At 44.5% G+C, this 1,153,433-nt stretch overlaps 23 protein-coding genes across 53 annotated transcripts; 11 read left to right on the top strand and 12 right to left on the bottom strand.

Annotated features, from left to right (window-relative positions):
* Nucleotides 1-476: 476 nt before the first annotated feature.
* Nucleotides 477-4,131, bottom strand: CYP17A1 (cytochrome P450 family 17 subfamily A member 1). Its single transcript, XM_075155474.1, has 8 exons — nt 3,787-4,131; nt 3,128-3,266; nt 2,353-2,582; nt 2,039-2,125; nt 1,721-1,930; nt 1,288-1,457; nt 1,102-1,205; nt 477-857 (listed from the first exon to the last, which is right to left on the bottom strand). Exons 1-8 carry the CDS (start codon nt 4,120-4,122, stop codon nt 589-591), a joined length of 1,545 nt encoding a protein of 514 aa, XP_075011575.1. The 5' UTR covers nt 4,123-4,131; the 3' UTR covers nt 477-588.
* Nucleotides 4,132-4,992: 861 nt separating this feature from the next.
* On the top strand, nt 4,993-8,799 carry BORCS7 (BLOC-1 related complex subunit 7). Of its 3 annotated transcripts, XM_075154958.1 has the most exons (5): nt 4,993-5,156; nt 5,891-5,953; nt 6,362-6,405; nt 6,807-6,827; nt 7,297-8,796. In XM_075154958.1, the coding sequence occupies exons 1-5, from the start codon at nt 5,016-5,018 to the stop codon at nt 7,346-7,348; spliced, it is 321 nt and encodes a 106-aa protein (XP_075011059.1). In that variant the 5' UTR covers nt 4,993-5,015; the 3' UTR covers nt 7,349-8,796. The 3 variants fall into 3 exon arrangements, with proteins under 3 accessions (XP_075011059.1, XP_075011058.1, XP_075011061.1); XM_075154957.1 differs by lacking the exon at nt 6,362-6,405 and having other exon boundaries at nt 5,010-5,156; nt 7,297-8,799; XM_075154960.1 differs by lacking the exons at nt 6,362-6,405; nt 7,297-8,796 and having other exon boundaries at nt 5,010-5,156; nt 6,807-7,289.
* Nucleotides 8,800-9,155: 356 nt separating this feature from the next.
* On the top strand, nt 9,156-14,584 carry AS3MT (arsenite methyltransferase). Its single transcript, XM_075154956.1, has 11 exons — nt 9,156-9,178; nt 9,534-9,574; nt 10,061-10,188; nt 10,297-10,447; nt 10,520-10,656; nt 10,953-11,022; nt 11,262-11,343; nt 11,430-11,561; nt 11,684-11,826; nt 12,243-12,377; nt 13,272-14,584. Coding segments are annotated over exons 1-11 (1,119 nt in total). The 5' UTR covers nt 9,156-9,177; the 3' UTR covers nt 13,371-14,584.
* Nucleotides 14,585-18,777: 4,193 nt separating this feature from the next.
* Nucleotides 18,778-145,720, top strand: CNNM2 (cyclin and CBS domain divalent metal cation transport mediator 2). Its single transcript, XM_075154942.1, has 8 exons — nt 18,778-20,359; nt 113,970-114,113; nt 121,476-121,613; nt 123,723-123,892; nt 128,554-128,647; nt 131,155-131,220; nt 135,001-135,185; nt 137,390-145,720. Exons 1-8 carry the CDS (start codon nt 18,778-18,780, stop codon nt 137,597-137,599), a joined length of 2,589 nt encoding a protein of 862 aa, XP_075011043.1. The 3' UTR covers nt 137,600-145,720.
* Nucleotides 145,721-149,010: 3,290 nt separating this feature from the next.
* On the bottom strand, nt 149,011-212,215 carry NT5C2 (5'-nucleotidase, cytosolic II). Of its 8 annotated transcripts, XM_075154949.1 has the most exons (19): nt 212,177-212,215; nt 190,347-190,467; nt 179,148-179,221; nt 166,506-166,565; nt 162,462-162,579; nt 161,643-161,738; nt 160,231-160,322; nt 159,982-160,039; nt 158,577-158,670; nt 157,521-157,574; nt 156,254-156,337; nt 155,477-155,518; nt 154,222-154,329; nt 153,807-153,873; nt 152,967-153,137; nt 152,050-152,101; nt 151,741-151,801; nt 151,010-151,186; nt 149,011-150,791 (listed from the first exon to the last, which is right to left on the bottom strand). In XM_075154949.1, exons 9-19 carry the CDS (start codon nt 158,634-158,636, stop codon nt 150,534-150,536), a joined length of 1,134 nt encoding a protein of 377 aa, XP_075011050.1. In that variant the 5' UTR covers nt 158,637-158,670; nt 159,982-160,039; nt 160,231-160,322; nt 161,643-161,738; nt 162,462-162,579; nt 166,506-166,565; nt 179,148-179,221; nt 190,347-190,467; nt 212,177-212,215; the 3' UTR covers nt 149,011-150,533. The 8 variants fall into 8 exon arrangements, with proteins under 8 accessions (XP_075011050.1, XP_075011044.1, XP_075011046.1 ...); XM_075154943.1 differs by lacking the exon at nt 166,506-166,565 and having other exon boundaries at nt 212,177-212,211; XM_075154945.1 differs by lacking the exons at nt 166,506-166,565; nt 190,347-190,467; nt 212,177-212,215 and adding an exon at nt 180,647-180,732.
* Nucleotides 212,216-218,134: 5,919 nt separating this feature from the next.
* Nucleotides 218,135-225,427, top strand: INA (internexin neuronal intermediate filament protein alpha). The gene is made up of 3 exons (XM_075155389.1): nt 218,135-219,076; nt 222,483-222,607; nt 223,187-225,427. Exons 1-3 carry the CDS (start codon nt 218,135-218,137, stop codon nt 223,458-223,460), a joined length of 1,341 nt encoding a protein of 446 aa, XP_075011490.1. The 3' UTR covers nt 223,461-225,427.
* A 7,390-nt stretch (nt 225,428-232,817) lies between these two features.
* Nucleotides 232,818-261,320, bottom strand: PCGF6 (polycomb group ring finger 6). Of its 3 annotated transcripts, none has more exons than XM_075154967.1 (10): nt 260,841-261,225; nt 259,448-259,547; nt 257,900-257,996; nt 257,259-257,314; nt 256,374-256,433; nt 255,645-255,753; nt 251,676-251,703; nt 248,367-248,465; nt 242,044-242,130; nt 232,818-235,002 (listed from the first exon to the last, which is right to left on the bottom strand). In XM_075154967.1, the coding sequence occupies exons 1-10, from the start codon at nt 261,126-261,128 to the stop codon at nt 234,946-234,948; spliced, it is 981 nt and encodes a 326-aa protein (XP_075011068.1). In that variant the 5' UTR covers nt 261,129-261,225; the 3' UTR covers nt 232,818-234,945. The 3 variants fall into 3 exon arrangements, 2 of the variants coding, with proteins under 2 accessions (XP_075011068.1, XP_075011067.1); XM_075154966.1 differs by lacking the exon at nt 232,818-235,002 and adding an exon at nt 239,952-240,107 and having other exon boundaries at nt 260,841-261,231; XR_012674339.1 differs by lacking the exon at nt 251,676-251,703 and having other exon boundaries at nt 260,841-261,320.
* A 503-nt stretch (nt 261,321-261,823) lies between these two features.
* TAF5 (TATA-box binding protein associated factor 5) lies at nt 261,824-273,208 on the top strand. The gene is made up of 11 exons (XM_075154965.1): nt 261,824-262,519; nt 264,077-264,317; nt 265,486-265,801; nt 266,486-266,649; nt 267,113-267,248; nt 267,761-267,881; nt 268,900-269,029; nt 270,114-270,278; nt 270,719-270,896; nt 271,051-271,228; nt 272,557-273,208. Exons 1-11 carry the CDS (start codon nt 262,000-262,002, stop codon nt 272,772-272,774), a joined length of 2,367 nt encoding a protein of 788 aa, XP_075011066.1. The 5' UTR covers nt 261,824-261,999; the 3' UTR covers nt 272,775-273,208.
* Nucleotides 273,209-274,705: 1,497 nt separating this feature from the next.
* Nucleotides 274,706-278,738, bottom strand: ATP5MK (ATP synthase membrane subunit k). 8 transcript variants are annotated; one of them, XM_075154971.1, is made up of 5 exons: nt 278,631-278,715; nt 277,627-277,784; nt 276,663-276,760; nt 276,475-276,570; nt 274,706-275,594 (listed from the first exon to the last, which is right to left on the bottom strand). In XM_075154971.1, the coding sequence occupies exons 3-4, from the start codon at nt 276,747-276,749 to the stop codon at nt 276,478-276,480; spliced, it is 180 nt and encodes a 59-aa protein (XP_075011072.1). In that variant the 5' UTR covers nt 276,750-276,760; nt 277,627-277,784; nt 278,631-278,715; the 3' UTR covers nt 274,706-275,594; nt 276,475-276,477. The 8 variants fall into 8 exon arrangements, with proteins under 8 accessions (XP_075011072.1, XP_075011070.1, XP_075011073.1 ...); XM_075154969.1 differs by lacking the exon at nt 278,631-278,715 and adding an exon at nt 277,909-278,606; XM_075154972.1 differs by lacking the exon at nt 277,627-277,784 and having other exon boundaries at nt 278,631-278,738.
* A 99-nt stretch (nt 278,739-278,837) lies between these two features.
* Nucleotides 278,838-306,582, top strand: PDCD11 (programmed cell death 11). 4 transcript variants are annotated; one of them, XM_075154961.1, is made up of 36 exons: nt 278,839-278,982; nt 280,150-280,261; nt 280,836-280,967; nt 281,147-281,314; nt 282,210-282,371; nt 282,998-283,121; nt 283,490-283,671; nt 284,201-284,308; nt 284,842-285,048; nt 285,362-285,486; nt 286,106-286,166; nt 286,862-287,008; nt 287,119-287,370; nt 288,241-288,384; nt 289,085-289,285; nt 289,848-290,018; nt 290,421-290,640; nt 292,964-293,116; nt 294,175-294,290; nt 294,455-294,975; nt 295,454-295,516; nt 295,992-296,100; nt 296,603-296,692; nt 297,027-297,129; nt 297,661-297,838; nt 298,512-298,568; nt 299,371-299,493; nt 299,780-299,902; nt 300,076-300,271; nt 300,684-300,803; nt 301,136-301,279; nt 302,357-302,607; nt 303,262-303,430; nt 303,703-303,856; nt 304,413-304,578; nt 305,279-306,582. In XM_075154961.1, the coding sequence occupies exons 2-36, from the start codon at nt 280,160-280,162 to the stop codon at nt 305,448-305,450; spliced, it is 5,514 nt and encodes a 1,837-aa protein (XP_075011062.1). In that variant the 5' UTR covers nt 278,839-278,982; nt 280,150-280,159; the 3' UTR covers nt 305,451-306,582. The 4 variants fall into 4 exon arrangements, with proteins under 4 accessions (XP_075011065.1, XP_075011062.1, XP_075011063.1 ...); XM_075154962.1 differs by having other exon boundaries at nt 294,458-294,975; XM_075154964.1 differs by lacking the exon at nt 305,279-306,582 and having other exon boundaries at nt 278,838-278,982; nt 304,367-304,456.
* Nucleotides 306,583-308,759: 2,177 nt separating this feature from the next.
* On the bottom strand, nt 308,760-313,715 carry CALHM2 (calcium homeostasis modulator family member 2). The gene is made up of 3 exons (XM_075154968.1): nt 313,662-313,715; nt 310,809-311,795; nt 308,760-310,725 (listed from the first exon to the last, which is right to left on the bottom strand). Exons 2-3 carry the CDS (start codon nt 311,349-311,351, stop codon nt 310,309-310,311), a joined length of 960 nt encoding a protein of 319 aa, XP_075011069.1. The 5' UTR covers nt 311,352-311,795; nt 313,662-313,715; the 3' UTR covers nt 308,760-310,308.
* A 3,249-nt stretch (nt 313,716-316,964) lies between these two features.
* CALHM1 (calcium homeostasis modulator 1) lies at nt 316,965-319,393 on the bottom strand. The gene is made up of 2 exons (XM_075155475.1): nt 318,845-319,393; nt 316,965-317,432 (listed from the first exon to the last, which is right to left on the bottom strand). Exons 1-2 carry the CDS (start codon nt 319,391-319,393, stop codon nt 316,965-316,967), a joined length of 1,017 nt encoding a protein of 338 aa, XP_075011576.1.
* Nucleotides 319,394-325,187: 5,794 nt separating this feature from the next.
* Nucleotides 325,188-328,067, bottom strand: CALHM3 (calcium homeostasis modulator 3). The gene is made up of 3 exons (XM_075155390.1): nt 327,778-328,067; nt 326,614-326,869; nt 325,188-325,649 (listed from the first exon to the last, which is right to left on the bottom strand). Exons 1-3 carry the CDS (start codon nt 328,065-328,067, stop codon nt 325,188-325,190), a joined length of 1,008 nt encoding a protein of 335 aa, XP_075011491.1.
* Nucleotides 328,068-346,776: 18,709 nt separating this feature from the next.
* NEURL1 (neuralized E3 ubiquitin protein ligase 1) lies at nt 346,777-511,973 on the top strand. Of its 2 annotated transcripts, none has more exons than XM_075154977.1 (6): nt 346,777-347,040; nt 446,487-446,728; nt 451,357-451,678; nt 493,098-493,778; nt 509,143-509,289; nt 510,618-511,973. In XM_075154977.1, exons 1-6 carry the CDS (start codon nt 346,956-346,958, stop codon nt 510,857-510,859), a joined length of 1,719 nt encoding a protein of 572 aa, XP_075011078.1. In that variant the 5' UTR covers nt 346,777-346,955; the 3' UTR covers nt 510,860-511,973. The 2 variants fall into 2 exon arrangements, with proteins under 2 accessions (XP_075011078.1, XP_075011079.1); XM_075154978.1 differs by lacking the exon at nt 346,777-347,040 and adding an exon at nt 420,340-420,421.
* Nucleotides 511,974-526,982: 15,009 nt separating this feature from the next.
* Nucleotides 526,983-794,669, bottom strand: SH3PXD2A (SH3 and PX domains 2A). 2 transcript variants are annotated; one of them, XM_075154979.1, is made up of 14 exons: nt 794,524-794,669; nt 748,902-748,982; nt 713,457-713,532; nt 681,237-681,313; nt 671,589-671,680; nt 619,464-619,492; nt 602,386-602,433; nt 593,043-593,174; nt 557,589-557,702; nt 539,896-540,013; nt 534,033-534,367; nt 533,115-533,164; nt 530,827-530,946; nt 526,983-530,696 (listed from the first exon to the last, which is right to left on the bottom strand). In XM_075154979.1, exons 1-14 carry the CDS (start codon nt 794,593-794,595, stop codon nt 528,801-528,803), a joined length of 3,240 nt encoding a protein of 1,079 aa, XP_075011080.1. In that variant the 5' UTR covers nt 794,596-794,669; the 3' UTR covers nt 526,983-528,800. The 2 variants fall into 2 exon arrangements, with proteins under 2 accessions (XP_075011080.1, XP_075011081.1); XM_075154980.1 differs by lacking the exons at nt 602,386-602,433; nt 619,464-619,492; nt 671,589-671,680; ... (2 more) ...; nt 748,902-748,982; nt 794,524-794,669 and adding an exon at nt 552,913-552,996 and having other exon boundaries at nt 593,043-593,166.
* Nucleotides 794,670-796,390: 1,721 nt separating this feature from the next.
* On the bottom strand, nt 796,391-851,150 carry STN1 (STN1 subunit of CST complex). Of its 2 annotated transcripts, XM_075154986.1 has the most exons (15): nt 850,983-851,058; nt 845,358-845,422; nt 833,950-834,089; nt 829,185-829,280; nt 824,682-824,753; nt 822,718-822,879; nt 821,342-821,453; nt 819,853-820,015; nt 812,777-812,899; nt 812,105-812,177; nt 804,285-807,964; nt 801,458-801,537; nt 799,040-799,177; nt 798,466-798,590; nt 796,391-797,059 (listed from the first exon to the last, which is right to left on the bottom strand). In XM_075154986.1, exons 3-11 carry the CDS (start codon nt 834,080-834,082, stop codon nt 807,807-807,809), a joined length of 1,092 nt encoding a protein of 363 aa, XP_075011087.1. In that variant the 5' UTR covers nt 834,083-834,089; nt 845,358-845,422; nt 850,983-851,058; the 3' UTR covers nt 796,391-797,059; nt 798,466-798,590; nt 799,040-799,177; nt 801,458-801,537; nt 804,285-807,806. The 2 variants fall into 2 exon arrangements, with proteins under 2 accessions (XP_075011087.1, XP_075011088.1); XM_075154987.1 differs by lacking the exons at nt 845,358-845,422; nt 850,983-851,058 and adding an exon at nt 851,072-851,150 and having other exon boundaries at nt 799,040-807,964.
* A 70-nt stretch (nt 851,151-851,220) lies between these two features.
* Nucleotides 851,221-901,478, top strand: SLK (STE20 like kinase). 4 transcript variants are annotated; one of them, XM_075154982.1, is made up of 19 exons: nt 851,221-852,216; nt 871,836-872,000; nt 874,382-874,430; nt 875,188-875,337; nt 877,935-878,007; nt 878,226-878,420; nt 879,107-879,188; nt 880,185-880,313; nt 881,978-883,399; nt 884,774-884,904; nt 885,191-885,314; nt 885,589-885,768; nt 887,524-887,616; nt 890,862-890,991; nt 891,237-891,361; nt 892,349-892,537; nt 893,715-893,840; nt 895,437-895,550; nt 896,160-901,478. In XM_075154982.1, exons 1-19 carry the CDS (start codon nt 852,067-852,069, stop codon nt 896,304-896,306), a joined length of 3,774 nt encoding a protein of 1,257 aa, XP_075011083.1. In that variant the 5' UTR covers nt 851,221-852,066; the 3' UTR covers nt 896,307-901,478. The 4 variants fall into 4 exon arrangements, with proteins under 4 accessions (XP_075011083.1, XP_075011085.1, XP_075011084.1 ...); XM_075154983.1 differs by having other exon boundaries at nt 851,254-852,216; nt 881,981-883,399; XM_075154984.1 differs by lacking the exon at nt 887,524-887,616.
* Nucleotides 901,479-902,814: 1,336 nt separating this feature from the next.
* COL17A1 (collagen type XVII alpha 1 chain) lies at nt 902,815-961,773 on the bottom strand. The gene is made up of 57 exons (XM_075154988.1): nt 961,675-961,773; nt 940,613-940,678; nt 939,833-939,877; nt 938,936-939,034; nt 936,831-936,968; nt 936,450-936,497; nt 935,488-935,523; nt 933,834-933,881; nt 933,306-933,449; nt 932,177-932,320; nt 931,367-931,438; nt 930,277-930,348; nt 929,868-929,933; nt 928,403-928,567; nt 927,416-927,505; nt 927,232-927,276; nt 926,495-926,644; nt 925,825-926,040; nt 925,208-925,246; nt 924,766-924,792; nt 924,287-924,313; nt 923,751-923,813; nt 923,472-923,576; nt 922,927-922,989; nt 922,231-922,266; nt 922,036-922,089; nt 921,612-921,647; nt 921,383-921,418; nt 920,904-920,966; nt 920,515-920,550; nt 920,067-920,138; nt 919,678-919,704; nt 918,940-918,975; nt 918,324-918,359; nt 918,011-918,091; nt 916,975-917,010; nt 916,204-916,284; nt 914,936-914,989; nt 914,773-914,814; nt 913,899-913,961; nt 913,680-913,739; nt 913,125-913,151; nt 912,996-913,037; nt 912,768-912,833; nt 912,351-912,398; nt 911,207-911,320; nt 910,797-910,934; nt 910,130-910,213; nt 908,997-909,125; nt 907,778-907,867; nt 907,106-907,219; nt 906,701-906,853; nt 905,505-905,924; nt 905,172-905,312; nt 904,500-904,562; nt 904,222-904,293; nt 902,815-904,027 (listed from the first exon to the last, which is right to left on the bottom strand). Exons 1-57 carry the CDS (start codon nt 961,679-961,681, stop codon nt 903,978-903,980), a joined length of 4,575 nt encoding a protein of 1,524 aa, XP_075011089.1. The 5' UTR covers nt 961,682-961,773; the 3' UTR covers nt 902,815-903,977.
* An 8,608-nt stretch (nt 961,774-970,381) lies between these two features.
* Nucleotides 970,382-975,770, top strand: SFR1 (SWI5 dependent homologous recombination repair protein 1). Of its 3 annotated transcripts, XM_075154992.1 has the most exons (5): nt 970,382-970,872; nt 972,686-972,803; nt 974,007-974,393; nt 974,619-974,720; nt 975,352-975,770. In XM_075154992.1, the coding sequence occupies exons 2-5, from the start codon at nt 972,708-972,710 to the stop codon at nt 975,391-975,393; spliced, it is 627 nt and encodes a 208-aa protein (XP_075011093.1). In that variant the 5' UTR covers nt 970,382-970,872; nt 972,686-972,707; the 3' UTR covers nt 975,394-975,770. The 3 variants fall into 3 exon arrangements, with proteins under 3 accessions (XP_075011093.1, XP_075011092.1, XP_075011090.1); XM_075154991.1 differs by having other exon boundaries at nt 974,619-975,770; XM_075154989.1 differs by lacking the exon at nt 970,382-970,872 and having other exon boundaries at nt 972,672-972,803; nt 974,619-975,770.
* Nucleotides 975,771-977,046: 1,276 nt separating this feature from the next.
* Nucleotides 977,047-1,027,409, bottom strand: CFAP43 (cilia and flagella associated protein 43). The gene is made up of 39 exons (XM_075155000.1): nt 1,027,250-1,027,409; nt 1,023,861-1,024,114; nt 1,022,961-1,023,057; nt 1,019,977-1,020,144; nt 1,018,415-1,018,565; nt 1,013,528-1,013,678; nt 1,011,447-1,011,509; nt 1,010,088-1,010,167; nt 1,009,222-1,009,353; nt 1,007,979-1,008,095; nt 1,006,777-1,006,857; nt 1,005,808-1,005,956; nt 1,004,684-1,004,787; nt 1,003,486-1,003,626; nt 1,001,210-1,001,379; nt 1,000,287-1,000,439; nt 999,714-999,844; nt 998,843-999,008; nt 998,145-998,258; nt 996,413-996,490; nt 994,923-995,048; nt 994,368-994,472; nt 993,546-993,662; nt 992,528-992,731; nt 990,658-990,864; nt 989,777-989,866; nt 988,966-989,043; nt 988,023-988,148; nt 987,373-987,492; nt 987,184-987,291; nt 985,544-985,630; nt 985,154-985,242; nt 984,549-984,756; nt 983,652-983,764; nt 982,218-982,374; nt 981,203-981,367; nt 979,197-979,277; nt 977,968-978,131; nt 977,047-977,328 (listed from the first exon to the last, which is right to left on the bottom strand). The coding sequence occupies exons 1-39, from the start codon at nt 1,027,360-1,027,362 to the stop codon at nt 977,181-977,183; spliced, it is 5,106 nt and encodes a 1,701-aa protein (XP_075011101.1). The 5' UTR covers nt 1,027,363-1,027,409; the 3' UTR covers nt 977,047-977,180.
* Nucleotides 1,027,410-1,029,743: 2,334 nt separating this feature from the next.
* LOC142084378 (glutathione S-transferase omega-1-like) lies at nt 1,029,744-1,038,185 on the top strand. The gene is made up of 6 exons (XM_075154998.1): nt 1,029,744-1,030,164; nt 1,030,326-1,030,434; nt 1,032,185-1,032,407; nt 1,033,697-1,033,798; nt 1,035,912-1,036,018; nt 1,037,636-1,038,185. The coding sequence occupies exons 1-6, from the start codon at nt 1,030,131-1,030,133 to the stop codon at nt 1,037,787-1,037,789; spliced, it is 729 nt and encodes a 242-aa protein (XP_075011099.1). The 5' UTR covers nt 1,029,744-1,030,130; the 3' UTR covers nt 1,037,790-1,038,185.
* An 8,601-nt stretch (nt 1,038,186-1,046,786) lies between these two features.
* On the bottom strand, nt 1,046,787-1,073,147 carry ITPRIP (inositol 1,4,5-trisphosphate receptor interacting protein). Of its 2 annotated transcripts, none has more exons than XM_075154997.1 (3): nt 1,072,759-1,073,147; nt 1,067,960-1,068,066; nt 1,046,787-1,053,776 (listed from the first exon to the last, which is right to left on the bottom strand). In XM_075154997.1, exon 3 carries the CDS (start codon nt 1,053,761-1,053,763, stop codon nt 1,052,114-1,052,116), a length of 1,650 nt encoding a protein of 549 aa, XP_075011098.1. In that variant the 5' UTR covers nt 1,053,764-1,053,776; nt 1,067,960-1,068,066; nt 1,072,759-1,073,147; the 3' UTR covers nt 1,046,787-1,052,113. The 2 variants fall into 2 exon arrangements, with proteins under 2 accessions (XP_075011098.1, XP_075011097.1); XM_075154996.1 differs by lacking the exon at nt 1,072,759-1,073,147 and adding an exon at nt 1,068,177-1,068,549.
* A 6,869-nt stretch (nt 1,073,148-1,080,016) lies between these two features.
* CFAP58 (cilia and flagella associated protein 58) lies at nt 1,080,017-1,140,003 on the top strand. Its single transcript, XM_075154995.1, has 18 exons — nt 1,080,017-1,080,149; nt 1,081,937-1,082,218; nt 1,087,280-1,087,428; nt 1,089,221-1,089,377; nt 1,091,431-1,091,625; nt 1,093,850-1,093,987; nt 1,096,185-1,096,344; nt 1,098,088-1,098,170; nt 1,099,323-1,099,514; nt 1,103,896-1,104,057; nt 1,106,978-1,107,124; nt 1,110,607-1,110,747; nt 1,111,096-1,111,319; nt 1,113,771-1,113,882; nt 1,116,096-1,116,200; nt 1,133,544-1,133,663; nt 1,135,210-1,135,343; nt 1,139,597-1,140,003. The coding sequence occupies exons 1-18, from the start codon at nt 1,080,141-1,080,143 to the stop codon at nt 1,139,715-1,139,717; spliced, it is 2,631 nt and encodes an 876-aa protein (XP_075011096.1). The 5' UTR covers nt 1,080,017-1,080,140; the 3' UTR covers nt 1,139,718-1,140,003.
* The last annotated feature ends 13,430 nt before the right edge of the window (nt 1,140,004-1,153,433 follow it).

Genomic DNA, 1,153,433 nt, shown 5'->3' on the forward strand with positions numbered 1-1,153,433 from the left:
CTGGGGTGGGGCAGGGGAAGGAAGGGCTGGGGGAGCTCTCCCTGCCCCATGGCGGGCTCAGCTCCCAGCCCATGTTGTGTTCGTTCTCCCTGCTCCCAGCGGGGAAAATAAGGCAGGAGCCAGCCAGGGTCACCCACCCGGGGTCACAGCCGCTGGGCACAGCCTGGGCATCCCTAACCCCCAAGCTGCCCACTGGTCTCTTTTCCCCCCTTACTTGGCTGGGGTGGGCCCTTCGCCCTCCGCCAGCTATGCGGGTGGCTGGTCTCCGTGGCTCATGGCTGTCTCTGGACGGGCCCCCCACCCCCCATCCCTGGGGGAGCGAAGGGGCTGTTTGTGTTAGCAGCCCCGCGGAGGGGCCATGGCCTCCCAGCTCAGCCCAGTGCTCACACAAAGTTGTGGGGCCACCATACATCTCAGGCACACTCCCACCTCCCCCTGCCCTCCATCGCCTGTCCAAAAAATAGCCAGAGCCATGCTGCGTTGGGAACAGCTTTATCCGGACAACCCCGTATCCATGGGGTAGGCACGGCATGGCCTCTGTGGTCCCATCCCACCCCACCACTGCCCAGGGTCCAGGGCTCGTCCCCATCACGAGGTCACTCGCCAGGCGTCCCGCAGCCTGGCCTTCACCTGAAACTTCTGCACCTGCAGCACGACGCCAAACTTGCCCTCCAGCGAGGGCAGGGGCTGGTCCTGGGGGCACTCGAGCGTGAATCTCTGCAGCATCCAGGCCAGGAAGAGGAAGAGCTCCATCTTGGCCAGGACTTCACCCAGGCAGACGCGGATCCCGGCCCCGAAGGGCAGGTAGCTGGGTGAGGGCGAGTGGATGTGCTGGCCCTGCTCATCCAGGAAGCGGCCTGCAGGGGGAAGGGGCACCATTGGTGTCGGCAGGGATTGTCCCTTCTGCCTGAGACCTGCCCAAGTTCGTGACATGTGTGTCCCTCCCGTGAGCCGCAAGAGCAGAGACTGTGTGAATGCCCCAGCCGGGGGGGAGCAGGAGCCGACCTCCCACCACCAAGCCTCCCCCAGGTTCAGCCTCTCCTGCTGCGCCCACCCCACCGTCCCCTGCCCCCCGGGGAGGACAGGGAGCACCCAACCCACCGGGGTTGAACTCCTCGGGCTTGTCCCACTCCTTCTCATCATGGTGCACGGACCAGAGGTTGATGACGACCCTGGCGCCCTTGGGGATGGAGTATTCCCCGATGCTGCAAGGCGAACGCAGAGTGAGACGGTCGCTCCCTCCCACGGTCTCTGCCCACGTCCCGGCTGCGCCCCGGGGGGTCTCACCTGGTGTCGGCCAGGGACACGTGCGGGATGAGCAGGGGGGACACGGGCCGGATGCGCAGCACTTCGCTGATGGTGGCCTCCAGGTAGGGCAGCAGTGGGCGGTCGCTGAGGTGGGGGTGACGCGCCAGGCCGATTTTCTGGTCCATCTCCTCCTGGATCTTCCTTTGGACCTGGGAGGGGAGCAAGGGCTGGGGTGGGAGCGCGGGGAGGGGGGTGCCCTGTGCGCGGGGGGTCCCCGTGGCAGTGGGGTACGCCCAGCATCACCAGCATTTCCTGGCAGGTTGTGCAGGGCAGAAGTAAAATGCCCAGAGCCTGACCCTGCTTATTCGCAAAGCCTGACATCTTTCTTGGCACCTGCCTTCCTCAAAGCCCCCTATGATGTCCCTGGTGCTGGAGGGAGCCCCGCCCCGCCCCCACGGGGCGCAGACCCTACCTCGGGGTAGTGGAGCAGGTAGAGCACAGCCCATTTGAGCACAGTCGTGGTGGTCTCCACACCGGCCCCGAAGATGTCCCCCACCGTCATGAGGAGGTGGTCGTCAGTCAGCTCCAGCCCTGGTGCCGGGGGGCTGCTGTTCTCGGCACTGAGCCTCACTTGCAGAAGGGCGTCCATGAGGTCCCTCACGGCATCCCCGCAGAAGGCTTCCTGCCAGGGGACACGTGTGAGCCGGGCTGTCCTGGGCACAGTCCCCTCCACCCCAGCTCCAGCACTCTGCAGCTCCCGAGCATCTCCCTGTCCTGGCCCTGTTGGCACCTTGTGTTCGGTGAACTTCTGCTGGAGCAGCTGGTCCCGGACCTTGAGGCATCTCTTCAGCAGGGCCAGGTCTTTGTTGGGGAAGATCTGGGGGAGAAAAGCCCCATTACAACAAGGGGCTCCAGCTCAACCGAGCCTCTGCAGGCTGCCAGGCAGACACTCCATGCCCGCCAGGGTACTGGCTCTTGTGGGACACCGGGGCAGGGACCCTCCTAACGCCAGGGGCTCAGGTAGCCCTCTTCTGCAGGACACATCCCAGCTCCTTCCTCTCACCCGAGGTGAGAGGAACAGGCAGTCCCCACGTCCCTGCTCACCTGGAGCCAGGGGAAGATGTCCACCAAGCTCTCCTTGGCCACAGTGTCCACAATACCCTGGCTGTACTCCAGCATGGCCTCGAACTCGGGGTCTCCGCGCCGGTACGAGGAGTTGAAGCAGAGGGAGCAGACCACATTGGTGACGGCCCGTGTGAGCTCGGGGGCCATGTCCAGGGCTGTATCCTGCGCAGTGCTGAGTATCTCACACAGGGACGCAGCCTCCCGGCAGACTGGGGTGGAGGGGAAAGGCAGGTGAGGGGGTGATGGTGAAGCTGAGGGGGTGGAGGGGGCAGCTGGGGGCTGGAAGGAGGGGTCCCCCACTCATTCACGGTGCGCAGCCTGCAGAGAGCACCCCCCAGCCAGGGCTGAGCCCCGAGGGGCTAGGATGGGCAGAAGGGACGATGCTGGGTGCTGGGGAGGAGCAGGAGGATGGAGACGCACAGGGAAGTCTCCGTGCGCAGCCTGATGCTCCTCCCGGTTGGAGCGGGGAGCCCGGGAGGCCAGGAACTGGCTCCATGCCTCAGTTTCCCCAGCTGTGAGTGAGGGAAGCCTCAGGGCAGAAAACGCATGGGGAGAGGTGTCGGTGAAGTGCTGGTGATGGAAGGAGGGGGACCGAGCCCCTGCTAGGACGCCGGGGGGTTTGGGCTGAGCCAATGAGTCTCCCCTTGGTTCCCAGGGGATCAGGGGCACAGAGAAAAGAAAAGTCCAGCCTGGATCAAGCGCGGGAGGGAGACAGAGCTGGGAGGGAGCCTGGGGGCTGGTGGGGGGCACTTACTGATCCTCTCGAGGGCGAGCGAGCCCTCCCCGAACATGGAGAGGGCGGCATGCACCAGCTTGCGCTGGAACTTCCAGAGGGGCCCGTAGCTGGCAAAGGCGATGTCCTTGCCCCCCCGGGACAGCAGGTCCGTGGTCACCTGTGGGACAGGCAGCCCTGGGGTCACCCCGCTGCAGGGCAGCCCCACGGGGGCCGAGTGTCGGAGAGGGGTGATGCTGGGAGGGGTGGATGATCATCTCATCTCATCTCATCCCAGGGATGGTCCAGGGGCTGGTGGTTAGCGCTGGCAGGCAAATCCCACGCCATGAGCTTTGCTTTCCCCTGCTGAGGACTGATGGAGAGGTTTGGGGACAGATGCCCGGGTTAGGACCCAGGAAACTTAAGGGGTGCAGGGAGCCTGGTGGTATCTGAACCCACATCCCAATGCCCCGAGATGCAGCCAGTCCCGAGGAAGATCGGGCACCCTCGGGATGGAGGATGCACAGGATTTGCCCTGGGGAACAGGGCAGAGAGGGGCTGCCCCTCCCATTGCCTTGTTGCAGGCGGGATGGGGAGAGGAGATGGATGCTGCCGGGCACCGGCGCCTTTCTTGGGAGCATCCCCCACCTCACCCCACGCCGCAGTGGGAGGGGGTTCCCCGAAACCTGCTGTCGACTCACAGTGCGGGGCCGTCCGGCGAAGGCTTTCCCCTTCTTCAGCAGCACCTCCCTGGCGTGCCGGTAGCTGTTCACCACCACCACGTAGTGGGAGCCCATCCAGAGGGCGTAGAGGCTGCCATAGCGGCCCTGCAGGCGCCAGAGCCGCAGGTGGAGCTGGGGGTGCCCGGCCAGCTGCAGCAGGCTCCCCACCAGCGGCAGGGCCGGCAGGCTCCGCGGGCGCCCCAGACCCGTCCCTGTCCCCATTCCCGTCCCCGTCCCCGAGGTGGCTCGCCGGCACACCAGCCCCCAGGCGCAGAGCAGGGCCAGGGCCAGCAGCAGGGCGCCCAGCAGCGGCATGGCGGGGCCGGCTGCGGGGCTGCAGCAGTGCAGGGCGCCTTTATACCGGCTGCGGGGTCGTCACCTTGACCCTGAGGCGGGCTCGCCTCCTTATCGGGGAGACGGGAGGGGGGGAACCAGGCGCTGGGCTCGTGGCCAGCTCTGCAGCTGGGCACCCGGTGGGGGGCGAGGGCAGTGGGGCCATGGCCGCACCGGGTGGCCGTGGGGGAGCCATGTCCAGCGGGCTGCGGGCCAGGGGACGCCCAGGGCCAGATCCGCAGCAGCTGAGTCCTCAGCGGCAGCTGAGTCCTCAGAATCTCCCCTGGGTGCCAGAGTCCTCAGAATCTCCCCTGGGTGCCATGAGCGCAGCTGGGGACTGGTGGGGCATTGGGGTCCGTCCCCAGCCTGGGAGTCCCTCGACCGGGAGGGGATGGGCAACACAGGGCTGGGGGCACTGGTCAGCACTGGTCAGCGCTGGGAATGCTGAGAAGCCCTGGTCAGCCCTGATAGTCAGCCCTGGTCAGTGCCGGGCAGCGATGGGCAGCACTCGGCAGTGCCGGGCAGCCCTGATCCGTGCTGGTGAGCACTGGGCAGCCGCGGGCAGTACGGGGCAAGCACTGGTCAGCCCTGATCAGCCCTGCTCAGCACTGGCTAGTGCTGGTCAGCACTGGGCAGCCCCGGGCAGCACTGGTCAGTGCTGGGCAGCCTCGGGGTGTCCGTGCCCAGGGTGATGTCCGAGTCTGAGGTGTCCATGGGGGGACAAGAGCCTCGAGGGGGTCGGCCCCGGGCAGAGGCGGCCCCTCCGCAGCGGTGCCCCCGCCCGCCGCGGGCCCTGCGCCTTCCCGACTCTTTTGGCCCCCGGCGCTCGCCGTAGCAGCGCCCGGCGGGGCGAGGCGGGGTACGGGCAGTGTAAGATGGCGGCGGGGGGCGCGGCGGACGCCCAGGCGCGCTTCGGCCACTCGGTGAAGGGGCTCCTGACCGAGAAGGTGACGAGCTGCGGCACCGACGTGATCGCCCTCACCAAGCAGGTGCTGAAGGGCTCCCGCAGCGCCGAGGTGAGCGGCGGGCGCCGCCGGACGGCCGACTACAGGGCCCGGCATGCAGCGCGGCCGCGAGGCCTGCGAGGAGGAGCCGGGGACGGCGGGCGATCTGGCCCGGCCCCGCCCGGCCGCCCGCCGGGGCAGTGCTTGTCGGGGGCGTCGTCCGGGCGGGGCGGCGTGGCCGGGGAGCTGCCGAGCCCCGCCGGCTGCTGAGCGGGGGCGCGGGGAGCGGCCGGCCGGCGCGGGGCATGCTGGGAGCTGTAGTCGGTGGCGGGCGCGGGGCATGCTGGGAGCTGTAGTCGGTGGCGGGCGCGGGGCATGCTGGGAGCTGTAGTCCGGGGGAAGGGCATCCCTGGGGCTGGGCAGGGGACGGGGACAGCGGGGCCCGGGCTGCAGGTATGGCTGGGCCGGCGGGGCACCGCCGTAGGGCTCTTGGGCCGCGGATGCCAGCACCCCCGGGCTCCGGGTGCCTCTGTCAGCGCTGGGGAGGTGGTGGGAGGCGGAAGGGTGCCTTTACTTCATGACATCTCTCCAGAGTGACAGACTGGAGCGATGCCTCAGGCTCTCCCTCAGCCTGCGTGCTCTGAGGGGTGGGCACGGCACGCGATGCTCCCCACAAGCCTTGCACCGTGTCGCCCGGGGCCCCGAGACTGTCAGCCTTCATGCAGGTCTGCTGAGCAGCCATCACAAGTGTCTCGGGAAACGCAGAGCTGCTGCCTCTCAGTCTGGTCTGTGAATTTGTCTTTTAGCTCCTGGGTCAAGCTGCTAGAAACATGGTGATGCAAGAAGATGCCATCCTGCACTCGGAAGATGTAAGCTGTGTTTATCTGCTAGAGCAAGAGTGTTTCTAGTGGACGGGGGGAGAGGAGGTTATAAGAACAGATATGCAGACATGTTACTGGAGCTGTGAAATGAAATACATGAGTTCAGGCAGCAGGGCTGGTGGCCAGTGCCTCTTCAAACCCACCGTCCTGCAGCCCAAGCCAGCCCTTAAGCTGTGTCATCTCTGCCGGAAAGCTCAAGGGACTGTAAGTTGAAATAAAGCACTTAGTGTCTGTGCCTGTCGTTGGGAAAGAAGAGGGGAGCGTGCCACTGCTGACAGTGCAGTGGTACAGTGATGGCCATGCTATAGGAACTCCCAGGGGCATTGGGACAGCTTGCCCTGTGATTCTGCTGAACTGCTCCCATCAGACATTCATTCTTTGTCTTGTTCTCCACAGAGTTTAAGGAAAATGGCCATAATAACCACTCATCTACAGTACCAGTAAGTAGGGGACACCACGTTCTCTCTGGGCAGCTGAGTGGATCCCTTGATCCCTTTCTGTTCTACTTAAAGACTTTGCATGAAGCCCACTCAGACCGATCCCTCTTGCCTGGCTCCTCAAAGCTGAGCAGACCCTGGAGCTGGGATCTTCCACTGATACAGCTCAGGCTGTTTTGGGGTGGGAGCTGAGATTTTTGCCTCCTGTTTGCCATGCACTGTGTCTCCTGTGAGAGCGTGTGACAGAAGCCAGTGCTGCTGCTGTCTCAGGACTTAATCCAGAAACACAACGGGGTTTTGGCCTCTTGAGCCCTTGATCAAGTCCCTTTTCTTCAACATAACATGAACCCTGTTGCTGAGATTTTGTTTTTCTAATGCTCTTTTTGTCTCCTTTTCTCATCTAGGCAAGAAGCAATTCAGAAGAAGTGAGTACTCAGCTGAAGGAATGCCAGGAGGACTTGGGGGACACATGTGGAGGTTGATGGAAAAGGAAAAGTGATGGAGTATGGTGGGGGAAAACAGAGTGAAAAGCTTTTTGCAGCTGCCTTTGAAGCAGATGCTGGCCCAGCGGGATAGTGTTTCAGTATTGTGAAGAGATGGGACTTTGAGTGAAGGGATGATTTATACCAAAATTTCCATTTGTTTCATGAACGTGATAGAGCCTGTGAGGTTGGTTGTGACAGGAGATGAGGGTGGTGTAGAGCAGCGCTCTTTGCTTACGGGTGCACAAAATGAGGTTTGGCTTGTGGGGACACGGAGGTGGGTTGGGGAACCCCAGGGTTTCTCTTTGCTGTAGTGTCAGTGCTAGAGCTGTTCTGGTCCCTTGGGCGCAGGCAGCCCAGCGCAGTCTGGGGAGCAGATCTCACTGTGAACCTCTTCTTGCTTGGTCCGCAGCGTCGAGCAGTCGTCAAACCTACAGGATCAGCTGAGTCACTTGCTGAAATGAAGCGTAGCCAAAGGCTGGCACCGAGGGCAGCGAAGTGTCCTTTCCCCTCCAGACCCCGGGGTTCAGACCTGTGGCTGGATGGTGCTGGGTGCCTGCTGGGATACGTGCAGAGTCTGTGTTTCTGGGCACGTGGGGCCCTCTCACCTGCCTCCATCCACGTCTGTGCTCCAGAACGCTCGCCTGCTCGCCAGCGCCTAACTGAAACAAACTTACCTGAAACTTTACTCCCCCCAACAATTCCCGTGTCCGCTTACTTCCCGTGTAGTGTGAGGTGCTCAGCCCACACCAGCACCCCTGGCAAGAAATGCGTAAAATCGAGCTGTGGGTTTTAAATACAGGTGCCCGCAGTTTGACACTGCTCTGTATTTAGAGACAGAGATGGCACAGAATGCGATTTATTTAGGGCATGTTAATCAGTGGGAGCTGTAAGTGCCTGGGTGGGTGAGAGAGGTGCTTCAGTGTAGACTGAGGTGCCAGTCCCAGGCCAGAATTTCTGAAAGCGGGAATCTGGGCACACACCTCTGTCACTGGTCCAGCTGGACATGGTTTGGCCAGCGTCCCGCTCAGAGGTTATCTTATTTTCCACTCTGCCAGAGTTTGGAACGTCATCCCCTTGCTAACCCATTTGCACTGCTTTCGGCCTTCGTCTGCATTCCTCTTCCTGGGCTGCTGCTCCAGCTCTTGGTGAAGCAGCCTTGGCTGTGGTGTGTGTTTGTATCTGGTTGGGAAGGTATCCAAAGGCCCGGCCAGGAAGCAGGCAGGAGAGCATCACGAGGCGGTGTGCTCAGTTCTGCGCTGCTCTGTGTTGGAGGACTAGCGACCGGGCTCCTGTTCACATCCCGGGGAGCGACATCAGGCCCAGGCTATAAATACTGTGTCTTGTTTTTGGTAAGTCACTTATCTGGAGCACTTGGAGCGCACGGGAAGCACTTGTTTGCCTGAGTGTGCTTTTCATCAGCTGATACGAGAAGGCAGGCTGAGAGCGGGCATCGGCCTGCCATGTTCCTGTTGGAGCGCCGCTGGGATTTGGCTCCTGTGCTGCAGAGCCTTCTCCTGGGCTGGATTTCACCATCCCCTCCACCGCCACTGCCTGTTTGGGCTTTACCTGGTGGCACCGCAGCTCCTGCATCCCCATGTAGGTGCCACTGTTAGCCCAGGGGCCATGGCAGGTATTTTTCCCTTGGGAGGGGTCCTGATCCTTTGCAGATGCACTTTGGGAATGCGGGTTTTCCCTGAGCTGCTGGAGAAGCTACGACTCACTTACTGGGAATAAAAGCTGCCCTGAACACCACCAAACCGCAGCAGAGTCTGTGCTGGATGCCATCGCTGGTGGTCCCTGTGCAGGGGGAGACTGGGACGGTGGGTCTCTGCCCCCAGTGTCCCCCATCGTGCTTCAGCTCCGGGGGCTTTGCAGATGCAGTGTGTCCTTGCTGCAGGTGGCCTGTCCCCTCCAAGGTCCCGTCCTCTGCAGGGGCCGGAGCAGCCCTGCGGCATTAAACGCAGGTCTCCCTGCATTTGGCTGAGCAGGGACAGAGCTGTGCCGTGGGGCTGCAGAGCTGTTGGGGTGGGAGGCAGCAGGGTGGGTTTTTGGGGGTGTGGGTGCGGGCAGAGGCCATGGGTGCAGGCATGGACCATGGGTGATGGCAGTGTGACCCCCATGGGAGCGGGGCCAGCTCCCCCCGCCGTGCCTGGGGCCCTGTGGGGAGGCTGCGGGGCCGTGTGCCCGGGGTCTGGGCCAGGCGGGAGCCGGTGCCGGGGCGGCGCAGGGTGCCGGGGCGGAGCGTGGCCCAGGCCGGGCAGAGTCCGGCCGAGGCGGTGCAGCTGGCGGCAGTAAGGCAGCCCGGGGCCTCTGCTGCGGGGTGCTGGGGCCTCCCTGGGGGCACCCCTGGGGCCGAGGGCTCTCTGCAAAATGTGGGGGGGATTTGCGCTATGGGGAAGTTTTTGGGGGCTCATCTCTCCAGGGCAGCTGGGACTGGGGGTTTTGGGGAGGGGGGGGGTGTTGTCAGGCGCCCCCAGGAGCATCCCACTAGGCTGCAAGTTTGGGGGGTCTCCCTGGGCACTGCCGGGGGGGGGGGGGGGAGGAAGTATTTGGGGGAAGAGGGGGGGGCTTCAGGGCCTTTCGGGAGGGCCTGGCGCGGTGCCCATCGCTGTGGCGTCAGGCACCAGCCCCACGTTCCCGTTGCAGTGGCAACCCCCTGCGGAGGGCAGATCCACCGGGAGGTGCAGGTGAGCGGCGCGGGCGGGAGCTGGCGGGGGGGCGGGGGGCGCCGAGGCCAGGCCGTGCCGCGGTGCCTGCTGCGGTCAGAAGCTCGTTTCGGGGCCCAGATAAAAACGTTAGGTGCGGCCGGCTGCTTTGCTCCCGTTCCCCGCAGGGAGCTGAGCAACCCGGCGTGTCCCTGCCCTCGTTCCCCGCGCCCCTCTCGGCTGGGAAATGGTGGCTGCAGCCTGCAAAGTGGCTGCAAATGGGAATTAAATCCCCTACTGCACACACACGCCTGTGCATGCAAGCAAGGGGAGCTGGGGAGGGTAGGGGCAAAGGGATGCTTGATGTTAGCCTAATTTTTAGCTGGGTGCAAACAAGAGCGCCAGTGCCAGCGGACACTGGGGGTGCATACAAGCCGAGCGCAGGCATGGCCCCCACGTTTTGGTGCATGGGGAGTTCCCGGGGCACAGCTTGCCATAGTTTGGTGGACTCTGTCCTTCCCATCTCAGGATTACTATGGCAAAGTGCTGCAGAAGTCGGAGGACCTGAAAACCAATGCGTGCATCACCTCGGCCAGGCCCCTTCCCAAGGTGGTGAGAGATGCTTTGGAGCGTGTCCATGAGGAGGTGGTGACCAGGTAAACCCCAGGGTCTCGCCTCCGCTGCTGCCTCCCCGTGGGCTGCAGCCCCCCAGACTGCCACGCCACGGGGGCACCTCCGCCTGGCTCAGCTCAGCATCCCCCCAGGTACTACGGCTGCGGTCTGGTGATCCCCGAGTGCCTGGCGTCGTGCCGGATCCTGGACCTGGGCAGTGGCAGCGGCAGGGACTGCTACCTGCTGAGCCAGCTGGTTGGGGAGCGGGGCCATGTCACCGGGATAGACATGACCGAGGGCCAGGTACGACGCGGAGCCGGGGCTTCCCCTCATCCCCCCAGTATCTCCCCACCTTCGTTCCCTTCCTCCTCCCAGGTTGAGGTGGCGAAGAAGCACATTGCCTACCACATGGACAAGTTTGGCTACCGAAAGCCGAACGTGGAGTTCCTCCAGGGCTACATGGAGAAGCTGGGTGACGCTGTGCTGGCCGACGAGAGCTACGATATTGTCATGTAGGTACCGCGCAGAGCACTGCCACCCCCGGTCCTGCTGCTGCCCGGGACCGTGGGCTGGGGTCCGGGCCCACATCCCACTGGGTCGCCCACTTCAGGAGCACATGTTAGGAAAGGGAAAATCGCAAGGCAGAGTCTGGGCTAGATCCTGGGAATATACAAACTGTCCTTTTCATGGTCAAATCGACATCTCCAAATCCTGCATGAAGCGATGGGACATGCAGCAGCCGGTGGATGTGCAGCAGCCGGTGGTGCCGTGCACATGAGAGGGTGCAAATGAGTCTCTTCCTCCCCAGCTCCAACTGCGTGATCAACCTCGTCCCCGACAAGAGGGCCGTGCTGCGGGAGGCCTACCGTGTGCTGAAGGTAATGCTGGGGCCGGCGCCCACGGCGGGAGCGGAGCGGGGTTGGGGTGGCCCTGCTGTTGGGGTGCCGCTGGGATGCAGCAAATGGGATCCAGCAAGGCAGGGATGTGGGATGGAGCCAGGGGAGGGCACCTCTGCAGAGGGTGCCCAGCCGGGTAGCATTGGGGGGTGCCCATTTCTCTCTGCCCCTTTTGTCCTGTTGCTTCTCGGGGTCTCCCTTCACTCCTCGCTGCCTTCCAGCCTGGGGGAGAGATGTACTTCAGTGATGTCTACGCCAGCCAGCACCTGAGCGAGACCGTCCGGAAGCACAGCGTGCTGTGGGGTGCGTAGGGCTCTGGGACGGGGGTGGCATGGGATGGGGGGAACAGGCCTTTGCCTCCATCACCCATGCCTGTGGTCTCGTGCCAGGGGAGTGCCTGGCGGGAGCCCTGTACTGGAGAGACCTGTACAGCATCGCCGAGGAGGTGGGGTTCAGCCCCCCTTGCCTGGTCACCGCCAGCCCCATCACCATTGGCGACAAGGAGCTGGAGGGCATCATCGGTGAGGGTCCAGCCAGGGAGCGTTGGCTCCGGGCAGCTGTGGGGAGCTGTGCTGGGATCCCGGGCTCTGCTGGTTCCCAGCCCGGGTGCTCGGTGCCCAACCCACCAACCTCTCCCTTGCAGGCGACTGCCGCTTCGTCTCTGCGACTTTCCGCCTGTTCAAGGTGCCAGGTAGCAGCCGGACTGGGCCAGGACAGGTCATCTACAACGGTGGGATCGTGGGGCACGAGCGAGAGCTGGTGTTTGACGCCAACTTCACCTTCAAGGTGCGGGATGGGGCTCCCCAGGATGCCAAGCAGTCCTGCTCTGTAGGGCTGGGAATGGGGCAGAGCTGATGAAGACGCTGCTCAGCAGCGTCTTCTGTGATTTTGGGGGTAAGCTTTGGTAGAGGGGGTGGTGGGTGGGAGCAGAGGGGCTGTATAAACCAGGGGAGCTGCAAACAGGGACGGGAAAGGGAGCCAGACCCATGCATTGCATTGGGGTGGAAGTGCGAGCCCGACATCTGTGGGGGCTTCACAAGGGCGTTTGGAGCCAGCTGCTTGGTCGTTGTGGGTCTTTCTCAAGGTTTTGTGTCAGGCTGTGCCCCTGCTTTTGCCCCCCACCCATCATCTGACTGGGTGGCTGGGGTCCCCTGGGCCATGTACTCCGGACCCCAGCCCTGTGACCGTCCCTCTGTCCCCAGGAAGGAGAGGTGGTGGATGTGGATGCCGAGATGGCCGCGATCTTGCGGAGCTCTAGGTTTGCAGAGGAGTTCCTGATCCGAGGCAGCAGGGCCAACGCTGCCGCATCGCAGAGCTGCTGTCGCAAGGAGATGAAGGCTGGTAGCAGGCAGCTCCACAGCTGGGTTCGGGGATGGGACATGGGTGTCCCATGCCATCAGGGTTGCCCTGGGGTATCAGAGGGGCTATGGCATGACACCAAGAGACCTGAGTCCTTCTGGGCCAGGCAGGAGCCCGTGGGGCACCAAGGGTAGTGCCTGGTGCCTGAGTTTGGGCAACTGCACCCCAGCACAGGTTGGAGCCCTCCAAAGGGGGGGTCTGCTCTAACCACCAGGCGCGAGAGCCTGTTGCCTGCCCCAACATGTCCATGGGGGCTGCCAAGGCTGATGGCTGGATCTGCTTGATGTCTCCCAAGGGGACACATCCTTCCTCCAGGAGACGGCTGGGAAGACTCTGCCCCAGGGAGATGATGACCCATCCCCATGGCTCCTTCCTCCCCCATCGCTCTCCCAGCACGTCCCAGCTGCTGATGTGAGCTTGGCCCTGGCTGCCAGCCCTGACCCCGCAGTACAAAGCACCTCTATCTGCTGGCAGCCTCTCTCCTCCTCCCCTTGGTGGTCCTTCCAGCCTGCAGATGGGCCAGGAGAGGCTGGGAAGTGGGGATCATTGGTACATGAGGGAGATAACGCCCTGCAGCTGTGTGTCCCTGAAACACGACCTTGTACTTGGGGAGGGGGAGATGTTCTTGGGTCCCTGTCCAAGCAGAAGGCATTTCTCAGATAAAAGCAGAGCCAATGTCCCAGAGAAGCTCTTGGCATCCTCCTTGTGGCAGGGAAAAGCAGCTGGAGTGACCTGGGGGCTACCCCCACGTTAGCTATGGGGGGGTCTGCTTGGGCCGCCCCACTAGCAGGGAGCGAGTGGTGGGGAGATGCTGCTTTTCCCTCTTGCTTCCCTCTGGTCTGATCCTGCCCCGGTTGTTCTCTGCCCTGCAGGAGAAGATCTGCGATCCCTTCCAGCTGCTGGAGCGGCTGGCGGCCCCAGTTCCTGCCTGCCATCCCGGTGGCACCTGTGGTCCCCTGGGGTGCTGCTGAGCGTCGGGTGATGCCCCTGCACCGGTGGATGCCAGTGGGGCAGGATGCGGCCCCAGCAGCGTGCGGCTTCCACCGGAGAGCAAGTAAATGGCTGAGCTCAAAGGCTGGAGCCCGTGGGGTGCCGTGCTTCCCTGTCAGGGCTGGTGGGGCAGGTTGTGCCTGGTTGCGGTGAGGATGGGCAGCCATCCTGTGGGTCCCCTCGCTATGGGGCTGGCAGCAGCCACATGGCTTGGACACGCAGGCAGGGACGGTCTCTGCAGGGGTCGTGGGTCCCCGTGTGTGGGACGGCAGGTCTGGCGTGGGTTTGGCAGCAGCTGTGTGCTGGTGTTGAGCCCACGGAGCAGACGGTGACGTTTGCAGAAGGCAGCTTGGCAGAGCAGGGTGTGAAAGGAGGCCCCGGCACCGCGCAGGGCCTGACCCTGCGACATGCTGCCCAGAGGAAAAGGACCTGGGGGTGCTGGTCGACAGCCGGCTGAACGTGAGCCGGCAGTGTGCTCAGGTGGCCAAGAAGGCCAGCGGCATCCTGGCCTGTATCAGAAACAGTGTGGCCAGCAGGAGCAGGGAGGTGATCGTGCCCCTGTACTCGGCACTGGTGAGGCCGCACCTCGAATACTGTGTTCAGTTTTGGGCCCCTCACTACAAGAAGGACATGGAGGTGCTGGAGCGCGTCCAGAGGAGGGCAACGAAGCTGGTGAAGGGCCTGGAGCACAAGTCTTATGAGGAGCGGCTGAGGGAACTGGGGTTGTTTAGCCTGGAGAAGAGGAGGCTGAGGGGAGACCTCATCGCGCTCTACAACTACCTGAAAGGAGGTTGTAGCGAGGTGGGTGTTGGTCTCTTCTGCCAAGTAACAAGCGATAGGACGAGAGGAAATGGCCTCAAGTTGCACCAAGGGAGGTTTAGACTGGACATTAGGAGAAATTTCTTTAATGAAAGAGTGGTGAGGCCTTGGAACAGGCTGCCCAGGGAAGTGGTGGAGTCACCATCCCTGGAGGTATTTAAAAGACGTGTAGATGAGGCCCTTAGGGACATGGTGTAGAGGACATGGTGTGCTGGGTTGACGGTTGGACACGATGATCTTAGAGGTCTTTTCCAACCTGTATGATTCTATGATTCTATGCACCCCTGTGTTTGAGCCCGGCTCCAATTTCAGGTCTTTGGGAGCTCGCAGCCCAGATGCAAATACCTCTGAGAAGCAAAAGACACAGCAATAAGCAGCCCAGTTGCTTTTTTCCTTCTTTTGATCTCCCCATGCTAACCCTCCACATGCAGGGAACCACGAGCATCCAACAGGCAAATTCCGTGCAAGCTCCCAGCGGTGGCTGAGCAGCTCGATAAGGCGGCTGCAAACGAGCATCTCCCCGGGGCGGTGGGCAAGAAGGACCGGGGCTCAGCCAAGCCTGCTTTTCCCTGAAGAACTCAATGTGGCACATGGGGTGCAGAGGGATGTCCCCGTTATTTCAGGACAGGGGATGCCCCAAGCGCAGCTTCCCTGTCTCGCTTGCAGCCCTGTTCCAGGAGATGGGGATTTCTCTCCCTTCGCTTGTGCATCGCTGCCGAGGTTTATATTTTCCCCCGGACTCCATCTAGCGGGAGAGCCCCGACTCCCCTGCAAGCATCGCACCTGCAGAGTTTTGCAGGGAAATGCAGCGATTCTGGAAAGCCAGAAACCTGGCCGGCTGCGTCCCGCAGAGGGTGAGGAGCGAGGAGTGAGGGCTTCGAGGCTGCGGTGGGAGGCGATGGGCTGCGCTCCTGCCGCCCTGGGTGAATCCCGTGTGCCCCGGCCCGCAGAAGCTGTTTAGGAAAGGCTGGGGGCTACTGAACAGCAGCGGCCCTGAGCCCTTGGGTAAGCAGCTGAGCTTAGAAATGAGGGACTGTTTCCACCCCTCCTCACACACTGATTTTCCAGGAGGGACCAAATTTTCCCTCTCTGCCATTTAAACAGCAGCATCTTGTGGCATGGGGGAAGATAAAGAGCAAAAAATAAAATATTTGGGTTCAAAAAAAACCATGGGCAAGTGCCAAGGATGCTCCGGAGCAGCAGTAGCAGTGGCTGAGGAGGGTCCAGGTAAGGAGGCATTTCCAGAACAACTGGAATGAAAAGCGTGAGCAGTCAGGTAACGCCCGACTGACACAGAGACGGGGAATCCAGAAACAGGCGTGAAAGGCTGAGACGTTCAATAGCTCTTCTTGTTCTCTGTTGGAAACGAAGCTGCAGAGTACCCCATCTGGGGTGACATGGCTAGAAAAGGCAGTTTACCATCTGTTTTGAGGGAAATACGAGATGGATGCTACTCAGAGATGAAGCTTTCAAATCCCTGGTAAATGTGGCTCCCAGCAAGAGCTGTACCAGGGCAAGGAGCGCTCATTGGGCCTCTGGTGTTAACTCCTGACAAAATTTGGACCATTACAAAAAAATGGGGATTGTAAAAATAATTCCAAGATTTTGAAGGATTTCCTAAGTGCCCTGGACTGCTTAACCTGCCCTCTGCAATCAGCAAAATAGGGGAGCGATTAATTCACAATTTAGAGATTAAGCATATAGATAATGCCCATAAATATGGTTTCCTGGAAAGTTGTCTTGCCAGCCTGTCCTTTTGGCTTTGGACGAGACTATAAGTCTGACCTATTTGGTGTACAAAAATTTGTAAGTTGTGGGGTTTAGAGCTATACCATGATTCAAAAAAAAATCCTTGGTGTTATCGGAAGTCAACAGGGCATGTACTAGCTGGCTTCAGGTGGGGCTCCCTGGCGAACCAGCCTCGGGGGCGGCTGTGACCTGGTAGGCAAGAGGAGCTCTGAAATTCTGTGGAAGGACCTCACTGATGGGACCTCGGGAAGGACCTGCCGAAAACACAACCAAGATGCTGTTTAATCCCCCCCTGCATAGCTCTCTTCTGCTATTACTTACAAAGACTTCCTCAAAGTCCCCAAAGAGCCCATCCCAGGAGGTTTGCGGCAATTAGCTCCTGCTATCAAAGAGAGCCTTCCCAGGGTGAACGGAAGAGCAGATGGGGCGGGGGGGTCCTACCTGCAAACCCCTTCATTAAAAAGGCATGAGTCCCTGCCGTGGCCTTTCAGCTTGCCTGGGGGGGGAGGCACCCACAGCGAGGTCCCCCCTTTCGCATGCATACAGGAAAAGGCCACAGCTAAATGCCACTGCATTTGCATAGCGCTATTTTTTTCCAAATTCTCAGTGTTTTGGGGAGGAAGCAGCTGAGGGGACTTTTCCTCGCTCTTGACTTTGATTTTGAGCATTAGAGTAGGGGTCCTCACCGGGATATGGGGGTGTCTGGTCTGCCTGGCATTGCTTGTGCATGCACAGTCTTGGGGTTTTTGGCCCCCAAGCCATGCGAAGAGGAGGTCCTGCAGCCCCATCCTGCGTGAGGAACCCCAAAACAATCTGCCCAACACCCCGGTCTGGGTGTTTTGGCAATTGTAGAGATGGCCAAATCCCCTTCTCCCAGCGTGAAGCTCTGCAGCATCGGTGTGTCCCCTCTGCAGGCAGGGAGGATGCTGTGAGGGCAGGACGATCCGTAAGTTGTGGTGCTCTGATTCGCCCCGAGGTGAAAGGGGAGCGATTCCTGAGTCCCCGGTCGCTGTGGTTAGCAGGGAGTCGCTGTGGCTCAGGGGCATCTGTCCCCTTCCTGGAGGAGCACACCTGCAGAACTGCTCCAGGGTGAGCTGAATGAGGCTTGGGACCAGGAAAAATTTGTGGCTGTGGCCCCAGAGCACCGTGCTCTGCTCCCTCACCTATTGGATTATCCTGCGCCATCCTCTACTCTTCCATTTTCCACTTAAATGGAGGGGAGGCTCTTTTACCTCCTCTAAAGGGTCACCCTGAACCCAAAATGCGGTCTCAGCCACCACGAGCCGTACCGGATGCTCCCACGGCTGTTCGTCTCCGGCTGGCTGGGATGCTGAACTGCGTCCTGCGCTGTGTTTTGCTCATCGCTGATGGAAAGTGGAGTGATGATGGCTGGGCCGTGGGGCGTTTATTGCCCCAGCTGGGATTGCGGCACAGCAGCTGAGGCCTCGGAAACTGCCCGGCTCTCGGGACGGTGGGACATAAGCACACACTTAAATTACAGGTCTTGTGCCGAATCGGGGCCCGTCAGCCCTTCGTGCGTCCAGGCAGTAAGGACCAGCTGAGCGGAGCGAAGCGCCTGAGGAGGCTTTGAACGTCCCCGGCGGGAGTTCCAAAGCCCCGGCCCCACTCATGCCAAGTCTCGGCGTGGGGTTTGTCTAATTTGACAAGGCTGGAAGTGCCCCGGGTGGCTGAGCAAAAGGCGGAGATGAGAGAGAGGAGTGCGGCTCGTCCGTATTTAATATTTAATTTTTGATATTTAATGTTTAATTTCGCTCGCAGGAACGACAAAGCCAAGGAAATGCTGCGGCGCGGGGCGGGGTGCCCGGCGGGGTGGAGGGTGCCCGGGGGCCAGAGCGCGGCGGGTGAATCTGTAATCGTTGCACTGTACCGCACCGATGGCGGCTCGGGCAGAACGGGGAGCGGCCACGGCTGGACGGTGCCGGGAGAGCCGCCGCCCTCGGCCGCCAGTAGCCCCGGTGCCGAGGACGCGGCCCCGAGCGCGGCGCAGCCCCGAGGAGCCCTCCGGCCCGCTGCCGGCGGAAGGGCGCAGGCGGGAGGGCAAGGGGATGCTCCCCGCCGGGCCGGGCCCGGCCGGGCCGGGCTGCGCCGCGCGGGGCCGCCAGAGGGCGCTGCGCGACAGCCAACCGGTGCGGCGGGGGGACGCGGGGCGGCGCACCGGGGCCGCTGTGGGGGGCGAGCCGCGCGGCCCGGCGGGTGCGTGGGCAGCAGCTGCAGCGGGCCGGGCAGGGGCGGTGGAGCGAGCGGTCGCGTCCGTTCCATCCCGTCCCGACCGCCCCGTCCCCTGGCACGGGGGCTCGCGCGCCGCCCCGCTGAGCGCCGCACGCGCCGTCCCCGGCCCGCCGGCCGCACCGCGCCCCCATTGGTCGCGCCCCTCCGAGGCTCCGCCCCACCGGCCCGGAGCCCCGCCGCCATTGGCCGTGGCCGCGCGGGCGGCCCCGCCCCCGCCCGCCTGGCGTACACACCGGAGTCACGCGCCCCCCGGGCTGGGGAGGCGGTGGCGAGCGGCGGGGCGGGGCCGGGCCGCCATTGGCGGGAGGGCGGGCGCTGATTGGCGGCGCGCGGCGCCGGGCCCGCCCCCGCGAGGCGGGCGGGGAGGGTCGGGGAGGGCAGCGGCTTGAGGCGGCGCTCGGCTTGGCCCGGCCCGGCAGTCGCCGCCTGTCGGGTCCCGCGGGCAGCCGTGCCCGCCGCCTCGCCCGCCGCCGCGCCGCGCCCGCTGCCACCGCCGCCGGGGGAGCCGGGGCACGCCGCAGGCGCCGCGCGGCGATGCGGGGCCGCGGCGGCGCCGAGCCCTGACTAAAGATGGCCGCGCTGCCCGGTGGGAACATGGCGGGGGGCGGCCGGGGGGCGCGGGTGCTGCTGCTGCTGCTGCTGCTCGGCGGCTGCCTGGGCCGGCGGCCCCCGGCCGCTGCTGCCGCCGCGCCGCCCGCCGCCGCCGTCGTCCCGCCCTCGGCGGCGGCGGAGGAGACGGTGATCATCGGCCTGCGGCTGGAGGACACGGACGACGTCTCCTTCATGGAGGGGGGCGCGCTGCGGGTGAGCGAGCGGACGCGGGTGAAGCTGCGGGTCTACGGGCAGAACATCAACAACGAGACCTGGTCGCGCATCGCCTTCACGGAGCACGAGCGGCGGCGGGGCGGGCGGGCGGCGGCGGGGGTGGCGGGGCGCGGCGGCGGGGGCGGCGGCGGCGGGGCGGCGGGCGGTGGCGGCGGCGCCCCGCAGCGCTGCGGCATCCGCACCTCGGACATCATCATCCTGCCGCACATCGTGCTCAACCGCCGCACCTCGGGCATCATCGAGATCGAGATCAAGCCCCTGCGCAAGACGGAGAAGAGCAAGTCCTACTACCTGTGCACCTCCGTCTCGGCCCCCGCCGCCGCCGCCCTGGGGCCCGGGGCTGCCGGAGGGCTGGCGGGTGCCGAGGGGCCGGCCGGGCCCCCGCCCTGGGGTGAGACCACCTGGATCTACCACGACGGCGAGGACACAAAGATGATCGTGGGTGAGGAGAAGAAGTTCCTGCTGCCCTTTTGGCTGCAAGTCATCTTCATCTCACTCCTTCTCTGCCTCTCGGGCATGTTCAGCGGCCTCAACCTGGGCCTCATGGCCCTGGACCCCATGGAGCTGCGCATTGTGCAGAACTGTGGCACGGACAAAGAGAAGAACTACGCCAAGCGCATCGAGCCCGTGCGGCGCCAGGGCAACTACCTGCTTTGCTCCCTCCTGCTGGGCAATGTCCTGGTCAACACCACGCTTACCATCCTGCTGGATGACATCGCTGGCTCTGGGCTGGTGGCTGTGGTGGTCTCCACCATCGGTATCGTCATCTTCGGCGAGATCGTGCCGCAGGCCATTTGCTCTCGGCACGGCCTGGCCGTGGGCGCCAACACCATCTTCCTCACCAAGTTTTTCATGATGATGACCTTCCCGGCCTCCTACCCCGTCAGCAAGTTGCTGGACTGTGTCCTGGGCCAGGAGATCGGCACGGTCTATAACCGTGAGAAGTTGTTGGAGATGCTGCGGGTCACCGACCCTTATAACGATCTAGTCAAGGAGGAGCTCAACATTATCCAAGGAGCCCTGGAGCTGCGCACCAAGACGGTGGAGGACGTGATGACTCCTCTCCGAGACTGCTTCATGATTGCTGCTGAGGCTGTGCTCGACTTCAACACTATGTCCGAGATCATGGAGAGCGGTTATACCCGCATCCCCGTTTTCGAGGGTGATCGCTCCAACATCGTGGACCTGCTCTTCGTTAAGGACCTGGCTTTTGTGGACCCCGATGACTGCACTCCACTCAAGACCATCACCCGCTTCTACAACCATCCGCTGCACTTTGTCTTCAACGACACCAAGCTCGATGCCATGCTGGAGGAGTTCAAGAAAGGTGGGCTCGGGCATGTGGCGGGGGCGCGGGGGTGCTGCTCAGTGGCAGTGAGCATCTGCCTTCCTATGGCGAGCTGGCTGGGAAGGCGAGGGAGCTGTGCAGAGAGGTCCTCTCGGGTTCCTGCTTGCGGAGGGGTTTGGGAAGGTGCATTCGGGACAGAAAGTGGCTGTGTTTAAGCATCTGCCGCATCTGCCCATTCCCTGGGCCAGAAAGCTGGTATGCGGCTGGTATGTGCCCCCGGCCTCTTTTCCCCACTGCACTGGGATGTGTGTGTGGGCACGGTGCCAAGCAAGGTTGTTTTCTTTCTTGCTTTTTCCACTCATCTGTCCATTATAGTGAGAACCGCTGACGGGAATCCGCACCCGTTACTTGGCTGTGTCTTCTCCGTGCTTTTTCAGCTGGCCTGACAGTGAGGAGCGGGTGGGCTGCTCGGGTAGGTCACCCATATCTTTCAGGCTTAGTGCGCGCACACGTGCTGAGATAAACAAGGCATTTTAGCTCCATTCATAGGCTCAGCCGGCTGACCTCAGCTCCGTGCTCATGTTCCAGTTATTTTGACTTATGCTTTGATTTTGTAACTCATAAATAGTTTCAGGGTCTTAAAATATATTCGAAAGCACCTGTTGGTGCTGCACTTCAGAGTTACATGACTTTTTCCCTAGGCTTCCCTCTGCCCCCAGGACCACAGGCTCAGCAAAGATGTGACCCTTTGTACCTCTCCGGTGTAGCGCATGTATTAGTTGCATCGGAATGGGACTGAGGCTTTCTGGCCCCGTCTTAATTGTAGGAGGTGTTGACCTGACAAATGCATCTTAATTCCTGTTAGAAGGTTTTGCTTATGAAAAAGGAAAAAAATTTTTTTTTGTTTTCCTCTTTAAATCTGTTCCTCTCTGCAAGCCAAGTAATAATGCTGTATGGCCTGTGCAGGAAAGTGCTTTCAAAGAAATAGTTAAGTGAAATTTCAAACAGTTTGGATGTGCAGACTCCAGTGCTGGAAAACTGAAGGCCATTGGAGTGCCACGGAGCTGTTTGTACCCGGGGAGATCTGATCAAAGTACCACCGAGCAGCTCAGTCCCTGGGAGATGATCTGGCTGAGAGGAGATCTTCACAGCTGCGCTGACCCCACAGTTAGGCTAACGGGGAATATTTGAGTTCATCTTTTATCAACTGCAAAATTTACCTTGCAAAGAACTTTGTAAATTGGTGAATGGTCTTTCTAGGTAATAGATTTGAATTAACACTTAAATTTCAGGTGCTGTTTTGTCCACATGCTAAGCTTTGACAGCATAGCATTTGATCTCTTTCTTCCTGCTTAACTCAATTTTGGGGATTTGGAGGGTTTCCCCATTGGTTTCCTCATCTTTGTTTCATCTTCACAGATAGAAGGTGAACATACTCCTGCTTTTTACTGACCAGTGCAGCAGTGGTTTTCTTTCTCTCTTTCTGCCTCCCTGTAGTGATGGGGGAAATCTTACTTGGGTTCGGAGCTGTTGAAGGAAAGATGAGGGAGAGCCTCCCTCGGCTGTGGTTTCTGCGCTGCGGGATCTGCAGCTTGGATCTGGGAAACTCAATTATGTCACTTAACTGCTGGCTGCTTAAGATGGATTTCACTGCATGTGCGGGCGTAAGGTTCTTCTCTCCTCCCCCTCTGTTATTCGGACTCCAGATAGCATGATGGGGTTCTCAACCTGTAGCAAGACCTGTGTTTTTTCTAGTTTGTTTCTGTGTTTGTAGCAATGTGTCTGAAGAAATGAATATTATGTTGGTTGCTTTATTTCCCCTGCCTGAGAGAGATGAAATGCACTCCTGTGTGTTAACATAGGAGTCCTTTTATTTAATACGTGAGAGAATTAGGTGTGCATTTTAATCCTACAAGTGTGGCTGAGCCAAATATGCCTCCTTACAGTTCCTGAAACTTGTGCTTAAAATAGGCTTCTTAAAAGTTCTCCTGGGTAGCTTGGAAGGTGCAGACCAGAGATCACTTTCCCTGGTAGCCAGAGGACTTCCCTCGTCTGCACTAGGAAGTGTCCCAGTAGCACAAGTTTCAGATGACTTCCTAACGTGTGTTCCCTGCTGAGATCGCTGTGTCCTGGAATAGTCTCTGTAGCTGTGAATTAATTCAGGGTAGTTTGATCATACTTAAATGTTTACTCCGGAATAGCTATGCTGGTTGGTCTGTATCGACGAGCCCTGGTGTTAGAACCAGCTCTGTCCTAACTGGTTTCTCTTTAAAAGTGCAGATATGGTGGAAATAAATGGCTTCCTTTGTGTCCTTTGAAATGAATGTAAATAACTGATAGCTTGCTTGATCTGGCATAGCGCGGTGTCTTTTGCAAGAGTTCTTCAAACTTTCTTCTTCAGAGCAACCTTGCCAAATTCCCGTGAGAATGTACAAATTAAGGGTGAGAATCAAATTGCATGTTGCTCTCCGGTAGAGTGTTGAAAATAAATAAGCTTACAGTTTTTAATCATTCCCCTCCCACCACCTTGACCTTCTGCCGCAGTAAGCTTGCTTCAAAACTCCTGTGTATGTCTTTTTTTCCACCCGGGTCCCTGCTACCACCGTTCGGTGCAATGGGCAGCCCTTGTGATAGTGCTGTCAGTTGAATATTTTAATTAGTTTAAGGAGAGAGGCTTGGTTTTTTTAAGTTTGGTAATTAGTTGGGTAGGTGGGGTTTTGAAGCTCACTTTTTGGGCAGGAGCAAAACATACTTAACCTAAACAGAGAATGAAGGCTTAGGAGGAGGAGATTAAAAGCCAAGCACGGCAGGATGTATGTCCTTATGCTGTTCCAGAAGACGAAATGGGTAGTTCTGCACTGCTTAGGCTGAACAGCTGGAGGATTTGGTGATGGGCCTATTATTAATGTTCTTTGCCCATAATTGCAAAATAAGTATCTGTTTCACTTCTATGCTGCCAGGCAAGAAACTTAGAGAGAGCTGCAGCATATTCCCACTCCCTTGTTGCTCTAATGTCTTAAAGTGTGAATAAACGTGATTTCTGAAGCAGTCTGCAAAAAAGCTTCTCCTCTAAAAAGCATTGTTTACTTACAAGTAAATAAATAGCTTTTGAAAGAGGGGCAATTTTCTATTCCCTCTACCAGCACTGTCAAATCCATTTGCCTACAAGTTGAACAGGCTGAGTGTTTAACTTACTTGAATTCAATCATTCAAATTTAATGCAAGAAAGTATAAGGTACCCTTTATACTGGCCTAGGAAATGACCTGCTCAGCGCAAAGAGATACCTCCTTTGAAGTAAGTCCACTCCCAGCTAATCTGACGTTGGCCATTGCTGTAAAGGGGAGCAAGGCGTTACCTGTTCCAGGATTGATTCATGTCCTGGCTTCTAAGCTGCAGCAGGGAGTGAATGAGTGACAACGTCATTTTTGGGAAGAAGCTAGTGAACTGTCTCCACTGGTCTCCTTTTTCTTGTTGACAAGTGCGTGGGCTTGCTTTCCCCCCCCGCCTTTTTGACAGTTTTCCTGGGTCTCTGTTCAAATGCTCTCTGGCACTTGCTCTTGGTGTTTTTCACAGGCAGATCTCTGCATGTGTGATCCTAAATCCAAAGCGTTCTATTTCTAGCTCCCTGCCTGCCAGAGCTACAAGAATTCAGCTTGAAAAGCCTCATGTTGTAATACTAATATTTTAAGATTGGCCCAGTTTCTACGAGCCATTGTACGGCTGCTTTCCTGGTGGCCTGGATGGCTTCGGAGGGCAGCAGTTTCTCAATCGGTGTCCTCCTTATCTGGGGACTTTGAGTCATAGGTTTTGATCTTATTTATATCTGTCTCCAATATTATGTTATACTAAAGATCAGAGTTAATAACCTGTTACAAAGAAGTCACAGTAACTGTGTGCAGCAGTTCTGAACTCTTGTTTTCTGAATCACGTGGCAGCCTTGAGAAAATTCCTAGATTCCTTATTAAAATCATTCCCAACTGGACCTTAAAAGATTCTTCTTTCCTAAAAACCTTGACAGATTTAACTTGATGATCTTCTCTTCATGCTCTGTTGGTCTTGTATTGTCTGGTTTTAATAGTGTGTATGTTTGATGGCCATATTTAGTGTGGACACAGGACCTGGAGAAAAACTTTGTCCATTTCTTTTCTAGTTCCTCTTCTCCCTCCAAAGAAAACCAAGCCTAGCAACCTGAAACCTAAACCCCTTACTTTTGAGGGAGCAGAGAAGAATACCTAGACCTACTTACTCCTCTTTTGAGGAAGCAGGTAGGACAGCAAGTGATTTTTCTATTATTAGGTCACTTACCTTTCTGGTACAGCTCTAACCCAGGCTTATAGGTGGCATCTTTCCTGTTCCCTTTCAGGTTTTATGGGTTTCCGTCCTGCTGAATCTGAGTCTAGACTTCCCATGAACAACCTTTATTTAATGGCCCTGAATGCTCACTATCTAGTTTATCTAACAGGTGGTCTGTCTCCTGAGCCATTTTTCTGTGTAAGCCTGTGACTGCAGCATTACAAGAAACTGGAAGAAACTACATAAATCCCTTCTGGGATTATCAAAGGCATGTAAAACTCCTTCTTGGAAAACAATATCGTTTTCAAGGCTGCTTGGCTAACAAAAGGCACATCCTCTGATCCTTTTGGGGAAATTCATATAAAGGGAAAGGTGGTGAGGAGGTCCAGCGTGGAGACTTTTTTGTGTGAAGAGGTAGGGGAGTGGTAGGTGGGAGGGAATTTGCCACCAAGATACAGAAGGCTTAACATGGTATGCCTGCAGATTTGTTCCCTGAAGAAAAATTGCATGTGGGGGTGGGGGTTGCGTGACAAACTGTTTCTTGGCTGTCTGACAGCGTAGCACCCGCAGGTACTGCGCTGCCAAGAGCTTTGCTGGCCTTGCAGAGCTCCTGGGGGATGCGTGCTCGTTCCACTGGAGAGGAGCGGATGTGGGTTACTGCAGGCAGCCCTCCTGCTGGTATGCTGAGGGGGAGGCGTCAAGGGGAATGCATTGGAGAACAGCTCCAGTTCTTCCTGGGCTCCCTACTGTAAAGCTTTTTTAGGGACCAGGAGAAGAAGAGATGCTGCTGGAGAGCAGCAGTGCTTCTTCACCCTGGCCTTGGTGAGGAGCCCAGCTGGAGGCTCTGTTCTGCTCCTGAGAGTAGAAAGAAATGTGGTTCAGGTGGCCGGCAGGGAGAGGAATAAGTGAATTAAATGGCTTGAGCAGTAGAGGTTTAAATCTGATGCTCATGTTGGGTATGATTCTTGGATTGCTTTTTAACCGATTGCTAGCAACTTTTGTCATTCAATGAAGACAAGAAGTTGCCTTTTCCTCCCCTCAACTGTTTGCTAAGTTAGCAAACGCTTTCCTCCACTGAAGCTGATGGGAGTGAATTCCACAAGTGAACCATGTTCCTATCTGCTTTCTCTGTGTCTGTAAAGGTTATCTGTAATAGGCACAGATGTAAACTTCAGGTCAGTCTGTGCAGCCAGCAGCATTTCACAGCCTATTTTGGAGTAGAATAGAGAGAAGAGGCAGAATGTCAACTTCTGAGCAAATTCAGTAGTGCAGGAAAATGATCAGGTAGTTTAACCATTGCAGTATTCTTCCAGGGCTGAGATTTTTTTGAGTTTCAGTATTTCTCTGCCAACAGCAAGTTCTGAAGAGCAGAACACTTTCTCTGTGAACTTCAGTTGACTCTAAGGGTGTAAGAACAATGACAGCGAATCCTCTGAAGTAGTGCGTGTCTGACAATGGCTATGGCTGCATAGAGAAAGTGTTAGAAAAGAGCAAATTCATTTTGTTCCCCACAGAAGCTTACTGATCTCATCAGGCTGCAATTCAAGAAGTTCTGGAACTAGAGATACTGTCTTTATTAAATAGCCCTAGATTCTTTCTGAGAGTGTGTCTAATCAACACTGAACTTTTGTCAGTTCTTGCACATAGACAAACAGCTATAGTGGGGTATCTCCTGTCAGTAGCTTTGTAGTGCTAGTGGCAGAAAGAGGTAGATCTAAAGGTTGCATTTCTGATCGTGACTTCTGTATGAAGCCATCCAAAGGTAGCTTTTGTTTTGGCAGGCTGTGATATCACTGTAGCTGGAAATTGAGGAGATGAGGGACTTAGCCACCCCACACTTCATACATGTTATAAGCCCCAGTCCTCTTCCTTCTTTATTGAAGGAATCATTATAGTGAGTGGGAGTATTGGGGTGGTTACTAGGTCACTTAGCTTGAAGCATCAATGCTATTAAACCGTAGACAAGATCTACACATCTTCCTGGTGTTGACTAGTGTCAAATTTTGTCTTGCTCGCTTGGAGGGCAGACATTCTAGTGCACAGGAATTAAGACCTGGAGAACTTAAAGTCTCCATACCTCACCTCTCTGAACACTTTGCAATGTATGCTTAATATTCAGAGTCATAAGTCAGTTTTACAGCTGCTTAGGCACCATCAAGTAGGCCTAGAATGAAAGGAGTGGCCGAGCAGTGTGTTGAATGAGTCTGTATCTCACACTGCCATGCTTTTTCCATTAATACTTAACAAGAACTCACTTTTTCATTAGCTTATGTGCCTCTACAGAGTTGTGGTGCAATTGCCAGTCTAGGTAGACCAATTGCACTTCTAGTATTGAGCCCTTCCCAATTTCACTTAATGGAGCTTGTAAAACTAGCCCTCAACACAGAGTACTCCAGTACTCTGAACCATACCCTGGTGAGCATGACCTGTCACTCCTGTTAATTTGACAAGGTCCTGAAATACAGCCTACCAGCTATAAGTAGTGTAAATACTTGGTGCTAGTAAGCTATAGCCAACAGCACATGGCTAACAGTCGCAGATCAGATGCTTGATCCAGCCTGGTTCCTGCCAAGGTCACTGAGTCATTTCAGGACTATCTAGTGATTTTTGTTTCATTTTTCAACAGTATATAATCATAGAGAAAGAGATGCATAAATCTGTCATTAACCTTCTTCTGGTGAAATCCACCTTTTCCCTTGGCCTAGAAATCAGCATGGCCCAATAGTTGCTGGCAGAAGAAGCTATGCTGGGAATAAACTAGGACTAAGTGTGATGGTATACAAAGCATCTGTGAGAAGGGCATGAAAAGTAAAGCTGGTTAAGGAACTAAAAGGGGAAGAGATAACTTAGTTACCTTAGTGTAGGTCTTCTTACAGAGGGGTAGGTGTAGGGAAGAGAAAGGGATGGCCTGGAACCGGTAAGTTGAGAAGCCCCTTGGTGTTCTAAATGGCTTTTTGTACAACATGGAGTAATGAAGTTCTGATTCTTCAAAACATCGTTATGAGGTGAGGCAGAAAAACTAAAGTCTACTAAAAGATTTCCCATAGCTTCTTCAAAAAAAAACCCAAAACAACCAACCACAAAACAAAACAAAAACTCCACTAATGTAATGACTCCAGGACATGCAACCATACTGTCCCTTTCACAAAGTGGACTTGGAGGAACCAGGTCCCTGTTTGACATTGCAACTTGAAACACGAAGTTGCAATATCAGAGGGACAGATGGCAGAGAGATCCATCATGCTTGGAGAGAAACTGGGTGTTCTTTTGACTTGCCACGGGAGTTGCATGTACCGGATGTGCTTAACGCAGTGGCCAGCTCAGCTTATCTTTCCATTCCTCATCCCCAAAACCAACGAGGCTTTGATTCTTTCCAAACTTGTCTCCACTGACTCTTTCCTTTTTTGTCCTCCTTTACTCAAAAGTGCTGTCTTCCCTGTTTATGGCTCTGTCTGTAGTAGCTTTCCACTCTGGAGAGTCATGAGTAGCGGCCCTTGGAGACCTTTGAGCCATTGTTCTCCTGTTTTGTGTTAAAATTGCCTGGGAGCCTTCCAGAATTTTGGTCGGCAGCCAGTTTTCACTGAAGAGAAGAATGACTTTCAGGATTTGCCACACTTCTGTGTTGTCTATGGGACATCATATGGGCTGTCTGTTTTTGACGACTGTGTTGTTTTAGTACACAAGCTGTAAATGCAAGAGATGTTTCTTTGGGTTGGCTGGCATGTTGGAAATCAGGATTCTTACATGGGTGTTTGTGATTATTTTTGTGATTTAAAGACATGAGTAGTCTTGCTCTTTACCTACTGGTGATGATATCTGCTTGAGAGGAAAGAGAAAAAATAATAGGAAAACAACTTGTATTGTAATCAACTAGCCTTAAAATACCCAAGCCCCTAGATTGAACAGAAACCTCGAAGCTAAGAAAGCTTTTGTGAATGGGACTTACTTGTTTCTTTGTATTGAAGCATTTTGCTTGGGTACAATAATTTCAATGCTTAAATATGAAGCAACAGCCCTTCTCATCAAGGAATTGTACTTTGAAGGGCAGAGTAAATGTGATGCCTGTCAATCTGGGAGCTGAAACCTGATGATTATTGAGGCCTCAAGAGTTACAAGTTAACGTGATTCTGCTGCAGTTACTAATTAACCAAGCAAGAGCTTTGCTCCAGCCAAAGGAGCTGAGGCCAGAAGATGAGCACATACATTTAGTACAAAAGATCTGTATAGTTTTGTTTTCTGTAATGCTTTCCGTTGGGATTGCACCATTCTTTTGCTGGCAGTCCTCAAAGGATCTGCTCTTCAAATGGGAGCGGTGCTGTAACATTGCTCTCTGCAGCGTGAACCATGCCATCAAGACCGGGCTCCTGCTTGCTTGAGGTTCTCTCCCGCAGCAAGCATGAATGAATTTTTTTTATAGTGAGTTTTTTATGGCGGTATAATCTCTTACAGTGATATGATGGAGCCATCCGTGACTATTGATCTTTGTGGAGGTGAACAAGGCTTTATTTTCCCCACTTGTCCATCGGTAATGAGGGCAACAAAATGCTGGCTCTGCCTTAGTTGGATGCTCTGCTGCCAGCAAACAATTTTAAGAAGGATCTTGCCATTTCTGGTTTCCTTCCAGTACTCCACCTCCTGCTTTCAGAAGATTGTCCTGACTGCTCTTTGCACTGCGGGGTTCAAAGTGCAGCCCTTGGCCGAAAGTGAGCCTGCAGGACCCCTCTCCACGCAACAGTTAATGTGAGGACAAGGATGATCAGTTGCCCACTTTTATTGCTTGTGAATTGCTTGTCAGCAATTTCTAGACTCTACAAAAAGGAAGAAAATCTGCTGGTGTGAACTTGTTCTTGATAAAAATTTACAATCTGGCATCGAAAGTAGGTGTGGCTGTGGGTTTTAGGCAAGCTGCAGGCTTAGTTCTTCCTATCTAGCCTGGGACATCTTTCCATTGGAAGCAAGTACAGCTCTTGCAGTTACAATTCCCGTACACAGCAAGTGCAGACAGGGGCCTTCAGTTGATGTTACAGGGCATCTAGTAAGAGGCTTCAGTTAAATTTTGTACGAGTTAAGGTAGGCCTAAATTGTGAATTAGAGTTATTCAGTAGCTCTAACTTGATCTCCAAGGGACATCACTAAGTTTTTGCTTCAAGGTGGATAAATTAGTGTGATGTGTTTTGCTATGTGAATTTGTGTGGGTTTTTTCCCCTGCTGTGTAACTGAGGTATGTGTACAGGTAAAGCTTTTTGACTTTCAGCTTTTATTTTAGTGTTTTGATATAGTATGTGGGAAGCGGGGGAGGAAGCATCTCTCAAGGTACCAGTTATGTGAAGACTCGCTGCCTAGGTCTTGCTTTTCCTCCAGCAGAGGAGAAGAGTAAGGGATACCTCACCGGAGGCTGGGGCAGTGGTCCTGTGAGTAGCTCACTATATGGACTACATGGTTGTAGCGGTATGGGATTTATGCTGCTCTTCAGATGTGATCTGGTCTTTGTTGCATGCTGATTCCCTGCCCTCATGGGGAATAACTTTTATCTTCTTGTTGATACTCTAGTTTGCCTGAAGCCTTTTGGAGTGGTTAGACTTGAAAACACTGATAACTCCACAGCTAAATTCAAGAACTTCACACTGCTCAGTGGGAGTATTTTTTTTTTTTCTGCGCTTAGTGTTGAAGAATTGCGTGCGCTATGTGAATGGGATTTCTCCCAGAGAAATCAAAATCCCTACCAAAATCATTGTCTATTTCTCTCTTAATGAAAATCCTGTACAGTATACTTTAAACTCAACATCAGCAACTAAAAGTTTGAGTGCTCACTTGCAAGAGAAATGAGATTTTCTTGTATCACATGTAGAGGAAAGCCTGCTTCTGTTCCTTCTGTCCTAGCATAGCTGTGTTTTTCTGTGACCCTTACAGAGATCACAACACACTTAAAGCTTTATTCCATTTCCATATGATGGAGCCTGCCTCTCTATCATAATCAGGACTGACAGTTTTGTAGGTCTTTCTGTTTGGTTGACAAAGGCCTGGGGGGGATTACGATCACTAATGTGGAATTGCTTTGCCAGTAGCTTACTGGTTTAATCCAGCTTGTGTTGTATTGTCTGAAGGCTCCCAAGGAGAACCTGGAAACGGAGAAGTTGCACAGTTCACCCTGTAGGCAGTCTCGGTGGGGGGTGAAGCTTCCCAACGTGGGAATCCCCTGAGGTTAGAGCTCGAGGAAGGCAGCTGGGGCAGTGAAAAAACTTAATTACCTACATAATGGATGCAGTCTCCAAGAACTACAGCAATCTGTTGCTTGATGCCAATCATAGGGTTGAACCTGTGAGTGGAGTTGTAGTGTGTGCAGCCAATGTGCAAGCAAATACAGTAGCTTTCTTTTTTCCTGCTTTCTCCAATGCCCCTGGGGTTAAGGGTGGGGATGAAGGTTTCCCTATACCATGTGATGTACCACAGACGGGAATCCCAATCTCTCCTCCTCCTCCTCTCTGCAGGGGCACACCTGCTGTGCATAGGATGAGAGGTCTACCAGGAGAGCTCTGATGTCAATGGCTCTATTCTGTTAATGGTTTTTTTTTTGCTTTCCAGAACAGCTGTTTTGAATTTTCCAGTTTTTGCTGTAATCTTTGAACAAGCTTTCTTTTTTTTATGGGAGAGAGACTAGGGGAGGGCGTGGGGTGGAGGGAAGACACACATACATTTGAGTGTGGAGGGCATTTTCATTTCTGATGCCTGGCCTGAAAACTGGGTTTAAACTTGTTGCTTGCCTGCTGTTTGAACATGGTCCAGTGGTAAGAGGCTTTAATACATTTCTTATTTGCAAATCATCAACCTCACATCTTCCAGTAAAGGAAAGAATTTGGGAGTATAGCTTCCAAGAGTAATAGCCCTGTCAGCCCCATGCAATGCACAAGCTCCAACCAAAAAATTCCAAGGAAAATATTCAGAAAGGGGGAAGTTGTCTAGCTGTATCCCTGACCGTTTTGCATTTAAACTATTGGGCTTTGCAGAGAGGTCAGTATGCTCTTTTTCAGATAGACATGCAGCCATCCTGGAACTAACAACTATGCTGGAGTATCTTAATCTAAGCACAGAGTAGAGAAACTAGCAAAATGTCTGTTATTTCCCAAGTTTATATTGATGATGCTCTGTAGTTTGCCATTTTTCCCGCTCTCCAATTAATCTCTAGCTGAAAACACACTTCGAAGTATTGGAGGCTGCATCCAGGTACCCTGCTTTGTACTTGCATCTGTCTCCTGATCAGTAGAAAGAGCTGAGTGCCTTGAGAAGTGCTTGAAAGGCTTAAAGGAGGATGCTGAGCGAAGAGCCACCACGAGGAAGCTTGGGGACTTGGGTGGCATTTACGCTGAGTCTGCGTCTACACCTATTTCCTCTGAAAAGCACTAAAACGGCAGTGCCCTGGCAGTTTTTAGAGGAAGCTTCAAGTGAACATTCTTTCAGGAGGGAATGAGCTTTAAGCTCAAGAGATTCTTTTAACAGATGAGGTTATCTTTAACCATCCTCTCCAGCGCTGCAGTTAGTAGTTGTGACAAGGAATGAGTGTGTACTGTGATTAAACGTGTACTCCCACAGCTAGAGGCAGCATGCAGTTTCTGGGAGCAAGAACTCTTGCTCTGGTAAAGCTCGTGAACAATTCTCCTAAAAAAAGGAATTCTCATTTCTCAGTGTTTTCTGTGGCTTTAAGGATGATTGGGACATAAAAAACCTGAAGGTATGACTGGATGCAAAAGTTCTTGCAGTTAGGAACAGATTATTTTTTTAACCTCATAAAACTGAGTTTAAAGCATACAGGAGATTAATTTTCCTATTCCTGTTTGTTTGTTTCCTCCAAAATGGAAAAATGACCCAAGGAAATCAAGGGCATAACTGCTTCAAGTGAGTTGAGAGTTGGGCATGGATAAAGTGGAGGGTTTGATCTTTTGGATTTCCTAGTGCTGTCCAAAGTTGCATACAGACTGCGATGCCTTCTCTTTGTGCTTCAGTTACTTTGCTCTAGAATGAGGACTAATTTTTGTCCCCTTCCCTTGTATCAGCTGAATGGTTTTGTGGGAGCCAGTGTGTTTCAGCTTTTCTCCCGTAATTTAAGGTATATTATAGGAATTTGGTTTAATCTTCATGTAATAGCTTCCTTGCATGAGGATTGCAACTTTCTTTAGACTGACAGTCCCTCCAATGACTCAGATCTTGTTTCTCTTGCTCTTGGCTGTCAATGTCTTTATTTAGAGTTTTCACTCTCCTTTCTGCAGACCAACGTGTAGTTCTCCTGGCACTGTTTGTTGGCAGAAAGTGAGAAAAATCAGAGAGGCTAGAAGACAGTAGCAACAGATGATATGAGGCCATCCACTAGACAAGTGTGTGGAGACACAGTTAAGGTGAATGCCCCAATGGTTAATGCTTTGTTCTGTGTAGCTTTATGGGTACTAAAATTGCTGTTTGTTGTTTTTTCCTTACTGTGTCAGAGGTGCCATTTATCCTTTTATCCTATGTTGCTTGGCTTTTGTTTTCAGACAGTTTTAAAGTAATGTCCAGTTTGGGATTGATTATGAACTAAATACTTTTCTGTTTTGCTGGGCTGAAAACCTAGTAGGCAAGTCTTTAAGTGGCATGCCTGTTATTGCTTAAATTCCCAGTCTTGAGGGATATGCAAGTAGCTCTCCTTTTGTTTCTTGTCGGTGACAAGGTGGTAACCAAAGTATGATCAAACACCTTGGCTCCCTCATGAGCCAAGAAGTCTCGAGCTCTATTCCTGGTGCAGCTGGAAAGTTGTTCTTGCACCATGGACAGGTTGGTTACACCAGAGGCAAACACAACAGTGTTCCTCATTGCCATCCGTTCCAATGAGTCTTGAGCAAGCTGGGTAAGAGGGATGCAGTGACATAGATCCAAGTCTGTTCTCACTGCTTGTGAAATTTGGGATGAAAAGGATGGCTTAGTTGGGCTTTTCCCTTTATTCCATGTGCGATGATGTGATATGGTGAAATAGCAGCCCACCAACCTGCTATTTGTCAACAGTTAAGGGGGTGTGCAAGGTCTGTCCTTTTGATAGTCCATCCCTGCTCTAGGGTGGTACAGGCTACCTCCTCGGTGTGCCACTCACTCTGTCCTGCTTTTTCTGAGTGTATTGGCAGAGACTGGATTCTGCCGCTGCTCTGATGGTTGTATTGGGCCCATGTGCACATCAGGGTCTAGGCTGGACTCGCCTCCATGACACAGAATTGAAAGAACCTGTGTCCTGTTGATACCATTATCACTGTGTCTCTACATGCTTCCGTTAATGACTGATGTCTGATTAAAGTGTCTGTTACTGCAGAAGCTCAGTGTTGGATTTGTAATCAAGGGCACCATTGTGTTGTGCTAGCATGAAGAGTTTTGCTGTGGTTGTGGTCATATTGATCTGTCTAGCTGCATCCTCGTTCTTAATTGTTTTCTTTGACATAGGAGGTAGGAACAGGATGGAGGAACTGAGAATTTTGCTGCTTGTCCCATTTAGAAAATGGATGTGACTGGAATAGTGAAGACATGATCCATTTTCTCATCCCTCTCCCGGGGGTTAGGCTTGTGCAGGGAAGGGGTGGACAGGAACTAGTTCATCCTTCTTCCCTTGACTGATGAAAAGAAGAGGTGAGTGAATGGTGTCCTCCAGTAAAGTGTGAATTCAGAAATATCATTCGAAAAGTTGCTACCAGAAGTGAATCTAGAAATAGATTTCTAGTTTCAGAGAAAATTACTTCTCCTTAATTTTTAATCCCGTTGTGGTGGAACAGGGAGATGAAGGGAGTGATGGTAGGACTAGGTAGGGCAGCCTTTGAAGGCTGCATAAGGAAGAGACGGGAGTGTCGCAACCTTTGAGTTGTTAACCTTTTGAAGTCGCATGGGGTAGATGTCTCATTACCCTTGCCCCAACGCATGCACATTTTTACCTGTGACATACCAAGCAAATTGCCTTCTGCCTCAGAGATGGTGAAGGGTTGTTAAACCTGTTTGGCTTCGAGGCAGTCATTCTGGGGATTCTCTTTATCTGCACGCGTGAGGGTCAGGAGGCCTCCAGAAGCCACCCTCCTCTTCCCATGTCTGATGTCCGCTCTGCAGGACCAGCGCTTAAGGCAAAAGCTCCTGTGCTGGGCGAGGGGTTTTAATAAGTGCTTACGAAAATAGTGGTGGATCGTCCCTCCAGGGTCAGGTAAGGGAGCTGCAAAGCTTGTGGGGAAATCTGCAGCCACAATTGAACAAGCCAGTGACTTCTCACAGTAGGGAGGGTGCTTGAGTACAATGTTTGAAGATCTTATTAGAGAAATTGAACATTAAACTAGGTTTGCCATTTGATTTAAAATTTGATACTAAATTCTTGAAGCTAATTGTCATGTATTTCATATTTTCCCTGTCAGAATAAGCTGTTTTTAACATAAGTGACTGACTGCATTAGTGTCCATCGAAGTGCTGACTTCAGCATGAAGAAGCAGCGTATCTGCATCATGTACACATAGATGCATCTTGGCAGTGATGTTTCTTGGTATATAGCACGCCTGTAGCAGGTGACAATAATACTGAACACAGCTATAAGCATTTCTGTTTGCTTGTATTTTTTTTTCTTTTTTCTTTTCTTCCAGCTATTTGCAAACTCCTATGAGATTGCTGAGACAAGTCCAGGTATGGGGTGATGAAGGAGAATCCAGAAGGTCTGGAAAGAGCGGGGAAGTGAGAGAACTGCAGTTGTTCAGTGCATGGGAGAAGGTTAAAGCATAAAATACAGAAAATGAAAACTATCATAGAAAAATAGGAGGGAAAAAAGTAGAAGGAGTAAAACCTATTGATGAGAATAATCACTGAAGTGTCTGACCTCCCTCTGCTGCTCTTGTCACAGCTAACACGCTCCTGACTTGCTGTTTGTGCTCGCCTGTGTTTTTGGCGTGTCTCGGTGATCCATTTAATGTTACTAAAACAGGTGCCACATAGTCACAGGCAAATGAGCTTTCTTCTTACTGTTCCACGAAAGGATATGACTCATTGCTGAAGTGATGGTTCATTTAGCGGAGCAGTTAAACTAAAAGTATGGAAATTGTCAGGGTTTCCAGTGATAACTATTTCCTTTGGATATTTTTTGTGTTATGGACACAGCAAGGAAACTTTTGACTGAGGATGTTGGTCTATTAGGAATTGACTTGTAGTCATAAGTTTAATTTATGTGAGCCTCATAACGCAGGTAACTGCCTGGTAGTGGAAGTTGAGCTAGATTTGAACCTATAGAAGATTATTGACTTGATCTTTTAATCCGTTTCTTCACTCCTGTTTTCTGTTTGGATGTTGTAGTTTTGAGATATTTTTGGAAAGGGTACTGGGAAAACTTGCAAACATTTTTCAAACAAAAGATGGTTTGTCTTCATGGTTGGGAGGGTTCATTTGGACACTTGCTCTGAATTTTTTTTTTGTTTGGAAAACTGAAGTTCTTAGAAGTTAGATGGCCTTGGCTTTCTTTGTTCTTTCTTCTGTCTCAGACATCTGTATCAGCTCTCTCACCGAGCTCTTTATCTTACTTGGCTTTTCTGTGGATGCCTGGAGGCCTTGGCTCACATTCTCAAGAGTGTCCACTGGTTCAAGAAGCCATCGCTGCTATCAAATTACCTTGACAGCTGTTGTCCCATTTCATATTTGCCATCCCCTCCCCCTGGCTCCCTTGTGATTTTTGGCAGAAGCTGTGGCTATTGAGCAATAAAACTTGGATCTGAGAATCCTGTTGCTGGTGGGAAAATGAGATGAGAGCATACTAGTTAATGCCTTGCAACTTGACTTCTTCCTGATGTATAATCAGTAGCATCTTTATTTAAAAACAAAACCTACCACTAGCTACTCTGTTTGAGGATTGAGCGGATGGTTCATTTACTGTTCATCTGGAGTTGTGCGATAGGTGCTGGTCTCTTAAAATAGCACACTCTATACCAAGCTGTCTATGACCAGCTGAGCTCTTGATCTGTAGTCCTTGACAATGCCTATGCATAAGGACTGCAAAACAGCTAGGATGCTCGTGTTGATGAAAGTAATCCATAAGGGCACGATTGACACTATCTTCATGTTAGTTTTATTGATGATCCTGCCCCTGCATAACCTGGAATAGAGCTCCTGTAGTACTATTCAGTAGACATTAAAGATGACCCTATAAGAAGCAATTGGTCTTGCTTGGATTTGAATTAACAAAATGTAGAGATAGCATTTGGGGGCTCTTCTTTCGTGTGTGTTTGGGGATTGCATTGCCATTCTTCTAAATGCAATCATAACACACTTCTGACAACTGACAGAAATGGTGATGATCTTGGGACCAGCCATCATAAGAGAGCTGCCATCTCTGTAAACCTTTCCTTTTAAGATGTTTTGTCAGTTGTTTGAGAAGTTGGCTGATGCTTTAATCTCTACTGATCATTCCTCTTGTCCGTGTTGGAACATGTCAGCAACTAAATTTTGTGTAACATACTGGAAAGATTAGGAAGGAAGGAGCAGATCTTAATTGGAAAGACGACTGACAGAAAACAATTAATGTATCCAGAACACTCGGATCTGAGGAACACATATAGGAAAAACGTATAAAAAAAATTATTTTGCTTGCAATGTGTATGATTTATTAGCCGATAACATCAGTGTGAAATGTAAAGCTTGTAAAAGTCTGGATCAGACCAGCCTTAATGCATGTCTTACAGCTCCTAAATTACTGTGCCAAAGGGGGAAGACTAGACTCCTACTGAAACACGTGCTGCGACTGTTTTTTACGTGTCTGCGGAGAAGGGTATTTTAAGCAGTTGGTGACTAGTTCTGATGTGTGTGGAGTGGAATCATTACTTCAGTCAGTGGCTGTAAATTTGAGGGCTGGCGCCTTGGGGCTCCATCCTGGTAGGAGCCCGTGGACTGTGGCACATTATGTGGCCTCGGGTGCTGTGGGGTCTTTCCAGGCTGTGCTGAAGGAGAGCCGGGGATGTCGTGCGACCAGCTGTGAAGTCAAGGGGGGAAAACTCAGAAAGCATAGGGTCAAAGAAGATGTCCTCTGACTTTGGAAAATCACTATTACATCAACATTACCCCCTGGAAAAGAAATAGAAGTAAAATAGAGAATGGATTACATCTAGGTGAAAAATGCATGAAGCGTCCCTCCCCTAGCTGTAATGATGGGTGGGATGCACGGGTTTTCTGTTGACATGTGGGGAAATAACTTTTTACTGACTTTTCTTTCCCCCTGAAGGAAAACAAAAAAAACGCTCATAAGGTCTCAATTTGGTGTACAACTTGATTAAAGCGTGGTGGTTTTTTGTTGTGTTTTTTTTTTAAAAAAAAAAAAAAGAAAAAAAAGTGCAATTTATCCTCCCTGCCCCGCATCCCTTGCTATCCTGGCATTCAACATGGGTTTAAACAAGGTGGTCCTTGGTCCGGTCTCTCCATGGAGATCGCAGAAAGCGCTGGAAGGCTTGAGCTTCCTGCGATCCCTGGCACGTCTTCCGTTACGCAGCTATGGTTATTGTAGCAGTAGGGGGCTTGTTAGTTTTCCAACTGCAGTTCCCAGCGAACGTGTCTGCTCTGCGGTGTAGACTCCTGCACGTTCGGTGTTAAAATAGTTCTATAGCTTTCAGGCATCTTGCATTTCAAATATGGGTGGAGAAACAAGTGTTGGCCTTTAAGGCAGGGGTTTCAAAGCTTTTTGATATCAAAGGCCATGTTGACAACTTGGCAAGGACTTGTGGGCCCAAGTGCGTTAGATCTTTAGGATAGGAGCTGACTTGCTGCAGGCGTTGGAAAGGATGTTTTGCATTGTTTAAATGTATTGTCAGGTGTGTTATGCCCTTTCTTTGCAATGTGATTGCTGAAATGTCTCCTCCTCTCGTGCTAGCCTTGGCTCGCTTTCCCGTCAGCCAGAGAAGGGGTTAACTTGATGTTACAGTCTGCTCCAGCTTGTGTCTTGCTGTCCAGTCTCTTCCGCTTAAACCCGCTCTCGTGGGGAATCCCAGCTCCTGACCCCTCTGCCGCAGTGGCTCGCGCTGTGGCTGCAGAGGGTGGAAGGGAGCTTTGGGGAACGTGTTAAGCTTGGCTGGCAGGTTGCAGGGTGGGAGGAAGCATCTCAGCTGTGAGTCCTTCGTAGTGTGGGAAGAGGGTAGGGTTCTGCAAGGCCAGGAAAGCAGCCAGTTCTGGCAGGGCAGAGCTTGTCTATCCTGGTCAAGGTCTCAGAGGTCTTACCAGGTTACTTGCTTGTTGACTGTTTGAAATACCAGCATGTGTCGCTTCCGCTCTGCTCTTGCACTTTCCAGCCTTGCTGAACTGCCGCTCTGCTTTCTCGCGTTGGGTGCATTAACTTCTTTGGTTTGCTGCGGTATTTGAGCATCTTTGCATGATAGACTAACATCTTACCAGTACTTAATGAACTATGCTGCACATCTATAAGGAGGTTTATTTTCATTTCCTATATGAGGCAAGTGAAGTACAGAGGTCAGTGCTACAACACAGTGCAGAAGGACAAATGCAACGCATATAGATGTACAAAAGCTTTTCTTAGCATCAGCTCTTCTGCAACCAGCGTAGCTATGACAGTGTGGAGTGCACCCAGGCTAATAGTTTGGGTCTTTGTCTGGCTCATAGACAGAGCTTGCAGCTCGCATTAGGCTCTGGCTGCACTGCTGGCTTGCTTGCTGGAGGGAGCAACGCTGACATGGATGTTTCAGCTTTTAAATGCAGTCACAGGTTTTGGTCTAAGGTGGAAGCGTACTTTAAGAGCTGCATTGTTTTGCATGAAAGACTAAACAACAAATCTGTAGCAGTGTGGAGGAGAGGCCAGTTCTCCTAACTCCTGGTCATGTGTTTTCACCACAAAGACCCTGTTTCTTCTTTTACTTAACTGAAGAATTCCATTAGATCAAAAGCTAGTTAAGGAAAATAGAGCCCCATGTGGTCCTGTGTGGTTACTTAGGCAAGTGCTATTTTTAGGAATCCCAATTGAGTAAGCCCTGGCTCTCGCTGCTGTTAAAATCCATGGAAGCAAAATTAAAACTTTTACCTTCATCTCATCCGCATGTAGGCCACTTGGCTCTAGCCATCTGGTTTTTTTTCTCACTTGCGCCTCCCCCAGCTCATTCCCTGCCTTGCGGGGATTTTTGCCTTTCCAAGTGAGAGTTAATCAGTTCCTTGGGCGTGAGAGATTTGGAATAAGGCAGGTAGGAAGTAATGAGTTGTTCCCATTCTGCATCTCTGAGGATCGTTATCAGAGTTGTTAATGAGCTCTTGCCCTCCAGTCCTAAGGGTTCTGCCTAACTCTGCTCAACTGCTTCTCCTCACTTTAGCTTCTGTGGCCCAGTTTCATTGATCTGTAGAAGATGCTCCTTGCCTGCTTCTCCCCCTACCAAGAGCAGGGAGCCCAGGTTTGCAAAATGTGACTTGTTTGCAGCTCTTTCTCCTTTGTGCTGCTGAAGAAAACTTCTTGCTCACAAAGGTTTGTATACAGACCTGCTTGACCAGCCTTGTAGGGGCATTTGGGGGGGGCAATGATATAAGTAAGACAGTTTGGTCTTGAATTAAAATACAAGAATCCAGTTCCTTTTCTGGAAACAGTTGCCTGACGGTGACCAGATTCCTCTCCACAACTTCATACCCTGGTTTGCAACATGTAGAGATTTCGTTGGTTATTTTTGTGAGTATTTTTTTCTAAATCTGAGCAGAAAAGCAGCGGAGGGGTAAGGTGGAGGGCATGGCAGGAAAAGAGACTAAAGCCTGAGAAAACTTTGGGAGTGTGGCTCCAGGGAAAGCCTGCTGAACCTTTTTGAGCTGGTTGAAAAGGGTGAGAACTGCAAGCGGTACTTTGATTCATACTGTTTGTACAAATTTCCTTTCCATAATTTTTTATTTAAAAAAAAATATTGTGAGGAAATCACACTGTCACAATTCTAAGTAGAAGAATAAATTTGTAAAGGCCTGGAGATTTAGCTGAAGGACTTGGTTCAGTAGTCAGGGTGAACAGTGTTTTAAGTCTGAAGACCCTCTGTTGGCTCATAATTTTCTTCAGGTTGCATGATCTCTGCTTGAAGAACCCTTTGTCTAAAAACCACAGCAGCAACAAAAAAACCCGCTTCTGAAGTCTTGTGTCAGGGCTGAAATTTGCTGAGTTACTGGGCTGTGTGGAGAAGACATAGCAATATTCTGTGAAATATTTGAGGTCCTTTTAAATGCAGAGCAAGTAACTGGTGACCTTTTAAGCTTGGTTGACATTAGCCACTTGCTAATGTTTCATGTCAGGCTGAGGTGATGGGAAATTGGTCAGGATGATATTTGTCTGTCCTGGTGTAAATGCAGTTAGATGGGCAAAGTTTCATAATGTTTCAGTTTTCTCCATTTAGAGATCTGGCTTGAGCTTGGCCAGCAAGAGTGGTCTTACTGACACGAATTGCACGTCCCCTCGGTCTTTGCGAGCCCTAGCAGGAGTCATGTGTAGAGAAGCCAAAGGTGAATTGAACCGAAGCAGTGCCCTAAAACAAGATTAGGAAAGCATTAGTCTCGGGACAGAGTGAAACATCCTTGGACTATGCTTAAAATATGGCACGCACAATGTTGCACTGCTGCATCCTTGGTAGTATGGACGTGATTGTGTCAATGGACAAGGCTCAGGGATATTTAACAGATCCATAACGCTCTATTGGCTAAATGATTCCTCTTCCATATATGCGTGTAGTCAGCTCTTCTCCTCTCTTTTCTTCTCTTTCTTGGGAGTAGCTGTTCACAGACCCCAAAAAAGATGTGGTTTATTGCTCCTCAGGGCTAGAATAATTTTCTCTCTGGAAAATTTGGAGGCTTTATGGCTTCCCATCACAGAATGGAAGTCCAAGTAAATAATCCTAAATTCTTTGAAAAATGTGGAATAGATAACACTTCATTGCCCTTCACAGGGACTGGGGATCAGAAACAGCATCAGTATGTGAACTGCTGCGAAGATCAACTGTACAAAGCTATAGTACTGGGAGCAGGAATTTTCATCATAAAATATTGATTGTTTTCCTTGCGGAAAAGCAAATTGCGGTAATGTCTTGTTACTGCAGAGTCTCCTTGCTGCAGCTTAACAGAAGAACAGGCCACTGTCAAGCCACAGACTGGAATTAGAGGGATGTAATGTCCGCGTTGACAACCACTGAACTGACTGGCGGGATGTGACAATGAATAAACTGAACAAGCATAACATTTCTTGGATGTGTCCTTGTAACTGGACAAGAAAACGTGCGTTGTGATGCTTTCAGTCTGTCAGACATGTTGTGATGCTTTCAGTCAGTCAAACAAACCAGTTCTGTAAGTGTGCAGCTCCCCTCCCCGCAAACCTCACGCTTTCAGGGTGGCACTGCAGTGAGTGACCCTGCTAGCTAGCCTGCAAGTCAGCTTTTTCTGTTGGTTCCCTCCCATGTGCTCCCCCGCCCAAAAAAAAAAAAAAAAAAAAGTTGGTTCCCTGATGATATTTTCCAGTGATTTTTTCATTATTATTATTTTTGATATCACAAAACTATATGTTGTGTGTTAGCCTTCGGTGTGGTTTTCACCTTAAAGTCCTATTGGGATATAGGATGGTCTAGGCATCACCTGTAGGGTGTCTTTACTTTTAAGAAAGATACAATTTTTAAGGTAGATGTTTTGCAAGAGACAAGTGAGAACTGCGTTTTAAGAGCAGTTAAATCGCAATGGTGTTTTTAATTGTTTTCTTCTGGCAGAAGGGTTTTTTGAAGAAATAGCTGTGGAGCATTGCCACGTTGTGTTTCGGAGCATTCAAAGCAGAATGCAAAAGGTGACTCCATACAAATGCCCAAGAGCAGTGGTGTTCATTCAGCATCATATCTGACTTCAGCCAAAGCGAGTGGGGAGTGTTAGGTCCCAAAGTGTTGCCTTTAAATGGCTAATAGCATGGCTATTCATACTTCGTTGTGGTCCCACGCTTCCCCTCTAAGGGAAGGGAGAGACCGTGATGCTTTTGAGCGTTGCAGGGGGTGTGAGAAGGTGTGCAGAAGAAGGGCACTGTAAGAAGCTGGCAAAGAGCAGCTCAGCAGCAGGATTTTAGCTCTTGCATAGCCACCTATTGGGTAAAGCACCTGCAGCTCTTATTCCCCAATAGAGGAAATAGTGAATATTAAGCAGAGAAGACTGTGTTGAGAATCACAGCATTAAAAAAAGATTGCCCTGCTTTGCTTCCTCTATTAGCCAAGCTGTGCAGAGGGAGAAGCTGACTCACGCTAACCCGTGCTACAGGCTGCTTTGGGTAGAGCAGTCGGAAAACTGTGTCACTTCAGCCCCAGAGAGCTGTAGGAACAGAAGTGTGGTAATATATTAAAATTATATCAAAGGCTCTGGGAGATTTTAATGAGATCAGCCCCATATTTATTTTCATGATTAAGAGCAGAAATAACGGAATAATGTCATGGAAATATTCTGGAATGAGGAGGTGTAACAGCCAAGACTGCCTCTAAGCTGGTCAAAGGCTTTGCTAACTCCAGACGGGCCACTTCAGTTTAAGATATTGAGAGGTTGCGGAGAGAGGGTTTAGGCAGAGCAGAGACCTGCTGAAGGCCCCAGAAATGTGAAAATCGGGTGAGCACGGCAGAGTGCTCCTTGCCCTAGCTTTCCTCTTTGCATCATCAGCAGGGCCGAGACAGCATCGTTCCGAGCTGTACCCTCTCTCTACCCTTATGACTCCCTATGAGTCTGGACATTCAATTAAAATGGGCTGGAGCTGCTTCTGAGGGTGGTTGGCCCCCAGCTCCCTCTGCCAGGCTGCTGCGGCGGAGGCTCGCCCCGGCTCACCTCAGCAGGACCCCACGGCTCTCGGCTCAGGTTTTTCTTCGCAGGTAGCCAGGTACTGCAGCAGGGTGGGACTGCCAGTCATTTCAAGGCCTAAAATCTTTAAGTGTGCCCCATAATGTAGGGGAATTGGTGCTTACTTTGCAATCCCCAGCACCAGCTCACCGTCCTCTCCTGTCTTCCTTCCTCCCCCTGAGCTCTCTGCAGAGCCCTGGGCCCCTTCACGCACACGTGCCTGTGGCGTGTTCAGGGTGCTGCAGGAGGCCTGACGCTGAGCTGGGGTTGTGCGGAGTCGTACGTGCCGGTGCCGGCAAGCCATTCCGGACAGTTGGGCTTGAGAAGGTTTCTGCATATTCCCTTGCATTCCTGTGCTCTCCTGGTGCCCCGTATGCCATTGCTAGTGCTGCACACGCTGTGTATTTGTGCAAGCAGGAGCCTAAATTTTTTTCCCAGGCTTTCCTGAAGGAAAGAGATATTTTAAAAAATGGCGTGCAGTTGTCTTACTCGCTTTGCCTAAAATAAAGACGAATGTTACTCTGCTGGTCAGAGGTTTGTTGGAAGCAGGGCTGCTGCGTGTGTGTGGCCGTGATAGAGATGAATGTATCTGATCTGGCAATCGGGCTGCTGCAAATGTTAGGTTACTTTGCAGCTTGTGGGGATTATCTTTGTACGACATTTCAGCGGCAGCAAAGGCTTTAGGCACTGGAAATTGGGCTCTGCGGTTTTGGGGAAATGCATCAGCTCCTGTTGGAATGGGTGGTGGATATGTCCCAAAAAGAGCAGGGAAGCCACAGACTGAATCAGCAATAAATGCATTCGGCAATATGCTTGCGCTTCCCAAATTAGTATTGAGACAGTGGTGGGTTGCAAAGTTGTGGATGTTAGGCTGGAGCAGTGTAGTCTGTTCCTATTTGGAAGCAAGATGAGGGATATGAGAAATAGAGACCTTTCAAAATGGGAACCAGTTCTCTTTTCCAGGTGACTAAGCCAGGAAGCCTTCAGTAAGGTTATTTCTTAAGAAGAATTTTTAAGATCCTATTTGGAGAAAAAAAATGTTTAGTACTTTTTCTAGCATCACATGATTGCCATTCTACTGATTTTTAGACTTGAACCTCCACAGCACTTGAAAAACTAAATCTCTTTTCATGTACTTGTCAGTAGCTAACAACATTCTCAGAAAACGTACTTGGTTTTCCTGCCTCAATCTCAAATGCTTTCCCTCTTGCCTTCAGCCACATGGCATCTGCCATACTAACATTGTTTGTGTTTTCTTCAGAGCGAATTATATTTGGAAACTCAGGAGAGGCACAGGAAAGTTGTGTATAGTGAAAAGTCCTTTTATAAATGAATAGAGAAGTTGCACTTAAACAGTCCTTAAGAACTTCGTTAGAAGCCAAGAAGATGCATATATTTTAAATGTAGGAGGACAGAGGTCAGCACAGCCTTTCAACAAATTAAACAGCCAAAGATAATGCAAAAACTTGTCTTTAGCCTTGCTTAAGTTGAAGGAGAAAGTCTAAATCTTTTTTCTTTTTTTTTTTCCTCCTCCCTCCCTTTTGGACAAACGTCACCTTGAATAGGTGAATTCTAAAAGCTATGCAGAGAAATCCTGTCTCTCATAAACTAGCTGTTCATGGCAGAATGCTATTCTTCTTTCAACAGGCAAATAGCTTGGAAAATTAAGTTATTAAACAGATATTAAACATGAGTATTATTCCACGATTGAAATCGGCAAACAGTCAGGAATCCTTTAGGCTCATGAAGGTGGCATCTATAAAAGTCTTCACTTTAAGAAGAATTATTTCTCCCTCAATTGATTAACTTCTGGTAATATTACCTAGACTCACATAAAACCTGGGATCATTGCAAAAGCTTTTTGACTTGTGAACACCTTGCAGTGTAGGCTCAGTCTTTGTGGGGACAAGACCACTCAGTGCCTCTAGAGTCTGCATTTCAGTTCTGCGTCTCTAAACTGCTCTGTGGTCCTGGGCTCCCAGTCATCCTGCCACCAAATTTTATTGCAGGGTTTGACTTCCCTAGGAGGAATCCTGGGTGTGTGAAAGATGAGGGCACAGCCCAGGCTCTTCTCAGCATGGCCAGCGTGTCCTGAGAGTCAGACCCTAGGAGGGGTGGGATGGGGATGTCCTTGCCTTGCCGTGTAACCTTGATTGTCTGCATCTTCCATAAGCTTATGAGAGAAAACTTGTAACTTAAGTTTCGGTCACCTTTAAGGTCTCAGTGGACTTAATCTTGTGTGTCTGATACTGGTACTTTCCTTTGTGCATGTTGCATGTTAGGAAGGCATGAGACAATTCCCTGATCCTCGTGCAAGAAGTTATTCCTGATGTTAGCCCTGCTGTGCTTTACAATGGCTAACATTATACTCTGAATTATACCCTGCTGGGTATTACTGAGCTGCATCTCTGTATTGCCTAGTGGAGGGCCCGTGATACCTGTCTGCTGCCTATGGTAAAGCACTTAACGTTGGCATAAAAAGAATAAACAACAGACACTCTGCCAGAGAATGAGTAAAGATGGGGAGGGAGGAAACTCTCTGAAATCTTGGCTCCAAATACGCAGAATCTTTAGGTACCTGATTCCCATGGACTTCGAAGCGAGCAGTGCATCCTAAAGTGGGTTTGCTACTAATATGTTTTTGTGGAGTGGTGTTAGCCCAGGTCCTGGTCTTGTACATAGCTACAGAAGAGAGCTCCCTCTGAGGACTGGATTGTCCTTACTTTGTCCTCTTCAAATGCAAACACTGTTAGACATCATAGTCTGACCCTGAAAAAATACTTTAATCTGCCTTACATCAGAGAGGAGATGCTTTTCGATTTCCAAAATGCTTTAATTGCCTTCTATATTGTCCTTTTGTGGCTTAAATTGAACACTTAAACATATGACTACCAAAGGCTGAGTCTCCGGGCTCTTTAAAGTAGAGCATGAAGGTTTTCTTCATGCTGAAAATGCAGCGTTACACTTTGATAGAGGATAATAAAATGTGACTGCCCAAGATGAGCAGTTGCTTCATCGTGCATGACAGAGCAAATCAGTTTTTCCTCCCATTGCTTTTCCTCTTGGGAGATAACATGCCAAAATAGACAGTACCCTGTTCTATCAAGGTTCAGGGTTAGATAAATTGTGCACTGAGGTTAGTGGGTTTTTTTCTTTATTTTTTTTTTTTTCCCCCTCTACTAATGGCTTAAATAGTTTTGCCTTTGGAATTCCTAGCATAGGATTTCAGATGTCCTAAAAATATGTTGTGAGTTTACTGCTTCACTAAAAGATTTCTAGTGTTGTTGGTTTTGTCCTGTCATCCCGGACACTTTTTTGAATTTGGCAAGCAAATAAGAAATGTGGCTGTCTTAAAAGGTTTAAGGTGCTTGTGGAGAAAGTTTGGCTCAGCTATGTATGTTCTGTTCATGGAGAATCTCTTCTGGAAAACACAAGTCTTTCTCTTGTCTCTAACACTAACAGTACAGCATTATAATTTAGATGAATTATTAAAACTGTTATGGTGAACTGGCAAACATTCCATCCCTCAAGGAGGGGGAAATGAGATACAAATCATTTTAATCTGTCAGATTTTGTGTTTTAGAAAGAGTAATGCAATCTAACAAGAGTCACTGTGAATTGTAAAGAGAGGTAGTACCAGTATGGAAGCAATCAGTGCATGTTTAAGAAACCAGGAAATGTACGGAGCATTGTGAATGTGTAGGACTACGGAGACCAGGATTTTGACAAGTGGTGCTTTTTGGTTGTCTCTTGTAGTCCAACATACCAGTAAAGGTAGCAGGTTTTCAGGAAGTGCTTAGTACTTGGAAGACTGGCTCTCTGTGAGGGGTCGGTTTGAACAACCAGGATAGCATCTGAAAAATACGAGCCACAGTACAAGAAGGGACTTTCTTGAAATCTGAGAAACTAACTTGGCCAGTGGTACAGCTACCTGCCTCTGTAACTCTGGTTGTTTGGTTTTTTGGGTGGGGTTTTTTTTTCCCTTTTTCCTTCCCAAAATAGCTCTGCTACCACTGTTTAAAAAGGATAAAATAAGAAATTTTCCTCACAAGCAACTTTTTGCTTTGCCTGTGGTGGACCACAGTTTGACTACAGCACGAAGTTACAGAAATGTCTTGAAGCTCTCAGAAAAAAGCACCATCAAGAATATTGTTGCATAAAACTTTGGGTTATGAGAAGGTAGGAGCTAAAAGCAGGTAGTTTGAGTAACTGTCACATAGCTACTTATAAAAGCTTCTAATTAGCAGTTACTTCTATAGATGGCCAGTATGCCACTGTTTATGCCTGCAGGTGTCTGATTTGTTATACCGAAATTGCAACGAAGTGTGTCACAGATGTTGGTACCTTAAAGTAACACATTTAAGGCATTGTCTTGTATTCCTCTAGATGTTTTGCACAACACAGAGGATGATTTATGAAACTGAAAATGGTGTATAGGAAATGATGGGAAAAGGCTTCTTTTTTGATAGTCAAACAATCACTCTTGGCTTTGTTGTATGTTTGTAACCAGGTCTCCAGCTGAAGGCAGGACCCACTAGTGAGCTGCAAGCACAAAATAGACTTGTGATTAAGCTAGATTTAACCTGTGCTGGCTCTCTGGCTCTGGGTAGGCTGCAGGATGCTGCTAATTCTCAGATGAAGCTCAATTTCAGAGAAGGCTGGGAGGTTCTGTGAAGGCTTCAGCCTGAACAATGCATGCTTCATAAAGAAGCTAAAACCAACTGGACTTTAGGACTAGAATCTGATGTGTTACAATGATGCTGTATATTGTGATATAATCAGACCTATTGGAAAGGTGCAAAGTGAATCATGCAGGAGTCAGAATTTGAATTGTTGTAGAAAGAATCCATCTCTTGAAGATTACCTTGTTAGTCTTTAGATGGTAGACTTGCTAAATGTGTTAAGTGACAGCATTTCAGGCGACAGTCACACAAGTTTCTTTCTAGACAGAGGGAGGGGGATAGGGATCACCTGGTTTTCTTGGTGCATCAGGTTTCATATAGACTCTTTTTCAGGTGAAAATGAAAACATGCCTAAACATGAGATGGAAAGATGTTAAAGAATGTGACATCTATTTAGTGATCCTTTTGTGGTCAAAAGAGCAACAGCCAGCGGTGCAGCAAAGGACAAGCTCTGCTACCTCTGCTAAATTGAAAACTTGAGACTTCAGTCAAGTGACTTGGCTCAACATAAAGCCTATTTAAAAGAGCTTCCACTTTCCCAGGTTATTGCAAATGTCTGTTTTGAGACATCTGAAGCCAGCATAACAGCTGAAATGGGCTGTGGACTCCTTAGTCCATGAGCAGAAGACAATGCGTGCGTGTCTGTATTGTCTATGTTAGGCTGATGGAGTTCCGGCCTGCTTCGGTGGTGCTTGGTCCTTCTAATCCAGTTGGAAGACCCCTGGTGGAAAGAGACCCTAGTGTACCCTGTCTGTTCAGTTAACTTATCAAAGTAATTTTTTTATGTTGCCTTCACCAGAGGGGGACCAACACAGCTTGAAGATAAAAGCTACTCTCCATCTGTTTTATCTGTAGTCATTAATTAGAAACTGATGAAAGAAACAGACTGCGGTTCAAGGCTGATTGATTCTTCTTCATAATTCAGGCATCCTGAATATAGAAACACTGCTGTTGTATAGCCAAGTAGAGCACACAGCTGAAACTAAGATAGCTGGGTTTGTTCACACAGTGATGGAGGATTTATATAAATTATTTAGATGCTGTGCTTCTGGTTGCTTGCAAACAGAGGCTCTTGCAGGGATTTTGAGAGTTCGTACTTTATGTATTTGCATGCCTTAATCCTCCAAATGGCTGGTGTTTTAACTATGTGCTTAGAGCTTTGAGGTTTCTAAGTGACTTCCACAATTTGTTACAAATGACATTTCCTAAATCAAAATAATTTTGAATCCTGAAAGTGGGGGAGGAGATTAATACATTAGTACAGTTGGTTTGGTTTGTGACTTATTGAGGTTTGTTGGTAAGACTTCTACTGAGCCTTTCTGGAGCCTAAGGAAGGAATTGAGTACGTGTCTTTCTCTACTGGTATGCCTTTTCTAAGTATAGTAGCCAGTCTTTGTGTTGAAGGTCTACCTTGTGTGTCCCCACAGACCAGTCATGGTGGAGGTAACTCCATCATGTGCTCTTTAATTACAGCGATGCATTCAATATTTTCCATCCCTTCATAGCCACATAGGAGGGGAAGGTAGACAGTCTGTCTGGAGGATAAAGGAAACTCAGGCTTGGTAGTTCGACATAGCATGATGTTCCTCTGCGGTGCACCTCCTTTCAGCCCTGACTTCTGTCTCACCATCTGTCTTCTATCCTTGCACTCTGGATTTAGTTGATGAAAAGAATTTGCAGTGGGATGAAGCAGAAGCATGGAATTACCTTCTGCATCCCGATTGATGCCACTGAATTTGTGAGCTGTATTGCCTTCTTGCAGTCTCTCTGGTCTGCAGAGGCATTTTTCTCTTTCTTCCGGCACTTACCAGAGTGGGGCCTCTGGACTCCTGAGTTCATCCAGTCAGGCCGTATGCTTTTTACTATTGGGTGTCAGAATTCTTCTGGAGAAGGTAAACTGGGAGAGATTAGGGGATATCATATGAGGATGCAGACACCATCTAGTTTGATAAACCATTATCTAAAATAGACAGAACCTGTTATCCTGGGGAACCTGTCTGCTTTTACAGGCTAGAGAATGGGTGCAGCTACTGAAAATGTGGGTTTTAAAGATAAATAACTAGACTTGATACTTGCGTGGGTTATGTATTGGTTTTATTTCAGTTCCTTCACAGAGATACTGTCAACCTAGTGCTTCCTCCAGTTCTGTTACCTAAGGCACTTCATAGCAATTTCTGACTTTAAATTCTTTATGTCTGTGAAAAATGTAAAAGCAAAGCCAGGAATTATCTGGTTTCTTTAAACTGAGGGTAGTCCCCCAACAACAAAACCATTACTCTGAGCAATCGTGATTGTGCTGCTGCTTCTTGACCCGACTAGAAGCAAATACTCGTCTGTGTTGCTGTAGCATGCCACCTGCACAACGCTAGCAGCTCTCAATACACCCTTGCACAATGCCTGCTTCAGCAGGACTGTGTGACCTCCACCTGCCAAGTGATGCATGGGTTGTCAAATGGGAAAAGTGTTTTAATGTGTTCAGATCTCTTTTGAGAGATCTGGATGTCCAGTTGTGCAAAGCTGCATGCAGCTGCCTAGGATTGCCAAAGGAGCATTTATGTTTGTGGCTTGCTGTGACTTATCAGGCCACAAATGTCACAGTTTTGAGAAGGTCAATGAAAATACATAAGGAAGGCTTATGCATGCTGGGCTGTTCTTTTTTTTTTAAGTAGTTTAAATATCTGGAAATGCTGTTGTGGATTGTAATGCCGAATTGAACCCAGCATTTAACCTAGGAGATCTAATCCACTGTCTCTCACAATTCTGCCAAACCCCATCAAAAGTTGAGTGTAATCAGTCCAGTTAAGTAATTCATACTAGAAGTGTTTGAGTTAGATGGGGATTCCTCAGGATGTCTGAAGTGTCTCTGCTTATGTTTCCTCTAATTTTTTTAAGCAGCATTAAGAGACTCTTGGAATAAGATTCTCATCTAATTCACTTCCCCGCCTCTTTCTAACACTAGATAAGAAGGGAGCACAGAAACAGGCTTAATATCTCCACCTTTGTTATTTAGCTGTGCTGATACTTTTGAAAGCAGGCATTGTTTACTTTTCATGGCCATTCAAGCTGTCCTTTCTAAGGGCTGCCGGTGTCCAGTGTGGTACCTGGTGCTCACAGACATCCAAGTCTGCTCTCTGCTGCTCCACTTAGTGCGGAGACATAGTCTGCGGGTACCACAGCCTGCAGAAGCACTTGCTGGTTCAGGCAGGAATCCAACTCATTTGTTGTCCTTCAAGATACTTTCATAAAGGTGCTTTGCTGGGTAAGCAAAACATTTTTCTGAACAAGCACATATCCAGTAAGCACCCAAAGCCACAATGCAAAGGATACTGTGCTGTGGCAAACAGTCCTGGAGGTCAAGGATGTCCTTCACGTGGACACGTTCACGGCTCTGAGCCTAAAGATTCAGCAACTGCAGTGAGTTCAGGTGGTTACCATAATGAAAAAGGAAAATTAAGCACAAAACCCAAAGAAAACTTTCCTTGGGCTAGTATAGAAAAACAATATGATTTAAGGTGAAACAAGAAAAGCTGTCTTTTCCTCTCCTTTATTTTAGCCTGTGCTGTTATTTTATCTGTGCGGTCTCAGTAGTGCAGAGGACTATCCAGGATTAGAGAAACTGTACACCAGTGGTTCCTTCTTTTGTTGCTGAGAAGGAATTAAATCTTTCTAGGGCTGCTGGGCCAAGTAGCAACACTGTGAGGAGAGTGTCCTCTTCTTATTTCTTGTTGGTGGCTAGCATAAGTTTAGCTGACCTTCCAGGGTGGATGGGAGATGTCATCTTGTGTATCATTTTGCGTCTTTGAGTTGAGAACCCCGTGGGAACTGGGGCTTGTTACAGCGGAGGAAGACTAGTGGGAAGCTTCATTTGATGCTGTTGATGTCACTTAGAGGGCAGGGTCCGTGGCTTGGCAGGAAGCATGTGTTTGACCTTTCACAAAGCTATGGTCTTCATGCTGGTGGTCATTAATTCCATTCCTTTTAAGGCAGTAGTGAGATTATCTTGATGTCTGAACCTTCCTTGGCTCCTGCCGGATAGCACTGACCTGGGTGTAGTCTGGAGCCTGTTCGTCTAAATGTAACTATCTTCTCCTGGCAGTTATGGAGATCCGGTGTCCCTTCTTGTATTGTTTGGTCTTGTCAGCTGTCTCTGTAGTTGTCAGGTTGTGTTGACACACCTTTCCTCTTCGCTATGGAGAGATCTAAGCAGCTCTGGCCTTGCGTGGCTTCATTATTCTTTGGTGATCCCCACAGGCTAGTGTTGAGTAACTCTTCTGCCCTGAGACTGCCCGACGCCTTTGCCATGGCACCATGTTGTACCTGATATTGAAAGATGTGCATAAACTAGACGTCTCATTGAACTGCTCCCTCTCCTCTATTTTGAGCAGATGTGCTCTAAAATTCATTCTATGTAAGTTCTGTTGAAAGCTTCTTCTGTGTTAGATGTATTGTATTCCTTGGTTTACTTGGTTAGCTGGCTATCCAGGGATGCTTAGCTCAAATTACCCCATGAAGTGGGCTTCTCCTGTCCTGTATTGGAATGAGTCTTATTTGGAAACAGATCAAGCAAGTTGTGCATGCAGAGAAGATGGAAGTTGGTTTAAAGCCTGTTGTCAGGGATAACCATTTTATCTTTTCCTCCGAGCTATCGGTATTCAACTGTTCCTTTCCCAGCAGCTGTCCCTGCACAGCTCTGACATGGTCCCTTGTCCCCCCAGCCTGTGGATCTGGTCAAAATGGTAGGAGGTCAAGCCTCAGGGTTTTGGTTGGCAGAGGTGACAAAAACTGGCACCAAGACAAGCCTGTTTTGTTTAAACTACATGCAGCAGTCCATTGAAATGGCTGGGGTACTGCAGCATCTGTTGCTGTGAGGGGGATCTCTTTTTGTTTTTTTCCTATTTGCAAGATTATCTCTTGCTATTTTGAATCTTTCCAGAGCTTCAGGTTATTGTGTTCTGTGTATAATTATGTGATAATGATACCAGTTAACACTGCTTCCTTAGAAGCTGACCTCTGCAGGGTCTAAGTGAGGGTGAAAATGCATTTTGCATGTTTGCATCCTGTACAGTGCAAGTAGTTTCTGGTATGACTTAAACAACTGAGTGGCAAAGTGAAGGCTTAGAATACAGCTTGTCTCTTTCACAGCAATTGATGCATGTGAGAAGTGTTTAGAAATTACTTTGAACTTGAGTGAAAAGCTGCTGATGTGGAGAAAGGCGCTTGCCCCACTGTAATGGCCAATACTTGGAGCCCTGTTCCTTTGGGGCAACCATTCTCTGACTGGGCACTGCTAGAAATTCTTTGGTGGCTATAAAATGGTGTAACATTGTAGGTGCCTTGGCTAAAGTCAGGAAGAAGCACACCTGTTAAATTGTTATGGTGCTAGAAAGCAAGAATCTTGGCCATCTGCTTTGCAAGTACTGACCCTACTGACTCAACTGTCCTTATTTTGCAAGTTCAAAGCTAATAACATAGATGCTGACTGAGTTCCACAGAGATGAGTCAGACATGATTTCTATAAATCATCAGATAACATTGATATAGAGGCTATAAATAAACACGAATATATTCCACTTAAAACAGAGGAATTCAGAGTTTGAATCCAATTGCTTATCTTGGAGCTTTGCCAATGTCCTAGGTAAGCCTAATTAGAAATGTTAATAAATATTGCAGGTTTAAATTCACCTTTAATCCTGGGTACAGGAGGGACTATTGAGGGGGGAAAAAAAAAAAGCAAGGAAGTTGCAGGAGCTTGGGGATTACAATTGCAATGTCACCAATTTGTCAGACTATTGATCATCTATTCCACGTGATTTCCTGCAAGCAGAGCAAGAAGTGACTGCAAGGTCCCTCAGCAAGCAAAGCAGTCTTAATTTAAGTGACGACTCCTGTGTAGTATCTATGATGTTAAGGAATGACTTCATGTAGTAATTACACTAGAGTTCAGAATGGAAAAGGTCTGGCAGTCAACTCTGCAGGTTAAGGATGCATCTCCTTAACTTACAGCTTGACTATTGATAAGGGATAAGCAGGGAAAACTGACTCTCTTTAATTATTTATTCCTTCTCTTTTATCCTATAAGATTTCTTTGTGCCTTCACTCTGGCCTTGTTGCACAGTGAAGCACTGGCTGCAAACTTGTATTAGTAGGAAGGTGGGGGAGGGTGAAACCTTGTGTACTTCACTCGTGAGGATGTTCTCCAAATGATTTAACAGCTTGTCTCCAGCAGCTTTTCCAAATTGCTCCGAGGCTTCAATGGGAAGGTCAGTACCGAGGAGGGGAAAAATGCTGAAGAACATATTAAGACCTGCATTTATTTGCAGCGCTTTGGAATAAGGGAAGTTTCTCTCTGCTTCCAGTTTTCTGCTCCACTTGGAGGGAGTTATGTCAGTCATGCACATGTGCTCGTGTTTAGGACTGGGCTGGGGTCATGATCATGGTCATATTCTGTTGGGGCAACTTGCAAATTAACCCTGCTTTGATATCCCACATCAAATAAGAAGGCATATTTCATGCCTTTCTGGACACAAGTACAGCAAATCTCCTCACCTCCTTTTCCAACAGGGCTGAAAATTTGCTGTGACAGAAGCCTGTCCCATAGCTGTATTTCTAGCAGCTAGGAGACTGGCTCTTTTGGCCTCTCTTGCTTAGGAGCCTGGAGATGGTCTGAATTTTTGTCTGACTTGAAGGCAAAATCAATACTGGTCTTACTTTAAGATTGTGCACAAGAGCAAGGTGGTGATGAATCTCCACTCTGATGCTTCTGGAATGATTTCGCTTCTGGCACGTGGGTTCTAAATGCAATTGGTGTGGGAGCGGTGTCAAAATGCTCTGTTGCCTTCTGCTGTGGACATCCTCGTTTGCTGAAAAGGGGTTGTTAATTTTACACTTGTGAAATTCTTGTGCTCCTGAGAAATAAAAACAACACTTCTTTTTTCATTGGAAAATGAACAACAGGCTTGTGTGGATACTTAAATGTTAAGCCTCACTCGGAAGGGAATGTAGCAATGCCATGTCTTAGGAAAGAGGCTCCACCTGCTCTTTTCCCTCCCTTCCCACAAATTCCTTCTCTGGTAAAGGATTAGATCTGGTCACAGTTGTAGCCTGTTGTGCTAGGAGGCCTTTTAGTCATAACTGACATTGCTGTGGTGACGGTTTGTCGTGATTGTCCAAGCTTATGCCATTTTAACAACCCAACTCACAAAACACACTTATATGTGCATGTTCTGAAACACTTGACGCAGCTCATCTTCATGAAGCAATGGTTATTGATTAAAAGAAAACACAAAGAAAAGAAGTCCTAATGTTTCAGTGGACAAGATTAACTTCTTAAATGTCAGAAATGGTTATTCTTCCAAAAGGGGGGGATTTATCAAAGTCACTCAAGCTACGTTGTGCTTAAGGACCTGTTTCTAAACAGAAATAGCTCCATGAATATTCACTACGCACATCTGGTCTGTTGTCCCTGTTGTATGTCAAAACACAGCAGCTTGTTCTTGTGAATTGTCTCAATTTTGCGAAGAGTTATGGTTGATGTTGTTTCCTGACTCCTTTTCTTCACCCCCCAAACACTCAGCAGCAGCACTGAAGTACAAATCTGACCCCTCAGGAGCACTGTTGCTTTCCAGCTTGGCAATGGTCGTACACAAGCACGAGGGAAATAAAGATGACCTCTGAGATTTGATGCTAATAGAGCATTGTCCTGACCTTGTAATTCCAAATTTCAGAACAAATACCTCTAGTCAGCCGCATCGTTAATTGACACAATTGCTGTTGGTATGATCTAGCAGTAATAATCATCTCATGATGGGTTGGAAGAGCTCTGCTAGCGTAACTGCTAATTGGTAACTCGGTTAAGCAGAGTGCTACCGCGGGGATGCGTGCTCAGTGAAGCGTGTCCTGACACTGACAGCCGTTCATGGTTGATAAGAATACTTTGCTATCCTGTACATAAGTGCGTACTCCCATTCCTTTTCTTGGTGCCAAAATTACTTAAAAGGGGAGTGGGAGATGATCCTGACGCTGTTGTATTTTCTCTTTATAGATTGACTATATTGCCCAGTAACATAAAGACAGCAGGTATTAATCTCTGCAAACATTGCCTTGAAACTCTTATCCGTACTGATCTTTATAAACCAAATTATTTTCCCGTTATGCGTGCTGAGCTTCCAACAAGGCAAGCCACAGAGCTGGTTGGCTTATTAGTCCCAATCACAGCCTGAGAGGAGTAGACTTCCCTACTGTACAGGCAGCAGCTAAACTTGCGCCACGTACCTGGGAAACGCAGTTTCTAACTTTGTCAGATCCCTTAAGGAGAAATCTCAAGTAATTAAACAAAGTTCTAGCTGGTTACTGATTTAAGAGCCATGTTGGTACTTTTTTTTAAACCTAAAAGGCCATTTGAGCAAGGTTTTATTGCAGGAAACTTACTGTACTATCTGCGTGTGCTGTGAGAAACTTGAGGTGAGAAACATGAAGGAAACTGAGGAAAAATATGTCTGGAGGTCTTTGTCACACTTCTGGTGCTACCAGGAAGGCCTTTCTGCCACTGGAAAATGGACTTTAACAGTCCTTTAAAAAAAAACCGAACCAACCTGTAGCTCTCAAACCAGCTTGTCAGTTCTTCCTGGAAAAAGCAACATTTAGATCAAGTATATATTCTGCACGGCACATCTTGATGTGTCCTGCCTGATGCATCGTGGAGAGAGAAGCACGTCCGACGTGCCTTCCGCGTAGTGGCAGCGCTTGCTCAGCTCGCTGCTGCTGCGAGCCTGACTACAGGTGGTGGCTGCACTGAAGCTCCCCAATGTCCCAGTGAGAAACCTGGGTGGGGGGGTTTTGGTGTTTTGTTTTGGTTTTCCTGCTTGGGCTGTCTCTTCGTCTTCTTTCTCATGTGTTGTGTTGGGGAGCAAGGTGTTTATTTTTGTGGGGAAAGGAAAGGGGAAGAGGCAGAACTGTAGCTGGTTTATCAAAAAGTACTCGGAGTGTTTAAGCTTTGCTCACCATTGCACTATTTGCTGTGCCTGGTTACATTCCCACAGCTTAACTGAGACTGTAGAGCTTTTATTAGTAATTAGCTCGTTGTGGCTTTAGGGCTTTCAGACACGAGTAGTTGTTTTCATTGGGGGTATTAATTATGAATCACAAACCTGTAAACAGCTATAGCCAAGAATGTGCACGTTTGCAGATATGACTGTTTTGCTGTTCAGCCCTGGGTTAGCTCTGCACTGCCCTCATTGTTGTTGCAGAGAAGTGTATGGAAAACATGTTTTTAACCTCCTAGATGCTATTGAGTTCCTGCATAGCAGCCTGTAAAACTGTGGGAAAAATGGACCGCTCATTTGCTTTCTGAGCAATCTGGTTTAAATATGATAGTTTGAACGGGTTGAAGCAAGGACTTTGAAAGCCCGCTTTTCAAAAGGCCCTGCTTTTAAGATCTTCTTATAAATACACTTAAAAATTATTTGACTTGAATCTTTGGGGGGCGGGGTAGAGAGTGTTTACACAGGACAGTCTTACCAGCTCAGCGTCACTGGTGTTGGCTTTATTTCCAGTGTTGTTTTCCTGATTTTCTGCAAGCAGCAGTTCCTAAGAAATCAAATTAAATTCTCTTCCTATCAAAGTTGATAGCAAATCTTCCTTTTCATTCAGTGGAGCTTAGTTTTTCCTCTTTAATGTGGGATGAGCTTGCTCACTGCTCAAAGAAATAGGATCCTTATATACCAGGGGTCTTGGAAGGCTCCCAACAGCCTCTTGTGGCTGTTGAGATTGAGCAAGGTGGAGTGGATAGCAGGGACTCAGGTTAGAGAGCTAGTAGAGATGATGGGATACCTGCATTTCTGCTGTGGAAATGATCTCTGACCATGTGGGATGAATAGCTCTTGACTACTGGATTCATCAACAAAATGGAGAGACGGAAAAAACCCCGAACAACTCAAACCAGGATAACTGCTTTTTATAATTCTCTGGTCATGAATTGTGAGAAAGCAAGAGCTATTTTAATGTATGTGTTGAGTTGTTGATGTCTGATGAAAAGAGGTGCTGTTTGGGGAAGAATAGTACTGCCCTTTGCTAGCTGTCCCTTTGTCATGAGAAAAGCTGTATCTTCCTCTCTTAGACCCTGCTTCATGTGCAGTCCATGAGAAACTCTGTTTGTGCTAGACTTAGGTTTTGAAGGACACAAAAAGACTAATCGGTGGTGCTAGGCTTACTTTTTTTCCCAACAGGTTCCCTCCTCCCCTTCACTTGTTCTTCTTTTGATTTTTACTAAGAACTAAGAGTACAGTGCCCCTGTACTCGGCACTGGTGAGGCCGCACCTCGAATCCTGTGTTCAGTTCTGGGCCCCTCACTACAAGAAGGACATTGAGGTGCTGGAGCGTGTCCAGAGGAGGGCAACGAAGCTGGTGAAGGGCCTGGAGCACAAGTCTTATGAGGAGCGGCTGAGGGAACTGGGGTTGTTTAGTCTGGAGAAGAGGAGGCTGAGGGGAGACCTCATCACACTCTACAACTACCTGAAAGGAGGTTGTAGCGAGGTGGGTGTTGGTCTCTTCTCCCAAGTAACAAGCGATAGGACGAGAGGAAATGGCCTCAAGTTGCGCCAGGGGAGGTTTAGACTGGACATTAGGAGAAATTTCTTTACTGAAAGAGTGATCAGGCCTTGGAACAGGCTGCCCAGGGAAGTGGTGGAGTCACCATCCCTGGAAGTATTTAAAAGACGTGTAGATGAGGCCCTTAGGGACATGGTTTAGTGGACATGGTGTGTTGGGTTGACGTTTGGACACGATGATCTTAGAGGTCTTTTCCAACCTGTATGATTCTATGATTCTATGAACTCTCCCAGTACCTGTCTAACCACGAAAAAAGAAACCAACCTTGACAAACTAATTTTGTAGAGGTAATAAAAACTGAATCATAAGTTGGCTTTTGAGAAGTAATTTTCTTGGGCAAATTCTTGAGGCACTTTCATTATTGCTAATTTCCTTTCTTGAAATGTGTTTTGCAGTGGGATATAGGAGGAAACACAGAAGATGTACTTTAGATTATTTGGTTTTTATTGCAAGGGCTTTGTCTGCTTTAGATTTATGTAAAAGCATAGGGAAAGGTGTTTTTATCCAGTCCTCTCTTCTCCCTTTCCAAGTTAAGAAACAGATGGTCTGACCTGTGTAAGGCTTTAAGTGTTGGAATTGGCATCAGTGTCTTCTTAAGGATTATTTTTAAAAAAACAAAACCCAGGAAGCATAGTATCTTTGCTCAGTGTGAAAGCTGGTCTGTACAAAAATAGCAGGCTCACAATATGTGACTGAGATGATTCCCCTGACCTAAATAAGGAAAGCGATTACCTGATCTTTGGAACATGGCTTTGCTTCTAGCGTTTCCTCCTGCCATTAGCGTTTCCTACTGCCATTAGGCAGTACTCGTACCTACCTTACCCCTGCCCATCAGCACACACTTCTCAGCAGTCTTGCAGCTTCAAATATCCATAATCCGAGCACATCTAAGTCCTGACTATTACTTGAATGGCAGCTTGCAAGGTGGTTGTTTGAAATGGGGCTGGTTTGATAGTTACGCGTGCACCAGGAAGGGAACTGATGGAGAGTTGTTGATGGTGGAAGGTATCTGTCACATCTAATCTAGGTATAGACGGCCAACTGTGATTTTAAATTAAGTCTAGATTTGTTTCCTTTTTAAGTTAATGTTTCCTGAAAATAAAGATAAGCTTTTGCTATTCTTGATCACAGGCAGATAGATTAATAGTTCTTCACAATGTGGTGGAGCTCAAGCCCAGCAGAGAATAGATTTTTATTGTTTTCTGTAATGAGTGTATTGATTTTGGAGAGTAATATTGTTGATGAGGAAGAAATGATAAAAACTGAAATCTGTTTAACACTAGTTCGGTTTTACTGGTGTTGTCCTTTCAATTAATGAGATTCTGGTTTGGATCTCAGAATCAAATCAAGCCTTCTCAGTACAGTGTAGCTAAGGAGTATTTCTGTTGTAAAACTTGTACATAACTACTGTGGTTAAGACAAAGGAGTCCCATGAAAATAGATCATAAAACTGTACTTTAATAAAAAATGAAGATGTCAGCCCTGCTGAGCAAATCCTGGTGGAGTATCTTTGGAGTGGTCCTTGTTTGCATTTGTCGTTATGCTTCTTGGTAGTCTTTATGGATGTGGTCATTGCTTTTACTGAATGAAATTGCTGTAAGTCATGCTTCTAATTTTTGCTAGACTTTTTACATCTTGTTTAACCATTGCTGTCTGCATGGAGATGTTTGACATGTGTTGGCCAGTGGCTAGCTATAACATATATTTTGAACTTGCATTTGCCCTTACCACTTGCAGTACACTACATAAAAGAAACAGGAGAAATTTTGTGGGCTAAGTTATTCTATTAATAGCCAGACATCACCTTGGCCTATGAACCGAGCTGCTGGGGGCTGGAGGAGCATCCTTGGGAAGGCTGCCGAGTGCTTGCTGTGTGCTCTTGTTCCCTGTGCATCTGCCGTTGGCCCTGGGGGGAGAAGAGTTTCTGGGTTGGGGGATCATTGATCTCACTTCTTACAGCTATTTCTACAGAGAAACCACTCCAGCTCTGCTTAAGCTGAAGCTGTAGGCATAACTCTGCTCTGTTACTGTGGTTTAAAAGTGATGTTATGTGCTTGTTAAATAAGGCTGTGATGGCAGTGCAGCTGGAGAAGAGGGGTGGTTTGCTTATTATTGCTGCCTTTCTAGAGGAGAACGCGGGAATTAAATAAGAATCCACAATTGGACCAGTAATAGCTGCTTCCTGTCCTTTCTGGTGCATCTATAACCTCCTGTAATCACCATGCTCCGTTCTGACTAAAGTCTGTCACGTCGCTTCTCATGTCCTTCTCTGTGCGTGCCATCTGTGGACAATTACCTTGCCTGCAACTGCTTCATCTGTTGGCATTTCCTTAAACAAGAACGTCTGTGGAAAAGTGTTCATTTTGTTGCTGCCTCCTTTAAAAAAGGAGTATCTAGCACATCTCTGACTGAAGCCAAACAGTTGTTGAACAGGATGAAAATTGTTTGATCTTGCTTATGTTACAACATTCGCTACCCTGAGCTGTTACGCTAAGAGCAACATTGGCTTTTGTTTCTACATGGCAGGCCTACACAGGCAGTTAGCGTAGCGGGTAAATAACATGCTAATTGCAACAGAGCTTGACCCTTCAGCAGAAGTGGAGCTGGCTGCCTTGTGTGTACTGCGAGGTAAGAGTTTCCATATAGGCAGTTACCGCAGAGGAGTTAATGAGCTGTGAATGCGCACCTACCTTGCTTGTGTCACCACAACTCTGTCGGTGTAGCATGCATCATAACTTTCTCAGCTCTCTGATCTTTGGGTCACATCTGCGCCAGTATTCCACTTACATGACTATGATCATACTTGTTTGCAAGAAACAGATGTTTGGTGTAACTTAAAGCCAGTCTTAATAGTTTTTGGTTTATATATGAGAGGTCCCTCTTAGCCCCTCTTTGTCAAATAACGAAACCCTTTTACCTGAACTTCATGTTGTAGGTTTAATTTTGTTTTGTTCACCTTCACCTTAGGATAATAAGTCTTACTGAAACCGAAAATAACTTTCCTAAAGACATTTAATGCAGATGTTTATCTTCTACTCCAGTTCAGACCTGGTGGCGAAAAGCGAAATTCTTGCTCCTACCAGTTCATATGATTCTGGTTCCTAGCTGTAAAGAGACATACACAACCATAATATATTAACTTTGAAAGGAGAAGAGGAGTACAATTTAATGCAATGTGTTTTCGTCTAGAAACATCTAGGACTGTTGGGGTGTATGCGGTGTTCATCCACAATGATGTCTGATTGCATCTGCGGAGGCTTTCAAATTGTCAGACCTATCTGGTATTTTGAAAGCCTACTTGTCCAGCTTTATAGACTGTGTTCCTGTGTGTTGTTTTGCTGGGGTTTTGTATCTTTGAGGGCGTGGGGCTTTTGCATAGATTTTTGGGTTTTTTGCAAGCAGGTTAGTAACGAGAAGATGCTTATGGGGCTAGGGAATAGCTTTCCCAGTGGAGCTAGTATGTTCTAATGAATCTTGTTCATGGGGGTGTTCTTTAATCTCATCAGGCATACCTAGCAGGTTTGGCTTAGCAAAATTAACTATTCCGCCAAGGTTCTGAAGTCACTGATGTTTTTTCCCTCTCTTAACTAACCCCATTACACTTTCTGTAGTCTGATTGTGCACTTGGCCTGGCAGCAGTAGAAATCTGAACAGGCAAGTAGTTCAGCCATTGAAGAAGAGCAGGACCCAGAGTCATCTAGGATCAGGAAAGGCACAGAGTGTTGAAACCAAGAATGCTTAGGAAAACTTGAAGGGTTTAGAAGCAGGTCCTCTATGAAAGGTTTGCAAGGAGATAGAGCTTTTTATGTCTGTGTCTTGAATTAAGCATATGACATTAACTTTCAAGGGGCGATGAAAATGAGATGAAATCGAGAGGTCTTTCATTTTACAGCTGATGGGAGCTTTTTATTGAGTCTCTTGGAGGTGGGCCAAGGACGAACCATGAAATTCTTCAGCAGGGCAGGCTCAGCTATTTCTTCTGTTTTGACGGAGAAATGGTTCTCGTATGCAAGGCATCTGCTGCGGAAATACACAAAGCTTCCCTGTTGGAAAAGAGCTAAGAGCGTCACTCTCTAATTAGCCAAAACACTTTAATCCTCCTGCTAGACTACCTGCAGATATGTCTTCAAGCAAGGTACGTGTTGAACTTCAGCTAGGAGTAGGTGTTTGGGAAAATTAAGAAGATAAAGCAAGTATGATAGATTGTCCTAATCTACAGAAACTGAGTCCCTTTCTGCCCTTCACCTCCAGACGTCCAGTTTGACTCTCACTTACTGTTTATAGTACAGTGTTCTTACAGAATTCCTAATTAATTTCTCCTGCTGAATTTACACCACTGTGACTGTAAGTACTTTAATGGAAGTACTGCTGACTCACCTCTGCAACAGAGGAAAGATTCCCCCCCTCCAAGTATTCGCTTTCTTTTTGGAGGGCATCACAACAACTGTTCAAATGTCAGTGGGAAGCTACAGTGCTACATAGCTTCTACTTAATTTCCATAGGAGCTACTTTCTAATGCTAATTTCACGCTTGATAAATACAGTCCCTTGTTGCCTAGGCAACAAGTTACGGCACAAATGTTCATTACTGCACTACTGGTTAATGAGTCTCTAGTGTTCCGAAAAAATTACAGCCAGAATTAAGTGGGTTTATTCACGTTAATTTTAAGTCACCCCCAACCTAAGAGACCAAACTGCAAAATGTTTCCAGTTAGAAGTGGTACCTGAGTGCAATAGTGACAGAGTAACCAGAAGAACTTGCAGAAGCGTTTGGTACAGCACTGCCACGGTAAATGCACGCATCCGTCTTGATTGTTCTTTTAAAGGTCTGCTGTTTTATGAGAATGACTTTGTTATGAACAGCAAAATATTTGAAAGTTTACAATTGAGATATCTAGAAATACACTTCTTGTCAACATTCATAATCTTTCTTAGTGTTGTCTAGCTTGGCCAAGTGAGCCTGACAGTCTCTAAGCAATTTCAGCATCAAATTTTTGTATGCTGACAGAGCTTTGCATCCTGTCGTTCCCAAATTTATTGTAAAACAAATGAGGGCATATTTGATTTGATGTCTTGAGGCAACAGTAATATTTTCCAATATGAACGTATCAAGGGACCTCTTGCCAGCGGCTGGTTTTGCACCAAGTTCTCAGTTTCCTTTTTTTGTAGAAGGTCTCATTTGTAAAGATTTGTTCAACTTGATTCAGTTCACATGTAATTAAGGCAAGAATTCCTTGGTGCTCAGTTGGTTGAGAGGGGGCTCTGCTTGTTGACCTTTTCTTTGGTGACTCAGCGTGGAGAACTCAACACTTCCCTGCCGGGCAGAGACCATTGTTAACTTCTATTCCATTATTATTTTTCATTTAAAAGCTAATTTACTCTTTTGCCTTCAATCCTTGTCATACGCATTATTCCAGCTGTTAAGTAATATGAAAGTTTGTCTTTGGCAGGCTGCACATGTCATCTTGCCTTGGGAAATCAAAAGGGAAGATTACATAACAGCTGACAGTAAATTTGGCTCCAGAATGCCATTAAACTAATGAACGTTGAGTTTTCTTTCCCAGTCACAATATTCTTGAGTTCAAAACTAAAAACTCTTTTTATGTGAAACCTAGAGTGCACGTAGGTGAATTGCAGAACTTCAGGAGCTTTCTGATCCTACACCATTAAACAGAACATACTCCTTGGTTTAAAAATTGGAAATGCAATCAGACATATGGAAGTCAGTTGTCCCTAAGTGAATTTAGAAGAATTTAATTTTTTAGTTTTGTCTGTCTCTACAGTTACTATTACAGTTCCCTAAATTTGATGCGGGTTAGTATTCGCCCTCTGAAGGAATCCCAGACTGCCTATTTGAACGCAGAAAACATTGTCTGTCTTGATTTGTAAAAGCTTTAAAAAAAAAAAAAAAAAAAGAGCCTTTTTTGGATTTGATATTTTAAAAATGAATTCTATTTTGTTATTGTTGAAGACTAAAGAATTCTAGAACATAAAATACCTAAGAAGAAGAAAGGCCAAATGCCTAGTACAACCGCTTATTTATTACATGCTTTTAAAAACTCAAAAAGGCCTTAGAATGAAATTCAGTTGCTGGTGTATGTGTTTTAACTGAAACACAAAGCTTTGGCCTAGAATTGCCAAATTCACCTTTTTATCATTGCAGCTCCTTAAGGGCTTCTGTAAGATGAGAGAAAGGAAAATGATCACTTCCATTTAGTTTAAAAGCATAGTTTCGTGTGAAGAAGCAGCTTACCACATCTCGGAACTCCCTCTTCCTTTGATATTTATTGTAAGAATATATTTGATTGCACAGGGTGCTGGATTTGTGCTGTGGCTACAATAGCGTAGCAGTGTTAAGTGTTTGCTGTGTTAGAGGCTATGTTGTAACTGCTGTAATATCAATACAAGTCAGAATACATGTTTGTACAAAAAAAAATTCTCACAGTACTATATTGACTCTTCACATGTTTGAAAATCTGCAGTCGGCAGGGGTTTGGGCTTTTGTTGTGTGGGGTTTTTTAATTTTGTTGTGTTGTGTTTTTTAAAAAATCTCTTCTTTAGAGAGGCCTTTATTGGGCTAATGAGAAAACAGGTTTCCAAATCAGAGGAGGATATAGTAGGATGCATGGGTGTTTACTATATGGATGCTGTTTACTATAACGCACTTGATTACTCCTTCTTAAAAGAAGAAACTTGTTCAGCTCATAAGTCATGTTGTAATTTTTGTTGCTGTCTGTTTTGAGAAACAGAATACTAAATGCATTTAGGGACATTTTCCCTTTTTGAATATATTGGATCAAAATTGTGATTCTGGTGCTTAAAATGAGCCTGTTCTGAAGCAAGCCGCATGCATGATGTGAATAACGATGATGCCATGCAAGTAGTCCATTAAACTACCAGTTTGAGTGGTCTCTCGTGTAGGTGATTTGGATCTTCATGCCTGTGCATTTTAACAACCCTCATATAAACGGAGTAACTTTGTTTGAAGTGGGGCCCTTGTTACTTAGCTCAGACTTTAGACTTTCTTGCACAGCAGGGAAGCAAAACTAATCAGGAATCCCAGGGCAGGTGAGATAGATGCTTAAAACTCTGTTACATACTTATGCGTGTACTGGCTAATGTAGCCCAGATATCAAGGGCAGATGATGGAAAGCACTAAATAAAAAAAGTGACATCAAGGATAGCCAGATTTTTTAAAAATAAGTGGACATTTTAATGGATTGGTTAGCGTAATAAGCCTGATGCAAAAGTGGAGCCTATATATGAGTCACAACCATTCTAAGAAGCAGTGTATTCCTTTTTCAATTATAGGGTAATTTTCTTAAGAGCATGCGATTTTTTTCTCTGAAAGCTTTGGCAAACTCGTCAGGGTTCCCGTGGCTGTACCTGCTTGTTGATCTAATGGTACCTTCAAATTTGAATTGAGTCTCTTTCAGCAGAACTTGTCCCCCCTCCTCTTTCTCCATCAAGAAACTGTTGTTCTGTGCAGGATCAAGACAAGTGACTAATGTTCTCTCAAAATCTATTCAGAATCTGCTTAAAATTAAGAGCAAAATAAGCAGCACATGCTCCTTTTGGATAACTTGGTGCTTGCAATCTTGTGCTAGTGCTCGAAGTAGTACAGGCAGAGTGGGTCAACCTGGGAACTGGAATTATGAGTGAAAAATATACGGTTCTATTTAGTCAATATTTAAACCTGTAGGCAGATTTGATTTACTAGTTCTGCTTGCTTTGTACGCATAGCCTACCCTGCTCAGTACTTAGAGGCAAAAAGTGTGTTTACATTCATATAAAATACTTCAATCTGGACATAGTGTTCAAGGTGCTGACAAAGTGTACAAAATGTTTTGTTAAATGTTCAGGCCCACTGCCTCAGGGGAAACTATTCCAAGGGTACTAAAGCAAGATGGTGAGCTGTGATGAGGGAGGGGTGAAGAGTCAGCTGGCTAAGTGCTGCACAAAGAAGGCTGGGGCATGATCTTCAGTTGCAGAGCCTTCTGAAGGAGCAGAATTCCTCCATGGTACCCACTTCACAAGGATACCACCTTTTCTTAGGGAAGTCCCTAAATTGCAGATGTGTTCTGAGGAATATCGGTAAGAGGTAAGACATACCAATCCCTCGGTGTTACCTCTTGACCATTGCTGTGAAGAGTGTGCTGGGCTAGGTGGACCTCTTTTGATTTGACCTTGTGTGGCTGTTCTGTTGGGGAGCTCCTGGTGGAGTGTTGGGACTCAGGCCACGGTTCCCCAAATGATCAAAATTGTAAGGCAAGGTGAGATGCCCCTGCCAGAGCCCCACCTTGACCCTGCAGGATCCCACTTTGTCCGTTCTCACCCTCCACAAGTAAGTTCAAGATACTAAACCCAGAGTAAACTATTCACTTATTTCTGAGTTAGCTTTCTGCAAATCAGGTCTCCTGAGCCAGGAGAGGGGCTAGAAAATAACCAGAAGGGGCAGCTTAAGGACAGAGATGTCAGTGACTTAGTGTCAACAGTGTCTGATAAGCATGGGAAAGGCCAACGCTGTGCTGCTGCTTTGTGCAATAGCCCCCAGCCCTTCTGTCAATGTGTATATTAGCCTTTTTGGTAGAGTTACTGGAATGATGTTCTAAGTAGCTAAGTATCAAGTCTGAACCACTATCAGTCTCCCTGCAAGTTCCCAGCACGCTGTTATGTTAGCCTTTTTTTTTTTTTTCAAAAACTCTGCTCCAGCCAGATGTCTTGCACATCTGCTGCTGCCTATACACTTCTTGGTGTGCCTTACTGGTGGGGGTTTCAAGACGCTGAGTTAGCATGTGTGCTGTCACACCTGCTTCACAAGAGGAGGCTGCCACAACTTCTAACCCTGAAGTTGAGCTGCATATTGTCTCTCAGGAACCTGTTATTACTCTTTACACCGTGTTTTGGATGACGTGGGAGCACCCCGACATGACATGTCTCGTGCTGGGTATAATTATTGATGCCAGTTTCCCAACTGTATTCTTTGATCATTGATATCTCCTCCTCCTCTCTCCTTCCTTTACCTACTGTCAAAAATAAAAACTGCCTTCAGCCATTTTCAACTTGTTAATTAAGTGCAGCTGGCAGAAAACCTGGTGGTTTGGGCAGGGGTAGCTTTGCCGTTGTTGCTGCAATCTGAATGGCCATACCCTGCATCAGGAGCTCTTGGTTTGCAGCTCGGAGCACAAAGAGTTCAATCTCGCTGATGAGTGAGATAAAACCCTCTGCTGGTGTTAAACTGTTCCTGTGCTTGTTCATCGTGAACTTCCGATGGCTCTAATTGTGTAACCTCTCTAGGAGAGCCCTGTTCTGTTGCAATCGGGACAGTTTTTCTTAAAAACAGTTTTTTTTTAAGATGGAAGTCTACATTTGTCTTCTGTCAGCCAGCAAGATTATATTATATCCTGTTCCTATTTAAAAAGCAGTGAATCCTCAACTGATTCAAAGGGTTTTTCCCCTTTTAAGTAGCACTGTTCTGTCTCCAGAGCTTTACATGCCTGTTTCTAGGAAGGATGCCTGTTGCAACACATATTTCTAATACCTGCCTGATTTAAGAACATGTGCTCATCATTTTCATGTGGGGACACAGACTGTTTCTTAAGCCTGGTTGGGTATGACTGTAATTAACTCTGCATTGAGCTTGGGGTAACTGTCTGGGTTTTTTTTTCATGAGAATAGGCTGAAAGCACATTTCCCAGCCTTATTGGAAAGGATTTTCAAAACCAGGATGAAGGGTCTGGCGGTAATGAGGGAGGGGAGCGTAGCAGTAGCCTGGGGATTGCAGTGATTTATTTGGATCTGGTTGAATAGCCGAGTGTGAACTTGCAGTTCCCACCTGCTCTGGAGCTGACCCACTCCTGAAGCACGAGCGCTCTTCTGTACCTCTGGGACCAGCTCCTCTGCCACCTTTGGCACCAGCACTGCTAGCACCAGGTTAATAAATCTGGGTGGCTGGATGAAGCTGGATCCAGTCAAAGACGCATCTTATGGTTTGCCCTGCTGCAATGTTCCCAGGTCCTGGCATGTGGGACAGCCATGCTGAGTCAAACCAGGAGCCCAGCTCAGGTCCTGCTTCTAGTACCGGCAGAGAACAGAAGTCTTGAGAATAAAAGAGCAGGATGTGTGTATGGTAGTACATCCCCACTACACCTCTACCTCCAGGCACCTGTGGCTGCAGACTTTCCTGAAGCAGAAGCAGCATCCTTGTATTTAGCAGCCTTCAGTTGACTTCTTTTCCTTGAATCCATCCAGTTTATTCTTTTAACTCATTTATTGTTATCACCCACAGTATCCTGTGCCATTCTCATCCACAGCTTCGGTGCACATGACTATTTAACTCCTTGATTGTTTTGACCTTGCTATCAGTTCATATTCCTTATCATTTCTGCTGGAAACGAGCACGAGCAATGCTTTCTTTGCTACTTTTTCCATGTCGCTGGCTTTTATAGACCTGCAGAAGCCAGCACAAATCTGGAAGTGCTTATTCATTCAAACTGCTTATCCTGATACGGTGCGAGCATATGATCAATGAGAAACTGAAAGAGAAAATCCGTGACTCACCAGCTGACCGCAGGAGTTGGCTGCTTCTGTCAGGTTCTTGTTCCCTGTTCTTACCTGGTTGTTTGAATCTTTTTTTTTTCCTTTTGTTCTCGCTGTATTAGGCTGTACTGTGAAGCTTGTTTGACAGTGCAGAACAACATTGCGTCCAGGACAGAATAAGGACCAGAGTATAATGGAGGCCTGAAGCTTCAGATGAAGTTTTAAATGGCAGACTGCACCCTGAAATAACCGTGCCAGAGGAATGGGGTGTCAATATATTTCTCTTCCTAAGGCAGGCAGTAAAAGGTTTAAATGTCATCCATGAAGATTCAGGCTACGTATTAGGAAAAAGTAATGACAGAGCAATGGAATAGGTTAATTAGCAGAGTTTAGGACAGCACTGGTAGGTGAGGACACTCAAACGATGAGATCGGTAGGAAGATGGAAATGGTATCATGTTTGCTTGATTAGATCATTTCCCTCTGCCATTGTAGACCTCAGGTAGAGGCAGATATTGAAGGAGTGGGTTTTCTTCAGAATAAGCTGGTCCCTTCTATTTGTCAGTGAGGGGTATTTTCCCCTTGTGAGGAATCTCCCCTGAAAACTGTCTCTCTCTATTCTCGGAGATACAATAAACAAGGTATGTTAATACCTCGGAAGATGGGAAGGCTGTTACATAGTTCAGAGAGTGAGAGCACAGTTTACCTGATGATGCTCTGGTTAGATCGGCTTAATGCTTTGCATCACAGATGTTGTTTCTGTAACCATAATTACAACATGCTTTATTTTAAAAACACCAGAGAAATAGGACTACTTTTAGAAGGCAGGATTTGGAGGTAATCTAAAGTGACAGAGCTATCTTGACTCAAGATAGGTTCAGCCTGCAGCTTGTATAATGCCTGCTTCTTTACTCTTCCGTACTGGATAGCTAGGTTCCCTTGTTAATCTGTGCTGTTACCACTGCATGTGGGGAAAAAATGTTATTTTAGAAATAATTCTAAGCTGTGCTTTAAACAAATATCCAAATGTGAGTAGTTTCAGTATCTGAGGTAAACAGTACCCATTGTTGTACTGATTCAGTCCACCTGTAGTTACACAACCACCCTGGCTTGTTTGGCTGAACTCCTCCTCTTACTAAATTAACATTTATTTTCCAGAAAGAAGATAAGTACTATCTCCCTTTTTACTCATTTCCTTTCCCCTCCTTTTTTCTTGCTTTTTAATATTAGTGTTAGTTAATGGTGTGCATTAATTTAAAAATTCTTCTCCCTGCTTAGACATGATTTCTTTTCATTGTCTTCCTGGAGGACTTGTCTTAAAACATGTAGACCATGGACATAAGACTATAGTTGAAGGGAGTATGACACAACCTATAACAAGGTTTAGCTATGTATTGTTTGACAGAAGATGGGATATTTTTATACCAGCAGTTACAGAGAGAGCGGAGTTGACTTTCCTTGGGCTAATCTTAAAAACCCAAAATACAGGAGAGCACAGTGCAGAGATTTTCGTGACTGCCTTGGGCCTGAAGCTAGCACATCCAATCCACTTGTGTTAATCTGCTGCTGTACTTAGGCTAATAAGCTGCAGGGTCTTGCAGATCTTGGGTCTGTTGTCTTGGGTTGAGTTGTCTCTGCGCTGTAGCCTGGTTTCTGCTTTAGACGTGCTCTTTGCACGTGCCTGATGGATGCTTCCAGTCTGCATATAGGATCTGCGACTGGGAGTACGGTGTTGTAGGGCTTGTCTCTTGGCTGGAGGCAGGTGGTGATGATGATTTCCCTTCATCTCTTTCCTCCAAGACTTTGTGTCTCCATGTGGTTTTTTGATGAACTTCAAAGTTAGGGTTAAGTTCTGACAAGTTTAATAATTTATGGTTGTTTTCAGTCTCCAAAGGACCCTTACTTCCCATCTTGAAGAGCTGGAAATAAACTTTCTGTGGGTGTTATCAGGTGTATTTGTCTCTTGCTTTGCCTGGCACCATCCTACATTTTTCAGGGTGATGGTTGGTAGCTTTGAAACTGCTCTCGCTGACCATTTCTGCTGTGTATTTTTACCCAGGTACATTATAGTCAGGGCAACCCAAATGATGTCTCCTCTTTCTATCTGGAAATATCGTTCTGGTGAAAGTTGACACTGACTGTTTTATCTAGGTTTTCTGAAGGTACAGTAGCCCATTCCTGTGCATTTGGATGTCTGCATATATTTTTAAATTTTTAAATTTTTTAAAAAATTATACTATGCTCTTTGTGCTTTTATTGCTCACCTTCTAGCGTTGTCCCTGAATGATATGGGCAATCCCAGGGTACTTTGACCTCTGTTGAGCAACCTTTGCCTTCTCTGTGGATATTGAATGTGTTCTTTGTAGTAATTCCGCTGTCAGGATGTTATTTCATCCTCTGGCAGCTACTGCAACATTTAGTATGTAAAATTCTTCTAGTGTTAGAGGAACATGGGTACTGGAAGCAGAACGGAGAGGTCTCAGATGCGTGTAAGGGAAAGATGGTGCCTGGCCTCTGCACAAGATAGGTTATGTTTCAGTGGGAAAACTTGCCTTGAACCAGATAAATTCTATTATCTCTTGAGCTATTCCTGAGGCAGCATCAGACCACAGTACCTTTCCAGGTGCACGTTGTTGTTTTCGGGCAATTGAGAGCTCCCCTGATTTAACATGTGTACTTGTTCTGCTGTCGTGTATATAGTACCAAACTACCCTCTGAATCTGAGGTGGCATCTAGCCTGGCCTCACTGTGCCTCAAGTCTTGCATGCATGATGTTTTGGTGAGAATACCAGGCTTGAAAGATGTCCAGAGCAGACTGGCTTTAGTGACTAACTTTGCAAAAAAATATAGATTGGACTATGACCAAACTCCTCATTCTGGTCATTCCATTTCCGAGAGAAGTAGGTTAGAAGTAGGCTGGGATGAATGTGTGCCTTGTCCGGTTCCTCCCGTCCTCTGCAGCGGGGAACTCTGTTTGAGGGGGAGGACATGGGATTGCTGGAGCTTGTTAACTTTATGGGGGCAGGATCTGACCTCAGTGCTAGCTCATCTTGGGTGGAAAAAAAAAAATCTCTTTAGCAAATTTGGATTTGCTTTGCTGTCTAGGACTATGCTGGGGTCGTGGCTCTGCCTTCTGCCAAATAAGCTCAGGATAAGTAATGAACTTTTGAGCAGAAACCTGCCTGCAAGAGCTGCAGCAGCCCTTCTTGAGTTCTGCTGTTAATATCAGATTGTTTTTTGCAGCCTTTCGCTTCTGGGAGTCTTGTTCCCATCTCTTCCCTGCCTAACTCCTCCTACACCTTCCATGTTTCCTTACATTTTCTGTTCTCTAACCTTTTCCTTTAATATACTCCTGTTTGGTGTTTTCCAGTTGGCCGTTGCCTCGCTTCTGTCTTGTTAACTGGTCCCTTTCTACATCTTGCCTGTCTCCCTGCGCCCTTGTGCTGTGCAGTACCGGTAACACTGTGACAGGCAGAAAAACACGTGCTCTGAAGACGTAACTGTGGTGATTAAAAAGCTGAAACCTCATATACTTTTGTTTAGTTATCAAGGAATTTGAAGTGTCCACAACTGATACTGTCTGCAAGTTTGTTGCCTGTTGTGTTTCTCCTAATACTTTTGCTGTTTCTTCCTCCTCCCACCACCTTTTCTTTCCCCTTATTATATAGAAATTGGAAAGTTTTGGGGATGAGGACTTTATCTTCTCTGTTCTGGCCAGCAATTAGTGTGATGGGCAGGACTGGCAAGTCTCTTGAGTCGAGCACAGTGCTCTAATTTGCTCTACCTCATGTTCTCCTAATGTAACAGCTGGGTGGGTATCCCCCCACGTTCCTGATCTGTGACGCCCCCTCCCTCCCCTCCCTGCCCAATGCAGCTGTGATCCAGCAGGTGAGCAAGGCTGTGTGATGCTGCAGGGGAGAATCCTGCGGCATCTGTCACGTGGCCAACTGCATAGAAACCTACCTCAGTGGAGGAGGAAAAAGCTGGAAATAAATAAATTAATAAAAATCCTACTCACCGTTGACTTAGTGCGTCTGACCAAACACTGCTGATCAGAGAGTGAAAATGCTGGGGATCTGAAGGACCTACTGAAGTCATGAGATCCAGGCTGGCTGCTCTGTGATCCTCTTGTGCTGAGGCATGTTGGGTGCCAAATCTGGACCCCTTGTCCTGTAGGGGAGACGTTGCACTCTCTCAAATGACAAATTCCTGGTGCTGAGATTTTGCATGCAGTGAAAGATGGGCTGGAAGGGTAGGCCAGGGCTTGTGTGTTTTACTGACATTTTACCTTTACAATATGCATTTGTATGAGATTTTAGAAGTGTCTTGAAAAGGCATGGAGGGCCGTCAATGGCAACTGTGTGGGATGTGAAGTGGAGAGCATTGTGCTCAGGGCTTGATATGGTGAATATCAGAATGAAACTGCCATCGTCACCCTCTCTGGAACAAATAATTGATATGAACAGCACCTTATACTTTAAGGTTAGCAGTTTCCTTTTCTCTGTGGTGTTGAGTAGCTGTCCTGTGACAGTCTCTGTAACCATACAGTGTGATAATGTGTCATATTTTGAATTTCTCTCTCATTAGGCTTGCTGTGTGCAAGAATGTGTGTTTGAGTGGTCTGTGCCCTTTTCTGGATGCGGTGGGCTCTGTGGTGTGCCCAGGGCTGGATTTGGCTGGCCTCTGGAGGAAAGCACAAGCATGTGCTTGCTCCCCTGTTAAGGGAATAGGAGAGTGTGCTGCAGGAGGAGGTGCTGATTCAGAGACTTGAACTTCAGTCCTGCAGTCCTCATGCTCCGTGAACCTCATCCCTAATTATACCCTGAAAACCATAATATGAAAAGGCTGTGTAATCCAGCCATTTTGATCTGGTCTGTGCCTTATAGACTGAAGTTAAGGCTCTGGTACACGGGAAACGTCCAGAAAACGGGAGGCAATCTCTGTAGCTGGGTTCTGACCATGGCTGTCGGGAAGATGCTTATACTCAATGTCTCTGGTTCTTTCTTTGAGCTTTCAGAAAGTGCAATATTGGAGGCACCTTTAACACTTCAGATAAACCCTTGTCTTACGGGAAAAAGCCTGCACGCTAATTGCATTTTCTGATATGTCTCGGCAATAACTATGTTAGAGGCCCTGCTTTCCCAGTCTTCAGAGCACAAAATGGCCCCAAACTGCCTCCTTCAGCCTCAGTGACTCACGCAGAGGCAAGAGCTCTGATAGTTCCTGAAATTTCAAACTCTGTTGATGTCCTTAGACAGGCCATTAGGTCTGTGGTCATCCGCTCAATCCACCAGCCAAATGGAAGTTGATTGCATTAAGAAAAGATTTTGTTGTTGAAAGGTCAACAGCAGACCGAGTGGGTTTCTTGGAAATGTGTTTCATACCTGTTCTGTTAGTAGCCTGCCGCCTTAGCCTCCTCAGGACTCTGCAGTTCAGGCCAAAAAAGGAGCACAGTGTTCCAAGAAAACTAAGGAAGTTGGACAATGCAGAATGCTGGTATATGCAACTGTCCCTCTGGAGATCTTTTTGATCATGTTAGAGAGGTAGGGGTTTTTTTAATCAGCTTTATTTCTCTGTAAATCTTCAGACTTTTTTTTTTTCTGCCAGTCTGGTTGCAAAAATAAGAACAGCTATTTTGAGGGATCCTGCATGATTCTTCTGCTCCAGGTAGTCTGAGGCTCTCTGATATTTTGAAAATACAGTGAATATTTATAATTGGAGAATTGTAGAAAATTCAGTACATGAAATGACCATGGAAATGAGTCCATAGTCTGATAACTAGTGGCTCATTAGAGAGGGAACAGAGAGCAGGCGATTGCCTACAGGAAATATGTGCTTGGATGGCATCCCAAAAAGATGCTAAACCTTTCCTGTTCAGGAAAGGGGTGGGTGAAGGGGGGTGGTATATGTTGGCGTAAATAGTTTAGTGAAGTAACTGGAAGGGATTCTGATAAGGGCTAGAGGAACAGTCTGAAGGTGTTCTTGGTAGCTATTTTGGCTCATCACTTTTTGCTGGTTCACTGATCGTGTAGCCATTCACTCTTCTTCCCTATCTCACAAACAAGTTCTTACGTTTGTAAAATATTTCTACATCCCTACATAGATGCCTTCCTACTGGTTCTTCTCGTTTTGGAATACAGAATTATTTTGGATTGCTTGCTACTGTAGATGGTACCTTGTCACCTCTTTCTTCAGCGACTGCAGCAAATTTTCCTGAATGCTCCCGTTTTTCTCTTTTTACCCTCATCCTTCAAGGAATCTTTAAACGTTTGGGCCGAAAAAATTGCACAAGAACAAGCATCCATGAGCTGTTCCTGACAGCTTTTGTAATTTTCTTATATGAACAGCTTTCCCTCTCAATAACAGCCTGTTCTGGTTAGTTTTGACAGGTCGAAGGCAAAAGCTCACTGTTGTTCTGGGCGGTCTCCTGGTAGGATGGGGCTGTTTGCTAGTGAACAGCCCAGCTGGGCCACCGAGCTGTGACATGCTCTGCAGGCAGGAATCAATGGTGTTCATTTAATGGTGTTAAAGATCACTTTCCTTTACCAAATATCTCATACCGCTTCTGGCTGTTGCATCTTTCAGGAGGAGGATGAAGCCCATTCTGCTCTGAAGGGCTAATGCATTTGAGCTGTGAATAGTAAATTCTAGGGATTAGTGGATGGGTTTAATCCCACTACTCAACCCAATCACCTCTAATCTTATTACAGTGCTCAGCTGATTAAAATGAATGGTGATTCCGGTGGGGATACAGCTTTCCGTAACCCATTTGCAGGTCTTCGTGGCCACAATTTTGTAAGCTGCCCTATGTTCCTGTGAGGTGCTGAGCGATTCACCCCTTTGCTCCGTACCTTACGCAGTTGAGCCTTTCAAGAACTTAGTGTGTTGTGAGCATCGCTAATAATAGTATTTAATTGACTGGAACAGTGCTTGGGTTTAACCTTCGTGCTTTCCTATAATAAAATCCTTGTTAATCGGAGTATGTTCCCGTGGTCTGTCTTGTATGTTTAAAATCCTTAAAAAGGGAAAGAGGAAGTGAGTGTATTTGTCATGAGGGAGAAGCTCACTGGCCTGCCTGAAATCAATACATCTAGAAGATTGATATATTTAAATAGCAAAAGAAACACTGCCTGTGCTTACTCTCCTCTTCTATTACTCATGACCCTGAGGTATAACTGATCCGATTGGTGCCACGTCCATCAGGAGAGAGTCCCAGTGCTAAATATTGCAGTGGAGGTGACAACTTGTTAGTGCCAGGTGTGACAACGTACATTCATTAGCCAAGTACAAATATCCCTTGGATAGGCTATAAGCTTGCAAGCACCTGTGTAAACTTGAGGCTTTTCTATTTTCTGGTACTTCTCCCACAAGCTTGCAAATGCTGTTCAGTGAAGTTCTGTACTAAGATAAGTTGGTATTGGTGCATTGAATAGACAGAAAAACATGGGTCTGGAGAAGAGGGGACTTGCCCAGGATGATGGTGAATCAGCTGTAAAGTGGGAACAGAACTCTTGCCCTTTGTTCTAATTGCTGGACCATCCCCTCTTCATTTTTTATAACGATTGCACGTATGAAACCCAGCTTTGGGTCACTTTAATCCTGTAGAGCTCATCTGTTTGGGAATTTTAACTATGACTGATATCCACCCCCCACTTCATTTCCAAAAAAGCTCATGGAATTACACATTCCAGTCTTTGTAGCCAGAGCTGTGCTTCCTGCAAGCTGCCTGGCTGCTGGGAACACGGCTCTGTGTGCTGCCCAGCCCTCCAGGAGAGAGGAAGGGCTCTTCCCTGAGTCAGAGCTTCTCTGGAGTTGTGGAAAAGCTCAAATCTCTGATTTGTAGTGACCATCCTTCCTGATGCAGGAAAAAAATTATATTTTTCAACAAAAAGACCCTGAAAATCTCCCAAAGGTCAGTACCGTATCTCAGTATTGGATATTGCCCTATTGCCATCATATTCATGGAATGCTCTGCCACCTTTTGGCCCCACCAAGACTCTTCATTTCGGTCTTAAAAGTAGAGGCTAACAGAACAGGTATTAAAACACACTTTCAAGATGGGCAAGGCTAAAATTGACCCTTTTCTGTCCTTCCTTTTCACACAGAGGAACCCAGCCTTCTCTGAGCGGTCAGACAAGTAAATGTCTGCCCCGTTTCCTGAAAGCTCTGCTAAAGAGAGACCCAGGGTGTTGAATGCGATCTTCTCATCTCTTACTCAAAGTCAAATGTTTTCAGAGTGTTGTAAACCACTACCACCTTCTCCACATCACCTTTGCCCATTACCTCTCTTCTCTTTTGGAGGTGGGCTGCGGATGTCTGTATGTCAGTCTGCGGGTAGCCATGCCTAATATCCCCCCTGCAGCAAAAATGAATGAGGCGTGTTTGGGGTTTTTGGTTTTGTTTTTTTTTTAAGCCTTTAACTTGTCTCAATCCAGATGGATGCTGAATCATATCAGTCACTGTGTGTGCCCAGCAGCTGTATCCACTGTGTGTGAGTAGGCACACATGCGATACATGATCTTGCATGTACAGTAAATATGTTTACATGAAGGGTTAAGGTTTCTTTAGTAAGTTAAAAATTAATTCAGTGCAAGAGTTATTGCTGTCTTCCACCTTTCATAGCCTAAACCACCCAGGCCTTGAGGAGCAAGTAGTTTTCTTCTGGCTGATTAAGAAGAATCAGTCTTCCAGTGAGATAACTAACTCGTGCCTTGCTCTGTGCGGTGATAGCGTTATGGAGAAGCTTCTGGTGAAGTGTGCTTTAGGGCACTGCGATCAAAATTATGATAGGCAGGTGACCCCTCCCATACAACTGAGATGATGTGTTTCAACTTGGATTTCTTAATTCCAAGGAGATACCTGTTGCAAGCCTTAAAGGAGCATCCTGGACAACTTTACTGTTTCCCTTGTACCTTAGAAGATAATGTTAATCAAAGGATTTGGTGCCAGAACTGAACTTTTTGTCAACTGCTAATTGCTGGGCACTTTGGAGCAGTGATCGCAGTGAGCTGCGGCCCACTGGTGTTTCACCATTGTTTCTCCTGGAGGCTGACGTAAAATTAAGCAAGAGAGTGAGAATGAGGGCAGCATACTTGGGAGAGAACGGGGAATTATGCAAAAACCTGGCAGATTTTCTAGAGTAGAGGGATCAAACTAAGGAGCTTTACCAACATGCAGCAGCATCAGGGTTGCTGACCTCTGCCAAGATATATGCCAAGTCTGTGGCTGGCTGCCTGCCTGTGGTATTGTTGTGATGGATTTTTCTATATAAAGCACTTTTTCATTAAATAATGTTTGTATTGTGTTCAGAGCAGGCTGCATAAATATCTATTATTAAAAAAAAAATTGAAACTCGAATCTTTCATGTTGTACTTAAGGAGGATTTTTCGTTGTGGTCCAGCATATTCAAATAATGGTAGCTGTCTTGATGAGACTTACACTTATTAAATAGTCCACATATCCTGCTGAAGTTTTAAAGTCATCCACTGAATTTGTAGAGGTCACTGGCTGAGTGCTCGGAAACAGAATTTGTTTGAAGTGGTAAAGCAACTTTTGATGATCATAACATCGTAGGTGGGTGCATAAAGGAATACAGAAAGGCTATTGCAATTTCTGAATTTTAACGACCAAATGAAATCAAGCTGGGAATTGAACAGGCAGGCTAAAAAAAAGTAAAATAAACCCATCCATGAATAAAAGAGCAGGAGTGAGATGATGGCATCTGCTAGTTCCAAGAGCTGATTATCATATACTTCAGACAAGTTCACTTCCTTCCCTGCAGACAAAACCTCCTCTTTGATAGAACAGTTTTAAAATGCAAATCATGTCCAGGTGAACTTAAACATTTAAAAAATACTTACCTGATATAGTTAAAACATGAGTTATTAAAATAACCTTAAATGCTGTCATCTTTTGCATGTAAATTTAAGTCTACTTTCTCTCTAGTTTGATACAAATTGTATGGATGTTTAAAAAAACCAAACACCTAACACCATTTCATAACACAAGGAGAAATCAGGAGGAGTAAAATGTGGTTATCTTGTTCCTTAAACAGATGTGGTTTGTGTTATCGCTGAACCGGCATGCTCAAACGGCAGTGTCGGGGCAGGAACCGGCCCAGGAGGCAGGCTGCTTAGCCTGGCTGTCCCTGCTGCTCAATGTGAAACCACAGCCAGAGGGTTTGCCAGTAGTTTTAAAGATCAAGGAGGTTTTTTATGCCACCCAGGCTGGAAGCAAATACTATGCATCTATGACAGAGAACCTAGTTTTCTATTGGAAAAGTTGTATCTGTGTTTCTTTAGCTCGAGGAAGATGAAGTTTCAATTCCTGGGGTACTTAATAGGAATTTTAATTCTAAGTTACATACCTTTATTTCCCTTCTGAAGTCCAACCTGATTATAGTGGCTGATGCCTTGTGAACTGCTGAAGCCAGAAACCCCTGCTTTATAGTCTCTGAAAGCAGCTTTGAAATCCCAGCTTTCAAATAGTATGAAGCATTAATCTCAAATTGCAACAATTCACAAGGTGTCTGCTAAAATCCTGATCTGCTTGAATGGTGGAGCAGAAAGGGAACAAGGTGCTTTGTAACGTGTCCTTATTTTAAGGTCTGATGTTTTTTTGTCATGACCTGAAGCACTTTAAATGATCCTGAAGACACTGCTACTTTTCTAAGTGTTTGTCCCCCGACATCTGTGGGGAGACCTCTCTACACAACCTCTTCTGTTAACTTGTTCCTCTTTGCTGTTGGAAGAGCTCCTGTGGGAGGGTACGCATGGAAACCGCGGTTTCAGACTGTTGTGCCTGCTTGCTGTGTGTTTTGGTTTTCGGCGAACTAGAGGAATGTAGGATAGTGATTGTAGAGCACGCGATTATTACAAGTGGGACTTGGAGGAATATTTTTGCTCTGTTAATACACACTTACATCTTGCAGAGAGAGCTTCTAGCTTTCCTGGTTGTAAACATCCATGTTTGACACTGAGGATACGATACCTAGAAGACCCCAACCCAAAAAGCCATGCTAATACTCTCAGGGATCCCTTCCATCTGTTTCATCTCCTTCGGGGTATTGGCTTGCAAATTTGGGGTGTTTGGGCTTAGAATAATAGTGTAGTAACTGAAGCCCATAGTATTGTGGTTATTCCACAGAAATCGATGTATAAGTAGAACCCTCTTCTCCTCACTAGGCATTAAATAAATGATGCTGCTCGGCAGGAGGCCCGTAAGGGCTGCAGCTTTGCTCTCATATGTGGTGTTCCTGACTTGCCTGTAAGAAACCTGTAAGCTCTTTTCTTTGCTCTTTATCTGCTGCCTCTCCATTCAAAACTGTTTTGTCCACAAAAAGAAATTAATTGCCCAGAGGCAAAAGCAGAAGTGCTCTTATATTCTTTTCTTTCCCGGTGAGACCCAAAGCAGCATGTCTGCGGGCTCAAGTCCTTTTCCTGTTCCTTTTTCTGCGTGCTGTCAGACCCATACTGCTCTGCTTTGTAACGGAGTAGGAATGTGTAGGGGTCAGTCACTGCGTCCCAGCTGAGGAGCAGGGGACTTCCAGTTCTGGGAACGTAGCTCCCTTAGCCGCTGTAGCACAGTCCTTTGTAATCATCTCGTTAAACTCAGTGAGAGCAAGTACATGGTGGGATTTTGACACGTAAGACTAATGTAACAAAATGACAAATAAGTACCCATTCCTGTGGCCAGTCATGTATATTTAACTAGGCAAAGAATATTCTGTTAGCAGCAAAAAATTGGGGTTTGGAATTGTAATGTTGCAAAAGAGCTTTGAAACAATGTCAGGACTTCCTCCCCATTCTGGCTTAGATGAAATTGTTTTACTGATCCCACGCTGAAATTTTTTTTACTGAAATGGCTACATCAAAACCACTGTCTGGGTTTGGGAGGAGTGCTTATGTTGCTTCAAACGTATACATGTACAGTGAGTCAGTACAACTTTTGTGCAAAAATGGTCCCATGTTTATATCTTATTTTTAGTGAAACAAAGGCTGGTAAATGAAAGACTTGGGAACACCTTCCGTGATTGAAGATGCACAGAAAACCATGCTGATAAGACTGCTTACTGCTGAAAGCCTGCCTTGTAGCACTGGATTAATTTCTTGCTGATATGCCTGTTTAAGTGTTTTGAAAATGCTGCAGAACTAATAACTCTGCTGTAATTCAGTGATGAAAACCCCTTTTTCAGTTTCACAGAAAAATCTGCATCTCCAAACCCCAGCCATTCTGTTTAAATCATGTATTTGTCTGGAATAAGTTGGGAGGGAAGTGGAAGGCAACTGCTTGCATAGGTTCACAAAAAAATCTTTAATATTCCCTAGATGTATGAAAATGACAGATCCCATTAATGGAATGAAAACATTAGCCAATAAAATTGGATTAAAGTTAATTTAAAACAGGATCCTGCAATTAGGAAATTCCTGCAAAGTTGCGTGAACTTGTCATCGTAACATCTTCAGACTACCAGCATGGTTTGACAGCCCTGCTGGGACAGAATTTGAAGTTGTTAAGCTTCACTAAAACACTTGTTTTTCTGACAGCTCAACAAATTACACCTATAAAAGGCAGCGTGTAAAGATAAATGTTCTGGACCATCCGTGCCTGTTCTTGTTCTGCTTGGCACCATTTTGTTTACCACCTGTTATATGAGCCCTCTTTGAAACTCCTTCCCCTCTAGGGATGGAAGGAGATGGAGGGCAGTGCTTTTGTATTTCAAAGTGCCCTTCTGGATCCAAGGAGACAAACTGTTCAGTGAACAAAGCCGCCTGTCAGTTGGGAAGGACTGTTAGACTATTGTCCAGTTTCTTTCTCTAGATGGAGTTGAAAGGATATCAAAGGGAAAGAGAAAATTCAGGAGACCCAAACATCCTTCAACAAATCTATTTTCATAAACCTACTGCAGCTGGAATTAGAATGTAATCACCCGTAAATCATTTTAGCAGACATGGTGCCATTAATTTATTCCTTCTCTCAATATTATTAAAAGAGTTATTACAAAGAAATAAGAAGTCCAAGGTTAGTAATGATAAATTCTTCATTTAAAAAAAGAAAAGAAAAGAAACCTCAGTGATGTAAAATTATCTTTTAGAGCTGCATTAGAACCCCCACTGTTAAAATTAAGGTCTTAATGCAGCTTTAGCAGAGCAGAAAGCATTCTATAAAAGTGCTTTTGAGTAGGAAGATCAATGCCATATGCATTATTGGACTTTACGAGCTGCTTGAATCTTTAAGGCATTCTGGAAGGGAAAAGCATAATGCAAGGTTAGTTAAAATTATTTCGGAAAGTGCTGCCTTGCTGAAATGTGTTCATTATGTTCCTCAGTGTCCCTTTAAAACACTTGGTGCTTTACATTCTAAGGTATGCAATGGCTTGCATGGGTTTCTTTTTATGGGGTGCAGGGAAGGTGTGCTGAAAGTTACAGCACGATTTATAACAGGTTCAAGCAAGTGTATTTTGAATGTCCATACAAGGATATATGGTGCCGTCAGCTTTTGGCACAGGAGGTCAGGGCTGGAGGCTGATGTGTGTAGTCAACATGCAAATAACGGCAGTGAGAATGGACTGGAGAGAAAGCAATTATAACCCCACCGAGCTCCCTCTGTCTAGACTCTTTTGGGAAATAAAGTTGCTGTTTTCAGTCTACTTCACCTACTGTTGGGGTAATTGATCATGACCCAAGTCTCATGCTTGGACTCTAGAGATCCTACCATCTGTTGTCGAGACACCTCTCTCGATGGCAAGAGTGACACAAGAAGCCTGCCCCAGTAGCCTGTATTTCTGTCGGGTCGGTTGTGCCACTATCACTGTCTGTAGAGCTGTACTGCGAACTGAGTCAGGGAACGGAATTGAATGAAAAAAATCTCCCTCTCTAATGGTTATTTTTAAGTGCAATCAGTTCCCCGTGTCACCCTCTCTACCGGTACAGTGGTGGGGCCATGCAAAGGCAGGAGCCTGTGGCAAGGGACTGGGATCTCAGCCTCTTGCCAGGAAAGCTAATGTGCAGGGCACTTGTGTCTCATTAAATGACATAGCCTCTGTTGACACCTGTCACTGCATGGTCCTTCAGTTTGGGATTTTAAAGAGTAAATCCTTGCCATCAGAGCTAAAGGATGAGGGCTGTTGGGTCAAAGATGGGAGCAAACCCTTACAGCTTCAGAAATGAAGCAGCCCTGTTGGGAACAACGAAGCTGTCAGTGTGTGTCACACTGGATCTTCAGTGCTGGGCCATGTCGCTCTTGGACATCTTGGAAGAGCTGGCTTGGTGCATCAGGTAGTGGTGGTTCATGCATATGTGCTGTTCAGTGGTCCAGGCTCCTGGAAGTGGTGATATCTTCCCCATATAGATCCTTTTCCTTAGATAACTTTCTCAAGGGGGAACCTGTAGTGTAAGAGTTACCCCAGAGGCGGTTGTGAGAGCGGCTGCGACGTGCTGAGGAAGGTGGAAGAGGCAGCAAGGACAGGGCACGCAGGAGTAACAGCAGAGTTGTTACCCAGTGATAACTAAATGGGGTGGGGAAGATGCTATACTGGGGCATGATTCTGAAAACTGCAAACCCCGCTGCAAAACTAAGGATTGCACTAGCACAGAGCCATTGATGGATGGTGTGTGTTAGGGAGGCTTCACAGAGCTTTTGTGAAGGGAAGTCGTGTCTTAGGAACAACAAATTATTAGTATTAAGTGGCAGTGGGATAAAAGGGATTCCTTATGTGGCTATGTAACTAGTTAAAGAATCAGAGGTAAAGACAAAATGATCCATTTTCTCAATGAAGAGGAGTTATTAGTGAAGCTTCCTGTTTGCCCGAGCTGAGGATATTCCTCTAATCAAGGACAGTAAAAACCAGCATCTGACAGAGGTGCAGAGGGACTTTGTGATAGTGAATGATAAACTGTCAGGTTAAATTCTTTGAGGAAAGATCTAGAGTAACCTGGTGATGGGCTCTGAGCTAGCTGTCACCATGCAGGAATGTGATATGGGGATAATAGTACACTCCAGTGTGTGCCATTCCCGTTTCACCCGTCCACAGTAGAGCAGTCAGAAACCAAACGAATGTGGGACCTAAGTGCAGTGATGTATCGGAGCTGAGAGAGTTGAACTCTGAAGTTACTACAAAGGTAGGAACGGGCTGTGGTGAGAGGGAATTAGGATTGCAACACAGTACGTACTTAGAGAAATCTTGGAAGCAGCCCAGTTTCCGAGGAGGGTTTAGGCTTAAACCTGGGGCGGTGCTGCTGTTCAGCAAATCCCAATGCCAGCTGCAGCTGGATGTAGGGGGGCACATACTTAGGCTGTGGTCGGTGTACAGACACTGACAAGCACATAGGGAAAGCGTACCCTTCCTATTGAATAAGCTGGTCTGCAGGTTTGGTATCTTCCCAAGAGTTTATTCAAGAAACAAGCTTTCTCCAGTTCTGCACTCAGTTGTTAATTGCATGGAGGTCATCTCAGTGCCAAGAGAACGTGCTTTCCATTAAAAAGCCACATTTTTTTTGGCATAAACAGAAATAACTTAGATTTAGGTTTTGACAGTTCTTGAGAAGCAACTTTCAGGATCTGGTGGGGGAATCTAGAGTGCTGCCCAGCTCCATCACTCCAGGGATCTATTATTCATCTGCGACTCTCAGACAGCTGTAGCTGGTGATCCTGCCTGCCTCCGTTGGATTTCCAGGGGGAAATGGGGAGATGATCTCATCTGAAGGAACTTAAAAGCTTGCCGTGTTTAGTCTAGCCTAACAAAGGGTGAGAGTCAATATATTTGTTCTCGTAATGAATAAGAAGGTTAAACCTCAGAAAAGAGAAGAGCCACATAAGGTAAAGGACAATACTAGAGCAAGAACGAGCTGGTATAAAGTGCCTATGGACGTATTTCTACTGGAAGTGGGGTGAAAGTTCCTTCACAGCAGTCAGGTCTGGAATGATGTGCCAGTCAGTCACGGGAAGCAGAACACAGCAAGATGATACTTGATGGGGCTGATAAAAGGGATTATAAAACAATTCGTCTGCAGCAAATGCCACACAATAGCCTCTCCAGTCCCACTACTATGTGAGAAGGCAAGATACAAGTTGTAAATAAATCAGTCTTCAGAGCAATGTTATCACCTTAGAAAATGGGCAGTAGGAAACGAATTCTTTTTACTTAAGGGGTGAGCTGCATACCCAGTTAAACCTCCCAGACAAACACAACCTCATTAGAGCTATGCTTGGCTGCTTATTCATTTATGACATTTGTGATTAAACGCTCAGGAAGACAAGGCTCATTTAGTATTCCCTGGTGGGCATTTGGTTCAGGCATTACAATTTTGATTGAAAAGAAGCTGTTGACCAACATTGAATTTAGCTATATTGGAAAAGGAAGAGCTGATCACAAGCAGTGGGTAACAGTAGACTGAAGGAAGACCAAGGAGGAGCTGGGAAATACTCTCACTTACCCCTCCTTTATTAACTGCTCCTAAGTTCCTAGGTAGGAGCGAGCTTACATTTTCAGCTGAGGCTCAGGGTCCTGCCTGGGTAAATAGCCTGTCATCTGTAATTACCACTTAAAACCCTTCCAAGATGGATGCAAGAGCCTAGTAAAAGGTACAATTACCTGCCCCTTCCGCTATGCTGATCACAATAATAGGTGATAAATACAACTCTGAAGTGTTGGGTGCTTGAATTATTGTTTGCATTACCCCTGTCTAACATTATTGGATATTCTGCTTGGGCAGATGAGCATCCATCCTGTATTTTGACTCTTGATAAAGCTTTGTTCTTAGAGAGCCATGTGGCAGTGGGTTTCACGATATAATTGTTCATTGTCTGAAAAAATGTTGCTTTTTTGTTTTCATAGGCTTTGAATTTACCTGATTTCTTTCTTTATCAGAGCATTTAGTCTGACTTCCTGGAGAAAGGCACTCTGCTGTTCTCATCCCCTTCTCCCTCATCCTTTATCACCTTCTGTCCAATAACTTTTCAAACTCTTTGTTTTATCAAATTTGGTAGATGAAAAAAGGTCTCCAAAACATAAAATTCCTACAAGTTCTGGGAAGCTTGAGGTGAGGAAGGCGGGGGGGGGGGAAGCCCAAACCTCATGTTCGCCTGGAGTGAAGGTGGCACCATCAACTTTATCATACATCTGTTCATTTTGTTATGCTCATCTTACTGGCTGTCAGATCAGTGCCCACATTTCTGAGCCAGCCATGGCACGTGCTGTTCCTTGCCCAACTTTGGAGGATTTATGAAGAACCTGAAGATATTGGTTGGGAATATAGATCGGAAAGTACTTGGAGAGTGTGAAATAGAAAATACCAGAGGCAAGCAGTGAGGGAAGGGAGTGTATGGAAGCATGCCTGGTTTTCCATAGAGCCGTGTTTCATTAGGTCTAGTAACTCTGGAACGGCTCGTATTATGAGAGGGAAGTAGTAGTATCTATGTAGTGCTCTGAAAAAGGGCTAGGGAATTTAGTCTTTTGGCTAGTAAGGTATATTCCTTTATATGAAAAGGATATATAATTAAGATCAATACAATGCTTTGGGGGTTTGTTTTGTGTTTGTTGATTTTTTGCGGGTTTCTTTTGCGTTCTTTTGATTATTTTTTTCCATAGAATCGTAGAATAGTTTGGATTGGAAGGGACCTCCAAAGATCATTTAGTCCAACCCCCCTGCAATGAGCAGGGACATCTTCAACTAGATCAGGTTGCTCAGAGCCCCGTCCAACCTGACCTTGAATGTTTCCAGGGATGGGGCATCTACCACCTCTCCGGGAACCTGTTCCTGTGTTTCACCACTCTCATGGTAAAAAATGTCTTCCTTATATCTAGTCTGAATCTACCCTCTTTAGTTTAAGACCATTGCCCCTTTTTGTTTGGTTGGGTTGGTTTGTTTGTTTTTTTGTTTTTACAATGGGGTGAATTAGATTACTGTATAGGCATAAAACCACATCACATCCCAGTTCTGTTGTTCTATAAGAACTGCGATGAAATTTAGGCAAACTGAAGATGATGAGGCAGAACCAGGCGGGGTAGCCAGGTGCTACAAAATGTTCTATTACAACCCTTTGGGGAATTTAATTTGAATGGATTTTTGTATTTCATAATGTAAGTGCAGTATTGCTTAATTAAGTGCAGTGGCTATATGGCCACTGACCTGTGTTGCTAAAGCCTCTTGAAAGCAGTGCTAGGCTGTGATGTTACTACCAGGATACCTGTGGATGTAAATAAGTATAAAGTTTTATACCACACTAGGTCGTGATGTCTTTAGATTTTTAAAACTGAGCAGGGTTATTTCTGATCAAGAGTAATCTCAGAGGTGTGGAGGTGGCATTTCCCCCCTCGTTTTACTGCGAGTACAGGATCAGAAGTTTAGCCAGTGCTGATGTTGCAGACACAATGCTAATAGAGGTCTTCTTTCCTGGTGATGAAACTGAAGTCCTGATTGTTATTTTTAGGCTTTTCTGTTAATCCTAACCACATAGTAATCTCATTTTTATCCTAATTTTCTTCTGTAGTTTCAGTAGATAACATTCTTATTTCCACTTCATAATAACCTAGTGCACTGCCTAGATGGGCACTGTTCAGGAAACTGCTGCTTTTTATGCAGATACTGAGAGCAATACTAACAACAGGAGTGTTTCAGTGCCTGTGATGCTCTGATATTCAACTAGGTAGAGATATCCCTAAGGGTCCCTCTAGTACTTTCTGAAATTCATTTTCCTTTAAAAGTCTTGAGGTCTACACCTAAAAGCCTTGGCCATAATTATTCTGTTTGGAAAGTTGCAGAAATTCTGTATGTGCATCTAAGGACAGAGTTTCACCCTTCACTAACGAGAATAGTGAATCAAAAGTAAAAAGATTTCAGTATTTATGGATGCTATGAGGAAATGCTCATCACATAAATCTGTGCAGCTGAGAGGCAATGAAATTAAGAAGCAGCTGGTGAAACGCGCCATAGATTGAATTTGCTGCTAATAATTATGAGCTTGTTTGAGCCAAGCGCTTTTCGCCTTCACGCATGCTTTGGGAAGTGCCAAACCAATGAATTATTCTTCTTACCAAGAGCAAAGGGTAACTTCTACTACTGTATTTTCTATTCAGTGTGTTTTTATTGGATGTAAAACAGTCACAGAGAAAGTAATAGAAATACCACACATGACTGAGGAAAAAGAATTTGCAGATTTTATTGCATTCATCCAATTACTGACATCACAGCTCTGATTATAAATCATTGGACACACACTGGCTTCTTGTGAGATTTCTCAGTTGCCTCCCATAGGAATTGCCAGACAAGGTCATACCCGAGGTCTGTCCAACACAGCGTCCCATCTTCAGCAGTGGTAGGGACCAAATGCTTCAGGGAAACACGGAGCAAGGATTTGTATGTATTAGGACCCATCTTCCCACTCGATCCCATCCTGGTCTACAGTAGAGAGGGTTGGATGTACAAAGCCATGTGCTTTCTTACTCTTTGATGCTGCTGTCCTTACTCAGAAAGCCTCCTGGATGAGAAAGCAGGAACCTTGCTGGTCACTTAGCTCCTCTTTGGTGGCTCAGCATGAATCTAAGTTGGTTTAAGCTTGTTTTTTCCAGAAAGGGTATTTTGGATAGTGGTACAGTGCCATCTGTAGGGAAGTAGTTAAAGAAGCACAGAAAGGCATAAACTGGAGTGACTGTGTAGGTATACGGATGGTAAAGGGTATGTCGTCCTGCTTCCCACTCAGCCATTGGATTACATCCACACTTGGATTTTAGTGGGAATAAACCATACTCGTATCCTCAAGCTGCGCTCATTAGGCTCAGTGCTGCTCGTTGGCCCCAGGATACCCGGTACGTGAAAGTCCAACAGCCAACCTGAACTAAAACAAAAAGTGGTCAGGAGCTGAAGACTTGATAAATGAGGCTTGATAAATGAAACTAAGTACTTATAGTTTCACTAACAAATTATTTGTGTAGATGATTTAAGTGAAATGCTGGTGTGGCAAAGATTTAACTTCTCTGCCTGGGTGCTGGTGTGACCTTAGCAAAAGCACGTAAGTCCTCTGGGAAACCCCAGATGTGGTAGGCACAGACTGGCAGACAGGGTTACGTACTTAATGTCCCCCACACGGCCATGCAGTGCTGGTGGTACTGACTGCGGCATCGTTCCTACAGCCACGCGTTTCTTTGATTCACCTTGCAGGTCCATGCTGAGTGGGCATCTGAGGGCTGTTTATAAGTGTTTGAGAGGTATAATAACCCAGGGAGGAAAGTTTCCACCTGGTGCTGCTGGGACAAATGTAGAAGATGCTAAATAAAGAGGAATGTAAGCCAAGATTGTCTGCAACACAGGAAATAAAAATTGCTTCACAACCACAGGTGACATACGGAGTTTCTCTTTTGAGAATATCAACCATCTAAAGAACTTCTCTTCCCCTTTCCCCTCAAATATATATATAGGTATAAGTAGGAAGGTTAAGACAGTACTTCCCAGACAGCATGCCCAATTTTTTTCATTTGCCCGGGTGCCAGCTTTCTGTCTTTTCCAGTTTATTATCTTTGCATATGAGGTTCTGAAAACATATGTCAAATATTACCTGTATCTCACAGATTTGCTGCTAGCAAGAAGTGTACAGCTTTTCAGACAAGCCCTCCAAACCCCTGATGGCGGCATGTGAAGCGTTGATAGAGACACACTAGCTTTAAGTCTAATGCCATTTAAAGAGTTCTCTTGGTGCCAATGTGCTAAGCAGTGCATTAAATGCCCTCGCCACTTTGAGAGGTAGGACTCTTAACAAGGCCTGGGAAATTACTGTTTTGTTTGTAGTTTTTGTCTTACAGGGGATTTGTCATCTTAATTTGTGTACAGTGCGTAACGGTAAGAAGGCTGCAGAGTAGCCTCTCTGGTCTACAGTTAGAACCAAGGCATTTCAGGTTGTGTGGCTGCTGATTAAATGCAATTGCTCTGAGTAGTGAAATAGCCTTTCTCATGCTGAGGATGGAGTTAAGTACTTGGACAGGTGCTGTCTGGACCCCAGGTTTCCTGGCTTTCTAATGTTTGATGTGTTGAAGAACGTAATCCTTCCCCCTTGCTTGACTCCTGCCCTCTGTCCCCCAGACCTGCACTGAGCTGGCACATTTTGTCTTCATTAAATAAGATGTTCTTGTGCCTGACGTTCCTGGAGAATTGGAGGTGGCTTCAGACAAGTTCCTTTCAGAGCTCCTAAGGACTTTCCCCTGGACCCTGTGAGGTAATTGAGCAGTCGGTGGTAGGCAAGCCTTGCCATGGTGTTTTGTTTTCCATGTTAGTTAAAAAAGGGCTTAGAAATACTAGTTTAAAACATCAGTGATTCTATGTTTTAATGACATATCTCACAAAGTTGGGTCCAAATCCACAATTAGATACTTGAGCATACAAACTGTTTTTTTGAAAGCCAGCTTTCAAAGTTAACTTGGGATCTGCATGGGAAAGGGCTATTTCTTCTCCTTTACCAAGCCAGACCTACCAATTTCCCTGTCGATGGGACGTTTTATAAATTAGTGCTTTTTGGAAGACAGGGTCAGGAAAGGGTCAGCTTAGGTTTATGATGGAAACTCAGTGACATCTTAGCTCTGGGGGGACTGCTGTTCCTCCATAGTGAGATTCAAGGAGTATAGATTCCCCGGTGGGTCAGGGAGTGTGGTCTCCTGTGCCTCACCTGAGTATTGGCACAGGGCAGGCTGCAAAGGGAAGGTGCACATGCGGACGTCGTGCGCGGGGTGGAGTCCTCTGGCTGGAAGGTCACTGACTACTTCTTGGAGCCTGCGTGACTGCTGGGAGCAGAACGGCCCCGAGGTCTGAAGGCTCACCACCTAAGGAGATGGGGAAAACAGGTAGCACACCTTGACGCAAGCGGTGCAAGACTAAATGGCTGTGAATGGAACAACTTACCGGCAACATTTTCCATTTGCGGCTCCATGTTGAGGTAATTAGCCCAAATGAGCTCAAACTGCTGGAAAACTGCAAGAGCAATGGAAAATGAAAAGGTCACTGTGCATTGCAGGGGTTAAACAGCTGGACTTAAAAACCTGCAGCTCTCTCTGAATTAAAGGGAAAACTGCAGTCATTCCATAGGTCTAATACCTCTCAAAAGGACTTCCAAGATGCTTAAACTTTTGCTTGTCTCTCTGTTTCATTGCTTGAATCAGAATTGTTTGTACTTCTTTTTAAGTTTGCCTTTAGCTTCATGGTTGACGAAATCTCATCAGGGAAGAGTTCAGTCTACCCCATAATTATGCATGTTAGGGCCTGGTTTCAACATCCATGCCAAAAATAACAAACAGCACAGTGCCCCCTCTTCAGCACCCCCTTCCCAGCAGCCTCATGGCAAATAACTTCATTTTTAAAACAGTTTAAAATATTAAAAAAAAAAAAGACAAAGCAGTATGTGTCCTCATGACAAGTTGAGATTTTCCATCTGTTTTCTGCTTGGAGCTTGCTTCTTTAAAATATCAAAATTATGAGGTTTGGCCTTGAAAAATTGGTTTGGCTCAGGTAGAAGATCTGGTGTTTAGCAGTAGTAAGGTGCACAGGGGAGCTGGTGTAGATGGGTATGTCCTGAGGGTGTTTTTCTCTGCCGTGAACTCTAGAGTATTTCCCATGGAGGAGGCTAAGCTCACAGGTATCAGTTGATGCTGTTACTTTCTGAGGCTAAGAAGAGGATTAGAGTAAAGAGGCTTTCAGTAACTGAGCATAATTGCAGTAGAGCCCTTCATAGTAGAAACAGAAAACTGCTGATGAGAAGCTATGAGGGGATCGGAAGGGAAATTGGATTTGGAAAGCAACTTACACGCACACATACTCTTGCTTAAAATCTCTGTTACTCTCTAATTCTCCTAAAGGGAATGTGTGAGCATTTGTGTTGGTTGATCTACTGTGCTGTCACTCTCATGCAGACTAGAGGCATTCTTTTGCTATCTCAACTTACCTGGGGGATGCATTATTTTTGGAGAAGAAGAGCTAGCTGAAGGAGCTCCTGGTTTTGTTCATTTGATCCTTCTCTCCTTTGTTTAATTTCTGTCTCTTCTCCTTTCCCCTTAATCCAATGTGACTGTTTTTATCTCTTTAGATGTGTTCTTTCCCATGAGCAGCTCTACAATTTTTAGCCTGGCTATTGCCAACAGTAAAAGTGAAGAAGTGACCTGCAAGCCCTCAAGTAGAGCCCCCTTTTCCTTTGTCTCCTCTCACCCCTTTTCAGTGAGTACTGTTGTTGCTGAGAGGTGGAATTTGCACCTCTTCTGTGCCTTGGTTTTTTCCCATGTGAAGGGCTGTTGGCAAGCAGTACTGATCATTTCCAATGAGGGATTATAAGGAGAGGAAATTCATGTGCAGCTCAAATTCCCCAAAACAGGGAGGAAAAAATCAGAAGCTGTATGTACAATCCTGTTAGAGACAAGTGAGCCACGCTAGATTTCTCATCAGCTCTTGAATGTTCTTAGGGCCCCAAATGGAGATTGCTTCTCCCTGAAAATTTAGCAGAAAAACCAAGCCAAAACCAATGATAGTGGATTGAATTGGATTTCCAAGGGGTTCTGTCTCAATAGCTTGGGTTTTCCCTTCGAATGTCTTTCTCTAAATCACTGGTTCTGGCAGCTGCAGATACCCATAAGCTAGGGAGTCCTACACGTGCCCTAGTTGTTCCTTCAGCTTGTTAGGGAACAAGGGCTTGCGACTTACTTATGCAACAGAGCAAATAGTAACACCTGTGGTACATGTCTGGTGCTCTCAGATACTAAAATAATACAGGAAATTATTGCTAATGGTTAACTGCAAGCTTACCATATGTCCTTCTAATACAAAAGTACAAAAATAGCATCTAATTCTGATATGTGTAAAGCAAAGTAATCGATTTGAAATATGGCTGGTTGTAAGTATTTGTATGTCTACTTCTACCCTTGGGTCCTCCTCATATTTTTATGATTTAACTATCAAATTCCTTTTTTGTTCCGCCCCACCCTGTAGTTTTCCATACTGTTTTAGTGGTGGGTCAAAACAGTGATTTTTCTTCCCAGATGATGCAGAATGTAAAACTTCTTTTGTTTTGATTTTTCAACACTTGAGAAATGTCATTTGTTGGGGTGGGGAAAAAACGTGTTGGCATCTAATAACAAATGAGATGTGAAATTGAGTGAGTGAAGATTCTTTTAGGGAAACAGTTGAATCTTATACTGACTTAGGTCTGATAACAAAGCTTATCTCTGTACACTTGAGAAGCCACAGCAGGTCCAGCGACTACTCTTACCACACATTTGCATTGGTAAGGGGCTGTTCCATCACTCCATGTAAACAAAACCACCATGACTGACCAACGCATCTTGTGAGATGGATCTATGTGCTCCTGTCTTTGAGTTGATGCCCATGCTGGTACCAGTTGGGATGATGAGTGAATGGTCATGCAGGGCACATGGCACACCAGACTGCAGTCTCTTCACTGCTGTGAATCTGTATCTGGGCAGGGAGTAAGATGTCTCCATTCAAGGACAGCAGCGTGGCTACAGTGCAGTGTATCGTATCCCTGCAGTCAAAACCTTCTCTGGTCAGAAAGCTGCGAGGAGAAATGCTGGAAAACTTAAAAAACAAAAGGCATCTTTCTGCATCATTTGAGGTAAACTGTCTGATAAAAATGACTTGCCGAGGAGGGATTTTCTGTTTTGCCTGGTTTTAGTATATGTGCCAAAGTTTGGCTACTCTAATGTGGATAAGAGAGAGGATCTGTTCCTTTTCCTCAGTAATCTCAGTTAGTGAAATTTGAGTTGTTTGGTTTGCTAACCTAGCGATGTTAGACAGGACTTGCATTTCATGTAGCAAAAGGGATTGATAAGCTAGGAGGATCCCAGGGCTGGCCAGCTCGCAATAACACAGTTGTAATGCCCTCTCTCTCTTTGCCTGAAGACCTAGCATGGGCTTTCGCTCCATGTATGAGCAATGTCTAGGAGCGTGTTGAAGCAAGGTCCGAAGCAGAAGTCTCTCACTTGCCTTTCATTTTAGGCCATTGAGTTCCCTTCTGCGTTGTCCTCATCAGAGTTAGCAGGCCAAACCCTTATGCTTGGGATGATGTTTGCCAAAACCACCAAGCAGAATTCTTCCTTCCTGCAGATCCAGCTGTCTGGAGAGATAGTCCCTTGTCATAGAATCATAGAATAGTTTCGGTTGGAAGGGACCTTTAAAGGTCATCTGGTCCATGTATCTAAAGAGCGCAGCGAGCACCAAATCTCAGTGCCTGGTGTCCCACCTGCCCAGCAATGATCTCCTTCGTGGAGTCAGGACAGTTCACTGGAGAGCCCCACGTGCTGAGGCTTGGGCAGCTTTCAGCCTGGCACTCCATGTGCTGGGGCCTTCTCCCATCAGGAGCCACAGGTCACATTCCTCCCCAGCTCTTACTCTAAAGCAGGGGCCTTTGGTTGCCAAATAAGTCTTTTCAGGCAGGAAGGAATGTTTTGTAGAGGGGATTTACCTGTTAGTGGATTAGTCTATCCCAGAGTCAGCGGCCCTGCCAGCTCCACAAGAACCTGCCCACTGCTGCCTACTTTGAAAGCTGTTACCTTCTGCAGCTCTTGCGACCAGGCTCTGCCTGACCCTGCTGCTAGTTGGCAACTTGCTCGTTTCCCCCAAGTGTTGAGCAGGTGGGCCTAGGAAGGATGCTGGTCAGGGCCACTGTTTTCAGGGGTATCGTTACGTCTTTTGGATGGGAGATAGGAGCCTAACTTCAACAAGACTTTACAGCATGTTGTTGATTCTTAAGTTGTCCCAGGACCTCTGAATGACCAACCGTCAATTAACTCTGACCTCTTGTGGTTTCAAAATCTGGATCGAAATGCTGAGGTTTGACTCTCTCTGTCTCAAACCCCTGACCGCAGTTCCTATTTTTAAGCAGGGATGGAAGACTCTGATCTTCTGGAATTCATTAGCTCCCCCCTGCCGCCCTCCCCAGCTCCCTCCCCATCTATCAGAGACATTGCTGTCTTAGTGCGGCTGGCTCGTCGTGTTCATCGCTGCAGTGGTACATCAGGGCCGCAGCTTGAGACACCTACGCCGCCTCCATGTTGTGCTGAAGCATCTCAGTACAGAAGTGGGCTTCGTTGACTTATGAAACAACTTCCAAGCCCAAACTGCCTGGTCTTGGCATTTTCTCCCGGCACCATGGCTCACCCTTCCTCTTCTGTTCAAGTTTTTGTTTTTCTTGGGAACATCCAGTGGTGCGGCTGACCTCCTATGGGTCAGGGTAGAGCTACAGGCGTTCCTGCAGCTCCGCGCTCAGCTGTCCGGCTGCCCACACCACGCTTGTTTTCCCGTGGCAGCCGGACCGCCTGCTGATGTCCAGCTCAGCCTCTCCACCGGCCGGCCGCTCAGCAGAAACCCCGGGAGCTTTAGCTCTCCTCGCAAAGCGCTAACTCGATTATTGGAGTTTGGATTAAAGTAGAGGCTCTGGGAGCAGAGCGCAGATCACAGCATTAGTCCACTGAGACGTGTGCTTAGCAGCAGGGGTGTGTTTCCTTTGGGTTTCATATTTAGGTTAGAAATGCTTTCTTTTGGGGGCCAAATTGTCATTCTCAGACACTGTAGTCAGTCTTGCTATCAGCCCCACGAAGACTACATGTCTAAAGGAAGTGACAGAAATAGATACGTTTGTTTCCAAAACAAAACCCTTTGGACCAGAGAAAAGATACCTGCCTCTTGGGAAAGAGGAGAAGGCTCCCATCTCTCCTATTTGTCTTAGCTCAAGGTCTCTTGTCCTTTGTCTTTGACTTGTTTCCCATCGCTTATCGTTTACTAGAAAAACATTCCAGCATGTGTGCAATGCTAGACCACCAAAAAAGATGAAGAAGAGATGGATGCACTGCTGCTTCTCTATTTATAGGAAGAGAGACGAACCAAAAATGATATGGGAAAATTCAAATCTTTAAATACTCTGGGAGAGATGGATGGAAAAAGGGCTGCTTTCATTGTTCATAGGGTTCGGGAGACTTTCTCACGAACAGCTTGGCATAACCCCCTGGGCAATTCGCTTGTACGACCGGGGGGATTTCTGTGCACAAACACCCCTCTTGTTTCTTGCTTCAGCAAATAACTGCTACAGCAGTTGTACCTTCTTGTCTTAGCGTGCTCTTGCCTTCCTTCCTAGTACTTTCTATGCTCATCCTCTGGTGTAACTCGCACACCAATATTAGCATTTCTGATCATTTCACTTGTATTCCTGCTATTCTTTCTACCTTAGGTTTGCACATTTTCATTCCAGTCACCATTTCCTAATCCCTTAAACATTTGAAGATATTCCCTATCTCCTTTGAGAACAGTAGGCTGCTCTAAGATGTCTTTTCCTCCTCCTGTCAGATCCGTGAAATGTCTTTCTCAAGCTACTTTCTTGCTGTCTGTGTTTTCCCATGCCATTTTTTAACCTATTTCCAGAAGCACCACCATCTTCTCTCAGACCTCCTCCACTGATCAAGTTTCACTAGCCCTGGTGTTTGCAAAACGCACCTTCCCCCATCTTTGATGAAGAAATTGCTATAATACTTGCAGATCAATGGTTGTTCTTGATTAAAGATTTGGACTTTGTGCTCAATGCTCTTACCTTGGAGGTTGGCTCAGACCCATCACAAGGGGAGAAGGACCTGTTTCCAGTTCTGATTTTCAAAAGGGTGTTTCAAAGCAAGGCGCTAAAGCGGGAAGTGTGAGGGTAGTGTGACGCTGCCTCGAATGCAGTGAGGAATTTAAGGCATGCGACGGAGGGTGGGAACTGAGGTCTCGCCATCGCAGGTGAGATGCAGAGTGGGCAAGAGCTTCCTATTTGTTCTTGTATCCTTTTAAATGTCTCACCCCTGCACATCTAGAGCAGTGTCCTCTCCTTTTGCCCATAAAACGTTTCCTAGCATTATCTGCAAAGCGTTCCCCTCAGATCACCTCTGTTGTGACACCTGCAGCAAACGGCCATTTCGCAACGGCCAGACCACCGGGCCAACTTGCCGATATTTATATGTACTGAAATGGTACATCTGATGAAACACGTCAGTGCTTGAGACAGTCATACTGTCCCTGCCATCATCTCCCCAGTGCTTCCACCTCCTCCTCCCTTGCCCCCAGTGAGGCTGGGGTACGCTGGCCTCTCTCATCCCCGCATTCCCATGGCTCCCACTGTGGATTACCGTGCAGGAGCACGCAAATTACTAGGTAGTCTAATGAGCTGGGGCAGAGATGGTGGTTTGAGCACTGATTCAAGTCCGACCACAGTGGAAATAACATGAATCTCACTTGCAATTCCCAGAGTTCCTCCCTTTCCTTCTCTTCCCTCTTCCCTATATTTTGTGTCTGTTGATAAGTCTCTAAATGCTGCCTTTAAAAAAACCACTGTCGCCAACCACTAATTTCAGTTTCAGCTTTCCTTAGAAATGCGCCCGTGTGGGATCCAGCGCTCAGGGTCCCTCCCAGGGTTGCTCTCGCGTTCTGCCCGAGGAGCCCAGGGCGCGCTGTCGGTGACACACCGCTCCGTGCGCTCCCTGGCCTGGGGGCTCCTCTGCTTTTGAGTTCTGTCATTTGACCACTTTACGTGGTGGTTGGTCCCCATATTTGTCATGTAAGCTCTTGCTAATGTCACTAGGAAGAATATCTTTATTTTGCAGGGACCTGTAACAATTTGATTCCAGGCTTTTAAGTCTTGGTTATTGCATACGGTAAGGAAGATTGCTTAATATTTGGATGAAAAACTTCCAGAAAATAATGTGGTCTGGTGATTTTTTTTAGCTTGCGTCCAAGGACTATTTCTGACGTCTCAAAAAGAGGTATCTTAAAAACAATAAGCCTCTTGTCAGTAGATAGCTCAGCTCTACAGAGTTCTGCACTCCCACTGAGCGTTTTTAGCAGTCCACAAATTGAAAAAGGTTGAAAGCTATTGTTGCAGTCAATTTGGCAAATCATTTCCTTTGACTTGTTACACTGTATAAATATTTTGCTGTCCTGCCAAAAGCTGTTGTTCTGCCAGACATGTCATCATCTCAATGAATAATAGATCTGAGCTCCTGATCACTTGTGGTCATGAAAGAACTTGGTGTTCCTGGGAAGCCGGGTAAATTTGGAGTTCTTGGTCCCAGGATCTAGAACTAGTCTTGTTCTGTGGTCACACTGTGGTCATTACGCTGTGATCTAGTCTTGTTCTAGACCAGAGAGCGGTACCCTTCCCTTGTACCATGCGGCTGAACGTATTACATAGTTGCTAATATTCAGCCAGCAAGAAGGTGATGATGTTGTGAAGTGGGACAGAGATCTGTCAAGTTTTTGTAAGAAAACTTTGAAATTTTACTGCTTCAGTTGCGCAACTGAATTTATTCATCCTCGGTCCCATTTGCTTTTCTGGGTATGTGATGCAACAGGAGTCACAGGGCAGGAGAGAAGACAGAGCTTAGCATCAACAGCTTATTGATAAGAAGGGAATCCAGTTGCCATGGAAGTAGGCAGGTGAGATGCCACTAGCCTTTAAAGACTGAGAGGAGGCAAATTCTGTTCCTGAGAGTAATTTATCTTCATTTCTGGAAAGCCATCTGCCACTCCTGCTATACACAGCTATCACGTGAGGCTCTCCCCTGAGCTCTATGGACAGTGCCTACGCCAACCTTTCCCCATTCAGACCCCTCTCTTGGTTGCTTGGTCTGGTTGACTCCAGCACGTTACGCAAAATTGTAACCCTGAGATGCAGGGCTGGGTATGCCGTTACTTCAGTATTTTTAGAAAAAACATTTATTGTCCAGAAAAAAGCTATTTATTATCCAGGTCATCCCAGGGTTCTTTTTATTGATGGTAGTTGTTGTGAAACTGCTACAAAAGTACCCGACCTTTATTGCTGAAAACTCTCCTTTACATAAAAAACAGGATTCTGCACTCATCAAGGAAGGCATTCAAGCAGGGGTGTTTGGCTGGATGTTAAAACAGGCTCCTGTGACAGTTTGAAGTACCACAGTATAAGTGCTATGAATGGAGACTCGTGGTTTAGAACAGTGCTTGAACACATGTGATGAGATGGGATTGAGAGTTGTTTGCTTAAAAAAAAAAGGGGGGGGCGGTGTTCTTCATCCATTTTACTAATTCCGCTGGGGGCATGGAAAAAGTATTTAAATTTAATCCGTTAAAAAAAAAGTCTCTCATATTTTCTGCTTGTTTTGTTTTCCTCAGCTTAAACACTGAAACAGATTAGTCAATTTTACATTTATCTTTTGGTTAAATGCAAGAAATGTCGTGTTTGGGACACCAAACCATGGAGGAGTAATTAAAGAGTAAAATTAAAACCCCTCAGACTTGTGCGAATAAGTCTTATGAAGAACTTTTATCACCTTCATGTAACTGTCAAGTTATATTCCTTTAATATAGAAGGGGCATTATAGTGTGGAGCACTCTCACAAGGGCAGCAGTTGTGGTAGTCTTTTGAAATGTTTCCTCTAAAAAAGCTTTAAATGCCCAGGACCTTAGTGAACCTGATGGTCTTTTGTTCTCCAGGAGATGGGCTTTAGGCCCCAAGACGACCTCTTTGTGCCTCTCTTGTGGTTCATGACAGAGATTTTGCTGGAGTGGAGGAGAAAAAAAAAAGATGTGGATTAGATGTCTCTTCACTCGTCTCCTAGTTTGTTTATTTTGTTGTGTATTTCTTGTGTGGGAGAAGTTCTCAAGGGAATTTACCATTCAGCATTTCATACAGAGATTATCATAAATCCAAGAGGTTTTTTTCTGCCTTGTCTACTTTATGGCAACACTCACTGGAACTTTAATTCATTTTTTTTGTCGTGTGTGACTTCAGTTCCATGAACTAATATTAGTTATACAGTGAGGAGACATCTATATATAAACACAGAGTTTTGTATGTTTCCATATATACTCATGTTTCTATATATAAGCAAAATGCTTTCATAGGAATATTTAAAAATATTTGTCACATTTTGTCGTGTATTTTATGGTGGGAAAGTGTAATCGGAAAAAATGCATTTAGATCTTGTGGGACAGTAAGGTAAAATAGCTACTTGTGTGAACTGGATCTTTTTTTAGATGCAGGCGCTACAGAAATAGCCAAGTGATAGCCCCACTGTGAACTCGAAATGCATTTCCTTTTCGCCAGGGTTTGCTGGTCTGTTTGTCTAACCCTTGTAAGGACAGCGATGCAGTGTGCGTAGCCGGGCTGCCAGCTTCTGGAAGGACGGGGACCTTCGCATGTATTAACCTGGTGTGCGTAAAGATGCAGAGCAGTAGGTCATACGTAGTCCATCTTATTTAGACTAAGTGTGTATTTGAGCTCTACTTGGAAATATACGGTGTTTCAAGTAAATAAATTGTGCCTAGTATAAACTAGGGTTTTATATAATCACTTTTATTCATGGCTTTCTAGCAAATTTGGGTTTTTTTTCTTTACTTTGTTGTGAAGAAGTGACAATCTCTTTCCTGCAAGTGGAAATTACAGCAATATTTTGAAGTTTGTTGTCTCCTGTCATTTGGGGGGCTGGCATAGGGTCTGCGCTGTTACTGCTGTGGGGGAGGTTGCTTGGGGGGGATTTGGGATTTTTTTGTCTGGTTGGTTTTTTTGTTTGGATGTGTTTCTTGTTGTTTTGGGGTTTGTCAGGTTTTTGTTTATTTTTTTCCTTACCTGTCCTAGTCCTCCATAGCTTTGAAAGTCATTGGGTTAGAAGAGTCAGAAATAGCTTGTTTCTGTAATTTTCATGAAAACGTGGTGTGTGGGTAAGAGAGGAAATTTTTCCTATTCCTCCCTCTGAGATAGAGATGAGAGCTCAGCCCTGACCTGTTCTGTGAAGGCAGCACCACCTGGCCGGTAGCTGCGTTTGTGGAGGGACCTTTCCTGAACAGGCAGAAGATGCGGGAAGAAGCCCAAGAGCATTGCGGGCCCCAAGAAAGGGTCTGGGGGGAAAGGTGCGGATGTGTTGCTATTGCAGTAGGAGATCAACAGGGGAAAGTAAGGGTATTGCAGTGGGGGAAGATACGAAATGTTAGACCCATCTGTTTAAAAAAAAAACAAAAACCAAAAACCAACAATCCCCCCCATATATAAATATATATATATATGGCTGTGAATCTTTAGCTTTTCCAAACTCTCTCATGCCCCAGTCCTTGGATATTCTCCTGTGAACCACATACAGCAACACACATCTGTTCTGCTATTGTTAATATGTTAGATAAATACTGTTGTTTATACTGTAGATTTAAGGGCAAGTCTTCAGAGCCTAGTAGACTGGTTTTCTGGTTGAGGTTTGTGTTGATGTTTTTGTATGGGCATACCCAGAATGTTTGGATTTACAAGCTGTCACGGAAAATAAGAGTGAAGTGTGCGTATGTAATGTTGCGTGACCTAGTTGCCCATGTCTTTTCTAGCAGAAGTTAGGGCTGGTTTACTTTAGTGTTTATTGGGGGGATGTAGAAGAATTCAGCCTAATCCTAGCTAAAAATAAACAAATGCAAGGCAGAAGTCACGACAATAGGACACCATTGCTCTGAGGCCATTTCCATGGTCAGAGAGTTTTAGGGATGCAGGGATGCTGGTATTGTGCTCTGTATGAGCGCTCTTAGTGTGGGCACGGATTTGTGGGAAAAGCTGTATGGGTTGCTTGAGTTTTAATTCACCTTCTGCCATCACAAGGGAAGCTAATTTGACCTGTGCCAGTGGTTTCAACCATGGTAGTTGAGGCTGTTTCCCTAGCTAGTGGAGTTGTGCTTTACTGTAACTCTCATCATAGTGTTGCAGAAGGAGTTGGGTACATCAGGTCAGAGGATCGTAGCCGTACGTAGCAGATTATTCAAATAGACCCTTGTGAGCTCTTGCTGTCCTGAGATACCTTGATGCAATGCTATTACATGGTGTTAGTAGAAAAGTATGGGAGCCTAGGCTTGGATAAAATCATAGAGATGCTCTGACACACACATTTACAAAGAAGGTGAACAGTCTGAAAAAGACGATAGAGATCTGTCCCTTGCTGGAGGAGATTGAATGAAAAAGTGTTCTGCTTAGATCAAAAGCAGATGGTGTTCCTTATGAGATCAAAAGCATGTGGCGTTCCTTGTAAGATGCTAGGCCACAAAGCTTGTTCTGGAGTAAAATTGTCAGAATAAACGAAGTCCCAGAAGTCAGTGATATTAAAGCTAAGTTCTTAGGCCATTTGGGAGCAAATATGTTCAGATTCATTTTGGATGGGGCTAAAATAATGATAGAGACTTCTGCAGAATACCAAAGAAAACAGGGTTGGCTCCACTACACCTTCCCTGAGCTAAACAGGCAGATCGTAAAAGAAATATCCTGGCAGAATTCCTGTTACGTCACTAAAATGACACATCTCTTCACTTTATGGTAAATATTTGACAAGAAGAATTTGAGTAATATTGTAAATGTAGGTGTGAGTCACATGTCATCCCCTGTCATCCACACCCAGCAGTTGGAAAGCTGTTGAGCTACCCTGATTTATGTGCTGTCTTTGAAATAGTTTTGGCCTGAATTTTAATATAAAACAATGAGCAGCCATTCCACTAATTCTTTTTATTGTCGTCTTGCTTCCTCAAAGGCCATGCTTAATGTCTCTGTCATTGGGTTAGGAAAACTGTGATAAATACTGTGGCAAAATATTTTAGTAAAATTTGGGGACAGGTTCATGTGGAATAAATCAAGGAGTTGCTTAAAAGAATAGTAAAGTAGAACTATGAAAGGCAGCTGCTGTTGGATACTCATTATGGACTGTGATCTCAGTTCCAAACTGATTTTCTTCACGATCTGGGTAGATCCTGTTGAACCTTAGTCTTCTGGAGTAAAGGAGCTCTTCATCACAGCAAAACCAGTGGTGGCAAGTTCACAAATTCAGAGTCTCCTGCTTTAGACTCCTTTTCTCCTCTTCATTTTATCTCCAGTGTCTTGTTGCTCAAGGGGCAAGGCTACCTCTTCACCTTATCTCCAGTTCTCTCCAGTGGCTGTTGCTGAAGGAGCAACGTCTTATCTGAGAGGTTTCCTTCCTCCTTCAAGAGCTCTGGGCAAACTCAGCCTACCAGAGGGCTGTGGAGGGTGGCCCAAAGAAACACTAATTAGAGAGTTGTTCACAAATGGAAACTTTAAAAAGTTGCTTTATAAAGTCAGTAATTAAAAATATTCATAGTGTAATTGCCACAGAGATTGATCTTTGAAGTCTCTAAAATCTGACCCTTGTGTGGATGGAAAAATGTTGTTGTATTACTAGGTCACTTGAAAATCTTACATATATGAGTAATTGAAAACTCCTAGGAACAAAGCCAGTCATTCTACATTTGTTCTTCAATAATATTAAGAATGCATTCAAATATACCGTCAGTATTGTCACTCTTTCAAACAAGGCAGTTTACTGTAATCTTTCCTTTTCCTGGAGGTGCCGAGTCAGCATTTAAACTAGTTCTTTTGGTGCATGATAGGCTTTTAAAGTAACATGTCATCAGGATAAAAATCTACTTAAATCCTTAGCAAAATGCAAAATCATGGGGTTTTTCCCTCTATATATTATTGTATTAATATTTTGCAAAAAACCTGCAGTTTGCAGGCAGTTAGGTATCAGCAGTGCCCAGTTCTGAAATCACAGGTGCTCTTCTGTTTGTTTGCTGTTGCGTCAGACAGTTTCAGCACCTCTTTTGGGTGGTTTAAATGATTTCCCCCCCCCGCCCCTCACATCCATAACTGTTGTTATGGATAACATAACTGTTATGTGTTCTTGATGAAGAGGCATTGGTCCAGGATTCAGCTCTGCTCTGTGCCGTTAGCTAAAATTGCACCAAAGCAAAGTGAAGATACTGCTGGCGGCTTCAGAAGGGTGAAAATGGTTGCTCCAGCTGAGGTTCTCTGATCCATGGCTTTGGGTCCGTCTTGATGCTTTGCTACATTTAGATGTGCCATATCTTTTGTCTTTAAAAGAGTCACTTTCCAGCCAGAGGATATTCCTCCCTCCCCATTGAATTTGCTGACAGTGTGAAACATAGTTTTGCGGCAGCCTTCTTGCATCGCTACACCTCCTGGGACCTGACCCAAACAAAAAGCCAGTGGGAGAAGGAGGTTGTGTTTCTTGTGCCTTCAAATTGCTGCGGTATCCTTCGTTTTCTGCTGAAGCGATTGGAAGTTGGTCTGTAATGGCGGCTGCCCCAGCGCGGTGCGCCCCGTGTTACGTTTCGGAGAAACAAATACGCAGCGTCAGAGCGCGAGTGCTCACGTGGCCCCAATCCTGCGCTCGTGTGAAGTCAAGGTCAGTGGCGCTGGTTGTGTTCACAGGCGTGTTAATCCCGCGGCTTCGCACGCTGTGAAAGCGCACGCACGTAAGTGGTTCTGGGGTTGTGTAAATCCCGCTGGGCGAAGGATGTTGTCACCAATTTAAAAAGTTAACAGGGCAGCTTTTCGTTAAGTGTCCTCTGGCTCCTGCCGCAATATAAATTAGAAAGCCTTGCGCTGAGCTTGAAAAAACTGACGGTGCCATCAACCAGCCCGGGTTTTGAGCTGCTGGAATTGCAAACTGCATGTGATATAAATGGCCTGAAGTAAAACAGGTCATTAAAATAGAATATTAATGATGTAAGATGTTGGTAACCCAAGAACCCGTTTAAATTTATGTCCTAAATAGTGAGCTAAAAGTAAACTACAGGAGCTGATGATGGTAATAAAAAAAAAGAGAATACATCCAGCCCCCAGCTCCTTTCACAAACCAAGGTGCTGCTCTTCCTCTTCAGCGCAGCTCAGGTCCTTACGTAAGCACGCTGGCCTCAGCTAACCCCCTCCTAATGTCCAAACGTGTTCTGTTGTGCCTTCTAGTACTTTACCTTTGTCGGATTTAAAATCTCATGGTGTAGATGCCAAAATCTAGAAGCTCCCCGAATTAAGCTCAGTTTGTTCTAGGAATTGAGGGAGGCAGGATTAGAAGGAGGATTAGATGAGTAGGATTTTTGGCTGCGATGGTACAGAACAAGGCTGTTGTTTCTGTTGGTGTTGTGTTTTGGTTACCTGAACATCAAAGTAATTCCAGTTCATTGTTGTTTTGGGTCGACTTCTATTTTTGTTGCTCATAAACATCTCTTGATGTTCTTGGTTTTATTTAGTGGATTAACTGTTGGTTAGCAGAAGCAGCCTGTTGGACAGGAGGAGTGATGGAGGAGACTAACGAGGCAATAGTTTCCCTCCTGCACCCTTACGAAGGGCTCAAGAAATTGTCCCCCCTAGGGTAGGGGAGAGGGGGGAAGGTGGGGTGGGCGCAAGTCATAGCAGCAATGCAAAGCTACAGGAGACACTGAACAGGCCATGGCAGATGTTGATCGTTGCTGTGGAGTCCCAGGCTGAAGTATACATCTCTCAAAGGAGATCTGCCCAGATTCAGCAGCAGGCCAGCACCCAGACCCCACCGATGCCAGAATCTAGGACCTCTCCTCTCCATCTGCTCGCTACTGGACTGAGGTCTGGGGAGGACCTGGAGCTCTGAGCGTAGCAAACCCAAGGTTTTGCACTCCCTCTGCTGGCTGCATTTTTGCTGGCTGGTGCCCGCTCTTCATCCCTGAAGGAATGCTGAAATCAGTGGGGACAATCTTGAACAAACAGGGAAGTAATAAAATTAGCATGGCTCCTTTTTAGGGTCCTTGAACACTAAGAAGAAAATCCTTGTTGACCATGCTGTGGAGGTGCAAGTCAGTAAGGAGATGCATTTCTTACACTTCTTTCCAAAAGGTCATTACTTGCCTTGGGAAGTGGAGGCACAAGGGGAAATCGCGGCATAAGTCACACTTCAGTATCTTTTGAATCTAGTGTGGAAGACACGAACCATGACCAAGAATTACTTCAGTATTCTGTTCGCTTGCCTTAAATTTTATCTGAATTTTTTGTTCTGCGTTAGCCCAAATAGTGATAGGTCTCTCTCCAGACTCAATATTTTCTCTTCTCATTGTTGCCATCTCTTCTCTCAACTTTAGTTTGCTGCACTCCCTGAAGTGCTTCCTTGATTTGTTTTTTAAACTTCCAGTCTGTATCTCATGTCAAGCCACATTGTCCTGATATCACAACCTTGTACTCAGGTTGGAGCCTCAGAGGGGTGTCAGAAAACACTTTGCTTTCAGGAGAGTTTTCTCTCTCAAGCGTTACGTTTTCCATCTCATCCTCTCCTACTTCTGATCCAGCGGATACTTCTCTAGGGCATTTGCTTCCAGTTTTGGGAAGCAGCTTGTGTTTGTCCATTTACCAGGCTGAAACCAGATGTTCTGGCCAACACTGAGAGCAGCCCAGCTAATGGTGTGCATTTTACACCTCCATGGACCCTGGTTATTGTCAGTCCCAGCCATATCCAGCCCAAATTCCATACTGGATAAGGACTGCATGACTGGGAAGCATTGGCACATTGTCTATGGCAAGGGAATCCTTACTAATGTTCAAGGAGTTTCTGAAACTTTTCCTCTCCACTCTTTAGTTTCACTCTTGCTGCCTGCCTACACCTGGTGATAGTTTTCCCTAAATGTTCTCACTTCTGATTCTTCCCTGAGATTTCCACTCTGGTAGCAGAGCTCTGAGTTGAAATGACCTTTTTCCTTACTCTCAAGTTATTTCTGGTTCCCAGCTCATTTCTTTTACTCATGGACCTACGGTGACTTCTCAGCTTCTGATCCGAGTTTGTGGCCAGGTTCAGTTCAGTTGCGTGTGAAGCTGCAGCAGGTAGCAGCTTTCTAGAGCTACGCTCTCACTCTTAGAAGCAGCAGCAAAGTAAATTAAGTTTGACAGTGTGCTTCTCACCAAGGGCTGACCAGAACGGATTGAAGAGTAGGCAGCGCAGTTGAGTTGGAGTGCCTACACCAAGTGATAGGCTGCTGGAGATGGAAAATGTTAGCTCATCGTTTCTCTTCCATCTGCCACGGGGCAGCGGAGGATTATTGAATCCTTTCTAGGAGCTTCGACCAGTCGAGTTTTCAAAGTTGCAAGTAACTGAGCTTCTGCCATTTCCCTTGGGAAAGTATTCCTTACAAATACAATTCACTGTCAGGAAGTCATTCTGAAACTCTCCCTAATTTTTCCTTTTTTTGGTGTCCTCCCACTGAAATGGGCTTTAACACAAAGAATCTATTTAAAGCGCTACTTTTCTATTTTCCTGTGAAGGCTGATGTGGTTTCTAGTTAATGTTTGTATGAGACTGTAAGCTCTCCGGTTTAAAGGCGAAGAATCACCGTATCCCCTGTGGTTGCACTGATACTTTCACTCGTTTCCTTGAGGGTCTGGATGAGTTTCATGTGGCTGTACTAAATGAATGTTAGTTATTGGGTTCCCTTCCCAAATATATATTAAAAAATTGTGTGTTTTGCTGCTGAAAAGAGCAGGATCTAAAAAGCCTAGGCTAGATCTAGATTATGTTTGTGCAGAAGTTTTGGGTTTCTCTTGATTCTGTGAACAGTGTTGTGTTGTGAACCCAAAGGCAGCGTACACCAGTTAGCGGTGGGAGGGGAGAAAGTAGCAGTCTGATTTCCCCATTGAAAATAATCAAAGTGCAAAAGCAAACAGTATGAATGCAAATTTCTGCTAATAGAAGAGAGATGTAATGTCCTTGAACTTGCTGCAGAAAATAAATTTAGGAAAACACTTGTTACTTAGGTATAATTGCTTGCAAGCCAGTGCTATTCTAGAGGGAGTTGGTTTTAATGGTTAAATTATACAACACATTTTAAAATTGATTGTTTTGCATAACGTATTGTTGAACCTGTGAATCTCACTGACAGACCAAATTGTTTACCTTTGTAGAAATCAGTCAAAACCAAAACAGTTGCATAAGAATAAACCAGGAGATTTTTCAGAAGCACAGATCATTCGTTAGCAAATTCAAGGGCAGCTAAACACCTCCTGGGATTTTTCTCCATGTCATTGTACGCATATTAAACAGGTTATAGCTTAATGTTTCAGGGCACTCACCAACAGCAAGTGGACTCAGATTACTGGTTTTAACAAAAACAGACTAGCCTGATTCTAGTTTTACCACAAAATGACTTAACAGGAATCTTCTGTTTTATAAATGTCTACCATAGCTTTGATTTAGCACTGATTTTTTTGCTAATAAAAGGAAACTGAGGGCCTTTAGTGAGATGTGCTTCTTGCGTGGGGGAAATAACACATACAAATCTTCCCGTTATTGAGTTCATAAACCTCCTACTGCAGAAATAGAGACATCTCTAGTTGCTTACTCATGATACAAGCTTATACACATCATGTGTAGGTTGTTGCTCACTGCTCAGAGCCCCTGAGTTACACCTCTGTTGTTGGACCACTTGCTTCCTGAGATCCCTCTTTTGCTTTAAAGCTATGCCAGCAGTATTGTAATTTTCTGCAGCATAGTCTGGCTAGTAGTGTCGTTTTGCTGTTACTTTTGGTCACATACAAGGCCATATTGTGGCATTCCAGATCAGTAAAAATTACTTGCTGTCTTTACATATCATCCTTATGTACTGAAAATTTTGCAATTTTTTTAGGTTCCTAAGCAGAAATTCAGGAATGAAAAGTCAGAAATGAAGTTTGGGCTGGGATTTCAGTCAGACCTCCCTTCAAAGTCTCTTAGAATCACAGAATAATTTAGGGACTTCTGGAGGTCACCGGGTCCAACCCCCTCTTCGGAGCAGGCTACCTTTGAAATTGGCTCAGGTCACTGAGTTTTGAATACCTCCAAAGATGGAGATTTCACAGCCCCTCTGGGCCCCTGTTACAGTGTTTGACCACCCTCATGAGGAACAAGTTTTCCTTATTTAAGGAGAGTTGCCGTTTTTGAAACTTGTGTTCATTGCCTCTTGTCCCATCAGTATCTAGCTTCAAGAAGAGTCTAGGTTTGTCTTCTCTGTAGCCTACTATGAGGTACATAAGGACCTTTAAGACCCCTCTTTTAGCCTTTTCTTTGCAAGACTGAACCAATGCAGCTCCCTCTGCTTTTCCTTGTGCATTGTGGGCTTCAGCCCCAGACCATCTTAGCATCCATCTACTGGAATTGCTTCAGTTTATCAATGTCTTTCTGGTACTGGTACTGGAGAACCCCAAACTGGACACCAGTACTCCAGGTACGGTCTCACAAGTGCCAAATAGAGGGGAACAATCCCTTCCCTTGACCTGCACATGTACTAGCGCAGTCAGTATGCAGTTAGCTTTCATTGCTGCAAGGACACACTGCTGACTCGTGTAGCTTGTCCACCAGGACCGCGGAGTCCTTTTCTGCAGACCCAGCCGGTCAGTCCCCAGTACCAATGCATGGGGGTTATTTTGTACCAGGTTCATGACTTTGCATTTGCACTTACTGAACTTCATAATGTTCCCGTCAGCCCATTTCTTCCGCCTGTGCGTCTGTGGGGAAGTGGCATGTGAGTGTGGTGGGCACAGCTCTATTCATATTGCAAAACTCTTCATGTAGACAAGACCCTCTGTATTGACCAGAGCAGATGTTGAACTTGGTCAGATGTTTTCATCTCTAGGTTGAACTGCGTGGCAATATTCTTGAGGTCCTTGCTCTGACCGTATAAATGCCTCAGTTAGGATCAAAGGGTGAAATTTTTTGCCATATCTTTTTCAAGGAATGGTCAAGGTACTGTAAGAGAATCAGTATTTCAAGCATTTCTTCCAGTGCTGTTCTGTGTGGTCGGTCAATCACATGGACTCCCAGGAGCTCATTCTACGTTCACTGACTCATGCGGATTTCACTAAGCATCTTCATGTTTCTTAATTAGCTTAATAAATTAATCAGAAGTTGCGTACAGAGCAAAATCCAAGCTGAGTGGCAAGATTTTGAGCAATGGGATGAGACTGGATTTGGATTTAACAAAACTCCTTGGTCCTTTAGTTGCCTGTGAATGTAACTGAGAGGTTAGCATTTGTCACAACTTGTGTCTCAAGCCGTGTACACGTATAAGCTCCGTAGGCTCTTGCTGATGTTACTGACCGTCGCTGTAGATGGGGGAAGCTGAGGCAGAAAGCAAACACTGCCTGCCTGTGGCCACAGAGGAGTTGTGGGTCAGAGCACTGCCCACAGTTCTCTCCTGGTGCTGCTTATTAAACATCACTGAGGTAATTTCTGCCTTTATCATCAGATCTGGCAGTGCTGCAGAGCTGCCTGCTTGCTAAATCTCATTGTATCAACACTTAAAACAAGTGATTAAAGAAAGATTAATGCCAAAGATTTAGTGTGGTTAGAGACCGTGGCCAGAAAATCAGTGAAGTATAGAAATTATTTATATAATTTCCATGCACACTTGCTCTCTCTGTTTAATTTGTGTTCTGCTCTCAAAGCCCTAGGAATACTATAGACAGTCCAGGTTTCCTTACCTGGATGTTTACTTTATTTAGCTCCTTGTTGGATATGTATTGTATGTCCTTAGCAGTGGAAAATACAGTTGAAACCTCTCTTTCTCAGTTGAATAAAACAGTAAAACAAATACCAGTGGCCTGATAAAGTCTTTGAATAAAGCTGTAGCCAATTTCTATTTAAAACACTCGGAGGGGTTATTATTTTACAGGCCACTTTTAAAGTTGGGCACATGCTGTGTTGTGCTCTTTTACGATGTATAAAGAAGTCTTTGCGAGTGCAAACACTCTGGCTTTTCCTTTAGCCTTTTCTGCCTTGATTACTTCCATACGTGGAGGGTATTTTGCAGTCATCTATGCAGCAGTCTGAGAGGGCAGCCAGTCCAGGAATGCATCTTCGTGACATCTCCGTCACCGGCGCCGATGCTTGTTCCACTCTCTGATGATTTCTGGCTTATTGGGTCTGGATCAAAATTAACTTGCAAAGACCCAAGAAATGTAATTTTCGGATCTGGTCTGTCTCATCAAGTGACTGCATGAGCATTGGAGCCAAGGCAAAGGAAGGAGAAGACTTTGAGAGCGAAAGGCAGCCTTTTAGAGGCAGCCCAATTAGATTGGCTTAAATTCATCTGACCCCAGCAAAGTGATGGGTTCATGAAAGTCAGGAACAGGAAAACTTGACAGTCAAGAGGGAAAAAAGATTAATGTCAGCCTGCATTTGGATAATTTATCTATTTTCAACAGATAAACTCTCTGCAACATCTAGTTTTAATAATGAAGGTGGAGCTGAACGTCGATGCTACCCACCAAAAATTCCAATGACATTTGAAACTATGACAAGTTTCAATGGTCTTGATACTTCAGGTGATAAATAAAAAAACTAAAAATCAGAGATTATGGCAGAGCCAGAAAAAATGTTTCTAGCCTTCTTTTTCATTGTAGAAAGTGCACAATGTCTGATACCCATCCATAACTAATTCCTTATCAGCTCACTTTGCCTAAGAGAGCAGTAGCTGGTACAGATTTTGGTCACTTGTCTCACATTAAGTACAGATAGTTAGTCAGATCAGAATGCAGCGGCTGCTAAAATGGGGAAAGCGTAACATATTTTAGTGATGCTAAATGCTTGGTGGGGACTACCCTGATGGAAAGGGCACGTAACTGGTTTTGTGGCTGAAAGTCCTGCACAACTTCCCATGGTATTACAGCCCCTCAGGTCCTTCCCCAGTCCCATTTCCATAAATCTCTCCCATTGCTTGTAGATGTGTTCAGGACTCCACTGTTAGAAAGACTGTCCTTTTCAAAATGTAAAATTTTATCACCTAGTTCAGCTTTATCATAGGCAGTACAGAAGTGGAGGAGAGGGCTGTAATTTGGTGATTCTGATCAAAGCTGAAACACCGAGCTGATAGCATTGTTTGTTGGTTTTTTAATTTTACCCACTTTGTACAGATCTGAGCACTCTTACCGCTTACTAATGTGTGAGAACGGTCATCCTCCGGAATTAGCATCTGAATGAGCATGTGCAAATGAGCTGCTCTGGTCTGTGATAGAAATGGTTCTTGAAGGAGTTACGCCTTTTGACTTGAAAGCAAATATACTAATACCTGAGCAGGCGCTGAGAAATAAATTACAGTATTTGGTTTGTCCATGTGACCTTTTTTTGTGTCACGGTTCTTCTCGAACATCGTTCTATTGAAAGGATATAATTGGAGTAATATATTACAGGGGAACAGCAATGATAATAGTACTTAAATCTTTCATGTTTTTATGAAGTCACCTTTTTTTTTTAAAAAAAATGCTGTTCATTGAGTGGTAAAAAGAGCTGGAAGTCTTGCGAGAAATGCAAAGAAATAAAACCTGGCACAGTGAAAGACTTTCAGTACAATGTGAATGTTGATCCTTTAAAATCACAAATCATCTTTCTATTAATTCACTGTAGAATAAGGTCTCCTCAAGATAAGACTCAGCAGTGCTGTGGAGCTGGTATTTAAAGTATGTCCATCTGCATCTAAACGAGTAGCTCCAAGACAATCAGATTATGCAGTAGTTACTTTGGTGAGAATATCGCCTAAGTGGAATGGAAACTTCATTTTGAGTCTAATATTAGACCCTGCTTTGGAAAATTCCTTTTAAATGATCACAAGCTGGGAATAGCAAAAGAATTTAACTTTCGACAGACAGCATTCACCAAGAATTTGTTTTTAACTGCTTATGTTGGGTCCCTGGGAAAGCAGATGTGAAAAACTTACCAAAGTGAATTGACTTGACCTGATGCAATGTTTATATCAGTAGTTGATAAGTTTTCCTCCCTCGTCTAATTTGTTCGGGATATTTTCATTCTTTAAGCATGAGTAAGTCTGGGTTGGAATAGTTTGAATGCTTGTTAGTCTAATAATCTGAATCTTAAAACATGCAGACATTATTGCCTATAAAGGGGTCTAAGCAAAGTTGAACTATTTTGGTTATCTTCCACGGATGGGGATAAGTCCTGTTTTTGAGACTAGCAAAGAAGAATGTGAGACAATGTTGCTTATCTCCTGATAGTTCAGAAAGCATATTGATGTCTGCTGTATTTATGCTTCAAAATGCCGCTTGTATTTGGTGAACCCTTTGAATGCATGTTACTTTTTATCCAGCTTTACAAAGGACCGCCTTCCGATGGCAGCTGGGGAAACGGACAACCAAGGATATCAAAGCGGATTCGAAGGGTCATGATATTACTGTTATTCCTGTGGCAGAAAGGACTTTAGGAATTAGAGAGTATACGGTGAAAGATGCACAGCTCAGGGATCTTTAGAGCCACTACTACATCTCATCTTAGTTTTTCTCTTTGTTGATCAGACACTGTTACTTTGAGTATTTTAGTTAATTAATTCCTAAAGAAACCCCCTCCCCTGCCTATGGAGCATGTCTAAATAAATTATTTTTGAGGGAGGGAGGAGAAAAAGAGAAACTCGTGGATTGGGCTGACCTCTTCTCCCCGGCGCTACCCTCTCCACGTGCTTCTGTGGCTTGGCCATTGTTGTTGTTGTTTCCAGGCTTGAGGAGCGCACCCACGGGAGCTTGCTGCAAAGGAGGGCTCCAGCCTGGCCTTCCTCTGCCAGTGCATGAGACAAGAAGTGGAACAACCGTCAACAAGACAATATAATGAATTCAATGCCAGGATGACAGTTTCACTGGGAAAGACATTAGAAAGAGGACACTGATCTCTTTAGCTGTTCTCCTTTAGTGCATTAGGTGGATTTATGTGACCCAGGAATGCATTTCTCAGACAGAAATCAGATTATGATTTTAAGCATCTGTTAAACTTTGCCTCTTTTTTCAAGAAGCCTGACACCAACTTTTCTGTTTTTTTTATTTGTACCTGTGTGTCGATAATTCTGCTATTAATTTCCGATCTTTCAGGAATTTCTAAAATGTCTAAATTGCTGATCTGTCTCCTTGCAGGCAAGTCTCACCTGGCTATAGTACAAAGAGTAAACAATGAAGGAGAAGGGGATCCTTTTTATGAAGTCCTGGGAATTGTCACTTTAGAAGATGTGATTGAAGAGATCATCAAGTCTGAAATTCTGGATGAAACAGATCTATACAGTGAGTAGAAATATTTGCACTTTGTTTGTAGATGAGAGGGAGGACTCCATTCAGCAGCAGTTGTATTTAATAGCTGTGTTTTGAGAGATGTTAAGTTACTGATTTAAAATCTCAGTGGTCAAATGATTTCCAGATCCCTCAGATGGTCTAAGTAATTTTTGTTTTCGCAGCATGGGCACCTCACCCTTTTATGCTGTATTAATTCAGAAACAGGACAGGTTTCTTTGTTTGACCCTTCCATCAAGAAGGTTTACATCTGCAACAATCTGGTCTCTCCTGCTAGCTGTTCTCCACCACAGTGACCTTGTTAAACCTTTTTGTTACAGTGCTCACAACCTCCCACATTTCCCCCTAACCTCTCTCCGCCTCAAGGGCCTGTAGTCCATGTACTACCGTACTTCAGCAAGAAGGCAGGCAAATACCATGCCTCAAGGAAGGGGAGTGGAGTCTGTTTAGAGTCTCTCTCTGTCACTCATTCGGAAAACCTGAGAATGGAAGGTCTTTTTCAGGGCTGAAAACCAGCATGTCCTAAATGACTTCTCTTTTTATCACTCAGTATAGCTCCTTCCTTCCTTTGTGTTAACATATGTTGAGGGAGATGATGATGCAGGTCAACCATTACCCGGCACTTGAGAGATCTGGACTCTTTTCTTTCCCAGTGTAGAGTTTGTCTGGTCTTCGGCCAGCTACCTAAAGTGTCTTTGCTCCTCTTCCCATCTGCACAATGTGCGTACTGTGCGTACGGGACTTCCTTTCTGTCATTCTTCATCTGTCTTATCTGTGCTTTGATCACTTGCTGGCAGATGCTATTTTTTACTATGTGTTCGCATGTAGCACAAGGATGTCTGTAGGATCTATTGTAATAGAAATAATAGAAATAATAATTTAAAATATCTTTAACACTGTTCAGCTGTCCTTTGCTTTCTTTTTCTTTCTTCATGAAAGGGATCTGAATGTTCTTACAGCATCTTTTTCAGGCCAATGCAAGCATCTTCTGTCCTCCCTCCAAGCCAAATGCCAAATGAGCACTTTACACTGTGGGACAGACATACTTCTACTTTTCCTAATAGATTGTTATTGCTTGAACTACTTTCTGTAGCTGGTCAGTATTTTACCAGTATTTATGTGCCCAAAGGTTCATGTAAATCACCGTTGTGTTTTACGATATGCTAAACAGTCTAATTACCATGCAAATCACAGAAGTCTAGTTAGTATCGATTTCTTTTCATACCTTCACAAATGAATTGTTGGGCTAATCAGTTACAACATAATGCTTTTACATGGTGAATTCAGACTTTCTTTTATACTCCAAAAAGATCCTATCTTTGTCTCATCACCTTTGAGATATTTCCATGTTTCTATGAGTGAAAAGACATTACATATGGTTTTCAATGGTTTTTTTTTTCCCTTGTTTGTTAGGAGAGACCACATAGATCATGCTGTGTTGTTCTTCAGGACAAAAAAAGCTTTGACCATTAATAACATGTTAGAGGGCAAGGAAATGAGAATTTAATTTTAAGACTTCCTAGATTAACAAAATAGAGCTGGTGAACATGAGTTCATTTGAAACTCTCCTTCCTGGGAAGGTTTTACTATTGAAAATTCCTGGTTCAGAACAGGAGGGAAACTTCACTTCCTAGGCTTCCTGGAGGATGCAGGAAATTTTGGGGGGCGACTCCTGCTACGTACCCTGAAGATGAACTTCTAGTTTCTTTATGAAGCACTGGAGTTCATTCCATTGTTTAGATTGAAGGAAACTGTAGCAGTAAGTGAAAGACCAGAAATCCAGAGAAGCTGCGAGGATCGCAGAAGACGTGATAGGTTTTGGATTTGGGCAGATTAATGTGCTGTAACTACTTCCAGTTGGTGTCGTGATGGGAACATGCTTTGGGTTTACTGAAGGTACCTTATTGTCCACGATGTTGTTAAGGCAGCTCGTTTTTGATGTTGATATCAGTGTGTCAGTACTAGTAACCCCATCTAGTACTAGAGTTCTCCGATGCTCTTTGTTATAAGACCAAGCTGGCTTGCTCAGTTCAGACCAAGCCAACTTGAAACCTTTCGACTGATTTGCTCTGTGCTAGGTGTTTACTTAAAAGTAGACCTTATGAAAAATTCTGGCAGCGTTGTTACGCCTTTGTCCTGAAGTTTTAAAAATGTTTTGTTTTGCTTTGATGGAAACTTGAAATTTGATGAAAAGGCTGATCTTGGTGTTGGAGCTGTGCCTTTCTGCTGTTTCCATGAAAATCCATTTGAACTGTTTAGGGTAGAAACAATTGTATATTTACAGTTTTTGCTGAAAGCTGCTCTCACTGCTGAAGCTCTTCAGCTGAATTTCTCAAGGGTTGCGTGCCCAATAAATGTGTGATATTTCTTCATATTGCTCTAGTCTGCTATGTCTTATGGCTTGCAGAGATGTTGGGAGGAAGGAGAAGAAAATGGGAGCAAGAAAAATTGTTAAATATGTCTGACCTATCAACATCTGGATAGACTGAGTACTTCTGAGCATGAGACTTTGTATTGAGGATGCTGATGGGGTGGAAAGAAGATATTTCTATCATGACACAGGTAGGCTCTGACTACGCCTCAGCCATTGTCATGATGAAAAGCTGTCAGTGTGTTTGGCTCTTAGTATTGGAAAGTTGGAGCATTTTTTTATGATTGACGCACTACAGGAATCTGTCCTGCACTCCCATGGCCCTAGCCACGGTGGGAGAGCATTTCTCAACCTTCTCAGAGGCCCAGGAGAGAAAGCTGTATGTTCTGCTTTGGCCTCAGACCACGGAGTCCACTTGAGGAACATGGAGTTCACTGTTCTGACCCGGATTTGACTGGTGGCCTGTCTTACTTAGCTCTTTCTAATTGAAGACGAGTTTAATCATCCCCTTAGTGCAACTGGAATGCTGCTGTTTTTCACGCATGCAGATTCAGAGAGGGTTTGCCTGACGTAAAATCTGGGAATTTTCTACAAATGAAATACCTTAACACACTCTTGTGCACACATTCTGTACGTTGAGGATAAATAGTCTGGTTGTAAGCATCAGCTTACATTGCATTTTTACGTCCTCATCCGTGAGCTGTTCACCAGTCTGTCTCAGCGAATACGACCCCTGGCAAGCCCGTGCTGCAGGGGTGTTCAGTGCCAGACCGTGGGGCACGTTTGTTGCAGAGCTGCACTGCTGCGGCTGCAATAGCTTTCACCTAATGATTTTTTTTTAGCCTTGGCAAGTCACTTCCCTGAGGGGAAGACCACATCTTACCCGAACATTCCTATTTCCAAACAGCTGTCAAAACAGGTATGTTAAATATATGTGCTAGGAAACTCTGTATCACTTCTCCCATTTAAACCACGGAGCTATGTGAATAAAAATTGTTTGCCCTAATAAGTATTTCCACTGTCATCCAGTGAAAGCGTAGCAACATAGAAAAGGTTGTGCAACGCCGATTTGTCTGGCAAGACCTACAGATATTGGCGTGGTGCACATCAGTATCCTATGCCAGGAGAGCAGAGCTTTGTGTAGCTGGAATCTAATCTTTAGATGTATCAAGGTGGTTGCCACCCATTAGAAAATGTTGCTTTTACCTTTTTGGCCATTAGGACTGTGGACTTGCTAACTTGCTGCTGTGTAGGACCGGTAGGCTGCAGGAGCTGCATCCTTGCGGGAAGCTACTTGAGGCTGTTTAAGAGCTTCAGGTTTAGTCCCACTGACTTTCTGTCAGTTGCCAAACCACGTGTGATACACAGGACAACCTGGTTTTCCCAACTAGGGACAAAAAGAACTGGCAAAACTAACTTACTTAGTTCCTAAACCTTTCTTTTAAAATGAAAGAAACTCACAGGCTTAGAAAGACCTGTGCAGTGTGTGGGGCATAGGCTGTCAGCCTGGGTGTGTGCATCACTGGGGGCATGAGGGAGAGGGGGACATGGGGTGTGCGCTGAGTGAGACTCTGGATCCACCTCTGACTGCCTTGGGCTGGGCATCCTGGTACTGAGTATGGGCACAGGGTCAGTGAGTCTAGTCCTCTGGGAATTGTAGTTTCTTTTCCTGGAGTATCTGACAGATGCACATTTAAACAGTTGCTTGTCTCTGTCCTTGTACAGTTCTTGTGTGCCAGACAGAACCACACATCCATTTGATAAAATATTTTTGTCCTCATTCCCTTCTCTGGAGCTCATTGCAGATGTCTACTCTGTCCTAAAGACAAAAGGACAAAAAGGAGCACAGGAAGAGAACAAGAACCTTCCCAGAACATCGGGTGCATTTGCAGCACCCGTCAGCCTGCTGTCTACCTGCCTGCCCAACTGAATGGGTGATCTGAGGTTTGAACTCCCTGTTCTGTAGCTGTCTCCAGTCCAAGCTGGTTCCTTCAAGGAAATTCATGCAATCATTTGTGGTATTCTACATCAGGCCTGGAAGTTCAGGAATATTACAAGAGAGATCACAACCTTACTTGTATTTGGACCCCTCCTCTTCTTGAATTCTCTCCCTCAGCCCAGGAGCTCACGGTCAGCCTTGCTGCCTTTGATTTGAAGGAAAAGTCTAAATATTGCCAAAACCTGCTGAAGATAGTTGCAATATTTGTTGATATCTCACCAAAAGTTATACTGAGGATATCCCTCATGCATCACATTGTTCATGTTGCAGAATCAAACAGCATCACAGTACTCTGTAAGCAGAGATCACTTCAGCATCCCAAGATAACTTCAGTGCCCAGGTCTCCATCTCACTTACTGTAGAAAGGACAGACAGGAAATACCTGGTCCAGATTCAATTACTTCTGTCACCATCCAATCCTTGGTTCCTATGTCTTACAAGAAGCTCAGAAGTTGTTTGGATAGTGGAGAACAATTAAGACCATCCCTTACAAAAATAAGTCAAGATAATGGCTTTAAGCCATATGGCTCTGCTCTCACTGTGCAACATTTTTCATAGGGGGAGGTTTCTGGACGAGCTGCCAAGGAAACAGTCATGAAATCACCTATCATTTGATTAAGAGCCTGGGTCTCTTACCTTGATGACTGATGCAGACAGAAAGATTTAAGGCATCCTCCCATGGTGTGATGCTGGCCCTGTTTTCAGGTACCAGAAGTGCAGTGTGAAGCCTGCGGTGGTACAGCTCATTCACAGGAGAAATACAGAGGTGCTTTACTGCCCCACTGAAGAGATGTTTCCCTGTCCCAGGGCCAAAACTTGTACTTGTGGTGATTTTTGCCTCCCTGAAGAAAGCAATGATGGAGCTTCTTGTGAGAAAGCATCTCAACCACAGCATTGTAAAAAATAGTATTCTTTGAGCTTTTCAGAAAAAGCACAGTTTCTATTCTTCTTACCTCTTACAAGAGGTAAGATTTAGTGAGAGCTTCTGGGGGATTTTTCTCCTATTCACTTTCTGTTGCTTTGGTATCCATCTTTCCTTTAACTGCAAGTACAGATAAGGTTTGTCTTCAGACTATATTCCTAAGGCAGGGATTGTTTTTAGTCTGTAACCACTCCCTTGGGTGGTTTCTATTCCTGCTTTTGGAAGAGAAACTGCAGTTCCTGATGTAGTCCAGGTCCTGGGTAAAGTACTACTAGGGTAAGAGGCTTCTGGTTTCAAAGAAGAAAAAGGGCATGGGCCGTCATCGTTCTTCTCCATGTGCTTGAGAACAAGTATCTCAAATTTTCTAATTTGCACTGCTCACAGAATGAGCTTTAGATATCTAGAGTAGATACGTTACTATCAGTACAGTATTGCTGTTGAGTCTGTGATAGTCCTATAGTGGAGGCTTGTCCATGGGAAGTTGAGGATCTAACTGTGTTCGTATCTAAAAGGCTAGACTTGGGAAAATCTTTTTAGAAATTAGTTTATTACCAGTATCGTGCATTTCCAAGCCCCAAACTCAACCGGTCTGAGTAACGTATGTAGTCTGTAGCGTATATTTGGACACCTACAGGACTCCAGATCTCAGTGGCTTCCTTGCTATGGTACATCACTTTAATCATCTTCACATGCATAATCCAAAATCTGGCCACAGCTACCTAGAAGTATGCGTGAGGTTTCACCATGTTAGCTTCACCTACACCTCTTCGTGTGCTTGTCCAAATTCTCTGCAGTAAATCAATGTGCCAGAACTGCCTGTGGTCCCTCAAAAGTCCGGTCATTTTAAACCAATGACTAGGGGGCTGATAGAAAAGTAGCTATAGTGTTTTCAGCATCTTTCCCCACTAAGGCCCTAGAACCTGAGCCGAGCCTCAGCTCTGAGGGGCTCACAATAATTGCCTCAAGACTTGCGTTTCCTGCAATATACAGTGGAGCTCAGAATGTCTGACAGCGTTCTGTTGCTTATAGCCAATGCCACCTTACGCACTGTGTCAGCAGAGAAGAGCAAGACCCTGCCATCTGAGCAGAGACCACTTCTCCCTGGATTTGATGTATATTGTACCCCAACATGCCTATAGCTCTCTGCTTACCTGGTTTCCTACACATTTTGGCAGATTAGCTCAGTGGGTGGATGATAATAGTTGGGGTTGTTTGTGCCTCTGCAACTCCATCTTTCATGTTTTCTTTCACAAATGGGGATTGCCCACCACAAAGCCTGTTTTAAGACACAGACGAACCAAGTGGCAAGTATTTAGCTGAATAAAGGACAGGACTCCAGGATCACTAGCAGGTGAACTCCCGTATCTGAACTCCTGAAGCTACTCTGTACTTCATTCTGGCTTCAGTGCTTGTAGAGCGGCCAGAGATTCCCACCTCTAGGCTGTACACCTTGCCAGCCTTTGTGGAAGTTTGGACAGGACAAAAGAAACTGCATACGCTAGACATTGGGAGTTACTTGGACCAAAAGCATGCAGATTTTGCCAAAGCTGTGAAGAGTCAGCTGTGGTACAGTGTAAGAAATAAGTCATTGTATATTTAGTCTATGTACTTGCTGGGAATTTTCTGAGGAACGTATATGAAAAAAGTAGCTATCACAGATAGTCTTGTAGAACAACACCTTTTGATCATGAGTGACGCTGAGCAGGACTCCTCCTCCCCACCTAGAAATGTGCACGTGTAACATGCAGAGCTGCTCTGCAATTAGATGTTTGCAGGCAGAGACTTTCCACCCACTGAAGTGACAGAGAAGTGACAGAGACCGCGGGTACCTGGCTCTGCAGGACAGGGGCTCGCGGCCGGATGAGCCCGCAGCACAGCTCGCTGGTTGTTCTGGTTTGTGCTGCGTGCCGATGAGCAGGGCTTTGCATGTACTGCGGAGGGGTTTGTCTGCACCCTGGGCTCGGGATGGCCATCCTGGCTGACTCCATCCAGCGCGGTTCGTGTTGGACCCCGTTCTAACAGAAATCGCTTCCTTCCTTTCTTTTCCCACCCTCCCTTCCCCAGCTGATAACAAGACGAAAAAGAAAGTAGCTCATCGGGACAGGAAGCAGGACTTCTCTGCCTTCAAGCAGACAGACAGCGAGATGAAGGTTAAAATATCACCGCAGCTCCTCCTGGCAATGCACCGGTTCCTGGCAACAGGCAAGTGCGGGTTATCTTTTTTTGCAATCGTGCCAGAGCCTCGGAGGCAGTTTGTCAGCAAAGGCCGGTGAGGTGGGTGGGACAGTGCAGGCGGGAAGGGAGGCTGGATTGTGGGGTGACAAATAATGCCACTGTTGTGTTTTTCTTTTTAAATTCTTTCCTCTCCTGTGTTCAGTGTCGGCATGAACCCTCTGAGACATTTACCAGGGGTGGACCAGTAACTTTAAATTGGTCTGAAAGGTAAGGATGAATGCCAAGTGCCGCACTGCATGTCTAGAGTCCGTCAGATTAACGACTAGCAAGTACACCCCATTAGGAAGAGCTCAGGGAACAAACCAAAGAGGACTCGATACCACTGGCCAGCTGGCTGTAATTGCACTCTGGCGCCTTCTTCAGAAAGAGATGCTGGACTTTTTGCAGGAAGGTCTAAACCTGTTCCATGAGACTTTTTGACTCCAAGTGAAAAACTCTCCCGACACATTTAATGCAGACTGCGCAGGCAGTTGAACTATACTTTTTAAAATGGATTTCTGGCTGGCTTGTGTGACCTCCGTTGATGACTTCAGGTTTCAGAGGACAGTTGTCTCCATCCCAGAACGCCTTGATGTTTTAGCCTTTGGGTGGACAGTCTGGCAGAGAGGCCAGGGCCTTGAATGGTTTCTTGCAGCTGATATTGCCTTTCGTCGTGAAGTTGGTCCCTTCACCTCAGAGATGAGACCTGTTAACAGGAGAGCTTGTGGAAAACATGCCTTCCTATTGCTCGTGCTGTCTCTCTTTGACATATAAAGACTTCTCACATGCAGGCCTTTCAGACGGGCGTCTTTCACTGCTATGTTCAACATATATTCATGGGTTGAAAATGATAAAGTTGTTTTGTCTCAAGTTTGCCAGCTCCAGTTGGAAATTAGTACTTCCCCTCCTCTAAGATGCAGTAACTGCCTGCCTAGATGCTTGCAGTCCGCCTTCATGCTTTGTTTTGCCTCTGTGACTTGAAGGAAACATGTACGTGATCGGTTATCACATCTCAGCTGAGGGGCAGTAATTCCTTAAAAGGCTTGGACTCCTACGGCTCATGTGCACGTGAGCATGTCCTTGGTGAAAGGAAGCAGTTCAACAGGAAGATGCGGATTTAACAGCAAGCAAGGCGTTGCTCATGTAGTGGTACAAGACTTGATGGAGTTCCCTAAACACCTGCTCGACAGACATAGTCTTACAGTGCTGCTTCTCTACTTGTTTTGTGGATGAAAGGATGGTGTAGCTTAAATCCAGGTCTGTCTGTGAAGCCACTACTAAATAAGATGAAAGCTACGGTTTTGGTTTCTCTGTTCTAAATTGAGAATAGTATCTTTTGCAGATGAAAGATACTGGGTCAGTAATGGTCCTGTTCTGAAATGAGGTGTTAGGAAAGCTTACAAATTTGCATGTGTAAATCTCGACATCCCTGGCTTAACTCTCCCACGCAAGGATGAGCTTTTCCGCTTCAAACAGCTACTGTTGGGAACACTGAAGAGCAAGTGGATAGGGGATGAGTTCTGTGTGTCAGGCATTAATCCCACATGGTTTGAACTGACCTGCACTGTCTCTCACCTTGAGTAACTCTTCCCATATGAACTGTGGCAGCCTCAATTGTGTCTTTGATTTATGTAGAGCATCTATCTAGAGCAACTTTCTAGGCCCCAAACAGTGATTTTTTTTTCTTAAAATGCAATAAATGCAGTAACTTTAATACCTTTTGAGGAAGGAAAAAACAAATTCAAAGGTTCTCTGTGCCCCAATTGTAAAGCTCTTCCATTTATACAACTCTCTAATGAGCCTATACAACTGTGACTCTGAACTCTCAGGAGGGCAAGACTGCCTTTTTCTTCTCCCTTTCAAATGAAGACATGGTTTTTGGTTGTTTTGAAAAATATTTCAGTAACGAAAGTTGGGGTGTGCTGGGTTTTTTCCCCCCTTACAAATCTAACAGTCTCAAAAGACAGGAAGCCTGCAATTCCATAATGGATCTCGCTGCATTTGTGTGTCTTTTATAGGCAAATGCTTATTAACGAGTATTGCTAACTTCTTGCCAAGCATATGAAGTGTAATGCCAAGTTGTATCTTGTGTTATAGAAGTAGAAGCATTTGGTCCATCCCAGATGTCAGAGAAGATCCTTCTCAGGCTGCTAAAACATCCCAACGTCATCCAGGAGCTGAAATACGACGAGAAGAACAAGAAAGCCCCAGAACACTACCTCTACCAGCGAAACAAGCCCGTCGACTACTTTGTTCTCATTTTACAGGTCAGACATGTGACTATGTAGATATGTGCAAAATCCTTTATCTCCAGACATATCCCTCTCTATACCTCTTCCAGTTGTTGAAGTTTGTCTACTTTCAAACATGGGAATGGAACTATGGCTCCTGGGAACTGCTCCTGCCGCCTGTATGACCTTGCCAACCTTGAAGAGCTCACTCAGCTGCTTTCAGCCTTAGTTAAACCAGTTGTGAAGGGTAGACAGCACTTCCCACTTCCAGTTATATGTTGAAATTTACTTATGCTTTAGGTATCACTAAGATCGGCAGTGCAAAGGAATCCCTGCATACAGCTGGCATTGCTTGGAAAATAGGAGTGCAAAAAATGGCATGTCATAGGAGTTTGGCCAGGATGCTTTCTCTAATGCATTTTTTCCTTTTGCAAAAGGAGGCATAGGGAGTTTGACAGTTCAGAGAAATGACATTTTTCTGTGCAATTTTGAACCTCTGTTGTGAGAAGCGCAGGTTTCAGTGGGGGCATTGCGCCATCTACTGAACTGATGCCACCTCCTGCCCTAGCCCCTGCCGTTCCTGGGCACCCTGCCATCCAAGCACTCGCCCTACCCCGAGATCGCTGCATTTGGGTGGTTTTAGGTTGGAGCCCTAGGTGGTGTGGAAGGACTGTTTTCTGCTTGTTCTGTACAGGATTGCTTCCAGTGCTGATACCTCCCAGGTTTTGTTACTTGACAGGAACTCTTGAATGGCTAGGTAAAGCTTTACACAGAAACTTAGCTTCCATCTAGCACTGTTTGAGCAGGAACAGTCCTTCAAGAGAGATTTTGCTGGAAAGATGCTTATGTTTCTATCCTGCATAACTGAAACCAGTTTTGGTTATAAAAACATAAGCATCTAGCTAAAGTTGTAACACAGGGCTTGAAATCTTCCTTAACATAGCCTTAAAAAAAAGGGGGGGGAGGTTTTTTTCAAGGGTTTGAGGAACCACTGGTAGCTCTTTAACTGCTCTTTCTTATGTGCTGAATTGTTGCAATCTGAAATATTCCAGAGGCAAGTTAATGCTCCTGAATGAGGTAATGCTGCAAAGATGTAAATGGAGGACATGGGCAATACAAAAGAACAATCAGTTCTTTCTGAGCTATTCTTCAATCAATAAGTATTTAGCAAACACAACATGCTAGCTCTATAATGCATTTGGAAAAGTGAGTCTTGCGATAGGTACATACTATAAAAATGGTAACAAGATTGGTTCTGCAAGGATCCAGAGGGGATAAATACTCTTGCTTTTGTTACTTAAATAGACTTGGATTTACTCTCTCATGTCGAGAGACCAAGAATACCTTCACAGTAAACACATGCCAGAACACAATTAAATGTATATTCTGTGCATTAAATCTACAAGAAGGGCCGGAAGGAGGATCCGGGGAACTACAGGCCGGTCAGCCTGACCTCGGTGCCGGGGAAGATCATGGAGCGGTTGGTTTTGAGGGCGCTCACGAGCCATGTCCGGGACAACCAGGGGATCAGGCCCAGCCAGCACGGGTTCATGGAAGGCAGGTCCTGCTTGACCAACCTGATCTCCTTCTATGACCAGGTGACCCGCCTAGCGGATGAGGGAAAGGCAGTGGATGTGGTCTACTTGGACTTCAGTAAGGCCTTTGACACTGTCTCCCACAGCATTCTCCTAGAGAAGCTGGCGGCTCACGGCCTAGACAGGTACACTCTTCGCTGGGTAAAAAACTGGCTGGACGGCCGAGCCCAGAGAGTTGTGGTGAACGGAGTTAAATCCAGTTGGCGGCCGGTCACGAGCGGTGTTCCCCAGGGCTCAGTACTGGGGCCGGTCCTGTTCAATATCTTCATCAATGATCTGGACGAGGGGATCGAGTGCTCCCTCAGTAAGTTTGCAGACGACACCAAGCTGGGCGGGAGTGTTGATCTGCTGGAGGGTAGGAAGGCTCTGCAGAGGGACCTGGACAGGCTGGATCGATGGGCCGAGGCCAACTGTATGAGGTTCAACAAGGCCAAGTGCCGGGTCCTGCACTTCGGCCACAACAACCCCAGGCAACGCTACAGGCTTGGGGAAGAGTGGCTGGAAAGCTGCCCAGAGGAAAAGGACCTGGGGGTACTGGTTGACAGCCGGCTGAACATGAGCCGGCAGTGTGCCCAGGTGGCCAAGAAGGCCAACGGCATCCTGGCCTGTATCAGAAATAGTGTGGCCAGCAGGAATAGGGAGGTGATCGTGCCCCTGTACTCGGCACTGGTGAGGCCGCACCTCGAATCCTGTGTTCAATTTTGGGCCCCTCACTACAAGAAGGACATGGAGGTGCTGGAGCGCGTCCAGAGGAGGGCAACGAAGCTGGTGAAGGGCCTGGAGCACAAGTCTTATGAGGAGCGGCTGAGGGAACTGGGGTTGTTTAGCCTGGAGAAGAGGAGGCTGAGGGGAGACCTCATCGCGCTCTACAACTACCTGAAAGGAGGTTGTAGCGTGGTGGGTGTTGGTCTCTTCTGCCAAGTAACTAGCAGTAGGACGAGAGGAAATGGCCTCAAGTTGCGCCAAGGGAGGTTTAGATTGAACATTAGGAAAAATTTCTTTACTGAAAGAGTGGTCAGGCCTTGGAACAGGCTGCCCAGGGAAGTGGTGGAGTCACCATCCCTGGAGGTATTTAAAAGACGTGTAGATGAGGCCCTTAGGGACATGGTGTAGTGGGCATGGTGGTGTTGGGTTGACGGTTGGACACGATGATCTTAGAGGTCTTTTCCAACCTGTATGATTCTATGATTCTAATTTAATCTCTGTAGAATTACTGTTTTAGCTCGAATGTCACCTGTTTACAACAGCTTTTCTCTTAGCTAATGGGAAGTTGTACTGTGGCAGTTTGAGATTTGTTTTTGTCATTGTGTTTTTTCAAAAGGCATGTTAAAACATTAAACAGTGGAAAACCAGAAACCACATGTGCATGCATTTAAAAAGGGTAGAACACATCTAATAGCATGCATGGGGAATTAACGGCTTTTCAGCCACTGTGACTATGCCAAGCATGCCTGGTCTTCATATGGCCACCACTGGGAAGCTTGGAGGTGCTGGGTGTGCTGATGGAGCAATGGTCTTGGAACTGAAACTCAACTCCTACTACTAATTACTAGTTTGTATTTAGCTACTAACTCCAGACTGACTGTATGTGAAGATCAAAGCCTGGTTGTGTATGTATTTCGGAGACCTGGTCTTGGCTGGTGAATAACTACTAGCAGTAAGTAGGTTGAGAGCTCTGTTTATAACCAGTCTTTGCCTGGGTGACGAAATTGTACCTTTTGAAAGGCTTATAATGAACAAATAAGCTACTTACTTGTGTTGTGGAGTGAAATTGGTTTTAAAAGGGATTATGTGAAGTTGTTGCTTGTGATAGCAGGAAAGTGGATTTGTGAGCTAGGACTCTCTTCCTGCCAGGTAGATTTTGTGGTTTTTCTCATCTGGGACAGTTAGACAAACAGACTTGGTATCGGGGCTCATGCAAGATGAGTTCATTTTCACGTTTTTATGCTCCAGTACAATACTGTAAAGTTAAAGGTATGATTATTTATTTTAAATGGTGCTTAATGAAATAAACACATAGAAATAAAATCTACTTTTTGGACTCGTTTTAACCCGATTGTGTCCAGTTGATGTTCAGTCAACTTAGTACACATGGGACAGGCAGTCTGTCTGCCCTTTCCAGCCTAGCCAGAGGGAAAGCATTGCAGGTCATTACATTGTTTGCCTGAAATCCCAACCTTTGTGTAGTTCAGCCAGAAAGCTGCATGACATTTCTCCTGTCTGCAGTGGTGTGCTGTAATTCTCAATGCAGTACCACTGAGGATGGATGGACGTGAAAACCACTAAGCAGACAATTCTTTTTGGCTACTTGTATACCAAAGTAACTGGGATGTTTACAGCTATGTTTGGTAGGGTGGGTTCTGTTCTAGAGTCCTTTGTAGAATGTGATGTTAAACATTGGTTCAGCCCACATCAGAAATGGGTGCACTTGCATGGTAGTATGGTTTTGTACAGCTTGGGAAGCACTGAGGGTCCTTCTAGGCAAGACCCTGTGAAAGAGCAGGATCTTAAGTTAAGGGTGCTGGAATATGTAAAACTGCTAGAAACCAAGAAAACCAAAGTAGCCCCAAGACTGCTCCTTTAGGAATAAGGGCTTTGTTTCTGTGGGAAGCTCATCGGTGAAGGCAGACAGCCTCCTCGCTGTTGTCTCCCATCTCCCTTTCCTATGTTTGTGTTAGAGGGGACTCTGTGTGAATGTGAGCTGTGGCGCAGAATGTCTAGGTGTCTCAAGACCCCAGATGACTGTGCTACATATAAGCTTGTTGTGATACTGAGGGAGTATTTTCTCACTCTGCATTGAGGGAAAGCAGCCTGGCAGCACTTGGAGCAGGGCAATAGTACCACCCCGAATCGCTGTGGTGATCCCGCTCATCTGCAGGGGCTTACGCTGGCCACAGGGCACCAAAGACCAGGATAGCTCAGGGCACAAGAGCGCGTTGCCCTCCAGGGTCTGCCCCTGTTCAGGCACTGTTACAAACTGCAGGGACCATGACACTGCTTAGGAACGTCAGGCAAAACTAGCTTTCAGGGCTCAAGTCTGGTCTTGTGCCTCGAGACCTACGGTCCCTTTTAATTGCAGCTCTCTCTCCTTTTCCTTAACAGGGGAAAGTGGAAGTGGAGGCTGGGAAAGAGGGGATGAAGTTTGAAGCTGGTGCTTTTTCCTACTATGGGGTGATGGCCCTCACAGCATCGCCAGGTATGTCCTCTTACCTTCTGCTTCTGGAATGCGCTCCTGCACAAGCCTGCCCGTCCTCTGAGTGCGGCGGGAGGAGGCTGCGCAGGGCATCCCCCCGCCGTGTCCGTGGGGCTGATGTAAACGATACCTCCCTGCCAGCGAAACTGCCTGCCTGGCACAGCGTCCCTGGGGGGGGCCGGGCCGGTGGCGGCGCTGACTCCGAAACACAGCGGCTGGCAGCGGTTTGCCAGCTCCCGGAGGATGCGAGTGTTGGCCTTAGCGAGTGATGTGTTTGGTACCGGAGGACAGCTTTGTGGTTTTGCTCACGGTAGGGTAACGGATTGAATTAACGGGAGTAAATAATTAGTGGCAGAGGGACATCTAGTGGTGCAAAGTACAAACGCCTGGTTAGTTTGGGGATGGTTCGCTTTACCAGTCTTGTTTCTAAAGTCGTCTTGAGGAAAGGGAGGGCAGCGGTGCAAGAAAAGCGATTGCCCCTGTTAGCTTGTATGGAAATGGAACCACGAAATCGGCAAGGGGGAGAGCGGGTGTCTGAGGGCGAGGTGTGAGCCAGCTCCCACTGAGGGGTGAGCCAATTCCCAGCACACAAGCGGTAGCCGCACAAGCCACCGCCTCACAGGCGCAGGTTGGGGGATTGTCTTACAGTCCACCAAGAGTAGGCTCCAGTGCTGTATTTCAGCATTTGGTAATGTATTTTGGTGCCAGCAGTGTCACCACTAAGATCTCAACCTCAGCTGGGAATCCACAGCTCCGTTGGGGAGAGCCAGGGCGCTGGTGCTGGCGTTGGCTGCCTGCTGACCAAAACCACTCGCTCAGCTTCGGGGAGAGACGTTTCTCACGCTGAAATCGCGTCCTCCCGTAACAGCAGGGTTTATGTTCCACTTGAGAGGCAGCTTGTTTTAATTGTACACTCACGAGCACTCCCTTTACGTATGTGTACCTACATGTACGTACGTTCGCGAATGGTGTTGGAATGAAAATAATTTTGTAAGTTATGAGTATAGTCTTATTAAACTCTACAGACAACAGCTGTTCTCTTGGACGTGTGAGCTCACTTCCACCGGCAAGACTAATTCTTCCTTAATTCTGTGCATTTTATTTTGATCAGTCTAGCTTCTACCTTTTGAGGCTTGACAGATTTGAAACTGTGCAGAGCGCTGGGTGGATTTTTTCTGAGTGGTAGCAGCAGTGTTCACGAGGAATCATGACACACGTGTGTACAACTGCATCATACCCTCGGCTTCGCAGCTCGGCTTTTGCAATATGGACCGGGCACAGAGCTGAGTTAGGCATGGTCCCTTCTCCTACCAGACCCACGCTGGGAAATCATTTGTGGCATCTCTGTTTTGCCAGCATTGTTCAGTTTGAATGTTTTCATACGGTTTTGGGTTGGTTTTTTTTGTGTTGCTAACCCTCCACACAACCATGCCAGTTGCCCCAAGTCCTGTGAGGTCAAATGATCTCCTCCATCTTGGATTTTGTCATGTCAAACTTCAGGATATGCACTATTTTAAATTAATCTCGGCCAACCTTGGATTTGTTTACTTTTGACTGGTTGGCTTTTACCAGTAGCAAACCCCTCATTTTGCTGTCTTTCCCTACAGGTTTTAGAGAATTTGTTTTATGTTTTACAGGTTTTAGAGAATTTGTTTTATGTTGCAGCATCCTGAGATTTCTGTTAGGAAGAGCTTGTAAAAATAAATTCCTGTTGCTCAGTGGAAAGTATAAGCTCAGTGACAGTATAAGTCATTGCAGAACAAGAGAAAACTCCTGCTGTTCTGTGTGTCCTAATTAGACTTCATGTGCCTGCTCTCCCCACCTGGAATGTGAAGTCAGTAACAGGAGAGTAAAGCATTAAAAAAAAAAAAAAAAAACAAAACAAAAAAAACAACAAAACCCAAACAACCCCCCTCCCCAAAAACCAAAACACCAAAAAACCCCAACAAAAGAGTGAAGCTTTTTTCTTTAACTACAGCTGGGGGGGATTTGCAGTAACAATGAGCAGTATGGTACCCATCCTGGCAGGGATGAGCTTGGAGAATCACAACCTCACTTGACATTTTACTGAAAACTTGAAGAACTATGAAGTATCCTTTGGTTTTATTTCTATTTTTGTCTGACTCCCATAAGGAACAGCACCTGTGAAAGCTTTCTGGCTCGTTTCAGCTCTTTGCCTTCCAGGCTGGAGTGGGCACCACTGCTCCTTTTGAACTATTTTTAAATGGTGTGTACCTCGATGGACTGCTCTGTGCTGGATAACCATTCAAATTAGCAAGTGAAAATTGTTCACTTCACTGTAATTCCTTAGGCTTGTTTTTTGGTTTATTCCTAAAATTGTTTAATTGTCTTTTTTGGTTTTACTTTTGTTTTAACCCTTTACTTTTTCACAGTTGATTTCACTTTTGGTTTTAGTTCTTCAGTGTGTGAACTGGCTCCTTCCCCTGTCGAGTGTGGATAGCTGCCGTCTTTCTGGTCATGATCTCATCCTTTTTCTCTCCCTCTTCTAGTTCCCTTGTCCCTGTCTCGTACCTTTGTTGTCAGCAGAACAGAGTTGTTAGCAGCAGGTTCTCCAGGTAAATCCGCATGCTTCTATTTTCACCATTCTTGTGACTGCCCTGATGCCATAAAAAGTCAGCTGCAGTCTGTATTTATCTGACCCCTTTGCTCGTTAGGGAGAAGTCCAGCACAGAGTTATGCCTCGCAGGTAGGTATTCTAAACTTTTGTTTATCGTAACTGGTAGCAACATGACAGAGTCAGCAAAATGGGAAGAACTAAAAACACGTTGAAGAAGATGTATTTGGTAATGCGTGCTTGTTCCTGTTTCTCATACGTACGCTGGTGGAAAATTAGGAGGGGAGATTTTTTAAAAGAGGGTATTCTCCCCCAAGCTGAGGCTTAAAAATTTCTGAAGAAAATGCATTTGGCAGAGGAGGATGTCTGCTGCTAAACTGCTATAAAAGGAAAACTTTTTTAATGAAAGAATTCTTATGTTCTCATACGGGTAAATTCTATGGTTTGTATACAGTCTGGCCATTTCAATTCCTCAACAGCTTTGAGCTTTCTCTCCGTGAGGTTAATGCCGTGGACCGGCACACTGGTTTACTGAGTGGACCGATTTGCAATGGAATGTGCAAGAAGGTTGCGGGACCTCCTGTGGGGTTTTCTGCTTCCCATTTTGCTTAAGACCTTTCCTTGCTGAATAACCAAGTTGAATGACGCAGAAATCCCTTTGGAGAGCAGAGACCAAGGAGGGAACAAATTGGGCCAAAAAGAGCTCTGAGATGTGGTTGAGCGGTTGGAAATAGGGAAGGGTCAAGAACTGAGCTTTGCAGACACTACATGCACAGAGTAGTTGTGAAGAATGGAAGCCCATCAAGAAAGTCTGTAGGAAGAGCATAATCCTAAAATAGTTTGGGCCACAGTGAACATATTTCTTCCTTTTGAAGTTTTCTTTTTCAGATGAAATGTCTTTCTCTAGACCTAAAAGCAAACAAGATAATGATATGCATATTTAAGTGAAATATCTCCTAAACATTAATACATATCATGTGTTTCATAAACTTTCACCATCTGCTTCCTGTATTTTCCCCCCTTTTCTTTTTTCACTTTTGAAAATGTATTTCACCATCAGTCCTTAAATTAGTCTCGTGCACATTCCAAACAAACTACAGGTTGTTGCCCTGCAGGGGATTTTTTTCCTGCCCTGTTAAAGTTTCCTGCTGCTAAACCTAAAAGAAGGGGGAGAAATTTAATCTTTCTTTAATTAAAGTACCTGATGGCTTTCTTTGAAGCTCAGTGGCTTTGATTATCTTTTTTAGCTTGGTTCTTTTGTTTTGCCAGGTCTTCTTTTTTTTTTTCCTTTTCCTTGCTACAATTAAGTGTATACTTTGCATATGCAAGTTGTTTCCAATATAAATGCCAAGCATATTTTCCTAGCTTTTTCCCCAACTAAAAAAAAAAATTAAAAAAATCAATAATGTAAAATAATAATGGGAAGAATCTCCTTTGAAAGGAACTGATATGGTAAGCCTGACAATGTGGTACCAGTTTTGATGAAACTTGGACGTTCTGCTGAGTCCTTCTAAAAAGGATCCTGTTGTTCCACCCCAAATTCATAACACAGTTGTATTGATGTTTGTCTTGTGGTTTGTGCTCTTTATCCCCTGTATAGGAAGGTGAGGAGTATGGGAAAACCTGGCTAGAAAAGATCTGTCCAGATCTGGGCTGGCCTGCTAGGGGGCTGGCAGGGCGCTGTTCTGCAAACACGGACCTGCCTGGTATTCTTCTGTCGTCTGCCCTTTCTGTATCCTTCCTTCTTCATTAACTTCTCTTCTCCCCCTCTGACTCCTACGTGGTCCAGAAGTGACGTCCTTTCCCTCAGATTTTTAGTAATCATACTTTTTTGTTCTGTCCTTTTGTTTCACCTGTCCCTTTTTTTTTGTTTTGTTTGATTTTAATATATGCTTTGTCGTGTTGCTCTCTGTCCTTCTTTGTTTCTTATTAGTAATGTACTGTAAGACTCCTGGTGAAAAGAAAGGGCAGATACAAGTCACACTAGTGTAAAGCTGTTCCAGATGGAAACCTTTATCCCGAGCAGCAGTGATGCTGTTCTTGTCGCACACAGCCATATTTTGTATATGCAGGTGGGAAAGACAGGACAAATTCACTCAGCCTTCACAGTTCCTTGTTCTCCAGTGGGAATTACAGCATCAAGCCCTGAATGCAGATAGAGGTTTGGCTGCTGGCAGCAGTTATTGCAGCCTGCTGTGGCTTTCAAGATGGCAAGTTGGTATGGAGGAAAACCTTGCAGGGCTCCAAGTGCTTCCCCCTAAGCCTGTACTTGGTGTTGCCATAGGGACCTGCGCTAATTCCATAGTGCAGAAATGGCAGAAAAATTGCCAGATTGTCAGAACCTGTGTTTTTCTGTTCCCTTTTCTAAAATTGAAGGAAAGACAACATCAGAGGGATTTTCAGTGGGAAGTAAAATACAGGGCAATTCTGCCATGCATCTAGAAGCATCTAAAGTGTTAGGTTTAGGAAAGGCTGGATGCAGAGATGTAGAACAGGCTGTGTCATTTGGGCGAGGAGACATTATATTTATAGTGATTAAGCAGCAGAGGTAGGGTTGAATTTTAGGGAGCTTTTCTTTTTTTTAGAAATAAGTTTATATATAGAAAAGTCTTCAAAAAAGAATTTGAAAAGCTTGCAAGGATACTCTTGCTGATTTGCTCCAAGAGGCTTTGTATCTTAAGATTATATGAAAATGGTCTTTCAGCTGAGAACGTGGTAAGTAGCATAGTTTACATCAAGTTTTAATTTGGGCTGGCTGAATGAAATTTAACTGCACTAAGATCCAAAAATTTACCAGTCCCAAAGACAGTTCTTTGATCACTATGTGCTGTGTGTGCACCCAGGGAGAAGCACGTCTGCAGGAGGGCTTGGGATCTCTCTTAGGATGCATTTCTGCCCTCCTGTCTTCTGGGTCACTGTGTGGGGATGCAAAATGTCTGTGGCTTCCTGAAAGCAAGTTTACTTGAGATAAACTATGGCCAGTCACACTTGCAGGGGGCAGCTGCGAGGTTTTCAGGTGAAACCCTGCAGTGCTTAAAGGCGGGTGATGGAAAATGATGTCGCTAGTTTACTCCTTTCCTGGACACAGATTTTTCTCTGTAGCATGGACCGTTTTCCCTGTTTTGCTGGCTGGCATGTACCACATGGAGCTTGCTCTCCTTCATTGAGTTCTTGCCCCTTCAGGCACTGGGAGGTACTAGAGGAAATGTTGAAGTAATCATCACGTGGACTGCACTCTGGTCCACTGAGGACTCTGTCACTCTTATGGTTTTGAAGGTGTCTGCTCTAACTCAGGGAACAAGGCATATGTAGGTACCAGGTGGAATAAAAGGGGGTAAGGGGTAGCTGGGACTGACTGTGAATGAAAGGTCTGGTACGGAGTGACGATTATAAATCATTAAGGGAAAAAAAAAATCTATTAAGCATGGTCTGACTATCAAGAGCTCCTGTAAGGGAGCCTTGGGAAGTTACCTTTCTGTGGTGGTTACCACTCATCAGCTGAAGCACTGTGACCAACTGTGCACACGGCATGTCTGTTGCAGCTTAAACAAAACCAGGTTTGTTTAAGGCATACTCAGTGATGTCAGCTACCAGCTCTGGAGTCAAAATGTACTCTTTTTCAGGGTAATTTGGTTGTTTAGCTGCATGTTTAGTTATGAGTGGATTAAGTATTTGCAGTTCTTTTGTGCTACATCGCGATTTATTATGTCCCTTTGAAACTGGTGACTTTAAATGTTTTCTACTTGATTTAAGAAATCTCTCGCTCTTGCCCATTTCTCAGCCGAAAACAAGTCTCCACCTCGGCCCTGCGGCTTGAATCACTCAGACTCTTTAAACCGAAGTGATCGCATCGATGCAGTGACACCAACGTTAGGGAGCAGCAACAACCAGCTGAACGCATCTTTCCTCCAAGTGTATGTTCCGGACTACTCAGTGAAAGCACTCACAGACATTCAGTTTGTCAAGGTAGGAAAAAAGCTGGAAAGGCCCCGCTGGAAAGCTGGGCTTGGCTGGTAGGATGGAGAGCCTGGGGAAGGGAGGTCCCTCTAGATTGCTCTGTGAGTAAATAAGATTATGAAAGCAGCCATTTAAAAATCACTTTAAATTACTTTTTCCCTATATCTGCTGTCCATTGATTTGTCTTCACTGTTCCTCTCATTTAGGCTTGTAAGTAGATTGGTCACATAAGTTTCTGGATTTCAGGTCCCTCGAGGAAAGATTGTAGGAAATAACCTCTCTCTGCTTTTAGTCATGAAAGACATATCCTTGTGAAGCCTTTGGAGCCATCTGAAATGGAGACCCTTCATTATCAGACAGTGCCCTTTTCTAAAGGATGATACATTTTCTGTTGGTTGCAGTTTTTATTCACTTCTGATTTTGGTTTCAGTTTGGGGTTCTTGATCTTACTTTCCGACTTGTCATCCTTCTTCTGCTTGGAGAAGTCTTGGACATTTCTCTTTATCTTAACTTCACATGTTAGGCTCATGTCTCATACTACCAGTGAGTTGCTGCATGAATACAGCTCTGTCCCCCAGCATGGTGCATCCCACGCTGAAATGTGTGCGAGTCCTGTGGGATAGGAAATCTAGCTGAGCTGAGGAACAGCTAATGCTGGCAGTAATTCCAGCCCAGCTGGGAGTCCAGGGAAGCTGACGTCCCATGGCCAGAAGTTGACCTTGATGCTTTTCTTAAGTTAAGTGCACGTTCACAGTTTCTCCGTATGCAACTCAAATGATTTGTGAACTCAACTTCTGTCAAAATTAATTCAATATTAAGAATGTGGAATAGAGTAGAAATACTGGAATGCTAAATCGATTATTCTGTAGCCAAATTTTAAAAGGAGAGTACAGTCTTGCATTCAAAACTTGACAGATGCAAGTGTACTAGTCAATGGTTCAAGCCTTCAGGGTTTAGATCAGTAAATATTTATCACTGGGCAAGTGATTCTCACTACAAATTTCAATGGCTAATCTGCTGTACAGAGCAACTGCTCATCTTATGCTGGTTTATGTGGAGTCCTTCCAACTCTCGCTGTGTTCATACTAAGGTTGAGGCTAATGAATGCTAAACGGTCTGGTGCCTATGCAATCAGACTTGCACACCTCTTTTTGCATCACTCCGCTTTACACACAGAACAGAGACTCAACATTAGTGTTTTCACTGTGCCACGTGGGCATTTATTCAATTAATACCTTGTAAACCAGGGTTGTGAGTTGCTCGTGCATGTTTGGATTTTGCTTTTGGAGTTGTGACCTGGTCCATCTGACTCTCTCCATTTCCAGTCCCTCTCTTGCGTTGCTACTGAAACTTAAGGTTTTCTAAAAGTCATTTCACCTCTTCCACCTTCCTGCCTGCTGAGATAACCCACTGCCCTTGTAGCACGCGGGGCTGCCAGTGCACGTGCATCCTGCTGCCTGTCCTGGCTGAGAAGGCTGACCCGGAGGAGTTTACGGGGCTGGTTGCTTGTGGCTCCAGAATTAATTCTTCCCTCTACCACCATATGCAAATATATGGGGCTATAGGCTTCCATGCCTTTGGGGCTTCGTGGGCAGTAACACTCCATGCTCTAGGCCAGCTCCTGCCATGACTGTTCTGCTGCGTGCAGCCAGCTCTTGCAGAGACCAGTGGAAGACTTAATGGGTTGCTAAATTGGACTCATCTCTATGGGGATCCCAGTCTTTTCTAGAATCAAATGTCCTTATGTACCAGAATAAGGCTGTAGCTCCTGCTGCATTTGCTGGCCTAGACAAGAGCAGTAAGGCTTGTGCCCTCTGGCTCTATAGGGACTCTTAGGGCCTCACCAGGAGCTCGCTGAAGTTGGGAGAAAGACTTCACTGAACTCTGGTTCTCGCCCTAAAAATGTGCATGGTTAGAAGCCAATGGAGATCTGATTTTAAAATCTCTGCATAGGAATAAATCCCTGCCTTTGAACAGCATGATAATTGCACAGCTCTGTGCTTCCACCCTGTCTGGAAATGTCACCATGCTGTGGTGTTGAGTTGGGATGCTGTAGGCTTGCAAAGTGCAGGGATGTTTTATAGAAACAGGTAAACAGGGGTTGAAGTGTGATCATCTGGAAAGGGAGGGCACTTTATTTTATCCGTGTGTCCCACGGGAGACACAAAAGTGTGACTGGCTATTTTCGTTCCTTCCTTCTGTTCTTGGAGCAGATCTCAAGACAGCAGTACCAAAATGCCCTGATGGCATCCCGGATGGACAAAACACCTCAGTCCTCGGACAGTGAAAACACTAAAATCGAACTGACTCTTACGGAGCTGCATGACGGTTTGCCGGACGAGACAGCAAACCTGCTGAATGAACAGAACTGTGTGACTCACAACAAGCCCAACCACAGTATGCACAGTGAAGGAGCGATCTAGGAGCTGACTCCCCACAACCCACCCATCCCATCTCCTCAGCAGGACCAGCCCTCGCTCCTTCCTGCCTCCTCCCCGAGTGTGAACACCGTTAGTATGTGCTTGCAACACTGTGCTGCATCCAGTGTTCTGAGACCAAAGACTTTTGCGTCCGTTCTGGGAGCAGAAGAGGAAGAAACAGGAAGAAAGGAGCAAAGAGCAAGAGAGACTAAAGCCCCAAGCGTACTTTGGGAATGGTGAGCCACCCTTGAGAACGATGAAAATACTTCTTGCAAAGTAGAATCATGTTTATTTTTTATCTGTATTTTTGATCCTTGTTGGGTTTTTCCTCCTCAAACACATATGGAGAAGTTTAAAAACTCCTCCAGTTATTTTTTCAAGAGAGATCATGTTTTTAAAAAGTATTTTGCAGAGTTTTAAATTGTTTCTGTCCCTCCCGAACCTCAAATGGGCTCTGTCGTGGTTTTGTGAATTGGTTCCAATGTCCTTAGGCCTCTTTTCACCCCTCTCTGGTCCTTTTTGTTGCCCTGTTGAAGAAGTTAGTAACTGGTACTTGTATGTTATTTTGTGTCCTAAGAATGAGCAAGCTTCAAGGAACCTCTGGTTTCAGCCACCTGGAGGGCCAAGGGATGAGTATTATTACATTCTTCCAGTTAAGTTTCAGGGAAGGAGTGATTACTTTGGTATTTAATGATCTCTCAAATTTCAGAAGGTTTCTTTGTAAAACAGGCAAAAGCCTTGTTACACTTACAGTTTTGTAACCTCCAAAAACTTTGTGTATGTTGAAGATGATACTGGGGGGGAAGGAGTTAATTAGCAAAACTGCAGTTTCATGGAATGAAAGCCAGGTGTAATTTTCCATAGTGAAGTAACTGGGTGATTTTTCATTGATGTTCCTGACAATTGCATGGTGAGGTAACGTGCACACCCCAAAATAACAAGCTTTTAAGCACTCACGTGCTGTAGTGGTCTGCGCACCATTGCCTTGGCCAGAGCAGATGTGCAGTCTTCGCTAAATAACGGAGAACATCAGTTCCCGTCCCCCCTTCAATCTCTAGTATTAACACAAAAGATGCTGCTACACTTACGCCCAAAGTACATCCTCCAGGTGACAGTAAACCTCTGCCAGTGCAAGGATGGGCTCTGCTGAGGAGTCGGGACCATCCTCTCCTCTCCAAGAACTGACAAAACTTTCCAGACGCGAGTGTATTGCACTTCAGGGATTCGGAGAGGTTCGTTTCCAGGCTGTTCCCAGCCACATTCCTTCCTTTGAGTGGATTTAGTGCATTTCCTTCTCTCTTGCCCCTTTTAACAGCCATTTTAGGGATTACCATGGTAGCAGAGCAGAGAGCTTCCCACCCAGCTGCCGCTAGCGCAGAGCACCCTGCGCTGGGCAGCAGAAACCAATTCCTCCACCCCGAAAACCTGAATTGCAGACTGGGTGCAAGCAAGAGGCGTCCTGTGGCAGTTGTGCATCACACATTCCCCACTCCCATAGATGGAGTCTAGGTCCTCAAATGAAAAAAAAGTGTGTCCCCCCAATCCTCTCCCCTTCCAGTGCTGTCTCAAACAAAATGTGAACGTTGCCCTCGGTATCTGGAGTGATTAATAAATCAGGCATTGCGGTTTCTCTATTTCGAGACCATTCTGTGGCCCCTGGCTATGTAGCATTTCCCTTCCTTTCTTTGAAACCCAGATAATCTTATCTGACCCTCAAAGAAGCCCCCAGCCCCAAAGGCAACTGCCAGGGCTCTCTGTGCCTGCACGCCTGCCCCGTCTCTCCTGCTCGCAGGCTGGGGAAGGCACTTGCCGCAAGTTCCCGCGGTCCGTCTTTGCGAGTGGTGGCTGGAAAGGTGCAATATTTTGCTGCAGGATCTCCCCGCAGGAAATTGGAGTGCGTGGTGTCAGAGCCGATTGGGTCTGCGTGTGTGTCTCCTCCTCTCTCTTTCGGCTTCAGAAAGCAGCCCTAATTTTTGCTGTCCTCCCCGATGGGAACGGTGCACTTCTTCCTTGGGGCCACCCATGAGGATGAAGTCCCCACAAGGGGGCATAGAAATTGCACAGTATCTAACTTGTGCACCCAGTGAGGAGGAAACAGGGCCCCCAAAACCTTACTCTCACATTTAGCTTTTTATTAACTTTTTTTGAGTTCCATCTAAAAGCGTTTCCTTAGTCTCCATCCTCTGATGTGCACCAGCCTGCCACCGCTGAGAGCACACGGCTCAGCGTCGGCACAGGCTGACCTAAGCCCCGCTTGTTCCCGGAGAGCTGCCAATATTGCACCTTTCTCGCAAAGCAAAATGTTGAGATGTTACAGCGTTTGTCCTCGGCGAGGAACTTGCCTCGCCAGTTTTTAACTAGCGTTGCTGAATGTAAAAGTTTGTCGGAAGTGTTTGACATGGTGGTGAACTTGAGATGCAGTATCCGTTTTGTCAAACCTGCCGAAGGACAGAAGGCTCAAGTCAAGGCAGCTCTCTCTCTGGGACGAGGTTGCTCGCTGGATCTGACTTCTGCTTCTTATGGCAGGTTATGGATTTGTTTCAGTGTCTGTTTCCCTTTAAAAAAAAAAAAAAAAAGGCAAAAAAAAAAAGCCAATTTTTCCAACCAAAGCCATGTGATCCCAAAGCAAATACCTCCTGCTTCTGCCCATGCTGCACTGTTCCAAAATTTGCAGGCGATTTTTTGCATGACTGTTTTTCATCATTTGTACAGATCCAATAATGGAAAGTGAAATAATTTCCATAAAAATAGTTGATTATAGATGTGTTTCATATGGAAAATATGTACCTGACCCAGAGGGGTTAGGAGCTGCTACTACTAATTAGCTTGAAGAGCAAAGCATGGTCCTCTCCCCGGAGGGGAAAAAATCCAGTCTCCCTGTTCTCAGGGTATTTACAGTTTTACTGTTTAACAAATGCAAGGGGTTCCCAGCCCTCTTGGTGGGAACCATGACAAGCAGAGGAGCCCAGCACCCAGCTCAGGATCACTTCTGAGCCTCCGGACGGCGTTTACCGGCACCGGGGCTTGGCTTTCCCGACTGCAATGGAGATGCTACGGCGTCTGAGTCTGCGCCCTTGCAGCGGGTGTCCTGCCAGAGCAGGTCTGCTTTCTCTGCCTCGCTGGCTGCCCGCCTGCATTCAGGTGGGCTCAGATGCCAGATGCTGTGCCGCAGTGCCATAGGGACGCTTGGCAGGGCTGCCGGTCGTCGCTGCGGCGCAGGGCACCAGCTGGTGGCTTTGGGAATTGTTGGACTTGACCTCAGACCTCGGCAAGGCTTTGACTCATAGAAAGGATACTGCATCTTCCTATGTCAGCTCCTACTGCCGCCTTTGTTCTCCTCGTCCGTCTGCCTCCGGGTGCAGGCAGAGGGGTGGACGATGGCCTGTTGGCCGGGGGAGGCTGGGAGGGCATCTAGCCATGGTTTCTACTGTCAATACAATTTTGCACAAGAGTTCTTTGAAGTGAGGTTTTCAACACTAATATCTTAAATGCACAACTGTGAATTATAACTTTTACACTCCTGTTGGTTGAATTTCCTTTAAATGAAATGAACCTGAATCTGTTGTAACTATGATTTATTTTTTTTTAATTCTCTGTATTGCCAAATCTTTGTAAAGAGTGAAGGAATGTTCTTGCTTTCCAATGAGAATCTTTCTCCAAACAAGACTGACTCTGGTGACGTGGAGATCATACGAAGCACGCCAGTTCTGAGTGGAGAGGGGCTCAGGGTGGACTTAGCAAACCAGCCTCGGCCTCTCTGTAGACCCCAAGCTCAGACCCTCCAGAGTTTACAAAGCGCTTGTTGTTTTATTCCCAGCTTGTCCGCTCCCTGAAATCCCTGTGCAGCCGACGGCCGCAGAGGAGCTCAGGCCGGGGTGTCCCACAGAGGGACGAGGGATGCTGGCAGGGTGTCCGGGCTGGCCGGGGAGCAGGGGCCCCGAGGCTGGCGTGCAGGACGAGGTGCTTCCCCCATCCAGTTGCACCAGCAGAGCGAGCTCCACGGGGCAGGGCCTTCCACCGCTCTCCACTTCTGCTCCAAACCTGTAGTCGTGTGTAGTTCCCTCTCACGCTCTTTTTGCCCCCACGCACACTCCTGCTCCGGACTGAGCAGGGGTGGGATGATGCCAAGACCTGTGCGGGGCAGCTGGAGCTGGAGCTGGCTGCTCAAGGCTTGCAGTTCTTGGGCCCCGTTGGAAGAGGGGTCAGCCACTCATTCACATTGTGCTCGCTGTTCTGTTCCTCCTCTCTTCTCCTGGGCTTACTCCCCTTTTCCTCACCGCAGGTTTTTTTGTTGTTGTTGTTTTTTTCTTCTTTTCTTTAAGTGCCTTTTTGTGCGGGTGGAGCTGGCAAGAGTAGGAGTCTCAGGATATGGCCCTTTGCACTCACCTCAGACCTGGAGAAAGCTCAGGGGGAGCAGGGCGAGTTGCCCATGATGGCCCATGGACATCACCCCTTGCTGCTTCTCAGCCTTCAGGGCCCAGCTCAGATGAGGATGAGATTTTGGCACTGGTGGTGTCAGGCTCTGGCTCAAATCAGCTCAAAGAAAACCAAAGAGGTAGCTTCGTGCGAGGGGCTGCTTGGGCAGCGGTGGTGCTTCCTGTGATCTCTGCAGAGCTCAGCCGAGGGGCCTGGGGGTGGGGATGGCAAAGAGCAGCGCTGTCTCCTCACGAGCACCCTGTGTAAGTATCCTACGTGATGGAGAACACAGCCGCGTTCTCCAGGACCCCTTGGAACATGCATCTTCCTTGTGCTGAAATACACTATCTATAGAAATCCTTCCCACATGAAAGATGTACCATATTTTATATGATACCTAATACACACGTCTGTGGTTTTAAAACTAGTACCTGTGTACCAGTTGTCAAGTTATCCAGTGTCTGGATTACCAGTAGAGAACGGGGGCTGGGAGGCGGGGAAGGATGCTGCAGAGAGTACCTCTTCTTGTCATGCTAACTTGAGGCTTCATCCCAAAGGTGTCCGACCAGCGTGGAGGGGTTCCTGCGTTCGTACTGTGCGCTGCCGTGTGCGAAGCTGGCACAAAGCAGAAAACCAGCACGTGCTGAAAGGCTCGCTGTGATACGGGCCCGGGCTTGCTGCCTGCCCCGCTGCCTGGCTCTACGCTGGGGGTCTAAATAGACCCAAAAAAGTACCTGGTCCTTGGATACTGAGCGTTGGTTTGGCCCAACAGTGAAACGATGAGCTTAACTAACATGATCGAAAGCCGGGCATCTCTTCATGGCACGGAGGACAGAGCAGCCTTCATCCTGACTTGATCAGCAGAGAGGACAAGCTCTACACTACAAGCTGGGCTGGGAAGCTGCCCTCATCCCTGCTCTGTTGTTATACTTGCTCCATCGGTTGCAGGTCTCTTGTTGGTGTGATCTCTGTGGTGATACTGGCCTCACACCCATGTGTTGGCAGCACAGGGGACTTGGAGACATCCACAGCTTCCCGCAGAGCCCCACGGACAATCCCACCCTTGTGCTGGAGCCTGGCTTCACGCTGGGTTGCGTTCCTCCGTGGTTAGTTTTACGGCCGCGTCCTTGAGGCCGTGTCGAGGCGAGGGGGTGCTGTTGCTGCGGGTCCGAGGCGGTACGGTTGAGCTTTTCGGTCTGGTTGTGCATATTTGCTGTTCCGTTAGAAGCTGGATGCTGAAGGTGGTGGAGGTCAGAGCATTCCCTAGGAGAAAGCCTGGGATGCCAGGTTATCCCAGCGCCCTTCCTGAGCTGCAGGGATGGGAAGGGGGTGCCGGAAAGCTGCCTCCAGCCCGTGGCATGGTACGGGTGGCGGAGGGAGGTGTTTCACAGGTCGGTAGTGCTGAACTCCGTCAAAGCGACATCTTGTTGTTCTCGTTATCCTGAGGTCAGGCTCTATAGCAGTTCTGCACCTTGGAAATACGGTACTCAAAGCTGCTGGTCTTCTGTCTCCAGCTGAAAAACATCTTTGTTCTCTCTCCTGAGGTTTCTCCTTCGGGTCCTGTTTTCCTCTGAGCAGGGCTGAGCACTGGGATCCTGCAGAGGACGGTGCCCTGGCTGCTCTCTCCCCTCCAGCGCAGATTTCTGGCTAACGAAGTGCTTGATGTTTAATCCTCCCCCCAGCAGGAGAGGTTTGGCCGTTCTTGACAGGAGCTGCCTGTCAACCGGGCTTGAGGTTTGTCAGCTGTCGTGAGCCAAACAAGCGCCTGAAACATGCAAAGGCTGCGGGCGGCTCCGATGCTCCAGAGGTGGGTTTGATGTCTCTGTGGTCTTCTGGAAGCAGTGCGGCAGGCGGTTGGTAGCAGGGTTTGTTGGGGAGGAAGGGCTTATCCCAGCATTTAGTGCTTGGTGGAGCGGTCTAGCATCCCATTTCAGCTGTTTGGAGACCACAGAGCTTTATAAAAGGAGGCGGGGTTTTTTTATCCTCTGGGCATTGCTGTTGTACCAAATCCTTCCAAATTCAAGTGAGAAACTTGCAGGTGTCAGATGAGTAGCCTGGATCATAGGCCTTTAGTGGGAAGTGCCAATATTGAATGGACGCCTTCTGGATTCGCCCAAAGATCAATGTGGGAGGGTGGAGGGGGCTCCCGGTGAGCTCCTCTGTCACAGAAGTGACAGACTGGCCGGGCCAGGATCAGCTCGAGCATCATCCCTGCTTTAAAGTCTTAGGTCCCAGCAGGCTGGGCTGGGCTGGTTTGGCTGGCGGGTTTTTACCCAGGGTACGTGCTCTGGCCTTCTGCATCGTGCTGGCTTGGGTTCAGCAATGTGGCTTTCTGCGGCTGCTGCTCTTGCATCGGCCGTGGCCGTTCCTTGGCTCTTCTCACTGTGTTTGGTTGAGTGTCCAGGAAGGCGAGAGAAGGAGGTGCAGCAGGCAGGAACGGGCGGTGCTGCGGCCGTCCTGCTTCATTCCTCGCGCTAAGGGTAGGAGATGCTGCTCAAGGGACTCTGCCTTCCTCGCAGACCATGTGAAATTTGGAGAGTAGAAACCCACCAGGACCCCAGCACCCGTGCTCCGGTCCCATTTGATCCGTGTTCTCCCAAGCACAAGGGTGGCTTACGAACGGTTCAGGGCCGGGCCCTGCTGAGGGACCTCGGAGCTCTTGGCGCGTGCTTTCTCCAGCACGCGCGGCTGCAGAGCCAGCCTCAGTACCGGAATCGCGGGGCAGGTGCCCGGGTGCCAAACACATTGAATCTGAAAACCCAAATACTTGAGAAGCGTTCTGGAAGCCACGAGCGGCTGGTGCTCGGCAGCCGGAGGTCTCACACCAAACCTTTCTCCTGCCGTCGGGTCCTTCCCGGCTGCCCCGAGCCTCCTCCCGGCCGCTGCTGGCTCGGCCTCGGTCCCCCCTGCGCGGAGGCATGGCGGCTCTCCCTCCGCAGTGCGTTTTCGTGGCTATATCTGAACCCGCTCAGCCACTCCAGCCGGCTCTTCCCTGTCTCTCATTTGCCATCGTACACGGTCTTTGCGAATTGTATCATATTGTACATGACTTCAGGTTTCCAGAGTTGTAGTATTCTGACTACAGTATTTCCATGTGTGTACATAAACCTGAATAAGCACAACTGAAATCCTGAATGAAGTGTATACGTTTCATATACTGATTGTCATACGAATGGATTTTATAATTATTCCAATTTTGTTGTAGATTTCCAGTCTTTCCTATTTATTTTGTACCAGATTTATTTGTATATTTTGTGATTTTGTTTAAAAGCATTTTGTTTATTTCTATTCTTTTTAGATAAATGATGATTTTTTTTCTGTTGAACATTCCAGTTTATGCATTTTTCCCTCCTCCATGCTCCCCCCTCATTTCCAAGGGACGGATTTTGGCATGCGGGTGGTGGGGCTGATGTCGGTGATCCCGGACCCAGATCTCTGCTATTGGCACATCAGCGGTCTTTAACCTCCACGTCAGCTGTCAAGAGCCACGGAGAGGCCGGATCCTGTTCCCCTTAGAGCCAGGTCTTGGTCTTCGCTTTGGTGGGTCTGGGCCCGTAAGTCCTCGAGCTGGGGAGGGCTGTGCCGGTGGTTTTGCTGACCGGGAGCTGGGAAGCTGGTGGCAACGGCAAGCAGCTGACATTCTCTTTCTGAAGCTCCCTCAAGGGTGAGGGCCTTTTTCTTCCACTAATAAAACCCCCTTATTTACAACCTGCTCTCCATAGATCATGTTTGTTTGTCCGGGAGCGTAGACGCCGTCCGTCTGTCTGTCCGTAGCGCATGTTCCTGCCAGGCGGTGCGTGACTGGGGTTGCCAGCGAGGGCCGTGGCGGGTGGTGACGGCGGCTCCGTTGGAGGGGAGTCGCTGGTGGAGCGAGCCCGTCCGTCCCCCCGCCTTAGGCGCCACTGCCTGCTCCCCCGGCGCTGGGACTTCGGCAGCAGAGTTGTGCGGAGCCTGCAGTGACTAAGCTGTGCTTAGTCCCCTGCCCAGCATCGCTTCCAGCTCCACGCCGGCGGAGTAACGGCCGACCTTTTTGCTGCGTGCCAGATACAGCCCTGCCGTGCGCCCATTTTGTGTTTCTGCCATCCCTTAACCCCTGTCCTCCTCGCAGCCGCTCTCCCTGCCCTGGGCTTGCTTCCTTGCTCAGCTCTTGAGCTGCTAAACCCTGGGTCAGCGAGTTGGGCAGCGTCTGCTCAAGACTTGTGGGGGGTTTTGCGGCACCCAGTGCAGCCTGTCCCTGTTCCTGCGCTGCAGGGTGGCCCCATCCCCCTGGACCTCGCTCCCCAATGTCGTATCAGCAGGACGGGGAGAGTGGCAGGTCCTGTGAGGACTTCTGCTCCCCTGCGTGTGCCTGTCCCTGGCAGCGGGTGGAGGATGGTGGGATGCTGCAAGCAGGATGTAAGTAAAATCAGTGCTAAGGCAGACTTGGGGGCTGGCTCTGACGGTGAAGAGCAGCGGGAAGGAGGAGCAGGGCAGGAGAGCCCGGGGCCCCTGGAAGGGAGGGTGCGAGAGGCTGGGTCCCTGCAGGGAGGCGGGATGGGTGTCGGCTGCCCAGGGCAGCGGGGCGGGAGCAGCGCCCAAAGCGAAGGCACCTGCACCTGGGGCTCTGCCTCCTCGAGGCTCCAGCAGCAGCCGGGCTGCCTCCGCCCTCCCTGCGTGGCTGGGCCCCGCGCTGCTGCAGCAGCAGGATGGGACCCCCCGCACTGACGGCCGGTTCTCACATACCGTGTGAGTGATGCTCAAGGTCACCTCTTGTACCTACAGGTTGTTAAGGCCTGGCAGACCATTCGCCGCCATCGCTGCCACCGCCTCGCTCCGAGTGCCTGGCCAGCCCTGCGCTCCTGCCGCACGCTCTGCAGCCCAGCGGGCCCCAGGGCCGTTCTGCTGGAGGTGAGCACCCTCGTGCAGGGCCAGGGTGGGCTGGTGGCTCTGCACCTACAAACTTGCCTTGTCAATGTACGCCACAGGTGGCCGGGGCTTCAGGCGCCAAGGCTGCAATAGCTGCTGCTCAGGGACTGGCAACAGGGCTTTGCACCTCCATCATGGTTAGGCGTACCCGATACTGGGTTTGTGCTTCAGCTGCAGTGGGCCCTCTCTGCGCTGAGAGAGGAGATGGTGTAGAGGAAGAGGAGCTGGGAGCACCTCTAGTCACTTTGACCTATTCAGAAGTACTTGCTGGCAGCGCCCGACACAAAATGTCTGCAGGGCTGTGGCTAAGGGCAGTAAGCCTCGGGCTCCTGTCCCTGGTGGAGTTTGCTCGGTGCAGCCGCTGTGAGCCCCTCCGTCTCTGCGGAGCCGTGAGGGTGGGCGTGTGGTGTTGGAGAATGTGGGAGAAATCAGGTCAATGAGAGCCCAGGGCGGGGGGTGAGGCCCGTCCCCGGTGCTCGCCTTGCTCCCACGGGGCTTTTGCCGCAGGAGACCCCGCCGCCGGTGGGCCACAGCGTGCCCGTCCCTTGGGCAGGGAATGGGCTGCAGGCAGAGCGGCGGGAGCCTCGCAGCAGCGGCGGCTCACACTGGCTTTTCCTGGGGGCTCCGCAGAGCCGGTGGGAGACTCAGGTACTGCCGGGGCACCGGCTTCCTGGGAGCAGCAGCAGTGCAGGCCAGGGGTGCCGGCAGCTGCCTGCCAGAGGTGTGGGCGAGAAAACTGGGCTGTGGCCATGCCACCTCTGCCAGCCGGGGCACAAGGCTTCACCCTGGCCCTTGCCCGGTGGTTTCTTACTGCAACACCACCGCGGAGCCAGCAGAGGATGGGCAGCGAGCAGTGCCTGCGTGTCCGTCAGGCTCTGCCCGCTGCTTTCCCACCATCAAGTGAGGGTCAAATACTTTCCATTGCTCCAGTGTTGAAGAGTCTTCTCCCCATCGCAGTCAGAAATAGCCCTGGGCTGGGAGTGAGCTATTTGTGGCGACCGGTTAGGAAGGAGGAATGCACGGAGCTCCCCAGACCTCCCTTCCCGCAGCCGCATGCCCTCCCCAGCTGCTGAGCTAAAGCCTAAAAAATTCAAGTGGCTATACTTGGAGAAATGATGTTTAAACATAGCAAAGCCCAGCATGGCCTTTAGTGAAAGGGCTCGGGAACAGCTCCCTCAAACCCTTCCTGCAGCCAGCCTTGCTGCGGGTACGCATTAGCTGCTCTCCAGACCCCAAAATCAAGGGGCCAGGGACCCAGTGCTGGGTTTGGGGCTTTTAGCAATTCCTGAAGTGTCGGCTGTTGATTCTTGGCCACCACCTGCAGCCATTGATGTTGCTTTTCTGTTTGGCACTTTGGGCCCCGGGTGTTGAATATCCTCTTGTGGTAGCTCTGATGGCGGGGCTTCATCTGGCCTGGTCTGGTTAGTACGAGGGGTTTGTTTATAGGCGAGGGCTGAGCGCAGCAGTGTGCTGTCCCCAGGGCTGTCCCCAGGGCTGTCCCCAGGGCTGTCCCCAGGGCTGTGCCCGGCTCAGCCGGCCTCTGGCTAGGCCAGCCGGTGCCGTCGCTGTGGCGGCACTGGCCTTCCCCGGGTATTTTTCTGTTTAACCAGGTTTGCAGCTCCTGGTGAGCGTGGGCCGTGCTGTGCCGCCAGTGCCACCCCGGGCAGGGGTCATGCGTGGTGGGGAGCGGCCCTTGGTAATGCCTGTAAGCCCTGGTAAGGTGCAACGTTGGAGGTAGTGGCTGGGTGGGGGTGTTGCCCTTCCCACCATGGAAAAGCCCCTCCTTGCCCTCTGAGTTCAGGCCAAAAAGTTCCTCGTCTCCCTGTGCCTCCCAGCTGAAGCCGATGGGGATAACAAAAGCCTCGTGCCCCCCGTCGCTTCCTGCCCACCTGCTCCCCGGGGACCAGACAAGCCCTTAAAGCCAGATGCACAGCCACTGCTCGGCAATGCTTCACACAACCAATTCCCGGAGATGCTGTCCCTCTTCCTCAGTCACCCATCCCGCTGGGACGCCCACAGACCAGTCCCGGCTCTCCCTGCCACCTCCAGCACAGCCCTCAGCATCTCAGCGATGCGCCACAAAGTGCCAGGCATTTCTTAGAAACATCATCGTTTATTGGCTTGAACAACTGCCACTGCAGCAGCAGTGTTTCCTGCTCAGATGTTGGTGGTGTGGTTTTTCTTCTTTTATTTTCTCCTAAGATACTTTAAAATGAAAAAAAAAAAGATTAAATGAGTTTATGGTACTGAAACAACAGTCGAATTCGTTACAAGAGGGCCCTCGTTGTAATCCCTTCACAGCGAACGGCACAGGCTGGAGTAAGGGAGGCTGCACCCATGGCACGGAGGAAAACCGCAGGGCACTGCTGCCCAGCTGCGCGCCGGCCCCGCGCCTTCCCCAGGCTGGCTTCAGGCACAAGGACCGCTTGCCCATCCCTGTGGGGCAGCCCTGGTCCCCGCACAGCAGCCTGCAGCCGTCGCCCTCCTTGGCCGGGGACGCAGCCTTGCCCACCGCAACCTGTGATGAGGCTCCGCTTGCTCCGCGCCAGGCCAAAGACAGGGGCAGCTGCCAGCCGGACTGGAGTTTCCCGGCTCCCACCGCGGGGCTGGCCCTGTGGTATGTGCTGTTTCCTAGCTTAGGGCAGACACGCGTGGCCCGCAGCACCCTGGAGTAACAGGCCCTTTCACTCCCGGTGGTGGCTGGGTTTGTCTTTGGGATGCTTCACTTTCTTAAAGCTGAGGGGACAGGAAGGTCAGTAATAGGCAGTAGGAAAACAAACGGACTAACGTAATGCTAAAGCAGTAGCTTCAAGCTCCTGGGTTAATATTTACTGCTGAAACGACAGGGGTTGAGAACACAGTGTGCGGCTCAGCTGTTTGAGAAATGCGTTGGAAATCATGCATCACATGCCGATGATGAAAGAGAGCTTTGAAACACTGGGGGAGTTTCAAACAACAAGCGTCTACAAGCCGAAACGCGTACAGCTGCAGATATGCAAGAGCTGGAATCCCACCGCCATCCGTGACGGCCGGAGGAACGGAACCACTTACACAGAGAAACTCACGCCAAGCAGAGGGTAAACTGAGTGCTGGAAGCCACAGCAACACCCTGGCTAACAGGGGGAGGGGGGAGTTTGTAACCCAGAAGCAGAGGGTTAAGGGCAGCAACCCAACGGGCACGAGGATTTGGATCATTTTGTCTCCTGCAGGGCCCAGCACATCCCTTCCTTCTCCACAGAAAAGGTAACAAATGGCAAAAACCGTTCACAGGACACCATTCAAATGAAAATCAAATGAAACACATCACGGGAAAGGGAGAAACATGCAGCATCCCTAAATGTAATGGGAGCAGCACGACAACGCAGGCGGGCAGTGCAATCTGAATGCACCACCCAGGCAGAATCCATCAGCTTTGTGAACCGTCTGCAAAACTGAAAACAAGGGTCTTCTCCTAATTAGTGTTAATTTGTTAAAAGTTTCCGGACACTTTCAAAATGTGCCTTTGCAAGAATCACACCCCCCCAACCCATCACCCCACGGGCCCCCACAAAGGAATCCTCTCCTGATCACTGCTAGAGTCATGGTTTGTCTTCAGAGATGCTTTGCTTTTTCCTTCTTATTCCTCTTCCTCTTCCTCCTCTTCTTCCTCCTCTTCCTCTTCCTCGTCGTCATCTTCATCATGGCAATGTGTGATTTCCTGAGGTGCCTGGGGGAAGAGGTTGGGCGGTTTGATCTCACTGATGGAGCGGGTCAGTTGATGCCGCTTGTAGTCAGAATCTTTAAAATCCACTGAGGTGCGATTACGCGTGGCCATCGGCGACTCCTTCTCATTGATGTCGACGTGCGTGTGCTCTACCGTGGACTCGTGTGGCATCTACACAGGTAAGAGAGAGGAGATGGCAAGGGGTGTCCCAGGTATCTCCCTGAGACAGATAGAGAGCAAACCCCAGAACGTGACCCGCTTTGGCCCACGGTGCATCAAATGCCACCCAACCCTCCAAGGTGCCATTCCTGGTGCTTGCGGCTTGTGGAAGTGTTAACAAGCGCAGACACCTTTGGGACCCACCTCCCCGGCCGGAGTCTGCAACTCACCAGGACGTGGGCGGCTCTGAAGAGGTAGCTGAAGGGGTAGTAGAGGAGGTTGATGAAGGAGGCTGCATAGAGATCAGCGTAGCGCATCACCTGGCTGGCAAACAGGGTCTGCCGAGAGCCGCTGCGGAAGAGGCTCCCCATCATCCCGTAGCACATGTCCATGTCGTGGGTCACTTTCTACAAGGAAAGGGCAGGTTAGATCCTGGGCCGGGCAGGCAGCAGCGCAGAGCCACAACAACACTGAGCTGGAGCGCACTGAGGGCTGGGGGTACACGAGATCTGCAAGGATCTCCAGCAAGGCTTTCTGTGCTCATATTCCGCGGCATCAGAGCAGAGCCGAGTCCCAGCTAACAGAGGGGAAGGCAGCGGCGAGCTCAGGGCCAGCACCTGCCCCAGGCTGGCACCCCTGGGCTGGCTGAACCAGAGGCTACGGCCCCTCCAAGCTTGTGTGCGCCAGCACCCCGTTCTGCAGCAGTGAGCACCGTCAGTCAGTGCTGCTGCGTGCATGAGGAAGGAGACCCTATTCCAGACCAGGCTGCCTTTCAGGAGTGCCGGTGACACCAGTGAGCTTAGAAGCTCCTTTGTTTGCACCCACAAAGACACAACAGCTTTGCCAAGCCTGCCGAGCCCACCCAAAGGCAGAGCAAAGCATTTCAGGGCTGAGCAGTGGGATTGGGTTGTCAAGCCCTTTGGGATCCAAAAGGATGAAAAGGGATTTTTATGGTTGGTACCTTAATGCGTCTCTGGATGGAGCTGATGTCAGGGCGTTCATTGCTGCTACTGTCCAGGTGCCTAGTTACAGGTGAGAAGGTAAACACATGGTGTGAAAAGCCTTTCAGAACCAGATGCTGTGGGATGGGGGCTCGGGGCGGGAGGCTGGTCTGGAGGGGAAGGGTGGTCTCGTGGGCAGAGCGCAGGCCCGAGTCAAAGCTCCGGCAGCAGTGCTGCTAACCCAACCCCAAGGTTTCGTCAGAGCCGCTCGTTAGCTGTCGCTAGGCTGGGAGAGGCAGCAGGAAAGTTGTCACTGTTTGAACACTCACTTGTATAGCTCGGCCAAGAAAATGTCCAGGCTCTGCAGCTCTTCAAAAAGGGCTGGAAAATCCAGAAAAGAAAGAGGAAAAACGTAAGTTTAAACTGTTGAAATGAAAAGGGCTGAAAGCAAACCCACCATCCCGCCTGTCCCCCTTGCGTGGCCGTTGGAGGGGCACTGCATCAAGGAGTGTGGCATCTCACGGCCACTGCGCAGATGGGGTTCAATTGTGCTCTGTGCCACTGGCAGAGCCTTGGGCTTGGCTTCTGGTTGCCCCTTTTGTTTTTGAGGCTGAACCCTCATAGCCCTCACCAAAACCTTCCAACCAGCCATGGGGCAATTTGCATAACCCCCAGACCTATTTACACACCAAAGGGCAAACCTGGGAGAAAAGCAGTAGCGCTGGAGGATGGGAAACACACAGCACTTTGGCAGCAGAGCAGCAGAGGGAGCGGGAGGAAGGAGGAGGAAGCGGCTGGTGAGCAGGGACTCCCTGCAGATGGGAGAGCAGTCATGGCTCAGGCATTACAGGGAGAATAAACCAGGTGTCTTGTCAGACACTTTTTACCAGAGAAGCCTCGGCTCTGTATGGGCAGAGGGAGAGGAGGTTTTGGGGCAGGATTATGGATGAGGAACAGCTCAACCCCACCCAGCCGCAGCTTCTCCCCCGGCCAAGTCAGCGCTGGGCTGATCAAGTGCAAGTGGCCTGGGAAAGAGCGCACGAAAGTCCTGGGACCCCAAGGCCAGCCCATGGAGAGCTGCCCCAGCTCCCGCCACCAACACCCAGACCGAGGGAAAAAGGGCCAAAAGGAGAAGTGACAAGCCAAGGGGATCTCCCCCCTGCACCCCTATGCCCTGGCGATCTCAGGGCTGCAGCACCAGGCAAGCAAGAGCAAAGCCTGGCCTGGGGGTTGCCCAGCTGCTGACCGCTTTTGTCTGTCCAGACATGCAGCTCCTGCGCCAGCTCGGGGATCACCAGGAAGGTCCTCCAGCCCTGGCGCTTCTTGGATTTGAGGATGTCTCCAAAGATATGGTCTCCGATGTACAAGATATCCTTCCCTTTGGCCCCCAGCAGGTCACAGACTGTGTCCGAAGAGCCTGAGAGAAGAATGGCATGGCTTAGAATGGGGAGCCAAAAGGAAACGTGGCTCATTTCAGAGGGCCAGGGTTAGGGACAGAGCAGGTGGCATTTTCCTCCCAGAAACCTCCACTGCTAAACGTAGCACCCCTGCTTGGCCATGGCAGCACGGGGCACAGCCCACACACCTGGGAGTTCACCCAGGGCCAGCTTTGCCAACACACCCCCCCAAAAAATGGCAGCAGCAGAGGGACCGTGCTGCCTCTCACCCCATGTGGGAGCAATGGAGCCCTGGGTATCACAGGCAGCCCTGTGTATCCACCTGCTGCCCTTCCCTGGCTCAGGGGACCCTTCAAGCGTGGTCACACTGGTGGCAGCACTGGTGGGAACATTGCATTGGGCCAGCTGCAGCTCCCCCTCCACCACAAGCCCTGCAGTGGCATTTCCCAGCCCCTCCCTGGCAAGGAAGAAAAGGGCGTTTGAGGCGGAACAGGTCCATTTCTTCCCTGCATTGGGCAGCAATGATGATGGAGAGCTTCTGGTGCAGCGTGCAGAGGGCACAGTACAATGTGTTTTGAGAAACACAACCTTGCCTAGCGCTGACACAAGTCCTCTCGCAGCCGGAGTGGCTGAAGGCCACGGGGGCACGTCAGAGCCACTCCACAGGACAAGAAGGCTTCTTGCCTCACCTCCTGAGTACACGATGCCATGCTGCAGCGGGCCAGTGTAGGTACCAATCTTCAGCTTCCCGGTCACCTGAGGAAGGAGACATTGCGTTAGTACAGAACAGCTGATGGTCTGGATCTTTTCTGTCCTATTGATACTTTACTCTTTGTCTCTCTCGCACTCCCGGGCAGCCTAGAGGTGGCTTTCCACATTCTTTTCCTATTGGCACTTGTGGTACGTTAGGGAAGCCAGCAAGGCCTCGAGCTCTGCTGTGCCCCAGGTGATGGGGTTGCTCAGGAATCACTAAGAGGAGGAGCCAGCCAACCATCTCTAGGGCAGCTCCTGTCTAAACAGCGTTGCCTGTTGCCACTAAGAGACGCCGCACAGGAGGTGCACGAGCCCTTCCAGCCGTAGAGGTTCTCTCCATGTGCCACTCACCGTGTCCACCTGCCGCAACACGGTGCCTTCCCCAAAGAAGAGGGGTTTTCGTGCATCCACCAGGATCAGGTCAAAGTAGGACTGCCACGGCCGATGGGCACTCCCAGGCTGCAAAGGCAAAAACAAACCCCAGAATCAGGTACGACACAATCAACCACAGGGAGTTTAATCGGAGTGTCATTGTCCATAGCCATAACCTTGTGACATTGCTGGTCCACCAAAATCCCCTAGCTCGTGCCTCTTGTGGTGTGGTGCTGGGTTGTCAGCATCACCTCCCAAAGCACTGCCCTTTTGCGGCAAGCCCAGCCAGGACCGAGGATGTGGTGTGAGAGAGGAGAACTGCACTGAACATCCATGTCACAGCACAGCTGTCGTGTAAAAAGATGCTGTAAGTGACACCGCTGCCGCTGTTTCTGAAGGTGACACCCTGCGTAGATGCAGACACATGTGACTTCACGCCTTCAGCCTTACAAAGCCATGCTGGTACATTTGCCAAGAGTAGGAAAATGCTGGACTCTATTCCACAGAGCACGGCTTTGAATCACAGCTCTGCCCGAAGGACACCGGGCGTTCATGAGCCCTTTCTGCTCCACTCTTCCGCTCTTTCTGAGATCAAGACCACAGCAAGGAGTTTTTTGAGCTATCAGTTGTGGTGATTTTCCATGTTCTGAAAACTTCTCCCTTGGCTGCCTTCTACCTTTAGAGCACAGTGTGAAAACACATCTTTTGAGCGTGAGATAGCCTCCCACTGGGAGATTGAGAAAGCAGTTAAATTCAGCTCATAAGCCTCTTTCCAAAAGTTGCAGGGCTGAGTTTTGACCTCAGAAAACGAGAAAAAGCATGACTAAAACTTTTGGAGTTACCATAGTCAAGGCACAATCAGCCATAAACGTTTCTGCTGGTTTATAAAATTCTTTCCTTTCCATCAAGGCTTTTTTTAACATCATCTAAAACATTGTGCAAGATTTCTAAGAAACCTGGCTGCAAAATGCCACAGTTAAAATGTGTTATCACTAAAATAATGTTATCATTAACACAGATTATTGTTTGAGACCAGATGATGCCTCTTTTCTCTTTGTTATATTGCATTTACTTTGATCCCATTCAAATAGGACACAAACCAGCAAGTGTATTTTAACCAGATTAAAGCAACTAATCCCATGCAGCCGATGAAACAGGATTAAAATGCTTTCCAGCTACACAGATAATTAGGCACATCAGTTTCTATTGGAACTGCAGTCTAGAAATCACATACCTTTGGTCCATGTGGAAAGTCAAACAAGTAAGTCATAATTTTCTGAAAGACAGAAAGTATTCAAAAATGCGTTTTTAAACATACATTTGTGTAGTTCATAAAAGCATACTTTTTTGCTTTTATCTTTTCAGGTTACAGAACTTTATTTTCAGGATTTACACGAAAGTCAGCATAAGACTTGGAGACAAAATGAATGGATGGAATTTAAAGTGACAGGAATTAAATCAGTAATTTTTATAATCAAAGAACACATTTGCCTCAGAAATCTGCACACTTCAGGTATATCTTGCAATGCTTTAAAATGGCATATAAATCTTTGCATTAGCAGTGTTGCAACATCCTGACATTTACCTGAAGTTACTGTGTTTGTTCCTACAGCACAGCAGACAGCCCTTTCTGGCTCTTAGACCTCTCCAGGACGATGGCTTTGGTGACCTGTCTGTACTCAGACTATCTCACTTGAAAGGGAAGTTCTGCATTTTAAAGGATACTGAAATCTAAAATGAGTATTACTTTCTCTTTCAGCCTCTTAATTGCTGAGGAACTGAGTGAGGCACAGAGGGACTTAAGCCAGGCCCATACTAGGTCAGTAGCAGAACCAGGACTACAAAAGATAACTCAAGACCTAATCTGCATTCACCACTAAACCATCCTACACCTAGCTTAGAAAACACCCAATCCTCCACCAGAAGATGTCCTACCAAAACTCATACAAATGAATGGGTGGCTCTTGCTTATTCCATTATATACCAACACAACAATTCAAGCAGCACTTACATCTGTGTATTTATAGTCGCTGTTTGTGACGAGAAACACTTTCCCAACTTCATTCATGCGGCTGAGCAGCAGTGGCAACTTCCCCTGAAAGCCAAGGGACATACAAGTCACATACAGAAGTTACAGAGATTCATCATGGGCAAAACACTCTCACCTTTGATCCCACCAGGCAAAACAAAGCAAATCAAACCATCAAACAAGCAAACTCACGTGTTTTGCACTGGCCAGAGCCAGGAAAGCTGCTGGTCCGTCCAAGTAACACCCCTCCAGAGCACAGCCCAGGGGAGGAAGGCGAGAGGGAAGGGCTCAGCAGGGCTGTGCTGCCTTTGCCAACCACAGTGCCAGGCACCCTGTGCTGCTCCCACCGATCTGCTCCGTGCCAGGCATGCTGGAGCAGCTCCTCCAGCTCCAAGTCCGTTCCCGAAATGGGCCCAGAGGCAGGTGAAATCTGAGCTCACACGAGCCACAAGTTGGAGCGCATTACAATTCCAACCTCAAATTAGGGAGAATTTATTCCTGGGGCTATTTTTATTGAATCATAAATCTCAGTCGATTGCCAGAGTAGCTGATTACCTCACAGAACGGTTTCCTAAGAATTTTGCAGGCATGTAACTAGAAACAAGGTTAACTGCTTTAAAGTGATACTCTACCACAGAGCTCATCTAAACTAAAGAATAATTATACTGTAGGTGGTCCAGAGGGGCCTTCCACACTGCAGAGAGGGCAAAAGTAAGGGAACCACTGGAGCTTGCTCAATTAGATGTGCTGAACACACATTTTGGGGCTATCAAGAGACTGGACATTGGTGAATCTTTCAGGATTTTTCCCGCAGTCCCTCATGGTTAAATGCGGCTAACATGTTTGTTGAATGGCTAAGGAATACTTCTGTCTAAAAAGATGCTCAGCTGCTGCTTTTTAAAAAGAGGTCTGCTTGGGCAGAGAAAACGTGGGCAGGGAACACAGTTGCTTTCACCACCAAAAGAAACAACATGGGCCTTGCCAGCGTATTCACCTGTGTCCCATGATAACACTTCCTCTGGCTTTTATATTTTACGTAAAAAATGTGCACGTGAATACAAAATCATGTGGATCACTGGCTCAGAATAAAGGCTGCGTCCGAACTTTCCACTTTGTCTTTGGTTATTACAATAGAAATCACAGCGTTATCTGTTTTGTGATTTAGTAAAGCAAATCAGCATGTTTATTTCTTGCCTGCTTACTCAGTACAGAATGTCACGTAGCCCAAGTAAAGTAACTTCACACTTACATCTTTCACCACATACTTTTCCAGATTCTCAAGGGTCTTTTCCTTGAGCGATCCCTGAAATAGAAACAACAGAACCCAGTGAGGTAATGGAAACTTATGATGTAAGAGACATCAAAGTAATGCCAACTTTCACACTTTAAAATGCTGTGAAAGTACAAACCAGGGCGAATCTGAACCAGTGACTCTAGAGATGAGAGGCTTTGAGTAGCAGGGACCATCACAAACTCTGTGATCCATCGATTCCCTCACCATGGTAAATAATCCACTTCAACAGCATTTTAACCCTTTCAGAAGGGAATACAATAGAAACAAACAAAAAATAGATTTGCCATACCAAACAAGACAGTCAATGACCTGTCTCCAACACTGACCATAATGCTTTACTCAAAGGCCAACTCCAACACGTATCACACAACACTGCATAAGGAAAGAAAAATAGATTCCTGACTTCTGCATGGCTAAAAGGACCACCACAAGTACAACTGTGAGCAGAGTTCTCCTGTGATGGTTCTCCACCCCACCCCAACAGACCTCTTGAATGAGGAAGAACAAGAAAATCAGGTCTTTAACCAGATGTTAATGCTCACAAAATTATATTCGAAATTTGTGCACAAGTGTGTGAAAAAGGTGAACTGCCTTTCCTCTCTAAATAGAAAAGAGTTGTTGTATTTCTCTGTTTAATGCAGGTACTTTTCAGACAACATAAGATAGTACCACTGCAAATCATTTACAGTAAAATGCTGTTTTAATAATTAGGACAATGTACAAGTTGTGGACTTTAAGTGCAAATACCCTCATAGCATCACATTCTAAAACCCGTGAATTACAGTCCAGAAATGGAATCTGGGCACAATAAAAAGGAATAGGAAGCCAATACAGATATGTTCCAGTACTAGGAGGGCAGTCTATATCTTGACTTACGTACAACTGCAATTTATTATTTGCTCACTAGGCGGCAAAGCAGGGCTCTTGCCCAAACACATCCTAACTCATGAGTTACAAACCAGTCCCTCTAACTCAGTTGGAGTGGGACTCCTCTGGAGTTCTTGCAATCACCTTGTAATGAACCCAGTCAACAGCATCTCTGACGTCCTGGAACATACTCCTGAAGGACATGAAGAGGTCTCCATCTTTAAACCCCGTTTCACAGCTGTGAGGAGAAAGAAGAGAGATTGTAGCCGCCAATCGCAGCAGGTAAGAAACACATCAAGGAGAGAGACAGTTCAAAATGTTGTTTGGAGCTTGTGTTTTCATCTTACCATAATGGTTTCTTATTTACTACTTTACCATGGCTCAGACTTGAAAGAAGGCTGCAACCAGAGTTTAATAGGATCTGCATGTTACCCAAGAACATTTGTTTAAAATTTTAGGATGCGAGTTCCTAACTACGGGCCTGTGCCTCCATAGCAGTACTACAGCTTTCTGTGACTGCAACTCCTATTTCTCCCCCACAGTATTACAAGAAGGAAAAAAGACTGGGACGGTGCAGTTTGCAGCATTTTACAAAAGATGAATGGTACTGAGAATGTAAGCAGAGTGCTGCTCTTTCTCCCTCTTTCCACCATTAAAGAAGGGGGTGCCGTGGAAATCAACTAAATGTACTACTTGCTGCTGAGAGGAGGAACTACTTCAGTGTGGAACAGTTAGAGTTAACATGAGAAACTTCCTCTACAAGATACTGTGAAGGTGTCTTTGAGACACCCATGAGAGTATGCCTCAGAAGAAATCGAGGAGGATTAAACAGAGCTGTATTTATTATGACAGAAATCATCACACCTGTCCTGAGAAAGGATACTTCACCTGATGGATTGTCAGCATAAACAGTTCCTCTGCTCCCAGGTAAAGTCCCATCAAACCTTTGCCTTCCACTCACATAATATGCAAAGATGACCCATCACATGAGTCAGCAGCACAGCAGCATTCACATTTACCAGTTCAAACCGCAGCTTGTTTTTATGCTTATACCTATTTGAAAGCTAGGTAAATACTCATGCTACACAAACAGCCTTTTACACCACACTGTGCCCGAGCACTTCACCTTTAAGTGAACAAAGTCCTCAATTATGACATGAGGGACCTGTAGTAACTGCCTGAGGAAATTTAGCCTTTCAGTTACCAGTTCAAACATGGCTCCAAAGGACACGGGTTCCAAACGAGCTGTCTGGTGCCCGTAATCACCCTGTAATAAGTGTGTGGTCTTAGAAGCTGGCCCAAATACCAGCGTCAGTCAGTATGGTGACTACCCTGTGAAGGAAACCCTCATAACCAGTCTCTGCTGTACACACAGATCATCTCGTCACCACTAAACTCTCTTAACATCAAAAGAATAAGAGGCCTGAACTTTTCCCCACTGAAACCATCTTAACTGATGTTAAGAACAGCTCCATCTGTGCTGCATTGCTCTTCATAGTAACAATCTTACTGTACCATCAGCACCTCGAACCGGAGGGAATATACTTACCTAGTGTACCGGTCACAGTTAGTAAAGAAATCCACTAGGCAAGCCAATAGGTAGGTCTCTGCAAAAAACAAAGCAAGCTTTTAAAACAAGGATAACGTCATACGGCCAGCTAACTTTAGGCCCAGGGCCCAAAAGAAGAAAGTTCATGTAAAAAAAAAAATAAGCAGATAAGTAGAGTACGACATTAGCAAAGCTTTACTGGCTTCAAAGGCACAGAAACAGGCCTGTGTTGGCTCACATTAGACTCACCTGGTAGATTGAATAATGTGTTCAGAATGTAAAACCTATCTGTGTCATCCCTCTGGATAAATTTATTTGGATATTGATCCCGTGTTTCAGGCCTGAGAATAGATAAGGTGGAGAAGAATGAAACCACAAAAAATAATGAGGATAAAAATGTGCTGACCTGCAAAATATAGTTGTAGCGGGGTCCATTAACTAGACTCTGTTGTGCTTTAATCAATATCCAGCTTTCCCACGTGCACTAGCAGCGCAAGAGCAAAACTGCATCCATCGGCGTTCCCTTCACTGCGCTGGCTCCGGCAGAGCTGGGCACAAAGCCCTCATCGCTGAGTCAGCGAACTGAGCAGAGCCCACACAGGGAAACAGAGCGGTCGAGAGTCCACAACTTGACCTTAAGCCCCATGCTGCTGGCTATAAGGATGCCTTAAATCATCTGCACTTTCATTGTTTGCTTATCTTAAACTTTCCCCCACTTTCCATGTGTTGCTTTACACTCCCCCGAGCAGCTTGCAGCAGGGGAGTGCATGGCTGTGCTGCGGGAGGCTTGCCTGGGGCCCTCTGCAATTAATCAGCAGAGTGGTGATGACTAAAGTCATTTAATTATTCTGGTTTCCTTCATTTCTGGAGCTTCTGAAGACCACCTCTAACTCAAAGAGGAACTTGAGTGCATATATAAGGGCCTCTTCTAGATTTTGGCTTCCTGATGCAACGACTTGGAAGCCTGCAATGGCAAGGCTTGTCACCTTGGGGGCCCTGAGTTGGCCTGCGCTTGCCTTCCAACCATCCGTGCTTGCAGCAGGGATAGGAGGGGATTTGCTGGGACACATCAGGCACATAGCACTGCTATCCCCTCTGCTTCCTAAAGCACCTTCTCTGGGGCAAGAGAAACACAAGCAGACAGGGAAGGCTGCAGGAAATGGCACACAATGCCTCGCTTCTAACACCTTCAAATGTCAGAAACACAAAGGGGTAGAGCAAGCTTGTTCCTTCCCCAGGCCAGCTCAGGCCCTTGAACTTTCTTAGCAATGGCTGTGGAGTTAAGTCTCACAGGGCACAGGTCCTCTCTGCTCCCAGCAGCCCTCACACAACGGCTTTGTCTTAGCTGACAAGCTGCTGATGTTAAACTGTGCCAGGACAGGTGAACAGCCCCTGGATTATCCCATCAACCCCTTCCCACAGCACACTTTCTTCTACTCCCAGCACACTACAGATACGCCTGTGCCAGCACGGACCTTTCCTCTATAAACACCCTGGGCTGTCGCTGTGTCTGGGACCCTCAATGCATCCCCAGTCAATCCTGGAGCTGCAGAAACACCAATACAGCACCTCCCCGCGACTCCTTATACAATGGGTGCCCTGAGGATCCGTGACAAAAGAGCATATTAAGTCAAAAAGAACAGCCAAGAGTCCGCACTCACCCTCTGAGGAAATTAAAGCCATGTGCACACACTAGGAGGTTCCCATAGGCATCAACTTTCAACAGGTTTCCATAGTGGGTATCAAACACCAGGCCTCTGTTAAGAAAGTGATTTAAGATATGAAGAAGCGAGCGTATTAAGCGGTGACCATTTTAATAGCAGTTCTTTCCAAATCAGCTCTAGAACAGCTTGCTCACTTGGCGTGGGGCATCAGAACAGAGTTGCTGTTATTATGCAGATGGGGTCCCTACCGTCCCTTTTACCTGGCTGCAGGTGAGCAACAAGAGCCCTGCATTGCCAGGTGAAAGGTACAGCTGATCTGCTCTCCACAGACTTGAAAACGGAATTGTTTAACCCGGCAGAGGCTTAGCTATGTACGTACCAGGCTTCTTGTTTACTGTCAGCTTAATTTTCAGGATGTCTTATGCACCAGGACACCATTAATTAAAATCATTAAAGAAAAATATTCTGAGACATTCTAGCAGCCTCATGGACAGTAACGGCTCCTTCTCCCCTTGATTTTGATTTAACTCCCAATCTAATTGTGCCTCTGCTGCCTTTGCTTTGAAAGGTTATTTTTGGACCCTGTTTTCAGCAGGCCTCTTTTCTTGCACACTCCCTCTTTGCTGGCATGGATTATGTGTGCAAAGGCCCTCCACGTACTGGAGGAGTCTGCTCCCTTCCCCATGATCTGTGGTCAACCACAGGCTTCACAGGCACAACTCTGAAAACCTGGCCTCACGTGTTGCCTATGAACTTTACAGAACAAATATATTCAAGGCCTCGAGCAGGCTGGGTCGGTATCTGTTAGTCATTTACCTGGTAGGGAATGCAGGATCATACACAAAATTGAGCAGCTCATGAGGGTATCCAATGGAAACTAATCTTTCTACGGTCAGGTCAAATCCAAGAGATTCGTATTCAGGGGATTTATACACTGTACCAAGATGAGATTTCAGTTAGAAAATTTGAAAACAGCTAGGGGGTTAAACAAGAAGGCAGTTAAAAGTAATGTACCCGTTCGCCCTCCTCCCTCCTCCACATCACACATTCCCTTCTTCGCTCCTGCCCTGCCCTGCCTCGGGTGCCCCAGCCCAGAGCCACGGTGCAATTAGCTCATGCTCCAGGACTGCAGCCGAGCGGAGCCGCAGTTCAGGTTTCAGCAGCAGAGTGCACCAGATGAAATATCAATCAGTCTATCGCAGCTCTCTGCACCAGGAAAGATGTATTTCAAACTGCAGCTCCTCTCCCTGCACTCCCGTTAGGCAGATGCGTGAACGCTCCCTGTTCCACCTGCTCGGATCGGGTTTTGGTTTGCTGTGTTTTCGCAAAGCTGATGAAGAAACCAATAAATTTTGGGAACACATGTATTCGTGGTTAGAAAGCCTGAAATCCATCGCTGCTGTGCTACTGTTACTGCTCTGGATACAATCCCAAAGTTCAGTATTGTCTCCAGATTTCACCTCAGGGGAATTTATGTTTGCTGCAGACTAAGTTAGCTCGAAGGTAGAGCTGTCAAGCTAACATACGATTTGTTTGTTAATAATACCATATGGTACTGTAAAAATCTGTTAGTTATTACCCTTGTGCATCAAAATGCTACTCTTTTAAGCAAGCTTACTGCTCTCACATTTCAGAGGAGCTGCTCGTCTGTGACACACACCTTAGCTCAATGCAAAAGAAATGGACTTGTTCAACCAAATCATTCCTACCATCAGGCCTGTCTTCTTCCTCCAAATGTCCAGTCCATGTACTGGAAATGTTACTGCTTGATCAGGTCATTAAATTAACATTTAAAAGGAAATCACTGTGTTTCTATGACAGATGGAAATCACTGTGTTTCTCTGATGGTGTGTTTACATTTGCTGCATGTCGCTGTCTTAAATTGGTGCTAAGATGTAACAAGGTCAAATACAACTCTTGACTGCAATGAGGGCTACCATGGGTTCAATGGGCCCAACTGTCTCAAACACTTGAATATTTCAAATTCATCTGAGTAAAATACAAAAATGTGCAAGTGACACAGTAAGCTCGTTAGAAGACAGACTGCTTTTCCTGAGAGAGATCTAGCACATCTGTGGACCTCACAATATATATTAATACACATTGTCTATACTGCCCAGGTAATCATCACCATATATGTATTGTGGAATACAGAAGCTCAATCTGAGAGGAGAAAACAAATATATAACAACACTAGAAAAATACTACAAAGGCAAGGACTATAGAAGAAATGAGACTGTCAAAAGACTCAGATCATAGTGACCATGACAGAGGGCACCCGTATCTCTTAATAATCTAAAAAGCACCAGAATCCTAAGGGTTAATTTTGCCCATTAAACTAACACCATTAAAAACGTAATAAGCAAACCTCTAATGTTCTTAAACAGATAACTAAAATCAACAAAACAGTTATAAAAATCTTCAAGCATTATTACACTGATGGCAAACATCAACAACATTCAATGCACGTAGTCTTTTCTGTCCTTTAGGAAAGGAAGGGTTGATTAAGCTATGGATAGCAATAAGCAATCAAAAACTACAGCTAATGAAGAAAGCAGTGATTGACAAGGCAATTCTGGGGAGTGAGCTAGAGTTGGAGGGAGCAAAAGGCAGTTAGGTGATGAACAACATTGTGAGAGCGACACCACAGCATCATCTGGAAAAAGGAATTCCTCTGATGCAGGACAGTAAAGGCACTTCCCAGGGAAAACGGTAATAAATACAGCTGCACGTACTCTCAGAAGGTGAAAGCGCTGCAAAGCTCCCCGTTATGTAAAGCAGCCTCCAGTCCCCTGCTCTGTCCATGAAGCTGCTGCACTCCTCCTCATTAAATTCCTGGGAATATGACCATGTTACCAACTTATCCATAGAACATCACTCCCAAACAAAACATTTCTCCAAGGAAATCCTTCTCTTTCTGAACTCACGAACCATGGTGATGCTCCCCAGACACAAAGAATCTCAAGGAGCACGTTGGCACCTCCTCTGGACAAGCAGAAGAGGTTCATAAACAGCTCCAGCAGAACCTTTCCAGGGAAGCTGTAGGGCTTTCTGCTAAACAACCTGTGCATCTTGTTAACACTCCAGCAGAGAATGGCTGTGGTGGGACATATGGCCAGCTGCTCACAAAATGCCCTCACTCAATTTCTTCCTTCCTGTCTTTGTCTCTCTGTCTGAGATTTATCACTACAGATCTCCTTTTAACTCTCTGAGTCTGAGGAAACAAGCTGAAGCACCAGTAGGAAAAAGGCTGAAGAACAGGTATCAATCTGAGCCTTCATCATCCCAAGTCTCTGTTGAGGCAGTACTGCAACAGGATTAATCTGAATGTTTCTTTTGGGGGGGCAGTTATTCCCCTTATCTCTCAAGCTCTAGATTTTGCTTTCTTGACGTCTCTTTGAATAAAACTAAACTACTAGCTCATTCATGCCTCAGGTCCCTTCCCTATTTTTCTACCACTCCACAATATCTGGAAAATGAGAGCCGCCTCCTTGATACACAAACTAACGAGAGACACGGGAAACTGGACTGCTGGAAATGGGAAAGGGACAATAAGCTTTCTCCAGTTACCATCATACTTGCTGTTCAAGATAAACTTTCCTCTAATTAGACACAGCTGGGAACAGACTGAGAGCTCACCCAGCCCACCTTGACAGCACCCTACACCACAGCACATGCTGCATCAATCGGTACGAGCCACAACCCACTGACATTTCTCATAAGCTGTGCGAACGCCTGTTTCAGTAACATGAGCTTCCAGGCAAACAAACGATCCACCTCCTTCAGATCAAGTATGAACAGGCTAACACTGCTGCAACTACGGCAGCACATTCGGGGAAGATGCCCCAGTTATATGCATTACTAGATGAAAAAATGTATTTCAATATTGTACTCAGGGCTGGTCACTCTCTCTCATATCTTTTTTACTTCAGGCATCCATGGGGAAAAAGAGTAGAGAGGACAGATCAATATTTTTTTCTGCAGTTGCATGATGAAAAAATAGTTTTAAACTTTCCTGCAACATCCCCCTCCCTCAGACCTGGTTGCCGAGACCACAACTGGAGATAATTTGTGTGCCATGGCGACGCCATGAATTCAGCTATTTGCCATGCAATGTCTCCCGTGCTCAGCTCTTTCACCCAGCTGAGAAGGGCCCCGTCTTCAAGCACCCCCAACTCTGTGACAGGTGAAGAGGCAGAGCCACGAACCCATTTTCAGAGAGCGTCCTTGCCCAACGCACGCAGGACGACAGTAAAACCAAAGCACATGCTACAACTTATTCTGATTTCTTTCTCTGTTTCTTGCTACTTGATGGCCATGTCTCTGCCGCCATGCCAAGTCCCCGGCTCCTGAGGACCACATTATTTTAATAGTCCGTGTTCCAACACAGGCAAATGCTTCAGTGGCGCAGGGCAATTGGCACCCAGCGCTAGTGGATTGTGCAACCGGGGTGGAAAGAAAACAACCAAAAGTTTAAAAAAAACAGAAGCCAGTTGACAGCATTTCAGCCTCCCCTTAATACCATCACTTGGCTTAACATTATACTATTGAAAGGTAAAAAGCAGTACTCCGGGAGTGAATGTTGCAAGCCTTCAGGTCTGTGATGAGTGCGGGCATCCCTTACACAGTACGTGCTAGGAGGGAAGCCGATCTGGAACGAGCAGGGGTTGTGCAGTAAGGTATGCAATTCTCATGCATTTGTGTGGTTGTTTTTACCTTTGCTGCCAAGACACATACAGTAACAATTTTATAGCCTTCCTGAAAAGGAAAAAAAAAAAAAAAGAAAAAAAAAAAGAAAAAAAAAGATCTCTACAGAGGCTCCAGCTTATGCAAAATGCTGCTGCCAGGATTTTAACTCACATGAGGCAGATGCAGATTCAGAGTGTCACTCCAGTCTTGACGGAGTTACACTGGGCTCCCCTGTTAAAGAAAAAAATCAGACTGATTTTAAAACTGCAACAGCTCTGTGCCATGTGGGACTGTATCTGCTGGAGCCCTGTCCTCTGGTAAGCTCAGAAGCCGGCCTGGCAGCTATTCCAAATACACTTACAACTGATTTATAGAGGAGGCACAGTTGGTAATCGTGCAATCTGCAGGCAAAATTCTGTCCTCATATCCACAAAGTAGTCTTAGATCACCAGCTCAGTGATAATTAGGAGGAAGAGGCCACAAGCACATTGCCCAAGCGACACAAACCCTTCGAGTTTCTCTCAGACGCAGAGCAATTGGTTCAAGAAAGGGTCTTGTGCTCTTTTTGGGGCTTTGCCATTATTGTCCATTCCTCGGTCGGTGACAGATTACTCCTTTCAGGGCACTCACTTTCTTTCACACCCCAAAAAGCCTGCACGTGTCAGCACAGGAGACTCGGGAGACTGAGTCAGGAGCTACTTCGGGAATCTGAGAAGAGAATTTTGCCCTACATCTGAAGGCGCTCCCAGCAAGAGCCTCGCACACCAGGTCAGTCTGACGTAGCACGTCTAAGTTCAATTGTGTACTTTAACATGCTTACGCTTGGGCTTTTATGTGCAAAGCATTGCAGGACAAACCAGTACCAAACCTGCACATAGTGCTGCACCGTACTGCAGTGCGCTGGTTTGCAAGCACACACAGTAAGAAGACCAGACCTATTCTGCAACTTACAGGTATGCACAGAGTAATCAGGAATGACTTTGAGATCCAATTTGCACTAAATACAAAGCTGAATGAGTTGGAATGATATTGCAAAAAAGCACCCAGAAGTATGCAGACCTCCTGGAAGGCTTCTCTGAAAATAAGTGTTTAAAGCCTGTTTTGTTTCAAAATAAATAGCTGGGGAAAGCTGTAGTGCATGTGATGGCTCTGTTTAAGCTGTGGGGAGGAGAAAGCCCTCCAAGGGCTGCCCATTTCTTTCCTTGTTTCTCCTCCACACACACAAAGATTTCAAATTCAGGCAGGGCAGCTTCTCACTGAAGATGTAACACGGTTTCTTCCAGGGCTTGTCAACTCTTCTTGCAAGCTAGTCATGGATCACAGGAGAGAAGCAGGAGCTAAAGTTACAATAGCCCCTGCTTTTTGTGCTGCTTCAGCCACGTCACTTTTGTGAGATGTATTTGCTGTCTCAAACTGCACACCTCCAAGCCAGTCCTGCCTAGCCATTTTATTTCCGACCACTACAGATTTGGTGCTGGTGAAAGCCCTGAATTGCGAACAGTGAGAACACGCTGATTTCCCACACCACTGAGGCAGCTTTGAGGAAGCAGCTCCTCATCGCCAGCACCCCGGTTTAGGAAGGGAAAGATGAGCTCGGGAGGTTGCTGCAATAACAACAGAAGCCCGCAGAGTGAGCAGCTCCTCTGGGGAGAGAGGCAGGACGAGGACTACTAAACAATGACCTGAAGTCTCATTCATCCCTGCCTTCGTTTTTTCCTCGTCTGTCACTCTCTTTTGCCAGCGTGCTCTCCTATGACATCCTAGCGTCTCCTGAAGGAGTTTCATCCCTTCCATCAGTCAACTCCTCGCCTGCCTTCCCTCCCAGCTGGAAGCCGAGAGCAGCCCAGGGAAAGGTGCTCGCAGTGCCCCCAGAAGCACCCCCGCATTGGCAGGGGACTTCATCGGAGCAGCTGCCTTCTGCAGCTGCTGCATCGCCTGCTCTGATCCTTTGGGCACATACCGGCTCGGCTCCTTCCCCACGCAGGTGCTGAGAGCACTGTCTGCGCTGTGGGCTTCCCCGTCCTTGGCCCTGGCCACTGAGAGTCTCTTGGCAATTGAAACACCTTAGTCCACCCACACTGTCTTGGTTGGCAGACGAAACTAATTGGCTTTTGACTTTCAGGTGTTCAGATAAGATCAGTATTTCTCAAACTAGAGGTGATGACCTCCTCCAAACGATTGCAAAAAGCTTTAACAAACACTCAATCTTCAGAAATTTTACCCGCTATCTGGGTTCTCCAGAGGTCACACAAAGACAGATAAGCCAAAAGGTGGACAGATAATACAAGGGGTTTAGCCTTTTCTCTGAAGCACAGGAAATGCAGCCCAATTACTTTGTGTTAAGTCTTGAAGAAATGAAAGTAAAATAACTAGAAACGGGTTATTTCAGTTGTTGCTTATTCCCCAGTGAGTAGGGCATGCAAATCAGGCAGTTAGGGACATATATGGACAGGTGTGTAGCTAGTATCCAGATTTATATACGTCTCAGGCACAACATGCATAATTAAGCTTGTGCAAATACATTTCTGAAATTACACAAACATGACTTAAAGAGCAGGATCAAAGTGCTGCTCATTTTAAATGTTGATCCATATTCTGAATTGCACCACAAATAAATAATGCAAGTCTGTATTAGAAACACATTTAGATCAATGTTGTGCTGACGAAAAGTGCTTAGTTAAAGTCTTGAGGACCAAGATCGCCTTTTACAACGCCATCCCCTATTACAGTACAAGTATCTATGTATCCTGCCTCAACAATGTCTATCAAATGAGATCCTAGATTAGTGTCCCAAAATAGGACAGATCTATCCCCAGAGCTCTCCGTTCTGTCAACATCTCCTCTGCACGTAGCCCCAAAGCTGGGCATTTAGTGGCAGCTACCGCCAGGATGTCTGTGACAGTCACCCCTCCACGACCAACCAGACCGCTGACTATTTCATGCAAGCACCAAATACTCATTCCCTGGCACTTCTGATCACCCGCCCTGCAACTCCAGCTGAGAATCCAGAGGGAAACAGTGAGTGACCAGTCCTGGAGGTGTTTGGGACACTGGATTTAATTAAAAAATAAACCCCTCTGAAGCAACAATGCCAATTAAACACACCAGTAAGTGTTGGGCAGGCATTTCCCATACTGCCATAGTTTGAGGAAAGTTTGTCGCGGCTGTAGGGCCAGAGGTCTGAAGATCCCCAGAAGTAACCAGGTAGTGAAGAATGCTATCTGACCTCTATATACTGACCCTCCTTTCAGGGTATCTACTAGTGTCATAATTACAAAGCAATGCCAGTTTTCATATATAATTAGAAAAGAAAAGGATTTATGCTCTAGAATACTAATGACATCAGCTTCTGTGTTACAGGGTCTCTTCTAACCAGGGGAGGTGTTGTCAGGCACTGTCATTGAAACATAACAAACGGGCAAACGGTAACGTTTGAAGCTACACTGCTCTTTATGTTAAAATAATTCATCACTTACACAGGAAGGAATATGAAATGCCATGTTTAAGTTTCACACCTGGGTGTCAGCTTCCCTTCAGTTTTGACAACGGAGTCAGACTGCTCAGCTCTGACGGGAGCCCAGACTCATGCCTGGCTTGCACAGCCTGGCAGGGTGCTGCCACTTTGCACTGGAAACACGGCAGAGGATTTTCTTCTCCATGAGAACTGGAAACCCTGCAGAGCTACCGGTACTGTGGCAGCCTCCGAACAAACACCTCAGCTGGCTTGGCAATCCAGGAGCAGGGGTAAGCACAAACCTCCAGCTCCCCTTGCCTTGCCTTTCTCTTTACAAAGACCCATCAAGTGTTACCTCAACTTCTGCCACAGCCACTGCAGACGTTTCACTTCACAGCATCCTCGCGAGACACGAAGGGAAAAACGGACACTCCTGTTTAAAGCCCTGGCTGCGGACAGCGCTGGTTTCAGTTCACCTCTGCCCACGTAAACACTCGCCTGCTATGTGCCTCCCCGCGTGCAGGGCAAGGGGGTCCTGCACGTTTGTGCTGTGCCGACCCGGGAGCTCAGTGCCTGTAAACAAACTGACGAAGTGGTAAACGTGCCTAATTGTAACTGCAAAAAAACCCAAATGAAACCCATGGGACAACTCATATGTTTTCAACTAGGAACATGGTGAATCACTGACTTGCCATTTGTTTATGGACTCAGTTGAACTGTGACCATAAAGTGTTTGTCTACGGTCAAAACAAGTTGAAAAACAGCCAGGAACAGACCCCAATCCTCTTGACTCCTGGGTTTTGATTTTAACCACTAGACCATAAATAAAAATGCACTGTATTATGCAAAGCAGAATTGTAGTATTTCAGCCTAAATTTAAATTGAGTTTTCATAGTACCAAACAAATAAAATCGGTAGCAACAGTATGTTTTGTTTCTTTGAATTCACTCAGTTTTTCAATCTGAAATGAGAAGAAACTGCTGCCATGTTGATCATAGTTTTCATTTACCCAAAGAAATCTTTTCAAACACAGAAGTGTTCTGTGCAGTAAGACAAAGCTGAGCTTTAAACACACTTCAATATTTAATGTACCTTTTCTATTTCACTAGAAATTATGTATTTGTAGGGATCAGCAAACAAGACCTTGACAAAACCTCCAGGTGTGTCGCTGGATATTTTCGTATGCTTAACACACAAGCTCTGCCGTGCATGAACAGCCAGATCTTGCACTAAGCCTCTTGTGGCCACAGATGTTTTTGACAGTAAATCTGGTAACAGGAAGCAAGGCAAGTGTCACTAATCATCAGAGGGTTGAATCTTTTGGATCTGAACTTCAGTGGCTCCCCAGGACCCTTTTCTGACCATGCCAAATACAGGGTTCTGGATGGAAACCAGCACACACCTATGGAGAAGCACAAAGGCTCTGCAGTCCCCAACCGCAGCAGTGCCCATAAAGCAGCTATGCACCCACTCTGCAGCCTAAGAGCGATGGAAAATTCCTTACCTCTAATGCTCCTGCAAACATCCTCAAGTGCACAGCACAGCTTTCAGCTCTAAAACCTCTAACCTGGAACCGTATCAGCTCCTATTCTCCCACTCTGCATGCTAAAAGGATCCATAAAGACAGGATTTGTTGTTGCTTCAAGGACTGACACAGCATTGTATGTTCAGCTTGGCTCTGAATTGCTGGGTCTACCCTTCAGGTTGTTTTTAGTGCTGCGTTTCTACTTGTTTTAAACACAAAAGTGTTGTCACGTATCATCAGCTTTAACTCTTCCCAAAGCAGGCTTATTAGCGCTCTCATTGGTAAATTCCAGATATTTTTAGCTTTCTGCTGCTGCACTTTGTTTGCCTTCAATGTAACAAAGATTTGGGCTGTTTGGATATGCCTCAGAGGCTGGCAAAACAGAGCTTAGTGTTGGAAAGATTTCTTCTGCTGAATAAAAATGCATGGCTTGAGGTAACAACAACAGCACTGAGGTCACATTTTGCATGTTGAGAGAAGCAATTCAGACGGACTCTGCATTTCAAGGAAACTTCAGTTTGTCTATTTTAATAAATGGCATAACATTCCTTTGCACTGGAATAATATTTTAAAGATGACTGCACAGTCACCTGTTCTTTTATGGGAATTTTTTATGGTTTCCCTAACACAAGAGAATCTTTTTTTGTGCTTAACAAGTGGCCTTCACAATTTACCTCTCTCAGATACAGCCCACTGGGAGTCATAATCCCATACTGGAAATATCCCTGCATTTCCATGGAAACAAAATACTGTGCCAAAATACGGGCTTAGTTCTTCAATGAAGACTTCTGAACAGGGAAGAAATAGTTGCATGGGCTTCGTGTTCAAACATAATTTGCTAGCGTCTAGAAATAAAAAGAAAATGACTTAAAGGCATAGTAGCCATTTATACACTATATTTAAGCCATTATTCAGGTGTATCAGTGTCCAAACAGATCCAGCTTCTTATTTCCCTCCATATTCACTTAAGAGAGTGAGCCTCAAAAGCTATACATTTGTTAACAGTGTGCACTTGGGCTTGTATCAGCACAAGTGCCCATGCTGACAATAAGCCACATACCTAAGTTTTTCTGCAGCGTGCTAAAATAAGGCATTCACAAAGCAATAGCCACACATGTGATCTCAGAGTTAAAGCCTTCTGTACTCTCAGCTTTGGTTCCTCCTACAGAGTAAGCTGTTCATGTCATCACAAGGGTATTTGCAACTTAATAGCACTTCTGTTGTGGTATTAAGATTACTAGATAAGGGGGTCTATTAGAGTGAAACATATCTCCGTATTTCCATCTGTCTGGCAAAGACAAGAACTGGCCGTTGCTATACTGACAGCCTGCTGACCCAGCTTGGTGTTTTTCTCATGTTTTTAAGAGCAAGAAAACAGAATACAGCAGCTTCTGAAACTCTCCTTACACTGTGAAGACTTGTTCTTTCAGCAGCTTCTGTCTAACACTGATTCTTCAAGAATCCACAGACAGCAGATTAGCAGTTTGTCAGTCGGTGATTCATTGGGATGGAGCGAGCAACACATGCTTTCTCCCTCCTCACCCCCAATGCCAGCATGTGAGATCCCACAGCTCCGGACCTCGGTTTGCTCATTACACAGCTTTAAACGGTCAAACTCCGAAGAGCAGCAACACAAAGAGAGCAGGGACAATAGCCACTCCAGCACTGCACGGGTATTTGAAAAAACATCCAGCTCAAAGCATACTAGGAACAATTTAGCTTCTCCATCTGCCTTTAGCTTTAAAACACTAATGGCTAAACCAGCCTCTGAAATCCGCAAAATCTGCACCTGTTAAACTGGAAACGTGCAAATGTGAAAACGCAGACAGCAGATGTGCAATAGTCAAGGCATCTCTCATTTTTTGCTAGGACAGTTTGAAGGCTACTGTTGTCACATCTACCAATTCCTTTCTCTAGCCACCATACTATTTCTGTATGACACAAAGAATTGTAGTATCCAGAGAACCAGGAAAGAAGCAAAACTGCTTAGTATCTCCCCAAAAAAGCCTGTAGTCCTTACATCCTGATGAAACTAAAGACAAACCTTTAACCTAAGCAGGAGAGCCTTGTTAGAACATTTGTATTGGAGTTCAGTACCAATAGACAGACAATAACAGTATCTGAACAGCAAAACAAACATTTCTTTGTAGTTGCTTACATTACAAACTCAGCAGCTTTTTTAAGTATTCAGTTCAATCTTTCATGTATAAAACTCCCACGTTTATACTTCATTTTTCATCTGTGCAATCCAGAAATTTTTTAAACAAGGTACAAATTCATTAGTCCCATTTCTCAGTTGTGGAAACTGATACAACACAGCCACAGTATAAACACTAGATCGATTGAAGAACCAGTTCTCAATTCGGCTGCCACCTTTTCTCCTAGATCACGCGCAGCAAGAAGCCAATCCTACCTTCTGGTTGAGTGTATCTTTTCCAGAGTCAACAGGTAAAGAAAAACATTTCAAAAATAAGATGTGGGTGTGAAAAATTTCCCTCTCCTCCAAAGTGTAAGGATGACCTAGACAAAAACGCCTACTTCAGGAAGGGGCAAAACCTGTTTATGCACGTTGCACTTTGGAGTAAGTTGGGAAAGATTAGAGCTGTCTTTCCCATGTCTTTTCCCATGTGATGAGAAGGGAAATGCTACAGCTGAAAACACAAGCAATTTTGCAATAAAATCTTTGCAGTGCACCAAATCTTGGCATTAAGTTGGCAACAGTTCCAGGACACAAGCTATATTCCAGTCAGATTATGTTATATTAATCATATTTGCACACAATAAAACCAGTTTTTTGCAAGCCTCATTTCCCTTTCTTTTTTATTGAAACAGTTTTCAGCAGCCAATGATAATTTTATTATTGATTTCTGGAGAACGTGGAAGCAGCAGTGATGTAAGTACAGGAAAAGCATTCCAAATGAAAGCATCTTGCCTACATCTTATCTACCTCAGAGGCAGAAGATAAAACTTTCAACAAGGCCGTAACTTTTGGAGAAGGAGGGTTGTCACAGAGGAATCTTTTCAAGCACAATTGAGTCTGTAATTCTTACTAATTCCCTCTCCATCTGCCAATGGTGCGGTGTGAAATTACAGCCAGTTTGAGAACCCCACTGCTTTAGCCCTGCTCCTGTCAAAGGACATTGATCCATCACCTCATTGTGCAACCTGTCCCATTTAAGATCTAGTAATGCCAAGGCCTCCTGCATTACTTGGATCCAGACCTACTAATTACACGTGTAGCTCACACTGAGAAGGAAGCAGCCAAATAAAATGCTGCGTGAAACCAATCTCTCTCTGCTGCATTTCCAACGGGCCTCACCAACTCCCAGGCTCAGGTGAGTGCTGCAGTGAAGACTCTCTACTGACGTACCTTTATCTTTCTTCCTGCAGTTTGCAGTAAACGCAAAAAAGAGAAGGCTGTGAATCTTTTGGATTACATGCAACAATTTCCCTTACCAAAGCACGGGCAGTTTTGACAGTACTAGTAAAACAGGAAGGCAGACCAGAATCGTTACTGGCCTTCTAGCCAGTCAGGATGAATAAGCAGAGATGAATCATTCAGATAACAAAAAATCCTACTATTTAGCACACAAAAATGCACTACAAAAGGACCCTCAAACCTCTCTAACTTACGGATTTAAACAGGAATTTTTCAAAAATTCTCCGTTCTGCCCTGAGAGCAAACGCAGCCCTTCACGGGTATTTGCAGATCCTGGAGCAAGGGAACCCCGGGGAGTTGGCACGGGCCTCGCTCCCTGGTGGCAGGCAGCAAAGGCAGCGGCAGGGAACGAAGGGCTGCTGGGGTGACGGCTGCGTAACATCACAGAAACTTGTCTTAACCTCCGCTAACAGCAAGGGCTGAAATAGCTAATGACTCTTGCTTGCATCAAGCCCTCCAAGATTTTAAGCAGCAACTATTTAACTATGCACACAAACCACGGTCAAACCCGGCTGTTCTTCGTGCTCCTTCGACTTTCCTCCCAATAACACCTAGCTTAAAAGAAACGTTCTTTTATGTACTAAATGTGATTCACTAACACAAGCAAACCAAACAGATTGAACAGGAAGGGGACAGTCAGCTTCACATACAACACAGATTTCTGAGCCTCTAGTATTAGTGTATCCAGCACATAAACCTAGGGAGACTTGGGAGTTTCCATACATGTAGGAGATCTTACTCACCCCATGAGGATGCAACAGCAATCCTTGATGGGAAAACAAGGAATCTAAAACCTACTTCAATTTGCTTTCATTTTATTTTGAGCTCCCAGCAGTCAGATTAATTCTAGCTGTTATCACAGTGGATACAAATTCAGCAATTTAATGCCCATAACTTCTCAGAAGAGAAGGCTAAAACCTTCAGGCCCTTTTCTTCAAGAAAAAAAGACTTTGTTTGCCCAACCCACCCATTAATAGTATTACTAAACCCTATGCAAGGAAAGAGACAAACACAATGAGAGAACATAGAAGTTATTAACAAGAATTCAAAGTTTAACCTAATTTTGACTTGAAAGCAAACCAAATCACTGTGGCAATACTCTATCAGACAGCCTTGAATTTTTTCAATTCTGAGTTAAGTGGTCCTTTAATTTAATAAGGCTAAGAAATACTATCCTATAAAACAATGCATGAAATTGTATTTTATGTGCAATGTAACATGATGATACTAAAACTGCTGTCAGTTGGCAAGCTGACATTCTCAGTCATGCTAGTAGTAGAACACATGATCACCACAGCATGCGTGTAGTAGCTGTTACAATATACTTCAAAATGAAAATGCCACGTCCCTGCAAAAATTAGATTCCTCTAGATAGAAAACAGTGTTATTTTAAGTAGGTTTGTGTCCTTAAACTCATAAAATACAAGAACAAAACTGTTTCAAGCTTCTGAAGTTCAAAATAAGTCAAGTGATTCTGACTTCTCTGGTACTGAACCACCTCCTAAGCAAGACACTTGGTGTTACCAGTGGCCACTGCTTTGGGAAGAAGAAAGAGAGAAGAGTGACAACATGTTTTATTTTACTGACACCACACCCTCCTCTTCACAAGATAGGTAATTCAAGGTGTTCCAAAAGAATCATTGTTCTTTTGAGATGTCAAAGTGTATGGGATGAATGTCATCAGTTTATTTCTGATGTGAAAGTTCACGACAGAGAGTGGGGAAAGGACGAGGCATGTAGTTTTTGGCAGGGTCAATGACTTTGACTGCCTTCAATCATTGAATGTAAAGGTTGTGCTTGGGATATTTTTAAACAACTTTACAGAGAAGTGGCTTAGCAATAGCTGAAAGTACAAATGCAGAAAACTAGATGAGGAGCTGATGACACTGGAGATGCTTCCGTTCTTCTTCCTTGGTCTATTTACATGTCTTGAATGGTCTCCAAAAGGCTTCTGCTCAGCATGCACCATCTGGTACGCAGATACCATTTCCAGATGTTAAATTACAGATAAACTAGCTTTTTACATTGTTTTTTCTTTTTTAATCTAGACAGCAGCATGTTCATGTGAAAGAGTGTGTAAGGGATAATGTGCCCAGACAGAAAACACGACAGGATCTAATGAATGCACCACAACATATTAATGTAATACTTCACTTGCCCCACTTCTTCATTATCATTTCCAATTAATTAATTATAATCATATTCTAACACTACACTCTTTAAAGCCCCTGCAATGAATAAGTAATTTTTCTTGTGTGCAACAGTTATATATAGCAAATAATGGTCAGATAACAAAAGCCCACATGGAGAAGAAAGGATGACTCTGAGACATAAGAAGACAAACAGATAATTTTATATGTTAATTTCCCAGTCGAGTGAAAAAAAGGGAAATAGTACTTACCAGGCATAATGCTTTTCATCTGCAAAAGGCTTTCTAACCTAATTACATTCTCACAACTCCTTGTAAAATGATCTGCAACTATTATCTCTGTTGTACCACAGAAGAAGTCATAGGACAGCAGCTTACCCCAGAGCGGTCCAGATTTCCCGTTTTCTGATTGGACCATATCCCATTTCTTTTTTTGCACCATATCTTGTCACTCAACTTCCCTGAATGCACCAACTTTGCCTGCTTAACTGTAGCACTGTGATCTTCCAGCCTTGGAAGCCCCAGGTTTCCATGTCCCTGGGTACTGTTTTAGGATGCTTGAAGCATTCACATTTTTTCCTCTCATCAAACCAAGCATCATTTTGTGGATAACAACACATTTGCTCTATGTTTACAGGAACAAGCAACACTTGAGTAAAATGAACAGTTGGAGAAGTGAGGATAGTGCTGAAGCTCGCCTTCTGTCAGATTGAAAGTTAGCAACACGCTTCACGCTCCATGCCAGCCCCACTGGGATCACCTGAGTCCTTGGGAAATGCCGCCAGTATGCGAAAGGCACAGAAGTTGTTTTTCTGTTACGGAAATGAAACCCACAACTTTTTTTTTTTTTTAAGCATTTGTTCTTGAACAACTGTTTTGCGCTCCTTAAAGGCACTGCCACAAGGCTGTCACAGCTGGGAAACACAAACACCGAAAGCACGCGCCTGCAGTCAGATCCAGCACAGATTAGCAATACACTTCATGACTTTAAAAGTGGCAGGAACTTTAAACAGATGTATAAATAAGGTCTTGAACAACCAAACCTTTTATATATAACTACTGCCCCATGGATAACTGCTTAAAAGAACAAAAGCAAGTGATCTAAATATAGACTGCAATTACCTGCCACAGCCTCCAAAACTGCTCCTTGCAGCATTGTGTTGAACCATGAGCACATGGAAACCCTCCTGCCCTTTGCTTAGCCACTGACCCCGGCTCCTGTGACCCTCACACTGTCCCTAGCCACATTCCTCATCTCTCATTCCTTCTCAGTAGACACAGTAACTAGATGACCATAGTTGACATACTGCATTAACCTATTATTAGGTGACCCTGACACTCTACCTCACATTTTCCCAGTTTATATTCACAACAATTCTAAATTGAAATATCAAGGGTGATAGGAACTTTTCATCTACAACCTTCGAAGTGGTAATGAGAAAGGAGGCAGGATTGTACGTGACATCCTCAGTCACTGCCTGTGTGATACTATAACCTAGGAAAGTGGATGTGGGCTTTTCATCTCCTCCTTCCTTAAAATATGTAACATCATGCAAGTCTGATTATGCAGAAAAAGGTAACTTTACCCCCCTTCATCAAAAGTCTCAGAGAACTTGCCTGTCGAGTATTTGAAAGATGGAGAAGTCATGCAAAAAATTTTGTGAAACTAAAAGGTCTTATGCAACCTCTCAAAGCCTATCTGCCATAAAGAATGGGCAAAGCTTTCTAAATTAACTTGCTCAGCTGCCACAAGACACTCCCACTGCCTTGCTTCTTCTCAAAATGAGTCACTGAAGTGGCCAACCGAGGAGTGGGAAAGAGGAAAACCTATTCAAAAATGACCCATCCAGGACACAGGAGAATCTGCTGGCTAAAGGTGTGGCCCGCCGTATGCACCAAGGATAAAAGAAATCACCTTGTTATTCAAAGCCAAGCTTGCACCAGGGGCAAGATCAAAATATAGTGGAATCTAAGGAAGCAATTAGACTTATTAAGCTTTGGTTTCCTTGACACCCGTAATCACTTGAAACTGTACTACAGCAACATGGCTTATGACCAAATACAGCTTGCAGACAACAAATTTAAGGGAAACACCTAAAATGAAAGTGCAATGAATAGTGAACGATATATTTGCTAATAAAAGAAGCATCTGCTAACCAGAGTAGCCCAACCAGTAACTGGTTTTTGTTCAACAAGAGGCAGTATTCCAAACGAAGTCAACGACAAAAAAAAATTAAGATACTCACCAGCAAGCGTATAATCCATATCAAAACCAAAGCACTTTATCTTTTCCATGGCTAAACTTCTGTTTACAAAGACCCTGTAAAGAGAGAAGAAATCAAGCCATAGGTATGAGCATTTTCAAAATTATCACGTTTTAGAACAAACACATTCTGCCAGCTGTCAGGATGTCCGGCTCTCTTAGGTCAAAATCAGAATATATACCTGAAAATGGATGCATGTTTCATTTTTTGCCATGAGTTCTCCTGAAGCAAAGCCATGACTTTGCAGGGTTTTTCTAATTATTGGTATGCTGTCTAAAGACATACACGCATGCATGCACACACACACACGGCTTTGCATGTGACCTGCAAAAATTCCTAAGAATAGAAGTGCAAAATCTCTTGAAGCAGAATTCAGAGCTGAAGTAAGAGGAAACTGAAAGCAGAGGATGGGAAGCAATACAATTTGCTTGATTAAAACAAATTATTACAAAGAGGTAACAAGGAAAGGAAAAGAAAGTAACATTTCTGTGAATAAACTCACAGCATTTGAGCCCTCTTTGGAACTGTATCTGGAAATTCAAAGCAAACCTAAACAGATCCGTTTCCACATTTACACCAATAGCATTAAAAACATTTAATAAAGCTCTGAAAAACAGTGACTGAGATAAATTTTCATCCACAAGAATATGCTATTTCTGTCATGAAAATTTTTGTTTATAACTCCCCTGCAACTCCTCGACAAAACTGCTATTTTTTAAATTCCACTTTTACCATTAATGCTTATTGCAGTAAGAATCTAAGCTGAATACTTCCAGGCCCTTTTTGATTACAACATTTTAATACACCATATTCAATTTAGTTCAAGTAAATAACACGGTAAAGAAATAGGTCAGAGAATACACCAAAAGCTTTTCTTGCTTCCTGTTCCAACTACTACAGTAACTAAGCTGCTTATGTTTCCCCAGAACTTTAAACTATATAGCAGATCTGTAATTCAACAGGACTTCTCTCCACTGTCTGTCTTATCTGAACTTTAAGAACGAGAGTCAGAACTCAGCTGCGGGATGGAAGCTGAGCTTCTCAACACCGCTCTCAGGCAGAAATCCCCCGTACTGCTCGAGCTGTGATGCCGAGACAAAATTCTCCTGTATGAGAGAAGTCCCAGAGCCTTCACCTGTACTCTGATTTCAGTATGTGAAAATTCTCCAAATATTTAATAAGTGCATTGCCCTCAGCAGAGTAATTATCCTCTTAAAAACTGAAATCGGCAGCACTGCCGTGCAGGAGGAGTGGCGCAGGGACAGCGATACAGCAATGGAGACGGCAAGTGCAAAACCAAGCACTCGTACATTCTGAAAAGCTGAAAGAAACCACTGGGAGATTCTCCTCCGCACGCACGTTCTGGGCAGGTGGCCGGCATAACGTGCCCGTTTAACTGCCCGTGTCAATCCGCTGCAGCTCGGATTTTTACAGCAAACTGCTAACATCAAACTGTCACACTTCTATGCAAGACGTCTTACCTCATCTCTCACCGATGTGCTCCTTGTTTAGTTCGCAGCAGTCTGATTCATCGACTTGTCTGAATCATATTACACAATTCCTTTAAAACTTCCCTAGTACCGATGCAATTTTGCTTGGATCTGATTTGACTTCAGAAGATCATTATGTCTGAACCAAGCCTTAAAGTACTGTATATCTTCTTGGACAGTGTTCTAGAAAACACATCTGTGGCTAATTTAACCAGTCACTGGATATCGTTGTTGTTCCACACAAATCCACTTGGAATACAGTTTCTCTGGCAATAGTATACTTTCCCCCTAACCTTGCACACTCTCTCTGGGAGTCACAGTTTCCTGGCAAAGTGCCTGCCTTTGACAATGGGGCTTGTCACTAAGGGGCCTCAGAGGTTATAGATGACGCTCTTTTCTGATAGATTTATGTCTTACCTAAACAAGACAAAGTGATGGGAAAAAAACTGGAAACTGGTAAAGAAATGCCTTTTGGAAATAGGAGATGGGATCGTAAATCACTAAAATTCACTCCTGAAATAGCTGGCTTTTGAGTAGGCGGAGCGAATTATCCGAATCTGCAGTCTGAATCCATGTTTGTCTTTTAGACAAATCGAGATAGCTCTGACTTACAAGAGGCCAACGCAAAATGCTATTTGGTACTAAACACAGTCTCACACTTTGTATAATGAAGATGATTATGTACTGTTGCTGCTGATGCCAGGAAGCATTATTTATCAGCTAATTCAAGCACACGATTTCTGATTTCATGTTTGTGCAGTTTGTTTCTGAAAGCTTTAAGAAGGAATAACACACCTCCGGGGGACACTAGCAACATTTTTTGTCCAACCTGCGGAGTCCAATTTTGTTCTTGCCTTTAGGCTTAGCCCCTGGAGCATAGTTTTCATCCTTCTGAACAGGACAGGAATAGGAAGGGAAATTTAAAGAAGCTCAGAAGAGCGTTTCAGAATTGCAACATTTGGGAACAGTTTCCCAAATGAGGACAAAAAACAAGCACTAAGATGGAGCTGAATGCGCTTATAAAAAGGGTAATACGACAGTGCCTGTGGAAGGCGAAAACAAGGGAGCTGTGACCCAAGAGATCTCTTCCAGTCCAGCCTGCCTATCTTTAGATGATGATGACACAAACTGACCAAAAACTGTGGAAAGATCTCTAAGCCTCTGACATTTTTTCATTGCTTGCTTTCGGAGTATTTAGAAACTGAACCCCGGGACAAAAAAAAAAAAGAGCACATGTTGATACTGAAGATCTGGAAAAGTTTACCAAAGGCAATGAAACGAACAACATCTATTAGCATACTTTTGTTCCAAAATAAGTCTTATGGCTAAAACATGACAATTACTATACCAGCCCCCTCTTGGTAACAGCTGGTGAAGATCTCTCTTTCTCCATCAACTCGTAAATACTGCCTATGACCTAGAAACCCTACGTGGCAGGGTCTAATCATGCCCCAACAGTGCACAGGGCCTGGCAGATTTCAAGGCATCCTACCGACTGATTTGACATGGTAATTACTTCACCCACCAGCGCTGAAGTGAAATAGAGCAAATATTTTAAAAAAGCTAAAGAAGGCTATTACACAACACGTTCAGGACAGGAAATGAGAACACTTTAATCAATTTAAACTTGGATATGCCTTGGCAAATTAAATGGCAGACTAAACAGTGGCAAAAAAACCCTGAACCAATTTCACTTCTCTTGTGAAGGCCCAGCCAGATACTGGGTTATTTTGTAGGCACTCAGGACCTCCACTTTAAATCCTGATAAAGACAGACGTCTCTAATGCACGGTGTCCCCCTGGACACAAGGGGCTAAGTAGATACTTACAAATATTTACTCCCAGAAGCTGACCAGCTTAATTCGGGGGGTTTACTCAAAGTAGTAAATATCTGCAGTATCCTAGAAACTAAAGATAAAAGTTGAGATTAAATCACCACGACAGTTTCTGGGAAGAGCCAGGTGCTTCTCAGAAGCTGCAGACTTAACCCGTTTCAAAGCTGTGCTTAGATCCTAATCGATGGTACGCTCAGCCTGATTTCAAGAATACCGGTCAAATGTGTCTGTTGGCTACAAAAATGTAACGTCTCCACAGAAGCCATGATATAGAGAAATGACAAGAGTTGTTTTTAATGACTATAAAGCAAAACCAACTCTAAGACCCTAAGAACCCTAACCACCTGAGAGAAAATAGCCTCTGGTCTCTAAAGCAAAGGATGAGATGACAAGTTTTTTACAGCTCATCTAGATAAACAAAAATCAAAGCAGCTTCCAGATTACAAACAGTCGAGATAAAGTCAGAATAAGAGAAAAACTAAAATCACCCAACATTTTTAGGCAAGGAAGTTTTAATCTAGAATAATTTTTCCACTTGCCAGAACCAGAAGAAATCACACTTTCCCTTCCCCTGATTTTGTTCTTTTTTCCACTCAGAAAATAATCATTTTAACTAGGACCACTGGAATTAAAAATTAAGCTGATCTAAAAATTTAACAGCACTGGGCAGTAAGACAAATCAAACTGCAGGCACAGCATGAGAACACCCTCTCCATTCCTTGTGCTGAGAGGCAGAGGTGGGTATTGCCTAAACCCAACTCCCCAGCTCCACGCCCGCCTGCAACCAGAGCATCTCCTTAAACAGGACGTTGCCTTTCTCTTGCCTTCACCTTTCCTTCCCCATGAAAAACCAAGCTTTATATTTCTGCTTTGAGGAATACCCCTGTGAATCTCCCACAGTTTTGCACTCCCTGTGCAGCGTGGCTGGAGCGGCCCAAGGTGTCGGTGCTTGTGGGGAAGCCAGCTGAGGGACCGTACCCAGCCCCACCGGCCCCCAGAGCCAGCACACGGCACAGCTGGGAGTGGGGAGGCAGCAGCCTGGAACTGGGGTGGCTTAGCCTGGAACTGGGGTGGCTTAGCCTGGAACTGGGGTGGCTTAGCCTGGCACAGATCCACACCTTTAGAAAAATGAACTTGAGGAGCTGTTTAAGGGAAACCATGAAGCACATTTCCTCCCTAATGAGTTCTTCCTCAAAGATTAAACCCTGCATCTTGACCACAGCAGAAGGCTCTCAATGATGACAGTATTTATTTTCTTTTTGAGCTCTACGAATTGTGCTGGATAAGAGAAAAATGTGTTGTATCGCAAAGAAGAAGAAACTGCTGAACATGCATAAAGGGAGTCACAGAGCCCTGATATCCTCAACACTGCAATTCACAGTCCTTTATATTTTCACAAGAGAACTAACCTCAGTTTTGTTACTGTTCTTGTCAATCAATTCCGAGGCAGGAACCTAAATCCCAACTCTTCTCGAGTAACACAGGAGAGGAGTGAATGCAGAGAGAGAAAAATGTTTTTATTTGTGCAACATCTCAAAAGCATTGTGTGCCCTGAATGAAATCTGCATGTATAATATTCTTGTAATATGACTGACAAAATAAACAAAATGCACAGAATTATACAACTAAGGAGGAAGTTGGCACATGGCTCAAAACTCCTCATAGGGAGAAAATGAAAATGAACAATGTGAGGCGAGGTTTCTGGAACAGAGCACTTTTATAATGATTTTCCAAATGTGTCTAGAAATACCTCGCAGCAAGAAGCATTCTTTGTCAGGAGAGTACGTTTCACTGGAAATACAAAAAAACTTGCAACAGTGCTGAGTGGAACAGCAAATACAGTGGGAGCTGGCTAAGCGTGACCTACATGTGTGTTTAAAAAAGACTGTGGTGGACAGTTGGGCTCGAGCCAGCCACGAAAGAGGGACTAGCTAGCCAGAAGGCTCAGATTCCTGCTTCCTGAAAGTTTAGGCACTTTGGTTAATCTTCACTTTATGGACAACTTCCGTGTTTTAATATGCTAGAAGAGTTAAAAAGAAATAAGAGGGAACTAAATGGATTAGCTTTTAATAGCCTCCCATGTCCAAGTTCCCCACGGCCTCTTTAAAAAGGCTAATAATAAAAAAAAATCCCACAACTCCATCCAGACAACTGGATGTTCTCAGTATTACTAGCTAGTCCCCAGATGTTGTCTGGCTGGGGGAGATGTCTCGCTACACGACATTATAGTTCTGGTTACAGGTGACTTCTACCAACAGCAGTGAACTCAGATGAATCCCTCACCGACCTTACTTATCTGGCACAAATCATGTGAGCAACCTTAAGAAGATACTAACATATTCCAAAATGTCTTGTCTTTGGGTGCTGGATGCTTTGCTAATAGGGGATAATAAATAGACTTCTTTAAACTACTAAAACCAATGTAATCATTCTTTTGCCGAGTCTTGTCTCTTTAGGCAGGTAATGACCATTCCATATATTATTATTTATCATACCATTTTGGTCTTTTTTTTAGTGTTAGATTTTCAGACTTCCGTTTTATTCCTTCTTCAACTGAAAAGGAATATTCTGCCAGGTCAGTATGTTTGTAATTGTATTTGGAGACAGTGTTTGGGCTCGAGATGACTTTAGGCCGATGAAATGGTATCATATAGGGAAGACAGAAGAAGGGCAACAAAATTTCCTAGCCGCTTCTGGTAACATTTCCAACATAGCGCCCTGCAATTTCACAAGACTAACTGTCCTTGCACAATTACAGTGACATAAAACTGGAAAATCAGGTTACGACTGGAGCTTAAAAGTCTGATGAGGCTGTATCCAGAAAGACGACTATGAGCACTTCCCTCTGAAATTCAGCAGGAATCAGATGGAAGGAGATAGCCTTGGCCATTTTTGTTTCCATTGTTTGGGTTTTCTTCCCAGGCAACAGCAAAGTGCCAAGAAGCTCACACATGGATTCCATCCCAAAATAACACCCGTCTGCTCGGTGAAACTATTAAAGCTGGGGATCATGGGACATTTTCAATGTAGTTTCTTTATTATTAATTTGGCAAGTGTTCTGCTTTCTCATAAGCTCGCCCATTCTGCCGCCTTAACACTCCCTCTCCCACCTCTCTCCAATGTCCGAAGCACTAAAGCAAAATAACGAGAGAGCCACATGCTGCTCTCCGCGACACACATGCCACCGCACGAGTCCAAGGAGGCTGCCCAAAGACATATGAGGACAGACCACGGCCAGCAGTGCCTACAGAGCCACCTCACTTACAGTTACATGAAAATACCACACATCGCCTATCCGAACGTCTCTGATGAAAAGAGCATTTTCAGACTGGTAAAGATTTTTTTCTCATTTGCCACCTCAATGAACTGATCATTTTAAAGAGACTTTATATATAGCTACCCAAATAGATAAACAGTTTCAAGCCTCATAGCCTAGTTTATATAACATTTCCACCTATTTGCAATCACTGATGATGCAGTATCAATAAAGCAAAGAAACAAAATTAGCAGTGAATAGCCCAGAATTTACGAATTCGAACAAACTAAAATACATCTTTAACCCTAGAAACCAAAACAACCAATTGGTAATCCTTTTGCTTTGTCATTATTAAAGTATATACCATTTTTTTTACCCAGGATCTCACTGTATATTAACAGCTTATTAACTCATATTACCACCATAAGATGCTTTGAAAGCAAACTGAATTACAAAACTATGAAGCAACTTATTCAATACTCTATGACCGGTCAGCAGGAGAATTAGGATTAGGAATCATGATGCCACATCCCCCATGCTAGCCAGTAAACAACAGAGCAAGAAAACAAAACTAAAACAACAACAGAAACCCCATGTTCAGGATGAGAAGTCTCAAATTACTCTGATGCAAAATGGTAAAAGCATCCCGAAGTCCGTATGTTTACCAAAAAGGCCATCTCAGCCTTACTGCCCTGTTAAGACAAAACCACAGAATAAAAGTAAATGCAAATACCTGTTTCCTGGATCTTGGTAACTGTCAGTAACAAGAGTGGATGGAACACCAACTTTTTCCATTATTTGCTTTAGCTAGATGTGGTTGCTATTTAAACCCTAAAGAGCTATGTGAGATAATCCAGAGGGTGCCTAGAAGTGCTCACTCCAAGTTAAAAAATAGACACTAGGGCAATTTGGTGGCTCAGAGTCAACCTAGTTCTTGCCTAATTACAATCACGTTAAATGACAGTACTCCTCCAGAACAAATGACCTAGTGATTATCCTCTACCCGGAAAAGTCAACAAGCAGTGCATGAGGGAGGCGGCCTCACAACCACACACACTAAGGAAAAGCCACCTAACAGCTACACATCCATCTTATTTCCGAATTAAAATGTATGTTGCCAATAGCACAGTAATGCCGTATCCTCTTACCAGTGACCTCTGCTAGAGAATGAATAACATCTAGCTTGTATATTAATTCATCTTTAGACCTCACCTCCAACAGGCGCCAACAATGTTGTATAACAAGGTTTGTGGCTGATAGTAACACTAGCTAACCAAAAGTCTTCGTTAAAGTCATCAGAAATACCCTGAAGATAAAACCCCACCACTTCTCCTCCCCTACAGATTTTTCTGATTCTTGATGTTGCTTTTATGGCCCTTGAACTCTACAGCATAGCATACACGTTCATATTCGCAAGCTTTGCTTAGTTCATCAGTAACCTCAATACTCTAATTTCTTAAGCAGCTATACAAACTGATCCAAACAGCAAGCAAAACTTTTGGGAGGAAAACAGCTATGAGAGGAAAACAGCTATAAATATTTGATTTTGAGCATTCTTGCCTGTGGCGTTCAGACATCATTATGATATAGTCATCATACTCTGAGTCAGTATGCATTACACCAGTTAAACCAGTCTCAACTGGGATTTCTGCCAAAAATATTATATGTTGAACATCCATCCATCAAGTATGATACAATAAGAAGTGCAACACCTGAAAAAACACATGAATGACCACAGTAAAATACGATTATTAGAGTGGCATCTTCAGAGCTAATTTTTTTGTATTTTTTTAAAAGTTTCATGCCCACGAGACCATTATTTTTATTTTTTAAGGTAAATTGTTTTGCTTGGATTGGAAACTTTTCCCCTTATTTTATGCTGCTTCAACATTTACAATTCAAGCATATAAAATCTGGCGCGGTTCATGAGAACCAGGAAGGTAAATCAATTGGTCTAGGTATCTCCACTGATATTTAAGTAAACAGAAGTAAACAAAGAGTGAAACAAGTTTTTAAAACTTCATACTTCAGAAAACCAAGCATTACTAGCAGCAGTTAGAAAATCCCAATGAATGACTTTGAGCCCAACCGGGCTTCCGACACTGGTATCAAAAGCTAGCCCCAGTTAGGCTCATCTGTAAACGTGGCCCAGCTGCCAAGCTCCTCCAGCCTTCCAGATTGGGCCCATAAAATCACTGGGACCAGCTTTAAGGTAAAAAAAATTAATAGTTTTAAATTCAATGTTCTTTTTTATTGTTTTTGTTTCGAAGTCACTTTAGATTCATGTTTTCAAGAACAAAAAGAATCTTGATAATGAATGCCTTGTCTTTTACATCTCTCTCTCATAAAATTGACAGTGCTTCAGCAATATCCAAGAGTCAGAGCATACTTGGACTTCACTGAAACAAATTTACATCCTAGAAGTGATGGCTGTGACCAGCACACATATTTTACATCTGAACAATTATTAAAATACTAAAAAATATAATATAAAACAACAAGGGGAAATAACTTCAGTCCTACTCTATCATGTTAAGTCTGCACTTATCTTTTAAGTAACATCACATCTGTTAAGACTAAGATAACAAAAAATACCACAAATAGAAATCTGACAACACTGCCTCTGGAATGAGGTTGTTTCAGATTCTTACAATACTGGATTATCAAAATAACTCCCATGAAACTGGTACACCAAAGCCATTAATAGCACAGATATATACTACAGTCTTGGCATCAGGTTCTCTCATTCTCTCCCGTTCCCTCCCCCTCTCTCTCTCTTTAAAAGAGGATAGTAATTTCAAAACAAAAATGTGCCTCCCCTTAATGTATTTCCAATGTTGTGCTTTCCATGAAAATCTGAAGTGCTAGCAACATTTCTGCCCAGTATCTTTTGAATAAGACATTTCTAGATTCTAAAAAGGGGTACTTAAACTGTACCACAGGCTAATTTTGGACTACCAGATCCCAGCTCCTAGTGGGAAAACCCTCCTTTATATGAGTGCACTCTCATCTTCCATAAGGAAATTCTTTCTGAAAGTAAAGATTTCTTACATGAGTAAGGGTAAACATGATGAGGACTTGAATGTGTGAGCTCTTAAGGACAAGTACTGCTTCCTTTGGATCTTGTACACCACTTAGCAGACTGTCAGCACCTAACCATAACAAATGTTGAGGAAGTATTTAGAAAAAAAAAATAGGCCTTACTCTGACTTCATTTCCATCAGTCTAAATCAGGAGTAACACAACTAAAGTCACAGGTAAAATTATGACACAAAGGTAAACGTGTCAATGACTTCAACAAAGTGAAGATTTTTTGCCAGGGAATGATATAAAATCCCTGTCTTTTTACGTGCTATATATAGTTACGTTCATTAGATGTTTCCATATCTGACAAACCAGCTGACACAGAGAGACTCAAATAATGCCACCACTTAAGACATGTTCCCAAACATATTCACTGGAAATTAGAAAGCTTCAGAAATGCATCACTGGATCCATCACTTAGCCTTAGACATTGCAACTTGCACAACCTGGCCTATCATATGATGCTAAGGTGTTTTTCTCTAATTAGATTCCATGTGGAGACTCAAAAGATATCACTTCCAAAACACTTCCTCAGAAATACCACCGTATATGAATCACAAATGCAATGTGGCATTTAAGCAAGAGGTTGGGAAACTTGACTTCTTTTTCTGTTTCTGTATCAGACATACGTCTCCCCAACTCCTGCTGAATATACACTGATCATCATACTGCATGACTTCTCAAATTAAACAAGCTAAACTTTGAAGATACACCTCCCACAAACACAATACTGATAATTACTTGATGCTGTTGTTTTTAACTGTGTAACGGTCCAGACATCTGATAAAGATACAGACTACATCCATCTTTTATGCTCTATGCCTGGAACCTTGAGAGCTGTGGGCTAAATTCTAGGCTCAACCAAACCTCCAATGTCATCTTGTGAAAACAATCTAGTGTCTGTACTTTGATTCCCAAACTATAAAATGAGAGTGATAACTTTTCTTTTATTCCATACTCTATCTTGTTTATTTAGACTGTAACTGTTTTACAGCAAAGATGGTTTTAGGCACACCTACCACAGAAAAGGAGGCTGAGATCTTGCCTAGCGCTTCTTCATGCTCCTGTGGTGCATGTAGAATCATACTAGATATAATGCTCAAACACTTAATTTCTGATCCCATTTGATTTCCTCCTTATTCGTATTTGTGCATTCCAGTGTCTAAGGCTATGCTCTCCCAGTGTGCACTGCAATAATTACTATAACACTTCTGCCACCTAGTATTTCTTGACTTGAAAGCTTCTATCCCAAAATCTAACTTTGATTAATCTTTCGACTGCATTAAGAAAGCATACCCTCGCTCGCTCTAGTACAAACAGTACTCTGCTGTTTGTAAATTCCTGCAGGCCAATACTGTGCTACCTTCCGAGTTCTCTTCTACTAACACTTCTGCAAGGAAGGTGAGAACGACTTTTCTGTTTTACCAACAAGCAAAAACGAAGAAATGTGGGGTTTATGCTTAGTTTATTTCCCTCTGACTCAGCATTTTAGTTTTGGGGTTACATGAAGGACTTACCGGTGATAGGCTTCCCGGCGGTACTTTTTCAGAGCATGGCCATCCATGTTTGCAGGGAGATCTGCTGCATTCTGGAGTCGGTCGCTCCATGAGGTTGTCATCTTCAAATGCTTATTTATTTCTGAAAGAGGCAGAAGAGAAAAGCTTGCTTAAGTTCAAGGTTTGTTTCACCAGAACGTTGTCTGCTTCCTGGTACGAAGAGATGCAATGCCACTCAGGAAGTCTTACAAAGCACCGGTGGAATGATCTGAGTTTGCAGGTCAAGTAAGATGCTTTCCTCTGAGATGTTTGATGAGATAGGGTGTTAAAAGAGAGAGCTGGGAAGGCTTTTCCACGTGGCTGGAACTGCAAAGACAATCCTATCCGTTGTGGTGAAAATGCATTTAGAAACAGAGACCTTGTTTTCATTGCTGAAAAGGGGTATTTTTTGACCCTAGAGTTACTAATATGCATTAGCTACAGGTGATGGAAAACCTACCCTTTATACACGAGATAAGTTAGGCAGGGCAAACCCTACAAACCCCAGTGGGACTGACCTTGCCACTTTTACCACACAGTAAAAATAAAGAGCCTTGTCCCTGGCCATTTGATCTCTAAGCAAAGACGAAGCTTCAAACTGATGCTAAATTAGCAGAAACAATTGGAAGGAAAGTAGAAGGATGATCTTTTGTTCTCTGCAGGTCAGCCGCATCCAGAGAGAGCAAGAACACACTGCAAACCTGTAACACCAGCAATGCAAATATTCCCCAACAGATCTTCACAAACATCTGCACCCCTTCACAAGTACTGGTTGTCAAAACCAAACCACCGGACAGTCCTTCTCATCAGGAAGGCCCTGCAGCGAGGAAACACTTTTCCCAATTGTGTTATCAGCACACTGGGGCGATCCTGCTCACCCCCTCCTCCAGCCAGACGCATGTCCGGCTGTGTCCCTGGCACCAGGTGGGGTGATGAAGCAGCCCCACGGTGAGTCAGTTCAGCTCAGCAGTCCAAGTCCTCACCCATCAAAACTAACCGACCAAAAGCGAACAAAAGCTGGGTAGTTTGCCACTGGTCAGCAGGCTGAACCCAGCTCAACCTGCCACACCACTACCATCAGAGCCGGTGCGAAGAATGGGGTGGGAGACGCATCCCACAGTTACACCAAATTAGGTATAACATGAAACCACATTCTTGTGTAACCCACACAACTGCTGGACCGCAGGGCTTGGCTTGTTTGCTCTTCCTTAAAAGAAACAAAACCACCCACAAGCTACACGGGTAATGATACAGCAGCCATTTCTAGACACCTTTAAAATATGACTGCCCTCATTTTACAGAAGGGAAACTAGATGATTTCAGCAAAGTAGAGAGTAGAGTAAGTGTCCAAGCCGGTGTTAGAAGTCACGGTGCTTTCGGCAGTCACGAGGAGACCTGGTCCTAGAGGAGATCTGTATAATTTTTTAGTTTTAAATTTGATTAAAGAGCAACAGTTGCAATTGTCACAGCATTTGTTAGTTGTTGGTCATAAAATCATTTATGACCAGCAACCTACTAGCTGCTGCTCATAAAAATCAAACAGACGGCAAACAGCTTGTCTCTAAAAAATATGTTCCTCCCTCCCCCAGCATTCTCTGCTTGTCTCCCGGTTACTATAACCAAGGTTTACAAATGCATCTTCTGCCACATCCTAAAGGTCACCAAATTTAGGCCCTGGCAGGCAGCCCAAGGGACCGCATGCCAGAGCTGAGAGCTCTCCCCCCCGAATTCCCTGCAACACACCCAGGAGAGGAGGTCACCGCAGCGAGAGGGCGACGGGCCATTCCAGCCAGCCGCAACTTCCACAACAGGGCATGCAGGGAGAAGCCGCTTCTAAAATAGCCCAGGCCCCAGCCACCAAGGGCTTTTAAGTAATTACCAGCTATTTAAGCCGTGCCCAAAGGCAGATGGAAGGCAGCACAGGGCACAGAACTAAACAGCCCGCAAGCATCAACCCGTTCCACTTCAAAGGCAGGGCACTGCCTGCAGCAACGCTCCTTACGGGCAGCAAGGGCTGCAGCAGTCCTGGAGGAGGAGAGGGGCCTCGGGAGAGCAGCAGTGCCCATGCAAGAGTGACAGACTCCAGGTCAACAGCCGAGAGACGTGTGGCACAGTGAGGGATCTGGTATGACCCCAAGACTGCAAACTACAGAAAGGGCTTGTGTCCTCAGAGGGTGGAAAATCATCTACCCCATGGACGTTTCAAGATGGTCCAGAACATCACCACCTTGGTCTTACCTGGAGATATTTTAAAGCTACTAACCTAGAGCTACAGATTCAGATCCAAAAGACATATACATTCAAGATCTCTAAAAGGCAAGTTAAATAGCTCTGAAAAAACTGTTGCATGGCTGGCCTTATGACTCTTAGACAGGTCCGGGTCTAGGTCTTCCAGCTGAAACAAGTCCAAATCCAAGCTTCCTGCCATTTAGAAGGGCTACACTATTCTGCTTACCCAGCCAGACACATAGCAAGATTCGAAGATCTACACCCACAGCCAAAGCCAGAGACTTTCCATTCTGCCAGCCTCTTCTTCCCACTTCATCTGCTTCCCATCACCATCATACCACACCAGCGATGCTGACACAGGTACTAGGATAGGACTGCTCCCAACGGCCATCCACGCCAGACACCTGATAGTTTGCCAATAGTATCCTACAAGATATCCTAAAATCCAGATGGCAGAAGAACTTTAGCAGGTTACCTTTAATAAGGTAATCCTTTCTAAAATGAGGAATCAGTGAAGCAGTTTGAGCTCCTCTACAGTAGGAGAAACCAGACTCCATCAGACACGCACTGTGTGCGCTGGGATTCAAAAAGCTGAGACCTGAGGAAACCACAAAAATCTGAGCTTCCATAATTAAGCAAGAAAGGCCTGAATTATTTTAATGTTCCAGCAGTATTTTGCTGTAGCTGTGATGAACAGAGTTCGTAGGCAGCACAAGGTTTGTAGACAACGGCAATATCTTTTATTAGACCAACTGGTATGGCTGGAAAAAATACAAGCTTGGGCATACAGGCTTGTCTAAGTTTTCAAACTCTATCAGTTGCTCTAATAAAAGATATTACCTCTATCTTCAGGCTTTGCCCTGATTTATTTATTAAAATCTTTCTTTTAATGTTCACACAGCATAAAACAAAAAAATCTTATGCTGAAGTTTTGTATTACATGAACTCAAAGGCACTCGTACAGCTTAGCAGGCCCCGCTGGCAGTGTGACAACAGGTTACTGCTCTGAAAGAAAACAGTAACAACTGACAAAAGAGATTGTGATGGATGTTCCCCACCCGAAAGTCTTACTCACACAAAAAGTCTCATGGACTTCAATGAAATTGTTCTGATGCTTCAAAGGTGTAAAAATCAGCCTACCTGCGTGGGTAAGAGATATGGGACCTGATCCCTGAATACAAATTCCTTCTTCCAAATAGAGAGAGAAAAATAAGAAGGGCTGAATCACTCCATACACTTGTAAGCCACTGGAATAAACATCTAAGAGAGCGGGCAGCCAGCCAGGCAAGATTCTCAACTCCGAGCAACTGAAATACGATGCATCTTTCTTTAGTTACAAATCTATTTTTGAAATCAATAACCTGTAAATAGCTTCACATAAAAATAGAAATCTTTACATAGATAAAGCATGTCAGAACACCTCCCCGTAATTTATTGCAAACATGCTCCTTGCTAGGGCAGTCTTAATTAAGCATCCGATAGCATTTATGGTACAGGGTTAATTTTGAAAAAGTATTTAAAATCTCAGCTTCAAAGCTTTGATACAGAGCTACTATCCAGCACATACGCTTTGGTCCAAAAGAACATGAGATTTTTAGCACATATTTTGAAGTAAGTCTATTTGCTTCTTTTGTCAGGTTTTGGCTGATTTCAAGTATTATCCATAGTGTATTTTTTTCAAGTACTTATACATATAAAATAACATGTCCAGAAGCATTCCCCTTCAAGTTTTACTATTATTTTTCTTATCTTTTTGGCCAACAAACAGTTAGAAATTTCTGCACCTGATAATACTTGATGTGTTCAGGTTAAATGCACTGCCTGTATTTTTTTCTGAGTTTTAACACTTTGATGATGCAATGGCAAATCAGAGGCACACGCACTAAAATGTAGACATGAACAAAAAAAGCAGTGACAATCCCACTTTGTCCAGGATATTCTCCAAGAGCTTATATAGTAGAAAACAAAAGCATCGCTAACCAATCCCAAGGTTGTAGCGTACTCACACTGATTTGCCATACACTGTATCTGCCTCTTCTCACACATTCTGCTTTAAGAATCCTTAATAACTTGCAAGTACGACCCACACATGTGTGTGCACAGTGGAAAGCGAACAGAAAGAAAAATCATCACACTTAACATTAGCTACTTAAAAGCTTTGTTTCTAGTTGGAGGCTGTGGGTGTACAGACAAGTCTCGTGGTACCCTTGCCAAGCCTAGAGCAGTTCCTGGCTCCCCACTGCAACGCTGCTCCATCTCAGGTGGCTTTGGGGGGTCTCAGCAAGGGAGTAATGAACCATGTTAAAATCCCGAGAAAGGGAAAAAGCAAAGTGAGCAGGATTGAGGTTGGCTTGTTCAAGACTCAGATCAAATTCCTGGTCCAGGTCATGGCATGGCCTCACAAACAGGGAGGGGAAAAGCAGTTTTTTTCTGCAGCTGAGAGGACTGTCCATGTAAGGGTGGTTAAGAAAAGTGAGTGACTCACTTTCCAGGAGCATCCCTCTCCCTCCACCAAGGGCAGAAGTAGCTTGCATCGAGGTTAGGCTAGACACTTGAGACAGCTAGCATCAGAGGAGGTGAAACCCGCTCAAGTTAGCATCATATCCTCTGATCCTCTGACAACCTGGGATGGACTGCAGAAAGCGGCCAGGACTGTGCCATCCGCCCCAACAGCATCTCCTACTGCCATGTGCGATCAGGGGCTGGGCAGGCTTCTGGCCTCACCCAGCACGGCAGCTCCTACGCCTGCGATCCCAAAGCACTTCACAAACTCTCGTTCACATAATACATTTAGGGGCAGCAAAAGGTGCTGTCCCCATTTTGTCAGCTAAGGATAGCAGGGCACAGAGAGGGTAATAACACAGGGCAAGTGGGAACCAAATGCAGAAGTCCCAATTCCTCAGTCTCTGTGCTAATAACCAGCCTGAGCTCCTACCGCTGTCAGGATGAATCACAGAGATACACTGCATCTTCCTTGCACAGTATACTTTAACATAAATTCAAATTTCAATATTTAGCACCAACTGGCAGACACTGAGAGGTCAGCTAAAAAGTATATTAAATATAATTTCATGCTTAACATTGCCAGCTTCATAAATACAAACATGCCTTGATACATGTGCCCTGCTTGAAACCGCACAGTAGGAATAATACCTAAACTGATACACCCTTAGCAAGCTCAAATCTCTACACATTCCTAAACACGCTTGACTTCTGCTCCCTATTCAAACCCTGCATTGACCCCTGGCTCTCCCATGTTGCACCCACACTCCCAAACTATTTACTCGTTTGCTGCGCAACCATTTCAGTCCCCTCTTCAACAGGACCATTTCGCTCTCCCCTCCAGCTCAGGCACTGCGCTTGATCCCACCCGCCACGCCCACGCTGAAGCTCTCTGCAAAGGCAATGAATCAGTTCCCGTATAAATACCAACAGTTACTCCTCCGCCCCTAACGTGCTGGCCCTTCGATGGCTACCTCCCTGGAACTGCCCCTTCTGCGCAGGCTCCCCTCTCAGCCAGCAGTGACTCAACTCCGCTACTGTCGGGAGGGAAGAGCCCTAAAACACCGCATGAACCCCAACTTTGTGTGTCACAAACTCACTGAAGGGATGTGGCAGACAAGAGACAAAGATGAGACATCTTAGGGCTGCTAGAAGGCAAGGTGACATAGACTTTCTAGAACTAAAAATGCCAACTAATGAGAAAAAAAGTGTCTGTTAAGTATTATTTCTGAAACCCAGGAGAACTATTCACGTGAGCTAAATACCGAAATCTCTGCTTACGCTCTGCTTGGGAAGAACAATGCAGAGAGAATGGGTGGGGGACTCCCCAGTCCACATTTTAATGCTCCTGGTAACTCAGAACTACAGGTCCCAGACGTACAGAAGTCAGTATGATCACAGAATCTAGGAGTACCATCAAAACACACTGGAAAACAGGACAAACTACTCCTTCAGCTCCTACCAGTGCAATGTAAAAAGAAAAAAGTCTTATGATAAACCAACTTGCAAAATTTGGTGGAGCTCCCACTTTTGCAGAGCTAAGGACAATAAAAAGGAGATTTTTAAAGCATGGTAGGAACAAGAGAAATCCTAGTAAGGGAGCAGAGGCATTATTGAACAGAGATGAGGAATAATGCAGAAGGCATAGAATTCTTCAAGAAATATTTCTAGTTTGCATTGAAAAAAAAGGATGATAGCGTGTTAATCCCTCGATGATAATGAAGTATGTCCCATTCAATTTGCAACCAAAGAGAATGTTACAGCATACACATCAGAGATGAACATGTTTAACCAGCCAGTTTGATAAAGTCTCCCCCGGCATCCTAAAATAATTAGCTGAATATATTTTAGGCTACGTCAGCTTTACCTGATGGCAAACCTAGGAAATGTACTGAAAATGACAACACTGGATTCAATTAATGAAGAATTAGAAAACAAAAATATAATCGGTCTTGGTCAAGGTATCAGTTACATTAGGTATCTAGAGCACGTCTACAAATTCTTGAAGACTGAGAACTATCTGTACATACGCATGACACAAACCCCAAAGCAGCAGGCTTCTGACTCGCTCCGAGCTGCAGGGATTGCACGGATGCCGAACGACGCTCCGATCTTATTCTGAATTGCAGCCGAATGCACCAGCTCCAACTGTGCGCACAGTTCCTCTCCTTTCCCCCGCAGCTCTGGGATGACAATTCAAACCACTCTGTTTTTTACTGCCAATGCTTCTGCTTAATAGCCAATAGCAAATTGTTTCCAAAAGGTGTTTTCAATTAGTGATGCTTTTGGAAAATTAGTATGTCCATGACTTGAGATCTCTGGCAACACTGGAAAGCCCACAGTTTCCAAATATAAGCAGTGAAGCTTGTAAATGACCTAAACCAGAAAACTGACTTTTTTTTTTCCTCCTTGTGCCTAAAGTTAAGTTCTTCACTTGAAGAACAACTACTTCTGGGTGGCTGCCTCTCTGACAGCAAGGCTTCAGATTCAGGACAAAATACGCTCTTCCTATCCATTCCCCTGGACGAGGGGATCGAGTGCTCCCTCAGTAAGTTTGCAGATGACACCAAGTTGGGCGGGAGTGTTGATCTGCTGGAGGGTAGGAAGGCTCTGCAGAGGGACCTGGACAGGCTGGATCGATGGGCCGAGGCCAACTGTATGAGGTTCAACAAGGCCAAGTGCCGGGTCCTGCACTTCGGCCACAACAACCCCAGGCAACGCTACAGGCTTGGGGAAGAGTGGCTGGAAAGCTGCCCGGAGGAAAAGGACCTGGGGGTGCTGGTTGACAGATGGCTGAACATGAGCCGGCAGTGTGCCCAGGTGGCCAAGAAGGCCAACGGCATCCTGGCCTGTATCAGAACTAGTGTGGCCAGCAGGAGCAGGGAGGTGACCGTGCCCCTGTACTCGGCACTTGGTGAGGCCGCACCTCGAATCCTGTGTTCAGTTTTGGGCCCCTCACTACAAGAAGGACATGGAGGTGCTGGAGCGTGTCCAGAGAAGGCAACGAAGCTGGTGAAGGGCCTGGAGCACAAGTCTTATGAGGAGCCGCTGAGGGAACTGGGACTGTTTAGCCTGGAGAAGAGGAGGCTGAGGGGAGACCTCATCGCGCTCTACAACTACCTGAAAGGAGGTTGTAGCGAGGTGGGTGTTGGTGTCTTCTGCCAAGTAACAAGCGATAGGACGAGAGGAAATGGCCTCAAGTTGCGCCAAGGGAGGTTTAGACTGGACATTAGGAAAAATTTCTTTAATGAAAGAGTGGTGAGGCCTTGGAACAGGCTGTCCAGGGAAGTGGTTGAGTCACCGTCCCTGGAAGTATTTAAAAGACGTGTAGATGAGGCGCTTAGGGACATGGTGTAGAGGGCATGGTGTGTTGGGTTGACAGTTGGACTCAATGATCTTAGCAGTCTTCTCCAACCTTAATGATTCTGTGATTCTATTAGAATATTAAATTACTTCCAAGAGACACTTCAAAGCGCGCTCTCAGCTCATGATAATACTTGAGGTTGGCTTTAAGCAGGATAATTCTGTATGCCCATTACAGAGTATTAAAGAGGTAGAGATCTGCTGTTAAGAACCTGTTAGGGTTAACCATAGACACATGTATTGAGCTCACAGTAGATCCCACTTGCTGTATACAAAGACCCACTGGATTACGTTAGATTGATAACACTCTCCTTGCTCCATAGATTGTACTAACCCTCCCAGCTCCAAGCTTGCAATCTCCGACGCTGGCTTTGAGTCCTCCTGTAGGAAGGGGGTAGCTGTTTCTCTTGGGCACCACCGCAGTGCTGACATCAATAAAGCTGCTTTTTCCAAGAGCGTGCTTTTAGTGAAATTGGTAAAGCATTCCCAGTCATACACTTATTTGAGTATGGTCGACTGATAGATGATGGTAACTCATGGGTTATTTCTGGGTGGGTTAGGTGTAAGAAGGGAGAATGCTACTCATGTGGTTTATTATAGGATTTGATTTAATTTCAGGCTGAATTTTATCTCTGTCATAAAGCCAGATGCTAAAGCAATGGCTATATATCAAATATGTTGTAAAACATATTTAACAAAACCCTGCTTATTTCACATGGATTTTTTTATCAGACTATTTCTACTGACAACCATATCCACAGAGTGGCTGCACAGTGTCTAGAGCTTCAGTAATAATCCAGGACCCAAATGCATTAGACGCACTAAAAAACACAGACAGATACATTTGGAGTTTCTTCGGGTGACCATCCATTTCTATCCAAGGAGTTCTGTTCATTCAGGAACTCCAAGGAGCACTAGTTATTTAAAATATTTTAAGCATTATTTAATTATCATCAATTTTATGGATGGCTAGAAAGTAATTTGGAAAACTATGAAATCCACAGTGCAACTTTGTGAGGAGCAAACCTCAAATCTGGCCCGCTCTGAGTACCATGAGACCATCCATTCTCCTCATTTATCTGTAACTGAGTTTACTGCCTTGAAACGGGAACCACAAACTCTCCAGTGAGCTAATTAGCATACTTTCTAGCTTCCATATAGCTCGTGCTTCTCAGTATTTCCTGCAGAATTACCATTTTAGTTAAGTCATTTCCAACAACACGAAGAGTTTGTTAGAGGTAATGCTAGTTCTCCACTTCTCTAAGTCCAGTGTGCCTCGTATCGTCCCACCGCTAGAAAAAAAGGAGGACCACACTTAAGGAATGTGAGACTTGATCGAGAAGAGCAAGAGCTATGCCACAGAGAAGAATCAGCGAACATGAGCTCTCAAAGAAATGCTGCGACTGCAGGTCAAATACGATCCTTGGATGTACAAGGCTACCAAGCAGGACTCCATGTGCCTATCCGTCACTGCTACAAACGCTGCTGGAAAGCTGTCTTCAGCCAGCTGTCCCCATTCAAGAACGCTACTGATTATATTGAGGAAGGAATAAAGCTGTGAAAGAGAGTAAGGCTGGAGTGGAAGATTGCCAATTTACAGAGAGCGGATCTGCAGGTGATTTGAAAATAGTCTAGAAGCATTTACGTACAGGAAAGCAGCGTGACTGTGGAGGGCTCTCAGTCTAGCAATGACAGAACAAGAGCCCATGACTGGAAATTAAATAAATCCACACAAAAAATATTAACAGAGAGGACACTTAATTATGAAACAACTTAACAATTTCTGAAGTAGTTTTTCCATCACCAGTCGGCTCTGGGAGGGGGTGATGTTTAAATCCTTTTTTTTACAGAGTCAAGAATTAATGCAGAAAAGTCAAACAGCCTGAGCTACCCAGCAGGTCAGTCAAACTGAGTATCATGCCTCAGGTGACTCTCCCTCACCTTATAAATCAATGTATCAGTGAATAAGAGGCTGAGGCACAAGCAATATTGGGAAGAACCCTCCAGAGAGAGGTTTAACCTGGAGAGAGGTGAATGGACAAACAAAGGCTCTTCTGAGCCAACACGAAAGTAAACCACGCACCCTAATGGCCCTGGGAAACTCGCTTCCTTGGGAAAAAGTCTTCAGCAGCCTGCAGCAACCTCTGCTGCGGAGGTTCCCAAACTGCGGTCCAACTGAGTGCCTGCCAATAGCAAGCATGGACCTGGCTAAGAAGATGTTGTTCTCACTGCTTTTTGTTTCCAGCTGTTAAATTCCAGTAAGAAACCCGTAAGATAATTCAAATATTTTACTCACGCTGTTTACCCGTAAGCAATTGCTCTGGTTGCACAGGGTCTTGAAAGATTAAAAACTAGAGATGAATTTGATCCCTCTGCTGTAATACAGTCTACCCTAAAGAAAATATTTAAGAGTTCCTATGTATTTGCTTTAGCTGAAAACTGGGAGGTAATCTTTGATGCAAATGCCCACCAAAACAGGAATTCAATGTTTGACTGATATCTGCAAATACTGCAAATATACATTGCTAAAAAGATGAAGCATGACGGCGTGCTAGCTGAGCTGCAGGTTAACATACACAGCCCAAAAGGGAGAAATGTCAGCATGGAAGTGAACACACTGAATTCTGCAAACCAGAAAGGAAAGTCACTTTTCAATTCCAACTCTGTTCTTTTACATCAGCACAAGCTGAAGCACCTTTAGCAACAAATAAACTTGCTGGCAAGAATTGACAAATATAACCCCTGGCTACTCAGCAGCCAGAACACGGCTCCCCCTTCTCAAAGGAGCCTGCCGGTTTCTTCTGTCCCCTTCAGATTGTTGCCTCTAAGTAACACTCTCTGTGTTCAAACCTGTGCGAGGATCTATTACCAACTCGGGATAGCTGAACACCTCTGTGTGAGTTCGTTCCCAAAGAGAGAGAACAAGATGAGACGTGCCATGCCCAGAGAGAGAACTGGAAAGCCATCCATCCACATACCGATTTCAATCCAAGGAACAACTGCCACTCTAATCTGCTATTAAGGATTATACAACAGTAGCTCTTTTGGCAGCAGATCACGGTGTTTCAAAACAATGACGCTTTTCATTAGATTCCACTGTGTTTCAGGAAGCAAAAACAGACTTAACGGGCCTTTCCAGAAGTGCAGTAGCAACCGACAAAGTATTTGAGGTGCACAACTCCGATCAGTAGCACAGTCATTCTGAAAGCATGCAACTGGGTCAGCTTGGATGACGTCAACAGCCAAAAGTCCTCTTTATCTTCTCAACACTGAAGGTGAGGAGGACATTTTTATTGGCTTTCCTTACTGACTGTGCTTACTGGTAAAAAACCCTCTTGTCTCTGAAGATCACGGTCCCTGCTTCATTAATATTTTATAGAAAAAGCAAAGATACTGAAAGCTTATTCTGGCTTTTTTCTAATCTTTGAAAGTAAAAGGAAGAATAAGGATGATTTTTTAAAGACACTTGAACCCGCTTCCATGCTGGATGGGCCCTCTCTACATGTTTATGGGCTACATAAACAGATGTGACAGCAGAATCAGCATCAGAACCATCTCCGCAGGCTGGAAACATGACTTCCCATCTCCAGCCTTGGCTGAAGGCGGTCCCTGCTCAGCGCAGGTGTGGATAGCCAGCTGGCTAGTCAGCGCGAGTCGCAGGGCTCTGGACACAATGCTCGTCAAGGGACGTGCTGCTGAGTAAAGAAGCTGGCATACTGGAACTGGGGAACACTGGCTCCTCCTTCATAAAAAACGTTACTGAAAATAAACACTGAGACCAACAGCTGAAGATGATCCGGTAGTTCTGAGAGGTGCTCTGTCAAAACCAATGAGAACTCTTTTTTTCCTGCTAAGAGTTTTCTTTCTCAGCGCCATTGCCTTCTCCTCCCACCTTCTTTAAGGAAAAAGCTTACCAAATGGTCATATACTAACTTGGTCTCTCTTCCTTTTGAGATCTTACCCACCAATAACAGGCAGATCATTGACAAAAAACCCCATCTTTCCAAAAGAAGGAGGATGAGCTGAGCACTATGGAACTAAGCCAGACACAGGAGAGAAAGCCTTAATACCCAACAAGGCCACAGACTTCATGTGCAAAACTCGGCCGGTTTTCAACTGGCCATTTGTCCACAAAACACAAACAAGATAAAATAATGATACTGCTCAGTTATAAAGGCCACTGTGAAGATGAATACAGAAATCATGTAGTAAATAGGTTCTTGATTCTCAGTTATCCTAACATATAGGGCTTTAGACGCATACTAGCCTACTACACATTTCATGGGCTTCCTACTTTTGTCCTTAAGAATGGTTACCCATCTCTCTTCCAAGAAGCTTTCCCTGGGGCTGATCTAGCCTTTCAGGTGAGAACGGCAAGAGTCTTTGCATCCAGGCTCAGCTCATCAAATTCACTCCTGGGCTGGCTCTAACTCTCTCCTGAAATGCTGACAAAGGCCAGAAGTACAACTCCCTCCTTCTCTATGTTCCTCCTAGTTCAGTAACCACAGGTAGCCCTCACCTGAGCCACACAAAATCCTCTTTCTCCCCAAACCAGAGGTTGGACATGTACTTATCACTCATCACGGAGATCAGAAAGGTGTGTACTCAAAACCTTTCCTGCACTCTGTTCTTATCAAGCAGTCCCACACAGCAGCTCCTGGCCGATGAGAAGCAAGCTACACAGACCTACCAACTGAGCGAGCACAAAGATGAAAAAACAGGGAATGTGAAGTCTGTAGGTGTTTGGAAGTGTTCTTAAGGTGTGAAGTTCCCCTCTGCTTACAGAGCACAATTAATTTCTTTTCTGACCTGTTTTTTTAATCAGAAGCAAACATAGCAATTATAGTCTGCCTGATTACAAATGAAATTACAAGTCTGCCCTTAGGGCACAATAGTGTCCCTACCTAGGTGTTATCAGCCCCCAAATCTCATTTAATCTTGACAGATGTATAGTACTGAGGCACCACTGCAGGAAACTCTATAAGTAAATTAATTTTACAAATACTTTCTCTGCAGTATTCCCATGCTTTTCTGAAAGACTGCTAATTCACACAGCATTTCTTAGGCAACCTATGTAACTTAATTCAGCAGTAAAATAACTGAACATCTATGATGACTTTAAGCTTCTGCTAAGTCTCTGGCTTCTCTTTGATAACCTAACTGTCACAGCTTTATCAAGTGATACCAAAGGCCTACATTATACTGTTTTCCAACTGTATCAACTTTTTTTCTTCGGAAACTTTTTACTACCCCGTCCAAGCAAAACACAAACCACCAAGTTCATTTGAGGAAAACAAAGTCATCTTTCCATAGTCCCTTCAGCCCACTGTTTTTTAATAGGTTAAATCAATCCTTCTGACATAGGAGACTGTTCCCTGGCAGGAGCTGAGGAGGACACACATAGTGCTCTCTCTGTACTTGTCTCAGCATAGACAGTGCTCAGACGGAACACGGATGAAGTGACAAACCTAGTCCATCAGCTGTGACCTGGAAGAAACGGGTGAGAAAACATTAACAAACAACTAAGAAGACATCGTCACCAGAGCCGAGAGTCCTGACGCTGAACTGGGCGCTGAACTCTGGCCAGGACTTCTCTCTTCAGGGAACCTCAAGCATCTTCTTAGTGTAGACCCGAAGACTCATTCAACAGTGCAGTCTTGTGCTCCTGCTGCGGATGAGCGAACAGCTTGAATCCCCAGGGTTCTGAGATGCCTTTAAAAAATGTTTGTCCCAAGCAGAGTAGTACGACAGCTCTGATTCACCGAGAAGGACTTCTTTTTCAGCATGTTACCTGATCTACTGTAGCCGCTAAGAAAAAGCTGACTATGCGCCCAGCCAGCACAAAGCTTCTTGTGCAGCCACAGAAATGCCTCCTTCTAATTGCTTTCAAAACAGCAATTGAAAAAAATCCCAGCCTGGCTCTGAGCGTCACAACACAGGAAGATAGTTCTCTACATGTCCTACCTTTCCAGTATTTGTTCTTGACTCCACCAGCACACATCGATTTATGAGGACTGAAAGTGCTTTTTGTTACTATCTTTGTTAATATCTACTCACTAGATATTCTGTGAAGAAATCTGAGCGAAGAAAAATGAGTGGTAGATGAGTAAAACATTGTTAGTTTTTCATCATCCATTCCCTCCTGATTGCTCAAGTTTAGCACGCAGTTTTTTGGCCTTGGTTCATAAAATTGCCAGTGCAATATTGCAAGAGAAGTTACGATACATGTAAAACAAGAGGTTAAGAACCTACCTGATCTATTATCACGTGAAAAAAAAATGGGAAAGGTTAGATTATAAATGTGTTTTTAACAAACTCTTAGAAAGGCCACAGTGTTATTTCCCTGGATCAGAAGTGACAAAGTCCCCAAATTACTGAAGGCTACAGATGGATATTTTGTCTCAGATCACAGCAAGTAAAGCTCTTTCCAATTTGTATAAAATTCGCTCATAAAATATGACACACATCTTATGATGATTCCAGCACTGCTCACTCTCTATGAAATCATCCCTTTTGAACACCACTGTAAGGAGGATACTAATAAATGCCAGAACACGTGTGAGACACGTTCTGCTCAGGATGTCTGCAGTCACCAAGTGGTTAATGGTACAGGCAGGCTAATGCCTTCTAGAGGCTAAATTCATATCATTAACTAAAAAGGACTTAGCAGAAGAACGTCTGGTATGCTAGTCACTGCTTAGTAGCGACACTTTCGGGTAGAGCAAGCATTCTGAAGAACAGAGAAGAGGGGCTTTGTGTCTACTTACTTGAACCACTTACAGCTTTAGGTAGCAAATGCTCATTTTTATCATTTTTCCCTAGCAGAGCTCTATTCAGCCCTGTCAGCTGCAGTCTTGCTTTTGATTACAGGTGGAAAACGTCTGCTGACCACTTCTCCCTTCAGAGAGACCCTGTTCATGTGTTTGTACTTCCCTTTAGGCAATGTTTTTTTGTTCCTTCTTTTAACAAAGGAAAGCGATGTGGAAATGCAGCATACCAAAACACCGAAAGACTCAAAACAGGCACTGCCTTGCTGACCTGCCCTTAAACATCACTGGTGCACGACTGATGCTTGCGACATGAAGCGGAAAATGAAATCTGACTCCTGCCTCAGTTTCCAGACAGCAGAACTAACAGATGATTTACCAGTCTGGCTTGCTTCTATGTTAAATTCCTCTTTCCAGCTTCACTCAGCCACTTGTATTCAATGATGGGAAAGCTACAGGAACTGAACTGGGAGAGCAGTTTCCAGGGTCAGCCTCAAGCTAACTGGTGCTCAGAGCACCTGCAATTTATGTTCAACTGATCAGTTTTTCTTCAGGGAATGAACTCATCCCGACCTAAAACCGCACACAGAGAATAATATTATAAAAGTGGAACTGAACAAGCAACGAAAAAGAAACAACTATGCAGCTATTATGGGTATCTGTTCTTAAAAGGTCTCAGTGAATACTGCATAGGATGTCAGAAAGGATGTGACTGAACCAGGACACTCAGGACCAAATCTTGCAGCCCTTTCCTGTGACTTCAAAGGCCACATATGTCTTTGAATACTCTTGAAATGGAATTGCTTTGTAATATCCAAAAAGGTGACTTGAAAAGATCAGAAACATTTGAAATACCTTTGCCAACATGTTCAGCTCTTCCTTTGGGGGATAAAAAAAAGGTATCTCAGATGGAGATGGAGAAAGCAAAGGAAATCAATATCTAAAAAGATGATTTATTTTTAATTGCAATGGGTTCTATTTATTGACTTCCAAAATTACCCAAGCAGCCTACTTTTTACTAGCACTTACTCTTAGATGTTATTATTGGTAATTGCCGTGTTATGATTACAAAGCACTGGCATAAATCTCACTCAGCACCTCTTTGGGTTTCTGAGGGCAGAACATTCACATGCTCCTCTCTGACCCCATGTTCCTAATTATTCGCCGTGCATGCCTACGTGCAACTCATCACCAATTGAATCAACCCAAACAGCTGAATTCAGCTGGTCTAGAGATTTTGGTATGCTTTATGCTAAACCATCCGTCTTCAATCTTACGAATTTCCCTTCCTTTCTAGATTACTTTAGAAGCCAGCTAGAAGGTTTCTCTTGTTATATGCCATGGCCAGATGCACTACATTTGATGCAAATCCCAAGAGGAGCACGGTCCAAGTAGTAAAGTATGAGCTGATTCCCACCGACGGCTACCGTTCTCCAAAGGAGATAAGGAATACTGATTTCAGCAGCAAACACTGCCCGAACAGCTAAACGCTTCCTCCTGAGCCCAGCACACACAGCTGGGATGCAGCTGTTGCTACCGCAGCAGTGCAGGCAGCAGCTGCTGCCAGGGAAAGGCAGCAGCTCACACAAGAAAGGGGCAACCCACCCAGAAGGTCCCACAATCCGGATCTGGCCACCACAAGTGCCAAAGCTGGACCACCCCAGTTGGAAAGTATTTTGGGGAAGTGTACCTTCCTGGGGGGTTCAGTGAGAATTTGCTTCCTGAAAATCTAGCAAGAACATATCTTAAGTGTTTTATGTATTATGCCAATGTTAACAGGGAGAACTACAAGGCCTGGGTCAAAGCCAGCTAATCCAAAGGCCTGTTCTTAAGTAAACAGTGGAAAACCACTCTACTTCAGAGCCTCCTGCAGAAACCCGTACAGGAAATCTCTGTTTTACCTCTTCCTCTGAACCAATTGTGCCAAACAAGGTTAAACGATAATCTTGTAGTAAGCATATATGCAAAATAGTAAGTCTTTGTTTGAGAATATCTGGAAGGCAGCTGGGAGCTGTGAATACTCTATCACTAAATTAAGCTAAGTTTGGGCCGCATAATGGCTTCAAGGAACCTTTGTTTTTTAAATAAATCACTTGTGGCGAAAAGAGCCAGAATGGTAGTTTTGGAGACCGAAACTCTTTTTATTTACAGGATGGGTACAACACAAGCAGTACTAGAGTACGGTGTTCCCACACATCTGTTTCTACTAACTTACTTCACTTTGGAGCCACCTTCAAATTTCAAAAGAATCACACCTTCTTGGGCCTCCCTTTCTTCTTCCACCACCTACAGAAGCTGTGCCCACACATCCTTTAATTTCAAAAGAGAAACTAACAGGTTGCTCGTGTCCCAGCATCACTTCTATAGGTATCTCATGACTGTGACTCCTGCTCTCCACATTTAATGGGCTCACACTGTTGCAGAATTTAAAGCAGTTTTAGCTGGTATGATGCACAGGATAAGAATCCACTGGTTTTCTTGGTTACGTGTTAAGAGAAGGTAGCATGCAGATAATCACAGTGGGGTTTCCAACCTCCCCGGTTTAGTCAGAACTTTATCTCTAATGAAACTACCAAAAAAGGGCTGGCTATGCTGGTAAATCCCGCAGCAGGTATCCATGTCCAGAGATGATAAGGTAAGGTCACCAGCAAGCAACAAGTTTAGCCTCTACCATCCTGTACCAGACTTGAAAGAGCGATAGGGCTGAGAGGGCTGGCACACAGCCATTCACTTATCCCACGACTGGGGACCCAACTGACCGGGCAGTAAGAGCAAAGCTGCTTTTGACCTTATAGTAAGGTGCACACACTGTTACACATTCAGGTAGTGGTAAGATTTGACACAGACTGCTGTGGGTTTTTTTAGGCTGAATTACTCAGGCTCCCTTCTTGATCTCATGCTGTCATATAAAAAATTTATTTCTCCTAATATGGCTTCATACAGGCAGGTCTCTCAAGCACCTTTTTAGTCCTGCAAACAGATGCATGAGACTTAATGACTACCCTTATGTAGGTGGGTGTAGATGATCAGTTGCTTACAGTGGCTACCTTAAATACCTATGCAATTTTTTCCAGATGTTGCTTAAGGCCTATTTACTGTACCTTAAGTTCTATTTATTGTACATGCTGGATTCTCTCTTTGGTTGTGTTAAGAAAGCAGGCTCATGTTATACATGCTCTCTATGTAGAGTCCACAGACCAAGGTTTTAGGAACCACTCCAGTTAAGGAGTCATAATGATTAAAAAGCAAAATACAGCTCATTGCTACGAGCATCATAACCATGACACATAATAATAATTTCTTCAGTAGCACAAAACAGACGTTTTACAATAGGAAATATTTGTATGAATGTGCACTTTGGAGATGCTCAAAGAATAAGATATGCTTCAGCACAGAATAGCCAGCTTTTGAAGACTCAGATCGTGGCCATTTCAAATATTATTTCAAATGGTGTTTGTGCTGCTGACACTATAAATAAAACGTAAAAAGTAGATGCAGTACAGACAATAAGTGAAGAATTCCCATGTGCTGACTTGGTAACATATCTCATCCCAAACACATCCCAAAGAGCGAGACAAGGCTTCCACTCCCGGGCACATTCTGTTCAGTTTTCTGTCCTATTATTCTCACTGCTAAAAAAGCCACAGCTGTTTTATATCAGGACACCCAGCATTCGTGAGCCACCCCGAGGCAAGGACATGGCGTAGAGCAGGCACTGCGAACTCATCCCAAGGTACATCACTCAGGCTGTCCTCTGCTGACGTATAGCGCTGTCCTCAGTTTCCCTTGGGGTAGAGCTGAAGTGCCCTGCTCTCTTCATGGGTTTATGCTGGATGGCATAAATACGAGTATTTCTTATCCTGAGGCGATTAGTTACTGAGGTGTTCTTTTAAAGGAGTGAAGACAAGGCACAGCCCTGCCAAACAGCAAGCCAGTTCCTATGACAACTTTCCACTGCAGCCTGGCTGGAGACCATTAACCCACCTTCCCCAGGCCAAGCAGCTTCTACGTGGTAATGTCACTTTGGGTCATTACGGACCTCTGTAGGATTTTCACCAGTGGTCAAGCAACGGCAGGTTGCACGCTGCTGAGCCACCCAGATCCCACAGCACTCCCTGACTTCAAATTCCTACAAAAGAATGGGTTCGCTGAGTGCGACTGCGTGACCCCGCTTTTGTCTCCTGCCCAAGATTTTCAGGGCAGAGCTGCAGGCAGCCCTTCTTCCTGCACCTCCTTGCAAGTCGGTAGCTACAGTTTCTGTGGGATTCAAAGGTTGCAGATCATCTCGGTTTGTCCCGGAGCACCACAAACCTACCCTGCAGCCGGCCCGGGGCCACCCCCAGATAACAGCTCACGCTGCAAGCTAACCACCCATCTATCAGTTTTTAACTGAAGCATTATTGTATTAAGCTGAACTGCAAATAACAGGTATGATATGAGCAAACAAACCTATCTGCTTTTTCAATAAGCATCAGTTAAATATCGTATTTTAATAGCTTGCTTCCCTTTTACTTTAGATGCAAAAATAATATACTTGTATATTTTCAAAGGAAATAAAGCACTCCTTTCAATGTTTCCCCAAAGAGTACAATACTGCAGTGTCTACCAGTAAACACCACACTAAGGTTTCTGTTTTTTCAAAAACAAACATTCCCCTGGAAGTTAAAAAAAAGTCTAGGATAAATATTTCTAGTCATTTTAGGAAGGGTCTATTAACTTTCAATACAAGCTATATTAGGAATCAAACATGACAAGGAGTAACAATTCAAGGGGGATTTATTATTATTATTATTATTATTATTATTATTATTATTATTATTATTATTAAAATTTGCCTACAAACTGGAAATTTGCCTGGGAAAATTTCAGCTTGCATCTGATTTTTGCTACCATATATCCTAGAAACAGCGTATAACACTAATGCTACCAATGCAAATACACTAACAGGCTGTTAATTTCAAACCTCAGCTGAAAACATTTCTCCCATTCTTACAATTTTTCTCCCCATTTATCTCTGCAATTGTACTTAATTCAATGGAGCATTTTAAATGTAATTCGGTGGTGCATTTTGCCATACAATTTGTTTGAATGACACTATACAGAGTGAAGGTTGTATTGTACTATATAATGAAACCATGTCTATGCTTGAACAAACTCCAACTGCTGTTAATCAAACCAGCAAGTTCCTGAATGATCTTTTGGACTCCAGACTAATGGCAATAGATTATTTTAAATAGCAGTTCTACTCTAAAATATGTTTAGGTTGACATGGGCTGACAAGGACTGTGACAGACTTCCAGAGCTAAGCTGATCGGTTTGCAAGTAAAAAACTGGGGTTTTTCCTCACTGCCAAAACTACAAATTCAGCATGTGAACCGAAGATCAAAATGTAGTTTTGAGTTTTGTTTCTGGTTTTCAATAAAAGCACGTAGCACCTGAAAGGACCTGAAAATCTTCGTATTTTCAATTTATTCTCTAGTGACAAACAGGTATTTGGATCAATGCAATACATTTCAGTCAGTGACAAGATGTTACTCTAAACTGACACAGGGAACCATTTGGATGGGTAAGAGGGGGACGCTTCTAAGTGACTATTTAGAAAGCATTTTGCAATCTTTGAGGTTCAAATGGTAAATCTTCCAGAGCTAAAAAGAAATCTTTTAAAACATAAGTGATTATGCCTTGGGAGGAATGTGCTCAAGACCACGTCAGAGAGGATCCTTAGTATCCAGCTTGGCAGCTTTTATAAACACTAGTAAGGGAATAAACTTGAGGGTTTCATAACCTCTGTGGTTCCAGGAATTTTTAAAACTGCCTGTTCTACAAGAAACAGTACTGCCCTATTAAGTCATCCAGTCTATCAGAAACCAATAAAAGTTTGTTTCTGCCGAACATTTTGCAACATTATTTTTGGCTCAAAAGGAGGGATTAAAAAAAAAGCATAAGCAAAATGTGAGCAAAGCAGTTTTGCGTTGGTTTTTTTTTTATTATTTATTTGGTGCCTCGCTCCTGTCTTTAGGTTATCAGCTCAAGCCTGACACAGCGGGATTGCCAAGAGCAACTCAAACGAAACAGAGCACTGACAATGAACCCTCGCCCTGATGCAAGGCTGTCCGGGAAGTGTTCTGCCCAGCGCCGGTGTCAGGCTTTCCTCAGCGAAGAGGATCGCCTCTAGCCACCTCCCCAGCCGGGGCGGCGGCTACCCCGGGGGGAGCTGCCAGCTGGAAGGTGCCGCCGGGACCCCACCGGTCCACGTGGGACGGAAGGCGGAAACGAACACGCCGGGTGCTGGCCCCAAACCTCAGAAACACCTTCCCGAGGGCTCCTTCTCCTCACGCTGCACCTCGGACGGCAGAGAGGGAAGAGCGCTCCCCGCGCCGGGGCGGCAGGCAAACAGCCACCCTGCCCCGGGGAGGGGGGCAGCTCCGGGGCGCGCCCCGCCGGCCTCAGGACGGGGGCAGCCTACGGCTGGGAGGGGGCAGCTCGGGGCCCTGCCTGGGGGTGCGGTGGGGAGGGGAAGGACTCGGGGCTTCATCCCGCCGGGGGGACGGGCGAGGGGGCCCGTACGGGATGGGCTGAGGTAACCTGGGGGCCGCCCTGCTTGGGACGGGATGGGAAGGCAACAGCGGCAGGGCAGGGGAGGGGCCCAGCCGGGCTCCCCGGGGAAGCGGCGGAGCCGGCGGGCGCTGCCTCCGAGGGGATCCCCTCGCCAGCAGAAGGGGAAGTGCCGCCGGCGGGCACCCGGGCTCTGCTCACTGCCCCTCCCCTCCTCAGCCCCGGCCGCGACGGCGGACAGACCCCCCCCCTCTTCCCGGAGTGCGCGCCTGAGGCGAGCGGGGAGGGGGCGCTCCCCCCCTCACTCCCCAACGGTCCCCGCCACGCGCCCGGCGCGCGCACGCGCACCCGCACCCGCACGCGCGCACTGCCCCCGCGCGCCCGGGCCGCTCTCACCTCCTGCCGCGCTCGGAAGAACTACCCCGCACAACTGCCGCAGCGCCGAGGCGGCTGCATTGCGCAGGCGCGGCCCGCGCCCCGCCCCTCCCGGCGGCAGGGACCGGGGAGAGTGTGCGAGCCCGGCGCTGAGCCGCAGAGCAGCGGCGGCAGGGAGCGGCGGCAACGTGCCAACCCGCGGAATAGCCGCACACACCCCCCAGCAGCACGCCCGGGGCCTGGCATCGCTCCGGCCAAAATCTCTGGGGCTGCACCTCCGGCCCTGCACCCCCCCCGGCCCTGCACTCCCGGCCTGCCTGAGCCCCCACAGTTCTGTCAGCTGGCCTCAGTGCCGCTGCACGCCACGCTGGCTGAAGGAGCCAGAGCGTTGGTTAAAATAACGCAATTAATTATTGATTTTTTGAGGAGTGCGTTTGCAGCGCGGGATGGGGCGAGGGGGGCCGGGCTGCGCCCCATCCGCCGTGGGAAGGCTGGTAAGGAGGTCCCGGGGAGCAGCTGCGGATGGCACGGAGGGTGATGGCCAGGGGCTTGGGGGACGCTGGCCACGGCGGCCAGAGGAGGGGTGTCCTGCCTGCCCGTCCCGAGCAAAGGTCCGCTGCTACCACCGAGCACGGGCCTGTGCCCGTCACACCTGTGGCTCGGGATGGTTGTGCAGAGCAAAAAGTCTCCATTGGTCCATTCCCAGTTGTACCACACTGGGCCAGCAATGCCCCAAAAGTGCCAGGCAAGAAAACCTCCCCAGCAAAACGAGCCTCCCTCTTTCTGCCTGTTTTTCCTGACCCCAGAGGCCTGGAAAAGGCCGCAGCCCCGGCGGGGTCCTGGCCACCGCGGGGTGGTCCCCGCCAGCGACAAGGGTGACGGCAGCCGTCCGCTTGCCCCAGCTCACCCCAGGCCCACGCGGCTCTGCCAAACCGCTGGCACCCGGGTCTGGTCTCCCTTCCCACACCTCGGGTGGAGGCTGGGAATGCCTCCCCTCCTCCAGCAGCGGCTTTTCCAGCCCCGCCGCCGCGATGCTTCCTTTATCTTCCCAAGGACGCTTCCCTCGGCTTTCCCTATCGCCCTCTGCTCTGCTCCAGGCGATAAGGCACTGCCACCACCCTCCGTGGCACGGGGACACGCCGCCGGGCAGGGTTTTGCTGACTCGGGCACACTCGGCCCATCGTGGCTCTCTGGGCGCTGCGAGCCTTGCTCCATCACCTCGCCAAGGGGAAGCACCCAATGGCACCAGTCTTTAACACATGCCATTAGTTCTGGCTAAAGCAAAGCCCATTTTCGGTGCCAAGTCCACGGCGGGACGGCATTACCTGCCTGGGGAGCTCAGCCCGCACCTCCCAATGCCCTGGGACATCTCATGGCACCTGCGCCGGGCACCCAAGCGAGGGGTTTCACTTGGAGATGCGTCCACAGGTATTCAGGAGCTCATTTCCATGCATCCTCGTGGTGGGGCCCATCCTGGAGTGTGTGTCTGCCTGTCTGTCTGTCTGTCTTCCAACACATAACCCCAGAAGATGCACTGAAGCCAACAAGGATGACTAAAAGTGAGAAACAGCTTTTCTATGAAGGAAAATTAAATAGACAAAAATCCTTCAGCCTAGGGAAGAGACTGAGGGGGGTAAGGCAGAGGTCTGCAAAATCCTGCACGGGCAGGGAAGGAACCGTGCCCTAGCTCTTCCACTGTGTCCCACAAGCCAGGAGCATGGAATGAAATTAGCTGGCAGCGACTCTGAAGTGCAAACAAAGATGATGTTTTTTCATATGGTGCATTATCAGACTGTGGATTACAGAGCACAGTGGCATCCAGGACGTGAACTTGCACTGATTAGATAAGGGCCAGCAAACACAGGGATGTGACTGCTGCCCGGGGAGCCCCAGAGCCGCAGACAGCCAGAACCAGAGAAGTTATACCAGGGAAGCATAAATCTGCCACTGTCAGAAACAAACTCCTGAGTTAGAGGGACCCACTACAGCCATTTTCCTATTTTTAGTAGTGTTTTTGTGTGCGTGCAATTCAGCGAATACGTTCTTCTTTCCTATATATGTGTTTGTCACTTATCTATGTTTTCTCCCTTACCCCCAGAGTTCTCCCTCCCGCAGGGGATCAGCCCGCCTGTGCCGCGGGAGATCTGGCAGCAGCCTCACAGGAGACGCTTGGATCTGCCTTTTTCCCACCACCAGGAAGCATTTCCCTCTCACGCGACCGCCGTGGTGAAGCCGGGTGGCGAAACACCTACCCAGAGCATTGGTTTAATGGACTGTGCTGGAAACGGGCCGGAAGGTGTGTGTCCCATTGCTGTGTGTGCACAGCTCAGAGGATGGCTTTTTCCTCTGAATGACAAGCCCAGGCAGATTGCAGCTCGGGAGATTAATTGTTTAACGAGCCCCATCAGCAGGCGGCTGCTGTGTGGAGAGGATCACGGAGTTTTAAGGACTCCTCCTGCTGTCTCACAGGCATTGATTTTTGAAGCAGCTGGGGGGTATGGAAAGGTCCTGGACAACCCCCTGTGTTTCAGTAGTACAATTCTTAGCTATGGGACTGTTTTTCTTTGTTTTTCTGCCTGTTTTCTGGCCTGTTAAAGATCCCCCTGTGACCACGTGTGTGTCGCAACAGAGATCCATGTGTTACTCAGGCATCAAGGTTTCCTGAGGCTGAACGCAGCCCAGGCACTGCCCTGGTTTCAGTTTGTGCCCACTTCCAGCTTGCTGTCTCATTTCAGGTCTGACACGCTGGTGTTCAGCTTGTCTCTAGCCTCCGACCTTAGAATGGGGTAGGATAGGATAGGGTAGGATAGGACAGAATAGAGTAGAGTAGAGTAGAGTAGAGTAGAGTAGAGTAGAGTAGAGTAGAGTAGAGTAGAATAGAATAGCACAGAATAGCACAGAATAGAATAGAATAGAATAGAATAGAATAGAATAGAATAGAATAGAATAGAATAGAATAGAATAGAATAGAATTGAATTGAATTTGGGGATTTGGGTCTGGGTCTTTCAAGGACTTCCTTCCAGTCTGCTGGGACATGGCTCCTCCAGGACATGGCCACGCTGCAGCTCTCCCTCTCACCGGGAGGGCTGTACGGGTTTGTTGGCCAAGTCAGCCCCTGAGAGCTGGGCCAGGGGCTCAAGGGGCTCACAAGGGAATTGCATTTGTGTGCCAACCACCTGGGATGGGAGTCCTGCTGTAGCTGCTTGGAACACGGGAGCACCCCCAGAACTGGCAGCTCATGCTGAGCTGGATCCCAAGGTCTTGGCCACCCTTTGCTCCTCTGAAAAAAGCAGCCCTCCAGTGGGCTGGAGCCACATCCTTGTTCTGCAGGACAGCAGTGCTTACTATCATTTATTGACTCCAACTCCTTGTGCTCATTCAGCTACAAGGTCCCAGCAGTCACACCAGCAACTGGCTCAGGTCCCACCTGTTTCATGCAGTCTCCTTCCCTCTGTGTAGAAAGACTCCAGAACACCTCAACCCATTGGGAGGCAAAGGGATTTGATCCCAGGGTCATTACCCTTGGATGTCAGCAGTCTCTGCAGAGACCCTTGCATTCTTCTGCTGGAGGTGACTGTGACACTCCTACCTCCGCTGTTGGACTGCACTTGTATGGCAGTGCTAAAACAGCACAAGTGGGGAGGCCAGGATAGGCTGCACTCCATTTTTCCAAGACAAAAGAGATCCACAACAGCCTTCACCATCAATAATAAGCATCAGAGCAAAGTCATCAAAATGATGCCACACACATAACTAAGCAGAGCTGGTAACTTCTTGGTTATTTGATCAGTTATTGCCGGTAGCAGAAACCTGACTTAGGATATTGTAATGCAAAGCAATGCGTGTCAAGGAAGTAGTAAAACGCACTTGTGTGTGAGGAGTATGTGAAAGACCTGAAAAAAACCCAGATCAAGGGGAGGATTTCTGCATCGGCAGTGTGAGCCAGGCAGCCTGGGCCAGGCGTCGCGCTCCAGGGCCAGGAGGGCTGGCAGACGCCAGCGTGGGCTGAGGCTGTCTGCCTGGCCTGCTCTGCCACCAAAACATAAGCTACTCAGACGATCCAAGTGTTGTAGCCTCGCAGTCACTGACCTAAAATGGGCTTCCTGAGTCCTTCCAGGAAAACTACCCGTGACCAGATCTGATTCCTGGAAAAACAAGGCACAAGCCAGGTCTCTTGCCCAAGTGTGTGCATAGCTCCTGTCTCTTTTCTTTGTCTCCACTGACCGACACTCCTCGTTCCTCCTATGCCCTATGGGACAGATGGACAGGACTAAGGTGGGGTAGATACGTGTGTGTTGATGCTATCGCCAATCCCTGACTGCAGCCCTAGGACCAGCCTGCTCTCACAGTGGGGCCGTGCTCCACCTTGGGCTGGGCTCACCTCACTCCCAAGTGAAAGGGATGTTTTCCCCATGGGGTTTCTGCCCCAGGCAGTGCCCTTCTAAGCCTGGCTGCAGGGATGTGCGCTCCTGTGAACTCCAGCCAGCATTGCTGCCGTGCTTGTGCGTCCTCCTCCGGCACCACTGTTATGATTATCTTCTGATCCCAAGGAGATGTGAATCCCAGCACCATCTCTCCCCATTTGGCTGGTCCCTTTGAAACAGCGACAGTTCTTTTGGAAGTCACGGCTCTCTCCAGTGCCAGCCCTGGCTTGCTAATCCTCCCTGCTCATCTGTTGGACCTCCCTCATGATGTCCCCTGGTCACCTGTGAGGAGAAATGGGGACAAGTGGAGTAAAGGAACTGGGCATCAGTGCAGAGCTCAGTGGCACAGAGATGTACGGCAGGAGGCAGGATCTGGTTGCACATTTCACCACGTTTCTCACACCTGGATCGCAGTTATTTTAAGCTATTTTTCCGTCTCACAGCCACATTTTGTGCTGCTGTTCCCAGCGACCAGTCACTTCCCGCTCGCCTCTTGGCAGGTGCTGTCATGGGATGCCGTGTTCCTGGGCAGGGTGCTTGGCCTGGAGGTGGGATGTGTGTGTCCCCTCCCCACCAGCTCTGCAGCCCTGGGTACTCCCAGCAAACCCCCACCAGTGGGAAGGCCCAGCCCGCTTGCGTGGACAGGAGAGAAACTGAAGTGGCTTTTCCAGTTCCCGGCAAACAACCTGGAGGTAAAATCCTCCCCCGTGTGTCCCCTGCGGCACGGCTGGACCAACGATGAGTCTCTGTCCTGGGCACCCCCTCCTCCAGGCATGTCCCCACCTCTGCATCCCCCCTGCACGCCAACCGCCCACTGCCCCATCCTGTGGAGACCCCATGCTGCTGTAGGCACCCAGGTCCCCACCGGAGGAGAGGGGCTGGGACCAACTCCGTGGGACACCTTCGCTGCACAGGCGTACAGCGCGGGTTCCCTCGAGCATCGGCAGGGACAGCTGGAGATACCCCAGCAGAGTGAGAGGTGTGTGTGTCTGTGTCTGCCTGCCTCTGCCTCTCCACCTGCCCATTTCTGCCTGCTTCCTTCTGTTTCTGCCTTTCCTTGCCTGTGCATCTGCGTGTGCATCTGTGTGTGTCTCTCTGCACGTCTGCTTGTCCCTTTGTCTGTCTGGCTCTGAGCACGTGTATGCGTGCCTCTTACTGGGAATGCGCCTGTCCCTTCTCGCGTGCCTGTGCGTCCATCTGTCTCTTTGTGTGTGTGCGTGACCTTGTCCGTCTGCCTGTGTATGTTGGTGTGCTCTTTGTGTGTCCGTGTGTCCGTCCATTCCTACACACATACATCCATCTGTCCCGCCCCGTGCCCCGCCCGCCGCCACAGCCCTTCAGCACCGCGGCGGACGGACAGCTCCCGCCGCCTCCTACCGCGGCGGCCCCAGGGACGCTCCGCGCACCGCACCGCGCTCCGCACCGCACCGCGCTCCGCACCGCGCCCCCTCCCCGCCGGAGCGCCCCGCCCCGCGCCCCGCTCCGCACCGCGCCGCGCCCCGCCCCGCCGTACATAAGCGCCGCCGCCGCCGCCGCCGGTCCTGCTCCGCCGCCATGAGCTACAGCGCGGAGCCGGCGGCGCTGGCTGCCTCCCACCGCCGCCTCTTCGCGGAGGCCCCGCGGCGCCCCGAGGGGGCGGCGGGCCGGCGGGCGCGCCCGGGCGCGGAGCCGGGGCCGGGGCGGGAGCGCGGCGGCGAGCCGCGGCGGGCGCGGGCCAGCGAGAAGGAGCAGCTGCACGGCCTCAACGAGCGCTTCGCCGGCTACATCGAGCGGGTGCGGGCGCTGGAGGAGCGGAACCGGGCGCTGGCGGCCGAGCTGGCGGCGCTGCGGCAGCGGTCGGCCGAGCCGCGCCGGCTGGGCCAGCTGCTGGGCGGGGAGCTGCGCGCCCTGCGCGCCCGGCTGGAGGAGGCGCACGGGGAGCGGGCGCAGGCGGCGCTGGAGCGGGCGCGCCTGGCCGAGGAGACGCAGCGGCTGCGGGCGCGCTGCGAGGAGGAGGCGCGGGGCCGCGCCGAGGCGGAGCAGGCGCTGCGCTCCCGGCAGCAGGCGGCCGAGGGGGCCGCCCGCGCCCGCGCCGACCTGGAGCGGCGGGCGGCGGCGCTGCGGGAGGAGCTGGCGGCGCTGCGCAGCGCCCACGCCGAGCAGCTGGCCCAGCTGGGCGCCGCGCTCCGCGCCACCGCGCCCCCGGCCCCGGCCCCGGCGGGGCGGCCCGACCTGGCGGCAGCGCTGCGGGAGCTGCGCGCCCAGTACGAGGCGCTGGCGGCCCGCAACCTGCAGGCGGCCGAGGACTGGTACCGCGCCCGCTGTGCCCGCCTCCACGAGCGGGCGGCCCGCAGCCAGGAGGCCGTCCGCGCCAGCCGCCGGGAGGCCGGCGAGTGCCGGCGGCAGCTCCAGGCCCGCCTGGCGGAGATGGAGAGCCTGCGCGGCGCCCACCAGTCCCTGGAGAGGCAGCTGCAGGAGCTGGAGGAGCGGCACAGCGCCGAGGCCGCCGGCCTGCAGGTGAGCCGGGCGGCGCCGGGAACCGTCACCGACCCCTCCCCGCGCAGGGTCCCTGGCACCGGGCAGCGGCGGACGGCTCCGCCCCGGCGCTCGGTAACTGTGCGGCACCGAGCATCCTCCTCCCGTGCAACCTGCCCCAGCGCTCGGCACCTCCGTCCCAGCAGACTCCCCCAGTACTGTGTAGCACCGGGCATCTTCATCCCACGCAACCTCCCCGGCGCTCTGCAGCACCGAGCACCTCCCCGCCATGCAGCACCGGCACCTCCGACCTAGCACTCCCCCTCCCCTGGTCCTGTGCAGCGCTGAGCATCTCCACTGCATGCAAAATCCTGCAGCGCAGCTCCATCCTCTGCAGCAGCCCCTCCCGCAGTGTCGTGCAGCGCTGGACACCCCGGCCCAATGCGGTGCCCCCCCACACCGTGCAGCACTCAGCGCCCCCGCTACCCCGTGCTGTGCTGCACTGCATGCAACACCCCCGCTCCAGCCACCAGCACTGTGCAGCATCAACCCCCTCTGCCTTGTGCAGTGCCCACCCATGCAGGGGCAGTGCCCCCGCAGCGCTGCGCAGTGCCAGGCATCCCTGCAGCCTTCCTCCCCGCTGGCATAGGGCCTCTCTGCCTTGCACAGCAGGTCCTGCCTCACCGGGGCACTGCCTGCTGCTTTCACCCTTTATCCATAGGCAGAACCCCAGAGGGCAGGTTTTGGGGAGACAGGCAGGGCCAGGACACTCCCTCCAACACCCCCTGCCAGTGGGGGAAAAAGGGCTCCCTGCACAAGGCAGCACTGTTTGGGACATCGCCCCATCCTCGCCCTGTCCCTTAAGGGTCAGCTCCAGAATTGCCCAGATGTTCCCCATCATTGTGGGTAATTCCTCGAAGCTCTCTGCCCAGGCTTGGCCCCTCGCCCTGTGGCCTGGCTCTTGGCACCTGCACTGCAGAAATCGGAGCTCTGCAACCATTACGGCTGGATTTGCAGCCAGATCCCAGCATCTCTTATGTCCACAGGAAGACTCACGTGGGGCGGACACTAAGCACTCTATATCTCTCATTCCATTACCGCAGTATTACCACATTTTCTTGCTACAGGGAAACGTTCATGATTTATAATAAAATGAGATTGTTCTATTACATGGATATTAAATGATCTGTGGTTTCTAAATCAAGCCATTTCCCTCTAAATACTGAAACAACTGCCTTACGTCATACCTGAAGGACGTTGTTATTTCACACTCAAGTAAAGCCTTGTCATTTTCAAGGCCAAATTTTTCCAGGCTCTCTAGAATCCGTGACTGTAGCTCCAAGCTGCTTGCAGTCTTCCTGAATGGTTGAGGTTTTCTTCAACAAATATTGTGGAAATAGGCAATATACAATATTTCCTCTAGTGGGTGAAAGGATTACACACAGTAATCTTCTTAAATAGTCTTGATGCCATGTGAAAAGAGGGATTTCAGGAACAACCTATCAATTAAGAAAAAGAAAAATAATGCAACTGTATTAAACTGCACCATAACTGAAATTGCTTTAGTAACAGCACAGCAGCTTTTTCCTACATGATGCTCAGGGTCTGCTTTAAGTCTGATAATACTTAGGAGTCTTTTGGACAATGTACACATGTAGCAGCTAAATAATATCCCTGGCTGCAACCAGTGGAAAAGGATGGAAGTCTGTCTTAAAAGAAAATATTCCTATTGTTTGAGCTTTTAAAATGTTCCTATAGACTGCTAAAGCAGGGACATATATTTATATTTGTAGGCTATCCAGTCATATCTGAACCAATATGTGAGAGCTTTCCATTAGGGGAAAGGTTTGCAATGGTGTGGGGAGGGCGTTTTATTCAACCAGCTGGCAGAGCTGGGATGTGGAAGAGAGATACAGACAGGCTAACGTGGCATCCATGCACGTCATGGAGCTTTTTAGTTCATGTCCCAATGGTCTCCTTGAACCCCTTCCCATTGCCCAGTCCCACCTCAGAGGCACAGCTCTATGCAGCTCTTTTGCTGCGGGAGGTGGTCAGGGCAGCACAGGTCAAGGCAGAGACCCCAAGGATGGCCCGTAAATGTCCCGCAAGGCAGGATATGTCCGGCTAACTTGTCTGTGAGATGCCCCATGCCACATTCAGCATGGGCGGGCACTGCTTCTCTGAGGGTCTTGGCTCAGACTGGGCTCATTGTGTCAGGCTCACCACAGCTCCCTGCTCCTTGGGCAGCTCCACGTCTCGTGCCTGTCTCTGCATTGTGCACAAGGAAGGTTATGCAGGGCATGAAGGAGGGGACAGGATGGGAATGAGGACAGGGACAAGATGGGGATGAGAACAGGGAGAGGGTGGGGATGATGTGGCAGGACAAACCTCGTTCGCTGGAACAGGAGGAGCTGAAGCAATCGCAAAGGCCCGGCTGTGGGAGGGGGTGCAGGAGAGCAGACATTGGCAGTGGCCATTGCAGGGCTGAACCGTCACTTAAATGCAAACTGCTTACTCATTCCTGCTCCAAATCACGCTCCTCTGGTGGCACAGCAGGGCGTCCGGCAGCGGGAAACCATCTGATTGGGAAGATCCCTATAGGAGCGGGTTTCACTGCTTTCAGGCTGCTACTTAGATACCTGGATCCGTGTTTTTCTGACAAAAAAAAAAGAAAAAAAGATTCATCCCCTCTGTTAGCAGGAGATCTGGCCTCGGACTCTTCCACATTGCAGGTAGAACTGGATGTAGCAGCCATGGCAGGGCAAAGCTGATGGGAAGGATGCTAGAAGGACGTTGTCGTCCAGCTGAGCACCCTGGCTCTCACAGGGCAGGGCCCTGACTCTGTAACCCCCCCAAATCCCTGCGTTCAGAGCCCCCCAGCCTGGGGGTCCAAGGCATTTTCTGGGGAAGGTGTCAGCCTTCCCCTCCAGGAGCCAACTCTTGCCTCCTGTTGCAGCAGCACCAACTCTCCTTCCATCACCCCGCACGCATGTCCCAACCCTTCCTAAGCCTCCCAGGTGCAGACTGCAGCCCTTCTCCCGGCAGCCACTCCAGCCATGGGCTGCTGCAGTGCTGGGTGCTCTTGCTTGTCCCACTGAGCCACTTGTCCCTTCCCTTCCCTCCGCAGCAGCCTGCCTTGTCCCCCACAGGACTGGGGGCTCCACCACCATGTGCTATGTGCTCCCCCCTGCAACCCTGCTGCAGATGGGAAACTATATAAATCCATCAATGTTTAAAGCCTCCCCCCACCGCACACACTCGCAATCCATGCCCAGTGCTCTGCCAGCTTCTCCATCTCTGTTAGCATGAGATTTCATGATTCCAAGTTCCTGGTGGGATGTGCCATTGTGGACTAACTGCCCGTCGCAGCTCTGCAATGGCAGAGCAGAAAACCCACAGGAGAGGTCCCTGCTCCAAAACACAGCCCTGAGCACCCTTGCCTTTGCAGGACACCATCGGGCAGCTGGAGGACGACCTGCGAAACACAAAGAACGAGATGGCTCGGCACTTGAGGGAGTACCAAGACCTGCTTAATGTCAAGATGGCACTTGATATCGAGATAGCTGCCTACAGGTAAGGCTGCTCTGACCCTGCTCCACTCAGCTGCCTCCCAACCCGAACCCCCAGCCCCGCCAGACTGCGGTAATTTCAAGGGCCCAGAAAATATCTGGGTACGCACTCAAGGAGCAACACCATCACGTTGCTCATCTCCCCTGTGTGGACCTGCGGTGCTCCTGCCCAGAGAGGAACCATGGCTCCACGTCATGCCTCAAACTAGCAGCCGTGAGCCACGTCCCCCAGCTGTCCCAGAAGCAGTGGTTCTTAGTGGGGACAGTTGCAAATCAAAGTAGAAGCAAAAGGCAGAGTCCCTCTGGTTCGGGGTTTTATTTTCCTGGCATTTCTGGAGGGAGAGAGGAGGAAACTGGTCTCATGTACCCCATATTGCAAGTGCTCCAAAAACAATTGATCAAAGCATGTGATTTTGAACCAATTTCATGGTGCGGTGTGACCTGAGCCCATGTCCACTGTAGGCTGCAGTGATGGCCTGGAGCGCTCGGACTTGCTCGCAGGTCACAGCACACCCTCAGGCTTTGCAGATGTTTCGCGTGAGATGTCCCCAGACTAACCTCTTCCCTTGTGATGTGCTTGCAGGAAGCTGCTGGAGGGAGAGGAGACCCTCTTCAGCACGGGAAGCGTCGGCCTTTCAGCACTCAATCCCCTCCCCAACCCCACTTACTCCTTCCAGTCAAGAGGCTTCAGTTCCTCTACTCTGTCCTTCAAGGAGGAGGAGCAAGGAGAGGTTATTAAAGTGACCTCTAAAATATCACCCAGCCAGGCTGAGATGATTGAGGGGACCATAACCTCTGCCAAGAAAAGAGGGAGATTAAACCTGCATGAAGGAATCATTGCGAATGCAAAAATGTAACTGTCAGGACCCCGTCCGTTTTGCATTTGAGGGGGAACAGTCTCCACTTGGCCTTTAAATTGCCCCTCCGGGCACGAAGCCATGCTGGGCTCGTGGGAAGCCCGCCTTAGAAACACATAACCCCCCGGGGACACTGACCGGGGCTGGCTTCCTCACGGGTCCCGCCATGCAGAGGCCGAGCTTGGCATATTGCTCCCTTTTAAATGGGGCGGAGGCGCAGACGGGTAGCTAGATGCATGTTGGTCGTTGTTGTGGTGGCACAGTGGACTCGTAGCACCCACCATCCCTCCCTCCCTCCTCCTGCGGCGGGCGAGGGGGAGCGGGTTGGGACCGCTGCTCAACCAGCTCTCTGGGGAGGGAGGATGAGGGAATCAACTCAGTACGTTTGCTACAACTAGTTCAAGGCTACAGACCTTCAACTACTATCCAAATCCACATATAGCTAAACTCTTCCCCACTCCTCAAGCCGTAGCCGTCCATTTTTAATCCCAGAAGCACAGAAATAGCCATACCGGACTGTAACCACACCTGACGTCTGGTCTATGAGCCACTTACGTTTTAAATTATAAGGAATGTTCTTTTTTTTATTTTTTGTCCTGACAACTCTGGTTTTCAGCAGCATCAGTCCAGGCAGGCACGCGGGGTTTGCTAGCAGCAGGCATAGGGCAGGGAACTGGTGCTTCGGAGGTGAAGGCACCGCCACGCCGCAGGGCACAGCACCTTGTCTGGTGTCGCTGGCTCCGAAATGTCAGGGTCTGCAGGGCCCCTCATTCGGCTGCACAGTCTTCACATGAAAACCCCGCACTCACATTAGCATCGTGCCCCAGCTGGTGCTGGGAAGCTGCAGGACTCCCGAACACCAGCTCGCAAAGCATCCTCATCTCTGTTCTAACTGTTCCAGCGTGTGCCAAATTTGATATAGGATTTACAACCCTAGGTTTCCTTCAATGCCTTAAAATTGCCAGCGATCGCTTTTGCAATAGCGGGAGACTCCGCGTGTGCGTGTGTTGCGTGTCAGTGCCCTGGCAAGGTTATCATCACAAGACCTTACTGCCCTCGCGGTGGTGCCAGAGTAGTTCCTGGAACCAGCAAATCGTTTGCTCGCACTCTTTCCTCTTCTATTGTAAGGCACAAGTTAATAATTAAAAAGAAAGAAAGAGTTATGTGTATCAAACCGAGCTGTTTTGTCTTCTTTGCTGCTGCTTCGCCTTGGGAACACACCTCGGTGTCCGGCCCACAGCCGGTTCGGTCCCCAGCAATCCCTCCGGTCCCCTGCAAAGAGCTTGGTGTTGGGGTGCGGCTGCCAAACTCTGCTGCTGGGGCTGCAAGGCAAGGCTGCTCCCACCGATGGCCGAGGGGCATGCCTGGGTCTCGCCCCCAGGTGCCTGTCACAGTGGCCCTGCTTTGTAGAAGACTTCATGGCCGGCTGGCTGAGGGAACAAGGTCTCCCATGGCTGAGCGCACCCTAATTTGCCCGGAAAGCGGACTCTGAAGCTTTGATTTGCCTCACACCCCTGACAGTTCGGTCCCAAGATACCTGCCCTTTCTCCTCCACCCTGCCTGCGTGCTCAGGGGTTAAAAATAGCCTCTTTGTTTGCCTTCACAAGTGAAGATAAGCGATTTACACAATAGCAGATGGAAGAAATGCGGGTGCACCCACCTCCCAAGTAAACCCAGAGGTCAAAGATGCCCACAGAGCTGGCGTGACCAGCACTGGCTTATATTCAGAAGATGCCCATGCTCTGCCTGAATGTGCCTGTAGAGGGGCACACGGGAGGGCAGTGGGGCATGGAAAGAGCATGGGCAGGCTTCCCGCTGGGTGGCCCTGCCTGCAGCACGCTGTCCTGTTGCCTTCCCACTCCTGCCTTGTCACGCCACGTCATGGCAATCTGCCCTAGAGCCCCCGGGTCACGGTGTGACAGTCACAGGCTCCTCTGCTAGCGCTGCAGGCCAGGAGCAGCGCGGCCGCTTCCCTTGACCCCGCCACACCGATCACCTCGGGGATGATGCCCTGGCAAGGCTGCTCACCATGGGGTGATGGAGTCCCGGGGAGGGCAGCCCTGTGGGTGAGTGAAGCAAGGGGCACCTTTCAGAGGCAGGGCAGGGGGCTCAGGGCATGCCTGGGGCAGCACATCCCACCGGCACCAGCAGCGCCCAGCAAAACAGTGTGGAGAACTTGGGGTGCCCAGGCAGAGCTGGGGGAGGGGCAGGCAGCACCTGCAGAGTTAAGTCCAGAGCACTGGCACGTAAAGCAAGGACCGACCTCCAAACATCTCCCGGCTCAGCTGTCGGTTAGGAAATGCATTTCTCCCAAGCCACAGGGGGAATAAAAGGCAGATGTGACTGTGCGGCTAACGTAATATATTCTGAACCTCAAATACCCTCCAGCGCTGCTTTCTTTCTGTCCCTTGAGTATAAGCAGCCTGACCTGTCCTTTATTCCTGGCACATGCCTCCGTTGGGATTCCTGCTTGCTCAGCTGGCTGGATGCTAGCAACGAAGCTGGGAATTTTAATTTGGCGATACCGACGCGGAGGGGCTGCAGTCGTGGAGGAGGACAAAGGAGTCAGGGGAAGGATGAGGTGCTGTTTTGGAAACTGGCTTCTGACCAGAATTAGCTCTTTGCAAGAGCTGGCTCCAGAGATTTCCTGCATTTCTGGAGCTCTGCAGCATTTTGGTGCTGTCTCACTGTGTTAAGCTCCAGAAGTGGGAGGGGGGCAGCAGGCGAGGAAAGGACCTGGGCATTTAGGATACACCAGAAAGGACCAGGCTTGAGTTTAGATTACATTGTGGTTTTGACAGCCCCTCTGCTGGGCTCTGTCCCTGTGATCTTACAGGGTCTGAGCTGCCAAGCTTTAATTGCTCTGAGAGCAGCAAGTGACCAACCCCACAAACGCTCTCCCGGGACTGAGGGTGAGCGAGAGCCCTTGCAGGAGGGGGACATGCTGCTTTCCTGAAGGACAGAGCCCGACTGGGCAACAAGGGCTGCCCACAGCTCTGCAGCAGGCTCCCAGCTACTCATGTCTAGCCTCTGGCTGCAACGCCTGTGCAGGGACCGTGGAGGAGAGCTGGTCCTCCCGTGACCAAGAAGAGAACCAGGGGGAGCAGGGAGAGCTGCTGACTATGAAACCCAGAAAACCCAACCCTTTCAAACCCCATCCTGCAAGCCTCCATTGGCCCTTTGGTTAAGTCCCATCTCAGGAAGTCTAGTCCCAGGAGGGAGCCTTTGCAGGAGATTCATCCCCCGTCCCAGTCTCTGCCAGCAGTACTTGCCCAAACACACCTGGGAGCAGGAGAGCGGTGACCCTGCAGGCACACATGGAGAAGGCAACACGGTGTCCCAGTGTAGACAGCCATTGGGGACAGCTTGCTCTGGCCATTTCCAGGTGCTCACATTTCAGCTGCAGGATCAGAGAAGGGACCGCCTTACACCCAAGTGAGGTGTGCTGAGCCCCATCTGCTCAACTCCTGCAGGCCCCCCATGTGGCTGCCGCTGTTGGGCAAGAGGGCTGAGCTCCCGACTGAATGCGTGGTGACGTGTGGCCAGGAGGGCTTGTGCCCTCACTTCCTACCCTAAGGGAGACCCATGCCCTCACTCTCCTCATCTTCAGGAGGAGAGTGAAGACAGCAGAGAGGGATGAGGCCGGCTCAGCACGTTACCAACACTGACCTCCAGCTATCTCCATCCCGGCCTCCTTTTCTACTGCTATCTTTTCTTCAGGGTGACTCCTTTCACGTGCTAGCTTATATGCACCAGAAGGCTTCTCCAGCGAAGCACTAACCTGGAACAAGGGAATAAATCCTCCTTTGTGGTCCCATCTTTCTTACTGGGTTAAACACCAAGGCTGCCAGAGGAAAGGAGTGAGTCACACTGCAGATGCTTAAAGATTTATACCTCTGCAAAACCTCAACCTCTCAGATAAAAGGCAGCTGCGGACACCGCCTGCACCATCAGCTCGGGAAGAAGCAGAGAGCGGCCATTTCTCCACAATGCTGCGTGCCTTCATCTTTACGCTGGGGAGAACTCCAGCCTCCACGCAGGGGTGCAAGCGCCCACCACAGGCCTGGCCAGTTGTTTTTTTTTCCTGGGTGGAGATGCTGGCCAGTGCACCGTGCAGCTGTGCTTTGGGGCTGCCAGCTCTGCCCGTTTCATTGCCGCGTAGGTGAGATGGGACAGTCTATGCAGCCTGGGATGTTGGCTGGGGCGGGCCTGGGTCATGCTCCTGCTGCTCCAGTGATCAAAGAGCTTTGTTCCCATCATGATCATGGAACCAAGGGTCCTCCAGCTCCACCAGAGGTTCCTGCAATAATGGTCTGTGCTGAGACGTACAGCTCCTTAAAAACAGAGAGTGTCGCTGCACACAGAGAAGTTTTGCTAATGATGCTTGTCCAGATGCTGGAATTCCTTAAATAGTAAGCCAAAGAAAAAACAGCCAAAGAAAAAACCCCAAACATTTTCCTCTGGCAGGAATGCAGACATTTCCTTTTCCAGGCTGGGGAAGAACCCTGTCATTCAGCAAGAAGGAATCAATGAGCAATTCAGAGCAAAGTCTCTCCCAGCACCTTTGGCTGGATCTGTCCAGCTCTCTTCTTGCCAGCTCTTAGCTGGCAAGAGACCTCCTCAAGGAGAAGACCTTCTTCCCTGAGTGAGTGACCCACGTAGAGCCCCAACGCCAGCAGCTGAACAGATGCATCTGAATGATTACACGTCCACATCAGTGGGGCCCGACACTTTAAAGCAAAGTTTATACCAAAATAGCACGAGCAATGTAAGCTCATTCATGCAAGTCTTCGCAGCCGTACGGGAATAAGGATCACTTGACAAATGCAGCGTAACATGCACACAGGGCGCTGCATGGGGTGGGGTGAGAGAATGCTCATCGACCCTGTCCTGTCCAGCTGAGCCAGAAGGGCTGCAGAGCTGGGGTCTGCAATTATGGGGACAGGGGGATGCACTCCTACAGCGGGGCAGTAGAGCCTGTGCAGGGGTATTCATCCAAGACCCCACAATTCACCCAGCTACAACTGAGAGGAACCTGCAACTCTGTGATAAATGATTATACCCTTGTTAAAGCAGAATGTACCGCCAAGGACACTGCTGCACGGAACCGACCGCCCTGCTGGAGCTCGGCTGTGTCCACTGTAACACAAAGAAGGAGCAATGCTCATGCTAAACACAGACATACCTGCTTAGATGGAAGGGAAACAGCCAGAAAATTTCAGAGTGCAATTCCAGAGCTCCAGGCACACATCCACTTGCTGCTCGTAGATAGGAGCAAAGCTCTTGGGGTGCTATAAGCATCAGCTCTGAAACAACAGAGGCACCAGAGCCTGTTCCTATCGCAGCAGGGCCAGCTCAGCTGCTTTGCCTTTGGGTAGAGAGGCAGCTGCTGGCTGTCTGCATCCCAGAGAGCACCAGAGACACAGGCTCCTGGCTTCCCTAAACCCGGGGCAGCCTCGCGAACACACTGACACACACGTGGTCATTCTCTGGGGTGGCGTACATGCCCAGACCTGAGTGTGGTCTGTAAGAACGAGCTCTTTGGAGATGTCATTGCGAAAAGCCGAGGTCAGACTGAAAAACGCAGTTTGCACTGAGGCTTAGAACATCATTAAGTTTAAGCAAATTTTCAATGGAAATGCAAAAAACCCCCAAACCTCAGACACAAGGCACCTCATTAGCAAATTCCTAGTCTAGCAAAGAGGCCCGAGAGCTGTATGAATAAGAATGGATGGCAATGCTTGAAGCAGGCCAAAACGTTTCAGCAAGCCAGGCTAGATTCTGAAGGAAGCAAGGATTATGGGATCATACTGGCACTGAATGTCCTTTACCCTCCAGAGCCTTCCCGGTCTCTTTTTTTTTTTTTTTTTTAATACTCATCAGCTTAACTTCAGCCACATTTGAGAGAGCTGAAGGTCTCAAAGATTATCAGATGCCTCCAAGTTTCATGCAAGCAGGTATAGGTGAAATACATTAATTGATCCAGAAGTTGAGCTTTGCTTACTAGATACCAGAAAACCCATTCAGAGGGCAAAAGTTAAGAATGCCTTAACACAGAGGCAAGCTTCATTGTGGGCTCATTTGCAACCAAAAGACAAAGTTGTAAAAGCAAAAAAGAAACCCACCCCAGAATGACACAAGCATCACTTTTTTTTTTTTTAAACTGTTCACCAATTACTTGTTTCTTAAAACCAAGTTTTTTCTGCTCCTTTTGGTTGAACTTCTCCACAGATAACTAAATCAATCCACTTACAGCTGGAATAACCTGCAACACAACAAATTCAGGCCAGATGTTTATCATTTGGCAAAATTTTAAACAAGTAAAAGTAAAGTCTTCAAAAGAAACACACTTGGTTGCTTTAGTAACAGGTACTGTTACCAGTCCTGTTATACCTGCATTCATGAAGGGGATCTCAGTAGTAGTCTGTTAATTGCCTAAAACCCAGCAGTAGCGTGGGGTTTTCCATTCACAGCACTTTACAGAAGTTACTGCACTAGATGGACAGAGCTGAGAAGTGAAGAAATCTGTTCAAGGTCATACAGCGAGTCAACGACAGAGCTGAAAAGAGAATGCGGGTGCCCCTGCGTTCAGCTTACCCACTTACCACACAAGACCACCACCATTCCTGTTCTGTATGTTGTGGCACATAAGATAATCTGCTATTTTATTGCCACCAAGAGGTGAAATATTTTCCCACGACCCACGAGGAAGAAAAAGGAGATCGCGGGTTCTTGTGAAGGGTGTTGGGCTTCTCAACCGGGGAGTTCTTACCTTTCAGTCCCGGGTATATGCAAGAAAGGATACAACGGTTCATCATTTAATAACTGCTCCTGTCACCACAAGCTACAGAAAAGCATGCTGCAAGCAGCGTGCTCTGAACGCACGGTCGTATCTTGGAACGACTGGCTGCCCCCCGGCACCACATGAAGAGGCCTCCAAAGCAGCTCTCCCAGGAACACACTTTTTTTCTCTCAATCTTTGCCAAGTCCCCACCACCCACTTTTCTACTGTGAATGTTTCCCTTGAAAGAAAACAAGGCATTTTAAGATTTCATTTCCAAACAGATTTCATTTACCAAACTATTTTACCAAGCAATTAGAAAATATAAGCTCTGTTTTCCACTTCAGGAAATATTTATACTAAATCAAAACCCAATAAAGATGGTGATACAGCTCCAGCAAGAATTTTGCAGCTGCAGGGCAGCCAATCAATACTGCATTTCACCTCAGATAGGATTACCATTTATCTCTCAAAAACAATAAAATCTGACCTGTTCAGTGACTAAACCTGTACCTATGGCAACTTTCTGAAACCTCAGCAAATGTAAATATCCATTAGGTCATTCAGCAAGGGTGTCTTAAAGATGACATGGATAAAATTCAACATATGATCACCTTGCTGCTTCTCTTTGTGCTGAACTAGTTAGGGTTACAGAAAAAAAAGGAGGTAGAAAAAACAAATAAAAAGCAAAAGTGATGAGAAAGCGCCATTTGCAACATTCTCTCCATCTCTCAGCAAGTATCTATCACAGCAGAACAAGTATACTTTAAAGTACCTAAACATTCAGGCTGGCACCTGGTGCACTCTATTGAGCATGCAGCATATTAGAAGATTCAGGTGGACAACTTGACCATTTCCCTTTAAAAGAAAGAGATGTAATACATAAAAACTTGTGCGCCTCTGTTAATAGGCGCTCTCTCAACTGCTGGAGTGAATCCTCCCCCACCCCCATTTGTATGGAGCACAAATTTCATAATAATGATACTCCACACTGAAGGAAAATGAAAACAGAAATGCCAAGGATGTAATTTTAATTTGTTAGTGACTGTTAACATGCATTAACATAAATCATTGCACATAAATGCCTGATGATTCCCTGAAAAGAAATTCAACACAGACTAACATTAGACAAGCTTGAATGATTTTTCAGTAAAACTCATTGGTTGTTTCACATCTATGGAAATAAGTGTTAAGGGTTCTCCGGGCTCACGTGTGCCACAGTTTGATGGCAATGCAGATCAGGGCTCGGTGCAGTAGCGGTGTTTAGAACATAAACGATAGTTATACATTGCCATCGCAGTGCCCCTCCATTTAAAGGGAGCTCAGCTGCGCATTTCAGTAGTCTCTTGAACCCTATCTTCTTATTACACTAAATCTGTATTAAACACGAATAAAACAGGCAGAATGTAACCAACATGACTCAATGCTCATGACTGGATTGTAGCGTGATTCTGCATTTATAAGAACTCCTGACACTAGGCCTCACCATCTCCTCTTGCTGGGAATTAGCAGATCTGTAAAGCAACTCAGAATTATGCTGCAATACAAGTAGTATTTAATTAGGATCTGTGTTAGCCATGACATTGCTAAGTATGTAACCAGAAAATAAAACCAGAATTATTTCATCAAGTGAGGAAACAATAATAGTGTCTGTAAAATAATGAATGAGTCCAAGCACACCTTCCCTCACTTCCAGAGCATGCAAGCTGGCTCATCTCCCATGCGGGCAGAGATGCCATCCCATAGACTCTGTTGATACAGAAGCTCTTCTATCATCAGGACCAAAAGTGACTGGAGGAAAGCCAAGGTTAAAAGGGGACCAACAGAAATAAAACAGCAGCAGGAGAGTTGAAAGAAGATTGGCACATTTTAAAGCAAGCAGACTGATTATCTTTACGCAGGAAACTGCACAGCCCGCAGATCAGCCTTGGCAGTAGCCAGAGGTCACCCCCGCTGCACACTGATGTGCCAAGCGGAGCCCCAGGGAGTACTGCAGGAGCTGGAGAGCGGATGAAGCATCAGTGCCTTCAGGGTGTGCTTTAAGGTGAAAGAAAGCAGGATGTTCAGCCAGGAAAAATAAGCTAAGAATACGCTATCTGAAGGCAGGTGAGGAAGAAATAGAGCAGCGGACAAACGGGAAGTAAGAGGTCTCTAAGCATTCATACCAAAATATCGCAAGCAACAGACCTTCAATCCTCCTCATTAAGCCACTGAAAGAATGAAGTTGGAAGTCTTGGCCTTTTGTATTTTAGCTGGCATGTGATTTACCCTACCCTACCCTCTCTAAAGATATTGCGGAAGCCCTTTTTTAAAAAAAAAAAACAAAACAAACCACCAAGCAAAAAACAAAACAAAACAAAACAAACCCCCAGAAACTGACACTGACATCAGAGCCAGTGGCAGCATAGTCATCTTGCGGCTATGCAAGTCAGCAGTATCCTAGAATGACATTAATTTGAATTAACTACCAGCTTCTATACTGCTGTTAAACGTTGCAAATAAGCCCTTCTGTAGACATGAAGTTCAGGCCTGGATTAGGGGAGAATTTGCAATGTAAAATGTAACTATATTGCTAAAAGCGTAGAGCTATACATAGAAAACAAACCCATGAGAGATAACGGAACAGGAAGCGGCAATACGAAGCATACGAGCCAGATGCCTTGTGCAAAGCCAGGACGATCAAAGCAGCAGAGAAAGATCCGGTTCACAGGGGACTTGATAATAACAGCCATAAACATGAATGAAAATAATCTAGAGGTAGCTTTGACAAAAAGATGCTTGTATTGAGGAAAAAAGGAGTTCTGTAAGTACATAGGATTATTTCTCCTGTATCTGTGTTGAAAAATCATCTTCACATCTTTACTGAGCTATTTCTCCCTGAAATGCTCATTAAAATGAGAGTCCCAGAAACTCCATGTTACTCCAGCTAATGCTACCGCAGTTAGCTCCAGTGGAGATTCTCGTATTAAACTACCCTTCACCATTCAACCTCCTAACTGAAATTTGTGATTCTAATAACCCCAGAGCACATCCAGCAGTTTCAATATCAGCTGCTACAATTTTGAGGCTGACATAGGGAGTATGGCATGGAAATATGAAAGCTCAATTTTAAATTGGCTAAAATAAAGTTTATTTTACTGTTACAATATATAATCTCTTATCAACACAACTCACAAAGTGTTTACAAAATAATCTCATTTTCTGCTGCATTTTAAACACTACTTTTATACAAACTTTAAAGGTAAAATAGGAATTTGTAGCTAGAAATGTTTTTGTTACATTTTTTAGAAGCATCACAAGAATCACTTCAAACAAGACTTTTTTTTCTTATGGTGTCATCTTCACAGACAAAACTGAACGTTTATTGTAAAGACCTGAGGAAGGATTCATGAAAGCTTTCTTTAGACAAAGGATGCCAGTCCTCTTAGGTTGACAGCAAACAAGTGCATTTGAGCTCGCTTAGGTGCTCTGAAACGCCTTACAAAGGAATCTCCTCCCTTTCTCCACACTGACTATAGGGAAGGGAGAGAGCCTGGTGCATAACGGTAGCTTTCATGAATCCCCACATTGATGACCTAGCATGCAGCAAGGCCATAACACACAAAGCTCTGGTCCTTAATGCTGCGCAAGAAACCATGGAAATCTAAAACCGAACAGAATTTGAAGTATTACAGTTGTCACAAAACCTAGTATTTTAATATGTTAAAATTAAAGTTACCTAATGTCCTCTGTGAATCTGGTAGTAACAGGCAAGTATTACACTACTCAACCCTGGTCTCCACTACAACGCACTAACACACATTAGAAAGAGTGGAAAAAGCTACCATTTTCACTGCTGCTAGAAAGATACGTGCTAAAGTGAAAGGATTTATGCTTCTGCCAGTCAAGTTAGTTGACAGATTTTACATGACCGCAGAATCAGGCTGACAGTGATTATTTAACATACAGCAAGCAGGTAGAAAGAGGTGCTACTTTTTTTTTCCATGCATAGTTTAACCAGCTTACAGCCAGCTCATCTCCATTAAGACTAGAGATGCATGATCCACCATTTGGTATAAGCCAAACTACCAGCAAATATATTTCCAGTGCAAACAAAATTGTCTTTCTTCAAGAAAAACAACTAAATTTAATGCTACTTCTCAAAAAACAATGCTTATGATGCGTCATTTTCCACCCATTTTGGTCTGCATTTCTAAAGTTCCCTTCCCCTCCCCAAATCACATCCGAAGACAGATGATCACAGCCCACTTTTTTTTTTTAGGCAAATGACTATTTCCTCCCCAGAATAAATTATACTGCCCACTGAAGATCATCCCTGAGAGCACTGTTGCAGCTAGACACTTAGAAAGTAAGCAATATCTCATAGCTTAGAGGAAAAAAAGGCTGTTCACCCCGTGAGATCTTGTGGTTTTAGAAAGTAAAAAAATGCAGCTACTCTGAGCATTTAAATTCCCTGAGCTGAGTGAAATTTGAAGACAGTAATTTGTAACACAAAGCATAGCAACATCTATAGCTGTACCTACAGAAGCTGTAATTTTTTACAGTGGTAAAGTCAGATGTTAAATTACAAGCATACAGCAGTTAGTGGTGGTTCTTTTTACTTGCTTCCTGTCACAGGAAATACGATGGCCTTCTTTGGTGAAAAATAGCAGTGAAGAAGCTTGATGACTCTGATTCTTTCGCCTTCTGATATTCCAGCAATCTTTAAGTTACAGTTAGCGGAGATACTACCAGGCCGTAGTGCAGTACAAGTAAACCATCCTAGAGAGAAGAGAAAGAAACTGCATCATCATAACACTTCACCTTCTCTGTGAGGCATTTCCGTCACCGCCTGGTATGACAGTCACTGCGTGGCAGAAGCTCAGCTTCAATCTCACCAACCATTTTATACCATGTCCCTTCCATATGGAGAATACAAGTTTTGAAATATCAAGGCAAATAATTATATTCCCCTCTCCTCTCTGAGGTGGAGAAGGGTATTAAAAAAAAAAAAAGGTAAAATCCAGTACTTTGCTTTTATTTTAAAGTTATAATGGAATTATCTCATCTTCATACAATAGGCTCTCGTTTACAACTCATGCTGCTTTCCACATGATACTGTGGGGCAGGAAAAAAAAAGTAATCAATTAAGTAGTTCTAGGAGGTGCTGCCAAAAGCTGTACTGGAAGAACCCAGACTACTACTACACATTTATTAAATAATGAATACAAGGGATATTTAAAAAACCAACCAAACAAAAAGCCAAAACCACTATTAGCTTACTAAGTCATGTTTCTCCTCTTCTGAGACTGCTCCACATAATAAAAAAACCTTTCACCTGTGAAACAGGATACTTCCTGACTCAGTCTTACTTATGTACTTAATTCACAAACAGATGGTGAAATATCTAGCACTTAGTCTGCTTCCACCATTGATCCACTGGGAATCTGACTTGTTGCATTAGACCTATTTATACGGACAGGCTTTAATAAACGAAACTGCATTAATCACAACTAACATGTTAGAACTTCTACTGTATATTGTTTCTGATGTTTTTGTCTATTAACACACAGGACCTAAGATAACGTATGTTCCAGAGAAGTTACACAGTTCTGTGTGAGGGGGTATACCAGTACATTAAAAAAGAAATCTTAAATTAAAAAGGTAATTACAAAAAGAAAAATAGTGACAAGACTGTCGCCACTTTACAGGTTCTGTATTATAATACAGTAATGGTAGAAAGTACTATATTAGTCTAAACACAGTGTTTTGGAAGAATTTTTTTTTAAACAATGATTTGTTATCTATGTAAAAATGTTTTTGACTGGTTGGTGTAGCCTCAACTACTCACAAAAATCTGAGCCATTTTGCATTGGAGGAAATTTAAGATTAAGAAATTGATCTCAAAAAGACTCAAGAGGACAGAATGTGCTTTTCCACGCCTCCTACAGCTCTTTTTCTTCCCTTGAGATTTCTTTTCAGACAGTGCCTACCAACACCTCTACGTTCCGTCTGGGAGAGGACCTATTATTAGAAAAATAGCCTTGTTTTGCCTCTAGTGCCACAAAGCTCTTTCAGCAGAAAGCCACCCTAATTGTTGCTATGTATAATTATTTTACTCTCTCTTCTACCATTAGTTTCTTTAACTTTGTCTGGTAGCTAAATGGTGCCACTGGAAACAAAGCTACTGTTCTGGAAAAAAAAAAGTGCAGTATGTTATTTTCAAGGGAAAAAGAAAGTGGAAGAGCTGTTGGTGTTTTCAAATGTGACGGTGAAAGAAAACAGATTCATAATGAAGGAGAACAGATCTGCAATAGCAGAACTTTGATCAATTTAGCCAACATGCTCATTTAGTAAGACCTGAAACTCTGCTTCTGGCTACAGATTTTGTCATTTACTTACAGAGGAGATTAATATTCTAAGTCAGGAAAAAAGGGCACAAAACAAGGAGCCAATTAAAAAAAACAAAACGCAAAAAAACCCAAAACTTAAAAATGTAAGGTCCTAAGAATGGCCATACCAGGGCAGACCAAAGGGCTATCTAGCCTCATGGTGAAAGCCTAGATAAAAATATATGAAAAGGGCAAGTATGCTACCTCCCTATATAATTTTCCAATTTCAAAAGCTTTTCTCAGGAACTTCCTGAGCCCTAAGTCCAGGTAGCTTTGTATCAAGTGTCTTCTGATGACTTTTCTTCTATGAACTTGGTCTGTCGCTTTTGAATCTACAAACTTCTGGCATCCACAAGTCAAATCTAAGGAAATCAAATCCAAATGCTTTGCATCACTGGACATGGTGATGTCAGTCATAAGATCAAGACTGAAGATACGAAAAAAGGGATTAAAATGCAGGCACTGAGAAAAGCGGATCAAAGTATTCTTTTATAAGAACTGTCAAAACCAACCAGAAGGCTCACGTTGGAAAGAAAAGGACAGGACATTAAAACATCTATGTTCAGGCTACAGCAAATATACACATTCCCTAACTCTACAGCTACAGGTGATACAAACAGCTTCAGAACAACAGCAAATGCGCTCTGTGAGTCTCATGCAATTTCACTTTCGTTTAAAGGATGCTTACAATGACAAATGAGGGCCTAGTGCAGGGTAGATGCCAATCAAATTTAACTTCAATGGACAGGAATGAAAAAACCTGGTTTATTCCTGTGTTATTAGTGCCAGCTCACTAACTTTCCTGCTCTTCTCATCCTGTTAATAACCAGAAGTCCACTGCTAACTACTAGAAGGATACAGGAGCTTTAACTCACTTACTCAGTGCCTAGCATAAAGTGGGATGACTGCGTCGCAGTATGAAGATAGGATCCTGAGTGTCCTCACTTCTTGTTAGGTAGAACAGGTACTATGAAGTTACTTATGAACCTCTTAGCACATAGTATGTTGTTATACCTTCTCAAAGGTATACTTACTCCTCATGTCTGTTAGCTACTTCAATAGAGAAAATAAGACACATTGAAGCTCCCTTTTTTGGAGAACTGTGGTCAAATCCAGTTTTTCTTCTACAGCAGTTTCTTAAAGAAAAGGAATATTTATACAAGATGACAATGCTACAATGTATTCTTTGATGAATGAATTTTCAAATGGTTCATTTGGCAGTAGGACATTTACAGAAATTCATCCTAACTCCTAATTAATCTACACAGGAAATATCCCTGTTAAACCAAAGGCCAAACCCACTGCAATTCCTTCTGTACAAAAAAAAGCTGAGTTGCTTACTCTGTAATTATTCATTTTCTAAGCATTTTATATTTCTATATATTTTTAGTTGCTTTCTCTAGATACTGTTCTTAAAAGGAAAACCAAGCAGAGAATGAGCTCTCACTGCTTATTACAAATCTCAAATCAGGCTAACTCAGACATGCCCAAAAGAAAAGCAGAATGAAATATGATGCCTTCTTACAGCAAAACTCTCCAGTGTTCTTTGCCACACATTTGTGAACCTGACCTAAAAAAATGGAAAGGATCCCACCTGTTACACCCAACTATAAACTTGAGAGTGGAACTGACAGACAGAAACACCATAGTGTATACACCTTTTGATGTTGTAAGAACAGCAGAAACAGAAAGTGCCCCACTTTCCAAATTCAATATCCCCACAGCAAAGAGTAAAACACTTCCATAGCAGATGTGTGCTAGAGGGTCACAGTAATTAAATTAGATCACAGCTCTTACTGCCTAGCTCAGGAGAGACCAAACAAATGAACGCTGGCATTGGGTTACAAAAAGGTGAGAGTTACAAAGACAGCATTATAATCTACAAGAGCTCTGTGCCAAGGGCCAGGGACATAAAGGAAGCTACTCTTTTTAGCTTTTCCCATGTGTGAGCTCATTATATCCATCAGTGATGCAGAGCTCTGAGGCGGCCAGTTTCAGACAAGTGAAAATAACTAGCAGCTTTGGATCATGTTGCATTTGTGCAGCAGAGGAGAGGAAGGTAATACAGGGAAGAAATTATATTCCCATATAGTTAATAACAAGCTTCCTTCCTCAGCTAGTTGATCAAACTCTAATATTACAGGCAGATCTCAATGCTTGGTAACAAAATTGAGCCTTTTAAAAATTTCTATCAGTGTCTTTGATCTCTCCTTGCAGTAAATTCCACAAGTTGTACACTTTTAAAAATTAAGCAAAGTTGCTTCTTTTTATATAAATTCTGTGCAGCAAATTTTTTATGTTTTCGCCCTAAACAGAGTTAGAAATCCTATTTCCAAATAATTAGAAAGTTTCAACCAACCACCCAATTTTAAAAATGTTAAAATACCTTGAGATCTACAAGATTAAACAAGATTTATTCCTGATTTTTTTTTAGCCTTCTATCAACCACTCAGAAACTAACATGTTAATTGTTTACATTCAACCACTAAAATTAGTTGCCTATTTACTCCAATTAAAACAACCCAAACAGGTTACTATGGGGCCAGTATCACGAATATTTATTTTACCATCAGATCACACTTGATCTTCCCACACTTGTTGGAAAGGCACATAGTTATTCAGAACAGCTAAAACCCTGGTAGCTTGCACCTACAGGAGACACTAATTTACTGCGGCTCTAAGGCATCACTACACATTCTTACTCAGTAGGAAAAAAACCCACAACACCCAAAATCTTCACAAAACAATCTTGAGCATTTAAGAACCATTCAGGAGGAGTAAAAGCCCCTAAACAATTACAGTGATTATGGTCCAGAAAAATAAATCACACACAACATATGTTATGCTGCATTGCATTGGAAGAAACTTCCAATGTAAATGCTGCCAAAGAATGCATGTTAAAATTAATGCCTTTGGCAAAGAGAAAATTATCTGCATTTTTTAAATCACTTTTCTCAGAAAAAAGAATAACTGCTGACATGAATGAACTTGCAAGTGAAAAATGCGATTCAGAAGAGCAGTTATTTTTCTCCTCTAACAGTGACTGTACTCATCTAAATAAAAAAACCCAATCTTTATTCCTTTAAATGACATTGTATTGCATGAATAGCTACTGAAGCAATTTTCTTGGCATGAAGCATCTACAATGAACCTCAGAAACTGGTAAATGACAATGCCAGTTTTGAAGAGTGTTTCAGCATCCTAGTGAGAGCTGTTAGGGGCATTCCAAGCTCCAACACTGGTTTGGAAAGGCTGGAAGTTATGATGGCATAAGATGCCCTTGGAGGTTAATATAAAATCCATCAAATGTTCCTCTGTAGTTGTAGTCTCACTGGAACAGGACAATTATGCCCCTCAATGAATTTCAGGTCTTGGTGAAAAAGAAACAACCCTTACCATTTTTAGACTTGACCTATTCATCTTTTTTTTTTCTGAATAATTATCTAAAAACATTTGCCAAGGTTTTTTAATCCTAGAAATGCATGCTCTTGATTTCTGGAAAATAATATAATGTGAGACTATAAAACATGAAAATGTTACAATTATTTCAATATCAAAAAAGAAGTAACTGTGGTTTATTTGCAACATTCCTACCACAACTATTTGGCATCCTAAGCGGTTTTGTAACAAAATGAAGAAAAATTAAGGATGAACCTGATCTTTCAAATTGCCTGGCAAAACTGACTATGAAAGCACAAGACTTCACAAAAAGCAAAGATTTTTTTCTGTCTGTTTGCCCAAGAGTGCAGGCTTGTGAGAATTCATCACTAGCATACTGATTTTGTAATAATGAGACTTGAAACATCACTGGAGATTGTATCCCGAGACAACTCTTTTCTTTGTGGAGCTGCTGACTGGTACTTAGCCACTAAACATCAATCAGGCAGACCCAATTCTGACAAGAAATGAAACACACTAAACTTCAACTAGGCAGATCCATTTCTGACAGGAAATGAAACCAATGCAGTTTTCTTTAAAGTGCTTCCCCAAAAGCATTTTTCATACATGAAAAGCTTTTGTGCTAAGATGAAGTCTAAAAGCATGTACGTTTGACTATACCCCTGGACTGAGAAATAAATCATCCCCCTGCTATTTATTGAAGCTTTTAGTACAGGGCTCTTCCAACACTATGTGTTGATTGCTGCATTTACTTACAATGAACTCATTACATTAGAAGCAAGTTTGTTACCGGTGCTGCTTCCTCCTCATTTCTATCCCCTGCTCCCCAAAGTGGGTTAGGTTACATTTTCATTTTTTCTTCATATTATTATATAAACAGCTAAGACATCAAGTATGGTATTTATTCCCTCTGACTGCAGAAACTGAGGTACACACCACAAGCCTCAAAGATTTTTAATGTCTGCCAACACTAGCATGAGCCACATACATCTGCCCTGACTGTGGGATCTCTCCTAGTTACTCAAATCAGGTACAGGTGATGCAATGTCCAAGATACCTTGAAATCAGCTTTCCACTTCTTGCCCCTGAAACAAAGCCCTCTTGTAGCATCAAAGGGCTCAGCAGGAAATTTAAATGTAAAAGATTGTGCATGTGTATGCACAACCAAGTCAAGAGAACTGAATTTGCTACTATTTTAGCCTTTGGGCCATCTACTTAGATTGCTTTCCAAATAAAATATCAATTTAAATGGTATTTCTTCCCACTGTATTAGATTAAACATTAACTTTTCAGACTTCCAAGTTTAGATTCATATACAGTTTGCCATACATCATGATTTTACATCTAGATCTTAGTAGGCACAGGGCAGACTACTTCATTGTTTTTGCTGCACTTCTAAAATGGCGTGACCCTTCCCATTATAAAGACGCTTGAAAAGATTCCCAAGGAAATTAAAAAATGTTTTCCTATTTGCAGAGCCAGCAGCACTTAAGACAGTAAGTTATCAACACGAAATAGTTGGCTATACACTCATGCTGTGACCACGACCGCTACAATACGCATCAAGCATATTAATCGCATTCATTACTCTGTATCTTTGGTTTGTGCTTTTATAAGCAAGTTTATTCCCCTAATTCAGTCACAAGGCTAGCCTTATTTGGGATGCTTCAGTCCTTTGTTTTCTTCCAGAGATGCAGTTGCCAGGGAGGAAAACAAGGAATGTTAATTGAAAGAAAGACTGGTATAATTTATCACTGATAAGATAGCAACTTGTTTCAGAATAGAAAAAAACAATAACAAAAACAAAACCACAAAACCACTCATATCCAGAACACCATCAAACCATCAAGAACACTCTTAGCACATGGTATACCTCTCAACTCTATTTACAATACAAAAAACATTTTGCATAAGCTGGTGAGATTTTCTAAGCGACTTCTTCAGATAAGTTGGTGCTACCTGATAGCTTAAGAAAGAAGACTTCTCTTTTAAAATAGAAAACCTGGAACAAAGCCCCAGCTGCCACACGTACCTGTACTGCGCTCTCTCCTATGGCTTGACGAATTTCCCTCAGTGTCTGGTAGTGTTCTAGCAGGTGATCACCACATATTATGTCTACCTGTGAAAGAACATAAACATGGTCAAGTTCAACCTACCTTTGGATTAGGAAAACAGTATCTAAGCCCTTTAAATTTCCTTAGAAGAGTTCAATTCTAGCATGTTAGACACTAAAGCCACCTTTACGTTTGTTGTCCAAATGTATTTAGCATGCATAGCACTACTACACTGCCCTAATGCCTCCCACCCCACGCCCCTGACATGGGGCTCACTTCTGGAAAAGAGAGGACAGTTTATTGTTTCACTCCCATTTTGGTGCATCCGCTGAAAAAAACTGTTTAGTAATAACTGTGATGAATTGAATGGGAATTTAGATCATGTATTAAACAATCCCACAAACATCCAGAGTCATTTATCAGTTGCAAAAGAGGGCAAGTTGTTTGCGCCACTGATAGAAAATGAGCCATTGCTAGCCTCATTCCTATCTTGAAGTGAGAAAACACGTGAATAGGTCTGCTTAATATGACTGTTCGGAAGAAGTGTTTTAATAGAAAAGAACAGCTCACTGTATGCCACTGTCAGCGATTACTTCACACAGTCCTCCTTCAAAATGCAATCAATACTTCTGTGATGCAAGTGAAGGGCATACTCAGCAATTCTAAGCAATGTCCTCTACTGCAGCTAAACTATGTCAATGACATCTGCAATTCCGGAGGAGGCACTTTTGTTAAGTAACTGCCCACAAAACCAGTAATTTTGGGAAAAAAAAAAAAAAAGAAATCATAGTGAGGTACTCTAAATTCCTTGCCTTGACAACTATGAAAAATAAGCTTCTTTATAAAGTTACTATGAATTTACTGTGCATAATGTAAATCCAGTCTCTAACATTCCAAATTAGAGCAGCTAACAGCACTGTGTCTCTCTCAACTGCAGCTTGGTTACAGTTTCCTTATGAGTAATTTCTAGACATGGAAATGAGAGGGCTCTCATGTGTGAATTACAATGACGAAACCTCAAAATTAAAGTTAAGAGCATCGACAATGAGCTGTCCCACAGCTTTCTGCAAGGAAAACGTCTAAGCTCTGCCACTGCAGTAGTTGGGGAGCATACTGCAATATCATTACGTATTCTCTTATACAGTCACTTTCCACTACAGGATGCACTCTGTGCTGCAGCTATTCAATTCCCCTGGATCTATGCTCTTCTGCATGCTGACCCAATATCCCTCTCTTGTTCCTCATGAAAAGATTTAGGAAGATTTATGCCTCATGCTGGCAGACCACGTTGTTCTGAGAATCAGGAACACAGGAATTCTACTCCTTAGAGGCTCAAAAAGGGCTAATTTACTTCACCATCTGTATAGTATAAGAACAATATAGAATACTCTGTTCATGTTAAGTTGAATCTTAATGTGAGAAGATGTAAACAGAAGGAAGCCAGCAAGTAAAAACTAATCTGGACATAACATTAAATATTGATTAGATATTGATCCATATACACACACATATACATTTAACATCAACATTTGATGTATTTAACACAGAACCTGAAAGAAATATGTTTCTTTTTCTTTTTGAAAGCCGGTTACAGTTATTTCTGCCGTTTCCCATGCATTCTCGCCTCTACAGTTATTACTGCAGGAAGACAGACATTTCTGCTGTGCTTTCCAGTGACATACGAGTTTAATTACTTTTGCTTCATAAGCCTACTTTTCTGATTTTTATACCATAAGGCACTGAAAACTCAATCCTGCTCTCACTGAAACACACATTTTACATATTCTATAGAAATAGAAGATCTAACCTATTTGCCCAATATAGGATGCAAACAGAGGTAGTGACAACTGCTGACAATCTTTCAAAACAGAATCAGAATGCTTGTTTGAAAATATCCCACTGTTGATCCTGCTGCTCCAGTTTCAAATGGCAGTCATTAAAGATCCATGCCTTCTAATAAATTGAGAAGAGTTTTTCACATTTATCATGTTGAAGTGCTCTGAATACCAAATGCCTAATCTCATTCCAGCACCAAAGCCTGAATTTCTGCCTGCAAATTGTTATGCTAGGATTTGTTCTATAAAGACAAAAGAATAAAACATACAGTGAAAAAAATCCCAGTTTAGTGCAAAAATGAGTTGTGAAATGTGTCTCAGAGGAATCCTTGTGCCATACAGGAATTAATATAAAAGAGGTACCACCGACACAAGTGCTATAAATTTACTACAATTTTAACTGACTGGTAAAATTGAAGCCAGCTAGTACCGATAGCTAGTGATACAGTAGTACATACAGTTTGACCTTTTGCTGAAAGAAAACATGAAGGTGTAGCTGCTGAATACTCAGTCACTTCTGTTAAAATTCTTATTAAAATAATTAACCCATTTATTTTCTTCAGGTGGCATGTTTGCTATTAGAGCTATTTGTCTAAAAGCCACGATAACAGACAATTATAAATTAATACTCACTAAGTAAGACAGAGATAAAAATGGAAAACTTTCAAGTAAGGGACATCCCACGTAAGATTCATCCCAAGGGGGAATTTGGCCCAGAAAGCAGTAGACGGCAATCAACAGTTTTTAAGCCAACCCATACTATCCAGGGAAGGACAAGGAAAACACAAAGTTTTAGAGATTGATATGAGTATTAGGGCTAGTTATTAAAAGCTGGCAAAGCTTTTCATTTCCTCTAGCTGCTATTTACTTTTCAGAAGTACCAGATACTTCTATGCCAGGGTCTACGACGGGCATCTAAGAATCCGCATCAACAACTACACTGTATGAGCACAGACTTTCTTCCAATCTTTCCCCAGGCTGCAGTTTACTCACACTTTCAGGAACGCACATCTGATTATGGAACATTTCTATTCCATAAGCTACATTAACTCATTCAGACCAGCCAAGCCACAAGTCTTTCAGCAGTCTCTCTCATCCTTACAGAATGAATGGCAAGAAGAGATAATGCTGCTGCAGGATGACCTCAAAGGAAATAACACTTTAAAGAAAACTTCTCATTTTCTCCCCGCTTTTCAGCGGAACACAAACTATACAGACGTGCAACAGATGTCAAAGCCAAGTACCTAATGGATTCCAAACACCATAATCTGTATTTAGTTCAAATTAAATGATACCTACTTAGCTATTAGTAGCAATTCCAGTTGCTCAAAAATTATTTTCGCAATCTCCCCCAAGAAATTCCAGCAAGAATATTCACAAGAGACCTTGTAATTAGAAATATATATAAACACATACAGAAAATTAATCGTTGCCCAAAGCATAGAGATCAAAACAAAGCACCAGACAAACTACAGTCTGTCAGCTCAAGTGGTAGATAAAATAAATGAAGCCTTAACCTTTCAGATAAACTAGGAAATTTTAATCATAATCCATTTGCAAACTCAAATACTCAAATGTCTGAAAACAATTTGAGGCCTCAGACTAGGAAAAAAGAACAAAGGCTGTGGCTTCAAAACTGCTTTTTAGACTTTTATATAGACTGTCACACATGAATCAGATGGCTTATTTCACATTTTCATTAACCTCAATCCAACCCACTTGTGCAGGCCAACGAAGAAGGGCAAATATTAGCTAATATTCCACATGAACAAATTAAGTCAAAAAGGTCCAAGTACAGTCAGTAGTTGAGGAGAATGGGTAACATACTTTCTATCACTTGGTCATTGAATCAGCTCTAACAGGGAACAAGTAAAACATTCTCAAATAATACTTTTGTAGACTGTCAAACTAAGCTGATATTCAGTAGGAACTGATTGCATTCACAAAATAAGCACACCTAACGTTCTTACTGGAAATTTCAACATGAAACCAAGGATGCAATTCTTATACCGAGGAGAGAAAGGAGGAAAGACACTGTTCCCTCCTTACAGTCAAATCTTTTCCAAGTCCCAGGTAAGGCACAATTAAACACTGTGGCAGTAAGTCTGTAGATAAATGTGGGAAAAAATACTGTGAATGCAGTGCATTTTAGCTCAATAGTGCCTGAAACGTGTATTTCAGAAATAAATTTCCTACCTTCCCAGGGGAATCTCGTTCTTAGACTCTAGTGCCAAGTTAAGCGCACCAAACTCATGACACTTTATATAAAAATTAATTATTTTAGGTAACAAAGAACTGGAAAGAGTTAGAAGTCAAGACTAAAGAAGTAATATTAAAAAGAAAAGCTTGTTTTCCTAAGTTAGTACCTATTTCTTCTTTAACATACTTTGGGGAAGCCTACAGGAAATGAACCACTGCAGTCCTCAACTCTCTTCCAAATTTCTACAGCAAACTAAAAAAGCAGCCAAGCACCCTCTACATTTATATTCTTTGCATGTATGGTTTACAACCTATTTCCCCAAATTCTTCTGCCTGTGCTAATTTATATTCAGGTTCTCCCTAATTTTGTTTTACAGTTTCTGTTTTATTAGCCATCCTTGGAAGTTGGAGTAAGACATGATTCATTAGGCTTATTAATCTTCCAATGACGTATCTGATACCTCTTTCACTTTCTGCATGTTTACCAACAAACAATCAGCTTTAGTTCTGCATACTACAATGAGAAGGTGACAGCTCAGTACATATACTCATTTAATCTTAAGCCCCCATATGACAAAGAAATGACCAATCAGGATAGGAAAAATACTTCCTGCTTCATTTCCATAATTCCCTAATCTTTTAAAAATAAGCCTGAATATCTTCAAGAAATCAGTCATGATTCGTCACATGAAAATCGACTACAGGTTTCCAATGACCAAAAAAACATACCCGCTGAAAAAAAAAATGGGATCAGATCAGTTAAGAGGGGAAAAAAAAGCAGCCAAAAGATCTGACCATAGAAGAAAGAAGATTTAACATTTCCTCCAGACAGGCAGGGCTTGCACAGAAGAGACCAAGAGATTAGAACTAGCCAATGACTGTGCCTTACTTCAGAATGGCAAACTGGATACTAGCAGAGGTAAAGTGACTGGGTCAGCATCAGGCAACATCTTGAGAAAGGAAGTCTATGAAATCATCAGCTTTTGAGACACAGTAACATTTACCCAGCAACAGTGGATCATAACCTGTCTGGTGAAGTCCAAGCAGAGAGTAACTAATGCGGGAAAAATTCTCAAGTTATCTCTATTAGATGATCTCAAGATTGCAAAATCTGAAAGACATCTAACACACAGGCCTAGCCTGATTTTGAAAGATGGGTAACTGCAGTTTCCATTACAGATGCTCAGTGTTCCTGAAAATTGGGATTCTGATGTACTACTTAAGAAAACCCAAACAAACAAAACAATTCCTTCCCCTCAAATAAACAACAACTCAATTAACTAAAGAAGTTTCTCTAGCCTCATTTTGAGGATACTTTTATTTGTTCAAAATACCAAGTCACCACCACCTGAAAGCTACAGAGACTCTCACTGAGAGGAAACCAGCAAATGAGAATACATTACTTCCTTAGAATGATGAATAATTTATATCTGATTTGCTTTGTCACCACTGAAACAGTAAGCGGCATGAATAAATACTCATTACTGAGGCACACAGTCATGCTGTATTGTCTCAGACAGTTACTGCTGTATGAAAACACAGCCTTAACTCCAAAGCCAGCACTCAACTTCCACCATTTGCCTATTCACATCAGTATCAGCTTGATTTACCACTAATTGACAGCTTTAAGAATCATTGCACTTTCTCAACTGAATGGTTCCTGACATATATTGAAGAATTGAAAACTGATTTTGACATGCAATTCCTATCAAAATGATTTTTGAGAAATATGAAGTTGAATTCTTTTGTACCATATTCTGCTCTTTGAATTCTTATTTGGAGGCACGTGCCTACATTTGCATTTATACCTTTCATTTCAATACATCCATCCACAGTATCATTCTTTCTTAGCTGTTGTTTGCTTCTTCAATATTCAGTTAAATTTTACTGTTATTCAGCTCCTACCTATCTCTTCCTTCATATCCTCCCACACTGACACACTTTCCTGTCTATATACACAGTTTTATCTTTGAAACAGCAGTATCTTTTGGTTTTGAATTTCATCTGGTGAAATCTGACATGGCACTTCAGAAACTCTATACAAATAATAAAGTATTACAATGAAAATTTATACATGTTGCAAATGAGTTGGGAGAGTTGTTCCTTGCGGATCACAACATTTTAAGCATTTCATTTCTTAAACCTTACTGCATTAAAAAAACCTAACACAACTTCTAGACTCTAATGAGCAATGGAAATGTTCTGTATGAAGCGCAGGCATTACATTGATCACAGTGAACTTGTAAGCGCCACTACAAGTGGCATACCTGACAAGTAGGGTCCAGATCCATTTTTCTTCTGAGGAATTTCTCCACATGTCCAATTGTTGCCTCCCCTGAAACACGCACAAACTTCTTTTCCAAAGGCTGCAAAGAATAAGTATAAGATTTTAAGACAATGTACATTTTCAGCCATTATCCCTCATAAACCCCAAACCCAAGTGAAAGCCCAATAACAGAGGGAGACAGCTTAAATTTCTCTGATCTACTTCCAGATTACCTTATAGGGAAAGGACTAAATATATATTAAGGACTCCAGCTTCAAACTTCCTGCTGTTTAAAACAACATTTAAAAATAACCAACTACCGACTTCAGTCCTATTTCACTATTAAGTTCTGGAGAATGATACTTGCTATTAATTCTGCATAGAAATTAGTATTACACAGCATTTTAAGAACTCCTCCCCCCACAACCATTTACTCATCAGAAACACATGAACTATTTCCTAAAGTTTCCTTATTTTCCCCAAATCAGGCTTGTGTACCAAATATGATTCAGATAATTAAACCATGTCATTTTATAATGCAAGGAGCTTAAGTCCTTTAGCATTCTAGAAGTATTATGGCTTGGGCTGGAATCAGCTTAATAGTCCATGAAATTCCAGAATCAATTAAAATATACTACTATGCTGAACACAAGGGCAAGACTGGTCTGAAATCTTTTTGTATCATTTCTAAATACTTCCACAGCAAGGACTGCAACGACAAGACATTTGTTACGCCAGCCTCAAAAATTTTAATGTGTTTCTCTTCTACAGATATAATTTTAAACAGCTGACTGGTGATATGGGCAGCTAAGTGAAGAGGCACAAAGGCAGAGCAGATGACTGCATTCAGTGTGATAAATGGATTACCTTTTGTGTCAATTAATTGGATTTTTATGTGGACTTCTGAACAGCTGTGATTTACCCTCCAGGTTAATCATATTCTTTCAATTTGAAAGAAGGGTCAGAGGGTCATGGACTACCCTTGAATTCAATCACGAATTTAAATATGTATCCATGATAACTGTGGTTTTGGAACACCAGTTTGATTTATTCATGTACAAGAGCTAGAAATGACAGTCGGACCTGATCTAGGGAACCATGCTGCTGCAAGCTTGATGATGCTGAATTTATGCCTGCTGCATGTATAAATCACAGTTTATGGCTACGGACCTTGTAACATGTTCTGTCCCTCCCATTCCCACTTAAAAAAAAAAAGGTTGAAACTTCATAAATGAAGTTCAACATCTAGTTTAGAAAAATAAGACAGAAACAATTGAGGACAAAGCAATACTAAAAATGGATCAGGGTATGTTTTGTGAGAAATGGCTACGAAAGAGGATTTTGAATGTTGATGAGTAAACCTCTTCGTCATGAAGTGGAATAAAAAAGCATGAAGATATGAAGTGTAATGAAGAAAACAAGGATAGAAAGGAAGAAGAGATAGAGTGAAGCAGGGGGTTAACATACAGCAAGGAATTTGAATAATGATGGGCAGCCTTTCATCTTCAACACCTTCAGAACTCTAGAGTTAAAGTGAGCAGGAATATTTATGGCTTAAAAGGGGAAAAAAACCCAAAAAAACCCCACTTACACAAACAAACAAAAAAATCCCTTTCTTGAATCACAAACACTCCTTAATGATGTTTGAGCCAACTATCTTTTTTAAAAGGCAAAACTACTTGTATTGGAATGGCATGTTTCAGAGGAAATAAGTGTCTGACACAAATTTTAATATTACAACACGTAAGTTAATAAAATGGTTGAACTGCCCTACAGTCATTCTTGTGTGGCCCAAAATGAATGGGATAAAAAACAAAGCAGAAAGAAGGGCAAATATGAGACAGGAAAGATGGGAGGTCATACAAGGGCAAGAAGATAAAAAAAAACAGTGTGAACTGTAAGGGTAAAAAGAAGAAAAAAATGCTGGGTAGGTGTGGTGGTGTAACAGATGAAGAAAATTGACTGCAGATATTTTCAGGAACATTCACCCCCTTCTACAAATTAATTTTGTTTTACAAAACTATACTCACATTTCAATTCTTTGTGAAAATTCTTATTTCTGTATTTGAAAGTTTGAAATTGCCTCCTAAGCTCTGCCATACAAATATAATTACTATTAAAAATAGTATGAATAACTGCAATCAAATCTAACAGTTCAGATTTGTGCCTGAAAATATATTGATTAGAAATCAACTCTGCTGGAAAGGAAATTAGTAAAATGGTACAATCAGGAAAATTAATATTTTAAATATTAATATAAAAAGCGTTACTAACACGCTTTTTTCTCAGATTCTTCAACAGTAAAATTTTCCTGCTAACTATACCAGTTAGGTGTCTCTCATATTCTATTATTCTGTGCCATTCCATCTTTTGAGTCCTACGATTCCAATACAATGAAAGATTAAATGCAACATATACTGAGTAATTTTAAATTACAGCTCCTTCTTACCCTTGAATAGAGTCTTGTTTTCTAAATGTTTAGCCAAAATAGTGCAATGACACACCCTGAGCATCTCTAACTACAGTATATGAAATCATGAAGGCAGCACACAATGTGCAGTTCCTCTATGAATTTTTACCAAAGCAGCTCAGTAAGAAGATCTGTATTGGAAGAAGAGCCATATTCTTTAGCAAGAATCGGGAACGCTATTTTTTATTTAGCAGAACAGCCACCCTTCAGACAATAAATGTTATTAGTGAAGGGATGGAGAAAAGAATAAGCTTTCTGCTGGCTAAGGAAGTGTATTGTGCTGTCTAGATAATTTGCATAATTTTTTTTGTTATATGTTTAAGCACATAGCAATTTATTATACTTATATTTTTATATCTGAGGCTACGCTTCCTCTGAATAACCTATGCAAGCTTTCTGCAATGCTTACTGCATGGGGGTTGGACTAGATGACCTTTAAAGGTCCCTTCCAACCCAAACTATTCTATGATTCTAAAATCCAGTATTTTAGACAATGTCTACACTTTTGTTTAGGATTCAAATAAAAGCCATAGTAGTGCACCTTATAGAGAGAGATGCAAGAATAACAAGCTAGAATCACCTATCTGAAATTTCATGAGTATCATTTCCATTCTCCCACCAAAACTTTAATTACATAGCCTCAGAAGCATTCTTTTCCTATTCTGTGATGCCATACAATAACACATTTGAAAGTACTCTGTAATCCAAAGTTGGTTATTACTATGCTGATGAAAGTTGAGGCTGCACTCAGTGTAAGAAAAACAAACTACATTAAATACGTTTGGGTTACACATATTTCTGAAGTAAATCGTAAGAGAAAAATTGAAATCACATCTGCACCTTAAAATTCCCTGTGCCTTCGTTAGCTCTGAAAAACAAGAGAAGAGTAAACACAATCAATATTGCTAAGGTTAACAGTTATTAACAGCCTCAAGCTGTTTATTATAATAGTGACTTACTGATTTAGTAGCCTGGCATATCAAGCTTAATTTCCGAATCATGCTTTTCCTTTCATTAAACTCCAATACATGAAATAATATTAGACTAAATATATGTATCTTCTTCTCCTACCCTTTATTTGGTATACTTCATTTTTCTTGTGAATTCAGCTATTTATGACTTTAAGGTTTGTCTGCATGAAATGGAAAACAACCAACACAGCCTAAAGCTATTTTTAAACCAACATAACATCCATTTTCACAGGAATAGGTTGTAATATTAATGCTGCTTAAACATCCATACTTCTTCATCCTTGGTATTTGGAACTTTAACAGACAGTACCTAAGAAGTTGCTGACAGAACATGCCCAACCACCAAAGAGGCTTTATGGGCCAGTTTTTGGCCTTCCAGGCTGTTTATATCACAGGATTAATGCTAAGGCTATCTAGGAACTCAGGAAAGCAGCAGGTGTTTCTCTGGAAGGTGAAATACACACAAAGGAGGCAAATGACCAAATTCCCAGCTGGCTTCAACAGAGGTTCATTGATTTGCACAGTCTGAGCATGTGATCTACTACTGATCATCTATACTCCACACCTCCATCTTGTAGTGCAATGTATAAACTTCTCAATTAATTAAGCCCAATTAATGACATTTCACTATTCTTGCATTGCATTAGCAAGTATGTACATATGAGAGGAAAAAATGCAGTATTTCATTGCACTGGAGAGGGCAAAAATCAAACATCACTATAAATCCACTATACTTCTACTGACCATTTGATATAGCAAACAAATGTATTTGTAATGCTTGTGCAGACCACACATTAGTGTGGCACTTCGAATTACTGTAATTGCGTATCTCCACCTCTAAACATATACTAGCTATCAGACAGAATTAAGTAAAACTATGATCAAATTCTGCCACTGAAATGAAATTTAAAGTTACTAAGAAACAAACATAGAAAAGCTTTTCCACTACAGCTGTCATTTTCTTTGATACAGTTCCACAGCCACAGGAGACTAGGTAATATACTCTAAAGACACAATATAGACACTCAGACTTTCAAAGTAACAGTTTCTGCTGGCTGGTCCAATCTACTCCACGTTTTCTTAATCCAAAGAGCTTTCTTAATCTCTCATCACCAAGGAAAGCTCTTTGATTTTGACCTTTGAAAGGGAAAACATATTAACCCTAAAACATCTAAAGTATAAAAGAAGATCAAAGGTTAAAAAAGTCACTACAAGAAATTGCAAAGTAGATGCTGTTAAGCCATCATCCTTTTTTTGTTAGAAACATTCTGTGCTTCCCTCCATATAAGTAACATAAACACAGCAGACAGTTTCACATAGCATAGATGGTATTTGCACAGTATTACCTGCTTTGCTGCCAACACTGGAATGGAAGCTTGAAATAAAACTACCAGAAAAACAAATACAACAACATAGATTCAAAAGTCATTTTGTTTCACAGACAGGCAGATACATGTTTACTAGTTTTGAGGTTTGAGTTGCCTGATATCTTCCTCTTGCTCTGAAAAAAGAAAAACGTACCTGCTGAGAATCACGGGGGCAGGGGGAGGAGGGGGGCTAGTAACCAGGAGACTTTCACAGTGGAGATCTAAACCAAAGTACTTTCACTACAATGAGTTCAAACTGTACCTAATCCTGCAGTCAAGACAATCTAAGGAAGCCTTCCTACAGAGTCACCAAGAGTTCCAACCTGAAAGGGACATCCTTGGAACTAAAATCTAATTCCCGTTTTTGAAGTCATTTTACACTAATAATTGAAAAAGATGTGGGGCTGTTGGTATAAAAGCATGCTCCTATGCCCCTTCGCTCCACACGCTCCCTCTGCCACCTGCCGGGCCAGCACAGCAGTGGCCGGTACCCATCACGGGTCCCAGAATGAGCATCCTTCAAACCCCTATCTAGATCCTAACTTAATGCGATACAGTCACAGCCAAGGCATAAAATAACTGCATATTTTCTTAACATTCCTAACCCAACATAAATGTAGGGTAAATAGCATTATATTTTTTCTTTTCTACTGAGATTTTAGTCAAAGAATTTTACCTTATGTCTGTATTTAACCATTTAATCACATTTTACCCAATGGGGTAAAAAGCATGCCTGACCACCAGGTCACTGGGACCCTGTAATAATTAAATCATGTGTATTATACTGCATTAAAGGGAAAAAAGCCTTTACAAGTACAATTAAAAATTATATTTAAATTAAGTTTTGAGTGTACAATACACAATGGTCACAGGATGAACAGCTATATAACATCTTTGCTTTCCTCTCCTGTTTGATACACGGCTCTTGGCTTTACTTATGACAAACCTGCTCTTAATGCAAAAGCATTAATTTCCTCAGTCGCATTTCTTCAACACATGAATGTATTTCCATACCATCCTGCTCAGGAGAATGGCAGTATAATACCTTGTTTAAAAAGAGGAACCTGGAGACAGACTGTGTTGAAAGGTAACCAAGAACTGCAAGTGCCCGATTTGGGACAGCAAAGATTGGATTTGCCTGCAGAACACTCGACACTACAGTTTTAGTCATGACTCCCACTGCTTTCAGCTGTGCTTGTGAGCATTCAGCACTTCTGCAAGTCAGGCACAAAAAAAATGAACACTGAAATTGTCAGGTATGTGGATTCACAAGGACATTCTATAGCACAGTCAGGCATCGTTCCCTAGAGGTTTAGCTCTAAGACATTCTCTTTTCTTCCTGCAGTCCCACTCCTCATCCATTTAAAGAAATAAAGGAGCCATGCGATGGGCAACACAAAAATAAAGCCAACAAAATAAAACCCCACAAACCACCACCTACCTGGCCAAAATTACCCATGGAAGAAATTTGATCTGTACTCTGAATAAAGTGAGACACAGTGGAGACACTGGGCACAACATATAAAAAGAGTAGGACATGACGTCTACGAAGAGTGAGGTTGAATCAAGATGGCATGCTTTGCTGCTAGAATTTCCCAATTTCTGAGGGCTTGATTTTACATTATTTGTGTAATAGTTTGCTATGATTACGTATTGGGAGTTCTCTGAACATATTCAGACAGTGTCAGGCCAAAAGCAGGCACAATCTGGGTAGAGGGGTAAGAGTTGCACGAGAGCCAAGCCGCTCACCCCCACAATTAAGGTTCTGCACTGTGTGGTGCTAGCAGAGGAGTTACAGCTTTCAATCCTTTCTCAGTTACCCTCTCTTAATCACTAACATATAAATCTGCATATGGCCAAAGCAATACAATTTTTGCTTCTTGTGTTCCTGAATACAACTCAAGTGTTTCGGCTAAATTTCCCCCGACAATCCATGGCTAAAGGTGAAGCCTGATCCAAAAGCTACAGCATAATTCATTAAAGTCTGGGAAACTGTCAGGCAAACTTAATAGTAGACTACATTATTACCCCCACCTATAACATTTAGAGGAACACTACTCTTGCTGCCCAGGTTGTTGTTGCAGTCCCCGAGTTACATGAGCAAGTCCTGGCACAGTCGGCATTAATGGTGCTGCCACCTACAGGGATTAAGGAAGTGTAAGAGACAGGTATTTCATCATTCAGTTTACTGAGACTACACTACTTTATTAAAAATAAAATAAACACATATAAGTTTCAAAACTACACTTTTTAGGAAGTTATTTGCAGAGGAAGACACCCTACACATTTAATTATCTGCATCATCTAGCTATGCACAGTTGGCTGTCACTATTGCACTGTAAGTTAAAACCATTGCTATTCAGGATGGAGGAAATGCACATTCAATGAAAACTAAGAGCCAGTAACGGTCCAACACACATAAGCAGCACCCTCACGTCAGCCACGTGCTGTTACATTCGCCCACAACTCACCCAATGAACTCCAGAAGTATGGAGATGTCAAGTTCTGGTGGGATCCGGAACACGGAGCCCAGAACTTTTCGAGGTCTTCCTCTGCTCACTGGAACTGGCTGTGGGACAGCTAAAATATTCAAATAGCCAAAATGCAAACACAACTTGAAATAAAAGCAGCATAAGACACTAACATGCGCCAAGCAAAACAGATGAGCTCATAGGGAAAAAGAGCCCATGCAATTCATCCTATTTTTTTTTATGACTAAATCAGCTCTTTATATATTTCATGCTGTGTATCTGAACCAGCATTTCATTAGCTTTCAGCGTGGCACGTCTCCAAAGAGCTGTTTATTTGATAGTACGACAAAAAAATAATTAGAATAATCCCTCATCTGTGAACAGACTTTGAAGTTCTTATTTTTACTCCTTTGTAACATCTATTATTTATTAAGGGCCAGAAAATAGAACTAATGCACATTTTATATATATTTCCTGGTTGTAGGCAAAATATAATCTGTTTAAAAAAAATCCAACCATGATCTGGGTTTAAGTGCTGCCAGATCCATCTTCTATTTTTGTAGTTTGAGAACTGTGACAAGTCACAGTTACCAGACAACCAAGAATCCCGTATTTCCAATACTACATATCTTCTTCAGTTGTGAGCTAATATTTCAAGGAAAGCCCTTAAGAATAAATGGTATAGTAAATATTTCCTTAACAGTGTCCTCTAAAGTGATTACAGCTTACCTGGTTTGGGCACTTCTAATCCTCTTTCTTTATAGAAGTCATGCATTTGTTTTTTCTCTCCTGAAAAAAACGCACAATACAGAACAGATTGGAATGTTATTTCAGATGCTGAGAATATCCATATAGTTTCCAATGGTCAGAACAGCAGAAACTTTCCAAGTTCCTACAGACCTTCACCATCACTAGCATTCCATACAAGGCTGGGACACTTAAGATACCAGGACTAAGAGTTTGTTAGTAAAAACTGGGAAGAAATCAGAGAAACTGGCCATAAATCATACCGAAATAGCTGCAAAAACTAGTATTCTTCTGGCTGTCGTGACTCTGTTTTTGTACTATAGGCTGTCATGACTCTATTTTTATACCATCTATAGTCCATATATATCCACCAGATGTGTATATTTCACCCAGTCCACCCAGGTGGACTGTGCAGATTCACTGGCTCCCCAAGTTCAAGGTAAATGACACGTGACAGTGAACACACCTAAGGTCAGAAAAAATATATGTGGCAGTGAGGAAAAAATAAAAGCATTTGAGAGAATCAGTCTTAGCAACTTTTTTTCAACTGAGGCAAGTGAACTTATTAGATGGAATGATGTTTTCTGTACTTACACAAAAATATGAGGCATGACTACAAAATATTATCTGTTATGTTTATCTGAATACAGTGACACCTGCGTTTCATGAGATAGGGTACATACCGCTACCAATAACAGCATTTAGCAGCCAGAAAGATGCCAGCTGGCACAGCTAATTCATTAAGATTAATAACCAAACATTACAAAACTATCTTAAAAAGTCCAGAGTAGAAGCGGGGCTTTGAATTACTCTGTTTTCTGTTCAGTTTTTCCAATCTCTAGATGGTAATAAAATAAAGGGACTTACTTTCCTCCAAATTGACAACTAATTTATAGACTATGTCTTGCAGTTGCCGGTCCAGTCTATCAAAGAGAAAAAAAATGAAAGCGTCTTTGGTGCAGTACAGAATAGTTTTCATTAAATTGTAACAGAGATGCCAAATACACCGTTGAAATACGACTATACATAGAGTGACAGAGCAGCAACGCCATATCTGCCTAAATTTGTGTCCTGACAGCAGAGCTGCAACAGAAGAAGCCATGTAAAGTTAAAAGCACCACCCCTCAAGAATTCCTGAACAGTTCGAGAAACTAAAACTCAATTTTCAGAGTTAATAAGTATACCATGCCAACAAAGCTTTGTCTAAAAGGAAATCAAAGGAAATAGTTAAGATCTCATATCACCTGTAACACTGAGCAAATGCATAAAAATACCCAGGGTGGGGGGTAAGAAACCCTAGAAAGGGATCAAACTAGATAAAATAAGAAATTGAGTATTTTTATCTTCACTATTGAGATGAAGCGTATATAAACAAAGAACACAACGCGTTTCTTGTAAATGTTCCTTCATTTGAAATAGGAAAGCACTACAAGTCTGCAAAACATTTAAAAGCAAGCAGCAAAACCTGAAAAAAAATTATACCTATAAAAATGACATGAACTTATTACCTGATATTATAAAGGGGCTGTGTCTGATGTACAACGATATTGCACTTTGGACATCTGTTGCTATAGTAGAAGTGTCTCACTATGCAGCTTTTACAAACTGTAAAGAAAAGAAACCCCATAAAAGTCACATGTCCATTATACAATACCATCTGTTTAAGCAAGAGGAGCAATTACACCCAGACTTCTCAAATAAAATTTGTCAGAGACAAAATGAAGCAAGTTTTGCAACTTTAAAACTCAAGTAAACAGCAGCTCTCTGCCTGTACAAGATACAACACTCTTGAATATTCAATTAAGATTATTTCTATGAACAATCCTAATCCAACTGATGCAACAGTAGGTGTTCAATGTCAAAACTGTCTTACCCGAAATAAGAGTAGAGCTAAGACAACAGAATACTGACTGCTGCACACAAAAGGTTTGCTGAAAAGCACCTTACAAGCAGTTTCCATAGAAAAACCAAGGTAAGAAATTATAATTCTGCCATTTTCATTGTATTTTACATGTACTTCAAAAATTTGGAAGGAAAGCTAATGAGTGGAAATATCTAGAATAGCTAACTTACTATCAAATCAGCTCCATATCAGCCTAAACACATCAAACTTTTCTACAACATTTACCAGGAAACTTCTAAGAGATCACCACAGTTGCACTTCCAACATTATGCTGTCCTTACTAACAGCTGTGCATTTTCCTAAATTACAGACTGCACTGAATATTACATATATCAAACTAGTAAACAGTGCCCCGTTAAAAAAAAAAACAAACAGAAAAAAAAAGAGAGAGAGAGAGAAAAAAAAAAAACAGAAGAGATTTCCCTCTACGTAGCGTTAGCGGCTGGAAGGACTAGGAAGTTGAGATTCTTGGATTCAGGCAGGAGCATGGGTGTGGCTGAAAGAGCCACCTTCACAGAAAGGGTTTTATTCGCTTTGAGAGAAAATAGTTCTGTTAGCAATGGAAAAACTGTTAACACAACACAAGGATTGAGGGGAAAAATAACAAGACAAGAACATTGAAATCAGTTTTTTATTATCCATCTATTTCTATTCATCAGGCTATAGCCTAATTATTCCATGGGTGCATATAACCATTTCTCTATCTGAACTGGTATTTCCACACAGCCGCTTATCGAGTTTTGTGAACCTACAAGCTCATATCAGCAACAGTTTAGGAAACTCTCTAGTCCATTATGAGCAGGGCCACTCACATTTCTTTTCAGAGTTACATACTCAAATTCCTAGAGGCTACTTAAAAAAGAAAAAAAAGTATGTAGTAGTAGCAGCTCTGTTTTTTTTTACTTGGGCTTTATCATTCCCTACATCACCTTCTCTCTTAAACTGGGAAACCTGGGACTTCAAGATTGATTGATTGATTTAATGATTTTCTGATGCTTAAAATATCCACAAATGTATTTTCCTTAAGGAACAGAATAAACACAACACACATTCACATCAAACAGAATTATCTTTGTGAAGCCAGAACATATCAACAGCTAATTTTTGTTTGAATTTGCAACTAAACTCTTAGAATGACAATACTGATACTTACAGGTATGCAGACATTCTGTAATAGTTGTAGCATCAATAAAGTAACCTTTGCAGATGGAACACAGGATGTAAGGGGTCAGCTCTGCGAGGTTTATCATACGCTACAAACAAGGACAGTTTGTAAGATTTGAGGACACAGGCTAAGCCATGAAATTTCCTGACTGCAGCAAAATATCACAGCCTTAAACCATGAAAAATATCTGGAGCAACATGCTACAGAAATGGGTTTTCCTAAGAGGTCAATCATTCTTCATATACAGCTTTTTTCTAAAGACTTTCATCTAGTCTTCTGAATTAACCTTTTTGTGAATAGCAATCCAATTTGTTTAATGAATCATGTCTGAAAAGCAAACTATAAACAACTCTTTTGGGAAAAGTTCTTTTGGATAAAGTCTTTAACAGAGTATCACATAATCAGCAAGCCTGAAGTAGATACTGGTAGCAAATAATATCATTATTTGAAAATGCTCAGCAAGCGTTTTGGAGCCCCCAATCAAGATATATAACTGGTGCCGTCTCTTGTTTCTACACAGTTAGGGATTATACAAATACATATTGAAGCAGAGACTGAAGTTTCACTGCTCTGAATTCTGGTTATGAAGTACATTTATCAGGAACGCATAGATGTAGTTTCACAACAATTTTCCTGTCAGAAGTCTACTATTTCAAAAAGAACAAATTTATTCTATAGCAACGATCCGAGATCTGTCTGAGAAAGGTAACATATTAAATTTTTACGTTCCGTTTCTTCTGGTCTCAAAGCCAGGCTAAGGGTCTGTCTTTCCCTTGACGACACGATTCATTTTGCCCACGCGCCACCGTTTACCACCCTCTCAGCTATGCCAAGAGTTTGTAAAGGCTTCATTTAAATGAGACAGATAAAATGAACTTGGGTAATAATAAAAAGCCTATTACCATACGGCTTACGTTGCCTAAGCAGGGGTCCAGATTCGCATCTGGAAGTTTTCAGAAGTCCCCAAAAGCACGTAAGTTGAAGTCCATGGCTTACAGGACCTGCCTGAAAACCGGACTTCTGCAGACGCCAGGCCTCACCTGGAGACGTTGCGTTTCACACCCAGCAGCCTCCCCGCGCCCTCCTCACGCTCACACCCCCGCCCTCGTCTCACAGCTGTCCCCGCAGTGCCCTGCTCCGCGCTGGAGCCCGCGGGCCGCTCCGGTCCGGGCCGACCCCGCCATCCCGGCCCCGCTTCAGGCCCCGGCCGCCCCGCCATTGCGGCGGCAGGGTGCGCGCGCCCCCTCCTCGAGCCGCACGCGCCCCCCGGCGGCGCGGGGCACGCCGGGAGCGGGGCCTGGCGCGCGACGGAGCCGTTGCGCCGGCGGCGGCCGGTGCGTGCCCTCGCCTCAGAGGACGCTCCCCGCCCCTCCGCCCTCACCTCCCGGTCGTCGTCCGAGTCGAGCTCCCCGTCGTCCGTCCCGAACCGAGCCCCGGGGTCCCCCTCGAGCTCTTCTTCCTCCATCTCCTCTTCCTCGTCGTCTTCGTCGTCGTCCTCATCGCCGCTGGACTCCGAGCGGCTCCGCTCGAACTCGAAGGGGAGGGAGCGCGACCCCGAACAGCTGGGAGCCCCCTCCATCTCCTGGTCCTCATCGGCCGGGCCCGCGGCTGCTCCATCCCCGCCCGACAGCCCCGAGACCACAGAGCCAACGTCCACCTCCATGTCCATGGCTCGGGGTGGGGGGCGGGGACCGGGGCAAACGCGGGACCGTCCGCTGGCCGCCCGCGGGGGGCGGCGGGAGCGGTAGTCCGCCAGGGCAGCCCTCCTAGGGCGCGTGCGCGGTAACGGCGCGGGGCACCCTGGGAATTGTGGTTTTGGCGGACGCTGGGCGGGGCTACTGCGCATGCGCTGAGCTCAACCGGCGAGTAATTTTTACAGCCTGCAGCTTTCTTTTCTCATGGTTTTTTTACACTCGTCGCTCAGCCAGCTAAGAATTAAGCGACTCCCTAATGAAGCACAGGCAAACATTTAATTTATCACGAAAGCGTGTCAATCACAAGATACCTGTTTCATTCAAAATAAGGTTTTAATTTTGTAGTATCAACGAATCTGTATTTACCAAACACGAGTAAAAGAAGCAATATTAGAAATACCTGGAAAACCAGGTGACCCAGCCGTAATTAATTTAATTCGGAGCAAGGCCCGTAAGGGCGCACAGTCCCAAGGCCATCCTTGGTCTACTCCAAGGAGGGCACCGGTCGTAGCTTATTAACACCAAAGCAATCCATTTCTGGACGAGGTTTCTCGCACACCGCAAGCACTGCTGAGCTCCATGATTTGTATCCGCACAGTCACTCCCCAAAATTACACTTATTTAATGCCAGGACGCCCACGCCGCCGCAGCCGCCCCACCCACAACCGCTCCTCCAGACTCGTGCCACCCCCGCTGCCATAAAGCGCTCCTGGCAGCGTCGCAAAATGAAGCCGCGAGTGCCTAGGTAGGCAGCGGCAGTAGTACCCGTCCTTTGCCCTGACTGTCGGAAGAGCGCCCGCGCCTGGCGGCAGCCGCCCGCTACCGGCGAATGGGGGGCGATGCAAGATGGCGGCACTACCTGAGGAGCCGGCGGAGGTGGTGACGGTAAAGCCGGACCCTGAGGCGGGGACGCCGCCACAGCCCCCTGCTGCTGCTCCTCCAGCCGCCGCCGCCGCTCCCGCCGCTCCCCCAGTCGCGGCGGCGGAGGGGGAGGCGGCGGGAAGCGGTGGGGATGCGGCGCCCGCTAAACCTGCGGCACCGGGCCCGGCCGCCTCCCCGGCGGCGCTGGACCGGCAGACTCTCGTGGCCGTGCTGCAGTTCCTGCGGCGCAGCAACCTCCGCGAGTCCGAGGAGATTCTGCGCCGCGAAGCCCGCCTGCTCGGCGACGACCTCGGCGCTGCTGCCCTCAGCCCCGCCGGCGCCGGGCTTCTGGGAGTCCCGGGCGGCGATGGGGACTCCGCCGGCGGCGAGGCGCTGCTCAGCCGGGTCACTGCCGCTACCGCCATCGCGATAGGAGGCAGCGCCGCCACTGTCGCATCTTCCAGCCCCGGCGTAGCGGCGGTCGCCGCCGTGCCGCCGGGGAAAGGTGGGGCCCGCGCGGGGGCTGCGGGGTCGTTGCCCGGGGCGGGAGGCCGCCCCCTCCCGGCGGGACCCCTGAGGCCTGGGGGGGGCCCTGTGCCTCCCGCAGCCTCGGGGGCTCTCTGTGATGCTGGGGCACAAGGGTCAGTGTCAGGTCGTGCCTCCCTTGGGGTGGCCCTCCCTGGGGGGCGAGGCAAGAGTCGACCCCGGCCTTCTGAGGGAGGTCCTCTGAGTGTGTCATTCCCCCATACAGCTCGGGAAGAGATCGAGATCTCCTGGGGGTCCCCTCCCTGGAGCAAGGGACCAAGGATAGGGTATCCGTTGTGTTTGCAGGGAGCACTGTCAAAGTGAGAGGTGCTTCCCCTTGTCTTTGTGCACCATTTCGACTAACAGCTTAGCAGGAGGCTGAAGGTTTCCTTTGTAGTTAGAGGTGATGGTCCAAGATGTGGCCGCAGGGATGAGAATGGAGGCCTGATGTACAGACTGCATTTTGAAGAAAGAGCCATAGGATACTTGTAGAGGAGGCTTTATACATTTCTGGATCAAGTTGCTGGGTACTTGAGATGTCCTTTGGATAACTGGAGTCTAAGTATTTTTAATCAAGGTGTTCTGTGGGGCAGCTTTACAGAACAGTATAATGAAATTTCAGGAACTGATATGTCTGAGTTCCAGTAAATGTATAGTATAAAGTCAGCTTGTTCCTGGTATCACCTGATACGATTGTTTTTACATAGAAGACAAAACAATGAAAATGTTTAATGACTGCTATGGAGAACAGAGCTCTCAGTGTTAGCAAGTGACAAAAAGTCACTGCCCTGTAATGGTTGTGTAGTGGTCTTGGTGAATTGTTCACTTGATGAACTTAATTTGCTTGTTTACTGGAAGCAAAATAATTATAGTGGGTATATATATTTAGGACGAGAGGAAATGGCCTCAAGTTGCGCCAGGGGAGGTTTAGATTGGATATTAGGAAAAATTTCTTTACTGAAAGAGTGGTTAAGCATTGGAACAGGCTGCCCAGGGAAGTGGTTGAGTCACCATCCCTGGAAGTATTTAAAAGACATGTAGATGTGGTGCTTAGGGACATGGTTTAGTGGGCATGGTGGTGTTGGGTTGACGGTTGGACTCGATGATCTTAGAGGTCTTTTCCAACCTTAATGATTCTATGATTCTATATCTTAAGACTTTGAAAGATTCCACTCCTCATTTGACAGTTTCTAGCCTTAACAGTAAAGATAACTTATTTTGGTGATGTTAGTGGCTTCTTCCTTTACACTTATAATCCTAGCTGAATTAGGCACTATGTTAAATACCTTATAGGCAACTGTTGGCAGGGAAAACGCAAAAAATGGCTGAAGGTGCTAGGAGAATTGGCTGGTACACTATAATGTGCTACCATCCTCTCACTTGTATCATTTAAACTTAGTGCTGAACAAGCACAAGACTCAGTGTCATGTTTTGCTCAGAGTGCCTCACCTTACCCGTAGAGTTGTTAGCCACTGTATATTTGCTAGCTCTTTCAGGCTGTCTTACAAGCTCTTGTTATATGCTAATGCTTTTGCAGTTGGAGGAGGCATTGTTGTGGAAGATCAGCCAGATGTGAGTGCAGTATTATCTGCCTACAATCAACAGGGGGACCCAACGCTGTATGAGGAATACTACAGTGGATTAAAACACTTCATTGAGTGTTCTCTGGACTGTCATCGAGCAGAATTGTCTCAGCTGTTTTATCCTCTTTTTGTGCACATGTACTTGGAATTGGTCTACAATCAACATGAGAGTGAAGCAAAGTCTTTTTTTGAAAGGTAATTTATTTTCATTTGTGCATTTGCATTATTTTGTGTTTGCTACTTTGATTAAACCTGTAAGCTATAGTAGCATAGGTTTTTATATATATATATGTACGTATTATTTTTCTTCTTTAATGTTGAAGAGATTTGGAATCTGAAGCAATGGTGCCATGGATTAAGTAACTGTTCTTAAATCCTTTTCCAATCTCCTATGTTAGAAAGATGTGCAAACTACATGCTTTTGAACTGTCCATGGGCAGATTTTGAACCATCTTTATGGTGAGCTGATGGGCTCCTTGCTGCAAAAGTATCAATGAAGAGATGCTGCTTCTTTAGGGAAAGATTGTGGGGTCATTTTTTAGCACTGGAAAATTGCACTGAGATGCCAAAGTAATGTACACTGTAAGTATTTGCTAATGTCATAGCATGTATATTGAAATTCTTCAAATGAGATTAAAGGAATTAATTTATGGCTAATCTATAATTTTCTGTGCTCTTACTATGTTTCACTTCTTTATCACTTGAGAGGAAAATTAATTTTAATTTGTTTTCTGGATTCAGACCAATTATGAAATATTTCAATTCAAAAGTATAACTTTGTCTCCCTCCAACATGGTCAGCAAAAATGGTTCTGTAAATAGTTAAAATGTTCCCTGCCACAACTCTTTTATAACATGGTTTGAGTAAAAATGCAAAACTCTAGGCATATGTTAGCTATTAGATAATGCAAGTGGAGAATGAGAAACACATACACTGTGAAACGTGCATATTCATATAATGAATCAGATATAAATACATCCAAGTAGTCTTGTGTAATAAAAAAGGCCCTGTACTTTATGATACCACAAATTAAGGTTTCATTTCTGTAAATAAACATGTTAGTGTAACTGTTTACTTCAGGCGAGAACCCATTGGGTGTATGAAATTCTGTGAGGTTCCATTTGTGCGTTCTCTTCATTTTGTTTTTTAACTGTTTAATGCTCTCACTGTATACAGTAAGTTACTGGCGTATCTTCCCCAGGATGAAATTTATTTCAGCAGAAAAATAATCCCATATGTAGTCAGTAGCTTCCAAAAGGTCCTTACCTATATGTTTCACGTTAAAGTAACGTAAATAAGTGTGCACTTAGGAGATAATGTTTTTGTAATAAATCTTTTATCATATCTTAAATTGTTTCAATAGATTTCATGGGGATCAGGAGTGCTATTACCAGGATGACCTGCGTGTATTATCTAGTTTAACCAAAAAAGAACATATGAAAGGTAATGAGACCATGCTGGATTTCAGAACAAGCAAGTTTGTGCTGCGTATTTCCCGTGACTCTTACCAACTCTTGAAGAGGCATCTTCAGGAGAAGCAGAACAATCAGATCTGGAACATTGTTCAGGAACATCTTTACATTGATATCTTTGATGGAATGCCTCGCAGTAAACAACAGATAGATGCTATGGTTGGAAGCTTGGCTGGGGAAGCAAAACGAGAGGCTAATAAAGCAAAGGTAGGAGGCAAAGATTGTTGCACTTTTATAATTGAACAAGTCTCCCTAGTTTTTCAGGGCAATATCTTAATATAGACTGACAATTGTCACTTGAGATCTTAAAAGACAGCATGAACAGAACAAAGAAAGAGAACTGTACAAATAGTTGTTGGCAGGAGTAGAGAGATCAAGATGTGTCACTATCTGGTAGAAGAAACTATTGAACCCCTTTGAGAGACAACCTTGTATTCAACCCACTGAACTAAACTTAAACTAACTCATTAATTACTCTGTGGTTTTAAAATCGACACCTGACTATTTGGCTTCCTCTTTTGTGCAACAGATGTAATTCTTTCTTACTGACAGTTGTTACTGCAAGGGCTGTTTGTGTAGATCTTGACAGTGTAGTACCGTAGTACTACACAGATAAATTATGTAAGCTGTAGGGATTCTGCTTTAAGGAAGTGCTGAGAGATGATGGGAGAACTTACTGTTGTCCAGAGCAGTTGCTGGGTAAAACAGCAGAACATGTACTACGTTTGTTATGGGCTAACCAGTAATGTATGCAGTAATATTAAACATAGCAGTTTTAAAGGGGCAGCTCTATTGTTTGGACTATTACATTGAAAAGTGTCCATTAAAAAAATCAGTTTTCCCTAAGAACATCAATTACTATTGTCTCATGTGTGTTTTATCGGCTTGCAGGTTTTCTTTGGCTTATTGAAAGAACCAGAGTTTGATGTGCCTTTGGATGATGAAGATGAAGAAGGAGAAAATGAGGAAGGAAAGCCAAAGAAGAAAAAACCTAAAAAAGATAGTGTAGGGTCAAAAAGTAAAAAACAAGACCCTAATGCTCCTCCCCAAAACAGGTACCAAGGGAACAATGTGTAGAGAAGTCTTGTTAAATCCAGTCTTGTCATGCCAAATTTGCATCGCTGTTAACATGACATTTTTAGCATTTTGGCCATTTCAGCTGTACACAGCCTTAGCCGTAAGACTTCTAAGGGAGTGCTGGAAAACTTAACATATAACCCCCTGTCTTTGCCCTTCAAGTCAATCTAGATTTCCCTTGATAAAATTTTACTCAGTTACCCACTATTCTTTTCAGGTCATACTCAATTATTTATCTCGTTCCACTGCCTGTCCACTGTGAAATTCTTAAAGCTACTGGCTCTTTTCCTCATCAGTTAATCTTTTTCTGTCATTTTTTCTAATTCTTGTTTCGTATTTGAATATTGAGGTATAGGTTTGCATGCAAAGGTTTTGCTTTCTTTGTTTAGATTAAGAATATGGAAGGTGCTTTTAAGTCGTAAAAATGTGTGCTTCTTGTAGAATTCCTCTGCCTGAACTGAAAGACTCTGACAAGCTGGATAAAGTAATGAATATGAAGGAAGCTGCAAGGCGTGTGCGTCTTGGCCCAGAGTGCCTGCCTTCCATCTGTTTCTACACGTTCCTTAATGCTTACCAGGTTGGTAAAAGAAGAGTTTGGGTAATATGGTTAAGGGAATCAAAATTATAAACATCACTCTTAATAAAGAAAGAAGACTTAACAGTGTTGGCAAGGGTTATTGGAGTATTTGGAATAAGCGTTGCAAAGCTTATGTTCCAAAATGTTCAAAATTCTCTTTAAAGACTCCTTAAACTATGTAATTTCCATGTTCCTTGCTTTAGCTCTGATTTTGCCATAATGCCTTCTTCCACTTTTCCTGTGGGGCCCTAAGTGTATTCTACAGAATGCAGTAGATGTTTTGCTCCAAAATACTGGAAAACAGTACTGTTTTGTCACTATTGACTGTGCTTGATTCGTATAGCTTTATTTTTAACGGTGCAAGAATTTGTGTGTTTATGTCTATGCTAGAATAATTCTCTCTTATTTTTGTAAATAAGTCGAATTAATTTTCTTATTAGTACTAGGATTTTGTAATATTTGAAATGCATCATGAAAGATACAAACAATATAAATGGATATTTTGTGTATAGGGTCTGACTGCAGTGGATATTACAGATGACTCTAGCATGATTGTAGGAGGGTTTGCTGACTCTACTGTCAGAGTGTGGTCTGTGACTCCAAAAAAACTACGTAGTGTGAAAACAGCAGCAGGTAATTAAGACAATAACACTTTATACGAGCATGCGTTACTTATAATAGCTATGTTTTGCGTGAACAGAGAAAGATGTCTGTGGCAGGAGAGGTGTCTTCAGCAGTTAGATGCTTTCACTTTGAAGAAACAATATGTGCACATATGTATGATTACATCTTATATACTACCGTTAGAAACATTTTTAAAGGAATGAGAAATCTGGTTGTGTACACCTGCTGTGAGGTGGTCAGTGCACGGAGCTTGGAACTAGCCATAACTAGCATGGAACTAGCCATCTTGCTTCTTAAGTGGATGGTAACTACAGGGTGTAGTAGACAGTTGGGTTTAAGTGATTTAAGGGAGAGATTAGAGGTACCCTGAGGGAAATTGTAGGAGGGAACTCTGAGAAGGATGGAGGAGGATGTCCTGTAGCTCAACACCTATGCAAATTCATGGAAACTAGGCTTCTTTAATTCTGTTTATGTAACAATGTGCGGTTAAAGCTAGGTACCACGCGAATGTTTATTAATCTTGATATTTAACTGAGATGTGGTCATGATGTTCAGCAAACAGTAACCTACAGACTAAAAGTTATTTTAAGTTGTGTGTATTGTGCAGCTGTAAAAATATGTCTGTAAAGCGTGTTTGTGGCATATTCCTGGGAAAAGGCGTGAAAATTTGGCATCTCTATCAAGAAGATGTTACTGTGTTTGGAGGCTGAACAGTAATATATGGAAAAATAACATAATAATAATAAATTAATCAGGATTAATTTATTTTAACTCAGTGAAGACTTAAGAAAGAGTGATTATTTATGTAAAGCATTATTTTCACCTTTTACAATGGTAAAAAATATTTTAAATGCCATTGTATATTTAAATGCCATTGTATATTTCAACTTACCAACTCCCAGGTACTTTGTCATGTTCACATCATACTTGCCTCTTTTAGAGAGAATATTATTTGTTTTCCTGTTCATGGTATTTATCTTTGAACTTCTGATAGTTATTATGATACATGAACTTTGAAATATTGCAGACCTCAGTCTCATTGACAAAGAATCAGATGATGTCTTGGAGAGAATCATGGATGAGAAAACAGCAAGTGAGTTGAAGATTTTATATGGTCACAGTGGACCTGTCTATGGCACCAGCTTCAGTCCTGATAGGTAAAATAAATTTACAAGCTAACTAGTTTGCTTGTCTTGAGTTTTAATTGTATGTTACTGAATGCAAACATGTTCTTAATGCAGCTTTTTCCAGAAGGTTAAAGCAATTTTTGTTTATGCAGCTTTTAAGAAACTGATAGCAAGCCTAAGTGCTCATTATGCTCAGGGTGTTGGGCACTGTCAGCCATTACTGAAATCAACTGGAGCTGAGGATGCCAGCACCTTTTTTTGAGGTTCAGGACTTAGATGGCAAAATAGATCATCTTTTTTGCCATCTGTAGTTTAAGCTGGGTTAACTAACTGAATTGTAGAGAGGAAAAATACTGCAGCATTGATTTCACTTATGGTATTGCAAAACATAAAACCAGACTGAGTAGCATATCGTTGCACTTCAAGTTTCTCATATTCTGTTGAGACTTTATTGTCAAAATGTAGGGAATAGTATCTTTAAAATAAGAGATTTAAAACCATTATGTAATTATGAGAGTCTGGACAGTAGAAAGGAGGTTTAAATGTCTAAAGTTTTGTTTTTGCATGTGTCTGGTCAGGAAACAACTGTCACAGAAACACAGCTGAGAAGCAAACTTTGTGTGGAACATGAATATAGAGTCTATAATTATGAATTGAGAATGTGAACATGATATGAATTCTCTTTCAGGGAATCCTGAAATTTTGTTTAGAGTTATATTAAAAGATTTTTTTTTTTTTGAAAGCAATATAGCATAGCAGTTTACTAGTCATTTTTCCATATAACTGGAATTCCTGAGTAAAGACCAGCTCTGTGGTTGGTTTGTTTGTTTGTTTGTTTTTTCCCCTCCCCTCAGTATCGCTGTAAGTGTCACCAGAATTAGTCATCACCATCCAGTCGTCTCTCTTTTTTGCATAAGGGCCTAGGACTGGATTCTGCTTGTATTGGTTATTGTTGCTTACCCCACCAAAATGCTGATTTATATGTGATGTGCTAAACAGATGTTGTTCAGTGGACAGTTTTTCTTATCATAGACATGTCACAGTGTTTATGCAATGGTTATACGGTCCTTGTGTAAGTTTGATATGTTATATGCTGTACTTTCTCCTGTGACAGGAACTATCTGTTGTCCTGTTCTGAGGATGGCACTGTCAGATTGTGGAGTCTCCAAACATTCACGTGTTTGGTGGGATATAAAGGACACAACTATCCAGTATGGGATACACAATTCTCTCCTTATGGTTATTACTTTGTGTCAGGGGGACATGACAGAGTGGCTCGGTAAGAGACTGGATGGGTTTTTTACTTGTCTGGGTCAGTTTGTGGTGGATTAATCCTGAAAGTGATTAGCTGATATACTCTAGCCTACCCTATCACTGGAAATAAATGTTATTTAATCTAATTAAAATACTGAACAAATGTTTTAATGTAGTGGGTCTTTTTAGTTTTCAACACACGTCAGATTATCTGACGACTGAAGAGATGGTGTCGTCTTATGTGACCATCTAATTAGAAGTATTCTTTTCCAGTTGTTTAACAACTTGACAGAATATTCTTTATTTCTCCCTTCTGAAAAATATACTTTTCCAAAACAGATCCTGCTAATTCAATAAACTGACCACTAAGAAACCACTGCATAATTACTTCCTTTTATTCCTTCTTGTGCAACAGATACTGAACTTCATTAAGGTTTTTTTTCCTAATAAAATTGTTCTTTTCAGTTTGTGGGCAACAGATCACTACCAGCCTTTACGGATATTTGCTGGCCATCTTGCTGATGTGACGTGTACCCGATTTCATCCAAACTCCAACTATATTGCCACGGGCTCAGCAGACAGGACTATACGGCTCTGGGATGTTTTGAATGGGAATTGTGTAAGAATATTTACTGGACATAAGGTAAAGGCATATCACTCACAGTGTGAAAGTGATTTTATTTCTGTGATGAGATTCTGAAGACCATGTTCAGAACAAATGTGGCTTGACTGACTGAATGTGAGTAGACTTAATTAACTTCTTTGGTGTCCGCCCCCCCGCCAAATGTCTGTTTTAGGGACCAATTTATTCATTGGCATTTTCTCCCAATGGACGATTCCTGGCTACTGGAGCAACAGATGGAAGAGTTCTGCTGTGGGATATTGGACATGGCTTGATGGTTGGAGAATTGAAAGGGCACACTGACACGATCTATGCGCTCAGATTCAGCAGAGATGGGGAGATTTTAGCATCAGGTAAAATTCACTGGGAACAGTGAAGTTTCTGTTGTGTTCCATAAGTCTGAAGAGGAATGATATAATTGGTTCCTTAAATTGAGGAAGACAAAGTAGAATCGCTTGCTTAGCAAAAGCAGCAACTTACAGCTGCTGGTACAAGGCGAGTACTTCACTGGACTGTGAAGTATGACCCCTCGCTCTTCCAAGAACTGCAGGAAAGGTGTTACGCAGTTAGACAGTAGTGAAGGCTGGGGGCAGTCTAGGGGAGGAATCGGAAGTTAGAAATAACAGAAGACAAGAAGTGGCTGGACTAGAGAGGTGCAGGATACTGGAACGGGAGTGGGACATGCAGCAGGACTAAAAAGAAGAGAGAGGAAGGGATAGAAAGGAAGATGAGTTATCCACACCCTTACTATTTCTTCATGGTAAATTTTTGATACAGAAATGTGTGTGTAGTATTAACAGTCAGGTCTATGAGCAGCAGAACTTGTGAAGCCTGCTTATTTTTGCTGCCTATCCACATGGATTCTCTGGTGTCTAATGTAGCAGAGCTCCTTTGCCAGTTTTCCCTTCATGGAGGCACAAAGCTTTGTCTCTCCATGTTTAGTGAACTGTTTTCTTAAAATGTATAGGAATTTAATGAATTTGAAACTTGTTCTGTTCTGTCAACTGGTTGAAATTAGCCAGCAAGTTCAAGTTACTGACAGAAGAAACGATGGACAGACACTGTAATTACTTCAGGGTAATTTCCTCTTACACAGAAATATTCTGGATTTATTTAGTAGTATGTTCCTAAATGCAGTGCAGTGAGAATTCTCGGTGAGCCACTACTGCAGGAGTGAAAGCTAACAGACAGGGTACAGGTTTGATACAGCCTGCAGGGTGGTTACTTCAATTTATCTACCAACCCTCCAGTGAAAGCACAGGCCACTGGGCCTGCAAAATTCTGCTGTCTTCCCTGTACCAAACAAAGAAACTGTTATTATGTGACGTAGTCATAAACATTTCCTGAAATTGCCATCTAGCCCACAGGATGGTCCTGCTTTTTCAGTGCTAGGTGATATAATCCAAACACAAGTATTTTGAGAGAGTAGTTCTTCGTGCTTTATCCACAGGGCATTCAGGTTAGATTACAGGAAAGCTGAAATAGTGGTAATTTTTATGTGTGCATTTAGTATGTTAGAGGCTTGTTAAAGTCTGTTTCCTTGCAGGATGAGGGCATAAGTCTACAGTTACGAGGAAACCTGCTTTTTGAGCTTTAATTTCTGTTAACTTGCTCCCCAGTATTTTTTTTATACCTTTTTTATAATAAAAGACTTCAAACTGTTTTACTTCTTTCTTTTTAGGTTCAATGGATAACACAGTTCGTCTGTGGGATGCTGTGAAGGCATTTGAAGATTTAGAAACTGATGACTTTACTACAGCCACTGGACATATAAACTTGCCTGAAAACTCACAGGACTTGTTACTAGGTACATACATGACCAAGTCAACCCCGGTTGTACACCTCCATTTTACACGCAGAAACTTGCTGCTGGCTGCGGGAGCCTACAGTTCACAGTAAATTGGGAAGCTGTAAGACTGACTGTGCCAAGTCATTGCAGTAGTGACCTCAGGATGTGAGACGAGGAGCAGTGTCCTGCACAGGTGGATCCCACTAGTCTGTTGCAGGAAAAATGAAACTATGTAAACTAACGCAAGCAGTGTTTCTCAGTTCTGCTATTTCATATTTATCCACAGTTTGAAAATGCTGGAGATTGACAAGACATCGTGGTTTTAAAAGAAGGAATTGTTCATGGTGCTTTTGATAAATATATATTATATGTATATGAAAATGGCAGTCTCATCTCAGAGATGGTATTGAGCTCTGCTGAAACTTGTGGAAAGTTAACAGCCTTGGTATGTGTTCTCAAATGATTTTTTTAAAGCACTTAATTTATGGTTAGCAAATGTTTAATCAATCTCAAACACAAGCAAAAACTCTTCAGTTTCAGAAAAGAAGAATGTAGTTTAATTCACTATAGCCTGGGCTGGGCAACAGGTATGGTGAGAGTATCACAGCAACAAACCGGGCATTGAAAGAGTAGGTCCTACAGGCAGAGGCTTGTGGGGAACTGCTGCGAAGTTGCATCTGTGGGTTTTATGCATCCAGGTACCAAGTGCTGAAAAGATTTCAAACTCCTGTGCTCCTTTGAGGTATTGGAAACGCAGATCTTGTTATTCTTTTCACAGGTAGCCAATGCTGTAAGTGTGATAAGCAACTAGAAGTGCAATGTGAACCTTATTTACTTTCACACTTTATTGTATGAAAAAAAAAAGGGGGGGGATGAGGCACAACTGAAATACCCATTATTAAAAAAGTGGACTTAAACCCTTTTACATTGTGTTAGATGTAAAAGAACTTTAAAAACCTGTGTCCTTTCTGCATAAAGGTTAATATATCAAAATTGCAACATTATTGCAGAGTAAAAGGATTCATCAGTCCTAAGTGTATTATCAGCTTGCTTTTGAAAGGCCAGCTTATCTACTGAAGGGACAATTTCCACCCACAAAAACATTGTACCCCAATAAGTCCTCCTGGACAGGCAATAAAGCTCAGTGCTTTATTTCTAAGGAAGAGTAAAACATGCAAAACACTGGGAAGTATAACTTCTTTCTGGGTCTTTGAACAGAAGATACCACCGCCAAAGGACAGGCCCAGTTTGGTGTGGTTTTTTTGGTCGTGGTTTTTTTTTTTTTTAAATCTCGTACAAGCTGTATACAGGGAAATCTGTTTTGTGTTCCATATTACTTCCAGTAAGGGCTTGGACACTTGAACAATCTGCTGGCTCTCTAGTGAAAATAAAAACAAGACTTTACATTTCTAAGGTAAAGTAATTGGAGAGCTACCCCCCCCCCCATCCCTTCTCTGACTCTAACTCTTGGACTAAAGGTATATTACAGGTATTATACGTCAAAATAAAGGGTGGAAAAAAAATTCATTAGGAAGCTCACCTGGAAATTTTCTTTAAGGAAAGAAAGGTTAAAACTAAATCATTATGGGGTGTTTTTTTTGTGTAATGGTACCTCAACAAAATTTTCTAGCTCTCAATATGACCAGTTGGATTTAAGTATAATTATGGTGAATCAAACAAGCATGTACAGTTTTGACAGCTTAAAGAAAACACTGCCACATTCTGCCTTTGTATTTTGTACAGTTTTATACTTTTGATATTATAATAAATACTAAAACCACATAGTTTGTGTTTGTATGTTACAAGAAGGTATTTTCTTCCCTTGGTGGCCGCAATGGAAGCAAAAGCAGTGCTTGTAACAGCACTCTCCTAAGAGAAACAAAGTAATTCAGAAACGGTAAGTTGACAACTAACCATCTGATGTAAATCTGGTGCTAAGGGTAGGTGATGGGTTCTAGCTAATTAGATCTATTACACTGTTACAACCATTATTCATCTGGAAAGTTGTATACAGCAGAGGCCATTTATGCAAACAAACTCATAGGAGAGGAAAACGACTAGATTTATTCAGAAGGCCCAGCATGTACAAATGGCTTTAAGATGTATGAACTAGGGTACGAGAGCACAAAGACCCTGTCATCCCTGTCATTTATCCCTCCTTTTTTTCTAGCAACCACAGCTACCTCCTGCTGCCCTCAGTTTGGGAAGTGTATTTGCATGTTTTGGCATCAGAAGTCCCAGGTTAAGTTCAAGAAGTCGTCCCCTACTTCAGTCACTGTTTATGAACATGCAGAGTTATAAGAGCTTAACATCAGCAAAGTAAACTGTTTTCTTTCTGGCAGTTACGTCTGTAGGAGAGGCCAGTAACAGAAAAAGCTCAAATATCATAATTTCATCAGTCTACTCTGGGAGGCTTTCCATCCAAACCAAACAGGTTCTATGCAAAATACAGACAACTGAGGCAGAAGTTGTAATCTGTATTGTATTAATAATAGTGAAGAAGTCACTGTTTCCATGTAAGCTACGAGCTTGGAATGCAAAAATGGGAGCAACCAGGTAACTGCAAACCACATAAGTTTACTGTTACCCACTGTAGAGATGCTTCGATCAGCTGTAAGCTCTGTGCCGCTATTATGGTCATGCTGCTGAGGTCTTTTCTAGCTTACTACCAGGTGCTCAGAACACTTTAGGGCGTGTTGTAACAGCAGAAGAGTTTAGTTAAGATAGTAATGACAGGAATCAGCTACTCCACCTCCGCTACAAATAACTATTTTTGACAGAGAAAAAGGGAGCAAATTGCCACATTTATGCTTTTTTGCACCATTTTGTATTTCCAACAAAACAAGTAATTATTTATATTTTATTAGCCACAACAGGTCATCATCTTCCATTACACTGACACAGATTGGAGGTTTAGACATGCCAGCAACCTGCCAAGAAAAGAGAGATCAAACATAGCAAGTCTTGCACAGTAGTGCTAGTAACTGAGCATCCCCCTTCCTCAAGCCCAAACAATTTCAATTATTAGCAGGCACATTTCAGCATGCCCAGGAAGAAATGACTGATGTCCCTTTAACATACCACAAAGATGCTCAAGCTTATTGTTTTCTACCCCTTTTTGCAGACTATGAAGACGGCCCATAGGTTTTTTCAAAATGCCATTTCAGTGGAAATTTTGTATTTGAAAATGACTCTAGAATGTTGTAACACTTGGTTGTTGCTATACAAGAAGTCCAATCATTTCTATATGGGCCTTGCATAATCAGGTGTGCAAGATATATAGTTCCATTGTATGGAGCTCTTTTTCTCTGTTCAAGGGGGGGTTTTAACAGACTGCATTAATCTCTGCTTGGAATTCTCTAATACAACTAAGTCCTCAAGTACTACTTCATTATTTCAATAACCTACAAAGCAAGTTATCCCTATTTTACAGCAAAAGGGCAGACCAGAGGCACCTAATAGTTGTAGGCAAAGCCTGATATACCTAGCTGCAACATCCTTCCATTCCTCCTTCCTTTCTTACTCTTCCTCCCCACGTGATGTCCCTAATCCCATTTACCATGTCAGAAGAACAAAAAGAATACTGGTATCCCATAGTTTCTGCATCCCCCTTTAACAACCCACTTCATTCAGAATGCCCCCAAATAAGCTGATGCTATCGTTTAGTTGAGGTTTAAAATGATAAATACAAAGTTCACATGCCTGTGTTCTCTCTCTCTCTAATTATATTGTATTATTAGCAACTTGTCACTCTTTCCTCCTGGGCTGGCGCTGAATTATTTTGATCCTGGAAGAATACCAGCCACTTACCATTTACTTATCTGCCACAGCAGGAGTTTTCTTTTTAGGTCTAAGCTTGAAATACAAGATGAGCATTGCAACGCCTGTGTATGTTGCTATTACATACTGGAAAACATAAAAGTTAAGTTTAGTTTCACTCTAAAACCCAGAAAACACCATTATACCAGACTACAAAAGTTAATGTACGTAATACATACATTCCTTCTGCCTGTGATGGTATAGGAATTGAAGTACTTCTGAAATCCAGTGAACTGGTGTTGAGATCCCGAGTCATGGCCAGCCATGGTTGCTTGTCCTAACAAGCAATACAAGACAGTTAACAAGTTCTACAATCAGTTGGACAGGATCAATAGAAAAATCAAACTAATCTCTACACTGAACTTAATACTTCCATTGTCAGCTATTAAATCTACTTTCAGGACATTCAACAGACAATGGATATACATAAGGAGCAGGCACATTCAGGGCACTGTATTTTAAGGTACAAAACAGGTGACACAAGAGCAGACAAGGAAATGAAGTGTTCTGAAGGGAAGAACATTTATGATTTTCAGCGTTCATTCAACCGAATTTAAACATAGGAAAAAAAAAGTCAATTTGATGATGATGACAAAAGGGAAAATTCCTGAAAGCACTTATAAAGAAGAGACCTACCAGTCCTACATAACCATTCAACACAGGCAAATTTCTACCAATTGTTCAGGAATCTGTAATAACTAATTAAGATAAATCTTCACTAGTTCAGCTAAGAGCGAGCTTCAATTACATACCCAAAAACTTGGTGACAAGATTCAGACTAGACCACTATTCTGTTTTGTGATTCAAAACGCCGCTTTACAACTTTTACGCCATATTAGAGTGCAAGTGTTGTTAATAAGAACTGCCCTGCTCTCAGTTGCACATTTCTATTGCATCTTACTTGCCCACCCTAGTGTTCACAGATCTAGATAAAAATATACTTTTTTTCCCAGTTAGTTTTCAGCTAGATCAGCAAGTTACTTGAGCCAGCTGCAAAGCCTCAGAAGCGCTTTGACATGAACAACAAAAAGACTAAGTACATGAGGGCACACTTTTGTATTTTGTCTGTGTCTGGACCAAAGTTTCAGGTCTACTGCAAGAAGTTCATTAACACAAAAGCCTGGCATGGCTACAGTAGCATACTTGCAGATTCACTGAATGGTTCAGGCTGGCACCTCTGGAGATCACACAGTCCAACCCCAACCTGCTCAAACCAGGGGCAGCTACAGCAGGTCACTCAGGAACATGCCCAGTCAGGTTTTTAGTATCTTCAGAGATGGAGAGTCCACAATCTGGGGAACCTGTTCCAGTGTTTGATCACCCTTATAATAAAAGGGATTTTCTTTTTAATGTTTAGAGATATATTTTTCTAATGTTTAAGGGGATTTTATGTTTAGGACAAACATTTGTTATCTTGTAACTCACCTCAAAAAAAGCACACATACCAAACCAGGCAGATGCTGTAGCCAGCAGTAGCCCAGAAAAGGGATACAAGAAACTGCTATAGCAGGTGCTATGTTCATTAACACAGCTCTTATGCCAACCCAATCCAGTAATGTATCTCTGGTGTATAATCAGGTAAGCATGCCTGTAACTGGATTGACTATATAATAGCTAAAAATATTAACAAAATAACCCCCCTAAATATCTGCCGTACATGACTTGGAAAGCCCAGGTCATCTTTTCTTATGCCTGACCGATGCAAAATCCTGGAGAAAAATCACTGCGTCCTTCCGATGACGGCTCAGAGCCCAGACATCACAGCACAAGTTTTATTTTTCGGAAGAGTCTGGTGCCCTTGCTAGGCGCGGCCTGCCCCGCCGGCTGTCCTGACACCCGGTGCCACCGGCTGCCACGCTCGCACCAGCCCCGCACAGAAGCCAGGCCCATCTCGCTGGCGCAGACAGCCGCGACCCCGGCACTCCCTCGCGTCAGCTCGTGTCGGGCCGGGGGAAGGGACGCGGCGGTGCCTGGTACTTGGAGGGGAGCGACGCCGCGGTTGAAGGTCGCGGGCGTCCAGAGGACAGCTGCGGCTCGGCGCCGCAGAGAGCCGCTCTCCCGCCCGGAGGCCCAGCCCTACAGGAGGTGAGGCAGGCAAGAGTCTGCGGCCGGGGCAGGCACCCTCCCCCGCGGGCGCCCGGGGGTACCTCAGCAGCCGCCGCCGTCCCGCCGCCGCGCTCTGCCCTTCGCCAGCGCCCTCCCACAAAATGGCGGCCGCCGAGCGCCGCGCGCAGCCAGCGCGGGCCGTGCGGATTGGCTGTACCGTCCAGCGAGCGGGTTCTCTCCGCCCCCTTCCTTCTGGTTGGCTGAGAAGCAGGCCCGCTGCTTCCGCTTGCCCTTTCCCCCTTGCCCCGAGTACTGCTTCCGGTTGACTCGCGGTGCTGCCCGCGTGCGGCTGCTGGGCCCGCTCCTCCTTCCCGGGCTCCCCCTGGCAGCGGCCCAGGGCCCGGCGGCGGCGAGTGAGGGGCTGCGGGGGCAGCGTGGCAGCGGCTGGGGGAGGTAAGGCCCCTGCGGGCAGAGCTCCAGCTGCGTGGCGTGGCCGGTGCAGCCGGCTCAGTTACCGGCCGTGGAAGGTGTCTGTGTTGCTTAGCGAGCCCTGTGATGAAGCGTGCCGTGATGAGCTTTAATTTTATTGTGTGCTTTCATGTTTAAAATAGTTTTATATGTCTAACAGACTACTTTATATTTGTCAAAGTATCGTTTCAGTGCTAATTTCTGTAGAAGTTCTGTTGGGCAAAGTAATAAATAGGATGTGAATCATAACCTAATAAATAAGGTGTTGTTTACTGATTGAAACGTAGTAAGGTTAAACATATTAGACCTTATTGCAGCCTTTCAGTATTTAAAGGGGGTTTATAAGAAAGATGGGGACAAAATTTTAGCAGGGCCTGTTGCGACAGAACAAGGGGGAATTGTTTTAAACCAAAAGAGGGTAGATTCAGACTAGATATAATGAAAAAATTTTTTACGATGAGGGTGGAACACTGGAACAGGTTGCCCAGAGGTCGTAGATGCCCCATCCCTGGAAACATTCAAGGTCAGGTTGGACAGAGCTCTGGACAACCTGATCTAGTTGAAGATGTCCCTGCCCATGGCAGGGGGATTAGACTAGATGACCTTTAAAGGTTCCTTCTAATCCAAACTATTCTATGATTCTATGATATCTATCAAATACACATATAGATATACTTACAGTTTACACGAAGATGTATCAAATTATATTGGCATTTAAGGGTGGTATCCAAAAAGTAAAAATGCAGACCAAGCTTACTTAGCGTTTCAGTCACAACCTTCTACTTGATGTCTGAAGCTGGTAATTTCAGTTTGCCCACTGAATGTAATAAAGATCTGTTCAGGAAACTTACGGCTAAAGCAGTTTTATGAATATCTATGTGGTGCATCTATCTGCCTTAAAAAATTAATACTTTAGCACAATTGGCAATAGTAAAAAGTGTTAGGGATGCATGTATTTAGATGGACCATTGCAACACTTCAGCGTAGTCAAACAGAAACATGAGTTTCGAATTTGTCACTGACTAACTGTAAAGCAGCCACCTGAATTCTTTCTTAGTCTGGGGGTAATTGACTCTCATGTCTCTTCAGTGTTTGTGAGGAACAAGCGTAACAACTGCAAGTTTAACCTCTGTTTTGTTGTTTGTCCTATAGAAGCGCAAGCATGGCATCCATGGAAGAAAACTTTCCTCGAGGGGGCATCCAGAAAAAACCCACAGAGGGAAAAACCCCCAACTCAAAATTAGAGCGGGACAATTTGTTTGATGTATGTTGTTTGCATTGTTCTCGATTAACTCTTCTCAGAGCTCTTCCATTGTCAGAATATGACCCGCAATCCTTCCCATCCTTTACTTCTATAGTAAACTATAGAAGGGACTTCTAGAAAGAGATAACTGCTGACATGCACCTTTCTGCTGATCTATTAAAGATCCGTGATGTCTGATGCATGTTGAATGTGATGACAGAAACAGTTCAATCAAAATTATCGGCCAGGGTTTAGCTTTTAAACTTTCCAGAAGCATCTTGTCCCGATGTTAATGGATACAGGCTAAGTTTGGTCTTTCTTTTTCTGTTTAGTGGAGTGTGGTGCAGATCACTCGCGCCGCTCTTTTCCATTCCCAAGATTCACAGTTTTATAAATGATCAGCCTCAGCCCAAAAGGAGATATTTTGGAAGACTTGCATGTAGACATATAGCAGTTAGCAAGGCCATTCTCTTTTTTTCTCCAAACCTAGTATTTTCTTCTAATTTTATTCCTGGCAGCGGAGTTCTGCCTTAGTGCAAAGTTTGTCTGTTTATCCACTTTTTTTTTTCCCCTCTATGCTTATAATCCGCTTTAGATTCACCATGAAGAACAATCTCAGAAAAGAAAAAGGAGCCAAAGGGATCAAGGAAAGCAGAAAAAGTTCAAGGCAGACAAAACAGCTGCTGCTAAAGACAATGTAGTGAATATTGAACCACTCACAATTGAGGTTTGTGGATAAATGTTTGATTTTGTGTTCGTCTGTCTTCTGGGCTGCGTAAAAATGGCATTTCTTCCTCACTAAACCTGTAAAATACATCAGTGATTCGGGACACAATTGTGTTTACCACCCTGTTATCACTGACTTGCCGAGATATCCACTGTATGCTATTCTTCCTGCTTTCCCAGGCACTCTGTGAGGGGATGCTGCTCCTTGGTTGTATAAAAGAGGTCAGTGACTACGAGCTAGTCATCAGCTTGCCCAATGGACTTTCAGGATTTGTGCCAGTCACGCAGATCAGCGATGCCTACAGCAAAATGCTGAGCAAGCAGGTGGCCCAAGGAGAACTGCTGGAGGTGAGACCTTGGATCGGGGCTGTGATTTGTGCTGGGAGCTAGGGATTGTTAATAATACCTCAGAACCAACCCTGAGGCCTTGCTTAGGAGCTTGGTTTCTGGTGTCTTGCAGCTGACTTGAATTTGATTGCTTGCAGTGCCTTAGCCTTGGCTGAACAGTCCTTGAACTTCATAGACAGCCTGTTGAACATGAAGAGACCTGTGCTGCCTATCTGCTGCTGAAGCTAAATACTGATCCCTGGCTGTAGGCAATGGTGGGAAGAAGTTAGGGAAGTGGTTGGAAGATGATGTGAGGGCGTGGGGCTTAGCACGGTCCTTGCAATTTCATTGTGTGTTGCTGCATGCAACATGCTGCTGCGCAGTGCTAATGGAGACTGACCTTGGTTTGGAACCGGCTTTTCCAAGCAAACTTTGCGATTTCCTGATAATGATGATTGCTAGAAAGAACGAGGATGGAGTAATCTGTTATCCTGTCTCTCTGGTGTCAGCGCTCTGTAAGTTTTTCCAAGGTGGTGTGGAATGTGGTATCTGCCAGTTGTGTAGCCTTTTGGTGGCAGTGGTTTTCCCTGCTAAAGACTGAGGTGAGGTTAGGGTCACTGTTGGCTCTGTAGATGTATTTTCTCAGCTTCAACCTCCTGACTCTGGCCCACACAGTATTCCTTTTTAAGCAAAGCCTACTAGACTTGCCAACATCATGTAATGTCATCCGTGCCTCTATATTGAGATCCTGGTGTTTGTGGCATTTCCTATCTTTTATTGTAGTGTTGACAGAGAAACAGGACTTTCCTATGGGATTTTGATTTCAAAAGCTACTTCAGTAACAAATTCTGGCCTTCTTATATTACTTAAAATTGTAAAATTTGTATGTTTCTCTCTTGATAATCTTGCTGGGCAGGACTTGAATACGCTCTCGGACATGTATTCTCCAGGGACACTGGTCAGGTGCATCGTAACCAGTGTTGAGAAAAGTGCTGACGGACGTCGGAGTATCAAATTATCGATCAACCCCAAGAAGGTCAATAAGGGTCTGAACGCTTCAGCACTAACATCGGGCATGGTATGTGTTCTGGGTCTGTCACAGCCTCTTTAGGCTTTGGAAGTGCTTCTTGCACAGTGCGTGGGGGAACATTTCAGTTTGTCCTTGCATGGGATCAGAGCAGAACGTGGAGCTGCTCCCACCATGGAAGAGACCTGAGAGGAGAGGGCAGTATTGGGTCTTGGTTCCAAGTTGTCACTCATGAAATCCATTCACCAGATTCTGTTTCAACGTGGGCAAGTTATTTAATGACTTATTTCTGAGTTGTTGTTTATGCAGAGAATAATATTTAACCTGCTTTGCAGAAGTGCTTAGCTGTTTAGGTTTTGTGTTTCCAGCTGTATGGTTGCAGGCATGTGCCTGCAATTAGAGCACCTGCTATTTTTGAGCATCCCAATTTTTTTCCCTACTGATTTGTGAACTCCATACGTGCATAGTTGGATAAGCGTAGAGTTGAGACCTCACTGCCAGATGAGCTCTGTGATAAGAAAGAATGTAGTATTCTTTCTGCTACTCTAGAAACCTCAGCTCTCTGTCCTCATGAAACAATTGAGTATTTGGGTGGGGAATCTCTTACCAGATGTGCATTCTTTGAAGACACAGCTGTTTCACCATGTTACTGAATTGCAGTGCTTCCCTCCCAACAGCTGCTGTCTGGCTTTGTGTCTAGTGTGGAAGACCATGGCTACCTCATTGATATTGGAGTCAGTGGGACTCATGCTTTCCTGCCTCATCAGAAAGCCCAAAATTACATCAAAGCAGTCAAGAGAGGTAAGAAATAGTGCAGGAGGAGCTGCTGGGGTTAAAATGGAGGTGGAGAATGACAGGGATTAAAGCTTGTTATATCTGTGGTGTTAGTGAACCTCAATGAGATTGGGTCAAGTTGGAGTCTTTGTGAGTTGCTGAAAACAGCAGTTTTGTGGCTAGTCTGTAACAAGCTTTTGGGTTTCAGCCTGTTTTTTGACAGGCTGTGCTACTGTTCCAAGCCCATCCATCCCTTCTGGCAGTAGACTTCACTTAGATTGAGAGGAGTTCTAACTTCTTAAAGTAGAGGGAACTCTGAAAAAGCTTTGGAAAGAACGGAAGGGAATCCCTGAGTGTTCGTGGTGGAGGTTTTATGCTGTGACTTGTCTTTGTAGGACCTGACTTGAAAATAGGCCAGAACCTGAACTGTGTCATTGTGGAAGTAAAGAACGAGGGAAGAGTGGTCCGTTTGTCCGTTGATCGATCAGAGGTTGCTGCATCCCTTGCAACAGAGCGACAGAACTGGACCCTCTCTAATTTATTACCAGGGCTGGTGGTGAAAGCTCAAGTGCAGAAGGTAAGCTCTGGTTGGGGGTTTTTGGGGGGGGAGGGCGGGGTTGAGCCTTGCTGAAGGTAGGGAGGCAGATGAAGTAGAGATGGAAGTTTATGCCCTGTGCTCGGGCTCAATTACTTTACAATAGCAAACACTACTATCTGCTAGACACTTCCTCCACTTCATTCACCTAAGGTCTGATCTCTGTCCTGGTTGTGATGCCATGAGTATAAAGACTTCAGCCTGGAGTTGGTGATGAAGCTTGAAGCAGAACAGGATCCATTTTGTACTTCTCTGGCCTTTGCCTAGGAAAAGTATTCCACAAGTTAGCAGTAGTCTTCAGAGTAAACACAGCATTATTGAAAAACTAAAGGATTGATTTTGCAAAACAATGTAGAAAGCAGAATTGTTAGTGGTTTTCCTGTCTCTTGTGATGCGTTTGTTGATTAGCACTGACAGTGCCTTTTTGTGAAATGTGTCAGTTGCTCTCTTTCTGAGCTGCATGAAAACTGCCTGCAAATTTTTTTTGGCATCTTTTCATTCCGCCTTCTAGGTGGCCCCACTCGGGATCAAAGTGAGCTTTCTGTCTTCCTTCACTGGCATTGTGGATTTCATGCACATGGACCCAGAGAAATCCATGAACTATTCTCCAGATCAAGTGGTAAGGAGGGTGAAGGATGGCTGGACTTGGTATGTTGCTTGCAACATCTCTTATCTTCTCCAACATTTCAGTGGAATAATCTGTGAAATCTTACTGATGATAGCTGTCTCTCATCTTTTATTTGAATTACTATCATGGCTGCTTTAGAGCTGTAAAGAGCAAAGCCATACCTGGGGCTACCTGATTGATATTGGAGTCAGTGGGACTTATGCTTTCCTGCCTCGTCAGAAAGCCCAAAATTACATCAAAGCAGTCTAACGGAAGACTTATTTGGGAAACACAAGAGACATGCACAAGAAAATTTCTTGTGCGGTCATGTACCAGACTAGCCCATAAACAACAGACAAAAGCAAAAATCCCTCATCAGTGAAGCTGTTAGAGCTGAAGTGATACCTTAGTAACGATATTGGGAAGTGCTTGTACATGGACAAAGAGTTCAGGTACCAAGCATAATGTCTAAAAACATGAGCAAAGTGCTTTTCACCTTTTTCATTTACTAGCTTGTGTTTAACGAACATATTATCTTCTCCCAGATGAAAGCTTGCATCCTCTCTATCCACCCCACCTCCAAGGTGGTGCGGCTTACTCTACGGCAGTCCTTCCTCCACCCTGGGGGATCCCCAAACCAGCTCTCCAATGATCGCATGGGGGCAGTGGTGGAAGATTCGACAGTGAAAGCTTTCTACAAGCAGTTTGGTGCCGTCTTTGAGCTTGATGATGGTACTCTTGCATTTGCACGGGTAGGTACCAGGACAGTGAGAGAAGTCCTCCATAGCTATCTTTGCTCCCTGGGGAAGGAGGCTAGGAGGAGGTTTTATGTTCTTTGTGAGACAAATACAACAAAATTAGGACAACGTGGAAGGTGTTTGCCAGATCATACCTCCCCTTGTTCAGGTTGGAATGTAGGAGGGTTGTTGAGGAAGAACTGGTGAAACCTGCTGCGTAGAGCAAGTATGTTAGAGGAACGATTTGGTCAGATGTTACCACTTCAACCTAAGGTCTGTATCAGTGCTTCCATTTTCCAAACACTAAATTGTAATTTGTTTTTTCTAGTTGAAACATCTTTCAAAAACCAGAAAATCCTTTAAACCTGGAGCATTTAAGACAGGATGCAAACATAAATGTCGGATCATTGACTACAGCCTGATGGATGAGATGTGTATTGTATCTCTGAAGTAGTAAGTTTCATAGACTCTTCCAGAAAATTGGTTGAAGGATTAGAAGGGTTTGGTTGAGAGTGGAAAATACCAAATTGGTTTGCTGGACTGGAACTTGCCATTTGGGATTTTTGGCTTATATCTCTGTTGTCTTACTTCAGCTTGTCTGGGTATCTCGCATATCCTCCCCATACTATAGGGAGTTGGGACACCATCAATATAGTTGGTGGGCTGAGGCACAGGGAGGCTAAATTAATTCTGCAGAGATCATGTCAGAAGACTGTGGCTGAAGAGAAAATTGAACCTTGATCTTCCAAGTCCCAGCCCATTTTCCTTCTCCCTCTTAGTATTTCCATCTATGTGGCTTTAAGCAATGCAGATGATGGGTACTCCTTTCATGGAGCCATGGCTGGTGGCCGTAACTGTGTGGCTGTCACCTGGAGTGGAGTCTGGTGAACCTCCCTGAGCTTTATATCCAGAGAGCTGTTTTGGGAGGTGGGTCAGTTGGAGTAAAACACAGAACTCTGGAGTTGTAGAGCACTGGGAGTGTGTGGGATAATGGATATTTGGGACAGGGCAAAGATCCTGGATTTCCTTCAAGTTGACTGATTAGTCATTTCTTGCTGTGTCTCTTTCTTAGTCAGATTATTGAAGCGCGGTTTCTGCAATACCAAGATATCCACACAGGGGATGTGGTGCAGGTGAGCTTCTGAAGGACTGACAGTACTGTGCGGCCGTTACGCTTAGAATGATGATCTAGCTAATGTGCCTTTCCTCTGCCTAATGTGCATAGTCAACTTCTGATCCAGACTACTGAGATGAAAGTGAGGAGAAAAACCTCTCCTTGCAGGGCTCAATTAATGGAGTGCGATACTTTTCTTTCCCCATTTTGTTCAGGTTTTCATTTCATGATGCTGCCGAGGCAATAAAATTTTAGCCACAATCAGTCATTTATTTAGGGCCATGAATACATTTTTAGAAAGACTTGAGTGAAAGAAACTAAAACTTGCCTTGCACTCAAAGTAGAAGTTCATGTGTGGACCATCACAATCAGCTGATAGACAGAAAGTTACTCAGTTATGATCATTCTTATGTCAGAATCATGACTGTATTGGATATGTCTCTGGAAACAATTTTAGTTTGCAAAGTCAATCGGGATTTTGCAGAAGTAGCCTATGCTTAAGGAAAAGAGGCTGTAAAACAGCCTTATGTAATGTGTAAAAGCTAGTGGGTCAGATTGGTTGGGTGGCATGTGGGTTGGACTAAGATTTTATTTTTTGGAGGGTGATTAGATTTGGTGATAACAGCGGGTGCAGCGTCTTGGCTGTTTCCTACCTGTGCATGGTCTGCTTTTCATGCTGAATTTACTGATCCTTTTCCCTATTTTGGGTTCTAGGGCAAAGTGTTTGCATTGAAACCCATTGGGATGCAGGTGAAAGTGACTGATGGGATTAAAGGGCTCGTGCCATCCATGCATCTCGCTGATGTGATCCTGAAGCAACCTGAGAAGAAGTACAACATAGGAGATGAAGTCAGGTGTCGGGTGAGAGCTGCCAGGCAGGGTCGTCAGCTGCTTTGCACTCTTTTGTTCTGAGTATTTAGCAACTGGATTGATCAGACAATGGCAGACATGCTTTTTGAACCTTCTTGTAGGTGCTAGAGTGCAATCCTGCAGGAAAGAAGCTGATTCTTACTCTAAAGAAAAGTCTTGTCCAATCAAAGCTTCCAGTCCTCTTCAATTATGAAGATGCAAAACCAGGTCTGATCACACATGGCTTTGTGGTGTGTGCGAGGGAGTTTGGCTGCATTGTGAAGTTCTACAATGATGTCAAAGGTCTGGTACCCAAGAATGAGCTGAGCTCAGAACCCATATCTTGTCCAGATAAAGTCTTCCATGAAGGCCAGGTAATTAATGTACCTATGTCGTGCATTGTGTTTGAATGCAAAAGAGAAATCTGCAGTTGAGTTGGCTTCAACATGGGTTTTCCCCTGGAAGAACCAGCTGCACCAAGAGATTACTTTCACTTTAAGTAACAGTCGTGCTCCATTTAAGCAGATTAGGCTGTGAAAGGAGCAGCTCTTTTTTGAGTATTTCACAGAACTGTCTTTGTTTCTAGTCTCTCTCTGTTGTGGTGTGCAGGAGACACCATGGTATGTCATATAGGGACTACACTTGGTTGAGTTACCGAGATCTTAGTAGAAGTTTGGGGTTCTAGGCTGCAGTTTCTTCTGAGGAAGTTAAAACTCTTACCTACAGAATCAGAAGGATGAGATTTTCTGCCTCTGCATTATTCTGATTTTCCTGTTTGTTTCAAATCCTGCACATATTAAACCAGGCACTCTGGGAACCATGCTGTTCACCAAGTCCTGGTCTTTGTTGTGGGTAAGCTTATACAGATACCAGCCCTCTTCGGTATTTTTTCTGGTGCTTTTGTTTGTCTTTAATCCTGCTGTTTGTTGGCTGGCTAAGGAGAAGGGTAATTTTCTAGTCAAGATTTCTGACTGCAAATCTGGAGATCTGAATTTTATTCTCAACTCTGCTACAGACTTGCCACATACAGGTCATTTAACGATTATGTACTTCCATTTTCCATATGTGTCATCAGACGCACATTTCTCTCTGTTTGAATCTGCTACGTTACAGTCACTGGCCTGCTGTCCTAGGTGTGAGAGTGTACTGTGTGTGTGCATTTCCCTGTCTCATTTTGTAGGTATTAGAACACTGAGGAGGAGGGTCAACTGAATTAAACTTTCGTTTTATCTTTTTTGCTGCAGGTTGTTAAAGTAATGGTCTTAAAATGTGAGCCTCATCAGGAAAGACTCTTGTTGTCCTTCAGGTTATCAAGCAAGCCTGCCCCCGAGGACAAAAAGGAATGTACTCCAAAGAAGAAACAGGAAGTGAAATACCAAATAGGAGAGGTATTGAATTCAATGACTGCTGCCTTTTTTGCCTTTTCCTACTTGTTTTCCAAACAATTTGGGATCACTTTGAACAATTTTGCTTCAAGAAAAGCTGTTGGTGGTCAGGAACTAGAATTAAATGTGCATTTCTTATTGTGTGGTTGGCCTCCTGGATCAAAAACAGGATCTCTGTTGTCAGAAGTCAGAATAAAGGAGTCCCAGGACAGTCCTTCTGGAGGTACCAATTAGTGCTCCTACTCCTAGGTGGAGTCCTCTTTCTTCTGGATGCTGCTGATGTTCTTACTCCAAAAGCAGCTGCTTTTGCTCCCTGGAAAAAGTCAACTTGAGAAATGTTTTGAAATGCTTCCCTTTTGTCTCTGGAATGAACATAGTTTCCAACACCCTGCAGATATTGCTAATGCAGGAACAGGACAGTTCTAATCTTGTTTAAATTATTCTCTTCGCCCTTCAAATAGGAAGTCACAACCAAGAGAATGTTTCTAGCTCTTGATTTCTCTGGGAGCTGAGAATTACTTTTATTTTACTATCAATGTTGGCATGCTTTTTAGGCTCAGCCCTGTTGATGTGAGATTTTCTCATATATAGCTGGGAGGCCATGTCAGAGCCCCTGCAGCACAGCATTTGGTACCCTGTGCCTCAAAAGAGATGACTTCAAAGACACTTGGAATTTTATATCACTGTATTTGTTCTCTTTTAGGTGGTTGATGTGAAAGTCTTGAAGAAGAAAGATAATGGGCTAGAGGTTTCTGTCTTAGAAGATGAAGGCAATGTGATAGCCTCAATTCCCACAGTGCACCTCTCTGACTTTGTTGCTAACTGCAAGCTCCTGTGGCATTGTCTTCAAGAGGGAGATGTCCTGCCCAGAGTTATGTGTCTAAGTGACAAGGGAGAGCATATCGTATCCTTTGCCACCTCAACCAGTCAAACAAAGCAGGGGGAAGGAGATATCTGTCAGGAATCCAGAGTATCTGCAACAAAAAGAAGATACAGTAGTTAGCGTGTTGAAGTGGAAGTGCCTGTCAAGCTAGTGATGCTTCAAAGAGTCATTATAACTTGCTTGTTTTAAAAGTGAGATTCAGCTGCTGCTAGAATTCTCAGAACCAGGACTTGGTTGTGGATTGACTGATCTTCCCAACCAACTTCTGGGCTGTTAATCATATCACAACCTTAGTAAAAATTTTGCTGTTTTTATACCAAAAATCAGAACTGAAATATTAGGAAGCTGACATTTCTGCTAGTGTGAAGCATACATCTTTAATGCTGACAGCTTAAGAGACATCAGTTGCTAAATTTTAGTGTAGAGAGATCAAGACAGAAATTGGAATTGCAGGATTTTGAGCTCCTGTACTGTCTAATCTGCAAAAAGTGCTCTAGCCCAATGGTTAGCAGCATCAAGAGATTTGCTTGGCATCAGGCTCCTTTCATTCACCTTTTCCCATTTTTCCTAACTGGTTGTTCAGATCTTGAGCAGAAAGTCTGCAGTGATTTCTGCTGTACAGGAGGAGCAAGTTGTGAGAAATTTCTCTGAAATCCAGCCTGGGATGCTGTTGACTGGTTATGTGAGGAATGTGATGCCCTTTGGAGTGTTTGTGGAGTTCCCTTTTGGTGTGACAGGACTGGCGCCCAAAGTGGTAAGCAATGCATTCACTTCAGTAAACAGCATGTGAGTAATCGGGCATGCTTGAAACATGGCTTTTAGCAGAGGAACAGTAACAAGGAGGGAGCAGGAGGGCTGTGGATCCTGTATTTGCACAGCTTCCTGCAGTAGGGTAGAAGCTGCTTTTAGGTTTGTGTTTTAATTCACTTCCAAAATGAAACAAAGGACTTTATTGAAATGAGCTTAAGCTTCTACAAGGATTTCATGTGATGTCAGTAATTCATTTTAATTGATGGCTTTTCGTTAGTCTTTGTTAATTTCTCTTACGCATTTTCATGAAGTCTTAACTCAAACTCTTCTCCCGAACAGCGCTGCAGGTGGTTGATAGTTAGCAGCTGTGCTCAGTAACCCTCACCCCTTTGTTTCCTTTGGACAGAGCATGAGTGACAAGTTTGTGACGGACACCAAAGACCACTTTGTGGTGGGACAGACTGTGATTGCAAAGGTGATGAGCATTGATGAGGAGAAGCAGCGTGTGCTCCTCAATCTGAAGGTGTCGGAGTGCAGCTCAGGCGATTCTGCTGCAGAGAGCTTTGCCCTGCTGAACCAATATTTCAAGGAAGTGAAAGAAATCAGGAACTTGTTGAGAAGAACAGGTAAAAGATTGTACATGTTCTGCTAAAGGGGATCATACCACAAAAAAGGGGCTCGAGAGGAACAAAAAGGGAAAACCGTTTTCTTTTAAGCAAGAGAAAGGTCAGTTCAAGCAAAGACTTGGCTTCCAAGAGATGCTTATTAGAAGAAGGATGTGTGTGCAGTGTCTGCCACTGACAAGAAGGCTTTTTGGAACTACAGCTGGAACAAGGCAAAGAAGCTGCTCTTTTCATTGAAGTCTGCTAGGCCTTTTACATTAATTTTGGGTTGAAGCTTAGAGAATTAAAAATAAAGGTATAAATAGACAAAATGTGAGGTCCATGTACCAAAAGAGGAAGGGAGATACAAGGGTACAAAAGGATGGGTTCCTTGAAGGGCCTGGGAAGGTGAAAATAAGAAAGGCCAGGGTGAGATCGGATGTGCTGTGGACAAAAGCCTTTCTCCAGCCTTGCAGACACTTTTTTGGTGTGAATATTTGTAATTGCTTTATGAACCAATCTAAAACTTAATCGACTGAGACATGTGGCAGTAGTTTCACCATTTAATTACATGTCACACGAAGCATTGTCTCTATCTGTTTATTTTGAATCTGGCAATGGTTAATTTTTAGTACTCTATGCTCTTGTATTTTAAGAGCCTTAGTCTGCAGACTTGATTTCTCTGGTCAGTAAACGGATGTTAAACTCCAAAGAGCTTATAGATATAAGGGTTATTGGGCCAAACTGTGAAACCTATCTAATGTGCTGACAGAGGTGTAGGCATATGGTTTTCCTATTGTGTTTTTTTGTTTAAGTGGAAGAATGACTCATGAAAGTCCAGAAGGAGTTTATTTCTGTGTGCCTGAGCGATTTGCCACAAAGCACCAGTGAAGCAAAACAGACTGCCCAATGCCCAAACCTGAATTTCCCCAAACGCCTGAAAAGAGAATAGTGATAAGCAATATGAGTGGCTCTTGCTGGGTGCAAACTCATGTGTTAGAAACAGGCACTTAAGACCTGCCCCTGCTATTTACTTAGTTTAGGAAAAACAGCACTGGTGCCCGGATACTAGGGTGATAGGGACATAAGAATCAGAATGCACATCATGTCAATTTTCTGTACTCAAAAGTGATGGAAGGACAGAAGACAACTGGAAGTGGCCTGAGTCAGTGCATCAATGTCACTTGCTGTGACATTAGAAAGGCTGGACAAGTTAGTTGTCTGATGGTAAAGCCATGATCTTTTTTCCACTGGTGTTTTGTAAAGAATAGTACATCTGTTTAAAGTGAGTGATGCTTTTGGAGGGTTAAAATAATAAAGAAGGCTTTGATTGAACAAGAATTTCCTTACTCGCGTATTATACACTGCAGGCAGCGGGTGCTCTTACTGTGTTTAAGCAAATAGGACTAGCTTTGTTCATCAAAATAAGAGGAATCATTGACAAGAGTAATGATGTATTATTTATATGCATACTGTATTTACTGGTAACTCATAACTGATGAGAAATTACCATTTTTACCTTCATCTAACAGTGCTTTTTTAACCATGACTGTGAAGGACACTAGCGTTGTTTTTTACTGGCAGTCAAGAACTGCGCCTAATATTCTTATGTTACAGAAATCTGCATTTGTGCATGCTGTGATCATCAAGTTGTGTTTTATTGTTGATATTTGTGTATGGGATGCCTGATTATCACAGAGGGATTTTTTCAATTGCCCTGAGCCTTAGCCAGGATCTGCTTAACTAGAACGTACAAGGATAATTAGGCTGGCACTCAAGTGCTTGTGATAACCCTAGTACTCACAGGAGGATGAGTTTGTACGAGTAGATTTGCCTACTTGTGTTACAGGTTTGCTGAACGAGTCCTGCAGCAAAGGTTTTCTCACATGCTGTTTTTCTAGTGTTAGGAATAATGGATATATTGCAGTTTATTTTTATCAAATTCTAACTTTGCCTTTTTAGGTTTTTTATATATCCAGTAGTGTTTAATGTTTTGTTTCCTACAGTTGTGAAGTGACAGGTCTGTTTTGTGTTTTTAGTATTGATCTATTTTGCTTTCACCTTTTTCTATATGCAATGCTGTGTGCCAGTGTTTCTATAACAATTGGAAAATGTTCTCTCCAAAGTTATCAGATCCTTAATGTCACAAAAGTGTTTCTACTTTGATTAAATCTTAGAATTTACTTTGTATTTCTACAGATTCAGGACCCTAAACTTTGTTTTCCATTATGGAGGTGGATATAAATGCTTGTTCGTGCACTCTTGAGCAAATGTGAAAGCTGTCGTCGTTTTGCAAAGAAACAACATAGGTAAAACTGACTTCCCACTTTTTCTTCCCTTTATTTAGGGGAGCCCAGCAGGGCCCAAGGCCTTTGTGAGTTGGTGCCTGGGAAGGAGCTGCAGCTGGTCGTGCAGGATGTGAAGGAGGATGGCTCAGCACTGTTCAGTGGCAGCTGTGTCACAGGCTTGACTGTTACAGCCACTCGCTACCATTTGGGAGGTGAGGGTCTTGTCTTTGCTTGCTTTGGTTTTCCCTCTTGTACTTTGAAACCTCTGTCCTGAAATGAATTCTGCTGATGAGGAACTAACATAGGAGGAGTCTGATCAGAGTAAGGAGGGTAGTTTAGTTTCCTAATGTGTTGTTGTCCCATTTGCATGATTCGGAACATATCGCTTAAACCTACCTGTGCCTCTGTTACCCCATCTGTAAACCAGACCTAATCCTGCCTCATATCTATGGCATCTTGTAAGGTCTAGTTTGTGCTCTGAGATCCTTAGTTGAAGCATACTCTATATAGACAAAATATTAATGCAAGCTCCAGCTTTCTCAGTTTTTTTTCTTCTTACTTTAGAAATATGTTCCTTGGAGTATCTGAGTATCCTGGAGCTCTATCTGAAATTGCTGTTAATTTTTCTTTTAAATCAGTGTGACTTTAAAAGAGGACTGCAATTTCAGTACTTTGCAATTCAAAAATTAAAGCAGAAAAGTGCGGTATTATGCAGAACCAAATAAGTACATTCAGAGATAACGAATAAACCAATGAAGCCAATATAAGCTGCTAACTTCAGCCACAATAATATCCCAGCACTTCTGTGTTCAGAAGAGGTTCTTTATTTCCTCAGCAACAGATAGAATGATGATGGTTTTGGGCAACTGTTAGCTTACTTTTTTCAAAACCTATATTACCTTGAATTTGTGTTTAGTCAGCCTTGTCTGCATTATTTAAGAGTTGCATCTTCATAAAATGAATTTAGTTCTTCCATGAAAGCATCAGACTCTATCCAAATAAAAAAGCCTGCTTTTTTTTTTCCTCCTTGCCATTAATGTTGCAGGAATCTGTTCTTTTCTTGAAGAGCCTTATTATACGTTTGGTACTAAGTTGACTTTGTTACAGTAACTTAGTTACAATTAGTAATTAAGCAGTCTTTTTATTACTATGATCTTCAGAAATTAAACTGAACCACAGGCAACCCTTCTTATCTGTCATGTGCTACTAGCTCAGTTGCTGAAAATTCTTCACTGTCATCAGGAGATAATGTCCTTATTCTCATTTGTAGACAAAAATATTGTTCCTGGTGATAAAACCAAGGCATTGGTTCTTCATGTGGATGCCCTCACATCCAAGGTGTATGTTTCTCTTCGGGAAGAACTGTTAAAACGAAGAGCCAAGCAAGTATGTGTTCAATTTTTGGATTTGTGTGTTTCTGTTCATCTAGCAAACTCTAGGCAATTAATGAGTTTGGGGGGGGGCTGTTTCCTCCTTTAGAACTGAGGGAGGTAGAGTGGGAGGGAATCAAAATCTCAGCAGGAGAAGTCACTATCTCCATTTCTGTCTAGCAGCTCACAGAGAACTCCCAGCACCCTGCCATCGTGCAGCACATAGCAGAAGAGTTTGCCATCGTGTCTTTCTTGGAAACAGGCCAGCTGGCAGCTATCCCCATAGCCTCTCACTTCAATGACACCTTCCGCTTTGACTCAGAAAAACTGAAGGTGGGACAAACAATCTCTGCAACCTTAAAATTAGTGAAGGTGAATGACCATGGAGTCTTGTTAGCAGTACAAGGACCAGCAAAGAAGAATGTTTTTATAAGGGTCCGGAACGAATCTGAGACAGCATTAGAAGAGATGCTTGCTGCTGTGAAACACTCACTTTCCCTGGGGGATGTTGTTACTGGTACTGTGAAATCCGTCAAACCAACCCATGTCACAGTTGCTATTGATGACAAGCTGACAGGTTCAATCCATGCATCCCGGATTCTGGATGAAGTGCCCATAGGCTCTTTTCCAACGTATACTCTGAAAGCTGGACAGAAGGTGACTGCCCGAGTCATTGGAGGCAGAGATGTGAATACTCACAGGTGGGAAAACATGCTCATAACTGGGAGAATGCAAGGGGTGAAACAGTTACTATATGGATGATCTAGGATGCTCCCTCTCACCAGATACTGTTACAGCTATACTTGCTGGAGTAGCTGAGGCCTGAGGAAATCTGCTATTATATGCTATCCAAGATCTAGGTTTCAGTGAATGAGCTCTTTACCTGTGTCACTGTATTTATCTTGTGTATAGATTGCAAGAAAAAAAGATGTCTAAACTCTTAAGGTCCAGTGGAAGTCTTAAATGCAAGCAGGATTTGGCCCCAGGGACTAAATTTGCCAGAGTATTTTGCGTACCTAAATTGCCACTGAAATAGTACTAAGAAGAACTGGAACTGGAAGGCTTTGGTAGTTTCAGAGGGCTTACACCTATTTTTTTTGCCAATGCAGGGGGATTACAGGTGGGTGACCGGGGCCTGGGCAGATCATGAGAAACTTTGATCCTTTTCCTGTTCTTTAGGTACCTGCCCATCACCCATCCGCACTTCACACGGTCCATTCCAGAGCTCAGCATTCGACCAAGGTAAGTGTTGGCCTCTGTGCTGTCTGCAGATGCTTCACAGACCTTGTATCCTTGTAGGTTCCCTCTCTTGTTCCTCCCATTTGTGAAGGAGCTGGCCATGAGCAAGGACCTCCACATGTATGCAGTGTGGCAAGGCCTGTTACTCTCTCTCTCACGCTAACATGGGTCTGGGAGCTGTGTTAAACCTCACAGTGCTCTCCTACCGCATGATTTCCTTTGAATGTCCTTTTGGCTTCAGGTTCTGCCAGTCTGGATTCTGGCATGTCCGTTCATGTCAGAAGGATTCCCTCTTAAGCCCAGGGAAGAATTAATTCCCTGCAGAAGGATGCAGCTGGGGAGGGGATGGGGATGAATGTCACAAAGGCATTGTCACAGTAGTACTGGTTTTCCATAATCTCCTGGGTTTCTAACTCCTGTCTTCGTCATTAGGACCAAAACTGTCTTACTGATGTCCTCTTTCTTTGTTTGCAAACAGCGAAATAGAAGGGAAAGTCACAGCAATGCTGAACCTTAAAGAAGACAGCACCCTCAAGACACTTGGACTCTACAGTGTTGGACAGACAGTCACCTGTTTTGTGAAGAAGGTGAGGTCAGAGTCTTCCTAAGAAGTGTGCTGTGGAAGGCAGCAAGTGGGGATGACCTCAGGGGCCTTAGTTCAGACCTTCAGACTGACACTACTATGGTCCTCATTAACTGTGAGAGCGGCCCACGCAAAGTGCAGTGTCTTATGGGGAGAGTAGGAGAAGGAAGTCACATTTTCTCTACTTGATGGAGTTGAGCTGGCTCATCCTCTTTGACATGCCTGTTTGTTGCCAGTAGATGCTTCCCACCCTGCACTCTAGCAAAATGGCCTTTGAGAAATTGCGTATGCCACCAGCACAAAGTACGCTCACTGCTGATCCCCTGTGTGCACTTGCCTGTGAACCACAGCAGCGTTATGCTTGTAAGAGTAGAAGCCAAATCACCATTTTTTGCTTGGTGCAAGAGCCAAGGCTTTCTAGTCTTAAAAATCAGCGAATCCACCAGGGAAGGGTTTTTTCTGCAAGGTCTCATGCTGTCTTTGCTGGTTATTTGGTGTCTTCTCAGTATAACATCCTCAAAAATTGGCTGGAGGTAGAAGTCACCCCTGACATTCGAGGAAGAGTTCCTCATCTGCTGCTGTCTCTGAACACCAAGGTAAGAGGCCATTACAGATAAGCTACACAAAATTTTTTTCCATGCACATGGCTGCAAGTAATGACTGCAGACGCTTCTGACATCAATGTGAACTCGTAACCCAGTGCTCTGCCCTTTAGGCATCACTGCCCCTGACATCACTGACAAGCAAGTACTATGCCTGTAGCTAGTTTGGCTCAGGATAGCAGAGCCATTGAAGCAATGCTGAGCTATCAGTCAAGTGTACACATCAAAGACGTGTATAGAAAGTGTAAAGCTTCATAGAAGAAACACTGGTCAGAGTTGCGCAAAGCTCCTTTTCTGGTAATAAGTGGAAATTTGTCTTTTCTTTCAGGTCTTAAAACATCCAGAAAAGAGCTTCAAAAATGGCCAGGCAATATCAGCTACAGTGACTGGAACAGATGTCACTGAAACAAACCTCTGCTTGTCCCTCACAGGTATAGTGGAGCCTTAACAAGGACCCCACCGCATATGATGCTTTACTCAGAGGTGGGCCTGCACTGACCCCTCAGGTGAAGACGTTACACTCCAGAGCCAAGCTGTACCTCCCTGTAGGACAGAACTAACCCCCGGGGCCCTGACCCAGATGTAGCAGCATGCAAGGCAAGAGAGGTCACGCCTTTAGACTGAAGAATCACTTTCCTACTGTCTCAGACTGAAGCCCTTCTCTGAGCCCTTATGAATGTATTCCCTTCTGATCTCAGACATGAGATGGTACATTTGTCAACATTTGTCAGTTATTCTGGATCCTGGATCCTGGAACTGTGCAACTAGGGCACCTTGTCTAGGCTACCAAGGCAAACGTTGCTGTGAACTGAGAAAGTGCATAGACTGCACTTTACCAAAGATTGGTGGGTTTGATATGTGACTAGGCAACCAAAATCAGCTTCACTGACTCATTACACCTGTTGCTTTGTTGCATACTTTTGGACTATTATGAAGCCTTCTCCCTCCTTCACTTTTTCCAGGAATTCAGTCACTGGAGCAGGACACCATCACTGTAGGCATGGTAACAAAGGTGACTCCACACATTGGTTTGACTGTTGCGCTGCCAGGTGGGAAGACTGGCAAAGTCAGCATCTTTCACCTGAATGATACTTACACGGAGAATCCTCTGGGTGACTTCAAAGTTGGCAAGATTGTCAGGTCAGTGATTCTCTTTCTTGTTCCCTCAAGCTGCAAGGCTTAGAAATATCCCCCTTTGGTGACAGGCTTTTTGCTGCCATAAAGTGATGCCTGACCTGTAAGGTTCAGTCTGTAGCTAAGAAGTAATGCTGACTTATGACCTTGTATGCGTTTGGGTGAAAGTCTTGCGTTTTCCATGTAGGAAGAAGCCCCTTTTCAGCTGCCACCTTGGACTGTGTTTTGAGAGTCTACCCTTTTAGCTAAGGTGCTGATGGGACTGACGGAAGCCAGTTATCCCAGCTCTGCTGTGGTTCTGTGGGCTGTTTGGCAAGTCAGTTGTCTTTACATTTGTAATGCACGAGTAATTGCATTTCCCTACTTCACAGACTTGTTGGGAATGCTGGAGAGTGCAACAGGCCAAGTGATTCAGCTGTAACAATCTTTAAGTCTTTTGTACTGGCAATAGAGACTGGATAAAGCAAGTAGATATGTTTCAAAAAGCCCTTTAGCTGGTTTCATGAACTGGTATGTCGTGCTGGTTTGTGTGCACTTGCTGGAGCAAGTGCTCCAAGGGACAGAGTGGTTTGTTTCTTCTAGAGCTTCATTCTGCTAGTGAAAATATCTATTTTCTACCTGTGGCTTTTTTTAATAGGTAAAAAAGCTGTCTGTTTTCTCCCCTTCCTCTGCCATGCAGGTGTTACATCCTTTCCAATGAGAATGGCAAAATCCAGTTATCTCTCCGGCAATCCCGGTATGTGTCGTCCCTCCAGTCTGTTGATCTCCTACTAGTGAAGAAAAGGATAGAGAAATACAATAACTGTTGGTTTGGGTGGATCAGTGTGAAGTGTTAAGAGGACAAGGACTACATATTTTTAAAGGGATGAGACTTGTTCCTACTTCAGAAAGATTTTCCTGTGTATTGGCAAATGTGGAGGTGTCTGACACTTAATGTAGAGCTGATCAAGTGGGTTCAGATTTAATTTCTGTTAATCATAGTTTCTAGACCTGACAACTTTTTTCTTTGTTTATTTGGGAAGAAAGGGAAAGTTCCACCACTGAATTTGCAATACAAACACGTGACTTTTCAGTGTTCAGCTGCATTTTAACCATTTTGATTAAATAGCAGACTTAGTCCTAAATGTCTGTTAAAACTGAGCCTCTTGCTTTGTCTTCTCTGTGGAACAAAAATGCATAAACCATGTGGAATGAAGTATCTTAGAAATAAGTGGGGAAAAAATCCCAAGCCAATGCTGTGCAGAATTTCAGACAGCATTTTACTCTCCTCATTTTCTTAGTGTCAGAGGAAACCAGGCTGCTTTGCTTTCTTTGGCTTTGTTTACAGCAGCATGTCCATTCCCTAATGCTATGTATAGCTTGGCAGAGATGCAGATAGTCCATTAGTACATTTGAATAAACTGAAGGGTGTCTCCGATCCGGTACGTTTTCCAGAAAGTACTAGCTGTTGTTAATACTGATTTCTTTTTTTGATATCCAGAGCAGAATTTGGATTATTCAGGCGAGTGCTTTAACTTCTAACCTCTCTTTTCTTTTAGGCTAAACCCAAAGAGCAACAGCAAAGTGGGGGACATTGAAATAACATGTATTAAAGATGTTAAAAAAGGCCAGCTAGTGAGAGGCTATGTCAAATCAATCACTCCATCAGGTGTATTCTTTGGGTGAGTAGCATAAGAAAACTATTCTGGGAAATGAGGGGTCTTGGAGAACTTATTTTGAATATACTGTTTGGGGGCAGCCTCTAGTGTAACGTGATGTCGCAAAATGAATCTCCTCCTGGGAATCAAGAGGTCATTGCTGCTTTCTTGAGCCTATGAAATTAAAGCAGGGAAAGTTCATTTGATGCTACGTAGAACTGGTGGTGCCACAGATATAGTCACTGCACCATTTTTTTTTTCTTTTCCTCCACTATGGAATACTTATTTTTTGTTTTCCTCCTCTTCTCAGCTTGTCCACTTCTCTTCTGGGCCGAATCTTGTTCCAGAATGTTTCCCCTTACTTTGTACAGAAACAGTCCTTATATGAAAAGCACCTGCCTGAAGGAAAGCTGCTCACTGCCAAGGTGCTTGGGTAGGTCCAACGTTCTTTAAAAGGGTCCATGAATTAGTAGAAAGGAGAGGATGGAAAGAGGGAGGATAAAAGCCAGGAAGATTTGGAAGAAGTTCATATCCTTGCAGTCATTGTAAATGCTCTGTTATTTTTTTTTCCTCTTCTCTCCTGCTACTTCTGGCAATGCACCACAGTGTAAATGGAAAAGAAAAACATATTGAGCTCTCTCTCCTGCCCGAGGACACCGGGATGCCAAGCGTCTTGCCTGAATCCCTAGGCCTACCACGATATGATGCAGAGGAAGAGAAAAGAGAGGCAGATGATAGGAAAAAGAGAGAAGAGCTTAAGCTGAAGACAAAACGGAGAAGGGGAAACTCTGAAAGCGAGCAGGTATGGATATAATTGCGCAGGACATGCTAAAGGACTTAGTTGGCCCAAATATTGAAGGGACTAGGAAGATCCACTGGGATCAGGCTAAGGAATTATACAGAGTAGGAAAAAAAGCTTAAATTGCATTGGAGATTAGCAAAGATCAGAAACTATTCTATTTGGGTAAGAGTTAACTGAATTGGCAGCCCAGTTATGTTGCCTGTGTGGCCCGTTCTGTTCGTCTTGGCACCATATGTAAGTGAGCGTGGGTTTATTCTCTGTTGTCTCTGTGATGTGAGAGGATAGTGGGGGATGCTGCGCCAGGGCACCACCCTCTCTCTGATGTCAAGCTCTTTACTTTGTAATCAGAATTGCCTTTAAGATTCATCCCAGTTGTTGCCCTCCACCATCCACTCATTTCTCCTTGTTGCAGGAGGTGAAGCCAAAAAAAAAGATCTGCCCAGCAGATGAAAATGACAGTGGAATTGAGGTATATTACAGGGAGGAAGAGGATGATGACCAGCAGGAAGAGGCAGCTAAAAAGAAATCTAAGGTGAGAAGTTTGGAGGAGAACCTGAGCCTGAAATGACTTTCCAGCCCTATTGAGATGTCATCCAAGTCAAAACTGACCCAATAAGTATCACTGTTGCCGGTAGGAGTGACACAGACTGGTGTTTGTGTCATCTGAAAATGGGTTGAGATGGATCGAGTTTAAATTGCAGCAAAGGGGACCAGAGTTTAATGTTTTTGCTGGTGGGCTGTTTGCAAGTGTGAGAAGTCAATAGTACTGGCCAGAGGGAAGCCACAAGCAAACAGCTGTTGTCTGATCTCAGTGTAAAAACTTCAAATTAAAACCCAGGGCATTCCCTGTCTTCCTCCAAACAGATAAGGAAACCTGGTGAAGCTCCCAGGCTGCAGGTTTCCGTGGGCTTCACCTGGGATGAGGACATGAATGCAATGGATATACCTGTGCTGAATCAGAAGGAAGAGAGCTCAGAGAGCGAGGAGGAGGAGGATCCACAGTCGAAGGTACTGTGTACTAGTGTTGCCTGCACAGGAGACACCACATGGTGGCTGTAATGTGATGTCTCGGTATTTGCATGTCTGTCTGCTCCATAGCAAAGCCTTTTAACCCAAGGGAACATCTGTGACAGCTAATAGAGAACTTCCTTAACTACTCCGAGCACTGGACTTAGCAGCAGATATCTCTGAAGCAGAGGAGAAAAGGCCCTATTTTAGCATGGATGCATGAAAATGGGGCTTCTCATGTTGGCATGCTAAAAGAATAATTAGGGTCAAACAAACATTTTCATGAAAGTAAAGTTTTTGTATTTGATGTCAGCTCTGTTTTTTGCTTTTCTGAGTGTTGTAAATTTACAGGAAAAGCTGGAGATTAAAAACCTTTTCAAATTATAGTCCTCTTATTTAGAAAAACACCAAAAAATTTTTCTTTTATGCTGTAATTTTTAGAAGAGTTTTTCAGTGTGAGCAATTCAGCAAAATCGGAAACAAGCTCATGAATTGCTTTCATGTTTGCTCTTCAGGATTTCCCCTGTCCCTCAAAATTCACCTCTGTAAAGGCCGTGCATGGCCTATGCTTTGTTGCCCAATGTATAGCTGCCTTGTGCAGAGAACTATGGCACTGTCACTTCCCAATTGAGACCTGAGTCACCCTAGTGATCCAGCAACATATCCCAGTCTTGCACAATTTCTCCCCATGTACCCTGGATTTTTACAGAGTGCAGGGTGGTGGTGAGCACTGGCCTAGAGGGTAAAGATGGAAGAATGAGAGGGAGGGGTGCAGTGTCAATCCTGCAGTTGGGATGCAAGGCTAGCAAAGTATTCAGTCCCTCAATGCGTTTCGTTAAAAGAAATGAGATTTCATGTACTGCTGCTCTTCTTGGAGGTGTGAACTGTGTGTGTCTGTGTGTGAAGGGGTGGAGTGTGTGTACCATTTTCCTCCTCTCTTAAACAATTGGCCCCACCTGTTCCTGTGAAAACTGCCTAGCCTTGGGCATACTGGGGCCTGTCTGTGCTTTAGCTGAGCCTGCCTATTCCCACATGAAGTACCTGCTATTCCCCAGTTTCCTCTTTTTTCTCTTTCAGCTGAAGAAACAAACAAAGAAGGAGAAGGAATTAGAGAAGCAGAAGAAGGAGAAGGAGCTCTGCAAATTAGAGGCAGCCCTGATGGACCCCAGTCGACAGCCCCAGTCAGCAGATGACTTTGACCGCCTGGTGCTGAGCAGTCCCAACAGCTCCATCCTCTGGCTACAGTACATGGCTTTCCACCTCCAGGCTACTGAGATTGAGAAGGCTAGAGCTGTGGCAGAGAGAGCGCTTAAAACAATCTGCTTCAGGTAATAATGGGGCTCTGCCTTTCTTTGCCGTAAAGAATAAATCATGGTGCGACAGTGGTGATGGGAGAAGAGCATTGGTTGCGTCATCACTGTGTGTGCATGTGTGTGTGGAGTGGCAGGGTCTGTTTGTGAGGTCAAAAGGATTAAATGGTGCAATTGTCAGCTGGCCCTTTGAAGGTCTGGCCTGAGTCACCACACTTGGCCTGTAGCTAACTGCTGCAGCTCCTGAGCACAGTAACTCCTCAAGGTATCACTGAGCACACAGACATACCTCTGAGCAGTCAGAAGGGTTTGGAAGAGCATAACCTGTCAGTGATGTTGTCCTTAAATCAAAACATGAAACAAACTGTGAAACTTGTCGCTCTTTCATAGGGCTGCACCCTTGTGTATTAAATCATCTCTACGGCATTATTAAGTATATTTTGCTTTCTTGAATCATCCTTGTGGTTTTTAATTACAAAGAACAGTGACCAAAAGTTGTAGTGTGAAACAACTGCTATGCTCTATTCCAGAAGTGGTGTTTTAGTGAGCAGTATGCCACCTTCCTTTGTCCTGGAGACAGGCTACAAGCCAGTGAGTCTTTGTAGGGTGGTTTGCAAAAAGCTGATGAAGGCTGGTAAAAGGCTAAGTATTCTTGTTCACATCCACTTTAAGGGAAGAACAGGAGAAGCTGAATGTCTGGGTAGCTCTGCTGAACTTGGAGAACATGTATGGTACTGAGGAGACACTGATGAAGGTCTTTGAGAGAGCTGTTCAATACAATGAACCTTTGAAAGTCTTCCAGCATCTGTGTGACATCTATGCCAATTCTGAGAAGTACAAGGTAAGATAGTGCAAGCAGGTCCCAGGCACGTATTCCGTTCAGTCATGCCAGTAAATTACCAATGCTGGCTGTGTAATCTTCCAGCTGTCAGACATTAGGCCTATCTTGTTCCTAACTGGGATTGATAGTTATGATTGACAGTGGACAAGGAACTATTGATATTTGCTTCTCTCTCATACATGTTTGGAGATACCTGGGCCAAGAGTAAGAGTTTTAAAGCTACAAGGCTTTATTATGAATCTGTGTCATCTAACCCAACTCTGCCCTTCTAGCAAGCAGAAGAATTGTACCACACAATGCTGAAGCGTTTCCGTCAGGAGAAATCTGTGTGGTTGAAATACGCCTCTTTCCTCCTGAAGCAAGGCCAGACTGAGGCTACACACAGGCTTTTGGAGCGTGCTCTCAAGGCTTTGCCCACCAAAGAACGTAAGCACTCTCCTCCCTATTCATAATGTGGACCATGTGTTGACAGGTCTCCAGTAGATGAGCTGCTCTCTGATAGCTCTGCCTGTGACAATGTTTGAAGTAAGTGAAAAGTGCAAACATCGGTGCTAAACATGCTGCCCTTGACTGTAAGGGGAGGGGAGATTTCGCCTGGTTATCAATGCTAAACCCTCCTGTAATAAAACTTGCTGTGATGGGCAAAAGCAAAGCATCCAAAACAAAGAAGACTTTGAGTCTTACAGCCCTCTAGAAAAGTTCAGTGGGTCTAGTCCCAGATTTGTGGGGCTGCCCATGGATGCTGCAAGATGCATTTTGAATGTAAGAATAAATGTCTGTCTCCTGCAGAGAGCTGGAATGGGAAGTGAACTGTGACCCTTCTGTCTCCCACTCTGATCCCACCTTGGTGCAGAGTCTTTTGTCTCTGGGTAGAGATGGTGCTTCTCTGTGCCTGCCTCTGTTCTGTGTAATTATCACTTGTGTGTTTTTTCATAGGGAAGAGGGCTGCTGTGATACCCTAACATTTCTTTACTTGTTCCAGATGTGGATGTAATTTCAAGGTTTGCACAGCTGGAGTTCCGTTTTGGGGACCCAGAACATGCCAAGGCCCTCTTTGAGAGCACCCTCAACAGCTATCCCAAGAGGACAGACATCTGGTCCATCTACATGGACATCATGATCAAATATGGCAGCCAGAAGGAAGTACGGTGAGTTGTGCTACAGCAGGCTGGGAAGGGGCAGAGTATAGTGCTTGGAGCAACACCTGAAAAGAGCAGAGGTACCCTGCAGCATGAGGTTGTATAGGGCCTCCCAGAGCAGAGCAAAAGAGAATTTTTATCACTTAGAGAAAGAAAACTGGGGTGTGTGGAAGGGCTTATCCTTGCCAGGACTGGGGAGACTCCAAGGAGATCCATAGGGCAGAGAGGGACTGATTTGTAAGTAGTAACCTGCGTGACAGAAACCAGAGGACTTGCACTGAGGTTCATCTGTCCCTCTGGAGGGATTGCCTGGTTGTATCTGAAGGGCGAGATCAAGCCCTTGTGTATCTTGTAACATAAAAATGGAGAAACTTTTTTTTTCCCTTTTCTTTTCTGAGAGTTGACAAAAGGAAGTCCAGCTTCCCACACTACGGATCCAGCCACATCCACTTAATGAATGCAGGGTCAAATACAGTGGCTGGATCTTAGCTTAAGTTGACCAGCAGCCTTAAAGTTCTGCAAGCAAATAGAAGGCTTCTACTTCAAAGTTTTGGTCAGTTGTCAGGAATCTCTTTCTTCAAGCACCAGCACTTCGCAGCAGGTTGAATGGCTCCCCTGACTTTCTACTCGTTGTTCAAAGGCAGGATACAGGGCTTGTGTTGAGTGCTATCACCAACACAATGATCTGAATCACTTTGGTTTCTTGCAGGGACATCTTTGAGAGGGTCATACACCTGAGCTTGGCACCAAAGAAGATGAAATTCTTCTTTAAACGCTACCTGGATTATGAGAAGAAATTTGGTACAACAGAAAGTGTCCTGTCTGTTAAAAGAGCAGCACTTGAGTATGTGGAGACCAAGAGTTCCCTTGCTGACACCTAAGTATGGCGCAAGTAAAAGCAGAGAGACTCCGTCTCCATGCAGTGTGGGAACTGAGAAGTGTGGAGTTCCACTGAGAGTGTCCATGGACAGTCAGTTTCTGGAGAGTATTGGTCTATGACCAAACCAAACTGGAAAGAACAATCAATCTAAGGAAAAAAATTGATAAATGTTTGCAGCTTTGTCCAGATGTTACAAATAATCCTAGTCTGTTGATGACTTTGAAGACACGTTTTTAAATGTAGACTGTTTTACAACCAATACAAATATCAGCCATACGTGTTCTACTTTTCTGGGGAAATGGTGCAGTTATGATCCACTGTTTTTAAGTACAGTGATGTCTTATAAATTGATTTCTCTCTTTGTCAAGATGTCAGAGAAGATTCTTGCATTTCGGCTGAATTAACACCTTGAAAGATTTATCTCAAATGTCTTTGTACTCCTCGCAATTGGCAGAGCAATGCAGAATTGTTGGCATAGTTGAGGTTGGAAGGGACCTCTGGAGATCATCTGGTTCAAACCCCTGCACAAAGCAGGGGTCAGCTAGACTAGGTTGCTCAGGACCATGTCCAGTTTGGTTTTGATTTCTCCAAGGATGGAGACTCTACAGCCTCTCTGGGCAACCTGTTCCAGTGTTTGACTAAGTTTACAGTAAAAAAGTGTTTTCTTATCTTTAAATGGAATTTCTCGTATTTCAGTTTGTGCCCATTTCCTCTTGTCCTGTCACTGAGCACCACTATGAACAGTCTGGTTCTACCATTTTTACACCCTTGTGTCAGGTATTTATACACGTAGATAAGATCCTTGAGCCTTCTCTTTAGGCTGAGCAGCCCCAGATCTGTCAGCCTCTCCTTGTATGATTGATGCTCCAATCCCATAGTCATTTTCCTGTCCCTCTGCTGGACTCGCGCCAGTAAGCCTGTATCTCTCCCTGTACTGGGGAACCCAGTACCGGATACATCACCCCAGATGTCTCACCACTGCAGAGTAGAGGGCAAGGATGACCTCCCTCGACCTGCTGGTAATGCTCTTCCTAAGGCAGCCCAGGATGCTCTTGGCCTCCTCAGCTGAAAGGGCGCATTCCTGTAAAGCCCACAGCGTCCAGTTATGATGGATCCCATGATCACAGCCATCTCTCGTAACAATTGCCAGTGATTGATGACAGAAAGAATTAGTGATTTTCAGTAGTGGTTGTCCCTTAAAAGAAATCAATGAAGTCAAAGAAAAAAAGTGTTTTTCTGTGCTGAAAAAAAAGTCATCCCAATCTAACCTTCTGCTTAAAAAAAGCCAAGTATCTAGGATACTTAAGTGGGCTCTATCACTGGTGTTGGTGCCTTACGATCTGTATTCTTGTAACTCTCCAGATGCAATCATCCACATGTTTTACAGATGAAGAACTGAAGGCAAGGGGAAAAGCAGGGTATGCAAACAGGTGTGATTATCCAATGTAGACACTAGTGGGCGGGTGCCCAGCTTTGAAATATCAAACTTGAAGAGTCTTACTCATTGTAGGTGCTCTGAACTCAAAACCAGAGCTCTGCAGGACCCAGCTCTTCTGCCACTGAATGCCCAGTGTTGGCAAGGCTGAATGATTCAGCATTTAATTCATTCCCAAGTCTGTTGGGATCCAGAAACAAGTCATTTCACTTCTTGCCCCCAGGGAGAGCAGGATGCCGTACTCAGATTTTGCTTAATGGTCTAGAGGAGGAGGCTGTTTGCAACATCCAGTAGCAGCTGCTGCTTTTTTTAAGAACACAGCTGCAACATTGGTGGCTTTTTTTGGGATTAATTAGTTACATAATAGAATACGTAAATAAGCGTTGCAATAGAAACCAAGATCCCTTTGAGGTATTGTTTCTTCTTGACTATTAGGGCTATTATAGCCTCTACAGTAGTCAGCGGGGAAAATGAAAGACCTGTGTGTAATTCTCCATACTGGAGAAGCCTGGTTTGAACCCATCTTGCTGCTGGGAAGTGTGCCCTAACAGGCAACCCATAGGCTGCTCTGTGATGGGATTGTTTTCGGACTCTGTAGCAAAAGCGGAGAGCATATGAGCTCGCAGCCTGTGTGATCCAGCACGCCAGGAAGACAGGCAGCTCAACTTCCCTCTTGGCGTTTCGGTGAGAAGCCTGGCCTGCTTGTTTGCGCTGATGTAAGAAGCCACGTGGGTTAACGTCCCTCACCTCAGCATTGTCACTGGGAAAGGATGAGTGATGGGGTCAGCAGGGATGTTCGTGAGGGTGCTGATGGGCTACAAGGGCCAGAAGCCCAGGGCTGTCTCAGCTGGGGCCACGCTCAGGGTTGCAGAGGAGGGGAGGAAAAAAATCCCTACAATAGCAAACAAGTATTTCTGAGTGCGGTGGCTTGCTCCACTCAAACATGCCTCTCCAACAAGAGGGAGGGAAAATGGACAAGCTGGACAAGTCCCTAGCCCATCCCAGCACACGGAAAGTGGCTCAGGTTAATGGAGAAGAGAAGGGAGTTAAACAGAGCAAAAGCTGGTTTGTGCCCATGGTTTATTCTTAGGATAAACAAATCCATTTCCAAGCATTACGTGTCTTGCCCCTTTCCTTCAAAGGAGGGAAGGAGAGGAGAAGGAACTGGAGTGGAGGTGGTTCAAAGGAACAACTAGGACTATCAAGGAGGGAGGCAAGGAAGGTAAAGGAAGTAAGAGGAACAAGCATATGCTCATGCTGCTTTGTTTCAGCAAGTTACCTTGCATCTGCTGACCTGCGTGCGGGGGTGGCATGCGTGTCTGCATGTTCACACCCGAGGGCCAAGGAGAAGAAATGCAAATGAACTCTCTTTCATCTGAAGTTAATGCAATTTCATTTAATTTGCATCTGATCGTTCCTGCAGATTAGTTGATGGTGAGGCTGGGAGCCAAGCCTTCCCACAAATGCAAGGCAAATCTGTAGAGAAGCTGAACAGGGATCCTGGGATGCCTCGCCCATTAAGCGATGTTCCTGCTTCTTTATGCGAGGGAATACCCTCCAGCTCTTTCTCGCAAGGGGATATATTTGTAAAAAGGTTTCTAAATACGTTTTCTTTCCTTTGCTGCAATTGTGTATCCTGATGTACAAGATCTGTGCTACTCATTGGAAGAATAACTAAAAATCAGTGTTGCTATCTTGTAATATGTGGTAATACTTTAAAACTTTGCGTCCTGGGGTCGCCTGGACAGGAGAGGATCTGAAAGTTTAATAGAAAGAAAAGTTAAGTTTCCAGTCATTGGGCTCAAAGAGAATGTTAAAATATGCCTTTTGTGCCCCCCTGAAAAAAACTCAGAAGGCAAGGAAAAATAACTCTCATTTAATAATTTATTTCAAATCTCCTTGTGTGTAAGCCCCTTTGAGTTCTGTGGGTTTGAGTCATTTTTTGAACAATTTAAGGCTTTTCAGTAAACGGCACAGCGTAAAAGGAAGTTGTACCTATAAAGAAACAGTACAAGTAGGAAAAACAAACTCCATTGTCCTGCCAACTCTTGAAACAGTGTTGGGTACGTAGGGCTGACCCTCAGGAGAAAAGGGACTGTGCAGTGCCAGAAGAGCAGCCCTGAAGCCATAGTCAGCACAGTGTCATGGTGAGGGCAGTAATTTTACACCTCTCTGGCTTTGCTTTCTCAGAGTACAGTTCAGTCTGTAAAGAGACCATCTGCTGCAGGGCCATTTAAGGCAGTGGAAAGGGTTTAAGTAAGCTCAGTGGTAGAAGGGTAGGGAGAGGGCTGCCCTCCCCATCCAGTCCTACTGTCCCTTGTCACTGCAGGGCTGCAGTCCCAGTGCAGCAGATGGGTGCATGTAATGTGGTCTTTTGGCTGGCAAGTTTCTCGTCCCCTTTCCCTAGAAGAAAGATGCTCCATTAATACAGATAACTAACTGTAATTGTATAGTATATACACTATATATATGTGTGTCTATATACATATATGTAAAACTAATTTTGGTCAAGGTCTTGCTGCAACTCGCAATCCAAACAAGCGGGGCTCTCATCCAATGGTTGGATGAGAAATGCAATGAGCTGCAGACAGTGGTATGGCTTACTGTAGGAACTGCTTTCTCTGAGCCTCCACCTCGCCACCTCGCCCGAAAGCTATTCTGCTGATGGTGCCATCTTCCAGGTTTATAAACTCACGGTTGCAACCGTTTGGGCTCATTAGAGATTGCCAGGCACTTCACTAAGAACAAAGGGAGTTGGGTGTCCTACCCAAATTCCAACTTGGTAATTACAGAGTGTCTTTCTGAATACCGGGAATATTGGTGATTCTTCCTGCCTTAGTCTCTCAGTTATTCAGTGTGCTGCTGTATTACTGACCCATTCCTTCCCAGGTGCCATTGCATCCCCCTTGCCACAGGAATTTACCTACTGCTTCCCTCTTTTTCCCTGCGCTCTGAAGCCCGTAAAGTGCTCCAGGACCTGCCTGCATAACAGGCACTGCACAACTGCAGAAGAAGATACTCATGTCGATAAAACAAGTAGGTGTGTGGGATGGCTGGGGCTAACCCTGCCATGGGGGAGACGGGTGGGACTGCAGGAGTCATGGATAGAAATGTCGTGCCCACCTCTCGCTCCCTGAGGTTTCTGCTGGTGCTGCATTAGACAGCAAGGGTGCACTGGCAGCCTGGAGGTAAGGTGTGTGTCTGCTGTTTGCTGCCCTTGTCTCTCCGGGAGCAGCAACGAGACGGTTGTTTCTGAGGGAGGAGTTCCCCAGCTCAGTGTGTTGCTTATCAGCCTCTACCCTATTTACCCGCTGAGAGAAGTAATCCTGCTGGGAGGAATATTGCCAGTGAATCCCTCAGCTGCGCACTGATACTGATAGGTCTGCCAGGCGGTCTGGGGAACCGCTCCCAGCGCCCATCTGTCTTAGGAAGCCAAAAAGAGCATTTCGTGGCCTTCTGGGCTTGGCCCGTTCCCTTCCACCCCTTTGGCCCATTTGTGGAGCCGGCTGTAGAGGGGGAAGCCCTTGTTCTCTCGGTAGATGTAGACGCCCGTGATGGCATTCCACTGGGGGCTCGGCTGGACGCCCTCCACCGGGAACTCCTGCACCAGCTCCTTCTCCTCCTTGTCCAGCGCCACAAAGCCAAAGAAGTGCTTCACGTTCTTGGCCGCCAGGATTCTGGAGTGGACCTCGGCTGTGCGGCGGAAGAGCTTGTCCTCATTGGAGCGGTACTGGGCCCAGTAAGCCTCCTGCCGGTAGCTCAGCGGCGAGCAGCAGTGCTTCAGACACTTCGTGAGGAAAACCAGGACCGCGACGATGCCGATGAGCAGCCAGCCAAAGAGCTGAGAGAGAAGAGAGAGGCTGCATTAGGACAGGGCAAGGTGGTCTTACCCACTCCGTGTGGCTTTCTCCCCAGCGTGCCTACCTGGGACTCATACCTCAGCCTCCGTGTCACCTCGTCCCTGAACTTGGTGAGGTTCGCTGGCACGTCTTTACAGGGGAACCTGGCCAGCACCTCAGCCCCATACTCGGCCGGGAACTTGTCCAGGGAGGACGGCCTGACAAACTCGCTGAGGGCACAAATGTAAGCCTCCCCACGCAGCAGCGAGATGACCGACCAGGTGACGGGCGCCACGGCCGCCCGGCCCATGATGGAACCGAAGAGGAGGAAGGTGGCAGCAGTAGAGAAGTTCTTGGTGCCGCGCTTGTGGCACTCGGCCACCAGGTTCCAGGTGTGGTTGTTCCAGATGACGCCAATGAGGAAGAGAGCCAGGGCTGGGACACCGATGGCAGCCAGTCCATAGATGTAGTTGCGGGCAGGGGAGCAGGGGCAGTTGAAGGCAACGACCGAGAAGAGCTCCTCGCTGCCCACCGTGCCCAGGGCTACCAAACCGTTGAAGATCATCACATCTTTGCTCTTGAAGAACAAGGAGAGGAAGCGAAAGTTCTCGGCGATGAGGGCGGCCATCTCGTCCCAGGGACGAGAGAAGATGTATACTGCAGCAGAGGACCGTGTTGACCCACCTCCCAGCACTGAGGGACACGCCGATGCGGGGTGAAATTGCCTTGGGCCGGCTGGAGTGCAAGGGACTGCTCCAGGAGCACACCACCTTCACTGCTGTTCCTTCCTCCTGCTTGGCATGCCAGCCTCTGGAGCTGGTTGCTGATACCAGGGATACTTCAAAAGGAGCCGAAGAGGGATTCGGCCTAAGCAATGTGTGAAACCTCAGTCATTTCAGTGTCCCACTAAGCTCTCCAAAAGCGTCTCTGTAGCAAAGATTACCAATGGGACAGCTGTTTCTGCCCCTGTCATTGGCACGTTCGTTGTCTTTCCTTCTCTTCGGCTTTAGTCACCTCCCGCAGAGGCGATTACTGTCAGCGTCGCTGCCGGACACTCAATGATCTCCCAAGCCTGCAACGAAGGTGGATGCTGGGTTATTGGGGAAACTGGCCCGGAGCACTGGTGTTGGGATGCGTCCCCAGCCCTGCCACTGACTCACGCTAGCCCAGGCACACGTGGCACGTGCATACTGGTGCCGCGCTGCCTTGAAGGTGCTGTGTGTGGCTTTTACCTCCCTCTTTAGACCTGATGAGTTAATATTTAGTAATAGGCAAAGGTACGTCAGGTTTTGGGGGCAGAGATGCTGTTTGGGAGGACCAGGCAGGAGTGGCCTCTGCAGACGGGAGCGAGGGGATGCTCGGGGCCTGTTGCTACCAGCAAGAGAAGTTACTTTCTGGGAAAGCAGAGCTTATCTTGATGACCCAGGATACAAACACCAAATGCCGATAGAGCTGGGTCAGTAATTACGTAGGAGTTTTTGCTAGGATTAGGTGTGGCAGGATGATCTCCTCTCCCACAGTTGGTTGACGTAACCATACTCCCTGTCCTGGCCTGCAGACCTGGCTCAGCCTCTAGCTGCTGGCCTGAAATCGAGCCCCTCGACCCGCACACCTCGGTGCCAGGGACGCACTTCACTGCCCTTCGCCTGTGCGGCTTCCCCCAGCCCCTTCTCCCAGTACAATACTGGTTATACTGGGATGCCCACCCTACCGACAGGGCTGGGCTGTGTGGACTGCAGGCACTCAGGACCAAACAGGAAAGCACGTGCCCTGATTTTTTTGAAGGACAGGGAAGTAATTGAGGAGTGTGTCCATGCCCTCTGCAGTGATGCCTGTTCCCCCATGCCACTTGCAAGCTGCATTTAATTAATTTCTTTGTTGACTTCCCATCTGTGCTGCGTCCCCACAGGTTTTCGTCTCAGGAAGCCCCAAGCACCTTGCTAGCTCTGGGAGCCCTCACCCGTGTGACGAAACCCGCTGGCCTCAGGGGAACTGCTGTCACCGGGGTTTGCTGGAGACAGGAAACCGAACTAGCCGTCCCCGGCAGCTTGCGCGGTGCTGGCAGCATCGGCGCACATCTGGGGCTCCCGGGGAGCCCTGACCCACAGCAGGGCTGCCCCAAAATCTGCCCCAATGCCGACATCTCCCACCTGGCGTGCACGGAGCGAGGCTTCCCCAGGCCAGCCCCACCTGCGGGGAAAAGGCTACGGGGGACATTCGTGCAGAGGAGACAAAGGCACCTTAATCCTTATGGTCTCTTGTCCAAGGCTTTAAATCACTCCTGTAATTCGGTTCATCTCCTGCCCCACCAATTCCTGTTTTAACCCCTTCCTCCGTGAGGCAGCGGAGGGGAAAGGGGGCAGAAATTTGGCCTCAGTTCCCTGCTGTGTCTAACCCCTGGCAATCCCTTTAAAGTCACGCTGTGGTATCGCTGAGTTCAAACACAAGCAGCCCTTAATGTCTTCCTGTATCTTCCCAGTTTTCCATATGCAAAACTCCCTCAGCAAAGGAGACAGACCAGCCAAAACCTGCAGCCACCTGACGGGGACCCAGGCCCCCAGCTCCGGCGGCCGCCCTTTGTGGTACACCACGTTTGCAGCCAGATGCTCAACCTGCAAACTTGTTCTAGTGCGTGGGGTTCAAAACCCTGTTATTAGAGTTACCAGCAAATAGCCCTGATAAACAAGGCCCTGCGACCTTCCTGACAGGGCCTGGCAACCCGCAAAGCAAAAATAAGAGGAGCCGGCACGAGGGAGTATGCCATTTTGAGGGGGGGTTACCCTTCCTCTGCTTGGGGGTTACGGTGCCTGTCTGGGAGTGAGAGGGGTGGGTAGAAGGGGAGGGGAAAAGTTTTTTGCAGCAGAGCATTTTTTAGCAGCCTCTGTTAAAGTCGTTCTCCAAAACATGCATGAAAGCAAGAAAAAATGAAGTCACTTACTTGAGAAGTTGTTGAAACCAGTTCTGGAGCCTTCTCAGCTCCTCGTGTGGTTTTGCTGGAACCCCCAGCAGCGCGCGGAGCTGTGCAGAAGTGGGGATGTGGCTGAGGCCGGGCTGATGGATGAAGCGAAAGCTGATGAAAACAGCGCTAAGAGTTTGGCAGCTTCCTTTTTCAGTCTGCAACGTGCTCTCGGCTGTCGACTTTTGGGAGGAGGGAGGAGGTTGTTCTCAGGCCCTGTGCTTGGGTGGGGCGACGAGCAGGCGCTTGGCTTCTGCTGGGTGCAAGGCTGAGGTTGTGCCTTTAAAAAAAAAAAAAAAAAAAAAGAAAGGAAAGGCTGAGGATGAGTCACTGGAAAAAGCACATCGTCCTTTTTCAGACCCGCGATGCAGCTGTGCAAAGGCTGGCTGGGTGGGCCTGGGGTTTGCCTGGAGGACAGGAGCGATGGGGTGCTGGGGGTGCACAGGGGAAATGCCGGAGCGCCCCAGCCTGGGGGTTGGGTGCAGTCCCCAGGGGATGCAGTCGTGCATGGGAGAAGCCCTTGGTCGCACGTGAAGGGGCAGGAACTGCTGCTTTTGTGCATGGGAGCTGGCTGAGCCAGCAGGGAAGACGCCAGCCTGGCTGGGTTTTCGGGAGAAGCAGGAACGCGCCATCACGAGCTCTGTGGGGTGGCCACGTTTTGCTTCCCACTGGCCGGGACGGAGCAGAGGGGCTGCTGCGGGGGGCGATGGGGGCTGAGCGAGGCCAGGGAGCCATGCGTGCGGGAGCCATGTCTGCGGGACTGGGCGCAGCCTGCGATTTGGCGAGCGCGGTGCATTCCTGCCCGGCTCGGCTCTTCCGCTCGCTGCTTCCTCTGCGGAGCTATGCCTGCGAGGCAGCCGAGCACGCCTCACTTTCTCTTTGCGTCGCTCCCTCCCCTCCGATGTCTGTCCCTTGGCTCCAGCTCCCGCCCAGCCTGTTGCAGAGGCCGGAAGCCCCCGTCCTCCCTCCCCAGCCTCCTCGTCGCCGTGTCCCCGGGGTTAAACTCAGCCCTCCCCAGAAGATGTCTTCAGCACAGGCAAATCTTCAGCAACACCCACCTTCCCGGGATTTTTTGGACCGAGTCCTTCTTCTTACCCCCAGATCTGGGTCCCCGGGCGGGTTTTTGCAGCTCCCAGGTGTTTGGGTGCGGTGCACCCCTTGGCACTCCCACACCTCCGTGCCTGTCCGGGGCTGGCTCCCCTCCTGCCTGGAGCCTGCCGGCTCGGCTGGGAGCCCCGGGTCTCGCTCCGTGCTGGGGTGCTGCCACTAACCGGGCTCAGCGCTGGGACCGCAGCCTGGCCAAAATCCCAGAGGCGATGTCGGGTTCCCTAAAGAGGGGTCTTCTCCCGAAGGCGATGAAAGATCTCCCCAAAATCCAGGAGAGGACACCCTGCCTGCTCTGCAGGGACTCTCTGCGACTGCTGAAATTGCTGCATGGGGGTAGAGCTCTGATCCTAAAAATCTAAATTAAAAGTGCAAAAGCTTCTCTTTGCAAATGCACACTGGTTTTTCGGTATCTTAACGGCTCTGCCATGGAGCCCACCAGCCCTGCGTGCTGCTCACTGCTGTGGGGACTCTAAGCGCACCTTTCTCGGTGAGCCATTAACATTGCTGAACTGCAAATAATAGGAGTGGAAACCGCCTTTATCTTTAATCTCTCTTGCTTTGTAAATCAGGTTTTGTGCCTATTAATTTCTGGGCAGGTGCCTTAATTAAAATTTGGGGTGTGAAGATTAATGATAAATCTGTGTCACGCTCCTTTCTCCTGGGAGTCAGCCAGTTTCAGCCTGCCCTTGACTACGCGCTTGCTAAGGCGCTCTCACAGCAGCTCAGAGAATTTCCTCGTCATCTTGGTCCTTTGTTCTCCTCTCCCCACAGCTGCTGTGGAGCTACACACCGATAATTAAGGTTTATGCAAACGACAGTCACCTCAGTTACCAGCAAGCCGTAATAAATTGGTTTGAACAAGAACGCGGCAGCAGGAATTTCAAGGGGATGAGCATTTTGAAAGGGACGTGGCAAGGGTAAAACTCATCTTTCAAAAGGGGTTTTCCTTCTGCATATTGGTAATAAAATCAGGGCCGCCGGGGAACGCTCTTCCGGGCTGCGATTTCCATAGTCGCCTCGAGGGCCTGCATCCTGTCGTCCTCAGTTTCTATGGAAATGGGCAGCCACCTGGTATTGCGTAGGTCGGCAGTGCCTCCCCGGCTTCTCCTCCGAGGGCCGGGGCTGGCTCGCCGCTGGCTGCCGCGCACCGGCAAAACGCCCCGACTCGCGCGGCCTCAGCACCCTGGGCTTGGCCCGGGGGCCCTCCCAGTCTTTTTCATTGCATTCAAATAAAGAAACGCCAACAGCTTTTGTAAATGGCTTTTATAAATCCTTGTGCCTAAGTGCGGAGCTTGAACAGTAAGCCTGAATTATTTACTTGGCTCCTTAAACAAACACCCAGGCGGGTTTTAACATCAGTCTTTGTGTCAGGGAGGAATCCAGGTAAAACTGCAAGAACAAACTGTCCTGCAGCAAATTTATGGCAGAGGGTTGGCCTGGCCCCCACCCTCCATGCTGCTGAGTAATAGCTGCTCTCCTTGTCTGGACACCCCCTTCAAGGAGCACCTCTGTGGGCTCCTCGTTGAATAGCACCTGTGACACCAACCACACCGTTCCTGTCACGTGTAATGCAATATGGGATGGCCCTTCACTAGCTCATTGCTTGGGTCAAATTTATTTTAAAGCTTTTCTTGGTCTGGAAGCTGTGTATGTCTGTGGGGATGCAGCGTGTGGAGGGGTAACAGGGAGACTTTTGGGGTTTCACAGCTCAGCGTGAGAGAGGGGCACCCCAGCTTCTTTCCCCACCAGGGGATTTTTAATACTGCCTAAACCCGCACGCGCTGCCCAGTGCTGAGGACGTGGTAAAAGAAAGGAAGTTTTGCACATCTCGTAGTGTCTGCCTTGGCAACCGCCACAACACAAACTGGTCTTGGTGGCCAGCATGTCCGTCTGACTGACGCATCGTGCCCTTCAGCATCCCTGGGGCTTGTCCATCATGGTCTCGGATAGCTGCCCTGCTCAGCACAAAAATCCTTGCCTGAATTACCAATGGTGTAGGATTGGATGTGGGAGCAGATGGGATCGCACCAGCACCGCTGAGCCCTTTGGGTGCCCGTGCCCTGCAGCCCCTGTGGCGCTGGCCCTCGCCCCTGCCCAGCCCGGATGCCCGCCTGTCTGCCCTCTCCGCAGCCCCTCTCCCAAAAGCGCGACTCTGCCTCTGCAAAGCCCTGCGCCCCCTCACACCCGGCTGTAGTAGGCAGCTGTCTCCCGTCGGGGCACAGGGGGGTGCGCGGGGGGCTGCCCTTCCCCTGCCCAGCCGTTGCCACTGGGGAGGGTGGGCGGGTGGAGGTGGAGCGGGGGCTTGCATCTGTGCCAGCTCTTCAGGGCCATGTTCATGGTGCCCTGGTCAGTGATGCCCAAGAGCTTCTCAGCGGCTTCCCCCGCATCAGCAGGGGCTTTCCTGGGGGGGTGGCAGCGAGTGGCTGCCAGGTCCGTGCTCATGCCCTCAAAGAATTGCTGGATGCAGACCTTGGCAAAGCTCCTGGCGTGCTCCGCACACGTCTCGTCGAACAGCTTGCGCTCGATGTCGATGTAGTGGGACCAGTACCTGCTCTTCAGGAAGGCGGCTTGGGTGAAGCAGGGCCGGAGGGATCTGACCAAGAAAGCCAGCGTGGTCATCAGCAGCACAAAGCACCAGCCCAGAGCCTGTAGGGATGAGGGGGGAACCAGACCCGTCACAGGCAGGCAGAGCAGGCGCCCAGCACATCCCACCAGCCAGCAGGAACCCCCTGGGCTTCGGACGAGCCTGGCTCCACTTTGGGCTGTTTGACATTTGGCTGCATTTACATTGCAAATGCCAGACAAGGAGACCCTACGTACCGTGTCAGTGCATCTGCGCTGAAATTTTGTTCGACGCACTCCTGTAGGCAGCACCTCTCTGCTTCTCGCCGAGTATGGCATCAGCAGGCAGCGACCATAAATAACATCAGACCGAATCCTGCACCCAGCCCTCGGTCCTGCCTGTGATACGGCTGTGCCTCACCTGTGTCTGGGATAGTCTGGGTCCTCTGACTTGCAGCTAACGTCGTTCCAGATACTCCCTGGGTTTATGCAGCTGTCTAAGCCTTTTCCCGAGCTGTTGGGCTTAGTAACATCTATTGTGGGTGAGCAGCGGCGACAGGCTCCCCTTTAATGGGGTCTGCCAGGAAGGCTGAGATGGGGGCAGAGCCCGGACCAGTCTGTCTTGTTCCCCATCGGTCTCAGCTCAGGCTGTGCAGGCAGAGCTCACGAGGGTGAACCCCGCTCTAAATGCAGCCCCCTAAAAGTGCACCTGGGAGGGGGGGTATCTGGATGGCACCTTTTGTTTTGCAGCTCCCAGTGCTTCTCGGCAGCTGGGAATTGGGGTCTACCCAGGACAATCTGCTTTGTGTCTTTGGAAAAGTCTCTGTGCCTCCATTCCTCTTCTTAAACTGGGGATAATTCCTGTCTGCTCTGAGGAGGTCAGGGAGAGGAGCTGCTTTTGAACGGGGGTAGACGAGTGACCAGAGTGGGTCAGACCATCCTGTCTCCAAGGTGGCCAGAAGCGGAGGGCTTGAGAGGAATTAAGCACAGGACAAGTGGTTAGTGGCACTTTTTCATTTGTGGTTCCCTGGGATGGTTAATAAACACATACTGGCTGTTTCCATGCAAGCAGCAGAGGCAAGTGGCATGGATGGTTATCAGCCCATCGCTTGCACTCGTTATAATAAGCAGCAAGAGCAACCACAGGCAACTGGTGGGTTATGGGAGGGGGTGACAGCCCACCAGCCGGCAGCAACATCCACGTCAGCCCCTTCTGAACTTGCTCTAAATGAATCCCTGCATACAGCTTGGCCAAGTATGGCTGCCCAGGCAAGAGGGAGAACCAAATTGCGAGGACGACCTACGGCTTCAATCTCTGCACCATGCTGGAGGCATAACTCTCTGGAGCTGAGTCTGAACACCTTGCACCCCTGCAAAATCACCAGTCTCTTCTTCTGCAGCTTGATTTCAACAAGGAGATTCCCTCGAGGGAAGAGCTAAGGCTGGCAGTGCCTACCCTAACCCACCCGTGAAGGCAAAGCTATGATGCCTCTCACCTGCGAGATGCAGCGCAGGTACCTGACGGCCACTTCGTTGGCGATGAGCTCCTGTCCATCGTAGATCTCCTTGCAGGGGATGCGGGCGAGGACCCGCTTCATCTCCCCTTGGGAGAGGCTGGGGTGGCTGGCGTTGCCCAGGGTCTCTACGGGCACCGAGGTGCAGAAGGCGCAGGTGATGCACTTGCCATCCAGCAGCGTCACCGAGACCCAGACCGCCGGGGCGATCATGGCCCGCTGCGCCATGGAGCAGAACATGTAGCGCAGGACGGCCTGGTCCTTCCCTCGCTGGCCCTGGGGTCGCCTCCACTCCTCCGCCAGCATGGAGATGTTGTTGTTCAGCACGAAGCCCAGCAGGAACAAGATGAAGGGGGGCACCAGGAGGATGCCCAGCCCGTAGGCCAGGTTGTAGCGTGGCAGGCAGGGGCAGTTGAAATCAAAGGCTGAGTACATCTGGGCGCTGGCGAGGGCCATGATCCCGCAGATGCCATTCATGAAGGACTCCTGGTTGGACTGGAGGAACTGGAAGATCATCCGAAACTTGTCCATCTTCCCTTGATGTGATTCCTCCCCCCACCAGGGTCCAAGCTGTGGCCTCGGGTTACTTCATTCTTTCAGCCCCCCTCTTCAAAGATGGGCATCAACAAGACTCTGTGCAGTTCACTGATTCATTCATGCACTCTTACAGCCCCAATATTTAAAGCAGAAAATTAAAACATTTTTTTTCTGCTGATTTTGCTGCTTGCAAAAATTCAGAGTTTGCTTCCTCCTGCTCTTCTTTGGGTCTGTGGGACCTGGGTTGTTTCTGGTTTGCTAAACCTGGCTTCATTCTTCTGCACGTCCCCATTTCTGCGGTCTCCCGGTCACTGGCCCCCTTGGCTGGAGGGTGCAGGTGTTACCATGGCTGTGCCCTCCCCAGAGCAATCTGTGCCCTGGGCAGAAAGCGGAGTTGGCTGGTCGGCCCCTGTGAACCTGTTTGCAAATGCAGGAGGTGGGTGCTCAGGACGCCCCACCTGCGCGGTGCCGGCCCACAAGGAAAAGCAGGGCAGCACCTTCCCCCCTCCCTCCATGTCCGCATTGCCCCAGCAGCATCTAATGCAAGTGCCTCACAGGTCTGCGCTGGTCTGCACCTGCTTCTGCTTCACTGGGAAATGCCTTTTCTCTGTTTTATTCTGCAGAGGGAAGGGAAGAGAAAAGGAAAGGCAGAGGAAGGAAGGATAAAACTCTCGGTGCTCTGGGATGTTGTATCTGTGCAGACTCTGTGCTGCTGGAGTCTGTTATTCGCTCCCCTCCATCATACAAATGTCCATGTTTCAGCCAGACTTACAAGATGACACTTGTAGCTTCTTGGTTTTCACAGCCCTGTGCCCTCGGGGCTTGCTAAAATATCCTTCAAACCCTGGCTCGCATAGTCTGGTGACATCCAGAGGCACACAGAGCTTTTCCTGGCTTTAGGGCGGAGAAAAAAAGGCAGAGAAAGGAGAGAGGGCTGCAGGGACAGGGGTGCAGAGGACGCACCTGGTTCCGCAGGTGGGTTCTGCTGAAAGCATCTGAGCCCTGCATGCCTCTGCTTTCTCAGGACATGCCCCCTGCCCAGCAGACCTCTGAGATTCAGGTTTTCCCCTGAGATTTCTTCTTTTCACCCACTTTCAGTGAGCATTTCTGAAGGGCTTGAGTGCACTTTGCTCTGAATGGCAGCGATGGAGGCTGAACGATTTTCTTGCAGCCGCCTCTCGTAGGTATAATCCCAGCCCCTTGATAAATTTGAGATGTGCAGGAACTGGGAATGCAAGAAGGGTGTGTAAAACCTGCCAGTGACCTCCCTGGCCCAAGAGCAGCCACTGTCCCCCAAGGGACCGTGTTTCCCAGCAGTACCAGGCCACCTGCAGGCACAGACTGTGCAGAACCCTTCCTGCCCATCAGGCCAGCAGCCCCGGGGGCTGAGGGTGCAGTGGAGCTGCTCCTCTGAAGATCACTCAAATCCTGCTGGGAAGGGCAGAGCAAGGACTACCTGAGCCAGCAACGTGCATCCGTTTAGCAGGAGGGGCTGGGGCTGGGATTTGGCCATATGCCTTGACCGGAGGCTAAGGTGTCTAAGGGCACGTTTCCCATGCAACCAGTGCGTGGTGCAGGGAGGACTGAGCTAGCGGGGTGCTGGGCTGGTCTGTACAGCACAGGATTGCTGACAGTTTAGCCATGCCACTTTGCCTGGGCTTATTAATTCAGTAGCAACATCAGCTGATCTGGACCCAAGCGAACCTGAATACCTGCCTTGCCCTCCCTGCTCTTTGCGCACCAGGAGCAGCCCGGGCAGAGCCAGCTCAGGTCTGTGGTGGACGTGTCCCACGTTTGATACTGGGGTAAAAAGCTTCTCCATCACTTCCATCCCTCTCCCCTGTCACAAGGGCACGGCTCAGTTCAGCTCATTGCTGTCAGCTCTGCAGACCCGGGGGCTTTCTGCTGCAGAGATCCTGTGCACATTTGCCAGCACAGAGCCAACCAGACAGACTCCTCCCCAGCTTGCCAGAACTGAGACAAACACTAATGAGATGTGATAGCTACGGTTGGGCCAGGCTTAGCTCCTACAGCACAAACCTAAAAGAAGTGGATTGTATTGTTGGTGCTTTCCTGCATCTCTATTCCCAGCTCACAAAGCAGCTTTGACACTCCAGGTTGCTCCCTCAAGCTGGCCAAAAGGTGGGGGAATATTGGGACTACAAGTGGCCGTAAAACAGATGGTTGCAGTATTGACTACCTGCAAGGCGTTCAGTCCCTCCAGTCCAGGCACCACCTGTGCTGTTGACATGAGTATCACGATGCATCTGACTGGGCACCAGCGTGGCTGCGTTGGTGGCTGTGAGACATGTCACCAAGGCAAGCTGTACATAGGTGGGTGGCATGCGGGAAACACTTTTCCCCAAGGCTTTGCAGTGCTTCAGTACAGAGGTAGGAAGCCAAACCAGGTGTTTTGACCATTAGTCAGTGCTGCAGTTTCTGACGTCTCCCCCCACACCAGCCCTTGGGCTCAGTTGATAATGCCAAGTTCACCCTGAGATGCCACCACAGAGCTGAGCACAAAGCACGTGGGTAGTACCTGGGCAGCCTTAGCTCTGCTTGCTGTGGAGAGGTTAATTGCATGATCTCATCAAATGGGAAGAGATTTGGCTGCATGAATGCAGATGAGGCTTATTGTATTGCTAGCTAAGAACTCAGGCTGGCGTCCTTGTTCACCTGGCAAGTGGCTTTTTGAAGGGCAGTTCACATCAAAGCTTGCATGAATCAACCTCGTAAAAAGCAGAGAGCTTTTTGATCTCCAGGAAAACTCTGCCTTTCATTAAGCATGAATGAGGGGTCTGAGCCTGCTTGGTGTACAGCACTGGCAGTTCTCACTGAAGCCAACAATAAGTCAGTGGGATTCAAAACAGAGCCCATAGAAGCCAATGCCTGGGTCTTTCTTTCCGTGTTGCCTTGTTAGGGAGGACCTCGTTTTCATGAGCTTGCCAACAGGAAGTTCACTCCAACCGATTTGCAAGAGAAGGCAGAGCTGGTGCTTCCTCCAACGATCCCAACCTGCTCGTGCTTTGGAAACCAGGTCCTGGGAGATGGTACATGCTGTCCCTCCCAGCATGGGGTCCTGCACCTGGACGCCAAGACAGACACCAAGCCAGGGACTTGGGGAGGGCTTTGCGTGTCCCAGTCAACATAGGATGTAGAGAGGAGGGACATGAAAACAGTCACAATTCCCATCAGGAGAGTTTGGGAAGAGATTGGGGAAGCTGCCTGTGCAGTCAGCCCTGCTGTTTCACGGGCTTTTGGCAGGTGAGGATCCCTGAGCACGTCAGACATGTCTGTAGGTCAGGCATCAGACCAGCCCTGAGAGACAGAGAGCTGCTAAAGTTTGTGAACAACCCTCTCTGCTCCCACTTCCACAGGAGGGTACACAGTCCTAGCAGAGCTGGTGGGAAAGGACCTCTGGAGATTGTCTGGTGCACCCCCCCTGCTCAAAGCGTGCTCAGGGACACATCTAATAGGGTTGTGAATATCTCCATGGATGGAGGTGCCATAATCTCTCTGGGCAGCCTGTTCCATCACCCTCAAAGCAAGTAAGTGTTTTCTTCTGTTTAAATGGAATTTCCTGCTTTTGGGGTTTGTGCCTGTTGCCTCTTGGCCTGTCATGGGGTGCCAGATACCATTTTCCACAATGGAGAAGAGTTCTCTGGCTTCGAAGGGGAACACAGCGTGGGACTCGGGGAGGGCTGGGAGGGATGAACACCCACGGCCCCACAGTCCAGCTGGAGCTACCCCATGACCAGACTGACCCTCCCAGCAGTGTGTGAGCCTTTGTAGACCTACAAAAATCTATGGCAGTGCCCTTAAACCCTCAGTTTTCTCCCTCCCGATATAGACAACAAAGCTCTTCCTCTTCCCCTTTTTTGCATTTCGTATTTTGTGGCCACTCTGGGATGACTTAAAACCTGAGAACATGGAAAGCAGCATGCAAAGGGGAGCTGTGGACCTCTGCTCTGAGCAGGTTAGGAAAATAGCCGATTTGACTAGCGTGGGGTGGTGAGTCCGAACGGAGTCTCAGCCTGAGATTTGTGATGCCATGTCTGATAAAAGTAAACCAGAGACGAAATTCAAAGTGCAATGCTGATTTCAAAAGAGAGCTCAGAAGCTCCCTGGACCTAAAGAGCTCTTGGTGGGAAGACCGCATGGTCCCAACCAGCACGGGCCACAGCTGGCTTTGTGCCCTCTCTGAGCACGTCCAGGGGAGCTCAGGGATTCAGCCAGAGCTGATTTTGCTATGCAAATAAGAAAAGCTCTGCAGCTCATCCCTCTGCACCCCGCAGCTGGGCCTCAGCTGGCAGAGGGGTGCAGCTGGCCACGGGCTGCGCTATGGAGTTATTTGGCCTCCCTGTGTTTTGCCAAGCATCTCCTCCCTCCCTGATCCCGTGCACACAAACGTCCTGGGGAGGAGGTGACCCACCTCCCAGCAGCTCGACAAGTTAATTTGGGGGATTAATATGTGTTTTCAATTCGACCCCTTGTTTTGGATTTAGTCACAAGGTGGTGGCAGGTTTCTTTGCCCCTTTCCCACCCTCTTCTTTCCTGCTTGCCCCGTCTATCCATGCTCGGCCAAGGAGATGTTTCTTCTTCATCCCCGCCTCCTCTCAGCCCCTCCACTTTGCACCCCTCATTCCCAGGGACAAAGTCGGCATCGGTGTGAGCCTCAGCCTGGAGGAATATATATGTCTGTATTGGGTTAGTTTGCAGTAAAGAGTTTAATGCATCCAAGCAGCAATGCTGGACAGAAATATCAGTCAAACTGGCACCATGGTTGGCACCATCTACAACAGGGGCTGGAAAAAGGCAGGTAAGAAAGTAATTAGCATTAGGGGCTCAGAGATAAGGTTACATTCAAACAGTTTTGAAACTAAGGATGGAAATGCCCAACTAGGTGGTGCAAGGATGATCCTCTGGATAGATCAGTTTGTACTAAAATCTAGCAGGGGAGTGTTTAAAATCTGTGTTCAGATTTCTCAGGCAGGGTCAGAGTGTCCTTTCCATGGCCCAATGCCAGCGCTTAGAGCAGCCACCTGAACCCAAGCACAGTCCTGTGGTTCTGGATATGTTAAGCAAAGCCTCCATCTCCTTTTCCTTTTGCAAATCCAACTCAATCCAGGGACACTTATCCAGTGGTATCTTCATTTAAATTTGTGCTGCTCCATGAATTTCAGTGTGTTGCCATATTTTGTTTTGAAAATGCATGGAAGTATTGACTGGTTGTTAGAGGGAGGGTGAACAGTTTGGCAGCTGGGCTGGGGGCAGCCAGAGCTCTCAGCAGATGGGAAGAGGTAGGAGGTGGTTTTGCCTTTTTGAGTAAACATGTTGGTGTGGTACTAAAAGAGTTGCCAATTAAATCATTTCAGTGTCAGCACTGCTAAGTCTCTGAACCAGGTTTCACTGAAACGGGCAGGAGCTCCTCACACCTCTGTGAAGCTGCTGCTCCAGTGGGTTTGCATGCGCAGCCAGATGTTGCTGCCTTGGTTAAATCCTTCCTCAAGCCAAAAGGCTTTTATCACAGCTGTAAGGAACTGCAAACTCTTTAATATGACGAAAGTGCTACGCAGAGCCCTTGGTTGAGCAATGTCATTAACAGTGACTGAGTAGGGAACCTTTGGATGTTCAGAGCTAGTTTATTTTGGAGGTTTTGTTAGGCATGCCCTGGAGCGGAGCCTTTGGGGTTGGGGTTTTGGAGGAAGATGTGAGCACCACTGTCACCCACGCACTTTGTGCAGAGGTATGGCAGTGCCCCTTCAGTGTCTGCAGGTCAAAACCCCCTCTACACATCAGTGTGCCGGGGGAATTTGGACCTGGTACCGGGGATGTCTTCCCAGGGCAGAAGGGCTCTCTTTCGCCCCAGGGGATGCCTCTGGGTTGCCTGGCTGACATCCAGGGGAGGTTTCTCATAGTACCACATTTTCAGAAGTTTATTCACCTGATCCTGATCTGTGATGCCCTGGAGAAGATTGTCCTCTCCTTCAGCCCCCTCTCCCTCCCTAGGCAAGCTGAAGCTGTGCAGTTTGATCTCTTGCCGCATGCTTTCGAAGAAGTGGAGGATGCATTTGTGAGCAAAGAGCCGGCTGTGCTCACAGCAGGTTTCCTCAAAAATCTTTTGCTCGATGTCAATGTAGTTGCTCCAGTGACGTGCCTGCAGGAGGGTGGCCTGGTTGAAGCAAGGTCTGAGCCAGCGGGTGAGGAAAGCTGCTACGATAAGGATCAACAAAATGCTCCAGCCGAGTGCCTGGGTGATAAGAAATAAGCAGTGGAACAGGAGCAAGACAGGCACAAGGACAGGTGTGAGCTGTTTGCCTGTATCACCGGGAATTTGTGTGGCTGGAGAGGAGATGTGGCATATCTGGACACCTGTCCTTGATCTGTCCCTGAAGTCCAGCACCCCCAAACTGCACTCAGAGGGTTGGTGTAAGCTCCTCCCAGTGAATACAGGACATTTACCTGTGCATCAGTAGTTCAGTAGGATAACTGCAAAGTTAGCCTGGAGCAGCCAGGCGTTTGCTTTGAGCACGGGAGCACCCCAGGTGAAGGGGACTTTAGTGCTCTCCTTTGGTGCTCCCTTATCTCCAGTGAGACCTTCACCTGCCACCTACACTGGCTCCAGAGCCCAGGAGTCCCGGCAGCAGGGTGAAGACAGCCCAGACTACATGCAGCTCCTTTTGCTAAGAAGGAAGGGCTTGTTTTCAATGCCCTCCTACGGGTCCTCATCCCTGATCCGGCACTCCTGTACCAAGAGCAGGGGCTGGCCAGGGCTCCACTCCCCATCGTGTCCTGTTCTCCTGTTGTTCCTGAGCAAGCTGCTTTGGTCTGTCTCAGCTTGCACTGTCCTTAAAACAGCAGGTCCTATCTGTGAGGTTAGCAGTTAGAAAGGTCTTCTGACACTGGACAGGGCCTTAGGAGGCACCTGTATTCCCTGCAACCTGCTTTTTATTATCTGGGTTTTGAAGTTGCTGGTTCTTCTAGAAGCAAAGTTCTGTTAATTAAACCATCCTTTATTTCCTTCCTTTTCCCTACCTGAGTGACTCTGGAGATTATCACTGAAGGTGGCAACATTTGGGGGTATAAAGAAGCAAAGAGCAGTCTTGTTCCCAGCCTGACCGTGGTGACTATGACAAATCAAGGAAGAGCAGGAGCAGATGACGCCTGCCCCAGGCACCTCACCGACACGGGGGGCTCTGCCAGCAGTGACCTACCTGGGACCAGCAGCGCAGGTACCTGGACACTGCCTTGCGAGACGTGTTGTTCCTCATGAGCTCATCGTCCTTGCAGGGCACCTTGGCCAGCAGCTGCTGCACCTGTACCGGGCTGGCGTTGGCAAAGCCCACAAACTTCTCGGGATCCACGGAGCTGCTGAAAGCGCAGATCAGGCATTTGCCATCCAGGAGGCTGACTATGATCCAGACGAGAGGGGCAACCATGGCTCGCTGCATGATGGAGGAACACAGGTACCTGGGGCAGGAGAGAGAGAAGTGAGTGCGTAAATGCTGGGAGCTTTCTCCTCATCCAGAGCCTTGATGGATGCAGGCTGCCCTATGCCAGGCAGCCCTCCCGGAGCCAGGGAGGGAGCTGACTCTCAGGACTGTCCCCAGCATTGCTCCAGCTAATGCCTCTTCTGCTCTGGGATCTCTTTGTTGGTGCTGCCTCCCAATGAAATCTGTGCCAGTGCACGGCAGCTCTGCGTGCTGCCTGCATTCAATGCAGTGCACGGTCCTCTTATTACGTGCTTGCCGCGACTGTATACTTATGTCTCCCTGACAAATCCTTGTCAGCTCTTTCTTGTCTTCTTCATTCACTCTTTCTTTTCTCATCAGCTCAGTTTCTACCTGGAAAATCACTTTTCTCTGCAGCCTTTCTTGCCCCACTCTGTGCCAACCTGTGCACTGGGTAAAACTTTATATGTAGCAGATTGAATGCGATTCTCCTCTCCCTTCCACCAGTGTAAGTCAGTAAAAACTCAGCTGAAGCGAGGAAAACCACAAGGCTATCGATAAAGAATGACCGTGATGGAAATGCCACCCTTTCTGCACGTTTAAGTGGAAATGCCTCATCTTTTTGCACGTGTAAGCCCCAGGAGAAACCCTGCGTGTGCACGATGCAGTGTCCCAGGGTGGCAGCACAAACCCAGCCGTTGGTGTCGGGGCGCTCCTGCCCTCCTTTGCTGGGATGGGATGAGGCTCTGCCTTCGTTTCTGCTACTGTAAATGCATTTACCATGCCCCTGCCCCTCCACGCTCATGGGGAAAGGTCTCGGGAGCTCAGCTTAGGAGAAAATTAATTACCAGGAGGATCAAAGCCATGGAGGCGAGACAGCTAAGAGGGAGGTGAAAGAAGGGACGTCACTCCCGGTGCAAACCCCACCTGATGACAGCTAGGTCCTTCTTTCTGCACCCCTGTGGTCGCCTCCACTCCTCCAGCATCACCAGGGACTGTCTGTTGAGGATGAGGCTGCAGAGGAAGAGGGCAATGGGGGGTACAAACATGATCCCCAAGCCATATGCCATGTTGTACCGGGGCAGACAAGGGCAGCTGAAGTCAAAGCAGGTATACATCTTTACGCTAGCCAGGGCTAACAGCCCACAGATCCCATTCATTACAGACTCCGAGTTGGACTGGAAGTACTGGAAGATCATCCGGAAACGGTCCATCATGTTCTTTTGGCCAGGGATGCTCCTCCTGGGAAATCCCTGGGCTGCCCGGCACAGCCCGTCTCCCTTCACCCCTGCTTCTGCTGCCGCGGGGCCGGGGAGGCAGCTCAGCCTGCAGTTGGTCAGGGCAGGAGGATGAGGATGGAAGAGAGCTGCTGTGGCAGGGGGAAAACCCTGTGCTGGGGATTCCCCACTGGCACACGGCTTTCACAGGTCTGTCTCTCACCCTTTGCTTATCTTCCAGGGCAGTTGGTAACTTTTCTAGGTGAGCAGATGAATACAGCCTCCAGCAGATGTTTTTTCCACCCCGTTTTTAATTTTCAGAGCTGTCCCACGTGCCAACCAGCGACAGCCTCCGGTAGTGCTGGGTCCCTCCCTCCTGGAGATGCTAATGCTCAATGGAGAGCCGTCGGTGGATCTCTGTGAGCTGCCCTCTCTGCTGATTGAGGGCTGTTGAGCGATTCATCGGCCGGGAGAAATCAGGTGAGTCAAATGAGCTCATCTGTGTTACTGCTGCCGCCCCGTTTCTTTTTGGTGAAGCAGGTCCCCAGCCCTGAGCGGGGCAGGGGGGAGGCAGGGAGCACACGCCTGGCTCCGAGCACGCCACATCACCGCGAGCTCAGGTTTCCCTATGAAAATGGGCTGAAAGGACCAGCCCTTCAGTCAGGAGGCTGTGACAATCGATAGCTTTCAAAGCCTGGAATGGCACTTTGGGGCAAAGGCTGCTCTCGGCTACACATCATACACGTACTGTGACATTTGTACCATACTACATCCATGACCAAGGCCCTTGCACTGGGGCTCCTTCTTGCTTCCCATCAGAGGGCATGGTGCAATCAGAGGAGCTCATTTGTCCCATGGGACAGGATTATCATCTTCTGTCCATTTTAAACATCCCAAAAGCAATTCCTCTTTTCCTCTCAAAAGTTTATTTTACAGATAAATACAGCTCATTGCCACACATGGAAGCTCAGGGTTTTTCTAACATATTCAACATCATTGTCCTCTCCCCAGCTTTCATCTGAAAACAGGTTTCTTCTCAGTTCAGGTTTCCACACACGTTCAGGAAAGGGGAAAAAAAAAGGGTGTTCCATTTACCTATTTTTTTAAAAAAGAGAGGAACCATCTCCACGGAAGTACAGTTGCTGCCCGCACTGAGGTTTCTGCCCACGCCAGCTCCCATTGCAGGGCTGGTTGCCTTGATGGGATGGTGCCAAAAGGGAACAGCGGGGAGGGGTACCTATAGTTGGTCACAGGCACATACGGCGGGTGTGCGACACACACTGACTCACAGGGCCACAATGTCAGCTCCTCTGATCTAAACAGCAACTCGCACAATTACCTAAATGAAATACAACTGCACCAACCATAATATTTGTGTTCTCCTTTACCTGTGACTGGAAATGACTGTTAGTGTTCATCCATCAGCAATAAAAACCCACTGCTAATCAGCTGATGTTTCCATTTTGCCATTGTAGGACATCAGGACCCCTCCATTTTGCTGTTATAGGACATCAGGACCCCTGGCTGAACTCCGCAGGTGATTTTTAGCCAGGATCCAGCATGTCTCAGTTCCCAACTGCTTTAATGCTCGTTAGGTTTCTCATTTAACGGTTTGCATTTATGTGCTGACTTGGGTTCAGAAAGTGTTGTGCACTCTCTGTAGACCAATTTCTTTAGAGAAATCATTTTGCCTTTCCAGCTCTCCTGGGCAAAAACATAGTAAAGGCTAAACAGTTCCTCACAGCTCAAGAAAATAAGATGTAAAAAGAGCAGGAAGCATCCTCTGGACAGCAGAAGCTACAAGGGAATTTTACTTCTCCCAAATGTAATCGCCTGGCCTGGATGTTCGAGGTCTGTAAAGGATGCCTCGGGGTAATTACTGTGCTCTGTTGTGATCTGGGATCTCACCAGTAACTCAGAGCTGAGACACGGAGTTGTTGAATCATAGAAGAAAGGGAATATTCCTTAACTTGCAGCAAAAGACCGGCAGCTTCCAGGGGAGAGAGAGAGAAAGGACTCTTGAGGTAAGTAAATTGCTAGACATGGACAAATCTTCAAAATGATTCTCAAAACTAAGCACATTGATTACTCAGTTCTTAAGGTGAAACAAAGAGGAAACAAGGACTAAAATAATCTCTCTCCTCTCCTCCAGGAATGGGACCTGCCCCATGTCCCCAGCGGTGTGGTCACCTTTCTGAGCCTGCTGCGAGGCTGCCTGCGGCTCTCCGGGCTGTTGGACAGGGGCACCGTCCTCAGAGGAAGGCAGCTGCTCCTTGGCAGCAAACCTCCAAAACCGTGCTGGAAGCTGTTGTTCCTCAGTGCATCTTTTGGACGTCCACGTTGGACAACCCTTTGCTTTTCCCTCAGCACTGCAGAACATGGGGAGAGGGAGGCGGACGCCGTAAGGTTTTTGCCTCAGGTGATGGAGAAGGTGGTGGGTACAGGTGTGGGAAACCCTCACCCTATAGGTGAGAGCCCTTTTGGTGCAGCACAGCCATCAGTCCCTCTTGCTTTGGGGAGAAGGATGATTTCGTCACCAAAATTTGAGTTGGTAATTTAAAATAGGACAAATTCAGCAGAACAGTAAGGTCAGTTTTGTGCATGAGCCTGCGATGCTGGAGCAGCACCGATGCTGTGCACACAGCATGCATGCCTTCAGGTGTGTGCATATCCAGAGCAAGCCCTTATACATATATTTAGGTGGGGAGCAGAGAGCCAGCAGCGCAGGTCCAGTGTGTCTGGGGCTGCGCCCTCGGTCTGTGCCACCAGCTCCACGCTCACCGTTGGGTCGGTCCCCAAAGGACAGAGGCAGTGGCTGTGCCAGTAACCCTGCTTGCTCCCTGGCCCCCCCCAAACCCCAGCAATGAGTGAACTGCTGGGGATATGAGTTGCTTTCTCACACTTTGGTTTCCCTTTTCTGTGCTGGGACTGGACCCTCTTTCCCCCAGGAAAGCCGGAGTCCAGGAGCAGACGTTTCACCCGTCCTGAAGCTTGCTCTGCTGGAAACGGGCCATTCCAGGAGCACTTGTCCTGGCAGCGGGGAAGGGCCCCCAGGGCTCCGGTGGGAGCACTCCTGGCCTGTGGTGTGGGAGATGATGGGTTACCTCATTAGGAGCCGTTTACAGTTGTTTATAACTTTGACAAATTATTTAATTATCTGGACTGAATTTTTTTCTGTCCTGAACGTCTGCCCCAGGCAAAATATTTTCAGAAAACTGTTACATGGGTTGGTCAGTTGCTCCTGAGATGATGTAAGGGCACACAAAAAAGAACTTCTTTTCCCCTGTTAAAAACGGGGGGTTGTGCAATTGATCTGCAAAGGCACAGCAACTCTGACACCCGCCTGGAGGGACAGAGGTGACCGTCCTGCTCCGGGTGGGGGCTGCAGTCGGGGTCCCCCCACCAGCACCGCAGGGGGCTGAGTTATCGCCTTGCTCCTTTTTGTGCCTCTGTTGCCGGCCATGGAGTTACCCAGGGACACACCGGGATGCAGAACTGGCCCAGCGCATTCCCAGACTGCAGGAGACGGCTATGAAATTAATTTAGCTCTGAATGCCTCTTCCTTCCTAATTTCTTGTCTCATTAATTGCCACACAGGTGCCACCTCCACACGGTGTTTACTTAAAATGAGCACTGTATGGCCACAAGGAGCAGGTACCGAGCAACGTGTGCTCCTCGCCTCAGTTTCCCTTTATGGGGTTAAGCATGGATCCCCATGCACCCCCACACCGGGTGCTGGGAGGACGAGTAAGTCACTGGTGAAACGCTGCGTCTCTGTGGTGTGAGAGCAGCTATGTTCTCCCAGGAGACCACGGGAGGACTGTGGTCCGATCTCTGTTTTTGGCACCTCTCAGCTGGTGCATTGGAAAACCTGGCCGTGTTTATTCAGAGGACAAGGGTTAATGCTTTTTCAAGACTTAGGGGAAATATGTCATCTTGTGTTTAAGTGAAGGCCATTAACACCTTTACCAGCAACAGTGCCTGCAGACCAATATCTTGTTCCTCTGTGGTTCAGGCGGGCCCAGGGCTAACCCTTGGGCACACAGGTAGACACCCCTGAGAGCCTGTCTATACTTGACCAGCAGGGTTGCAACTGAGCTTTATTTTCTATTACCTTTTTCAGGCAGTTTGGGGACCAGTCTCCCACTGGTATCTGAGGACAGCAGAGCAGCAGCATTGCCGCCTTTCTCTGCAAAGCTGGCGGAGGATTTTACCCCTCACTGCCTGGAAATCTTTCAGCATCTTCAATTTATCACAGCAGAACTCACCTTCCATTTCAACTGCCTGTGAAGAAGGACATAGGCAGTATTTTCTCCCTCCAAACACTAGGCACCGATGGATACTGGCAGCAGAGACAAATTAAAGCACTGTTGGCTCCGTGGGGCAGGGACCACCTGAATTTGAGTATTTTTGCAGAGCTGAGTACTCCGCCCAGGCTAAGCAAATAATGCGTAATGATCATTAAATGATTAATGAGATGCTAGCAAAAATAATGGCAGCATTGTGAAATGTAGTTCGTCTTCACTAATAATGTTCTCTGGAGATTAGATACTCCTGTGTTCTGCCTTGTAACTTCATTAAAGCACCAACATGCAGCTGACTGCCAGTGAGGAAATATATGGGTTAGTTATGTGTTGTTCTTCTTAAGAGCTCATTATACATTGCTCTCCTGGCTATTAGCACTTAGCTTTTTGGCTTACGTGGAAGCCCTGTTTCCTGATCTCTGCATTATCCCAACCTTGACCTAATTCACACCATTTCTGACTGAGAGAGCTTTTTGCAAGGCCATTTATCTGCTTGGCTTGGAGCTGGTGCTGCAGCGAGATCATTTGAGATGGAGTCTTTTCTCATCTTGAGAGTGAATTAGGGAATAAGGTGGAGAATTAGGGAATCAGGCTGATCTCTTAATATCCTGGCTCAGTGATTTTCAGACTTTTTCTGACTTGCTAACACTCGCATATCTTCCAACAGAGGTGCAGGTCCCAGATAGCAGGTTTAAGGCTGCTGACATTTAACTAGCTTTTCTTGTTATTTTTTTCAGACCTTTAAAATTAAGCTCCAGCCCTGGGGAATCCACAGTTTACAGGCTGAAAACTACTGATAAACTTTTCTTGAGAGATCAGTTTGTCTTCAGTTTGCAGACATGTCGTAGAAACTATTTAGGTGTTTAAAAGGAAACGGAGGTTGGGTGATGAAACATCTCAGTGCCGTGACCCTGCGCCTTGCAGTCATTGGGGTTCGGGGTCTGACACAGTCCTCGTGCAGTGTGACTACTCCAGGAAGCAGACCAAGTCCTTTGATAGCTGGATTCATGGCTTTTAAGCCAAAATTTCTGTCTGTACTGTGTTGTTAATTCACCAAAGACCCTCAGGTAAGTCACAATGAAAAGCTGATTCTGCCACCTATTTTTGCCACTGTCCAGGGATGCTCTTGGTTAGCAGGTGCCCGAGCACTTGACTTGCAGACGTTGGCTGCCAGTGCTCAAATCCCATGCACAGTTTGGTTTGCTGTCACTCTTCTCCTGGCTGTTATGTTGAAACAACTGTAAGATAATAAAATCTTGTTTGATATAACTGTAGGAAATATGGCTTTATAAAATAACCTCCTGATTATGTTTCTATATCTCATTACAAGTTGTTCCATGTTGACAGTCAAGGACACATGTCATATACGAATTCAACTTTCTGTTGACTCTTACGGGCGATTCAGGCAGTAACCATTTGGGGTACCAGATAAGGACTCCTGAATTTTCAAGATGTAATCCATAGCACAGATTTCTTAAAACACTCCTGTGGCTACAGCTATGTTGTTATAACATCAATCTACCTGCACTGACTGTGATTGTGGTTGAATTTAGTACTTTTGGGATGCACAAACAATGATGCATGAGTTCCCTAGCGACCAACTGATTAATGTCACAGATCTTTTGTAAGGAGTGATCCTATATTTCTCTAATTTACATGTCAGGAATGGAAGAAGTTTGTAAAGATCGAAAGAGAAATTTATTAGGAAATTTCACAATTTTTTCCCCTAAGAAATTTTTTTTTTACTCGAGGCCTTAAGCAAAACTGACTGTGTTTTCAAGTCAGGCATAGAGTTATGAAGAAGCATCCCAGTGTCACTGCTGTGCACTTTGGTGCGGTAGAGCAGGGCCTTTAAAAATGGGGAGCTAGGGCTGTTTGCACCCAGAGGAAGTAGAGCTGGGGGGGAGGGAAGGGAGCAGAGAAAAGCCTCTAAATGGTGTGGAAACATCTTTCCTTGGTGCAACACAAAGTGATGCACCGGTCCTAAATAGTGCATTTAAAAAGAGCAAGCTTGCGTCCTTGTGCTTAACTTGCAGAGGGACCCGTCACCACGCAGCGGTGCTGCGGCTCCTGCGGTCCTGCCTGCTCCCTGCCGCTTCTCCCCGCACTGCCGCACGCTGGAAGGGCTGTCCGTCTGTCGGGCTGTCCGTCCGTCGGGCTGTCCGATCGTACTCGGAGGCAAGAGGGAGATTTTTCAGGAGTGCTGAGCATCCCTGGAAGTGGTGCCGGGCAGATCAGCGCTGCCAGCCCTGCTGTGGTGCTGCTCAGTGATACAGTTGTCAGAACTTCTGCAGCATCGATGTAATGCTGGAGGTTGAAGCACAAGCGTGGTTGTTGTTCAGGACGCTTGGGCTCATCTCATGTATGTATCTCAACTACAAATCTTTATTAAGTTTTAAGAGATATCAGGCATTTTCTGAGCTAAAAGTGTGGTAGTGCAATGTTAACTCTTTCTTACGCACTGCAAATAAACTGCAGCGGTTGGACTGGTAACTGAGTGAAGCAATCCCACTGGCAGGGCTGGGTGGGGATAAGGGTTGTGATCTCCGCTCCTCTGTGCTGTAAACCGTGAATCAGGAAGAGGAGTTTCCCAAGAAAAGAGAGGTATGCATCAAGACATCATAACCAAAACACTACAGACGTTTTCTTGTTACAAGAAACCCCAATCTCTCTCCACAGGGGTTAAAATTCATTTTGTCTCCACATTCCTTGGTGCTGTGAGGTAGGAGATTTACTCTTCCAGTGCCTTGTGGAGTTATTTACTCTCATATACAGTGATGGTTAAAAACCCCTGCCTCAGAGAGGATGTGCATGCAGCACCTCATGCTGTCTGCTTTGCAAAGATGTAAACCATCACATACAGCAGTATTTAATTCAGTCGGGGTTTGGGTTTGGGTTTGTCTCAGGTTTCCTTCAGGCACCAGTGCTGACTCCAAACTTGCCTCAGAGTGAGTCACAGACAGAAAACTCAGCTTCCTGTGGCATTTCTCTGCAGAGAAAAAAAAAAAACAAAACAGTGGCTCTCTCTCATCAGAAGCCTTTAGTCACATCCTTTGACAGCCCCCTTTGCCAACCACCCTGGCCCCCGGCAGCGCAGTCACAGGGATGAAGCCCCAGCTGCTCCTCATCCGAGCAGACACGGCCCCGCACGGGCGGCAGCTGCAGCCGCCACGGCCGCTGTCACCGGGATGGAGCCCGCAACGGAAGGGCTGAGCGGCTCTGACATCTCTCTACCCCTAGCTGCTGCTGCTTTTCTAAAAGCCTTTTCTTCCAGATAAAAATCTATCTTGTCTTATGGACTCCTCTGGTTCAGAGTAGCTCAGCTGGAGAACAGCTATCTTTTTATGCGGTTCGTTCGAGAGTAGCGATGACAGGATTGTTTAAAAACTGTGAAGAAGACAGCTTAATCATTCACGCAAATATAAAAATTTTCTCTCCTAGGTCTTCTCCTTGTCTGCTGCAAAGAAGGAGTATCTGGGGATCAGGTAACAGCTTAAATACTATGAAAGTTGTGAGAACTTGTTACCCAGCGTATGTGTATACACACACACTGCTGTCTGGTCATCAGCTCCTCTGCAGAGTAATAAGTCATTTCTGATCCTAAGTAAAATCTATGATGTTCTGGTATAAAAATACCGTTTCATTCACCTATTGATGCTAGGGCCACTTGAGCTAAAATACACATTCCTGAAGCATTTACAGCTCGTGCTTCACGGTAGCTGCAATGCATCTTCCAGCAAAATTAGAGTCCTGTTTCACAAGGTTGTCTTGTCATCTAGCTCTTGACTTTGTCTGTGTCTATAACCCACCTTCTCACATCATTAATCTTCTTCTCTGTGTATATTTATGATATTTGTATAATGCTGGGTGTCTCCAGAATGCTGTGAACACAAATGTGATTAACTGACTGTAGCAATTCTGTCTTTCTCCCAGGAAAATACCAGCCTGCCTTAAACTTCTCAGGGGGGGTCTTCTTCCTTTCAGCAGCAGCAGATACTCTCTGTGATGACAAGTGACTCGTGAATGATCCCTGTGGCAGATTTCGTTTATGCTTGGCCATGATAAATGGGAAACCAACAAATCCTAGGAATCTCAAGATGCTCAGACTCAAAGGTACAGTTTTCCTTTCCCTGCCCAACTCTTATTTCTTCTCTCTCCCACATTCTGACTTTGGAGCTTGTCTCTGAGCTTAAAGGCTTCAGAGCTTGAGCTCTAACACCTTATCAGAGGGAAGATGGGAGGAAGAGGTGGCTGCAGGTTGCTGTGGGTTTACTGCTGCATTGCTGGTCTCTGGCATGTTCCTGCTCACTGTCCCCAGGTACACAATCACGAGGAGTAATTCATGCATGTTTTTAGAAGAGGCAATCCCAAGAAAGCAATGAACTTCATTCAAAGCAGCAGGTAATGTTACAGAAACTGTATGGTAAAACCAACCAACCATCCCAGCCTTCCAACAAGCTCTTGTAGACTGTTAAGGACAAAAACGCCATCATCGGAGACAGATGGTTCTTCACAAAACAGACTCTGCCCTCTCCGTCCTGGTCCTCAATGCAGAGCACAGAATACCTTTGGAAGGCAAGATTATGGACTGCAATTTATAACTTTACTGAATACTAACAATCATGGACTCAACAGAAACGGTCTTTTAAGGCACATTGCTATTTTCCATGTTCTCTGTCCCAAGCTAAATCCTTGTGGTCCCACAGGCAGTAATTACGTGCTGTGCCTTGTGTCCTGCAGAGGATAATCACCTTCTCACTCTGCCTTTGGTAACATCCCATCTCTGTCTAACCACTCCTGCCTTTCCAAAGCAAATAGCTAGAATCACATCGTGTGGATCGATAGGATCCTGTGGCGTAGTAATAGCCACCCCTCTGCTCCTTCAGATTTTATCTGCAGTAACAGTGCTTTGGGTATGGGCCTTTTCCGAGAGCTCTGAATGCCCCTGAACTGTTCTGTGTTAAACCTCCTGGGCATCTTAGTGTCTCGACTTTGGTACCACATGCAGCATTAAATGTGCAGTTGTAAATTAATCCCTGTCCCTTCATCAAGACCCTTCATAGACAGACCCCCTTGTCGTCCCCCCCGTCTCTTCCCCTCCCTTCTCTATAATGGGAACATGTCCCCTTGAGCCATTTCTTGTCTTTAAACCTCATTACATGTTCCCTTTTCTTTGCTGATGGCAGTCCATCTCTGCAAAATACCCTGCTGTAGTGACTCTGAGGGGCACTACAGAAAATATTTGAGGTCCATGTCAGAAACAACGATGGAGTGACAGCATAGGTGAGTGAGGAGGATCAGGAGAACCGATCCCCCCCCTGCTCGGTCGCAGCCCGGGTCCCTCAGCAGTTAATGGCTGAGCAGGTTTCTTGCAGCTAATTTCCCAGCCATGAAGCAGCACCTTCAGCTCAGCCTGCTCAGTGCCTCTGCACCTTTTCTGGTATTCACATCCACTTTCCCAGCCCTCTTCTTTTCGTCTGCCAAGAACCACCCTTGCTCGTTAGGAATAAATAATCTCTGTGAGATTGAAACTGATTTTGGGGGGAACTAAGCCAGCGAACAGTGGCCACAAAACAACCACAAACCAGCTTCGCTGCTGCTGGTTACAAGCAGCGCCTGGAGCTGACTTCGCTCAGATGTTTGCTGGCTTCCAGCCGCGGCTTGCCGACCTGAGCAGCGGAGCAGAACGATTAAGCCATATAAGTGCAAGGCAGGGATTGTATTTTGGGTTATTTCAGATTATCAAATTCTCAATCTCTGCATCTGGCACAATCATTGTTTTATTGCCTGTGTCCTCTTCCAGCTAGAAGCGCGCTCTGGAAGCGGACAGAAGCATTGCAAACCCAGCTCTTGCTATTGAATTCCTGCCCAAAATGGGGCTAGATTCCACCCTAAAGGGTTTTGACTACCACAAAGATGGAGAGGGTGAAAATAAGAACTGTAAGAATTATATGAAGCAAAAACCCTGCCTTGGCAATTGGCCTTAAATACTAGTAAGGCTGTAACTGGGGCCTTGACCTGTTCAATTTGTGAAAAAGAAGGTTGAATGCTGGAACCACAATTCATAAGTATCTACTTTGCCTGCTGGATCAAACAGAAAAACATCTAACGAGCTCCACTGACATGGAACTTGCAACTCAGCAAATTCAGACTGGAAAGGAGTTGCAAGTTTTTAACAGGCAGTCATTTAAACATTGCAAAAATTAACCTAATAGTGTAGTAGCTTCTCCTTTACTTGCAATTTTAAAATTACAGGGGAATTTATTTTCTAAATGTCTTGGAGACACTGAAAATCTCGTCATTAATTCATAGGCAGAGAAGCAAAATTTCCTTTTGAATCCAGCAGGCATAACTCATGCAGAGGCTTTTAGAAGAGATAATAATGTCAGAAATATGTTCGTCAGTAAATGAGAGCTGAAAATCTATATCTGTTCGTGAAGTGAGTAACGATGGGTGATGCTCAGTTACTAGGCTCTAATGCCGCCTGCAGGATTTTAGTGACAGCATGAACAATACGAGTGGTGCAGTTCGAATTGGAGTATTTATTCAGATGGGAAGGGAGTGTTTAGTCCTTATGTTCACATTTATCAGAACCCAGTGACAGTATCTGATTTCATATTGCGATCTGTTGTGCTGGCTGGAAATTTTGAGAAAAGAACAGATCTGTCAGCAAGATTATTCAAATAAGCCCTGCGGGGACTTGTGCTCTCCTCTCTTCCTCCCTGCTTTAGTTGTGCATTTCAAGATTACAGTTTTGAAGTGCATGCTAGCTGTTCCTGACTGTCAAGCCAAAATTAAGGCTGATATTTGCCTGTGGGGTTAGTCCTCACTGCTGGGACAGGACTATACCCTTGGAAAAAGGAAACAGTTGCACCCGTTTTGTTGAATTCAGCAGTCTCTGATATTCTCCTGGTGAGAAATGCGTCCCATCGTGAATGCACTACAAATTGTCTTTGAGAATCAGTGGGGCTTTATGATACTAAACTTGACATTTCTGAGTTTCTGGCTGGCTCCCACCCTTTGAGTCACAGAGCAAAGGAGAGAAATGGTGACTTCAGATGCTACCAGCAGCTGCACATCCAGTGCCACCAGCAGGGCTCTGTAGACTGGGAAGAGAGGGTTACTGCTGATGTTTCCAGGTCATCTTTTTGAGATTCAGCCAACTTCAGTGCAATCTGCTTGGGACTCCTCGTGGGGGCCAGGAGGGAATTAATGAGCAGCCTGGTGAGCCTGTCTGGGGATCTCTGAAGGAAGTGTTCAGCTTCAGGAACTATCCCAGCTGAAATCAGGACAGCCAACTTGGATGGGAGCTTGTCAGGAGGACAAGTACTGGATGTGTCCTGTTTCTACAACCAGCCTAACGTTGAGTCTGATGTGGGAGGACCGTCTTGGTTGGCTGGCTGTTTGGTACTGCTTTTGTCATTCTGCATGGTGGTGTTGGGGGGCTGTTGGCTGTCTGGGGACTCTGCAGACTGTGGAAGACTGGGAAATCAAAACCCAGACTTTTCTTATTGCTTTAAGTTTATTTGGAGTTTGTAAACCTTGGAGGCTGTGAAGCTGTATTGCTGTCCTGGAACCAGATGGGGAAATGTTGAGGGGTCTGGATAGGAATAGGATTAGGTCGGTCCATCACCGTGCTAGCAGTGGGTCCAGGGGCTGTCAGCAGCCCTTCCAGTGAGGAATGTGTTGAGGGGGAAAAGGAATTGGACCAAAAAGGTGTTAAAACATCACCAGTCCTCATGTGCAATATGGCTGGGAAACACTACCATAAAATAACTCCACCTGTAGGTAAAACAACATGTAGGTTCAAGACATGCTTAATACCTTGACAGTTGACTACTGACTATTATACCAAAGCTGTTGGGTGCCTTGCCTTTGATAATCTAAACCACCATTTTAGGTATTGAGGCTGTCAAACACATTTAGAGGTACAGACTAACAGCCCTTAACACATTTCCCCTTTCTGCAACCGATCACATTTAGTAAAAGTTTGGTTTTTTCCCAATATTCCTTGAGGATGCTGACTTCTCAGCATGATGTAAAGTTGGCTTGCGATGATCCAGTTAGAAATCTGGGCACCACCACTGATAATTTGGGCAGTAAATTTAATTAAAAGCAAATATTTAGATGCAGAAATAGGATATGAGGTTGGCACTGGTATCTGTCATCAAAGTCTTCATTTGTCCCTGCTTTAACAGAAGTCCACTTAGATCTGCAAAGAACGTAGGATCTTCTTGAGGAGGCAAATATCCCTCAGACTCTATGTTCTGCCATAATGGTCTGCCTGCCACCTGAGTAGAAATATCCACCACCTTAACAGAGATGTGGAAGTGAGACTGAAGGGAAGGTCCATTGTCCAAGAAAATGTTTCAAGGGAGAAATTACCCAAAAGTAAAGTGAATGGGAGAAAAAAACCCTGCAACACTGGTCAATCTATGGAGCTGGTAAATTCACTGTAATCTGCTAGGGAGGAATCTCTGGCTCGTATTGCTGGAAGTAGGGTACGTGAGCATGGGCTAATTTCTATGGAAAAGGAGAAGGGGGCACAATGACAGGCTGATGGATGCTGGCAGTCAGGGTTAACTAAAGGCAGGAGTCAACGCTGTTGTCCTGCAGGATGGAGCTGGGGCTCTGAAAAGCTTAGAAAAGCAAGTCTAGTAGCTTGATGCCATCAGGAAGAGGAACCTGCTGGCTGCACAAGCAGCAATCCAGGAGAACAATTTTTCCAGCAGCCTCCAGGATGGATGTCTGTGTGTATATGAGGCACCAAAGTGTCACATAAGTGCTACTGTGGTTCTGCCTTGAAGGTCAGGCAGCAGCTTCTGCTCTTGTGCAGATCCTGTACTGATGAATGGGAGAACTGCTAATATAAAGGTCAGAAAATAAACAGAATTAATCTGAAGCATCAAGCTGGCTGTACAAAACATGTTTTCCCAGTCTGCATATTGCAGAGCCAGTGTGCGATGAAAAATGGACACTTCTCTCCTATCCACTTGTAGAAAACAAGTATCTACATTTCTTACAAAAGAGGTCACCTAGGATTTAGTTTTCTCAGGGAAGGAATGCCAAATTGGATGATCACCTGTCATGATGACTTTCTGTTGGCTGCTGTCTGAGACTAAGCATTTTATAAATGCTGATGAAGCTTTACATCTACAGACCTGTTCCCCCTCTTCACTTTAAGCTAATATTTCTAGAAGTATCTTTGCAGACTGTGCTGGCTGCTGCTGTGAAATCTCTTGTCCTGTTAGACACAGAAACCCACAGGCAAGAAGTTGTTCACCTATGACTGAGAGCAGACTCTTGTCATCCTGTCCTATTTTAATTCATAATGCTGAATTTGCTTCTGTCCCATCTGAGTCTTACATCCAGCTCTGCATCGGTTTCAGAGGTGACAGCAATGGGGGCAAACCTTCCTGATGTAGTGGCTGCAGGGCATTTCGTTTTGGGGTGATGCACGCCACATCAAGAATGGCATTGGCTAACTGTCATTCAGGCAATTAAAAATACATAAATTGGAAGATTAGCCCAACAATTAGGTGCAGTGAATATCTCCCAAATGATCTTTTCTCCCTGCAGCATGCAGGCCTGTACATTTCACGGATAGGCATGGCTTTTTCTTCCACATCTGTTGAAGTTCTGATGCCAGGCATTTAATTACAGCAAATCAAGCAAGAGCTGATTTCTTTTGCGGATCCTTCTTCAGTATATAAGGCAAGGAATTAGATTAGGGTGTGTGAAACCAGCAGGGCCCAGTGGATCAAACCTTGCTCTGGAAGGGACGTTTGGCATATCCCCATCCTCAGCCCCTTTGTTGCTTTAAGTGCCACATACGCCAAATCAGCTTGTTGCCTCAGTTTCTCCATCTGGAGATGGAGGAGAACAGGAAGAATGAGGAAAGCATTCACTCCTTTGGATTATTGTTGAGATTAATGTTTCCAATGTGTGTAAAAGGTGGTCAAGCCATCATATGTCCAATTTCTTAGCACCCCCACTGACACGCGTGCCAGTGAGTGGTCCAGGCTGCTGGACCCCATGAATTTTAAAGCCAAAAGGACCTGGGCAGCGTCCACTCACTGCTCTGGTTTTTATTCTGTGACACTCATTCCCTGAGTCACACCTCCTCCTCTGAGCATCCTCTCAGGGTGTAAATTCTGACATGTGTTTGCCCAAGTCTCTGGCAACGGTGGCTCAGGCTTCGTGTGTACTCCTGTTCTTGTGCTTGTTCATAATTATACCTTGTTTGTGGTTGCCTGGTTTCTTGCATAGCCCCTTGAGGGATGGTGTGCCTAGCAGGCACAAACGCAGGCTTTGCAAAGAGACTTTTTAACTACATTTGCTTCATTGCTGCATAGCGCTTCAGAGTTAGAGATCTTTGCAAAATACCCAGAGCCCTTAAATGCAAATGCGCTCATCTGATCTTGCCCCCTTCACAGTCTGAAAGCACCCCTGTGTACCAAATCTAGCAGTCTGCCCGGCCACCCTTCTCCAGCAAGCCCTTTTTGCGTGTAAATGCTACCCCCCAGCCGTCTCACAAATCCTCCTCCACATCCCGTCTCCCTCCTCTTTCACATACGCTTGAGCTGAACAGCTGGATCTCATCCTTGCACCCGGCTTTCGGGTAGAGAATTGATGGGTGGTGTCGTGACTTAAGGCAGTAGGTGTCGTTCCATGTGCAGATGTGACTGTGCAGTGCCTTTCTCTTATGTTTGTTCATAATGACAATCGTGATGTTAGCACCTTTCCTGGAGCTGATGCTCATTTCAGATGAAGTTCTTGGACTGACTGCATTGTCTCCATCGACTTCTAAGCACAAATTACAAATTGGTGGTCAGCTGCCCACGCGCAAATACAGAAGGTGGACAGGAATTACAATTCAGTGCAAACTCATCCCACTCTACCACACAGCATGCTCTCTCCACCAGATCCCCACTACCTGACAGGATTGATACCAAGGAATTGCGTGTCCCTAATTAGCCAATTCAATTGATATCACTAACACTAAGAAACAAGGAGTGTCCTGACTTACTGGCATGAAAGCCCTGCAGTTTTGGCAAGCTGTTTCAATGCTCCCTGTTGCTACAGCACAGGAAAAAGGCAAAAACCCAGAATCAGTGTGATCCTGTTTTGTCTATCAAGGGCCCCTGTGATCACAGAGCATATTTCTCACCCTGCTCAACATTTTCTGCGGGAAGAGCTGACATAAGTTGGCAAGGACAGCAAGCAGCCCCTCCTTCTCACTCCTTCTCCAACCAGTGTCAGAAGCAAATTCAAAGACTCTCTGATAAAGTGAACCAAGACACGATCACAGCAAAACCCTGGTGCTGTTTTGCATTCCTCCCCACGGTGTTAACTGCAGGCTGCGGTGTCAGGCAAAGCAAAGCCCATCCCTCACAGAAGCTGAACATGTTGCTAAGGCAGATCTATATGGCTTCCTCCTTTCACTGATGTAACTATACTTTACCTCGGTTCTCCAAGGTGAAAAGGGAGCTGGTTGAGCACACAATCTCTCAGCCATGTGGGGTATAGTTTAATATTCACACTACGGTACCAAGATTAAATTGGTGTCTGGTGTATAAAACTCAGAGTGGATTTAGTGGAAGCAGAAAGCACTTGGCCCTTCTGGGAGCAGGTCTACCACACGGTGAGCTATCACACAAGGCATAGTTAGCAGCATGCATGATGCACACGTGAGTACCTGTAATTTAATGGATGACTGCACAGAAATGTTCCCTGTGCTATTATATGGATGTCCCCTATGCCTCCAGCCCAAAACTCTGGTACCTTTCCTTTTTCAAGATCTTTTTTATACAATGGAAATATGCCTCTCTCCATTATAATTGCCTTATGCTGACACCTCTTTCTGCCACATAAAACATGAAGCTTCCCAGAAAAGTGACAGTCTTTACTCAAGACCTCTTACAATTCAAGGACAGGCACAGAGAGAGATTAGAGAAAAGGAATTGAGAAAGAACAGGGATTTTTTTTATTGGTTGCAGACAATTAGGTTCAGCAGGATGGAAGGTATTGTACAATGAGGAGCTGGAGTTGCCTGTCTAAGGGCTATTCCAGTCCCATGTTTCTTTGTGGGCTCACTGCAATGAGCTGGCTGGAAATACAACATTCACAAAGGATATAAATAAAGATGTGACGCAATCTCAATCTCTGTCCCACCTCTGCTCACAAGCTTCCTGCCTGTGGAGGCATCTGGTGGACTTATCATGGGGCCAGAGCAGAACCCGATATACTGGCAGCACGGAACATTGAGAGGCTTACATTTGAGCAGGAGTTCAAGCCCCGCACTACCATGGCAGCACTCTGACTCGCATGGTCGTCCCTTTCTGCTTCTGAGAGAATGAGAAAGGATGCAAACACATGGTGCACATCTCACCCATACTGCAATCTAAGGCTGGGCAGGATGGTAATGATTCCTCAGCCTGGCCTCCTGCATCACACGCACCACAAGAAATCCTCATCCTGATTTCAGTATCAGATTTTGGTCGAGATTTTCGATGTTTCTTATCAAGTCTTATTACTTAACCTCAAAAGGCTTCCCCTTCTCCTCTGGAAGTTATGTACTCGAGTGGTTTCAGAGAACAGTGGGTCTTTTGGCTCTCTGCGTGGGGAAATCATGGCAGTAACTGTTTTCAAGGTGAAAATATTAATGTGCGGCCAGGAAGGGCTTTTCTTACATTTACTAGGAGGAGGGAGAGGGGAGGGTGGAGGTGGCTGGATCGATGGACAAAATCACCTGTTGGAAGGAAGCTGAACATGAAATTTTTGCTCACCAGAAGGAAGGAAAAAGACATTTTACAGCCCTGACATAGCTGAACTGAAGCTGCCCTCAGTCTTCAACATTCACTGAAACTCCAGATGAAGCTTGCAAACGTGTGTGTCTCCAGAACCTGCAGTCCTCTTTAAAGAAAAAGGTAATGTAAATATGCAATAGACCAGCATCAGCTGTGGATTTATTTTAATGTGGTACCAACTGGACTCCTTCAGGTCGTGGCTTGTGCTCACCACAGCAGAAATCCCTGTATGGCCGAGGTGCTGCTGGGGTGAGGACAAGGGGAACCTCACCACCCTGTATGGTCCTGGCTGCTTTCTTGGAGCAACTCACTGGCCTGGGTGGCTCCAGAGTGGGCAAGGCAGAGAGGAGCCCTACGTCTGGTGGTGGACAGGCAAGGTATTAACACAGGACCTTCTCTCTCACGGCAAGGGAGAGAGCTGTGTGGGCGTAGCTTGTGCAGGTATGAGTTTGTGTCTGCAGCATGGGTGCTCATGAATATGCAGCTGTGCAGAGGCTCATCTCTGCACTGAGGGCTCCAACCACGCAGGGCAGTCCCAGTTCACGTTGGATGTGCTTATATTGCAGCAGCTTTCAGAAGCCACACGTGTGGGCAGTGCCCCATGCTAGCACTTCAGTACAAGCCCCTGACCCTTCAAAGGAGACCTGCTAGTGAAGTGTTTCCCTTCACCCCATTTCTACCCTACCCCACTTCCCTGCGCTTTGCTGGAGCTCCTCAGTGCTTTGAGCCACTGGGGCGAGTAAAGTGGTGGGCGCAGGCACCCACCTACCTTGCTGGGTAGGTTGGGGCCGGTAAGGGACCTACTCGTCCCTCTGACGATCTGCCTTCTTGTCCACCCGCCCCAGGGCTGGAGAAGGAGCTGCTTGCCCATCTGCTTTGCCTTCCCCTGAGTGCTGCTCTGACATATGCATCCGTGAGAATCCTAATTGCTTTAGGACAGTTGCATCCCAGCACAGCACGTCTGCTTGGGTGGATGTTCATGCATGACGCAGCTTCTTTGAGGGGCCTGGATTCTGGGGTCAGCCGCAAATTTCCTCGCTGGGAGGGCGCCGGGCTGGCCCTGGAGAAGCGGGTTTAGGGCCAGCAGGTGTGAGGGAGGTCCAGCCTCGCATCGTCCCGGGGCGGTGGAGGTGCGGCGCTCCACGAGGTGCTTTCCTCGTGAGCTGGGAAGGGGAATAATGTCCCTGACCCTGCGGCTGCCCCTCGGGGTGCGTCGTCCCGGCCGTCCTTCTGATTTAAGGGGAAGCCTGAGCTGCACGGTGCTCTGGGGGGAAGGCTGGCCGTGTTTGCTGCCGAGACCCCGGGGAGCCCGGTCGGGGCGGTGCCGCCGCCCTCCCCGCGGGGCCCTGGTGCGTGTGCCCGGGACCGAGCTGGGGGGGGTCGGGAGAGGGTCCCGCGTGCCCCCACCTGTCGCGCCAGCGGTGGCACATCTGGGCGGCGCGCGGCGGCCGCCCCCCCCCCCGGGGCGGAACAACTGTCTCCATGGCGACGGGGCGCGGCGGGGGGGCCGCGGTGCCGCCGCCCCGCCCCGCCGTACCGAGCCGCGGCGGAGCCGAGCGGAGCCGGCGCGGCCCCGCGGAGGGCGGCGGCACCGCGGGGCATGGGGCCCGGCGGGCGGCGGGCAGGAGCGGGGCTCTCGGCGTCGGAGTGAGCGCGGGAGACGCCGGCGGAGCGCTGCCCGCCGCTGCCGCCGCCACCGCCACAGCCCCCGGGGAGAAGAGACCTTGCGCGGTGCCGCCCGGCCCGGCCCGGCTCGGCCCGGCTCGGATGCCGCCATGGGGAGCCGCTTCTCCAGCATCCCCGCGCTGCCCCGCGGCGGCCAGGGCCGCCTGCACCGCGCCCGCCACCACCACCTCAAAGGTACGGCTCGGCCGGCACCCCCATCAGGACGGGCACCCCCGGCAGGACGAGCGCCCGCGGTACCCTGGGACACCCGAAGCACCCATGCAGCCCGGAGTTGGATGGGTGCTCTGGGCACCCCGAGGTGGGATGGGCACCCAGGCAGGACACAAACCCTGGGCGCCCCAGGGACCCCAAATTGGGATGAGATCCCTAGGCACTCATAGCACCCTGAGCACCCCAAGCACCCCATGCCAGACAGGCATCCCGGGCACCTTGGGACAGGCTGGGGTCCCTTGGCACTCCGGGGTGGGATGGCTCCATGCCTGGCACCCCATGCCCTCTGGCGGTGTGGGCCCCCCTGCCCTGCTCGCAGCCTTGCCGCTGCTTCCCCAGCAGTGCCCCACGGGTGGCTGATCGGTGCACAGGTCTCCCCAGGCAGTGGCACCCCAGGAAAGCAAGGGACAACATGTCGGAGGAGTTGGACCATCAAAGAGTCCCCAAGTGTTTTTTGGTGAATGAAAGCTTTGCTTTGGCGTCTTTTCTGGGTGCTCCAGGAATGTGTCTGTGTGCGTGGGACTGTCAGTCCTGTTTGGAGGAGGGCAGGGGGTATTTTGAGCTCCTTGTCCGGCTTACGTAGTTATTCTGTTCCTCATAAGGACGAAATCCCTTTTCTGAAATCCTGGGGTACTGTTGGGACCAAATTGGATGGAGATGACTTCTATAAGGCGAGCAGGAGCGACTGCCCAAGGTCTCCTCTATCTCTGCCCTTTTTTGCCCCCTTTTGCTGTAAGCTGGGAGGGTGGTAGCAGAAAATAACCCATCATTCTTGAAAAGGATTTCCTTGGGCAGCAGTACACACCGTATGTGTTCAATGCTACCTGGGTACCTCTTCACTCAGCACATTTTCACAGCCAAAGGCACTGAATGATGCGTGTAGAGGATGTCAGACATCTCTCTGTAAGCAGGGAATGGGGGAAGGTGCTGCTCCCACAGCCATTTCAGTGATCAAAACTTGTTGCAGCTTCCCCAGTGTGTTGCAGAATTTGCAGCCACCAGCGTGAAGAATAGGGATGTTGCTGTTCATCCTCATTTTTACTGAGCTTTCGGATACTTCTTTGGCATGGTCTAGGGGAGTGGAAATGGTTAATGATGAGCTGGGCAACTGGTTGTTATACTGAAGGATTTTCTGATACTTGCATTATTCTTCTGTTACACCTCTCTGGTCCCTTCCTCTGTACCTGGATGATTCGGAACAGTTGCGTGAACTGAGGGTGATTATATCATGGCTTTTTTAATGGCCATGCAAGAAGACGTTACGAATGCTTACTACTCTGGCATGGACAAAGTCAGTTGGAAACTCAGCCCAGACAATGGCTGTGCTTAAAATTAGACTTGCAAGGAGGGGGATGTTGAACCCTAAATGGTGAACCTTCATCCTCTATCAATGCAAACGTGAAGGCACACGCGATGCTGTAGTAGTTGGTATGCAATTGTAAACTGCCAGAGAGGATTTGTCTGTTAAGAATCATGCTGTCAGCTGGAAATCTTTCTGGAGCAACCTTAAGCAGATAAGAATTTATAAACTGGACCCAGAAGGGACACTGCCACTTAATCCATTATCAGTGGCTTATGTGAGATTTTGAAGATGCTCTGTATGAATAACCTGATTTTGGGGTGGGGTGTGCGTTAATGGCACTTTGTTTCTTTCTTTCTTCCTTTAATTTCAGTTGTAATTAAATTTCTACCTGTGCTGAGGCAGCAAGCAGAAATGTTCTCAAGACTGTAATGTAGCAGAGCACTGAAATAATTTTGATTTGGAGTAAAGAGTTAACAAGGCATTGCCTTTGTTGTAAAAACCAAGCAACTGCCAGGGACAATATGTGCCTTTTCTGTCTTTTTTGAAACCGGACTGCCTCAGGTCCTACATTTACATGTAGAATGAACAAGTCTTAGATTGCATCTGACAGGTTCCTGTAAAATGGTCTGGAGGCATAGCAGTGAAAGTATGAATGTCACACAGTTTTGTTACATATCTGCCGTTTAACATTTTGTAATGTGAATTTTAATTGGAGGTCCCCAGTTGTTCTTCCCTCAGTGTCTGGCTCAGTGTTAGGGATACGGAACTTTGATAATTTGGCCACCATCTAGTACTTCCCTTCTGCGACTACCTCTTCCTAACCTGGTGCCAGGGGCGATTTAGGCTCATTCTTGCTAAAGAAGCAGCTATGATTGCATTAAGTTTCCCAAGGTGGTCTGGGGACTCTGAAGTCAGTCCCTGAACCTTACAAGTTCATCTCTGCTATATATAAGAAATAAGATCTCCATACGTAGTAGAGCTGTACCCACAGATACTGAAAATTTTTATACCTTTCTGTTAGTCCTGCTAAAAATGGTCACCTTTAGTTAAGTAAATCTTCGAAGACCATGTGATACTTTTGGTGGTATTGAAGGCGTAACACAGAAATATCATTGAAGACTGGCATGGCTGGCAGAATACTTGCTTTGCTTTTGATGGTTGTGCATAAGAAGGAAAGCACCCAACTTGATTCTCAGACTTCAGCTGAAGTTTAAAAACCAGGTAGCTGAAATCAGCAGGTCTTTACTGAAAGTGCCTGCAACAGTAAACCTGGAACCCCAGGCTGATGATTTTAGAGTTGCTTTCAGAGTAGGACAGTACTTTAAAATCTGATATGTCCAGCCCTTTATAAAAGGACTTCACATTGCTGTTCACTAGAAACCACTAGATGTAAGCACTTTGGAATTACCTATTCCAAAGCAGTAAGTCATGCCTGGATTGTTAATCCAGATTTTGGTGTCACAGTTGTGAAGGCACACATGATGCAGACTTTGGCTGGTTTGGAGACAGTGAAAACTAAAGTCAGTGGAAACAGAAGTTCTCCAGGACTGCAGCTGATCAGACGCCATAGTCCTGATGTGTTTGCTAATCTTAAAGTCATGGCCAGTGGTTGGAAGGAGGTTGTCACTTGGTGATATCATGATGGGGAGGTTGAGGTGAGATTATTTTCAGCGTTCCTGTGAGTATTTCCCTTCCCGTAACCCAGACGTGGCTGTTTCTCTGGGGTGACGGAAGGTGATCCATTGTGTACTTTCCTAATGCTGAGCAAAAGATTATGGTTATCTGGTAACAATCTCCTTAATGATGCAGCCAGATAAACTCCAGGAAATTTTTACTGTCCACCCTCTCTGAAATATGGTTTGCGATAACTATCAAACAAGGTGTGTATGGCTGCTTGGAGTGGAACCGAGTGGGAAAACTCCAGCTGTATCTAATCTCCTGGATTCTGAGATGAAAAAGATCAACCTTTGCATCAGTGGCTCTGTGTACTGTTTATTTACTAGTGCCAGGGCAGTCTGGCTTGAACTGTTCCAAGCAAGGAGGCTTCTATTATTTCTCAAGACATACATCCCCAGTTCAACCCATCTCCCTGCCCTCGGGTTCTTCCAAGATAGTCTATTCAATCGCCTCTCTTAATTCTCCTTTTTAATCCTGGTGTAGCTTGGCAAGTTATCCTCCTTGCCTAGAGTTACATCTTCCAAATCTCTGTGGCTCTTGCATTCCTTCCTTAGCTACTGCTCAGCCTTGCTGGATGCGTTTAACTCTTCCTACTGTGATGTGTGGGCTGTGTACCCTGTTAGGGCTGTTGTGTAGTTCCCAGATTTGCTGCTTCAGGATGCTAGAAATGCAGTTTTTCTAGCCCTTGGGCCAGAGGTGAGGCACGGCCATTTCCCGTGCTCCGTGGGCAAGCGGCTCTTTATCCTCACTTGTCTCCATGTCCTCAGCTTCAAGAAGGCTTAGCCGTTTCTGTGGACAGCAGATCAATATTACATCGTAAAAGCTAAGAATTGTTACTGTCTCCTCTCTTAAATCCTTTCCTCCAGCCTCCTAGTCAGGTTTGTGGCTCTTTCCTGAGCCTCTCTTGCCTTGGAAGGTAGATTTCCACGGTGAGTGACAGTGAGCAAGATTTCTTCCTGTCGGTTTTCTCACGGGTTAATGCGCCTATGATATTTATGCAAAAGAATGCATGCGCTATATTACAGAGACAGCCCGAGCTAGTCAGAGATCCTCTTTTCAGCAGTGGCTGATTACTCATGGGTTATTCTTTATTATTTGTATTACAGTGGCATCTGGAGGCTCCCGTCGACATCTGAGTCATGTTGTGATGGGTGCTTCCATGGTCCCCTGTACTTATAGCTCATTCATATAGATAGCTCTTGCTCACATGTCTGGGTGATCTCTGTGGGATGATTTGAGGTTTATATCTCCAGAGTATCACATGAAGCAGGCTGGTACCTTTGCAGGACATTTCTTCTTAGTCCCTTTGTTGGCTAGGAAACCTGAAGTCAGTCAGCAGTGGTTTGCTGAAGGGTGTGACTCTGCCTTGCTGGCTGCAAGCCCCAGAAACACAGCCTGTTGTGCAGCTCTTTTCCAAGGAGGCAGGGGCTTCGCTGCTTTTCCTGGCCCACGGGGGATACCAGTCATGATTATACAATCTTTGCCTGCATTTTTGCAGTTGCTGTTCCAAACTTTATATCCACTGACACATAAATATGTCGGACTTTTTTCTCCTTTCACTGGTATTTTATGAGCTGCTGAAATACATGTAGAAGATAGTAATCTGGCTGGTGTAAGCATTTCAATAATTGTATGTTGTTGATGGGAAAGACTATCCTGCTGCCAGCTCCATTTTGTGCACTCACTAGATAAAACTAAGTGGGGAGTAAAAGAACATCGGCAGCTGAAGATCGTGGGGATTAGAAGTTGGGGTGCAAGCAGTGTGCCGGGGGGATGCCGATAGTGATGGTGTGAGATAACCTCAGCTCCCATTGCTGTCGTAATTGGTTCTTCTTTGAAGTACTATTTCATTTTCTTCCAGCCTTAAAGAGTCAGAAGTTTCATCATTCAAGGCTTTGAAGGATGCCTCCTGCTTCCTGCCCTTCTGCTTTAATCCTGTCCTGGGTCGTGCTTGTTTCCCTCTGACCTGTCAGTGTGTCTGGGTTGTAGGTATAAAGTTTTTTTTCCTGCCTGAGGTTCTCAGGTTTCTATGACCTTCTCCCAAGCGCTAGATTTTTTCCCGAGCTACTGAACTTTGATTTATTGCATTTAAACTGCCTAAAATTGCTCAGTTCTCCAAACACGGCAATTTATCGATCTTACTTTTCCTTTCCCATCGTCCTTTTCATAAGGTGCTGAAGCCTGTTGGTGGAGCAGGTAGTGCTGCAGCTTGTCAGAAATTTCCCAGGAAATCATGTGGTGCTTTGCCCACAGGTGATGTTCCGTATTTCTCAAGGGCAAAAAAGGCTACTTTTGAAAACCAGTAGGAATCAAAACATCAGTGGGGTGATTGAGCTGAAAATGTTAGTGCAAGGCTCAGTAGCAGTTAAAAAAGCAAATGAAATACTAGAAATTATAAGGGAAGCCCAACAGAAGAAAATTCAGATTTATACAACCATCTAGTGGTTGTATAAATCTGAATATGGTGTCGTACTGGTTCTTCCCCTTCCACCATCTTAAAAAAGATACAGGAGAACTGGACAAGGTTCAGAGGAGGGCAATAGGGACAGTCAAAAGTCTGGATTAATTTTATATAAGGAATGATTGAATAAACTAGGACTCTTACCTCTGGAAAAAGGGACAACTAGGGTGGGAAATGACTGGCATATAGAGAAGGGGCAGACCTCCACTCTTCACTGTCTCTTCCAGTACAAGAATTAGCAGGACATCAAATGAAATTGGTAAATTCCAGCTCCTTTTGAACAAAAGGAGGCTGTAGCCATCTGCAGTGGCTAGTAGCTCTGTAGAGCTCATTAATAGTGGATGTTATGGATGCTAAAATGGGTCCAATTTTATGGGAGATTGGAGGTGGTCATGAAAGAGGAATCCTTTGAAGTTTGCTACGTACAAAGACCACACACTTGCCCTGCTCATATGGACTTCCCAAGGGCATCTTCCTAAGGCTACCTGTGTTTAGCTGATAAAGATAATGCTGAAATGAGAACTTAAAACTTCTCCACACCAGTGAAAGCTGGAGCTGGGTTGTTCAGACATTGCAGTGGTAGATGGAGGGATAGAGCCTGCTCTGGTGTGGGCTGGTCTCTAGCTGGATCCATCCTCTTTTTCATGAACGTCCCTGCCCGGGTGTTTACAGAGTGGTTCATTGCCATGGCAGCCTCGAAGTCACGCACAAAACGTCCAGGCTTTATTTGGGAGACAGTAGAGGTTGTGACGGGGTCCCTGTGCAAGCTTTCTTGGACGAGGCTGTGTCTCCTGCATTCTGTGATTTTGACAAGTAAAGGTGCTTTTGCATTTGTGGGCTCTTTTGGAGTAAGAGAAAGCAGGTTCTTTTTGCTTACATTGACAGAGGCCTAAGTAGCCCCCACTTCATTTTGTTTCCTAGACAGTTGAAATAGCAGCTTTTGTGGATATCCCCATATCTGGGAAGATTTCTAATACAGAGGCTTGGAAGATTTCAGATTTGGCAGCTGTTCTTACCTACTGCTGCTAGGATAATTGCAGGAACCAGCTACTTCTGCATTGCTGAAATTGTTGCCCGTGGCAAGTACATAAGTACATGTTGTTTTACTTACGGTTCATACCTTCATGGTGGCTGCTTATTTCGAGCTGGGCATCCACACATGCTCTGAGTTGGTCTGCACGGGAATTTTAGGACATCTGAGTAATCCAATTCTGAACTGTCCCGAGGAGTGGGGTCTGCAATGCCTGTGTTTTGGGATTGTCTCCATCCAGAAATGGTTGATCTAAGATTAACCTTAATCACAGCACTGTGCAGGTGCTCAGCGCTGTGCTGCGAACTGCCAAATCCCAAAGTAGTTTCTTACTTTAATTGCAGCACTGTGCAGGTGCTCAGTTCTGTGCCACAAACTGACAAATCCCAAAGTAGTTTTGGGGACAAGAGCTGAATTTTAACTGAAATTTAGGGTCTGGCAACGGTTAAAGTTTCTGCTGTGACTGCGACACGTATACCTGAACCTGAGCTACCTCCTTACCTAGCTGACTAGGGTATTGCTAGCTGTGTAGCTGGGGAGGAGGGCAGGCGCTTGGATACTTACCCATAGTAAGGTCTGGGTTGATGCAACTATGTCGTTAAAACAGAGGTGGGGCAGGTTTTCATCTTCATTCATTCTTGGGGATCTCTAGCTGATAAAAGCATGTTGTATATAAGATTCTAGTTCATGTTGACACTACTGGTTATTTGGCCTTCAGTTACAGGATTAAAATAGGATTGTGTTTTAAAATTATAGGGTGGAGGATGCCATGGTGGTATTATGTTTATACAATTCTCCATTAGTCCACCTCAGTTCAACTCTTTGCTGAAGCATAGGGGAGGATTCTCAGCTCTCAGAATACTGTCAGGTTAAACCTTAGGGCTATTTTATGTAAAACTCCGAAAAGTAAATGTTAATAGTTCTCAGCCAGCCTCAGAGATAAAATACCATGCAGGTTTTTTAGTTTAAAAAACCCCACTTTAATGTAAACATTTTTTTTTGAAAAAACAGTAATAAAATTTTAGACAAAATAAATTCTAAAGTACTGGCATTGCTTGCAGAGTCTCCTTCCTCTCTTTGTTCCTTTGTATTCAGTATTTGGGTTTCACACTGGTAACACTGACACTTCCAGATGTTCCTGCATGTGTGGGCTTACACACATGTGCACGGGCATATGCAGGGATTCCCTATTGACTGTTGAGCTCCTAATTTTTATGATATGGCCAGAACACATCCTATGTCTAGCATCAGGACTTGAGAAGATTAATTCAGCAACGCCATGGCTGGGGAGCTCTGTAACTAGCCAGTGCCGCTGTCAGTAATGAGCCAGCGCGGTAGCAAAGAAGGAGCCTGGCTTCTGAAGAGACAAGGGACCATGGGATGCTGCGCAGAGCTAGAAATCTGGGATCCTTTGTCCCAGTGGAATTAATCAGGGGCACTTTTGGGGTATTGGTTTCTTACTTGAGGAGCTGAATGGGACCATGGAAGTCTTTGCGAGTAGCCCCTGTCTGGTCATCTGTCTGGCTTCACCCTGCTTGAAAGCTGTAGCTCACACCCTGACCCAGTCAGCAGAAATGTAATCATGTTATGCTTGATTCATCCTAATTTACATTGACTTCCCATATGTCAACATAAAATTTAAAAACCCCACTGATCATCTTTTATCCTCTGTTAGGCATAAGCTCTGCTTGATTTCCCTTTAACTGCTACTTGGATGGAGACGTGACTGTGTTTTGTGCTCTGCTGCTGCTCAATGCCATCTAATGTAAAGCTTAGCGTTGGAGTCTTAACTTGCTACTAGCCAGGCTTTTGCCAGATAAGCCAAGCAGCCAAAGATCCAGAGCTTATTTACCATCCAGATTCCAACTCTTCATCAGAAGGTTAGTTCAAATCTCCTCCTTAAGGGATACCTGTTTAATATAGCATTTAATTGTATTGGTATTACTCAGGATTTCTTTGATTTGAGCAACTGGTGCCATTGCGTTTTTAAGTATCCATCTATCTATCTATCTATCTATCTATCTTGCAGGATCATTTTTGTCCATGATGAATGCTTGGTTTTTGTACTTAACAAGTATTTACTAGGTTGGAAGGGAAGAGCTGGTTTCCCATAGAAATATTGAGTCACTGTAGAAGACAGGGTACAAATAACTGTAAATTTTGCAAACAGAATCTGTGCATTATGTGAGTGAGTCACTTGAATAGATGTGATAGAAAATGGAAAAGAGAAAATGTGCCTCACTAATTGATTATGTTGCAGCATTTCAGCAAATACGGAAAGAGGATAAGTAGTTGAAATAATTTACTTTCTTTATTGAAAAGGCAGTGAACACATTATAAGGGACCTGGGTCACCTCTGATGTTAGTACTGGATTTCTACACTCCCACTCCCATCTCTGTGTATCATTGAGAGTACCTGTTTTAATGGTACAGCCCTTCAACAATTACATCCCTTAACAGGCATAAAATAAAATAAAGGTGCAAAAAGTTCTCCCTATTTAAATCCATGAATACCTTTTGTTTTTAAAGGTTTAGAGTTGAGATGCCAAGTGATAAGTACTGACAGCTGAGAGCTTTGCTCCTCCACTTGAAATCTGCTCTGCATTAGTTGTGGCAGAAAGTTCTCACCATCTGCTGGACGCCTCACGGCCTGTGGAGATCATCTGGTGTTCAGTGCATTTTCTTTGGCCAGTTGTTCTCGGACCCTATTGGCATGCACTGGAGGACTTAGCAGAGAGATTAAAAAGCACCTTGAGGTTTCAACCAGAGAAGTCCTGCAGGTGGGACCTGTAGCAGTGAACGGAGTGAGCTCTGGTTGCTCTTGCCCACGCAATGTGTGTGTGGTGGCTGAACAGATATTGTCAGTCCTCGGTTGTCAGTCCAACACGAAGCCCAGGAGGAAAAATTACTGAGCAATGGGCGGGAACAGAGACTGAGGCTAAACTCCCAATTTGGAAATGTTAATGCTGCATCCATTATTAATAACCCCACTGCGAAAGAAAAAATGCTTTGCTGCAAATGAAGCTGTGACACAGGGAAGTGGCAGGCAAAATTAAAATTTCATACTTGCCGTGATCTTACAGTAAAGGTTTTGTGATACACACCCAGCAATGCCGTTGTAAATAGTCTCATTATCTAATCTTCCGATTCGGAATATAACAGAAGATTACAAATAGGAAAACAATTCAGTGTAGCTTTTAGCTGTTTTCCCACTGCTTCCCTCGCTTCTGCTGGAGCATTATTGCTGTGCCCCTTGTAATTCATATGGAGACAACATTATTCAGAAGTACAGAATGTCACCAGGAGGAGGAGAGTTCAGATAAACCCCAGAAGATTTATGACATAGTTTAATAAGGCCATGTAGGAACCGAGACGAGGGAAGTAATGACAATTCGCAGTCCAGCGGCATTTCTCAGGGTGTGGTGAGAACTTCTTCATGTCCACTCCATTGGGTCAGATACGGAGCAGGGCATGTTTTAATAGGGTGCTCTACATGCTTGATTGCAGAGGGAACCTTTTTGCTAATGAATAACTCAGACACATCATATAGTATGGGCTCTGTCCACACGGGTCTAGGACCTGTTCCAAAACCAACAGAAAGTTCCTAGAAAATTTCACAGAGGCATAGCTAGCACAGAGAAAACCTCTTTTTCCTTTTGATCTTATTTCCCATGGGAGAAGGAGGAGTTGGCTGGTGGCAAGGATGATATCTCCTCCCCTCCCCTCTCTCTGCCTTGCTGGTGACGCAGTCCTCGTTTCTGACCCTTCCTTGGAGCCCTCCCTGGCCTGTTTCACATGGGGCACCTGCAGTCAGCGAGGAGAGCCGAGTCCTGGGAAAGTTCCCCTTAAGCAAGGACAGCTAAAAGCGACCTTCTGCAGCCTGTGTGCGTGGACACAAATAGCTCTTTCCCACAGAGGACCGCAGATTGCTTTCTAGACCTTCGTGAAGTTTTCGTGTGGCAGCCATGGGAGGAGGCATGAGGGGGTACGGCTGTTGTAGACCTGAAGCCTCATGAGACTTGAGCCATCCTCTTTTTGCTATATGAGGGGAGTTAGGAAGACTTTGAGCGTTTATTCAAACCCCAGCGCTGCTTGCCCACTGCAGGGTGGCTTCCCCACCACGTGGCTTGGAGGAGACTCTCCACTGGCATCATGTCGGCTCATGTCCAGGCAGTTCAGTGGAGCGCGGTGGTGGTGGGCACACACATGCTCTCCAGCCATGGCCAACTACAGAAATCTTCTTCTGTGCCTCTATCACACCTTCTCATGGAGGAGCTAAAACAATGACAAAACTTGAGGAACTGAGCCTCACTGCAGCTGTTGCGGGGAGGCAGGAAAGAGCTTGTCCCATCCCCTCGTCCTAAAATAGGCTGATGTCTAGGGAGGTAAAATGTTTTATTTGTATTTTGCACAACGATTCAGCAGGACGAAGACCAATTCAGCTGTTGAACACAGTAGTCCTACATCCATCAATTCCCATAGAGTTCACGTGATCCAGGCCCGGGATCTAGTTTTGCCTCCTAGGGAAATGCTGGGACTTGAGCACGTTCACCTCCATCTACCCACCTCACCCCCTCCCTGTTTGGCAAAGCATCGGCAGCAGCTTCTGAGAGGGGGTGGTGGCGTTCAGCTACCACTGACTCACTCAGTTGGGCACTTCCCTCTCTCTGAAAAGCATCCTTAAAAACTGTTAAAAGCAAAAGAGCCAAAGGACATCCCTGACCCTGCCTGGCTGAACTGGGGCCCAACACTGCTAGCAAATTCTTTACCAGCCCAGATTCTGGTATTTCAGCTTAAATTCCCAGGCGTAAGCAATTCCAAGCGCTGGCAGATGAAATGCTTTCTGGACATGGGCCTTCTGGTGCTGTAGCCTATTCAGCAGGAAGGAGCGTTACCTTCTCATGATTAGATTCTGCAGGCACATCAAATTTGCTGTTGGAACAGAGGTTTTATATATAGTAAAATGCTCCCAGGTGTGCTTTCTAGTAGCGCTTCTACGCTAAAGCAAGAATTTATTAATAAGAGGCACCCAAACCATATTACGCACTGAAGCAGAGCTGGAACAGGGTGCTTTTCCTCTGATTCAGGGAGCTGATTGAATTCAGTGACAGATGCCGAGTATTTATGTCCTTGCCTGAGTTTATCTGTTAAATTTGAAAGTGTTAAAAGCAAGAGGTTTTTTTTTAATAAACATATTATATATATTTTATTATTATGTGTGGTTGTCTGAAGTGTACTGCTCAGACTGTCAGAACAGAAAGCTGTGGGGATAAGACATTGCTCTAGATTTGCAGTACTTGAGTTCAGAGAACCTGGTGTCTTTGCTTGTGACATTGCTTGGTATCATGAAGAACACAATTAAATAATATTTATTTTATATGTACAACTGCATATAATATATTGTTAGGCAATTGTAATATTTGCTGTAAAGTTCCTGACAGTTGTCCATATTTCTACATTAACATGGGGGGGGATATTTTAATTTTAAGTATGTTTTTTAGCATATTGACAAATATCCAAACAGTAGAGAAGCTATTACTTGCCTTGGAAACCATTGCAAACACACCTCTTGGTTCCTTTTGCTCACTCTCCCTCCTACCAATAGCCTCTTGGGCTTCTTTGTTTAATTTATTCTGCAACTTCACCTAAAATAGCTCCTGGCTTTATTTTTGTTTATAGCTTGTTTATAGTTCTGAATAGTTTTAAATTATTTTGATTTTATTATCTTATCACCTCCTTAATGAGTATTTCACTCCATTAGTCATTATTTAGCCTTTTAATCTTTCCATGGGCCATCTTGAAGCCCTTGAATGGTGACTCTTTACAGCTGAACCAAAACTCGGGGTTTTGGATGAACAGCTGACCCATAAACTTCAGCCAAGTTGTTGCATTTCCAGTGCCTCTGAGCCATCTTGTGCCTCAAAAATTAATGCGGCTTACAAATTGCCTTCTGCCGTGCTCCACCAAATACTAAGATGCTGTAATAATTTATGACAGTTAAAATCTCCCGAAGTATTCAAATAAAAGCCAAACACAGAGGGAAAACAAGTCCTGTGGAGGAAGGCTATAGTATGAAAGAAAAGATGGCTTGCTTCGTCTGCAGGTCACATTGAAAGACAAGCTAGAAATACATGTCAGAGATGGGGACCTAGATGTGCGAGATTTAAGGGGGAACTCCGTAGCTGCTGCCGTTGGACTATTTTCAGGTGTTTGGATGAGTGAATGACACAAATATAGTTTAAGCCTGTGACTATTTCATTTTAATAGCGATGCAAATACAGTAGGTGAAGGCTAGGAGTGCTGCATCTGATTTAGCAGTGTTGCTTTAGCAACATCATGCAGGATGCAAATAGTCTCCTTGGTAACACTTCCTAAGTGTCATTAGATAAGCGATGGTTATAAACACGGCAGCGGATCAGAATGAGAGACGTGCTCTTGTACGGTGCCTTTTTATAGCCCCAGACATCACGATTAGCAGGATGGCAAAAGGAGAGAGGAAAGCTGTTTTGAGGATCGTAGCGCTTGTTAGCGTTTTATGTGTTGTGCTTTGGAAAACCACACCAGTGCTGACGGGGTTTTCTGACTTGGTTTAAATAAGGTTTTAAATAAAGGGAGGGTGTTGTCCCTGCCCACTGAGGGCACTTGTCAGAGACATACATTAAGTGTCCTCCTGCCTCTCCTGGGGATGCAGATTGCAGATGTTAACTCTTCTGCTCTCTACGCTAATGGCATACTCATGTCTCGGTGAGTTTTGAATCTACAGGTTAGGAAGGGGAGAGGGAAGGAGACCCCAGAGCTCAGCGTGAGTGTCACCCTGCTGTCTTCGCCCTGGAGAGGATGTGGAGGTGGAGGTGGTGGTGAAGGATCTGCTTCTGCTGTGCTTCCCCTGCCCCGGTATCACTGCCGGTGGATTACTTCTGCAGAACCAGATTTGAGTTTCTCTGTTGAATTCTGAAGACCCTTTCCTAGGGATCAGCAACACAGTAGGGATGAAGATGAGAAGTGGGGTTACTTGGTGCTCGGAAACAGGGCAGTTGTTTCTGCTGTTGGAATTATCATATAGAAAAGAGTCATGAATTGAGGCAGCTTTTCTAGCTTTCATGATAACTGATTTTTTTTCCTAAAACCTCAGCTGCTGGACTGAAGGGATTAGATGAGAATCCTAGCTTTTGTTTAAACCCTCCTCAATTTTATATACTTTTCTGTTACCGAGAAAAGCTGCAAGGTATAAAAGGAATATGACCTAACGGCTCAAAAACCAGAAAGCGTACAAAAGAACGACCAATGCTTTTGTTTTCAACTGATCTTTATTTTAATCCCACTGGTCGATGCTTGAGGATCTCATCCAAGGAACCTGAATGCCTGATAATGTCAACTGGAGCACAGGAAAGACAGTGGAAGGAGCCAAGTCCATAAGAGCATCAGAATAGGTTTATTCTGGTTTGGGATGAAAGTCTGAAAGAGCAGATGGTTTTATTTTATCATGAGCTTGACCCTGCTTCAGCAGAGGCAGACAATTGGTGGACTTTAGCATTTTTTTTTTGAAATCCTTTGAATCAAACCTTTGCAGCCTAAGCCAGACCTTTGCAGCCAAACACCTCCTGATCTGTGACCTTCAGGTCCACACACAAGTCCAGTGACTGGAGACTGGCCAGTCCAAGGGTCCCTTTTTTATTTCAACAGTCTGCAGCACCTTGCAATTTAGACACATGGCAAAAGACTGACTGCAATTTTTCGTATTCTAATGCAAAAGGGAATTCAAATGTCAATAGTCTCTCTTTACAAGGAGAACTCAGATTTAAAAAAACCCCAAAAACCAACCATCCCCCACAGCCCTATTTTGCTCCCAAATCTTCTTGGCATTCATCCATCTTCATATCACTCATATCTCTTGGCCTCTGTTGTAAATGTCAGCGCTAATTAATGAGACCTTGGCCCTCTGTGTAGTTAAGATGAGTAACAATCCAACGTTTGTTTGTGAGATGGGTGCCCTTCCATCTCCCCTTCCCAGGGGAAGGGACTGGGGCTGTTAGCCTTGTGCGTGTCAAGCTGCAAGAGGCAAAGTCCAAAACACCACCCTACCTCTGTAGTGTCAAAAGCATGCAGGTGAAGCTCTCCTGAGCTGGGCAAGAGAAGTGTTTCCTAAACCTTTTAGAGATTAAAATGGAAAGACTGGGGTCCCCTTACTGAATTGCCCCATCCCATTGCATCCCATCACATCCCACCCCTGTGCTGGGCTCCTGGGATTTTGCTGGAAGGCACTGGTGAGTTTTCTGCTTTGTGAAGGAGACACCGGGGTTGCTGGACCCCGGGATGCTGTTCCAGCCCTAAGGCAAAATGTTGCTGCCTTTCCTGTGCAGCACAACAGCCTTCATGCAGTGGGTCTCGGGATTGATTTGAAGGTGAAGTTTGTCTCTGCATCCAAATTGTTCTGCAGTAGCGGGACTGAGCAGCTGTTACTCACCACCACGGCCTGTGGCTTGGTAGAACATGGGAATTTGGACAAATGACTGATAAATGTGTGCTCAGTCCTCAACCTGCCCTTCCCTCTGCTGTATGCAGAATAGAGCGTTTCTCTCCAGGACAGCCACATTGGGGTGTTTCTGCCACATGTCATTTGGATACTGAGTTTTTAAACATTTGCAGGCATCATTTTTTAAACCAGCTTGGGGTAGGAAAATGATCTTTCTCCTCGATATTCCTGGCATGTTTCTGCTGCAGAGAGATGTGGTCAAGCTCATGCTTTCTGGGGAGAATGAAAGGGCAGGAGGGGTAAGTGAGGTTTCTTTGGGGTCTCCAAGTAAAAATGTACAGGGGGCAAAAACTGAGACCTAAATCACAGTCTTGCAATGAAGGACTGGTGACTCTTGTCTGGGAGCACGTGGTGCCGTGGCCAGGTGTGTGGACACTACTGGTGGACATGACAGAAACCCTCAAGTCCCAGGGAATGCGCTGGTGCCACCTCTCCTCGTCATTGCTTAACATATGTGTCTCTGTGGCTCTTCACTGAGCTCTGATTTTGCAAAACCAAACGTGAAACTATCCGGGATGATGTAGACCTGATTCTGACTTGATCTAGCTGAAGAGCTGGCTGGCATTTTGTTCCCATAAGCACCATAAAATGCAAAGCACCATCATATGTGACATGAGGAGACCTTCTCGTGGTCACAGCCCAGGGTGGAGTTCAGCCTGAGACTCAGTTTCCATGACAGGTAGGACCACACTAGCTCATCCGAATGTGTGCGGTCCTTTTTTCACCTGTGGGGATCTCAAGGGGGTACACTGGCCCTGCCCACCCCCTGGGGTGGTTGATGCAGCCACGCTGCAGCCAGCTCAGGCATTTCTGCACTTGCACCGCAGACTCATCCCGAATAGCACCTCTGCATGACGCCGGTTCATTGCCCGTTCAGCAGAAAGAGCGCTACTTTTGTATTCCCAGCCCTGCTTCCTGCAGCATCTGGGTTTTCCTTGGAGATCTCCTGTTCACAATCGGAGCCAGCCCTGCTTCTCGGGGCTGATGGGAGCGCAGGGCCCCGTGGTGAGGCTGTGAGCCAGATATCCCCCAACCTCACCTCGCACACCTGAGACCAGAGGGCTCTTGCCATTGTGCACTTGCAAACTCCCTTTAAATCAGTGTTTTAATACAAGCAGGGCAGCTCTGGCTTTTCTGAGACCCCCAATTTTTTTTTGTCCCTAGTGGGAACTAGGAGTTTCACTCCCCACCGTGGCTTCCTAACCCACAAGGAAATCCCTTCTTTTCTCTCTTAACCAGTTGAGGCTGCGGTTTTGCAATGCAGCCTCAGTTAGAGGCGGGAGAGCGGTGCGGGATCGCACCGCGGCTCTGACGAGGGATGCTCCGTCCCATCTGCGGCAGTGACACTCGTGCTCCCCAGCTCCTAACCCACCCCACTCCGGCAATCGGGGTGGTCTGTAGATGGGGACTGAAGTGTGTCCTTGCAATAGGAGGGCATCCCAGTGCCCGATGCAGCAAATCAGACTCCTCTCTCTAACCCCCCCGTCCTGACCCTCCGGTTCTCCCTTTGCTGCCTGTTTCTGTGAATACGTTCCTTTTTGCATTTCTTCATAGAAAAATAGAAGAGATCGCAGCCAAAAATCCTTCCCAAGCAGCTGGGGCAGCCGCGGGGCAACTCTGCCTTTGACACAGAAGTCCCTCATTCAGTATTCACCTCTGAGGACAGATGACTTTTGGCCACGCTCTTCTTGCTCAGCTGCGGGTGTTATCTATCGCTCGCTGGGTGCTTCCTCTGCAGCTGGGAGCTGCTTTCACACAGTGGAGTGATCTGACGGGTCTCGGACTGGCACCCCTCTCTGTTATTTTTATATTTTTAGTGGCCTTCCTTGTGCAATAACATGAATTATCTTTTTTTTTGATAAGCATCTTCTTAGCAGAATATTAATGTATATAATTAAGATAGTATTTGGCTCTTGAATCACACTGTTCATCCCAAAATTGGCTTAATTACACAGCTGCTCCTCTAGAATGAGGCTGTGTTTGTTTAAAAGCTTAAATATGGAGATAGGGGCAAAATTTCTTCCTCCAAGGAGAAAACCTCCATTTCAGATTTCTAGCTGTGTTGTAAACAGTGGCTTCTCTATTTTAAGGCGGGGAAGAAGTCAAGGGAATGGTACTGCTGATTTTTGGTTTAATCCTCTATATAGGGAGTGAGCCACAAACCCCCTTGATTTATTTTGGGTTTTTTTTTCTGCATTATTGAAGGTAAAAAGCTGGAGGATCTTGCATTCCTTGAGTTGGTTCACATGCGATTCCTCTGGTTTTCCTCTCTCTCTGACGTCTTGAAACTCAGGCGTCCCTAACAGCCAGACAAAATCTGTCAGATAAGGCACGTGCTTTTCACCAGCTTCCAGTCTGCGAACCATAACCCTAGCTTTAACAGCAGCCTTAACTTCTCAGTGTTACAACAACACGTAAGAAAAATGCCTCCAGACAAGTCTGCGGGATTACTTCAGCTTTCTGTGAGGCAGCTGAGAAGTTATGTTCAATTTTACTGTCAATTCTTCAGCTTTAAACATTGCTGCTGTAAACTATCAGGCCCTCCTGCGAGTACGTTCGTGTTTGGAACTATGCAGTAAATCAGATTATAGCTGCCCTTTATTAACTCTGATGCACAGGAGTTCAGCAGTAGAGGTTTGATTCAGAGAAAATGAATGAGGATAGTTAAAGTCAAATATAAATAGAGCTCATTAAAAAACAAACAAACCAGCCTCTGTTTCATTATGTGACTCTTAACTGCACCATGAGAATAGAAGCAGCTCTCATTAAAGTCCCCTGGCAGCCTTGTTCTCTTCATCTTCTTCTGCAAACTTGCTCACGAGCTCCTGGGAGCCCTTGGGGACATGAAACGAATCTGCACCTTGGAATGGGAGAAGGGAGAAAGCAAACAGAAGAAGCCTGCGTGCATGTGCACGCAATAAAATGAGCGTGGACCTGCCGGCCCATCCGCATCCCATCCGAGCTCCTAATTGCGTCTGTGCATAGTACCACCACTCCCCTGCACCTAAGCCCCCCCTCCTATGCTCTCAGCAGCACCCTGTCCTCGCCTGGCCACGCTAAGCCAGAGGAGCCCCCCGATTTCTCCTCTTTTGCCCAGTGCCTCGGTCGGGGTTCGTGCTCTGGGCATTGGTGCTGCGGTGGAGCCAGCTCCGCGTTTCCCCCTCCTGCACGCTGCTGCAGGTGGGTGGTACCTGGGGGTGGGCTGCACGGTGGGGCCAGGATCAATCCCCGGCTGGGGGGGGAGAACATCCCCTCCATGCCCGCCTGACCACCACAGCAAAGCCCAGCATTGCCTGTAAAATGAGAATAAGCTGCTTATTCCCGAGCACAGTCTGTGGGGAGCCTCTGCCCTTTCATCACCAGAGCTGCAAGAAGAGCTCAGAGTCCGATTTAGACACTCACGGTCCCCGTGTAGGTGGGTTTGTTCATTTCTGGTGGGTTTTTAAGTACATATGTTTTGGGGGAAGGGAGAAAGTAAAAAAGCAGTGATGTAGTCAGACCATGGAAAAAATCCAGCTATGGTCATAAAATATAGTGTATAGCAGTCTGTGCTGAAGAAGTAAAGGTTGCAGAATGATACCCAAAGCTTCCAATTCACTAATTTACAAGCAACCATTAACTTTAATGAGGCTTCAGCGCTATTGCCTTAATGAATAGGACATGAGATCCTGAGCGTGCAGGTACAGTGAATGGGAAAAGAGTCCTGGAAAGGATACTGGACAGTGTTTGAAAGGAAGACCTGTAGTTCTGGAAAAGGAAGCTACTTTTAAAGCAGAGTTAAAACATATTTTCTTTTGAAAAGGGTCTATTAAAGAAAAGACTGCGTGAGTCTCATTATTGCTAGTGCAATAGCACAAGTGGGAGATTAATATTCTTCTTAAGGGAATAAAACTGCAATATCTCTTGAGCAAATCTATTCCCACATGAACGAGAGAGCTCAAAAGCAAATAGCAGCTTTATGCTATTTACGATTGCACTCCTGGAACACACGTGGAGCCTGCAAGGGACCTGGCTGTATCAGTTGCACTTCTCTCATAGTTTCCCATGCTGTTACAAGCACCAGTTCAATCCCACTGTTATCACCAGTTCAATCCCAGCATTAGTAGCACTGGGAACACGAGGTCACGGAGTCCTTGGTATTTTAAAGCAATGTATCATCTACCCCTGCTCCCTGCAAGCTTAACTGGCGTGATGCCTGAGTGCCTGCCACAAGAGCTCTCACCGTTCCAACTTTATGTGGAAAACCATTCCAAAGTTTTAATTAATTTTAATTCATGATCACAGAGCAATTTGGTGTGTGCAGATGGAAATCAGTAGAGAAGTGTTAGTTCATCACGCTTTAGTATTTTTTTAATGTATACATATGTTTTACAAAAAGAGTTGCAGCTTACTCAGAACCTGGACTGGACTGTGCCTGACTGTTTAATTACTGTTTACACAGAAGTAATTTGCAAAGTGTTAATTTCCAAAATCAATGCACTCCAGTCCAATAAATATTTAATGCTTCCATCTGCCATTTTTAGGTTAGTTACCAACCCTGCTAGATGAAGTCTATGAAACAGTTGCCTGCTGTTGACATAAAGAAGGGTTTTGAGATCCAGCTTGCATGGAAACCTAGAAAAAAGCAGATTTCCTGAACCCAGTTATATTCTTTTTTCTAGATTAAATATGGATAGGGAGAACGTTGCACATGGAGACAGGTTTATAGCAGGCAGGCCTGCGTAAAATCACATCTTAATTTTATGAGGGGAAATACATGGAGTCTTCCCTAGTGAGACTACAGATCCTAGGTCTGAATTTTGGGAGCAATCTAGCTGGAGCGTGCAGCATCTTTTCCAGTGGGAAAAGCCTGGTAAAGCGAAGGGCGTGGTGGCCATTTCAAAGAGCGAAGAGGAGGTGGAGAAGCCCCCTGCCCGTGCAGGCAGCCGGGGCTCCCGCGGGTCGTGGCGGGATGTCGGCCTCGCTTTCTGCAAAACTGGGGGCAGCAAAACTTGCCTCCCTCCGCCTGCGCGGCAGACTATTTAATTACTGATATTCAGCTCTCCGGATGGGCATGCCCTGTGCCAATGCAAATGTCACTGCTTGCGGTACAACACGGGGGCCACGATGATTAGTTCTGTTTTACTGTTTTTCTAGTATAATTATGTTTAATTCATGTGTTGGTTCATCAAAGTGTCTGTCACTCAGGGCTTGGCCTCGTCTTCTTAAATAGCTGGATATAAAATTACAATGTGTTCCTCCAGTGAGACCATATTTCCAGAACATCATGACAGCTTTATTATGACACAGGGCTTTCTGTTTAGCTGAACGGATACACGGAATTATCCTTTTAAAAAATCAAGATCTCTTGTGGTTGGATCATTAGACTTGTGCCACATTCCGTACCAGGTTACCCTAAATCAACATAATAAGGATATTGTGCGGTAGCCTTTAAGCTTTCTTGCTGGGCCAGCGTGGGCCAGCAGTTACACGGGAGGCAAACTGCAAGGCGCCAGGCAAAGCAGGGCTGATTTTCCAGCAGAAGATGTTCTCTCTTGGAGTCCTTCCCTAGCCTAGTGGCAGCTTCCAGGGATTATTCAGAAAGCAGTGAACTGGTGGGAATGACCCTCGTGTCCCCGCGGTGCCTAAAGCTCCTGTGGGAACCTGGAGGAGCACTGCTGCCCATACCACCATGCTTTAAATACCAGACCCCAAAACGGCTGGTGTGGGCTGCTGTGAGATGGGTGGAAGCCTGTGCCTGTAAATACGAATCTGTAGTTTAGATAACGGTTTTAGCAAGACATTCAAATTATTGCCCAAAGCTATTCCCCACTATACTCTTGCATCTAAGACGACCAACCTGTCTAAGCCTAATGGGACGCTAATGAAATTGTTTCCTATAGCTTTATGCTGTGCAGCTGGATGTAGTAACTTCAGCTAATGCACCAGGGACATGCAACAGCAAAGTTCTCAATGCACCTGATGAAGTTGCTGCTGTAGTGGATGGAGGGCTTTTGGGATGGGTAGATGTGTCAATCAATCTATAATGAGACTTCTGGATTAAAAAATTTTGCTGGATTATGGAATAAGCTTTTGAATTGCTACTGTGATGGGCTACCCTTGTGTAACCAGGTACTACAGTCTCTTTTTGGCTTTCATGTGGGTGGTGATGTGCCAGAAAGGGAGAAAAAAAGAGAAGCATGGGAAATTGTGTTGGAAGCATAATTTGCAGTATTGCTTTGGTACAAGTCTCTGGGTTTTTTTTTAGACGGCTTTTAAACGTTGTTGGGCAGGTGCTGAATGGCTGCTCTATGGCTTGATTAACCAGCACCTAACCTCAGGAAATCCCCAGTGACTGGAAACAAATATTAAATTAGGCAATCCTTTTGGCTAATGGCCGTGCCTCTACTGCCAGTGAAGTGGTGTCCTGGGCAGTCTTCTTGCTGCTTTTATCTGGGAGCCAGGACCACTGCAGTCAGGTGAAGTGCAGGGGGGCAGGAACCATCTCACTGTTTCTTACTTTTGATTTGGACACATGCGTGGTGATGGGGCAGTCCTGAAGAGCGCAAGGCACTTTCTGTCCCCATCGTCTCCTTTGCAGCAATCTCTGCAGGAGAACAGATTCTGAACACTGCAGAAATCTGCTTGTTAATGTAAGACTGCATGGTCTACTAGTCACAGCAGGGCTTAGTGGAGATAAATCCCTCTACTTGATGTTCCCAGCTCTCCCACGCAGGTACCAAGGCATTTCACCTCTCTGCGCCTCACAGTGCCTATGCGTAGGGATAAAGGAAGGAGAGACGTAGAGTTGCATTATTGTTGTTACCATCTAATTCTAACCCGAACCGAGTGGCAGGAAAGAGCCATCCGTTCTCGGTTCCTGCTGTTGTCATTTAGACCCAAATTAGTGACTCAGTGTGAGTTCAAAGGAGGTTTGAGCTGATCAGTGTTGGGTCTGCTGCAGGCCCCCATTTCCTCCCCCACCACTGGTGGCCACGTGAGAGAATCCGTCTCTTTTGGCCTAAAAGCAATTCCTCTTCTCCCCACCTCTTATTTCAAATGGTTGGTTTTCGGCTGGGTCAGCACCCCATTTGGGCTTGCTGTGCCATGCAATGTGTCCTGAGGCAAGGGATGGGGCCGGATGGTCTGGCCAGGGAGAGGAGCCAAGTCATCCCTGTGGAAGGATCATCTCATGTGGCTTTGCTGAAAATTAAACTTCATTGGAGGGGTTGTACTGAAGACTGAAGGCATGTTTGAACTCAGGTGTGGGTTGTCATTTGACCAGCTTGTTGGCTTGATTTGATGAGCTTTTGTGCAATTTAGGGGAGATTCTCCTACTGCTGACACCTCTTCTACTCTCTGTGACAGCCCTGTGCAAGCAGGACCTTCCTGGAGGTGACTCTGTGCGCACTGATTTGCAAGGCTGTCCCTTGCAACCTCCTGAAGGCCAGTTTCCCAGGGCTGTGATTTTTGTGTTTTTGTGAACCAAGAGCCCAACTGTGCAACACGAATTCAGCAGATGAAGCCAACGAGGCAGCCTTGTCATACTGCTTCCATCCATGCATCTCCACCAGAGGAGCTGATCTCCTGTCTTGCACAGAGGCCAGGCAAGACTTCTCGGTTTGTGGAAGAGCAGGCCTCTTGCAAGACAGAGTACTTCGCCTCTTCATCATCTCACTACAGAGGCCTGATTGTGCAGCTTCTGTAAGCTTCCGTTGAGGAACTTGCTTCCAAAGACCATATTAGTATTCTGCAAAGAAAACGGGAGTGCTTTCTTCATTGAGTCAGCTCAAAGGACTAGTATGTGTCAGCTATTGTAGGAAAGAAAATGGCTGCTGGAAAAAATAAGCATTTTTTTAAACTTACGTTCAGCATTGAATTATTTAGGTTCAAAAAATAAGTTGGTTTAAAAGGATGGGGGCTGGTTCAGGAGAGCAGTGCTGTGAGAGCCAGCAGCCCCCCACGCCTGCAGGGTGAGACCCCCGGGGACAACTTGACTTCTGTGGTCTTCTGCAGGGCAGCCAGCACAGAAAGAGCCCTGTAAAAGAGAGAAGCAAAAGCAAGCTGGGGAGTAACAGCATTTCCATCGTACTGCATTTCCTGGGTATTAGAGTAATTCTGTGATACAGGAATTTAATAGTACAAATCTGGCTGATAACTGTTTTGGTAAATAAAAGAGCTGAGACAGTTCATCCCTAGCTTGGCTAATATAGTGATAGTATCTATCTTGAAGAGAAAAATGCAATAGTATAGAAAGTTCCTTTCTGCCATTTGTCAGGTGTGTGGATATCATTCGGTGACATTCAGGCCCCTGCAAGGGACCAGCACGCACTTACACATCTTTGGGTCTCTTTTAAGCCTTCTTAAAATACCCTGTTTCTATGTCCTGAGCCTTTGTGCTTGATGCATTTCACCCTTTGTATGGAAGACAGCAGCCTCCTTCCTAGGCTTAATGTGGGCATTGTTCTCCCTAACAGGCAGGGAAGAGTGAGAGAGCCACCCGGGCAATCTGTTTCTCCTTTACTACATTAATAGCATTTGCTAGTGTTAAGATACCTCTGCAGCCCTGGGCAGCAGAAGGGTTGTGTGTTTTTCTTATTTAATGACCAAGAGGAGCCAGAGATAGGTGATAAACTTGGCTAAACATAAGTGCTGAACGAAAGGGCTTGCATCTGACCAGGTGGGAACTGGCAGGTTCATTGCTGTGCCTTCCTGTACTTCCCCAGGCATACCTCATGGCATTAAAAGCTTGGAATTATGTTGTTTTGGGTGGAGTTAATTGGAATTAATTGGAATAGGCTGCTGAGTCATCTCCTCCGACCTGCATATTAATGCCACCTCACACCCCTCTTCCCTTCCCATCCAGTTTGAAAGCAGAGGGATGAGAAGACTGCCTGGCAGTATCTCTGTGGCAGAGGTGGGTGTTGAAGCTCTGAGATCTGGCTCCCCTCAGCTGTGCGGTAACTGCTGGGAAATGCTGCCTTCCACTAACACGTTTGCTTTGCATTTGCCTCTTCTGGTTGTAGCCAAGGTACCCTACGTCTTTCTTTCCCAGGTAGACACTGATGTTCCTGTGTGACTAGCTCAGGAGAGGTCTGCTTTGAGCAACACAGGGATGTTGGGAGCTCTGCTTTTAACTGCAAGCGTGCGGTTCCTAAGCTGTAGCCCAGATGAATTTTCATTTAAATAATGCTTCTTAGGACAACGAATAGAACATAGAGGCTAACCCTGCTCTCATTTACTTGGATGGGAACAAGCTCTGGCTTTCAAAGTGGTAATAACCAGTGTTGTTGGAGTTTATCTTACGGTAAGCCAGAAGCCCCATCTAGGATCATGGTCCATGTGCTCTGGTGCAGTAAGAAATATGCAGGCTCTGCCTTGCAGAATGTGCACGCTTCTTAAAATGGTCTCCTATAGATCTGTATGACTTGCCTGTCAAGCTTTAGTTAGCTCTGTGTCAAAAGAAACAGTTTTAAGCATCCAGAACTTCAGCTTCATTCTTCTTTCTGTTTGGGTGTTGTTTTTAAAGCAAAACTAAATTAATTAAAATGGCCACTTAAGTAAGGTAATGTTATTTCCAGCTTTCTAAGAAAGTGTTGGAAAGGGAAAGTGCAAACCTTTGCTAGATTTGGCAGCTTTCTTGGAAAGTCTGTGTGAGAGTGCATTAAAAATAATGCTCTCTGGCAGCTCTTTTGGAGCTGGAAGCTAAAAGGTAGTAACCAACTCTGTATCATGGACTTCTTACATCTTCATTAAATCAGAAATCATGAATATCTCAGGCTTACTACTCAAAGTCATGGAGAGGAAAGCAGCTGGTCACGCTTAATTTTAATGACATTTCAGTATTACATTGTTCTTCCTCTTTCCCCAAGCGATGAGGTTTGTGCTTTCATACGGTAACGCAGGATGAACCTCGCTAAGTCTCTCTGGCCAATTGCTGTGTGTAAGTTTGCTTGGAGCTTCTCTGCTGATGCCTGCTGCTATATTGTCTCTTCAGCTGGGACTTCATCCAGGTTTGTAAGCAGAGATGAGGCTCAGCCTCTGAGTTTGGACCTAGCTCTTGAGTTTTCCTGGAGTGCCAACTGGCCGAGTGTTGGGTACCAACTGTACCAGCTCTGCTAATAAATCACACTGTCTCGGGTGATAAAAATCAGTTTCTAAATCTAGGATACCAAAGAAAGTGGTAGCTGTTATTCAGTGGGGAAATAGATATCCCTCCCACCCCCCGAGCTGTTACTAATCAGAGATGTGTGTTACTGGAAACATCTTCTTTTTTTTGGTATGTCTCTTTCCCTTATTGCATGAAGGCTTATCCATTCCACACCTATCACAGAGCAAGGGTATTAGTAAACACAGGCTTGTTGATATTTGGCATTCTGATGCTTGACTGGAGGGAAGATCTACTACTTAACAGGGGGTTGGAATAATAAAACTCCAAGGGTAACCTATGCTTGGGAAATAACAATGGTTGATGTTAGCCCTGAGGGTGTTGGGTTTTTCACTTAGCAGTGAAATGAGATCCTTGAATGAGAACTGCATAATTGTGCTGGAGCTGTGTGTCTGGGGTTGTGGCTCCTGTTCCTCTTCAGTGTGATGTGTGACCTGAAGAATTGCTTTGCTAAGGACATAGAGGTGGCGATTTTACAGCTGTCTTTGGCTACAAGGTGTCTCTCTGATTCCCCTAAGTATAAGAATTGGTTTCTTTACCTCCTTGCTGCAGGCAGGATAATTTCTCTTTTTTTAACTCTTTGTTATCTTAACTAACAATGATAAATGTTCAACAGAAGCATCCCTTGAGGCCATGCTGTACCTCAAAGAAATAGATCCTTTTCTCACTTCGCACAAATGTTTTATGTTAAGGAGAGCTGGATGTGTGGCTCTGGAGAGGAGGACGAAGGCACAAAGGCTGGCTTGACAAGGTCGTGCATGCAGTGGTTTAGTGACATGCACCCTGCTTTCTCACGTTCATTATCCCACAACTGTTCCAGCTCTCTGGCACATGGCTCGGGTCCTCAGCACATCCTTTACTTCTAGCACAATGATTTGATGCTCTTTTGCAATTGACTGCATTTAGTCTCTTGCATTAATTCTGGACTTCTGGTTACTGGAAAGACTAACAAGAAATTCAGAAAAAAATAAGTATGTGGTTATCAATCGGACTGAAAAGATTGATTTTAAGAGCAAAGATTAAAAGAGCTGAATATGAGTAGCTTTGCCAAGTAAAGACTAAGTAGATATGTTTTTACTGTACTTGATGGGTGCAAACATGAGGAAGACTCATTTAAAGTGCTCACTGGATACAGCAAGAATGAAATGAGAGGGGAAGACTTGATGTGATTAGCAGGTAAACTTTGAGACATCACTGTGCTATAGAAGCCATAGGCCTTGTAACATCAGACTTACTGATTCAGCTCTTGGGTAATAAATTCCGTCTAGGAACAATCGTCTAGTAGAGAAAATTAATAGCTCTGGTCCTGTAGGAGTTATTCTGATCCTGATCAGATTCTGATCTGGTCCCTGCTACAGTAAGTCTTCTCCACCCTGAGTGCTCAGTGATGGTGTGCAGCCAGGGCACCAATGCTAGCCTTGCAGGGAGTTGGGTTTTCCTGGATAATGAGTGAAAAGCTCTGAGATCTGTGGCAGAAAAGCACTCTATAATTATCCAAGGAGGTTGAGGTGTGCTGCCCTACCTTTAGCGTGTCCCCTGTTACCCTGTTACAAACAGCTTGCTTGGCTGTTGTTGGTGTGGAAGGTGGTGTGGCACCTCCTCTCATGCTCTTGTACGTTCCCAGCCTTGGCAGATAGACAGCTGGGAAGACCAGGTCTTCAGATGTTGATCCTCTTGGGATCTTCACAAGGGTTTAATGTTGCTCTCCTTTTCCCTGAGCTCTTGCCCAGCCACCTTGCTTTGCTTTCAGTGCTTTCAGCTTGAACCCCTTTCTCTGCCCTTTGTGTCAATGAGGCAATGAAAGTGCTTTGTGCAGCAGAAACATCCTAACCTTCTGAGGGATGGCACCGTCGTCTTTTCCTCCTCTCCTCCCACACAGCTGTATGTGTCAGTGCCCTCTTTCCCCACCCTCCGTCACCCAACTGCCTGGTTGGGCTACAGACCCTGTGAATCCGTGACTCACTGCAGAGCCTCTCATAATTAAAAAAAAAAACAACAAACAAACACAAAACAACCTGCAAAATAATCTTTCTTTTCCACCATTTTTCTAATTTTATTTCTAGGGCTCTGGCTTTGCTGGCAGGTGGGTTGGGAAGGCCAGGGCCACCCTGCATGGAGCAGAGCTGTCGTGTTGCTTTTGCTTCAGCAGCCTCTAGTGGGGAGAGTAATATGGTTAAAGCCGGGGCAGATTCCTCCTGTACTGCAACTCTGCTGACTTTGTAGACCAGCCAGAGGAGTGAGTTAGTGTCTGGAGTCTGAGATGAGCTCTCTTTTAATCTGTGTTGTAAGCAAAGGCTGATGAGTAGAAGAAAAGGCTATTTTTTTTCCAGGAGACCGATGTGGGGGATTTTTTTTTTTAAATTTCAAATGTGGGGGAAATAAAACTATGTGGAGGTGAATGAGTCACTTTCATGAGTCACCAACAGTGGGAAGAGGGGATTTAATATTTGTGAATTAGAAGCAAAAAGTACAGTCTGTTCCCTGCTTGGTGTGAGAGCAAAAATAATGGACAATTTCAAAAAGCTATTTTCTCCCCAGAAGAAGAATAAGAATCAGGTTTTAGACCCTTCAGCATCTTGGGGTGAATGGCTGCCACCCCTCCTGGCACTGTGGTCCTGCTGGTCCCTGGGCTGATTGCACCCAAAGGTGCTTGTTGCCTTCTGGGTTTTTCCAAACCTCGGGACTTCTGTCCCACACTGTCGGTGGCTTTCCTGGTGTGACCTTAGGCATGCCTCCCCACCACTTGTCACTCACTTTCTCCTCTATAATATGAGGCCATTGTTAGTAACTTAAAATTTATGAAGAGCCAGATTTTGTGCCTTCAGCAGCCCATTTTCTTCCCCCCAGGAAGAAGATGTGTAAATGCAGGCGAGTGCTGCAGGCAGCGGGAGGGGGCGGCAAGCAAACTGCAAGGCAGTAAATCATGCCCTGGCTCTGCTAATAACGCTTTCAAATGCCTGGTTGGTGCTGCATAAGAGTGTAACCACCCAAATTCTCATCAAAGGGAGGATGTACAGCCCTGGTGATAAATGAAGCGGGGCGAGAGGGCGGCCTGCACCAGCGGGCTGGGGGGGCTCAGTCCTGGGCGCTTTCTGTTGAAAGGGCGCAGCAATCTGTGCACGCAGTGCATGTTTTGTGGGTCCTCTCTCCAAGGCTTGAGGGTTTTGATTCAGACTAAGCAGAGGAGGAGGATGTGTGGGGCTTTCCCCCCGTGTCCGCCAGCTGTCACTGTTGCTGCACACACCCGGGGCGGCCGGTGCATTTTGTCTGGCTGTGATTTACAGCTGAGCCTTTCGACACCAACACCCCTCCGGGCTGGACAGCACCACTGACACCCCACAGACACCACAAAATGCGTAAGATGATGTTTGCTGCCCCAAAAGACTGAGGATGTTTGGTTCACCTGCGGTATAAGTGAGCGTATTTAGCCTCATCTTAACCTGTTCTTGAAGCTGCAATTTTATTGCCTATTAAAAGGCTCTGTAAGAGCTCCAGAGATAATTTTGGTGCATACACATTTCTCCCCTTTTGGGTGTAACTGTTTTAGAGATTTTTTTTTTTGAGGGGTTGTTACAGAACTAAAACTCCCTCAAACCGCTTCTCTGATTAAACAATGATTTCTAAAACTGAGGGGAAGAAAGTAGTAGTAAATAAGGAGTAGTGGTCAGAGCAGGATCTGGCAGGCTTTAGCAGCGTGCATACACACATGGATATCCACATACCTCTCTCTGTGTGCATAGGCCCTCAACTTCTTCCACCTTGTATTCTGTGTTGAATTAATGAGAACTGCTTGTGCTTGTAAAGTGAAGGAGATGGAGTTTTGCTTCCCCAATGGGAACTGTCTCAGAGATGGAGGTGTGCCTGTGTGTGCTTGCTGCGGGCTACTCTAAAACTACTTGTAGAAGCAGTTGGCATCTCTTCAAGGTATTGCACTTTTAGCGTCTGAGCTGACAAATACAAAATGCAATGGGTACTCATCAACCTAAGAAAAGAATCGTCTGAAATTAGCCTGACATTCACCCTATGTTTTAAGAGACCATATACCATATATTGTAATCAAGTTTTGCTTGAGCTCAGATATCCCAGAACTTGATACTTGAGAGGACTGAGTCGGCGTAGTGTTACATGAATTAACTATTGATGTACTTTGTGGAGTTTATGCAGCAGCAAAAAACCTCACCACACCATGTTTTACAGGTAACCTTGGTTTGGATTTGAGGTCCAGATACTTATTGAACTAGATTCTGTTATGAGAGATACAGATGTAAACTGGAAGTCATGGCATCCTGCAGCAGTGCTGCTCTAGACTTGCAGCAAAGAGCAGCATGTGACCTTTAAAATTTAATTCTGGTAAAAGCAAGCACCAATCTACACAAATTTCTCCATTTAGATTAGATCCTGCCTCATACAAACATAATTCAGAGGAGAAAATGAGCTCCTGGCAGAGACAGATGGATAATCCCAGCCCCTGCCTTGTGCTCACACACTTGCTGTTATCTCCTTTCAAACCTGTGTTCTCTTGTTGGTTGTGTCTCTTGAAGCTAAGCATTAAGAACAGTAAATTGATGTTTTTCAATAGTTTTCTCAATTCCTGACCAGATTAGAAGCGCTGACTGCAAAGGGGAAGAATTTGTGGGAACATGTGGCCATGCACAGCCAGAGCTGCGTGGGGAGTCTCCTGGGAAGAGCTCGGTTGAGTTTAAAATGGGTGTTGTCTTTTGCATCCGTGCTACCGCGTCAGTCGGACCCCTCCTGTGCTAGGTGGCTGTGCATTTAGGGGGGGAAAAAGGCATCCTTTCCATCTGCATTTCTGCTTTTAATTTGGCAGCGCAGAGGCCTGGTTTGCAGCCAGGTGAGTAGCTCTGCTCACAGCCGAGCCTGCGCCGTCCACATCGCTGTCTGTCTGTACCATGGGCTTGGGAATGCAGAAGAAGCAAGTTATGATCAAAAAGGCCATTTGTTTCTCTAATAAGGTATTTACATGTGCAGCTCAAATAAACACAACCCGAAATGAGGCGTCCTGGTGTGTGTGCTTTGAAAACATTGCTGGACTTGGGGATGTGGAAGGAGGCTGATAAGGAGTTTGGTCCTTTCTGAGCTCTCTTGCTGCCTCTCCCGCCTGCAGCCAGGTACTGCGGCTCAGCGCTCCTCCAGACCATTTTTACTGGCTTTCCACTGCTGTGGTGACTTCTGGCTGGATCTCCGGGGAGCCAGCAGTAACACAGGCTAGCGGTCGTGCTCCCTGCACAGCAGTAACAGTGGAGTCGGCCATTAGCTGGGATGCCTCTTGCTTTTCTGCTACAACAGTCCTCTGCCTGCTGCAGCCCCAGTGTTCCCCAGTGTGGGGTGGGGAGCTGGCAGCCTGCTGCACTGGGTTTTGGGAAGAACAAGGCTTCTCAATAGCTTAATTATGGGGCAATAATGTATTCATGGGATTGATGGGACTTAGTCTTGATTTATGCAAGAGGAGCTGGGGACGGTTTCCTCTAAGTGTTGGTGAACGATGGGGTTTGTGCCCTTGTTGACTCGTAGGACCTTCCCTTGTTTCTCTTCTGTCTCTCCCTCTTTGTTTAACCACAAGCACTGTATTGAAGTTCTGTTGCTGAATAAATGTCACATCCAGCGCAGTATTTGTCTTTGTTTTCCATATTTCTTTGCCACGTTGAGGCTTATCTTATTTATCAGGTTTGAGTAAACGGCCTGTGGCTGTGCGGAGATGGGGAAAAGCAAAGGAAGGGTTAAGCAGGCAATACCCAGATACTGTCAGCTGGGATGTGAGCATATGTCCATGTGTCAGGCAGAGGTGAATTCAGTTTGCCTAGGCGGAACCTGAGTAAATAAGCTCTGCTGAGAGGTGGTAATATCAGGTTCAGCTCAGCACTGCACAAAGTGGTCATACAGCTTCCACGTGGCTTAGGGGACAGATAGAGTAAGGCTGCGTCTGTTCAAGGAGTGCAGGCTAAAAATACCTAATTCAAGCCTTGCTGCACTAAATAGCAGTCCTGATAGAAAGACAACTGAAACAGTTTAAATAACAAGAGGGAAATGAAGTGACCTGCTCCAATTTACATTCATGACAGCAGTTAAAAGATACAGGCTATGTGGTGTAAGTTTGCTGCAAAGCAGTGAAACTTCCTCTGATCTGACATTTAATAGATAAGCTTAAAAAAAAAAAAAATCTGACTTTAGCACTGGCAAAAATAATGGGGAAATACAACAGAAAAACTGCCGTGGGGCTACACGTTAAGCCTGGTCCACATTGGGAGGAACTGGAGGGAGATGGTGTGGTTGCACCAAAGTGTGACTCGGAGTTTGCACGTGTTTACTCCTCCCTGAATCCGTCCCAAAGACTCTTAAGAAAAAGGAGATAACCCAGTGCCGGGTTCACTGTGGCGCGGTTTCCAAAAGAGGCCGCTGGCCGCAGGACTCTCCTTCATCTGCACTCTGGAAACAAACAACCAATTTTTCATTTTTAGTGGTTAATTCTGAAAATATGAAGGTCTGTTTAGTCTTGTCTCCCTAACATAAACCAGCCAGAACAAGGCGGCTTGAGGGGAGTTTGCAACAAGTTCCCTTATTTGGAATAACAGTCACTCTTGTAATGTGGCAGCCGTGGGACTCTCCCACCCCGGTGGGGCTCGGGGGGTCGGGCTGGTCTTGGGATCCATGGCAGGACTCTGTTGGGGGAACCGCGGCGGTGATGGACACGTTTGAGGATTCTGTCCTGAGCTCTGCCTATTGGTTGCATCAGTTTGTAGGAGCAGGTCGTGATGTGAATGGGGCCTGGAAAGATGAAATGCAAAAGAAAGTAAAATTTGTGTGGAACCAAACTTTTTCATGTAACTTCCATGGCTGTGATTTTCTGCTTTCCTTCTGTAGGGCATAACGCCATCCTACAAGCTCTTCCAGGAAGATCTGCTGTCCCTTGCCAGTCAGGTACTTGTGGGCAGGTGCCACCTTTGCAGGATCCTTGTGTCACGGCTGTGAACAGGCTGGTGCAGCGGCTGGATGGCTGTGGGCCTGCCCAGCACCCCCCTACTGCTGCCCTTCTTCCTCCTCCTCTCCACGGCCGTCCTCACCCCGCTGCTCACGGTGATTTTGATCCTGCAGAAAGGAGCACAGCATGGCCCCTGTGCACATTATATTGTCCTTAATGTGGTCTCTTTTTCTCTACAAGCATCAGATTTTCAGTAACTTGCTAATGGTGCGAACTTGTAAGCCTTTCAAATTTACAGCTCTCTGTGGTCTGAAATGACATCCCTTCATCCTCGGCAAAAGGGGGAATGAGTTCTCTGAGCTCTTGCTGAAGCAGTGCTGCGAATTAGGGTTTGGTGGGCTGGGGTCTGCTCGAACTGTGGCACGTTCTCTATGTTTGAGGTCTGGTTACTATTTACCTTTGACAAAAGCAGAAAAAAAATTTAAACATGTGCATTTCATTTCTATATATGGCTTTTAAGTTAAATTATTGTCCCTTATGCTGAACTATTTATTTACACTCTCCTCTAATGCTACCTTTCTCCCTTCACTGGTGGTGTAACAGCCTTCTTTTGCTCAGCTGCTGCTGGTGAGAGTGCTCTTTCTGTCTTCCATATCTTCCACTGTTAAAATACCTTTATTTGTTCTCTTTGTTGGAACTGCATTGCACACTAATATTGTATGGCAGATGCTAAGCACACTTAGAATATGATGATACTTAGATATGCATTCATCACTGAAAGAGCTTTTTTTTTTATTTGTTCAGTAAAGCACTAATGACAAGTTCAGATCCCAGACAAATTCCATGTCCTCCCAAGAGTTTTTGCAGTATCAATAAACTTGGTTTTAATGCAGCTGTCTTTATTAAATTTGTTCATATATTTGGAAGGTAAATTTGCTTCTATAGGTAGATATTTATCACTTCAGACTTCTAACCAGATTTCCATAAATGGAGTTTTAAGCACTATCTAAATTATTTCCATGCCATCTCAAATGTTTCACAGACCGTTTTCATGTCCTAATGATGATTCTAAGACAATGGAAATCTGCATTGCCATGAAGAAATGTTTCCTTTTCACACAGCATTTTTTTTTGAGTCACTGTAATAACTTGTATTCCTCCTCAAGGTGCTTTATAAATTCTGGGTCTAGTTCAGCCATCCATCCCTATTTAACAAAGCATTTAAGTGCATATTTGAATTATACCTGCTAGAAGAGAACAAGCCCAACTTCACATGTCAGGAACAGGAGAAGATTCAGAAGAACCTATCCCTGGCCCTTGAACTAACTGGGGGATCTTGAGGCATTACTGTGAGTGCTGCAGCTGCCTGTCCGGGCAGTGAGTTTTGTCAGAATTGCTGCAGTTAGATCATGTTCTGTGCTTGGAGGATGGAGCAACGTGGGAGCTGTCCTGGCTCCGGGGACGGGGGCAGCAGGGTGTTCCTAGGACCTCCCCAGTCCTCTTCAGGCTGCATGGTCCCACACCATTTTGGAGCAGCCAAGCTCTTTACTTTTGCCTGCTTACTCAGATGGGTGGGATGAGCTTTTGTAAATTTGCTCCTTTTTTAATCTTTCCATTACTAACACTTGCTCTTAATTGACAGTCAGAACCACAAGAGTTTATTCCCCCTCTCCACCCACCTTTCCCTTTAAAACTCCCACTTCCAGAGCGAGCAATAATTACAGATGCCTTCAGATTGCTTTGCTCTCTCTGTAAACACAGAGCCTGACATCTGGCATATTTTGAAGTTACTTTATTGAATCTTGATCGTTCCTGTAAATAGGCTGCGCGTGTGTCATACCTCAGTGGCAGTAAATAGATCTATCTCTTCCTGCACAGACTGAATGGGAGGTACTCTTCCAGGCAACCTTCTGGTGGCCACGGGCTGGAGGACTGATGCCCGCAGGGCTGTACCTGTGAAATAGGGACTGCTTCCACAAGAGTGGGAGAGCGTACACACGCTCGTGACTACATTGGTGTTAGGATGCTGGTAGGAATGGATCATAAGGTGGATTAAACAATATAGATGGAAGAGACAAAATGCTGTTAGAGTTTAGGATTGAGTCAGTTTTGGGAGAAGCCTTGTTTTGATAGACTCAGATGTGGATGGGCATGAAGCTCAAAGTATCTTTTCCAGATTTAAAGGCTTTTCTTTCTTTTTTTCTCCTGTGAACAGCAGTTCCTTGCTAGTGTAGTATGAAGCTCTATAATAGTTTCCAGTATGAGCCAGGTGTTAAAGTAGGTTTTATTTTTACAAATTGGGAGATCCTCTGCAGAGCACCCCGCATTGCGGTATAGTTGAAAAAACCAAAAGCTTCTAGCATGATGGTGTGGAAATCCTATATGTATAGCATGAAATTCAAAGACAGCCAATGGCATAGGAACCAGGAGAATGAACCCAGTTTTTAACGCATCGGTGAAGTCAACTTCTTATTCCACATAGCAGTCTGGCTAATTGGTGCTGTTGGGTTTAAGATGGCATTTCCTGCCTCCCTATAGCTAAATGTGGCCCTAAAAATCATTAACAGAGGCTATTTTCACTGCTTTCTGCTGAGGAGAAAGTGGTGTTCCTAACTTACAGGTTGGGGAAGAGGCAGAGGGAGATGAAATGATTTCTCAGGGATCATAGAGGAAGGTTAGTAGGGTAAGGAATTGATCCCAGGTATCCCAAGATCTCTTCCGACTTTTCAGCTGTGTTGGGGGAAGCAAATTTTCTGCACTTACTACAGGAACTGACAGAGGAAAAAATGTTTTTTTAAGTTACATTTGGTATAAACACAATTCCTTTTCAATACTTTGTGTTCGTGCATGTCTTGTGACAAAGAAAGACTGAAATTTATTATGAAGGGCTATAATTCTTGCACACTGGAGGGGAAGGAATGAAAAATTTCACTTAATCTCTATAGCATATTCCATATTTTCCGTGCTTTGGTTACATTTTTGTGAGGCGAACTATGAATTCCCTCGCCTATTATTAATTTATTGTTACTGGAACATAATAGCGCAGAACGCAGTTCGTCCAGGAAAAAGCTTCAGCAGGGAGTGAGTCATTGATGGTAATAAACTTCCGTCCCTCTCAACAGACCATAGGACCGTTTAGAAAAATGTTTTTGCCATGATTCCTGAATTGCTTGTGCTTTGTACAGCAGCTGGTAGAGATAAAACTGAACAGAGCTGGGCAGACTCCCTGTCTCCCCTCTATTACTATAGCATGTTTCTGAATCATACACAAAAAATGTTTTTGATATGTAAAAGTGACTTCAGAAAAGCAACTCTGACTAGAAAACAGCCAGCGCTGCAGTGAGGATACATTCTCGGAGCATGATATTGAGTGTGATATCTACCATATATATAGTGCTCAGGGAGTCAGCAATGCATTGACGTGCAGAGCTGAGCTCTCTAGCATTACCCTTCCGTGAGACGTGTTATCTCCTAGGAGCCCTGGGGCCTTCGGGAGGCGAATCTGAACTGAATCGGATAGTGTTTTGCAGCTGCTTGGGTTAGGATGCAGCTTTGCACGTTACAGTCTGTAACGTCCATCTTGTTTGATGTGCAAGATCTCAGTTGCAAAAGGCTGGTCTCATGTTTGATGGAGCTATGTTGCATGTTCCCTGCTCTGCCGGATCCAGGTACCCGGCAGCAAGTGTCCCATTCAGGTCCAGGAGAGTAAAATGTATTTCTGTCCATGATCTTTTGCTCTCCCCATGAAGAGGCAGTATGGTTAGTGACTGGATAGATAATAAACACCTTTTGAGGATGTTGGATCTATTAAAAATGGCATTGCTGGGACATGAAGAGCATAAGCATTCCTCAGTCAGAGAACAGTTTCTGTGGCATGGGTCTTCGGTATGTGGTGGGAAGAGTTAAATGCTTTTAATATCATTTCCAACCTTCTTCCATCAGAGTCCTTTCAAGGCTCCTCCAAGATGCTACTGCATCCACAGGGGAGGGTGCATTGTGGCGTTGCTTTCCAGAGTATTCGGGGAGCTATGTTGTTATTAAGAACTAAGCATATAACTGTGAGGGTTAGATTCTGTACAGCTCATTAGATGGTGTGTTATGTATCTGTGCAGCAAGCTGCCCCCATCACATTAATGGGCCAAGTCACGTAAACATCACGACCGAAGGTTTTGCAACCCAGCCCTAAGTGAATGGGAAGGAGTCGGCGTAGCTGTCGTGTGAACTGTAGAGCTATGGCTGGGCAGCCACTTTTAAAGTAGCTCAGTGCAAACTGGGAAGCTATATTGCATAAATAGTAGATGAACCCAGCTTTGCCCGAATAATGCTTTTATTTCTAGTTTATCATACGATGGCTTTAGCTGACAGATTTTATGATTCTAGCAAGTGCAATTGCTGTTATCCTTCAGGGCGTGTTTTTCTTTGTAAAGCCTGCAACTGGGTGACTTTTCTTGAGTGCTGTGGTGTTATTTGTAACACTGCCTATTGGAGTGCTAATACAAGCTTTCTTCCTTTTTTTTCAGTAGAGTAACAAGCCATATTTTTTTTTGCAGGTGATAATAAGGTATTATGAACTATTTCATCATTTTTATCAGTGTTTAACAGTTTTCCAAATCTTCCTTCCTTAGAAGCCTTGGTAGATTTCACATATTTGCAAAAATATTTCACTTTGTATTCCTCCCAAGTGTAGCACCACTTCTGGAGTGGTGCACAGCAGCAGCACCGCGGGTGGGGGTGTGCAGCATCCCCCAGGTGAGCAGCACACAGAGTCAGGCCATGCAGGTTCCCAGGCTGTCATCATCTCTCCTACAGGAAAGCTGAAGGTTCTATCCTGCTCAAGTATCTTTGGGTTTATATCTCCTCTGCCAAAAGAAAGAAGATTTTTTTGAAACACTATGACACTATCATAAAACTGGTGAAGCCTCACAAAAAGAACCACTTCCTTCCCACCTTCAACAAATAAAGGCTTTTCAGTATTATATATAAAGCTCCTAGTCTACTGTTAGGACTTTGAACATCCTGCAGATACTCATGTACCTGGCTTCCTGTTATTTACTAGAAGACACACCCGTATATCAGCATCTCATGCAGGTCAAGGTTGCAGGCAGACTTCTTGCCTCTCAATCCAGAAGGTACCCTCCTAAATACTTGACGCTGCCCACTTGCTAGGGTTTCAGGCTCCCTCATGCCTGCTGTGCTCTCCGTCCTTGTTCTCTCTGTTAGTATATGCAGGAAAGCAAATTGCACATACATAAAGAGGTATCTGCATTCACAGTATGGTTTGTGTGCACCACTGCTTGTCCTCCCAAGTGCTTCCTCACTTGTAGAAATGCTTGATACATCTCCACAAAACTGTGCTCGGATGTATCACTATCTGTTGATGAGATCCTCATAGACATGCAAATCCCACCTCCAGTGCAGAGCTGGGCATTCCAGCATTTTCTTTATGCAAACTCCAACAGCTGAAGACTTGGAGGTGACGAGTTTTGTGCTGTAAGGGATCTTGTCAACTTATTGGAGCAGATAGGGCTGATGAGGAGGTTGCGGAGGTCAGAGCAGAGCTGGAGCAGGTTGGCCCCGAAGCACCCGGCATCAGCCCAGTGCAGTGCTGCCCACTGCGGGGGAGTGATGGTTCTTGCTGCTGCTGCACACTGCAATAGGTATCACTTGGGAGCTGCTCTGCACCTTGCCTGCATATGACCCATCATGCTGCCTGCCTTTCCTCTCTTGCTGTGACCTGGAGCATCACTTGCGTGATGCTGCCTTATCTAAGCCAAGCAGTGGGGCAGTGGCATCCTCTCGGGGTGTCTCCCTTTCTTGAAACCTCCTTGCTCAGTGGGTGCCTGACTCTGATGCCTACCTAGAATGCCACCAACTTCTGTGGAGTAATCTGGGTTTGGTTTTGCATAGACAAGATTGAAATTGGACCACAGCACGCAGATTTTGAGATCCCAAGTGAAATGCATTGCTCACTCTGTCCAGAAATCTTAAATGTTGTAGGTACTTAAGTTTGACAGCCAAGGGGGTGACCGGAGACCTGACTGTCAGGGGCTCTGAGCTCTTGGTCCTCTGCTGAAAGGGAATTGGAGCTTCACGATCACAGCACATTTAAGTCAGGAACATGTGTTTTAGGTGCACAGATACTGTGTTTTTGACGGGTACCCAGAAGGTGTTTATTCCCTGGCTAGGACTGGCTTCATTTGTTTTATCATTAATTGTTTAATTTCTATGCTGGGACAGGCCAGCACAGTATAAACAGAAGAATAATCAGAGTCACTCCAATTGTATTTAAACTGGTTGGAGTTCATAAAGCAGAAGAAAAATTACTATGTGTACTCCTGTTTTACGTTTACCTAACGAGCTCATTGAGTGGCAGGAGAGGAGCGCACATTGAGAGGCAGGATGGAGACTGTGTGCGCTCCGTGGTGGTGCTGATACACGGTTGTGTGATTGTTAAGGTATTCTTCAATGCTCACATTTAACCATGAGACAACCAGGCTGAAGGCATGGGAAGGAGAGGGCAGAAGGTAAAAGAAGACAGAACATACTTTTTTTGGACGTCTGGATAACTGTTGCATTGATGTGCAGAAAGCATTATGCCGTGGGTACAGGGCATCCGGGATATAAGTGTGAATTGCAAGTGCAGGGATACCCTCTTTCCCCTGGGTACGTGCTGTATCCGCAGGCAAAGTCTCGATGCAAGGGTTATCACAGACTCCTGACCAGCTGCAAGCAACAGGTTTGCACAAAGCCCAGGAAATTCAGTGCCAGTTCTGGATAGGCTCATGAATGTTAAAAGCCTTGAAAGCTGCGTTGGGAATCTCTAAAGAAAATAAATGTGGAGTGCTACAGGGAAGGACGGCTGGATGCTGGCTGTCTGCCGGCTGTCTGCCGTTCCCAGGTTCTTGCTGGCTGCTGTATTCAGCTGCCCTTGTAAGCCATCAATCATAGAATCATAGAATGATTTGGGTTGGAAGCGATCTTAAAGATCATCTAGTTCCAGCCCCCCTGCCATGGGCAGGGACACCTTCCACTAGACCAGGTTGCTTAAAGCCCCTCCAACCTGGCCTTGAACACTTCCAGGAATGGGGCATCCACAACTTCTCTGGACAACCTGTTGCAGTGCCTCACCACCCTTGTAGTGAAGAATTTCTTCCTTCTATCTAATCTAAATCTACCCTCTTCCAGTTTAAAGCCATTACCCCTTGTCCTATCACTACATGCCTGTGTCAAAAGTCCCTCTCCATCTTTCTTGTAGGCCCCCTTCAGGTACTGGAAGGCTGCTATAAGGTCTCTCTGGAGCCTTCTCTCCTCCAGGATGAACAACCCCAGCTCTCTCAGCCTGTCTTCATAGGAGAGGTGCTCCAACCCTTTGATCATCTTCATGGCCCTCCTCTGGACTCGCTCCAACAGGCCCATGTCCTTATGTTGGGGGCCCCAGAGCTGAATGTAGTACTCTAGGTGGGGTCTCACGAGAGTGGAGTAGAGGGGGAGAATCGCCTCCCTCAACCTGCTGGTCACGCTTCTTTTGATGCAGCCCAGGATACGGTTGGCTTTCTGGGCTGCAAGGACGCATTGCTGGGTCATGTTGAGCTTCTCATCAACCAACACACCCAAGTCCTTCTCCTCAGGGCTGCTCTCAATCCATTCTCTGCCCAGCCTGTGTTTGTGCTTGGGATTGCCCTGACCCATGTGCAGGATCTTGCACTTGGCCTTGTTGAACTTCATGAGGTTCACACAGGCCCACCTCTCAAGCCTGTCAAGGTCCCTCTGGATGGCATCCCTTCCCTCCAGCGTTTCGAACACACCACACAGCTTGGTGTCGTTGGCAAACTTGCTGAGGGTGCACTCAATCCCACTGTCCGTGTTGCTGACAAAGATGTTAAACAGCGCCTATCCCAATACCAACCCCTGATGAACACCATTCATCACCGGTCTCTGCTTGGACATTGAGCCGTTTACCGCAACGCTTTCAGTGTGACCATCCAGCCAACTCCTTATCCACCGAGTGGTCCATCTGTCAAATCCATGTCTCTCCAATTTAGAGACAAGGATGTCGTATGGGACAGTGTCAAATACTTTGCACAAGTCCAGGTAGATGATGTCAGTTGCTCTTCCCTTACCCACCAACGCTGTAACCCCATCATAGAAGGCCACCAAATTTGTCAGGCACGATTTGCCCTTAGTGAAGCCATGTTGGCTGTCACAAATCACCTCCTTATTTTCCATGTGCCTTAGAATAGTTTCCAGGAGGATCTGCTCCATGACCTTGCCAGGCACAGAGGTGAGACTGACTGCCCTGTAGTTCCCCGGGTCTTCCTTTTTTCCCTTTTTAAGAATAGGGGTTATGTTTCCCCTTTTCCAGTCAAAGGGAACTTCACTGGACTGCCACGACTTCTCAAATATGATGGATAGTGTCTTAGCAACTTCATCTGCCAGTTCCCTCAGGACCCACGATACATCTTATCAGGTCCTATGGACTTGTGCACCTTCAGGTTCCTTAGATGGTCTCGAACCTGATCTTCTCCTACAGTGGGCAGTTCTTCATTCTCCCAGCCCCTGCCTTTGCCTTCTGCAACTTGGTCAATGTGGCTTGAGCACTTGCCGGTGAAGACTGAGGCAAAAAAGTCATTCAGTACCTCAGCCTTCTCCATATCCTGGGTAACCAGGTGTCCCGTTTCCTTCTGGAGAGGGCCCATGTTTTCCCTAGTCTTCCTTTTATCCCCAATGTACCTATAGGGGCTTTTCTTGTTGCCCTTAACGTCCCTGGCCAGATTTAATTCTATCAGGGCTTTAGCTTTCCGAACCTGATCCCTGGCTGCTTGCATAATTTCTCTGTATTCTTCCCAGGCTACCTGTCCTTGCTTCCACCCTCTGTAGGCTTTTTTTTTGTGTTTGAGTGTGTCCAGGAGCTCCTTGTTCATCCATGCAGGCCTCCTGGCGTTTTTGCCTGACTTCCTTTTTGTTGGGATGCATTGCTGCTGAGCTTGGAGGAGGTGATCCTTGAATATTAACCAGCTTTCTTGGGCCCCTCCTCCCTCCAGGGCTTTATCCCATGGTACTCCACCAAGCAGATCCCTGAAGAGGCCAAAGTTTGCTGTCCTGAAGTCCAGGGTAGTGAGCTTGCTGTGCGTCCTCCTCAGTGCCCTAAGGATCTTGAATTCCACCATTTCATGGTCACTGCAGCCAAGGCTCCCCTTGAGTTTCACATTCCCCACCAGCCCATCCTTGTTGTTGAGAACAAGGTCCAGCATAGCACCTCTCCTCGTTGGCTCCTCTATCACTTGGAGAAGGAAGTTATCATCAATGCGTTCCAGGAACTCCCAGATTGCTTATGCCTTGCTGTGTTATCCCTCCAACAGATATTGGGGTGGTTAAAGTCCCTTGTGAGGACCAGCGCTTGTGAACATGAGGCTGCTCCTATCTGTCTATAATCCTCATCTGCTCAGTCTTCCTGGTTGGGTGGCCCGTAGCAGACCCACACTGTACCCATCTGTCCCAGGCCTCCCTTTAATCCTGACCCATAAGCTCTCTGTCCATCCCCACGCGGAGCTCCATGCACTCCAGCTGGTCGTTGACATAGAGGGCGACACTCCCTCCTTGTCTCCCCTGCCTATCCTTCCTGAAGGGCCTGCATTCTTCCATTCCAACACTCCAGTCATAGGAGCCATCCCACCACGTCTCCGTGATGCCAATAAGATCGTAGCCCTGCAGGCGTGTGCACGTCTCTAGCTCCTCTTGTTTATTCCCTATGCTACGTGCATTTGCATAGAGGCATTTAAGTTGGGCCCCCGATGAAGCTGACTTACTGGCTGGAGTGGCTGGAATTCCTTTGTGCTGCTCTTCAGGTGCTCTCCTGCTGACCTGTGATCCTTCTGCAGGCTCTGGGCATCTATTGCTGGTACTGGCCTCAAACTGGTAGGAGTGGGATAGATTGAGGTTCCCCTTCCCTGACAACTTTAGTTTAAAGCCCTTTTCGCCAGCTTGGCAAGCCTATGCCTGAAGATGCTCTTCCCTTCTCTGACAGATGGATCCCAGTAACCCCCAGTAGACCAGGTTTCTCAAAGCGAGTCCCATGGTCTAAGTAGCCGAACCCCTGGCTGTGGCACCAGTCCTGTAACCATTTGTTGACTCACCAGATTCGACTGGCCCTTTCAACCCCCTTCCCTTGGACTGGGAGGATTGATGAAAAAACAACCTGTGCTCCAGAGCCCCTTGCCACTGCTCCCAGGGCTCTGTAATTCTTGATACTCCTCAGGCTGCTCCTGGCTGTATCATTGGTGCCCACATGAAACAACAGCAGTGGATAATAGTCAGTGGACTGTACGAGGTTTGGTAGTGGCATCCCTGATACGAGCCCCCGATAAGCATCACGACTCTCTAGAGAGTGCGTCAGGTCGGCAAATGGGTGCCTTCGTACCTCTCAGAAGACGGGCACCTACTACTGTCACCCGTCGCCTTTCCTTAGTTGCGCTGGTTGTTACATGGGAAGCACATCGGGCAGATCATCCCTGTTCCTGTGGGATGTTCTCCTTCCCCGGTCCCTCCTGACCACAGTTGCAGGTTTCTCTCTTTTCTCAACCTGTGCAAGCTCTCATGACCTCTTCTTGGTCACCCAAGTTCAGCACACAGCACTGCTGCCATGTAATAGTAAAACTCAGCAGTGCCAAATCTAACAGCTATTGCATTGCGTGAGAAATACAGAAGTCCTCCAGAAATATGGTTCATGCCAGTGCTATGGATATACTACGGGGCTTTTGCTAAAGTTGTGTTGCTCATGCTACCTTGAAAGAGCAGGCCATGCTCTGGTTGGGTTCCTCCGTTCCAGACCCACAGTGTGGGAAGATCCACTCCTGGTCTCATACAAATCAGTGGAAATCTTGTCACTGAATTCAGCCAGGACAGGGCTCGGCTGTAAAGTTCCTTCTTTGCAGGGAAGAAGGGATTTGCTAGGTAGACATCACTAATTTTGTAATCAGATCAAAATGTTACATTTCTGCATTCAACTAAATTTGAGGAAAATGGGTGCTGTCCTAATTAATTCTAGATACTTTTAGGTAATGTGGGTGTGTGTTGCCTGGCTTTGTTTTTTGTCTGTGTAATTATTGGACATCTGGGCCGTAAGCTCCACTGGACATCTTTCCCAACCAAAAATCAGTGGGGAAAAAAACTTCCTCCTAAATTTCATGTATTGCTAATTTAAGCCCAGTGTGTTTGCTTCCCTACAGAAATGGGATGCCTTTCTGATACAGGAGGAGCCTTTCTGATACAGAAATTACTTCTGTTGGTTCTTATCTAATACAGGGATTTTGCAGCACTTTTCTCTCTTCAGTGACCGGTATGGCTTTGCTATAAGCTTTTTTTTCCCTCTCTTGTTTCCTACTTCTATGATTATCTGATGGCTGCAGCAGGCAGTGGTCTGACTATCTGCAGTTGGTTCCCATTCTTGTATGTATTTTTATCCTTATGAGCCAACGCACAGTAATTGCTGTCATTTTCACTGAAAATTAAGCATACAAGTAGCCATCCTCACTTGTTCTCATTTGCTGCCTATTCTTCAGAGTAATGGCAGATGCTGAGATATAGTCAGTGCTTAACACTGAACTCTGTGACCAAGTGGAGAACGCTGACAGTCTGCGAAAGCAGTTTGTGTTCTCAACAGCTTCCTAGTGGATATGTCTCTGGAGTTCACCCAGGTGACCTCAAGTTGTGTTGTGGGTTCAGGATAGCAGGCGTTCATTTAAAAGGCAGAGAAGTGATCTGTTAATGTTCCGTCCCAGAGTTGTTCTCTTTCCATCAAGGATGGTCATACAGGATGGGTGAATAGTGGGAAGTTTGTATAGATACTGCGGAGAAGAGCTTCTTTTGGTTATCTCAGTTTATCTGTGTGCAAGGTAAAGGTGTGTTAAGCAGATTTGTGAATAGTAGGTGTGGCTGAGTTAACATGGCACGTTTGCTTGGCCCTGTGTTCATTACATTAAACCTTAAAGAGGAGATAAGGCAAAGTTACTGCTTACTAGCTAAAGCTGGGTTTCCCCCTGTGACCGGCACCTCTCTCCAACAGAGCTCTGAATTTTGTCTTTTAATGTTGTGTAATACACTTTAAAATCATCGCTTGCTTGTAAATATTTTACTGTTTGAATACACTTTAAAAGGCTGTTAATATTTAAATCTGTACCCTGAAATGTTTTCTGCATGGCAATTAGAGTGTAGTCAGAGAACAACGATTCAGCTTAAGGGCTTGTGAATTCAAATTGTAGCAATGCTGTTTTCTAACAAGTGTTTCTGTAATTTTCAAGAGCAAAGACCAGAGAAAAGCTAAAATATTCACCATGTTGGAAAATATCTGTCTTTAATCCTGGGACTGTGGAATCTGAAATATGATGCGTGACCCAAGAGGACTTTATCTTGGGTGGGAGATCGTTAGCTGGATGATATAGATTTAGCCTGCCTCAGTTGACTTCAGAAATAATTCTACTTACTGAATAAATGTTCTTATGGATCTTCCACTCATAAGAATGGACTTGACTGGAAATGGCTGTATTGAGCATGTAGTATTTCAGGTGTAATCATCATATATCATACATGGTCACAGAGACCGTAATCATCCAAATCATCATGTAATCATCCCAGTCCTCTGCAATGACTCAGTTTTTCATGCTGGCCTCTTTCATGCCTATATCAAATTTACTTTTCATTACTGCTTGTTAATATTCTTCAAATGGGCAGGTTTCCCTTCTCTATGGAATTTATTTATTAGGGGGTATTTTCTTCAGGATGTACCAAGTTTGTATCCCTGGAGTCTGCTCTTCCTCTGCTGTCTTCTGCCAGCCTTCCCAGTGCCTCTTGCTTATTTATTAATTCTTCCTAGTGATTACATTTCGTAACTAGTGTGTTCTCCCATTTCACTTAATGCTCTGTGGCTCTCTTAGGGGGATGTGACTGGACATGCATCTGTCCAGCAAGTGATCCTATGGATATCTTGGCTAACTTCCTCCCAAACACAGAGGCGTCTGTTCCGTAGAGTGTAATTACTGGAAAACATCGTGAATATCCTCGCGGCTGCTGGTTTCTTCCTGCCAGCTCAGCCACTTACGTCTATTCAGGGACCTGACTGATGGAATGTGCAACATTTTCTATCATCTTTTAAAACAATTCCTGACTATTAAATTATTTAATAATTCTATCAAACTCCTTTCACCCACTTTTTCATATAATTTTGGATTTTAGCTGATTTCATTTATTTTATCAAATAAGTCTCTTTTTTTCTGAGCAGACGTTTTTATTTAATTGTCACTTTTCTGACATCTGGTAAAATATCTCCATCATCAGTCATATTTTTCCATTAATTCTCTTTCCCAGCTAATTTTGCCTGTAATTGCTTTCATTTTTGTGAGTTGGGTCTTTTTATCATATGCATTATTCTGTAATTACTGTTTTGAACTTACTATATTTCACATGCCAAATGCAATCAAGTTGAGGAACTGGAGTACCTGGCTGCTACTATTTTTATTCTTTAACTCCTCTTTCTGTGTGAAGATGAGATCTGGTGTGGCATTTCTGCCCTTATTGGAGATCTCAGAAGGTGAATGTTCAAATTACAGCTTAGCTTCAATTAAACACTTGGGTCTTACGAGACGTGGATAGGAGCTCGTCGCTGATGGCACTGCTGGGTCAGGTGCTCGCTGCTACGGCTCCGCGTTCCCGAGGCAGCTGCCAGTTGGGCATCCGTCCCCAGTGGGACCCTCCCCGATGTCCTTACTGGAACCTCTGCTGCAAAAGTATTTGCTCCGTCTTCTCCCCGAATGACTTCCCAAGCTGATAGCATCCAAGATCCTCATTGCGGATTTGAGGAGCCAAGCACTCGGCTTGTGCTTTCCTCACCACTGCACCAGGAGTGCAAAAACTGCAGTGCTGCATCTGACAGCGTCAGGGTAGCTCTGAAATAGCTGGTAAGAAGAAATAGCCAGTAAGCTCCTTTATGTTTTGCCTCTTCTCCTGGAGAGTCTTAAAATATTTGAGTTATTTGGTGATGTAGCCTACTTGTCACGATCTGTCTGTATTGATTATCCTTTGTGTGATAATTAAGATGCCACTTAGGGCAGATTTTTGATGCGGTGATGCTTCTGAAATGAATATTACTAACAAAGCTTCCCTCAGGAATAGATTCACCTCCATAATGAGGGAAGCTATAGCATTTTACTGCACGTTTCAGCAGGCTGAGAGCTTGGACATCACCAATTTGTGTGGCTTACTTGCTGGGGGGTAATTAGTTAAGTAACTGGTTATGTGCCCGTGTCTTCAATCCTTTAACTGGATCAATGACTTAACCTAACACAGCAGTTCCTAATTCTTTCATGAAACTTTGCTCAGATTCTGGTCTCCCTCCAGTCCAAGAGGCTGCTGCTTTTTCATTAGTGGTTAGCTAGGAAAGCAGCTAAGAGCAGCCTTTAGAATTAGTGTCGAGTGACATTGAGGGAATATTTGTTCTTATTTGAGGTGCAATAAATCATTTTAAAAGCAATGAATTGACCTGAGAAAAATCTCTCAATTGATCAAGCGCCTGCAGCACCCCTCTGCCTATGATATTGATCTCGCCCTGAACAGCTAAGCTCTGAAACAAAGATACGAGGTATGACCGCTGGAGATTTCAATGAGAATGATTTTTTGGGAAACTGATTTTTTTTAAGTGACCTTAAGAACAGATAATTAACAACTGTATCAATAGCTATATTTGGAAAGAAGATTATCTGAAAAATGCCTCCCTGGGTGGTTTTTTTGGTGGCTTAATGTCTGAGGCAGGCTTAAATTCATACCGTGGCTTGAAGGGAATCATTTCATTTGAGTGAAATCTGCAGAAATCTGTGCAGTATCTGTTATACCAGTGGACCAGACCTGGAAGCGCCTTACTCCCTAGAAACTCAAAATGATCTTCATGATAATGTTTGAGAAGTAATTTGGAATTGGCAGATGTGACTCAATAGAGACAACAGCACAATGCTGTTCTTGGAAAGAATTTGTGGGTGCAGATAAATATTAGTGCAATGGGGATCTGGGAGGCAAACTCAGTGAGAAGTGGTGTAATTCTGCTGCAAAAGAATGAAATTTTATTCTCGGGGGAATTGGCAGAAGCCCTGGAGCTGGGCTGGGGCAGTCATTCTCCTCAGTGACGGGGGCTGAGCTGGGATAACATGTCCAGTTTTGGCCAGCATGCTTTGAGAAGGATGTGGAAACAGTTAATAGAGCCCAGAGGAGACAAACAAGAACAATGAGGCAGAGGGAGCTGTTTCAGTGAAAAAACTGTATAAAGAAGTGGATTAATTTCCTTTGAGGAGGTGAAGGGAGGTGAAGTCTTCCTTTGAGAAGGCTGTGAGAAAGCACAGAGCAATCCCCTGTCCTTCCGCAGCAGGGAAGGGGCAACCAACTTCGGTGGAATATTTTAGTCAAATATTTGGGAAAAAACTTCGAGGGTAGATAAGCACTAGGACTGGTTACTGCAAGAGAAACCTGTTTCACAGGAGGTTTTAGTAACAAGTCAGACAACATCCCCCAGGTCCAGCTCCTCACCATGCCTTGTGCCCTATGCATGCTGCAGCTTGCTCTGTCCCCGCTTCCTCGCATCCATCCCCGCACGCACTGTACATCCAGGCCGGTCCTACTGACGATCACAGTCTGAGTCCTGGCAGAGAAAGTCCATCGCTAATCCATGCAACAGGTACGCTGCAATGGCACGAGTGGGACAAGCAAGAGTACGGTGGTTTAATCCTGACCTGGTGGGACCACCTTGGGGGTGAAAGGGTGCTCAATCCTGTGGAAGAGTATTATATTATAGGATTAGGATTGATTTGCTTAGGGGTCAAATGGGCAATCCTGGATTTCTTTTACGAAGCCATAGCTGAAATCTAAATTGCAGCTCTAGCTATAAAATCTAAAAACTGGAAAAGCTCCTATCTGTAAAATCCATAAAAGCAACTTACAGACACCTTGCTGATCTTATCTCTTGCCAATGGAAAAGAGGAAAAATCAAGGTGGCTGGTCTGCATGTATCTTAGTGTTTAAGTAGCTAAGAAAAGTACATAGGTTTTAGGCCTTGCCGTGGTGAATTCGTATGCCTTTCCTCTTCCTTTTAGATGTACCAGTTTGGTACCATTTTTATACCTCTGTATGTCTGACACAGTGAAGATTTTTCTGTCTCTGATATAGGAAATATATTGGGAATATCACTTGAGAGCTGAGCTTTAAGGTTTAACTCATTTAAACTGCTAAATAATTGGTCAAATTTTCACAAGTTTTGGACACACCACAGTCCTCTTTAAATCCTCTCTGAAGCCTCAGGAGTTTGACTGCTCAGTGTTATCCAGCCTCTGAAAATCAGGCCTATTTGTGTGTTTGTTCTCAGTGGTGCTGCTTAAACTATCTTGTGACAGACGAAGCTAATTGCCGAGCTCTCCAAATACACCTGACGTGGTGCGCACCCTCCACCTGTATCCAACCCCCTGTTTTCTGCGTGCATCTGCCTTTTGCGGCAGGATCCTGTAATAGGAGAAGAAGTCAGGACTGAGCAGAAATGAGTTTTGCGAGAGCAGATAAGAGGACTTGCGCTGGAGCAGCAGATGCGACCGTTGTTTTCTGCAAGTAGATGATTCCCTAATCCTCTTAAGGACAGCCTGGGTAAAATCCCCTTTGTGACATTAGGCGCAGCTCTGGGCCAGGTGGCCTCAGCTTCTGTCGCTGGCTTCATGAGCTGCTTTGCTCGGAGGGAACTCTCCGTGCTGCTGCTGAAAAGCCACTGTAAAAACAGCCGAGCTGCCAGGTGTGCGGGAACAGCCCTGGGTAACAGCCAGCATCGTGGTACCGCGAGACCTTTTGCTGAGTACAGCTAAGTGGTCCTGTGTGTTTTTAGGTCCTCGGGAGTCTGTGGGTGTTACAGAAATGCTGAGTGCCCTTCCTGGCAGTTACGTATGTAAGAGGGTAGTAAAATATTGGGCAAAAATAAAAAGGGATGGCAGTGTGAGGTAAGGGACGAATGAGATAGTATGGGGAAAGCTTAATGGTGTGAGCTGAGCTGGCACAAGGAATATCTTGCAGCTCCCTCTACCTTTCCCCAGGGAAAATAATTCCTTTCACTGATGCACCTGGCCCGTGCAGTTGCACAGAAAGGTTTTTCCGTATGGTTGGATTGTGAATAGTGTGGTGAAGGCGAGTGGTCAGGAGGTGGGATGGTGGTCTGACACCTGCCATCACTTCCCAGCCTTGTCCTAGACTTTCTGTGACCTTGGACAAAATATTTCATCCTGGAACATGGAACATACCCCAACTCTGTAGACAGTCTGAAACAAGGACTTGGAAACTGGGACATTTCCCCCACTTGCCTTAGTTGATATTCCTTGTACAAGCCAGTAGTGACCCTTTAGAAAGTGTTGTTGTCCATTATTTCATGCTTAATAAAACATACCCTCATCAGAAGTCAAAACCCAAGCTCCATCCCTCTGCTTTCCTTGTTCAGTGCCCTTCAGTACCCTCTTCCCTCCCCCATCTCATTGCACCATACTCAACCACCAAAATCTGCATCTTGAACATTCCTTCCCAGCCTGTCTTATTAACTGCTACGAGGAGTGATGAAGGCCGTGTATGAATGCCATATGCCACCTTCATATTTGTAGCATAACACTGAAATTACTGTAAAGACAAATGGCTTTGACATTATTGTTTTCCTTTCAGTTTGGTAGACACCACTATTTTTGTCCTTGTTTTAACTAGCCAAAGAATTTTGGTAAGCCAAAATTGATCTTTGGAATGACACAAAGTGCATTGTGGGAGCACATCAAGGCTGCTAAGTTCTCTGGATTTTGGTGAAGATAATTTTGGAGGGTGCAATCCTGAGGTTTTTACTTGGGCAAATCTCCCACTGACTCATCCAAGGCTACCATGTTAAAGTCATCAAGAGGAGATTAGGAAAGGGTCTGAGACTGTATGCGGTATGTTTCTGTAATACATTTTTTGTGTGTCCAAAGTGACTGGTATTAGCTTTATTTCCATGTCTTCTGGTTTATTTTTAATTCCTTCCCCACTCTTGCTCATCTGTTGTAAAAAGACCCTTCCTGACATGAGAAAGGAGGCAAAAATTTCTGGCCTTGCTTCCTTTGTAAAAGATAGTGATGGCAGGGTCTAGGGTTGCTGGTAGTAACAACTTTAAGGGGGAGAAGATAACATTTTAGTCCAATTAAACACAGCAGATTTTCTGTGGTGACCATGTGCCACCCTCACTTAGTCCTTGTGACTCAAGATTCAATTGATAAAACAACTGGGACACTGGAAGCATTTTTAGGCTGGAAGATGTTCAGCATCTTGGTGTCGGTCAACTACTGACCCTCTTTTACAGATTATATATGAATAATGAGTAAAACAACTTCCAGATACAGATCATGATTTGCTTGCTCTTTTGTGAGTTTAAAGAAACATATGCATTTCAAAAGAGCTTCCCTCTTAACTGTGTCCTAACAGCCTGCTGGAAGTCCAGTGTCTGCCATGGAAGTCCAGCTCCATGGTTCAATCATTCAAACAGGAACAAACTGCTCTCTGAAGGTGTTCTCCTCTGTTCAGTATCTTTCATCAATGAAACTGCTGTTTGCAAAAGAGACCACATGAAGGAAAGGAGTCTGGGGTCTGAGGTTTCAGATGTTGAAACAAGCAGTTGACTTGAAGTTTGGTCATGCCCAAACTGTTCCTGACTCCGCCCCTGCCTTTGAGGGACCTCAGTCTTCCTGCGCTTGGGTGCATTTCATGAAGAGGTAAAAAGATGATTAAGAAAAAAATTAAGGCAGTATTTGCATCAAATTAGCTTTCAACAAACTGTAAGGCATGGGACTGTTGCAGCATTACGAACTTTTTTGGATTCCGTGGAGCTACTCCTCATTTCCACTGATGTAAAGAAGATCTGAATCTGGCCTCTTGGCTGCTCCACTTCAGCAATTGATTCTAAATCAGCCTCACTATCCAAACATGTCGAATTAAAGATTCATTACTAATTATGTAGCTGCAATTCCTGACTATTTTTCTTCCTAGTTTAGTCAAAATCTTTCTGACATTTAACAGATTGACATTCTCTTAGCATCTCCACAACAATCTGTCCAGTTTGTTTAAGAAGGCAACATTTTTGGAAGAAACTGCAGCATCTCTGCTGGAAACTCAAGTACCTGGCAAGAGACGCTCGAGATACTTGTTGAGCCGGCCAAGTTCTGCTGCTATGCTTAGTGATTGCAATGGGCAGTTGTGTGACCTCATGTGTCTTCAACTGTCTAGGGTTCACCTTTTGTTTTCTGCTAGAAGGTCTGGGGAAAAAGCAACGTGGAGTTACAGGCCACAGCAAGAGCCCTGTTGCCCTGATGGTTCGTTCTCTGCAGTGCTGACTGCTTTCTTTGGTGAGAGGTGATTGATGCCAGCATGACACACGGTCATATTTCTAGTGTGTTTGCACATTTCCTCATTCCCACGGTGGGGATAATGACTGCTTGCTGGTCAGATGTTGTCATCAACACTCAATGAATATTTGACTCACCTCAGGGAAGATATAAAGTGCTGGATGATGGTTCCTGTTCCAAGAGGTCTGGAGAAGACTGGGACAGGGGGAAAGGTTTCCATATTAAAGCTGTCACTTTATGACTATATGTTAAGGGTCTACCTAGTTAAGAAGTAAACCTGTCCTAGGCTAAGGAGATAGGACCTGTGTCCTCTGAAACTACTGAAAGGCAGTCATCACTCTGAAAATAAACACGATGGTCAAACAATTTACTCCCTACCTGGGGGCTCCCAACTCCACTTGGGGACTGCATTTCTCCAACCACCCAGGCTGCTCTCTCCACTACTGTCTAACAGTGCTCCGAGAGCTTCCTTGCACTCTTCCTTGTGATACCTGAATAGCTTCGCTCTGCGCTTGATCTTTATTTCCACCAGTTAGTGGTGAAGTGGTCTCTCAAAGAGCCTTACAACTGTGAAAACACTTCGAAGTGTATAAAAATACTTTAAAGAGCCATTCTCTATTGTTTCCTGTTGTGGGCAGCACTCTTCCAGGTGTTTACAGCTGATGCATTTCACATTTCAAAGTGATCATGCTGACCTCCGCTGATGCCTGTGCAGATCAGGATGGGGATGAATACCTGATGTGTGCTCAGAGTGAGGCTCAGGTTTTTTTCTTCATTTGTTTGTTCCTCACTGCAGTAGTTCGGTGGCTGCAGGCATTGTTCCATCTTGTCAGGCAAATCTGTTATCTTGCAGGATCAGCTGTGCTCACCCTAGGCAAAAGTGGATTGCATGTCTGTTTTTTACATAATTTACTGCACAGCAACAATCGTTTTCTGTTGTACGTGATGACAGGTACTGAATTCCAGGTTAGCCATATTGAAGCATGCACTATTTTTGCTACAGTCCTTTTTGGCCATTAGTGAAAGGTAGTGATGACTTTGGGTGTTACCAACTGATTCAACAAGGGTTACTCAAAGTTCAGCCTTTTAGCAGATACTTAGCTTATCTGTACTTGTCCCTATTGGAAGATCACTGTTTATTCTCATTTTGAGCTCTGTGATTTGGATAGCTTTTTACACGTTGCTCATTATAAATTATATGTAGAGTGTTTCCATTTGGCCTGGATTCCTCTCTCTTTAAAAGCTTATTCCAGGATTTGTTCACTATTTCTGTTTCATATTCAAGTGGCCCTTTTATAACCTTGGTGAGAATTTACATGTGATTTAAAGCCTTGTGTCCAGTTTCAGTTTACAGCCCCCTTTCATTTATGGCACAAGCACACACTTCGTTCTGCTGTAGATAACAGCAGTTAAATCAGTGTTGTTGAAAAGGTGGTGAAGATGTGGTTGCAGAGACAACTTACTGGCAAACTGGTCGCTGTCTTAATTTCAGAATGACAGCGGAGAAAATACGAGGGCTGTGCTGAGCCAGAGCATCAGTGATAACACAGTAACAATCAATATCTCTCAACAAACTATTTACTGATGGATCCCCACTTGTCAAAACTTTGGGGTAAAAAAGGCTGGAATAGATAAAGAAGTCCTTTGCTTCTTGCCCAGGACTCTTTGACTTCATCTAAAAGATGGGTTCTCCTTTGTTCTTGGTTGAAGAGGGTGTATGACTTGCTTAGGCTTTGCTTACTCTGCCTGCTGCTTTGCTGTCTGAGAGGCCATCTATTAAGTAGTACACTGGCAGAAACTTATATTCTTTTATATAGCTCTTGTCATTTGAAGATCTCCAAATCTGTCCAAAGTGGAGGAAATTTATCATCTCTATTTTGTAAATTTAGAAACTTAGAAACAGAAAGACACTCAAGGTCAGAAAACCATTGCCAGCACTGGAAATAGAACCCAGCTCTTTTGAGTCATGGTTTCTGATCTTGCTAAAAACTAGATTGCAGTTGGGGAAACCAAAACAATTCTTAAAACCACAATTATTAATTTACTTCTGAACCTATCTTCTGTTGCAGTTAACTTGCCAGGCTGCCGTGGTCTCTTATTTACCCATGCAAGATAACAATATAAAGCTGTTTGCACAGCTTTACAACAACCCAAAACACTGCTTTACAGGCAGTGGCAGTAAACCATTGCATAGCTGAGGAGTGCCCGTGCATGCTCTGGGAAGGGTCGGGTTGTGTGGGCCAGCATTGTCCTGTAATGCAGCTTCAGCTACAGAGCTGGATCCAAAGAAATGGGGATTGTCTACCCGTAACTATGTACAGAGCCTGGCAAAATGATGCCTTCATCCTGCTTTGATCCAAGATGTTGCTGAAATGTAAATAGTATAATAATATATTTTTAGATGCAAAGGCAGCGAACTTGTAAGATGCAAATGGAAAATCCTTATATGTTGCAGCATCCAGTGAGCCTGCTGTGTTTTCTTGCTTCCTCAAGTCATTCACACATACCGTTTCACTCACTGTTAGGAAGTAGGGAGGCACTTGCAAACCTAATTTGGAACCAAGTACAAGAGAAAAATATTACTTCGTGCAGAAGAGCTGCAGAGACTTTGTCTTCTGTAAGCAACTGCCTTGGAGAACATTACTGCTGCTTTTAAAAGTACCATGTTGGCTTGCTGTGCAAGGCAGCATCTCCCTGGGAAAGACACTCTCCTAAATTCCACCAGTCCACTACTGGAGAAAAGGGAATTAATTTTTCATCCTTGTCTCTGGTGGAGTCATCTCCTTTCTGTGAATCACAACTCATCTCTGTTAGAGGTGGCTGGAGCCTCGACATAATGAAAACATTTCAGTTGTATCTATGTTCTTAAATTGGTCCCCATCACTGCGTTCAACATCTGCTCCCTGGGGAAGACCATTTGCTTCAGTATGTTGATTTGGAAATTGTACTGATGTAAATAGACACCAACATCAGATTCAGCATCTTGAGTGTACTTTCCAGTCTCTGCGTATCTTCAGGCTATCTACTAGGAAAAAAAAATTGAAAGTATTTCCAGTGAATTCACTTACATGCCAAGTCATTTAAATTCTCAGCCTTTTTAGTCATTGTTGTTACCAGACATTTGTATAATGGCACAAAGAAGTAGTGTTCACTGCTCCCCCTCCACGTTCACCCTAGTGTGCAGTCTGGTAGGCTTGGGGACTGCAACTTAGTGGGATCCCTTTGTTAAAATGGGCAAGGCATCTCTGAAATGGAGGGCACCCTGGTCTGATCAGAGATGGTGTTTTTGGGTTTTACAGAATAATACAACAAAACAGCTCTGTGTCAGATCGACATAATAGGCAACTTTAAAAAACCTTGGCTTGAAGATTCGTCAGGGGACTGGTGCATCCAGCCGCTCTAAGAGCAGCCGGGAGTCTGAGAGAGAGCCTACCTCTTGCTTTTTCTCTGTGACAGCGCTGGGAATATCTTTTTCTAATTCTGAACTGGGAACTAATTGAATGCTGAAGACCCTTTGTGCAAGCTGCTGCTGAAATGAGATGATAAAAATTCCTGAAAGGTCTGTTAGTCTGAAGCAAGGTGAAGGTGTCTGCGGTGCTTTGCTGCAAGATGTCCCAGTAGACTTGTGTTAAAGATAGCTTGCGGAAGGGCTGACCATCCTATTGTGTTGTCTTTTCTGTTTTACGGCACGTAACCTAAAAGTCTTTTTTTCTTTCAGGTTCTGTTGGGTTTTTTAAGGTTGGTTTTTGTGTGGTGGTTTTTTTTTTCCCCCCATTCAGTTTTGCCTGCTCAGGACACAGTAAGAGTAAAAATGAAATCTGGATGATCTGATGGGATAAAGGATTTTTAAGTAGAATGGCTTTGAAACTTTCTTCGACTAATACCCCCTTAACTCCAAAATCCAATGGGCAATTTAGATTCCTGACTTAGATGTTAAATGCTTCTTGAATTCCCTTTGACTATATTCATTACGAACAGGCCTGGTGATTGTTGGGGTTGTTCCAGTGGCACAACCAGCAATGGCCAGATTTCATACTCCTATCTTAAAGCTCAAAACCGAACTGGAAACCAAAGCAAGCCATTCTGTATTGTGCAGATTGTTGAAAGCCTTTAGGATGATCAAGAACCGATGCTGTTCATGGTCCCACCTTTAGTGAGTGTTTTACAACTTATCAGTAGAATCTCTTTGAAGAAGTTTACTGCTTATGTCCTGCTCAGGGTCTCAGCTCACCTGATAGATGTGCAGGTATCTTTAAGGCTTTGAAGGACTGATACAACATAGGAAAAATCACATTCTGCTTGGGCTGGATCAGATAGTCTCTTACATATTTATATTTAGTTTTTCTTCTGCAGCCCTGCGTGTCTCGAGGCAGATGCTGTAAGGAATAGTGAACAAACCTAGGACGAAGCTAAACCAAAGCTGTACGTTTGGCACTGTAACTGTAGATTTTTGTCTTAATTATTTCCAACTGGAGAAACATATATATATTTGTAAGGTACTGAGTACCTTGGTCTCTTAAGCTGTAAAACATTTAGCACCTGTGGGATCTACCAAAACACATGGCTGTTTTTCTCTCTGGCACATGTTCTTCTCAGTTGTATGAAAGTGTGAGAAATAGCTCATGGTTCAGAGGATGGCCTAGGTCTATTCTAGTAGTAGAAATAGGGCAGGTGTTTTCCATCAGTGCCATATCTCTCTGTTCTGCATCTCTAACTTCTCACTACTCATTTCACAAATGAAGCTCCTGGATTAGAGGCTCTGGGGCTATCTGTGATGGAGGTACCCACTGCAGAGGCATAGGCAGTAACATCCCTGAGATAAGCCACTAAACTCACTCACCTTAAAAGCAAAGTAAAAATGCTTTTTGTGTTGTGTTTTTTTTTTTCCTGCAATGAGCTTTTAAACATCTCATCTAAAAGCACTGCTTGGTAGGATTTGGCACCCGCAGGATTCAATGCACAAGGAGAGGCTGGTCTCCTGGGCACACACACCAGGGCACCACCCTGCAGCCTGCCCCCAACGCCAAGTCTTCCCATACCGTTTCTGTGGTCACCTATATAACCACTGCTGGCAGGACAACCACCTCTTACAGGCAATAGAAGGAATGAAAGGCTGTGCTGAGCTTATGTACATGTTTTCATCATCTCCAAGCAGATCTGTTTGTGAATTATATCACTGAAGTCCCTACGCTGTTTGCAGGGAGGAAGGACCCAAGCCAGGGGTGTGCGTCTGGAGGCAGGCTCAGTGTGGTGTGTTGCTGCCTTGCAGCATCATCCAGGGGCTGTTCAAAACAAGAATTACTCATGTGTTTATATGCTAGTGTATATTTAGGAAACCTCTACTAGGCCATGTGAGAGATGTTCGAGCTAGATAGAGTATCGCTGGGCTGCGTGGTGCCGAGGGCAGGAGACATCATCATGCTGGACTTCCTGCGTCCTTCACTTAGGCAACTGGGTATTTCCTGTGGTCTCCGCTTGCAAATACTCCCCTCGCTTGGCAGGCTGCAGGGTGAAAGCTTGCTGCCTTTCAGGCTCCTTCCAAACATCTGAGGTCTCAGACTGCAGCAATGCTAACAGTGAAAGGAAGACTGTTAATCATGCTAATACCTACTTGATCTTTATGTTTACATACCACCGAGTTGCACATTTTGCCTCTGTAGACCAAGTGCATTGCATATACAGCATCATGTTCCCTCTATTCTTCCCATAAAGATCCCACCCTTTGATCTTGTATTTTGGAAGCTCCCTGCATCGCTGGCTTAACACAAGGCTTACGGGGACTTCTGAACAGCATTTCCCTTGCTCTCCTTGCTCAGGGCTCTGCGTATCCCATGTGCCATTTCCCACAAGTCAATGGTTTGTGTGGCACCTTTTCTGTCTTTCTGTGGGAGAAGTCATGTAACTTGTGATTTTCCTATAAACTTTCTAGGGATGGGGGACAGAAGTGAGATGAAGAGTCATCTTGGCAACCACTACCTGTTCACTTTATCTGCAGGTAATTACAGAAGCAGCAGCTGTAGCATCTGCAAGTTGGATGCAAACAGATCTGTGTTGCCCCTTTTTTTTCCTTCTGATTTTTTTTCTTTCCCCTAATGATCCTTCCAGAAATCGATAGCTTTCTGCCTCGTGGCACCTGGAAGTCCTTGCATTTTGCAGTGGATCCAGTGGGGTGTTGCAAAATTGTGCTCAAAGACAGCAAAGCGATTGCTTGCGATCTGAGCAGAATAACTCATTCTTCTCACGACTTCGAGCCAGGAAAACTTTTATCTATGTGTTGCCTTCCCAAGCATGTCTGACAGGCACAGGCCCTTGAGAGATGCTCTGGTGCAGTTTACAGTAATCTCCCTCTATTGATGGGCAGCTGAATGAGGGATCTTGCTATTATTTATTTATCGAGCTGTAGCAGAGTGCTGCCTACGAGCACAGAGCGGACTGTGGCACTGAGCAATGCAACTCACCCCCACCCTGGATGATACAACAATTCAGAGGTGCCTTTAGTGTCCTCATCTCTTTTTTCATATGACTTGGCAAACAGTGCTATGCTCCACAAATGGTAAAAGGCAGTCGACTCAGAGAAGAGGGAACATGTAAGGAGCAGCAAGTGCTGTGGAGCAGTTGCTGCCCCACTGCCACCCATTCTCATGTTTGGAGGAGAAAGCCCGTCTCTCCATGGCTTTTCTTTGGCTCCCATTTGGATAGAGCAGTGGCAGGGATGACCTTGTGCATCCCTGTCCCACCCTTAGAGGAACAGAGAGGTGAGCAAAGGCTGGTTTGGGGATGGGAGGAAGGTGGGCATGTGAGGGGACTCGGCTCCACGTAGAAAGAGGAGCGATGAATGACCTGTGAGATCCTAGTCTCCATCCACAGCCTTGGTCCAGTCTGGCAACCACCAGAGCAGACTCTGTCCTGTAAGAAACCTTTGGTTCTTAAGCCTCAAAGCAAGAAAGTGCATTAGTCATGTTTTGCCAACAGTTGATTGTGTAAACACAGTGACATGAGTGAGCTGCAGTTTGAGAGGGTGCTGTGAACACTTTAGCTTCTGTGGACTGGGCATGGGGTAATCCCTGTTACTCTTGCCAAGGGTTACAGCTGTGTTTTTTTTCAAGATTTCATTGCTGTTGACAGTCAGTCATCCTTCAGAGTCCCTCTGGATGCTGAAGATAGCATGTGCTGACTAAAGTTGCTGCACGGGTAACCTCTGGGAAAAGATGTTTTGCTTTTGGTCCAGTTCCATTTTCACATCACAGGTGAGAAAAATCACCCTTGAAATTGCCGCTTTGCTGAGAGCATGAGCAGAGAAGCCCAGGATGGCGGTGGCTGCACAGAAGGTCACCCGCAGAAAGTGGCCTGGGAACGGCGGGAAGGGTCCCCGCAATGGCACCTCAGACTGGGTGCACTGTGTGCAGTGAACAGTTTTGAGTTGTCTCATTCCCTGTTCCTTAATTGCCTTTGGTAAATCCGGGATGTTTATGCGTGTGTTTGTTATGTAAAATTTGGCTGCTCCTGGATGAAGAATTAATTGCTTCTGACCTGTTAATAATGAGTTTTCATTCACTGCTTACATCTCCAGTGCATAACAGATCTCTTCATGATAGTGCCTCTATTTACTGGTTGGGTGATTGTAGCTGTCTGGTTTGGGATGGGCAATATACTTTCTCCAGATGTTTCTGTTAGCACAGTTTTGCTTGTCTGTGCATTTATCAGTGGTGAATACACTTATTTCCACGTGTAGTGGGTTTATATTTGCCATTAGCATTTCAGAGCATTGTAAATGTTTAAGATCCGGTTGAGGGAGAACTGGGATGTCATGGCCATGTTGTAAGGCTTGGGCCTCCACGAGAGGCATTCATGCTGTTTGATTTTTGCATCTTTCAACTTTCAAGTAGGTTTAAAACAATTTTTTTTAATTTAATGCTACAAATACTATTTGAATATGAATAAATAGCAAAAAAACTTGCTCCAGCAGGGAAGCTTCCTGTATACAAACAGTAATCAGAAAAGATGCTGAACTTAAACCACATGAGATTGCCATTTCTCTGGGGCTGGTAATGAGGAACTTGCCAAGTGTCACAGCTGGTCCATCACCAGCAATGCTCCATTAAAATGTTGTTTGCTGCTTGGCTTGCATCCCTCATGGGAAGAGAAGCAGAGGAGCAGGCAGCTCGCAAGCACTGTGGTCCTGGTTCTGTGGATCTGGTGCTGGTTCCCTCTGCCATCTCATCTGGGATCTGACACACTGCTGGTTGGGTGTGGCAGTCTGAAGTCCTCAGAGGACTCAGGATCTGACCCATCTATGACATCCCAGGCTCTTGCTGGCCATGTTTAGATGTCAGCATTCATCCAGCATTACTGTTCCTCCTCCACACCTTGCATGGTGTCGGAGCTCTCTGTCTCCGTGGTGCCTCTTCATATTACTCTTTGCTTATTTAAAAAGGGGAGGAAAGCCAGGTAGTGTCAGGCTCCATTGTGCGTGCTGCCAATTCATCCTCTTACAGCCCTACTCTGTAATTTTTCGTATGTGACTAAAAGGGAATCATTCCACTTACTGCTCCAAAATTTTTTCAGAAATTTCTAACAAGGTTTTGCAAGAATGTAGAGAATAACTGAAGAACCCCCACATTTTCTTCTTTTGAAGACAAAACCTCCACATTTTATTCCTTTGAATAAAAAACCTGAACATCTGACTTATTAGGTAAAAAACAGACGGCAGAGGCTTGAAGGATATAGTGCACACACACAAAAGATCTGCTATGCAGATGGGATTTAGAAAATGATGATGTCGGAGCCTGTTGCATCCCAAGGGCTGTAAATTGTGGAAATGTCTCTAACAAACACAGTTCCCAGAACAGGACCTAACCCCAGATTTGACTGCCCTTCAGGGCTAGCCCTGGATCTAGTTGTGATGGCCTGATAATGCTCTGCTACTTACCCAAAGGTCAATTGTTTGGGGTTAGTGGGAGACGATGTGGCTGAAGAACCTGCAGCCTTGAAGACCTTAGCCAATCTATAGGTTAGGGGCACCTGCAAGGACAGTGTGTGAGTAGCAGTATGGGTCTGTCAAACAGGAATTTTATGCGTTCAGTTGTGGACAAATTAGCAGTGTAATTATGTAATTAGGTTTTCATGGTCCATTCAATCTTGATGACTCTGTAGGGACTCTGCTGTGATGGTGTAACCGCCATGTGGATAAAGGCCATCAGGTGGCATTTTACTGGCAGTATCTGAACAAGTGACTTTTGGGGGGAAAGGTGACACATCTTTCCTACTATCCTTTTCTGTCAATATCTGTCTTTACTATGGGAATCTTGGAAAATATTTTCTTTGTTTTGAAGCTTGTCTTCCTCCTGCTGGCTGGGGTATCAGTTGTCCCTGCTGTCAGCAGAGACCGGCCGGCAGCTGCCTCGCTCCTGCAGATGCCCGGGAGAGGAGACGCAGGGCAGAACCCATGCTCCTGGTTGAGACTGGAGCTTCATTTACCGGTGTTCATTACTGATGGTGAGATGCTGAGTTTGTGCGGGGCACAGGATGATTTCTTCACATCTCAGCAGTGCGGCCTTTTGCCAAAAGGTTACCACTACATGGTAATATTTGGGTCAGCCTCCATGCTGAGTGCAAGTGGTGCTTGTCCAGCCTCTAGCTTCAGCTAAACCCCCCGGTAAGTGAAATATCAGCAAAGATATAGCAAATAATTTTTAGGAAAGTCAACCAATGTACAGGCTTGCAATTCTCAGTTTTGAAATGCTTCTAAATCAAACTCTGAATACTAACAAAATAGGTATGTTTAAGGACTAGTGCACTGCTGAGTATCTTCTCAGCTCTGTCTCTCGGGACTGCTAAAATACCTGATGGTGAGAGAGGTGAGGATTTCTACAGGTGCTTTCCTTCTGCAGTCATTAGGTGTTTCCAGTTCATCTGCAAAACTGCAGCCCTTGCAGTGATGCATCTGGCACTTTCTGTGTCCTGGAGCTTGGTCTGTGCACGTGCCAGACAGACCGCCATTGCCGCCAGCCAGGAGATGTGAAAGGCTGGAAAAACCCACATGAGGTACAGACTAGCTCACACTCAGGTTGTTTTAAAATAAAAATGCACAAAGCTTTGCTCAATAGGAATCTCTGTGCTTAAAATGCATTGAGCAAAATCTTTGCTTTTTAAAGCGGTGGGAGTGGGACATGGAGGGCCACGCTTCCAAGCATCTGCCATGCTTTCAAGGGTTTAATATTTGCAAGTCTGGCTGGGAAAAAGATTGGTGCCCCTTATAAAATGTGGGCACCAATATAAAATGTGACCTCTTGTTTGCCAATTAAATGGGAGCTGAGAGCTTTCTGAAACGTGTCATCCCTCCCACCTCCTTTATTTCTTCTTTTATTTCTCGTTCCCCTTCTTGCTTTTGGACTGCTGCGTAGGTTGCTCTCCAGTTCCTCACACCGTTCTGTTGTCTGCTGGTCTGCTGCCTGCACGACTGATCCGCTGAGTATCCCTGAGTTTTGATATGATAGTCCAAGTCCTGTTTTTCTGTTCTGCCTTGTTATATTCATTATGTGTTCTGTGCCCAGAGAGATATTAATTTCTGAATACCATGCTTTCCATAGTGACTGCTCAGTGGCCATCTCATTATGATCTTAAAGATACAAGGCCAGATGCTTTCATTTATACTGGATAAGGAGTTGGCCTCTGAGGCTTATATGATCAGTTCCCAAACATTAATAATTTACAGAAATATTTTGCCTTTTGCATTCCAAGAACTTAAATTTATGAGGGCTACTTCAACGATAAATTATTTACAACAAATTTTATCCAAATTCTTTTCTGTTCTTGAGCATGCGTCTTAATCGCTATATTGTATTTTTATCTTTTTTCCTCTCACATGTTCTTTTGTTTGGTGTCTTTATAGATTTAGCATGACTATCTAAATGGAAAATCTCTTTCTAAATATGACTCAGCATAAGCAGCCTTTACAAGCTTCAAAACTCTCCAGATCATGACACCCTCATACTGTGAAAATGGAAGTTTAAAATCATCCATTGCCTATGGTATATTATTTATTCATCTCATAGGCTATTAACTACAACAATTTGTATGAGTCTAACGTAGCAAATGTCAGATGTTGTTTCTATTTCTGCTTTTGTTTTGCTTCACTGGCAAAATTCTTATTGATTTCAGTGGTGGCAGATTAAGCCCTGCAAATGTTTCATTTTCATGAGCCAGCAAAAATGTCTTTCCTCTTTATTGTGCCCATCTCCTTTAAATATTTTTGTGCGTCTTTACACAACTGTCCCACTCAAATTTCAACATCTTCCAAGTCTCCTTCCTCAACTCAAGTCATCTAAATCCCAACAAGTATTGGCTCAGAGTGTGGTCTTACCCAGATAAGTGTCCATCCCAGCTGTGTGATACGGACACTGTTTCTGTTTGCTAGAAGGTGAAATAAGGTATTGAACAAAGATGCTTTTCTGTGTCGCCTGAGTTTTGAGGTCAGACTGTTGGATGTTTCACAGACTTGCAAAGCAGCAGGTAGCTAAATGGCATCAGCAATATACAGTAGGGTTGTGGGGGAAGAAGTACAAGCTACTGATCTTTAGGTTTGCCTGAACAATACCCAGAAGGAATGACCAGCAAGGAAACTCTGGTCTCTAAGCATCCAAACGGCTCCCCGCCCTTCCCAACAAAAGCAGCTGATTCATCGGGGCATTGCTGGGGTCACTGTGGTATGGGTTGCCCACATCTCATACATATTCTCTTAAATAAACCTTTGCCTTGACAGGTGGTACTAGGGTTTGTCTTGAAGCAAACACTTATGTCTGGGAAGATCACAAACTCCTAAGACATGGATCTTGAATAAACTTCTAACTGTTAAAAGGACCATCATCTGAAATAGCATCACATCCATGTAATGTACAGACCTGTCCTGCTAACACTGAACATGCAGAGATATTAATCTTTTCATTATGTCTAATGTTCCTATCTTAATCTAGACGAAAAAGATTTATACTTCTAAGCTACTCTATATTAATGAAAAACATTCTTCTCTCCTGTCCTCCAAACACACTCTGCAGCTGCGGGGGAAATAGTCTCTGAAGTGGGAGTGAGACCACGGTCAGGCCTTGAATGAGGTCTTGGAAATGTCAGTGGACCGAGTACACTGTATGTGAATTAGCAGTGAGTCACAGTGCAATTTGATGAAGATCTGGGTGAAGCTGGGGAGCACTGAGCATCAACTGTCTGTGTTTGCTCCTTGGAGGTGAAGGCTGGGTGAGAGTCAAGTGGGGACCCCCCTGGGAAGAGCAACAGTCTCCTATGGGCAAGGACACGCTGCAGCCACCAAAGCGTTGGTATTGGCTCCTGAAGTTACAAGGCAGGAGGAGACACGTGAAAACGTCCCCTTCTGCCCAGACACGTCAGACACATGGCAAAGAGTGTGTCGGCTGATCTGCTTCTAAAGAGACTTTGCTTTCCACAGAGCAGTCCAGCTGCTATCTGTAGCAGATACTCGGTGTAAGGCTGGTTAAAGGCCCTATCTGCTTATGAGGTCTCTTGCTATAACTGTGTTGATAAAGTCTTTGAAGATGGGCATTTTGTCTGTGCGGCAACAAAAAGCTAAAGTTACAAAAGTCATTGTAGTTGACATGTAACTGCACAGGTAAAAATGCTTTTGTGCAGATAAAACATCGCCAGGACACAAGAACAGCTGAGTTAAGATGACCTGATAGGGAGGGAGAAACGCTCTGTTTGGGCTGATGTTGTAAATGATGTCATTGCTGATTTTTACTAGCCTGGGATATGGCTCACAGGTCACCTCAAGAAAACAAATAACTGCACAGAATAGCTTAGAGTTTTTGAATCATCCTGTGGAATATACACTTTGGTCCTAATAAACGATGTTTATACCTCCATTGAAAGTCAACTTCTTTCGTTCTAATTCTTTGTAGGAATCACAAACATTATTTTTAGAACCTCATGCCAAATAGAGTTCAGATGTATTTTATCTGCTCAGTGACCAGTGGGGTCAGGTTCTGGCTATTATTAGGAATATGTGAATTTAATAAAATCTCTTGTTTATATCCAGGTTAACTATTTTGTGTTTCTCAGATAGGCGCGATTTAACCTATAATGTTAATGTATTAAAGACATTTTCCTGTGTTCCACCAAAAACAAATAATAGTTTGGGAGACGGAGAGAAAGAAGGGTGGGAAGAAGCAGACATCTAAGTAAAACATATGTTGAATGGGAAAAAAATCAGTCACCCTGGGTTCTGGGCCTGTGATTATTTCCACATGCCTGGACCGTATCGCTGTGCTGTGTGCCATTAATGTCATTAGATGCTTTATGCCAGAGTGGATTTTTTGCATATGCTGATGAGATTGCAGGATTGGGACCTTGATGGGTAAACGCTGCCAGTGCTGTGTCGGCGCCGTGGGGGTGCGTGCTGCACGTGGAGGTCTGCACCCTTCCAAACCCCCTCCTGGTGCTGCACGTGTGGGCGCGTGTCCGGCCAGCCCGGCAGCCCAGGCAGTGCCAATAACCGCCTGGGTGGTTAACCAGCCTCCAGGCAGCAGAGGTTGTCCTCAGCCCTTTTGAAGAAAAGCAAACAAGAAAACTGGCTAATCAAACCCCACCTTGTAAAAATGGATATTTTTAACTAGTGCTTGATGCTGGAAGAAGGCACGGTTAAAAATAAGCTTAATGTTCCTGTTCAAAGGTGCCTGTGTGTCGGGAAGAAATGCCAGCCTTTCGCCCTTGTTTTTGTCAGGGCTGATTTGTGAGAACATGAGATGAGACCTTGGGAGTCATCGCCATTCCCTTTGGTTCCTGGTGAAGGGAAAAGAGATCTGATTGCTCCCTCCAGATAAAAATACAGAGGAGTCTTCTAGGCCAGAAAACAACTTCTTTTTTCTTTTTCTTTCCTTTTTTTGTTGTTATTTGAGCCTGCCAGATTGGTCTGCTCTCTGCTCTCCAAGTGTGTGGGCGGCAGAGAAGAGGATGCTGAGACAAAGAATGGGGGAGGGAGGAAAGAGAAGTGAAAAAGACCTTTGGACTGGAGGCATGGTGTATGGGAGGAAGAGAACGCAATGGCAGAGGCAGCGTTGTTTTGGTTTGCGAAAGTTTGCAGCAGATCAGAAGAAGCTGTGGTAGGTCAGAGACACTCAGTCTAGATGCTGTGGTGATGAATATATTAGCATGGTTTAGATCCTAGGCATACAGACATTTTTTTGCGTTTGGTAATTTTATGAAGCTCGTGTCCTACTGACCCCTGATTCCTCCTCCTGGAAATGGGGATGTCGGAGGGCTGGCTGGAGGGGAACATGACCATCGCTCTACTCAGTACAGTATTTGCATTTTATGTTCATCTGCTTTGTGCTTTGATAAAGTAGGTCCAAAATAAGTGACATTTGGTGAAGGTAAAGCTTTTGTACTGATTAAATCCTGTTTTCCTGAGCTGAAGAACCAAAGCTCATTTCTCGTTCCAGTAATAGCTGCCCCCCGTCTACTGCATCTGGCTTGTGATCTTTCACAATACTTTTGTGAGATTGAGTTACATGCAAAATGTCTTTTAATTTGAGTAATAAAAGAGTTAAAAGATATAACAAGGGAGGAAGGGTAAATTTCAGATAAAACTTGAAAAGCCACAAAGAGTCTAGGATGGGGAGGTACCAGACAGCAGTATCTGGTGAGGGAGAGCAGGAGACTGGAGAAGGGTGAGCAACAGATGAACAGAGGGAGTGGGAAAGGGCAACTCGTGTAGCAGGCATTACATGATTTGTTTTGTATTTACACCTGCAAGAGTAATTTTGCCTGGGCTGGAAAATTCAGCCTTGCTATGCATTTTGCCCTTGGATTATTTGACCTCCAGCTCCTTTGGTTCCATGAAGTCTAACGTAAAAGAGCTTGCAAAAGCAGCCCTGTAAGGACAAGTTTTGTAAATAAATCCCGTTTCCTATAGGATGGCCCTGTAGCAGGAGGCAGGGAAGTTTCAGGGTGAGAAGGGGTGCGTGGGGGGCCAGTCCTGGGAGAGGATCAGGGACTTTCCTCTGTGACTCCAGGAGCCTTTTCAAGCCCAGGCTGAAGCTTTGTGCGGGCACACGCAGTGGGGGACGTTGTCTCGTGGACATGTGGCGTGGTCCTGCCTCCCGTCTTGCCAGCCCAGAAGATTTCTTTTGGACCCCGCTGCCCTTCGCCGCCCTCTCTGAAGGACTTTCAACAGGGTAATAAAAAGGTGTTTCTCTGCTGGGCTAATATTTACATCACAAACATATGGTGCCTTTGCTTGGTTACAAACATCAGTGCGTGCAAGTGAGAGGCTTTTCTCAGAAAGGGTGGGATGGGAAACAGAGAGGTTATTCTCTCCTGTCACTGTATTTGCTAAGAAAAATCTTTAGAAATTATATCTCTATGCCAAGGGAACGTTATTAAGATTATGAAGTCAAGGTCTCAAAAGCTTGCACATGCTGGAGGGGAAGTTGTCTATCTAACCTTCATTTGTACCCTGGTGCCGGTGCTCTCTGATTACCTTATTTACCTCCTTGGTTTCACAGAGCTCCTGCCTGTGTTCTTTCCAGAGGGCATTGAATGAAGATTGTTAAGGCAAATTACCCTGTTGCTCGTAAGATCCTCGTTTACTTTTTACAAAAACTCAAAATACGCTTCTCTAGCTCAGGCAGAGAGGCATCACCTCTTCCTACAGGAATATTGTGAAAACAACTGTGGCGTTTGCTCAACAGTCACATGTTAAAGTGAAAATGCCATAAAAATGCTCATGATTCCAGTTGGTAATTCCATTTTTTCAGTGCAGAGTTTGGATTTTGCCTATGATAAAGTGTGAACGAGCTACTTATATTATATAAAAAGTATATATATTGTATCAGTGTTCCCAGTAGCTCTGCGTGGAAAAATACTGTGCTTTTGTCACTGAAGGCTGTCGTAGTGCCTATCACATGGGATGGTACTGTTTGAAGTTTCCAAACATTTAATAGCCACAGAACTGGGCTTGAAATAACAGATTTCTCAGTCCTGCCATGCTGTCGTTGTGCTGTACCTCCAGTCAGAGTAAAAATAAAGATATTCACATGAGAATAAAGAAAATCTTTGCTTGAAGATAGAAACTGTAGTTTTCTTTCTGGTTCTCATGCTTGTTCTGAAAGCAAAAGTCAGCTTCATTAGGTGAGTGTTATAAATCAGCATTTCTTTGGTTTTTTAAATTATGATGTTTCTTCTAGTGAGATGCTTTTATCTTCATTTTCCATTACGTTTGGATAGGCCTAAGATTCTTTGGAATCTTCTTGTGCTTGAAGAGTTAGTCTGAAATGGCAGTGAGAGGCTAAGCTATTAATGTTAATTTAGTGTATAAGCGAAGGTGAGGACTGGAGGCATTCGAAGACGCAGTCGGTGTCATGCACAGCATGATTCTTTCCCTTGGGAATGGGCTTTTGGCCGATTCCAGGCAATATTGTCCCAAAGAAGGCACAGGTTTTCTGTATCATCGAAAAGCTACTTTTCAGAAACACTGGTTAGCCCAATGCAATGCTTTATTGCAAGGCACACCTTACTTTGAATCCTGTCATTTCCAGTCTCTGCTACCTTGTACTGTCCCACAGGGTTTTCTCAATATATAATCCCAAAAGTATTCAAGGAGGAGGGGGCACTCTTGGCTTTTGGGGCATTAATTTCTTTTCTGACACCTTCATGCACTGAGTCACTGTCTTTGAAGATAAACCCAGCATCCAGTGGGGGCTTGTGAGCTTTTGCATGCTAATGGGAAAACGTTGTGCAACTTGGCCTGAGGTCAGTTCAGTTCCTTGCCTTGGAAATCCTTCTCGTTGCTCAGCCTCCTGCCCCTCTCCAGCACGGCGGTTCCCCTCTTCCACCCCTGCAGACAGTCGCGCCGGGAGGTTATGATGAAATGCCGCACACTGGCAGGGTCAGAGTGAAGCCTGGGATGTCCACGGCAGCTTCAGCTTTGCGTGAACAGAGGTTGCAGCTCTGAGCAGTGACATGAGACTTCAGTCTCTTATCGCTGCCGTGTCTCCTTCACCGAATCAATCCGCATCCTGGACATCCATTACAACATCTCGCTGATGTCTTCATTGCCCTACCGAGAGGCAGCCTTTACCACTGCACCGCTGCGGCTCCTGTCACCAAAGCAAACGCAACTGATGTCTCGTTTACGCTGAGTGCAAATGTGAGGTGGATATTCAGCCTCAAGATTTTCCCTGTCCTTAAATTCTCCTTCCTGCTGTGCCTGCAGAAAATTATACCGGGATAATTGAGCGCCTGGGTTAGCAGTTGCGGTGCCGTAGTTTGTAGGTATGAGTGGTGATTTTGATTTTAAGAATTTCAGCCAGAATTTTGAATTTCCTTTGACTTATACATTGAGATTTGGCTTTCATCCAGAGCGGCAGCTCTATAATAATGCTTAATAATGACATAACTCATTATATTCCCAAATGGCTGCATAAGCGTCAACTAATCAGCATACCTTTTGCTAGGGCAGTATCTGTATCTTTGCATTACAGATAAAGAATTGAAAGCGGAGACACATTTTTTGTCTAAGCCCTCTCCATTAGTGGCAATAAACTAATGTTAAAAGGATGCATAGAATGCAGGATTTCCTAGCTCTGGTCCCTGTTTCTTGTGCACTAGCACATGCTGGTGAGACGTTTCCTCGTGGATGCTTTCCTGTTGAGAACATTGTTTTTCCTCTGGAGTTACAGTGGCAGAGGTTCCTGGAGGAAATCTGTTTTCTGTACAGGTGAAGTTTCTCCCCTGATAGCAGCCAGAGACTCGTGCTGAAAAAAGACCCGAGAATGTGTTCCCCTAAATTCTTCCATCTTCCTAGATGATCTCCAGCTGTTTGCTGAGAGCTACCATATTCAGTGAAAAAGGACAATTTCTAGACAATGTGTTTGTTACTATAAAGTCAAGTGCAAGTGGTAATAGAGAAATTGATGGCACATTTTTAAACATAAAAATCATTAAGAGAAGATTCCCTGTCTCTGGCAAATATCAGATTGATTTCCACAGTTTCCTCCTTTCCCCCATACTGGTATTCAAGAAAACATTTTGGACCATTTCTTGGCGGGATGTCTCTACTTGCAGCACCGTTAAAGTGGGTAAAACCCCCATCAAGAGAGGTTTTATTTCTTGTTTTGTCTTGCTTATGAAGAGTGAACTCCAGTTCTCCATAGAGCCAAATCCAGTCCCAAAAGAGTTTTAGCTGCATGAGGCTTGCATGAACTGGAATTTCATTTTCCTGTCCTGGCCTGTGCATATATATAATCTTATCCTCGATCTCCATGAGATGGATTTTTCATCCTCTCCTTCTTCCCTGTCTCTTTTGTACCTTTTTCTGTGTCTCCTCCTGCACAAGGCAGGTCTCTGCAGAGCTGCTTTCCCTGCCGTGGCTCCCTGCACGTATCTCTGCTGCTTTCCATCAGTCGGGGTGGAATGGGCTGTTTGGCCATGTTGGGATGTCTTTTCCCAGACCATGGTGGGTCTCCAGCATCCTCCTTGCTGCCTGCTAGCCTTCTGACCAGGACACCAGGGAAGCAATGCAGTTGCTTATAACCTCTTGACTTCATACCCAAACCTGCTGCCCAGTGCCCAGGGCTAGGGGTTTTATCCCGGGAGGAGTGGGAGAGGGGCCCCATTGTCTGCACAAGGCCGCTTGGAAAGATCCAAGGTTTTAGTCTAATACATAGCCTGATGACTGTGAATCTATCTACAGAAGTCCTCTGCAGCCTCAGCGTCCTACTGTTGTGGTAAATAAGTATATTTAGCAAGATCAGACACTGCCTCAAAATACTCCTGCAGCAGATTCCTGCCGGCTTGGACAGCAGCGCTGCTGCTTGGCCGGAGTTTGCTGGACGCTGTTCACGAATGGGAATGGATTTAGGGGCTGGGTTTCTGTTGGGTCCAGCCCTAATACCTTTGTCAGTGATTTAGAAGAGAGCACAAATGGTGATGATATTGATTTTTATACTTGATGCGAAAATGGGAGGCTGTGCCCGTATTGGCAAGGGCAAAGAAATACCCCAAGGAGACCTAGAGGGTATTGGCAGAGAGAATTGCAAAATAGGAACAGGGTTCTAGATAGGTTTTCTCTATGTCTAGAGAAAAATCAGAAGCATGAAAGACTGAAGAGGAATCTGGAAAAGGGCAAGGTCTGAAATGGACTTGGAGGTGATAAGGACAAATCAGGCATATGTTCCAGCGTGACATGGCTGTGGAGGAAAGATTTGCCATATGGCAAATAATCCTCGAGGAATTATCATGGAACAGGGCGGACAGGCCATTTGACTACCATGGATGGCTCTGTGGGGCTGCGTCCTGCAGGAGCTGCTCCACAGCAGTGGGGGAAGTTCAGGGGGGGTCGTGCTGGATTTTTTCTGAAAAAAAAAATGCAATTTTTAAATCAATTGAAATTGTTTATAATTTTCTGCCAAACGGGATGACTCATTCTGGCAGTCTGCCCTCTCCACCCTCCCCCTCAGACAAACAAACAAAGCCAATAAGTTGCAAAAAATAAAATAATCTGAAAAGATAACAATTCAAAATTTTCCTTTTGGTATATTCAAAACAAAGGGCTTAATGTTTTTTTTTAAGACATCATTTCTGGATGGATTCAATGACCATAACTTGAAAAAATGAGGTAAAAATAACTCCGAAAATAAAATGCTTCATTTTGAGTTAAAGAAACATTTTGTTCAGCGAGATGCACAAAGCATTCGGTTTTGGGCCAACGTGAAATGATTTTTTTTTTTCTAGCAATCTCTTGGTTGAGGCAGTGAACCAAGAAGTCAATTATTCACAGAGCTGTAGCAAGATTAAGGTAAGGATGGAAAGCAGAGCTGAAATGAGAAACTGAGGGAGAAAATTTGGGGTTGAATGTCCAAGTCAATCTTCATTCCTCTGAGTGAAACGTGGTAGTTGATGGCGTAAGTGCCCGGACCCTTTGCCGTCAGCCCGAGCAGGAGGGCTGCCCGCCAGGAGATGAAACCAGCGGTGTCCTTGTGGTATCCGTGGGTGCAGAGCGGGGTGCTGTGATGGACTGGTGTCACCCAAGAGATGTCCTGCACCTGTCGGGTGCAGGGGCCACGCTGCGGTGCTCCTGGGGACGCGTCCTCACCCTGCACCGCTGCTGCTGTAAATGCAGCATCGTCTGGGAGGGGAGGGGAAAAAAAAATAGAAGGGGAAAAAAAAAAGGGAAGAGTCTTCTGCCAAGAAGCTGCTGTAAGCTCTGCAGAGTGTGACTTCGGGCAGGGAGGAGCAGAGTGCTGCCTGCGTGCTGCTCAGCTAGGGAAGAGCTGCTGCTTGGCTCTGGGGTCCGGGTGTGAGTCTCCCTGGCTGGGCAGGTGGGAGCCAGGGGGTGAGCCGGCGGTGGTGCCTGCCTGCTGCTGGGGGGCTCGGGAGAGGCTCCTCTCGCAGGTCGGAAATGCTGGGCACAGCTTTCCTCATGCACGCAGCATTAGTGCAAACATCCTGACTGTGCTTTTTGGCTTGGGCTTTTTTTGCACTGTTTTTTTTTTTTCCCCAGAAGTGCTGAGACCTCAGCACCCAGCCATCCTAAGCAATAATCCTTACAACACAGGCAAGAGAAAATCTTATTTCCCATTTTTCTGGTGGCAGAGTCGAGGCAGTAGGATGGCGGGATTTGCCCAGGACCATGGTAAGAGTTGGAAGGCAGAGCTGCACTCGCGGCTGCGTAAGTTTGACTCTTGCTCCTTTGCAGAGCGAAGAGCGACTGTGGCGTAGCATAAAGATGCATGAGCTAGTTTTAAACAAGCCAACAGGGATATTCCATGGCTGGCTATGGCAGCTCAGTGCCTGCTGTGTTAATTTACCCTTAGAGCAGCGGACAGGAGAGATGCAAGGAGACATGCGGGTGGGCAGGGGCATGCAATGCTGGAGGTGGAGAGGAGGGAATGAGCAAGTTCCTGCACGAACCGCGGGGTGCAGAGAGCAACCGAGGGACCAACCTTGGCTGCGGTACCCTGTACACCTCCCTCCACCACCCTCGGCATCCCCCTGCTTTTAATAACGCTGGCCATTATCCATCAGCAGAGGTAATGAGCTGGAGAGCAGGAAGCATTGTTTCTGGGCTGAGCATGCAAGCCTCGCACAAAAGAGTTTATGGGGGGTAATGTTTTTATTATTACAGTCCATGGCGAACCGTTCTGCATTTCAAGCACTTCTTCTTTGCTATTAAATAATTAATAATTAACCAGCAGAGGCCGTTTGAAGACTCTGGTGCAGTGATGTCTGGTAATAATTTTTTTTTAACTCTCTTCTTCCCCCCCCTCCCCCCATTTTAATTTATTCCAGGACTTTGCGCTAGGATACCAAACCACTGGGTAGTGAAAGTTTCAAATGGCCAAAGTCGTTTGATTTTATAAATGAGTTCTTAAATTTTTTCCGTGGAGTTGGCCGTGCCTCCTGCTTTGTTCTTGGCGTTGCCGGGGAGCCGGGTACCGCCGGGTTTTCAGCCCGGCCAGCAGCCCCCTCCGGCAGCACGCAGCGACGGCAGCATCGCGCGTGGATGCCTTTGCCCGCTGCGTTCTGCACTGTGGGACTGTGTGTGTGTGCGTGCGTGGGGGGGAACACGCTTCATCGATGAAACGCCGGCAGCTATTTCAGGAAGCCGCGAAGTCTCCTCCTTCTTATGTAAATAAACATGACAGCTCCTAGCGCCGGTGCCGCGGCAGGAGGCGCGGGAGTGGGTGGAGGCTGCCGGCGCGGGGCAGCCGGCTCCCGCGTGGGCCGGGGGCTGCGGGAGCGGAGCGGGGCCGGCCGTGCCCCCGCCGGGCTGCGCGGCCATGGGGGGGCAGGTGACGAGGAGCCTGCTCTACGGTAAGGACCGACCCACCGCCAGCCCTCCGCTGCGGGGGGGAGCGGGAGGCGGCTGGGAAAGGTGAGGCGGGGAGATGCGGGCTCTGCCCGGCCGGTCCTGCCGGAGCATCCCGCTCCCGGAGCGGGGCTGGCCCACGAGCAAGCCCGGGCTGGGGGTGCGCTCGCCTCGCTGTGTGGCCGGGGACAAGGGACAAATACCTGCCCGTGCAGCGCTGGCGGGCGTGCTGAGAGGTGTCGGGGCGAAAAGCAAGTAACAGTGTCTGTGGGCGCTGTCTGATAGCTCCCACGGGGAAAAATCAGCTAAGCTGATGGTAAAGGTTACTGCAAGGCAGCTTAGTAGGCTCTCAAAACAGTCACCTTCTTTTTCCTTTCCACCAGCAGTTTCTTCTTAACATAAATTCTGGTTTATTTCGTTTTACATTGATATGGCTTGGAATGAACGTTGGTTTGAATTGACTGATTTTAGAGGAAGCTAAAGCCGTTAAGCGCAGCACGCTGTCTGCGTTTGCTGGGTAATGTAAAGCAGGGGAGAGGGGGGAGCTGGAAAGGGACTGGAATATCCTGCACAGGCCAACGTTAAACCAGAATTTGAATCTATAGACGACGTGCGATACTAGCCATGTCCCTGTCTGCGCAAATCTCATGCCATAAATGCTTCTGTGAGAGTATTGCACTCCTTAATATTAAACTTGCCTATTGCTCTGAAATGTTCTGTTTAACTTTGGATGTAGTAAACGTGCTGTATATTCAGTGCGGCATGAATGTATTTTCAGTGACACTTCCTTGTTACAATAGTCAATATGGGTATGAAAGACACAGGTAGAGCATTGCGTGGGCTTGGAGCATCTCGTATTCTTTCTTTGAATAGAGATGCATGAGGTATATACACTTAGGCTGTGAATATTCACGTTACAGTCCTGATTCTCTCATGTTTTCCACCAAGTCCAAACCCTATGGTTTGAGGAACAAATAGACATAGTTAGGAAGTAGATGACTTTCTCCCTAAAGGCATTTAGCAAGCATGTCTCAATAGAGATTTTTATTTGTTCATCGTTTGTGTTCTGAAGTTTCATCTGTGGTCTGACCTTATTTCTTCTCTAATCTCATGATATACATGCAATATGCAGAATAACAGTACTGTCGGGTCAACATAAAAAAAGCTGGCTGTTGTCTTGTGATTGTAACTGCCTTTTCCCCTTTGAAGCATTATTTGAATGAATTTGAAAAAAAATGGCTGGGAAAGAATAATAGCTATATATGTTTCCTGTGTGCGCCAGGGACTTGGCATTCCTGCTGGGGCTTTCTCCTGCCTGCAGCCGGCAGCGCACTGCACAGTAATCCTGCAACTTCTGCCTTTCAGCGATGCTACTCCAGCAAGCATGGTTCTCTTCAATTTTTATTTTGTTGGGAGAGAAAAACTAATGAGGAGATGTGGGTAGTTAACTCAAATTTCCCTCTTCATACAGAGGGGCTATAGGCTGTGTTATATTCAGAGGTGATGCACTTCTGTGTTTGGCACAGCGATGCTTAAAAAAGAAGTGGATGTGCATTATATTTTAAAAAATTAAATAATAAGAAGTCATGCAACAAAGCACATTTAACAAAAATAGACTGCATCTGTACTTGTGGTTTGTCTGTGGCTACCGTTCCTCCAGTTCCATCTTTCTGTTGAATATTTCTGTTTCAGATGTGTCTCAAAATAGCTGGGGAAACAGAACTGAAACCTTATCCATTTCTCTGAAGGATAATTGAAAATGAATGTAACAATTCTGAAAGGAGTTGTATTGACAGCCCTGGAGGCTGACATCCTTTGTTTTTAGAAAGCACAGGTAAAGCATAAATTCATGTCCTCCAGATATTTCTGGTGACCTCTCTGTGTTGCAAGGATGGACAGGTCTTTTCACAAGCACCTAAGTAATTTAAACTCACTGAAAATCAGGTCAGATGGGGTGCTGCACGGGCTGGCTGCTTGTGGCTCTGCTGAGACGGTCCGGGGGAGGCAGCCAGTTTCCCCGAGATGTGTGCCCTAAGCGGTGTGCCAGGTCCCTGCCTCCTCCGGGGCCCACCCTGACCTTGGTGGGGTCAGAAAAGTAAATTGAGATAAAAGCTCCTGAAGCAGATCACGAGGGAGGCACCCTTTCAAAAAAGCATAAAATCAAGGTGGTGACGTTTAAAAGCTGTGGGTGCCTTGACGTAAGGACAGAGGTTTATAGTAGTCAAGCGCAGTCATACACAGGCTGTCATGATGAGGAACGCCTTGCACCATTTTACCCTCTGTCACCCACAAATCTGCTTTCAAGCAGCAAAGTAAAGCCACGCAGCATTCCTACGGGTCAGAGGAGCCTCAGCATCCTTTGGCATGGGGAAAGCCATGGGTGGGTGCAGCGTGATGCCTGAGGATGCGTGGTTGGTGGTGGTGACGCTGGATGTCCCTGGACCTGCACTGCTGCTTGGGTCTATTATGTGAAGCCCTGCAAGCCGGTGCTGTGTCGATCCTATTTGAGCCGTCCGGTGAGGTACGTGCATGCTTGTATGGGTGTCGTGGCTTAACCCCAGCCAGCAAAGTCCCACACAGCCGCTCGCTCACTCCCCCCTCGGTGGGATGGGGGAGAGAATCAGAAGAGTAAAAGTGAGAGAACTCATGAGTTGAGATAAAGACAGCTTAATAGGGAAAGCAAAAACCGCGCGCGCAAGCAAAGCAAAATGAGGAATTAATTCACTCCTTCCCATCGGCAGGCAGGTGTTCAGCCATCTCCAGGAAAGCAGGGCTCCATCACGCGTAACAGTGACTTGGGAAGACAAACGCCGTCACTCCGAATGTCCCCCCCTTCCTTCTTCTTCCCCCAGCTTTACATGCTGAGCATGACGTCATATGGTATGGGATATCCCTTTGGTCAGTTGGGGTCAGCTGTCCTGGCTGTGTCCCCTCCCAACTTCTTGTGCACCCCCAGCCTTCTCGCTGGTGGAGTGGGGTGAGGAGCAGAAAAGGCCTTGGCTCTGTGTGAGCACTGCTCAGCAGTCACAAAACCATCCCTCTAGTATCAACACTGTTTCCAGCACAAATCCAAAACACAGCCCCATATTAGCTACTATGAAGAAAATTAACTCTACCCCAGCCAAAAGCAGCACAATGGACAGGCATCTCCTTGAGTGAAAACACTGCTTTCCTATTGATCCTTTCCTATATTGTGGCAGTGCAGGAGAGCCACACTAGTCTGTCCTAATGATGGAGTTGGCGGGTGCTGAATGGGCCCTGAGTCACCTGAAGGAAAGTCTCCCACCTGATGGGACTGGGAGGAAAAATAAGCTTTGAACCAAGGGCACTGGAGCATCAGTTGCCTGAACTTCCTGGGAGAGACCCACCTCCGACTTCATTCCTTGCTAGCAAACAAACCCCAGCGGGCTTGTGCCATGAAAGGCAGCACCTTTATTTTTGAAAGGAGACATCTGATGGCTTGGTATGTTAGGACATGGGAGCTGGTCACTCTTCTTCTCTGTGAAATAACATGCATTGCGCAAGCGTCCTCATGCAGTCTCCATCTATGTCACTTGGCACTTGGCACCGTGACGGCCTCTGCTCCTCTTCCCCATTCCCTCTCCCTTTCCCACCGCCATCCACAGAAGTCCTTGGGGTGCTTTCCAGAGCTCTCTATGCAAAGAGAAGAAAAGTCGAAATAGGAAGTTCAAAGGTAACACAACCTTGATGGACAGGATGTTTACTTGCTATTTAAAAAGTAATATCTATACGTGCAGTGTTTACTCTAACAATATTTTAACAGGAAATGATAATATGATTGCTTGTGGTTTGCTTTAACAATATTTTAAACAGAAAATGTTAATATGGTTGCTTGTGGTTCCTTTGAGGCTGGTTTCTTCAAGAATGGCTGTGTACTATGGTATTCCTATAACATAGGCAGAGTTTACTAAATATATTAAACTACTTGCTAGCTAATCATGCTTGAAACATATCTCCAATAGATGCATATGTCATAATACATATGTTCTTGTTATGTATTTGATTCACCTGTCACCTGTTGCAGTAGTTTTAAATTCCTCCTATGGCTGTGAGTAGGTGCGGAAGATCCTATTCTTAATTTTAGGGGGCCAAATCCAGGAGTTTCTGTTTGAGAAAAAAACCACCTCAGTATTTTTTATTTCTCTTTCACTCAGAAGCAAACTAAGACAAAGTGATGGTTTAGCAAAAGAAGCTGCTGTACTGTGCTGGGAGAGGGATTCAGTGTATGTAGACGTGCAGGGGTTAGTGATTTACATGTACGCATCTCTTCAGAGGGCTTTTGACTAGCTAGAGTGTGCACAGTGGATTAATTCATGGGCAGGTGATATGTGAGTCTGTGCGTACCTGCACATTTGCTCAATAACCTTCCCTCCTACAAGTCATAATTACTAATAAGTCCCTCATTGCAGGGCTTTGTTTTATTTTTGCTTTAATTACTTACGTCACAGGCGTTCATCAGTGTTTTGCGGTGGAATAATTTTTACAAGGAGCAGGGAGGAAGGTATCTTGTGCCACATTTTCCGAACTGTAATTGTATGGCATCGATGTAATTGCAAAGAAGTCCCTAGTGAGAGTGCATTGGGTTTTTAACCTGGGAAGCAGTACTGATTGACAGATGTGATTTTCAGTTTGAATGGCTGAGTTTTTAAGCTGCTTGCAGATGATGCTCCATAAGTTGTGGATGCAATATAAATAATGGCTCGTGTGTCTTTGTGTGGTGTATATAGAGGCCCACATAAGTATTATGCATGGCCAGATTTTCCCCTTACCACACGTAGATAGGCCTGGTGAGCAACGCAGCCACAGTTGTGTGGCTGTGCCGCAAAAAGGGAGGAGGAAGCAGGCGTTACGGTGCAGCAGGCCTCCATCCATGCTGCATGGCAGTAGGCTTTTGGGTGGCTGTCTGGATTCATTTCCCATTTAATTGGGATCTTATTTTCTATAGACTTCCCTGCACCTGGCTGGTCATTTATTCCCGTGCAAAAGAGGTGTGAAGCACTGGCATTGTCCTTCCTCCGCGTTTTGTTCTCCCGGAGAACAATTTCTGGGTCTTGCTCGCACGTGTTGGCAGGAGGTAGGGGATATTCGGGTGCGGTGTGGAAGCCCTCAGCCCCAGCGAGAGCGGCTGAGCTGCTGCTGTAGGGCTTTGGGGAACAGCAGAGGGTGGAGGCCACTTCCCTAGTGTAAAATAGCTACTGTATGCAACTTCATTTATTCTTCCTTTGCACAATAGAGCTCTATTTTTAGCTTTCTTTTAATTCCTTGTAGTGTAGTGAATGGTATATCTATATGCAAGTGCTGAAATCAGCCCCACGCTTTGTTTCTCACTCTGTATGTTCATTGCCTATACTGCAATAACCGTTCCAAATACCACATTTCACCCTTGCAGTTAGTATCACTAAACAGAATTGTACTCCAGTGCAATACACACCTTCAAGTTGAATAATTTCCAACTTCTTACACCTAATTAAAACTGCAAATATCCCAGAAGAAATAAGAAACAACAATAGCGAAAAAAATGAAGACCTGACAACATTTATCTCATGTTAGTGAGATTTCTTTGCAAATTGGTATTACTTTTATTCCTATCTAAGTTATTGTCTAGATTTTGGGGTAACTTCTCATTTGATGGAGTGACTGGTGATGGAATCAGCCTCACTAGGGGGTTAACATCTCCCATATTCTGCAGACAGTTGCTCCTTGAGAACCAATACGGGATTGGGGAGAAAAGGCGCTTCCTAAACTCACTCTGCTCGCAGCACGATACAGCCCTGAGAGTGAATGAGTGTGTGTGTGTGTATGAGAAATTAATCCTGCTCAGGGTTGGATTAACTGGTGCAGAAGACCCTGGGCAGGGTGCCAAAGCAGTGTTGGCATTTGCTAAAAGTGGGGCTCCCAGAGATTATTTCGGGTCATGCCGCTGACCTGTGTGTGGGTCACCTGCCAGTGTCCCAAGGTGGCTGATAGTAAAGGGTACTGACTGCTGTGAAATGAAGTGTGTACTATATACCTCTGTATATAGAGGTTCTACGGGTAACCACGTTTATACTTGAAAACGGTTCTATTTATTGTGAAAGGCAAATGCGTTTTTCATTAGTTGTGGCAGTATTTGACTGCAGGGGTCTTGCTACAAGTGGTGAGAGCAAAGAGCATCCCCGTTCTCATTTTGTCCTTTGCTTTCATGGCATTTTCCTGTTAGCTTTTCTGTGTCGGCCTGATGCTCTGTTCTGGTGGGACCTAGAGACTGAATGTTGTTTGTCAGATCTTGTTGTCTTATTTGTCTCCTCTTTGACTGATCTTCTCCCTCCCCGACATGGAAGTATTCTTATCTCTGATCCTTCTTCACTTCTTCCTTACTTAACTCTTGTTTTCTTAAGAATTATGGTGGTCTGTTTAGCTATCATTCAATCAATTTAAAGGTAGCGGGTGTCTCTTCAGGAAAGTTTGTAGGATCCCTTGACATGTCCTAGGGAATCATTTGCATGCTTAATCACAACAAGTACTCCCACAGCCAGAAGATTCATATTTTTAATAGTATAAAATAAATTTGCAAAACAAATACAGTCACCATTGCTGACATGTAGCAGGAATCAAGAAGAGGCGGTCTCTAGACATATAATCTCAAAATTGATAGACCTGCTTTCTTTTTATTAAGGAATTTTACATTAATGATATCCTTACATGCAGAGGGTTGCATTGAGATCAATCTAAAAAAGATTAATCCTGAAGGAAAGGCATTTTCCTGGAAAGTGAAAGCACAGCAAAGAATTGATCCCGACTGATTGCCCTTGGGAATCGGCAGGGGTTACTGACAGCATAGCAGGGTACCGAGCTGGAGGTCAGGAGAGATCTTGTCTCCCAGAGGCTAAATAAGAGCGTGGCTGCCAGCCGCAAGCCTGGTGGTACGGGTGCCCGCGGTCAGAGCATATGCTGCAGCTCTTCATGTTGCTGTGCTTTGCTTTAGGGTTGGTCCCTATTAGCATTGTTGTCTGTTCGTTTTTCTCCCTGTCTATCCCCCTCTAAATCACAGTGTTTTGCTTTGAAAACGTATTTATCTGAGTCAAGCTGGTCCAAAATAAGTCAGAGCTGCCTTCTCTGTAGCTCTTGTCGAGTTATTCTCACTGGTATTTCTGTTCCTTGACTCTGTCCTTGATTGTCTCTTGAAGGGACACTGTAATTTGCTGGCATTAAAAATAACGTTCAAGATAACTGCAGTTGATGGGGCTGGGGAGAGCAAAGGAAGTGGGCTCGGAGAGAGCCGTGATAATTGATCAGATGCATGAACATATTTTTCCCATTAGAAGTGTTGATAGCACTTTTACTTTAAAGAAAAAGAGAAAATAGTAGAAAGGGGATATAATAAAAGCCATATACATTAATGAACATGATACAGAATGTAAACAGTGTGGTCCTGTTTGTCTCCCCCCCCAACAGCCAGCATCAGGAGAAATACGGAGTTCTCACTCTCTCCCTCGAGTTAAAATCACTTTTTATGAGAAGCCTTTGCGATAAACCAAGGCCCCGTGCTGTGAAAATCAGCTCCTTTTTGTGGTTCAGTTTACATCCCTTTCTGCCTATACTAGTCAATGCACCCTAATACAGAGGGGAAGCGTGGGGGCTCAAGTAACACTAGGTACGCATGGTCTGAATTTGCCCGGTCCCATTGTACCTAATACGGCAGTTCTGCACAGGGGCCATGTGGGGCTGGTCCACGCGAGGTGACCTGCCCTGACACGCTGGTTTAGCCCAAGAAGTGGCTCACAGCAGGCTTTGTGGATGAAGTCTGGAGAACAGAAAAGGACCCAACACTTGACCCAGGCAGGATGGATGTGCAGTGACCTCCCTATAAAAGGACTGGATAGCAGAGGCTGTCCCCATCTTTGACTACCTTTGGAGAGAAATCCTTATGGATCGAAGCACACAGAGCCCTGAAGAGAAAGTCCCCACAACTGACTTGCAGATGGCTCAGTGCAGCTCTGCAAACGCTGCAGGTAAAGCCTTTGGTTTGCTTGCTGCGGTTCCATGACACTTTCTGTGGCCGACACTGCCATATTTTCTCGGTGGTACACCTTGCTGTGCAGCCACGTGGCACTGCCTGGGTACACCGTTGGAAGTTTTTCGACAATAGACTTGTCAGCAAAAGCAGGACCTGCTATGAGATACCAGGGCAGGACTGAAAATGTGTTTTTCAAGGAACTGGGAGGCTGTGGCCTGGCATAAGCAGAGCTCAGGCACTGAGGCTGCAACCTCAAAAGCAACGCCCGTTGAACCGGGAGGCGGTTTGAAGGAAGCATGTGCCCCTGTTTGAGCTGCACCTTGGCAGGTCTGGAGGCTGTTTTTTTTGCCTGTGACTCCTGCAAGAGGCTATTCTCCTTCTGTTCCCTGCGGTGCTTCCTAGCAACCGAGCCCTTTGCTTGCTTTACAAAGTTCAAGTGATCCTCAGGCTGTTCCAAGTCCCAGACCGGTGATCAGCCAGGAGGAAGCTGCGTAGCCTCAAGGAGGGTGGATGGGTTTGAGCCTGGGAGAGCTCTCCCACCTGTGGAAAGGAGGTTTCCACCTGCAAAGCAAGGGTGGGGAAGGTGCTGTGCAGAGCCCCGGTGCGATGCTACCCCCTGCTTGCAAGCCTAGAGGGGGGACTGAGCTATAAACCACACCATGGCACACAAAGAAGCCATTTTAATTTCAGTCTCTGCTGGAAGCACCACATGGAAAAGAAAATGTGATCAGTGTAAAAAGAAATGTTTATGTTTCTGGGAGCAGAGACCTCCCAAATAATTAACATCACTTGACAAACTGCTGTTTAAAATGCAAGTGGTTTAAGTGCTGCAGCTCAACAGGCATTCATCACAGCTCTGGCGTAAATGCGATATGCTGTGCATTGGTTGCTGCTTTACAGTAAAGAAGATTTCTGGTAAACATCTTTTGCTTAAGGAAAATGTCCCCATGACTTTACTTTTTCTTGTTTGGAGAAGCTAAAATGTTAGAAAACTGGCCAAATGGCAACTTGGTGGCAAGGGCGTTGGGGATACGGTTTTAGAATGAAATAAACCCTGGATTTTAGTTTCTGTTGCACAGATCAGGCTTTCGGTCAGAAGACAGAGACACAGAAATGTTTCATTGGCTTTAGATTTTGGGAGGAGGAGAGAGAAGGGGAAGGGCTTTTGGGGGGGATATTTTGGGAAGCTACAACTTCAGCTCTGATCTGTCTATCTCTAATATTCACTGACTCAAATAAAAGTACTTTAAATAAAACCTTACTTTTCTCTAGGGCTGTTGGGAGACTAACTGGAGACATAAGGGTTGTTAAGAATTGGTATTTTTCAAAAGTTAAAAAATAGCAGCTTACAAAGAGACTGAGATTAAAAAAAAAGTTAAAAGAAATAAGTCTCTCTCGAAGATAGAAATATATGGGTGCCTATAATGTGCTGAAGCATCCCGGATCAAAATGACTCTGTCTTTGCACACCAAATAGAATCAGATTATCAAATATAAAATAGAGCCTTAAGAATCTAATTCCTTTTACAAAGGCATTATTGATGCTGTGAATTTCATGCAACTTGGAAAAGGAAAATTGCTTAATTTATTTTCTGGTTATCCTAAACTAGTTCAGTGCCACCCTCTGATTTTTCATCTCCAAAGGGGAAGAGACCATCACTCGTGCTGCCTTCTTGCTTTCCGATTCTGAGTGAAGCTATGTATTTAGAAGGAATGCAAGTTTGGGAGTCCTGATGAGTGCTGGTCCATCTCACATGGAGCTGGAGCTGCAGCATGGTAGAAAGGATGTCCTTCTACTCTTAATCCCTCTGTCCATCAGTGGCTTTGCAAAATTGGCTGAAGAGACCTTGATCAAGCGGCATGGCTGTGACAAGGTTCCTGCACAACCTGTCTCCTTTCTGCCCAGCCTAAGGCTCTATTGCTTGAGCAAGGTTGGGTGATTCAATATCTAGATGCCGTGTCTCTGTATCTTATCGCTTGGATTTTTTTGTTACTGACTATAAAATGATCTTACTCTCCTTGGCCTATGCTATTCTGTGCATGGCTTCTAGCAGTCAGGCTTAGATGGGAAAGTGGGCAAGGCTGTCTTTGGGATGCAGTAGAAGATCTTGCATCATGTCAGAAATTAATTCCTGAAATGGAGATGCAGTGATTACAGCTCCCTGTATCCTTCCTAGGCAGATGTGCAGTGGCATTTATCATACAAAGGATAAAACATTCAGGCTATCTGTTTCCATGGTAGAAAGGATAAAATGCAGAGAAATATCCTTCAAGTGTTCTACAAATAGATTTGAAAGAGTGCTAAAGTCATTCAGCGTGTTTGCAAGAGATGACTGCTGTTCTTACAATGCTCTTCACCAGAGGTCTGGTAACCTTGGCCATTTTGCTGGAAGATGTTTCTATCCCATTATCCGTAAAGTGACCACCTGAGCTCTCTTTTCCCACTCATGAGTTATCCCACAGTTTCAGAGACCTTTCTGCTCCGAACCCTCATAGGGCAAAGCTGCTCACTGGGGACTCCAGGTCATGCCTCATCCCAAGCTGATTGCAGCTTCAGACTGACCAGTGTACAGGCAGTTGCTTGAAGGAGATTGAGAAGTTCTTTGGCATATGATAACTGGAATCTTTTGAGATTCATTGTCCATTTATACATGATGATACACACTTTCCATCTTCTCTTAATCCTGTGCTTTGGGAAATCTGTGCCTGAACCCTCGTGGACAGACTTTATCTGTTTCGTCTTTAGTGTGTGGCAGAAGCAGTAGTTTTATGACACATACGTGCCTGGTACTGCTGGCTCAGTTGGTGCAGGAGGAGGTGTGTAGTATTGTGTGGGCAGCTGTAATAAAGTGTAAATATGGGTAAGTTACCTTAAATAACTTCAGTACTCCAGAGAAGTGATTTTGCAGTGCACTCTCTGGGAAAAAATAAAGACTGATGGCAGTTTTGGATTTGTACAACTTCAGTTTGATGACAAATATTTTGGGTTTTTCCTCTATGTACTGTATTTACAGCAGAAGGTTCAAATTATGATTTACAGCAGTAGGTTCAGATTATGCATTGAGATCTGCTTTTGGGTGCAGAAAACTAATGAGGGAAATGCTTCATGGCCCAGAGGTCTGGATTTGCAGATTCCAGTTCAACAGCTGCATCTCTCTGTGTGCTGGCAGGAAGGAGCATCTGTCAGGGATGCAGTGTGGTCCTTATTAAATTATAATTTAGAGCTGGGGCTTAGAGAAACACTGAATTTATACTGAAAAAAAAAATCAGTGGTCTCTGTTATCAGAAGAAATGCCCCTTAGCTGGACAAAGACTAAAGGATTTCCCACAATTTTTCAAGCTGCAAAAAGCAAGGAAAACGGATTGAATGAATTGCCCTCCACACTTAATTGCTCCTTGCTCTTCTGAAATAGTGTAGGTGTCTTTCCACCAAGAGAATAAAGCCCCCCGAGCCCTTTAGGCTTGTTTCCTATTCGCACATGACCTTCAAGGCAGTCACGCCGTGAATGTGGCTGCATCAGGAACAATGCCCTGAATCGTGTGACGTTGAATTTCTTCCTTTTCCACTCTTATCAATACCCCGATATGCAAAAATGCCCTTTTGCATGGATTTTAAAACAGCGTGTTGTTCCTATTCCAAGCTGGCTTGCTTTTCTAGCACATCTCTCTTCCTTCAGCTATTTAGAAACGCGGTCATCTTTTTATCTTCATGATGTTCCTCCCGAGTCACCTGCTATATATTACCCAACTTCAGTAAATGGTAACTGGTCATCTGAGTCGGGAAAGGTCGTGTGAGTAAGTCTGGAGCTGTATAAAATTGCTGAAGACTGAATCATTGGGCAGTTTTCTTCCGCGTAGCTTGCACACGTTGATGTTAGCACAATTTCCCAGCTATGGGTGGTGAGGCTTCCTTGACTCCCTCTCACAAGCGATATTGAGGTAGCCTCCTCTACAAAATGACTTGAGAGGTCGATGCTGTTACCCAAGTCATAAGAAAATAACCATGAAAGTTTCTGGGAGTTCTGTGAAGGCTGATAAAGAAAGAGCTTTGAGCTTCTAGTCTGAAGTGTATTTTTGCCTATGCAAATCAGAGAGGACTGGAGCTCTTTCATGTGCTGTTACAGTGCCAGGAGGTGTGGAGTCACCTCCTGCTGTCCTCTGGTACAAGGAATCACACCGGCCCTGGGTATTGAACAGCACATGTCCTAACAGATTCACTCAAATCAACTGAAATTCAGATAAAACATACTATTACTTACAAAGTTATCTTCCTCTTACTCCCGTTATTTGCTGTTTCTTTTCTTATATACAGACTGTAAACAGTTTGGGGCAAGACCCATCTCTTCTTTCTATCTTTGTCAGATTCAGCATGAGGGGGTGGCTAGCAGGTAGGATCACTTCTAAAAAAATGGAGCATCTCTACGTGCTCTTGTCCTCAGGCAGCAAGGATTCAACACCTTTGGTCATTTTCTGGCTGACCTGTTGCAGTAGATGCTAAGGAAAACAAGTTCCTGTATGGACTAGTCCAGCAGCTATTTATAGCAAAACGTTAAGTAATAACTTCATGGGTCTGGCATGGAAATTGCTAGGAAGGATGATGGAATAGTATTCATGCTTTTTCTTTGGAATAAGTGCCAGAGATGCTGTTTATCTTTGTTAAAATAAACTGTAACTTTATGCCCTGACTAGCTGTTGAGGTTTCGTGTTTTAATTCAATGGTCCTGGTTCAGATGCTGGTCTGCTAAAGAAACAGGGTTAATTACTGGTAGAGGGTGTTTAAACTGGTGCAAGCTATGTGCTGCAGAGCCAGACAAGAGTGGAAAAGTCAGTAATTTAGATTCCATTTGCGTCTATGGTACAGAAAGTGCAGATTAATGAAGGAATGCCCCTGTGGATGGCCAAATTCTTGTGTAAGGGGAGAAATGCTGCCCTTTCTCCTGGTTTTGCCTCAGCTCTACTTAAATTATTTGCCTGGAAAAAAATAATATTTTAATCATGTAGTGGTTAACACTTCCAGTGCTACTGGAGACTCTCTGGTCTGGGCAAAAGTTCTTGGTTATAATTTCTATTTGTGCACTACGAAGTTGCTGGAGAGCAGGGCTGGTGTCCTGCGCTGGGTTGGCAGCTTTACTCCTGTGCTCCTCGTGCCAGCTCTGCCAGGTAGGCTGGAAGTTTAACAGCTCAATGGTGGGAGTCACGCGTGGTGCTCCTGTGTTTTAATCCCAGCAATGCACCTGAAAAAAAAAATGCCATTTTGATGACAAACTCTGTAACCTCACTTAGTACCCAGGGCAAGTTACTTGGCAGGAATACATTACAGATTAACTAGTGGGTGCTACCAAAATAAATCCAGCTGCTTAGAACTTTGTGAGATGGGGGAGCCTTGGTTAATCACTAGGACCTGTTATGTTTTAGGAGAGGGGTGGTGTTTTGGTATTTTTTTTAAATGAGAAGATACGAAGCATGTCTGTCTTGAGAAGAACAAGCCAGGAGAGTGCAAGAGATTTTTTTTTTAAAAAAAAAAGGAGTAAACCTAAGTGAGGGAGAAATGTGCTGGATGAGGTGAGGCCAGTGACGGAAGTGGAAGACTTGAAAGAGTGAAGTGGCTGAGAAACTTTAATACTTGTGACAAGGGAGGTGGAGGAGGAAGATGTTTTGGAGAGGAAGGGATGGTAAAGCAAGCAGAGGGGAAGGCTGTGCGTTCTGTGAGTTTTCCTCAAGGAGAAATGGGCAGAGGGAGAAGTGGGAGAGAGGAAAGGAGGATTTGAATAGAGAAATGGAAGAGGAATTCAAGGAAGTACATGGCTCCTATAATCCTGAAACATTTAAGAGGATGTTAAGCAAATAGTAAAGGCAACAGTAAATTTTCACCTGCCTGATAAGTTGCTAGCTCTAATAACTCCATGCTTTAAGGATTTATTTGCTGCCAGACATAGTCAGGAAAAAAAGCCACTGGAATCAATACCTTTTGGGTCTAGTCAGTGTGTAGCTACACTAGAATTTCAGGTGCATTTTTCCTTTGTGAGCAAAGACATTTCATATTCCATTTCACAACGGCATAAACCCTGCAGCCAGGAGACCCCTAGCAGATGTATGTTTAAAGGGCTTCCCTTTAGGATTGCTTTCGGACTTTATATTGAATGAAAATCTTTGATATTTGGGTAACTGGTGTGGATGGAAATAGTTTGGAGACTGTACCGACCACAAAGTGAGCAGTGCAATTTTCTCGTGCTGAAAAAGGCAATTTTCAGTTGATCAGAAAGAAATGAAAACAGACAAAAAGGACATAGAGAAGACGTACTAGGTGTCAGTATATCTACAGCCGCCAATCTGCAGAAAGGAAAAAGCAATGACCTGAGTGTTAAGACATCAACACCAGAAGGTTTGCAAAAGATTCAGAGGCCTGCTCACATTGCTAAACAACATTGTCCTTAGATAGACAGGACTAAGTGCTCACTCAGCCAGCTCCTGGGCTAACATGGGCTGACCTCCGCCCTGGTTGATGAGAGCAATGCAGCCACAGAGTGGGAGCCATGGTGGTCTGGAAATTCTTGGTGTCTCCATTGAGGGGTGGAAGATCTTCGTCACAGGAAGCCTCTGTAGCTGGACATTGTCCTTCATCTGTGCTGTCACTTCGGGGTGTCCGCTGGCTGCTCTGCGGAAAGGGGAGCGCCGGCTTTGAAGTTTGGAGACAAGCTGTTTCACACGCGCTTGCAGGCAGACGTTAGTGGAGGAGGTTCGCTTAAGCCACGGAAAGGAGGGAACGGGAGCCTTTGGGCAAAGCACCACTTGGGTTCCAGAAAAATAATCACAACATCTCAGAACTGCTTGTTAAGCTTTAAATACAGATGGGGTAAGGAGCTGCTTCTGGCAGGCATGCTCTCAAGAGACCCTGCAAAGAACAACGGCAGGGAACTTCAGGAGGAAGAGTGTGAAACAAATATCACTTGAGCACTGCGTTTTTAAACAAGACTACACACGAAATGACCCAATTTTACAGTACCTCAAAGTGACTCTAAATGGATGGTTTATATTAGGAAAAAAGGCACATTCCAAGTGTAAATGTAATGTATGATAGAAGAAAAACTGCTTCCTGAGATTCTCTAGAAATGGCATTACAGCTTAAAACTTCATGGTATGTGGTACTGAATGATAAACATAATCTACACTGTCCAGCTGGGTAAGAGAAGAAGTAGAAGAACAGGCTCTGGGATACATACCCTGACCCATCCAGATGCTAAATTAAGGTGAGGGCATACACATGTGACGTTTGCTATAAATTCAAGCAGCAAAATACAGAAGAGGCAGCAAAGCCACTGGAGATTTCACAACTGCGGTCCAAAGTTGTCAACAATGTTTCTGATTTGAAAGGAATATTTTGCCTTACTAACATGCTCTGCGTAAGGCAGGAGCACATCAGGGCTGTGCCGGGCGTACCTGTGCTGTGCACAGAAATAGGTATTTGGGAAGGCGCAAGGGATGTGAGGAGGCTGAATCCCCAGCTCCTGAGCCCAGGAGCTCTTGAGGAAAGAGCTCTTTGCTGTTCGCTGTGATGTAAGCTCACCTAGCCTGTTGGGCTTTGAGGAACTGATGGTATTTGAGGGTTAAATTGCTATAATCTCAGGGATATTTCAGTTAGCGCAACTCTAGAGTTTGCTGTGAGATGAACGATACCATCCCTGTCTTGGAGTGTTTTCCAGGCTCTTTCTAGAGGCATCCCTCCAGTGGTTTTTGTTCTCTGCCCCAGAGCTACGAATACGAGCCCAGCACCCATACCACCTTCCTACAAATGTTGTCTCTGCGGAGATATTCCTGTTTTCTGCCCTATGTTGGGGAGCCAGAGCTATTCCCAGGTCTTACTGTTCACTTGCCTTATCAGGGAGTCTCGACAGAGCCAAAATTTTTTGAGAGAGCAAGGTAGGATGGTGTCTCTGGCCTGGGACTTTTGTCTTTCTTGGTGAGAAATGGCCTCTGATTGGGGAGCTGTGCTAAACAAGACACTTAGGATATGGGAGGTCAGAAACAACAGGAGATTTTTGGCCACTGTGTTCTGCGTCCCTAATGCATAGTCTTATGCACTGGGATGAATGGTAGAGCAGTGGGAGAGCGTCCTCCAGCTGATGAGCCAGATAAGATGCTCTTCATTACCCTCTTAAGACCCTATCTTTTTCCACCGGTGATAGAGGGAGTATAAAGAACAGCATCCTAATTTAGCTTATTATATTGTAAATACGCAGTGGGAGTAGCCTGCTGTGGGCCCAGTTCATCATCTTGAGTCCAGAGGCACATCTTTTATTTTACACGGGTATGATTCAAAGCTAACTCAAGGGCTTGAGTTAAGGACAATAGCTTCTTGAACTTGCATCTTCTTTGGATGGCTCTGTAGGTAGGTTACACCATTTTCTGTCATCTCCTGGATTTTGGTTCTACAGGTCCCTTTGCTTGTCTCCAGCACTCTTGCGTTTGCTTTTTTCCTGCTCTCCATTGCTCCCACCTTCCTCCTCATCCTGACAAATATCTAAAGTTTAACCTTGACAGGTTACTTCTGTTTCTGGTGAACTCTCAATATTCAGACTTCCAAGCTATTACACCGTACATGGAAAATGTGCCCAGGATAGACTTTCCATTAAACTGTATTTAAATTGGAAGAGAATGCTGGCACATCTACAAGTATTCCAGAATTAGATCCCAAAATACTGAGGCTAGTTAATCTTTTGGAAGAACAAAAACTCTTACTGATTTATATTTAGCAGAGGGAATGCATTTTAAAAACACAGTCTATATGAGGCCCCTTGAAGAAAACATCTTTTACATTGATTTGTAGTGCATGGAAATACTACGTGGCCATAAAATATTTGCAGTCGGGCTCTGCTTTTATGTAGCTGCTTTTTTGCAGCATGAACTGTCATGAACCCTCTGAGAGCGGCTGCTCTGCTGACTGTGGGCTGTGCTACCTCTGGGGCAGCAGTTTAGCTGTTCGTCACAGCTGTGCCCGGCATTGCGGGAGGGGAAGGGAAAAGGCAGCGTGCAGTTAGCGCTACGGGGGAAACACTAGGCTTGTGAGGATGAGGCTTTGGTTCAAAACCGATGCAAGGTTTGTACCTGTACTGTACCTTGGGACCTGTCTAGCCCATTGGGGAGAGCACATGCGGAGCCACGGTTTGGCTTCCTGGCAGACCCGCAGGAGGAGAAGCTGAACTTGCCCTCTCTGTGTGCTCGTACGAGGTTGGAGGGAGGGGCGGAGGTGCTGCTGGTCCTAATCTCAGCAGCACTGCTCTGAGTTAAATGTCTACAATAACTAGTTAGGCTTAGTTTACATGATTATGAATTAGGAGGAACTCTGTAATGCTAATACAGGTGTAAAATGTTCTGTGCATAGTTCTGATCTATACTAAGAAAATGAGTCACTGGAATTACAGTGGGTGGGAGTGTTCACTGGCTTGTCCCAAGTGGACAGTTTCTGGAGAAGGAGCTATTGCAGGGAACTAGTTCATTAATGCAGTGGGTCAGGGAAGCAAGCATAACTTATTTTATAAAGTATACATAATCTTATGGCCGACAGTGTATCTGCTTATCTTTGAGAAGATAAGGATTATCAAGAGGAGGTAGTATGGAAAGTTTTGGGGTTTTTTTTCTTCCTTCCGTCTCACCATCTCTGCAGCATGGACAGATCAGCCATCACCCTGGGCAAGCTGTTCCTCCTTCTCCTGAAAGCATCAGATATTAGCAAAGCAGAACATTTCCAAACTGCACATTCGCAAGAGAAGGATAAACAGAATTTTTAAAACATCCCTAAATCTTAAACTGAACTGGACTTAATCTTGCTTTCTTTTGTTAGAAGACATAAATACGTTTTTACATTTCTCATTAGACTGCTGACAGACCTGACCTGATCACAGCAGAGCAAAACCGCTCTAAATCAAGAAAGAGATCTTGGATGCTTCCAGAGTACCATTTTTTACTTTGATCTTCTCATTTCCTACTCACAACATCTAACTTAAAATGCCTTAGTAATAATAATAAAGATGCAAAATCACCAAGATGCAAAGAGAATAAGGTCAGAAGTGCCTTGCTGCTCTCAAAAATCAATAATTGTATGGCACATGCAAGTCACTGCTGCCTGTGGATCAGAGGAGCTGCTAGAAGATAGTGTGGGGAGAAGCAGCTACTGCTGATGGAGGGATCCCGGTCTCCTTTCCATGGACCTGGCTGGATCCCAGTGGACGTGGGTCCCGAGGCAATTCATCCTGCCACTGCCCAGCATCTTTCTGGGGGGCTGCTCACCCCCTTTCTCCTTACCCGGCAGACGGGAGCATATGGCTGCTTACTTATGCTCTTGCTGTTCTTATGTGCTTAGCGGACTTACGGTCCGCAGGGGCTCGGGGGGATTTGCATGGGGAGAGGGAGAGGAGGAAGCCTGCAAAGGGTGGGCTGCACCCACGGGAAGCAAAGCGGTGCCGGAGGTCTTGCGGCCATGCTCCGTGGCATGCCACCTCGGTGACTGAATTGCTGTGAATGACTGTGAGAGATGCTGAGTAAACAGTGCCTAATTAGGAGATGGTTAATGATTACACAGCATCATTGCTGAAGATGTGAAGTTTGAAAATTAATTTATACGGGGAAGGGGTTTCTTCTTGACAGCCTTATGTGCATATAGAAATACTTATATATTCACACACCTCTCTTCTGATATCATCTTTTCTTCACAAAAAAAAGGGCATGATCAGCCACCTTTGTGGTGCTTCATGTTTTTAAGTGCTTGCACTGGCGTCAGCTGGATTGTTCCTTCTGGAGATGGAGTGTGCGAGGGTTTGCCTCCCCAGCTCAGTCCTGCCCTGCTGTCCTCTCCTCCTGCCTCTCCTGCATTTCTGAGGGTCTTCCTCACCTTCCTTTCCACATCTGGCAGAGTCTCCTCTAGGCTCTGCCCGGGAACATCTTCTCATCTCTCTCTGGGTAATTTCAACCACAAACATTAATTCTGCCATATCCTTCCTACAGTCAATTAACAGATTCATCTCTCCTCTGTACTACTTAAATCTCCTTTGGCCAACCTAAATTTTTGCTCTGGGTTTTTTTGCTTTTTTAATAAACTATTACAAACAACTCAGGCTTAATATAACTGAGGCAGAGCTCTCATTCTCCTGTCAATCCTCAGCTCTTTTACCTTCTTTTTTCAAGCTTTATAAAAATGGCCACCCTCCCGACTCTTCCTAATACTCATAGCCTCAGCATCATCTTCAAGCAAGCCTTCGTAAAGCCTCACATCCGAGTTGTAAGCAGGGACATGTAAGTCGATGGGTTCAGCTGATGTTGCTAAAAAAGCCCCGTGCCCAGGTGATTGCCTGGCACTCCTCCGGAGGTTATTGTCTCAGCATGAGGAGTGACTGCTGAACAGGACACAGCTCTTCTCCTCGGCTACTGCACTGCACGTGATGGAGGGCAAATGCACATCCCAGCTGGGCAGAGAGGCAGAGGAAATGGCAGTCTCTGTTCCAGCCCATCCTCCTAAATCCGCTCCAACACATCAGTGTCCTGAGTCTTGCAGATTCAGCCTACATCTGCCCCATCTTCAGGACACAGCCTTTCCCCTTTCCTTTCCTTTCTGCAAGCCTCAAAGTCTTCTCTCTTCTGCCGTTGACAAAGTCTTGCCACACTTGTATTTATTCCAAATTTCTGCTGTTGTACCTGTTTTCCTGCCCTCTGTCCTTACTGTCACTTTTTGCATCTCTTTCACTAATTTTATTTTTCTTTATGAAATTAAAAATCAGCTTCTTCATTTTGAAGGCTCCTCACAAACTAACCACTCCCTACCGCCCCTCAGTCAGGTTTGAAAGATGGATCCATCATGGATCATCATGCAATCAACTCCAGCTTCTGTTGCCCACTTTTTATACTGGGGGGGGGCTTCTCATAGATGTCTGTAAAACCACCCTTGTTGTCTTTCAGATCTGTTACTTTAAACACAGCTTTGCTTTTTGGTCTTAAAAAAAAAAAAAAAGCACACTCCAAGCCCCACCCTGACTGGTATTATTTCCTTTCATGTGCATGTGGTTGGTCTGCACCTGCCTCTTGTCTCGTAGTTTGCAATTTAAATGGAAAATCTTACACTATGTACAAACCTACTCTCTTGATACATCTCGTCACTGCTAAAATAGCACAGATGAAAATAAGTTACGTTTTGGCTTTGACTTGTTTTGGAGTCTTGGATGGGAGTGCTAGATCTGACCTGCTGGCTTAGATCCACCTTGTAGATATGTCCCTAATTCACGAAAGTTTAACCCAAGATGTTCCATAATTTCAGGTCTTCTGGATTTAAGGCTCCAGAATTAACCCTTTGCATTTCTATCATTGAATGCCCCAACACCTGCGAAGCTATAGTCTGTCTTTGTGGAAGAGCAGAGCTTTGTTTCCTGGTCATCTTGTAATGCCAAGATGAGTAGTTCACCGTGGTGACAGCAATCTGACAGGGTCATTATCACTGTAACAGGCACAGGGAGAGCTGGACATAGACTGGAGATACGTGATTACTTATTCCTTCAAAAACAGCAAACGTTTTTAAAGGCAGTGAAGAAACCCTTGTTTTTCATTTGCATTAATTTACGGTTCCCTCTCTTCTGTGCAGATGCCCTGGGTCAGGCTGCAAGTGAGAAAACAAGGTTTGCAACCCCTTTTCAGTTTCCACTGGTGTTAAGCTAATATTTATTTTTAGTAAACTGTATCTTGAAGTGTGCTTTCAAGAATCCTTTTGCAAAGCCTACCACAACGAATTCATTGTGGTTTTCTCCTTTTGAACTTTATCAGCAAATGTGAAGAATCAGTGTAACTAGTTACACTGTATTTCACTGTCATAATTCCCCAAAGTATGGGAACACCTCAAAAAGCAGTAAGGCTTATGAGCATTCACCTGGTGGTTGGTTTTTTCTCCCTGTGCCGCTAGTAACGATCCACCTTTGGAAAGGCTGTGCAGGTACTCTTCCAGGGCTAGGGCTTTTCTCCCGCACCATGCGTGCATCCTGGGGCAGGGCTTCCCTTGTGTTCCCCACACCCGCGTATGGTTTCCTTTTCTTCCTTCTCAGAATCCTTCTTTTTAAATGCATATACGGTAAGGCCACCTGCCACTCTGTGAGCCTCTTTTGATAACATAATAATTTTGAAACCCTTTTCTCCGTTCATAGTGTGGTGTTTTGCCCTGCCCACTCTTTTCACTGTCACTGACCTGCAGGACAGGTACCTCTGTCACCAACCCAGACCTCTCCTCTCCTCCTCTCCAGGTGGACAGGGAGTTGTTGTTCCCACTTGCTCTACTGCCTGTCAGTCCCTGGGCTCTGTTTTGAAGTCATCTTTTCTCTTTCTTTCAATTCTGAATGCCAGTTATTTCACATGCTCTAAGTAGTTTATCTTAAATACCTTGCAGTTAGTTTTCAGTCTGAAATGAGTTCTGGCAGTATTCTGATAGGTACCTCTCAAGATTTTTTCAACTGGAAAAAATGTTTTTTAAAAAAATTAAATCCAGTCATTTCTTGCAGCATTTAAGAAATCCCAAGCCTTTAGGATTATGCCTAATGTTTGCAGAGCATGAATGCTTCTGGTGAAAACCCCTAACACGCTTTGGGATGCATTTTGCTAAGCTGAGAACATCCAGTGCTGCCTTTTGTATAGTGTGTGGGTGCTGTTCAGGCCTTGAGATGCAGGAGACCAGGGACATCTAACGCACATGGAGGGAGAAGTGTGCCACCTTTGGGGCAATACTCTGCTTTCTCAAACAGGGGTCTGAAAAGGATGCGCTTAGGAGTGGGACGCTGAAGGCAGAGCGGTTCAGAGTGCTTCACATTGCGGTTCATGTAATGTCTCCTTCACCTTGGCTTCCTAAAGGTTTCAGAAGATCCATCCCAAGTGCTTGTGGCTCAGGGGAGCAAGTGGTACATTACTACTTTTGCTTTTGTGTTCGGGGTTCAAACCCAGAACTGAATGAAATGGTTCAAACAGCATCTATTATTGGGCATGAACTGAAAACTGAAGTCTATGCAGTCTTTAAAACCGTAAGAGAGCGCAGATGCTGTTCTTTATCACCCTCAACGAGAAACCTGGAAAGCTGTACAGGGGTCCATGGTGCTTCTCTAGTTTTGCAGCCCATTGACACAGGCTGTTTTCAAACAGCCTTTGCTCTTGTGACTTCTGTCACAAGATACCAGTTTGCGTAGCCCTGGCATGTTGTTACAACTCCCGCTTCTCAGGGGGAAGTTGTGGTATGTTCTGGAGTGGGAAACCTGCAGTGCCCTTGAACATGCTCTCGGATTTCAGCCTTCTTTCAAATACTTAATAGTTTGCAATTTTTATTTCAAGCAATTACTTCACTTCGCCTTTGTAGGTGAGTGATAAGTCAGGTTGTGGGAGAGGAGGTTCTGGGTCAGACTCAGTTAATGGAGTCTTGCATGGTTGCTGTGAAATCAGGAGGACTTTTACTTACTTTGCCAGCTGAAACTCTGGGTTTGTGAGGTTCACTCAATTCTTTTACGTAAAGAAAAAAAATTTGAAACCTACTGCAAGGGCCCCAGCTGTACTGTACCAGTATTGCTGGTAGCAAAGGCTGAGGATGTCAAAACGGGTAGTAGTTTAAACAAAGGGATGGAAACAGTGAGAACAAAAACTTTAAGCAGATGATTTATTTTATTTTTAGCCGGCCAAGCAAGGGCAGCAATGTGTCTCACCAGCTTGTGTTGCTGAAGTGTCCCTTTCCTTGTCTAAGTCCAGTCTTAGGTGTTTGTATTGCCATCTGAAGTTGCATGGTGTGTCCCCCTTTTGGAGGGGACATGCTGCCCTGAAGAAGTTGAGCAAAGGCCTTTATATTTGACCCACTGCTTTGTAACTTCTCCAAGTATTTGTAAGGTGCAAAACCCCATTATTAAATAGTTGCACTTCTTAAAAATTAAGACCTTTTCTGGTCCTTACCCGAGTGTGTTCATCATGCAGGAGTCATTGCTGTGTAAGAGCATTTGGGAGAAAGAAGGGGGTCTCCTCCATCCTTCCATCCACCTGTGGAAGCTGATCCTGGGGTGGTTTCTTCTGTTCCTGTAGAGCGTGGCTGCCCTGCGTTCCAGCTGTTTGCATGGGGAGCACTCGTCCTGCAGGCATTGGTCTGGCATGGGTTTGACCCCTTCTCACATAGCGGTGCTGGGCTGTCATTGTAAATAAGCATTCTTCTAACATCCTTCCCGTGGGGTCAGGCAGGACCCTACAGCTCCGTAACGCTGCTCCAGCAGGTGCTCTGGACATACGCGGTGGTGTTATCAGAGCCTGTTTTGAAAGCTGTGGGCAGTTTTGGTGACTCCATTGCCGCATTTTAAAAGGACGCGATGTCCTATGGAGAGGAGTGGCAGCTATTATCACAGCCAAGTTAGCTGGTAAAATTAGGGCACTGAGATACGCAAACAGGTTAGATTGTTTGTGCCTTTGTGCTGCACAGGTTTGTTTTGGTGTGTGACTGCTAGGAAGAAGTTTGAGCTACAAAATTCAGATCTGGATGCAAAGATGGCATGAATTGAATGTATATTCACTGGTAGCTTCTTCTCTTTCGCACATATGCACCCCTAAAAACTATCAAAGACGTGTTGAAAAAAAACAAGACTGGAAATGAGCAGAAAAAGAGTTTTTCATATTTTTCTATGGATCCCTTGACTTTAAATTATCTCAAACAATTGATTATATCCTCAATATGTGTCTTGTTTCAGAAATGACTGTGACTTCACACATATTTTAGAGAAGCTGAAAAATTTAGGAATGGAAGTTTTTACACTAGATGTTTATTTTTAGTTAGTCTACCTATAAAAAGGGGATATAACAAAAACAGAGAGGCAGCTAAGAGATGAGCAATGAGAAGATCCAATGGCCTAAAAAATTTCTGCCAAAAGAGAGGCTGGGATGGTTTGCTTTGACCATCTGTCAACGGTCTTGTCCCTACAGACCAGCATGACCCACCTGGGGAGGTGGAGTGGAGCAAGGTTAAGTCGACCACTTTTGCTGGCTCTGGCTCATAACCATTTGTGATGGTGAACAGCATCATGTTTGCAGTGATAAAGGAAATACTTCTTTGCAAAATACCATTAAGCCTGAGGAACTCATCAGCAAGGTATCACTAAAGCCGAGGGCTTAACAGGGTTCCAGAGGGGTGGTAATAGAGAACGTATCTGGTTTGGAAAAAAACTAGTGATACTGGAAGGGATGCAACCTCCCGTTCTTTGGTGCATAAGACAGCCTCTAATTACACAGGTCTTAGGAGGTAACCTCAGAAGGGTCAGTAGCGTGCCCAAAGGGAAAAGGTCAGGCTCGTGCGAGCCGCTGCATCCTGACCTTCCCCGTGACAAGCTGCCGCTTCCACGCAGTCTGCTCCTCCTGAAGGTTTCCCTCTCTGACCTGCCTCCTCAGGTGAACCTCTACTTTTTCTTGGTACTCTGCACCTTATTTCTGCTCCTCCATGTGTGAGGAACAGGAGAAGGAAGGTGACTTATATTCCACATAATTTTTAGCATTAAATAACTCCCTTCACCTCTCCCTTAAAGCATTAATGAAAGTTTTTAAAGTTCTGTTGTCTGGCCTCTCTGCTCTGTTCTGAAGGGATAGCACTGTTGCTGAAAATGTGAGAAAAAAAAACAGCGAGGAGATGAGAAGTCTGGAGTGACTGATTCTGAAGTTGAATTAAAATGTTCTCATCAGAAAGCACGATTTTAAGTTCTGTTGGTAGTTTTTCAAGCTTGCTCTGACGATATGCCATTACAACTTTATGTAGCTACAAGCTAGAACTACCCCAAAGGCTGGGAGGTATAGGGTCCAGGCTTTTTATTACAAAGCTAAGTATTACATTAGGGGTGTAAACATTATTTTATAGTGTTATAGTATAGTATTTATATATTTATAAAGACATAACTGTCAGCAATTAATTTGCATGAAGAATGTATATAATTAGTTTCTATAGTTTGCATATTTGATGGATAGAGGTTTTAACCGTACTGTTTAGTCATGCATCTTTACAGTGCAAACTGGCACATTGTTAAGGTCATATTTACTTTTGTTGCATCCTTGAGTGTATCACGGAATAACCCTTTATTCTATTGATACTCTGTTTCCAAATCTACGACTACCTCCTCCCAAACATATGCGCATAATGTAGTGTGTATGTGCACACAAGGAAAAGGAAACAGATGACTTGTGCTCAGTATAATGATTATTTTGTGCTTGAACTGCTGCAGGCTCCCTGTTGAAAAGAAACTCAGGCATCCATTCATTCATGAACAAAGCTGCTGTCGTAACTGTGTTGATCCTGCATTGACTCTTTGTGTAGGGCCTCGGTTAGAGAAAGATGTAATCTTCTCCCTGCTTCATAGCCTTTCTCCCTCTTCGCTTTCCTCACTGTAATCATAGCGTGCTGATCAATGCCTTCATGACAAGTGGGACCTCGGCTGAGGTTCCCATCAGTGGAGGAGAGAGGAGAATGGATGGTGGCTGGTGGGGGAATCCAGGCGGGTGATTGCTGAGTGGGGCTTGAGTATACATTAGCAATGTATGCGTCTGAGCTGGCACTTAGCGAGGTTGGACAGGACACATGGAGGCAAGGATTGATGGAGTGGCTGTTGCAAAGGAGGAGTGAAACAAATGGTCAAGTTGTGTGGGAGTCCTCTGGAAGTGGAAGATTTTCCCTAAATTTGACAGCTGTGATACAGCAACTTCACATGTGCTTTGCTCCAGTTTTAGAACCAATTCTTGCCTTCTCTTCTGATGTGTGGCCTGAAAATGGCCCGTGATTTCAGTGCTGAGCTGCGTTCTCCATGTCGTGCTCTGTACTATCAGACCGTCCAGATGGGATCCTTCTGTATCCTTGTGGCCTCTTATTGTTCAAGATGCTCCAGAAACCCTTAGTGATTTATGGATGGGGATTTGACTAACTTTTATTTCGATCTATAGTTCCCCTCTGAAGTACCCCTGCTTTTTTTTTGCATTGAAAGTTTTTTGCTTGCTACTCACAGCAGATTTGAAACCCTTTTTCCCCCCTTTTGCTTTCAGATTCCATAGGTGGGTCATTTTCGGCTTCCTCCCACCGATGCCACCACAAGCAAAAGCACTGCCTCCCCATCCCGCAGTGTGGAGCTCTGTCCATCAGCCCTCTGCTTTTCCATCCCCACACGAAGGGATCGCAGATCATCATGGACACGACACAGAAGGCAGTGAAGCGCCAGGCTAGCTTCTGCAATGCCATTACCTTCAGCAACAGACCCATCGTTATTTATGAACAAGTCAGGCTTAAGGTGAGTAAATGATACCGTCCCTTATTGCCATGTGAATCAATGTTGGGGTGTACCAGGCTTTGGTTCTTGCACCAGGTCTTTAGCCCTTCCTTGAAAAGCACAGTAGTCAGATCTTGCCCTTGAAGATCTGTGATCTTTGTTGGTACTTCTGCTTTTGTCATCATAGTTCTTGGAGCCATCAGTACAGACCGCTGTAGAAACTGAGAAGAAAAGGGAAATCCATGCTCCGAAAGAGCTTATCTGGATGTTAGATGAGGAACAACAGATTAAGTTGGGACTGCTTGGAAAACAGCAACAAAAAAGGGCTGTTGGTCAGTCTGAAAGGCAGCAGCCTCAGTATCTCTCTAGCCAATGTGTCCTCTAGGCTTTGCATGCATCCTGCAAAGGAGTTTTGCTGGGCGAGCTGAGGGAGGGCGAGGAGCTCATTAACACGTTCAGTTCCAAAACAAGCCCTTTTCTTCCTGTAGACAAGGCAGCGATGAGGGCTGGTCTCATGGAGATGAGGGCTGGTCTCATGGAGGTGGGCTGAAAAGGACCTGGAAGTGAAGGTGCTTGCTCATGTGCTTGGCAGGGAAGATAAAAGGGTTTTGCTGAAAGGGTGAAAGGAGCAGTCAGCGTGGTCACAGTTGGCATCTAAGAAAAGGATCTTTCTGGCGGTCTGCTGACTGCTTTGTTGAATCAGTCACTCAATACCATTAAGGTCAGAGGAGAGAACATTGCAGGCATCACATTTTTCTCGCTGGCAGAGGCGAGTCTCACTTCCTTTGTGTCTGTGGTAGCCAAGAGGATGGAGTTGGTAGCCCTTGTGCTGCAGCTGGCGTGGGAAGTTCAGCTCCTCTAAGACAGCATGCCTCCATGTGCACCGGGCGCTGCTTCCCCATGAAGAAATTCATCAGTCCCCTTAGGAATTGAAGCACTCAGCACCTTGAAGGAGCTTGGGGCCCTTTGCGCTTCATCCACAGATATTTTCCAATCTTTATGCCCTCAGTTTGTGGGACTGCGTTTTTCAGTTCTTAGCTGATTCTGTGCATTTCATTGTCACAAAGTAGGTCATCATCTTTGGCAGACTTTAGTTCATGGCACACGTGAAAGATCTGCCTACAAATCCTTCATTTACACACAAGGAGTTTTCCAGGAGGTTTCTCTGCATATAGCTATTGAATCTGAACGATCCTGCTGTTGCCCATTGCTCTACAGCAGTGTATCAGCCTTCCCTGCCACCTCCCTCACGGCCAGCAAAAGAGCAGGAAACGAGGAATACGCCTCCTTTTGAAAACACAGAGACATTTCAGTGATTTCAGGCTTAGGCCCATAGGTAGAACATCCCTCCTACAGCTTGTTATGCCTCCTGTGGAGCTCTTACTGCTTCCATTCAGGCTAGAAACCCAGCAGGACTCCCTCACGTTGCCTAATGGGATTTTTTCCCACGTTGGCCAGCAGTTTGGACAAACAACTGCGAAAAATTATTTGGGAGGAGATGAAAGCAGCATTTGTGTTTGAAAACACCATCAAAGATTTGAGTGGGTTTAGCGGTTTAGGCAAAGGTTCTGGGTTATTTCTTTCTCATTCTGAAACAATGCCGCTATCTCTGGAAAGTCATACTTGTTTATCACTGTATACTTTAGGATTTTAGCTTGCATAACGTATGGGAAGAATACACATGCAAATGTGCACCAGGGATTTACAAGCAGAGTTCGTGCCGAGTCCAATGGGAAGGTCTCATGGGAGTAATCAACAGGCTTCAGCAGAACTTGTACTCTAGGGAAAACATCTTTGCTTTTCTGATAAGTCCATCCTGTAATTGCCTTGTTATTGTGTGTGCCTGTGGAAAATGGCATCTTAAATCTTGTTACCAGCTAACGACTAACCATGAACCCAATCGTTCAGGTCCTATAAAGTCTAAACTCCCTTTGGAAAACTAGAGGAAAGAAGTCAGGAGATATCATTCTCTTTATTAGGTATTGTATCTCTGGTTTTATTCTGAGATTTCTTTGCAGCTTTGGGAATGCCATCAAGCAGCCAGATTTCCTCTTTCTTTGCCTCTGAGATATATGTCCCAGTATGGTTTCTTCCATGTAATTCAGAGCACTGCTAGGGAGTGGAGTGAGGTTGTCAAAGGTGGCACAAGGCACAAGGCAGTAAAGAGCAGGAGCCTGAACCTGTGGAAGCAGCCATGGCTTAGCAGTTTGGATGTAGACTGTATCTTCTCCTCCCCTTCTGGTACCCGGTGGACCTCCCAGGCTTTTCTGCTAGCAGTGGCTGCTGAAGAGAGAATTTGGTCCATCATTAACCGTTGCCTTTTTTAGCAAAACTGTGTACCCTTTGTCCAGCTGTGTCTAATTCTTGGCAGGCTTTATACTAGATTTTAATTTGGTTTTTAGTTTGCCTGTGGTCATACTGTATTGAGAACTGTTTATAGGTGCTGATTAATACATGGAACATGTGCAGCCTCGATTACCATATGAATATTTACTTCATGCGGCCTGTGATTGCTGTGAAGTATTGGCAAGAGACTGTGAAAGAGTAAATTGTACAAATAACGAGGCCATATTTATCTCAGACCCAAAAGCTTTTAGGACTTTCAGTAAATTTGCTGCAATAAATAATCCAGGCTTCTTCTTGGAGTGTGCGTATATTCCCCATTTGGTCACGTGCACGCCCCGTCCGCCCCTCTTCCACTGGGTACACGCATGATCCCATCCCATCCTGGCCAGGCATACAGAATAGCAAATCTGCTTCAGTCATTTTTAGTGCCACCCCCGTGTCCATCCCGCAAGCAGGAGCTTCCCATGGTCCCTGGGACTGAGGTCAGTGCTCAGGTGTTTCACGTAAACAGTTTAGGTGCTTGGCTGGACTGAGTAGGGATAAAGAGCAGCACTCGCTTAACTGAGGAACTGTCTGTTGATAACTTTTTTCTGAAGCTCTGAGTTGTTTTCTCTGATACTTTAATTATAAAACAGAAATCTTTAGGCTTTGAACAATGTCTTTGTTGTGAGATTGTTGTGCCCCCAAGGGCACACGTTCCAGATTTGCCTTGGAGAGGAACATGTGAAAGAAAAACGCAGTATTTACAATTGTGATTAGAAGAGAATTCAGAAGTCCAAAGAAAATGTCTTGGAGAATCCTTTGGTGAAAATCCTGTGCTTCCAAGCTGGGACACGAGGAGCTGCTGCCAGGCTTTTGAAGTCCTGCAGACCTGGACAGTTCAGTCTCTGGTATTGCCACTCATCCGAGCCATTAGCACTTTTGGCAGAGCAAGAAATTACAGTAAGGTAGCAAGTTTTGTGTGACATCTGGTAGGTGGTACCTATCCATGTTTCTGCTCTTGCCCTGCAGCCAAGAGTGAAACTGCTTGAGGCTGCCAAGGCTTTGGTGGAAGAGGGCTATCTCAAGTGCTCTCATGTTTGCTGCAGATTCAGTGCATGAACAAAAACACCAATTACGTGTCAACTGGCATGCAGGAACTGTGCTGGCCCCACATCAGGTTTGGATCCAGCATCCTTAGGTCTGTCATGTCATAGTCTGGATGCTGACAGACTGAATCCCTTTGAGGGAACAATTCCCAGCAGGTTCATATTCAAACAACAAAATGAGAGAAAAAATCCTCCAACGGCATCATCTCCATCTGAGGATCATACTAACCCTGGAAGACTCCCTGCTTCCATGGGAAGAAAGAGACCTTGTAACTGGGTGGTGTTTTGGATGTGCTGCACGTGTTTAGGACCCGCTGCCTGCTCCCCTCAGATCCCCTTCAGTCCAGGGCTCAGTTCGTGTGAGAAGAAGCCAATGACTCTGGAGGCATCTGTGATCCTTTGTCCTGCTGTCTCTCAGGTGCAGAAGGGTGAATATGACACATGCACCATCCCAAAAACTACAGCAGATGTTCCTGACCCCAGACACACTGAATAACCGCATACTGACAGGTGGGGTGTAGATGTGCGCAACATATCTTGAAAAACACCACTCACAACTGAAATAAATAGATTTTCCCCAATCATAAGACAACATCTATCATTGCCTCTTAGTTGTGTATTTAATATCATTAAATACTTTAAATTGTGCTTTCCCACACACAAGTTCTCCGCTGCAAGGCTGTGATTTCATCCAATCTGACAAGCTAAACAGGGGTAAGACTGTCTTTTACTTGGCTGGGAAACCCAGAACACCCTATGGTGGTGATTGTGATTCTGGAGCCAGTGCTTTTCTCTCAGGTCATGAGAGACCCCATCATCTGAGCACCACAGGGGAACAGCTCTGCTCCTGCAGGTGCTGAGATAAAAGCTCTTATGGCCATTTTTGGCACATTTTGTGAGAGGATGATTCTTAGGCCAAAAGGAATTACCCTAGAAATAGAAGTGAGTCATCATGCAGCTGTAATTACATTTCACTCTCCGCATAGATCTAATTTGATTTTTTTTTTTCCCCCAAATATGTTCATTGTATCCTAAGTGTGCAGCATTGCTGCTTGCAGCTGAAAAAGCTACAGCAATGTTTGGTGGGTAAAATGTTTCCTACATCTGGTGGGCTCATCTGTGCTTTGCCCATCGGTGCTCAATGGCACAGAGCCTGCAGTGTGTAAGTAGATGTTCAAGTGCCACACGTTGTTATCGCTGCTGTTATCTTTGCAGATCACTAAAAAGCAGTGTTGCTGGAGTGGGGCTCTTCGACTCGGGTTTACTTCCAAGGATCCATCGAGGATTAACCCTGACACTCTGCCGAAGTATGCGTGCCCCGACTTGGTTTCCCAAAGCGGTTTTTGGGCCAAGGCTCTGCCAGAAGAGTTTGCGAATGAGGGAAACATCATAGCCTTCTGGGTGGACAAGAAAGGACGGGTTTTCTATCGGGTGAACGACTCCGCTGCGATGCTCTTCTTCAGCGGGGTGAGGACAGCAGAGCCTCTCTGGGCTTTGATCGACGTCTACGGACTCACCCGCGGAGTGCAGCTCTTAGGTGAGTACCTGGGTCCAAACACGCAGGGATGATGCTGAGCCATCCCAGCCAGCCTGGCGCTGCCTGTGCCCCTCGCTGTGCTGGGACAGGCTGTTGTTCCTCCCCAGAGCATCTCACGACCTCAGCCTGGATCAGTGGGTGTTTGAAACTTAGAACGTAAATATAACACGAGTGAGAGGTGGGAAACAACCGACACAGTATAGCACCAGACGCCATCTGTAAATAAGTGGATTTCTGCCCAGAGGTGTTGCTCTATCAGAGCATAGTCTGGGGTGTGGCATACACCTTGTAAAACTTTCTTTTTATCTCACCTGCTGCTTTCCCCACGCCGAAGTGGGGACATGCATTTTACGTGTTATGGATAAATCCTTCCTGGGTGGCACTATTATGATTTTCTGGTTGGTTTAGAGGGTGGATTTGAAACATGGATATCTTCCAAGTTATCTGGGAAAAGCTTGCCAGGATGTTGCTTTCACAGAGGAGTTTGATTCGTCCTCTGGAGCCTGAAGGTTGGGTATACAGTTGGGGTTGGAGGACGAGGAGTGCTGAGTGCCTGTGTCTTCTGCCACCCTCAACTGAAATGGAGATAGTTTGGCATTCACGAGGACTCAGTCTAACCCCAAATGTGCAGGCTGTCAAGGTTTGGGCTATTTGAGTTTATGCATCTTAGAGTAACTGAAAAGAGTCTCCAAGGACCCAACTTAAGGGGCAGCTAGGTTGCTGGGGGACCAGCAGTATCAGCATGCAGCCTTAGACTTGGCTTTGCATTGTCTCTAGGGGAAAATCACAGCACTTCTCCATGTAACAGTAGTTTCATGGGTCTTGTTTTCACCGTGGAAAAGGTTAGGTGATATCTGCTGACCTTCATGAGCTGAAGTTCCTTCTGAAGATGAGATGATCTTGCTAGGCTGAGAGAGGACCTGGCTTTTTCTTGTCGTGCAGCCTGATAATCTCTGTTAAAATGACATCTTCATGCTATATATCAAAAACTTCAATGAAGCCTCTTTCTGACAGTTCTGCCTCTTTTCTGCACTGCTTGCTGTATTAAAAAATATGGTGGCAGGACTGCCTGTAGCAACCTACACAGCAGGGAAGAGGGATGTGGGTTCAGGAGGTGAAGAAATGGGACTGACCTCTTCTTGCTGCAAAAACTATTGCACAAGGCAGAGGAATTAAAGAATTTCTCGGCAGCTTTTTGCTTTCTTTTGGGAGCAGAAAGATTTATCTTTTGTTGTGAATCAGCTTGAATCGGAGCCACTAGGCAACTGTTCTTAGGCCAAGGTGGTGATATTTGAATTGTGATCTAGAATTTGGGCAAGTGTCATGCCAAGAGTTCAGTTAGGAAGAGCTTACGAATGACTCCAAGTCCTCCGGCTGTTCTTGTGAGATTTGGCACCTCGGGACTCCTCTGCCTGATTAATGAGGGCCCATAACTCTGGATTATATGTTTCCTTTCAAAACACCGAGAAATCATTCCTATCCATCATCCGCCCCTGCGTTGTCCTAGCATCTTCCACATCCCTTTTCATAAGGAAAATGTGACTCTTGCCAGCCAATGACTTGCCTCTAGTCTAGCAGGCTCCGGACTCTCTGGTGGGTATAAAGTCCCTGAATGAAGCAGGCAGCTTCTGAGTTTACACAGTTGGCGTGGAGCTCAGATACATATTTATAGCTCGTTCCAGCAGCCTTCAGCAGGCTTTAAGCCTAGCAACTGTGCCGAAACATCTTCAGCTTGAGACCTCTCTATCTCCATTCATTATTACACAGCACTAAAAGTCAGAGCAGGGAAATCGTCGGCTGTGTTGCCTCTAGATCCTATAGACATACCCACTGCAATGCTCTGCATGCCTGTTTTAGTGTAGCAGACCACACATATAGTACAGGACAACTTGCCAAAAACTCCTGGGACTTGACAAATGAATTTCATAGCTTAGCTACAAACATATGGTCGAATTCAGCCTGGTATGGCATGCAGGGCATCTGGTGGAGGCTGGGGATGCTGCAGTGGTATGTTGAACAGAAGAGGCTAGCATTTCAGATTCCAATGCAGTGATTTATTCCCCCCCAACCCCAAACATGTTCCTTGTTCTTCAGCTTCACTATTTTCCCAGTGACTGTAGGTTCCAGGGTCATACTGCACTGCCTCCATTTGCTTTTCTGTGTATTTCACCCAAGAATCTGAACAAAAGCTTTACCATTTCTGGCGGCTGTCTTTCTGTTTATCGCAGAATTTTTCCCTCTCCACTCCCAATAATGTAACTTCACTTCCAAAATCAGACTTGCCTGAAGGAAGGACGTGCAGCAGTAAGTCTTGTGTCACTGCAGGATCCCAGCTCTGCAGGGGAATGCAGTGTGCATTTGTGTCCCCAAAAGTCACAACTTCCAAAACTTAACATTTTCATTTTGCTTATCTGCATTACAGCTGTTCCAGCCAAAATTAGGGACCCAGTAAATCAGGGCAATGACCAAGTCTAGTGACACTGTTCCTGTCTTACAGATTTAATAAAGAGAGACTTGAACAAAAGGGAGCCCAAATCCTGGGAGAGTTAAATGATTTGCCAGAGGTTATCCAGCAGTGTCACCTGATTCAGGGATGCCATCAGCCTTGTTGCCTGGCTCAGTCCTGCTTCCCTCTCTATCAGCATCTCAGGCACTGCACAACACTCCGGCATCACGAAACTGTGCCTGTGGATGAAAGAGAAACAGCTGGTTTGTACCTTAATTTTTCATTTCCTTCTGCTTATGGCTTTACCCATAGCATCAGCCTTACTGATAATTACACCCATGTCTTTACTGCCGGCAATGCACAAGTTTATGTGGCTGTCGCAGGCGTTCCTGGTCCGACTGCCCTTGCTGTGCGTTCAGAAGCGGAGCCCTTTAAGCAGCTTCTTTGCCCACTTGATTTTGTTCTGAAACAGGTAAAAAGGGCTTCCATGGTCCACTGCATCTCAGCCGAGGGGAGGTCAGGAGCTAGTTTGGACCATGTCTTGGCTGTCACTCCTGGAATGAGTCAAAATTAGAGACTGGCTTAAATCCACCCTGAAGGTGGCTTCAGTGGTGCGGTTCACAGTGCTTACACACTTGGTAACTGGTGCTCTCCTCGCCTCTACCCCTGTTATAGAGATAAAAAGGCTTAAAGTCACCCTGGAATCTAGTGCTCCTCAAGGTCTCAGCTGCTTTCCAGCCACAATGTAAAGGCTGGCATAGGAGAGGTTGTTGCAATCGAGTGCATGCATGTTCTGGGTTTCAGGGCATGAGTTTTAGCACAGATGCAGGCCTAAGTGACCTGTAAACATGCCCTTATACAGTGACTCTCCTGCCGACATGCTCAGCTTGCAGGCAGGACGGTTTACAGCTCTGCTTCCTTTTTGGGCAGCTAGTTTTGCACAAGTGCACTTTTACATTTCAGGATAATTTAAAGTAATATTTACTAGAAATGTGGCTTAGCCTTATGTTATCACTTCAACATACACACATGTTCATTCACACTTTAAAAAGAGTCCGAGAAAAATGGGATATAAGCAATCTGCTGCCTTGCTGCTATGATAAAGCATCAAAAAAGAAAAGGAAAGAACCAGCTGTTTAAATCCTGGGGTCTTCAGAGCCCTGGAGGAAGGATGGCAGCTCATGGGAACCAAATGGTGTTGTCTCACATTAGCCTGCTTCTTTCAAGCACTTGGCTAGTGAGCCTGGCATAGACTAAGAAACGTTCATGTACCCTTTCTATGGACTCACCGCTGGACAGCAAGGGTGGCAGCTTCCCTCAGTGATGTGTAAGTTAAAGCATAATGCGTGTCTTCAGCATTTTCCTGTACCTTTTGGTGGGGAATTCAAGGTTTACCTGCTGTATGGTGCCTTTTTTAATTGCCCCATTTTTTTGGCAGTGATACTGTAGCACAGGACCATAGAATGGTTGGAAAGGACCTATGAAGGTCATCTAGTCCAAGCATCTACTGTCTTTTCTTTCAAAGTGTGACAGATATGCTCTAAAAGTATGGAAAAATGGGACTGCAAAGAAATTATGATTTCAGCATATCGCCCCTGCCCTGTATTTCCAGTGGGGTAACGTGAGGATCGATCTGTTCATTTTCCTTAGTCCCATTTGTTACTAGTATGTTCAGCAAACCAAACCCCTTTATTGTTCATTACTCCATTCATGCTCTTCTCCCATCCATTTGTATTTTCATTCATGTAGTATTTCAAAGTAGACTTAGTCTTTTACCAGCACAGACTTGGAAAACCAAAGCTAATGGTATTTAGATTGGCACACTGAGAGGCACCTGTTGAAAGCAAAGCTTCACCACCTCTTGGAAAGATAAAATGTGTGAAAAACTAGCAAGACCTTGCAAACCGGGAAAACTTTAAATGCACATGTATTAAATGTATATGTATTACATTTACCTGAAGTAGAAACAATATAAATATATACTTCAGTCATAAATATGTGTACAGATTCTAGTAGAATTAACTGGCAGTGCTGTATATTAGATACTTGGGAAATCTTTTCTTTCTCCAGATGCCCTTCCTAGCTTCTTATTGCTTCATGTTTGCAAAGTATCAAAAGTCAAAATATGAACTGATCATAGATGCAAATGTAGCCATCTCGGGACTCAAGCTAGTGTATATTTGACAAGGAAGTTGCACATTTTGTAGGGAAGGAAGGAAACATGTTTTTCTTTCTTTATTCCTGTCAGTTCTTAGGTAAATTGAATCTCTACCTCCAGGGCACCTTTAGAAGAAACATTAAATAAGCCTCAAACGAAGTGGATTTATGGCAAATTTCAGGTGTGAATGGTATAAGACTGATGATAAATCTAATTTATCACATGCATCTGCAATTTTACTATGTGGTTATTACTATTTTATTTTCCAAGTGCAAAACTTATTTTCCATTGCCCACAGGAATCCATTTCTGTTGCTATTCTGACACATGCAAATAAGCAGACTGATCTGCCGAGAGTGCTTCGCACTGAACAAAATGGGATAATCAAATATGACTGCAGTGCATTTTTATAGTGTATTGTTGAAAGTGGAAGCTATAAACTGTTTACCCTCTCTGTGGAAGTCTGTGACAATCTGATGGAAAAGAATAATATGTGTTTAAACAGGGTCCTACTTAATGAAGGCAAGATATACACGACCTGCAAACGGTCAGTTGTCATTGTTTTTCCGCATCTCCTAAGGGGAGAGAGAATTTAAATTGCTCATAAAGTTTTATTGTCTGTAGCTGTTGTCTCTATGGCAGCTGCAGAAAGTTCTCTAACACGGCTAAAAATGTGAAAACAGTTTAATAAATAACTCGTCTCTTGCCATTTTAATTAATCCCTGCTTTGCCTTAGCACCTCCGGAGGGACATATTTTTCCAGATGCAATAAGTACCCGAAAGTTAGCCCACAGCCCAAAGGCAGCTCCTTGTGCCTGAAGGTTTGTCTGTCCTCCAGGTCTGTCTGTCTTGCTTGTGATGATAAGGCTGCCAGAGACAGCACTTGCAAGCAAGCCGGAGCTCGTCTTGGCCTCGTGAACACAGTGGCTTTTTTTCCTTTTCTTTGTATTTCATTGTAAACAGTGGAGAATTTGTGCCCGTGAGCCTGGGCTGGCCTCTGCCCCCTGCCCCGCCTGACCCAGGGCGGGAAGGCAGCATCCCTGCCCCGCCCTGCCCCACCCGGCCCTGCCCTGCCCCGCCCCACCCCGCCCAGCCCTGCCCTCCTGCTGCCTGCGCTGGCAGCGCTGGGGGTTTTGGGCTGCGCAGTTGAATGGCAAATACCGAGTAAGTCAGAACAGCCAGATGCCAAGTAAAATAAGGTCTCCGAGGAACCAGCATTTCAGACTTCACCGGGTCTCGATGAGGTGTTGAATTATGAAATTGCACACATGCTGTGCGCGTTACATATATTTTATCAGCGTTGCTCGTCGGTGTAGCTGTTGCTTTCACCTGAACCACCTTTGCCTTAGCAGGACTGCTCGTGGAGCTAAAGCATTACTGCAGGTAAGCATCACTGCAAGTGAACCTAGGTAGGAATAAACTTCAGAGGGATTAGTCTGGCTATTATTGCCCAGACTGAGAAAAATGAAGACTATAACAAGACAGAATGACCAGTGGAAAAACAAATTCTGCGCTTTATAAAATTCCTTTAGTTCTGGTAAGCTGAAATATTGTTCCTAACACAGGCAAGAAGGGCTATATGACAATATTTTCCGTGTTGCCCTTAAAAGCCCAAGGAAATATGTAGGTGGTGTTTACATTATGGATACGTGTACGCTGTGGTTCAGATGCTAACACTGCAAAGATAGGCCCCTGAGTTAAAAAAAATGATGCCTTCAATTAAATATCTGTTCTGATGATTGATTTGTCTGTTGCTTTAAGGAGGTAAATATTGCTGGTTTACACTACGAAGTTTATCTTGCCTTTGCTAAGTGTTGTTATTTTTTAGCAGAAGTGTGGAACCTGTAATCTGGAAACAGTGATTCCAATTAAAAGGGCTTTGAGCATCTTCTATTTCTGCTAAAGGCATAAACTACTGGAATAATTGAATATATACTGAATTTGTTACACAGCTATAGTTAGTTACAGAAGTTTCTTGTATAGACAGGGCCTTCGAGAATAATAACACAGCACTAATGGAGCAGTATATTCTTTTGAGAAACATTTCAAAGAGTTCCTTATGTTAGCAAAGATTTTGGCGTTCTGATTTAAACCATTAGGGTAAGGTATTTATGTTGTTTTTTAAAAAAAATGCATTCTCTTAACTGATACTTAATGCCATATATAGTTGTATTTTCCTTAGTTTGTCTAGTGTGGTTCCTATTGAAATTCTGTAAGTAATGTGTCTTTAAAAAGAAAGGTGGAAAGAATATGTTGGTACAGGGACTTAATCTTTGCAGCTTTCTTAATATCTTTCTCCTAAATATTCACCAGAATAGTTTAAACTGTACAAACCTTGGGCCGTAATGCCGAAAGCTAATTCCTCTTCATTCATAAAGCTGTGGCTTGACAAAAACAAAGTGCGTTTACTCCGGTGTAAGACAGTTGGAGCTGGAAGTAAGTTTTGGATGTAAACTGGTAAAAGTATAACAATTTATTGTGCTAATCTTGCAATTCCAGCTGTTCCAGCTGTGGACACTCTTTTCCCTAAGCCTGTATGACAGATGACGGCTAAACATTGCTTATATGATAAAACTAAACACCAGCTCTGTACAGTATGTCTTTGCTGGCATGAGATAGCACTTTGTCATTTCAACGTCTAATTGGTATCACAGCTGCTGAATATGCAATTTACCATGCAGAGGATATGATTTTGTTATCCCTGTAGGTGTCTGGGTTATTAAAAAAGTTTGACACCTTTAATAAAATTAAATTGGCTTTTCCATCCGTATCAGCAACAGAGCTAAAAATGAGATTGCTTTGTACTCCAAAACCTCTGTTTGTTTTTCCAAGCTGTATAAGCAGAACTGTTGTTGTTGGGCTCAGTCTGGAAATCCTTACCTATAGCCCTACTCCACTCTCAGTTTTACCAGCCTAAACTTGTGGCCACCTGTGGAGTCAATCTGGTTTTACACTGTGGGGAGAATCTAGCCCCTGGTTTTTGCTCATCCATCACTTCTCTTTGGCCAAACAGTGAGCAGCAGAAGCTCCTCCAGGCCTTGCCTGGCCTGTCCTGAAGAAAATAAAGCATTTTGACTGAGGGAACCTGTGCCGATCCAAGCCAGGACCTCTCTTTCCATGTACCCTTGACAGGAGAAATGAGCCTCTCGGGGTCTGTGTGAGTGTAGCTGTTCACAAGTGGCTGAAAGATGGCAAAAATGCAAGTGGTGTCATCTGGTTGTGCAGACTCAGAAGATCTTTTCTTAGTGTCTCAGGTCTGCACTCAGTGAAAGCTGCTCTCCCAGCGCTGGTGGACTGATGCAGCAATGCCCAGCCCAGTCAGGTATGCAGTGCTGTCTGCCACAGCATTGAACCCTCACCAAACCGTGCTGTCAATGTTGCTGTTGCTAAATTATGCTGCATTCTTGCATCAAAAAGTTATTGTCCATGTGTGATGCGTAAAAGTGTGCCTGATACTTGCTACCAGTAACTAGCCTTAGACACTGAGTTTCATACTGAATCATGATGCCAATACATGGGCTAGAATGACCTATGCGTTCACTTATGCCAAAGAAATTAATCAGTTTGGATTTCATAGGCAGAAATAGCCTCTCTGTTCACCAGCTGTATGTGACTCTCTTCTGACGTGTACGAAATGCAATTCATATGACTGTGTGTCTGCGCAAACAGTACGGTGCAACTTTGGGGTTGTCTAGACAGAGGATGTATTGAGTCAAATGAAAGAATTTCTTAAAAGTAAAATTTTCAGTGGTGCTTTCAGGGCAGGCAAATGCAAAGGCGTCACCGGTGCTCTGGGACAGGGGTTGGGGAGGAGGGGAGCGTGCATGGAGGAGGGATCCCTGTGCTGCCCCACGTGTGTGTGTGCTGTTCCCTGCAAATCTGCTTTGCCCCATGCTGCAGGCAGAGCCTGGGGCTGAGTGAGCCCTTGGTCTTGCACCACTCTTCTGTCCTCAGCTTGCTGCAGTCTTGTTCCTAGTCCTGGCCTTAGCTTGGGACACACACACTGGGTCACTGAAGGTCCATTGGATCCAGTGTCCTGTCTCTAACGACCAGCACCTCTAGGTCCTCCTTGGAAAAAATTTCTGCAAGCGTAGGTGTTACTTTCTCCTGCCTTTCATCTTTAGTCATGCTGAGCTACTACTTCTGTTCTCCAAGATATACTACCTGCGTTGAATCAACTCCTGATTTAGACGCAGAGGCTACATCAGCTCTGCTTATGATGCAGCTGATCCTGCAAGGTGCTGGGCTCCTCTCTCCTGCTCAGACATTTAGGGAAATCTGGATCTTGCATTCTTCTATCACACTGTTTTAATCACATTTTCATAATATGTTCTTCTGACGCTATTACATATTTCCCCTATGTTATGGCATTTGGTGAAAATATGATCCCTTGTATTGACATGGTAAGTGCTTCTTCATGTTGTCATGGGAATTATAGCAGGGTACTATTGGCAGAACTTTGCGAAATTTATAAAAAGCATTTCCATGCACATAGGCTAGAACAGCATGTCCAGTCACTTACAGGTTTTGATTCTATGCAGCAGCAGCATTTTAGTGTTAAAGGGCTTCACAGAAATACTTTAAAAGAAATTTCCATTCCATCTGCTCCTATTGGATTTTGAAAATAAACTTATTTGGGATTGGTAAATTTTTAGTCTGTAGCTAGGGATAAAAGATTGATAAATCAGATTGCTGGCCACTGAGTCAAATCTTGTGTCACTGGCTATGGCTGGTGTGTTTAAGAAGATGAAAATGTCTTGCGATGCATCTGGCCACCGGTGTGACCCTTCACAGACAATTAGTTCTCTTCAGGAAAAAAAAAATAAAATTAATTGCTCTATCTTCTTTTAAGAGGATAAAGACCACTCTAGGGAAAAAGCCTTTAGAATCCAATAATCCTATTCCCGCACTAATACCATGCCAATAAGTACTGCACCACTTGCATGGGAAGATCTGAAACCTCCAAAATCTTTAATGCAGATTGTCCCTCTTTCTCTGTACACCCGAGTCTGGAGGACCCCAGCACCTCAGAGCCATCTGAGTGTTTCCTTGAGTCGGGAGACTGATGACAATTCGATCAACGTGTTACAAAGACATTTGCATTTCCTCCTCATTCTGCCGTGGTGTTTCCCTGGTTGATTTTCTTTGCCCTCTTTGGTGTCTGTGGGCAGCAGCCATCACCCTCCTGAGCCTTTCACAGGCATCAGCAGACCACTCTGTTATCCCAGCATGGCTTGTGCGAAAGCATCTTTTTGACAAAAACACCAGTCCTGTTGGTTTCTGCTCCTGTTTCTAGGCCTGGCTGGTTCTAGCCGGATCTGATTCAGTGACTCTGTACGCTGGAGTATACTCATGTCTGAGATGAGTCTTGATGTTGCCTGCATTTGTCAAAACACTTTTTACCGCTTCGTTCCTAACATGGTAGAGTCTTGCAGATCTCGACTGTAACGCTGCTCGGCCAGGTGGAAGGAAATTGGCCTCATGCTGAAGGTAGTGCTAGAAACAGTTAGAAAGAAAACTGAACGGATGGAGAATTTCACTGCAGAGCTGCAGGGACTGGCAATTTCAGCTCAGCCTAATTGGCTCACTCAAGAGAAATACATAAATAATTCGGTCTTAGGCCATAATCACTATTATGACTATTTGTATGATAATTTCTAGTGCTTCAGTTTTGGATGTGAGACCTAAAAGAGCAATGCTCCATAAAAACCAGACAAGCTCCAAAGAGTCTGAGTAACAATCTCATGGTGAGGCAGAGGGTGCTCTATGTTGGCAGGCTAATGGATGAAAGCTGATGGAGGAGAAACTCAAGTGGGAAGTAAAATACCATTTTTAAAGGTGTGTAGTTTCCAACTGGACAGATTACCCATTCTCATTTGCTCAGAAAAGAAGACTGCATGGGCTGCAGGGCCTGAATTCAGCAGGATGGTTAACTACTTACCCACCTCTTGCACATATGTAGTTGTATCTGGTGTGCCAGAAATCAGTTATATGCCTGAGTAAGTCTGCTAATTCACATTCCTAAAGATAGCCATGTGCTTAAGTGCTTTGCTGGATCTTTTTCTTTGCCATCTGCTTGTTACTGGGTTCTGTGCAGGGCTTGCTGGGTCAAAACCAGTGGTCTGTGGTTAATCAGTAATCAATGGTTATGCTGGGATCAGGCTGTGTGCTTAAGGGTTTTTCTGGCCTGAGAAGCAAAGACTCTTTGAGGAGGAGGAGGAGGATGGGAAGGAGGAGGAGAGAGATGAGTGTGAGCAGGGGAGGCTGGAACGCACTGCTGAAGTTGGAGGGGAGGTAGAGAGGTTGCCTCCCAGCAATGCTTGCTTTTCTTGGAAAACATGGCTAGTTTCTGTGCAGGAAGGTGTCCGGAAGCATGAGGGGAGCATGGAAACAGGGTGAACTGCTGTCTGAAAGTGATGGAAGAAAGACAGGTTCGGCAAAGAGAGATCAGGTTATATTGATGGGAAAGGCAAGAACAACCCAGTGACCAAGATACCATCCTTTTCTTGCCTGGTTTCTTCACTTGTATGAGGTTCGATTTACACTTGTAAATCATTGGCTTATTTTGAGTTTGTGTTGATAATTCATAACCCAAAGGCTTTGATTTCTTTTTTTTTTTCCTTTATCTGGACAGCGCAGGGTGTTAGGTGTGTTTGAACTGTTTTGCATGGGTCACTGTGGATGCCTGGCATGTTCCTTGAAGATAAGTGAGCTCTTTTATCAAGTCAAGTACATACTACTGACGCTCTCTGTATCAAAGGGATCATGAAGGCACAGGAGAAAAATGACGCATGGGGAAATATCTAAGTCAGATATGTTTCCTACGTCCTGAATTAGATTAGTGGCTTTTTGTTCTGCTCTTATAACACCTATTCCTCTTTGTGCAACGGCTCTTTTCATCATATAGTTAATTTATTACAGAAGTCTTCTGTAGTAACAAACATTGACAGATCTGTCAAAAGGGTGTTTTGGGTGAAGGTGAGCAGGCTGTGTGAGGAGAGAGGAGATACTCTTTTGTTTGTCAGTGGTTTGCAGTGGTTTGCAGGAAATTCTGAGCCTGGGAAGTAGCCTGACTTTGGTTTAGCTAGATTCAGTGTGAGCTCAGCTGACTTTTGATTTATTTTAAGAGTTTTGCTGGCAACCATAAAAGCGAGAAAAAAAAACCCTGAGCCCCTCTCTGAGATGGGCACAGGGGTAAATGGCAGCCACTGGACAAGCCCAGGCAGCCACCTGTTTCTGGCTTTAGCAGAAGGGTGAAAACCAGCAGTGAATGATAGCAGCTTCTCCAGCTGTTCTGGGTAGACCTAAAGACAACTTCACCATCAGTCCTGGAGATGTTTCACTGTTGTTTCACTCATGTAAGCATCGTCCGGGGCATATTTGCAGCCAGCAGTCCCAGATGCTCACAACTGCTGTCCCCTCCTCAGGATGTTCCTATTGGCAGCTATTTGACCAAGCTATTATTTTATGGTATATTTAGTTCTTTTTTATCTTTCTTCATTGTCAGTCTCTCCAGCCCAATAATCATGTTTTCTTCTTTACCAGAGCCTCCATATCCTGCTGTCATTCTAAAAATGCTTCTGTGATGTTAAATCTTTTCCAGTTATATGATGAGAATTAATTCATTCTGACACAGCCATGAAAATCTGATTCAATTCCTTTTTTTGGTATCTCAGTCACAGTTCTTGATCACAAATCAGCATGAGTCAGAATCTCCCAGGTTATTATTTCCTCAGAAAGGCTGATTGCAACCCTGTCTCCATATTTAATATCCTTTTCCTGACTGCGGTGAAGCCGAGCAGTTGAGGCTGTAGTGATTTTGTTTGGAGACCTGTCTGTTGTTCTGTCATTCAATGCCACAGGTGGAAAAGAAGGTGACACCAAAGAATATCCCAGTCCAGTTTTAGTGTTGCAGTTTCCCATCATCAGGTAGCTGAGCCCATGCTGGCTCTATAGCATGAAGATGACTATGGAAACTAGCAGCAGGATTTATTTCTCTGGAGACTAAGAAACCATGGGTCACAGGTGGGGAGGGAACACAGTGGTTTTATCAGCTTGTGCCAGGACATGAGAATTTAGTAACAATGGGTTTTCAAACTGGCCATATTGTGCTGAGATCTTCTGCCAAAATGGGCTGCCCTGAAATGTTTCAGATAAATAGGTTTTGAATTCTTTTGGGTTCAGCTGGTTAAATGAGTAGCTTATCTGGAGTTACTAAAAGTAGACGAGACTGAAAAATAAGTGGGAAATACTCTCTTTGGGGCCCTTACCATTCATTTATTCTCTCCAATACATGTTTGTCTCTCAAATTTTATGTCTGGAGGGCAGGACCACGTTGACTGCCCATTGAAAGAGTGCTGTCAGTCGGTTCTTCTGCGTTGGGCTGTGCTGTGGCCAGGAGGGGTTTGGAGGCACGAGGAGGCTTCCCTTTCCTTACAGAGAGCCTCTGGCTCTGGAAGCAAACACAGGAGGAAATCCTGCTTCCACTCGCCATTGTACCTCTCCTTATTCTGAAGGATGTGCTGTCGGCTGAGCAGCAGCTGAAGGGGCTGCAGGAAGGAGCCCACATTGCTTCTTGCAGGTCACAGGAGGCAGGCGAGGTCCCTGAGCCTGCCCCAGGGGGTTTGTCACTGCACAAATTCAATGCCCAGCTTGAGGTCTAAGGAACCATTTCCATGTTTTCTATTGATTGCTGCAGTTTCCTTTTGTGGTTCTCTTGGGTTCTTCAAATAGGGCAGCAATAGCTTTAATACCCACTTGGGTTTTTTGCTTGTTTGTTTACTTCCTACCAAGCTCTAAGAATGTTTTTTTTTTTTTTTTTCACATTAAAAGAGAAAAAAAATGCCCAGACAGAGATTGGTCCATTATTTTTATGAGGGAAGAATATTTATTAGGATTTAATTGTGCAGGAAAAGCAACCAAGCACTGCCTGCAGGGGAAAGCCTTTACACACTGGTATGAGTACGTCAGATCAATAACTAATGGTTAACAGGAAGGGACAAAAAGCCATCCTTAGTTTTAGTGGTAAAGGTTTCAGTTCCCGATTCGGGCTCACATTTCTCATCTTCCTGGGACAAATCACACAAGTGTCTGCTTTCTGAGGTGGAGATACTGCTTTTCTTCCTGACAGGGGACTGTGGGTTTCAACTCCTCTGAGTTACTGGACTCCTCATGTGCTAAAGTGGGCAAGCCAAGCTACTGGTCCAACAGAAGTGCCTTACCTTTGTTTGACTTCTGTGCCTTGTGAGTATGTTTTTGGCAGAGACATGAGTTACTGTTTCATGATTCAGTTTTATATTCTGTGGCAAGGGCCAAAGGCTCTGCTGTGATGCTCCTACCCTGCTAGACACAACCCTTATTAAAGCTTAGGTGAGTGAACGCAATTTCCCCTAAAATTTCCAAACAATTCTAGGTATTATTGGTGAGAATAATTAGGATAAGATGCTGGTGCGCTGAGCAGAATGGGTGGCCTTTGTGAGGCTCATCCATTATTAATCGGCTGTGTAATTTCCCTTAAGTGACAAGGTGCGATTGGTTTTTTTTAGGCCCAATTGCATCTGCATGCTATGAGCAGAGATGAGACCCTCTCGCCTGTGTTATTGTGAATTACCCATTTGGGAAATGAGGATGCTGTAGGTTAGAGATACTGCCTGGGAGCTCGCTCGTGACACAGAGAGACAATCAGATGCTGAATAAGCAAGAAATGAATTCTTCCTCCCCTTTCTCCTTTCCACATAAGAGAGGGGTTTGTTTGTGCTGGAGCTTTGTCAGCGTAAAGGCTGCAGTAGGGAACCAGCGTGTGCCGTCACACTTAACCTTTGGCACGTCAGAAACAGCTTTGGTAGGGGCAGAAAGCCGCCTCCCGTGGCAGTGTCTGCTGAACGTGCCTGCAGGGTGGGGGGAGCGGGGGGGAGCCGAGTGCAGGGCTATCAGCCCTGCGTTAAAACGTCGGAAAACAAACTCCTCACAGATGAAAAAAAGGTAGTACTCTGATTTAATACAACCTAATAGTTGTGCTTCAAGTGACTTATAATGAAGAATGAATCGGTATACTCTTCATTAAAAACAGAGTGATAGCATAATAAACATAACCTTACTGAACTCAAGGAAGCATAAATCACTTGTAATTCAAAAGCATTGTAAAAAATAATTATGATTCACTGCTGAACTCTGTTTCACGGTCTGTGAAAACTTCTTACGTTTTGCTTTCAAAAAGGCATTCCTCTTAATCAAAGTTGTTGCAGTTAGAGGGAGTGGTAATGATCCAGAAGATAGCTGAGTGATGTTGCCTTTTTGAGGATCTCTACAGCTGCCATTTTCATAGCGTGAATAGTGATGCTTGGTGTTGGCGGAGAAGCTCCTGTGGATCAGAGCTCCAGCAATTGGAAATGTTGTGTTTTACAATACACCCCCCTTCTCCCAAATCTACCATGATGTTGAATTCCATCCACTTAAAACAGAGCCTATGTTTAACAATAATTTAAATCATTATCCTGCCTGTCAGCTCGGAGTTAAAGGGCTATGCAACTGCAATTCTCTGTTTAGAAACTGCCTGGAATAATAACTTTCAGATGTCTCAAATATGCACCACTTATCTATAACATCTAAATACAAATGTCTCCCCGCTGAGCAAGCTCGACACTGTTTACCTATCTCGTCCAAACCATTCCAGAGGGTTTGCTTGGCGTGGAGCGGAAGGCCCTATATCCGCAGCTCCGACAGCACTGTCAGTGTAATGTTTTTCAACTCCTCCTCACCTTTAGGTGATTACAGAGAAAGAAACAGCCTAAGCCTGGGGGTGACAAGTGGAGAATGTCCCTGCACATGCATCCCCCCCTCCCACCCCCACGCCAAGGGTAAAAGTGCATTGTGAGCCGGCCCCGCGCTCTTGCAGGAGGGTTGATGCTCGCGCCGTTGGGTCCCTGCCAGCCCGCTGTGAGAGGAGCCAAATGCTGAATCCCGCATGCCCTGGGCGCGCTGGGGCTGGGCAGTGTCGAGGCGCTGTCGCCGGCTTGGGGGCCCCGGGCTTTTTCTCTGCGTGCAGATCTCAGTGGGACCTGTCAAGTCTCATTGAATATCAGGCTCCGGAATTGGCTTGGACCGTATGCTCCCCCCAGCTATGGCGCGCCGAAGATGTGTGCCGCGCAGCCAGATGGCTCCGCTGCCGCCCGGGGAGGTGCCGTGCTGGATGCGGGTGCTCGGTGTGTCCCTTGAGGGGCTGCAGGGGCGATGGGCTGTGGTGTGGGGCTGCCCCTGCAGCTTGTCGTGAGTAATCAAAGCAGGGAGAGCTGAAAAACGCCTCCTCTCCTTGCTACAGCTGACCTGTGGCTTATCATGGGGGAGCCCCTGTGAGTTTCGGGCCTTCTCCCAAAGGTGTGGAGTGTCTCATGGCATCCACGCCTGGAAAGAGAGGAGCTTTGTCCCCAAAACTCACAGTGGGTACCAAAGGCCTCTGCATGATGCTCTACAACCTAATAAGATATGCTACGTAGCCTCCAAATTTCCTAATGCATCCCGGGGAGCCCCATGCAGTGCTTGGGCTTTGCGTCCCCTGGGCACACAGAATACCCTTAGCTGGCATGCTCTGTCCTGATGCAGCCAGCGAAGGTTAAATAAGGAGAAATAAGAGGCATTTAACGCATCTTTGCATCATCTTTGGTCTCTAGGTGAAGTCTGAGTCACAGGTCTTATTCGGTATGTCAGATCTATGCAAATGTTATTGACGTTCTTCCTGGGCTCTTATCCCTTTGCTCTCAGTTAACTCCTGGATTACCTGTTGTCCAGCCCCCGCAGCGCTGCTGCCCTCCTCATGTTACACGACAGCAGGTTGTCTGAAATGTAGGCGTTTTGGGCATTGAAAATTGCTGTTATTTTATTAGTTTTTATAGAAAGCGTGAAAGTTAGACTGTTAGCAGGGGCCAGACTTGGTACCAAAGTGTTTTACATGGCTATGGTTATGGAAGCAGGCCTTCCCCCTGTCCAGTCTGGACAGCAGTTAGCATGCGTGTCCCCTCTGCAGCCCCCCAGGGCTACCACAAAGGAGCACTGCTGATCTGCTGCCTCTGCGGCCAGGTTAAGCCCACGATAGCATTTTCAGAATAGCTGCAATTAGTGAAGCGTGCATAGCATTGGCTGAGCTCAGAACATGGTTTCTTCTTCCTTTTTCTTTTTTTAATGTAGGCTTCCTTGTAGGGATGTGGCTTGGAGAAGAGTCCTTTATAGCTTGCTCTCAGCCTGCTCAGGAAACCAGATCAGTGAGGCTTGGTGTCTGATGGCTTTCTTCATGCAGCACGCCTGCCTCCGTGCACGTGAATATACAGTCCAGTTTACTCGCCTGAAATGCCCAAATTGTGTTTCTGTTCTTTATGAGATATTCCTCTGCTTGGATGTAGTAAGCCAGGTTTTTCTGGTGGTGGTGTTTCTGGGCAGAAGCATGCATGGGCACCTGGCTCTGGTGCCCACTCAGTTTGCTGGAGCTGCCTGTCCCACCTACTGGTCCAACATGGTGGTGCTTGGGGAGATGCTCTGCCTGGGGAGCTGCACGGCTCTGCCACGCTCAAGAAACGAGCTGCTCTGAGGCCACCTTCCCTCCATTCATCCTCCTACTTCATATGGTCGGGGGCTCCAGCTTTATGGGCCTGTCCTCACATATGCCAGTATCAGAGTGGTTGGGGTTGGGAACGAGAGCAGCATGCAGGACCCACGGGCTCTCTGCCCTCAAGCCGGCTCCTCCTGCACGCTGACTCTTACATCAGTTACTTCATCAGCGTCTTGTCACCTCCTCAGCAGGTCTTCACTGACTTTCTCACCATCACCCATGCCAGAAAGCCGGGAGCAAGTTAGCACAGCAGAAAAATTTCGTACATTTAACATGTTTACCCATCACTCTGCTGCGTATCTGTGCTGCTTGTGTGTGACAGTTAAAAGCTACCTATATCACTTACACAGAATGTCATATTTATCAGGCGTTCTCTGATAATGCTTTGCAGCTTGGCCATGTATGCAGGAAAATAATTTGCAGGTACCGGAATTGCCTTCATGCTGTTCATTGCTCTAAATTTGTACTGGGTGTTTGCTGCCCGGATGGAGAGAAAGCTGTGATCCAGGATGCTGGCATCTCAGATGTCTTCAGTGAGAGATGACCAGTGACGTGTTTCTTCCCAAGTGGCATCCCAAGGTGACATGACAGAATGACAGACAGATGGTGTTAGGTTGCACAAGAAGCGCTGCTGGCCAAAAAGGTGTAAGCAGCTAGAGTGGACCTGTGTGATCAGGTCCAGCCAGTCTCCGTAAGGAGCCGGGGCTAGTTTCATTTATTGGAGGTGGGAATTGTTTGCTATAATAAACTAAAGGTTCAAAGCTGAATTGAATCTCAGCTCCTCCAAAACTCCCAGCGCTCTCCGATCTGGTGTTTTGATTCCCTGAGCCCATTCTATGGGCTAGCTCAATGCGTCAAGCCCTCACATTTCCATTTAGCTCTTCAAGGAAAACAATTTTAATAGCTACGCAGCTATTCATCAGGATTAGGCCCTGCTGGACCACTTTGGATATCATGCAAGCTAAGTGCAGCATGGTCCGAGCTTAACTTGGAACATCCAGAGGCACCAAAAACATTTGCTTTAGTAACTCAAGCATGTTCATCAGCCCCCGCTCTTTGAGCTGCTGACCATGTCCAGTACCAGGAGAGGAGGGGCTGGGGCAGAGCTCGCTCTCCTATTATTCCTGGCCCCGATGGAAACAGGGAGAAGCAGAAATATCAGCAGGAAGCATGCACTTTTGGAGCTCCCACCCCCAAGTCGACGTGGATGCCGAGGCGAAAAGCATCCGCATACGTGGGTGCTTACCTAGCTGCGCCCCATGGCAGCAGCGCCTCTGCCCATTGCTCACTGTCTGCGTCCCTGCGTGCCCCGGCACTGCAGCGTGAAGCACAGCGGCCTCCCAGAAGCACCTCTGGGATTCCAGTGGAGCAGGAAAAGTTAATTTGTTCTGTATTTATTCTCTAAGTTTGGATAGCTAGTATACCACTCTGCCAAGTGTTGAGGGGAAAATTCCTCATTCGACCTTAAATGTTTCTTGGAGTGCCCCGTGCTGAACTGAAAGTCCCCGGCCAGCCAGCGCTGAGCCAGGTTTCACGATGGTGCTGAAGACAGTGGTGGCTTCAAGACTTGGGGATGCACATGGGTTTCCTCTCTTGTTCACGTATCTTCACGCAGACATCAAGGAGTTTTGCTTACTTAATCTCCAGTATTTAGTGGGAAAATGCTAGAAAATGTTCTTTAAAAAAAAAGAAAAGAATTAATAGAAGTTGAATAGATGACAGTTGTTTTCACACTGTTGCTGCTGGCTGGCTTTTCCCTATCCAGACTTCCCTGGGAAATGTTGGAGGATTCCTGCGAGAAGCTCAGGCACCCAAACAGATTTGGACATTTAATTGCTGCAGTGGTGGAGACCTGTCAAGGGTGATGCTGGCTGCCTTCCGTGTAATCACTGAGATCTGGAAGTGGGAGCTGGAAATCCCATAAGAATCTGGTTTCTTTAAGTACTTTGACCCTTTGGATTGGCTGTGGAGGCTCCTGGGACAGCAAAATTTATGTAAGACATTTTGCAGCGTCATCTTTTTTTTCAGTTTTAGGAAGTGTTGAGGCTGGATGGAGTTCAGCAGGGTGAAAGGGATGGTTCTCTTGAGTTTAATAACTGCTGCTGCTTGTTTCTGAGGCGTGTCGGTTGCTTTCCAAGGGGAGGCAGGATAGTATCTGCTTTCTGTCTAGTAGGACAGCGACCATTTTATTCACAGAATGGTCTGAATAAAGATAAATTGCTGAATCTTGCAGAAATCTTGATGGTGAGACAAAGCCTTCTCACTAACTGAAAATAATGGGGTTTTTTAAAACTCTTTATGTAAATATTTACTGTTCCGGTTATATATATGGATATATAAACAAACAAGCAAAAAAGACCCCAAAACAAACACTGCAAAGAGAGCAGAAATCTTCCAGTCTTTCCCCATTTTCATGAAAAGCAAGGGGGAAGTAATACATTAAATTGTTCACACTTTTTTCCAGTTGTCTAGACAGTGCTACGCTGAAATAACACAGTGTGTCTAGCTGAAGAGGGAATTCACGTAGACTGCGGATCCCGTGCAGACAGCAGGGAGGAATTGTTGAATAGCTTTGGAGAACGGTGAGAGCAAGCTGTCCACCTGGGCATTGCGTCTCGGAAGAGATGCTGCGGCTGAAAGTGGCCGTCAGCGGTCCCTGCCGCTCGGTGCCATCCTTGGCACCGCATCCGTGGGAGGGAGGAGTTGTTCAGCTGGGACCTTCAGCACATCCAGAAAATACAAATGATGCAGGAGAATGGGCCTCGTCTCTCTTCTCAATGCTTTCACATTGAAAGTAAAGTAAAACTGCGAAGGAAGGAGTTTAGCTCTTACAGGTTACGTAGTCACAATACTTTAAGGATCTGAAAAAAGGAGAACAACGAATTTGTTGTTTCTGTTGTCATGGGACTGTTCTCCTGGCGCTGTGCTTCCCCGTCTTGCACAACAAGCACAAGATGCAACTTCTGTGTAGGGGGAAGTGTGGCAATTCCCTTGAACACTTAAATACCTCTTCGTTCCTCCAGTTGGACATGCAGCAGCATGATCTTATTGTTCTTTCCATCCTCCCCCTCTGCATCCCCAAGCGTCAGAGGCCAGGCAGGGAGACACCCAGCGCTGCCAGGTGAGCCTGGGCAGAGCTGAAGCTGTGCTGAAATATTCAGGCTCTCCCACCTGGGTGGCTCTTACAGCAGGAGCAAGTGTGAAGACAAACATCTTCTTAAAGAGTATGTCCTCTCTTCACCCTGCTCACCTTTGGGCATGGGATGAAACCTTTTCAGTTGAACACATGCAATGCAGGGACTAAAAATCAGAGCAGGACTTGATGTGTTTGAACTTTAGGCATCCTAGAGGTTTGTAGATCATAGCTACTCTGTTTTTTTTTTAATGTGGGCAGAAGATTCAGCACCATAACTCTGCCTACCAGCACGAAGTCCATCACCTATTGCAAAATTATCTACCAGGAGAACATTCAAGTGTGAGCAGGGTAGATCCTCATGTTGGGAAGCACATTTGCAGCATTGCAGTATAGGATGGTAGATGCCCTTAATGAAGAAGCACTTAAAAGCTACGCCAAGTGTCTCCTCTCTGTCTGTGTCTCAGCATCACCTTAACTGAGCAGCAATGTCTTTAAGCCAGTGCTTTGTGTTTCTCTCTGGGGAGCCAGGAGATACCTCTGTGTGTGCCTGCTAAACACAGGGACTCAGGTCTGAGCGTTTGAGTCATCAGACATGAAGTCTCCGATGATTTTACTTAGGTACTGGATGGTGATGACAAATTTGGCCATTGTGGAAACTTCAAAGCAGAGAGCTGGGGAGGGAGAGCTGATCCCAGGATTCCCTCCAAAAGCAGGGAAGCCCCCGGGAGGCTGACAGGTATGTTGAAAGCTCGTCATACTCAGCCGCAAGAAGGCTCTGAAGCAGCAAGGATGGGCTGGATTCGAAGTGACTGTTGCTGGTTACTGTGCAGTCTACAAAGTTTTATAGGCTGTGTTTCCCACTTAAACTGCACAGATTTCCAAGAGAAGTTCAGCTGCTGGCCATCTGCTCCCCAGAGAAACGCTTGAAAGGGCCCTTTCTCCCCATTAACACCTAAGACATTTCAACATTTAACAAGGTGAGCGTGGGATCTGTCCCTGAGGGCTCTGGGACCTCGCTTCCCGCAGACCCCCGGGGGTATTCAGAGCATCGCGAGCTGCTCCCAGGAGGAGGACTTGAGTCACAGATCATGGAGATGAAATGACCTCCCGAAGGCTCTGTGGGGAGGACGAATGACAGGAATAGAAACTGGGGAGCCTGACTTTCCGCTTCTTATTCTCAAGCACGATTAAAGCACAGCCTATTCATATGGTGCAGTTGGTGACTACAGATGTGGTGGGAGAGCGGTGGGAAGGAAGCTTTGGGCAGGGGTGGGAGCAGGAAGAGTGAGAGGCAGGAGAATGGGATGAGATGGAGGCAGATGGTTGTGAGTATGGAGAGGAGGGAACCTTAATGGTGAAAGCAGAGGTAGAAACCCCACCAAAAGGGTCATTACAGAAAATACTCATTTTGCTCAGTTTGGAGAATCCATAAATTATTTTAGAACACGCTCACGGGATGACCCACCCAGTGTTTCTGATGTGAAATCCTGTTGTCTAACACGCTTTCGGCTGTTAACATTTTCCAATCTATTGTGTAAATAGATTCTATTTTAACATTTTGGCAAACGGCTTCCCGGGAAAAGCCTGATTCCTCCACCACTCCTCCAGGGTCCCATTGTCCGGGGTCTTATTTTTCCTTCCTGTTTCACATGAACGTGCAGAGCTTTGACAATTGCATTTGTAGTCTTGAAATGTGAATGCCTTCCAAAGCTGGAAGGAGTCTCTCGGTTTTTGAGATTGACCTTTGATTTCTAGTGACAGCCAGGATGGATTTCTGCAATCTTTCATGTTGCCCAGAGCCTGACATTGACTAATAGGACTGGATATTCAGCAAGAATGGCAGGAAACCCTCGGTGATGAGATTTATTCCTGCTGTCCATGCATAGTTCCAGAACTGTAAGGCTAAGCTCCTGTTTGGGGTGAGGGGAGCACTGTTACAACAGAGGTGAACTTAGACCATTGCTCCTGAAGGCACAGAGCAGCTCTTCCATTCAGCTACGCCCCCCCGCCCCAGATCTGTCTGATCAACGGCAAGCGGTCTGTGCTGCTTCAAGTATTGCAATAACGACATCAAAATCACATGGTTTTCTGTTGAAAACCAGCAGCGATCCCATTGCATTTGCCTTTTGTTTATCTGAAGAAAACAGCAGATTCTGCCTAGTTCTACTGCAATAGTCCCTTGCTGGCTGGAAATCACTAGCTATACAAAAAAAATGTAGCAAGATGTAGCTCACTGTTTGAGAAGGGTTTCTGCAGAGCTTCTACACTGACCGGACAGGGGGACATGCAGGGGAGACAACTCACCAAGGGAACCAGGGGGCATCTGGAGAAGCTATTTTGCGTTCTGGTTATGTTTTTTTGGCCAACCGGGGTTGCTACCAGCATCCTCGTGACCTGCTCCCTTCTGCCCCGGCTGCCTGGGAAGACATCAGGGACCACCACAGCTGTGCTGCAGGGACAGCTTCTTCAGGGCACCCATGGGGGTTCGTTGTGCCACCACAAAGGAAGGGTGCCAAGCACCCACGCCATGCACAGGGGGGCGGCTCTGCAAGGAAGGGGGAGTTTTTGGTGCAGGTTCATCTTTCCCAATGGAGCAGATGAGGGCTGCAGGGATAGGAGAGGGAGCTTTTTTGCTCTGCAGTTAGAGATCTCCGAAGCCATTTCCAACTGTAGATAAATGGGGTAAATAAACCTTCACAGGGAGGTTGTCCGCAGACCACTGGTGATATAGTAGGACATTGGGGCACTTATTTTAAAATTCTTCGTTCAGATCTCTAGCTGTCTGTGAGTATAACCTCACATGATTAAAACAAAACTGACTTTAATAATTGATTAATTCCTCCCTCTCTTCCGTGTCTGGGGCGGAGAGAGTGCATGAAACATTTTTTTCTTCTGTTTGGTAGGTAACCTTTTCATTTAACCAGCATTGGTTGAATTTAGGGGAGGGTTTGATTATTATTTTTATTTTTATATAAGTTAAGCAGTGTGTGAAAACAGTCCTTGTTTACCTTTTTTTTTATAAAAGGTTATTGCTATTTTTTACAAAACACAAGTTTTGTCTTTTGAAACACGAGTTTGATCTGACAATATTGTTTTCAATCCAGGATTGCTTTGAACCAGCCACTCATGGTCCTTTGTCCTCAAGGGCACTGTGCTGGATTTCACAGTTGAAAATCACATCTCCATCAGTTTGAAAAGTCTCAGCACCCATCAGGAGCCCTAACATGGCTTACCCCTTGCACACCAGCCGACGGGACATGCGGGATACTTGTTTTCCCTGCTCCCCCCTCTGTATAACCTGGCAGGCAGGGGCTGGGCTGTGGGTGCTGAGCCAGGAGGGAGGATGTCCTGGCTGCCCCTCTGCAGTAAAACCCGGGGGGCCGCGCTGGCTCAGCACTAGCTGAGGCGTTTTGCACCTCTTTGCAATGCTGCATGACCTCCTCCTTTCTCCATGGGCTCTGGCACTGGGCATCCTCCTGGCCTGGAGAGCATCCCCACCCGGGAGCCAGCCCGGAGGCTCAGCAGTCCTTCCAGGAAGGCCCCTACTAAGGGATCAGCAAGCATTTACTTGGCTGTTTTAAGTGCCCCTTTCTGCCCCTTAGATCAGAATTTGACCCTGGTTCAGGCAAAACAAGAAACCAGCAGCCGCTTCTCCAGCATTCAAAGCAATGCGAGAATTTTAAACCGATTTCAAAATAAAGACGTTGAGCTGACAATTCATTTGGGCATAAACATTCACTCTCTAAAGAAAGATCCTTAGAGAAATTCAGCTGCTGAATCCTTGACCTCCAAAGGACCCCTAAATATAGTATTGTATGCAATGTGCCTCTTTTTGTGGGTGAGATATTAAGAGCTTATTTATTTATTAGAAAGTGGTTTACAATGTAAGTAAATTAGTGAGCTCCAAGGCCTGCTTCCAGCTGCCAGATGCTGGGAGGATGTTTATGGTCACTGTAAATAATTTCATAGCTTAAAACAAATACATTTTTAGAAATCAAGGGCTGATGGCTGCATGTTTATGGCTCAGTTCAGGATTTATCAATTCCTCTAGAATATGAGAAAGAAAACAAACAGTATTTCAGATATTTTAAAAATTCATAGGAAAGAAAAACCCCAAAGGTGTTCTTCATTCACGGTGCGGTGGGCTCAAGTCTACATTGCTTTTGCTGAGCTCTCCCAAGTCTCATCAAGTCAGTGAGATCAGAAAATGCTCAGCATCCTTCAATACCCAGCCCATGCATTTCGGAGACTGCGAAGGCTGGGACTTTAACGGTACAGACAGTTTCCCCTGCACTGAATATGTATTTGGAGATCACTTTGCTGCTGCTGAATGACCTTTGCTAAGGTCAGCTTTAAATGACAACGCAGATCCTTCACAGTCAGCAGGGCGACAAGGTGGAGCAGCAGAAGGAATTTGCTTTATGTTGTGGCTAAAAGGTAACAAGGACCAAGCAGCACCTGTGGGTACCAGCAGAAGCGTGGCTCCGGGGGAAAACCTGCTTCCCAGACAAAAATAGGACTTAGAATGAAAATGGGGCTGGAAGGAATTTCCTTTTCGAGGCATGTGCACAGCGAGGAATTAGAAATCAGTGAGGTGACGTCAGAGCGTATGTGGGATGCTTGGTATGATTTTTGTGAAAAGCCCTGGTGCCTCGGGGAGGGACGGTCAGAAATGAAGTGTTACAGATGCTTCATTTGAGCTTTAGGTCTATTTTCAGCCTTTGTGTGGATGGCAGTGGAGGGCCTGCAAATATCAGCAGAAGCTGTGGGCTGCTTCTGCCGTGGTGCGTTGTGGTGGCTGCACGTTCCCGTGCTGCGCTCTCCATAGCAACGTATTTTCAATGTAAAACCACAGAACCAGCTGAATAGTTATGAGCGTTTATGCTCCCATGTGCATGGGGAAAAACTGATCATGATGCCGAGCCGCTGTGAGGCAAAAATGGTCCTCGCTTTAAACTGCAGCCTAAGCTGAGCTTTCAGTCTGAAGTTGAAATGCAGTTTGATGATGGGAGGTGCTTAGGCACATGCACTCACAGGTGCCTCGTTCTTTTTTGGGAAAAAGTGACTTTTTTTATTACCCAGGAAGTCCACCAAGAAGCACCTTGTTTTTGGGGCAGGAGACTGCCCCGGGTCTTCAGGAGGCCAGAGTTAGATGGCTTGACACAGCAAGGTTTGCCAAGGTTAATGGTGCCAATGCTAACTACAATTAATTTTTTTGCAGTTTTAAGATAGCGGTGAATCCCAGTGCGACCCTGCCCCAGATCCGGCAGGCTGAGGCTTGGGTACTCTCATCGCAGTGGTGTCATTTTTTGCAGCAAGTGTTGCCTGGCACCATCCTGATCCCTTTCCTTAATGGTGCTGGATTGCCTGGCCTTGAATTTAGCTGCAGGGGCTGCAAGCTCCAGCGAAGCGGAGGTGGCTGTGCAGCGCAGACAGGCAGGCAACGCACGGCCACGGGCATGGCACCGAGATGGCCAAGGAGGTAAAGAGAAGGAGCCTGCATGGCTCAGTGGCTAATCCTGGCCATGCCTGACTTGCCCGTGTTCTGTCCCTTGAATCATTCCCCTCCTGCTAGTTTCTGGGACCGGTGATATTTGCGCTCGTGATGGCTTTGAGGCGGTTTGGCAGGTACAGCAGTGGCAGAGCGTCCTCCCAGTGAGTGCGTAGCTGCTGTCGGAGGAGCTGGCTCCCGCGGCTCTGCCTCCAGCCGCCTGTGGAGCAGGCACGCGCGGCAGGATGGCAAAGGCAGAGAGACAGCGACAGCGTTCGACACGAATGAGACTGCTGACCTGGAAAACAAGCCAAGATTAAGAAATGTCAAATTTCTGGGGTGAAGAGGGTTTCCCAGAGGGCTGAGAGGTGGAGAAAGCAGACTCTGGAGGTTACTTGGGATGGCTAATTTCAAATGGACCATGAACCCTGTCGTAGCACTGGTGCCTCTGGGAAGGGCCACCCTGACACCCTGAGCTGGGAGTCATCTCCCAAAACTGGGCACTGGGGATGGGCGGCAATCGGCAGGAAGACATGCGTGTAGAGGTGCCTGTGTCCTCCTGGGGACAGAGCGGGATCATGATGCCTTCTAATCAGCAGCCTTTGGGGAGCTTCTCGCAGGGTTAATGTAGGAGTGGACAGCCCGAAGAGGGCACATGAGCCACACTGTCCCTGACTTGCACCCATGGGTGCTGCAGCTGGCTGGGCCCCAGGCGAAGCCGCTGTGTAGCAATGAACAGGCACCCTCAGCTCTGCAGCAGCTTCACCTACAGTTAAAAAACCTGCTAACCCCATAGGTGTTTTGATTGTAGATGTAAAAGTGAACCCAGCAGCCATCCTCTTACTTGTTTCCTTATTAAATTCTGTTTGCTTCATGTTGCCCATAAATTCGAATTTTCAAAGTGCTGCAAACCCCACTTGGGAAGGAATTTGCATCGCCTGAGCCTGGGAGAGCATGGGCGACGTGGCAGCTTTAACAGAGCTGAGTGGAACGCTTCTGGCAGGACGAAGCAGTGAAATGCAGTGGCTAGCAAAGTTGTCATTTATCACCGTTCCTGCAGATTCACGCTACAGTGGCGATCTCTGTTCGTTTTGCTGCAGACAGGGCAGCCTTTCTGCTGCGGGCAGCTCTCCCAGCTGCCAGGTAGCCATCACGGCAGAGCCAACGGGGCAGAGCCGGCAGCGCGGGTTGGGTGAACCTCACCTCTCCCTGGTGGGATGCAGGGGCTCGGGATGTGCCGCGCTGGCTGTCGATGGGATGGCAGACGGAAACAATTGTTGTTCTCCTTGCTGTTGGTCTGACCCCCCTGCTAGTAAAGTTTGTGTGGTCCCTGTGGTGCAGGGAGAAGGCTGTGGTGCCTTGGAGTCTACAGAACTCTCAGGTTTTTCCTCGCTGTTAAGTCCTGTTGCTCTCAGGACAAGTTCGTGCGTACTCCAGCAGTCCTTATGAGCCCCATGATTTCTCCATGCCAGTTTAGGGACTAAACGCTGTCCCCATTTCCCCCTAGATGCCAGGCCCTGTTGGAAATGGTAGCTCTGCCGACAGCAGCCCATTTTCCTGGCCTGCAGCAGGCGGCGGGAGGTGCCCGTGCACCACTGCGAGGTGGAGGGAACGACGCTCGGCCAGGGGGGATTCCATGGGCCTGGCAGCACCGACAGCTTCTCAAAAGGGCTGTTTAGCTCCCGTGTTGAGGGTTCAGCTTTGCCTGGATAGGCCTGGAGCCCGTCCCAGCTGAGGCTGTGTCATCCCCGAGTGGCTGCGGCACGGCAGACCAGCAGGACGCTTGCAAAAATGCGCGGGGATGCAGAGCCCTTACAGTGTTTAATAGGAAGAATAAAAGAGTGACAGGGCGGACACGCAGTGTCTCACCATCTTGCCCTGACCCTCTCTTCCCTGTGTTTATCATACCCTCTCTCTGTGTTATGTCTAATTCGGGCCGTAAGCTTCCCTGGGATGGGACTTGCCATTTTTAACTGCCAGGCGCCAGGCACACCTAAGCCACCTTATAAATAATGTTTCTGTGCAGAGGGAAACTTGACCCTGGGACGTAAAGGGGTGGCTATGGCAACAGCTGTCCGGGAGCTTTGTGTCTCCTATGGACACAGAGCGAACGGGGCTGGTAACGTGGCTTCAGCCTGGGCTGGAGCAGAGCGTGTACAGCTGCCTGGGGCCCTTTCTGCACGTATCCACTGGCTTTCTCCTGAGCATAAGTCATCTACGCTCCGCTTTGGGATTTTTTCTTTTTTTTTTTCCCTGGCTTACTTTGATATGAAAAAGAGTTACAGGACAGAAATACAGCCAGTAGTAACTCCTTCTTCTCTGGTTTAGGTATCAGGATAATGTTAGATTTGAGCGCATTATCTACTTTTTCTTCTCTTCTAGCTTTCAGAAACACATGGTTTTTAGCTATGTGCCTTCCCAGTACCATCCTGTGGCGGGCAAAAATGAATCCAAACGTGAATTATCCAGGCTTTTGCTCCGATGACTGGACTACATCTGTGCTTGGAAACAAAGACTATTTTCCCAGTTGTTAATGAAAAAATAAAGCATACATTTTTAAGGTCAAAGCTATTACAGTTCCAGGAACGGTGGGACTGTACTGAGCAGAGAGGAGAGAGGGACCGTTTTTCTCTGATAACCAGGTCCCAGACAGACCTGGGATCGATCCCAGATTCCTTAGGCTGAGCAAGACATCACTGGTGCTGGTGGTGACATTTCAGTTGATGTAAGCCCAGCAATTTTTATTATTATGTAGCAAGGGTTTGATAGTTCCCTACAACAGTTCAGAGTATGTGCAGCAAGGTTCACAATAACATTGTCACCAAATATCGCTTTAAACTTTGGTGCTGAAGGAGGCAGAAGCTGAAGAGAAATGAGTCTATAATGGGATGAGAAATCCTTGAGTTTGGGTGAGTCACCCCTATATTGGTCACCATCTCTCTAGTCCATATAGATCTCAGCAAGAGAGAGATCAGCCTATGATGTTCTGAATTGGCTCTTTTTGTTGCTGATTATTCCCAGTTCAGTCTCCAAAACTAAGCTTGGTGATGACATTCTGGAGCTCAACTTTATTGCTTACAAACCATCAAAAAGTAGCAAGTCGATTAGCTGTTTCACAAACCAGGGAAGTTATAGCGTCATGGGCTAACAGAAATAGAGGGTAAAAATAAGGGCATGGCAATCTGACAGATTGAAACTGGACAAGTGGATGAATAAACACTGGTACCTATACTAGCCAAACTGGTGCAAAACCAATACATTACAAGCAGGTAAGGAAGAGGTTTAGAGCGTGTGTCAGTCAGAGAGTGTGACTGTCGGCATAAGCTGAGATGTTAAATCCTAGTGAAAATGCATGGACAGTACAACAGGGCGTCATGTGGCAAAAGGAAGCTGCTGAGCGACGGCAGACATCTGTCACAGGAACTTAACGAGAGGTCAAAGAAGAAAAGGAAAATCACCCTGCGGAAAGGGAAGAGAGCCAAAAAACTCACTGTGTTTTTGGGTGCTTGTGTCTTACCCACCTCCCGACCCCTCCTTGAAAGGTCCCAGGGACCAGTAATAGCACAAACCGGTTGCAAAGTCAGGCATCTCTCCAGTGCTGTGCTTACAGCTGGCACTTCAGTGGTGCAGTGGTTTTGCTGGGGAAGCTGTGAGATGGTTGCAGGAGGGCTTTTCCCTCTAGGCCTGGCTCCCATCAGACAGTCCAGCTTTGTCCACCACAGGGGCTGGGGCTCAGTTTTAGGATCCAGTTTCCCTGAAAGACCATCCTCCATCTCACCCCCAGGATCCCAGCAGGACCAAGCTTGTTCGTGCTTAGATTGTCAGGTGGGGAAGGGAGAAAGAAGAGGAGGAAGAGTAAGAAAAGCAGTGCTGTGGGAAGATGGGATGTGGGGAGAGCAGGAACCTTTGGAAACCGAAGCCTTGGGTCCCCTTCCTCGGGGCTACTGGGGCTGCAGCTGCATTTAGCATCTGGCAGCGCATGCTGGACCTTGTTCTCCGTGCGAATCCCGTGGCTTCAGCGAGGTTACGCTGCCTGACTGGCAGCCAAACCGTGGCCCTCTGGATAAGTCTTGTTTATGCTTTCAATTTGCAGCTTCAGAAGAGCCTCCTGTCTTTCTGTCTAAACCTTTTGAGGCCACCTCCTATGATCTGTGTGTTTAAATTAGCTTTACTGATAGCCAAGGTGTTGAAGCTTTCCCTGGGGTAGGTGAGAGCGGAATTTGTCTTTTTGGTTGTTAAGGAGTTAGCTGAGGCTCTGTAACAAGATTCAGCTCTTTAGTTCCTTTACTTCAGGGTATCAAAATAATTCATAAAGAAATCACAAGCATAACGGGCATTTACCATGATAATTTATTGAAGAGATGAACTTTCCAATTGGCAGAAGTGGGATTGACTCTCCCTTTGATTCCCCCCTAATTTTGTCCAGCTGTGACAGCTGGAGTGACTGGTTAGGGTCACCGTTTCAGGTAGTCTCCTTTGCGTTCGCTCCACTGGCAGGATGCAATGGGACAGTGATGGAGAGTGGAGTTTGGCATAAGAACTTTTTTGTTTTTTTTTTAATGCGGAATGTAGTTTTTAAACCTTACCCTGTGCCCCTGATTTGGGCCTACTGATATGCTCGTGTGTACGTCCCATTGCCTTCAGTGGGATATAAATACTGGTTTAGATGAAGTGGATGTTTAAGTGCTGTCATGAAATGGAACTGACCTAAACACATGCTGAACTTCTCTGAATTGGTGCAGACTGCAGTAATTGTGCTGTTTTAAAACAAGCTCATCAAACAAAGCCTTGATTTGCTGTTTCCGTGCATAACTGGGAGAGTGCATCTTGCAGACTGCACCAGCCCTAGGATAGGAGTGGGGTGGATGGGGTGTAATGGCTGCACCGTCATTTTGTACATGTAGAAAATAAGTCAGAAAATTTTTGAGAGCTTCTTCATGCCTAGCTTCTGGGGTAGAAATTATCCAAGAAAGAGATATTAGGAATTAAAACAAAGAAAATATTCTGGACAAATAGCATTATGTGCGTTCTTTCAGAAATACAGTTGTTGGATCTTTAGGTGAGGAACCAGCTTGGAGGAGGAGAGGTGATCTGTAAACTTAATTAGTCATGGCTAAAAAATTGAAACACTTTTGGCAAACTCTAGCTGTTTTCTTTCACTATTTTCAAAATGATATATTTCAATTTTGAGTCTGTAAATAACATTTTAATCTTGAAAATGGCAACAGCGATTTCCAAACAAGCCCCAGAAATCAACTGGAGAAGCTCTCGGTCCAGTGTTCATTTGCTTTTATATAGGGAAGTAAGATAAACTGAGCACTTTGTTTCAGGTTAGCCCGAAATACTGTATCTTTCCAATTTATTTTATTTTTTCTTCAGGCAGTTGACTGAAATATTACGTACTATCACTCCCCTTCACAGGTTGCGTCTTCACTAGAAAATGTGCTCTTAGCTCCGGTTAGCGAGGTAGCTGTGGGGCTGCAAAATCCTTGTGATGTCCAGGCAATTTATCATTTAGCAGTGCCTTTGGGCAGCCCTGTCAGACCAAACAGGACTGCAACGAGCCCAGGAAGGTGATCGCCAGCAGCGTTTCTGGGTTTCCTAAGGAAAAGGGGGGAAGACGCAATGGCGTTAATTCAGGTCAATAAGCAATGGTGCTGGGTAAGACGCTGGACCTTGGGGAGACCCCGGCAGGGACGAGGTGGTGGTTGGTGTGTTGAATACTCCCTGAGCAGCTGGCTGTAAAACTGTCAACGATGGCAGGAGTCTTCCACTGGCAAATGTGGGGAGAAGTTGGAGAAGGAGTCATCATCTCCACGCCTCCCTGAAGACAGAGGGGTAGATGAAAGCAAGTGAAAAAGGATAAATGCAGGATACATAAATACCACGGGAGGGAGGATGATGGATGGGGAGGAGGAAGAAAGTACTTGTTTTGAAGAAAATTGCTGTCAGATGATTCAGGGGATGAAGGGATGCGTCTGACGTAGCTTGGCAATTGGCTGTGACCGCTGAGATGCTGTGGAAACATTTGCACAGCAACGTGAGGATTGGAAATGGAGTTGTTGGGAGCCCATAGCAATCTGCAACACAGTACATGAGGGTAAAGTTGTGGGGTTAGACTGCATGCAATGGTGAACTACTGTCTTACCTGAACAGGTTAGATAAGAGGGTCAAAATTTCTAGGAGGAAAGGAGGGTACAAGCGATGATAATGGCAGGAGTAAGCAATGGAGTCACTGGGTGTGAGAAGAGGGCTCTATAAAGTTATTAGACAACTAGGAATTGCAATTATTGCTTTAATTTCCCGTAAAGAAATAAATAAAAAAGAAGAACTTTTCTATAGAGGAATTTACATCTTAAAGATCAGGAAGCATCACATAAAGTGACAATTGACAGTCTCCAAGGAGAATTAGGTCTTGCACAGATAATGAAAACAAGTAATAAAAGACTTTCCAGCTGTAGAAAGAATAAGAGGAAATGGAAAGAAAAGGTGGGGCGCTCTACGGAGAGAGGCAGGGCTAAGATTAAAATAATGTAGGTATGGTCCTAAAAGTGATGATCATTTTCACGCGGGATAATAATAGCTGATCACGGAGTCTAGCAGGCCTGGGGCAATGGAGGTGGAAATCATTGCATCGGGGTAGGAGTAAAATTCAGAGACTTCATGTGTGTGAGTGGGAGATAGATTAAGGAGTGAATAACGGGGGCTAGGGGGTCTCCACAAAACCCAAAGCATTTGATTTCTGCTCAGACCATATTTCTCTGACTTCGCGGGGAGTTAGGACACATCAAATGGAAAACCCATGAACGTAATAAAGGGAATCGGACATGGAGGTGCCGCCATCCAGAGGTGGCTGTGGCAGTGGTTAAGCACATCTTCAACCTGAAGGACATTTGTCAGTCTTCAGGACCGCTGGCTGGGGAGGATGAGTTTACCTCGAATGAAAAGCCTTCCTGAACAAAAACCAAAACGAGTTGTTTGTAACACAGATGTTGCCAGCACCCTGCAGACTCTCTCTGAGCATCAGCTTTTGTGGAAAAGAAAACAAACCCATAACTGTAACACGCATATGGAAGTTTGTTCTTCATAATCTACTGTCAGGCTCTTTCAAAACATTCAGATTTGCTAAGGAAAACAGTAATTTATTTTAATTTTATGGGGCTAGTTATGCTCTTTGTGCCATTTCATATGTTCAAATCCATTTGACATGCTTACAGATGTTACTCAGAATTGTATGAATGTTTGTTATGAACCAGACTGGTTCAGAGCATAACTTTATTATATAGCACATGTCCCAAAACTACAATTTATCAGTCAGTACTCAACCTTTGTACCTTCAACTATATTCTTATTCATGTATGAAATTGTATGCTTTCATTCCTTAGATTTTATTGAAGAATATGCAGATGATCAATTCAATTACTAAGCTGGCCTGAAAACTGCAGTTGTTCACTCTGGCTTAAAAACAGCTGCAATTCCCTAAAGCTCAGGAGTTTGTATTTTTTCTTTCTGAATATTTCAACTTGGAGGCTGGCAGTACATGAGCTCACATTCTTTTAGAATCTGAGGTTTTTTTGTTTGTTTGTTTCTGATTTGTTTTGCTGTGATATTTTGTCTGTACTATTGGTACAGCATTGACAATCCACGACAAGAAATCCATGATAATCCCAGTAAGCCAAGGGAGGATATTTATATCCTTCAAAAAATATTCTGAATAGATCCCAAGGGTTTCCTGATTCACCTGGCAGGACGCCAACTGCTTTGTGCCTAATGGTACAAAGGCACCATCCCCTCAAAGCAGGATTTGGTGCTAAATGGCCACATGAAGCCACCAGATTTGCACAATAAATTTATCAAACACCTATCAGTTGATAACAACTAAAAGGCTAAATTTTCCTCTTCCATCCCACCTCTCAAAATCATGCAAACCAAATAGCTTTAGTGCTCAATATCTCTCCAAATGCCCAATCTCTCCCCAAAAAAGGAAATGCTGATTTTTATCCAAGCAAATGCAAACACAAAGCAAAGACAAGTCCAGTGAGATGCTCGTTAAGCACTGTTGATTTCCATTCATTTCTGTTAAAGTGGCAGGTGTTTGTAGCCTTGCAGTTGGTTCCACAGAGTCGATGGTCTGCCTTCTTTTGTAAGCCAGCTTTAAAATCTGGTGACAATTTTTAGGGTAAACATGAATGATTTTTCCCACAGATTAATTCCAGCTTTGGACTCTTTGTAACCCTTGGCTTGGACTTTGACTTCTGCTCCTTGATTATAGCAGAAATTCTCTCAAATGCTTTCAGCAATATTGGAAAAACACCTGAGTATCTTGTCAGAAAGCTGATTTGGACTGTGTTGGTCACAGGCAAACAAATGCACTCAGTTGATTTAAATACCTGCCATTCCTGCAATGAGAATGGCTCTTATGAAATATCAGTTAGCTTGGCTTCCAGAAGGCAATGAGCAAGAAGCCAAAAGTTGCATGTAGCTGTTAACTCCCGCTGTAACTCCCGTTTCATGTGAATGCAGATGAAATGTATGTTTGCCCTCCATTGACCGTGTGGTGATACCAAGCCGGCGTGTTGGTGAAGGAGGTATTCTTGAGCAGTGGTTTCCATACTGACTGTTGGGATCCCATAATGGATGAGGTGTCCCAAGTAGGTTGAGTTTTGAGGTGAGAGGAGCGACCTGCAGATGGAAGCAAAGAAGCAGGAGGTAGAGAATAAGGCATTGAATGGAGAGTTAGGAAATGAGAGGATGCGCCGTGGAAAACGGGGTGGTTTTGTTGTGCACTGGGCTAAACCCAAGAGGTTTCACTTAACAGCTCTGCGAGAGGAGTCGTCTGTCCCTTGGACAGCTTACTCCATGCCATGGTTTCCAGTCTATAAAATAAGAACATTAATTCTTCCTGCCTCTCATTCACCATTTATATATCCTTTCTGTTTACGTGGTGAGGAGTGTCTTCTGCTGCAGAGCCCAGGAGCTGAGTCCTGATCTCAGATGCTGTTTGCCCTAGAGCAGGTTTTACTGTCTCTTAAAGAGCAGCCTGGGCTTCTCACATATGTAGCTGGTACAAGTGAAATTGTCTGTTGGCTGTAGTTTTGCATATATTCCTGTAAGCGTGTGCTAAAAGAGAGCCAGAGCAGTGAGAGCAGAAGGAGGCAGCTTTATTTGAAGTGGGATATTTATACTGTCAATGAAATAGAGACATGCACATACGCAGGTATTGTATCAGTATTTACTTAACTGATGTCCTTGATTTGATGTGGGTGTTCTCAAGGAGAAGGAATGGTTGATCTGAGGCAATAACTCAGGCAGTTTGATTTCTCGGTTGTTCATAAAGGGAAATGTACTTTGTAGAAGTGAATTCCTAAGTATATGGCAAAGGAGGTTTTTAGTCTGAATCATTCCTTTGAGGGATTTTGAACATTTGCCTCCCACATGCTACAATAACGCTCTGAAAGTGGCTTCGTTGTATGATCCGAGAAGCTGCATTCTGGCGCCTGATGGTTTATGAGAAATAAACACAATGGAGTGGTCTCAGATCGTATAAATTCAGGATTTAACAGTAACAAGCAGGGAGGGGAGGGGGAAACCTGTGTGCAGCATCAGAGCAGAAGCATCCACCCGGGAGCGTGGGTCTCTGCAGCGTTGTGCTGAGCACGGCAGAGCCCAGCCTCCTCTCCAGACCTCACATGGAGAGTACAAGTTTGCAGAAAAACAAATAGTTTTATAAGTGTCTGCTCAGACACATCGCCAGCAGGCGAGAGCACTTAGGACATGCTCTGTGAGCAGAGCTTCGCCTCTTAGTGACTCCGAGCACGGCCTTGGCTTTCTTCACTTCTCAATTTTTCTCCTCTGTTTATTTTAAGTAAGGGTGATTTTCACTCTCCTGTTTGCTTAGCTTCTCCTGGTACAATACAACAGTTAAGATACATGTGGCAGAGCCCGGGAGAGCCTGGAGCATCCCACAGTGGTGAGGACGTCTCAAACACCATGAGTACAGCAGGCTGCGTGAAGATCTGCTTCCAGTCGCCCTTTAATTTGGGTGGATTTTGAACCCAAGGTCACACAGCAGTCCTCCAGACCCAGTCCTGGCTGCTCTTCTTCTTACCGGTGGAGGTGGTGCTGTGGGCTGGGTGCCATACACACATTGGGCAAGCTGGTAACCAGAAGGGTTTGTGAACCGGTATTGCTCCTTGCCCCCAGTGATCTTCATCCTTCTTTTGGGAGGGATAAATGAGAATAGAAGTTGTTTCCGTTTTACTGAATTTTCACTCCTCAGTCACCTTAATGTGCGTAATAAATTGAGCTATAAACAACATCCAGAAATTGTTCTGGTTACTTCTGCACTGAAGCATGGCAGTTCCCCAGCAGCATACATCAGCTCGGTAGGACTGAGCCAGCAAGGGAGCAAAGATTGCCGCAGCACGACACGGGCAGAGTTTGCAAGGCAGGCAGCTGAGCTGGGATTAATACCTGCACTCCCACGACGGGGAGTACAAGGCTGTGAGTGACAGAAGGTTTCCAGAAGCACAGGTTTATTTCTTGTCTTATGACTGGTTGCTTTTCCCAATTGCCTTTGAGTGCAATGTTATTTTACGGCCTGGTACATCTGCCTCATATTTCAAACGCGTCTCCCTGCAATGTCAAAGTTCTGCCAAATGGGCTGTTAGCTGCATGAGTCTGCTGTAGACCATGGAGGAGACGGTGCAAGATTCCAAGTGTTGGAAGGCCAGCTGTCCTCCCTGCGTAACCCCTTGCGACAGGTACTGCTGATGGTGGGAAAAAGAGCCTTCATCTGCATTCCTGAGTAGGAATGGGAGCAGGAATGGAGCCCCTGCAGCGTGGTGGGAATAATACAGTATACATGCTTTTGCAGTTGTATATTTATGTAGAATATTCTTGTAGGGGCCATTGACTTCAAGATGTCTTTTGGTAGCTTAGCACCTCTGAGGTTCCTTGGTCACGGAAATTATATAATGAGCACCAGTACTCATTAAAAATACTAGTACCCAGTGAAGTAGGGGATTAAGAGAAGAAAAATGCACTTGTGAAGAAATAAAGCAAAGAACAGAAGGAAGGAAAGAACATGGGGCTGTGCACGGGAAGGGAAGGACCACGCCAGCAAGGTTCTGACCTTACCAATTTTTTACTCTTTGCTTAGTAGCTGAGGACAGAAATGTTCCCCAGATGCAAGGAATAACTAGGTTGTTCCTTGTTTTCTCAGCATTTCTTTCTCCTGGGAGGGAAGATCATTAGAAATGGGATAGGTTCTTAGTTTATCAGACTGATTCCCCAGATTTTAAGTTATTTTTTGTAGTAACAAGTCTCAAGATTGGTTTATTTATACTAGTTCTTCCATAGCTCATTCTGGAGAGAGGTTGCAGCCCTCATACTCTGAAGAAATACAATTCATGTGAGGCTGTAGGATTGCACCAATCTCAGAAAACTCATCAAGAGGAGGAGATCTGTGTCCCTAGAGCCTGCAGTTAAATACTGGACTCTGCAAGTTTCCAGCGCGTGTGTGTGCGTGCGCCGAGTTTGCTCTGCTTTCTCAGATCCTTTGCAAGTGTGTGAATACTGGCTGCTCATGACCTTGGAAAGTCAAGCCTTCAGGCAGCAGCAGACAGTACTGAAAAAGAAAAAGAGGAAGGAAATAATGATTTGACAGTCTGACAGCAACACATCCCCTTCGGGTTTGTGTGGGCCTGAGATGATCTTTGCGTGCTGGTGATTAGAAATGTGTTTGTGTTTGGATGTACATGTAGCTATATTAAATGTGCATATATGAGATATCAATAATAAATGTTTTATACATATTATACATGTTTAAGGAAATGGGTGATTTTAAGAAGACAACATTTGGCAATCATTCAAAAAAAACCTGGTAGTGAAATACTTCTGATCTGGATGCAGCGTTACAGCTATATCTGGCAGCTCACCAGCTCCTTGTAAGTGCTGTTTTAAAGTGTTACTGCAGTTTCATTGAGCCTGCACGAAGCAGGAGGCTCTTCCATGCCGTCTGAGCAGGAAAACAGAGAGCTTTGAAGCCTCTGGTTTGAGGAAGATATTTCAAGTTAATTTTCTGTGTAAGGCATCAGCTGCTGAGAATCTAAATTTTGCAGATAAACCCCAGTAAAGAGGAGGAGAATACAAAAGACAGCTGAACTGCTCAAGTGCCCTTCAATTCTACATTGCTACTCCTGCTCACTTTTTTCCTTAAACAAAACCAGAAAAAGATACAAAGGGATTTGTGAAGTTAGGCGTCCTTTACAAAAATTCAGTGTCTCAGATTCTCCAGCTGAGGAGCAGAAAAGTTGTATTTAGTAGAAATCCTTTCCGCTTTGGCTCTGTCTATATTGCTACCAGAAAGTCTCCAAATCCAGCATTGGCATCATAACTGCACTGATGCAAAGCTCAGCAAAACCTCTCTGGAAAGCTACCTGGGCAGCCAGCCTGCATTGAGCTGCTGTGGTCACAGCCAGCTTGCTGGTGGGACCCCAACCAGCTGGGTTAAAGCTTGCTCTGGTGACTCAGTGAGAGCTGTGGTCCTCACTCACAAGTCCATCTATTCTCACCTAAGGAGGTCTCTCACCAGTTGACTTCTCCCAAAGAAACACTGCCAACTGCCTTATACAGGAAATTTTATAACCTTGAGTATTTAATAAGAAGGGATGATTTCTAAATTCTTCAGGCTGAAGCTGAGTGATGTCCTCAGTAATGGGCCATTGGACCCGTTTCGTATTATACAGTCTCGTCACATAAAGTCATTCTGTCTTTTTGATGTGTGCTCCAGGTTTGTCTCTGCAAATATAAATGTGCCTGCACACTCCTACACGGAGAGTCTCCCCTTTGTAGGCGTTAAAGGTCAGTTGTAAATGTTCTGCAGGAGTAAGGCTGCATTAGGGCCGCTCCAGCATGAACAGCTTGGTATGTGTTTAAAAAGTGACAACTTGAAGCTTTAGTGGAAGAAAACAACTTGTTCCTGGGCATCTTCTGATGAAAGAAACTGCTCAAAGTCACTCATTTGTTTCACATTTCACCAGAATTGTTCTTTCATAGCCCTTGGCCGTTATCAGTTATTCTGGGTAAATGGTGTTACACATTTCCAACTTACCTACCACCCCAAAAGATTAATCCCACTTTTGTTTTACTTTATATTCAATGGGATTTGTTTTTCTTCCTTGGCTGGGTATCTTGTGATTTATAAAAACATAGAGCCCTGGAGCAGGCCAGTATCTCTTAGAGACTCATCTCTCTAAGTTTTCACAAACCCACTTCAGATACCAGTAAACTGCAATTCTTTCTTCCATGGGTATTTGCAAACATTAACGAACTAAGTCTCACAGTCAATCCCACGTGCTTGAGACATCTTATCCCTTATGTGGCTAGGCATCTGACCTACCGATGGATTTAAGTAAAACAGTTGGATGTGTAACCCTAGTTTGCTAGCACTGCCATGTGTCTTGTCTGCAGAAGAACTCCATCTCTCTTAACCTCTTTTCAGATGGAAAAAGATATTTTGTCCAGCAGCCAAAGGGAAATGCAAGCATCCTGGTGGAAAACAAGCTGTTTCAAAACGCTGGCTGCAAGCTACCCACACATCACAATTGTCAGCCAGGCTGCACATGCATAGTTACAGGGAATAAAATAGAGAGGACCTTCTGTTCCTATTCAGAAAGGTCTCTACCCATTCACCTACACCAAAGGATCGTCATCAGCTGCCAGTATTAATTTGTTCTCCTATGTGGGTTTCCAGCCAAAGGAGGGTAAAATAAGTCTAATTCTATCCAGCAGGAGTACTTGCAATGCCAATGCTAGCCCATATATTACAAAGCGACCCACTTCTACATTACTTGGGGTAATTTCTGATTGTATTTATTCCTCCTTTTCTTTAATTAACTTCTGGGAAGAGAAGCTGAAATATCAGTATGGGGAAAATCAAATATGGGAAACTAAGCCCATTTTTATTTTGAGACTGTGCTTCCCTCGTAATAGCAGTTTATTTAAAGAGGAGCCTGGAATAATCCAGTTTAAGCACAGCAAAGAGCTCTGCTGAAGCCAAACTGTGTGTGGGTGTGCTCTTGTCAGGGCTCCCAGAAGAGGAGGGCAGGAAAGGCTGTTAGTCAGACCTCAGATATTGCGGGAGATGTTGGTTATTCAGTAGCTGGCATTTTTCCTTGGCACACCAGTACAGAGCCACTACTCTGGTGAACTGGGAGAGGGTGCATCCCATTGGGAAAATCCTCAGATAACCTGAGTTCCTGCTCTTTTGTTGTCATAAAAGAAAATCCCAAGGATACGTGGCTGGAAGGGGTGCCCACTGCAAGGGCCTAGCAGGGCGTTAGGAACGAGTGTCTGCTCCTCTGCCTCTTCTTGTTGTTCCACCTTGTGCCGTGTTTGCGGCAGGTCCCAGGCTGGGGTCTGGCGGTGTTGTTTCGTGCCACCTGCGGGGGATTGTGTTGTATAGGGTCGTCCCTCCCCATGTCATTTGGACCCAGGCTTGAAGCCACAACAGTCTTCAACCATAGCTCCCGCAGGGGAACAGTCAGTATGGGTCATAGCTTATTACAACGTTTGCAGAGAACTACCCACATGCTCAATTTTCTCACAGCGAATAGTCTCTTGATGCTATGGGCTTTTAGAGTTCGGAAAGTCAAGCAGAAGTATAAATCTTTGCATTAACTCAGCTTACTTTTATAATCTATTTAAATAATTTTTTTTTTCTCAGTATATTGCTCTTTAAAATTTCTATGGCAACAGCACAGCTAAGGATATGTTAAATAAAAGTAATTTAGGCATTAAAGGCAGGTGATTATGTTCCTTAGAAAAAGAATCAAATAAATTGATGATTAGCTCTTGAAACAGCAGGTGAGACTAACAAAGAAGATAAGGTGCAATTCTGTTTCCACTGGTGGATTTGAATCTTTCTTTGTTACATATCCGTGGATTTGATTTTTAATTGTTTGGCTTGGAGATAATAAATGATTGTATGTTATTTATAGAAAACTGCATATTCCCAAGTTCTGCACTGTGAAATCCATATCTGTACTGTTTTCAGTGAGCACCAGAACACTAATGATTAATTATATTCAGGAATATTAATTAAATTTCATATGATGATAAATAAATTAGAACTGAACATAGCATTTGTTTTAAAATAAAAAAATTATGTAGTTAGATACTTATTTCCTAGATCTATGAGAATTACTGGAGACAATAAAGAGGGCATGAAAACTCGGAGCCTGTATAGATATTGATTGGTGTGTTCAGGGTGTATTTCAGATACTTACCCTCTGCTTCACCTCTCCAAGGAGATCCTCCCCTGGTCAATTCTTTCCATTGATTTTGAGTCTGCCTGCTCAGGAGCTGAAAATTATGATGCTTGTGGGGAGAGTACAAGAACAGCAATCGATTGCAAATACATTTTATGATATTCTGCTTCCATATTTTAAAGGGGAAAATTTATTAATGGCAGCAGGTCTCTCATTTTCCCTTTTAAACATATCAATCAAACCAACAGCAATTTGCAAACTCCTGGACGTTTTCATTTTCTCTGAGGTGACCCCTTTTTTGTTTTCTCTCTCCCTGCAGATAGTGAAATCATTCCTCCCGACTGCCTGCGGCCCCGTTCCTTCACCGCCATCCGCCGGCCCTCGCTGCGGCGGGAGACGGAGGACACGCGCCTCTCGGTCAGCCTGTGTGACCTCAACCTGCAGGAGGAGACCTTCCATGTGACGGCCACCACATGTCCCATACCGCAGAACTCCCTCAACTCCCAGCACTCCCACCTCCTCCCCTCCCAGCTGGAGAGCGACCTCCGCTTCCACCACCTCCGGGGACCCCATGTCAAAATCCTCGACGACCAAACCGTGGCCCGTCTGGAGCATGCCCGGGAGGAGAGGACTTTGGTTTTCACCAGCAGACCCCTTCGGATCAATGAAACCATTTTCGTCAAAATCAACAAGTCCAGCGCTGTGCGCACGGGGACGCTGTCCTACGGGGTGACGTCCTGCGACCCCAGCACCTTGCGCCCCAGTGACCTCCCCTATAACCCCGAGTCCTTGGTTGACCGAAAGGAGTTCTGGGCCATCTGCCGAGTCGTGGTGCCCCTCCAAAGCGGAGACATCCTGGGATTTATGGTGAATTCGGATGGTGAGCTGCACTTGAGTCACAACGGTGCTGGCACTGGCATGCAGGTCTGCGTGGACTGTTCCCAGCCCCTCTGGATGTTCTTCGTTTTACACGGCGCGGTCACGCAAATTCGATTGTTGGGTATGTCAGACCCCCTTTTTCAAACCTCACGCACAAAACAGCAAGGTGGCATGCCTGGCGGGGGAAGGGCGGAGGGAATGAATGGCTCTCTCCCTGCTCTAGGATCAGGTACACATTTTGTTTTTATAAAAGGAAAAAAAAATGTACAAAGGCACATACGTAGCATGTGGATATGAGTTACAAGAATTACCTCTTTGCACTTCTCTGGCATCCTGCACTTGATGGTCTCAAAGCTCTTTTCAGGTAATGAATTAAGCCTCAAAGACCTCCATTGAAGTACAGAAACAAGGAAGGGGGAGGAGAGGTGCTTTGGGCTGGGTGAATGCAGGGCATATCCAGCAGAAGAAATGAGACCTGATTCCCTTTTCTGTGTGTTAGCTACCTGGCATGACCGATTCCTAAAAAGAGCGGTCCCTTTGCTTCCCCAGGCTCCTGTGTGAGAGGCAGCCTAGCAGGCAGAGAGGAAGCCCTGTGCCTCACGATCCCAGCGGTGCACGGAGCGTGGCACTGACCGGCTCAACAGGAGAGGGGTTTCCTTGTCCTCCAGCCTTAGTTAAGGCAGCGTAGCTCATACAGGTTGATGGACCTCTCAAGAGCTGGCCTCTTTCTCTTGGTATTTTTGCTCTGTTTTTAAGCTCTGTTAACTGAAGTACTTCATTTAAATGCTGAAAGTCATGTTTTGAAGGTGTGGAGGGAGAAGCCTTGAAATAGCTTTTGCTTAGGATCAAACTGATTTTTTTTTCTGTGTGTGTATATTGGACACAAGTGTAGGAGGTGTTTGGCTATGGATTTGGACCATATCATGGTTTTGCTGGTGTCGGTGTCAGTGTCAGAAAGTAAATGATGGATTCTGAGAACATGATGTAATTCCTGGTACTCCCCTAACTGGAGATGATTTAAAAATGCTCCTTTCTTATTTATACTGTTATATTCATATAACTTTAATTATACTTATATTCCTTTTTGCTTCAAATCCTCACCGGGTAAAAAACTGGCTGGATGGCGGGGCCCAAAGAGTCGTGGTGACTGGAGTTAAATCCAGTTGGCGGCCGGTCACAAGCGGTGTTCCCCAGGGCTCAGTGTTGGGGCCAGTTCTGTTCAATATCTTTATCAATGATCTGGACGAGGGGATTGAGTTCTCCCTCAGTAACTTCACAGATGACACCAAGTTGGGTGGGAGCGTTCATCTGCTCGAGGGTAGGAAGGCTCTGCAGAGGGACCTGGACAGGCTGGATCGATGGGCTGAGGCCAATTGTATGAAGTTCAACAAGGCCAAGTGCCGGGTCCTGCACTTGGTTTCACAACAACCCCATGCAACGCTACAGGTTCGGGGAAGAGTGGCTGGAAAGCTGCCTGGCAGAAGAGGACCTGAGGGTGTTGGTCAACAGCTGGCTGAATATGAGCCAGCAGTGTGCCCAGGTGGCCAAGAAGGCCAATGACATCCTGGCCTGTATCAGAAATAGTGTGGCCAGCAGGAGCAGGGGAGTGATTGTCCCCCTGTACTTGGCACTGGTGAGGCCGCACCTCGAATACTGTGTTCAGTTTTGGGCCCCTTACTACAAGACAGACATTGAGGTGCTGGAGTGTGTCCAGAGAAGGGCAACGAAGCTGGTGAAGGGCCTGGAGCACAAGTCTTATGAGGAGCAGCTGAGGGAACTGGGGTTTAGCCTGCAGAAGAGGAGGCTGAGGGGAGACCTCATCGTGCTCTACAGCTACCTGAAAGGAGGTTGTAGCGAGGTGGGTGTTGGTCTCTTCTCCCAAGTAACAAGTGATAGGACGAGAGGAAATGGCCTCAAGTTGCACCAGGGGAGGTTCAGACTGGGTATTAGGAAAAATTTCTTCACCAAAAGGTTGTCAAGCTTTGGAACAGGCTGCCCAGGGAAGTGGTTGAGTCACCATCCCTGGAGGTATTTAAAAGACGTGTAGATGTGGCGCTTAGGGACATGGTGTAGTGGTGGACTTGGCACCATACGGTTGGACTCGATGATCTTAAAGGTCTTTTCCAACTTAAATGATTCTATGATTCTATGATTCTATTAAAATACACCTCTCACCCAACAGGGAAAAAAAAACAACCAAAAGCCAACAAAAATCTCCTTTTTCAGGATTTATAGACAGTCTTTAAAGGTGAATTGTGGTGAACACACACATGTCTCTGCAGGGTCCAGTTCACCTTAATCACAGTCTGAAGTGCCCTATATAATTTGCTTAAAGTTGACCATAGGCCTATTCTGTGAGTGTTGTGTGATTGTTAAAGGCTCACAGATGACAAATGTAATACTGCAATTTATTTCCAGGAGCCTAAGACTCAATCCCTGATAATTCAGCCTGATTACATTTGTTGTGTGTACTGTACATAATCCATGGCTAGCTCTGCTCCCCACCAACATGTCATTGTGATAATGGTAGGTGAAGTCAAACAGATACCAGTAAAGTAAGAGATTAAATGCTCCTGTATACATTAGAAAGAAAACATCTTCAGGTCATTGAGCTGCTGGTAAAACTAAGTCGTCGTCCAGTGCTTCCTTTCATATGAGATCACTAATTCTGGCAGTTTTTGCACAAAGCGACTAGTCTGTTTGCAGTAGGTCCTGAAACAGGGTAGAGAGGGTGTGTCTCACCAGAGGGACAGAATTACATCCTCATGCAGAATCCAACAGAACATGGACTTGAACGCAGGCCTTCTGCATCCTGGGCAAACCACCTGCTAAGCAAATAATTTCCTAGTCCCTGTGTATGTCCTCCCTACCTGCTCACAAGTTCAGCCCAAACCAGAACACTCCCAGGGCATGTTTTAGATAGATCTGTGTTTGGATCCATGAAGTGAAATCTGCTGAGTTGGAAAACTCCTCGCTACCCGTACTTGTGACCACATGACAGACTTTTCTGGCCTCAGTCACTGGAGGAGAAGCTGAAAATGGGCTATTGTTCTTAAGTGAGATGTAAGTGAAAAGAACTGGACTTGCTGACCTTGTCTCTCTCAAGGCACCCTGCTGAGTGTACAGCTTTATCCACGTCAGCTTGGGCAGCTGCTATCTCCCAGTTAAAAGCTATAAAATTAGAGCTTGCCTATAATCTTTAACAGGTATTAAAATACAAATAGAGCTTTTCAGACCTATGTTTCCAGTATAACAATGCTGGGAGCAGTACAGTCCCAACATCAGTACAGTGCAGCTGCCCAGAGAAGAGCACTGACGCTGTCCCAACACTGCACAGCTCTGCAACTGCAGTAATTATATGGATTAGCAATATACTGACAGAAGGCAAAGAAAATAATGAACTCTCATCTCTAGCTTTTGCAATGTTATTAGGGAGGTGATGTGCACTGTTTGCACTACAGTGGAACAGATTATGTTGCTTGCCATAATATCTGTCATTATAATACTAGAAAATGTAAGAAAGAAGAATATAAAGTGTTCATCTTTCTAATGACAAGCTCTGTCTTCAGAATGCAAACAAGAGCAATTTTGTGTGATCCATCTTTTGTAGTTTGAGCTTTATATCACAGGAGAAGACATGTTTATAGTCATCTTTTTCTAGTTTTAATGGAAAAAGTGAAGTTCTATATCCTTGAAAGACATGAGACACAAATACTGCAAGAGGCATAATTGTACCAAACCTGTCTTAAACAGCAGATGTCATTCTATTTCTGGGGGCATACCATTATTAGATTAATCAAAGCAATCTTATGCAGCGTTAAGGGAACATCAGCACTACAGCCAACTATAAAATGAAATTAAAGTTGCTAGTTTTGCTTCCTCTCCAGCTTTTCTGTTTCGTTTGGAGGATGGAGAAGGTGGAGAGCAACAATGCCACTCTTGCACCTAGAGAAGGTTTTTTTTTGACTCAGAGAACAAGATGGCTCAGGGTATTTATCACTGGATACTACATTTCACACCTTGGGATTAGTTATTTGGTCCTGACCCAGAGCGGGACCAAGCTCAGGTGTGTCTTGGCTTGTGGCTTTACCACAGAAGCTGACATTTGCTGCTGGCAGTTACTCCACAGTGTTGGGGATACAACATTTATTTCCTAGTCTAAATATCAGGAGAGAGCATCTCTACCCAGGCTGATAGTCTTACAGAACTCTGTAAGAGAAGAGGGCAGTGTGGGGTTGGTTTTATAGAAAAGAATTCTGACTTCTGTTTCCATCTTGTCAATCTGGCATCATATACTGGCAATATATTTGCTGTAGGAGAAATAAAAAAGCAGAAAATAAAGATGAGGTTGGAAACACTATTTTTCTTTATGTCACCCCAGCAAAAGGAAAATAAAGGAAACCTAAGCACCTCGATAGCCTGTGGAGGCCACAGTCCTCTCTAGTGGGAGGTAGAAGGATGTCAATTTGTTGCAAAGAAAAGGTTAAAAGGCAGCTTGACCTGGAGGGAAGATAAATGAAAGAGGAGGGCACTTTAATGTAGCAGATAATAGCATAAAAAATATCAAGCTGCTGGAAAATGAAGGGACACAAATTTAAATTAAACATAAGTGAGGGCAATTAACTACAGGAACCAGCTGTTGAGGGAGGCAATAGATCTTTTTGTCAGGATTGGAAGCCTTTCTAAATATTTTATATGTAAAGTGCTGGTCTTAATTCAGAAATTCTGTAGGTTATGTGCATAGGACAACCAAACAGAAACACAGAACATCAGGCATGTAGAAATGAAACAGTCTTTGCATATCCTTTAGGAATTCCATTAGTTCAGGCTTGGGTTGGTTTTTTTCAGGCATCATTCCTGTACAGTCGACAAAACCAGCCTATTAAATTTGATTTACTGCTTTCAGCTTTTGCTGGTAAGCATTTCAGCTCACACACAGTTTTATCGACAGCTCTGAAAGGTTGAAATGAGCCAGTCTGGATACATTGGTCTGGTTTTGGTCTGGTTTTGGTGGTGTAATTCATTTATGAAGTTAAATTGATCGACCCCATAAGGTTTTAAAATGTATGACTCATGTCTGGAAGAGCTATCATAGCAATAAGGTTATATATTTAGTATTTGGGGATCCAAATGGTTAGGGATGTTCTTTCATTTTCTTTTGTCTCAGAGTGAATCACCAGCATGTAAAACATCTTCCTTCGTCTCCTTTATTTTGTTTTTTTTGGTGTGGTTTCCCTTGTGAATTTCATCCGTTCCAGTAATATTGAAGTTTTCTTCTGAGCAATGAAATAACATGTTCCACCAACAGTCATACTAATGAAGCTGAGTTGCCAACTTATCTGTGTCCTTTCTATCCATGCACTTCAATAACTCCAGCCCCACCAGAAAGCTGCACAATGTTGCGGCTCTCTGGATGTTCCTAATACTGGCCAAGAGCCAGCATTAGGGCTGAAAAAAACAACCCAAGAGCCAGCATTTGGTGTGGGTAAGTCTGTATTCACATCCATGCGGGGTAAATGCAGAGTGTGTGTGGGCTAAGCTCTCCTGCCTCCTTTACCGGGAGCACTGAGTTGGGGCTCCTGCTTAGCTGCCTGTTGCAAGATATTTAGAAATCAGTTGTTGTTGAGGTTTCCATCCTTCTTTCAGACTTTCTTGAAATTGGTCAATGAGCTCAAAACTGGGGAGGCGAGGAAGGAAGAGCTGGCCAGTTGTTCCCTGACTGTCCCAGGACTCCAACATCCCATGACAGAGCACCTGTCTCTTCTGAAAAAGTTCTCCACTCTGGGTGCAGTTATATACTTACTTTGCATATACAATTAACTGCAGCGAGCATGCAAAATATTTAAATGATCACTGGTGTGTACAGTTGTTATACACACTGCCCATGGTGCAGACAGCAGGTACAGTTTGTAGAAAAGTCTCTCACACAGGCAGGGAGAATCCAGGATTTTGGTTCTCCAGCTCTAAATTTATACGCTGCTTCTGTTTGAGAGAAATAAATCACACACTCTCATCTCTGATCTCACCTGTGGCCAGTAGGTTACCCGTTTCGGAACTTGATCCTTCTCTGCCTTGGTTCATTCCAGTGACATGGAAATCACCGAGTTAAATACTGCACAAGAGAAACCTGATAAATGCATAATATTGTGCACAGAAATGCATATAATGAATTGCTTCCTTTAACAAGCACTCAGTTAGAAATGCCCCAGAGTTTTATCGTCCATGTTTTTTTTTTTTTGCTTTGGAAACATTTCCCACTTGTATGGAAAATGCACTCATTAAGCTGATTGGGATCTAACAGGCCTGTGTTGTGTGGCACTTAAGTGCCTGGACTTCCTATGCACTGCAGGGTACATGGTATTTTATGGTGTAAGAAACTGGGGGGAAGGAAGAGGGTTAATATTCAGTGCCTCTTGGAAAGAAATCCACTTGTATTAATTGATGTCTCTTCATAAACCCTCTTATCATGCATGGTTTTATCTTTCATTGCAGGTGAAGTACACATTACTGATGTTAAGTTGTAAGAGCTGCACAAGAGCATTACAGTGTCCGTAACTTCTAGGCTTGATTCTAGCACTGCACAGGGCTCTCCAGTCATGTCCTGTTTTATATTCATTGTTTTGAAGGAGAATTAGCACAAAGGGAAGCTGTTGTGTTAGAGAGGACAGGTTGCTTAACAACTTGCGCCTTGGAAAACTGCACAGTCACAGAGAATTGGATGCAGTCAAATGCTTGTGGTCAGTGTCAGCTTTGGTACCTTTGTACCATCCAGCTAAAGATCTCATCACACGTGACACGTAATTAACCCACACTTGCTGCAGGTAAGTCAGTGAGCATTAGCCTGTGTACTGAGGTATCAGCCAGCATCTGGGTAAGGCTGGGTAAAGCAAGCGGACTTCCTCTAAGCGAAAGCCACGGGGCTTGCAAATGTCTTGTCCTCTGCACGTTCTCCTCCACAAGAGCAGAAATGATTATCATCACTCGGATAATAAACTATCCCTGGCTGCAGTGAGGTGTTCACAGTAAGTGATGTATAGATCTCCCTTATCTCATAATGCCTTTGCCTGTCTACAGTGAATATACAGGGTATGGGATCATATACCAGCCTCTTTGAATTGCAGCTTGTCTGTCAGGACAGATAAAATCTGCCTATACTTTGAACTAACACTGGCATGAGTTAGTTATTCTGGCTACTGTGAGAGTGACATAGCAGACTAAACTCTTTCTTTTCCTTCTTTGTCAGATGCCTTTTCATCCAGCAGAGTGTCCCACAGAAATTCAGAGCAGTGCTGGCCAAGAAAAGTGAAAATATTTGTTTCCTGTATGAATCTGCCACCCTATTTATACATGTCCCTCCTGGAGAAGCACAGAGCTTGAAGGTGCTGGGTGAGGCAGCAGTTTTCCTTTTGCTCACAGAGCCACTTTTGCTGTGCCAAATGGCCTTTTTGAGATGTAGCTGAAAAAGGTGCTGTTATGAACAGAAGCATTTTTGGTCAGCGTAATTAATATCTGTAATCTTTTAGAGGGCTTTTTGGTTTGTTTTTCTTAAACAAGACGGAAGCACCAACTCTCATTTTTCATGCGGTTCAGCTACTCAATCCAAGCTTCTTTTTTTACCTCTTATTGATCTAAGTATCTGTCCAGGCGCTTTGTTGGTCTAGTATTTCTCAGGCTGAGAGATGGAGCCCCATTAGAGGCTCTTTCACTTCAGTTCAGCTAGGTGTTCATTGCATGGTGTCCATGCCCTCAGGATTTTGCAGGATGAAGTGTTGAGCAGTCGCTGAACTTCACCTATCAGGTCAGGAAAGATACCTGGTAAGTTTGCTGTGTGCTCTTTGCTTTCAGACAGCACTTTGGGCTTGGACTGTGGGAGTTGCTGCGTCAAAAATTCTCTGGTGTCTGGAGCGTTCATATTTCTCCTGCTTAACTGGAGTATACATATGACTGCAGGAGGGTAATAGATGTGCTGGTGCCCTGCTGCCCTTCTGGACACAGCAGACAGCAATGCTCCAGTGAAACCATAAAGTACGCTCCTTTTCTGATCCACATGGACGTCTGAACTGCTGTTCTCCATGTGGTTTGGATTTAACTTTTACTTCCCTGAACAGTGGTTGTCTGACACCCATCTGCAAACACAGGCCGTATGGTTTTGCATGCAAAATCTGCCAGGCTGCTTTTTGACCTATTTCTGGACATTTCTGTAGCATAATGCAAAATCCCTTATGTTTTCACGGGCTTGTAAAGAACAAAAAGTAATACTGTTCTGTTCGGAACAGTTTTAAAATCCCCCAGGAAATACTTGAATGCAAAAAACCCCATGGATCATCAACTGATGTTGGCACCTGAGAGGCACAGATGAGTTGCGGCATAGAGGCTGAGAGCATGGTTGGCCAAAAAACATAGAGCCCAAGGGGAAGGAAGTTCTGGTTTCTGGTCAATGCAGTATTGTTCCCATCACCGTGGGAACATAACAAATGGCTGTGTAAATACGTGTATTTTATAGCATTCAGAAGTGATGGATATGCTTACATCCTTCCCTAACATTATTGTTGATCTTTAACTACCATGTGCCCAGGCAGCAACAGGTGCTTTGTTCCTTTGTTGTAGCATGATGGATTCAAAAGTCCCTGTTGGGCAAGACCTGAGTGGCCCTGGGGGACAGAAAAGCTCTCCTGCAGCCTTAGCTGGAGGCAAGAAAATGTGATAACGTGCAGAAATGTATACGGCTGCTCTTTGGAGCAGAGAACACACTGTGGGTAGGGCTGTCATTTTAGTATTGAGATTGTCTTGCTGAAACCGTGTTTGGTGTTTGCAGCTCTCTCTACAGCTGATGGAACATTTGCATTAGTGAAAACCAGTTACTGAAATAAAACGTGGAAGGATTTAGCTCTTGCAAAGTTTGTCTTGGTAAAACCCACCTTTTAGTGGATGTGCCACTGATGGAATACCAAGGTTCCTATTATCAGCGTGAAGGGAGAGGTGTTAGTCTGACATCTGCCTGGGGAATATCCAAAGACAGAAACTTCATCTTTCTTCCTGGGAAAAGACAGAATTACGTACCCAGGAGATCTCAGTACACTGTGTTTTGCCACTAGATTGCAAGGTCAAGAGAATACATGTTTAGTGTATTGTCCCAGGTTCCCCACTGCATCTTCGATATGGGCTTTTGCTCTTGTAATATGCGAAATAGCTCTGTAATTCCACCAGTCTGCATTCTCTAATAGTTAAAAGTATCTCTCTACTTTTTCTGAAATGGGAGGATGAATAGAGGAAAAAATAAAGTGGGAGAGTTCTACACAAGCTACATCCATGAGCAGAAAAAAAAAGATGTATGTAGGAGATTTTCCAGTAAAATAATAGTAAGGGCCAAAATTGAGGTCCCAGTCCTACCAGTCTTGCACATGGTTATTTATCAAGGATGTTCACATACTAGTGGTCACTATAAAGCCAAAGATGCGTAGTTGATAAGATTAAGCAAAGATATGACTCTTTACAGGGTTAAGTTGTTCTGGTATCCAGTCTCAGTAACATCACGGCTCACTCACACTGCAGGAGCCCACGTGTTATGGGATGGACCTCCATAGGCAGATGTTCACATGAGCTCAGTACCCACAAATGTGCCAGATTTTTGAAAGAACCTTGATCCTATTTAGATAACAAAATCAATGGCCCTGATACATTGAGAGTGTTAAATGTGAGAATGGATATTGAGCAGTTTTTGAGATAGGAGAATCGTTTTAGCTGACAGGCTTAAAAATCTGGCTCCTAAGAAAGGGAAATCAAGTTGAGAGTTTTGAAAGGGATCTAAATGACTATGACTGTCAGGTGCCCAGTACTCACTGGACTAAAATGTATGAGAAGTGCGCAGCTCTCTTGAGCACCCTTAAATATGCCAGTTGAAGGCTGCAGCCAGATTTCAGCAGCTGTTCTAATCTTTTCCACTGTGTATTAGAAGCTCTGCGACCTGCGGATGGATGGAACAACATTGAAAATCTGTGATTACTATTGGCAATTACCTGATATTTATCAGATATCCTATTCATGCAGCAAATGTGTTACAAAAAGAGAAGGGGCTGTACTCAGCATATGGGCAAGTCAGTATGTTGCATAAGACTTTATCTTCCTTAGAAACTATGGCAGGAGACTTCCCTATTTTGTCTTTTAAGTACAATGTTTAGTTAAGACCCTGGCATAGTCCTTAAGATGGGTATGGGTAAGGAAAGCCCATTAAAAAGGTGAAAATGATCAAACTATGTGAGCTGTGAGTTGGACAGTAGTGGTCATTTACTGACAGCATCCTGTAAGCCAGCAAAAACAAAGTTTAAGTTGGATGGGTTCACAGGGGAGAAAAAAGGATAGCTCTGGAGTGCAGACCGAGTGGTTATACATTATTTTTACAATGCTTGTGAAATAGTCATTAAAAGCTAGACAGGTAAAGCAAATAGCAGGGGGTGGACGAACCACCTGAGATGGTGTTTGGAATTGCCAGAAAGCATTCTGGGGGCAGAAGTCACGGTATTCATTGCTGTTTGCAGCCAGCAAACACTGGGTATTGCTCATTTGTTTCTTTTCTTCCTTAAAAGCGAAGTCTCCAGACTATGAAATACCACATTTACACTTCAAAGCAGCAGACATTTTCAGCCTGTAGAGCCTGGTTTCTGCAAGACTTCCACAGTCCCAGTGCTCTGATGGAAACATTGTGCTTGCAGGCCTTTTGGGTTAAGATCTGAAAAAGTGCAACGGGACTATATAATGTTGAACTTAATTTTGAGGGGGAAGGGTATAAGAGAGGAGACAGAGAGTTAGTAAAATGGGTAGAGTCTTACTTTTGTCTCCTTCTCAACGTGAATGCTCCTGCCCACACTGGGACAGTATGAGGAATGCCCTGGTCAAATCCAAAGAAGTTACTGGGTACCTTTCACTGGCTGATGGATGTTTTTCATAATCTGATGGAGTTCAGTCTGTTGTCACCATTTGAGTCCCAGGAATGGCCCTGCCCCTCTATCACGTCTCTCAGGAATACATAGCAGGTTAAGAAATGTGTTATGAACTCCTTAAACTGGTAGTTTCCCAACCTTCAGTGATGCAAAGTCAACAGTAATAAGGAAGCAACATGCTCTTTGGCATTACTTTACTTTTCTCTCCATCTCAACTGTAGTTTGAGTCTGGGAGTCTTAATAGACTGCTTGCTAGCAATGGGTTGGGAATAGCTGCAGAACAGATTTGTGGCAGCTACTCCCTGCTCAGGCCACAGAGATGCCCTGGGGGTTTACTTGCATCATAGCAAATGCCCCTAAGCATGCTCAGAAGGAGAATACAGACAGCACATTGCTCTTCCCACCTGATTTTATTGTTGTGATTGTTTTCCGATTCTCTCTCTGGGGCCTACGCAGTAATAAGCAGGTCAACATAACCATTTTGTTATGAGAAAGAAATGTAGAAATAATATTTTAATAAATGAATTAAGGGGGAGAGTTAATTGAAATTTTTCTGTATTTTTAGGGAGTATTGACATAGCATCTGGCCTTCTTACCAACATAAATCCTTCAGCGGCACAGCTCTCCCCAGACAGCTGCCATTAAGAGAGATGAGTAAAAAGATGTCTGATTAAAAGTTGGGACAGCCTCAGGAGCTATCCCCTGAGAGCGGATTGCAATGTTCTGGGAAACCACCCTGTTCACCACAATAGACACAGAGAGCCAAAAGCATCTTTGAGGGCCACAGCTGCTGTATTTTGGTCACAGTTAGGACATTCTAGAAAAGGGCAATTACAGATACAGATAACAACTTTCACAAAAATCATAAATGCTCGATGGGATCCCAAGGGACTACATATCTCACCTTCCTGTTCTTAAAGAGCTCTAATGATGGAGATGCTATAGTCTCTCTAGGAAGTCTGGTTGCTTTACAGTGCTTCACTATCTGAATAAGGTCTAACCTGAATACCTTAGGAGTCCGAACCCATGATTTCTTGTCTTATCCAGAACTTTCACGAAGAACAGATTGTTTCTTCTTTCCTTTTAGCAGCCTGTGAAAAATGTTGCCATCTTAAAATCATAGAATCATGCAGCATTTTAGGCTGGAAGGAACCCCTAGGAATTATCTAATCCAACCTCCTGCTCAAAGCAGGGCTAACTTCCAAGTTAGCACAAGACCATGTCCAGTCGAGTTTTGAGTATTTCTAGGGACAGAGGTACCACAGTGCCTCCAGGCTCCTGCTCCAGTCCTTAACCAGCCTCATATGACCCTGGATTGGCACAACCTTTTCATAACAGGACGGCATTGTTGATTTATGATCATCTGGTGACCTCCAGCAATCCCCAGGCCTTTTTCTGTAGGACAGCTGTATTTGTGATTGAATGGACTAATTCCCTGTCCTGTATTTGGGTAGCTGATTATCTCTGCTTCATTTTGCATTTGATCGTGTTGAATACCATCCCATTTATTTCTGATCCTATTTCCAGTTTGGCAAGACCATTTTGAATTACAAACCTTTAGCATACTAGCAGCCTTTCCTGGCATGTTGTTGTCTGTACATTCCACGGTAATAGTCTCTTCTACTGAAAGTATAATATTCTCTTTCCTTTTGTGGGTGGACATATAGGTTTGTTTATTTGCACCTCTCCCAGAGTGATGACAGAAGTACAGAGAAGGAGTCAATCTGCATTGGATTTTGCTAATAATTGGACTTTGCAAAGATAAAACAGCAAATGGAATTGATTCAAAACCCATTTAAAGGTGATTCCAGTGTGCTTGAGCTCAAGCATGAGACAAGTTAGCAGCAGAGACAATTTACCTGTGGGCTTCACAGAGAGGAAGAATGTTTCTAAATCATTATTTAAATTGATTTATTTAGAATTATTTAATGTTTTAGAATCACGGTTTGAAAGCTAGCTCTTGGTGGGAGCTCTGTGCACACAATGAGCATGTTTGGCCTTGAGCACATGTATCTGGTTTTAGTTAAGCCAAGCTGGCCACACTCATTCCACCCTGCACATGATCTCATTCCATGCTCCTTGTCATGGTATCTGCACACCATCCAGCAATATATTAACAGCGTGAGTAACATGTCTTATGTTGATTATTCTGTCACCAAGGGAGAAGTGTGTCTTGTCTGGTAGGAACTCAGATTGTCTTAAACAAAGCTCTGTATTTATGCTGGAGAAAAGTCAAGAGCTGCGCCTTGTGTTAGGAGAAGGAATTGGGAAGGGTGCTGGTCCTTGGGACTTGGGTAAGGCCATTTTGGGACTCAGACCGGCCACAACCTGAGAAGATTTTGGTTTCTGCACTGACAAGCTCTCCTTGCACTGTGGAGAGGCCATTTGCACTCCTGCCAGCATGCTTCATCAGTTCATACTCTGTGACACTTGGGGCACCTCCAAATTCTATTAGCCCAGAAAAAAATGCTCTTAATAGTCTTTATTTTGCATTTAATGAAATGACCAGGTTGGTGTTAGAAATGCAACGTGCTGTGTGTCAGCCGAATAGAAGAAATGTCTCCAGGCTGCAGGGAGGAGAGGGAAGGCTTGAAAAACTTGTTCAGCTGCTCAGTGTTCATATTTTTTCCGTGTGCAGTGAATGAGCTGAAATCTGTGCCCCGGCTGGGCCTGTTTACACCGTGTTTACCCACAGGGCAAGTTTTCTGCTATGGTCATCTGTCAGATTGGAGGGGAAGGGCCATTGCTAGTGGCTGTCATTAGAGGCTGCATCATTCTCTTTGCATATTTACTGAGCTAAACTCCAGCCTCAGCTCCCGTCTGTGTGATAAAAGAGGTGCCTCTCTGCAGCATCTCAAGTGTGAGAGACCCAAAGGCCTTTACAGAGCCCAATTCAACTTCAGATTTTGCCTGTGAGCAAAGCGCTCCTCATTTGAAGAGGGGTAAAACTGAGGGACTGAAGGCTGAAGCGAATTGCTTATTCTCCCGTACGCAGTCCTCAGAACAGATTTCGACCCAAACATGACCCTCCCTCAGTCCCTGTGCTACACTTAAACTGCTCAGTCTTGTTCTGCTAAAAAGGGCAGGAGAATCTGGCATCAGCTGCTGCTGTGCTTTTGCTTTTTTTGCACAATCCGCAGTTGGCACTTGGAGTCCCCGCTTCCCAGGTTTGGTCCTCCTTGGCTCGGTAGCCTCCCTGCAAATAGGAACTGAAGGACCTTTCTGGTGCACGGGGTTTTCCTGGCCTCCTACTGCTGTGTTTTCTCTAGAGAGTAGCCTCCGACTCATCGAGGACACTGCGGATCCAAACCCTCTGTGTCTCTCGGCTCCTTATATGGTAACATGAAGAAGTCTCAGCATTTTAGTTCTGATTTGGAGTTACCCTGGTTGTCTCCTCAGCTGGGGAACTAAACTTTAACTTTAAAACCATAGGCAAACTTGTTCTTACCGCCAAGAAACCATACCTTGGTTCATGCACGTGTATGCTGCTGTCTCACCACTGTCTTACTGAAGACCAGGCTGCATCATTAACAATGAAATTCCCCTACAAAACCTTTGCAGCAGCTAGAGTTTTAAGCATTCCCATTATTTTCCTTTCTGGAAGGGGCTTTAAGATACGAGTTATTATAACAGCAGAAGAAAGAGGTTGAGACGGAGGGAGGGTGCCAAGCAGGCTGTGGGGCAGAGCTGGCTTTTCTGGCAGACCACACTACCAGAGGTGATGGTGGGCAGTGGGAGCAGGAGGTAGTGGAGCTGGGGACACCTAGAAGGGACTTGAAGGGGCTCTGCACTTTTGAGCCATCACATCCAGACATGTGGGGAGTGGAGAAATTGTTCCTGTTTGGGCGGGGAGAGGTGTCCTTGTTCATCCCAGAGCCAAATGCATTTTGGTATCTTGTCTCTTGGCTGGCCTGAAGAGGTTTCTACCCAGATTTCTGTTCTCACCTGCTATCCCGGCCTCTGACAGAGGCCACCCTACAAAAGGGGCAGAGCAGTGAGCAGAGCTAAGTTTTCCTGATTGCCAAACGCTCGTGTTTGTGTGTGGGAAGTCCTTGAGTGACTTTGCATGAATTTATCAGAGCCTGGGCTGATGCATTTTGCAGTGGGTTAGTGTAGAGTGCTTTGACAAGGTGATACGTTCTTGTGCTGGAGTCCAGCCCACCCTACTGCAGGCTGTGTCCTCTACTGGCTACAAGCCCATCGCTGGACATAGTGCTGAGGGTGCATATGAGCATGAAACCATACGGAAAGTAACCATACTTAATGACTTGAGACATATTTAAGGGCAGAAACAAAGGGTTATGATGACTAAAGGAGCTCCAGCAAATTTCAGGGGCTGTGGGAGCTCAATGTCTCTTCAGGGCCAGCTACTAGCATTTAAAAAGGCATATGCGGTTTTTTTTTTCCTTTATCTCTTCCCTAGATTTCATGCTGATGAGACACAAATCCTGAGAAGCACTGAGAGCGGCACTCCCTGTCATATATCCCCAGTGCCTCGTCAGCCCCGATTTTTAAAAGTAACTGTGGGTTTCTTTTCTCGTGGTGCAGGTTCCACCATATTAGCTGAGCGGCTGGGGCTGTCCACACCAAGCTCGCCCACATCGACACCCAATTCCCCCACCGTCCTCTGCAGCGGTGTCTCTGACCCCATATTGTCTACATGTGGCTCTGGCCCCCTCTGCAGCTCTATCAGTGGTAAGTGTGCTGGGATCCCCCCCTCTGCCTTGCCTTTGCCTCCCTCTGCCTGCTCCTGCACTCCCTCCCTCGGGCTTGTCTCCCAGAAGGACCCTAAAACCACAACGATCAACAGTCTCTCCTGTCAGCTCCCTCGGGGAGGAAGGGAGAGCCTCTGCAAAGTCTATTTTCAGTCTGTTTTATGTAGAAGCCGCTTAGATGCCTAGACAGCAATATTTTTCCAACCCTTTTCATCATGAAGGGTCCCAAGGGAGGCAGCAGAGTTTCTGTTATGTGCGCGGCCCTGTGACGCACCGCTCCTGGAGAGCTGTGCGGCAGTGACGTGCTGTATGCTAGCTTAGGCTGGAGTTACGGGTATGCCTACTGCCCCCTCTCCCTCTCCACACACCCACCCTCTTCAGAAAAAGGCAGTATTGGTATTTCTAATATGCCAACGAATTCCAGTGAGATTTAGATAAATGTACATACAGTAGAAAATGATAGGCTGTTCTGCAGCATTTTTAAAACCCCAGGGACCTGCATGGTCCCAAGGCATTGATGGTGGGATATATAACTTACCAAGTCCTTGACATCATTGTCCAAACCAAGAGTGTTTTTCACTGAAGGTACCTATCAGTGTCAAGTCTAATAACTGGTGACAGCAAACGTTCAGATTTTTAGTGGGTTTGGGGGAAAAAAATAGAAATTTTCTCATTATCTTGCTACCTTATCTGTCTTCATTGGGGAGGCCTTATAACAGATCTGCCGCGAACATAATTACTGCAGCCCCTCATAGCTCTCGAAGCAATGTAGCCACTATGAGCTAGATGCTATCCATGCAGGTACCACCCCACCACTGTCCTGAAGGATCCACACAGGGTGACTTGTAGCCAGGCATTGTGGTCCCACATCCCTGGCTCGGCCCTAGAGATGAAGCATTGCTTGTCTTGGGAGTTGCTGCCACCGTGTGCCACCTGGCCTCTCCCTTTTCAAAGCAGATGCCTTGATCCGCCCCTCCTGATTTTTCCTTCTTTGTTAATGTTTAGACAGTGGTTTGAAAACGTGAAACTGCTCTTTGTCCCTGCTGCGTGGGAACAGCTGCCTCTTGGTTTGCTGTATGTGGGCAGCAGATCCCAGCAGATGCTGCCTTTCTGCTGCCCTGAGCCATGGCATGTGAACCAGTGCTTGGTGAGTGGGACAGTAGGTCACAGGAAGGACCCTGATCCTGGAGCATCCATTTCTGCTAGGGCATGGTTCTTCCCTCCGTAGCTGGCTTCAGGGCAGAAATTACCCTGGGATGTCAAGAAGCCTTTTAGGCAGCATGAGTGACCCTGTTCTTTGTGTTTCAGGCACAGCTCCCAACTCTCCCATCAGCTTGCCTGAGTCACCCATCTCTCCGTCCGTCTCAGGGCCCTGGGGAGATGAATGCACCATCTGCTACGAGAACATGGTAGACACGGTCATTTACTCCTGTGGACACATGTGTCTCTGCTATACGTGTGGGCTGAAGCTCAAGAAGATGGCCAATGCTTGCTGCCCCATTTGCAGACGGGCCATCAAAGATATCATCAAAACATACCGCAGCACTTAGAGCAGCAGCAGATGCTGTGATGGGGACTGGGCAGGTGGGGAGGAGGCTGTGAAACAACACGGGTCTTGGTCTCTATTCATCATCCAGGAGATTCAAAAACCATCACCTACCACCATCTTGATCCCCTCTTCCATGGACAACAGATGAGACAAGCTTAGACACTGCTCTTCTACCCTCCAAGCAAGCCCTGGGGCTGAACTCCAGTGTGTCAGGGAAGTTGCAATGGACTACTCTCCCGTGTGGATTTTAAACTTTATCTCAAAAAAAAACCAGCTGGTGCAATCATCCCTTTTCTACACCATGCACAGCAGAGGGGAGTCTCCAATGTTTAGCAGGGACAGAAGCGGTGAAAGGTTCAGTGCTACACATCTCCTTCCGGAGACACCCCGCATGCAGAGGACAGCTTAGCAAAAGAGGAGAAACAAGCAACATGTTTCCATGTACAACCAGCCTGACCGTGGGAAGCCCCTTAGAACGGACGGAGCGAGGCAAGCTTTGACCCAGCAAGCGAGGTGCAGTGAGGACTTTCACAGTGGAAATGCTGGGGCCAGTGCAGAAAAGGACCAAGGATTTGTGAAGCAAAACCCCCCCCATGTCCACAGGCAGAAGAGCAGCCCCATGGCAGCCCCTTGAGGGCTGTCCTCCGCTCCTCCCTCGCTGTTCCCTGGCAGAGGCATTCATGGCAGGTTTGGCAGCTGGCGCTGGCCTTGCTCCCTCCCAGCAGCGTCCAGCCACCTCCTGTCGCCATCCTGTCGCATGACGAGCGGCTCTCAAACCCCACCACCACCGGTTTGCTATGGCTTGTCCCGAATAGTCTCCAGGCCGCACGAGGGATTCGGCAGCATCTCTGCGGCCATGGCCTGCGGGAGAGGGAGATGTGTCTCCCTCGCCTTTCCTCCCCCTACCATCAAGACAGCACTTGTGAGGGAGAAAATAAAAGAAAAAAAGAAACAAAAACCCCAACCCCACTGGGGAAGAATGTAAAAACCCACATGTCTGCGGGTTTCATTTACTGGTAACTTTATCACTGTGCTTTAAGACAAAACCAGCCAGGTGGTACTCAGCCCTTCACAGCCAGCCCGCTGGCAGGACATGGCTGTCCTTACTTGTTAGGAAGAGAGGAAAGAAAAAAACTAGCTCGGGGGGTTTCGTTTGCTTTGGTTTATTTAAATAAATCCCCTTCCCTCCTGCCCCAGTTGGGAACCCTGCTGTCCCCATGGTGGGCACCTGCGATGGCAGCCCCCATGGTTGCTGTGCCAACCACTGCTCTGCCATGGCTGCCGGCCTGGCCCAGGGCTGCCAGCCCTTGGGCCCGGGCAGGGTGGCTCCGCAGCAGCAGGAGCTGCCTTTCTCCCCTCCGGCCCCATCCTGCTGCCTTCCAGGGCCATGTGGGAGGAGGAGACTGTGTCTGGGCCCTGAGGGGTGATCAGGGCTGGGGCGCAGCAGCAGTGGCATTCGCCCCGCCATGTTGCCCACCAGGCCAGGTCAGGGAAGGCCATGGAGTTGAACCTCTCCCACCGAGCCTTTTCCAGCATATGGCCGCTGATAGGACACGGGGGAACAGCGTGGCATAGGGATAACAGCATTTAATATACACAGCTGCTTGCTGCAGGGGGCATCGTGCCCCCCCAGGCAGGAGGTGGGTGAAGGAGCACTCGCAGAGGCTGCTCCCAAGAGCACCTGGAAAACATGTCCTCGCCCTGTCCTCTCAAATAAAACAAGAGGTTACTAGCTGGAGAGCGCATTGTAGAGCCTTTCTCTAAAGGCGCCGCCATCACTGCAGCCTACCAGCGAGGTCTGCAGCCACCCCAGCCCGCCCCAGTGGGCAGTACTAACTTGAACGCCGATATTCTGGTTACAGGGATTTACATTATTTCTTTGCATACCTCTTGCGTACAGCTCTAACCCAGCCCTGCCCTGCACTCCAGGCTGGCTGTCGAAAGCCCTGGAGTGCCGTGGCTCCCGTGCCCAGATGCCCTCACTGAGGGGTGGGAGGCCGGGCTGGCACGAGCCTGGGCAGGTCACAGCAGCCATGCCAGCAGCACGGCCGGTCCGCAGGCGTGCAGCCTCCGGCTTACCCGAGGACAGAGCCATGACCGGCAGACACAGGGAGCCTGTTTCAGTAGTTAGACAAACTCCAGTGCAAAGATGTACCTAAGGGGTAGGAACATGTCGATGAAACAGTGGATGTGGGGAAACGTGCAATAAGCAGCCTCCCAAGCCTTCACCACGCCAGTGGGACTGGTTCCCCTCCACACAGGGCAAGCCAAGGGGTCCATTTTATTTTTCAAGAAACTCCATCTATGGGTACCAGTGCAGTGGTGTGAATTCCCTTTTCACCTTTCAAATTCAGAGTGTTTTAATATATAACTGTGTTTGTTTTACTGTGGACCAAACTCTAGGAGTTAAGCAGAAGCTGAAAGCATCCCCTAGCATCTGAGCTCAAAAATTGGGGTTAAGTCCTGCTCCTGGCATCAGCTGGCCTCCGGTTGTGAGCAGGGAGAAGGAGAGCAAGGCTCTCTCCAAGGAGAAAAAAAAAACAGCAAAAGCAGTAACAGTAACAACAATCCTAACCTTTTGTTTTGTTTGACTGGTGTAGGTTCCCACGTACCTCTGTGTTCTTGTGTCATTTGCATTTCATTGCTTTACTTTAAGATGTTTTGTGTTCTGTTTAAAGAGAAGAATAACTCATTGTGAAAAATTGGATAACTGTGATTGTGAATAAAGTTGATTTAGGTATCCTGCAGCAGCATGAGCAGCTGAGTATTTACCGTTTCCACAAGCGTGGCAAAAGGCAATGAGCAGCAGGGCAAGAGGCTGAGGTAAGAGCAACGGTGGCACGAAAGCCTCTTCCTTGGAGAGCTCTCAGGCTTTCCTTCAGTGCTTGAGGACGAGGGGGTATTGACAGCTGGTCCCCTGATGGGCCCCATACACATGCAAGGAAGCCACAAAAGTAAAAGCAAGGGCTAACCACGTTCCTACAGCTTAAGCCCCATGCTCCTGAGCTTCTTTACATCCTCCCCAGAGAGAAGCCACAGCTTCTTTCCTCTCATTGCCTTATTTGCACAGTCTCTTCTGAGTGCCTGTAACCACAAAAAAAAAGACGTCACCAGCACAAGAAAGAGAAGGTGTGCTGCGAGGAAACCCAGGACCATGCTCAGTGTGATAAGGGCCAGGTAAGGCGCTGAAAATTAGGCAGAGCAGTGGCAATACAGCCAGGTGTCCCCACCACAGCTCTGTAGAGACATGACAGCCCAACAGCAGACAGGAGGATCCCAGTCCTGAACTGAGTAACATGGTGAGAAGGCCCACTGACAAGCCATGGTCTGGCCAAGGGAGATGCTGAGGCAAGATGCAGATGCTTCCTCAGCATGTAGCAAGGGACACAGGGACCCAAATGGGATTTGGATTCTCCAGAGTGATGCCAGTTCCCCCCAAACCCAATAGCTCCTCTGCTGCAGGGATCTGCTCAGGAGCACACCTACAACACAGCCATGTGAGATTTCCTCCTCATCCTTTTGTTTAACTATTCAGCAGATGAGAAACTGGCTGGATCCCTCTCTCTTGTCACAGGACATATTTGAGTTGGCATCTTCTCCCTCAGTGTGGGTGCTCCATCTGCCAGGGACATCCCAGGAGAGGCATCCTCAGCCTCTCCAGCTGAAGCTATTCCACTCTAAGAGCTCCCCAGTGGCCTAAAACTTTCCAGGCTAGGTAAAGTGAAACCACATCTGCAATCCAGCTTTCCTCCAACACCACCCTGAGGAGCTCTTAGCAGGGACAAGGCAAGCCTGCACACACCTATGCTGCACTCCAAGAGCTGTGCCCAGCTCCTGCTTTCCCAGGGACAGGAGGACCTGTAGTGGGTCTGGAAAGCCCTCTCTGGCCACAGCCCAGCCGTGGGAAGCCTCCTTGTCCCCTCAGGAGCAAGGGATAGAGCCACACAACACAGACTGCCCCTAGAAACTGGGGACGCTGACCTGCCGGACAGCCCCTGCGAGATGGGCTGAGCCCAAGCACTGCCACATATTAGGACAAGTGAAGCGCTAACACTCTGGGACAAACTCAGACCCTCTCCTCCCCTGGCATCAGCAACAGGGACCAGGGTAGGTACCCCCACGCTTCCCCTCCGCCAGTCCCAGCCTGTTCATTCCCTCCTGCAGCTGCCATGTGCAATAGCCCTAGTGAGCTTTGCCCCCCTGTCTGCTGATCACCGCTGAAATCACCCTGCCCCGACCCCCCTCCCCAGGCCACCGCCATCAGCTCACCAAATCCAAACCAGATCTGCAATTTCACCATCGCTCCCGAGCTATTCCCCACCAAGACCAAGCATGGCGCAGCACAGACCTTCCCCAGCAACAAGGCCTCCCACCACCGCAGCCCTCCCGCTGCTTCAGGCAGGGCCGTCCCCTGGGTTTCCCCGGCCGGCGGCCAGCTGCGGCACAGCCCGCGGGGCCCGAGCCCACGGACCGCGCCGGGGGGGGGGTTGGGGGCGGGGAGGAGGAGTTGGAGGACGGAGGGAGGAAGGATGCTCCGAAAGTGGTCCAGGAGCGGCAGAGCTGGTCCAGCACCGCCACCTGGTGCTCCCTGCCCGGCACGGCACGCAGCCTCTAATGGCTTTTTTTTTCCTTCCTTGCCCCCCGCCCTTCTCCTAAGGTTGATTTAACGCCTTTTCATAAATACTACAAATACAGCTCTGCTGGTGGCTCTCAGAGAAAAATGAGGAATGAAGGGAACAATTAACAGCGGGTTACAATATACATGGGGATACATTAGTATACGGTGATTGCACCGGTCCAGAAAAACCCTTTCAGCCCTAAGCTGGCTGGCTCACTCTACACACGGGGGAAGGGGGGGCACAGTTCACAGGCACACTTGTCACTAAGTCTGTGCCTTGAAATGCCGAGGACTGTGTGGTGCTTCAGATCTAATTCCTGGCATCCTTTGGAAGGGCTGGGATTCCCAAGCAGGACTCCTGCATCACCTGCCTACCTGCCAGAACAGAGGAGTATCTCATGGGCGCTGTTAGCAAACACTGTGCCTCCGATGAGAGCTGGCTCATCTTGGCACCTGGGTGAAACTCATTTCTCTGCAGGATGTTGGTGATGTGCCACATCATGGAGCGAAGACATAGCCTCGTGCTAAAATGAGGGATGTGTTCATGCAAGGTCATTCTCTGCTGCAGGAACAAAAAGCTGGGGAGGGCCAACATCCCTCTGCAGCCCTGCTTTCCAAGGTGGAAGCCAGGCACTAGGTATGACCCCTTTTATCTACAGATTTGCAAACTGCTAACAGACAACGAGGAAGTGGACAACACTTCATAAAAGGCTCCTATAGCCAAGTTGGGGACTGAAGTGCTAGAAAACAACCTCGTTTCCTCTTTACTATTACATCCCCTATTACAATCCACTCCCCCATTATATCCCCTAATCCACTGCTCTCTGCATGCCTGAAAGATGTCCCGCCTAAGCAGTGGGAATCCATTAGGAGAAACTCTTCAGTTTCACCTGTCTGCTGCTTCACACAGCAAAGAACTTCTACTTGCTGAGCTATTTGGGGCCTCCCACCTTCAAAGCTGGATAACAGGAGTCAGCAGGGCCCAGCAGCCTTGCAAGATCAGACCTTAATATCCCATGTTCAAGCACAGCCTGCTCTGCAGCCTCCACACAGTGGTGTTAAGGGCTTATCCTAACTTGCAGAGCAACCCTTTTATCACAGAACCAAAGGGCCACTCATGTAAAAGGATGCTTTTCTTCTTATTTTGGATCTGATGCCACATCCCTCTCCAAAAAACATCCTGACAGAGTATTTTAAACCTTAAGACCTTGCTCAACTCAGGCAAAAGGTCTTCATGTTTGAGGGCTGAGGTGAGCAGTCCCTAAAACTTTCTGGATTAGAAAAGAGACAAAAATACAGCATACAATAACAACTCAGGGCCAGGGGATGAGAGAAGCTCCTTTATCCAGTTAAGCCTAAACTGAAATTTGCAATTGCATGTATACATACGTTGTAAATTATTCTGGGACAGCTAAATTCAGTGGTTTGACAAACACAAGTGGAATTAAAACTACTGAAAAAAATTGAAAAAAACAAAATAAACCAACTGGATCACAATTAAAAAGGTCAAAAATTTATTTTTCCTTAGGGCATAAGAGGCAATGTAAACAAAATACAAACAAACAAAAAAAAAATCACAAGTCAATTCTTACAGTCTGCAAGCATTTGAAGATAGAGTACCCTTTTCCCACCTCCCCCCAGAACACTGCAAGCCTGCTCAAATGTTAAAAGCAACAATTCTGGACCCTGAAGGTCCAGTGAGTTTTGCCATGTCCCAAGCTGGGACTAAGTTTCTCATGTAAGAAGGACACTGCATCTGTTTTATCAAACACTTAAGAAAAAGTCCAACAAAATATAAATATTACAGACAAAAATCAGATTTAGCACCACCTTTGGTCCAAGCAATCAATGAATCGGGAGATGACAGGTACAGTCTGTTTTAGCAAGTCCTTTCTGCCCGAGTCTTTGAAAACATTAGAGGTTCACATTGCAAGAACTTGTAATAATTCAGAAAACAGCCCTCAAACTCTGGCAGTCCCTCACAACCTCCCCTGGTCCTGCGCACACGGAGAGGAGAGCATCATCGCTGTGCAGCAGTGCACAGAGCCAGCCAACATCGCTCAAAGCGCTTGGCAGAGCTGAGCTCAGCCCTGTGGGACAGGGCAAACGCTGTGCCAAGGGCCTGATCCTGCTTTGGCCCGGCAGAGTTCTGACTTTGGGCACGGCTGAAGAACAGGAAGGGCAGTGACAGTGTGCACCCTGAATTTCCCTTTCCACTAGCACTTGACACCCTCCAAAGCCCAGCAGACCGCAGCACCTGCGTGCTGTCAGGGTGTGTGAAGGCAGACGCCTGGAAGGACCTGAAGCTGTTTAAATGCGAGTTATTTCAGCATATCTGAAACATGCAAATCAGGAGCTCTTATCAAGCATAATTTACTCCAGGCCCTTTTTAGGCTCATCTTTTCCAATACACACGTGCACGGCTATGAATTTTTGCAGAGGTGTCTATACCTAGTTGCTGTGCCACAGCACTAGTGTGGGCCAGGATACAGTCACAGGATCTGTCACAATCCTAGGAAAATAATTAAGTTCATAAAGCACCTGGCAATATTTTACATTTATTTCCACTTCCTCCTCTATAAGCATCCAGAACCCAATTTGTCTTTTCTTTTCCTCCAGGAGTTTCCGAGCAGTCTTAATTAACCATTATTAAATGCTGTTCGATTCCAAGATAATACCACCTCTAATAAATGCCTAAAGAGAAATGCTGAGATCTACTTTTAGGCACAGCAATCTGAAGTTTTTGCTCTGCATCTTCACATGCACAATTGACCAAGACAATTTGTGTTTCTCACTCCCCGTTAAGTGACCCATGCAGAGTTTTCACCTTTACAGGCACAGGCACGATTAAAATCCCCCAAACAAACATTTGTTTTCACTTCACTGCTTCAGAATGTGTTGCTTTAGGGAAAACCCCCAAACCTCAATTGCTTTACATTGTTTTGCAGTTCTCCGAGCACTGGGCATAGCACGTGGCCGATCAGCAGTCATGGAGAAGGGGGCAGCACCCCGAGCGCGGCCCCTGTCCCACACAGGGCAGCAAAATCCTGACCCGGTCACCCACGCCTGGTGACATGAGCGGACACAGCCTGGATCAACCCCCCATTTACTGCACTTGGCCTACGACATAACCACGAGGACCGCTCTGAAATCCGTTCTGGATGGGGCACTAAAGTCAAGTAAAGTCTGCAAGGGGGGAAGATAATGTTTTGCACAACTGTTTCCCCCCCACTGACAAATCCAGAGCAATGAAAACATTGTGCTATGATAATTTCATTAATTCTCACTGGGACAGAAATGCACGTCTATTGTCCCGGTCACAGAACCAGGCCCACAGTACCGTATGTATCAGCTAAATCATCACAGGTCCCCAGCTGATCTGTGCTAAAGCTTGAAGGACATTTCTACAGGGTCACTTAGCAAAAAGGAGACCTATGTTTTCCCCACTGATAACGCACTTTTGTGTTGGCCCATAGAGAAGTTACTCATCTTTGTTAACTAGTACTCTAATCTGCATCAAATCTACCATGTTTACATGCAGACTCCGGGACTGGTCACAAAAAGGTCTTCTGTTTTGAGCCAGTTCAGGCAGATTGGGGCATCTGATCCTTCATTAACAATAACTCTTGCCATCCATGGCAAAAGGTACTGTTAAGTGCAAAAAATGTCATTTTTCTGGGTTTCAATTTTACTGGGATGACTGAGAAAGGCAAAATTTTCTAACATGCATGTGATTTCTTTTTCTAGAAAAGCATCTCAGAGACCCAAGCACATCTGGACCCTTACAGGAGCTCTTCACTGTACAAACAGTTTTATCCAACTGGTCACCATCTCGAGTTCATGAAACAAAAATTGGACAATGCATGAGGCTGCAGTTACTATTTCTGTCTCTAGCCCACATTTGCTATAGGTACATTAAGGAGCGATGCCATGAATGTCAAAATACCTGTCAGCTCTGAAAGAATCAATACTTGGCCAAAAGCTCTAACATCTGCATGATGAACAATATTCATTCCACTACCTTCAGTGGAGCTGGATCAGAGGCCACAAGAAAATATGGTCCAAAGATGTTACCACAAAAAAGGGATTCCCCAGACTCATTTTCTTCCTCTCTTGGCTTAACTTGCAACCCAAAACAAACTGAACGGACTCCTGCCCATAAACTCTCCTAAAAAAAAAAAACAAGCTCTCAGTTATTCCTTCACATATATACTGCAACAGAAACCACACCAACTTCTAGACCTTCTCCCAAGCAGAACAGACAGAATGGTTCCCATGTTAAAAAGAAAACAAACAAAAAGACAAAAAAAAGTGTCACCAACTTGACCACACACGCTAAGACCAGCCACACATTTCTCTATCTCTGGTCACCGACATACTCTCCCAAGCTCCCACCAGGTACATTCCCACCACCTAACCACTAGAAAATGGAGTGCTACACCAACACAGAAATGACAACAGCATCTAATATTCAAGGTCACATTAAGAACATCAACCACCCAGGAAACCCACTGCAAAACCTCACTTAGACCAGGCCTAGATCGATTTTTTTTTTTTCCCCCCAGATACAAATTTGGGACAGCAAAACCCATAGGGGTTTCCAGTCCAGACACGTGCAATTGCTCTGCTAGCAGAGGGGAGTACAATTGCTCAAACAGATTTCAGCCTTCATTCAACAACAGGTTTAGGCTCCCAATAACTGACTACCCACCATTTCCAGAGAGAATTTGGGCTAATTAACAGCTCTGGAAACAGCTACAGATGTACGTATCCAACTGGGCTGCTTTCAACGCCCACCTTGAGTTCTCTGCATCTGAACTTTAGCCTAACTACCAGTCAAACTGCTGGCAAGACTTCTCCTGACATGAAATTTGATATCGAGTCTTAACTGAGGAGGCTTATCTGCTTGATTTTCCCCAAACATTGGAAGCAGAGTAATGAGCACTGCTGTCTGCAATTAAATCTGCAATTAAGGAACAGCACTGATGTCATGTGAAATTAGCCAGGCAGCAGAAATGCACCTACTCTGTGCACTATTGACCCCACGATACTCAGTTTGGACCCTCAGTACAAAAAAGTCATTGTAATGCTACACGCACTTTGCTTTTGCAATACTCTAGGTTTGAACTCACCACAAGTAACGAGCAAGTCTTTTCAGCAAGCCTATGCTGCAGAAAAATTCCTCCTAGAGACTGGAAACAATTATAACTTCCCCCCCCCGCCATGAAAATCCAAGACAGGAAATAGTTAACTCAACTATTCAGTGAAATAGTTCTTTTTTTTTTAAAGGTTTCTTTTTGATTTTTTATTTTGTTTTTATTAACAATTTACTAATTGTTACAGGCTAAGTTGCAGTGACTGCACTATTCTCTTCTGTCCTGTTTCTAGGGGATGGAAACAAACTGAACCTGGATGCTCAGGGGACCCAGAACCAGAACAGAATTTGATGTCACCCCACTCTAAACCCCAAGGGTGATGATGGGATTTTGTTTATTTATTACCACTTCCCTGGTGACCCAGAAGCAGTTCAAGAACAAGCTCTCAAACGACAAAAGAACTGTTTGTACAGAGAAAGCTGCCATGTTGCTTAAATTTCAGGCATCAAATACAGAGTCACTAACACAGCTTTGAAGGGGAATATCTGGAGAAGCCTGAAATATTTATTTTAATATTAAATGTTATATTTCAAAAATTCTCCTACAGTGCCAAGTGATTCTCCCTCCCCTTTGTTTTTCTCTTCCACCAAGCAGGGACCAAGACAGACAGGTACCATTGTAACCAAATAACCCTGAGCATCAGGGAAAGGTCACTAAACCCAACATTTTCCCAGAAGTGCCACTAGCACAGGGTTGTTTCACAGAGGGCCAATGCAGGCAGGCCTGGAACAGCCGCTCTTGCCCGCTCCATCAGCCGAACCTCCGTGTATGCAAACTCCCAGACACACAAACCGCCTCAACTACCACAAACACATAACCCCTGTTTGTCTTTCTTTGGTGGATCATTGGCTTCAGGACACAGATTGTCATAGTATATCACGGAGTGTGAAACAACTTTTCTCAATAATGAAAAATCCTAACACAGAGCAGTGATGTATTAAAACCATCTATACAGAGAAAGAACCTGCAGTGTCAGACCCAGTAATTTATGGCCTTATTAGAAACATCTTTTTCCTCTTATTTTATCTATTCCCCCCCTGCCAATATAGTTACCTCATTTCTTTCCAAATTATCAACATAATTCCCATTATTTTGATTCAGTAACAAACAGGAGTCTCAACTCAGGACAGTAGTGGCTTATGCTGACAAGAACAGGTCTGTAAAACGCCAGTGTGAAGCTTTAAACCAAATTTATTTATTAAAAAAAACAAACACAAAACAAAAAAAATTGCACTCTCCAACTAGAATCAATGCTACCTTGATGCAGGAACAAATGAAGAACATTGTTGATGGGACCAGCCCAGCCCTGACATTATAAAATGGGAGAAACGAATTTGTTCTGCCTACACCAGTCAGGTCCGGTGCGGCGCAGCTTTCGCTCCGGGAATCACTGCGGAGCCCTAGCCCTGATGTTAGGGCACCCAAGAAAAAAGATCCCCTCGCTCCACCCTTGGCAATGCATGCACACCCCACAAAACTGACACCCCAAAGTAGAGTTATGGGTGACTTTTTACAGACAGCTGTGCTTTGCTCCGAGTTGGGTCTAAGACAGAGGAGGAAAAGCAGCAACAGCAACCTACATCCCAACCCAAAGTCAACTGACTGCGGGGGCTTCTGGATCCGGCCCTACGTACAGTACTTTATTTGAAAATTACAGACACACACAACAGACACGACTACTGAGCAGCACAGAGGGAGAGAAAGAGAAATACAAGCACTGGGCAGAGCTAGCAGAGGCCATCAAACAGTTCAATGTGCAGACACATTCCCCATGCATCGCCCTATTGGTGGTCCCTGCTTCTACCAAGCAACTAAAAGCAAATGAAAAATAATAACTTACACATACATTTGCTCTCACACCATCATACTGGTACTGTTGGCAGCTATCAAACACTGCATTTACACACAACACTTCGCTACATGGCTAAGCAGCATCTGAAGTTGCCAGAAAAGGAGCCACTGGTGATGGGAAGCCACCAGCAAATAGCAGCAAAGCTCCAGTTGGTTTTAAAAAAGCTGCAAGACCTGCAGGGGAGTGGATCATGGCATGGCAGCACCAAGGCTCAGCAGTCCTGTGCACCCTTGGGAGGTGTAGGAACTGAGCGCACAGCACTTGCTTTTGCTGAGAACGGTCCACGCTGAGCGCCCACGAGATGCTTTGCTCCACTGCGGGTCTTCTGTCAGTGTAACTCTACTGATGCTCATGGACTTCTTGCCAGTTTAGACAAGAGCACATGAAAGAATTGGCTTCTCAAAACCAGATTCATTTGTAAAGTATTAGAGGTTTTCCAAAATCATGTAATTGATACTATGTCAGTACAGCTGCAGAATTCAGTTTTTCTGTTTGAATGCCAAGGTCCTGGTAATATTAAGGCTTTTTGACAAACTTAAGAACAGCAGGACAAAAGTTAAGCAGAAAGCTGAGGTACGCTCCCTCTCCAGGGACATGAACTTGAGCCACAGGAGATGTACTTCCCGGAGCTCAGACAATCAAATGCTCTGGTTTTCACATTTCTCTTGCGTCTTACAAAAACACTCCAGTTTTTCAAAGGTAGTAGATTCTGCTGCTACCTGGAAGTCACATTATTTTGGACAGATGAAGTTCTCCTTCCATTCAAACAGAATTTAAGACTTTTGAAGAGCAAAGTTTCTGCCCAACTTTATTTTGGACCTGAGAGATCAGCCTTTCAAGCCAAGAAATATGAAATCAATACCCAAATCAGCTGTGAAATTCTGCAGGTGAGAACCAACCCAGATAAAATGGGGACTTTTTTCCTTAGGTTAACAATAAGGAAAGAAAAAAAACGAGGACCTGTAAAAATATTCCCATAGCTCTTGTAATAAATACAGGTAACAATACAGTATCAAAACTTGGGACTGCACCAGCAGAAGTATTTTCCCTTCTGAAGTTATCATCGATTCTGAAGCGTAACAGAGGACGTAACCAGCAGAGACATACCAGAAGACAGTATCATGCATGGATGACATACAGAGTGTTTCAAGCATAGCTCAGAAGTCCTGCATTGATAAGGATGTTAATGCACCTTCTATACATAATCCTGGCAACATGCTGCATAATCCTTATACTTTCAGTAACAGGTGATGCTTTTTTAATGAAAAGCAGCCATTCCCAAACCATCCCAGCTATCAGTCCCTACCTACCAAAGGGTCCTCTTTTCACCCAGCCGCCCCCTCCCCTGCATTTCCCCTTCCCCTAAGAGTGCATGAATAGAGAATTGCAAACATTTCACACTGCACGTTCCACTCCAAGTCCTGGATGAGGGGCCTGTTTATTCTATGAATATTGCACTTATCCACTCATTGGATTTTTTTTTTCCTCAAGAATGCAGAGTATTTGGGAAAAAATAAAAAAAATTAGTAGGATACAACACAGGAAAATATGAGTTATTGACAAGCTAGCTATGAAGATCTAAAATTAAATAGTACTAGTTCTATTCTGTTAATACTAGTAATATGAAAATAATGAATGCTTTATCAAATTCCCTTGTTTTTCATGTAAGATAAAAGCAGTAACTTTCTTTTTAACTGAGGAAAGCAATGAATATATATTACAATAAAATACGATTCATTAAGATCTGAAAGTGATGAAAACAATTATATAATGCCTTCGTCAAACTTTATTGCATCATAACGGAAGGAATCTTTGGGGTGTGTATCCACAAGGGCCAAATCCATTTTTAGCTATACCCGTGCAGACGTGAAATTCCATTTTTAAGAGTCTAACCGTGAGCCAATTTCAATCCTTCATTATTGTGTATTTGTATTATTGTACACATCGATTTAAAAACTTCCTGTCAATTCATCAGTTAAGTACCCCGGCATGCGCCCATCATGTCTTGCAAAGGACTGGTACATATGACCACACCCACCCATTGCAAGGTGTGAGAGCTAAAACAATTAAAAGGAATTGCCTCCCCCAAGGAAGGGCTGCTAACACAAATGTATTACTCTTGCTGTTATGAGGAAGTATTTTGAAAAGGGAGACATGGGAAACCAGCAATTAAACTTTTCAGGCATTATATAAACCTCAATAACGAACTCAGAAGTGCTCATTATTATTAAAGTTGCAGTATACAGCAAGACACAATTTTCACATTCTTAAATTTTGTTCTCTGGCATTGGAGTTTGGATTTTCTGCTGGTCCAAATTCAAGACTTTTTGGAAAGCACGGACAGCGGGCGAGAGCAACGTGGTGACAGCAGCTGCCTCTTCCCCCGGAGGAGGGCCCCCTTCAGCTGCAAATGGCTTTGTCCAAGCCCTGCAGAGCTCTTCCTCTTAACAATCTGGTTCAAGAATAAACCAGAAAAAGAGAAATTTAAACAGTACTATTGATTTCTGCATTGAGCGTTCACTGAGGTGTACGTTACATTTAAATATTGCTCTTGATCCAGTGTCAGTTCTGACAAATTTAGTAAATAAAGCTTAAAGGCGACATTAACATTTTAGAAAAGAGCTAAAACACTTCTAGCACTACACTGTCCTCTGAGGCACCTTGCCAAGTTTTCCTGCCCTGCAGTCAGCTTTTCTGATTTAGCTTAAGGCCTTTCACTCTGTTTCACAGCTAACAGTGGAAAGGGCTTGCTATTTCAGGTATCAGTGGAGCTGACCAAAACTAGCTGCTCGCTGATGGAAAAAATAATTCTTTTCCTGATATCTCTCAGTTGAAAGAATCAAAAAAAGAGATCAGTGACAGATGCTGTGACAACGGTAAGATGGGAGGGGGAAAAACTGCATTGGGTGGTATTTGCTTTAAAAGTGCCCTTTTAAACACAAGCAGTCAAAAGAGCCACCAAATAAAGGGAAGCCCAAACCGAAGCTTTCCCACCATGCCAGGCGGTGGCCCACATTCATTTCTAGCATCAAGTAGGTCATTTGCACCCCATACTTTTTGCTGGTGCAGGTGGGGGCAGAGGGAGGAGGGAAGCCAGGAGCGTGGCTTTGCAGCCCATCTACAGGCTCTGGCCTCCCCTCAGGGGGCCGTGAAGCCTTTGAGATGGGATAAAGGAGCAACTGAGCCATGGGACACTGGGCTGCTGCTTGAGAAAACCCTGGCAGTGCTGCAGGCACCCTCACTCTGTGTCATCCCTGGCACCGCTTGGAGCTCGGCAAACCACCTCCCTGCAAAAGCCAGAGCCAGAGAAGCGAGCCAGCAAGGTGGAGAGGGAGCTGTGGGACAGACTGACGTCTGTTACAGAGCTGGCCCGCGTTTCACAGGCAGATCCTGAAGCCATCACACTAACCTGAGCCTCGTGGCGAGCCCGCATCCACCGGGGACCAGCCTCACGCAAGGCACACAGCAGCCAGGCACCACAACTGTCTGCCAAGAACGGCTCTGCCACTCCAAACCCTGCAAGGACTCCTGCAGTTCAGAGGTGCTCTGGGCTCGGCTTTGCTGATGCAAGTGCGAACGTTTGCACTAGTCCGGGTTCTGCCGTCTGCGTGCTGCTTTCCTCTTCATGGGTAAGGGCTCACATCATGCCGCACCGTACTCAGAGAATTCAGTGGCTCAATGCAGAAGATCTGGGAGCTGTGCTTTTACATCCCCCCAAAGAGATGACCTAGTGGGAATGTCTTTAAACAAAACTTTAGAATATTTTAAATAATAAGTTAATTCTTAATAAATATGTGCTTCAAGAAAATGATAATTATATACTGCACCTTTAAATAATGCACTTAGTTCTCTGCATTGGCTTCCATTTTGGTTTCTTTTATTGTTAAAGTGCATTAATTCAAAATAATGAACCACTTCCGCATCATTATTGTTAAAATAAATCATAACATTAATACGAGTCACTAAGTCACTACTATTAGTACTGCAATCTAGCAGATAACTCTATGTATTGCTCTATTTAATACTGTCCAGCAGAAGAATATAATACTTCTATTATAATCTCACAACAGCTCCAGCAGTCTTTAATGGCTGCTACCATATTAGTACAACTAAAAATGGGGAGAAGTATGAGAGACAGGGCCACAATGCCTCAGATACACATCCAGTAAGATGTAGCTAACTGGATATATACATATATATTATATGGCAAGACGTTAAGGTACACAGAGGATGCTGCACACTGATCCGAGCTGTTGTGCAGATACGCCTCCTTCTCCTGCCACCACAATTTAAAGGGATCCCAACCAAACAGCCTCCCTCCCCATTTGGATGTAGAGAGCTGCTTGAACCACAGCACTGTTCATAGCCAGTTGTGGCACCTGGATGTTGTTCCAGCTACCAAAAGGACATCAGTCAGGTTAGCTGTAGGCAACTCTCAATGTTACCATGGAAATTAATAAAAACCCCAAACCAGGAAAAAAAAAAAAGACAAGACCAACATATAAATTGTGTAATTTCTTTTTGGCAGAGAAACATCCCCAGAAACACACGATATTATTGTGCTATTTTACTCAGTCCCTTGATCCCAGCTATTTTAAAGTCTTTATAACCTTTACCTTCCAAGCCAAGCCAGTATGAAACTCTGGTGGAAAAAAGGGCATGTATCATTTTGTGTAAACCAGCAGTGATATGGTCTGCCCCCTCCCCCTTAAAACAGATTTACAATGCTGCCTATTATTTGAAGGAACTATATATTGATCTTGAGTGATTAACAAGGCCATTTAAGAAAAAAAAAAAAAGGCATGACTTCCTCGACTACAGTAGGGATTTAGCCAATGATGTTTACAGTACAAGAGTTGGCTACCTCACGAATACCGCCATATTCCTAGCCTTTTCCAATGGATGCCTCTTCCATTTTCCACCCCACTATCCTCACTGTGTGCCACGTTTCAAAGCATGAGTTAAGAAAGGCAAACAGAAATGGAATTAGAAAAGGCAGTTTCCTGGTTAGATGCACTGTAGACCTAATTGCTTTGATATTAAATCTCTGAGCCTGAGAAGCCCATGCACACTTTCCAGTACAAATGTACTTTTTGGATTCAAGGGGGAACAGAAACACATATTTGGCTCCTGCTTCAGTTTTAACTCTCTAATGGTAAAAAAAGACAAAAAAAAGTAAACCCAGAATGCACAGAAAAGACGAAAACAAAACACAGAAAAATAATTCCCCAAAATATACAAATTAAGGATGTGCAGACTGAGTTTGATGGCTTTTTTTCCCCCCTCGTAAACACTGATGTTGCAGAAGGTTACAGCTATTTCTAACTAATACCTTGGTGGGCCCTGCCAACAGTCAGCACGCTTGGATTTGGACCAGATCGCAAAAACAGAAGTAACACATTTGACAGCTTTGTCTTTAGTGTTTTCAGGGACCTTTGTACATTTTGATATTATGACAAGTTTTGAGAAACCCAACTCTGGGAAGAGAATCAACCAGGATCACCTGGCAGGAGTCAGGCACAGAACTAAATACGGAGCCTACAAAGTAATCGACGTGCTTAAGCATGGGGTTTGTAGATTTGTTTTCACAAGCACCAGTAGGCATTGCTGCCCTAGAACACCTGAAATCCCAACTCAAAGAACAAGACAGAACGAAAGGAAACAAAAAAGCCCCCAACCCACACCACCTGATTGCCTTTTCCGGTGAGTTAGCAGTAACAATAGAACACAGCTGAAGTCAGAGACCAAATCTCTCCATGATGAAAAGGCTCCAACTCTAGACCAACCAACTGTTGAGAACAGTAAGAAAAAAGTGAACATCTCCAAAGGATTAGAGTCCCTCTGTGTTTCAGAAACTTCCATTCGCTTCTCACTGTAAGTTGTGGAAACACATCCAAAACTCTTGGGTATTCCATGTACAAACAAGAATGAGGAGAAAGGGAGCCAAGATTGTAAAACAGTGTTTGGCACAAAACTCCCCAAGTAGATGCATGTGTATTTCTCTCTCACAGAAGGCACACATTGGGTTTCCTATCAATAATGGGAAAGATGGGATGTCATACCCTGTTACACATACAAGATTATTAACAACTTCACAAAAAGGCATTTGACTATGCTGCATCTTCCTCATAGTTGCTTACGACACGTTAACCCCACAAACCTCTCCAGAACACAGCAGATTTGTCCTCAGCATAGACTCCTTTGTCCCTTTGTACAAACTGGAGCACAGGGAAACGTCTTTTTGTGTAGCAATTGTTTTTTCCACATGTACACAGCAGGAACAGTATAAATTAGGGAGGTTAAAGATATTGCAATATTAGTTCTTTTTCTCCAAATAATTTGAGGGCACCCAGCCTTTGAATGGCTTCACACCATTCATGATCTGGCAGTACCACCAGCCATTTGGGTTCCTTTCGAGGACCTCCATGCAGACACCTTCCTGAAACCCTGCAGTCTCCTCATCCCCTTCATAGTCTGCAATGGAAACATAGATGTCCTTGAGATTGTTGTGGATGAACTGGGATTTCTCAATGGGCTTTGGCCTGACTGTGGACACAGGAATCCCATTCCTCTGGGTAGGGAGGTTGGAGGTGGTCTCCAAGCCCTCTGTACCTGACCGCTCAGGTTGCTTTCCCTTTGCGTCACCAGGCTGTGACCATGCATTGCTGAAGGAGGAATTCCGACGGACGGTCCTAAGATGATCTGTAGTTGTTAAAGACTCATTTCTGCGCAAAGAGCATGACAGGTTGTTATCCTTTGGTGGTGGAGACACAAACACTGACTGTGGCCGGACGGCAAGTTGCCTCACACCGTTCCTCATCTTGACTGGCCCTGACGGTTTTGAAAAACCACCAGGAGGTTTGCTTGGGATGGGTGGTGTTGCACGTTTGCTCTGGTTGATGGTGTTCAAAGCCTGAACCCTCTTCTCTATTTTCTCTAAACTGTTCGACTTGTTTTCATTTCTCCTGTTCCTGGCAAATGAGGCATCAGTCTCTGCTGATGTGGTTTCTCGCTGGTTATCAGGGAGAGCCAAATAATGGGAAGGAGCCCAGCCTTCCATGTCTCCATATTTCAGGTACCACCATCCGCTGGCTTGCTTTTCCAGCACTTCCACTTCTACTCCTGCTGGGAAGCAAATTTCAGAATCCTGTACCTTTTGGTATGAGTCAGTGGTCACATAGAAACACCTGGAGTCATTTTCTTGCTCCGTTTTGGCTGGGTGGCTGGAGCAGAAAATGCCACGGGAAGGAGCTGTAATGAGATCAGCCGAGCTCCTCCTAACAGGATCGTCTTGGTTCTCAGAAGCTGTGCGCGGGGGGCTCTCAGACTCTTCACTTTTTGAACCTTTAAGTCCACCTCTGAGTTGCCCAGTTGGCCTCAGCTGACGCCTTAAAGTGCTGATATCCATCTTTTCTTGGCTCTGAGAGTCTGCCTTGTTCAGGAAGGGTTTGGGCCTAACGATTGGCTTTGCTCTAATGGAAGGACTCTGCCCAGGCTCTTTCTTCATGCCTGTTCTTGGCATGCTACGTAAGCCAACATCTGAAGCTGACCTTGGTTTTGTCTCCTCGCTCCTGGAATAGTGACATTTTCCAAGATCGGGCTGGATGTTTTTGTCCGTCTTGAGCTTTACAAGTGATGATTTAGGAGAGCTGGAACATGGAGAATTCCTTCGGATCAAGGAGAGAGAGGAGCTTTTCTGAGAATCGGAGTCTCCACTAGATTCCTTATTGGACAAAGCATCTTCCACGTAACGCCTGAATCCCTCATTCTCATAGATGGTCTCTTCTTCGTGAGCAACATCTTCTGAAGACTCTCCTACTTTGAACTTTGCTTTCTGAATTGATGACACGGGAGAGGGCTTGAGGGGCTGAAACAGTCGTTTTTCAGGAGTGCCCTCTTCACGATGACTTTCACTCACTTCACACTCTGAGTCAAAGCCAAAGGCAGGTACATCATACTCAGGTTCTTCGTATTTCAGCTTGTGGGGAGAGTCCTGGGTATCTCCTGAAGAAACTGTTCCAGGAGTTGTTCCTTCTTCAGAGTCTTTTGGTTTACTGGGAGGTGCTGGGGGAGGAACTTTTGGCCGGGTTAAAGTACTGGTTCTTCTGTTTAAATTTGGCTTCTTCCTCTTGTCAATGTAAGATGCTGGAGCCCATCCTTCCTTCTCTCCAATCTGCACATACCACCAGCCACCAGAATTCTTTTCTATAACCTAGGAGATGACAAGGAACATGTTACTAAGACAAAAATCTCAACCAATTGCTTTCCACTCCTCCCCTTTCAATCCAGTCCCTTGCAATAGCCAAATATTTCAATTTTTCCAGCTGCACTGTAAGGCTCACCTCTGCTTTTTGTCCTCCACGAAAGCTTATGCCATCAGAGATACATGACTGGAACTCTGCAATGGTGTAGTATTCCACTTCCACAGAGGGTGGTTCTGGTGGTTTGGGCAACTGAAAACCCTATGGCAAATAGGAAATTTTGTTCAATTAAATCAAAGAAACAGTGGGCTGAGAAGCAGTATGAAAAAATATTTGCCTTTATTCACTAAAATTCTTCCTTCTTCCTGTGCTACTTCCTAATGATAACTTCCCAGTTCTCCAGAGTGGAAGCTGATGTATTGAGATAGGCCACAAGAGAAAAGCCTTTCAAAATACGCACTATTCATGCCACCTTCACCAGCTATGAAAACTGTGATAATCTTTATCTGAACAGTAAAACATTTTACTGATGGGCCATAAAGCACGAGCTGCCATTCCAGCCACAGCAAGAACAGCCTGTTTACTCTGAGATTTTGTTCAGAAAGACTCAGTTCTGGATGGCTTGCCACAACTGCAGAAAATTGCATTGCAACAGGCCCGTAATAGATTCTACCTATCATCAAATATACTACCTTAAAATGTAATCCTAATGAATTATTGCTCTTTATTTGCTGCTGGATTTTTAAACAATCTGAAATAGTGATATTAGCTAATAGGCATCTGTTGTAGCAAGAAACAAGGATTATATCATAGAACCCTATGAAGAGCTTTGCTCAGCTGAAGTGATAGGAGAAAGGAAGGACTTTACTACAGGATCAAAAGATTCCAGTTCCTCCCTGTAACAGAGACCCAGAACCTCTACTCAATCCCAACACAAACTGCATTTAAATTGCATAGAGGATCCACGAGAAGCAGGACACTGCTATTTACAGCCATTCTGGCAGCATACCAGACTCCTCTAAAAGCTAAGTGCCTTTACATTAAGCTGTCATAATTTAGAGTTTGTTACAATTATTTTTAAGGTGATAAATGGATTAAAAGTCCTTTCAAGAATTTCAATATCGAAAGCTTTTCAGATTAGCACATTGCTCATCTACAGAATGACTAGATGATGGTGAAGCTTCACAGCTTCTGCATTTCACTGCTCATGGTTCTAACACAAGAACTGCAGTATGTCAGGATCTCTTGAACACAGGTCAGACCTGCCACAGACAGACACAGGACAGCCAAAGACACAAAACGATCTTAAGCCATTAATGGAAGAAAGGCAAATTGCATACTGTGCTTTATTCACACGCTCTTCCATTTCTAAGATATCCTCGTTGTAACTAACAGTCCATGTTTCATCACACACAGCATGTGGCATTTCACAGAGAATGCATCTCTGCACCTTAGGAACCATGTCTAACTGTTATAATTGGATGTTTCTGCACTATTAATGCTGAAATATAGCAGAAGTGCAGCATAATAAAATGCCTTCAGATAATAGGATGGTTTGGATTAAATGAAGATAATTGGAAACAGCAGACATGTTCAGGGTTTCACATATATTATCATTGTTATTTTTAGCATGGGATTAAGTGTAGTAGTCATGCCAAAACAAAGTCTAATTGAAAATAATGCAAAGAGAAATAGGAAGAAAATGCTAATATGCTATTCATCTAGTTTGTTAAGAAGCATGTCAGATGACACAGAAAAATGACAAGTCACATACTGCTCATAAAGGGTACAGCAAAGATTAAACACTATGTATTGCCTAGTTATAAACAAGCTATTAGCATGACTTTTGTGCAAATAGACTACTGAGTAGTTCCTATCTGAAGATGACAGTCCTAATCTCAAATTGGTCCAAACTTCCAGAATTCTAGCTTTGAGGATAAACATTCATAGGAGGTATCATTCCTGTAGCACACATCCTTCCATAAGATCCCAAGTTACTTCAAAAATACACAAGAGTGAAGCTTAGCCACCTCAAAGATGGTAGCAATGGAAGGAGGGTAGAAATTCCCCGTTGTTAAAGACAAGAGAAGGTCAAAAGATCCAGTCTGGGCTAAAGACACCCAGAGGAACTTTAAACTTTCTGTGTCAGCCAAACTGGCTTTAATGCTTATGCACAGAACATAGTAGCTTTAGGATGTTCTCCCTTCAGTTCAATATCTGCTTAGTTGGGGCAACATTTTGAAAAACAGAAATCCCCAATTAACATTAGGATGTCCAGAGGTCTGCTCAATACTTAAACAATAAAATGAACAGGCATGCAAATAAAGGATCTCTCAGATAACCCCTACACCTTGGACAGCTGTAGAAAGACTCATAAAGCACCTGCACACCTACCCCACTGCTAACATATACCATAAACCAATACAAACCAGACTGGATTCTCTTCGTGGGGGCGGCCTTGTTCGTAGATTTGGAGAACCTGAGCAGGAACAGGAAAAGGGAGAGTTTATTTAACTTTGTAAGTACTGTTGAACACTTTTTTCAGCAGCTCTCTGTCGTTACACAGTTTGAGAATATCAGAAGTCAGTATTTGCAATATTTAAGGCATCTCTATGAAACAAGATAGGAAACTATGAGGGTATATTAGAAATACCAAGGTAGCTTAGCTATTCATCTCAGCTAAGCCAGCAAATTTAAGAGGAAATCACTGCCAGAAAGTAGTGGATTGCATTTTCTGCTGGAACTGACCAGCTCCATTGGAGATTGGCCAGCAAAGAATTGGCCTAATACCTAGTTTTCCCCCCAGCAGTAAAAATAATCCACTAAATTAATAACACTCACACTGTCCTCTATTATAGTATCTTGCCATTCCTTGCATAGACTAGTGTTAGCATCTGCATTTTGCAGATGAAGTAGTAAAAACATTATAGCAACTTGCCCCCAGGAAACCAGCAGAACAAATGCAAGAGAAGACATAGGTGGTCTCCTTGACTTTAACACACCATCACATGATCTGCATTACTGGGGGTGGGGGACACATTTTAGAGTGTTCAAAAGAAAAAAATCTTCGCTTGGAAAAAGAAAAAAAAGTAAACACATACAGGCCAAGATAAAGAAGAACCAGCCAGCCCTTGTATCAAGTGAAGTTAAATTTTATCACTACTAATGAAGGACCATGTCCTGGAGTCCCTACAAATCTACACACAATGCAAAGATCTGCTCGTGTGGACTCAGCTATAAGGCCAGGACACATGGGACCTTAGCTGACAGGCAATGCCAGCCCTGAAAGGTAGAAAACAAGAATTCATTGCAAGCCAGTGGAAACCCAGACTACTTTACTGTCTTACTTATTTGAGCTCTTTGTGGTGCTATCCTTGCTATGGCTGGGGATCCCTGGGCCAGTTTGGAAGCCTGCTTGTCTGGAGTCATCATGGCATTGCCATTAGAGTCATTGCACAGGATGGGCAAACTGATTTCCTTCTTTGTGATATGGGTTTCTGCAGTCTCGTTTTCTGCTTGAGTTTCCTTGTCAGTGGATGATTTCTTGTTCAGCAGGTTACTGATCTCCATGATGTTTCCTATGATTTCCACTGGCCCAGTTAAGTTCTTTTTCCTAGATGGAAGATCATCTTTAGCCTTCTTCAGATACGAAGCTGGGGCCCAGCCCTCTTTGCCTAGATACCTGCAGACGCAAAAGGAAACATCATCACATCAAACACAGCCTTCTCATGCATTTCAGGTATAATAGCTAAGGCAAAAGTGATGGATGGTAACATAAAACAAAATTTGCGGTTCTTCGATAAGCTTTTGTGGTCTCTATTCTTTTATTACCTATTGATTAGACATCTCAAAGTCAGCTGAGCTAGCAGTGAACTGTGGACTGCTGTTAAGAGCCACTAATCATCCTAAGGAAGGAGTCTTTCTGGGTAAGAAATACAGTTACCCACAAGGCAAAGGGCTTCACCAACTTGTTTTATGCCACGCTTAGACAGTACTCGGCAAACTCAGTATTTTCCCATACAGCAAAAAAAGCAAACTAGCAAGTAAAATATTTTAATAGTTTTAATACTTCCTAGTGGCAACTCAAAATGGAAAAGGGCTAAAATAAGGGTGTACAGAGCCCAGTACAGAGCCCCTACATTTGCAGCTTATAAGGCCCTTGTGCAAGCCTTCCCCCTGGCAATTATAACAAACACTGCCCCTCCTCCCATAACTCCCAGTCCTGTATGATCAGCTTCTCTTATGGAGAATATGGGACTCTTAAACTACTGCAGCTTCCTTTAGCACTGCAAGGTCAAGAAACAATTTGACTACGGAAAAATGGCTTTGATGGAGACTCATTTTCCTGAACAAGCTAGGGGCTATTTGAAGAAATAAACTGGGAAATTCGAATAGACACCTGAATCCAGTATGTGTTCCCGGAACACCAGCCTGAGCTGCTCATGCTACACTTCAAACTGAAGTCATTCTTCCACAACTGGGCTTTTGGGAAGATGGTTTTTCTAACTCCTGCCATTCCTAACACCTCAGCAGGGATTTCAGATTACAGTCAGACTCCAGGGAGGACCACGTGGATGAACTCTGCTTTCCCTAATGAAACCCTAACTGGCTACAGAGTGAGTCACTGAAACCCTTCTCTCTTTAATCTCTCAAGATACCCAAAGCAGGCGCTTGAACTGTAAGTGGGAAAGCAGGCACCATTAAAATTCTGGTGCTCAGGAAATCTGCAGGAAATACAAAAGTTAAAACAGTAGGACTATAAGGCTCTTTAATGAAAATGGAGACTCATTAGACAGCAGAAAGCAGAAGAAGGAGCTGGGGGGGAGGGCGGGGGGGGGGAATATCAGCAAGTCACTCCCTGGCAGATGAGCAACTTTGTCATGCCAACACTTGTATTCTGAGGTTTGTGCTGAGATTTCTGCACCAGGGCACACCCTGGGCTCATTCATCACAATCAGACACTGAAGAGTGGCGCTGGGACTTTATGGGAAGAATAGGAAAATGCAGTGTAGGTTTGCTTCCTTAGACTTCTTCATTACTCTTCCTGTACAAAAGCAAATACAATTGCTCCCATCTAGATCAGCCAGGACACTAGACATGCTGCCTCTCCCTACATACCTGCCTTCTGTCACAAATGAAGGCAAAGATACGGGATCTCCCCCGCTCAGAGAGTTTAGCAGCAAGTTTTTCCAAAGATTCTGGTGTCAAAGCATCCCAACAGCTCTAAGCTTTGTTTGCCACATGGACTACTAACAAGAAGTAGCACAATGGCAATGACTTGATTTGACTTCCAACAGGTACACAGCATCCAGCCATTGATACTATGTCAAGATGCAATTTGAGTCTATTCAATCCTGCCCCCTTTGAGGCTTTTCTGATAAGCCTCAAACCAAGCCAAAAAAAAGAAAAGAGAAACAGGCGTTAATATATGCCACGTCCCCTGTTGTAGCAAGGCATCTCTCAGTGCCATTTTCCAGCCCTGAAGACTTCTGGCTTCATCCCCTTTTGCAGTAAACGGCCCTTTTGCAGAGCTTTCTGCTGCCTGTGCATCAGGGAAGTTTTTTTTAAAGGACATTTATAACTTTACATGATCTGGAGATGTAAAGGTTTTTGTCTGTGAGAAAGCCACATTGGCCAATGCACTGAGCACTCCAGTTCCAAAGGTTACTTTCAACAGAGCCTGATTGTGCAAAATCAGCAAGAAAAAACAGTTTACATCCATCTTAGTTTGTGGGAGACTTAACATGCTTAAGATCAGAAAGGCACCCACAGGCAGGTTCTGTACTGGCTTGTTAGTTCTCCTGCCAACTGTTCGTATTTGGATCAGCCCATATAACCCTGCTGCTTCAGACACCTCTGATCTCACATAGTTTCTCCCAATGAATAGTAGCAGCAATAGCTGGACAGTTAATAACTCTGGGCAACATACCCTCAGTAGAGAGGCTGTTGCTGGTTATTTCTTCCTGTGAGTTAGTAAATTCAACCTGAGGTTAATGCTGCGCAGTAGTTGCCAGCAACTGCCAGTTTATTTGTGCAACATCACAAATAAAAGCTACTTAAGTAAGTCAAATACGCTCACATTTTTCACCTCAGTCCTTGAATTTGGTAATCTCAAAGCCCTTTGCAAACATCACCTTAGAAAACTACTTGATCTCCCCGTTTTATAGTTGAAAGAACTAAGGCAACTGCTGATCAGCTTCAGAGAAGTCCTGAACTGGTAACGATCTTCATTTTACATCTAGGAGTTGAATCACTAGTATCCTTCCTCCATTTATATTCACAACTCACTGGAGACATCTCAAACCCCATCCTAGATTCCTCCTTATTTCAGTGCTGCTAACACCTCCCAACTACACTGCATTCACATGGGCTGAGGCTCAGAACGAACCACAAAATAAAGACACAGGCAAATAACAAAAGCTTTACTTAGCATATTGCTACTTACTTGGCCTGCAATCCACTTGGGCACCTTGAGATTACCTCCAGGTGACACTAACTGATACAAATTAAGATCTAAATAGTGGATCCTAATGCCAGCTACGATCATACTGGGAAGCACACAGATTCACTGAACTCTGTAGAACAGTAAGAAGGACTCCAGGTCAGAGCCTCTCTTTTTCTCTAGAGTCCCAATGATTTTTTAAAAAATACATAATGCACACAGGGCAAAATAAAGGAAGACAAATATTGTCTCTAGCTTCTACAGCATTAATTGGGAGGATTGCAGAATTAGGTGCAGTGATTTGGTTCCTCGGTGATTCCAAAGCCCTCCCTGTTTATATGACATGAAGGAAAAAAATAGATTCAAACCATAGGAATGTTAAAAAAAGTCAGAAGTGCCTCTGTGAGTCTGAGTCTGAGAGTCACATCTGCTTTCCAGCTCCAGAGCACTGGAATTACTCCAGAGGGAAGCAAACTAGGGAGGGAAAAAAAAAAAAAAAGAAAAAGAAAAGAAAAGGGGAAAAAAAAAAAGGACAGGAAATGAGGATCAGCACATGGCCAGGAATTTGGGGAAATTACATATTTAAGGTGGAACAAGTTAATGTCTTTAAGGTGGGTTGCATTTGCAAGCTGCTGTATTTGTTTTTATTTCTACACATTGATGTGTGTGTTCAGTCTGTTACCCAGCCCAGCAGACAACAAGGCAGCAGGATTCAACTGCAGCCTCTTCCTGCACCCTCTCCCCTCACACTCACTGCAGGAGAACAAGTTGCTCCTTTTAAGGCACTCAATATTCAGAAAAGTGTATTTCCGCAGAAGAGGAATCCCTTTCTGAGTGGTACCTAACAGTATTCAGAGCAGTTTAAGTCTAACAAACAGCACAAGAAGTTGGAGATCAGCTACCCAGGCTGCAAAGGACCAGCTTGCAGGGATGGATCACTACATCAACATTTCCAAAAGTGTTGCCCATAGGAAAAAAAAAAATACCTGTTTCTAAGAGCAGTTTAATCCTCCAGCAAGACTGCAGCGTAGTGCTCCAGAGCAGCAGAGAGGATGATGGCTAACACCCAAGACACTTGTCACACACATATAGGGAGCACCTAACCCACCTTTCAACAAGAAGAGGAGTTGCTCAACTCAAAATGCCTCTTACAAAAAATTCAAGGGCATGCTGCATTCCCCAACTACGATGGGGTGGCTGGGGCATCCACTGTCCTTCCAGCAGATCACCATGAAGGAGCCACTTAAGCCACTGCAGCAAGTGTCACTGTCCACCAGAACACACTTCTGCTAAAAAACGTGTGTTTTGGGTTGGCCCAAAGGAATGTGTGAGGAAAAGGGAAAAAAAGAAATTCTGCTTTTTGTAGCACTGTTAATATGGCAAAGGGGAACCTACAGTACTAATAAGGCTGCATTTCAGAAGGAGAATACCAAAATAAACTAAAGATGTCTTGCAGTGTTTCTCCCCTCAGAAAACCTATCTGCTCTTGATTCCTCTATCTGCAACTTTGGATTCCACTTCTGTGACTGATTAAAGGGGAAAAAAACGTGACCTGACCAAACCCAGGCATTTTTGAGTTTCTCCTATCTGGAGTGCCTTCCTGGCTCCACTGCTATCTTTATTAACCTATTCCCTCTATGGGAGCATTAGACAGAAGGGGCAGGGGGGGAAGGGGGGGGCGGGGAATCAGTTTTCTAAGTAAGGGACATCAGGAAAAACAACAACATTGCTTCAGTCAGCATTTTCATAGTCCTCATTCATAGCTGATAAATCAAACAGAATTCAAACAAAAGCAAGTTATGGCTTGGGGAGGGAAAGGGGAAAAAATAATCACTATAATTACCGGCTGAATGGAAAAAGATGACTAGATGAGATGTTTTGCACTGCCCAAGAGGTTTTTAAGCTACCTGTTGTATCACATCTTGTTTAAAGAGAAATGGGATGTCACAGCACTGCTGGATTCACATACAGATACAAAACAAGGTGCAGAATCATGAAAGAACAATAAAACCTAAGTGCTGTGTGAACCTAAATGGAGAAAGCTCTCATTAAGTACTCATCCTGACACCTTATATCACTATCTGAGACATATCTATACATTCTCCCTATAAGCATTTAAAAAGGGGATTTTTAAGTCACAAGTCTCCTCTATGACTGCTGTTTCAAATACGTAACAAAGTTTGATACACAATGATAACTTCACCTGCCCTTGGAATCCAGTCCCTCTACATTAGGAGTATCTAATGTGGACAGGCAGAAATCAGGCAAATTATTTGAAACTATCAATAAGTTTGGAAAAGGGCTATAGCCAGTAAACTGATCTCTTATATCCCTGAAAATAGCACTACCTGCCCCAAACAGCTCAGGAGATCACAGTCGCCCTTTCAGCATTGCTATAAATAGATTTGAACATGTTGCAGAATAACTTTTATACTGAAAACACATTAAAATTACAACAGAAAGCCTTGTTAGGTCTCACAGATCTTAGCTCAGATATGGGCTTTTAACTTGAAGGAAGAAAAAAAAAAATCTACAAGTTCAGGAATTTCCCCACTGGAATGGTCTACAGCTTTTGCAGACGCTGTAGTGTTACTTTAATCACCATTGTATTGTCTCAGCCTTTTCTTTACATTTCTTCAAGAGCCATTATGAAGAATTTGGGCTTCCTTGCCCAGCTACAGAATTATTTAAATGCTAACATTAAGTGAATGATCAGAAAAGCTCATTGTTACAGGTTCTGCAGCAATCTGGCTGCACAGTTTCTTTACCTTATGTACCACCATCCTTCCAGGTTCTTTTGGATGACCTCCACGGTGACCCCTTTTTCGAACCCAATCTCATCCTTCCCCTGGCTGGCGTACGGTTGGATAGTGACATATTTCTCTTCTAGTGAGGGGAGAAAAGGCAACATCAGTTAGGGTCAGAATTAGTCCAGCTGTTTTTCTGTTCTGCTTGCTTTTAAACTGTTATGCAGTGATTACGTGGAGCCATTACAAAAGGCGGAGCCCTGCTCAGGGGCCCACTGATTATTTACGCTGACGACATGATAGATAATCAGCCCCTTGCCACTACCCCGCTGCTGATAATCACAAAGTGTTTCCATGCCAATAATGACACAAAGTCCCTAGAGAGCTTCCCCCCTTCTTCCCGCCCCCATCCCCCTGCAAGTTCCTCGAGCGGGTAAGGGAGAGGATTTGAAGCTGGACTTAACTCCTATACTGTAACTTGACAGAATCAACCCGGCTGCCAAATCAGCCAAGCGTCACCGCGGGAGCTCCAGCCAGTTGGCTCTTTTGAACACGCACATGGCTGCACGAAGCATTGTGTTACTGAAACCCGAGCCTTGCACCCTGAGAGGGACCGATCCTCCCCAACTCAGCGGGGCTGGCCCATCACACTGCTCTCCTTGCACCTCTTGAACAGTGTGGGTCTACAGCAACAAGCTTGAAACAACATTAAAAAAAGTGACAAAAGAATGTGAGGGTTTTGCATTTGACAGGAGACCATACAGCATCTTGCATTCATGGGTTGTGAAGTGTTTCGCAAACATACTTCTACTAGACCTCATTCCAGAGAAATACATGGGTGACAGTGGAAAAGGAGGGCCAGAGCTTAAGACACGTATTTCAAAAGCACAGGCTAGATTTCAAATATGGTGTTTGAGCCAAAAACTTAGCATCCCTATTCATCATCGGCAATCCCCTTCCCGGCCGGGAGAGGTGAGCAGACTTGCTGAGAGCAAGCCAATGAGCAGAGCAGAACAGACACTTTCTCAGCATCTTCCTCCACCCACCAGGAGTCATTTACATTAGCATTTCCATCACATTCAAAGTCAACCTTTTCCTCCCTTAGCTTAAAAAAATTACAACTGGCATTGAAAACTTGATCTACCAGCCTTGCTCTGCAGCGGCAGACACGGAAAGTGTTACCAAACCCCTACCCTGAACCCAAGCTACAGTGCATGTAACAGCATGAGTTTCTGTAGCTAGATCAAAGGCAGGGAAGGCAAGCAATAAAGCGCACCCCAACTGGCCTTCCTAGCACTTTCTACTGGCAATCGCAACGAGGCACGGCCAGGAACAAATAGAGGGTTGTCAGTGCACAGGAACAGGCAGGAAATTAAGTGAATCCAGAGTTCCTGATCACTGCAAAACAAAGGAGCTATGAAAAGGTTGCAGCAGCTTAAGGCAAACACTCTTTTGGAGAGAGTGAAGCAGACCCAACCATCTGTTTGGTTTTGTGGCTCAACTGCATTTTGTTTCTGGGCGAAGCATGGAAAATTAAAAAAAAAACCCAACCTCCCCCCCCCCCAAAAAAAACCAAAACCCCCAAAAACCCACCCCCAAACCTTACTGAGACAAAGTAAGAAATAATACCTCAGAAAGGGGAAAAAAATGTTGGCAGAGCATCTGATGGCAGAAAACTCAGCAAAGCTACATCTCTGAAGTCAACTTCCCTCGACAGGTCACATTTGGATCCTTCTAATACTGGTGGGGTAAATCCTGTCAAAACCTTTGCCTCCAAGAGGAAAATACTCTCTCCTGCTCTCCCCTAGGAGAGCTGCTTTAGCTGTTTTATCACTGGTAAGGAATTCCAGCTAGTTTGTAATTAGCACCATCAGGATATGACAGCTTCCCCACAGAAATACTCTACTACAAGATGGGGCCTGACAAACGAAACCTGGCTAATGAAACCCGGCTTCAAAGTCACAGGACAGTTTTCCTAGCTGGGTTTCTGCTCTGTGCAGTAAAGGCGGACTAATTTTTCCTCTATTTCAAATGACTGCTGCTGAAGGAGTTACATGCCCAGTTTCCACTGCGTGCAAAGCCCCAAGCACTAAACTGAATTGCAGAGGATGCCTGGGCAGCTAGATCTTGTCCCTGAGAGGAGGGGGCCAAGGGAAAGTTCAGGTGCACAGAGCTGCAGCACTGTCCAGATACACATTGCTTCAGACACTTCCAGGGATGTTTCTAGGACAGCAATAAAGAGCGAAGCCACGTGTTGGCTGGGTGTTGGAAGAAGGCCCTGCTTTGTCTCTCTCCCATACCAAAGCTGCTTTATAACCCAGGCTATCAGAGTTCACCCTTGCCACTACAGCTACAACAGAAGTTTCTCTATCTTATTTTTCCTCCACATAAACAGCAGTCCCTGCTGCAGCTAAAGGCAGCTATTCAGCTCCTCTTGCTGGGCAGAGTGGTTTCACTCTTTAGGGATGTGACCTTTCTCCTTCTGCAGAGGACAGGGTAGGAGGCCATGAGTGAGGTGCTCACTCCTGGATTTCGACACAGCTTTCCAAACTCCTGCTCCAGCAGGACTTCTCCTGTGCGAGGAATTGAGACAGTGGTCACCCATCAAACCCAACAGTGTTTCTGAGTCTAATCCTTCAAGGGAAATCAAAGTTTGAGGTGAGGGTCCTTTGCAAACTAGGATGCAATCACCTTCCAAACATTAGATCCCTTTCTCCCCCACACAAACCCACTCTCTCCATTCCAAATATAGATGAGTGGCTTGCCAGGAAAAAGGACAACAGATCCATGCAAGCTACTACAATAGCCAGCAACTTCTGCAAACACAACTTCTGGGCCTGCAGCTATGCATGTGGGCACACATCACTGCTCTACCTGTTCATTACTGCCTTCCTCCCAGCCACTGACTCCTGGACTTCCCTTCCAGTTAGTTTCAAGGTAAGGCAGAATAGCAGAGATATCCTCCAACTTCTCTCATTCTGGATGAAACAGGCCAGGAAGGACTGACTGTGCTGTTGAGGTGGCGCGTTGAAAAAGCGGCTGCCAGCTGCATGGAGAAGCCACATCCCCAGCTGAGAGAGCTTCAGCCTCTTTCCTGAGCTTTTCACCATTGCTCGGGTTTACTGAGGAGAAAGACTGCTCTTGAGCAGCACTCTGCCCCCAGTACTGAGATTACTGCTTTGTGTGTTGCTGCTCTCACCTTGCCGCCTTGCACACACCACACTCGATACTGCCCATCAGTGGCTCTGAATGACCAGAGACACTGGCCAGCTCTAGAAACTAACACACTCAGTGCTAAGGAGGATGGGGCCCTGTCCAAGTATTGAGACACTGGAATGCACAGGTGAGACTGGTGGGCTTTTCTGAGCTGCCACTGTTTTAGGCTATTCATGAGCACCTCTGTTGCTTAGATCTTCAGTCATGTGGCTTTCAACTCAAGACTACCGCTCTTTGAGAAGAGAGCCTTCAGGGATTCCTCCCTACACAGAGGGAGGGGAAAAAGAGACTAAATGAAAGTAGGAAGGGAAGAGAGAAAAAAAACTTCTTCCATAAAGCAAGACAACCAAAACAGTGTTAAAAATTCACTTAGAAAAGAGGGTCCTACAATTTTTTTGTTTAGCAGTTCTATTTTTAAGCCTACAGATCAAAACCAGGAAGCCACCATTACAGTTTCCCCTTGCAAAGCACTTTCACAGCAAAAATTACAGCCATTTCCAAGACTAGACGTTTGGTTTCTTTCAGTGGTGCAGGGGATACCACAAACATACATGAGGTTTGTAACCTAAAAAGTATTCTGGTGATATGGGCCCTCTTGCAACCAAAGTGTAATTCTGTTTTGCTTCGCAAAGACTATCTCTAGCCAGTGGATGTTTTGTATAAATCAAGATTTGCTGAAGGAGGAGCTTTCAGTGGATATGTCACTTAAGAGGCTTGATGTAGCATTCAACATATCAGATTACTATTCAAAAGTCTTTAAGAGAAGATATTTGACACTTCATGAATGATACATAAGGTTACTAGAAAGACTTAGCACAGCTGAATGGTTTCACGAGAGAATCAGCAGAGCATCAGCCAGTAGAAAGACAGTGCTCTGAATTACACTGACAAATCTGAAATATCATGCTGGTTTCATTCAGATACTATAACAGGCAATGGTATAAAACACAAGTCAGTGAACCATCTCAGACCTACCAAAGTTGTATGCCCAGATATACAGAGAATACAAAAGTGTTTAATTTTTGATTCATTAAGTTTTGACTTAACAATTACCAGCAAAAAAATGCAAACAAAAGTATAATTTGTATTCCCCAGCTGCGGCTTCCATTACATCAACTTCACCATTGAGGTCAAGTGGGCAGAATAAACATTACTATACACTACAAAGCTAAAACACTGCACTTTGGAAATAATGGGATGAGAGTCCTACTCCCCTTCAAGATCTACGGAAAATGGCACAAAGACACCTCTGTTCTTAATGTGTGACACCCAGAGATCTGTTAATAGCTCAATTAGACAACTTCACTTATATTTCTTTACTTCTAATTTGCAGGTCAAAGACACCTTCCCCAGCTGAACTGAAAGAGGTACCTCTGCTGGAAATTCAGCTGCACTAGTAAATCCGAACAAGTATGCATAAAGAAGCAAAGCCTGTTTGGCAAAGAGCTACGATACAAGTCTGTCACATCATGCATTATCCGACTGCAACCCACTTCACTTGGAAGGAAAGGATTAGTATGTGTCATTCTCTCCCCTCCCTGGACACAGACACTATTTCAAACATGCACAACAAGAATTTCTGCACTGTTCGGACTACCCAACTCACATCACCCACTTGTAGCTGCGCTCTGCCTAGCCCTCCCAGACACCCTGGCAGTCCAGCACTCAGTCCACTAGTTATTCCAAAACCTCACTTCCGTATCAATCCTTCTCCTCCTTCCTTTTCTCCTCCCCAAAGAAAGGCAGGCTTCTCTTTAACTCTGGTTCTACCTAAAGTCTCCCAAAGACAGACAGTAGAGGCTTAGGGCCAAAATTTAGAGACAGATCCTGGTGGATCACTGGGAAAACAGTGTGGACAGCAGAGCATCATAGAATCACAGAATCATAGAATCATGCAGGTTGGAAAAGACCTCTAAGATCATCATGTCCAACCATCAACCCAACACACCATGCCCGCTAAACCATGTCCCTAAGGGCCTCATCTACACGTCTTTTAAATACTTCCAGGGATGGTGACTTAACCACTTCCCTGGGCAGCCTGTTCCAAGGCCTGACCACTCTTTCAGTAAAGACATTTCTCCTAATGTCCAATCTAAACCTCCCTTGGCGCAACTTGAGGCCATTTCCTCTCGTCCTATCGCTTGTTACTTGGGAGAAGAGACCAACACCCACCTCGCTACAACCTCCTTTCAGGTAGTTGTAGAGCACGATGAGGTCTCCCCTCAGCCTCCTCTTCTCCAGGCTAAACAGTCCCAGTTCCCTCAGCCGTTCCTCATAAGACTTGTGCTCCAGGCCCTTCACCAGCTTCGTTGCCCTCCTCTGGACACGCTCCAGCACCTCCATGTCCTTCTTGTAGTGAGGGGCCCAAAACTGAACACAGGATTTGAGGTGCAGCCTCACCAGTGACGAGTACAGGGGCACGATCACTTCCCTGCTCCTGCTGGCCACACTATTCCTAATACAGGCCAGGATGCCGTTGGCCTTCTTGGCCACCTGAGCACACTGCCGGCTCATGTTCAGCTGGCTGTCAATCAGCACCCCCAGGTCCTTTTCCTGCGGGCAGCTTTCCAGCCACTCTTCCCCAAGCCTGTAGCGTTGCCTGGGGTTGTTGAGGACAGTTCCCATGTCCTTCTAACAGCCCACAATACTACAGAGCGGGCTTTTTCTAGCAACTGAGATTTTCCCCCAGCAAGCATAGCAGAGGTTGCTGCAGTCCAGCTGAGAGGTGTGCATATATACAGGACAAAGCATTTGAGCTGTGCAATGCCCTGCATTATAATTATGTATAGTATGTGGTTTGTACAGATGTACGCAACCACGCTATTTTCAGCGGACCAGGTACAAGGAAGCCAGTGGTATTTGAGAGTTATGGGTCACTCCTTCACAAGCCACAGACGTATAATGCCCTTCCATGGCTGTTAGGAGAAAAAAAAATGCCAAACCATCCACGCAACCATTTTGCATCCCCTCCAGCAACGTAACAGTGGTCTGCCAAGCTGAGCCTTTCCTATACATAAATAGCAATAGCTTTAAAACTAAAAAGCTGCTTTAAAAACACAATTTATGAATGCATGCCTAGTGCTGCAGCAGCTGAGACCGCTCCCTTCTCCTTCCTTCATCCTGCCTTGTACCCGCCACCTCTCCTTGCACAGTTCATGACTCTGCTGTGAGATGGACTTGAAGCCAACCTGACCAAGGAAAAGTTAATATAACCCTAAGCCTGGTTTGGTTCACTGCATATCTGCATGAGTGTAAAGGAGAAGGGAAGATGCTGGGAAAGGTAAGACTGGTTCTTTTAGTGGTGGCACCACAAACTCTGTGTAAAACTTCTCTGTACAAAGCCAGGCCAGTTTCAACACAGCTTCACTTAATTTTGAGGCCTATTTCTGAGACCACTGGAAACAGAGTCAAGGCAACCCATATGAAACTTGATCTAAACCCAGGCTAGGACGATTTCAGAGTGCCCACACATCTTCTCTCACCTATTTTAAGACGGAACTTAGTAAAGTGCAACTTTTTGCATAAATAGGATTTATAATACAGCTCTTAAACCATCGTATGATTTACAACAGAGCAAGATTACCTGTAGGCACCTTAGCAATGCTCAAGTAGTAAAAGGTCACCTTTGCAGCCACAGTGTAGTGGGGACTGAAATACTTCTTCCATCTCGCCCAGCCTGTTCAATGGCTATGCTACTACTTACTGGTTGCAGAAATCTAGGGATGCTACATTTAACTTGTTAAAGTTTAGGAGGACTTAATGCCAATAACATTTATTTTTGATAACGGCAGACCATGTCAACGGTGCTTTGTGTTTCTTCCTTGTAATAAAGAGCCAGCAGACGTGTCCATCCCATCACACCACATTCCCTTTAATCAGCCATATACCCAAACAGGTTTTCTTTTGTTTCACCTGCTGCATTTCTGTCTACTAGTAAAAGGGGAATCTCGAAAAATTTTTAGGCATTGGGCATGGCATTTTCCATATCACGTGACCTGCTAAGACACCTCTCCCACAGGAAAAACCTCAAAACAGCTAAGATGAAGCTCCATCCGTTCCTGAAGAAACTGTACCTAGTTGTCTGACAGAGCAAGTCACTGAACTTGACAGCCCGTGAGGCTCCTCCAATCCCATCTGTCAAACCAGAATTTCAGATTTTACACGTGCGCTCGTGCACACACATACTACACATTAAAGTTATGAGGTGTCTTGAGAAGGCAACTCGGTCCCTCCTCTGGCTGTCTGGATTTATACTTACTGTCAGGTCAAGTAAAGCAGACCTACAGTTTTACTGCTCGAGTTGTAACGTAAAGCTTCAGTAGCGCTTTCCAAATCTTCTTTATTCAATCTTCCCAATTCCCTTGGCACTGGTTGTTTCAGATTCCTCCTAGTCTATCACCAAGGTAACTGTTCCCTTCCCCAATATCTTCAAAATATCTCTATCACTGCTGCTCCTCACCACTAGAGCCCAGATCTGGCCCTTCAACCTCTTTTGCACAGCAACTACAGCCTCCTTTGCTCCCTTCCCAGACTTTCATCATGCCGTTCTTGCCCAAGGCTCTTGGCACAGCAGCACTCTGGTACTTCAGCCAGACTCCTACCAAGTGTACACCCAATTCAGTTGTCCCATCTTGAATTTTCAAGCCTGTGTGCTGTATGCCTTGCTTTAATATCCTACTACACACTCTCACATGTTCCCTTTGGATTTCCCACTCCTCCAAATCCTTTCATCTTTTCCCACTCAGTCCCATGCCTTTCTTATGATGCCTCATCAACCCGAGCAGGCTGCCTCCTCCGTGGTATCAAATAACCTGAAACTCTCAAATCCTTCCTAAAATAAGCCTTACCTACTCTGTCTTCCTGCCTTGCCAAACAAGCTTAGTTTTAGTCCTTCTCTAAAAGCTTTTAAAAATACCAAATAAATATCACTTTCCACTGTGATAAACCTTTTGGTCGTAATAAGATGCATGCCAGATTGCCACTTGCCCAGGCTCCTTTGATGCGCAGATCTCGGTCTCTTTGTTTAGGCTGTAAACTCCTTGGGACAGGAACCTTGCCTTTAAGCAGCTGAAATACCATGCACATTTCCAGCCCTGCATAATCAGTCTCATCTCTCCCAGGCAAATGGCCAGCACTCATACGTTTCTGCTTCCAAGTTCTAAGCGCCCTGTTTTGCATACCTCTCCTTCACCTATATTTTGTAAGTTTGCTCTTTTCTGCCTCCATAAATAAGTGTGGAAGTTATCTGCAGCACTTCAGGAGCCAACCAAGTACGGGAGTAATTTCCTTTGCTCAGCTGGTGTTTGTACATGCCCCCAACTTTCTGTGACCCCATCCTTGTTTGAAATGCTGGTAGGGGTGGGAATAGGGGGGAATTGGGATAGAAATTAGCCAATTAACGATTTCTCAGCAAAATGCAACAGCCTCAACCCTACATCTTCCAAACCACAGAAGAATTTTCTTTCAAAATACTTTCCCCTCAGTCAGCAGTCTGCGCTTGCCCTCCCCCACTCCTCCGCTCCACCCCCCCTTTGTCAGACCTGCTTCTGGAAAAAGTCTTGCTGTTCCAGAAAGCGATGCATTAATTCAACATGGACTTTGTTTTATTTGTCTAAATATTCAGCAGAGAAAATAACTGTCCACAGTTATCAAATGTGTTCATCTGCAGACAGGAGCTCTTCAGCCTTTGTCCCTCTGTCTCCCTATTTTTTTTTTTTAAAAAAAAAAAAAAAAACAGAAAACCTCATGCCAACAGATAGAAAATAACAGTTATGACATTTCTTCTAAACAGTTCTGTATTGCACATGCTCTTTCTTCAACCAGCAAGGGGCAATAAACATTTACTACTTTCCTTGGAGCACAGAGGAGGCAAAAAAAAAAAAAAGAAGAAGAAAAGAAATAACAAACTAAGTCTGAAGCTGCTCTGTGCTGGTTTGATTTAGCATGGCAAAGCAGCCTTGTGCTGCGAGTGACAAACATTTCACCAGCATCAAGGACAAGCAGGGAAAAAGAGTGAAAACAAAGGGAGAAGTCCTGTGAGTAATGAAGGAGCTGCTGAAGAGGGCAAAGCGGCTCTGGTAGGATGCTGGAAAGAGTAAGAGTGCATGAGCACACCAGCCAGCCTGGATTACCAGTACTGATCGAGGGCTCTTTCCACAGCTAGAAAACTGGCTGCAGAATGACCCACCTAGGCTAGGAGATGGAGTTCAAGTATCAAGACCAACTCAAGATGGGGTTCAAGTATCAAGACCACTGGGTTATGCAGCTGCCTTCCTTCTACAACCCATACATCTCTTCCCATCAAGCTCCCTTTCTGCCCAAGTTAGGCAAGTAGTAGGAAGACCTATAGTTTCCAAGTTCTAACTTTAACTCTTTCATTGAATAGCTTATTTCTTGTACTAGCAGCTACTCTTAAATAATAGGCTCATTTGGCAGAAATTCAGCCCATATGTCACTATATTGTTGATATGAATAACTTTAAAGTACTTTCCTGCATTGTAACAGCTTCAGTTGAAAGTGTTGGGCACAAAACCAAAGCAGCAACAACTTTTGAAATACCTGGCATATAAAACAGGCATGTAAACTCCCACTTTTCCCAATCAAAGTGTAATAGCACAAATGACTTCTCATGAAATTAGCCTGTAAACAATCCTAAGCCCTCTTCTAGGGGAAGTTCCAAATAAATGCATATGTAGAATTAGCATTTCAGCCGGTACAAGAGAACGTGAACACTGCAGCTTGCAGGTCTAACAAGTGCCAGGACTGAGCTACAAACGTTCACGCTTCTCTTCACAATCCATATTTGTATTATTGGAGTTTCGTAAAGTATAGACAAAAGTTTAGAAAATGTACCACATTTAAAAACATTTAACATTTTTTAAAAAAAAAACCACCAAGCTCTGCAGCTACGTAAGAAACATAAACCAATGTAATCTCTTAGATCTGGGCACACCACAGACCATTTTAAAGGGAAAAGTTCAGCAACAAATGTCATCTGTTTCTCTTTGTAAAAACAGACTACAGCTGTTCTCTTTGCAGATTTTTTTTCAGCTTTAAAAAAGGAGCACTACCATGATATTCAATAATTTGTCTTTCATGTTTCTTATTCACAGACTTGGTAACATTGCTCCCAAATATCTGAAGTTCAGGGATGCTTAGCCTCTTCATATGGCTTTGGAAAGGATAGAAATAAATAAGCCATATGTTACCCCTGATAATTCTCCCCCATTAGGCAGTCTGTAACAGGAAAGCAGACACCCTTCCCTTCTGCACTCAGGCTTTTGCAGTATTTTTAATATCCAAGTCACTTAGAAAATCCTGGCCTTCAGAAACAATGCTTAATTTCTTCAGTTCTGGCTTTTAAGTGGTTCTATCATAGACCTAGTCAGTAAAACTGCTTATTAGTGGTACCCAAGCATAAATGTAAAGGGAAGCATCCTTTACGGCTTGCTTTTAAACTCCAGTGAACTTTCGGAGCTAACCCTTCCAACAGCAGGAACTATCTCAAGCAGAATATCACTGGGTGGGAAGAATTTCAGCCAAAATGTTTAATTGAATTTATTTCCAAGAAAGAGGCCAAATGGGGGAGGGGAAACTGTTTTGCCTGCGTTGAACAATTCTGGCAACCTCCTGTTTGAGCAGCCCTAGTTCTTCTGTGCTTTGGAGCGCAGACTTGAAGGTTGGCAGGGGGGTGCGTGTGTACGCTTCATGCGTTCTGTCATTTCTGTGCAAACCCACCCAAATTTGGCCTTGTTAGAAGTCTTTTGGGCTGAGATGGGAGGGAAAGAAGGGAGAAAGAATCTCTCTTGACCTCACATAAACTGTGATCTATTAGAGAGCAGGGGCTGGACACCCAGAGAGACTCACACATTCAACAACTGCAGTTTGGAAGGGCTAGATGTCTGTACAGGCGGCAGCTATGCCAGATGATGAAGCCACTGTCTCCAACCTGCCCCCTGAGTACTCAAATCACTTTCTTTACTTCCAATCAGCCTGCTCCTGTAAGAGCTCCCTAACCTACACTTTCAGATGACATTAAACAGCTTATTTTTAGCCAGCCTGGCTAGCTGTGGTTGAAATGCATCAGAGAGAGCTTATAGAAGCGGCTCAGCCATGGAGGGTGCCCCAAACCTTGAGATGCTGCTGTTTGTGCCAAGTTCAAGTGCTGAGATTGAATTTGAGATAAAGCACATATTCTCCAACACACTCAAAACCCCAGCGTTGCTTGGGCCTAATAGGGAAGAAACTGTTATGGAGCAAGAAAAAGGCAGGGACAGAAGAGACTAGGGGAGCCTGTGGTGGGGAAGACTGCCAGGGAAGGCACTGTGACACTGGCCAGATGGGAGGTCTGGAGACGGTGGGCGTAGCAGTGCAAGAGGGAAAACCTGGGAATGCTACTTAGGTCCTTGAGTCTTATCAATTGACTACGCTAAGGGACTGATCATGCAGTCTTAGTATTTTATGGATCTTTGTTTGCAATATTGTATAAATATGGAAGGATGTATTTGTTTAAACTAGTAAACAAATTCTTTAGAAAACTGATTCCCAGAAATTCTCCCAGTTAAATTGCCAGGAAGTATCTGGCAAAGTTTGACAATGCAAAATAAGCAGCTCCTAAACTCTTGGGGTACAGAAATAAGCACAAGTTCTTTTTCACAAGCCAGCATGTGTGCTTCTGGGGTTTTTTTTTGGTGTCTTCAGAGTCTATCTGGTGGCTGAGAAGCAAGACCTTGCCTTCTGGGGGTAGTTCTGGTTGCTGCAGGGTCAAGCTACAGTAAGAACACCCCTCTTGTTATTTTGGTTTCCTCAATAATACTTTGAGGCAAAGGTAAAAGGTCACTGAAAAGTTGGATGTGCTTGACACACACGAGTCTGCACATCGAACCACCACCAAATCCAGGAGAAGATAAATTTGCTACTTTGAAAGTACATTCTCTCCTTAGTAGGAAAAGGCACCTTCTCCTCAACTGGGAAGCTTCTCTTGTGCTTACATTTGGTTCTATCCCCTCAGTAAGGTTGTCTGAAAGTTACACAGAGGTGCAAACGGTGCTCCCCCCCACCTCCTTCCTTCTTAAAGTGCAACGAACACCACATCTGGACAATCTTGCGAGAAGGGGATAAAAAGGGGTACCTTTACTCTGGGAAAGATGATTCACATACACTGGAGAAATGATTGGTTTGGAAGATTCCTCAGACTTTACCCAAATGCAGCTTCAGAACACAAGGTGTTCCCCCCGACCCTGCCATGCTCCCTGTCAGACCAGCAAAGCTTAAAAAAAAAAAAATACTACTGGTGGTGTTTTAAACACTTAGACCTGACACCAAAAGCTCCCAAAAGTTCTGAGGAAGTCTGCCTTTAGTACCAAGCACTGCTTGCAAGCAAGAGAGGGGACCGAAACTGGAATGATTCTCATCTTTCCACACCAAGCGCTTTTCCAGTGCGCACATCTTTGACCATGGCTTTTTGGCATTCTTCTCTTTTTAACAGCCCTGAAAGTATCACTTGTCCTTACTGAGGTAGGAAAGACTGAGTACGAATATGCCCGAAGTTAAAACACAACAGATGTGAGTTTCCCCAAGCAGCACGAGGAGTCAGACTGCAGAGTTACCCTTCGTTATTAGCCTCCAGCTCTTGGGGTGCCTAACCCTGGCTCCAAGATACTCTCAAGCTGTCATGTACGAAATCCACATCTGAATTCTGGGGCTTCAGCCTCCCTCTACCGGAGTGCCAAATATGCAGACTCCGGCGCACAACAGCCGAATCTGCAGCATGGCTTTTGGTGCACCCTTAGGGGCTGGTGCCATAGGAAGCTATTAATTCACCTCGACTGTGCTGCCTGTTGACTATCCCGCCTAGCGTCCATCGCCGGTCCAGGCGTCTCAGGTGAGCCTTGCGTCGCTTAGAAACTAGTTTGGAACATGGATGGAAACATAAAAAAAAAAAAAAATGATGGGAGGGTGAGGAATAAAAACAAAACATGGCATTTACAAGCACTGGTCTTGTTAGCAGGAATGGGTTAGGTGTGATGCAGACATTTTGTTTTAGTTTATATAGTAGAGTGGAACAAGTTAGCTTCTTGAGCCTGAGCAACATGAAACACCTAGAACTGTCACAAATTGCCACCCTTGCTATTGGCTTTCCTTAAAAAACCCAAACAAAACCATACACACCCCCCAAAACAAGCTGCACAACTGAAGACAACTTGTCCAAGGAGGCTGCAGTAGCAGGACAGATCAACATCATTGCTGTTGCATCTCCTAGTTAGACTGCATGATCTTTGGAGAATTCGGTCTATTGCATATGACATCAGACCCAACAGGGCTCTAACCCTCTCTAAGCAAACTATCACACTATAAACAAAATCCAGGAAAAAAAAACACCTCACCTTCCCTTATGTGAGTTCACTTGTAACAGCAGCACTCAGGAACAGAACCCAAGTGAAAAATGTCTGATGTCTCCTTGCTTGCAAAACATGACTCAAAATTGCTGCCACAGCTAATTCTCATGATCCTAACTTTTAATATACTGATTGCTAATTCTCATGATCCTAACTTTTAATATACTGATTACAAATGTAAGGAAAAACTTAACCTTGCAATTATGGAGCAGGCTCAAGAAGCTAACAAGCCAGAACTGAGAATTAGTGACACACTGAAACAATAATTTATGCTTAAAATATAAACAAGACAAGACACCTATGGAAACAGAATTCTGAGAGCAGCTGTGCACAGAGGACACCACTTTTTTTCTGGATTGCGTACGTAGAACTGTACTCAGTTCCTTCTGCTTGTGAAAGTGTGAACGACACAGGAGCCATTGGACTGGCACAGAAACACGAACACTTCCCTCTTTCCATTCAAGGGCTTCCACGCTAGTCTGGCAAATACTGCAAGGGTGCTTGGTGCTGCCACAAAGCAATGCAAAATATTACACTTCAGCTATCGCTAGGGTGCAAACACCATTTTGCTAGTGATGCTGGGAAGCTGTTCATAAACTCTGATATCACATCACTAATAATCACGCAATTCTGCTTATATGCACTCATTTGGGGAATATGCCCTTATACTCATGAGAGCAGACACCATTGTCTTCTAGAACTATGTTCTGTAGACAATCAGGCACAGCAAAATTATTTGATTGGGGAATGATTAGCTGAACAAGTAAAAAAATTTAGTAACTTCCCCAAAGAGTGGCTTTTACCTTTTTGCCCTTTATATCTGGTAGGGGCTTAGATCAGACTTCTGCACCCAGCTCACTCTCCTCAATTTCTCCTTTGCTCTAAGGCCTAAACCTTCCCTAGTCACCCTAAGTGGAGGTGTGGTGAGTGGTGTTGAACACACACAATGTCTAATTTGTGGTACTCTGTACCTCCCCTTTGATCCCATGTGGGTCAAAGAACAACCAAAAATTTTCAGAGGGGCTAGATTTCAAGTTTATAGATTGCCGTGGTTTTGGCTAATGGAAATCAGTGATCCTTTTGGAAGCCCATGGTGGCACAGAAGATGAGCTGTCTTCACTCCTTACTGCTAGTGTTTTTCTTACCAATTGGTTTAACCTGGTGCATTTCTCCAAATCAACAGGGCATTAGACTGCTAGTTATACACACGGACACAAGAGGCAACACAGGATACCTCGCTAGACATACAGATTATAGCAGAGAGAGAAGCTAAAGCTAAATTCACAGTAAGGCTGGCTACATTAGGAGATTTCTATACAAGAAGGGAGGAAATTAAAGATGTTGAACCTAAAGGCTTGCAGGAAGGAGGAGTGTGGAAGGGGTAGAAATTTGCTTCAGGTGTCCACACAGAGCAGTCACCCACAGCTCCTTGCTCGCACTGGGAGTTTGGAGGATTCAGCCATCCAGGAGCACCCCTTGAACACAGTGGGTCACATAGATGCACCACACCGTGTCCTCCTCACAACATATGACTATCCCCAGCGATAGCCCTTTTATATCACAATGATGCTTTTGTATTGAGTCAGGTTTTTTCCTCCTCAACAATACTGAATTTTGCCATTTGATCCCAGACTTGGACTTGGTTGGTCATGCCACAGTTAGTCACCAGAAAGGTTATTTATCAACAAGTGTCTAAACCCTTCCAGAGACCATTTTAAGATGTTTACTTTAACAGCTCCTGTGGCTGCTAATGTTTCTTTAGATTGCTTTCTGAATGTTTTCCAAGCCTTGTAAGATGGTGTTGGTCTAAACACAGGCCCAGGTAGCAGTCAACTGTCTGTCCTCATCCTGACAAAAGATGTTGTGCAGGCTCAGATGCAGGGAGGAAATACTGTTGTCTTTCTCAGGGAACAGACTATTTAAACAGAGACACACAGAAATATTACTAATAATGCTGCCTCTACATAGCAGTAAGTCGCATTCAGCACCTCCTTATCTTTACAAGGGCCTGCCACAGCAGAGCAGACCTCTGGGTCTGCCTGACTTGTGGACTTGTTCCAGGCTCGCTGCAAATGGAGAGGGCCAAGAGGCTGATACAGAAAGCTGCCTGCATTAGTGTTTCTACCCTTTCAAAGTAGGCAGAGCACAGATTGCACAGTTGCAGGAAGTCAGCGTCTCCAGGAGTCACTCTGAAACTTGTGTGAACTCTAAATCCAGGGGCTAGGGCACTTAATCCACTTAAAGTGCGTTCCTCCTCAGTTATATTGGAGCCCCTTTCTCCTGCCTACTGAGAGAGAGTTGGCAAGTTTTCTGTGTAAGTATGTTCACTTTTATACACTTTTCTTTAAAGAGAGTGAATCTGAGTTGTTCTTTCCTCTCTTATGGAATAACTATTAGGAGAAGAGTAGCCCAAGTAAAGAAGAACTGGAGGGGGGAAAAACAAAGAACAAAAGTCATCTCAGCTTATGTGGTTAATAACATAAAACAAATTTACTGAAAAGCAAGCGAAAAATGGGGCACATCAAAGCAGCTGTAGAGGTAATGCAATTAGATTTGTCACTGAGATGGAACTGAACAGAAAGGGAAGAACAGTCTCAGGTTTCAGCATATCTGGATTTGGAGTAAGGCAGGGAGCACGACTGCTAACCATAGCTGAGGAGAGCAGTGTAATGGATTAAAGGGGACCAAGAGGAAAAAGATAAGGAACGTTTGATGGATTTTCCATTTCCCAGGAAAGACTGCTGTGTGGCAATAGCCCTGTGCAGAGTACGCTCCCGAGGGCAACATGAAAGGCAGAGGAGAGCTTGAAATAAAAGCAGTTTAAGCAATAAGGCTGTCAAGCATGCACCATATTTAAGGGTCAGGAAAAGGGAGGAAGTTACAGACCAACAGACAAAGCATTCTTCAACTCTTCCAGAAAAGAGCAGTAAGTTTTTGTTCTTAACTAACAGGGACACTTTACTAACTGCCTTTGCATCCGCTAAGATGTTGCATCATACCAGGCTGGTTCCCAGCCTACCAGTCTACATCCAGTCTGTCTCTAAACCCTAAGTGACCCAGGATATGGGTAGCTTTGAGCAGGGAAAAACGAGTTAGAGCGCCAAAGATTTCAATAAGCCACAGATGTCACCCTTGGGGCCCAGCACAAAGTTATGTTTTGCCTGTGTGCTATCTTAATGGACAGATGGTCACCCCAACACATCTCTAAGCCTCCTGCCTGTGCTAAGGAAAGGTCAGCTGAGTTTCCACATACGTTTTACATAAGTGTCACGTCAAGAGCACCTAGAAATTTAGCAAGAGATTCATTAGAATGGAGCAAATCATAATAAAAGTGTCCTTTGTACACAGTTGCTACATGAGAAGTCCATTAAGATGTGGTTAGTCTTTCATAATGGAACAGAGGAACATGTGAGGTTGTACTATTCCATTTCTGGAACCTGAATTAAGCATCCTTAGCCAAAAAACAGCACAGCTAAATACATATACATGACAAATGGCATCTCAGTTTTAACAGAATGAGACCACACCAAATAAAATTACCTTTCCACACAATCATAGACCACAGAAAACAGCAGTGAAACTAGTTTCAAGGATTAATTAAAAGAAAAAATAATTGTAATGAGAAGCAAATTGTAATGAGGAGCAACGATTAAAGTTAAATCTCACTCCTTTTAATGGCCTGTGGCTCTAACAAGCATCTTCTTCCAATTAAAAGCTCTCACTTGTATGATTTCTGCAAACAAGCCATGCAAGTTCTTTCCTTCCACAGATATGAGAGTCCAAGACCTGTACCAGAACATACTGCTTGGACTTGCACATAAGTTGTTTGTATGCTTTTTAGGGGTATTAAAATGAGCATCATTTCAGCTTTTGAACCTTTTGTCACACTGACAGCCCAAGCTGGTCACAAAGGGATTACAGACATTGTATTTCAATTTCTTCTGTGACAATTTATTTACTGATACAAGATGGGAGAAGAGGTTACTGCACTGGATTAACAGCCACAAGTGGCAGCAAGAGTTTTTGAAGTTTTCCTATGGGGGGAAAAGCATAAAGCAAGCGAATACGAGTTTCCCCTTGAGAACAAAAAGCTTTCCATACCTTCCCCAAGTTTGGATGTGTTGATGTCAGAGTCATCTCTGGTTCCATTTTGGGATTCCAGGTACGTAGCAGGGACCCAGCCCTGCTCCTCTGCTGTGCTCACAAACCACCAACCTACAAAAAGAAGCAAAAGAAGTTGCTCAGTCAACATTAAGAGGAACAAGAATAGCAAGATGCTACTGAGAAGGCGGCCCAGAGTCAGCAGCTTCAGGACAAGTTTGAGTTATTCTACAGCCTCCTAGAAGGAGAGAGTGTTCAGTCCTATTATACCATTTCTATCAGATACTCTCACAGTGGTGAACAAGTGTGCAGGCAGGCCTCATGCAAAAAAGGTTGCAATGGAGCAAACATCAGTTTATTTTAAGAAACCTGAAGTTTATCCATGACAACTCTGATTTGAGTTCTTCAATTCATTTTCTCAAAGCAAGTCTTGCAAGATGTACATTACAGTATCAAAACACCTTGGATGTGTATATATGTGTATGTAAACTTATGGGAAGTAGCACAAACATTGCCCAAATCCTAATATGAGGTATCACAGAAGTCAAAAGATGGAAATAGGAAAGACTTTAGTAGAAGGACACAGATTTCAGAACAGGATACAAAATAGTAAGTGCTTCTAGAGCTCTTGTCATGACAGCTGGCATTTAACAAACATGACCTGAATTCAATGCCCCGGGAAGCTGGAAAGTACTGCACGCAACAGAAATAAGAGAGAAAAGCTAACTGAAATTTGACTTCGGGCCATAAGCACCAGTTATTTGCCTTCCCACCTGAACATCCAAGTTTCTACCACTATCTACAAAAATGTTAAGTATTCACCAACTATATGGATATAACCTTTAGGTCACATCCATGGATGGATGAATAAAATTATAGGTGAGCCATCTTCAGGTTAAACACATCCCAACCGTAACTGTTCTTGCCTCTTTTCTTGCTTGGCTACATTGATTTATTGAATTCCACTGGTTTTGATGTAGACTCACTCACCCAAGAGCTTGTTGCTCTCAGATACGAGCCCAACTTAGATTCTGCTCCATTCAGGTAAGGTCAGGGTTAAGATACAGGACAACAAAAAGCCAAGCAGGTAAACGATTTCTCTTGTTTTCTATAGTCCCCTAGTCTCCTCCAAAAATGCAAGTTCCTTTGTCAGGACAATGCAAACTATTGTTCAACACCAGTCTTTCAGCCTCCCCAAAGGGAGCGGAAAAAACACCTATTTCTGTACATGCACCTCCAAACAGTTTACAGACTTTAATGGCTGTCATAAACCCAACAAATTTCACAGGAGACTTCCAAGTCTGCCTGCAATGAGCAAAGGCAGGGACAAGCCAGCTTGGTTTGTAAATAGACAGAGCGCAAAAACTAGTTAATTTACGGTGAGGCAGAGCCCGGACTTGTGTGATGGCCACGCAGCCCTCCCGCAGCCAGGAGGCCGCAGCCCTGGGCCCAGCCAGGGGAAGGGAGGCTTCACTAGGCTCTGCCGCCATGCAACATGCAACTTTCTCTAAAGAAAATAAAAAAAAAAAAAAGAAACCTACTGAAACAATGCTCAAGCGTTCATGCTAAAAGTCACCCAAAGTTCCCAAAGTTTGTTCCAAATGCTGTCACAGAAGATTTTACCAGAGGACAGTGGTTACAAACCCTCGCTTTCCTCCCTGGGGCCTGCAGCAGGCAGACAATGTGCCCCAAGCAACAAACCCCTCACTCGCCACCGCACAGCTGCTAGGTAGCTCTATTTATTTATTCTCAAAACTCAGACATGGCTTTCCATTTTCTGGCCCAGCAGAGGTTTGGAAACTTTGCTTCACAAGGCTCATGGTTGGAAAGTTTAAATTTAGTTATTCCTCCTCAGCAGGAGGTGGATTCTCCTGCCACGAAGCCCACAGCAGCGAACACGCAGGATCTGCCAGACCGTTTCAAAAACACATCTTCATGGTTGTTCCTTATTTTACTAGTAACGTATTGACATGGGTAGCAAACACAGTTTAACATACACTTATAATTAGGCACAAAATGTCAGAAGCTGGCTTTCAGCTGATATCAATTAGATTGGAGTAATTTATGTAAACTCTTCCTCAGAAAGAAATTAAACACAATTGCACAAAAAGGACTTGCCTACACTTAAAATGTGTGCTTGGGCCAAATTCAAACCATGGTAAAACCGTCTTTGGAGGGCTGGATCACACAGCCTTGACGCTGTGTGCTAGCTCATTTCGCAATACGGCTCCTCTGGTTTGGCTCACTGAGCTGCATCGTGGCCTCGGAGCTGAGTTAAGGTCTTGTGCTTGGGGCCGTAGGGCAGCTGAGCCTCCATCCACCTAAACAGGGCTCCCTGCTAAAAGACAGCCCCTCACCCCCATGCCTGGCCATGCATACACATGCCTCCCCCATATCACTGTGCCTCCCCACTGCCATTCCCAGCCCCTGAAAGGCCTCGGCAGGGAGACCTCACGACTCCACTGATCTTATGAACAGGCTCCCCCGTACCAGTTGGAGGTCAAGTCACAATCAAGTAACTCAACCAAATCCATTGCAACGTGCAGACAGAGCATGCAACAGTCTAAGTGAGGTTTTAAGCTGCTTTGATTTTTCAAGCCATCACTAAGATTAAAGCTCCTAATTGCCATAGAGCTCATGAAAGTTATAATTTCTTTCTGAAGATTTCCTTTATAAGCTATGTGCAAGGATAAAGTATGAACAAGAAACCTCCGCAACTACTAAGAAATCAGCAGCCTCTGTCCAGGTTCAGAGACAGCCAGCCCCGGCTCTGAAATTCTCTTCTCTCATTTCGAGCTTGCTTCTCAGAAGGACAAAAGTAAGGCTTTCATGCAGCTCGTTGGAATAGCATATCCACAGAAAAGATTATGTTTTACTTAAACAGACTGAACAACTGAGAAGCCTGAGAAACTTCCAGAGGCACCTCCCGGCAGCAGAGAAGTCAAAAACGGATGCTCACAAGCAAGACGTACAAGGTCTAGGAGTGGCCGAGCAGACATTGCAGAGGCAGCTCACTCCTTATGAGGCAAAATCTGAATTATGATGGCACATCTAAGCCATAACCCTACAGAAAGGAAATTACAGCATAGTGCAAGAATTGACAGACTCCTAGCAGAAAATGGCTGAAGCGCAGACAAGTTCCACAACGCAGTCCATACATGACAGCCACAAACTGCAGAACTCTGCCCAGTTGATCATGAAGTACTTGCTCTGCACCATCCCCTCATTAGAAGCAATTGGGCAGCTGCCATTTGGTCCCACCACCCTTTCCCAACCCCTCCCCCTTCCAGGTTCATGGTTTGCACACAAATTAGCCAGATTGGCCTTTATTTGCAGAAAGTCAGGGCTATAATGGCACAAACTGTCTCTTGTCCCCTCCCCTGCCATCTTTCCCAACCCAGAGCATGACAGAAATGTTGTTAGAAAACTTGCTTTTGAAACACAGAACAAAACATTGCATTTATTTTGAGTTCTCCCTCTATGCTGGAGTTGAGCTCAACTTCACAATTCATTATTAAAACCATTCTGCAGCAACATCTGCAGGGAATTATGTAAAGTTATCTCTGTGCACTGCCAAGCCAGTCTGAGGTTCGCTCTTGCACTCACACCATCTGTAAAAATTAGGCAGTGTTTTACATCTTGAGTTAACCCTTACAGATACCCCTATCTCTCAGGCATCAAAACGCAACTCCAAAGCTGATGTGGCATGGATGTCTAGACTGAGATTCATCAGGCCTCATCCCTGATGAGGATTCAAAGGGAGTTTGAGCCTCACAGAAGGCACACAGGGAGTCGTAGCCACTGTGCCCAGACCAAGCTCAGCTTGAGCTTTGCTGATCACTCCAAATCCTGCCTTAATACTAATCCAAGAATATGAATTTTTATGGTAGGAGTGCAATTTTCTCCCCACGTATGTTGACCCTTTGGTTGGCATCTGTCAGCATCCCTAGCTGCAATAGCTAAGATGTCTCTGTACTCACAGAGTCCATCTAGGCTCTGATAACTCTCAGGCATTTTCAGCATCAAGCTACAACAGTTACCGAGAGATGAAAGGTTCCACTTGCCATGCATACATACACACAGCAAGATGATGACTGCAAAACAGATTGGTCACACTGGAGAATGAATAAATGACAAAAATACTTTGATTCTAAAAATCATGTTCTTGCTTTTAATTGTACTCCTAGTCCTCTCCCCAAAAGGCTTTAAAAAAAGCAAAAGTGTTTTTGCGTTATCCACAACCCACACTATAGGAAACTACTAGAAAATAGTTAAAGAACTCTCTTTTATGCAAGTTTTGCTTTTGTTTACATGTGTCTTCACCCATCCATGCTTCAATACTGTCCCTTTCTCCACACCAACAGGAAAATTAGCTATTGCTGTTGAAGTTGGCCTAATCATAAGATGCTACAAATCACTTTAAAAAAAAAAAAAATTGCACGATCATGCTGAACATTGGTTTCTAATTCTCCCCTCAGCCACTAATTTCTCTGTAGACTTTGATTGTCAATTTATGAGCTTAACTAAAGTAAACAAGAAGGATAGCAACTGTAAAAGGGAATGGGAATCTCTCCTGCATGAGTGGACTATACATTCTTCTAAACAAATACTTAAACAACACTCCGCTTCTCAAGAGTCTTGGAAAAAGCCCACTCAACTAGCAGTCTGGTACATTTGACATGTGCTCTTTGGGCTTCAGAGAGCTGCTCCCTTTTAAGTCCTTCTGCCTTGGAACTATCTCTTGAGGGTTTTTTTGATCCAGCAACTTAAATTGTCCTACAAAGTCATACTAGATGCAATCAGGTCACTTCCAGATCTGGCACACAGACCTTTTTGTGCCAACAGCTGATTACTTTCCTTCAGAGATGTGATCTGCTTCATTAAAAAACAGCTAAGGTAAGAGTATTGCTGTGCAGATGAAGGTGCTTGCTTTTTCCACCCCTCTAGAGCTCTTCCCACACAGTACATGTATATTTGATACACATAGGGAAGTCAGTCGTAATTGCCTCAGACAGACCTCCAAAGAATATGCAGAAGCAGAGATATAAAGGCACCAGAAGCAGCATTTTGCAAGAGGGATTTTCTGCAGTAAGCATGTTCTCACACCCACTTCCTAAAAATTCACTGCAGTATCCGTACACTGTTAGACACGATCACCGTACATGCTGGCTCTGCTCTCTGTAAAAGGCTCCTTCAGTCCCACACACTTGGCAAAGGCACTGGGTTGAAAGCATTGAATTCATATGAAGGCCAGTGTCCGATTTCTGAGCATTTCGTCTTTACGATTCACAGAAGAGGCATCTTTCTTTTAAATATGGAGATATATGCAAGAGGTCTTTCTAGCACGGAGCTGACTATAGTTTGGGGTACAGAAGTCTATGTGTGAGTCACTGCACAGCAGAATAAAGCTGTCGTCCTCAGGATGAATTATTAAAGTTAGTGAAATATTAAAGGCAGCTTTCATCTTTAAACACATAATTTTTCCCAGCCTGTGTGCACTGCAGACTTCACTGCAGCCACCACTCAACCACGAAGCAATGTTTGTCTTATTTTAAAGATGGAAGTGGGGCTCAAACAAAGACATGCTGAAGGAAGAAAGATGTGCTTGTGGCAGACATCCTACTTGAACACAATTAAGATCCACAGCACAGGTTCACAGCCCTGTATGTGCCATACCCAAAGCAGATTGGGCCACACATTAGGATTCCAGCTCAGCCATGTGTTGTGACCCTTCCAGCCAGTTCACATCCTAGAGCTACACGCTAGGAGCATGATTCGCATGGGCAACCCCACTTTCCACAGGAGCCTCATTTTGCACAGTGTTGCAACCCCAAATGTCTCTGCTCGACTGCTCTCAGTGTCAAGAGTGAAGGTTGTTATCTTGTTTGCAACTACTGTGGTTGCACTCTAGGTACCGAGTACTTCTTTAGGAATTCAGGAATAAAACCCACCACCCCAAGTTACTGCTTAACTCCAAGAGGTTTTTAAATTTGCTGATGAAATACCCCAAGAGCTCCACAGCAGTGTGATGAGGCAGAGTTGTTAGGTTTCTCACGTGAGAGAAAAAGAGGAAAAAGGATCACGCCTGTCACTCCTTTCCTGGTAGCCCAGCATGGGAAATTAGAGCTTCTATATGGGTTATGAAACAGGTTTTCTACCATAGCATTAAAAGCTGAATGATGAATTACAAACACAGAAACTCTGCCTTTTTAAAAAACAAAAGGAACATGAGCTTCTCTTCTCAAAGAAAATAATTAAGATTCAAAATGTAATAAGCAAACATTTTGCTCCTGGTACCAAATATGTCACAACACCTGACAGGACATACCTTAGAAACCACACACCTGACTGCTGTTCAACAGCAGTCACACAGTCACAGGCTACATTGTGCCCAGCAAGCTACCCTCAATATTTAAACCAGAGTAATAGTTTTATTATTTAGTGAAGAGAGAACACATCGAAGAAGGCAGGAAGAGAGGCTGCACACTCCTGTGCCTTGCTCCAGCGTTCAACTAAAATTTACTAGAATTTACAGCGTTCAGCTAACTAATAGGAACCTAACCTTAAGAGCATCACTTAGGAACCCTGACAACCCAAAGCACACATGGAGTGCCCCTGGAAACACTTTTCTTTTCCTCCTTAGGGAGGGTCTGAAAGCTGACTTGTGTTCTTATAGGAGTACAGCAGTTTTTGCTCAATTTGGTGAGAGAAACAACACTTGAGAAGTATTCCTGAGGTTAGGGAAAAGATGAGGAGCAGGAGGTAGGGACTTCTGGAAGGCTGGACTCTGTTGATACTATTTTTTGGCTATTAACAGACCAGCACTGTGCCTTATGGAGCTAAAAATTGGAACAAAAGGCCAGGAGCTGAGACCAGAGTTTGCTGTTCTCCTCCAATATTTGATAGTAACTGCAAATGCTTAGGACTCAGCAGCAGCACAGGGAATTACACTCCTTGCATTGCTTTAGGTGTTACTGAGTTCAAGGAAAATAGAAATGAATCCCAGAGTTTGGGTGCTGTAACGTATGAGGGAGAGAACAGAGTTCTTTCCTGCAGTGACTGGCTATTAAGGTAGCTAGTTGTTTCAAGTCTATATGGTTATGGATTTGCTCTCCTAATCCTTTCAGTCTTTCTTCTTCCTCCACCTCTACTACTAATCTTGTGGTGTTGGTAGATGGAGAATTCTCAGCTGTTGCTGTACTCCAGTTCCTATGGTTGCAGAGCTGGCTGGCACAGAGGGCCCACTCACTACATGTGAATAAATATCCTAGTTATTGCCGCCACACAGGTTTTTCCAGGACCAAAAGCAGCTGACTAGGTGTGTACACAAGTGCTCGATAGAGAGTCCCAAAGTGCATCTCAGATTCTGGCTTAAACATTTAGCTTGCTTGGATTGGTTTCACATCACATTATATGCACAAACACACACATATATATGTGGAAATTCACACCCTGACCTCTGCATTCAAATACATATTCCCCTAGTCTTCTACTGGGATTGGAACCACGTTTCCTCGTACTTCTGGAAAAAGTAGAAGTGTTCGGAACATGGGAAAAGTTCATGGGAAAGGAGAAAACTGGATAATATACAACTCAGTTCTAATACTTTATGGGTTACATCACTAGTAGAGACGATGGATATTCAGAGTATTAGACAACGAGGAAATACCGCATTACTGTAGTTGTTCAAATCTTATAAGCTAGTAGGTGACAAGCCTTCCAAAGATACACATTTGGCAAAATATTTATATTTATCTCTTATTACAGTTGTGACTTCTTGTGTAAATGTGTGTGTATGTGTGTATATGTGTGTGTGTGTGTGTGTGGGGGGGAGTTGTTTAAGTAAAGCACACAGTTTATCTTTGGTTCTGGTAATACAAACTGATAGTTACAAACTCCAAGTGCTGTATCAGCAGCTATTTGCTATGGCCCAATTGTTACCCAGGGGCTTCCCCTCCCTGTTTGAAAAAAGGACCTCGCATTTATGTATTGACACAGCTGGAATGAAAGAATCTGCCAAACACGTTTTCAAGAATTGGCATGTACATCCACAAAGCCATCATATAATCCAGTACAAATTATACAAGTTGTGTTCTTAAAGCAAGGGAGTAAATGCACCACCTATTACATTAACAGCTATGGAAAAGTCTTGGACATTGCCTGTAAATCCCAGATCAAGTCCCATCACACTCCAGGTCACCAGCTTCCCCTAAACTTGACAGTTTAGGGGCTCCCCAAGACAGGAGGAGAGGAAAACACCACTTCATAAGCCTGCCCATGGCCAACTCCAAAATGCACACAGCCAACATGCCCAAGGTGTTGGCCAGCATCCCCAGACCACTGAAATTAGGGGATCCACAAAGCAATGAAGTCAGCTGGTTCTACAGGCCAGTCAGCACCCAAGAAGTTGCAAAAAAAGGTTTGCCAAGGCTCAAACATCCTAATGCCTTCTAAAAATAAATTTAAAATAATCTTTCCCTTCCTGCTTTACTTGATTTCAAGAACACCTAATGATGAAACTGTCTGTGCAATGTGAGCTGCATTCCACATAGCCCAACATGTTTGCGGCTCACAGTCTTTGTTCAGTATAGGAACAAAAGAACTAAGAGGGAGTGCTTTACTCAGAGGAAATATCTCATCAATCACTACAAGGAACAAAGCTATCTTTAGGTGGGCAAACTATATTGTGCAAGCAGCCTGGCTGCAGCTGCTAGCCTGTGAATGCTGAGTACTGTATAGTAATTGGAGTAAAACAAGGTCCACCCATAGCCCAGTGGCTTTCAAGAGGTTACACTTGCATTAGTATACTGGCCAACGTGGTCCTGCCACCCAACCCACAGTACCGATTCAGTTATTACAGAAAATACCTATTTACTGATCACAGATTTTCCTTTTTTCATCTGATCTGCTTGGAAACAGGATTCCCTGACTGCCCTCAAGTTCTGGTCACACTATATATCAATTTTCACCTTTTCTTGCAGTCTTTTTTTCTCTTGGAAAGTGATAGATTTACATGCACCCTTCAAAGATGAAGTCTTTGTGATTTTAGTAACCACAAGGCAAGTTAAGATGGCTAGAGGGCACACAGACTTAAAAGCCAGTATAATAAGTTGTGCATTAAGTCTCTATCGGTAACAAGTGGTACTGGACAGTATCTTCCTTTCTTCTTTCCCTTCCCCCAAAGTTTTCTTTACTTCGGTAGGTCCCAGAAGTTGACCAGCGAGGATACTGACTGCTGCTAATGTCTTTCAGTACAGCTTCCCTGATCATGTAAGTTCATGGGGCACTTTCCTTCCTCCATGTTTGATTACCGCCCAGAGTCTTTAATCTTCTACTTCCAAAAGAAGTTCTGTCCTATATCTTCTTTAGTGTTTCTACTGTTAGGAAGATGTAGCTCAAGTAGGAAAGTTAAACAATAAATCCATCTCCCACTCTTCTTAAAGCCTGTCCCCCCACCTCCTCTCCAGCAGCCCATCATTTAAAGGTTGAAATCTATAGATCCGAGGTTTTAATGAACCTGCCAAAATGATACTGTAGGCACCATGTTTAAATAAATCAATAATTTACAAGAGCTCCCAACCACAAGTGGGTTTGCTGGGGCATGATAGAGGACTCCAGAACACAGCACAGAATACACAGAAGTCAGGTGGGCAAACCCAGCCCGTGGCAGCAGACGAGTAACCCACCGTCTTCAGAAAGGCCACGCCAGCGCAGCCAGCTTCTGCAGCAGATTTTCTAGAGCCACGAACAATTGATTACAGTAAAGGCATGCACACAGATGTATTTCTGCCCCACGGGGCATGGGGAGCTTAGCCCCAGGAGCCAACGGAGACTCTCTATTAGTCATTACCAGTTGTGGGGTTGTGTGTTTTCTGTGGTCAGCCAACAGGGTGCAACAGTCAAGCTCACAAGTAATTTCCTTTACATTCACAGGACTTAATCTTAAAGCAAACACATTTTGTGTCCAAGCTTTCTTTAGGAAAACATGAATAAGCTTTCAAATGGGCCTCATAGTAATCTTGTCCAAAGATTACAAATTACTTCCTAGTGGTTTAAAAAAAGTTACAGACCCCTAGCCCCAGCTGATAGGAAACAGCCTTCACAAGCAGCAGAGAATAGCCAATATTTACTTCCTGCACAGATTGACAAAAGTCTTTTGTTTTAATTTCTTATTCTGAAGTCTGTAGAGAATGTGGTGGCAGTTGCTTACTGGGAAATCCTCAAAACCACACAGAACCAGGAAAAAGAGACTCTATGGAACAATCCTAGCAGAGTACCAAACAGTACTGCAGGTACTGGAGTCAAAATCATCCAGGAATCCCATATTTCAGTCAAAAATACATCTGCCACCTCTGAGGCAGACTTCGGTTATCTCAGGACAGAACAGAGAACACTGGATAAGAGCTTGAAGCAATGAACAAAGGCTATACTATATCCAGCAGAAATCAGAGGATAAAGCAACCAAACAATGATATTACTTCAGTCTGAAGCACAATGAGTCACCAGATTAAAGACGCTGCCTTTTACAAACAGCTTTTATGGGATCCTTCTGAACCACAATACTCCTGCTAAAGGAACAGAGACACCTCAGTTTGCCGGTGCCCAGCACAGTGTGCAGAGCAGCACCGCTCGGGATAACCATCTCACAAATTGCCATTTCCATATCCTGGCTGTTCCTTGAAGCTCTGCCGTCCAAACACAACTTCTGTCCAGCTCTATTTATTAGCTAGATCTGGCAAGATTGTAGCCCAGATGGTAAGTTATCACAAATACTGATGTAAGCCAAACCGAATGCTCTGCTCTCCCTCCGACACCGCTTCATCGCTTTTCTCCTGAGCTCCATTCAAGCCGTGTTTCTGCAGTGACCCCGGGAGCTGAGCCTCAAAGAGCTGCCTGCACAAGGCTGCAGGAAATGACAGCTTCGGAAATGAGTACCAGAGTGATGAATAGCAGGCTACAAGAGCAGCCGGTGCATTAGCGGGCTGCCAATTAATGAACTACATTGTATTGAACAAGGACGTACATGGGCAAGTAGTATCACTGACACTATCCAGAAGATATTACAAACCCAATTCAGTATTTTCTGAAGGGTTTTTCCAGGCTTCTCTAAAGTTTAGAAACTTAGTCTTGTTACTGTATTTTGTTCAACAGGAAGCTGAACTGGCCCCGTTTTGAGCAGATTATGGAAAACTGAAAGAAGAAAAAAAAACAGGGAAAAAGATTTGCCTTTTATCTTTATCTGTCATGAAGACTCAGACAATGAGAACAGCCTGTGCATGTGGAAACAGAAGGGGACATTCACCTTTAGGAAGGCGATAACTGAGCTCATCCACATAGACTTCAAAAAAGCAAGAAATTACTGGGGTATCTGGTTCCATCAGCTCTAACAAAAAGGTGCATCAGCAGCATAAGAAGAAAAGGTGAATATAGGAAAGCTACTGAGGCAAAAACCTCTGGTAAGGTGCCTGTTTTCCCCAACCGAGCGAAAAAGCACTCCTCTTATTTTGCAGAAAATACTCTGCACACAGCCAGGGAACTAAGCATTTGTTTCTGCTCATTCTGGCTTAGCCTCTGTTTAAGAAGGCTACTCACTTCGCTCAAGCATCTTTGCAGGGTTTTTGCTACATGGTAGTAAGCATGTGATTTCCCTCCAGCTTGCTTGGTTGTCTCACCTGGGATGTTGACTTTAAAGATTGATATTTAACCTTTGGTGTTCCTTACAGTCTGGAAAGGCAGCCCAGACTCAGAGCAGAGAACTGCTCTGCCTCGAGAGACTAGAAACACCTTACTGAGTAAGTCTTGCGCTATGGGAACATCAACAGCAACATTCCCATTAACAGCTTCTTCATAGAGAAAGGCTGGGTTGCTGGTCTGCCTCCAGGAAGGCACCGTTAAGTGCGCAATAAGTCAAAGTCCCAATATTTAAACATTTTCTTTTTCTGACTCTCCTTTCTGTCTCTTCAAGCTTAATCAAACAAAGCCAGAGCAGGCACTAAGCACAGATTTGCTGGCAATAATCAGCAAGGCTGATCTTCTGATGCTAAATAAAGGTTAGCAAGGCAAATTAATGATGTGAGATAGAGAACAGCTGTCAATCTCCATGCACTTCACAGAGCTGAGACAAGGCAAATATATCATTGTGAGGCTTATTCCTTTCCATTAGGAATAAATCAACCCTGAAACAAGGGCAAGAGTAATGCTGTCCTTGGGCAAAAAGCTGAGATTTGCAGACCCTCCATTACAAACACACATGCATTATACAATACAGCACCATTTAAAGAAAATAAGCAGCACAGTAAGGGATTACCTAAACCTGTTAGACAGATGATATAGAGGCATAGTGTTTATCTTTTCAACAGGGAGTCACTTAAGCTTACCCTACGAGTGCATGCAAGATTAAACCCTTCCCTTTCCCCAGTACAAGGCTACCAAAAGAGGACACACTGGACTGTCTGTAAGCACCCCTGGCCAGACTGCTGCAAGTGCTATGCTTTCCATGTATCTGCTTCTTTCTTTGCACAGGCAACTGCTATTCCCCAATCACTCTGATGCTAACATCACAGAAAACCTTGAGTTCAGGCATTTCACAACCTTCTACTTTTCAGGATCTCCCTCTTGGCAGATTGATGGCCTTTTTTTTTTTTCCTTCCTCCCCCAAAATGCATTCATTTCCCCTTCTTATTTTGCAAAAGGTCAGTGGCGGAGCACAGAGGCTGCACGTTCACTGCAAGCTGAGAAAGAGGATGGTGTGGCTGCTGGGGAGCTGGCCTAGCTTTGGGGAGTTCTGAGAACTGACCAATTCTTCTTGTGGGAGGAGTTTTTCCCTCCCCAATTTCCAAGTCTTCATTACTTCCCTTCCCCTCCCCCACCACCCAAATTTGAACAGTGTTTCCTTTGTCTGTCCCTTATGTAGACTTCCATTCTCTCGAGACAAGGCCTAAATGTCTAGCACAACAGGACCCTCATCTCAGCCGGGCCTTAGGCACTGCCATAAAAGACAAACAGAGATCACAGAAGCATGACTCTTGCAATGTAAAACAGCCTGGATAGTAAATAAGTCTTTGGATAGGTCTGTTGGCTGCCATGTTAATTACGATGTTGGAATGCTACAGTTTAACAAAAGCTTATATGGCCTGAATTTTTTTTTCCCAAAACGTCCCATTTAGTGACTATGTGTCACATCTGTCAGCGTAAGTTGGAGTTCACTACAATACTAACGTGAAATATATGCAACAGTGCACCTCCAGGAAGACCAGCTGGACTACTAGCACATTTTAGGATGACTAATGAATTGAAGTTTCCTTAGCATGCTTCCCTCACAAGGTCTGCGGGTCAGGATTACGGAGTGGAAAGAACCCAACCTGGGTAGAAAGTACCTAGCTGCTAAATCCCTACTGGGGAAAGGGATTTCCCATTACACTTCAGGGAGATCCACCCCCCACACCCCTTGTTTGCATGGGCTCTTCAACACACACCCCAAATTCTCAGACTCCAGCTCAGCAAAACGTCATGCAGCGCAGCCTGCAGAAGGCAACCAAGACCACACATTTTTGGGAAGGACAAACATCACTTCCAAATCCCCTTCTAACTTATGCAGAGACCCTCAACACAAGGCATGAGGGGAGCTACCTCCAAGGCACACCAGTCCCTTGATGAATTTCTTGGTCAATCTCCTGGCTAGTAACTGACACCTCCTGAAGGTTCAAAACTGCCTCCTGATGTTCCCCAATCCCATGATAAGATATAGCACAGCTCTTTTGCGCTTACAAGCCATTTTCATGGAGATCACGCTTTCTTTGACTGACCTATTTGTCACCAGCTGCTAATATAAGTCAGTGAGTGGCATTGCCTGGTACCAACACACACAGTATGGGCTGGGAGCACAAAACAAGCTTTTTGATGTGCTCATTTTGGGAATGGCCACATACTATACTTGCAGTAGTTCATGTTAATTATTAGTTAGTATTAATTACGCAGTATTAACTTGTTAATTTTATTAAAAAAAAAGTTCATCCAGATGCCAAACTATCATAGGAATTGGTTTAATAAAATCTGGAAGTCAGCTTTACATGGTGCTAAAATTAAGGGCTTAGTTCTCTGTCCTACAAAAGGTTAGATTTGTTGGTCATCTGCCAGCATGTACTACCTCAACTCTAAGCTATGCCCCCTACTTGCTAGTCCACACTTGAAGCTGAAGAAGAATGAAGATTCAAGAGAGATTCAACATCTGGTCTGCCCTCTGGCATCTCACAGGCCATTAATGCTACCTCACCTAGCTCACCAATGCTGTGCCTAATAACCTTTACCAGACTACTCATTCTGAGGAACATGGCTTTTTTCCATAGCTGAAGTTACAGTATGGAGGCTATTCCAGAAACGCAGGTACTGGCCACCAATATCTGAGGAATTATCATAAAGACATCTAACTTGCTTCCCAAGATACTTGTTGAAGATTTAGGTGACAGGAAGGTGGAAAGATTCAACCTTGCAACATTTGTCTAGTTAGATTTTAATTTTCTTTTTCCAATTTTTCCCTGCCACTTCAGCTTCTGTAGTTACCTTGGCAACACCTTCCAGGAGTCCCAGAAAAACTCAAGGATGATCCAAACAAAATCTCAGATATTTCTGTCAGCCTATCACATCAGCAAGTGAGGTCAGAGTGACCAAGCCAAAGCCTTGAGCATCACAACCACTGAAATTTCAGAATATGGTTTACTTCATGACCTGTTTTCCAGTTTGAGCAAAACACAAATCTGTATTTTCATATTCTCCTAAAGCCTGAGAATATCTAACCCTACGAGAGGATGTGATCTGCTTCTACTTGGATGCAATGGATGAGGTGTGACAGAGGGAGGGGATGCCAAGAGCACCTTCCCACTGCAAAAAGCAATTAGTCAATTTTGCTCATGTTTGTTTAAGTCCTGATCTCTAAGGAGAAAATAATACTCATTACAGTAACCTCAGAGCTCAGTATGACATTTGACACATTTGCTGATGTGACTTACAGGTGTCAGCATGGCTATGAGTTACTTCCAGGAGCTGTCTCTCCCCCTGCTCCTTCCCCCAGGAGATGCAGAAACCTCATACCCACATCCCTTTTCTTCCTGGTATCTCTTTTCCATTGAAAATAGGATGGGCAAAACCATTAACCAGTTGGCTTCTTACCGCTTTTGCCTCTCCATTAGCAGGGCAGCCCCCTACAACATGGGAATCAGAGGAAGCTGAGTCTATCTTCAAGCAGAGGGTGTCTCTTCATTTCTGGCCCGTCTTTTCTGTCCAGAGGTAGCTCTGGTGCTTGCCAGCACTGCTTCCCCCCACCACAAAGGAATGGAGTTACTCATCTTTCATGCCATTTCCACCTCTATTTTTACAATTGTAAAATGGTTCACACTGCAGTTTACTTATTTATAAAAATAGGAAACTTTTTTTGACCTGGATTATCCGAGTAGGCTGTAGTCTCCTATTCAGTAAAGGTATTTAGCAGGAAAACAGTGAAATGCCCCCAAACCGCATGTTCTAGTCAAGTGTAGGCTTAAGCACTTTGCTCAGCTGAGGAGCTGAGCCAAGGAGTGAGCAACATCTTTGAGAAATAAAAACCCAACCTGCGAGAAGCCACTTGTTCCTTCACTGAGGGCCATGCCTGTACTGTGGTGCCATTAGGCCTTTAACTCATCACAGCTTTGCGCTGTCACTTCCAGCCTCACTTGCTTTTTCCTTCCAACTATGTCTCAGGCCTTTGGATGAGCCTATGCTTATTTATTCACAGCTCAGTTTTCAAATCCTGAGCCAGAGCCAGCAAAGCAGAGCAGCTTCTCCAGATGAGGTCCCAGAAATTAGCTACAAGGGTTTCAATACAGCGAAGTAAGAACATGGCATTTCCTTCCTCTCCAAACCAGGCTGTGCAAGGCGCACAGGTATTGCGCAGCAAATAGGAAAAAAGCGAGATGAAGCCTTCATGACTGGGGAAGAAGTTACAAAACCAACCCACTTCCAGTCCAAATATATAAAGGAATTTAAAATATAGCTTACCTACCTACCCCAAACATTGGTCTAAGGTCAGGGACTGGTTTCAGGTTGGAGTTCAGGGGATTTCTCATCTGCTGCTTAAAGCCACCATTCCTTCGATGAAATGTTGGTAATCCTATGCAAAGTTGCAAAGTTAACAAGCAGCAATAAAAGTTAAGAATAAAGGATACCAACAGCCCTGCCATCAAGCACTGCTAGCATATCTTAGGGTGTATGTCTCATAGCTGCACAGTTAAGTGTTGCACTGGGTCTTAACACTACTTTTGATTTTCAGCTTCTGAAAAGCATTTTTAGGGCTGACTACTTCAGTGATTTTTATTATTTTTTAAAACAGAAATAAATATGCAGAAGAGTGAGCAAAGTGTGACCCCAGATCATTGTTTCTGTGCCTGTAGCTATACCATTTAAAACAAGATCAATAGAAAGCCCTACTCTGCAAGTAAGATGCCTGTCTTTAACCAGAGCCAGAAGTCTCAGGAGCATGACATTTCATTCAGCTATAGCAAAAGACTTCTTATGACAGAGATGAGGTATTGATTAAAAAAACCACCAAAAAGAAAAGCGGCTGACGTACCCCCTGCCCGCTCAAGCAAGCTGTAAGTTTGAAGAAAAAGAACAAAATGAACTTTGGTTTGACTCCTCTGTGCTCGGAATTACTCTGCAACAACGATTCCCTGCTGCCAACACACACTCCAACTCCGAGAGCGGGGATGACGGCGTCCAAGCCAAACACACGCGTGGCTGGAGAGACTCACGGCAGATTAGACAGCTCTTCTTTGTACCGATACATGAAATACATCTGGGGCACCCCGGCTATATTAAGGGCACATTCCTTGGCTGAGCCGATGCTTGTTGAGCACTACTGCAGGCACCAGTGATGCTCATCTCTGGAGCACTGATACAACACTTCCAGCAGCTCCCCACGCTGGCAGATGGCGATCCCTGGGAATGAGACTTGTGAAACACCCCTGAAGGGTTGATATTCTCACTCAGATTATCTAAATCCCAGTGTAGAAAACATGCCAAAAGCATCCTTACTCTGAATCACAATGAAATGCTCAATAAGAGGCTGGATTTACAGAAAGCCAGCTGCAAGCAAAGGCAGCCCTTGGTCATCAGTGTCACAAGCGTCTTGAGGAGTCTACTCAGATCTACAGATACAACTGTATGTCCAAGTCAAGCTTCTACCTCAAAGTCCAATACTTCAACCATGTTGTGCATCTGGAATCAAGCTGTTGCCACTCCAGACACAGTACCTCTCTAGAAAGTCTGTATCCTCCAGAGACAGAGGACTGGAAATAGCCCCATTTCTCAAGGTTTTTTCCTGTGGTTTTAAATTTATTTTTAAAAGTATTTTTTAAAGGGAGCAGAAATATTAGAAACTGCCATTACAGTGATGGTATCATCCAATGAGAAAAATAAAAAGAATAGAATCTGGAGTTCCCTTAATATCCATTTCATTAAATATCAGCACTCTTTTAGCCACTTTATAACTGGCCCATCAAGAAAGTACAAAAGTTTCCATTGAATCAGAGTTTAAGGACCAAAACCAAGCCAAGAGTACCAGGCTCTCTTTTGGGTTTATACGCTATGGCTTTTTCATGGATTTAGCAGTAAAACTTTCAACTGTACAACATGAATGTCCAGTAACATAACTGCGCGTGTAAATCAGAGGTTTGATGGGGCATCAGAAGATTTCGGAAGAGGACAGACATCTCTAACAGCAGCGAGCTCTTGCCCATGCAGCACAGCCTGGGCCAACAAGAACCTTCCAGTCCTCCTTGTGCGAGTCTACTCACAACATTCACACGTTGCAGTGGATTCAAGTTTCCAAATCAGAAGCTTTGCTGGATTTCCAATTTCTAGATATCCCCATGCCAGCGAGAAAAAAAAAATTCTGAAGAATTTTAATTTTTCCAGATTGCATACCAGGCTTAATTCCTTATTCTCCGTTACTATTGTCTACAAATTCACTTGACAATTTTCTGCTCTTCAGATTTACAGCCATTCCTAGCAAAGTATTTCACCCACAAATAAATGCAACCATCCTTTTTCTGAAGGCAAAGGAAAAATATATAGAAAGCACACAGATGTTTGGCAAGTACATCAAAGCTAGGCTAGTCAGTACAAAAACCCTCCCCAAAACCCTTGACATACTCAGTGATTTAACAATACAATCAAATTTTAAATATGAACAGAGAAGGATTCCAAATGGGTACATAACATCTACAACATTAATTGGAGGTGCCCAGAAACCTGAACTACAGAAAGCCGTACGCCATATTAAACATCTTAATGTGCCACTTCATTCTGTGAAGCCAGTCACACTGAGTCTGAGCAAATCTTTGTTTTTCACATTAATATGACATTAGATGAGGCTGGGCAGTGATATCAACTCCTGGCCAGTAGGTATCAACTTACTGTCTTTGGCAAAGTCATGCTCGTGTTCTCTGCGTAGTTGGAGAATATGGTATTTGGCTCTTGAAACCCTGCGATTCGCCACTGACCCATGTACATTCACTCAGATGCTCTTGGATCTTTGGAGAGCAGAGAGCACTTTCCCCTCTGACAATATTTCATAACTTCAGCACGTAATACCTTTTCCAAAGGAGGACAGATGTGCAGGAGTAGTTTCAGTCTTCCAAGAAGTTTTCCATTAGGATCTTGATTTTTCTCTGGCTGTGTAGTCCAACAGCATAACCACGGCCCCCGCGAGGCTGGAGACGGAGGTTGCTGCTCGGGCAATACTTGCTGCGAACAGACCATCCAGCTGAGGTACTGCCCATTGCTCCCTGGGTTCAGACACACCGCTGCGAGGAGGCCTGCCAGCACACAGCTACTCATCCTTTTCTGGGGAGCTTTGAAAAGGACATCATGGAAGAATAACTTGAGCCCAGCTTGTCTTACACGGGAAATTTCAGCCAGAAGCCATTATATCAAACATTCAGGTTTTTGAGGGGTAGAGATGTATCGTGTAGGGTGGGTGGGGGGGGGGAACAGCTCTATTTTGTTTTCAGAATACTGTATATCCTAGTTACAGGAAAGAAGCCAGCAATAATGCCTATCCCACAGACAGTCCAGTGCTTTGTTTTGGTTGTGTTTTTTTTTTTTTTTTTTTTTTAGTTTTTCAGGCTTTGAAGAGGAGAGGGAAGAAGAAGATACTAAACTCCAAGAATTTCACTCTTGGCATGCCAAAGCCATCAGTAGAAAGGCCTGGATTTTCCACGATGGCTTGGATACATGCCACAGTAAAAGAAGCCACTTCATAGTAAGCTCCCGTCCATGAGGAGACACACTTCAGATCACTCAGCTGCAGGGAGAAGGGGATACTTCCCTTCGCTACAGGGAGACCTGATCTGTACGTGAACTGCTCCTGCCCAAACAGCCATCAGGCTGTTCAGTGAACCTGGGCGACTAAGGACACAAGCAAGTCTGCCGTCATATTCCACAGGAAGGCTGTGGAATCCATGATGATGTTCAAGGTGGATTACTGTGGGCTAAAGTAGTAGAAACCGTGCAACAAGCAGAAGGGAGAAGGGGTTGATGGGGAAGAGGATGGCTGTATCCCCAAAACTCCAAGGGAAAGTCAGGTTTTCAGCAGGGATTTGGAGGCTGGAAGTAGAAAGACGGCCACAAGTTAACTTTTGATATCTGCATGCACCTTAAGAAACGTTATTTGTTTCTGCATATTCCTATTAGGATGCACCAGTTTTTGCTTACTCTCCATTTTTTTGCCAGGAAAGCCTGATGCTGCTGTCACATGATTAAGAAGTCGCTCACTAATTCAGCAGAAACCCGACACTCCAGTATCTTTGGCTGTAGCCACTGTGCAAAGAATATTTGGGATCCTGTGGCATCTGACAGCTTTCCCCTCCTCCAGGACTGACATTAACCAAAAGCCTCCTATCCAAAACAGAAACGCTAGACGGAACACAACCCACATTCCTCCTATTTTGGGAAAGTCTGGATTGGAAACCTAACTGCTCATCTTGAACCCATGTGTAGCTGTTTAAGTGTAGTTCAGGAGCCATATGACATTTACAGCTTATTCCTGTGAATGCTATAGAAAACTAATAAAAGAGTGAGAATCATCAGCAAAATGTACTACAAAATGCAACGCAGAATAAACCGGAGCAAACACTGATTGTATTCATACCACTGCTGCCCACCAAGGACCTTCTGCTGCACAGAAGAGATTTAGTGTTGCGAAAAGGCAATTTAGTGATAAGTTGAGAGCTTGAAAACTCCCATTTTATGAAGGGAGGCTGGGCACTCGGCTCCCATTTCACCCCAAGCCTGCTCCTCATTTCCATGAGAACCTGCACTTGGATTTTTCCAGAGTCTCTGCCACCTATTCAGAAACCAGACTTGAGCAGAAATGTCAAGTTTGCGCCACTGCCAGTTCTTCAGCCCCTACTTGGTCACACCATAAAGTCCTCTCCTTTCAATTCCCTTCTACCAGCCTTCGAACAGTAATTTCTGAATACTTTTGGGCAAAATTCCACCTACAAGATACTACTGGCTTTGAAACAGAAGAGGACAGACAAACATCCAAATACAAATTGAAAGCACTTGCTCAAAAGACTCCACTAGTGTCTTAGTTCTTGACTAGTCAACACCTTATATTTTTATTTTTAAAATGTACTTCTACCATGGTTCTTGGACCCCTTAAATCAACATCATCAAATTCCACTACGGATTTAGACTTCACAACGTGACTTCAGTTCTCCAAGCTCAGAGCAAGAGTCTTGTGAGAAGGTTTTGCTTCTGCCAGCATCCACTTCCAAGTTCTCCAGCCCCGGATAGCTAAGAAACAAAACAGGATAGCTGCGTAACAGCGGTCAGCCTCCTACGCACTCAGGAGCTTCCTGGCTACTGCTGCATTAGGAATTTCATAAGCTGTCAGCGAACGGAGCTAGGTCCAACTGTGTGCCCACTGGTCTTGAACTGCATGGCTTGAAGCTGTACACATCCAGCAAAACAAATATCAAGGCCAGTTGGGCACCCAGTTTAAGAACTAGGATGATCAGGAACTAATTGCTGTCTTGAGCAAAGCTGTTATTCATACCCATTCACTGGCAAAACAGTACAAGTCCAGTCAATCGCTGCCTCAGTGTTGGCATTCCTGAATGTAAAGCAGCAAAAGAGCAGAGAAAGACAGATGGGAAAACACGACCAGTTACGTGGCTCATTTTCCTCCTCCATACTAGAAGTTAGCAGAGATACCAGAGAGCACAGGAGGTAAAAATTAAGTAAGTAATAGAGAAAGGGGTGCATGACAGAGGGATACATTTGAGTAGCAGATGTCAAGAAAGAAGCCAATTTTAAAGTTCCTTTGCCTTTCAGGCTAAAGGCACCTCCCGTAACTAATGCCCCTGGAGCATTTTCAAGGATGCTGGCCACATGCTACGCACATAAACTTCATGGGATTAACAGTACAGCCCGTGGGATGAATCACTCCTATATCTTTCTTTTTTTTTATCCCACATTAAAATCAAAGAAGGAAGAAAGCAGTGGATTGATCATAACGGATTCTCTCTCTTCCTACCCTGCAAAAATATGCAAAGAACTTACACAAATTGGATATTGCTGAAGCTGCAGATACATTCCAGGGGAGTATGTACTATTGAAATAAGAGCACCTGAGTTACTTCACATCATTAGCTGCGCTGTCTTCTGCCATTCTTTCTATGGCTGTTATATCACCCATGGAAATGGTCTGTCTGAAGTGTGAATTGGCCATTGGTAAGCATTTAGTGGAACTTTGTTATCTCCAGGAACCAGCCTTTACAAGTCCACTCTCTCCCAGAAAGAGTTACTGTTCAGCTTCAGAAGTCAAAGATAAGCAGTTCTGACCTCTGTTGCGGCTCCAGTTGAACAGGGGTGACTACAGTTGTGAAATTTGCTTTCTTAAGTGATAGCTGCTTTTACCAATCTAGGTCAGGATCAGCTACAGCAATCGAGCCTTTCTCCTGCCAACTCACTTACAAGAAAAACACTAAGTACCAATGGATGCTCTGACTCCAGAGCTCTACCTTATAAGTGCAATTCTAGTCCATCCACCAAGACCTGATGAAGGCACAGCTCTGAGACAGCTACAGAAAAATGCCTCAGCATCACACTGTTGAGGTTAAGGCAAAACTTCAATCCCACAGAAACATGGGATTTTGATTTCCTTAAACTGAGGAGCACACTGTGTTACATTTCTTTAGATCAGAATATGCTCCTGATAGGCGAAATTAGCAGAGGATTTAGCTATCACAAAAGATCAAAAAGCATTAATCACATGGGATTCTCCGCAGAAGGTATAGGAGATCAGTGGAAAGGAACAAGAAACACAGCAGAATAAATGATACCCAGGAAGGAAGTCACTAATCTCCACCTGCACTCAGTTATCCTCATTTCAGGCCTCCCCTCCTGCACTCAAGTTTCTACCAAATTTACCTGGAGCCAGTCAGGTGGTCCACTCAGTGCTCTGCTTAAACAGAAAAAGGTTGTTTAAGCTGCTTCTTCTGCAAAGAAGAAATAGAGGAGGATTATATGATTTGGGGATATGGAAAAGAATTACTAGCTTAGGCAAGTTTCAGCTGAAGCAGATGGTGTTCCTGATGTACCAAGGACCCGGCACTGTTATTTTAGAGAAGCCAGAATAGCTCACCTGGCAGCTTGCAGCCTTCGCTAAGGTGTGGATGAGTTTGGCCCAGACACTATTTCTATTCCTGTCACTGCATTGCCCCCAAGACACACTTGCCAAGGACAAATGCATGCCCAGGCACTCAGCCTCTGCTGTGTCTGCACATAATGGGTTGAAAGAAGGCCCTTGTGCAACTCAAGCGCACCATGCAAGGAGGTCTCAACACCAGCATCTGTCACAGCATTGCAAAGGGTGGCTACATCTCATCTGTAATGAAGTTTCCCTGAAACCACCAGCATTTTTCCTCAAATGCCACTACACAACAATTCCTGCTAGCCTGAGCTAAATTTAAACCAGTGTCAGCAAGCATCTTGCAAGCCATCCCCAGAACCATTTAGTCCCTGAGTTCCCACATGCGCATTCTGCAGACAGTGTCCTCACTGGGGGATGTTGGTCTCTGTTTAGGATTGTTGGCAAGGGAGACTCTGGGGTGGCACAGGGGAAGCAACACCCATTCACATGGCTGGCTCTCAAACCTGGATACTTCTGCGAAAGAGAGACTTAACTTCCCAGTTCTTAGTTGAGTGGAAGGATTCACACGCCAGCCCCCAGAGGCTCATTTCTTATTTTAAAACCAACAGGCTAACAGCCCAGGAAGTGTATAGTCAGCTCTGAAAATACACCAAAGACGTCTGGAATGACCAAGTGTGTAATTTAACTTGTAGCTGGTACAGGAACCAGTTCTGCTTGCTGTGCTCAGGAGGAGCAAAAGAGGCATTTTCTATAGGGCTCAGTTATCCCATTTGCCTGGCGATGGAAATAGCGTCCCATTTCTGGTCATTCTACTTTTATTCTAGGACATTTTGGTTACAGAAGGTCTACTTGAAGCAAGGGAATAATTTGCAAGCTCAGCCTGAGCATACAGCCATCCCATAATTTTGGGTCTTCATACTCTGCAGAGAGTTTCCTTCTCAGTAATGATAAAGAATTTAAGTCAGTATTAAGAAAAAAACCTCAAACAAACTGTCTCAGATTCCTGATCCTGTTTTCAGGCAAACAAGCGAGCTTCACCTTCTCTCCTGTGAGTCAGTGCGTGCAGTCTTCCCTCTGCCCACATCCAGAAATGCAGATTCTGCAAAGTGGTTTCCAGGGCACTGAATAAATTGGCCTTGAGTTTAATCGTAGGGTTTCAAATGCTCGGTGATGGATCTTCCCAGGTTTACATTACCGATCCTGAATCTCCAGCTATACTCAGTTAAGACAAATGGGTCAAGTCTCTCCAAGCAGCTCAGGTTTTCCTCGTGCAGGGAGGCCTCCAGTAACATTCAAATGCTATAAAAGCCCATGTGGGAGATTAAAGTGCTATTTATGAACTTACCAATGTTCAAGCCAATGATTCAGGTTTAGTATTAGATGCTGTTCTTCAAATCCTAGGGTCACCACTGCATGGAGGTTTACACTACACCCCTCCTCATCTCCATCACTTTTGAGTAGGACTGTGTTTAGGGCTTCCTTAACTTCATTTCAATTTCAGCACACTGAAATTTGTTGTTCCAATTGCCAGGTTTTGTTTGCAGTTACCTAGACTCCCCAAGAGCTATTGTCCTTTAAGAAGGATACATTTCACCTGCACATATGGTCACCGTTTGAAAGTCAGCACAGTGCCTCCAGACCTGGACATCAAATCATGAAGGTGTCATTTTACACTCGTCAGACAGCGCAGACGTGTGCCTGCCAGCGTTAGTCTAGCTAGTCAAGCTGCTGCTAATCATGAAAGAGCAACAACTTATTTTCTCTTTTATCCAAGTATCAAACCAGCCTGGGATTCTTAAGCAAACATATGGCAGCTGTATTAATATAGGAGCAAAGTGAAGCTAGGTCTGCAGCACGAGTGCACCCAGCACTGCCCTCACCCTCCAACCACTGGGAGATAGGCTTGCATTAAAGCCCATCCCACCAGCACGCTTACCAGAAAGGGTGTGTGCGCGCGATGGGAGAGAGGAAAAGATCAGCAGGAGGCGGTTCTGTGAACAGAATTAAAACAACTTTTCAAAGCAACAGGCTAGGGCTTTTCAGCACGCGTTTGCATTGCGGGGAGAAATAGGAGATACGGACTCAAGCGAGGTCTGGGAAATACTTGGCATTATCACCAAGTTGAAGTTTGACTACGTTGCCAATATAACTGCAGTCCAGTTTCATTTGAAATAAAGTGATGTCCCATCGCATGTGAAACTTTCAGATGAAGTCACACAGTATCAAGATACAAAAAACCGAACTGGCCAATAAAAATAGTAAAGAGAAGCCAGCCAGTAAAATAGAGATCCAAGAGAGCCCATCTCATCCCCTGCATCTTCCAGAACTGCTTCAGTTAATCCAGCCGTGAGCCAACATCTTTCTACCACAAAAATAATTAAAGTCTCCATCAAGAATGCTGGAAAGTCTGATGTCCCAGCCCGAGGGGCGGATGGGAAAAGCCGACATACACCCCTCTGTCAAGCCACCCCCTAAATCTGATTGTATTATGAAACTCCTAAGCAATACAATTACTTCTATACGTTTTGCTTAATCTGAAGTTGGACAAGAAATTGGTTTGTGGGGAAACTGAACTCTTTTTAACATGAAAACTAAAAGTAAGGAGTTATGTTGCTGGTTGCAACTGAAACGTGTCTGCTAATGATTACAGCTTCCATTTTACTGCCAAAGTATTATTAGAACTGCTTATTTGCTGTGCAGCTTGGGGGAAAAAAAAATCTCTTCCATCCTTTATTAATCTTGTCCTCATCTGACACAACAAAAATGCACCATCAGTCTTTTGCCTACTTTGAAAAATGGGCCTGAAAGTCACCACAAGAGCCAAAGCCTTTGTGTATAATTGCTTTCTTGATTAACTAGAACAAAGGGCAGAAGACGTCAGTCACTATGCATTAAGTTTAGTATTTTCAGGGCTTATTTAAAGCCATTTCAGTGACTTGCTTTCTTAAAAGAAACTTTGATATAACAAAAACCTAAGAAAACAATGCTTTTTAATTTTTTTTTTTTTAAAAGGCAGTCACATCCCAAGGAACATAGCCCACAAGGTACCTACAGGACTCACTGGAAGGCCTCAGTAATATCCTTGTATCTTCTTGGCCTCAGGTAGTTTCTTGCAGCAGTGCTGAGCTGGTGACCTATTTGGCTGATATAGGAAACCCAATCATTAGCAAGTTTATGTATTCTAATATGAAAAGCAGATTTTCCTTGGAAACATTTTCTTGGGGCAGGTTTCAGGGTCCTGAAACTGGCAGTGACTGCATAAACAGAGGAGGTAATGAGTAAAGGCTCCAACCAGGGATGCTGTGTAAAATTTTTTCCTTTTCAGCCTGCCATCCTGGGCTCCAAACAGGGTATGCAGTGGAAACAGAGAGAATTTAACTATCTGCCTGAGTATAAAGTCTCAGCACAGCAGGATTAGATGAGAAGGGAAGGGGGAGGGAACTTGCAGGCAGCTGGAAATTTCAGAATTGAAGTTTTCAGAGGCCTGGTAGAGAGTCTACTATTCAGGAGTACCTGGCTGTGTTGTTCAGCAAACTTAAAAGTAGCGTTGCTTGCTGTCTTGGCTTCTCCATGCTTACTGTTCCACTACTCCATGCCCTGTTCCTCCGAGGCTAAGTTGCCTTTACAGACAACTAAGTCTTCAAGTCTGTGGTTTCAGCGGTCACATCCCACCCTCTCCCCAGCAGCTAGACTAAGAGGGCAGTCTCAGAAGTCCTGCAACAGATTTCAGCCCACAGCTACCAAACATGAAGTCCAGACAGGCTTGTTCCCTCTCGTGCTCCTAGAGGGGGTCTTAAGGGTCTCAGCGCCTTGGATATGAGGAAGTCAAAACAGCTGCAGATAAACAGTCTTTGTAAGGGCTGACATTGACTTTTTCCCCCTTTGAACTACACTTCTTGTGGTTTGGAGACAAGAAAAGTCTCCACTCATGCTGACCTGGCAACCTTGTGGGACCTCTTTCAATCCTGCACAAAGACTTTGCCCCTGCAAGTGGGCTTGCTCTGCTGGGTCTTGCAAGGCAGGGGAATTCCTCTCTCTGGGCTCCCATTCCGATTTCTTGAGAGATTAGGGAACTGTAGAACTAAAAACAGGTAGTATTTTGTTCCACGTCAAGCCAGGTGGAGGGAAGTTTAAAAGAGAACCTGTTTACTTCAGTGGGATGCTTAGAAGACAGCAGATGGGAAAAACCCAGCTCAGGAGATGCATCTTTAATATATCCGGAGACTTCCTATTCACAGCAATAACCCTTCCCCCTAGCTTAGGGAAATTTGGGGGTGGGGGAGAGTTGTCCCACAGAGACATGACATCAGCTAAAGAAAAGGCAAATGAACACAAACGTCAAAGTGGTTGGACTTCAGATGTCTCCATAAAAAGGAAAAAAACCACATAACCGAACTAGCCCTGTCAGAATACCAGTTGCCCAAGATTAAGACAAACAATGGGAATGGGACTAAAAAATGAATATAAACCACACACTATAGCCTAAAGCATTTGAGAAAATATGCTCTAGAGGGATGATTTAAAATTGGAAGTTCAGTTTTATTTTATCTATCCAGAGAGAGGGGATTCTGATAGGTACTATTAAAGAGGAGAATACTTTAGAGGAATATGACCCCATGACATCTCTTGTGTCCCTATTATTTGTTAATCATTCTTTTCCCTCTATAGGAGAATGAAATGAGGCACCATTGCTTGGAAAATAGTCATTAACTTCTTAATACACTGAAAACTTCCATGATGAACCTGAGGGAACAACACTACTAGTTAACTTTAGCAAGGCTTTATGAGTGCACGGAAGGACATTCAGCTGCTCCCAACTCAAGGGGGACCCAAGTAATACAAGCCACCAATCAACTCCTCCATCCCCACAAGCAAAACATCCCTACTAGCAGAGCTCCAGAGCGGTCTGGAGGTGTCCCAGGAAAGCTTCAGCAGAATTAGGCATTGCAAAGGGCATAGTGTTACCAGACAGCCACATTTCAAGTGTTCATAGTGAGCTTGTCACCAAGAAGTCAGAGCAAGTACGCACTGCAATTGAAAGCTGGGCAAAGGAAAACCAAGCAAGGATGCCTATGAAATGCAGAAGGGCTTCCCAGAAGAGATGGAAATGTCACAGCACAATTAAAGGGACAATCTCTCCTTGTCACAGGGCTGGAACGAGTACTCCCGGCAGAAAAGCAGGAGCCCACCTCAATCCCTTTGCACGGTCACAAGACTGCAGGTATTTCAGAGGTGGCAATGGAGAACAACTTCATTTTCCACAGTGACAGAGGACAACTACAAACACCAGAGATTTAACAACCCTGCTTTGGTTCCAGCATAGAGAATTACCTTCCAAGCTCTTAAACACAGAAACAAACATCACTTGCCATGTAAGTTACTAAGTGGGGGAGAGGAAAGCCATTTAGACATCACAAGATAGCAGCATGAATACTACAACACATTCATAATTCAAGCATTTTGTTTTATGCAGCAACCTCCCAATGTTGGTGTGGTGATGCTCAAGCAATAAGGCAGGTCTAGAAACGTCAGTCCCAAATAGTTTATCGTTCAAGCCTATGTACAGGGCAGCCTTGAACAGCAGCTCAGAGGTAACTGCTTCAGAAATGTTGCGGCATGCTTCCTTTCTGGGCACAGTAAACCTAAGTTAAATTCTTGAAACTCAAATGAGGGCTTCAGCCATACCAACATCCTTTGCCTGCTGAAAGTTAACAGTCAGAAAAAGAAAGCAGCACCACCTCCTTAGCCTTGCAGAGGCACACATTTAAAAATCCAATCAGGTTAGAAAAAAGGCAAGAAAAAAAGGGGTCAGAAAATAGCTTACAAAACAGAATCATCAGAGAGGTCAGGGTACGCTGTCAAGGGCTGCTTCCAGCTTAGTACAGCTGCTAAAGTCATTAGACAGTGTCACCCCACCCTTGGGCTCCCAGGGGCAAGAGCAGAGGAAGGAGGGCTCCTCCTTATCTCCTGCTGACCCGGCTGTTTCTGGAGTGAGTGTAAATTCTCGCCATCCATTCAACATTTTGCAAACAGGCCACTGGAAGAGGGAGTGCCTGTTTGCAGTGTTTGCAGGGTTGGTCAGGCACTGTATTCCCGGAAAGGAGCTGATCTCCAGTGAGAATTTGGCTAAAGCAAGTCATCGCATCCAGTTTTACCTCTCTGCTCTAAGCTTGTCTCAGGTTTCCCCTGAGCCAGCACAGAGCCTGGATTAGTCTAAATGTTCCTGTACATCCTATCAACACTCCATTGACCTCATTCCCATTGACTACTTTAAAACAAGGGACCCAGGCTCCCTCCATAAATGCCAGCTTCCAGATAGCTAAAGTTTAAAACAAAACCCACCCTTTGCAGCCAGACACACCAACAGGATGCTTTGCTTACTGTTGCAAAACAAAGCAAGAGAACAACCAACCTTGATCACTACCTCCAAAAAGCCTGAAGACAAAGACACTGCTGCAGTGAGACAAGCAAGTGGCATTGAGCATCCTTACCCTCACTGCAGATGTCTCTGAAACTCTGCCTGCACAAAGAAGCCCTTCTCCAGCCCCTGAGCTGCAAGCGGTTGAAGGAGAAAAGCATCTCTGCTTTGCCAGCATTGTCCCTGTTTGGAGGGAAAACTTCTACAAACACTGTTTTTTAGGACATTAAACAACTTTCCAGTAACTCCTAGCCAAAAATTCCTAATCACCCACCCTGCCTCCTCAGATGGCCTGTGTTTGTCTGCCTTAGTACATACACTGGGCAGAAAACTGCAGCAGGACAGGAACTGATTCATAAGTGGATCAAGTATCCTCTGCTGCAGGGCTGGTGACAGGCCCAGAAAGGCAGGACGGCACAGCAAGGCAGCACTGCGTTCAGAATAAGGCACTGGAGTTTACAGACCTTTGTTTTTGAAGAAGGGGTTTGGGTGGTCCTTCCTTGAACTCAGCTCTGCTTGTCAGAGAGTTATGAACACTGGCGCATACAGGAGTAGTTACACAAGCTATCCCAGGTACTTAGTGGTGGCCACTCACCTAAACCTGTCCTCTAGGATGAAGCCACCGATGCTAGAGGAAATGTGTTTGACCTACATAAGTGTTTCTCCTCCTCAAATTCCAGGTGCAGCTCAAGGACTGATGAAGAGAAGGGTCCTCTGTATTAGGGAGTATTTACTTTTTCTATCACGACCATGGTCTCTTACAAGGTTTAAAATTCAAATACACAGCCATGCTGGGAAGAAATGGAAATGCAAAGAAGTGAAGTAGCTTTCTCAGAGCAAATAGCAGGGCAGGGCTGGATGTACAAACAGAAATCAAGTCCTGAATCACATCTGATGGACCACGCGCTCTTGAAATGCTTTGTAAGGAAAAAATAGCTTTCCAGGGGAAGCCAGGATGCACAATTGCACCTGAAATAAAGCAGGATGTTGGCAATTAGGCATACTGTCTCTGGCAACCCATCCAACCAGTGGATGCACAGCTATTAACTTTTCTTAAGCTAACATGGTAACTCCATTTGCAATTTGGTATAGAGCTACATCCACATTTGAAGCCTAGGAAACTGCTAGCATATCACTTATCTGTTATAATAAACAGAAGCGCACTGGGTTTTGGCCAGCTTTTGCAAGATAATACTAATGCTCAGAGACATTTGCTAGCAGTGCACACAGTGCCATGCTCCCCCTGTGTACAAAGTGGGGGAAGTTGTCATAAAGACAACATCCTAGGGAATGGGGTAAAGCAGCAGAAAGGGGATATAAGACAGGAACAGCTGTCTTTACAGAAATTAAAACAAAAAATCCCACCACACTAAAGAAAAGGGACCAAAAAAAATCAATGCTACTTGCAAAAGCAGGCATGGCAGAGGGGATATAGGGATGAAAGATGATCCATGAAATGCAAAAATACCAAATTCTCTGTTTCTATCTGGACCACTTTAACGGTGCCCCTTTAGCCAAGGTGCAGTAATTCATCAGGAAAGTAAACTTGGTCTGATTTGGTACCAAGTAAAACCAGTTACTTAACCCCAGAAAGCAACACCTTCAAATAAAGCGTGCTGTGTTTCTCATGAAGAGGCAGGAGCCAAACTCAAAAAGCCCTCAATCTAAGAGGATGGAGTTTGCAATAGGGAAGCCAGTGTATCCCCAAGAATCAGAGTCACAAGAGAGCTGTGGCCTCTTTATGTCCCTCTCCTAAATCATGACTGCAGCCAGTGAGCAGCACAAATGAAACCAAATGGTGATGCAGAGGACATTGCCAGGCACACACTAATCTCCCAACACTGTGTGGACAACCGGCAAGTCCCAAGACCCCTAAGCCAGGGCACCGAGATAAGAAAAGACCTTCCTTATGGTGATACTTCAGTGCCATGTCCCACATCCCAGCCAAGGAGAGAAGAGCAGCCTCTCTTCCCAGAGACCCCTTTGGGTCCCGATAAAGTTATGCTAGCCATAATAGCTTTGTTTTACGTATTGCATGTAATATAATATTGGAAATTGGTCTGCAGTTATGTAACTGCAAAGGAAATGGCTATGGTCCTGCTCAGCCCAGCTGAAAACACCATCCCACGATGCCTCCACCGCAGACACGGCTCCCAGGGGCTGTGAGGGAAAAGCCCCTGTCCTGCCTGCATGCAGAGCAGCAGCAGAGGCAGAGGTGCTCGGGAGTATGCTTATACTTCACTGTCTGTCAGGTTTTCCATTGCAAACACTGCTGCCACAGTTTATAGCTTGACCGTTTTAAGCCACATCCACGCAAAACTTGGCAGAGAGGGAGCTGCTCTGGCCCAGTCCCTCCCCCTTCTACCTTAAAGAAATCTGTGTCGGATTCCAGCTTTAAAGTCACAACATTTCATTTCTGCAGCAGAAATACATATTTAAGTCATTCCACAAGGCATTTTTGGTTAAGATTTAAAAGAAGCCTATGTACTTAACAGACAAGACTGAGTCAACTATTCACATTGTTATTCTGAAACAGCTCAGAGATGTTTAGATAGTGTTGGACAGTGCAGGTTGGTTACACAGTGCATTTAAACAAATCACAGTCACTTCCAACAAGGAACACAACCCTTGTAACTACAGCCTGTTCCCAGACACCATCTGGAGAGACTGTAAGCCTCTGTTTTTCTCTTGATGCGTCTGTGACCATTGCTACCTGCAGATTTTCCTCCTCAGCTGAGAAAAAAAGAAAAAGATAAATATCCATCAGATACATCAGGCACACTGTGGCTCTTCTGCTCATGTAACCAGAATTCAGAAGAAGGTCTGAAGGACAATTTTTATTGAGCCAATATAGGTATTTGCTGCAAAAACCAAGTGTCAAAGTCTGAGAGCTGGTAATTTACTAAATAATTTGTTCTGAAGTGTAGAAATCTTTTCGGTCTAGCAAGATTTGCTTCTGTGGCAACTGCAGCAACAGCTGGGTTACAGTGACCCATGGGCTTCGTAAGTGACATGAAGGGTTTCAGAAATCATTCACCACATATGCTACACTGACCTTGCTTTTAAGTCATAATACTGAACAGAAGTTGCAACTTGAAGTGATGTCCAAGTCATAACTTTCATTGGCCCAGTAATGACAACAACCTTATCCAACTCTTCTAGTGAAGGAAAAAACTAAGTGAGACAAGGCCCTACCAAATGGGTTTGCACGTGTCTGACTCTGAGATGCCTTAAATCCCCGATATGGGAAAAGTAACACTGAAAAATACTATACAGTAAATGCAACACACTGTTACTTAAGATGAAGTTAACATAGCTTGATGATAACCAGCTAAGACTTCAATAAATCACATGCAACTTTTTTCCCTTCTACCTCTGCCCTATACACTGGCCTTTGAAAGCAGAGCTTACTTCCTTCCAGGAGCGTACACAATTTGGAGGCAAACATCAGAGGAGATGGTAACTCTAGCTCAGGCCCTAGAAGCGTTCAGAAGAGAACATCCAGCAGGACATGAAACAGGCACCATTGTTTGGAAACGACTTCTGAGCCTCGCCGTGTAAAAAAGTGTAGGGCCATCTGACCAGTAAAGTGAAGGTGTTTCTTCCCTACAAAGCCGTGCAACAGAGCCAAGTTAAGATTTCTCCCACTCTGGGGAAACAAAAAAACCATTTAAGTGTCCCTAGGCATGAACATGCAACCCTATTCAGGCAAGGCTTTTAAAATCAAGCAGTCATCCATGCTATCCAGTATATACATTCATACATATCTAGCTTCCCCGAAGTACAGTTAAAAAACCCAAACCCAGACATATGATATACTATATGCATGCATACGCACAAGGAGATTTGAGATACTGCCCCAGCAGCACACCCAATGCACAGTGTCCAGTCTGATGTGACTTCTCAGCCACACAGCTGAGAAGCTATCTAGCCATACTTCCTTCCTTTCATTGAAGAAACTGTCCCTGCTGCAGGTGACATCCATAACACCTTACATCACCTTTGCCTGTCTGGATCAGAACAAGCCTGATTTATACAATCACAGCTATAGTTTTACAACACTTAAGCCAATATAACCATGCAGTCAGATGAATTACCACACATGCGCATAGTCCAATAATCTTATTTTCTTAAAAAGCATACCCCCATGTTCTTAGAAGTCATAACCACATGTGCTAGGCACACTTGCCTACACTAAACAGATACAATTCAAACAATAACTGAAGAGTTTAAAGAGTTGACACTTGAGAAACTTTTGGTAGTTTCATTACATGCCATTTATAGGTTCAGCTTTAGCTGAAGAGACAAGAAGTCATAGTATTAAAGTCATTCCTGTGGTATCCCTAACCTAGGAGAGAGTGGGAGTGTATGTTTGGAGTCCTGTTCTTGGAACAACTAAAACATGAATTCCCTGCCAGAACAGTTTAGACAAGCATCCAAAGCAAATGATGCTCTATCCATCACCAATGCATGACTTTTTAAATATGTATCTATATCAGTATTATATTTATCTATATAGATATAAAGGACAAGATCATAGCACAGAGTTCAGGGCTTCAGATTTCCTTTCTTGTTTATATGGACAATACGAAATCTGGCTGTGAAGCATCAGAATGTGGTCTTAAGAACTGTAATCCAAGTTCAAGGATGTTTCCTTAGAAGAGTCACATTTCTGGACCCACTAATTAAATTCAAACTCTGACACTCTCCATTTATATCTCCACATGCCATGTGGTTCAATACAATATGATGTGAACTGTGCAAGGCGGAGAGGCCACATTAAAAGACAACACAAAGGAATTGTAATTTGGACTTCAGACACTTCTTGCATTATTTAACAGCCCAATTCCTTTGGCTCCATAAGCCATTTTCCAAGACAGGGATATCATGGATACGAATGTAAGTTGCCACAATAACCAAGCTTGTTCTGACAGCAGTAACACCCATTATCGACAGTGAAGAGTTCTCAGGCTTGGAAAGGAGGGTGCTTGTCCACTAGCCCAGACACAGTTTAAGAAGTCAAGACATTTTCTCCCCCCTTCAATCATAACTATTGCTTTAAAGTGGGGCAGATGAGCATTTTGGCCTCTACTGTTTTTGCAAGTGATACAGTCAGTACTCAAGAGACAGGCATTTCTGTTCACACTAGCCAGTTCATTTCCACACACTATCCTTTTGGACACCACACTAAATCACTGGCCAGCAACTGACTGCATCACTTTGAGCCAAACAAGCATTAGGCTTTCATACAGCAGAGAAATAACCACTCCATTAAAGGAAAAATAAAAAAAACACACAATGCATGGTCATCATTGTGGATAACCTGACTCAGATTTGAGTCCCAGATCAATGTCCTGGTTCCCCCAAGCTCTGGCGTGCTCCAGAGCCAGACAGCCGCGTGAGCCCTGCGTGTGGAGCTACCACGACATCAGCCTTCGCTTGAACGGCTCCAAATGCCAGCAGCTCCTCTGGATAAGGACACACAAGTCACGAGTGGGCTGGAAACCAGTCCTGGACAACAGCTCGGGATTAATACACAAGGAGCACTGGAGGGGAGGAGGGGGAGCTGCTGAAGACAGGCAGTTATTCAAACCAGCTGCTAACCCGCTCCAACCACTCACATGTACAGAGTCTCCTGTGCTTGTTCAGCCTGACTCAAAGCTACCAGACATTCAAGAGTTAAAGTACACAAAAAGACATCTCTGCAAACACTTGCCAAAAATCTCATTTTCCAAGTGGAAGCTGATTATTCCAGGGATGGCAGAAGAAGGAATTTTATCTTGCTTTTACATGACAGGTTCTGCCTCCTTGCCTCAAAATTTCCCAATTAACACTTCTGCAAGAAATTTTGAAATGGTGCATGGCCACATATTTATCTACGCACATTCTCTTCCCTCCCTACTGAGCTCCGGGCCACGGGCTAAGCTGTCAAGCCAAGTTTCATCCCAAGCAATTTTTAAACACTCATCCTATAAATCCTCCGAAAAGGGAATTAGTAATGGAAATGCTGACAGAGACTTGAAGAGACAGCAGGGCAACTATATCAATCTACTATACATCAGCTTCATTAGCTGCAGATCCTTCTCTCCTTCACCTTCGTTTTCCATTAGCGTACTTTGGCTAATTAATGCACAAAACCTATGAAACATTCTTACAGTAGAAGGCAACATTTGGCCCCAAGCCCAAATCAACACTGAGAAACTTCAACATCCTCAGCCAGACATAGTAACTGTACCAGATGGAGCTAACGTACAGCCACAAGTAGTGATGAGGAAACTGAAAGAAGAGGAACACATGCAAAAATCAGACCATTGGAAGAGGGAAAAGCAGCAAACGTGTCTTACCGCTTTCGTTTTTCTCTATGACATCCACGACCTCTCCAGCCTGGAGGCTGATCTCAGAGTTTTCCTGCTTCTCATAGTTGGACACCACCACATATTGCTCCAGGATCATGGGTTCAGAGCTAGCATCAGCACCTGGGGAGGGGAAAAAGCAAGCCGTAAGCCAGCTTCCAGCCATGGCTCCTCGAGAGCGACCTCCGTCCATCCGATTCACGACAGGCCAACTTGTCACCAGAGCCAAGCAAATCAGCAAACAACCTTGGCTCGCAGCATATCCCCAAATGGCTGGCCATATAGAAACAGACTCCTCTGGCCCACAACCCAGCAGCACAGAGGGACATTGGAGAGAAGAAAAAGAAAAAAGGGGAGGAAAAAAAAAATACGAAAAGGAGCCGAAAACAGTGAATTAGTTGCAAAGTTTCATGATGGATTCTGAAAATAAACCTCTTCCCAACATGGTTTCCACAATCCTTGCTCCCATTCAGAGAGAAAAATCCTGGGCAGAAGCAGCATAAATCCACAGCTGAGCCATCCCCCCAGTAAACCCAAAGAAAAAAAACAGCTCTCCCCTTGGCGGCTCAGCTCCTTCTCCACTCTAAAGGCTTGAGCTGAGAGTCAAGAGGGGGCTGTAGATGCCAATCATATTCGTCTGCACTGCAGCCCTTAAATAGAAACACATGAGCGGGATTGAAAGAGAGGGAGGTGGGGTGGAGGGAGAGAGGGGAGGGCGGGGAAGAGTGTTTACTTGAAACAGAAGAAGAAAAAAAAAGTTACAGCACCAGATCCTTGCTCAAACACGGCCACCCCCCGCCTGCCCCCCGCCAGCTCCGCAGTTCCGCATTCCCCGCGGCAGAGCAGCCCCGAGCGGGACAGGGGCACAGCGCGCGCCGGCTTCCCCCTCTCCATCGCCCTTCGGCGCCTTTTTGAAGCCCTTGGAGCCAACCTCTCCAGTTGTTTGGTTTCTCCTCACACCGAGGGCTTTCTGCTGCCAGAGCCATTTATGAATGGGAGTAGGCTCTCACACAAACAGGGGCAAAAAAAGGTGCAAAATAACCGTTCTCCTCCCTTCCCCCACATTCCTGGAGTTTCTTCTTGGTTTTTTTGATTTCTGACTTTTCCACCCCCAAACCAAAACCATGCATTTCGGGGAGGAGCCGCGAGGCAGGGACACCACTGTGCCAGACGTGGAGGGAGACCTCCTCACTCTGCTGCTCGCCGTCCGGGATGCATCTCGGCGCTCCGGTGCAACATAAGCAGTGCGGCCGGGGCCTCCGCACCCCCAAGCCCAGGCACAGACCGACTGTGCTCTGCCTGGAAACTGCCCCAAACAGTCATGAAAGCCTTTAGGACATCTGGGTTTCTTAACTTGCCCTCATTTATACACTCTTCAAAGTGTCAGACCAGAGCAAAAAGCACCTACAATTTCTGTCTAAGAGCCAACATGCCTCAACGCAAAATTATTTTACAGGTTTCCTGAATTACAGCAATGTGTATTAGGGCAGAGCAGTTTTGGCCAACAGCATTATTATACATTTATACATATTAAGAAGCAGCTCATGTCTCTCTAGATTAAGACGCAGATGGAAAGGGGAGACAGAAGCAGATGTACGACTTGCTGAAAGTCCCATTTCACGTGACGGGGGCAGAGCCAGGAGCAGACTCCAGGTATCCTGAATCTCTGATGACAAATTGGCTACAAGAGACAGGAAGGAAGCAGCATGGTCTGAAACTGTCCACCAGACAAGTCAGGGGACTGACAGCCAAGCACAGGATGCTCAGCGCTACGTTTCCAAATGCAGCATGTTCATATGCATTTGGGCTGAAGATGCAAAGTGATTCTACAGACAAATAATTAGCATCCCTGCCAAGAGAAAGGTAAAGAATGCATCAGCCATTAAAACAGCATCCTGTGAAATGAAAATCCTAGAACAAGAGGCAATTAATCCAACAGTTTCCTGAAAGGAAACGCTATCACAATGCCTCCCTTTGGACCAGATTTAAGAAATCCAGAAAATTAGAAGACTTCCTTGCTCCCTAAGCGTGCCTCTGACTCTTCTCAGGTTACGTAGGTTAATTTTCTTTAAAGAGGAGTCATCTCCTCTAGAAGTTTGTGTTTAAGAGATTTAGCTTTTCTATAGATAGTTGAACCACAGCCAGTCGCAGGAATAGGGGGAGAAGAGCATGAACTGACAACGTTGAAATTTATAATAAAAATTTTCACCATAGCTGTTCATTCCAAATAAGCATCATGTTTCTGTTCATGGTGAATCAACTTGACTTTGTGTTCTGGTTTAAACCAGTGCTACTTGGGTTATCTAGAATGTGATGAGATGCTTTCCCCTGTTTCTCACTGCTTCCCACACAGTCCCTTCTCCAGTCCAGAATGGGGCAGCATTATCATCTTCCTTCAACCTATTTATGTAAGTAACACCTACAACCCCTACTTCGTTTTAGTCTTCTTAAATAAATACCAGCTCTCTAACCAGAAACAAAAGCCAACATGGCCTTACGCATGTGCATCAGCAGAGAATTCAGCATGTGGAAAGGCAAAAGGAGGGACCGAACAGCGGCAAAGGGAGCAGGGGACATGCAGGAAGCTACTTGCCAAATAGACACCCCAAATGTCCCAAATGTCTTCTTTCCTCTAATCTCCTAGGCAGTTTTCATGGGAGTAGAGTAAGGAAAAAAAAACCACAAAACACAGTATTGGCTTGGTGGCAGGGGCAGTGCTCATGTGATGCACATGTCCCTGCTGGGAACAAGGAGAGGACCAGGCTGGAGCACAGGCCGGCGAACACCCCGCCATCAGCCGCCGAGGCCAAGCCAGGGACCATGTGCATCACAGGGGGAGCGCCCTTGCCAGGAAACCCCGAGAAGCAGCACTTCAAATCCAACTCTGGCTCCAAAAAAAGTGGGTTTACAACAGTCCAGCAAGATAGGTCATATCTGCACTCACATATCCGAAACCCAGCAGGTCTTTACGATGCCATTTACTCTGTCCTGCCTCGGATAAGGTACTCACTGCAGGAGGATTTCTTTGTCACTACAGTGGCTGGCGCAACATATACAATTAAGAGACTGTTTTAACAGAACCTTGTATAAGTGTTACAGGGTTCCTATTAAAGCAAAAAAAAATAGGGTGATAAATTCCTTGGTCTAGGAAGTAACCAAGGTCAAACAAACTTGTTCATTTACAGCTATAGCAGATCATGGCTAGAGAATATCCCCTTTTGGAGGGGTGGGGTCCCTGTGGCTCCCGGAGTGATGCTTACCCAGGATTAGGCACTGCACAGTGGGGAAGACTTCAGGAACAGTAAAGGAGGAAAGAAGTGAGGAAGGAGAGAAGGAAAGAAGACAGAAACAGCTCCTCCCAGTAATCAAAAGCCTTAAACATTTTCTCGGTAGCCTGGTTTAGGTTGTTACTATATTCCCTTCAGGCACAGTCAGTAGGGTAACAAATTTCAACCCTCCTCAGCCTTCCATCCCCCACAAGCATCTTTAGATGAATTACTCCTCAATGACACTCAGGATGCCCACAACATTGCTGGTATGTTATGTCAGACTGCAGGTTTTCCCCCCAAAGGGGATTCAAAAGAACAAGACAGGCAACACCACAGAGAGCACAGCACCAATTACACCCGCTGCCGTGGGCGCTTCCGCATCCCTGCCAATTAGTTCAGGTCTAATTTGTAACACAGGACACAGCATTGCATTGAAGAGTAACAGCCTCCTCAGTGTGAAGCATGCCAGAGAAGAGGGATGCAGAGTGGCACGAGTTCCCCAGCAAGCTCACATGCACACTGCAATGCCCCCCTGACATTACAGCCCCACTTATTTAAAAGCCTCTTCAGCCCAGGCAGGAGAAACAGAGAGCAGAGGACAGGGTAAGACTGATGTGCCAGGTAAAGTTTTCCCCTCCTCTCCCCCAAAAAAGCAGAATTAGTGTTTTGGTTTAGCTCCAACTTGCAAGCCCTCCCCAGAGCAGAGCGCACAACAGATCGCTGGCTGAAATAAGAGTTTGCTTGCCTCTCCGCTTCTTTTTGCCTCGAGTCCGTTTCCTGGTTAAAGTCTTGAGGATACCCCTCCTCCTCTCCATAGGGCTGCACTTTACAATCCTCCCGCTCCTCACCTCAGCAATTCCCTTCCTGGGGCTGGGCAGAAATGTCATCTGAGCTTGTCTGTGCCCCTCACAGCTGGCACTGTTAAGTGACACAGTTGCACCCTGTCCCCCTCACCAGGCAGCGAGGAGGGAGCATCATTCCTCCCGCTGTACTCAGAGACCGGCAACTACTGTGAAAGCCTCCTAAATAAGAGCGCAGAGCGCCCGTTCCAAGCAACGTCTTCCTCCTCCTCCTCCTGTGTTGCAACAGCTAAGACCTACGGTGGTTTTGCAATAGCCAAAAATTAAAACCACCAACTGGACTCCAAAAATAAAGTCATCTGGATATGGAAATCTGAGACTCCTGATCTTTGCCAGAGTACTCTGTTGTTATCAGGCTATAAACATGTCTGCTCTTTTAATCCATACAGCACACTGGCTTTTATATTGCCCTTTTATGATTATCAATCAAGTGTTTACAGATTTAGCCTAAATGAATTAGTACTGGGCTGGTCAGTGGAAGTTTTGCAGAAGAAGCCAAAACCACAGAAACGGTCAGTGAACGCCATAAGGATGATTCACAGCTGAACAACCAACTGGCAGGTAGCGCAGCTCTTCTGACCTGGGCACAACTGCTGAGGACACGTGCAGGGTCTGCACGCAGGGGTGTCTGGCAGAAAGCATCCCTGAGTGTCACGGCTTTCCATACCATAAAGTCAGAGCTTCGCACTTTTCTGCACATAGGGAGGAGTAACTCTGGTAGCTTGGATCTAGAGCTGTGGTTTCTTGTTAAAGCCAATTCTTCAAGGGTAAGCCTTTATGTATCTCTGGAAAACTCCTTTTGAGGAAGGAGGGGAAAAAGGAAAAAAAAAAGAAAAAAAAAAGAATACCCAGAATAGCAGCAAGCCGACTTAAAATCCTCAAATCAGTCTATCCCCTCACAACAATCATATGCCCAGTTCTAAACACAGGGATTTTCTTCCTCTAAAAACTCTACCTCTTTTCTTTCTTATCAGAGGGATCACATCACTATGATAAATAAACATATTAAAACTGCATGTTTTCTTTGAGCCTTCCACCAGTGATCTATCCCCAAGTATTTTAAGATAGAGAGCTTAGGTCTGCCTAAAAATTGGGTTAAGTGTCTATTGCACACAAGATAAAAAACAGACTTTACCATGTAAAGCACACGAGATTACACAAGAGCTCACAATCTCACAGGGGTTTCAGAAAAGCAGTTCCTAAAATAACCAGTTCCTAGAGTAAGCAGTGGGATGAGACTGATGAAGCCTCCTACAAATCTCCTTGGGGACAATATGGATTCAGATCAAAACGATGTTTCTAAGCCTAGGATCTCTCTTCTATTCAGTGGGGTGGTTTTTTTTGTTTTGGATTTTTGTTTGTTTGTTCTTTTGTTTTTTGTTCTTAATGTGCCCTAAACAATCAGGCCTTTGACTCATCTCCTGGATACTCCTGCACTCCAGCCTGTCGCTCTTCAGGCCTCTTCCCACTTAGCAAAATTCAGGCTATATTTGCACATCAATTATTCTTGGAGGTAAAAGGCCACTTGCAGCTTGTGGCAATAGCAAAGGGGATTCATCTCCATCCCTTCTGCCAGACAGGAATCCCCCCAGTCCTAGCAGTGTTTAACTTCAGAGATCAATAGCTCTTGGTGTAGCAGTCCTGAGCCCACAAAGCTTTAGGGACAGAGGCAGAAGTTCAGCACTACCCATAATAACTAAAGGAATTCAGTAGAAGTCCAGTCCAGTCTCCAGGTCTTAGCAATAAAACAGTACTGGCAAAAATCCCTTTGCCTCATTATAGTTGAAAATAAATATTTGGATAGGTCTATCAAATTAATACACTATCATTTCTGTAGTTCTTTCCTGAGCTTGGCCGGGTAGCTCTTTTACGAAGAACAAAGCAATTCGTTGCGTTTTCAGAAAGCAATTCGTTGCGTTTTCAGAAAGAGTTTCAGAAGCAGGTGACACGCTGCTATTAGGCAGAGATAGGGTTGAAAGCAGAAAGGGAAGGGTTTGGATCTGACCTTTTAAGTAATTCAGAAGACTCAAAGCCAGAGAAGTTTGGCCTAAAACCTTGTCCAAATCCCAAAGAATGCCTGAGAATAAAACAAAGTTGAGCACCATGCAGCCAGTGATGGCCAGGTCAGCACACAAACCCTCTCACCCCAGGTTAGCAGCCATGATTAATGTACAAGAAGTTTCTCCATAAGTGAGCACCCATACATAGACCTTCCTCAACTCCACAGCGCTCACGTGCTCTGCAAGCCTTTCAGTACATGGGGCAATAGCTTCCTAACAGAGTAGCTAGAACTCTATAGTTTTTCTTGTTATCTTTCTGGCTATACATGCAGAAATCTAGTATAGATGGTAACTCCATGAGCTGCATTAACTCCCTCCTGGCCCCCTGGGTTGCTGCTACAAACAGCTACAGGCAGCCCAAGCCAACAGCACGCCCAAGCCATGGCATGCACTGCCACCAAGAAGGGAACATGACCAGCAATCATAGCAGCAGAAAATTAACCTGATGCCTGGATTCGCTCCCCAGCATAAGGCACACACAGTATTTTCTAGTGCTTCTAAGAACCAAGATCTGGATAAGCCTTCAGGAGTTTGGGACAAGTGGCAGCTTTAAGGTAGACTGTGGCTTCCAGCACTGGAGTACGTGTCTGATGCACAGCTAAAACCAGCCGCAAAACGCAGCCCCCATGGCGAGCGCGTCAGGAACGAGCTTGGCCCATGGTAAATGGCAGGCGCTCTCTCAAGCCAGTGCTCCAATTCAGTTCCTCCTTCTTTACAGTCCTCAGCAGCATTTCCAACAAAACCCTGACAAACGGAGAAATTCGGTGCTGACCTTTGCCAAGTGGAGCTTGTTACTCTCAGAATTTTTATTTTTTATTTTTGATCTGCTAGGTTTTAAGACACAGCCAAGAAAAATTAGAGGCAGGAGGGTGAAAGGAAAAAAAAGTTCAGTCCTCTTTCCACTCCTTCTCGGAAAGTTGGCTCTCTGAACAGCGATTCCAACCAACTAGGTTACAGGTAGCAACAGTTAAGAATACTTAAGTATTTTGCACACAGATCTGTTAAACTGCTTGGAGATTTTCACACAGCTGCTAGACAGGGTCTTCCACCAGGCTGAAGTCACCTATATACTCTGGCATTTGCCCTAGTCCTGCTCTGCGGTGCAACACATTCACATTACTCCACATGGCATGAAGCAGACTAGCCAAGGAATTTAGCGGCAGTTGGGGTGACCCAAACTAGTGCCCCACCACAGCACCTCTCAGGATCTGGCTGTATGGCACCCCTCTTCTTCCAAAGTAGGAAGTTAAAGCACTTGCAATCCTCGGTTAGAGTCTGCACTTTGTGGAGCAGGTTCATGCCCTCAGCTGGAGTTCGGGTAGCACAAAATTAGCTTCTGTTCTGGTCTCCAACCCCCAGCCTAGGGCACAGATATGTACTATGTGGGTAAAGATCATATTCAAATTCAAGTCTGCTCTGTCAGCCTGCCACATTAGGAGACAGCCCATGGCAGGTCTGGACTGAAGAGTAGATGTGTTGGAAACTGGGGATTCATTTGGATGAGAAGTAAACTGAAAGGCCACGTGAACTGGAACAGCACGGGGAATGAAGAACCTGCCAGATGTACCAGAAGACTTCTGAGCAGGACTATGTATCAACATTCACCTTCTTGGGCACCATGCAATGCACTCAATCACTTACATTTGCCCTATCATCATGCACAGATTTTTTTGAAGCTAAACTAACAACATGCATTTAGCTAAAAGCAGTCAGCAGAAGGGAAGACATTTGGATCTATTAAAGATTTCACTTCCTTGCCCTTCAAGAAGGATGAAAGCCTTGGCATTCAATTTGTCATTTTACATATAGCAACATGAAACAGTCCCAACAGATGTAGAGAGTCAGAGAAACCCAACCTCACCCCCCAGCCAGGTAATCTGAGGGCTTCTTATCCTTCTTCCCAAGCGACATCACTTCTTCTGTCTCTTCCTCAACACGTTTCTCTCCTGCTCAGTCTCATTCTATTTCTCTGTCTGAACTCCCTGGTGACCTATCAACCATCAGGCTCCTGTGACTGAATACTTCAGATATTTCTGCATTTTTATGTCCAACTCCTACCCTGAAATTAGACCTACTCTGCTAAGATTGGGCAGAACCCCCCCAGGGAAATGTTCTGTCAAGGATAGCATTTCTGAAATCACAGCAGTCTTGCTTACTAAAAACCTCAGACAAGCAAGCACTCATCCATTGAAGACGGTGGGATTTTGTTTGCATACTTTGAACAGGGCATGAACTTGAATATTTACCAAATCGGGTATGGAAAGCAGCGGGAGTGTTTCCATCTTTCCTTGCCTTGAGACCTATGTGTGGCCTTAACTGCCTGGGTGACCAGGCCAGCATCCTGGACAGGCACAGGGTCCACGGCTCGTGATCATTTTTCTTAAGTCTGAAGGAAGAAAAGACCTCTCCTCTGGTATTCCACACCAGGTGACAAATGTTTGCAGAAGAAATCCACTGGTTACTCAGGAGAAGTCCTGATTCTTTATACTATAAAGCTTAGTTTTTGCCTTGTATTGGACTTCATTGGACTTCTCCCCAGACCCTGACACCTCACCTAGAAGTTGTTTCCCTGCTCCCTCTTCCTTCCCGACTCCTTGTGACAATGAGTCTGATACTCCCATGAAAAGTTTGCATCTCCCTCAGAATCACGTTTTCCATAAAACACCTTTCCTACTTACTGTGGAAAAGCAAAAGAGCATTTCAGAAGAACAAGGAGCACATAGCCATGTTTCTCTCCTTTATCTCAACCCACAAGATTTCTCTCACTTTTGCTCCTCTTCTTGTCTCCTCCATCCCACATGGGACAGCGAGAGAGCAGCTGTGCAGGTACTTAGCTGTGGCCAGGGTTAACCCACCACAAGAGGGGAAGGTGCTTTGGATTGTGGCTTTGAGTTGGGCAAGGAAGATACAACACAGCAAGCTACCATCCACTGCTACCAGCAACATCAAGGTGAGGCAGCAGTCAGAAAAGCAAAGCTCTTCCTTATCAGAAATCATGCACATGGAAAACCAAACAAGTAGACAACAGATCTTGGATATCCGCTGTCAGAGATTCACATTCAAGACAACTCCAAAACCACACACAGTTTGAACTACAGACTTTTCTTTTTAATAGCATGCAGAACACCAAGACACAAGAATTTACCTGGAGCAACACTCTTTTTTGGAGTCTCAGACAAACTGGACATCCAAACTTGAAATCCAAGAAGAGGGCAGCCATGAAAAGAGAAAGTAATTAGAGAAACAAGAAAATAGTCATACCAGAAAGACTGAAAGTTAGTCAAGACAGCTTTGAAAGAAACGTTAAGTTTTTCTTAAGAGTGGTGTTGGCATGATGGGGACTCAGTCAGGATGAGTCAGGTCAAGTCATAAGAACTACCCAGTTAATTTTTATGTTTTGGGGGACTTGCAGAACTTAGGAAACTGATCTGTAGCGATCTGATTTTGAGATCTCAGAATAAGATGTGCTTTGAGCTTACTCCCAATAGGACAGGGAATGCGTACCAAGAGACAGTTTGACTTATTAAGCCTCGGACCTGCAAAAGTATTTAGCTTTGCAGCTGTTAACGATCCCCAAAAGACCAACAGGCAACTCCCAGAGATTGAGCTTAGCAAACGTATGCAAGTTTTTACAAGCATTTCTGTTTTGTTACCCTGGAATAGTATTAAGGAAAATAACAATAGACAAATAACACTCCATGGAAAAGAGTGCAAAGCTCCAATAAAGGTAAATTCAAAGTATAACTAGAAATACCATTTTTTTAGCCAATGAATATGAGGCAGAAATCTGGTTAAGGAGAAAGCTAATAGAGTTGCTACCAACAAGGTAAAAAGATTTCCCTCCCCCTCCATGAAATGAGGTGTAAATATTTGGTTTGGGATTCTGGGAATAATCTTCAGATGTTAAGTGGTGGGTTTTTTTTTGTTTGAATACACTGGAAGCATGTTTTAAGAGCTAGTAGTTTTGCACCCATTTCAAAATAAGAACCAGCAAACATTCCCCTTCTGCGGGATGAGGGAGATAAGGACAGCTGTTACTCTCACATTGCCTGGGAGAAGAGACGAGGACATATATTTATCTGATAGGCTAAGAATTTTCTAAATTCTGACAAACAATTCCAAAATGCAATTTTAAAGACTCATTTGCAATGGGGAACCCAGTTCTGGACCCATCAGCTTAACAGCAGAGAAGATCACTCTTCAATCACTTGGAGAGAGGGGCAAGCTATACTGGTGGCCTTGTCTATTTGACTTGTTATTGTCTTTTGACCTGCAAAATATCATCAAGACAGCCAAAAATCAATAATAGATTCCTAGTATGTATGTAACTGAGAAATTGCTAACATAATACAAAGCATAAGAAAGAGCTTTCAAACCTTCCCACTGGAAACCAGAGGTCCAAGAAACACATTGCTGCGTTTCCTCAGCGCTAAGGGAATGGTGAGGTTTTGAAATCCTTTCTTTAAATCAGGCACACAATTTTCATTGCGTTAGAGCAAAACTGGAATTCAGATGGATTTGGTGTTTTGTTTACTTTTCAGCAAGTTCTCAATAGTGGCAGTCTGGAGAAAAACCTGAAGTCTTCCAACCATCTAACTCCCAAACCCATGCGCTGCACTGTCACGATACAGTACAAAATACACCATGGTACGTTACAATAATTTACTTTGGATTACTATTTAAGAAAAAAAGAAAAAAGGCTCTGCATTGGTAGAGTACAACAGGAAATCATCTGGCAGAGTAACTTGTGCTCTAGCTTATGCAGGGAATATACAGCATGTTTCTATTAGAGACTCGGGGCACGCACGGGAAAGGGTGTGAAGGAGTTGTTGTCAGCAACTTGTCTATTAGCTTTTGAATAGACTTCCACTGCCTTCAGGAACAGGATTATGAACTTCAGTCAGCTGTCAGATCTTTTTCCAGACAGAAGAACCTGAATATGGCAGCGATAAATAAAGCAGAAGATGTATTGCAGGAACAACTGGGAAGATTTCAAACAGTTTGCCCCAATCCACGCTGGCAGCAAAAGGCTGAAACAGCCAAAAATTAAAGATAGAGGGAATAAGCTGCTCTTAACACAAGCTTAGGGCTACCCTGGATCTGTCTGCCCAAGAAGAGAGGGAGCTTAAACCTAGATCTGCAGTAGCCGTATCTACAAACACTCCGTGTGAGATCTCAAGGAACCAAACTCACCATAAAAACCAATTCTGTTAGCTGCTATCGATTTTTTTTAAATTTCTTTTTAAACAAAGTATTTTCTCTCCTTGTCAAAACCATTTATCTAAGCCAGAAAAAAAGGGCAATCTAAGTATTAACGGGTAAACAATCCCATAGGTCCCCAACGTGGGCTCCCGGGCCCAAGAAGCAGCATAAACGCAGCAGCGCTTCCCAGCTGCCCCAGCCTGACAGCAGCTAGATGTGGATGAGGTTGCTTCTGAAGCAGAAGACAGCTAGCATATTTCAGCTGCTCCTGCACATCTGCTTAGCATTAAACTTCCTTCTTGGGGATTTTATTTTTTTTTTATTCCAAGACGTTTAAGCTCTAATTGCTACCAGCTTCTAAGAGTTCCCCCTACAAATAATAAAAATATCAGACATTAGTGATGGATTCCACTTCACAGAGAGCTCAAACGAAGAGCCACGGAGGGAGCCAGGGTATGGGGAGGAGGTCAAAGGCCCTAGAAGCACGCTGTGCCCGAGCCAACAAAACACAAGCTTTGAACGGCCCCGGGTTTCCCCTTTAGGACAGAGTTTTACTGGAATTCTGCATGGGGCTTGGAGCCGGTTTCCAATGGGATTGGTAACGGTAAACGAACAAACCCGCGCTTCCTGCCTCTCCTCTCCCCCGTCGCTGCACAGCCGAGTGCCGGCTGGTCTCGGATGACTTGGAGGTGGGGGGGATCTCAGTATTTGGAAGGGAAATTAAGCTGCCTGCTCAAAGCAAGCCACTCCTAGGACAACGGTATCCTGATTCTGCTCCTAACACCAACCCCCACAGCCCTCGCTGCCGGCTTTAGCTGGAGCCAGAACAAACCCCTCCGATCAGAATTATTTTTAAAAGCTCAGAAGAAACATGGGTCCATAAATTACAGCTAAGCCACAGGGCCGAGGCGGTTGTGAAGAGCACAGAGGAGGCTCCCGACAGAGCCGCAATGCACATAAATAGCAGCAGAGCAGGCGTGTCGCTGGAAGCGGCCGCTGAACCCCATCCCACCCGAGCTGCCACCACAGAGGTGGGCAACCCCCGGATGGGTCATCTGGGCTCCTCAGGTGGGAAAGGAAAGGAAGGAGTTGGGGGGGGCAAAGGCTTTAAAGATATAATTAAGCTGGTTGCTGTGGTGCATGAAACACATGAAACGGATTATTTTGGATTTCACCAGAAGCTTTTCTACTGCCAGTGAGACTGGTTTGTTTGCTGCTCCTCCCACCACTGGCATGGGAACAGGCGCCAGACTGCTGGGGACCAACGCTTTACACTTGCGATACAGCCCCACTCATCTCATTTTAGCAGCAGATTATTTGTCTTGTGTGCAGCTAGAGCAGAGCGAGCTTCAAGGAAAACCTACAAAAGCTAGAGTCAGTCTAGAGTCGAATGCACGAGCTCAAGGCTACCGAAATCCAGCAGATGCCACATTCATGGTTCATATCAGTACTGCACATCCAGCTGCGTCCCTGGTCCAGCAGGTGCAGAGAAACTCCTCCTCCACAGGCATTTTAGCAGTAGCTCCTGATGCAGATTTCTTTTTGTCAGTAACATTGCTTAAAATGTTCAGTTCAATGTTGAGTCCGGCACCCGTTATTTAATACTGCTCTAAAGGGCAGAAGGAACACCCTCCTAAAGATTCAGAGGTTGCATATGCTGGGGCTATCGGGACCTTTATAACAAACTTTTTTTTAAAACTTGTATCTGTATAGCTGTCTAGCCTGTTAAGCTACATATTTCCCAACAATATTCCTTCAGTAATTCTGGGGAATTGGATCATACTGGTCATGTGTCTCAGTTCTGGCCATGAAGCCCTTGCCCCAAGGGATTTCTGTGCAGAGCTGAGAAGTTAGCATGGGCCAAAGACAAGTTCCAGCAAGTGATCTGGATGTGGCTACCTTGCTTTGCAGGGTAAAGAGTTTAATTATACAGGCATGACCTGTTCTATGGAAGTTGCCTTCCGTAAGAGATAACAGTCCTGGGTCCATTTAATTAATAAAACTCTTTTGTTCTCATGAAGCCCTACCTTAAACATCACCTGGGAATACCGAAATCTCCTTGCAACTGTTAAGGTGCACCTTAAAATACTGAGAAAAGGATTATAAGAACAAGTGGCCATGCTGAAGAGATGCTAACATCTGAAAGAGACTGCCCCTTTCCAGCAGTGATCAATTCTGTAGGTCGTTGGTCCTCTCCATGAGGAGGTACTACTGGCTCAGTTATTCAAGGATCACAGTGGTGAGTGCAGCTGAACATTTTGCTGAATCACTTCCCAGACACACACCTGTCTTAACTGGAAGGGTGAAAAGACACTAAGCAGTATAATCTCAGAGTAAACTGAAACTATACTGGCTTCCTGGGAAGTCAGTGATCAGTGCTCCACTCCAGAGAACTTAACTGGTGGTCCAGTAACTGGCAGTGACTCCTCAGACTGGAGCTGGGGGAAGTAAATGCTGCTTCTACTCATCACTGCTCAAATAAAAGGCATTAAGAGAAGAAAGGGGGTGTTCTCATTCCAACAGTGGTATTTCATAAGTTAGCAAGAAGTGGGCTGACGAGGCTGTTCCTTAGAAATGTCCATTTCTTGGAAGTGGCCTACACCCTTGTTCACTGATGTTTGTCACATATGGCAGTACAGAAAACAGAAATTAAGCCTTTATATCAGTCTAGATTTTGGAGGTCAAGCCTGACAAGGAGTTGGAATAAATGAAGTGCCACATTGTTGTCCTGGGCACTGGGGTGGGACACCTTACTGCCCAGAACAGGTAAGGAACCCCAGGGGGCCAGGCTCAGTCTACTCAACCTCTCCTCTGGCTCCTCCAGAGCTTCATGCTGGGATTTTGCCTCCACTTCTCCCCTCATCGCTTCCTTTCTGCCCTCTTCAGACAAGCTGAGGAACAACCTCCTCCTCCTGACAAGGTGAGGCTGGCCATCCATACAGGCGCTGGAAGCTCAATGAGGAATCCCAAAACTGTGGGGCTTTTTTCTGCTCCCTTCTGCAGACAGAGCACCATGCTCAGTGTTCCCCCATACCTTTGTGAGCCATCTCCAAACCCTTCATCCCCCAGACCCGTTGACCATCCTTTGTCAGCCTGTCTCCAGGTTTCTCTCCTCTAGCCCCTTCCCCTCCAGCTGGGGTTTGACACTTTGGTTAAATGGGAAGGCAATAAGATGCAACAGTACTGGACTAGGGGAGGGAGAGAGAAATACTCCGTGTTGCTAGCCTCCCCCAGGGATGGAAGTACTTTTTTCAGAGAATTACCCTGATACAGAGTCTACATGTAGCTCTACAATATGGCTGTAAAACAGCTTGGAAAGATGAAAAAACGCAGATGAGCCTTAATCTGAATTGGAGCCATTTCCACATATTCCTGGCTCACACAATTAACTCATTCAGTTAGGCAGAGAACAACAGATAGCCAGAGAAACGGGAGGATGGCACAGAAAGGTTGCAAGTGTTTTGATCCATTTCAAGCACTACCGCTCAAGGCACCCCGTTGAACTGCACCATTGATGCTTCTCCCTCCACACACCAGAGGGACGTAAACAAAAACAACATTTGTGCCCAGTGCCTGACCCAGGGTGGGCCTGGTCAGCCATTACACTTCCTAGGTACCACAATGGCAGATTTATTTGCTACTGTGATTGCTGGGCAAGCGGCAGCCACCCCTGTCCCTCACCAGAGCAGCTTAAATAAGCTTTCCTTGCTCTTATGTCTCTGGGATGCTGATGCATCATGTTTAAAGCAAGTGGTATAAGATAATCCTTGAAGGAATACAGAGATACATTCAATTTCCCCCCCTCCACTGGGAGACTGCATTTTAAAGCAAAAATCTCTCATCCCTGCAGAGATATCTCCTCTTCTATATACTTGAAGCAGAATATCACCTCCACTCCCCATGCCATCTGTTCAAGAGGCAGTACATTAAAGGGCTACATCTTGAAAAAAATATTTGACTAGTAGATTATCAAACATGCAAATCCAGCTAAAGTGCATGAGTAAGAGGATTGGCAGTAGGCATTAAATAAGGCCTTTAATTTTAGTCCTATTCACTGAGTTCAGCCCCATCACTAACAGCCTGTGCAGAGCTTGTACTTGGGAAGAGGTGCTGCATTTGTGCAGAGGGTGGGGGCAGATGTGCTGAGCCGCAGCGATGAGCCCAGTGAGCACCTTCCTCTCCCCAGCAGAAGTGGCCGCTCTGGGAGCCGCAGGGGCTCCTTGCCTCCCCGGCACCACGCTGCAGACCAATCTCAGACCACTTCCACTTGCCACGTAAGCAGAGCTGCCTGGCGTACGCTAGACCCACACACACTGCTTGGAAAACGTTCACATCTGGCTTTCACGTGACTCGAGCGTGCCTCAGAAATTCATAATCTGGATAACTCACTCCTGCAGGGGAGAAATCCACAACCAGAGGGCCCTTTCCCGAGTCGGAACAGAGCAGCGGGGCGAGAGGATCGTGTGTTCGACAAACGGCACAGTGACACGGCTCACCAGCTGCATTTCCACAGCCTTCACCCTTTCTAAAAGTACAAACGTAAAGAAAACTTAGTCCTAGTTTTCTACTCTGTTTACTTCTGCAAAAGCCCATCCTAATCCCATTCACAGACCCAGAAGCATCCAGGATTGTTTAGTTTTTGTTCTGGCAGCCATAGCTCATATTAACTCTTTCCACATGGCAAGCAAGGTCTGCTTCCCACATGATCACTGTGGTACGGCCCCTGCACATACAGTTTTGTAGCGGTTCCCAGATTTGCTGGGAAGTGCCTAGAATATCTGAACGCTAATCCACATCTACAGCTGTACAAACTGAGAGCATCACCCCTCCGAGGAAAAACCCAGCCTCCAACACTGCCAAGGAGGAGGGCAGAGAAGCCTCAGCCGTTGCACTTGGAAAGTCACAGGTACATACGCACACGAGGATTCATGCATGCCTCTTAAAAAAAAAAAGAGCAAGAGTCAAATCCCAACCGTGAAGAAGTCACGCTGCCAAGCACAGAAAACGTACTGCAGCATCGGCATGTCCAGCCTGTTTTAACTGGCAGCATACTGAGCTGGCCAATTGATGCATACATTATAACTCCTGCTGAACACCTTGTAAGTAATGCTTCCAGCATGGTTAGATGAGCCACTCCATCCAGAGCAGACTGGTGAGGATTTTGCCTGTCACACAGCCTGGACGCAGGCCAGACAGAATGTGACAGGTATAAAGCCACGCATAAAGCTGGAGGCACTTAGGGAGCACTATTTTAGGGGTGAGTGCTCTCAATAGCCTAAGGAGAGACACTCTGCCACCGAGGTATCCCTCTCACAAGAGAGATTCAAGTTTCAGGTGCTCACCAGTCTGAAACTAAGTTATCTAAAACATTCAGGTAAGAGGTCTGCTCCTCTCAGCCAGCCAGACCCGTCTGTGCTGTGCACGGATTCCTGCAACGGCTGAGGATCATCACCCTCCACTCCAGCTCCCAAGTGCGTTTCTAACCTGCCTTATCTAACATGCCAAAATCAAAGTCTGATACCACACAGTTCTCTGTGCAAGAGAGGAAAAACCCACGCAGGCAGTGTTAATACCATCTGCCACCAACAGACAGAGGAGGAAGGCAGAACAGGAGCAGATGGAGAATAGAGAACTCCTTAAAACCACAAGAAATGCCGTTACACCCCCTAAGGTACCAAGTGCTTTCTCGGCACTCAGCTGAAGGCTCTCCGAGGCATTCGCAAGGGTGTACGCTGTTCTGCCATGGCTGTGCTCGAGCCACACCTCATACTTGCAGTCCTTCCCTGCCCGCCCAGCCTCCCTGCCCTCTCTCCCTGACGCGGGGCTCTGCGCAGCATCAACGCTGAACTGGGAACGGCAAAGAGCACAAACACATTCCTTTCCCTAATCCTGTACCCTGTCCCTACACTTCAGTTTAAAAGCCAAGGAGCAAAATAAAAAACCCACACAACACACAAACAACTCTTCCTCTCTTACCCAGTCTTCCTCCCACCCCAGCATATGGGCCACCCAGAAGAAGACAACGATCCTATACATCTAATGGGCCACATGTCTTGTCAGCAGAAGACTGAAGCAGGGCATAATAAAGTCTCCTATCTGCTCTTCTCTTCAGAGGCTCAGGCAGAAGTTCAAAGCATTTCAGTTTAAACAGTGACTTTAAAAATATGGTGTACAAGGAGAAGTGTGAGATCAGTTTCCTCCTGCCAGAATACTACAGGCTGGATTTGAAGTGTGAGATTGGAGTGGACAAATTCACATCTTGACTGAAGATGAAGTTGTCAAAGCAGCCAGGGATCAGGTTAGGAAAGCTAAAGCCCTGATAGAATTAAATCTGGCCAGGAACATCAAGGGCAACAAGAGAAGCTTCTATAGGTACGTCAGGGATAAAAGTAAGATTAGGGAAAATGTGGGTCCTCTCCGGAAGGAAATGGGAGACCTGGTTACCCGGGATATGGAGAAGGCTGAGGTACTCAATGACTTTTTTGCCTCGGTCTTCACTGGCAAGTGCTCAAGCCTCACCGCCCAAGCCACAGAAGGCAAAAGCAGGGACTGGGAGAATGAAGATCAGCCCACTGTAGGCAAAGATCAGGTTCGAGACCATCTAAGGAACCTGAAGGTGCACAAGCCTATGGGACTCGATGAGATCCATCCGCAGGTCCTGAGGGAACTGGCAGATGAAGTTGCTAACCCACTATCCATTATATTTGAGAAGTTGTGGCAGCCTGGTGAAGTTCCTGCTGACTGGAAAAGGGGAAACATAACCCCCATTTTTAAAAAGGGGAAAAAGGAAGACCCAGGGCACTACAGGCCAGTCAGTCTCACCTCTGTGCCTGGGAAGATCATGGAACAGATCCTCCTGGAAGCTATGCTAAGGCACATAGAGGACAGGAAGGTGATTTGAGACAGCCAGTACGGCTTCACCAAGGGCAAGTCCTGCCTGACCAACCTAGTGGCCTTTTATGATGGAATGACTACATCAGTGGTCAGGGGAAGGGCTACAGATGTCATCTGCCTGGACCTGTGTAAGGCCTTTGACACGATCATCAACATCCTTCTCTCTAAATTGGAGAGATGGATTTGATGGGTGGACTGTTTGGTGGATGAGGAATTGGTTGGATGGCCATATCCAGAGGTAGTGGTCAACGGTTCAGTGTCCAAATGTAGATCAGTGATGAGTGGTGTCCCTCAGGGGTCCGTATTGGGACCGGTACTGTTTAATATCTTCAATGACAGACAGTGGGATTGAGTGTACCCTCAGCAAGTTTTCAGATGACACCAAGCTGAGTGGTGCAGTCGACATGCCTGAGGGACAGGATGCCATCCAGAGGGACCTGGACAAGCTCAAGAAGTGGGCCCGTGTGAACCTCATGAGGTTCAACAAGGCCAAGTGCAGGGTCCTGCACCTGGGTCGGGGCAACCCCCAGTATCAATACAGGCTGGGGGTTAAAGGGATTGAGAGCAGCCCTGTTGAGAAGGACTTGGGGGTACTGGGGGATGAAAAGCTGGACATGAGCCGACAATGTGCGCTCGCAGCCCAGAAGGCCAACCATATCCTGGGCCGCATCAAAAGAAGCATGGCCAGCAGGTCAAGGGAGGTGATTCTGCCCCTCTACTCTGCTCTGGTGAGACCCCACCTGCAGTACTGCATCCAGCTCTGGAGCCCCCAGCACAAGACAGACATAGACCTGTTGGAGCGGGTCCACAGCAAGGGCCACAGAAATGATCAGGGCGATGGAACGCCTCTCCTATGAAGACAGGCTGAGAGAGTTGGGGTTATTCAGCCTGGAGAAGAGAAGGCTTCGGGGAGACCTTATTGCAGCCTTTCAGTACTTAAAGGGGGCTTATAAGAAAGATGGTGACAAACTTTTTAGCGGGGCCTGTTGCAACAGGACAAGGGGGAATGGTTTTAAACTAAAAGAGGGTAGATTTAGACCAGATATAAGGAAGAAATTTTTCCACTATGAGGGTGGTGAAACACTGGAACAGGTTGCCCAGAGAGGTGGTAGATGCCCCATCCCTGGAAACATTCAAGGCCAGGTTGGATGGGGCTTTCAGCAACCTGATCTAGTTGAAGATGTCCCTGCCCACAGCAGGGGGGTTGGACTAGATGACCTTTAAAGATCCCTTCCAACCCAAACTATTCTATTCTATGATTCTAAGATGCAGAATTGGGTCACACACACACAGATGCTGCCAGGAGATGAAGTCTGCCTGACTTAGCCAAAGCCCCTCCTCAAATCCCGCTCTGTGCCAGCGCACCTGAGCACAGAGCAATAGTCCTGCTCTGGAAAAAACACAGAGTGGATGTTCCTTCAATTATATGAAGAACTGGTTAGGAAAAAAAAAAAGGGACTTACAGGGTCTTCAGGAAAGAAAATGAGCTGTTTTGGAAATTACTGCATGTGGCAAAAGCCAATAAACTGAACAGAAGTTAGAGTTTAGCAAATTCACTAGTTGAGGAAGAATAATTCTCCATCAAGAGAAGAGGAAGCTCCGTCATCAAGCACTGAACTGAGGATGCACATTGAGATCATTAACTGATCCCTTCCAGAACCAGGCCCAAGATGTACATCCCCAGTAATTATATGCTGAGGTTTGTTTGGTCCTCGGTTGCTATGCTTCTGCCTACTCTACCCTTCTTTTATTACTAAATCCTTTATCCTCCTGTTAAAAAAAAAAAAAGAAAAAAAAAAGAAAAAAGCTATGTGAGAACCAAAATGTTCTGCCAGAATCTGCTGTTTTTAAATTCCATGCAGTAATTAGTACACACAGCCAAGAAGGTTAATCGTATGATGGGGGAACAGATCCTGATTTCTGATCAAGAACAATCCTGTCAGTACATGCTTGTGGAGTTACAAAATAGCAGCTGGCAAACTACCTCGTCCAGCCATCATCAACAGGCCAAATGGCACCAAGGAGCCAGTCCACCATCGCTGTTTCTGCACTAGCTGTAGAAAACAATGCAAGGAACACAGCATGCACGTGTGATTCATCAGGACACAAACAGGAGCACGTGCCTCAGTCTGCAGGGATCATGTCGTACCACAGATTTCTTACGAGGATTAAGACACCAAGCCCAAGCTACGTGGTTTGAGATGTTCCTGGGACCTTGCCATGGGCTTGGACAAACTTAGATCCCCATTCACCACCTTAAAAAAAAAAAATTAACTTTCCAAGCTGAAGCTTTCCTTTCGGATGGAATATAGGGAGACAGACTTCACAGACAAACACCACAAGAGCAGAATGACTCAAACTAACATTTGAGTTAAAAAACACATTCTAGCTTTGCTGCTATCACCTGGGCTCAGATTCATTAAGCAATAACCAACTGCCTGCTTCATTAGTCACACCCTCAACCCAGGTAGCCCCAAGACATCTGCTGCAGTCAGCACCCTGACAGAACATGCGTTGCCTCATGCTGGGATTCACCATGTTAGTTAATTGGTTTTTTCAACATCTTTAGTAACACGCTTTTAGATTTGGCCCCTTTGAAAACCCATTTAAAAGGCTCAGGCTTCCTCTGGCTGAGAGGGGAAAATTGAGACAGACTTAACAGTCAACTAGGTAAGTTAAGGCATGCCCACAGCACACTTGCAGTTGCATTCACAGCTCTTCTAATATTAAAAGGGCATCTACCACTCCAGATGACATCCCATCGACACTGCAACAACCTTAAGGCAAAAGAAAGGCAGCACCATGCCTCTCGGAGAGGTCCTTCCTTCTCCCTCCACTGCAGCCATCTCCCACAAGTATCATAAAATATCTGCCAGGGCTGGAGGCTGTACGTTCCCTCCTCTCTCTCTATTCACGTGTAGCTAAATGCCTGCTGCAGAGCTATGAAGCTGGCAGAGAGCTCCACACTCAGTTGCACCAACAAAGCTTTGTCCCTAGGGTCGGCACCTCAGTCCTGCAACAGGTAGGGACAGCTTCAGCCACACAGCCTTGCTGGTCCAGCTAATGGCTCACACATTTGTGACCCTGTTGAATGATTAAGCACAGAAGGGCTAGCACACACCATTCATTTTCTCCGTATCTCCTCAAAGGAGGCAGTTCAAACTGAAGTTAAGAAAATAAAGCTCATTTATAAAAATAAAATAAAAAAAAAAGTGAGACATGCCATGGAGCTGTAAAGTGCAGGCTAAACATGTGCGGTGTGACAGGACCAGAAAGGTTAAGCTCTGAAGTGATGAGCACAGCTCAGCTGTAAAGACAGAAAAAGCCAAAAGTTAAGTCATTTCCCTTTATAATTACAAAGGAAGCAGAAAAAACTATCCCTGATAACTCAAAGAAACAGCAATTAAGGCATCTCCCTGAAGCTGACAGAGCATGCATCCTCACCGTGCGAGGAAGAGGGTTTCCCTAGTAATGAAGAATTAGGCTGAAGAAAACTCTTGCTGTCAGCTCCACCAGTAAGCCCAAGGCAGCAATCCCACAAAGTGATCAGCCACGAGGGCCCTCGGTGTTCTTACAATGATCTGCTTGTTTTTCACTTGGAGGCCCCGTTTCCATCGTTGTTGCAACTCTCTCAACTCTACTTAATTTCCCCATTGAGGGAAAAAGAGAGCATTACAGATGTTTCCATAAAAAGTTTGAGAAGTAGCTTCCAATGGACGCTGAAGTTTTAATTTACTTGCCAGCAGATACATCCTTCCTAGTTTTAGATTACAGGAGGGAAAGGAAGCAGAGATTGTTGTCTGAGTGCTGCCATATTCTGCTAGTCCAAAAATTGGACGTGGGAACCAAGTTGAAGGATAGTTCTCTCTGCTGAGGAAGCCAAGCCTCATCAGCATCCTCACTGAGGCAACACTGGCTTGGACTAAATTGTTAAGTTAATATTCTAAGTGCTCAATTACAGGGGCTATTTAAATAGACTGCAGCTGGCAGACTCAACCAAAGTACAGCCAGCTTGAAGCAGGCAGGATCTGATCAACTAGAGAAAGGAGACACCACAGTACTGATGGAGCCATAAACTTTTTTTTTTTTTGAGTTTATTCCCCCTCACTTGGGGGAGCATCCTACCACATAGCAATAAGGTGCCAGCAAAAGCCACTGAGTGGCAGCTTGAAGCCAGCTGTGCCCCCAGCAGCAAGCAGGGCCATCAGCAGTGGGAGTGAGCAAGCAGTGGGGTTTTTTGTTATGATTTCAGAAGGGGGTGGCCAGCAGTGCTCCTGCACACTGAAAGCAATAAGTACAAGCGCTTGGCCACCTACGAGGCAGGTGGCATCCATGCCTTAGCTTTGAAAGCAGAAGTGAAGCAGCATCTCTTCCCCACCATTAGCAAGGATAACCCCCTCAGTAATTGAGGAGCACTGAGACTCAGTGTGGAAAAGCTGTGGAGCGCACACAAACTCCCTGTTGCCACCAAACACTAGGTCCCAGATGCTTGCTTCAAGCTTCATGACTGGTGATCTGACAACAACCTTGGCATAAAACCAGCCAAGAAAGATTCTCAGCAAGGGAAGAGGGGAAGATCATCTTACTCCAGGAGTCTGAAACTTGCTCTAGCCAGCAAGGGGTGGGGGGTGGGTGGGCTAGGGGCTGGAACATCTTTGGGGAGAAACATATTCAACTGGTTTTACAAGCCACATCAGGATTAGCAGATGTCTCAAGGGTTAATGAGTTCACCATGCACAGATGGTAGCTGGTAGGGTTTGCAGAGTAGATTAACTTAATTTGTGGTTTGTAATGTACCATGCAAATATCCATTACTAGACTTGCAGCAATTCTGCCCCTATTTTGATTTGAGGAGAGAAAGCCACACAATGGATGCTTGCATTAAAGTAATGCCTATTTTGAGTGACAGATGAGTTGCTGTTCACTTGGTTAATGTGATCGACAAATTGGAGTCTGAAAAGTAATTCCTTCCCTTTTTGCTACAGAGGGTCTTTGAAAAGACCTAGACGAGACCATTTGTTGCAAGTGTACGGAATATGCCCACGGTAACCACTCCTTACAGTTGTACTGAGTTCTCCTCGGCACCGACAGATGGTCCTAGAGCAACAATTCAATTGCCTGGAAATATGAAGGCAGCTTTCTGAAGCAGCTCTGTAGCACATCAAGTAAAGCCCCACAAATCCAAGGTAATAGCACATGTGGCAGTTCAGGCCACAGCAAACGCCCATGCCTACACAGAGCCTCAGTTGCTTCAGTGAAGCTCCAGGTCTCTGAGCTGACTGCAGGTTAAAGCATTTATAATTAGATCACATCCAATAAAGGGCTGCGTGTTTATATAGCACTTTGCACAAGAGGAAGCCTGGCATGCAGAGATGCCCCAGATCGGTGCAAGACTCCCTTCTGTTTAACTGAGGACATGCCACACTATTGCATTTGGTTCAGAAGGTCTCAAATGTTTACAACTAGTACCAGCTGCAGTGATAAATGTTTCCATAACTCCTATTAAACTCTGAACTTATCCAATTTCTCCCTGCTTTAAGGGGTGAGCACAGGATTAGCTAGACACGCACTCTGGCAAGGCAGAGGTCAGGGTAGAGGTGACGTTGGCTGTCAGAGGCATTCCCCAAATGTTTCTGCAATCGGCCACGCTTGTGTTGTGCCTGCACATGCCTGAGACATGGCAGCTGTGGGATTCCTGCCGGACAGTGTGGGACAGCCGTGCTAACACCCAAAAGCCTCCTCCCAGCACATCTTTGGTCAAGACAGAAGATGTGTTCATAGGACCGATTTGTTGGGAGGTGCTTTTAAAGTGCCTATTTGTCTCTTGTTTAAAGATGGAGTGGTGTCTGCACCTATGGAGGAAACTACGATTCAAAGCTATTTGTTATCTTAAAAGACTCTCACAGCACACCCTGGAAATCTGTGCTTATTTACCCCATCACTTGTTCAAGTGTCATAAAGCTGGTCTTTGTTAAAGGCTGTAACTACCAACTTCCTTGGCATATTCCTTTGCTGCTTGTGTGCACACTCCCACAATATCCAGCTCCAAACAGAAGGAAGCATTCCTCCGCCACGCTAAAATCAGGCAAGAAGATGGCCAAGAACAGACTCCTTTTATGCAGCTCACTTTGGTCAGAGAGCTGCTTCACATTCCTCTTTGTACAGGGTAAGTGGAGAAAAACCGACCCTAAACCCCACTGTTTCCAAGCCCGAGCTGTGTGAGCAGCCAAGCACCAAGAAGCAGAAAAGAGGAAACAGTCCCAAAAGGAGACCTAGCAGTGTGTGGAGGTGGGACAGCCAAGGGAGAGCGCCAGACCTGAGCATCCATCCCTCGCAGGGATGAATGAGCACATCACTTGGGATGCTCAGGGCAGGAGGCCAACAAAGAGCCCAGCAGGGCAGCATCCACAAATGGCATCTCAGCTACACTGACTCAACTTAATCCCTCTTCCCCCACTGTCATGGCAGATCAACTCCAACTTCCCCCCAGAGCCACAGGAATGGAGGAGCAGCAGTTGCCTCACACTCCCAAAGCAATTCCTCACATCTCTTGCAAGAGTATTGCAACTCCTGTGCATGTCAACTGGTGCACTGAGCCCAAAGCTCTCCCGGTTTCCTAATGCTGTTCTAGGTCAGTGCCTAAATCAGGTTGCTCCAGAGACTTCAGCAACATTTTTCAAAGGTCTTCACATGGCCCGAAAGCCCCCAGTGCTCAGGATGTGGCACTGCGCCAGGAGCTCCCACACTTAGCTCTGCCTTCTACCGAGTCACTTGGACCTTTGTGGTCAGCCCCTCTAGAGAAAGTGCTGCTGCCAATTTAATTCATGGACCATTGTGAACAAACACTTCACTTAATATTACATTTAGGAGGTCCTGTAAGTGCAACCCAGACAGAAGCATTGTAGGATATTAGGAAAATGAAGCATGCCCTAGTTTAGCTTGTCGGGCCAGCATCTTGTATCATGCTTACCTCTTCATTACCACAACCCACCTCAGGGAAATTCAGGGAAAAGGTACCAAAAGTATTGGCCTGCAAAGGCAACAGCCATTTGATGCACAGGATGTCAGGGTCAAGCAACAGCTTCGCTTTAGTGGATCATTTAGCTTATTACAAGACTGCAGCTTAAAAGCTCTCGTAATTAACCAACAAATCAGTCTAGGCAGTGACACTCATTGGAGTCCAGTATCTTACATTCATCTTCCCTTCCTTCCCAGAGACTAAGCCATTGCAGTGTTTCTTCATCATCTTAAAAAGCAAGAAGAAAAAAATCCTCCTCTCCTCTGCACACAGGCCAGGGTTTTCCAGGAGTTGCTATTGGTTTGAAAGGCCTCTCTTTGGATGCCCTGAATGCAATTTGGAGCACCCAAGACTCCAAACAAAGTCAATGAGAGTTGCAGGTGCTCAATGCTGCTTGGGGAAAAAAAATAAAAAAAAAAAAAGAAAAAGAGAGAAAGCCCTGACACATCCAGCTCAGAGCAGCCAAACGCAGAGGCCCATAATTACATGTCCCTGTTGAAAACACATCTGTAAAAATCACTAAGAGCTACAAGGGGAGGGGAAAAATTGGATTTATATAGTTTCAAATCAGGGTTTTATAGGACATTTGAATCCAGGATCTTAAAAACAAAACACTGAGCTAAGAGCCTTTGAGGCAGCCCAAACCCAGACACAGGCACTGAGAACATTTTGCATCAGAAGCCTTTTGGAAAGGCAAAAAAAAGATGCAGACCAGAATAGAAAAGCATTCCCTTCCCCCCCCCCCCGGAGAAGAACCCCAACTCTCAGGCTGCATTTTGACTGTTTGCTCAGGTAAAGATTGACTTGAGAAAAAAAAATGAAAGAGAGAGAAATTTCATACAATTATTCTCTCAGACTGGAGAAGGAGCTGTATAAATACAGTCAGAAGAGAACAGTCATTTTAACTGCAATACTATGTAAGGTGGGTTTCTTCTCCTCTCCAGTACACAGCAAAGAAACTGATGCCTGTCTCTAGCAGGCTTCAGCAATAAAAAGTTAAACTGCTACACAATTTCATGCAACACAAGATAAAGGGAAGGTTTAAAAAGGGCGGGGGAGAGAAGGTCCTCTCTGTAATCATGCAGTACATAGAAAGCCTGGTATCTTACCTGATTTTCTCTTTGAAGATCCATAGTCCCTGAAAAAAAGACAACAACAAATAGACATGGTTAGAGCTGGAAACGGTGGTGAGAGAATGGGCACCTCCCAAATTTCCACCCATATGCTCAAGGGCTCATCCTGCACGCTCCCTCCTTTAAAGAGGAGGTCAGGACTGCAAGGCATTGACAGGCAGGGGCCGGGACGGATCCTGAGCAGCACCGGCTCATCAGCAGCAGCAGCTGGGGCTTCTGCAGCACCAGGGGCTCGGGGAGCATGTGATCAACGAGACAGAGCAAACCATCCACAACCAGCAAGGCAGGGGAGAAGGGTGTCATTTTTTCCCCTTTAAATTGAGCTATTAAATGCACAGCTACTGAATTAACCCCTGACGTTCCCCTGGAGATGCAAGGGAACATTAACTGTTTGCTGCAGGGGTGCGGCTGCTACAGGCTTATCTGGCATTGCTTGCAGTCCTCTCCTTTCAAAGGCTAATTAATTTGCGAATAACCTCCAGACCCCTCCTAGTTATCTCTGACAAGCACTTGTCTTCCGCAAGGAAAAAAAAAACAAAACCCCAAACTTTGTCCTTTCTTCCAGGATGGGGAATGCACCCTTACTTTTCTGTAGTGATTTAAAGGGTGCTGGCACCTTTGCTCGTGGCAGAACAGCTGAAAGCTCAGACAGCTGCTACAGAAGTGGGAAGAAATTACAGAAGGGAGCTGCAAGAACTGATTTTGAATAAGCAGAACCGAGGACAGAAATACTTCGCTATGGCTGTGCTTCCTCCCGGCGCTCTCCGGAGCCTCTCAGACCCAGGTCTGAAATGGTCTGCACAGGCAGGAGCCCGGGCAATGACAGATCGGGCAGAGACAGCATCGCTGTGCAGGCACGATCGCACGCTGCACCCGGCAGCGTTAACGTTGGGAAAATCACCCGATGAACCCACTGCAGCGGCAGGCTGTGTTTGCAGGAATCCCACTGGAGGGGCAGGCAGCAGCCCCTAAATTTTTGGGGTCAGGAGGGGGGGTTTGTCCCTTGTAGCATGCTGTGTTTTCTGGAGAAATCACAGAAGGATTGTCCCAAACTATGTATTTAATTTCAGGAGAGTTGGGGGGGGGGATCATCTGAAGAAACGACACGTCTTGAGGGCAGAGGTATGTCTACCCATAAATTCTGTTTCTCCCAGCACTTTGAGTGCATCCCATGCCTTACATGTCTAGGATTTGCTTCCAGTAAGTAATAACTACTTGGGATTTTTTTGCACCCTTTTTGAATTTTCCAGTGTCATTTCCCTTTCAGTTAAATGGTTGTTTTGTCAGCCATGTCTGCAGTTGTATTTGATGTGAAGATGCTACTGCTCATGAATAGGCTGTTTCTTCTACAGAAGTGATATCATATGCAAATATAATGCCTGCTATATGGTGCCCGAAACAGAGACCCCTCAGAATGAGCCAGGGAAGGCACAATCCCCGAAATGTGGTCCTCTGCCCCGGCTCCGCTCCCACGCCAGCCTGGAGCTTTGCGGTTGCTGTCAACACAGCTCTCTTGGCATGTGAAAGTCTGTGTTTGGTCCTGCCCTGAACTGCCTCTCTTCTGACAGCGCTAAATGGTGAGAAGGTGAAGATCCACACATGTAATTTGCTTTAACCTAATATCTCCATTGTGCACATGCTTGATGACCACTTCAATCCCGTCCACCCTTTGCTTTCTGCAGCAAAGCTTCTGGATGTTCTCAGCCCTACAGCTTTGAGCTGGGTTCAGCTGGGATTTCCCTCTGCAGCACTTTGCGTCCCCATCTCCCCACCTCTCTCTGCATTGCACAAAAAGGTTGCACCGAGCTCTTGCAAATGTTAGCACCCATGAGGACCCTGGGAGGACGGTGTAGCTGGGCGCAATCCCTAGAAGATAAACAAGATCATCGTTCCAGTCTTTGCCAGAAGGCCCTCAGCACACATTTCCAGGGCAATCTCCTGCCAGCCAGCTGTGCTGGTGGCACCCCACAAGCATCCTAAGAGAGGCTGTAGGCGAACAGAGCACGCACAGCAGGGTGAAGGAGAGCAGCATTAGGCAGAGGCGAAAGAGCCTTCAGCCTGATTGAAGTTGCGAAAGAAAACCTAACTCCTTTTTGCCGCTTTAAAAAAAATCACCCAATTTACACAATTACAAATGGGGTATTGATGGATTGATATGGTTAATAAGCAACCAAAAATGGATAAAGATGTTGCTGCATCTCTTTGCCCACCAGATCAGGTCAAAATTGGTACCCAAGTTTGGAAAGTACAGTAGGAGATGATTTGGTTGTGCTCTCGCTGTGCAACAGTGGCAAATGCCACAAAAGGCTCAGAATTCAAACCTCCATCCTGGATGCTCTCCCACATCTTTCAGCCCAATCTCTAGCTAGTTTTAGGGCTTGTGTGAGTGACTGCAGTAAGGTTTTAAATGAGGCTTGTTCTTTTAATTCTAAAGCATGACTCATCCATGCATTTTAAAGAAAGTAGAGATTAAAAAAAAAGCAGAATTTTGAAACTTTTTTTTCTTTCTACACGCAGATCATGCGATAAGAAGAGATATTACTCCATAAAGAGCTTTTTCACTTTTTTTTCCCCCCTGTTCAGTTCCTCATCTGGCTGGCATTTCTTCCACAGCAAAAGCACATCATTTATGGAAGTGTACTTGCCCTTAAGTTTCCTCACACAAGCCCTGCAATGGGCAGGCACATCCCACATCACACCACTAATGCAAGCACAGAGCGCTGTCCTCGATATGATGTGGCAAGCCACATTTCTGGTCAACGGCAAACATGGTGCCAATGGAGGCAGCAACCGTTCATGTGGGCCAGGAGCTCTGGTCCAGCGAACCCCATCATTGCTTCTCTCATGGCTTGTGCATGGTGAAAACAAACCTTTAGGTTAGTTTGAAGAGGGAAAAAGCCCCTTAGTGTCATTGCAAAGTGCACAGTTGAGCAATTTAGGGTCAGCTACAAGAGGATGAAGCAGCAAGTAGCTTTCAGTGATGTCCCTTTGAGATCAGGAGGGTAACTAGCATCATCAGAGGATCCAGTGTATTCAAACTCTTGAAGGCAATTGAACCTACAACTTCTGGTCTTAGTTTCTAGTCTTAAACACAAGATCATCCTTACAGAAGAAATTAAATGATCATTACAAAATACTTATTTGAATCACCATCACACCCCAACTCATGAGGCTCGCTCAAAAAAAAAAAAAAGCCAACAATCAGTCTATTGGGCAAGTTTTCACCTTTTCATTTATTCTTTCTGTAGGTTTTAAAGTCAAGTTTTATTGGGTTCTGATTTTGGAGTTCCTGAAGTCTATGTACCCCATGTCTCGCTGTCTTGTCACTTTTTTGTACACCCACATTTCACTCAAAATCAGGGCAAAACAGTATCAAATAAAATGGAGCTGAAATAAAATCCTCATCTCTCCAGTGAAACTCTGAAACCAAAACTTGTTCTTCCCAGCAAGGATGGGAAAAAAAATCAGTGCTGAAATAGAAAGCAAAGAAGGTATAGCAAATAATCTCTCTGGCTGCGTAAAGTGCTCTTTGTATACATACTCTTCTCCTCTTTTCTGCTAATGAAGAAAGCCTGTGCTGCTGCTTTGCAATAGCAACAGCAAGGAGCCCTGCCTGACTTCATGTTTATTTTTTATGTCCTATTATTCTGCATGTGATTCATTGATGTCTTTTCCCTCCCTCAAGTGACGATCTATAAGGTGAATACCTCTCAGCCTCACTATTTTCAGAGGAGCATTAGTGTGAGGCTGAAGTATTGGATTATGTCTCCAAAACAATAAAGGAAATTATTTAATGGTTTCTCTTAACTGTACAACTTCCAAGTAGAAACTCTGATCTTCTCCTGCAATACAGACTGCATCTGGCACACTGCTAGCCCTTAAATCAGACAAGAAACCTGGCCTTGCAGAAGAAAAACCCTTGCAAGGAAATGTTCAATGAATGTCACACCTGCAGCTACACAGGGAAGCTCACTTTCTCTTAAGCGCTTGCTCTTTTTATCTTTTTATCTTTATACACACACTCATATTTCCATTCTTCTTCCATTTCTATAAGAGAACAGACACCACCATCCTAATTTCCCTTCCAGCCATAGCTACAAGAATAGCAGTGAAACCAGCGGGTGGAACTAAAAATAGCACTGGCAGGTCCCTTCTTCATTAGCCAGGATCACTCCATACTTGAACAAACGCCTTTTGCAAAAATAGCATATTTCTAGCCTTTTTCATATCAGAATATAGCAATTTCATCTAAAGTCTTCCTGTGGGGCACCACCTTTAGCTGACACGGAACCTCATTACTGGCAAGGAAAGTATTTCCTGCTGCTAACAATATTAAAATATCGCTGGTGCCAAGCACGTCACACAAGCTGGACACACTCTTCTTGCTTTAATGACAAAGGAGAGGGAGGCTGGATCTTCTTTCTCATCAGCATTACACCAGGATAACATTACTCATTGAAATCTAGCAATGAATGTGAAAGGAAGACCAGCAGCATTGCTACAGAGCTGATTGCCTTGTTATCACATTAAGCTATCCACAGTCAGTCTGGAAATTTGTGAAAGATAAAAATATCTTATGTCATTGAATTTATATGTCACTTGCAATCTAATTTAATTACGAAGGTTATATTAACAATGTTATGGAAAGGTTTTATGGCACATCCTTTCTTTAGGGACTGACTTTGCTGCCATATTCAGTGAGAGTTAATAAACATCGATGTATGCGTGCGTGCGTTTTCATCTCTACAGATATACACAAACAAGCAGTTGCACAATTGAAAAGTTGTTTAACAAATGAGAAGCATCCTGACATTTGTTCAATAAAGCCTAAGAAATGTTCCAAGCGGAGGAGAAGACTGGAGGTGACTAGGTGCATCTGCGATGGACTGTGCCTATCTCTTTAGCCATACTTCTAATTCACTTTGATTTGTACCTGGTCCAGACGGTTTCTCCTGCATCTTCCATGGAGATCTGCCAAGTCAGCAGAAGCCTCCTGCAGGAACCAGAAGAGTTTGCAGAGCCACACTGCATCAATGGAGGGGCTGCAAGGCTGCAACTTGGCTCCTGCACAGTTCCCCTTGGAGGTGATGTACTCGGGGGAACTCATCCCTGCAGCACCCGCGATGCAAAGGCTCTTTTAAAAGCTTCTCCCCTTTGCCATGGGACAGCAGACCCAGCAAGCTCACTCTGTGGGATTCCTCCTTTCTCAGATACGTCACCTTTTAGCCTGGGGCCTGCCTGTCAGTAAAGCAAGGCTTGGCTTCAACTCATTTAGCAAAGATTTCAGACAACCGTGAGTTTCAATCGTGAGAGAAAGCAGTGCCTGCAAAGCATGAGGAGCCGTCAGACCCACGGAGGAGCACGGCCGGCGGAACTGCACAGCAGACATTTCATCAGACGAGACAGAAGCTAAAGGGAGAGTAAATCATCTTTCTGTCTGCTTCTCAGTGTTTGCTGTCCAAAGGAGATGAGACAGTGACAAACCCTGAGTAATGGAGGTTAATCTGTATCCCCTAGAGTATTTTAATACATAAATTAAAATTGTTCTGTATTTCTTGGCTTTTGCTAATTCATGTTTAAATACATTGTAGGCGTTTATGTTCCCATGCTCCTTAATTCCTCGAAGTCTTTAGTGGTGTGGGCAGGCTGCGGTGGAGATGTATGACATTTCAAACAAACAACTCAGATTATCATTTAATCGCCAATGATTTGCCAGGCAGATTAAAAACACAGAAATGTTTTAACAAGAAAGTCCACTCTCTCCTTCCCAACACTCATACGGTTTGCAGTCAGTAATGAAGACCGCTTTTTCACAAACTATTTTTCTTAGCACTGCTATCAGATTCTGTAACAGTGTTTTTAAAGTAAACCAATACAAAAATACGCTGCTACTGCTCTTGAGAAATGAGAGCATTGAGAAACCTGACCCTTGAGAATGTATTTGCATCTTGAAACTCTCCTAACTGCTTCTCCTCAGCCAGACTGACATTTTCTATTTGAGACGAGGCACAAAATCAAGCGTGACCGAGAACTGTCACTAGGTGCCTGCCTGTCACCAAGGCCTTTGGCTGGAGGAGCACCCCAACACCTTAATACTATACAAACACAGAGAAGCTATATGGAGAGTGCAGGGTTAAAATTCACATTCATGGTACTCGAAGTGCAAACGTTTAACCATGTGCATGAAGGTATCTCCATTCCCACTGAGCTCTGAGACCCATATGACACGTAATTAAGCAAAATTAACTCTATAGGTTACACATCAGGAACACAAACTCAAACACATGGATGCATACAGCTATACGTTTTCTCCCTCCAGCACTCCATCCTCTGAAATCATAAAAGCACAGCTGATCTCTTCCCCCAGCCAAATAAACAGATGAAGGCTTTTTTCCTTCTTTTTTTTTTTTTTAGAAAATATTCTGCTCATTTCCCGATATAAATCGTTGCATTGTGGAACCCTCTTGAACATGAATCTGTCCTTTCTAAGCAGAGGTCGAGCTTTCCAGCTCTGTCAGAAAAGGCCCCATTGTGGCGGTCCTGAGACTCCAGAATTCCTTGCCGCAAGCAAAAGGGACTTGAGGGGCAAGAAGAAAATCTGGCGACCTGACTTCAAACCCAGGCATTTCTTGCTGGCTGGAAGAGGTCTCTGCTTGCTGCTAAGAAGGGTAAGCCACTGCTGTGCAACCAGCTCATTAAGAGAATGGAGAAAACACAAAAGAGAGAATTTTGCCTTCCTGCCACCCTTCTGTTGTTTTCACAGCGTGGCTGTAATGCTGGTATAGAGCAAACAGCACAGCTTTATATACTACACACTTCTGGTTAGGCTGCAGTGATTTCCTCTGCATCATGTAACAACGGTGGGCCAGTTTGGCCCACCAGGACCCAGCTGGAGGTCCTGATTTAGTCCTGACTTCTGAAGCTCCCTTGAACCCAACGAAGTAAAAGTCAACCCAAGAACTCCAGGCACAACACTAGAAACTGATCTATAAGTGCAGAAGAGATCTTCTGTATACCAGTAACCTTAGCTTGCACAGAAAAGCCAAGGAAGGAGATGGACACTGCCTCCTCTCCAGCAATGCTCCTTGCACCTGAATCCATGGATTTGTATCATGAAGGGGAACTGCAGGACAAGAAAACCAGTGTCCTCTGCTCTGCACTCAGAGGATCCTGGAGATTAGCCCCGCACAGCACAACCTGAGCTCTGCCACCAAGTCCAAGGTGCAGGGGATGCAGACAGCTCCAAGATAAATGACATCCCTATGGACCATCTCAGCCTCATGCAGACCCACAGTGTGTGGGGGCGGCTGTCACCATTTCTTTTTTTACATAGAAAGGGTGTAGAAGGACGAGAGATGGGTTTGAGACATCCTGCCCCTTCCCTATGACTGGGGAATGTCACAGATTTCCATCCCAAGATTCTTCAGTGGTGAAGTTGATCACTTGGCTCCAGAGTGCAACTTCAGTATTTGGCTCAGGCTGAAGAAATGCAGAATTAGCCTCTTGAATTTTTCACAATTATGTTTTTTTTATGATGAAATTATCCTCCTGGAGGAAGACAGGGCTTTGGAATTGCACATTCAGCGTTTCACCAGGCTGTGAGACATGGGGCAGGGCGATCTGACAGCAAAGCCCAGCCTGTTCGGCACCAGGGAGAGATGGCTCCGCACAACCTGGAAGCTGCAGGACACTGGGGCAATGAGCTAACGCCATGTGATCCTCTACTGCAAGGCTTCAGCGGCCTTGAAAAAGACAACACGAATGTTTATAGCAAGTTTTTTCCTGGAAAGAAGTATAAAAACAAGATCTTGCCTAAGAGTCACATCCTCATATGTTTTTGTTTTACCCTGTTTATTCCTTCAGACGGCATATTTCTCCACAGGACAGAAAAATGTATTTACCTTAGCAAGAACTCTGGGTGGAGGTGCTCTTCACCTCCTCTAAACTGACCTTGCTTGTCCCTTGTGGGAAGGCCAAATTTATCTCTGTCTTAAAATGACCAAGCATGTGTCACTTTATTATAGCCTTTATAGCATAAATGCTGAGTGATAAAAACAAGGTAATAAAAATTAATCATTCTCATGTGCAGCTTTTCCAGTTGTGCTCTTCACTTTGGGATTTTATTACACGCATCTACACGCAGATACAATATATGTTTAAAAGATGCATCTAATCATAGTTACAAATTAAGTACTGAACATCAGAATCGTAAATTCAAATGTACCTTATAAACTAGCTGGGCTAATGAGCTTGCATATATATCATACGAATCTGATTAAGAGCTTAAGAAGGCAGCACAGGCTTCGAATCTTTACTTCATTTTTTTTTGAGCCCTTCCTGATTTGAGGGTGGGCCCCTCAAATTCTAGTTTCCATAGGAGATTTGGGTCCAACCTCTGATTGGCAACCACATGGTCCATCTGGGTTTCTAAATTGCATCCCGAATGGTGATTATAAGAAAAGGCAGAGTCCCTTTGCTGTCCCTCTCCAGGGACACCTTCCTTCTGCTGTTTCAGACTAACTTTACCCAGAGCTACATGTACGCTGCATGGCCACTGTCTCCTCCATCCCATGGTGGCACTGCCCCCCTACAGATACCCTCCCCGAAAGGAGACATCGCCCACTGCCCACCAAGCTGTGCCTGCTCACGGGAGGCAGGACACCACCAACCTCCGCCGGAGCGTGCTCGGAGACTGACAGTGTCACCCCCAAAACTCTCATCCCAGAGAGTCCTTGGAAAAGGAGAGAGGGAAGGAAGAGGAGAAAACTTGCAAGTTACAGATTTCCAAGCCTCAACCCCAGGTCCAGACGTAGCTTGTCCAAAAAGTCTTTTGCCACTGAATTACTGCACCAGGAAGAATAGTTGGAGCACAGCAGTTTAAATCAAACTAAGAGAAAAGCTTCTGCATGCGACGCAGCTGAATCATGGTACTCACTGGTGTTAGACCGTTGTAATCACGAAAACTAGGCATGGGTTCAAAAAGCAATGAGATAAATTCCTAAAGCAAGGATAAATGGTGGCTATTGTACTCCATGCTCTGGATGCTTTGACCCAAAAAGTCCCATAACTGCTGAATGCCAGAAGCAGAGAGGATACACAAGGGAAGCTCACTCTGTATTTGCTTTGTTTCTTCTATTGGCTGTAAGCCACTGTTGGAGACAGGAGGCCAGATGGGGCCCTGGTCTCACCTAATTGTGGCCTTATAATATATTCTCCTGTAAAAGATCAGACTGGATTAGGATAAATTACATCCAAATCACACTGCATTACTCAGCACATTAAATTGTCCTTAATCACATACTTTGATGGTCTAGATTCCTGCTTAAATTTACCTCCTGTGCATATTTCTGTGCCCGTTCTGTTGAAACCACTGCTGAATTTCAACTATACATAACCACGCTCTAATGAAAAGCCAATAAGGCTCTTTGATCAAGCTTTAACAGGACTCATCATGGGGACATACTCTGCTGTGACAAAATGGTTTCCTCATCCTGTCTCTTTCAGAAATGTTTTGTGAGCTTTTAAAAGCAATTTAACCCTGATTTATGTTAGCTAAGTGATTTCTGTTGCACATGTGAGTTACAAGAAAAGGGCTCTCATCTCAATTTGCTACACTGTTCAGGAAATCAGTTATAAATGCTGCAGTGCCTTCAGTGTCTCCGACTTCAATGCAGCGGAAACTAGCAATTTGAGTAAATACTTCATCATTCCCAATTCTCCCATATGCCGCATCCAGTACTTGACAAGAGACAACCTAAAGGATATTTTTTTTGGTAAAGGGTACTGAGCTTCCCCTGTCTAAGCTGTTTACCTAAGCTGTTTCCAGAAGATATTCAAGGAAAGAAACATACAATTCTTTAATAGAGAGCATATGAAACATGTTGATGACTATCTAATAAAATCGAGCATGCATTCAATAGGGGTGAGTCACCTCATCACAAGTTTAGAGATGAGGGATGTAGAAATGGTGACTAAGCAAGCTCACGCAGTAAGCCAGGGGTGCAACAGCAACCCAAAAGTTTTGATGGCCTGACCTGACCTGCCAGTGGCATCCAGCCAGCCCCGGGCATAGGTTAGAGCAGGTCTCTTCACACTAGGGGACAGATGCCAGTAGAAGGACAGGAGCCACTGCGAAGTCCCTATGGCCAGGAGGTGTATTGCCAGCAGTGGCAAGTGCTACAACCACTGCTTTGCTTATGGTGTTGCTGAGCAAAGAAACACAGCAAAATCGATGAATCCCTGAAGTAAAGGATCTCAAACAGAACATCGATTCTTCTCCCACATTTCCGTATGCCAGAGAGAATAATGACGGTAACTACTAGGGAAATAAGGAACTATTTTCTGTGAAGTTTCTTCTGTTGTCCAGTTTGAATCTCCCACACCAGTTTGTGGCCATTGCTCCTGTTTGCATTGTTTGCCACTACCAGCAAGACACCACTTTGTCCATTACAAGGATTCCAACATCCTTGTAACTCCCCTTCAAGAAGCTGTAGGTTGCTATTAGATCACCCCTTTACCTCCCCTTTGCCAAACAAGTAGCAGAATCACATTAAAAATATCCAACTATTTTTCCTCCCATTTCTTCTTGCTCCTCATCCTGAGGCAGAGAGACCTGAGAAAGGACCAGTGACCCAAACGACGTGGTCTGGGCTGCCTTCCTCCTGCTCTCCCCTCCTGCTTGCGGGAAAGCCCTCGGCACAAGCAATCCCCCTTGACCCTCGTTGGCCACGTCCCACCTGTGAGCATGTTCCCCATGACGAATCTGCAGGGCCTGGTAACACTGAGCCCTGGGGAGTCCCACAGGAATGGGATCCTGGAGGGAGCCCACCAGGAAGGCAAAGCAGAAGAGCCTCCTGCCTGCCCTTCTCCTTTTGACTGCCCAAGCTGTGAGGATACCCACTCACAGCCTCCCCCGAACACTCTTCTTTGCCCCGTACCAGCCTCAAAACTACCCCATGGCAGGCACCAGGTCTCGGCGTCGCTCCCCGGGATTCCCCGCAGCCCGTCCCAGCACATGGCGCGAGCGCTGGCACCAGCCCACACGCCGGAGGCTCGCACAGGGAATTCCCAGGCTGCCACTGGCATTTTCGACATTTTAAAGGCTCTAAATTAGCAAAGTAAGAAATGAGTTACAGGCATTTCCAGACATGGCCCGGGCCCTGCTAGACCTCCAAGTTCCCAGTATAAAGGAGAGCGTGCCAGATGCTTGGTATTATACAATTTTGCATTCCTTTCTGGTGCTGTTCTTATTGTGTCTAGCACTTCTGCATACTCATCTGGCCTTTTAGCAACGTGCTGCTTGGACCCCTCTGTCTTGCTGCTCCTGCTACGTGTCCAAGGGCAGCGGGACCTGAAAGATTAAGACGGCAGTGTGCATAGACAGCAGATGGCTATTGCATCTGTACTTACTTTGCACTGGTAAATACCCTATTGCCCTAGCTAGTTTTACATCCCCTTTTAGTGGTATATCTCTCTCCTGACTTTTTAAAATCATCTGTTGTACATATGGCCCTAAGAATGGTAAATATTTTTTCCAGGAGAGGCAAAAACTTACGATGCACGTGGGGAAGACAAGATCAAGCCCACAGTATGAACTCCGACTTCTTCATCTGGTGACTGTAGTCTTTCCTTTCCTCATTACATTTCCTTCAGTTAGAACAGTGAGATTAAAACACGGCCGCTTCCCAAATCTGCCTCAGCAGCATGTCCTCAGTTAACTGTCTTGCAACAGCAAATGTCCTTCCAGCATACTAAAAAGTAATGTAGTTCTCTCTAAGACACCGATTTTATATATCTTGGAATTTTCTGCCTGTTTCTATGAAGCGGCACGTGGAAAGATCTTTCAAGTCATCAGGTTCTTTAATTTACTAGTCAGAGACATAAATCACGGCATGTAAGATCTACTGCGAGTTCATGAACTCTAGGAAACTTTTCTAATCACTGTCCTTTGAACTAAGCTTTTTCAGAAACTGTAAAACTCCAAAACATATCTAGTAAATGCATCTAGTAAATTTTGCTGGATTGGCAACTACTAAAAGCAGACTTGTCTTCCCTGATTACGTACCAGCATCAGGCAGTCTTAAAAAATCCTCTCTGATTCTAACAATAAAACATAAAAGAAAAAAGAAGTCTTGGGCTTGCCTTGCCCAATATAACTGTTAGGATTCATTAAATGACTTCCAAGTTATCACTGACAGGCACCAATTAAGCCAGAAAAACAGAGACAACTTCCCAAAGATAAAACCTTTCAAACACTAGGGTTAATTTTCAAGGTAATGACCATAACCCCTTTCAAATACCCAACTCTGATAACAGGTCCCACTCCTCCCCCAGGGGTTAGAGAGCTAAATTACGTGGCATTTGCAAAGAAGCACCACAAACCTTTCCTGCATACTCCACCCTTGGAAGTATCAGACCCGCTGAACAAGGACATATTGAGCACCCCATGAGTGAATAGTGATGCTATTTTTCATACTGTGAGTATGAAATTAAAAATAAAAAAAAAGCCCTGTACTTCAAGATGCTGTAAGAGATTGTTTCGGTCTCAGTACTCAGTTCATTCTGGGAAGGAAACAAAGAAAAGAGCACAGCTATTTCAGCCTGGATGAGTGTAAGGTTCCTGAGACTAGAGATGGACAGATACACCCTGAGTTTTACAGATCCATCAAAACTTCCAGTAAATTTTACTTGGTTGGTGTTTGATCACATACTTATAGATTAAAATACTGAACTTAAAACTGACTTCGCAGAGACAGAAGATGTTTTCGCTAGTACGTAGTATGGATCCATACTAATACTTCCTTGAGCCTTACTCAATTAAAATGGCAAATCAAAAAATCATGTTGACCTTGAATATATGCCTATATACTTGCCCAAAACCATCCCAAATCATGTTAACTGACTTTTTAAGGTCACCAGCATTAAATATTAAACACCTCTGGAAAATATAAGAAAATATAATCTTTTTATATGCATTCACAACATATGCAGAAAGTAAAAGGCATCAAGGCACGTTGAGCACAGAAGCACCATCACACACCATGAAACAGTGCAATGTCTGAATAGACCAAAAATTTTGCAGTCCAGTTCAGATACAAGTTTGGATGTTGTTCAGACCTGCTCATGCAGAAAACAGTAAATTTCTCCTTTTTCCTGTTATGTAACTCCTGTCCAATTCTCAATCCAGACATTAACTTTTAATTCACCTCATGCATCTCCAAAGGGGGTGTGTGTGTGGTATTTCCAATATCTTTTCCCATGTTCTAGGTTCATAAAAGTGAAGAGCCATAATGGATGAATTTAATTATTTCCATCCATTCAGCTGGTTATAGAAGACGACCTTTTAATTTGGCTAAAAGAGAAATTACTTGTTCCTTCAAAATGAACACTGATTCAGGGGATATTTCTGGCCTGCAACATGAAGGATCTCTACGTTTTCGAAGCTAAATGGCCATTGGCAGCTTATTACGGCTGTAATTGTTCACATTATCTGATATATAGATATCAGATGTGGGCGAAAGGAAAATGTCATTAATTGTCAGGAATTACACCCCCTCCTTTTAGACTGTTGATCTCACTCGCTCTGTAATTCACAAGCTCAGAATATCAACAAGGTTCTGCAAATGTCGTGCCCGGCAATCGGCTTTTCTGCACTATTTTCTCCCTTTTTACCTGAGATGCCAGAAGCTGGACGATAAGAAACCACACTCTCAGCAGAAACATTGCCTTTCCTATCAGGGGCATGCTGTGCTGTGCCTGGCGGTGAGCCCCTCCCTGCGGAGCTGCATCTACCACAGGATGACAAAAGCACCCCTGAGGTCCTGGGGAGGTTTCCATATCCTGAAGTCCACACTGCAGTGTCCAGGCAAGCAGATACACTGGATATTGTGCTATACTGCAATCATGCTGCATAAAAACAACTGGAAATGTGAAATGCAAAGCTCTGCATTGCTCGCTCCCATACCGAGTCTGAATTCACTGTTATTTTGGATAATCTCTTATCGCTGTAAAATACTGCAAGATGCAAAACTAGAGTCTGGGCACACCAGCCAAGAGATGCAGCAGTAGGGACTATGAATCTGAACATGAAACAGAGTGTCCTGCTGCCAAGAACCTACTTATTAACGATTTCTTCCTCAGTCATCCTCTGGGACCGAAACTAATTCCTGGAACCTTCTGCTTTGCCTCTGCTGCCTCTCTGGCACCAGCTACCCACCTGGCTTCACCTCGCTGCTTCTGGCCTCGACCTGTTGTCCCCTCCATGGCTCATTGCCTCCCTCCCCTCCTTATAACACACGACGTAATGCAAAATCGCTCTGATCACTAAACAAACATCACGGGCACCGCACAAAACCCAACTCTGACCTACCTGGCAATAGTGTGTGCAAACTCAGCTCTCCGCCTTACCCAGCTAGAACAAAACACCTTCAAGCTCTGCTGTGCATCCCATCCATTAGCGGTGCCTGGGGAGCTGTGCAGAGATGTACCTCATGATTAGATAAAAGCTTTTCCTTCTAAATCACTGTCCAGAAGAAACCAAGGGTCTGGAAGAGTGAACTCCATATACATTAGAGGCCAGGCACGTCCCCTATGCTGGTTATTTATGTGTCTTTGTTTTATGCTGAAGAATGCAAGGTTTTGTGGTAGGGAAGAAGTTGCTTCATTTATTTACCGTGATAACAATATCAAACCCCTTTTCTCAGTAAAGAGACAGAAAAGAGAAAAGTGCCCCAGTTTTACCCAAGAAGAAACATTTTTTAAACAGTGTCTTAGAGCCCTATATGTACCAAAACAAATCTGGGATGGTGATGGAGAAGGAAGGTCGCTGATTTTTGGCCTCCTCCCTGCCCCCGTTCACCTCATGCCCAACAGGTCCCAGAACTGCTCTAACCAGCAGAGAAACAGTCCTAAATGCAAACATTATACCCTCTCCCTGATTGCTCCTTCACCTGCCTTGAGGGTCTTCAAAGGGCAGGCAAGGAAGCTGTGAAAGCAGCCGACCTGTTTAGTCTGGAGAAGAGGAGGCTGAGGGGAGACCTCATCGCGCTCTACAACTACCTGAAAGGAGGTTGTAGCGAGGTGGGTGTTGGTCTCTTCTCCCAGGTAACAGGCAATAGGACGAGAGGAAATGGCCTCAAGTTGCACCAAGGGAGGTTTAGATTGGACATTAGGAGAAATGTCTTTGTTGAAAGAGTGGTCAGGCCTTGGAACAGGCTGCCCAGGGAAGTGGTTGAGTCACCATCCCTGGAAGTATTTAAAAGACGTGTAGATGAGGCACTTAGGGACATGGTGTAGTGGGCATGGTGGTGGTGGGTTGACGGTTGGACTTGATGATCTTAGAGGTCTTTTCCAACCTTAATGATTCTATGATTCTATGATTCTATGATTCTATGATTCTATGACCTCCCGGAGCACACGAGGACACGCGCAGAGATGGGCGCCGCCATGTGCATGCCCTGGGGCTGCGGCTCACCGCCCGCCCAAAGAAAGCCTGTCTCCCAAAGAGGACTTGAAAAATAACAGAATCGATGACAAGAGAGCTGCAAATGTGCCTCCAGGGCACAGTTTTGCTCAATGCCTAGAGTCGGGAACATCTCAGGAGGATGAACTCCCTGCAGTTCAGGCTGGGAAGCCCTGGGGACAGACCCTACTTGAAAGACCTCAGGGCATCCCGCCGCTAATGCAACCGTGGCCACATTATCTTCACAGCTGAGCACCCAGAAACATGGGTGGATCTCTCTCCTCAGAAGCAGGGACAAGCTGCCACAGCATTTCACAGAAAGCAAGCTGAGCACAGAGCTCCTGGCCCAAAGTCACAATGGAAGAGTGGAGGCCAGGGCTTAATTTCTCGGTCCCTCAAGGACTCGGACTCAGTTGGGCCGACCTTCATCTCATGCCAAAGCGTGAGTTTAAAAATACACCGCTCCTCTTAAAAATGTGTCACAGCTCTTAGAAGCAAGAAAATCAGGTTGTGGGTGGGAGCAACTGCACAGTATATACATGTATATATACACTTCTGAGCGACAGTCTTTTAAATTCCACTTTACAAAAAGCAGACTTTTTAGTACTTCAGGAGTCGAACACACAGTCATTACTAAAGGCTGGAAGCAGAACTGTTTTAAGAGGTAGAGGTCACTTTCTATTAATTTTTTTAGGAACTACACATTTTTTTTGCAGCTCTGTTTATTAAAAAAATAATTATTTTATGCTCAGTCACAGCTTTTCACTGGTAATGTCACGCCCAATTTAGAAGATACAAGCACAGAATGATTTGGCACAGGGATATACTCAAACAAAAGAAAAGAAACTGCTTAGAATTTATGAAACGCTTTGATAGCTGTGATTTAAAAATGCCAGTGTTTCATTCCAGCAAAAGTTACAATAACAAGCACAAGACTAATGACCTGATGCCTTGTCAGAGATGTTCACAGGTCAGATAAACCCACCACATTATATCTGCAGGATCCAGCGTTTCAAAGACAGTCCTGTTTGAGCTTCTCCTGGGCTTTGATCCCCGCAAGCCGTACGTCAGCACTATCTTCCCAAAAGCTGGCCTCACGCTGAGGGTTTGTCTGCCGACACACTTTCAAACCTCTGAAATATGTCCGGGCTGTCCTACCTCCCATCCGCGGCCATTTGAACCACCCGAGCGGTTTCCTGCCTTATGAGGAAGCAGCGAGAGGAGAGAAGAAAACATTCAGCCCACATCAGGCTTTGCCAAACAGCTGGCAAAGAATAACCTTAGAAAAACTGGTATTTAAGCAACTGTGTAGGAGATTTGTCGATTTAAGAGGAGCAGGGTGAGATCATCCATTGCCTTCTGTTGTCTTTTGGCTGAAAGCAGCCCACGGACAGCTGGATGGCCCCTGACCCTGCACTTAAACACAGTCACAGAAATATTCGCATTTCATCATCATGTTGCATTTTTCTCTTCTTCTCACAGGCCTTCCCTCAGCTCGCTCCAGGGTTTCCAAGCCTGTATCCCATCCCTTCACACCTGCTGCAGTCTGTTCACATTTAACGTTGAGCAGAGCGTGTGAGCAGTAATGAATGCTTTTCTCAGCATATTTAGTATCTCCTTCGTTCAATAAAGTTTGCAATTTTTTCAGAGTTCCCCATTACTTAAAATTATTAGCTACATAATCTGGGGAAATAACGCTGGATTATCCATAGGTAAGATGCTCTGAGGATGCGAATGCAGGAGCTCAGAGGTGCGGTAGCAAACTGTACTAACACACTGCAACGCGGACTTGGGCTGGTGACAATGCTCACAGATCAGGACACGCAGGCAGGATTTCAGCAGCACCTGCACTTTTCAGTCACTTCATTCGCTGTGGAAAAGGCTTCGCTTCCCGGAGAATCCTGCAGCACTTGGATTTTCTCATGCCACCAGACCGTGCTACCCTTGAAGAGGCTGCACAAGGACCATGCAGGCAGCCCTGTGTGATGTGAAGGGAATTGCTGGGGTTACTTAAAATAACCTGACAGAGGAACGAGGTTTCGCTGGGACTCTTCCTCCTGTCTTTGCATGAGCGTGGTTGAAATTCCTCTCCAGGCACTGCAGAGCAGCAGCAGCACTCATTCCAGCCCTTGGGATGAATTGGAACCATATCTTGGGCTTTGGTGAAGTGAGTTTCACACTCTGCATTTGACACTTCTCCCTCCAAAAGAGAGAGCAAGACATGTGTAGGGTGCATTCACATGTAAATATTACACTGTGATATGCTGGGTACCAGCAGACATGGCCTTTTGAATGCCCACATGCTTGCAAGAACAACCTTCTCTATTCAGAGCTGAGCTCCCCTCCCTTCTGCTTTTGCAGAAGACACAATTCAAGGCCAGATGCATCTTTATTTCATAAAGCATTTTACAGATCAGTTTGACAATCCAAATGGATTTTCTGATCTGCTTTAGCTATGAAGTGATTAACAGAGTTTGCCATACAATATGTGATTAGGAGAAGACTATAGACCAATGAGATTAAATGGAGGTATCAGAAGAAGTTAAGCCACTGAGTTTACTGAGAAACTTTTATAGCAACACATGGTACGTTCTTCCCTACTGGGACCCACGTCTGCATCCTCTCCCTGAACCCACTGCGCAATCATGTCAAGTCTGTCAAGAGATAAATGCCTGGAGACACAGCGATGCTTGTCTTCCCTTCCTTCTGCAAGATGCTAAAGAGCAGCTGATGCCTCAACAAAAGCAGGCTGCTTAGGGCTGACTTTACACCCAACCTTCACCAAACGGGGCTTCCCCCTCCTCCATATTACTAAGAACATTTGCATGAAGATTTAGCGCTTCATTTCATTATGGTCCATCTGCTCCTCGTGGCTCATTTCCCGTTGTCTGGTCAACACTTCAGCACGATTTGCAAATGATTGCAAACTGAAGGACAGGGAGTCAGGTGAAAGCTGTGCCACCCTCAAAATAGGACAGTAATCCTATTTTCCTACAAATGTCCCTCGGAGCAAGGCACACGAGGAGAGGAACGCGGAAAACGGAGAGCAGAGGCGCAAGGCGGGCTCTGAGGTCCCCGAGGAGCCGGGGCTGAGCACGGCGCATGTCATGCTGCTGCCTGACAAGGCTGGGGCACGATCGCTATTTCTGCCTGAGCACTACAGCTGTGTCTGCCGCCACGTTTTCAGCTGTTTGACAACTGGTGACAAACACGCATCTCCCCTCCTGGCAGTAGATTAAATTTTCCCTGCTGTGATACATGGGCTTTTTAACTATGCGTGGCCGACTCCTGCTACGACCAGCTTGCTTTGATCGATAGGTGGTAAATGTGCTTTATCTCTGTCCCCGGCCATAGCCCCTGAGTCCCTGTCGTGTGTCGAGGGCACTGACCTTTGCTCTCTGCCCACTGAGTCCCACCGGGGCTCATCTGGTACCGGTTGCTGCTCGATTTCAGGCTCCTTTCTTTGACACATTGCTCCACACCTCCTTTTCTCTGTGTGTTAATTGCTTTGGATCAGCAGACCCGCAGCAGGGCGAGGGTTGGTGTTAACTCCAGTGAGCGCTCTTAGCCTGGCTTTCCTTGGTTTTCAGACCAGATATCGCTTTTCAGGCAGGTTATGGCTCACGACAAAGTCCTGGCAGCACCCAGCCGTCACGGGAGGGGGGCTCAGACACATCATCATCTCTGGCATCCTTTTCCCTCCCCAACTGGAGTCAGCCACAACATGGATGGGCCCAAGCCAGCCCTATGGGGACACCAAGCTTGGGTTCAAGCCCTGACGCCGAAGCTCTGCTTTATCTCTGACTCAGAACGGAGCACAGCAAAAAGCAACTCTTGGGACACTGCAGTGACCCATTAAAATTAATGGGGTTAAATCATCCTGGTGCAAGCCACCAACTTCAAAAGAATTACACAAGGGATGAATCTGGAGCCATTATTTTTCTTCTTTGTGCCTTTCAGAAAGATGATCTACTTTCCAGACTGCTACTCTCAGCTTACGCTCCGGTCAGCCAGTCTTTCTAACTAATCTAACTACCCTCTCGCTGGTCTCTTACTCCATGCTCTCATCTACTCTCCAAGCAACTCCAGGAACTGCTCACCTGCTCTGGTGAGCACAGAACAGCCCTCATATACTTCCAACTGGCCTAATTAATTTCCTCTTTTGGGGCAAATAAAAAAAAATGCAAAAAAAAAGAAAAACCAACCCCAAAAGCTAAGTTTCATTAGAGAAACCAGGAGAGTTACATACCCACATGGCACATTTCTTCTCTACTGGAGGTTGCAGCAACAGGTATAGCAGCAGGTACAAGTGCAACATTTGTCCCCCCCTCACTTAAAACTACAGTGCACAAAACCCGACCATGACTGATGTATGTCACATATACTTTTCTGTAATTGGAAGCACTTGTTTGAGCTAAGGAATTGCAGGAGATCAACAAGACAGGCAGAGAAACCTCACATGTAAAAGATATAAGCTCCCAGCTATGCTGTGATCTGGAAGCCAGTCTTGCTCCTGAGGTGGCTCATTCAATAACAGTGCCAGTGGAGATGGCCTTCAACTCTTTCAGCAAAGAGCTCAGTAACCCTAAAAAGCATAAATCAAAACTGTTAAAATTGGCAGATGATTTGATAGGAAGAAATTGCCTTTTGGGGACTGCTTTTTGTCTGCCAAATTCACCCAGACGCAGATCCACATATGGATTTCTAACCTATCCAGGTTTCAGTGGTGATTACAGCAGCGATTGTGGTATGAACCATGCTAGACATATTATTTTGGGAGAGCTGATGCATTAGAGGCAGACAATGAAAAACTCAGAGTGTATTTGGTCCGTGAGTTACCCCACCTCCATAGTTCCCAGGTATTCAGCTCTGGGGGTTTTGGCACAGGAAAAGTAGACTTGAAATTCAGCTCCTGAACTGGTTTCAAACTTTGCTGAAAGTCCGGAGGTGTTTGGATCTGGGATTTTGACTAGTAGCTCCCAAAAGAGGCTGCTAATTTCTCTGGGTGAGGCGGCAGAGGATGGGAGGAACTAGTGTTATTTCACTTTGCTCTAAATGCAACGCAACCATCTGTGCAGCCGCTAAACCACGGGGCCTTGAAGGAACTACAAAATAGTCTGACTGTAAAGTCAGTCACTGAGAAACAGTCACTGCTGGGCTGACACAGCCTGCTGGTACTCCTCAAACCCCTGGAAGAAATGCCGCCTGACAGCTGCTTTCTATCTCCCATGCTTTGGCTCCATCATGTCCCCACTAGCGTCTTTTACAGCCGTGGTCAGACATATACCAACGATGTATCGGGATGAGTAACGGACGAAATACAAAAATACAGTGTGATCAGGAGCTCCACAAAGCTGCTTGTAAATCTACTAAAAGTGGCATGTTTCCATAATAAACAATCCGTTATCGCGTTGCTCTGTTCCCACTTAGCAGTCTGCCGAGAGAAGGGGAGAAAGAGGCCGGTTTGCAGGGCGCTGCATTTAATAGGAGACAAGCAGAGAGCGTGCCATGGGCCGCACTCCCTCTGCCGGCTGCATCGCCGCAGCCAGCATCCTCCGGGCGCTCTGGGAGGCGATGCCTCTTGCTCTGATGGAGGCCAGGCACGATTCATTTCTGCTTGCGCTGTGGCAACATCTGTGGAGGCACCGTCCATGAAGTGAGACCTGCTCTGCCAGGATTTACACAGATAAGGGATAAAAGTGACAGCACCTATGTGAGAGATGCTGGGCTGTGGCTGGCACAGGACGGTGAAGAAACACTCTCCAGCTGGGACCGAGAAGTCCCTGCTGTCGCCTCCGTGAGACGCAATCCACAAAGCACACAGAAGGCATGCTGGGTTCCGTGGGGAAGCACTCCGGGAACCAAAAGGTTTGCAACTCTGTTACAGGCGACACTTTCATTTCCCTTGCTCTGACAACCTCTTTTGCTGATATCCCTGGACAAGCAAGGCTCCATAACTGCAAAAATCATCTGCCTTCCAAAAGGTCTGTTGCTGAAATGTATGCGGCTCAATATGCTTGATCATGCCATGGCAAAACTGGCAATACCTGAAAATACAAATGTATATAGATACATGCAGCTGGCAGGACCAGGGATGGAGCATGCACATATGTCCATGTATTTCATGTTTGTAAAATATGTATTTCCAAAGCACAGACTTGTTGACATTACCCTGTCACCAGCAGGACTTTGGAAAGTCTGAATCAGAGAGCACAGAATCGCTGCGTTACCCATCAGCCACAGGTATCCTCTACAGGGAGTTGGCCTGAGACCTAAAATACAAACCAAGACATGCACAGGGAGACGAAGCAGCTCCTGTAAAGCAAATCTGCAGCAGAGACAGAATCTGAATTCAGGACTTCTTAACCCTTTCCTCCCGCTCATCCCATGATCCCTGCCACAGCCCTGGCTGATGAGGCTCTCACCGCGCTGGCTACGCAGAGCCCCTGCCCACCCAACGGCGATGGCAGGCGCAGGGCACGTCAAACCTCCATCAAACAGCCTGCTTCCTGCTAATTACATCTTGAAAGCTAATGAGCTTTAAAAGCCTAATTCCAGACTTACGTTTCCTATGTCACTTTTGATATAATGGGGGCAAACCAGCTCACATCATAGTTTTTAAGGTATCAGGCAATTTAATTTCTTGCTTCTCTGCTGATCTCTGAGCAGACATAACCCTTTTCATGTCCTGCCCCATGTTTTAAAAGGATGTGGCAATCACGACAGTTTAGAAATGTGCATACAATTATGAACACTAATACAATTAACAGTGAAAGACTCATACTTGGATCATAAACCCAGCTCTCTTCCAACTCAAGCCCTCCACGTAGGCTTTCAAGTAAATGGGTCAGATAGCAGTACAAAACTCCAGATAAAGAAAACTAATGCTTATATGGAAAAAAAGACCAACAAAATTCTTCAAAAAGCCCTGATTAGCCACTGCCAGAGAGATTAAAGACAGGAGCAGCTCCCTAGCTATTAGAGGGCAGGGTCAAATTTCATGTAGGGTAACTCGAGGCACAGTTATCCTGGGGATGTGAAGGATTTGGATCAGTGGTGAACTACGAGTGGGTTTTACCCCTGGGCTGAGTGCAGCTTCAGGATTAGTGCCTGTACCCCCTGCAAGGCACGCACACACACACACGCGCACAGAGCAAATGATGAAAAATGCATGATCAAGTTTATTGCAAAACTCCCACCAAGGATCAAAGCTGCTGCCCCCAGCAATACTCGCTGGCCCCAGCCAGCTTCACATGCTGCCTTTTTGAATTTTCTAACATGGGAAAATACATCAAAAGCATTGAAAGGGAAAAAGTGCATCTCCAGGGAACAGCACCTTAAGCAGGCAGGCAGTGTTGCGAAGGAAGGGGGTTTTGTCAGCACTCTGCAAATACCACAGGCACAAAACCAGCCAGTTTCCCAGAAGAGAAAGAAAACTCCACTTGGCCAAATCCAGAAAAAATTAGCCCAGGCACATCCCTTTTGAAGCTGGCACTGCAATAAGGGGAGCCCGTGCCACAGCCGGGAATGCTCGGCACTTCTGAGAACAAACCAGTTAGTTAGTGAAAATTTAATGGATTCAAGTAACTGGACTGAGACTGGTGCCTCTTCTCAGAAGCTTTGAGGAAATTTCTCTTCCCAGGTCCAGGGGACTACAGGCAGCTGGCTCAAATCAGAGCCTGGTCAGCCCATAGCACCGCAGGCTGGGTCAGCATCTCCATCCCTGGGGACTGTTCCCAGCTCCTCCTCCCTTCCCAGGTCACTGACGCACCTGCATAGGGTAAGGATGCACCTTGCCCAGGACCTGCAGCCCCAGCTCCCCTCCTGCGAGGCGGCACCCCGAGGCCAAGGCAGCCGCTGCCCGAGGGGGCTGGGCCAGGCGCTGCTGACCGCTGGGAGGCTGTGAGAAGGGCAGAGACCCCACATCTCCCAACAGCAGCTGGACATGGCTCTAAAACCTCAAGAGCTGTTGCTCGTGTTTTTCAGTTCATAGTTGCAAATGTATTTTCCTCTTAAGACCATTTTACCAACAGTTCATAATTCTGTGGCTTGCAAATTGCTCAGCTCTGGGTCAGACAGTTGCTCACAATTGTAAAACATCAGAAGTCGCTTGATTAAATCAGGTTAAAGAGGTCCCCTCTCCCTTCCCCCAGGAGCAGTCATTCTTTCCTTTACTTGATCGCTTAAATCTTTGTTCTGCACCACTCCTGCCCTTGCACTGAGTCTTCCATTTCACCTGCAAATGAAGAGCAGTTTTCCTTCAGAGCAGCATTTGGAGGGCTTTGATTGGAAATTTGTCCTTGTTCCATCATTTTTCAAAGGCTTTGTGGTTCCAACCCGCTCCTCACTCCGGGTTAAAAGGAGCAACGTGGACAGCTGTTCATCTTACTGCAAGGCAGGAGCAGGGCCTGGCAGGGAATAACTCAGCCTGGCTAAGAGGTGATCAGCTGCTGGCTGCCAGATTCCCATAAGGACTGTATGCGGTCTGCAGATACCACTGTGCTGGGGAGGGATGGATGAATGGATGGACGGAAGGACGGATGGGAAACATACAGGACAAGCAGGAGCATTCCCTGCCACCTAGGGAAGAGCTGTGCCGGGAAAGACCTTCTCTGAGCTTTGCTAAGGAGCATCAGTGTGAATAAGCAGCAGCCCAAGGGAGCCTCAGCAGATGTGGGGTGTGGTTTAATCCTTCCTGGGTCAAGCAAGCAAGCCAAAACCTGGATTAATATACAGTGTGTCAGGCTGCACATGCAATGCACTGGCAATACTACTTGGATGACAGCAAACACCCAGATTAGGTGCTGACAACTCCCCTAACAGGATCACGCACGAAATCTGGCCGTAAGAAGAGCTGTCACTCTGACTTTCACAGCCAAAAATGCGAGCAAGCCAGTGACACCTTCCACACTGAAACCCAGCCGAGTGCCCCAGGACAGCCAAAGCTGGGGATGAGAAAGGTTTCCTTTCCAAGTCAGCTCTCTAACTCAGCGGAGCTGGAGCAAGGAGAGCCTGGTGGTCAGCACAGCTTCCCAGGCCTGGGGAGATGATTCAGTCCAGTACCGAGTATTAAAGAGGCAATTAGATAATCTACAATCTCTTCCATATGCTTACAAATGTCTGATCCAGGTGTGGTTCTGGAGTCGTTAGTATTAATGTCCAAGACTGCAAGTCTGCTTCTTTCCCATTCCCTCGTCAAGTCTTAGATGCAATGTTATTAAATACAAAAAAATGACTATCATAAGACCAGCGGAAAAAGATAGGGCTGTAACACCTAATAAGAAGCCAGGTGGAAAAGCTATTTCATATCTGTTCATAGCAACATGTCACAGCTTTCCCACTGTTGTCTAGAGGAATTCCTGCTCTCCGAGATGCGGGAGCCAAGAGAAAGTCAGCTTCGCCAGATGAGCATGGCAAGGGGGTGAGGCAGGGCACATCCCCGGAGGGAGCAGAACGCACACGCCACCGTGTCCAACATCCACACAAACCAAGGCATTTTTTTGCAGCTCAGCTTGTGCCTTTTGCTGCACAATAAATGCATGTAAAGCATCATCTCCCCACGACGTGGCAGTAGCTGCCTGCAGAGCCCATAACACAGGCCTTCCCATGCCCGACCCCTTGTCATCAAGTGGAGCTATTTATAGAGGCTGCAACAAGCTGTGCAGCAAACACGGCTTTGCAGAGGGTAGGAGAGTTCTACAAAAACCGCCAAGCGCAAACCTTAAAAATTTTAAGTTTGCGTGTCTCGTTGGTGAGGTTTTTTGGCCAGGCTGATCTGCAGGTTGCCCATGAAGTTCGAGCACTGCCATTCATTTTTAAATAGAATAGGGATGTGAGCTACATCTATGGTAGAAGGACTGTACATATTTACACATATATACACATGCACACAAGAATAAAATATTATTCCCTCCATCAGGGAGCTTTTGACACGTAATGGACTTACGGATAAGTTTTGTGTGAAAACCAGCCAGAAATCTCTGCTCTCTGGGGCAACATTGAACGCAGAGCATTCTGTCGAGAAGGGGTGGACGTGCCTGTTAACATCCCTGGCTGCTGTCTAGCATGATGAAGTGTGCTGAGAAGTCTCTTTCCTGGCTTTCTGGGAAGGGAAGGACACTGGGCAGGTGAAGCCCTGCCCGCCCCGCTGGGAGCTCGGTTTGCTGTGCCAGCCATGGCTAGTGAAGAATGGGATGTCAGAGTGAAATGGCCTCTCCCAGGGGAAGCTCTCTGTAAAACAGACGCCAGCAATGGGAGGGAGACACCACTAGACACCAACTCAATTTCACCACAGGCTCCATGTGGTCTGCAAGAATGAAGGACAGGACACACTGAAAGAGCTTGTGCAAGGCTGGGAAAGGAAGCTGTTTCCTCCCTACTGGTGAGTCCTCCTGCCGGCATAAAGGGTCCAATTCATCCCCTGCCACCTGGTCTCCAAGAACACAGTCTTCACCCTCTTGATCTTCACACTGCTCTTCTCACGAGTCCTCCCTGCAGCAGCACTCATGAGATCAGCCCTCTCCTGACACTGCTCCTGGAGGACACGTTAGCCCATCCACACCTCAGGCTGATGAGCAGTGCCCGTGGGTGGCCCTACACTAGATCTGCTGGGAGACCAAATGAGTTGTGTCACCACTGATAAGAATAGCTGTTGGAATGAGGGGACAATAAAAAAAAGGCAATAGAAGAGACAAGGAGTTCATCAAGGGGTGACCCAATGGCAGCAGCCAAGTCACATTAGATACCACGGCATTTGCCTTCAAGTGGTATTAGTTCAGCAAATGTTAGAGAACTTGGATTCAAGAGCCATCTTCAGCCAGCAAGGTTCAGAGGAGACAATCCACTGCTCCTCAGGCTTGGGGAGCAGTGACATGCAGGCAGCGTCACGACCGCCTTGCCCAGGTGCTGCCACACTCACACTAAGGTTGCTGTTACATGCTTCACCTGCAGCACCATGCTCTGCTTTTAGAGCTAAGGAGGCTTTTGAGGGGTCCATCCCTAGACTAGCGATGTGGGAATGTGCAATGCAGGGACTGCTCTGCCTTCAGTGGGAACTTCCAGCCCAGCACAATTTGCTTCCCAGCTCCGATGTAACCTGCCTCTCAGGCAGGGGGGACAACGGGACACGTGCTTACTTTCCCATCTCCTTCCACCTCACACTGGAGACATGAATGAGGACTGAAGTGTGTTGAGACAAAATTTGGATAGGGTCAGCCCTACGCACTGGCCTCTGGTTTTCGGAGGAGAGCAGGGTCCTGCCCAAGAAGCTGCCATGAGCCGAAACCTGGCCAGTGTGCGGCGGACGGAGCCCAGGCAGGAGGCGAAGCCGCTTGCCGTAGTACACACAGCCCGACGAGCTCCCCGGCGGGCACGGCTCAGCTTTCCCAACACAATACCTGCAGCAGTGGGAGCTGCTCCGTGGGCAGCCGTGCTCCCAGGCAGCCTGGTGCTAACTTGCCTCTCCCTCTCATGTGGCTTGGATGGCATTTCCCGCAGCACTGCCAAGCCGTGAGCCCTTGTCTTTCTGGGATGCGCGGGTATCTGCAGGCAAAGCTGGCAGGGCCGCATGCTGGAGTCAGCAAGGCTCCTGTGCTGCGGGCGAGCTGCAGGGTGAGCAGGGCAGGGGGCTCGGGAAAGCTGCCCCCATCAGGGCTGTTCTCTTGTGATAAGAACCGGCCCTCACGCTGGGCTCTGCTGCAGGAAGTTTGTTCTTGTCACCCCGTTTCCCACCTCCCTCCCCGCTCCCCGCAGGTTGGGGAGGTCGCAGCCCTGGGACGTGCAGAGGAAGGAGGCACGCAGGAGCAGGCCGCCCCTGCCACCCTCTTCCTAGCCGGCCCCCCACGCCTGCAGCGGGACCCGCCAGTAAAGCACTTACAGGGAGGAAAGCCCAAGAGCAGCGCCGGTGGTTTGGTTTGCCTTGTGAGCACGAGCCTGCAGCAGGCTGTTTGCGAACAAACAAACCATCCCCACTATAAATCCTTTATTTGTTCCCTTTCCCCACCCTTCTGTCAGAGGGTTTGTCCACTGCGCTGTGCGGGGCCGCACAAACAGCTCATTCAACATCCAGCGTGAGAGGGGAAGAGGTGGGAGCCCTGGAGCCGCCCGCGCTTGACACAGAAGGACTCTGCTGGCAAAAACAGCTTTTCTCTACTTTGAGAGCTCTCCTGCAAGTGCATCCCCCAACAAAGTGGATCTTCTGCATCCCCTGATGCTCCCTCCTGTCCTCTCCGCGCTGCAGAGCAGCAAATTAACATTTCCATTCCTTCTCATGTGAGCAGCCGGGGGAGAAACCCCAGTGAGGAGAAGGAAGAGGCAGGCAGAAATGAGTGGCTGGGGATGAACCTCTTCAAATGATAATAAAACAATACATGGCTTTAAGCAGCCCAAGAGCAACTGGGAACGGCTTAAGGCAACACACTGCATGCTTGCATTCAGACCCTCTGCCCTCACTCCTGCCTTCACACAGGACTGATGGGAACTGAAAGAGCAGCGAGTCCCTCCCGGCTTCAGGTTTCAGCATCGCACACCGAGGCTGTTCGACGGAGGGGCAGGGAAAGGGAAGCTGGTGAGTTATTCCAGGAAAAAGCCCTCTCTGTGCCACTTCTCCTCCACCTACTCCCCTGCTCTCGGACATGCTCGAGACATAAGTACGGTGCCTACTCGGCAGCGCTGATGATCGGCACGGATGGATATTGCGGGCGAAAGGAAGCTACCAACAAACTGTATGACAATAATGGCACTTTCCTCACATTTGGCACTTCCCCTGCCAGAACCTCCAAGCCCTGAGGGAGCCAAATAGCCAGGTGGGCTCCCAGTAAAGCCCATTATTTTCAGGAAAGTTGGATTAATTTAGCCTATTCTCTTAATTTTACAAATAGGCAAGTCCCAGATACTTAAAATACTGAATTTGGTCAAGGTGTCCTCCAGTTCTGCGTGCTGTCACACACCCCGGGGTCTATCCAGGCCTTACATCCTGAGGTGAAGAAACCCTGGGTAGCATTTTCCATTAGCAACGTGCCTTTAAACACCTTTGTATAGTAGTCGATCAAGTGGCTGCAACACTCCAGGACTCTGGGATTTGCTCTCTAGTTTCCCAACTACTGACTTTCCAAACCTGGGAATGTTCAATCCAATAAATTGTCACCCTAAAACCGGTTTTCAAACATCACCTCCGGTGGTAAAATCTGCTGCTGCAATCCCACATCCTGAGCCCACCTCAGATTCAGATAATGTTTGCCTCAGTCTCTCTGCCTACTGTCACCATTATTTTTTCCCTTCCAGAAAAAGCAGGGTCACCCACAGGTTTTGGGGAGCTGCTGCACACGGAGGTGAAAGGAGCATCGTAGCTTTTAATGGGAACAGCCTGCTGAGGAGTCACCGGACTGAGCGAGGGGAGGGAGAAGGTTTCTGAGCTGCCAAGTCAGCACTTTGCTACGCCTCTGTTCCTGTGAGCTCTGCACAGGCAGGTTCAAACCCTTCCTGCAGGTCAAAGCAGCACCAACAACAACAGAAGCGCAGCAGCGGAAAGCAGGATGCGCACCGCAGCATGGTGCAAAGCTGAGTAATAAACTGCCCCACCTCATACCTCCAAAAAAACCTAAGGACTGGTGTATCCCCAGGGTAACTCAGCTGACATCAACAGCGTTACTGCACACGGTGTCTGCCCTGTAACATTATACAACCCCTAAGAGGTTGCTCGCTGTGCCAAACACCATGCGGCCGCCCTTGCAGCAAGAACCAAGCGTTTATTGCAGAATCTTTCCCAAGTGCTGGACTTTGCTGGTGCCCTGTGGGGAGGTGGTTCACAGCCTCTCCCTCACTGCAGCCTGAGGAAAGTCCTTGCAGCAAGGCACAGGGAGAACTTCAGGTGCACGCTGGGTTTGGCAGGCCATTTGCATGCCAGAATTATTATTTTCCTATTATTTCCTATTATCGTTTCCCCAATTCAACTACCTAGGGCGAAGCAAAACTGTCAGTATCATGTAAGCTGTAGCCCATCACAACCAGAGTGTTAGTGTTACCCGTTGTTTACGTTTATCCTTCCCGTGTCTCTGTTTGACCCAAGAGATGTTAATAGCCTCAAGGTCAAAGAGAGGAGAGTGCAGCAGAAGAGATATCTTCCATAAGTGACCTTGCACCAAATGTATTCACGTTTTAGAGGTCATAGGAAAAACCTCTATCCAGAGAAAAATGGTTCAAAAGATTCTGTCAAGCCCAACAGATGCCCTCTTTCCTTCCCCTGCTTCTTTTAGGTGTCAAAACACTGCGATACCGTTCAGTGTCCCCATGCTCCTGAGGATCAGGGTCTAAAACATTAACACTTCCACACCCAAGTGGGTTGCAGTATGCGCTGTCCTCTCCCTGCATGTGGCATCCAGCATCAGGTACCTAGCAAAAGGAATCTCACTAGTTACCTGAGGTTTCGCTCCTATCTCAGCATAGCCAGCAGTAACCCACATTTTAATCCTCAGCCTAAAGCAACAGGGAAGGAAGAGAAAATGATCCATTTTTACAGCCAGGAGCACTCTAGCTCCGGCTGCAAACACACATTTTCTCCACTTCTTTCTTTTTTAGCTATTTTTTCACTGCTGCAACATTTGAGCCAACACAGAGAGGGTATCTGAATTTTAGTCTCAATAAGAAACAAACTAAGAGATAAAAAGCCATCAGAACAGATTTTGCAGTCTCAAATTCAGCTCTCCAAAGGCAAAGGACCGCCTCGTATTCCCAGTGCTTCTGGTCCTCCCCCCATTCCTCCCAGTTCCATCTACATCTGCCTCCTCCGTTCCTCTCCTGCGCCTCTGTGAAGCCTCCACTATTTCAGCGTGTCCCCCAGCAGAGAGCAATTATTGACGGTATATGTTACACCAGCCCTAATGGCCAACCCAAACGGGAGCCTGTATGTCTGCTGCAGAAACACAAACCTTGTTTCTGCCCCAGAACTTGCAATCTGAATAGCCAGACAGGGCAGGGGCGAGGGAGCAGAAAGCCCAAGCTGAAGAAAGCCAGTGTTGGCAGCAAGCTCAACTGGCCCAGTATTTTTCTGGGACCAGTGTAGTTAGTGGTGGAAGTGAAGTGACGGTGCTAGAAGGAAAGCTTGGAGCAGAAGGCCAACTGGCCAAGTGAAGAAAAGCGCACAGCTGAGCTGCAGGAGGACCTCTGAAGGTCCCAAGGTCTTGGCCTGGCTGCTTCTACAGCTGTTAGGGCTGGCTAGAGCCTGGCTGGTTTTTCTCTGCAGTTTCTTTCCTCAATCCAGTTGGGACAGAAGAGACCAAGGATGTGAAGCAGCAGGACCGTGGCACTCTCCCACCGGCATGCGCACTCCCTGCGCGCTGACAGGGCTACGACACGAGCGGGAGAGATGGCCTGGGCCGAGTACCACTTTCACACCACTGTCCCTCAAACACAAGTCGTGTGTGTGCCTGTTTCTGCCTCTGCTCCCAGCAGTGGAGTCTGGCTGGCTCAGTCTGGCTGGCTCATGTTTGATCTCCAGGATCAAAGAGGAGCTGTAGGCTCGGAGGGGCAGGGAGTATCCTCTTTGCCATCCGTCTGAAGGAGCAACGCAGCCTTGGCTCTTAGAGGGAGTATGTAGGTGTTACAGCGATGCGGGTGACTTTTGCCCAGCTATGCATCCGCTGGTTCCTTAAAGGATTCTCCTGGGTCCCACTGGCATCAGAGCAGACCTTGACACAGCAGCAGCGAAGAGCAAATACAGCAAATACATGCAAAATCCAGTCCTTTTTATTACCATTTCATAAAGGGGAGATTTGCTGCAAGAATGCTGGACTGAATCCAAGAAACTGCAACTCTTTGCTTCTTATTTCCACCCCTGCGACCTCAGATCAAGTGGCATTTAAAACCCAACAGAACAGGGCTGAAGCCACCAACCCTGGAAAGCTCAACCAAGAAACTCATCTCCAAACGCTGGCAACAGCTGCCCCAGCTCTAATGATCCCCTTGGAGGCTCTTCTGCATCTCAGCTAAGCAGAGTAATACTGCGTTACATTTATTCAGACCATATGTAATATGCACAAGAGCCCATAAAAGCTTAAACAGCACAATAAACATTTGGAAAAGCACAGTGACCAGATTTACGGGGTTTGGATACCTGCCAGCATGACCCACCAGAATCAGATCCTTAAGTTTTTGTGTAAGCACAAAATACACACACAAACATGAAATGTGCCGTTATCCTTGGAAAAAAGATAAACAGCCCCCAAAGCCATCCCCAGCACTGGAATATGACAGCCTTCCACTTTGTCTGATTGGACTTAGTTTAAATCAAGGCCATAAAGAAGGTCTTGGCAAGGAGAAATAAATGTAGCATGACAAAACTTCACCCCAGAGCACACAGTAAAACTGAGAAAGAGAGAAAGACGAAAAGATTTAGACACTTAATTTCCATTAAAGGGGAGATGAGCCCTGCTGCAGAAAGAGAACTGTTCTTTGCCAAATTCCAAGATACTTTTGTGCTAATTTTCCTCCACAGGGATGATGTGATCTCCTGTGCCACCTACCAGGCTGGAGGAGGGGGGGGTGATGGCTCAAGAGAAGAGAAGAGGTGTGAAATGATGGCAGATCCCAGGGGGTGCAAAACATTTTGTCCCAAGAATCTGCAAAAACCTTGAGCTTTCATTTGTACAAAGCACTTTGGGATAGTCAGAGAGCAAGGCATCAGTGGGATGTAAAAGTTCCTCTGTTTCCCGAGGTGGAGAACAATTGAAAGAGTTCCAGTTTCCTGGTTTCCTGGGCATTTTGTGACACATTTTTTTTTCCTCCTCTACATTTAATAACATTTATGGCTAAACACAGTATTTTGCGTACCTACAGCCCCTTCCAGTTCACAGAGTTACTGCACAAGCAGGATTTAGTACAGCCGGGAGCATCCAGTGCTCAAGACAGAAGCCAGGAGTCCTGGCTCTAAAACACATCCAGGGCAGAACCCCATCTCCAGACTTAAAGCAAAAGGAAAGAGATAAAAGAACAGCACAAGATACTGGTTTTGAGAAACCTGCCTCATTTGTTATGATAAAGGAGAATATTATGGATTAGCTGGCAATGGAAGGAGTTGCCCACCTCCCACGCATAATTTCCCAGAAAACGTTCTTACAAGTTTAAGACAAGCTGCTACATAAAGTTATACAAAAGAAAGACTAAAGCGTGACAACAGATTTACTTACATGAGGCTCAGGACGGGAAGATGCCCTTGCTGTTAAAGAACAGGCTCAGAAGCACTGCTCCGCTTTGCTTATTTAAATGGCAGAAAAGGGCTGTTTGTGTTTATCTGCTGCTCTGGGAGGTGGGTTGTGCACTGAGAACAAAAGCTACATGCAAGGGCGCATTCTCTCACCCACTGGCACAGGCACACTCAGGGACGGCTTTGCGTAGGACAAGGTCTATCTTCAGCAGCAGTGGCCACAGAGGAGGACAGAGCAGGGGGCCTCTGGTCAGATCGCTGCACTGTATGAATTGCTGGGAAGACCACGCAGCCTAGTGAGGAGGCACAGAGTAGTAAAGGATTCTGCGGGAGGAAAAGATGCATTGAAGCAAGGGCCAGGATGGCGTGGGTAACGGAGCACACACCAATGGAAAGTCTTAGCAGCTCCTGAGAGGGAGGTCAGGCAGTTAAAGGTCTATCCGAGGCAGATGTGTGCGTGTTAGCTCACAAGGCAACAGGCACAAGAGCTAGGGATGGGAAACGCAGGACAGGACAGGCAGGGAGAGAACAAAGCCAGCGGGAAGGGCAGTGCACTTTTGACACATCCCTCTTCCACCCGCTTGGGAAGGTAACTCGGACCAGCAAATCTCTGCTCAAGCTCCAAACCACACAGCTGCCTGACTGCTCGAACAGCCTCAGCCAAACCTCCCTGCGCAAACAGCCCCGTGGGGCTGGGGGCATCTCCAACACAAGCTACCATCAGCAAACGCTGCAGTAAACACAGAAGACAAACGGTGGAGGAGGCAGCCGAAGCGGAGAGCAGAGGAATCGAGAGACACCCAGGGCTGACTCTGGACAAGGACTTGCAAATGGAATAATCTGGCCAAGTGTCACAGGGAGCTGAGCCTGCAGCCCCAAATGGACTGATGTGCCGGGAGCTGAAACAGAGTGTAGGCTCCTGAGCAATTTATTCTTCTACAGCAAACTGTGCTCCCAGTACTTACAGAGATTGGTTGAGGAAGAAGAGGGAGACCCAGGAAACGATCAGCTCTCCTCCCTTCCTCCACGCTCACACTAATCCTTTCCAGAACTGCCATGGGGCAGAGTCTGTGCACGGAAGTGGCTGCTTCATCCACATCACAGCTACAGCCCACCCTGCTCTCCGTGCTGTCCCGGCGTATGAACCAGCATGGACTGGTCTTTGTGTCTCTTCTGCACAGGTATCTGCTGTTCATCCCAGGAGGGTGACTTTAGGTGAGGTAATTCACCACAGTTTGGGGTAGGAAGACAACAGGGTGAGGTCGATCTTGAGCTAAAGGTCCCCCTTCACATGCTTATGAGCAAGGGATGAGTGTGTGTTCATTTGGAGGACTGGGGGGCCAGTGGTTGAAGCAGAGAATTTAAGGGCATCCTGAATTCTAGTCCCACTGTAACCTAGGGCAAACCAGTTCAATGTTTCTTTGCTGCAGTTTCCTCAAACATAGCATTTTCCAAAAACTGATATGGAAGTTGACCCCCTCCTGCAGATCCAGGGAGTTTTATATCAGCAAGCCAAACTGTTAGTCTGCTAGTGGTGTTCGCAAAGGCAAATAACGGAAAGTATGCTGAGAGTCACAACATGAAGTTAAAATTCAGACCTTCTGGCTCCTCTTCCAGCCTTGGTGACCTTTCAAAACCACTTTCGTACTTTTGCTTCCCTAGTTCTAAAATAAAACCTGTATTTCACAGTCAAGCTGAGATAGTGGGTTCATATTTGGGCTGTATCTCGAGGTCTATGGTGGAGCTCTATAGAAGGGCAATGCAGTACTATTGCCATTATTACTACTGTATGATTCACACGACACTTTCTTTTCAGTATTATTCTTAGGAACAATCCCTGGGAAGATTTTGGTTTCACTAAAAAAAGAAAAAAGATAGATTATAGGCAGCCAGGGACAAAAATAATCCCATTCCCATGTGGTTTGTGCTATTTAAAGGAACATAATACCTATTTTTGAAAAGACCAGTTTCAGAAGACAAACTGACATCTGTCAGCACAAAGAAATTTGGAAAAATAGACACAGTATCATTTTCCAAAAGCGTTAGGTGTGCCTGAGATGACCCAGAGTATGGGAGCAGGGGGTGGAAGCATGCCCTGTGCGACAGAGCCCAGCCATCTCTCTGGCAGAACACAAGCAGGGAGTAGTTTTTCTAACCAATTTTTAGAGGAGGATCTTGGTTTCGAGCCAGGAGGTTGAAGGGTGAACACAGCAGCACAGGACCAGGCGTGCAGGGAGAGTATTTTGTCCCACGTTCCCACATTTCTGTTCACTGTCCTGGCTATGGTCAGGTGGGAAAAAACGCGATGCCATGTATTCAGCACAAATTGCAATTCCATACAATGGGCTGAGTTCTCCTCTGCTTAAGTATCTGGTGGTTAGACAGAAGCCACTGAGCTAACAACATCTGTGTCTCACAATGAACAACGTTTGGAGGCACCAAGGAACTAGCAGACGGTGGGAATTTGCCCCAGACAGCACCCGACAAAGCAGGAAAGTCTTATTCCTCCTGCATTCCCACTGCATCCTTCATGGCCCTCTGCTGGGGAAAGCCATCTGCCAGGATCCAGAGGTGCGAGGAGGGGCTGAGGTGAGTGCTGGCACTGAAGGACGTGAGCAGACGGAGCAGGGACTGCAGGAGGAGCAGAGGGACGCAGCTGGGAGTACTGGGATTTCACAACACGGAAACGAGGGCAGGATCACTTTTGGTTCTGGCACGTCCTGACCCTCATGTAACTGCGGTGAAGCATTAACCTTGTCCTGGACTACAACCTGGAGGTAATTTAGACATGTCTGCAACGTGGAAAATCCCAAGCCACAGACTCTGGAGTTAGTTTGGGTGCATTCAGATCTACGGGTTTTGCTCTGGGACCATCTCAAACTCCAGCAAAAACGTTGGGTAAAGAACCAGCCAAGAGAAGGACCACATTCAATTTGTGCTGGTGCTGCCCATACAGTTACGGTCACTAACAAGCGATGGGAAATCAGTGAGAGATGTCTCAGACACAGCATCTTCAGAGGGAGATGCTCAGCGCATCATCCACTGCTGCCTCATTTATTCTGAAGACTTAAAAGGTTTGGGGGAACTGCACATAGCACAAGGCTGAACACAGAAGAGTAAACTTGCTTTTGTTTGTCTATAATATTAATAGGCGCATTATGTAATTTCCTTGGCTTACTGATGCAGCAACTCTGGTTACAAGACGGGATGGGATTTCCTTGAGGTCATTCCCCCAAACTGTGTGAGTTGTTATTTTCCTGGCTCACCCACAAACAGAGCGGTTTGCTCTTCTGAAACACTAATGTCCGACTGTTGAAAGGTTTTGCCAATCAAAACATTGTGGCCTTGCCCCGATTTAATAATCTAAGGCATCAATCTCCCCCTTAGTATTTGTTTGATGTGTTCTGCACCCTGCTGAAATATCCCCTCCAGACCTCCCTGAGCTCAGGCTCTGATTGAAGAGAGATGCCACGCATCAGGCCTGCAGCTTTCTCTCTGAAACATTTAGCAGGGGATGGTGGTAAAATGTATTTATTTTCATGTATTGAGGAAAGACCATATATTCCAGCCTCTTTTTTTTCCATCACTCAGAGATGGGCCTGAGGCCAAAACGGTGCTGCTAAGCTTGTTTTCTATTTAAAACCTTCATTTTTATTAATAACCCTTTACAGCCTACACACCAGCACTGCGGGAGTTGCATTTCCGTGTTATGTCATCGTGAACCGTTATGTATTTAATTCCTGTACCCACAAACCCATATGGACATCATTAAACACGCACCGTACAGTATTAAAACTGTGTTCCATAAAGTGTGATTTAGAAAAAAAAAAGACCTATGAAGTGCGGATTTTTTTTTTTCCTAAGGTCATGGGAAAATGAAGAAGTAGGGGAGAGAGAAAAGGTTCAGCGGTGCTGTGGGTTAGCTCATAGCTCTCCATGCCTGCAGACCGAAAGCCCGCCTTATCCACCACAGAAGATTAATTACCCAGTAACTTCAGGCCAGAGATGACGAATTTCTGTTTGGCAGACCACAGAGACAACTTCTACAAAAATTACAGGTTACAAACCAGCACAAGACCTTGATGATTTTATTTCTGCCAAATTAGGTTTGCATCACTTCTCCTGAAAGAAGTTGCCTTTAGTGGGGCAAAAGAGCAGGTTTCCCCATATTGCTGAGGGTTAGTTATCAGGGCCACTAACACAGGCGAGGGTAGACCCTTGCCCTGAGCACGACGCATGTGTGGCACAGGGTTTACTCCCAGTTTCTGTTTGGCCCCAGACTGGCTTGCCCTGACTGTAGTCTATGCTAGCAGCAAGTCCAGCACTCGGGCAACTTCTGCAAGGCAGCGAGGGCACACTTATCCTCAGCCTCAGGATCTCGCCTGTGTCCAGGACACTCCTATCATCCCTCTGTTATCTCTTATGTGGGAATGGGGATGAAAAGATATGGGAAAGAGAGTAAGTGATGGAAGAAATATATCAGACAGCAAATAAACCCAATGTACAGAGTACCAGTGGGAGAAATAGAAATGAGTGTAGAAATGCCGGGGGAAGCAGGGCAGAACACATTGAGAGGGAAGCAAACAATATCCAAGGGATGTAAGGAGAATGGAAGAACCCAGGGACAGCTAAAAACAGCACAAGAAAAGATATGTCAATATGAGGCAGAGATGGCCGATGCAGTCAGCGATGGTAAGAAAGCAAAAAGAAAGCAAGGGATAAGAAAAAGCACAATTTAAAAATGTCCAGTAAAATAAAAGATTTATGTATGTATGTAAACTAGGAGACAATGAGTCAATCGCCTACAACACACACTAGACAGCTTACAACGACCTAGTCCTTTATCCTGGAATGAGACCTGCCAAACCCTGTTTGATGGCTGAATCGTGGAGCTAGTGCTAGCTGAAGCGAACAAACCACAGTGAAAATGGTATCTGACAGGATCTTACAGCAAATACAGCCACAGCAAGGTTTTCTGCATAGCCTTGTGCTTATTGCTTTGTCTCAGAGCAGCTGCATTCCCTTATGGAGACTGTATTGGTGCTCCCTTGATTTTATAGCTATACAGTTAAAAGCTCCCCTCAAAGATACAGATAAAGATACATACCTAATTGCTTTCAAGCCCTTTTTTGTTTTCTTTATGAATATTAATAAAAATAAGTGCATAAGAAGAGCATTCAGGGCACACACAAATTGCCTGCTACATAAAACCTCTAAATGCTCAGGCCAGTTGAGCCTCTCTCCTGGTTTTGCTGTGTGACATCCGTGTTTAGGAGTCTCCGAGAATAGATGTCACCTACCCTCATCCCTTGAAAGCCGGTGACTTAGTTCAAGTTAAATTTGTTGTGTTGGCCCCAAAGCCTGTGTGTGTGTGTACTCGCATGCGTGTCAATCCCCAGGCAGGAGAGAAGAGTTAGCAGGATTTGCAGCGGGGGTTACTGATGAATGAACCTCCTTTATATCCCAGCCCTCTCCAGAACTTTTCATTACCATCAAACAAACATACACACGAATACACACACAAATAACTTTGAGTGCACATGTGCTCCTGTTGAATTCAACACAGCTATTCACTGTGTAGAAAACTACCCACGTGCATAAATGTTTGGAAGAGGACCACCACTCTGGGGATGAGGCTGACAGCAAGTTTAATGTTATCTAGCTGCACTACTCTGGAGGTGAAATGTTTTTGACATGTGTCTCTGTAGGGCTGTGTCCTACTTCATTCAAAATCTTGAATTTGCTTTGATGTTTCAAAAATAAAGCCTTAAAAGAAGAAGCAAACATGATTGCAAAACTTCTTCAAGAAACTTGCAAAGGACCATTACAGCCCCAAGCTGTTAAATGCTCTATTTTGGGTCAACGCTCTCTTAAACTGATAGTCACATCTTCTACTTACACAGTTGTGCAAGTATATCTGAAGTGAATGTATCTGAAATGGAGGTAGGATTGGAGATTTTCTGAGCACATATTAGGATAGACAAAATCATGGCAGAAAGCAACATTTGTTTGTTACAGCCAAAAATTCTCTGTTTGCTGATATTAATTCAATCTTCTCTCACAAACATTATTTATCCTGCCAGGGATCAGGACTTATTGGGCAGTAAACTGGGGCCCAGTAGTTTATATGCCTGTCAACAAAAAAATGAAATATAAAACACTTGTCATAAATCCACATGGACAAATTTTTCTGATTTATGAGGATGCTGAATGATAGAGGCAAGAGTGTATTTTAAAAAAAGGCTTAAGAGAAAGCAGACAAAAAAGGAAGAAAAAAAGATAGTATTTATATAATGCACTGGAGACCGGCTTTCCATAAGAAGAGGGGGAAAGGGACTCCTCTTATGATGCCTATTTCATCCCTTGCCTAAAAATCCAAAAGCACCTAACTTTCAAAGTACTGCATTTTTTCATAGGCTGGAAGCATCACAAAGCATCCTTCATCAGCCTGGCCTTTTGGCAGTTCTCCTTCTCCAAATGCAAATGCTACATCTGGAAAAGGCAGGAATCCTCTCTCCTGCCTGAAAGCCTTCTTTTATCTCCATCCTCTGCAGAACACCTACTTCTTGCAACTACTCACTCCAACATACTACTTCATTGAAGGGATTCAAGGCTTTCTCCTGATCTGCTGAACGTCTGCCTCTTCTTAAAGTCCCAGCTCACCTTTGGAGCCTGCTTGCTAGCTAGCGCGGGTCACCCTGCCATCCCTCAGCCAAGCATTCGTAAAACAACCCCCTCCCGAACACACAGATGAGCATGAAAATGATACAATGAAGATTAACAGAAGCTTATTTGTCAGGCCTGGCAAGAAGAGCATCTCATTAGCTGGTATGGCCTGTGTAATTCAGCCGCCGGGGGTTCCTCTCCCCCCAGGGGATGACACTGATGCATCATGAACATTAATAACATTGTTAGTGCATGTCCAACAGAGCCCTGCTTTGTGCATTGAGACCACGCGGCAAACAATAGGATACTTTTCCACTGACCTCTTGCTGCAAGAGTTTAAAGCCATTTGCAGGGATGTGAACGACTCTTGCAGCTTTCTCTAGTTGCCCCTGGCCCTTAGCTGCACATAAAGATATGTACGGAGGTAAAGGAACTAATCCAGACCCAGCAAGATGCCTCAGCGCCCAGGTTACCGGCTACAGGGACTGTACAAGTTATGTGCAAGCTGAAGAACCTTATTATTGAGACCACAGAAAGGAAAGTGCTCAGTTTTGTCACCCACATGCTTCCCCAAATTTGGGAGCTGTATTGCTAAAATGTCCCAGCCTGTAGGAAGAAATGTAGAATATTGGCAACATGTACTGATCCCCACCACAGAGTAAAAGCTACCCCAGTTACTCAGTCTCCACACCTTGGTTGCATTTGCCCGTATTTTCAGGGGGTTGATAACAGCCTTACACCCCACCTTCGGGTCCTAAGTTCAGAATAGCTGAAATCATTCTCCTCAGCTGGGGTGAAAATTCACTGCACCATTACTGGTGTCACAATGCTGTGGCTGGGCTTTTTCACAGTGAAACCCTCCCTGCTCTTCTTTTATTTAGCAAATATTCGTAATGCCCTAAACAAGTGTTGCACCAGGGCTTGCTCTTTAACGTGTTCACGAGCCCTTTCTTTGCTCGCCAGATGCTGGCAGGGGACAAAGGGATCGGTCACGTCACTGATGCTCTCCCAGAGCTGCCCGCTGGAAGACTGAGGCATTAAGTAGGCAGGACCAGACACACCGCACCACCGCGAACGGCAGACCGAGACCCAACGACGCAGCACCCAGAGACCTGAACGCCACTGCAGAAGGGGCCACCTGCAAAGCCGTCTGCTGGATGTCTCTGTACGCGCCTGTTCGCTCTACAGCCACCCTGCTGCACAGGAGGGCTGATGAAAACTGTCCAAATTCTGGGTTTTGGGACCGCATTTCAACAGGAACCCAGAGGTTCACTTTTGGTAAAACATTTTCATGAAAAGAAAACGCTCTTCTTTTAGCCAGATTTAGAAGATAATCAACATCTCCAAAAAATACTGCATTTTAATGGAAATAAGATTAATTTAATCTTAACATTCTCAAGAACTCTACAGCTCCCCTAGCAAGAGAGGACAACGTTGGTGAGGTTCTAATCATTAGAAAAAGGACTAAGACCAGCAACCTATCCAACGGGGAGCAGCAAAGGAGGCAACACTGCTAATTCGCTAGTGAACCAGGACAGCTTCAAGTCTCTGATGAACGCTGCCTCTGGTATAAGTCATTCACACTTCATTCCCAACACGCTTGGATGGGAAAGGAAAAGGTTTATCTGTTAGATACGGTGCCCCTGCCATCCTAACCCCACAGTTGTTGCAATGGGTCTCTTCTCATAAAGCAGAATAGATATTTTTTGGCCCCCAACATTCAACATCTTCTTCTTCTTTTATATTTTCAAGCACTAGGTATCTCAGGTTACTAGTGATTTTTTGCGGTGGTTCCCAAATGAGCCTGAACTGCTCTGATTTTTCAAACCCATAAGACGGTAATTGAAAGCAAATGTAATCAGACATATACAATGTTCTGAGGTTCACCACAGTGCACTGCAGTCAGCATTACTGGAGTGGCTATTAAAACTCCTCAGAGCTGGGAAGCAAATCCAGCTTGCAAGAATCCAGCAAATAACCAGCATTTATTAGATTAGACTAAAGTATTGCAAAGCCACAGTCAATCCTCTATTCAGAATATATCCGAGGTCTGTTTAAACGAACATCTTTCCTGAGCTTAGGCCAATTGTTTTAAGAGATGTGAATGGAAACAAGGAAGGAATTCTACTTTTAACACAACAAATTCTGCAATCCTTACATCAGCGTAAATCTCGAATAGTCCATTACTGTCAGCAGGGTTGTTCCAATCAAACTCTGGCATAACTGGAAAAAGAAAGTGGCCCAAAGACAAAGGGTATCTTTGAACCCAGACACACAGCTCTAGCTAGAGATAAGCAGTAGCAAATCCCTTCCATAAACCTCCCAAACAAAATGCAAGCATTAAAAGCCGGGGGGAGGGTTTTAACTGAATTCCCACTGGCACTTGAGTCTGCACTTAAAAGCAGGTCTAGGGTTATCTGTGAAATTTCAATTAAATCAAAAGCTTTGATAACATGATAAGTCACTCCAGAGTTTGGAGTCAAAACATGTTGTTATTTGATCCTCTGCTTGTGTTTCTGGGAACAGCACGCATGAAAGACAGTCAGCTGCAGACCAGTCAAGAAGATGGAAAGGGTGGAAATGAATCCACCAATAGATCACTGTGTCTCCTACAGCCAGAGCCACTTGAGGTCTGGTATTTTTTATACATCCTTAGTCCTAAAGAAGGCACCCCATTCCTCAAGAGACAGAAGGACAGAGCAAACCAGATCATCTCAGATGCGTGCAGCACTCCAGGGGACAGTTCCCTACTGCCACAACTGTTTTTTCTTTCCAGGCTTGCTACAAGCAAGATTTTTAACAGCAACAGCATTGGGAGCTGAATGCAAAACTCTGTGGACACGAAACACCAAGTCCTGTGTATGTAATGAAATGGATTTCCAGCGCAAATCCTTTGGTGGCATGGGATGAACAGGTGAAGCCAGGTGCACCAAACAATAATTGTCTAATGCGTGTCTAATGCGCTGTTATGATACAAGCCAAGCCAGAAAGGAAGCCCAGCTCTTCTCCTAACTCAAAGCAGGAGGCGGTGGCTCTCCAGAGAGACCTGACTTGCTTTACCTGTTGTTCAGCACTCTTTAATCACTAACGCTTCCTCCTCTCTCTTCAGTGGCAACTGCTGGGTGCCAGGGGCAGCACCAGATACTAAGTCCTACTTACCAAGGAACATCACCTCTACTTCCCGGTGTTTAGACAGAAATGCTCCACCTTAAATAAATGTGAGATGTCAACTCCACCTGGCCTGTAGTCAACAGCATTAAAACACATTTTAAGCAATGTCTTCCCTTGCAACATATAGTACAGCCTGGTAAAACCCTATCAAATGTAATGGAATGTCTTACATTGCCCCCAGCCAGTTCAGAATCGCATATAGGGTTGCACTAGGCAAGTGTACATGAGAAAAACACTCTTTTTATAACCAGTGAGGCTACTGATCCTCAACAGCATTAAAAATAAAGGGACTCTCCAGATAAGCAATGTCAAAATTACATAGCGATCAACAATAGGAAGCGCAGAGCACTGAAAAGTCCCATCTGACCCCAGGCGCCACTGGGGGATAATTTATCACCCTGGCAGCAAACACCCCTATTGAGCACGTCTGTCCCTAGTGCCCCCCTATTCAGAGTGGAAAAAGATCTTCATTAAACAATAGTGCGACCATATTAAATATAGACATAGCAATGACAAGCTGGATTCTTCTCTATGATATAATTATATTTGTAACATAAGCTGCCTATTCTTGTTTTTCAGAAACGTGACACACAGAGGACAAGACAGGCTATATTCAATTCTGTCATGTTAGTGAGAAGAAAACTCCACCCCATCTCCTCCTGCCTGGCAGGTCATGAGTCAACAGTGACAGATACCTCAGTGTGTGCAAATAATCTGCGAGCAGGGGCTCACCAGAACAAGAAACCTAGATAAGAAGAGGAAGTTCCCATCCCTCTTCCTCTCCTCGGGTCCAGGCTTATCCACAAAGCACAGCAGGAACGGACGCTTCTCTTCTGCGTGGACCTAAAGATCTCTTTTGTGTTTATCAGCATGGGCAATTCAACCCTCTGGGCTGCTCCTATGCTGGGGCATCAAACAAAGCATCGCCAGTCTTTAAACAGAGACTTTCAGAACATCCTGTGGCACTGAGCCAAACATTTCTAGAAGTGAGGGCTCAAGGATAACGGGTGTCCCAAATCCTTCACGATAAGCTTGATAACCTCTGAATCCAGTTATTTTGGTTCTGCTCCAATCCTGCCTCATTAGCAGGACCTCATTCGGTTTCCCCTACTGCCAGATGAATAAATTTGTTCTTTTGGCTCCCTAACTGGTTTTACATATAGAAGCACCAGCAGAACAGACTTTCCTGACAGATTTGGAAGTGATGTTTCTTCCAGCATTGACTGATGATTTTAAAAACAAATTATTTTTCTAACTGGTCATTTCTAGGATTATATTATGGAAGGAACGGGGTTTCTTTACCAGAATCAAATCCTCTTAGCAAATCTCTGAAACCGTACACCTGCAATCATACTGCAGATACAGCCAGGAGATGTGAGAGGCCTTCCCAACATCACAAAATAAATCAATGAGACAGTAAGAAGCAGATTTCCCAATCCCCTGCATTAACCACTAAACTTCTCTTCTCCGGAAGGAAGGAATTTTATGGGTTAAGTTAAACATTAAGCAAACTATTACTTTCTAATCCACAAAATAGGCATTGGCAAATTATCAGCAGTGATTGTTCCTTTAGGATATGAACACAAATTACTGGACAGGAAAAAGGCCCTTGAGCCAACAGGCCTGGCATTTATTTTTTTCCTAAAGGCAGTATCTCTGCATTTCAAAACACCTCTTCAGTCCCAACTCTTCTACAGAGAAAGAAAAAAAACTTCTCTTGAATTTGTGCTCATAAACAGTAAACTTTTACTAGCACTGACACTACCGTTGGTTTTGGCCCCAGCACTGCAGTGTCCGGTGCCACTGCTGAAGCAGCAGCGTGTCGGCAAGGCTCTGATCTCGGTCACATTCTGATGGATTTCGGGTAGGTCTGGTTATTCTTAATTCATCCTGTGCCCGTGACAGCATGCCGCTTTTAAACCCTGCAGCACGCTCATAACCAATCCAGGCAAAAGCTATTTCTGTACACTCGGCTGCCAGTGCCAAATGTCAGTACATTAAACTATCTTTGCTCCTCTCAGCCCCGTGTCCTTTCACAGTCAGACCTACAAAGCACGAGCAAACCCAAATGTGATATTCAAGACAACGAATAAAAGCTCTTGCTGTACGGTAACAGCTGTAACGCATGCTGTTCCAACTGCCATTCTTCTACATCTTTTTTTTGCGGTTGCTGATCCTATTTCATTTCATGTGCTTTCTGTTTTCCCCCAGGTTTATTGTTTGATATTTATCTACATCCAGCTTGGACGGGCGTACTCTTCACTGGGTGAAAAACTGGCTGGATGGCCAGGCCCAAAGAGTTGTGGTGAACGGAGTTAAATCCAGTTGGTGGCCGGTCACGAGCGGTGTTCCCCAGGGCTCAGTGTTGGGGCCAGTTCTGTTCAATATCTTTATCAACGACCTGGACGAGGGGATCGAGTGCTCCCTCAGTAAGTTTGCAGATGACACCAAGTTGGGCGGGAGTGTTGATCTGCTGGAGGGCAGGAAGGCTCTGCAGAGGGACCTGGACAGGCTGGATCGATGGGCCGAGGCCAGCTGTGTGAGGTTCAACAAGGCCAAGTGCTGGGTCCTGCACTTCGGCCACAACAACCCCAGGCAACGCTACAGGCTTGGGGAAGAGTGGCTGGAAAGCTGCCCAGAGGGAAAAAACCTGGGGGTGTTGGTCGACAGCCGGCTGAACATGAGCCGGCAGTGTGCTCAGGTGGCCAAGAAGGCCAACGGCATCCTGGCCTGTATCAGAAATAGTGTGGCCAGCAGGAGCAGGGAGGTGATCGTGCCCCTGTACTCGTCACTGGTGAGGCCGCACCTCGAATCCTGTGTTCAGTTTTGGGCCCCTCACTACAAGAAGGACAGGGAGGTGCTGGAGCGTGTCCAGAGAAGGGCAACGAAGCTGGTGAAGGGCCTGGAGCACAAGTCTGATGGGGAGCGGCTGAGGGAACTGGGGTTGTTTAGCCTGGAGAAGAGGAGGCTGAGGGGAGACCTCATCGCGCTCTACAACTACCTGAAAGGAGGTTGTAGCGAGGTGGGTGTTGGTCTCTTCTCCCAAATAACAAGCGATAGGACGAGAGGAAATGGCCTCAAGTTGTGCCAGGGGAGGTTCAGACTGGGTATTAGGAAAAATTTCTTCACGGAAAAGGTTGTCAAGCATTGGAACAGGCTGCCCAGGGAAGTGGTTGAGTCACCATCCCTGGAGGTATTTAAAAGACGTGTAGATGCGGTGCTTAGGGACATGGTGTAGTGGTGGACTTGGCAGTGCTAGGTTAACGGTTGGACTTGATGATCTTAAAGGTCTTTTCCAACCTAAACGATTCTATGATTCTATGATTCTACATATAATTTCTTTTTTCATTTTCTGGATGAGTAGCAAAAAGATTCAAAAATTCTCTCAGGAAGGCTGAGTTATTCGCTGGTATCACCAATGCTGCAGCTAGTAGCAAATTTCAATATCCTCCATTTGATATTCCAGCCCAAATCATTTATATGTTGCAAAGAAAAGGGAAAGTCCCATGTGAAACTAAAGAAGGACGAGTAATGCATCTGTTATTTCCTTTTCTTCCATTCCTCGAGACTCCTCCATCCCTGTATTGGCTTAGTTTATTTAAGATAACAATCTCCAAGCGAGACCTTCCCAGAGATCATGATAATACGCATTGATGAAAAGCAACATACACTATCGGGGTATCTAGAGCCCCATCTGATAACGGCCAGGTCCCAGAGGCTGAACTCCTGCTCTCCGGGTCAGAGGGGGCACAACTGGGAATCAGCCACACTTGGCTCCTCTATTTCTGGGGCACAAGGCTGCCTGACCTCTCAGCCACAGATTTATGACAGTCCCACACTACAAGCAAGATACTGTAAAGCACTTCTGCGATTTAGAAGCCAAAAAAACATTTTCACAACAAATTTAGGTGCTGAGGCCAAATATTTCTAGTAAATACAGCCCTAAAACAGGCACGTTTGAAAAACTAAACACAGGTGCTCTACTACACTCAGATGCTCAAAGAGCTGTGGTTCCCACTGAAATCAGTGAGAACTAGATGACTAATTAGGAGTAGCCAAGCAAGGCTCTTGGCAAACTCAGCCCTAACAGGTTATTGTATCCTTAGCTACCTAAATCTCAGTGAAGGTGATTAAATCCTTCTTTGAAAATATTAACTTTTTCTTCCCTTCAGAACAGTGGGTCTTAACTGCCTCATCTTGCCACCATCTTTACTCAGAGCTTATCCTGCTCTGTGTTTTACAATTTACTTCCCAGCTGATAAATCACATAAAAACAAAACTTCCATCTTTTTTTGATTTTGCATTTCTTAGGGAAATTAATTTCCATTCTGCATCTCTCAAGTGGAATGAATTTCCCTAATAAAACGCGTGCATTGAGCAGTTACAATACCACTGCCAAGTGCAGACTGTAACATTGCCATAAAATGGTGCTGACCACGTTCCTAAACAATGTGAAAATTATCTGTACTGTAAGTCCTGTAAGAAAGAGCAAACACAAAAAAAGAATGACAGCTTTCCTCATAGCACTTCTACTCAGAGACGCAACTATCAAATGTGTTGGGAAACACAATTCTAAAGGGATGAAACGTAAGAGAAATATAAGGGAACAAATATAAGGGATGAAATATAAGAGAAAATATTTGCATAGTATCAAACAAATGAGAATAAATACAGATATTTTACAGATGAAAACTTTTCCTCCTCTACCAATAGGTAATTGAACTGTTATTACAGGGCAGATCAGAGTACATTTGGGAACCAGAAATAGTCGTATGTAAACAGTCATGCTTATGGATAGAAAAAAGTGTATTAGGGAACTGTGCTTTAGCACCGGTAGACTCATAAACTAAAGCATTCTTGCTTAACATGGTCACTGCATTACCCTGGCAACTTCTTTCCAGTTTCCTTATCAGAAATTTGTAACACGTGAAGAATAAAGGGAGAATCCAGCTTCCATTTTACAGTGGCTGCCTGGCATCTGAGTATCCGAGCGTTACACCAGCATTTATGCGATCGAGATACAATCAGTAAAGCTCATGGCTACAGACCACAATAAAGCATTTCTGTTCTTCAGTAAAGGCACCTTCAGCATTAAGTCCATTTTCTGCATCAACCCTCATAATATTATGTCGTATACCTAATAAGTTCCCTAGTTCTCCTGGATTTGCATATTGTTTGAAAATCACTTTACGATTCTTACAGGAAAAATATTCTCAGATACTGAACACTCCTTTAAATTCAGTTGTTAATATTGTTAGTGGTGGTTTAAACAGAAATCTCATTTGAGCCTGCATGCATTTCTGCAGGGGGAGTACTGGAGAACTGAATCCTTGGCTCTTGGTCTGCTTTTTACACTGGATCCAGACCTAGAAAGAAAAAGTGAACTCTCACATGAGTGGTCTGGCTGTGATATTTTGAACCTAACTGCAAAAAAGCCCTAAAAGCTGTGGACCATATGCAATGTCTAATTGATTAATCCTACTCTTCAGGTATTTCTGTTATTTCTAGTAAAAAAGAATCATTAAAAAAATGGTTTCTCAGATTTTGTTTGTTGACTATGAGCCCTGGCCTGACCTCAGCCTTGAATTTAAATCCCCAGTAGAAGTCTGAAATTAATCCACCTCTGGCTTAGTTATCAGTAATTATAATTATTAACAGAAGTATCCAGTAAACGAATGGCTTTCAGTGACATGGTGTTTTAACTTAGAATAATGGATAAATAAAAATGCAATTCCTTCTTACCTTACAGTATCTTTTCCCATAGCAATGCAGGATCTGGTCCTTACATGGGCATGGTAAAAGACACAAGCCCAGCTATTTGCCTACATACATATGCATTTGCTCAAACACTAAAATTCCACATATTACAAACCTAAGCAGTTGAAAACTGCTCCTCCTGTACCAGAGTTGATGGTTTGAAGCTTGCTTTCTCTGCAGCTCATCAGTGGAGCAGAGTGAGAGCAGCAGAAGTGGCTGCCCTGGGAACACCGGCACTAAAGCTCCAAACCCTGCCTTGCACATCAGTGCTCCCAAGACGTGCTGGCTCCCTTGAAAGGCCATCCTTTCACCATGTGAAATGGTCCAAGAGAGCTCCCAGACTATCCCACGGAAGGATTTAGTGTCCTCCTATGCTCTTTCCCATGCAGCATGAAGGAAACCTGCTGTTGGGAGCTATCAGACCTGGAGCTAGCTCCACCAGCCAGAGCAGACTCAGAGGAGACTGTCAGCTGGTTCAAACGCTGTGATTTCCTGAGACATCTCTCCCGCTGTCTGCCTGTAAGCTGCTGTACCCGGAAGAGGTTTAACAGGGCTGAAAGAAATACCTTCTGCCTATTGTCACAGGACTCGAAAGCCTGGACCATCACCAAAATAGGAAACAGAAAACTTAAACTGCGAATCCAACCGAACAAATTGGCTGGATTATAACTGTGTTGGGAAAGCCCAGCTTCTGTTATACCTGGATTGCGTGCTGCTCAGCACTGCAGGCAATCGGAGCACAGCAGCAGTAGGAAACGACTCTGTAGGGAGCAGCCTGCAAGCCAAACATGGCATAACCCGGAGAGGACAGTACACAGAAGCAGGGAGGAGGCAAGGGTAGGGCACATGAGAAGTTGTAAGGAAGAAGCTGGGAACACATTTGTAAAAGTGCCTAAGGGATTACAGGGAAATGTTGGTTTCTTTTAGGACAATAGGAACAGAAATGAAGGGCACAGCTTTGCAGCTGAATTACTGCAGTAGTACATGAATTACTGCATGTGCATCATCGTGAATCATGGCTAAGCAATTAAGGGCATGGATACCTCTCCACACATCCCAGGTGTGAAGTAAACCAGACTTTTTTGTGCCTCCTCCCTCAAAGTTTAAGCTTCCATGTTTTTCTGGCTGGGAGCACGTGCTCAGTCATTGCTCTGCGGACATGCAATAACTCAATGGACTCTCTGGGCTCAACAACCCAAATGCCCATGGGATTAAGGCTACACTCCTGAAAATTAATTAATTAAACTCTAGGTCAGGCTTTGTCTTATGAGGCTAAGCTGCTGCAGAAAAACAGAGCAGGTGATCATGAAACTAAAGACCGTGTCATTGTGCACAGACAGAAGACAGGAAGGCGGCACAAGCAACTCCATTCTGCCACCCCTTGGTGGCTGAGTCCCTTGCCTTGGCCATATTTATTCTCCTTTAACCCAGCCAGTTGAATGCCATGTCTATGCTGATGTATCAATATACGAACCACCTCTGCGCTGAGGGCTAAAAGAAGCGGCTGAAGAAACAGATAAAATAATTAGGGTAGTCTAGATGCTGCCCTCAGGCTACACCCCTACCACCCCCAGTGAGATGAACGATGGACCATGAGGTCCAGGGAAGACTGAACTCATAGGGCTTGGGCACCACTGGCTCACTGGCTCTGGAGGGGCTTGGCAGAGTAGCAAAACAAGGGAATAAATCGGGGTTTTCTCTGGCTGATTGTGCTCCTTCCTGCAGTGACTGCTGAGGCTGAGAATCGCCCTGGAGGTGTCCTTCCCTCAGACCCTACACAGTGGTCCAGTGAGCCCCAGATCTCCTCCCTTCCCCCTCAGTTCACAGAAGAAAAACACTAAGATGTTTCCGTTGGCTTTTACATCATCTTTTTGTAGAGACTAATCTTCAGTTTCAACAATACATCTTTTGTGAAGAGCTCCCAGCAGAAACCTTAGACACCTTCCCTAAGATCTGTTTGCTTACAGAAGACGAGGTAGGATTTGTTTAAACCCAGCTAGATTAATGTCTTGCAGACATTAGTGAAGTGAGATTTAATCAGGTTATTGCTCTACATTTTCCAGGGAAATAAATCACACTTATTACTAGGTTGGAATAAGATGCAAGGCTTGGGCTGAGAAAATTTCGTCTTTTTTGTTTTTCCGGGGGGGAGTGAATGGATAACTTGAAAATTGCTGCAAGGCTGTCGAAGAGGGAGCTCAGCAAAAGGCCCTCAACAACTTCTAGGAGGAAAGAGAGAAAGCAAGTTATAATAGCTAGGGCCAGCCCGGGGATGGCCCTTGGTCCCCATTCCCTGCCTTGTGGAGGTCCAATCCTGACTCTATTTTAATCAGGCCTAATGCTGTAGGGTCTGTATCAGTACAGAAAGCAGACGGGAGTGTTAAACAGTGTTTAAAGTAGACTCCCGAGGTCCATTTGAGATCCTCCAGGTGAACTCTCCCAAAACCCTGGGGACCTCACTCCTCTTCTGGGTGTCTGTTTCTGCCTGGCACATGGGGATGTCTCCTTCCATCAGAGAGGTGTTGTGGGATCAAGCAACCTTTGCAAACCTTCTTAAAGACCCTAAATGGAAACTGGTCAGCAGGTCAGCAGGTGTCAGAGTGTAGGCATATCCTGCCGCAATAGTTTCTAAGTTTGCAATATGTGTTTAACAATGAACATGCAGCTGTATTTATTCACCCAGACATTCTTCTAAAACAAGGCTGGCTAAAAAAAAAAAAAAGCAGCTCTTTTTCCAGACCTTTGATTTAAAAACTGCTCTTTTTCTCATTCAAAAAACAAAAAAGACATCGCTCTCAGCTATGCTTCCAGTGTTTTCTTTAGTACAGATGCTAATACATCCTCTTGTATAAAACCATGTATGTGCGAGAGACAAAGTTTGGGAAATCAAACTGCAAAGGTCCTCTCCTCTACACCAGCAGGGGAACAGACAGCTGAAGCCAATACAAATCTTTCCACTAACTGTGGAACCACTGAAGTGCCCAAAACTCCAAAGCTTTACATCCATTTCCCCTTACCCAATGGGCTCTGCAAACACTGGAGAAAGCCAATTACAGTAACACAGCCTGCAATCAAGCTTCAAATCGTGCAACAAAGCAGTGCAAAACACAATGGGACCAAGTCAAAATCTTATTGTGGAGCACAATAAAATATATCCTGTTCGGTATGAAGGAGAAAAGGAAATATCAGGCGAGGCAGCACAGTTGCTTGTAAATACCCTCCTGCCAACGCTTTCCCTGGATAAATTAGTCCTCTGAATGCTGACTGCATCAGCATGAATCAGCCTGTCTGCTCCAAGGTAAAGGCTACGATTCTGTTTCGTGTTCAATGGAAACTCTTTTCCCAGCCTTTTCTTGGCTTCCTGCTTAGAAAGAATAGACTCTCCAGAGACAATTTTGGATCTGGACCACAATTTTGCTCCCTTCAGATAACTAAGTATCTCTGGGCAGGAGTACATTTAAAGAAGCAACTGGTAATTATGAGCCAAGTGCTTACTGGCAGGATTTCCCCCTGCTGCTGAGCCAATGTTTTTGGGAACCAAATGACTCTTTGGTGATAATTATCAGGTAAAACCCACAAGCCAGGGGAGGTTCCCTCATTAGAACCATCAGCAAGAAACAATGCAAAGGTGGGCGGAGGACGGCTGAAAATTGTGTCTGAGGGTTGCTTGACTCCCCTGTCCTCCACACACCCAACGTGGTTGTACGTAATTGCTGGGCATTTTCTAGGTAGTGCTTGAAAACTACAAAATCTGTTCCCACACTTACAGCAGTAATAAAACCAAATGACTTTTTCCTTCCAGCTAATCAAAATGAACTGAGCAGCACTGGAGATGCATCACAGCACTTACTCTTTTGGAGGGTTAAGGTCTTCTGGGCGAGCCTCGAAGAACCTGAAGACTTCATCGCACTGTGAAATGTGAGGAGGAAGCCGAACCAGCGCCTGCAAAACAAAACAGGGAGGGAGAAGCACTTAGAAAAGTCAAGTTCGAAACATGGCCTCAAACGTCTAAACTACCAAGCAAGAGGAGGCAAAACAGTCCTGGCAGGGGGGAAGGAATACAAAAGGAAAGCATCACGCCTGGCTACTTACCTGAGAAGAAAGGAAATAGCATGTCTTGACTGCAAATGTCAAGCAGGATGCAATGAATTCAGACAAGCAGTGGTTCTTGGAGTCAGCCAATGTAATTTTTTTGCCATGTGTACAAGAGCAGAATTTGGTCCACATGTGCAAAATCATAACACTGAGTAGGTAAGTGCTCTGTGGCTGGGACAGTCTCCGTGACATGTGTTTGCATAGCACCTCAAACAACGCGGTTAGGGCTTACAGGCTTTATGGCAATGCACACAAATTCAAGCAGTGAAAATCTACAGACTCAATGCCCACTAATACAACAGAGTAATGTGCTCCAGAAAGCCTTCCATTAAGTACTGTCAACAGAAAAAGCAGAGTTTGCGAAAAAAAAAAAAACCAAACAAGCGAAATAACAATTTGCTCCTAAATTAACAGGAAAGGAAGTTTGATTAAGTGTCTGGAAAAAAAAAAGGCAGAGAGGCTATTTCTGCATGAAGAAGGCTTCGCAGCACATCCTGGCTAACAATGTCCATGCACTCTGCAAGGCACAGGTACGCAGCGCTTGTCGCATTCAGCAATAGTTAAGTACAATTTGGGAAGCAACCACATTATGTTGAAGTGTACCGGAAAGCAAGACTTCAAACCAGTGAGGCAAGCACGCAAGGCAGAAACATGCTACGAATTTGCTGTTCAGAATCTAGAGTGTGATGGTGCCAAAAGAGACCAAAGAGCTGTCCCCACCCCACAGAGATGGGTCAGCAGCTCTAAGTGACATGACTCTGAGATTGCCTCCAGAAATGACCAGCAGGAGAGGAAAAGAGGCTGGAGTTCACCTCCTCCTGTGCTCAGTTGCGTTGAAAATAGGCCACAGGTTAAACATAGACCAAGCTTCTTAGAGGTGCTGTAAACCTGTTCCACAAAATGATATTGTCTGGCTCTTCTGCTAGTTGAAAGTAGGACAAACAATCTTGAAAGACGTATGAAAAACTGCACCAGAGCTAAATGAAGGTGCATTAGGGCAAACTGGTTATACTAACCCATGAGACATCTATTGATCTTGGTCAGACACACCAGAAGGCCCAGCTGAAGCACGAAGGCAGGACAGGGCAGTTGGTTACCCTCAGAGCTGTTTTTAACCAGGCTTTCAAAGTGGCCAGATTTGTTTCCAAGACCACTCCTGCTTGGGGATATGAAGGAAAAGAGCTGAAAAATGAAAAAATCCTCCTCTGAAACTACAGGTCTCCAGTATTAGATGATGGGGTCTTGTTTTGAGGTGGCCTGAAATTCAAAGCCAAGTGCTTCCACACCTACAGCTCTCCTTTCCCTGGTGGAGGGATGTTACAAAAACACAAGGAAAATCCATTTGAAACCAGCAGGTCTGTGAAGAATGAGGTCCTGGCCTTTGGTCACGTGCAACTGCACTATAGAGCAGAAAAAGATACCTCACAGTAAGGAAGCAGCGTCAGACGCAAAAGCCAGAGAACAACCTGGCAGGTCCAAGTGCCGGGGCACGCGTACAGAGCACTACTGGTTGCTGCACTAACATGGGGTGAAACATAAGAGGTGGAAAATTCAACAGCTTTAATGTGAACGAAGGATGCCCTGGTCCCCACTGCTATCCACTCAATCTTGCCTAAAAGCATAACAAAGGTGTGAGCTCTCTGCCCTTATTCCTAGTGCGCATAAACACATGCATCCAGCTGGCAAATCAGGACAGTAACGATCACAGCATGTTGAAAGAGAAAGAGAAATGCCTCGCCAGCACAGGCTAACAAGGACATAGGCAACATTAAAGCATGTTTTATTCATCTGCATCTCAAGCAGGAGACAGACTTACATAGAGGAGCAATGCTCTCTAACCAACAATGGATGGGGCTGAGATTTAGTGATGGCTCTATTACTAACGCCCTTCTTGGTTTGGGAAGGTTACTTAACCTGTTTCCATCAAATTCAGCAGGGATGTACCTTCAGTTACCCATTTACAATGCTGAGCAATAACACTTACCTAATCTGCAGAAAGGTTATGAGCATCAGATATTTAATATCTACAGTGTGTTTTGAAATCTCAAAGGTCTTGATCTTGTGCAGTCAATGGGGCAAGAACAAGCACTGCAAATGATACGTATCATTACTAGGGAAACACAATTACCCAAGTTATACCTATCACAGGGGGTCCTGGACGTCAGACGCCTTCTCAGAGAGTCACCAGGTCGCAGGTGTTCACCCTTTCCAAAAACCAGACTACAGATGTCAATACTGAGCTGGAACACAGTGTAGGTTGTCAATGATGGAGGAGCACAAATCCTACTAAGCTGCCATGGAGATTTGTGTTTCTAAATCTTCAGAAGCTTTAGGAAATCTGACCCCCCTGAATCAGTGGTACCCACCTGGAAATCTCCAGGAGCACTGTGTTCCGGCTGGGCCAAAGGTGGGTAATTGAAAAGCACCTCTGTGACTCCAGGCTTTCGCAGGCAGTGGATAAAAATCAGCCGAAGCCATTTCCACACCCAGCCATCCACCTTCCCACCCTAAGGACACGGCAGTCCTGGGGCAGGGCAGGCTCTCCTGCTTCTGAATCACCTCCCAAAGTACTGCAATTTTCAGCCCAGTGCATGGAGGTGAAATGAAATCCACCTGGTAGTAACTTGCCATTGCATGTTTTTCAGGGAGCTCAGATATAAGTCTGCAGCCAGTCAATTTTTACCTGTATTTGTTAAGGAACAAAACCTTAAGAAGGGGTAAGAAATGCTAAGAAAGGCCAAGAAAGTGCAAAAAAAGGTGTGAAAAACCAGGCAAAGTTGGTCTATTGATTTTGGACAGTGGCAGGGAACAGCAACTCTTTTTTGAGAAACAAACGTCTCTTCAGCAAACACACAACATCCACCCAGGAGCAAGCCAAGTCCAACGCGATTCCAGTGAGCGAACAAAAAGTGCATTGAGGAGATGAGGGACACCGCTGTCACTCTGCAAGGGGAAAATGCAAGTTTCTGGCATTTCCAGCAAGACAGTTCCAGGGCAGAGCTGCAACAGCCTGAAAGAAAGACCGCAGGGTCAAGGAAAGAAGAGTGAAGAAAGAGGAAAACAGATGGAGAAAGGATGGAAAAGGCAGGGAAGCGACATTCTTCCTGGGATGTAGAAACCAGAGGTAAATGCAGACAGCTACAAACAGCAAGCATCCAGAAACAGCAAGGAATTTGCACAGGAAAGGTGAGACATAAAAAGTGCCAGCGAGCAGAATTCAGCCTTGCACAACCATGAGTATTATCAGTAATAGCATGTTTCCTTGCTCGGCATGCAAAGGCGGACATGCACTGCTCAGACCTCACACGCTCCTTAGGAGATATGCTTTTATGTGTTATTTCAGGCTGTAACGACGTCTGTTACCCTATATTACAGGTTTCAGACAGTCTTGCAAAGTGGATGATTTGAAAGGCTATTAGAAAAGCTGTAACGTCAGGCAGGGCGTGAGCAAGCAGCCCTCGGCACTGGGGACGGCCGGCTACTCACACAGCGCCAGCTCATCCGCAGGCAGGCTGCTGCACGCCGCACACAGCGTTCGAAGCAAGGAGAGCACCAGGCACAGGCAGGGGTTCATCGCTGAAGGTTACGTGAACTGCAGACAGCTCCATTGGACTACGTTACAGCTCACACAAAATACGTGCACATGGTATAAAACCATGCAGGTACTTGCAAGGATGCACTAAGGGCTGTGTGTTGCATTTATGCAGATACATTTATAAACAACAGACGCACAGACATGTATATGTAGAGATATACAGCGCGTGTGTAGGCGTGTGTATATACACGCACAGAATGACATTCACCCCACTGAACTTTATATGTCTAAAATGGGAGACTAGTCTCACTTGTCTATCAACTTGTATAATCGCTTGAGAAAGACCAGCACCCTCAGGGGCTGCTCTGTCTACCCCACCATGGACATCTAGCTCTGGGTGGGGTGAATCATTGACTGTCTCCCCGCAGCCCATTGAGGGAGGGAGTTCAGATATATCGTTCTTGGATCCCTGATGTTCAGTGGGGTTAATCCCAGCTCTGCACACAAAGACACAGAGACAGCTGAAAGTACCGCATGGTTATGACTCCCTGACTTTTCATATTAAGTATCCTGTTCTCAACTGTTTATCATTTTAATTAACGTTAATCATTACTGCCAGACATTTGGGAATGGCAGTAAGTCCAGCAAGGGGGAAGGTGCAATTAAAATAGTTCATTTCTCAGAACAGAGAAATAAATTGTTTCACCTACGTGAAAACACTTTCCATTTCTGTTTTGTTGAGACCCTCAAGTAACTCAAGCTTGAACCCAAAGCACTGAATTGTGGAGGTTGGATGGCAAACACTGAATGTCAGATAGAGACATGGAAGAAGAGTACACGGTGGTGACTCAGACTGGAGAAGAAGTGGAGAGATGCAGGAATAAATAAAGAGCTGAGGGAAGGAGGAAAAGAGGGTGCAGAGTTTTGGAAGTAACTGGGACATAGTTCTGGGCCTCTGGCATGGAAGGACCATCAGGCAATGGAAAGCGAGGCTCTACTCCAGGTGCTGAGGGGCATTGCAAATAATTAACTCTCATTACTGCAGCTGGTCTAACACATCAGGATTCTGAAATGTAGATTAAAAAATGACAAATAAAGTTTGAAAGTTTTTCACTTAAACCCTTTCACTCTTGACCAGGACTAACTATTACTCCATCTTCAATCAGCACTAGCTCAGTTGTACAATGGACAGAGACAGAAACATCTGTGTATCTGTCTTGACAAGTTCAAGGATTAAACCTTGAAAGAGAGGCAGGACTGAGAGACCAAGAGGGAGGTAATTATGTTTTTGAAGTGTGGTCTCTCACACTGTGAACATTAATAAAAGAATGACCTATATTTCCTGGCACTGATGTGACTTGCTCATCTAATTTTTATTCAGGTGGTGTGCATTTGGGTACTCAAGCCTCACTATAGAAAAGCCTCTAAGCTTCTACTTAAATCCACCTCCAGTCGGGACAGCATAAAGGCATGTGACAAATTCAGGTAAGTGTTTATGACAATGGGACTTCACGTCTTAAGAGCTTCCCTGCACAAAGATGCTTCCCTCAATTAGGACCAACACGCACAAAGATGCAAATTTGCAAATGCTGGCCTGAGTCTTCCCAGAGGGCTGCATAAGGAGAGAGCGGTGGTTTTGTGAACCACCGACCTGAGAGGTCATTCTTGAACACAGGACAGTACATACCGGACAAGCACACACCACAGGTGTGTTTGGGAGATCAAAAGCTTAATAAATAAAATGCCCCTGGCAAGGCAAGGCTATGAAGTTGCTCTTTCTTTCACATTGGCAAAAACTCCTAAACATATTAAGAAAACCAGGCCCAATGAGCCCAGAAGACCTTAAATCACACTAAAATAATTCCAAGCCTACAGTTAAGAGGGAAATCATCCAGAGATACCAATTCCAGTGGGCAGCACGCATTTACTGGCAAAACGCAGTTTGTTTGGTAACTCACTCAGAATACCAGTAAGGACGTCCAGACCCTGCACTTTCATGTTTACAGATGAGAAAAGTCCTGGAAATCTTCCCCTGTGTGCCCCCTCCTCTGTTTTTCATTGCAACTTCGAAGTTTCTTGCAGCCTTAGCAAAAATACTGGACTAATTACCTCTGTGATTGCATTTCTCTAAAGTGGTACAATGCAATGAAGAATCACCTGGGTGTGAGGAGTTGGGAGGCCGATGCTGTAGGGTGCAGAGGGCTACAGATATAGAACATGATACAGAACATTCTGGAGACCTCCCCTTACTGCCAAGTATCCCCACAAACTCTCAGACGGCCTCTGCCTGTCACTGCTCCTGTGTCCAGCGCAGGAGCCACAACACATCCCAACAGCAGAAGACAGACCTGCTCCTCAGCCATGCAAATCACGCTCTGTCAGAGACAGTCTGCAAAAACACAACAACAAATGGTCGAACATTTGCACCGCTCATTTGCCACAGCCCATCTGTGCTTCGTCCTTCCAGGGCAGGTGAAATGGATGGAGAACCCCCATCTGGCAAAAAAATTACCACAAACTTTGTGTCTGAACTTGCCTCCCTCCCCTGCTTCCTCACGGATTCCAGTGGACAAAGGTCTATTGTCTCATTTATTCATTTTATTATCCCATGTCAGATTTTCTCCATCAACTTCACCCACATCATTCCAGCATAATTCTCTAAATATTTCAAAATAAAGTATGTTGTCTGCCTACCCATTTTAGGACTAGCATAGGACATGAGCTTTGCACTCTTCTTTTATAGAAGCAGGACTGAACTTGTCAAAATGATGCTCTTGCTCTACAGTTCTATACAATTCTCTAAAGAGTCAAAACATCCACTGGACAGGGGAAGAAATGCAGAAAACAGCTTCCAAAGAGGTGGGCATGATCCCACTCTCAAGTCACACATATGCACCAGTAGCTGCCACAGAGTAGGAAACAGTAGTGAGTAATATTATTTTAATAGCAAAAAAACCCACCCCAACATTTTCTCTTCTTACACCAAGGGGGGATTCATTGTATTTCACTTCAGCTTTCTAGAAGTTGGCATTGGAGCTAAGCAAGTCACTCAGGTTCCTTCCGTATTTACAGCTGAATGGAGAGAGACCCTGTGTCTGGTTTAGGCTGGTGAAGTGAGGCCACTCTGGTTCAGACTTACCACCTAATTTTCTATTCCCAATTCATAGCTTTCTGTCATTTCTGGTTAACTTCATACAGGGATGGAAAGATTACAGTAAGGTTATGAAGGTCATGTTCCCAGAAACCTTGTAAGTGGTGACCTTCGGTGAAGGTAGCAAGAAAGCATTTCTGAATTTTAAGCCTCTCCTAAGCCCCAGAGATGAAATCCTGCCCCTGCTGAAGGTCAGTAACAGAACTACCACTTTCACTGAACCAAGAAGCTCTCCTTCTACGAGCTGTTTCCCTACATTCTTTGTACCTTTGAAGTTCAATGCCTGATTTTCATCATTATTTTCAGTCTTGTGGACTTTCATATCCTGGGCCAGGTTTGGAACAGCAATAACGTAGGACAACCATTCTTTGAATAAATGCAAATTGGATGAACCATAAACGTTCAAAAGAAAAACTTATTCTCATAAAATGTGCAGACTTAGAAAGGTTAGGAGAGGTATGAGTTGCCACTCTCAGGCACCTCTGTCTATTTACACAGGTTGCCAACTGTGTGCTGTGGGATTTAAGAATGACTGGGTACGTTCTGTACCAGGCAATGGCGTGACCAACTACCACCTTCATTTTACTCCCTGTAATTAGGAGGAGGCTGTAGTGGAAGCAGAAGAAATCAGCCCATACTGGATGATAGGCAGGACATCATAGCTACATCTATACTGTTTTTGAAGAGTGGGCACAAACTTGCCTAACATCCACACTGGACACAAATTAATGTCTGGGCACGGGTATGGAGTCAAATGCAGCGGATGGAAAAAAGAGCTTGGCATTGCTTTACTTCCTGGCACTGGCCAAAGCTCCCACCTGCAGCCCAGACTGTTCAGGCACGACCATGGTCAAACATGCTCCAACAAGATACACCCCAGGGGGACAGATGAGTTAGCCAGGGCCTTCTTTCCTTAAAGACCTGACATCCCATGCAGAAACACACTATGGAGGACGCAGCCCTCTTGAAGCGCTTACGCAGACATGAGATGCAATGCCTGCTCAAGCTTTTCAGCTCTCCAATGCCATCCAGATTTAAACATCTTCTACTGCGAAGTACTGAGGCAAATTAAATACAAATTACAGTAAACCGCAAATGAAATAAAAAGACACTACATCAGGCACATGAAACTTGTGAGCCGGGATAATATTCTGGGGAAGTCACTATATGTTTACCCAGGGTTCATACTCTGCTGGGCATCACGGCGGCTGCTGCTGGAGATGGAAAACACGGGGCTGGAGGAAACTGGGGTTTAACCTAATACGGCTGGGTCTACGATCATAAAAGCAGCACCTATGAATAAACAGGTTAAGGATATAGCTTGGCTTTGGGAAAGCATCCAGCCATGTCTGCGAGCTGAGCAGCAGCATCAAATCTTCCCTGTGTCATCTAAACCAGAGCGAAGTGAGCCAGACTTCTCCAGGAGAGAAAAAAAGGAAGCGAGGAGGAGGGCGGCAATCACAGCGCCGCGGTGTCGACTGTGCCAGTGGCCGACGCCACAACATATCCCTCGGCTGTGACCGGCGGGGCGCCGGCGGGCCTGGCTGGGTCGGGTCGGGCCTGTCTGGGGCACAGACAATGGGGTCCCAGAGAAGCAGCTGCCCCCCCGGCGTAGGTCAGTGCTTTCTCCACCGCGCATCTGCTGGGTGAACCCTGACATCAGCCCTCACCGCTCCAGTCGCGGGCAGTTCCTGTCTGAAGGAGGGCGGCTGGGGACGTAGTGAGACCCTACATATTTTAAAGAAAGCCATTCGGCCGCCGGCAGGAAGACAGTGCGTTAATTGTCGCACAAGAAAGCCTGATCTCATGAGATAAGACTTTAATCGCAGCTTCCTCGCCCGGGGGGTGCGGATGGCATGGGTTTCACTGCCCCCCCTCCAGCACGCCTCAGGCGCTTCGGCGATCTGCTCCCAATTTTGGATGAGCAAACGTCTGACTGGAGAAGTTCTCGGGAATGTATTTTTTCCCCTCCACCTGCTCCTCTGGCTTTCTAAAAACGGAAAGAAAACCGCACAGGAAATAAGAGAGGAAGTCTGGGGTTTAAATCATGCGCTGACTGACGTCCTCGATACCTCTACAAAAACCGGGTATCCGCCTTGCTTAGAAACGACTTTTAATCTACAGTCAGAGGATTAATTATCATCAAATATAAACTCGAAGCTAGAAAGGAAGGATTAGGTGACTTAACTTTCTTCTCCACAGCCATGCTTTTCTGTCTTGCAATAAATTTCCAGGAGGAAATTCTCCTCCTCCATCAGGAGAAGCACTCCTGGAAGCCACCGGTCCACTCCCAGTGCTGCGCCAGCCAGCACTGTCCCTTGTGCGGCACTGGGCGACAGACAGGCAGGGAACAGAAGAAAATGCCATCTTAGCAGTGCCTCTCTGCCTGCTCAACTCCTGCATTCATCGAGGCTGAAGTAGAAATAAAATCCACATTTAGGGCAGACGAGGCTTACGGTCTTTACTGAGTAAATGAGGCACCAACCCAGTGCATAAAGTTTGCAGGGGAAAATGCCGCGAGGACCCTGGGAGCAAACAGCAGCCTGTTTTCACCTGCCCTGTTAGTCCTGGTGGTGTGTGGGAAGGACCGTCCTTCCTTACAATGGACTCAACACAGAGGAAGCTCTTAGTTGTATCCGGCAGGGAAAGCCCAGCGTTGGCGGTGGCTGTGAGCCCCGACCCAGCAGGGCTGCCAGACGCTCCCCCGGAGCTCTTACCCTGCAGTACTCGTCGATGGGCTTCAGCCTCTTCACAGCTACGTCTCGGACATGGCTCCTCCGGAACAGGATCTTGCCTGAGGAGGGAACAGATGAAAGGGGAGGGTTAGGGGCATCGCCTGCCATGCAGGATAGCGCAACAGCACCGAGCAGAAAGGTCAGCAGACGGGGGTTCATCCCGGGCTCCAACCACGGCAGTGCTGGTGGCTGAGCTCTGCAACCCCGTTATGCCCCCAACAGAGGAGTCCCAGTACTGGAGAGGTTCACACAGCAGCAGCTTTGTGTGACTGCGGCCCCCCGTCGCTACCAGACAGCACCAGCTCACACTCGGAGGAGGTGTGAGCAGCACCGCTCCTGCCCTCGGAGCAAACTGCACAGAAACACGCTGCGGGGCAGGCGACGGAGGGATGCGGGGCAGCAGCTATTACGGGAGCATGTGTGGCACCTCTCGCAGCTGGAAGCTGCTGGTCTTAAGTTTGCACAGGAGATGCAGCACATGGCCAACAACTACCAAAGGCACAGCAGCTCTGTGAAACCTCAGCCGCCCAAGTCCCGCTTTTGTGAGCCGTCAAAAGGGGACCCCAGTGACTCACGGCGCAGAGGGAGTTTTCCTGATTTCATCCTGTAGATAACACAAAGAGTTTGGGTTCCCTTTTAGCGATGGCGTTATCCTGGAATGGACCGACACTATGTTACGACTCCCTTCTACTTCGGGGCCACTTTGCCACGTCTGTGCTGGCAGCGCAGGGAGCATCGCTGGGGTGGGATGCGGGCTCCATCTGCACCCCATGCCTGCCCACTCAGCTGCCTCCCACTGGGGATGCTCCTGCCCTTGCAGGCAGACAAACCACACAGCCAGCTCACGAGCAAATACAAGGCTGATGGTGACAGAGCCCTTATAAATCTACAGAGGGAAACCAAATAATAGAAGAAAAATAAACAAACTCTCTTTTTTTGAAAATAAAGAAAATAATAACCTCAGTGTCTTTACTGGATGACATTTCTGCAAGCAGTTAAGATTAAATAAACGGCTGGGGTTTGTGTGAAACTGATTGTAACAAAGTTTATCAAAATAATCTAGGAGCTGAGTTTCCCCCCACACAAGGATGTCATAGAGCTGGTATTTTTTTGGCTTGAAGGGATTATATCTTCATATCCTTTTTTGGTGGTTTTCTTCCCTTTTTCTTTTGTGCTGTATTTCTTTTAATGTAATGAGACAAGAATAAATTATATGTTCTCCTTGTGGTGGAAGAAAATAGTATCTGCCAGCATTATTTAGTCCATGAAATGTCTATGTAAAAAAACCACTGACATATATATACCACCCCCTGCTCCAAACTTCTTCTGCCAACAGGCAAATGAGATACTCATCCATAGATCATGGGATAAGAAAATGGACTAGGAAATGAAATCAGATCCAAAATCTGAATATGTGGCTTTGATTTTGTCATGATTACACAAGCTGAGAGGTTAATGAAACAGCAGCCTTTAACAGTCCAGTAGCAGAGGCTCTAAACCCTCCCAGACTCTGCCCCTTTTGGTTGCCTTTTCCTCCGTAGCTGCTAATCTGGAAGGTGTTAAAGCCTTTTGTTTCAGACAGGAGAAAGTGGTTTATCTCCATTCCCAATTCTGGCAGCAAAACAGTTTGTCCTGTGAGGTAAAGCCATTTCCTAATGCCATAAATTTATCTCTCTGGGTTCCCTGTGGTTATCTCACTACAAAGCTGGTGCTGAGCCATCCCTGTAGGATGCAATGCCACGCGGTCACAGAGCACAGGGGAAATCTTCAATAGGTGTCTGAGACGTTCATCTGACATTGAGTGATTTAGTCAATAAGCTGCTGGAGAAGGAAAGTGGCACTTCCATCTCCCTGCACCGACCAACTCTGGACACATCAAAACATTGCTGCTTTCCTGCTTCTCTACCTGGTAAATGGGGAGAACTATCTGCACTTCCAAAACATTTCTTATTCTTTCTGATAGCCTTCAGGATCACACTGTACTTGTACTGCATAACTGCAGTAAGCCGCTTTTTTGGGGGGAAGGGGTGTGGAGGTAGCTGTAGAAAAAAGACCAGTTCCTTTCTCAATGCTCCAGAAATGCTGGTGTGGGAGATCTTGGTACTTCTTTGCAACTTGTATAAATATACCTCAACGAGAAAGCGACATTTTGGAAACATTCTCACTTTCTGGCTTTCCTGTTTCCAGTTCAAGCCACGAGTCAAAAGTGACCATGTAAAAACATAAAGGAACCAAAGACCTAAACACGTTAAAGATCTCCTGTAAATGCAATTCAGCTTTGCTAAAAAGACAGTTTACAGAGAGGCCCAGTATTCAAAGTAACATAATAAATGAAAGACTCAAACATAAGAAACAAGATAAATATAATAAAAAACGTTATATTAAACACAGATTACAAAAAAGACCCCAGGATATGATGGGTCTTAATTCAGTCCTTAAATGGAGATGGAAAATATCAGGATGACTGTGGTGTTAGGATGAAGCAAAGCCCAGAAGGTGCTTCCATTTTTATCCCTTCAGAAAAAGGAAGATTTTCCCTCTGCTACTGGAAGCTGGAAAAGGCTCGATGAGGGCTGTGGGGAAGATCTGTAGCTGCCCAGTCCAGTATGGCATTCAAAACAGATCTGGAGAAGGTTGAGTAGTTTAGAGCACCACGGAGTTGCAGTCAACAAAGAAAAAAGCAAGAAGAAAAACAAGGACACTCCGCAAGCACATCCAGTTCCGGTGGGCAGCAAGGAGGGACCCCCTCACAAATCCTGGGGGTCCTCAGGCAGAGAAGACTCATTGCCAGGGGTACGGAAGCACATCTAAGGACGGACAACTTCCCAAATGCCCAGCTTCTCCCCTTTTCTGGGAAGACAGACTGTGCTGACAGAAGTTTGGCCAAAGCCATTACGACCAACCAGCAGGAACCACTGCAGATCCAGTATGAGTTACTACTGCTTTCTCTAGTTCCCCCATTTCTACTGGTCTTCCTTCAAAAGCAGGGGAGGTCCCATGGAAAAGGAAGGTAACGTGAGAGACCCACTCTTTACGGTCTCCAGCTGGGTGCACTGGGCACAGACCCCATTAACGGAAAGCTTTGCCTAACGAGGTAGCTAGGGTCGCCACAGAGAAATAAAGAGCAGGCAGACAGTCCAGCAGCGGGGGCACGCAAGAGCCAGCGAGGAGCCCTCAGAGGAGCCCTCAGGACGGCAGTGGAAAGGAGCATTTCATGCAGCGCTAACGTGAAGCCAGGAAGTCCCGGGGTGGCCGGTAAATGCAGAACAGCCCAGGCAATTTCCTTGCGAGGGTGGAGTAGTGGTTATGTGCCGCTTGGCTTTTCCTCTGGGTAGTTTCCACATCTCTAAGGAAGGGATCTTCTACTACATGAGTACATAGAGTGCTGCTTCCTCTCTCCTGAATTTTACTGCAGCTCTTTTAAGCTTCCTCAGGCACTACACCCCCGTTTTACAGAAGGACGAGCGGCTTTTTAACCATGCTGCAGCCCAGCTAGGAAGTGAACAGGAAGCCTGTCTCAGACTCGGATGGGAAGCCATAGGCTATGTGGGATGGTGCTGCCTCGGGCAAATAGTTCATTCACCAATGTGCCAGGCTCGGACCGGGCCAAGGGAGGTCTGGCACATATTAGTCCGAGGACTGCAGCACTGGGAAAGAGATGTGGGGAAGACACAGGGCTCCAGCCCTGCTGCTAATGCAGGATAACAATATTTATTTTTATCCTTTTTTCTTTAAAGAAAATATTATTCCTAGGAAATTAATGTGGATAAGAGGCAAAGTATCAGGTTTAGCATTGTAGGGGACATCTTAAGTCATCCCTTCATCTCTCTGTATATATATACATGTAGTCTTTAATTCCGCGACCACACACCTCTTCTCCCACAAGACCTCAGTTTCCTCCTGTATACACAGCGGGTGCACAAAGTGGGAAGAATAAAGCTATGCAGGAGACTCTGGCAGCTGCTGATTCTGCAAGCTTAAAGGTATCCTCTGAATATCACTTTATTCCTGCATAACCTCATACTTAGAGTAGCACAGATTTTAACAAGTACCATGGATCCCAAGAACAAACAGGCTTAAAAGCATCGCAAGACTCTGGTCCTCCCAGGTCTGTGCTGAACACACCAAAAGGGTCCATAGCCTAATGGTTTGTAATGGTCAAGGACGTGGTTCATGCAGGGAAGAAGCCCAGCTCCTGGTGGGCTTGCTGACACTGTGGAGCACAGTCTGGAGTCAGGACAGCACTGGGCATCACTAGGCAGAGAAGCACTAGAAGTCCCCAAGGGGATGCCTAGCAGGAGAATCCAGTCTTTCCTCTTCAAGGGAGAGGGACATATGCTATACAGCCCCTGCAATCACAGCAGACACCAGTCACAGCAGCTATTGCCCTCGACTGGAGATTTGTAAGCTCGCAGACAGCCTCTAAAACAAATCTCCTAATCACACCTTTCACTGCCAAGGAGAGGTGCTGTATGTCTAGGACTCGAGACCTTCTAGAGATGTCTTCATCCCATCACTGTGCCGGTGGCTCAGCCCCGAGCTGCCAGCTTTGCGGCTCTTTGGAGCCAGGCAGCGAGTGGGAGCTGCGGCAGGGGCAACAGGGAGGCAGGGAAATTGCTGTTTATCTCCTTTCCAAATCTACCAAAGAACAGATCCACCTCTTGCTCTTACTCTCTGATTGCTGAGCTTGAGTCTCCTTTCAAGGGATGTCTGGGTGACAGATTGGTCTAAGGACACCAGTCGTTTCATGTAAGGAGCGTCTGTCAGAGGTGAGGAAGAGCCCAAACCCAGCGTCAAAGGGACGATGGACAAATGCGTATTCACATTTAATCTTCTACTTCAAGTCACCACACTTCAGAGGGCAGTACGTGAAGCAAGCCATATGATAAATATTCAACAGCGGACAGCTGAAGACTAATGGGTGCATTAAAAATACTGTAACGTCTCATCTGATTTATGTTTAAGAGACATGTGCTGCCTCTGACTACAGGAGCTCCAGCTGTGAGGCTCTGCCAGTCAGCTGTCTCCTCAGAGCAGGGAAGAGCTCCTGTTTCTGCCTCGTCGTGTTGTTTTTGTTACTGTGCTGTTGGTTCTCTCCTCCTTTTACCTGAGAACCTGGGAGGTACCAGGTTTGTATATATATTGCCAAGCAATGTGTTCAACCTAAGATCAACTTCTCAGAGACAGTCTACTTATGAGATGAGGTCAGACTCTTTCTGCAGTTACTCTGGGGTTGCATCGGTAAAAAAGAGTAAAAAATTTAGCCCTCACGCAGTTACAGGTTCTCCTTTTGGGCTTCCTCCAGTGTAACTAAAACCATTTTGCTGCTCAACTATTTTTATGAAGGCTTCTACTCCTTACACATAGCTGTTATTATTATTTTTATACACTGAAGAAGCACAGATGCGCAATCAGATATGACACAAATTCCTCTCAACCCATTTAAGCTGTGACATCCACCTCAGGGTCCTGCCTGAAACTCTCAGGCACCTGTCACACAATGTAACTCCCAAATGGAGCATTTAAATACGCACTGCCACCTTGCAATGTAAAATAGCTAATTCAACAGCACAACACAATGGGATAGAAGAACAATTTTATGTTTCTCATGGAAATACGTGTGATTGTCAACCAGATGGCAATCTGACAGTGGCCAAAAAAGAGGTGTGTTCCTTACAAAATAATGTCTTACTTTTACATGGGGATCCCAGTTTCCACGGATTGTTTCATCCATGATTTCCTGGAGTCAGAAAGCCAGTGCCAGGGTCCTAACACTGATGGCATTTGCTCCTGACAAAGAAAGGGGAGGGAAATGATTCATTCTGTTTCCACCGGAGGGAGGGGGAAGGACTTTTTTAATAAGTAGAAACTCGTGACAGAGTCAGAACTGTTGGCTGAACTTGGCTGCCAAAGAGCCTCAGTTGATAAAGGCCTTTGCTAATCAGCAGGAATTACTATGGAAGGTGACAAGAGGTGATGGAGACAGATGGGGCAGCCAGGAAAGCCAACACAGGCAATAACAATATTGCCCTGAGATATGGGGGATGGTGGGAGGGTGTCCTTCTGCACTTGGATCCTGTTTTTAATGTGCATAAGCTGCAATGTTAAAGAAAATCACCGAGAAGCAATAAAGCATGGGAAATAACATGGCTTGTATAAAAGAATATCACCAGGAAGAGAAATCTTCCTCCATTAGAGGTGCTAAGCAGAATATGCCCTTATGTGAATTGCAAGGGGAAACCAAAGACAGGCAAGAGGCGAGGATGGATTCCCCACCAGCAAAGAGCTCCTACCTCTGAACCTGGCTGCTTTCCACTGTCTGCAGGGGTGGCTGCTATCCTCCAGGGACAACAGCATCAGCTCTAGAACAGCTTTGCTAGTACAGACTTTGGGAATTCAAGCAGCAGGCACAGCTGGAAGAAGGAGAAAAGCCATGAGCACCAATGCTTAAATTCAGGAGTGACAGATGGGGGCCACGGGGCGCAAATCTCAAGCTAACAGCTCTGTTACTGTTTGTACAGTGTTTTGCACAAGCCAAGAGCTACTTCATGTTGCTCTATGTCCTGCTGCTATCACCCAAACAACCCATTGCTCCTGTAATCTCCTCTTCAGCTGCCCCAGCTGCAAATCTCCCATCTCTCCAAAGTAAGGCAGGAATCATGGTGCAGGCAAATTATGCACCTTTTGGTCTGGAAAGGGCAGGCAAAAGTGCTACGAAAATATCCTGTCAATTTTCTTACTGTGGGTCGGCTCTCTGTGTATTGGTCTGTATGCACCAGCAAACCTGAAGAGATCCATCACCTTGCTTAAAACAACTTTACCACCAGAGTACAGCAAAGTAAAGCATCTACCCCACACAAGAGGATCTCAGTGTGAGCACAAGTCCCCAGATCCTTTAAAACTGAACTTCCCAGTCTGTGAGTGGTTGCAAAATGTTGGGAGTGTTGATGCAGTGAGCAAAGTCTTCAATTTCTGCAGTGAAATCAGTGCCTCCTCGAACTACACAGCTCAGTTTCCCCAAGGTGGAAAGTGAACTCATTTGTAATTACTGGTTGCAAGTGCTACATTAGCCTGCAAGCAGCCAACTGCTTTTAAGTGCAGAAAGCAGTCAGTTTGTCCGAGGAGGGAGGGAGAATGGCATTTATACCTGCAGCCAGCAACACCGGCAACTGGCACACCCTCACCCGGAGGAACCGACCTGATGAAAATTCCGAGGCCCACAGAGACGAGGAGGAGCCAAAAGAGGGTCACGTCTTCAAAACATCCGAGAAACACTGCCTTAGGAAACAGCACGGCTTCCTCACACAGAGGATGCAGGAGCGTCCCCTCTTCGCACACAGTCTTTGCTACGCTGGGAGCAAAAGTCTCAGAAAAACAGGAAAGCCTATTCAGATCCAAAGCATCACCCTTGCCTATGCATACTTCTCCCCTAAGATAAGAATCTGCACACTTACACATCCATTGCACCCTGCGTCTTGTTGAACATCCTCCAAAAAGATCCGTTTCCAAATTTCCAGGACCAAGTCATCTAACATGCGGAAACATCAGGGCTTAAATAACAATCAAACTGTCTAGACCCTATACCAAACTGATCAGAGGAACGTCAACCACTACGCCTCATTGCTGAAACACTTGGTTTTTCTCCTGTACCAGCTGATGCCAGTGTCCTGCTTTCACCTAGGTAGTTAGTGGCTCCTAACCTGTGATCTCCAAATCACTAGTGGTCCACAGACAGTGTGCAGAGCTATGTTCAAGAGTAACTTTCACTCCCTGGCCAGTGTGGGAATGATGTGGATCACTGCATGTTGGTCCAACAAGTTTGGGAACCAGCAGCCCCTGTTTATATTACGTGGTTGCTGGTCAACACGCTTGTATCATCCGAGCCACTCCAGCTCCTGGCCCCAGAGTGGGAAAGGGCAAGAGCCTCTCAAATGCCTTTGTGCCACCTTAACCATGAAAAATGCTCTTCCTGAAGGGCAAGCCCATGCCCCTGTAGCTGCACTAACTAAACTCTTCCTCTGCTCTTTCCAAAAACACATCAAGTACCACCTTGCTCACTGGGGTCTGTTGAAGTCAATAGGAGTCTTTCTACTGACACTTGGTGGTATGGACCCTCACGGAAGAACCATATGGTCCACCTCAATCTTTTAAAGCAGAAGCCTTAACGGTTTGAGCCTATTAAAACATTTGCACTGTCTTATAAGCTCTTATGAGACTTGTCATTAATGCACGTGCTGGTGTGACACTAAGCCCAAGACACTACCTCACAGACACTGGGCCAGTGCCAGCCTCACCGACAGGGAGCCTTTGAGCTCCATCCACCGGGGTCAAAGACCTTGCAGCAAGGTCACTGGAGGGAGGTGGATTTGCACCGTACCCTTGCCAAACTACACTGGAAAAGCTCAGTAAGGTCCTAGCCACATCCTTTGGCATGACTGGCAATAACACTGCTTGGGAGACTCCACCCTTAAGCTGGTTGAGAACCGGCGCTGTGAATAAAATAATATTTGCACTCACACCACGTAGATCAAAGTTATTATTACTAGGAGGTAGGTCATGCAATAACGCAGTGCTATGGCATATACTCTTACAGGAACATTGCAGGTAGAAATTGAGGGGTAGGGATGCAAAGGTGGCTTCACAAGGTCACAAAATGAGCACACACTAATGAAAGCAATAAAACCAGTCCCTAGATCCCTCTGCTGATTGCACGCAGAATGAAAATACACTACCTTAGCATCTGGGGCCAGAAAATCTTTCTGTTCAAACATTTATTCTAATAAAAAACAAATCCTCAATTTCTGCCACAAATGAGGCAAAATTCTCTCCTGTGGAAGACCTCGATTAAGTCAGCTGCCAGGTACACGTCCCATATTAAAGGAGGTGAAATTCAGCAGATTGGTAGGGACAGTGCTCCTCAGAGCAGTTGTGGTATTTGCAAGGCACTAATTAACGCAGAAATTAAACAAACAAACAACGCGGCGGCAAACATAACTAGGTGTCTGTGCCTGTCAGAGGCTGGAACTCAGAGAGCAGTATTCAGAAACGAAATCCCCTGTGCTTTGCAAAACAGAGCACTGTTCTCTCTTTCCAAAGAGAAAGGTGCTCCTGGAGTCCTCTAAGCAAAACCCCTGACTAGTTTTAAGCTGAAGTTTCAGTAGACAACGACAGGCACTGAAGCAAGCCGTTGAATGACAACCAGACCAAAGCTGGCCAGCCTCCGAGTCAGGAAGCTCATCTGCAGACCAAGACACCACCTCAAACCACAGGCATCATTCTCTGGTTCCAGACATGTCTTTTTAGTATGTCTTACCTTTTTGTGTCATTAAGACAATCTCTGGTAGGGATTTCTTCTCTGCCTGCTCTGATCCCTGATAAAGCTACTGTTGATTTCAAAGGCTCATGAGCAAGTGCTTTAAGGCAGGGATGGCCGATTACTGTGTGTTACAGCAGAAGACAGATGGGCACTTTCATTTCCAGCACATGTTGGGGGTCATGTTTGCACCTCTCTGCGCTGCCTCCGAAGTCAGACCTGCTCCCTTTCTCCTGCCTCCTCTGTGCTTGCAGCGCAATAACCCAGCTGGGACGTGCGATCTGGCTACATCACCTGCCTAAACAGACTTTGGGTCAGGTCTGTAGCCAGACCACCCAGCAGCATCTCCTCTTTATCTCTTGACCATGAAGCCACCCTTATTGCCTCTTCCCAGCTGATGGATGCACAGCTAACCCACTCCTTTGGTCGGCAGTGGACACCATGATCCATGCGGGCGCACGTAGCCTGCACCAACACGAGCCAGCGTCCAGTCACTCGTCCTCTCAGGGACAGCAAAGCTCACTCAGATTGCTCCACCTTGGCTGCATGACTAAGAGCACTAACACCAGCAGTTACCACTCGGCTCACTGATGCACAGGAACAGGGAAATGATTTTATAATTACTTATCAGATAACCCGCCTCCTTCACAGCCAGCTCCTTCATGTGCGAGCACTTCAGCCATTTCCAGCTCAGGCCACTTAATCCAAACTATGCTCACGTGTGACTTGGCACAAGCAGTGCCTGCTGATGCCAGAAGACAACTGAGGACAATCTCCCTGAAAAATTCCTCTCAGTTCCTCCATGACCAAGAAAATGCAGCATTAAGGGTGTGAGAGCACCCCGGAGGACAGAGCTGCTGCCCTGGGGCTCAGGGTGTAGGGTGCAGAGCATCCCCAGCCTTCCAGGGCCACCTTCTCCTGGGTCAGCAAGGTGCTTACGTCCGATCAAAGGAGGAAACGGCACTGTCAGATGTCAACAGCTTCACTCACTGCAGAATAAAAAGCCTCTTTCAGGGATTAGTGCTCTAAGCAATTACACGCCCCATGAAAGGAAAAGCGCCTTCAGCCAAGGTGACAGCAGGACCCTAGGACTATGCATGCTTTCGTTTCCCTTTCACGGTTAATATGGCCTTTCCATTTCCCAGGGAGAAGAAAAAAAGGTGGACTGGAAACTAATGTTTTGTTATTTTTTATTTTTAATAAGGATTGCTAGGCCAGCAGCATAAAAACATGAAAACAACCCCAACTTTATTGCTAAATCAAAGAAAAAACAGTAACATGAATAGGCACAGAAATCTGAATTAGGAATGTGAGCTGATAATTACCCTTTCGGGCCCTGATTAATTGCATTTGAAGCCATGGAGACGCTGAGCAGCCAAACGGGACTGACTGCTAACAAAATCCACACCATCAAACAAACTGGTCTTTCTCTCCCTGTGCCACCACACAGGAATGGCAGCTCCCCAATTGCTGTTTGCCTTTGTGTCCTGGTGTGCAGTGCTGCGCAGGGCTGGCCAGAGGTACAAAGTTGCACTATTGGGTACCTCAGATAACCCCTCTGAGGTGGTCCAGCCTGCAGACTTGTGGTCTCCAAGTAGAAGGTCAAGAATGGACAGATGCCATCTCCTCCAGTTCTAGATGGAGGATCACCATCTATGTGTTTAGCTGCTACAATTCCAGAATGCAGCCTCACTGGTAGTTTTAACACACTAAAAAGGGACAGAAGATTTAGTCCACTTTCTTGCAGTGAGGTAAGAGTGTTGCATTTGCTTGGGTCAAAGATCTCTGTAGTCCAGCTCCCTGTCTACAAGAGTGGCCAGTAAAAGATAGGCAAGAGATTCAAGAACAGGACACATGTAATGGGATCCTTCTCCTGATACACACTCCCCATTCCTGCACATCAGTGCTTAGACTTTTTTGGAATTAGAAAATAATTTTTAGCAACCAGTGTTGGCTCCATCCTACAGAAACTGCTCTAGCACACTTTTGAACCCAAAGATATTGTGGTCCCTACAGAGTCCTCTGGAAATGAATTTCATAATTTAATCACACAGCATGTGATTACATACTTCCTTTTGTTCTCTTTGAGCTTGCTTTCCAAATTTCACAGGCTGCACCTGGTTTTTACACTCTGAAAAATAAAAATAATCATGTCCTCCTCGCTCTCTCAAATTCTTTGTGATTTCACAAACTTCTACTCTATCCCAACCATCACCTTTATTCCAGACTGAAGACTTTTAGTCTATTTATTCCCCTCATACAGAAGCCAATTCACCTCTGTAATCACCTCTGTCATCCTTCTCAGCACCTTACTTTATTATATACCCTTTCTGAGAGGCAACGACCGGACCTGCACACGGTATTCGTGACATGGGGAAATCGTGGATTTCTGCAGCTGAAGCTCTGGGTTTTGTTCCCCATTCTTTGCCTAATTCTTTCAAACACCACCTTTGGCTTTCTGACTCCTGCTGACTGTTGAGCTGCAGTTTTCACGGAAACATCCTCAGAACTACTGAAATCTCCTCCCTAGATTGCAATGATCCTTTTTTTCCCCCCCATAGCACTGCTTTGTGCTTACCAACACCAAACCGCCTTTTTACCATCAGTATCATGAGATCCTCCTCCAACCTTTTGCAGTCAGCTCCAAATTTGAGTATTCTAAGTAAATGTCATGATCAGCTAAGTTAGTTATATCACTAACACCCTCTTTTGCAGGTCCTGGGTTGAACAGCACAGATTCTAAAACAGATCCTTCAAGAATCCTTGCTGGTAAAACCAGGTTTCTTTTTGGATACGAAGTTTTTAAGTCTTCATCCCCAGAGGATGCATCATTTTAAACTGTGGGCTCATTTGCACCTATTGGCTTTCAATCCCCTATTTTAAAAACTTGCCTGTAACATTTTTAATTCCAAATGTCAGAAACCAAGGATTATTGATAATGTCCACAAATGCCAAAGCATCCATCCTTAAATGAAGGCTCCAATCTGGCAGAAAATAAGCTTACAGCCTATGTCAGTCATACATCAAATAACAAGAAAGGCTGTTAATATAATTATCTTCTTACTGCTATTTTGGGAGGCACAGTAGGTTTTGATGGAGCTTGTAGTAATAGGATCTCTTATGCCATAATTTACGAGCATGTCTGTCTTGAACAATTTTCCACATGGGAAATTAATCACATTCTGCCTAATGGGAGGAAAAATATCCCTTTGCAGTTTGAATTGGATTTGCCACGGTCAATTGGATGTGGGATTCTTCTTTATCCCTATTCATAATCTGAAGTGTAGTGTTGCCATCCAAAATTCACTGTGTTAGACTCCAAAGATGGAGATATTTCACTGACGGTGATACTTCTATGCAATGCCCACAATGAAATAAGCCAAATACACCAGCACGGCACAGCCACAAAATTGGATTGTGGCATGTGTCAGGTATTGCAGACAATTATTGCAGAAACTACGTCCCAGTAATTTTCAATTGCAGTTTCTTTATAGTCCAAGCATACTTTGGTGTTACTTCTGTGAAAAATACCCAGGCCAGATTTAGGAAGCAGGCAACACATCTCTCCCCACCAGCAGATGTACACAGATCACCTGGAGCCAGGCCAGGATGAAACGGCTGATCTGGCTTTGCTCAGGACCGCACTCGGCAACGCAGCTCAAGCCACCATTTCACAGACCCACGTTCTGATTTGGAGGTGCGAAACAAGTTCCTGGGTCGCACAACTACCTAAAACGTTCATCGTCCTCCCTCTGATGTGTACCTGTATCTCGGTGGTACAACAGGAGTGAATTTAGCTAAGGCAATGGGTTGCATACTTGAAATCACAACACCAGCAGCTCCACTTGGTACAGGGGTGCAAGACCTCTCAGCAGAGCCACGGCCCACCCAAAGACGCACCACCGGGCACGAGGTCCCTGGAGACGTGACCGGATGCTGACGGTCACTAAACGCTGGGGCCATGCTGCAGTTCTGAATGACACAGGTCAAGGTATCAATGACAACTCAGGGACGCACAGGTCTCATTCAGGTGTACAAGACAGATGTTTATTCCTGCAGGTAAACTCCTGCAAGAGACCACAAGGAATTGAATTGAAGGTTCCCCATACGCCAGGCTAATGACTCATCTGGAGGCTCGCTGTTCTTTATATCTCCACAGGCACTCAAGAATGAACTGTCCAGAAATTGGGGCTGGCATTCCCTAAGGTTTTTAATGAGATAATTTGCCAAATTTCAGTTCAGGTTCGGATTTTAATCCCTTCCTCTCTCCTCATGAAACAGCCAGTGTGCAAAGCGAACGTCCTGGTGCCGATTCATCTCCACCGCGTATCTCAGAGACACAATTCTGCTTGGAAAATCCCAATTTTGTTTTCAGTTCCAGTGGAAATGGGTCAAGAAAGAGAGACTGAAAAAGCGTGAGGGAAAATAAACCAGAAAACTAACACTTCACCTGGCACCAGAGATAAAGAAGGTGTTTCCAGGTAGCAGGAAAGGAATCCAAAGAGATCCACGTCTCCGGGATCCCTTGACTTTGCCATTAAGAAGCAGATCACAAAGTTACTCAATGTTTCTTTAAGGCTGAAAGACTAAAGGAAAACAGGACGGCTTAAAGTAAAAAGGAGTAATCGTATGACTGGAAACTATGAGTGCCCCTAGCCAAGCACCCAAAGGAACTGAGTAATGTTCATTAGTCAGTGACTTTATTAGTACTTGGGACTTTCGACTGCTGAGCAAGATTTAGACTGAAAAGATATTCTGGGCCATGCTACTCTATTTATGTTTGGACGGAATTCAGCCTCACCCCACGTAATATTTTTCCACACTGATTTGAGCCCAACGAGCCCTCACTTTTTCCCTGGGCAGAGTAAGAGTGGGTCCCTTCTCAGGATCAGAACGGTGGAAATGTCACTTCCCAACCAGTGGTGTGAGGGCAGGGGACATAGCTAGAGAGGAGCGGTCCTTCTGCAAGCAAACTGAAGATATTTTCCAAAATATTTATTCCCAGAGCAGAAACCCACCGTCCCAGACACTGTACAAACACAAGACAGTTCTCGAGATTAATTTGTTCACAATCAAAACGCTCAGTTCCACTGTGGCTTTTGGACAAGTTAATACATAGCAGAGAGGTGCCGAGCACCTGAATTAACACTGGGCACCTGTGCAAAAGAAAATCCAGGTTATACCTCAAAACTACCCGACTGCAAGAAATACGCAGCATTAAAGGCCGCCTGTTCAGCAGCTTGGTGATGCTGCACTTGCCACAGCAACGTTGGGTAAGATTCAACCACTGGTAAGGTCCTGTGTATGAAGGGATGGGGATGGGGAGAGAAGGGAAGCGGGACCAATGGAGCCCAGCAGAGAAGTTCCTCAGGCACCCAACAGCCCACACCACGCAGCAGAGCCTTCCACTGCACTCGTCTTGCACAAGAGAGTATTACCTGCTGTGTTACATAAAACTATGTTGTTGCAAATGGATTTGAAAGATTCGGCTTTTTCCTTATAGACAGAGAAGAGAAGAAGGAGGAAATAAAAAGTATTTCTTGCAACTGCTACAATGATTGCTCTGTGACATGAGACCTTCTGAATGCAACATTCATACGCGTACACTTCAAAGAGCACATTCAACTGAGGGACTGGTGTTGTGGTGACAAGAATTATACTGGTGCCACTTACAAATCAGAGGGCTGTTGTCCAGAAATCATGGGGTTTGGATTAAAAACCTGGAGTAGTTTAGGAAAACATCAGATCTTGAGAAGTTTCTACTACTGGGTAGACTAAAATTCTTCTTTTTGAGGCCAAGATCTTACAACCACAAACTGCTGACCCTCCATGTCCAATCTCTACACACTCTAAATTAATCTTCATCACGATCTTTTTACAGTATGGCTCCGGATAACCAAATCACGGAAATACTGCACTGGAAGGGAGCTCAAGAGACCAGCAAATCCATTACCTTGATTCATGGCACAATCAACTCTACCTATGGCACTACTGAAGAAGTCCGTTTAACCTGTAGTTATAGACCTCCAAAGATGGAGACTCCCCACCTCCTCAGACAGTCCAAATCCAAAATCACCTCTCCAATGCACTACAACAAGTAAGGAGGATGCACTTTCAGTATATTTAGGACACGAAGAAAAGTTTAGGTCTGATTCACCGCTGTGCTTCCCCCTTTCACCTGGTCTAAGCCCGTGGTTTCAGACAATCTACCTTAGCACACACTCAAGTAATGAGCAGTTCCAATGACTTTGCTCTCCAAGGTGAACCTGACATGATGAGGAAGGGACACAGTGAGGAGAAGACCAACAGGGGGCAAAGGGCTATGCACAATGAGCCTGATTACTTGTTGAAGACCTTAACCAGAGCGCAGGGGAATTAAAAGGAGTTTTTCCACTTACTCACTGATGCTGTGTCAAGCCTTATCTTACACACACATCTTGAGCATTTCATAAGTATGCACTTTCCAGTCTTCTCATTTTCCCTTCTCTGAAGGGAGAGCCATCTGAATCCCAAGCAGATCCTTAAATCACTCTGAGTCAATACACAAACCTTGTTTCAAGTACCTTCTTTTTCATGTTATTTACCCAGAAACAGCACCAGATGAGCCTTTTTCATAAGTGTTTCTTTTGTAGTTCAGCAGGTGGGGGGGTGTTAATGTTTCTTTGGATGACACTGTTTTCCACATTGTTTATTTTAACTCACATTTTATTAATTTTTGTTCATGTGCCAAGAGGGCAAGACAGGTGCATTTCAGATATTGCATTGGAGTTTAATCAAATAACTATTACTTGAAAAAGAGGGCACTGAAATGACCTTTTTGAAAATATTCACAAAACAAAGAATCTAAACTTATTTCTGATATTTTTGAAGGCGTGCAGAACATTTTGTTTTTAATGACAAGCAGATCAATCCCCTGCAGTCAACTCTTCAGACAGCTCAGCTGCCTGGGAGTGATTCAGGAGGGTCACTTCTGAATCAGCTCAACAAGTCAGGTTGCTTTAGATCGTCTTATAACCCCCAGGAAACCTGCATCAGTAACAAACCACAGAATAAACCCAGAGCCCCTGAGGAACCCCAGGCATCGCAAATGGTGGAAAGAAAAATTCTTTCTTGGCCCTTTCTAGGCATTGCAATAGGGAAACGCTGCAGAAAGGGAAGCGCACATTTCCGAATGAAAAAGCCGTTAATGAGAGCAGAGGCTGGCCCTGGGACGAGCACGGATCAGAACCAAACTGAGTGACGTGGGAGCCGATGTCTCATTGCTGCGAGTGAGAATCCAGCCCGGCTACGCCACAAGATTAGAACCATATGCAGCACCAGTGAAGCCTCTGGGGGACAGCAAACCGTTTCAGGGGAGAGATGAGAGAAGAAAAGAGAGGAGCGTGGGGGAACAGTCCCTTCATCACATGCTGGCATTGGATGGACCCAAGGGACCTCAGAAAGAGGCACAAACACCCGTGCTGGCTGCTCTGCAGCACCACAAGGTCCTATGTGGGACTCATGGGGCTGAGGAAGCCAAGAGAAGCTGTGTCCTTGTGCCGGAAACAAGCAACGTGTAAGAAGGACAGAAGCAAGAGACAGAAGTTAATGAGACTGAAAAGGATTATCCCCCCTCCCCAAGGACCCACGAGTAAATACAGGTTTTCCTGCAAGCATACTGATGCTCTTGACACTCAGGGTAATAGTTTTCCTTCCATTGTATTAAAATAGCTAACCAATTTGAAACAGAAGTCAAATTTCCAAACACACACACACGAACACACACCAGGAACACACTGACACTTTAGAAAACAGGAGCCGGGGTCAGATGACACTTGGGCTCTTCTGAAAATTTCCTGCTGGAGTCTTTCATGCTGTAAAACTGTCCTGAAATAATTCGAACACTCCAGGCGGAAAAGCCAGCTGCTTCCCTAGGTCAGCCGGAGACCTGCTCTTGAGATCCTTTGCTTGCTCACCCAAAATAATAATCATGTTCTTGGGAAGGAGGCTTTCACTGCCTGCCCCAACACCCAGAAAAAGCCCAGTCTGTGATCCCCATGTGCCAATGGGAGGTTCCTACACCCTGTCTGCACCAACCTCTGCTTGCACGAGGCTGTGTTTTATAAGCCCGAGAGCACTGCTTTGAAGGAGGACAAAAAGGGAGTGAGAGACTGTAAATTGCCTGGGAAGAGCCGTGCTTTGCTCTCCCCTGCCGCGCTCAGCCCTACACCCATGCTCTTTTAGTGTGGTACCAACGTCAAGACAAACTGTGCCTTGGGCAGCTTAATCTAATCCAGGCTCTTGTGGGAAACAGCCAGGCACTGCCAGGAGGAGGGACCGGGCTCCCACCACCTCTCCTCCTTCACGCCATACTGCAAAAGCCACGGATCACCCTAAGCCCCCCCCGCCAACTGCCTCAGCCCTTTGATGCCCAAATTCATATTCCCTCCTGTCCTCTGAGGATGCAGCGGCGAACCATCCTCTCTTAGTTATGCTATTGCACACAGCAGCAGCCAGGAACCAATTTTTCCTTTGCAAAGAAATCACTTCACCATAATGTAGTAAATTTACTCCCCGGTAATTAAAACGCTTAAGCTCCAACTCACACTTCCAAGCATTTGCTCAGAAGGGAGGAAAACTAACAAAAACACTCATAGCCTCACCAGAACCACCCCTGTGAAAGGCCTAATTCCCTATATTGCTTTAATTAAAAGCGGATGAATAGCAGTCTCCCAGCCTAGAAACCTGTAAGAGAAATAAAGTCAATCTATAGGCTTATGAAAATAAAACAGGAGGAGGGAAACAAACACAAAAATCCTGCCAGTTTTAGGGCTTACCAGAGGATTATAACATCTGGACTCTCTTTTCAAGGGGAGGTGAACCGGGGAGTGGATGGTATGGAGAGGACACAACCACCTCTTGGAGCGAGTGTCAGGCGCAGGGAGCTGGCGATGGGAGAAGAGGAGCAGAAACCTGCAGAGAGGCAACACCCTTGCCCACACCTTTCTGTCTCCACGGCTGCCTGGAGGAACGCTCCTATCTGCTGACACCGTGGAACAAAGGATCTGGTTTAATTGCAAAAAAAAAAAAAAGAGGCCCAGGGGGAGAAAATCCTAACAGATGATGAGTATAGCTGACCTCCAGTGAAACAGAGAACGACTTGGTGAGGAATAATCTAATCCATAAGAGCAAAGTATTTATCATCACTGTTACAGCAAGAGACCACCCTGCTCCACAGGACATCTGCAAACAGATGTGTGCATGGAGGCTTTAAGCACGGCAATAAAGGCATAGGTAATTACAGAAGGACCTTAGTGCTGCAGTATTTGAGTGCTACACAATGTTTTATGGATTTATTCTTTTAACGCCACGGGGAGATAAGGCAATTCTAGTTTGTCTCTTTTTCCCCAGTAAAAGAAGTGCAGAGTGTCTGGTGGTAGATTTGGACCCTCTGTATCCCACCTGAGTCACAGATCTTCTGCTTCCTATTTGTAAAGCACCTCTAGCAGCGGGGAAAACTAAGGACGAGTCTTGGGCAGAATTAATGACTACACATGGGCTTAACTAATGATTCCCAAGATCGCACACTATGGTTGGGGACAGAAAGAAATTGAAGCTGAGCCCCCTAAGTGGGCTCCAGCCCCCCTCACCTGCTCCCACGTGCCCGGGGTAAGCTCACGCATGGCGGTGGATGCAGGACGTCTTCTCTGGGGCTTCACAGGAGCAGTATCGACACATGCCCAGCATGCACGCGCAGAATGAACCAAACTCAATTGTTTTTCCACTTGGGCCAGAGAAAATTAAAACCTTGTGAAAGTCACTTTGTCTTAGAAAGAAAACAAATTTACTTTGCTTAGCTTTATTACATCTTAGCCTTCTTATCAGTTTGATTTCATTCTTAAGTCGTTTTAAACCCTAGTGTCATATAATCTGGCAGCTACAGTGATGGGCTTTATACAGAAAAACACAGGGAAAGGGTTTTCAAAAGCACTCAGACCCGCTGTGACTGCTCCTGCTGAAGTCAACAGTAAATCCAATGATACCACTGGGAGCAGAGGTCAAGGCTGAGTAGGCTTGACGCTACAGAAACTTATGGGTGGGATTTTCAATCTCTTCAAAAATGATTACTAATAACAAAGTATATTAAAAATAAAGAGCTAAGTTGTGACCCTGAAAATATTTACATATGTGCCTAGCTCGCAGCTTGTAAGTAATTACGGGGGGCCTGATTTCTCTCACTTTCCCTAATGCAAGCCAGGAATAATGGTCCAGATGCATGCGAAAAACCTTGGCTCATGGAGAGGGTCAGCTACAGTGATTTTGGTGGAAGTACTCATGCTCTGCAGAGCAGAGGCATGCACGCAGCAAGACTCCTTAGGAACACCAAGATCTTCCTAAACCCACAGCCACACTAACATGTGAAGACACCAAATGCGAGACAGGACTTTCCTGGCTGTGATGGTGCTGGATATCTGCAGAAACAGCATTAAAATCCACTTACTTCTAATCGACCATAGTAAAGCTTAGATGAGAGCTCGTTAAGAGAAACTGGAAAAAATAACAATATGTGGTTTATTATTTGTGCGGATCTGACTCTGTGACATGAATTAATCTAACTTCAAAGGATGAAACATCATCATTACAAAGCATTGCATCGAGTATAACCATTTCCAAGCTATTATGCAAACCCAACTGAAATAATATTATGGGTACAGGATTATTCTAGTTCCCTATTAATCCCAAGAGGAAGAGGGATGTGACTTATTTTCTCATCCTGACAAATCATCTCAAGGTGCTGCTGAATCAGACATGCTTGCAGTTTAAGAGGAAATAAGTAAAAACGTTCAGCTTTTATTACCAAGTTTGAGGATTCATTAACGAGAATGTAAAACTAAACCTCATTTAAATCCCCTCATTGTTCATGATATAAATCCTTAGATTGTGTAGTTACTCTGGAATGGAGAAAGAAAAGAGAAGGTCACCTCCCCAGCTATTCGTTTCCAGGCAGTTTACTCCCAGGTTCCTGCACAATACAGCAGTCTTCACTGCAAACGTTTCAGGGGAAATGCTGTACTTGCATAAAGGCTGCAACTGTTCCCACTGCACCAAAGCCATAAAACTATTGCAATTGAACCAAAACTTGATAACAGCTTAATGGCATAAAGCAATATTTGGACTAAATTGAACCTGATCATATCACTCTAAAGTTCTTTTCCAAGTTAAAAGGCTTTTATTTATAGTCTTTACTTACACCCAAGAGACTTTGACATATTTTAACTAACCTGCCTTCCTTGTCTTCTTAACCTTGGTCCCTTTCCAAGAAAAAAAAGTCATCTGACCACGGATGGGGTTTGATTTCCAGCAGCAGAATTAACCCACAACACAAATCCCTTGTGTTTATTCACTGAGTGATGGCGCATGTCCTGGGGAGTGAGCTTAGCCAATATTTCCTTGATGAAAGGGGAGGAGGAAAACAGGCTGGAGGTACCTCTGTTACCACATCAACCACTTGCATGAAACAAACCTCTGAATCCCACCTATTCCAACTCTTCTGGTTTCATAGACACCACTGGGAGAGCAGCATACGCCGAGATCCAATAGTGGATTGGTGTCACTATTAATGGGACTCACTGAACCTCTTTACATACAGGTCACCCCGTGTTGACACAACCGTCGCAGACTGCTGTACTGCAGAAACATGGCTTAGACAGTGCGATCCTGGCTACAAACACAGACTAACTGGACCTCAGGCAAAGCACGCCGCAGCCGTCCCTCCGCCCGCTGAGTACACACGGGAGGGACTTCGGAGCTGCCCCGGCAGTCAGATACCGTGTCAAATGTACACAGCATCTGCATGGCACTGCACCAGCCACCCCGGCCGAGAGGGCTAATGAAAGGACAACTGAGCAGCATTTATAGACCAAAGAGCGTCAATTCACCCTCTCTTTGACAGGGCTGGAAAAAATAACATTTTTGTGTAGGGTGAGGGAAAGAAATTGAAAACCGGGATTATATCAGGTTGAATAATGCCATGACCAAAAGAAAATCTTTTCCCCGTCTCTGAGGGTCTTTTTTTGACCTGTGTCCAAGGGTCTTTTTCAATCAGGTCTAGCAAGTGCCTCTTCTGCACACAACATGGCTCACGTCTGCTCCAGACCTGGCTGGCAGTGGGCATGTGACGTGGTGGTGGCATCACACGAGATGCTGCAGTCCCCAGACCCTGGACACCTCATCTGCCTGCAGCAGCACTACCCTGAAAGCTTCGTGCCTTCATTTCCCCAGCCCCCTTCCCAAGGCTGCTCTCTGGGAAGGAGCAGGGATATACCTCCCTAGCAGGGGTACCTCACTAGCTTGGCTTTGTTAGAGCAAGACCAAGGAGCTGGAAGAGAGGCCCAGGCAGGTGGTTCAAGCAAGCTCTCGGCATTCCAGCAGCACATCCCTGGCTGTGGGATGCAGCAGGGAGCAGCGGGGTCAAGCAGGGCAGTATCTCACTCCAGCAGAGCAGCTTTTGCTTGGTGGAGAGCGTGCTTCTTCCAGCTGCAGGCAGCCCACTGGTGGCTCTCCTGTCCCCTGTCACCACGTACCAGAGCCAGCAGCAAGCAACCCCTTCTTCTCCCAGCCCCTGGGAGAAGGGGGTGGCTGCGACATTGTACAAAAGCAAATATTTATGTAGCCGGGGCCTTCCTTCCCCTGCCCTGTATTTTCTCCCCCTTCTTAAAATGTCACAGATCAGCTGTTTTCATAATTGCGCAGGAAATGAGTTCCCTGCTGGCTGGCAGCTTAACACCCGCCTGTGCTGGGTCTGCTGTGGCTGCACCGCTCATCTCCGCTGCTGGCTCCTGCATCCACCCGGAATCTTCAGAGGATGGATTTGGCCAGAGGGGAGACGGGACAGTCAGGGGCACAGGCACAGAGCTGCATGACTATGGTAGTCCTTCTCGTAGCTGCAGCTTAGTCCACGGGTCAGATCAGGGTCCCGGGAGACCCGACACTCTGTTTATGCCACTTCAGAGCAAACATCCAAACCAGACTCACACAGCTTCCTGCCTGCACGCAGCGGCGAGCGCACTCAGGAAATTCAGGCATGTTTCAAGCTTGCAACTTTTTCTTTGTTCTTCGGACAAAGCCTCGTTCACTGGAGATGTTGCTAAAAGGATCATTATCTATAGGAGACTTCTCTTCCCAAGAGGAAATCTGCTAAACACACAATCCTGCATTTGCTCTGTTTCGTAGGAGCTGGGATTAAGATAGGAATTTTTCCCCTTCTGCTCTCCGCATCTAATGATTTAAATAGACCAGCAGTGACGACACTGCCTAGTGGGAATAGGCACAAATGCCTTTACCCTGTACTCCAGTCTGGTGGGTTTACTGCTTGCCTGAGAGGGTATCAAGCTATCCTGCGTTTGGTGGGAAGAGTTGGAAGAGGAGTTGGAAGAATTTGGTGGGAATCACATCTAACGGTGCACTCAGTGAAAACGTCTACCCACCAGCCTGAACACCTCCAAAAAAACCTCATCAAGGGCCAAACCAGATTGCAAATGTTTTGCTTATTCCAGGTCAGCTGTGTGCTGTTCAGAGCCCTGAATATGAGAAGGAACCTGCAAGTCTGAACTTGCCGATGCTTAGGATGTAAAAGCAGAAGGAATGTAATTTTCCGCTCTTTATTTAGAGGTGGCAAAACCCTGATAGAAAATGACATGGTGAAAGTGCTTAACTTCAGACCCAAGGAAATTTGAGAGCAAACATTAATTACCTCCATCCTGAGTACAAGCCTGGGGCCTGTATTAGCACCTCTCTGAATGGGAGAAGCTCAAGAGGATTGAATTTCCCAATTCTAGGACTGACTGACTTTCTTTTCCTCATCTACCTACCCTTGGTTTCCTCTTCCTAATTCCCACGTTATTTCCCTCTCTCCACCTCAGCTTTCCCATTAAACAGGACTACAACTCTAAAAAAAAATCACAGGGGGGCAGACACTGCCATGGGTTATTTCATTATAGTGGAAGTAGATGCAGTTTGGCAAATCGCTGCCTGCAGTATCCCCTCACTCTGCTCCTGAGTATAAAGATCCCCTTATGAGTAAGGACAAACATGTTCACGAGAGCCTGAAAATAGCTGCATTGTGGAGCAGGGAGGTCTGCAAACGCACCACACTTAAGAACATCAGCACCCAAAAAGCTTAATAGATAGAGAAAATAAAGTAGGAGAAATCACTTGCGATGAAGCAGCAAATTCCCAGGTTCATTGTTTCCAATCCACAGGAAAAAAATAATCACAACCTATTTTAAGCATGTGAGTATATAAATAAATCGGCTGGCCCAGCCAAAAGGCAAAGTGGGCTGAAAACAGATTCAAACAGAGGTCTAGACTATTACTTAGCTGTGAATCTCAGCTGGGCTCTGCTCTCCTCTATTGCCCAGACAGCTTAAATCTGAATACAACAGAGACAAGATCAGGCAGAGAAGTAACATCCAGAGGGAATAGCTAGAGCCTGTGGGGCTGCAAAGCCATCCGAGTCCCTGGCAAGCTTGACTCCCGTGTTAAAAAGCACTTTCATTATATGGGCCATTTGTTGATGGATTGTGGGAAAAAGTCAGATTTCAACCCAGAGACGAAGACAAGCAAACCCTTATATAAAGTCACCCTCTCCCCAGCCTGTGGGTTGAATGCAGAATGCTCTCAGACTTGCTACATACCACCCACTTTAGATTACAGACTTGCAGAGTTATTTTTAAAAAGTAATTATAGTAGTAGAGGGCACACTCATCTGGAACGGCTGCCTGAGGAAACGACGAGCCCAATGCAGCTCAAACTGCTTTTCAAGTCTATAATCGTGTTTATTTATTGCCTTTAAAAACAAGAATGAAAATCCAACTAATTTCTGAGTAAAAATGTCTGTATATTCCTCCAAGGAGTCCAAGCAGCTACACCACACTGAAAACCTGCCCTGGCTTTTTCGGTCTAGCATCCAGCGCTGGAAAAAAAAAAAAAAATCCCCATTAGCTCTGGCTTCAAGCAAACCCAAACCAAAACCCCGTTCCATTCTTTGTTTTCCTGTGAAACTGTGGCTTGATCATTACAAAACTCTCATCAGGAGACTCAAATGGTCTGATGAGAGGCACATCATGTTCTGCATATGCTGATTTCTGCCCAGAGGTAGTTTCTGGTTGAGCAAAATACCAGCTCCTAACCTGTGTGAGAGGAGCAGATACAAGCACCAGAAAAATATTCTGTAGGTTTTTCCCATTCCAGCCCCTTGTTTCAGCTGCCGGCCAGTGGATTTTGGACCTGTATGCTGAGAAAGGACTCAGAAGAGACTGAAAGAGAGGGAAGAGGACCAGTTACTTGGGCAGATGCAAGCATTGGGGTTTTTTTTCCCTTTTTCTTCCTTTTGTAATGAAATCAGGCCTTTGGCTCATGCCTTATTAATGCCCGAGGACCTCCAGAAGGCCTGACGATGCCTGTGAAACAGGCTCAGCACACAAAGCCAAAAGCCCCCCTGCACTCCATTACATGGGGCTCGTTACAGCCCCTTCCTTGGCGGGCAGCTCTGAAAGCTGGCGGTCACTGGTGGCTGCCTGTTCCACAGCTTCTTCAATAGGAAGCCTAAGGGCATCCTATGACCTCACACTTGACGACTTCAAGCCTTTCAACCAGAAAAGACTTAAACCCTAAAAATATCTCCACGGAGCCTGAAGAAAATAATGTGCCTGCCCGCTCCCCTTGAAATCATCAATGCTCCCGCCGCCCGGCCAAGGAACAACCGCTTCCTCCCGGCAGCCCCTGCTTTCCCTTCAAGCCCGGAGCCGACAGGAAATCCATTCTCCTCTTGTGAGAGACAGGAGATGAATTTTCCGCAACAGCTCTCCTAGCAAGGCAGAAAATAGAAAGAAACAATAGAAACCGCTTTCTCAAACAATAGGAGCTGCTGAAGAGCAGCTCACCAGAAGCTCGGCATCACCCAAATCCTAAATAAGCTGGAGTGGAAACAAGCCAAGGACCTGTTAGCCGTCTTGCTACCCTGGCTCAAATAGAAGTTAAGTTCAAACGTGGAAGCACTCTCCCCTTTCAAAGAACAGGCAGGAAAACTGAAAATATGTATGTTAAAAGGAAATTATATTGCATTATGGAGTGGCCCCCAAAAAGCTCTCCACAGCTGTTCAAGCCCCCAGCATCCCATGCCGCAGTGCTAAGGGTCACCTCCTCACCCCCTGGCAGCTCCTCTGAGGTGGGGACAGGGGACTGCGATGCTGATTTACTGCAGATGGGTGGAAGGGGATGGGGGGCAGAGCTCCTCTTTCTCCATCTGACCAAGTTTGCTGCCTCATATTCCGGAAAGCACAGCAGAATATCTCTGTTATTTGTGCTAAACAGGTAAGGCGCAGCAAACCAGACATCTGAGACTCCTCTCTGTGTGTGTGTGTGCCTATCACACCTGCAAGACTACCCCTGTATATTAAAGGAATGCTGTTTAATAACTTAATCCATATTTTAATCTAAAAAGTCAGATATGACTGGGTCTAAGATAAAGACAATTTTACCTGATCTCTCCTTTTTTTTTTTTAACCTTTAAGCTACTTTTTGACTGGCTCTGAACTGCTGCAACACAGTTTATTTCCGTGTAGGTCAGGAATTCAAAATGACTCCAAAGAAAAGTTAAAATCACTTACTAACACCTTGCTGCCCTGGCCTAGAGTGCTGCAGGAGAGGATAATAAAAAACGGAAAACAAGTCTGAAATGAAATATATTTTTGCGCATAAAATCCCACTAAGAATTAGGACAGGGAATGCATTTCCTTTTAAATGCCCAACGAGCAACTGCCTCTCCAAAGGAGAAAATAGCCTACAATAAGAGTATCTCTGAGATTTCTAAGGGTCCTCCTCGGCCAGCGTGCTCCTTGCAGTCACCGTGCCCCCCGCCTCCCGAGGTGGGCAGAATAAACGTTGAAAACCCCTTGCATGCACGGACCACTGCTGAAATGCAGCACCTTTGACAAAATTACACACGGCCACATCCTAATTTTGCTGATCCTGGTCTTGATTTACACGGGTGGAACATGAACCGCTGGATCTGAAGGTCACCGCGGTGCTGGTTGTTAGGATGAGCTCGTCATCTCTGCTTCAGTGCAAGAATAATCCCCCAAGATCTCTGAACAAAATGCTGTTTCTCCTCCAGCCCGGAGAAAAACAAAAGGAGCAAACCGGGAATATACACAACCGAGAGGAAAAAAAGCTGCTCTCATCACCATGGACGAAATCCTGCTGTTGCAAACCTGCTCAAGCCTTTCTCCTCAGCTTCCTCTTCCCCAAACACAGCATTGGAAAGGGGAGAGGAAAAAAAAAAAACCCACACACCAAACCAAAACCGAAAAGCAGACATATCCACCTGGGATGCAGTTCATCGGCAGGAGATCTCCTTCCCCACTGCAGCCCGCGAGCGGCAGAAATGGAGGCGAGGAAGGTCCCGGCCGGTGCTGGGGAGAGGTTATTCACCGTCCTCCTGCATTGTGCAAAATGGGGAGGCTCCTGCCCGCCGCCAGTGCTCCCTGCCTGCCGGCACCCCTCGCCAGCCCCAGGTATCTGGGCGGTGCTGGGATGGCCTCCCGCGCCCTCTGCGACTGCACCTCTCCCTTCCCACAGCCCTCCTGACTCATGCGTGGGGCCGGGCTCCCACTTTGCTCAGGGAACGGCCCCCTAGCAAACCTCGAGGAGGAGAGGCTGGGACTCCTCTGGGGAACCGGGAGCCTCGCCCAGAGATTACGCAGTCGGGCAAAGCCCTCCCGGCACGGAGCAGCTCACCCCGCTCCCCACCCGCCATCGCTGGCACGAGCCACACGCCACAGCTCGGGAGCAAAAAACGGGGTGAAACCTGCACTACCTGCAAGCATCTTCTTACCGCCCTGTATTTGCTGCCTGTCCTTAAAATGCCTCAGCAGGCACACTGCGTGTTCCCGCTGCCTCGGGGCCGAGGAAGGAGAAAGCCCCAGAGACCCCTTTGAGATGGTGCTGGGGCATTTCTCTTCTTGGGGGAAAGCAGGTTATGAGGGCACGGCTGGGTCAGACAATGGCTGGTGACATCTCATCCACCATGCCAGCATCCCTCCCGGTGCCCCAGGATGCAGCCACCAAGCTTCGCTGGCAGGATGTGCTCCAAAAAGGATGGTTTCCTCTTTCCTCACCCTCATCAAGGGAGGAGGAAAATCCGAGCGGGAAAGAAAGGAAGAGAGAAGGTGCCTCTCTGGCAGAGGCTCCCAAGCGCTGGGGGCAGAGGGCCGGTGTGTTGCTTCTGCAGCTGCCTGACCGAGCTGGTAGGGTAGCTTGCACCGACCCCCCTGGTCCCCTGGGATAGGACTCGGCTTCCCAAGGGTAAGGAAAATGAGGCAAACAAAGCAGGCTCCTGGAGCAGGATGTCTCCCTCTCCAGGCAGCAGGGAAGCTGCAGAGCAGGCACCCCGTGAGGATCTTCTCCTTTCAGCACAGTTTATGCAAAAATCTCCAATTTTTAAAGCGGGGCTCAAAACTGGTTTGAAGTCCAGGCAGGGACCAAGCTGGAATCTGGGCAGAAAGTGCAAGGGGCTGCCATCATCAGTGCTTGGACCTCCGTGCCATGGAGAGCCCAAGCCTCTCTCCACGGCAGGGATCTGCAGCCCAGTAGCCAGCGCAATGGGATGATTTCACACTGTGCAGTGTTTCCCCTAAGGCCATGCCTTGGAAGACACAGAGGACCTGACATCCCTCCAACTTCAGCTTTGTCTCCAGATGGCTCTTCCACTTAATGCCAAGAGAAACGAAAAACAATGCAAGCCCTGGAGTCTTGGGTCAACCACTGCAAAACTGTTAATCCCAGGGTTGCATCGCCCCATCTCTGTCATTTGTACTTGCCACTGTGTTCTCTAAAGCACAGCAGACCAGTCTTCTCCTTCCAGCTGAAGTTCCTTCACTGATCCTCTCAAGATCCCTGAAATAAGGGAGCCCAAATCCATAACCTCTTTTCTCTGCAGATATAAAAGTAGCAAAGCTTTGAGTCCACACTCCAAAGGTTGCTCTTCAGATATGGAGCGGGAGAGATGATGGAGAAATCGGTGCACTGCAAATGGGCTCAACCAACAGTCCCACTGGTACAGCAAAACAGCACTTTTCATCTCTGTCTTCTTACAGTATCAAACAGTCTTTGGTCTAGAAAGGGTTTTTGCAGCAAATTTTATTCTTACTCTTTTACAATTTTCCTCCTTCCTCCCAAACAAAAATTTCATACCACCAACTAAAAAAATGCTCTCTGGCCACCCCACAAACGTATTTTCTTATGTGGTTTTCTTCTGCCTCACCTCCCCTGATGCTTTTCCAACAGTAACAAGGGAAATCAGAGAGAATAAAGAAAAAACTCATGGGAAAAAGATAAAATGGGGAAAGGGGAGGAAAAAAATCTAAGTTTTGCCCTCTTGGTATGGTAAAAACCAAACACACACAGAAAAATTGAAGGCAGGGGAGTGACTCTGAAAAAGTAAAACTACAAAATAATCCACAGGACATCTTTTACAGGACTACCTGACACTGCTTATTATTTCCTTGCACCTCTTCATGGCACTGAAAGCTGAAGAGTCCTTACTTGTGTAAGAAGGAAGAGGGGGGGAGAATATTTGAAGAAAGAAATTGACAGAAATAAGATAAAGATGCCTAGAGGAAAGAAAAACTGCACTTCCCTGCTGTTGAACCCAGTATGGTCTCTCCTTGGTGGGCAACGCTCTGAACTCTGTTACACTTTCCTGGTTTTTATGGTAAAAGGCTTCCAGCACAGTCAAATACTAAAGCTTGATTGCCCCAACAGGGAGGCACCTTGCCCAGTAATTTGCAACCATACAACCACTCCAAACCAGCAGCGGTGAGTGCAAAAGGGGGTTATCATCTGTGCGGAAAGCAAGAACCACCACCAACACATAAGGCGTCAGCAAAGCAGTAGCCATCTGCACCCAGGTGGGGATGAAACCTGCAGCAAAACACTTCTGCAGTCTGTGCAGACAGCGGGAGGGAGAGAGATGTACAGCCGGGAGCTGAACAGGGCAATGGGACACCTTTTGTTTTCCACATAAGTAAGGATCATGCACCACCATCCCTGCTTTGTGCGGCGTAAGCTGAGACATAGCATGACTGTGCCCAAGCTACAGGACCTGGAGGACTGTTCAGCCTCTTGCTCCAGATGCATAGCCAAGCGGTGCTCCTCACCGTACCAGGGTGACAGCTGAGCACATGCTAGCCCTTTCCCTGTGGGAAGGAGATGTGGAGCTTGCTTTCACCCAATGAGACCCTCTGCATGCCCTGTCTCCCATCCAGATGATCATGGATAGACCAGGAGGGTGTCCCAAAGGCCGTTCATCTGTCAGTTTAGACATCTTCCCTTCTCCATCTCCATGCCAGAATCAGACCCAGCGTCCTGATCCCCCAAACCCTGCTGCGACTGCTAAACAGTCAGAGTGTAGGAAGGGAGAGACTGTACTCCTTCTTCGGGACCCACAACAGGCCACCACCAGGGCTGGGTGGCCCTGTGGCCCAACCTGCCGTGGCCATTCCGCAGTTCTTCCTTTCCAGCCTTTCGCTGCAGCAGGAGATTCAGGTACCACCACCACCCACTTCTGCCTATGGAGCAGCGGCTGCTGCTGCGGCTCCACCAAGCTACAGGTGACCTGCTGGCCAGTCCTGTACGCACCCTCTGCCATGGCAAAGTGACCTGCAAAGGTGGCTCCTCAATTCCCAGGCTCAGATCACGCCTTTATTTCAGGAGAGCACCACAGCATCGCTGACAAGCGGGAGTTACGGGCTGGCATGCATTGACTTTCTAAACCATACCCAATGGGGAGAAGTCGCCCAAGCTGGCAAGTGGCACGGGCAAACCCTGGGCACTCAGAACCCAGCACACAGAGTCACTCCAGCTTGGCTGAGTCAGGCCCATAATAAGCAAGCAAGATCATAACATCTTCATAAAAGAAGGATTTAAGTACAAACATCTGCCTTGCTGTTTTTTAATTAAGACAGTTTATAGCTAGATATTTGTTTCAGTAATCCACGGCTCCGGCTGCAGAAATGCCATGCGTATCCTAATTACGGCAGCTAGTTTATTTAACAGAGTTTGACATTGTTTGACATTTAGCTGAGTCACCTTGTTCCCGGGTAAAGCAACAAGGGCTTTTCAGCAGTTCAACAAGAAAGAGGCAGAGATTCGATATCAAAAGTAGAACGTATATCACAGAAATTTTAAATTAAATACAGCTGAGGTCTATTCTGTTCTGGCAGCTTCTCTTTTCGGGACACTCAGTCAACCCAAATGTTTTCCAGATATAACTCTTCCCCTCAAGGACAGCAGCAGTACCATCTCCCTCATGTTCTTGGAGGGTGGGAAGGGTAGGAAGTGTTGTAATGGGCATATGGGATGCATCTCATCCTCTGCAAATATCACCCACCCATATATCAGGACATCAATCACTAAGAACTGCACACAGGCTGAGCATCAGTCACCTGCATTCAGCCAACATTTTTCTAGGACAAAGTAAAAGAAATGGGTCAGTGACGATCAATACAGGAGGAACAACTGTTACCTGCAGACTACCTGCAGAGTTTTTTCTACAGCACCTCACCTAAAGCCATTTGCACTCCTGTACAGTGCTTTTCAAGGATCTCAAAATGCTTTACAACAAGAAAGGCAGGCCAGCAGTATCCATCCTCATCATACAGAGGTTTCACAAAGTGACTTGTCTATGACTTTGTTGGTGGCACAGCTGGAAACAGAGCCCACGCTTGGACTCCTCTCCTCATTCCAGGTTGGAAATGGAGGGCAACACCACCTCCCCCTGGCTGCAGAGGGGCTGGATGCAGCACAGAGCACTGCAGAGAGCAAACCCCGACCCTGGGGCTGCCTTCCAGAAGGCCCATGGAGGCTGCCAGGCTGCCATGCCACCCTACTGCGGCTCCAATGCTGCTGGTTTCCAAGTCCCTGCTTCCCTGCTCGCCCAGGAGCCGTGCTCACCACACATCTGGAGCAGCCGCTCTGCCTGCAAACAGCGCTGGGGCCCGCAGCATGCTCCTGGAGAGGACTAAGCCCTCCCACCCCAGCTTCTCTTTACAGACCTTTGGGGAAGAGTTGGGATCTCTTTTTTATAGTTAAAGACAGAATGGACCTTTTAACAGGCTGAAAATACTCCATTTATCCTGACAGGCAGTGCAGCGAGCCAAATTTTAAACCAACAGCCAGGATCGTGCAGTCAGACAATAGAGAGCTGGCCCGAGCGTGCACTTCCAAGAGCACGCTGTGGTCTGCGCATCTCCCCCGTGCCATCCCTGCAGTCACTGCTGGGAGAAGCTGTGTGGAAGTGTGTGCCATTACCCTGAGGAGAGGATATCCATCATGTCCAGCCCCTCTCTGAAAGCTGTCAGAGGGACAGTGGCTCAGGCCAAAGAGATATTTACTTATCTTTTTGGCCAGCGTTGCAGAAATCCCTGTTTGCATTTAACCTTCTTTCAGTTTCCTTTATATCCCAGTGGCAACTGTAATTATTCATTCCTTATTGTACAGTAACAGTGTCTGCAGAGCCGCAGCATTCAGAAACGAAGACAACGGTGTCTCTGGTCTCCAGTGGCCTCCCCACTGGCGGCCCAAGCTCAGGCTGTCTGGTTGCACCCCACAGGCACAGCCCCGCAGAAGCCATCAAATCCCTTTGTGCGGCAGGGCACGAGCCAACCTGAACCTGAACAGCTGATGCAAGATCTCCCGGGAGCCCTAAACACCATGCCAGTTATTTTAGGAGGAGGTGGAGGTCTGGTATCACAGGGCAGCATGTACGAGCTCCCAGGGAAAAGGCATTTGTAAGACCGGTCCCCAACTGCTCTCACTCATCTTATTTAGGGCTTTTCCCACAGCATTACCTGGTAGAAAAGGGATGATTCTTTGCTTGGGGTCTTTCTGGCCTCCTTCAATAGGGAACTTGTCCAGAAGCTGCATCTGCAAAGGAAACAGAACAAACGTCTTAGGGGGAAAATATGGACCGGCCGCATAGGGACCAGGGGATCTCTTGGTCTGTGTGTGGTTTAAAAGAGGATTAGCAAAGCAACGCAACAGCAGGAATCCCTCTGCCTCGCTGCAGGGGAGTCTGTACATAAAAAGGTATGATACAGTTCACTCCAAGAAAGGGAGGGCAAGTGCCTGGCAGCACAGAGAAGCTGGGACGGGGCCTAGACAGACATCTGAGCCCGGCCTTGCCACTGTCCTAAAATTAGGGTCTCATCCTTCGTTACAAAACACACGCCTCCTCTCTAATCCACAGCCTGCCTGCATTGCTGGAGACACAGTTTTTACCTGTCCCTGCGACAGACCACCCGCCTGGCTAAAAATGCTGTTCAAGCAACCAGATTAAAGGTTATTTAATAAAACACCCACTCTGCCTTTTGCTGGCAAGGCACTGCCCGCTGCCCTGGTCCAGTAAGAGCACTCCTGCTTTCCCAGGGAGAGATGGGTTTGGTAATATCTTCCACTGCAGTCCCGACATGGAGGACAGCACCAGAGAAAGGGGAGCAGGGAGGGAGCCCCGGGAGAGCAGAGCATCCTGGAGGACACCACCTCGAATGGGCAGAAGGCACAGCTCACGCTGGACGTGCCCTCAGCCTGTGACAAGCACCACTGAGTACGTGGTTATGGACCACCTGAGCTAAGATCTTGCCCCATCAGCTCCTAAACCCTGCCCACCACAACCACCTGTTTCTAACACACCCCCAAGGGCCGACCAGACCCAGGATCCTGTTGTATCGCAGAGCCACAACCAGCCTTCAACCTGAGGAGCTCATTGATGGCTATGGCCAGCTTGCACGGTGGAGAAGACTGCTGATCACTAGTGACTTTCTATGGAAGCAAGCCTAGGAAAGCAGTACGCTGACCTGATGTTCCTAAATCAGCCCTACAATTTCTCTTTGGGTGATGAGCCCGGATGGACCCGTGCCACTAAGGCTGAACACCAGCTGAAAGGCCATGCACAACCTCAGCCAGAAAGGAAAGAAACAGCTGCTCCAGAGGCACCTTCATGGACCTGCCCAAGAGATCGTTCTCAGCCCTGAAAACTGCCAGAGCCTCTCACCCCTCCCATTTACCCTCTGCACCCTTTCGCTGTCATTCAGCCCGTGGCTTCCTTGGGCTGGGGGAACACCAAAGCCCAGTGACTCGCTTCCAACAGACCAGGAGAGATGTCTTTCAACCCACAGTCCTCAGGCCCTGTGGCCTCTGAGGAAGGTAAGGAAGGAAAGCAAGCGGTCCTGCCACTTGACCTTGCAGGACCCCTATCTCCTCACCTGAACTGGATCTACAGCTCAATACAAATACCTACAGTGGCAGCAAAAGCTGCATGGGGGGGGCTTGTCAATCAGCATTTAATCTCATCAATGCTACGTGTCCAACAGTGAGGGTGTGTGAGTTAACAGAGGTTTTGCTACCTCAACAGATTTCCTTTAAAAAATATTTTTTTGCTAACATGGGGAAAAAAACAGTCAGAATTTTTTTTTTTACTGTTTTTGTTTTAAGCACACAGAATCCTTCTCCTCTTCCACCGCACACAACATCTCCAGCATTTTCACCATATGGTACAGCAAACCAAAGATCAAGAGGAAACTCGGGAGTAGAAGGAACATCTGTGCAGGAGAAAAAGTTAAAAGATCCCACATGTTTCCCCATCAGGGAGTCGGCCTGGTAAATAAATAGACCATAGTTTTGCAGATTGTAAGCTAACTCACTTTTCTGCCTACAGAGACACAGTTTTTATTGAAAATGGGAAATTTTGTTTTCTTGTACGTAGAGCTCCGGGTGTCTGAGGTCAGGCATGGGCAGGAGTTTTGTTCAAAGAAAAAAAAAAGGGGGGGGGTGGGAATCCCCACCGATTGACTTGAAGTTTCACTGTTGCTACACTTTTAGCCAGGAAGGCAATTCTCACTTTACTACACGGTGACTGATTCAAGCTGGAACCGATACAGTCAAATTCCCATGGTTATTCTTGGAGTTAGATTAGCTTGGCTAATACAAGCCTTTTTAACCACATCAAGAGAGTCCCAAGGTGTATTACTTAGCGTTATTTATCTAAAGGGTGGATATCAGCAAAACAGATACAATAAACTGCAGCTGGAAGAGTTTGGCTAAACTTTCCTAGACTACACTTTCCGCCCTGGCTCTTGCCTCCGCTGGGAGGGTCTGGATGGCAGGGAGCTGGGGGGAGGCAGAGGTGCTCAGGAGGCCACCGATGCACTTCATGGGGACACAGCCTGTCCCAATGCAAAGTCCCCGGGAAGCATGGAAGATTTCTCATCATCTTCGATCTACGAGACAATATCCCAATGGGCAACATGCACACATTTGTGCGAAACTGAAGACAAGGAGTGAAGTTGCTGCTCCTCTAAAAGGCCATACAAGGTTGGGCACACATGGAGGAGCGTGACAGTCGCCCTCCAAGCCCTTGATCCCAGACGACACTTGCCGCTGGCTTGCAGATCAGCCCCTGGACCAACGAGTTGGGTCTGGTATTTGTGCTGCCCCAGCAAGAGAGACAGGCTGGTGTTGGGCAGCTGTGCAGGAGGTTCAGGAGGAAACTACTGGCTGAATCTCAGGCATGACATGGGAAACTCAACAGACGTAAAAAGGATCTGAGCAAGGACATAACTGCAGCCCAGCAACTGCACCCCTGCCTCTACGCCCGGCTGTTCTCATTAACGCCCAAAAAAGCATTCCCAGCGTGACAATGTCTGTACGGATGAGTACTAACATCACGGAGAACCTGCAACACAGACTGGAAGGTAATCACTGCCCTTCAGCTCCGCAGTGCAGGAAACCCTTCAGGATGTTAAAGCCAAACAAAGAGCAGCAGAAGCACGGAGCCTTCCTCAGCACGTCCCTGCACCCTGTTCTGCCATTCAAAGCCAGTGCAAGTTAGATCTAAAATCCTAGAAAAGCAAGATTCTGTATCCTCTCACCCACGGAGAAGGATGCGAAGCGGAAGACGAGGAAGAGATGGATACACGGGTCAAAAAACAGCAATGGGCCCAAATGAAACAACCGAAATCTCCCAGAGGTGATGGGGTATCCTGAGCCAATGCCTAACGGCCCCGCTCAGCCCGGCTCTGACAAGAGGAGACACTAACCATGGCAATAAATGGAGCAGCCAGGAATGGAGGGAGCTAAGGGCTGAACCACAGAAACTCCTCCTGGTAGTCACAGCACTTTCCCCACGTGGATGATTAACAGCCAAAGACCAATAAACAGATTTTCGGTTCACTTAATGAGATGTCTGCAGAGCATCTGAAAGTCGAAAACTCTTTAGTCTGGGACAAATGTTTTTCCATTAAAGGAAACTACTATTGTTATTATTGCAAATATACATATGATTGATGAAAAAAATCCTTCACTTAATGCCCCAGGTTATTCTGCTCAGACACGGGCAGTCTCCACAAGTTGTTGCTCACATCTTTGATACATGACATTTAACTTAGGGACAAGATTTGCTGAAGAAAGTCATCCCGTCTCCTAGAGTAAAACCATCCCAGCATGAAGAGAAAGAAGGGAAGTCTGGATTTGGAGTCCCGAAGGATGGAGTTAGGGCTGTAGCTGGCTTTGGGCAGGCAAGAAAACACAAGTGAGCAATTTTGGCAAAGCTGGGGGAGCTCGTACTCAGTTCATCTGCTTACAAGCGTTAGTATGTGAATCCCACCATAGGGGAGCCTCCAAACGTATGACTGGTGTGATGAGCAGAAAGAAATCCGTTACCATATCACCATGTCACAGGGCAGGGGATCCGTTTGGAAACAGGGAGGGTCTATGGAAACTGGGAAGTGAGCTTCCCACCCATTCAGGCAGCATGTCTGGAGTCAGGCTGAACAAACACATCCCACTCCTGCTTCTGGCACAACAGATGCACATCCACAAATAACTCACCACCAAAATCACCTCTCCAGGCTTTGTCTCTCCACACTGCTCTGGGTTTGCCAACAGATTTCCTACATAAGTCCTGCATGGGGTCCTGCCTTCTGCCCCAAGCAGCTTCATTCTTGCTTCTGCGCTAAACTCATTTAGAAGATCTGCTGTAAACCTTGTGGTCCAGATTATGACTTTCTTACAGTGGTCAGCAAATGATCATGCAATTAATCCCATTAAAAATCAAGGGAATTACTCGTGTGAGTTGGTCATTGAAGTGAGAGCAGGCTCAGAGTACTGGCCCACTCCACTCCTTACTACTTGCACATAACCATGAAATCACTTGACTTGTAAGAACGGAATAGGAAGATTTCAGTGGTATCAACTCTCATAATAACTGGCCTTTTTGTTGAAGTCCCAGCTCCTGGAGGTGAGCAACAGTTTAAGAATTGGCATTCACTGTAAAAAACAACCAAACAAAAACTACTCTAGCTTTTATGGTGCAAAGAATAAATTTGCAAACATGACCCAAATTCATCCTTCAAGGTCCAGAAACTGAAAGGCAAATAACATAGAGACTCCATGCTTTTAATATAAATGTAGGGAGCTCTGGAAGCTGCCTCATGCATGTAAATGGGAAATAAGAGGTGTAGCCAGTGTTCTCACTTACAGCTAAGCTGTTACTTCCTTCTCATCTCTTCTGCTTCAGGCCACCTTTATCTAACAATGCAAATATACCATGAAGAAAGAGATGCTCCGGCACACAAGGACCATTTGGGCTCAGCAATCGCCAGCTGATGGCATTTACGGTCACTTCACATCAGTTCTGCTGTGAAAATAAAATTCAGCCCCTGTCTACCTTGCGATGGTACCACCTGACTAAAAATCTAACAAACAAAACCAAGCACCCCTTAAGATGCTACCAGTAGCATCTCTGAGGACGAGAAGCCAAGCATCTTCCTGATAATCATTTACTTACTACGTTTTATTTATCTTGGTTAGATTTTCATAAAACAACATTTCTTTCTGTTTTAGACTTACAGCAGCTGAGACTAAGGGGTGACTTCTCTTTTGCAAGAGAGGCTTTTACTCTGCTGTAAGCCAACCAGTGCAGGGGACATGAACACATAAACTGTTTAATGGCCTGGTCCTGTGGCATTTGCCAGTGGGAACTTTGTTCCTGATTTGGTCTCGAGGTTTTGGAAGTTTGTGACCAAGTCTAACTCCCTGAAATTAATCCACTGAGACAGTTACCTGACCTCCACCTATGCCTTACACTACAGACTTTAGCTGGGGTTTCCTGCTGGGCTGTTAATTCCTCCCCTTCCTTCCTTGCAGCAGTTTTAACTCTTCCCCAGTCAGAAGAGTGAAGTTCTCCACACCTCTTAAAATGAGCAAATTAGGACACCCACATAATCTCTTATCAGTGTGCATATCTTGCTGATTCCTTTTCAAGTGGATGGAGGTTTGCCATGTGCACAGATAAAATCAAAGCCCCACAGGAGGTCAGCACTGCAATCATGGGAGATTTATTTTAACACACAAAGATCCTGAGGATGACTTTCATCCAAACCCCTGACTTTGGCAAGCGAAACAACATCCATGGCTGCAAAGGGAGGACTCTGACCTTTTGCAGAGAGAGATGGGGCCGCAGTGTCTAATTTACTTTTGTCCCAGAGAAGTAGCGGATGAAAATCAAACCATGACCAAGAGACTGAGAGCAGCAGATTTTTAGCAAGGTGCCCCCAGAAACCCCAGCGAGTTTGCCACCTTGCTCTCGGTCACTCAAGTGGTCCCAAGGCCACAACTCTTCCTACACTGAATGCCAAGAAACATATTAGCTTCCCATTTTCCAAGTGCTCATTAGAAAAAGCATTTTTCATTAAAAATGAGGCAAGCCAACAATAACTTTAATTTAGCCACTGCTGGACTTAGAAGGTAAAGTACATGAGGACAATTAGGCACCAGGCATACGGTGATCCCAGCTCTCGGTGATCCCTTCTTGTGAGGCTGCTCTGAGCTCAGAGCCCCAAGGAGGAAAGAGGGGCTACAGCCAACTGAGAGATGGGGCAGAGGAGAGGAGGCATCTGTATGCGTATGCGGTTGTGTGCACACTTTTAAGAGAGGGCTGCCAAAGAAACTGGAAGAAAAGCAAAGGTGCTACCAGGGATCTAAAACTGGTGATGATGGAACTCACACCCTCAGCAGGAGGGATTCAGGGCATCTGCAAATCAGAAAAGGTTGAAAATCCCTGATGTAGATAATGAAAGCTTAGATGAGAAGGGGAGGTAAGAGATCAGAACAGAAGAAGGGTTATTAATTAAAACCCTGAGGAGCAGCAGCAATTTCCTTTCATTTTGAAGTTGAAAACCAGCTGTGCTGCTCGTTGACATAACTGATGGCTACAGCTTCATCAGCTATATTTTGAGTTATAAATAGTGTGATCTGCAAGAAAGGGAAAGGCCGGAACCAGATTGAATTCTGCTGTCTGCCAGAGTTTTCCCATGGATAAACCTCTCTGGCCCTGTCCCTGCTTTTGCACCTGCAAAATGCGAGACAGATCTCAGGAAGGTGGCATGAGATTTAACCAAGAGCCATCAAATGCTCTGAGCCTTATGCTGTAGAGCAGGAGTCAGAGACTGAATTCAGAGGAATTCAGACTGTACTGTACTCTTCTAAAAGAGTACTGTACTAGACTGTACTCTTCTAAAATCAGGACAGAAGCAAATGGAAAAGTATTATCGGTGGTTTTCAGATATGCTTATCCTCCCATTTGTGGGCTTGTCCATCTGTAGCATATTCCAAATCCTGGTTAACCAGAGCATCCAAGGGGGTCTTTCACTTAAGGAAGATGGTTAGTCACCATTTCCAGCAAACGGATCTCATGCTATTAAATAACATATCAGCCTTTAAAGCAAGAGAGTAGAGAACATGAGAGCTCGTCTCTACAGATTCACGGTTTATATGCCTGTTCAAAGAAGATCACGTCCTCAATAGTTTGATTTCAGGACAGTTAATCAGCTAAGGTTAATCAGCAAAGCATCTATGACATAAGTGGAAGGACCTGATTTACTCCAGCCCAGGACCGTACCCGCTGAGATCGATGACAAAAGCTCATGCATGATGGGGAACAAAACCACTGCCCTTGGGGCAGATCCCTCTGCAGGATACAGCTGTTGGAGGATATCCTCTTGGATGTGGGTCACATTGAGCTTCTTTTTATTCCTCCTCTGCTTCACCCCCTCACAGGAACAACAAATCAGTTTGCTCTCACAGACACAAGACAGCGGGAGGTCTGCCTAACTCCTACCCCTTCAAAATTAGCCAAAACAGAGCTGTTCCTGAGCATAAGATCAATTAGCAAAATTTTGCAAAAGACTTGGAGATCTTTGGGCGAGGGCATGAAACAGACTGAGCACAGCCCAGCCCATCTGTTAGCTGCTCACACGTATAACTGACATCTTATGCAGCAGAAGGAGGTGAAACTCCATCTCTTCCTAAAGCAGTAACCTGTTCCACAGTGCAGCAGCAATAATTATATCAGGCAGCCAGTGATGCTGGCTCTCTCCTGGTGTTACATGATGCCACAGCACGTGAGAAAAGTACATTAATTCAATCCCTGAGAAGCAGCAGCAACTGGCTTTCCTTTTATTTTGAAAGAAAAAAAATTAAAGCAAAAACTGTCTGGATAACAGGCTGACATGCCTGACAATTGCAGCACTATAGGATATGTTCTGAATTAAATATAGTGCAAGCCATGAGAAAGTCAAACAAAAGCAGGAAAACGCATATAAAATAAAGAGAACAGACATTTACAGCATGGTGTAATCCCCAAAGGGAAAATGCCTCTCTCAGGTCTGAAAATTTCCACCAGAAATCTTGGAAATCTTACAAACCTCTCAGAATCCAACTAAAACAGCCAGGGGAGGAGAAGGGGGGAGCAGAGAACGGGGTTCTTTCCCCAACACGATCCATCAAAAGAGGGAATGCTGCTTCCCGGCCGAGACATTTGCTATTTTTCATACAGAAATGCGGCTTTCTCTAAAGGCTCCGCAAAAGGAGCCCAGCGTTTGTGGCTAACACAGACTGGCAAAACATTCAGAGGTGCTGGTTTGGGATGAGAGAGGCACTTGGTGCATCTCTGAAGAGCTCCTCAGAAAGCCCACACTGTCCTTTCACAGAGCAGCTATTGATGTCTCCTGCCAGAAGCATTTTCTTTCCCCAGTACTAAATTAGACTGGCCTCATCCGACTTAACCACACTGGAAGATGCTTGGACAAAGGCTACTTCATACTTTTCCATCTCTCCATGGTGATTATACGTCCCTTGTTACTCCGGTACCTACAGTGGATTTGTCCCAACAGCATCCCTGGGAAGTAAGGCCATACCATAATGCCTGTTTCAGAGAGGTGCGGAGAGCTGAATGCTGCAGTTACGAGGCACAGCAGGGTCGTGCAGACATGTCAGAGCCACGCTGATGCCGTGCCCCATCAGGTCAATTAGCCAGGCTTCTGAGGAAGGCTCAAAATGTTGGGAAGGAGTGCAAGCGTTTCGCCTTTTTTCGGAGCTAGCACATCCAGAGCCAGCCCAGGTGCTCAGGCTGTTCAACCTGGGCATGTCCTAAAAGGCTCACTGCAGGTCACAGCGAAGATCCTGGCTGGGGAGAAGAGCTGACCTCAACTGTAGAGCATCCTTCCTCACCTCCTTCAACTTTTTATCCTTACAAAAATCACAGGCCTTGAAGTGTCCCTTCAGACCTGCACACAAGTGACAAGAGATCAACACGCTCCGGTGACAGACACTGCAGCAATGGTGACAATTGCCCTTGGACATTAAGGGGAGCAGGACCGAGCTCTCCTGTGACACTGGCCTCCAGACAGCAGCAGAACTACATCTGACAGCACTGCCAGAGCAAAGGCCCCATTTTTAGACACGATGGCAACTCTAAGAGCTTCACTGAAAGGGAGCAAAGCACCAAGGTCAATTCCATTGATCACCGCTTCCTACATCACCTGGGAATTTAAAAAAATCTTTACCTTCCATCCTTCTTTAAATTTCAATCCTTTCAAGCCAACCATTGAAATACAGTGTAGCCCCACTGAGCTTTTTGGGTTTATCGGTGCATCAACCTTACCGAGCCACTCCGAAGACCTCACAATGCAAAAACTGCAAGTGCCTAAATCCTGCTCAGGAGACTGTTTGTGCAGGCAGGAGCAGCGCTGCCCAGCGCAAAGGCTGGACGGGTCGGTGGGAGGCTGCAGGGCTTCGAACCCTCCGGTCCTTGGGAAACCCCTGCCAGCACTGGCGAACGCTGCATTGCAGCTGCAAGCAAGGTGCTGGAGGGTGCATCCTAAAAGCAGCACAGAGCCATTAGCAGAGTGCTGCTATTAATTACATACTTGCTGTTAGCAGAAATCACGCACCAAATATTAAGGTCAGCACAATTTTCAGGCTGGTTTGGTTTTGCCCCCGTCTGTTTTGTCCAGCGCTGTCAGACTATCCAGAGAACAAAACTCCTGACCTGCTCTGCAACATCACAGATTTAGGATGGCACTTGCGGGGAGGGAGGGGGGCTGATTCTTCATTTAAGGGCCACCTCATGTGCCAGCCTGACTACTCCTGGGTCCAGCCGGTCCCCCAGAGCAATAAGAGTGTCAGGGGCTGGAGAGTCACATCTGTCATGCAATGCCCTCTTCTACCCTTCCTTACTCCTCTCTCATGCAGATGTAACTGCTGATTTCAACGGTGTTTTAGGCAGGGGCTACCCAGTCTACCCACTCCAGCTCCGCAAACTGATTTTGTTTGAACCGGTGCAAAGCCTGGCACAGGAACGCTCTGAAACCTGATTTATACATTGAGTGGTCATTGATCTTGCACCCGCAGAGTCCATCCTTAGAGAGACTTCTGTTGCTCACACAGGGGTGACCGCGGTTTTAACTAAACCTGCTTAAAAAAACACCCTTAGCTAAATTGGTAGAGTTTTGTGAGCCTGCAAGACTACTCCCCCATCTCTACTATGAGAGAGATGAGGCTTTAGCTCCAAATGTATGAAACTTAATCCCTCTGTTTTCATAATCTACATCTTCTCTACAGCCTGTTAGCTCTGCTTGATATATTGTCCCCTGGAAACCACGACTAACTTCAATATTGAAAACAGAAACAATAGCTCCGAACACAATGGCACATTTTACTTCAGAAACTCCATCTGAAATGGTGTCTACTCATCTCCGTAGGACACTGCTCGTAGCTCTGGGGAGACGGGGGAGAGCGACGGCCCAGCTCAGTACAATGAAAAGACCGTGCCAAACAAAACATAACCACAGGTTTTAACTCCACGCTGGGAGGAGACTCCTTTGTCTTCTTTTCTCCCTCTCTCCCTACCTCCAAACCCCGAGATGTTTTGCCTGCGTATCTGGTTCCAAACACATGTGTCTCCTGTCTTTGGGGAGGATTTAGAAAGGAGCACAGACAACAGATCCCACCGCCCGGGCGGGCAAACGGAGCTGCACGTGTAACAGATACCTCGCTCCGGGCCCCCAGGGAGGTAAGCAAGCAGCCAGCAGGACAGGCGGTTCCCAGCAGTGCAGAGCCAGCTGCCAGCCTTTACGCTCCCAGCCCCAGCGTGGGCCCTTAGCTCCAGGCGGTGCCCGGCCCCGGGGGCCAGCATCTCCCCAAGGATGCTCATCTGGCACGCAGGGACAGTGAAGGTGTCCGGTGTGCAGGGAGGACGGACTCCACCTGGGGCTGCCCACTTAAGCTTGCAATGGAGGGAGGGAAGGATTTAGGGGCTGGAATACAAGAACAAACCTAGGCTTGCAACAGCCTGTCCTTCTTACCAGCACCTATTGCAATGGCATTTCACGGATGGGTTTCTCTTTGCAGAAAGATTTACTTCTGGGCAGGGGAGACAAAGTCCACAGGTATCAGAAAAGCTGTTTCAAAGAGACCTCCCGTCACTAGTACAACCACACAACACAGGCACCTTAGCTGGGCACTCAAACCCACACCAGCTCCTTCCAATCGCTGCCCTGACGTGCAGCATGGACACTCTTCTCTCTTTGAAAAAAAATGGGGATTTGGGTAACACCTGAGTCCTTAAAGCCCATGCCCGGAAGAAGGATCCCAGGGGACCTGCGCAGCCGTCCTGAAGGACCTTGCAGATGGACCAGACTGTGACACAAGACTGCACTGGAAGGAGGGACAACACGTCCCGCAGGACAAATCCGACCCAGCCCCCTGAGAAGGGAGGCTGGGACTAAAACCTTATTTTTGTAAGTACAAGTCTGCCTGAGGAGCTTTGTTAATTTAATTAAGAATGAAAGCAAACCCTGGGAAAGTAGATGGGTTTGGATGGCGGCCATGGGAGCTGTGTGTGCGCGGCTCGGAGCAGGGTGGGCACAGCGAGCGTTTATGGGGCCTCCGTGTTACGCGCTGCGTGCTCGTGTGTTACTCCAGGATTTTCATTCAGATAATAATCATCCACCCCTGGACGCGCTGCTCGCGGACCAGATTGTATTCTGTGTATTATACCAACTAATCACATGTAATACTTGGCAGGGTATTAAAAGCATCGATGGAGGTCTTTGACAACGGTGGGGGTTTTTTTGGTCTTTTTTAATCTCAGTAGCTTTTAAGTGGCACAGGCACATTGTCAGGAAATATTGTCAGGGCTGTGACTTTTCCAAACTTGCAGATGATAAAACTGCTACAAGTTGTGAGGGACAAACTGCACATGGAGGCCAACGCCTGCATCCGGGAGGAGAGGGACTCCTTCCAGCTCCATCCTCCCATCACGAGGTTTCCAGACTGTATCCCTGTTTGCAAGACCTGACAGCGGGACCGTGGCCAGCGGGATCAGGTGCAGGAGGTACTCAGTACGCTGCTACCTGCCACAAGCAGCACGGCGCTGCCTTTAAAGCCAGAGCTGTTGCACCCATGCAGGAGATGCCTCTCCCATCCCCATCAGGGCAGCGGTTGCTGAGCTTTAAGCCGAGGGTGGCCGCAGAGCCACATGGGCTGCACACCAGCACCCCTTGCTTCATAGGCAGCTGGCTACACGTCCACCTTGCCCGTGAGCATCCCTGCCCACTCTCCTCTAGCAGATGCTCTTCCAATGACACGAGAAGAGGCGCATCACCAGGGACCGTTTGTACATAACTGGGCACGTACTCTGTCGTAAAATGAAAACACAAGTTTTCTCCAGCCTGTCTGGCCACACATGCAATCCACTGTGGGCAGGTGAAGGATACACATGATTATATGATGCGGGTGTGCTTGGGTGATGCAAGGAAAGGGTCCTGGGGAGAGCAAGCTGCAGGGAACAGGCAGCCACAATTCATCCCATCCAGCAGCTCCTTCCCAAACATTTCTGAGTGGCTTTCTGAGGGGAAGAAGGTGACCTACGAGCTGCTTTGGTGGCCAGGCTGATGTCCGTTCAGGATAAGACCAGTGCGGATGCAGATTTCTGTGCCTTTCCACGTCTTGTGATCGGCTTTAGAAGCTGGATGGGGCAGACAGGCAGGCCAAACATGAAGTCATGACAGTCATGACAGGCATGACAGTCATCTTGCATTGACCCTGCCGGGCACTGTGCAGGCATCCAGGCTATTTCTCATCCTCCCCGTGGGTTTGCACTCGTCTGTTCTGTCCTCCTCCCCATCACACAAAGCCACAATAAAGAGACATCAGAAGGATGCCCAGACTGTGGAAACATCCCCGCAGATGCGCTGCAAAGTCCAAGTCTAAGCAACAAGCTGCAGGTACCACACAGCTCTCTTCTGCCCTAGCCCCTGGCTCGGGCAGGGAATTAATATTTCACAGACCCTCCCAAAATTACTCGATGATGCTTTGTCACAGAAAGCATCCAGGAACACAGTAACTTGCATCAATGAGATGCCAGCAATGTCCAGGCCCTTTAATTCCCTTACCAGCAGCAGCCAAGCTGTCTGATGGCACTGTGGTATCTAGACCTGGCTGCTGGTTTTGTGAGCCCATGTGATCCTCGTGTGCTCCGTAGGATTATTTATTTGATCAGCCTTTAGTGCCTCAACATTATGGCTGTAACAGATCAGGGTAGAGTTTCTCTAGAGAACTGCCTCTTCAGCCATCTGCAGAACCGAGCCCTAAAACTTCAATTTTTTAAAAAAAAGGATCCCAAAAAAGAAGTGGAGTGGGGAGGAGGTGGGAGGAGAAATGACACACCAAGTGTTTTCTACCAGGACACAAGCAACTTCGAAAATTAGATTCCACGTATGTACCCTGCTGAAAGTAAAATACACTATTTTGGAGCACAGAATGGCCTGTTTTCCATCAGAAAGCAAGACACCAGCCTCATCCATTCCCAGCTACTGCTAACCTCCCTTCATTATCAAACAGGGATAGAAAAGGGCATGGGAGGGCAGCAACTACACACCTGTGGCCAGCACGCATGCAAGCACAGTGAGCTGCTCTTTGCCAGCAACCCAGATGCAAAATTATCTTGCTTAATTAGGTCTTCCTTTGGGGGAGAAGCCTTGGCTCAAGTAACTGAACAAATAAATTACACTACCAGACACACATGCATACACACAAACAACCTATTTTGCTCAGCCAGGTGCAGACAATTGTTTCTAGCCCTTCATCTGGGGCTGGTGCACGGCTCTCCATGAGGTCAGATGCAGGAGAATGTCGCGCTGGCCAGGAACGAAGGAAAACCTGAGAGCAGCTTAAGAAAAACAGAAACAAAACTCAGAAGAAATTTTCCCTGCTCTAACAGGTGCAGGGATGTGATTATACGTGCTTCAACACATGGGCTTTCAACATGGCCTGAGCGTCACACTGCAGATCTAACATGGTTAAGGAGGCTTTGAAATCTCAGCCCTGCTTTGAACCTTGCAGATTAGTATCAATGTGGAGAAGGATTTGAAGCTGGAGGAAGATGCTCATATTTCGAAAGCCAGCATCAGCAGGTGAAGGGGCAAGCAAAGGGGCTGTTCTCCATTACAGGCAGCAAGAGCAGCCTGGGCAGGCGATCCCCTTGCCTGGATGTGGGACTGAACAGCATTAAACAGTGTAAATACAACAGAGCCTTGAAAATGAAAACAAATTTCCCTTCTTAGCCATATTGAGGCATGCAACAAGGCAAACCGCCAGACAGCTTCACTTGCCTTTCTGGTAAAATCAAGCAGAAGGATATGATTCAAACATCAATGCTTCCAATGACAGATGGCTGACACTGTAATAGCATCTCATCTACTTAAAAGCATCTCTCAAGTGTCAAAGGTGGAAAAAGAACTCCAAACTTTATATCCTGAGTCTGAATGTGTCCCCTGAGGTACTGCTTCCAGATTTGATCCATGCAGAAAGAACCTATTTCTAACAACAGATAGGAAGATGGAGAAAGAAGGAAAAACTAAGAGGAGGAAGAGATACTGCCAGGAGGTTATAGGGTTGATCCTCAGCATAATGCTGACGCTCAGGAGTCCGCCAGTTCCAGGAGATGTGCAGGGGCCCTGTGTGCCTGCAAGCAGACGAAAAAACAATGCAACTACTCAGAAAAGCAAGAGGAAGAGCCGATTTCTGCAAAATCAATGATTTCTAGATTGTAGAAGGACCACTTTTCCATGCTTGGGCACTTCATGCAAAGGCGATTCTTTTTTCCACGATGCCACTGGATTTTCAAGTACAACCAAATTCCCTTCCCAGGGAAACATTTGTCTTTGGAACTGGGAAGTCTCTGGGAGCTATTACGGTGCCACTAACAGCAGGGAGTACACAAGGATTGTGTAGGCAATGAATAACTACAAACTGGCTTATACTCTTTACCGAGAGGGTGGCCAAACACAGGAACAGGATTCCTAGAGAGGTGGTCAATGCCCCAAGCCTGTCAGTGTTTAAGAGGCATTTAGACAATGACCTTAATAACATGCTTTAACTTTTGGTCAGCCCTGAAGTGGTCAGGCAGTTGGACTAGAAGAGCATTGTAGGTCCCTTCCAACTGAAATACTCTATTCTATTCTAATACTGAAGGCCTGTAGGACGGACATACAGAATTTCCCTATTTCTGGTGTTCATGATGATGAAAATCTCACAAGATGAGAATTTTCTGTGAACTTGTACTCTCCTTAGGACAGTAGCTAGGACTGAATTTAAAACTCCGCATGAGAAAAAAATTATCAGAGTTTTCATCATGACCCCAGTCACTGCTGCATCTGGGCACCTGATGGCCACGAATGAATTTATCCGCTCCAAATCCATGGAAAACGAAAGCTCTTGCAGAACAGGGAATCCAAAGCCCAAATCTTTAAACCTCAGCTTTTCTGCTTTAGTCAGGGCAGGGCAAAAAAAAAAATAGAGTGTTCTTCCTTGCAGCCTTTGTGGTGCTTTAATCATCCTAAGAAAATAAAACAGAAAGCCAATACCCCTTACGTGTCTTTAGACTATGAATTACAGTTTGCACCAGAAGTAGAAGTACGAGAGATTGCTTGCTTTTAAACTTGCCACCCCCATGGAGGAAAACATCCCCCAGTGCTGGTGGGCTGGAGCACATGGAAGCTGTGACTGTAACGCTCCCTGCGCGAAGCTCTGGCTGCTGATCTCCCCAGGGCAGGGGCACAGCCAGCGTCCAGCACAAGTGGCTCGATCCTGAAGTCTCACCCCAGTTGTCTCCATCTCCTTTCCCTGCATCGGTAAAACACTGCTAGCAATGTAATGCTTTTATATCAACAGAGAGCTCCCAAGCCTAACTAATCACGGTGAACAAAGGGATTATTTCTTTCGACTTATATTCATCAGAGCTTGTGGCTTCTCATGCATTTTCCAGTCCCTAACACCAGAGAGACATACGGCTGCTAAGAGCTGGTATGTGCTACTGAAATACAAATAAATTAACAGGTCACCATGAGGGAAGGAAAGAGTTAGTTTTCCATTCTGAAGACTGACTTACTTGAGAGCCTGACGTATCTGAAATCAATTTTTAAAAATATATTTAAAGGGCTCTCTTTTATAGAGGGACTTTGTTATGACGTGGAAAATTCACAGCTCCTAACATCAAGCCATGGGTGGAGGGAGTCTGGAGTATGAATTAAAAATAATGTGGTTGTTTGCAGAAATTAGCGGCACCGATTTAAATCCACATCCCCCTCCCTCCTCAAATAATCACCCTGTGAACGGAGGTGGTTTATGAAGCCCTCTGGAAAATGTTCCTCATGGTCTCCATTCTGAACCCAAAATAAAATACATCACATCGCAGCAAATACTTCGCCAGGGTGCTGCTCTCTCTTCCCCCCAACCCACACCGCCCATTTGTTGCTAATTAAATGAAACAGCAGGTGCTTAGACCACAAGCGCAGCAGGGCTGCAGTGAGCGCAGTGATTAAACCCCCCTGGAATGTCTTCTTGGAGAGCTGCATCTTTCCAGGGACCTGACTTGAAGAGAAAAGATGAGATTAGCGGCGAGGGCTGGGTCGGTCTTTGGCTGTGAGCTCCAAGATCAGAGGGCACTTTCGAAGGATGGGTCACTAGAAACATCAGGTTTCTGGGGAAGATGCTGGGTCCTCTCCGTTTTGCCAAGCCACCTTCCTGGCATCCTTGGTACGGGGTGCATGCAACGTAGAGTGCTCTGCCTCTAGGCTGGAGACATCTCCTTTCTCACCCCGTTGAGACCCATCATCCGAACGCAGAGCAGCCTCCCCCACACCAAGGCATGTGTGGGCAACCCAAACCTTCAGGCAACGATTGGCAATGCAGTCCCCTCGCCATCCCAGCCTAACCCTGGGCGAGGCCAGGGAACAGATGCACGAGCCGGGGTGTCAGAGCTGGCCGGGAAGGTTATCAGCCGTGTCTGAACACGTGACGCATCAGGCCACGCTAATGAGATCTTTCTAGTTGCCAGAGCAAATGAGTGCAAGCCCGGAGATCAGTTTTGCTTCAGCAGCTCATGCTCTGGGACGTGTTCACACACTATGACTCCTGGTGCACCCGGTTACCTGCTCACCTCCACGCTGCGATCCCATCCACAGGCACTGTTCAGCATGGACCAAACCTGCCCCGTTTCCTTCATATGAAAGAAAATGGCCCTTGCTGCCACCAACGCCATCACCAAGCCTCACCTCCTGACACCAGAAATCAAGCAAATCAAAAGGAAAATGCTATTCTGTTATGGATAGGGGATAGGCAATGCTGTAGGAAACAGATAGGCATGGAGCAAGGGGCACCTACAGGCAGCCAAAGCTGAGCGCCCCACCAAACCAGCTCAACCCTGCATCCTGCTCTGGGGCCTCCTTGTTTCACCCCAGTGAAGTCTTTCCCCTGCTCACCATGCCCCATCAACAACCATGGCTCCCTCCCATCCCAGCTATGGTGACTTCCCATCAAGACAAGCTGGGATGACTTTAATCACCCAAAGGACACCAGTGAGTACTAACGCAAGGGGACCCTAAACCAGTTACCAACTGGGATAACATGATACAAGCCTGGAAATAAACTCTTCATCCTTTCTACAAATTCCACTCCTGGCAGCAAAAGTCCATGGGACCAGGACATAATCCCAAGAAAGAAAAGCACTGTTTATATTTCTGCTGAGCAGTTCACTTCTATTTGGTCACTTTGCTGACATTTCACTTCTTCACCAGACCCTGTTAGAAATGGCTGGGGGCTCGGGGGGAGGAGAGGGAACGTGGTCATTAAGGTCTGGCTTAGCTACTGTAATACAACTAACGTTTGGCTCTGTTAAAAAGACTCCCAACCGAAGATTTCAAAGCATTTTACAAACATTAATGAATAAAATTTCTCTAGGAGGGCTGATTATAGCTCCCACTTTATGGGTGGGTATTTCCAGATAACCTCCCTGCCACACCAGCCGTTCCCCACTCCTCGTTCCACACCACAGACTCCCGGCTCTTAATTACACAAAAAACATCCCCACAGTAAGGCAGTGAAATATATTTTGACCTAAGAGTGGAACAGGATTTGACATGAGGTTTCTTAACAGCATCAGGCAGGAAACTGCAGCCCTAGTGCTCCTCCAGCCCAGAGCACACCCCTGCTCAGCTGTACAATCCAGGGCTGTCCCACACCCAGAACAACCCCAGAACTTTGCAGGGCTTCTCACCACCTTGGAAATTCTTCTGATAAACTTCTCCCCTTGCTTAAGGATAGCCAGGGACCACCTTGGTGGAGCACACCACTGTTTATTGCTCCGTCTGCCTTACTGCCAGATCCCAATGGCAACCAAATCTCTGCCACCTCCTGAAACACCAAATGCTAAATCCTACCTTAAGTGCAAGTGAGATGTGTCAGAGACTGGCACCCTCTAACCCTCAGCACGGTAACACAACGAGCGTCACAGACAACTATGCGGGTTTTTGCAAAGCTGCACTAACAGCCACCAACGCACCAAAAACTACAAGAGAACCTGGTCTTGTTACAGGGACAGAGGGGTTCACCACGTGCCACCCCACAACGTATTTTCCTCATCAGGAAGACACACGCACCAGTTTTGCTCTGGCAGCAGCAGCACATCACTGCAGTGACCAGGATAAGACTCGACTTGGATTTCATAGAAGCATAGAATCATTTGGGTTGGAAAAGACCTTTAAGATCATCAAGTCCGTTAACCGTTAACCTAGCACTGCCAAGTCCACCACTAAACCATGCCCCTAAGCACCACATCTACAAGCCTTTTAAATACCTCCAGGGATGGTGATTCAACCACTTCCCTGCGCAGCCTGTTCCAAGGCTTGACAACCCTTTCGGTGAAGAAATTTTTCCTAATATCCAATCTAAATCTCCCCTGGTGCAACTTGAGGCCATTTCTTCTTGTCCTATCGCTTGTTACTTGGGAGAAGAGACCAACACCCACCTCGCTACAACCTCCCTTGAGGTAGTTGTAGAGCGCGATGAGGTCTCCCTGCAGCCTCCTCTTCTCCAGGCTAAACAACCCCAGTTCCCTCAGCCGCTCCTCTTAAGACTTTCAAAGCTCCTCAGACCACAGAGAGGCCAAAACGTCACAACTCGCTGGGCTGTCAAAAGCCAGAGATTAGCCAGATAAAAAGAAAAGCCTGTGAAATAACTTTTGCTCCAGGTGGATAAGATACACTCTCTGTAAGACAAAACTTTGATCATTAAACTCACCTTAGTCCTTCGAAAGAATTTTTTCCCTGTTACCATTTTACCCAGTCCTTTTCTGCTTTGCTTTCCAATTCCTTCCCATTTGGCATTTTCCTCTCTCTCCCTCACACAGTATTTTCGTGGTTTGTCCTTTACCTCTCTCAGAACACCTGGCTGAAGGTAGCGGCTCAGCAAGTCCCACTGGTTTTCTTAACACACCCTTAAAAAACCCAAATGCATCAAGACCCAGGCGCACGATGTTAACTCAGTTTGCAAAAACGCCGCTAAATCGATTAGGATCTGCCCTCGACTGCACCTGGTGAATCAGAGACATCTCTGCATCGACACTGATGCCTCACAAACGGCTTCAGTACGGAGCCCTGCTTGCACTGCAGATTTAGAGAAATTATCTTAAACACACAAGGATCCTTTTCTGAGTCTCTGCTTAGTCCTTTGCGAGCTTGTTCACAGCTTCTCCCAATCAAGAATTTGTCAGGAACTTGCTCCACTCCAAAGCATGGACCTCCTCACTGGACCGCAACGCCCCGCTCTGCTCTGCTGGCTTTGCACCCCCATAGGGTCCCAGCTGCACTCGAACGAGTCCCATGTGCAAGGACCCAGCTGCTGCAGCTGCAGGCCTGAACAGCGTGACCCGCTGCTACGTACCTGCGGATCCTACCCAGAATTAAGCTCTCAGGGTTTGGATCTGGAACGCTGTGGGTCAGAAACACACCCACAGCATGCTCCCAGGACACCCTCCTCTCACACACGTACCAAGGGACCATCAACCCTGCTGTGCTTCTCCTGGGCACGGGCAGGGAAGAGCAAATGCTAACCCACCAGTTAAACGGGGTAGCTTCAGAAAACTACATGCAGTGCCAAAGGATCTGACATGCTGTAAGAGTTCAAGTCCTCCCTTTCCTGCACAGATCCTGTAGACCAGATCTCTCCTTTTAAATGGAAAGCAAAAGCAAAGCCCCCAGCTTGGCCGGGTGTTGTTCAAACAGAGCACCCAGGAAGGAGGGTGCACAAAGCTGTTGCCCCAGAGCAGGAGGACTCTTGCTTTCTGCATGACTTCGCCATCATCTGCTCAGCAGCATGGCTTCTCTGTGGGTTTTGCTGTCCCGACCGCTCCACTGGAGACTCACTGATGCTTCCCCTGAAGGAGGAAAAGGGGAAATTGCAAAAGACAGTTCTGCAGTGGGAATACTTGTGTTTGCACGAGACATGAAACCGCTCTGGCTGCAGAAAAGGAGAAGCATGCCACGACTCTAGGCAAGCAGGAAGGGAATAAGGTGGAAAACATACTCCCAACTTCACGTTCCATATGCTGCTTCCGCAGAAAAGGTCAGTTATTCAGGTGCTATGGAGAAGAAGCAAATAGCACCCAATGCTCATAAATCAAGCCGGGGCGAGCCTTATCAGGAGCCTTTCCTATGGCAGGCAGGACTATGCGCAGTCCACCGTGGAAGAGACGCTAGTTGATGCTTTTGTTTGTCCAGTAAGCAAACCCTGGCGTAACAGGACCAAGAGCTGCGGCTCCTTCCAGACACAGCCTTCCCACATCTGAGCCTGTAAGAGCACAAAGCCGGGAGGGGCGAGGCGGCAGGGAAAAGAGCCCTGACAGAGCCCTGCATAACCTTTCCATTATGGCTGGGCAATCTTCTATTTGCACTTAAATGCAATAATGTAAATAAACTCCCCGTAACCCTTGCAGGGCTATTTGGGACGTTTGCGAAAACAACCAGCTCCTCTCATCGCGAGCCAAGGGATGCGAACACAACAGGCACTTCTCATCTCGGTCTCCGCACACTTAATGAAAGTGAAGGATTGTATTCCCCGCACAAAAGCGGAATTGTATTTCGGGGCTGGGGGTGTGAACTCCGCGCGATTTTCCGGCAGTATAAATAATTGAAAGCCGAGTACGATTAGGGAAGAGTGGTGAAGTGGTGGAGGGGGTGGAATTGTCATGCCTGAACTTTTTGGGCTTGGGTGCTTCAGGGAAGAAAGGCCACGGAAAAATCCCGCTGAGGAATTTAATTTTCACACAGAGATTCCAGAAAAAAAAAAAAAGGCTGATCTTGATCTGTGGTAAAAGAGGAAACACACTAATAAAGCGGCACTTGGAGAACTCGCTGCCTGTGTGAGAGCAACCTCAGAGCCGCAGTTTTGGCTGGGGCCAGTCCCACAGCCGAACTGCTCTCCTGCGTTTTATTGTTCCAGCAAACAAAACCTGGAACAAGGTTAACAAACAAGTGGGCTCCTCCCAAGGTTGAGCTTTAAATCCTGCTGTGCAGATCTAATGGGCTACCACGAGGCTTTCCAACACCAGAATAAAGGAGATGGAGGTAGGATAACATGGGAGCCTTGACATGCTCTGCTGAAGAAAGACTTTCAGCCGAGATTTACCATGATTCTGCATAGTCCCTTGTACGACATATCGTCCAGGGACAAAAGCAGGAGGCATGGGCCCAATTTTCCAAATTTTCCATCATGGTTCAGAATTTTTGGCAATTTCAGGCATGTTTTTCTAAATACACGCTTTCCATTAGCACCACAACCTTGCAGGGACTCATGCATCCTGATGCATTTGATTTTTAACATGAAAAACAACCAAAAGCTATGAAATAGGTCTGAATCCTCCTCAGCTGATATGAGTCAACTCCGTTCATTTGGGAGAACCTGCTGCTTTTCCTCTCTCTGGCTGTAGCCAGGGGAGCCCTTCAAACATTGCAGGGTCCCCACCATCCTCACAGCCTCTGGGTCAGCGATAGGCGTGGGATGTAGGTACTGATAACAAGTACAACTTACACAAACCAAATCTCTAGAAAGCAAGGAAATATTTCCCATCAAATAACCCTTTTACTAATTTCACTGCTTTCTGTGCTTGCTACAGGCCCATAAGTGGAATTTGATACTCTTCAGGTATTCCTTGAAGGATCTTTGCAGGTAACAAGCTTGTGTAGTTCAAATGGTGGATGCAGAGTATCTGACAGTACGATATAAGCTAACCTTCCTGTCCCCCAGCAGAGTGGCTTTAATCCTTTATAAGTCAGGTTCCCACTCCAGACAATGTGAATTAATCCACTGGGATCTGCTATCCATTACAGTTCTGCAGTGCTCCCTTGAGGTTCTCGGGTTGGACAAATCTGCTCGAGTTAAACTCTTTCTAGATAATTCATAAAAAATACATGCATGCAAAAAGCAGGTAAAGCATTTTGTTTATAGATTCCAAATAATATCCGCAGAGACTTTTCCAGTCTTTGTCCTGTTCTAAAAATACTACCCCATGAATATGTGAGCATCTGGTAATGTGGCATTACTTCACAGCCATCAGATCCGAACTGGAGAGAGAAGCTGAACCAGAAACTGGCACCACAGCTGAACTTTCCCAAATTTTTCCCAAAGCTTACACAGCTTTAGGTCAAGAGCCTTCAGTGCAGGCTTCTCTCTCACACACCCTCTAAAAAGCCCACCCCACTGGGCTCTTAATAAGCAGTGAGAGTTCATCACTGCTGAGCTCTGCCACTCATTTAGTTTCTAAGATTTCCCTGACTGTACCTGTAACTCTGCAGCCAGGGAAAGCTCTGGTCCAGCTGCCCGGGCTCAGAGCACTTGGTAGGGGCTCCTAACCAGGACACTTTCCATAGCCGCTATTTCGGAGATTGGGTCTCCCAGGGGAACTCTGCTTTATGAGCTCGCACTCTCCACTTGAAATCGGAGCCACTTTGTAACTCCACACTCTCCTCCAACCCCCCCAAGGCCTTCCTCCATGAAGCCGAGCTGGCAGTCATCACCGTCCCAGCACGATCACACACCTCGGAGATGGACTTCACACTCTCCCCTGGTTGATGAGATTAACAGGGCACTCAATGTGGGATCCAGGCGTCATGAAATCATGCAGAGCAAAACCCAAACCTTAGCATCGTCAGAGGTGGCAATTTCCAAAGCATTGCCCACCTCGGATCACGCACCACCCAGGCACTGCACTCTGCAGCTGCACGGCGCTTTGGGGAAGCAGCAGACCGAAAACCCACAGTCCCCTTGGCCCCAGGGGCATAGGCTCTTCTCTTGACAAACAAAATTTATCTGCCAGCCAAAAGCACACAGTTGAGCAATTCTGATTTATTCCAGCAGGGATCAGGGATACGTCTGTGTGCATCCACACACACACTCCCCTAGAGTGATGATGGAAGATGCTCTCTACGAAGGTGGAGGAACAGCAATAGGAGACCATGCAAGTTAAAAGGACACAGTAAAGAAGTCAACAACCTCTTTGTGACGCTCCCAACCTTTCTAAAAAAAAAAAACAAAAAACCCTACTCATTTGTCTAACTACATACAGAGCCTGTAACTTAACTAAGCTTTGTTTTACTTCTAGGATCAGGAGCCTGCCTAAAGAAGAGCTCCAAATGGAATGCTAACAAAGGTCTGCCAGTGTTGAACTTCTGCTCAGAGGCTGCAAAAGGCAGGAAATCAGCAGCGACGGTGAATTCCCTTCAGCAATCAAGCAGATCACTAATTGCGCAGTCCCTCTGGAATGGCTCAGATTGTCACAGCACAGCACATGAGGAGATCACAAGGATGGAGGGAAAAACTCACCTTCAGAGCAGGCTGCCGCTCGATGTTATGCTCCTGTAAGACCTTAGCAATGAATTAGCATTTAAACTGGGTCAGATAAGGCAAAAGCTTCTTGATGGTGTGATGAAATGTTTCAATACTATTGATTCCACACACAGGACGTGAACACCAGGGAAATAAGGACTTGTCAACATCCAGGAGAATATCAGCATTTTATGGAACAATGTCCATGCAGTGCAGTGACCCCAAACAGCATCCATCACAGTCATGGATGTCATGGGGGGTCCAGGACCTTGATCTTGCGCAGCAAGGGAATGGAGGAGGACACAACCCTCAGAGATGCAGCTTCCCACTGTGGGGTCAGGACTCCCGTCCCATAGTGGGGTCAGGACAACCACCCAACCCGAGACCCAAAACCTCACTGCCACCTTGTCCAGAACGTGTAAGACTCCTGTGGGTGTTCGTGGTATTGTAAAACCTTTTGTGCACAGTGAGAGGTTATGATGGCACTGTTGGGAGACTCACTTCTGACCCATGGCAACCCCAAAGAAAATAAAAACCTTAATCCTTCGATCGCAAAATCCATTCTGTATCGTTACAGAGGGGCATCTCTATTGAATCCTGAGACCACCGAGATGGGGAAGTGTGGGTATCACCTCTGTACCTGCCTTGCTGCCGTCACACCCTGGGGAGCTGGCTAAGCCACCCCTTCACTTTCTAAGCTCACCTGTGTCCTGGCCAGCCCTGCACAAGGGGCAGGCAGGGGAGTACGTTAAATGGGCAATGAGCAGCAAATATTGCCCCGTAGCCACCATGCAGAAGATTCCCCCCCGCTGCAGCGTACGGGCAATATTCAAGTGCCAGCTTTATGCCTCAACAACACCCAAGTGCAGAAGTACGAAGGGGAGGGTCCCCACAGGCTGGGTCGCTTTCTCGACTGCAGGTTATTTGCCGTGTTCATTGAACGTGGTCTCTATTGTAGCTTGGCAGGCACTTTGCCATTTCCCCATCATAGCCCTCATCTTTGTCTGATGTGTAAAGTCTCTTTAGAAACAAATACTGGAAGCTGAACAGATTGTTTTGCCAAGCAAACATTTAAATAATGATGGAAATAAGAATTATAAACAATTCCATTTATTCATTGAAGACAAAGATACTGCCCCAAGCCAGCTTGTATCATAAGGCACTGACCGAGGGCTAGAAGGACATTTAAATAGCTAGAAGGTATTTAAATAGCCTTTAAATCAGCTGAGACAACCGTTCCCAGCTCAATAACCATATCAGCTATCCGTTTTTTTCCAGGGGCATCTCAATTCCCCCAGCAAGCCCTGTTAGTGGCAAGCTTGCTGCTGGGCTATTTTTCTGAGGGCAGGCATCGGGAGGTCTCTGCTACTAAGAGCCAAGTCTTGCAAGCATGGCTGCACCAGGAGCTCCAGCACAGCTGCCGAAACATGGGAGGCACGGTCAGCGCTCACAGCCAGCGGCTCAGGGCTCCTCCTGGAAATCTGGTTTTCCGCATCACCTGCAAACCTTGCCACTGCCGGCCTCTCCACACACTGTCCAGGATAGCGGCAGCAGACAACTGGCCTGTGTTTACTCAGAAGAAAGGACGTGCCATTTCTCCCCAAGGAGCCGGCACTGACCTTTGGGAACAGACATGTTGACAGAGCCATGTTCAGATTTCCTCTGAATTTTCCCAGGCTTGTTTCAGTTTCAATCCTGCTCTTAAGGAAGCTGTTTTCAAACCAAACCCTACATCCCAGCTGCTGGAGTAACTCCATCCCCACAGCCCCGTGACTATCAGGGATGGCCCTGAAGCCAAGCCCTGGGTCTGAACCTCACGGGTCAGGTATGGAGGCAGGCCCCTGGTCCAGATGAGGATTTTACAGCAGCTCTCAATGTCTACAACAGGGCCAGGATGCTGACGATGCCCAGCATCCCATACTGAGGGAACAGGAGGAGGAGAAATGGGATCCTGGCAACCCAGACCATGCTGGTCAAGACCAGCCCAGCCCAGAGCAGAGGGAGCCACATGCTTTGACTGCAGAGCCCAGATCCCCTGCTGTCAACACAGCCCAGCAGGAGCAACGCCGGTAAGTAAAATCTTCCCTTAATCCCCCTTTGCCTTATGTTTCACTGCGCACTCGCACCACAGCTTGATGCAACAACCCTCTGACATGCTGTTCCTCCCCACCTCCTCCTCTGCCCTGTTCGACCCCACCTTCTCCTCCAGCTTTCCTGCTTGTTTCCATACGCACCCTCAGATGCGCACACGTAGCCCAACAGAAACACTCCCTGAGCTTGTCAGAGGCTGGGAATCTTTTTAACGCAAACCTCCCACGCTGCGAGAGGGGCAAGCTGCATCACGCGCGGAGCCACATCAGCAGCCCTCCTTCCCTTCCCACAGTGCCAGGAGCTACGCGCGGGGTGGCACTCATTGCAGAGTGACCCTGCTGCTGTGGATGGTTGAGAAGACCAGGCGGTGACTCTACTCATCCTGCTAAAAAGGCCTGGCGGGTTGAAGGTTAGGAGTTAGCATTTGCAAACGCGGGAGCGCGCTTGCCCCATTGCGTTCTTACCTGTACTCTTCACCACTGATAAATTTAGCACATGCTTGAGCTTGTCCGCTCTTGCAGAGCTAAAAGCATGAACGTTACAACACGAAATATTGTAGGTCCTACAAAAACAGTCATTACTGAGTTAGACTGCACTGTACCACCAGATTTAGGGACTGTGGATCCCTAAATTGCCTGCTTGGGCAATTAACCCAAATTAACTAATGGAGTGAATATACACAATTCCATCAGAGTCCCAACAGGCACATACCCCGCAAGCACCCTGCGCCACTTCCCCCTTTGCTCTGCCCCAGAAAGCCTGCACCCCAAAGCCCCCAGGTCCCGTTTCGAATCATAGTGACCCGGTGAAATGCAGGGTGCTCAGGCACGTGGCACAGTTACAACCGCCTAACTGGAAACGAGCGTGGACGTTACAGTATTTGATACAGCTTGGGGTAACAGAGAAAGGGATGTTTGTACAGAAGAGCACGTAACAGAACAACGATCAATAGCAGCAGCGTTCAGACGAACTCCAGTCTGAGTAAGAAAAGCAGGGATATAGACTGCAATTACTGTTTTTTATAGTACCATTTTTGTTTAATGTCCTCTTCAACGCTCAGTTACTCCATTACAGCACTATAAACAATCAGGATGACCCTAGCAATAACAAATGAAGCTCTTGATGTTTTATCGTCAGCCTGGAAACAACTTAAATCTCTTTCCGCTCCCTAATAAAATTCTTGATATTCTTTATTTTTTTAATGTTCTAATTGGCTGCTAGTGAGTTCCTCTTTCTGCGCCACTTTGAAGAAAATCTGCTTAGATCAGCAGACCGCATCAGGCAGATAATTTTTTGCTAACTGATACACAAAGCAAATGCTTGAACAGAACCTTGTTTATTTGCCTTTTCAAAATTGTGACATTTCAGATGTCTCCTTGCAGCTAAAACGTCTGCGTGGGTCATTGTGCAGAGAGACGGCAATCTGCCTACCTAACATTCCTGCCACGGCTCCGGCAAAGACATCGTTCGCCTCTCACGCAGCCAGAAACACAATGTGGGATTATAGCACGCCGCTAAAGCCAGCTGCTGTGTTTTGCCTTGGAGAAAGGTGCATTTTGCTATTGTGAGAAAGGATCTTCTGCACACAGAGACCCAGCCGTCCTCATGGGAGCAACGGAGAGGCTGGTATCTGAACGTAAGGTCTGGTCCCTCTGGATAAAATGCAGAAGATGAGCAGCTGGTGATTCAAGCTAAGATGCCAGGCACTGAAGCATGGTCACATTTTCCCTGCTCGCTTTGCTGGGGAGAGGGTTTCTCAGCAGCAAGGGGCAGCACCCAACTGGGGTCATAACACCTATAAAAAGCCCAAGGTGGTACTGAGCAACTGGCAGGGTGAGGTGGGGAGTGGGGTAAGAGCCACCCTTCATACTTGCCAGCTGCAAACACTGTTGTTGCTTCCCAGCCCAGCATGGCGACTGGGAGGTAAGCTGGCTGCATTCCCACACTTCTCCACCTTACGCTTTGGGCAATTACTTATGCACACACTCAACTGCAAATCCCCATCCTGCTAACAGCCTCCAAAAGCACTTTCCAGCAAGAAAAACATGAGCCTTACGTCTGTAGATGTCTTCTACTGCACAGTGGAAACGCCAGGAGTTACCCCTGCTGTCCCAATAAAACAGTGTCCTTTCTCAGCATCTTTGGGGACAACAGGAGCGTTGCTGACTTGAACTACCAACTCAGGTAGTGTTTTCCTCAATCCCTTCAGTGGCAGGGAGGAATACTGAAGGGAACAGGAAAACTCATCGGATCAACACGTGGCTTAGGGGCTGGTGCCATCAGCGAAATTTTGGCTTCTTTGACCACGGGGAGGTTTACACGGCACCGGGCCTGCTGGGGACAGACGGAGTTCAGCTGTCTCACAGGGGGAAAAGGATTCTCTCGTGTGAGTTGGCGGGGCTCATTGAGAGGGCTTTAAACTAGATTCGAAGGGGGAAGGGGATAAAACCAGGCTCTCTAGAGAAGAGCCTAGGGACCGCACGCCAGTGTCGGGGGAGAAATCGGCAGCCCAGCTCAAGTGCATCTACACCAACGCACGCAGCATGGGCGGCAAACAGGAGGACCTGGAAGCCATTGTGCAGCGGAGTAGCTATGACTTAGTCGCCATCACGGAAACATGGTGGGATGAGTCCCACGATTGGAGTGCTGCAATGGATGGCTATAAGCTCTTTAGAAGGGACAGGCGAGGAAGGAGAGGCGGTGGAGTAGCCCTGTATGTTAGGGAGTGCTTTGACTGTCTAGAGCTCGATGGTAGAGATGACGAGGTCGAGTGCTCGTGGGTAAGGATGAGGGGGAAGGCCAACAAGGCAGATGTCCTCCTGGGAGTCTGTTATAGACCACCTAGCCAGGACGAGGCGGCAGACGAAATATTCAGAGAATCATAGAATCATTAAGGTTGGAAAAGACCTCTAAGATCATCGTGTCCAACCGTCAACCCAACACACCATGCCCACTACACCATGTCCCTAAGGGCCTCATCTACACGTCTTTTAAATACTTCCAGGGATGGTGACTCAACCACTTCCCTGGGCAGCCTGTTCCAAGGCCTGACCACTCTTTCAGTAAAGAAATTTCTCCTAATGTCCTTCTACCAAAGGCTGGCAGAAGTCTCCCAGTCGCTAGCCCTTGTTCTCGTGGGGGACTTCAACTTTCCGGACATCTGCTGGAAATACCACACGGCAGAGAGGAAACAGTCAAGGAGGTTCCTGGAGTGTGTGGAGGATAACTTCCTGACGCAGCTGGTAAGCGAGCCCACCAGGGGAGGTGCCTCGCTTGACCTGCTGTTCACGAACAGAGAAGGGCTGGTGGGAGATGTGGTGGTCAGAGGCCGGCTTGGGCTTAGCGACCATGAAATGGTAGAATTTTCGATACTTGGTGAAGTAAAGAGGGGGGCCAGCAAAACCGCTACCATGGACTTCCGGAGGGCGGACTCTGGCCTGCTCAGGACACTGGTCGAGAGGGTCCCTTGGGAGACAGTCCTGAAGGGCAAAGGGGTCCAGGGAGGCTGGACGTTCTTCAAGAAGGAAGTCTTAAAGGCGCAGGAACGGGCTGTCCCCATGTGCCGCAAGAAGAACGGGCGGGGAAGGCGACCGGCTTGGCTGAACGGGGAGCTCTGGCTGGGACTCAGGGAAAAAAAGAGAGTTTATCACTTGGGGAAGCAGGGGCAGGCAACTCAGGAAGAGTACAGGGATCGCGTTAGGTCGTGCAGAGAGGAAATTAGAAAGGCAAAAGCCCGGCTAGAACTCAACCTGGCCGCTGTCCTGAGAGACAACAAAAAATGTTTTTACAAGTATATTAATGACAAAAGGAGAGCCAAGGAGAATCTCCATCCTTTATTAGATGTGGGGGGGACCGTTGCCACCAAGGACGAGGATAAGGCTGAGGTACTCAACGCCTTCTTTGCCTCAGTCTTTAATAGTCAGAGCAGTTATCCTCAGGGTACTCAGCCCCCTGAGCTGGAAGACAGGGACGGTGAGCAGGATAAACCCCCCCTAATCCAGGAGGAAGAAGTTAACGACCTGCTATCCCACCGGGACGTTCACAAGTCTACGGGGCTGGATGGGATCCAGCCGAGGGTACTGAGGGAGCTGGCGGAGGAGCTTGCGAAACCACTCTCCATCATTTACCAGCAGTCCTGGTTAACTGGGGAAGTCCCGGACGACTGGAGGCTTGCCAATGTGACGCCCATCTACAAGAAGGGCCGGAAGGAGGATCGGGGGGAACTACAGGCCGGTCAACCCGACCTCGGTGCCGGGGAAGATCATGGAGCGGTTCGTTTTGAGGGTGCTCACAAGCCATGTCCGGATCAACCAGGGGATCAGGCCCAGCCAGCACGGGTTCATGGAAGGCAGGTCCTGCTTGACCAACCTGATCTTCTATGACCAGGTGATCTGCCTAGTGGATGAGGGAAAGGCAGTGGATGTGGTCTACTTGGACTTCAGTAAAGCCTTTGACACTGTCTCCCACAGCATTCTCCTAGAGAAGCTGGCGGCTCACGGCCTAGACAGGTGCACTCTTCGCTGGGTAAAAAACTGGCTGGACGGCCGAGCCCAGAGAGTTGTGGTCAACGGAGTTAAATCCAGTTGGCGGCCGGTCACGAGCGGTGCTCGCCAGGGCTTAGTACTGGGGCCGGTCTAGTTCACTATCTTCATCAATGATCTGCATGAGGGGATCGAGTGCTCCCTCAGTAAGTTTGCAGATGACACCAAGTTGGCCGGGAGTGTTGATCTGCTCAAGGGTAGGAAGGCTCTGCAGAGGGACCTGGACAGGCTGGATCGATGGGCCAGGGCCAACTGTATGAGGTTCAACAAGGCCAAGTGCTGGGTCCTGCACTTCGGCCACAACAACCCCAGGCAACGCTACAGGCTTGGGGAAGAGTGGCTGGAAAGCTGCCCAGAGGAAAAGGACCTGGGGGTGCTGATTGACAGCCGGCTGAACATGAGCCGGCAGTGTGCCCAGGTGGCCAAGAAGGCCAATGGCATCCTGGCCTCTATCAGAAATAGTGTGGCCAGCAGGAGTAGGGAGGTGACTGTGCCCCTGTACTGGGCACTGGTGAGGCCGCACCTCGAATCCTGTGTTCAGTTTTGGGCCCCTCACTACAAGAAGGACATGGAGGTGCTGGAGCGTGTCCAGAGAAGGGCAACGAAGCTGGTGAAGGGCCTGGAGCACAAGTCTTATGAGGAGCGGCTGAGGGAACTGGGGTTGTTTAGCCTGGAGAAGAGGAGGCTGAGGGGAGACCTCATCGCGCTCTACAACTACCTGAAAGGAGGTTGTAGCGAGGTGGGTGTTGGTCTCTTCTCCCAAGTAACAAGCAATACGACGAGAGGAAATGGCCTCAAGTTGCGCCAAGGGAGGTTTAGATTGGACATTAGGAGAAATGTCTTTATTGAAAGAGTGGTCAGGCCTTGGAACAGGCTGCCCAGGGAAGTGGTTGAGTCACCATCCCTGGAAGTATTTAAAAGACGTGTAGATGAGGCGCTTAGGGACATCGTGTAGTGGGCATGGTGGTGGTGGGTTAACAGTTGGACTTGATGATCTTAGAGGTCTTTTCCAACCTTAATGATTCTATGATTCTGCTACCACCACCAGCAAATCCATCAGTGATGGTGAGAGACCTCGGACAGCATCCAGGGAACGTGCCTGTATTAAGCCACCAGTCTGCCGTGAGGCTCAGCACTAGCTACAGGCAATGTTCACATCACCATCTCTCCCGGTGATGGGCACTTCACGCTCCCCCGTTCTGCATCGCAGGCAAGAGCTATGCACCCAGGTGCAGAGTGCATGAGAAAGCAGCACTTAAAATATTACATTAGGAGGTGGCTTTGACCCCACGTGGTGCCTACGTGCAAATGCCTCCCCAGGGTGAAAGACAACTGATAATTGGACTTGACAAGCAATTTATAGTAATGCTTTCATCTATGCAGAGTTAATTCAATACTTTCAATCCTATTTACTGAAACGTTGGCACCCACATGTATTCTGCTGCCATCATTTGACCCACGCTCAGCAGCAGATGTGACTTGGCTGCACAATTAAATGATGCAGCAATGCCCGGATTTAATTTAAGCCCGTATTTATAGAGCTCTAGCCCTCACTGAAGCAGCACAGGGCTGACACTTGGCTTGTTGCATTGGGGTCTGTTTGCTGTACTTCTCACACCTTCATGGGGCAAACTGCAGCTTCAAAATCCCGTGGTATGTGCAGTCTCATTGCCCTATTACTCATCTTGAAAACAATGTGACTCCCAATTCAAGCATATGCGCTGCTGAAATAGCACAACCAAACACTTTTTGGGATTTGAATCCTTGGGACAGAGCAGCCTCTTACTGCCTGCAGTGCCTGGGCGGATTTGCTAGGAAGTGTTTCAAAAAGCGCAGTATCTAGTAACGCAAGGACTCTCAAAACCACTGAGCCACTTACCACAGAGACAGCCATTCGGGGAAGGGCAGGCTCTCTAATTCTAAAGAAACATGAAATTGCAGTAGTGAAATTAATTATCTGTATGCCTCCCTCCTTGGCCCTGGGCAGCCCCCAGGGTTTCCCCATGGGTCCTATCCAGTGTCACTGTCAACACTAGGCACTGCAGCTCTGATTAAGTCATTACAAGTCAGCCCTTGTTCCTCCACTTCCAGTCAAGAGCAAACGAGACACGTGCAGGCTTAGGAAGCCCTGAAGTGCGGCTCTGTCGTGGACACACTGGGACAAGTGGAGCTGGCAGAGACCCGCAGACTCCAGCTGTTTTGGACATGAGTGATGCCTGCAAATCAGCTGAGCTTTACTCACTGAGCATTTGCTTGATTTTCTGCTGGAAGGGCCACATGCGGATAAGAAGGGACATTACCGAAGTAGATTGATTATGCTAAGGCCACATTACCATGCGTGGTATCAAGTTGCAAAACCCAGGTCTAACCAGTGCTAGGTCAGAAGTTCAAGCTTCCACCAAAAATCTGGAAATCACAGGTCATCTCCTTATCTGGAGCACAGTGAGGGTGATCTAAGGAGACTACCTTGATCCTCAACAAGCAGATGGCACCCCCAACACCTGCCATGTGGTCCACGACCAAGAGCCAGGTTCAGCCCTTCAAGGGTTTGGGGAATGTGGGCTGGCACCCCCATGTTGCTCTCCAACTTTCATCATGAAAGGCTCCGCTCTGGGTCTTCCTTTGGAAACACTGCTCCTCCATTCAGGAAAACTTAACGTGACTGGGAATCACTGTCTGCAAGGCAAGATGCAGCGCAGCCTAGAGCCCCATTACAGTTCAGCCATGTTCAGACAACAAACATGGAGAACCCTCCACTGCTAAACCCTGAAACAGCTGCTTTACAACACCAGGAGGATTTTCCTACAAATGCTAAGGTCTCCCTGTTGCAGTTGCCTGCAGCTAGAGACACTAGAAGCAGGTCCACCAGGTACAGGGAGCCATTAGCCAAGCATTAAGCCTGAGCAATTGCAAGCAGCTGGAAAAGGGGCTGCAGAGCTTCTACATGAAGCTTTCCGTGCCTGCTTATCCACATGCTGTGGTAACGCAGCGTTTGCTGTTGAGGAAGAATCACTGCACATGAAGCCACAAGTTTCCCAAAATGCCCTAACATTTAATTTGCTTTTCCAACTCCCTTTGCAGGCTTCATTAGAGTTGTAAACACAGGTTGCAATTCAAGCCCCAAAGCCCATTTCACTTGCCTCACCTCAGAGATGCTCTGGCAGCATCAAGAGCCCAGAAGAAAATAATAGGAAAAAAACAGAATCACCTCTGGGAGTCTAAAAGCACCTTATGACAAGCCTGAGCACACAGGGCCTTGTCCCATCTCAGCTGGGAAACTGAGGCACAGATCGCCACAGTGACATGTTTACAGAGAGACAACAAGACCATGGAAACCCCAGGTGAAGACCTCAGTTTCGGTAACTGTGCACCTCACGCTGCAAGAGCCAAAGGGGCTGTTGCAGAGGGCTGTCACTGCTCACGCAGCAGTGGCTCTGACAGAGATTCCTGGGAGGGAAAAGGGTTAAGGAAGGGAATTTTGTTACTTTCTTGTCGTATTTTCTCGTGGGGGGAGAAGCGTTGTGCAAGCAGGAGTTTTCCACTGGCGCTAGGCCCCCTTGCACTTATCAATGGGACCTTTCAGGACTCACTCCCTGATTGAGACATCATTTCCTGTCCAACACACTAACCCCATTGATAACTCCACGCTTGATGGGAACTTTTCAAACCTACCAGGAAAGGCCAGGAGACCCAGAAGAACATATACATGAAAACAGGACTGGGGCAAAAAGAAAAAGAAGAGAGAGAAAGAAACAGTTTTGGCCACAATCCGCAAGCTGACAACAAATGTTTGTGATTATGGAGCGGTGCATCTTCAGCAGGTAGCTCCAGCACAGACATACTCTGTGTGTACTGATACACATACTCATACAAGCCGCTGGCATACTCTTCACAGCAGTGGGACTGGCAGGCCTGGTGCTTCAGACCAGTAAGAACTGGACAGAGGCAGAAGAGGAAGCTTAAGAACATCCCTCTTTTGTTTTCCAGCCACACCGCAAACACAGAAATCGGGCCTGGCCATAGAAGTGGTCCCGTTTTCCACCAGGAAAGCCAGGAAGCCATAACCATACAGCTTGCAAAACAGGCAAGCTTCAGATGTCCAAGTACCAGAAATAATGCATAAATGGGGAGCAATGATGAAATTAGGACTCTTCAAGATATCTCAGATCAGGTACCAAAGGAAGGAATCCTTTTTTTCCTAATTTATCATGGCAAAAAGGCTCAATGTTATTTCCCAGGACACAGCCCAGTCAGCTGTGAGGACTCACTTGATATTCTAACCACAGCCCAGTTCCAACTACAAGCTCCAGCCCAAAATCAACATTTCCCCCAAAGTTCAGGAGTCTGTCAAACCACAGCTTTTGTTTTCACCCCAGCAATTACAGTTTTGCTGCCTACAAAGGTACGATGATACAAAGGTATCAATGGATCTGGATTATTGCTAAATAGGACACCAGCCAGAAAGCTCTCCCTACCCATGCAGGTGCCTGGGAGCAGTACCAGAAATGTAGTAGCTGATGCCCACACTGAAACTTTGTAATTTGGACTTTTTCCATTTCCTGGCTTCAGACTTCGGTCAGCAGCTATCCAGCAAGAAAGCTTTCGATGAAATCTAAATACACAAGCACAGAATACGGCAAGGGAGCTCTACGAAACAGGAGCCAGGACACTGGCTGGCTGGGTAGATGGTTAGGAGGAGGGTCTGGAAGGTTTCCACTGCCATCTCCATTACTGAACTGCTGTGGGAGTGTGCAAAAGCTCTGTTGTTTTCAGCGATTTGGGTAAGTAGTTTCTGGGGGCCCAAAATATAGCTCTTTTTCTGTTCTAAGTGCATCTGAAGTATTTAAACTTAGTTCCCCTCTTCAATAGGAATCATTCATGAAAATGTCAGCTTTAAATGTCTTTACAGTACAAGTTACTCACTGTGAGCATACCACCCACTTATCTTATACCCTACAAGGACAGAGTCTGAAAAGTTTCAAGATCATGACATGTAACAGACCAAACAAGCACAAAACCTTATTTAAAGGCACTATTAACCCAGCTGGAAACAGGACTAGAAGTGTGAGTAGAAATAATATTTTATGTTAGACAAGACAGACTTACCTGCAGGTCAAAGAACTTGCTGTATCTCCGGTAGATGATCTGAGAAGTCAGGTCAGACCATGTTACGTTGATGATATAGACCTGTTCAGGGAAAAGAAAATACAAGTTAAGGTGGGCTCTGAAGCCCAGGATACCTCCAAAGGCTGAACAGTCAGTACAGGTAAATCCGCATCTCACTGGCCGCTGCTGCTCGCAATGAGGAATATAACCCTGGGTGCAGGACTAGCCTAAATTAAAGCCATTGCCCTTTAGCAGAGGTCTCAGGAGAGCACCCAGTGTTCTCCCACCCATCCCCATCACCAGCTCCCGCTGATTTTGCTCTCCCTGGGATGAAAGCTTTAATGGAGTGACAGCACATTTTCTGGTCCCTGGTAGCACACCCTGCCCCCTCCGTCTGCCTGTCCGGAGGGCCCCAGGGCATGTTGCAGGCACAGTCAGGAGAGCTATTCTACTCCTGAAGCAACAGCCCATCACAGGCTGCTGATCTCCAGCCCCATGCTCCAGGTTTTCCTTGTATATGGAGAGGCAACCATGGCCCTTCCCAGGCAAAACATAGCTCTAGCTCAACAAGGAAATTCAAAGGGAACTCAGCTCCAGGGGGGTTGTGGGATTACAGCCACGTAACGCAACTGCTTACGCACACCCATACACCGCGACAACAGCTCAACCCTATAGCATGCAGCCCTTGCTGAGTCACGTCGCACCACTCGGCACCTCTGGCATCTATCAGACTGATTCGAAGGTCATATAAAGCAGGTCAATGAGAGAGACACTGTTTTCTTACATCGGTGGAAACAGCAACACAAGCCCAGAACAAGCCCAGGATTTCCCTTGTCCAGCCCTAATCCATGCCCAAAACAATCATCTTACAGAAACACTGTTTTGCCGGAAGCTGTGATAAAAAATGATTCGCACGCGCATGCACACACATATATAAAACACACAAATGTTTCCTTTTGACCCTAGCACCTACAAAACATTTTTTAAAAAAAGGAAAAAATGAGCCAGATTCTGCTCTCTCATACACTGGCCTTCAGGCCAAATGCTGGTCCTGCTGCCTTCATGAGAGATACACAACAGGACTTCAGCAAACACAGGATAGAGCCATCAAGGGTGACCACTGAGGGTGACTACACAACACCAATGTAATGGAAATCACAGCTAGGCCAGCTCCTGGGTCTTTAAAGCAATTTCCAGGTTTCACAAATGGAGCGAGATAAGGATCTGGCAGAGGAAACAGGAAAGCATCCCTCCTCCCTCAGCCCCAGCGCTGCAGCAGGAGCTCTCCCTTTTGCCATGGATAAGCATTACCCTCTTCTCCATCTCCCCCAGGACATTAGCCCATCTTCCAAGGCGCTGATGCAGGATAATTGCTTCTGTGCTTTTAAGGACAAAAGGTATTGCATTAAAACCCCTGGAGGGACGTTGAAGAACAGTCTTAACAATGCTTTTCCAAGGACCAAGGGATTTTTCTCTTCTTCTGCTTTCCCAGTAGGAGAGAGGTGTCATCTGATGTCCTGGAAACCATGGAGGTCCTGCAGCCTCACTTTCCTCTCTGCTTGTTACGACCACGTTCAGTCCTCAAGGCAGTTTGCTCCCCATCTCCTGCAGTCCAATTTCATGGTTTTTGAGAACGGGACATGCTGGGCACAGACTGTTAAGGAGATCTGGGGCCTTTCATAGAGCACTGAGGGTAAGGACTAAGAGCCTGAATTTGACTCAGTTACCATACCAAACCTATCTGCTGCTCCCGCCAGAGCAGAGACCATCGAGGCTGGCAAAGGAAAGATTGCCCAGGGGTGAGAGCACGACTCTCAGCAAACCCAGGTTGTTCATCTGCTGCATCTCTATTTCTCCTGGAAAACCAAGCCACACAACCTCCCTCCCGCAGTGCCCATATACAGAAGGGTGACACCAGCACTGCCCTGCTTCATGAAGGGGAGATAAGACTGCGTAACATGAAGATTTCAGGTCTCCTTTAAAGATCTTACCCAGGCAGACAAGCCAGAGGAGTCAGAGCCTGGGAAGGAAGCTGCTGTTGCCAATTTTCAGGCCAGCCACACTACACTGAAGAATATTTTTCCATGTGTTTGTTGTGGGGAAAAAAAAAAAGTTTGTAGCTTCACTCTGAGCTAATTCACAACACAAATATTTCTACTCATTCTCTATCCAACAGCTACTTTCAGATGGAAAACCCATTCGATTAAAAACAGATCATGACAGATGGGAGCTGACTGGGATCCAAAAGCAACTTCAGATACTGTAATTCTGGCCCCGGGTTCTCACAAAGGGGACAAGACAGGGATAGAAGAAACATATCGTACATGCAAATAAAGATTGTATTTTTTCTTTAATTATGCATCTTTTCTCCAGAAGCTAGAAACAAAACACATATGCCACAGACACCCAGGCTTTTTGAATTTCATGGCACTTCAGGCTTCCCCATGCTACTCTTCAGAACCCAGGAAAACTATGTGTTCCCGAAATTTTTAACATCCTGCAAGTCTGCTTGATCGAGATCTACTCCGGACAGGAGTTAATCTTGCTTTAAGAGTCCAGCATTGTTCAGTGGTGCAGTAAGTGGCCCAACACCCCCATCACCCGAGGTGGGGCAGAGCTGGGTGCGAAGGGATATTCTGGGCAAGAGGTTGGATGTGTTTGGTGCAGGGAGCGGGTGTAGGACAGGACCCCGCTGCACAGTGCAGATACGGCCCCAGCTCTGAAATCCGGGCTCTGCGGGAATGAAGCTGCCACTGACTTCAGTCGAGCCAGGATTTTGCTGCACATTTAAAACAGCAATTAAACCTTTTTGAGCCTTAGGTCTCTTCAAGCTCAGCAAGTGATGAATCAGGCAGCATACAGATGCATTGACTTCTATTTATTTCATGGGAAGATCATAGCAGGTGCAAGAAAAGCCTTTAATCATAACCTGGAGCTCTCTGAAGCGAGAAACAAATGGGCTCAAAATCTGCTTGGTGGGACGCAGGTGCAAAATCTGAAATGGCTATTGATTTTCTTTGCTTGTTTGCGTAAATCAAATTGCTTCTCAAAAGCCACCATTTAAAATAATGGGGAATAACTGTTTGCTTGAAAAAGATCTGTAAAATGCCAGATTTTAAAAGCAAGGTCTAGAGGGTTCAAAAGCCTTAGATATCACATTTCTCTCCCTCAGCGACAGAGTTCGGTGATTATTCAATTCTGCTGCCTTAGTCGGACCCATAACCTTCTCATGAGCAGCAAACATTACATCAGCTTACCTCGCCATTTTTTTGCTCAGATCTTAAAACGGGTCGCTGTGAAAGCGATCAACAATATCCCAGGGGAGAATGAGAAAAGCAGTCCTGGGGGAGCCCGAGGTCATGCAAACGCAACGGGACAAGGAGGCAGCAGGAAATATCAGATAAATATGGAGAGCCGTCCCACGCTCGAATGCCCGGCAGGCCCAGCATCGCTCCGGCGAGCTGCCTGCAGAGCCGAGGGAGGGCTTTCTGTGGCATCCGAGAGCTCCCCAAAACTGAGCCACGCGAGCCACCGCTCCAGCACACAGCTGGTCCTGCCCAGGTCCTCGGCACGCTGCTTCTTGATAAAAGAAGATAAAATCAAAGCATCTTACATGTCTTGGAGCAAGCTCTTCCGTGTAAGTACAGTGTTTTCCTACAGTCCCTACATGCACAGAACTAAACTTTAATCGTGATTGCAAATTACCAATTACTACAATAATTAATTACTTAAGGTAAAAAGACTTGCTTTACATATCTGCCATGTTTATGACCTTAAAGAAGTCAAAATGCAGCTGCAAATGCTTCACCTTAAAAATCCTTATCAAAAAAACAGTCCTTAGCAATAAATAATAATTGAAGTACAAATTACAAACAACTTACTGCACAATCACTGGATGATCCAGCCACTAAGAACGTTCAATTTTTAATTTCACAATTCCAGTCTTTTTTTTTAGTCTACAATGTATTTTAAAATAAACACTTCTTCAGAGAAACAAGAAGCGGGCCTGTACAAACTGGAGAATATCAATCAGGAACCGAGCTTGATAAGCAGCTCTTAATATTCATGCTGCATGAAAGAAGGTGCAGGACGTCAGGGGGATTTTATCAGCTGCTAATTATTGTTTAATTCTAGCTCTGGGAAACTTCTATTTTACCCACCACAGAGCAGAAAATTTACTGCAAACTGAAGTCATTGCTCTCCCTTTACTGCCTACCCCAAGCAATGAGAAGAGATGACTTCCTACTACAAAAAGCATTCACTCAAATGTCATTGGGCATGGCTTTATCATTGAATGTCTTGTTCTCAATGGAAAATATCCAGTTCCAGCTGGCATAAAACCCAGAGGTAAAGAATTCAGGTTATTCTCCTGTGGCTGATTTATCAATTAGCTTTTTAAAGGCTCATGTTTTGTTTTCTACAGCCAGATGAGCTGGAGTGGAAGATAAATGCCTGAAATGAGAAGTCTGATGAGACCAGGATAAGAACATCCACAAATACACAAGCTATTGGCAAAGACAAGATTGCAGAGCAGAAACTAGAAATACGCCTGCACTCATAAGAGAGGGCGCCGTTAACCTTTAATAAGTAATTACAGTAAATACCAGCTATTAAGAAAGTTTTATGAATGCAAAAACCCAACGCTCTGGTGTGATTTGTATGCAGATACCATCATGACAGCCCCTTTTATCCTGGAGAATGTCAGCTTCTTCAAAGTCTCGTACTAAAGTGTTGGATGTTTGTCCTCCAGTGAATCATGATTGAATTGGAATAGACGCTCCTTTTCCCTCATATTCAGATGCTATCACTGCCTGTGAGCTGGAAACTTTCCACAGCACAGCTCAGCATGTGAACGCTCCCTGGTTCGCTTTGGCGTGAAGTCAGCCCGACTCCCGCAAGACTTGCGGCAATTTCAGCTGGTTCACGTAGCTGGTGGAGTTTACATTAAAACAGCTCAAACTGCAGCAGCCCTCCACAAAGTCAATATGCATCCGTGCCCTAAATTACCAGAGTACAGGCACTGCACCGACTTACTGTTTGCATAACCATTTTAACGTCAAAGATGTTCTGACGAGCAAAAATCAGTGCTGGCCCAGACCCAGCTTTAGAATGATAACAGCCTACAGACAGCACTTCCAGTACCCACGAGGTCGAAGCAGCAAAGCTGCTTACCTTCCAGAAGCAGTGTGGTTGAAGTTAGGTACCTTCTTCCACCCCACAAGACACTGGCACCAGTAGCCAGGGTTTCCCCAGGGTGAGGGCCCCCAGTGTCTTCAATTCCTGCCCTATAAAGAGCCAGCGTGGCAGCAGAGAGTAAAATGCCCCAGGAATAAGCACAGAGAATGCAATGCACACATCACCTGTGCCTCCCCTTGGCTTGTATCGCATCCAGACTTTCGTAAAGTTCACATTCGACTCTGGATCCAGTGAGTGCAGCGCGGGCTCCTTGCCCAACTCACCAGCATCCAAAAGGCCCTGAAAAGCACTGCGAGACCTGCGAAATTCCCACAGAGATGAAGTCAGACCCTCAGCCCCAAGCCTGTGGCAAGTCCACCATCAGTGCCATGCAATGATGTCACCTTTCAGCACAACGGTCTCCAAGGGACCACAACTCAACCGGGACATGGCCAAGGAAGGGCTATTTTCAACCCCAGTCCGGAGCTGTTCTCGCCCCAGGAATTTGAAGAGTGAGCTGAGAAACAGAGATGAAGCTTGGAAGGAACACGAAACCCAAGCAGTCTCAAATGGGAGAGCTTCTCGCGGGGTGGTTGCTGCCGTGGCAGGGTGTCTTACAGCAGTCCCGAGCACGGGGGCTGATGCAGGCTGCACGCAGGTGCGGGGCGTCTGGCTTTTTGATGAAGCAGATGTTGTTTCACAGACATCCCTCTACCCGGCTCGCATTTCCATTACCAACAGGGGAAATGTAACTGAGAAAAAGCCAAAACAACCCACGGGTCTCACGGACAAATGTTGCACGTACCTAAGTTTGGAAGTAAAGCAGAGGGAGGGAACAAATTGGGCAGCCCCAGCGTTCGCCAGTTCTCATCTGTGAGCAGCCACCACACAGGCAATTTAAGCAGGATACAGCAATTCCAGTTTGCATCACAATTTGCAAGCTAATTTACAGTCTAATTAAACATATGAGGGGGGTGGGGGGAGGGAAGAAGGGATAGGAGAGTTTTCCTTCCTTCACTGTTTTCTTTTGTGGATCTTGTTTCAGCTCTGAATGGCAATGCAGGAGGATTAATGCTGGATTAATGCTGCTTCTCTTTTCAGCCGCATCAAATCTGTTCTGTGTACAAGAAAAATAAACTAATTTCTAGCTCTGAATCCAGCCATACTCCGAGACTCTAGCTGGGTCCTTTCTAGCTTAGAAAACCCCCCCACTACTGCATCCTATATGGGCACAGACCTGGAGAATTAACAAGGATGAAATCCATTTCTCTTTGCCAAATCCTGGTACTTAAACACAAATGAGAATAGCAAACAACTGCCTCGAGCCAGCCAGCAGACGTCCCTGGGAACACAGGAAGAAGAGCTCATTTGAGTATGGAGGCACCTGGTCAGATGTTTTTGCTGGTTTCCTAGCTCCGGGAGTATGGACCAGACAAGTAAGAGGGTTATGTCTGAATGATGAATCCAGCTCATTGTGTTTACACAGGCAGAGTAAGACAATACTTAGCCTCCCATATTTTTCTCATACATTGATGAGGTTTCAAAGTCCGTGGTTCAAATTTCTATTTAGTCTCATCTTCATCCCTCAAGCTTTTTGGCATTTGCCAACTTGGGTCTTTAAGCACTGACTTCAGGTCTTCACAGCACCTTCCTGATAAGAAGATGCTAACAAGTCCCACGCGACCACAGCAATAAGCCAAAAGGAGAAAATCCGCCCTACTGTATTTCTTTGCATAGTCATTTGCATGGCCAAGAGAGGCATAAAAAGTTAAAAAGTAGAATTTGCACCCATGATCTATGACAATAATTTGACCAGAGAGCTGCAGAACTGGAACGGCTGCGAGCCCTGCAGCTTGGTTACAAACCGCCTCTGAGCCTCTTGCCGGGCTTGTTTGATTGCTTCATTTAACTTCATTCTTAGGGGTGTGTGAGCAGAATACGGTGTGTCTAATTCTTGCCGAGATGCAGTATCTGTGTTGCATTAGCAGGGCTTTGTTTCTTTTTTGACTAATATCCTGGGTCCTGTCAAAGACCTGTCAAGGCTCCTATCTTATCTCCAACATATCCAACAACTAGAGCTTATGGAAAGAGAGTAAGAAACAGGACTAGTGAAGATTGGTCGCTTCCCTGCTACCACCTCCCAGCTTCAGGAAGCAGAATAGCAGCTTCTCTGCAAGGAAAGAGCAGACAAGAGAAATGGACAATATCCACCCATCAGATTTACGTACGTGCATGAGGGAGACAGAGCATCTGTGCAGAGTACAACGTGGACTCGTATTCTGTTTCCAATCCGTTTCTATCCACTAGCATTTACTTTCTATGTGTGATGGAACTATTTGTGAAGCAAAATAACCACAGGACTGAGTTTCTGCCATTTAAGAGTTGACAGATGACCAGAAAACACAACATCTAAGCCTACAGAGCATTAGAATAGCAGAGTGACAAACGTAAAATGGAAATAAGAACATACAGGCTCTCTGTGAAACCTGGCTCCCTCACGGCCTTCTCAAGTGCCCCACCTGGGTCTGAAAGAGGCTGTCTATGGCACGCAAATGAAAATAATCCGGCTGCACTTGAAGCTTATTGCCTCTTAAATCTGGATCCCATCTGATTTATAAACTATTTTAACTCAGTGCTCGTGTCTTTCTCCCTAGCAGGTGGTTAGTGTTTCATGAGGACCCCAAAATATGAATGTCCTGGTGAAAGAAGAGAAGTTCCTTTCAAGAAAGGAAAGAGAACTGGGAAAAGCAACAATCAACACACAAAATAGATCCTCTCATATTTGAATTTCAAGTAAGCTTCACTGAAAGGTTTTGAATACAAAAATTGCATCAATTTCACTAAATTGGTTTTAGAAACTGATTTGTAGTTGAAGTTGTTCTGAAAAGAAACATATCAACCCTGAAGAGTCTGGCTCAATGTAGAAGTCCTTGGTGCCGGTGCTGGATGTGGAAGTGAGGTGAAGATTCCTCTAGCCGGTCACTTCTCATATCTTACAGCCATCGTGTTGGCTGCACGGTAAAGGATAGACACAAAGGGGACATGGCACTTTTAAAAATTATTTTCAAAAATGAAGATAATTTCATTGCCCTGCCCTTAATCTCTCAACAGGAACAGATTTTAAAAACTGAATCAAAACTGGCTTCATCCTGCGTCCACTGAAATTAATTTTAGTAAGTGTTGAGGCCAGCTATGAGTTCCTTTAAAATCCCTCTTTAGTTTTATAACACATTCTTTAGCTTCAGCTATAAGAGATCACTCTGCTGTCTGGTCAGATGAGGGCAATGTCTGTGAATTAAATCCAGTCCTGGTCCAAATGGGTACAACCTGCATCTGGTTTTGACTGCCATTATGGAGTCATCAGACCCATGGAAGCCAATGGGAAGAGTTTCATTCCCTTCACGGTGCTGAATCAAACCTCACGTGAAAGCGGGATTGCTAAAATTTCGGAAGGATGCTGCCAAATCAGAGAGACTCAAGCAAGAAGCAGCTGAACTGATTCTGGCACAAGAAGAATTGACTTGGGGGATGTTCGAAATAGGATGAGTAGAGCTCTACTCATATTTAAGGCAAAGGGATTTTTGTGATGGAGTGCTCTGGGGCCAGGGATACAGGAATAGCTCGGTCAAACGAGAACTAACAAGAACTTGCTTGCTACTGTGTTAAATGCATCAAGATTGACGAGACACAGAGAGAGAAAATATGATCTGCAAATCACTGTTTTCCAGTTAACACCAAATCTCACACATCTTGGCACAGAGTTATTTATGCCTGTGGGAGATCTCTCCAAATACCTTTTTTTCTGCTCTGAGAACGAGGGCCCGTCTGCGTTGTACCAGCAGGGTTGTACTGATGTGTTTTCCCAGCCATGGAGCACGTACAGTGCTTAGAGCATACACAGCCTGGGGCCACGCGAAGACAAGACCACACCATGATATTGCTGACCCTGCTTCATGTACAGGCACAGAGCAGATTATTGCACACTGTAGGTGCATAGCTTTACTTACACAAATGACAAAAACTCCCTGCGCAGTCAGCCTCACAATTGCAAAGAGGCGCTGCTAAAACCCAACCTCCCTTTCAGCTTCTCATGTTCAGGATTCCTGCTCTGCATCAACACTTGCATGTAGTTTATATTAGCATGCAAATCTTCCGGCTTTGATTTGTAACCTTACATATGACCCCCAGATGCAATGTTGGAAAAGCAAAGCAAGGGCCTGGGAAACGGAGCAAAACTCCTCCAGGCCCTTCCAGAACAATGACAAAGCTCTGGGACATTCTTAGTCCAAATAATGGAAATTCTCCTGGGATTTTGCCATAGAATAGTGGGATAATTTTTTTTTCTTCTCATTTTGAGTAGAGGGAAACAAAAAGTTCATGTAAACCAAGAGACCCTCGGATTCACAAAGCCAGACTGAGGGGTACAGTACTTTGGCGTGATCTAAAATCCCTGACAAAAAACAACTCTGAAAAACTCTTCTAATTTCTATACTGTTTGTGCAACTACATTTTTCATGCACAATTGAAGGATAAAACTTGAGGTGAAATCAACCGGATCAACCGGCAAAGCATCACAGAACTGCCGGCATAACACACTGACAGATGACTATTTGCATTTTAATTGCAGAATGCTAGAAGAGTGACTGAAAAACAGGCCTATCCTCAAAATATAAACACCATTCAACAAACATGCACTGCATGTAGATCTTTGATTATACTGCATGACCATATATACATAAGACTGAATGTACTTGTTCTCTACAGGACAATCCTGACAATGTGAAACCAGCTCTTGGAAAGAAGGGAACAGATTTCCACAACCCCAGAAAGATGCAATGCTCAAGTCACTGGGAAAAATGTCTTTCACTGCAGTGACCTTTGATTTCAGGCTTAGGAGAAATCCAAGTTTCTTGTGGGGAGAAGAGTGAAAGAAGAAAATGATTGTGTGTCCTATTCTTGCAAAGAACACCCGAATTTCACTGCGAAATGTCAAAAAGAAGGCAAATGTGGAGCACCCTCCTTATTCCCCTCAGTGCTTCTGGCCAAAGCAGGAAAACTGATGCAAGAGTTCTGCGCGAGACAGGTCCCCCCCTGTCAGGGCACATTAATTAAACACAAAATTACCTTCTTCCTGTGGAACTTCAGGGTTTTCAGGAAGATACTCTGCCAAATCCTCGCACCCTCAATCACTGCCTCTTTGCTAAGTTGAACTATTGTCTCTGCCCTTTCCTTCCCTCCTACTCTTCTCACAATCATCCTCCTTTTCCCTCCTTTTCCCACGCTTGGCTTCCTGCCTTCCCACTTGCAGGAACACCCTCTCCCGCCACAGACGCGCAGGACTATCACGGAGAGCGTAAACCCATCCCTCTCCAACTTTGCAATCTGCAGTCTGGGCCACACACAGGCAGAAGCACACGCAGCCATCCTCACCGGTTGCCAGATCGCGCTTACTCGGCACAGCGGGCTGCGGGTTCTGCGGACGGGCGAGCTTTGCTCTGCCTTGCTGGGATACAGGGATACAGAGGATATGCTTTTTCAGCCTGGAGTAATACCGTGCTTTGGGTATTTCTGCTCAAAACATCGCTGCTCCCCCTTTAAACCTGGAAATATAAGGACCCTATGGTAGGAAAATATATTCAACTGGGCACAGGGATAGCTGCTGGACAGGACAGTCACACTGTCCAACTTTGTGTCCCCAGCTGAGGAGCTGGGAGATGAGTCTCCAGACTGCGCTGCAGCCAGAGGAGAAAGTCCCCAAGTTGTGCTCCTGCCCGGCACTGCCCACCGAACCGGCCTGCCTCTCCCCAGACTGTACAGAGGGTGCAAAGGAGATGGGCCCCTAAAAGGATGTAAAATCTGGGGACGTGGCAATCATCAGTAGTTGTAACTATACCGCCAAAGGGCACGATCATCAAATCAGCCCCCAAGCCTGGCACAAGCCATCGCCTTAGCTCCCTGCCGTAAGCCTGAACCTTTTCGGTGCTGGGGAGAACATCATCCCCAGGGATTTTCAATAACCCTGGGCTGGGCTTTGTCACTCGCACAGCCTCGCCCCCACAGCAAACTCCACATCTCCTCTGGAGACACACGCTGCCATTTGGTAATGTGCTTTCTGTCAGAGCTGTCGGGGGGCAGTGATGGCGACCACACTAATTCCTTCTCGTTTACCTATCGCAACCAAGCCACAAGCCACACATACCCCGAGAGTTACTCATTTTTGGAAGGAGAGTGTGCGGCTGCAAGTCAGCATGTGTCACCTTAGAAATAAGCCTTTTAAGGCCATGCCTATATTATATGTTCTATCGAAACCAGTAATAAAATATGAATCAGCAAAATGATTGTATGCGTTTACATTTCTGTCAAATTCAGGGTTTACAGTACCTTGGAACAATAAACAAACCTCTTCCTTTCAATCCCCAAGCCTGAATATTCTCCCACTCTTAGCTACTTAAAGGGAATTACTAATGTTCCACGGAGAGAAACTCTATTAAATCTGCTTAAGTGACCACCCAAAGCCCAGCAAAATCACTGTCTGTAACACCAGGCTTTCAAGAACTAATACAGCTGCACTTGACCCATACAGCATCTGGAGACAGCAGGAATTTGCTAGGCAGGATTTTGGGAAAAAGTCCTAGTTTTATGCATCCCAAAGTCAGGATCTCAAACTGGTCAAAGCTACTCATTTCAGATACCTGTCTAGGTACATGGCTAGGGCAGACATCCATCTCTGGAGGTGCCTCTTCCTCTGCCTGCAGGACGATCCTACGCTAGACAGACATCTAAGGTCTACAAGGCTGAAGTTAAGGTAGATGTACAGTAAGGAAAGGTCTACGTGGTGCAGAGATGTCCAAATTGACGCTGATCTGTGTCTCCTCCCTGATGCAGCACCACCAGTCCATGGTGGTCCGCAAAGCAGCTTCACTGGGTCAGCCCCACTCACACTGAAGAGCCCCACATCTTTGCAGGGCGCGTTAGCTCCGGCACAGCGTCTTTTGGATGCGGCTGCTCTGCTTGACGGGACTTCTGAAGACCATACATCTCCGTTACAGCCACTGGGTCCAACTGCTAGGGATGTAACGCTTCCAAGTGCCAGGCCCTTTTAAAAAACGAGGATCTGACTCCAATCCTCATTCAGAGGATTCAAAGTTTTTAACCTGGGTCCCCAGAGCGATTTTAAATTCCAATTTATGAAGTGCTAACACAGTGGAGCTGGAGGCACCACTATAATTTACCATGAAGCAGATATGCAAAGATAATAATCCTGACAGCAGGCCAGGCCTGACTGCCAGCACACCAACGGCCCGCATGGGCACAGCATGGATCAAAGTCAGCTCCTGCAATTAGTGACCCTGGACAGGCAGTAACGTGTGCTCATGGAGCCTGGGAAGAGGACAGGCATTTTTTAAGAGATGACTTGGCTTGGCTGCTGGCTTCAGAGCAGCGCTCTCGACATGCAGGTGCTTTGCCAACACACCCCCAGGCACAGGCATGTGATGGGGCTGATGGGTTGGACAGTCAGCTGGCCGAAGGGCACAGAAATGTTCTGCCACCCCACAGGTGTCCTGAGAGACAGAAAAGCAAGCAACAACTTTTGTCCTACCCAAGGGCAGCAAATGGGTTACTCCATCCCTGAAGTGACCTGCAGAATGAATGCATCTCCTGCCAAGCATTTCATTAATAATGATCCGATTTGAAAATCCTTTCCCTAAGCGTTTGCTCTTACAAAGCAGATTTGAAGAAGATGACCGAGATAAAAGACGGATGTGCCTAACAGCTTCTTGACCCGTTTCAGGCTTCAAACCTTGCTTGCTGCTCCCAGGCACCAACCCTTACTGCCCCAAACATTTCCAGCAGGTAACAGCAGTGCAGACAACTTCTAAAGTACCTAACGCTTTTTTTGCTAGGACCAGGGATCTGCTTACAGGTAAGGATAGACCAAAGTCCGCTTGGATTAGGGAGATGCAAGGCCTGCCCAGAGCAGCCACAGCTTTGGTTGCCAAAGCGAAAGACGAAATAAAAAGCAGTGGAGGGAGAGCCAAGTCCTGCAGCCATCTCCACGCAGCCATCTCCCCTTGAGGGCTGAGCCGGCCAGGGGGCAAGCCGAGCCGAAATCATTCACTCTGTGTGTGCAGGGCATGAAACAGTCGGCTGAATGCCACGAAACGCATGAGGTGTGAATTATAGCATCATAACTCACGCCCTGAAGTGTCTTATTGCAAAATGGCTCAGGGCAGAGCTAGGATTGTTTTTCAGTGCTGTAATTCCCCTGCTTCTTTTCTCTCCCCCGCAACCACCCTTTTAGTAGAGATACGTCCAAAGAGGATCAAATCTCACCCTCCTCAGCCCTGTGAAACGTGAGCAAAACTAGCAGGGCTTGGCCCACTGTGCCTTTTCTTAAGGCTTCGATAACATTAAATTAATACTTTTCAAACATAAACCACTCGTTGCCTTGAAACAACGCGAAGACGGATGTAAAATCACCCGATTCATGGATGGGTGCTATCAGCAGGCTCTGGTAAGAGCGGCAGCACCCCGTGCTCTAGCAGAATGCCTCCCTTTCCATCCGCCCCTGGGCACCAGATGGGCTGCCATGCAAATCAAGGCGAGGTGCAAAGGAAGGTCTCCAGGTTCAAGCCCCACAATTTCCATGGGCCCAACTCTGTTTGCAGCCCAGTGACGTGAGCTGGCTCTCCACCGGGAGGTCCCCAGGTAAAAATAAACCCTTGCCCACACACCAGCAGATGCAGATTGTTAAATGAGAAGGGCTCAGCAATGCCACCCAGCCACTTGCTCCAGGATTTGCCCTGGTCTGCCTCAGGTAGAAGAAATGGACATCCTGGACATTCCCTGGGCACAGTGACAGGGGGATTCATCACTCTGGAGGCCAGTGGGATAGCTTCCAAGGTAAAAAAAAAAGAAAGAAAAAAAAAAAAAGAAATAAAATCTGGGGCAGGGATCTGCTCCCAGGTCAAACAAATCCCACTGGAAGCAGCAAGCAGGGAGAAAGTCTCCCACAAGACACACCAAACCCTGTTTGACGCAGCCACCATGGCTGCTCTCATTTGAGGGAGGAGACCAAGTCAGACAAAATGAAGGCAGGAGCACTTCCAGATGAGAAAGCCACGGGCTCGGGTGCCAGAGACACACCATTAGGCTCCCACAATCTCTCCTCTCTGTTAACCATCCAAATTGCTCTTGAGCGTAAGCAAAGGAGGCCAGTTGGACAACTGACCAGTAGTTCTAGTGGAGGATAACCACCAACCCTGAGACATAGCTGACCACAGGGCAAAACCACTGCTCCCATCAGCATCTCCAGGAGCATCTCAGCAAGCCCAGGACTGCTCTGGATGGGATAGGCAAGAGAGAAACCTGGGCCTGCAAGCCTGGGACCCACGTTGTCTGTGCTCTAGAGAAGGTGATTTCTGCTTCCCCGAGCTGCCTGTGAGGCTTCTCCACCAGCAACACAGACAGCCGAAAAGTTCCTCATGGCTTGTAAACATGGAGGCAAGTCTCGCCTGATGGTGAGATGGTGGTCTGATGTTTCCAGTCCTTCATGGACACAAAGAAGATCTCCCCAGCAATCATCCCTTTTCTAAAGAGTGAGATGATGAGTGTTTTGCTTTGGTCCCATGGATAATTGTCATCTCCTCAGGAGAGGAATCTTCCCGGAAAGTGTAGGGCCGAGACTGAATAGTCTGCGGAGATCACAACAGTGATCCCTTGGAAGCTCAGCCTGCCAAGGCACTGAAGGACACGCTACACTTCAAGAAAGGGACTAAATTCCAGAGATTTCAACGGGATTTAAGGCTACGCTTAACTCTATTGCTGACTTGCAGCCTGTGACCATCAAGGTCTTCCTCGTTGTCACTTTGTCCAAAGAAGTGACAAACTACAACCCCTGGACTTGTACAACTGTTGATTTGTGGGCTCTGTTGAAAATCCTAACTCTTGGTGACTATCATCCTTCCACCATAATTTTGGGTTTTCCCAAAAGCAGGCCCATGCAGTCGGTCTACAACCCTGACCGCATATGACGATGCTCTTCCAGCCTTACACAAATGAGCGGGAACCCTCCAGCACACATGAATCGCTCCAATACCCTCATTTCACACGTCAGTTACGTCCTGCCAACTTTCAGCTGGAGATGACTGAATCCTTTCCAGATTGGCTCACTCCTTGCCACAGCTGCAGCAGTCTACACACATTTCCAACTCTTGTTAAACCGCCCTAGCTGTGGATGCCACATTGCCAGTCGTGCAGCCCAGGGAGGGCTCTGAAGCGACCCCTCCACAGTGGCAAGAAAGCCAGGTCATGATTGCAGTCACTCAGCAGCCAGGATTCCTTGGAGAGGCTGCCACGTGGCTTTGGTCTGTCAACTGCACTGCCTCTTAACTTGCAACCACAAAGAGCCACAGCCAGCCAGCATGTCACCAACTCTCCAAGTCAGCAAATCACTATCACAGCGAGAAATCATGCATGCAAAAATACAGAAAACAGAAGAATGTCACACCTCTTCTAGCTGACTAGCCCCGTTTCTGTCTCATGGATTTAAGGAGTGGGACAGGCGAAAGAGGCTGAAGTTGTTTTCAGGAGTTCAGAGAAATCCCATCTATGGGAGAGGGGTACCAATTCCTGTCTGCAGACCTGGCCACTCAACAGGTCCACCGGTCCACTTGGAAACACCTGCCAGGACGTCTGGAGACCCAACTGCCTTCTCACTGACATGGGAGCCCTCCTTAGCTTAAAAACTGACTCCAAAACAACACTGAACTGCAAATCTCCTTGGCAGGGTAAATTATCGAAGCATGATTTAAAAGTGAGCTCTGAAGCTAGGGAGCTCAGCCAACTGCTGCATCTGGCCACAATATTGAGAGTCAATCCCCCAGTTAATAACCGCAGACTCCATTGAGGTGTGACATTAAAAAACAATCCAAATAATATCCCAGCCATGTCACTTTATTCTTTTTCCCCTTGAAAGGACATCTGGCTTGCAATGCTTGGGTTTTCCCTCATCCCAGGGAAACCAGCAGCAACATTTTCCAAGAGTCTCTGTTCCCTAACCAGGGAGTGGAAGGGATGCAGTCAGTTCATGCATGGCTCCTAACATTTTTCCAACCAGCTGGACTCCTATTCCCTTCTCTTCTCCCCTCTCCCATAGAGAAACACAGTTGCTACAACCAGCCTGTAGCTGGGGAGGGAAGGAAATGCCATTCCTGTTGCTGCTGCTCCAAAATCAGCAGCTGACAGTGGCAGACTGCAATGCACCTACGACCTCCTTCAGAAAGGTAAAGGCATCTCTCCCGCCTCACACACAAAACTCTCCAGGAACAAGTGTCTCAGTCTGGACACATCTAGCTATGGAAACAGCCTGTAGATCTGTTTCTAACCCAGCTCAAGCAGAGCTTCCTCTGTGTCCATCCTCTTGCATGTACCTTCGTGACCCCTTTAGGAGAGCAATTTCAAGACCACTCCAGTAAAGCACCATTCCCTGTTTTCAGGTTGACAGGAGCTGAAATCCCACTTTGTGCTGTTGTGATTTTTCCAGCTGCCAAGAAACCATCTTTTCCCCAGAAGGAACTGTGGAAATGGGCTTGGATATCTATCACAGCTCCAGCAACCTTACCAAACTCCTCACCACAAACCAGGTAGGACTCAGACCAATCCGAACAGCATCCAGACTCTAACTCCCACCCTCAAGTGAGGACAGGGCCAAGGGCCGTTGATCCCAGTGGGAGGGATGTGAGGATGGAGACTGTGTGAGGCCCGATCTGAACTATAACTGTGAAACATTACAGAGTTGTTTCCTAAACATGAGAGCGTGGCCTTAAAAAGAACCATAGCATTTCCAGAGAAAAACTGAATTGAAGCTACACCACTGAAATGGAGGCACTGCTCCAAATGTGCTTGGAAGCTCTGCTCCAAGAACCAATACAACCATGTCACTGGCGCAAAGCCAAGGGGATGGCACCTGGAGGTGGGAGAGGCTTTTCCAAGAAGGGAAGAAAAACACTTCAGGAAAAGCTTGCGCTTAGGTCTTAAAGACCCATGAAACAAGGAGGTGAAATGCAGAGGGAATTCACAAGCAAGCATCCCTCAGGAACACCAGCATCAGCACACACAGCTGGGACAGGTAAACTTGATAGTGCCAGGCACAAGACAGAAGAAAAAATGTCTTGGAGACAAGATTTTTTTCAGAAAAAAAGAGCAACATGGCTATAAAATAATGCATTTTCATACCAAGTTTATTTCGAGCCTTGGGCTGCAGGCAGTGCTCTCCTACTGACTGCCAAGCTGGCTACTGTGTTCCTCTTCACTCTGCAATACTTATTTGATTGGCAAGATACTATTTCAGAGCTATAAAACCCTCCTGGAACATGCTCCCAATAAACTGAACTCCTTTTCTAACTAATCATTTTATTTGTCTAATTATTAGCAGCCCTTGGAACAAATTAGACACCACAGGTAGAATCCAACAGGGTTCGGTCCCTGCCCAGCAGCTGTTTATACACTGCCCTGTGAAGGACCAGGACTGAGGTCTCCAGCTCAGCTCCTTGTGCTGAGGCTGGGCAGCAGAACAAGCAGAAGGCTACCGGGAGCGTGCTGGGGAGCTGTCTGCCATAGAGCATGATGTATTCCCAAGGTTAATAACATCTGACTCAACGTCGATGTCCTACCTTGGCCTAGAAAGGATGCTCTCTTTGGGTACTTGCCTTCAAGGAGTAGTAAATCCTGCCTATCCACTTTGATATAGGCAAGTACGCTCTTATGGGGTGCAATGTCCCTCTGCAATGAAGTTGCCCTTTGGCAGGAATGAGGCAGAGCAGTAGCTGTAATTTCCCTATACAAAGCAAACCGAAAGTACGTTCCCTGCATTTCTCTAGCAGCAACTGGAGGCATAATCTGGATGCAGTATCTGGGAGACTGAACTGCTCTCCTGCCTATATGGAAGCAGCACCGTAAGGGCAGGTCTAGTTAAACACAGATAAAACTCATTCCAGGGGCACCTTAGACCAGAGATCAAATTCAGGAGTCGGAGGACAGTTATTCACAGAAATGAAGGGCGAACAGGTTTGTGAAGCAAGTGTCAAGGGCACATTTATACTTAAATTAACAACCTTTCAGATAACACTGAAATAAAACTAATACGGACCAATATTAAGAGGGCATGATGCTGAAACGCAGCAGCATAGCAGTGCACCCCACTCAACCAAAGCTGCCCCTCCAAGCAGCAGAATAAACTCGCCGGAGCCTCTTTGTGGCATACTCAAATCCTCTGGGATATAAAAAGCCCGTTGACTCGCCCGGCATGGGGAGACAGCAGCTCAGTCACGCACAGGGATTTTCTCTTAAAACATTTCTCATCTCCCTCTGAATGCAGACATACAGACACACACGGTCTCCCAGCCCAGCGGGGATGGGATATCCCAGCATCAGATGCTTCAGAAAGTTCAAAGACTAGTCACATCTGACGGGGAGAGCAGCACAGGCTTCAGCATCACGGGGGAAGGAGGGCTTCCTAGGTCCCAAATCCACCTCCTACTCCACCTCCTCTCTCACGGAGCAGTGAGGCAGTATTTCCACAAAAGTCCTGTGTTTCCATACGCCCAGGTTTGAGGCCCAGGGCAAAGGCAATCCTGGGACAAATCTGCTCAGCACAACATGCAGAGGACAACAGAGATGTCCTCAGAACAGGGAACATAGCTTTACAATAATCCTATGGGGAAAAAAAAAGGACGATATCCTGAAGCATAAAACCACTTTAAGCACATTCGTTTCGCAGTTGCTTGAATATAAAGCCAAGCCCTGGAGCTCTGCCAGCCAGTCAGTATTTTTACAACCGTATCAAAGCATATGATAAAAACAAAAAGCTTAAGGGTCAAGCTCAGTGCCAGGATTAGCAACCAGGCTGAAGTGAATAGCGTGATACCAGGTCTGAACAGGATCCTCTGATCACAGGCACTTAAAACACGTTGGTTTTTTAGACAGACAGCAGTCATGCCTGAAACCCATGGCCAGATTCCTCCTTCAGCCCGTTCAGGTGGGGGGGGCTTTGTGTAAAATCTCTAAACCCTCTCCACTAACAAGTACCAACAGAGTCTGCAGCTGTCTCCAGTCACGTACATCACCCACAGGAGCACACTGTCCAAGCCCTTCTCTCGTCGCTATTTCGGTCCCCTACTGCAGACACTGCCCCTGCCAGGGCTGCTCCCCACAGCAGCGGAGTATTTCCAAGTATCCCTGCATTAGGCACTATCCAGGGCATGACACGTTCGCAGGTTGGAGCCTGCAAGCACCAGGAGAAGAGAAGAGTTCCATTCTGGGTAGACTTCAGGTTCTTACCAAGAGGGCTGAAGACAGATATTTTTAATTTATTCAGTATAAGGAATCAGTCAACTTCTGCCGAGGGATCTAGCAGAAGCAGCAGCATCAGAGATTGAGAGAGACCAAGGGGTCCTTTCATGTTACTTCAGAAACTGTTTGTTGAAAAAGGGAACTCATCGCAGAGCAGAAGATCCCGACCCCGGCATCGCCCATGGAAACTGCCTCGGTCACGGCTGGCAGCAGAGACACCCTGAGCGAGCCGCTTGGGAGCCCTGCTCTGACTGTGGCTGGTTTCCCAAAAGCCGGCACAGTCACCACAGGGTTACAAGATGGTTATACAGCTGGCCTGCTACTTGCCACTGCTGCAGCCCAGAGCACAAAGGGTTTGCAGTAGCTCCAAGCTGAAATGCCTGGAATTAGAAACCATCAGAGACACCTTCTCACCCTGTGGGTATCAGCACTCTGTGCCTCTGTTACCTTCCTCCTGACAAGGCAGGAGGCAGCAATGACGGGCACGTGAGCCAGGGAGAGGGATGGGGGCACTGGTGGGTGGTGGCATGTCCCCTGCTGCCTGGCAGGAGCTGAACGGCTCCGGCAGGACACGGTGCCACCTCCTGACATTGCAGTCCCCTTCTGCACGGCTGCAGAGCCAGGGCATCCGATGCAGACCTTACTTTCAGCTACATTTCTCTTTTATCCAAGCAGCCCGGAGGCTTCCCTATCAAGTAGTCTCCAAGAGTGAATTTTAATGGAAGAGATCAGAGAGGAGCTTAAAGCTCGGGTTGTTTGTTTTAAACACTGGATGTTCCCTTGGCTTGGTTATTTTGGCCTTTTGTTAAGCTCCCTTTTATGTTACACATACAGATAATTTCTTCTTTTCTACGGCAAGGCTGATCAAAACTGGGAGTGATTTCCTTCCAAAATATTTTTTTAACTAAATAAAATGACTTATTTGTTGCATTCAGTATTTTTCAACAATGCTTTTAGTTTCTGCACAAGATGCAGCATTTTATTCCAGAGGATATAGAATCAAATAAAAGCCTTTTTCTACCCGTCTTTCAGCAGGAAAAACATCCTTTTTTAAGGTATTAATGTTGATTGAATGTAAACTGCAATGACAATTCTTCAGTTTGTTTTATTTCACTAAAAGTTAAAAATGCACATTTTTTAGCCACAGTGGTTTTAACTGTGAGCTCTCCCACAACAGGAATTAAGGACAATTTGGGGACTACATTATGCACAATGGGGGTTTTTGATAAGTAGATGTTACTGCAACCAATTTGCACGTAACGACAAAACTACAGCTGGAAAAAAGTACTGAGGGAGGGAATGACTGGGAATAAAAAGAGAAAAGCCTGCTTCCCCCTATTCGAGCTGTCCACCACCCATCACTCATGTCCCTAACCTCTGACCTTCAACACAAGCTGCCAAAAAGCTCTCATCCTGCAAAGTGCTGAGCATGCTTTACTCCCACCCACCTCTCTCCATCACCAAGGCTCGGTGGATTTGGGGCTGCGGCTCAGCCCCAAAAACACAGTGAGATGGCACCGAACATCACTTCTAGACTCTGCCCCAGGCAAGCTGTAATTTTGATTAAAGGAGCAAAATTTCTAGCTCCCCCAAGCAGCCTCAGCTCCCACTTGCATTTTTTTTTTGATCCATCTAACCCCTTCATCAGGTTTTTAAACAGCTCATGGTGTCATCTTCTCTCCTTCCTGACATTGTCTGACCCATGGGGCTTGGCTGACTTGAAGCGCGTCATACAATATTATGATACCTCTGAATGCAATGTGTCTCTGTGAGGGGTGATGGGGCTATACCGTGCCTTTGCAAAAAAGCAGAAAGTAATTTTGAGGAAGAAAACACAAAGAGGAACTTTTCCAGGAATAAATTAACAACCTGCCACAAACAGCATATGCAATAGTTTCTCTATTTCCAGCTACAGCTTATCTGATGGAGTGATTAAAAAAAGTAGTTTTTACAGGATGGTTTTGACCTTGTCCCTTATCTGAAACTTCAGCTAATATTAGCGGGAAGAGCACAGGTCTGACCACGCTGCAAAAAGGAGACGTAGCCTTACCCCAGGATATACTTTGCATCGTAAATCCCAAGGCTGCTGCAACATGTGGCTCCGGAAACCCGGTGTCACTGCTGCTGCATCCCCAGTCAAGGACAGCTGGGCAGGGATCAAATCTACACCTGCAAGTAATGTCTCCTTGTGACCGCACACATCACTGGTACAACCATGGTGCCATGAAGGTGCCTTCCGTTCACCAAGCTGAAAGCATCTGACAAAGGTAGAAAACACAATCATATCCCCCAAAACTGAAGTGGGAAAAAGACGAGGAAAAGGCAGTAGCTTGCATCAAGCTAATAAACACCAGTGGCCACCCATGGCCTTCATGAAGGTAATTTTGCAACTCTGATTTAAAAAAGAAAGAAGGGGAAAAAAAAGAAAAGAAAAAAAATCAGACCACGAGTGATTTGCCAACAGTCACACGGCAGTCTGCGGCAAGGATGAGGACAGAAGCCATGCCTCCTGACACTCGAGTCGCTATGAGAGATGTTTCACCATAGCTTTTTCCCCTCAGAAACTGCTCTCATTGAAGCCCTAGTTCAAATACCCCTCACTTCAAGAGGCTGAAATTTCAAAGGAGATGAGCCCTTCATGCAAACTCATCCTCAGGTTGTTCTTCTTGCTGCCTGGAGGAGACGAGGCTGCTTCTATCTTAGAGGGGGACATTAACAAACCAAAGAGATTGTTTTTGAGCCAGTTTCAAAACTTTTTTTGGTGCCCACGGCAGACCAAACGCTGGAGAAGGGAAGGCCAATGTATTTTGGGTTGCCCGTCCGTTGCCCATCCAACTGCAGGCTTTGAGCACAGAAGTTTGTTTCTGTGGACCAGCTTGTGAATCCCAGAGACTGGCAGACCGTAACACCTTAATGACATGGCATGGGGATGGGCTGGCCCAAGCTGGCCTTGAAGGGGCAGGGTACATGTGCAAACCACAACATCCAGGTGAGAAATTAAATAAATACACTGTGCTGTCCCAGCTACACAAACCCAGACACACCTACACAAAGTGCTGTCACAGCCAAGACCCACTTTCTTTGCCGAGAACAAAGATGAAAGCAGTCGGATTTTCTCAGAAGTTACTGATGATTTTTAATGCTCAGCATTCACAAAGTCAGACATGTGAGAGTCCAAAGAGCTGCTTCAGGTCACCCCAGAAGTGTGCCAAGGCAGGGACGCCCAAATTTGAGAGATGCACTGAATTACTGCCCATGCAGGGTTTGCATTTACTTTCCTACCTCGTCTTTTGGACCACAGCTCTGGAGTGTGTAGCAGGAACAACTCAGAAGACGCCAATTAATAAAGAAGTAGCTCCCAAACAGACACCTCTGCACTCCACCTATGCTGAGCACCACCACAGAGCCGGCCAGAGTCTCTGACTGCTTTCACCCCTCCTAACCAGGGAGTTTGTGAGGATGCCCGTGTAAGATGTGCAATCATATTTTTGGCACTAGGAAAACCTTCCTTCAGACCGTCCGATATGCACAGGCCAGGTCAGATGGTCTGAGGACACCCACCAACTTGTCGCCTCTTCCCACCCAAAAGAGAGGAGAAAATAGTATTGACCCTTTAAATTGTTCTGAATACTAATGAGCCACATTATAGCGCAGTGCTGAAGTTGACTGTTGCCTCTTGCTAAGTCTTACTATGACCGTAAAATTAAACAGTTCATTTTAAAAGTGGTAAAATGACTCCCACTTCAGAACACAGCTCTCAGGGGAAGAAAGTAAGTTTGCAATTTCAGCAGGGCAATGCATGAGATTGTCTTTTAATTACCAAAGGAAAGGCAGCTGGTTCAGTTCCTGCTATCTTAATAATTTTCCTCTCTTTGATGTCTTGATCACATCTTTTGCATAACACGCTTGAAGCTTAACACTGCAGAGAACACTTATTTTCATAATGAAAGGGAAATATTTTGCTCCATGCATAATATTTAGTTATCCTGATAGGCTGCATTGATAGGGCTTCATATATTGTGTTTCCAAGCTAACGCTGAGTTTAAGAGAGGCCTGCAGGGTAGTGCAAGACTTCTGTTTAAATGATAAATATGTAATCGGTGTATGTGTCTAGCATCTTTTAAAGGGGTATCAAATGGTTTCTAATAAGGAAGATACAAGCACCCAAAACTTTCTTGTCCTAAAGGCATAAAAAGGAAGTTCACTTGTTTCCCGTTTTAGTTGTAAAAGTTAAAATTTCTAGGCCATATGAAAATGACACTAAACCTTTGCACAGCATGACAACATATCTACATTATACAACATACACAACCAAAAACTCTCTCCACTTCCCACAGACACCAGAGACTGCCAAAAATCTGGAGCAAGCACACAGTTTTGAAAGCTGCCGATAACAAGATGGGGTTTTGTGAGAGTCACAGCGACCTACAGAAAATATATTTGTATGCTCCTTCGCACTGTGCTACAGTAACAGGAAAAGCTGGAGGATGACCCAGCTACACGTACACGGCACCAAATTCCTCGAGAGGCAGCTGGCCACGCGCGCTGGGACGGCAGCTCTCTACAGCTGCCTGCAGTTAGGAGCTCTTTTCTTGATAAATGGGCCCCATTCAAGATGGGCTGCAATTCAATTTATCCTAACGGTGTAAATCGTAATCTGAAGCCAATGAGGATATCCCCATCGGGCTGCACACCAGAGTGTGGGGTAGTGAATCGTGGAGGAGGGCTTGCTGAAAGGCTGTTCAGAGACAGGAAAAATGTCTCCAAAACATTCATGACCTGGGCAGAAAGTTCAGGGCTATGGCAAACACTCAGCCTTTGCTCTAATTCTCCACATATAAGCTGAGTCTTGATATTATAAGTTACATTCAATCTACCTAAACAAAAAGCTAGCTGCGGAGGAGTGACTTCAGGATGCAGACTTTATTTTAACCATAACACCCATTTCCTCACTCTTTTCACTTTAAACCAGATGTTATTATATTTGCGTGTGTGACATTTACACTTAACAATGCAGACTCCGGTCAGATTTGCTGAAAAAGGGAACAAAACCATGATTAAACTACTTCCTATATGCAAAGGCACTTTGAACATCGTGTGTGTCACGGAGACTGGTGAGTCGGAGGCGCAACCGCTGCCCGGCCGAGGTCAGACGTGCTTCGAGCTGCAGCTGAGCAGATGTAGGAGGCAGCTGGCCACCGCTCACCCGTCACTGCCCTTTCCCTCCAGTGGTTACCACCACCTCACATCTGCCAGAAGGACCAGGTGTGCCATCCCTTGAAAATCCAGATGAGAAAAATCCTACTAGGAAATGGGCTCTAGTTAATTCCTGCTGTTTTGGGAGAAGGGAGGGCGCCAGGGATCGGATCTGCGGGAGGATGTGACCTCTGGCTGGGAGCGCTGGAAGTGATGACACTTTACCCCAGCACAGGATAGCATCCCTGAGCACAGCCCCGGGCTTCCACAGGCGGACAGAAAAGCTGCTCTTCCAAAAAAGGAAATAATTTGGGAATTTTTTGCTCCCTGAATTGGCTAACCATTCTCAGAGAAGTGAGACAAGACAAAGAGGGTGCAGGGAAGAGGACCAGGGCTGCTTTCGGTGGCAGCTGCCCCTGGCTCAGCAGCACTGTCACCCTACATAGCAGGAGCCTGACTGGCTCTGGGACCCAGACCCGTCTGGTCCTCTGGCACGACCTGCATGGGGGATTAGAAAAGGGACGTATACCAAGCTCCTGGATACGCAGCAACAATCTGAAGTCACTCATACCAGCAACACGTGTGAAAGGACAGGGACATACACCTTCCCAAGCACCCCCCTCTCAAGAAACACAAGTTTAATTGAGATGGAACGAGAACAACAAAATTAAAGGGTTAAAGTGCATCAGCAGCATGGCGGCTGTAGTCAGGACCCTTGGAGCAACCCTCCCCAGTTCAGAGACATGTCTGAAACAAATCAGGGAGAAGTGGGACAAAGGAAACAGCCCACAACGCCCACAAAACTGCAGAGGAGGTCCTTCACAGCCATTGCTTTGGTGCTGCAATGCAAGGGGCCCCTGCTGGGTGCGTTACTACCCTACAGAGGGGCAGCGCTGACACGGCTTTGTGGCTCAGACCAAGATCCTCTCTCCTGCACTCTGTTCACCAGCCCACCTGAGCTCTATTAGCAACCAGCAAGCTTTGGACATGCCTACAGACGGCTAAGGTTGTAGCTGTCTCTAGCCCCCCAAGCAGAATTTTGGGCCCATTTCTATCCACGTTCATTTGATACCTTCTTCCTTGCCCTTGTATTTGCTTCACTGCAGAGCCGCTTCCAAAACTTGCTCACTTTCATCTTCAAAAAAATCTTTCTATCCCACTTAAGGATGCTGCAGAGTCAGACCCAGACTGAGGGCAGTCCAAAAGCCAGCCCAGATTCCTGCCCCGGTGACACTGGCCTCCCATGCTCTACTCGTCCTTTCTCCAGTGAGCTCCAAAGAGTGGAGAAAAGCTGGGACCAGCATTAACACATACCAGCCGAGCTGGTGGGAGGTAGGGAAAGGTACTGCCTGGGTGGAAGCAACGCTCATCCCGCCCTTAGAGGAATGGTGGGGAGACAAGGCCACTACCCTCCGCAGTCTTCCTCGCAGGGACAGGAGACACACACACCCCTCGGCCACAGTTTCATCCCCTGATTTAGCACTGCACGGAGAAGAACTCTATCCGGCCAGCCTCAAAAAATAAAAATAGACTGAATTTTGTTGCTGGGACAGCCCCCTACACTCACAGAGCCAGCAAGGGGCTTTTCTCTGCCTTGGTACTGTCCTGACAGCTGAGCTGCCGAGGGGTCGGGATGCGCCGAAGGAGCCATCACAGCTGCAGGGCCAGCTGAGAGCCCAGGAGAAACCAAGCCAGTGCAAAAATTTGTGGAACAGTTGCTCCAGCGACTTTAGTTTCTTGCCCCCTACGCATACATCTCTCCCCCAGCACCGGACAGCCCGAGTCATTTTTATCAGCATCAGCTTGTGCTACCTGGGGAATGCTAAGCATGCAGCTGAATTATGATTTAAAAATTCATGTTTATTAGAAAATTAAATTTCTAGTGAGCTAACAACATATTTCACTAGAGGAGTTTTAGGGCATCCTTTGGAATATTACTGTATCTCTAAATAAAACTGAAAGAAAGAGATACTTGGTGTGTTGGAAGTTTGGCCAATTTTCAGCAACAGTAATGATAATAGTATTTATATTTTGTTCCTCCTCCTTCCAGTATGAAGGAAAGCTCTTACACACAGTCTAAGAGGAGAGCAACAAACACAGGATAATAAAACCACAGATTGTTGAAATACAAACACACTCAAAAGAAATCAAATTAGGAGTTGTAATTTGAGAGGGGGAGGCATCTCAAATTGTGATAACACATTCTTCTGCTGGCAAATCCATAGCACTCCATGGCCAGAATCATCATTAGCATGTTTCTTTATGAAGATCAATTAAACCAGGGCAGAAATTAAAAGATCTTCCCAAGGAAACCCAGTGAAGCAGCAGGAGTTGCAAAAGACCTTTGATTCAACCTCAATTCACCAGATGAATCATTTCATCCTGAAGAAACACCAAACCACACTGAAGAGACACAACCAAAAGCTCCCGATCCCTGAAGCCATTTCAGACAGCTCACTAAATCATGCAACAGATTGATTGGATACAGTACCAAAGTGCTATGATTTTCCTCAGTTAATTCATCGCAACTTTGCATAAACCTTGACTTACATTGCAAGACAATGTGTGTCAGTTTAGCTGCAAAGAAAGCAAGTTCACTCTACCACATATTTGAGCAGACTATGAGTTTGCAGGCAGAGCAAGCACCCCACTACTCATGCGCTGTTACTTATTAAGTTGCAGTAAATTGCCCATGAGATTTAAACTGAGATCAAAGGGAGACGAATCTCTTTGCAAGATCAGTGTTGAGCGTGTGGAGTCAAAATCACTGTTACAGCTCGCTGCTCAAGCGTGAGGAACCTCAATTCCCCTGCCCAGCAAACCCCCATGGACGCAAGCGGAATCCAGCTGCAGCAGAGTTAATTGGCAAGAGTCAATTTCCTCAGCTGCACGCCCCTGGTGCAAGAGAACTAACCAATTATTGAAAAATCACCTGGGATAAAAGACTGCAGAGGGAACAGTTTTGCAGTAAACCTTCTTAATTTGAACCCCCTATGTATAATCTTTAAGTATTACAGTAACAACAAGCCTAGTAAGTATTTTATAGCCAGAGTTATACTGCTGAATGTTAGCCTCTCTTTTTCTAAAACAAGTGACAGCTGTTGGCAATCCCCCCAACCCAACTCCTCCTGCTAATCCTCATCTGCCAACGAGGTATCATGGCCCTAGGAAATGGGCCCAGTATCTCGGGCATGAAATCATTAATGCTGTCCCACTTTACACTTTGTTTCCATGCCTTGGTGGGCACAACATCTCTGGGGTGGCTGGACAGGGAGTCAGGCATCAGCTGGTTGACCCATGTGCTTGTAATCACATCTGATACAACACGGCTCATTTCACACTTGAAAGGTCCCAACTGTGCGACTGCCCAGGAGATGCCTTTTCTTGTCTCCTGCCTGGTCAGTTGGGAGCACTGACTCCAGCCCCTCAGGCTAGCAGCTAAAATGATGTGCTCCTTAACGTGTTCAGCAATAACCTAAGAGAGTACTAAGGACAATCCTTGTCCTCACCCCAGAACATATTCGGGCGGTTAGAGCAGAGGTGGAAAACCAGGGTCACCAGATACTGGCCAAGACTAGCAGAAGGAATGTTGGAGTGGGCAGCTCAAGAACTCCCAGGAACAGTCCAGTTTCCAACACACAGGTACTCACCACCTCCTGAGAAAACAGTCTCGGACAGACCCCCCCAAACCCCAAATAAACCCCAAATCCACTCTCTCAGGGCCACTCTTTCCTAACTTCACCACTGATCTGCTCAGCGACAACAGGCAAGTCATGCCAGGTCTCCCATCTCACAGGCAAAAAAACCGCTAAGTCAGATCCGTATCATTTTTCTTGCAGGGCTGCAGAGGTTTCACCAGCTGTGTACAAGCTCGGAGAAGCAGTCGGCTGGAAGCACAAAGCATCACTGCACTCTCACTAGTAGTCAGCCCTGGTTCCTCCTCACCACACATTTTTTAGCCTCTCTACATGTGAATCCTTTACACAGGAGCTTTACAAAGGAGCTGCGACTGAACAACAATCGCTATCCCAGCACAAACATCTCGCTCCATCCAGAAAGATGGCTTGCAACCTTCTGGTTTTACCTTTAGCAAATTACACTGAAGACTGGTAAGGGTCTCCCTCGTGATCCCACACACTGACACTTTCATGGTAAGCACACGCCCCAAAGTGCTTCTGTAGTTTCACTGACGCTTGTGGAGAAGTGCAAAGATACCAAATATAATTTTAACAAGTGGTCTCTGTACATTTTTCATCCCCTGCACAGTGAATTTAAGCCTAAGAAAGGCAAACTTACTGCCAGTTGTTACTTTTACCAGTGATTCTGAAACAGGCCACAAGTCTCAGTGTGAAAAGTACTGCCTTAAAACATAAGGCACTGTGTTCCCCTCTCGATCTCCCAAAGAAATCAGCCTCTAAGACAGAGTTAAACATCTGAAGGGCAAACGAGTCTCAGACTGCTTTGATGAAGTTACTGCTATCCCAAAGCCTTCTTAGTTTACTGATAACAAGTTAGTCCTACAAGACGTGTAAAAACTGGCACTGAGCGTGACAGTGAAGACACTGAAAAATCCCCATGTCAAGTCCTGGGAATGTTCCCCAGCGAAGGAAGCTGGAGATACACCAGCCAGGAAGATAGCTGGCCAAACAGCCAGGGTGAAGGACGGCTTTGGACAAGGAACTCGGTACGTTGGAGCAGAGTCAGCACCCAGCTTTGTAAAAGGGACAACTTCAAGCGATGCTGATTTTAATGGCAGCAGATCTATAAACGCACAACTTGAACTCATGGGGATTGAAATCCCAAGGGTTGCTATGGCCTCTCCCTTACCCCAAAGGCAAATGCCAAAAACATTGAAAAAGAGCAGATATGGAAGCTGAAAAGAGAGAGTGTTTGTCTGAAACATCCCAGAATCAGTTTCGGATCATCAGCATCACAAACCAACCTACACAGAAACTTGCTGATAATCACCCCAGCTATCTCCACCAATACACATGCGATGTGGCACGTCATTTCTGTGCCTGCCAGCACTACAAGCTCCGAATGTGACCCTGGCTCTTTTCCCCAAGCACTGAGAAACTCTTGTTGTGTTTGGCTCCCCCCTTGTCCTCCCTTCACAAAACCAGCACGCTTCCACGTCAATCTGGAATTATTTACTGTTGCTGAAGCTCAGACAGAAACCGCAGGTCACCTCTCCTCTCACCCAAGCAGGACGCGCTCACTGCGTGTTCTCCCCAGGAGCAGAGGTTGCCCAAACGAGAGGGCTTCACCCAAGCGCTCTAGCAACCCTGCCAAGCACCTCATCGGGCAAGTTGCTGCCCGCTAAAACGATGCCCTTCATCTCTCCCACTCTGTTCCTGAGACCTGCTGAAAACTAGTTTATCTGTGCTTTCAGAACATTAAATAGACACCATCTGCTTAAGATTACCCCCATTAAAGCTAACATGGGAACGTAATCAGCCACATTTTCTCTTCTCCGCTTTTGCAAGCGGAGTGGCACTTGCAAGGGTTTGGGACTAGCTTTGAAACTCCGTGAAGGGAAGAAAATGAAACCGTGAAAGAACCACAAGTTACTCTCCAACAAGCATCCTCCTTCACACTGACACAGCGCACAGCTCAGGGACAGGACAGACCCAGGAGCCCGTGTCCTCCAAATCACATCTGGCAAATCACTCCATTGAGGTCAACCTTATTCCCAGGCGACTGCATCTGGCCCCTGCCAACATGGGCAAGGCTGTACTTGGCAGTGCAAATTAACCCATTACATGCTTGAGGTTGCCCAGACTGAACTGTTGTCAGTGCCTGGGCTAAACAGTTCATTTGTATTTGGTCTGCAATGACTGCGAGAAGTGTGGGGCAGGGAAACCTGTTTGCTACGCACCTTCAAGGTGCGTACAAGAGGAGGTTCTACAAGAGGAGGGCAGCTCAGCAGAACGAAGGCTAAGAAGGGACATGATCACACTCTACAAAATAATGAAAAGAAGTGGGACAGGAGGTCAAACCAAACTGAGAGTGATGAGACCTGTTTATGCAAAAGGACAATACTGGCATGAGAACAAACAGGGTAGTTGTGAATAAAAATGTCTACACTGGAAGTTATTAACCATCAGCAGAATTCTGAGGCTTCCAATCAAGCCAACCCAACCACCTTGAAGGTTCCTATGTGGGAATGCAACATGCCTGCACACCATTAATGACCTAGGTCTGTCCCAGGTCTTCGTTCTACAGTCCCATGACCCACACGCAATACTTTCAGCCATAAAAGAAAACTTCTTCCACCTGCCCAAATTATCCAGTAGTCTTGTAAGGGCTCTGAGAAGGCACTGCTGCCAGGAGATATATCGCTGCACACACACCGCTTTCCCTGTTTGATCTGCCTACCTTGCAAAGAGGTGCCGATGCACAGACTGTTGGGGGATCCTTGGATGAAAGGCATTAGATAAGTTCAAAGCCTGAATACATATTAATAGTAATACTAGACACGATACCTCTACGAAAATAAATTGCCACTTGACTCAAGGCTGGGAAGCGGAAAGTGATCTGCCAAGGCCCAGATGCGTGACACTAGCCCATAAACGCATGATGGGATCCAGAAAAAAAGCGTACGGAGCAGTGGAGGGAGCTGGAAGTGGTGATGGGAGGCTCGCCTCCTCACTGCATGCACTGTTCTTCCTAACTTCATCTGGTCAAGACTCAACAGCTCTCACCAATATTAGCAATATGCAGCAAGCCTCAGAAGCCTGAGCTGGTGCCATACCATTGGAGGGCATCTGGGAATGTATCAGAAGACCTAGGCTGGGCCAAAGTGAAGTTTTATCTAAGCTCAGCACCCTGTTTTTAATGAAGCTAGATGGTAACTGCTTAATAGCAACCGAGAGAACACAGTGTGCTTAGTCTTTAGCAATCAGTCGATTAGACTGTCTGGCCCAACCACATATCTTGACTGCTGTGTTTAATACCAGTGAGCCTTGTCCCCAGAAATTTGTCAATTCTTTTTTTCAACCATTTGTACTTTCAGCCTTCATATCACCTTTCAGCAAGGTGTTGCACAGCTTAATTACATAGTGGAGAAAAAACATTTAATTTTATTCCACCTCGTACACAAGAATGTTGTAATTCCTGCACCATTGCCAAGAGGCTGAACCTGTTCCTCTCCATCATCTACCTGTGCCTGTATCAGAAGAATTCAGGATCTGCATTCAAATGCGCATCTCTCTCTCCTCTTTCCTCTGCTTCTAGACTACTTCAGCTGATTTGGGATATCATTTCAGACAGGTCTTAGTATGAGGAGGATTGGACTGTTGGAGCCCCAGAAAGACCGACTAGAGGTAGGGATGGGAGGCTTGTTTGTTTTAAGCAGATTAGCTCCAAACCACTGAAGGTAACTTTATAAATCTTTACTTTCATACCCTTTGCAGAGACAGCTGGAAATAGGTCTAGAAGCAAAACAAGGAACAATAGTTACAAGAATGTTATAAATGGCTTTATTTCATCTGTGGTGAGTGTTGTTTTTGAAAGCTAAGGAAGTTAATTTATAATGTTAGCAATTTGACAACCAGTCTTTTTAATTGAACTCAGCTATTGTGTTTTGAAACAAACAGGAGCTAGCATGGGCGGGGTATTGCCCCTGGCTATGACTTGACTATTAATTTATCGATTAGGAGCAAGGCTGGGCTGCAAATCCCTTCACCTTGTTTTGCATGCGGGAACTCATGAATCCAAGAGTTTGTCTTGGCTAAAGTCACCAGAAGATGAGGCTTTACAAACCAAGACATCTTTGCTAAACAGGTACAGAAGCCCCATTCAAGACAAATAGGTCGGAAAGCGTTAGCCACAACTGCTAGACCCTACACATTTCCCATAAAGCATCCATAGGCTTTTGATGGACACAAGACCAGAACACAGGCAACAGTGGGAAGAAAGAGCCTGGGAACTCAGATAAAGCCCCAAAGTGAATGGACGTTTGCTGATGACAGCACTGTAAAGTTGGCTTTGGTGCTTGGCTCCTGGTAAAACAATGACATAATGCTGTGTTTACTAGCAGGGAAATCTGAGGGTTGGAAATGGGTCTGTAAAAAAACCACTAACACGGTTTTTTGACAAGCCAACAGATTAACATCTATTGTCACTGGGGCAAGGCCAAACTCGGCTGGAAAAGGTCCAGGAGTTTGATGTCACCGAGAGGCTCGAAAGGACGTCAGCTACAGAGCGTTCCCATGTCATTTCAGCATTTACTGCTGTATTACTGCCTAAAGCAAGCTATTAGCCACCATCACCTTCTGTTTAACCCTTTCTGTCCCAACATGCAGTAAAGACAATGTGTTGGCCTTTTGGCAATAGGGGTTTGACCCAGATCTGCTACAGCTCACATTAACCAGAAGCAGAAGATTGATAAAGGACCAGGCAGGACAGGGTGCTGGCAGATAAAACACATATCAATCAGGTATGGAGTGCTAATCCTGTGTTAGTACTATCTGCAGTCTTTACCTTTCTACAGATAAAAAGAGTGGGCATCATTTCTTCGTTTGACTCCTTAGGATGTTTTCAAGTCCCCTGTGATCCAACTTGCGTGGCCAGTTGCACTCTCGACTTGGTCTGTGTCAAGGTCTTTATCATAACCCAGCCAACACCTCTCACACACAGCAAGACAACGGCCAAGAAGTTTAAGCTCCTCACAAACAAGATCCCAACACAAGGACACCTGGACTGCCATAAATGCCAGTGCCTGGTAGAGAACGATCTCACTATACTCACCCGATGAGTTAGAGCCCTGATGGCTTAGCATCACTACATGATAACGTGGTGGGCAGAACCCCATAAAGCCCTCAGCACACAGGGAAAGCTTTGTGTCACCTCTCCTCAGGCATAAAGGCTGCAGTAAGCATATCAGTGCTATACTTTCAGTCCTTCTACAGACCGTCAAAACTCAGTGGAAGGCCCTGGTGCTTGCCCACAAGATGCTCTCCACTCCAGCCCTACTACATTTGGAATATCACCTAAAACTCCAGAATTAAGACAATGGGAAATAACCCCATGCGGTGGCCAAGATTAGAGCTTTTCACAAGAAGGGGGGAAATAAAATCAAAGAATAAAAGAGTATTCTTAAGGTCTGGCCGGGACTGTGGCACCAGCTCTAATGGGACCTAAAGATCCTTTGCAAACCTCTGCTTTCCAGCCCACTTCTTTGACCAATCCACTCTTCTTCCACAAACGCAGAGCAACATGGATGTTAAAACAGAAGCAAAACACATGCGTGTGCACAGAGAGAAAGCCTCAGATCAAAACCCCAATTCCTACCAAACACCTGCACACTCCCCCAACACAAGAAGAGAAGAATAATGTAAAACAGCAATCCCGACGTTCATCCTGGCCAACAGCAGGGCACACAGATACACGGCTGAACAGACCAGTAGAAAACCCAATACCGGGGCTGCCATCACGCAGTTTGGCCAACACCATCAGCGGTGAGGCCAAGGGTCTGCGCGGCAGCACCTTGGTCCCATCCCCAGGCTGTACGTCCTCTGATCCCGCTCACTTGGGCCAGAGCCTCAGTTCTTTCAAAAAAGGAGACTCGCTCCGAGATGGCAGTGCCTCTCGCGCACCAGTACACGCTATCACTCTCCGGTGCCACTAGCAAATTACCATTGCTATGGAAAAGCCACTGGTCCTTATGCCAGGAGGACAGAGGGAGGTTTAAAGACAGACTGATGGACTCTCTTGCCTGGATCATGAGTACTGCAATCTCCAAGGGTTGTTACCCACGACAAATTCACATAAAATATTTTTAGTTTAAACTTAACTACTTACACTTATCTTTACAAATCGGGGATGTCAGTATTAAAGGATGAAATGCAAGCTACAGCTGCCCAGCTCAGAAACAGGTGGAAAGCTGCTGCCTCAAAGCAGTCCAGAGTTTTGACATAGGCTGTTACAAAGACAGCAGCAAAAGATTAAACAGAAAATCTCTTCCTGAGCAATAACAGCCGGAAGACTCTTCTGTATGCCTCAAGTAAGAGTATTTCGGAGGCTGGCTACTGCACTAGATTACTAGATTCTCTTCAATGTAAAACATCCTGTGTTGTCTTTATAAAACACCATTTGCTGAAGCATTAGAGGAAAACACATCTGGATTCGGGGAAGGGAAAGAACTTGTTAGGGACGTCCAGGGCTTGTAAAATGCAGAAGATACAAGATTGCTACCCCTTGGTACATGGAAAACCAGCATGGATGTTCCTCTAGAATCAGTCACTTTTTATTCTTCTCTGCTTAAGCCAACAGCTCTAATCTCTTGTTATTAATAGAAAATAAGCAGCCCTTCCATTAATAAAAAGAGATATTACTGCCAATGTTGGTTCAGGAATACTGACAGTTTCACCTGATCTAGATATATTTATAAAAAAACCACACACACACAGAGCTTCCCTTCTACTCCTGGCTTTCCTCTGTCCCGTCCCAGAAGCCAGCTCCAGAGCCTGTTTTAATCCCACTTATGAAAACGCTGAACTCTTGTCTTTCTTCCTGTGACATATTTGGGAGATGGGAGGAGGGAGATGTACTTAATCTGCTCTCCATGGCTTTTTTCCAGGAAAATACTTCACATATCCTTGTTTGTTTGTTTTTAAATTCTAAGTGATTTTAATGCCGGTGAAAGTTGCTGGAGTGACCGTCCTGGGAAACTGCAGGCCTCCCACTTAGGCACTAGCAGGGGCTGTGCCAGCTGCCCTGCTTCTGCTGAAGACTGGGAGCTCAGCTGCCTCTCGTAGCATCTATCCCACGAACAACCGTCCCTCAGCTCAGGCTGCTCGAGGCAAGGCAGGTGTCAGAGAGTGCCAAATTTTCAGGCAAAGGAAATACACTGAGCTCAGAGATGGGGCAGCAACGCACTCACAGGGCAGGGGAATGGAAAAACATTTAGAACTGATTTTCAAAGTATTTTGCTTGAGGCCACGGCGTCTACTGTGGGTTTGCACCTGCTGGAGAGGGGAAAATCAGGAGTAACCTTCTATCCACAAAAAATACATGCATGGGTTAATTTCTAAATAATAACAGAACAGCCTGAGCCAGAGTAGGAAAATCTCCGGGCATGCTGAGGGAGCAATTAGAAATCACATCTTCACAGAGTTAGGAAAACAGTAATTCAGATGCTCTCGGCTGCATCAAACCCCAGAGGGTACAAGCATGCCTGGCAAGAATACCTCACCTCTGCCAGGGAGCTTTCCTGACGGGGAATACAGAGACACCAGGGAGAAATCAGACGGCAGCAGCTAGTGGCCTACTGCCACGGGCCTTGCTCCCAGGAGACCATACTGCATGCTTCACCTCAAATACCTCCACAGACCCTGGGACCCCAAGACGGGAACGAATGCCCTAGAGGAACAGGCTCACAGCTGGCAAGCATGGCTGGCATCCTAAATGTACGTTTCCTCAGAGGGGAACGTAGCTTTTATATCATTCTATTTACCATGTCTGCTGACGCTATTGGGGAAGCAACAGTCTGACTCCCATTTCCGCATAAAAACATGACCTTGCCATTCTGCAACCGGTAGAGGAGCATGACCCAAACTGGGGGGTTTCAAAGCCTATGCTAGCAGTCAGCCCTTAGGTAACACACACATCTTTACACTTTATAAAAGGTGAGTAAATCCTGTTGGCTTTGCAGCAGAGCACAGTGAGATCCAGCGAGGTTAAACAAATGATCCAAGGCCACACCACCACACGCAAGCTCTTCTACCACACTGCACAATGTCTTGTGTGTATCACACCGGACATTAGTTCAAACCTTTCTGGATTATTTATAAACTTTACACATTAAAGTTTGCACTTACAGGCCTGTTCTGGACAGTGGAGAACCACGCTTCCAGTATTTCAGGGGCAGCTATGGAAGACTTCTGTAAAGGAGACAGGATGGCAGTGTCGAGCCCCTGTTTAACAGCTATGGTTAGCAGTGGTTTGGCATGTTTCTCCTGATGAATGTAGATAGAGATGTTTTCCTTGCAAACAAGTTTGCATCAAGGTTATAAAATCATGCTACTGACTGCTAAGAGCATAGGAGCCTAGTGCATCACTGCGTTTAGTTAGCGTGGTTTACTGGAAAAATAAAACACACCCCATTGGTCAGAGAAACAGCGCCAGCAACATATCAAAACATAATTATTGCTAGTTAGGTTTCAAACACAGTATGTACGGGACCACACACGTATTTATGGACACTTAAAGCCTATGAATATTTCATTCCATCCAGCAAGTCAACCATCACAAACTAAAGAACTTGCATTATAATAATGAATGTTACTACACAGCATTACAGCCTTATTGTGAAGCCATGGTACACCCAGATCCTGTGCTAGAGCAGTCAGTGACTATTAAGACCAATTAAAAATACACTGCAGCATACTACTGCAATATGTGAAATTGTGATGAAGACACAGATTTGGGGATGTATATTCTGCCCACAGAAGTAGAATGCTCCCAGTCTAAAGGCTTGGTTTGTTCCCTACACATTGAGCTCTTCCAAAAACTGGAATAAGGAGTAGCTTTGCTAAAATGAATAGCTCAATAAAATCAAGAGGAGAATCTTGACAGTTGTCACAGGCCACCCTAAGCATGACAGCACCAGTTAACACCACCACATTCAAGCACTTACAGGTACTACAACGAATAGAATATCTCTCTGCTCTACCTTCACCCCAGGGCAATTTGAAGTGTTACTATGTTATCCTTCTTCATGCCCATTCTTTGCAATGATGCCTAAACGACAACCAGACAGTAGTTTGGGTTACCATTATGCCGAGACGATTACCTGCTCAGCTAGTTGATATTGTCTCACTGCCCCCACCTGCCTGTATCTGTGTGTCATCGCTTGTATTAACAGCCCAGTGCAGAAACCATCTTTCAGGTCTGTCTGCCCATGCTTTAGTGCTAAAGCATCCTTGCTTTGTAATAAAGGCTCTTATGCATTCCAAAAACCTCCATATTTATAAATACATACAATGAGTATATCGTATGGCTGACATTTAGTGAATGTGAGTTTGAGAGACTGACTAGGTTATTATTATATATTCACCTAGAAGGTGGTGCAAAGAGTAAGTGAGCAAGCTAACGTGGGAAGGTTCTAACTAGGTTGAAAGATGTCTCACTTCAAAATCCTTTCAGGTGAAGAAATCCACCTGGTTTCCTTCTGCCTTCCCCCCTGTCCCAAATGTGATGATGTCCCTGCCTAGAAGAGAATAACAGAGAGATCCTGGAGAATATGTTTTTGCTTTTATAGTAACGACAAAGGGAGATGCACTATATTAAAAAACATAGTAATTACAAACTTCTCAGTAAAACTTTCAATAAAGCCTCTCTATGAGGTGTGAGCCAACGCCCAGGGAAGTTACTGGGAGTTTTTTTTCCGTTGACTTGACTGTATTTGGTTTTGACACTACCTGATTAAGCAGCAGACACCACCAATTTCAAACAGCATGCTACTGTGCAGCTCTCTCCCTTCTTCATGTAATATTTACACAGCATGCTCCAGGCAAGAAGGTGTCAACTGTAGCTACAAGAAAGCATTCAGCTTCACAATGCCAAACAACGCATGGTGCTGTCAGCCCCCTCTAATGATCCTGCTCTTCTCCGTGGTTACTGGGGACCAGTTCCCTTTGCGTGAGCAGGCACGGATTAAGAGGATACGGCATGAAAAAGGAAGATCAAAAAAAAAAAAAGAAAATCATCTCACATTAGAAGGTCCAGCTGTTTCCTCCCAAATGACTAAATTAGAGAGCTTGTACGTCACCTCCTGCCTCAGGTAGGGTCACATTGAATCCCTCTTCCTGTTTAATCCATATAAAATGGGAAATGGGTTTTGAGGAAGACAATGACAGAATACGAGAGTAGTATTTTTTCAGGCTGTGTACTTTTATCAGATAACTTGCAAGACTGCTTTGGAAGCCACAGAAAAGAATAGAAAATACTGCCACACACTTCATGGGTGGCCTTGAGCCAACCACTTAACCTCTCTTTGCCTCATCTTCCCAATGAGGGTACCAGCATATACCCTACCTCGCAGGGATGGGAGGAGGGCAATACCTTCGGGCTGCCCATCTCTCTAAGGGCTAGGTGCACGGGTGGGATGAACAGACGGGCTGCTCTGGGATGCAGGAAGTCTGGGCTCCACTTCCTATTCCATCACTTGCTTCCTTAGGATGTCTGTTCATCTCCCTCTCCAGTCACCCCTTCTGGGAAAAGGGCACGATTTGGTCTCTCCATTCCTCTCCCTTTTAGCTTAAAGCAGTGAGACTGGCATAATTTTGACTACAACCCATGAAGCTGTTGCACAAGTGGGCCCCAGCACCCACCCACCCACCCACCGCACACAGGGCTCTTATGGAGCCAGAGGTCACCTGCAGCATTTGTGCTGTCTCTTAGGACAACATCTCCCTGGTAACCAAGTCCCAGTGAAAGTCAACAGTGGCATCTTTGTCACTTTTAAAATGGAACTTGGAGGCTTTAGGAGCTGTTGCCCCCAGCTCACGGGCTTGCTAAAAGCTTTTCTCTGAGCTTTCTTTCAGCTGCCCCTCCCAGCACGCTGCAGGCTCAACCACAGGAGACCCAGTACAGGCAGCCTGCAGGGATGTGAAGCCTCCTGTGTTATTTCATTCTGCCCTGACCACAACAAATCAGGACAACTACCTTGTCTCTCTACTGGTTTTTAATCTACTCCTATGACTGGGGATAGCCGTTTACTTTGCAAACTGTTGAATTTAGATAATACTGTCTCTTGGCTGAATGTTACCAACCCACGACTCTGCTGGAAGAAAGGACTGTGATTGCTCCTTAATCTGCTGGGCTACCCTACTGCCTGCTGAAGAAGCCTTGAGTTACAGAGGCAATAACTGCCAGACAGTGCATGATGAAAAGCAGGTAGATGCCTAAAGCATCTGAGCTACTTTGCAAACCTCCTCTGAACAAGCTCAAGAGGTTTGGGCACTCTCTTGGGCACTTCCTAAGACAAGGTAACATGGAAAAGACCTCCAAGAGAGAGAATCATATGCAAGTACGGCACTGGAAGGCTAAGAGGATGCTGAGAAAGGGAAGAAAGTGAATCTCTCAAGGCAGTGAATAGGAAAAACCTGTACATTATGTTGGCCTCATAAAACAGTGGTGCCGGAAAAGTAAAAAACCCAACAGGACACGGAAACTAAAACCTCTGCTGTTAGGGAAGAATTCCACTTCAACAAGCAATACTTTCATCAAGAACTGGTTGCAGCGATAAGGAAGAGAGAGGTCCTCTGGGCACTAGTGGGTGCAGGCAGCTTTGGACTAGCAAGATTTGATCTCTCCCTCCTGCTATCCTTGCTCCTCTGGCCATTTGGGAGCAGGGGCAAAGAGTTGAACCAACCTGCAGAGAACTGTCTATCCACAGCTTCCAGATATTTCAGAAATACTGACTTCTTTTCTTCCTGACATATTTCATCAGACATTAAAAAACAATGAAAATTTTGTAGTCTGCAAAATCATAAGATTTGCATCTAAAACAGGCAGAGCAGTGGAAATTATCCTTAAAGACTTAGGTCTACCCCAGCAGGGTGGTGATCTACATACAGAGAAAGCCACTGCAAGTGAGAGAGAATGTTTTATCCCAATCTGCTTTCTCCTGAGCTCTCCTCTGCTATGCGCACAGGGGAACACAACCACCTTTGACATAACCCTTGCCAATGCACAGAAGTTCAGTTCTGAGGAACGATGAAGTCACAGAGCAGCCTGCTAATTTTCTTGCTCCTTCCCAGCACCTCAGGCAAAGATAATAGTAATGATGATGATGATGATGATAATAATTATAACAATAATAATAGTAATTATTCAGACCAGTGAGTCAAGCTGGATCATGGCCCCTGGAAGGAAAGCCACACAGGGTGTCTTGATGGGGGAAAGGGGAGAGCAGAAAATGGATCACAAATCCTAAATAGGTACTCCATCTACTCATCTAACACTGCCTTCTGATTCGCATCAGGTCCCTCACTGGGCACTGGCCACATGAGCTCCAGGTATGTCACATCCTGTTCACTCTGGAAGAGATCTGGCTCACAGTCTCCAGCTCTGCTAATTAAAAGGGTCAAAAAAAGCCAGGCTGAGCTTTTCTTACCCATGAGCTGCTGGTACTCCTAGCACAAATGGCACATGGAGCTCCTCAACTCAGACCTGCAGGCAGGGCCACACTGGACAACCCATTTGATGACCCAAGCAGGGGGAATCTAGCTCCTTCCCCCATGGTTGCAATGAGGGACCAACACAGGAACAAAGATCCTTGCCACTAAACCCATGACATGTCCAGACCCTCCTCGTCAGTGCTGGCCTTTGTGTAACCAGCAGCTTGCAACAAAGAGAAATAAAGCCATGAAGATGCCTGATCGAATCTGAGTCGCTCTTGAGCCTAAGCAGTAAGCAGGAGCAGCTAAGACACAAGGAACAGAGCTTGACCCTAGCAGTACAAGTTTTTTCTTCAAAGCATGCTGACATTTTACGACAGGTTACTTGTAACAAGCACACTCACGTTCTCCTGGGAGCAGCGCTGAAACCCAACACAGCAGGACTCAATCCCTTAAAATTCAGCAATGGCAATGCCCCGAGGAGTTTAGCAACCATATCCATGCAGCACAGAGATTCCTACAAGAGTGATCTCGAGAGGTTTCGAGATGGCATTAGCAAACAATTACCCTGAGGAGGAATTGGGACAGTATGCAGACATCTCAGATGACTAAAAGCAGCAATGCACCTCACTCTAACTGGAAAGAGCCAGGGCAGACGCTTGTAAAGCAAGAGCGTTTTACCTTCCCTCCATGCTGTACAAAGCTGAAAAACACACAAAGCCCAACTGCAACAGGAGTTGAGTAGTGCTGGAAGAGGAAATCTGTACTGCTGTACCCATCCCTGCCCTTGGGATAACACAGGCACACTTAGAGACCTCAGAAATGACCTCAAGCATATAAACGCCTAGTGAGATAATGCACATCAGCAACTACTCAGTCCTCTGCGGAAGAGCAAGTGGTCAGGGAGGGGGGTGGGGGATCCCATTCATTTGGCTTCTAATGAATGTTTGCCATCACCCAGGTCCTGCAAAGCTGTGAACAGGTGAAGGTGCTAACCACCTCTCACCAGCCTGAGAGCAGGATCAAGCACATCTGGTAGGCAGAGGCTCCCTGCAGGGCTTCTAAAGGAGTCAGACATTTGGGTAAAGAGTAAGCTATGTGCCTAAAGGTAACCTGGAAACAGAGAGAGGGGAGGGGAGGATGTCTTGTTTAAGCTCCTCAATGGATGGTTAAAGGAGGCAAACATGAGCAGTAGGTCTTTTTAAATAGAGAATGCATTTCTGGTTTGGGATGATTTCAGTTTAATTCAGACAATCACAATTTCAGACTAAAAGCCAGAGAAGCTACCCCATAAACAGATCGAACTTCAGCAACTGAGAGAAGAGACTTTCAGACCGTTTAAAACTTAGCAGAGGCCAGAAAAGGGATTTGGATTTTGTTACCAGCTTTTTCTCTTCAGAATAACTGACACCTTCAACCATTAACTGCAACGTCCTAATCCACGCAGCTTCACCACAGAATTGCTCAGCCAATGTATGACCCCTGTTGCACCAAGGGTCTTTCCAAAAAACCCAGACTTGACCTTCCTGACATTGTTCTTGTTAAAAGAAAAGGGAAGGGGGAAAGCAAGGAGATTTAACAACTGAAAGTATTATCAAGCACAAATCAATTTTTAAAAGACCATCAGTATGGAGAAAGAATAGGAAATTAATTTGGAAAGTCAAAAGCTGTAAGAGCAGCAGTAACTTATATTAGGGATATACCATACAAGAGGCATGTGGTTATCGACCCAACCTTCTGTTTATCCTTTCACATGCTGCCATCCAGGGCCCCCAGCCAACCGGGTGGCGTTGTGCAACCCGGTTGCTGACAGGGATGCAGAGGAAGGCATTGCAGATTCCTTCCCTAGTAGCAGTTTCCAAGGGGGGAGAGAGAGCTGGCTGGGCTCCTATCAAATAGCACTGGATCCAAGACTTTAATCTCTTCCCATGTGCAGAGCCCTACAAATCTTCCAGTGAGGTATTAATCTCTTCAGAAGTTTCACACACAGGGATCATAGCAGAGGATATGCAAAGCCGCCTTCTTTCTTTTCCTTTCTTGAGTCAAGGCCACAAAAGCTACGCTCGTATCATGAAAGACATCTGCTCCAGGGAATGATTCCTGGCATCTAGGCCAAGCAGTGCAGGGGCTTACGTGCTGCTCACATTTAGCCCTCTCCACATGCCCACAACGCCTAAGACTTGCCTTCATCTCTCCAGGCTCCACCACGGCCCTGAAAGATCACAATTAAAAGGAAAGGGAGTCATGTTAAAATGCCTGCAATACCTATGTCACCATCCACCAGAGAAACATATCATTAATCTGATGCCAGGGTATGTGTCGCGAGGCCTGAAGGCATGGCATGAAGCTGTTTACAGATGTTGGAGGTAGAAAGGCTTTTTGATATTACACAGCCACATAAGGCAGAGAGCACCAAGCTTTGCACTCCCCAAACTATCCACAGGCGATGGAGAGAACTAAATCCCAAGTCACATATATATTCATTTCAGAAGAAAATAGTTGTTTCATGTTAAAGAAGAGTACAGAACCAAACTAACAGTGATCAATAGATCAGACCCAGGGAATTAAATTCTTTGACAGCGCGGGTCCACCCTCAGTGAGTTACTCCAGCCAAAGCCAGATGAAAGGCTGCAGCACATGTATCTGCAGCAAACTGCAACCTAGGAAACGAAGAATCCAAGGTTTTTGAACCTGTGGGCTACTTCACTCATCTAAAAGAAAGAGATTCACAAGGACATGGATGACTATTATTTTTAACTGAATTACTCCAATGCTTGTTTGTGAACCAAGACGCTATTGTGAATACTGTACAGCCAGAGATTGAGAGTAAGTATGACAAAAGGCAGACAAAACACTAGTCAGCCAACCATTTAGTTTGTGATTTTTTGGCCAAGAACTGGACACACAGTTAGAACTGTTGTGCAGAAGATAATATTAGAAAAGGTGTACAGAGAGGAAGGTGAAGGGGAAGAAATAGGTTTGCTGCTAGAAGCATTAAAGAGAGCTTCTTTGAACAGTTTAGGTTACTGTTGTTAAAATGCAAAGACAATGATCATCAAGGAAATACAAATGTGTTTCTGCAGGAAAACACGAGAAATATTTTCTTTCAAAACTGCAAATACAGGATTTAAATCCTTGTTTTCTTGTTACTTTCCAACAAATAAGAAATTAACAACGTCAATTTCTCTTGGTGATTGGGAAGGTATTGTTACCAGTTCTTTTGTATATCTTTGCGCTTGGCAGACGTACTTCTCTGATGCTGAATTGCCACCACCTTTCAGGTGAGATAACAGCCTGCAGTCGTGTCAGCCACAATTCACAGCAGCAGCTTGTAAAAGCTAAAGAAGCCTTTCCCGCCTGGAAGCAGTGAATGAGTAATAGGCTGAGCGCACAGGTCCAGCTGGCAACCTGAGAGGACACGAGACCTAAAACTTCCACTCCTATGAATTGGGCACAAGATGCTTAATTCCACGGTAGATGAGAGCTTCAGCTTTACATCTACAAATCAGCATCTCTCAGCAACATAGTGCCCTCTAGCCTTAAGCTGGGTTACGGTTTAAGTCTTAGAGTAAAAAGCTCAGCGATGTGAAATACTAATACAAAGCCTTATGTCCGATCTTCAGCCTTACCTTTCAGGCAACCCATTCAAATGCTGACCAGCTCTGAAGAAATCTGGCAGACGTGCAATGCCAGGAAACACAGTATACTCAGATTTCACACCAGATGCAACCCCCTCTCAGGCTTTTCCTTACCAAAGCTGGATGATTTGCCTTCTCTATATATAAATCCAATCTTCTGTGTATTAAAATACAAGTTGTATTTTGAGGAAAGAGTTAAAGGATTTGGTGCAACTAAAACCCAGAAACAGCCAGAGAGGGAAGAAAAGATGCCTCCTCTGCTTCAGTGGATGGGCAAAAGCTACTCCACTGTACACTGCGAACTCCTGCAGGCAAAGACACTTCCACATGACACCCTGCAATACTGGAGTCTGTGAAGGTTGTTAAAAATCCTCCTCTGATGCTGTGCTATTGGCAGTAAGGTGTGAAAGGAGGAAGGCAAAAGAGAGATGAAAGAGATCCCAAACTCTGAGTCTGCCTTGATAACCATGCAAACTGGATCCCCTCTCAAAAAGGGTCTTAATGTAACTTATGGGAGAAAATGAGTAAAGATGCATTCAGCATCTCCGGATCCCTGACCCTATGGCAGGAGAAGCTTGCTCCGCTCCCCACCAGGCACTCTGTAGTGCGTGGCCAGGATGGAGACAAACTGGGGAGCCGAGAGACCTGTCCCATCCTGTGCTGGATCTTGCTGAGCAAGAAGGGAAGATCCACCTTCAGGAGGGAAGGAAACTTCAAAATTGTAACATCAAAAAAAAAAAAAAAAAAAGACAACACCAAGCAGGGGATGAAAAAGGGTGAGGAAAAAAAGCCGCATTTCCATAGCCAGCCACCTTTCCGCACGCCTCCGGGTCCCCGCTGCCCCCGGCCGCCCGGAGCCTCGCGGGCCCCTCACCTGCGTCCCCGCAGGGGCAAACGGGGCGGGCGCGTCGGCAGCCAGGGCTGCCCGGGGACGGGTGCCTTGTCCAAGGTCAGGCGGGGGACGGCGCCCCGAGGCAGCGCCTCCCGCCCGGCGGGGCACGCTCCGCGCTCCGGGCACCGCACCGCGCCCGGCCCCGTCCTGTCCCGCCGCCCGCACACGTGCGCCGCCCCCCGCCGGCAGGCAGCCCGCCCGGCGGCGGACCGGGGGCTCGGCCGGGCCCCGCCGCCACTCACGTAGTGCTTCGAGGGGTTCCTCCGCTTCTCCACGTCCACCACGTTGGCGTCCAGCACGCTGTAGGAAAGCATCTTCGCGCACCCCGCGGCGGGGCTCCGCCGCTCCCTCCCGGCGCTGGCAGCACCCTCCGCCGCGCTGCCCGCCGCGGCGATGCCGGCCGGCGCGGCGGGCGGGCGGGCGGGAGGATGCCCCGGTGCCGGCTCCGCCCCGTGCCGCGGCAGCGGCTCCCCCCTCGCGGCGGCAGCGGCCCGGCTCCGCGCCCTGCCCGCTGCCTCAGGCTGCGCGGCCAGTGCGGCGGCAGGGGCGGTGGGAGGGGCAGGGCCCGGCCGCCGGCCCCGCCCCCGGGCGGCCCCGGGGGGCGCCGCGGGACGGGACGGGAGGGGACCGGGAGCCACCGCCCCCCGGTGGCGGGGGGCGCGGCCTGCCCTGAGATGGCGGCCGGCCGCGGCCTCCCGCCGAGTGCCCCCTCACACCCCGGGGGCGGTGGCGAAGGCCGGGGGCGGAAGGCCCTCTCCCTCCCGGAGCTGCCCCCAGCCCCGGCCGGGCCCCCACCCTCCGCCTCGGTCCGGGGCTGCTCAGACACCCCGGCCCGGCCTCAAGGAGACCCCGGGTGAAGGGACCGCCCGGGGCAGAGGAAGGACGGGATGCCTCCGGGGCCCTCCATCCCTGCAGAAAGTGTCCGAGATAACCCCCCCCGAGCGGCCGGCCAGGGTCGTGCCGGAAACCTGCAAGCCAGCAGGGCCGACCCTGCAGCCCACCAGGCTCCAGCTGGGAGCTCAAGGCTGGCCACCGCTTGGGGAGGTCCATGGGGCCCTGGCCCGCGGGGCCACAGAAGGATCAAAGCCAGAGGAAGGTCGCACAGACTCTGTCACGTGGGCTTTTAGGGCGATAAACCCATTTCAGCTCTTCGTATATACATATATAAATAAATGAGTGTCATCTTCCCCAGTCACACTTCAAGAAGAATTTGCCCTAGAAATTTCAGTTTTTTTTTTTTAATAATGCGTCATTACTTTGCATATGATTATCTGAAAGTTACATCAGAAATAGGAACTTATATGTGATCTTCCAGCCCTCAGCTCGTTTCATGACATTCATTAGCTATTCACCAAATTAACTGAAGTCACTAAGATCTCCCATTCCTCTGAAGCCTCTTCAACAGCAGCCCATGCAGATTTTCCAGTAAGCTTCCAGAGTGCTGCTGACAGCGCCAGACCTGCAAGCCTAGGAGCGCAGAAAGGTCCCAGCTCCTTGAAAAAAAGCCCCATATTTACAATGAGAACAGTCAACCTCAATGTGATTTCATTATACGCGCTGTAGGCACAGTTTCTGAATCACGACTTTTACAAGGGTTACTAGCCCCGCAACAACGATCATGAGAGAGACACCAGAGTCACAAAGCCATAGATAGTTGAGCCTGAAGGCTGACGCTTGAAAGTGGTTGATTTCAAACAATAGCTGGTTTCCAGAAGCAGCTTAAAAGAAGAAGGAAACCCAGGAGCAGCACCATCAGCACGCAGCTACCGACTGCTGCCAGGTGGGAACCAGGTACCTGCTGCATAATGCCAGGGAAAGATGCTCTGAGCCAGCCTTCTCCTCCCTCCTCAGCTACTACACACAGTTTACCAAAACGAGTGAACTGGCATAAAATGCTAAAATCCCGGCATCCCACCCAAGGATGTGTGCAGGCATACGTGAGACCAGCTTTTGGTAACGGGAGGGTGACAGAGGGGAAAAGCTGATGTGCCCACCTCTGTTGTCACTTTTTAGGCTTGTCTTTTCTCCTTCAGAGCACCCTCTTCCCTCCTCTTCTTTGAGGGACTTGCCACCTCTAATCCTCATACATGACACAAGGCAGCAGAGCAATTATTTACATTAGAAACCTTTACTGTTTAGACTGGCCAAGAAGTCCCTGGTGTGCAGAGCAAACAAAGAAAATTCTTCCTTGAAAATGTAAATATTCAAATAACCCATTGATAAAAATATGCCTGGTGTGGCCAGTCTTTTGGGTCTTGGATGTCTCTTTCCTGTGAGCCACTATCAATATATATCACACATTCCATCACCCTGTCAAAAAAAAAAAAGGGTCCTCCCCCATTGTTAAAAACACTCAAGGTTTGTTTTAAATCAGCTTTCAAAACATGTCATTGTGAGAGAAAGACAAAATACATCATTTCTCGAAACACTCTGCCCCATCCTTCCTGACATTCTTACTAACTGGCATCTTTTTACTGGTATTCTCATCTGCCTTTGTAGGGAAGAAGCTGCTATTTTCGGTCCAACTCGAGAGCGGTGCTTTGGAGTTGGGTTCGTGCTCCCTTGGTCTCTACCCCGTACTTTCACGACATCTGGTCCACCATTCACCTTTTCTCTGTTCAAGACAACTTGATTCTCCACCGCTCTAGACAACCTTCTCCAGCTGCGAAGCCTGCCCGGCCCTTGTACAGATCTGGCTCCCCTCCTCCTCCATCGTCTGCCGGTTTTGTGTTCACCGCCACCTTCTGCTCTCCTTGTTTGTTTGCTGCATCCCTCCATCTACATAGGAAAAATGCATGTTGCTAGGGGCATGGATTGTTCTTTTAAAATATGTACAACACCCAGTCTAATGGGAGTCCGATCCCAGACTGTTGCAAGACTGGCAGAAAACAACTGAAACCCCTTATTATGCTGCAGGCTTGGGAAAATCTGCTCCTCTGTTAGGCAGCAGCTGGGAAAATGAAGCTGACAGCACTTCCCAGCCTTGTGCTGGAGAGCCAGGCTCCGGCTGCTGGGACTGAACAAGAGAAAGACTGAGTACGCAGCAAAGAGCATGGCAGGCTCGTTGGATGACCGAGCCCACGTGCCAAAGAGTCTGTCCCTGACTAGGACCACAGGCTGAGGCACTGTGAATTTGTAGGAAGATAACTAACTCTAGGGATTTTAATCCTAAATCTCCTAGTATTTATATTTTTTTCTTAAAGTCTCCATTACTTAAGTCCTATCATTACATGGGAACATCACTGCTATTATTAACATTTTTAATACATATATTAATATCAACAGCTGATTTAATAATTCACCTTTACAGACTCATGGTTCCAATAAAATGCAGCTGAGGAACATGCTGGGAAATTCAGACTTCTGAAGACTGAGATAAATTAGAATTTTAAAAGCTTTTTTCTACTCATTTGCTAAGTTGGTATTTGGGCAAAGAATTTTTTTTTTTTTCTTTTTTTGACCAAACAGGTAATCACATTAGCCTCACAGATCTCATAGAGCTACAGCCCGGCAACCTCGACTCTGCTCCAATTACAGCAAAAGCTGATGCGTGACAGAATGTGTGTGTGACGGTCTCAGAGCTGGAGCATGACTTGAGTTTTCATATTTCAAGATGACTTTGTTATGCTGGCAAATTTTTTGTAAATAAGCATTTGAGTTGTAAATTGAAAACACTTGGATCATGAAATCAGTGAGAAAATAAAACAAGGGACAGACTTTTCTGTGCTCCATTAGGGCCATTACTGATGCCTCTTGTTAATTCATGGCATATCACTGTAGATAAGTAAACCCCCTTGAATATTAACCATACTATGGCCTAATAACCCTGTCTGTAGTGGCTCGAGTTGCTGTTAAAGATGACTTTTCTATCTTGTTTTTGCTTTTCTGTTTGCCAGGTGGAACACAGTGTTTTCCTGTCCCACTAGCTAGAAGAGGCTCTAACGGTGCTCAGCACCCTGGGGGAAGCAAAGTGCCCCGTAAGCCCAGCCCCTTGGGGGAAAGGGAGCGTTTCAGTGCTGTGCATGACAGATTAGCCACACAACTCATTACTGGCAACTAGAGTTGCATGCATAATCTGCTAGACATGGTACTAGAGATGTGCCCCTTAGGGGTTTTTTGGCTCTGATGTGCAACAGCACAACACAGAGCCTTTGTTACACTCCCATCTCAGCTTCTGTACTTACAAAACCTCAGCTTCTTAAAAGGGCTGCTTTCCATGCAGTCCTTCCACTTCAGGGTTTCAACACACACGTCTTTTGATAGGAGCGACAAGAATAGTAGAGCCTGTCTGGCATTCAGATCTCAAACTCTGAAACACAAAGCAAGATGCGATCTTTTTTTTCTTATTTTTTAAAAGCCAATTGCATTTCATCTTCCTGGGAGATTACTGCTCTTCAGATTAAATTCACTCTGGAGATAAATAGGTCCAGCTAACGTGGTAGAAGGGAGCTGAAGAAATCAGCTACAGCCCTGGCAGAGCAGCCCCCCGAGCACAGTAGTGTGCCCCTTCCCCTCCCAGCCTGCTCACCAGAGAGTGCTGCTTTATCAGCCCCTGTGTGCAATCTAGTATAATGGAAAAACCAAAATAATCATTCCCCCTGCTAGCAGTGTACATGCTTTCCCAACAGCATAACAGCTTTTACTTACATTATGAAAGGCTGCTTCACCCTCTTGACTTAAATTATAGATTATCCTTTTCTTGAAGCAGCTATCTTACAATTTAACCTTTTCATGACTAACATTTTTCAGTCCTCTTACCTGAGTTGTGGAAGAATGATTTCCAATAGCAGTATGTGCACTGCACGCTCTGTTTAGGGTAGTAGCAGCAAATTGCAGACTGTTTTTCATCCACGTACAGCTTGTACTTTTCCATTGTTACGAAGGCTTTGTGGAGATCTGTTGACATGGTTAAAAAAATAAAATAAAGCAAGCCCAAACCACACTTTTCTTTATGTATTATATACATGTCAGGCTTACATTGGAGCCAGCTGAAGTTTATCAAACTGATTCAAAGTGATCACAGGTTTGGATTGGGATTCCCCAGGTTTCTTCCTGGATGCTATCCCTGACTTCAGTCGCTCTCGCTATTCTCAAAATAGCACATTTTGAGACTGGCTTCTGCCTCATCCTCTGCAAAAAACTTGGCAATCCATTATTGAAAATGCAGGCTTGTTACAAATAAAGTCAATCTAGAAAGAAGTAGTCTTTCTTTGCATTTTCTTCCCATGTTTCCTCTAAGTATATACATGGACACTAAGTCCTCTGTATAAACATTCAAAATTTCCACCAAGCCCTTTTAAAACTTGAATTTCCTTGTTTGCTGTTTTTATTCATTCAACCCCTTCTGAAACCAAACAGTAATTTTATTTGGCTGCACATCCCTAGAGAAAGTAGAAGAGTTTATCTGCCAGTATCCAAACCAGAAAACATTTGACTGATGGACTGTGAATTATAAAATGTATCAATAAAACCTTATGAAAAGTTAGTCATGGAACTGCAGTTAGACCATAGATGACAAAAGCACAAGCTTGACACTGTAAGGAGAAATCTGTAACATGCAACCTCTACCACTCAGCAGTGGAGCGCGTTGATTTCTTTTATTTTTTTTTTTTTTTTTAAAGTTACCTTCATGCAAAAGCAAAGTGGTTTTCCCAGCAGAGAGACTTCTTTAGGAGGAGCACTTTTGGACCTCCTCAGCAGCAACAGCATCCCATGAGTAGACACAAATAGTATTTTTTTTCCCTCCAGTCATTCCCAGGTTAGGGGATGAAGGGCAGTAGTGGAGATGCTTGGAAAACCAAATGCTGTGTAGGATGTTTATTGCGTGGAAAAAGGAATGAGATCATCCCAAACCAGAAAATGTCTCATGGGAAGTGTTTCTCTAGCAGGGCCTGGTGTAGGCGTGCTTTTCAGCTTGGAGCAGTGGACACACCATCCACCTAATTCCAGGCATTTATTTGGATCCAGGTATGCATTAAGCTATGGCCATGCAGCACCAGGGATGCAACCCTAATGACCATTTCACTAACAGGAGTCTTTCTCAGCCACTGGTCTAGTGACTGAGGGACACAGAGACCCGCTATGAGACAAGGGCAGCTTCTCCTTCAGGACCATTTCCATCAGTTAGTAACAGCATTTGGGTGACAATTGCATTGTCCTGAACGTTTTGATCCTCAAAGGCATTTTGGTGGCCAACTCTTACTTTAGCATCTAACTTTGAACATCCAAGGCATTGGTTTTTTAGAAAGCACAAAACACCCTGTAGAACAGAGGAACTGTTAAAGCATAGTATAAGGAAGGCAGAGGAAGAACATATAAATATTTCTGTGCTCTATATAAATTTGTCCAGCTGTTTATCATAAATGTTCTCTTACTCCATTTTTTGCTGCCCTCATTTCCTCCTCTGCCTTCTAATTGTAGAAAATAAAATAGTACAAATCCTCGCTTTCATTACATGCAACACCTGCTGCCTGTTCCGAAACAGATGTCTAAAGCATCGTTAGGCAATTATTTCTTTAGCCTTTTTTAATGGGACTAATTTCAAACATCTTTGTGCTAAATCCTCCTTCCTCAGCTGCCTCTGTATTTCTCATCCTTTCCTACATTCAGAGTTCCAACAAAAACTCCTCTCTGTATCAGTTTGCTCCTGTTATGTTTGTCCTGGATCACTGTACTCGCAGAAGGACAGAGAGAGACTGTAAGTACTTTGAACCAAGAATCAAATTCAAGAGATTTTATTCAGGAAAAAGAGACAAGGTGAGGGAAGAAAACAATGAGAGAGTATTAGTCAGCAGTGGCGGCAGCAATTTCAGAACATCAGCTGTAGGTGGTAGGATAACTCCTACACTCTCAATGTGAATGACTTAAATTTTGGCAATAGGAGAAAAACCCAACTCCAAGCACCCTTTTCATTTCCCTACAACCTTCGTACCTGGCCAAGAAAAGCACATCTTAGAATCAGGTAGGCCTGCAAGGCTTGCACGACTCTGTTGTTGGGGAAGACATTTGAGGGAACAGATTCCTCTCTCCTGTTTCCAAATATCACTGTAATATTTGGATGAGGTCTCTCCTCCTGGGCGGAACCATGAACTTTCCAGGTAAACAACAGACTTGGCACATGCTTCATTTAATCATGTTGGCTGTTACGCAGTGACATGCATTTGCAATTTATCTTACCTTGTTCACAGCAGAGGTGGGACGACTTTCCTGTCTGCTTGTTCATCGCAGGCTAAGGTGGCAGAGAGCTCCAGTCCTAGCTGGTAGGGAAGGAGCGTTCATTCTTCCAATCAATAACAAAAAGCAAGCTAAAACAAGAGCTGTAGGACATGTTGTGCCAGGTTAATTGGCACCGTACTGTTTGGTGGTTCAACACTTGCTGAAAATTGTTCCTTTAGGTTATTTCTTTCACTAGCAAATTCCTGGTTTTGTTATGCTCAGGCAATCTTGTTAATCTGGGCTGGTTTCAACTTGTAAATTACTGTGACTAGATTAGTATAGCCTCCATTGCACATTTAAAAGATATTAGTGGGAATGGGCTGGTGGCATCCCTAACAATCTGTTACTCAACTTTCTACCCTCATGTAGATGCTATAACTTCACCAGATTTTAACGGTTTGATTTGCAGTTTCCCATCACGAATGTCTGCCTTGGGGTGATCTCTATGAGCAAACTTCAGGAAAAACAGTCCACTCATTTCTTAAAAGAGCACTGCAGAACAAGTACTTCTTGTGGTAGCTGAAGTTACTTAAGTTACAAAAACGGGTTCCTTGGAACTGTCTCGTGTGTGGTTTCTCTCGTGTTGTATGACTGAGTTTCTTCCTTCCCCTTAATGGAGGCACTAATTTGGGCTTCCCTCTTCTATCAGTGCATCCATTTTCTAAAAATGTGCAAGACCATAACAGTTCAGGATCCTTCACCCCTCTTAACTAGCCAATAGATTACAAAGTTACTTGGGGTGGTGGGACAGAAGTTGACAAATGCCCAGACAGACAGTATAATCACATCAGAGTATAGCCACACTTTCTCAGAAAAAAAAACAGGCTAAAAGGAGACACGCTAACTAGTAGACACACAAACTAGAAGTCCACATCAACTTTACAGATCATGTCTGCAATGAAATCTGCAAGGATGCAAAAGTGGCAGGGAGAGGCAGAGTGTCAGAAGCGTGACTTGTGCTTGCTCAGGTTTGGGCAAGACACAAGTGTTTTATTTTTTAATTACATTTATGTTGTACTTACATACCTGCAAGAAAACCACCACTAGAATCTCTGAGGGTGCTACTGGGTCTTTGGGAGGGTGGGGTGGAAAAGGTGTTGTCTTCCTGAAATTGCATCTCTTTCCTGCCACAAACTACATGGGGAAGAAAGCTCAAGAGTGAAGTGGATGATATCTGCCTCTTCTGGTGCCTAGACAAGGAGCAAAGCACAGCCTGCTGGAATCGGAACAGGCTGTGAACAGTACCAGGTCAGTTAGGCAGGGCGATTATACTGAAACGTTCAATTGCCAGATGCTGACAAGATATTTGAGTTAGGAAAGAAAAAGGGAACAAAGTAGAGAGGAAGGAGGTTTGACCAGGATCTGTGGTGCAGATGAGCCGTGAGACTGTGAATGAAATGAAGGGCCTGAGAAATGACAGTTAGAGGAGAGAGTGGAGAGCCAAAATAGATGAAAGAAATTGGGGGGAAAGCCTCTGTGCTTGACAGGGCATATTGCTGGGAATGAAACCCAAGATCCCCAACTCAGCATCTCCCTGCTGCCAACAAACATCCACAAAAATGTTTCTGTAATGCTGGGGGTCCTGGAGGATGGTAACCAATTATTATAACTACTCTTTTATCTCTGTGGCTGAACTTTTGTTTGCTCGCTAGCCCGTAGGGTTGGGGCAGGAGGGCTGGAAACTGCAATACAGCAATAAAGAACGTAGCACCACACTGACAGGAAGTTTCAAAATTCAGGTTGCCCATGGGATCTGAACTTGCTCCCTTCCCTTTCAGAGGTAAGTATAAAGATACAAATCTTTGCTAGGCACATCTTTTCCCCACAGGATCAGCTTACTCCCAAAGTAAACCAAACTGCATTTCTTGACAAGCAGATTTTCAGTACTTTGTCTCATAATTCTCCATGTGGCTCCATGCCTCTCTGGCTGCTCATTGATGAATTCTCATTCTGAATAATGAATTAGCAGTTCCTATTTATGGTGTTCATCACTGGAATATCGAAAATGGACAGATGCACAAAAGTAACAGCTTTCAGTCATGTAGCCAATCTTTAAATTTTTCATTTATTACTTTGAAAGAAAAGCTTCATTTCCCAGATAGCTTGTGTAAAATACACACCCTCATGGGTACAAATTTACAATCCAAAGATTTGAGAACAAGAATACTCAGAACTCATTTATCTGGATTTCTATTTTTAAGAAGTCATTTAAGAAGTCATAAGAGGGAACAGGATTCCAGGAAAAATATTTGGTACAAATAAAAACAGGGAGACCATCATTGCCTCATAGGACCTGGAGAGAAAAGAGACAAGACAGGCAAAGCAATATGCATGGAAAGAGAGGCAGAGAAAAATAAAGCTATTAGCAAAAGTGGGGCTTGGACTAGAACCAAGTCCCACTCCAGCATCTATTCATTCATCCACTCCCACAGAGTTCTTCCCTAATAGTTCCCACCAATAGATCTCAAGAGCTTTTAATGACTAACATTAAGAAAAATTGAGGCTTATGCCCTACACAGGGAGCTATATTATCCCCAATTTACAAAAGAGGGAAACTGAGGCATGAAACAACCTCATCTCTTCTGTCACCTAAGCAGATGGTGGGGACTGAAGGTAGAGCTGTTCCTTTGTTTCCTCACCAGAAGACCAATCACCTTACATTTTGCTAGAATAGAAAACTAAGATTCTTTGGTAATTTTTGTTCTCAGGAGCTGCATTTCTATGGAAACATAGATTTTTCAGGTAACATAAAAATGCTGACTGCTTTTAAATACTCCGTTTTACTTACCTGCCTTTTACTGCCATAACTGTTTCTATGGAAACTGGAACTGGCCATGAAGCAGTCCTACAACATGAATTCTCACTTGTCAGTTTTACATTAAAGTGCCACCTTCAAAGTCCTTTAATAAACCAGTAATAATTGTGTTGCCTAACGAGTTTTCAAATTAAACAAAACAAGAAAGCGTGCTTTCACTGAATGTTCCGCACAATATTTTGTAGGTGTGGTCTAAGTCTAAGAATTTTAACAGTGTGCATGATATGACTCTCTTGGTTAAGGATATGATCTTTAAACAGAGAGACAGTTTATTAGCAGTAAAAGCCCTAGTGTGTGTAGTTAGACTTACATAAAGGTGACTTATACCAGTATGGGTATGTCTAGACTGCTGTCACAGAAGCATACTGTAGAGATACTGAGTAGATGGGTAAATCAACCTACAGTGAGCTCTGTGCTCCCACAGCTAGCTGGGGTACTTCTGTGCAAGCATATGCATATGGTATTCCCTGTAGGTACAAGAGAGGGAATGCACTCAACCAGAGTAAGCGTTAGTCTGTGTTGGGTGGCTACCATGGAAAAAATAAAGCATGCAAGCTTAAGGCACAACTATTCCGTACAGTTATTCAGAATTAGAATCTGTGTAACTTAAACCTAGGTTCCTCTATTAGTTTTACTTTAACCTTTCACTCTTGTAAAAACTGTAGGCTCCCTTGTGTTCATTCATATTTCCCCTGAGTTAACTCAAGTGAGAAAAATCCCTTTTTCTTGTTCTTGGAGGGCAATCTCCAATAGAACGTACCCACAATCAGAAGTAAGTCCAGCATCGCCAGCAAGGACCAGCTTTAAAACTTCCAAAGACAGGTTCTTTCCAGAGTTACTTATCTGTCTTTCCCGAGATGAATTCTTCCCACCTCATCTCTGACACTTCGCAGTTGATCCATGCTTTTAAATTGCAACAGGGGCAGAACAGAGAGGGTAGACACTTTGTGTCTGCATCAATCTCCAATGCATAGAAAATAGGTGGCCAGGGGTTTTAGGCAGACTTTACACACAGAAACACACCTACAAACACAGGAAGTGCAGCATCAAAGTTGGAGGCAACAGAACACATTAGATGCTGTGCGTATGACTATCCAAGCTGCAAAGGACAAAGATGTAATTCTGTTTTGGTATGAATTTATTTTAAAGAGACCCTAAAGAGCAATACGATCTCCAGACTATCTTTTCCTCCAAGATTCAGCTGCGCAGCGCTCCTCCCAAAACTCATCCAGCCCACACACTTGGCTGACACCCTCAGGAGAACCAGAGTCTTTCTCTCTTCTAACTTAAAAGAGGAGATCACCTTTCCCCCTGAGCTAGCAGTGTTCTTTTAACCCTTTCCCAGCAAAATCAGATTCTGTAAGACTTTTCAAGAAAACGGCCAAGTCAGTCTCTTAAATTAGGTGCCATGCTCTTCCATATGGTCCAAGACATGACATACTTTCCTTAAAATATCCTCAAATTCATGCCAAGTGGGCGACTTCTCCATAATCAAGCAGTAATATATGGTTAACTCCTGAAGTGAGTCTGAATTTAGGAATCGATATTCCAAACTACTTCTTCCATAGACAACCTTTGTTTTTAAGCATCACTTCAAACTGATCAGTAATCAGAGCAGGAATGAGAGAAGCAAATCTCCCCTGTGGCCAACCAGATCTTTTTGTAGGCATGAATTAAACTTGCAATTCCCCTCAGTACCACCTCACTCAGAATCTGGACTTCTTTCCCTGCTTTCCAGAGACGCTTGTGGAGGAGGCTGGGGGGAGGAAGACAATTTCTACAATTCTTTCTTAATCCTCTTCTCTTATTTCCTTCTGCACAAGTACATCCTTTCAGCACCTGTTCAGGCCCATATTAAGATCTGACTCGAAAGTACCCAACTCAAAACAGAGCAGCAATGCTAAGAGTAGGGCACCCTGCAGGGAAATCAACTATTGAGCCCTGCAGCAAGTAGGGAATTTACAGCAAAAGAATGATTCACACATAGTTTTCCACCATGGACAAATGCACCATCTCTTTAAGGCCAGAGTTTTCCACAGGCCTCTGAATACAAATGCCAAATATTTTGTCATGCCTGTCTCTTAGCCTATATCTCACTGCAGCCAGGGCTTGGAATGTGGCATATAATATAACAACAAACCAGAGACCTGGCACACATGGGGCTACTCACTGGCTTTCCTCATGCATATAGTTTATTTTTCCCTGCTATGTCAATCCTTTTAGGGCTTTACCACTACATCTGCCTCCCGGGAGCCTGCTGTTTCAACTGTTACAGGGAAGGTGCAGAGGAAGGAGGAAGGATACATTCAATCCTTTCTACTCTTTTCAAGTTAAAGGTCTCACCTCCATACCATTAATTAAACAGATTAATTAAACAGACAAGCCCCTGCAGCAGCAAGCCCTCTCTAAGGATAAATACTGAACAGCTCCAGGCTTTGAACTGTGGCACATAACAGAGTTCTGATTATTCCAGATAAAACGTCTTGCACAGTAACCTTCTTTAGGCCCATGTTATTTCATCAATGTCTTGTCCTCTGCAAGCACAGATACGGCTAGTGGTTTTTGCCAAAGGTGACAAGGAATAGAAGACACAAAAGGCAACAGGGAACATGGAGATTACAGTGGGTTTTGCTAGCTTTCATATTTTCTTTTCCAAAGCACCCGATTTATGGTTTACCATTTATGGTGTAGGAAGCAATTTAAAAATAAACAGCAAAATGGTGGCTGATTTCGAGAATTCTGGTCCGAACAGAATCCACAACAACGCACATCAGTAGCGCACATGGTAGCCAGGGGAATCCAGACATGCTTGACAAGCAGTGGGCAAGGCTGCAGGATGGGGAAGGGACGCAGGACCCCGTGTCTGAATATTACTTTTCAGAGAAAGGTGAGGACTGCTTTAGTAGTGGGAAAGCTGTGCACATTCAGGAATACATACTTATAGACATGAGCACACCAACACAGCCAGGAAGGACAGGCAAATCTTTTGATTGCGTGCTTGCATCCTTTCTCTAGCTATTATAAAGTATACGTAAAATGAAAGATCCACAGCTATTACTATATGGAAAGATCACAAGATCAGTCTTTAAGCCAGAAAAATGAGTCCTGGCCGTGACCATTGCAGTAAACAGTGCTTTAGCAGTGACTTTTCTTTAGGGCTCACTGGATGTAAATGTGAGGATGGCCATGTCACATCTTACTGCAGGGAAAGAGCCCAGCTTCTCTTCCAGCTCCCCTGCTGTATTAGGACATCCAGATTCAGTTTGATACAACTTTCACTAGGAATAGCAAGGAAATCAGCAAGAATATTAAAACAAGTATTCGGACAATTTCTCTAGAGCTGGACAAAACCAGCATTTGCAGAATCAGAATGCTCTTTTTTTCCCCCCATCTAGATCAGACCAGATAATAGCAGCTGTTCAGGGTCACTCAACCTCTCCTCCTTCCCTCCTTTATCCTGAAGGGACCAGAACAAATGTATCTTATCTTTTCTCTTTAAAATGCCATATAATATCCTTCCATAGTGCTGACAACATCACTGTTACTTTCCAGCAGTTCCAAGACACGGTGCATCACCACTTCAGCCAGAGAGGGGTTGTAGCTCTGCCGAACACAACTCAGGACATGAAGGAAATGGCAGCCTTTTTCAGCATCTGCAGAAAAAAAAGGAAAATGCAGCCAGGCATGGAGGAAAGACTTCAGTCTAACTGCCTCTTTTTAACTATTATAATCCAGATTAGTCATGAAAAAAACCACAGCTGTCGGAGAGGAAGAATGTCCTAGGTACTAAAGCAGAGATGCATGTATTCAGAGGGAAGAGATCCAGTCTGTGCCTACAGTTCTCCAGTTATCAACTGTTCCCACTGACTTTTCTGGGAAGTGTCAGGGCTGTAACACCAGTAATGAGGGTGAAAGATAATCAGTCTTGCAAACTCTAATATACAGGGCTCATTCAGTACAACCTAATGATGAGGTTTAATAACTTAAGGGTACCTCCACTGTCCACCTATGCAAGCCATCCAGTTTCCGCAACTGCAGAAGAAACCAAATGAAAATCCTTTTGCTCATACCCAACTTCAAAAACATCTAGAACAGAAGGAAGGTCGGTGGCCAGAACCTGTAACTGCTTGCCCAATGCTGGCATCTTGTGGAAAAAATGCTACAGTGCAACTTTCATTCACCTAGCAATGCAATCCCATCCCCACACTTCAGACTACTCAATTATGGGAGTAGAAAGTCACAGAACTTCAGTATCAAATTTTATCTCCTTTTAAGAGCAATGAACCCTGAAAATGTACAAGAGAACAGAAATGTAAGAGTAATCCCCTTTCCTAGAGGGCTAGCCAGAGACAAAAGGTCCTTAATAGTTGCAGTATTGCCTGCAGCTACTGTGTGCCTGGTGGAGCCATCATTTGAAGCTCAGCAGTCCCACTCAACATTTCCCCCAGCAGACCCTACAAACCCACTAATCATCAGTGCTGCAAGCTCCCAGTCTCCCAGAGTACTGAACTCCACAACAGATTTCTTTCTTCTCCATGGCTAACAATGGAAAACTAGCATAAATGAGACACATCAGCACAAACGACTTTCCTCCTCCTCAGCCCGCAGCTCACGTGATGTAAGGTAAGTTTGATAAGGGTACTGAGAAATTTCCATGGGCCAGGGAGATCCCTGTATTTTGTTGTTGCTGCCTTTGGTTTTATTTTTGCCAATCTCTACTCTAGAATCAGCTGAGGCCCAGAACTGCCTTAGAAGCTGCTGAGAAAAGTCACTGGTACACAGGAGGCAATGCTGAGTACTGGTAAATAAACAGTTCAGCCTATTAGGCTGTGATTCAGGCAAAGATATTTCTTTAGAAGTCAGTGATCCAGTGTGATGAAAGACCTTTGTGGCTGGTAGCCAAAAATGCATCCACCACCCTAGGACGGATAAGTGCAGAGAACAGAACAATGCCTCTACCTGGTCATAGTGACTGTTGTTGCAAACAAAGCAGGTAGCTGCATTTTGCATTAGTCATAGGTTTGTCATAAGAAGGTCAAAGTGCCCATCCCTGATCTACAGTAACTTAGCTTAAGTCTCGATGAATTAATTAGTGACTCAAGTGTTACCCAACAGTACAATACATACTTTCCTCCTAGATGCTGGTAGAAAATGGCATTTTGGGGTAGCTGGAGGTGTGTACAATCATTAAGTAACCCAGAAACACTTCTAGTCTACGACCCAGCTTTGAGGGAATACAGTCCTTGCAGTGGAGTGATGCTGTCCCTCTTTCATTGCCACACTGGGTTCTAGCTTTTGTCTACCAGCTGAGGTAAGCCAGGCTGTGATTAACTCTCTTGCCTGACTACCAATATCAGAGAGGACGGCATTATAGAACAACTAGCATTTTCCCACTGTGGACATCTCACACAGGGTCCATTTTGATATATTAAATTTAACTTAAAGAGGTTCTGGTTTTTTCCTCTCTACTATTAGCCTCATCTATGCTTAAAACCAGAGCAAATGTGTCAAAAAAAAAAAAAGAAAAAGGGAAAAAAAAAGAAGTAAACAAATCTGGACTAAGTCTACCATTTTGTAGTTCAGTCTGGAGTCAAAATGTACTGTCATTCTTTTCTGGCTGTCTTAAGCTTCTAGATAGACCCACAGTGGCCTCGCATGAGGGCAGTTAAGATCAGGCTGTTTAGAATTACAATTGGAGCCAAGGACTAGGATTGCCATGTAGGCATAATTCAGATCAGGGTTTGTGGAGCTCTGACTAGGCACGCTGAGGATTTTTTTAGTTGTACAATAGTTCCAGGCAGCTGGGTTGGGCCTGAGAATGTGTCACAACTAAAGCAATGGAGTGAGGTATTGCCTTGAAAACTGGCAGAGAAGTAACTCATTGGAGAGAAGAGTTTGGTTTATCATAAATCAGTCTTCCTGTCATGGAAGATTAATATGACTCTTGAAGCAAAATAGGTCTTGCAACAAACAAGCAAAAGCTTTTGAGGCATTGCCATGTTCTTATTTTCTCACTACAAGCCTGCTCACTAGTCAAGGCCAAGCGGGTGGCTACGACTGCCATGCCACCAGCAGAGGGGGTCCGACAGTTACATTGAGCTCTGTGCTCTTGCATCATTCAGTAAAAATAAAACAGCCATAGTACCCTGTTGGTTTTGATTGAAGCTTCTTGGCTTTCCTTCTCAAAATCTTCTATTACCAGTGACCAGGACATTGAAACGGTCCTTCTGAAAACTAGCAAAGAGACACTGACCTGGAAATTGTCCTCCTTACAACAAGAAACTAAATAGGTGGAAAGCTTCAAGGAGAACAAGAGGCTCTGTAAAGCAGTTGCTATTTTTAAACCTGCTCAGTACGGAAAACATGGCTTTGAGGACGCAGGACTCTTCAAAGTCTTTTCTGTGACTGATCTACAAGTTTCTCTCTGCAAGTTGACTCTTCCTGACTGGGAAAAAGAACTTCCCAACCTCTCATGGAGCACTGAGAGTACTTTACCAGTGTGATAACACACATGAGGGGAGTTAAACACCAAGCAGTCGCTCAGTGCCCTGTGTCAACTGTATACAAGTTCTGGCCTGTATAGTGGCACAATTATGAAAAAAACCAGGTTCCCAGGAGAACTAGCTGATGTATGAAATGGGCAGAGGAATGATTTGACTCTTACAGAGAAGATGTTTGTATTTGTTAATTGGATAAAAGACAATAAAACAATGTGATATGGTAACTGGTTGCACTGAAACAGCCGCAGGCAAATGAGCCCATCTTCACCTGCATGCCCAGTTGCATCTAATCCCTCCATCCCCCAAAGATACAGAACTTTTACCTCTACTTACAAACCTTGTCTACAATTGTACCACTGCTTAAGGTAGCCAGTTGAAAACTCAAAAATAATACTACTTCACTTAGCCTTTTTCACTGCAGAATAACCATCATATACCAGGTCCTACAAGCACTATTATAGTTATGATAGTATAAGGATATGAGCGATTTAAGATTATATGCCTTATGTTCTAATCAGTCATTTATTCTGTACTAAAGTGCATTCTACCCCACAAACAGTTGCACTCCAGCAGCAAGTGATCCCTGCTGACACATTCTGCCCAATGAATTGAGAGAAACTCTGTAGCAATGCACCTGTGTAATTAGTAGACATTCAAGTCAAGCGCATGCAATCACCATGGCAATAAGACACAATAGGCTTGAGGGACAGGGATAACTCAGAAGCCACACAAGGTACATTATCTGAAGTGGATTTTGTTAGACTGAAATCCTACCTGCAAAGAACAACCACCTGTGTTCTACCTGAGTTTAAGATCTACAGAGAATATCCTACTGACTTAAGTAAGTTTTATTATTGATTTAATGGAGGCGAGGATTTCACCTTTCTGTACAGTCACTTTTGTGTCAACTCCTCTGTGGAAACTGAACTAGCAAGATTTGCTACTTATCCAGAGTGCAAAGCAACAGCTGCTAGGTGCTGACCTAACTTCATTACATTTGGTTCCTCCCAAAATCTAAGTATTCTCAAAAGACACAGATCTAAGATAATGGCTGCCTATGTCAGATCTGAGAGGTTTGCTTCCTGCTGGGCAGACCTGCTCTTTCTCTCTCCATGCTCACAGGAAGCTGCTCTTGCACTCCCGCTTTTAGCTATACCGATTAGCTACACCAGCAACTTAGCTCCGAGTTCAAGGGTAAGGACAAGAAGCATATCTAATCCAGCAGCAGGGGGAGATACTCTCATCAATATATCAGCACCAGCTCTTCAGAGCCCTGATCACAATGCTGCTTACGCCTGGGTTTTCGACAGTCTTCTTTAATCACATCAAGGGTCACTTTAAGCAGCTCCTTATCATGGTCAGTCACCTGGAGAAAACAGAAGAAACTGGCAATTTATAGCAGTCTATTTCACAGTAGACGGCATGGCTGTTGAAAAGCAATCCAAGGCCATGATGTATTCTAAACTAACACTGTCATAACTACAGTCTGCATTACATACTGCCTCCGAGACAAATAATGAACGTTAAATCTTCAGTTATTATTTTTAGTACCATTAGCAGCATGCATGAGTTAGGTGAAGAATATGATATACCAAAATTCAACCCAAAGGAGGGTGACCAACTCAGTAGAACACCAAGTTTCAACCCACTTCAATAAAGAGAACTGTCCCAGGCTTCAGCATGCTCAGCTGCATCAGCGCACAGTTTGGCAACCCAGTGAACACAGACTGCACTTGGAACAGCAGCAGTGCTTAAGTCTGGTGCTGAGTTACAAAAAGAACAACTAGGTGGGTGATACAGAGGTAAAAGCAACAGTGAAGTAAGCTGCAGATAAGACTTTTGAGTAAACAGACAGCACTTGGATGTCCAGCTTTTCTGAAACATTTCTACTATTTCTGAAACATTTCTACTGACTATGAAAGTCATACCCCTGAACTTGTTTGCAACCACAGCTCAGTTCCTTACATGGTATAAGTCCTTGGAGCTACTAGGTTTCTGGAAAACCACCCCTTTTTCTTGTAGCATCCTTATTGCTTCCTTAAAAACACTGTGAATCCTTTTGGAACTGGAGTCACTTTTTGACTTCACCTGGATGGGAAGAAAGGAATGAAGCAGATGGTGAGAAATCGCAGCTCAACTAAAGTTACCAGCAAAAAGCTCCAGATGCTTTCAAGAGCAAGAGGACTTCATGTGATTTTGTTACACATTTTTCTTCATTTAGTAATTCACAAATCATATCTGTTATGTATGAATTAACCAACATCCCTGAGCTTTAAAAAAAACCCAAACAAACAAACACCAGAAGCTTGTGCTATTCATAAGGAACCACAATCTCCCTACTGCTTTCTTTGTATTTAGCAGCTATTTGATTATGTACTGAGAATTCTCTTTTGGAATAGGCTTGTGATGCTCGCAGAGCATTTGCCTGTTTAGCTAATCAAGCTTTGCTAATATTCAGAGTTTTCCTGGTAATAAGGGTAGGAAGATAGGGAGATCAGTGCTTTGTAAGGTGATATTCAGGAGGAATCCAAGTGCTGGGGAGTGGATTCCCATATCCTGATTTGAAACTGAGGAAGTGTCCAAGGAAAAGGAGGAAACTGGCAAGAACAGTATTGTTTCTTGTCCCCTTCATTTCCAAATTTTTACACACATTCTAATCATGCTCTCGAGAGTTTCTCCACAGCCTAATGAAATTAAAGGATAAAGAGCATACAAGAAATTAAGACAGGTATATGAGATAAGGGAGCAAAGGATTCAGTTTTGAGGGCAGGTGAGTCTCTTGTGAAAAGAGAACAATGTGCCTGCAAGTCCGTAACTGAGGAGGTTATTTAGAACAAAGTGTTCTGTGTTTGGGACACACCTAACAGAGTAGGAGAGAAGGAAGGGGAGAAAAAAAAAATCAGGGAAAAGCAGGGTTTGTTCGGAAGTAGAGCAGAGCTAAGATAGTGGAATGACAGCTAGGGAAGTGGAAGGAAATAAAGAATCGGTTGTGGAGAGGAGAAAGTATGGGTAGATAGGAGCAAGACCATGATTTACTGTTCTCCATCTTTATCTGTCCTACTATATCCTTCAACCTCCCATTTATCTACACAGACTGCTTCAATTCCCAGATTGTTGTTTCCTCAACTGTTGGGAGCACACTGTGCTCCCTGTGGTTTTCTTTGAGAACAGAGCTAAACTGCTTCCCACAAACCAACATGTGATAACTAGAACCACACCAGAGCAACCAAAGCAAGATTTGCCAAGCCATTTCTTCAACTATCACTGTAAATGCTCCCACCCTGTTCTGAACAAAAGTATCAGACTTCACATATCCTACTTCACTCATCAGATGCACTCACAGAAGCCTTGGGAGTGAAACAGGCAACCACCATGCATTAGAACAAATTCATACAAATATGTGAAACAGACACCACATTAGCAATGGAAGAATATCTGTTCACAGAACATTCATTCATATCCATTTGCAAGTCTCAAGTGAAACTCCAACTGTTTCTAAGCCTGGAAGCTGATGTGCCTAACTAGAAATAGTTCAGAGATCCAGTAGGGATATTAGCGTTAGCATGCATTACAAGTTTCTCCATCCCCTTCCTCCAGCTAATCCTCAGTATTTCAGCAGGCCATAATCACATCTCTCACTCTGTCCCACAACAGCTATCTATCTTTTTCCTCTCAAATCAACAGTCAAAAATAATTGCCTAATAGTTCAAGATAGTTAACATAGAACAATGGCTATTATTCTCAGTTCAGTTTTTTCCTCCTGTTCCAGACTGAAGGACTTCAGTGCCCGAATGTTTGTCTATCCCCCTGTCCACCACAGCTATATCAGTTTGGATAACAACAGACACTGCTTCTAATTACAAACTTGACCGTACATCTGGACACCATTCCAGTCACAGCATATTTCTCTTCATAGTGTCACTATCATATTTCTCTTCATAGTGTCTCTTCTGATGAACTGAAGAAACAAACATAAAACGTAGCAGGAAGGATTAAGTGAAGAGTGAATATTTTCTCATGGCAAAGCACATTCTCATAGCCATATGTAAAATGACTTTGCTTTTCACTCAAATGCAGTAATAAATCCTCAAGAATCTAAGAAACTGCTAGCAAAGCAACCACCTCAAGACTCTGATCAATTTTTAATGTGAAAGCAAACATTTGGGGAGAAAAAAAGATAAAAATATCTCCAAAGAAGCACGATAATTATTCAGTTTGGCTTAACACTGAGATCCCGTCAGAAAAGGGAGATAATTAAAAACAGACTCTGCATGAACTGACACACAGCTCAGCCTGGACGGGTACTGAAACAGAATCACTAAGAATGCAAGTCAAGGCATTGAGAGAGCAAAGGCAGAGAGGCAGGCTTGGGAGTGAGAAAATAAGTAAGCAGCTGCTACATATCAGCACCCTCTCATATTGCTGCAGAGTCCAAGGGAAAGGGCTCCATGGCAGAAGGACTGTTCCTGAAGAACAAATGAGGGCTCCTGCCCTTTTCAGGGGCTTTAATATTATCCTGAAATGACAGGAGAAGTTTGGGGTTCCTAGCGTGCTCTAGAACATGCTTTCTCCTCTCCATCCCTCTGAGTAAAGCAACAATTGAGGAGTTTCTTTGTGAACACAATCTAAAATTACTTAATCTGTTCTTTTGGTCCACCCAAAATATCTCCACCATCTCATCCTGCAAATTCATAAGTCAATAGTACTTCTTCCCAATACCTTATCGCTTTCTTTTATGCCAAACCAGGCCTCATTTCCTCTAGTCTTGGATGCCCCCTCAGAGCCAATGTACACCTAAGCTTGTGATTTAGTCTACTGAGCAGAAATCTACAGGAGACTGAACATGGGACTATACACAGAGAGAATAAATCTAGGACTATGAAATCCTATGTGATTTCACACCCCTGCTTTTATTTCAGGAGGAGATTGAAAAATGCTTGCATTTCAATAGTTATAAAGATGTATTGTAGCTGTTAATGTAGTTCCTTCTGAGTCACAGCTTATTAACCATCACTTTACTTTTACAAAGCTTGTCATCTGAGAAACGCAGGTATTAAGTAGTTTAACTGCTGATCCAAAGCACCAGCAAGATTTGAATCTGGATTTTGAATTTACCTGAATGTTCACACCTCGTTTTGCAAAGTGTCCCCCTTCAGCATGCCTTAGTTTCAGGGTGCACAATTTCAGGTTCCCTGAAGTGCTGACAGCAGGGGTTCCCGCCCTTCCCCCTAAATCAGGTCCTTTTCAAATAAATTAAGATGTACATCCAAACACAGGAGCATCCAGAAATCATTCCTCACTTTTGCAAAACACGTTTTCCACGCCCCTCCCCCCTGAGAGAGAAGCAGCTATTAAATAACAATTTATTAAATCACTACCCTCCCTCCCAAGACCAGCCAAGGACTCTGTAGCAAAGCCAACAGAAGAATCCATGTCTCCAGAATTAAGTTGGTATTTTAATCAACATATTCCATCTGAGGGGTCTCACACAGATTAGTGGGATGGTGCTGTGCAACCAGTTATTCTCAGATCTTTAAAACAAGACAAACTCTCTGTACAATCAATAATAGGTCAAAGAATGAAGTGATACAGGAATTAGTCAGTCTGTTCAAAATGCTGAAAGTATGTAACCTTTGGTTCTTTATGAATCACAACACACCCTGATGGTATTAAAGTTTCCTGGTATAACCACACAGGTGATTCCACTCATGGAATTGCCCTTTGCCATTTCTCATGCAGTGTTTAATCCTTGGCTTAGGTGACAATTTTAGTAATAGTGATTCTGGACATGTCAGTCCTGAAGCCCCATAATAAGCTTTGCAATATACATATTTAAAGTAGCAGTGAAGCTTCCTCAAGAGGCAGGAAGACAAGCACACAGTATCAAGAATGTATAATGCACTATGTTATACCTACAGTACAATGTACAAGGTATATACAGTAAGTATGAACAACACTGTAAAACTCCCTACTTTAACTACTTGTCATCGCTGACCTTGAGATAATATTCAAATCATGAGAAATACAAACAACAGAGTCTGGAAAGCACAACCCAAGTTACATGTCCAAGCTAGTGACATACACAATCTGGAATGGTAATACTAAAATAGCACACACTATAGCTTATGCATGGAAGAAGTGCTTAAAAATGATTAATCAAGACTGGCTGGTTGTAAGTCATATTTAATCCAGTTGAGAAACTGGATGGATCAAGTTCACATGTAGTGTTCTTTAAAAAAAAAGGAAGCAAAGGCTTGTCCATTTGCCAAACAGAATTGCCTAAGTCCAGCAAGTACACTCTTTAGGTTCTCTAAGCACAAGATTACTTTTTCCTTTTTTTGCTTGTAGTCTTCCTTGTGGTACCCACCTCCCCAGTCTCAAAAGTCATTTGTTTTAAGGGATGAGGGAAAGGCTACAGCTTAAGGATAGAGCGGGCACTGGTTATGTGAAATAAAGCTCCACTGGTTTTAAAAATTGTAACAGATTTGTTAATTTTTAATTATTTTTAAAAACACCAAGCCTTCCAATTCTCTTACCCACCCTCTGTAGACTATAAAATTAAATGTTCCCTAGTATATGTCATCTGCTAGAGGGAAATTTATACTGGAGAGCCAAACAACTGCACTGCTGGGGAGCCATTAGGACTGGAACTAGGTGTTGTAGGACATGTGTGGGATGGGGACAGGGCACAGCAATGCTGAAAAGGAACAGAGAGATGCTGCCTACCTCAAGCTATCCCAGCTACCTCCTTCCATCTTCACCCCCTGCTCCACTCCACTGCCAGTGACTCCATAGCAGCTCACCACCTCCCTGGAGAAAATATTCCATGCTAAGATACCTTCCCACTATGATGAACACTGTGCAAGTACTTTAAAAGTTGGGAAAGAGATGAAGGGGGTGCACCACATCTCCTAGGATCACAGGGAAAGGAAGAGAGAGGCAAGGAAAGAGTTTACCAGCAACTGTGCTCTAGAACACTGGAATCAGGGTAAAAAAATAAAGTTATACATCCAAATAACTCGTCCTTTCACATCCAGGAAAAGTGCAAGAAGTGAACAAGTGTGTATATTGTGGTGTGACCTGATTAGTTTGGTCCACTCATCTAGCTCCTGTCTTGCCAAATAGGCATGAAATAACATTGTTCCACGTTAGCAGCACCCTTTATCCTTTTGGTTTGAGGGTGACGCAAAACAGAAGACTACAAAGGGGAAAAGAAAGGAAGAGGAACAGAAATCGGATCTATTACACTTATTTTCGTGGATCAAACTGGGTACTTGACTCACTGCCAATTATGAGACACGACACCTTCAAGAGACAGAGCAGAGGAACAACAAAATGCATTTCCAGAGCATTACTAGGCACTCCTCTTAAGGCATTCAGGTCACTTGACAACTGCAGGTTCTTTCTTATGCAAAGATATATAAGCCTCTTTGCAAGGAATTAATACCAAAGGGCAATAAGGAGAACTGCAATTTCTAAATAAGCATCTCTGTGCTCAAATTCCTGGGACATATACTCACACCCTTGCATCAGGGTCAGGAGCAACTATTAATTATTATGATAGCTCCTCATGACTGCTAACAACACTGATGTTACATTGTTTTTGTTGGTTTGATTTTTTTGGTTGGTTTATTTTTATGCCTTTCTATGTTTGTTCTGCACCAGTTCCTACTTTAAATGGCTTTGCAAGTTATTCATCTTGATCTTTCTATAAATGCTGAAACTTCAAAGATGGAAGTTTCCAGTATTAGTCACAATGACCACTACTTCCTTTAATGTAAAGTGTTTGCGAACTTTTAATACTGTTCCGGCTAGTTTAGAAAAAATACCCTGTCCCATGTTGGATATTCTAGTATCAAACTTTTCTGTCAAAAATGAGAGTAGCTCCTGTTATTGTTTATATCCATGCTTGCTTTAAAGCAAACAGCAAAAATGCCTTTAATAAAAATAAGAGAAACAGCTATCAAGAAACAGTTATCAGAAGCAGTTCACAGGGGCCAACAAGAATAGAGCTACTTTTCATTATTATTTGAACTCATCTACAAAGGGACTGGTTTTTGTGGTGTTGTTTTTTTTTTTTTTTAAGAATTAAACAAACATCAGATGTTAACATAACATAGCACTTAATTTTACAGTGCATATCAGAATCAGGCAGTGAAAATGAGTGCCATGGATTTATTTCTCTACAGAAATCCAAAAAGTAAACAAGTGAGTCACAATGCTCTAGTTTAAGTTTCAGTTGCCATTGGTAACATGGTAAAAGCCATAACTCTGTTACTTTTGCAGAAATTTACCACTTCACACAAGTTGAGAATCTGGTCTTTAATTTTTCCAAATAGCACAGAGTAATATAAAGCCATTTTACAAGATGTTTTTTGTTCTATTTCCCATTCTGCGGTTGATCAAGAGCATACTATCTCACTGGAAAGTTTCTCAACAGTTTGGTTCCTCACAATTGCATGTAAACTGATTTCAATTAAATCCCACCTTCTGATCCTTTCAATCATGGCCTTTCACAACTAGGGATTTCCAACAAGAGAAACATGTAGCAGGGAGCACTGTTCATCCATTCATTATAATCTCCTTTTGAAAGCTACATCTCTATTAATATATTGAGCTTCAAATGAGAAACAAGACAAAGACTTTGTGCTCCCTTCTCCTGATCAAACTCAGGATCTCAATCATCTGTCCCAAACAGCTCAAGCACCTTAAAGGAATCTCCTTTTCTGATACTGCCACTATTTACAGATTTAGATAAGTTAGTGCCTGTTGCAGACTGTATGGTTACTCAGCCCTAATACAAGATTACCCTTAACAACAGAATTTTTTCACATGGCTTTCTTCAATCCAGTTTTGTACATCTCAAGTGACGAGGTTTCCTCAAGCTCTGTAAATAATTCATGCACAGAGCTAAAGCTAAAGCACTTGCGGTTTTTGAATCCTCTGAAGGCACCAGTCTCTGATCTGGTTGTTTATGCTTAAAAAAAGTACATGCTGTTATTTCCCTTCACTAAAAACTTGAAACAGTTACATTCACTCACCTCCTGACAGCTGGAACTGGGTAGATGCATACCAGCCAGAGACACCAGAGTATCAATTGTTTCCAACTCCTGTTGGTAAAAGGTCTGAATTTTGTTTTCTAATAGAAAGCCTTTCACTTTGTCATGCAGCATATTGATTGAGAAATTCTGACCCTCCGGGCCACTACAAGAATACATAGAACATGTCAAAAGGCAAGAAATATACTACTAACATTTTTTAGAACAATTACTTGAAGTTAGCATGCTAGACTGGTTTTCAAAGGTCAAAAGGTATTTTACTGTCCTTAAAGAATCTGAATTTAAACCCTTAATTAAAACAGATCATTTTTATATGCAATAAACATCCAACTGTTCCTCTTCAATCACTTGCTGTAACAGTGTTGTGATTTTAAGATCTGCAATCTCTGAAAGCACACTACATGCAACAGACCTGCCAATAAGAACCCAGCTACCCTTAAACTGAATACAGGAATGGGTGTTTGACCAGTTTATTGAGGTTATGAATTTGTGATTTGACAATGACACAGGCAGCAGAAGTTGAGAGCATTTCAATGGAATAGCTCCTTATACTTACACATAAAACAAAATCAGGCAAGGACACTCCCCCATCTAATCTGTTGACCTCACCCCAAACCTTGCTCCAAACCCCAGTGTCGTGGTTTAACCTGGCAGGCAGCCAAATACCACGCAGCCGCTCACTCACTCCCCCCACCCCCAGCGGGACGGGGAGAGAATCGGAAGGGTAAGAGTGAGAAAAACTCATGGGTTGAGATAAAGACAGTTTAATAGAACAGGAAAAAAAGGGAAAATAATAATGATAATGATAAAATATACAAAATGAGTGATGCACAATGCAATTGCTCACCACCCGCGCTGACCGATAACCAAGTAGCGATCGATACTTCCTGGATCACGCCTACCCTTCATATACTGAGCATGACGTCACATGGTATGGAATACCCCATTGGCCAGCTGGGCTGGCTGTCCTGATTATGTTCCCTCCCACCTTGTGTACCTAGCTCAGTCAGTAGGCACGGGAGCTGTCCTTGGACTAGGAGGGCACTTAGCAACAACTGAAAACATCAGTGTGTTATCAACATTCTCCTCATACTAAATCCAAAACACAGCACTAGGAAGAAATTTAACCCTATCCCAGCCGAAACCAGGACACCCAGCTTTCTTTACTATATGCAAGAGGTCTGTAAACAGTATTTTACTACCTTCCTAATAATGCTGAACCAAAGTGAATATATTTCTTTTCTCAGATTATGGACAGGTATCTCATCTGTATGGATCATCAATTATTTGGGAGAAAAGCAGGCTGCTACTGTATGCAGTACAGCATTTAAATACTGTGGTATTTAAATCTAAATCCGTCTAAATCATAGTGGGGCCCTGTTCTATCTTTCTCCACAGTTATTACAAAAACAAATAAACAATAATAAAATACCACACTTTGCCCCAAGACCAGTCTGGATACTGCATTTACCTCTGTCCCTCCTCAGGGTCTTGGAAAGGTTTATCATAAACTTCTCTATAGAGACAGGGGAGCTCCAGCATTCTTGAAATCTGAACATCACACACAGGATCATCCACTTTATCTGGAGCAGCAAAAAGAACATACATACTTGGCCAGAACTGCCATACCAATTTTTAAGCAAGTATACCTGAGGCACAACAGAGCTTCACATGCCAGTATTAAATTGGCAAATTTTGTTTTATAAAAACAAAACCACAAAGGCCACTCCTGCTTTTACAGTTTACAAGGAGGTAAATAACCTGTTGTGGTGCATTGCAGATTATGCTTTTGTCTAACAACTTATTAACCAGAATTTATGATCTCTATTTTACCTTTCAGCAGTCTTTATCCATTAGATGAAGTTAACACATAGTAAGGAGCTTTATTTGGGCCAAAGTGAAAGCAATTTAGAGGCTGTTTGAATTGCGTGGCTCTCCTTTAATGAATCAATGGTATTATTACAAGCCCTTGAATGGGTTATATATTCATAAATCTTTTGTCTGGAAAGGAGGGTTGAATACCCTCTCAGATTTTAGGTAGAGCTGAAAAATCTACAGACTTTTTATCTGAGCTACACAGGGTTTTTAAAAGACGGGCTTCCCCCCACCAAAGGAATCATTTCAGTATTGTCTCTGAAAGATTTAACTGGGGAAAATCAACTCTTACACAATAGCACAGAAACTGAGAAGTAGTTATATAATTGGAAGCTCCTAGGGTGTAAGCAATGGACTGCAGAACCCTGCTGCCCAAAGACCTGTCACATACAGGAGCAGCACCTGCAGGCCTGTGCCTGAGTGACTGAAGACGAAGAACACTTCTCAGTCATTCTGCAGAGCCAGAGAGTTTAGGAGAACCCGGGCTTCAGTGGTACAATATGCCCATATGCTGTTGTCTGCCCATGGAATGGATTATACAGGCTGCGACAAACAGCAACTGTTTCTCCAAAGCAGCTGATGCTCCTGATGAAGTGTGACATAAAAAGGTCACCAACTCCCTTCCCATGGGCTTTGGCTGGTCTACTTCAACACAAAGAAAACTGAAGAGCAAGTCACTCTCACAGATATCCAACCACAGTATCTGCATAGCATTCTTGTATGCATGCTAGTCATCTTTTACAGATTTTCCAGGAATGCCTCATTTACAGGCAATCTAATCCCACACATTAAGACATTAAGTCTTCTAACGTTACATGGCTAAAATTGAAATAAAGACACACAGATGAAAGTCTGTTTAGAAAAATGAGATGCCAGAAAATAAACTGGAATTATTCAATTAATTACATACAGCTTAGACCTTCTCACAAATTCAGACAATTAAGTTACATATCACAGATCCGTTACACTCACAAAAACATGAAGCCTGAATTTCTCTTTGTTGCCTGTAGGTTCGCATGTGACCTCTAACCCTGACAATATCCCCGATCTCCAGCCTGGTTTTCTGGCCCACCATTTCTTGGAGTTTCTTCATCTGTTCAAGCACAGCAAGACTGCTGGGTGTGCTTGGACGACCTGTAAAAAGTGGGGGAAAGGACATCAGGCATTAAGGCCAAGAGGACTGTCCTTTTGCATTCATCCAAACACCTAAGCATCACAGGAGTCATATTACTAAAAAAGGGATAAGATCCCAGGCACCATGTGTCCTGGGTAGTAAAACTTCTGGGTGACAAAGTTAGTTTACAGTATTATATTTAAGTAGTTCACCTGGGGAAGTGTAAAAGGAAGGAGATACTGATTTACCAATGAAAATGTCATAGATGGGTTGCAAAATTGAAACATTAATTTGAAATGGGTTTTGTAATTTTTTGATTTTGTCATGCTAAGATGGATGAGAGGAGAAAAGAAAGGTCAGCTGAACCTTTTACATAAGAGAAGAATGAGTCATCTGAGGTGGGGCCAAAGTATTAGTGTGATGCAATTTGATGTCTACACTGAGGTGAATAAAACTTGACAGAACTTCACATTTATGTAACACACCTTTGCAGGAGAATAAATTCTTCATAACTTAAAATCTGATTAATGATCCAAGTATACCTGTTCACAATTACAAAAGGCTGGAAGAAAGTTTCCTGTGCCCCCTAGGAGCTGTTTTCTTTAGCAGGTACAAATGAATTAATTTCCATTAGTAACATAGTGTCCATTCAACACTACTGATGTCCGTGTAAAATAAGAACACGAGGATGAAACAAGCATTCTGGATCCTCATTCTATTTCAAGCAGTATTTTATGCAATTCGTTTAGTGAATTTAAGTTCCTCATAAAAACCTGATTTTATTGTGGGTCCCCATTATTTTTTTTGGAAAGCTGTGCCACAACATCACCTCTCTAAAAGTGAGAGCTGTCTTCTAGATTCCAAGTTCCAGATGGGATTGTTTATGCCACTTGTCATATCATTGTTAAAGTAAGTATGAATTATCTGTCTGTATACATGGGCTTGTTCCACAGACATCAGAGTTTTTAACTTTGACATCAAGCTTTCCTTTCCCCATTCTGTGCATATGTAACCCTAACACTGGCAGATGACACTAGTAACATTTATTTCAGTAGGATCTGATCAGCTCCATATCAGGGTTGTCAATCTACTACATGAGCTTTCAGGAAGGTCCAAAGTAGAAAGTATTCCATACTTTGATCTATGAGAAACAGTGGGAGGAGAAGGGAAAAAAAAAAAAAAAGAGAAAGCCAGACACTAGTGAGGAGTTCTGTTACCGAGTGCAATAATAGATTCATTTCAAATGCACAATTTCTGCACATTTAGAACTTTCCCAAATGTTAAGAGACTGCTGGCATCCTCCCACTGTGTTTTAAGCTACTCTCGCGTTCATCGCTGACAGTATATGCATGAGCAGGAGGAGAATATGACTGCAAACAATGAAGAGAAGATGAATTTTGAAACCACTGGGTGGGGAACGTAGACCAGGTTGCTGGTCAATGGACTTTGGAAACAGAAGTTGCGGCATGTGGCAGATTTCCAACCTAGTTCCTCACTAGATGAAATCACAAAAAGAACCATAAGAGGAGGATTCTCTGAACAATGTCACAGCATAGAACTGAAATACCGTATTACTCAGATAAGGAAAAGGCATGACAGGTCATAATGTAGTAGTTTTATTGGCATCACCATTGGACACAACACAAAAAGTAATACGAAACTCCCAAAATGGCCCAGGCTGTAGGATGTGATTTTTTTTTTTTTTAAAAAAAAAAAGAGTTGAATTTGCTCTTCTGCAAGTTTGCTCATTTACTAAATTATGTAAGAGAGACATGAGCAAAAATGTACAGTCAAAAGAGGAATTATTTATTTGATAAATTACCTGATAAGGATGTTTCTGCTACCATGGGATTTTTCCAGCAGACACAATTTATAACTCCAGTACTATCATCCACTGTAAAAAAAAAAAAAGCAAGAATTACAGAGTAAGAAAGCAGGTAGTGGTGTTCCAAGAAGTGAAGATACATAGATATGTAGGGAGATGACTGCCAAGGATATCTAGTGCCAACCAGTCTGAAAGGGAAAGTGGGTGCTCAACCCCTACTTATACCTCTGAAATAATCTCCACAGTCGTTTCAGTTGTGGAAGTAGCTCAGCACCAGATATCATGCTTATGTGCATAGTCAGCAAAGTAACAGGTATATTTTCAAAACAAGTTCAAGCACTAATTTAAATTATGAGGCTTCAGTACATATATTGGATACTAAAGGGTTTTAATCTCATTGACAAGATCAGAAGAAGAATCAGTGTTGAAAGCTGAAGCCAGACAAATTAAAATAGGAAACCAGGCACAAAACACAGAAGCATTACTGTAACAGTGAGAAAACAGCACTTCAACATTGGGGGGTACAGTCATGTGAATAGCCTAGGAGTGCTGCAGCCTCCAGCTGCATTGGTTTCCACGCTAATATAGTGCACAAAGTCTGCTGGCTCTCCCGTACAAGAAGATGTTCCAGAGAACAGAAAGGCAGCTCCTCTAGCCAGGAAGGACAGAGGACAGCACATGGTTGTGGTTCTGCTCCAGGCCAGGAATTCCCAACTTAAAGTATACGTACTGGTGGCATGCAAGCCACTTCCGTTGCTGAAAAAGCTTAACACCTTCTCCTAAGCACGGGAGCTGTCTAGCTTTTCCTGTTTTGCTAGTACCTAATCAAAATAAGTTTTGCGATTTCTGCCCCAGGCACTGCATTGTCAAGGACAGCAGAAAAAGACAAAACCCAAAGAAAACTAAAAAACTATCAGAAGAATCAATTGTTCTACAGATCAAGAGACTGCATAGATGGCATGTCCAACAAACACTCTTTAAATTAAAAGGCACTAAACATCTGTCAAACCACAGAAAGTATCGCATTTCCAGTCCAGCTAACGCTCCAAGCACTTTGCTCGCTCCGTGAATGTAGCCATCTCCAAGATTGAGCTTCCACTCTTCACAAATTGGAATCTACAATTTTCTTCGGCTCCTTAAACCAGATCCATGATTACGAAAGTAACAGCAATGTTTACCAGGAAGGTACGGATTGGTACCTGCAGTTGTTTCCTCTGGGAACCACAACATCAAAGCAAAATGCCTTTGCATTGTCTCACGTGTTTTGAAACAATCTCCCTTTTTGGGGGGGGGGGGTCCAATTTAAAATCATTGTCTTGCCTTCCTGTTTCCCAGTGGCTTAGCTGCACATTCCTAATACAAACATACAGCATTTATAAGATGCAGGCAATTCCAAATTCCATCACAAAAGTATGCTCATCTCATTGCTATCCCCCTTTTGAGCTGCTGTGTCTGCAGCTATTTCAGCAGCTTTAATTTTGTACCAGAGCATAGATAATGATCTAGCTGGTAGGACTTCCTCTCCTTGGTACAGACAAAAAGCAACTATTTTAGTAGGAGTCAGAGCCCCCATATACCGTGCCAAGTCATTCATGCAAGCCAGCAACAGCAATAAGAAACAGGGCAGATGACATTTCACTATTACATTACTGCAGCTTCTAGATGTTCCAGCTTGCAACTGGCTGTTGCACCAACTGCGACAGATACTCTTCCTAAGAAGGGCTTAGGAAAAAACCAAACAAGACTGAGCAGGCAAGACTCCTCCTCATCAATGTAACAGCTGAAAATGGAGTCCTGGAGAGACTGACCTGTTCTTGACCACACAGGGAATCTGGTAGCAGAGCAAGGCTCTGAAACAAAGTTTTCCCAGTTCACAAATAAAAGCTTTGAGCAAAAAGACAAATAACTCCTGAAGCACAGATGAATGAAAACTCTTGCAATTATATTCTAATGAGACAGGAGGATGTTACCCTATTTTAAATGCACTCAAGGGGTCTACAAGCTCTTGAAAACTTCCTGTGCTCCCTGTGCCGCCCTTCCTCATCTCCTTGGGTTTAAACTTTTGTTTGTTTTTTTGTGGGTTTGTTTTTTGGGTTTTTCTGTTTTGTTTGTTTGGGTTTTTTTGACTCTTACATTAACTTTTTGAGGGGTAGCACTCTCAAAGCTATCTGGTAAATGAGATAATTATGTTTATTTTTATTTCTTTGTAACAAAAAGAGTATGGTTCTTGTAAGGCCTGCATGAGCATACAGAGATCCTGGTGAGATTTTTTTCATCTGTTTTTAAGGCAAGTGCCTTTCAGCCTTTCAAAACAGTTCTGGAGTGTAAGGAAAACGAGATGTGATGTTTGTGTTTGTTAAAAAGGAATGGAAAAAAAAAGAGGTCAGAAAGGTGCATTAGCTAAAATATGAGCTTGTTCAAAGCTACACTTTAATTAGATATCTTCTCATAATTGATCATAATAATAGCAATAAAAAAATCAAATCAAAATGTCAAAATCAGGTTTTACACAGCATATAGTTTTGTTTGTTTTTTTTCTTTTTTTAAGCCAGAAAAGAGTCAATTCACTCTTTTACAATTACTTTGTCACCAGTTCTGGCTGTATGGTTTTCATCACAGAGAGGACCTAAGATTCTCTTAAAATGAGTGGTGTATATTCTGAAGTAGACAGACAGGAAACGAGGGGGGGGGGGCGCAGTGACGAGTGGCAGTGACACAAAGACATTTCAGTTCTCTATCAGAGAAAAAGTACAAAGGCGGAATTGCTTTGTAAGTCACTTTTAAGCAGACGGAAAGTGAGCAAGTACTGAGCAGTGTGTGGCACTCCAACTGATGCAACGCCTGCTCTGTGACTCACCAACCAGAGCCTGTTGAACTGAGAGATGCAAGAAGTTACAAGCAGGAAACTGTCTAAGAAGTTACAATTTTACGCTGGCAGAGTCAGCCTGCCTGAAAGGGAGGGCAGGCTGGGGAGGGGCACCCTGGCAGGTAGCCTGGAAGCTCAAACCAGGAACTGCTGGAACAAAGAGTGGAGTTGGATGTAAAAGGACAACAGGAAGCCAGGCTCACTGAGAGCTGTACTTAAAGGTCGGCTGATCTAACACTAAGGCCTTAATTCCACTACTCTGCAGTTTCTTTTTATTTCTATTCCTCCATTTTCTGCCCCAATCAAACATTTCCAACAAGTTTACATCCAAACTAATGCTGAGAGCAGCGTGGGAAATCCTTGCCCATAGAATTGGTTTTGCCTTGGTCATTTTGTTCTGTCTTCCTCTGTTCTCATGAAGTGATAACTGCATTTGCATACTAGTGCAATAAAAGAATTGACGTTCAATTTATGTTTCAACACTTCATTACATCATCAATTACATCTCCGTCTCTTAATTTAGGTGCTTGTTTAGCCTGTGCTACTTAAAGTGCCAGAGAAACTTGTGCTTCAAAATATCTACTGTCAACTTAGCATAATGGCAGGGTAATAACAAACACCCAGAAATTAAACTTAAAAAAAAAAATCTAGAAAATATTCACTCTAAGAAACTTGCAGGGATATTTCTATAGAGCATAGAGTCAACTCGTAAGCAGCCGCACCCAGTGAAGGGCATGCTATATGCACTACCAGTTAATGCTACTCTGCAGCAGTATGATGCAACTACAGGTGTTGTGGAAGCTGGGACCTGCTAAAGTTGTCAACTGTATCTTCACAATACTCCTGTAAGTCAGGGAATTGCTGCTGACTCAATTTTCTAAGTGAGGGAATTGGATAAGAGGTGCTCTGTGACTTACCTCCATCAGGTGGAAACCCATGGCAGAGGAAGTCACTGGACATGAGTCCTTCAAGTGCTTTGATAGGACCTCTGCATTTGGCTCCCCCTTCCCACTGTGAGATGACCTCCCCCACCTTTTGAAACTTGCCACATCACCACTACTCCACTCTGCTTTTTCTCCAGATGAAAAAGACAGCTGAACAAAATGACAATCAGATGTTTCCATGTTAATAAAATAGTCTGAATATTGGGAAAAGCAATGGGGAGGAGACAACTCCCAGCTGGTGTTGGTAAGGACCAGTACTATGATGCTTGAGTTAGATCTGCTTAGACTTTTACGCATCTAAATATAAACAAGCTCCTGACTGCTATTAAAAGCTGGCTCCAAGATAGAACAAAACATACAAAAAGTCAGAAGGGATTTCTAAGGTTCAAAAAAGGAAGAAGTGACTTCCCATTTGCAGGCACTGTTAAATCTGTTTATATCTGACCAAAGGAACTGCATATATATATGAAAGGAAGATGGTAGAGTCCAGTGGCAAAGCAAGAAGTGGAAATAACCAGTAGCTTCCCTAAGTTTGCTAAGTAATCTGAGCTGCAGATATACATTATGTTAGGATAAGAGCACAGTTGTTTCAAGAACAGACAATGATCAAATAAGGCAACCTTTAAGTTCTAATGGTAATTAAGATTAGAAGGCTCATAAGTGCAAGAAGAAAGAAACAAACTTTCTTACCTCCATAAGTATAAAAGGCATCTCGCTCTTTCGTTTGAACCACTATCCCAACAACATCCACCTGCCTTACTGGATGTCCGTTATAAAAGAATATACCTAGACACAGAACACTCTTGGTAAGTGTAACTACTTCTTTCAACATCCTACCTTACATAGTCACATTTGTCACTAAAAACATACTTTCTTACATATTTAATATATCTTAAATTATACAATACCTAGTTATGTGAAAAATTCCCTGGATCAGTGAGCACTGGGAACACTGGAAGGAAGAAGTATCAGCTCTACTTAGGATACCAAAAACTTGCTTTTGTAGAGAGTCAGAACTTTATTAACCTCTTGTTTTCTTGCACATTTGGATCTGAAAAACAGCTTGTTTGCTGCAGGCATTAGGGTTTTTTTAGTTGTTGTTTTGTTGTTTCATTTTGGTTTGTTTTTTCTTTGTTGTTCTTTTGGTTTTTTTTTTTTTCTTTTTTTCTTTTTGTTTTTTACATCTTCATCAGGCTTCAGAATAAATAATAGAACACAATGGAAGCAGCTTGGGCTTCTCACAATGCAGCTGTTCCTGATTAAGGCAGAGCCTCCAAAAGGAAAACTAACATAATTCTGCCTTTCATTTCTAAAAGAACAGGAGCCATGAGGGGCGGGGGGATAGAAACAACCCTCTTAGATTGCGGAGTACACTACGCAGTCATCACGGACAACATCCTGAACTTCAGTTTCTGAAATAACACATTCTAAAAACATCCCTTCAGAGCTATTTTTGTGCATCTATAAAGATGACTTGAGTAAGAATAACATGTAAAAACACGTCCAGGAAACAGCAAGAGCCCAGTGGACTTCGACAGCACTGAGGTTGCCATGTGCTGTAATGCCTTTCAAGAGAGTGACAAATGTTGTTAACAAACACTGATGTAAACATTATACACTGAAGCTTCACCACCCACTAGCAGGAGGATAATAAGGCAATAAGCTCCAAATATATCCTGGGCTGGCTAATTTTCAGTCAATATGTTTTCTTCAGCTTTCGAATACTGCTGCTTTACTGAAATATACTATCTGGGATGTTCAATAACTGTCTTCCAAAAACTAGGTAACTCAAGGGACTCAGAAGGGAACACTTGGCTCCATACACTGTGGCAAGTCTTATTCTTACAAAGGGAAAGAGAAACACTGCAGCAAAGGAGTCAGAAAAATGTTCTGTATAAAAACAAACAAACCAAAACCAAAATCCCAAAATAACTTGTCCTACATGGCTGGCAGCCTTAAATGAGCCTGGAATTAACTTTCTTCATGTAAGAAAGACAAAACCCCAAAGTTTCAGAACAAATCACAAGTGATCAGCCAAGCAGCTCATAAACAGAAGTTTTGCTCATAAAAATCCCCTGCAATGTTTTGAGGATACATCTATTGCTGTCATCTCAGAGCTGGCTATACTAATCGTGCAGTCACTGGTCAGGTCTGGCGTAGAGAATATTTAACAGGTCTGCCCACTTTTCTCTCATTCCATTTACTACGACACCAATAAACACTACTATAGAAATCCCCAATAGAGACAGTCCCGGTGTATATAATTATTCACTAAACCTTACAAGATCTCTGTAAAAGAAGGTCTGGGAGCAGAGACTCCAAGCTCTTGACTGTGCAAACAAGCAACATGTTATTATGTTCATTTCCCAGTTAGTAAGCTGAGTTTTGGCAAATGACAGAGACCAGAAAAAAATGGTTCTCTCCATCCCCATAAACTCATATAGAATTCCACCCTTACTCTCTGAGAAACTACCTGAATTCATTTGAAAAATGAAATAATATTTATACTATCAAAAGTTGTTGAACTTGACTACTTCAAGGTGTAAATTGTTTCTCCCGCCAGCTTACTTGTTCAAATTATGTTCATATTGGTAGCAATAAAAATATACTAAACATTTGAAGTTATGTGCAAACACATTCAGTCAAGCTCCTAGTAGCCCAGTAAATAACACATATGTTAATATGCTGTTACCACAACAGGAAGCCACAGCAGCGGTATAGGGGGCTATAGATACAGAACTCTCTAGGGCAAGTTCTGGTCATGTCTTTACCAGCATTACTGAGCACTGAGCTGTTTGCCATTGTTTTAATTATTATTACCTCCTTTTATGCTATTTGTAGCTTCCCTCGCTTGTTGATAAGCTGTCACAATGCAGTGGTGCATGATAACTCTGAGAAAAGCTGATTTCCATGATGTGATTATGTGTTACAACCGAGTTTGACACCCACGCTCATTTCAAGGCCCCTAAGACAACACAATTGCTGTTTTTATCTGGGAGGTTTTCCAGCCTTCTTGTCACCATTTATAGCAGAAGAGTAATTGGCCAGGTTTACTGCTTTCCTCTATGTTGTTTTAAGGGATTAGTCATTGTGGCATCAAATCCTAATGCTTAAAAACGGAAAGAAAAAACTTATTAGGTCATTCAGTCCATTTCCTCAGGGCCAATGCAAGACCATTCCGTACAGTAAATTCCTGGCAATCTGTACAGTCAGGATATAAACAATCCCAGTGAAGGGCATCCCACCTTTTTCCTGGGAAGGCTGCTCCACAGTTTAGCAGATGTCATTCTAAGGATGTTTTTCCTGACATCTGTGTTTCTTTCCATTCCTCCTAGTTACAACTCTTTGTTTTGCACTCATTCATTCTTAATTACCATTACTTAATGACTGATTTATAGCCAATCATATACTTAGCTTCAGCTGGTCTTAACAAACCCATTAAAGGCAGGAAACATTGACAACAAACACCTACCTTCTTCCTTCCCCCCAAAATTTTTTTTTAGTGTTTCTGTTATGCTATCGTTTGTTGCCAATAAGTAAGATACACTGAAAAATGTTTTTTGGTACGTACACAGCACCAGAAGAATGAACAAAATTCAGGATGTTTGTTCTATGAAACTTCATTTTATTCGTTAAAGTTTGGTTTAGAAAATGATACAGGATTGCAAGTAGCTTAGCTGTGCAAAATGCCAGATGCACAGGAAGCGGAGAAAGCTCGCATGCAACCAATTTTAAAGACTGATATCTTGACATGACAGATACCACTTCCTTAGGATCATCTTACAAAAAAGAGTAATAACAAAACTGAAAGAGTTCCTGAAGCAGAAGACAACCTACTTAAGTAAAAGAACAGGAAGGGAAGTGAGAAAGGAAATTCAGGTATTTTAGAGGTGGAAAAAAAAGAGAGCAGGATTGTACTTTCTAGGACTGTTCCTGCTCTTGTGAAATGTTTGTTGATGTTTGTAAGTTTAAGTCTTCTGAATATATTTTAATTATTATTAATGCGTGTGCATCTACTAATGTCCACATCCAAACTATAATCCTATTCTGCTGACATTGAATTGTTTTGTATTTTGTTTGAAAACAATTAAGATGTCTCTAATTAAAGCAGCAACAGTTTTTACCAGATGCATTTGCTACACTGCACACTTTAAAAAGGCCTCTAAGTACTACTCATTCTAGTACAAACATCTACAACAGACTGTAGCCTAATTCTTGCGACGGATTTGAGACAAGTCTCCCACCATGTTAAATATCAAAAAGGTATATATACTGGGCTTTGAAGTTTGTGAAGTCCCTACATCCATAAAAATGGTTGCGAGAAGAGCAAAAAAACCACCAATCCTTCATTTCTGCAAGAATAGCACTGCTGTTAAAGAGGTAAAATAACCCTTGCTGTTAAAGAAAAATAAATAAGAATAACAAAACCTACAAGGCAAAGCATATTCAAAGAGCCAAACAGATGTACCTTGTCTCGGGGGGGGGGGGGGGGGGGGGGGGGGGGGGGGGGGGGACAAAAACAACAAAAAAACCACAAAACACCACCCAAACAAAACATCAAAACCAAACCACAAACACACACTCTGCTTAGGGTTTACTGCTTTTCCTCATTAATTCTAAGTTCCTTGTGTTCCTCCCTGATAATCTTGCACCTTGTCAAGCTTCAGTTTGGAGTAATGAATGCTTCTACAGCAGAAAACATACTGCAGTCTATTTAAAGTCTTTGTAGTGAAAACAGAAATTCAAGGTCAGACCCATGTTGCTTTAGACAATGTACACATGTGGGTGATATTGGCTGAAGACCAGCAGGAAACAGACTGCAAAGCATACAGTTTCCAACAAGGGTTAGGAAATAAAAGGTGTGGTATAAGATTCAGCACAGATGCCAGAATTTACCATAAGGCTGTTCAAATGTATGAAGAATGTCATATATCTATCATATCTAGAAATTAAGCAGACAAAACTTCAAAACCTGTATCTGTTTTATAATATATTACTATCCAGAGGAAAAAGCAAAACGCATACACCCAGCAATGTCATCAACTATCAAAATTTTGCAACAAAGAGAAGAGGCATAAAATCCTTCTCAAATGTTGTAGAGACAGTGGAAAGGTATAACACATACAGCCAGAAAGGACCAGCGTTTTTAGAATTAACTTTATCAGAATATAACAAGCACAGAGGAAACACGACACTACCTTAATGTAAAAGAGGTTCTGTATCTATATATATGAGAGGAAGAAAAGCCATTAGAACGAACACATTTTTTCAGATATATTTCACATAAAACCTGTTGTTCTTAGAACTGTTAAAGATACTGACGTCACTTAGCTTAAGGGCATGCAAAATTACTTTACTGGTGTTCGTGAAGCATTTTGCAATCCTTGGATAAAGAGCACAACACAAATCAATTATAATTCTGTGTGCATCATAATCAGCACATATAAGTACATACCTGGCACTTGTTTAGATTCTCTCATTTCTTTTATATCTTTAATATAGAGTCTTGCAAATGCAGAAAATACAGGATCCATCCCCCAGTGCAGAAAAGGTGTCTCTCCTTCATACTTCTTGGACTCAGACTGCATTCAGCCCCTGCGAATGCGGAAGAACTTGTAATTATTTTCTACATGGGTAAAGCGCTGTTCACTTATGTTCCAAGCGAATGAAAAAATAGCTTGTGATTTTACACACGATAACACAGCAGAGCTGATAAAGAAACACAGGAACTTACCTAATACAATGTTACCATTGTGTCACCACATGAAATACTCAAAATATCCATACTGATTATTTACTCAAAGTACTAAGACTTGACAGCAACAGCATTTTGGCCAGCTCCTTCAAATGAAATAGAATTTCAGGGATTTCTCCTCTATGGACCCATAAACAGAGAAGCAAATGCAACACTTCCCTAAAAGAGCAGGATTGTGGGATACTATTTGATTACTTTCTGTACACTTGATTATTTCCCCCCCCATCATTCTCTTTCCCTTTCATAAGATATTCTTCTTGTTGTTCATCCTGTGCTTTATTGCCGTTGCAGGGGGAAGGCTTATTTTATATAAAACAAAAGCAACTGGCCCTTCTTTATTATTGGCATACTGTCTCCAGTAACTTTGTAATAGTTACTTTCCCCTTTTACCTCTTCAGATTTCCTTGTTTAATGCCTGCTATCTTCTGCCATTACCAGAGCCAATTCTCTGCTTATCACAGAGTTGACGTCGAAAAAAAACAGCACTCAGTTCAGGAAGGATCCTTGTAGAGATTTGGAAGCTGAATATACTTTTTATTAGCTTCTCCTGTATGGATAGTGAAATTGTTCCCATAAAGCTTTCCAGGTCACCCTTGAATGGGTGTCAGCCACTTACAGCTGTAGGGCAAAGGTGGTAAGTGGATTGATTTTGAATAGTGTGTAATAGGGCTGAGATCTGGCAGCTACAGTCTCCTGAGAGGGAGCAGCTCCTTGCTACAGGTTGCCAATGATCCCTGTAGTCTGCAGGAGACACTTCTAGCTACTGATGTAGAGGCAACACACCATGAATATCATGATAGCATTTTGCTTCTTTGAGAAACAGAGCTTGGATTCTGCATGATTTCTGTTTTCACACTTAAACTTTAATTTGGGGCAGAAAAAGAGTGTGTGACACAACATGCTGGAGCATTGCTGACATCTACTCTACACTGTGAAAAGAACTGCAGAGGACAATTATATTCATTTCCAAATTTTAATTTTTTTTAAAAACAACAAAAGGTTAGTGATACTTTGACCTTCCTTAGACTGGTCATTTGTTTTGTGAGATGTTGAAAGTATTTCATTTAGTCAGTTCCACCAGTCACTTCATCTTTGAGTAACAAACTAAATAGTTTTGTTTACACCTGGATTTATGTCTCTCTTCCTGCTACAGGCAACTTTTCCCAACCTATCCCATTTGCACATGCAATGCCTACTCAAAAACATTTCACCATCCTTTTCTCACTCAAGCCTCCCTATGAAGCACACTTTTTCTGCTGCTGAATTGCAGACACTGCTCAGTAGAAATTTATAAACTAAGTTGTTAACTGTATGATCTTAATAATGCAAAGCTGCTGTTCCTCCATATGGCAGTTCTCCGGTTGCTTGCTATAGTCTATGTCAAATTTAGACCATAAACTTTCCCAAGCAAAGACATGGTTTGAACCTGTATTTTACTTAGCATGCTCATTTTCATAATAAAATTAGTCTTCCCCATCCCTCTCTTTTTGCTTGCAGTCTCTAGTACAAAGTTGCCTGCATTGTCCCTATGCTACTGTACTTTTATAGCTTCTATAAAAAAAAGTAGGGGGGGAAGAAAAAAAAAAAAAACACCAAAATAAATTTAGCCCAACAAAAGGTCATGGCGAATGAGAAGAGCTCACACATCACTCGATAAACATACGCACTATAGTCAATCAAGGTTAACACATAATGAGTTGGAATAAAGAGAAACACTACTGGTCAGTGTCATCCTGTCTCCCACATGCAAACAGGAACTTTTAAGATATAATTTTGTCCTTAATGGTGCTACAGTCTCCCAAATATTCACTTTCAGTGGCACTTCTCCCCTAACAAGAAACATGGATACAATCACAGTCTTGTTCTCCAAGATAATCTTTTATTCAAAGTAATATTCCTTTCTGCACCATGCCCCCCAACTTACTCTGCATGGTTACAAAGTCTGTCATAGCTCAGCACCCGTTTTTTCTCCTAGACAGATGGCAGACTGAGCTAACAAGCCAAAAAGAGAGAACTGGGTAACAAGCCTGTCTAACTTTCGTATTTTGCGTGAACAGCCATTCATTGGAGTAAGATGCAGAAGTCACCCCTGCACGTGTGTACATCTGAGGGGAAATCAATGAAGCAGCACCACTGGAAATTAAAATATCTGCATTTTGGTATTTCAGTAAACAGTTGTCAAACCTGAAATGCCCAAATGTTAACAGATCACTAGTCAGAAGTCCAAACAACACTTCTAGCTTAAATGAAGCATCTCCCCAGATCTTTTATTCCTTCCCTGTCCTGAAGGGAGAAGGATTTCTGCAGCAAAAGCTCTTTCTATCTCAGAAACTACAGGGAGTTAAATCTCAAATTCTGGAGCTTCCTTCTAGCTCCCATGCCTTGTTACAGCTCTTCACTGGAGAAATTTACAGCCATCACATCTATCTTCATGTACAGAACCACTCTGCTTGGTTCAAGTCTGCTACAGACACACCAAGTTTAATCTTACAGATCTGGCAAAGATTCCTTGACAAAAAATAACTTGTGCCCCCAGCGCTATGAAGGCATCACAAGATTTCTTGAAGTCTGCAGGACAAGTCTGCTGAAGTCATGAGTTACAGACACTCCATCCACACCAGGCTGGGACAGTGAAACCATACTCCAGCCACTCACTCGCCTTCAGCGATGTCCGACAGCCACATGAAGAGCATTCTGCAGGGCAGTCTCCCCTTACCTCTTCATGGTCCCAACAGCCCTCCCAACCCCTGCCACCACCCAAACCCAAGCCCATTTTCTTTCTTCCCTCTCAAGTGGCCACTTGGTAGCTACATTTGAACAGTGACCTATTTAAAGCCAAAAGCTTGTGGCCTGCTGGAAGGAAAAGATATTTACTGCTTCCTGTGCTGCTTGCCTCCACATGATCCTATTACAAGTCCATTCTTCTCAAGGTGTTAACAGCAGTTGTCTTTTTGCTCCTACAGCAAAGGAAGATGTTAAGTCAGAGAAGCAACCCTTTCCAAAGTATCTATTTTTCAGTTAGTTTCCAAGCTTGTTTCAGGCAGATTGATAGTATTAGAAAACATAATTCTTACAAGGCAGATAAAATTCTCCCAATCAATTTCTCTTTTGCTGTATAGTAATATCTTCCCGTAACTTTTTCTTGTGTTGGGCACAGGAAGCCTCTCCATCCCAGGCAGAATACCCCAGGGGTTAATTAATTAGTGAGTCATTCTGGCGAAAGTGGAACTTTGCATTATGCTGGAAGTGTTTTCAGCTCTTAACTGGTACCATTGGTGATATATTATCAGCAAGGAAGATAACAGCTACCCTGTACAATGAAGGTCCAAGGGGCAAATAGCAGGCATTGTGGAGATGCACAGCATTATAATCAATGAGAACACAGATAGCTAACAATAGACAATTCTGAACAGATACTATATGTACAAATGTTTAAGGATTAAACTGGCTTTTGCTGAAAGACAGTGATAAGGCTTAGCAATACAGAGTCCTAGCAAAAGGTCATTCCTTTCTGCATTTTGTCTTAAATGCAGCGTGATGACTTTACAGTCACTGTAGTGCAAGGAATTCAATCCTGCTACAGGACAAAAAAAGGCAAGAGAAGCATCTGGTCCACAAGTTTATTAGGTATAAGATATCTGTACTCTATTTTCACCTCTCTATAAAATAACTCCAAAAAAAGGCTATAAAGGCATAATCAAAAACAAAAATAGAATTAAGTTCTGCTATTTGGACCACTTCTTGGGAAAACAATGCCATTTCAAAGGCAAAAATCTAAAGTTTACACAGTAATTATCTAAATGCAAATAAACAAAAAGCCTCAATTTGAGATTATTCTAGACACTAACCTATTAGAATAAGGCTCTGTCTTTCACCTACTGCTATCAACGCTAGCTTTCCTGACTGTAGTGAGAATTAAACCAAGTCCATAATCCTCAGAGTTATCTTGTGAGCTCAGCAAGGTATTATCCTAAAAAGGAAAGAAGGTAAACCAAGGAAAATTGGCAGCCTTCCCAACAACATCACCACACAAAACCAAGCCCATTTTCTTTCTTCCCTCCGAAGCAGCCTACTTGGTAGCCTTGTTAGAATAGCTCCCCATTTAACACCAGAGTGATTTGTTCAACAGAATCAGCCCTGGCCAATAAATTTCTTGGCTCCTATTCCTGTGTTCACCATGTACCTTTTTCAAAAATGGTAAATGATTAAGAATTGGTCTTCTTCCAACCCCAGTGAAATGGAAACTCCAAAGAAGACTATCTGTTTTAAAGTTTCTTGTTTTTTTTTTCTCCAGATGTGATTAACAACCAAAGCTCTTGAAAATTGCCTTAGTTTGAGATGAATGGTTTGGAGCCATAGAAAAGGTATCTTGCCAGCAGTAGTCTGCAACTACTCTGCAACTGTGGGCAGGCCACTGTAAAGATTCTTTCTCAAGTTAGCTGTGAATGAGAAGCAGAGAATATTTACCCACCAATACAGGCAGCTTAAACATCCTCTTCTGCAAAGACTGCCACTACTATACTAGCACTGATGATTTACACAGGAAGCAGCTCCTGAGCTGTTAGAGTTGCCAACCCAGTACATTAAAACAACTTAAAGTCACCATTGGTTTACTTGAATAAATCAGGCTACAAACTGTGGCTGTTAAAGAATTGCTTCATGGGTCAGCCATTCCTGCCACAGAGAAAGCAACTTGTGGAAAGAGGAGCAGAGTCAACAGCTGGGTTTTGTAACAATCTCTGTCATCTGAATTGAACTCATCTGTGTTTGAGTCAACACTCTACATGACAAATGGTATTATTCAATTCTTCATGATCAGCAGAGGCTTTCAGCATGATACAGTTAAAACCACCGTATTTCAAGAAATGTTTTTAATTACCCAAGGCCACATACAACATTTTAAATTAAAACCAAACAAACCCAGTATCTTATTATACAAGTAGATCTTAGTGAGCTGGAAAGTAAAGCCTTTGGTTACAGATAATATAGAATAAAGATTCTATAGAAACTCGCCCATAGACTTTTTAAAAATACATAATTAAAAGAAAGTTTTCAACACCAGTAACAAGACAAAAACCATCACCAAGACCAAAATACATCACTGGAAGATAAAAAAGGCTCCTGAAAAAATGTGTATGGAGATCAACTTTACAGCTGTTAGAAAACTATCAAACAGTAAAATAAGGTCAGTTTGGATCCACTCCCTACCTGGTGATTCTATTAAAAATCAAAGTAGGGTAAGCACTTTCAGTCTTTCCTAATAAACTACCTTCTGCTGCTGCTCATGTGTAGTCCTGTAAGTTTAGATGCGACATGCTGCAACAAATGTCAGTAAGGGCACTACATGTCCTTAGGTCTTATATACAAGGCAAGTACAATTCCAATTTAAAAAAATGCTTTTGAAACAAAATTAAAAGAGCTAGAACTCCTCTGAACTTCCAGAAGTTTAGTAGTTCCTGAAATGTTACTTGTACAAGCGTTAACATCTGTCTAACTTCCTGAGATAACACATTGTCCTGGTTTTGGCTGGGATAGGGTTAAATTTCTTCCTAGTGCTGTGTTTTGCATTCAGTATGAGGAGAATGTTGATAACACACTGATGTTTTCAGTTGTTGCTAAGTGCCCTCCTAGTCCAAGGACAGCTCCCATGCCTACTGACTGAGCTAGGTACACAAGGTGGGAGGGAACATAATCAGGACAGCCAGCCCAGCTGGCTAATGGGGTATTCCATACCATGTGACATCATGCTCAGTATATGAACAGTAGGCATGATCCAGGAAGTACCAATCGCTACTTGGTTATCCGTCAGCGCGGGTGGTGAGCAATTGCATTGTGCATCACTCATTTTGTATATTCTATCATCATCATTATTATTATTTTCCCTTTTCTGTTCTATTAAACTGTCTTTATCTCAACCCACGAGTTTTTCTCACTCCTACCCTTCCGATTCTCTCCCCGTCCCACTGGGGGGGCAGGGGGAGTGAGTGAGCGGCTGTGTGGTATTTGGCTGCCTGCCAGATTAAACCACGACACACATTTACCAAAAAGAAAGAATTACAGAATTTTTCCTAAAGATACTGCTTGAAATTTTAAACATCATATGTCTTTTAATTACATTAGATTGTATTACAATATACTTTCCTGGCAAGGGAAGATGGTGCAAGACAAAAGAGCCATCACCACAAATCTTAGCCAGTAGGGAGTCTATCAACAACATGGAAAGCTATTGTCCACAATGACTGTAATAATCAGGATATAGATAGGAGCAAAAAAGCCTTGTTTTATCAACAAACTGACACCACTACTGTGTAATAGTCTTCCAGTGGAGTTATTGCCTCCATGTCGTAACCTGTAATGTATTTCCCTCTCTCTGTTTTTTCCTTTCCGCAGCACTGCCTAGAAATCCTTCTGGACAGGCGCATGTGGCTGCAGGAGACCAGACAGACTGGCTCCTCCAACATCAACAGTCTTGGAAGGAAGGGGGACAAAGCTCGCAGTTCTTGGTTACAAGCATTGCAACTTGTTTTATATGCAAGTTAAACCTTGTAACAAAGTTTTGGCACCCAATTTTCCAAAAGCATGATTCTGGAAAACTAACAAGGAAGTGTGCAATAAAATAAACAGTAGAATTAGCTCCTTCTGATCTTTGTCCCATGCATTAGTCACAAGATATTTTCCTACGTATCAAGAAATCAGCAAACCACTCAACAGACCAGCAAACTAGCTCTATATGTTTGTCATGGACAGCTATAAGCTTACCATAAATAAGGTGGTAGTAGTAGTCACTACTGATAGTCCGAAATCCTCACTTGCTATTTGTATTTTAAAGCTATTGGATAATCACGCTGAAGCATCTTCTTCTACTAATTCTCTAACCTGTCTCGAGTGAGGGCAGGAGGAAGTCTATGAAGATGATTAATTCTCTCTGAAAGCTCTTAATCACCCACAGTGCTGCCAGAACAAGCTGAACTGCTGAAAAGACATTCTTTCACTAGGAGAGATAGTTCTCAGTTATTAGTGTGAAATGAAAACAAACAAAACTAAAAATAAATTACTTCTTATAAATAATAAGTTTGCTGCTTGGAAAAACAGCAATATGGAAGCTTTGATAGCAAGAGGATTCCAAACAGGCTCTTGGCAAAGCAAATTTTTTTTTGTCAGATACATGTAATTTACTAATCCAACATAAAGGAATATTAACTCATTCAAGTTAACTAACAGAGCAAAGAGAATAAAACCTAACTCACCCCAGCTTAAGGTAACACAGTTAGCTTTCCTACTTGGTAAAGCAGTGTAAAAGAGATTCAGCGCCACTTCTTGAATGAACATTTTCAAATTTCAGAAATTTGGGTAGAAGTGGCAAGCATTGGTTAACAGCTTTCTAAACCTCCATGACGAGGTTTACTCAATTTGTAGAGGCAAGTTCTCCTGCCCATTTCCCTCCCCGCCCTTTGAATTAGTTTATATATCTCATGTAAATTAAAACAGCCTCTGGAATAAGATCAGAATTTATATGAACATTCATAGCACAACAGACCACTCCATTACAAACAGACTTCAAAATAATTAACCTACCATTTGGTCTAGGTGCACAGCTGTGACAAGTTTTCAAAATATTCCCAGCACATACCAAAGCCTTAGATTATGACAGACCTGCTTAATATGCTGAAATCAATTTAAGTTTTTCTTTGCTATACAAGTGAACCTTTTAACTACATCAGAACACTGTGAGACTGTGCTTGAAACATGGTGTCCAAATAGCACTGTTGTTGGTATATACAAAATCATTCAAATAAGAATAATTTTGAAGTCTCACATGCAACTAGGACCATCATATATTTTGTGAGCTTAACTAGACACTGAGATTACTCGTTTGGAGCTCTTTTGGGAGATTGAGACCTAACTCTTCTTAGAAAGATTAATACAGTTACTCTTCTTAGAAAGATTAATACAGTTAGCTTGACACTGATCTCTGTTTCTAGGCCGGCTGCATTTGTTCTTTCTTTGGTTGTTTTTTTATGCTATTCCACAAAATTATTCTTTCTCTCCTCCAAATAAAAGACTCGTAATGCTTCCTGTCTGAAGGCACTTCGTGTAGAAAAATGTTTAGACATTCCAAAAGAAACCTGTGCAAAATGAAAGGCAGCAGGAAAAAAAAAAAAAGCATTGAGACTATATATACTATTACAGCATTCCCTCTTTTACTGGGGGAAGTTTGAACTATCAACCCACGTAAGAACAAAGCTTTTGTTATGCTTTTCCAATGTTCCTCACATAGGTCCTCTCAGCCAACATCTAGGAAAAGTATCAAAAGGGTGGGTTTTTTGTATCAAAAATGGTACAATTCCCAGCCTGCTATTCTGTGAATTTCTTTTGTAACTGGGCCTCCTTTCTGAGGACTAGAACTTTTATACCCGAAATCAGGCACAGGATTTCTTAGTCACACCCATGCTTCTCTGACCTACAAAACCCAAAAGTTTTTGAAATGCCAAAGGTGTGCAGATATTTCTTGATTCTTTAAGACAAATTGTTCTGCACAGTCTCTTACACTGCATTCTATGAACTCTGAATGATCTGAAGAGTATTTTCTCCTCAGCTAATGAAAGCTGGCTCATCATCCCTTATCTTTAGCTGCTAAACTCTGTTAGGACCCGTTAAAAATCCAGAGACTTTGTTCTCTATTAACTTTTGGGTTTGCAATTTTTGTAGTTCTCTGAGGATGTTCTGAAATAATGGATATCTTACAGATGCTCCCTCTGAGGTCTATCAAAATCTCATCACTGAGAGCTGATATAGGACTGATACAGAACAAACCAAAACTGTTCAGGAATACCTGTCCTGCAACATGAGTATCTTAATAGCTTTCCTCCCTATGAAGCAAAGAAGGCTAGACTTCTTTGCTAGTGACTATTTTTGCTCACACGTTTAAAAACTTTTTCTGAATTCAATAGGAAGGCATCAAATGGACATAACACTATTAAGATTCTTGAAAGCAAATACCTCACCGATGACTGTGGCTGCAACTTCTCACATTCCCTACATGAATCACTGTCACAGCTAACATGATAAAGACACTAATATTTCCGACTTCTTGGTATGTAAAAAAACCAAACAGCCTTTTATAAACAGATTTAAGTGTCTCCTTAATTGCATTTGAATTTGAATAGATGCCATTCCCTACCTCATGCTTCTGAAAGTAAGTCACTCCAGTATGCTGCATTCAGAACAACATGTTATAGCTCAGCCAGAAGCCATAGGAATTATTTTTCCTATAGGTAATTTTATTTTCTGCTACAGAAAGTTCAGTCCACTTAACGTTAATGGGCTTTTTTGGCTTAATCCATAAATATCGTGTGGTGTACTATAAAACATAATTTTTTTGATTAGATATTAAAGGTCCCTTCTGTCAAAAAAAAAAAAGATTCCAGGGCACTCAAGACAAAAATGCATCACAGCACAATACTCTGTTTTCTTATAAGCAGGTCCTAGTGCCCAAAGTTTGCATATACTATTGTTGAACACACAATAGCTGCTGTTTGCCTTAACAATTGACACATTATTACAGCTCCACACATTGCTGCTGTACCAAGAAGAGATCCTACATAAAACCAAATTCTACGTTACAACACATTTTGGCTCAAAAATGAGAATTACACAATAGCTTATAAAAATCTAGGTAAAAAGAGAAGAACATTACACACACACTACTTCAAACATGGTTGTAACATAAAAATAACATTTTTCAATGAAAACTATGCTGTTTTCTCAGTAAAATCAGTTTCTATTTTAAAGTCTAGCTTTGCATTAATAAACAGTTGGTATCTCACATTCTAAATGTTATTTCCCCTTTTTGCTAGTAGGCACATCTCCAATATTACCCCATTGCAATGTCTCTCTTTGGGATATTACTAAAGAATCAGTAGTTTTCAGTCCTATCTTTTTGTCAGATTGTCCTTTTGTGTGTGTGTGTGAAATGTTCCCTACTTTTCAGTATGGTATATTTTTAATAATAGTTGTAGAAGGCATAATAAACTTCTTGCTTATGCTTACCACATAACCCGGATTGCGTTTGCTGGCTGGCTGGCCAGCCATAATAAAAAACAGATTTAAAAATAACTCATTTTCATATTACAGAACAAGTTATTCAGTCCTAAGATTCCAGAGCTGATCAGGATCACAAGAGAACACAATGTCTATTCTGGAAAAAAGGTTTCTGGGAAACAGGGGAAGATATTCAGGATTTGCAGAAAGAAAAGCAGCAATACATGTGGGTTTTTTGTTCAGACATTTTTTTTTTTGTGCCAGTATTGACTGAAAGCAATACTGAGATGCAAAGCTATCTTTATCCCTTAATAAATTTCTAATCCTAGCTGCTATGTGAACTAATGCAAATTTGAAAGCCACGAACAAAAAGAGCAAATCAGCTCGTGACTTCTATGCAAGAGGAAAAGGTCTAATTACCATCTGGAGGAAAGACAAACATGGTGAAGCATTTGTAATACATGCTTTCATGTGACTTAACTAAAGCTTCTAATATCCATCAGATGGAGGGTGCTCTGCAAGTTTTAAATACTTTGCGTTGTGTTCATGTACAGTTTTGATCAAATAGATATTGCTTTAAATGAAATATAATCTCAAATGATTAAAATGATTAGAAAGAATACAGCATTATAGCTAAGAGTTGTAGTATTTTAATTGTATATTATTTTAAAAGAAATTGATACTCTAGATAGACTTACTCATGTGTTGTTCTGTGAAAGATTGTTAAAGTCATCAAGACATGGAGGAAAAGAATTTTTATTATTTATATTTATTATATTTTATATTATTATTTATATTTATTAAAAAAATGCAGCTATCCACCAATGCAGCTCAGTATTTTAATATTACCTGAAAATTCCTATAAAAGGAGTTCTTCAGTTAAATACAAACCAAAAAGTGTCCAGCCTTCTCAAAAAATTTTATCATGAAAGAGGACCTGAAGTTTTTCATTGCATTAGTCAATTAATCAATAAAGAGAATCAGCTATGTAAGTTTCAAGTTGTTGACACTTTCCATTAAATCTGAGGTTGGCTTCTCACTCAAATAAGTACAAAATCACAACTTACCCCTCCAATTATATACAACTATGTTTCCGAATATCAGCCTTGAAAGTGGTTTTCTTGCAGACCAACTAGAAGCAATAAGAAAAACATTTTTTTTTTTTTGCAATAACTTCAATGAAGTTAACATGTTAAAGCTTGAACACCTTTATCCCGATATGTTTTCAGGAAGTTCTTGTACTATTTGTTGAAATATCTGATCCTTATTCAAGATTTCTCTATTTATATTATTGCTTTTTCTTCTGACATTTGATTTCAGATAAAGCCTATTCAATAAAGCATCATCAATTTACTTGGAAACATTCAGGCAATTTGGCAACTTTTATATTTGTTCTGTCATCATTGCTGATACCAAGAGAACAGCACTCCAAGAGTTCTGCTGGCAGTGGTATCTCCATAGGTAGGAAGAAGAACCCCCATCACACGTTTCCAGGACAACTCATCTCACACAGTTAAATACTGTGTGATAAAGATAAGTATCTAAACTGGGACAGGGTGAATCGCCCTCTGAAGATACCTTTCCCCACTGACTACTGAAAAAGCTAGGCCACTAAACACACAGATTTTTCTGAAGCCAAAATTAGATCAATCCTATTCCTAAACATTTTAGCAGTCAATTTTGTTTTACCGCAAACATAAAGTAATACCCTTATATGTTAAAGCTTCCAAATGCCACATGTTTCTATGGCAATTCTTAGATTAACTGGTCCTACAGTAATGCATCAAAAAAAAAAATGAAGTCATGTAATGTATAGTTTCCAGGTTATTGGTAAGAGCCTGAGCATTGATTCTGGCTAGTGAGATATGAGCAAGTTCTTGAGCATTTAACTTCCGGTATTATAATTTTTTCCTGTTTGTATTATATAGGATGGAACTATTCCTGTTACTCATATCAGAAAGGCTCATAAAATACTGAGTACAAAACTGAGTCTCTTTTTTGCTCCTTTATGAAGACAGCTTTAAATTTCAAATGCAGAACAGAAATACAAGTCGCTAAGCTACAGATCTATACATTTAACAGAAGGGCTTTAAGAGTGCTATATACAATACGGTCTCCCCTCTCAAGGCCTCCAATAAATGGGTAACATGACTTGATGCTCCTTGGAGGAAAACACACAGCCTTTTAGGCCACCCTCTTACATCATCAAGAAATAAAAAGATTTTTTTAGCTCTCTTCTGTATTTCCTTCTTCACCTTGTCATAAACATGGGTTATTAACTAATGATACTACTAGCTCCTCTGTACTTACCACCATTAATTAGAGTATTAAGATACAGGAGTCAGGTAGAGCATAGCAAGTGTAGAGGGGTCACAGAAAAAGGACAAAAAGTTAAAAATTTGGCATGTACACAAAGAAGATGGAAATGTCATAGAGGGAAGAAAAGGAATATCTTCAAGGTAAGTATACAAGATGGAAAGAGACTAAAAACACCATAGTATTTAAAATCAACTGAACTGAGGTGCTCCTATGAGAAGGCAATACATTCAGAACAGTAGAAAAGGAAAATGACTGCTGATGAACAGGAGAAGGGAGAAAAAGGTCAGGTACAGGAGAGTCACCAAAAACTTCTCATAAAGCCTGCAGGATGAGGAAAGTTAGTACAGCTATGGTGGTACAAGGCGAAGTATCAGAAATTAATTCCATAAAATCCTGAACTCCAAGGAAAAAGGAGTCAAATTCAGAGGGAAGCAAGGCAGCTTTTGGAAATAACTTCAGCTACAGAGGCTGGACACATGAGGTCTTGGCAAAAAACAAGAATGCAAAAAGGAGGGAGGTTAAAAAGGAAGGTAGTGGATTAACTAGAAGGATCTAGAAGTTACAGTGGTGCCTAGAACTGAGTCCAATACAGCAGAAAACATTAACTTCGGGAACAGAACAGAGTAGAAATGATAGAATCTAGGGAAAAACACTGCCATATAATTGGAAAATATCAATGAAAACACCACATACATCAAGTAAAGAAAACAGAAGGGACAGTGCTGAGTGCCAAAGGTGACAGACAAAGACGGATGAAACAGGAATTATGCCTCAGATTTAACCATGAACAAGCCACCTGTGACCTTACAGCAGTTCAATGAACTCAAACATCAGAAAGAAGATTGGAGGAGATCAGTGAAAGTGTGGGTGGACAGAAAGTCAAGACAATGTAAAAATATACCATTAAATATTTTGAAAGAACTGAAGACAGGATGTAGGACTGCAGTGAAAGAGCAATATACGCTGTGAAGAACATATTTAATTAAATTTCTGAAGCATGTGTTTATTTTCAATGAAGAGAAACTGAAGCAGAGCAGTTTAAATGAAACAGAAGTAGAACTTAAAGAGGGAGTTAGGAACAGTAGCAAGTGTGAGCAATGAAGTCAATGGGAAAGGATGGCAATATTAAGCAGCAGAAAGTATTACAGGAGACTTCTGAATCACAAAAAGATGAAAAGGATTGCAGTAAAGAGTTACAGCTATTTTTAAGCCAGTATATTTGATGCACAACCAAGATGGTTCTTTACTCTGATATTTTAAGGAAGCATTGAATTTTCAAAATGCATTGCATTAAATTCCTGAAGGAGAAATTTTAATATACTTATAACTCACTTTTACCTTTTTATCCTTACCATCTGGAAACATTTATAGTTGCTAAAAACTCCTGCTACCAGGGAACCCCCCTCCCCCCACAAAAAACCAGGCTTCATACAGCCTCCTCCATACCAGGAAGTCAATGCAAATTGGGAAGGATTTGCTACTAGCACTTAACCTTCACCTTACAGAGTTTATTTTTAGGATTGAGTGGCAAGCTGTAACTCTAGAGTGAAAGAATAAGGGAAAAATTGAGACTGAGCCACAGTTTTTTTTTTCAGATGTAATGTTTTTATCTTGAATTACTTGTTTAAGTGTAAGCAAAAAAAAAAAAAAGAAGTTAAAAGCAAAACTTTATCACTATATCAATTGCTCCTTTCTTGTGCCAACCTTTCATCTTATATTTTCAACATTATATGAATTAAAAGCTCTCTGGAACAGGAAGACTATCTTTATAAAAGTCTAAAGCAACATACCTGTAGGACCCACTAACATTTAGTCATTGGTAGGATGACACTAATGTCCCTGTTCTGCTCTGAGTGAGCCTGTTTTATCACACACATGCTCAAAGTACATTATATAGATGCTGTATGTGAACTACTTACAGTCAAAAGTTCATTTCTCAAGCTGAGAAAGAACCAGGCCCTGGTAACCCAGTCCCATAACTGCCTGCCTTATTAAGGCAGCAAGCTCAACTACATTTGTTCACATATAGCTCAAGAAATTTTCTTTTAGTTTCGCATTTATTTCCAGTTATTATTACAAACTCTGACATGCACATATACAGCCCCCACTGCCCTGTGACATTAACCCTGAGGCTAAAGAAAGCTTAATCCTGCCTAGATACAAGGATTTCATGCTATGGCTTTGGATTCCTTTTTTTCCCCCTCCTCTATCAATTAGTCAATTCAAATAAACAGATGGAAATTAGTCCCAAAGCAGTTTTTATCCAAGAGAAAGCAAGTTAAAATAAAAATATTCAATTTAAAAAATAAAAGAAAATTATTATTAAAGCCATCAGTGTATTTTAACATACAAATCAGAGCTATCATCCCACTGAGGGGGCACAAAAAAAAAAAGTGTTGTAGAGAGGAAAAAGAAACTGGATTTTAAAAATTAAGATTCCAGAAGCTAAACTGCTGCTGGTAACACTGGAGAAACTTATCAATCACTTTCTTTGTTACTATATTTAATCCAAACTATCTGCATGAAACTTGCAAATTAAGTTAATAGGTGCAGCCAGCCAGACCATAGAGGAGAAAGGAAAACAGCTCATCTGGATTGCAGTTGTTTCTTGGTATTACCCTTACACACATAAACAGTCTCAGCCTTAATACCCTCCTCAACAGTTTTACATTTTGTGGCCAAGCTGTTGGTCCAAAGGAACCACAAAGCCCAAGACCCAAGATCATTTTTGAACAACAAATGCTGGTTATTACAACAGATCAGGACTGCTATCAGGTTAGCAAGAGTACTTGAAAGGCTCTCTATTCATAGAGTAGTACTACCCTTGAAATTGATTTTATACAGATTAAAGAAATTAACACATGACACAACACTGCTGTTTGATTCATAAACTCTTTGTGGCAGGGGCCATCTCTTTGTTCTATGGCAGGACAGTGCCTAGCACAGTGTGTTCCTATACACTATAAATACTATTAGCGCTAATTACTCAACATACAATGCCAACATATTCTTAAAAGGCTTCTACCCCAGCATGCTTCAGCTAAAAAGACATCGTTAACACATGATGCAAAGTTCAGTTCCAGGCTACTTCTATGCCCTTACTTCCTTCTGAACCATCTTTCTAATCTTCATTACTACAAACACCTGTACTATTAGATAACTCTTTTGCTGAAATCCCTTTCTTGACTCAGCCCAGCACTTTCTATTCCTTGAAGTCATGCTTCTTTCAAGGAGACTGTTGAGGTTGCCATATGATCCCCATAACCGGTGCATCTCAATGCCTCATTATTATTACTGAGTTTACACATGGACTACCCTCCTTAGATAGCAAACTACTGTCATGCTAATAAAATGGTCTGAGGAATGATACACACCAGAGGCTTGATCTTTAGAAGCTTATAATGCAGTTTAAATTAATGGTAACTGCAGGCACTCAGGTTCATATGAGGATAAGGCGTTACATGATTTTCACTGGATGTTTGTCTCATTATCAGACCTCTCTTAGGTCTCATATCATTGCCTTAACTGCAAGACCAAACTCCTGCCTCCCATCACAGCCTAAACTTTGTCTCAAGATGTCTGCTACTTGCCTCTTATCCAGGCAATGGGAACGCCTTTTGCTTTCATGTGAAGAAATACCACACATTTGGTGGCATATAAACAACAGAACTATTAAAATACAATCATACTTCAGGCTGATGAAGGAATCATTTGTGGGAAGAGAAGGTTGTGAGATAAGGAAATTCAAGCCTGTCCCACTGATTAAATCTCACAAGATACCAAACGTGCAGCATATTAACATCACACCCTGCTATGACTGAATGCTATGACAAACCAGTAGTAGGTCTAAGAACAGCACTGGCCCACAAACAAAAGTAAGTTTTCCAACACTGCCTTTTTCTATCAACACCTTCCTCAAAGAAGCAATCCCAAGCTCAAACCCTCCAGGAGGCACCACCTGCCATCACAATGCTCCTGGCAGATAAAGAGGGCCTCACACCCCCTTCAGCTCCCACAATCAGACCTGCGAGCAATGTGGTGGGAGAAGGGAGTCTACCTGTACTGAAAAGAGGAACTCAAGGTACCCAGCCAGTCCGGAAAGGAAGTTGTTCCCCTACTTTGGAAACATCACCCTCTGCCACAGGACTGGAAAGACCTTCCCCACAGGGGACAATTAAGAAGAAATAAAAGAGGAGCTGAGTGTCCTTCAGGATAAGCACTCAGCGGAGGGTAAAGGATCCCTTTTCCACACAGACCCTCCCATAACGACTACCAGAGAACGAAAGGGAAAAGTCACTTCACTCTCCCGCCAATTGCGACCACGCAGCCTACCCCCACGGAAGAACAGGAGGAAAGGACGAGAAGTCGCCCACCCCAAACGCCGCCTCTCAGGCCCTGAGGCAAAGGGAGGGCGAGAGAGAAGGGGGTGCTTCCTCCATCTTGAGGCCAGACACCAACTTACCCGCCGGAAGCCTCGGCGCGCTCCTATTGGCTCGCGCCGCCGCGTCACGTGGGAAGGGGGAAGCCCCGCCTCTTCCCCCCCACCTTTGCCGGCGACGAACCGTTGGTGTGGGGGGCTGTCGGTATGGCGCCTGCGCATGCGCTGGAGGAGGCGGTGGCGCGCGTGCGCTGGCGCGGTGGCGGCGTCCGCGGCTGGGGCTGGGGCGCGAGGCGGTTCCGGGAGCGCGGGAAGAGGGGCGGGGGTACGGGGCGCGCGCACGCGCCGGCGGCGGGTGGAGGAGGAGGTGCCGCCCCGCCCCGCAGGAAACGGTGCCGCCCGGGCCCCGCTCTGCGAGAGGGCGGGGGAGCGAGCGGGAGAGACACCGGGCGGGAAGCGTCGTCTTCCCTCTGCTCTGCCACTCCGGGACGCCGCGGGGCCCCGCTCCGGGAGGGACCGGCCGGGAGTCAGGAGCGGGGCAGCCCCCTCCCCTCCCTACATCCGCCCCGTCCTCGGAGGCGGGAGCGCCCTCGGCGGGCAGCGGGGTGGCTGCTCCCCCCTGCCCGGCGCGCAGCTGCTGCCCCCTTCCAGCGGGAGCCGTGATCCCTTCGCCGCCCCTCTTCTCCTCAGGCTCCGTCCTCCGCCCCGCCCGCCGCCGCCGAGCCGCCCGTCCCGTGGAGGGAGCCCGGCACTTGTTGCTGACGCGATGGTTACCGGCCCGGCCGAGTAGGCAGGGACCGCCGAGCCCGTCGCGGGAGAGGACCGCTGCGGCTGGCGTCGAGGGCCCGGCCCCTTTGGGGGGCTCCAGGAGGATCTCGAGGTGTTGTTTCCTCTCAGCGCCCGGCGGTGACGGCTTCCCAGGCGGCGTGAGGACTTTCCTCGGCCCTCGTGGGGATCGCGCCCGGCAGGACCGCCCTCCCCAGATGGTCACGGCGGGCTGAGGGGGCACCGCCAGACGCCGCCTGCCCCCTCCCGCCGCCTGGTCGCCTGGAGGCTGGCCTCCCTCGGCAGGAGGAAAAATGTCCTTCTTCAACTTTCGTAAGATCTTCAAGCTGGGTGGTGAGAAGAAGAAGAAACAATACGAGCACGTCAAGAGGGATTTGAACCCTGAGGAGTTCTGGGAAATTATAGGAGAGCTGGGAGATGGTGCTTTCGGTAAAGTGTTCAAGGTAAGGACAAGCGGGCAACTCAAATCACTTGCAGTGTTGCTCGTAGCTAAAAAATGACTTGTGGTACTGCTCCTGAGTTAAACGCTGTCTAAAGCTTGCCCGTCTGTAAGCTCTCTCACCTTGGGATACCTCTTGTAAGCATCAAGTTTCCGGAGAACTTCGTTAGGCAGGTAAGCGCTGCGCCCACCTGCCGCCCTGCGAGAAGGGACGCGTCCCGAGTTCCCGTGGTGTGTCGGTTGGAGAGCAGAGCGTGTGATCCAGACGCCTCTTGCCCACAGAGGCTCATGAAACTAAAGATAGAAAAGATCTATTAGGTCATTGTCCCGCCTTCTGCTCCACCCTGCCTGTTGCTGAATCGCTCGCTTCTCCTGTATTTTGGTTTTTTGGACTCGCGGACTGTATGGCTTCTGGTCTTACAAAAACTGTGTTTTCTTAGGTGTGAAGTTCATACTTTTGGTTTTTAAAGTTTCTGTACAGAAGGAAGCCCGTGAACAGTAAAATTGACTTGTGTGCCTCATGCGTAGTTTATAAGGCCAAGCTCACGTCGCTTTTAATGGACATTCTCCTATCTTGTTCCATGTGGAATTGAATTAAATAGTTGTGTTATCTTGGCTTTCTTTGCGTGGCAGGATTCCTGTGTTGGACCTCCTACCTTCTCTCAGTTGTTTGATCTTTAAATCTTTAAGTATACTGGTACTAGTGTTTTTAAGGATGCTTATCTAGAATTTAGCAAGCAGAGTAGAGTACAATGACATAGATACAACGCTGCTAGTGTTTGACAATATCGTACCTTTCAGGCAAATCTTTAGCTATCTTTTCTCTTTCTAAAAGGGCATTAATGCTACACGTTAGGTTTAGGGATAGTGTGGAAAAAAACATGGAGGATAAGCATGAGAGAATTGGGGAACTGACATGAATTGTGACGCTGGAGCAGGTTCTTGAGACTATGAAAAAAATAGCATGAGAAGGAGTAGCATTTACAGTGTTTCTGAGAGCTAATTTGGTCAAGAAACATTTATATTTAGTGTACTGCATTTGAGAGTTTATGAAATCCGGGTACTCAGGAAACCTGTGCTATTTTTGGTAGAAATTATTTTAGCTTTTATTGTACTATGCGGTTATCTGTTTGTAAATTTGAGCAAAAGTGCCACAGTTAGTTCAGAATGCTAGGTGGGTTTTTTCACCCTAGGAATTTGTGTCAGTGTTCTATTTTAAGAGCATCTAGTTTATTTTGATGTTGGTATAATACGTTGTCTAGACAGTGGTTCTCATGTCAGTGTGGAAGATTAGAGATTTTTTTTATTAAAATGACGGGGAAATATGTCTGAAGTTGCTATATCGTAAAACTTGGTGACTGTAAAAACATCACGTTGTCTCTACAGCATTTGCAGAGTATTAAAGTTTTTCTTTAAACTTCTTAGTGGAGTTTTGATTCCCTTTTTGTGAATATGATGCTCCGTCCCATAGAGAGGACCGGTGAGGCCTCAAAGATACAATACTAAATGTGTTCTTCTCCCCCACATGCATTTCCCTTCCCATCCTCAAACCTCTTCTCACTTCATATTTATCTGTAGGCATGTCTGTATTAGCAGTAGTCTGTAGAGGGAGGTGTCTGAGCAAGACAACTGGTAAATTTTGCATTTTGGTGTACTTTGTGTACAAGAGAGTTTTTTTCCAGTTGGATGTGATTTTTCACTTTGAGATCTATTTCTGAATGTGAAATGATGAAGTGTAAACTGTTGAAATTGAATTTTTCAGAACTAAACCCTATTTTAAAAATAATAGCAGTCAGAATTACACATGCAGTTACACTGGTAAACTTGTTGATCGTAGCACATGTGAAAATTAACAGGTACTAGTATTCCTGGAACAAAATTCTCATTTTAACAAAGTCTCCTACTGCATGTATTCAGCAGCATTCATTTTGTTTCCATCTAGTTTGAGAAGGAGGATTACGCACAGATACTAACTATACTTGTGTTCCTGCATCCTGTGTGTGCCAAGCATGCTTGGCAAGAAACTGTTTCAAAAGCCAAGGGTGTGCTAGGTTGTTCTTTCTTGGATATACACCTCAAATGAGAAACTGCAAGAATAGCCATTCAATACCTTCTCAAATTTTGGAATCAAAACTATAGACTGGAACAGAACTGTCAACTTTTGAAGACTTTGTCTTTAAGCAATGTAAGTGTGGGCGGCTTGGGAGTTTTAATTTTGTTTGTGTGGTAGGTTTTTTGTTTGGTTTTTTCTTTGTTGGTTGATTTTTTTTTTTCCCAAAAAAACCCCAACACCCTAGTGTCAGTTACATTTTCCAAAACTATATTTGCCTTTGTTTAAGATCCTAGGAGTCAGTGTGTGATAGGGTTTTGGCAGATACATGTTAAAATGGAATTGCCAAATAAATAAGGCTTTGTATGCTTTGGACTTCTAATAAAAAATAGGTTAGATTGGTTACATGCTATGATTTCCTGTAGCGAAGTATTTGGTTTAGTTGTGTAACTCATCTTCTGGACAAAGTATCAAATATTTAAAGAAAAACTGAAAAGCAACTCAAAACCGATTTTGACAGTATTACACAACCTAGCTGATTAAATTATTTACATTAAAAAATGCTATGTCTAGTGATAAATAGTTTTGTATACAGAAGTTTTAAGGGTGTTGAAAATTTGTGATTCATTCCCCTTCTTCCCAATCAAGTACAAGGGTGTTGCTTATTTTTTTAATAACTTAGCCAAATTATTAAAAGAGCTTATTTCTTTCGAAGCTGCTTGTTATAGTTTTCTAAAGCTTTCTTAGCTCTGACAATTCATACAATACATACATTCAGTAACTTCTAAGTAATGTTTAGAAATTCTCTGTTTCTGAGTGTTTCAACTGCTGTTGCAGGTCTCTCTTGTGATCAGAGGAGCTATGTAACTGTAGACTACTGATGACAAAGGTTTATGATTGTATAGGACTTTTCATTCTAGCCCTTTTCAGCTTCTTCAAAGAGGCCGTTTTTAGGCTATTTTCTTTTCTTTTTGTTCTTGCCTAGTGAATAATGGTGTAGTTTTCCATTCTTTTTCAATTTATAGACCCTTGCAGTACTTCAGTATCAGGTGATGGCCCTTGTAAAGAGAATTTCGAGGTTGCTGATGATAGACTTTTTTGCAATCTTTTGTAATTGCCTTTCATGGGTTATTTAGAATTACTGAATGGGCTGCCAGGGTTCTGAAGGGCACTGAAGAAGCCTAATATTAGCATTGGAGGCTGATTTTAACTTCGAAATTTGGCAGTTAGATCACAAACTACTTTTTTTTTTTTAAAAAAAAAAGAGAAAGAGCTTGAGAGGTTAAAACTGCTCTTGATTTGATAAGGTTAAGTCCCCTGAAAAATCATAGGCTCCTAGTTTTAAAGTTAATTGTAATCAGTTTGCTTTAGAAATGAGTTACGTTATTATATCGTGCTACTTTATTATGTGTTATATTGCCCTATTGTATCAAATGTCAGTTCAGTGCACATAGGAAACATTGCTTTAAGGTAAATGAGTATAAGTAAGTGTTAAACTGTAGTAATTTTAAGTAACCATGTGAAGATTTTCGTCAGCTTTAGGCTACTTTCTAAATTCCTAGAAGTTAATGTTCAGATGGTCTGTTCAGAAAATGCCTAATGTGTTCTGTGGCTCTTTCTTGCTAAAGTTCCTGATTAGGAATCTTTATCATATAGATGCACATAACTAGTTAAAATGCAACTATCTTCCTAAGTTAACCTTTTCAATGAAATAAAGTGCCTGGACTATATTTCAGTAAAATTTGCCAGCCTTTTTTGGTAGTAAGAACATTGTGCACTAATATAAGAACACTTATATTGCAGAAAAGCATTTTCCTAGTGTTTAGTTGGTGTCATCTTTGAGCCCTTCATTAAGGGATACTCCTGCAAGAAATTCATGGCCTTTTGGCCATCATTATGATAATTATGGGTACCATCTGTACTGATTTTAAGTCTTCTGTGGGAGCAGATTCTATAGTGGCAGTATACTATATAAGGTATGGGGTATCTATCTATGGTATGTGTATATATAGAGAATATATAATGTATATATATTTTAATATAAATTGACAAATTATTATTAGAGAATCCTTGTACTTGTCTGCTTTTGAATTGCATTCATGCTTCTTGGTTTGAATCGGAATATTCTGCCCATTTATAGTATCCCATTTATTACCCTGAATCGAGGATGTTGGAAGCATTGTGTATACAAGATTCTCATAGGAATTTGGAAGATCAAATACTTGTATTGCATCTAAAGTTACGAAGACAAGTTTTCCAACTCTCAGCAATTAACTGGTGTTTGGTTAAAAAGCCTATTCTGCTTTCTCTTTAGATTCAGAGAAGAAATGTTGTGGAAGCTGATAACCATAATCATGGTGAACAGCATTACCCAAATGCATTATCTTCTGAAAATTACAACTACATTAAGTATTCATATATACTTATATTTGCAATAGTGGCCAATACAAACTCATCTCTGACTGATGATAATGGGCTTTTGATAATAGTGTTTCTTCAAGTCCAATAAACTAATGATGTTGCTTCATTTAAGTTAACCTTTTGTTCGTGTATTTAAAACAATATTACCTGTAATGTACTTAAAGGAGCGCTTGTTTTCACCTTAATGTCTTCTACAGCAGATAGAAACAAATACGTTTTTTAAATAGTGATTTAGTAAGACTGGACCAATTTACTTATATCATTTAATGATCGTGCAGCCTTAACTCCTTTTAATGCCAAAAAATAACAATTGGTGGCTGCTTAGAAGTACTTTTTGCATACCACTAACATCATAACTTATTTTCTGATCCTAGAAAATACTTTAATTAGTCTGACCTGAAAACGAAATCAGGGCAGAGCAAGGAGAATTTATATTGCCTAGTTTCTGTGGCCTTACAGCACACTGATCAAAATAATTCTTACAGTTGGATATTGCAACTTGAAATTATCTTAATGATACTAATGTATCATGCTGCTTGCTAGGATGCCTATCTTTTACATCTGTAACAACACTCATAGGAGTAGATTTTGACGACTTAATATCTGAGCTGAAGCACTGATATGCTGTTCTTTGTCTGCTCTTTATCTTTTGACTTACCTGATGTCATTAGCTCCACTAATTCTTTAGAAGAATTTTTTAGAGCTCTTGGTATTCACAAAAATTCCTATATAGAAGATACAGTTCCCTATGGAAGGATATTGCTTGAGTTCGTCTGAAATCTTGTGTGTTTGATACTAGTTGGAAGATAAATTCACGTTTAAAAATTTCCAGTCACATACTGTGTTTCGTGAACCTGAAGTTACATGTGTGACTCTGCCATAAGCCTAGACTGGAAAGAAAAAGCAGGTGAAAATGTCCTAAAATGAATTTTAATACATAAGAATTTTTGGCAGAACTTTTGGCAATTTTGATTAAAATTGTTTGCTATATTTAATATATTCTGTTCTAATCTATTTTCATTCATAATTGACTATATAAGTTGACCTCTCATTAAACTGGAGCAGTAAAATAGTACAGTTGCCCTCAGGAGATCTGAATTAATAATATTCACTTAGGTGCCATGTTGCTTTGTTTAGCCATAGAGGCATTAGGAGATAGAGGAGAGAAGAGAGTTGATTTACTCTCGAGAGACTAATGTATACGATGGCAATGTTCAATTTTAAATATTTAGCCTAAGTAAAATAGAACTAAAGCTTTACCTGAAGCTCGCTAAGGACAGTCATTTCCGTTAAGAGTAGCCTGAGTATTTTAGGGTTGCTGTGTATGGTCTAGATGAGAAAAGGTGTGTGACCGTTCACAGAAGACAAACAAACGATTTTAGTCTTGCTGATCAGCTTGGTGAGTTGCTTTATAATGTTATCTTTATTTTCACACTATTGCAGTTTTAGCATGTTGAAGATACCAGATAAGGAAAAGGCAGTATCACTGTTTTAAACCCTGGGAAATGTGTTAAGGGGAAAGCTTTACAGAGCTCTTTACACCTATTGTCACTCTCCTAAGTTTTCTGAGGAAATGGGTAGTGCAAGAAAGTCATCTGTAGACTGTAAACTGAGATAATTTTTTTGTTTTAAATGGCTATTTGCAGAAGGTGATATCTTCTTTCCATTTTGTCTGTAGCAGGGAAATATTCTAAAGAAGTAAGAAGTATAGCACGTTTCGTGTCTCACTTTTTGGACATCTTTAAGTCACTTGGCTTAAAATCAGCATTGCAATACTTAACTTATGAGTAATGTATTGTCTCTGTTGCAATCAGAATAAAAACTGCAGGCAAGTTTATGGAGAATAAATATAGAATGCGCCTGATCACTCCTTGGTAAGACAGTCATCTTTTCCAAGGTGTGAGCACATTTATATAAACTGTTTAAAACTCTTAAGTAAATAGGAAATCGTTATTTGATTTTATTTATCTATGTTTATAAAAGTGCCTATTTTTTTCATGTCATCTGATATTTCATATTTCTTAGCTAACTATTTGTGTAAGTGCTTGGACTGTTGGTTTCTTGTCTGGAAAGTAAAACTTTGGATTTTAGGCATAGGCTAAATGTGACTGTTTAACGTTGTCAAATAGACTGCAGAATGAAGCTGCTTCTTTAAGCTGTTCTAACTTGGTGAAATAATTCTTCATATCTAAGTCAGATGCAGTCTATTTAATTAAATAATTCTGATATAGGAGCTAATAAAATGTTGTAGTACTCTTTTGGGTTTTTTTTAGCAGGTTTTGTAGACAAATTGGTTAAGTCTTTTGAGCTTAATCTTTGGCAGGGAAGTAGTCCTCCAGTAATACAATCCTCCAAGCAGTAATACATGCTATTGTTGCAGAACAGTAGTTCACAAGTTTCTTTTGGTGGTGACCCAAATTCTAGTTTTGACCACCCTTTAAACAATATTGAAGAAATAATTTTTTGAGTTTGTATTTGCAAATACCACAGTCCCCAGTTTGGGATTTTACTTTTTTTTTTTTTTTTAAATTGAATGCAGTTATGTATGGGCCATACATATTTCATGGACCATGACCCACATTTTGAGAATCTTGTAAAATTATAAACATCATTCTCCTTCAATGACAGTTGTGTCTGTGTAAAAGAGGCAGCATGTAATTAAACTCTCTGGTTTGAGATCTTAAATGCATTCCTTAAGATCCTGGTGCCTGAAGTGTCATTTATGAATACTTTTTTGGTCTTTGCTGCTTTGTGCTCCCCCAATAACCTTTAATTATATTCAGATTATACATGGAATTGACAAATTCATATTGTCTCACCTCTTTTGCCTATTGTCTTACTTTACAGTAGCTGACAAATTATTCAAATACAATGCTTGTGCTATTTTTTCATTTGATGCTATTTGGATTGTTCCAGTTTTCAATGTTTAGTGATGGAAAAGCCATGAAATTTGCAGTTAGAAAACAAAGCAGACTGAATTAATAGCACAGAGTGAAAAAATGAATGGCATTTTATAATTTTTCTCCAAACCCATGTAAACTACATATTGTATGGATTCATGCTTGAATCAAGTTCCACTCAAAATCTGGCTTTAAGAAGGTTCTGATTACCCGAAGCATGCTATCCTATGATATGATTTTTAATTTTTACTGATTTTTCTATGGAGAAGAATATGAAGAAGTGAAAAAGTAGGATTGTACTACAATAGCCAAATCAATTTATTGATTAGTGTTTAAAATTTGCTAAATCTCTCCTTACTACAGAGGACTAAGTGGCTGTTACCTTAAAGTGTCAATCTTAAAAACTAGGCTGTTGGTTGATGTTTCAGAAAATCTTAGTATGTGAAACTGAAGAAGACCATGACAAATAAAGGGACTTTATTAATTTTCAGAAATAATTTTTCTAAAGTTGCATTAATGCAGTTATTCAAAATGAGTGGGTGAGCAGAGAGTGGAAGGGCAACTGTACAGTCTGCTGAAGTTTTTGGGGGAACCATTACCCTAGAACTTAAGTTGTGCCTACATCAAAATTGTTTTACTGAATATGAAAGCAATGGTGAATCCCCATGCTAAGGCAGGATCATTTTTGAATCCATCTACCTTGCTAATGAATTGGAGACGACTGTCCCTTTACTTTCTTCATATCTAATTGAACAGCATTTTAGATCTGTCTGAGACTTTCTTGTTTAAGGAGGACTTTAAGGAACTGGGGTTTGTCTTTAGAAGTGTTTAGTCATAACTATGATTCAGAAAACAGTGTTCTGAGGGAAGTGATTGTAACTTTGTTAATGATACAGTAATAAATTGCAAGACTTTTTGCACTGGAATTTATTCTTTATCTTGTAGGTAAGGGTTCTCCCGACAAGATTTATGTTGTTAAACCAACGCTTTTCTCTAGCACATGTCTAGATTTCACATTATAGAAGATGACTTTTCACTTGTATTTCTAAGCAGTACTTTACCAGGAGAAGAGTTAATACTTTGTAATCAGAAGGCAGTAAAACCTTAATGGAGAAATGTCAGTTGAGTGCTTCAGCAAGAATTAGCATGTTGCAGTAAACCCTCATCTCCTTCACAACCCTTGTCTCAATCAGGCTTTACTCAATTTGTATGCTGCCTTCTTTATTTTGTAAAGTTCAGTCATGTTCCTGCCCCACCTTCAGCTTTTCCTGTTTGAATTGAAGAGGCCCAACCTTTTTGTCTGTTTTTCTTTAAGACAACTGCTTGACCCTTTAATGATTTTAATTGTCCTTCTCTCATTCTCTTACTTGTTCAAATTCTGCAGATGCCACAAATCTTTCAGTTCACCATTCAGGCGAACTGTTCTGTTTTTCAGTGCTGGATAGTCATGGGCCAGAACCGTAAATCTGTGCAACTACGTTACAGTGTAATGAAAACTGTGAACTGTGATGATCGCTTTGAAATATGGTCAGAAGAGTTTGTACAGGAATTATCCCTAAAACGAACTCGTATCATTCCAGTGATGCAGAGAAATGGGTACTCTTAGAGTTAAGGCAAGCTTGTTTTTACTCTTTCATCCTTTTTAGCTGGTTTTTACTACTATTGAAGATGTGCTAACCGAGTTTATAAGTAACCTGAAAGAAGTAAGCAGTGTCTGCTATTTTTCATGGCTTTGGGGTGGGAAGTCTGAAAGCTTAAGGATCACCATATAAGCAAGAATACCGTTAAGTGTTTCCTATTGATTGACAGGGATAGCTGGGATACCTGAAAATGCCTCCTTTGCTTTTGGCTGTAGCAAGAACTTTAAGCTGTCTCTTAGTAGCAAACTTAGATGTTCCAGTCAGTTTAATAACCCTAGGAGTTGTTCATTAATTTAGCATGTTACACTTAATAAAAACAAACAAAAACCCACACACCTCCCCTAGCATTTAAAAGTGAAATATAAAAATGAGCTGGTGTACAGACTTGTTAACTCTCCTATTTCAGCGATGTCCATTTCAATGTAACTTCCTAGTCTTTAGTAGCCCAGCATTGGACCTCACCTTTGAACCAGTGCAATATGAAGAAGATTCTTTGGAATCTCTGAAAGCACTAAAACAGTATGCAGCTGTGGTACTAAGTGAAACAGTCAATAACACATCTTCTCAAAGGGGTGTATTTCAATAGCTTTAGTAAGTACAGAAGCGACTTTTGAATGATGAGTGGCTGGGTCTTTACCATGACTGTTTTCCAGAACAGTTTCTGGTGATGCAAGTCAATGCAGCCAGAGTTCTGGCAGTGTATTCCCATTCCCACCTCCTTCCTTGTGTCAGGTCTGGTGCTTGCCAACCCCGTGATGATCTGATTCCAGGAACTAAACCACCAAAAAGCTGACTGTACATGTAATCTTCTTGCTCCCCAGACCAGCTCATGAGAAGGCTAGACGAGTGACAATGCTAATGTAAGGGCAAAATGACAGGACAGTGTCAGCATTGGCTTAGATAGCTATAAAAGGGAAGCATCGAGGTGGCATATTGATATTCTGAATTTGTTAAGCCGTGTCAGATGAATGCTTTTTGTCAGGACACAAGAAAAAATAGATGTGTTGTATAAATCATCTGCTGTTAGCAACAGTACTGATAAAAAGGCAGTTTTGTGAAATGCTGCGGTTGGTATTGTTATCAGCCAGTAGTTCTGACCCTTTGCATCGCTGACATCCATGCTAGAAGAATTCTGTTAGGTAGACATATCTTTAACTGGAAATTTACTAAAAGCCAGTGTTCCCAGTTTTGTTTCAGGTGGCGATTCTTTTCTCTACTTTAGGTATGCTGCATAACTGCTAGGAAAGAATGAAAATTTTATAAGACTTCTTATTTGGCACTAAATTTACCTGTATGAGGATAAAGTACAGAAACTGAATTGAATTTCAGAGTGAGCAGAATGTTTTGAAGCAAGAAATGGCTTAGATAATTTTCCAAAAGGAATGGAATTCTGCATTCCCTCTCACTGTACAAATACAAAACAAAAGATAGCCATCTGCTTCAAAAAGCCTTCAGCCTAATAAAAGAATAAAAAAATAAACATGAGAGAAAAGGAGGAGTAGGAGAAAGGGGGAAGTCTTGTCAAAGAGGGAACTACTTCATCTCTAACAGCTATGCTAGTGCATCCTCATTGCTGTCAGTTCTTGGGGACATGGGCAAAATAAAGCTTTCATAATTCCATTAAAAGTAACATTGCCACACTATTAAGAGACAGGAACAGTACTTCCTCTTGAACATATTGTTTAACTGTTTGCAGTGTTTAGCTTTATCATGATACTCAGCAGTTCTGTTGGAGGAAGAACATTGTTCCTACATTGCATGAAAATCTTTTACTGATAGAAGCTCACAAGGTCTTTAGTTGCAAAAGTCTGAGTAAAGCAACTGTTTTCTCTTTGTATATTTTTGTGCATCAAGCTCTGCAAAGAGAATTGAAGTATTTTATCTTGATTTGTTTATCTGGATTTGTTTTTAGTAATTTTATCAAGTAATGCAATTATTCCTATGGTCATTTGTATTTATCACTAGCATATTAGGTAAAATCTGAACTAATTACACTGATCAGTAAAATGGCAAGCAGCAAGTGCAAAAAACATACCAGAATTTGAAAAAGATTATCATCAGCAGCATGCTTCTAAGTTAAAATTTCTTTTGAAATCAGCTGATAAATAATAGGATTGACATTCATGTAGTTTCTCAGAGTAGTCAGTTTTCTTAATTGTTTAGTTGTTTAAATTCACCAATAAAAAAAAAAACAACAAACCAAGCAGTTAATCTGAAAGGCAACATCAGAAGCAACATGTTCCACTACTGTGCTGAATATGAATGAAGTTTACTTACAGAACCCAGGACACTATTTTTGTGGCACTTGAATAGCCAATTTTCAAGGAATACCAAATGTTTATTCAGATGGCTCTTTCTCATCTCTTGAGATGTCATACTTACAGCACAAAGATAGCTAGGTCATTATAAACTCTATGTGACGCAACCTTTCTAACTTGCAAGTCAGAAGATTTCACTTTGTTTTTGTGAGATGGTATGTAGCTTTGGGGTCATTACGTAAGACTCACAAGAAAACTACTGGGAAGTCACAGACTGCATAAGCATTAAATAACATGTATCATCATAGTGAATTTTGTAATTAGTAAAGTTCATTGTAAAACTGACTTGAAAATAACTTGTTTACATTAGAGCTGAAAGACACTGGTTTAACTATATTGATTTCTTTTTTTGTTGTTGCTGTCTTTGCAGTTGCTTTCTGTTAAATTGTTTTCAATATGTATGTAAGGAAGCAATAACTTCCCTGTAGAATTCTAAATTTCCCATTCTTTTTAAAATACATTAATACCATAAAGAGAATATGAATTGGTTTCTGTAACAATTTTACTTAAAAAACAGGGAGGATGTTGTACAGCTTTTTATGAAAGCTGTCAAAAGCTCCTCTACTTCCTTTTTTCTTACTTCAGAAATAGGGGAAGTTTCACCTCAGCAGACTAGAGCATGCATGGAGCAACAGAATATATGCTTTGATAGTTTTGCAAGAGCTGTTGCCAGTTTTAATGTGGTATTGATGTAGTCACGTTTCATTTCCCACTGTTACAACTGTGTCTTTTTTTAAAATGCTGAATCTTAAACAGCCTATATAGTTTATATTTTTCCCTTAAAATATATGAAGTATACTTTATTTATTGTTCATTTTAGCAAGACAAAGAATGAAATGGGGTGATAATGCTTCATCTTGTTTTATTTAATCTTTCCCCTCTGGCTATTTAGCTGTGCTCATTGCAAGTCTTGGATATGGTTCACATTGCAGTATCAAAATTCTCCCAAACTGCCCATATTTTTGAGCTAGTAAGATGTATACACTTTAAATGACAGTTAAGTTACATCTGTTATATGCCATCATCTTCTACAATAAATACATAAAATAAACTGTCGTAGTACAGGTCCTTAAATGCCTTGCTTCTGCTATATGAAATGTAGAGCTTTTAATAATATTCTTTACTTCTTTGACAGCAAGTTTTTTTAACTTACTGTCCGTGCCACATTTCATTTCTATGACTATGTAGTTTCCCTAGTAACGTGTCATAAGGCCTTTGTTGAAAGGTTCTTAAAGTCCAAAGAAATCGTCATTTTTCTGTATTTATTATTTTGTTGACTTGTTCATTTCCAGTTTGAAAAGGCAGAATTTTCTATGCTCAAGTCAGATGCGCTTTTTTTTGTTGTTTTGTTACACATGAATAGCTGTGCTGGGTCAGCAAACAGCTGTAGCCATCTTACATCTGACCTGGCTAAAGGCTCTGGGCAGAGGAGATGCCAATTTTGTTTTGTAACCTAACTCCAAGGAACAGGGTAAGGAGGAACTGTGGATTGGCCTACCCACTTTATTTAAAAAAAAAAAAAAATTCTAGGTTGATAAATGTACATCTGTGAATATACACTGTGTAGTCTGTAAAGTGCTAGTAAATAAAATGACCTAGTGCTACATGAAGCCAAAATGCCCTGTGGTATATCTGTTTGCAGAAAGCTACAGCGTTAGCTTTTACAACTCCAAACGTCTCCTTGGGAAAAGATGTCAGCAGGAGTAACCCTGGCTCTCTGAGCTCCACTGTTACTGAAAGAAATCTCACCTCAAGTGAACTAAAGCGTTGTTACAGATGTTAAATTACTAGAAGCAAGATTATAACATAGAATCCTCCCAGGTAAAGGAATCGGAGATTTCTTAAGCCCTGTGGTCAAACAAATCATAAAATTATCAAGAACAAATAATAAAATTCTCAACTGTCAACCTGGCAGCATGATACCTTTCTGAAAAAACAACAGTCTGGAGACACCTTCAACTCTGGCTTGTTGGTTGTCTTAAAAGTAATTCTAGTGAACAGCTAGAATTAGCAATTGTTTGATTAAAAATTATTTCTTGATATCATTGTTACTTGGAAGCATTATTAATTTCTGTCATCTGGAATAAAGGTGTGTTTATTGCTGGAATAAAGACAATTTTAAGTTATAGGGACTAAAATAAACTTGTAAATTAATAAGCAGTAAGTATTATGTTTTTTTCCTATTGACACAAGACTGAATAAATAACCGTAGGATATCTGTAATCCAAGATGAAGATACACTGGGCTACTATCTTTCCTGGGAAGTTGTAAGTCAGTTTGGGGCTGATGATGTCTGGTGCTGGATAAAATGGAGAAAACCTCTGCTGGCAACTGTTAGTGTCCTCTGCAGATGAAAGGTACTGGCAAAGCAGTTTAGCACTGCAGGGATAAATCTTAATTTGTCACACCTCCCCCTTCTCAAGTATAGGAGTTGATTGTAATGCAGAATTGTGTATTTTAATGCTGCTTTTGCAAGTAGTATGTACAGTTGTTATAACTGAATTTAGGAAAAAAACACCAGTCCTTTGCACTTATACCTCTGACATCACTTAATGCTTTAGTTACAAATGTTTTCCCAATATTGTAAGCTGGTTTTCCCTGTTGCTTTTATGTGAACTATCATGCAACAAGAGAAGGGACAATAATAATGTGTTATGATAAAACAACATAGCATATTTTGGAGATTTTCTTGCCGATGTTTAGCAATTTTTTTTTTCTTATTTTTATTCTGTTTTTTAAAGGGATTTTATTAAATAAGAAGAATAATGCTAAAATCTGATGTAACCTCCTCTGTTAAGTTTCCTCTAAAGGACTGTTTCAGTTATCTTGCACATATTTCCCGGTTCAGCCCTAGTACTTTTCAAATATGCATATAAATGTTCCTCCTGATTTCAGTGACACAATGCATGAATCAGGATGGGAACTCTGGTTAGCTAGTATGCAAAATTCCACAGAATTAATGAAAATACATAAAGGGAATCATGAGGTTAAACATGAAAATTATATTCCATACCACTCCCAAAAATTACTTGTGGAATCCTCAGAAACCAACTATGGAGGAAGCAGAAGAACCACAATAAGTACGAAGTACAAGGGTAATGTTAAAAGAGTGAAGTTGTCATGGAAACTGCTCCAAAACTAGTATAGCCACAAAGGCAGCACCAGACCACAGTATCATAAAGAAGTACTTCACTAGTCTGGGTTTGAACCCTGGGCTCCACTTTGTTAGTAATATTATTTGTTTGTAGGAAATAAAAACACTTTTATCTACACTTCTGTTTCAGTATTTTTTCCCTGGCATTAAACATTTCTTAATTAGAAGAAACTGCATAGTAGGTAGTTATGATACATTGTGCAGGCAGGGAAAAATTTTGGCTGATCAGCTGTAGTTTAAGGCTGTATCATCTTCTTTGGTAGATACTATCCTTTCATTATCTTCTGAATAGTTCTTTTGTAACAGTAATTTCAAAAAGTTTTAGCAGGTATAACTGAAGTTAGCTGGTTTTTAATTCCTTGGGCCAACCATATGTATAATTAAACCGAAAATTGAAATTTTCTGTAGGTTTTTTTATCACTACTATATTTTCAAACATTGTGCAGTGAAGGCTGGTGCAAAATAATGTAGCGTCTTTGAAATGACTGACTCATGTTAATTTCCAGAAATCTTTGGAGGTTGCCATCTCCTTCATTGGCATAACTTGTGATTTATTGTAAAAACTGTGGTTTAATATTGCAGAGGTAGCTATTTGCTGTTGAATTCAAACTGGTACTTTTAATTACATTTCTCAACATTTGACGTTAGAATTAATGCTTCCTTTTATCTGATTAATTAAAGTAGATATTTTCTAAAATTCACTAATAAAGAACATCTTTTAATGTTTTCAAAAGAAGTTTGAACACTTGATACTGATCAATCATGGAGTTTTAGTTTCAAAATGCACAGGACAATGTTAAATATGGTATAGTAAATTTATACAAAACAAAGTCCAGTGTAGTTTTTCCAGTAGGCCACACTACTTCTTACGAATTTATTTGATCAGGCTGTTAAAATCTGAAATTATAGCAATTTTTTTTTTCTTTGTTCATATGTTTAAGAAAGCCTGAGATCTGCTGTTTTCTGATAGCTCTGAGAAACAGCTCTTGCCTTTGTGTTGTACAGGACAGTTTTTCAGTACTGATTACTCAGACATCGTCAGAAAGTATATATGGAGCTAGATCTGACAATCCCAGGTTTACACAAAAGTGTAGCTTTTTATGTGTAAAAACATCTTTTGCTGAGTAGGGATGCGTGTATTTTTCACTTTTTCGCAACCTTGATCTATGATTATGACTATAGTTTTGATTGCAGAAGAATGAGTCAGAAAGGAAAAGCTTCTTAATTGATTTGTTTTGCTGCCTGCAAAACATGCAGTGTGGTTATGTAACATCTCAGAAGAGATCAGGCATCAGGAAGAAAGGTGATGAACAATTTTCTATCTCGTATTTCAGCTTTGTTTCCAGCTGGCTAAACAATAGATGAAGGACGTACTTAACTTTTTTCAGTTGTAAATAGTGTTTAATTTTTAGATGTCTACATGCTATATCGCAGGAGGGGAGCTGCATAGTTGGGAAGGAAACATTTGCTGGTGATAGGAAGCTGAAACAGCTCCTCACAACCAAGGCTGAAACTTCATGTTGGTCATCTAAAGATGAAAGACTATGAGTTATCTCTGAGCTGTAATCCTACTACTCTGGAACGGTGGCTCTGCTCTCCCTGCTGTCCGTGGCTGGGAATATGCAATGTCTTGGCTGAGTGCCCAGACAGTAAACCTGCCTTTTAATATTCTGCTATCAGTCTCTTCACAAAGCTTCTGGCTCTGGAACTTATATTTGGATATATGATACTGTATAAAAATTGAGGATTAATAGGGAGGAGTCATTAATTTCACATACTTGCAGATCCTAGTTTTGTGTAGAATGGTTGTTCTTTCTTGTACTGATACGTTTTCAAATGTTTACAATGTTTTTGTGCATTAGATATCATTGCCATTTGGGAGGGATTTAGGTTCAGAAAGTAATTTGCAAGTTCTAATTTACAAGATCATATTTATTCTATGCAAACCTGCAATCCATCTTTCTAAAAGTACTTTATCTTAGAATTAGGAGAACAAGAGTATTTTTCTGTGTGTTTTCTCGCTAATGAGACTGTGCCATCCATTGCAAGAACCGTGCTGTAACAGAGAGATTGCTATTCCCCTGTGCATACTATCTCCCTGTAAGTTAATGTTTGCTGCAGTAACCTTAAATATATAATCCAAATAGAAGGTTTGGTGGAAGGTTTGCAATATTTATGTATTGTTGCATATATTAGTTAATAATATCTGTGTTATATCGCATTAGTCAGATCTTGGGGGAATGAGTTATTCCAATTCAGTTTTCGACCATTGTATATGAATCTTTTGAAAAGATCAAATTTTGTTAGTGCAAAGAAAGAAAATCTTGCTCCCTGCTTTCTTCCTCGTCTCCACATAAGGCAGGATTGAACCGTAACCACTGAAGATGCCAGTTTGGATTTCTTAGTGTAGGACTGAAGCTTAAATTGCCTGTCATGGAAGCAGAATCAAATGTATTTAGGCAGAGCATTTGGAAAAACTTGAAGTGGTAGTTGAGAGCTAAAATATAGGAATAAACTGCTGGGCTACTGATACAGTACATATTTTGAAAGGGCAAAACCTGAGAGTAACATGAATGGTTATTTGACCTTAAATGTTCATGTACCCAAATGCAAAATGAGTATATGCAAATCAAGACTGCATCTGTACAAACATTTTTGCTCCTGCTCTGACTTTGGAGAATGTTGTGTTGCAGAAGAAAGACTTCAGCCAAAGTCTCAAAAAAACAAACATGCCCACACAAAGCTGTGAATGCTTTTTGTTCCTCTTAATCCAGAGGGTTTTTTTTTTCCCCATACGATACAGTGCTACATAAATCTTATGCATGAACAGTAAAATCTTTTCCTACACAGTTCAAAAGAGCGTATTTTTTATGTGCTTCTTACAGCAAGTCACATAGATGGTTATTTATTATAGAGTGCATTGTGGGGTGGAGACGAATAATGTCTTATTCAAAAAGGACTTTAAAAATCGTGTTTAAAATATATAATGTTTTTTTTATTTTCAAAGTAACTTGATGTATACTTAAAGTGTTTTATCAATCCTCAGAAATACCCAGTAGAAATATGCTAATTCTAAAGTTTTTTCTTTTGAGAACTGGAAAAAAAGTCTGGATCTAGACCTACACAATTTCACTATCTCAAGTCAGAACAAAGGCGAACATTTGTTTTGTTTATAATTGTTAAGATGCTTATAAAGATAATCATACTGTCTCTATAATCACTTCTGGTTTTTAATGAGGTGTTTTAACAGAGGAAATAAAGCAGATTGCTAGTTACTTCAAGCAAAAAGATCTGGGAAAAATCAAAATACAAAGTACTCTGTCAATAGAAAAAAAGCAATATATGCTATAAATGCAGCAAACTCCCTAGCATGTAGTCATACACACTAATGTACCAATGCCTCTCTCTCGCTCTCTCAAAGGTGAAACTGAATCTGAAAACAGTAACATCTGTTATTGTTACCTGATGTAGAAGTTTAAAATAGTTTTATTTAAACAAAATATTATTACCATTATACAGTTTACATGCAAATTTGTGTAAAAATGAATTTCAGAATTTTTTTCATTTTTTTTTTTTTAAGTGTCCTTCTTGTAAGGTATGGTGGAGAGTGTGTGGCCATGCATGTTTCAAAAAAGTAAATTTACAGTTAATATTGAATTCTTTAGAAAGATGCTTTAACAACAATTTTTCTGCACATGTAAAGTTACCAAGCCTAGTTCTGTTGTGGAGTCAGACATCTATTTCACCTTTCATGTTTAATTTACAGTGCAGCTCTAGAATAGGAAGGTTGGTGTTTCATTCTTGCTGTAAAACATGAAACCAAAACAAATGATGTCTGTGTTATTAAGCAGACCTTTTTATTATTAGAATGTGAGTTGGAAAACTTCAGTAGTTTATTTTCAAATAACGTTATACAGATCCCTTATCTTTGTTGTTAAAAATGGGAGGGCAAATATTGAGGTTGGGAAGACTGGTTGTGTTTTGTTTTGGAAAGAATATTGAGATAAAAATAAATGTTACAGAAAACCTTTACCCTCAACATAAAATGAATCAGCTAGGACTATGCTTATAAGTGTGTTTTGCTGTTACTGCTGTTTTACTGAATGTTATCATAAACATTTATCTTTAAATCTTTTATTCTCTTTTGCCTCATTGAGAGAATTATTTATGGCTGTGAAAGTAATAATATTTAGACCTTGGAAATCATTCTTAAGAATTCTTACTTGCTGTCTCATATCAGCTTTTGTTATACTAGTATAATGAGATTAGGTGACACAAGTCAGGTTTTGGGATTCTTGCTGTGTCCTGTCCTGGGTTCATCTCAACTAGGTTTGGGGCCAAGATGCCCTATGCAGCAGCCGCACCAGTAGAGAGACAGGACAAACCACCTTGTGATGCTTCACATCAGGAGTCAGAATTGCCCCTGCAGGTTCTTGTCTTTTGCTGCTTTGGAGAAAGCCTGTGTCCCTACTTCTCATTTAATTTCATTTGAACGTCAAAAGCTAGGTGGAGTAAATCTAGGCCTTTTCTTCATGGTCTTTATGTATAATTGATGAAGTAGACTTCAGTCCTACAACTTCATTTATTCAGAAGCAAAAGGTAACCACTGAAAATGCCTTGACAAACTAGTGTTTTTATGATGGCTTGAGAAAATACACGTTCTTGTTTATTAAATTCCAAGTTACCAGATTCCTGGTAGAGGACCTGTTTTTCTACGTGGCTTTGTGAACAGCTGTGCTGCCACAACATGGGGAGTATCAGAAGGGCAAGAATGTACAGTCAGAAATGAGAGGGTGGAGGCTACTTAATACTCCTTGTTAAGTGTTAATAGATATTTTTTTGAGGAGCAGCACGGAACTTCATCTTAGAAGTATAAAATAGTAATGACCCTAAGTTATTGACTGCATGATGGTTTAAAGAACGTGATGAGAATTAAGTATTTTTATATTCCTGTCTTTCATTGTTTCTTGATGCTGAGAAAAGTTATTAAACTCTTTTTCTGCTAGGTTAAGCCACGACAGGCAGGAAAGTAGTACAGAAAAGTCAAGAGAGGGTTTTTTGTTGGGTTTTTTTTTTGCTGGTAACAGTTGTCTGGTGAAATTTTTATATATATGTGTTTGCTGTGACTTTTCTTTTATAGGCTCAGAACAAAGAAACGAAAGTACTGGCTGCTGCAAAGGTGATTGATACTAAATCAGAAGAAGAACTTGAAGATTACATGGTTGAGATTGATATTTTAGCATCCTGTGATCATGCTAATATTGTTAAGCTCCTAGATGCATTCTACTATGAAAACAATCTGTGGGTAGGTATTTTTTCCTCTCTAAATGCTTTTACTTATTTCAAAAGATTATTGAAATTACATTTTTTTTCCTTGGCTTTATTAAAAGATCATTTGTCAATCACTTTTTTCCTGGGTTGTCACTATTGTGATAACTATTCAGTTTCAAAACTAATTTGTAAATTGTGAGTATGACGTTTAGGAAATTTTCACTGTAAAATTGAGCTACACTGAGTCATTTGGTCAGGAGTTTGACTCTGAAATTTGGAAATTAGCAGTTCATTTTGGTGTATGGAGAGAGTTCTTAGTCAGTGCTTATTTGTAACAGCAGGACTCAGATTTTAATTACATTAGCACAATTTAGAGTGAGATTCAGAATCCGCAGCTGAAAAATAAATAATGTGCTGAAAAGGCCAGCCTGTGAAGTATGTGTTTTAGATATGAGTGAATTCATTGGTACTTCCAGGAAGGACAGTTTACCAGGATTTGAACCATAATTAATTTACTTAAAATCCAGGTACTTGTACATAGAAGTATAGTAGACATACATATGACTGTACATCACTCTTCTGCTATATCCTGTGCACTGTATAGCTTTAGCTATGAAAATACATTTTTTTTTCTCTTAGGTGGTCCAATGCAATATTTATAAGTGTGTTTGGAATTGTACAAGGAATACATGTTTTTTTAAAAAGAGTTTATAATTAAAAAAGAACCTAAAACAAGTAAAAGAAAATTTCCTTGGAGTCTTACAAATATGCTTTATCCTTTAAGCATGAAAACAATGGAAGTGTAATACCATGTTTCCTGATGTAGATTTATTTTTATAAGCTTTGTGAAAACTTTGTGTGACCTGAATGCAGAGTAAAATGGTATTTTATAAAACAGTGGAATAGTGAAAAAATTTCCATGCAAAAAGGTCAACATGAAAGCAAGTATGCATAAAGGCAGAATATGAAACTGAGTGCCTATTTCTTCACTGGCAGAATAAAGATAGAAGAGGAGTAAATAGTTTGAAAATAAAATTGTAGATGTATAGTTACAGTGAAATGCAGAGGCATGAAGGCAGCAAAGAGAAGGCTATAATGATGTGGTAAGTAAACAGAATTTAGTGGAGGAAAAAAAGAAAAGAATGATAGTTGGACATAAAATATGTTTTTGCTTCCCAGTTTTAGAAACACAATTTCTTTACCAAAGAGGCCTTTGTCAGATTGTCAGATGAAACAGCAAATTTTAGAGAAAGAAATTCTTTATTTACAATTTCCCACACTTAACTTACTTGGCAGTAGGTACGCAGAGGCATGTAAATGGAATAATGGTTTAAAGGATTTACAAAAAGTTGCATTACATAATACATTGTTAGTACCATTGTTGTGAGGATTAATTACAATAGTAATTTGAAGTAATGTGTAACATAAGTGGTATATATATAAGTGTTATGGTGTAAGTTCTAATTTGAGGTTTCCTCTTTTATGTGCAATTATACTCTGATTTTAAAAGTATTCTAAAGGAAAAAATTAAGGTGGTATTTCCCATAATATTGACTATGAGGATTCTGAGAAGGAAATACTTGTTAGCTGTCAGACTGCAAATTATAATTTAATGTTTAAAATTCAAGTTAAAGAAGAAAAACACATAAGGAAGGGTGGGATGTCAGTCTTGGATGACCTTTCCTCTTTCTTGCCCTTCTCCTTCACTTTCTCTACCCTCTTTCTCCTTTGTGTATGTTCTTTCTGTCTTACATGACAGCATAGTTTGTGCCCCAAAATAGTTGCAGTTTATTTTTGTTTCAAATGGAAACTGAGAACTGGAGATGGAGTTGTTCTAGTATTATTAGATTCTGGGATAAAAGCCTTGATGTGTTGTAGGCATGAATGAAAATGGAGGAAAATGCATGTAAACATATGAATTTACTCATTTTCTGTAAGTTTTAAGAGTATTTTTCCATATTTTCATCTCATCTGAAGCAATAGAGGAGATAACATCTGCTACTGGAAAATCATGTAGCTCTTATACTTGGACTTTTCAGTCAGAGAGATTATGCTATGGAAGTACAGTTTAATAATCGAGAAATGAGTTTGCAGGGATTATGTAAATCACATTACAATGAATCAGATTAAAGCTGACTGTTTTATTATGTTTTATAAGTTTTATGATGCAATTTTATCTTTCATTTAAAACTTTTGTCTGAGGATCTCCAAGAAATTTTCAAATAATTTGCTTGAGCAGTACAGCCCTACTTTTAGCTGGATAACAGTACCAATATTTTGCAGAGGTTAGTGAAATAATTTGTCAAGGCCAAATAGTCTGAAACTCACGTCTCCCAATAATGCTCCTTTAATCAATGGTTCAGTTTAGCGGGACTATTTAATTTGTAATTTGTATATTCCTTTTTTTATATACAGATCCTGATCGAATTTTGTGCAGGTGGAGCAGTAGATGCAGTAATGTTGGGTAAATAAGTTGTTTCAAATAATAAACTTAAGATCTTAAAATTACAATATATATATATTTTAAGACTTGTTTCACATGTTTTCAAATGCAAATATTTATGTAATTAGTGTGCTATATGTGTTGAATGTTGGGGTTTTTAAATTAGCATTTACACCTATATCTATGGATATTATAACTTCTTAAGTTAGATTAATTTTCTTTCAATTTAAAGTGTTTATTTACTTTTCAAAACACATGTTTGTCCTGATCCTTTAAGTGACTGTGATGAGTTGTTCTCACGCGCTCATGGAGCAATCTGTTGTTATAACAATCTATATGAGCCATTTTCAGGATCTCATTCTTCCCCTGCCATCTTCCAAATTACTTTGTGATAATTTTTTATATTGCATCAACCTTAAAGTTAGATTTTTCTGTGCTTATTCTGCAAATTAGGTGAATGCTAATACCAGTAAGTAAAGGATCTAGTCTTTAACATCTTGGTGTACCATACAAAAGAACCAATCTCTAAACTGTATAGCTTTTTCACAGTTCAGATAGGTAGGTATACGTAGCTCATAATTAAGAGGGTTTTGGGTACAAGGGATGAAATTTTTACTGAAAGGAGCAAATATTTTAAGATAGACGTTTTTCTGACATATGATGTTCAGAATCTGTCAGATTAATTGATTTTTCACATACACCTCTAATACTGATTGCTATGAACGCATAACATAAAATGCAAAAATGTTGTGTTTATTTCTATCTCTTTCTCTTGTAGAACTTGAAAGGCCATTAACTGAGCCACAGATCAAAGTGGTGTGCAGGCAGACACTGGAAGCATTGAACTACTTGCACGAAAATAAGATCATCCACAGAGATCTAAAAGCTGGCAATATTCTTTTCACATTAGATGGAGACATTAAACTAGGTAAGCATGTTGCATATAAAAGTCTTTCCCAGAACTTTGCCTTGTCTTATAATTGTAATTGCCTTAGACTGCAGTTTGACAGAGTTCAGTATTTCTCTATTTAAATATAAATCTAACAATGAGAGTTTTCTCAGATGCAAGTGGTTTGCTACTATGAAGGGAAAAAAAAAAAAACAAGCTTGAGTAAATGTCCTAACTGTACTTGGCACATCTTTCAGACTTCAAAATCAGCAGGGGTCGGAGTCATATCAATATCTGTACCAAGCTGCCTAAAGTCAGAGACAGGTCCTACTGTTTCTTAGTATAATGTTCTTAATTATACTTACCTTTACTATGGTAACATCAGAACTTCCCTTTGAAGTTGTTAGTTTAGAAAATGAACATCCTTCACAATCACCAAAAACCGGTACCTAGTACTGTTGTCTCTTCCATTATTGAGAGAGAGAGAGAAGTAATAATCTTAATTACTCAACTTAGTTTTTCCATGCCTTTTTTCCATGCCTTGTTCATTGCACTGAAATTAAGATAGTACAGTCTGGAGGAGAATTAATACACGCTTACTATTGTTGATTCCTGTTTTTCTTATCTGAATTTAAGCAGTCATCCACATTTTCCCTCTCATGTGGTAGGGAATCCATGAGGATTCCTCCATGAAGAACTGTCAAAGGACTAATGGTAGTGAATAGCATCCCTTCATTCAGCCAGGAAAAGATAGGAATTGTCTGGATCCACTTTGTTCAGGGCTTCATCGGGGCAAATGTGTATAAGCTGGCAGCCATTGCAGTGGCTCTACCAATGTCATAGTTCCATGGCATAGCAGCTTGCGTTCAGGTTTCGAAAACTTCTCTCTTCGTGATGTGTGTGATTAGTTGTATTTCTTCGGATGCAAGTTACACAGAGGGTAAAGGAGAATCAGAAGATCACCACAGTGAACTGGGGCTCTAAATTCCCAGCCTTGCTACAGGTGTTCCTTTTAAATGTAAGCAAGACGTGTCCAAATTGACAAATATATCTACTACCTAACTCGTATTGATAGCAGTGTCTTTGCAAGGTATAGTTCATCATCTCTATTAAGAAGGTGAGAATATTTAAGACCCTGCTTTGCTACTTTGATCAGTTAAGTGTATCTGTGCTTTTTGCATGGACTCCCTTGGACAAGATTATTACTTGTACATATAACACTTGCATGTGCCTTTCTTTTCATCCGCAAAGTATGGGTAACTTTACTGTTTTGGGTTTTCTTGGAAGCCTGAAGATTTAGTGGTGGACTCAGTCTCATCGGCCTTATAAATGTAAGAGAACCATTATCTTAGTTTTTTAGTACTACTGTAAAAGAAATCACAGATCATAGCAAGAGTCTCATGGTCAGAGAGAATCATTTGTTTCTGTTCGTTTTATTTACCTCACATGACCTGGCTCCTCTCATACAGTCTGGAACTATTTTAAGATTTTGTCAAGCTTAGCTGATATACAGCACTGCGCAGGCTGTCAAGAAACTACTTCACAGTCCAGATCACAGGGAGATTTCTTCCACACATACATTTAGTGATGTATTCAGGTTTGCTAATTAAGATTTCTAAAAAAAAAGATTTAATTTAGTTTTGAAAAGTGCATAGCATCCCTTGAAAGAGCATTTTACTCCTTTTAAACTATTTGTATTTTGATTCTGGTACACACAGAAATGGGTAATTCCTTGTTATACAGATATGTGAATGGCAAATAAATTTCCTTCATTGCACTTTATTTGTATAAGGATTTGAGTTTTATTATTTCAGTATCTGTAGTCCTCAAGATTTCAGATTTTGCATTTGAACAAATAGCTCTCTTAGTCCTTATTGTTTTTTCCACAGAGAAAAGTTAGGCTTCTCAAGTGTTGAGCCCATCAAGTAATTTTGTACAGTTTAGAGACAGCAACATATGGCTATTTTCTCCCTTTGCTCTAATCTCTAGATCTTCATTAAGAAAGTTACATCTATAATAAGCATATAACACTTATTTAAATGTCGTCTTTTTTTTCTAAGTGAGAAATGTAGTGCTTTGTAGACAAGTAATATTAATTGCAAAGATAAAGTTGATTTTTGGTTGGACGTTACATCAAAGGTGCATATGCAAGCTTTCAGATGTTTAATATAAAGTGAAAAGTCACGTGGAAAGAAACTCATAAGATAAAGGGAAAATGTAGCTTTATGAGAATTTGAATCCTGAAATTAAAAATTGAATGAGTTGTTGAATTAATGAAAGAGCTAATGCCATGTCTGAGCCTTCATAGGCTAAAGAAATTATTTTCTAATTAAAGTAATTTAACCCACTTATTGCTACAGTAAATACATGCATTGCTCTTGTCCCACAGAACTCAACAGTAGGATTACTTTTTTTCGCAATGGAGAATAATGTGTATTCAGTATCTTCTATTAGAAATGCTATAGAACCTTGGCACTCAATCATCAAGACACAAATATTTTTATCTCACTTTGAAGTTTTAATACTGCAGAATGTTTCCTCTGGAACATAAAACTTTTTAAACGACAGTTGTAAAATATAGAAATATAATATGTTTTCTATCACCGGGTTAATAGCATTTTACTGTTTGCTTTAAGCGGATTTTGGAGTATCAGCTAAAAACACAAGAACAATACAAAGAAGAGATTCTTTTATTGGTACACCGTATTGGTAAGTGCACTGTTTTGCTGACTTTTTAGTATGAACTAATATCTTAGCATTACCTTTGTTGTTAATATTACATGCTTGACACAATATCATGTAAATATATTTAAGTGAGAGTAGAATGTGCTTTTTAAAATGCTTCAGTGAATTTATCTATTTAGAACCTTCTTCAGAACAGATAAGAGTGCATTTTCTAATCTGGTACTTCATTATTCTCTTTGCAGGATGGCTCCAGAAGTAGTAATGTGCGAGACCTCTAAAGACAGGCCTTACGATTACAAGGCTGATATTTGGTCTCTTGGCATTACTTTAATAGAAATGGCTCAAATAGAGCCACCTCATCATGAATTAAATCCAATGCGAGTGCTTCTGAAAATAGCAAAATCTGATCCGCCTACATTAGCACAGCCTTCAAAATGGTTAGTATTTTATTTACAACTTTCCCACCCCAGTTTGTAGATTTTGAGTATGTGGCATGCCAAGTTGTATATTTGCTAAACTTACTTCATGGGCATAGACCTGTTGAACTTTATGGGACTAGCTTTATGCATAAAGTCAGGTACATATTCTATATATGTTTGTTTGTACATGTATAGATACATACATACATCTCCTAATACAATTGGGACTATGGTCTTCTTGTCGTAGTTCTGTGTAGAAGCTTTTATACTGAAATAATTTGCAGATTTGGCATTAAAATGTATGCAAAATAGCTTTTTACAAATGCAATAAAAGATGAAGACCATCTGAAAAAGAAAATCGGGTGAAAGGAGACTAAAGTATTTTTATACTAAGAAAACATTTTAAAAAGCTGTTATCTGTTTGGTCATTTTAATATCTTTATGTGATTCAGTTAGTGGTATAGCAGATGTGGTGTATTATAAATCCAGAGCAAAAAGTAAACTCTTCTATAAATGGACAAACATTTTAAAGATTGTATTTGTGCCACATTGGTCTTTGCATTCCTGTACTATCTTTGTGTTTCCTAAATCAATAGAAGGACCTGGAGTTGCAGTGTAAATGCATGTGAAAGCAAAAGAATATTTCACTATACACTAGTCTGATGTCAACACTTGAACCACTACTTGTTTGCTTTTTTGTGTAGGTCATCAGATTTTAAAGATTTCCTGAAGAAATGTTTGGAAAAGAATGTAGATGCAAGGTGGAGTGCAACTCAACTTCTACAGGTAGGAAGAGTTAATGGTTCAGAACTATTGTTTAAAGGCAAGCATATTTTGTATTTTTTTAAAAGCAGAGTAGTATTATAGTAACTATTTAAATAATAATTTCAAATGAAGTGTTCATACACAATCTGTTTCTAATACTGTTGCATTGATCCTTATTTGGTAAAATCTGACTAAATGATACCAAGTGCAGATCAAATTCTTTGTTTACATATTTTGATGTAATATAACTAACTACTTTGCATAAGTATTTATACTTTGATACTTATAATGGATGAAGGAGATATTTACATAAGTAGTCAATTGCTGACAGGTGTTTTAAAAGCTTTAGTGCTCAGCCTTCCTCTATAATGCTGTCACTGCAGAATAGCTAAACAGGAGTAGATGTGACTAGGTACATTTGATTCTGTTTAACGTCAGCACGCATTTACTTTATCCAGAATACTTCCGGCATATGTTGAATAGATTTAAGCAGCAGGGCCAAGCAGAGAAAGAAGATTCAGACAGTAGGAGAAGAACAGGTAGCTGTTTCCTCTTAAAGAAAAATGTAGAATTCTATGTTCTTGTTAGGAAAAGTTGTTCTAAAGGCAAAGATTTTTTCTAGAAAGAATATTTCTAGATAAAGCTTATCAGGAAATAATTTAACTGTGGAACTGAAAAGAAATGAAACTCATTTCCAGGAAAAATAACCTTTTAAAAAATCTTTCTACTTCTATTTTTTGGATTGTGAAACGGGTCAGTATAAATGAATTATTTGTATTTTTAGCAAGTTTGTTAGACTACTTATACAGTATATTTGAATATAAATGTTTTGAATTTAAAACTTCTGCAGAAAAAGAATGCATTAGGACAGTTATGATTAATGTTAAGTGTGAATCTTCAAGTTTGAGAGACCAAAGTAACATTTCTCTGAAGTTGTATTTCTTTCAAATTATGATTTTCCCACTGTGTATGATGAAGTTAGCATTTAATATTGTGCTTATTTTTTATTTTCACAAGCATCCATTTGTTACTGTTACTTCCAATAAACCAATAAGAGAATTGATTGCAGAAGCTAAGGCTGAAGTTACAGAAGAAGTTGAAGATGGTAAAGATGAGGATGAAGAAGAAGAAACAGAAAATTCTCTGGTCAGTTTAAAATTTACTTTTTTAAATATGCAGCTAGTTTCAATCACCAGTTTCCTATGGAGAACTCAGTTTCTGATGTACTACTCAACTTTTGAATCAAGTCTTCTAAGAATAACGACATAAACATGCTGTAACCTTATTACAAAATAAGTAGTCAACATTTTCAAAATTAACATGTTCTTAAACTCCTTAAGAACTAATAATAAAGAATATTATCTTCATTTATTTTTACATGTATATGTAATATAGAATTTTAAAAATCAGATACTGATTTTTATATAAATGGTTTTAAGTCAAAATAACTAGATGAATGAGTAAACGTATATTTGTATTCCATAAGATGCTTAAAACATTAAGGAAGATATGTGACCATTATGCTATAAACTAAGTTTGTGATTTTACAGCATGGCTGTCAAAGGAAAAAACAAAAGCAAAAACGGCCATATTTTACCAAGACAGGATTGCATTTATGAATGTATTTCTAAAGATGCTTAAGAATCTTACAATGCAAATTCAGTTTCTCAAAGGGCAAAGCCATGAAGTTCAATGATATGGTAGTAGGTTGCAGAGTATACAGGTAGCGTGCTTTCGGACAACTGGCTCAAGCGCTATAAACGTGGACGGTGACATGTACCACTAGTAGCTGCCATTACCAGCAATGGTAAAGAAGCCAAATGCATGTGCACAAGAAGCACGCCTCCATTTCCTCGCCTCTCACCATGCTAGTCACCTCCCCTGGTCTTCATACCACTTTCCCTGTCCACCCCAGCGGATCTCCAAGTGTGCATTTCCGCCAACTGCCTCCAGGACTTATTCTCTATCTTCTAAGGCATCACCCACGACCTCCCTCCACTGATTAGCTGCTAAGCCATCAGTCCCCAGGAGGGTTGGAGTGGAGTCCACCCTGTGACTCAATTAAGCATCTTGACACAAGCAGCAGTTTAGGAAACTGTGAGGTAGATGCATTTACATTATTTACTTGTGGTAGTTTAAAAAACTGCTTGGAGATCAACACTGAGCTTCTAGAACAATTACATGAAGAAATCTTTTGAATGCACTTTTGATTTAAGAGGAATTGTTTTCTGTATCCTTAGGAAAACCTTAAGGTAGGAAATGCGCGATCAAACCCTGCTTGCTACAATAGCTAACCTAGTATGTTCCCAATGGCAAATCAGAAGCCTGATCTGCAAATTACAGGGTTCTAACAGTAAATATAGACTGAGAGATATCGCAATCACTTTGAAGAGTGAAAGGGCAATTATGCTTAAAATGATACTTTATTAGTATATTCTTTTGTATGTCTGCATGTAATCTGATAACATTCATTCCTATTCTGGCAGCAGCAATTTCTACAGTTATGTAACTGTTCCTATTCTAGCTCCGTATTGCCACTTAATCAGATCTGCTGGAGCTTTCCACTATTTTAATGGACTTACACAGTGATTAAAAAACAGACCAAAAAATTTTCAGGCATTTTTAGCAAAGAACACAAGGAAAGATATTCTTTTTGATGAAGCAGAAGGTGGTCTTAATATTGCATTTTATCAGTGCTGCACTAACTAAAACTGCACAGCTTCGTCCTAGCCAAACTGGCACAAAGACATGTGTCTTTCAAATCCAACTGTAGAATATTATTAAATATTTTTCTTCCTTTAATTTTTTAGCAGTTACCTGCAGACAAGCGTGCATCCTCTGACCTTAGTATTGCCAGCTCTGAAGAGGATAAACTTTCACAGAATGCCTCTGTTCTGGAATCTCTTTCTGAGAAAACAGAAAGTAATGCAATTGAGGACAAAGCCAGCACTATGTTTCCAGATAACAAAACAGCTGGAGATGAATCTGAGGACATTAAATTTAGGAAAACAGCTGATAACATATGCGATACTACTGTTGGTGATAAGAAAGTGCAGAATGGTTCTGTGCCAACTGGTGAAGATGAGCAAGGCAAAATAGTGCCAGCTGAAAAGAGTACAGAAAGCCTGGAAAAACCACATGAAGATTCGGAACCCCAGAAAGGAGGGAAAGAACTTGATGTGGTAACAAAATCAGAAATAAAGGATGAACCCAACCTAAAAATAGAGAAAGAAAATGACATGGGAAATGAACAGACAGAAGATAATAAACTGAAAATAGTACCTACAGCTGAAAATAGTGTAGAAACTGAAGAAGCCATTTCTAAGGAAACTGGTGAAAAAGAAGAGGAGAACAGAACAGATCTCTCAGAAAGTAAGGAAGAAAAGGTCCCTGCAGAAAATCCTACAGAGCAAAAGAAAGATAAAGATGAAGGTCAGAAAGAGGCAATAATAGACACCACTACAGAAACTCTACCTAATGCTGCAGGTAAAGTGGCTGATGAAGAAAAGGAACTAATAAAGCATGGAACTGACAACAGTAAGGATGTAGGTGGCATTGCTGAAACACAGATCAGTGATGGGGATAAAATACCTGAGACAGAGGATAAGCCAGTGGAAAGTCAGGCTAAGCAGGTCCATGAGATAATCAGCTCTGAAGAAACTCTATCAGAAAGCCAAGATAAAGCTATCAAAGTAGACAAGAAACTGGCAGAAAGTGAAAATGAGGATATTTGTAATATAAGCAGCATGGAGGAAATGGAGATCAAAGACTCTGGAAAAGACGATGTAGACCAGGAGGCAATACAGAGCAAGCCTGAGGATATTTCTAGTAAAGTGGTGGATAAACTGACTGATACGGACCAAAATTCAGAAGAGCGCAGACCTGAGAATATCCAGGAAAACAATATTCAGATAGACAAAGAACATTCGGAAGTTACTTCTAATGAAGTAACGAAGAATAAGCTTCAAGATATTGTCAGTGAACAAGCTGATGACTCTGAAGTCACTCCAGTCCCCAGTATTAGTATTAGCACTGAAGAAAATGATGAGAAAGTCAAAACAGATAATCAAGACAATACTGAAACTTTACAGCAGCTAGAGTCGGACAATTTGAAGGAGAATGATGCAGATTCAGGCACTGGTTCTACAGCTGATAACAGCAGCATTGATTTGAACTTGTCTATTTCTAGTTTCCTTAGTAAAAACAAAGAGACAGGATCAATATCTTTACAGGTAAGTATAAGCAATCATATATTTTTATGTAAAATCTTATGTGATATATTTTTATATAAAATCCTATAAAATTATCTCCAAGTTTGACCTCTGCAACAAAGAAAATTATTGAGTGAGAAACTAGTACGACAGTGTGGAATATAAAACTTTATAGAAACCAAAGTATTCTAAATTGCGCACTCTAACGATGTCTGGATTTTGTGTCGTTATGCAGCAAAGCTAGAAACTAATGAGCTGCTAATTATTTTCTTATTTTATTGCATAATTGTATTTTTAAAATATACACTATCATATGACAGGAAGTCTAATAATATTAAAGGTGAAGATTTGTGAATGGTTGTAGTTCAGAGCTGATATTCAAGAAGACTAGTTCAATGCCTTACTCTGCACAGAATCACTGTTTAACAGGACAAATCTCTTATAACATCTAATCTTATATTGAATTCCTGTCATTTCTATCTTCTGCCTCTCTGTTTAGATTTAGAAATTCTAAGGCAGTCAGTCTCTCAGATTTGTTTATTCTGAACACTGTACTCCTATGGTTATACCATATCAATGCAGTTATGTCAGTATGAATGAGCTTATTCAGAGGAAGCACATTCCAGATTATGAACTTTATTTATATCTTTATACTAATATGATTATAGCCATAATAGGATAGTAACTGTGTAACCACGGGTTTGAAGAAAAAAACCAAACCCCCAAAACAAACAAAAAAGCCTAAACAAAAATCATAACTTGGCATAGCTGCGCTAAGCATGACTTCAAGGTGTTTGCAGTAGCCCTAACACAATGGAGACGCAGTTTCAGCTGGGGTCTCTCTTCTCTTGTAATGAAACAATAGCAGCTCTGAGAAGTGAGATTTCTCCAGTTCTGTCGGCAAGATCATCATATGATTTTTGACTAATATATATTAATAAAAAAAATAAACTTGCTTGTTTAATTTATTTCCAAAGCAAAAGTAGGTAGGTAAGTAAATTGCTATTCTGTTTCAGTACTGTTTTTCAGAATTAAATATCTTTTTTGGTGACTGGGAAAATTATGGTCAAAAGCAAACAGTAATTGCAACTGTCTTCAGCTCCTGAAAATAAAACTGCATCAGCTCTGTTCAGGGTTTATCAAGACTTTTTTTTTTTCTTCTGGCAATGTAGATGATCAATAATTACATTTTTCCTTTGCTGACTAGAGAAGGTTTCAGTACATTAGAATTTTTCAAATTCTCACTTGATTAGCAAGGTATCTGATAAGCGAGAACAACTCCAGATTACTATACAGTAGGCCTTCACAGAAATATTTGAAGTAATTTAATACTAAGAAAAAAGGGGAAAAGGGATATAACGTAAGTACAGAATAATTTACCAAAGCTTTATTCAGGAAACTAGAAGACAGAAGAAAACTTTGAAGAAAACTCGAAAGTTTGTTGTTGATGGAGTAGAAGTGAGTGTAACCACATCAAAAATAGTTACTGAAAATGACTCGAAAAGTGAAGAAATGCGATTTCTACGGTAAGTGTTTTTAAAAGTAAAGGTTAGCAGCTTTTAAAAGAGGTTAGTAGCTAATTTTTTTTTCTCTTTGAATAAAAGAAGGGGGCTAATGATCTTATTTCTGTAATACTTGGGGATTAACTTCAGTTATTTTGTTAGTAGAAAGGAATGTTAAGTGTTTCTTAATAAGACAATCAATTCAAAACTAGTTTTACTGGACCTAAGTTGTAGATGCTTTTTTCATTTTTTGTAATTTTCCACTTCTTTTGTTTTCCCATCAATATTAAGTGTTCTTCTTCATTATTAGGCGTCAAGAGCTAAGAGAGCTAAGACTTCTTCAGAAAGAGGAGCAGAGAGCCCAACAGCAGCTCAGTAATAAGCTTTTGCAACAGCGAGAACAGATGTACAGACGTTTTGAACAGGAAATGACAGTGAGTTTCTGGATTTTGGTGCTCTTAAAATATGACATCTGGATGGAGTAGGCAGAATACTACTAGCAGCAATCAGGTGTTTCCTTTTATGATGGCTATAGCTTAGTTTTCATTCTTGTTAATAAATGGCAATATTTTCCATTGTGGGTTGCCCACCTTGTATGCTAGAACTCGCCAGGCAGAACAGTTCATCATGGCCATCCTCTGCTGTGATACAGCACTTCACTGAACAGAATTTAGTGTTCTAAAAAAAGATGCCAAACTATTTTTACAGAGTAAAAAGCGACAGTATGATCAAGAAATAGAAAATCTAGAAAAACAGCAGAAACAGACAATAGAGCGCTTGGAGCAGGAACACACAAATCGTTTACGAGATGAAGCAAAACGCATCAAAGCAGAACAGGAGAAGGAATTGTCCAAATTCCAGAACATGCTGAAGAACAAAAAAAAAGAGGTAAGAGACAATGATAATACAGAAAATAAGGAGCATGGGCATAGCAAAGGGTTGAGATTAGGTCTCCCAGAAGCCTTGTCAACCTCATGTGCTATACTGAGTTGTGGAAGGGTTACTAGCATTCAGTATTATTTCTTCTGTTTTACTGCCTAAAGTGAAATACAAACAGCTAACAGCAAGATTTAGGTATTGACTTAATCTAGAAAACATCACCAAGTTAGAAGACTTTTATTTTTCACAGAATCTTTAATAAAATATTTTCTCTCAAGTATTAAATCAAGAAAAAGTATTTCCTTAAAGATTGTGAAAAAAAATTTGAGATTTCTACTTTAAACAAATCCAGCTATAGCTACTTAGTAAATACTTATCAAATTAGAATTCCGAATAAAAGAATATAGTCTTGATTACTGCTGAGAACCACTTAAATTACAGAGGTTTTTTTTTGTTAGAGTAATTTGTAGATTTTTATTGAATATGTGCTGCTGCTGTTTAGAATTTTTCTAATAGTTACTAGACTCACAGAGTTTTCTTTAGAAATCAGTACTGCCCATGCTTTTGCATAGAATGATCCTGTAGTGCAAAAGTGCATGAAAAAACCCATACGTTGTATTCAGTTTGAACCATATGCTCATATGTAAATAACAATTTTTCTTCTTTTGCGGTACCTCTTGCATTTTTGAGTCTCTCTCTATTTACTGGTGATTGGGTCCTACATGGGAAAGCGGGAAGAATTTTACGTATTGCTCTGAGCTAAAAGCAGTTCTTTCATGGAAACAGGAATAGCATGTGGTGATTTGGACACTGCTTTCTGATGATGCTTCCACTATTAAACAAACAGGCATTTGTTTTTGGGTGCATAGTTTTGTATTTAAAGCTTAAGAAGGCGATTTACAGTTTGAAAGAAAATGCAGCTGGTGCTCTAAAACTACCCATGCTATATTGGAGTGTGCAATGTTACATTTTTATAATTCTTAAAAATAAATAAAACACATCAGCAAATTAACAGATTAATAGTCAGTTGATTTAGCCAGGCTATATTTGGAATCTTTCTACTAATCTAGTCTAATTCACCTTGGACTGAAACACATTCCATTCTAGCATACCTATCATGAAAAGTTTCTTGAAAACATACCTAGTTATTGGTGGGTTTTGTTTTTAAATTCTTTGGAACCAAACAGTTACAACCAATTAGTATTTTATTTGCCTGTGTGATTATTTTAAAGACATAACCTGTGTAGATGTCATTTATGGTTGGAGACACTAATAATGGCATCTTACAAATCCATGTTTGAGACAGTGTCAGAAATAGCTGGTTTTCAGTGGAAGTTATTTTAAACTTCCAACCATTTTTCACAGCTTTACCATGAGGTAAACATACTCTGTAGTCCTTTTGCCACAGTGCTTCAAGAAAATACCGCTTTTGCAGGTGGTGGTTTTCTTAACTATTGACTATTCTAGCTGCTGCATGAAAACACAAGCAAGAGTGCCATTTCTGAGAGCACTGGGCAGCATTTACATGCAAAAAGAGGCTGGCATCTACCTCCTTTCTGCGCTGCGTTGGCATACATAAAGCATGTATTGTTCCTTCTCTTTTCATTAAGCTCTTTTCACTGAACTAACATCCCTGCCACTGAAGTAATGCACGCTTCCCAGTACCTCTAGTGCTTGACCTGCATGTCCTATGTTCACAGTACTGCTTGCTGTGGAGAAAAAGTGTTCTTTTCGCCACCTTCTGCATGCTTATATACACTGTAGGTTTTATGTGAAGTGGAGAAAGCACCAAAAGAGCTGAGAAAAGAGCTCATGAAACGCAAGAAAGAGGAGCTTGCACAAAGCCAGCATGCTCAGGTAACAACGGCAGCTTCAAGCTACTAAAATAAAAAAGGCAGCAGTATTCACGCAGCTTGATGATTTCACTTCTTGTTGTTGTTGAGTGAATATGGAACTTAACTCAAACTAACCCTACGTCCTGCTCTCTTTCTTCAAGTACTCCCATATCACATCCCATAGAGTATACTGTGTAGAAATGTAGGAGCAGCAATTTCCAGGTTTGTGCTGTTAAGTGTAATATTTTGTGTGCTATCCCAAAAAAAGAATGGTATTTTTCTACGGCAAGCTTATTTACAGTGTTTTTACATGTGGTAAGTACCCCATAGCTCCATCAAATTTTAAAGGTTACAGTCATAAGTAAGTTAAGGAAAATATATATAATATGTAAGCATGAGGCATCTTGTTCATAGAAGCAGAACAGATTAGGTAAAATGAAGTTATTTAAATGTCAAAGTGTGGGTGTATGGAAACTTTACATGACATCATCTGTAATTTCACGCCTTCAGACTTGCTGCTTTTATGTGACCCAGCTAGAAAGGCGGCTAGTATTTTAGAAAAATATTGGCTTTGTGGTGGCCACAGCTTGTACAGAGTGAGTTTGCACCACAACATAGAAGGTTTGGATTGAGTAACTTAAAGATTAAATGTTTATGTGAGTGACCTAATAGAAAATAATAGCAACTTTATTTGACTACGTGTTTAATTCAAGAGGGGATTTCCCAGGATAGAATGTGATTGAGTTGCAGTGCTCTCCCCATACCAAGGATATGTGTCTCTGAACTTTGTAAGGAAACAATTAAAAACCTAAATTTTCATAGTGTTTGTAGTGACTTAGTTTGTTTCCTTTGCTGGTTTCAATTTGTTGAAGTAAGAGAGGTGAAAGAGACACTTTTAAAGGTGAAATATCCTTACTTGGAATGATAAGTACTAGACAAGGTGCAGATGTTTAGTTTTAGAATATCTAGAACTTCTGTCAGTGACTACTTTTGTGTGATTAGGCTTGACATTTTAAATGTATATTACTAACATACAGCAGATCTCATTTCTTCTTTTTTTTAAGAACAGAAATATATTTCATTATATTCTGACATAGGAAGTACATTGTGTCCCACAGGGCGTTGCTCAGGTTATGATTCAGTCTTTTCAGTTGTCTTCATGTACACTTTTCAACGCACAAATGCAGGATGTAAGTCTTAATGCAAAACAACAAAAGTTTTATTTCCTTAATTTTCCAGATGCGTGTTTTCTCTTCTCCTTCTGCTCATATGTGCTGATCAATGTCACTGCTGTCTCCGAACTAGTTAGCACGAATTTATGTAATTATGCACTATTCGTAGTAAAAAGATCAAAGTTACAGTAGTTATTAACTCTGGGCAAGACACTGAAGTTTCACACAAATGCAATATAATACTATTCTCTGGTGGTTTTTTATTTGTTCAGCACATGTGAGAAACAATGTGTGACTTCTATGCTGTGTGTGCAGTGAAACCATGTATTTTAAGGATACCTGAGTTTATTTTAAGATGCTTACTGGGCAAAACCAAGTGGTAATTTTAAAAAGGTGGACTGCCTTGCATTGTCTGCCTTTTAACCATCCAACATGTTTTTTAGTAAAGTCTGTGACCTTTATTATATGTGATACTTTAGTAGATGTGGGAAGTGGAAAGGCCAGAGTTTATTGCCTGGTTTATCTTACAGTGCTAGCAATTATAAAACTTAAGACTTAACCATGTAGAGAGAGCAGCAATGGTATTTAAATGATTGAGTAAAGCTCGAGTGTAATTGCTTTTTGACCATGACTACACTAGAACAGCTTTCCCCCCACTCCCTCCAAATAAAAAAATTCCTGGCAAATTAAATACCATGTTATTTATGTGTCTGCACCCTCAGAATAATAAACTTGTAGTTTTCTTATCCTTTTTATCTAGAAAGGGAAACAGAACAGTGTTTTTCATCAGTCCATGTATTTGATTAGGTATGTCTGACTTAATTTACAGTCGTGGCCTTCCAGTTCTTTTCGTACCCTCAGGTCTGTCACTGTCGGAACTTTGCACCAACTTACTTCATCTCTGTTTTTTTGTTACCTGTCTAAGCGTAACTCTGCTGTGTGCACTGGGAGAGGTGAAAGCCTCATCTATTAATAACTTTCTGTGACGATGAAAACCAGAATTCTCCTGGTCATAATAAAAAGTGCTTTTAATGAACATTTAATTCCGTATGTTGCTGACAACTCTTTTAGCAAGTAGCATAGGTTCAGTAAAAAAATAAAAATACATAGCTCAGGAGACTGTTCCACTGATCATCTGTAGCCCGGTATTGTGTTCCTGCCTCATCCCATCTCCCTTCCAATAGACCATCTTTAATGTTGCTTTGTTATGTATAACAGCAAATGCTTCAGCTGCACCTTGGCTCTGATAGGACACTGCCGTCATCCTTTCTTTTGACCTTTATATCATGTTCTTAAAGAGTGTGTGTGTGCATGCTTGCATGCTTGTAGATGCGCTTGCTTGGTGTTTTGTTCATGGTTGCAAAGAAGAAAGGCAACAGTATGGTTTTGGGGCATGGGAGGGGGTTTCTTACTACTGCCTGCTTCTCATGATAATGGGAAGATGCGGGTGATAGGGGGACTGCATCAGGCAGATGGCAAATCGCTTTGCGAGAAGCCAGCTCAGCTCTGGTGTGACAAGCTTACAAGTCCTGCAGAATGCAGTTCCTGCAAAAGCCATTGGGTGTCTTCATAGCAGTCTTGCAGAACTCCCACCCTCAATATCTTTGCGTTCATGACAAGATGAACCACTCGAGATTGAGACACAAATCTGAAACCCAACTGTGTAAATAAATAGGCTTTAACTAATCATCCAAAGCAAAATAACCATACATACTTTGATTTTCTTACATCCGTGAATAATTAACCCTTGATATGATGAGATAATTTATATTGAGTACTTGGTCTTTGCTAGCTTTGAACCTGCAGCTTGTTTTGAGGAGAGACAAAAGATGGAATGAATTGCAGATTGCTGGATAGTTTGTTGCCTTTGGTCTTATTTCTGAAGGTATTATTTAAGCATTAAATATTCTCTTACCTACTCTCTGCGTATAAAATACAAGAGATGCATAATTTTATAGCCAAGGCACGTTAGCTCAAATTTTCATAGATGTATTTGTTTTCATATATAGCTAATGCTGAGAGAACTGGGAGTTTCATTAAAATGTAATTTGGTTAGAAGAACCCAATTTAATTTAATTCTGTTGGTTTTTACCAGGAGCAGGAATTTGTGCAGAAGCAGCAACAAGAACTGGATGCACACCTGAAGAAAATTATTCAGCAGCAGAAGACAGAACTAGCCACTATTGAACGCGATTGCCTCAACAACAAACAGCAGCTCATGAGAGGTATCCAGCATCAGACTCTCTTTTGAAAACAGACATTTGAGTTGTATTTTAATAAAACAATAGTCTGCCTTAAACTTATGAAATAAAAGACCTTCATGACTAATCTAGAACTGTAATAAAAACATTTGCTATGGAATAGCGTAGTTCTTAAAATGCACTTGTAAGCAACTTCTAAACATACACTAGCAGGTAGATTAGAAAGTATTGTATTGTACTTTCTGAACCAGCCTTCCTCTTTTTTCCAGCTCGCGAAGCTGCAATCTGGGAGCTGGAAGAGCGACATCTACAAGAGAAACACCAGCTCCTCAAACAGCAACTCAAAGATCAGTACTTCATGCAGAGACACCAGCTGCTTAAGAGGCATGAAAAAGTTAGTGTTGACTTCGACACTTTTTTTTGTGTATTATAATATCTGTTTTTTTATCAAGCAGTTTTACCACCTTTACTGGTAGGTGTTTGCTTGCACAGGGAAGACCCACACAGGTATTTTGAAGCTGTATATGTTCTATTGAAATAAAAAAATGTTAATCGTCTTACTTTAATAACTTAGTAGCATGGTGAAGTATAAGTGGTCATATTTTTCCCTTTTGATTCTTAAAAAAAAAACCCCAACCACAACATCAACCTTTTTCTATTAAAAATAACAAATTCTGCTTACACACAAAAACCAGTTTTGGCTTGTGTCAAATAAATCTACTCATTAGTAAATCATCCTGGAATTAAATGAGCAGAATGAACTGGATTAGCTTTTGGGCAAGTAGCTGACAACTGTCTCTTTATAGCTAAATCCTGTAAAAGCCCAGAAGACAACACTTACTTTCCACAAGGCATTTTGTTTTTTATAGAATACACTAAACAGAATAGTTCAATTTTCGAAAATGTAAACCCAATAGAGGGATATTATAGGATCTCCTTGGTGATTGGAGCACGAGCAGCCTCCACTGAAGGCTTGTTTCTATATGGTTTGGTTTATCCCCATAATGGCTGTTGCTTTCACCAGCTTTTGCAAGAAACTGACCCTTCACAACAGCAGTAGTGGAAGTTCAGTTCCACAGAAGTTTCTCCCTTTGAATAACATAGACTTTTTAAAATGCAATTAAGGAGTTGAACAACCACTGGTAAAATATATGTGTATTCATATTCATTAGAGCATTAGAGAATTTCATCTGGGTTAGGCATGATCCAGAGCTCTCTGGAATAAGTGGAAGACCCCCTCCTCCCCATTGATGTCACTAGGGCTGGGACTGGTTTCTGCTAAAAGAAGCTGACTCAAACAGCATGCTTATTGATGAAATGAGATGCAAATATTCTAACATAATAGTTACTCTGTAACATTTCCATATGGTTAACATTTTAGGAAACAGAACAAATGCAGAGATATAATCAACGCCTTATTGAGGAGTTAAAGAACAAGCAAACTCAGGAAAGAGCAAGACTGCCTAAAATCCAGCGAAGTGAAGCAAAGACTCGAATGGCTATGTTTAAGAAAAGTTTAAGAATCAATTCATTAGCCTCTCCAGACCAAGATCGTGAAAAAATTAAGCAGGTAATTAATAAAAACAGTTTGAATAGTGTAAATGCTTAATGTGATGTAAATGTGAGGATGGGATAGAATGCACTCTCAGCAAGTTCACAGATGGTACAAAACCGGGTTGATGGACTGGATGAGGTCAGAGGGAGTCATCCTTCCCCTCTGGACTGGTGAGACACATCTGGAGTGCTGGGTCCAGTCCTGGGCTCCCCAGTACAAGACAGACATGGATTTACTGGAGCGAGTCCCGTGAAGGGCCTTGAAGATGACTGAGGGACCAGTGGGTCTGTTTATAAGAGGAGAGGCTGAATACCTGGGACACTGGAGAAGAGAAGGCTCAGGAGGATCTTATCCATGTGTATAAGTACCCAGCGGGAGGGAGGAAAGAAGGTGGAGCCAGACTCTTCTCAGTGGTGCCCAGTGACAGGATGAGAGGCAGTGGGCACAACTCAAATGCAGAAAATCCAACTTAAACATAAGAAAACATTTTCTTAGTGTGAGGATGGTCAGACACTGGAACGGGTTGCCCAGAGAGGTTGTGAAGATACTCAGAACCCAACTGGACACAGTCCTGTGCAACCTGCTCCAGTTGACCCTGCTTTGAGTAAAGGGGTTGATCTTCGCAGGTCCCTTCCAACCTCAACCGTTCTGTGAAGTATTTTTAAGAATATCTGATTTTTGTGAGGTTTTGAGCTAAAACTGTAGGTATTCACTCATTCTTCAAAAGGGAATGTTGTGAAGAGGTTTAGAGATTTCCTTTGTACTGATGCACAAAAGTCCCAGATCATGGTTTCATATAGTGAGCACTGGAAGGATAGAAAATCTGAAAAATACCGTCTCCTGTAGCTGTATAACACCAACCTTAACCGACACTTGTAGCAACACTGCTGTGTCACTTGGCTTCAGAGGGAGATAATTTTAGGAGTCTGGAAGTGAAATGTGCTGTGTTCTAAGGAAAAATTAGAGTGCAGAGAGAGAAATGGAATGATAGACAAAACTGTGAGGGCATCCCCTTTGTAAGAATTTTAAAAAAGAAAAAATAAAGAAAATACGGTTATTGTTTAAATCTTTTAAAACCATTCTTTTCAATTATGCTGTTATGTATTCATTCTGTTACATACAGTTTTTTGTCTCATGTAGACTGATGTATCTAGAGGCACGATATAAATCATCTTTTTATTTTTAATTTTAGTTTGCTGTTCAGGAAGAAAAGAGACAGAAGAATGAGAGGCTGGCTCAGCATCAGAAACACGAAAACCAAATGCGGGACCTTCAGTTGCAGTGTGAAGCAAACATCAGAGAACTGCATCAGTTACAGGTTAAAAATAGATGATAATTAAATGAACATTCAGTGGGAAGACTCAGGTTAATAACAGACGCAGGCAAAGCAGAAACATCTTTTTTTTCATTTTTACTGATTGGCGTAGTTGTTTTTTTTTTTTTTTTAACTTTGCTTTCAAAGGCCCGCAGCGTACTGCTTAACCAGATTCATATGCTTACATCAGTTAGTGAGAAATCACTTTACATGCAAGAGCATGAACCGGAAGCAGATGATCACTTCTAGAATATCTATCAAGTTCCCAGCGCTATTTTCTGTAGGCAACATTTCCTTTTAACCTGATTTTGCTGAAACGTCATTAATCAGAACAGAGGTAGGCAGCACCAGGCATTACCCACAAGACTTTTGTAGCAGTACATGGAATTAGGTGGTTTTTATAAAGTGCAGGCTGCCGCGTGTACTTGAGCTTCTGGAATGCACTTGGAAGGAATTCTCTTCTTGTGATAGGGAACTCCATTTTGTCCCTTTTGGTGTGCATTTTGTAAAAGTTGCTGCTGTATACCAGAGGCCAGATCTCCTTTTCCACTAAATCTGCTTTTCCCTGTTTCAGGGACACAGGGGTGTTTTAAAGCATTAAATGATCACCTGCTGATAACCTTTGCGTAGAGAAATCTTCCAACGACCAATGAAGCTAGTTCTACTCTATTCACTTTCTTACGTCCTGCGAAAACAGTCCTGACTATGCCACTAATACGCCTCAGTAAATCCCCAAGTACCGTGGGAGTCTTGTGAGAGTTTCAGCTCAAGTAAAATTGAGCAGATTAGGGCTACCCTGAGCTTCTCCGAGAAAAACTGGCCCCTAGCTGCACTCAGGTCTAGCCAAGGGCTTGTCATTTTTGTCATTTTTGGTCTTGTGTTTTTGTACTCTGCCTCAGACCCAGCTGGGACTGGAACCCTAGAAACAAGAACATGGGGTTTAGAGACTGCCATTGCCAACTACTCTTAAAAATCAAAGATTTGATATAGCCAAATACTTAATTTTTTTTCTTACCATGCTTCCAAAGTCCTCTGAAAGTTAGGCATTTGCAGGTGTACCTTACTGAGAGGAATGTGAAGGTGATGTGTTGGCTGATTGGCCTTTTCCTTTTTATAGGGCGATTCTGAGGCTGCTTCTGCAAGCACGTTTCTCTTCTCTAAGCCCCATTTGTTAGTCTCAGCTCCTTGGCGACAAGAGTTGAAATATTTCCAAAAAATGACCTCCTCTTTAATCTAATTGATTTTAATAAATTATACAAACTGTCTTTAGAAAGCAAAGCAGAAACGCTGTATGACCTTGGAAAGCATTATTAGGCAGTGAAACACAGTTTTGAGTAACGCTGTCAGCTGCTGCCTTAACGATACCCAATAGTATATTTGGATTTGCCAAGTATTTCTTATCTCAGTTGGTTCTGATGGAAAGATCAGCTTTTGATAATGCAGCCTCGTAACGTACTTTTATCTTGTAATTATTCATGTCACTATTTACACGGAATAAGCTAATTAAAAAGAATTAGGACAACATATGTCACTGTACAAATGTTGAGTTGCCTAATCTGAATTAGTTTTACATAAGGATTATCTTTATCTTGTTTTAAGAATGAAAAATGCCATCTACTGGTTGAGCATGAGACTCAGAAGCTAAAAGAGCTAGATGAAGAGCACAGCCAGGAACTGAAGGAATGGAGGGAGAAATTGAGACCAAGAAAAAAGGTAAATTGGAGCAGTTTATGAATCAGAAAATAATCAAGAGTTGCATCTAGCAAATACAGACAATACAAAAAGTATCGCAGAGGAGGAGAATCAAGCTACTGTACAAAACTGCTATAGTTCCCTGAATGATAAAAGGTGATAAAAAAAAATGTGCAAAAGCTGAGCAAAGGGCATATGCAACAAAAAAGGCTTGCATATTATCAGGCTCTTACTGTGTTCCCTCTTGCAGCGCATGTGTGCATACTTGCATACAAAACTTCTCAGCTGGAGGTAAATCTGGTTTTAGGAATATATTTCAGAAGCCGATAGGTTACTACAAAAACTGAGTGCTAAATAACAGCTAGAGGGTGGTGGAGGTTGTTTTTGGTTTTTATATTTTATTTCAAAATGGAAGGTACTAGATTTTCACACAGTTCAGGGAGTATCCTACAGGCAGATGATGTTCTGAGCTTGCTGTGTCTTGGTTGTCTTGCAATTTCGTAATTGCTAGGTGATTTTTTTTGTGATGCTGTGTGAAGTTACGATGTTGTATCAGACAACGTGTCACCAGTATAATAGGTTTCTTGTACTTTGCTTTGTAATCCTATGACAATCTGATTTTGGTTTTAGACGCTGGAAGAAGAATTTGCCAGAAAACTGCAGGAACAGGAAGTTTTCTTTAAAATGACTGGAGAATCCGAATGCCTTAATCCTTCAACACAAAGCCGGATTTCCAAATTCTATCCAATCCCCAGCCTTCACTCCACTGGGTCATAACTCTGGGAACTGCTGTAGGTTTTTTCATATTTGGAATTCTCCATCCTCATCATCTAACCTGACTTAATCTGCGGTGTACATCAGAGGACCTAGCGCTTTTTGTTTTCAGTGGAGACAATCAGTGTCACGATCGGTTTCTTCTCAGAATGGAAGAAAAGAAAAAAGGTGTTGGTGTATAATGGTAATGTTATGTCCTTCAGATGTTTCAAGAATAAGTGGGTTTTTTATCTCAGTCTCAAAAACTCTGTTATCTATGGTTTTGACTTTAAACCTAAAATATTAATTATACTCTTTCTGATCACAAAAAAATGGTTTCTCACCTGAACATTTAAACAATGTAATATTAGTTCTGCTACTGTGTTTTTAAGTGTCTGATTTCTCCACAACTGAAGAGAATTCCACAACTGAAACTGCCGTGAGAGGTTTAAAATGTTACAATGTTGAGCAGTGTCTTCATAGCAAGGACTGAAACTAATTATTCAGAACATGCCAATAATCAGAAAAATAAACCCTTATGTTTAAACACGATTGGTAAAAGCGAAAGCCTTTGCAACTTCTTTCAAAAGAAACCTCTGGCATAAATTAAACTGAGCTGATCTCCATGACATATTGTGTCCATTAGTTCCATAATGAAATGGGGTGCTAGTTAAATTAATACAGTGCCTGAAACACTTAGATATGCTAATCCTGGCAACAGGACAGTGTTTTGTCGTTTAAAAAAAACAAAACTCCTTAGCATTGTTGTTACTGTACAAAACAGAAGACTTCTTGCTGCTACTGCCATTTTTGTTGTAAATCCTCACCCTAAAATATTTTGCACTAAAATATGTAAAGGTGAAAGAAATGCTAACTTTAAAATGCACAGTTTATTATTTTCCGTAGCTATTACAGGTGGTTAGTTCTACAAATTGAAAAACTGTAGAATGTATTTTTTAGAAAGCGGTGTGCAAAGTGCACGTGGTTTCTCTAACTGTACCTGGAATGGGTAGAGCCATTTTTCTGTTCTTACCAAAGCCTGTTCATTTAAACTCCATCAGAAGAGTGGAGGTGGATGGTCGTATTTATAAATAACCATGGCTGAAGTCTGATTTGATTAGAAGTGTTAGATTTGATTTTTTTGTTTCAGTCATTTTATTTTATAGAAAGATTTAAGTTAAATATATAGACAAACTACTTTATGAAGCTGGGTCTTTTGCTTTTGTGTTGCCACGTACTAACATAGGCAGTTTTTATTTTTCAAGTTCATAGATGTACGATAAGTTATTTACCTGACTGATCTGCAGTGGAAAAAATCTGAAATGATTCTCATCTAGCTGGTAGGGAAATACAACTGTATTAGGTTATTTTTACTGCACTCCTTTTGGTGGTTAGAGTTTGAGTCATATCAAGAGAGTATTATAAGCTGTACTTTGGTATGCTGGAGTTCAATTTGTAAAATAGTATTTGCTTCCTGTCCTTTGAGGCCTGACTTTCTAGTCTCTTTGGGTATCAACTGTAAACGTTTTGTTTTGTTAGCTTGCATTAAATGTGCGACTGGTGAACATTACATGATGTTCATTTCATGGGAACAGTATTGATGCATGTGAATGAACTCATAAATTAACATAGGACTTTAATCGGATGTGGTTGAAATCTTGGATGCTGAAATCCTTGGACGTTGAACCGCTACCTTCTCAATGAAGACACTTAAAATTTACAGCACAGTAAAACAAATTGGAAAATGCATGTTTTAATTTAAATTCCGTAACTTTTTGATAGCATAATTACTTTAATAGCTAGCTTTAATTTCTGGCATTTTATTATATAAACGTGTATTGTGTACTGTTGTAAATTCACATACCATATCTCTAGAATGTTATCTGTTGCTAAATGCAAAGTTCTTTAAATTGTTTATTTAGTAGGGTGAAAAATGTCTTTGAAGGCCTTTTACTTTTTAAGCTCCACCATCATAAAGTGACTGTTACTAAAACAACATTAAATAATCTTCATCTCTGTATTTAACAGAATTTGCTGCAGTTTCGTATGAAGTAGGCTCAGTGCTTTACTCAGAGGGCAGGCAGATTTCCCCTTCTGGATTATCTCTACCTTCATCCACATTAAGTCCTCGGAGGGAAATGGCAATCTTCTCCTTACGTTTTTGGCAGTTTTGGTGGTATCTTGCATGTATTGGCATACTGTTTACCTCTGTCTAAATCTTCTAAATCTTCTATTTGAAGATCCTTTTCACACAAGCCCCTGCAATCTGATCTCATTGTAAATTGTACAAATAAGTAACTGAGTTCCGTGATGGAGGGAGGGATGGAATGTAGCGATTGAAGCCTTAGTGGGTGTTTGGTCAGGTCTCCAGGTGTGGAGCACTGTTAAGCAGTTGCAGCCTTGTGAACTGTGCTGAGAATTGATACCAAGCGTGAAAATACGTTTTTCTGGGGGATAACAGAAACTAGCGTGGGTACTTACACATTTAGACTGATAAAATTGGTTTTAAGTATTGCAGAACGTGAAAGAGGTGTACAATATTATATCAATGTCAGAAAATTCAGTTCAAATGAATTTAGTCTCACATAGGCCGGGAAGAGATCTCCTGAGATACAAAATCCAGTCTCTCTACTATCACATGTCACATCCCTTTAACAAAGGTTAGAAGCTCCATCTTCAAGGTAGTTAGGTGTATTTTCCTCAGCCAAATCAATGTACTTTCTTACTGAGTGTTTGGCAGATCTCGTTTTCCCCACGTGCCCTTCAAAAGATGACCACAAATCAGTATTTGCTCACCTTTGTGTTTTACTACATCATAAATACTGTCCACAGGAAAATGAACAAAGGCAATAAAATGCATGAATTGCAGTGCAATATAGTGGTGGTCCTCTTGTATTTACAACTGATTCTCACAAAAAGCCCTGCCTGCAGGCCCACGGCCTCTGACAGATTCAGTCCTCACAACTTGTTCTGAAAAGCAGATTTCAGCACCGGCTAAGCCAGCTTTCTTGCGATGGGGCCTTGAAAGTAGAGGAGCCGGTGGCTCTACTCGCATCCTAACAGTTGCTAGAACTCAGCTGTTGGCAGGGTCTTGTAGCCCTCTGCTAATGCAACGCTGCCGGTAGCCAGGGGATCTTTGGCTAACCAAACCTCAGGTGGTCTTGCTGCCCCTGTTCTTACGATGAGATTCTGCATCTTGAATAAACGCTGCAGCCCGCCTGAATGGGGCTGGCTGAGGAGGTTTACCAGCCGCGGAGGAAACGGGCCGTGTCTCAGCCCTTGGCCTCCTGACGTCCCAGGGGAACTTTGCTGTTTACTTGGTTGAAGGGGAAATATTCCAGCATGTTTTTTCCTCTCTGAGTCCCATAAAACAAATTTGTTTCTTTTTCCAAGCACTCTGCTGAATACGAGAAGCATGTAGGCATGAAAAGATACGATACTGAGGTTGTTATGATTGATTAGATAGATCCTGATTTATTAAAGGTTTTTCTTTAGAAGGTGTTGACTGAATCGACACCTGAATTCAAATTCAGGGGTGGCAGTACCACACTGTCCTGACCAGCGGCATTCACTCAAACTGATTTTTCACATCACTGATACTCATTCTGAGCTGCATCCTTTTTTTCAGACAATGTTTTAAGCTAATACCCTTTTAAAATTACATTCATGGGTATTCAATATCTAATCAATCACATGGTTTAAAAAATTATTATTCTATCCTGGATGACTTTCTCTATTATAACTACATGCTACTGGATTTTTTTTCTTAATAAATAGGAAACTTAGCACCTTAATTAAGACAGAGCCAAGCAAAGCAGCAATGTAATTACTGTCATCACACCACAATGTCTTTTATGACGGCAATATCGCATAGGAAGTTTAAGTTGATTCTCCACCTGAAACAGTATCTCTCTTGCAAGACATAGTACATGAAAGAAAAATTCCGGCACTTAAGTCCACTTTTAGGTAGCCTGATTTTCAGAGCTGCTGTGTAGCTGCAGCTCCTAGGACCTCAGAAATGCTCATCTTTGCTGAAAACCAGGGAACAGACTTAAATGTGCAAATAAACTCGGTGCTAGTTGCTTCCGCTGAACTACTGCTTTTTGGTTAATCTGCCATGGGGAAGTGGGGCGAGTTCTTGAGGACAGTGACTGTGCGGTCATTAGAGGAAAGGGCAGGGAGGACCGCCGAGGGTGGTCACTATGTAGACAACTTTCTGCTTTTTATGTTAGCATTCACAATCTGGTCATTTTACTTCAAAATCTACTTCTGGATCTCAGAAACTTCCTTGCGTTGATGTGTCCACGCACATTTCCATTCCCTGACTTGTACTATACGTCAGCTTCACAGCAGATACAAACTGAGGTCCGAGAGAATTAACCTTCCTCTTTCACAGGCAAGCCAAGGCCAGGAAGCCCTGTCATGTTTCTCAGTCTTACAAAAGATGAGAACAGATACAGAGAAGACAAAAGAAACTTTATAGTGTTCTCCTGTATTGCTTGCAGACCTTTTAGTTGTTTTCCATCCCCTTTCTCCTGCCTCAGTCCTCACACTTCATTTCTGAAGCTGCTTCTGGCATTAGGGCAGTCAGTGGTGCCAGAGAAAGAAGACCACCTCTTAAGTAAGAACGTGCTCAAAACCAGCTCATGAATAAGGAAGGCTCATGTGCTTCCACTGTACTGAAGTAGAAGGGAGTTGCTGAGCCCAAAGATGCTCTAATTTTCTAAAATCTCTTCCACAATTACCAAGCTAGGTGGTAAAACCTCTTTCTTACTGATTATCAACCCTAAAATGGTGGAAAGAACAGAAACTAGAAGGGGACATTGAGTGAAATCTGTAATGTTGAGCTGTCATACTCCTGTTTTCTGCAAGAAAGCCAAGCAGGGTGGTCTTCTGCAATAAAGCATACAAATCTGACGCATCTCCAACCTCGCGTTGTCCCAGCAGTTTGTTGAATGTTTTGTGTTAACTGCAAACCAAGTTATTTTTGCCTTACAGAAAGCAACCAAAAATCATGAGATGGATGAATAATTGGCTAAGGGTCTCTGTATGTACAGCTCATGGAAGTGAACTTGCAGTAGCAGCCATACAACAGGGTTTTTTTGTGTCTTGTTTTTAAAAGTAATTTGATTTCATGGCTTCTGTAGAATATTGTAATAATTCTGCTGTAAATACAATAAAATCACAGTTTGCTGAGATGGCCTCTGTTTTGTTCATGGAAAACTTGCATGAAACACAAGTAATCTGGAGTGAATGGGACAATTTAGAATTTTTTAAATAATTGAGTGTAAAAAAGCACTTAACATTGTACAATGTGTGGCTCCGTGACTGGAATAGCCTGGGGTGGGAGTGCAGATTTAGCACAAACCTCAAAGGATGCTGTTTTCAGTGAGTGCCCTGCCCTGTCAGTGGGAATTCAGCTTGGGGTGGTAGGAGCTCCAGTTTCTGCCCCCAGTCCACGGGTCCCCCTCACGACAGCCACCCTTCGCACTCAGGTAGAGGCGAAGGAACGAGGTGCCGCTGTTTGGCAGCAGAGCCCCCTGAGCAATGGTCTGAGTGCCGCGGGCTGGATTATGAAGCAAATGAGTGGTTGTAGGGCTGCCGCGCCTCAGACCGCGCTCAGCTGCCTAACCCTGCCCCGCGACACAACCTGCAAGCACGTAACGGTGGTCCCGGGTAGTTCAGGGATGGCTCAGACATGGAAACAACAGCTGCTGTGCTTAAACGTGACAACAAATGCTTTTGTTGTTGTTTCTAAGAGAGAATTCAAAGGAAATGTCTCAGCGGAGTCAGGTGGGGGTTATGAATTACCCAGAAGGACGCAGGCCTTACTGGCAAACACTCAAGGTGCTGTGCGCTGAAAGCTGACCTGGTTCACACACCTCTAAACTCTCCTAAGCAATAACGTGGGAAGAACACCAAAACGCGACATCGCTAACACTGGAAATAAATAAAAATAGACGATGGGTGTTTAAAGCTGGACTGAAAACAGGCAATTCAAGCAAGTTTTTTTGCTATAAAAATGAGCCACTGACCTGCTTTGGCCAGGAACTAAAGTAGCAGTTCTGTGTGTGTGTGCATGTGTATGCACGTGTGCGTGGCCCCAGGAGCACCACAAAGCTGAGGGGTGTCACGGACGCGGTGACCCGGCGCCGTGCAAGGGGCTGCCAGCTGCCCTGGCTGCTCGCCTGCACTGGAACGCCGGGCTCTGCCAGGCGGGAGCTTGCAGCTCAGCCACCACCCAGCCCCGGGGCTCCCCCCGCCCCCAGCACAACACACTTACACTCCACGAGTACCACCTCACTGCACGGAAGAAGACGGTGGCTGCGGCACTCTGGGACAACGTGCAGAGGCTCCTGCTGATGTGCCTGGAAACTGCCGACACCTGAGAAGCAGCTGGGTGTCCGCCTGGGTCACGTACCAGTGATGAGAAACAACCCAGCCACCATCGGCCACCGAGAGCACAAGGTGTCTGCCCATGGTCACAGTGAAGCTGGTACTGGCTGCCCAATGTAACACTGATCAGGCAAGCTTGGGGTGAAAAAACACACTTTAATTGGGCTGTTTACATTTAAAAATTACTTTTCCCCAATGTTTAAAAAAAAGAAAAAAATACAAAAATATTTTTAAAAAGATCAACAAATTATGTTTAAAAGTGCTTCAGTTCGGTCCCTGTGCATGTCACGTCTCGCTCTGCTGCTATAAACAGGCATCGCAAAGCATGCGCTGACCGAGGCTCCCTGCAAGGTACTTGCATGTGCTGCACCCCACTGCCGTCTGAGCCCCTCCGGTAACAGTTTGTCCAAGGAGCTGGGCTCAGGAGTGGGTTAATGGGCGCGGAGCACTAGAGCATCGCAAAACTGCCGAGCCGGGAGGGCACCGCTTTCCAAAGCAAGTCACAGGCCAGGCTGCTAGTGGGTGCTGACCCCAGGGGTCGGAAAGCTCTACAGTGGGGACTACGGGGCCGACACCAGCACTGCCGCACAGCTGGGTGGGGAAGGCAGAGCCCGGCTATTTCTCCCTGTATCACCTGCCACGCTGCAGCAGCCAGGCACTGGCAGGGCTGGGCTCTGTGTCGCATGCGGGTCACTGTCTGGTGTACACAGTGCAGTGTGCCCCTTCCCAGAGACCCCCGAGCCACAGCCCCACTCAGTACCACCAGCACCTGCGTCACCAGGTCCTCCCACTTAGGGCCGGCACAGCAGAGCTTGCAGAGAGGAAATCCCAGTGAGGTGAGCAACTTTAGTCCCAGGGTTTCTTACAGGGCCTTTTGTCCGTGGGCTGAATCTGATCTCTGAAATATCATGCGTTTGGTGGGGGAGGGATTGGTTTCTTTTCTTCTTTTTTGCTGGGTAGTTGGCTAATTGTTAAAAAAACAGGTTTTTACATAGCTGGGAGTAATACAAGAAGCCTGGACTGGGTGAGACAGGAAGCCCTTGTCAGCCCGAAGACATATAAGCCTGGGAACTCAGGGGCACTAAGCCAAACATCAGCAACAGGAGCAAACACCCACATTAGGGCCATGCCGGACGCGTAAAAGAGCCATTCAAATCTCAGCAGCGACACGGAACTATCAAGTCTAAGTGGCTAGCTGATCGGCAAGGACGTTTTAGCATTAAGGCAGTGAAGTTTCAGGCTAATTCTCTATAGGCTGCTGGGAATGCTGCCCAGTGCAGAACTGAGCTGGCTCTTTCCTTAAACCCCAACACTTCTTCTTTTTCTTCTGCCAACATACACTTGTTCACCTGGGGAAAAGAAAGTCAAAAGGAGGGTTATTTGAAAAGTTCATGTGGGCAAAAAAAGACAAAAGACCCAACACAAACAAAAAAATGGGGCACTGTGGGTTTTCCACCAGTTCCCAGAGATGGGCTGGTGCCAGGGGAATTCTCCATCCCCAACAGGCAAACCCTGCTCTTCTGGGGATGGCAGAGGTTCATACCTTTCTCTCCTTTCTCTCCTTTTGGTCCCCTGTGCCCGTGGCGTCCTGGTGGGCCCATCGGTCCAGGGTCACCTGAAGGAATGAGAAGACTAAGTTTACCCTTGAGAATGACTGGCCCATGTCAGGCCAGGGTAAGGAAGACCAAGTCAGGACGATGCTCGGGCTGCGATCCTGAAGGTGCTGTGACCTTGAGCTGCCCAGTGCCGGCTATCTCTGTGGACACAGTGCTGCTTCCTGGGCGTTACAGGGCTTGAGAGGGAAAGGATGGCAAGCCTTACCTTTGGGTCCAGGATAACCCCTCTCCCCCTTTTCACCGGGTGGCCCCTGGATGGTACCATATGCTGGAGAGAGAAATGAAGGAGAGGATGAAGGAGTGGAACAAACCACTTGCAAGAGGCTCTGTGTTGACTTAGAGAAGCAGTGAGTCACACTGGAAGGACATCTCTCTAGGTTAGATGCTTTAGGTTAGACTGACCGAGAGCAAGTTTTTCAAAAATGGTTTTGGTCCCAACAAAGTCCCAGGGGCAGGCTGTGATCTCATTTCACCAGCACTGCTCTGCCACCCTCTCTGGGTGTCCTGGCTGTCACTAGGGCTGGAGCCGGCCCATGCTCAGGGAGGGGAATTTGAGAACAGAGAGAGCAGCTGTTCATGTTGCTCTACACGCGCCAGCCCAGCCACGTCAAAATGGGCCACGGGGGTTGCCAGCACAGTGGCCGTCAGGGTTTGGGATGAGTTTCCTACAATTAGTGGGAAAACCTGATGTCCTTCCTCATGATGAGACTGCACCTCCCCTTCAAGGGAGGAAGGGGATGGAAAGACCATCTGCCTCCAGCTTTGTACTTCGACTGTATTTTTGCAGAACGCAAAGGTGTAAAGATCACTAGGTCTACAAGAGGTTGGAGAGATCTCATACGCGTGAGCCAGAACACCAAGTCAATATGTCACTTACTTCTAAAGAAGTCCATGAGGTCCTCGGTGACATTGCCATAGGCTGCAAAGACCCTGCTGATGCCAGGGGGACCAGGAGGGCCTGGGGGACCTGGCAGTCCCTGTGCAGTGTAAGACATCAGGTCCTGGAGAATACCTCGGTCTGAGGAATTAAAGATATCATTTGAAAGGAGCTCTGGGAAAACTGTGGCTGGATGCTGAGGCAGGAAGGTGTAAGGGAGAGCTGTAGTCAGCAGGAGGGGTGAGGGAAGTGAACAGTGTTTCACCAGGCACAGGGGGTTAGGAGTTGTGGGCTGGGACAGGGAGGGTCAGGACAAGCAGGTGTTCCACTCACTCTGTAGGCTCTCTGACACGCGAAGTGCCAGCTCGTTGTAATCCAGGGATCCAGTGAAGGCGTTGCTATAGGATCTGCTTGAACTTGTTGATCTCCTGTGTGATTCCTCCTCTGTCAGCAACCCATCGAAAGACCCATCACTGCCCATGGAGGCATCATAAGAGCCATCGCTGCCCGCTGAGGCACTGTAAGATGACATGCTGCTCATGGAGCTGCCATATGAGCTGCCTGTGCCCAGTGATCCCCCATGGGATCCCTCAGCACCAAGGGATCCTCCATGCAACCGCTCGGAAGTCCGTAACCCTTGGTATGATGAAGACATAGACCCAGCCACCAAGCCACTATCTCCTTTGGGTCCTGGTGGTCCCCGTGGCCCAGGGGGCCCAGGTGGCCCTGAGATGTAGCTTCGAACTTCATCACCTGCAAAATACAAGAGGGGGGACTTCAGGGACACTGGGGTACCTGGGCTCCCCAGGCTTGGCAGAGGTCCTGTGCTACCACCTGAATGAAGACTGAAGTGTGAAATTCTGTCCTGCCAATCATCATAGTAACCCTCATTCACTGCCACTTCTCAGGCAGCAGGCACGTATGTCAACCTTGACCTCTACAGATGGCATGATACATTCCTTCTTCCCATCTCCCCCACAATTTTGGGTGCCCAGTCTTGGAAACATGCCCAATGATTTTGCGGAAGGGTGCACTCCTCTCAGGCCAATTTCAGCGCCTCTGCCAAAACAACCATTCTGTGACCAGTCTCCCAAAAGCGAGGGGATCCCCATGTTTTTGAAAGGCTGCTCCGGATGACTTGCCAGCACGAGAGCTCAGACCAATGCTGCTTCACAGCTGGCTCGGTGCTGCCTTCCAACCCCTACATCACCCATTGCTCTGTAGGCAGGCGTTTGTCAAAGAAAATGCTTTTCTCACAGCAAAACTCTGCAGATGACCTTACTAAGCACTCGCTGCTCAGTACAGGCCAATGGTAACTGCCCAGCACCTGTCCCTTTCGGCTCACAACACAGACTTTTGCCTTGCTGTCGGACTGAGAGGAGACAAGCCTATGGGGTGCAGTGTAGACCTGGCTGTGGAGATAAGGTGTTGCTGGAGCCCCAATTCAGGGAAGGCTCCTGCAGGACTGCCTCAGCAAGGCAGAGCATGGCTCAGGGTGTGTGCAGGCAGGATGGGTGGCAAACCCTTACTCTTCAGGTACTGGATCAGCTCGCTTCTGAACTCGTCACTGTGGGTGATGTCAGCATAGGACAGGAGGCCAGTTCCCGAGAAGCCTGGTGGTCCTGGCGGGCCAGGAGGGCCAGGTGGACCCTGGACTCCAGAGAGGGAGGAGTATCCCACACCTTGAGAGAAAGGAAGAATTATTTTCTGACAGTGAGAGGACAGGAAATCACACATGTCTGGGGATCTTGAAAGTTTAAAGGCTCCAACCCCAACTTCCATCCTTTTCCAACTGATGTTGATGAGATTTTCTTCTTTTCTTTTTAAAGTGTGACCTTGTTCTCAGTGGGCAGTCACAACCCCTGGTAAGCTAAATCTCAGCCTCAGTGCCCCCAGAATCTCCCCGCCAACTGTGAAAAACACAAGTGCTTTACTTTGTAGGTAAGCAGAGACGTCCTCCAGAGAGGTGCCAGGTGATCCGGGGATCCCTGGAGGTCCTGGGGGCCCTGCAGGACCAGGGGGCCCGACAAGACCACTGAATTCAGAGTCTGTAAGACACAAGGGAAGAAAAGGAGTTAGCCAAACCACCGCAATCCTGATGAACCTTCCCTGACAATACAGGTAATGCCAGCTATGGCCAGGTATAAGGCACTTTTTTCTCCCCAGCACCTTCTGGTGCAGCCTTCCTGGTAGATCTCACTTCCCTGCGTGTAGATGTCACATTGGGAAGTCAGGAGATCCCAAAGAGGGTAGAAGTCCCTATTTTTAAAAATACTTTTAAAAAGTGGCATAAGAAATTCCTTTATGCTGCAGAGTTTGGAGAATACAAAGGGCTCCTCCATCCCCCATCCCCAAGACAGCACCTCACTGCTGCTGCTCTCCACAGGAGCACGGTGACCTGTCTGCAGCCCCTCGCAGCCTGTGCAGGTCCTGGCAGAGCCCAGGAGACCTGCAGTACTGCTAACTAAGGCAGAGGGACCATCAGAGTCTCATAGAGGGTTATTTGTAGTGATGGGCAAAAGGGGAAATTCTGTGACTAAGCCTGTAAAAAAAGATCCTGAGGGTGTATAGGGACCTACGGCAGGGGAATAAAGAAGTTTGCTTACTTCGCAGGTATGTTGTCAGGTCACTGTAAGATATACCAGGTGTCCCTGGAGGCCCAGGTGGTCCAGGGAGCCCAATGCTCATCCCAGAACCTGCAAAATCAAACAGATCCAACAGTAGCACATTATCAAAACAGGCTGTTAGAGTGTGAGCAGACAAGCTGCAGGGCTTGTTCACAGGCAATGCAGGAGGGATTCCTGCAGGGTGGAGTGTTCCCATCAGCAGATTGTGCTGAGAACCAAGGCTCAAGCCTTGTTCTGGACTTGGAGTTAAAGCTTGCCCTGTTAATCCCAACACAAGGGCACCTGCAGACAGGCAGGCATCAGGCCTCTATTCTTGGCAAAAGCTCTGCACACCTCATGAACCCCTGACATGGAGTGGGAGCACCCCAGGATACGCAGCTCAGCTGTGACCCACTGGCTGATGCATGTGCTGCTCTCCCTGTGTCTGCCTATCTGCAAGCAGCTCTGGTGCAAAACTTTGCACTTCTGTGATTTGCTTTAATGAAATGTCCTTGCTGATAAAATGCAGCTGTCCTGCTTGAGCTGTTGGGGTGCTGCTGTTAAACAGCAGTTTCCTGCTTCCAGAGCCAAAGAGGAAATTCTCACCATCTTTGGAGCAGCCCATTAGTGAGATCTGGTCTCCAAGGGCAGTTCAGAGAGAGTGAGCATGGACCAGGCTGTGCTTTTAAGCAGATAGTTGCAGCTACCAGGATTAGGCATTTTAGCACTGCTGTTGGGGATGCTCCAGAGTCCTCTCTGTCCTACAGTTCTGACATGCCATATCACCCCTTTACAGATGGGAAAATGAAGCAGAGAGGTGGAATTTGTTTCAACTAATTTTAAATTTCTAAGAGTTTGTTGCCTGGGCTGCCTTGACACAAAGTGGGCATATATCAACCCTTCCACAGAAAGATATATCCTGGCCACAGAGCCAGTGAGAAAAGGGTTATAAAGGCACTTGAAGGTGTTGATGGGGCTTCTAAGATGGCTAAGATTAAATGATGTTCCTAAGCTCAGTATTTAGCAAAGCAAGAACTCATTACTAGAGTCTGTGGATAGTATCTTTGTTCTCTTCCAAGTCTGCCACAATCCCTGTGAGGAGGTGTCCAAACGTAGGGATTCAGGCAGTTGACACTGAAAGAGTTTTCACTGACAGCATGAGCTTTCTGCTCAGCTCCCAAAGGAACAGAGGGAAATGCACACTAATAAAGACCATTACTTGTCAAGTAGCTGATAAACCGTCTGGTCAGCTCATCATAATCCAGTGACAGAGACATGCCATCTCCCCCTGGTCCAGGAGGTCCTGGTGGGCCCCGAGGGCCAATTAGATACTGACGAATTTCTTCTCCTGAAAATGAAAAATGCATCTTTTAAGACTGTCCAGCTGCTGCAAATATGCCAGGTGTGAGGAGTTCCCAGCCTGTGAGCCTAGCCCCCGCCACTACGGAGACCACCAAAACCTATGGATACAAAGCTACTTTCCTGCCTCGCCTCCTCTTCTAAGTGTGATCTGCCCTGTGTATGGTGTCACAAACATTTGTGACAGGGCTGGGAACCTCCTACAACCCAAGGTTTGAGGAGGATGAGAATTTGGATTGCCAAAGGGACCTCCTTGTGCTCTGTTTCTTCAGGACACCCTGGGCAACATCTTGGGTAAAGGGAAAAGACCATGCTAAGCTCTGTGGCATTTCAGCAGCCATTTGTCTGTTTGGAACGTGGAATCTGATTGAATCCTCACTGGATCACATAGGAGGAATGCAGTGTTGGCCAGCATCATCAATACCTTCAGGCACAGCAAAATGACATCCTGGTGATTTATCTATCAGCCCACAAGTAACAGTGTGTGTCAAAAAGAACACAGAGCTGGGTATCCTCCTCACCTTAAGAAGACTAGCAAGGCTTTGGAGTGGGCAAGAAGGAATGGGTAACCCTAAGAGAGTGGAGGAGCTGGAAAGTAGAAGTCCAAGGTTTAGTGGGAGATTGGGGGAAATTAAGGGGAATTCCTGAAAAGGAGGGACATAGGCAGATGCCACCCAGAGAGCCAAGAAGGGAAACGGAGGCAAGAGAGTGGGAAACTGCAGAGTTACAACAGTGGGTATGAAAAGCAAACAGGTAAGAAAGCATAGCTTCTGGAAAGCATGCAAACTCTCCAGCACAAGACACATAAATCTGTCTCCAAAGGACTTGGAAGGAGATATTGCAGGTCACTCAGCAGCCTAAGGCAGGCCTTTGCCCTCAGAGCAGCTGCTGGTAACTCCAGTTGGAGGCAGAAGACTGGAAGGGAAGGGCATATCACCAGGCTGCTAGAATGCTTTACCCCCATCCCCCATGTTTCCCTTTAGGGTCACTTACTCTGCAGCATGTCCAGAAGTTCTTGGTACAAAACTGATGTAGTTGATACTGAACTGGCAAATGACTGATAGCGATCTGAAGAACCTGTGGGAATGAAAAGGTTTTATGTCAGGCAGGGTTAAGAGGAGACAGAAGGTGAAGAGGGGTCAGGCAGGGACAAAGGAAAGCTGAATTAATCCAGTTTAACTGATGGAATGGGCTTCCCATGCTCCCAGCTGCTGTCCAACACAGCCTGGTTGTCTCCACAGTGGTGTGGTCTGTGCTTTTCTGACTGAGATTCCAGGCTGCTTCCAAAAGCTCTGGGAATTTCATCTGCTTCAGGAGGCCCCAAGCATACAAGACAGCCCCAGAACCTGAGACCACATATACCAAATACAGCCACCTCTGTTTGGGTCTTGGGGACGTTACAGGGTCTAACAGCTATGTTTAATGTGAGACTTTTTAAACAGCAGCAACTGTTAGTTAATCTAACCATCAAAATGGGACAAAGATCAGAGGCCACCTCAGCTGTTTGGAGTGCTGGGCCAAGATTGCAGAAGATGAATAACTGGGCTGGGGTGCTGCTATTTAAAGACCATTGTTTCTCCTCCAGTTTTCACCTCCTAGGAGTTGCACAAGCTCAGCCGAGAGCTTGACTCAGTACAGAGCTTACCAACATGGTACTTACTTGTCATATAGCTCATAACACGGGTAGCCAGCTCCGCATAATCCAAGTTTGTCCCATCTGCAGTGGTGATGACTCCAGGTGGGCCTGGAGGGCCTGGTGGGCCTTGGGCACCAGTCAAATAATGCCTTACATTGTCACCTAGGTAGGAAGCCCAAGATATGCCCACATCACTAGAGGGAAGACAATGGCCATATGCACAATTACTGGACCCTCTTCCCCTGGGAAAAAGCAGGCTGACAGGACAGTTCTGCAGAGGCCACACTGGGCAACAGCACTTCATAGTATTCAACAAAAATAAGGCCAGAGCAGTAGGGCTGCTGCTTATAAAGGGAGAGTGACAAGGGGCTCAGGGAGCAAAAGAGAGAGAGGCATGCATCTGCTGACCCACGGCAAAATCTCATTATACTCACTTTTCAGGTAGTCAGTAACATACTGTTGAATCTCTTGAGAAGAACTTCCACCTGGGCCAGGAGGACCAGGTGGTCCAGGAGGCCCTGGGGGTCCCTGAATTTGTCTGGATCCACCTACAGAAAACATTGTAAGGAGAAGGAATTTTTTTTGCCTGGTTGCATTAGACCAAGCGATGCTAAAGTGTGCTTGCATTGAGTCCTTCCCACGGGTCTGGAAAGAGCTTGGGAATGGACTATGGAGGGGCTCCCCCTTCACCTCTAAATACAGTCTGAGCATGGGTAAATAGGTAGTATAATGTCTTCAATTAATTCAGCCTACGTAGCTCTGCAGGGCGGAGCCCAGAGACCTGCCTGGCTTTGTACTGACAGACCTGGTCAGTTTGTGCACCAGAGTGCAATGCGGTGCAGAAATATAGATAGAGATCCATAAATCGCTCAAGCTCATTAGGCTAACCTTACTGCCCTGGTGCTCCCAATCCCAGCCAGCCTGGGCAGCACCAGCTCAAGAACCTCCTCACTGGTCTCCATTGCAAGATACAGGTGGGCCCTGTGCGACTCCTGTCACCATGGTGTCAAGTGACACCTCATGCTCTTTACGGTGTCTGTCTTCCCAGCACCCTGAGGTAGTATTCCTAGGACACGATGTGGAGAAGCAGAGGGCTTGTTCACATGGAGGGACACTTAAGTTAATCCATATGCACTTTTTGTGAAACTGCATTAATATCCTGCATACAGAGATGCTCTTATTCAGAATGAAAGCAGCTTAATTCACGTGAATCCACTCGAGGTTAAGTAAAACTGAACAAAGGGCACTTTTGTTCTGATCAGAAGTGTTTCCACAAGAGGGTTCAATGCAGCTTCCCTATTCCCTTGTGGAACATGGTTAGCCAACATGGAACCGCTTTCTTTCATGTCCCATGAGGACAAACTCTGGCTCAAAGGATTCCCAGTAAGCTGGAAACAGAAAACTTGCAATTCTTAAATTGTCTGATTTAAGGCAGGCTGTGAAAAAAGAGGTTTTGAACACAAATCCCATCAGCATTAGGTTGGCACCCACACTTGTAAAACCCAAAGGAGCTTTTTCAAAGTCTCCACCAGGACGTCAGCATTTCTTGATAATATGAGAGGTGGTCTGGTCTCTTACCTCGAGATGCTCCTGGGATGCCAGGAGCGCCTGGGACACCTGCATCACCTGGAAACCAGAGTGAGGGAGACAGACAATTGTGTCACTGCATGTTGCATACTTAGTTGTGTAAAACAGTTGAGCTACATGTTGTCAGAGAAGCAACCACCCAGCCCTTGTAATGACTATCTTGAATTAGCAGCTTGTTCGGGAAGAGCAGAAGGAAGAGGCCACAGCAGCTTTTCTGAGCCTTCTGTTATCTGCCCAGGCATCTGGTGCTCAGAGTGATTCTATTGCCATGGTCCTGCTCTGCCTGAGAAGGCTGGGCTGGGTACAGCTGTAGTTCTCAAAGGACCAAGTTGCTCCATCCTTTAGTCTCAACCACTCTTGGCTGTGTGAGGACACCAGCAAAGAAAGAAAGAAGACTTTTAACTTCACCTTTGGGTCCAGGTGGGCCTGGCGGGCCTGGAACTCCTGGAGGTCCCTGCATGGTGATTCTGTCACCTGCCAATTGCAGAAGGAGAATAAGAGATTCACAGGAATAAAGTGTGTGGATAAAATCCTGGCTCCACTAAAACTAAGTTAGAATCAATAGAGCAGGATTTTGCCCCCTGGTTTCAGCCTAGGGACAATGAATTCAAAGGAGGAAAGGGGACACAGACTGACCGTGGGAGGAGAGTGCTGAAAGGCCAGGCTCACCCGGTTCTCCTGCATGGGACACAGAAATGCAGGAGCAGTCATATACACAGGCAAGCTACACTGCACCCCACTGATATCTCCTGGAAGCCTCCTTACCCGTGAATCCTCGTGGACCTCGTTCACCTGTGAACAGAGGAGCAGAGGAATCGCGTTACCATTTGCTTTGTCCTGATCTGCAACATCCCAGCCCACACTGCAGAATATTATCATGGCCTTTAATTTGCAGGGCAGAAATGGGTAAAGGGTGTAGGTCCCATCTTTTCCTGCCAGCTGAGAATTGAGCTACACTTCACAGGGCCACCTCCTTGCACTGACTTAGCCAAGTCCACACTGCATTTTGCAAAAAGATTGTTCCCCTTTACTGGCAAATCTGAAGCTCTGAATGCTCCTGAATCTAATGGGCTTGCAAAGTTGGGATCTGAATACAGCAATTGCCTTAACACACGGATTGGAGGCTAATAAATTTCTCTGACAAAGACTGATTTGTTTTATGGCAGCAGACAGGAGTCCTATTTAGTGACCACTGTGCTAGCTTTCTTACAGCCACAGAAAGGCAGGACACTTTCTGCTTCCAAGACCTTCGTTCCTTCTTTTCAGTCTGAGGTGCTGAGATCCATCTAGTATCTTGGTGAACCAGCAGGATATACCCACCTTGGTCTCCTTTTGGGCCTGGTGGGCCTGGTGGACCTGGTGGGCCTGTGAAGAATGTTTCTGTAATTAAAACAAAAAGGTTTCTTCATGATATCCAAGAGAACATGACACAAGTTTTGTCTGGCTCCACCTGGTCCTAGCCAAAGATGTGCTCTCTGGTACCCCAACAGTTAGGACATTCCCAGGGCACAGGTGAGGGAATGAGTGGGAAGAACCTACCTGAGGTGGACATGGAAGATCCTGGTCTCCCTGGTGGGCCTGGAGGTCCTGGCAATCCTTCTCCTAGGCAAAAGGGACACAAACAGGCTTCAGGAAGGATCAGCCTCAGACATGTAAGTAAATGCATGTTAGAGCTCTTACATCTCCAGCCACGGCCATAGCTCAAATATTTACAAGTGTAGGCTAGTATCGTTGTTTTCTCCACACACATCTATCCCTGTTAGTTATTTTTCGTTATCTTTTGCCACCACAGCAGACATATAGGACAGAGAAATTCCTTTCTTTGTGGTACAGAGTGCCTATCCCAGCTGGCCTTCATGACATTGAGAGGGAAGATTCATTTCATCACACACCTGACCTGCTCCCCTTTGCAGAGTGCAAGGAATGGGGTTATGCTCCTGTCTCGTGTCCTCCTGCACCACCCCTCTTCTGGCTGTGAAAGGGAAATCTGTGCTACAGGAAGTGGAGTGGGGATATGTTCCTCATGCTAAGAACCACTCCATCTCTCCCCAGCTGGAAGTTAAGGCTCGACACGTCAGAAGTAAAGACGGAATTGATTGCAGTTACTTCCTTTTGGGACTTGAGAATGTTGAGTGGCTTCCCAAAAAGTATGGCTTTTATGAATTACTACTCTGGCTAACAAACCTCTGCCAAAGCAAATCTTCTCTCTTGGGAAGTGTCTTGCTGCTGTGGAACTATATTGCAGTGAAATTGTGTTAGTAGGAACCCACTATGTGAAACTCTGCTTCCAGTAAAGTCAGCCCTACTAACTTCCACAGGTCCAAGATTGACCTGGCATACTGCAAGGCACAGGATAGAGGCACTGGAAAAACCTCCCACTTTCCAGGTTTGTTTCAGATAAACAAGCTCTTACCTGGGGGGCCACGAGGTCCAGGGGGTCCCTGCACAGATTCACCTGATGAAGAAAGAAAGAGGGGTATTACAGAATATTTACTCAGCAAACTGCATGGCCCAGAAACGTGCCATGTGTGTTAGCATCCCCCTGCTTACGTAGTGAGCTCTGCTAAATTACGTACCTGGTGGTCCAGGGGGACCTGGAGGTCCTGCTCGCCCTTGTAAATCTGCCAGCACTGTGCAAATTAAACACACACAAAAAAAGGAAAAATTGTTGCTATGGAGCTACTGCTGCTATGGAAACACTGTCGTTACGTTGCTGTTATAAACTCTTACAGTCAAAGGTGGACTAAGGCAGGACCTGGGTAACCTAAGCCAAAGTTGAGGCAGAGAGGGGAGAAGAGTGATGTATTTGGTTCCCAGCACACGGGTTAGGACATGAAGCAAAATACAGTGCTGAGCAGGCTGGCAGCGTATTGGAAACAGGCAGGAGATGTCTCTGAAGACTAATGGTTGCTGAGGGAAAGAGCAAAGGACTCAAAGGCTAAAGAAGAAGGGAAAGAACTTTCAAGGAGAGGAAGGATTCTTTCCACAAGGGGCAAGTTTTGGGAGGAGAACATTATGCAGCCATTATTTAACAAGTAGCTGTGCTGCGTTATCTTGATTGGAGATGTATCCTCACCTCCAAGTTGAGGCACAAACTCAAAGTTCAGTGATGCTGAATGGGGGATGAGACAGTACTGAAGCATGATCTGGATCTACATGACCCCATTCAGATGGTGATCAGGCAAGGACCATTTATGATTTTATGCCCTCCTCTGCCTTGCCTCTCCTGCACACTCGCAGAGGTCCCAGATCCTCGGAATACTGACTGTAAGTGCACCACACATCTAGTATTGCACAGAGCAAGCAGACACTTTTCTCGGGATGCTGCTAAACCATTCTGTTCTGTTCCATTTATTTTATTCTTAAAATAGCATTTGCTCCCCTGTGAATTTGTCCTCTAATTCACAGAGAGATTTTGATCTCTGTTGCTTAGATTAATGTGCCTTTTCAAACGGGTTCTCCTCTTACGGATGGCTCTGTGTTCATATTACATAGGGAACTGTCTGTGCAAACACAAGTGGCTAAAAGGCCAAGCTGAAACCTCACAGCTCTGTGACCATCTCTGCTGTTGGGGACTGTTCACCAGTCACCATTCCTTAGCTTTCCTCTCTGTGACATGGGCCTGGTGCCATCTACCTCCTTCTGAAAGAACTTTGGGATGCACAGAGAAGGAGGGCAGAAGAAGTAGCTGGTATTGCTGTCCCACCAGCAAACATAGACAGGCACACTTGCCCTATGTCACGCTGAGGGGAAAGAGGGAGAGGCATCTCCTGTTAGCTGTGAGCAGGCCTTGAGGCCTCTGGCACCTCTCCAAGCAGAAGGGTGGAAAGGCAGGCCCACTTACTTTGAGATGTTAATGATGAGACTTCTGTTTTGATAGTTTCTATCACAGCTTCACCTGGGGATCCCTTCTCGCCCCGTGGACCTTTTTCAGGGAAAAAAAGAGAAAGTGAATTATTTAACTGAGAGAAGGTGACATTTTGTAATCACTCCTCACCTCCTCGACAACAGGTTCAGACTTTGCTTACGTGAACTGGGAGCATGACCTCAGTCCCCAGCTCTGAGGGACGCTGTATTCAAATGTGGAAATTACTGCACAATTTGCCCTAAAACAGGATCATAGAAAACTGGATAAAAAAGGTTCTTAGGAGTCAGCTCTGTTCAGGCCCTTCCAAACAGATGTCTGCCCAATTGGCAGCGGTTTCACAGTGACATTATTCCCAATTTGGCTCTAGTTTGTTCTCCCACCTTTCAAAATGGCAGGAGGTATCCAGCTGGGCTATATCCCCTACCACAGAAAGGCAACTGCACTTGAGAAGCTCCTTAGAAATACCAGCCTTCGGAAAAAATAACGTAAGAAAAAAAAGTCATTTGCAGCATCCACATCATACTGGCTCTTACCACCCTCCTTTTTCCCCTGGGAAAGAAAAAAAGAATAGAAATTCTTTAAAAGATTAATTAAGCCAAATAATGAAGTAAAATTAACTGAATGGAAGAAATCTGCAAACAAAAGGGAGAGAGATTGTGCCAAGGGCTGAGAGAATTAGAAACAAAGAAAGAACTAATGAATTCAGTTCTCTTAAGAAGCAGAATCAAAGCTGATGGAGAATGGTACCTTGCTGTCCAGGGAGACCAGCTGGTCCAACAGGACCTGGTTTCAAAGGGAAAAAAACCAGATTGCATTAGAATTTCCTGGTTGTATTTTACAGTAGCAGGAAAGAATCAATAGGTCTTTTATAAGAACTGAGACTATCAAATAATGTATTTGTCTGCACAAGTAAATGGAATTGCTATGGGGTATGAATTCATCAATGATGTCCCATATATTACTTGAAGGTCTGGAGAAGAGGCTTATTTTCCATCATGTAGCAATTAAAGTGCTTGGTGCCTCTTAGACTGGGGAAATAACCAGAATGTCACTGACCACAATAGAAATGCAATAGGCCCAACCCTCCTCTTGCATTCCCTGCTGCAAATTGAGGCTAGCTCTACCAAACCAGCTCCAGGATTAGCTCCAGCTGGGAGAGGCACAGAAGTGCCATGAGAACCGGGGCTCAGGAACTCTGCTGCCTGACACCAGCGTGCTGGAGGGCGGTGTCTGACCTGGAACAGAGGAGTATGAGGACCAAGCTCATGCATAGCCAGTCTGTGTGTGTGTGTGTTTGTGTGAAAGATTTGTAGATGCTCATGTGGGACTTCTGCTGTCTTGAGTTCAAAGCTAAGACAGGAAAACAAGCACTTCCTGATTTCAGTAACAGTGCCGGGAGAGGGATTAGACACAAGCCTGCTTTCCCGAGAGGCAAAAGAGCTTGATTCTACTCGCTGGATTTGACCTGTCACTACTTTGTACTCATCAGATCAAAGGACAACAACAGTGTTCCCAGTTTCTTCATCTTCTCAGCCCTCCCTTCTGTGCTGCCCTGCTGTGATCATATCCCATTTCTCCCTTGAGGCTGCTGCCTCCCTAACTCAGCCTGAGATCTTGGTCTTTCTGCAGGGAAGGGTGAGGACCATGAGTATCTAGACTGCCTGAGCAATCTTGCCTCCCAGACAGGGCAGCCTGGCAGAGACATCACACATTAAATTAAGAACTGGATGCACAGCAATGCAAGCTGCCTGCAAAAACCACAGCAGAGGAGCAGCTTCCTCACCTGGAACACCTGGGGGTCCAGTGGGGCCAGCTGGGCCTGGGGGACCTGGTGGGCCTGGCAGAGTAATAGTTGACGAACCCTCTGAAACACAAAACGCATACGCTTGCACACGTACACATATATATACACATCCAGCGAACGTGTAACAAATCCATCCTTAAGGAATCACACATCTATAGCATACATGTTCTCCCAACACAGGGAGTCCCAGTACAGGTCTGACACACAGTTGAGATTAATTTGGGAGGCATAACAAAAAACAGAGAAAATCCTCCAAAAGCAGAAGTGTTTGAACTCCCACAGCACTACATACCAGCACTTATGACTTTTCCTGGAGCTCCAGGTTCTCCTATGAAAAGAAAGAGACAAAAGATGAACTTCTTTTCTGGGGAAGAGTTGTCACTAGCTCAATGACATTGTCTTATTAAACATGTGATTTCTCTTCTCTTTGCCCTTGATCTCTTGTCTGAGAAGTCATAGCATTAGAAAGTCATGGGGGAAGCAATAGAGCTCAGCTAATCCAGAGATATCCTCTGATCAACTTTCCAAGCACTACATCTGCCAGAATAGGGAATAGGCCAACTTTCCAAGCACTACATCTGCCAGTATAGGGAACAGGCCTTGATTTATCTGAGGCAGGCACACAGCTTCCATTGCAGTCACCAGGCATCATACTCATATGCTTAGGGCAGAACAAGATTTGCTAAGGTTTTCTCAGTGGAGAACTGTCATGCTGAGTGCCTCAGCAGATGCCTTGCCTTTCGTGTATGCTCAAGGAGGCTTTGGCTACCATCTGTTTCTCAAACCTTCTCTTCCTAAAGCCACTAGATGCCACTGTTGATTCAGAAACTGGTCAGCAGCGCAGATAATCCTCCCTAAAATGAAGTGCTTAGAGAGAAAATGAGTATTAGGGAAGAAACAAAACTTACCTTTAGTCCCTGGTCGGCCTGGGTTGCCTGGAAGTCCTGATATGAGGTAGATATGAACAATTTAAAATGGTTAGTGCAAATATTGTTTGTTCTATTTTTTCCAGGTACCCCAGTTGAGTTTCACTTGTGGGTTTATAGGATGAACTCCCTAATCAAGACCCTGGCTTTCAGCATTTATAAGCAGGTGCCTGACCGCAAGTTGAGGAATTCACAGTGGACTGTAGACTGAGCTGGTAGTGTCCATGGGCATAGCTAAGGGCTTCCCTTCTGCCACTGCTCCGTGGATGACGGCACTGCTCCCTAGATTTACCTGTAGCTTCTTCCAGGTACTGCTCCCTGTCCTGATGCTCCTGGATAAATTCCCTGGTGACTTGCCCCCCAAACCACCTTTACTTGCTGACGTCACACCCTCTGTTTCCACCTCTATTGCTACATCCCCTCCCCTCTGTTTCTGCTGCTGATTAGAAGGACTTTTCAGTGATGCACAGGGAACTGAAACATGTTATTTGTTACAAGCTATGTTTTGGGGAGAGGCAAATTTTCAAACACTCTGAGGCCCTCCATTCATCAAAATTTACACACCAACCACAAAACCTGTCTCAAAAGCAAAGGGAGATGCAGAAACCTTGGGATATCACTTTGGAAGCCCCAAGCAGCACCGAGGGAAAATTACAAGTGTTTTTTGAGCCCATATCAAAGTGTATCATTGATAAGTTGAAACACGGTGGAAAAACCTACCTGGCGGTCCTTGGGGTCCTGTGAGACCTGGAAGAAAAAGGCAAAAATTCTAAAATGTCTAAACAAATTTCAGGTGGGGAAAGGATAGACAGGGAGAAAAAGATTACATTTACTTAAAATTATAGCACACAGCCCACAAGTGGTGTAAATTGCCCTAGCACCTAGTATGTAAACTGAATATTGGCTCATAGCAGCTGATGTTCTTGTTTGCAGTGTGTGCAATCCTGAGATCGCAGTCTAGATTCCCTGTGTGTTTTCCTTTCATCACCATCTTACAATACAGAGATCTTCTATCAGCCTTAACTTCAAATTAAGATTGGAAATTGTTGACAAAGACATCGATGTTCCTGACTGAGCAGAAAGTATTTTTGGTCTCTGTATGCTTTTACCTGGCTGTCCTGCATCTCCAGAGGGTCCTGGAGGGCCTCGGGCTCCTGGCATTCCCATAAGACCTGGTTCACCTAGGGATATAATCACCATTAACAAGCCAGAAGTCACTGACTTACAATCTACCAATCCATTCAAGCTTGGCCACCAGCTGTCCTGCAGCGCTTTCTACCTATTGTATCTTCAAACAGCCAACTGGCCAGTTCCAGCATCAGTGTCTGGGAGGTGAACGTCAATGCCACAAGAGTTCTGTAGTGAGAACAACTCTGTCACAAGTTTACAGCCAGCTCCATTATATGTCTCACGCTTACATGGCTGACTCTACAGTTCTTTTGAGACAGCAAGATTCCAGAACATGAATCTGCTGCCATCTTCTCCCACCCCTTTTACAAATCAACCTCCTGCCAAATCAGAAAGTACCTGCACTTCGATCTCAAAGGAATCCCTTACCTTTTTCACCTGGCTGTCCATCACGGCCAGCTTGTCCTGTCCAAAGAAAAGAGATTGTTAAGGACCGCTGAAATAGTACCACAGATGCCCTGTTCTACTAAGCAGAGCACAGCCCTAAACACGAGACAGTGGCTTTTCATCATATTGCATCTGGAAGAAACCTTGGCTGCAGTTACTGAAGATCCAGAAAAAGTTCACTTTAGGACACTGTCACTGTAGGACATCTTTTCTGAGTATACAGACTAATCTTAGCTATCTAAGGAAAAGACCTAGGATCACAACCATTATGATTCCACTCCCATGTTGTTTTCTTGTCTGTGCTCATAAACACACTCTGGGTGGAAATGACATTGCCCCACATATAAACACAGCTCTTTTCTGTTACCCACCTACAGGTCCTTTAGCCCCTGGCTCTCCTGGAGGACCAGGCATTCCTCTTGAGCCTTGTTCACCTGTAGCGAAATGGTATGAAAATGAATCAAACAAATCTTGGTGAAGATACAATTTATCACTGTCAGCAATATTTGATGCTTTGGAATTGAAAAACAGCATTGACAGGATGTTCAGGCCTCATGATTCGTGACTGTCTCTGGGCATTAGAAAAGCTCAAGTGAAGTGAATACGGGCCACATGAGGGAGAATTTCCCGAAAGCTAAATACAAAGATTGCTACCAAGATTACTGGAATCAAGAATGGGATCTCTTTGTTTAAAACTTGGGTGCAAAAATAAAACTCCTATAACCAATAACATCATTGTACTTTTTCAGAAAGCTAACTGGGATTGGCTGGGCTATACTGTTATTTGAAAACTCAAATAATGCATGTGTATATTAGATAGGCTGTTACTGTAGGAAAACAATCCACTGACCTGTCATTCCACGAGAACCCTTCTCACCCTGATCACCTGCGGCACAAAAAAGGGAAGGATTTTGTGAGATTGTTTCATTGTAAAATGTTTCCATCAGAGAAAATAAAGTCTGCTTTCCGACAAGAACACAGAATAAAAAGCCAAAGGAGGATAGGGTTAATACCCATGGACAGTATCTAAAGGAATCTAAAGAAAATATCCACAAAAGATATTTAATTCATCAACATACCTTTGGGTCCAGGGGCTCCAGTGGCTCCTTTCTCACCTGAAAGATATATGGATGATTGAAGAATAGTAATAACAAGTCAGAAGGGAAAGGAATTTCATGCATCAATGCATGTAGGGGAAATACAGGTACTCTGATATCAGACAAACTCAAACCAGAAATTCCTTTCCTTCAATACAGCTCCATCCATCCAACCATGTTTCCTCACCTAGACTGCTCTATTACCTCTGTCTCTCCTGTATTTCTCAATATTTGCTTGCAATCACTGATTAAGTCTAGTTCCTCCTCCCCTTTCCTCAGTCTTGTGCTTTTCTTTGCCCCTAGCATCAAAATGCTACATGCTTAGACCAAGTCTGCTACTCAGAGCAGTGCTAGAAAAGCATATCAGCTAGTGCTGCTGTAATTGCCAAGGGGAAAAGAAGCCTACCTTTAGCACCTGGGAGACCTGCTTCTCCTCTAAATCCTTGTAGGCCGGGAGGACCTGCAGAAAAATGAGATGGGGGATTTAACTTATCCCACTCACCACTATGCATCACTGAAGAAGAAAAACTATGAGAAGCCGTCACTCTGTTTTGGTTTTCTCTAGTCTCTAGATGCCGTAGCAAAGGAGTGCAGCACTCACCTGGAGGACCTTGTGGGCCTGGAGAACCCATCAGACCTGTGAATAAGGAACATGGATTTTTTTTCAGTAACACCACAATTAGAAAATGAACAAGTCTCTTTCGGTTTGCCCAGCAGAATCCACAACCCAATAGGTGTTTAGCAGATCGGAATTCCCCCAGCCATTAGAAGAATTTGCATCACTGGCATCCTCAAAACCAGGACAATAAATCTACACAACTTAGTTTTTGTGACATAGAGGAAGTGGTTTTCCCTAATGTAAGGTGAAGAGAGCCACGCCTTCCATCTTGGCTGAGACGCTGGTATCTGTACTTCAGGTGGGACCCATTTTTTATAGTGCAATTTTTATCCCAGTTACATGGATTGTAGAGCTGTAACTATGTTAGAAGCCTGTTAGGTATATGGAGCTTACCTTATCATTTCTGAAAGCAGAGAAAAAACAGCTGGAAACATCACACATCTTAAAGATTGGTGTTTTGAGAAACCTCCCTGCCAATCCCCACTCTCACTAAAAATCTCCAAGAATCTATTGCTCTAAAGGTTATGTGTACCTACCAAAGTAAATTTTATCTAAAATGAGGACCATTAGTTCACCTTTTTGATTACTGCAGTGCAACACAAATGAAACAGGAAGGCTGGAGTGCTCATTTACTCCTAACCAGTCTGCTAAACTCTCTCTGTCCATCTTCTTATTTACCTTTAAGGCCAGCAGAACCTGGGGGACCAGGTGGCCCTGGAGGACCTCGCTCACCAACAACACCTGCAGAATAAAAGCATGAATAGATACTGTAGAATACAATTGTGATCCCATTTTTCCATTATCCCATCTCCTGTTATTCTTCCTCTGGCAAGTGTCATGAATAATTTGCTGGTCAGTTCAAAACACCCAAAGAAGCACGAATTTTCCAAGAAAAAAATCTCATCTCACTGGGCTTTAGGATAAGCAAGACAAATCCCCCAGCTTTGGTGACTTGGATAACAGGGAAGAAGATGACCTTGATACTAAGTGCTTTTGGCTCTGCCAAACTGAGAACAGCCAAAACAAAACAACATTTGTTTACCCATTGCAAATTTGGCAAAAAAAATCCCTTAGGCCAGATTTGTCTGTGCTGGGAAATGTCTAAAATGAAATCTGGATTTGAATATCAAATCAAATTCTACCACTGAGGTGTTTTATAAACTGGGACCAAACACTAGCTTTTGTCCATCTCTGCTTTATCCAAGAATGGGACTAGTTCCTACCTCTGTCTCCTTTTTCTCCAAATCCAGGTGGTCCAGGCTCCCCTCGAGGCCCTGGTAGCCCTTCTCGACCTCTTTGTCCTATGGGACCTTCCATGCCAGGATCACCTATCGGAAACAAATGCCTTGTAAAAAAAAGTGTCTTTATGGGAGGCCTTGGGCAAGAGGATCCATGGCCACCTCCATGGGGGAAGGCAATGATCACACCAACCGGGTGTCTATATTCCCATGCCATGTGTCAATCAGTTGTGAGAGACTCACAGCATTGATAGAGACGCTTACCCATGCTGCCTTTCTGTCCTTTTGGTCCTTCTGGCCCTTGGTGCCCAATTGGACCAGGAATGCCTGGAAAGAAAAACACAACAAATGTCCAGAGTCCTTGTCTCTGTACCATGAAAGAATAACATGCAAATTAGGGGAACCTGAAGCCTGGAGGGATTAATCAGCTGAGGTAAAGAATATATTACTTGGAAGGTGAGTATTTGAACAGGGATCTCTTTAGAAGAACACAATAAATGTAAGAGCACAAGGAAGTTGGGCCAAGTACTCATGCAGCTGTGGGACTCTTTCAATGGTAGGCTGGGATCTTCACACTCCCAAATTAGGCATGTTCAACTAAGTGGAACGCAGGCTGAGGCCTTGCTTGTAACCAAGTCTCTGAGCTGTGTCTGTAGCTCAGCACCAAGTGACTTACTCTATGCTAAATATTGACTCTTTAGAGAACCACCTCAAGCTAGGTTTGCAGTGCAAAATTTGCTCTTGCCTGCAGTAGTATCACTAAATGTTCTCCCTCAAAGGGGAATTGTACTACTGCCTACCTGGGACACCAGGAAGTCCTCGCTCTCCTGTAGGGAGAAAGAAATAGACAGTCAGTGGGGAATAGGTCTTCCCTGTCTGTCACTTTGGCCAACCCTCACCCCCCCATAAAAAGGAGTTTGTTCCTGGCATGTTTACAAGTTCTACCATCTCCAGCAATGCCACATTGGCCCCCTTGTATTTATGCAATGGATTGAATCATTCACACCACGCTGTGATTAAACCAGGTAGAGCTTGGCTTCAGGAGTGACTTTCATCCAGGTGAAAGAAGTTTCTAGATTCAAAGTGACATCTGTTTTCTCTTCTACTGTGAACCCTAAAATTGTCTTTGCTTGTAAGAAGAGCAAAAAACCCCAACCATCACAGCAATCTCTGAAGTACAGAATGCATCAGCATGCTGGAGTAACAAAAATCCATTTGCTACCCAGGCCTTATGGCAGGCTGCCAATCTACCTGACAAAGCAGGTAACTCCAGACTCACCTCTGGGACCTTGCATTCCCATGTCACCTTAGAAAAGAAGAAAAAAAAAAATCAGGGAGAGATCCTGGAGAGATTTCCAATGATGACTCATTCATTTTGTTTTTCTAGTTGCTTTCCCACCTTCAATGAAACATGAAGGAGTTATGGGTGAACAAGGACACTTCACACTTGAATAGTGCAGGACAAGACCCATCCCACTAGTGGCAAATAGGATCTGGCCTTTCACACTGGCACGATGCAAGATTGGGCCTCCTGTATTAGTTCTGCATGGGATCAGGCCCTCTGCAGTTTAAGTGGCAAACTAGCTTTACAGTCTTTCTTCAAGTATAAACCAGCTTCATCTTTCTCACTGCCAATTGTCCCTTGTGGCAAGATCCACCCCAAACTTGGGCATTGCCAGACCCAAGGAATAGGACAGGGGAAGAGGACTATATGGCTGTACCTTTCTCACCAGGTTCTCCTCTCTCCCCTCGGAAGTAGCCTGTAACAGGAAGTGAAGGAGCTGTTAGAGTGCATTACACAACAGAATAGCTACTCGCTTCAAGTACAAGGATCCTTCTATTTGGATTTTGAGGCTGCAGGCAGCACAGGCTATCAAGCACAGCATGGCTTTGTAAGTAGAGTTTCCTCAGCAAATTTGCTTTCGCTGGGAGAATGTAGGCTCCTCTGTTCTTAACCTATTTCCATCATCTGCTAAACAGAAGTAAATGATCTTTCCCTTGCTAACAAAAGTAGCATGAGAAATACGGTGTGGGTTCATTTTTCTGTGTAGTTCTTTCAAAATGGAAAACTCATGTACCTCCTGGCACAGGATGGCATGTCCACAACCTCCTTTCTTCTCCCTTTTCTGCTGGCTTTAACGGATCCACCACCAGTGTTAGTGGCGGCACTCTGAGCTCCAGCACAGCCTGTCTGTGAGGACAGGTGAGGGGACTATTTTTGACAGACTTCATTGCACTCTAAGAGTCCTGGTCTTTAGGCCCTTGGGCAATCAAATCCTCCCACTCCCTTTTAAATAATCTGGTCTCATGCAGCATCACAGACATTGACTCTGCTCACCTTGTTCTATTTCCTTGTTCAGTCTGTTCTTCACCATCAACCAAACTGACTCTTCATTTTCATATGGGAAGGTTGAGGAGGGTGAAATACCATGAAGAAAGTCTACTCTTGAAACATCTTTTTCTATTTTTGAATTCCCTTGGTTAATTGTCAGGAGGCCGTCATTGATTTTTTCCAGGTTTTCCACACGAGATTTCAGCTTTCTCACTTCTTCCGCTGGAAGGTTAAAGTAAAATGCTAGGGAAATTGCTGCCACAGACGCGTATCTGAAATACCTACTTCTAATAGCAGGGACAAGGCAACACTGTGTGAGATACTATGGCCACTGAGTTTTGCAGGATTATTCTTTGTATCTTTTTTTCTAGCAGGGCTATTGGAGTTTAAATGACAACTTTGGAATCCGTTAGTCTCTGAGAAGTAAGACCTCAGATGTCAGGAGTTTTCCTATCCTACTCACCCCAAGACTATATAACCCCTCATCAAAGGTTTATATTCCTTATCCATTCTTTCTGTCCATTCATAATATCTTAGTGGCAGTCACTACCAAGCTGAATGTGCTCCTCCTCAGTTCTCTGGCTTGATATCTATGGTACGTGGCCTCTTTACCAGCTTACACCCTCTGCTTGTCTTTCTATCCCGTTCAACATTTTGGTCCTCAGTTATTTCTTACCCAGAGCAATGAGTCCAAAAAGCAATCCAAGGAGAAGCAACCAGGCCAGAAGCAAACCCAGGAGCCATTTCCACCAGCTGCAGCAGGAACCACAGGGACACCAGGATGGTGCTGATCCGATTGCACCCGCCGCATCACCATTTCGTATTTCTGGAAGAGGGAAGGGGCAGTCTCCTGGTTAATGAAGAGTTCCTTGACTTCAGAGTTAAGAATCTCTTGAGAATACGGACACCAAGTTCTGATCCATTATACAAAGGGCTATGGAGAAAAATCTTTACACCCCACTCTGCATACAGTGGGTGTAATTCTAGACCCCGTAGAAGCTGGGAGCAGCATTCCCAATGGGAATTCCAACAGTGGACAACACTCAGTGCTTTTTAAAATAACAGCTGAAAAACGTGATCCCCTTGGGGTCAATTTTTTGTAGTTTTCAGCCATAAATGACAGCAATAGCCAGCATAGCCTGTCTGAGCCTTCTCCTCCCCATAAATCTGTCCTGGTGGCAGGATGCAGCTGTCAGCTACCTGATTTTCTCCAGCAATAAAAAAATACTCCAACTGCCCACTCATACACAATCAAATCACTGGTAACAATTTCTCTGGTGTGTGCTCTGCTCATTACAGACAGAGTAGCCTCCTCATTGCACAGCGATCACTCATGTCACTCAAGAACGATTGCTTTTTTGTATACTGTGCTTTGGTGCTCCCTCCGATGAAAGTCGGAATCGCATCACTTACCTGCATAAGTTGCTTTGTCTCTTGTTGGCACAGATTTCAGTCCTCCTGTTTTAACAGTAGTAAAAGAGATCTTAATGGTCTTTCTATGCATGATCAAACTTAGAGCATGGGCTTGCAACGGGAAGGTAGTAATGGAGGCAGAAGGAAAAAGTTCTATTGTATTGCCACAGGGACAAACTCTTACCATTTGCATCTGATTTTAGGCCAGTATCTGTAGCGTAAGAGGAGGAAAATCCCTGCTTCTCTTTCTTCAAGGTGTCTTCTACAAAGGATCCTCAACAGGAACCGAATATAATTAAAAACATTACACTAGAAGTTCAACCAGCCCTATCTTCTTTCATTGACAAAAGGCATGTTTTTTACTGGGAAGCCACAATAGCTCTGCCTGTTTAAGCTAGATTTAGTTTTTGCTTTCAAAGCTGTCCTGGTTTCGGCTGGGATAGGGTTAAATTTCTTCCTAGTGCTGTGTTTTGGATTTAGTATGAGGAGAATGTTGATAACACACTGATGTTTTCAGTTGTTGCTAAGTGCCCTCCTAGTCCAAGGACAGCTCCCGTGCCTACTGACTGAGCTAGGTACACAAGATGGGAGGGAACATAATCAGGACAGCCAGCCCAGCTGGCCAATGGGGTATTCCATACCATGTGACGTCATGCTCAGTATATGAAGGGTAGGCGTGATCCAGGAAGTATCGATCGCTACTTGGTTATCGGTCAGTGCGGGTGGTGAGCAATTGCATTGTGCATCACTCATTTTGTATATTTTATCATTATCATTATTATTTTCCCTTTTTTCCTCTGTTCTATTAAACTGTCTTTATCTCAACCCACGAGTTTTTCTCACTCTTACCCTTCCGATTCTCTCCCCGTCCCGCTGGGGGTGGGGGGAGTGAGTGAGCGGCTGCGTGGTATTTGGCTGCCTGCCAGGTTAAACCACGACAAAAGCTCCTGAGCTTTGTGAAATGTTCCAAGGCACACTCTGGAGCTTCAAATGCAAAAGCTAGACCTAGATTGCAGCTGGCACGGTTAAAGGCTAACTGGCTGCCAGAGCTTCTTGTTTGGCTTGCAGGGGTTTGAGTCAGGTGCAATGTCCTAACTCTGAACTCCCCCTGTGATCAGTCTCCATTTCTCTGCCCTCAGCATACCCATATGTCCCGAAAAAGAAAAGTTACCTCCATTAAGCCCAGTGGTAGAGGCACTAAAGACTTTGCCACTGTCCTTTGTCATGATCAAGAGCTCCATCTCCTTCTTTGCTGGGGCGTTCTCCTTCTCCAGCAGCAGGAACTTGCAGTCTTTGCGCAGAATGTCATCTCCCTGGGAGCTCAGAACGGTTCCCCCTGGAATATTGGTAAAGGATGGGAAAGAGGAGGAGATGAGTGTGGGCCAAGTAGTCATAACTACAAGCTGCAACACTTCTGTTCATTAAAATAGGTTAGTCCCGTTGTGATTGGGGTTGACACTACTAAAAAGCACCCAGTAAGAGACACACTGGTCACTCAAGCTAAGAGGAGAGCTGTGTGTGTCGTTAGATTTCTTTAGAGATGTGTATTTCACTAGCAGGGGAGCAACTGCTACCAGAAATGGAGAGCATCTGGAATTCAATCACATGTAGAAATTATTTGCTCAATGAACTCTTCACTTCTCAAACGGACTTACTATAGAATCATAGAAATTCAGTCTGAGAGAGACATTCAAGGGGCATCAGAGCCGGCACATCTCAAGCCGAGGAGCACCTTTAGCAGACCTACTCTGTCAAGCACAAAGCACTCCATATCCTTGGGCGTGGTTATAAGGCATTGAACTGTAGCTTACTGAGGTTGGGCACATGCAAAACAAGACTGAAAAAAATCGGTGTGGTCACCCTTCTGCCATTAGGCAGTATCAAGTATGCCTGGAATGGTGTACAAACCTGAATTTGCACACAAATTGACAGAACATTGAAAATCAAGATAACCAGAATGGTATTATTCCATTATTCTAGCACAAACCTGGAATAAACCTGTATTAGAAATGTTATCATAACTTCTGTGGTATTTACATCTATTTTTAAGCCTCATCTTTGTGAGTCCTTGGATTACTAAAGAAACTTGGCTTCCCTTACACAAAAAATAAAAGACTAATTTATAGCTCTCGGGGTTGCAGAAGAAGGCTGGAAAAGATGAATCCCAACCGTTCAAGGATGAAAGGCCAGTACAAAGACCTCAACTTATCTCATTAAAAAAAATATATCTCGTGTATAAGTCAATTCCTTGATTTTTGAGTGGTTGAGTCTGGTACTACTGCAAAATGATGTTTAAGAGCAACCTTGCAAATGTTTTGGCTTCAAATGAAGCACAATTTCACCTGTGTGATCTTCTGTCCAGTTACCTGCCTGTTGAGCAGAAATAGCTGCAACTAAATCAACCGAGTTACCGCAAAGTGGGGGAGATGTGAATCAGACCAGCTTATTTGCTTATTCTTAGCTTCTGGCTCATTTGCTTTCTTTTCAGAAAGGTACTGATGGGAGACTTGGCTAGTGACAAGTCATGCTCGTGAAGAGCCAGCTGTCAGTTTCACTCAGCTGGCTGAATCTCTAATTCGTTATCATGATATGCTTGTACAAGGCCGCTCCTAAACAACTGTGAATGACACACTCACCTGCTGAGGCAGACACACCAGTACTTGCCATGGTGTTGCTCTGAGAAGTGTTCTTCATCCCATATGCTGCAATGAAGAAATTCGAGAATGAAAGAGATGAAGGATAACAAGGTACCTACGCACACCAACCTTGGGCTGCACTCCATTTTAAAAATCTTTTCTCATTCAGGGTACCTAGGACAACTCAAACAAGCAAGGGCTTCCTCAGCAAAACTCTAGTCCTTACTGCACAGAGCAAAGCAGAGGAAATGTTCCTCAATACCCCCTCATACCACAGTGCTCCACACAAGAAGGAGGTAATGAAGGAGCCTCTGTGAATATGAACTTTCTAGTCACTACAGAAAAGGCGGGAGAAGGCAGCACACATTGGTGACCCTCACACTTCCTTTAGGCTTAAATTGTTGCTGACCTGCGGAGGCTGCAGTAGCATTCTGGGTCAGGGTTGAAGAGCTTGGAGACAGGTTGTTTTGAACTCCAAACACTGCAAAGAAAAACATTGCAATGGGGGTTATAGGACTCCTGCAGTGCAGGTGGTATTCTGGCTAAAAACAAAACAAAACAAAGCCAATGATAATAGTGACAACCTCTCCCAAGAAATTTTGCCAGCTAGCTGGAGGCATCACAGGCCTAAGCATTTCTGTTCAATTTCATTTCTTCCTAACAAAATGTTTTTTTCCTTAGATCATTTTGCTGAATAAGTTATTGTTGGCCCAGGACAATAATGTTGACCCTTTATCTCAAGTTAGATTGCGAGGCCACTCCCATGGCTGCGTGGACATTTCTGCAGGTGAGGCACTGAGGAAAACCGTAAATTCAGAAAACTGGCTTAGTCTGAATAAGGGAAATTTAAGGAGTTAACTGCACACAGTACGTGTCAAAGTACTGTCCAGAGATAAGCAAACGGCTTGGAAGGTGGCATCTTTGGTGCCAGAATCAGTGTGGCAATATTAGTGCAGTGTACAGACTGCTCTCTCTGCAGGCCCAGTCAGAGATCCTGCACGATGGCACTGTGCTGTGTAGATATAGTGTGTGCAACTGTGAAAGGAAGAGAAGTGGTTTAGTGACATTGAAGAGAGTCTGCCAGAAGCCATGAGCCAGGCGAAGAAAAGGGAAATTACAGGGAAAACTGACAGAGGAGCAGTTATTGATTAGGACACATGAGTTTATTTTTTAAGGCATTACTCTGAGTTCTAGGGAAGAAGTTGTTCTAGGCTAGGCTGCCCTAACAGGTGTCTTTCAAAAGACAAATTATTCTCCTTGGAAAATCTCTAGTTTTCCCTGCCTCCCAGATAAAAATAGTCAGGAGCTAACACCACTATACAGAGCCAACTCAGAATAAATTCACCGTAACCGAAGAATAACTGGGGTATGCAGGCAAGCTGCTGACACTGAGATGAGGAACAGAAGAGAAACAGAGTGATATAGGTATTACTTCATTGTACATGTCTGCCAGGTCTGTGGTGCTGTGAAATGTGAAGGGAAGAAGAGAAAAATCTGACCTGTAGAGGAAGTGCTCAGGCCTGCGTTCAGAGTATGATTGCTGGGAGCCAGGTTATTTGGAACACCAAAAACTGCAAAAAGGGGAAGTGAAATGTTATTACTTCTCTGGAATCGGAAATCCAGCACCTGAAGGTCAGTGGCATAGTCACAGAAATTAAGAGTCAGAGTCACTTGGAAATGCAGTTAGTGACAATATATAATAATTGCACAGAGGAAAAATCTTGAAAATTGTGACACCAAACCACTCTTACTGAACTGACAAAGGGGGGAAAAGCCTACATCAGACAAGTTGCAATCATGAGACAGTGTGAGAAAGCAAAGCTTTTAATAGCATGCTATCATAAAGCTTGCTGTGGTTTCTCTCTCCAGCTGGGAAGTGCAGCATCCCTGGCCTTACGAGGTATAAGCACACTCAAAACTTATTGATTACATCTTTACTGTATGAGAACTGAAGGGTTAGGCCCAGTCGTCTTACAATGCACCAGGATAATCCAATGTTAACTAGAGTCTAAAACTAGTTTTGATAGGGAATGTGAGCCTGACATCATTGATAAAGCTATCATCAAAGTTTAGCGACAGATCAGGCAGTCAGGACAATAGATCCTCACAAAGAAGGATTTTCAAATACAGTCAGTGTAGAAGCAGAGAGCACCAAGTTACAGAATACCAGAGAAAATTCAAGCATATCCCCTGCCATCTCAATGCTTCCTTCATTTTAGTTCTTGCTTGGGCAAAAAAAAAACACTACTATTGACCCAGTTTCAGTATGGAATTACATCCTTCAAGCCTGGGCAGTCCAGGGAGCATACCTGATCCCGTAGAGTGAGACATAGCATTGATCAAGGAAGAGCTGTTATGGTATCCACCAAGGGAAGACCCAGCAGGCAGAGTGGAGGACCACATGTATGAAGGGAGGGCGGTATTCAGTATGGTTGTATCATATGTCCCCGACACTGTGAAAAACCGCAAACAGAAGTGGTTTTCAATGAGACCAGGCTTGTGGCTTAGCATGCATTGCAGGTTTACATGGCAAACAATTTCATCTGCTTTAAATTTCAATTACCCTTGTGCAGTCAACACAATGACTCCAGGTTAACATGATATAACTGATCTCAAATGCCAGTGGATTACAGCCCACCTGAATTTTAACCAATGGAATAAAGATTGACCTGATAGCATGATCATTCACAAAACACCTTGAAGAGATTTCATTGCTTGTAGATGCTATGATAGCAGAATAAAACACTTTGGTCTGCCATTCTGTTAATAAATCATCCTGGGCCATGGGACATACGACTTTTGTTTCCTACATTTGGCCCTGATTGGTTCACTAGTGTATTGGACTAAAATTCCCAGTTTTAGACAGGATTTGAGCCATGCGCAAGAAAAAAGGTATTGCTTGTTCCTAGATACTAGTGGAGGACAATGGAGTGAATGTGAATACCACTGCCTCAAGCACTGTGGTGAGGCTTACAAATAATAAAAGCTGGTTATAGTATTTTAAATACCACTTCTATTATTATCAAGTTCTAGTGATCTCTGAACCATGTGGTGTGGCCAATAAATCAAACACTGACCCAAATATTGTCTTCAGTGCTATCTCTGTCTTGCTTGGAGATAAGAGATCAAATCGCTCTAAGACATGTTTGCTTAGAGCTCTTGTCTCTGCCAGAAGCACCTCTGAATTAAAGCTGGTGGCAGAAGGAACTGGCTTATTTTTATGGAAATTAGACAGTCACCAGAAAGCTACCCAAGGTGGCTCTTGTTAGGTCAATATCTGGACAGCCCTCCAGCATTCTGACCCTTTTTCTGTATTGCCACCACTGTCTGGGACAGAGACCATGTATTCTTACTCGGATGTTCTTAGCAACTGGGTATTTTTATGGCAAAAAATGTTTGGAATGGCTCCAGCATTGCTAACCATCCTCTGCCAAGTACCTGACTGAGAGCTCTCAGTAACCATCTTTGTCTCCACCACGGCTTTTTTTGGTATCGGGAGCGTGCTTGACGGTGATCGAGTCGGGCTGCAGCTGGCTGATCGACTTCCTTTCAGCAAACGTTTCACATCATCCAACTCTGTCCCTGGCAGGAAAAGCAAGTGTCCAGACTCACCCAAAAGCCATTGCTTCATTGACCTGTAATCTTGCCCAGGCTAAAACATTCAGTGGAATTTACCTGTGAGTGTCTATGAAGTTGTACTTTATGTGCCACTTAACAACAAAGCTTCAGGGCCTCATTTCTGGCACTAAGTACAACCACATCCTTGCAAGACCACCATCTAACCCACAGCATGCTTCCTTGTTCAGAAAGGGGAGACAAATAAACGTTCTTAACAGGAAAAAAGGATGACATGCTGCTATCTGTCATCAGGGAGACTGGGTCCCAGAGACACTGCAGATATACCCAGAGCAGCAACACCCTCTATGTTATACCTGATCCCCCTGGAATAAAAGCCATGGCACTTACATCTGCCAGAGGGAGATGCGCTCTGCAGTCGGACTCGTATTTCACTCTCTAGGAAGAAAAAAAACAAATCATGAATATGGAGTGAGATGCATTTGTGCCCTGGGTTGAGAAGGAATCTTTAGGCTGAAGTGAATTCCTTCCTTCTTGCTGTCTATGTTCCATCTTGCTGTCTTGCTGCTTGATCTGAGCAGCACTCATAGCCCTTGTGAATTGGTTGTAAATTGGTTTGGGTGACTTTTTGTTTTGGGGTCACATTTTGCTACTTTTAATTCCAGAGAGCTATATTTTACTCATTGAGGGCCTCTGTTGAAGTCAATAGCGTTGTTACTGCCAGACATACTGAAGGCCTAATTATGCAGTCCTCAATCACGTTGATATTCCCACTCATCACAATTATTGTTATTATTGTCCTTCTGGACAAAAACCGAGAGAGCCAAAAGAAGCTTACTAAGTACACAAATTCCCTAGTACTTCTTGGATAAAATTCACACCGTCATCTCTATGGGCTGTACGATTTAGTCTCCTACAACCTGCAGACTTCTCTTCTGGCTCACTGAATGTAACCAGGCCAGTTTTAAGCCAACATTCCCACCAAGTACTCGATTTTATTACTGACTTTTATTGTCCAGCACAAGAGACTATAGAGTTAATGTGATTTTCTTGGGGCAAGTCTTTAAGCTTGCTACCCACAAGCAAACTGGCCAGCCAGGACACGTGATACAAGCTCCTGAAGATGAAATCTGACAGTGCATGCACTATAAAAGAAACACTAGCTAGCTTTGGCGTTCGTGTAGAGAAGCTGATGGATTTGAATTATTTTCTAAAGTAATATGAGAAGCCGGAGCTGATTCTCTGGTGTCTGTTTCATTAATGTATGTCCTAGTTCTGCTGGGAGCTCAGATATGTAGTGTGCTACAGGAGACTAAAGATCTGAGGTAGCATAATTGGTAACTGTGACACTCTCCAGGAGGAGTGTACAAGACCACACTTTGATTTATATCCACTGCTAAAATTAACTTGGATAAAGTGACATTGTAGTTTCCTCTTCAAGCAATAGGAACAGATATTACACTCCTACAGAGCAATATAATCCTACTTTCCCCAACGCTGTTAATAAATTATTAGAAGAGCTGAATGATTTAAACAATGCAGAGCTTTACAGTGATCTAGCTAAATAGACCTCAGCAAGTCCATAATTTCCTCACCATCTCCTTACTACCAGAATGCGGTCATTTCAGGGTATGGCCTTATGGTTTGTAAGATAGATCGCAATAGGAGGAACATGAATACAATTACTCTAAATATGTCAGAGGCAGGTCACAGAGCATGGATGGACTGAGTTTATGGTGGCGAACAGACAAGATGGAAGACTATGTCCAACGCCCCCAGATGTCCACGTCCCCAAGTAGATCCTCCTTTCTGACACAGTCCAAACCACCATGACCTCCACTAGGGCCAATTTTTACACTGAGCTTGTTTAAGCAATTGCTTACAGATCAATGGTTCACATCTGGAGTGGTGTAAATCCACGTACCTCATCTGAGTGCTCTACATTTAAGCTAGTTGATTCCAGCTAAGGAATAGGTCCATTTAACACACCCCAAATCATACTGAACAAAACAAAGGAGGCTTCTAAAAGAACAGTATCACTCACCCCGACTTTGGCTTCTCCCTCTTGTGGAGGCAGATGCTGTGAACAGCAATGAGAGAAAAGCAGTATTAGGCTTTACTGTGACATCTCTGAAAACGAACATATGGATCTTGCTCAGAGTGTTCAGATTCAGGCAGTAACCTCTTCATTTGGGGCACAGCTGGGGCAATTGAATCCTTAGAGTTTTTACCAAGTCCCCCTTAGACCATAAGGTATCTTAAAGAATAAGTAGCACCTTTAGCATTTCTGGACCAACTGCTGTTTCTTTTTGTACACGTAAATGTTGTTCATAGATGGTGATCTCCCATTTCAACAGGCCAAAAGGAAGCTAATAGGCCTGTTTACCCCACCGACCAAGGTTGGACACTGTGAAACCCTGCCTCCCCTCTGAGCCAGAAAAATGGCCTGATCATATTGTTTCACTATCCGCACTGAGTAAAATCGGCAGCTCAGAGTTTGGACAGGGCAAGCTCATACCTACTGACAATGTTCAGTGTAAATATATCACTTGATAGCCAGTTCATCTTTCCATATAAACATGTTGAAGCCTAGAAAAGAACTACTGGAAAAGGATATCCAGCAATGGCTCAAAAACGTAAGAGTCTGGGCTTTCTTGCTTGGAGCTGTTCTCCTAGCTATACCAGGAAGGGGGGAATGTTATGAAGCATCCCATGTCTATGTTCTCCTGTCCACATCCTATGCTGTATGGGGAGCATCACAAAAGCAGTTGAAGGTAGCAGATATATGATATGCACCCTCTGAATATGTATCAGCTAGAGATCCTGCTGAGAGCTGTTAATGTAAATCCCAAATAACTCCTCCAAAGTCATGGAGCTGCACTGTCTGCCCAATACAGAGGCAGCATAGGTAGAGCAAGACACAGCAATGTGCAAAAAGTCACCGTAATCATCAACTCACATGACCTTGCCATAATGTTCAGAGGGACAGCTCTAAAAAGAACATACCAAACTCTTTTCTGGGGAACTCAGGAGAAGAGTTGGCACTGGAGCTCCCTGAAAAGAACAGAAAGGTGTTCATAAATACTTTGCACAAGATCATTAAAAGCTTTCAAAACATGTCTTCCTGGTAACTGTCTAATCCCAGTGGGTTACAAACATTTCCATTAAAAAAAAAGCTATTCAGGATTACATGAAAGAGCTGCTAATGTCTTTCAACAAAAATATGCCACAACTCCTTTTAGGAATGAGCATTACTATAAATAGAACTTAATCATTAAAATGTGTCCCTGATGGCTTATCTCCTATTCTTGTGCTATTTGGGACAATACTGTGACCTCAGAGTGCACACTACACATTGCCTTCTTTCTATGGCATGTTCTGTGATACCTTCATATGTTGCATGGCGGTTGACATAGGTTTTTCTTTCAAATGTCGAGCCAGGTGATTTGGTGAGAGTAGAGCTAGGAGACTGGGTTTGTCTATAGCCGGAGGGGGATGATGATGAATTCAATCTAGCACTTCCACCTATAAGTAAAACAAAATGCCCTCAGCAAATTGAATTGTGCCCTCACACAAAGATATGCCCTGGATGTACACCCTGGATGCCCTGGGTGCTTTATGCTACTGTCTTCTGAGCTGGACCAATTTGCATTGGTACCTCACAACTAGGAATGGGCAAGAACAATGTTTGGGTCTAACTTTGACTGTCCTCAGCATTCAGTGCAGAGGGGAGTATTGGTCATCTTTGTGGTTTCAGTACAAATCTCGTCAATGATATATATGACAGCAGGTTTTGGCCTAACGGGATGAATGAGCCAGCTTCCTTGAGCAGGAATAAATCCAGCTCTGGATGGTGCCCGATTTTGGTTTGGATACAGATCTGCCTGTAAACTCAAGTGTTATATGACACGGGCCACAAAACCTGGGAGATTGTTAAGCGAAACTCAAAGTGCTGAAGGATGCAGTTCATGAGATAAGGGAAAGTAGAGATGAGTCCACTTCCCTTCCAAAGCAGCTATCAACACTCTCACTTAGTCATGCCTTAGTCAGTCCATTTCCTGGAGAAGTGGTTGGGGTGTGCGTCAGGCCCAAGACAGCCTGGAGGTTATTAGTGGCTGTTATATTTAGACAGAGGAAAGAATTTCCCTTCCTAATTCACATCAGTGCTGTGGAGAAAGAACTGAGCAGCCATAACTAGTGTGTTCATACTCTTGTATGAAATCTAATGCTGGAGTATGATCAGAGCGCAGCAAAAAGAGAGCCCTGTGATGAAGTGCAAGCTATCCACACTGATCAGCAGGATCAGACTGCATGTTGTTTACCCATCATTGCAAAAAGAGCATGCCTTGTGACCTCAACAGAGTATTTTCTTACCGAGTTTCCCCTCTACAAGGACCTGTTTTGTTCTGTAACTTTTCCACTTAATTCAGCAGAAGGAACTACTGTGACAAGTAGGCCTCTGTTGGAGGCATTCTGCAAGTAGAGTGGGAAAGCAGAGATTAGAAAATGCTCTGTGAAACTCCAAGAACTCATTATCTCTGAAGTTCAGATTCTTTTCTCTTCCTCCACACACTGAAAAGAAATAACAAGGAAGACAGCAATCCTGCAGAGTCGGCTGAGTTTGCAGGGCTGGGTTCAGTTCTCAGACTGGTGCCAGTCCAGACAATTAAACTGACATCTTCACTGGAGTTACTTCACATCTGCCCTGAGACAAAGTGATTCCACACTCTGGCCTTTCTTTGGTATGGAGGTGTCTGTCAGATCTATTGGGCATGGCTAATTCTCCTGTTGAGCTTCTAAACTGCACTTTACTCCCTTTGGTTTGTCAGCTCTTTTGGAGCACTGAGAATGTTTTCTACAAGGATAGTTACACAGTCTGTCCCACAGGGGACAGAGAGAGGGGTGTGCCAGAAACCTGGCTGGGAAGCTTATTCTTCAGAAACCTTTGCTATGACAATCTAACAGCTGGGTTGTTAGAGAAGAACCTTGTTTTTATGGAGTAGACAGCACATACTGATTTAGCACATCCAGAAAATCTGGCAGACTGTTCAAAGTGCTAAAGCCATGGACACACACACACAAGAAATTCTTTAATAGTATTCTATCTGCAGCAAGATCAACAAAAAGATTAATCAAAACTGTCTTTTGAACAAAAACGGTCAGAAAGATTGTGATTTGGAAAGCCTGAAAGAAGGGAAATTTCGTTTCCGAATGACTTCTTAGCAACAGTGGAAATGGCATTTTTTGTTTTTGTTCTCCTAGGATCAAGTTTTCCCTGTGGAAAATGGGCATTTTGCCATTTACTCACCCATCCTCACACCCAACTTTAGGGAAGGAATACCTTTGCTTTGAGTATTTGCCACTTTTACTTTCATAAACACTGTTTTTCTTAACTCTGGCTCATCCTACTTCCCTGCCCTGAATCTCTCCTCAGACCATTTATCCTGCCTTTGCTCTCTGTTTCCTCACTGTGCAATGTCTTCATTCCTTACTTGAAGTCACATAGCTGCTGCCATGGGTGTAAGACCTCTTTTCCACTCCGCTCCCTCCAGTGTGGGATGATGTTTTGAGCCCACTGCTGCTCCCTCCTTCTGGAAGAGATGAGCACAAAAAAAGACATTCTCTCAGGGTAAAAGATGAGAAGAGCAAGGACACTGCAAGACTGTCCTCACACTCAATTACAAGTATAGCTTCATGTCTGGCGAGATATCAGAAGTGAAGAGAAATGTTTTGGCAGAGCAGATAAGCATTCACACTGCAGATCCAGCAGGTTTGTATTCAAGTTTTGCTCCGTACATCGACTGAAGTATACTCCTGTTAACCCTCATCATAAATGAAATGATAGTGCAATTCCTTTCCAATCCAGCTGCAGCAAGCTAATCAAGAATACGGTGGTATAAAGAGCATGGAAGATTCTTCCCTACTTGGTACTTGCACTTCCCTACAGAGGTAGAAATCATCTGTGACATCTGATATTACCCAAAAAATTCACTCACTGTTGTCAACTGGGTAAGATGACAGGGGAATACACTGCAGCCCTAGCAGTGGAGGCTGCAGACCCATCACTTTTGACCCTTGTCCCCAAGAGATAGTCACCACTGGAGACCCTATATGTGGGCTTAAGCCCTTGGACAGTCTGGTCTACCAGTCTTAGTGGACTGTGCAGCTTTGTTTCTGACAATACCCAGATGGTTCCCCACATACTGCTCCTTCTCTCCCCTAACAAGTATTTTGGGAGAGGCATTTCTGAAAATAGCTTCTCTTTGGGTGCAAGTCTTTCTGCACTGAGACCTGCTGCACCCAGGGACTTACGGAAATAGTGCAGTCAAATAGCATGGAGGCGCACAGAACACTGAGCAGAAGTAATGTAATGGCTGACAATTACTTACTGGGTGGTAAGGACGTCAGTCTTGTGGTTACAGTCTCTGTAATAACTGAGGAAAGAAAAGGGTGCAGGAGTAATGGCATGTTAATATAGCCAAACAAGATCAATGTTCTACTTAATTTCCATGGAAGAGCATGACTCATTCAAAGAAGATGGACTCATTTAAAGAAAAGTCCCTTAAGACACACTGCCTGGGGGCTGCAGTCTCATTAGCACACAATGCTGTGTGTTTGCAGGCCTTTCTAACTCCACAGTAACTAAGAACATCACTGCCATGAAAGACTTTTTTCTTTACAAGATTCCTCTAAATCATGGAAGCATTATTATTTCTGGGCACTTCTGAATCACAGCCATTGCTGTAACACCAAAGCCCATGGTCAGACCCCTTACTAGCTTCCTACTAGCTAATTCCCGTAATACCAGCAGAAAACTTATCCTCTGTTTTATTTTTACACACAACCAAAAAAGATACCTAAAGAACATTTTCTAGACCACACAGAGCATTGATATCAGAGGTAGGAGGAGAATCCAAATGTCTGCATTACTGGCTAGAAATGTTACCACAGGGCAATCATCTGTGGTTAAACAATCAGGTCATGCTACATGTCTCTAAATGTCTGACCTTGGCCCATTCTATTCCTTATTCTGATTTCAACAGAGAGACCAGGGACAGGTGCAGAATTTAGTTCTGGACCTCTGGTCAGCATTCAATCCCTTACAAAACTGGGCATCTGCTTCTGGGATTTTTGGTGCGTGACATAAAAATAAAAAAAGTTCTCCTTACGTCTTTCAGTAACTTCTGATCCATCTTGCCTCGTTTTCTTTGTTACGGAGTCCATACCATTGCCACCTGCAGGGAAAGCAGAGAAACTGCACTCAGAGCTCTGTGAATAGTAAGAGATGACAACAACTCCCCACAAGTCCCACTGCCTTCCTCCCTTCAGCCTAGAAGACATCTATGTCAGGAAGTTTACAGTGCCTTTCCAGAGCCATGTGAGTATTACTAATAGACCACCACCACTTGCCTACAAAACTGGATGCTGCACAACGCAGCATAGCTGAAACAGCAGGAGGCGTTGTAAAGCCAACAGGTGAGATAGGGGCAATTGCAGCAAACCCACTCAGTGCTGGAGAAGTTTAGACCTGGATTTATATCCAGACTTTGTGGCACTACACTATCGTGCCCCTATAAAGGCTTGATCAAAATCACAGGATCCAAATGCCACTCCCACGCATCTGCTCTTGGCAGGACTCAACAGTACAGGATTAGAAATGCAGGCAGTTGCAGGAGCAAGGTACCTACACCATGCCAGTACTGCCAGAAAAACCTAAGCAGAGGTACTGTTGCACTGTTGACAGTAATACTGTGCATTCTCAGGGTACATTGATGCTAACGCCACAGCACTGACTTTAGTGAAGCAGAAAAACACTGGACATATCTTTAGCTGTTTTCGGCAGCAAGGAACTTAAGGTAGAAAGTGCTTTATCTTGCTTTACAGGCAGAGCAGTGACCATTTGGAGGCCCTGTCTGTGGCTTTGGAATCTGATCTAACTTAACGCCAGCTCAGGTCAGTCTACACAGTATTGGAATTGCTGCTGTGAATGCTGTGTATACTCTTCTTCATGACTTGGATCCCTCTCTAGTCACAACTACAGTCTCTAGCAGAGGTATGACTGCCAAGGAAGGAATACCACAAAGAAACATTGTGATTGTGGAAAAGAAGCATCAGCTAGAAGAGAAAACACTTTTGTCAGAAGGAAATATACAGTTGCTCACTCCTAGTCTTCTAAGATAACATTTTATCTTATGCAGCCACAAACAATGAGAAGGAAGAGATTTTAATTTGCACACAAGGTGATAATAGGCCAAAACTTTCCACTGCATTTGAAGACTCCTTCTTAAAACTGAAGGCCTAGCTGTACCAAAAACTACACACTTAACAGGCTGAGTCTAAAAAAAGCTTTGGGCAAAATTCCTTCCAAGTTTTAGAGCCCAGCTTGAGGCAGAACCCTAGACCGTGCCCTCCAATTCAGCTACCATTTGAGTTTGATCCTCGTGATTCCACTTACCCTTCTGCAAAGTGTCTACAAAGTAGCCCCCTTGATGCTTGAACTGTCCCTGCATAAATAATGACACAAGGCAGGATGCAGCAAAGAATCTGCAGGAATATCTGAAGTTCAGATTCAGTTCTGTCTTAGCTCCTGCTATTCCCAGAGCTGGACAGGAACGATTTCAGTGTAGAAGGCACACTACCAGTCAAGCCACTTTAGCCTCCTATCACAGACTCAGCTGAACTTTGCAGAGAACACCCGCAGTGCCCACAGCCCTCACTCTCTGCAACTCAGACCCTGAGCTTGGCTAAGCAGCCCTGTTAATGGGGCTCCTGAGGCGACATCCAAGTCCTTACACAACCTTGGCAGCATGATACTACCCAAGCCTTACAGTGCTTGCTAACACTGAGGGTTTCCAAGGGATTATCCAGGGCACTGATTCCAAGACATACGCAAGACTGGAGCTATAGGTGTTAAGAGAGTTCCTCCTCCAGCAGGATGACAGTTCCCTGCAATGGAAGGGTTCCTGGTCATTCACTCCAAGAAAAGGCAATATCTCTGCTACTGTCCAGTGTTCTTCCGCTTCACTTTGGAGCGTGTCCTGAGAAGGGCAACGAAGCTGCTGAAGGGTCTGGAGAACAAGTATTATCAGGAGCAGCTGAGGGAACTGGGACTGTTTACTCTGGAGCAGAGGAGGTTCAGGGGACACCTCATCGCGCTCTACAACTACCTGAAAGGAGGTTGTAGTGAGGTGGGTGTTGGTCTCTTCTGCCAAGTAACAAGTGATAGGACAAGAGGAAATGGCCTCAAGTTGCACCAAGGGAGGTTTAGATTGGATATTAGGAAAAATGTCTTTACTGAAAGAGTGGTTAAACATTGAAACAGGCTGCCAAGGGAAGTGGTTGAGTCACCATCCCTGGAAGTATTTAAAAGACATGTAGATGAGGCGCTTAGGGACATGGTTTAGTGGGCATGGTGGTGTTGGGTTGACGGTTGGACTCGATGATCTTAGAGGTCTTTTCCAACCTTAATGATTCTATGATTCTATGATATTCTTCCTTAATTGCATCAACAGTGGAAGCATCTTGCAAGCTTCTTCTCTAAAAGCAGATGCTGGAAGCTGTTGTCTAGATGTCAGCACTGTTGGCTTTGCCAGTGTTCTTGGCAGAGAACATAGCTTTCCTACTGCTTTGTAGCCCCAGAACTCTACTTCCTTTCTGCTATTGGGAAACAGTGCTGGTTATGGATGCTGGAAGAGGCCAGCACCACCGTGGAGTGAATGCATCTTCTGCATCTTTACCTTCCCTTGAGAAAGGGGAATATCTTGCTCTGATACCAATCCAAAAAAAAATAGTAAGAGGTTAAACCACATCTTTGGAGCCACACATGCCACAGCTCAGCCCCAGCACATGATGCATTTTGATCTATGTTCCATGTGTGTTTACCACATGAATGCAAAAGCTAGCCCAGGCTCCAGAAGGCTGACTGAGCTGGATGTCCATTATCTGCCAGGACTGACTCATTTCACCAGCTCCTATCTGGATTCATAGCTGTGGGCTATGTCTGTGGCAAAGCAATAGCGCTGTTGAATCAGAGAAGCCACCTGCAATTCTCTCTGAGCAACAAGCAGGAACTTGCGAAGTGGGATCACTCTCAAACAGTGCAGGCAGCATAAGACAGGGCAACCCTACCATGGCTTTAACATAAGCTCAGGGGTTGTAGTGCACTTGGGGCACCCACAAAAACAGGGAACTTGCAGACCTTTACGGCACTAGGAACCAGGAGAGGTCTAGCACTGCCACACTTGTGCACACTGCTTCCTCTCTGAATAGCACTGGAAAATCGGATAGTAATAGCTGCCCAGCTTTGCAAGGCATGCTTAGACCTGTGCTTTCCACATAAGCCCGACACTGCAGTGTGCCCCCTGTTCCACCTGACTGCAGTGAAGCACACTGGCAAGGATGCCGAGCCAGTCTGAGATGAGACATTCAAACCCCTCTTATTATTTTAGAAGTTAGGTATTGTGTGCAATGGTAATAAAGTTTATTACAGACATTTTTCACAGGGGAGGGGAATAGCCACAAAGACATATTTTAATGGAAAAATGAAAGCAGGCACACTTCAGATTCTTTTATTCCTCCACAATGTCCTTCCAGTTTTCATGTCAGAATGCTGTTACAATCTCACAGCACATCCTTTCAACTCTCTCCTCCCTCCATTAATAAGGCTCCTGCTGTGAGACACTCCATTAGGAGAAAAAGGAACCAGCAGGTGCTGAGATTAATAATATTTAATGTCAGTGGAACCCTTTGATCACGAATACTCTAAGATTCAGTAGATGCCTCCAAACCATGTCACTGACTATGTTAAAAGCAAATGCCATGGCTCCCATTATATCAAATGTCTCTTAAGGTGCCCCCTTCTCTTAATCAAGCCTTTCAGGTGCGCCACTGTCCTGGGACTAGTAGAACTGGTTCAAAAATGGCCCCTTATCTCTCTTTTACCCCACAGTCTAAGAATCTGACCTTCTCATTCTGCTTTAAAAGCTCTTTCTTTCCAGTTATTCTACCAAAACCAATACAGTGAGAATTGAATCAAACAAATCATGCTTCCAAATCTGCTCATTTTGTAGACTCACTGAAATGACGCTAATGCCAGGAAAGCAGGTTAGATGCCCAACCAAAGCCTGGACATGCTGTAGGAACCAAATTCTGCTCTGCCCACAACCTGTCCTGGCTTCTTTGACACCAATACGTGCTCATTTCCCAGAGCACAAGCAGGAGCACTGCGCAGGTGCCTTCCTTTCAAAAATGTGTCCTCACCGTGCCTACTTAATTGTGCTACCCAAAGAGAAACAGGGCAAAGCAAGGCCATTCTGACCTGCACAAGCTTCTTGCCTCTGGCACAGAAAGGGAGACAAACAGTCTGGTATTATACAAAAAATGTTTGCAGAACAGGAAAGTGCTGCTGTCACCATTCACAGATGAAGAAACTAGTCACAGAAGGACAAGCAACCTCCCCGACACCACTCTACAAGTCAGTCCAAAGACAGGAAAACAAGACAGGTCTTCAACCTTATGCGACTATGTTCAAATTGCTAGACCTGCTGCAGAAAGGATTCAAACATTCTCAAATCAGACTTTTCTGACTTATTGTGACAAAGCTTCAAAAACACCTTACAGTGCCTCCTAATCTATGACAAAAACGTGGCCCAAAGTCCATAATCAATGAGTCACTGCTGATAAATAAACCCACCTGTCTGAGACAAAGCAAAGCTTATCCATGGCAACACAAACTTTCTCTCAGAAGCAGTTCCAGGCATCCTCAGGACTAGAGATCAATTCCTTAATATTACACCCTGCACCCACCATCTGAAGCTTCAATTTACAATCATTATTCCTCCAGCACATTTCAGATCTGCTCAGTTTTAAAAACAGCCAGATGATCTGCATTTCACCATGCTGGTACCCTTACAGAACACAGAACATTCAGCTAAACTTTATCTATTTGCACGGTAGTCTCACAAAATGCATTAAAAATGTACCCAGAGCTTGGCTTCGCATTTCTTATCTCCCAGCAGGTATAATCCTTTCACCTGATACTCATTTTAAAAGAGATATATTCATTGACAAACACAAAACCAAAATGACCCAGCTCTTGCACAATCTTATTTTTACATTGCATTCCCCACAGAAAAATGTAACACCTCTATTTTGCCTGAGAATACAGCCTTGTTCTGCAAGGAATCTGGAAGAGAGAAAACACAGGATACTTTTTTCTTCTCTTTTTTTTTTTAAGTAATGTAACTTACCTGGAGTGCTTTGGTTACTGAACTGAAAATCTGTTTTTCTCCTCAACCGTTTCCCTTCTACCAAAATTTGCCACCTACACTTTATATCATGTCCTTCCAAAGGTGTGTGGAATCTGAGTGATCATCCAAAAATGTTCACCTCTTCTTTATTTAATCTGTCTCATTCTCGCCCTTCTTCTGCTTTTCTATTCCTGTGCTCTTAAACAAGTCCCAACAAAGGTGTGTCGTGGTTTCCTGCCTCACCCTACCCTTCCAATTATCTGACACTCACTGGAAAAAAAGATCTGCCTCCAGGAATCAAACTTTATTGAAAGCAAAAATGCTCCTATTTGCTCAGGTAGATTAACTATTTAGATGCCAGACAGACAAAGGTGTGAAGGCTTATGTCAGGGAAAATGAACTGTTACAGCAGTGCTTTCTGATACATGATCTGATATCTGTTTTGGCATTTTCTTAGAGACAGTTGCACAGCACCTGCTGATGTCTCTGCGAAGCTGGCTGCAAGCTAAGCGTATTTTCTGCTTGCAATACAAGGGGCTAAACTCCCAGCTAGTGCAGACTGGCTAAAAACCACTCAAGTCAGTGGTCTGAACTGCCTTGCCAACCCCATAGATATTTATGCTCTATTCAGAAGGCAGCACTATTAATAAATAAAAATACACCTAACTGAGTAAGGAACAAAATTTTTTCCATGTATACCACCTACAGACTTCTCACTGAATAGGAACTGGAGTAGAAAAGCAGCCATGGAAGCTCAAAGCAAAACTCCATCTAGCTCACGACCCTGTCTTCCACTATGGCCCATTTTAACAGACCTGGGAAGACTATGTGAACAGGACAAGCATATGCAGATATTTTCCTGGGATACACTGGACACTTCCTAAGTCAAAAGCAGCAGCATTGCAATCATTCCTTGATGGATATTTTCCATTAATTTGTCCAATTAGTTTTGAATCTGTACAACATTTTAGTATGTACAGTGTCCTACAGCAAAGATTTTTACAGCTTAACTATACTGTGTAAAGATTTTTCCTCCTACTGAACATGACAATGTCATTTGGTGCCCTATGCTTATTTATAAGAATCAGAATTCACCTTGGCTTCTCTCACCCTACACAGATTTTGACAGATTCGTACCACTGAATGGGACAGAACTTGATGCTTCATGCGTATTTTTGCACAGACCTTCTGAGGGATTGTAGCTGCGTACTGTCAAGATCGCACTCTGTTCTTTTAAGTTCCGTACTGGAAATTTCCAAAGGTGTGTAGGGACATGGCTGCTACACAGCACTACACTGCCACTCCAAAGGCTATGCCCCGTGTTTGTTGGTAGGGATCAAGACTTCTTCAGAATTCATCAATGCATCTCCTAAATCCCAGAACTTGTATTTATATTTATCTTTAGTCAGACAGATATTTATGAAGCATAATTTCCTCCCTGCATGGAGGAAGCATCCATGACTCTGCCTTCTGAACACTAATCAAAGGACATTTAGTTGTCTAAACAAGCTGCATGTAGTAATTAAGTCATTAAGAGGTGTAGAGCTCAGCTTGGGACCTGGCTAAACTGCACTTGGCTTAAGCCTTGACCAAAAGGATAAAAGTGGCTTTAGCTTTTTGAACTTCACGCTCTTTGAACATGACACATTACTGTCCCTCTTATTATCAACTGCACTTTAAACCTGCACTTCGGTCATCTCATTTTACATCTGCTTCCAGCACAATCCAGACATACACTGGCTGCTCACAGACAGAAGTTGTTCAAGAAAAGACAGCACTGAATGCACTGGGCTATTCTACCTCTGTAAGACCCACCAGTATGAGAGAGACTCACCAGAATGGCACACAGACTTCACTGGAGCAAGAGATGGGATCTCACATTTTAAGATAATGTCCTCAGGACTGGATAAATTTTCTCCCTCCCTTACCTTTGTCTACCAGTTTTCTTTATATATGTATAAACAAAAGGTAGCCATCACAATTTTGATAAAATAAGAAAATTACAATATTTCAATCCCTGCAATGTTGTCAGTGACAAAGATACTGGTTTAAAGTTTCTTGAGAACAAAGTGTTCGTGTAGCGTTTCTTCATGAGTCATTTTGCCAATTTCTTACTGGAAAGAAAAAGAAGGTGGTGGTGGGGTATGACATAGAGGTGCCTTAAAAGAAAACTGAAAATAAATCACATCTTGAGAACCACTGACTCTGCATTTAAAAGAGGAAATTTAGGTGAAGATGAAGTTGAGGATGCTGCCTGATGAAACACATTGATTAGTTCACTCAGGTTCCTAATGGGCAAGTGTCAACATCAAGGACATAATTTAGAGAGGTCCTGAGTGGTCCTGCTTCACCTTTTAGTGAAGTCAGGGATTGCCCCAGGTATTCAGAGCCACTGAAAGTCAGGTGTCTAGCTGGCACAGTGCAGTGAACTGCATCAGACCTAGCTTCAGGTTGTCAGCTGCCACTTCTGCAATAGCAGTGGCAGTGGACTCGTGGTTAGTTGGAGCAGGAGAGGCAGCTTGAGCTCCTCTTGGAGGTAACAATCGCCATCCTCCCATTCCCCCATCTGTCCAGCTCAATTTCGCTTGTAGAAAGTGAAGTCTGTAAATATGGAGTCACACTGCTGCTGGGTGTACCTGGGAATGTTCTACCAGATGCAGAATCTGCTGCTTTCCCTGTTACCAGCACAAGAAGAAGCTGCACAGACTTTGAGCTTTCAATCAATGCCTCAGTCTGGCAGCTATAGAGATCAAATCATAGTTGAAGACAGCACCATTTTCTCTGGTGAAAGATGTTCCAAAAGTTTACAGCAGCTGGTGCTGGCACTGAAAAAGTTGAGAAGATGAGGCAGAACTCTACACTGCACATTCGCTGCACCTGGAAGGGGGCTGTGCTACAGCACATCTGAATCACTTCTCACTCTCCAGGGGAGCCTAAAGATAAAGAGTCTCAAATCTGAACCAGCTGGTTTTGTCATGGCCATCCTCTAGCAGCTTAAGGTGTGTTCACGGCTTAGAAATAGCCAAGTGATGATAACTTATTATCTTCAACTTCAAAGGGAGCTGTGGAGCACAGGATAAGGTGTACATTGGTCTGATAATTCTGTCCCGATTGACACATAAATTACATGGCTAGTGAATCAGCCAAGAAGCTGATTGGAATACTGCAGGCCCACACAAGGATGGTTCGCACAGGGAAGAAGAAACCACACCTATTTCTGGGTAGCAACTGCAGTTCCCTCTATGCCTTGGTTTTACAGAATGGAGCAGGGAGCTACTGAACCAACCAGAGCCTCCTGAGTCACTCCCTTGACTCAATGCCCTGAGTCCATGGTTTGCACATCAATTGAGAAACTCACTGTGAGTAACCTCAGGCATGAATAAAAGCCTTGTGGGGAACTGATCATTGCTTTTGGGGTGCCGGGAGGTGAGTAAGGTCAGGATGCAAAAAAACATTGCTAACTCAATCTCCCAGGTCCCAAGAGATTTCAGTGATCAAGAGAAGACGTCTTGGCTGATTGTACTGATTAATATAAAAGCTGTACAGCTAAGGACTGCCTTTCCTCTCTCCTTCTGGCTTTATATAGCATTTCACGCAACAGGAGGCCTGCTACAGCTTCTAAGGTTTATCACAGTGCAAATAATAAATAGCAATAATTATAATAAAGCTATATATGCATATGGAGCATTATAAAACACTGATCCTTAACAGTGCAGGACAAACTGAATTGTACTGGTCCAGAGAGGAGGGCCGGGGCTGTTCCAGTGGAGGACAGAGACTGGGAGGAGGTGACTGAAGACTTGGGCTTGCTGCTTTTACTATTACCATGTAGACAGGAGGAGTGGGACTCTTCAGCAGCTATAGAGAGCTGTCTACCTCTGCTCAGAGACAAGCTTGTACAGACACTAGGACCCTGATGCCATCTTGGTGCTCTGCAATACAACTGCCTAAAAGTTACTAGCAAGTAGCCCTGTCCAAGGGCTGGGGATGGACATGTGCATTGTCTTACGTGTCTGCGACTGCTCCTGAGAGTGTAAGCTTTGGTGACAGACAGATCCACACAAAACACACCTGTGACCTCTTAAAGTCCCCCTGTCCTCCATGCAGCTTTTTATGTGCATTGATGCTTGGGCACATTTTACATCTTGGTACAGGTCAGGCTGTACAGCAGGAGTTGGCTGGCAGAGCCAGGAGTTATCACCCACATCAGACTCACATCTAATGGCATCAAGGCTGGGATGTTAACAGACCTGTTTGCAAAGGTGACCTGCTGTCGTCTGTCCCCCTCTCTCCTCTCTCTCTCTCTCCCTCTCCCTCTCCCCCCTGCTCTCTTCCCTCACCCATGGCAATTAGGGAGCTACCCCGCTGTCCAGCAAACCACAGCATCTGCCAGGGAACACAGCTGTGAAGCAGATGGTCCTGATCACTGCTGCTCTGAGGGGTATCGCTGTGAGTTTAAACTAAGTACCTTTCATCCGTAAGACTCCTCTCCTTCCCAGCGCTGGCATGATGAATAATCCCTTTCACTTCGTCCTCTACGTAAGAGTTGCTTGCAACACATACTGCATACAGCGGCAGAGCTATGAGCTGGACTGAGTCTCTTGTTTGATGCCGCCAGTTACTCACAATCAGCCCACTGCCCAATCTGCTTGGTCAAAGACAAAGAAAACCAGTCCTTGAGTATTTTATTTAAGAGAATGCAAAGTTTGATTCACAGGATCAAATAATTTCCTATCCCCTACCTTTTAGAAAACTACTGACTGTTTGCAAGCCCACCTGTGAACCCATAAAACAGTTTTAGCACCAGTGTCTTTTAGCCAAAAAATATGCATCAGAAAATGCATTATTTGCTAACCTCACACATCAAATGTTTCAGTCAGCCAGACAGCAAAGGGACACAACCAATGCCAGATGACCTGGCTGCAGTGCTGCCAATATAAATAATGGAGAAAAGTCAAAGCAAACTGTTTACAAAGAACTGGCACATGCAAAAAAAGCCTTTCTGGCAGCCCCAAAGAAAACAAGATTTGATTTGTGAATTGCTCACTAGCCATATCCATGGTCGAAATTCCAAGCAATTAGTATTTCATATAAACAATTCAACCAGGTTCTACCTGCTGCCAGTCCAAAGCCTGCAAGTTCAAGCATCATTACAAAAAGCAACACAGGGAGAACTGCAGTGCAACAGTGCATACAGGACAAAAGCTGGAGATAACACTTATCTTGGAGATCTGCCTCAGAAAATGACGTGTGTTGGCAAATAAGCCTGATTTCTGTCTGCCATCTTGACAGAAAATTCAAAACACACATTGGCAAAAATATCCTGATGGAAAATCTCTGCTGGGCTCAACTACAGCTTGCAGCAACTCACCTTCTATACAGAGAGAGGAATTCTCATTAGCAGGACAGGAAATTCATGGGAGGGTGACTGAAGGGTCTCTCAGAGCAGTTTTCTTCTGCTCTCCCCTTCTCCAGCTCTATACATTCCTGCCCTGCAAGTCCTTTTCCTTGCTACGTTTCAAAGGGTCATTTTTGAATCAAGGATTATTTCACAGCCCAGAGAGGATTTTCAGGAGACTTTAGGAACAGAAGTGCCACTGATGCTCTGTTACTCAGGTGAGTTTGGACATAGTGCAAGAACATCTCCTGAAAGTACCTGGGCACAGAGAATGAAATTAAACACACGATTGTGCATAAAGCCCATAGCTCATACCCAGCCCAAGGAACATGGCCAAGCGCTGGGAATCCCTGCAGGGGCAGTAAGTAAAGAAAGCACAAGAACTGTTGCTGCAGGGACAGCTGAACTGCAACTGAGTCTATATTGTTTGTGGTACATCTTCTGTACCCCATCCCCAAGCTCTCTAGCTATATCTATATTGTCAAGATCTAACTTTGCTTTCATAATAATTTCCTCATTATCCACATTGTTTACACACAAGCTTGTGCTAAGATAGAGCATTAGTCCGAGCTCCACAGCAGCTTGGGGGCAGGCCCAGAGCATCAGCAGTGGCCAACACTCCTTTGCTCAGGCAAAAGTCCAGACTGATCTAGCATGCACAGTTAAATATAAGCAGGTATCACTAGTTTTCACATATCCCAAAAGGCCTAGCAGCCATCTTTAGAAGGTTTTCTAACCAATAAGCAAGGGATTTTTCAGTGTATCTTCTCCAGAACTTGGCTTGCCCTAAATGCTGTGTTGATACAATGAACTCAAACTACTGGTTTCCTAGACCAAGACAAAACCAAGTACGTGGAGGGAAAGTCAATGACTTGTGGCAGGTTTATACCCACTCTTGAGGTGGTGCTTGCAGTGTACATAGACCCTCTGTGGCCCTACCAGGTGCAAGAGAAAAAGGGAGCTTCCTGAAAGACTCATGTCAATAAAGTGTAGAGTGCCATGTGCAGCTTCTCAGACAGCAGAGCTCCTGATTCTGGACAGGGGATCCCCAGCACCAGAAGCAAGCACAATGAGCACATCTTCTAACAAATTTATCAATGATATAGCTTTGCCGGTCACCAAGAGAATGTGCTTCAAATATCAGGGATTCTGATTTAGCACAGAAGCAAGTGATCAGCCAGGGAAAAAAAGAATTGACGCGTAAGAAGATTTTAAATGTGTATTTAATATGTTAATTTTTCTGGTTTATAACCGGACAATTTGGAGCCCATTGTGGATGAAGTACGTTTCACCCATCAACGACAGGTTTTCTGAGGAACCTGTGGTAAGTAAAATAAGCATATTGTCAAATTATTTTAGTCTACAATGGAGGGATGTTCCCCTCCCTTTAAAAATCTTTAGAAGTCTCCAAGTTGAAAAAGGCTGGAAACTACTGCATCAGATCAGAGAAAACATGTTAAAAGCACAGAACATGCAGCACAATAATGTACTATGTATGGTTTGATCCCTTCTGCAGGGATCTTCCCTAGCACGTGGAAATTACCTAGCAATTTTGGATTCAGGGTAGAAAGCAAATGATGATTCAAACTCAGTCTACTTTATTAACACAGATCTTTACTGTGCCCCATCTATATGGCATGCCAGTCTGCCACTTTAGGAAACATAAAAGCATTAAAAAAAAAAAGCCAGATCAAGTTTTTGAGCTTTTCAGTTTTTATGTTTGCAGACAACAGGCTTTTTGCAGTTCCTGGATGGCATGTCTGCATTTGTTGGCGTGTCTGTGCACATGTGTGTGTTGATCACGAAACTGTCTCTGTTGTAAGTTTCAATTAGAAAACAAAAGGACATTGAATATAATGGGCCAAACCTGGTTTTGTTCTCCAGCAACATTATTGCAGATTTTGTGTGGCTTAAAGAGGGATGGTTTTTCCTCAAGAGCATACGGCAGTTAGGAAAAGGGGAAAAGACAGATCCAGAACCAGGATAATATCTGCATTGTTTACAACAGAGGAGATAAATGATGGCGCAAAATCATTAGCTCACTGAAAATTGTTTACATTGTTTACAACAGAGGAAATAAATGATGGTGCAAAATCATTAGCTCACTGAAAATTCTCCATCAATTTTGTTTTTCACACCACTTTTATAGAAAAGTTTACAAGAAATAATTATTTTTGTTTCCAACAGAGTTTGAAAATGACAAAAAGTGAAAAACTTCTTTTTGTTCCTTTCCTCTTTTTTTCCAGGTCAGTACCAGGAATCATTGGGAATACAGGCTTTCCCAAAGTAAACGGTTTTAAAAAAATAAATTCAAAGCTTTTTTGAACATTTTTCAACATTTCTTTTTGATTTTTATAATTTAAAATGAAAATCCCTCCCACTAAGAATTAAACAAAGAAAACCATGCATTTCTTCAAAAAATGCTTGTTTAAATAGATCCCATTTCTGAACCCTCTTTGCTAACTTTTTCAAGCTCCAGTCTGGTTCTAGGCAGAACTTGAAGAAGTCACTGCTAAATGATGCTGGTACAATCTAAACCCAGAAATTATCAGATAAGCATAAGACAGCTGATTTTCCAGATCTGAACGGTGGTGACACTTGGACATTGTTCCCACATAACATTTTTCTGGGATCACTCTTTATAGTAAAGGGGGTGTGAAAGCACAAAGCTTTTCTATTCATATTACCACTCCTTTAACAGGCAAATAAAAACATTTTAAAAACATGCATTTCATGTACAATCATGAGGCTTAATTTTTCACTCAGTTCTGCCAGGTTTACATAGCTGAGATTCAAGAGTAGTAACTCATCTGAGTTTCTATCTTCGTATTTGAACTCTCCTGAGATCAAATGATGTAGCAGATACTGTCTGGTGCTACATTAATACTGACGGGGTAAGAGTCTCCCCTTAGTTTGAAATCCGTGCCAAACTGAAATCAAGGCATTTCGATTTTTTGTGGAGAAGCAAGAGAAGGCCAACCCAGTGGTGAATATATTCACCTGGAGTATGCAAACACCTGTATAGTGATTTAAACCTGTGATTTTCACTTTGTGCTCTCTAACCCTGTGATCAGACAGTCTGTCCTGGTCTGAAGGGGCTTTCAGAAAATGTTTTCTTTAAAATAATACGGTTTCTAGGGGAATTGTCAAGTTGAGGTAAGCAACGTTTCTGACGGGAAAAAAACTGGTTTTGTACAAACATGTTAGAACAGCTGTGTTCTGTATACCCTGGGAAGTTTTGACTATACCCCAGGCCCACGCATGATGAAGACTGAGGCCATTCAGCAAATTTCTTGAGTCAGACTTCGAATGGAAGACTACCGAACTCTACAAAATTTCTGTTCCAGAAATGGTCCCTGTCAACTTATACAGCAACATGATCCTTCTCTTTCTTCGCTAGGAAGGTAATTCCTGTGATTAGGTTCTCAAGCATTTCAGGGTGGTGCTCACTTTTCACTGCCAAAGTAAACAACAGAGTGAAAAGTCCCTGCTGGGCTACTAAGGCGTTCCCTCTAAGGGAACATGCTCTATTGTGAGCCCTGTTTATTGCCACTGATCATTAGGGATTTATCATGGATTGGCATTTATTGCAATAAAGATTGGTGTTATTATCAGGGATGGGCATTTCAGCTTACATCAGCTTTTTGTTCTCCTGGGTGCTTCACAACCATAAATCAGTTTCCAAACATGCTTATCTCATTGCAAAAGAGTTTTAAATCAAGAGACTGGTTTCCATTAGTGCAAAGCTGGATTGTGCTTGTTTCTGTTGCATTTATTTAGATCTGGATTAACACCATGCACTATAAAGGCACAAACTGGATCTTATTTTGGTTCTGAAGGCGACATCATACCACTTGCTATAACTGCTTGTGACAAGAAGGCATGTGAAACTGTTTTTATTCCTATTTCTACTTCTATTTGCTGAACTGGTCCTCAGAAAGGCTTGAACCCTTCTTCCTGGCTGCTGTCATCCTGCACCTGCTTTTCCCGGGGCACACAGCCTCACTTTCCATGTGCAGGCTTGCAAAGCCCCAATTTAAATGGCACTCCTTTATTAGAAGATACATTCCAGAGGCATAAAATATTATTATCCAATATACATGGCTAGAAGCCTGCTGATCTCCTGCAGGACTGCAAGCACAAGATGGGACATGAGACTCTTGGTAAAATCGCTCTCCAGAACGCACCTCATGGGGCAGCTGGAAGCTTCGTACATGTTCTCAGCACTGAGGTTGGAGACTGCCTTGGAGACCCTTCTCTCTCACACTATAAAAATTACTGAAGTAAAGAATGAGTTAATCTCATTGAGAGCTAGTAACACTTCTTCAGAGTTGTCTCTGGAAACATTCTCCTACATTACCGAAATTATGCCTCCATCACTTTTTTCTCTCTTCCCTTCTTCAAGAACTGCTAAGTATCCTCTTCAAGACAGAGATATGAACTGTTCTCTTTCTACTCCTTTCACAAATTTTCCTCGTCTTCTCTTTTTAGCAAGGAGCTATGGAAATTTATTAATTCCTAAGTTTTGTGGTCATAGGAGGGAAGGTGTTATTTCAATTCATGTGACTGGCAGCAGAGTTGTGTGAACTGTTGTATCGAAGTTTTTCAAATTTAATACCTTTTCCTGGTCTATTCACTTAAACTGTGTCTTGAGCTACTCTTTATTTACAAAATGGAACTGCTCATTTAACTTACAGTGCATTGTTTCTACTCCTTGATTTAATACCTGAAGCTTTAATTTACAAGTGCTAAGATTTTTAGCTTTCCTGACTATTTTTTCAAAAAAAAAGATCACCATCCTTACTCAGTTCTGTTGGAAGGACATTCACTCCCTTGAGGCAAGCAAAGGCACCATCAGATCTATACTGAGGGGGTAAGTTGTGCATAACACCTGTTTTGATTAGCATTTATTCATGATAGAAGTAATATTCGTTTATCCAGAAATGTCAGCTATTACGCTGGTTACAGTATCAATTTAAATGTGAGTTTTGTAGACTACTATGCACACGTTTTTTACCCCCCCCACCTCAAATCTCTTCAGCTCAGTAAATACTGATAAAATGAAGAATTGGATTATTGCAAATAAGAAGTATGTAGTCTATAGCACCAATAAAAAGCTGAGTCCAAAATAAAAGATTGATAGAACAGTTCTAAAGTCTTTTTTTTTTTTTTTAAATGCTGTTTTCGGTAAGCAAAGAGGCTATAAAGTCCAAAGCTGTTATATTCTGTACTGCACACAGGGCCTATAGCAAGGATGCAGGAAGAATATGTGAGAGGGTAAGAAAAATACTTCATTTTTACTGCACCTTGAATAAAAAGAGAACTCTGACCGCAGTTCTTTAAAGTGATACAACCCAGAAGCTCATATCCCAATTTCAATACTGCATCCACAGAAGCTTTGATCTACAGATCTGAAAGCGGGGCAAATGCTTTTGTCCTCAACAGAGGGATGGGAGGCTCACAGTTGAAGACATCAAATTAGGCTGTGATGGATTTGGTCACAGGTTCTAAATAACTTGCGTACCAGTACAGTATCTTTCTCCTCCTAATTATGTGTCTTTAATCAATATGATGAAAATCTTAAGCCATTTCAAATTCATCAACCAATTTCTTAGGAAATGGAGTAAGGTGGATGGACTGAATGATTACATGTCAGACTTTCAATCCTTCAACAAAGACAATGATAGATGCACTGTATAGAACAATCAAAGTCAACAGGTTTTAAAATATCTGTCATGAGTAATAAGAGCTACAAATGCCATAGGACGGCATGATAAGCAACCCTTGACTCCACAAGAACACATCAAAAACAGGCATTAAAGGAATTATACTGTTCAGCAGATCTGAAGCTGAGTCAGTCTTCTAAGACCTCTTTCAATAGGGAAGTTATAGGTGTCTTTGTCTAGAACATACTTTTATCTTGACTTTCAAGGTGAACAGGTTGTTTACAAAAAAAACACCTTTATATCAGGTTTGCAGAAAGCATAGTTGTCTTTCTTTGTTCAGCCTGGTCATTGAAAAGTAAATTTGGAGAGAGTAAAGTGTCTACAGTGTGCTGCCTGCTCCACGGTGGTGTGGTGGTGTACAGGTGGTTATCCTGCAGGTAATACAGATCTTCGCTCTGTTCATGAGGCAGCTGGCCAGACTGAAATTCGGATCCAACTTTGTTCCACATTGGGATTTTTTTTTCAGATCCTGTCAAAAGGTACAAGGTCTATCTTTCTCAAATTCTGTTATTATATATGGATTTTTATAAATACTCATTATTTATCTTTTCCACTGTGCCTTTCATCTGTATCTTGTTGTGTTGAAATTAATTATAGCATTTGTGGACTTCCTTCCATTTTGATATGCCAGCACTTCAGTAATCTTGATCAAGTTTCACATCTACATCGGACACCCTGGCACAGAATTCCTGACCACACAACGTTCCCACAGAGACAGAACAACAGACCAGACCCACAGGGAACAGTCAGAACATAGACTCAACACTTCTTTTCAGAAACCATTTGGAAAAAACAGATACAAGGATTAAAATAAGCCAGTCCCCGCACATTCTTTTTTGCCTTGATTTGAGTTAATTATGAACAGACATACACAAAAGCTGGAAACTGTGACTGGAGTTAGAGAGTAGTTAGAGACACACCATTTATCAATAGTTAGAATAAAAGTAAATATTTGAGCAATATTATAGAAGTCAAAAGTCATAGCTGGCAGCTCATTAACAAGTGTTTTTCAATCTGTTTTATGATCACTCACTGTTCTTTAATCTAGAACATCTTTTCGTTTGCAGCTTTCTTCTTATGTGGGTTAAAAGCAGTATGCAGCACCATTCATGGTTACTTTCTTTATGCTCCCATTCCCTCACACTTCTCCAAGTTTCTCACTTTTCATTACAGATTATGCTTCTGCAAGCAAATCTCTAGCCAGACACACCTTTGCCATACAAAACCACAAGTGATATGCTAATTCCAATTAAAAACTGTTTGTGGAAGGATAAACAAAGAGAAGATTTGTGACCCAGAAGAGAACAGAACAGATCAGTGTGGGTGTGTAGCCCTTTGATACTATTTATTTCTGCTTCATAAGAACACAGAGGTACAATGCAGTCTGTGGAATATCTACCCACATTTATTGGTGTAGTAGTAGTAAAAATAGTGATAAAAATAATAATTTCTATAGAAATCGTGCAGCTCTTTTATGCATGACAGTCTTTCTTACACTTTGTTCATGCACAGTTAGAACCCAGATGTCCCAAGTTGTTGCATCTATCACAATTCATCTAACTGATCTGTAACTCATTGTTATAATCAAAATTACAATGTTAAGGTGACAACTGTAGGGCCAGCTATCCAATATGCCAGAACTGATTGGGAAGTTTTTATTTTCAGCAGGACTCATATTTCTATGGAGCTAGGCAGGAATGCTTCTTCATTTTAACTGCTGACTTCTTTCACACATTTCTTCTGAAGGTTACAAGGAAAAGATGATCCTAAGCTGGCTGGGGTCACACTGCCTTGCACAATGGGGTTTCTCCTGGAATGGCTCACCATTTTTGCAAAAGGTGAGTATTACAATTTCAGTTGCAATGAATAAAACAACAAAGATATAAACAAGCAATATTCAGAGAAAGATAATGAGCAGTTAATGGCTCTACCGGGAAAGCCTCTACATAATCTGGCTTCTAGGCTCAGAGTTACTCTTTTACTCCTTGCTCTCCGCAAAAATGGTCATTGGTGATTCTATCACTCCTTCACATAATGTTGCCTGCAAGAGGATCTCATTTTACAAACCAGCTTTTCTCCAGTGCCAAGAAGGTATCTAAAAACAAAAGTAAAAGGAGAAATGGTGGCATGATGGCAGGTACACTGCACTCCAGCTGCGCAGCTGGTAGGGCAGAACCCTGGGGAAAAAGGAAGCTTTCATTTTCAATGTCTTGCTTATACCAGGGTTTGAACACTGACTTCAGACCAGCAGATTATTTTTTTAAATGGTTCCGAGTAAGACATTTGCAAGTGAACACTCAAAACTTGGATCCAAGCTATATAAGTTGCCTCTGCTTCCAGTTTCTGGCAGTTTTTCTGACTTGGCTCTGAACATTCTGACTGTGCCCATCTCTATTTTCATGTCTCTGCTTGAAAAATCCTGTTTCTTATCCAAAGCACAAAAGTATTGCCTTTCCCAAAAGCCAGGTCTGTTGTGTGTACTTCTTCTCAGCAAGATGACTGGCTGGAAACTTAGTTGTTATTCAAACTTCATTTCACAGCGGTTCAGATTCTCATTAATTTGCTTCCATCAGAAGTTCAGCTTGTGAGATCCGTGATAACACACAGCCTTCTCTTATTAAAATAAAGGCATCCTGGGCTCATCCTCACTCTCTATGTTATGTATTTCAGATGTTCCTGCTGGGATGGATCTTTCTGGGTATATTTATTGTTATCACAGGGTTGCCAGATGCGTGTTGTGGTGGCTGCCTTCCTTTCCCAGTGCCTGCAAAGAAACTGCTCTTATAACATCCATGATTAAAGTTGTCAGTTGAAGGCTTTGTAATCACAACACCTAAAGATGTTTTTAGTTTCCAGCATAAATGAAAGAGTTCAGAATAAAATATTTATACCCCACCCCCAAATATTAAAAATCTGAACTAAGAAAATTGTTCTGTTAGGTACGATGGCAAGATAAAAATAATGGATAAAACACAGTATAGGTGGTGATCGAAGTGAAGAACCCTCACTAGCAAGTGTGCATATTTTTTGGACTTCGGTACATTGAGTTCACCGAATCCAGTTTTTTGGAAAGATGAGGTACCGACAGGGAGCCCGGTAAGAACACTGATCCACTGCTCCCCCTTCTGACAGAATAACATTTGCCTAAGCCTATAAAGAAGAACTCTGTGAGTCTTTATGTGTTTATTTTGATGTATATGTGTAATTTTAAGCACGTAAATTTATACAACCATAGAAAATAAGGCTGAAAAGGCCTTCAGTTAGGTATGTTGTCCATCTCTCTGTCCCAAGACCCAGCTCCACCTTAACTACTCTTGATAGATTTTTCTTTAAAAGACTTTTAGAAATTTCTATGAGGTTTCAGAGCCTCCTGAGGTGATCTGGTCCATATCTCACCATCTAACTTGCTGTTAGAAAATGTCTTGAAGTTCCAAAACAAGTATCTCCTGCTTCAGCTGAGGATCAATTCCTCTCTTCCATTCTCAGTGTAATTTATCTCCTTTCTTGCCACCATCTTTTATGTATTTGAATGTCATATATGCCATTAGGGTTTTCAGCAGCAGACTAAGTTTTTCCTCTTCCTGCAGCTTTCCTCAGACACTGAGTTTCCTAGACCTCTGATCACTGAGAACTACCACTAGCCTTCATGGGGACTACCCACATGCTTAAAGCTACATGCATATTTAAGTACTGTGCTGAACTGGGGACTTTATTCCTAGCATTGCCCAAGGCTGTCAAAAACATGCTGGTCTAGTTTAATTGCATGACACTTCAGTTAATTACTGTTTTGATAATAACAATCTGGCAATTTTGCAAATGTCTTTAAACTTGTAACTGCAGGTAAAAACTACCATATTTTGCTGGTGAAGGACAACCCGTGCCAAATTGTTGTGAACCTCATCTACCTGACCAGCAGGCAGTGTTTAACTTACAGTTTCATAAGGTATTTCCTTAACAGTACATGCATGAACAGCGTGTATTGGAAACTAGTGTTCTTAATATGTCTAGAAGCAAATTCCTTTGCCAATAAACAGCCATGTCCGATACCTAATGCTTACTGAGACATTGATACACACATATATCCCCATCCTCATCAATAAAGAAGTTCGATCCCCTACATTTGAGTACACAAAATGTGGCAGACAGAATAGCATCTGTGGTAGCTAATGCACGCCAAGCGTATGCAATCAACCAAAACATAAAGAAATCAACAAGCCAATACATGCACATAAAATATTATAATGAAAACTTAGGAACACAGAGACCAAGTGGGAAGAAGATGGAATGGAAACAGAGACTAAGCAATTGTCAGAGTCAAAAGCAATCAGCTCACAGGAGGGAGGGCAGTGAACTATGGTTGGGTTGGTGTTAAAGGGTCTATTAGAATTACATGCTGCTGCTTCTGTTTGGTTTACTTTACTGTAGCTATCTGCAGTGTCAGTGGAACCCTTAAGCTTTTCCTAAAACAAATGCACAGTGTCTGCACAACTGAACAACAAAAAACTAGTGAAAAAAGACCAGCATCTAGAAGCAATACAAGTAAGCGTACAATAAAAAATCGGGATGTACAGCTCCCAACATATAAACAACTTAGCAATAAACAAACATATGATCAAATACAAGCAAATTGTTTGTTAGGTACTTGTGTGCATGTGAAATATTCACAGAACATTTCTGTGTCAAGTATTCAGGAACTGTTAGGGACAACTGTGAACAGTATTTTAAAGAATTAGAAAGAATATATTAAGAGTGTCCATTCAATGCATTTTTTAATACTTTACTAGGATCTGCATTTTTAAAACACAGTCAACATTAATTTGTGGAATATATTCTAAAGATGCTCTGATTTGAACACATACCCTTCATGAAAGAGCTTCTTGATTTGGTGACCACCTCTTGGAATTCCTCCGCCTATGATGATGAACATCAACTCACAGTTTAATCACTTACAGCATCAGTTCGAACATGGCTGCATCTGTGGGGCATAAATGTAAACGGAATCTTAGACTGCAGTTGCATTCATTCTAGTAATGGCTTTAATAGGCCAAAACGCTGAAGAAGGCTGAATCTCTCACTTACCTGCTTCCCACAGAGAAAGCACTTGAGAAGCATTTAATCTTATCCCATTTTTCCTACCTTTCTTCTACCCAAATTATGCAGATGAAAGAAATTCTTGCAAATTAATTAAATGAAATTAGTTGATATAAAATCATCAATTCCCATGAAATCAGCTAAGCTAAATATGAAATTGGCCCATGTGGTTTTGCTGTTTCAAAAATAAGTGTAGCAATAATTAATAGCAGCAATAGAGTTTATCATGGTGACTTCAGGGTGTGGGGTTTGATCCTCCACATTTTGGATGATAAATCATTGCAACTTCTCCACCGTATATGTAAGGATGGTTCTTGCACATAGGTTTGCTTAGAAAAGGAAGAGTAAATATTTTTGTGTAAGATGAAATGAGCCACATCCTTACTATTCTTCCTCAATGGTATTGCTCCTATGCTCCTGGTGACACACCCAAGTCTTAAAAGTGCATCACAGAATGACTTCACCACTCTGGCCTGCTTCTGAAATTTGGCAATATGCATGGCCATCTATCTTTGGTGGACTCAGGTTCATGATAAAAAGAAAACGTATGAATTCCTTAGCTTCTTGAGGTCCTCTCAACTCCTCCACTGCCTGGTGGACTCTCCAGAGAGCTCTACCTCAGGTTGGTTGTCTGGTATCAAAATTAGACTCCAGGCTTGACTGTTAAAAATCCATACTACATCTGGAAAAATGAGACTGGCAGAACTGAGGGACATTGCCTGTAGCACTGAGCAGAAAGGGCAGCATCTTCATTTGCGTTTTTCCCAGCAGTGCTATGCAGTGACTTTGATGTTGCAGGCCAGCATCGACTTCAGCATCTCACCAGTGTTGGCTTTGGAGACATATTTGTACTTCTCACCTGCAAGATGTACCTATGGTGTAACTGAGAAGCTGCAGATCGGTGAGGAGAGCTTTTTATTTGTTCTAAGTGGAACCCGAAACTCCTTGAGAGGGCAACAGCAAAACACCAAGATCTTCCAGGAACAGGTACTGGCACAAACATTCTGTCTGGAGAAGAGATCCTCCTCTTTGCCATTTCCAACCTCTGCCTATTGTCCTTCTTTTTTTTTTTTTAAACCCATCTTTAGAAAATCAGCAGTTACAGCTAGGTACACTAACTGCTAATGCAAAGTAGTAGTAGTTCCTGCATTATAGCGATCTTTGTGAGAAAGCATGTCTCTTTAGGTTTGAGAGAATAGCTTAGGACAAGGAAGTGTTAGGACAAGAGGTAGTTTAACGGCTTCTAGGCTTGATTTTAGAAAGTGAGAATCCTGCTTTAAGGAAAAAAATTCTGACCCAGAATTCCTCGCTGAAATGGAAGAGAACGATGTCACCAAACAAAATGAACTGCATGGAGTAGATGATTATATTCTTGATTACTCTTTGTGCCCATGTATCAGACATGATTAAGTAGGGTGCACCCATACGCGCACTGTTGATCTTAGACAAATGAATCCCACATAGGGCTTCCCATCCAGACATCAATGTGGACAGTTTTAAGGTTAGTCATGCCCGGTTTCACAGACTCAAGAAGAGGCAGGGTATATGCTAGCTAAAATTCCAGTGAGATCTATCTGCTGATCTAACTCCTGTGCAGTCTTTCAAGAGAAAACTTGTCAATGCATACCCATGTCTTGAGTTACCACCAAGCATTTGACAATGATGAAATAGCTTATTCTGGCATATGTTACCCATAAAAAACTTGTAATTAACTCAAGGGAAAAATGCACTAAACTTTAAAACATCAAAAACAGAATAACTCTTCTTTCAGCTGTGATTATACTGGGAGATTTCCAGTTGCAGGAGTGTTACTTGAAATGGTATGGCATGGTTGTCATCAGAGAGGTTGATGACTGTCATGGTTTAACCCCAGCCGGCAGCTAACAGCACACAGTTCCTCACTCACTCCCCCCCCGGTGGGATGGGGGAGAGAATCGGAAGGGAGAAAACTCGTGGGTTGAGATAAAGACAGTTTAATAGGGAAAGCCAAAGCCACACACACAAGCAAAGCAAAACAATTCATTCACTCCTTCCCATCGGCAGGCAGGTGTTCAGCCATCTCCAGGAAAGCCGGGCTCCATCACGCATAACAGTTACTTGGGAAAACAAATGCCATCGCTCCAAACATCCCTCCCTTCCTCCTTCTTCCCCCAGCTTTATATGCTGAGCATGACGTCGTATGGTATGGAATATCCCTTTGGCCAGTTGGGGTCAGCTGTCCTGGCTGTGTCCCCTCCCAGCTTCTTGTGCACCCCCAGCCTACTCGCTGGTGGGGTGGGGTGAGAGCAGAAGAGGCCTTGACTCTATGTAAGCACTGCTTAGCAATAATGAAAACATCTCTGTATTATCAACACTGTTTTCATCACAAATCCAAAACATAGCCCCATACTAGCTTCTATGAAGAAAATTAACTCTATCCTAACCAAAACCAGCACAATGACAAAGAGAGCTTGTTCAGTGACTGTCAATATGTGTGATGGAGGTCACTGATACCAGGACACAATGTCAAAGCTACGTGGGCTACTGATGGGAAAACGTCCCCAGTTAAATGGGTAGCACTTGCTAACCTGTTCACCAAAGAATTTTCTTTCTTCCCTTAGCATCAGTTCAACATTCCAGGACTCCATTTAAGACAAATGTTAAGACAAAACACAGTTTCCTTAATGTGTTGAGAGGGAGAATAGTTGCCTTCTCGCACATTAAACACAGTGTGAAACACTTATGCTAATGCAGTCAGCTGCAATTCCAGTATCACAGCACCACATGAAATCATACCATTAGCTCACTCCATATGCCATACTTCTACTAACTTCCATCAGCATAGCATAGTTCTGCTTCCCTTCAGTTCAGTAGGAACTTTCTCAATGACTTCTAATGTCACAAGGGCTAAGCTGCCCTTCCGCAGTAAGGCAACACGACAACAGTAAAAATAAGAGTAAGAATAATCACTTCAACCCATTGAAAATATTACACACTCATCAGTAAAGCTCCTTCTGTATGCCTATGTAGAGAAAGAGACTCAAAATACAGTTATTTCTGATATGAATGTGAACAGAAAATTTGCACTGAAATTACTTTGGAAATAATTGGAACAAAAGCTATACAGTTTACAAACACTGAAATATTCATTTTGAAATGAGTCATAACTGGCACAAACAGTATACTTTACTCAAGAAACTAGGAGAAGTCAAAAAGCTTCACTTCCACATTTTACTTGCTAAAGAAAATGGCACAGAAGGTATTCTTGTTTTCTTCCCTATAGCTGAGTATTTTGTGAGGAGGGGTGATAAGCAAGTATTTATTGAGTTCCCATTGTCTGTGAGTACCTTAAGTCTTCTGACTTTTAAAGAATTTGCTTCAACCTTTATATTAAAAAGTGAGAGTTTCATATCTGTTCACAATTCTTGGTGAATTGCCTGCCTCACAATCCTGAGGCAGCTGTCCTTAGACATATGATGTTTTTGCACAAATAATATACAGACATATCTCCCATACCACAACAATTATGCACACTTAAGATGTTATGTAAGTTACTAACTGTATGACCAGGAAAACCGGAGAGAGCTTTAAGCCAGCTCTCATGAAGGTATTAACCTGTGAGCCTGGTTTGCAATATAAGCGTGGTCAGTGCCTGACAACATTGCCACATTGAAATCTCAGCCCTCTAGATGTGACTTTATTGTCAGCAGTATCCAAGATGGAAGACTCCCATGAACACCACATTCGTATTTCATCCTTAGGAAAAGACCTCTAAATTTTTACTTTATAAGGCTTTCTCTAGCCTCAGGTAAATGACCTAATTTGTTTCTTAATAACAGGAAGGAAGTGTATTTTTAAATCCTGCTTGCTGCAGTTTGGTAGGGAAGGAGGTGTGCTCCGTAGAATGGTCATTTGTTCTAAAACAAAGCAATAACCAGTGATGCTACTGAAGTGATGATAGACACTACTCACTCATGTCTACACCGAGAGCAAAAGCGAAACCCCCAGGAATCCAGGAAGAAGGTAAGGTGTGGATTTCCATCTGTGCTTACCTGCTCACTGGATGACTTGTTTGCTACCCCAGTTTAATCCACTGGGCCCACCCAAGGCCTACAGACTATGGGTAACTGCCCTCAAACTAGCTCATCTGCAGCTAGCTCATCTGTCCACTTTTTCAGCTTCATCAATTTCAGTAGCATGAATAAATGCGAGCAACCTAAGAGTTACATGCGCACAGCATGAAATGAACTTTTGTATTAAGTATGTGAGAAAATGAAACGACTCTTCAAGCTCCACTACAATCCAAATACCTTTAACACAAAAATATGCTCAGACCATCACAGATGACAAAAGCTGTACCAGGGACTAGTTTGGGCAAGGGCTTAGATTTAAAAGGCTTGAATTTTCTTGAAATAATGATCAATCAGTTCTCCAGCAAAGACAAGAACGCTGAAGGTCTGTTATTGTTTCCTTGGCCTGGTACAGTCTCATAAACACTTCAAACTGTAATTTTTGGCATGACTATGTCAGAGAAAATCCCTCAAGCAGACACAAAAACAAGAGACAGTCTTATGCCATTTCCTTTTATTAGCACCGTGCCTCACCCACTTGGTTATTCGCACATGCAGCAGCGAGAACTAGGAAGCCCATCTCAGCTGGCTATTACATTATCTTTTATAATGGCAACTTGCAGTGCCTCTCAGCTACAATAAATCATCAGTTTTCCTTTTCAAGACAGGTACCTTGAAAATTGAAGTAAAAAATAAGGGATAGACTAAGCAAGCCCCAGATGCAAAGCAGAAAAGGCAACAAAATTTTACTTTTGCTTTAGCTTCATGCTGATATCATTCTAGCGACTTCACTGAAATTACTGGATATTTGCACCATTATGAGAGCAGAATCTATCTCCCAAGGACAGATTTTGTTGTGGCAAACTGGTTTTACTCCAGGAGTCTGGTCTATAAAGCCCTTCCCTTGATATATTTACATGGCTATAAGCAAGTCAGAACATTTTTCTGAGGAGTGAATTGCAGCCAGCAAAAACACAGCCCTAGGCCCATGCTGAAGTGGGTAGGATTTTAAAAATTTCTGCAGCAGTTAGTGGTTAGGCACATAAAAACACTCCACCTTCCTGCCTCAGGCAAGAGAGAATATGCAGACAGTGCAGAGTGTACTTCATGCGTCAGGATACATCATTTGGCTTTAAACAAGATCAACAGATTTCAGAAAAATGAGATAAGGGGGTAATGCGTATGTGCCTTATGACTTAGTATGTTGACTAGCATCTCAGTTACTCATTGGAAATGTTTAGGGGCAAAAGGCCTGGCCGTTGTGCCCAGCAAGCTGTTAAATGGAAGTTTTGTGCCGCTCCTGGCACTCTGGAAGAGAAGAACCCATAAAGGTCAAACTGGAGTCTCTAAATCCAAAGTCAGTATCCTTTACTATTGCTCTCCACTTTGGCTTTGGTACTACAGATGATGCCTATCGGGGAATATAACATGTTTGTGTCCTGTCAGTGCTGATGTGTGAGCCCTAGTGGTCTTCTGGTAATATACGATTAATGAAAGAGACGATACATAGAGAATATCTTTCAATTGTGTAGACAAACTGGTGTAAACGGAAAAAAAAAATCCACTCACTAAAATGTCATCACAGAAACACCAAAGAAAATAAAACCAGGAAGCACATTTTCCTTCTGGTTCTTTGGGGAAACAAGTTTCTCTGAAGGGAAGCAATATGTTTGGCAAATAGAGCTCAATAATTTTATTACCCAGTGCACAGTTTCCTATGCATTTTTTTCTTTTATTTTGCTTACTCCAAACTCTTCTGATCACAAAAGGAATAAAAAAAAAATCAAACAATACTATTAGAGTGCTTAATAAAGACTGTACTGCAATGAACTTGCTAGCTGTGTGCACATACTGGCGAGCTTAACTGAACAGTATGAGAAACGCTCTACAGTGTGCCATAAACATGCCAGTATCAATAACACATGGATAATCTCTTTTCTTCAAGGGAAACAGATGCGCACCTTTTCAGAGGAAGGTTTTAGTCTGACTCCTGTTTGCCATCATTAAGTTGCGGGTAAAATAATATCCATCACTATTGGGTTTCTGCAATAAAAGTAGTGGACAGTCAGTGGATAGTGACCGATGACACTCTAGTTCCCAGCTCTGTCAGGGGCCTCCTGCCAGATCTTGGACAAGCCATGTTTCTGCAGTACTACGTGTGAACACCAAGTAAACCAATAGGTAAATGTGGTAAACACAGCTAAACACTTAATACCAGCCTGAAACAGGATCTATCCCTAGAGTGATTACCCATCAGTGAATACTGATGATAATATTTCCTTTTCTCTACTCTATGTGTAGTACATTAAACTCATAAAACCAACGTGTGGAACTGTCTTCCTATATTCAGAGTCTCAAGCAGACTGTAATGCTCACTTGGGGTGGGGTTCGTGGGCGTTGCTTTAGTAAAGTAGCAATGATAATGCACAGGATGACTTTTTCATGTGTTATGTTCTTGTAAAATCTTACTGGAATCTCAGCTGGCAAATGATCTAAAATCTCAAACTTTCTGTTGTTCTTGTGCAACTCAACTGTTAACATGTCTGTACAACAGAGCATGAGTAATTTAAAGCAGGGACCATTCCTGAGACAGAAGGAAATATGTTGAGATGGAGACACGCCATCTCAAAGCTCCAGCATATTCGAGATCCAACCCACTTGATAAATTTGCAGCAGAAGTTCTATTAGCACTTTTACTGTTGCACTCAGGAGTCCATTTTTAACATATTAAAAAAATAAAATATTTATGACATTAAATTAGCTGCAGGTATTAAAAAAAATAACAAAAAAAGGGACAGGTTTAAAAAATGCCTCCAAACTGCCTCAACAGTTGAGGTATAGGTATCGTGCAAGTTTTTTCACTAGATGCTTATAAAAGATCGTACAATTTAGTCACATAATCTAACTTCCCACATTTGCTACTGAGAATATTATTTCTAAATCAATTTCACCCATAGACAGTCAACTCCTATACAAGGAGTAATCTAAAGGCCCCAAGTTCTCAGATTTCCCAAAGTGATTTGTTCTAGATGGGCTTTGAATGCTTAGATACTTTTTACTGTAGGAGAGAAAAAGGTTGCTATTATTCCTGTGAAATTGTATTTGAAGTGAGTGAATCTATGTACACTCATGGTCAAAAGCATAGCAACTGCTAACGCATTATCATATCAACACTCACTGCTTACTCACCTCTCAGTGCAGGCATGTATCTTGTCTCAATACAGATGGGAGTTACACAAGGCGAAGAGAAAATTGAGCATCCTCATCTGTGGTTGCGAGGAGGAACCAGGCAGGAAATTAATGCATTTCTGCTACACAAATTAAGGACATGATCTAGTGAGAGCGTGCAGGTGCATATATTCCATGTGCAACACTCAGCACAGCTGTGTGAGGCCTCAATGCAAAGTATGGAGCAGTTTGGCTGTGGACAGCGCTGGAGGAACCACTGATACATCATCTACACGCATGGGCTGGAAGCTATCGCCGTTATGACTTCCGCAGCTTGCTTCCTCAGTCCTGACAGTTATATTGGAAAAACATTTTGTACAAATCAGTTTTGAGAAACATAAATCCACGTGGGGAAACCAGGTCTGCAGCATGGAAGGGAAGTTTGCTGATAAAGATATGAAAATCACACCTGCTTCAACAGCGCCTTTGAGCGTCAGGGCACTCTCTAATCCTGCTCTAAACTGCATGACTGCAACTACAGCTGGGGCTGCTCCTTGTCACAATCACAATCTACCTGCCTCTTTTTCCAGTCAAATTTCTTCATTTTCACTTCTTTCTCCTTCCCTCACAACCAAGACAGCGCTGCTCAGATTGCACTTCTCCTGCTGTGTTCCTTGAGTACAGTTTTTCCCCTTCTGTGAGGAGACAGTGCCTGAGGTAGAGGTGATGGGTGGCTTGAGGTGGAGAGTTGTGGTTCCTTGGCTGTGCTGAAAGGCCGGGCCTGGGCCTGCCCTGCCATCACGGTGGGGAATGCCCTAAGTTGAGGCTGGAGCCCCCCCTCCCTGGTGCAGGATGGCACCCAGCCTTGAGTAAGAGCCCAGCCATGGGGTGGCACGCCCACGCAGGGACACAGCATGGCCTTGCATGCCCAGCTGCAACAGAATTGTGTACGAGGCTCCCAGGGATGCCCCGCAGTGGGGGCTCCACAAGCCCTGCTCTGCCCGGCGCCTTTGCGGCGGCGGTGTCCAGCACAGCATTTACCGCCCGACCGACCGCAGGAACAAGCTTCGCGCGCCCGCCCGCACCACAGCCCCACACCGCCTTCCACTGCGCGCAGGCGCACCGCAGCCTGCGCCGGCTAGGCACGACGGCGCGCGCGCGCGCAGGCGCACTGCCAACACCCCACTGGCCCCGCCCTTTTCCCCCGGAAGCGGGAGATTGAAGCGCTGAGGCCGGTGAGGTGCCGGCGGTGGCGGGGAGGGCTCTCTCTGCTCGGCTCCTGTCCCTGGTGTCTGAGGGCGTTCTGTTCCCCACGGCTTGGCGGTGGAGAGGGGAAGGGGTCTCTCAGGGCTGTCTCCTTCCTCGACCCCCACTCCGCCTCCTGGCCCAGCTGGCTCCTAGGGGCGGGCTAGGCCTCGTTAGGGCAGGGGGCGAGTGCTCCGTGAGGGGCCTCCCCTCGCTCCGCGGCGTGGGAGCAGCCGCTGGCTTGGACTGTCCTTGCGCTGCGGGCCTCCGCTGTGCTCCGTTTCTGGGGTGCCTCTTGGCCCTCCGGGTGTGTCACCGCAGAAAGAGCTCCTCGGATTTGTGGCTCTGCTTATGAGCTGCCCGGCCTTCTTTCTGCTTCTCTGTAGGGTGGAAAAGTAGCTAGGGAAAAATTGTCACTGAGTGTTAACAGAGCCTTCGTTGGTGAGAGCAGAACGTAAAAGGAGTGAGTGCTGTTGCATACTGTAGCTATAAGCAGGAAAACAGGTAGGTAGCATCAGGGACTTACCCAAAGTGCAAAATCAAGTAAGTACTGAAGTGCAAAATTGTCTTTTCTCCTTCTAGCCCAAGTTTTCCTTACTTGCTGGACAGAATTATTTTTCTGTGTGATAAATAGCATCGCTACTTGAAAATGTAAAGGATTCTTAGGCTGAGATCTTGGGGAAGGATTTAAGGGTGCAGGAGATCTATGTGAATGTGCTGCCAAACAGAGTTAAAGTAACAGCATTGGAAAAAGTATTAATTGTAGGCATGGTCATTTGAAGACAAATAGTCTGCATTAGAATGTAAAGGCAGAGAGTCACAGGATTTATTTTGAAAGAGTTGAACAAGTCTGTTTGAAGCTAGCTCTTAGGCTTGAATTTATTTTGCTGCTTACTAAGATTTATTACATATTTGTGACATACTGTATACATAGGCATGATGTACCTTTTTCTAGGCTCTTGCTTACATTAAGAAATAATAGTGATAACTTGCATTATATTTAATAGGTGCTGTGGGTTTCCTGTTTAATTGACAGATTGCTAAAATACCCAATTAACTAGACTTTCTTTACTGAAGTCTGTTTTTTTTAATAGAATACTGTATGTTGAATTTTGAACAACTGGGGGGAATGTTGACTTGTAAGATAAATGAGGACCTGCATCCTTTGGTATAGAGCCAGGGGGACCAGGGTTGCTGGGTTAGTAAGGCTTTGGCATACTGAGGCTTTGGTATGTTTCATCTCTGAAGAGGAAGCCCCTTGTGCCAGTCTTCTGTTGCCTAGTGACTTGTTTGCAGGATTTCATTTTTAAGAGGCTTCTGTTTTGAAACTCTTAAGTGCAATTTGCAGGTAAACAGAGGTGTAGCTGATGATTTTCCAGCTGCATTTTGGTCATTAGCAGGTGGTTCACAAGTGCTAAACTAAGTTAAGCATTGCCAAATCAATTTGAAGTTGGTACCTGCTGAGAGGTATGACTTATCATTTTAATTAAGGGTCTTTTCTGAGTGATCTGGAGATGCTTGCTTTTAATCTAAAATTCTACTTGTGTGAGTAATTACTTTTTTAAGCAGCATTCCCAGAAAGATCAAATGAAACAGTGGATTATTTTCACAGACCTGGGTACCCAATTACTTTGTTTTATAGAAAAGATTAATTGTTTATACATGTGAACAGTAAAAATCTTGTGGCTCTCAACGATCCTTTTATCACTACTTGGGATGCAGTTAAATGAAAGGACTGGTTCTTCACAACCTGACTTAGTGAGGATTATTCCTTTGAGTTAGACAAGCAGTAAGGGTCATTCAGGTTAAGAAAATACAGTTTGTTTGGAGTGGGCTTTTTTTGAAGAGTTCGATGTTGCAGGATCTGACCTTGGATTTATAGGCATAATATAATGGGTTCGAGTGCTTCATAAGTTGTCTTGCTCCTTTTTAACTCTTGAAAGAGGATATCAGATAGAAAAGAAATTATAATGGAGAATATCTGTAAGACTTTTTATAATATTTTTCATCTTTTTAAGAAAAAAAAATTCCATAGAGCTTTATGAGTGAGGGAAAAATAATATACAATATTCACAGTAAGATACTTCCTACCAGTTAGTAGTGTCATTCATCCTCTTGAAGAAAAGCCATTCACAAAGCAAGATGCTACTTAGCACATGAAACAGTTGTGTAACTTATGCAGATGTCTTTTTGAACTTAACAATTAGAAAATAAGCCTTAGTATTTCTTATCAGAGCTTTTTACTAATTTCTACAGCCACATGGCTCATTGTAATCAGGTGAAAATGGCACCATACATAATTCATTCTGTCTTTTAGCAGAACTGCTATCCATCTTGAGATGGAAGAACCAGTGTTTGATAAATTGACATCTTTGTGCAATACTCCAAAAGATTCTGGGACAGCAGCTCCACAGGGCACTAGTTCAGGGAAACAGGTAAGAAAACTTATTCGTTTTTCCAGTAGTGTGACTCTTCATAGTAACAAAAATGCTTGTGAAATCATCAAACAGTTGGAAGTCACTGAGATACTGTTCGCTGGAAGGCTGAAGATAGGTAGCTAATACCTATAGCTACAAGGTTGTTCAGGTGAGGAATGTGCTTGGTATACTTTGCTCTGAATATGCAGATGTTTGCTGTGAATATAAAGTGATGGAGCAGTATACCCAAAATGCCATACTAATAAATTTAAATGCAATGTAGGAGTGGTGGGTTTTGTTGTTTTTGTTGTGGTTTTTTTTTTTTTTTTTTAATCTGTCATCTTCAGTTTTGTTAAATCCTAGTTTTCTGGGTTGCTATGTATGCAGAATGACTTTCTGTGACTTCTGCTTGCACTTGAACAAAGTACACTGCTTTCAGTTTGTATATTATCCATAATGCTGAGCTTTACTTTGATGTCTGTCCTAGCATGCGTTATGGTGATGCTGTCACGCTCAGCATCTGGACCTATGCAGGATAGGGCTAGTTTGCAAGGGTTCCAACTAATCCCTCTCTCCCATATTTTAGTATATTTTCACAGGTAAGAAGGTTAGACACGAATTATTAAAAAAAAAAAAAAGAAGAAAAAGAAAAAAATTGTTAACTTCTTTTGAAGAAAAAGAATCCCTTTTTAGATGCTTATCAGTAAAGGATCTCAAAGCATGAACAAGTCAAAATTATACAGATCATTTCTAATAGTTTCAAGTAGAATACAGCTGTTTTATACTAGTGCTAATACAGAAAGTGTATTTGTGGTGGGATGGAACAGCAAAAAACCCCCATCCCTTATCTCCATTAAACTAGAGTGTGAAATTGAACATGATGGAATAAAATCAGCCAAGTTGAAATACGCTATATATCTTCTGCACAAAGACTAGATGAGTAGGTTTGCCTCAGTGGAGTACAGGATTTTCTCCTAGAAAAATATCTTTCCATATCTTGCAGTTGCATGTGCAAACACATGTGAAAGGAAGAAGTTAACTTTGTTATGTTTGTGAAAGCTATAGTGAGAATTAGGAAGTCTGGCTTTACAATTATCTTTACATATATGACATATTCTATGTAAATAATAACCAGGGTAAACAGTTCTTTGAAATTTGATCAAAAGATTAGATTATTCTAATCCCTCTGGGGTGTGTTTGTTTTGGTTTGGTTTTTTTTAGCCACTGAGTGCAGCTCTGAGGGAGCGATTAAGGAAAACAAGACGTTCATTTAATGCGAACTTTACAGTGGCAAAGAGGCTCAAAATAGACACTGAAGAAAAAGATTGTGCTGATGCTGACAAAGGGTGCCTGCCAAAGACAAATACAGATTGTTCCAGATTACAAGATGGTTCTGAAAACCTGGAAAGAAATGACACTGGACATACATGTTTCAAAAGTCCCTTACAGGAAAACGATCTCTGTGGATCAGCAGAGAATTCTCATGTGCTACAGGCTGATCTTAGTCAGCAACAGTCCCTGGAAGAAAAAGTAAGGCTGGTGAAACAAGTGCAAGAGAAGGAAGAACTACTTCGAAGGCTCAAACTGGTTAAGATGTACCGATCTAAGGTGAGGCGAACCTCTAAAAAAGCACTTTTAAGTCATTCTTTGAAGTACTGTTCATAGTGTGATCCTCATTTATTGATTTAAGCAACAATACTGACTCTTTTTTTTTGTGCGGTGTTTGTGTGTTGTCTCAGTTTAAGGCATTTTATAAAAATACACCTGCAGGATATTAAAAAAACCCACATTTCAGCCAACGATAACATTTTTTTTGTTTTGTCCCAATTTCAGAACAACCTGTCTGAACTGCAGGCTTTGATAGTGAAATGGAGAAGTAGTACCCAGCTGATGCTGTATGAACTACAGTCAGCCTTTTCTGCAGATGGCAAGAAAGTGAGTCTCACTCAGCTGGTAGATACGTTTGGATTAGAAGACCAGTTATTGCACTACAGCAGAACAGAAGAAGATTTTGTAGATGTTTGATCTACAGGTGCAAAGCTTTCAGTTACACACAGGCATAAGCAGAAGAGACTGAACGAATTCTCATCACATAAGAAATGTTGATCAGACAGTGGACTTTATGCTTTGAGGTTAGGAGGTTTTCTCAGGAGATACTTGTAAAGCTCTGTACTTAGATACAGTAGGCACTGTAAAAGGCATTACTTAATGGAAAAGATCGAACTCATGCTGTTTTGGAAAACCTGGCTCGATAACTTGATCAGTAATAGTTATTTAATAAAAATAAAATGGAATAAAATAATACTTTAACAGGTGGAAGTCAGTCCATTCTTGAAATAATGAACTCAAATTAATTGTCATTTCTGTTGATGTTCAGATGGGGAAGAGTTCAGCTCCCCATTTTACAAATGTCTTTCTGCTGCCCGTCAGTTAATGACAGCATTTTGTGAGTCAAGTAAAGATAACTAATTTTCATGTTGTTAATATTCTGAAGCTGCAATGAGGTGTTCTCAATAGCTTTAATTATTACTGAGGGAAATGTGCCATAATGTGCAATCATTTTCAGATACTGGTCCAGACAGTTGTCTTCAGGGAAGCTGTCACTTAAGCATTCTGCCACAGGCTGAGATAATAGAAGGGAAGGCAAGAAAATTGCAACCAACACCTGTCTACTGTACTACTTCATGTGAGAGCCAAGGTGTTTTCTCTCTTCAAATAAAAGAAAAACAAGGCCTTGTCTAATGGGAGTGCTTCAAATACAGCATCATAAAGCTGAATAAAACTTAAGCATTTCATTTATCCTCCAGTAAGTGTTGTCTTTTTAAAATGTGTTTGGTTTTTTTTTTTTAATCTTAACTTGAAATTGCTTATTTCCACATTATGGCCTATGCATATAGTGTGGTGACTTCTGTCTGCTTTTATCCTCCTTAAACTCATTGCTCATCAAGTGTAACAATAAATCTTAACTCCTCTATAGCTCTCCCTGCTATGAATATTGTTTTATATGCGATCACATTCCTTACTGTGTTTTGTTTACAGGTGGCATTTCCTGTTTCCTTAATAAGGGAGTAATTTCTTAGATATCTCAAGGGAAAGAAAATCAAAGATCATACAGACCCTTTTAACATTGGTAGGACTCATTAGACTTAAATCTGTATCCACAACTTGCTCTTAAGAACACTGAATGTTGCTGTCCACAGAGAATTAATGAAGAACAACCTATATTTCTAATCACATTTTGAGTATTAAGACACTATTTCTAGTGCCTCTTTAGGTTAATAAAAAACGATGATGCTGCCTGGTGAAGGGGGCAGTTCTCTTCCCTGAGATCCTTGGCAAATTTGGAACTCTGTTACTTCTAGGGAAGTTTCGGCAGGAAGAAAATCTTGCAAGAAGAATGGAGATTTAATTAGAATCCTTACAAACCCCAGTTAGACATGATAAAGCAAAAAAGGAGGTGGTGTACAAGATCACAACAGAAGTAGTTTTCCTTATAAGTGTTGAATTTTGTTAAACTAAGGTATCAAAGCTATTAATGCCCTCACAATGGAATCAGTTTAGATTTTATGTGAATGTATGAAAGGAGGAGAAGAATTAACGAACATGGTGAGAAATAAAAATCGGTGAGAATGCCTGAGTAGGTAGATCGGTCTCCAGCAGTGGTTAATTTTATCAAGGGTTCTTTATCTTTCTTAGAGAGATCGGGCAGGAGAATAGACTGCATATCAATGCAAAGGGGTGGGAGATAGCAGCAACTATTTCAGGAGGCCAGATGCTTCCAAACCTGGTTTTCCTGTGATTCTGCCAGTGGCAGCAGCCACAGCTACTGGTGGCTGTGGGTCATCATGCTATCAAAAGCAACAGCAGCTTTCAGGACTCGGCCAAGTGGCGCACATGGTCATGCCAAAGCATACCTTCATCTTCTCAGCCACCTACACCTGTGCCATCACAGGTATAAATATATTCTAAAAAGCACAATGAAGTCAAAGCCACAGACATGAATTCTAGCAGATGCAAATTCATGGATTTCTTGCAGTACTTCACTTTCAAAATGTTCTACAATTGCATATTGCAGACTAAGGATATACAAATACACCTGTTCTTCTATTAGTCTACACTTTCTTGTACCTTTTGTCTTCTGTAATGAACTATATGGTTTATATAATCAAAACAGCAGAAATGTTATATCTCATGAACTGAAATATAATGGGGATAAGACTAGGTATAAAATGTACAAAACAGAAAAACATGCATCTTTCAAACGGAAGTTATTTTTTAAAGAAATTACAGAAGAAATCATTTGTGGAAAGAAAAGTTCAGGGAGAAAAGGTGAATGTCCAAGCTCTTTTTCTTAGACAAGACCATGGTATTATATATCTACCTGGACTTTGGTTTTTAAAGAATAGGGAATGTTCTCGATCTCAGTCTTTCAACTTCTTCCTGAAGGATTTCAAACTGTTCTTCCTGTTCCTTTACAAGACCCCGTAGGTGTTTCTGCTTCAAAATCTCTCGGTAACGCTGCTTTGCAATCTTTGGAAATGTGCTGTGTGCCTGCATAAAACAAGATATAAGGGTTAGCCTGTACTTGTAGGGGATGCAGAGTTTATATTTATATTGGACCTGTCCTGGGGTTATTCCAAGTTCTGTATAAAATAGGCAAGCTTTTAAAAAAGGCTCACAGTTGGGCGTGAGTCTATAGTACTGAATAAAGCAAAAAATTTCAAAAAAGCACCTTTAGTTTCTAGCAAGTACCCACTGTTTTGAAAATCTCTGACTGTTTTACTAGTGGAAAGATCTCTACAGTTTTCCTAATAGTGAATACCCTTCTCAGCTTCATGTTACTTTCTCTGTTCCCTTGAATGGTTGGACAGAAGTGGGTTGAACAGTTCTGAGAAAGAATGAAAGTATGCTGTCTAATGAAGATATTAATGACTATAATATTTTGACTTAAATAGTTTCAGCAAGTTAGTCAATTAAATTTGGTTACAAGAGCAACAATCTCTAAGTATGCTCTTAAGTAAACAATGTTAAATTGTTGTGGTAGAAAGGGCACTGCTAATTGTGCACGTACAGTAATAAATAGGCACTCCTTGCCCCTTAGCTGATGCTGATGGAGAACAGGACTGTCTAGCCTTGGAAATATTTTCTGAATGTTTTTTGCTTGTGACTTAAAGTTCATTACTGTGACTCACCGGCTGCCTCAAAGATGTGCCTCCTTTCTGAAACAGAGATGAGCATTTCTTTGAGCTTCAGGCTGAGCTCATAGTTTGCTTGCGCTTTTAAACTGATGCACTTCTCCAACTCTTTAATTCTTTTCTGACGGTTCTTCACGTTCTTCTTGTGCAGCTGTCCATTTCCAAATGAATAAAGCAAATATATGAGCTTATACAAAAGCTGTTCAGACAAACCTCTGATGGAAACCTACAATCTTAAGCACTGCATTGTAGCTCAGTAAACTCATGTATTTTGATTTGAGTAGTAGCACATTCTAGCTTTACTTCCTGTAGTGTCTTTCACACACATATCCCAGTATGCTTTATGGAGTTCTAATATAAGTAGCAGACAAGGAACAAAGAGGTATGGATCAGGGAGAGACATACATTAAAGATAAAACTTGAAAGGCAATGGGAGGAAAGGAAGTCAATGGAATCAGTGAGTTGAAAACACTCTTGGATGCTAGGAGCTGCTGAAGAAAGGGTGGTTGTGCTGAAGCTGTCAGATGGGCTGTACAGGGACAAGATAAATACTAAAGCTTGAAGAGGAAAAGGAAGCTGATGCCAGCTAGAGCAACCTGGACAAAATCCAGTGGAATCACTTAAAAACAAGGATAATCATAATTTGAATATTGAAATAGATGAGGGAGCCAGCAAATCAGACTGTGGTGTCTGTGTTATTTTGAATAGAGGGGAGGAGTGATATTATGAACAGGCTGGCGCCCCTGGAGAGAAACATTAAGCAGTGAAGACTGGAAGAATGCTTCATTAGAAATGGAAGAGTGACTTTTATAGGCAATGCTGTGTAAGAAGTGATAAGCAGATCTGCATTCAGATGTTCAGGAAGGAAAGCATTTAATTCCAGTAACAGAGCAAGTAGACTTCTTTCCATAAGGTTGACCTATGCAGCAATCAATGTATGATGACTGCTTCCAAGGACTTTAGAGAACTGCTACTGTAGACAGCTCAGTGCAAGTTGAAGAAACTGTTGAAAGCCAGATGAATAAATACATGATATATATATCCATCTATGTGTGCTGTTAAGGCTATGCTCCAACAGTCCTTGAGTTAGCTGAAGAGTTAGTATGCCTACATCAGTTGCAGTTATTCCTTACAAACACCTCTTGCTAATGAAGGAGAGGAGTTGCATTTAAACTAAGGATGTGTCTCTCAAATGTGGGGTTCACTTAGGTTTTACCTTATCCATGATGCCAAGAGTCTGCTCCATCACTGAAATGTGGTGGGCGATGCGGCTGTCATAGTTCAGCACAGTTAGGAACTGAAGAGTTAAAAACAGAAAAAAACCATCTTATTAAGCCTGTTTATTCTCAACAATTCCACACTTCTGTAAAGACAATGATACTATGTGAAACTCAAAAAACTAGAATTCTGCACAGTGGAAAGACTTACTAGTGATCATAAATGGACATGGTAAATATATTCTTGGATGCTGTGTGAATACTAGACTGTACAGCTGTCAAAAAGAATGTTATCTATTATGTGTTAACATAGAAACAAAGACCAATCAAATTTGTTGTGAGGTTGTCAAAAAACCCAAGCTATACTTTTGCTTATAAGGTAGTCTAAGCTAACACAGCTGGAGGCCAAAGTGCTATACTGTGTGTCTTTAGGCCAGAGAAAAAAGTGATTATTTTCTGTCACGTGGCTTCCTACTAATTCTTACTTCTTCTATTGTTTTTATATCTGCATTGTAATTCAGATTTCAGAGAATTTATTACAGATTTTTTCGTGGGCACACTGCTACTAAAATATCTCTTTATCAAATGACAAATGGTAAAACAGTCTGTATGACCCATAATGGGCAGTAGACAGTTTTCTGTAGATGTAGATACATCCCCCTCCAGAGTACTGTCCCACCAAAGTGACAAGGAAAATTTTGTGGACTGCTCTAATTAGAAGAGGAAAAACAGGTGTTTCTCCTCATTCCAGGTGTTCTCAGGTCCTTACCCTCACACATTTATCTAAGCCATCTTTCTTTCTGTTCCTATTGTTGGGGTCTCTGTTGCCTTGTCTTTCCTACTAACCCCACATTTCTACTCAAAAAGTCAAGCCCCTCAGAGCATTCAAATTCTGATTAAACTGGTATATGCCTTTGCTACGGGCAAGTCTAACTCTGTCTGAAGGGCAATAGTTCTGCTCATCAGTTTAAATGAAGTTTGAGCTAATGGCAGCACTCTGGTAATAAATTTGCTACAAGAACTTTTCAGTGTGTTGTCACATCACCTCTTTGGAAAGCTGTTTTGTTGGTGTTAGTTATGGAAGTCCCTTGGCTGTGATTCAGAAGTGAACAAGCAGTTTGGAGAGCAGCAAAACAAATGAAGCCTGAGCAAAACATGTGTTTTGGATTTTCTTTTAAGCTTTTGATTGAATTGCAATATCCTTACCTGCCCTCCACCATTCTTCATTTTCTCTGTGCTTTATAGCTCTCCCCTCTGCAAATATCTCCAGCCTACCCATCCTCCAACATCCCTTACTCCAAACCTTTATGCCCCTAACCTCATTGTCACAAACCCACCAGCTTTCCTTGCAGTCCTCTACATCCCATACTGCAATACCCTCAGGCTTCCCCTACAACCTCTCTTCTTCCTCCTCTCTTCTCCCACTGGTATCCTTGGCTCTCTCCCACAACATTTACCTGTTTTCTGGCCTGCCAGCTGGACTTGTTCAAAGCTATGTGGGTGCTGACTTGCTGGCCAGCTGCTGCCTCTTGCCTGCCAAACAATTCCCTGTCGTTCTGCTGCTGGGCCAACAAATGGCAGGCAGTGGGGCTCAGTCAGGTTCCTGTAGGAATGCTCAATCTTTGTATACTGAGCAAAAACTACAGTATTTCTGTGAGATACCAGATGGGGGCACCTCACACCTTTCACTTAAAAGGAAGTTGTGTGCTTGATTTAAAAGAACTCTTCCTTGTAGCTGCAAAATCCTGATTCCTTATTCTCAGTGCCAGTTTTGAAACACTAAGAGTTAGGGCTAATTTTGCCTTTGTTTACACCTGAACATCCCAAAGAACTTAATCACTGATCAATCTCAAGAGTAAAACTTCCTTTTGAAAGCTGAATTGTTGACCTATTAGGCATCAGGTTTCTCCATAGTAGTAAGAGACTTAAGAGGTATAAATGGTCTTACAGGTATAGGCAGCAAAATTTTCTGCAGTCAAAATATAAATTAGAGAAAGTAACTCACTAGCTGGCGATCTTTTGAAATAGGTAGTGTTACAATATCCCGAGCCTTCTGTTTCAGATCTTCTATCTGCATTCTCATTTTCTTGTGTTCCCATTCCAGCTGAAAAATCCCTTTAGAGAATTCTTTACATTCCACCATGCTAGCAATTTTTTTTTCTCCTTGAGCCTGAAAAAATAGATTAATCTTAATTAACACACTTTACAGATTGTGGAATAATTATTTGCAAAAAGATGTGCAAGCTTCCAAAGTTATAATTTTAGTAAGGAAAACATGCTATACTGCAGTATCTTTCAGACTTTGCTCCAGATGGTTATCTTTTGTGGAATTTTTTTCCCTTTTATGCCTTGTGCCACAGCCTTGGATCGTAGAAGAAGATGAAGAAAATTACAACTAACCTCTTTCTCCATCTTTTATCTTTTATAAGAACGCGAAGGCATTTTAACTCTACAAAACACAGACTCGCTCTGTATAAGGTATTCTGCATTTGTTACTGAAGGCTTTGTGCAGTAGCAGTAACAAGCAATTTTTGTACAGCTAGAATGCCTAAAAAAAGAACGTTTAATAAGAGTATGAAAAACTCTTTTAAGTGTGATCACCAAATTCACCTTACATAAAAAAGTATATTAATTTTTTAAATCTTAATGTAAGCTACTGTTCAAATGCTTCTTAACATGACTATAAGTTTGCCTTGAGGGAATTTTCGGACTGGTGCCCACGGTATTAGCATTTTCTATTTACAGAGAGTGTGTAAGTGATGGTGTGTCTAAAAACTGTTGTCATTTCATTGATCTAAATTGTATAGATCAAACATCAAGAAAGCAGTCTGTATTGCAATCTTTACATCATGATAAGAGTCTTTACAGAATTCTTAATAGCCTCTAGATTACAATGGAGCCTACTAGTGGTGTGTAGTAATGAATTGAAACTAGATGTCAAGCTGGAGAAAAAGCAGAGACCCTGAAGGACAATACATTTGTTTAAAAAGCTTAAATTTCCTTCAGATAATGTAAATTACCATGATAGAGCAATTCAATTCTTCAATAACACTCTTATGAATGAGAATGGCATCAGTGTATTCTGGGATCTCAGTACTCTCCAATTCCACCTGTCCTTGTTTTAGCAAAAACTGGATAGTCAAATTCAATTGAAGTTTCATCTTCTCCTCCTGCAGCCTAAAATGGCAGAAAACAAAAACAATGTTTAGTGATTTCAACAGAATTATATAAATACTCCTATGATTCTCAAAATGTTTATATTTTGTCCTGGTTTCGGCTGGGATAGAGTTAATTTTCTTCCCAGTAGCTGATATAGTGCTGTGTTTTGGATTTAGTATGAGAATAATGTTGATAACACACTGATGTTTTAGTTGTTGCTAAGTAGTGCTTACACTAAGTCAAGGATTTTTCAGCTTCCCATGCTCTGCCAGGTGCACAAGAAGCTGGGAGGGGGCACAGCCAGGACAGCTGATCCAAAGTGGCCGAAGGGATGTTCCATACCATATGACATCACGCTCAGTATATAAACTGGGGAGAGTTGGCCAGAGAGCAGCGATCGCTGCTCGCGGCCTGGCTGGGCATCGGTCAGCGGGTGGTGAGCGGTTGCATCACTTGTTTTTCCTGGGTTTTGTTCCTCTCTCTCTCTCCCTCCGCTCCCACCAGCGTGGAGGGGAGGGTGAGCGAGCAGCTGTGTGGTGCTTGATTGCTGACTGGGGTTAAACCACGACAATTTATTACTGGTAAGTGGTATGTTCATGTAGGGGTTACTCTTTGACAGCCTGTCTTCTATTTGCTCCCAAAGTGACAACAGAATTTGCAACTTATTTCCATACATGAAGTTTTCAACCACTGGATTCAGTTTAACATACTGTAGCAGATGTTCTAAGAGAAAGTATCCTTACTGAACAGGAATCTTAACAACAATTGAAAAGGAAATGGAGGAGACTCCCAGCCAGTACCCATTTTTTTGTATAATTTATCCTGGTTTTTTTTCGTGAATGACAATGAATGTGAAAATTATGTCATATACATGAAAAAATGAAATATTGCAGGTCCAAGCAGCTCAGTGAAATCAGGTGTCACATGACTGAGCAGCATATTGCAATTAGGAGTGATCACTGTATCTTAGGCTTACATGAGCAAAATTTAACTGAGCTAGCTAGCAAATATGGCCTTGAAGGCTTTGGGGGATTCATTGTATAATGTAGCTTTTGGGGCAGTCAGTTTGCATTGAAGATCATGCTGTCATCCTTACTGATGTTGTTACTTAAGATGGTAGATTAAGACTGGTTTGGCCTGCTCACATGGGCTGCAATAACACCTCATTTCTCTTAGATGAATCCTAGAAAAAAGAGTTTTGAAGAACATAGCTGTGTAATTCTGTATGTAACTTTTGGTTCTGTGTTGGTGGAGTATTAAAATGTAGCTGAACATAGGAAAAGAAATAAAATTACCAAGTGAGTTCTTGGAAAATGTCTTCTATTTCTGATTTAATCTTCTCATTGTCATCCATTCTTCTCTGGAGAAAGGCCTGCATCTCTGCCAATGTTAGGGCTTTCCATTTCACCTAAGCAAGCAATATCATGACATTCTGAACTTTTTCAACTTTGTCAGTATGTCAGGGCAAGCCTCTTCAAGAACGGAGAAGACAAGTTCTTAAGAAGACATATGTATGCATAAATATGCAGCCTGGTATTTTAAGAATCCCAGTAGAGCACATGAGACATAGAGGTTACAATCCTTACACTCTGCTCAGAAAATAATGTATTCATTTATGCATAGTTTATTCACATGAAGGGAAATCACATTTCCTTCTCTCTTGGTCAAAGGTCATGTATCTCTGTCTCTGCATAATTCAGATTTACACCTTCATGCTTTTAAACTGAATAAATAGCTTTCTAGAACTTTCCAGCAACACCCTTTGTTAAGAATTGCTCTTGGTAGAAAAATATGGGAATGCATTGGTGCAAATGTAGAATGCTAATGGCAGGGAACGACTCCAATAGATGATGGAAATCAAATACCTTAATAGTTTTTTGGTATGGATAGAGAAAAGGAAAAATATCTTTTTTTTTAATGAAACCATATCAAGGTCACAATCATTCTGATAAAATCCATCCACACTAATATGCTAATTTTTCCTCTGAAGGAGAACTAGAGCGGGTTTCCCTTGATGACATTTCTATTATTCAGAATTGAATGTGGCCGGAAGCAACCTTCAAACTCAAATGCAGCTTATATATGCTGCATTGTCATTTCACCACTAGCTTGACCCTACACTTGAACTCCACAGAAGTTTAATACCTGAAAATATCAAGAAGTATACTGGCAAAATAAAGAATTTTACATACCAGCTCCTCACTCTCCATTTTATTTCGTCTAGCTAGACAAAAATGTTCCCATATAGATGGGTCTAAGCCATTAGGCATGTGCTCAGGACTATCCAGTTCATCCATGGCTTTCATTAAAAGGGTAAGTGCATCTTTGTGATCTTCAGCTGAGCCTGAACAGTCCCCATATGGGTTAGTGGTGTCAAGGAGCCTTTCTGTCACTGGCGTCCTAGTGCACATACACAGTACATACAGTATTTCCTTTTTATTTTCTCTTGCATAAAAGAAGCTTATAAACAACTAAGAACATTTCATACTCTCAATCTCTTCCAAAAAGCAAATAGATGAGACTGCATCTTACTCAAAATAAGAATATATGTTTTTGAGAACTAATGATTATTTAGATTGCATTTAAAATAGATTGTGTGGGGTGAATAAGGAAATGTAAGTACTTAAAATAGCAATCCTTAGTATGATAGGAAATCAACCATTGTTAACTATCCAATAAAAAGCAGGCAGTCTACTGATTATCAAAATAATTTAGACTATTGAAATAAATAGCATTCTCATTCTTGACACACAAGAAATATTAGTATTTAAACAGATGGAATCAAGGGGGATCTTACTTTGGTCGATGTTTGTAAAGTTGGAAAAGTTCATCAAGGAGATTGGCAGGTACGTCAGCAAACTCCTTTGTAAAACCACATTCCAGATTCTAGGAGAAAAACAGAAAGTGTCCTTGTTACCACAAAGTTATTTTAAAAAAAGCATCAACCTGCCCATATCTTAGAAATACAGAATGTGGTGTTCTTCCAAGTGCTCCCAAGCAGCACGGTAATCTGGACTATTTAATAAATTCTTCTATGCACATACTCTCCTTTACTGCTTAATTTCAGCGATCAGCAAGTTGACCAGAACTCATCCCATACTTAGAGTGAAGTATGTTCTTCTCATTATCAAGACACAGCATTGACTTTTTAATTTCTGAATCATCTTGTGTTTGTTGAGAGTCTCACCTTCTCTTCAGCTATTGCATTTTCATAGGTGTCTATGTAAGCTTCGATTTTATTTTTTGTAGTCTGGATTGTTCTTGCAGTCTTGACCTATAGCAAAACCAGAAGATTTCGGGAATGAAACTCAGCCAGCAGAAGAATTGAATGGCCATTCGTATACACTGATGAAGCTGACACTTTCTTATTTCTAAAGAAAACCTTGTGAGCTATTTTTACTAACAATATAATGCCTTCTTCAGGTGGTTACTTGTAGATACCGCTAAAAGGTGAGAAGCTGCGAAATTAAACTAGACCACTGCTTAAGAAAGTAAGAAATCAGTGTAAGAAATATCTTATACAAATGCTTACAAGTCTTCTGTTTAAACTTTGAATGTAAGGACCTATGTTGATACTTGTTTTCACTTGCACAGAGATTTCCTTTTCCTTTCATGTCATCACAGGTAAGACCAGTCGAAAATTCTCAAATGCTGTTCAGTGGAGGGTTCTTCATTTTAGAATGCAGTTTCCCTGTTGTCATGACATAGTTCTGCTATGTGTGAGGATACTAAGCTCATCTGTTTTATCGAGGCTGTTAAATGCTTATACTCTGCTGGGGAGACTGTTTTGTTGTATTTGGCAGTTTGCATGGACCAAAAGATATACCAATGGAAACATTTAGAAAAGTAAAAAAAAAAGATGTATTTTGAAAAATGTAAGCTGGAATACATTGGCCTCCCATAATTTTAAAACTAGTTCAGCCTATTCAGTGGTGGGGGCTAGATACCTACTTTGAAACCTCTCCCTGTAGTTCACATACAAATGGCTGCTTGCAGCTCCAAACACAGAGGTCTGTACAGGTCGAGTAGGAGATCTGACATAGGGAGGCATTAATATATTCTCTGTGGGCTCAGAAACAGCTCCACGAAGACAAAGTGGGCAAATGGAATACTATTGTCCCAAGAGCCAGAACCATCCTGCAGACTACTGCCACTTAGATCACCTGAGTCACACAGGTATTGGCAGGACACAATATTCACTCAAAATTATTACTGTGGGCAGTAAGCATTTGTATTGAAATCCAGATCTACTACTTGTGCTCTCCAGTCTTTTGTTGAGTTGTATATGATTTGACAGGGATGGGTAAACTCTTCAGGAGATTAAATTGGTCAATAAGACTATAAACACGTTGTATTCTGTGGTATGTTCTGCTTTCATGGTCAGATACTCACACGCCACCTTTGCTTTGAACTAGCAAACACAAGTCAGCGTGGCCCTGGCCTGCATTGGACACCTCAGTGAAATATGTGATAGATTACACATTCTTTTGTGCATCTTTCTGTCATAAAAGCATCATAATTGGTGCTTCCAGCTTGATACTGGATGCTAAAAAATATTATATATAGCAAACAAATAGCAGCATGCCCTTCTGAATGTATGGAGCTTTACCAAAGAACTCCAGATGAACCAAGATGAGTATCTATTCAAAAACATATGTATTTATAATGGAAGTCACCTGTACAAGTTAAAAAAAAAATCAGTGACCCTGTAAATTGTCAGAAAATCATTTATGGCAAAATTTTGATTTGGAAAGAACAGTCTTCACAAGAAATTGTATTGTAAATATTACACTTTTACTAAGAACAGCATTCCAAATGACAACTTACCTTCTCTTTCTCCTTTTTCATAAGGAAGTTATGAAGTCCAGCTTCTCTAGTGTCCAACTCTTCATTCAACAGTAAAGCATAAACGAGATTGACTATTTTGAGTTCTTCCTGTGAAAAGATTGCAACAAAAAATGTTAACATTCCTCCTGCACAGAGGCAGAGATGAAAAATCAATGTTCTCTGCGATACCTGATAGATGACCATCTCTAATTTCACTTTCCTTTCAGAGAGTTTGCACACAGTCTCATCAAAATTTTCTGTTGTTTCCTGGATGGAAGCTTCAAGTTTCTTCAATTCATTTTCCAGTGACTGGGGAAGGGAAGGACAAGAGCAGCAATATTACATCTGAAGGAACAAAGAAGCTCTGATACAGTATATCAGATGCTGGAGAATGCACAATATGGAACTATCCTTCAGCCAAAAGGTCCCAGAAATTACTTGTTTGGAAGGAGAGTGCTGCCAGGCTACCAAGTTATGTTGTCCAAATACCACTTTGAAGGATAAATATAATTGTATTATTTGTGTATGGCATCAGCAACTCTGGGAATGGAATCTGGAAAAAAAAACGTTTTAGGAATACTGGTACATTTGTGAAGGAAAGTTACCTTTTGTCAGATATCACAAGTTTTGGCACGTATTAATTGGTATAAGTAGAGACTGCCTTATTTTACTGTCTAAGCTAGGACTTATTAAATATGCCACATGATCTTTGTTCTTCATTTGTTCTTCGTTTATTCTATTTATTAGTATTCATTTTTAGAAGTAGCTCCTGAGAAAGATCAGAAGCTTTGGTCATGAGCACTGTGAACAAAACTACTCCTTTTCTCATTTTAATTTACCCTTCTATACTTTTCTTTTTCTTCATTCAGCTCCTTGACTTTTCTCTCATGTTCTCTAAATATTTTCTTTTCTTCATCATTCCAAACATGCTCAGGCTTGGATATAAAAGGAGGTGGAGGAATATCCTGGAAGTATTAAAGACAAATATGCTTCAAAAGCTGTATTAAGTCTCCATCAGCACACTAACAAACTATAGCATGCATCAAATTTAATGAAAGGTATTAGTGGTAGGTAAGGTATAAGCCTTAAGACTAAGTAATATATATATTCTATTTCTCTGGTCTGTTACTTGCACCAGTAGTTTTGGTGTATATATATTGTGCTATTCTCTCTCAGTTGCTTACAGGAATTCACTACTGGATCTTGTAAAATACAAGTATTTTGTACTCAAACATACTACTGTCAGTACAAGATATGCCACATTTTCTGTTTCAGAACCCCAAATCTAACTCTATGCTAATGTATACTTCTAAGTGGAGTCCTAATTTTCCAAAACAGATCAATTCCAGGGAGAGCGCTTGGGTCTGCCCTATCCTTTTTCTGTGACACTCCTTCACATTCTTTCCTTCCTTTAATACTGTACTATCTATATTTGCTGAGTTAAATGGAACACAGTATTTTTCTGTAAGATCACAGCCATGGATAACAGACCCTTCCCCCAGCAGTACAGTTGTTGTAATGGTAATACTAGGTTATGTTTCTATAGTATTGCACTGTGATAGGGACAGGTGTGGATGGGTAAATCACATGCAGGCACTAGAATCTCGTGGTCTCTTTTGAGTCCAGTGTATGGTGTCTTACAGGGTCTACCTAGGCATAATGCAATTCGACAATTCTCTGACTTTCTTCTATCACTTAGGTTGGAAATATTTGCTAGTTGAACTTCATGTTTCCTTAAAAGCCCTCAAGCTACCTAAATGATATGTCAGAAGTGCAGCTCACCATTTTCAAGATGTCTTCCTTTTTGACTTCCAGCACTCCACCCATCATGTCATCAAGAGCACGCAGTCTTTCATTGTCCTGGGAACAACCACAAAAATATTTTAAGGTACAAAAGGAAGTGTAGTAATTGAAAGTTTTGGGAATGATAATAGGGTAGTTCACCTCTAGATCACCCATACGATTATACTCTGTGTCAATAGTAGATTAATGCTCTTTGGTGATGCATGTGAAATATGCTAAAAGTCTCAGAATTTTTTCTGGTGGGCAGATGTTCATATACCAAATAACTTACATAGGCATAGACTACTCCTGGCCAGTTGGCAGGGTAGGATGAAGGAAGTTGTAGTGTCACTGTCTTATTGTGCACCTCTTTTGGGACCAGACCCATCTTAGGCTTTTCACAGATGCATTTTAAAGCCAGAGGAAAGCATTATGATCTCCCAGTCTGATCCCTGAAGAACAGAGGTCGCTCAGTCAACCAACACATATCAAGCACAAAGCTCTTGATTGAGCAGTAGGATGCATTTAGAAATGTATCTAGTCCCCAGTCACCTGATATGGTATTTTTAATTGCCACTAAGCAGATTTTTAAAAATTGTGAGCCTAACACTAAATTTTTTCTTCCTCCAGCTGGTCTATGTAGTTCTGATTGTAAACGATAATAAGAGGGGAAAGGTACACATCATCATTACCTACCATTTTAAATTTATTCTTCCATACTACATTACTGGAATATTCCAGTGCAGCATTAACTAAATAAGCCTAATCAGAGACAAAGGCCTATCAGTAAAAAGGATACTACTTTAAGTACCATAGCAGGAAGGCGTCTTTCCATTTCAAGCTTAGCCAGCATTTCTGCTTTCTCTGTCTCTTGGTGAGTCAAGTAGTTTTCAACTTTAATCTGAAGGAAGAAAATGAGGTTCATGTCAGGGTTCTTTTCTCCAAACATGATCACATGTGGACTAAGAACATTTGGAAAGATGGTGTAATACTAATTCTTAATGCTTTTTGTATCTCTGCTCTATGATAAAATTCCTCAAGAAGAAAATCGTTGTTTTGAACAGCTCCAAAAGCTGTATTTAAAAATGCTCAAATACAAACTGCCATCATTTTTGTTGATATTAGGTGTGTTTGTGCATACCTTTTCTGACAGGGGAATAACACAGACTGGTGGGAGAGCAGAGAGAAGTGGGAAAAGACTGACGAAAAGAGCAGATGAGATCGGTGGAATATGTTGTATAAGAAATATGGTGTTTCTTTATAAATTATCAATTGAATTTGTAAGTACAGTACTAAGTATGCTTTAGTACCTAGATACTTAGTTTGAAACTACGTAGTTTCAAAATGGTGCTCACAGAAAACAGAGAAACCCTTAACTATGGAAGTAATCCCTGCAAGCCTGGTTTGAATCTTATAGTCAAGAACAGAGGGAATTTCCACCTAATTTATGGGCAATTAAAAACTTTTAAAAGCAATAAATTAAGATCGTATACATTTTATTCATTTCAGATTGACTGATTAAGAGCTTTCTCCCTAAAAAGAGAAGGGAAGCAGAAGTGTCAAAAAGATGTTTTTAAGTACACAGACACATCTCTTTTAAGGCTTTTCAGTACTGACACAATGTATGGAAATGAGAAGAATTAGAGAACTGTATTTGAGTGGGTGAAAGAGAAAGATTTATTTTTCAGACACCTCTGAATCCTGAACAGTGAGTGCTCGCTCTGGTATCTCATCCTCTGTAAGAGCTGGCTCCCACACTTCCACTTGGAGGTCAAGTTGTGCCAAGATTTCTCGGATCCTGAGGTTTCTTTCTTTCACTCGTGCTATCTCCTGCTCCTTTTGTCGTGCAACTATGTCAAATTCCTTATTAAAAGCAGTTTTCACTTTGTAAATGATGTCCTGAAATACCAAAAAAGGAAACAGCAATACTGCACAGGTCACATCCATCCATGATTATATACCAGTCCTCAAGCTATCAGAATCATAAATGTGTGTATTTGTGTGTGACAGGGAGATAAACTGGTAAAGCCCTTTTGGGAAAATCGTAAGGGCAGAGTTCAAGCTTTGTTAAATGGAGGTGGACAAATTATCAGTTTTTTCTTTTTTTTTTTCCTAGAAATTTTTATTCCTTTTCTTCTACATATTTGCCATTTGACAAAGATTCTGAAAGAACCATACTGCTGCCAAACTAGATAAAAAATTAGGTTGCCTTCTATTTGCTGTTTTTTGCACTATTCTGCTGAAAGAAGAAGGGGCTTCAAAGAAAAAAAACACGTAACCTGTAAATCTAGAGATTTTACATCACAGGTACAGGGAGGCAGTTAAGGACATACTTTCCTGATTTTCAAGTGAGGCAACCTGCAGCTTCAATATGCTTTCATATTTTCTGTCTGACATATGTAAAATGTGCCCATTAAATAAACATTGGAAACTAATTTTTTTAAAACACCTGAGACCTTATAATGATTTTAAAAAGCATATATTCTTAATGGATAATTTCTTCCTTTAGCCTAAATAATTAATCTCAACAAAGAAAAGTAGAATACTGAGAGAGAAAACCATGTGTCTCTCCTGCTGTGAAAAGAACTTCAGTTCTATCATTAAACTTCACATTTTGAGATGCTTAGCTGTTTGCAATTTGTATTACAATAAATATTTGTGTCCGTGATTATTTCATTGATTTGTAATATAATAATAAGTTAGGATGTAGTAAGGCAGGATGGCAGATAAGGTACAATGTTGCTGGGAGAAAAAAGGCTATGCTCAATGTCTAGTCAGCCATCTAGCTCTCAGCAGGCTTACTGCGTTGGCTAAGAACACTGACGATATATCTACACTTATATATACCATATGCTTCTTTAAACATCTAAAAGTGCTCCTTGTGTTTCTTCCCCATCTACTTTAAACACCAGTGTGGCTACTAGATTTTATGTATTCAATGCATAATCATTGAGCTCTGCTACCATTTACAGCCTTAAAGAGCTCTGAGGACGCAATGCTTTATAGGAGTTTAACCACTTCTACCCTTGTAGATCTTTATAAGAAGCCTATTCTGTAGCCTGTTTACTACTTAATAAACTGGCCAGGGTAAGACAAATAAGAGAGACTGATAGTAATGAGTAATAAACAACAGAAACATTGAAGACTCCAAATGAAGGAACGGTAAGACTGGAGAGAAAGGAAATGGTGTGAGGATCCAGCTGATGTTTCATTCAGCAACAAATAATAGGGAAAGAGGTCATGTTTTCACAGGGCATGCTGAGATGTGCAAGCTAGCTTTGGCTATACAAACTCTTAAACTGAAGCACCAGTGGGCAAATACAGATACCCTCAAATTGGGTAACCAATTTCATAAAAATGTTTTTCTTCCAGACCTGAGCTGGCAAATCCACATGGTGCTCTATGTGCATTTATCAGCTTTCATCTCAGTAACTCAGAGACCTATGCAACCCTCCATTGTATACTGTCAGTATGCCCAAAACCTAATAGTGGCTGTGACTGCTGTGAGAACCAACAGATACGACAGCGTCACTGCAGTGATACAAATTTAAGAAGACATCACCTTCAGTAATACTATCTGATTGACTTTCTGCTCCCTGGTGTGCAAGTCCCATTGATGGTATAGGATAGATGTGTCTCCACCGTATTGAGAGCTCAGACTTCCAATCAGGCAGTAAGATGCACTATCATCAGCCATTACTTCTGCCTTTTCTCCTTCCTTAGATAATACAGTCTCAGACTTGATCTCAAGATTTTTCTTCTGAACCTGAATATCACAAACATGATAACTGTGTTAATTTTGTACATAATCCAGTGGCACACATATGAATAAATTCTAGAGGTTATATTCTGCAATTAAGCTCAGTGATCAATATAATGCAAATTGAAATGATCAATATTGGAATAGTGAGTCCATTTGTAGGTTCCCCAGTACAAGAAAGACATGGGCATACTGGAGCAAGTCCAGTGATAGGCCACTAATACAGTTAAGGGTTTGAAGCATCTAACATGCAAGGATAGGCTGAGAGAGCTGGAATTGTTTAGCCTCAAAAAGGAGAAGGCTTGGTGGGATCTCAGTAACGCATATAAAAACCTGATGGTGGGGAGTAAGGACAACAGAGCCAGACTCTTCTCAGTGGTACTCGGAGACAGATTGAGAGGAAATGGGTATACATCGAAATACAGGACATCCAACTTAAACAAAATAAAACATTTTTCCCGTGAGGGTTGTAAAACATGGGAAGAGGTAGCCCATAGAGGTTATGGAATCTTCCATCCTTGGAGATATTCCAAACTGTCTGGACACAGCCCTGAGCAAATTGCTCTAGAAGGGTTGGACTAGATGACTTCCAAAGGGCTCTTCTAACCTTAGCTATTCTGTGATTCTTTAATACTAATACATTAGTTCCAAGTAAAAAACCAACATTTCATCTTTATTTATCTCTTCAAAATTTTTTTGGACAATTTCTACAGCAAGAAAATGGACCTTAGAAATGTAACTATGTAAAGAAGGGTTAAGATGCCAACACAGAATATCCTGATCTGAAATGCCTTTATGCAGTACTTCAAAGAGATTGTACCTTAAGATCACCTGTCTCAATCTTCTTTAACTGGAGAACTTTCTCCAAAGTTTCCAGCTCTTCTTCACTACGTTCCTTCAGTGGATAATTCTTCACTTCACAAGCCATATGGAAGCACTGTTCAAATTTAAAAAAAAAAAAACATCTATCAATTCATTTGTTCAATACCTGAATGCTAAACAGTTATAAAGACTTCTTAAAATCAAGAATAAAGTTGAGGATCAATTAATATAGGCAATGTAGTAAAAGTACAGGGTAAGACAAAAACCACTTGCCTTTTTGGTAGTGAAAATGGTTGGTTTAAAATTTGCTTTTTTCTTTCTTTTTTTTTTTTGAATAATCTATGGATATGGCCTCTTTATCCACAGAATTCAACCATAACAAGATTTTTTGTAAAATGACTTGGTCTTTCACCACCCTTGAGATAATCCAGTATCATTACTTTGACTAATCTCCCTCTGTTTAAAATAGGCAGAATCAGGGTTAAATTTTGCCTTTATATTCTGTATAGAAGTCATACTGACTGAACACAGAAAAATAATATTCACCTCTCCTTTTAGCAACACTGCATAAAGATATTGTCTGAGATCAAGGAATTAAAGAGTTGCTTATTTGCTTATCAGCACTCTTATCCACCTTAGAAGGTAAAATCAGCCAGGCTTAGACAAAATGAACGGAATGAAAGATTTGTATGAGCCCTGGGAAGAAGTAAATTTTTTTCCCATACCATAAGCATATCAGAAATGTGTTATACTTCTATTTATTTTGTCTCTGTACCTTAAGGAATCAATAAACTACTGCAGAAAATGAATTAGAGGTTACCTTAACTGCACGGCCTTTTACACACATAGCATCCCAGCACTCATGTTTGATGACATCCTGCAAATAGCGGTTGGCTAAATTCTCCATCTCAATCTCCTTCCTCACCTTTCAAGATACAGAAAAGAAAATAACAAGATGTGGTGCAAAATAACAAGATATGGGCAATTTGTGTTGAGTTATTGAAAGAAACCTAACAGATGAAATGAATTACCAATATTTCATCATCTTAGACTATCGCAGCTATCTTCTCCAAAAACTATATTGCATACTACTGAAAGGCATCATTTTATATGTGAAGAAAAGCATTCTAGAACTTAAGCAATTGCCCAAGGCCACACTGTCAGATTTATAGTTTCTGGCATAGATCGTATTACAACTGGCAATGTCTGCATCAGCAGCTTCACCTGCTTCACTTCAAAAAGTGATTTTAAATACTTTTACGTTTTCCTGCTTCTCAGCAGTGAACAGCAACTTTGAGATCATCCTCTGTTCTTCAATCATTCTTTCTCCTTTCCACTGCTAGTTTTAAAATGTTCTCCCCCCATTCTATCATACCCTGGCCACTTCTTGTTCAGCCTCTGCTTGCGCTCTTTCCTGTTCTTCTATATCCAGGTTGAACTCCTGCTGCTCCAGTTTCTCAATGTCTGGCACCTGTTCATTTTCATGCATCATTTTCTGAATCTGTTGTTTTTTAAAATAAGTGTAAGGAATAAAAAGTAATTTGAATGTGAATAGAGGAAATCCTATTTTTAACACTATAGAACTTGATATTAGAGAAAATGATTTTAATTGCCTCCACATTTAACTGCTTCATGGTAATAGGTAGAATGTGCTGCCTGTAACTAGTGACAGAGAGTGCTATGTGAATATATTTCATCTTTCTCTTAAAATTGATTTGGATATTATATGTGAAGTTGTGTATACTTTCTAAGAACCTGTAGTACACAATTCTTTATTCTCTGGTTCTGAGAACATTATTAAGTTGTTATCACTTTATTAAGTTGTTATCAATCTCATGCAATTCAACAAAGGGAACTGCAAATTTCTGCACCTAGTTCTGAGCACTTTATTAAGTTGTTATCACTTTATTGAGTTGTTATCTATCTCATACAGTTCAACAAAGGGAAGTGCAAAATCCTGCACCTGGGTAGGAACAGCCCCATGCACCAGGACATGCTGGGTGCTGAGCAACTGGAAAACAACTTTGCAGAAAAGTAGCTGGGGGTCCTGTGAACACCAAGTTGAACATGAGCCAGCAATGTGCCCTTGCGGCAAAAAAGGCTATCAGTATCCTGGGCTGTACTGAGAGTCTTGCTAGCAGGTTGAGGGAGGTGAGAGACATGGACATACTGGAAGGAGTCCAATCAAGGTGATTATGGGACTGGAGTATCTCTCATATGAGCAAAGGCTGAGAGAACTGGGACTGTTCAGCCTAAAAAAGAAATGGCTTGGGGGGAATCTCATGAATGTATATAAATACCTGAAGGGAGGGTGCTAAGAGGGCGAAGCAGGCTCTTTTCGGTGGTGCCCAGTGAAGGGCAAGAGGTTCCGCTCAAACATCAGGAAGCACATTTTTTTACTGTGAGGGTGACTGAGTACTGGAGCAGGTTGCCCAGAGAGGTCATGGAGTCTCCATCCTTGGAGATAATAAAAATCTGTCTGGACATGGTCCCTGGGCAGACTGCTCTAGGTGACCCTCTGCCTTATCCTCTTGCAGATAGCAGTTTTTATGGAAGAAAACAGAAGGAAGAGGAGAGGACAGTAGTTTCTATAATGGAAGGTTGTTAGATAGGCAGAAACTAGCCTGTGAAGGGATAGATTGCTCAAGGTATAAGGGTGGTACAAAATGTTTATTTGGAGAAAAGGAAACCGAGAACCAGTTCCTGGCAGGTTCAGCATATAGTCCCTGAAGAAGCACGTCTCTTTATTACCTGTCTGCTCAGAGTTTATGACAAAAATGTAACTAAGTGATAGAGCTGATTGATAGTCATAAAGGAAGCGTACTTGTAAATAAAACTGAGCCATTACCCTTGTAAGAAACTCACAGTTTTACGCAGCTTTTTAATTCCCATTTGCAGCTCTTTCTTCTGGTTAGCAAACCTCTCAGTCTCTTCTCTAATGACCTGACATACAACAAATTTATTTATTGTTGAAAGACAAAAATAGACAAGAAGAGAAAAAAAGATGGAAATAATCTAAAGGAACATTATCTGTACAGAAAACAAAACTCCAAAGGGATTAATAACTGAAACAGACATAATCCTAATTCAATAGGATGATTCTCAGAATTGCTCAAGAGAAAAAAGATTGTACAACCAGGTCACATTATAAACTGGTTGTACAGCAATAGAGCTTAAAAGAGAAAATATTAAAGAAAGAAGTAATTACAAGTGCAATGATTGCAGACACATTGAACTGCATAAAGCCTACTGCCAGAATTTGTTAAGTGTTTTATATTCCTTAGATTTTTCATTATCACTAAGCATTTCCAGTGGGATATTTAAACACACACGTAAACTAACATCTGTTACTCTCATTCTGGAAGCTGTGAAATTTTCTTTGCCCCTACAGCCTTGCCAATTCATCTCTTAGGGAAAATTTTGCAATTAGTCTGCACCTCTGGAATTTGCTTTCTAAAATAAGTTTACAACTTCAAGTAGGATGATGGCTATTGATTGAAAGGAAGGGGTGTATCCTTCTGACATTGGATGGACTCCATCCTCTAAAAGCCAGATGCAAGTCTCTTAGGACATTAATGAGCAGCTTAAAACAACCTAGGACCACACTGCTGCCCTTCAACCTTTGCTGCTCATCACCTCTCCCTAGCTGACACTAATAGTCATGTGGTACTCGTGTGTATGCAAAGTCACATGGATTTGCCAAAAAATCCCAGTAAAGACACCAAAGCATGTGTGCCAGCATCAAAGCAGAAACAGGAATACGTGTCTGGGAGAGCGATGGAGAAGACGCCACTTGTAGTGGCAGTATGTCATAGATTGACTTGAGCCACTTGTGAAACTGCATCATAATTTGGAAAGTCACTCTTAAGATCATCCAGAAAGGATTGATATTTTGCTTTGTCCTGTCACTGAACCTCAAAAGCTGGACAAAATACACAGCTCTAGCTCATATTAGAAAGAACCTCCTAGCATCCATAAATTCGTATTTCTGGGGGGAAAAAAATCTATACTAACATTAATATAGCAGTTTTTTTGGCTCACAAAGTGCTAAATCCCCTCTCAGTAGACAGTTAGAGCTTTGATGCACTTTCACTTATAAAAAACTTTGGTTACATAACGTACTCACCTCAACCTTAACCTGAAATAAACCTCAGGGATTTTGTAATTAATGTCATATTGTTGAGTATTGATTTACCAGTGCTGTGGAATTTGTTATTCTGGCCCTTGGGAAGAACAGAGCACCTGCTTGGTTTCTGGTAGTAATCTTCTGTGCAACTTTTTGACGTTTAGAAGAAAAAGTCTTTGTAAGTTTCTAAAAGAAGCCAATTTCTCTGGCAATTTTTTTTTTAGTTTACTCCTTCTGTAGAAGGGGTCTTTTAGTCTTTAGAGGTCCTATTGTGCTAGGTACGTTCTCTGATGTGTTTATAACCTTGACCTAGGATTTCAAAAAGTCTAGATCGCAATGCCTTAAAGAGAAGTCCAAATGTCAGAAAAGCTTTAGAAACTAGATTCCTTTACAGCATATAATTTGGCACCCCAAATCACTACTGACTCTTGAACACTCTGGCTTTGATTAATACTTGTTCTATGAAAGTACCTTCTTTATTTTCTGACCTATCCATGTCATGTCATTGGTACCGGCTGAATACAAACTGGTAATGTTTCCATCTTCTTCTGTCACGTCTACATTGGAAGATTTAAGCGGTGCCTCCTGAAATTAAGGATATAAACATCCATCTCAGGTACTTAGAGAGAATGAGAGAGAGACAGAAATGAAATAAAAAATGGACTCACATTAGAAGCAACATCACCACCACCAAATTCCAGAGAGTGCTACAACATTTTTATTCCCTAACCCGTCCGCAGATTTGATCCTGCAAACCCTTGCTATTATGCAAAGCCTTTTGACTCAAAGGGGCTGACTGTACTAATCTCTGTAATCACTGCTTTGCTTGATTTCAACAGAAAAATATATGACTAGTAATACACAATGTATAGCAGTAACATCACACTGGGAATGACACATAGCTTCACATGAGGAGAAACTGACTTTCACAGAGTTTTCTGTGGCTGAAGAAACCAAGTGAAATTGAAGATGTGAATGTCATCTTCCCATAACTATTCAATTTCCTTGATAATACTATTTCACAAATTAATAATTAAGCATATTCAGCCTATCCTCAGGGGTATTCTTCTACTTTTACAAAAGTATATCAGAGTTTATTTTGAGGACAGTTTTTACCATGTGTAATTTTAGGATCAAACTTCTTTTCCCCATAAAAATAAAGAAAACACCTTAAATTTCTCTTCTGCAAGTGTTTCCAATGTGGATTCTGGCTCAAACTGCCATTCTGCCATAGATTTTAAAACAACATTTTCATCTGAAGTAGACTTGTTCAGTATAGCAAGAAGAGATTGCCAGTGAAAAGCAGCTTCCTTAACTTCAATTTTCTTTATCTTCCTAGTAAACAGAAAGGGAACTGATGTATTTTTTGTAAATTATGGAAAAGGACAAAGTATTAAATATTCTTTAAAACACAATTATTAAGTTATTTAACAATGCCTATTCAGTATTTTTACATATGATTCAATATTGTTTGAGTTCTAGAATTGCATACTTAAGTGAAGTTTCCACAGAATTAGAAATTCTGAAAGATGGATTACCCAGATTAGAAATATTGCTCTGGCGGAGTCATCTTTATACATCTACCTGAACATTTGTTATACCACAGAAAAGCTGTAGTTTCAAGTGTCTCTTACTCCTAATGTCTGCTAAGAACTCTCTACAACCACAGCTGAATTCCCATTAAAGCTGTGATGTCTCCTAATCGCTGAGTTAAATTAGTATCTCATGAGATTTCATCCCTTACATCCCCAGAGAGCCCCAGATGGTTTATTTGAGAGTGATAAGAAGCTCACTACGGGTAATACTTATCAGAAGATACTCCTACATCTTGTATTGCAACAATACCCAAAGTACAAGACTTTTCATGAGCTATGGAGACTGCCTCTAAAGATGAGAGGAGTGGTTTTATTTCTATCCAATTCTTGTCCTTACTTTGAGACAAATAAAAAGGAAGTCTGGAATCACAAGTAGATGCAAAAATTAGTCTGCCAGGATACAAGAATTTACACCATCAATATTGGTCTGCCACTTTATACATACTTCCATTTCAGACACACCAGGGCACCATCATTTTCGCCATTAACGAGGATGAATTTGCCATCCAGCGAAAATACCATGGATCTGATTCCCCCTCCTTGATATGAGTGACAATGCTTTTGAGCAAGTATATCCTACAAAAGTTATAGAAGCAGTATCAGCAAATATGTCTTTCTAATGGAATATGTCTGTAAATTATGCTTCTTTATTTTTAGATAAAAGTCAATCCAAAATGTCAATACAAAATACATAAAAGACTGGGATTTATGATTTTAAAATTTTTGACTACAGATGGGGCAAGTTTGTAGTATATTGATTTTGCAGAAGATAAAGAAGAGTAGTAAAATTATCTACCCTAAGATTTACCGGAGAAGAAAGTAAGTAGTTTGTATGATTGTATACGCATTCATTATAAAAACAATTGTACTGTATAATGCTATGTCAGTTCATGTTCAACATGAATTTTTCTGGAACACCTTATATTCAAGTGAAGCAAAGCTTACAGTGAAAGAAAGTAGTTTTCACACCTCTTTCTTACGTAAACCAAACAAAGCCTGTGCCTGGATGCCAACCTACCATAGTAAAAGCACAATAGATGAACAAAACACCATCCTTTGCTGCTGATGCCAGCCACCGGCTGTTGGGTGATAAACAGAGGAAACCTGATCCAAACTGATTGCTAGGAGTCCTCTTTTCTGATAAAAATACTGATGGATCTTCCAACATATTCTGCCAAACAAACAAAATGTTAGCAGCAGTTCAGATGATGGCAATATCTATGCCATTCTGAGAAGACTAATGAGAGCTTTGTGGGTTATCACATGCATTGCAATTTAAAACGTTTTTGGATTACTGAGCTTAGGAAGCAGTACCATTGCTATGCTGCTGATTTGCTTCTCATCTCTTCAAAAAGGTCTGTATTCAGTATGTTTGGGCCTGGAGTTTCTTGGCTCAGAAATTATGGGACTTGTCAAGGAGGAATGCTCACCTTTGGAATTCACCTTCTTGTTTGACCTGACTCTTAAACTGAGGGAGACCTATAAGCTGCAGAGAGCTCCAGTTCACCAGCAGGCAATGACAGTGGCTTCCTGAAGCCCCCACTACTTCATTGCGAGGCAGGGCTGGGCTGGGTTTGCAGTTGTGTCTTAGAGTCATGGGCTCACATTGGCTCAGTTCCTTCAATAGCTGGATATTCAGGTTACCCAGCAGACTGCACAAAAGCACAGCTCCAATACAGAAGCTACATGTGAAGTGCCTGCAAGCTGTATGAGTTTTAAGAACCAATATTTGGCTTTCTCTGTAATAGAACAAGGAAATTGCTTTTGCCAGGTTTCTGAGCAGGTGGTAGGATACCGAAAGTTGATGTTTATGGATGGACAGGTATTTTTAGTGCAGAGAGGATTTCTTTAAGATAATATTTTGCTATATTCACTTCATCTACAGCCTTTGTTTGCTGGTATTTAACCACCACCCAAAATAAAGCAGCTTCAGCGAATTACCTCTTCAGAGAGATGGTATTTACAGATGAAAGGTGCACAGGTACAGTAGCCATAGACAATTTTATCCTTCGATCTGACTGCTGAGCTCAAAGGGTAATCCAGATCATATTGCTCCTTTTTAATGGCACTAGGATTAAGCATTCCTTGTTCATTAACATACTTATCATTATCTAAAAGATTGAAAAAAGAAACAGGGAGGAAGAGGCATCACTACCACTAATGCAGGTGCTTCACCTATCAAGTAATTATGAAAACCAATCTCAGCAAGGAATGAGCATGACGTGAGTTTTCAAGGAGGAGACTGGGAATTAAGATACCTAGCTTTAACTCCAACTCTGTGGGTTGTGCCGATGTAGCACACTGAAGTGAAGCAGAGAAATAGCTCTACTAGCTCTAAAGAAGTACTAGAAACAGTTTAACAATTGTACAAATGTTACAATTTGTATACACTAATTTACCCTGCTTCTTGGGTATTACATAAGCAGTGCTAATTAGTTTGCATGGAGGTTCATGTCATTGTTGCCTTCATCTAGAACTTATTTAGGCATCTCTGCCATGAAGTACACACAGTCTGGGTGGTATTGGTTAAAACACTTAAGGTCACACCTTCAAAAGGGCATTTTATTCTTTTTGGTTCCTTAATTTGAGCTTTAAAGAGACACCTGAAATTAAGACTGATGCAATAACTGCAGATCTTCAGCAGCTTTGAAAATCAAGCCCCATTTTATATGTCTAAAAATAGGCACAAAAAGAAGCCCAAAATTAGCGAATATTTAAAGAAAATACTAGCTTCACTGAAAACTACTTTTTAAAAAGTCTGTAAATTGTAAGGCCTTTTAAAAATTAAATGTAAATACCTAGAAAATCTGACACTAGGCTTACTAACAGTTTTACTGAAGTTTTCTCCACAAAAGGCTTTGTTAGTAATTCAATTGCATATAATGTGAGTAAAATGATATAAAAATAGAATGATGTTAATAATGAACACAGGCTGCCTTTTGCTGTAATGTGATAGATAGAAGACATCACTGAAACCTCAAACTATATTGATTTGGCAATTCTTAGCTGGAAAACACATAAAACTGGAAGCGCATGGTGCCACTGCCAGCCAAGCCTGTCCTGCGCTGGCTGCACGGTGAGGACACCGGGCGCAACATTAGCCTGCACTGTGCCTTAATTAAGTTAATGCATTTAAGCCCTTTCACGACAACTGAATTAGTTTCCCAGCTGATGCCAGAAAGTGCCCCAAATCAATGCATTCCTAGAATATCAGTTTTAGATACTCCTAGAATATCAGACACAATTAAAAGTTCTGTGATCGCTCATGACACACAGGTCCATTTTTTCTTGCTTATAGTACTTCTAAAATACTATAATATTATAGCTGTGTCCTGAATGACACAAACAAATTACTGCATTGTTTCACAGTTGAGGATGGCATATATGAAACAAATCATGAACATGATTTGAGAATTTGAGAATTTAGCGTGGGTTACTCAATTTAGTGAAAGACTAACAGGTTCTGTTAATTTTACTTCCAGATTATGAATAGAGATTCTAACTGTGATGTCCCAATATGCACACTGCACACTGCAGATACACAGGGCCAGATTTCCAGAAGGTGAATGGAGGTACACCATTCTTAAGTCTCCTTAATTCTCCCCTTTTCCTCATAGCGCCCTTTTTTTCATACAATGTTTCCCTGTAACATTCCTTATTGGGATACAAGTTAATATTTTTTAAATACAGTGGACTTTTTCCTTGGTGCTTTTATATAGGAAAGCTATAGGAAAGGCAGGGAATCATTATTTTTTGAGATATATCAACCTTTAACCTTTTCCTAATGAGCAATGATAATCCTTTGAAGGGGCTGGTGGGATTGATTCCACTTTGAACACCTGATATGCTAGTCTGCATATGGGTGATGCCAAGCCCAAGGCCTCTCTGTGGCTAGCTTTGGGCATTGCCCACTCAGTAGTAATAATAACAACAACAACAACAACCAATAGTAGTAGCAGCTAAGTGGTGGCTTTGTGATTCTGCAAGTGAATTGCTTCTCTCCTTCCTTCCTTGGCTTTCCCTCAAAATATCAGTCTTTCTGCTGAAATGATTCAGCTGACTATAAATCCACAGATTGCTGTATGAGAAATGGTGTCCCCAGAGAATGTACAGATGCGATGAAGAAAGAGATTAAGATTGTTAGTATTTTGTGTTAAGGGACGGCAATATGATCTTGCCTTAGAAAAATATCACATAGTATATATTTCAATTCTTACCTGTTATGAGTGCTGAAGACAGACAAAAAATTTCCAGTCTTGCTCGCTGGACCTCTGCTACATTAAGAAGTACCACCACTTCAACTAAGTCATTCTTGAAGTCAGAAACTACAGAAAGATCCATCACTTCATCTGCCAACACTGAAGCAGGCAGGGAACACCAATGCAAATTGTTACTGAAGCATGGTAACATTGTTTTTTACTAAGACACCATGTGAAAATAAACGAAATCCCTGTTCAGCATACATCTCAGCTCAACCACACAGTTTTGAACTTGCATTAAAATGTCAGACAAGACATAACCTGGTTTCAGAAAGTGCTACATGCACACAACTTCAGCTTGAGGCATAGGGTGCTGCGAATACTAAGCACCAGAGTATTATTACATTAAACATTCAAATATGAGTTTACATCCAGCTTGAATTGTAGCAATTTTGAGGCTGTCTGCTGATAACCACCAGATAAAGCACAGAAAAGCTCTCCTCTAAGAAGTTAGCCAGACAATGAGAACATGATTAGGCAAATTCTGAACATTATTTAAGGAGATGTAATTCTATATTTGTCAAACCAATAAAAATGATAAAATAATGTCCTTTATACTTAAAATTATGATGAAGATCTATATGCACAGATGTGATCTGTAAGTATAATGTTACTGGAATTGAGAGACTGCATAAACAAATTTACAAATTTCAGAAGAATTTTTTTTGTGAGTTAAAATTTCATTATTTTTTATTCTTCAGTATCAACAGCAAAGCTGACAGCTCCAGCAGTCTCCATGTTAAAGATGACTGGGGCAGACATTTGTAACAGGAGATTGCACCAGCTATCATGACCTACTGTTTTTTAGTCTAAGTTCTCATATGGTGAGCCACAAAGGTCTTAAGTTCTTTGCCAGCACTGTTACTTATGTGCTGGAGTTGTGATCAGTTGGTCAGCTAATCCGTTCTTTTCCCTGTGACTTATACGTGCCCTGGAAGAAAAGTAATATTGGTGCATTTGCTAACTAAAATTACAGAGGGGAAAAAAAAAAGATTGGCCAGGACAATATATGGGAAAACAGGTGGAAAGAACATGTTTAGTCCTCAAAAAAAAAAAAAGTAGAATGAAGGAGAGCGGCTTAGTCTGACCAGCAAGTATACTTAAAATGCAGCAAATAGTGAAAACACACAGTAATTAATGTTGTTACATATATTACCTACATATCCAAGAACTTGGAATAATTTTGAAGGTCGGGCATCTAGAATAAAGATATGTCCTTCTGTAGCTCTAGCGATGAGGAACTGGCCACTCTGATCATAACTACGTAAAATATAAATCCAAGTAGAAAACGCTTCAATACAGTCAATAAAAAGAGTCAAATAATTCCACTCCCATAACTCTGCTGACTTCACTGAGGGCATAAACGCAATCGAAATTTCAGCTTCTAGGTTTACAGACTTAGGGCCTGATATAAAGCCCAGTGCTATGAGTGCAATTTCTAATTGAGTGGGTGGTCAATCTAAAGCTAATGATACTCCATAACAGTCGATATTAACAACTTTATTAAAACTTTCTTTGAAGTTCACTTTTTTAAAAATAAAACTACTATACAGAATTTGATACTATTTTGAATAGACATGTCTTTGTTTGCATTGATTTGACTTCGAATAAGTTGCTTTCTGTATCTATTTTTAATGTTTTATCTTAGAGAACTGTGAAAAGAGATCACATCTGAGTGTCCGAATAACCAGCAGATTTATATTAAAGTTTAACAGTTCAAAATCCATTCTAATTTTTAAAAAGTAGAAGTAAAATACTCTCAGATTTTTCAATAATTGAAAAAAAAAACCCAAACAAACAAAACCTTTTAGATCACTAGAGTTAATTACAAGACGACTGGTAAATTCTGGAACTGTAAGCAAATCAATAATTAACAATGGCAATAAAAATCCACCATATAGGAACGGATGACCAAAGGGCTTAAACTTAACTTCACAAAACCTCAAATTTATATTCAGTGAGAAATAACCCTCTAAGTTCAGATACATGGAGTTGTGCATAATTACTGCATATGGTGATCTGTCAGAAAGGATCTTGTACATCAGTATCTTCAGTGCTCGGTTAAATCTTCTTAAAATACAGGTTTATTATATATCTCTTACACAAATCCTGCTATTACTCCTCTTGCAAGCAATTCAGAATATGTTGGAAAAAATTGAAGCTGTTAAAATATTTTACTTTGTTATTTTTAGAATAAAAACTTCAATTTTTTTGTTCAACTAACAGCATTACTCAAGCAAGAAATTGACAATATTCCTGCCCTTGTTACTACATACTTACTGCAAAGACAGCACTGGAAACTTGGAAAGAAAAATTCTGTGAACAACCCGTGGAGCTTCAACTTTGGTAACATCAAGGAAATAGATTTGACCTTTTTTGGTCCCTACAGCAACACTGTTGGAGGAGGGACAGCAAGCCATAGCAGTTGCCTAGTTGAGAAGTAAAAGATACTTGACAGTTTCGTATCTTTTTATAGATTATGCCATATGTTAGTATGCAATTTCTTTTACTATTTAGAAGTTCCTAAAATTTGGAGAAGAAACCCCAAGTGGTTTATCTAAAAAACTTTTTTTTAACAAAGAAAGAATTTTAGAGACATCATAGGAATTTTAACTATGCTCTGTATCTACATAAGAAAAGCTAATTCTGCACTCCTTAAAAAAACCCATTATATCCACTATCCAGATTTTAAGTGAAAGAAGTTCCACCTAAATAAAACAGTGAGTGCACTGTTATGTGTACAGCTGTTACAGAAAGGGATTTTTTTTCTTACGCTGTCAGATTTCAGGGTTTGAATGCATCTTAAATCAGGACAAAGCATTAACAGTTTGAAATACTTTTATCAACTCAATTCTTAAAATCTGTTTTTCAGAACAGTCAAGGCATTTAGTTTTTATACACTTGAAACTTTTCTTTCAGTTCTGACACTCATTAAAAATAAAAAATTAATAAAGTAATATCATAAAAATTTAGATTGTTATTTACAAATATGTGCTTAAAGACACATCACTAGGACATTAGGTTGAAATATTTTCTCTGCTTTATGGCAGAGTTAAATACATGATTAGTTCAAGGAAACATTCTGAAAGATAATCTCTTTAAAATCTCTTTCATGGGTTGTTCAAAGACACTACTGAGCTTTCCTCAGCACTGGTTGATGCAAATCTGTGGAATATTATGCTATGAATTGAAAAATATTAAAGAAAATTTTAAGTATCAGTCACTATATGAGCTCCTGATTATGCCTACCTCAATATCAAGGTTTAGCTTGCTGAGGCAAGTTGCATCTTCCAGGAACCAAACTTGTACTTCACCTGAAGTTGTTACAGACTGTTGAACAGAGAAAAACATAGTCAAAAGAGGATGGAATAACCAAATAGTCTGGAAGTGACTACTGATCTTCTGTAGAATATAAATTCAACTAATGTCTGAGCATAGCAGATCAAGAGTTACTAGATTTGCTTGGAATTATCTTGCTTTTCCTTTAAGTCCAGTGGCTGCAAGGTACACCTGCCTAAGGAAAACATTTAATAATTTTTGTGAATTGCTGCAACTACAGGAATGGTCTTTAAGCAGAATGAAACAATCTAGGGCAAAACATGTAAGCTTGATCAATATTAGCACTCCCACCATTCAGCCAGCAATTAAAAAACTTGCTTATATCTTTCTTTGCATAGGAAAGGGCTTAAGGAGAGGTCTTGTTTTCTCACATGAAAAATGATGCATATCATAATGGTGCTTGCATTCTTATATCCAGGCAATTTTGTAATTCCACAGTAAAGTATGGCTAGACATCAATCAACCCTCACATTACTCATTCAGAGTCAGGTAAAATTTATCATTCCCATGCTAACGACAAACAAACAGATTCAGCAAACCTAATTGATTATGACCACAGGGTTGCTAGGCTGGCTACTTGAAGAATTCATGGCCTAGAGATTAATCATATTTGCTGGCTAAAATATATGTCTTGCAGGAGTCAAAGACATCGGAGGAAAGCAAGGAATTTCTCAGAATGGACAGATCCATGAGTAAGGCCGCCTTTGTCCCTGGACCCAGGACAGAGGCATCTCTCAGGCTGTTCCAGTTTGTGCTGAAGGCTGAAAAGATCAGTAGGAATTTCTTGTTCCAACATCTATTCTCTGAATTGAATCCACCTTTTCCTCAGCTATGTTCCTGAACAATAATGAGTCACACAAATCAACAGCAGAACCAATATGACATTTTAGCAACCTATGAATTATCCACCCTGCATTCTAGGGCAAGTTCTGATCCTTTTATAGGCCATACCTGAATTAATGCCATTTACTTGCTTAATGAGAAGTTACACAACTGTAACAAATATCAGAACAGTCCCAATCTCTGCAAGGCTTTTGATTTTGTGCCTCAGCAACATATTGGTTACCTGAAAAGAGCCACTATTACATATAAGAAAGAATACCATTTCTTACCACACAGTACTTGTTCCCTGGAGTAAGAAAATCAGCTGCCAGAAAACAACTGCTGCATGCATCCAAGAGTTTGACAGCTTCTCCACTGTGGGCAGGTTTGTAAGTATAGACTGTCCCCTGACAAATAAAGAGAAATAATCTATCACTGGGCTATGAAACTTTTCATTAAAAGCTTTTGAAGACTTCAACAAAAAATATCCATCTTTCTGAGCTTCACTCTTTAAAGCTTTATATTTAACTCTAAACTGAGGTAAAAAGTGCCCAGTAAAATTCAGCTGAATTTAGTGGATTATATTAATTTACGCTAGCCGAAGATCAGGTTAGTTCATTTTAGAGTGATCCAGCTATTCACATTTTCAAGCAGTCTTGTTTCTTAAAATTGCTTTAATAAAATAATTTAAAACCACCCTATTTCATGTCACTCCAGGAATCAATAAATATTCTAAAACAACATAAAACACAAATCATAAATCTTACGCTTTAAGAGCCGTTTTTACCTAAAGATCTCAAAGCCTCTTAGAAACAATTAATAACGAATATTGACAAAGATTTTAGAACTTCGCTACTCATTTTACAAATGGAGAATGAAATCAGAGAGACAGTGTGACCGAAGTTACCATTGCATTGCTGTCCTGAAACCAGAACCTCCTGATACACACACACACACTACAAAAAACATTTTAAGAGCTTTAAAAATGCCAATTTAAAGATTAAATGTCTGGAAAAACAGGTGGAATTTGAGGATTTGGGACCCTTGTGTAAAATTTCTAGACATCAGGCTGGTCAAAGAAGGCTCATGGACTGGGTTGCCAGACAAATTCAGGTACATGTACAGAACAACTCTACTACATAGCCACAGTAGATCTGATGTACCCAAGCTACACTTTTCTCACTGTGCAGGCACACATCAAACCTAGAGCTCATGCTCAGTAGGTCCCACATGACCTGGACACACTGGAGACCCTGAACATGTACACCACTATACACACACAAGTATTTCTGCTGGGAAATTTCAGCATTAGGTATTTTATAATCCACCACCTGTAGGAGACAATTGTTCTGTGCTTCATTAAAAGTCTTTCCAATCTTTCATTAAAAACACAAGATGGACTAAGTTCACCTCTGTATAATTTGTTGATTTGCGTGATTACATTACAGACATTTCATACTAATAGTATCAGCATACACATATAGAAACACAGGAACATCCCATTACTTAATGCTATTATCTCAAATGCTATACCTGGTCAGTGACAAGCAGAAGTACGGTGTAATCAGGAGAGAATATGAGGCTGGATATGGGTTGTAAGATATCAGCGCAGATTTTCACCTCATATTGCAGACTTTTGATGTGATAAAAGAATAAAACGCCCTCCTGTGCAGAAAAGTACAAATCCACATGAGGTCTAGGTCATTTATCCTAGCCCACTCTGGCAAACTGAACTGCAAGAACTTCTGAAAATCTCTGAAGTAACAGTGTTTAACTGTATCCCATCGCTAACGGTTTCATTTGCCTTTAGTATGTTTAAATCCAGAGGACTCTTACCCTGGATAATAAATCTATCGAAAAATGAAGGTGTTCTTTAATACAAGTCTTAGTAACAGTCCATGTTTGATAATAACAGACTCTCTCAGTTAATACTTAAGATTTCATATTTGTTTTTTTGAGACAGTATAAGAATTTGTCCTACTCTTCAAGAGTAACATACAATGGCATTGTCAGTTTGGGTTAAAGACTGAGTTAGATTTTGCACAAAACAATTTGGCAGTTCTCTTGGCCATTTTCTCTCCTTTCCTATTTTTTGTCCATCCTTCTTTTCTGTTCCTCTAGAATACTCTTTGTCTTTTGTTAAAAATAGGATTGTCCTCTTTTGTTGCTTCTTTGACTACAAAAATGCAATCTCTTCCCACCCTGCTCCCTTCTGATTTCTAGTCTCAAGTCTTAACAAAGAAAATATATACAACACCAGAGAGGACCTTTATAGTTCTTCAGCCCTCCACTTTTTTCTAACACCTGTCTTTGCAGTGAACTCTGCAAATATACTCCATTTGAATGTTCTTTGATTTTCACACAATAAGAGTAAGTTAAAAGCATAAAGGATGCCTCACACTTCCAGCTGCGTACAGTCCCTCGTTACAAAATGCCATGGCAAATAAAACTCTTTTTTGCAGATCCGTTGTTTTGCCACCTGAGAGCACAAAACCAACATAAAATATCAAACTTAATTTATTGCAACAATGTGTCTCAACTTCAAATCTGGGATGATTTACTATTTGTGAGTAAAAAGGCTCCATGAGCTATACATTCTTTGGACATTTTGCTGTGATAATGAAGGAGAAGGTTGGTATACATGATCTGAAGTGACAGTACTACTGTGGTCTGATGAACTAGAAATTAATTTGAGAAATCATTTGATTTTGTAAAGGCTGCTAAATAGCCACATTAAAGTTTGTCAATAACAGAATCATAGAGTCATTTAGGTTGGAAGGGACCCTAGAAATCCTCTGATCCAACCTCCTGCTCAGCACAGAGCCAACTTCGAACTCAGAATCAACTTCAAAGTTAGATCATGTTGTCCAGAGTCATATCCAGCTGAGGTGTGAATCTACCCAAGAATGTAAATTCCATAGCTTCTCTGGCCAACTTGTCCCAATGTCTGACTACCTTCACTGTGAAAGTATTTTTTTTCCTAATATCTTGGTTGAGTCACCATCCCTGGAAGTATTTAAAAGACGTGTAGATGTGGCGCTTAGGGACATGGTTTAGTGGGCATGGTGGTGTTGGGTTGACAGCTGGACTCGATGATCTCAGAGGTCTTTTCCAACCTTAATGATTCTATGATTCTACCCAGAATTTCCATTGATGCAAACTGTGTCATTTGCCTGTCTGGTTCCATCTTCTCTGTAATCTTTCATTAGGTAGCTGAAGCAATAGTAAAATCCCCCATTTCCTTTTCTCCAGACTGAACAAACATAGTTCTCTTAGCACATCTTTGTATGTCATGTACCTAGACTCTGCAATAATCTTTATGGCCCTGTGCTGGACTTCATCCATCATGTGAATATATTTTCTGTACTGTGGAGCCCAAAACAAAGTGTTTGAAACAAACCCCTAAATCCTAACTCAACTAAATTAAAAGTGATTGCAATTCTAAAAAAAGTTACTAAAACTAAGCAGTAGGGAACCTATTCTAGCATCACTTATTCCAATTTAAATTAGAATGAACAGAAATTATTTCACTGCCACTGTTTCTCCTGAGGCTATTCATTTGGCTGTCTATTAGCACAAAAGCTATTAATCATTTGTCATGTAAACACATAAAAGATTGCCATCAATGTGTCTTACAGAGGCCAGTGTGAGCTGAGTTTTTCTAACCAGTGGCTTCTAGCTGTACTCACATATTATTACTCCCAGACATCACTGGTACTGCCTAAAAATCTATTAGCTTGATTTGAACATGGTAATACCTTTCTTTTTCTGTACTTCTCTACGAACATATGACACCACGTCCGATACTTTACGCATGTATTCTGCATAAAAGAAAACAATTTATAACGTCAACCATATTTATATGTCAATACTGCAATAAAAGTCAGTTGTATTCCAGTCTACTGAACAAAAGCCGTGTTCAGTATACTGAATCAAAAATGTGCATTCTTCCTCAATGTCCACCATTCCTATCATTTATGCAACTGAGCAGGCACAATCTTTCTGTGATTCAGCTTACAGCTGTAGAAGGGAGATAGCAATACTTGGCATGGAGAGTGGTACCGATGCATATTTATCTATTTTCTGGTGCTAAGTTCTGGTATTGTTATTTCTAACCATGATTTTTTTATTTGATACACTTATGAAGGAAACTTCAGAAGAAAATGCCCAAGTGAAATGTTGTGGCTGCTTATGATTCTGTTTGCAACACCATAATAGGAATTTAGCGTGTGCTTAAAGTTGGACATGCACTTAAGCATTCTACTAAATAGATACAGATTGCAGTATGTTTTAAATTTAGTAGCAGCTTCAGTACAATATGAATACTGCCAATTTTGTTAGACAGTTTTAGGACAGGACTCAAAGAAGAATATACAGACCAAGGAAAACCCTGAATGGCAAATATTCTTGTTGCCTTCTACTGAACTGGCAAAATAATTTCTGGTCACACCTTAGCTTTTTACTTGTTGATGATTTCCAACTTTTTATTTGGTAAACTTAAAACTCTGATAATTTCAAAAGCAGAGAAATAATGCTGGTTTGTTGGGTTTTTTTTAAGAGCAGCCTTCCATTTCTGTGTTAGCTATCAAAACTGAACAGAGATACAGTACTTTGGGAAAGTCAGGGATACTTGCTACAGCTTAAAAAATAGTGTATTACATGGCAAAAGAAGAAAACAAGATTATCACCAGCCTGTCTATTAACACTGATTCAGTGTTTATTAGAGAAACAGTTCTATGCTGGTCTACAACAGGATATTACCCAGTTCTAGTGCTAGGGAGAAACATATTCCAGTACTCCTCTTAGACCTGACTGAACCAGTGAACTTCATGTGCACAGTAGGACTGACACCTTCCACCCCTGCAAAGGATGATAGGGTACAGGTTGCCATTGCCCGAACACTTTATGCTGGCTGTGTCTCACTGTCTTCCACCTTGGGAGCTCTCTGAATGGGCACAGAAGGGTAGCATGTGGCAGGTAGCAGAGAGGAGACCTTGGGATTCCCAGAAAAAAGAAGGCATAGAATGGGCTGCTGTTGCCAGAAAACTTTAGTCAGTCACTAGCCTGCCAAAGGTCCCCATGAAAAAAGACAGGTGGGAATATATATAGGGCAGACAAATCGCCTCAGCAAGTTGCAATCAATCTGAGGGACATGTATTGAGTCCTCCCATTCTAGAACAAATTAAAAGCAGATTTCTTTGTCTGAAGCCAAAGACATCTTCTGTTCACTCTCTGTGCTTCACACTTTCTGCAGTAAAGCCCGATAGTCTTTACAGCCTTGTTTTCATTAGAAAATAGTTTATGTAAGAGCTGACCTTAAGGAATTCTATTCAGCAACATTACATTAAATTCAGTTTTATTGTCTGAAGACTCATCATGAGTCTTCAGAGATCTTTTCTAACATTATCTAACATACCAAATGAGGACAATCCAATATTTCATGCAAAATAAAATAAATTATTGGTACTTAACTAATAGTAAAAAGACTGTGTATAGCTGGCATATTAAAAGTTTAATGTTAATCTAGTAGGGCTGGTTAATAAGATCTGGGCTCCTGGAACTATTGTTCATTTTATCAGTTTTGATGTATTTAGAGCTTTTTCTCTTTCTTTGCCAAAGAAAAATGAAAGCCAATTATTGGGTGCTAAAGAAACCCACACAGAAGTTCAAAAGACATTCTCAAATGTTTATCATACTAATAAAACAAATATGGTTCTGCAATATAGCTTTACAATTTCTGTAAGGTACACAATAGGAGAACAGAAGAAAGCAAAAAAAGCTTTCACCTATCTACTTTCCTCGTGACTTGAATAAAACACACAACGCAGCTATTTCTTACCAGGTAGAGGTTTTTGTTGAAGAATAGAAACACTGCGTGTCTCAGCATCAATTGCCAAAACATATCCTTCTTTACAGCCCATGTAAATTTCTGAGGTTGCAGTCCAGCAGTGGGCAGTAAGATGCACTGAAGGTTTAATATAATTTCTAGGCTTCAGCACAAAAATAAACAAGTTCAATCAACAATTGACAAATATCTGTACAAGCAGTTACATATATTTTAAGGCAAAAAAAAGATTATTACCTCATAGAGTCTGACCACTAGTATAACATCAGCCTTATTTTATTCAGTTATCCCTTCACTGAGGCTAGTAACTTGAGAAACAAGAACATTTTCCAGAAAAGTCTATGTCTGGAGATAGTGGTGGAGAACTCACCTCTCTCCCTAGAAGCTTGTTTAAATGATGAATTATATCTTCATTGAAAAATTATGTATTTTTAAATTCGAATTTATCTGGATTTATTCTCCAGCACTTGCATGTGTTACAGTTTTGTCCTCTAGCTTGGAAATCCCTCCGGTATCTTCCCTACCCTTGCAAAGATATTGACCCACCACAACCAGGTCATCTCTGAAATTTTTAATGATAAAATTATGATAAAATTCAACACATTAAGCCCCTAGAATTTTTTTTTTAAACGTCAGAACAGCACTGGAAGCCCCCATTGAAATGGTTATCCACTGTGACCTCACCCTGACAAATACTTTTCAAACTGCTTTTCAGAATAGTCTTCCACTTTGTAGACATAACCTGCATGTGGTGTTGCATACTTGGCAGTAGTAAAACACATTTTGTTTGAATAGTTTATCTTATCATATAATCCAAATTGCTCTGTAAAACAGGTCTGTCAACCTTTGTGTCATCTGCAAACTAGTTCTAGAAACATCCCTGCCGCGGACTTCCCACGTGCCTTGAATTTCATTTCGCTAAAATAAATCTCATAAATCCATCAACCATAAAACAGGAGGTACAGAACTTCTCCACCAAATATTATTAAAGACAGTGACCTGTTAAGATACAACAGTAATAGGGGTAATATAAATACCATGATAGAAAGAAACAGATTGAAAATAATTTGGTGAGGGGGAGAGGGGAATGAAACATAAGGAAACCTTGGGAGAACTTTAAAAAAAGAGGATTCAAAGAACCATGCATATGAGCAGAAGTGGTGAGGAACACTAGACAATATGATGGATGAAAAAAAAGAAGAGTCTATAATTCTATAAAACACCTGCTGTCTCACTAAAGGTTCTATAAAAACAGGAAATATGGATGGACTTGTGATGAAAACATAGGACAGAGATTCATAAGTACCTAGATTTCATTAGTAAAATATGCCAAGGACTTGCTATATGATTCTGGGTAAGTAACTTATTTATGCTTACAAAGCATTTTGAATTTTTCAGCGGAAAATGTTACAGAACTAAAGTATATTAATATTTACTTTATAAATCAAATAGGACTAACAGTAATAAATCTATAACAAATGGGGCTTTACATCACCCAGAGAAACATTTAATATAGGCATTTTCACTGATTTTACGAGGCCTGAACATCACAAATCTTTGGGAAGGTTGTAACTGAATTACTGTGAATCAGAAGCTTCCTGTGTAAAGACAACTTCTGTAATGTTCCTTTGTACCTGCTGTCATGACTGTCTTTACACATAAACTAGATAAAATATGCTAATCCTAGGATAAGATTATGTAAATCCCAAACCAGGTTGCATCTTGAACTGTGCATTGGTACAGTGGTGCATAATAATAATAATGCCATCTTTTTTTGAATTTCTCTCCCTTTTGAGTAGCACCTCTTCAGAGAAAAAAATCCAAGATGGATCCTTGTCATGAAAAGTTTTATAAAAAGACAATGGAATAAAATTGGTACTGGGGACGAAGTGGAGTCAAGTGGTTTTGTCATGGCAAAGCATATTCAGAAAACGCAGGTCCCAAATGTAAGAAATATTGAAACAAAACTAAATCAATCTAATGCAAGAAAGAAGAGGATTGAAAGCTGTAGGATATTTCAATTCCTTTCACTCTGCTGCCCCGTTGTGGTTACACTTTGTACATACCCAGCCTCAGTATCTTGGTCTACAGTATGGAACCCTAATACATTTCAAAGAAGCAAACAAGTGCACTGGCAATGGGCTCGCTTTTCTTACTTGCTTCTCACACATTCCTCAGGAGTGGGCTACAGCCTCCAAGGACCATGGACTACAGGCTGAGGACAACTCCTTTAAATAATAGTCTAAATAAATGGTTCTCCACTTCGGATGCTCACATCAACGTGAAAAACATTGATCTCAACTGACTTAGATTTAGTGATAAACAACAATAATCCTTCTGTTGAATTCTGCGGAGATGCGGAGAGCTTCGTCAGGCTAGTCCCACTGCATTCAACAGAACGCACCTCATGAACCACCATAGGAAAAGCAAGTTGTCCCTTACTAATTAAAAAAGCATTGATGATAGTAGACAGGAAAATAACTCCAAGGTATTTACAAATGTTGAGGCACAGGTTTTAGGCCAGAGCCAGATAACTGCTCATGGACATTTGCAATGGTATACAAATCATCAGTGATAGTAACCATTGATAAATCTACTGCAGCAGCCTGTCAATTTATAAAGACAGTGAAGAATGGTAGTTATAGCACCTCTATTTTGTACAGCCTGGTCCTTTACAGCAACTGTAGTCCAAAGATATCTTGATATCTGAGGAACTCAGCAAGTTCAGTCATTTCAATCTTTCTCAAGGTTGCTGCATTAGACACTTTTCAACATAAGTATCTTGACAAAACAGCATTTCAAAGAAGCATCTCCTCCATCAAGTATATTCTGATCAACTTGTGCAGGAATTGCTTTGCCAAAACTGTATGTTCCATGTTGGGATGCTGGAAGGGGGTGCTTAACCTGACAAGACATATGTGTGCGATTTCCCCCCAGTGTGGGCGGTTACAAGATCTAGTAGTGGCTCACTTTTTCTGCTAGGTTAGAGATGGAACATATGTACACAGGCATGCATGGAGGGGAGAATTAGCGCTGTAAGGCACAATAAATGCAAGTCCTGCAAAAAATTACTCAGCTATCACAGTCTGGAGCAAGATGAAAACATGCCAGAAATTGATTCAGTGCCTCCCAGTGTTAAGCTGTGAATGTAGCACCTCACAATTTAGTATACAGGAAACAACATACCACCACAACAACGAAAGGAACAACAGCTTGTATTTCTGCAAAAAACTTTCATTTCTAAATATCCTGATGTTTATTACCTTGTCAATATTCACAACCAAAATAGACCCATCTAGGGAATTTGGACAGTAAATAACTATCAAAATATTTACCATGTAATTTGAAAGAAAAGGAAATCTTCTTCAAAGATTAGTAGAACAATCTACTCTTACTTCAGGAATATTTCTATGTATAAGGAGAACATAATCACCTTGAAGATGCTAAAAAGAAATACAGGTTTTTCTGAAGGCAGTTGGGAATGCAAAGACCCTATAGCGGTATCTAGTATGGTTGAAAGCATAAACCTTTCCGTGTGGAAAAGTTCATTATATGGTTCTGCAAGTTCAAGCATAAGAACCTACCATTCCTGAATGGAATAGCATCCATTCAAGTACAGACAAATTCTATTAGGCCTCACAGACCTAATATGGCAGTTGGTTTTTTCCCCAATACCTCTCATAATTCACTTTACAGTGAATTATGTAAAGATTATGTGAAGATTATGTAAAGAACAAAGTGTTTTATGCAGTTCATCATCTGCACATAATATAAGAGGCAGTAAGGCAGAAGAAAAAGGCAATGCCCCTGATGAGCATACATTATCTTCATTTTCTATGTTCTAAGTGATCTGAAATATAAGCAGCTTGTGTAATCAGCATCAGTACAGGATGTTTGTTTGTATTTATTGATTGTCCTAGAAACCAAGGACATCAGCAGTTACACAGTTAAAAATCTCTGCGAATCTGAATGCATGAAGCCATGAAAAGAGAATGAGGTCAGGAAAGTATCATTCCCTATTTTTATTTTTTATTCTGCTTTATAAGAAAGTTTATGGCAGAAACCTGTGGTATACTAATCTGATAATACATTTGTCCATTGAAAAGACGTAGTATAATGCTAGTATCATCTTATGCATGGTAGTTTTGGTGTCTCATATATCACAAGCCACCAAATAGGAATTGATGGTCTTTTAATCTTAGAAGAGAATCCCAGATTTGCAAGTTAAATGTTTTCACACTGGCAGATACTTCTAGTTGGTAGTCAGGTGAAAGTAAATTTCAAACAAAATGAGAACACTTTTGATGCCTCTCAAAAGAGGCATCTCAAGGGAGGCTAATAAGTAAATGATCAAATACAAGTGAGACAAACGGGCAGGTCCAATACTGACAGTGGTATGGGAATGTATTTCAGAAGCAGGAGTTGCTGTCTGGAATAAAGCCTTCAATGTTTCCATAGCTGAGACATTTTCAGAGACAAAAAGAAAACAAATCTCAAAGGGAAGTAAGGATATCTGAAGGTTACTATCAGTTTAGCACGGGAATAGGTTTTCAAGGTTTGAAAAAGTCATATTAGCTTGGGCATGGTTAAATGCTGACATGCTTATACTGCTTCTGGGATACAGATTAGTACCTCCACTGCACAGATATATTACTATGCTAGGACCTCTGTCAGAAATCTCTACATTGTACTGCACTGTGCAATAGCAACATCTTGTAAATCTCCTGTCAAAATGGATTTCAAAAATATTGTTGAGACAACAGATCTATTTACTGGGTTGTACCTGTTTAACAGACATTAAAATTATTAATTTACTAACACCTATTTGCATAAAAAGCATAATGACTTGAAATAGTAAAAAGGAAAAAAATCAGCAACTACCATGAATGTTTCTGCTTCATCTCCTACCAGTCCAGCAATGGCTGAAACTGGCAAATCAGGGCCATGGTACGGATCTTCACTACAAGAAACTGGGAAAAACAAATCCTCATGAGGACTCACGGACCCTTGTCCATCAGGGAGTTTCACAGGGCTGTGAAAAAGCAAGAGACACTGTCTGAGGAAAAGAAATATTATGAATAGTAAATGCTGATATAAAACTGAGAAGCATGTTTTCAAAACTTTGAGACACTAAGTCAGTTAACGGGCTTTACTTCTGCAAGAGTAATGGAGGATTGTTGTAGACTATCATTCTACATGGCACATACCATTTCACTGAAAAGTAACAGTAATTCTACTACAAAAGAGGAATGTTCCTAACTGGCAGAAACGGATTGCCATGTTCTAGCTCAGTGTCTTTTCTTGTTGCCTTGTATAAACAACTATTCTATGCTACTGTTTCCTTATTAACCAGGATTAATAAAGTCACACACCTAACTTGCATATGCTGTGAGGATTCATGCTTAATGTTTATTTGGAGAAAGTTTAACGATGATGAAAAATTAGTAGTAGTATTTGCCTGTGGCACTCTGGTAATCGGTGTATGAGTGGCTCTTACAATGCACGAGTTGAGGATTCTATAGTTTACAAACTATGTTGATTTATGACTTGGAAAAAATTTATGTAAAATAAACAATTCTCAGTGGAGGTTTAACCTCTACTGAACGGAATGAAAAGTGAGAAAGAAGGAGTATATATGTATTTTCACATGTGTACTCCACACTGACAAAAGGCAAAAACCTCTTCAGTATTCTTTTCAGATCGCAAATTAAGGCCTTGTCTATACTTTCACTAGCATAACTGTGTCGGTGACAATGTGTTGGATATATTCATAGTTAACGAGATTAAACACACTTGGGAATTGTAGGGTAGCTGCCACTGAAACAGCATAGGTGTTATACTTCAAGGACTCCAACTTGAATGATACATACTACTTTTATACCAGCCTCAAAAACATTTTAGCATAAATAAATTCTAGGTTTGCTGTGCTCAGTGAATTGCATTGACAGAGCCACCCCCTCTGGACCTGTAAATTGGCCACACAAGCTGGAAATCACACAGCAAACTGATACTGCTTTTGGTACAATTTATGATTACAACAACATATGGTTTAACTGTGCTTATTAGGAAGCAACTTGATCCGGATTTGGTGGTTTCATAGCTACAAAAGGAATGCTCAACATAGCCACTTGCAGGAAAGCAGTCCAGGCACTACCTTAATTCATTCACGCAGCTTTTGATAGAGGCTGCCAAAGCAGCTGATTAGCATTAGCTTCATGATGTGCATAATCTGGACATGTGAGTGCTAAGAAATGAAATCATAAATTCAGTTCACTTGATTGGCTAGATAGATTCACACTGGTTGTGATTTAGCAATTACTGATTGCAATTGCTAGGTGAACTAAACTGCATTAAATTCTTTGCAAATAGATGTAAGTTGCTAGTCTTAGTTATTAAAATATACTTCTAGATTTTTCTCTTAACCTGAAGGGTATTCCACTTACTTTCCCTTAAGGTGATGCTCATCTTTATTCCTTTCAATATGCCAGATAGTAATGGAGGTCTCATTAACAAAACACAGTTGTTGCCAATTCATAGGGTTAAAACTTAAAGAGGTCGCTGTTACCCCTGGCTGAGATTCACTGCACAGGAGGATATTTTCTTGCCAGTTCCTTCATTAAGGAGAGTAAAAGAAAATCAAATCCATTAAATAAGTCAAAAACACTCAAGCCAAAGATCTAGATGTGATTATGACTGACATTCAAGATCAAGTTTGGAGAACAAATACTTTGTCACTGACAAAAAATTTCTGCTGTCAAACAAGTTAGGTCCTCTTCAGAATGAAAAGGAGGTGGTTAATCAGCCACACATAAAATTATTACTGCTACAAAAAGACCGAATAGTAAAATAATTTTGAAAACTGATATTTTAGAAACATTATCATGCACTTCCTTTTGTGAAAAGACGAATGGAGTCAAGAGACATGGATTTTTTTCATCAGTTCCATCACTGACTACTTGAATGGGCCCAAACAACTAACTCTTCGGCACCCCAGACCTCAGCTTTGCTTTTCCAATCCGTAAATAAGGATTATAATGCTTGCAGGCTTGCAATTGGAAGGTATTATTACAATTAGGAAATAAAACACAGTCAGCCCATGATTATCTATGGATTAATTACTTAGGTAATACAGTAATTGTGTTGTGAATGCAGACATACAAGCTATGGCTGAATTAACTAACTTGAGCACAAAACAGGACAGAATTTGTGTGGGGCTATGTATTGCTGACACAAGCCTGGGAATCTGCTTTCCACTGACTTTTCTTTTGTCCAGTGTAACCTCTTTTATGTTCTCACCATCTAATTTGCATATTTCTCCATTATCCAGATTAATTCTTGACTGCATTTGCATTTTTAGGTGCTGTCCAAGAACTGATTAACATCATTTGAAGAAAATGGTTAAAACTGTTTCTTAATTTCTTGGACAATATATCTGACTGTTAATCTAAATAACGTTTATAGCTTTAGTATTTGTCATTACTGCTGAGAGGACAAACAACTAAAATGCATACACTGCTGTAAATGGATTTAGTATAATCCTGTTGTTCTGGCCTGTAATAAATTCACTCACAGAAACAGAGCAGGATGCAAGACATCAGTTAATATTGATAGCATATGCAAAAAATGAGAAGTATTCACACACACACAGTAACTCTCATTAAAATTACAGAAAGTTATAAGCTGCAATTCTGACTTTAAGAGATATTAGTGTAGTGCGCTCTCTAAAGGTCTGTCAGCATGTTCTCATCTCATATCTAACAGATAGTGCCAACACTCTCTTATAGTAGATAATTTATTAAGATCTGAAACTATATGGTACATGTATCTGAAAAAGAATCTGGCATTAAGCCTCTCCTTTGAACAAAAAGAATAAAGATCTAGGGATAAAATATCTCAGATGAAAGGCAGCTTTTAGTTATCCATAAGCTTTCTATATTTTGAGACTGACATAACTTTCACAACATCTCTTATACCTCTGATTCCAAACTATTTGCTTAAAATACAAGAACTCTGCAATCATCATATTGTAATGACACATTAAGAATGCTAAACACTGAGATTTCTTTCATCTGTACACATACATTTCTACAATGAATGCAATATAATTGCAAAAATGAAGGTCCTGATCTCACAGTGAATTCACACACCTCTGTTCAAGTTATAAATTCTAAGTTTAATATTGTAAGGTAATTCTATTTTGTTACTAAATTCTTTCTGACTGGAATCTAGGATGGTTCTTTTATGACAATTAGCTGCTGATGATAGTCATATACATGCTGATTCAAATATGTTTAAATTGTTTGGCCCTGGAAATTGCCACTACTTTAAAGCATTTAAAAATTTCTAATATTTCCATTTTTAAGAATAATCTAGAGAAGTCTTTCAAGATGGTGGATTTTTGTTTAAGTGCACACAATGAACGCATTAGACCATATGTGTTATTTCTGCTGTAAGTGACAAGCATGTAAGGTCTTGTCATGACCAAGGCCACTGAGGCTGTCTTGTTGGTTTCTACTGTGATATACACACAGACATCCTTCATGAACTACTGCGTACTATCAGAGTTCGCAGCAAACATTATTCTTCTTCATAGGAATAAAGAAGAGGCATCTGTAATAGTATCTACTACCATTACTAAAATTCTGAAGTTACAGGAGTTTCTGCCTCTTCGCTAATCATTATACAAGAAGAGGTCATCATTAAATTGGGAGTGTACAGAATATTCCTTACATGTCCTTGCTTGCCTTCCTCTTACTCCACCCTCCCCATTTATTTTGAAGAAGTGCTCAGACTCCACAGTCAACAGAAGCTTGCTGGCAATGGAGGCAAGAGCAGGATTATATTTTTACACAACAATTTAAAAAATTAAATACTTAACTTTCTGTATCTGCACCATATTATATAATATTTCTTTTCATGACAATGAGCAGAAAATGATGATCTAACCCAGTGACCCGTGGTAGTGTAATCACTGAGCAAAACTGTAAGACAGAACTAAGATCAAGCACAAGTAATTAAGAGGACCACTGAACAGTCCAGGGGGACAAAAAGGTAGAAATTGGCTTTAGAACGCTTTTCCTCTTTTCAGCAGGCAACTTTCTTTCACAAACAGCATGGTACTCAACTTCCAAGGGTGAAAAGATAATTAACTGATACTGAAGACTTTAGAAGTACTCCAAAACACAAAACTTTGAACAAAGTAGAAGATAGCTGTAGCAAAGTAGCAGTCATTCTGACTAATGCTAGAAAATAAACAGCAAATTTGGCACAGAAAGTTTGCAGACAAAGATCAATCAGAAAAAAAGAAGGAGATTAAGGCAACCAGTGTGTCTTCCATATTTGTTAACTTAATTTATGCTAAAACAGCACACACACAAAAATATGAATTAAATGTAAATGGTATTAGAGAACTTTTTTTTATTCTTACCATACTGAAAGAACAAATTCTGGGATTGAAGAGTAACTGGCTAGATATGGGCCTGTGAAACTAAACGCAAGTAAGGTGTAGTCCAGCTGAGCATTACCTGAAATGTAAAAATAAAGAACATGGTCTTTAATTACCCCAGAGTTTACTGTATACTATCACAGATAGAGTACTCATCTCAGTTCCTTTATATCCACTTTAACTCTTCAAAGACATTCTTCAGGCCCCCGATTCCTTTGCTTCACTCCAGATTATTGTTTTGATTTGATCATAAAAATGTTCCCTATGTATCACTGCTTGGAATTTTTTCAATTTTTTCCCATAATACCTTGAATTTGTAAAGTATTTTTTCCCCAAGTACCCTGAAATCCTTTGCAGTCATAATTTCATTCATATACATGAAATAAGCAAGTAGTATGATCCTTATTTAAATGGCAAGGAAACTGAAACATGGATAGGGTAAGCAACTTAACTAAGGAGAGAAATGTTATGAGGCAGGCAAAAATATACATTAGATCCCAGACTCCAGAGTTTAACTTCAAGAACTCTCATTCCTCTCACATCTCAAATTTCTCAATGTGGCTTTCAGCAGTCTGCTTGGGAGCCTACTGCAGTATGATTTTTTTTGTTATTCTGACTATTTTCCTAAAATGAATTCCATTTCATTCCATTTGTTTTCCCTTTAGAACAGCTCCATTTTGTATTGTCATATTCGTCCCTAGCTTGAGCCTAACTAAAAGTAGTGCAGTGGAAAATTCCTTCCATTGCTTTCCATGCATCTTGTCATGAGACTGTTTCCTGTCACGCTGTTTTTCAAGTCTTATCAAAAAAATCCTTCAGAAACTGGATGATTTAAGTATTGTTTTAATGAAATGGTGACGGGGAGGGTTACCACATCACTACCTTTTAATTCTGTCAGTTTACTCAGTTCTGGAAAAGTGTAGATATATATGATGGGATTCAGCTTCCGGTCTGAAAAGGCCAGCACTTGACTGTTCCCATTCGCTGCAAAGGCTCCCACCTGGCCAGTCTGACACTGCAGCACTGTCGTCTTCTTTGTTTCAATGTCCAGGAAGAGGATGTAATTGCCACAAGGGTAGCAGATAGTTTGATTGTTGACAAAGCCAAAGTTCTTGTTTGAGAATCCCTGAACCCAGCTTAAGAAAGAGCAACTGAACATTAAAACATTAATCAAAGACACACATTTCTCAAAACACTGTGAAAAACAGAATGTTGTAACCGAAGTTACACTGAACTGATGCTTGATCCTCATACCAACGTTGCAAAACCACAGTAACTTCAAGATCTGGTATTATGGATCACTAGTTCAATGTTTCCAAAAACATAAGGTCAATCTTACCCTGATGGAGCACAAAGGACTGTCATAAGAACACAGAGAGATGCTTATATTTCTTTTAGTTTTCACTAAAAATAAAGTTAGCCAGTTCACAGCTCTGTTTTTGTACTCATATATCATAGTAATAGAGTATACCTTTACTCTGAAAGAATTACACAGGTACAAGCTGAACTGGGGACCCAATTGTGTTTGCTTAACCTTTTTACACTTTCATAGTTCATCTCATCCCCGTAAAATAAAAAATACAAAGGCATGGCTTGTGTTTATATGACCATAACTAGGAGGACTGTTCTGCTTTAAAGATACCAGTACTTTAACATGGTAAAACTTTGCAATGTAAACAGGATGTGTTACACAAGGACTGAAATAAATTACTGAAGAGGAGTCAGCTTATCAATTTACAACGTATCAACAAATTCATAACTGCCTGCAGATGTTTTTACCTTTCAGAAAGTGTGTGGATAAACATCAGGGTCCTCTTATCAAAGGGATTTGCATTTACCACTAAGTGAAGATGTCTGACTGAGCCACAACTTAGTCTGCTAGTACCATGTTAGAAAAGTTTCAGCAGTGTAACACATATCCTCTGTGTACAACACTGCTGTTAGCACCTTCTCTTCTAATTTCTATTCAGAAACTTTCCATCTCTTCTCTTCTTCCAGACAAGAGCATTTACCAGAAAAGATCTTTGTCCTCTGCAATTGCAAGCAGTATTTTTATTCTCCTTTCATGAACATCAGTCAGTCATAAAATCAGCTCAGCTGCTGATCCTCTGTACTCTTACTAGAAGATTGTACAACAGCCTCAGCACTCTCATAGTGAGGAACATTTTTAAATGACTAGTCTTAAGATATTTATGTCCAGCAATAACTTCTCGTTATCTTTTCTTTCGCTACACACCAGAGGAGTAAGTGTAGCCAGAGGGGAGTGAGAGCACACTGACCTCGTGCTCTTGCAGATGAACTGAATACCATGGCAACAAAGAGGAGACATTTCAGCTGATGAATGTTTTTCTGGACCTTTTACACAAGAACTAGATGTATGATGTGCCATGGCACGTAAGCAGACCTTTATGAACATGCTCACAGGACCAGCTCTATGTTTTTCCGCAACACTAGATCTGAATCAGGGGAAATGAAGTCTTTTTAACTTCTGTTTGCAGAGGAAAAATGAAGTCTAGAAAATATGTATGCAGGGATAAATTAATGAGATGACAGTGCAATTTATCATCCTTATGCAACCAGTAAAGGCTTAAGGGGACAAGGATTCAGGCTATTATCTGATGTCAGCTATGACTGGTGCAGTACACACTGAGTCAGGTAATTAGCCATGGCTCACCCACATGTTTTCCATGCTGTGTCTGTCCCCAGTTCTGTATAAACATTGTGTCAGAAGTATTTCAGTCAAAAACTTTGCCAGCTGGTGAAATGTAGATGGGGCAAAGTAATTAGAGTTGCTTGGAAATTTCTTTACAGAGCATTTTGCCACTGAAAAATACTAGTTCATACAAAACAGGTTATATGAAACCATGAGTTTTGTCAAAGTTCTGTGTTTTCTGAAGACATTTCAGTTTCATTCCAATTGCCACTGCAAAACAATTTTTGTCACTTTGTTCTAAAACTGATATGCATACTACTACTGCTAACATTAATTTATAAGAAAGGCAAACTTTAAACTTTTTTATTTTATGGAAATGGGCTTTGCTTCACATTCAATAGGGCTTAAATTATTTTTTTTATTTTGCATATTTTCATTTCATAATGGTGTTTTCACAAAGCAGAAAACCTGGGTCACAGCTCTTCCAAGTAACACCAGTTTGCATGAGGGACCTCCTCTGAATAGCAATAACATGCTTCAGATGGTATCTTTTTTACTCTGCAAGTATCAGAATGGTTAAGGCTGAAATGTGTTTCTCCTATTACTAGAACAAATAATCTTCTTTCCACTAAAAAGTGCTGCACCTATAATTATGGATCTATGTCCCATAAGTGGTGATGAAACAGCTGAAATACTTACAACGGACAAGGAAGTTTAAACATCTGTCCATTACATAGGAAAAAAAAGTCTAAACATCCTAGATTGCTGTGAAAGTCTCAACCAAGGTAGGGCGAGAAGGGCTTAATTCATCTGCAGCTCCTATTGGTTCAGAACCAAAAAATAAGTTGTTGGATTCCAAGAGCTCTGGAAGACACGTGTTTTTGTATACATAGTGTGGGTTATGTTTGTGGGAAATGGAAATCTGAAAGTCTCTGACATGCAGGTTAAGATGCTGAGAGAGAAAGGCACGAGTGAGGACTTAGAATATCAGGAAATTTAAGAGCCATGGCAGGAGAGGATGATAGTGGGGTTTAGGAGGTACAGAACAGCCAGGGAAATTCTAGAGGTTGAAATAGTCTGGGTAAAACAGAAAAGAGATGTGGCCATGAACAGAACTGAACTGCATGGCTTCATGAGGCTAGGTACTGAGAAGAAAAGCATGCCTCCAGAGTTTGCCAGGATTGTGTGCTGCCAGAACCACTACACTGGAAAAGACAACAACTCATGCCACACTTCATATCAACCCATCAAGCTCCAGCTTAAAACTTACTCCCCATTTCATAGCCTCCCTGTGCTAAGGGCAGAGAGCCTAAGTTTCACCCAAAAACACCAAAGAGTTCAGTCCCTGCTATATGCTGCAGTGCAAGTGCTTCTTTCCCTCTCACCCTGCAACTACCTTCCGCCCTAACACAGACCCACAGCACAGCAGCCTCCCTTCCTTTCCCTGCTAGACCTGCCCTATTCTCTGACAGCTGCACAGAGCTGACCCGGGGTGAGAGGAGCTTGGCCCCGGGGGCACAGGACAGGACACCGAGCACCCCGCCGGGGCCGAGGTGCTCAGGAATGTGTGCCGTGTGTGGAGGCGCGAAGGGCGCGGGCTGTCCCGGCCGGCCCCCACCTCACTTCCAGCGCGGCCTCCTCAACCGAGGAGCAGTGTCGGCCCCTCGGGGCCTCGGCGCGAAGCTCCTCACTGGCCGGGCCCGCGCCGTGGGCCTCACCAGCCGCCTCCATCTGCCCCACACCACCACCAGCCTGTTTACACTGGTCTCTTAGGAACAAGAACGGCTTCTGCTATTAGCTGACACAACGCCTCCCGCCAGGCTTAAAACAGAGAGGTGATTGGCCGGCGCCCGTGCGCCAACCAACCAATGAGTACGGGTAGGTATTTAAAGGGCCAGCAGCCGTAAAAGAAGGGGCATGTGGGTTTCCTCTCCTGGGCGGCAGGCGGGTACCAAGGGATGAGCTCTCTGTAGCACATCCAGCCGTGCTCACACTGGCACCGGCCTGTGGCTAATGGGGTAATTCTGCCTGTGAGTGTCTGATATCTGTGGCCTTCACCCTGTGTAATCATTGCTGCTGTGTCTAGGAAGCAGGTAGCTTTATCAGATATGGAAGCGGGTCAGCTTTGGGGGAGTGACTGTGGGTTCCTTCCCTTGGCCACCCCACGGGTCCTTGTTGTGGCCTCTCGCTTGCTGCTCCTGTTCCGGTGGCATTTGGCCTTTCACTTAGCGAGACAGCTGTACCTGGTCTCCCGTTGCTTCGCTTGTTTTTCCTTTCACGAGGTACCACAGTTCTTCTCAGGATGCGTAAGACAGCGCTCCTGAAGCTCCAAAGAGCGCTGAGGAGAAGTTGACCACTGGAAAGAAGAGAAAGTACAGCTACAATCTTTATATACTTATGGCTTTTAGCATGGTAACACAGTAAGAACCTCCAAGTATCTTAAAATCCGAATTAGCAATAACATCTCCTTTTCCCTTTCCTAGAGGGAGAAATGTTATTTATAGTGTCTCGCTTGCTTGTGTTGGTTCGTTATTACTTATCTATACAGTGGCAGTGTGCAGTTTTGCGATACTGCTACGCACCCACAGCACCATGGAGCAACGATGGAGAGTAGCATTCGTGACCAGAGGCAGTGTGACAAGCCTGTACCTTACCTCTTGTCTCCACAGCCAAAATAGGCTGAGGAAATGGGTTTATTTTTCTATGGTGCCTTTGAGGGGCTATTGTAGCACGCAGATTTTGTGATGCTGCTTTGGGTTCCTATGTGCCTGGCTCCAGGCTGTGAGTTAGCAGACTGCCTGTGTTCTTCTTAACTGCTAAAAGAAACTTCAAATGAATTTTCTCTTTTTTCATGACCCAAAATGTTGCTGAATCTTTCCTAAGGGCAGGGACTCAGAGGAATGAGAAATATGTCCTCTAACACAGTTTTTTTTAATGGTAGGAGAAATTATTTTGTTGGCAAAGGACATCTTACATACAGCTTCTGTTTGCCTAGGGCATGGCAGGCTTGTGCAACGAATTACCACTCCCTTTCACTGCTGACATGCTTATTAATTACATAATCAAACAACAATTACAACAAAAAATCATATTGTTCTTCTATTCAAATGGATAACAGTGTCAGGTTCATGGTCACTTTACTAGTGGCCATCTCAGTGTTTGCCTGCAGGAGAGATCACCACGGAAAATATTGGTCTTTGTGACATGATGCCTGAAGCCCAACTCCAGTGACAAAACCAAACCAAAAGTCACCAACCGGCAAAACTTCCCCACTATGCAAGCATGGATCCACTGAGGAGACTGGAGAAGCTCCAGTTCCTCTATTAGCCTTGGGGGTTTGACAGAGACATGTCCATTGCCAGGACGGTCAGGACCATCCCTCCCTTCAGCTATGGCTGCCCCAGCTCTCTGGTGCCTACAAACGTGCCATTTCCTAATAATGTACAGCTCTGACTTGAAGGCTGGGTGGAAGCATGCAGAGCCCCAGGAAGGGAAGCATTTTACTGCTGGGACCAACTTGGACACTGTGTGAAACACAGTAAGAGGAAAGCTCCTCCATTTCCACTTTTATACCCCAGGAAAAGCTGGTATAAGGAAGGCCCCGGTGCCCTCACCTCAACTGAAGAGGAGGCAGAAGGTATGGAGAGGACTTCAGCCCATGCTTTGGTTCTCTCTTCTGCTCTAGGCACATGCTGATGCTCCCACAGGTCATGTCTGGAGAAGCAAGCATGAATCCCTCTATGATTGCAAGGTAGTAGTTAAATTAAATCTAACATTTGCTGTGCCCCCTTGTCTGTTAGGTCGTCTGTTGTCTCCTCTTGGGTTTTCATCATGAAGCAGAGTAGCTGCAGGAGAGAGAAACCGTCCTTGTTATTCTCAAGGTGGGATTGGATTGGATTTTGAAGGGCAATAGGCGATTGCAGTGCTGCCATAGCGGGAGAAGGCCTGGCCCAGGAGGCCCTGTCCGGGGAGGAGGCAGTGAGGGAAGCGGAGGGAGGCCTGGTGCCTCACCAGCTGCTGGAGGCACCACTTGAAAAACATACGCATATGGGGTGGAGTTTTGCCATAGGTTTCCCATTTAAATGGGAGTGCCAGCTGGGGTGGGCTATGCTGCGGTTATAAAGAAGAGAGCATTAAGAGCAGCTTAATGGTGCCGGTCCCAGCGAGTGGGTCAGCATCCCCGGTGGAGAGGACGGTCGGCTCAAGGAGCGACCACCGGGCTGCGCGACGCTCCTCCCACCCAAACCCAAGCCTTCCCCGCTCCGTGGGTGCCAGCCACCTGAGGCAGGGCGCCGACAACCCCCGGGGGAGGAAGGCAGACTGGCCGGCACACAGGCCCTAACATTCCGCTGGCTGCCCGCGCACCCCGGCAGCGGCCCGCCCTCCGCTGAGGGGCGGTGGTTCCCGCCCTCCTGACGGCCGGCGGCGGTGGCAGCGCGGTGGGGCACAGCGCAGCGGAGCACAGCGCAGCGCAGCACAGCGCAGCGCAGCACAGCGCGATGGCGGGCGACAACTCTCGCAGCCTGGGCAAGGGTAAGCGGCGGCCCCGGCGGGCAGGGAAGCGGGCAGGCTGCCGTGTCGCCTCGGCTGGGGCTGGGCGGCCTGTGGAGGGGGCGCGGGACTGGGCGTGAGGCGACTAACGGCTGTAACGATCGGGATAGTTCTCTTTTCACTTCTCTCTCCTCTCTCCTTAGGCAGCGCGGCCCCGGGGCCTGTGCCCGAGGGGGTGATCCGGCTCTACAGCATGCGGTTCTGCCCCTTCGCCCAGAGGACGCGCCTCGTCCTCCGCGCCAAGGGCATCAGGTGAGGCCTTCCCGGCGGGCCGGTATGGCGCGGTGCGCGGCTCCCCGCCGGCTGCCCTGCTCCGCTGTCCGTCGTCCCCCTCCCCCGGTGCCGCTACACCGCGCGCTCCCGTGACGGTCTGTCAGGGCTGGCACGGAGCAGGGGGCGGTTCAAGCTTCCCTTCTTACCTGGGCATCCTAAATGGGTCTTAAACATCCCCGGAAGAACTGAATAAAAAAGGGTTTCTGTGGGCGATTTTACTATAAAGCTTGAACTTCTTAAGACTTTTTTGGGGGGTGGTGTCTTGCTGACATGGGAAATAAGTAGGTTGTGTATGAAATGTTACGTAAAGGCCCAAAGTAAATCCGTAGGGAAAAAACCCAAGCTGATTTTTTTGTGTCACCTGTCATCCTGAATGTTTGCAATAACAGCATTTGAGCTTGTCCTGGGTAAGTGTGAGTGGAGCCTTCATATATGTTGTTGTTTGGTTTTGATGTAAGCTGCAATGAAAATTCTGGGAGATATGAATATTACGTGTTTCTGTTATATTACCGCTTAGCAAAACACAACAGTGAGTGAGTGGCCTTTTTAAAAGGGGAAATGTACTGTGTTCCTATAATGTTTTCTCATTCCTGTACTGTAGTAAGTTAATGGAATTCAGTACTTGTGTTTGTTTCTTTTTCAAGATAGCCAAGTCATTTCAGTGTTTTTAAATGGGGACTAATGCTTCCCTCAGTTTACAGCTTCAAAGTAACAGGGTTTTCCACCTGCTGATTCCCACCAAGTCCCAGGCCTGCCAATGGTTTGTTTACCAGCACTGGGCTAGGAGTCCATGATAGCATAGTGAATGCTTACCACTCAGTTCTCCTGGTAGCAAGATGAGAGTTGGGTTGGTTTGTTTGTTTTGTTTTTTTCTTGGGTCTTTTTTCCGAAGAGTAGGTGCATTGAAACTTCCAGGTCAGTGTAATTTTGCTTTTATTTAGTGTCTTTGGCCTGATTTTTGGAGCTGGGAGGTTTGTTTTAGTATAGTGATCTTAGAGGGGTTTTATTGCTACCTAAACATGGTAGGTGCCTTCTGGTAAGCTTTTAGTTGTTTTGAAGATTCAGCTGTGTTTAGCAGACCTTTGGGCTTACTAGGAATTCACTGAGGTCACACATACAACACAGCATATAACTTGCGTTAATATAACATAGACGTATTTCCCATGTGTCTTTTTTATTGATACCTATTTTGCCTTTACCCTGCATACCTGTTCTATGTGAGGCCATACCCCCACACCTGTTCTACGTGGGGAAGATAAGTAGGTAGGGTGCTCTCCTGATTTGCTCTTGGTGTAAGGTCAGATTAAAGTTCAGCTGCATTTCTTAATTGGAGTGTAGCTTATTTGCAATCAAGTACTTCTTTTTTAGAATGTCCCTGAACCTGCATGTGAAAGTTTGCTGCATTCTGGGCTTGACCTTTGTTTTTAGCATGACTGTAAGGGCTGCCTCTGTGTGCTTGCATGTGTCTTTTATTAGTTTAACAAACAACTCATTGTAAGTCAGTGCTGATTTTCTCCAGCAAAGGGAAGTGCTCCCTGGCAGTATTTCTATGTGTCAAATGGTTAGTTCTGCAAAGGACTTCAGGGAAGACTAAGGAGAGCAGGGGAATGAGAATTCCGCCTCTCAAGTACTGTAGCTATTAAGGTGTAATGACTGCATTTCACCATGGTATGGAGTGGACTGTAGCGGAACTGAGCCTGTTTGGGTCTTGTTTCTTTCGCTCTTTTAGTCATGAAGTAATCAACATCAATCTGAAGAACAAACCTGACTGGTTCTTTGAGAAGAGCCCGTTTGGGCTGGTTCCTGTTCTGGAGACCAGCAAAGGCCAGCTGATCTATGAGTCCCCAATCACTTGCGAGTACTTGGATGAAGCATTTCCGGGGAAGAAGTTGATGCCTTCGGACCCATATGAGCGAGCCTTTCAGAAGATGCTCTTGGAACACTTCTCAAAGGTACTGCGTGATCAGGGTGGGATTGTGTTTCTTACTTTAGCATAGCACCAAAACCAGCAGCTCTGTTGCCAATGCTGCTTTCATCCTTTAAGGCAGGTCTTGTGTCTGGAAAAAAGCATTTAAATAACCAGAGGGGTTATTTGGGGTCTCTTGCCGTGAGCACATACAAACCACTGTGTTTCTGAGTTGCTCCCAGCACTTATGTGCGGGGATGGATGCAGGAAGACAGCCAAACTAGTGAAAGTGTGTATGACTGAGGCAGGATTTTGAGCATCCTACAGTAGACCAAAGGTTAGTAGACGAAACTGCTTGAGACCTAGGCAGTGAAAATTACTGTATTTTAATCTGAGTCTTTCTGTAGGAAGTACTGTATGAATGCGAAATGTGAAGAGTGCCTGACTGAGAGAGCCTACGCCCATGGACAAGAGATGGCAGGTGGCTGTAGACATGGGACCTGTATGAGGAGACTGGTTTTGCCTCTCAGTAGGGGTTGGAGGTGGGCACTGTGGCTGACTGGAAGTAACCTCTCTGAACAAGCATGTGCTTTGAAGGAAGTGAAAGAAGTCACTTGGGTATGAGGAAGCAATGGAAGATGCAAAGAGATGTGGACAAAGAAGGGGGATAGAAGGGAGGATATGTTTACAACAGGCCTTTCTGAATAGGCGTGATGGGAAGAGGGTTACAGGGAAGCGTGTTGCAAGAAATGAAACATGCGCTGAATGTTGGTTGTATGAATGACAAATTCTTAGAAAAATGTTTGTCTATGAGCTTTTGAGAATATAATTTAAGCTGGGCCACTGGGCAACTTTCTGGTACTGTATACTAATTTCTCTGGCAGTTACTAAATTAGAAAATGCACAGGTTTGTAGAAGCCTGCATATCCTGGGCTGCATATCTCTTTCTTAAAGTACCTTAAATGTTGATAATTAAAGTGCATTTGGATTTCAGAAAGTGTAACTGGGAAAAGAGAACCACTCTACACCTTGCTACCTTTTTTTGCTACTTTTTTGGTAGTGTGTGCAAATGGGCAATATGCCCTTCTTTTCATTGTCCTCCTCTTATTACAAGACTAGAATTCATTAGTATTTGCCCTCATTCTTCCTTTAAGCCTTTTATTTCTTTTTCTGAGGTATAAAAGATTTTTATTAATGGACTTTATTTAACTCTCTAAAGCTAAATCTTTAAGATTTAACTTGCATCTAATATCTTACCATCTAACTTAACATTTTAAGCTCTGAGTGTATTACTGTAATAGGAACATTAAAAACTTTATACTTTCCTTTGTATAGATAACACCCATAGTTTTCAAGTATTTTGTGGCAGTCAAAGATGGACAGGACACCACGGCACTGAAAGCAGAGATTGCTGAAAAGTTTGGCAAACTTGAAGAGGTAAGAGTATTTCATGATGATGAACAGGTTGCCAGTCATTGTATGATCCCTTTTTTCTTTCATGCTTTGGCCTTTGGAGCTGGATCTCTTCTCGTTTAGTTGGTAGTTACAGCAATGAACAATCTTTCAATTTACTCTCCCCAGCCTAGGATGCATAACATGTATGATGAAGGCTGTGTGGACTTGTGGAGTTTTTTTGAATTCTAGCTGACTGCTATTGTCATAGATATCTTTGTTCTGCTTTAAATGTAAGGAGACCTTGCAGCATGTTCTAAGAGCAAGGGCTGAGGAGTCTGAGCTGCTGAAGAGCATCTGTGCTGTAGCTCTCCTGAAATCAGTGCAAATACCCTGGTGATGATATAAAATCTTTTTCTTTGAAGAGCTTATCTTTGTTGGGGGTGGGAGGGAGCAGAATGTAATCTCTCCCTGGCAGAAATCCAGCCCTAGGCCATGTTCTGCTACTGGTGGTGTACTGCAACTTCAGCAGAGCTCCAGGAAGTGTCAGGTGGCTTTGATGCTGTGTTAGCAACTTCAGAATCCATGTCAGTAGTGGTTCTTGGCTAGTCTGAACAGCTGTCGGACTTGCCTTTATCATTAACCCATTCCTTCTGCATCTTTAGCAGCCACGACTAATGCTTGTCTGGCTTGATCAAAAAGTGTTCCTCCAGAGCATTTCTCTTCTTGCGCAAAGCTATCAATAGCTTTCAAGTACTTTCCTAATTCTCCTAGCAGTCATGTGCATTCTGCTTCCCCACCCCCTTGAATTGCCAAAGTAAAATTGTTTTCAGGGTAGTCTTGTCTGTCTGATCAGGCTGATGCTGGAGTAATGTAGATGACAAATGAGTTCTTGGGGGAAGCCATGTGTGTATCTCAAATACAGATCTATTAAACATTAAGGAAGAATTAACCTTCTTCCTGCTTTATTAATGCTGTGAAATACTTGATGCTTCTTCAGTGTCTCTATTTTACTATACCCTGAAGGATTTTGCAGCAGCAGCTGAAGGTCAACTGAGGATGGGAGGAAGGAACAGAGCCATGCAAACTTAACTCAGCCTATTGCAAGAGATATTCAAGAAGGGAAGTGTTTTGAAACACTTCTGTATTTAGTTTGCTGCTACCCGACAGAGGGAGCTGTGTTCCCATCTCTGCGACTGTGCAACTGCTGGGTTATATTCTGCCAGACATCTGGTAATTCAGACAGCTTGATGCTTCTTGAAGGACTACTTTAAAATTTTTACTAGATCATGGGGGTTAGGGGACAGGGAGTAAATGCCATAGGAGTATAGTGCTGTGTCCAAAAAGACAAAGATTTGTAAGGTCTCTCAAGTTCCACCTTTAAAACGCCAAAGTATCTGAAAACAGAGGGACTAGTCTTACGCAAGAAGAGACCAAGCTCTGGAGGTTCCTTAAAGCATGTTAAACTTGGATGACCATGGCACTTGAAATGTATCAGAAACATAAATGTCATAGGAGAACTGGCTGCGTTCTTTGTGGCCCTGCTTTCTGTGCTGAGCTGTGGGGATCTCTTTCTGGTGTGTGTGTGTATGTTACACTTGCTTCCTGTTCCCTTTGCACCTGGAATCAAATCCAGTTCTAGATGTAATGTTAGAAATGCTTTCCTGACACCGCTTGGCCTCAAGTGCCATGGGAAAAGAGTTCCTGCTAAAATGGTGTTCTAGTTTACCTGGATATTAAATTTAGCTGGATTTATTGCTTAAGAAATGCATGTGTATTGTTATGTTCGATTAGTCAGTGCCATTAATGCTTTTTGACAAGTAAGAAATCATGAATTGACAGATTCTGAGAGCTAAATTCCTTTTCGTTTGTGCATAAGCTGCAGCTCGCTAGTGATTAATATTTTGTGACAGCTCTGGAGAAGAGCTGGACTGACAGTGTATGAAATAGTTGAGCTTGATACTACAGCTGCTTTACTGACTAGCTATGAGTCCCCAGATACTGCACGCACAGGAAAAATTTGCTGTATGTCCATTATTTGCTGTCTGATCCCTTCCGTATGCCTGCATGCTGCTCCAAAGTGGGCTTTTTGTTACTGTGGTGTTCTGTTGTGGTAATTTTCCTTCTGAGGGCAATTGTCATCTCTCGCCCCTCACAGATCCTGTCCAAACGCAACACTGTGTTTTATGGTGGGGACTCAATCTCCATGCTTGATTACATGATCTGGCCGTGGTTTGAACGTTTGGAACCATTGCAGCTGAAGGAGTGAGTACCTTGCTTAGCTTCGAGTGTGTACTGAAGTGCCTCAGCATAAATATTCTTTGCATACACTCTGCAGCAATGGGCCACTCTTGGGGGCTGCTGAAGAAAGTTTGTGTTGTGTTACAGTTTGGGGGAAGCATCTTCTCAAAAGAGAGATGAGTTGTTCAGGGATCTTCTGTAAACAGGCTTTCTTTCACCAGGTCTGTTTTCCTACCAAATAATTTTGACAGATTCGGAAGAAGTGGTCAAAATACAGGGCTTTCTCTCCATCCCTAACATCATAGATGAAAATGGTCTTTATTTGAAGGAGATGGAGGTATGGAGGCCTAGGTTCAAATTTCTTGGTCCAAAACCTCTAGACTTGAAATGCAGTCTTCTGCTTCTCTTTGGAAATCCTAGGTTGACAAAGGAGGGTGATTTTGTTTTGAGATGGGTATCCTACCTTGCTGTAGCTGATAGATCTGTCCCTGTGTAATAGCATTATTTAATATGTAAATAAATGTCTAGCTCCAGTTACCATGGTATTGCATTAATATATAGGGAAACGGTATCAAAGGAAAACTGTTTTATAGCTGGCTTAAAACAGGACTAAAGAGTCAACTTGTACGAGGAAGTGTGTGGTAAAAGCAGAATATGAGTGTAGAAGTTAGTTTCACCCTGGTGCCTGAAGCATTCTTGAAGAACAAGAAAGATGCAGGGAATCCTTAGCATTGAAACTTCTGGCACTGTAAAATGAGGGCTTTACTGATGGATTGCTGACCTACTTTGTCTCCTGTGTGGCACTTGATTGGAAAGGGAAGTATTACAAGCAATATAGCAACATAGTTCTAGAGTCATGAAGGTATTTGAATGATTAAGGATTTGAGCCATTTTATGTTAAGAAAAGATGCTACCTGGAGCAGTTATGCAGTAACTAAACTTGGGAGTTGGAAACTGTAATGCAAAGTATTTGGGTCAATCTGCCAGAAGAGAATGAAAACAACAATTTACATTATTAAGCTTTCAATTTTCCACACAGTCGTTTTTGTCAAATGTGTCTGAGTAGGTTTATGAATTTAGTCTGTTAATTGAATCCTCAGTTTCCTCAATAGACTGTGTTTGTGTTTTGAGCTGCTGGGTTGCAGTGTAGTACAAACTGCACAGCTTGTCTTGGTATGCAAGAGAGAGGAGAGAAGAGGTTCTTGAGTTGTGGGGGAGGATTCAACCACTGCACACAGCATTTGCTTCAAGAATCACTATTAACAAAGCATTCCAGAGGGAGGCAGTGGTGCACAAGACTCTGCCCTCAGCTCGGATTAGATGATAAATAAGAGCTGTGTCTTTTGCAGCAGGGATAATGTAGGCAAAAACATGCTGATATCTTGCACAGTAAGTGCTCATTTGTGTTTTTGCTCAGCTTTGCAGAGTGCACAAGCTCTGTAAGAACTCTTTCACTTTCCAAATTTTAGTCTGTCTTCTATGATCTGATACATATTTCCGTCACTTGCTCTGAGCTGAACGTTATATTGGGAGAGAGAAAGCAAAACAAGTAGTAAAATAGAACCTTTCAAGCTGTTTTGCTTCCTTGATGCCCTCCCAGTTTCCCATATGTGTTACTCAGTCTCTTCCCTTTTCCCGTAGCTCTTTGAGTCACACCCCAAAGCTCCAACGCTGGATGGAGGCCATGAAGGAGGACCCTGCTGTCAAGGCTACAATGACTGACCCACAGACATTCAAAGATTACCTCCAGCTCTATTTGAAGAATAGCCCTGAGGCATGTGATTATGGTCTCTGAGGTGCCAGTAGGCACATGCTTGCTGAAGTGTCAGTGCTTCTTTTCAGTGTGAGCTGTGGGGATCTAGTGTAATTTGGTGTGGACTTTTCTGTGGTTGCATTTCATAATGGGGAATAAATCTGTGCTGAAAAGGCTGAGAAACCGTCTTTGAACTCCACTCCTTCCTGTCAGGAGGAGGATGTGCTGGCTTCAGGCAGGAGGTGGAAAGTCATTGCTGGCCATGTATATTGCGTGAAGGAAAATGTTGGCTTTACTTCGAGGTGGTGTTCTGCTATCTCTGGCCTCTTTGCAGACATCGCTGGTGGGCAGTCCCTGAACTGTTGCTGTTACTTAGTTTAAAAATTGTAATACTGGTGTCTTGAAAATAAATAAAAAGCAAACAAAGTTGTCTTTAAACACAGTTTTTCTTCCTCTTTCCAGGCAGCTATTAGTCACTTGGACTGGTTGTGCAGAGAGGAACAAAACACTGTAAAGGCCAAAACAGATCGTGTGGTCTCTGAAGTTAAGATGTAGTTATCTAGTACTCTTTAGATACCACTACTGCCAAACCACTGAACTTGCAACCCTACGCACTTATCCCTGCTGAAGTCATGTTTGCAGGGATCATCTAGTAATGGCTTCCCATTTGGGCTAGATTTGCTAGGGGAGTGTGTGGTTATAACCCTTCTCTGCCCTTCTGAAGTAGGGTTGTGTTTAGTCTAGGTCCTAACCTCAATTACCCTAAAGGCTGGAGTAGGAAGTAAAACTAACAGAAACCATATCCTGAGCAGAAGAACACTTATTTTCTGTTCTGCTCTAGAACTCAAAGCGTTGCTATACATGTCAAGATGTTGTTGAAATCAGAGAACTGAAGTAGGAGGAATTCAGTCAGAGCATTACGTCCTGGTGGTGTCTTGCTGCTGGTGAAGGAATGAATATGTTCTGATCCTGCTATTTACTTGCTGGAACAGAGTTCTGCAGTTGGACTTCTTTTGAAGCTATCTGTTGTGGTTTAACCTAGTAGGCAGTCAAACACCACACAGCTGCTCGCTCACTCCCCTGCTCCCGCCTCCCCCCCCCCCCCCCCCCGCCCCCGCAGCGGGACGGGGAGAGAATCGGAAGGGTAAGAGTGAGAAAAACTCGTGGGTTGAGATAAACACAGTTTAATAGAACAGAAAAGGGAAAATAATAATAATAATGATAGAATATACAAAATTAGTTATGCACAATGCAATTGCCCACCACCCACGCTGACCGATAACCAAGTAGCGATTGCTACTTCCTGGATCATGGCTACCATTCATATACTGAACATGACGTCACATGGTATGGAATACCCCATTGGCCAGCTGGGCCAGCTGTCCTGTCTATGCTCCCTCCCTAGCTGAAACCAGGACACTATCCTGTATGCTAATATAGCAAAGTAGGGGTAAGATTATGTGAATCAAAAATAGTCACAGGAAAGACTTCCTCTCTCTCTCTCTTTTTTTTTTCTTCCCTCTTTTTTATCTCCACATAGGGGACTAAAAGAACTATGACCCATTCTGATGTTGCTCAGCTGTGTATGTCTTTCTTTGACAGACCACTAACAATCCAAACTGACCATTGTTCCAGGAAATAAGCATGCAGAAAGAAATAAGGGCAAAGCAGTATGTTCAAGGATAGGGCTGTGGTTCCTGTGGTGCTGAGGCAGTTCTCATGAGATACACAAAACTGTTCCTACCTATCTCCCACTGCAATGAGATAAGGTAGCATAGCAGAAGGTGGGTGGTTCATGGTTTTCCTGCTAATTGAGGCACTGAGTGTCTTGGAGCTTTTCTGGAGGAAAACTGGACTAATCTTTTTTTACCTTTAACATGTTCTACCCCAGCACACTAACTGAGGAAGTGCATGCTTGTGTAACTTCAAGTGGGAAAACAGATATGAAAGACACATTTGATGAGGAAAAAGAATTAGCAAGAACTTATATCTATCAGCTTGTGGCTATTGGAGAGGATTGTTTATACTCTTACTAGCTTCAATTCAAACTGCAGGTTTTCCCCTCCTGTTTATCTTTGTGGCTTTTAAACACATCTGGCACTACTTCGAGAAACACTAATTACTCTGCTGTTCCTTCCAGAATGCTGATGTTCTTTAAAAAATTTCCCAGTCTAGATCTGATGCTGTACATGTTTTGTAGATTGTCATTAGAGAACCCAGAGGAAGCATAAAGCTGTGAGGTGTGTTGTCAGAACGTGGATCTAGGTTGTTTCATTAGATGAAAGCAGGGTTTGAGCTTGATGAAGCCACTATTCCTAAAATGGTGTTGGTGGGATCTCAGTGGCAAACTTCCAAGGATTAACTGCAGAACATTTTGGTTTTATTAGCTGCCCTGCTTTGTGTAGGGCTTGTTAAAGCTGTTAGTATAGTGGGCTCTAAGCTGGCTTCTATAAACATGGTAGGAATATGTTGCAGTTTGCTCCAGTGCGTTATTGGACGCTAGTGGGAGATGTGACATTAGGGAGATCCAATAATGGGTTAAGAGCAGAGACTGGCATCCAAAAACTGAACTGGCTAGGGCCAGACCATGTTAACCCAAAGACAGTGTTGTTCGCTTTATTTAGTGGCTATAGAGTGTACCATTATAAATATGCTAATTCAGCAAAAAAAAGTAAAACGAAATATTCTGCCCTATAATTTAGTATTAAATATCAGTGTTTTAAATCCCCAGGCAGACAGCTGGGGTCCTGAACTCATTACAGCACACCAAGAAATGCAGGCCTGAGGCAAAGTATTCTTGATGTGGTAATGAATATGCAACACTTTGGCCTAATCTTCAAAAAAAAGGAAAAGTTATGTGGAATGGACTGGCGCTCGCCTTTCACAGTTGGTGGGTGTAAAGGATACATCATATCAGTTTAAAGAGGCCAAGAAAAGAAAATACATATCTTCAGTTTTGGTCAACAGAGGAAAAAGATTAGTAAGTTAAATAAGTTAAGATTAAAGTTAATAATAAAAGGATCAATCTTACACGGATCAAATTGTACAGTAAGTACTGTATTTACTCACCTTCTACTCCATATTTTGCCCCTGAAAGTTGTTGTTGGTGCTATTGCTTTCAAAAAGAATGGTGAATTCTTTTTTTGTTCCCTATTGTGCCACCAAATACAACTTTTCTCAGCACAGGTTAAAGAAAAAATAAAGTTCAGTGTCAGTCAAAAAAGGACAGAGGCTGTCTTATAAAAATAGTGAGTTTAGGAGCATGACCGATACTTCAGATTAGCAAGGCACTGGGCCTCATTCTGTCCTGCATTTGTAGCATGTCCCTGTATCTTTAATGATGTCCTTGACAAGGTTGTTGGTACCGTAATGCAAGATGTGGTCCAGCCTCTTGTTCTTCATTATCATTTTAGGATCCCTTATATTGAAGCTAAGAGCAAGGTGGAAGGGACCCAAGGTGGAGGGAGGGACGGGGATCCCAGGCTATCAGATCTGGAAAGGTTTGCTGAGTTTTGGGTAAGTTGGGTGGGAACTTGGGTGAATGGGACTGTGGCTATGATAGAAGGTCCTTGCTTGGGGAAATTATTGAGAAGACTCTGTCCAGGGAGGTGTTAGAAAGGTCTGTGGTTCTTCTGCTGGAAGTGGTAGTAGCTGGAGATACTGGTTTGAAAAGTCTCAAATGTCACTACTAGGGACACCTGAAACACTTGTGTGAACTCCATAAAGATGTCTGTGGCTTTGTTGCTTTTTCTAATCAATTAAAAAGGAAGAGAAAAGGAAATCTCAGCTTCTTGCCATGTTTCATTTGACAGCTGTCTGTCCTGCTCATCAGAGGTGCCTGGCTGTGTGTGAGTGCATGTGCTAGGCATGCGTTGTTGGCACAGTGTTATATCTCCTGGGCCTGCTCTCCCCAGTTTTCCACTGTCATGGCATCTGTAATGTTCCTCTGCATTATCAAGGTTTGAGAACTGGCTGCTTCTTATCCTGTCTCCTTTCTTGCTAGTAGCCCGATTATTTAATCATTCTGTTCCTTGGACATTGGTTTCACTTGGGAATGGCTGATAAAAATGCAGTCTCTTTGCAGTCATGAGATCAGATGCAATTTTACTAAACCATCCCCAATTTCTATAAGATAGAAGCAGTCTTTTCCAGTGTGGTCCAAAGCCAACAAGGATGGCGGTTGCTGATTTAGCTGAGTAAATTAGTAATGCCATGTGATGCTGTTAGGATTTTTTCCCCTCCTAAAACACTTTGCTGATTTCCTAAAACAGGAATTTTAAAACTTGTCAATGAGATGCAACTGTGTCTGGGGTGGGGTGTGACAGCTGTTTAGCAGTGTGCAGTAACACTGTATCTGAGTCCACGAGGAAATTAGAATGCAGCTTGTATTGAGGGACCAATGTACTGAGCCTGTTCTATGCTGTTCACAGCCATCTTCTGATGCAACTCCGAGAATTACAGCATGTGCTGCAGGTTTGCATCTTAGAACCACCACTCTTGGCAAAAGCTGATGGAAAAAGTCATCACTCCACGGGAAATGGAGCCAAGAAAAGGGGCACTGAACAGCAACAAGCTGAATAGGGAGCAGACAGTGTTTCCTGTAAGCTGCAAACCATTTGCATGAGTCACCTATGTGGCTGCACAGCAAAGGCATAGGAGGGCTGGAGGAAAAATTTGTCAGCTTCAGACCACCTGAAGAATCAATGAGGACCAACAGTGAGACACTATGGCTTAATACTGTCCTTCCTGCAGCTCTCTGCATACATTCCCATTTCCCCAAAGGATGCTTTTGTGCCTTTCCTCCTGTCACTCAAACCATCCTCAGAACGGAGCTCTCAACAGGAATACGCTCTGGGCCAATCCACAAGTCAGTGTGTGGCTTTTTTTCCCCTCTACATTCATCACACAGCTCTTTTCTGTGCCTGTTTGGGCTTGGAAGCAGAGTCTGTCTCCTCTTACTTGTAATAGCTAAGGCAGGGTGATTAATCAGCTGTTTCTTCTTGTGGAAAGACAGCTCTGATGTAACCCACAGGCTTGGTGCCTCCCAATTCCTCTTCATATGCTCTATTTAGCTTGGTTGTGTTGTGCTGGTGTATCTCTGCTCTAGATCAAACTCTTCACCTCCAAAGCTATGCCAGGTATGGCTCTGGCAGGAGAGAGTCAGTGTGGGGCCATTGGTAGAAACCTGCATGTGGACAAGCCTTGCTTTTCTCTAGTTTTGCATACAGGAGCTTCATAATACTGACATGATGTGATAACCCTGAAGGTGAACTGAACTGGCAGGAATATCGTGCTGACAGCGCAGAACGCCTCTGTCCCGTGGGAACGCCTGTGTGACGGAGGCCAGGCACAGCCGCTATGCATCCCTTGTGCTTACAGGCACAAGAACCACCCAGTGGTGCCCTGCCCTGCCTGGTGCAAGCTGGCAGGGATGAGACCTGGAGCATGTTAGCAAGCTAAGCACTATCTCCCTGTGGACTTGGGAAGTCCCCCTGTGTTTGATTCCCAGCAGAGGGCTGGAGAGAAATACTGAAGGTTAGGAGCAATATAATAAATTTCCACCTTGATGCACCTGGGAAGGTGAAGTGACTGATGAGTCAGGCTGTGAACAATATGGTTTACTGATCCCAGTTCTGCTTAGCTCTGCCCACTGGGCCTGTATTGCACTGTGTTGGATCCTGAATGTTAGAATTGTCTGCAGAAAGATGCCTAATTGGGTTTCCAATGACATTATAAGTGTCATGGTACTTCTAGAAAGCAGCACAATACAGACAAATTTCATCTTGGCTCCTTACACATGATTAAGTCTTTGCTGAGTTAAGACTATTAATGGCTGTGGGTCTGTTGGTGGGTTTGGAGATTGTTTCACATCTAAAATCGACTCCTTTTCCTGCAGAGCATCTAAGACGCTTTTAAGAACTTAATTGGGGTTTTAATCTTCATTCTTGTGCACAATTTTTAAAACAATGCCACAGTCAGACATTTTACAAGCACTTAAATGCCTAAACAGTGGGGGCTGTATTTAAATGTTTCACCTCAGCACCTCCTGCACTTCTACCTCAGAGCAGATCAATAACGCTAAGATACCCACCTTCAAGACAGAAATTGCTGATCCTTTTTTTTTTTTTCTCTTTTCTCCTCTAACACGTTGGATAAGCTGTGGTTTTAGTTAGACAGATTCACAATTACTTAAAAACTCAGTGCCTTTATTCAAAGGCAGCACCTCTGCAAACAATGACTGAAAAGCTTTGCTCAATGGATTCCCTCAAGCCTCTGCAGCCAGCGATTTTGCAGCTGAGCTGTCTAAGATGACACTCCTAAATGTAACATAACTAGAAAGTGAAGTTTCTTTTGAAGAACACTGTAACATTAATTGATCCACAGCATGGGCTTGTTCAGATTTCTGTTTCAGGGCCAGACTTGTCCGATAGATGTGGTAGGAATATCTGTTTGTTTGCCTCCTTCCTCTTCTCTCAAGGCTTTGCTACAAAGTTGTGTGGATCATTTTGAGAGTAGCAGAAGTAACACAACCCCGTTTCCTCACAGCTTCTTTCTTCAGGAAGGCATGAGTACCAACTGCCTTTTACTGCATTGGGGACATTTAAAAGATCTCTCTTGTGTCCTTTTTCAGCATTATGAGAGTCTCTGTCCTCTATCCATCTCCCAGCTTGCCTAAAATTTATCAGAGCTGAGTATTTCTGAGGTCTCTACAGATCTGTCAAATTTGGTTCAAGTTGTTTGATGGATTCAAAACTGACTTGGCAGGAGCTGAAGGGATAGACCCTTCTCCCCCCACCCCCCCCATATGCATGCACACACTGACTGAATACGAAATGGCTAAAAATAAGCTAGTTTATGTTGCCATAATGAATTCATCATTTTAGAAAAAGGCAGGACTGCCTGGGATTTTTCTTGGAAGGGGTACAACAGCTCAAATGTTTGTTGGAGCCACTGAACCAATACCCTGAGAAATCCTCTTTCCAAACAAACACAATCCAGATAGATACAAGACACATATCTGATACTGTGCCAGTGGCACCTGGGGACAGACCTGAGTTAGCTTTTAGACCTGCAAGCAAAGAACCATTACACAGAGTTGAGCAGAGAGGATGAAACCTGCTCAAGAAGTGGGCAAATCCTGAGCACTACTCCATTCTGTGACCAGTGCTCCCAGCTTGACTGCTAGTGGTATCTGACCAAATTAATGTTAGCATGCCTAACATCACCATATCCTCTGAGGTTGCTCTTGCTTTTTTATAGCACAGACGTTTCCGCTTACTTGAAATAAAGGAGATTCTGTCCTTGCTTGTGGATATTCCATGAGTGGTAAAAAGTCATTAGATAAATTATTAGCTGCGAATTATTCTCCTGGCTTTACTGTCCTGCCTGCCTCTCTGGATGACTTAACGCTTGAAAAGTGCTAATTTGTATCAACATAAACATCACCCTGATTTGCATAGTAGCAAAACATCATTGTGCAGAGTTGGGAAACAGAAATGCATTCCTGTGTGGAATAAACAATTTTTCTGAAGTCTGCAGATCTTTAGTATTAGCCACACATCAGAGGGAGGAGCTCATTGTGTATCTGATTACCATGAAGGGTGTGAGGTACAGGGGGGTTTCATGTCAAATCCATAAGAACTGCCCAATATAACAGTTACATATCCAGGCACTGCATAAAAGGAGATCTTTTTCTTGTGCTTTTGGAAAAGGCTGCTTTCTGCATTTGCAAGTGTTACCTGTCCAGTGAAGTCTGTCACTGTGCTAGACAACCAGGGATGCAGACTGGACCTGCATTCAAGGGATTTTCATGACCTTTCTGAGTTTTCCCAAAAGTCAGGTACCACACAGGGGTAACTTGATTTCAATCTTAAATGTCATGGGGAAACTTGTGTAGGGAGAGGAGGACTGGGCTGTAGCAAGTACAGCAGCTCATCACACTGGAGAGAGGTGCTACAGACATCTGTGCTAGTACATTTATCTAAATGCTGATGTGACTCAGCTTGGGCTTATTGGCAGGACAGTCTACCTGAGAGAGCTCCTAGTAGAGAACAAGCAGCTGAAACAACCCCACTCCGAAGGAACTGGTCTGAGAGGTGTGTACCCCTCACTCAGTAGGTTTGGAGAGAGTTGCTAATGATGGACTTCAGTGAACTCGGATGATTTGGGAATTTTGGGAAACTGAAAGAACTCTGTACTGTGCTGATGGGGTACAATTGTTAATAAAAGGCAGCTCCTTTTTTTTTTTTTTTTTTTTTATAAATACGGTTGCAAGTGAAAGGCAATTGTGTATTGATGAGACTGAGAGGACAAGACCGAGAGGTTTACTCTCAGTTCAAGTTCACGTGCTCATTAGCCAAGCTTGGGATGATCTGTCCCTTTGCTCGAGGAGTGAAGGACTTCCCAGAACAGTGACTTTACACACCAACCCAGCATAAACAGATAGCCGTGTCTAAGTGTGCTGGCTACATCTCCAGCCATAAAGCACACATTTAAGGTTTGAGCTGCAGGGTGGTTGTTACCTCAGGAGCTTTTATCCATCTATAGAAATATTGTCTATGGGTGTGGGAAGCACATTTCTGGACTGCAGTGTAGCCATAATTGTACGGCAAAACTAGGCTGCTAGATTTCTAATGAAAGCCAGCACATTGGAATCAGGGCTTTAAGAAAGCCTGGAAATAAGGAAAACACAAGAATTTGAATCTCTGAAGAAAGAATCCAGGCTAAAGCCTAGAGGAAAACTGTTTTACTTCTAGAAGAGGTGGCCAAAAACAATCTCTAATGGTTGGGGTTGGCCTCTCTCTGTCTCTGCATCTGCATACTCTATGGCAGATAATACTGTAACAATGGCCATGGCATGGACCAAAAATCTGCTAATTGCCCTTCTGAAAAAGGATTTTATACTGATGTAACCCCTTCTGTTACATGAAAACACAGGAAATCAACAGCTCAATGGAGAAAATGTTGCTGAGCTTGTCAGACTGAGCTTTAAAGCATGGTGGGTTTATTTTGGTTTTTTTTTTAATTTATTTTAAATAACAAAGTTGCACTAAAACAACTAAGACTGCTGATGATCCTGGGCCACACCACTCACAAGCTCCATTTACTGCAGTGTGTGGCTGACCCTGGGAAATTCTAACTCCTGGCTAGGTAGACTTGTGCTGCCACTCTTAACCAGCTGCTTCTCAGACCTGTTCAATGCTGATTCAGCCCCAGCGATAACTGGAAGGTACAGTTATTAACTAAAGGTGTGCAGAGCATTCTGTGGGGCTGGAAGACATGTTGCCAAGGAAACAGTGGTGTTTTTATTATATGAATTCATAACTAGCTTTGGATTTCCTTACAGAGCCAGAGCAGATTAGAATATTAACAAGGAGGTGCCATTCCCTTAAACCAGGGAAAGGGGTTAAGCAGGAGGCTAAGTGGCGGTGGGTGGTTGCTGGAACTTGGCTGTGGATACCTGTAAAACAAGCAGGTAAAGAGGATTCCTCTAGCTGAATTGGAAATTCAGGAGATTTTTGGTTCAGCCAATAAGGGCAACATCTACCAGCAATATTTAGGGCTTGCCAGAAAACAGTTTTTTTTGAGCAGAGATATCCAAAATAATTATTTTGAATTCCTGTGGATTCATGTTCTCAGGAAGTCTGACATCCCTGGCATTATTCTGGAATAGTTATTCCACTTTATGTTCACATTGCATCTTATTCTGGAACAATTTCTACAGGCAGTCAGAAATCACAGGGATTCTTGCTATTGGGCTCTCTGTGCTAGGATCGCACTGGGCATATTCCTACTCTCAGAAACCCTGAGCATATTCTGCTCTCAGAAACATTTTGGGGGGAACTAGAAACAAAACAGACTTCACACTTTAGATTTTGTACAAGACTTCCTTTATTATAAATAAAGCTGCATGAGAAGATCTATACAAATTCAACAGTGTCCTGCTATAAAAGCAGCGGTTTGAGTACAGCATTGTCAATCAAGGAAGACCTTAGTTTGGAGAGTTTTGGTGTTACTGCCTATCTCAGCTGCATTGCCAAGATCTTCATACTACAGTTTTGTTCTGAGCTAACATATTACACACACACCCCCAATCCTAAAAAAAAGACAAGTAATAAATAAAACTATTTACTATGTAGGATCCTATGACAATTAACCCCTCAATGACCAGCAGCTAAGCTGTTACAGGTGGGTAAAGTCTCATTTCTTCACCACAGAGAAAACTTTGCAAAGGTTTTGCATTAAAAACATCTGGTGAACAAGCACCAAATCCTGCTGCTTGAATACTGGATAAAGTTTTGGATGTCTTTGCTGAAATACATATTTATACCCCCATAAGACCTGTATACAGAGCAGAGGGAGAGAAGCCATATTCTATGGTTGCCACATACTAAAGAGTGAGCTCCCAACAGCTCCCCTTAGAAGACATTCAGCTCCTGAACAACAATAATAACCTTAGACCAAGACATTTCCTAAAGGCAAATGGCTCCTGAGGCTATGTTGTAGATCAGTGGCTGCTATCAAGCCACGACTAATTCCATTGCTTTGACAGAGGCTATAATGAAATATTAAAACCACAAGTTGAGGGTGGAGGGAGTGGTTGGAAAGCAGCACAAGGCAATAGGAGTTCATCTGTTAAATTCACCTGGTTAGCAAATGGCCAGAACAGCCCTAAGACACAAGAAAGAGGTCCGGATCAGGCAGTTTACCCTTCCTTAGGACTTCTCACGGAGATACATGCATTACCAAAGAGATGTTGTGTGTTTGTTACTCACATGTCATATGCTGTTTGGTTTTAAAAGACATTATTCACTTTAAACCAGAAAACCCCACTTCCACCCCACCCTTTAAAGCTGCTTCCTATGAATGCCCAACCAGACTTCAATCAAGGCAGAACTAAACATGGGCAGCACTAAAAAGTCTTAGGACATTTTTACTGGCTGATGGAGCTGAACTGTCTTATAAACCTTTCTTCTGAAATGTGAGTGTGGCCTTTTACTGATAGGACTAGTACTTGGTGGGCAAAGATTTAATACAGGAGAGACAAGACAGTCCAAGGAATGATGTGCTTCATCATGGCCTCTTGTACCACTGCAGAGGTCTGATCCAGAGAAATGCTCTGTACCCACATCTCCTCTGATAGGACATGTATATACGTCTGGTATATATGCTGGTATATGGCTTACAAAGAAGATCTCTGCCTTGAGGCTTACTGGAGCACAGCTTATAATCACAGAGCACTTCTGCCCCCGGACAGGTATGAGTGGGTTCCCTCACAGCCTAAATACACAGCACAGACCTCTTAAAAGGTGCTTAGGGCAAAATGAGCATATTGCATGTAGGAAATTAAGCCAAGCAATTTGCTTTCAGGGGAATCAAATCCATAAATTACTTGGTTCAGCTCCAGCTTGGGTTCAACTAAACTCCATGGGAACACTTCAGGGTCAGTTTGGGCTTAAGAGAGAACAGACACACAAATACAGAAAATGAAGAACAAAAGATTCAATCCACTTATCAGTTTAGGTTCCCTTTGAGTCTGAGCAGCAGTGCTCGGAGCTGTGTAAAGACGAGTTTAGGCATGTTTACAAGCCCGTAGGACTGGTGTTACAAAGCTTTGTTCTGACGTTTTAACAGGGGAGTTACCTTATTCTGTTCAACAGCCTTTTCTTATCGTCCCCCAGCTCAACCTTATATAAAAGTTATTTTTTCAACCCTGAATGTCATTTCCTGAGAGACCTGGGTCACAAATTTGTTTCTGTTGTTTGGACAGTCTAAATTTAGACTCCTGACAGGAAACGGCAGAGAAAATTTTATTTCTCTCTGGCTGGGCTGGGAACACATTTAGAAGCAACTCTGACCACAACTGCTTCAGCATGACCTGCCTGCCAGCCGCCCATGCAAAGCTGGATCTGCTACAGGCACTGTGCAGTAAACCTGGGCAGGTAAAATGGCAAATTGCTTGGGTTTGCAAACAACTTACACAGCTCCCAATGTAGCCTCCAGGCTCCAGTATTCATCCACCCTCCCTGTACCTCTGCTTGTTGTGTCCCCTGAGATTGCTCCTGCCCTCTTTCCTACTGGGGAAGGCTTGCTTGGTTGTACTAATGAAAGCCAGGGGCTTACAGCACTTGTTAGCGTTAGCAATTAGTCCTGCCCTGTTGCTCTGCCAATGCTGGCAGTCTCCCAGGCACTCATTGCCAAGGGTGCTGAAGCAAGCACTGACGATCCAAGACTTTTTCCTACTGGCAATACCCACCAGCCTCTTCTCTCCTGTTTTGCTTCCTACCCCTTACTTTCTGCTCAGAAACCACCCTATAGCTGTGACAATAAAAGCCAAGGGGAGCAGCAAATTGAGCAAAGAGTTCCCTGTCCTCACCTGTGCTTTCTTATAAACCAGGTGTGGAAACAGGAGTTACAGCTTTCTCTGCCTTTGTGCATGAAATGTCCCTCACTGGTGGAGGGACAGACAAGAGCAGGCACCCAGGAGGTGGTGAAATGGTTTTTACCAGGAAAAGGGAGAAGAGGACACGTTTATGAAGAGTTTGCTTATCAACAGGCTGGATAATAAGACTCATGCTGTATGCTGTCCCTAGTAGTGATACAGGATTAAATCTTCTCTCTGATGCATGTGATAGAGAGGATTGATAAAAAGAGACCTGTGGAGTCATGGTAATATCATCCCTGATGGGTCTCACCACCCAGAACAACTACCTTCTTGTAAACAGGATCCAGAGAAGCCCTAGTGTAAAACATTGCAGGAAATCTTAGTAAGAAAATGGTAGGAAAGGCCCCTTAGCACTGGAGGCCAGGCCTCCAGGACCAGCACAAAGCAGATCTGCACTGAGGCCCTGGCTTGGATCCTGCACGAAGCACACGAAGGAGGGTAAGCAGCTACTGAGCCTCCTCCTCTAGCAAAGCCACCTCGCTGGGGCTGGGCGGCCCACTGGCACAGCACTAACATGCCGCTTCCTGAGGAGTTCAGGCATCTCTATTTCTGCACTGGGTTTTTTAGCACATGCCTCGAGATTCTCCCCTGACTTGAAAGCCTGCAGAAGCTGTCACTTCCCCATTGCACTCCCGGCTCAGCAAATTATGGTCTGCTAGCAGCAGCTCCTCAGAGCCTTATCAGAGCAGCAGTCTTAAAAGGATTGAGGAGATCCTATATGGAAGCAAACAGGTAGGTTTTGCCTGGTATCTGGGAGCAGAAGGGATGCAACACAGACCACAAGGCAGCTGCAGAGACAGCGCTGCCAAGCTCTGCTACATGTGCACCTCTTTCATGCCCTCCTCCTAACTCAGAGCCATCCTGCTGGCCTTGGCCTCATCAAAACCATGCTGGGAGAGTCACACTCTCATTTGGAGGGTGATTGTTCCCTCCTGCTACTATCCTTCGTTACAGGATAATTTTGGAGAACTACTTATTTTATGAAAGCAAAACCTGTAGCAGTCCTTTCTCTCTTGGCTGTTATCAGCCTTGCTGCCCCGAGGTAAGGAAAACAAATAAAGCAAAATGCCAGAACCCAGTAACAGTGTTTCTCTCTTTTATCTAAGGTAAAAAAAGGTTCCTGTCCATTTATCCATGGAAAATGGCCAGGAATATAACCCACTAGCCATGTTACCATGAAGAAAATGGAAGACTTGAATGAAATGGTCTGAAGACACAGACTCTGCTGCTTGGTCTGCTACATCCTTCCCAGGGAGAAGAAATGTGCAGGGTGCAAGGGTGTGTTTGAAGGACAGGACAAGCCATTTAAACTACTGCTGCAAGTCCTATCAAGAAGGCTTTTTTTTATAACTACAGTTACCTTTTGATTAAAGAGCTGTGGTTGATTTAAGGATTTCCATCCAGTCCAGATCTTGTGCATGACCCTCTGCCCCACATCAGCACCGAGTCTTGTGTTGCGCTTCCCATCGGTCGCAGAGCTCCTGCTATCTGCAAGCAGACAGGCTCCTGCGATCTCAAGATCCTGCCTCTGATTCCTCCACCCTTTTCTTATCTCCCCCTTCCAAAGGAAATGAAGTATTTGGCCACCATCACCGTTTGCATTGCAGGCATCTGAATAAATTAGTCATGTTTGTTGCTCACCACCACTGTAGCGTGACTGAGGCACAATAGAAAAATATATTCTTAGCTGCATAAAACCCAGCCAGCACACCAGTGGAGCAGAAACTTACTTCTATACGTCTTCCAGTTTCTCCCTATCCTCCCCCCATCCCCTCTCCCATACTGCAGAAACCACGGCCCAGGACCGGTTCAGCTGCAGACAAGAAGCTGTACTGGCAAAGTCAGTTGTCTCCAGGAGGCTTCGGAAAGCTGCCTTCTGGACTTGTGCTTAGAGAAACAAGTGTTTTCCTGCTGGCTTTGGTTAAAGGGATTCCTTATGGATCCCATTGGTGTGTGCAAGGGGGATGTGCACCGTATACTCATTTATCAGTGCAGACATGTTCCTGAGCATCTCGTGGAACGTGTCCACTGTCTTCCTGTAAACGTCCCTGTGTAGCACAAAGGGACGGAAAAGGTTGAGAGGCTCAGCCCTCTGGAATATGATTGGGAAACCCAGCTCTGCTGGTACCTTCCCATTGCCAATGAAGAAGTGGTAGAGCTTCTTCTCATGCAAACATTTCTCCAGGAATTTCAGCATGTCCTGTAGACGGGCCTCCAACTTCTCTGGGGCCCAGTCCTGACTGGGACGTGCCTGCAGGAGATGCAGCATCACGGTCTTCAGGTGGTAGTTGGTGAGCCCGCTTGGACCTGTGAGGCTGCACTGCTTCCCATGGAGGAAGGAGAGGATCTGAAGGCAGCTGACATGGCAGGCGTTAGCAGGCAGGGTTTTGGAGACCAGCTGGATGAACCTCCTCTCATACACTGCAAAGGTGAGAAACCAGTGAGTGCTGGAGGGGAGGTCTGCTGCCAGGCCCCTCCGAGGAAAATGGGAGATGAAGTAAACGTCAGAATTCTCGTACTGCACCACAGGGGTGAGGTTGAAGGCAATTGATTTCCCTGACCTAAATTTTATCTTCAGGGCTCCTGGCGAGTCCAGGAGGCTGAAGGAAAGGTCAAATTCGTACTTGTGGGAGATTCTGTTCCAGGCCTTGGTGACCGCGATCTGGAACCACTTCATGACTTGGTCGGCATCCAGATATTGAGTATTTTTGAAGCACAGGAGGTCTTCCATCTCACTGCTGGGCCTGGTAGTATTGGCTTCGCTATGGAGGAGGCACAGCATATCTTCCCCTAGTTTAGTCTTGTCACAGATGCAACCTGTCACATCCTCACCGGCCCTGCATACCTTGATAGTGCCGTAACCTTGTTCATCTGGGGGAAAAGAGTCGCCAGAGCACCAGGTCTGGGACCGGAAACAGTATGGCTCTGGGGGGGCAAAAGGCACTATCAGATCACAGACAAAAGGTTTACGCACTCTCCAATTCTCATACATGCTCCCCACACCCATGCAGTCCTCCACTTCCATGTCAGCATCCCGGTTACAAACACTCCTCAAGGCCTCCAGCAGGTCATCTGCAAAGCCTTCCACCATCTCCCGCATCCTGGCCATGTCCCCGGTAGTACCCAGGATGCGCTTCTCATAGAAGCCGGCCAAGACAGCCTTGTCAGGGAAGGTCACTCCTTTAAATGCTTTCCCCAGGACAGCCATGTCATCCTCTTCTCCTCCTGTGTCCTGCCAATTCCCTTCCTGGAAATCCTGCCTCCAGAGCTCGATCAGCAGGAAGATGACCATGGAAAGGGCAGTCCACATATCCCATCGGACCTTTTCCTCTTTGCTTTCCTCCACTACTTCTGCAGCCTTTTCCAGAGCCTTCTGTGTGGCTTCCTGGTCTGCGATTTCCTGCTCCAAGCGCAACTGCTCCAGCCGAAGGCTCTCCTCCCGCTCCTTCATCTTCTGGATGATTTCTTCTGCGTTCTCGGGGACAGTGCCATTCTCTTTAGGGAAGAGGAGTGGGTGGTTGACAATAGCTGTAATCACCACTAGGCACACCCGGAAGATTCCCACAGGCATGGCAGTTCCTTCCCTGGAAGAGAAAGAAAGGCAGAATGACCCACAATTCGGAGTATATTCCCTCATGAAGAAAAATGAGAGAAACTCCCCACTTGAATAAAAGCTTTGGCACCCTTTCTAGCCCTGAAAAAACTGCTTGAAGTCTAGAAGCTCCTAAGCGCATGCCTGTTTCTGCAAGTTACCAACCAAGCTTCCCGAAGAGACTTTATCAGCAGATAGTGAGGATGAAAGTGTCCTCTCATCAAATTAACTTTGAAGAACAGAACTGTGAAGGCGCTTGCTACTGTCAACCCACTGTGATGCTGCTGGGGCAGTGTTGGAGGGCATGTTCTTCCTCCCTCCTTTAAAGTTGTCAGGACAGAAAGGGAAAGAAGCAGGCAGGACCTCCCCAGATGTAGAAAAGAAGGGCTGGAGATGTCCACTGCTTTCCCTCAACATAAGGCTAATGTTACAGACCTGGCAATGGCATAGGCAGAGCTGTCCTGGCCACCTTCCATGTTATGCATGTCTGGGGACCCACACAGCCTGCTTGGATCAGAGCAACCTCCACTGCTGGTGCTGGTTATGTGCACCTGGGTGGGAACAACCCTGCATGGTTTTGTGCTTCTAAGCAGGCACTGGAGGCAAAACCCTTCCTGCCTTTCAGCACCATCAGGATCAGGCTGTGGCAAACCCTCCCGGCCCCCAGGATGCCTCATGACTGCAGTCCCCGGAAAAAGGGCAGAGACAAAAAGATTGCTAAACTGGAAAGGGTTTCTTTAACCCATTGGTTTTAAAAGCACTGGGTTGTTTATTTTTGGTGCTTACTTCACTATTAATCTGTGGAAGACACTAGTAAACACTATGGCTTTGATCTAAGCCATCTTCCCCAAGCTCCCCCTTAGCAGCTGTGCTTGCAGCCAGCTCTCTCCTATTTGAAGTGACCTCAGCATGGCTGTGAGGACACACCCCGGGTCTTGGTGTCACTGTGCTTGCCCCGGACAGCCGTGGTGCCAGCAACAGTCCCACATGTCACCCCTTGCACAGGCCCTTGGCATAACCGAGACTGCTATGCCGTTTTGGAGTTGCTTCGTGTGGTTACTGGCTCTGCTGCTCAGATTTCACACTTAATAAAGGTTTCCATGCCATGGGACTCATGATGAAAGAATTTAATTCCCAGCTTTCTGGGACATGGGCCCATTGCTGGGGCATCTGCCTGGTCCTGACGAGGTCTCCCAGAGGGCTGGACCAGAGGGTGCTCAGGCTAAAGCCTGGGCTCTTTCCTCCAAGGTGGCATTTCTGTTTCTTGAGAGCTAGCATCGCTATCAAGATCCCAAGTGCCTGCTCAGGGCAGGACAATCTGAGGTTGTCACCCACTGCTGAGATGTGGCAAGCTCACCAGTCCCTCTTTCTAGCAACATTACCCCTCAGTCCTAGCACAGGGAGATCAGAAGGACAAGACGGACAAGCAGGGGTATTTCTTCTTCCGGCTGGGACATTTTAATGCAGCACCTTTAATGCCTCAAAAGTGTGTTTGAGATAAAAGGGTTTCTGCTACTATCTATATCTGTCTATCCATAAAATACCTAATCAATCAAACCAGAAAGAGTAATCTCATTCCTAACAAACCAATTCAACCTGCTGCGGGAATTAGGCTGTTTCACAAAGAGCCAAGAGATGGTGAGGCACCGTGTGTGCACCGGGAGCTGAGGGCTGTAATTTTCTCCCCCTGCAATAGCTCCCTCCTGGTGTGTTTTGGTACCACAGCAACTCTGCTGTCCCAGCGTCTGGGCAGGAAGGAGACCATCTCTGGCAATCTCATTTATGCCTCCACAGGGCATGCAATAAAGATAGATCCATCCCGGTGGGCCTTGTTATCATTACTGCACAACAAACGGCTAGCTTTTGATTGCAGGAACCTAGGTTTCCTCGATGTGAGCACTTACTGTACATGGGAACTGTATCCTTCAGCATGCAATTATCTTTGCTTACAAGAGGGCTGGGACTGGAATAACAAGGGAAGGGAACAGGATTGAGATGCATTATCCAAGCAGCAAGAAAATTCACACGGTGCTCAGGATAACGCTAAGTGCCCCTCCCTGTGTAACATTTACTAACTACCCTTTTTTTAGATCCCATGTACATGCATAGGTGCATGTCCTTACACAGATATTGCTCTGGAGATGGTTTGCTGGCCTTTCTTGTCCTTTTTACATTTACATTAACTCTTTAATACATCTTTAATACATGAATTAAAGCTGAATTAATGCCCAAAGCTGGGTGTTCTAGTTATTCTGTGAGCTCTGTGCCTGGTCACATTTTAAAAATAAACTGGGGTCGCCCTGCATTGCAAAGGGCTTTATCAGTTTGCCGGGGCAGGGCAGGAAGCGCTGGCGAGTTCCTTTCCTTAGTGCTACGGTTTTGCAGACCACGTGTGCTTTCCAATCTTAAAAATAACATGGCCAAGGGCCAGGTGCCTCCTCTTGCAGTCTTGACCAGGACGACATTGCTGCTCTGCCCTGCTAGACCTCTGTGTCCCTGCAGATGAGATGTTTTACTACTACCGGATTACTACTTAGATGCATAAGGTTGAAAGAAGTCAGCTTCCTTAGGATCTTCTTGTATCCTTCAAGACTCTCCCATGCCCAGCTGCCAATGGGCACACCGCTTCCAGAGGTTACCTACCCCAAAGCTCTGCTAGCAGAAGGGGCTAGGCCAGACATCCCCAAGTCCATCACTGGCCGGCTCAGCTGAATTCATTCTGAGCCATGCTGACAGTCTAGGCTACCCCAGCTGATTTTGCAGGAGTAGGTTAGGAAGCATGCACACAGCCTTTCCCCCAGCAAACTCTACAGGCATCAACCTCTGGAAGAGAGTCAGGATGAAAACTGGAAGTGACAATATCTTCCAGTCACGTGAATTTGCAAGAGGCATGTCTGTTTTCAGCCTGAACAGAGGAATTTTTCATGGTCAAAACTGCCCTTTTGCTACTGTAGCTATGCACACCAGAAAGTGAAGCCAAACATTAATCCCAGTTAAGGCTTAAGGTTAATCATGCTCAGTGACCAAGGTGCCTGGCCTTGACAGCAGCAAGGGTGGTACGGGCAGAGCGTTCCCACATCTCGCCAGACTCAGCTTTCCTGGCTAATATGGAAAGACTAAATAATACAGGTGAAACCAGTAGCACTGCGTGCTGGGGCGGTCCAGCCTTCCCCATAACAAAGGCTGCTCTTTTCCCTTGCTTTTAACTTCAGCTCAAGCAATTTAAGTCTGATAAAAGTATTTATGCCTGCTCTGGCTGAGACGGCTTTTGTGTGGGGAAGAGGGAGAGAGTCCAAATGTTTCCAAGCTGGAGGCTAAGAAAGAGAAACATTATTGTTTCATCTATGCATCCAATTTAGCAACATTTCAAGCATGAGAGAAGAAAAAAAAAAGTATTAATGAGTTTTTAAACAGCAAGTTCCCAAAGTGATCTTCAACCTTTTCCAAACTTCTGGACCTGCCAGTTTTTTCCCATTCAAAACACAGACAGTGTCCAGGCTCGGTAACAGGCTTACATCTAACTACCTTCTGCTGACCCTCTTGCGGCAGTCCCGGGGCTCCAAAGACGCCCCTGAGGGAGGGCACTGTGGTCCTCGTGGCATCGCAGGCAGGCCACGTCTGGGAGCCTGCCCTCACCCTGCTCCAGGGCTGGGGCGTTCCGGGGGTGAGAGAGCAGAGACCCCACTTCTTGTGCTCCCGGGCACAAAGCAGGGAAAGGAGCAGCGAGGCCGAGGAAAGCTGCTCAGGGAAGGGAGGAGGGCCAGGAGCAAGCAGGTACGTGGAGCCCCAATGTCTCCATGCAAAGCTCCATCTCTGCTCGCTGCCCAGCGCGTTTGCTGCATGTTCAAACCCGACCCTAGCACCAGAATTAGTTTCCTTCCAGGCTTTTCTGTGGCATTCACTGCTTCAGTGACTGGGTGCTTCACCGATTTTAAGGTTTACGACCGCTTTGAACAACCCTGGGAAGTGAGGGGGCAGGCACCGTCCCACTCTCCAGCTGGGGAGCCAGGGATCGTAGAGATAAAAGCAGCTGATCGTTCTGCCGCACAATTAGAAACAATGATCAGCTGCATCCTGCAGCACTTGGTATGTTCAAAGGCTTCACCAAGAGCCCCTGCAGCCTCCACCCTCAGCTCCCAGGCAAGTTAGGCCTCATCCTTTCAAGCCCAAAGCAGCCTCCCTGGCTGGAGGATCACGATCAGCCCCACAGCAGGTGCTGGATGATGCGGGGAGCCCCAAGAGGGGAAGGGGAAAGACGAAACTGCTATCATGCAGTTCAGGTTGGTGCCATGAAGCCACATGCAGAAGGAGGCCAGCTCTCACACTAAGCTGATCTGAAAGCCCTTCGCTGCCCAACCCAGTAATGTTTGTTTCACCCGCTCGCCGGGAGCACGGTTACAGGTAACATGTGGCAAGGAAAGGGAAGCAGCACATGAAGCTCACAGGTGCGTAAAACCTTTGCACAGCCAGGCAGCGGCTTGCCTAAGGTCAAGCGATGGCTGGAGAGCACCCTCTGCATGGGGACTTTGAGAGCTGGCTGAAATCCTCTTGCATACACATCATAAAAACCAAGGGGTGAGTATGCCCAGAGAGACTTGCCCCAAAACTGCCACTGGAAAAGACTCTTCTCCTTTGCCACATTTGGGCAGCACCAGCCACGTCAAAGGCTGGAGAGGAAATGGGCTGGAGCTCTGAAAATGGTCCCTCAGGTGAGATCTGACTCACCAGCCATGTTCAGCCCCTTGGCATTGGAGCAAAGGCAGAGTTGCAGCTCCTCACCAGCACAAATGCAGACCTCTAAGCTGAAAAACTGGTGCCGAGCTCTGCAAATCAGCACTTGCTGTGCCTGCATCTCTGCAGTAACTGTCTCCATATCACCTGTGCTACCTGGGTCCCTGCACAAGTGGCCTTGAAGGAAAATCATCTGCAGATACTATTGCAAGACAATATAAAAATAGCCATCGGACTGTTTCCTGACCGTAGTCAGCCCTGAAGAGAATAGTGCTTGCAGTGCACACTAGTGTAAGCAGATTTGCTTAGTGGTGTTTTATGTGGCATGGGGGTAGAGCTCGGCTCCACCTTCAGCTTCTGCCTTGAAGACCTCCTCCTCACCTGGGAGCATCACAGAGCTCATCTGGTGTTTGGGTGGGCCAACCGGGGACAGCCACTGCCCTGCAGCAGTGTGTGCTCTCCCCCTTCCCACCAGCCACCCTGCCACAGGGGATTTCCCTGTATGAGCAGCGAAGTCCTTGGCAGAGACGATGATGCTCGAAGCCATAACAATGTCCTGTTCCTTCCAGCTAAAATGTGCTCAACTTCTGATGTCCCCAAGCCTTTCCTCACGCCCTTTTCCAGAGCAGCTTCAGATCCTTTTGCCTCCTGCTCAGGCTGGCAGAGGAAAAGAAAGAGATTTAAAAGGCAGCTTGCAACTTGCCTCTGTAGGCTGCTCATGTGCTCTGAGCCCAGACAACTCTCCATCTTCTCTGAAGACACAGGAGAATATTTCCCTTTCATTAACGGTCCCTTTCTTTCCTCAAGAGTTCCTCATACAGCTAAATTTTTTCTACCTTCTATTCCCTTACATTTTGAATCATGGGAAGCAAAACACACTCTGGCTGGTGTTCAGCAATAAACCAGACAGGAGTGAGCTGAAGCTTTGGTTCTGAAATTAGAAAAACCCAAGTCAAGCCACTGAATGCCGTTCAGTAATGCACTGGAATACGCCAAGACGTCATTTACGACACACTCGATTGCTTCCTGCGATTTAGCTGACACAAAAGGCAGTGAATAGGTGGCTGCCACATTGTGTTTTGCTTTGGTAGGCTGCAAGAAAAGAGGCGATTCGAAGAGATGATAGAAACTACAGCTGGTTGAGAGCTTTTTTCATTGAAAGTTGCCAAGTTTTTGAAACCAGAAGTTTCATGGGAATAAATATGACTTCTGAGACTTTTTTGGGAAAGGTCCTTGAGGTCTGGAAAGGACTCCGCTGCTTGTTTTGACTGGAGAGATTAACAGCCCAGAATGGCCACTAACCTGCACTTGGGACTTTCTCACTGGGAAGATGTGAATCTCAAGCTCAGGGGTTTCAGGCCCAGCCCAGCCGTACTCCCTCATAGCTGAGCTTCTGGGAGTTCCATGATTCCTCCCCTTGCTGTAACAGAAAACAAACTGCCTTTTGGCCCTTTGAGTGTATAGTCTGAAAATGCTTCTGCTGCATTTATGAAGACCTAGACAAGACAAAAAGTTTGCTGAAAGCCCTTTATAATGCACTATGTCCTCCAATTTGCAAATACCATTGCCACCTCTGCAGGTCTTCAGAGGTATGCCCGGCTGCAGCAGAAAGAAATTACGTTTCCTCTTACTGGGGACTACAAGCTCTGAATTGTAAGAAACATGCACAATGAAAGAGAAATGGGAATTGCAGAGGTGCATGTCAGTATTACTGTTCTTGCCAAAAACTTGGAAAGATGCACTTTATTTAGTCAGCCCCACGACATGCTGCTGTTTTTCCACCATCTCCCCACCAACGTTTACAGAGCAGTCGAAAGGCCTTTGCTGGCTCAGGACAGATGGTGAGGGCAGTTTTCCTTCCAGCTGCTACAATAGGAATAGACACGTGCTAGATGGATGGATGTTCATGGAAAAAGGGAGCACTACTCTGTACCACTACAGAGAGCAATACCTTTGTGAAGATATCAGTCTGGTCTCTGCCATTATCTGCTGTGAATTTGTTGTTCAAATTTTGCCTCTTCTGCCATGACAAGAATGAGAAAATTTTCAGGTTTTTATTTTATATGCACATATTTAAAAAACAGGGCACATGTCTATACCCTTATAGTCTGATCACTTACTTGGGATGACAGAAACTTCTGTTGAAGGCTCTCCTCCAATTCAGGAGGGAGTAACAGTCCTCTAAGCTTTGGCCTCCTTCCCGGCCCCCGAGGTTGCTGCCCTCATCCCTTGACTGCTTTCAGGTCAATGCTCTGCTCTGCAGGTTTGACCTGGGCTTTCACAGGACTTGAGGAATTGGTTTTGCCAGGACTTCACTCAAACCTGTCTTGTTCTTGAGACCATTTTTAGTGAAGAAGTATTTTCTTGGGTGGGCAGTGGAGGAGTCCCATTTTGGTGAAGAATTTCAGACCAGAAGCGAGTGAGGTTTCCTCCCAGGTCAGCACCACGTTTGTTGGGGCCCGCGGGTTATCCAGCACCCCAGAGTGATGGACGCTGCCAGCTAAGCCAACTCCTAGGAGACATCATGCCGAAACACTGCATCTCAAACTAGAGTTTCCATGTTCACTTGAGTCAGCAAGGTGGGGCTGTGGCATCAGGTGGGGCTGGCGAGGCGCTGGACCCTCAGGGGGGCTGGAGGGCCCTTACAGCTGAGGCAAATGCTCAGAGCTCACATACTGAAACACACCCCAGGGTGACTAAGGGTTTATTGCACCAGTCTACCCTTCCCACCCCACTGCATGCATTAGCACGTGTGATCCTGCCTAGCTTTCACCTGGCACAGGCAGCAAGAGCCCAGAGGCTCAGATGAGGATCCTCAGCTGGTTTCTGCCCTCCAGGACAAAGACCCCACTGCTGCAGTGAGAACACGTCCCCAGACCCATACAGAGCCACGAAGATCCCCCACTTCCCACTCCACCATCAGCTTTGACAGCACCCAGCACAGCCCACCCAGAGATCACGCAGCACGGGACAGCCAGGAGAGACTCCTGCTCTCCCATCTCTTGAGCACACAGTCAGCTGCAGCACACACAGCCCAGCCAGGAAAATTGGGAGCCACAAAAACGCAATACAGAGGCCGAGTGGCACCAACTTGTGCTGTTCTTTCACCCCCTATGAATTAAGCTTGCGTGCAGGATGTTGATGTGATGAGTTACCGACAGGGACAGAACAGTTCCAGCCACAGCAGCTATAACTTATGCTCTGACTTGTGTTCTTGAGCATTAAATTAGTGCTACAGACAAAGTACCAAATTCCAGTTGCCAGCAGTCGCAGTTGGTTCAGCACGGACTAGTGGGATCAGGCTCTGTCTTTGGCTCTTTACCAAAGCCACCAGTGGAAAGGACTGAATGCACCAACACATGAGGTCTGGATGTTGAGAGTGGTACCACAACCATGTTTAAAACCAGAACAAGCCAGCTGGCCTGCTCAGGACTACACAAGATAGGTACGGCAGAGCAACTTCCTTCCAAAACATGCCTGGAAGCCCCACCCCAGATTAGCTGCTTGGCCATAGGACAGCAGCTGGACAAGGTCACTTGCCTGGTAACCATTGTTTTGCTGTTTGATTAAGAACATGTTAGCCTTTCGTAACATCGGTGGACATCCTGTCCTGAGCCTACTGCAGTGCCAACAGGGTCAGTCGCACAGCCCGAGCCGGACATCCTGCCCAACAGGTCTGCTGTGGACTTTCGGAAGCAATATTTTCCTCCCGGGGTCAGCAGATCAGGTATTTCCAAGGAAATGCTGATGCTCATCCTGTGTACAGGACTTGGTAGCCCTCCCTTCCCACGGACAGGCAGATTCAGGGTGGATAAGCATGTGAGCGGCACTGGCATTGCTCTGGCGGCAGACGCCACTGTGCGGCTCCAGGTCCAAGCAAGGAGTGATTTTGCCAGCATCTCTCCAAGGAGAGGAGTGCTTGACTTGCCCTGGGAAGGACATGGAGCCTCTCTCATGTCTTACAGTCATTCACTACCTTTGCCATCGGGAAGCTTTCTCTCATGCCTCACTAACTGCCCCTTGCTGCAGTTTGAACCCCTAACTTTGCAGTAGCTGCTGTGGGTGAAAGTAGGACAGATTGTTTCTTTTCTTCTTGCAGTAGCACTCAAGATGTTCAGAGGTCCTGCCTCCTGCCTCAGCTTTCTCTGCGCACAGATGCATTTGCAAGATGTTGCCATAAAATCTCATGGCCCCCTTTCCCCCAAAGCTTAGACAGTCCAAAGTTTTCTTTCTGGCTCAAAAGGAGTTATTTGCCTTCTAGGGCTCTTTTCCAAAACCCAAAGAGATGTGGCACCTGTTAGATTTTCAGTTTCAGCAGCAAGTGGGGGATTTATCTGGGTATTTCTAAGTCACTATTTCTCAGTGCATACAGGTATCATATCTCTGACCAGAACATGATTTGCACCCCCTCTTCCTGCCCCAGAAGCTGGCAGCCACCATCAAGGACAGCTGTAATAACTGCTAAATAAACGCAGAACCACGTCATGCCCCCAAAGCACTCACTGTTTACTCACTGGACCCAAGAGGGGGTGCCCATGGAGACCAGGAGACAAAGCTAACAGCGTGAGGAGTGTGTTACTCAGCGTCCTGCCCGTTGCCTAAATGTGTTTTTTTGCTTTTTGACTGTGCAAGCCAGCTCAGCTCTTGTCAGCAAACAGCACGTGGGCAGTCTGTGCAGTGCCTCGGGTTCCCCCTGCTACGGTCGAGAGGGGTTTTACAAATTGGAACATAGTGCTGGCTGCGAGGGAGGCAGGAGAGGAAAGGTAGGAAGTGTGCATGTGGCTCCCACCCACGTACTGAGCTGTTGTGGTAGGGTCCCGGCCAGGAACAGCTTGGCTTTTTAAGCCAAATAAATATTGTCTGTTAATTGTGAGGAAAACAATTGAGTAGACTGAAATTCTGTGGTTTGGGTTTTTTTCGTTGTTTGTTTGGGTGGTTTTTTTTTGTTTGTTTTTGGGGTTTTCTTTTTTAGGAAAAGAAAAGACACACACCAAGAAATAGAAAAGAAGGTTGGCTTACCAACCTCGCCAGCTCCCTCCCCCTCAAGCCTAAACGTGATGGGAGCCTGGGCAATAGCTGGTCGTTCCCTTGCACAATCTTTCATCAGCGCAGATGGACACAAAACCCCCCGCTGCTTTACCAAAAGCCTGATAGTGTCAACCACAATGTATGGAGGAATGTCACTGCACAGATGCTCTCTGGCCTCCACCTGGTGCTCATGCTGGGACCCACTCTGGCTGTCACCCTCTCAGCCACACGACCTCCCTTTGCACGTGCAGGCAGCCATGGCTCATTGATCCCACCTGGCAGTCACCTCAGGGAAAGGTGGTGAGAATACAAAAAGGGTTCAATTGCCGAGATGTTTGTTTAAATTTGCCCTCCTTTTCCCCACTTAATTCTAAACAAGGTGGATGAAATCACATCGGTGGTGTTAAATAAGGCAGCGGTTACTCTGACTCTCCATCACAGTCTTGACTCAGTGACAAAGTCACACTCCTATGTCAGGAGACCCGCAGGCCCAAATATCTGCTTAAACAGGACTCGAAATCACTGGATGGGATTGGAGGTCTGTGTAATATTGGACTATTGTTTTGCTAACTAGATACAGCTGTTTGTATTCAAACAGCTGGGGAGGAACAGTATTTAGAAGCTGGCTATTGTAGCCAAAACGTCACCACAGAAATGAAAAGCAATGCTTTATTCCATTGCCTGAAATCCCAGCTTTTTTATAAAACACAATATAGTTCCTTAAATAAAATAAATAAATAAAAAAGCAGGCTGTGAAAGCCCCTGCAGGGATGGGTAGAGGGTGTGGAAGGAGGAGAGAGCAAAAAAGAGCACTTTTACTGCAATGCCCCGTTTCCTTGACTCTCACTAGGATGACTCCCTGATCTAAGCAGAGGCACTCCACATTGCACACCAGCATCTGCAGAAAGAATCAGGCCTTCTTACTCCATTACCTGGTGGCTCTAGAAAAGAACAGGAGAAACAACACAAAGTTTTGGGAAGCAGTAAGCCCAGTCTTGGCTCGCTAGTCATAAATGTAAAAACTGCCAAGAGACACGCACGCACACAAATATGTTGGCTGCAGAGTACTGCTGGCTAACCCTGCTTTTCAAAATGAGTTTGAATAAATAAAAATCAGAAGAAAAAAGCAAAGCCATACAAGAAAACAAACTGCCCCACTTCTGTACAATATTTCTGTGAAGCTCATCCTTTCAGCACCTGTGGCCACCAACTCAGAGCCATTTTCACCCAAGGGAATGACCAGCCTATTGCCACATGCACCCATATTTAATAATTTTAACGTGCTCTTTGCTCAGTCCCCTCTGCTTACCAACAAAAGAAAATATCTTTAAGCTCTTTTTTTCCTTGAAGAGTTTGTAAACTGAATGCTGGGAAGAAAAACTCTGAAAAAAATCAATGGGATAAGAGCGATGTAACATGCACTGCTGTAGCAAAAGTACCAAACACACGTTAAGGCTGTGAAGCCACGTGGTTTTCATTTGGGATGTGTGGGGTGAACACATACGCTTGCTTCCTTTATAACATAAGCACAACAAAGGCAGGCTTTGTTTGAAAGCCAAGGGACAGCCTCTCCGCACACTTAAAGGCTAAGTTACAACGTAATGGGAACTGTGAGTCATAGCTGTGGGGCCCCTGCTCATAGGCACAAAAATCCCCTCTGCTGCATCAGGCAAGGAGCTTAGCTTAGCAAGGAGCAAAGACAGTTTCCAGCCCCCCTGAAAGCGTCCAGGACTAGCAGCAAATACAAGGCTGAGCTGAGAGCACGTGTTGTGGATGACTTATGATGCAAACACGTCCCTTTCAGCCAACGTTTCTTCCTGTAACTCTTTCAGAGCTTGAGATCATAACCCTGCACTCGTTCCAAGAGCATGAAGCAGCTATGGCTCAACAAGGAGGTAGGATGGACATCAGCCAAGCACTTTCAGACTGTGTTTTGACTTCGGCTGCGGAAAAGCGTAGCCATGATACTTAGACTGAGCATAGCCAGCTCGCGAGGTAGGACCGCAATAGCGCTCTATGTCCTTGAGTCACCTAGTGTGCCAGATAATTTATGTCACCGTCTGTTACAGTAGGGAAGGGTCAGCTGATGGATTCCAGCTACCCAAAATACAGAAACCCATCTCATCCTTGCCCCTACTAGCCTGGAAGAAAAAGATAAGGCTCTTCTTCAATTATCATGAATGGGTTGCAATCTGCAGTGCAGAAATCGTTGTGCTGCAGAAAATCCAAGTGTTTTCTCTCACATTTCCAACAGTCCCAAGGTATTTGGTTGCTAAATCTCCAGAGGTCTTTAGAAATCAAACTCTCATCTGAAACCAGTGGCAGTCAGGTACCTGAACATTCAGGAGGAAATAGCTTAGGATCTAAGCATTTTGGGAGCAGATACACACACAAGCACAAGTCCCTCTGGGAAGCACTATACTGTGAACATCAAGTGTCACAGTTTAAGCTTGAGAACGCCTCCTTAGCTCCATCTCTGGTATGTATTAATATTCTACAAGAGCTTAAAAAATAGGGAAAAAAAGAGGTCTGAAAAAGCAATACAGTCTCCCGCCTCTGCCTACACTGCGCCTGGATGGTTTCTGGCAAGTCTTTGTCTACTTTGTTCTGAAAAGCTTCCAGCAAATCTCCATCTCTGCCTCCCAAGGCAGTCTAGACTACTGCTTAACTACCTCTACCCGTAGGAAAGTCTCCTTATCACTGCATGTGCTTTCTCCAAAACCAGCTGTAAGCCCTGCCAGGATTCTGGCACATACAGGCGGTATCTCGTCTTAGGGAGCTACTTCCCTCCCTGCGGGCAGCGTGGGAATAGTTTGCTCCAACTCCTCATCAGGTGCTCACCGAGCATTACCAAATCCTCTGCAATTTGGAAGAACTGAAAGCAAGGCACTCTGAGGCTGATTTTCATTGTTTTCCTTTCGGTTTGGCTGCAAACTCTACCTTCTCAATTGATGGCGCCCAACATCCCTTGAGGCAACCCAGAGAAAGATACAGTTGGTTACACAGGTGGCTTAGCTGATGCCTTATAGCTAATGTCACTTTCCTGCTCAGGTGCAAGAACCTTCTCTACGTGCTCTTCACCCTGGTTTCGAAGGCAAAGGAACAGTATGTTCTCCTTTGCCAGACAACAGAAATAACCATATGAATCGGAGACTGTGCCTAACGGGGCTTAAATTCTGCAACAGTTGGCCTCAATGGTCCTCATCCTTGCCAACACCATGCTTGGTTTTTCCAAGCCACATGCATGGCAGTGGGGTGCGTCAGATGTTTTCCCTGTAAATGCTAGAAAAGCTTCTCTGCCTTGAGGCAAATATCACTGATATAAATAATGTGCTAGATCAGCCAGAAAAACCTGCCTCTGGAAGAGGGATAATAATGAAAGACGGTGGGGGGAAAGGAAAAAGAGAAAGAGCTTCATTTACACACAGGAGGATGGCAAGGGGCCAGCTCTCACAGCTTTGATTGGGGCTGGTTGAAGGAGCATGCCAGGGAACGCTGTGAGCTGAGCTTTGCTAGAGCAGAGCAGCCGTTTGAACTGACTGGGGTGGGAAGAGGGGACAGACAAACACAGAGGCAGATCCAGAATAAATAAGAAAAAGAAAAAAATCACGTGGAGTACATGAAGTAACAGGTACTCAGAGCTGTAGCAGGACATTGTGGCAGCCAGGACTTCTGCTCTGGTGGTTCCCTCTGCCATCAGCTCCATCAGCTCCAGTTCTTCCCTTCCCACCACTGCTACCCACAGAGCCTCCTGCCACACGCTCGCAGAGCAGCACTGCCAGACGTCCGAGTTTCACCCGACAGTTCTGCTTTCAGCACATTTTTCAGGGGTTTTTGTACAAACATGAAAACTCTATGCATTGCTGGCTTGTAAAAGCCACTATTTCCCTTCAATCCGGCTGCCTCTGCTATCACCCCGATCATCAGGAGGTTACCCAGGCACTTCCAGGCCTTTGCTCTCCCTCTAACACCTGGAAGAGGGGGGATCTAGTGCTTTCCCAACCTGGGTAAGGTACCTCTGGCAAGTTCTCCTGCATAGCAGGAAATGCAGCAGTAGCTGCTGTCAGCAAAGCTTGGACCTGTTGGTTGCTTTCTGCCATCACTCTCTGACCAGACCCCAACTGTACCAAGCAGTCAGATAAAAGCAATTTTATATTGAATGCCAAAAGAGAGAGGCTTTTAACACTGATCATCTAAACTGAAGCCATTTCCAAATGAAACCTTCACAATTTGCTACTTTTGCTTTGCAAGTGCTGTCTGACCCTCGCTGCTGGGAATGTTTACTAAACTATGAGCCACACCACTTTCCTTCCGGCATTTCTGCTGCAAGGCTTAGGATCTCCTAGTGAGAGCCCATCAAGAAGCCTTTTTAAATCACATCAAATCTGGAAGGAAGAATGACCCCGGAGCACTTACCTGCTACACGACTTTGCAGGTGCTCATTAAACTTCACATTACTACTATCACCGTGACGCAGAGAAGACGATATTCAGTCACCCACCGCTGAAGCACAGCCAGGAAGTCTGCAAAACACAAAGAGAATGAATGAGGAAGTTCAAGGCAGAAGATGGGTACATAATGCAGTTATCTAAATTGGGGATTGATTAAAAGAGAGATTAACTCGCCCTCTTACCTAATAAAATGATCATAAAAGCTCAAGAGACCAGAACTAATCAGCTCTAAAGTGATCAGGGAAGAGTTAAAACGCTGCTTCTCCCTTGGGAAAGCGTGCAAATCACTCCGCTGGTCTGTCAGGGTTGCAGACATATCGGCAAGCGAGGACCTCCCTCCCTTGACTCCATCCTCACCCACCAGCCCTCTCCTTTTAAAATGGTCAAATAGCAGCTGCATAAGTGCAAGGACTAGGACAGTTTTGTCCGGGATTGGTATGTCTCGGAAAAGGCATCTAGCTGCTGTAAGCAGCTTGCGAGGGTTTAGAGAGCTAATGTGAGAAACAGAAAACACAGGAGAAGAGGCAGGAAATAAGTCTAAGAGCATACAGGAAGATGTGAAACACAGAACCGCAAAAGATAAAATACCATATTTTAGGAGAGAGAAGTTAAGAAATTCTAGGTGAAACAGGAAACAAAGCGAAGTCCTCCGAGCAGAAGCAGGAGTGGATGGGCCCGACAAGCTGGTTGCAGGCAGATAAAGGAGATGTTGCCCAGCTGCACACAAGCAGGCTGGGGAACAGGAATCCACCGCCCTCATTACCAGCCACGATCACCACTTCAAACCCTCTGTCTTGATCCAAAGGATGATAAAATCATGAACAGCCCTTCCGTGGGCTGAGCTGGGCTTTGGATCTGGGTCCTTTAAGGGCTCGGTATTAGGTTGACGCATCCTTGCTCTCCTGAACCCCTTCACTTTGGCAGCCGTTGGGGAGGGGATGGCTCAACCCTCCCTCCTCCCACATACCTGCTCTGACCAGACAGCGTGTACAGTTTCACTTCTCTGTTTTTGTCTTCAACTGTGAGGGCAAATTGGGCAAACGGGCTCTGCCCTGACCTCCCAGCACCTTGCAGCCTGCAGAGCTGCTTGTGCCAGTACCAGCAGCAGCAGCACAGACTGCCGAGCACAGGAGCAAGACCCTCCCAATCCCAAAAGGGCTGGATCCACGCTGTAATGTCCCAGTGGATGTTTGTTAGCCCTCAGGGCCTGCAATGCCTGGTCGCATGGTGGCTCAGGGCCACAGCAGGTACAGCAGGCGCTTCTGCTTGGAGGAAAGGAGCTCTGAAGTGCCGTGCAGGAAACTGCTGCTACGGGACTTACATGCTCTCACTTGTTAAAATAATTTTTAAATCTCAAAAGAGAGAGTTTAAGTCAGGGTTTCCCTCTACTATATGTGTAGAGATGTTAGAGAGACCTTGACTGAACCTTAGGGGGTGGTCTAAGGTCACTACAAGAAGGTCCCTCTCAGCAGTGGGTGCGTCTGCGCTGCATCCTCACACGCCAGCACAAACCTCCTCTCGCTCCCTTGGAGACAGTCCGAGCAACACAGCAGAGTGTTTGTTGTGGGTCAGCCCTATACAAGAACCTCCTCTCCACACCAGAAATCAAACCGGCCTCTGCTCCAATGAAGCTCAGCAGCTAGTCTGGCCTTCAGGTTATGGCAGTAAAACCTGTTTGTTTTGCTGAACCGCCAGTCAAGGTTGGCTCAGCCAAATTCACATGGCCCACGTGTGCGTGGAAATCAAAACAAGCTAAAAAAAGAGCCCTGTTGCAGCTGCACCCCGGGGCCAGTTCTCCATCCCTCAAGCTGCTTGGAGCTTGGCTACCCACCTCCCTTCCTATTGCTCACGCTGAGGGGGAAATGGGCAGAAGGTTTTGCTTACACAGCTGAGCCACATCCCTGCAAAACCTGGAATTCATGGCCGGGCACACAACGATGCTGCGCAGCGCATATCCTGGCCACACTCCCTCCCTCCTGCCCGAAAACCAGAGTCTCTACCTCTCTCCACCACCCAGCAATTACATGTACTGATGGAAAGTATGCTGCCTGGCAGCAAACCTTCCTTTTCACAGTGTAAATAGATTATAATAACACTTGGGAGAGAAAGAGCTGGCCCACTCAACAGCCCATTTTAAAGGGGATCTGAGGGAAGAAGCCAGGAGCTTTTTTCAGCTCCCTTCTCCATTGCACCATTGCTATGGATTGCAATTGCAATTCTGTGGAGCAGAGCGCACAGGACAGGACAGCACAGGACAGCAGGGAGACTCATGCAGACTCTTCATGGATCTCATGATCAGTATCAGTGTATCAGTGTATCAGTGCTCCCCAAAACAAATGCTTCTTAATGTTCACCTTGTTGACAGAGGCTGAATTTAAGTTAAATTTTGCCAGGACAGTTGTTTTAGAGGGGATGCAGATGTGGCAGGAGAAAGCAATACAACTAGAAAAATAAACCAATCCTTTTGCTGTGTACCCGTTGCACTCTAAGCTATTGGGGAAGAAAAAAAAAAAATCGTACGCCACAATACAATCCACTAAGTGCATTTCCTGATATCGTACTATCTGCATTAATTCATTTGCAGGCAAGCTCCAGGATACTGAAACAACAGTCAGCAGGTAGACAGTTGCAAAAGCCAGCCTAAAATTTCCTTATGAAAACCATACAGTTTTGCTTAAAAAACAAACTCAAGAAATTAGTTAGATCAGCTCATGGAACACCAGTGTTAGATTTCTGCAGGTCAGATTCCCTCCCTTTGGTACTCCTTGCCACATAAGAAGGATCACAAGCACTGGCATCTCTCTGAGACCACCATACAGCAGAGGCACACAGGAGCCCTTATTGCCATGGAGAGAACCAACAAAAACCAAAAGGGGAGCAGGACATGCAGCTTTGGTGGCCCTAGTCGTCAGACGGCCCGAAACAATCACTCAGGAAAAGCAAAGTCTCCCAATCCCCAACCAAGGCTATTTAGTCTGACTTGGGGGGGGGGGGGGGGGGGGGGGAGAAAAAAGGAAAAAAAAAGGCTGTTCTTAGTATATTGTAATGCTCCAAGCAACAAAAAGAGGAAGACAGTTAGGTGGGGAGGGGCCACCGCCTGAGCTCTTGATAAACAGGTACAACGCCTTTGGTGTGCACAAGTCACTTCTCCCTTGCAGTTGCCGCTGGTGCAAACACAGATCACTGTGTTCTGCACACCCGAGTCATGCAAAAAAAAAAAAAGTGTCATCCCCAACTGGGAGCCAAGCAGCCCTTAGGGCTGATCCCAATACTCTCTGGGCTCTGGCTCTCTGACCTTTTGCAAATCAATTCACCTTTCTCCACATCTGTGTGTGTATTAAGTGTGTCTCCACACTTAATATGCGTATTTCCCATGTGGGAGCAGCGTGAAGCATCTATTGTGCTGAAAACAAGATCGAAGTGAAGGTTTTAAGTTTCCATTCCTAATTTCTATGCACTGTTTTTCCTCAAGGACTGAAGAAACCCCTTTCAAGTATATTAAGGAAAACTGGGACATCTATGAAGGTAGACTGAGTCACTTTAGTCAGAGGTGCAGAAGAGCATTACCATCATCACCAAAAGAAACTCAAAAACCTCACAAAACCAACCATGCTGCACTACAGCTGCTCTTCTGCCCAAGTGCTGCTTGCCTGGCAGCTCAGGTCCTTGCCTGGCAGCTCACAGCAAACACTCATGCCTGAAGGGGATGCGCTGGGTATGGTTTAGGCCTTCAGCACTCATTAAAAACACGTTAATAGTAATGTTCGCTTAGAGACACTGCTGGAGCTCATCTTGCCTGACCACATAACAGACACCAACAGCAACATGTCCTATTTTCCTGAAGGATTTTAATGTGGCAGTTCCCAAGAGAACTGCTTCAGTGGGAGATTACCAAGTTGAAGATGCAAAGGCCACTAAGGCTCTGGTTCTGCGTGTCAGTTTTACAGCTCATTACTTCCAGTATCCAGTCCTGACTCACTCTGATTTGAGCTACAAATATCTACTGGCCATCTTCAAAAAGATGCCCACACACGAACAACAGCTCTACGAAAAACATCCTTCTCTCTGTACTCATTAAGAGAGACATACTGTATCTCAGAAGAAAGGCAAAAAAGTTTTGTAACAAGCTAAGCCCAAGCCACGTGATACTGAACACGCAGCAAAGCTCAATGATGCTTTTTGCATGGACTGTACATGCCCAAGACCACCACTGGCCTAAGGACCCCCCCGTGCTGTCAGCACCAGCAAAAATAGGTGGCTGCGAGGTCTCTATTCAGCATGACTCGATCCCGCTGAGGTTCCCCACACGCACCACCGAAGGGGGCTGCAGCCAGTCCTCCTGCAGCTCACGGGGCCCCTGAAAGGAGGCTGCCTTCTGCTCCTTGCGCTTGGCTCCTGCCTGGGCTGCTGGGAGAGGAAAGCCGAAAGATCTGCAGAAACTTTGGTGGGCACGGTAATCTGCCTCAGGGGCCTGATGCCCGAACACCCACCGAGACGAACCACTTACGCACGAAGAAAGCACAAAATGCAAAAGTTACTCCGTAACGAGAAACGGGAGAAAGTCACACCAACACGACCTGTTGCAGGCAGACACCGGCACCCGCCGCTCCTCGTCCTGCCGCTTTGCTCTCCAAAACCGCGGCAAACACGGGCAAAGCCCTTCCCACGGCGGCAGCGCGGGGAACGGGACAAATCTCCCCCCCTCCCCCCGATCCGCCCCCCCGCCGTGTCCTCAGGGTCCCCGCAGCCCCGGACGAGACTTACCGGGCCGGGCCGGGGCTCCGCCGGGGCCGCCGCTCCCCGCGGAAGGTCCGCGCAGAGCGGCGGGTGTCGGGGCGGCGGCGGCCGCTCCCCGGGGCGGCGGGGCGTCCCGCAGCGCGGCGGCTCCGCTCGGCGAGGTGCAGGCGAGTCCGCCCAGCCCGGCCGGAGCGGGTTTCCTCTTCTCTTCGTGGTGGTTTTTTTTGTTTCTCTCCTCCTTCAAACCACCCCCGCCAGCCCTAGGAGCCGAGCCATCCTCCGGCAGGCTGCAGTTTGCTCTCTGAGCTCCCTCCCGGCTCCCCCATTAGCTTCCCAGATGGTTTTGTACTGAGGGCACCGGGGACGGAGAGGAAATGCGCTCATTTTGCTTCTCGGATGTATTCTGACCTCCTGGTGGTCGTGCCTGAGAGTCAGGAAAGCAGCTGAAACACGTAATCTCGCTTGTAGTTCTTATCACAGCAAAGGAGCAGATCCCAGGGACGCTGAACCCCTTTCCTGCTCAGAGCTGGCACAGGTAGAAACTTGTGAACCTGCCCAATTCCGAGGCAGAGAAGTGGCACTAGTTTCCTTGTAGGGGTGAGAGAGCTGAGGCACAGCAGGGTTAACTTAACCAATGATAAAGGCCACTGGAAGGGATTTAAAAAGTGTTTTCCAACACTGCCCTTATCCTACAGTTAAAGGGCATCTTCTTACAGATCTAGCAGAGAAATAAGTTTTCTCAACAACTGTCACTTCCACGAACAGGTTTGAGCAACAGCATGGTAACATCTACCCAATTTAGGGGAACTATAGATCCCTTTATTGCACCCTTCCTCTTTCCACAGCATTGCAACAACTGTCTTACATTACCACTGGTATGGCATGTTGCATGTTCTCCATCACTGCGGCTTTGATTTTTTTTAAGCTCAGGTGGTGGACATGTGCTGCGATGGGAGACAATCTGTGTGTTATGTTGCACTAAGACTTTGCAATATCAAGAGGGCACCAGGCAAATGTGGTGGCGCAGCTTGGCGTTGAAGCTGTCTAGCTTGTGAGTGATAACTGGGACTGTTAAGTCAGCCTGTTCTTTGAATTTCCTGAAGTGCTTATTGGATTAAGTAACAGTTTTAATGTTATTCAAAGGGTTTGTGTTCGTAAATGTGTGTGTATGGGTATTGTTTCCTTAGTGTCTGAATCAAGTTTATTCAGGTTTATTGGCAACCTGGGTGGTGTTAGTACATTCCTTTCTCATTATGCTATAATCTATGAAAATCATCTCTAGCAAGAGCAGTACTGGAATCTCCCTGCTTCTGCGCTACAGGACTCAGCCTGCCTTGGTGCATTATTTATTTCCCCTAGGAACTTCACAGCAGCAGCAGGAGAGAAAACAGCTCCTTCTCCAAGATCACAGCTATTCATCACCTAAGCCAAAGGAAAATGTCTATTAAATATCGCCTGACAAGGTAGTAGTTACTGATTCTGACCATACAAATCACTATAGGTTACAGTGAATATAATTCACATTCATCTGCAAAATTTCCCTGGGATGCACGGAGAAGGCCTGGACATTTTTCAAAGGAAGGCTCACATCCCAACAGATTATATTACATATCCACCATCCCATTCAGGGTCTACTTTCTGTGCCACCTAAGATGGTATAAAATTATGATAACAATACGATACACGTAAATGGAAAAGTCAAACCAAGACACATTAATTTGATTTGTATTAGTTTTTTGATGCAGTTCAGCAGTTTGAAAGAGGAGGGAAAGCTAGAAGCGCATATCCTGACAACTCCAGCACATGATTCCTTATTTGAGTATTGCTACACTGCAGAAGGCTTAAGATCATTATCTTGCTAAAGGTAGTAATTTATTTGATAATGAGCCAAGCTCCGCTAACCTTACTCAGATGTTGGGCAGGACCTGAAGCTGTGAGCAGTGGAATAACTGTACCACAGTTTCTCGCATGCTGGGACATAACCTGTGGCTCTGTGACGTGGCTGCTACTGCAGCAGAAATTAGATATAATAATATTATTTCTAAAATGGGCTCTCAGATCCATCAGTAGGAGCAGGACAAGAGCAAGATTTGGGCTGAGAGTTAAATTTTAGGTATCTTTCTCAGCTGCTTTCAGACATGTTAGAAGATCGAGGAATTATTTTATTCTTTCTGCCAGTATTTCTAATCCATTACAAAACTAGCAGTATTTCCTTAAACTATTACAGGCACTAAATAAAAAACCATCTTGCAAGATCTACAAAGAGACAATAGGGATACGACAGAGAGGCCATGGCTAGGCAGCAGTGAAACAGGTTTTAGTACAGCTTCCAGCTGCCACCTTCACAAGGAACACAGGAGACGGCTGCCAACCTGGAGCACACAGAGGGATCACGTTAACACAGAGAAAGCAGGAATGACAATCTTGCTTGAGTCAGGCCTTGCTGGGGCCCTTCCTTTTATACTGCAAGTGTTTGTGTAAGCCTAAAGGAGACTGCAGCAGGACAGTATTTTAATAGGCACAGCTCAGTGTGACCCGGCAGAGCAGGAGCACGAGCAGCCCAAGGGGAGAGGGGGACTCTCTTCCACCCATGAATATTTCACACCTCCTAGCTACCATGCAAGGAAATGTGCAGGGAGAAGGGGTCACCTCCTCACAGTTCACCATATGGTGTCCTCATCTACCGCCTTACACCTGACCTTATAAACATCTTAAATCTCTGTGATTTCTATAGCCTTCCCTGGGTATTAAGATTCCTTTTAATAGCCTCTTCCTCCCAGAGGACTCAAGTGTCAAGCAGTGAAAGATGCCAGACAAATTTTCAGCTAGGGAAAGATTTGGTGGTTGAGAATTAAAAGGCTGAAGAATAAAATATGAGGGGAAGAGGAATCAGAGATTAGGGCCTGGATTCTGCTGCTGGATCTGGAAGGCTGTTGGAAAGCACGGGGGGAAGTTGTTTCTGCTAATGAATACGTGATGACTCTAGACATATTTGAAACTCATTTTTAAATACACTCAAATGTTCATGATTGGGAAGACAGCCATGGATCAGAACTGGTAAGCAGGTAATGGAAATCGTCTATTGAAGAAACCTGAGTGCTGTGAAGGGCCAAGTGTGTTTATGTTATCTTGTAGGCTTTTCTTCATAGCCTCTCTAGGGATTAATGATGCTGAGCAGCCAGGATGGGAGCGGGTCACTTCTACCAGATGGTTCCTCCAAATACATAGGAGGAAAAGTCCCCCCCACGTCACTCTCCAAAGCTGTAGGTCTGATTGGTAGTATAAACCATAATACTGGTGGTGGTGAGAGCCTGCAGTGGGCAGCGATGGTGATGGGGATCTGCAGAGCATTGCTTTCCTCCAGAGGTCTTGGAGAATCCCCATGTTTGGCTCAGAGAAGGGTAGAAGAGAGGAATTTTCTAACAAGCATGGCAGGCCATCGTAATCGTAATTGCAGAACTGGGAGGAAAACCTGGAACAGAAAACTGTTCTGCAGTTTCAAACCACGCTGGGGAATGGCAAGTTCAGCTTAGTTCCAGGATTATTGACTTAAATTTAGTTGCTTTCCATAATTGTAATCTATTTTATTTTTTATGTAGAGCATGTAATTGTACATTATATACAGACCGCTTATCAGCTTTAGCTTCTGTCTCAGAACTAACCAAGCTCTTTATTTGGGTGTTTCTATTAATCAAAACATTTCCATGATTTAACTTTTTATGAAAATGGTAATGTTTCTTCCTCTTGAGATCGTTGGCTCGACTCTAGTGCCAAACATGATCAAAGGTTATTGCTATTTGAGATCTGTTGCGTGATTTTTATGAACAAAGTAGAAAGCCTCAATCCAATTTAAACTGAACAACCGTTCACATTATAAGACTATCATTTAGTTTGAAAATAACAGGAGAAGAGGACATTCAAAAAGAATATAGTAAAAATATCAGTTAGATAATTAACTAATCGAGGACTGCATAGCGTTTCCTTGTCACTGGAGAAAAAGAATTATTTTTAGTAAGCTCTTGTTCCTTTTAATACTGCAAAACTGATGTAACTCTGAGACGACAAACTGGCTTCCAGGGTACATCCCAGGATGTCTGCCCACTGACTGTGTCTGTAGCGTCACCGGTGTTTGAGGCCATAAGGTTGTGATGGATTTCCATATCGCTGGGGAAAATACAAGACTTGCAGTTAGATAAGTAATATTTATGTAACGTATTTGTAATGTATAAAAAATAATATTTTAATATTAGTAAATTGTTAGACAAATTTTGCTTTCCTTAGTGGTAACCCCCATTGATGATATTATCTGAGTATATTGAGCAAAATTGTATGCAAATACAGGACCTCATCCATGAACACATGTTCACCCAACCATTATGTCTCCATGTATTAATTAATATTTGTAACACGTTGCTAAACCAGAAAAGCTGAAAATAGCTGTTGTTGGAGGGGGGGGGGGGAAGGGGCAGTTTATCAAACCACTGTGGTGGTGGAGTGCCACCTAGTGATCTTCTTCCTTACAACAGCGTGGTGTGAAAGGAAACTCATTTCGACCCCCCCACTCTCAGGCTTTCCTTTACCAATTCTTCTTATCGTTACCTTTCAGTGTCCACAAGGTTCATTTTACACTTTCCAGAAGACTGTACTGGACCATGTACTGTCACGGTCCCTGCCCCAAATTGCTTACACTCTCCTGGGTGTTGTTATGATGAGATTTTACTCTATTTATTTATATCTCTGTAGTAGCCCATAAATCCTTACACTCGGGAAGCGATGGCTTATAATTTTCATGCCACTACAGTATAAAACATGCATTAAATTAACTGCCTGAGGGTTGTGACCTCAAATAAATCAGTGAGCAAATATTTCTTCTCTAGTAACCCTTTCTGCATGCACACAAACACACCCCACTGATGCAAACCTCTCTTTTATGCAGCTGGTGAAACAGGTGATTCTGCTTATTTACCATAAAGCACGGGTGTCTCTTGAACAAAGTCAGATATTCAAATAAACAACAATCTTTTCAATGAACTGAACCTTTCTGGGTCTGGCTTGTCCCCGCTGCTAATAGAGATTTATTTATCTTTATTTAAGGTGATTTTTTCTTTTTTTTCTTCTTCTGTGTCTGTGGGAGTTTTTTGCTCTTACTAACAGAAAGGTTTCCCAGAGCTGGGAACATAGGCTTAGCTTAAAAAGGAGCATTAAAAAGCGATCCCACTTTAAGAGCTCCATCTCATCTAAAGGTTCACTCTATGACACGAGCACATCATTTATAGCCATAACAGTCACACCACTATTGCAGGATGGCAGATGTGGCTATTTCCACTTCACTGATGAATATAAAGCATGGGGAATTTTAAGTGGCTGGTCCCAAGCTACAGGAAATTCTTGCTAAGGTCAGAAACCCAGATGTCCTCTTGAGTGTCAGTCCAGCTCCTCGGTCGTGAACCTGTCGAGGCATTCTGTAGGTTTGTTGCAGAATTAATTCAAACTAAATATTTGAGTTTTGTCACAGATTTGAGACCTGTTTGCACTTAAACTATGCGCTATGAGTTGTGGTGTTTTAAGGCATGGTGGATGGCCTATTTAAAAACAGGCATTAGCATGAGTTATCACGGACTCACCCTACTATGTCTGCAACTGCAGTTAGAGGTGCAGCTACCATGACGGTGAACTCGTTGAATTTGAATGAATTTAGCTCAAATAGCACTTGGCATGAAGACCAACCTATACAGTCACCCTTAGAGAGTCTCACAGGACACAAATCACCAGGAGTTTGAAAAACAGAAGCTCATGGGAATGCCTTAATAAATGGGTATATAATTTCTGGAAACATTTATGCTGTTACCCACAAGTGCGAACATGAACTTAAAGCACAAAGGTAACTACCTGCCTTCATAAGTTTCCACTCCTGTTTTGTTGTTAAAGCCATAAGAGAGTATAATAAATATCAAAGTTATATATTTAAGATGTAAATTTGAATGTTTTTGTTATATAATCTTCTTTTTTTTTTTTAAATTCTGAGCATATCCCCTTCCACCAGTATTTTTCTAGCAAAATTAAAATAATGTCTTTTGATATTTCTTTACACGTGCAGCTGTTTTGTTTTAAAGGTCTAAAAGTTTCATCCTATTGAGAATCTGAAATCCTAGAATCAGGGAATTTATCTCGATCATCTTCCTGGTAATTTTATTATGTAAGAAACATCAGTACAAAAGAAAATTAGGAAAAAGAAGAGTGCAAAACTTAGAAAGGGAACTTTATTAATTTTTTTTATTAAAGTGTGCTTTGAAATGATTGAAACTATGTTTCAGCATGTAGGATATTTTGTAAATTAAGTCATACATACAGAGAATACATTATAAAATGTGTATTATTCTCCAGTTCTAACAGTAAAATCAGACCATTTGAAAGCATCCATTTGAAATTGTCTATTTTGCCATGTAATCAGTAAAATGAAGCGCTACAATTCAGGCTTCATTAAACCAGGAAGAGAAAAAGTTTTCCATTGTCATTATTAGTTTCAAGTGGTACTTTAAGGTGATAACCAACATCCATTCTGCTAGGGAGCGTACACACGGTACAATACATTCCCTGCCCTAAAAAGGTATCAGATGAAAGAATTTGTGACCCCACAGAGATAAAAACATTTCAAGGGTTAGCTGGGAGTGGAGCAAACAGCACAGCTCCGCAAGGCAGGGCCACTGTCCTGCGTTCCCTTGTTCTGCGCCATGGTTTGCACAGTACCATTCACACGCACAGGCAAGCTAGCGTGAAGAGTCAGGTGCAATGAAATGACAGAAGCCAGGCTCCAAATGTGATTTGTGCCCCAAACCCGCACAAACCCCCTTTTACCACCTCCCAGAGGACCGACGCTGCCTCCCTCCGTGCCTTGAGGGGACGTTCGACTCTTCCTGCCGAGCTGCCGCACCGCGCTGACCCCGCTGCTCTGCTCACGGAGCAGCTCCTGGCCTTTCATGTCAGAGGGGAAATACTCCTCAGTGCCGTTGATTAAAGTCCCCGACGGCTGAATTTCAACAGCAAGACGGACAGCTTTGGAAGGAAACCCTGAGGCCGAAGGGACGAGGGGGTGACCGGGGTCTTGTGCAGCGCCGCGACGGGCCTCTCTGCGGAGCCTCTGGGCCGCGGGCCCACACAGCGATGAGGAGCCCGCGAGGCCCCGGGGGCAAACCCGGCCTCCGCGCCCCGCGGGCCGCCACCGCGGCCGCAACGGCCCCTCCCGCGGCCCCAACGGCCCGCCCCGCCGCGCTCCGGCCCCGCCCGCCGCCGTTGCTACGATACGGCGCGGTGGCCTCTGCACCGCCGCGGCCTCGGGCCTCCACAGCACCGGCACCGGCACCGGCACCGACCCTCGCCCCGGCCTCTCCCGCCCCCAGCCCGCCGGCAGCATGGCTGAGGTGAGCCCCCCCTCACCCTGCGTTCCCCGCCTGTTTTTTGAGCAGGATGAACGCTGTACCTCAGAATAAGACCAATGACATCTATATATCATCTATATCTGTATACCATATTTATGTTTTGAGTTACTTTTGTGAGCAGAGCTCAGTTAGATCCTGTGTTGAAAGTAGGAGCAATTAGGCTACTTGTACATAGGCAGTAATAACACTTAAATTTTAGGAACACCTGCTACTTTTAAGATCGTGGATGTGATTCCCCCCCACCCCGTATGCTGTTACTGCTCTTCTTTTAACTCTATTTATGATCACAAACACAAACGAGATCAAAATGAAGGTTTGACGTTGGAGAGGAGGGTGAAATAAGAAGAAACCCAGATCCGTGGCCGTGAGCGCTGGAGCAGGTTTGACGGGGTTACGCGCCAAACTTGGCCATGCCGCGCAGACCGCCCTTCCGCCCCAACAGGACCGTGGGTTTTAATACCCAAAGTTGCCTTTGCTGTTTTCCCATTGAAGTTTCTGACACAGGAAAAACCCCTCAAATCAGAGCCTTGGCAAGGAGGGGGGCTTTGGAGCCGGTGCCTCTGCCTCGGTGCGTTGCGCGGCCTGGCCTTTCTTTCAGGCCGTAAGGGTCTGTTTTTACCCTTTTGATTTCAGGTTTTCCAGGTAGCGTGAACTTATGTACTCCCCCCCCAAAAAACAATGAAACAAATGAAAGGTGTCATTTTGCTCTCAGAATTTTTTTTTTTTAGAATTTTGAAAATTCTCACCTTTAAACTGTTTGTGTTCAAATGGTGAGTAGGGGCCTGAACCATTTTTGAAATAGCAATCCGTTGGTTTGGGGGGCAGAGATGAGGGCAGATTTTTAAGGCTGTGGGAGCTGTGCATCTCATTGCCTCTCCTCTGTGAGAGGGGGTTGCCGTACATCCACGGCCAGCGCTAACAGGAGAGCCGTTTTCCTATCCAAGTGAGCCCACTCTGAGAGGTGATTATAAGGATATACCTAGACTTCAGATTGCAGTGTAGAGACGTTCCAGTCAGTTTTGAGCAAGCTTGAGTAATGGAAGCAATGTGTCTGTGACAGCAAGAAGCATCCCGTAGGCGGATTTACCTTGAGGCTTAGCAGATGAAGCTAACTCCCGAGAAGTGGCCATAGGGCCTCCACTTGGTGTTCTGTTGAAGGCTGTAATGGAGGCTTATTTTAAGCTGTTTTGAAAAATATTGGTGGAATTTGGTGTCCAGCAACTGAGCTGGCAAAATCTGGCATCAGAAGTGAGCTAGATAGAAATGTCCCCTGTGAAAGTTTTAACAGTAGCATTTCCTGCAGAGGAAGGATTGGCTTGCATTGGCATTACTGGAGCTTTCAGACATGCTTATCTGCAAGTGATTTGCTGGCACTATCTGCATAGAAAGCGTAAACTAATCAGACTTTAGAGTGTAGAGAACTGGGAAAAATTGAGGCTAAAATACTGGGCTTCCTGAGTAGTTGATGTATTATTTAAGCACTATCACAATGATGACATTTTATAGACCTATCTTTAAAGTAGCTGTGGTGCTTAATTACAGGAACTCTGACTGTTAAAGCACAAGTTATTTCAGTAAAATTGGGGAAGATCTGTTTGAAAAATAGCCTGCAATGTGCATATCATATGCTAGCAAGAGCACTGTTATTTCAGAAAATTTTGTCATGATTTCTTAGTAACTGTTACACACTCAGCTTTTTTATATTCTGTGGTCATAAGTGAAATGTTGAATTCCTCCTGTTTGTTGATTATCTATCTCATGTCATTCAGGAAAAGTCTGGCAAACCATATCTAGAAGAAAGTGCATTTGAATCACTGGAAAAAGACTTCCAAGAAGTCATCAATCTACTTAAGGGAGATAAAACTCTGGAAAAATTCCGAATAGAATATGAGAAGCTCCATGCTGTTATGAAGAAGTCTCATGAAAATGAAAAGCGTCTCATGGAGAAATGCAGGGAGCTGAATGCTGAGCTTGTGGTGAATTCATCTAAAGTAGCTGCACTCACAAAGCTCTCTAAAGATGATCAGGGAACTATATCATCGATGAAGATGGTAAAGTTGTCAATAGCATTAAATATGATCTGCAAATTGTTAATGAAAAACATGGTAATAAGAAAAGCATCTACAAGAACACTATTTTATGTAGAGAACTAGCCGGAGGACTAACTGTAGAGCTGGCATCTCCAGTTCTTTAACCTCTGCTTTGCTACCAATTGCTTTGTTTCTTTAGCCTGATATTTTTACTTTTTTTTTTTATTTTTATTCTGTGTTTATTTGCACTAAACTGACTCTATCAGCTTTCAAGTACTCGCTAATAGTTTTTGTTTAAGCTTTCCCTCTGTAAAATAGCACATTTCCAACTTAATATACAGTTTTTGAGACTGGATTCATTAATATTTTTGAAGTGCTGCTTGGATGTTAACTATTGCCAGAACATAAAAAATCTACTTACTTGCTGAAATACGGGTTTTACACCAGGGAAGTGTCATCAACTCATATAAATAAATGTTTCAGTGTTTTTGAAAAGGAATCCTATATAGCATTTCAATGTGATTTTACCAATTTACTCTGATGTGTTCTTTGTTATTATTGATTTGAACTCTGTCAAATCAAAGTGCTTGACTTGTTAAAAACAGTCGATGTTTTTAGTCTTACAGTGAGGTTTGACTACCAAAAACCTAAAGCTGCCAAATGATCAGAAGACTGTATTTTGAATGTTTTTCCTTCTGATGGTTTAAAAGCTTAGGCTGTGGAACCTAGACAGGCTTTAATTTAGCATTTAGTTGAGAAACCTCCATGCCTTACAATAAAATGTTTTGTTCCAGTAAAATAAATACAGTGTAACAATCCAGAGTGATCTATGAGCACTACAGAAATAGAAGTTCTTTGAAATGAAGTTTCTTGTCCTTAGAATTAGGAAGAAAATACACTCAGAGTAAATATAAATGGCAGTGCTGTCATCCTGTGGCTGCAGCTTGCAAGCCCATGGTACTGCTCAAAGCATCCTCAAGGAGAAGGAAAACTGCGTAGAAAATCTTGTTGATTTTCACTGCTGCTAATCAAAACCTGGTAGATGGGTGTCAGGAACCACAATGATCCTTATAATTTTCTTTCTGCTATTACATGGCAATAATCTGAGTGTGAACAGCAGCAGAGGCAATCCTTCAAGATGTTCCCAAGCTGAGGAGACATTGTCTTAGTAATGTCATAAAATGAGGAGCGGAAGAGTAGGAAAAATAAGAGCCTTTCCAATTTCAGCAGCTAATTTGAAGCTCAGGCAAGGTATATCTTCACAATTCCACCTGCTATTGAACCAGCTAAGAGATTTTGTAGTGAAAAAGCTGCTTGACGATATGATCCTATTAGAAATGACGTGCAGCACACAACATGCGACATTTCAATTCTAGTGTTGTGCTATGGGCCGAGTAAACAGCACTTATAGTTTTTCAGTTTGGTTATGAGAATTAGTCTTTCCCTTAAATGTTCAGGAATTATTTGGATATTGTTTAAAATGTTTACGTCATGTTTTGGGGTTTTGTTTGGTATACCCTTCATATTTCATGTTATTCTCCTTTCTGAAGGGAAGTTCCATTACAGCTGTAGGATTTCACTACAATTTTACTAACATTCAAAAAATGTGTTTCGCAAGTGCCCAAGGCAAGTGTTGAGGAAAGTTTAAGTGCTAAAATAGATAATATTCTTCAGCGCTAAATTAAACAAACAATCTGTTCCACTGTTTCATTATTTACAAAAGATAGGAGAATCCTGGTGGGGCTATTCCTGTAAAAATGGTGCAGTTGCCTCAAATTAAGGCCCTAAATCCTGGTGACTTGATGGGTCATCAGGGTAACAGGTGTACAGCTTTCCTCTTCTAGGTCATTGTTTCATATACAAATAAAAATTGCAGAAGCAAAATTTTTCTCCATGTGAAGCCTCGATGTAATCAGTAGATTTGTTTGGGGGCAGGGGTTAACTACACAGATCAGTGGCTGGTAGGACCCATTTCAATAATAATCAATATCTGTTAACTCTCTGAGAGTTGTTCAGTGCTCTGTTTTGTAGTTTTAATAAACCGGACATAATAGTCTGCTGTTTATGGTCGTATCAAAGGAGCAAAGTGCCAAGCTGAACACCAAGGGAATACAATTCTCTTTTTAATTGATAAGGATACTGATCCACAAGGCTGTACTGGAAGAACTCTAGGCGGGGTATTTATAGGAGCTTGTACTGCTCTGCTTGGAATTACCAAGCTTTCAATTTCCAGAGGTATCAACCCAATATACTAAGAAAGCGTTTCAGTAATTCTCAGTTTCTGAGCAGTGAAACTGATGTGATATTTTGGGGTATTTAATGAAAATAAAGTAAGGCAGTCACACTTTATGAATTCTGCTTCACAATTTCCAGACTTCCAGTACTTCTCAAAAAATTTTTGAATTATTCTAACTGCAAACATCCAGTGTACTTCCATCTTTAATTATACAACAGACTGCAATGCATATTACCTACCTAACCATGTACTGCAATCACCCAGTGATGCTGACACACTCTGCGTTATTTCAGCTCCCCTCTCCACTGAGTAATAATGTGAATATTTTTTCAGTGAAGGCTTCCACCATCAAAAATTTCCTCCTCTTTACTTTTGAATTTAAAGGAAGCAATCTGTTGATCTGCTCTGCAAGGTAAAAGGCACAATCAAGAATCAACTACAACGAAGCCCAGTTTTGCTGATGCTGAAGTCTGTAGCAAATTCTCATTTAGATCTTGCTTATTAAAGGGGGCCATCATCTGTGCCTGCTAACCTTATTGATGAAAATTGGTTTTATCAATACAAATTCAATAAAATTGTTTTTACACATTGAAAGCAAGATAAAGTTCACAAAGCATAGCTTAGGGTGACCTGAAGTCACTGCTTATCTGAATGTCCTCATTGACTTTAGGGAATCACTTTTGTGAATACTTACCAGAAAAAAATACTCGCTGAAGCCAGTAAGACCTCTCAGAGGGCATATTGATTTTATCCCCCAAAACTCCAATCATAGTGATTTAATTCACCAATTTTAATCACAGTCTAATCAGCCAGCAGGAAGTTTTGATTTAAGTAATCAGCTTTAATCTTATTTTCCATTTGCATTTTACTAGAGAAAGGTTGGTTGCCTCTTATTGGTTGGCAAATCTGAAACATGTTTATTTACAGCTGTATTTTTTGCTTTTCTGCCAGTCAAGATGATACACTATGTCTTCATACCATTATTTCAGCCTAGCGTGCATTTATTTAAATTTCATAATTGAACATTTTTATGTAAGATAATAATGAATGGAAAAATTATTATTTACTAGATGATACTTAATTCTTTATGTGTGATCATTTCTGCATTTGAATGGAATTTAGAACTCAAAATGTATAAAATGTAACAGTTGACTTTAATATTTAAAACTCTTTAAATATGCTTGATACATAAGTGAAAAGCACATTTTTCAAACTAAATTTTGAATGAAGTAATTTATTAATTAATGAAAATACTGTTTGTACGTAGTGAATTTAATTGACTGTAATCTCCTTCAGAATTTCTGAACAAGTAAAGCCCACGGTTTAACTCTTTATTAATAGACTGGGAAAAAAAAAGAAGAGCAAACATTCCTGATCTTTAAGCTCCAGATGGTTTCTCAAATTTGGATATGCTGAACTAGTTGAATAAATAAAATGAAAATGTATTCTCTCTCCATTTTGAAGAGGCTACAGATGTTATATTTTGTGTTAGCTTTTCAGCAAATTCTGGTAGCCTGTTACTTCTGCTAGTTCAATAGCTTGAATTTTTAATTTAGGTAGTAAACAGCTAAGTACTACATTTATTTGATTTAAAATAGTTCAATAAATATATGAACAATATACCATAGTATAGGTGCCATCATTTTGAGTTTAGTGTTAAATAGGTTTTTTTTTAGAACCAGATATGTTAATTTCAATAAAGAGCTGCTGTAAACAATTTGATATAAATTAAACTATTTTATACTCTTCATTGTGGAGCATTTTTAAAGTTTTTTCCCCTGTCCCATTCTCATATGATGCAAGTAGGAGTTGACAGGGATATTATGGCTTGATGTAACAATGCTTCTGTCTGGCTTTGCTTGGGGAGACCCTAGAGCTAATGCAGAGTTGCACAGTCACACTTGGAGTCTAAATCTGTACAAGTCCATCAAGTCCAGAACTCCACCAGGAGCCAGCTGAGAAAGAGTATGAGAGAGAGGACATCATGCTGTGATTTGCAGCTCAGGGATTGCTAGTGTCAAAAGTAGTGTCTTCATTATTTACTGAATCGTCGGGAACTTTTCTTCCAGTCCAGTGTTTCTGAATCCATGCATTTTTTTGCACAGGATTCCAGAACTGTTAGGAGCTTGGTTTGAACCTGACAAGGAATAAGCCTGCTGTGTGATTCTTAAGGATCTGATTCAAGGGAGAGACATGCAGAGGAAGTTAAAAAATCAAGTGAACCCTCCTCCCCTATCCTGTTTGTGGATAACAAACCCTGGGTTTGTGAGAGGCACACGAGTCTGTCATTGAAGTAATTCCATGTGCTGAAATTTGGCATGAGAATTGTGGCTTGTCTAAATATATAGTTAAAATCAAAATACACTAGGTCCTCGCAGATGAAAATGAACAAAGGGAGAAAAGCTCAGAGTAACATCATCTTCTCATCCAAATCAAATTGGATGTTCATTAACATAACAGCTAATAAGATTTTTACAGACATAAGTGAGCTATTTAAGTAGATGGTACTTTTGTGGGCACTGAATTTTCAGTAAATTTTTAGATGTTAGTGGGACTCACACGATCAAAACCTCATAGAGTGAGATTTGATAATGTTCGGGTCTATGTGTTAAAGAAAATGTATTACAGCTTTTGTGGTGTAAATTGCCTGAATGGCTCAAAATGTTTGCTATGTCCTCGTCCAAAAGAAAAGACAACGGGTGAAGAAAACTGTTGTGAATCTTAACATGAAAAGTCATGAAAATCTATTTTCTTAATTAACCAAAATGCAAGGCAATTAATTTTTAATTTGTTGTTCATTTTCAACCCAATTTAATTTATGTAATTGTTTTCCATTTTGTTCCTAGGAGATTGAAAAGGCCTGGAAAATGGTGGATACAGCCTATGAAAAGGAACAGAAAGCAAAGGAAATGATTAATTCACTGCAAGAGGAAATTGCGCGCCTAACTAACTTAGTGGAGCAAGGATCAACACTATCCCTGGGACAGGAGTACAAGTAAGTTTTCCCCAGGGAAGGGGAAAGCCTGATCTGATTTTCTATCATTCTACATCTTGTTTAGCCGCTTAGACACTAAAAAGACACTGGAAAACAGAGAGGTCTCTCTGCCTTTTACTTTTCTCATGAGTGCACATTTATTGGTTTATATGTTTATGCAGTGAACAAGTACAGAATCAGGCTCTGAGTGAGTTCATTCAGCATTGGATTCAGCTGAGAGATCAGATAAAAATCAATATTATGCACTTTCTCAGTACCTGTCGTATTGTTTTATCTGACTAGCATTTCAACATATTCTTGTCTTTGAGAATAGGATCCTGTCAAAGTTTTTAGGTATGATGGCAGCAGGGTCAAGCAGATAAGTCAAGGAAGCAGAAGCCTTGATTTTTCTTCTGCTCCCAGCTTTGTTATAAGGCATTATCACTGTCTATATTCTTGTTTGTATTTTATATTTATACATTTTCAAGACTATGGTTTTTTTTTTACTGAATGCTTATGCAGCCACTAGCACAGAGGGACCTAGTCTCAGGTGGAGCTTCTAGCTGCTACAGTCTGCAAATAATAATGATTCTCAGGAGGTGCTCAAAAGCCCTCAGGTCCTCAGACTGTGCTTATGCTGTTAGATTAAGTGTAAACTCAAAGATGAGATTAAGTATATTGACCCTATGACCTGTGCACTTTTTATCGAGATTGCTGATGGTGGGCCCAGCTGGTTCTGGCTTGAAATTTTCACTGTGTAAGGTATTCATTCATATTATGCATTCAGGGTATGTATGGGGCATGCTTGTCTCCCAATGCACTGTGTATGCAGGCTGCATAAACAAGACTTTTGTCTGTGAGCAAGGCCTTTAATGTGCTCAAATATTTCTCCTCCAAGGAATGTGTCAGTACATAAACCACCTGGATGCATGAGAAATCCACTCCTTCACCTTTTAGCCCTGAAATGTTCTGGACCTGTGTAACAGGTTTTCTTGGATCTAAAAGCTTGGTCATTAAGCCTTCCTCTAGTATAACTCTCCCTAAAGGCAGCTCTCTGTGGCTGCTTTTTGCATTTTCTTGCAAGAGCCAGGAGTCATTGCTTCGCCAAGACCTCACTCCTGCAGTTTCCAAGTGCTACCCAGGCTGCTGAGACCTGCCTACTTACAATTTCTTCTTAAATTTCCCTGTGTATTGCCCTCCAGTTCCATGCTTAAATACTCTGTCCAGTAAAAGGCCATGGGACTAAACAACTCTTTTGCAGGACTTGTTTGCAGGTCTTTTAGAACTATAAGGCTGGTTTTTAAGGTTGAGCTTGAACCCACACTGCTTGGACTTTCTTTCAGATCGTAAATGCGTCCAAACAGGGAGTCTGTTTTATTCTTACCTTAGATGACTGTAGGACATAACCCAGTTAGGTGCCCAGTCAGGTAAGCTGCAGAGAGACTGGTTACAACAATGTAACATTTTTGGTCCCCGAGTAATTTTGCAATGGGTGGAGAAGAAGGAATTTTGTTCCCTGTTACCTTTTTGGGAAACTAAAGGTTTCTTCAGACCCACAAGGATGTGATATAGCAAGAAAGAGTGATTTATTGGACTAGGTTAGCTTTTAAAGCTGCCTGTGTTGACAGTGACTACGATCACAGTAGATAGAGCATATAATTCAAGTGACCAGCAGAGCCTTAATCCAAAAGGAGTTTTGAATGAAAAAAAATTACTTTTAAACTCCTGTTTCTCACAAAAGATCTTGCTCTGGATGGGAGGAAGAACAGAAAGGACCTGTGACACTGCTTGACTATTATTTCCTTGCTTTCAGTATGCGGGATTTGCTAAAACTTAAAGAAGAGATAACAAAGGAGCGAGACCAACTCTTGTCAGAGGTTGTGAAGCTACGTCAAAGTCTAACTCAAGCCACAGAGCAGCAGCAGGATACAGAGAGGGCAAAAAATGAGGCAGATCAATCCATTATGCAGGTCTGTACGGATCACCAGGTGGTGATTTTAGGCTTTGTCCTGAACCATTCTCTACTCTTGCAATTGATCTGTGTTGTCTAGTCTGCTACTACCTGTTCTTTCACATCTCAAACATTTTCAGGAGGGCTTAGAAGGAGTCTGTTGTGAATGATTTTTATATTTTTCTCTACTTCTAGGCTATGTCCTTTGCAAAGTGTATTGTCATGTACCAGCTGCTTCCATAGCTTCCCAATACCCTGAATGAGGCCAAGGTTTCTTTGCCTGAATCATAGTTATCTTTCATACCGGAGATGTGTTTCTTTTTCTGCATTGTAAATCCTTATGCCTCCAAAGAACCACTTAGAACAGAGAGCTGGAATGGAGATCCTAGGTCCCTTGCTGTTGGCAGTGGTTGTCATATGATGCCATACTATCATTTTTAAGAATGTATCAAATTCTGACTTAAAAGCTAATTAGGCTATTTTCTCCCCTACCGCTTATGGGAAGCTTTTCCAGAACCTCACTTTTCTAATGGTTGGAGACCTCCTACTTTCTTCTTCACGCTGATTACTGCCTACTGTTTTTCAGCTTAAATAATTTTTTACCTCACCAGTGTCTGTAGAGAGCAGTCATATTCCATCTCAGGTTTACTTTTTTTGACTCCTCTTTAAGTTAGGTTCCCTGTTTTTCTGACCATCTAAGTAGACAGTTCTTCTTTACTGATCAATGTGTATAGCTTCCTTTAAATGTGTATAGCAGCAGAAAACTGAGGATCAATAGGATACCCACTGAATGGAGAGATGGGATACAGAATTCTAATACATCAAAATATAAAAACATAATAATGAGGAATAAAAGAATTTAAAGCAGAATATAAATAGGGGCTGGAGCAAGACAACAGGAGTAAGGAAAAGCAGAAAAGAACACTTAAATAAGGAACAGAGAAGAGATGGACGCAGCATTTAGCTTACAGTTTTTTATTAATCACAAATAGGAAAGTAATGATCAGCCTATGTTTCATGCACAGAACTCTCTTCTGTTTCTAAAGCAGATGGTTGGGAATGTATTACAAGAGAATATAAATCTTTGCTTTTCTGACAACATTGTGGGCATGCGAGAAAAAAGAGAGGATTGAAACTCCCGTCAAAACTCATTGAATCTTGCCAGCCTGAATCTTTTGATACTCACTTCTTCAGCCCTTAAATTTATGGGATTGCTACAGCGTTTGTAACCACCTCCCATTCTCCCAGTATGAAATTATTCTCCACTTCAGACTGCTTAAATGACCGTCTTTTTGAAGATCCTGTTGAAGACCCAGTCAGTTCTGGCAACTTTTCATCTGTGGGCTCAGAGGGAGAGAAATATTTAAGTGAAGAACATCTTTCAGTTGCTGGTCCCTGGCTGAACTGAATATTTCCATGTGGATCACCCCCCTTGTCTCCTCTCTGCTCATTCTGCTCCATCACATTTTTGGGGAGGGAGAGAACAGAAGTCACAAGACAGTCTATTAAATATGAGAGAAAGCTCCTCTTTCAAAGTTCACGCAGAAGAACTTTGAGAGCAGAAAGATTGAGAGCAGTTGTGAAAATGAACACTGGTCTGACATCTCTCTCTTTCCTTTATTATCAGTGTAATAAGTGTTTCTGCTGGTGGGATAGAAAAATCAAAGTAAAAATCCTTGCAATACAACATGAAGCCCAAATTAGTTTTAATGCTGCATTCATAAAGTACCACTTTACACGTAACTTACAACTGAAAATACATTTGTGCCACTGCATCTCCAAAGGAATGCTTTTATGTCTGAACTCTATCAGACCTTTCTGTGTGGGTGAACTGACTGGTGCTTAACAAATTCTTGCCATCAATAAATAGGTTCCCTCATGCAGGATTTTTTGTTCAGCCACTAGAGAACATATTTACTTCTGAGAAGATCTGGCATATTCCATGTAGTAGTGGGTACAGTAGTATAGAAGCTGTTTTCAAAATCAAGCATAGTATAAGGAGAAGTGAGAGGCCTTGTTTTCCTGAATAAATGGCATCAGAACTTAAACTTTTGTCTTCTTTGTTATTATAGCTTCAGCAAGAAATCCAGCTGCATCAGAATGAGGCATCACGAGAGGCTCGAAAGAAGGAAAAAATGGAGAAGGAGCTGAAAAATCTTCTAGCTGAAATGGATAACAAGCAAGCTGAGATCAAGAATTTACAGCAACATATACAGAAGAACAAAGAGGAACAACTGAAAATGGAACAGCATCTGAAAGAGCAGAAGGTAGGGTACATGGCACACTGTATTCATCAGGTCTAAGATTAGGGTCAGATGTCAAAATAAGAAGAAAAGGGATTTTCCTGAAGGGAGAAGGAGGGAGATTATTTTAAGTCAATAAATTTTAATAAATATTTATTTTTATATAAATATTACTTTATTAATAAATAAATATGTAAAGCTTGTTGACAGTTTTCAGATAGATTTCCTCACAGAAATCAGTAGTGGATCACAATGATATTATTAGAGATTATCTTGAAAAGATCACAGCAAATGAGACAGTCCGTGAAGAGCATGGATGATCTAATGATAGTAACAGGAGACTGCCAGGTTGGACATCTGACGTGTATTGCCAGTTTTGCCACTGATTCACTATAGTGGCATTGGTAAAGTCATTTTGCCTCTGACCCCTTCTTTCTTCTCTGTCACAATAATTTTTATCTATCTCTCAAGCTTGTGGAAGACTTTCTGTGAAAGGGCAGAGAACTGTCTTCGTAAACCTTTTTGATTGATTTTCCCCATTCCGTTTCTAAAAACTTTATCTGGAAATGTCCTAATATAGTGTTTGGCAAGTGTTTGAATTTTCAGGTTTTCAGTCCATTTCCCCTGACTTTGAGAAACTCTCAGAGAAGCAATTTCAGTAAATGGCAGGGGAGATCTCATCACTGTAAAACAGTCCTACCTCAAGGGAAACTTCTTTGGGAGTTGTGTGTATCTTGTAAATTTATGACTTTTACAGCTTTTTCTTCCCTTCAGGTCCCTGAATTTGTGAAGGTAGAGGTCTGTGACAATTTTTTGTCAACATAGAGTCTTAGTAAAATACTTCACATAAAGAGATACAGAAAAGACTTGATTATTTCTCTGAATATCACTGATTTGATGCAGCTTTTGAGGGCAGCTCCATGATCTGCCAGGACAATCACATTATTTTTAAAAAGAATATCTACAATTCCTGGTTCTGTTCCATTCTTCCTCCTCCTTTCTATGGTCCCTTTCAACCTTTCTAAATGCAGATTTTAGGGGCTTTCAATTGTCCAAACTATACTGGAAACCAATAGTTCACATAGTGCTGTGCCTAGGCTAATTAACAAGACTACTGCACTGTCTTTGTTGCCTGTGCTGGCTTGAAGGTGTCTGTGGAAGCCCTGCATTGTCTTTTGCAAAAAGTCTGTCCAAAACACAGAGTATCAACTGTGCAAGGGTCAGAGTACACATCTGCAAGAGAAGGTGACTCAGCTATTGCAATGTCATTGGGTTATTGTTTCTCAGCTGAATTGTAGCTGGCTGTGATGCCTGCTCTTATTCCACTGAAATTTCTAATAAAATATCCTTGCTTGCATGACAGTGAAGATGGTTTGATACAGCTACTATAGGCTTCATCCCACCCATGTCCAAGTCTCAGTAAAGAATTGCCTGAAACACAACGTTATCCTGACATTTGCAACACAAGAAACAGTATTCCTTGTTTTTACATTGTCTTTTCTTCTGCATGCATTCAGAAGAGGGAGATACCACTTCTCTTCCTTTAATGTTTGTTAAGGGCATAGTACATATTGACTTCAACAGTTTATCACACATTAATGCTTGAAGTGGAAAATATGATGATTGTTCTTCCCTCACTTGTGGAGTATTACCTGTTAGGGGAAGTCCCATCAAGCAGAAGAAAAGACTGGCTGCTCCAGTATTGAAGTATATGTTCTCCATAGAAACCGTGAAAATGCTGTTCCGGGCTTTTGACTGAAGACAAGTTGGAGAAGAAAATGGTTGTGTCCTGGTCTCAGCAAACCATGTACCCAGAGAAATGTTATCAGCATATTAATGTAGGATTTGCTTGCTAAGAAATAGAGCTCCCCTGCCCTCTGCTGATTGAAGTAATTTGAATCTCATACTCATTTTCAGTAATTATATGTAGCAAGTTGTTGTATTATATGATGATTGCCAAATGCCTAAGAAGTAGTAAAATATTTATCTACCACCTGCAAGAGAGCCCTGCTAGGCTCCCAGAAAAAAAATGACACTGGCTGTGTTATTATCATTTCCCCTAGTCAATATGAACATGTATCATATTTCACATTAGTAATTTCATCAGCAATAAAGAGTGGTTTTTAAGCAGACAACAATCTGTAGCAGCTTTTGTCTCCTGGGGAGATGGAAGGTTCTGCCTTCATGTATATGTAGATATTGTAATGAGATTAAAAAGAATTAATAGGATTGTTCTTTAATCTAACAGATCTTGAATGAAAGAGCTGGTAAGGAACTTGAGCAATGTCAGATGAGAAATGATAAGCTCATGCAAGAGAGCGAGCAGCACAGTGTGATGTTTGAAGAGGTGATGCAGGATATCCAGCAGAAGACAGCAGAACTGAAAGTAAGTACCAAAAGGTGCATGCATCCTATCAGCTGTATCACTCTGACAGCAGTCTTACCACTTGGGACAGGGATGACCTCAGTTCCTGTACTGGTAGTTCCCTATGGGTAGTTTTGTGGGAAATCTGACGAGTTTTTAGGAATATATCTGGCTGTCACTGGACATTCTTTCTGTAACAGTACATGGTGCAGTCTCCAACCCTATCACCTGGCAGTGTAGCACCTGTCCTGCTGGAAGAGCTGTGTTTCATAAAACACATAAATCAAAATGCTCAACATGTTGTGTTCATAAAGCATGCATGGTATTTTTGAAAAGCATAAGGTCTTTTTTCGATTGTGAGGTCTTCAGATAAGAGCAATGTCTTTCTTTCTTACAGGGATTAACATAATCAGAATGTTGCCAAAACCCATTGAAAAATGTTAATAAATTATAACGACAGTGTCTGGGATAGGTTCCACTGAAGGCAGTTGCTTCCAACACTAAAATTTTCCCCCTACAGTATCGGGGGGAAGTTAAATATAAGTAACCAAGATGGTATTTACTTTCTGATCTAAATGGTTTTCTTTCCTGACTTTACATTGTTTAACAGTTGTTTTGTACCACTGAGAAGCAGGTGAGTTTCAGCTGGGGAAGGATTAAATGATTCCTGCATATGCTTTTTAGGGTACTTTGAGAGCATTTGTGATAAAGAGTAATGTATAAGTGTTAGATGTTATTACTCTGTCTACCATATCTTGCATTTTGTATCATCATTGGGGTTAAAATACTAAAATTCAGGTAGAAAATTATTATCTTATCGAGATTTAGTCAAGTATAACCAATTCGCCTAAATAAAAAGGTTGTTTGCCAGTAGAGAGCTTTTTTTTTTTTAAATGGGAACTGTTAGTCAGAATGATAAAAACTAACCACTGACAGATTAAAAGCTCATTTCATAACTAATATAACACAGAAGATTCTGATTTGGATCCTTAATGGGCTGTATGGTAGGAGCTTGTTATCTGTTGTATTTTGTTAAACAGACTGGAGGATATTTTTCTTACCTATTTGAGAGACAAATTACTGTCTTTTCCAGGTTATCATCTGGTTTTATCATTACTTGTAGCAGTACCATCACTGTTTAAAACTCTACAAACAATGTGTTCAAATGTGACTTACATTTGGGGCTCTAGAGTGTCAAAGGGAGGATTTTGATTCTATGATCTTATCCTAACTTCAAAAAAAGTTGATGGAACTTGTAGAGTCATGCACACGGACTTCTGGGAACAAAAAAATAGAAGATACTGCCCAGTTAGTAATTAAGCCAATTGCTAAAGCTTCTAAGAGCTGCAGTCATGATCTGAGATGCCCTTTTTATAGGCACTATGCTTGCAGTTTCATCCTGCAGTGTGCTGAGTGCCTCCACTATGGTGTTGGGCAACCTGAACTGTGAAAGCATTCATAAATCTCTTGAAGGCTGTTGTCAGTAAGAATTGAGGAGATTCACATCTTCCCAGAGGATACTCGCATAGCAGGATTCACCATCTTACAGAATCAGTATCGAGGCTGTAAGCGGAACACTGTAGTCTGTGATGGCTGTAAAACCTAACGGTGGCACTGAATTATACGAGGGAGTTATATTTACTTCCTAAAAAGAAAGAGACAAATTTCTCTTGTGATTATTGGTTATGTTTCCTGGTAACCAGTTCCTTAATTTTTATGCAGTGTTTTGATAGATTGTTTTCTCCCCTGATTGTATAGCAAATGAGATGAACTCTACATTTTTCTTTTTCTTTAAAGCCATAGGTTATAAAAGAGATGGGGATAACAGATACCTGCTACTAGGGACATGCAACAGACTACAGATATCTTTCTCATCACAGTCACTGTCCCTAATACTTCAAAGGAAATTAGAGCTGCCTGTGTTTAATCTGCAGGTATCTGCAGATTGGGTAGTGCTGTGTGAGGTTTGCAGCTGGGGATTCTTTATTGATCATCTTCAGCCCTAAAGCGTAAGATTTGATTAACATTTTCCTTGCCCTAGCTGGCTTTGTTTAAATTATTTTTAATATTGTTCAATTAGCTAATTATCTTTTCTCAGGCGACTCACAGCACTTATCCCTTTGCTTCCTGAATTTCATGGAATAAGTATATACCAAGTACAGAGGCATTTTCTTTCTGTGGATGCTTTCTCTCCCCTTTCCTTGTTGCTGTTCTGTAGGCCAGAGATGAAGAAGTGACTCAGATGCGCCTTGAAATTTCAAAGCTGAATAAAGTAAGAGATGTTCTCCAGAATAAGCTGCGTGTTGCAGAGGAGCAAAAAGTTGATGCAGGACATGAGAGAAACACCCTAAAAAATCAAATATCTGGACTGGAGAGAGGTAGGTGCCTAACTGATGAATGGATCTGCCTTCTGATTCATAATTTATTCATTCAGGGTACATCCTCTTGTTGGGATCATTCTCCTTTAGTGTCTAGTATGAGACTGTATAAATGACAGTTGGAATCTACAGCAGCATTTTAAAAACCTTGTAGGGTTACAGAATTTTCATAATGTAGCATATGTGGGGTGAAAATATAACAGACATGACTGAACTTTGTGGTATGCCAATTTGTGCCATGTCACATAGAGAGTCATCCCCAATGCATCTTCATTGCTCCTGCACGGACTTGTGAGAGAGAAGCAATCTCAGAGCTTACTGAAATCAGACATGGTTCAGACACACTTTTTTTCCTGCTGTGATTCTGCTGAATAGTTATAGCCTGGAAATGAATATGTGCAAACGAGCTGATAAACTTAGTTCTGGTATATTTAGGACTTCAGTGGTCAGCTGTCCAAGTATTGACTTTGGCTTGCTAGCAGACCTGGAAAACTTTAAGAAGGAACTTTCAACATTTTTGCCAAATGGAAATTTTGGGAGAAAATGCCTTAGGTCTAATAAAATATTTTGTTTAACTTTAAAAAACAACTTTTGGGGTATTTTTTAGCATTTAAAACCACTTTCTTTTTTTTTTTACTTTAAAATGCAAATAAATTTCAAAATAAAATATGCTTTGAAATAAAAATACACATTTTCAAAGTGATTTCAGAAAAAACAGTTTTATGTGTTTGTTTTTTTTTTTTTGCTAAACTAATATTATGAAGTTGGCAAAACATTTGAGTTGATGAGACTTCACTTTTTGGGGCAGAAAAAAACACTTTGCTAGAAACTTCATCTAGTTCAAGTTGATATATACTGACATAAATACCTGTCCCTGCTCTTCCTTGATTCTAGCTTGTGTCCTGAAGAGACTGCATGTATGAGATATGAATCCTTCCATATAACTGCATTTACGGAAAGTTGTGTCTGTTTTGCATGCATCTCTGTGAGGGAGGAAGAGCTTTCCCACAAGAATTTTGCTAGCACTGCTTAAGGTCATGCTCTTTACTAGAAAGGAGAGGGGAACTTGGGAATTCAGATCTGTACTGGAATGCCTGAGTATGGCTACTAATAACATGTCTTTTTGCAATATTTGACATATCTTAGCACTCCAATGTACTGCATTTCCTGAGTTGCAGTGTTAGTGTAGCAGGTTTTAATTAATTTTAAAATATAGTGAAAATACATGTCTCTCCAATTTTTAATATCTTTTTAATAGTATATATCCTGTGTTAATCTAGACCCACAACAAGTAGTTTTAACTCCACTAAAGCCAGTAGAATGTTACTGCTTCAAACGAGATCTGGATTTCACATAGAGGGATTAGAATAATTCTGAAAGTCCCTGGTTTTGAAAGTACCTCAGTTTTTGGATGCTCACACTGAAGCTTCTTAAAAGGCTCTGATTTTCAGTGTGCTCCATGATTTCTGAAAATAAAACTTCTTTGTGGTATCTTGGTTTGAACACCCAAATACAGTAAGTCCTCATTCCATTACTGTGCCTGAGTTCTTTTAAGTTCTTCTTAGTATCCAAATAAGTATTAACATCATTAGCTGATACCTGAGGTTGTAAAACCTGGTCACAGCTAATTGAACTGTTCATGTAATGTTAAGGCTTTTTAAAAAGTCCTCTAAGTTGTTTCTGCATTTTTAGCAGCTGTACAGTTTGAATCCATGATTTATTCTCTTTCCTCCTTTTCTCTAGAGTTGGAGGCTGCCAAAAAACAGGCAGAGATTGACAAGAAAGCTATAGATGAGCTTGTGAGGGAAAGGGATATGTTAAGCAAGGTAAGCTTGCATCTGTAATACTGATAAACAAATTTCACAGCTTGAGAATGAAATATCTGTAGTTTAAACACAGCGACACAGAAATGTTGTAGAATAAATAACGTTAAGTAAAGCATTCAGATTTCCTTAAACAGATGCTTACACTGCTTCTTTTCTGTGCATTGAAATAGTGTTAGTATCCATAAACACACAAAGGATTTCTAAGTTTTAACAAACTGTCAGAGTTAAAAAATAGTACATGTGTTCACCTTTATTGCAAACCCGTTATTTGATATCCAAAGAGTTCATTACATCTGTGCTTTTATACTCTATAGCATATGAAGTTTAATATTAATCTAGGCAAACTAAGTCTTTACTAGTAAAAGAACAAACCAAAATGTTGATGCACCATGTAGCAGCTTGGCAGGCTGTGTTAATACTAATCCTTGCTTTTAGGTCCATTTCTCATACTGATCATTTTCCATCAGCCCAAGGTTCTTGTACTGCAGGATAGCATCTCATCTTTATGGGCATTCCTGAAGTGTAATCTAGTAAATTCAATGCTAAAAGATGATTTCTGAGGTGCTTTACTTGGTATGGATTCACTGTCCTGTGTCCTGACTCTAGCAGAGGCCCAGGTTTGGCAAGTAAAAAAATATGTGTTTTGTATAGGGAAAGAAATTTTGAAGTGGGACTAGAAAGCTGATTTTGTAAAGATGATATCTTGGTGTTTTCTGTTTAATCCTTATGCATAATTTTAAACCAAGCTTGGTTAATTTACAGTTTGAACTTGCTATTTAGGACATGAGAAGGAAGGGTATTTGGCTTTATTATTTGTTTTACTGGCTATTGGCATGCTTTACAATCTAAATGCCTTAAAGTTGGTAAGGTTTTTCCAGTCATTAGTTATATCCACTTGTAAACAATCCTATCCTTTTTTTTTGTAATGCAGACACTAGTGTTTTAACCTCAAATCAGAAAAAGCACTATTTAGCAGCTCTGTTAGAGATTTTTTTTAAATCAGATTGGAGGCTCAAGTATTTCGACTGAACAAATTAGATAAGGGGTAATAACATGGGAAGTCCGTAATCCACTTAGACAATGGCATGTTTTTGTCAGTGGTGGCAGTGTTGCCTTTTCAGCTCAAGAGTCATTATTTTGTGTCCTCTGTAGAACTTGGTCAAGGCTACCAGTGTCACTCAGAAGCAGATAAATTTGGTGAAGCTCCATGAACAGTCGAAGAAGAACTTGCAAGAAGAAATCCAAAATTATAAGAATGAAGCTCAGAAACAAAGGAAGATTATTTACCAATTGGAGAAGGAGAGAAATTGTTTCATCAATGAAACCAGTGAGCTCAAACAGAAGGTAGGAACAGCTTTTTGTGCAAGTGGTTCTTTCCTGTCTTACTCTCAAAACTGTAAAGATGATATATTCATTTCCTAGCATGCCAGTGGGAGGAAGCTTAGATCAGTGGTCTTCACAGAGTTTACAAGATTTCTTCTTGTCAGTGCATATTGGCTGCTGTTTCAGGTCTCTCTGGGGGAGCCTCATCAATGGGTGTGTATTATATGAGAGACTTGGGAGTACAGCCACGTATTTCTCTTATTCAGGAATCATTTGGGAAGTGAATCTAGGGCTGGAGTACAAACCAAGGCCTCTCACTTCTTATACCCGAGTCCCACAATTGAAACTCTTGTATGCAGTTGGAAATTACTCTTTGATTGTTCTGTCTTATCTGCAAAGGACCTTATCTTGCGTACTACTGGTGTCCTTAAATTGAGGCCAGTGAGAGCTGACAGTGCTCGACACCTGTGTAAGAGACTTAGCATTTTGAAGGATTACTCCCAGTATGTGAAAACATCTGAACACATTCAAGCTAGTCTGCAAAACAGAAGTTTTCCAGGAACAGTTGCAGAGAAGCTCTGCATAAAATTTGTGTTGCCTGCTGCCTATTATTATGTACAACTTTATTCCTGATGTTTACTCAGAAACATGGTTGTAACATGTTCCATTAATTGCTGAAGATCACATTGAAAGGCCCTCCATGAAGTTCATTGATTTACTGGGATTAGCTTTCAAGTTGTTCTGACCCACAAATTATCTGCTATCTTTTCACTTTAAAATTATCCTTTCCAACGTCATGTGACCAGGGGCTTTTAAATAATTTTTTAAAATGGCATATGCTGCCTTGTCTGGAATACCTTTTGTCATTTTGTTGGAATAATATTCCACAAAAGTGAGATTTTTCTTTGTTGCAAAGTCGTATTTTGCATCTTTCCCTCATAGTGCATTTCTAACATAGTATGAGTTAGATATGAGTTAAGAACATTGTAAACTAGGGCCAAGGAGTAGTTCATAACACTCAGAACTACAAGGCTCTTGCTTTCAATTCTGATTAGGGGTGCTCACAATATTTTGAGGGTGAAAATGACAAATGTTTGCTTGTTTAGTTCTTCTTTTTTTCCCCTGCCACTTCGGATGCAAATTTTCTGTCACTTCTTAGAAGGCAGAGACTCAGTAAATGGGTTATGACACTTCAGCTTTTTGTATAATGATGCCTGCATCGTGATTGCAAGTTTCCGAAGGACTTGCACGCTTCTGTGGTTGACTAAAGGGGCAATTCTTGACTCAACTTGCAGGTGTGGAGCAGCAGGAGAGTTCTGAGCACAAGAGTATGTGAGACAATAGTCTTGTCCCTGCAGAAGTTCCCTACATGAAATTACTTATTGTTTGGAAGGATAAGACAGGGCAAAACACAGGGTAGAAGAAGATCAGGATTATTATATCCACTAGGTAATATTTAGGTTCACTGTTTGACCTATGCAGATGGGTAACTTGAGAAACTGTGGCAAAACTACAGGAGCCATTACACAACTGGTGGGGAATGAGCTACTGATGGGCAGTAATCATATGGCCAGTCAATGCTCTTCCGTCACCTTCTACCATCAAGCAAGCTCTGAAGGAGCTCACTGCACACCTTCTGAATTGTGTAAGAGCTGGTAAAGAGCCAAACCCACCTAAGTCCAAAGACTTCTCGGAACTCCTGCAAGGCAGACAGAACCATGCTGGCTCTGAAAGCTGTCTGGTTATTTACAGCTGGACAGAATCTACAGAGCTGCAGAATTCCTCTTTCAAAATCATCATTTACTACTGAGTAACTGATGAACAGTCAGCAAAGTTATATCCACAACCGTAAAAGACTGTAGAGGTGAGAATTCATGCTAAACTTGCTCTTCTAATTATTGGCCTGTCTGACTGCTCATTTGTACCCTTTTTAAGCCAGTATCAGTTGTTGAATAGTCTTACTTCTAGATTAGCCAGCACAAATGAGAAAAAATTCTGGCTCTTTGCTCTTTGTTGTCTAGCCTGTATTACTGAGATACAAATGTTAGTAGAATATTTCTTTTTTTAATTGAAATTCTTGGATGATGAAATCTTAGTTTCCCTGTGGAAGGTTTAGGCTGCTGAAGAGAAAGCAGTGAAGTATACCCTTCAGTCTCACCTGAAGTGTTCCCCGACTGAGCCTTATGAGAGGTCACAAAAACAGTCTCTAATATGTTGTTTTTTCAAAAAAAGCCATTTACAATGTTAAGTTTGCAGTTTAACAACATATCCAGGAAAATTAGAAAACACATTTACTTTTTTAAATTCGCATAGTCTTTTGGAAAACCTAATGCTCAACAGGCCTATCATTAAGACCATGGCAGTAACTTCTCGGAGTAGTTAAATAAAGGTAAGCAAATAAGGATGGCACCATTACTGGAGATCTTGAGTAAGTTCACTGAACTAAATAGGTAAGCAACAGTAGATGATAGTTAAGTGTATAGATAAAAACCTGTGAGGGTACAGAAGAAAACTATGAATATTTAATGCTTTCTGCTTTTAGCTTTGGCTCCTCATTGCCAAAGCTGAGAGGTGTAGTGTGCTATCAACTAAATCAGAATTGAGGATGCTCAGCCTCCCACAGGGCTCTGTTAGGAAATATTGCATGTATCTTTTCTGTATTTTTAGGGGAGAATTATTTGGGTTTAATCATTCCTGAAAAAAAAGAGTCGGCATCCATCCTTTCTGAGCACTCAGAAAACGTAGTCCACAAGCTTATTGCACTTATATTGTATCAAAACCAAGTAAAAGACTTACAAATGCAGTGACCTACTTTCCAATCTTGCTCCAGCCTATGATCACCATAGTGCAGATAGAAAACATGCCTTATTGATTTCTTCTCCCTGCTATTACTATTGGCAGGTTGTTTTAACAGAAAAGGAAAAGGCAGGAGTATGTTATGAACTGGGACTGTGTTTTTGTATTGCACCGTAAGCAGTTCCTGGGATCCTCTACAATCAGCTACAAATGTGCTGGAATTGTATTCCTGCTGCTGTGATAAAATTTTCCATATTTAGCTATCCCCTATCTTCAAAGTTGGTTGGAGATACCTGGTAGAATGATCAATTAATTAAGCTCCTGCCCCACAGTTAGACCTCACAAGGCTTTACGGCTAAGCAAGGGACAATATTGTTGACCGCAAACTTTGCAGTTATTGACTATTTGATGTAAACATTTTTTTTTATTCTTCTGCTTTGACATATGAACGTAAATCTTAGCTCAAAGTGCTACCTTCAAAAACAGAGTCAGGAGAACTGGGTATGAAATGCAGTTGTAAATGGACTTCTCTCCTGGATTTTGTCCATGTGATTCCTCAGCTTTTTCTTTAATGCTTGATCTTTTTCCCAGCTTTAAGGGTGGCATTGTTTTCTCCCCTGGGCAGTGAACCTTAAAAATTGTGTTCTTGATGTGTGTACTCCTTAGTTTTCTTTTTATTTCTTTTAATCTTCTTTCTTTGTAATGCTGGATTCTGTTTGAATACTGCTTGTTTGTGCTCCTTGGTTTTCAACTTTGTACAGCAGGAGGAAAGAAGGTTCTTATGTTTTAAAAAAATAATTAGGAAGCCCATTATAATGGATAGCAACTCTTTGTATTTTTGCTCCTTTAATGTAGTAATTCTTATGTATTGTTATGGTGGTAACTGTTTAATAAAAATGTTTATAAAATTTTGTCTTTTTGTTTATTGATACTGCCTGTGATTATCTTCTTTGTACAGTCTACATACAATACTCCATTCTCTTTAGGTAATCTTCACATCATTATTTCTAAACCTTCATAGAAGCAAGTAATGGTGATTACCTGCTTATTTAGATCAAGTGTAAGTTACATTAACTGACTTTCTTGTTATTGTAATTATATATCAACAGTTTGTGATCATCAACAGTTTGTGATCATGTGTTCATTAAAAAAAAGTTGGGTTATTGGAATATAGGAGTACATGCAGGGCTTCTTGGAAAAACATATGTGTTTTTATTTGTCTTATCATACAGCTGACATCCAAAACAACATACAAAGTCTAGCTTTGCTTTATAAATAACCTAAGGCTATTCTTGATGAAAGCTGTTTATGTTGATTTTATTGAACCTGCTCAGTGGCAATATCTTCAGTAGCTTGTTTTTAAATTAAGTATGTGCACATCTGTAAGTTTTAGTCTTGAACAAAAATAAAATAAAATGTTATCCCACATAAGCAATCCAGAAAACTTAAACTTTTACTTGGACTGAAGTGATTTTTAGCTGTAGCTAAAACTTCTTATCATAGGGATTTGAACTTGTCATCTTAGAAGAAAATCACAAACTCTGCCCCATCCTTATAATCTTGTGATGATGGTTTAATCGTGTTCACTTCCTTCTTTCTGCTCCAGGTCCTCCAGTACCTGAAAGATATTGAAATACGGGAAATGCAGATCTGTGACTATGAGAAGAAAATAGAAGAGTCTGCAATTAAATTAAAACAGCAACAAAACCGCTGTGAAGCTGTGAGAATAGAGAGGAACCTGTGCAGTAAAAATCTGGTTGAAGCTAAGGTAGAAGGATATGCTTTTCCTTGTGTTTCTCTCTCTGCTCTTGTTTTTTTTCCTGACCTAATTTTAATTTGTTAAAAGGAAAGCTCATTAGATAAATGGCAGAAGTGGTTTCTTTGTTCCTGTGTGTTTTGGAGAAATGAATGTTTTAGGTCCCTGACATTTTATCTGGACAGCTTGTATTTGAACTGGAAATAGGAGTCCACAGTCATCATATGGCAATTTCCCTGCTTCAAACCACACGTAAAATCATGGTACACTGGAGCTACAGAATAATAAAACCCTATCAGAGAAGAAACTTTTTCCTTCCATCCTGGCTCCACTCTGGTTTATCCCTTTAGGAGTTGTCTGCATGTATGGGAAATAAGGTATAAGGGGAATAAGATTGCCTCCTTAGCCCTGAATGCATATGCACATTGCTGTGAATCATGATTTAGAAAGCAGAGGGAACACTTTCCCAGCTGAAGTGGAATTTTCTGACAGAACTTAATGCTTCCACCTTGCTTGTTCTTTTCAGGGAGTGTCATTTTCCTCAGATAATTATTCTCTCCATTCATATCTCTTCTTTGGGGATCTCACTAACGGTATTAGAGGAAGAGAACAGATCACTTAAGGATACATTCTGTCATTCTGATGTGAAGATCTAAAATACTAAACAAATCCTATTGCAATTGGTAGAGATTGGGACCTTGGATAGCTGTGATTTACAGCCTTGGGTTATTTCAGAATAAGGATTTATAGCATAAATGTATATAGTAGATTACAAATTTATACTCTGGTTTGAATAGGTAGGTGTTTTCCTTGAGAAGCAGATGGGAATGAACTGTCCAAGTTCCTATCCAACTGTGTGCTGAATTTGATTAGGAATGAACCATTTTGCCATTTATGTGGGACGCTTTATTTGATCTTTGTCTGCCTATCATCAGTGGATGCGGTGTTGGATTCTCACTGCTCGCAAACAATCTCTCAGGAGAAATAAGGGTGAAAAATTGCAACACTGATTTTTTTTTTTTTTTAAAGATACAACGTAAATTTGCTTATTTTTAAAGAACTGGCATCTGTGTGCTGAGTTTCAAAATGAAGCAACCTTTTCAGGTTTTGAATGTTATATGGTGGTATATACAATGCTGTTCATGGTTTCAGTTGTTAGAGGCTGGTGTTTAGACTTTAGTAGCTTACTTGGCTTACCACAAAACTTTTTAGCAAGTCCTGTGTGAGAAGATAGCTGACCCCAAAAGATCTTTTGGCCAAGGTAATATTATGTGTAGCAGTGAAAATATAGCCATTCATAGTTCAGTAACAGGTCAGCCAGCCATGAAAGAAAGAAAAAAAAAAAAAAAAAAGTAGTTTGTGTTAAAAATTATGGTAAATTCTTTTTCCTTTTGGGGACTAAAACAAATTTGCACAAGCTTGTTTAGATAAAGCTAGATGTAAATGTTCTTGGATTGTTTAATGAGGAAAGATCCTCTGTTGCCCACCTTGCTAGTGGTCTCCAGACTACCATAATGTTCAGCTCAATAAAATCTCTTGGAAAAGACATGCTGGCAGTCTGTTAATATGAGATAAATATCTGATGCTTTATCCTTGGTGTTTCTTTTAGTGTTAGGAGCTCATTTGTTTAAGCAAGTTAATTAGGAGTCCTATTTGCAAAAATTATGTGTTCTTACTATTCTTCATTAAATACAGTATTATGAATGTATTTGGGTATATGTCTGGGCACCAGATTTTAAATATCTCTCATCTTTCACAATATTGAAGAGATTTATAGGCTATTTAGCAAAGACAGCTTTTAATATGACTTTTGCATTCACAGGAGTAACTGAACATGTAAACAGGTAGGCCTAGGGGCATATTGCTACATTTATTTCTGATTCGTTTAATTTGCCAAATAAGTATGGAATCCATGGATTTTGTTTTTGAGGGCTGTCAGACTACTAATCGGTGCTTTCTCAGTACTGTTTGTGAAGACTGCCATGACTCAAGATCTTGCTTAACTATGTTAAGCATTTCATGCTAGAAAACATCATTTGTCAAGTAAATCCATGCCTATGGTGGACAGTGCTGAAAGAGCTCTAAGCTAGCCTGGTTTTGTAGCAGAGGAGTAATAGCTTCTAAAGCTGCTTTCATTAGATCTAGAAGAGCATGTCTGTCTAAGCACTGAATTTATTAGCTTCCATTTCACGTCACAACATCTGCCATCACTGCAATGAGTCGAAACAGTTTCTTAATTTTGTATGGGCAGGCACATCTGTGCTGTGAGTAAAAGTAGTCCTAGTGTCCTGATCACTCTGCAGTGCTACCAGGCTTTTTGCTCTGTGTTTTGAGCTTAAAATATATGCTAAATATTCTCATACCAGGGACTTCTCAATCTCTGAGCACACTCTTCCCCTGGCACCTATGTGCAAGCTAGCACATAGGCAAAATGGAGATAAGCATTTCCTATACTCCCTTGCAGGCATATAGGTATCTTACTCATGGGTATATTCATTTGCACAAAACCAGCTTCTCTCCAACATTTGTGCCCAACTATATACAACCTTATTGAAAAACACTTTGCTAGAAGCATGAATACAGATGGGTAGGATCAGAATCTTATTAATTTGGATTGACTGCTAGTTCTTACCCTGTGTCCAGCACTTTAAATTAAATGGCTTATTATACTCATAATTGATGATCATAATTTTTGTCAATGTATCTTTTAAAGGCTTTTTTACTGCAATGTCATGCTGGCATAAACAAAAAATTGTCATTTAATGAAACTGTTTTGTTGTGTTGGATTAAAAAGTAATGATGTCTTGTGGTACATACGACAGATTTCTCAAGCACTGTGGTTACATTTTCCAACATCAAAATAGGTGAACTCCCAAGTACAAACTTGCTCTTTTTTGACCCCTCTTTGTGATCACATTTCCTGTCCTGTTAGGATGAGCTAGCAGAAATGAAGAAGAAACTGAAAACTGTAACACATCAGGTAGATCAGCTGAAAGAGGAGATCACAGACAAAGAAGCAGCCCTTGTGAAAGCACATCTAGAACATCAGCAAACAGAGAAAGAGAAGGAATCATTGAAAGTAAGAGTCTTTACACCTACACCTTCTTACAAAGGATGGTTTCTATGATTTCACAGACTGCATCACGTTCCTGGTCTGTGGTAGTTGTTTTGCTGTATTTTAATAAACTATTCTGTAATTAAAAAAGCACAAGATCTCAGTACCCTTTAGAGGTATTAGTTATATAAATCTTCCATGTATCTGACAAATTTAATCTCTGCCTATAATTATAATCAGAAAGGTCCTGGATTGTCTGTTGGAAGCTTTAAATCTCTTGGTGACTGAACATTTTTACTAAAAAGTTCCATTTTGCTTGCAGAAATGTGGATTTTGGGGATAGCCTGATTCTAGCAAACTTTTTAATATAGACTCTTATAATTCAAGCTTTTCTTTTTAAAAACTTTTTTCTCTCTGCTGTTTTTAAGTGCAAACCCCATTATATTACACTTCACAATCTTGTATTTCTGTATGACTAGCAAGCATTAGTCTTCTGGGAGTTAGGCAGTGCCTTTTAGTAGGTCCCTCTGCACAGAAAGTTACTTTAATGTTGTGGTATAAAGCAGCAAGAATCTGTTTTAAATCAAAGGAAATCTGAGCTTGAAGCTCTGGTTCTTCTTCTTCTCAGCACTGGCTGCAGCCCATCCTTAGATAAGCTATTAGATTTGTGGTGATATCTCAAGCCAATTTGCTGTGCTCTCAAAAGATTTAAGGAGTTAGTGTCCACAGCAGCTTATTTTTTCTCTTCACTAAGCAGTAGAAAAAAACCAAAACCAGGAAACAAACACCACCCCCCAAAATGAAAAGTCCTCTGCCACTTTCCACAATGTTTTCTTTTGTCAGTTTGTTGCTATGCTGCAATGACTCCTTGAGTTTTCAGCCCCTCTCAGCACATTATGGTTATGACGAGATGTCAATAGAGGTTTGTAAAAAGGTGATGGATTTGTCTTCTTATAACTGATCTGTCTCAGAGTTGTTCTTCTCAGAGTTGATGGAGAAGTCAAACAGTATCTCATTTCCTGTGTGCAGCTTTCTGCCTTAATGAGTTCCCAATTCTGTCTCATCACCTCAGAACTGTCTCCCATCCATTTGACAAACATATGATTGCTACATGGTTTACCCACTCAATTATTCACTAGCAAGTATGTCCATGCACTGACATCACATTACCGACTAGCTTCAGGGCATTGTGGTCTTCTACCTGAGTGTCTCTGCTGAATACTAAAGCAGAGCAGAATTCAAAGAGGGAGCTGATTGACACAGACACAAAAGAACCCAATTATTTGTGTAGCAAGCCAGCTTCAATTTGTCCTGTTTGCGCTGAATGTGAAGGAAGCAAGCTGTTCCTGGGAAATCAGTTTAAAGAATGTGCTAAAGCGTGGAGGACTGAGATTCATAGGAATAAGATTTTACAGACATTGCATTTATGCTTGTCTCAGCTGGCATAAAGGTGTTAAAAATGTATAATCATGGTAAATGAAACAGAGGACGCTTGATCCAAGCTCCATTAAAGTCAGTACAATGCCATCTTTTGATTTCAGCTGGCCTTCATACAGGCTTGTGGATCAGACTGGTTTGACAAAGCGTCCGAATGTTGAAAAATATGTATCTGAAAGCTGTAAGAACTATAGCCCTCCAGGTTTGAGCTTCTGTCAAGTGCTTTTGTATATTTTTGTAGATGTTTTTTTTTTTTAGCATTTTATAGAAATCTGGATGTAAAACCTCTGACTTCTTGTTGTCGTTCCAGCATTCTGTGTCCAGCCCCAGTTATACTTTTTATAAAAGTTGTATTTTCCTCTAGAACAAATAAAAAAAACCCTCTTCACTTACCCTAATATTTCAGAATCTAAGCAAGAATTTGGTTTGAATTTGGTTTGAGATGTTGGCATAGGTCCCATATAAATTCTTTCTTGCTGACTGTTCTTCTGTTCTTACAAACTCTCTGAAGCAACTTCAAATGAGCTGTGCTGATTTACAGCGGTTTCAGACCTGACCATTTTTCTGCTTGCACAGTGACTGTGTTTGTTCATTTCCTTTTCTCTTACCTAATGTACACAGACCCTCATACTGTAGTTTTTAGCATATTTAATCTGATTGAAAGTCCTGTTAGCTTGTGGGGCCTTTGTGTGGCTTAAAGTATTTATGTTCTTTACTGTACAAGGCACTTCAGATTTATTTTAACTTAGTGCATTCCAGTGAGGAGATTTGTTTATATGAATGTTTGCTGCCAACATCTAATACCACTTCTTGTTTACAACTCATATTTTTTCTGACATAAGGAGAACACAGAATTTTGATAAATTAAAAAAATATTATCCAGCAATGCCAAACGCATGAGCAGTTTTACATTTGTAGGCAGCTTTTGCACAGTGTTGATTGCATTTCAGTATGAAGTGGCTTGCATTTTTATTTGGCTGATGGATTCTGATGAACATCCAACACTGAGTAAGAGAGATATGAGTGTTACACATATGAGAAAAAGAGAATTTTATTAAAGAAAGTAAGAATGGAACAAGATGTTTTATTATGTCAATGGAACTCTTTCTGTCTTAAATCAATGTTTTTGCAGGTGCAGCCTTCATCATAGCCTCATTCTTTCAGCATTGGATGATGCTCTTTCTGAAAAGGCAGCTTGAACATCATCCTTTATAAGGGTCAGAGTTGTAGCAAAGACTTTGAGTCAAGGCTTGAAAGTTTTCAAGTCTGTGAAAATGGACTGTAGTCAGCTAGTTCCATCTTGGCTCTAACTCTTTGCCTAGCAATGATAGAAATTTCTAATAATCCAAGAAGACCTTATTAGTTTTTATCTACATACATGTCTTGAATTATCAAGTTCATGACAATAGGATAGAATTATTGGGCAGATTCCCAGTGTTTGTTCATGTTTGTGGCATGCAATCACTGTAACAATGCATTACTTCTCCTGTGCTTAGGGACAGCCCCTCTTTTCCCAGTCTTCCTCATCTATGCATCCATCTATGCAGCACTAAAGCTCTTTAATTTTGTTCTTCCATGCCTGGTTGCCATCTTTTCCACGAATTCTGGCTGTCCTGAGTTGATGCTAATTTGTATTACATAGCATAGATTGTTGCCTTTTTCGGCAAGGTGAGCTATCCTTTCTCACATCTCAGCCTGGCTTTGAACTTATGTCTGCTAGATTTTCATAACATGCTTTCCAAATATGACCTATTTAATTTTTTTAAAAAATTTGTATTAAATGAGGTGCTTCTGAATTACAATTTGAACCATTAAAATGGTTAAAAATCCATCCAAATTTCTGTTGTGTGTAACACAACAATATTAAAATACTCTTTACAACATTTCTTTATGGGTCTTCACGCTTGCTTGTCTTAGTGATTTGTTCTCAAAAGCTAACAAAATATGTACCTCTCAGGAAACTAAAAGAATGTATGAGATTTTATTAAAATCCTAACTCTTAATCCCAGGTTTATGTAATGGAAAATTGTTACTAAGCACAGTTTACCTATATTCTTTGACTCCATCAGGCTGAACTGCTTAAGATGAAAAAACAGGCTCTGGAAACAAAACACTTTATAGAAAATCAGGAGGCAGAAGAGAGAAAACTCCTAAAAATCATTGCTGAAGCTGATGCTGAGAGGCTGAAGCAGAAGAAGGAATTTGACGAGGTAGGAATCTCTAATTTGGCTTTTCAAACACACTGTATTCTGTTCCCTCATTTGTCCAGTGTATTTTTAAGTTCAAGGTCCTCAGCTACTGTAAATGTGGTACTACTAAAGCTTTATAGTGCTGTTGAAACAAAATGTTAAGATACTGAAGTGAATGGAATATGTAGTTTATACTATTCAAGTGACTGAACCCAGGGGAAACTATTAGGCCCTTGCTATATTTCTTTCACTAATAACAGTGAAACCTCTTAATGCACATGATTTTGGCTGATGCAAATGTAGTCACGATACTTTGGGATTGTACTGAGAAACTGTAACTGAGATTATTGCTTTGCCCTGCATCCTTAGGTTATCAACGAGAGAGATATCCTAGGGTCCCAGCTTGTTCGGCGCAATGATGAAGTGGCTCTGCTCTATGAAAAGATAAAAATCCAGCAGTCCATCTTAAACAAGGGTGAAACCCAATACCGACAGAGAATGGAAGACATCCGACTTCTCAAGCTGGAGATCAAAAAACTTCGGCGTGAGAAGGGGATACTTGGCAAGACTGTGGCTGACGTGGAGGAGCTCAGGTAGAAAAACTGATTATAGAATCATAGAATCATTAAGGTTGGAAAAGACCTCGAAGATCATCGAGTCCAACCATCAACCCAACACACCATGCCCACTACACCATGTCCCTAAGCGCCTCATCTACACGTCTTTTAAATACTTCCAGGGACGGTGACTCAACAACTTCCCTGGGCAGCCTGTTCCAAGGCCTGACCACTCTTTCAGCAAAGAAAATTCTCCTGATGTCCAGTCTAAACCTCCCTTGGTGCAACTTGAGGCCATTTCCTCTTGTCCTATCACTTGTTACTTGGGAGAAGAGACCAACACCTACCTCACTACAACCTCCTTTCAGGTAGTTGTAGAGCGTGATGAGGTCTCCCCTCAACCTCCTCTTCTCCAGACTAAACAACCCCAGTTCCCTCAGCCGCTCCTCATAAGACTTGTGCTCCATAGTGACATACATTTCCATAGTGACTGCATCCACGATTCTGTATTTGAGATAGAAAAGGTGTTTTATGCATGGTAGAGATTTGTATCAACAAACATTATACCTTGGAGAAGGGAATTGTTTGGTTTGACCTCAAACACAGACTGGATTAGATTTACAAAACAATTTATCAGCAACCAAGTAAATTAAAATATATGAAGGAGGAAAGGAGGAAAAAACACATCTTGGCCAAAGTTGAAATAGTTTCCTTATTTCCTCTTGTACTGTGACTTACTGCATACAGAATAAACTTGACAGACAGCAGCAGAAAAGGTGTTCATAGTTCAGTGAGCTACTTAGTGGTACCCAAGGCCCAAATTAGTGGAACTGCTTTTTATTAGGCAATCCACAGAGATGGGGAATATTTGACATATTTATAACAGACCTCTGCACATTTTCAGAGTTCTCTCCTTCCAGATTTATAAGTAGACTTGCTCTCTGAGAAAGATTTAGTTAAATTTTCATTGAAGGTTGTGTTTCTTTAAAACAGAAGTTTAATAGCCCCAGACTGATTTATCTCCTCCTTCTCTGGCTTAATGCTTCCTTTCTTTTTTTTAACCCTACAGTATTTGAGGTGTATTCTTTGCTGATGGGAAACTATTGTCATTTTCTATAGAATCAGTCTTGTTTGTAAGGAAAGGCAGCTATGTTTTTAGCCAATAACCGTCATACTAATTCTATGTAGTCTAATTCTACCACTGTTTTGCGTGAGACCTTTAGCTTATCTGTATCATTATAATTCCATGGCTTTCACTGGAGCAAATTAACTTCAATCCGCAATCTGTCCCATTGACTCCAGTGGAATTATGCCAGTTTGATTTGGTGTAACAGAAAAGAGAACTGGGCACAAAACATTAGCAATTGCAGTTTTCATCGACTGACTGCAGACAGGAATAGGATTTGAACTTGCTGCCCACATGCCTTCAGCTGAAAGTCTGTTACTGTATTGAAACTCAGTGACGGTATTGAAGTATAGTGCGATGCATGCCATGATGGGTGGATCAATTCTCACTAACTGCAGCAGCAATCACATACTTTAATGAAGTCCAAAACCATCATGAAAACTGCCTGTCGAAAGACTCCATTTATCACTTGTGCTGCTAATTAGCTTTCTTGATTTGCCAATTGGAGATGTGGGTTTTTTTCCTCTTCCATAACCTTGTCCAACCTCACAGTTAAAAAAAGACCTTTTTCTCTCTAGTGAGTTAAATGCAACTCTGAGCTTAGCAGGAAAAGATTCGGTGGGGGAGTAGGCACATGGTGATCTTCCACACCCTTTGCCCTCAGAGAACTTACAGGATGCACCCACCAAAGTGATAAGGGTTGGACCATTGCAGAATGTGCCTTTTTTTCCTGCCCCTCGACTCCCCCATCCCCACTGTAGGACCGTAGCTGATAAAGCATCTTGGGAGTGCTCAATTAATTTTAAATTCAGCTACAAATCACCCCTGAAATTCCTTGAGGAGAGGTAGTAAGAATAAAAGAAATCAAACTTGGGTTCTCTAAAGAACAGTGTCCATCATACTTAGGTCCTAGAGTGTGTTTTATTTACTGGATTGTGTGAGCCACGTAGATTTAAAACCTTCTTTCAGACACAAGCTGTCAAATTCAATACAAAGGTAACTGGGTATGACTCCATAACTGCTTTGTAGGTTACTCTAGATGAATTAACTGTCCTTCTGGCCTTAATGTACATGGGAAGATGTGGGCAGTGAGATCCAGTAGGCTGTGGAGTAGATGGCCCAGGAACTGATGAAAAGTCCCTTTTCTGAGCCATTCTTACTAAAGTGAATGAAGAGGTCTAACTGTGTTATCTTATGGTTCCACCTGTATAGTGGTATCGGCGTTGACTATTAATCACAAGAGTCATTTTGCCAGTGCTGTAGTGCATGGGAGAATGGCTTGTTAATGTTTATTAGTGCCTTGGTCACATTGATGCGGTTTTGGTGTAGTTTTTTTCTTTTTGTTTTATGCTGGTCTTAAGACAGGAGGTTCATCACATGCGGAAGGAACTATTAAGGGAACAGACTCGGTGCAAAGTTTTGGAAGAAGAACTGGAGAATCCCTTGAATGTTCACAGATGGAGAAAATTAGAGGTGATGTCTCAGCATTTCAAGTTCCCAAAGCCCATATTACCAAATCAGTGACATAGCACAAAGCATATTTAGTTTACTGTTATGCAAATTATGCAGAGGGGCAGGCAGACTGAAATTTCCATAGTACCAGTGGAATGGTTGTCTGCTGGATGGTTTCCTTGCACAATGCAATCAGTGTTATTTTTGTGTCACTTTCTCCATGAAAAATTGCAGAGGGATTTGTAAAGAGCCAGTCAAATGCTGAAGGGAATAAGAATGCATAAGGTGAATTTAGAAGGAGGTGATTCCTTAATATGGATGATGAGAAGGAGGATTATACGGGAAAGATACAATCCTACCCTCACCAATTACAGTGATGTATATGGGAAGAAAGTCAGAATTAGAAAGGGTCATGGAACAGGTAGACTGGGGAATGGACAGACATGAAGTCAGAAGGTAAATTACATCTGTGAGAAAAGGAAAAGGCCTCCACATAAACAGTGGTGGGCTCCCAAAGATAGCCATTCCGGGTAATGTGAGTTCAACTGTTACATAAACAGCAAATCTAAATTGTCACACTATTCGAACCCACAAAATGCAGGGGAAAAAGAAAAAATCTGTCAAGCACAGACCAAATATATGAACATCAGTTGGCATCACTGCATATTTTCGAAGTAAGTCAGAGCCAGCTGAGATTTCTCCGTTGCATGGATCTCTGATCTCAGCCTAGGTTGCTTAGCTGCTCTAATAATGAGTGGTAACCTGGTGGTCCCTACAGAAGCAGAGGTGAATATTTTGTCTGTGCTTACTAGCATAATAGTTTATTTCTGATCTTTCCATGCTGAGCTTAAAGCTAAACGGTGTGCTTAGCATTTCTCATGGAAGGGAGATAAAATGCAGGGTACTGAACTAGGTTAAAGATATCTAGGTACAATCTCCAGCAACACCTTGTAACAAAGGAAAATCAGGCCAGTCAAAACATCCAGTGTTGGCAAAATGAATGTATGAATAGACTGATAATGGGAAATGACGTCTTTCCATTCTAGGTCACTGGTTTGTATTTGGAACACAGAAAGGCCAGCAGATGGCAAGATCCATATGAAATAATCCTGATGGGGTTTTGGTTCAATTCCTAATGAACAAACACCCTCATATCACTACACTTCTCACAAATTGGCACCATGTTTGGGCAGTGCTATAAAAAAATCAAGGACTGAGTGGGTCATGGGGACTGAACTACTTTTTAGCCTGGTTTCTCAGGAAATGATGTTGTGTTGTGAGCACTACATGGGTATCTGTGTTAGTGTCCCAGTTACACTTGAATTGATTAGCCAATTTAGATAAAATCAGACAAAGGATTAAGAGCCATGAGATACCAACTTCCTTACAAGCTCGAGCAAATATGCATAGAGCGGGACTTTACTGGAGCCTTTACTGCAGAGTGAATTTAATCCTTATGAGCCACCAGAGACATCATATGAGAGAGGAGAAACCACGTGGGAGAGAGGTGTTGTGAATCCCTGAGTGGGGAAAAGCTTCAGTCAGAGTATGGTCCTCATTAAAGGATTCAACAAGAAGGTACAAAGTGGTGGGAAAGTAAGCTTTGCTGGCTGCTCCTCACAGAATTATTTGTTTGCTCCTTAGAGCTTCCTCCAGATGCAACCTGTGACAAAAGAATGAAAAGGGAAGAAGGAGAGACATTTACTAGCTCCTGGTCTTAACTTCTCAACCTGTTTCAAAAGACTATATTGCAGTTACTCTTTCTTTTGTTGAAGAGAAAATCTTCCTCTCCTTAAAACTCAATTGACACTGTTTGAGTCCTTAAAACAGTGGGAAGTACTTGCACTGCTCTTCATATGTCAGTGGGCAGTTTCGGTTTCTGCTAAAAATTATATACTAACCTCCATTTCCTTCCCTGCCACATGGTTCTACCAATCTTTGTTGGTTTGGGGGTTAAGCTCTGAAGGACTCCTGTTTATATTAGTTGTTTTGAGGAGGATTGATGAGGGTAATAGTGTTAAACATGAACATGCTCCAACTGATCTTCAAGAGGCAGAGATTCCAGTTTCAGACTGCTTGTATAAATGCCATTTAAAAAAATGCCAATACTCCCCCTCCCCTCCCTTTTATATTTGTCACTTTTGGACACTTAGATATTATGGCTTTCATTTGCAAGAAAGAAACACTAACTTGTTGTAATATATAGTTTTTGAGACTGCTTTGCTCTTGTCTAGGCCAGTGACCCAAGTACCTATGAGCTGATTCAGAAAATACAGAGACTACAGAAGCAGCTTATCAGCAAGACAGGTGAAGTGATAGAGAAAGAATTGCTCCTTCAGGTACTACAGCATCATTATTTTGTTGTATCTTATTAACATATTTCACTTACCCTGCATTCTCTGTCTGCTCGGATGTGCTTCCTGAATGTTATTTAGATGCATGACTTTGAATTTCTTTTGCATGCCCTTAGAGAGCTTTAGATGGCAGCAGTGACTCACTGAAAGAGAACAAATAGCATCTGATTAATTGGTTTTTATATCCTGGTTACTGATACCTGGACAACTCTGGAAAATAAAATTAAAGGTTTGCTTTAGTTTATTCATGTCATAGATTAGTCTTCAGTGTTAGACTTTTGGAAAGGCTTTTTTGTCCTTTTAAACATGCCTGTTATGATCAGGACATGAAGGAAAATCCTTCTTTGATTCCATTTGTGCTTAGGTTGGCTTTTGGCAGAAGGAATCCTCCAGAGTTTGTGTGATTTAGATATGTTGCTGTCTGGACCATGTTTGACTTCAAGGTCTTTGAGCTGAACTTTGCCAAAAAGTAATTTGTGATAGCTTATCTTTTTATAACTGTGTCAGATATCCCTTAACTCCAGTGATACCAACAAGATTTATGTTGTAGAATCAAGGAGAAACTATATTCCTGTAGTGCAAACATTGCTATTAAATATAACAAAAAAGGACTGCCTTTGGGCTTCAACCATAGGTGTAAAACTGGGAAATCTGTCTCCTTCTCTCTGGTGACCGTAGGGGTAGCTACAGTTTGCCAGCTCTAGGTATGATTTTAACATCTTGGTCTTAAATACCCTAATAGTCTTGATATCTATTTTGGGTATCACTCAAAGGAGAGTAGAATGTGACCTGAAGTTCCTTCTGTCTTGAGAAGAAGCTCAGCAGATGTTATCAAGGCAGGGTTTGTCTCTCTTTCTTTATTGTTTCATAGGAAAAAATAGATCTGCAATTTCATTTGAAGGTAATGTATGGTGTATTATGCCTTTGCTTGGAAAAATGTAATCTTTGTTGCATAGCACTGAAATGCTCTCAGTGAAATACTTTGTTAGCTTATACAAAATGTAGCAAAAGTAGCTTCAAATTTGCTGTGCTTTACCCATGCACAAACCCAATTGTTTTAGATTTTGACATAATTTCTATTGCGTATCTTGCCTTATCCTTAGTGTGCTCCCATTTAGCTATTATCCTTATTTAGAAGTGAAGAACTGAGATGTAGAGGTACTAAGTTGCCTGTCTAAGAAAATCTTTGAAATAATAGGTATTTGAGCCTACGTGACTATACTAGCCATTGGCACAATCTTTTTGTCTATGCAGCAGTCCTTCTGTGGCAACTCTACGTTTTTTTTTGTTATTTTCCTAGATTTAAATCAGAGTTTGGCTATATGAAATTTAATTATTATATCTAGAATTGTTAATGAGATCCTTTGCGTCCTTAATTCAGGCACCAATTTCCTGTGCAACAATGCTGAAATGCAGGTCTCCCTCAGTGAGATTGATGTTAAAGAAAAGGCCAAAAATATCACACTCCATATTCTGTTCAGAGCTTCACCATCAACATTTCTGAGCTCTTCTCTGGTTTGCCACAGTGTTTTTGAGTCCTCCACAATGACTGAAATAGGGCTGTTTCATAGCAGGACATGGGTAAGGAGAGGTAACCAGAGATGGAGGACATTTCCTCAAAGGGCTGTATGTCCTACTGATCATTGGCGTAGGGCTCACAAGCTAAGTGTACTAGCTGAGCTGCTTCTGCTGAGTGTCTGGATAACCTTATTGTTCTTTGGATTGTTTTCCTATATACATGTAACATGGTATGATGATAATATCTGTTTTGTGAAGTGCTCTGATACTCAGTAAAGCAAAATGCTCGCTAATAACTTATGAAACGGATGCTATCGTCCCAAACTCCTCTGGTGAAGGAGCGAGCCTGAGGAACACCTCCAGCCGAAGGAAATGAACGGAGAGCAGTAATGTTAACTTCCCGGAGGGAGCTGAGCTGTACGCACCAGAAGGGTTGCTTCACCAGGCCCCCTTCTGGCAGCGTATCCTTATTCAATAGAGAGTACAGGGTTTGATCCTGGCTGAAATTTACCATTGTAAGAAACAGCAGCAGTGTAGCTCCCATTTCTGGAATTTTTAATTTTTGTCCCCTCAGTATAATTCATCTTGCTTAGTGAGTTTGCTGTCTGGTCAATGTAACAGCCAGTGTATAAGGCACTGCTTCCCCATAACGTCTGATCATTCCTTTTTTTTTTTTTTTTTTTCTTTTTTTAAATCCTGGTAAATCCCCTCAAGCTTAAAGGCATTCAACATCTTTTTTTTTATGGGTCTCTCCTGGAAGTCAGCTCAGTTCAGTTCAGTCAGTCTCTGCTCATTTGCCGGATCGGGGGAATTGCTGACGACTTGGCCTGTGCCTGGTTGGCGGAACATGCCCTGTATTCAGAGTCGGAGGCTGCGGGAGCTGAGGGATACAAACTTACCAGTTTTCCCCATGTTGTGTTTGCTTCCATAAGTCACACCTCCTCACTCCCAGTCATCCTCATCCACATCTTGTGCTGTGACAAGGGCATAGCCATTGTGTGTATCTGCTTTAAAAAGATCTTAATCTCTTGCTTGCCATACGTAACCATTTTTATGTGTGTGTGGCCATCATGCTGGCAAATAGGATATTTGTTGAAGGTGAAACTTGTGAGTGTCTCTGTCTATGATTTCTCTGTGTGCATATTATGTAACTTAAATTCCCTTACATTGAAGTGTAGTAATAAAATGGAGTGCAAAATACTATGTGGATTGAATATTGAGTGTTAAAAACACCTTTGGAATTTAGAAATAACCCACGTCTGGAAATAGTTGAGCCCAGTGTCAGCAACCTGCAGTTTGATTTGTAGGATATTCACCTTGCTGCATGCTCATGCACAGCCATAATGTTTGTATAAGGAAAAAATAATTCCATTTGTATTGTATGCACTGTTGTTCTGTCTTCTGACTGTTACTCTTTTTTTTTTTTTTGCAAATGGTCTTTTAAATAAAAGCTAGTTTATGCAGGGAACAATGTTTCAGGATGAGCTGGATATATAAATGGAAATTTTTGCTAAGTAAGGATCACAGTATATAGATTCATGTAGAAAAGCATCTGCTTACTTTACCTGCTCCTGATGTGTATTTGATCATATCCTTTTTATTAGCTTTTTCACTATTTCTCACCTGTTAGTTCTTTAAAAATGATGCAGCTGTAAAAGCATGCTACAACCCATGCTATGTGATTAAAAGAATGATTCGCTATGTTTCAGTCAGAAAATTTTGATTGCTGACAGTACAGGAAGAACCCAGCTTGACTCTAAAATCTCATACAAAAATATCTTTCTTAACCTGTCAGCAGGGCACATTTTTTCTATCAGACATTTACTGAGAGGTATTGAATATGCAACATGATGAATGTTGGTTTTTTTAGAATGACTTTTCAGAGTTGAACACTTTAATAAAGGTGTAGAAAGATGTCCCATGTTATAGAAATTATTAAACTCTTTTCTTGTTTCTGATTTATCTGTGCCCTGTAGCTACAGCATTTTGGGTTATAAACTATCAGCTCTCATACACCAAATAAGTGTGGACATCCTGAGACTTTGAAGAGTAGCTGCAAAGCAGGCAGTCATACTTTCTCCTTTAACTCAGGCATTCTCACAGTTGTGAGCTGCTGTGCTGGTGGAAAATGCTGTCTTAAAAATTGGATCCAAAACCAAGGTCTTGAATACGTACAGTCAATAAAAATCCAATGGCATTTTTGCCAAACATAGGAAATGTTACTTCAGGGTTAGCCAACTTCCATGTTTGAGTCATTACCTTCCTTACGAATTTGTGCAGTTGAAAGATACGGCATTTTTTGGTTCTTTTCTAAACCATTGAGTAATACTGCAGGGCTTTGTGGAGAAATACGTTGTGTGTTAACCAACACACATATATATATGGGTGAAGGTCTTTGTGAACACGTGGTATGAGCAAAATGTGTTGTATAGCCATAAGGTATAACTATTAATAAACAGAAATGCTCTGCTGATCCAATCCCGACTGCAAAAAAAAAACACATGCTCACTTTGTACGTGGGGCAAATCCCTCACGTGACTGAAGCTCTACTGCATACTGAACAGTGATGTGGTAAACTTGCAATGTAATGTATTACCTTGTTAGGATTATGATTAGTGTGGTTTTAGGAACTTATCCCATTAGAAGTGAATTATGCAGTGCTTTATTTATTTCAAATTTAGTTCTTTCTCTTCAGAGTGAACTCCTCTAATTTGATTTTATGTCTGACTGAGCAGAATTTTATTCAGCTGCATGTCTTGGAATGGATAACAGTGGGAAGGTTCTCATTATATGTCAGTTGCCTCTGTTGTCAGTCATCTGAGAAGATTGTTCATAAATGTAAAAGAGAGATGTGCAACCAAGATTATTTGTGGAGGGAGGCAAAGGCAAATGTGCCTCATTTAAGCCTTGCATGTAGTAGTGAAAGTATTGTTCTTCTGTAGATTTATATGTTTAATCACTCTTGTTTTAAGTTGTCAACAATCAAAGATCAGGACTGGGCAGTCAGAATGTGATGCTTCCAGGCTCATAGTTTCAAAGAGTGCAAGGGCAAAAGGCATGATTAGCTCATATATCTGACTCGGAGATTACAACCAGGTAACACCCACATGTCCTTGTACTGAGCCAAATTTTGAGCTAAGTTTCAATCCCCCCAAAGAACTGATGGTCCCACTGACAGAGAGTAGGAGGAGCAGAAGGGATGGTGCTGTCTCCAGTATAAATCAGCAGAGTTTCATTTCAGGAATTCTAAGATACAGGGAGGAGAAAGAGAAAGGGACTTTCTCTGTGACCTTGGGCAGGTTACTTAGCTTTTGCATGCCTCACATCAAGTAAAAAGGGAATAAAATCATTTCCACTCTTATAATGGTGTGTGAACGAATATATTAGAGACATGACTCAATTCAGTGGTAACAATAGGTAGCTAAACACTCAAAATAGGCAGATGTTTTATTTCATTTGTGCTAACTTGGTAGTAGAGTTGTTCTATCCCATTTGAGGTTCTTGTTGCTATAGTGTCTGAACATATACATACCATCTTTATTTCTCAGAGCTGGTACTATAGTTTCATAAAGAAATCTGCTTTAGAACAGTGTGTTACCATGTGGGTTTATGCAGGCTGGCAGCTACTGAAATTAAACTTTTTCTCCCAGCTAATGGGAGGAGCTTTGGCATTTGCTTCCATGTATTTGTTATACAAAAAAATTCTGCCCGTTTATTATCTAAAATACTGTTTTTTTCAATCTTGTATCATTTTTTTCAGCCCTGTTCATGAGAGCCTAGTCCTCTTGAAAATAATTTCTTTTCCTAGCTTGGCAGTTTCTGTTTGGCAGCATGCTTCTGCTACGTTCTTCATTGCTCTCACAGTGCTCATGTAGCTTCCATTATACAGCATGTAATGCAGAAAAGTGTGCTCAAATGCAGAGTAAGAGATTTTCTCATTGGACAACCTGCTAGGGAAATAGGAGAATACACTCCTTTTACCTGTCTTTATATTGGTATTCTTAAGGCCCAGTTCAGTTTTATTTTAGGGATTATCTGTACATCTTCAAAATGGCTGAGATTTACTTTACCCTCTCAAATTTAGCATTTATATATTTTTGGTGCTGAGTATGGATTCTACTTGGATTTGAGAGTATAACCTACTTACATGTTACATGTAGGGTAGATAGTCTGAGTTGGGGATTTTTTTGGCAGAATTGTCTATTTTCATAAAAATAACTGCAATTCACTTCAGGAAACTAATGACTGTAGAATCCCTAAGAGTCTCTTTTGACCTGCCCATTATTGTTGCTCTGTCATCTTGCCTTTAGAGAGATTTTAGCAGAGGTAGTTTGGGAGAGTGCTTTGTGCGCACTGAAACTTACAGGTGAACTGCAAAATCCACTGCCAAAATACAATCCTTTCTTTACTGCTCCTTTATCATTTATATAAAGTCAGCCTTTTGAAGGTATTTTTCCATTCGAAAATGAAAAGGGAAATTTTCTTTTTTGCTTTTTATGCTTTACTAGGATTTGGCTCTTTTCTATCTCTATTTCCTGGAGGATTTGACTTCCTCTGGAAGCACTGGATTAATGCCCTATCTTGTGGCTGAAGCTAGTGGTTCTCTCAGCCCTCAATTAAAGGGGTGAGTATATTGAGCTTTAGGCCTTTTCTATGCTTAAAAGTACCATTCCTACTGGCAAAAAAGTCACTTTTCTGATTTAGCTTATACCAGCTCTTGAATGGCAGAAGACTTTCTTTGCCAGTATAATTGCATCTAATTGCATAGCCAGTAGCTGGCATAGCCATGTCAGCACAAAGAAATTGCACCACTAACCGAGAAAGCTAAGCTGGCAAAACTTCTAACCGTTGATCAAAAGGTTCCTGACATGGAAAAAAAAGCAGAAAAATGCTTTCTTGGCCTTATAAAAACCTAAGCGTTGTTATGTATCTTAAGGAAGAGTAGAGAGAAAACAGTTTATGACTCTAGTTCTAAGTTGGTGGCCAGAATTTAAAGGGTTTCATATTGGAGTACAGAAATGAGAAATACAGTAAGGACTCAGGCCCAACATTTACTTTTTGGCTTTCAGCTGGGTATGAATCATTAAAAAAAAAAAAAAAAAAAAATTTACTTCCCCAGTGCCATGCAGAATTAGGCACTGGTGTGTCAAAGGCACACTATAAGAATTGCCTTGATTTAGAATTGGACTCTGAAGAGAATCTCTGTTCTTTTTTTCAAATGAAAAAATAATGTATTCCCATGAACTCTGGCTGTAACCCAGTTCTAACTAGTGATGAACAAAAAATATCTAATTATCAGCATGATTTTGATGCACAACAGTCTACTGGGTTAATGCCATCAAGTTAATTTCAGTCCAGGGCCTTGAATCTGATTTGAACTCGAGTCTCCAATGCAGTATGAAGTGACATATGGAGGTACTAAATGCATTGAGTCACCCTTCAGGACTACTTTTTCAGGTTCTTTGTGCGATCCTTTTATTTTCCTTTTGTTGTGCTTGAAATGTTCATTGCTGAACTAGGGCTTTGATTGGGGATTTTAACTTTGACTGTAAGTGGAAATGTTTTCTATTTTAGTATTGGTGTTAAGTTGAAGGTTTAGTGTCTTTTAGTGATTCTATGCCTAACATCATGATTTCTCCATACAATTAGAATTTCTCTAGTACCTTTTGTTCTCCACTGATACTATTTTTCCAATTAATTTTTTTTTTTTTTTTAAAACTGATTGTGTATTCAGTAGGGTTCTGTGAGTAGGGTATAACCACTCACACTGAGCAAATTGTAGAGTCATTGTGTTAATTCTCGGTGCAACTTACCTGGGCTCGTATATGTAATAAGTAACCACATCTCATAAGCAGGAAAGCTAAGAGTCACCTGTGTGAAGGTCTATTGAGGGTCTACATACCTACCTGAAAGTTTTGTGTAAGCCTTAAGAATTCAATAGGGATTTGAGGGATGTTCTGTTCTTGCCCTAGCTCTCCTCAGAAAGGAGTTGATTTCTATTTCTGCATATTTTGAATACACTTCTTGGTGCATTAGTTTATTTTAGCCCTTCTAATCTCAGTCCATCTAGAATTAGAAGATGTTCTATGCTATAGAAACTTACAGCATGATAAACTGCTCTTAAAAACACACTGACATTTACATTCTTTCCCTCCTCCCACATATGTTGCAATTCAAATGGAAGAGAATTAATTCTTCCCAGGAAAATAGCCTTTTTGTTTTGTTTTTGTTTTTTTTTTTTTTTTTTGGTTTACGGTCTGTTTGTTTAAACTGGGTTTTGAAAAAACAGGCAGGAAAGGTGCTGATCACTTTAATTTTATCAGGTGAAGATAATCAGCTGCTTTTTAGAGTAAGAAAATAATTTTCCAATAAAAAGAATGCAAATATTTCTGGTACTGGTAAATGGGAAGCAAAGCAGATTACTTAGCGATCAAACACAACATTTTTGGTGAAGAATTTTCTTAGTGAAAGAGTTTAATTTTTACTGAATCTTTGTGGAACTACATTGCCCTCATAAACAAACAGATTTCCCATGATGAATGGTTTTGGACAGAAGCAAGGTGCAAATTTATTTGAGAGATTAGAAGAAAACAGATCAAAATAACTTCTGGGGATCTGCGCAATTTTAGCTGCTCTAATGGTGTTTTAGTCAGAAAAATTCAGATGCCATTTACAAAGATGAGGAAGTTGCAGGTGGAATAAAAATCTCTTAGGGTTTATAGGTGGCAAATGTACATGAATGCATAATCTGTTTTTGAAGTTTTTTAGGAGGATTGATATATTTACTTGAGTTTGAGCTTGAAAGAGAACTCTAGTGGATCATCAGATGCCATCCCTCCACATCATGCAAGATTGATTTAATTACACAAATATAATCCTTGATAGATGTTGTTGTTTAACTCGGCAGGCAGCCAAACACCACTCAGCTGCTCGCTCACTCCCTGCCCCTGCAGTGGGATGGGGGGGAGAATCGGGAGGAAAAAAAAAAAAATCATGGATTGAGATAAAGAAAGTTTAATAGAACAGAAAAAGAAATAATAATAATAATAATGGAATACACAAAGTGAGTGATGCACAATGCAAGTGCTCACCACCCGCTGACTGATAACCAAGTAGCGATCGCTACTTCCTGGAACACGCCTACCATTCATATACGGAGCATCATGTCACATGGTATGGAATACTCCACTGGCCAGCTGGGCCAGCTCTCCTGGCTATGGTCCCTCCCAGTGCTTGGTAGAGCATGGAAGCTGAATGTCCTTGACTAGCAGGGCACTTAGCAACAACTGAAAACATCAGTGTGTTATCAACATTCTCCTCATACTAAATCCAAAACACGGCACTAGGAAGAAATTTAACCCTATCCCAGCCGAAACCAGGACAATAGATGAATGTCAAGTATAGATTTGTTTCCTGCGTTCTCATACGTGTACTCCCAGTCCATGAATTTTAGCATGCATGAGAGAGATTGTTGGCTTCAAGTATACTGTGGTTTATGGTTGTGACTTTTCTCCCATGCTCCTAACCTGCTGCTGTAGTCTAGCCCTGGTGTTTCTGAAAAGCAAGGAGCAGAGGTATTAGCTTACTCAGCATGGTGGTCCTGGGAGCTTGGGAGACTGAGTTTCATTTCTGTGTAACTTCCAGGAGTTTTAGTGAATTTTGGCAATTCATGTAGCAACTCTTTGTGTCCAGACCCTTTTGTAGAATGAGAAGAGGATCACTGCCCTGTCTGGAAGCAGTACTTCAGCATAAGTACATTAAAGATTTAACAGCATTCAGATACTGAAAGGAGGAGGCCATATAAGTACCCAAGGTGCATCAGAAAAGCAGAAACAGTGATCACCAAAGTATTTTATTCAAATGTGTTACATCTGGTTTGAACCCGGAAATCCTGAGTATGGATACCTTCTGTCATTAGACTTAAAATATTTTGTAAAATGACCCATTCCTAAAGTTCTTACTCGATCAAAATTGCCTTTAGCTTAAACAATAGTTTGCTAGAATAAAGCCTCAGTAAAAAGTTCAGGAATTGTTCCAGTAAATAACAAATAACTGAAAACAAACTTGTTTACTCCTCATTCCTGTATTCAGCATGTATCTGGGAAGGAAATAAATCTGCTGTGCACCCCAGGATAAAGTATATTAATCAACTGGTTATCTTGTTAAGGGAAAGTAAATGACTCGCTGACTGTGCTGACTGAATACATTGCAATGCACAAACTTTGCAGTGCTGTTAGCAATCCGATATTGATTGTCAGCCATCCAGAAGCTGCTAGAGAAGTTAAAATACCGGAGGAGTGCAACAGCAGCGTAGCAATACATTCACAAGCCCATATTATACAGTATGGACCAGAGCCAGCTGCAAGTCTTTATTATTCAGGTGTACCCTTTGGCAAGCGTTCTTCCATTGAGGCAAGGGTATTCTGCTCCTCCCTCAGCAGCAAGATATGGACAATCTGCAGCATCCCATTCAGTGAGGGATTATTATTTTGTATGACAGTTGCAACAACAAAACCCAACAAAAAAGACAGTTCACAGGGACAGATTAGATTTTATCTATTTCAGATCACTTGTTTTCATTCTTACAGGAGTGTGACTGGTGCTGTTGTTGAGAAAACACATGCAGAAAGATGCAGCAGCGTTAAGGCTGCTTTGGGGCAATTAGGGGCAGGCAGTTAGAGTCACTGTGGTGGTGGTTTTTTTTTTTTAAAAGGTAGCTTAAGATTGGACACATGAAGACACAAACAAGTGTAGAAAGAACCCCTTCCTCATTCTTCACTCTGAGACAGCCAGACACGAGCTGCCGAGTGCACAGGAGCCATGAACCCTGCGTAGGGAGACTTTCTGCCACGTAGGGTGCGTCAGTCAGCCAGTTGCTCCGCATCCTTGAGGCTCAGAGCTCAAGTCTTCCTGTGCCTGTCTTAGTAGATACAGCTGTAATCTTAAACAGGGGATGGCACACTTGGGCACAGCAGTTGTTTTTACACGAACATTAGGATTCACTCTCTTTCCCCTTCTTTTAGTCCTGTTTCTGTTTCTTTGAATTTTAAGAAGCAGCAGGGGGAGCTGAAACAGAACTACTCGAAGGATAGCAGAGGGTCAGCTCTAATTACGGTGAGCCTGAAGGAAGCCATATATTAAAACATTCATGATTTCAGAATTGTCGTGTGTATTTCTTAGATGCACTGTTATTTCTTAATAGGTTCCAAAGTGTAACAGGAGACCACTCTTTCTTCCCTGAGGTACTTGGCATATGCAGGGAAACTCGACTATCCTGTCAGAAAGATGTATGTAGGCTTTACTGCCCTGTTAGACAGGTATTTGTAGGTTTAAGTGGTGGCTTGATGTTGAGACAGCTGTTCAGAGGTAGCAGTTCCAGAACACCAAAGGACTTGAAGCTGAGTGCTCTCACCTTTCAGGGAAATCTAAGGATCTAAGTCAAACAGAGATGTAGGTGCCTTACTTACAGATAGGTATTTCTAGAAGCAGCTCTGCACTTTCTCTGACCCTTCGAGGTCATCTGTCAGATCAGTCAGAAGTGAAAGCAGGATCTGGGTCTGCTGGGAATCCCCATCCCAAGCCTCTACCTGCAGGAACATCTAATCATTAACAGCAGAGGTGTGATAATTCTCCTTTGATTCATCTGATATTTTAAAAATCTAGATGCCTATTGAATAGCTAAAATACACGCTGTTACACTGACATTAAAATACAGAGGTTTTAAGTCAAATAGTCTACATTTGAAGAAGAGACTTTTTTTTTTTTGGCTCAAAACTCTGTATGTAGTAATTATTAGCCAGTAAAAGGTTCCCCATTATTTGATTTGTAGACTTATTCACTTAAATTTTTTAGATTTCTTGTTGATAAGATTTGTATCAACCTCTGAATCTCCTCCAGAACACTTTAAGACAAGCGGCTAGTAGAATGTGAAACAAAGGTTTGTTTAGAACTCTCTTCAGTTCAACTGTCAAGCTGCAGGCACTGTGGAAATAGCTGGAATATTTACATCAGTCCATGCCCTGTCAAGGATAATTCTCACCTTCAAGGAACAGCTCACTTTTCTTTGTGTATATATATGTGCGTTTGTGTTCCTGTTCACACATATAGAAGAACAAGGGATAATTAATTGATCATCTTCTGCAATGTAAAGTATAAACACTGTGATTAAGTGAGCTACTGTGATTAATGATTTTATAAACCCTTGTGCAATGTCAATAGTAAAAAGGGAATTGCAGCTGTTATTTCAGCAAGAGGCATCCATGCCATTTTCTTCTGACAGATTGTTATCCTTGTGTCTCAGAGTTCATAAGTTGAAAGGAAGGGAGGATACGTAACCTATTTGTTTGTCCATTGGAAAAAAACCCCTGTTTTCCCACCCACTTCGTAAGGAAGATACAATAGTAACAGTACCTAGCAATAATAATAAAAATAATAATAAGTTGCAATTGCACTTTAGCTGGAAATGTTTGTACTTTGTTGTTGCTGGAAGATGGTAATAATTCAGCATTCAGCTCTTACTGTTACAAAAAAGAGTCAAGGGTGAACACCTTAGAAGATGCTCCAAGGTATTTTTTCCTCTCTTGTTAAGCTGTTTTGAAAATGTCAGTCAATTTGGTGCAGTCTGCTCTGTGCCAAAGGAAACAGGTTTGCTCTTCAGAAGCATTATTATCAACTGGAGGGATAGGTCATAAGACAGGTTTAATTTAACTCCATCTAGAGTGGTGCGGATTTCACCAAAGACAGGGAAATGATCCCAGCCTTTCCTTCAAGTTGGTGGCAGTGTTTTAATAAGAAAACCCCAAGCGTCTCATGCAGTATTAGTGTGGCCACATTATGAAAGGGCTTCAGTGCCTTGTTTCAAACCTGAATTAATTTGCCCAATGAAAAGCCTCACATTGGACAGTTAAAGGAGGGTCTAGATGATGGTGAAAATACAAGCTGTTCTAGGGAGCTGCATGCTTGCAAAAGTGTTTGCTGATGGATGTGGAATAGACAAGAAAGAGCAGGAGCTTTTGAAAAGTGTTTCTTGAGAAAGTTTATACTGCACATATCTCAGTGCTGGAGGCAACTTTCTTCTATTGTTAGAAAATTCATGAAGGTTACTGTATGGTAATTTGTTCTACACCTCATAAAACTTTTAATCATAGATGTTCTGAGCCAACAGCTACTCTGGTAGGTATACACATACACATAAATAAGTGTGCAGCTTATACAGGTAAAATGACTATGACTAGATATGTATGTCTATGTATGTGTTTAATTCAGATTTCAGTGTCCTGTTTAACGCTTCTGAAAATGGATCACAACCCCTTAAGGATGCTCTGCTGCTGCATGGCATCATAAACAAAATGGCTCTGGAGTTCAGCATAGTGCTGACATTTTGGTTATAATGCCAATAAACAAGAAACCCCCCGTGGCACATTGATTGACTTGTTTTCCTCACCAAAGCCATGAGGAACTGCAGTGTGCTTACCGTTACTGTGCTGCTTTCTCCGCCTTACTAATTAAAGTAAGAATTTTTAGCTAGGTTAAATGTTTTGGGGTTTGCCACCATTCACTACCTTGCACACTTTTGCTCTACATCTTTATCTTGTTGGGTTTTTTTCTTTAGCTCAATTGCTGGAGACAGGAGCTAACATAAATGAAATTTACTCTGAGTCAAGTGGTTTGGGATTTTTTGTGTGTAGGTTTTTTTAATAATTTGCAAAATAGAAAGCTTTTGGTGCACAATAGGATTTTTGTGGGTCTGGTGGAGAAGGCTGTTGGTGTGCTGCTATGCCAGGTAAATTTGTTGAATTATCTACTTGGAAAGACAAGCTGATAAAAATGAGGAAGCTGGGACTTACGGCCTATTTCTGCTGTGAACACATCTTCATTAAATGTACGGTCATCCATTCTTTCTGGCTCAGAATGCTAACCTGGGCTAACTAACAAGATGGGACATTTCAGGAGTTTCCTAGTATCATGGTGAGGGAGAAGATGATATAAAATGAAGTCTCATCTTTAGGGCTAATACCTAGTGCATTGGTCTATCCCAGCATTGCTGACTGCCTCCCACTCCTTGTCAAAGCAGTGAAATGCCTTGGTGTCATTTTGGGAATGTGTCTGATGGGGCTGATGGTCTCTCTGGCAGGGAACAACGAGCAAATTGGGCTGTGCTGGTCAGCAGCAATAGCTTCTTTTGAAGTAGGACTGTGCTGGCAAAAGTGATTCTTCTTGCTGTAGACCGAGAAAACTCGTGTCCAACGAGTCCTGAAGAATCAACTGAAATTTGCCAAACACCCACCAGTCCGCTGCAGAAGAAAATTATTTTTTCTCAATTCACTGTAGAGCAAGCAGGCCAGGAGAACTCCAGATTCTGGCTGAAACAGCAGCTAGTTAAATTTAGGGGAAAGCAACAATACCCCCCGCTCCGAATTAATAGGCGAGAGACCTAGGGATGCAGAAACATATTGTTATGGCTGAGCCCAGATCTGTGGGTTCCTCAAAGCTCTCCTGGAAAACAAATCTAAGACAGGAAGGGCTGTTCTGAAAATAATGTGGAGTTTTATTTACACAATTTTTACAGCAGGTATTCACAGAGGCGCTGAAATTCTCTCTGGAATGCCTGAAATTTGACTGTAACCCTCAATCTGAGTCTCCCAGTGTGCCCTACATACACAAAATGAATGTGCCCTCATCTCCCCACCATCGACTTGGCTTAGTTTATGCCATAAACCAATGAAGCTGGTTGATATTATGGGCTCAGTCCTACAGTCAAACACCTGCTGAGTTCCGTGGGAATTTTGCTGAGGGAAGGATCACATAAAAAGCTTTGGTACTGGCCTAGACCTGATCTGAAGACATGTACATTACTCTTATCGATGAAGGCTTAACAGCATGGAGTTATAAAGAGATCTGATGGATCTTCCTTCACCTCCTCAAGAAGAAGAGCAGTGCCTCGCAGTGTGTTTGTCACTTTAAGTTCTTTTCATCTTCAAGAACGTGTAACTCTGGCAAGATGTACATTGTGATTGCAGCCTGGCATGAGGACAGAGGGAAGTGTGAGGGAAGGCAGTTTGGGACAAGCCAAAGAAACCCATCTTACACATGCTGTAATGGATTGACTTATTCCTGCCCAATGGGTGTAGGATTTCAGGTAGCTTTTTGTCCAACACCATCTGCGCAGCCACCAACAGAAATAAATGGAGTTTACTGACTTCTACTTTGGACAAAATAGTGTTAGCTGACTTACAGTAGGCACCAAACAGATCAGCTTACCCTCTTGTTTTTGAATTACTGCTATATTGCTGATCATCATTGCTGACTTATGATTTTTTTGTCAGTGTCAGGATACCTTCTCTCCATCCAGCCCCATTGGATTCTCAGACATTTTAAGGAATGCATGTGCATTTTACTTGTTTCCAAAACAAAAAAGCAACCTAGATCGTCTTCTGGGGGTATTAATTTATGTACTACAACTGAAAGCTACTTTGAATACAACTCACACATCAGACAACCCTACAGGTCTTTCTACATGTTCTATGCTGTATCTGATAGCTGGCTATTTATAAGATATCTGCATGTAATACACATTGCACAGCTTGTCTGTCCTTTGAATATAGCTAGAGTATTATAGAAGCCAAAATTTTTCTTTATTATTTTGTGCTGTTTTTTTTTCCTGGGCATTCCTGATTTTTTATGTGTAGAGATAGAAGTACCTGCTTTAAGAAATGCATTTTTGGTGGTAGTATCACATGTTCCTTCTAATTGACTTAGATTTACTCTGGTGGTTCCTGTTTTAAAATTAATTGAAATTAATTGATTTTTTTTTTTTGCATCCTGGGGTAAAATGTTAGAAATTACAGGCATGCCAACCTGTGAATATAAACTTTTTCTGATGAGGAAAGAAGTATCCAGGATTTTTCTTTTAATGTTTTGCTGACATATGGTGCTTCTAACCCAGTGACAAATTAATTGACTAGATGTAAAAGAGATGGACAGCGCTTCGCAAGAAAGGACAGGATATGCATTATAAGACAGCTGGTTCTGCCTCTGTTGGATTATGGAGACAATATACATCGGACAGCTAACGAGTCTCTGTTGCGTAAGATAGATTCTCCTTGTAATAGAATTGCACGCTTTGTCTCTAAATGGGGTTATTATACACACCATTGCACAATGTTTGAAGAGCTTGGTTGGCCCTTGTAGAGGGTTAGGAGAGAAATAAATTGGAAAACAATTGCACATAAGACCTTCAATCCATCAACTGCTCCATATTTATCCAAATTACTGTTAACTCTCTTCCAAAATACAAATTTGTGATACATTCAGGGGTGGAATGTTAATACTGACCGGCCAGATTTTGACAAGGCAGATTTTTCTTTTGCTGTTGTTTTTAACTTGCAGTAAAATCTTGCTTCCTCAGGAAGAAAAGGTGGTAGCGGAAACCACTTGTAGTAACGTAACAACTCTCTAGTGAGAATGAATTCTCAATTTAATTTTTGCCACTATGCAAACTTCAGTCCGAGTCTCAGGAGGTTTTGATTTTTCCAGAGATAAACTGTGAACAACTTCATTTATAAAGAAGTCTTCCTCAGTATTATTCAGAGTTTAAGGGCAAGGCTTGCAAAAGTAATTTATTATTTGAAGTGCTTCCATTTTTGCGTCCCAACTTGTGACCATTATAGTGCATGGTTTTCAGAAAATGCTGAGGTCTAAACACTCTGGACTCCTTATGCTCTTGAAAACTAGAATTTTACATCTTCAAAATAACAAGCCACTTTTGAAAATTCTGGCTTAACCACTGAACAAGGCGAAATGTAGCAATTCTAGGTGACGTGATGGCACCGTTTCCCACATCGACGGAAGAATTCTGTGGTAAGAGTTGTAGACATGGCTTATAAAAGAGACGGCAAAAAGGGTTTTGGCAAAGCCAGTATAAATAATCACCTATCCTACCTCCTACTGGGCATTTTTGTCTTCTTCAGTTAAATCTTTTGTCTGCTAGTCCAACTTCCAGTCAAATAACCCTTCTTTTTAATTCCAGTTCTCCAGCTACCAGGCAAGGGTGGGATCTTGCTAAATAATGTTAAATAATAACAATCTTAGTCTGACATGGTAGATACTAAAAATATTGTAATGTGCAAAGCTATGAAGGTGGCTTTGTTCAGTGCTTTATTCCTCAGACTAAAAACAAGAACATCCTCAAACACAAAAAGCAACCTTTCAATACAGAAAGCTGTCTGTGGGTCCATGGTGTGGTTTCTGTTCCGGCATGGCTATATCCAATTCACACGAGTATACTGTTCCAACACAAAGGAAGAGGAGACACATGACAAAGAGAAATTGTGCTTTACAGGATTTTCTTTGGAAGACGTTATTCTTTTGTACAGTCCTTCCCTGACATTTCTGTAGCCTGCTCACATCCTGTTGGGTGAAGGTATGGACCTTAATGTACGGCAATGTGGCTCATAAGGAGAAAGATTGCAATAAGCACAGTTACTAGTCATTAATTTCCCACCCCTGGATACTTTTCCAGTGACTGTTTTATGTTCTCTGTGGTAAAGCACGCTCACTGATGACAGCGTTTAAGAGTATTTCATTCGTGGTTCGAAGTAGCTGGATGTTTCTCGTAATGAGCTCTCCCACTGCTATCACAACAACTTTAAATACCTTATGGCTAGTGAGGAAAGACTGACACACAGGCAGATTTGTTTCTGCAAATATCTTCCTGATTGAGTTGCATTTTTCAGTGAGGTTGATTTCATCACAGGTTGTGCTGCTGCTATATTAGTTTTATAAGAGCTCTTCCTCTTTTCTTTTTCTTAGGAAAAGGAAAAACTGTATGTGGAATTGAAGCATGTCTTGGCCCGGCAGCCTGGGCCTGAAGCCACAGAACAGTTGCAGCTCTACCGGCACACTCTCCGAGAGAAGACTAAACAGCTGAAAGTAAGAGATGCCCTTTATCTCTGGCTGAGGGGCTGCCAGGATTGCAGAATGACTTCACCAGTGATCCTGGGGAGTGAGGCTTCAGGAAGATTTTCAATGATTGGTGTGCATGCCTTAGTATATTAGATCAGGAAAAAAAGATTAATACTGCATCTCACCAAGGGAGAACCAATAGCAGTAGAACTTTATTTCACATTATGCTAGTTTGTTTCATTAAAATAGAGGAAAAGTCTTATTAGAATATGAATGTGCAGCACAATGCTGTAAATGCTTTTTGTGCGTGGGCATTCTGGGACACCATCAGTTTTCCATTAAACTTATTCTTCTTCCCTTATCTTGAACTGTTAAAATCTTTAATAAGCAAAACAAAGCTATTTCATTTTCTTTTTAACTAGTGGGAATATATTAAGAATCCAGTCTTAAATTCTTGTTATTTCTCTTGCAATGTGTACACGTATATTAGACTTGCAACTTTCATAGGGATGACAGGAGTAACCTGTCCTAACCCCTTGTCACTAGAAGGGAGGATTTCCTGGTTCTGAAGAAATCTTGTGGGAAACTTTGAAAGCATGATATTAAAAAGTGATTCTTTGATAGAATAAGCTGATCTTCCCTTGTTCTTGCCTGCATAAAAGATCAGTCTCCCCAGGAGTTCATCTACTTCTACAGCTCCTCTCTCTGTTGAAGTCATCATCTCCTGTTCACTGCATCATAATCACGTCTATACTAACCACGAGGAAAAAAATGCAGGAGCAGATGGGCCCTTAGGAAACAAAGAGGCTGTTATGCAAATCTTAGCTTTCCACGGAGAAGAAAAACAATGTAGAAAATGTAAAATAGAAGCCAAAGTTTAGCTAAACTGAATGTGATTTGAAGTTTTCCATACGGTTTCCATTTGTCCTTAATGCAGTCAATTGCTACTGTGTATTTCAGGCACAGTATGCTGTAGCATACTGACTTGCATGCCATTTTATGGTGCGAGGTCAAGCTATTCTCCTCTTAAAGAAGGAAAACATACTATGCATGCTCCTACTTTTTTTAAAGTTTACTGATTCACGTGAAAGCATTGTATTCATATTTACACTGCCTGGTACTACTTTGCCTGTGTGGATTTAATTGCTTCATGTAACAAAGTGGATCGCTGTGAATAAAACCCATTATTATTAAATAAATCCCTGCTTTATTATTTTTAAGACCTTTATTTTGGGTTTTCACCCAGATTTGTGTCCCAGAACATTAAGAGCTAATGTATGTATTAACACCATTTCCATAATGCTTGGGGCATATTTTACATGTTTTATTGTGTTTAAATGGCATAGCCTTAATTTTGTAAATTGTCGTTAGGTGAGCAGAGGTGATCAAATGAAGCATCACGATAGAAAATGAGATGTGGTGGAAAATGGTGATGTCTTATATCGTCAAATGTGAAAGGAAAAAGTGCTTGTAAAAAAAAGTAAAAGTAAACTTGTAAAAAAGTTACAGTATTAACTTATGTGTAAGTGAAACTAACATCTCCTGTTTCTGCTTTTTGCCTTTTGTTTGTTAGGTTTTGTCCTCAGAATTGAATATGTATGAATCACAGACCCAAGAATACAAATATGAAATTGAAAGACTTGCCAACGAGCTTCTGAATGTGAAAAAGAAATATCTGGCTCAGAAACGCAGGGAACAACAGGCCAAGTATGGGAAAATAACAGTTTTGTCTACACAACTTTCTGCATAAACCAGATTTTTTTTAGACCCTGCTTTAGTCTTTTGATCAGAATGTGGCCAAATTTGACTGAAGTGATATAATATTGTTGCCCAATTTTCCTGAATGTTATCCTTCATATTACTTCAGTCTGGTCTAGATTTACCATGATCTATGGCCAGGACAAGAACATCCAGCAGAGATGTTGCTGACATGTTCTGCAGTCCAGTTAAATTATTCATACCAATGAGATGGTGCCCAGAGGACACAGATTAGTGTCTCATCTCTCACGTCGAATGAGAGATCCTCAAGCATATGAGGACCTCATTTTACAAGTTACAATTATAATGAAACAGCATCTTATATGGGGGACAACCTTTCTTCATGTGGCAACTACATAATCCTGGTGTAAGAACAATGTTGTTGTTTCCAAAATGTGGTAGTTGTGACTGATGACTATCCCCTTCTGGCGGCAGATATCATTGCCGATGGTTGCAGAGAAGAGCATTCCCCATCCGCTTCTGTTCCCTTCCTACATCCAGATGGAGGAAAGTGAGCTCAGAGTCTGGCTTTGTCAGATGTCTTACCCTTTTGATGGTAGAGCCTAAGAACTTTCCTGTACGTAGTTGTCTCTCCTTAACCAATAGTAGTTTGATGACACCTCCCTGCTACTCTCAGTCCACAACTGAGCATTCAGCTGCTCCTCTTGATTAAAAGAAAATGACTAGGATCTTAGTTGCCCAATTTCTGGCCCATTTAAAGTGACCTAATTTGCAGAGGCTGAGATGAGACTATTCTGATAATGAATCTCCAAGCTGGGACACCAAAACTATTAGTCACTTCTGAAAATGAAATTATTGGACTTTCCTTTTAAAGAGAAGTTTCTTAGATTTCTGCAGTCAGATGACATGATCTGTTACCAACTTTTTCTGTGTATGCATTTTGTCTTTCCACCCCTTTCCATCCTCAGCGTGTCCCTTCCTCACACACCAAAGCCAACGGTTCTCTAGATTGCTGAATATAATTCAAAGCTGCCTGTATCTGTTTCTTCCTTAATCATATTTCAGCCAGCAAACAGTTTTGATGACTAGATTAGCAAAATAGTCAGTGATAAAGAGTGACTTTTGTCCATTTGCAAATTGCATAATGTTACCTTAATGTTTGGAATTAGCAGCAATTGTGCAGTGCTAATGGCCTTCCTGGAGCTTTAGGATCAATATGTGACTCTACCATAATGCCTGATAATCCATTTCCAGCAGCTAAGTATCCTCTTCACAATAGGTTTAATGTTTCCATTTTGGACCCCGGCATCATGTTTCTTTCTGTTCATCAGATGAGAAGAAATTCACCCATGTTTTGTTGTTATATCGTACCTAGAATTAATTCCTGTCATAACTATTAAAAAAACCAACTTGTTAGGGGCATAATTGCTTTAAAGTAAAACAAAACTATTGTGCAAGGTGATGGTGACTGAACTTGGGTCTGTTAATCATACACAGTGAATGGAATTTCATGTTGCAGGTCAATTAGTGCCAGACTCATTACACTGTTTATAGGTTCAGGATAGATATGTGCCATTAGTGCAGCTTGTCAGGTTGTTGTTCTTGTGGCTAGGCATGGGTATAGTCCGATAAGCATGGTGTCTTTGCGACATCTATGTTTTGGAAGTGCATTCAGATGCTGTTCATGGTGCTTCTGCAGGACGATAGCATCTCATTGCTCCCACCTCAGGCTCAGAAGCTACCAGCGCTGTGCTGTCAGCCCTGACTTGCACTTCTCTTGTCTTTCTGGCAGCTGAGAGGTGGCCGGGTGCTGGGCTTTGCTCTCCCCTGTCCCTCATTGTTTTGTTCCCCAGTCAAACCTGTTGGACTACATCCTGCTTTGAAGGATATGCACACCCCAAGGCATAACTGGCCATATCAATCCTGGATAAATGCAGCTTCTGTAATGGCTAGACTGTGCTTTGTGTTGCCCAGCAGCAGCGCAAAGGAGACAACCTCGTTGTGCAGCCTTCCTTCTCCAAACTGCCGATTGTGCGTGACGTCTTTTGCTTTCTTCAATAGAGAGAGCCTGTTGTGCAGCCAGATCCTTCCCCAAGAAGTTCTTCACCCCTGACGTACAGCCATTCCACATCATTCCTGCCTCAGACTGGGCTGGACAGGCACTGCCTGGTGTGTAGATGCCAGCCAAAGAGCCAGAGCCATTTGATTCATACAATCTCAGGTTGCTCTCAATGCCAGTTAACACAAAACCACTGACTTGATCTCTATCATGCTGGCTAATGTTAACATCATGTCTGAAATAAATGTGGCTGGTTTTGCTAATAAAAAGAGGATCCTGTCGGGACAATAGCATTAATAGCATTATTGACTATGGTATGAAAGAGAATTAATACTCTCAGATAACCTCACACAAAGGTATCATCTAAAGCTTTTATTGATTTGCACAAGACAGTTCTGGTTTGTGATTTAAAGTCTTGATACTGAACTAATGCAGCTTTCCATGGGATGCTGAAGGAATATAATGAGTGACAACAGGAATTTAGCTTTGTTTTGTGTTCAAACTGAAAATCCAATGTTTAAAATTTTGGTTGTGAATTTGAAATCCTTTTTCTGCTCTCTGCTTCTGAATGTTGTCTTTCCCAGATGTCTTAGGCTTTCTTTTTCGCACTCTTCCCATTCTCTCCTTCTGCTTCTTGCATCCTTTCTGCTTCACTACTTTTCCTAGTTGCTTCTAGCACCAGGGTTCCAATTTGTTCTTAATAAGGATTGGTGAGAAAATATGACACATAAATCCACATCAGAGACCTGATCCTGCAGTCCTATATATGTAAATAACTGCACTGAGGGATATCAGTAGTAAGTGGGAGCTTTTGCACGTGGCTGCTTGCACATTAATTCTGCATAATATATTACAGTATTCAGCTGCATAGAATTTTCCATACTGATGAGCACATCTGTTGGCTGACTCCATGGGAGCATGAAGAAAGAATGAGCATGGACTCTGGATCATTTTCTCTCCCCAAAGTTGGAAGCCCAATAGTGAGATAGGATGAGCCATATAAATACAGCATGTTAGTTTTTAGTGCTGTCAGATGGCACATCCATTAGTGCTACATTGATACAATTAAAAGCAGTTAAAAATGGTTTTCATGGTTAAGTTCATCTGTGCCATCTTTTGCCTATTCTCCCACCTCCATATGGGTTAAATTTGGAAAAGGAAGCATAACTAGTCATCCTACATGGTTTCTTGGAACTTCCTCCTCTCCTGCCACAGTTATTTAGGGACAAAGAGAAAAATATTAATTCCAGGAAGTGTTTTCTTTTCCCTTACTGGGGACTGAGAAAGGTCACTAATATGATAAGGCTAGATTTTGCAAAAGTGTGGTTGCACTCACGTTTGTGTCTCAGTTTCAATGACTGTTAAATAAAAGTAATGGCACTGACCTTCTTCGTAAAGCCTTGAGACCTCTGCTGTTATGATAAACTAGTACTTCATAAAGCTCTACTTGGTTAGTTTTAAATATCTCAGGACCTTTCTCTGAAACCTCCAGGTATATTACAGCAAGTTTGAAATACTGCCCTTCGTATTTGTTCTGCTGTGCTTACCTCCCCAACCCCATAAGTGTGGAACCAGCTAACCCTTGTTCCCCCCTCTTAAGGCCATCAAATTCAAGCCCTCCTGGATCCTCAAACAGTGCAACTTCCTGGGGCTATCCGTGCACCCACAGCACACTGTTAGTTTTCTGCAGATGTCACAGGCAGGGTAATTATCACTAGAACTTTGTTAAAAAGTGAAGACAGATAACACTATTTATTCATTAAAATTCAACAAAGAAAAAATATCTCCCCGTTGCGCCTTTGATGAATGTAGCTGTTTATTTGAAAACAGGCATATACATGCTAGAATGGGATGGTGATTAGAAATCTGAAGTCACGGAGCTCATGGACAAACTTGCTCTAATGAGGTGCTCTGACCATTTTGGGGAGTAGCACGAAGAAAGCTCATTTATTTCTAATTTTTAATAATTCCAAAAACCATCAGTAGGTTTGTAATTAGCTCCAAACAGATACCTAGTCTTGGCAGTTTATCCTAACAGCCTTTAATCAGCAATTTTTCAATGAACTCTTGATACGTGGCTGCATCAAAGAAACTTTGGAGGACACAGATTTCCTTAGTTTGTAAACATCACTGGGCTGCAGAATGAAATATGTATTCTCTTTTTCTTTGTTTCTATTTAAAGGGAGAAGGAGCGATCCTTGACTGACACGGAGCCTGAGTTTCCACGCCACAGGTCTGATGTTCCTCGCTTCACCGGAGGGGGCTTTGCTCTCAGCAGACCCCTTCCCAAAGTTACAGCTTAGGAATGGACGCATCACATTTACGTTCCCAGTTTCTTGCTAAACTCTATTTGTGCCGGATTGTTTGAGAAACTGTAATTTTAAAAGACATTCAGAATCAACTTTCCCTCTGAAATCACTGTATTGCCTTCAGGAAAAGGCATTTTATAGCAGAATTAACATAGTTTTGGTTTACAAGCTGCGGACCAAGTCTGCCCATATGATGCCAGCAGAAGCCTGCAGTGGTGTAAATGAATAGTGGAGACCATGCAGATGTTTCTTCTTCAATACAATTTAGCACTGTAACACCACAAAATGCCTTAATATGTAGTTATTTCCCCTTTATCTACCTCTGTCGTAAGCACTCACTCCATTTATCTTCTCACTCAAAGCACCTGAAAGAAATGAGAAAACAGAAAAGAAGAAAAATTAATAGGCTGATGTTTCAAGCCCTACTGAGCAAATGCAAAATTAACAAGTTTTTACTTAGATGTACACATGTAGCAGTTCTTTCTGCAGGTAGTATATAATAGGGTTTTTGCAGTGTTTGCCACAGTTGTTAGTAAGATCAAGGAAGTTTGTGGCCACAATGTACATTATTAAGAATGTGATTCTGTTTACTCTGCTAGACACAAAGTGACATAATTATGTCTGTTCAACTGGGGAGAGTGTACACACTGACTGGGACATGCTGTTCTTCCACATAAATCCTTCCAAGTGATTCAAACTTGGACTCAAAACATGGCAAACTTTACTCTTTAATTTCTAGACGCTTGGGCATTTTTGTAACTTTCAGAAATTGTTTTTGTAATACAGCAGGAGCCCTCCAACCTTTTCAGCCAAAAGAGATTTAATTACCATTCATTAACAAGTGAAATAACAAAGTCACGGCATGAGGTGCTGAAGTATAGAAAACTTTCAAGCTGTAACATAAAATGTTTTGAAACTGGTTTGTACATGGAAGCTATTTCCCAGCCTGGGGGATAAAAATACTTGTCCAAAGAGATATGCTGATAAATATTTCACATGCACCAAAAAACCCTTTGCAAAGATTTTCTTCTCTCCTTTGGTGGAATACATAATTAAATATTAAAGCTACTGTGGGAAACTTTTAATGGAAATGTTTAATTCAAAGGAATCAAGTTAAATACGACAGGGATCTACTTTGCTTTTACATTGGGGACCAGAACACTTAGTCATCAGATCCATTGTATTTTTCTTTTGTTCCCAAAATAGCTATTATTGCTTTTTCACTGTCAAGTGCATTATGCTAAAGTTATCATTTTAGGGCAGTCATGCTGTCTGAATCGTGTCTTTTGTGTACCTGACATGTCCTTGTAGTTAGAATAATTGGGAATAACTGACATGGGCACTTGAGTTTGATGGGATTCCAAGTAGGTTTTACTGAAGCTTTTAAAAGCCGGTATTTGTTAAGGTCCTGAGTATCGAGCCTGGAGCTGGACTCTGCTATGCTTACTGATAGTGGGAAGTAATTTCTACTGAAATAAATCATCAAAGTCACATTTATTAATTCCCATGAATGAGAGGCACAGTTAGACTCCCAGAATACCATCACACTGTAGAGAAGCAACTTATTTATTACACTCTGAACTGTACAGCATACCCCCTAACTTATCCAGAGGTAATCCGAGTCTGTGTACATCTTTCCCTCTGTTATCAGGGTTTAGGAGACAAGGTGTTACAGTGGTCAGAGCAAAGGAAGGGGAGCCAAGAATTTTTATGAATACACTAATAAAGCAGATTCTTTTCCATCTTTAGATATACTTAATAGTAGCTTGCATTGCACAGATTGGACTATTTTTAGGGTAAGAAGCTCCATCCCTAAATGATTCTTGACCTGAGTTTTCCAGTCTCTAAAATGGGTGTGATAGTATTTGTCTAATGACTTGCAAAGTTGAATTCACTTATGTCTAAAAAGTGGTTAGTCTTCTAGATTAAAAAAACACAGAGGAGTGCAAAAAATTTTGATTTTCTCATACAACATGTTCTTCCAGTCTGAAGGGCTGGGCAGCGAGTGCAGGAAATTCCACCTACAAAGTACAGGAGCTTTTACTGTGTTCATCCACAATTTCAGGCATCCAGATATGAATGTGTTGACTACTATCTCCAGTTTTATTGCATTATTTACTTACTACCAGGGAAACTAAATTCACAGGTTAATTTGGAAAAGAGGGAAAAAAAAGGGCCAAAAAATGTAGTCATCAAATTATTGCAAGTAACTTTCAGCATAATCAGGGATAGAATAACTGCAGCCAGCTTAATTTGTAGTGCCAGAGAGTCAAAACCATTTCTGAGTTCATGTAATAAAATGGATTAAAGCACACCAAATTCCTTTCCCCCCAGTCTATAAAAGTCAGGGAGCTTGAAAAATTGCTCTGGATGCCTGTGAACCCAGCTGATGCTGAGGTGCTTTTAGTGTTCAAGGATTTGGCTTGCACAGCAGGGAAAGGCAGAGCGTTAATGAGAGTATCATTTGTTCAGTCACTTCTGCATTGTGAGCAGCAGCTCTGAAGAGCTTCTCCAAGTTTTGTTGCAGAATAATGTTAATTGAATTCCAGTCTGTGCAAGGTATACGTCTAGAACTAGCAAGCATATCTTTAACTTTTTGTTCCTGTAAAGATACGTGAAAAGATGGAGGCAAAGGGCTATGATCCGTGACACTTAAGTTAGAAGAAATCTTTCTTCACTTTAATTGGTTCGGATTGGAGCTGTAGTAGCTTGCACAGTAAATCTATCCTGGAGTCTTTTTCAGTGAGCAAAGTATGTAATATCGTTCATTTTCAGAGCTCTTGCAATACGTAGATAATATTTTAAGTAACTTTCCGTGTAACTTAAGCTCTGATCTTGTCTGGCAGGTCTGTATTCAGTGTATTGTACAAGCAGGACACAAACAAGACACTGTACACTGAACTATCAAGTTCAAAGGCAGGAGCATGACCCTTCTGGGATTACCTGTCAGCTAGCAAAGACATGGCACAAGAATCTAGTCCTTAATTTACACTCGCTTTGTGAATTCAGAGCCGCAGGAGCACATACTACACACCCAGTAACACATCCTGCTGCTGTAAATCTGGGAACCCTTTGAGTCAAGAGCAGTGAAAAACAGGTCACAGCTCAGGATTTGTTGTGTTGAGAGCTATAAACTCCAGGGCAGGCTGGGGAGCCAGAAGGAAAGGGTGAGTACTTGGCACCCACAGACGAGCGCTTTTACCAGCACCACAGAGCAGAGGCTTTGCTGTGAGTAGAGCAGCAGGTGCTGGGCCCTGGGGCACTAATGGGCCGTAACAGCCCTGATCAGCTCCACCTGGGCCCAGGGGCTCCATTTAACAAGCTCAGCCCTGCAGGTGAGTTTCTTGTGGCCTCCCATCCTTTAGGGAGCAGCTGGCTGTTGCTGTACCCTGACAGCGGGACATAAGAACAGCTTTAGTGCTATCTTCTAAGTACTTTCAAAGAGTGAGCTGCCACAGGACAGAGAGGAATGGATTGTACAGGAAAGGGGGCTCCGGGTGTTGAAAGCCCCGGTGGACAAGAGGAGAGGTTTCCCTCCCAGCTCCTGCAGATGAGGAGCCGCTATGGAGGCTGCGATCCCAGAGCACTGTCCGCAGGTGGGTTGCCAGTAACTGTGTGAGTCCATAATGCCAGGTCTTAGGCTGCTGTTTCATATCCTTGTGTCAGGGTGAAACTGTTGTGCCCTAGTAAGTTACAAGAAAGAGCAGAGAGAAGTAGATCCTTGATTTATCCCTGTCCCCAAGTGAAGTTACCAGAGGGTAAAGTTAGCAGGAGAGTCAAAAAGAGAAGGCAGGCAGCAAAACCAGTGCCTGTCATCTCTGAAGCGTTAATGACTCTTCCTGAAATTTGGCCCATCCCAACTATCTTTACCCAAATTAGAGTCTCTAAATCATGTACATTTGTATTTAGGCACTTCAGCAATTGAGTATTATTTTCCTAGCAGGTGGTTTAGCTGTTGTGCCATCTCCTCTAGCGGAATGTATTTTTAGTGTGTTTCTAAAAGCAGGAGCTTGATTTTGATGCTCTTTCTGTTCCCTACTTGGACGCTTTTTAAGCAGCCCCACACAGATCAGCTACTTGTGCTGTTCAACGTACAGAAAGATGTCAGGATCTCATCCCATGGGCTTGCTTGAGGAGCCTCGTTTTCCAAGGGGGAAGTGAAGCTGTGCCCAAGGCACACACGGGCGTGAGGGAGCAGGGCAGGATCCATAGGACGTGCTGTGTGTGGCTGAGGTCAAAGCAGCTGCCAGCTCCTCTGCTCAGCCTTACCTTTCAGCTTGCTTTCTCCCTGAATTGGAGAACCTACGTAGGTTTATTGAACCCATATACTTTTTAATCCCTCTGCTGACCTCAGTGGGTTTATATACCTCATCACAGGCGCATAAAGCCACCCACAAGGCTGTGGGAATGCAGGTCTCTGGCTGGAACAGGCTCTAAACCTGCTGAGATCCTCCCTGCCCTTTGCTACCTCTCTGCTGGAGACCGCAGGGTGCTGAGCCTTCAGCAACCAGGTCTGTGCAGGCAGCCGCAGGAGCAAGGCAGCTTGGAGGTGAAGCTGCAGTCTTGCCCTTGCTTCACCCTGATGTGAAGAGGCTGAGTATGAGTCTCCACATATTGAGCAACTGTCATGAAGTGGCTACCCGCAGGGTGGGAGCTACACTGCGACCATCTCACGATGCAGGTCGGGAGGTGGGCGTCCCACTGAGCCTTAACTGGGACCACAGGCAGGATGAACCAGGAGGGGAAGAGGCATTGATTTTTAAGGTAAAGAGAGTGTTATTGAAGGCCAGGGGGCATGGAATGGAGTGCTAAACTCTGCAGACTGCTCTGAAACAGAGGTGAAGGTAAACTTTGCTCTTGTGCTCTACCTTGGCTAGAAGCAACATGTTTCTTAGGCTGTTGCATCTAGTCGCAGGGCTGGGAGGCACAGCATCAGCATTGGCCTTCTGCAGGTTGACTGCTGTTGGCCAAGGCTTTGACAGTATGGGGGGGCACTTCCACAGAGATGGTTTTAACTTGGTTTTCAAGAGGAATTGGTATTGTCAGTGCCTTTGTGCATCCAATAGCCCTTGCTCTATTTGCTGCTGGGGCTCCTAGTTTCTCTGCTACCTTGTGCAGTGCTCATCTCTCCTGCAGTGCCTCCTCTGAGACGGCGACGATGAACCTAAATCTGTAAGTCACGAGCAAATTATGGAACTGTTTCTTAACCAGGGTGTATCTGTGGATTTTCTGTTTGGGATCCTTCTTTTCTTACAGCCTGAGTGCTTTCAAGAAGACTCCATAGTTTTCAAGGAGGTAGTCCATCCTCCAGGGATGATGAAAGGCTGGCCAGGCTGACCTTGTCATGGCTAGTCAGAACTTTCTCCTAATGGTGAATTTCCTGGTTGTACATCTTATGCTGGCTTTAAGGGCAGTCTTGCTCCCTTTCTGTGAATCCCAGACCAGCCATTTTCTCTATTTTTACTATTCTTTGTTATATTGCAGATATTGTCAATATTTTATCTTTTTTTTTTTTTTGAGCTCTTCAGCTTACCTAACATCCAGAGAGAAAAAAAGGGTGCAAAGGTTGTTTTGAAGGATGTTATTTTTGCAGGCTGGATCTTGGCAGATCTGAGTTTCCCTCCAAGGCTCCAGGAGCCTCCCTTTCTAATGGTGGGCACTTTAATCTGCCCAGGTGTGAAGTGGATATAACAACTATGCTTTCAGCCAGTCTTTACTATTTAAACTTCACAGTTCTTCACAGCAAGAGCCATTTCTCAGGGCTCTTTCTTGCCAGAAGACTAAGCAGTAATTTAAAGCCATTTTAATCTGAAATGAGAATCTCTACATGGGGTTTGAATGCACTTCAAGTGAAGTATGTATTTGCAACTTTTGTTGATCCCTCTTAATTTTCTGAGTGTCCCTGTAGAAACAAGGTATGTTTGTGTAGTGGCAAAACACACTGATAGCTCAGCCTCATTGAGAGCTGTAGGGTGATCAAAGCAATAATAATAAGGTGTATTTGTGGTCAGCACTGGAATGCAGGTGATTGACCATTCTTCCCTACAGAAAATATAAAGAAACTGGTCAACATGTGCTCCTATCTTTCCTCCCCAGGAACACCCTGAAATTTTATCCTAGGCACAGAGTATTTCTGGAGGAAAAACACGTTTTGTTTAAAAAATAAAATAAATAAATCAATAAAAAATTCAAGTGCTGTGCCCAGCTCCTGTGGGAAAACACAATTTTCTAGGACTGCTTTGATATCTGTGTGATCACAAGTGATCATGCCAGGAGCTACCCTGTGGCAGCTGAGCTGCAGGAATTGACCACAGGTACGTTCTTAGTTGGCCTCAACTGCAGAGTAAAATGTGTTTGCTTAAACCATCTTTGTCACTTCAAACGAAAAGGTGCCTGAAGCAGCAGTTTAAATAAGCCTGTTTTACTTTACAATCAGGGCAGGCTATGAGCAAACACATGCTCAGTTACCGCATCTCCCCTGAAGGGTGATAACTCGCAAATTTGTGAACGTCCTCAGAATTGCTCGGTTTTGCTCTGCAAAAGCTGTGCCTCTTTGCAGCCCCCTTTGAGGAAGGGGCAGAGGCACGTGGCATGGCTGAACGGCAGGGCAAGCTCTGGGGGCTGGCTGGGTAATAAATGTTCTCGCTTCCAAGTCTCTGCTTGAGCTACCTCATTCCCTGCAATTTCTGTGTTATCGTTCAGATGTATTCCCTCTTGGCAGGTTAGGAAAACTCATCACTGGAGTTTTATTTTAACTGAGTGTACACAAGCCTTCGAGAAATTACCAAGTCCCTTGCTGATTCAGATGCTGTAGAGGAAAAAGACAGGCAGACCTGAAATGTCTCAGACCAGCCTTCTTTAACAGCCCTGCCTTGCTTTATTTGCTTAGTGGTGAGCTATTTGCTAAGTCCTGATGCTTGCACCAGTCTTGAATTTGGAGCAGCTTCAATAGTCAGTTTTGCTTCCCAAAGTTACCTTCAAAATTCCTTAAAGCAGCCTCTGTTGTGGTTTGGTTTTGGAGTGGATCCTGTTGTCCTTGTTGCAGAAATGAGTGTTTCAGTTGGTATGCGGCACAGCAGACGAGTTAACACTACATGCATTAACTGGAAGAAGTGAGCAATTAAGTGAACTTTGGTTACAGAAGTCAACAGATCTCTGCTTGAGTACATTAGCTGAGGGTTTAGCGTATTTCCATTTGCATCTAATCAGGCGCAACTCCTTCTTTGCTTTTAATATGATGTGTGCTTACTGGATCCAAGTCTGATATTTTTTTTTTTCTCTCTGACTTTTACCACTGATATTGAATGTGGATGGCATGCAAAACATTCCCAGGCCAATTGCTGTCCCATGTCAGAAATACAGGACAAGCAGCCTGATGCTCTGGATGGATACATTGGGGGTCATCCTCAGAAATGAGGTGCTTCTGTCTTACAAGAGTGTGGGGGATCTGGTGGTGGTGGTGTTTCTGGTGGGTTTAGCTGTTGGTAGACCCCATGGTGGATCCCACAGTGGGGAGGTGCTAAGGGATAATGAATGTCCAAGAGGCTACTTCTTTGGTACTGGGCCAATGTTTGAACACACGTTCCCTTCCACCTCTGCAGCTCCCACCCAGCTCTCATGGTATGGGGAGGTATCAGAAGGATGTGATTCACAACCCTGGGAGATCTTATATTTCTGGTGGCAAACCTGATTTTTGCCTGTCTAATACAGGGCAGATGACTGTCCCCACAAGGCACCAGCTGGCCCCCGCGTGCCCAGCTCTGACGGGGTGTGCAAGGGCTGGACGGAGCAGGGAATGAGCTCTGTCCTCCTTCCCCAAATGTGCAGCCTCTCCCTGCGCCTCCAGCCAGCAGCAGAGCTGGCGCGGGGACGCTCGTGCCCGGGGCTGTGTGCTCTGCTCCTTCTGCACGGGAACAGAAGCCTACAGTTTCCAGAGCTGTCAGTCATGCACCCTTCACAAGCACTAAAATTCAAATCAGGCGATATCAAGGGGAATTACACGCCAGCATTTCTTGTCTGATCAGGAGCTTCATCTTGTGTTCTTGAGGGATGCGTCTTGTAATTTACGTCAGGCTGAGGGATAACTGATTAATTTTTTTCCCTCTCTGCTTTAGTGCAGGCTGGCAGCAAACTACCCAAGCCCTCTGCCACCCGGCGTGTCTCCCCTGGCTGGCAGCATGCAGATTTCTGCTGGGCTTTGATCAGGCTTTGCAGATGGGGCCCTGCTTTCTTCACTCTCTTTTATTCCACGTGCTGGCAACTCTGGTTTCCCCATCACCATCCCATGTCCCAGGACTCTACCTGCTTTGCCCTTGGTTGCCTCCAGCCCCTAAGCTGATGCATCCAAACAGCCCAGGATCTCCTTGGGGGAAAAGTGGTGGCTCTCACTGCTGTACCATGGGGTCTGGCCTCTGCTTTCATCCAGGCACCTGCATCACCTGGGTTGAAGTCAAATTTGAGGAAAGAAGATGTCGTGGTTTAACCCCAGCCAGCAAAAATAAACGCCACGCAGCCGCTCGATCACCCCCCCCCGGTGGGATGGGGAAGAGAATTGGGAGGGCACAAGTAGGAAAGCTCCCGGCTTGAGATAAAAACAGTTTAATAATTGAAATAAAACTAAGTAGAACAGTAATAATAACAGTGAGAACAACAACAATAACAGAATACACAAAGCAGGCAATGCACAACAGAACCGCTCACCGACCGCCGACCGCGTGTCACGAACGGGGGGCGAGCCCCCCCACACACCTGGTTTTTATACTGAGCATGATGTCACATGGTATAGAATACCCCATGGGCCAGCTGGGTCCACCACCCTGGCTGTGCTCCCCCCTCCCGGTGCCAGCACCACCCAGCAACAGCCAAAGCATCAATGGGCCATCAACGCTCCTTTCACACCGAACCCAAAACACAGCGCACCCCCCAGGCTACTGGGAAGAAAGTTAACCCTGTCCCAGCTGGAACCAGGACAAAGAGAAGCAGGAGGTGGTGGCCATGTGCTGCATTTGGCGCTCTGTGGGCACCCTCATGGAGGTTTTTTTTTGCTGGAGTTGAGGGTAGGAACCTGAGACTTTTAGTGCCAAATCTTGAGCTAAAATTCACCTGAGCACAGCACAGAGGAGTACGGGGGTCTGTGTTACCGTCCTGCCTCCTGGCATCAGACAAAGCAGCTTTCTCCTGCTCTCATGACACTGTAACCTGCCCAATTCCCTCCCGTCGCCTCCGCCCACCCCCCAGTGCGTGCATGGACAAATCCCCCCAGATAAGCCAGCCAGGGCTGCCAGCCCGCTTTGCAGAGTGCCCCTTTCCTCCCCCCTTCCCCCAGCTCACCGGGAGAGGCCGGGTTTGTTGAGCAGCCGGTGGGGTTTGATTAAACTCACCATGAAGTGGGGCGCTGGGAAGGGCTTCCCCCAGGGCTGCGGCGGCGCAGGCTGGCCGGCCTCGGGAAACTGCCTTTGGCAGCTGCCTGATGGGAGAGCCAGCGGTCGGGAATCCTAGGGGGAAAAATCAACCCTTCCATGGGTTTTATTGGACTCTTGGAAAAACAAGAAGACTGGGTTTGCTGAGCAATGTTTCCACTAGGAAATGCTGCCAGTCCATGTAACGATATGCTTGGGCAAAATGTAGCTCAGGGAGCAGGTGAGTGTTGGGAGCAGAGATCCTCGGGGTGGATGAGAGGCTGAAATATTGTCCCTAATATGAGTGTGTGGTACCTTCATTGCACTCCTCACCAAGCACCTGCAAGGCAGAGAAAAGCAAAAGTGTGTTACCATGCAAGGCTTCCAGACCATGGCTTGCATCTTCCCTGATCTTGCCCTGGGCTTATGCTGAGGCTGAAGGAGAAGGGAATTGGGAATAAAGGTATTGGGTTAATCGCCTGCTTGGAGAATGGCTCTTGCCCAGGATCACAACATGCCATTGCCACCAATTTGTTCACCTGGCCATTGTGAAGCACTTGAGCTCTGCTGAGCTTTATCTGCCCCTCGGGGTGCCCAGGGAAACTGGTTCACCCCGCTGTCCTCCGGCTCAATGGTGCTGCAGTAGACTGGATTTCGCAGGGCACGTCTGGCTCCAGACATGATGAGGTCTGTAACAGTATTTCACTTTTCTCTAGCACATTCCAGATGAAGACTACAAGGAATGAGGTCAACACTAACCACATCATAACAACCTTCCTCAGGAGAGATACCTGCATCACATCTCAGACAGGCAGCTGGAAGCACAAGGCGATTTCTTCCCAGTCAATTCTATGGCAGAGTTCCTCAGAGAAGTGTTTAAGATGTGCAGGATCTTTGTGTCAGGATCCAAGCATCTCCCAATTTTTAACTGTCGCCTGGCACAGCAGCGATGGGGACAGGCTCCCGGCCCTGGCGCACAGACGGGGCAGTGGAGCAGAGCTGGGGAGGGCATCTGGGAGATGCTTCACAGCCAAGACCTGAGCCAGGTCCCCCATACTGAGCGTCCTGGCCCCGGGCATTTTTCCTCTTTGATTTGCTCATGAAAAGAACCCAGTTCCAGTGCCGAGCCTCGGGCAATCCCTTGCTGGATTAGTATATTACAAGCGTAGCTGCAAATCTACCGAGAAGTTTTTCAAGTCGCTGCTTTCCCCATGGAGTTAGCACAGCAAAAGCCATGTCTAGGTGAAATGCTTCATCCCTTTTTTGAATTTTTTCATCTAATACCCTTGTCAAAGACTTGCAGGCAGCTGCAGCTCAAATCATCCTGCATTTTTCTTGTGATTGCTTTGCCTGATATCGTGGTGAGTATTCTTATCAAGTCAGTGCATGATAGATGGTTAGATTTATGCTGTATGTTGTGATCTTGGGGTATAAATGTATTTAAGTGACTTATTCAGCTTAAACACCAGCACTGTCTGCTGCTCCCTCGTCAGCGTTACAGGCAGGGAGAGATAAAATAGCAGTGGTAATTGTGGTGATGGAGTGTCACTGGCAAGTAATATGAGCACAAAGACCATTTCCAGAGACAGATGGAGTATAACTCCTCTGTAATTTCTCTTGAATTATTTTTAGAGTGGGACAGACTGAAAGCCCCTTGAGGAGAAGGGCAGCATGGAAAGTGTGAAGGGCTGGGAGCCTAAGCAAACATTAGGACTTCCGAAGAGTTTGACGCTTATTAAAAAAACAAAGTCAGAGAGAGAAGAAACCTAAAAGTGAAAGATGCGGCGATCCCGGAAGCATGAGCCATTTTCCAGGGAAACTGCTCCCACAACTGGAGCAGAGTTTAGCGAGAACCATGGTGATAAATGCAGCCGGCTGGATCACAGGGTTGTAACCCCAGCTCAGGGCTGGGGCTGTGCATAAATCACTGTGGGGCATTTACGGCCCTTTTATGCCATCTGCCTCCTTTAAACTTAAATTACTCTGTAGATCAGGTGCCGAAGCCCCTTTGCCCCCAGCTTGTCAAGCGTCCCTGTTCTGCTTGCAGAGTTTAGGGGTGGCAGAAGCTGCCCATCCTCCAAAAGGACTTCACCCCAGTGCTCACCTTGCCTCCAGGTTGGTGTGTCTGCCAGAGGGTTTTGACAGCCTTCAGCTGTGCAGAGGCAACAAGGGAGAACAAACAACCCCCCAAATCCAAGTGGTGTCAATTGGGGAAATTAAAATAATGACTGAGAAGGACAGGTGGGGTCAGTCTTTCTAGCACAGAGGGTGAGCATGAGGGAGTAAACGTGTTTCCTCTGTGATATGTGGTAGCTTTTGACAACAGGATGACATTTTGGCTTGCTTGGTGAGCAGGGAATAGAATTAGACTAATAAGGAGCAGGAATAATTTGGGATGCAAAGCCAGGGACTCCTGGGAAACCCATAAGGAATATTTGCATAATCTTAACATTTTCTTTTGGCCCAAATCCCCAAAGTCTCCTTCCTGGGAACTTCACAGACTCTTCCTCTGAATGCTGCTGTAACAACACCCTCTTCTATCCTCCCTGTATTTTTTTGGAATAGCTCTTACAGGGCTATTATTAAAGGTTTGGTGCAAGCAGCCAGTCCCTGAGGAATTGGTTAAGAGTGTTTCCTGTACAAAAGTGGGTTTCTCTTTTATAGTGCAACGTGCGTGTGTAATGATTGTATCCTGCACAGGAAAATTAACCAGCAAACTTTGTTGGGGGAGAAGAGGAGGAGGAAAGAGGTGTGCAGCAGGTCTAGTGCAAAGAGTGGAGCATCTTTCTTTTGCGCTGGGGCTGCAAAGCCTTATCCCATTTGCGATGTACTGGCCAAATGTACAGCAAAGAGATAGTCTCACTCATGAGGACCTTACTGTCTCAAAGATTTAAAATGATGCTCAGGAGAGGGTCATGGGCAGTGACCGAGCCACCAGGACAGACTTTCCCTGGCCACAAGCAAGTCTGAAGTGTCCAGAAGAGCTGCAAGAACTCTGCTTTTTGAGTGGGATGAGAAGAGGATCATTGCCCTTCTCTCTGAGAGCACCAGGTTCTGGTGAAGGCTCTGACTTGCAGGATTTCTGTGGGAATTAGACACCTCCATCCCATATGGCCCTTCGTCACCGTGTCCTGGCTCCCTTTCTGTGCCAGGAGGCCTCTGATAGGTGGTTGGACTTTGAGTTCTGGAGCATCCTCCTGGATCTGCTCTGCCATCTCAGGGCAGTGGTACGAGAGGATTCACTGCTTGGAGGCCTCTGCAGGTAGGAACAAGTTGGCCTTTTAACACCACTTGTCTTTATTACTGATACACAAATGCTGTGATCCTCTCCTAGAGGGTCCTCTCTCCATCCTTCATTCAAGAGTGTCCCTACATGGAACCAGATATTATGGGATGGGAAATAACAGAGAAGTTGATCCTTGAAGCAAACAGCATCATTCTTTATCATTAGACAAATAGTATTAATAAAAGTCCTAAATTGCCTCAGGTAAGAGCTGCTGTGCCAGGGCAGGCTCTTCCCTAGCCCTGGGGTGCTCATCTCCCTGGTTCTTGCATGTGGGTGAGTGATGGCAACTGGGGATGTCAAAGCATCCAGGACCACCGTACGCTCTCAGATGAGAAATGACTGCACTGTGTCTGGCAAGACTCCTCCCGCCCGGCTGCTTGGGCAGGGGCACAGTGCATGCTTTCTCTGAATGTCACTTTTCTTAATTTAACAAAAAGTGGTGTTATGAATGCAAGAAAAATAGTGCAGCTGTGCCAGCGTGCTGCTCCTCAGCACTGCTGCATGTTCAGGATGGGAAATCTGCTCTGACTTACAGAGCTGAAGGTATATTTCCCCCCCTTCTTCCTAATTTTATTTTATTTTGTTACATTTTTGCAATTATCCCCTCTGGGGCTGTAATTTTTGTTTAATATCTAGTTCATTTTTAAAGGCAAAGTCATTACTATTTTGGAACTACGGGTAGGTTTTATTTTTATTATTTTTTAACACAGCATCCATAAGCAATTTTAAGGCACTGCTTTACTATATAAAACGATCTTCCCTTATGATTTGATGTTGATGCTATAGCTTGATTTATTTTGAAGGACTGCAGCAAATGGCATAAATGCTTAAAAGATAATCCTGTTGGTGATATGCATGGGTAGCACACACAGAGCACATATTTAAAAGACAGGATGACAAGGCTAGTATTTTTCTGCAGCCAAGATTTCCTGATGTATACAGGGTACAGTGATAACTTCTTCAGCCTGGAAGGGTCATGATCTTCCAGCCTTGATTTGGGTTCTTGACCCAGGGTCAGCCTGGCAC

Source organism: Calonectris borealis, chromosome 7 (genome assembly GCF_964195595.1).
Source record: "Calonectris borealis chromosome 7, bCalBor7.hap1.2, whole genome shotgun sequence".
NCBI lineage: Eukaryota > Metazoa > Chordata > Aves > Procellariiformes > Procellariidae > Calonectris > Calonectris borealis.

Excerpts from the sequence above, each read along its gene's own strand:
- CYP17A1 (XM_075155474.1), bottom strand. The coding sequence starts at position 4,122 with ATGCCGCTGCTGGGCGCCCTGCTGCTGGCCCTGGCCCTGCTCTGCGCC. Across the intron at positions 2,583-3,127 it reads GCTCGCCCTCGAGAGGATCA|TCTGCCGGGAGGCTGCGTCC; the intron begins GTAAGTGCCCCC and ends CCTCCACCCCAG. Across the intron at positions 1,931-2,038 it reads AGAAGTTCACCGAACACAAG|GAAGCCTTCTGCGGGGATGC; the intron begins GTGCCAACAGGG and ends GTCCCCTGGCAG.
- BORCS7 (XM_075154957.1), top strand. The coding sequence starts at position 5,016 with ATGGCGGCGGGGGGCGCGGCGGACGCCCAGGCGCGCTTCGGCCACTCG. Across the intron at positions 5,954-6,806 it reads CCATCCTGCACTCGGAAGAT|GCAAGAAGCAATTCAGAAGA; the intron begins GTAAGCTGTGTT and ends TTTCTCATCTAG. Across the intron at positions 6,828-7,296 it reads CAAGAAGCAATTCAGAAGAA|CGTCGAGCAGTCGTCAAACC; the intron begins GTGAGTACTCAG and ends CTTGGTCCGCAG.
- AS3MT (XM_075154956.1), top strand. Across the intron at positions 11,344-11,429 it reads GAAGCACAGCGTGCTGTGGG|GGGAGTGCCTGGCGGGAGCC; the intron begins GTGCGTAGGGCT and ends GTCTCGTGCCAG. Across the intron at positions 11,827-12,242 it reads ACGCCAACTTCACCTTCAAG|GAAGGAGAGGTGGTGGATGT; the intron begins GTGCGGGATGGG and ends CTCTGTCCCCAG.
- CNNM2 (XM_075154942.1), top strand. The coding sequence starts at position 18,778 with ATGGCCGCGCTGCCCGGTGGGAACATGGCGGGGGGCGGCCGGGGGGCG. Across the intron at positions 121,614-123,722 it reads GCACCGGTTCCTGGCAACAG|AAGTAGAAGCATTTGGTCCA; the intron begins GCAAGTGCGGGT and ends CTTGTGTTATAG. Across the intron at positions 123,893-128,553 it reads ACTTTGTTCTCATTTTACAG|GGGAAAGTGGAAGTGGAGGC; the intron begins GTCAGACATGTG and ends TTTCCTTAACAG.
- NT5C2 (XM_075154943.1), bottom strand. The coding sequence starts at position 190,447 with ATGACAACCTCATGGAGCGACCGACTCCAGAATGCAGCAGATCTCCCT. Across the intron at positions 160,323-161,642 it reads GGCTTTAATTTCCTCAGAGG|GCCTGAAACACGGGATCAAT; the intron begins GTGAGTGCGGAC and ends ATCTATTCTCAG. Across the intron at positions 157,575-158,576 it reads TTGACTGGGTTCATTACAAG|GGATCGCTCAAGGAAAAGAC; the intron begins GTGATTGCAAGA and ends TTTCTATTTCAG.
- INA (XM_075155389.1), top strand. The coding sequence starts at position 218,135 with ATGAGCTACAGCGCGGAGCCGGCGGCGCTGGCTGCCTCCCACCGCCGC. Across the intron at positions 219,077-222,482 it reads CCGAGGCCGCCGGCCTGCAG|GACACCATCGGGCAGCTGGA; the intron begins GTGAGCCGGGCG and ends TTGCCTTTGCAG. Across the intron at positions 222,608-223,186 it reads ATCGAGATAGCTGCCTACAG|GAAGCTGCTGGAGGGAGAGG; the intron begins GTAAGGCTGCTC and ends ATGTGCTTGCAG.
- PCGF6 (XM_075154966.1), bottom strand. The coding sequence starts at position 261,128 with ATGGACATGGAGGTGGACGTTGGCTCTGTGGTCTCGGGGCTGTCGGGC. Across the intron at positions 257,997-259,447 it reads TACAGAATGTCTGCATACCT|TTTGTAAAAGCTGCATAGTG; the intron begins GTAAGTATCAGT and ends TTTTCTTTACAG. Across the intron at positions 248,466-251,675 it reads AAGGCACAGGGAATTTTAAG|CCTTTGGAAAAGAAGTTTGT; the intron begins GTGCAGATGTGA and ends TATTCTTTGCAG.
- TAF5 (XM_075154965.1), top strand. The coding sequence starts at position 262,000 with ATGGCGGCACTACCTGAGGAGCCGGCGGAGGTGGTGACGGTAAAGCCG. Across the intron at positions 267,249-267,760 it reads CGTTCCTTAATGCTTACCAG|GGTCTGACTGCAGTGGATAT; the intron begins GTTGGTAAAAGA and ends TTTTGTGTATAG. Across the intron at positions 269,030-270,113 it reads ACCAGCTTCAGTCCTGATAG|GAACTATCTGTTGTCCTGTT; the intron begins GTAAAATAAATT and ends CTCCTGTGACAG.
- ATP5MK (XM_075154972.1), bottom strand. The coding sequence starts at position 276,749 with ATGGCTGGCCATGACTCGGGATCTCAACACCAGTTCACTGGATTTCAG. Across the intron at positions 276,571-276,662 it reads CCATCACAGGCAGAAGGAAT|TATGTAATAGCAACATACAC; the intron begins GTATGTATTACG and ends TATGTTTTCCAG.
- PDCD11 (XM_075154961.1), top strand. The coding sequence starts at position 280,160 with ATGGCATCCATGGAAGAAAACTTTCCTCGAGGGGGCATCCAGAAAAAA. Across the intron at positions 293,117-294,174 it reads CACTCGCTACCATTTGGGAG|ACAAAAATATTGTTCCTGGT; the intron begins GTGAGGGTCTTG and ends TCTCATTTGTAG. Across the intron at positions 303,857-304,412 it reads GGCTTTGCCCACCAAAGAAC|ATGTGGATGTAATTTCAAGG; the intron begins GTAAGCACTCTC and ends TACTTGTTCCAG.
- CALHM2 (XM_075154968.1), bottom strand. The coding sequence starts at position 311,351 with ATGGCCGCCCTCATCGCCGAGAACTTTCGCTTCCTCTCCTTGTTCTTC. Across the intron at positions 310,726-310,808 it reads GGCTGAGGTATGAGTCCCAG|CTCTTTGGCTGGCTGCTCAT; the intron begins GTAGGCACGCTG and ends CTTCTCTCTCAG.
- CALHM1 (XM_075155475.1), bottom strand. The coding sequence starts at position 319,393 with ATGGACAAGTTTCGGATGATCTTCCAGTTCCTCCAGTCCAACCAGGAG. Across the intron at positions 317,433-318,844 it reads ACCTGCGCTGCATCTCGCAG|GCTCTGGGCTGGTGCTTTGT; the intron begins GTGAGAGGCATC and ends TCATCCCTACAG.
- CALHM3 (XM_075155390.1), bottom strand. The coding sequence starts at position 328,067 with ATGATGGACCGTTTCCGGATGATCTTCCAGTACTTCCAGTCCAACTCG. Across the intron at positions 326,870-327,777 it reads AAGGACCTAGCTGTCATCAG|GTACCTGTGTTCCTCCATCA; the intron begins GTGGGGTTTGCA and ends CTCCTGCCCCAG. Across the intron at positions 325,650-326,613 it reads ACCTGCGCTGCTGGTCCCAG|GCACTCGGCTGGAGCATTTT; the intron begins GTAGGTCACTGC and ends CTTATCACCCAG.
- NEURL1 (XM_075154977.1), top strand. The coding sequence starts at position 346,956 with ATGGGGAGCCGCTTCTCCAGCATCCCCGCGCTGCCCCGCGGCGGCCAG. Across the intron at positions 493,779-509,142 it reads CACGCAAATTCGATTGTTGG|GTTCCACCATATTAGCTGAG; the intron begins GTATGTCAGACC and ends CTCGTGGTGCAG. Across the intron at positions 509,290-510,617 it reads CCTCTGCAGCTCTATCAGTG|GCACAGCTCCCAACTCTCCC; the intron begins GTAAGTGTGCTG and ends TTTGTGTTTCAG.
- SH3PXD2A (XM_075154979.1), bottom strand. The coding sequence starts at position 794,595 with ATGCTTTCCTACAGCGTGCTGGACGCCAACGTGGTGGACGTGGAGAAG. Across the intron at positions 593,175-602,385 it reads AAAAAAGAGTGTTGCTCCAG|GTGCTGATGCTAGCTCTGAA; the intron begins GTAAATTCTTGT and ends TCCCCTCCCCAG. Across the intron at positions 530,697-530,826 it reads GTGGAGGACAAAAAGCAGAG|GTTATAGAAAAGAATTCTGG; the intron begins GTGAGCCTTACA and ends GTCATCTCCTAG.
- STN1 (XM_075154987.1), bottom strand. The coding sequence starts at position 834,082 with ATGCAGTCTGAGTCCAAGAAGTATGAAGGAGAGACACCTTTTCTGCAC. Across the intron at positions 829,281-833,949 it reads AGAATCTAAACAAGTGCCAG|GTATATTCTTTTATAACGGA; the intron begins GTATGTACTTAT and ends TTCTGTGTCTAG. Across the intron at positions 822,880-824,681 it reads AGCAGAAACATCCTTATCAG|GTCGTCCAAGCACACCCAGC; the intron begins GTAATTTATCAA and ends CACTTTTTACAG.
- SLK (XM_075154982.1), top strand. The coding sequence starts at position 852,067 with ATGTCCTTCTTCAACTTTCGTAAGATCTTCAAGCTGGGTGGTGAGAAG. Across the intron at positions 880,314-881,977 it reads AAGAAACAGAAAATTCTCTG|CAGTTACCTGCAGACAAGCG; the intron begins GTCAGTTTAAAA and ends TTAATTTTTTAG. Across the intron at positions 893,841-895,436 it reads GAGAACTGCATCAGTTACAG|AATGAAAAATGCCATCTACT; the intron begins GTTAAAAATAGA and ends TCTTGTTTTAAG.
- COL17A1 (XM_075154988.1), bottom strand. Across the intron at positions 927,277-927,415 it reads CCTAAAATCAGATGCAAATG|GAGGACTGAAATCTGTGCCA; the intron begins GTAAGAGTTTGT and ends CTGTTAAAACAG. Across the intron at positions 919,705-920,066 it reads TGGAGATGCAGGACAGCCAG|GTCTCACAGGACCCCAAGGA; the intron begins GTAAAAGCATAC and ends TTTTTCTTCCAG.
- SFR1 (XM_075154991.1), top strand. The coding sequence starts at position 972,708 with ATGGAAGAACCAGTGTTTGATAAATTGACATCTTTGTGCAATACTCCA. Across the intron at positions 972,804-974,006 it reads GCACTAGTTCAGGGAAACAG|CCACTGAGTGCAGCTCTGAG; the intron begins GTAAGAAAACTT and ends GGTTTTTTTTAG. Across the intron at positions 974,394-974,618 it reads TTAAGATGTACCGATCTAAG|AACAACCTGTCTGAACTGCA; the intron begins GTGAGGCGAACC and ends TCCCAATTTCAG.
- CFAP43 (XM_075155000.1), bottom strand. The coding sequence starts at position 1,027,362 with ATGGAGGCGGCTGGTGAGGCCCACGGCGCGGGCCCGGCCAGTGAGGAG. Across the intron at positions 1,018,566-1,019,976 it reads GAGCATCACCTTAAGGGAAA|CCCTGTGAAACTCCCTGATG; the intron begins GTAAGTGGAATA and ends GCTTTTTCACAG. Across the intron at positions 985,631-987,183 it reads TGAAAAAGGAGAAAGAGAAG|GTCAAGACTGCAAGAACAAT; the intron begins GTAAGTTGTCAT and ends GTTTTGCTATAG.
- LOC142084378 (XM_075154998.1), top strand. The coding sequence starts at position 1,030,131 with ATGGCGGGCGACAACTCTCGCAGCCTGGGCAAGG. Across the intron at positions 1,032,408-1,033,696 it reads TCTTGGAACACTTCTCAAAG|ATAACACCCATAGTTTTCAA; the intron begins GTACTGCGTGAT and ends TCCTTTGTATAG. Across the intron at positions 1,036,019-1,037,635 it reads GAACCATTGCAGCTGAAGGA|CTCTTTGAGTCACACCCCAA; the intron begins GTGAGTACCTTG and ends CTTTTCCCGTAG.
- ITPRIP (XM_075154997.1), bottom strand. The coding sequence starts at position 1,053,763 with ATGCCTGTGGGAATCTTCCGGGTGTGCCTAGTGGTGATTACAGCTATT.
- CFAP58 (XM_075154995.1), top strand. Across the intron at positions 1,087,429-1,089,220 it reads TCCCTGGGACAGGAGTACAA|TATGCGGGATTTGCTAAAAC; the intron begins GTAAGTTTTCCC and ends CCTTGCTTTCAG. Across the intron at positions 1,093,988-1,096,184 it reads AGAAGACAGCAGAACTGAAA|GCCAGAGATGAAGAAGTGAC; the intron begins GTAAGTACCAAA and ends GCTGTTCTGTAG.